The sequence below is a fragment of the Ochlerotatus camptorhynchus genome, unplaced genomic scaffold (genome assembly GCF_037179485.1).
Source record: "Ochlerotatus camptorhynchus isolate MF236.1 unplaced genomic scaffold, CSIRO-AGI_Acam_v1.1 ptg000246l, whole genome shotgun sequence".
In the NCBI taxonomy this organism is placed as follows: domain Eukaryota; kingdom Metazoa; phylum Arthropoda; class Insecta; order Diptera; family Culicidae; genus Ochlerotatus; species Ochlerotatus camptorhynchus.
The window spans coordinates 1,223,212-2,376,644 of record NW_027040736.1 but is presented as its reverse complement, the minus strand read 5'-3'; the positions used below and the strand labels follow the sequence as shown (position 1 = coordinate 2,376,644).

At 40.3% G+C, this 1,153,433-nt stretch overlaps 30 protein-coding genes, 1 long non-coding RNA gene and 2 pseudogenes across 33 annotated transcripts; 15 read left to right on the top strand and 18 right to left on the bottom strand.

The window, feature by feature from the left end:
- Positions 1 to 6,440: 6,440 nt before the first annotated feature.
- Positions 6,441 to 7,770, top strand: LOC135704687 (uncharacterized). Its single transcript, XM_065226162.1, has 6 exons — positions 6,441 to 6,516; positions 6,582 to 6,858; positions 6,923 to 7,084; positions 7,141 to 7,258; positions 7,324 to 7,442; positions 7,501 to 7,770. Exons 2-6 carry the CDS (start codon positions 6,736 to 6,738, stop codon positions 7,591 to 7,593), a joined length of 615 nt encoding a protein of 204 aa, XP_065082234.1. The 5' UTR covers positions 6,441 to 6,516; positions 6,582 to 6,735; the 3' UTR covers positions 7,594 to 7,770.
- Positions 7,771 to 39,443: 31,673 nt separating this feature from the next.
- On the bottom strand, positions 39,444 to 41,573 carry LOC135704715 (beta-lactamase-like protein 2 homolog). The gene is made up of 5 exons (XM_065226198.1): positions 41,507 to 41,573; positions 40,629 to 40,754; positions 40,381 to 40,547; positions 39,766 to 40,082; positions 39,444 to 39,701 (listed from the first exon to the last, which is right to left on the bottom strand). Exons 2-5 carry the CDS (start codon positions 40,745 to 40,747, stop codon positions 39,444 to 39,446), a joined length of 861 nt encoding a protein of 286 aa, XP_065082270.1. The 5' UTR covers positions 40,748 to 40,754; positions 41,507 to 41,573.
- A 6,947-nt stretch (positions 41,574 to 48,520) lies between these two features.
- On the top strand, positions 48,521 to 65,013 carry mRpL3 (mitochondrial ribosomal protein L3). Its single transcript, XM_065226161.1, has 5 exons — positions 48,521 to 48,678; positions 48,738 to 48,819; positions 48,882 to 49,136; positions 64,191 to 64,486; positions 64,543 to 65,013. Exons 1-5 carry the CDS (start codon positions 48,620 to 48,622, stop codon positions 64,967 to 64,969), a joined length of 1,119 nt encoding a protein of 372 aa, XP_065082233.1. The 5' UTR covers positions 48,521 to 48,619; the 3' UTR covers positions 64,970 to 65,013.
- Positions 65,014 to 69,883: 4,870 nt separating this feature from the next.
- LOC135704710 (dnaJ homolog subfamily C member 25 homolog) lies at positions 69,884 to 116,674 on the top strand. Its single transcript, XM_065226193.1, has 2 exons — positions 69,884 to 70,484; positions 116,167 to 116,674. The coding sequence occupies exons 1-2, from the start codon at positions 69,966 to 69,968 to the stop codon at positions 116,638 to 116,640; spliced, it is 993 nt and encodes a 330-aa protein (XP_065082265.1). The 5' UTR covers positions 69,884 to 69,965; the 3' UTR covers positions 116,641 to 116,674.
- A 12,424-nt stretch (positions 116,675 to 129,098) lies between these two features.
- LOC135704729 (uncharacterized) lies at positions 129,099 to 130,907 on the bottom strand. Its single transcript, XM_065226212.1, has one exon. It carries the CDS (start codon positions 130,905 to 130,907, stop codon positions 129,099 to 129,101), a length of 1,809 nt encoding a protein of 602 aa, XP_065082284.1.
- Positions 130,908 to 132,910: 2,003 nt separating this feature from the next.
- LOC135704728 (pre-mRNA-splicing factor ATP-dependent RNA helicase DHX16-like) lies at positions 132,911 to 151,732 on the top strand. The gene is made up of 3 exons (XM_065226211.1): positions 132,911 to 132,915; positions 132,969 to 133,131; positions 150,479 to 151,732. The coding sequence occupies exons 1-3, from the start codon at positions 132,911 to 132,913 to the stop codon at positions 151,730 to 151,732; spliced, it is 1,422 nt and encodes a 473-aa protein (XP_065082283.1).
- Positions 151,733 to 152,396: 664 nt separating this feature from the next.
- On the bottom strand, positions 152,397 to 153,272 carry LOC135704685 (cysteine desulfurase-like; annotated as a pseudogene).
- A 15,121-nt stretch (positions 153,273 to 168,393) lies between these two features.
- On the top strand, positions 168,394 to 190,484 carry LOC135704727 (uncharacterized; annotated as a pseudogene).
- A 12,515-nt stretch (positions 190,485 to 202,999) lies between these two features.
- LOC135704711 (NADH-cytochrome b5 reductase 3-like) lies at positions 203,000 to 229,745 on the top strand. Of its 2 annotated transcripts, none has more exons than XM_065226194.1 (4): positions 203,000 to 203,119; positions 228,340 to 228,913; positions 229,229 to 229,326; positions 229,391 to 229,745. In XM_065226194.1, exons 1-4 carry the CDS (start codon positions 203,099 to 203,101, stop codon positions 229,661 to 229,663), a joined length of 966 nt encoding a protein of 321 aa, XP_065082266.1. In that variant the 5' UTR covers positions 203,000 to 203,098; the 3' UTR covers positions 229,664 to 229,745. The 2 variants fall into 2 exon arrangements, with proteins under 2 accessions (XP_065082266.1, XP_065082267.1); XM_065226195.1 differs by lacking the exon at positions 203,000 to 203,119 and adding an exon at positions 216,916 to 217,090.
- Positions 229,746 to 241,091: 11,346 nt separating this feature from the next.
- LOC135704684 (UPAR/Ly6 domain-containing protein crim-like) lies at positions 241,092 to 241,816 on the bottom strand. The gene is made up of 3 exons (XM_065226160.1): positions 241,698 to 241,816; positions 241,491 to 241,631; positions 241,092 to 241,413 (listed from the first exon to the last, which is right to left on the bottom strand). The coding sequence occupies exons 1-3, from the start codon at positions 241,753 to 241,755 to the stop codon at positions 241,121 to 241,123; spliced, it is 492 nt and encodes a 163-aa protein (XP_065082232.1). The 5' UTR covers positions 241,756 to 241,816; the 3' UTR covers positions 241,092 to 241,120.
- A 54,819-nt stretch (positions 241,817 to 296,635) lies between these two features.
- LOC135704716 (GTP-binding protein Di-Ras1) lies at positions 296,636 to 753,809 on the top strand. Its single transcript, XM_065226199.1, has 7 exons — positions 296,636 to 297,523; positions 455,943 to 455,993; positions 673,728 to 674,130; positions 717,106 to 717,328; positions 740,282 to 740,479; positions 753,197 to 753,289; positions 753,354 to 753,809. The coding sequence occupies exons 3-7, from the start codon at positions 674,042 to 674,044 to the stop codon at positions 753,594 to 753,596; spliced, it is 846 nt and encodes a 281-aa protein (XP_065082271.1). The 5' UTR covers positions 296,636 to 297,523; positions 455,943 to 455,993; positions 673,728 to 674,041; the 3' UTR covers positions 753,597 to 753,809.
- Positions 537,798 to 543,430, bottom strand: LOC135704720 (membrane-bound alkaline phosphatase-like). Its single transcript, XM_065226204.1, has 3 exons — positions 543,413 to 543,430; positions 538,356 to 538,865; positions 537,798 to 538,300 (listed from the first exon to the last, which is right to left on the bottom strand). Exons 1-3 carry the CDS (start codon positions 543,428 to 543,430, stop codon positions 537,863 to 537,865), a joined length of 966 nt encoding a protein of 321 aa, XP_065082276.1. The 3' UTR covers positions 537,798 to 537,862.
- On the bottom strand, positions 543,663 to 545,503 carry LOC135704683 (alkaline phosphatase-like). Its single transcript, XM_065226159.1, has 2 exons — positions 544,221 to 545,503; positions 543,663 to 544,165 (listed from the first exon to the last, which is right to left on the bottom strand). The coding sequence occupies exons 1-2, from the start codon at positions 545,463 to 545,465 to the stop codon at positions 543,728 to 543,730; spliced, it is 1,683 nt and encodes a 560-aa protein (XP_065082231.1). The 5' UTR covers positions 545,466 to 545,503; the 3' UTR covers positions 543,663 to 543,727.
- Positions 545,624 to 560,487, bottom strand: LOC135704702 (membrane-bound alkaline phosphatase-like). Its single transcript, XM_065226184.1, has 2 exons — positions 559,214 to 560,487; positions 545,624 to 546,207 (listed from the first exon to the last, which is right to left on the bottom strand). Exons 1-2 carry the CDS (start codon positions 560,438 to 560,440, stop codon positions 545,752 to 545,754), a joined length of 1,683 nt encoding a protein of 560 aa, XP_065082256.1. The 5' UTR covers positions 560,441 to 560,487; the 3' UTR covers positions 545,624 to 545,751.
- Positions 561,092 to 562,702, top strand: LOC135704719 (alkaline phosphatase-like). Its single transcript, XM_065226203.1, has 2 exons — positions 561,092 to 562,306; positions 562,367 to 562,702. The coding sequence occupies exons 1-2, from the start codon at positions 561,092 to 561,094 to the stop codon at positions 562,700 to 562,702; spliced, it is 1,551 nt and encodes a 516-aa protein (XP_065082275.1).
- Positions 590,303 to 592,069, bottom strand: LOC135704682 (membrane-bound alkaline phosphatase-like). The gene is made up of 2 exons (XM_065226158.1): positions 590,787 to 592,069; positions 590,303 to 590,727 (listed from the first exon to the last, which is right to left on the bottom strand). Exons 1-2 carry the CDS (start codon positions 592,023 to 592,025, stop codon positions 590,389 to 590,391), a joined length of 1,578 nt encoding a protein of 525 aa, XP_065082230.1. The 5' UTR covers positions 592,026 to 592,069; the 3' UTR covers positions 590,303 to 590,388.
- Positions 610,904 to 612,554, bottom strand: LOC135704681 (membrane-bound alkaline phosphatase-like). Its single transcript, XM_065226157.1, has 3 exons — positions 612,464 to 612,554; positions 611,303 to 612,402; positions 610,904 to 611,236 (listed from the first exon to the last, which is right to left on the bottom strand). The coding sequence occupies exons 1-3, from the start codon at positions 612,537 to 612,539 to the stop codon at positions 610,904 to 610,906; spliced, it is 1,509 nt and encodes a 502-aa protein (XP_065082229.1). The 5' UTR covers positions 612,540 to 612,554.
- LOC135704680 (membrane-bound alkaline phosphatase-like) lies at positions 627,758 to 629,468 on the top strand. Its single transcript, XM_065226156.1, has 2 exons — positions 627,758 to 628,989; positions 629,051 to 629,468. The coding sequence occupies exons 1-2, from the start codon at positions 627,778 to 627,780 to the stop codon at positions 629,381 to 629,383; spliced, it is 1,545 nt and encodes a 514-aa protein (XP_065082228.1). The 5' UTR covers positions 627,758 to 627,777; the 3' UTR covers positions 629,384 to 629,468.
- On the bottom strand, positions 723,930 to 726,553 carry LOC135704718 (uncharacterized). Its single transcript, XM_065226202.1, has 2 exons — positions 725,810 to 726,553; positions 723,930 to 724,385 (listed from the first exon to the last, which is right to left on the bottom strand). The coding sequence occupies exons 1-2, from the start codon at positions 726,551 to 726,553 to the stop codon at positions 723,930 to 723,932; spliced, it is 1,200 nt and encodes a 399-aa protein (XP_065082274.1).
- A 6,121-nt stretch (positions 753,810 to 759,930) lies between the features above and the next one.
- LOC135704726 (uncharacterized) lies at positions 759,931 to 762,357 on the bottom strand. The gene is made up of 2 exons (XM_065226210.1): positions 760,558 to 762,357; positions 759,931 to 760,377 (listed from the first exon to the last, which is right to left on the bottom strand). The coding sequence occupies exons 1-2, from the start codon at positions 762,355 to 762,357 to the stop codon at positions 759,931 to 759,933; spliced, it is 2,247 nt and encodes a 748-aa protein (XP_065082282.1).
- A 1,530-nt stretch (positions 762,358 to 763,887) lies between these two features.
- On the top strand, positions 763,888 to 933,626 carry LOC135704700 (uncharacterized). 2 transcript variants are annotated; one of them, XM_065226182.1, is made up of 7 exons: positions 763,888 to 764,228; positions 870,892 to 872,523; positions 872,579 to 872,920; positions 905,375 to 905,572; positions 905,663 to 906,234; positions 906,300 to 906,546; positions 932,010 to 933,626. In XM_065226182.1, exons 2-7 carry the CDS (start codon positions 870,986 to 870,988, stop codon positions 932,068 to 932,070), a joined length of 2,958 nt encoding a protein of 985 aa, XP_065082254.1. In that variant the 5' UTR covers positions 763,888 to 764,228; positions 870,892 to 870,985; the 3' UTR covers positions 932,071 to 933,626. The 2 variants fall into 2 exon arrangements, with proteins under 2 accessions (XP_065082254.1, XP_065082253.1); XM_065226181.1 differs by lacking the exon at positions 763,888 to 764,228 and adding an exon at positions 804,637 to 804,979.
- Positions 764,266 to 765,587, bottom strand: LOC135704709 (angiopoietin-related protein 6-like). The gene is made up of 6 exons (XM_065226192.1): positions 765,439 to 765,587; positions 765,334 to 765,378; positions 765,191 to 765,264; positions 765,088 to 765,126; positions 764,494 to 765,019; positions 764,266 to 764,433 (listed from the first exon to the last, which is right to left on the bottom strand). Exons 1-6 carry the CDS (start codon positions 765,570 to 765,572, stop codon positions 764,307 to 764,309), a joined length of 945 nt encoding a protein of 314 aa, XP_065082264.1. The 5' UTR covers positions 765,573 to 765,587; the 3' UTR covers positions 764,266 to 764,306.
- Positions 933,627 to 953,406: 19,780 nt separating the features above from the next.
- Positions 953,407 to 955,035, bottom strand: LOC135704725 (uncharacterized). Its single transcript, XM_065226208.1, has one exon. The coding sequence runs from the start codon at positions 955,033 to 955,035 to the stop codon at positions 953,407 to 953,409; it is 1,629 nt and encodes a 542-aa protein (XP_065082280.1).
- A 2,572-nt stretch (positions 955,036 to 957,607) lies between these two features.
- LOC135704708 (solute carrier family 25 member 16-like) lies at positions 957,608 to 1,028,297 on the bottom strand. Its single transcript, XM_065226191.1, has 6 exons — positions 1,027,225 to 1,028,297; positions 1,026,339 to 1,026,565; positions 1,006,364 to 1,006,558; positions 1,006,130 to 1,006,286; positions 1,005,439 to 1,005,580; positions 957,608 to 958,327 (listed from the first exon to the last, which is right to left on the bottom strand). The coding sequence occupies exons 1-6, from the start codon at positions 1,027,358 to 1,027,360 to the stop codon at positions 958,153 to 958,155; spliced, it is 1,032 nt and encodes a 343-aa protein (XP_065082263.1). The 5' UTR covers positions 1,027,361 to 1,028,297; the 3' UTR covers positions 957,608 to 958,152.
- Positions 967,092 to 971,219, top strand: LOC135704688 (tubulin beta-4B chain-like). The gene is made up of 6 exons (XM_065226163.1): positions 967,092 to 967,381; positions 967,483 to 967,556; positions 967,621 to 967,767; positions 968,654 to 968,673; positions 970,874 to 971,011; positions 971,133 to 971,219. Exons 1-6 carry the CDS (start codon positions 967,092 to 967,094, stop codon positions 971,217 to 971,219), a joined length of 756 nt encoding a protein of 251 aa, XP_065082235.1.
- A 6,049-nt stretch (positions 1,028,298 to 1,034,346) lies between the features above and the next one.
- On the top strand, positions 1,034,347 to 1,035,130 carry LOC135704679 (uncharacterized). Its single transcript, XR_010517801.1, has 3 exons — positions 1,034,347 to 1,034,475; positions 1,034,532 to 1,034,688; positions 1,034,756 to 1,035,130. It is a non-coding gene; the product is annotated as an uncharacterized LOC135704679 (long non-coding RNA).
- Positions 1,035,131 to 1,038,240: 3,110 nt separating this feature from the next.
- On the top strand, positions 1,038,241 to 1,038,692 carry Tcs6 (Threonyl-carbamoyl synthesis 6). Its single transcript, XM_065226174.1, has 2 exons — positions 1,038,241 to 1,038,368; positions 1,038,434 to 1,038,692. Exons 1-2 carry the CDS (start codon positions 1,038,340 to 1,038,342, stop codon positions 1,038,690 to 1,038,692), a joined length of 288 nt encoding a protein of 95 aa, XP_065082246.1. The 5' UTR covers positions 1,038,241 to 1,038,339.
- Positions 1,038,693 to 1,038,700: 8 nt separating this feature from the next.
- Positions 1,038,701 to 1,039,346, top strand: PIG-P (phosphatidylinositol glycan anchor biosynthesis class P). The gene has a single exon (XM_065226173.1). It carries the CDS (start codon positions 1,038,701 to 1,038,703, stop codon positions 1,039,295 to 1,039,297), a length of 597 nt encoding a protein of 198 aa, XP_065082245.1. The 3' UTR covers positions 1,039,298 to 1,039,346.
- A 17-nt stretch (positions 1,039,347 to 1,039,363) lies between these two features.
- On the bottom strand, positions 1,039,364 to 1,041,618 carry Ns2 (nucleostemin 2). Its single transcript, XM_065226172.1, has 2 exons — positions 1,041,545 to 1,041,618; positions 1,039,364 to 1,041,490 (listed from the first exon to the last, which is right to left on the bottom strand). The coding sequence occupies exon 2, from the start codon at positions 1,041,452 to 1,041,454 to the stop codon at positions 1,039,424 to 1,039,426; it is 2,031 nt and encodes a 676-aa protein (XP_065082244.1). The 5' UTR covers positions 1,041,455 to 1,041,490; positions 1,041,545 to 1,041,618; the 3' UTR covers positions 1,039,364 to 1,039,423.
- A 7,101-nt stretch (positions 1,041,619 to 1,048,719) lies between these two features.
- Positions 1,048,720 to 1,049,845, bottom strand: LOC135704678 (luciferin sulfotransferase-like). Its single transcript, XM_065226155.1, has 3 exons — positions 1,049,688 to 1,049,845; positions 1,049,446 to 1,049,625; positions 1,048,720 to 1,049,389 (listed from the first exon to the last, which is right to left on the bottom strand). The coding sequence occupies exons 1-3, from the start codon at positions 1,049,843 to 1,049,845 to the stop codon at positions 1,048,720 to 1,048,722; spliced, it is 1,008 nt and encodes a 335-aa protein (XP_065082227.1).
- Positions 1,049,846 to 1,064,762: 14,917 nt separating this feature from the next.
- LOC135704677 (luciferin sulfotransferase-like) lies at positions 1,064,763 to 1,066,006 on the top strand. The gene is made up of 3 exons (XM_065226154.1): positions 1,064,763 to 1,065,027; positions 1,065,094 to 1,065,273; positions 1,065,337 to 1,066,006. The coding sequence occupies exons 1-3, from the start codon at positions 1,064,870 to 1,064,872 to the stop codon at positions 1,066,004 to 1,066,006; spliced, it is 1,008 nt and encodes a 335-aa protein (XP_065082226.1). The 5' UTR covers positions 1,064,763 to 1,064,869.
- Positions 1,066,007 to 1,072,054: 6,048 nt separating this feature from the next.
- Positions 1,072,055 to 1,073,242, bottom strand: LOC135704676 (sulfotransferase 1 family member D1-like). The gene is made up of 3 exons (XM_065226153.1): positions 1,073,030 to 1,073,242; positions 1,072,796 to 1,072,975; positions 1,072,055 to 1,072,725 (listed from the first exon to the last, which is right to left on the bottom strand). Exons 1-3 carry the CDS (start codon positions 1,073,236 to 1,073,238, stop codon positions 1,072,056 to 1,072,058), a joined length of 1,059 nt encoding a protein of 352 aa, XP_065082225.1. The 5' UTR covers positions 1,073,239 to 1,073,242; the 3' UTR covers position 1,072,055.
- A 24,369-nt stretch (positions 1,073,243 to 1,097,611) lies between these two features.
- Positions 1,097,612 to 1,145,268, bottom strand: anne (anne boleyn). The gene is made up of 3 exons (XM_065226180.1): positions 1,144,259 to 1,145,268; positions 1,143,134 to 1,144,069; positions 1,097,612 to 1,103,513 (listed from the first exon to the last, which is right to left on the bottom strand). The coding sequence occupies exons 2-3, from the start codon at positions 1,143,658 to 1,143,660 to the stop codon at positions 1,100,066 to 1,100,068; spliced, it is 3,975 nt and encodes a 1,324-aa protein (XP_065082252.1). The 5' UTR covers positions 1,143,661 to 1,144,069; positions 1,144,259 to 1,145,268; the 3' UTR covers positions 1,097,612 to 1,100,065.
- Between the last annotated feature and the right edge of the window lie 8,165 nt (positions 1,145,269 to 1,153,433).

Sequence of the window (1,153,433 nt, the reverse complement as noted above, 5' to 3'; positions counted from 1 at the left end):
AATGATTTTTATTTAGTTCACTTCAAGTCTAGTGAACTAAACAACCTTAAGGCCTTAGAAAAAGCTAGCCTTATGCTCCATGTCCGAGTGAAGTGGGAACACTTCAGGAAGACTGGAGGAAATTTCCAAAACCTCACTCAGTGCAGTAAGTGCCAGGGATGGGGTCACGGAACTAAAAATTGCTACATGCCAGCTAAATGCATGAATTGTGGTGATTCCTCTCACGCAAAGGACGACTGTCCTGTGAAGGAAGATCCTAAGAAATTTAAATGTTCAAATTGTGGTGAAAACCACAAATCCAATTTTTGGGAATGTAAGACTGGCAAAGCGATCCTACAATCTCGTTCTAAGCGACAGGTAGGAAACGCTCCACGTTTCCGACCAGGTACAAATTCCTCTGCTGTTAACAACGGTCAGCGAGGAACAAATTCTACATTCGTACCCTTAGGTACAAATATCACCCCTGCTTCAAATGTTTCATCTGTACCTACTCCCCTCGCTGCTAACAATGTTCAGCGAGTTAATGGAGCCACCTATGCTGCTATTGCAGCGGGTAGAAATCAAAATACTAACCAACGTTCTAACGGAAATTTTGACAATTTTGACTTAGGAAGCATTACTGCCCCTAAAATGGAATTTTTACAGAATTCATTAATTGACATGATTTCTGATATGCTTAAATCTAACTCCATGTTTGATGCTATTCAAACTGGAGTAAAATTTGCAAATAATATTGTCATGACTTTAAAATTCAGTCATGGATTTTAAAGCATTAAATATTGTAAATTGGAATGCTCGATCTCTTAAAGATAATGAAGACGAGCTATTTAACTTTTTGAGAGTTCATAACGTGCATATTGCCGTTATAACTGAAACGTTCCTTAAACCTGACCATAAGGTTAAGAAGGACGCAAATTACTTGATTTATAGAAATGATCGTCTTGATGGACCCTGTGGTGGCGTTGCCATCATTATTCATAGACGAATCAAACATAAAATTCTTTCTTCATTTGAAACCAAAGTTTTTGAAACTTTGGGAGTTTCTGTTGAAACAAAATTTGGAAAACTTACGTTTATAGCTGCCTATTTGCCATTCCAATGCGTAGGCCAGCAAAAGAATTTTCTTAAGGGTGACCTCCAGAAACTTACCCGTCATAGGTCTAAATTCTTCATTATTGGTGATTTTAATGCAAAACACCGCTCATGGAATAATGCTCAAAGCAATTCCAATGGTAATATTCTGTTTGATGATTGTTCTGCAGGTTATTAACTATTCAATATCCAAACAGCCCAACATGCTTTTCTTCTGCAAGAAATCCCTCAACTATTGATTTGGTCTTAACTGATTCATGTCAACTTTGTAGCCAATTGGTTACCCATGCTCAGTCTTGTAAGCGGTCACGGTAGTCGACACATTTTCTGTGATAATCGACTGCTTTTGCCTCCGACACTTGGAAAACAAGCTATCATAGTACAGTACCAAACTCAAATGTCATACGACAGGCTCTGTCATATGACACTGTCGCCGAAGACCGTCACGAATGTATGTTTTTTAGTTTGTCTCATAATAAGAGCTGCTGATGTTGTGCTTGTGTGAATTCTGAAAATAGCAAGCAATGATGTCCTAGGAATAACATTTCTGATCAGATATGGTTTAATTTACACCAAGTTGAGGAATTAGAACGAAATTACTCATGTCATACGATAGTTATTTGATAATTTTCTTTTCGCTCGAATGTTATTCTACCGGTTGTGTTGTGTGAGAGAGACGACGGTAGAGCATAAGTGTACGAATAAAAACAGACTGTCGCGCACGACAACGAAGTGAGTGTAGTAAAAAACGTCAACTGTTTCAACCCCTGCCCATGCTGACTTCGGTTCTGATCACCTTCCAGTAACTTTTGAAATATCCCAAGAAATAATTTGTAATCCCAACAGTTCTATTTTCAATTACCATAGAGCTGATTGGGAGCAGTATCGAACATTTATGGAATATAACTTCGATCCAAACATTCCTTTGCAAACTAAAGATGAAATTAATTATGCTCTTGAATCTCTGACTACTTCTATAGTTGCAACAAGAGCTGCCTCAGTACCAACATGCGAGGTTAAATTCGATTCAATTATAATAGACGACGATCTTCAGCTCTTGATCCGTCTTAAAAATGTCCGTAGGAGACAATATCAAAGAACACGTGATCCTGCCATGAAGGTTATCTGGCGGGATTTACAAAAACAAATTAAAAGCGATTCTCTGCCCTGAGGAACAAAACTTTTGAAAATAATATTTCTAAATTAGACCCGAGTTCCAAACCCTTTTGGAAACTCACAAAAATTTTGAAAAAACCTCAAAAGCCTATTCCAGCGCTTAAAGAAGGTGGTAAAATTTTAATCACAAATTTGAAAAAAGCTCAGAAACTTGCTAAGCAATTCGAGAGTTCCCATAATTTCAGTTTGGGTTTTACTAGTCCTATTGAGAATCAGGTTGCTCGGGATTTTCTGAATATTTTCTCTCGGGAAAATATTTTTGATGATTCCTGGGGGACTGATTTGGACGAAGTATTTAAGGTCTATAACTAAAAAGTTTCAAAATATGAAAGCTCCAGGTGATGATGGAATTTTCTATATCCTCATCAAAAAACTCCCAGAGAGTACCTTGTCTTTCTTTGTCAAATTATTTAACAGATGTTTCCATTTTGGCATACTTTCCTGATAAATGGAAAAATGCAAAAGTTGTTCCAATTTTGAAGCCGGATAAAAATCCAGCTGAAGCTTCTAGCTACCGCCCAATAAGTTTGCTTTCTTCAATAAGTAAACTTTTTGAAAAGATAATTTTGAATAGAATGATGCTTCACATCAATACGAACTCAATTTTTGCAGATCAGCAGTTTGGATTTCGCCATGGGCATTCAACTACTCATCAACTCTTAAGAGTTGCCAATTTAATTCGTTCAAACAAATCGGAAGGCCACTCAACTGGAGTTGCTCTTCTAGACATAGAAAAAGCATTCGACAGTGTTTGGCATGAAGGTTTGATTGCTAAATTGAAAAAGTTTAATTTTCCACTTTATATTATGAAATTAGTTCAAAATTATTTAACTGACAGAACTCTGCAGGTAAATTATCAAAATTCCAAATCTAATCGACTACCTGTTAGAGCAGGAGTTCCTCAGGGTAGCATTCTTGGGCCTATATTGTATAACATTTTCACTTCGGACCTCCCTGATTTGCCTCAGGGTTGCCACAAATCTTTGTTCGCTAATGACACAGGCATTTCCGCTAAAGGAAGAAGTCTTTGTGTTATTTGCAGCAGACTGCAGAAAAGTTTAGATATTTTCTCTTCTTATTTACAAAAATGGAAGATTTCTCCCAACGCTTCCAAAACTCAACTTATAATATTTCCACATAAGCCTAGAGCTTCGTTTTTGAAACCTAGTAGTAGTCACATAGTCACTATTAACGGAGTTCCAATTTCCTGGTCAAACCAAGTGAAATATCTTGGATTAATACTTGACCAAACATTAACTTTTAAAGATCACATTGAGGGCATTCAAGCTAAATGTAACAAATATATTAAATGTTTGTATCCTCTTATAAACAGGAAATCCAAACTTTGCCTGACGAATAAACTTCTAATAATTAAACAAGTTTTTAGACCGACCATGCTTTACGCGTGTGGTCTTGTTGTTGCACTACCAGGAAAAAAGCACTTCAAAGGATTCAGAACAAAGTTCTGAAAATGATTTTGAAGTTGCCTCCCTGGTACAGTACTACCGAGGTACATAGAATTTCGAATTTTGAGACTTTAGAACAAATGTCCAACAAAATAATTAATAATTTCAGGCAAAAATCGTTGCAATCCTCAATTGCAACGATTAATTCCCTTTATACTTAGATAAGATTTAGTTTTAGTTTTTAGTTTTAAGATATCAATTGTTATACTGACATGCAGGTTAAAAAACCTGTTTAAAGTACTGAATTGCCAAGACACGAACAATGTAAAAACACTTATATATATATCATAACAATTAAGGCTGGTACGTTACTGCAGTAACTGGAGCACCTAGGTTAAAATTGAATGTAATTTATTTTGAATTTGGAACAAATAAAGAGTTAAAAAAAAAAGAGAATCAATCATCGCGTATACGCCCTTATGTATGCTCACTGTCGAACTGGCTTTTTTTTTCCTTTGGTTTGTTTTTTTCCGTCGATTTTGTTTTCCGTGCTGAGCACCAATGCTACCGACGTGCCAGGAAGGCAGCTCCCACATCTGGACCCTACCTATCGACCCATCAACTCATGAACCGGGGACCAACGGCTTTACTTCCCATCCGAAGGAAGGCGTGATCAGAGATGTTATGCCTCAGAACATCCCGGCGGTGCCGACTGGGATTGAACCCAGGCCTGTTGGCGTGAGAGGTAATCACGCTTACCACTACACCACCGGCGCCGTTGTCGAACTGGCTTATAAACAACAATTTCGGCATCAACATTTCAATAGGGCGAAACTGCTTTTGTAAACTATGACTTCAGTCGTCAATTTATGGAGAATAGAAGATTATCCAAGCCGTTAAATAATATTAGCTGGCAAAGGAATTATGTCCCTACCTATTACTGTTGTTAATTTATGAGGATAAACTTTTATTCGCCAGAAACCAACGATTGAAGTTTTGGTTTACAAAAACAGTTTGGCCCTATTGAAATTTTTCTGCTGATTTGTTTTTCTGTGTACACATTTTTATTTATATTGAGTTATCAATCGAGTTGTTGTTATTGAGTTTACATTTATTGAAATACAATTTTTTTAATTATAATTTCAGTCAGTGAAGGCATCAACGACGTTGAAACATTTCTCGAGCTGAACGATCAAGATTTTGTTCGTCTCCGCCTAAAAACAAAATTGATCAAAATCATACAGAAAATACAGAATGAATACCTAAGCGACCCTATCATTGAAGAACTCAAATACGATCCACTAGACATATCAGAGAGCCCCGAATACAAAAATCATCCAGCTACCAACCCTTATCATGGAATCATATTAGAAAAGGTTTGATTTTTTTTATATATTTGCGTCACGTGAGAAAATTCACTAGTTGTGCACCTATTTTATTTATATTTTGTCTGTAACAGTAGAAGCCAATTTTGATGCATAAAAAAAAAATGGGATACAAATCTTTCGACGGGGGTACCTGCATAACAAAAAACGAAATGATAATGGGAAACAGTTCTGCTACCAGTTTTGCTTACTCTTGCATAGAAACATTGATTTTCTTTTTAAGTCTCATGTTTATGATATTTGTCATCGTTACTCACCGTTTCCTAAGCAGTAGCGTAGAGTTGACGCCAATTGCGATTTCCTCGAAATGCTCCACTTCCCGCGCAATTTCCTCGAGCATGACACAACCAACAATTTCCACTTGTCCATTTTCGGCAAAGTTCCGCGTTATGATTTTACCATTTCTTTTGCATGTCGTTTTCAAGTTGTCATGGGACGTCCATTCTCGCAATAAGCATTTATTCCTCCATGGATCTTCTGACAAACGGTCTTTTCAGGAGGTCATCAACAATATCCTGTTCCATGATTCCTATTTAATTTTGCACTATGCCATGAACAATATTCCATCAATGCGCTGAGGCTACTGAATGAAATGCAGACATGGTAGTGAGAAAATTTCAAAATTTAAAAATTCGATGTGTGCGTGTAGGTAGGTATACAACGAATGACGGCTCTCCAAGATTCAATCAATTCAGAGAGAAACTCAAATGCGACGTTGCCTATACGTGCCAATTTATTCTCTTCTCTTTAAACTGTGCAAAGATGGAAGTGCACAAAATAAACACTAACACAGCGGCAATTATGCTTACGGGACTTCAATACATATACAACTGATCTGGTTGTAAATACGAGCGTTTCTGGTGCACAAGCATAAGTGCTCAGACTGGGAGAACTAAGCATGCGGTGGCTTTGGTAGAACGAAGGCATATTTTCTTTGCTTGTTTTGTGTCGCTCAAAATCCCAGCGTGCCCGTACGTTTAAACAAGATCGCTATGCCTCGCTTCTGTTTTACGTACATTTTTTTCAGTGGTGTGTAAAACGGAGGTTGAGCAGCGATGTGGTAAACAATTCAGCTACTATCCAGTGATGTGGTGGATAATTCAGTTACTATCCATATGAAACCAATAAATAGGACGGACAAAATGGTTTTAATTGAGTATTAAATTTTTGTCTCTTAATTTTTATGAAATATAAATTTTCCTTTTTAAAATTCGAGACTGTGCAGTGCACGAGGTGCACATATGGACGAGACGCCACTGAATTATTTGATAAATTAAAGCAAAATAATGAATGATCCAATATCTTATTTAGGTTATCGACGTTGATGTTATTTTGAACCGAACAAGATCAGAAAAAGAAATCATGGAGCTGCTGAAGGAAGAAACTAACCCGAACGACAGATGCTTGACTATGATTAATCATATCCTTTGCGACTTTTTGAAGTGGAATTTTGGATTGTAAGGGATAAAAGGTTAGGTTTGTAGAGGAATTAATTTAATTGATTGACTTGATTCTATTTTAGGCATCCCACTACATTTCATAAAAATTGATTGGCATTGTCCCTCGTTACCTCATATCCTGTTCTGGCATCGACGACTCGTGACGTTCCTCAAGCGTTGTGGTTCCATCCTCATGGTCGTGGAAAATATCGACATGCAGGACGGATCCATTATCATATGGAATACCTGTCTCGGAAATCCAACGAAAGGGTTATCAGCCGACCCAAACTTACTTCGCAACAGCCAGTGGTGCAATCCGACCCCATACCGGAGGTTTCCGAAGCTAATATCGATCAAATTGTATGTAAATAATATGATTACGTTTTAATTATTTTTTTTTTCAATCAGTCATTTTTTTTCCTAGATTCTTGAATTGAAATTTCTGTGTCCTGGTCCCAGTACCCGATCTCGCGCAGAGGAGCTCTGGATTGCAACCTTCAGAGACCGTGACAGTATTAGGAAGAAAGGTGAATTTCATGAGTATACGAAACTCTACTCGGTTGGTTCCGCATTCGATGGCGTTATGGTAAGAAAATAAAGTAAAACTGGAAGTACTATGAACTTAATTTTGTGTCATATTAGATTTCGTTGGATTTTGACATACTTCACCCTGGAGCATTAGATTTTCAAGAAAGATTTATAATCTTCCAAGACAAGATTTTGGCAAGATATGACAATCTATATCAGCACGTTCAGGATGGTAAATACTTATTTTGGTGATATTTACATGATAGGAACGAATTAATATTATTCTATTCTTCTTAGAATTTATGCGAGCATTGGCCATCATCCGTATCAAGAACCCGTCACGAGGTGCTAAACGAACAAACCAGGGCAATGTCGATAGAAAAAATCCGTTGGATGGAATCATCGAATGGGTGGAGGTAATTTGAATTTAATTAATCGTTTGTGAACGATTTAAAACTTAATCTTTTTTAATAGGTGGATAACCCATTTCCGGTTGTGACTGCCAACACGCCGGTATTGTACGTGAAAGCAAAATCGACGGTGTCATTTTCTGGAAGGAATCCGTAATTCCGATTGCGAAGGATATGACGAATTCCTTTCGCATTCTCTGTGAATCATTCGAGGTCTTCAATTGCAGCGTGAACCCGACGGACAAGCAGTTTTTTAAGTTTATTTTCGCTACAATTCTCGGAATTGGAACCCTCTCTACCACGGGTGAAAAATGTATACGTAGCTTGGAGTAACTTTTTCCTTGTCCAGAATCAAATGTCATTGTTATTGAATAAATATAAAAATAATATTATAAGTATATTAATAAAACCATAGCTTGGAAACAAAATCTCAACAGAAAATTACAATACGCTTCGGTTATTTTTTTAGCAAAACTCGGTTATTTTTGTGGAAATATTCCGTAATTAATAACCGGATAATTGCAACAAAAAAAAAACTAAATGACGAGCCGGTCGGTAAGCAGAGGTTTTCAAATCCTCTGAGCCGATTTGGGTTGACATTCGCAACATTTGGTGACCTAAAATCATAGGGAATCGTCAGTAAATGAAAAAGGGTCCTTACCGTTTTCATACTCCATTCCACAGTTGGCAGGTTTTAATTTATCTCCATATTTTGAATCTGTAATCCATTAATTTTTCAACATGGCACGCAGACCGTTGACGTTGACGGAGTTCAATGAGGCGTATCTGCATCTACGCTATGATCATTTGCATCCCGACGAGGTTGACTTTGAATTAAACTCCCGTGGTGTTGTCATCCTTCCTGAGTCAGATAAATCGGGATCACAAAGACGTCGTCGTTTGAGGGGATTGCTGAACAGCGAGATAGTGCAAGCTACGAATGCTGTTCGGTCGTTCAAAGGGGATGCTCAATTCGAATTCGGGACGTGTCGGGAGAAGTTTGAGTCCATGAGGGAAGATTTACACTATAGGTGCCCAAATAAGGAGATATTTCGGAGCAGGTTACTTCATTTGGGAGTCCGGCTCCAACTCTTGGAAAAATATGTTGTAGGGGAGGAGTTTTCGGTCACTAGGAAATGTTTACAGGAAGTGATCGCTTTATGGGACTATCACTTCGAAGACAGTCCTGCCTCCACTCCGCCGACCAACGAGGAAGAAGAGGACGAAGTTGGCGATGATGATTTGGTGGATCAAAATCCTGATCCGGAAATCACATCACTGAACCAAGATGAACAACAAGTTGTTGAAAATCCAAGTGACAAAACCGTAGGAAATAAACTTTTGAAGGTCTTACTTGATATCAGGGCGGAGATTAGAAGCGTACAGGACCAAATCTCGCTGAATGAGTCTCGTAGCGATATACGAGTAAGCTCTCTCCAACGTGCGGTCAAGAACCTGAGCAGCGAGATAACTGCTATTACGAAGATTGCTGCTGATCTAAAGAAAACGAATCAGGAAGTTGAAGAGCTTCGTGATACGGTTTCGGGATTGCAGTGTATCATAAAGCAAATTCTTCCACGCGTTATTTTTCAAGATCCGCCACCCAGAAGGGGTGATCTTGGATTGGATGAAATTCCAGAACATCCGGAACTGCATGATGTCCGACAACCAACGGTAGAATCAGACAATCTAGTTGATTTGTTAAGGCAATATTCGATGCCTACAAATAAAGCAAACATTCAGAACATAGGGGATTCTGGTTTGTGGGACAGTTAAAAAAAAAATCATCCAACCTGGTTATCATTCTCAGAATCATTTCAAACAACCTACACTCCCGAACCACACTTACCCAAATCAAGGGAGAAGTGACCACAACGGGTGGCTGACTGGAAGATTCATAAATACGCTGGGAATGATGAAGGGACTGGACTGAATGAGTTTTAGAAACTGTTCACCACTATGCGGAATCAGAGCAGATTTTGGAAGAGGAACTTTTTAATTCAGCGATGCACTTGTTCATCGGGAATGCTCTGGCGTGGTATAAGGCTATGCAGTCGCAAAAGCGACTCTTCAATTGGAATCATCTTGTATGCGAGTTAAAGGCGAATTTCGTTCACCCGGAACTCGACGCCACGCTGAAGATGAAAGCGTCTCAGCGTCGCCAACAACGGAACGAATCCTTCCAGCAGTTTTACCTGGAAATGGAGTCAATTTTCCGAGCCATGACTACGCCACTATCCTCAAGCGAGAAGCTCGAGCTTTTCAAGCGTAATCTTAGGCCTGATTATAAACAGTTTCTTATTACCAAACCGGTGAACACGCTTGCTGAATCACTTTGCCTCGGTAAATCAATCGATGCTTCTAGAACTCCCATTTACTACAAGGTATTCGGCAGTTCCAAAGAAGTCGCTGCAATCTCCGAAAAACCTGTATTAGCTGATTTTAGAGAGAATCAGAAACAGCAGGGTGGAAACGGGGATTCATCAAAATCAAGAAGTAGGATTTTTTGGAATAGAAATGTTCGACCACCTTCCCCAGAAATTCGAAATTCGTCGCCCAACCGACCAAGAGACGTGGATGGCCAGACGGATAAAAATCTCCACGAGAAAACCAATCAACATTTTAAATCCACACAGCCACAGGAAACCATTATCTGTTTAGACTTCTTGGTGAACCAACATCGTCCACCAAACCTCGGTGTCTGCTATAATTGCGGGACCAAAGGACACGAGCATGAAGCGTGTTCTAAACCAAAACGGGTACTCTGTGCGGTGTGTGGGTTTAAAGGATTCGAGTATTCCCATTGCCCTTATTGTTTGAAACATGGGATTAGGTCCAACCAAGGGTCCAACTAATTCAATGGACTCTAACCCCTTATATATATATATACAGGGTGTTTGGTTCCGGGTTTTACATATTTTCAGGGTAGATAGGGCTCCTAAAGTTATGAAAAAAATCCCATGAAACATAGGGTCGGAAATGACTGCTAAGTGAGTTATTCAACATTTTATGTTTTTTTTGTATTGTCAACATTGATTAGCTATATTTTTTTAATCTTAATGTGGTTTTCTGATTTCAACATACCAAATGAAAGATTAAAGCCTTAGCTATCAATGCTCTTTGAAAAAGAACTCGATTAAAGTTAATTGTCATACATTAAAATTGAAAAGTATGTTGAAAGTACCAAAAAAACTGGTGAAATTTCATACATTTTAGTGTTTTTAAGTTGAAAATTTTCATTTATGTTTATTTAGTTGTTCTACAAAACATTTTCCATGCAGTTCCCTAGATTTGTGTCTTTGGTAGTAACCTTGTAGGCTTTATGGTTTCTTCGTAATTATTGATTTAAAACAGCCATAAAAAAATTGTGACGTTTTCTTAAAATGCGCTATAGTCACCCTATTCGTTCGTACGTTCGGCTGTTGCAGTGGACTACGCACATGAAAATTTGGTAGAATGTTATTGTAAATGTTTAGCTACATTCTTAACTTTTCATTACCGCACATCTCCTGCGCCGAAAGAAAACATAACTGCGGAGATGTTTCGCGGTATCGAATATTGCTCAGTCTCAGCAGAAAACACAACGAGAGACACCGAATCAGCGAATTCTGAGAGCGGAAGGGAGAGAAGTAGGTAGGTAGGTAGGCCACAGATGCTGCATGAGGATTTTCGCTTGAACAACGACGGGAGAAATGATTCCGAGAGGGTCGAAGAGTTGAGCGATGGTCGAAAGAATGTTGCGCTTGGTTGTTGACGATGATTGACGTATCGAACTTGAAAACGTCTGCCTCAGGTTCCCAACTGATGCCGAGGGTTTTGATGGTCTCTCCGGGGCCGAACTTGATGAAAGATTGAGTGCCGAGAAGCTCTGGAGGAAGACCATCCAAGACCTGCAGCAAATTCGAGCACCACTTCCGCAAAAGAAAACCACTCTTCTGCAGAAGCTGCATCAACTCCGTGCGCAACTGGATTGCGCCATCGATTGTGTTGTCACCGGTAATGAAGTCGTCCACGTACACATTCTTCCTCAGTGCCTTACTTGCCTTCGGATATTCACTTCCATGATCTTCAGCTAACTGCAACAGAGTTCCCGTAGCTAGAAACGAAGACGGCGCGAGTCCATACGTAACGGTGCACAGCTCATAAGCTTGAACGGTTCCGCTGCTACTGGGTGGCCACAGAATCTTCTGCAATGGCCGATCTGTATGGTGCATCAATACCTGCCGGTACATCTTCTCCGCATCCGCCACTACTGCGATCTTGACCATCCGAAAACGAAGATGAATATCCAGAATGTCGTCCTGAACAACTGGCCCAACTAGCAGCGCATCGTTGAGAGAATGTCCGGTGCTAGTTTTCGCTGAGCCATCGAACACAACTCGAACCTTGGTCGTCGTGCTCGATTGTTTCACCACGGGATGGTGCGGGAGGTAGCAATTGGTTGATCCATTATTATCGTCATGGGGAGCGAGAACCATATGGCCGAGACGGATGTATTCTTTCATGAACGCGTAATACTGAGCCTTCATTTCATCATCCTTTTGCAGCCTCTTGTCCAACCACTGTAGACGCCGCATTGCCATGGCTCTGGATTCCCCAATCATCTGGTCACATTGGGGATGTTTGGGCATCCGAACGATATATCGTCCGGTAGGATCTCGGGAAACTGTCTGCTGATAGAAATCCTCGCAATTCTGCTCGTCTACGGAGTAATTTGAGCCGCTTACTTCCTCGATCTGCCAAAATCGCTGCAGCAGTTCATCAACCGGTAAAACTGTCGCCACATGACAAGTTGCTATTGGCTGCTGGTAATTACCGCTGGACTCATCGATCTTTCCAGAGGCAATCCACCCAAACACGGTTTCGACGAATAGGAGACTTGGGAGGCGGAACCGTCCATTCCGCAAAAAGGAAAAGAAGTGAGCAGCTCCAATGATCATGTCCACCCTACGAGGTGTGCCAAAGTCGGGATCCGCCAGTGGAAGATCGTTGGGAAGCTTCAGTTCAGATGCGTTGAACGGTACGGATGGAGTGTCGCTGGTCACTTTCCGCAATACCAGGAAATCAATCACCTCACGAAAGTCGGACACACGTGATCGCACCTCGGCAGTTACTTCATGCTTGGCATTCGTAACGGTCCCATCTACGCCAGCGATCGGCACGTTAACAGACCTACGGTTAAGGTGAAGTTGCTGACAAAGACGCTCGCTAATCGCATTCGGTTGGGATCCAGTATCCAACAAGACACGGGCGATGTGCTCTTGACCGTACGCATCTACTACCAACAAGACTACGGTGGTCAGGAGAACACTGGTTGATTGAGCTACTGCCATCGAGGACGGGGGTTCGTTGACGGGAACAGCGGAAACGGCGGCAAGCATAGTGGAAGAACCTGGATTGGCAAGTCCAGATACTGAATTTTCATCGGTGGTTGGCAAGGTGAGCTCGTATGGCCCCGGATGGATCATCGAATGATGTCGCTTCGAGCAATGCTTGCATGAATACTTCGAGCGACAGTTGCGGGCAAAGTGATCACTACGGAAGCAGTTACTGCAAAGTTTCTTGTCCGTAACCACCTTCATACGACCTTTCGAGTCGAGACCGTTGAAAACGGAGCAATCGAAAATGGAATGCTTCTGCCTCTCACAAGCAGGGCACATCGGGAACGATTTTACTGCAATTTCAGTTGCTGCATTTGCGCTGAATCTGGGCTGGTTTGATTTCTTCGGAGCTGAAGGATGATTAACGGACTTGGGATTAACATGCTGCGGTCGGTTGATAGAAATCGTCTCAAGTACGCGCACTCGCTTCTGCAGAAACTCGACCATTTTGGAGTACGTAGCGTGTTCCTCCGTTGCGATCGATTCTTCCCATGCTGTAAGCGAAGCGTCGTCCAACTTGTCCTCTAGCAGCTCGATGAGGATTGAACTAAACTGCTCGACTGGCTCACCAAGTTGTTCCAGAACTTTGGTATGGCGCTGAAACTCGTCCACAATTCGATGAAGCGCTTCCACGGTGTTACTCTGGATCTTCGGGTACTTGAGCAGGGCTCGGATGTGTTTTTTTCCGGAGAATGGCCTTGTTCGAGTAACGATTCATTAATGTCTCCCACGCGACAGCGTAATTACTTGCCGTTATCGTTATCGACTGGATCAAGTTGGCTGCCTCTCCCTTCAGGGCAGCCCGGAGGTAATGGAACTTCTGCACCTGCGATATCTCGGTGGACGAATGTATCATCGACAGAAACGTATCGTGAAATGTCAGCCAGTTGTTGAAATCGCCATCGAACTCTGGTAGCGATATCGTCGGCAGCTTTATATTGCCGAGGAAGGTTGGAGCAGCAGGTGCGGTAGAGGGACCAGCAACAGCAGGAATGGTCGTAGGCGGCAACTTCGTGGCTAGGCCTGCTTTCACACGGAAATAAACTTCTTCTACCTTTGCTCTCAGCTCCAAGTTGTTTTCCAAAGATTCTTCGGAGTCATCCAGATCTTCACATTCTTCCTGCAGGGTCTCGAATACGTCCCACACCTTCTCCAGACGATCCAATCGATGGGAAACTTCATGCTGATGCTGCTCGGGAACGTAGTCGGTGAGAAACTGATCCAATCGATTGATCCCTTCGATGGCATTCCTTCTTCTAGCCTCCTTCATCTTGATCCGTTTTTCGTCAGGCATCTCGTAAACACGGCACAAGCAATAAGGCTAAAATGGTCAAAAAAAGACCCAAGAAGCACCGCGATGATGGACGTAGAGGTATTGGAGAGGTACTCACCTTGTACCTCTTAGAATGAGGCCTTTTGTTTTCAAAATCACGATCCGGGAACAATTTTTCCAGTGAGTACGAGCTGATTTGGGCCACTCTAATGCGGGCACAATAGCGTCGAAGTGAGTTTACACTGACGACTTCACGCGGTCGGGAATGGGACACCAGTATCCTGGTCACGGCACCAATGATGGGCAACGGGTTGACTCACCAGGAAATTTTGCGGGACGGGCTTCGGGTTTATATGTACCGGGACGGGTTTCTCCTCTTCTCTATTCCTTACAGGTGATGTAAAAGCGATTAGCTTCCACGGGCAGCGGCAGCGGCAACAGCAGAATATACAGGCGAGACGACGATCAGCATAGGCTCCTCCGGTTCCAGCAGTTTGGTGCCCTCCAATAGGGGAGGCTCACTTGCCTTTCTTCCAAACAGCAACGGAATCACACACGACTGAAAACTAACGCGCGACGGGTAAGAATCGGGGAAAAACTCGAGAAAAACGCACTTTTCGGGAATAGCAAAGAAAAACAACTTTCACTTTCAATTGCTTCCTACGTTGTGTATTGATACATAATGGGAGATGATTGATGCAGAACAAAGGCAAAATGTAAACAATACAAAATCCAATTAGATTGCTGGGTGGAATCAGCGGAAAACGGAACAGTAAAATATTTCATGGGTACAGTGATAACTGCATTTTAAACCTATCATCAGGTATAAACCAACTGTCGCGAGGAGGCTGTACTTTTTGGAAGCCTGCGACTACTGCTAAACGATGGAATTGATTGGCTTCTTCTTCCTCCGGAACGGCATTCAAGGGTGTGCGAACGGTTAAATTGAACAGAACCATCAGCACTTCATTAATCAACTCGAGATCTTTGTCCTAAAACAAATCATTCAGATCAGCTTTACCCGCAAAAACAATTAATACAAAGACTTACACTAAACTCCTTCGCTTCGGCTGCCTGTCCCATGAACAGATCCAACGTTTCCACCAGGTACACCAATCCATGCAGTTCCTCTCGAACCTTCGCTCGAATACAGTTGATTGCCGTTAGTAGGAACAGCAACTTCATATCAAAGTATCTAATATCATAGCAAACATTTCCGTCCCTGAAAAATATCAACTTCATTTTTGACTTTGTCCACCCAAACACCCTCAGCATCCCCCTTCCTACTTGTAAGTTTTGATCCTCCGCATAATGCCCTCGGTGTAAGAATTGTTCAGACACGACTCCTGGCACTTGCTGCTCTGGAAAATCAAATTGCTCAAGCACTTCAACGCTTCCACCTGGACCTCTTCGCTCGCTCGGCACTGGCAGCTTTCGCCACCGATCCCTGCCAAACCGAGCAAACAAGCCAGCTGCTGCTCCCGGACCGTTTCGTTCAGGTAGGTCTTGTCGCGACTGAGCAGCTTGATCGCCACCAGATAGTCCTCCCGGTGCTTCTAGTTTTGTGCTTCTTTTTCAGGTATTCTTCGATAGCTACTAGATAGAATTTCTCCGTTGTTCCACCAACCGAAAGCTTCAGTCCTTCGCATATTTTCTTATAGATACCCCCAGCAGTGCTGATTGATGTGCAGTTTACGTAAACCATGTTAAGTTTGCTAGCCAGCTTTTGGTCACTTATAATCCTGGTGAGAGTAGCTGTTTTTCCCGTTCCAGGAGGGCCACTAAAATCAATTAAATGTCAGATCAGATCTGGTTCGCATAACGCAAAACACAACTACTTACCTTATGTACAAACTGCCGGAACCATTTTCCGATAAAATGTCTTTGTATGCTCTATTATTTAGTTACACAGTTATGGGCATAGTGGCAATGACAATACAAATACCATGAAGAACGCTGAAAATGTAGTGATCATATAAGCACAAACGAAGTGACAGACGTGACTAACTGGCGAAGAAATCATTTAAAATAATGTGGTTCGCTGTAATAGAATTTTCTTAGAAGCTTTTGCCATCATCCACCAGATGGGATAGTGTTTTTGTTTTGATTTGAACATAGTTGGTTTTGTGTGCAATATGATCTTTGACAGTGTGCAAAGAGTGTATCATTTTGTCATTTTTTTATGCATTTCAGTTTAGAGTAGAGTGAAAGAGATAGAACCAAAACATTCTAGTACAATCCATTAGTAGTGTTGCCATGTGGTACAATCCAGTAGTAGTGGTGTTGCCATGTGGTACACTGAAAAATTGCAATAGCAGGTTAGTCACCAAAGTTTTCGAGCCGCTCCGTCTGTCACTTCGTTTGTGCTACTACTAGATTGAACTAGCACAGACAAACAGACATAACACATTGAATATTTCTCTATGTAAAACATCGTCGCTAAAACATTACCGCCATCTGTTGAGTACACTGTGGTGGGTAGTACGCTGAACAGATGGCGGTAGTGTGTAAACGTCAAACGCAAGGGAATTGACTATGCGCGCCACAGGTGGCGGTACTACCAACTATGATACTTTTGAATTGACCGTTAAATGCTTGTACGATGAACAACTTGCGAGAGTTATGTCTGTTTGTCTGTGGAACTAGCATTTTCACCAAATGTACTTGAATGTTTTGGTTCTATCTCTTTCACTCTACTCAAAACTGAAATAGCATAGCATAGCATAGCATAGCATATGCGATTGTACAAATCGTGGGTGGCTATATAATGGTCAACTAATACGTTTTGCAGAAAATATCGAGTGTTGACGCAGAAAATATCACTTTCCCCACACGAAAATAAAATCTACAATACAAGCATCGCATTATACACCTGGCCACATCCTTACAATCGCAGGGGAAGGGAGGGAAAATTAATCCAACATCTACTTAGGCTGTGAACCATTTGCCGAGTTAAATTTAACTCGTGGTTAAAAGTGACATTTCGAAAGTTATTTTTTATGTTCGAAAATCCCTGTGCTGTCGATCGACCGGTTTTCGAGCAGAACTTAGCCAAGGTTGTCAAAATTTAACTTCTTGTCTGTCAGAAGTAACCACGCTCGGATAGCAGGGTTAATCGATAACTTTCCATCTGTCAAATTTTAACCAAAAGTTAAAATAATCCACCAAATGGTTCAGAGCCTTAAGAAGGTGCAGGGAACCCATACTACCTTCATAGGTGTCACAGGAAGGAAAGAGTTGTGTTAGTGGGAGGGTGAATGATTTGGCAACTCTATTCGTCAATATAGAGCATTTGATAAATCAGTGACAAAAAACAAAATATAAATAGATAAAATGGAAAGATCTCACCCGATTGGCCTAGAGACTTTGCAGCGTCATGATTTCAGAAATGCTTTATTTAATTTTCCTTGAACCACCGCAATCACTGATAACGCTCTTCTAGCTCGTACGTACAAAAGAACGCACTCCACGCATAATCAAGGTCATGTATTTTCGGACTGTCTTCTTTAACACCTCACAAAGAAGTTGCTCATCGCAGCAACAGAAAAATATATCAGCTTGATAGAGGTTGTACGGGGCAACAAAGGAAAACGCAAGACCACACCAAGCACCATTGCATAAGCAACAAGAGATCAAAAAAATCACGCACGGTATTCAAACTTTTAAATGCGATCACCAGTTCACCTCCAGTCACTCGAGAACAAAACGCATGCGAAAAGGTTTTCAGCAGCAAAAAAAAGCACAGAAGAAACAAAACACATCCGTTTCGGTCGCTGGTTCAATCAGCACGAAGCGCCATCCCGTAGCTATCCGGAAATTGAACATTGTCCCACTTCCATAGCAGGCCGGTCTCAAATCGTTTTCCAACTCTACGAGTCGTGGCCTGGAGCAGCTGTCGAGCCCGTTTATGTTCCTCGGATTCTATAGGTGTGAGCGAAGGTCGCACACCAGAATTGTCCAGTGTTATGTAGTCCCGGACGAGCTGGTTCAAATCACCTTCCGAATTGGTCCATCCTCCAACATGAAACCCACAGCTGAATGATTCCGTCGCTAAACGTGAACAGCCGTAGATGCTCCAGCCTAGACGGCATTTTGCTGCCATCGGTTGACCCCAACCTCCTTCTCGAACTTTGAGTGGAATCGTGAGTTTCAAGTTGTCAAGACCAATTAGAAGTTTTGGTGTCACATCTTCGTAGTCGGTAATTGGCAAACCTCGAAGAAACGGATACATTTCCACTAGATCCCGGTAGCGCAAGGATTGTGATGGCAGCCGGAGACCTTCTACCGTACGCGCGTCCACAAGCTTGAAGTGTTTAGCCGAATACTTCCCGGAGATCTCCATCTGGATGATACGCGAGTTCGGCTCTTCACGAGTAATATTTCCCGTCCACTGTAGATTAAGTGTCCCAGTCGGACCCGTTACTCCTAGCTGTTCAGCCACTGCAACATCCAACAGAGAAATCTGCGAGCCTTCATCCACAAACGCGAACACATTCACCTGACTTTGTTTTCCATACAGCGTCACCGGTAAAATTCGGAAGACTGGACCCCCTCCACTTTGGAGTTTCAAATGACTCGTGGACACTACCACTGGGACCGCTGGTGTGGCAGAATGCAGTAGCGTGTGGTGACGAAGACGGCAACCTTCTATTCCGCATCCTTTCCATGTTTTGCAAGGCCATGTAGCTCTAGTCTGGCGTACAAAGTAGTGTTTTTGTTGAGTTGTGCTGTGAAAATAAATTAATAATTTCGTGTGAAATAGTGGCGTGTGCCGCGAAAGGATTATTCCAACGCGTGCCCGTGGTGTTTTTCTAACAGGATAAGTAGAGGAAAGGTTGCCTAGCAACTAGTTTTTGTTTAATTTTGTATTTTCCCCTCGGCGCGCTATTGCTTTTGTGTAGTGAGCTGTGGCGGTAAAATTTTATTTTGTGTTCTCCTCCCCTGTATATGTCTGCTGCTAACAGTGTTAGCGTTTAATTTGGTAAAATGGATGTGTGTAATGTATGCGAGCAGTCTATTGCTATGAGTGGGCTCCCAGTTACATGTGTAGGTCCGTGCAATGGAACGTTCCATTTCACTTGTGCGGCACTCACTAAGACTGCGGCGAGGCTTATAGCAGATAATGCAAATGTTCTGTTCAAGTGTGATAGTTGTCTATCAGATCAGAGTTGTGACGAGCAGAATGATCTGATCTCGCGCGTCAAAAGGATAGAGGAAGAGATGAAAAAGGTTTTTCAACTCTCGGACTCGATCACTGACATGCGAGATCACATTGCTGCTCAGGTGGACATCGCGGTTAAAAGCGGGATGGCAGACATTAGAATAAATGTAAATGGTCTTGAAAATTTAATTTGTGAGAAATTGGATAATATGAAAAGTTCATTTTTTAAAATTGATGCGGAAAACCAATTAGCTGTAAAGAATGATCATCCCAGTTCATCTAGGACGATTCAGTCAGAATCGGACCAAAATACCAGACGCAAAAAACGTAAATTAGTAATTAGTAATAGTGATCATGATGATGATGCTGTTTTTCAAGAAAATGCGAGTTTTGCGGATGTTGTAAAAAGACATAGTCGTGCTAGTCAAAGTAAAACTAATAGTAACAGTAACAGTAAAAGTAACAAACCAGATAATCGTAAGACTCGTTCGGTCATTGTGATTAAACCGAAAGAGTCCAAACAACCTTGCGAAGATACTCGTAAGTTTTTGAAAACTCAGTTGGATCCAAAAACACACAAAATCAGTAATTTTAGGAATGGTAAAGATGGCTCCATTATTGTTGAGTGTGCAACAGGAGCAAACGTTAGTGATGTAAAAAATGGTATTGAAAGCAATCTGGGTGAAAAATATAGTGCTGTTGTTCCCACTTCTGTGCCAAGATTGAAAATAGTGGGCATGAGCGATCAGTTTTCCTCCGATGTCTTTATTGACTACTTAAAAAGTCAAAATGAAGACATCGCTATTAATGATGTAAAAGTAGTGAACATGTTTGAAAATCCACGCTTCACTTATAACAAGTTTAGTGTTGTGATTGAAGTCGATGTCGATACTTATAAATGTTTGTTATGTGCGAAAAAAGTAAATGTAGGGTTTGATCGGTGCTCGATAGTTCCCGCGATTAATGTGTTGAGATGCTTCAAATGTGGAGAATTTGGGCACAAGAGCATGGATTGCAAAAATTGTGATAGATGCTCTAGGTGCAGCCAACAACACAAAACGTCGGAGTGTACGTCAACTGTATTGAAATGTATTAATTGTTTGAAAATGAATAAAGAACGAAAAATGAACTTGGACGTCAACCATGCCGCATTTAGCTCGGAATGTTTGCTCTATAAAAGACTTTTTGATCAGAAGAAAAGCAGCTTGCGTTTCAATAAATAGCAGCCAAGTTCCAGGAATGTGAATCAATTCGATTTTTTATACTTGAATATTGCGGGGTTGTCAACAAACTACGTAACATTACGTCAGATTGTTGAGGAAAAACGTCCTCTTTTAGTTTTATTATCTGATACTCATATTGTAGAAACTGAAGCTTTTGATCAGTATAGTATTCCAGGATATATTGTTGCTGCTTGTTTATCACATTCTAGACACACTGGCGGTGTTGCTATTTATGTCAAAGAATCAGTTCAATTCAACCTTTGTACCAACGAAGTTATTGATGGCAACTGGTTCTTGGGCATTACAGTTGTACGTGGCATGAAGATGGGTAATTATGGTGTTTTGTATCATTCTCCCAGTTCTAGTGACCAGCGTTTTGTTGAAGTTTTAGAGAACTGGCTAGAGACATTCCTTGATTCTAGTAAATTAAATATATTGACTGGTGATTTTAATATTAATTGGCATGATAACCATAATTCGAATCATTTGAAGCGTTTAGCTGAGTTTTTTTTTAATTTAAAGCAAACGGTAAATAAATATATGCGTATTTCCAGGCACAGTAGAACTTTAATTGACCACGTTTATTCCAATTTTGATTCCATTTGTTCAGTTACGGATACTGATTTGAAAATAACCGATCATGAGACTTTAGTGATTAATGTCTTAGACCATGTTAACGATAACGATAATTTTGTAAAATTGAAGTGCTGGAGGAAATATTCGAAGCAAGCTGTTTCAAACGTTGTTGAGAGAAGCCTGGATTTTCCATTCGCGGACGGTAACTTAGATGAATGTACAGCTGTTCTCAATAACGCTTTGAAAACGTGTACGAATCAACTAGTTGAGCAAAAGTTTGTTTCTTTGAAAAATTCGAACAGCTGGTACAATTTGGATCTTTTGCGTCTTAAACGGAAAAGGGAAAAATGGTACAAAAAGTTTTGTAGATCTAATAATGACAATCATTGGACTAGGTACACAATCGCGCGTAATAAGTATTCACAATCGATAAAGAAAACTCGTTGTGAATATGTTCAAAGGAAGATTGATAAGCATCAAAACAACAGCAAAGAGTTATGGAAAATTTTGAAATCTTTATTAAAACCTAGTAATTGCAAACCGCGGTCCATAACTTTTAATGGCACATTAGAACAGTCAGAACAAGTAATTGCATCTAAGTTTAATGATTATTTCGTAGACAGTGTTTCCACAGACAAACAGACATAACACTCGCATTTTGTTCATCGAACAAGCATTTAACGGTCAATTTAAAAGTATCGTAGTTGGTAGCACCGCCACCTGTGGCGCGCATAGTCATTTCCCTTGAGTTTGACGTTTTCACACTACCGCCATCTGTTCAGCGTACTACCCACCACAGTGTACTCAACAGATGGCGGTAATGTTTTAGCGATGATGTTTTACAGTGAGAAATATTCAATGTGTTATGTCTGTTTGTCTGTGGTGTTTCATTGATTAATCAATCTATTGAATTGATCGATGAACCTGACGAAATAAAACAGTCAGATAATAGTAGTTGCAGATTTGAAGTTTTTCACCCAATTACATTAGATGAACTTAGAGTTATTAGTTTTTCATAAGGAAAATCGGCTGGAGTAGATAATGTTAATGCTAGATTTATTCAAGATTGCTTTCATGTCATTGGCCACATCTTTCTGGACCTTATTAATAAATCATTGCAGAATGGACATGTACCACAAACTTGGAAGGAATCCTTAGTGGTTCCTATTCAAAAAGTTGCTGGAACGATTAAAGCCGAAGAGTTTCGTCCCATCAACATGTTGCATACTTTAGAGAAAATCTTAGAACTTGTTGTTAAAGGCCAGCTGTTGGAGTATTTGAATAGCAACTCTTTGTTGATACCACACGCAGAAAAAAATATTTTAAAAGTAATAATATTTGACGTAAAATCAATAAGAAATTCATTTTGTTTTGGCTGCAAAAAGAAATCATTATTGTTTCAACAATCCAGTATTTTTGTTTCTAAAAACCCATGGATTGTTAAATCAAAAAGAAAATCTTTTAGAATTTACAAGAGCTTTCATGGTTTTGACGTAAGCTGTCAAATTTGGCAGCTGGGTCAACAACAAAAATATGTTTGTTTTTAAAAGAGATTTCTTGTTGATTCAATCTGACAATTCACGCAGTAGAAATAAAAATGTGTTTATTGATGTAAAAATAATATGGCAATTTTTTTTTTATGTTTCGTTTTCATTTTGAAACAAAATTGCAGAAATTGTAATTGAATTTCTGCCCCCGGTTCATGAGTTGATGGGTCGATATTTAGGGTCCAGATGTGGGAGCTGCCTTCCTGGCGTCGGGAGCATTGGTACTCAATACGGAAAACAAGATCGACGGAAAAAAATAAAGGAAAAAAAAACAGAAAAATTGATTATATTTATCAACTGCAGCTCGAATTGCAGCATACTTACTTAACTCAAGTCTCAAGATTTTTGAAAATCTCGCACTTATTTCCCGAAATTTACAATTAAAAACAATACTTACGTGGAACGCGTAAGTATTTTTATTGTTTAAATTTTTGTCCGGGTGAAAACGAGGGAATGGTTGGTAGTTATTTTTGCTTTCATGGCCCAGAGAATGGACACAGCAAATAAATGCTAAATTAAAATTAACTATTGTTGGCTTAATAATAGAATATTGTTATTTTTACAATAGTTGCATTTGAAAAGTGGGTGATTAAAACAAAAAGAATCCTATTTTGAATTTATATGAATAAGTATTATTGAAACAACAAAAAGCAATATAATTTCAACTGGAATTGTTTGCTTAAATACAATTAAAATTTTTTTTGGTTCAATGCAAACAATTTTCTGTCCGTGCAGAACAATCGGGATATCGGGAAGGGCATTCTTGTGAAACTGCATTGAATTTGGTGTTAGCAAAGTGGAAAGACAACTTGGAGCGTAAAGATACGATTGTTGCTGTTTTTCTGGATCTGAAACGCGCTTTTGAAACAATTTCTAGGCCCTTACTGTTAAGTACAATCAAGCGCTTTGGAATTACGAGTACTGCATATAAATGGTTTGAAAGCTATTTGTCTGACAGAACTCAACGGACTGTTTTTAATGATTCTGTTTCCAGTCCCGTGGAGTGCCCCAGGGAAGTGTATTAGGGCCCCTTTTATTTATTATGTATATTAATGACTTGCGACGTGTTTTACGGTTTTGCGACATTAATCTTTTTGCAGATGATACTGTGTTATTCATTGCAGCTAAGGATTTAAAAGTTGCCGTCTCACACTTGAATGAAGATTTGCAGTATCTAAGTAGATGGTTGAAGTGTAAGCAGTTAAAATTGAATACAAGTTGTAAGCTGCGGCTTACCTGCCAGCCTATAGGTGGCCCGATTTTACCCCGGCGGGGCGGCCTCGAGCAAGGGTACTTCCCCCAAAGACGTTCGGATTTGGGTGGGACAAAACAACAAAAGGAAATGCAATTTTAGACGTCTATTCGCTACTTATCTTCTCCTTCTCGCTGTTGCTGCTGCTGGTCCGTGGGGCCCTTCGACGGTATGGCGGCGGTTCTGCTGCTACAAAGCACGTTCACGTCGGCACGGACTGTGCCAACGTACCCTCTTCTTCTTCACTTTTGGCTGCCTAGCAGCCGTCCTTTACTTTTAGCGGGGGGGATGAGCTAGGCTCCTTTTTCGGAACCCCCCGGCGACGATGGTGACGAATCACCGAACCGATGTACTCCACGCAGACGGTCCTGATAGCCACCGCAGTGGACTATCCAGGGGAACGCTCCTCCGGTTCCACCTGCCTCGCTCTCCTTGACTATTAGCAACAAAGGGGAGTCTGGCTCGTTCGGCTTACCTTTTGTTGCGAGAACGGCGAGCGTATTCCGGATCCTTGTCGTTTAGCCGGGGAAGCGAAAAGATCCTTAATGATTAGCTTCCCAGCAAAGGCGATCCTACACTCTACTGTTCCTCGTTCCGATACCACGGCCGGCACTTTTCGGGGGAACTCCACTTGTTTCACTCCCGACGGTGCTGGGAATACATCGACCAGCTGACGCGCGCCACGGTTAACGGCACAAATTTCCTTTTTCGCGGAAAATCACCGGACGGGGCAAAAACGCGTCGTGTTCCTTACGTGGTTCGAACTGTTCTCCCTTTTCACAACGTCACAAAACAAAAACAAAAATCGCCATCGTTCTCCTGCAACCGCGCTCGACTTTTTATGCTGTTTATGTGATTCGCCTTCTTTTGCAGCGGGAAGAGAAACGGGACCTAATTTTATTTCAGACGCGATACATTCTAAAACGATAATTTTTTTCCTTTCTAACTAAACTAATGACAACAAAAAATGAATAAAATAACGCGCAAAATTTACAAGTTAAAACTATTCACGAAGGCATAGTGGTGAGTATGTCGCCGGCTGTGCAATGACAACAAAAACAAAGTATAACAAACACGGTACACACTCGTGTAAAATATGGCAATATTACACTCGGCGGCAAAACTACACAAAACGGGATAAATTGTAACACGCAGGTTACAAAGTAAAACTAAATTTATGGTGATTTCGCGGAATCGATTAAATGAGAACGTCTCTGTTGTAATTGATGATGAGACTATTGATCGCGTTCAGGAGATTAAATATCTTGGCGTGATTATTGATGACAAACTTAAGTTCAACTCTCACATTGAAAATGTCATCAAGAAAATTGCCAAGAAGTATGGAATTCTATGTCGATTGAAAAACGATTTAACTATTGCCAGTAAAATACAGCTATACAAATCAATCATCTCTCCTCATCTAGACTTTTGCCCATCCATTTTATTTCTGTCCAATGTGTCGTATCCGCCGTCCATTTTATCAAGCAACCGAATCTTTCAAAACTGAAAGCTGAAAGAGAACGCAAAGTACGTCCGTTCTCGTCTACGTACGTCCAAAAACTGACCCGTTTTCCTGCTCGTTTCGGATAAATTGTGAAGGAAGCCGTGTCTCGATACTCTCTCTCCCTCTCTCTCTCTCTCTCTCTCTCCCTCTCTCTCTCTCTCTCATAAGTATCATGGATTCTCTCAGATCATACAATGCAACGATCAGCTCGACAGCGGATCGGTTCTACACTCTCACCAACTTGCACGCATCTCATAAGCCGGTCATCTGGTTCGTGCTGAAAGATGAACGATCACTAATACATACTCGTATTGTATTGCATCTCTACGGTTGGAACAGCCATGCCATCACGTCTGATTTTCTCACTCACATCCAAAAGGCATTCTCACACGCAGACCAACGAATAAGCGCTATGTATCGATACTGTCGTACAGCAGAGAAAGGAACTGAACCGTTATGATTCTACTGTTGTAGTTTAGATTACACTGAACCAAACGATTTATTTCAATTCAATTTATTTTCTGATCAATCCACCTAATCTGTCCTATTCCCTACATTCACCCCCTCTCCTACTCTACCGATAAATGTGGTACAAAAACATATTCCTCAGTCTCTCTGGTTTTCTGATTGTTCTTCTGGGTCTCTCGTCACTACTTCCTGGTATTTCATCCCCTGGAGGAGCAGAATCTTCTTCTTCGGGGTCTTTTGCACTGGATGTTGACACCTTTTCCAACTACAAGCCCGGGTTTAAAGCACGTTTAACATCGGTGACATTTCGGGCATATTGTACGCCCTGCTCATTCTGAATGACAACCTTTGCTCCTTGACGTGTTAGTACTGTGTACTGTTCAGTGGAAAAAACTGCATCCGTCTTATTTTTCTTTGGGATCATAAGTACCACTTTATCACCCACAGCGATGTCAGAGTCTTTTGCCCCTCGGCGATGGTCTGCGTATTTCTTACTCACCAATTTTGCAACCGCATCCTGATCTCGTACATCAGATCTATCCAATTCCTTGGTTAGCTTAGACTCCCACAAACTCGGAAAGAAGCCACGGTATCGCCACCCCACCAATAACTCGAAGGGCGTAATGCCAAGGCGTGCATGTGGCTTGATAGTGTTGTGTGCATGTACATATGCTTGTAGCGAATCCTTCCAGTTACAACCGTCTTGTTTGGCACCAGCCAAGGCTTTAATGATGCCCTGATTTTGACGTTCGACGGCACCGTTGGACTGCGGGTTCAGAGGGATCGATTTGTTGACCTTCACGCCCTTTTCTTCCCATCTTTCGATAAACTCACTGCTTTGAAATGGTGGTCCATTGTCGCTCTGTATGGTCAACGGCAATCCCCAGGTCAAAAAGATTCGATTGAGTGCCATGTTAGTACTCTTTGCATCAGTACTTTTCATCTCCACGACAGCGATATACCTTGAATAGGTATCGACCACGACTAAAAATTCCCCTGATCCACAACCTGGTACGGACAAAAAGTCAATCTGTAGCACTTGCCATGGTCCATCGGGCAAAGAGCGATTCGTTAGAGGTACTGGTGGATTCTTTCTCGAGATAGCCAGACATGTTGCGCAGCCCTTTACAAACAACTCCACATCCTTACTCATATTTGGCCACCAAAAGTACTCTCTCATAATGCGTTTCATCGCCGCGCATCCAATATGGCCTTGATGAGCCGTCGTCAATACCTTTGTACGAAGAACAGTAGCAGGTACAATCTTATCATCCTTGAAAATTATTGATCCCAACAAACGCAGAGATTTCGATTCGGCCTCATATCTTCGGAGATTGTCTGGCCAACACCGAGATCCTATGGACATTTTTACTGCGAGAAGCTCTGTGTCACTTTCCGAGGTCTGCTCTATATCCTTCCAAGTGACACTCATCAGTCCGCCATCCAACGTATATAGAAGGTGCTTTTCATCATCTTCATCAAACGGTTCGTCTTGGCGAGTTTGAGCTATCAAACGCGATAGGACATCTGCCACGTTTAGATGACCCGGTATACGCTTTACGACGAAATCAAATGCCTGTAGCCTTAAGGCCCACGACTCAGCCCGAGTAACCGCCCGTTTACTTGTTCTGTGTCCGTCACCGAAAATGAACTCGTTTGCCTCAGAGTCAGTCCGGATGGCAAACGATTTTCCTGTCAAGTAAAACGCAAAACGTTCCACTCCCCATACGATCGCCAGTGCTTCTCTCTGGGTTTGCGGGTACTTTTTTTCTGTCTGCGTCAAAGCCTTCGAAGCGCATGAAATAATTCGGGGTGCTCCCTCCGGGTCAAATTGAACCAAAACCGCACCTAGGCCAACGGGAGATGCATCCACGTAAAGTTCGGTCTCGTTCTCGTAATTAAAATAGCCTAGCCGGGAAATCGACTTCAGGGCTTCGTGCTTTAGAAACATGAACTCATCTTCTTCTTCCCGGGACCAGTAAAACAAGTCGGACTTTGCTAGCTCCCTCAAGTGCTTGGTTTTGTCTGCCCGCATATAAATGAACCGCTCCGAAAAATTCATAAACCCCAAAAAACTCTTTACTTCATGCACGGTCTCTGGTCTACGGAAGTTCTTAATTGCTTTCAATTTCTCATCTTCGACGCGCAGGCCTTCATTGGAAATTGAAAACCCTATGAACTTAACTTTCTGCTGACCGATCACGCACTTGTCCATATTGATCCGCACATTATGTTCGTGAAGCCGACAGAGCACAGCGTTCAGGTTTTCGTCGTGTTCCTCTTTTGTTGCACCGTGCACTATAACATCGTCTAGATAGCACTTCTGACCTCGGCATCCTGCTAGTACCTTCGTCTGCAATATTTCCTGAAATATATCAGGAGCATTGCAGAGTCCAAAAGGTAATCGTTTGAAACGGTACGTAGCGTCACCCGCAAAGAAATTGGTCAAATGCCGCGACTGTTCAGCAACTTCCACGTGGAAGAAGGCACTGGTCAAATCGATAGTGGAAAACCACTTGGCGCCATGGAGATCAGAAAGAATTTCTTCCAGCGTAGGCATTCTGAAAGGCGTTCGTATGATGCACTTATTGGGCCCTCTGAGGTCCACCACGAGTCGAATATCGTCTTTGCCCTTAGGCACAACTAACAACGATGAGCAGAAAGACCTATCCATGGAATCCGTAACATGTTCTATTATGCCAGATGCCAAGAGATCTCCCAGTCTTCGCTGTGCTTCTGCTCGAAATGGCAAGGGGATATTCGTGAAAACGTTGCGAGACGCGGGTCTGCTTGCATCATACATTAATACCACCGGTGGAACATTAAACTTAGGGAACTCGTCAGATGTCGTTACAGCAAGAATCTCACCAGGGAACCATCTGAAGGAGTTACTGCAAGATAACGTCCTCTCAACGGGTACGCCCAGCCCAATCTGTAAGACACTGTATCGGAGTGCGGTATCCTTGCCCAGCAACGGTCTAGCATTTTTTATGACGTAAAATTTTTCGAAAGAACAAGGTCGGTCCTCGGAAACGAACAACTCAGAAACGAATGTACCTATAACAGTTATCTCGCCATGGCTAGCGTACGCACGGAGTGGTTTGTCTGTACCTCTCGAAACACTGAACAGTTGCTCCTTGGAACGCTCGTCGCTCATAAGTGTATTGAAAATATCCTCGTCAACCGTATTGACTTCTGCACCGGAATCAATTAAAAAAACCACGGGTACGTTCGCAATACGACCGAGAATTCTTCCTTCCTGGTTATCCAAATCGTAGCATCTATTAACGGATACCGACTCTTGTGTCACGCTCTGTAAATAACCATCAATAAATTTAGCTACCACCAGCATACTTGCAAATTTAGCTACCACAGCTCGAGCAACAGTTTTCAGCTGGTGTTAATTTAAAGTCTAGGGAAATTTTGAACTCACAATTAAAACAAGATAATCAAAACAATCCTGTTATTTATTCAAGTTCAGTTTCCAACAGGTAGTCAAAATTAACATAGAGAAAAAAATTGCAGCTTAGCCGTCAGATCGCTGCTTTTAGTTTATGTCGAATAATTACTTACATCGCTCGTTTCCTCATTTTTGTCCTCTTCCTTTGACACGATAGCAATTTTCTTGGGCTTGGTCGAACTCTCTCCTTCATCACTGATCCGGCGTTTGGGTGCAATCGGTGTTGGCATCTTACGACAGGCACGTTCGATATGACCAACGGTCTGGCAGTTACGGCACACTTTCTCCATTGCATGGCAGTTGGTTGGAGAATGAAAGCGGCTGGTACATCTCCAGCATGGTACACCCTCGGTGCCAGCTCTTGCGTCGTTCCGGCGACGGTAACCGCTAGTACCTCCAAAATTCTGCCAGTTTCCTACTCGTCCTGGATAGCTATGGTTCCTTCCTCGTAATCCTTTAGAAGGTCCACTTTGGTACTGTGAACGCTGATGATAGCTTGTTCCTGCCTGCCCATGCGTAATAGCTGCTACAATGGCTTCTACGGTGGGGGGGTGCGTCTTCGCAAAAATTTCCTCGTTTGTCTTGTCCAACTCATACCCGCGAATTTTATCGACGAACTCTGTCAACGATCCTCCCTTACGAAGTATCTTACGACCAGCTTCTCGCACCTTAATGTTGAATGCGTGCAACTGTACTACTTCCGCTACACTTTCCGTTAACTTGTCGCCATCAAAGTCACACAATTTAGCCGCCGCAATTACTCGCTTCACGTATTTCGTATCGGATTCATCCGGTACCTGTACCATCGCTCTTAACTTCTGTCGTTGCATAAGGCTGTACTCGCGAGATCCAAAGAACTCCTTCAATCGTTTCATAGCTTTCGAGTAAGGTTCGTTCACTACATCCGGTGACGTTTGCGGGGGAGTGCCCTCAAGAACTTCCAACAGTTTGAATCCGGCCTTCACCTTCAGTACGTTCATCTTAGTGACTTCGTCGGTTATGCCAACCAGATCCATTGACGCTTCTAGTAATCCCTTCCAGGTCTCGAATGATTTTCGGTCGATTTCATCATCATTCTCTGCCGGTTTGCATTCCGGTATGTTTAGCGAAGCGACTGAAAGTGTGTTCATGGATGTCATTAGCAGTGAATTGCTTTGATTGCTCGCAAAATCATCGTGCATTGTTGAGTGTCCAGGCATAGCAGCAGTGTCCTCGTTGAATCGCAACCTGAGTTCACGAAGCTGCTTGTTGTCGGCTCGTACGTGTTTCAATTTTACGGACAAATTAGAACTTCGCTTCATCTCGGCTGCCAGAGCCTTTTCCAGTTCCTTTTTTGTAGGCCGCATGGTTTTCCTAAAAAGACCACATGTACGGAATGGCATTATTTCAATGCAAATACTCTTTTAACTGTGATATAAGTACAAATCAAATAAATCACCAAATCGCATCAAGCGTCTTATTTTTTCTCTTCAAGGGCTTTCCCAAAAGGCGCTAAACACATGAACGTATTTAAAACGTCCCTCTTTGGGCAGCTAGACGAAAAAATGCAGCTTTCTCAGAAGCACTTGAAAAAAAAAATCAAACACACACAAGCGTTTTTTTTAACCTCCCCAGGCTCTCTCAAACCACGCACGCGAGCGTATTTTTATATTTGCCATTAGATCTTATTCTGCACGCACACTGGCATACTGAAAATCAACCTTCGCAGAGGCACATTAGTTGACGAAACAGAGGCACACAAGCGTATTCTTCTTGCTCTACTAGGGTCTTCCCAAAGCCGCTAAACACATGAACATATCGAAAACGTCCCTCTTAAGGGAGCTAGATGAAAAATACAGCTTTCCCAGAAGCACTTGAAAAAGTCAAAACGCACACAAGCGTTTTTAGGGCCTCCTCAGGCTCTCTCGAATCACGCACGCAAGCTGATTTTTATATTTTTCTTTTGATCTTATCCTGCACGCATACTGGCGTACTGATAACCAACCTTCGCAGAGGCACATGCAAAGAAACAGACGCACTCGATTCATATTCTTCATCTTTCTCTACTAGACCTTCAGAAAGGCGTTAAACCGACGAATGTTTAAAAAAAAAACAGATTTATCAGAGGCACATGCAAAAATCAACGCACACAATCGCTATATTCGCAAGTCTTTCGCACAAAAGCTTTTTTCTAAGCAAGCACAAAAATTAGGCGCTCTCAAACGTGCAGATTTAAGACCGTACATGACCCAATCATTATTAATCACTGCAATGGATTGCCAAATTTCACTTTATTCACATTCAAATTAACCCCTCTTCAACAGAACACACCGCCATTTTGTTTTCAATAGCTACCACTGACTACCAGCGCTATTTTTCTTTTTTTATATTATCACATCTATTATCAAAACACGTTTAAAATTTCTAATTTAGCATAGATCGAGCTTTCCATTTTTTATTTCGACCACTATACTTACATTTTGGGAGCGCGATTTGCGCCATTGTCGTATCCGCCGTCCATTTTATCAAGCAACCGAATCTTTCAGAACTGAAAGCTGAAAGAGAACGCAAAGTACGTCCGTTCTCGTCTACGTACGTCCAAAAACTGACCCGTTTTCCTGCTCGTTTCGGATAAATTGTGAAGGAAGCCGTGTCTCGATACTCTCTCTCCCTCTCTCTCTCTCTCTCTCTCTCTCTCTCTCTCTCTCCCTCTCCCTCTTCCTCTCTCTCTCTCTCTCTCTCTCTCTCTCTCTCTCATAAGTATCATGGATTCTCTCAGATCATACAATGCAACGATCAGCTCGACAGCGGATCGGTTCTACACTCTCACCAACTTGCACGCATCTCATAAGCCGGTCATCTGGTTCGTGCTGAAAGATGAACGATCACTAATACATACTCGTATTGTATTGCATCTCTACGGTTGGAACAGCCATGCCATCACGTCTGATTTTCTCACTCACATCCAAAAGGCATTCTCACACGCAGACCAACGAATAAGCGCTATGTATCGATACTGTCGTACAGCAGAGAAAGGAACTGAACCGTTATGATTCTACTGTTGTAGTTTAGATTACACTGAACCAAACGATTTATTTCAATTCAATTTATTTTCTGATCAATCCACCTAATCTGTCCTATTCCCTACACAATGCAACACAAATATCGAGATTACAGCGCTTGCAGAATAAAATAATGCGTTTGATTTTGAGATGTAATAGATTCACTTCCTCAACTTTGATGCTAGACGCCTTACAATGGTTGTCGGTGAAGCAAAGAATTGTATATTTGACTATGGTGTTCATTTTTAAAGTAGTTAACGGTTTGCTGCCTCGATATTTGTGTGATCGAATTGAAAGAGGAAGTGACTATCATAGATATAATACTAGAAACGCGGATGAAATAAGAACACCACATTTCTTGACTTGTGCTTCACAGAATTCATTATTTTTTAAAGGAATAAATGATTTCAATTCGATGCCTAGACACATTAAACGTTCAACAACATTGTCAGAATTTAAGAGACATTGCATTTCACACGTTAAAACTGTCTTTTGAACGGTTATCCAGTGATTTTTTTTTATGAATTGACAAATTATGTATCTTGACGAAGTTATTTTTAACTCACTCTACTCAAAACTGAAATGCATAAAAAAAATGACAAAATGATACGCACTCTTTGCACACTGTCAAAGAATCATTGTACACAAAATCAACTTTGTTCAAATCAAAACAAAAAACTAACCCATCTGGTGGATGATGGCACAAGCTTCCAAGAAAATTCTATTACAGTGAACCACATTATTTAAATGGATTTCTTCGCCAGTTAGTCGTCTGTCACTTCGTTTGTGATATTATTGTTAGGTTAAGATCTATTTATTAAAAAAAAAAACAAATGTTAGTTATAAGAATAAAGATAAATAAAGATTATTGATGAAGTCATGTTCATGCTTCAACTGTTTTTATTTTTCTTAATTTAAAACCCATTGAAAAAGAAAATGGTGGTGAACAACCGTGAGCGCGCCGGGGCGCCTGGGGGCGGACAAAATGGCCGAAACGATCAGTTTTTTTTACAGGTATCGTTTTCGCCTCAGGCGCCCAAATGTTGCAAATATGGTCGCCCCCGGCGCGCCGGCGACCAAATTTGGACCAAGTGGCGCCGCGAAGTTCGAGCCGCCCAAGTCCGCCCCGTCCGCCGAGCGATCCGGGGGCGAGCCGTGGGCGACTAGCCCGCTGTATGTGGGTATATATTCTGGATTTCTTTAACTGGGTGAAGATTTTCATGTAGATTTGAGGATACATAAATTAGGGTGAGTCGTTCCACTTGTATACCTCTGATAAACTTGTGGTAACACGTATCTCAGATGGAAAACATTATCTTAAAAGATCAATATCGCTGAATCTACCACCAAATTAATTTTTAGAGTCTCCCTTTCATTTTAGGCTAATTTCAAAATGTCTTATCGAGGGGTCTAGAACTCCTGAAAAACTTTGCCCAATGCATTTACTATCTATCTGGTCAGGATCTAGAGATATTGTATATGCAAGAGTTTCACATGTATAGTAGCGCCACAAAGTGAGAAAACTCTGAACTACTGTCCACCTGCGAAAAAGCCTTGATCTCTTGAACAACCATGCCGAAGACAGTACTCAGAGTTGCGACCTATCACAATCACGATCGTCAAACAGCTGATGGTAGTAACGCTTTGTACACTCCTATCAATGTGCTCGTCGAAGCTCTCTCCATGACCATCCATCAAGTTGACGAAAGAAGTAAAAAGCAACTGGTGAATGTCGTCTTCTGTTGTGATCCATCACCGATCTGGTCATTCCCGACAATCACGACACTCATCTGTGCTAGTTTTGAAGCAGTTGCTGCTTTGCTTGCTTATGTGAGTGTGTTGGTGAGTGAGCCCAACAGCTTCCGTTTCATGTTGCCTGCTTTGTTTGTAACTCACACAGTCGCGCCTGCCGAGACGAACTTGGAATGCGTAGGCATTGTTTTCATTTTCTTCTGTCGTTTCGCTTTTTCTCATGATCGTACTGCAGAAGTCTTCACTGTTTTCGTTGTGCTTTGTATCATCAGCAGCGAGTGTAAAGTTTTGCTTGTGAGCAGCGACCATTACTGGTGATTGTTGTTTGCCATGGCTCTAACTCTCACTGCGTGACAAAACGATCTGTCAGCGATAGTCGGTTGATGCGAAGACGAGTGTCACGTGAGTGTCATGATATTTTGCATCACTGACAGTACTTTTCTATCTGGTTGGGAACTCGATATTTTTTATATGAGAATTTCACGTGTATACAAGCGTCACGTAGTGAGCAAATTCTAACCTATTGCGCACCAAGCAATAGGTTTTGAAATCTTGAAAAACTTTTTGAAAGACAGTAACTTTCTATTTGGTCAGGATCTCGAGAAATATCACATGGGAAAATTTCACATGTATACTAGTGCTACTTAGTGAGAAAATTCTGAACCACTGTCTGCCAGCGACAAGACTATGAGCTCCTGAACAACTTTGTCGGAGACAGTAACTTTCTATCTGGTCAGGATCTCGATTTATTCCATGTTGTAATCAATGAAGTCAAATCCCACGTAGTATGGTCACAGTTTACGCGGTTTCCATTTACATTTTCCCTATTATCCACATTTTTATGTGTTTACTGTAATCAAAGTTTTGCTTGTTTCGATCAAAACAAGTATTTTGAGGAATACTTCTTGGTTTCAGATCGATTGGTAACTCAGCAACAAAATGGCAATTGAAAACTCATGTGTGTAGTACAAATTACAACAGCGCGAGTAACGGAGGGTTAATCTTTCTGTATTATTCATCAGTTTGGATATGTACAATACATTCATTTCAAGGTTCTAGATTTGGTCTGCCTGTAACTGTAACTTCACCACCATGTCCTGAACCAGGTCCCACTTAGCCTCGTACAATGGAAGCTCACGGCAACCCGACTGAAGGTGAGGACCCAGTTGACCAGATGGTAGAAGAAATTGAGAACGACAATCATAACAGCAGCTCTCGTACCGCGCAACGCAAACTTTTTCCAGGTCAACAAAACCAAAAAAAAGCAGAAAACTCACAACTATTCGGAAAAACATTCCACTAAGGTCCATTTGGTGAATTTTCACTTAAATTTGACAGATGGAAAATTTTCAAATAAACCTGCTATTGTACCAGACTTATTTCTGACAGACCAGGAATCAATTTTGACAAACACCTTCTCGAAAATAGGAAGATCAACAACAGAGGGATTTTCGAACATCTTAATTTATTTTCGAAGTGTCAAATTTAAGTGAAAATTCACCAATGGAACACAGCCTAAACACCGGGTTTGACCACGATTGGTTGATTCACACAAAAAACAGATCTTCGAATTAACAACATCAAACCTCCACCTCTCTTAAAAAAGCACCAAATTACATAACCGGTGGTGCTATCGAAATGGCACAGAAAGTTACTTAGAACCTTAAGCTATAATTCTCCAATGACAGAAAAACGTGTGCTCTATTGTATTTATCCGTATCTATCATTTTATTTACTGAAAAAAACTGATATTAATACCAAAATAAAATTACTGTTTTATCAGAAAATACTGCATACGTCCTTATCATAGCTGCCGCAATGAACTCTTTCAGTTTGACGTTTCTTGAAATGAACAGCACTTCGCTGTCGATTCATCCTTCCTCTCGATGCAAAATGAACATCTCGCGTCGTGCGAGTCGACATAGGCTCTGAACCATTTGGTGGATTTTTTTAACTTTTGGTTAAAATTTGACAGATGGAAAATTATCGATTAACCCTGCTATCCGAGCGTGGTTATTTCTGACAGACAAGAAGTTAAATTTTGACAACCGTGGCTGAGTTCTTCTCGAAAACCGGTCGATCGACAGCCCAGGGATTTTCGAACATACAGAATAACTTTCGAAATGTCACTTTTAACCACGAGTTAAACTTAACTCGGCAAATGGTTCACAGCCATTGACGAGTGCACGGATGGATTTGAGTTCACTCACTCGACAAAAAGTGACACAACAGCGGGGCCCTGTTTACTAAAAATGAACACATATGTGTTCATTTTTAGTAAACAGGGCCCCGCTGTTGTGTCACTTTTTGTCGAGTGAGTGAACTCAAATCCATCCGTGCACTCGTCAATAGACGAGTGCACGGATGGATTTGAGTTCACTCACTCGACAAAAAGTGACACAACAGCGGGGCTCTGTTTACTAAAAATGAACACATGAATAATACTCACGTAACATTTGAAACGGGTCTATCAACTTTTGTACACAAAGCTTGTTAAGCCTTTTTCGCGCGAACCGAATACTCCCACGCAAACTAACAACACTGTCGGGTAGGGGAAATTCTCCCCTTCCCGATAGTGCTCTTGATTTGCGTGAGCGCACTTCGGTTCTCGTGAAAAGGACCTAGCAAATTATTTACAAAAGTTGATAGGCCCTTTTCAAATGCTACACGAGCATTATTCATGTGTTCATTTTTAGTAAACAGGGCCCCGCTGTTGTGTCATTTTTTTTCAGTAGATGAACAAAAGTTCACCCGTGCACTCGTCTATAGACGAGTGCACAGCTGGATTTGAGTTCACTCACTCGACAAAAAGTGACACAACAGCGGGGCCCTGTTTACTAAAAATGAACACATGAATAATACTCGTGTAACATTTGAAACGGGCCTATCACCTTTTGTACACAAAACCTGTAAGGCCCTTTTCGCGCGAACCGAATACGCTCACGCAAACTTACAACACCATAGGGTAGAGGAAATTCTCCCCTTCCCGATAGTGCTCTTGGTTTGCGTGGGCGTACTTCGGTTCTCGTGAAAAGGACATAGCAAATTATTTACAAAAGTGTATAGGCCCTTTTCAAATGTTACGCGAGCATTATGCATGTGTTCATTTTTAGTAAACAGGGCCCCGCTGTTGTGTCAATTTTTTTCAGTAGATGAACAAAAGTTCACCCGTGCACTCGTCTATTGACGAGTGCACGGATGGACTTGAGTTCACTCACTCGACAAAAAGTGACACAACAGCGGGGCCCTGTTTACTAAAAATCAACACATGAATAATACTCACGTAACATTTGAAACGAGTATATCAACTTATGAACACAAAACTTGTTGAGCCTTTTTCGCACGAACCGAATACGCTCACGTAAACTAACAACACCATCGTGCAGAGGAAATGCTCCCCTTCCCGATAGTGCTCTTGGTTTGCGTGGGCGTACTTCGGTTCTCGTGAAAAGGACCTAGCAAATTATTTACAAAAGTTGATAGGCCCTTTTCAAATGTTACGCGAGCATTATTCATGTGTTCATTTTTAGTAAACAGGGCCCCGCTGTTGTGTCACTTTTTGTCGGGTGAGTGAACTCAAATCCATCCGTGCACTCGTCAATTCGGAATAGGATGCTGCACGCTGACGTCACGAATGAACGCGATGAACCCGCATGCATCAGTTTGACATCCAGTGGTGGTTTGTTTACCTTTGCTTGTTAGTCGTTTATTTGGATTTGAGGTTTTAAATTAAAAGAATTAAAAGATATGATATCCGACCGAGTATCAGACTATGTTCGTTTAAAAAATATTCCTTTCCAAAAAATCTAAAAACATGTATAAATTTTTTTTTAATTTTTTTTCCACGTCAATGGAAACAAACCACTGCCAGATGTCAAAAAAGTGAGGTTAAGCCTAGGGTTAAGCCGACGGTGCAGCCATAGAGGTAACTCTAAGACCACTGGGTCCCGAAGAAAATCATTATTATTTTTGGCTCACTCAGTACCAGAACAACGGTCCCAAGCAGTCCCAAGCTATTTCACTCACCCCTGCATGTTCTGCATGAATCCACACACCCCTGATGTTATCTGTCAAACTTTCATAGCGAATCTAAACAAACATAGTGTAGTAATAGAATTTCAACTAGAATAGGGTACGTTAATCGTTTGCTTGGGACCAATAGGCTACTAAAGTGGTGAGCCAATTTAAAATCGTTAGTTTCGTATTGATAAGACCACTGGGTCCCGAAGAAAATCATTATTATTTTTGGCTCACTCAGTACCAGAACAACGGTCCCAAGCAGTCCCAAGCTATTTCACTAACCCCTGCATGTTCTGCATGAATCCACACACCCCTGATGTTATCTGTCAAACTTTCATAGCGAATCAAAACAAACATAGTGTAGTAATAGAATTTCAACTAGAATAGGGTACGTTAATCGTTTGCTTGGGACCAATAGGCTACTAAAGTGGTGAGCCAATTTAAAATCGTTAGTTTCGTATTGATAAGACCACTGGGTCCCGAAGAAAATCATTATTATTTTTGGCTCACTCAGTACCAGAACAACGGTCCCAAGCAGTCCCAAGCTATTTCACTAACCCCTGCATGTTCTGCATGAATCCACACACCCCTGATGTTATCTGTCAAACTTTCATAGCGAATCAAAACAAACATAGTGTAGTAATAGAATTTCAACTAGAATAGGGTACGTTAATCGTTTGCTTGGGACCAATAGGCTACTAAAGTGGTGAGCCAATTTAAAATCGTTAGTTTCGTATTGATTGTTGGTACAACGGTACTGCTTTGTATGTCTGTCAATGGTATAATCGATTCACCCCTCGAAACATAGGAAAATCCACTAAACCCTCATTTTATCTGTCAAACTTTCATAGCGAATCAAAACAAACATTGTGTAGTAGTAGAATTTCGACTAGAATGGAGTACGTTAATCGTTTGCTTGGGACCAATAGGCTAGTCAAGTAGTGAGCCAATTTAAAATCGTTAGTTTCGTATTGATTGTTGGCCGTACTGTCGACTGTAGAGACCAATATTTTAAATAGGCAGAACAGCCAAACGTAAACAATGGCTTTAATCGCAAATTTCTGGAGAATCAAAATACTCCCATGCAAATTATAAATACTATTCGATAAAGGAAGTTTACTCTATCAGATGGTGGTGTTAGATTGCGTGGATGTGTTTTGATTCTCGAGAAATTTTGCGATTAAAGCCATTGTTTACGTTTGCTTGTTCCGCCTATTGCAATAATTGTTGGTCTAGATATAAAAAAAAACTTAGTCTTAAAACAAAGAGAAACATCCAATTTAGTAACAGATTTAATATTTCAACAATCGTACCTAAACGATACCCAATCAAAAAAATGAACATGGGTGCTACAATGATGCCTGCGGTTTTAGTTTCCATCGAGTCCCGTCTTCAGTAATTTTCTTCTCAACGAGAAGCTTTTGCAAATGATGATTTACGTTATATGCTGCTGCTTTCCAAAGATGTTCCGGTGTATCCTTATAGATCTGTTTTACTATATCCATTTCATCGAAAGTAGCACTTGGTTGTTTCTCGAAGACTGACATAATCTGCGCTTCCCGTTGATTACGATGGCTAATGTATTGAGCAATGCGTTCCACCGGATCCTTGAATAGTAGGCACCGTTGTATTAAAAAAAGTTTATATGTGTTGCTATTGGCAAGTACTCACGAAAATTATATTGCCATGCCCAGGATAGATAACCGTAGGCTTTGCATCTTGAATGATGTGCAAACTCTTCATGTACTCGTAAAGATCTTCGAAAACCGTAGTTCCTTCTCCTAGAATGCAGTCTGCGCTAAACAATGAATTGTCTTCATGCAGAACCAGTACGATGTGATCAGTAGTATGGCCCGGGGTATGGATAACTTCCAGTGTTGCACCTTCGATGTTGAACTTTTGGCCATGCTTCAATTCCAGAATTCTGGCATTTTTCAGAGTTGTTTCAGGAGCATCACTTCGACGGTATTTCCATACCTTACAGGAATCTGTAAAAAGGTGTATTTATAAACGGTTACAAACATTCAACTATTTAGTATTAATCAGGGGAAACATGTCAAAAGGGTCTAACTCGAAACGTAAACAATGACTTGGATCGTCGTTCTTTTACGAATGACAACACACCCACTCAAACTATCAATCATCTGACAGAGCAATGTTTGTTCTATGAGCTGGTGTAGTCAGATTCCGTGGGTGTAAGGTCATTATTTAAGAGAAATCGACGTGCAAAGTGATTGTTTACGTTTCGAGTTATACCCTTCTAACATGTTTCCGCTGAAATGGTACCTTTATTCTCAATGACATCGAGCACTTCGTCTACTCCTCCAATGTGATCATGGTGCCAGTGGGAGATGATGATATCGTTTATTAAAATTTTCTCATCAGATATAACCTGCTTCAGGTGTCCAATGTATTCTGGGACGTTTTCATCGCCGGTATCTAGCAGAATTCGTCTATAGGTGCGAGATCAGAAGCATATTTAATCTGATTAGGTATTTAGCAAATACGTATTCCACATTCTTATCGATGGTTACCGTTTCCCCGAGCCTATAATATAAGTGTTGGTTCCTTGAAGCGTCATAGAGCCAGGATTACATCCAAGAATTCTTATCAGCCTGGAAGAAATCTTCGTTACTGGTGGTATTGTTGCCATTCTAATGCTGAATAAAAAAAGAAAGATGTTTACGTTATAAGGTTTTGCACCGTCGGGGTTAACCTCAATCGTATGACAGTTCAGTGGTGTTGTTTACTTGGACTTAGTCGATTTTTTCTTGGGTAGATTTTCTGGCGCGTTGAATGGATGTTGCTCGTGGACATTGCAGAAGTTAGTGTGGTTTACTGAAAAATTGTCGAGAAAATCCACCCAAGAAAAAATCGCCGAAGTCCACGTAAACAGTACCATTGAACTGTCATCAGATTGAGGTTAACCCCGACGGTGCAAAACCTAATTTATGTCGTTTTCGTTTTTGCGGTGTAGCTGCACCGGTGCTACACTGCCGTACACCGAAATATGTTAGGGTGTAGATAAAGGATGCACCTTTGTTTACAAATAAATGATGTTGAGCTGTCAAAGACTCGCGCTTATAGACGAGTGCACGGATGGATTTGAGTTCACTCACTCGATAAAAAGTAACACAACAGCGGGGCCCTGTTTACTATACATGTGTTCATTTTTAGTAAACAAGGCCCCGCTGTTGTGTCACTTTTTGTCGAGTGAGTGAACTCAAATCCATCCGTGCACTCGTCTATTCCTGCTTACACTACACCAGTGCTACACCGCAAAAACGAAAACGACATTAGTAAACCTGATACCTGTGTATACAGTTAGAAAAACTTCTTAATCAACGCAATCACTAGATTGCGTTGATTAAGAAGTTTTTCTAGATGTATACACAAAATTATATTTTCGTACCTCTATTAATGTATAACGATAAGTTTTCTATACCAGGCTGTCCACGAGACAGTTGCGATCAGCTGACTTTTTTTGTTTACTAAGAACTTTTGACAAATCTCGCGTCACTTTTCAAAAGGTCCTAAGTAAAAATTGTAAACAAATCGAGTTAAGCGATATGAACTATTGCTCTTCTATCATTGTATGTGATACAAATACATCCATCCAATTTGCTTTCATTTATTTAAGATAATCATACACAGCAAAAAAAATGTAATATCGATCAACGTAATTAAAGATGATGCATGAAATAATGATGTAATAGCAAAAAGCAGATACAATATTACATCAATGGACGTAATTTTGTTCGAAAATCGATGCACATCGTATAACGTTATATTACACAACCGATGGATAGACCTGGTTGCAGCAGTTTGGATGTAATATTCAACAACTTTTTTTTCTGTGTACATAGCAAAAAAAATGTAATATCGATCAATGTAATTCAAGCTGATGTATGAAATAATGATGTAGGGGAGTAAATAACGCACCCCCGGAGTAAGACGCACTTTTTCATTTTATTTTGAGTTTTTCTTGGAATTTTTAATCCAGTTCTAGGATTTATCATGCAGGATTTTGAGTTCAGATGCTATGCTGGAAGCACAAACGAAGTGACAGACGGAGTGGCTCGAAAACTTTGGTGACTAACCTGCTATTGCAATTTTTCAGTGTACCACATGGCAACACCACTACTACTGGATTGTACCCATGTTTGTCGCCATAAACGCTGACAGATATTTTACAGGCATTGAACTGAAGGTTCAATGCCGGGTAGAATTATCCTTCTCAGCATGTTGCCACTAGTGTGGTCTGCTGGAAGTGCATAATGGAAAAGCATGGGAAATGACATGTGGGATGCACATGTCACAATAGATTTAAGTTAAGTTTAAGTAAATTTGAGTTAATGTTTAGTTAAAGCTAAGTTGTAGTTATGTTCATGTTACATCATGTATTTTAGTAAAACATATGTTTTATGAAAGATAAAATCAAGTTCAGTTAAGCTAAAATTTAGTGAAGGTTGGTTAAGGTTAAGTTAAAGTTTAATTAAAGTGAATGATATGTTAAATTCAAGTTAAAGTTATGATAAAATTAAGCTAAATTATGTTAAAGTTCAGTAAAAAATAAGTCGAAGTTAATTTTAACTTAAAATTATGTTAATTTAACAAGATATTGTTTAATTAAAGTTAAGTTAAAGTATAGTAAAAGTTTAGTTGAAGTTTTTTCAAGAGAACTTCTGTTCAAGTTATGTTAACGTTAATTAAAATTTAAGTTAAGATAAATTTATGTAAAACTATTAAGTTTAGCTTAAGTCACGGAAAAGTTATTTCCAAGGAATTTCAGGGAAATTTGCAGAGAACTTCAGGGAAACTCCAGTTATTGAAAATTGAAAGCTTTTGAAATTTTTTGAATGCTCTTCGAACTTTTGAAAGTTCTTGGAAGTTTTGAAACTTCTAGAAATTTCTTGACACTTCACATGGAAGTTCTTACTACGTTAAAATTAAGTCAAAGTTAAAGTTAAGTAAATGTTTAGTTAAAGTTAAGTGAATGTTTAGTTGAAGTTAAAGTAAAGTTTAATAATTAATGTGTTATGTCTGGTTGCCTGTGGTTAAAGTAAAGTGCAGCTAATTAAAGTTTGGTTATATAAAATAAAGTTAAGTTATAATTAAGTTAAAATTTAGTGAACGTTACGATAAAACTAATTTAAAGTTTAGTTAAAATGAAGTGAAAGGTATGATAGAGCTAATTACAAGTAATGATAATTTTAAGTTGAAGTTGCGTTTTAGTTGAAGTTAAGTTAAAGAAAAAGTTAATTTAAGGTATTATTAGTTATTGGTTTATTTAAAGTTTAGCTATGTTCTCCCAAGTTGTTAGCTGCCCATCGGTGTACCCCCATGTTTGTCTTTTTCATCAGAGTGTCGCTTAGTTCGAGATCAAGAGCATATTGCTCTCCAAACCTTGTGTTCACAATCCCTACCCTGCCATCCATTTGTTACAATTTGTCACCCCTAACCTCGAGATAGCCGCGAGTAATCGGCACCCGCTTTACTCACGTTAGTTTTAAGTAATTTTGTAATCTAATCAATGAATATTGGCTCCGCAAAGCTATAGCAAATGAGCCTGGAAAAATAAACGCATTATAAAAAAAAAAGTTTAGCTAATGATATGTTAAGATTAAATAAGAGCTATAATAAAGTTAAATTTAAGCCAAGTTAAATTTACATTAATTTTCAGTTCAAGTTTAATTGAAGATAAGTTAAAGTTGTTAAAGTTGAGCTAAAGATATGTAAAAACTAAGTTATCGTTCTGTTTAAGTTAAGTTAGTTCCTAGGAACTCCTATGTTGCTCTTGGACGGCTGGGAACTTCTTATCTTTAAGTCCAGCCTAGCTTCGATTTGAATATTACGTAGCATAAACATAACTTCTAAAAAGTTTTAACTGTTTACTTAATTTAAGTTTATTTTAGTTTTCATTTAACATTTACTAAACGTTAGTTATATTTATTTATTTTAATTGAACAGAACTTCCAAGATGTTCAAAGAATGAAGTTTCTCTGAAGTTGCCTGGAAATAACTTTCACATAACTTCAACTTGACTTTACAATAACTAATGAAATTTTAATATAACATCAAAATATCTTTAGTTAAACTTCAGCTTATCTTCAATTAAACTTTAACTAAATACACCTTAAATAAACATTTACTTTAATTTAACTGCCACTGAACATTAACTTATCTTTAACATAACTTCAACATTACTTTAACTTAGCTTTAACATATTTTTAACTTAGCGTTTACTTAATTTTAACTTAATTTAATCTTAACCTTCACTAAGTTTTAACTTAACTTTGACTTAATTGTAAGTCAGCTTGATTTTATGTAACCGAATTTCAACTTAACTTTAATTAAACATTAACTTGTTAAATTAAATTAACTTTAATTTCAACGTAACAGTAACTTAAATTTAACGAAATTTACACCTAATCTTAACTTAACAAGAACATCCAAGTGAGATGTAATGAAGTTTAAAGAAGCTCCATGAACTTCTAAAAAGTTAAATGAAATTCAAGATGTTCCAAGAGATTTCAATAACTTCCAAGAACTGAAGTATTCCTGATGTGCTCTGAAAGGATCCCTGAAGTTCCCTTGTAATAACTTCAACTGCACTTATTTATAACATGTACTGCAATTTAACTTCACTCTAACTTAAGTGTCAACTAATTCTATAACAATTTAAACATAGCTTTAGTTTAAGTTTAACATAACTATCTTAACTTTAACCAAACTTTAAATTAATCTCAACTTTAGCTTCAACATATCTAACTTAACTTTAACACATACTTAACTTAAGCTTAAGTATCTATTAGTTATATATATATTATTATCTATATAATTAGTTTAACATTAAAGTAACTTAGCATTAACTTAATGTTTACATTAATTTAGCTAAACCTTACCTAATTAATTTAACATGAATCTCATTTAACTTTAACTTCACTTTGACTTAACTTTAATTAACCTTTAACTTAACTTTAACTTCACTTTATCGTCACTTTAACTTTACTTTATCACTTAACTTTTACTTAACTAGAACATTATTTAATATGAACTTGATTATCTACTACCAAACTTTAACATAATTTTACTTAAACTTAAATTTAACTTTCCTTTAACTTAAATTTAGCTAATCACTAACCTGACTTTATCCTAAACTTTCGGGATCTGGAATCGGATTCCCTATTGGAATCCGGCTTAGGATTCCCAATCCGGCATTGGATTTCCTTTCATAAGAACTTCCAATAAGTTCCAAGAACTTTCTACGAACCTTCCAGGAAGTTCCCAAGGTAATTAACATAACTTAACTTTTCCTAAACTTTAACATAACTTTCACTCAATTTTAACTTACTTTTAACTTAACGTCAACCTAACTTTAACTTAACTTTAACTAAAATTTAACTTAATTAGAGCTTAACTTAAATTAATTTAAACTCTACTTGAGTTTATCATTCACCAATCTTTAACAGAACTTTTACTAATTAACTTATCTTTAACTTTATTCAAACTCAACTTGATTTTAGCTTTTACCAAACTTAAACATTACTTTAACTATTTAACTTAACTTTACTGTAACATAAATTTAACTTTGACTTTAATCTAAATTTAACTTTTACTTTACCTTAAATTTAACTTGACTTTTACTTTACTTGAATTTAACTTTCATTTATCTTTAACTTAACTTTAAATTTACTGTAGCTTAACTTTAACATATTTTTAACTTTACATTAACTTAGCTCTAACTTTATTTAAACTCAACTTGATTATATATTTTACCCAAATTTAACATAAGAAAAATTAAATTCAAGTTAAAGTAAAGTTAATTTAATATTATTATTTTTATTTAGCTAAACTTTAACTAAAAACTAACATTAATTTATCCAAAACTTTCGGGATCCGGCAACAAATTTCCTTTTGGGGTTCAGCTTCGGATTCCCTCCCAAAATAACAGTTTAGTTCACACTTGGGAAGTAATCTTAAAGTAAATCACTTCCAAAAACTTAAAACAGTTCAGTTCACACTTCCAACTCATCCTCAGGGTTGCTGGAGTGCAGCCGGATGTGTACCGGAAGCCCACTTATGGGAAGTAAATTCAATGTGAATCACTCCCAAAATCAACTAACAGTTCAGTTTACACTTCCAACGCATCCGGGAGGGTGCTAGAATTCAACCGGATGTGTTTGGGCAGACCACTTCTGAAAACTAATTTCAATATAAACACTCTCGAAAACTAAAATTAAATTTACACACCCAACACATTCTCAGGGGTGCTGTAATTCAGCCGGATGTGTTCCGGCAAACCCTTAATGAGCACTAATTCCAAAGGTAATCACTCCTAAAAACAACAAACAGTTACAATCACACTTCCAACGCATCCTCAGGGGTGCTGGAATTTAGCAGGATGTGTTTCGGCAGACCATTTCTGAGATAAAATTCCAACGTGAACCACTCCCAAAAACTAAAGATATTTCAATTTACACGTCCTACGCATCCTCCGAGGTGCTGGAATTCAGCCGGATGTGTACCGGAAGATCATTCATGGGAAGTAATTTCATAATGAATCACTCCCAAAAACAGTTCAGTTACATCTTCAACTCATCCTAAGGGGTGCTGGAATGCAGCCGGATGTGTACCGGAAGACCACTTATGGGAAGTAATTTCAAGGTGAATCACTCCCAAAAATAACAAACAGTTCAGTACACACTTCCAACGAAATCGGGGGTGCTAGACAGACCACTTCTGAGATCTAATTTCAAAATGAATCACTCCCGAAAACTAAAATTTAATTTACACGTCCTACGCATTCTCAGGGGTGCTGTAATTCAGCATGATGTGTTCCGGCAGACTACTTAATAGAAGTGATTCCAATGTTCAGTTTCCTTTTCTAACTCTTCCTCAGGGGTGCTGGAATCCAGCTGGATGTGTGCTGACATACCACTTGTGGGAATGTAAATCACTCCCAAAAACAACAAACATTTCATTTTACTAACCAGAATGTCGGGGATTAATTTTGGAGGTGACGGACCACCACCAGCAACAAATAGTAGCAGCAGAAACAGCAACCGCAGCAGCAGTAGATTCAGAGGCAGCAGATACAGCAGCAATTCGTGTAGCCGTGGCCGAGGCTAGAAATCTCGGTCTGATGGTCACGACACTCTTCTATTACTACACTCTCCAGCAGCCGGCTGAAAAAAATATTTGCAAAAATTATCAAAATTGTTTTGATTTTTTTCATTAAAAAACAGTTTACTTACCTTGAGAACAAATATACCTGTTGATTCGTCCCTTCGGGAGACCAACCACTCAGGAAGATGGCCATCGGAGGCCAATTTCGCAGCCCGTAACAAACAATCTCCTGACACAACCGAAATGTAAATAAGGCTGACCACGTAATCAGTCGCCGCGAAAAAAAAACACAAAAAATGGCTAAGTTCCATCCGCCATTTGGTAGCCCGGCGCATGAAATTACTCTAGCGGGGCGAGTCGCCCTTCGTCCGTATCCCGGAGCGCCATTTGGTCGCCCGGCGGATGAAATTACTCTAATGGGGCGAGTCGCCCTTCGTCCGCATCCCGGACAAAGGGCGAACGATCAGTCTTCAAATTATTGTAAAAATAATTTACTCATTAATGAGTAAAGCCACCTTTATCAAAAATGGGTTTACCTTAACTCACAAAAGGGTTCTTGACTGTAACCGTGCAAGCGTAGGGTTTGTTTTCGTTTTGTTGTTTATTTTTACTTTAGAATGACAGTTCTTACAGCAAACAAAAAAATTCTCACAGCTAACAAAAAAAATCATCTCACTAACACACGCAAATCGCACCAATCCGAACCCGCCTGGAGAGGACTATGTGTGGCGGACTTTTTCTTATTCTTTCACTCCAACGCAAAACCCCATAAGGAGCTGTCAAAATGTGTGTGAAGAAACGTCACTTCGGGACTGGTGTCAAGGCGAATGTAGGCGTTGACGGCACCCCTGTAGCTCTTTACTCCTATCATAAAATCCATTAGCAAACGTCAGACTGTGCGTGAAACATGGCGGATTTCGTACTATCCTTTCACTTCATCTAAAAAGTCCGTAAGAAACTGTCAATATTTTCTAGAAGAGACAATTTTTCGACGGTGCCGTCAACGTCAATTTGATAAGTCAGTGCCAACATTTCAAAGGGGCGTAAATGCTTTTGTAAACAATGACTTTAGCCGTCAATTTCTCGCGAATGAAATCTTCCCTCTCCAAAATTACAATGCTAGCTGGTAGAGGAAAGATTCCTCTACCTGCTGGTATCATTATTTTTCATGAGTGAGCTTTTATTCGCGAGAAATCGACGGCTAAAGCCAATGTTTACAAATGCAATTACGCCCCTTTGAAATGTTGGCACTGAAGTGACGCCAGAATTTCTGCGTGATTTTTCTTCATCAAAATGTCACATTTTGTTTTGCTTTCCCGAGGTGCGTTCGAGTGATTTTAGTGTGCCGCATGTTGAACTTTTAAAGATTTCATAAATCGGAAGTATTTTCTTTAAAATGTTTAGCTCAAGTTTTTTAACAGCGCGTCTATTAAGGCAAAATACATTGTTAACCGGGTAGGTAAACTATTATTTCCATTAACAAACTACTCATGTAAAATTTTCATTGTTTTTAGGCTGATTCAAACACGCAACAAAAACTATCTCAATCGACCTCGATTACGAAATCCAACTTGGTTCGTTAGAAAAGAACGCACGGTGAGAATCGCTACCTATCTCTGGATTTAAAATGCAATTATGATTGGAATTGTCTTCTGTAGGTCCATGATGAAATGCTCACGGCTGAAAATACATCATTTGTAAAAGAAGTACTACACACCAAGTTCGGGCCTCCAGCTTTGATGAAAGGAGTGCTTACATTTGACCAATCGAATCAATCGTTGATTCGTACAGAGGAATTACCTGCCGTCGAATGGCGTCAGGGATTGAAAAGAACAGGAGTAATTGCAAGAAAAATAGGACAATATCCTCTGTGGAAAAAGGATGGTACCAAGATCCGAACCACGCTGCTACAGGTAAACTAAGTAAATATTTGGTTTTGCTACATTACCCCGAACGGCATCACCCCAGGGCCACTTCCCTGAATGAGATTCTGCCTTCTTTTATTGGCAAATCAAAGTTGGCACTCGTGGAGAATAGAAAAACTATGAAAGTGATGATGGTTTTTAAATTTTGCACGGGGAAGTATACGAGTGCAATCTTAAAATGCTTTTATTTTGAAAATGGAGCATTTTATTTAAATCTGGTTACTGCTACAGTGGTAGAAAAGCGGAAGTCTATGTTTACACCTAAAAATCTGAAAAGAAATTATGTTTTCTGTATTGTATGTCTATTGAGTAGTCCTGAAGTTTTCTACTAACGTAGCACTAACCAGATTTAAATAAAATGCTCCATTCACAAAATAAAAGCATTTTAAGATTGCACTCGTATACTTCCCCGTGGAAAATTTTGAAACCATCATCACTTTCATAGTTCTTCTATTCTCCACGAGAGCCAACTTTGATTTGCCAATTAGACTGGCCAAAACAAAACAAAAATGAGCTGAAGCACAATGAAAATTTTACTACGTCTAAAGCCTGTTAGGTACGCAGCTGAAAAGTCATGACGTTTTTACGTACTACACGGAGATGAAAAACTACCCAAAATTAAGTACTTTTACCTCAATATCCGGCCAATAACCCAAATTTGAGTAAATAGGCGAATCCAATTAGCAAATCAAAGTTGCCACTCGTGGAGAATAGATGAACTATGAAAGTGATGATGGTTTCAAAATTTTCCACGGACAGGTATACGAGTGCAATCTTAAAATGCTTTTATTTTGAAAACTGAGCATTGAATTTAAATCTGGTTGTTGCTACAGTTGTAGAAAAGCTGAAATCTATGCATACACCTAAAAATCTGAAAAGAAATTATTTTTTCTATATTATATATCTATTGAGTAGTCCTTAAGTTTTCTACTAACGTAGCACTAACCAGATTTGAATAAAATGTTCCATTTGCAAAATAAAGGCATTTTAAGATTGAACTCGTATACCTCACCGTATAAAATTTTGAAACCATCATCACTTTCATAGTTCATCTATTCTCCACGAGTGCCAACTTTGATTTGCCAATAGAGACTAAGCGATTGATTCAGCCTCTGGCGGTAAATAGAGGAACCCTCAAAATAGTGATGAGGGTGGAAATTTTTACCGTGAAGCATAGGAAGGGGAACATATTTTCACCTTTCCTGATTAATTTATCCACCGCAGGTGCTTGAAATCATCATCCACGTGGAATATTTTGTTTTCTGTTTCTGGTTTGCAGTGATCCGGCTGGTGCTTCCATATATTTTTGAAGCGAAAAATTAAGATTTATAAAATTATCGCAGCGGTTATGATCTTCCGGATTTTTAATGTGTGGTTTTTTCAGCTATAAACCAGTTCAGATCTGTAGATAATCGAAAAATAAGACCACTCCTGATAGAAATTTGCAAGTTGTGCATTAAAATGTACATTATTTTGAGTTTTGAATATCGTCATTATGGTGTAAACAAATGGGTTGGATGACATTTCCTCTCAAAATCGGCTAGCGCACTCCACATTGATGGTGCACGAAAATAGCCTATTAGCACTCATATATAGGATTTTCAGTGAAAACTAGTTGTATGAGTGCTCATTGCAAGACAGCGTATATCACGTGATATACGCTGTAATGTGAACGGGGTATAAGACCACTGGGTCCCGAAGGAAATCATTATTATTTTTGGCTCACTCAGTACCAGAACAACGGTCCCAAGCAGTCCCAAGCAAAAAAAAATACTTACTCTTAAGTATATTCTACCCAAAATTATTTTAATTCAAGTAAATTTGAGAATAAGCAATTTACTCAAAAGTAACTTATTGGGTTGAACTATATCGTTGTGTCGAATCTCTCGTTCCTTTTTAGACAACAATAACGAGTGCAACTGAAAGGCTGAAGTCAATATTAGGTAAAAAGATCTCAAATTTTGGGTAGTATTTTTTCTCCGTGTACGGGATAGGACACGGAATGCTAATAGTACGTTCAGACTACAGAGTTATAACATGTTATAGCGCTATCTTGATGGTGGTTTCTGTGTTGCAATTTTTTGACAACCGTTATAACATGTTATAACTCTCCAGTATGGACAGCGTTTAAAGAAATTACTTTTCCTTACACGGTAACCGGAAAATAACCAATAATGACTACAAGGTAAGCATTTTCAAGGGAAACTGGGACTACCCATTAAATGAGTAAAATTTTACCCATTTATGAGTAATTACAACTACAAAAACAAGTAGTAAGTATTCATTTTTGAATAACAAATGTGAGCATCCCGTGCACCAGCTTGGACTTCCGGCCGTTCGGAACAAATTGGTCGGTGGTAGGATCAACATCATAATGATATTGGACCTATTACCAGTTGATTTGTTTCATGCAGCTAGAAATCCAGAGCCAAAGTGCAGGATGCTTACTATGAACCACCTGCTCATTATGCCCTCTTACTCCTAATTTTAAAGTTTGTTGTAAAAATGATGTTTTGGATGCATTGTAACAACATAAAAACTGATAATTCAGTGTCAACATTTCAAATGGGCGTAATTGCATTTGTATACAATGGCTTTAGCCGTCGAATTCTCGTGAAAAAAAAAAAACTTACTCATGAAGAATCATGAAACCACCAGGTAGAGGAATGTTTCCTTTACTAGCTAGCAGTGGCGTCGCGTAACCTCATTTTTTACCTGTTCAACAAGTTTGAAAACGTTATTTAGGGTCATGTTTACATTCAAATCAGTTTTAAAAGGCATAGGGTATTCTAGTTTCACTGATTTGTATCCATTGGAACCAATATTGTTTTGTTTGTATACGTTTTGAAAGTTGTTGAACAGGTAGATTGAGGTTAGGGCGACGCCACTGCTAGCTAGCATTGTTAATTGTGAGAGATGGGCTTTTATTTGCAAGAAATCGATAGCTAAAGCCATTGTTTACAAAAGCAATTACGTCCCTTTGAAATGTTGGCACTGAATTGTTGATTTTTAATTTTAGCAAAATACACCTTCCTATAGCTGTCAAATTTACTTTTGGGAATATTCCTCAAAAATTACTTTTCCTTTTTTGACGTAGAACTACGTCTTTGCCGACTATACTGGGGTGCAAATCAAAAAATATGTGTGGTGAAGGAGTGTTAGGTTTTGAGCGCTTGTAACTTTGTCATTTATAGATGAAATTAAAATGCAAATACGCCAATCGATAGGATATTACATTACGAACCTGTTGAAATAAATATTTTTCCAATTTTTCTGTAATTAAACTATTGAAAGCGTACAAATGATAATTTTATCACTGATTTCATGAAATAAGCCTTTTTCACAAACCCAGTCATCATAAACGAATACCCCAGACAACCAGAAGTCGTATAACAATGTACAGACAGTATCGTAAATTGCTACAGTTTAAGTCAAAATCGCATATTAGAATGGCATACCTCACATTATGTTTAAGTAAAATCGTATAGAATGCAAATTTCCGACTTATATGCGATGACTCATTTTTCCGTCGTACTGTATCACAAATTTAATCGGATTACATCGGACTTTTCAAAATGGATTTGTTATTACAGATCAAATCGCATATGATGTTAAATCAACTCGTTTAAAATTAAACGAAAATATGCACGTATATGGCCTCCACTTTTGTACGTATAAGCCATTTCTTTGCATTCTATACGACTTGTTTGTTTGTATATATGTTTGTATATCACGAAAACAACTTTGAATATACGTGCATTCTGGTTGTCTGGGACCACTTGGTTGCACATCATTCTGCTTGAACCTGAAAAGATATAAATCAGCGCTGCTCTCATGCCACTGCTCATTACCGCTTCGGACGGCGTGGCACTAGGTCCTACATCAAGCAGGACTAGGTTAGCGGCTAAAGGTGGATCACGGCGTATCCACCACAATAAGGAATGAGACTTGAAAAAACGTGCATGTAAAACCCCCTCCCCCTCCCCCTTAACAATAACCCGAAAAAGACATGGACATTGTATGAACAATTAATTTTTTACATGCAGAGCTAACATTTTCAAAAACAAATATTGCTTAATAGGAGACATTCACTCGATGAATTACCAACTACTGACAGTAAAACATATCTGGTACCTCTATATATGCAATTATATTAACATCCAAAGTCCATCCTCTTTTACATATTCTGCACAAAAGAAACTTTTTGCTCCGCCCCATTCATAAAAAACTGCGGGAAATCCTACCAGGTTCTGAACCTGAAAAGATATAAAACAACGCTGCTGTCATGCATTTGCTCATTGTCGCTTCGGACGGCGTGGCACTTGGTCCTGCAGTAAGCAGGACCAAATCAGCGGCTAAAGGTGGATCACGGCGTGACCACAATGAGGAAAAGTAATAATTAAACCCCTCTCCCTCCCCCCTTCACAACAATCTCTCCCCCCCCCCTCATTCATCAATAACCTTTCCTACCCCCCCACCCCTCAACAATAACCCGAAAAAGACATAGACTTTGACGATCTCTTTTTTCCGGGAAATAAATTTGTAACAAATCACAATCATTAGTAAAATCAGAAGTTTTTCTCTTAATTTCTTCCCACACCAAAACTTTCAAACTTGTACATATAAAAACCATGCGTGACCACACATACTATTCATTTGCGTATAAATTTCAGGTGTACTTCTGAGTGGATTCTGTTTATGTGTGGTCAAATGAAAATCATGTGGAATTTCACATGGATATTTGTCAAGAAAAATTTGTAAATTGTTTTGAGTCAACCATAACCCAAACATTGAAATACTTGAAAATTTTAAGATAAAGTATAATAGTCAAAAATGCATGAAAAACATCAATTTTGTGTGGTTCTACGTCATACTGTGGTCGTGTCTAGGACACAACCCTTCAATTTTTTTTGACGTAGGACTAGGTACGTCTTTGATTTCTATATGGGGGTACACTTTGTGAAAACAGAAAATGGAACATGTAACAAATTTAGAAAGAATTTGAACGTTAATAACTCAGCTGCCCCTGGTCCAATTTCAATATTTTTATCACTAATCGATCAGAAATATGGCTACGCATCGATAACAATGCTTCAGAATGTTTATTTTCAATAAAAAACTATTGAAAACTTGTAAATGTGCAGCATTGTCCAAACCGGTCGAATTAACGAACAAATCCACCAATTACCTACATGCATATGCTGCTTCCCCAGCACAGTCGTCAGAGACGAAACAAGTCGAAGTGGCATTCGCCTCCAATTCTCGGGCGCGTACGAATAGGGAGGATGGAATTGCGTAATATTTTGCACACTCATCGCCATACTCAGAACCACACGCTCCCAACGACCACACCACTGTGTGGTGGTGTTCGGTCGTCGAAATTAGTAGCAGCAGTAGCAGTACTTTCGGCGGTGGCGTTGAAAATTGTTCTACAGTAACAACGAAAAGCTGCCTGCAAGCAGCGAGCTGCAGAGCCCTAATAAGCAACCATCAAAAGAGGAAGAAGCTGCACCGCTATGCTATGGATCGGAATCAGTAGCTCTTCGTGAGTCGCTGCGGGTCGGTCATCTATGCCAAGCGTGCCACCATCGCTCCAAACGACATACAGCTCGACAGCCTCATCCGTGTTGAACACCCAGCTCAGAATTACCCAACCATCACTACAAAACGGTCCTTTTCAGGGCCACCAAAAATTTGTTAAAGAGTATTATTTGGACGTTGGTCAAGGTCATCAGTTCCCGCAATCAGTTAGCTATCAAGGTGCAACCTGTCTATAGAAAGTGTGGAATTGTAGGCCTGAATATATTGGTGCAATTAGTTTTTCCTCGGCTTTCATTCCGCACGATTCGTTTATTTCGTTTAATCAATCACCCTTGTAGTGACGTCGAAAAGATTGTTTCAATCGGCGCTTACATATTTTGAAATTGTGGATTATAGCATTTATTGTATGTTACCAAAATTTATGAATGGTTTGTCACTAAATGTTGAGATAATTTATTGATTATTGAATTATCACACTCAGTGTTGGAAAAGTTCGCGATATTTCACGAAGTTCACCAAGGGAAAAGTTCGCGAGTCATAGTGAGTTTTCGCGAACTTTTCCATCACTGATCACACTGTATACCATGAAAAAGCAGCCTGTTTTTGAGTTTTTGCCTGTTTTCAAGTAAGGAGTTATCATAAAAAAACAAATCACCAGCTGGTATTTCCCGGTGACGGAATCAGTAGCTCTTCGTGCTCTTTTCGTAGGTGCGGTCCCCCCAACGACCCGGAGACCCAGGTGGCGCTTCGAGGAAGCCGACTGGGACGCTTTCAGGGAGAAATCCGACGCTCTCTTTCAGCAACGCGAACCGAACGATATCTCCAGCTTCACGGAAGTACTATACGACGCAGCAAAACTATCCATCCCAAGGACTGGTAGCGTACCCGGGCGAAAAGCCCTACGTTGGTGGAACGAGGATACCAAATGTGCGGTAAAAGCACGACGCAAAGCCCTACGCCGGCTTAAGCGCCTAGCCTTAGACGATCCTGGTAGGGAGGAAGCGCTGAAGGTCTACCGAGAACGCCATCTCTCGTGCAGACAGGTGATCCGCGACGCGAAGCGATCCAGCTGGATGGACTTCCTGGATTCAATCGATGAATCCCAATCGTCGAGCGACTTGTGGAATCGCGTCAACGCTCTCAGTGGCAAGCGGCGATCCACTCCACCTACTATCCAAGCTCATGGCAACACGATCTCAGAACCGAAGGACATCGCTGACAATTTAGGGAACTATTTTGCCGGCCTGTCCGCTATCAGTGGCTACGACAGCGATTTCGTCCAGCGCGTCAAACCTTCCACAAGCAGCATTCGCGACCTGCGAATTCCATCCGATGTCCCTTCCCTCCAGATCAACGATGCTCTTACCTTCCGGGAGCTTCAGTTCGCCCTCGGCAGCAGTACTGGTAAATCTGCCGGGCCGGACGAGATTGGATACCCGGTGTTAAAAAACCTCTCCCTCGACGGAAAAACGAGGCTACTCGCTCTCTTCAACGACCTATGGCTCACTGACTCGTACCCGGACCTCTGGAAACAAAGCCTGGTAGTGCCCATTCCAAAGATCAACGCGGCGAGTGGAGAAGCCTCCTCCTTTAGGCCGATTGCGCTCACTTGCTGCGCGGCAAAAGTGATGGAGAGAATGGTAAATCGTCGACTTAGGCAGTTCCTGGAGTCAAACAGTCTCCTTGACGAACGGCAGCATGCATTCCGACAAGGACACGGCTCCTCCACTTACTTTGCAGCCCTCGGAAATGTACTCAAGGAAGCCCAGGACAACGGTCACCATGCGGAGTTAGTATCCCTTGATATTTCAAAGGCGTTCAACAGGACTTGGACGCCCGGCGTCATCAGGCAGCTCATCGGCTGGGGCCTGAAAGGCCACATCACACATTTTGTACGGAATTTCCTCCTTGATCGTACCTTCCAGGTGACTGTCGGGAACACTCGATCGGATCCGTTCCCCGAGGAAACTGGAGTGCCCCAGGGATCCGTCATAGCGGTAACGCTATTCCTGGTGGCAATGAACGGGGTGTTCAGCCGACTGCCCAAGAACGTGCACGTAATCGTCTATGCCGATGACATACTCATCGTCGTAACGGGACGAACGACTATACGGACCAGGAATATAGCCCAAGCAGCTGTCTCCGCCGTCAGCAGGTGGGCGCTTTCTGTTGGTTTTCAGCTCTCCGCACCAAAGAGTGTACGGTGCCATATCTGCCACTCGGGTCATCTGATTCGGGGACCACCGATCACCATCCAGGACCATCCAATTCCGCTTAAGAAAACAGTCCGCGTTCTGGGGGTAGTTCTGGATCGGACTCTAAGTTTCGACCAACACTTCAGAACGGTGAAAGAAAACTGCCGTAGCCGCATCAACATCGTCAGGACAATCTCCCGTCCGCACCGCTCCAGTAACCGCGAGATCCGCCTTCGTGTCGCCCGGGCTGTTATCGACAGTCGACTTTTCTACGGCCTCGAAATTACCTGCTTAGCCACCGAGAAGCTGAACCGCATCCTCGCTCCGGTATACAATACCTACGTACGCATCGTATCCGGCCTCCTACCTTCCACGCCCGCAGACGCCGCTTGTGCAGAAACCGGAGTCCTCCCTTTCCGCTATCGATCTGCTGCAGCCTCTGCCACCAAAGCCGCTGCCCTCGCTGCTAAGACATCCGGGAACGATAGGGTCTTTCTCCTCAACGAGGGGAACAGAGCCCTCCGCACTGCAGCCAACGTAGACCTCCCCCCGGTGGCCAGGGTCCACTGGCATGGAGAGAAAAGTTGGCGATCAAACGTTATCAAAATAGATAAGCGGATTAAGAGAGGATTCCAAGCCGGAGATAACTCTGTAGCGTTGAGGCGCTCTGTTGCAGAACTTCTTAGGTCGGTTTATCCGGGGCACGTTCATCGCTTTACGGACGGATCGCGATCACGGGCCGGAGTGGGACTCGGAGTGGCAGGACCAAACACCGCAACAAGTTAAAGTCTTCCGGAGGAGTGTTCCGTTTTTTCCGCAGAAGCCGCTGCTGTTCTTGACGCAGCCATCACTCCTGCAGATCAACCGATCCTTGTGCTAACGGACTCACACAGCGTCATCCAGGCGCTGGAAGCCGAAGCCCCGAGCCACCCCTGGATACAAGCCATTACACGTTTTGCCCCACCCTCAACCGTTTTTACGTGGATTCCCGGGCACTGCGGTGTTCCTGGAAACGAGGCAGCGGACAGGCTGGCGGGATCTGGTCCATCCGGACTCCGCTTCACCAGGAACGTACCACTCCTAGACGTCAGGCGTTGGATTGCGAATATCATCATGGAAGCCTGGCAGGAGGAATGGTTTCAGTCACGCACCACCCTTCTGAGAAAGATCAAAGAAACCGTACGACCTTGGCAAGACAGCCACAAGTACAAAGACCAGCGGATTATTTCAAGACTCCGGACCGGCCATGCGAGGATTTCCCACAATTTTGGTGGGACACCCTTCCACAAGGTTTGTCCAATCTGCAGCATCCCTGCCTCGGTGGAACACGTGCTGTGTGTCTGCCCAGAGTTTCAGAGGCTACGCGAACAACACCGACTCCCAGAGAGCATCAGGGAGCTACTTGGCAACGACCCCTCGACGTTGACTGCGCTGATTGCATTCTTGAAGGACGCTCACCTATACAACCAAATCTAGCCCTCTCGTCGTGGGCTGCGCTGTCCGTGTTCTTTCACCTTCCTATTTTCCTGCCGTCGGGGTATCTCTGCCGGACTGGGGCACTGTCTCTTACGGTGGAGCTCTACCTTGTTCGCGCATCCATTCCTCACCACAGTCCCGATGTAACTCCCACTTTACATTAAGTTTTTTAAAATGTTGTCTGTCCCTTTTGGTGGGTAATCAGAGCCAGTTGTACGTTATGTAATGATAGACTGAAACGCTTTCTTTCGAGGCAGGCCCTAAGCCTGACCCTCGATTATCAAATGTGATGAACTAGCCTACGGCTAAAAATCACAAAAATAAAGAAAAAAAAAAAAAAAAGCTCTTCGTGCTCCGCTCAGCATTACTCCACCATCACTACAAAACGGTCCTTTTCAGAACCACCTGAACAACATGTGAAAGGGGCATACAAGCTTTTTGTAAACAAACCTTTTTATGCCCTTTTCTCTTCGAGTATTATTTGGACATTTGTCAAGGTCATTAAGATAATTGATGATTGATCAATTAAAAGAACTAAAATGTTCACATTTGTTCCGTCCACTAGCGGTCCTACGTCAAGCTTCCGTTCGTGCCCCTAGGCACAGACCCTTCGTGCCCCTAGGCACAGATACTTTTTTCAGCTGTGTACCAACGAAGTGTGTGTGTGTGTGTGTGTGTGTGTGTGTGTGTGTGTGTGTGTGTGTGTGTGTGTGTGTGTGTGTGTATGTGTGTGTGTGTGTGTGAGTGTGTGTGTGTGTGCGTGCGCGCGTGTTGTGTGTGTGTGTGTGTGTGTGTGTGTGTGTGTGTGTGTGTGTGTGTGTGTGTGTGTGTGTGTGTGTGTGTGTGTGTGTGTGTGTGTGTGTGTGTGAGTGAGAGTGTGAGAGTGTGTGTGTGTTTGTGTGTGTCTGTGTGTGTGTGTGTGTGTGTGTCTGTGTGTGGGTGTGAGCGTGTGTGTGTGTGTGTGTGTGTGTGTGTGTGTGTGTGTATGTGTGTGTGTGAACTGCGAGTGCTATGAAATAAAAAGGACATCGACTTATTACCACTACCTACTTCTCTCCCTTCCGCTCGCAGAATTCGCCGATTCGGTGTCTCTCGTTTTGTTTTCTGCTGGGACTGACACATTCGATACCGCGAAACATCTCCGCAGTTAAGTTTTCTTTCGGCGCAGGAGATGTGCGGTAATCAAAAGTTAAGAATGTAGCTAAACATCTACAATAACATTCTACCAAATTTTCATGTGCGTAGTCCACTGCAACAGCCGAACGTACGAACGAATAGTAGTCACCCTAACGTATTTTAAGAAAACGTCTCAAGTTTTTTATGGCTGTTTTAAATCAATAATTACGAAGAAACCATAAAGCCTACAAGGTTACTACCAAAGACACAAATCTAGGGAACTGCATGGATAATGTTTTGTAGAACAACTAAATAAACAGAAATGAAAATTTTGAACTTAAAAACACTAAAATGTATGAAATTTCACCAGTTTTTTCGGTACTTTCACCATACTTTTCAATTTTAATATATGATAATTAACTTTAATCGAGTTTTTTTCTAGAAAGCATTGATAGCTAAGACTTTAATCTTTCATTTGGTATGTTGAAATCAGAAAACCACATTAAGATTAAAAAAATATAGCTTACCAAAGTTGGCAATACAAAAAAAAATAAAATGTTGAATAACTCACTTAGCAGTCATTTCCGACCCTATGTTTCATGGGGATTTTTTAATAACTTTAGGAGCCCTATCTACCCTGAAAATATGTAAAACTCGGAACCAAACACCCTGTATATACACACTTCCAGGTTCGAAAATATTATTTTCAAACCTGGCATGTATTTAGTTTAATTTTGATATTTAATTAAGACAGCTCTCACCATATTCTGCTCTTCCGCCGCCGTTAATTGCTTCTTTTGGAATCCCTTGGAGTTTTCTCTAACGCTTCGTATTCCATTTCGTGCTTCACCGGCAATTTCCTTCCGTAGATCGTCCGTGGGCTGTTTTGACATGATTCCGCCTTTTCCGGGTTTTTCTTGTTTTCGTAGCGAGATAAATCCGCACTAATTTCCGTTCCTGGTTCGATGTTGACTCCTTCCTCGTTGGTTGGTGTGGTCTGTTTCATGTCCACTTTCTTGCCATGGTGATCTGGGACGAGGCTCACGTCTAAAGTCGCTGGTCCACCGAGTGCACGTGTGTGAAAAGAGAATAAAAGAAAGAAATACGAAAGGGATCAGTTTCAAGAAGTGACTGTTTCATCAGATTCCCCAACTAACCATACTCAAGCAAAGTAAGAATATACAAGCTATATTGCGACTATATGGTTACTTGGGTACTCGTATGGCCGTCAGAATGGTTCATCGGTTGCAAAGTGAAGTATTTCTGAAAGTGATGCGTTATATTTCTTAATGTTTTGACAACACAGACATTCATACACAACACATTGAACGCTATCTGTCGTATACACTATGATGGGTAATACACTCAACAGATGGCTGTAGTGTGTAAACGTCAAACGCTAGGGAATTGATTATGGTGCACAACAAGTGGCGTTACCTCGGGCGTTACTACCAACTAATTTAAATTGACAGTTAAAAGCGATTTCGATGAACGTTTTAAGAGTGTTATGTCTGCTTGTCTGTGATCATACCTTCACTATCGCAATTTCGAGTAATCTGGAAAGTACTTGCATTTTTCTCAGGCACTTTTGATCCAACTGCAATTACTTTCTCATACCCGAAATGTGCCACGACCAAATTGGCACAACGACGTCCTATCAGAGAGCGTACCGAAGCGCAGGGTCGATCGTCATCCGTGTGTACCAAAATTCAAGAGCAAATTTTCATTATGTCGAAAATAACATTTGCACCTATTTAAACCACATTAAGATTAAAAAAATATAGCTTACCAAAGTTGGCAATACAAAAAAAAATAAAATGTTGAATAACTCACTTAGCAGTCATTTCCGACCCTATGTTTCATGGGGATTTTTTAATAACTTTAGGAGCCCTATCTACCCTGAAAATATGTAAAACTCGGAACCAAACACCCTGTATATACACACTTCCAGGTTCGAAAATATTATTTTCAAACCTGGCATGTATTTAGTTTAATTTTGATATTTAATTAAGACAGCTCTCACCATATTCTGCTCTTCCGCCGCCGTTAATTGCTTCTTTTGGAATCCCTTGGAGTTTTCTCTAACGCTTCGTATTCCATTTCGTGCTTCACCGGCAATTTCCTTCCGTAGATCGTCCGTGGGCTGTTTTGACATGATTCCGCCTTTTCCGGGTTTTTCTTGTTTTCGTAGCGAGATAAATCCGCACTAATTTCCGTTCCTGGTTCGATGTTGACTCCTTCCTCGTTGGTTGGTGTGGTCTGTTTCATGTCCACTTTCTTGCCATGGTGATCTGGGACGAGGCTCACGTCTAAAGTCGCTGGTCCACCGAGTGCACGTGTGTGAAAAGAGAATAAAAGAAAGAAATACGAAAGGGATCAGTTTCAAGAAGTGACTGTTTCATCAGATTCCCCAACTAACCATACTCAAGCAAAGTAAGAATATACAAGCTATATTGCGACTATATGGTTACTTGGGTACTCGTATGGCCGTCAGAATGGTTCATCGGTTGCAAAGTGAAGTATTTCTGAAAGTGATGCGTTATATTTCTTAATGTTTTGACAACACAGACATTCATACACAACACATTGAACGCTATCTGTCGTATACACTATGATGGGTAATACACTCAACAGATGGCTGTAGTGTGTAAACGTCAAACGCTAGGGAATTGATTATGGTGCACAACAAGTGGCGTTACCTCGGGCGTTACTACCAACTAATTTAAATTGACAGTTAAAAGCGATTTCGATGAACGTTTTAAGAGTGTTATGTCTGCTTGTCTGTGATCATACCTTCACTATCGCAATTTCGAGTAATCTGGAAAGTACTTGTATTTTTCTCAGGCACTTTTGATCCAACTGCAATTACTTTCTCATACCCGAAATGTGCCACGACCAAATTGGCACAACGACGTCCTATCAGAGAGCGTACCGAAGCGCAGGGTCGATCGTCATCCGTGTGTACCAAAATTCAAGAGCAAATTTTCATTATGTCGAAAATAACATTTGCACCTATTTGCACCGATCTGAGAAAAATAAAATTTTGTTTTGATGACCGAAAAGGCATTCCTATTTCCAATTAAACACATATAATCTCATAGTGATAGCAATGTTTAACATTTTAAGCAGGGTTTTAATCATACAAAGCAGAGCGCTAGCTTTCATGCTAAAAAATACAGGGTTTTGAGTCAAAATTTATTATACGTCGTTTGGTGGCCCCCTAATGTTACTTAATGTCGTTTTCGTTTTTGCGGTGTAGCACCGGTGTAGTGTAAGCAGGAATAAGCGCGAGTCTTTGACAGCTCAACATCATTTGTTGGTAAACAAAAGTGCATCCTATATCTACACCCTAAAATATTTCAGTGTACGGCAGTGTAGCACCGGTGTAGCTACACCGCAAAAACGAAAACGACATAAGTCACAGTGGGCCTCCCTTAGCTCAGTCGGTAAAGGCGCAACTACAAAGCAAGACCATGCTGGAGGTGGCTGGGTTCGATTCCCGGTCCGGTCTAGGAATTTTTCGGGTTGGAAAATTTCTCGACTTCCCTGCGCATAGAAGTATGATTAGACTTGCCACACAATCATATCAATGCAAAAATGGTACAGGCATCGAAAGCTCTTAATTAATAACTGTGGAAGTGCATCAAGAACACTAAGTTGAGAGCACGCCATAAGCTAATATGCGATATGCAATAAGCTTGAAAAGCGAAGAAGAAGAAGAAGAACATAAGTCACAGTGTATTTACCAGGATATCCGGAGAATGATCAATCACGTCTCCTTACGTGCAGCCCATTCATCATTTTAGGATTACCGAAATCCTCTTAACAACAAACAGTTCGATTTATTCACTTTAATAATGAGAAAGCGAAACGAAGAACGTACACTTTTCACGGGTTTCTCTGCAGTGCTACTTAAGACAAACGACATCTCCATAGAAATCGGGTGACTTAAGTAACATCAAACAATATTTTGATCGGAAGGTGATTACGTCAAAAAGGAATTTGCTGGTAAATAAATTTAAATATGGCATGTGATCCTTATTCGGACAGTATATAGTGTAATCGCAGGAGCATCGATTGACACTGATAGCTCGACTTTGTTTAACTTTGTTACTTTCGACGTAATGAAAATTTGCTCTTGAATTGAAAAATTAAAAGTCATGTTCATTTTCTGTTCGTGCACAGAGTCAATGTTTTAATAAGATTTCCACCAAGAGTGAAGCCACAGGGGCGGGATGTGCTGTCAAATCAGCCTACTGAACATCCATCTATGAGATCTCAATATATATATAAGGCTCAGTGTATTTATCATCTCTTTCGTTCTCCCGCTGTTTAAACGGTTGAAGGAGTGTGACGTCAAACTCCGTCATCCATTTAGGCTCTGAACCATTTGGTGGATTATTTTAACTTTTGGTTTCTCTGCGAGATCTCTGCGTTTCTCTGTCTGAACGTACTATAAAACGCTGTCCAGACTGGAGAGTTATAACATGTTATAACGGTTATCAAATAATTGCAACACAGAAACCACCATCAAGATAGCGCTATAACATGTTATAACTCTGTAGTCTGAACGTACTATAAACCACTAAACAATATGAATGTAGCAAGTATCCTATTTGCAATAGTGCGTTTTTAGGACGGTATATGGTATGTTGTGCGTTTCCATGATGCTGATTATGGTTACATCATCATTGTATAATACTTTCAATTCCAGGTGATTGATAACCACGTCGTCAAGTATGTACCGCCGGAGGAATTTAAACCTCCTCATGAGCCAAAACAGAAGCGTAACTGGAAAAATCCCTACGGATGTTTGCTAGTCGGAGCACAAAGCAAAGATCCTTCAGTATTTACCAAAGAATACTGTGGTCTATTCAAGGACTCAGGTGTACTGCCAAAACAGCATTTGTGTCGATTCATCATATCACCAGAAGCTCGGTTGTTGCCAGGAACACCTTTGAATGTTACCCACTTCAAAGTAGGAGATGTTGTCGATGTTCGAGGAAAAACGTAACGTTTTCGTCAATTTGTTTTTGGCCATATTTTATAGCGTATTTTTTTTCCAGAGTGGATCATGGCTTCCAAGGGGTTATTAAACGGCATGGTTTTAAGGGAATGCCCGCGTCCCATGGCGTGACAAAAACGCATCGTAGACCCGGTAACATTGGTGCTGGTGGTGGTAAAGCACGCGTGTGGCCAGGAACCAGGATGCCTGGCCATATGGGTAACCGATGGCGCAACCTGAGAGGCTTGAAAATATGGCGAATCAATACCAAGTACAACGTGATGTGGGTGCAGGGCAGTAACATTGCTGGAGACACAAATGGACTGGTGTACATCTACGATACAATTCTGCCCTTGAGGAAGTACAAAGAGTCGCCAGCTTTCCCAACGCATTTTGAGTCCGAGAACGATTTGTATGCCGACGAAGACATGTGGCAAGAAGAGATTCATAACTTTAAAGGTGGTTCGATAACTTTTAAAGAAGAATAAGTTATAAATGATAATAAACGATGATAAGTTTAAAAAGTATGAAAGGACTTTGCCTTAGAATTCTATCTTCGAAAAAAATCTATATACGCGTAGTACTCCCTGCCCAGTACCAATAGTAACCCCATCTACATTGTATCAAGGTGGTATATCTTCTTCTTTGGCTTTATTACATCCCTACTGGGACTTTGCGCCGGCCCTCAACTTAGTATTCTTTGAGCTCTTCCACAGGTATTAATTGAGTTTTCTAAGCCAGTAACATTTTTGCATTATTATTTTTGTGTGGTAATAACAATCATACTCTACATACATACAGGAAAGTCGAGAATTTTTTTTGAATATTGTATTTCAAGCTGAACATTGCATTAGGTCCTAAGTAACATTGACCGATTCTCTTCGTCGACTTTCTCTTTGCATTCCCAAGTACATGGCCTTATATTCTCAGGTATTTTCGGCATACAGATCGATAAAAGAAGCTTTTATCTAGCTTCTAATATGACAAACACAACAATGTGCTCAAGCTATTAAAGAAAGAGAAAGTCGACGAAGAGAATCGATCAATGTTACTTAGGATCTAATGCAATGTTCAGCTTGATTTAAGAAGAAATTTATTTATTCCGTCAACCGACGTAGACTAAGTAGTACAAATTCTTACCGTTTTGGTTCCTATACCCTACTTATTCACTTTGTTGGCGAACCCACTGGGCAGTCGCCGCCAGCTACCAAGTGAGTCCCGGTTACGCCCTTTACGAATGTGCGATCGAGCATATCTGTTATGCTCTGCGGGGGGGGGGGGACGTGCTGTCAAATCAGCCTACTGCTGGCAACTGTCATGTATCAACTTTAACGTTCTTATTCTGATTGCTTAAGGAAAACTATTTGGGAGTGAATAGTTCTCCAATCAAAGTTCAGAACAGGAAAAGCATGACAATTACCATTGCCAGCCACGCCCATCTTCTCCGTTACGGGGAAAGGAAGGATGTTGTTGATGTAACATCTACTTAACGGGAGGCCAGCGACCCACTGACGCCCTCATAGATGCTACTGAGTTGGATAGTTTGGTAGGAGATGGTTCAGGGTTCGCTTAAGCGGGCGATGCGATCATACACACTTAAACAGAGACCCTGAGTTCGGTAAAAAAATACCGTCTTAGATCGATAATGCTAAAAATTACAGACGTTTCGGTATTTTCTCGTTTTATTCTGGGGGGGACGTGCTGTCAAATCAGCCTACTGATCATTCTTGTATGAAACTGGTTCCAAACGTAAACAAACGCTGTAGGTTTCTTATGGCTTGTTTACGTTTTGAACCAGTTATGCGAGGTAGGCGACGATTGTTCGTATTTGACAGCCACCTCCCCCCCTTGGTTATGCTGGGGTGAACTGTCAGGTGAAAGGAAAGGATAAAGAAAAAATATATTGAATTGATTGGAAACCCGCATAAGCGCGAACCATAACATAAACCTTACCTAAAATGGTTAAAATTGTTTATAATCCCTGCTAAACTTCAACTGAAATGGTTATGGAACTTTACATGAACGTTTAATGATAAAGTTTTAACCTTAAGTATAATAGTTTTTTGGAAGTGGACCTTACAAATAATGGGTTGTTAAGAACCATTACCATTCAAAATTCTTGTTTTCTCCATACATTTTCGGAAAGAAAACTATACTAAAACCTTTTAACTTATGGTTTGAGAACATTAATGGTAATGGTTATGGTAACCAGTAAGGTCCATGAATGGTTTTGTAACATCGATCAACTCTATGTGGAATATATCGCGAATTGGTTGCCTGTAAATTACTGATTACCAATTCACGATATATTTCACGTAAAGTTGAGTGATAATACAAAACCATTAATGGACCTTACTGACTACCATAACCATAACCATTAATGTTCTCAAACCATAAGTAAAAACGTTCTAATATAGTTCTCTTTCCGAAAATGTATGGAGAAAACAAGAATTTGGAATGGTAATGGTTCTTAACAACCCATTATTTGTAATGTCCGCTTCCAAAAAACCATAATACATAAGGTTAAAACTTTATCACACAAACGTTCATGTAAAGTTCCATAACCATTTCAGTTGAAGTTGAAGCAGGGATTATAAACAATTTATAACCATTATCGGTAAGGTCATGTGATGGTTCGCGTTTATGCGGGAATAGATTGGCAAATCAAAGTTGGTACTCGTGGAGAATAGAAGAACTATAAAAGTGATGATGGTTTCAAAATTTTCCACGGGGAAGTATACGAGTGCAATCTTAAAATGCTTTTATTTTGCAAATGGAGCATTTTATTTAAATCTGGTTGGTGCTATGTTAGTAGAAAACTTAAGGACTACTCAATAGACAAATAATATACAAAAATTCATTTCTTTTCAGATTTTTAGGTGTACACATAGATTTGAGCTTTTCTAGCAGCAACCAGATTTAAATAAAATGTTCCATTTGCAAAATAAAAGCATTTTAAGATTGCACTCGTATACTTCCCCGTGGAAAATTTTGAAACCATCATCACTTTTATAGTTCTTCTATTCTCCACGAGCGCCAACTTTGATTTGCCAATAGGCGAATCCAATTGGCAAATCAAAGTTGGCACTCGTGGAGAATAGATGAACTATGAAAGTGATGATGGTTTCAAAATTTTACACGGTGAGGTATACGAGTTCAATCTTAAAATGCCTTTATTTTGCAAATGGAGCATTTTATTTAAATCTGGTTAATGTTACGCTAGTAGAAAATTTAAGGACTATTTAATAGGCGAATCCAATAGAAACTAAGCGATTGATTCAGCCTCTGGCGGTGAATAGAGGAACCCTCAAAATAGTGATGAGGGTGGAAATTTTTACCGTGAAGCATAGGAAGGGGAACATATTTTCACCTTTCCTGATTAATTTATCCACCGCAGGTGCTTGAAATCATCATCCACGTGGAATATTTTGTTTTCTGTTTCTGGTTTGCAGTGATCCGGCTGGTGCTTCCATATATTTTTGAAGCGAAAAATTAAGATTCATAAAATTATCGCAGCGGTTATGATCTTCCGGATTTTTAATGTGTGGTTTTTTCAGCTATAAACCAGTTCAGATCTGTAGATAATCGAAAAATAAGACCACTCCTGATAGAAATTTGCAAGTTGTGCATTAAAATGTACATTATTTTGAGTTTTGAATATCGTCATTATGGTGTAAACAAATGGGTTGGATGACATTTCCTCTCAAAATCGGCTAGCGCACTCTACATTGATGGTGCACGAAAAGAGCCTATAGACACATAATATAGAAAAAATAATTTCTTTTCAGATTTTTAGGTGTAGACATAGATTTCAGCTTTTCTACAACTGTAGCAGCAACCAGAATTAAATAAAATGCTTCATTTGCAAAATAAAAGCATTTTAAGATTGCATTTGTATACTTCCCCGTGGAAAATTTTGAAACCATCATCACTTTCATAGTTCTTCTATTCTCCACGCGTGCCAACTTTGATTTGCCAATAGAGACTAAGCGATTGATTCAGCCTCTGGCGGTAAATAGAGGAACCCTCAAAATAGTGATGAGGGTGGAAATTTTTACCGTGAAGCATAGGAAGGGGAACATATTTTCACCTTTCCTGATTAATTTATCCACCGCAGGTGCTTGAAATCATCATCCACGTGGAATATTTTGTTTTCTGTTTCTGGTTTGCAGTGATCCGGCTGGTGCTTCCATATATTTTTGAAGCGAAACATTAAGATTTATTAAATTATCGCAGCGGTTATGACCTTCCGGATTTTTAATGTGTGGTTTTTTCAGCTATAAACCAGTTCAGATCTGTAGATAATCGAAAAATAAGACCACTCCTGATAGAAATTTGCAAGTTGTGCATTAAAATGTACATTATTTTGAGTTTTGAACATCGTCATTATGGTGTAAACAAATGGGTTGGATGACATTTTCTCTCAAAATCGGCTAGCGCACTCTACATTGATGGTGCACGAAAAGAGCCACCCCTCACCATCCCTCTCCAAAGGGGGAGTTTGGTAAAGAGAGATGAAAAAACCGATTTGTACCTTCCTTAAAAGTTGTTCTAGCTCGCTATTCTAATATCTATATGCAATCTTCACACTGCCGTACTCTAACGGAACTATCAACTCTATGCTTTCATCTACTCCATCTATCGTATAAAAATTACCACTACAGTCTGTTATTTGAAATTAGCATCTTCAACTATGTAAATCGTTGACTTCACGTAGAAGTAATACTAAAACATATAGTCAAAGTATTATTTTCTGATTTTCTACCAGGAAGTCAACCATTTATATGGCATAAAAGGGAAAATAATTTCATTTGATAAAAATAAGACAATTCAGTCACGCTATTTTTGCAGTTCACACTGGAATTGTGACGTTTCAGAGGTTGGTTTCAATAACATGGCGGCATGCCACCCAGCTGTATAAAAGCTACAAAGACTCCTCCTATTATGAGTAGTTTGCTATCAAGTAGCGACACTGGCTATTTTCTTTTTGCGTACACGGCGAATGAGAACGACCCAAATTTGAGTTTAGTTCACTCATAATCGCCAAAAGTGTAGGAACTTCAGCGATGAGTAAATTTGTCTCATAATTTCGTGTGGAAAACCTAAAAAATCTGCCAGAAAATGAGGAGATTGATGAAAATTTTATTCAGTCTCGGAGTAGTGCGAATAGACTGAGTGAATCCAATCTTTACTTTTCTCAAATTCGGGAGTTTTTCCCTGGAAAATCCTGGGAAAACATGAGGCAAATTTACTCATCGCTGAGTTCCTGCACTTTATTTCTTATTTCTGAGATAACTAAACTCAAATTTGGGTCGTTCTCATTCGCCGTGATAGATATCGGCGTCTGAGATGATTGAAAATAACTTAATTTTGGGTACTTTTTTCTAACCGTGTGGATACGTCAACGCTGATTTCTCGAGTATCACAACGTCATCAGCAATCGCCAGTAGTTAAAATTTGTTCTTAGTTAGTAATCTTGTAGAAATGTGGCTATATTATTTTTTACTACTGAGTCCGTTTTTTATCGGTTCTCAAGCACATTTACTCGAAGGACTATATTGTGGAAAAGAGAATTGTTATGATCTGCTTGGTGTAACGCGAGATACAACTAAGCAGGTTATTGGTCGTAATTATCGACAGCTAGCCAAAAAGTTTCATCCTGATTTGCACAAAGGTAAAAAGGCAAAGCAGGATGCCGAAGAGGTGTTCAAACGTATCGCAAGAGCATACGAAATTCTACGAGATGACGATAGTAGAACGGATTACAATTATATGCTGGACAATCCCGACGAATACTACTCGCATTTCTATCGATACTATCGACGCCGTACTAAAGTTGATGTGAGGCTAGTCGTATTAGCTACCATTAGCATTATCTCCATAGTGCAATACTTCTCGCGTAAACAACGATATGAAGAAGCTATCAAATACTTCATGACAGTCCCAAAATATCGAAACAAGGCACTGGAAATAATTAACCAAAATGGTTCAGTAACAAAAAAGGTAAATTATCTCCAAATATTTCAGTGATCTCCCGGCAGTGATATCAATCGCATTGAACTTACGATCGTGGCACATGAACAAAATGTCAAAACAAGAAGATAGGGATGTATACACTAATGTCGTTTTCGTTTTTGCGGTGTCTCTACACCGGTGCTACACTACCGTACACCGAAATATTTTAGGGTGTAGATATTGCGCGTTTCACACCAAATTGGACTAATTAGCGCGTTTTCACTCATTAAAAAGTGTGATAAAACTGCAAGTTTACGTCTAATCGTCTTTGTGTCTTGGGTGCACTTATTCCTTATAATGCAAGCAATAAGTGCTTCGAAGACATCAAAACGATTTGACGGAAACGTGCACTTTTATCACACTTTTTGCATTTTTGGGACAGTACAGTTTCAGATGCAATCAGCAATATAGGATGCACCTTTGTTTACAAATAAATGATGTAGAGCTGTCAAAGACTCGCTACACATGTATACACTACACCAGTGCTACACCGCAAAAACGAAAACGACATAACATTGTTTTTGTGTTCGGTAAATTTTACCGAAATCAGAACAGTTGAACGTTCGGTAAAACTTTGACCTCCATTTTAAAGTCCATTGAATTAAAAAATAGTTTCAAAACATGTTCAACCTTGTTTAAACGAACGCATAATTTACGTATGACTGCGAGATTATTATTGATGAACAATTTAATCAAAATTTCAAAAGGTTTAATTCGAATGTTTGAAACTAGACGACATTCGACACCCACCAGCAGTTGGTGACTGGGGTTTTTGTTAATTATTAAACAGGTTTGGGCCGAAGGGTATTCGATTTCTAAGAAACTTCACCCATAGGTAGAGTTCATGGATATATTAACAAAAGAAAATTTAAAAAAAAATGAGGGTTCCCCATTTTTCCGGAAACCTTAGTTAAAGTTTTCTGATTTTCTCGGACACCACCAACTTCAAAAAAATCACTCATTTGAACCAAGCATTGCACAGTCAAAGTCAATTAACAAAAATTACTTGTAATTGTGTCAGCTATTGATAAAAAATACGGTTGGAAACAAATTTCTCATGAAAGTTTTCAGCATTAAAGAAAATCCAAAAGAAAGGCTGTGGAAACTATCGTCTGTATCATGGATTTTTATCAAAAAAAAATCATGTTTGGAAATTTATAAACTTTTTTTCGGTGAACCTTTCAAGATGGTAAATAATACCGTTTATGAGATATACCCAAAAAACTGATGACCAGTCTAGCGCTCTTCTTTAAAAAAAATCAAATTGTTCTTTCTCCTCGCACACCGTCCGTACGCGTAGCAGCTTAAATACCTACCCACACGGATAGAAACCTTTTGGCAAATTTCTATAGAGCTTTTTGTAGTTAAATCGGCGCACACTACAGTACCATTTAAAGCGAACGAGTGCGAACAAGACGGAAACAGATTAGTGGGAAAATAAACCGTCCATTCATCCATGTGTGCTAGATAGAGAAAGATGATTAAACGCCAAAAAGGTCTATGGCTGATTATTCATAAGTGTCAAGTGTCAAATGAAATAGATAGATATGTGTTTAACATAGGCGTAGCCAGAGCGGGGCAGCAACACAAAGGCTTTCGGTAAAATGGCATTCGGCCAAATTTACCATAGTAATTTTTTTTCGCCCCTCCCTAGCTCGAAACCTGGCTGCGCCCTTGGTGTTTAAGATATTATACCTGATTTGAATAAAGAGAGTTGCTAAAGCTCGTTGAAGCATCAGTCAGCAATTGTTGGCTATAGGAATTCATCAAATATTGTGTTAAAAATCGGACGCAATTGTATTCACCTTGTTTATTCTGCAGGAATCCAAATTTATGTAAAATTATTACTCAAACATTTCAATCAATCACTTCCAAGACCTTTAACACTAAAACAAATGTTATACTTCCACAGGACTACTCATAGATTAGGTATACACTCAGAATAATTTTCACGTAAATGCTACGTGAAAACATACGTAGATTTTTTCCATCGTACTTTTCACATAAAAGCTACGTGATTCTTATGTAGGGGTCGAGGGGGGCGACACATCTAAATCTCAATTCTAGATGCTCAAAAAATCTCACACTAGCGAATCAATCTTCGAAAAATCATCTTTCATTTCTCGCATCTACTTGCATCGCGCTTCATCTTTTTGCAGGAAATCTTCAAAATCGACATAAATCTTCCTTCTATCTACTCAGCGTGCGTGCAGCTAGCCACAGCAAAACACAATCTTTTTTGCTTGGTAGATAGAGTCGTCCCCCTCGGTAGGGGTACTCATTTCACCGTCACAGGATTATCACATAGAAGTTACGTGATTTGGTCGGTGACATTCATTGGAGGATTCTAGTATCAATATTTTGACACTGTTTATACTAATATTTCCTTAATAGGGGAAATGTATGTAATGTCGGCCAAAGTGTCGCTAATTTGGGCCCATACAAAAATTCAGCCATCGACTAAATTTTCAATAGCAACCAAAAATATCCATTAGTACCGTCCCAATCAGGCATACCAAAAGTACCGCCTCATGACAGTATTCCAACGGCTGTCGCTTTCTTTTTCCTACGACAGCCTTGAGATTGAGCTATAAGCGACAGCCCACAGTGAGGCTGTTATACGACATGCAACGTTGCCGTCTTGTGCAGTACACGACAGCTCGTTCTTAGTCATGTATTTTGTTCATTTGGCTATGACAGCCTCGGATGGTCATTCGTAACGTTCCTCGTACATACAACAAGCAGTCCTTCAAACTGCCGATTCGTTGCTGCTGTCTTTGAAATTTTGTTTGTATGTCGTAAAACTGCTACTACACTACCAGTGTGGCGCCGGAGCTCGTTCGGTTGCTATCACGTTCGTACTGCCCATTGCAAAATTTTCATCCAATATTTTTTTAAAACGCACGGTCTCCGGCGAAAAATATAAGCCTACCCGACACCAACCTGACTTCTACCAAACCCCAACCCGATGTTGGCCCAACATTGACCCGACATAAACACATAATTGACCCGACATCGACCCGACATTTGGCCGACGTCGACCGTAAATTGACCTTACATTGATCCGACATCGGGCCGACATATCTGTTCGGGATCATTCTTATGGGTTTCTTCCATACTCTACTACCGTATATCAATTGTATATAATGTCTCGTGACAGCCTTTTCGTGACATCCACTTGGGTAAGCTGAGGGATGTCGTCGGTTTGTGAAGGCTGTTATGACGACAGAAACATTGAGAACCTGGTCATAAAGAAATGCATAAATACAGCCCATGCGGTTCACTACGTTCCAAGCACGATGATTTTAGCAAAGCGGGTATAGATGCGACTGTTCTAATACAGCTTTCATTCGTTGGTGCGTGCGCTGTTGCCAATACACTTCGAATTCAGATCTGAACGTACGGTAGCAAGCGGTAGTAAACCATACAAAGCAACAGTCAATTCAGGTATAAACCAACTGTCGCGAGGAGGCTGTACTTTTTGGAAGCCTGGTCCCAATGACGCGTTCATCTAGATACAATTGATAAATAGATTTTTAGCGATGGGCCCAATATTAGATCCATAAGCCAACATTAGAGCCATTTCCCCTATGTACAGGGTGCGTGACGAATTTTTGCAGTAAATTTCAAATAGTAATTTCTCATGCTTGTGCATCATGATTTAGATATATTTGGCAGCACTGGATAGCTTATACTGTTAGGTGTAAGATTTAAACAAACAATGTTGAGTAAACGTAAAGATGTCGAAACAAGAGAGCAATCTGTCAGCCGTTGTCGCTTTGTTGCGCGCCGGAGTATGCATGAAAGAAATAATTCGGTCGATAAATGTGTCTGAAAGAACAGTGTATAAAAAAAGGTTTGGGAAAGTGATAAGACGGAACACCTGCTCATACTGCTAATAAAGCACAGAAATGGCTTACGGAAAATATTTTGAAAATTTGGGAGGAAGAAATTTGGCCCCCAAGCAGTCCCGATATCAATCCGTTGGATTATTTTGTATAGGGCGTCGTCCAACGGGATACCAATAGAACCCCTCACACCACACTTAAGTCGCTAAAAGCTAAAATCAAGGCAGTGATGACATCTATGGATCGAAACATTTTAAAACGTGCATACTGCAGTTTCCGGAAGCGTCTAACTACAGTCGTCGAAAGGGAAGGCAATTTTTTTGAATAAATTTACTTACAACTTCCATATGTTGCGAAAGAAAATAAATCGCACAAAATTCATTGCAAGAATAACTAACTGGTGTATTTTTTCTCAAATATGCCATTTACTGCAAAAATTCATCACGCACCCTGTAGATACAATCTTTACTGTATTCATAGTAGTATAATTTAATAAGAATATTTTTTTTTTAAATTATTCAATTATTCTAAATACACCACATCAGATTTTTTTTAAATATTCGATACGCAGCACAAACAATCTGGACGATCATGGAGATGGGCCGAGATACTTTTTTTCTTAGAAGAAGAAACTGATGGACAGCTTGAAATCATTTTGTTGAGCACGATGAAACAGACAGTTTGTTTTTATTAAAGAGAATAAAATAATCCATAATGTTAAGGCCCAAACGCAATGCGGACGGAAGCGGAACGGAAACGGAAAGTTTGACAGTTGTCACAAATGACATCAAGAAGCCTAACCGATGTCGATTTGGTTTTAAATAGTTTTCAATCCGACAAGTAGGTTTACTTAGATCGGGCTTTTCCGCTGCCGCTGCCGTTCCGCTTCCGCTGTCATTGCGCTTGGGTCTTTAGGATTAGGCTGATGCAAAATTTGAAATTTTCGCTCCACGGTGTTCAAACGGTTTCAAATCGGGTCCTGATTAGCCTCCGAAAGTTTAAACTCATTTGATTAGAAACTGACTTGGCACAAACCATTTCAAGTTTATATGGAAATTACTATGGGAAAACAAAACCTTTTGTTCATTGCCTTTTAGCCTTATTACATATTGTACTGTTAACAAATTCTATTGCTATGGGAATTTATGGGAATTTTTATCAGCTACAACTCGGTTTTCAGCCAAACATCAAATTAAATAGTTATTAATTGTTTAAGAGATTGATAATCTTATGAGAAGATTAAGCAACTGTATTGTGGGCAACACTGTATTCTATTCTACGCGCCATAAACACCAATGTTGCCTGCTGAACAGTTGATTGAGCATAATCATAAGACATCAGTGACTTGAATCATTAATAACTTTTGTTCCTTACATTTGATCGAAAAATGGTCTACAACAAAGTAGTAGCTGAGAAAATTTTCAGCTCAGCTATTATTTTCTAAAGTAGAGTGAACTGGTGAATTTTGAGATAGATATGAACCGAAATTATGGTTTCTTCATAGTAATTCCCATATAAACTTCAAATGGTTTGTGCCAAGTCAGTTTCTCACTAAATGAGTTCAAATTTTGGGAGGCTAATCAGGGCCCAATTTGGAACCGTTTGAGCACTGTGGAGCGAAAATTTCATATTTTGCATCAGTCTAACTTACATCTTGTGTGAGAGTGTATGTAGATTTCATTGTTTATGTAGGTGTGTTTAAAAGAAACTTCCTGTGAAATTCATAAGACATCACATACATTCTATATGAGTCACGTAAAACTGAGAGGAGAGAAAAAATTGAGAGCTTAGGTATATTTCACGTAGCTTATTCTGAGTATAGCGTACTACAACCACAAACGAAGTGACAGACGGAGCGGCTCGAAAACTTTGGTGACTAACCTGCTATTTCAATTTTTCAGTGTACCACATGGCAACACCACTACTACTAGATCGTACCACATGACAACACTACAACTGGATTCTACTAGCATTTTCACCAAATGTATTAGAATGTTTTGGTTCTATCTCTTTCACTCTACTCACTGATACACTCTTTGCACACTGTCAAAGAATCATTGTACACAAAATCAACTTTGTTCAAATCAAAACAAAAAAACTAACCCATCTGGTGGATGATGGCATAAGCTTCCAAGAAAATTTTATTACAGTGAACCACATTATTTTAATTGATTTCTTCGCCAGTTAGTCGTCTGTCACTTCGTTTGTGGTTCAAGCATATCAACCGGTCAGCACTCGTGTTTATTTCAGTTACCGTGGGGACATAATTTGTGATTAGCCCCGGTCCCTTTCAAATTGTATCATTATCATGTATGGTCCTTATATTTGAAATGACGTTTCCAGAACAACATGTGAAAAGGGCATACAAGCTTTTTGTAAACAAACCTTTGTAGGCCCTTTTCTCGCCACCCATATGACACCAACGCAAACCTTTAACATCACCGGGAAGGGGGCACTTTCCCCTTCCCGATGATATTGCTGGTTTGCGTGGGCGACCCTCGGTTGGTGAGAAAAGGGCCTACAAAGGTTTGTTTACAAAAAGCTTGTATGCCCTTTTCACATGTTGTTCTGGGTTTCACATTCATCTAGTGATGGCCGATTTTCATTCGAATAATCGATTAACGAACCGAAAAGTGAAATATTTGTAAACGGTTATATTATCATGCCGATATAAGCATTAACTTCTCCAGAGGATCATCACCCATCGTTTCAAACATGTGCTGCACTCTAATTGGTGGAAAAATGACAGCACAACGAACAAAAAAAATCGATTAGTTCGACAGTGAGCATGCACAAGGGCGTATAAGCGATGATCGATTCTCTCTTTGCATTGCTACAGCTAAGCGAAACAATTTTCTAGAATTTTTTCAATGCAGAGTTGTAACAGGTTGTATTGGCTATCAAAAGCAACAGTAAACGCACCGATAAACGTTAATTCTAGCGAGTTATTAAGAAAAGACCAATTCCACGCCAAATCGGTCAGTCACCAAACTTGACTATCTTCGATCTGGATGATACATGGCACATATTTTCAGTATGATAGACCAAGTATTTTCCGCAGGAGAGGAGACCCTTTTGACTCAAGGGTAATTTTTAAAAAGGGCCTATGTGTTTTTGCACACATACTTTAAAAAAAAGGAAGTTCGAAAACAGTTGGTTGTAGAAAAAAATTTACTAAGAAGGAGTTGTAGGAAACTAATAAGGCTTTATAAAAAAATATACATGGAATTTTTTTCGTTTTTTTACAAAAAAAAAATTAAAATAAACCTCAAAATTCAAATAACAAAAAAAAACGTATTTTTGATTTTTTTAATATTTTTTTAATAAAAACTTGAATAGAAAGCAGAAGTTTTGAAAACAACTCCAGGATGGACAAACTTTTAATAAAAAAGTTTTTCTAAGAGCAACTTTTAAATTCACATAACAAAAAAAAAACGTATTTTTGATTTTTTTTTATATTTTTTTAATAAAAACTTGAATAGAAAGCAGAAGTTTTGAAAACAACTCCAGGATGGACAAACTTTTAATAAAAAAGTTTTTCTAAGAGCAACTTTTAAGGCATTTTTTAAACTTTCATTATTTACGGCAAAATGCTCAGTTTGATGTCAGTATATAATTATAAAAATCATTTCAAACGATAATGCTCATATCGATAAACTTCCTATATGTAACAGTTTTCGAGATATTTCAAATTTACTTTCATCATAATAAATTTTTTGTAGAAAATATGCCCTTTTCATAAGTTATACGTGATCGTCCATCAAATATGATAAGTTTTGCAAGATATGCATGTACTTACCTTCAACTTACCCTTGCACCAATAGACTATTGGAAAATTGGTTTTAAACTTATAAGATAAATAAGATAAATAAATGAAATACCCATGCGTTTTTATTTGCATCTTAAATTTATTACTTTCGATCGTCTTTAATAATAATAATTTGTACATAAACCTTTTCGTTGGATATATTTTTATTTGATGAACTTTTGATTGGCATGTTTTTATATGTTATGAATGGTGCGTTCTTCGTCATTCGAAAATAGTTTCGCTGATATTTTATTTTTGGAAATCGGAACAATACAGTGATATTTTCTTGTACCTGGGATCGTTTTGGCCTTTTCAAAAATGCTTTTCCATTCTGCAGCCCCCTGTTCCTATTCCTTTTGTGACACAAAACAAAATGACATTTTTGTTAAATAATCATTACTCTTCTGGTTAGCCCATGCATATAACTCTGCTGCACTTGTGATTGGATGTTCGTGTTCTACAGCCACACTTGCGTTCCCTGCCATTCGTTTTAATGTGCCACCAATCGCGTCACATGGTCCCTTGCCATGCGAAGTTGCAAAAAGTGCCATTCAACATCAATATTGTACTTCGTTTTATATTTACAAAGACTTGCAAAATTTTTGCAATTGTTATACTGGGATGCAGCTCCATCAGACATAAACATCGCTTTTTTTACTTGTATTTTTGTTTGCAAAAAGGTCAGTAATTTTGAAATAAATACTTGCACCGCAATTGTATCGTGTTTTAAAACTTCAGAGATTACGATCAAACTTAAATTTTTAATTATACCTGATTTTGAATAATAAATGCAAAAAGGATGAATAGTAGCTTGTTGATTATTCCAGTAACTACTTTAGCATCTTGAAGAACAAATGAATAATTTTCGGAAAAATCACAAATTATGACAACTTCTCCATTTTTAAGATTATTTTTTGTATTTCTCAAGAAACTAGACTGCTGAGTTTTAATATAATCATGGGATACCAGTTTTTCCAACTTTTCGCAAAAATAAGGAACAAATCCATCTACTGGTTTTACAAGTTTCTCTAAACTACATCGATCAGTTGAAACCCATTGTTCAAAACATATTTCAGACATACCCTGTTCCTCGAATTTTTCTGAAAAACTTCTTTCAAAATCTGAGAGACCTGGACAACGTTCGCATTCGCGGAGATAACAATGTTTAGTTCTGGATGATGAGCTGAATAATATTTCTTCAAAATAATGGTTGAAATCTTTTTCGAATGAATATTTTCTAAGACAATGAAGCATGAAATTAATATTTTCATGGCTGGTACAAACACAAATATTGTGAGAACCTGAACTACCAAGTAATTTGCAACGCTTTGGTTTTAGTGCTGCAAATGAACTAAATCCAATGCTATTTTTACTAACTTCTTGAAATGTAATAAAAGCTTCTCGCAATGTACAAACTAAAAGTCGCTTTTGAATATGAATCTTCTTACCTTCCTTCTTCACTGAAACGTAATCGTTTAGTCCTGGCGTGGCTCTGCTTATCTGGTCGCTTTCGAAGAACTGCAATACCTCGTTTTTAATTTCGGAATCCGTGTCCTAACCTTTTGTTGGGGGTGGCCAATACTCCTTTCCCGTTTGCCAAGCATCGAGCTTGCAATACAATGTATTTATTTGTTTCAAACTCGTCCATTACCGTTTGCGTTGACCAAGATTTCGGCAAAATCGTCAGAATCCTTATTTGATCGTCTCTCGATGAACCTGGATCAGCAAATCTCTCCTTCAGTTGTCCGATCATCTCATTGTGTTCCGCAGCTTTCAATTTTAGTTGCTCCAGGTCATCTTCTTCCGCTTGAAAACCGAAGATGCGTTTCTTAATGCCATTGGTCATGTCCATATACTTTCTCCGGGGATAGTTAACATTCTGGAATTTTTTTTGTCGATATTGGCGATACGTTGATACCAGCTATGCCCTTGTTGAATAGCTCAATATTATGCGTCCTGGAAAATTGTTGCTCTCCACTATCCTGAGATGATGCTGTTGTTATTGACGTAGTTGATGGTATTTCTTCGAGGCCATGTCGAGATGTAGATGGCTGCGGCTCCACGATGTCCATGACTGACGGTTGCACTTCTAGTTCCAGATTTTCAGCACATGGTTCGATTCTATTTAAATTCAAGCGACACGTATCACAGATTGATAGAGATGTATCCAAATTAAATTTCCACTCTAGGAACTTATGTTTTTCAATCAAATTTTCGGATAATTTACGAAGCTTTGACGAACACCGTTTATTAGGAAACGGCTTGCAACACTCGACCTTCTTGAATTCCATATTCAAATTATACTTGTTCACTCAAAAAGATTTTTTTAGTGATGTCTGTTTTCAAAAGGATGGTCATGCTTATATACAAACGTAGGTACCATTTGGATATTCAGGTATAAATATTGTTTTGGTATTGAAGCTACTCTAACAGAGAAGCTCTTTTGGAATGCCATGGATCATACTGAAAAAATGGGCAAAGTATCATCCAAATCGAAGATGGTCGAGCACGATTTCAGGTTTTTTTTCAGCTCATTCTGGATGGAATCCCTCAATAAGGAAATGGTTTCCCGATGAGGTAACTGATGCGAACAAAGATTTAGAATCTGTTTATTTGAATTTAAAAACCGCTTTTCAAATAGCGGATACAGAACAAAAAAAAAATTAAATACTTAAATTGTTGCCAAAAAGTTGGTCATTTACCAAAATACAATCACATTTTGAAGAAGCCACTCGTCACATGATAACTGAATCAAAAACAAATGTACCAAATGTACCAAATGAACCATATAGGACTGCAGCCTTTATCAAAAGCAGGACCAAGCAGATGCGCATGGTAAGAAACTAAATTTTTATCTGAGAGATGACATCAGTCGACCATTTCCTGGATTGAAAGACACAATTTCTATAATGTTGTCAAACGAAGCTCGACAGAATTATCAAAAACGCTTGTTGCTGCACGTTAAGGTTCTACTACGGGTAAATAATCTGTTTTCTTTTTCTTTTTGAAATATTCTTCGATCATCATTTTCTAAATGTATTGGTAAAATTCTGTCCAGTGCATGACACCACGCCAAAACTGTCCATGTTTCATAAATATCAACTGGTATCGTTAGGAAAGTTAAACCATCTCTTTTTCTTCTTTCATTTCAATACACGAAAAGAAAATTAATTGTTTTATTCATGTGTATCACTTATACATTTTTGCCAAAACATCAGCCTTATATCTTCCATAAGACAAACCACATAGATCATATAAAAATGCATAAACGGTATGTGTGACCATTTATACACCCAGACAACCAGAAGTCGTATAACAATGTACAGACAGTATCGTAAATAACTACAGTTTTGTCAACATCGCATACAAGTATGACATTATGTTTAAGTTAAATCGTATAGAATGCAAATTTCCGACTTTTATGCGATGAATCATTTTTCCATCGTTCTGTACCACAAATTAAATCGGATTACATCGTAAGACTTTTCAAATTGAATTTGTTATGACAGACTGAATCGTATATGATGCCAAATCAACTCGTTTAATTATAAATTAAGATTTGCACGTATATGGCCTCCACTTTTGTAGGTATAAGCCCTTTTTTGCATTCTATACGATTTGATTTTTTTTTTAACTCTTCATTTGTTCCAAATTCAAAATAAATTACATTTCATTTTTAACCTAGGTGCTCCAGTTACTGCAGTAACGTACCAGCCTTAATTGTTATGATATATATCTAAGTGTTTTTACATTGTTCATGTCTTGGCAATTAAGTATTTTAAACAGGTTTTTTTTTATACCTGCATGTCAGTATAACAATTGATATCTTAAAACTAAAAACTAAAACTAAATCTTATCTAAGTATAAAGGGAATTAATCGTTGCAATTGAGGATTGCAACGATTTTTGCCTGAAATTATTCATTATTTTGTTGGACATTTGTTCTAAAGTCTCAACATTCGAAATTCTATGTACCTCGGTAGTACTGTACCAGGGAGGCAACTTCAAAATCATTTTCAGAACTTTGTTCTGAATCCTTTGAAGTGCTTTTTTCCTGGTAGTGCAACAACTAGACCATATTGGCACAGGGCAAAGCATGGCCGGTCTAAAAACTTGTTTAAATATTAGAAGTTTATTCGTCAGGCAAAGTTTGGATTTCCTGTTTATAAGAGGATACAAACATTTAATATATTTGTTACATTTAGCTTGAATGCCCTCAATGTGATCTTTAAAAGTTAATTTTTGGTCAAGTATTAATCCAAGATATTTCACTTGGTTTGACCAGGAAATTGGAACTCCGTTCATAGTGACTATGTTACTACTACTAGGTTTCAAAAACGAAGCTCTAGGCTTATGTGGAAATATTATAAGTTGAGTTTTGGAAGCGTTGGGAGAAATCTTCCATTTTTGTAAATAAGAAGAGAAAATATCTAAACTTTTCTGCAGTCTGCTGCAAATAACACGAAGACTTCTTCCTTTCGCGGAAATGCCTGTGTCATCAGCGAACAAAGATTTGTGGCAACCCTGAGGCAAATCAGGGAGGTCCGAAGTGAAAATGTTATACAATATAGGCCCAAGAATGCTACCCTGAGGAACTCCTGCTCTAACAGGTAGTCGATTAGATTTGGAATTTTGATAATTTACCTGCAGAGTTCTGTCAGTTAAATAATTTTGAACTAATTTTATAATATAAAGTGGAAAATTAAACTTTTTCAATTTAGCAATCAAACCTTCATGCCAAACACTGTCGAATGCTTTTTCTATGTCTAGAAGAGCAACTCCAGTTGAGTGGCCTTCCGATTTGTTTGAACGAATTAAATTGGTAACTCTTAAGAGTTGATGAGTAGTTGAATGCCCATGGCGAAATCCAAACTGCTCATCTGCAAAAATTGAGTTCGTATTGATGTGAAGCATCATTCTATTCAAAATTATCTTTTCAAAAAGTTTACTTATTGAAGAAAGCAAACTTATTGGGCGGTAGCTAGAAGCTTCAGCTGGATTTTTATCCGGCTTCAAAATTGGAACAACTTTTGCATTTTTCCATTTATCAGGAAAGTATGCCAAATGGAAACATCTGTTAAATAATTTTACCAAGAAAGACAAGGTACTCTCTGGCAGTTTTTTGATGAGGATATAGAAAATTCCATCATCACCTGGAGCTTTCATATTTTGAAATTTTTTAGTTATAGACCTTACTTCGTCCAAATCAGTCCCCCAGGAATCATCAAAAATATTTTCCCGAGAGAAAATATTCAGAAAATCCCGAGCAACCTGATTCTCAATAGGACTAGTAAGACCCAAACTGAAATTATGGGAACTCTCGAATTGCTTAGCAAGTTTCTGAGCTTTTTCCAAATTTGTGATCAAAATTTTACCACCTTCTTTAAGCGCTGGAATAGGCTTTTGAGGTTTTTTCAAAATTTTTGTGAGTTTCCAAAAGGGTTTGGAACTCGGGTCTAATTTAGAAATATTGTTTTCAAAAGTTTTGTTCCTCAGGGCAGAGAATCGCTTTTTAATTTGTTTTTGCAAATCCCGCCAGATAACCTTCATGGCAGGATCGCATGTTCTTTGATATTGTCTCCTACGGACATTTTTAAGACGGATCAAGAGCTGAAGATCGTAGTCTATTATAACTGAATCGAATTTAACCTCGCATTTTGGTACTGAGGCAGCTCTTGCTGCAACTATAGAAGTAGTCAGAGATTCAAGAGCATAATTAATTTCATCTTTGGTTTGCAAAGGAATGTTTGGATCGAAGTTATATTCCATAAATGTTCGATACTGCTCCCAATCAGCTCTATGGTAATTGAAAGTAGAGCTGTTGGGATTACAAATTATTTCTTGTGATATTTCAAAAGTTACTGGAAGGTGATCAGAACCGAAGTCAGCATGGGTAACCAATTGGCTACAAAATTGACATGAATCAGTTAAGACCAAATCAATAGTGGAGGGATTTCTTGCAGAAGAAAAGCATGTTGGGCTGTTTGGATATTGAATAGTTAATAACCTGCAGAACAATCATCAAACAGAATATTACCATTGGAATTGCTTTGAGCATTATTCCATGAGCGGTGTTTTGCATTAAAATCACCAATAATGAAGAATTTAGACCTATGACGGGTAAGTTTCTGGAGGTCACCCTTGAGAAAATTCTTTTGCTGGCCTACGCATTGGAATGGCAAATAGGCAGCTATAAACGTAAGTTGTCCTAATTTTGTTTCAACAGAAACTCCCAAAGTTTCAAAAACTTTGTTTTCAAATGAAGAAAGAATTTTATGTTTGATTCGTCTATGAATAATGATGGCAACGCCACCACAGGGTCCATCAAGACGATCATTTCTATAAATCAAGTAATTTGCGTCCTTCTTAACCTTATGGTCAGGTTTAAGGAACGTTTCAGTTATAACGGCAATATGCACGTTATGAACTCTCAAAAAGTTAAATAGCTCGTCTTCATTATCTTTAAGAGATCGAGCATTCCAATTTACAATATTTAATGCTTTAAAATCCATTACTGAATTTTAAAGTCATGACAATATTATTTGCAAATTTTACTCCAGTTTGAATAGCATCAAACATGGAGTTAGATTTAAGCATATCAGAAATCATGTCAATTAATGATTTCTGTAAAAATTCCAATTTAGGGGCAGTAATGCTTCCTAAGTCAAAATTGTCAAAATTTCCGTTAGAATTACTTTGGTTAGTATTTTGATTTCTACCCGCTGCAATAGCAGCATAGGTAGCTCCATTAACTCGCTGAACATTGTTAGCAGCGAGGGGAGTAGGTACAGATGAAAAATTTGAAGCAGGGGTGTAGAATTTGTTTCTCGCTGACCGATGTTAACAGCAGAGGAATTTGTACCTGGTCGGAAACGTGGAGCGTTTCTTACCTGTCGGTTAGAACGAGATTGTAGGATCGCTTTGCGAGTCTTACATTCCCAAAAATTGGATTTGTGGTTTTCACCACAATTTGAACATTTAAATTTCTTAGGATCTTCCTTCACAGGACAGTCGTCCTTTGCGTGAGAGGAATCACCACAATTCATGCATTTAGCTGGCATGTAGCATTTTTTAGTTCCGTGACCCAATCCCTGGCACTTACGGCACTGAGTGAGGTTTTGGAAATTTCCTCCAGTCTTCCTGAAGTGTTCCCACTTCAATCGGACATGGAGCATAAGGCTAGCTTTTTCTAAGGCCTTAAGGTTGTTTAGTTCACTAGACTTGAAGTGAACTAAATAAAAATCATTAGAAATCCAGTTGCGCGAATCGCCAGGACGGGATTTCATTTTCATTTTGATTACTTGGAGTGGCACAACTCCAAGTAATTTTGCCAGTTCATCTTTGATCTGATCCAGGGATTCACCACTGGGCAGTCCTTTCATGACAACCTTGAACACACGTTCAGTTTTGGTGTCGTAAGTAAAAAATTTGTGCTTCTTCTCAGTAAGATACTTGAGAAGACATTTAAATCCGTCCAAGGTTTCAGCCAATACACGGCATTCACCCCGACGTCCAATTTGTAGTGAAAACTTAACTTTCACGAAATTCAAAAGTTCCATGCGAAGAGCATGGAAATCGGAAGTGGTTATCACAATAGGGGGAATCTTTTCCTTCTTGGCATTAAGCCGGGAAAGTTTACTAGAATTTTTCTTGGATGATGGATCATTCTCATCATCCGTGAGCAAATCAAATTGATTACTCAAATTAATTTCATCAGAAGGGGGTTCAAGAGTTTGTCCCTTTCTTTTGCGCTTAGGCGCTATGGCGGCAGTAAATTTTTATATATCCAATCGACTTCCAAGCAGATTACTATAAGAATCTGAAGGATCGAAGAGGAATTTTCCAAATCGATATCCAAGAAGGATTACCTCGGGTAGGGTCCAAACAAGGATCGAAGAGGAATAAGAGTTGAACAAGGTAGAAATTTTACAGGTTGAGCACTGAAAAGTGCTGTTTAAATTTGTTGTAGCTTTAGGTAGTAGTAACACTTCCTTCAGCAAAAAGCAAATAGATCCGCACGGCAAGAGAGCACGATGCGGACTGGTATACGATTTGATTGTTTGTATATATGTTTGTGTATCACAGAAACAACTTTGAATATACTTGCATTCTGGTTGCCTGGGCATTTCATTTGACACATGATCTTCATTAACTTTTTGCACGACGTTTGCTTATTAGTTGACTTATTCATTTTATGAATAATCATACATAGAAATTTGCCAAAAGGTATAAGGGGATTTCTATCCGCGTACAACAGCAAATGTGACGTCACACTACCTAGTGTATAAGGAGGTTGTACACGCTATTTCAAAACTACCCAAATTTGGGTAGAATCCACCCAGATCGGTCAAAACTGAACCTACACAGCAAAAAAAAAAATGTAATATCGATCAACGTAATTCAAGCTGATGTATGAAATAATGATGTAATAGCAAAAAGCAGATACAATATTACATCAATGAATGTAATTTTGTTCGCAAAATCAATGTACATCGTACAACGTAATATTACACCACCAGCGGAATGACCTCTGTGCAGCTGTTTGGATGTAATATTCAACAACTTTTTTTTCTGTGTACCCAAAAATTGGTAAACTGTGTTGGGAGTGACAAGTTGACAAATGAACAAAGTTGATCCGATTCATGTCGATGTTGTTCCTTTGTCAACTTGTCACTCCCAACACAGTTTACCCATTTTTGGGTAAGTTCAGTTTTGACCGATCTGGGTGGATTCTACCCAAATTTGGGTAGTTTTGAAATAGCGTGTAGATAAAACATTCACATTTTTAAGAAATTGTGTTTACACTACTGATGGCGGTAAGCTAAGCTAGTAAGGGGGGAGGTGACTGTCAAATACGAACAATCCTCGCCTACCTCGCATAACTGGTTTCAAACGACAACAAGCCTTAAGCAACGACGGTTTTTTGATGTTTGGAACCAAATTCATATATGAAAAATCAATAAGCGTACACAGGTGTGGCCCAGTGAATTTGTCGTCTTTTTCGTTTTTCGGCTGTTATGAATGGCAAATTCACCGCGCGTTACATATTTACATATTGTTGATGGATGATCTGTAGGCATATTTTACAGCACATCCCCCCTGCCCCTATTATAATCTGATTAAATCCTGAACACGAATATCAGGCTGTTATGGTGTCGACGTCGATGTTAATCAATACAATCCTTAACAAACATTTGGCAGATCCTTCAATCAGGGCCGGTATTGAAAGTTGATCCGAGTTTGAGCTTACCGCCATGAGAGGGAAAGCGAATGATAGGCTACGTGTACTGCTGTCATCTTTCCTGTTTAATTCAATTTTCTGTGACTTTTTTTTTTAATTGGACCGGTCTCAGAGGCGAACCAGCCTTTAGACTGAAAACCTCTTAAATAAAGAAACAAAACAAAAATGGACCGGTAAATCCCTCCCCTTGGCTAGTTTTTGCACCTTGCTGTTGGTGGGCGGGCTTAATTTCATGCTGTTTAGTGGAGTATTGGAGACGGTAGGTTTATGGCCGGCGTTACTGGCTCATGCCGCGATAGAATGGCGACATGGGCAGGCAATGGGGATTACTAAGCTTCCCCTCTCGGGTGAACCACTACATGAGAAAACCAAAGATCTAGTCAAGCAGTGATAGTATCACACTTGTTACTCCTTTGTTCGAAAGCCGCGTTGTAGTACGCTTACGTATAGGCACTGACGTTGGGTGCGATACTGGCGGGTTTTGCCGCAAATCACTCTTATATTTTTTTTACGCGGTTAGTTTTATTTGGGTTTGCAACTTGAAATATTTCAGAAAGTGCCCAACAGTGCTCCTTCTATTTGTGTGACAAGCTTTCAGGGAACAATTTTAAACACCATTTTTGTACATGGTATTGTAACTAATCTTTTTTTTTCCTTCGGTTTGTTTTTTCCGTCGATATTGTTTTCCGTGCTGAGCACCAATGCTACCGACGTGCCAGGAAGGCAGCTCCTACACCTGGACCCTACCTATCGACCCATCAACTCATGAACCGGGGACCAACGGCTTTACTTCCCATCCGAAGAAAGGCGTGATCAGAGATGTTATGCCTCAGAACATCCCGGCGGCGCCGACTGGGATTGAACCCAGGCCTGCTGGGGTGAGAGGTAATCACGCTTACCACTACACCACCGGCGCCGTTATTGTAACTAATCTTATATGTGCTTCATTTTGATTTGGAATGAATGTTTGCACGGTAAGAAAAAAGTACCCAAAATTGAGTTCCTTCCACTCATCACGTGGCTTCCGTGGGGCTAGGTAAAATTAAGTTAAAGAAGAAAACTCAATTTTGAGTAATCCTGATCAGGAATCCACGTTGACCAAGTTGACAAAAAATTATAAAACGGAGCAGACTGGAACCGAACAATGGACGTTGAGATTACGGGGCCCGTGTGTTGACCACTCGTCTATCAACGCTTGTGAAAATGAAATGGTTAAAGGCGCATAAGAGCAACCTCAATGAAAATAAACTTATATTTGAGTTCATTTATTATTACTCAATAGTTGAGTAAATTTTAACCAACGCCGCTTTTCTGATTCACCAAATGATAGAACCCAACGTTGAGTTTTTTTTAACTTAATTTTGAGTATTTTTTTTTACCGTGTGCACTATGGGTCGGGATTTCCACTGTGGCGTGCTTCTATTGTGACATACCCATACGTATTTTTGTAGTGCGACATAGTGGAAGCGTGTGAGCATAATTGGAGCATATACCCTATAGAATTTAAAAATCAGCTAGGAAACTAACTTCAAAATGAAGCATTTTAGTCACTTGAAGGTGTCACCTGGGTCGAACTTAGATATAATAAATAGGTATAGGTCAAAATCAAAAGTACTTGAAACACATATAATTTCAGATTACAAGCACAAGTGCAAGTACTTAATAAAGCATGGGTTATTATTGATTAGGTGAATTAGAGATTTAAATAATTTTTTAAATTAGATTAATGAGAAATCATAATCATCAAATGAACTTGAATAAGAAACTTCAGAAAGTCTAATAACATTAAGTAGATTAACAAAGAATTACGATGCGGGGGTCCGCTTAAGGAGGCAACTAACCTTTAAAGTTGTAGAATAAATCTTCCTATTTAGTCTTGAATTTCAATAAGAAAACACAAGCAGACCAACAGCATTAAACAGTTTAACAAGGAGAGGAATAGTTTAGGAAATAAGTAAAAGTAGAGGTTGTGACAATTAATCACTTTTAATCTTTTATAGGTATTGTTTTTCCCTGAGTTTATTGTACTTGATTACTATATTATTCTCTCAATACGCGAAATCATTGATATATGCGGTTAAAGCATTTGAGTTAACTCATTTCTTAGTGTCCAAGTACTTACATTTGTAAACAGCAGTCAATGTTAATCTATGAACTAAACCCTACGTGATGCATATTTAACTTTTCGCGGCTGTCGTAATCAACGCGCCTACGTCTACGGAGCTTACGCAGAAGTAATACGCAATTCGGTAGAGCTTGTCAAACGTTTTTGAGCTTTTGTAGTATAGAATTTGTTCAGTACGGTCGCGAAATCATGAAATGATTAATATGTTCTTTAAATTAACTAATTTGATACAAAGCAAAGTAGTAAATAAGTAGAATATCTAGGGAGGAAACCAAAATTAAACAACTTGCCAACATAGGCTAGCACATTTATTTTGGTGGCACTCTTTAAATGATAATAAGCCTTTTTTTCTCGCTTCGGTAGTCTTGCACGGCTTTCGGAATTCACGCGGTTTTCGTAACTTACATAATTTAGATATTTCGTTTGGAACGGATTTACTTATTCAATCGGTTTACTACGCGGATGTATCTACGCGAACACGTCACAGCATTTTTTCCATAACTATCTTGAAACAATACACACGAAATCCAGTGTTCAAGCAGCCAACATAGACTATAGATACTATAGATTCCATAGATAAGCGGAGGCAAAGTATAATGTAGCCAAACGATCTGTCAGTTAGTGTAGCCAAACGAGCATGACGTTATCATGGTGTTCTTTGAGGGAGAAGTATTGTAATATTATGAGCACAAAACGCTTTCCACACTCCACATTCCGATTTATTTCGCGTACAACGGAAAAAGGAAAGATAAAGCAAACTATTCCTCGATTCATTGTTGTAAAGATTTGCTTTGCACTTCATTTTGAGCTTTTACGCACGAAACAAAACAAAACTGCACAACGAAGAGCTCTATGATGGCATGAACTTTTTTCACGGATGCCAGTAAGATCATTTATTTTTCATGGTTGCCAAAGCAACTTTTTGTGCCTCCGCTTATCTATGGAATCTATAGTATCTATAACATAGACTAGTCCTTCTGCTGTATAGTCAAAGATAGAAGAAAAAAGTATTCAAATGGGTCAATTCTTGAAAACTAAGCTGTCACGCAGCTCCAGCTTGATAACCAATAATAATAATATTAAAAAATAATTGGACCCGGTAAATGCCTAAAATAGTCGTTTTGATTTAGTAAATCAGTTTCTCATATTTATTCACCATAAAAATATCCACTCACCTATGCTAATAAGTCAAACTTCACAATTACTTGTTTTAATATACATGGCAACGCTTTTTCAATGATAGTTTCACCACAGACATACATAACACTCGAAATTTGTTCATCGAACAAGCATTTAAAGGTCAATTCAAAACTATCGTAGTTGGTAGTACCGCCACCTGTGGCGCGCTTAGTCAATTCCCTTGCGTTTGACGTTTACACACTACCGCTATCTGTTTTATGTACCCACCACAGTGTATTCAACAGATGGCGATTATGTTTTAGTGACAATGTTTTACAGTGAGAAATATTCAATGTGTTTTGTCTGTTTGTCTGTGGTTTCACGATTACTAGCAAAAGAGTAAAGTTGAAGGGGTTTTCCTTGTTATCAATTTTGTTCACCAAGACTTTTTTGAAGCAGTTGTTTTGACTCAAAATTTTTGAGTTTCTTGTATTGAAATGCTTTTAATTGTGCTATGTTTCGAACACATACAAGCAAGTAAATACAGGGTGTTCAATAAGTTCGAATACACTTTAAAAATGTGTTAAACAAAATTAAAATACAAGATATTCTTTTCTGAGTCAATTTTTATTGAAGCAATATTCGGAGATGTACTAGCCTACAGCTGAAAATCTCCTAAATAAAGGAAAAAAATATTGAAGCAATGTTTATTAAGAACCTTAACGACATATTAGCTGGGAGCACCACCCCCCCCCCCCCCTTTGTGTTTTATGACGAGCTTGAGACGTTTCTCAAAAGAATCGCACGCGGCAAGCACCTGGTCCATCGGCATCTCGTCCCAGATCTTGGAAATATGCTTCTTAAATTGGTCCATAGTGCTCACTTGCTGTTCGCGCTGCTTGGCCTGCATGTACGACCATACATAAAAGTCCAGGGGATTAAGGTCCGGGCAGCTGGAAGGCCACAAAGTCGTACCGAGAAAATCAGTCAAATTCTCCCAACAACACGCTTGGACGATATTAGCCTTGTGGGCTGGTGCGCCGTCCTGAAAGACGTAATGATCCTTCCCGTAGAGGTCCCGATGTGCTTGGGCCACCAACCTTCTCCAGAACCTCGGTATTATAGTACGCGGCGATGATTTTCAAATTTTTCTCGATAAACACCAGTGGGAGATTCCCACGCATGGATAAGCCCCACAAACCATCACCGACGCGGCGCTATGGAATCGCGGGATGTTTATTTGCGACGGGCGATGCTAGCCAACGTCGGCGTTCACAGTCAATCATTTTGGACATTGTGCGGCTGTTGCAAGACAAAGAGTTTCTCATCCGACCTCTGACCTGCGTGCCGCGAAAGTATCAGTTTGGCAGTCGCGTACTCCTTCATCGTGCACGGTAAACAAACAACAAATGACAGCAATTCGACAACGTGCGCGTCGGTTAGCCTATATATGAGGCTAAAGCTGACACCAATACACATACATGGTGCGCACCTACACAACGATGAAAAATTGTATTCGAACTTTTTGAACACCCTGTTTTACCCAAGAAATTTTCATTCTAAAAACATGAAATACATGTGTTAAATTTTCGTACTAATAACGTGTGAATGTATGGGTACACTAATGATGATGATTGAATGATATTAAAAAAAAGGAATTAAATTACCATTTGCAGAACCTTAAGTGAACTATATAAACAGTTTTAGATTCATGCGATAGTGAACAGCAGGTTTCGTTTACCTTGTTGTTGTTGGACCAAAATAATGTGTGTTTATTATAAAGATTAATCGGCATTGAATGTTTGCGTTTGCATGATTCATGAAAACAGCACATTTTTGTTCGATGCTTTAAATAAAACAGCTTGTTTTAAAAATTGTAACACGGAAAAAGATTTGAAAAATTATTTGATGAACAAATTAAAGGGTGATACGGTCAAAATTTGGTCAAGGGAAAACGCGTGTAAATCGGTGAAATCGTTTATTTAAAAAATCGAATTAAATTTCTTTTTCAAGTTCAATTAGTATAAAATTCAGGAAAAATATTCAGTTAGGCTTCCGCTTTTCCAAATCCGAATTGCCGGGCCTTACGCTTGACCCCTGCCATCAGATTTTGTACAGCCACCTTGTCCACCTTCTTCGCCGCAGAAAGCCAGTTTGCCTTGAACTGCTGCTCGCCCTTAGCAGTTTTTTTGGTCTTCTTTAGGTTCCACTTGACAATAGCCCAGTATTTCTCAATTGGGCGGAGCTCTGGCGTGTTGGGAGGGTTCTTGTCCTTGGGAACCACCTGCACGTTGTTGGCGGCGTACCACTCCATGGCCTTTTTACCGTAATGGCAAGATGCCAAATCCGGCCAAAACAGTACGGAACAACCGTGTTTCTTCAGGAAAGGCAGCAGACGTTTATTCAAACACTCTTTCACGTAAATTTCTTGGTTGACAGTCCCGGAAGCTATGAAAATGCTGCTTTTCAAGCCACAGGTACAGATGGCTTGCCAAACCAGATATTTCTTTGCGAACTTTGACAGTTTCATGTGCTTGAAAACATCTGCTACCTTTCCCCTTCCTTTTGCCGTATAAAACTCCTGTCCCGGAAGCTGCTTGTAGTCGGCTTTGACGTAGGTTTCGTCGTCCATTACCACGCAGTCAAACTTCGTCAGCATCGTCGTGTACAGCCTCCGGGATCGCGCTTTGGCCGTCGTATTTTGTTTATCATCGCGATTTGGAGTCACTACCTTCTTGTAAGTCGATAGTCCGGCTCGTTTTTTGGCTCGATGCACGGTTGTAGACGATACACCCAGCTTATTTGCGGCATCTCGGAGAGAGAGGTTAGGGTTTCGCTTGAAACTACCGGCAACTCTCTTTGTCGTCTCAGCGGCTTCCGGTTTTCGATTTCCCTCCGATCCAGACTTCCTGGCTGTCGACAAACGTTCCCCAAACACTTTAATTACATTTGTAACGGTTGATTTGGCAACTTTTAGCGATTTTGCCAACTTTGCGTGCGAGTAGCTCGGATTTTCGCGATGCACGAGCAAAATTTTGATACGCTGCTCTTCTTGCTTGGACGGCATTTTGACAACTGAAGAGTGAATTCCAAAATAAAAATAGGAGCAACATTCTACACACACACACCTTCAAAATGAGGGGTGTTCAGGTTTTTTAAATGCAAAATTGAAAGAAATACGTCAAGTTGATATTGACCAAATTTTGACCGTATCACCCTTTAGTATGTGTAAACAGTACAGACGATTGCTTTTTGCGATCGTGTGATCAGTGCAACCCAAGCAACATGATTGATTTTGTTGCACAATATTTGGACCAACAGAAAATTGATAAAATTAAACATAATTTCTCAACAACCTTTCCTCGATGCGAAATAATAAGCAAGGAAGATGATGTGAGCGAATTTTTAGAAAGCTTAGAAAAGCAAATTGAAATGTGCATTATTCACCAAGCAGCGCCGGTGGTGTAGTGGTAACCCTGATTACCTCTCACCCCTCCCTGCAGGCCTGGGTTCAATCCCAGTCGGCGCTGCCGGGATATTCTGAGGCAAAACATCTCTGATCACCCTAATAAAAATTGTATGGTTAATTTGCTTAACGACGTGTTCTGGGTATCATCCAAACCATTTGTGGAATAGTTCAATGATTTGGGTTATCGTTCGTTTATGGTTATTTTTTTATTAGGGCACGCCTTCCTTCGGAAGGGAAGTAAACCCATTGGTCCCCGGTTCATGAGTTGATGGGTCGATAGGTAGGGTCCAAGTGTGGGAGTTGTCTCCCTGGTGTCGATAGCATTGGTGCTCAGCACGGAAAACAAATCAAGGAAAAACAAAATTCATTATTCACCAAATTAGAGTTGAAAAGAAATTCCCTCCCCTTGGCTAGTTTTTAACCTGGACGTTGGTGGGCGGACCTAATCTTATGCTTCATAGTGGAGCGTTGAAGACGGGTGGTTTAGGTTCGGCATCGTTGGCTCATGCCGTGGCAGAATAGCGTCATGAGCATGCGATGAGGATTACTGAGCTTCCCCTCTCTGACGAACCATTGCATGAGAACACCAAAGTTCTAGCCTGAAGTGATATTATCACACCTGTTACTCCTTTTTTGAGAGCCGCGTCGTAGTACGCTTACGTATAGGCACTGACGTTGGGTGCGATACTGGCGGGTTTTTCCGCAAATCACTGTTATTTTATTTATTTTTACATAGATACATTTATTTGGGTTTGCACGGGAATTAAACTATTGAAATATTTCAGAAAGTGCCCAACAGTACACCTTCTATTTACGTGACAAGCTTTCATTGTTGTTTTCATTGAGGTATTACTCAGGGAACAATGTTAAACACCATTTTTGTACATGGTATTGTAACTAATCTTATATGTGCATCATTTTTGGGATAAGTGTTTGAACTATGGCTTGGGATTTCCACTGTGGCGTGCTTCTATTGTGACATATCCTACGACGACAAAGTGGAAACGTGTGAGTGTAGTTGGAGCATATACCCTATAGAATTTAAAAATCAGCTAGAAAACTAACTTCAAAGTAAAGAATTTTAGTCACTTGAAGGTGTCACCTGGGACGAACTAATATATAATAAATATAGGCCAAAGTCAAAAACAACTAGATACACGTTAAATTTTTGATTACGTATGTACAAGTACAGGTACTTAAAGCATGTGTTATAATTGATTAGGTAGATTAGAGATTGAGATGAGATATCATAGTCATCAAACGAACTTTAATAAGAAAATTTAGACGGCCTTATAACATTAAGTAGATTAACTAAAGAGTTCGGATGCGGGGGGTCCGCTTAGAGAGGCAACTAGCCTTTAAAGCAACTGGTAACTAGCCTTTTTCATATATTGTCTGTTTATTTTGATGGTTGCTTTAAAACATAAATTTGGTATATATGTGAAAGGATGAATCAGTGGGAGATGGATTTTCGGTTTCTTTACATTTTGCAGCACATATCTAGTGCTATGTGTCATTTCCTCAAAACCCCCCAATAACCGACCTCTCCAATCCCTTCCCTTGAACGCCTGTGGTTCGACTAGACTATTCAGCCATTACCCTTCCTTTATTCTCGGCACTACTTCCGACACTATGTTCAACGTATAGAACGAGAGTAAAATCGATTGTCACTAGTGGGTTATTCCGGTTTTCAACTGTACAGATAATAAATCATTTCACAAGTGATGACGGGTCCAAAACACGAAACGAAATTATAGTTGAAGCGTTGAAGGCAAGCGTAATACTTATGACAGACATAAGCAGTTCAACGGTACTAGTCGGTAGGGTAAACGCTCCTATAGTTGCGGTACGTTAGAAGCGTTAGGTTCCTATAGTTGTGTATGGAGACTCCATACACAACTATAGGAACCTAACGCTTCTAACGTACCGCAACTATAGGAGCGTTTCCCCTATAATGTTTCAGTTAAGACAAAAAAGCCATGATCAAAAATTATCCAATAGGTCTTGTTCACGTAAACAAGTTTGCTATGTACAGCAACCTTTTAAAGTAAAGTTAATTACTAGGGGCACGCAATAATCTTTAACTCCAACGCAGGAAACGGCTGTAATTAAATTAATTCCATTAACTTCTGCTTTAACTACATCAATTACACAATGTAGTTAGAACATTAACTACTTTTTAACTCCATTAATTACAGTTGAAAGTTCGTAATTAAGGTACATTAATTACATTTTCAATACTTTTAATTACATTAATTACGGATAGATAATTTTAATTAGCGTCAGTACTACTTCAAAACGCATTAATACGTTAAGTACTTTTGATTACATTTAACTTCAACGCACCGGTTCTTTGTATTGCGTGTCCCTCGGTTAATTACGCAATTTATTTTCAAATGGCGCATAGCACCACTAGACGCATAAACTCTGAAATGAACTGTTCTAAATTAAACATTTCTTATCATTCTTAACAACTTTGCCATAACAACAACCTTCTATCTAATCGAGCTGTCAAGTTAATGCGAGCAATTAGATGTCAAACGATACACTAGATACCTGGTGTGTGAATTGTTAACTATACTTTTTTTTTTAACTAGTTCGTTTATTTACTAGGCTCAGTCGTGTGTGACACTTTGCGGAGCCAAAATCAGTAATGTTTGATTTACATTTTAAATAGCAGTATTTCTAGGTTAGTATTGGGTACCAATTACTCGTGGCGGGCTCGAGGTTAATAGGTAACAATTTCAATTGGAAGGATCTAGGTAGGAAACTGGTTTCTGAAGCCTCCTTCAGATACTACTCTCGGACGGTACACCAAATCCTGGCTGGGCAGGGGCAAGTAGCACAGGAACAGGAGGATAATAAGACTGGGACACAATGGCGGGAAATTGTTTGGAAAGGAGGGGATAGTCACATCAAACTCTAACATCAGACAAACAAAGGAATTCGTAGATCGCTTGCATGTAGGGAAGATCACGTGTTCCCAATACATCTCTTACTTCACGGAAGGGTTGTCTACCTCGGGCCACTAGGGTATCCAATAGTTGTGCTCTGGAGGCGTCATTACCCGGGCAATACCAAACTGCGTGATCGATGTCATCATAACCGGTTCTGCACCTTGTAACGCACGCCTCGCGGCCTGCGAGATCTCGACCACCGAATACGCTTCCTGTCTCTAAAACGAGTGGCTTAAGCGCCACCTCCGAAGAGGACCACTCGTCAAGTTTAATTTGCCCGGCAAGAAACCCAACCTCAGGGCGGGTTTTATGAATGGAAGAGACCGAAATTTAGTTTAAGAGCGATTCAGCAGACTGAAATTCCATGAGGGATTGAGATCCTCACAAACAGAGGCCGCTTCCAACGGTCTTAAGCGAAAGTTGAAGTTAACCGTCGTTCTACCGTAACACAAAAACCCCACACACATTTATCATCACTGGAGGAACTTTCCCGTTCAGATTTCCTCCCCCGATCCTGACACGTGAGTGCGGAGACTGTTTCCCAGGCAGTCCAACCTGGAGTAAATTCAACTACAACCAAAAATACTACAAGAAGATAACGCAAAATAGAACGACCAAAACGTGAAGAATCTAACCAACAAAAATTAACATTACGGGGAAAGCTTTTACTTTACGAAAATAACATTTATTTCATGGCTAAATACCGGAAATCATTTAGGATTTATTCGTGTTCCTAACCTAGGTTTATTCATGACTCTTGTTCCTTTCCCATTTTTGTTCGTTTGTTTGCTAGCTTTCCCTAAACGTGTGTGCAGTATCCTGATCTGTTTCTAGCGATTGCTAGCCTAACTTACTTATTTTCTTCGAGCTCATGTGTTTGTATGTGTGGAGATTCGCATGCGTTTTTTACTCACAGTCGTCGTTGTCGTCGCTGCTTCATCCGTGTCGGCACAGAAGCATCCCTTTGTCGAAGGGAGGTCGGCAAAGTAGCAGCCTATTCAAATGGTGGTGGTGTTGCACATTGCACCCCGGACTGATATGGTGCGGAAATTCCCAATCGAACCCTCGAATTGGTACTGAACCAGCGCCGACTGCCGGTGGCGCAAATGTCAACGAGGGGATCGTCGAAGACGAATAATGTACGTAGGTTCACGTGGTTGACATTGGCGGATTTGGCCAACGCTCTGCCGGAGAACAGTTAAACGGTGTCTCCCTTCCGAAATTCTCTCCCGAACCGGGAACCTTGAAGTTGAAGCGTGGGGTCTAGAGAGCGCGATTTATTTCCTCGATTGCGGTGTGCCGAGCAAAGCCATCTATCGCTAGAAGCGAATCGGTGCAAACTCCAATCCGCACAAACGATCCTACACAAAACGATCCTAAACAAAAAGCCGTCGAACGGCTGTTCGACACATTTCAGTTACATCTCCACACAAAAGACACTATTCACCTTACCTTTCTATAAACTTTGCACACACAATAAATCGACCGCACGGAACTTTTTACATAAAGTTTGCACTCTACAGGCTAACGGAAAGGAACAAAGATGTAACATTAAAATCGGTCTTTTAGACTCCTCACATTTTGAACTTCACATACCACGAAAAACACACCGCGACACTAAGTACCCTTAAGTACTAACTACTCGCACTCCCGCCTCTTCCACGGTTCAAGTCAAAGTGAACGAGTAGAAGTTCCAGATACCCTCAGATAGGCGTGATTTCAACGGTCATCGTGGCCGGAAGTACGTCAAATTACCGAAGTAATTCAACGACCTTTCAAACGACAATTTCCATCATCTTTCTCTCAAGAACATTCAATGCTACATCTCTTTCCTTGTCATGCAATTTCAGTATACTATCTTGCTCCAATCTATTTTCGGTTATTCTTTTATAAGAGAGAACGGTTCGGATTCGAACCCCGGACTTTAACGAACAGGTAGCGTATTCGGGTCAAATGGAGTGAATTAGCTGTACTTATCGGGAACTTGTTGGTTATTGTATGACAAGTGTAACTGTATATATATATGGACGTACGTTCCTTGGCGGTGAATACATTTATGAACTTAATTGTAAAAAACGAACGTACATGCAATATACTTAAATGTGAAAATTATATAATAGGAATTCTGTGCAATTAAATAATTAATAAATAATTAAATAGAAAAGCGTACTTGTTACATCATTCCCCACTAAAAATTACGAAAATTTGATTGGAATTGAACATGGAGATGTCAATAGCCAATCAAATTTTCGTAGGCCAAATAACAAGTCGTCTAAGCGAAACCATTTTTGGATTATCGGGGTCATATAGGTTCATCATTGACCGAAGTCAACTCCTTCTCAGTTTACAGCACAGGGACCATCACAGAACCTGCCTGCCACTGACCATCAACGACCTAAGTCTCTGGTCTCCAGCGAAAATCTAATTATGCTTCTGCTTAACTACTTGCAAAGTGAACCAAAAAGAAAAGTGGGCAGCGTATGAATAACTTGATATTCCAGAAACGAAAAGATTTGTGGAAATAAAACGTTCAAGTGACCGAAAAGTTTGTTGATGACCTCATTCACTCACAAAAATATCAAAACCACAGGTAAAAGGCTTAAACTCAGGAGTTTTCGACCATACTCCGAGCAAGCACACGAAAATGACGAAATGTTGTCTTTCTGCACCAGGGCATTGCCGATATATGAAGACAACATTCACGAAAATTTCCACCTAAGTGGACGAAACCGATAAGTCCATTGGTTGTCTCTACCCCAACACATGGCGAGAAACGTGAGACACCAATATCCTTACCAAAACAGTTCCGTTTCGAATTCCAGTTCACCGCCACGGAGTAAAACTCCGCAATTAACGTTCACTGAAATCACGAAACTTATAAGCTTCTTAAAAGAATTTTCTAACGCCAGGTAAACCGACAGCGAAAACTCTTCAAGAAAAAAAAAACATTGCACCATTAACAAACATTCACTCACCCCTTGCACTCCAATGCACATCAGAATCCAACTCGAGTTGAACTCCGACATGCACTACGCTCATACGCGCTTTAACCGGTCTATCAAACATTATATGTCACCAACAAAAAGGAACTGTCAAACTCGAACGAGGACGGAATAAAAGTGAAGGTGTGATCGCGTGGAAGACGCTTCAGTGAAACATAAGTGTGCGAAAACCTTGAAAATTGCTGCGGAAAACGATGTGGAAACCAAATCAGAACGTCCTCTAGGACGTTTTGGAGTCATTCAGGATAGTGCAATTAATATTGTTCCAATTTATTGGGTGTAAGTTGTTTTTTTTTTGTTTTTGTTTCTTTTGATTCTTCTGTAGGTGCGATAGCGATTGCCAGCCGGACCAAAGAAAGGAGTGGAGTACGAGTACGGAATCTAATTGGAACGAGTACGGAATCTAATTGGAATCTAATGGAACCTATATACGGACGATGAATCAGGACATAAGGATAGGATAAACCAGAGGAAATTGAGAAACCAAAATGCGATCTGCTCAACAACAAAATTGACTTCAACGATGAACGGTACATATCAAATCCATGCTAATAATATGCTACATAAATAAATAAATACTAATTCAATACTTCTCTTTTAGGAAATAAATGATGAATAAATACGAACTGAGAAGTTTGCCCGGTTTAGATGAAACCGTAGACCAAAAACAAATTTATGAAACTGAAAACTAGATCGAAGAAATTGTAAGTGGTATTGATTATTTATACTAAATTAAGCTAAGTACTAATATTACAATAAGGGCTAGGGCATTAGGAATACTAACAAATTAATATTTACAATATTTACAGTCCGCAAGTACGAGAAAGTCTCAGTACGGGTTTAATTTGTCTTGATAGGTCTTCTCGCGTCTTGATTGTGTTTATCGAAGTGATTGCTTTGCCCTTCAAGGTGTTTTATCGTGTTCAAACGTTGTAGTCACTTTCGTTGCATAGCTCAACAATCGTGGTTTGTAAGGCCCAATCTCGGTACCCTCAACCCTGGTATATTCGAAAACTTCCCTAGAGTGAGTCCGTCGAGTATTGTCCATCAGATGTTGACCCCGAAGGTGTTTTGTCATCTTTAAAAGTTGTGGTCACTCTATAAGAGGTTCATAGCTAAAACATAGCAACTTACGCCACTGATTGGCTCAGATGAGGAAGCATCTTCTTCAGCCTATTGGCGAAATAGATTCCAATTCGCTTCCCCTGCAAATCCTCCAATTCGTACGTATTCGTTCCCAACTTTTTCCGCACTATCGCAGGTTCATATTTGGGTGCAAGCTTCTTGCAGAAACCCTTCCCCTTATCAGACAGGTCGAATGTCTGCTTTAACACCCTTTCACCCACCACGTAGGAGGGACAATTCGAGTTGGATCTAAGATTGTACGTTTTAGCGTGCCGTTGGTATGCCGCAGAAAGATTAGCCTTAATGTCCGTAAACAGTTTTTTTCGTCGTTCTGCTACCGTGGTTCCGTTTTCCTCTTCAGGTTCATGGTTATCCCTAATCATACCATATTCCCTTCCGTCTGACACCATGTTCCGACCAAAGACGGCAAAGTACGGACTGTACTTGGTGGAGTCATGTACAGCGTTACGGATCGCATTCGCTATTTCCTGTACATCGTCTGCCCAGTGCTTATGCTCCTTTTTTAGGGTGGCACGGATCGCTGTCGTGATCACTCTGTTCACTCTCTCAGTGTTATTCACCTGAGGGTGATACGCAGGTGTGAGCCAGTGAGACACGTGGTAATCCTCTAGAAGACCCTTGAACTTTTTTGAAATAAATTGGGATCCATTATCCGTCAACACGATCTCTGGTACTCCAAACAGCCGGAAGATCATATTTTCTACAAAGTCGACTAACGAACTTGCCTTAGCCTCTCGGAATGTTTGAACCAACACAAACTTGCTGAAAACATCAGTCGCTACAAGTAGGCAGGTGTGCCTGTTTTTCCCACACGGGGGGAGAGGACCGACGTAATCTAACGTCACAAATTGCCACGGGTACTCAACCGGTTTCTGTGAGCCCATCGGTGGCGTCACGTTCGTGTTACCTGCTTTGCTGACCTGACATTTCAGACACTCTCGACACAGTTTACGGACGTCAGCGTTCATTTTAGGCCAATGATACCGTTGTTTAACTGTGTCTAATGTTTTCTCATACCCGAAATGCGCTTTCTCATGGAGTTTCCTAATAATTGATTCCCGTTCCGGTGCTGGGGGATATTGCTTCCACATAAATCGAGGGTCACTCAAACGATTTGCTGTCCTGACGTATCGGAAGATTCTTCCATCCACGATTCGGTAATCCTGGTACTTCAGCGGCTCCTGACGAATTCTGTCGAGTAGATCTTCGTATGCGAGGTCGGATTGTGATACGGTTATCACGTCCACCTCTATCGACCTCGAAAGGCAGTCTGCCGTTATGTTGCATTTGCCTTTACGATACTCCAGATCAAAATCATAAGCCTGAATTCTCAACGCCCACCGCATAAGCTTGGCGTTCCCTGTTTCGGCTCCGATGTTAAACAGCCACAGAAGACTTCTCGCGTCCGTCACTACTCGGAATTTGGTCCCTTCGATATAGTGCCGGAAATGTTGGATCGCAGACAACACCCCGAGGCATTCTTTCTCGACTGCTGAATATCGTCTTTGGGTTCGATTCAGTTTTTTACTGAAGTAACTGATAATCCGGGTTTCCCCATCATGTTCCTGTACGAGGGCTGCACCTAAAGCCCTATCCGATGCGTCCGATTCGATGGTGAATATCTTGCCAAAATCTGGATTTCCCAAAATCGGTGCCGCTGTCAGAATCGACTTCAGTTCTCTGAAAGCATCTTCTGCTTCCTTAGACCAGGTGAACTTTTTGTTGTCTTTGGTTAGCAGGTCGGTTATCGGTGCTGTAACCTTACTGTAACCCTTAATAAAGCGCTGGTAAAAGCCTGCCAGGCCCATCAGACGCCGAATGTCTTCTTGTGTCTTCGGTCTGGCATAATCTAAGATTGGTTGGATACGACTACTGTCAATCGCCACCCCGTGTTCGTTTAGTAGGTACCCTAAGTACATTACCTGTTTTCTACAAAATCGCGATTTTTCCAACGAAATTGTCAGTCCAGCTCTTTTTAAACGTTCTCCTACTATCCGTAACAGTCTCAGGTGATCATCCAACGTTTCTGACGCGATGACTATATCGTCGAGATATACGAAGACTCGCGGTTCGAGATCGAAACCAAGAGCTCTGTCCATCAATCGCGACATAGTGAAAGGTGCGTTGATCACTCCGAATGGCAATACCTTAAAACGGAATACGCCTTCTGGTGTCCTAAATGCCGTGAAATTTCGACTCTCCTCATTTAAAGGGATTTGAAAGTAGGCGTCTTTTAAGTCTATGACCGAAAAGTATTTCGCTTTCCCCAATCGACGAAATATGTCTCCCATATTACGCATTGGGTAGGAGTCCTTCACAGTCAGCTTGTTTATTTTCCTAGAATCTAGGCAAACGCGTACCTTACCGTTCTTTTTAGGAACCGGTACGAGGGGATTGGTCCATTCGCTATAGCACTCCTCTATAGCATCCAACGCTTTGAACCTCTCCACCTCCGCTTTTATAGCTTCTTGCATATAAGGAGAGCATCTGTACATTGCCGGATTACGTGGTTTTGCTCCTTCTTTCAGGACAATTTCGTGTTCGATTAAGTGGGTTCGACCCAACTTCCCCGCTGCTGTAAGCTTGAACTCCTTAATGACGTCTGTAAGTTGCTTTCGCTCGTCTACAGTTAGATCATGCTCAGTTTCGATAGACTCGGGGTCTGGAATCGTCTCCGTTGGTCCTTCGTATACCGGAATCTCCAACGTCTCGTCCTCTTCTTCGTTCTGTATTTGCGAAATTTCCGCGGTCGGTTCGATCGTGAAACATATTGGTTCATTCCGTTCATCCGAAACGGTTTCCAAGATCTCTGGACCCTCTCCTAGATCGATCATAGGTTTGATTCCGAACGCCTCCCAGAAATCTGCTCCCAAGATAATTTTCCGTGAAATTTCTGGAACTACGATTGTGGGTATCACCTTCGTCACATTCTTGTAGGTAAACGGGATGTTTACGAAGCCACGACATCCGTAGTTTGCCCCATCTGCAGTTGAAACTCGAATCGCCGCTGGTTGCATCTTGAGTTGAAATCTTTCGATCAGATCTAGCGAGTTCAAAATGCTAATTCCGGCCCCAGAGTCTAATAACGCCTCTGTTTCCAAATTGAATATTTTCACCTTGATGTGAGGACATTGACTTATCCTAAGTTTAATATGGTACACCTGTGCTAAAGGATCAAATTGTGGTTGGGGAACTGCGTTTAAAGTCGGAATGCTTGATTCCCCATACTCGCATCCCTTCTTCAGTTTCCCTGCTGTACATTTTCTTGCGAGTTAGCTGGCCTAGCACATCGCTCGCAAGTTCTAATTGTCCTTCCCAAGTTACCACACCCATAGCAGAAAATGTTCCGTGGTCGTGGACACTGTCTCCATCCGTGGCCCGCTTCTTGACAGTTCCAACAGCTTAATCTCGCACTTACTCGTTCAAAATCCTCTCGCTGACGACTCGAAGTGTTCTGCTGAATAGCCTCGGTATTCGATCGGTTCACCGGTGGTCTGTTCCTCGTCTGCTCCCTTCTAATCATGTTCACAGCTGTTGACTGCTCTATTTCGTCATTGCTGGTTTCATCTTCGGCATCGATTTGGTTGATTGGTCTTCGAACGAGAGTGTCGTTCGTCTGTTGGTGTAGCTGATGATCCGCAGCGTCGATACGATAGTTCAGGTCGATCAGGTGATTCAAATCTCGCACCCTAATGATCGAAATTTTCGATCTATAGTGCTGCCGCATATTATCCCAAATGACCTCGAACTTTCGTCTTCTTGATAACGGTTGCGATAACATCAGGTTGAGCTTCTCGATCTCGGATGCAAAAGCAATGAACGACTCGCCCCGCTGTTGTTTCCGTTCTTGGATTCTGGATCTAATTCCTTGGTCCTTATTCGGGTTACCGAAACGGTAAGTAATTCCGTTTTGGAAGTCTTCCCATGTCAACAGGCCGTCCACATAAGTGAAAAACCAGTCCGATGCAGCCCCTTCCAGAAGTATGTGGATATCCCTCAACAGCTCATGTTTTGGTATGCCTTCCCGCTCAGCTAGTTTGGTGGTCTTGTAGAGGAAATTTTCTACCGAAATTCCGCGTGGATCCCCAGAGAATCTCAGCTTCCATTTCTCCACCCGACCCTGGCCAGCGTAGCGTCTGTGACGATATGTATCCCGTCCACGAGGTTGCCGAAAATTACCATTGCCGTAGCTCGATAAGGAGTCTTCGTAGCTGTTCCTTTCATCGTCGTCCTGTCCACCTCTGTAATCGTCGGCTCTGTGTCCTGGTACCCGTGGTTCCTCTTCACTGGATTCCGTATTTGATTGGCCATTTGAATTGATCGTTAGTTGACGGTTTGTAGTTTTTCGATGTCCTTTGCGGCCGTTCAGACGCTCTGGCCCTTCTGCCCTTTCCGGATTCTGAAGACCATTCTTATTATTACCGTGACTCATTACCAGCTCTGAAAGCATTCGCTTCATAGCCTCCCATTCCGTTCGAGGTATTTCAATGGTATCTTCATGGTTCCGCGATCCTGTCATGCACTCGTTGTTTGTCCCTGGTACATCCACCCATGGTGCCTTTGGAGTTGCCCCTTTGGAGGGATCTGGTGGAAATTCCCACTGATCATTTCGTGGAACATCGGGCAGCGAAGTTTGCTTAACCTTACCTTGTTTCGTCGTACCAACGGCGCCTCTTAAACTCTGAATAATGTTATTAATTTGCTCCTTATACGGAGACAACGATGGACCAAACTGATACTGCTGCATAATGTTCTCAATCCTTCGACTAAGTTCCCTCCTTAAACTCTTTTCATCCTCAGAACTCGCAACGCACCTTTTAACCCGATAATAATAATGAATTACCCTTGACTCATACTTTGGTTCCACTTTCCTGTACAAAGCATTTTCAAGCCAGTCAATTTTTGAAATAATGTGTTCTGACTCGTCCTGAATTCTGACGTTTGACCGATAATTACGTCCCTCCTTCTGGTCACTTTTGAACAATTGCCTCAAATGTCTTTGTTTCCCTTGGATATCAAGTTGAAAAACTTCTTCTGGTTGACTCCGTATATCAAGCTCATAATCAATCTCTTCTTGATCGAGATCTTCCGCTCGAGGAAAGCATCGATTCATTTTGATGCTGGTTTTATTATTATTATTCTTTTTTAATATATGTATATCCTATCTTAAACGGTCAACAATCGTCACCAGAAGAAACGAAAAGCATTAATTCACCCGCACGAAAACTTAATTGTAAATTTTAAATGGATTCCGTTGCAAATATTTAAGGACGTTATTAATCAGCTAATTTAACGAACAAACAAAATATATATATGTATAGAAACTACCCTTACGAAAATATGTAATATTCTTTCAGTTACTAAGAAGCTTTATATAAATGAGCAATAAAATTATGTAAGCTTTATGAAAAGAAAAAAAAATGTACAAAATAACTAAACGAGAAAAATGTATCATTTGTAAATAAGTAAATAAATAATGTATGTAAATAATGAAAAAGACCAATTCGAGTTTTCTAAATCCAACACTGCAAAAAAAAACAAGTTCCAAAACACCAAAATCAAAAAAGCCTTGTTTTGTTGGGCGCCAAATGTAACGCACGCCTCGCGGCCTGCGAGATCTCGACCACCGAATACGCTTCCTGTCTCTAAAACGAGTGGCTTAAGCGCCACCTCCGAAGAGGACCACTCGTCAAGTTTAATTTGCCCGGCAAGAAACCCAACCTCAGGGCGGGTTTTATGAATGGAAGAGACCGAAATTTAGTTTAAGAGCGATTCAGCAGACTGAAATTCCATGAGGGATTGAGATCCTCACAAACAGAGGCCGCTTCCAACGGTCTTAAGCGAAAGTTGAAGTTAACCGTCGTTCTACCGTAACACAAAAACCCCACACACATTTATCATCACTGGAGGAACTTTCCCGTTCAGATTTCCTCCCCCGATCCTGACACGTGAGTGCGGAGACTGTTTCCCAGGCAGTCCAACCTGGAGTAAATTCAACTACAACCAAAAATACTACAAGAAGATAACGCAAAATAGAACGACCAAAACGTGAAGAATCTAACCAACAAAAATTAACATTACGGGGAAAGCTTTTACTTTACGAAAATAACATTTATTTCATGGCTAAATACCGGAAATCATTTAGGATTTATTCGTGTTCCTAACCTAGGTTTATTCATGACTCTTGTTCCTTTCCCATTTTTGTTCGTTTGTTTGCTAGCTTTCCCTAAACGTGTGTGCAGTATCCTGATCTGTTTCTAGCGATTGCTAGCCTAACTTACTTATTTTCTTCGAGCTCATGTGTTTGTATGTGTGGAGATTCGCATGCGTTTTTTACTCACAGTCGTCGTTGTCGTCGCTGCTTCATCCGTGTCGGCACAGAAGCATCCCTTTGTCGAAGGGAGGTCGGCAAAGTAGCAGCCTATTCAAATGGTGGTGGTGTTGCACATTGCACCCCGGACTGATATGGTGCGGAAATTCCCAATCGAACCCTCGAATTGGTACTGAACCAGCGCCGACTGCCGGTGGCGCAAATGTCAACGAGGGGATCGTCGAAGACGAATAATGTACGTAGGTTCACGTGGTTGACATTGGCGGATTTGGCCAACGCTCTGCCGGAGAACAGTTAAACGGTGTCTCCCTTCCGAAATTCTCTCCCGAACCGGGAACCTTGAAGTTGAAGCGTGGGGTCCAGAGAGCGCGATTTATTTCCTCGATTGCGGTGTGCCGAGCAAAGCCATCTATCGCTAGAAGCGAATCGGTGCAAACTCCAATCCGCACAAACGATCCTACACAAAACGATCCTAAACAAAAAGCCGTCGAACGACTGTTCGACACATTTCAGTTACATCTCCACACAAAAGACACTATTCACCTTACCTTTCTATAAACTTTGCACACACAATAAATCGACCGCACGGAACTTTTTACATAAAGTTTGCACTCTACAGGCTAACGGAAAGGAACAAAGATGTAACATTAAAATCGGTCTTTTAGACTCCTCACATTTTGAACTTCACATACCACGAAAAACACACCGCGACACTAAGTACCCTTAAGTACTAACTACTCGCACTCCCGCCTCTTCCACGGTTCAAGTCAAAGTGAACGAGTAGAAGTTCCAGATACCCTCAGATAGGCGTGATTTCAACGGTCATCGTGGCCGGAAGTACGTCAAATTACCGAAGTAATTCAACGACCTTTCAAACGACAATTTCCATCATCTTTCTCTCAAGAACATTCAATGCTACATCTCTTTCCTTGTCATGCAATTTCAGTATACTATCTTGCTCCAATCTATTTTCGGTTATTCTTTTATAAGAGAGAACGGTTCGGATTCGAACCCCGGACTTTAACGAACAGGTAGCGTATTCGGGTCAAATGGAGTGAATTAGCTGTACTTATCGGGAACTTGTTGGTTATTGTATGACAAGTGTAACTGTATATATATATGGACGTACGTTCCTTGGCGGTGAATACATTTATGAACTTAATTGTAAAAAACGAACGTACATGCAATATACTTAAATGTGAAAATTATATAATAGGAATTCTGTGCAATTAAATAATTAATAAATAATTAAATAGAAAAGCGTACTTGTTACAACCTACATATATTGCTGTCAACGAGGTTTATTCTAAAGAGATGTGCGTCTAGCGAGTAGTGGTTGGACATAAGTCTTGACATCACTCGAATGAATCCCCGACTTACATCCAGACCTTTGAACCACGCTCTCGAAGAAACATTTGGAATAATGGAATGTAACCACCGCCCAAGAGAATTATTTGTCCAATCGTTTTGCCAACTTAAAAGAGAACTCTGACGTACTAGTGGGAAAAATTCATCATGTGAAATTCTTCTATCATAAATCTCGCCTTGTTCTGCGACCACCTTTGCGAGAGAGTCTGCCTTCTCATTGCCTGGGATTGAGCAATGTGAGGGGACCCATACAAAGGTAATCATATATGATCTTTCGACCAGCAAACTCATCTGCTCCCTTACCTTTGAAAGGAAATAAGATTGTAAAATTGTTTCATCGACCGAATAGCCTCAATCGAACTGAGACTATCCGAGAAGATGAAGTAATGGTCTATGGGCATATCGGAAATCATCCCCAATGCGAAGTTGATTGCTGCTAGCTCAGCAACATAAACGGAACAAGGTTCCTGAAGTTTCCGAAAAACGGTTGAGTATTCATTGAAGACGCCGAGGCCAGTGGATCCATCAATGCGTGATCCATCAGTGAAAAATCTTCTATTGCAATTGACTTGTTGGTACTTTTCAGCAAAAATGCGGGGAATTGAGATAGGTCGAAGTTGATCTGGAACTCCTTGAATAGCCTGTTTCATGGAGAGATCATAGTCAATGGGGGAACTGTAGTTAGTAAAGCATAAACGAGAGGGGTTATAACAAGGAAGGCTAATATCCGATGACATATAATTAAGATAGATTCGCACGAATCTAGACTGGATGCTCAATTCGAGCATTTCTTCGAAGTTTTCAATCACAACGTTGTTACTGACACTACATTTAATCAATATTCTTAATGAGAGCTCCCAGAAACGGTTCTGCAGGGGTTTTACGCCCGCTAGGACCTCTAGGCTCATATTGTGTGTTGAATGCATACAGCCAAGGGCAATACGTAAACAACGATATTGAATACGTTCCAATTTGATTAGGTGGCTTTTTCTTGCCGAGTGGAAGCAAAAAGAGCCATACTCAAGAACTGAAAGAATAGTCGTTTTATATAGTTTAATGAGGTCTTCCGGGTGAGCACCCCACCATGTCCCGGAAATTGATCGTAGAAAGTTGATCCTTTGTTGACACTTTTGTTTCAAATACGTAATATGGGTACCCCAAGTGCATTTTGAATCAAACCAGACTCCAAGGTATTTGAAGGTTAAAGATTGGGTAATGTCTCTGCCCAAAAGATTTAGACGCAGTTGGGCTGGAAACCGCTTCCTTGTAAACACTACCAATTCAGTTTTTTGCGGTGAAAACTCGATCCCTAAATTTCTTGCCCAGAAAGACAGATTATTTAGGGAATTTTGCAATGGTCTTTGCAAGATTTCCGCACGTGGACCTCTCATGGAAACCACGGCATCGTCTGCAAGCTGTCTAAGCGTGCATAGATTATCTAAGCAGTTATCAATATCTTTGACATAGAAATTATAAAGTAAGGGACTTAAACATGAACCTTGGGGTAAGCCCATGTAGCTAATTCTAGAAGTTGTCAGTTGACCTAGATTGAAGGTCATTTGTTTTTCTGACAGCAAATTATACAAAAAATTATTCAAAATACCGGGTAATCCACTACTGTGCAAATTGTCTGACAGTATGTCTATGGAAACCGAATCAAATGTGCCCTTAATATCCAAAAAGACTGAAGCCAATTGCTCCTTGTGCGCAAAGGCCAGTTGAATATCAGATGAAAGCATCGCTAGACAATCGTTTGTTCCTTTACTCTTCCGGAAACCAAATTGCGTATTTGAAAGTAGATTGTTTGATTCAACCCAATGGTCAAGTCTTAATAGGGTCATTTTTTCTAATAATTTGCTCAGGCATGATAACATAGAGATCGGACGGTAAGAATTGTGATCAGACGCTGGTTTCCCAGGCTTTTGAATAGCTATTACTTTAACCTGTCTCCATGCTGGTGGAACTATATTGAATTCCATAAATGAATTATATAGGTTAAGTAATCGTCTTTTAGCGATATCGGGGAGGTTTTTTAGAAGGTCGAATTTGATCATATCGCTTCCCGGAGCAGAGTTATTCGATGAAAGAAGTGCCATTGAAAATTCCAGTATTGTGGATGGTTCATCCAGAGAACCGTTACTTCGGACTGTATCCCGTAAAGTTGGTTGTGCTGGAACAGAATCTGGACAAACCTTTTTAGCGAAGTCGAATATCCATTGGGAGGAGTATTCTTCACTCTCATTGGAAGATGAGCGGTTTCGCATATAGCGAGCCTTTTTCCAAAGCGTTGTCATCGAGGTTTCTCTAGAAAGTCCCTCGATAAAAGTACGCCAGTAATTTCGTTTCTTTGCTTTTGCTTTTTAAGCTTTTTTTCAAGCTTTAGATACTTTTCAAAAAGCTCAGATCTTTCATGTCTACGATAATCTTTAAAGGCATCGGATTTCTCAAGATACAACTTTGTGCATTCGTCATCACATCCAGGGGTGGCGGGTCTTCTTTTGAGGGATGCACTTGGAACACGTCGTTTCTGAGCTTCTAATGCGCTTTTGTAGATTAGTTCGGTAAAGAAACGATACTCTTCCAGTGGTGGTAGAGGATCGGTAGAATCAATACCAAGAGTTACCGCCGATACAAATTTTTGCCAATCAATGTTCCTCGTGAGGTCAAATGGAACTTGAATTGACTGATCTGTTTTTAGACGACCACTTTTGATTGAAATAATAATTGGCAAGTGATCACTACCATGGGGATCATTGATAACCTTCCACAGACAATCTAATGATAGTGAGTTAGAGCACAAAGAAATGTCAAGACGGCTCTCTCGAGCAGGAGGGTTTGCTATACGTGTTGCTTCACCAGTGTTCAAGATAGTCAAGTTGAAATCGTCGCACAAATCATAGAAAATACCCGCTCTATTGTCATCGTATGATTCGCCCCAACCAGTACCGTGTGAGTTCATATCGCCCAGTATTAGAACTGGAGATGGAAGGATATTAGCTGAACTCCAAAGCTTACGGCGGTTTATGGAAGTCCTTGGAGGGACATATACAGAAGCTATGCAAAGATATTTGTTCTTCACATTTATTTGGCAAGCGACAATTTCGATGCCTGAAATTATTGGGATTGAGATTTTATAGAAGGAGTAGCACTTTTTGATCCCCAAAAGTACGCCACCATATGAATCATCTCGGTCCAGGCGGATAATGTTAAAATCGTGGAAGTTTAGTTCATCTTCAGAAGAAAGCCAAGTTTCACAGAGTGCAAATATATCACAATCAGAATTGTGAATCAAATACTTGAACGAGTCTAATTTAGGTATTAAACTACGACAGTTCCATTGTAATAAAGTGATCATATCTTGATCCTCACTCGACGAATTATCCATCGAAAGATATGAATTCACCAATGAGGGGCCATGATGCAGTCAATTGCTTGAAGTAGTTTCCGACTATAGGAACAAGCAGGTCAATAAGCCCTCGAAGTGGCGATTCGTCGAGAAAGCCGAGGGCATTCAAAATGTTATCCACAATGTCCTTACATTTAATCTTTCCTCGCTTGGACGGGAGAGTTTTCTTTGAATTGCGAGTAGACGTGGTGTTTATTTTTGGTAATCTCTTACGATTACCTTTATTAGGTAGCGGCGGGGTGGAAAAGCTGCAGCAAGGATCAGATGGAGCAGCAATTACCGATTTGTTCGGCTTTTTCAATGAATCCCCGCTACCTTCAGATTTTTGCATGCTTTTGAGATTGGTTTTATTTTTTTTCCGGCGCACTCCCGGGGAGCTAGTCGGCTTCCTTTTACCGGGGGCGTGTACCTCCGGAGACTCACTCTCATCTGCTATGTCAGAGTCCAGTTCATCGGAAGACAAAATCTCAAAAGTGTTTTCATTTTGAGCGGCTGATGCCAACGAAGCAGAGGTTCCATTTTGCAACTTAACCATTTCTGCAAACGTCAACTTGGAGCGTTCTTTTATTGAACGCTTCACATTGTTGGTACGCTTCTTGTACGCGGGGCAGTCCTGCAAAGCATGAAGAGGTTCTTTGCCACAGTAAGCACATTTAGTTGCTTCCTGTTGGCAAGCACCCTCCATGTGGTCTTGGCTACATTTGCCACAACGGGGCTTGTTGTCACAAAAAGCAGCTGTGTGTCCCAACTTTTTGCAGTTGGTACAATTATATACCCTTGGTACAAAAAGTCGCACCGGGAAAAAAAACATTTTCAATTTCTAAAAACTTTGGGAGAACCGATCCAGCGAAAGACACCTGTAGTGAGCCTGAAGGGGAATAAGTCTTTTGACCATCTACCGTGGTCGCTGAATACAATATCCTGCAACCCAAAACGTCCACGGTAGATGTAGCAGCATTTTGAAGGCGCCCCATACCTTCCATGACGTCATCACACGTCAGGCTCACTGCAGAGACCACGCCGTCTATCTCCACATCTCGAGATGGGATGTAGACGTAATACTCTTCATTATAACCCTCGTCGTCAGCAATCTCATTTGCGACTTTATATGTGAGTGCAGTTATACGCAGTTTGTTCCGATTGACCTGATGAAATTCGGTCCCCGGGAAACGACGCGTCAACGTTCTTTTAATCCCTAAGAAGTTTGGGGCTTTCTCTTTCTGCCGAAAGTAGACAACCCAAGGCGAAGCAGAAGACGCCTGGTAATGACGCTTTCTTACTTTATCATTGGGAGGCTTGACACCCCCCTGTCCTTCATCCATACGAAATTGAAAACTTTCGTTAAGAAGTAATTATTTTTTTTATTAAAGAACCACCCTATGTGGAACGATTCCACTGGGGGAGAGACAGACGATTCACAAGCAAACAGTCAGAGGAATGGGTATACAAAAAACAGATACGTGCTATTATTTGCCCTTACCGTTTCTACTGCTTATACTGTTGCTGCTCTGCCACAATAGATGCCGGTCGTACACACCGTCCGTGCGGTGGCTCACTGCTTTCTGCTGGTTATTGTTTCCAGTCCGTGTGATTGCCACTGTTTAACCGTTCTTGCTGCTAACTATGGCTAATGATGCGGCAAGAATTTCGATATCGTCGAAGCGGGTTAAAGTTGAACAGACCGACCGTAGGCTTCGCCAGGATCGGCTGCTTCCTTCCGAAATGCGCGAGTCACCTAAGGCACAAAAACTACTTGCAAATAAAAAACTTTTCGCGGTGAAAAAATACTTTCAATGCAATGCCATGTGACGAGACAACAGACCCTGATGTTGCTCATTCGCTAGCAGAACGTGGAATGTTGTTAACTATACTGTTCACCATCCAACAGGTCATCTGAACAACACACTAAAGCTTCATGCTAGATAGCATTTCCAACCAACTCTGAAAATCGCAAACTTCGCGTATGAAGTAACATAAAAACACTTTGAATGTAACAACTCAAGGCGTGAGTAGCCGTCACCAATGCTGATGATGGTACAGAACGCAACAACTACTGCTTTCTCTCTGAGATGGCTAAGTTGGTCATGACGAGAGGAGCAACACAATAGTTGGGTAACGACTGGAAATGCTTTTGGCAACGTGGGGCTTTAGGTAGTGATTAAACGTCGCTAGAACTGTTCCACAGTCGCAGACAGTATATGAGCAAGCCAAGCGCACACTTTTTACTTGTAGATTTGAAGACATACTTCAAATATCCGCGTACACCGTACGGGTAAGGCAAAGAAGTGTGCGTTTGACTTATACTGTCGCATTAATGGCCCTTCGCTCATTTTCAACTTGTATTCAATTTTTATACTGCTGTACTCTAACGGAACTATCTACCTACCCTCTTCTAAGACCATAAATAATAAATTATCACACTAAAGCTTCATGTTAGATACCATTTTTAACCAACTCTGAAAATCGCAAACTTCGCGTATGAAGTAACATAAAAACACTTTGAATGTATTATATCTTGATCGCGCACGGATAGGACCCAATTTGTACGTTGTGTGATAGTCGAAAATAATGATTTACGATCGATTTACTGACCGTCCTTCCATGGCGGAGGTAAAAGTACTACAGACGTTTATTTACTGTAATATAACAAGAACAGTACATAATAAGCTATAACAATGATACGGGGACAAGTGGTGACATCTTTGGGTAGGCACAGTACCTATTTTATGTTAAGGGTAGAGGCAGTAGTAGCAACAATCAATACGAAACTAACGATTTTAAATTGGCTCACCACTTTAGTAGCCTATTGGTCCCAAGCAAACGATTAACGTACCCTATTCTAGTCGAAATTCTAGTACTATGCAATATTTGTTTTGATTCGCTATGAAAGTTTGACAGATAAAATGAGGGGTTATTGGTTTTTCCTATGTTTCGAGGGGTGAATCGATTAGCTTGGGACCGATGAGAGTACCAGAGCTGTGCCAAAAAGTTGAGCACGTTTCTGCGGGATCTTCTAGTCTTAGAGTTACCTCTATGGTAGTAGTCGCCTGCACGAACATATCTTTATTTAGGAGATTTTCAGTCGAAAGTGGACAATCCATCTGACCAACTTTGTCCAAGACAGCATGTTTGTATCTACTGCATCAAATTAAACGTAGAAATTAGTGCATTTGGTATTATTATTATATGCACATTTCAAATTTGTAAGATGGCTAAATTTGAGTTCATGCTATTGTTTTGGTATCTGGAATTAAAGTCCGAGATTCGCTACACTCGATAGCCAAGGCAAGCAAGCGAGTTTGATAAATCCGGAGAACTTTGAGATTTGGGCGTAATTGCTTTTGTAAACAAACATGTCAATCGCTGATTTCTCAAGAATAAAATAACAATCTCGTGAACAAATTATGCCAAATGATAGAGGAATCATTTATTTACCTGTTTGTGTTGATAGTTTTTTAAATTGAGCTTTAATTCGCGAGAAATCATCAAATGAAGTGTTTGTTTACAAAAGCAATTACGCCCTAATCTCGAAATTCTCCGGAAATTTTCTTCAGTTCACAGTTCAGCAACCAATTACAATTATTTTAATATCAAACAAATCTTGCATCAAATCTGATCCAAATGGTGCATTAACCATGCACAGCCATTCATAAATGGTCAAGTTTTAAGTTTCTAATGTTGGTGAAAATCGTGCTAAGGTGAATTGTTACTCAAAGTAACCGCTGTCTGTTATTTTTATTTTATTTAGTATATTGGTATACTATACTGGTCACTGCCGGAGTAAAATGGATATATCTATCCGTTATTATTATACGTTAAGTATTTATTGTTTGATATTAATCTTATTCTAGGGAACGTCGAAATCTAAACTTTCAAAAGGTGAAATGAAAGAGGAATCGGAAAAGCATATAAGAAAGGTAATCGAAGAAAATTTGGACATCCAAGGAGCGTATGCTAAACCGCAAATCACAGATATATTATGGATACAGATTTTGCTTATTCCCTACACTATGTTCAAGTACGTAAAATGGAATGTATCATGGATATACAAATATTCGCTGTTGAAAAGGCCTTACGACTTAGAAGCTAAATTATATCTCATACGAAAAAATATGAATCTGGGTGTCCATCAATTCAAAGCAATAGAGAGTGAACAAATCGACGAGCATCTTGAAAAAGAACTTTGGATAAAATCAAACTATAAAACGTGGAAGAACGCACAAGAAGAAGAGATGAAGCGGCAGATGGCAGATAATCCTAGATATAAAGCTTATCGTCGATACATGAAAAATCATGGGCCTGGAAGAATAACTTTTGATGACTAGTTGAACAAATTAATATTTAAATTATTTATTGTAAGACTTTGATTTTGAACCTCAATTATATCACACACCCTGATCTAAGTGCGCTCAGTTTATGTTTCTTTTCGTTCGAGATTATTTATACTGTCGGGGTTTAGTGTTCCTTTTGAAATATAAAAAAAATAAAAGAAAATGTTTGAATATTAAACGTAGTACTAGAATTTAGACTAGAATTAGGCACGCTTATAGATGTACTTGGGACCAATAGGCTAGTCAAGTAGTGAGCCAATTTAAAATCGTTAGTTTCCACCGGTTGGTACTACCGAGGTAGTGCCATCCATTGATGGCATTCGAATAGCCAGGGAGGCAGTTTCCACACCTAGATGTAATATCCTTCTTCTTAATAAAAGACTCAACTAGTCCGGTCAACAGTAGTAACAGAAGAGAGCTCATTATTTCCTCTTGGTATCAGCAAACCTCGTACACGAAAAGTATCTTCTTCTTTGTTTTCTTCTTAGACAATTCTTATCGAAACTTGACAGCTAGAATTGATAATAAGAGGGGTAGGATTTTCTACACGTTAAATCAAATTCACTACAAACTGAGTATATTACACTAGATAGATATCACACCCATCAACATGGGATGGTACCAACGTGGTACCAACGGCTTTACTTCCCTTCCGAAGGATGACGTGACCAGGTATTGTTATGCCTCAGAAAATCCCACCGACCTCGATTAGGATTGAACCCAGACACTGTTTTTTTTTAAACATTCACAGGATCCTTTTTCTCTCTGGTTTTATTAGAATTTTTTCGCCACCTCAATTGCCTCCTCTAATAGGCGTTTTAGTGTCATCGTGGAGGTCGGCTTTGAAAATCGGTCGGACGCATTGATGGTGGGCGCCAAGCAAATAAGTCACCCTGATCACAAGCTCAATTTTACGAGAGTCTAAAAACTACAACGCAAACAATTTTATGTTTTTTTTTTAAATATAAACATTGATATGAAACCACACTAACCGCTACATAATTTTGCAAACTTACTGAGGGGTTACTCAAGCCTGCCCAACCTTTTTAAACTTGCTTTTTTGAATTGTTGTATCTTTGTTCGATACAAATGTTTCAAGCTGAATTTTGTTTATTTCTCATTCATTCTGGGCAAAAAATCATAATGATGAATAAAATTAGGCTAGACTGATATCATCGCTGAGATACAGAGACCACGTCTGACCCGCGGGCCGCACATTGGGCAGTGTTGGGTTACTACAAACTGTTACACTGTCTACAAAACGCAGATTTGACTGGTCTCTGCGGCCACCAAACCTCATTTTGGAAGGTGAAGCGACGCGAATTTCGTATGAATGCTTGTATGAAAAAATCTTTTCGACATGTTTTCGATCGGAATATATTCCGTATAATCTTCGGTGGAATACAGATGGATGACAGAACGTGAAGGAGGCGAATGAACCGCGAATTGCACCGAGTGGCGGTTTTGCTTTTAGAACGTTCAACCACAGACAAACAGACGTAACACTTCATTGTGTATATTCGTTCATGCATTTAACGGTTGATTTGAATATTATCAGTTCCGCGAACTACTCGCCACAGCGCTGGCATCGGATCACTTTGACGTTTCTATACATTCTATAGAACTTTTATGCAATATTGTTTGCGAGCTAGCGAGCAAGCTTGTTTTCCGCGAGAAGCCCGAGAGATGTCGTTACTGAGGTCTATGTTTTCAGATACTATGTTTTCAAGAAAAACTTTTTCAAAGAGTTACGTCTGTTTGTCTGTGGTTCAACCGTTGATCCGTTTCCCCCCTCACTATTTCACCCCTCATCACTCCTATACACGCTAAGACAGGAATACCTAAAAATCGGTAAAAAAATAACGATAATCGAACAAAAGTGCACATACCTAAATTATCGGTAAACATCGATTACCTAAAATTAGGTATTGGTGGTTGAGAATCATAAACTTTAACAATTACCTATATTTAAACGTTACTTTTTACCGAAAATTAGGTTTTTTTTCTGTTTTATAGTTTTTTGCGAGCGCTGCAGATCCTATTTAAGGATTTTTTTTTCGGATTTGATGGTACATTCTGTACCACGCACAATTAATGAAACACGCAAGTATATTCAAAATAGTTGCAGAATACCGTTTAATTGCAATTTTTGTTTATTTTGTTTACAAAAGCTGGTGAGTTCTTTTCAATCTGTAATCTTCAATTTATTTTACTCACCCTACTGATTGACTGTCGTTTGGTCATTTGAATGTCACTCCGAGGACCACTCTGCTTTTATAATCTGGTTTCCATAAGCCGTCGAGTGCTCGAGTTCCTTTCCGGAAGGCTTACAGCAGCTGCAGCAGGAGCAAAAACAATCAGTTGAGATGCCAGCAAGAAGACGGGATGGATGTCTGCAGGATGTTGAGGTGATGGCTACTGATAGCTAGAATTAGACAATATTAGCAAAACATCAGTATTTGATCATGATTTGACGGGTTTGCGTACGAACACATAAGTGAAGTTAGTTTTTGCTTGCATCACCAGTCTATTTTTATATTTATTTGTTTAAGATTATTAATAGGTAATTATTGTAATTATACTCACACTTCGTATAAGTCGTCGTTGAAATTTAATTCAATTAATTAAATTTTGGTTGTATTCAAACATTCTTCAAATAACTTTAGTAACTTTCACTTTAATGCGCACACACACTTGTCGTCAGCGTTGCTGATCGTTGCACAGTGACAAAATTTTCACCCAATTTTACGTAAAAAATAAAGTAAATATTTGAAAACGCACTGTACTCATAATATTAGTAAAAAGTAACGTTATTTATCGGTAAATTTTAACTATATTATGGGTTTTAGCAACAATACCTAATTTTAGCTAAAAATTAAACCTAATTTTAGGTAATCTTATCTTAGCGTGACGTTACCCTCCAATGCCTGCCAACCCTTTTAGCGATATCTACACACCAAATTTAAATCGCTGTAAATCAGCAAAATTTTACTGATTTTAGACTTGAGCAAAATAATGCTGCTGAATTTTTCAGTAACTCCAACTTCTGTCAAAATGACAACCTTTTACTAAAAATCAGCAATATTTCTTTACTGATCTTTCAGCAATTCGAAATTCTGACATTTGGCAGCATTTTGCTGATTAAACTATTAAATTCGGTAAATTGAATTTGTTTTCACTATATGAGCTTCCAGCTTCTGTAAAAGATCGTTGATACAAATGTACGAATAATAAAGATAAAATCGCCAAAATCTTTTCCAAGTATCATTTATTAAAAAATATAACCACACAGCAAAAAAAATGTAATATCGATCAACGTAATTCAAGCTGATGTATGAAATAATGATGTAATAGCAAAAAGCAGATACAATATTACATCAATGGATGTAATTTTGTTCGCAAAATCGATGTACCTCGTTCAATGTGATATTACACAACCGATGGATTGACCTGGTTGCAGCAGTTTCGATGTAATATTCAACAACTTTTTTGGCTGTGCAGAGTCCGAGCCAGTGTCCTTACCTGCATAATTTATTTATTTGTAGTTTTTTGTTTCCTCTTCCTCCGGTTTGACCGGTGGTGTATACTAAAGAGCCTGAATTTATAAAGAGGCGACATCTTATCCATTCAGGCTCTTTAGTGTATACGAATGCAAAAATACTTGCGACTGTGATGCTAACAGTTTGACAGCTCTTTGACTGGGTGTTAGTTTATGTTAGCTGATTTTTTCGGTAAAAATATCGTTTGCTGTTTTAGAGTATAGCATTGGATTAGTGATCGTGATCCAGCAATTCGTTTTACTGATAATGAAAACTTAAATTTGGTGTGTAGAGGGCCAGTAGCGAAATACTGGTAATACTATGTTGTATGGCAGCTTTTTTTTTGAAAAGTTTGAGCACGTTTCTTCGGGACCTTCTGGGCTTAGAGTTGCCTCTATGGTAGTACTATATCGGGGAGGCAGCTTCAAAATTCATGTGCTTGTTTCCTGATAGTGCAACAACTATAAACCATATGGGCATAGCGTAAAGCATGTAAAAATTGTATAATATTAGAAGTTTATTCTTCTGGCAAAGTTTTGATTTCCTGTTTACAAACATTTATATATTTGTTTGACATTTGACTTGAATGCCCTCAATGTGATCTTTATAAAATAATTTTTGCTCAAGTACTAATCCAAGATATTTGGCAGTTTCGAACGCCTTTGGATACGGTTGTGTTGTTCTCTGTTTTGTGCGTGCGTTCGCGTTCATAGTTTTCGGCTGCATTTTCCGGATTAGCGCTGGCGCTCTGACGTTTATACGTGTGTGATTGGTAGTTTTCTCGCTTTCCGGGAAGTTTTAGAATAGAGAAAGAAAACGTGATTCAACATGTTTGCAAGCATCAGAACAGAAGAGATAACGGCGCCGGTGGTGTAGTGGTAAGCGTGATTACCTCTCACCCCAGCAGGCCTGGGTTCAACCCCAGTCGGCGCCGCCGGGATGTTCTGAGGCATAACATCTCTGATCACGCCTTCCTTCGGATGGGAAGTAAAGCCGTTGGTCCCCGGTTCATGAGTTGATGGGTCGATAGGTAGGGTCCAGGTGTGGGAGCTGCCTTCCTGGCACGTCGGTAGCATTGGTGCTCAGCACGGAAAACAAGATCGACGAAAAAAACAAACCAAAGGAAAAAAAAAGTACAGAAGAGATGTCGCAATCTGCGTTATTTGATTTTCTCCCGGACCAGAAATTAGTGGCATCGCGAGTGATAATTTTTAATTTCAGTTTATTTACGCGCTGCAAGGTGCGTGAAAGAGTTCGGCACAATCGGTGTTGACTCGGGTGTTGATGTTGGCTCGCTTGCAACTTTTTTTTTGTGTTTTCGAAAGAAATTGATCGAAAGTGTACCAAAAGTGCTTCTGAACGTGTTTCGCGGTTGGGAGTGGTGAAATTCGTAAATTCGCGGTTTATGTTCAGTGAAAATTCCGTACCACAAAATTGCTCACCGAGTTCCCTTTTTTTGCCGTTCAACGATGACGGGTTTGCGAGAGAAAAATAAGCATCGGGAATGTGCTCCCGGATTTATTGACTTGGTGAGTACGTTCCAGTTGAAGATTGTTCTTATACATATCTCGATTGCATTTTCGAGGGGACGTCCGGAGAGCTTTGAGATTTAGGCGTTGTTGCTTTTGCGGGCAGACGAGTTGGTCGCCGGTAAGGGTCAGTAAGTGCTGCCAGCAGATGAATCAAGAGGTATTCGAAACAAAATTGGTAAGAAATGTCCATTCAAATCGATTGAATACAGTTGAACAAATTTCAAAACTATATACGTGCCAGATTTGGAAATAATATTTTTTTAATCTGGAAGTGTGTTTATGATACCATTATCCATTTGATAAAGGTAGAGTGAACATGCGGGGCTTATTGTAAGTAAAAGTGACCTCGGAGTGGTCGTGAACTATCTGGCATTCTGAAATGGGTCACTGGAGCTGCAATAGAGCTAACACCTTCTAACTCCCGGACTAAACCTGCTTTAATTGAAGGGTAATAAAAAGCAGTTTTCTTCCATAATAACACTGCCGGACAGTGGGGGTTAGATTGTACACACACACACACACACACACACACACACACACACACACACACACACACACACACACACACACACACACACACACACACACACACACACACACACACACACACACACACACACACACACACACACACACACACACACACACACACACACAGACACACACACACACCCACATATACACACACACACACACACACACAAGTACTAATCCAAGATATTTCACTTGACATAACCGTGAAATTGGAACTCCCTTCATAGTGACTATGTGACTACTACCACAAACGAAGTGACAGACGGAGCGGCTCGAAAACTTTGGTGACTAACCTGCTATTGCAATTTTTCAGTGTACCACATTTCAACACCACTACTACTGGATTGTACAACATGGCAACACTACTATTGGATTGAACTAGCATTTTCACCAAATGTACTAGAATATTTTGGTTCTATCTCTTTCACTCTACTCAAAACTGCAAAGCATAAAAAAATGACAAAATGATACGCACTCTTTGCACACTGCCAAAGAATCATTGTACACAAAATCAACTTTGTTCAAATCAAAACAAAAAAACTAACCCATCTGGTGGATGATGGCACAAGCTTCCAAGAAAATTCTATTACAGTGAACCACATTATTTAAATGGATTTCTTCGCCAGTTAGTCGTCTGTCACTTCGTTTGTGCTACTACCCGAAAAAAAATAACAACAAAAATACATTGAAAAACAATGTAACAATAAGACGAAAATTATTGTCTTAACAATGATTTATATTGTTACGTCTACAATAAATTTACCTTGATTTATGTTGTACAAAACAATAAATTTCATGGTAAATGGAAAATTTACAATAAAAAAGGGGGGTTGTTAAGTATCTTAACAATGAAATTTTCGTGATTTTCCCATATATTTTTTTTTTAATAATATTATATATTATTGTTATTTTACTGTTGGTTGGCGAATTTATTGATTAAAAAAAAATAACAGAGTACTTTAGAGTGTATGTGTTGGCTTGACAGATCTACTTTATCGACTTTAAAAATAAATCGAAAAAATAAAACATTGCCCCGGGAAGGGAAGGGGGTGGTATGTCTGTTACGGGTGGTCCTTTTTTTACTGGTTATGGATCGAGATTCAATCCGGAACTTGTGAGAAATGCAGGCCAACTCCCCTGCGCTCGATAACCCTAGGTCACGTCTCCTTGGTGGTTGAGCGTCGTTGAAAAGTTAATGCATTCGACTGGAGAGAATCGCCCATGAAATATGCTTCCACCTGAGAGTTCTTTCCTGACATCTTCAAGTGGTGGAATTTTTTATTATTATTGTATGATTATTGACTGCACGGAAAAGGTCTCCATTAAGCTTTAGAGAGGGTCTAGGATAAGATATGAGCGGACGCGGACTGCCTGGTTTTGAGCCAAACGAACTGTCAAAGTCAGAGCCATACGAGCAGCGCCTATCTTAATTACATTGGCAGTGTTGCTGACCCTCTCATAGTCTGCATGCTTCAATCAGATTTATTTTTATTGTTCGTGAAGTAACCCACAATGAAAATACACCAATATTTAATGTAACAACAATTTTTATTGTAATAGAGTTGTTCATTATTGTTCATGATCGAATCATGTTAACAATAAAATAAATTAAAAATACGATAAAAAACATTGTAACAACATTTTATTATGTACATTCATTGTACAGCTAGGTAGCAGTTTTGCCGTTTTCGGAAGAGTACAACATTATAACAATCATTTTTATTGTCGACAATAATTATTAATGTTAGAGCATTGTTTCCACTGAAAATTTCACTGTATTTTTTTTTTCGGGTAGGTTTCAAAAAGGAAGTTCGGGACTTGGGAATATTATAAGTTGAGTTTTGGAAGCGTTAGAAGAAATCTTCCATTTTTGTAGATAAGAAGAGAAAATATCTAAACTTTTCTGCGGTCTACTGCAAATAACACGAAGACTTTTTCCTTTAGCGAAAATGCCAGTGTAATCGGCGAATATAGATTTGAGGCAACTCAGGGAGGTTCGAAGTGAAAATGATATACAATATAGGCCCAAGAATGCTACCCTGAGGGACTCCTGCTCTAACAGAAAGTCGATCAGATTTAAAATGCTGATAATTTACCTGCAAAGTTCACAGCAAAAAAATAATTTTGATATCACGTCAAAGTGGATGCACTACAATCATGTCGAAAATATGGTGTAATATTACTTGCTAAAAAGGACAAAATTATCATTAATACAATGCATGAACTGACATTACGCTGCTTTTACTGCATTTGTTTATTTATGTGGTCATAAAAATTACATGAAATTTTCGACATGATTGTAGTGCATCCACTTTGATGTGATATCAAAATTATTTTTTTGCTGTGTTCTGTCAGTTAAACCATTTTAAACATATCTCATAATATAGACTGGTAAATGAAACTTTTTTTTTTTTAATTTCAATCGTTCAATCGACAAAATTTTTTAAGGCAATCAAACCATCATGGCAAACACTGTCGAATTCTTTTTCTATGTCTGGAAGAGAAACTTTAGTTGAGCAGCATTCAGATTTATTTTTACGAACTAAATCGGTCACTCTTGACCCATGGCGAAATCCAAACTGCTTATGTATGTATGTATGTATGTAAGGTAGCCACCATCCCTTCGAATATCTTGTCTTGTATACAGCTCCACTTAATAGCAAGATCAATTTGAACCACCGATCTGAATTCACAATATCGCTGTATGAAGGGCCAAAATCCACGGAAATTTAAGAATCTCCTTCCAACGATACGATCCAACAAATCTAATAACGCAATTCGCAATATGTACTTATTAAGCTTACTATAGGATGGTTTGTTAAGAAGGGTGCGTCAATCTCACTGAAACTGTTGGAGAAGAATTCACACCACCACAATCGAATCGGTAGGATAAAGAAAATAATAGTGTCTATTCTCTCCTAGACTCCGGTTGTCATACCACTCAAATCGTCCAGTTCCAGGTCAAATGATAACCTGATGCTCCCTCCCAACCCAGTATTTATTTATATAAATTAAATATATTTAATGGAGAAATGAAATATATCAGAACATTAAAATACGAAATAATGAAAATACATTTATATGGATAAATTAGTTGATATTCTGCAATGAAAATAATTAATATTTTACATACAATAAGATGCAGCTCTATGTCTCCTTAGGTCCCAATATAAGGAGGATGTAACATTGAAATTTCAAGGTTATATTATGCATATAAATATTTTTAGGTCGAATGATACTTACAAGAGCAAATTTTCATTATGTCGTAAGAAACATTCGCACCGATCCGAGAAAAATAAAGTTTTGTTTTGATGACCGAAAAGTTATTCCTATTTCCAGTTAAACACATATCTCATAGTCATAGCAATGTTTAACATATTTAGCCGGGTTTTAATCATACAAATGCAAATCGCTAGCTTGCATGCTTTAGAAATATTGGTTTTTGAGTCAAAAGTTAGTATACGTCGTTTGGTGGTCCCTATTGTTACTTAAGTCAAAGTGTATTTACCAGGATATTCGAGAGAATTATCAATTACGTCTCCTTACTTGCAGCCCATTTATCATTTTAGGACCACCGAAACATTTTAGCAACAAACAGTTCGATTTATTCACTTTAATAATGAGAAAGCAAAACGACGAAAGTACACTTTTCACGGGTTTCTCAGTGCTGTTACTTAATGCAAACGGCATCTCCATAGAAATCGGGTGACTTAAGTAACATCGAAAACTATTTTGATCGGAAGGTGATTACGTCAACAAGCAATTTGACTGGTAAATAAATTTAAAAATGGGATGTGATCCTATATTCGGACAGTATATAGTGTAATAGCAGGAGCATCGATTGACACTGATAGCTCGACTTTGTTTACCTTTGTTACATTCGACGTAATGAAAATTTGCTCTTTGTTATTTTTCAAGAATGAAAAAAGTATGATGTATAACTAACAGGACTAAAATTAAACTGGAAATCCAATCTCATCTAAATGATGTCATGCATGACGAGAAACAACCTTTAAAACAAATAGATGTATATAATGTTAAGTATTCTTGTTGCTTGCTCTGCTTCATCAGCTTCATTTTAATTTGGATGAGTACCTAATGCAATATAATTTAAATATATAAATAATGCAGTTAATATTGATTAAGTTGATCTAGTCTGTAGAAGGTTAATTATTATAATTTTTGTATTTTTATATATAGGGGAAATGGATGTAATGTCGGCCTAAATGCCTAATTTGGGCCCATACATAAATTAAGCAATCGACTAAATTTTCAATAGCGACCAGAAATATCCATTAGTACCGTCCCAATGACGCGTTCATCTAGATCAAATTTATAAAAAGCAGATTTTTAGCGATGGGCCCAATCTTAGATCCATAGGCCAACGTTAGAGCCATTTCCCCTATATAGGGTAGCTAGGGGCAATATGGTCCCCCTAAGAAAAACATTCATAAATGTATAATAGCTGTGATCATGCTCATGCTTTGGAATATGTTTGATAATATACAATGTTCAAAATATGAATAATGAATGTTCTTTTAGCAACAGTTACGTGTATTGCTCGCTGTAGAACCAGCGGATCAGTAAAATGTAATATAGTGAATGCAATGTGATAGCATCAGCGAGAGCAGCACAGGTAAGTTTCAGGTGTACACTTTTCCCAGTGGACGTCTTCAGGTTCAGGTAAGTATTTCTATAAACTTTCTTTCAGATGCACTTAACTATTAATCTTCACATGCAGGTAAGTAGTTTTTCTTCCTTCCACTGAACTCAATTACACATTGTTTGAACTAAATTAAATGCACTTTATTAAAATTAAACTTCAGTTTATATTTCTTCTGCTACAATTCTACACTACTACAAATTTCTAATGATGATGGTTTCAGCACAACAGATGATGATGAAAAAGAGATCTTCCACTGCTTCGTAGATGCCTTTTATAGTTGCTCCATAGGAAGTACGTTGTCCCGGAAATGTAGGCGGCTACTGTCACATTGAGCAACGAAGATGGATTCTATGTCGACCTAATTCGACTATTGGCGAGTTACGATGCAAATGACATAAAGATAGCGCTGAAGACTCCTTCGTGTGCGAACATCCTGGCCCCTCAGAAACATCATTTCTGCACATACACGCTTTCCCCGGGGGTTATGTCCTTGACTGGCTGCATGCTCCGTATCTTCAAATGGGTCCGTTGCAAATGTAACGCTAAATTAATTTTGAATCCAACTCTAGATGAAGCGCGTGGGTTGTCCCTCGTAGAAATATCGATAAAAATTGACGTTTCGCTTTCGTTCTTCGTTCGGCACAGTTGTCACTCGTCGGTCGATGTCACTTTCACTTTCTGCTGTTGCCCAGTTTTGATGAAGAACGAATAATTCCTTGTCCCTGTTTCAACAGGGCCTTGTATCTGTTTCATTTGAAGTCCTCCGATTTCATTCTGATCGATTTTTAGTTTGAATGGTGACGACTCTTGTGATTCCGTCCGATCCAGGATGAAGGTCCAGGATTCTAGCTGTAGGCCATTTCATTGGAGGAAGCTTTTCGTCCTTGATAACTACCAGCTAGTTTTTGGTAATTTGCACCGGTGGGTTGAACCATTTGGTTCTTGATTGCAAGGTGGACAAATATTCTGCATGCCACCTGCGCCAAATACATTGTAGGATTTTTTGTGTTGCTTCGTACTGCCGCAAGCGATTGAAAAGTACCTCCGTAAGGTCGAAGCCTGGAACTGCCTTCAATGCTGAACCAACCAAGAAATGACCCGGCGTTAATGGATCGAAGTTCGATGGATCGTCGCTCAGTGGAACCAGCGGACGTGAGTTAAGGCAGGCTTCAATTTGAGTTAACAAAGTTTCCATTTCGTCGTAGGCTAATGTGCGTATTCCCAGCACTTTGATGAAGTGTTTTTGCGCTGATTTAATGGCAGCTTCATATAAGCCACCGAAGTGGGAGGCTTTCGGTGGATTGAAGTGCCACTTGATGCCAAGTTCGGTGCACTCTTGTGCGATGGTCTGCCGGTGGTGCTTGCTTTTAACCAGTGCTCGTAGCTCTCTGTCTGCTCCTACGAAATTTGTCCCATTGTCGCTGTGTATGTTGGAACATAGTCCCTGGCGTGAGACGAATTTTCGGAGTGCCTGATGAACTTTGCAGTACTGCACAGCCTTCGTGCAGAAGCACACAAAGACTGCCACGTAGGCCTTCCTAGAAGCAGCTCGTCGATGGATTGGTTGCAAGTAAATTGGACCCCAATAGTCCACACCTGTCGATGAAAACGGTCTAGAAGCTGTAATCCGTGAGGCAGGCAGTTCAGCCATAAACTGCTCGAGTAGCTTGGGGCGAGCTCGAACGCACACGACGCAGTTGTGGACAATTCGACGGGTCAAACTCCTGGCCCCTAAGATCCAATACCGGAGCCGTAAGATAGTGAGAAGTAGTTGTGGTGCAGCATGTAGGTGCTGCTCGTGGTAGCTTCGTACAAGAAGTGCTGATAATGGATGAGATGACGGAAGGATAATCTGATGTTTGGCATCGTAGGGCTGAGGTGCTTGCTTCAATCTGCCTCCAATGCGAATCATCCCGTCAGTCGAGAGAAAGGGATAGAACCATTTGATTTTTGAATTCTTCCCAACTGCAGTAGCTTCCATTCTTCACCGAAATGTTGCTGCTGAACCAATCGGATTAATGTTGCTTCTGCCTCCTTCATTTCTTCTGCGTTGATTTGGATCTCATCCGGTCGCTCTTCTTTGATGCGATGACAATTTCTGGCAAATCTGCGGCAATATGCAACTATCCGCAGCATTCGATTATAACTGGAGAATGAACGAAGGTTCGGTGACTACAGTTGTCAACGCTGCCGGTGTTTTGCGTGCTTTTGGGATGCTGTTGTATCTTCTGCTGGGTCGATCAGATGTGCAGGCCATTCTTGTTCGTTGCGTCGCAGCCATGGCGGTCCATACCACCAGAGATCGTTGTTGAGAATCGATTCGGCGGTCATGCCTCGAGAAATGTGATCTGCGGGATTTTCTTGGCCAGCGATGTGATGCCAGGTGCAATTCTCTGTACCCAACTGGATTTTCGAGACACGGTTGGCCACGAATGTTGTCCAAGTGGATGGTGATGATAGTAGCCAACTGATGACCGTCGTTGAGTCGACCCAAAAGAAGGTTTTTGCTTCTAGTTGAAGAGACGATTTAACCTTTTGATACAATTGAGTTGCGATGAGAGCCCCACACAGTTCCAACCGTGGGATACTTTGTTGCTTCAAAGGAGCCACCTTGGATTTCGTTGTCAGAAGAGCCACATTAACGGTGTTCTCCGCATTCGTCGATCGCACATATGCACACGCTCCGTAAGCATGCTGTGATGCGTCCGAAAAAAAGTGAAGCTGAATTGACGTTGGATTGGAGCATAAAATGTGTCTTTGGATTTTAAGCTCGTTCAATAGTGGAAGCTGCGAGTAGTAGTTGATCCATCGTTCCTTCATGACCGGTGGGAGTTCTACATCCCAACCCCAGGTGTTTCCGTTTTCATCCTTCATGGTCCATAGTGACTGCATGTAAACCTTTGCTGTTGTGACGACTGGACCCACCAGTCCGAGAGGATCGAACAGTTGGGCAATGAGAGATAGTGCCATTCGCTTGGTGAGTGATGATGTTGTACCAGGGGGAGGTAGCTCGATGCGATACCGGAAGACGTCAGATGCAGGTTCCCAGTGTAAGCCCAGCGTTTTTATGCATTGGTCAGGTTGAAGGTCTACGGATGGCTGTAGAGCACGATTTTCCGGAGGTACATCTTCGAGGACGGCGTCTTCGTTCGATGCCCATTTACGTAACTGGAATCCGCCCTTAGCCAGTAACGAATCCAATTGCTCTCGTAACTTCGAAGTTTCAGTGACGTTGGGTCCACCGGAGAATAAGTCGTCTACATAGAAGTCCTTGCAGAGAACTTCTGCCGCCTCGGGGAAATTTTCTCGTTCATCCTCTGCTAGCTGTTTAAGTACCCGTGTGGCGAGAAACGGCGCGCTGGCTGTCCCGTACGTTACCGTTTTCAGTTCGAAAGTGAGGAGGGGCAAATCGGGAGAGGGTCGCCAGACAATAAGTAGAAGAGGTGTATCGCGTTTGTCCACCAGTACTTGCCGGTACATTTGCTTAACGTCGCCAGTGAGCATTATGGGGTGCTTTCGTGAACGCATCATGATTGATCTCATGTCTTGTTGGACGATAGGACCGACCATTAGAGCATCATTTAACGACAGTCCAGTCGCTGACTTACACGATGCATCGAAAACAACTCGGACCTTTGTGGTTGAGCTGTCTTCTCGAACCACAGCGTGGTGAGGAAGATGGAAACACGGTACCGGTAAGTTCTCGTGGTTCTGTACACGTTCCATGTGACCAAGATTGTAGTATTCATCCATAAATTCGCAGTATTGTTTACTTAGGCCTTCGTCACGAGTCAGCCGTCGTTCTAGCAGATGAAAGCGCCGGATTGCTGTGTTGCGGTTGTCGCTCAGGTTGACCAATATATCTTCCTTCAGTGGAAGGCGAACGATATAGCGCCCTTCACAAGCAGCTTCTTCAACGGAGTAGCAAGGTGTGGATTCATCTTCTTCCAATGACCAGAATCTTTCCATAATTTCAGGTAGGTTTGACATGGTGGCTACGTTGGAAATGACAGGCGTGATTGGATGACAATGCGCAGATCGCCCTGATATTACCCAGCCGAAAGTTGAATTCACGAGAACCGGCAGAGATTCGCCTAGTTGAATTCTGTCCGACGAGTTAAATATGTCAAAAAACACTTCAGCACCCAAAATGAGGTCGACAGGATTGGCTTGATATAGAATGCTGGATCAGCGAGCTGCAGTTCCGGAGGAATTTTCCACGACGTTATGTCGATCGATGTGGACGGCAAATCAACGGTGAGTCTTGGAAGAACGAGAAATTCTACAGTAGCGACGAAATCGGAGGCTAGAGAACGAATGGTGGAAATGAATTTTTGTTGAGCCTGAGTGGATGACCGACCTATTCCAGCAATTGGTAGAGAGATTTTCTTTCTCCGAACCGTCAGCGATTGGGAAAGGGTCTCCGTTATGAAGCAACACTCGCTGCCCGAATCCAAAAGTGCACGTGCAGCGTGTTGAACTCCGGTATCGTCGACCAACATGACTACTGCTGTGGCTAGCAGAACCCTTTTACTACTCTATCCTGCTGAAGCGTAGCTGGTTGGATCGATGGCTGTTGCTGAGACGGTGGGATTAGACTGCTGATCTGTTAAAGGAGAGTGATTGACGGTTGATGACTCTGGTTTTGGTTTTCCCGCATTCGAACCATCGTTGGCACATAGTTGAGTATGATGACGGCTGCGGCATTTCCGACAGGTACTAGATGAAGAACAATCCTTCGCTACGTGTCCCTTCCGCAGACAGTTGCGGCAAAGCTGGTGACGTCGTACTTCTTTCTCTTTCTCCTCCACGCTCAGGTTCGAAAATGATGAGCACATGTATAAGGGATGGTGATCACTGCACATTAGGCACTTTCGAGCGTTGAGCTGAGCTGCACCATGACTAGCAAGTGGACGAGTGGTTGGCTTCTTCACAGTGGTGACGGTTGGATTCTCGATGGTCTTGACCTGTATGGTTTGTAGCACATTTACACGTCGATGGATGAAGGTGGTGAGAGCTTGGAATGAAACTACATTCTGAGTAGACGCGTACTCTTCCCAGTCTCTCCGAGTTGTGGGATCTAGGCGAGTGCTGAGCATCCGGACGAGTAAGATATCCCAGCACTGAGTTTGTTCTCCGAGTTGTTGAAGCACTTTCACATTAGATTCAAATTTCTCCACCAGTGAGTGGAGTTCTGCTGCCGACTCCCGCTTTATGGTGGAAAACTCGAACAGTGCGTCCACGTAAGTCCGTTTTAAACGCACGGGGTTTTGATAATGATCTTCGAGCAGCTTCCAAGCAACCATATAATTATTGGCACTGATCTGGATTGTTTGAATGAGTTTAAGGGCATCTCCAGCTAGGGATGATCGCAAATAATAAATTTTTTGTATGTTTGAGGGATCAGCAGACGAGTGGACCAACGAGATATAGAGATCATGAAAATTTAGCCAATTGTCGATGTTTCCGTTGAAAACAGGGAGCTTGACGTCAGGGAGTCGCACGTGTGAAGCGGAAAAATGGACATGACCAGCTGATTGAGAACTAGGTGAGCACGGTGTTACTGGAGTTTTATTGTTGGCGAGGAGAAAGCCTTTCACTTTATAATACGCAGACTCAAATTCACTGCGTGATTTAAACTGCTGCTCTAAGCCCGTTTCATCTAGCGATTCCAATTCCGATTGGGTTTTATTGAAATCCACCCAGAGTGTCGAGAGATGCTCCAGTCACACTGGAACTTGGTTGACATCAGTGTCCACGTCGAACTCGTCCATGAAGGTATGGATAAGCGCGAATGATGTTTGGAGGCTACGTAAGCGCACCTTGAGCGCCTTGATCCGACGTTCCAAAGACATTTTTATCTGGAACTGGAGAACAAGACCAGGTAGCCCAAACGAGAGGAAGGTTAAGAGTTTGGAAATATAATTACCTTAAATAAGGCAATTCAGTGCCTTGTAATAATATAATTAGCAGCAGCAGCGTTGTAGCAGAAGATGAGGTAGAAGATGGCGGAAAATTCGTTCGCAGTCCGATGAATTGAACTTCCTTCAGAACACAGGCACAATATGGCGAAGGTCCACTGGAGAAACCACGTTTCTGGATGAACGGAGTGTCGACGCTCATCCGGCTCGAAGGACCAGATGATAGTATCAGCGAGAGCAGCACAGGTAAGTTTCAGGTGTACACTTTTCCCAGTGGACGTCTTCAGGTTCAGGTAAGTATTTCTATAAACTTTCTTTCAGATGCACTTAACTATTAATCTTCACATGCAGGTAAGTAGTTTTTCTTCCTTTGACTGAACTCAATTACACATTGTTTGAACTAAATTAAATGCACTTTATTAAAATTAAACTTCAGTTTATATTTCTTCTGCTACAATTCTACACTACTACAAATTTCTAATGATGATGGTTTCAGCACAACAGATGATGATGAAAAAGAGATCTTCCACTGCTTCGTAGATGCCTTTTATAGTTGCTCCATAGGAAGTACGTTGTCCCGGAAATGTAGGCGGCATGTAGGCTGTCATGTAGGCTGTCATGTAGGCTGTCACATTGAGCAACGAAGATGGATTCTATGTCGACCTAATTCGACTATTGGCGAGTTACGATGCAAATGACATAAAGATAGCGCTGAAGACTCCTTCGTGTGCGAACACAATGCTTGTTTTCTTGACTGCATATCTTATAATATTCTAGAGATTTTGAGCTAATGTTACATTTCCATTATTATCTTAGACATGTAATTGAATTTTGATACGGTTTTTTCATGGAGATGCATATTAGAAGCATTTTCAAAAAGTTTGTAAAAAAAATTAGGTTGAGTTAATAGGTATTATGCCCAAACTAACGGTGACCCATCTCGCCCCGTATGGTCTTTTTGCCCCCATCCCCATATCAATCTACGAAGAGCTGAAATAAAATGAATAATTGATATCGATGAATCCAATATTTCATGTATGTTCTGTTTCTTTTTCTGAATGGGTGGATTTTTCTTATTTCACTTGAAGTTCAACATTGGTTAGTCCATGAGGAAATATGCTGTTGAAGTGATTAATAAAAAAAACTAGAAAATAACCATCTAAAATGTAGAACAATACAATGAAAATAATAAAATTCAATATGTGCCTCCCTTAGATCAGCCGGTAAAGGCACAGCTATCAAGCAACAATAAGTGGAATCAACAATATAACGAAGTAGCTGGAGTCGAAATTTTATGTTAATTCCCCATGGAGTATCCTATTTGTACTCTCACGCCTTGCATTAATTTACAGTTTTCCAGTACAGTACGCTGGCAATCTTCTGCTACTCTGCTATAAGAGTAGGTAAAAAAAACCTGAAAGAATATATTAATTGAACCAATATGCGTCAGGGTGTCTAATCGTACTGCATTTGTCTTGCACTATTTATGAAATAATAAAGTTGCAATATTTTCTATAAAGCAAAACAATAACACTAGTTTACAAAACAACATAAAAAGTGTGAACTTTAGTGGTTGACCAACGTTTCTAATGCAAAATCCTACGCTGAATTCAATGCCGTGGTCAGAAAAAATTAAAGTAGAGCCATTTTTGAGATATACAAAATTTTTGAATTTTGGACAAAAGTACGATTACTAAAATGTCAATATCTTTGGAACTAGTGCACCAATTTTAAATCTTTTTTATGAAAGTGAAGCTAAATAAATTTGCTATCGTTCACTAGAATATTATGTCTTAATTAAAAATTTAATTTTGAAGTCATTTAATAATTTACAGCATTTTTTTTTATTTTTCCTGGGAATTTTCCATAAAAATCTAGTTTTAATCAACATTTTTAATGGGATAAAAAGATTCAAAAAATCATTCCATAATTTATTCTTAAAGTCCATTAAAAACTGGAGAAAATGAGCCTTTAATGGATGAAATCGGTTGGAAATTGTCGAAGTTATGAAATTTTTTGTAAAATCATGGAAATTGAATGTTCCAAGATTGGCCGTTGTCCCGCTCCTAGGTTCATGCACCACTTCCAGTAAGCCTTTCTGCGGACGTGTACGCATACGGTGCATTTCACTAACACTACCAGCTGTCACGCAAAATTAAATGGGATATTTTCAACAATATAATTTACGCTAGTGTTTGTGAGACCGCTCGGCGAGAACCTAACGCAACCAACTCAATTTGACAGCTTTCTTTCTTTAACATTGCTTAACGATGTATACGACAAAACGTGAATTCAAGTGTAAAAATGATCCTCAAAAGTTTTGTTACGCGTGGGGCAACTATATATTTACAAAATCGGTCAATTTCACTGCTTCGTTGCAAACTGCATACAGGCTTTATTTTAAAATTGATCCTGGAGACTTTGACAAACCGTGGATTCCAAAAGTATTATGTAGTTCGTGCAAAACGTGCTTGGCTAGGTGGATGTCAGGCGCAAGGTAAATTGATTTTTTGAATAACTTTCAAATAAACAATTTATGTACAGCATGGTAGTGCTTTGTTCTTTCCTGATCGACATTATCTTACTTCATCTATTTTTGATAAGTGTTAATGTCTTACTTACTAACTCACTTATTTGTTATCTGTCAGTCGCTATTTGTCCTTTGACATGCCCACCATATGGCGTCGACCATTTTGTCATGCAACGGATTGTTATTTCTGCTTGACAAAAGTTAAGCAACAAGGACGTCACAAAACAGTTGAGTATCCACAAGTGGCTTCTATGACAAAACCTGTTCCACATTCAAGTTCGGTCCCGTATCCTGTTTATCCAAAGCGGAAACGAGCGCCCTCTATTGAATCGACCGTTACAAAAAGTGAGGAGGAATTCAAGGAGGAATGCGAGGAAGACTTCGAGGTGGAAGTGAAAAGAAACCCAAAACTGTTTACACAATCCGAATTTAATGATTTGGTGCGAGATCTCGACTTATCGAAGGAGAAATCCGAATTGCTGGCATCACGCTTGAAAGAACACAACATGCTGAGCAAGGAGGTCAACATTTCTTGTCACAGGAATCGTCACAAGAAATTTGACAAATATTATTCTACAAAGGACAAGGCATGTTTTTGCCATGACGTAAACGGCTTGTTTGAAGAGTTTGGTGAGCCATATGATCCAGCTGAATGGCGTTTATTCATCGATAGCAGCAAGTTGAGCTTGAAAGCCGTTTTACTGCATCAAGGGAATGAGAAACCTTCTATTCCATTAGCTCATGCCATTAATATGAAGGAAACGTATGAATCAATGGCTCTATTGCTCAATTTGATAAATTACAATCAACACAATTCCGATTGTGTTCCGATCTTAAAGTGGTTGCCATGTTGACTGGATTGCAACAGGGATACACAAAATATATGTGTTTTTTGTGTAAATGGGACAGTCGAGCTCGTAAGGAACACTACGTCCGAAAAGATTGGCCAAAACGGGATAATTTTACAATTGGTAAAGACAACGTTAAAAATGATCCTCTTGTGGTAAAAGAACGCATAATACTTCCACCACAACATATAAAACTTGGGCTATTCAAAAATTTCGTCAAAGCGTTACAAAAAGAAGGGCCGGCATTCCAGTACTTGAAATCAGTATTTCCAAATTTATCTGACGCAAAGATAAAGGAAGGTGTATTTGTTGTCCCACAGATCAAAAAACTGCTCAATGATTCCGCATTCAATACAGTTTTGACACCAGATGAGGAAGAAGCGTAGAAATCGTTCCAGCGTGTTGTCACAACCTTTTTAGGAAATTTCAGAAGCCCAGATTATGAGGAAGCCGTCGATGAATTGCTGAAAAATTATGAGAAAATAGGTATAAATCAAAAATATTGTGTTTGTTACATATAATTAATTTCAAATCCTTTTATTTCACTGAACACAGGTGTGAATATGACTTTGAAGATACATTTCCTACATTCTCACATGGATTTTTCCCCGGAAAATCTTGGTGACGAGAGTGTTGAGCACGGCGAACGTTTTCACCAACAAATGAAGATGATGGAACGTCGTTACCAAGGGTTTTGGGATGAAGCAATGATGGGTGACTATTGTTGGTTTCTGATTCGAGAAACAAGTTCAAAACATCGAAGACAAAGTCATTCGATTCTCAATCATTTTTAATAAAACCTAAATAAATTTCTTTTGTATCAACTCGGTTTTAAATCCTGATATGCCTTAATCAAATTGATATGTAGAGAAAAGAATCTCCCATGAAAACTTTACATGCGATTTGGATGCTTACAACGACACCTAGAAAAGGAACTCTAAAGCTGTTGTATTTCAGCAACATTTTTAAGTGTTTTACAAAAATGCTCATAACTTCGACAATTTCCAACCGAATTCATCCATTAAAGGCTCATTTTCTCCGGTTTTGAATGGACTTTAAGAATAAATTATGGAATGATTTTTTGAATCTTTTTATCCCATTAAAAATGTTGATTAAAACAAGATTTTTATGGAAAATTCGCAGGAAAAATAAAAAAAAATGCTGTAAATTTTTAAATGACTTCAAAATTAAATTTTTGATTAAGACATAATATTCTAGTAAACGATAGCAAATTTATTAAGCTTCATTTTCATAAAAAAGATTTAAAATTGGTGCACTAGTTCCAAAGATATTGACATTTTAGTAATCGTACTTTTGTCCAAAATTCAAAAAATCAAAATTTTTGTATATCTCAAAAATGGCTCTACTTTAATTTTTTCTGACCACGGCATTGAATTCAGCGTAGGATTTTGCATTGGAAATGATCACCACCTTACCGAGTTCAAAAATGCTGTAAACTAGTGTAATTAATGACATATTGGAAATAATTTTAAATTATGCAAAATAATATAACACGATGCAATACAATATAATATAATAGGGGTATTCACAAAGCGCATCGTAAACGTATAAACCCTCGTAAATGCGTAAACTTCCATTACACTCAAATTGACCCTGCTATTTTTACGATAGTGTATATGTTTACGATGCGCACAGTGAATACCCCTAATATAATATAATATGAAATGTATTGTAGAAAATATAGTTAAGTGAAACATACGAGTAATCTAAGATATGCAAACAATATATGTACATATAAAAATGTTTAAATTAGTCTCGGTTTTTGTGGATGTATTAGTTGCTGCACAGGTCCATATAAGCTGATGAATATATTATGCCACGCTCCAATGGGGTAGGGGGAGTTTGTTATATTTTGTGACAAGCAATGAGTTTGAAATGTATGAATGATATAAATTATAGATATAAAACCTATTATATCGATGCAAGGATAAGGATGCAGGAATAAAATTTATGAAATAACATTATATGATAATGAAATTTATACATTGATATAGAAGGATCATCGATTTAGCGAGAGATATATATACTATAGTACACTGATATATTAAACTATTATCATTTTGCTTAAAATTTAAACAATTTGACATTGAACTTACTTCAATCATATCAAATGATTAAAAATAATTATATCTTGCTAAAAACTAATCATCTGATATTAAACCCAATTTAATCGTGGTTGATTAAATTGAATATTATCATGTGTGAATAAATGTTAAGCTAATGACTGCTGTCGAAGTAATTATGACTCGGAGTCAATAACGTGAAGCGGGAATTTGCATACTTATTAAGCTTTTTTGATTTAATTTATTTTTGAGTGTAAGGAAGAGGATTTTTTTTATCTTTATTTACTACTACTACCGCGAATCATTATTCTTGTGCTCACACTTTATTGCAATTGGCGTTGATGGCACCTTCGAAAAACCATGTCTTCTAGCAAAGATCCGAGGGGGACGACTCTATCTAATATGCAGAAAAGATTGTGGTTTGCTGTTGGTAGCTGCGCGCACGCTGAGTCAGCGTTGCCAGATATACCGATTTCCGAACTAGATATCGATATACAGATAAGGATCCTCAGAATACCGATTTATACCGATTGTTTTAAATAATCAAAATGATTATTGCCTGCCCGCGCTCAGAATTTCGGAGAAAATTTTTGTGAGAGATTTGTATCTTTTTGAAATACCTAATTTTTTTTTAGTTTATAAAATTCGAAAAAAATCATCTCTTTTGTCTTATGGATACTCTTTCGATTAATATTTCAAGTTCCTCCCCGTGTTTGGCTACTCATTAATCGATAAACAGTCGATGGCTCTTTCTAGTAATTCTGGAGAATCGGGAAATACTTTTTTAACATTATTTAACTTCCTGAATTTTCTTCAAACTTTTCCCTGGAATTTTCTTCCACCTTACATCGTAAATTATGTTTCAATTTCTCTCGGAAACTTATTTCGACTTCCCTTGGAAGCTTCTTCAGCCTTCGCTCGAATGATTCTTTCATCTTCTCCCACCAGTTTTTTTTTTCAACATTCCCGGAACTTCAGTGATGTTTTCAGATTTTTATTGCGGATCCACACTAGCTGCAGGAACTTTTAAGAAATTCTGAAACTTCAGAAAAGTCCAGACTTTTGAGCAAGTTGCGATAAATTAAAGAATGTTTCAATAAATCCTGTTAAAATTGTAAAACCCGGTCCAGTGAACTTAAGGAAACATCATAAATTTTTTGGATACTTCACAAATCCAAAGATCTTCTGGAAAATTTTATGGTCTTCAGGACAGTTCCATTAGTTTCAGGAGAATTGAGAGAACTTTAGGAAGCTCCGAGAATATCAGAACAGATCAATAAATTTCAAGGAAATCGCTGAAATTTTAAAGGAGTTCCGAGAAACTCAGGCAACTTCCGAAAACTTCAGCAATGTTCCGAGGGGCTCATGCAAATTTAAGAAACGTAAGGAAAGTTACATGAACATTAGCACGTTGTGAGAACATTTTATGGGAAGTTCCGTGCTTCCCAATGTGGCAGTGTCGATTACATAAAAATTAGAAAAATCGAGAAGATCAGAGAACATCAATGCTGATATTACAATAAATTCTAGAAAATTTTGAAAGTGCTTAAGAAATTTTGTAATCTTCAAGAAAGTCTAGAGACCTTCAATGTTGATTAGAGATATTCTGGTAGTCTCTTTATAATCAAGGAAGTTCCAAGTATTTCAAAGATGATCAGGGTTCTTCAAAACAGCTCGAGGAAATATGGAATATTCCTAAGTACATGTCAGGAAGGTTCCAAAAAGGTATAAGTCATTGCGGGGTCTTCAGAGATGTTTTATGACCATTTGAAAAAAAAATCTGGATCATTAGAACATCCCCCAGGAGCTCTTTCTTCCAGAAGTATGTCCTTGTATCTTTCGACTCTGGCTTCTGGCGTAAGCGCTGTGGTTTCTGACTTTTTCCAGATTTTTTATTTCAATCTACCTTAGGAACTTTTTGCCTGCGTTTCCAGGAAGTTTCTTCCGTCTTCTCCAGGAAGTTCAATTAAACTTCTCCTAGAAATTTCTTTCGTCTAGTTCTGGAATTTTGTTCAGTTGTTTTTTGTTTACTTCTATTGGAAGGTTTTCCCGAGCTTCTTCTGGGTTCCCCTGGAAATGGCCACTGCTGGAATTTATTTCCGATTTCAGAAACTTTTCTGCTTTCCCTTGAATGTTAAATCTGATTTTTTTCTGAACGTTTCTTTAAATTTTTGCCAGAAGTTTCTCAATTTATGTCTTGTAAGTTCCGCGGATATTTTTCCGACGTCTCTCAGAACTTTCTTCAAATTTCCTCCAGGAGAAATTCTTTCCTTTTTCTCTGGATTTTGTTTTCAGCTTCCTCTAGAAGTTAATTCAAACATTCCCGGAGTTTTCTTCCGGAATTTCCCGATCATAGTCCAAATGGCAAAATTTTCACTTTCAAAAGCGGTAAAGATATAAAATTAATTAAAATAGTAAATACCGATAAATACCGATTTTTTAAAACCTTTGATACCGATAAGCTTTAAAACATTCTGGCAACGCTGCGCTGAGTGAATAGAAAGAAGATTGGTGATGATTCTGAAGATTTCCTGCAAAAAGATGATGCGCGATGCAAGTAGATGCGACAAATGAAAGAAGATTTTTCGAAGATTGATTCGCTAGTGTGAGATTTGTTGAGCATCTAAACTTGAGATTTAGATGTGTCGCCCCCCTCGCAAAGATCGACCGTTTCTAATATTCAATTGCACTGTAACTGGAAAGTACCCATGAATGGGTACATTTTCATCCATTTTGAAGTAAAGTAGGTTAACCCATTTAATGGGTAAAAAAATTACCCATTAATGGCAAACCAAAACCCATAAATGAGTAATTGTTACTCATTAGTGGGTAAACTTTACTCATTAATAGGTATTTTTACCCATTTAATGGGCTAACATACTTTACTTCAAAATGAGTGAAATTGTACTCATTAATGGGTACTATACAGGCTTGATGAAGCCTCGCTCGCGAGTTTGAAACTAACCGAGTGTAGCATTTTTCTGAGGAGTACAATCAACAATCAATACGAAACTAACGATTTTAAATTGGCTCACTACTTGACTAGCCTATTGGTCCCAAGCAAACGATTAACGTATCCCATTCTAGTCGAAATTCTAGTACTACACAATGTTTGTTTTGATTCGCTATGAAATTTTGACAGATAAAATGAGGGGTTATTGGTTTTTCCTATGTTTCGAGGGGTGAATCGATTAGCTTGGGACCGAAGATAGTAGCAGAGCTGAGCCAAAAAGTTGAGCACGTTTCTTCGGGACCTACTGGTCTTAGAGTTACCTCTATGGTACAATGCCTACTGCCAAATCATTCCACTGAGCTTCAGAGCTTGTGAGCGAGGGGGGATAAAATGAGAGTGAGGTTTGCTGCCATTTATGTTCATGTTTTCTATCACACGCTCTTACCACAAACGAAGTGACAGACGGAGCGGCTCGAAAATTTTGGTGACTAACCTGCTATTTCAATTTTTCAGTGTACCACATGGCAACACCACTATTACTAGATTGTACCACATGGCAACACTACTACTGGATTGTACTAGCATTTTCACCAAATGTATTAAAATGTTTTGGTTCTATCTCTTTCACTCTACTCAAAACTAAAATGCATAAAAAAATGACAAAATGATACACTCTTTGCACACTGTCAAAGAATCATTGTACACAAAATCAACTTTGTTCAAATCAAAACAAAAAAACTAACCCATCTGGTGGAAGATGGCACAAGCTTTCAAGAAAATTCTATTACAGTGAACCACATTATTTTAATGGATTTCTTCACCAGTTAGTCGTCTGTCACTTCGTTTGTGGTTGTACTACCCAAGCAACACCATTTGTTTCTCAGCGAGTAACAACAACTTTAGTGTGACTAATAGATGGTCTAAATTATGGACAACGCACCGCATATAAAACTTCATTGTACCTTAAAAAGCGCAGAAGGTGGAGTCTCTTTGCAACTTATGTTTGTGGCATAAGGTGTTGCAAATAAGGTGCATGTAACATGATATTTGAATGACACAAGTTGTAAATAAGGTTTTAACTGACTCAACTGCAATGTTTTACTGAAATATTTAAAACAGTACTGTGATCTTTTCCAATACATGTAAATGACATTCAAGTAAACCACATAAATATATTGGATATTTTTGTGAGGTGATGCGGAAAAAGCATATTGATGTTTTTATTTAGTCTGCAAAATCAGAGATGACAATCGTAGAAAAAGTCATTTGAATAAAAGTATGACATTAATTACTTTAAAATATTGATAACTAGTCCATTTTTCAAACGCATCTAGTTTTATGGAGAAATTATACATTTTGCTTCGATTAAATATACACGCCTTCAAAAACTTACAAATTTATGCCACAAATTTGCAGCTTAAAAATATGTCGAAATAAAAAAACTGATCTCTAAATTAAAATATTTATATTCAAACTATTGGAAAACATTAAAGCTGTAATAAGTATTTTATGTTCTTATGTTAATATGAAATGCAAATGAATAAATTGAAAAATAAGTTTATTATGTTTATTTCTGGTGGATTACATATGGCTGCCAGTCTTACCAACAACTTTCTTATAGTGTACATTGCGGGTCAACATGTTCAGTACAACCATATTTATTTGTTTGCGAATGTGATCAAGTTTTGATTTCATTCTAACCGAATTAAATTAGCATGATGATGAGTTCTTAATTATGTTTAAAAAAGTAATAATCAATGGGATGGTCAGTGGTCACTCTACATAATGTACCCAGGCACTTTTTCGGCTCTCTAAGGCAAGGCAGCGCTCTGTTGTGAGCCGATCACTGACAAGATATTCTGACAAGCTGGTAGATGCCACACTCCGTCACATCAGTGGGCAACACCTACCAGACCACTATTTCATGAAGTGTCCAACAAGCTTTACAAGTAACAAATCAATCAAGGCCTAATAAGTGATCAGCTTTTTTTAAACCAAATAAGCTTTTTTATGCAGTACCGATAGATCATATTAATTTTAATTTTTTAGCTAACAGAAAGTTTATTGAACTCAAAAATGCTTAAAAACTAATTTAAAGAAGTATTTTATGCATATCTTTAAACATAAACATATATATTTTTTAAATAAAATAAATGGTATAAATTTTTATCAATTTCAAAAATCAATCAATCAATAAGTTAATAAATAAATGAAATAAAAACAAATTGAAATAGCCTGTAAACCAATTGGAATTAATGACTTTAACAAACAAAGCAAACCCCCACTGTCTATTGCTAAAAAAATGCTAAAACTTTCATTATTTTGTCATTTTTTAACAGAATGTAAAATTTGCAGTTAGCAACCCTTCCCCCGAAAGTCTTTCTAAGATTTTAAAATTTTCAGAAGATCGTTAGATATCGATTTGGGTAAATTTTTACATGCATTTGCGCATTTGATGTATTTGGAGGTGTTTTGGCATTGAATCGCTTAAGATAAAATTTTCACCTACTACATTTAATGAATGAAAATGTCAACCCCCCCCCCCTCCCTCCATTCCGTTACTAAATTTGTGGATGATCCCAAATGTTGGAAAAGATATAAATAATCCACGAAAATCATTTTTTCCAAAGATTTCATAGAAAATTAGCATCTAACAATACGCTTTCAATCTCATCGAATAAAGTTAGACTCCCAACCAAACCCAAAGGTTGATTTTCCGCGGCTTTTGAGTCCATCTTTGTGCGATGATGTCTGAAAAAATGTATTTAACCATGAATATTCTCTTAAAAAAATGAGAAACTTGAGTGGTTACGGATTCCAAAGACGGTCGTTGGAGATCAGTTGTGGGACTCGTATGACTCCCGGAAACAAGAAACAAAAATTCAACTCCAAATAAATAAACCAGCTTGCTGCTGCGATTCATCTGGTCAATGCATAAATCCTTGCTCTTTGACCCCTTGGTCGATCATAATATTACTATCCATTAATTAGTGAATGGGATCGATATTTCAACGCTTAGAGTTCATAATTCATACCCTAAGGATTCAAACTCCCAGTTTATTGGGAGAGAATTAAAGCGATTTCACTACGTCGATTACGCAAACCGTTAGACTTCTTTTCATAATCATCTAGTCATCATTCACTGGTCTTTTAAAAAATAGCTTATAATTATAAAGCACAGATATCTATCGAAATTTTGACAAAATACAAATCAAAGCCTTCACCTAAATAACATCACACCATAAGAAAATAGAGTCAACCAAAATGGAGAACTTAATATAGTACTTTAATGTCCTGCACATCAAAACGCCCTCTGATAACCATTAACAGGTGTATCATTCTTAATTGAATTAATTTTTTAATGTTTGGAATATTTGTGAACATAATTTCGGTCGGTAGTGTACGGTTCATCCAGATATAATCGAGCTCACTGAGCTGTTGCAAACATGTTAAATAGTATGTTACAATAATGTAGCTGTTTTTCAAGACATCATGAAAAGTTCACAACAAGTATTTACAGACGGAGCGGCTCGAAAACTTTGGTGACTAACCTGCTATTGCAATTTTTCAGTGTACCACATGGCAACACCACTACTACTGGATTGTACCACATGGCAACACTACTATTGGATTGAACTAGCGTTTTCACCAAATGTACTAGAATATTTTGGTTCTATCTCTTTCACTCTACTCAAAACTGAAATGCATAAAAAAATGACAAAATGATACGCACTCTTTGCACACTGTCAAAGAATCATTGTACACAAAATCAACTTTGTTCAAATCAAAACAAAAAAGCTAACCCATCTGGTGGATGATGGCACAAGCTTCCAAGAAAATTCTATTACAGTGAACCACATTATTTTAATGGATTTCTTCGCCAGTTAGTCGTCTGTCACTTCGTTTGTGCTTCTACCATCATCCACCAGATGGGATAGTATTTTTGTTTTGGTGTTGCACAAAGTTGATTTTGTGTACAATGATTCTTTGACAGTGTGCAAAGAGTGCGTATCATTTTGTCATTTTTTTTATGCATTTCAGTTTTGAGTAGAGTGAAAGAGATAGAACTAAAACATTCTAGTAAATTTGGTGAAAATGCTAGTTCAATCCAGTAGTAGCACAAACGAAGTGACAGACGACTAACTGGCGAAGAAATCCATTAAAATAATGTGGTTCACTGTAATAGAATTTTCTTGGAAGCTTGTGCCATCATCCACCAGATGGGTTAGTTTTTTTGTTTTGATTTGAACAAAGTTGATTTTGTGTACAATGATTCTTTGACAGTGTGCAAAGAGTGCGTATCATTTTGTCATTTTTTTTTTTGCATTTCAGTTTTGAGTAGAGTGAAAGAGATAGAACCAAAATATTCTAGTACATTTGGTGAAAATGCTAGTTCAATCCAATAGTAGTGTTGCCATGTGGTACAATCCAGTAGTAGAGGTGTTGCCATGTGGTACACTGAAAAATTGCAATAGCAGGTTAGTCACCAAAGTTTTCGAACCGCTCCGTCTGTCACTTCGTTTGTGGTAGAAGCTTCTAAGAAAATTCTATTACTGCGAACCACATTATTTTAATTGATTTCTTCGCCAGTTAGTCGTCTGTCACTTCGTTTGTGGTATCATTTTGTCATTTTTTTATGCATTACAGTTTAGAGTAAAGTGAAAGAGATAGAACCAAAACATTCTAGTACATTTAGTGTTGCCATGTGGTACAATCCATTAGTAGTGTTGCCATGTGGTACAAGCCAGTAGTAGCATAAACGAAGTGACAGACGGAGTGGCTCGAAAACTTTGGTGACTAACCTGCTATTTCAATTTTTCAGTGTACCACATGGCAACACCACTACTACCACAAACGAAGTGACAGACGGAGCGGCTCGAAAACTTTGGTGACTACCCGCATAAACGCGAACCATAAATTGACCTTACCTAAAATGGTTAAAAATTGTTTATAATCCCTGCTAAACTTTAACTGAAATGGTTATGGAACTTTACATGAACGTTTAATGATAAAGTTTCAACCTTATGTATTATGGTTTTTTGGAACTGGACCTCACAAATAATGGGTTGTTAAGAACCATTACCATTCCAAATTCTTGTTTTCTCCATACATTTTCAGAAAGAGAACTATATAAGAACGTTTTTACTTATGATTTGAGAACATTAATGGTAATGGTTATGGTAGTCAGTAAGGTCCATTAATGGTTTTGTATTATCGCTCAACTTTACGTGGAATATATCGTGAATTGGTAATCAGTAAATTACAGGCAACCAATTCGCGATATATTCCACATAAAGTTGATCGATGTTACAAAACCATTCGTGGACCTTACTGACTACCATAACCATTACCATTAAAGTTCTCAAACCATAAGTTAAAAGGTTCTAATATAGTTCTCTTTCCGAAAATGTATGGAGAAAACAAGAATTTGGAACGGCAATGGTTCTTAACAACCCATTATTTGTAAGGTCCAGTTCCAAAAAAACACAATACATAAGGTTGAAACTTTATCATTAAACGTTCATGTAAAGTTCCATAACCATTTCAGTTGAAGTTTAGCAGGGATTATAAACAATTTTTAACCATTTTAGGTAAGGTCAATTTATGGTTCGCGTTTATGCGGGTAACCTGCTATTTCAATTTTTCAGTGTACCACATGGCAACACCACTACCACAAACGAAGTGACAGACGGAGCCAACCTGGTCTATACAAGGTGTGGAATTGATGGCCTGTACGTATTGGTGCAGTTCGTTTTTCACTCGGCTTTCAGTCGGCTTCGCACGATTTGCTTCTTTCGACGCTCAAACACGCTCGTAGTTACGTCATAACGTTTGTTTCAATCAGCGTTTGCATTGGAAATTGAATATGAATTATAGAATTTCTGTATGAAGCCAAAATTTATGAATGTTTTTCTACTGAATTTTGAGATAATGTATTGATTATTTTATTAGCACACTGTATACCATGAAAAAGCAGCCTGCTGGTAAGTTTTTGCCCGTTTCCAAGTAAGGAGTTCCTATAATAATACAAAACGCCTGCTGATATTTTCCGTAAACTTTACAAAAGCATACAAGCAAGCGCAATCATCATGCAAACATATCTAGAATTTGCTGTACTTCATATTTCACAAATTTTCTTTCGACTGCTATAACGTCGTGGTCATCCTCTCCCGCAATGTTACCTTTTTCCCACTACCAACCCATACGTGAGGGCTAGATCTCCACACCTTGTATAGACCAGGTTGAGACGGAGCGGCTCGAAAACTTTGGTGACTAACCTTCTATTGCAATTTTTCAGTGTACCACATGGCAACACCACTACTACTGGATTGTACCACATGGCAACACTACTACTGGATTGAACTAGCATTTTCACCAAATGTACTAGAATATTTTGGTTCTATCTCTTTCACTCTACTCAAAACTGAAATGCATAAAAAAATGACAAAATGATACGCACTCTTTGCACACTGTCAAAGAATCATTGTACACAAAATCAAATTCACTTCGTTTGTGGTTCAAATCCAAACAAAAAAAACTAACCCATCTGGTGGATGATGGCACAAGCTTCCAAGAAAATTCTATTACAGTGAACCACATTATTTAAATTGATTTCTTCGCCAGTAAGTCGTCTGTCACTTCGTTTGTACTCTTACTCTCACTCTGGGTCTCTGAGCTTCTTGCGTCGAACAAAAAAGTCATCCGGAGTCTCGAATCAATGAGATACAGAGAGAGGTGAAGCAGATCGTGAAATATGGTTGTATTAGTAATCCAGAAAATCAACCTAAACGCAAGTAGTGACGTCACTAATTGCATGTATCATACAGGGGTTTTACTCACACAACTTAACCGACTGCTCCACCTCGGTAATCCAGCTCATTGGTCTCGAATAGCATACCTCACGTCAAATCATCCTCTCGCTGAAGTTCACTCTCCCTCTCTCTCGATGAGTTTTTGTTTACTTCTTCCATATTCCTGCCGCCACTCACTTGAGGTGAGGACTGGCTAAACTCGCAGGACAAGAGTATTTAAAACCTCCAGTGAGTATGAGGAGTTTCAGCAAGCCTGGTACTATAATGTAAGAATGTGAGAGAAAGGGTAGTATGAATACCGATGTGCGGTAAAAAAGGTGAGGAGAAAGGAAACTAGTGGACTCTTTCATTCTGACGAAGTTCTTATGCAACAGCAGACGTGACGTCACGTCTGTTGCTGCGTAAGAAGACGCGAGAACGAAAGAGTCCACTAGTTTCCTTTCTCCTCACCTCTTATACCACAAACGAAGTGACAGACGGAGCGGCTCGAAATTTGATTTGACGCACTTACATTTACAATTTTCGAGTGTACCTCACGGCAACACTATCTACTCATATGTACTAGATTAAACTAGGGGGTACCGCCTGTTATCTCTTTTTTCTCTAACGAAAATTGAAAGGGAGAGCCTGTTGTCAAACAGCATGTCATTATATCGCTTCTTTTGTATAATGAAAGACCATAGGCCAAAATGATTAGGGATGAACACATCGGGTTAACATTTGCTTACAAGTAAACGATGTTGAGCTGTCAATGACTCGCGCTTGTTGCAATTGTTGCTACAGATTTCTTCAGTCCGTGCTAGAAGCCTAAGTCACAGTCATTCGCGACCGAGAAGACATAGACATCGTTGTTGGACGCCAAATAGAACCCGGCTATACTCGGTATGCTGGTATACATTCACTCCTCCGTAGCGGAACTGGAAGGATCCACCCAAGCTGCCGGATATCAGTTTTGTCTGCTCCAGCTTCTTCTTATTATTCTGCAGAACCAGACAGTGTGAGTACTGGTCGTGTTTGCCAAACCAACCGGTGGAATACTAATCTGAAAGCCGATTTCTTAGGCACGTTGCATTTGTCGCAGTAGATCGTCACTTGCCGCTGCACTTCCATGGAGCGGATTACAATCGCCGTGGCAGTAGTTTCGTCGTACAGATCGATCACTGGATCGATATCAACCCGATAGGTATGGCCGGCATACTTCGCGTAGTGACGCTCGCTCATGTCACGGGGAATCCTTTCCGAACAGGCGGCGCATTGAAACTTCTGTACGAATCGATCGGGACATAGGATTTGATGTCACGCTTTTGTCTCTTGCTGCCTCGACTGCTCAGCCTCTTCTTATTCATCATTCCAAACATTTTCCGGTACGGGTGCGGGTAGTGGATGTCCCTGTCGAATTGGTTGATTAGACGAGATCATCGTCATCGACAAGTACCAGTTATCAAACTTTCCAGTTATCATGCAGATGAAGTTTTCAACGGATTAATCTCTTCCACCTATGCAGCACAAGCTCGGTTAACAAGCTGCGGCAAGTTTTTACGTCGATGCAAATGGGAAATTGGAATTCAATCTGAAATTGAAAACCAACCCTAATAAAATTGTTATGGTTATTTTGCTTAACGACGTGTTCGGGGTATCATCCAAACCATTTGTTGAATAGTTTTATTATTTGGGTTTTCGTTCATGTATGGTAGTTTTTTATTAGGGAAACAGTAAAAAAAAGTTGTTGAATATTACAGCAGATAAGCTGCACATAACATATACACATTAATCCAGTCAGTAATGTTTTACTGGGTTTTTGAATTGCGGACTGTTCGAAAAAAAATTAAAACTCTGCAGGAAATTCAAAAATGTGAAACTTTTTCTGAACTTGTACAGATAAAGTTCTGTTAATCTCATTTCTTTTTTTTCCTTTGATTTGTTTTTCGTCGATCTGGTTTTCCGTACTGAGCACCAATGCTACCGATGCCAGCACTGATAAAAATCCCCTTATACCTTTTGGCAAATTTCCATTGCTGATTATTAATAAAATGTATAAGGCTACCACCAACCAATTTGTTCCGAACGGCCGGAAGACCAAGCTGAGGCATGGGATGCTCATTATGCCCCACTTGTTCACTATGCCCCTCTCATAAAATTCACTATGCCCCTTCCATAAAATCACAACGAAAATCATGGTATATGAGAAATGTACAATAAAAAGCTGCATGGCACAGTTTGCCCAATCGGCGGGGTACTTTTTCAAGTGCCCTTTGTGCAACAACAAGGACGACTTTAGTCAGCAGATGCAGCAGCGTGGCATTTATATGCCACTGCCACGAGGAACTTCCGTCGAAAACTTCGAGGAACTTCCGTCGAAAAATTGCTTCGAGCCAAACCGGTCGTATCAAATCGTTGACTTCTTCGGATCCAGGATCGCGTCAAGCGGTTGGGTTCCAAACTCAAGGAACTACTCATCCTTCCCATTTATGCCAATCTGCCGTCGGACATGCAGGCGAAAATTTTCGATCCAACTCCACCGAACGCCCGGAAAGTCGTACTGGCCACCAACATCGCCGAGACATCACTAACCATCGATAACATAATGTACGTGATCGATCCGGGCTTTGCAAAGCAAAATAATTTTAACTCCAGAACCGGGATGGAGACCCTGATGGTCGTGCCCATTTCGAAAGCGTCTGCCAATCAACGTGCAGGTCGAGCAGGGCGCGTTGCCCCTGGCAAGTGCTTTCGTCTGTACACAGCCTGGGCATACAAACACGAGCTGGAAGACAACACCGTCCCGGAAATTCAGCGCATAAACCTGGGCAATGCCGTGCTAATGCTCAAAGCTCTTGGAATCAACGATTTGCTTCATTTCGATTTCCTCGATCCTCCACCACATGAAACGTTGGTTTTGGCATTGGAGCAACTTTACGCCCTAGGGGCATTGAATCACCACGGTGAACTGACCAAACTTGGACGACGGATGGCGGAATTTCCGGTCGATCCCATGATGGCAAAAATGCTGCTTGCTAGTGAAAAGTACAAATGTTCCGAGGAGGTGGTGGCCATCGCTGCAATGCTATCGGTGAATGGAGCCATCTTCTACCGACCGAAAGATAAAATCATCCACGCAGATACGGCCCGGAAGAACTTCAACCACATGCACGGGGACCACTTGAGTTTGCTGCAGGTCTACAACCAATGGGCCGAATCGGACTACAGCACTCAGTGGTGTTACGAAAATTTCATTCAGTTCCGTTCGATGAAACGAGCTCGCGATGTCCGGGAGCAGCTGGTTGGGTTAATGCAGCGAGTCGAAATCGAAATGGTTTCCAGTCTGCCGGAAACGACCAACATCCGGAAGGCTATTACAGCCGGGTACTTTTATCACGTCGCTCGGCTCTCCAAGGGGGGTCACTACAAAACGGCCAAGCACAATCAGACGGTGATGATCCATCCGAATTCGGTACTGTTCGAAGAACTGCCTCGTTGGGTGCTGTACCACGAGCTGGTGTTTACGACGAAGGAGTACATACGGTCGGTGATTGAAATCGAAAGCAAGCGGCTGCTGGAGGCGGCACCGCCTCGGGCACCGCATTACTACAAACCGAAGGAGCTCGAGGATTCCACCAATAAAAAGATGCCGAAAACGATCGGTCGGGCCACGCTGACCGAGGCGTAGGTTGTGATGAGACGGTTTGGGGTAAGTAAAGAGCATTTTTCGCACTATGTATTCAACGGGAATTGTTGTTATTTGCGATGACATTATCCTACCTAGGGTGTCGGGTGTAAATTAGTGATCTTTAGGGACAAATAGGTGAAATATAAGGTTGCTGCAACCATGCTATATTGTATGTCAGTAGAGAGCTTCATAAGGCTAGCCCGTCTAATCCCAGTCGCGCTCCTTTCCGTTTCTTCAGGTCCGGTTAGGTGGATTAGGTATTCTCTTGCACGCCGAAGCCAACTGCAGGGCTGTTACAAGTGTCGCAAATTTTGTGCGGTTTTATAGCTTTTGAAGTGCGGATTTTGCGGAAAGCTTATCGACATTGAACACATTTTTTTAAATGATATTTTAGCTTGCCCAACCAACTATTAATAACTTTACTGCTTTACTTCTTTATTAAATAATAGAAGGTCTTTCTAAACGTAGATTTTCCTGGAGTCTTCAAATAATTAGAATCGAAACTTAGTTGAATTAACCCTAAGTGGAACTTAGGGCTTTGCGCCAAAGCAAATCTGAGATGGCAGTCCACGAATACCTCATATTTGCGAATTTAGCGTAGTCGTAACAACGCCGTCCTTGACGGGAACTAACAAAGTTTATACTATTTCAAACAATCGCTGATAGGAAGTTTTTTCGCCAAGTGAATGATGAAATACTCACAATGATTTCACTGTCTAAGATTTATTGCTGTCTCTAATAGCATATGTAGCAAAGCTATACATTATTTTTCTCTCGTCTCAATACCTACTTACTACCAAAAGTGGATGTGTTAATAACACAATCAATGATTAACAATTCAAAAAAAAAACCCTCACTGAATTCAACCATACACAGCAGAACATACAAAATCAAATCTCTCTTTAAAATATGCCCCGACCCGTCCGCTCTAATGCTGCGACCACTGGATCGACTTGATGTCGATACCTTTCTGGACCATCTCCCACAGCGAGGACATCTCTCGGAGTCGAGTCACGTGCTTGATGCACTTTTCAGCTATGTAGTCGATTTCCTCGATGGTGGTAAACCGTCCGATGCCAAAGCGAATCGAGCTGTGAGCCAGATCTTCGTCGGCACCAATCGCACGCAGCACATACGACGGTTCCAGCGAAGCCGAAGTGCAAGCCGACCCACTCGAGAGGGCAACGTCTTTCAGCGCCATCAACAGCGATTCACCCTCAACGTATGCAAACGACAGATTGATACATCCGGGATAAGAATGAACTGGATCGCCATTGCGGATGACTTTCGGTAGCGATGCGAAGATTTGGTCCATCAGGCGTTTCGAGAGGAACTCCATCCATTTGTGATCGTACTCCATTTCACGGCTAGCGATTTCACAGGCTCCCCCAATCCAACGACCAGTGGAGTCGGAACGGTTCCACTTCGAATGCCACGCTCCTGGCCACCTCCGCTCTGAATGGCTTCCACACGAACTCGAGGACGAATGCGAGTTGAATGCGAGAGGCTCCCAAACATACAAACTTTGCTCTTTCATTATCACGACGTTCTTATGCATAATCTAGTGTGACGTAACATTGGATCATGCGTAAGAACACCGTGAGAACGAAGGAGTCGACTACATTCTTTCTGCCGCACCTATAGTACCGCACACGGTTCCCGCGCTGACTGTTCCTTACTTTCTCACTCTAATCAAAATTTCCTTCGATGAGTGAGAAAACAGCACCCCGTCAACGCGAGTGAGAACGCGAGTTGCCAGATCATTGCACACAAAACCAACTTGAATTAATTCAAATCAAAAATACTAGCGAACCTGGCGGTGAGCGGCGGAAAGTGGTCTAAAATTCTATTACAGAGAACCACCTTATTTTAATTAATTTCTTCGGAGAAAGTCGTCTGTAACTTCGTTTGTGCTTATACCGCACATCGGTATGAATACCACCATGTTTCACGCACATCAACGCTTACTTATGGGACTTTTTTTTTTTTTTATCTAGTTCGTTTATTTGGAAGGCTCAATCGCGTTAGCTTTACGGAGCCGATAATTCATTGTTCACTGTGTGTAACAAATTCACTTAATTCTATGTCTAGTAGGAGTTGGGCCGATTACTCGCGGCTTACTCGAGGTTAGAAGGGTACATTTTCGAAGGATAGGATCAGGGGAGGAGCTTGGGGTAGGGTTTTGTTGTCTCATCAGAGCGTTGTCGCCAGTATGAACGGTAGTGCTGTTCTAGCTTCGTCCGGAGTTCGACCGGCTATGGTGGGTGACCAGTGGGCGACGATGAGACTCATCGAGACGGGGGGACAAGACAAACAAAAACTAATAAAGAGAGACAAAAGACAAAAGAAATTAAATTCTTATACTAGACATTTGAAGAAAAACATAAACGGACTGCATATAGTAGAGATCACGGGTTGCCAACACGTCTCTGATAGGAACATAGGGTTGTCTTCCTTGGGCCTCGAGGGTATTCAAAAGTCGCTCTCTGGCGGCGTCATTATCCGTACATTGACAAACTGCGTGTTCGATGTCATCGTAACCGTTTCCACACCGACAGATGTTGCTGTCCACGAGGTTTATTCTATTGAGATGAGCATCTAGCGAGTAGTGGTTGGACATAAGTCTACTCATCACGCGAATGAAGTCACGACTTAAGCCCAAGCCTTTAAACCACGCTCTCGAAGAAACATTAGGAATAATTGAATGTAACCACCGTCCAAGATTTCCAGTGTCCCAATCGGTTTGCCAACTCGAAAAGGTACTCTGACGCACTAAATGGTAAAATTCATCGTGTGAAATTTGCCTGTCATACAATTCGCCTTCCTGCGCGCCCACCTTTGCGAGAGAGTCCGCCTTCTCATTGCCTGGGATTGAGCAATGTGAGGGGACCCATACAAAGGTAATCATATATGATCTTTCGACCAGCACACACATCTGCTCCCTTACCTTTGAAAGGAAATAAGATGAGTGCCTACCTTGTTTCATCGACCGAATAGCCTCAATCGAACTGAGACTATCCGTGAAGATGAAGTAATGGTCTGCGGGCATGTTGGAAATCATCCCCAATGCGAAGTTGATTGCTGCCAGCTCAGCAACAAAAACGGAACAAGGTTCCTGAAGTTTGCGGAAGGCGCTAGAGTTTCCATTGAAGACACCGAAGCCAGTGGATCCATTGAGACGGGACCCGTCTGTAAAATATCTTTTCATGCAATTGACTTGTTGGTACTTTTCAGTAAAAATACGCGGAATAATAATAGGTCGAAGTTGATCGGGAATCCCATGAGTTGCTTGTTTCATGGTCAGATCATATTCAATTGAGGAACTGCGACTGGTGAAGTGAACACGGTCTGGAGTATAACAAGGAAGACACATATCTGATGATATGTAGTGGTGGTAGATTCTCATAAATCGAGATTGTGTGTTCAGCCCAAGAATTTCTTCAAAATTAGCAATTATAAGTGTGTTCGTCACTCCGCATTTGATTAGTATTCTGAGAGAGAGCTCCCAGAAACGGTTCTGGAGGGGTGTTACTCCTGCCAGAACCTCGAGACTCATGTTATGCGTTGAGTGCATACAGCCTAGAGCAATACGCAGACAACGATATTGAATTCGTTCCAATTTTATTAGGTGACTTTTTCTTGCCGAGAGAAAGCAGAAAGAGCCGTACTCTAGAACAGAGAGAATAGTTGTTTTATAAAGCGTTATGAGGTCTCCCGGATGAGCACCCCACCATGTGCCGCAAATTGAACGGAGAAAGTTGATCCTCTGCTGACATTTTTGCTTCAAATACGTAATATGGGCATTCCAAGTGCACTTTGAATCAAACCAGACCCCAAGGTACTTGAAAGACAATGATTGGGTAATGTTTCTGCCCAAAAGATTAAGCTGCATTTGGGCTGGGTACCGCTTTCGAGTAAACACTACCAGTTCAGTTTTCTGCGGCGAGAATTCGATCCCTAGATTCATAGCCCAAGAAGACAAGTTATCTAAGGAACATTGCAATGGTCCTTGCAAGTCCACGGCATGTGGACCTCTTACGGAAACCACACCGTCATCTGCAAGTTGTCTTAGCGTGCATTGTTCTGCCAAACAGTTGTCGATATCTTTGACATAAAAGTTATAAAGAAGAGGGCTGAGACATGAGCCTTGGGGCAGGCCCATGTAACTAATTCTGGAAGTTGTCAGTTGTCCAAGAGAAAAGTTCATTTGCTTTTCTGACAACAAATTGTACAAGAAATTATTTAAAATTCCAGAAAGTCCACATCTGTGCAGATTGTCTGACAGAATTTCAATGGAAACTGAATCAAAAGCCCCCTTAATGTCCAAGAATACTGAAGCCAATTGCTCCTTGTGCGCAAAGGCCAGTTGAATATCTGTGGAAAGCAGCGCTAGACAATCGTTTGTTCCTTTGCTCTTGCGGAACCCAAACTGTGTATTTGATAGCAAGTTATTTGATTCGACCCAGTGATCGAGTCTCCGAAGGATCATTTTCTCCAACAATTTCCTAATGCACGAAAGCATAGCAATCGGACGGTATGAGTTATGGTCAGACGCTGATTTGCCAGGTTTTTTAATGGCTATTACTTTGACCTGTCTCCATTCAGGCGGTACAATGTTGTTTTCTAGCAAGGAATTGAATAAATCTAGCAAGCGTCTTTTAGCGATATCTGGGAGATTTTTCAGAAGATTGAATTTAATCATATCGCTTCCCGGTGAGGAGTTGTTCGATGAAAGAAGAGCCATAGAGAAATCCAGCATTGAGAATGGTCTATCCAGAGAGCCGCCGCTAGGAGACGCTTCTCGAAGAATATTTTGTGCTGGAACTGAGTCCGGACAGACCTTTTTAGCGAAATCGAATATCCATCGGTTGGAGTATTCTTCACTCTCATTGAAAGATGAGCGGTTACGCATGTTGCGAGCCACCCTCCACAAGGTGTTCATTGAGGTTTCTCGTGAGAGTCCCTCGACGAAATTGCGCCAATAACCGCGTTTTTTTGCTTTGATTAATTGTTTCAGCTTTGTCTCAAGCTTTGAATATTCCTCGAAGTAAGTGGAGGTTTCGTGTCTACGAAAAGCTTTGAAAGCATCAGATTTTTCTACATACAATTTTGTGCATTCTTCGTCCCAACCAGGTGTGGCTGGTCTCCTTTTAAAGGGTGCACTTGGAACTTTTCTTTTTTGTGCTTCCAGTGAGCTTTTGTAAATCAAATCGGCTAGGAATCGATATTCTTCCAATGGTGGAAGCGCATCTATTGATTCGACACCGATTGTCACCGCCGTTGCATATTTCTGCCAGTCGATGTTCCTTGTAAGATCAAATGGGACCCGAGATGGTTCTGCAGAGTGAGGGCCACACTTTATTGAAATGATGATTGGCAAATGATCGCTACCATGGGGATCATTGATAACCTTCCACTGACAATCCAATGATAGCGATCTTGAACACAAAGATAGGTCGAGTCGGCTTTCTCGAGCCGGAGGTTTTGCTATACGTGTCGCTTCACCAGTGTTCAAAATAGTCAAATTGAAATCGTCACATAAATCGTAAAAAATAGCCGCTCTATTGTCGTCATATAGATCACCCCACCCAGTACCATGGGAGTTCATATCACCCAGAATTAATACTGGGGATGGAAGAATCGAAACTAGATTCCAGAGTTGACTACGGCTAATGGAGGTTCTTGGTGGAACGTATACTGAAGCTATGCAAAGATCTTTGTTCTTCACATTTATTTGGCAAGCGACGATTTCGACGCCTGATAGAGCAGGAAGGGAAATTTTGTAGAAAGGGTAGCACTTTTTGATCCCTAAAAGTACTCCTCCATAAGAATCGTCTCTATCCAGGCGAATAATGTTAAAATCGTGGAAGTTGAGTTCTTTATCGGAAGAAAGCCATGTTTCACAGAGAGCAAATATATCACAATCAGAATTGTGAAGTAAAAATTTGAACGAGTCTAGTTTAGGCACTAGACTACGGCAGTTCCACTGTAGCACAGTGATCATATCTTCAACCTCGTTCGACGAATTATCCATCGAAAGATATGATTGATGCAAGGAGGGGCCATGAAACAGTCAATTGCTTAAGATATGATTCTAACGTTGGAAGCAAGGCAGAAACTAAGCTTCTTAGAGGGTCTTGTATGTTGAACATGTTTAATATGAATTCCACAATGTCCGAAAAAGCTAGCAAACCCCGTTCGGACTTGGATTTCTTTTGAGAAGTTTGAGGAGCAGCTTTTTTATTTTTTTTATCTTTGTTGGGCAATGGCGGAAAATTCTTGCTGCATCCAGGGATTGGATCAGCAGGAGCCTTCGGTTTTGTTTTTTCATCCCCATTACCCTGGGAATTTGGCAATCTTCTGGAGGTGACTTTAGTTTTCTTACGGCGCACTTTCGGGGAGGGGCATTTTCTTTTTGAGGATCCGTCCATTTTTGAAGGTGCGTGTACCACCGTAGAATCACCTTCATCCGATGAGTCAGAGTCCGATTCTTCAGCTGACAAAATTGAAAATTGGTTTGCATCTTGGACGGCTGATGCAGCCTTCACCATTTGCGCATAAGTCTGCTTGGAGCATCCAGAGATTGAACGCTGCACTTTATCGGAGTGCTGCTTGTACATCGGGCACTCCTGCAAGGGGTGAGGATTCTCGCCACAGTAAGCGCATTTTACTGATTCTTTGTGGCAAGAATCCTCTTTGTGGTTTTCACCACATTTGCCACGACGAGTTTTGTTGCCGCAATGGCTGGCCGAGTGTCCCAGCCTTTTGCAGTTGGTACAATTATATACCCTCTGTACAAACAGCCGCACTGGAAAAAAAGCACCATCAATTTTAACAAAGTTTGGGAGAACTGAACCTGCGAAAGTCACCCGGAACGAGTCTGAATGTTGATAAACTTTTTTACCGTCTAGCAAAGATGCTGAATGCAGTTGCCTTACATCCAGTATCTTCACTAGCGCGGTAGCGAATGTCGAGTTTTTAAAAGTTCCCGAGGCATGTTTCAAGTCATCGACAGTCAGACTCGCGTCGGAGACCACGCCTTCTATCTCCACATCTCGAGAAGGGATGTAGATGTTATACTCAACACTAAAAAGCTCGTGGTCAGCAATTTTATTTGCCACATCATAAGTCGGTGCTTCTACACGCAGTTTGTTGAATCTTTCTTTGTGTACCAAGATTCCCGGATACTTACGCAGCAAATCTCTCGTTATGTCGAGAGTTTTCAAAGGTTTATTTTTGGGCCGAAAAAAGACAACCCATGGTCCTTTCGAAGACGGTTCATAGTATCTGGTTCGCGTAACGTAGGCATCGGAAGATGCCATAAGTGTTGCGCAAAAGCGGTGCGCAACCACTTAAGAAGGAAAAAAAAATTAAAACCTTCACTAATTAATTAATTTTAATTACTAGTAATTAAATTTTTTGCCCGACGTACAAACAAATCAAAAAGAAAAAAAAAAATCGAAACAAAAAAAAAAACTTATATCTACTTGCAAAAAGTTGTCTCACTATGACCCATACTCCCCTACCAGGGGTGAGAGACAGAGTCACGCGCCACGAGGCAAAATTAAACTATACAATAGGGAGGCAATGGACTTGCAAAATGTATTGTCTAATACTTATGCCGGTTGTAAACAACCTATCAGCCGTTGCAGCTAGATGGTCCGTTTGCTGCTGCTGGTGGTGATGATTGGTGTTGGTGGGTCGGCACGATGATGGCTTGACGACCGGATGGATTACCGGGGTGAACTAAAGCTGGATGGCAACTCCAAGGGGCTCGGCCCATGGAATTCCACTTCCTCTGTTGCACACTGGTCACTTGGGGCACCCAATGGGGGGGGGGGGGGTGTGAAAAAACCGCTCGGGCGGAAAAAAACACCGAAAAAAACTAGATGCCGCGCGACTGAGACCGGGACGTTGTTAACCGACTGAGTGTTCAACTAGGAATGACTTATGGGACTTCAGCATAGAGTGTTTTTACGTTTAACCGGCGCACACTAATTCACCACTTAAATTGAAAGAGTGCGAGTAAGGGTCAATGCATCAATTATGTCACGCTAAATCGAGCAAAAAATTACCCCCTCCCCCCTATCGTGACGTTTTTCCTACACCCAACCGGGGATGTAAGATTCGCTTACAATTATGTGGGATTCATCATCAGAGGATGTTAGTGGAGACCAGTGTTGGAAAAGTTCGCGATATTTCATGAAGTTCACCAAGGGAAAAGTTCGTGAGTCATAGTGAGTTTTCGCGAACTTTTCCATCACTGGTGGAGACTGCATGAACCGAGGATGCGATATACCTAGCTGCAGTCCAATGCAAGAAAATTGGAGACCGAAAAATGTAGAGTTTATTAGTGAGTGAAATTAGTTATGTCGAAAAAAATAGGAAACAGATTGCCGACTGGACTCGAACCACGAACGTTGCGATTATCAGACCCGTGCTTTCTCCACTGTTCTCTCCATGCTTCTGAATATGGATAGCCTAAAAGCAAACACCAAGCGCTCATTTTTTCGCATACTCGACTTCGTATGCTTTTTCTGCTGGAGAGATTCGAGGCAAATGTGTGCGTCGTTCTACAATGTTCTACAATGTGCGTCGTTCTACAAGCTTACTGGTATAGTCGAAAGCGTAGATAGAACACGAAATAAAAAAGACAAAAAACCATTACATCGTTGCGATGTTCATGAACAGAGGATGATAGGAAAAGGAACTAACATTCATTGTAATAGATTTTTGGTTTGCGTACGTATATACATAATATATGCATCAACCCTAATGGGGAAACAGCAAATATATCATATTAACAATATGATCCATTCATGCCTTTTCCAAATTTTGCAATGGCGACCCGCAAAATGTTGCTTCACGCACCATCTAGCGTTGAAAAAGGTCAGCAACAATCAATCAATTACAATCGAGGGGTGCGAATACAGCACTTATTACAAAAGTTAGAGTCAAATTATTTTCATTAATTACATTGTGTATATTGCTTTAAAATTTATCTGACATGTCACTGTTATCATCAAATAATATAAAATGCTGAAATACATTCATTTGAAATATTAAACAAATTTTCATTTGGTTTACCCCTCGTGACGATAAACAAATACATTGGTAGCCTTTTTTGGCCACAGAGGTGCTTTCATCGCTAAAAATTCGGTTCGCCAGCTAAGCGAAAGAGTGGATCATATTGTTAATATAATATATTTGGAAACAGATTAGTGGGAAAACACACCTGTGTGCTAGAGAAAAAAGACGATTAAGCACCAAAAAGGTTATAGTCCATTTTATGTGCGCAAGTATTGATGGTCCGAAAGTGAGGATAACAATAACAACCCAACATTTTTGGCTGGAGCTAAAGTGAGGATAACAAACCTCGCACTTGAAATTGGGATTACGCAAGTGTGCGTGTTATAAACGTTAGAAAGCTCAATAGGAGTAAAGAGCTACTGGATCGCCGTCAACGCCAATTTCAAGCATCATTCTCAAGGCCCACGCACATTAGATCCGGATCGGACGCGTTGCGGTAAAGTGACAGCTAAATCTATTGTCTAACAGTCAAATTTACGTCAACGCAACGCAAACGGATCTAATGTGGGTGGCCCTTCACTGTGTCGCAGATGTAAATACTAGATTCAAACAAGCTCACACACTGTTGCTAAATAATTTGTAAACTATCAGTGCTAACATTTGAAAACGGCGCAAAAGCCATTTGTAAACAAATGGTTTGTGGGCCCTTTACTCGCTACCCGAAGAACGCCCACGCAAACCAACAGCATCGTCAGGAAGGGGAAAATTTCCCCTACCCTATGTTGCTGTTGTGTCGCGTGGGTGTACTTCAAGTAGTGAGTAAAGGGCCCACAAACCATTTGTTTACAAATGGCTTTTGTGTCGTTTTCAAATGTTTGCACTGATATACTGTTTCGAAACAATCTGAAAATTAAAACAATCCAAAACCAGCACTCTGGAGCCAAGGGACGCTGACCCGCACCTTAATTAACAACATTTCCATAATACTTATTGAAGAAAGCAAACTTATTGGACGGTAGCTAAAAGCGTCAACTGGATTTTTATCCAGCTTCAAAATTGGAACAACTTTAGTATTTTTCCATTTATCAGGAAAGTATGCCAAATGGAAACATCTATTATATAATTTTACCACAAGATACTCTCTGGGAGTATTTTGATGAGGATATAGACAATTCCATCATCACCTGGAACTTTCAATTTTGAAGCTGTTTTTGTTATAGTCAGTGTTGAGATTTGGCATGATCATTGACAGACTTTCGCTCGATGTTGACAAAATTGTTGATAGACTTGATCCTCAAAAAAACCTTCGTCAAAATCTAATTCATTTTTTTGTAAATGACAAAGATTAACTGGTAACTAAAAATGTAATTCCGTGCACAAACGCTTGCTCTACCTATGACCAACCGATCATGCAGAATTATCAATACAGCTGGTAGTAACATCGACCCACTAGCAACATACCAGCCATGGAGCCAACAGCAGAACATACGCGGTTCTCCTGACTCAACAAGACAACACACCGGACGCAGTTCTCCTGACCCAGCATGAATACTGCACCGCTGACGACGACGACGATGCAGAGCAAATGGGAACGGACGTAGACTCCTGACGCAGCAGCTAATCGACCATGAAGCGGTAGGCACCATTCATTTTACTAAATTAATTTAGGTAGACAGAGTGAAAAGACATAAGTCTTGTGAAGTAATACCACAAACGAAGTGACAGACGGAGCGGCTCGAGAACTTTGGTGACTAACCTGCTATTGAAATTTTTCAGTGTACCACATGGCAACACCACTACTACTGGATTGTACCACATGGCAACACTACTACTGGATTGAACTAGCATTTTCACCAAATGTACTAGAATGTTTTAGTTCTATCTCTTTCACTCTACTCAAAACTGAAATGCATAAAAAAATGACAAAATGATACGCACTCTTTGCACACTGTCAAAGAATCATTGTACACAAAATCAACTTTGTGCAACACCAAAACAAAAATACTATCCCATCTGGTGGATGAAGCTTCTAAGAAAATTCTATTACAGTGAACCACATTATTTTAATTGATTTCTTCGCCAGTTAGTCGTCTGTCACTTCGTTTGTGCGTTCACTCTACTCAAAACTGAAATGCATAAAAAAATGACAAAATGATACACTCTTTGCACACTGTCAAAGAATCATTGTACACAAAATCAACTTTGAGCAAAACCATAACAAAAATACTATCCCATCTGGTGGATGATGGCACAAGCTTCTGAGAAAATTCTATTACAGCGAACCACATTATTTTAATTGATTTCTTCGCCAGTTAGTCATCGCTCACTTCGTTTGTGGTAATACTTTGTATTTTGAATCAAGTGTAATAAATTAAAAACTTAATGAAACAGTGATGAAAAGTGTTTTTTTTTAACACTGGTATGGAAAGAAACCCATAATTATTTATCCCAATCAGCTCTATGGTAATTAAAAGTAGAACTGGTGGGGTGAGACATTATTTCTTGTGATATTTCAAAAGTTGCTGGAAGGTGTCAGAACCGAAGTCAGCATGGGGAATTTATTTTTCATAAGTTTATCAAGAAAAGTTTAGTTTTGTGTCTCAGTGAGTTTTATTTTTTACTAGTGGGTGGAAAGTAAATTTCCAACGTTATATTTAAGCTGTGAATTGAATTCGTTCACCTCCAGTTTGGATAATTAATGTAAATCATCACCTCACTGCAGCGTTTTTCTTGCACACGCGGTGTGAAAAGTTGAAAACAGTCTAACCTATTAGCTACAGAATTTCTGCAAACAAAAAAAAACTGCTAAAACTAAATTTATCGCGAGTGCAACAAATAGAACATTTTTGTAAGTATGTGACTGTTGTGCAGATCTCCGACCAGATCACCTTCGTTGCATCTGTAAGTCCATTGTTCACATAGCGCGTGATTGACTGGAGAGAAAGCTATATCATATAGTTGTCACCGTTCATTTTCATTTTTTAGTTTTGCGCATTTCAACTCGCCACCCGGCCTAGGGCGCAGTACGCGGTAGAAGCAGCCGGTGCAAACTAAGGATTTTTTAATTGGCTCACACTGGACTAGCCTATCGGTCCCAAGTAAATCGATTAGCGTACCCCATTCTAGTCGAAATTCTAGTACTACACTATGTTTATTTTGATTCGCGATTCTATCAGCCCCCAGAGCCGAATTGCCACACGAAAGGAGCGCGAGTGAGAGCTCCAGCATTGAAAAAGGTTGGCTGATCTCGTCTACCGAATTCGTCGTTTCGCGAGGAATCATCTGTGCCGGCACAGAATCAGGACATACTTTTCGCGCGAACTTGAGAATCTAACTATCCGAGTACTCCTCGCTCTCGTTGTTTGAAGACCGGTTACGCATCCTTCGCGCCGCATTCCAAAGCGTATTCATCGACGTTTCGCGCGATAATCCGTCCACGAATTGCCGCCAGTATCCGCGTTTCTTGGCTTTGATGAGGCTCATGAGTTTGCGGTCAAGAGCCGAGTACGCTTCGAAATGTACGGGTGTTCCACGTTTCCGGAAAAGCTTAAACGCGTCGGACTTTTTACGATAAACCTCAGTGCATTGCTGGTCCCACCAAGGGGAAGGAGGTTTCCTACGGAAAGACGTTCCTGGAACCGGCCGAGTTTGAGCTTGAAGCGCGCTGTCCAAGATAAGATTGGAGAGGAAGTTATATTCCTCCAACGGTGGAAGCTCTTCTACCGACGTTAGGGCATCTTCTATCACATTCTTGAACTTTGTCCAATCGATATTATGGGTAAGATAGTACGCGACGTTAACGGGTTCCGACGGATTGAACCCACTGGCAACTGAAACTTTTATCGGCAAGCGATCACTACCGTGGGGATCTTGGATCACATTCCACGTGCAATCCAACGATAATGAGTTAGAGCAAAGTGTGAGGTCTAATCTACTTCCATTCGAGGATGGGCCAGCCAAACGTGTTACTTCTCCATTGTTAAGAATTGTCATATTAAAGCTGTCGCAGAGGTCATATATCAAAGTTGAACGGTTGTCATCATACAGTTCCCCCCAGCCTGTATCGTGGGAATTCAAATCTCCCATAATCAACCGTGGAGCAGGAAGTACCGAGCAGATATCTGAAATTTGTTTGCGATTAACAACGGCTCTAGGAGGAATATAAACAGAAGCAATACAAAGGCTCTTACCTTTAATGATAGCCTGACATGCGACAACTTCAATACCTGGAAATTGTGGAAGATTCACTCTATAGAAGGAATGGCACTTTTTGATCCCCAAAAGTACCCCTCCTCCACGCGAATCCTCACGATCCAGTCGAATAATGTTAAAATCATAAAAAGGAAGATCGATATCTGAAGAGAGCCAAGTTTCACAAACAGCAAATGCATCACAATCATTATTGTGAACTAAAAACTTAAAAGAATCTAATTTAGGAATGAGACTTCGACAATTCCACTGTAGAACAGTGATCAAATCCCCGACCTCGTTTGGAAAATTATCCATCGAAGGAAATGATTGCTGCAATGAGGGGCCACTTCAATGTCAATTGCTTCAAGAGGGTCTTCACAGAAGGAAGCATTGCCAGAACAATGCTTTTGAGAGGATCAGAAATATTGAGGTAGTTGAGAATATCGTCCACAATTTTATCAAATGAGAACAACCCGGATGAAGAAGGGGCTTCTGTTCTTAAAAATGGGCCATCAGGGGTTTTTGATGTCCCCGGAAGAGATGGAAAATTCTGGTTATAGTCAGTTCTGCGGAAACCAGGAGGAGTTGAAACTTCCTTTTTTCCATCACTCCTTGATTTGGGCAAGCTGATTTGGGGTTCCTTATCTGCAACTTTCCACGAACGGATGCGTTTTCGTTTCCGTGCAGAACCTTCCGGAAGACTGAAAGAAACTCCCTCCTCAGCCAAGTCAGAGTCAGACTCGTCATCAGACAAAACAGCAAAGGGATTTTTGTCGTTGGTTGATGGTGTGGCTGTTTTTAGCATTGCTGCAAAAGACTGCCTGAAACGCTCCTTAAGAGAGCGTTCTAGTTTTTCCCCGCGTTGTTTGTACGCCGGGCACGATGAGAGACCATGAGGAGTTCCCTTACAGTACACGCATTTTGGTGCAATGACTGTGCAGGCGCCATCCTCGTGCTTCTCCCCGCATTTGGAACAGCGTGCCTTGCTGCCACAATGAGAGGCCGTATGTCCCAACTGTTTGCAGTTTTGGCAGTTCATGACCCGAGGAACAAACAAACGCACAGGTAGCCGAAGTTTTCCCAACTCGATGTAGTGAGGAAGGGCTGAACCAGAAAAGGTTACCCGAAACGAGTCTGTGGGGGTAAAGCTCTTTTTACCCTCGCTGAAAGATACTGAGTTCAGCTTCTGGACTTCCAGTATCTCAACCGTGGGAAGCAAGGGGTTCTTGAAACGGCCAACCGCTTGCTTCGCCAAGATCTCGGGGGTCAGACTCGCTTCGGTGACCACACCTTCGATCTCCACATTACGAGCTGGGATGTACACTCTATACTCGAGTGTAAAGAGCTGGGAGGCAGCAATCTCGTTAGCTTGTTTCAGGTTAGAGACAACAACGCGAAGTTTATTGTACCTCACCTTCGAGATTTCGGTCACGGCCGGGAACCGCTTCGTCAGATCATGAGTAATTTGCATTACATTCAAAGGTTTCTTTTTGGGCTGAAAGTAAACAACCCATGGGCCAGTCGAGTCTTCTGGGTAGGCTCGCGATCGGGGGCTTATCTGTCCCAGTACATTACCAGACTGAGATGACGAACCAGGGATGGCATCAACTGATTTCTGGGATGACAGACGTTTTCGACCCTTCTTGCTATCGTGTGGCAAAGTGGTGTCATCTTCTGACAAAACGTCCATTTCGTCTTCCGACAAAATGTCCATTTTGCCGTACTAGTGGGAGCGAAAAACGCTCTACCACTGCAACGATAATCAAAATTACTCTGACACAATACACGAAAAAAAAATACTAACACAGAAACACAAACTTAAAAATTAACCGATGGGAGAAAGAAAGAAACAAGAACAAAAATTTATCTGATAATCCTATACTACTACCACCGAGCGTTTACACAGCAGCAGCGGAGCGACGCGCAGCTTGGATGATCTTCGATCCGCGTGTGCGGGCGGTCTTCGTTGGTGTGTGCTTGTATGAAGCTCGGCACTCAGCTGAACACACGATGATGGATGAGCGGTTGAAATGTGGAGGCAGATGCTGACACTCGATGACGATGATCCGTGTGCAGGTATGCGTTACCACGCACCGATGGTGCGCAAAATGGTTGGCGAATTGGCAATCGCAAAAACAATTTTCCTTCCGATGATGCCGAAAACACACTTTCTTCTTAGAAAAAAAAAATCACTTTTTGATAAATTTATCGGGAATTATGCCAGGAATCACTAAGCGAGAAAAACTGATTATTTACGTCAGATAATAGCGAGAAAACTTCCAAATTAACGGAGCGCGAAACAAGTCGACCGTACTTCTTGCTAGGACGCAGTGGGGTATTATGCATTTTTACAATCATTATTATCGAAATAAATGAAAACAAGTTATTAATGTTGATGTTTCCGCCATTTCAATAACATATGTGAAAAATCAAATTAAAATAAATCTCTAAATAGCTCAATTATCGAAAATGTATACTTTTTACCCATTTTCCAAATCTTTTCATTTCTGAAAATGGGTAAAAAGTATCCGATGATTTGACGTACAAGCTCTTTACCCATTATTGGGTTTTACCCATATTATGAGTTTACCTACTTTACTTCGAAATGGGTGGGCGTTGGCCAAATTTGGATTTTTCAGATATAATCCTAAATAGGACCTAGATTATTTAATACTCAAGTAACCTCAAGTCCGTGCTCTGTCACAATGTTTCATTGTGATTAATCAACACTCAAAGGGGTAAAATATCAAATTTGGGGTGAATTTGAAAGAAAGGGAACTTGGAGTGTAGAGCGCACTGCCCACTGGACGATTCTGAAGCCTGGCCAAGTGAGTGGGGTATGGGTTTATTTGATTGAACGTCATTTCCAATGTATATATTGATACATTCAAACCATTGGCATTTGAGATAAGACAGAGATAGGATGCGGAGGGCCCGCTTAGGGGAAGCGTAACCCATGTTATGGTTTCCATTTATTAAATAGTTCAGATAGGCTGGAAATGACATGTTCATAGTGAGAAAATGTACCATATGGGGCCCGTTCACTGATCAAAATCAGATTCACATCGTCAGACCCTGCCCAAGAATAAGGGGATTGACGATGACTTGTCAAGTTTTATTTTGAATTTGCGTTTTGCATTTAATACTCTAGTAAATCTCGCGTCCGTGCTCATTCACAACAGTGTGAGGTGTCAATACTCACTGGGTCATATGTCTTAGACCAAGCGCACTGGTGCGTTGTTAAACGCAATTTACTAACCACCATCATAACACGACACCGCACCGGCAGTTGCCAAACAGGTTGGGAAATAGAAACTTACCGTTTGGGTGAACAGTGGGTGTGCTGATTTGGCAACCCGATCCAACCCGATCCAACGTTGCTATTCGAAGAAACAAAACAAAACAAAGTGAAACGCCAAAAGGTTTCTACGAATCTCGAAGCTCGTCTAGCGGTAAAATTTGTTTTCAAGTGTTCTGTATTTAATTTGGCAGAAGTGAAACTAGTGCGAAAATGAGTGCGTCGAAGCCACGGGGAAAGAATTGGACCCATCTGGAAGATGAAGCGTTGTGTCGGGAATGGCTTGATGTGTCTCAGGACGCGATTGTTGGGACAAATCAAAAAGCCGAAAATCTGTACGGGAGAATCTACGAGAAATTCGTAGAAATTTGCACAGACAACAGCGTCACAGCCCACCCGGAACTACGAGCTCCAAGCGGCATAAAAGGCAGGTGGCATTTTATTAACAAATCCGTCAGCAAGTTTGCTGGATGCATGGCACAAATAAATGCTCGCCAGCGAAGCGGTGCTTACCCGGAAGACAATCTCAAAGAGGCGTTGACGCTGTATGCCACGAAAGAGAAAACACCGTTTGTCATGATGCACTGCTACAGGATTTTGGAAAATGTACCGAAGTGGCAGCAGTACCATATTCTGAAGGTATTTTTAATTTTTTATACTAGCAAACATCAACTTTAGGCCCCTGCACACGTGTGGAAAATCACGCATCGCTACTACCGCGGCAGCGAAAACGAGATTTAGAAATACCTATTTTCATAAGATTCGACGCCCACGCAAACGCGGCTGCGTTACCGTGTTTTTAAAAGTGCATCAACTGATTTGAATTAGGATATTTTAAACCGCACTCGCGTTGCCAATACGGTACTACTGCATGATGTGTCGGAAGTGTGCAGTGGGGTTTAAACCTTTAGAACTATTACAGCAAATCATTTGTTGCATTTCCATTTTATTTTGCAGGTGCCAGCCGTGAAGCGCTCAATTGAACAAGTCTCAAACGACGGAGTTGAAGAAATTGACCTAGTCGAAGTAGGAAAATCCTCCACGGGAATCAGTAATGCAATCGATCGGCCCAGGGGAAGAAATGCTAGTAAAATTCAGAAAGTTAATCGCTCGGAAACACTTGAACTCGCCAAAGCCGGTAAACTATTAGCTGAGGCTGCCAATACAAGGGCAAACGACGGTATCCAACGGACAAATCATGTCGGTTGATTTTAGCGAGTTGAGTGATGTTGCCAAGCAATACTATATGCTGGAGCAGCGTCGTATCCTGGAGGAAACATACCAAGAAGTGGCGTATGCTTCTGAAGAATCCAATATGGAACTCACGGATGCGATGTATGTTACTGAAGATCACGTCGGGGAAGACAATGACAACCCCGAGGAAAATGATGAGAATTATCATTATGATAGCTATGGTGAAGAAAATGAAATGCAGGAGTTAGAAGTTCTTGATCCTATTAGTGAGTAATTCATTAATAATTTGCACTGATCAAGAGGACTAATTTTAACGTGTTAAAATTTGTTGTTTTATTTATTGAATACTACTATCGGAATATGTTAATTGTATTTTTTAACATATTTAAAATAAACAAAATAATTAAATACATTGCCTGAAGTTGAAAAAAATATAATTTAAATTTTTGAGGATTATTTAGAATTCTTAAAGGCTCTTGATTGGGATTCCTGGGGAACCTTGGTTAATAATTTATGACAAATCATTCTGGCAGGGGAAACCACATTCACTCGTTTTGATGGATATTAAACATATAGGGAGGTTTTAATCAGTTTGTTCAACAAATATATGGTTTTTTTTTTTATAACATTAGTTGATTTCATTTTGATCGAGAAACAACAGAACAAACATGAGAACTAAAAAGTACAGTCAAGATTCGTATAGTACGGTTAATAGGGACCGCACTATTACGCATTAACGAATACACGTAGCATATGGGATTAGAGCTAATTGGAGACAAACTCTTATTGTAGGGTAATTTGAAGAGATAACTTCCTGGTGTCTTGTGAAAAGTTATTAAACAGAAAATTTTCCACCTTTTGGGAACATTTAGCATCCGGAAGGTCACTAGTCTGATCCTCCGGAAGACCCGGAAAATCCGTAAAAGTGGTCAATTCATGAAACTAATCCAAGAGCTCCGCGGTTTTTTCGAAACCGCTTATAGATGTCTTATCAGAATTAATTCGGAGTTTTGACCTGAATATGGATCCAGAGGACCACGGGATGGTCCTCCGGAAGATCCAGAACATCCGTAAAAGTGGTCAATTCATGAATCTGATCCTAGAGCTCAGCGGATTTTTCGAAATCACTCCTAGACGTCTTATCAGAATGAATTTGGAGTTGTGACTGGAATATGGACACTGGAGACCACAGTATGGCCCTCCTGAAGATCCGGAACATCTGTAAAAGTGATCAATTCATGAAACTGATTCTAGAGCTTTATGTTTTCTTTTAAACCGTTCATGGACGTCTTATCAGAATGAATTCAAAGTTGTGACCTGAATATGGACCCAGGGGACCACGGAATGGTCCACCGGAACATCCGGAACATCCTTAGTAAATTCATGAAACTGATCCTAGAGCTTCATGGTTTTTTTCAAATCAGCTCATAGACGTCTTATCAGAATTAATTCGGAGTTGTGACCTGCAGATGGACCCAGACGACCACGGGATTTTTCAATTCATGAAACTGATCCTAGGGCTCCTTTTTTTTTCAACACCACTCATAGATGTCTTCAGAAATTTGGAGCTGTGACCGGAATATGCAACCATCCGTAAAAGTGATCAATTAATGAAATTGATCCTAGAGCTCCGTGTTTTTTTTTTCGAAACCACTCATAGACGTCTTATCAGAATGAATATGAAGTTATGACTGGAATATGGACCCTGGAGACTAGGGATGGTCCTCCGGAATTTACGGAACATCATTAAAAGTGGTCAATTCATGAAATTGATCCTGCAGCTCCGTGGTTTTTTCGTAACCTCTCGTAGACATCTGATCAGAATGAATTTGGAGTTGTGACCAGAATATAGACTCTGAGGACCACGTAACTGAAACTGATCCTGTGGTTTTCTTCGAAACCACTCATAGACGTCTTTTCAAAATGAATTCGGAGTTGTGACTGGAATATGGACCCTGAATATCACGGAATGGACCTCTGGATGATCTGGAACATCCAAATACGTCGTGAATTGACTGATTCTAGAACTAGATTTTTTCGAAACTATGTATGGAAGTCTTATCAATATGAATTCGGAGATGTGAGCAGAAAATGGTCCCTGGGATCCACGGGATAGTACTCCGGAAGATCTGGAACATCTGTCGCGATGTATGTATGTACACACAAAAAACGAAAATTGTATCAGTAAAAATATTAACCTTTCAATTTAAAAGTACCCCAAAATTTGTTACTTGAACTATGAAAATATTTGAAACAACAAGGTTATTTTCAATCCAAAAGTAGATGTTTTGATTTTAACTTTTAGTTTTAAAAGTGCAGATTTTCAAATCAAAAATTGTTTTACTGTCAAAACAACTTCTTCGGGGGTAGGTTTCTACTCATTTCTGGTTAGTTTTTGAATAACGTGAGTAAATAAAAATAAAAACGCGCAAAACGAGAATTGAAAAGCTTGCTTTATTAATTTCATTCGACCAGTTTTCAAAACAAATCCCTGCTGCATTCACCGGATCATCCGTGAGCTAGACCGGCTGAAAATATAAATAAAATACGGCTATACCACAGGATCAATATGGTAAGTTTATCTACGATAATGCCTTGTTCAGACTAGAGAGTTTTTTACGATAATAGAATCGCTTTCTTTTCGGAAATTTCAGCATCAGTCAAAAGTAAGATCATCGTTCCGGATTGGGTCACACCGGACTCTGAGCCAGATGGCTGAAACGGTAGCACCACAGTTTAAGGTTGAAGCAGGGGGAGTGGATTGCATGGACGGCTCAACAGATGCTGACGAGGATGGCGGACAATTCCACAATTCAATATTTTTAATTTTTTTTTTGTTAGTTTTACATTTAAAAAATATATATATTTACGTAAAAATCAAAACAATGAACTTTATGTTTAAAAAGAAATAAAATTTTATTTGATTAACTACGCTCTCATTTTGAAATAAGATAAAATTTATTTTGACCTAACCTACTCTTAATTTGACAGTTCTACAATTTCATTTCAAAAGTAGAAACTTTTAATTTGACATTTATAAAATTTAATCATAAAAGTTGTGACTTTTAAAATCAAAGGATTCAGCATCTTTATTTTAACTGTTCATGTCTTTTGCAATTGAAAGTTTCTGACTTTCTACCAAAAAGAACCAATGCAAACTTTTAATTCTACCAACGGTTTTTTTAATTCTATTAACGTTTATTTTTTGTGTGTATGTCACGAATTAATATAGAGGCGAACAGAAATTGTGTTCATGTAGTGCAAAATATGTAAGTGTTTGTGAAGCTTACCTTCAATGACGTAAAACTCCACTTTTTTCATGTCATTTTTTATTGTACCATGTCTCCCTTTGGAATAAGTATCCCCACCCTCGCCTGCATTAAGGTCTAGCTCAAAGGACTAATACATTAACATCTTGATGATGAAGTCTGTTGGTTTGGACGGGCTAGATTTCAGAATTTATTGTTTAAAGAAAAATATAACAGGTAAGTTCAAACGATATAAGACGAACAAGCCTCGTTTATTATTGCTCATCTCCCTTCAGTTTCCAAAGGTGTTCAGTCAAGTCGTTTTGTAGCTGGTTATGAAGAAATGTATCATGAACTTTCTCGAAACGTGCTAGAAATGCTCCAAAGTCTACTTCACCCGTCGATAGAACAGGATTGGTATTGGCCGAGGTGTTGCCATCAAATGGCGTTGAACAATCTCGCTGATCTTCAATAATCATATTGTGGAGAATAATGCAAGTGCGCATGATTGATCCCAACTCTTCCTTATTCCAGAGTCTGGCAGGGTTTTTAATAATTTCAAATCGACTAGTCAGTACTCCAAACGTGCGTTCTACATCTTTTCTCGCGGATTCCTGCATTTCAGCGAAGTGCTATGTTGAAAAGAAACAATAAATTAAAAAATGAAATATTAGCAATGAAAATTTAACACCCATATTCTCGTTTTCGTTCGAACCGTTTTTCCACACCAAAAAAATGGTATACGGTTCGAACGACAGCAAGAATATGTATATCTACATACCTTTCGTTTATTGCCAACGGGTGATGGAATCGTTTGAACCAACGTGGACAATGGTGGATAAATTCCATCGGCCAGGTAGTATCCTGTGTTGTAGATGTGACCGTTAATTACATACTTCACAGGAGGAGCTTTTCCACTGTAAATATTGGAAAACAACGTAGATCTTTCCAGCACGTTAATATCATTATTAGATCCAGGCATTCCAAAAAATGCATGCCAAATCCATAGATCCTGGGATGCCACCACTTCAAGGATGATGGTCGGTTTCTTTTCTTTTCCTTTATATTGGCCTGCCCAAGCCGTAGGGCAATTTTTCCATCTCCAGTGAGTGCAGTCCAGGGAACCCAGCATTCCTGGAAAGCCTCGCTCTTCTCCGATACGCAACAACCTCTGAAGATCCTCACGGGTTGGAGAACGCAGATATTTTTCACCAAAGATGCTATTTACTGTCTGGCAGAATTCCCGAAGACAATTTCGTGCAGTTGACTCTCCCATCCGAACATATTCGTCGATAGCATCCGATGGAGATCCATACGCCAACTGTCGGATTGCTGCCGTGCATTTTTGTAGGTTTGTCAAGCCACACTTTCCTGTTGCATCTGGCTTTTGGATGAAATATTCGTTCCGCTCCAATGCTTTCGCAATACGCAAGAACAAACACCTACGCATACGAAAGCGTCTTCGGAACTGTTCGCTCGTATATACTGGTTCTTCTGCAAAATAGTCGTCGAATAGCCGTTGAGCTCCTTCCTCCGCAAACCTGTTTATATTTGGTCGTTTTCCAGGACGAGATCCTCTATGTTTTTCCCCTGATTCTGCTGCTGCCGTTGAAAGTGCATGAAACATTACCTGCTGGGCGAATACAAGTTCGTCGAATTCATCGTCACTCGAGTCCACAAAAATTTTAGAATCATCCATTGCAATCAAATATTTACTACACTTTAAGCTGAACAATGCATTAGGTCCTAAGTAACATTGACCGATTCTCTTCGTCGACTTTCTCTTTGTATCACCACGACCATGTAAAAACATTCATAGCTATTTCCAGCACACAGATCGATAACAAAAAACATCTAATACGACAAACTTAACAAGAAACGGTTCTGTGCTCAAGTTATTAACGAAAGAGAAAGTCGACGAAGAGAATCGATCAATGCTACTTAGAACATAATGCAATGTTCAGCTTGAATTGTTATTATCGTTTGTTTTTACTACGATGCGAAGTAACTAGATTGACAACCACCGGTGTGGAAACAGAGAGGTACTTTGGAAACCCTTTTATCAACGACCGGTGCAAAAATGGGTAGTTAAATATAATAGCAACGCCTTGCGTACTCATAATAGACATGCATTTACTTATGCACTGGTGCGCTTGGTCTTAGACCAGTTCCAGATTAGTTTGCTATTAATATCTTCTGCATCGCAGTTCGCGATAGATTACTGAATATGGGTTCTCTTTTCCGACAATAATAGTGTGAGGGAAGGGGGTGTGTTCTGGATCAACAATGGAGGGGGGCCCATCGGCATTTGTGGGCAGACCGTCCAAAGCCCATTCCTCACAGATCGGAGGCTGCTCACGCAGGCCAACACCATCTTCGTGTAGGTGGAAGTTTCCCCTATCCGATGATGGTGTTGGTTTGCGTGGGTGGCCTTCGCTTTGTGAGTGGGGGGCTTTGGAGCGGTTTGTTTACGAGTGCTGATGGGCCCTTTTCTATTGTTGATCCAGAGTTAAACGTTGCGATATGAGAGCGAATAGAGGCAAATAAATAGGGAAGACAACACCATGACCCAAATACAGTATGCAAAAAAAGTTTATCCACCCCCCTACCAATTTACAATTTGTTTTGTTTTTCTGGTGAAAATCAGTTTAATTTTATGAGTGTTCCTCCTTGATTTATCAATTTATGTTTATTTATCACATTGCCATTGAAAATACGGCGTTTATATCTTTTCTTGAGATTTCATGTGATAAATTATGAAAAATTGTAAAAAATTACGCAAAAAAAGTTTATCCACCCCCAAACGGATACTATGATTTAAGTGTGTTTTACAGAGTTTTAGTGTGTATTCTGCAACTTTATCGAATGTAAACATTGTGTCTATCTGTCATTTAGTGCTCTTGGAGTTTTCGTGCTCAAAATTTCAGTTTTGTGTTCAAAATTGGAAGTTATTTGTTTCAAAATGCCCAAAAAAGATCAAATATCGATCAGAATCCGAAATTTGATTATTGAACATCACAAAACTGGCAAAAGCTACAGTGATATTGCCGATATTGTCTAGCTTCACAAAGATACGGTCGCTAGAATTGTGCAGATGTTCAAAAAGCGTGGTTCTATCTCACCAGCTAAGCGATCGGGGCATCCTTCAAAGACAACTGGTCGAATTGACAGAGCTATCGTGAAGAAGGCGGAGCTGGACCGGGGACTATCAGCTCCGAAAATTGCGAAACAGATTGAAGGCGCGTTTTCCATTCCACTGACATCAAAATCCGTACGAAATCGTCTTCATAAGAAATGTCTTAAGGGCAGCGTAGCTCTTAAGAAGCCATGGATGTCCGCAATTTTTTAAAAAAAAGATTGAAGTGGGCCCAGGACCACATTTGCCAGTTTTGTGATGTTCAATAATCAAATTTCGGATTCTGATCGATATTTGATCTTTTTTGGGCATTTTGAAACAAATAACTTCCAATTTTGAAAACAAAACTGAAATTTTGAGCACGAAAACTTCAAGAGCACTAAATGACAGATAGACACAATGTTTACATTCGATAAAGTTGCAGAATACACACTAAAACTCTGTAAAACACACTTAAATCATAGTATCCGTTTGGGGGTGGATAAACTTTTTTTGCGTAATTTTTTACAATTTTTCATAATTTATCACATGAAATCTCAAGAAAAGATATAAACGCCGTATTTTCAATGGCAATGTGATAAATAAACATAAATTGATAAATCATGGAGGAACACTCATTGTTTATTGTTGCCATACATCAACAGGCTGGCTGTAGCCCAAATGATGTTAATAATACTAATCATAAAAATAATAATAGTAAAATTACATGTCAAATAATCACAGAAAGAAAAACAAAGCAACATGGTCAGAATGTAAAAAAAAACATAAATGGAAATACACTAATTTTCTCTGTCAGTCACTGCGGCCGGCGAAAACAGATGAGAATCTCCGACGAAGCGCATCACGTGTGAGGTGAAAGTCGAATACAGATGCGACTCTATTGAACACACGCTGTAGTCCACAAATCGCACCATATGCCCCGTAGTTCGTGCGACGCAGTGGCAGTCTCAGCATGAGGTTGTTACGGAGTGGTCGGGGTTGCACGTTTAGGTCAATTTGCCTTAGGATAGCCTCACAATCTATTCGTCCCTGTAGAGTGTCGGCGATAATCAAAGCTCTGTTGGTGTCCCTTCTAATCCGGAGAGGTTCAAGGTTTATCAGTTGGCAGCGACTTTCGTAGCTGGGCAGCCGAAGCGGATCTCTCCAGGGCAGTCTACGAAGCGCAAAACGAAGAAAGCGACGTTGAACAGATTCGATTCTCTCGGCACCATTGTTGTAATTCGGATTCCAAACCGCAGAACAATACTCAAGCGTCGATCGTACGAGGGAGCAGTAAAGAGATTTTAAGCAGTAGACATCGGTGAAATTCTTAGCTATCCTGAAGATGAATCCTAAAGTCCTAGACGACTTATTGATGACATAAGAAATGTGTTGCCTGAATGTTAGCTGTGAATCCAACACCACACCCAGGTCTTTCACCTGATTCACGCGTTCGAGTGTCGTTCCAAGCAGGTCATAGCTGAATACAATCGGTTGCTTTTTTCGTGAGAACGTTATGGCAGAACACTTTGCTGGGTTCACTACCATTCGATTTAAAGTACACCAACTGGCAAAGACATTAAGCTGATGTTGAAGATTGTGGCAGTCAGCGATCGAGCAAATTCGTAAAAATATTTTGAGGTCGTCTGCATATGCTAATCGAGGTCCTTCGATAACCAGGTTCACGTCGTTGAAGTAGAGTAGAAAAATCAACGGTCCCAGATGGCTTCCCTGCGGTATACCTGATGTGGCAAAGAAGCTAGCTGATTTGCAATCTCCTATAGCAACCATAAGTTGGCGACCAGTAAGATACGAACGGAACCAACTCAAAAGATTTCCGCTCACCCCAAGCCTGTCAAGTTTAGCAATCGCAATGTCATGATTCAACTTATCGAATGCCGCGGATAGATCGGTATATATAACGTCCGTCTGTACCCGTTCAGTCATACTATCGGTAATGTAGGATGTGAGGCATAGCAGATTGGTGGTTGTAGAGCGACCGCCAGTAAACCCGTGTTGATCAGCACTCAGATACTGCTTGCTGTGAGAGAGCAACGGTTCCATAATAACAAGCTCGAATAGTTTCGAAACAGCACTCAGCGCTGATTAAACTGATTTTCACCAGAAAAACAAAACAAATTGTAAATTGGTAGGGGGGTGGATAAACTTTTTTTGCATACTGTAAATAACCAATGCATGCGGCTCACACTTAACTTGTTCTATTTCTTTCTTTCTTCCTATCATGTACTAATATTAACTGCCTGAGGACAAATGGGAACACGAGCAGAAGTTCAATAGGAGAAAAGTAACAAGAAAATTCGAACAAGAAAAGAAGAATTAAACTTGCACCGGCAAAAGGAAGCAGACAGAAAGGATCATGCCGGTTGGAGACAGCCAATGTATACTGGACGAAGCTTGTATCTAGGAAAAGTCGTATGTGCAGGAAACCGTAAGTAGGATAAGAATCGTAAAAGGTGTGTGCTTGCTTGATAAGATCCTAACTTTACTTTAAATACACGGTAGGAATCGAATATCCATTTATGATTAAGGTTTTGCCCATTTTTCAGTGGGAGTGGCAATACTCATTGATGAGTGATTTATCGTACCCATTTATTAGTAACTGTTAGCAGCTAATGATTAATTGATTTACCTATTTTAGAATTACCAATACATCACATCAGAACCTCATTTCCTTCAATTACTACTCCGTCGCAGCACACACCTTATATGGATCGCTAACCTTTATTTAGTTTCAGCATTTTCGACATTATAATCAAAAGGTGAGTTTTAAAAGTATAATTACCATGCATATAGATAAGTTAATGTACCAGAACCTGGACGGACACGAGCCTACCCAGGGGAGGACCCGGATACGACCACCCATGTGTGTCTAGAGTATCGCACGAGCTGACGAGTGCAACGGGAAGGACAGTAGGTGTATAGACTAGGGGGTTGGTCCCTAGATAAGCCTTCTTAGCGGAAGGCACAGCCCATGCACTGAACAATTACAATTTACCTACTTTACTTCGAAATGGGTACTTTTTCACCCATTAATGGGTACTTGCCAGTTACAATAAAGACGGTTAGACGTAAACTTGCAGTTTTATCACACTTTTTAATAAGTGAAAACGCGCTTATTAGTCCAATTTGGTTGGAAACGCGCAATATTAACTACAACTTTTGTTAACATTTCAAATCCGTATCTCTTATGCATGACAAACCAGAGCGAACCGAAGCCACTACTGTTTTTTAGTGAATGTATTTTACATTCACTGAAAAACAGTAAAAAATTCTGCCCGCTCTAACTTGTGATGTATAAGAGATACAGATTTGAGTAATGAGCAGAAGTTGTAACTAATAACAAAACATACTAAAGCTGTATACATCATTTTGCGGAATGCTGTTGATGAAAAAGATTAGAGGCAAATGAATGTAAATGAATGCATGAAATGAATGTAAATGATTTTCCATGCCTGCTTCCCTGTTTTCAGTGTAGCGCCGAATCCTTCCGACAAAAACTTGTTTTTGTTCATTGGTGAGGCAATAAACACCAGCTTCTTTTGAATATCTGAGAGAATATCCAATAACGTATTCAACTTTCCCTGAAGATCTACAAAATTCCCTTAAGTTCTTAAAGATTTCCACAACTTCTACGAAGTTTCCTGAACTTTTTCCAAGTTGACATTGTTTTCCAAGATCTTTTAATTCTACTAAGCTTTCAGAACATCTACGAATGCTAACCGAAGCTCCACAAAACTCTCAAATGTTCAACGAATATTCCTGAACATCCGAAATGTAAACTGTTTTTAAACGAAATTAATTGATTTTTTTGTTTTAATTAAGATCTTTCACGAAACTTCCTAACCTGGAACGAGGATCCATGATGTTCTTAAAAGTTTGCTTATAAGTTTTTTTTTTTGATCTTATTCGAAATCCCCTGAGCTTATTCAAAATTCGCTGTACTTCAATTAAATTTTATGTTGTTCCTCAAATTGCTACGTAGTTTTCTTAACTTCCACAGAGTTTGTTGTACTTCTACGAAATTAGCTGCATTTTTACGTTCCTCGTTGTTTTTCCGCAAAATTCTATGAAGTTTCCTGAACTTGTATGAAATTCTCTGAACTATTCAAAGTCAATTAAACTTCTACAAAATTGCTTGCATATCTACGAAGGTCACTGAAGTGCGTCACAAAAGTTAGCTGAACTTCTGCTAAATTTGCTGCACTTTTAGAGAGTTTCCTGAACGCAGTTCTACCAACAATCAATACGAAACTAACGATTTTAAATTGGCTCACCACTTTAGTAGCCTATTGGTCCCAAGCAAACGATTAACGTACCCTATTCTAGTTGAAATTCTATTACTACACTATGTTTGTTTTGATTTGCTATGAAAGTTTGACAGATAACATCAGGGGTGTGTGGATTCATGCAGAACATGCAGGGGTGAGTGAAATAGCTTGGGACTGCTTGGGACCGTTGTTCTGGTACTGAGTGAGCCAAAAATAATAATGATTTTCTTCGGGACCCAGTGGTCTTAGAGTTACCTCTATGGTTCTACGCAGTTTCCTGAGCATATACGAAGTTTTCAGAACTTTTACGAAGAACAGAACTATTACGATGCCCCTCGAATTAAAAAAAGTTCGCTGAAATCAAATGATGTTTCCTTGACTTAAGGACAACCCGAGCAAAGTTTGAGATCAAATTGAAATCTAAATTTGATGTTGTGATTTCGCTGATAATGATTGCTCAGGTTGCTGTCGTTTTGGTCGTTTTAACGGTTAAAATATCAAAATTGAGAGCAAAAAAATCTTCCTGTGACATCACATAGAAAACTATTTCTGCTATCAGTGAGAGCAAACTGAAAACTAAATTTGATATCAATTTTTCCTGTTGATAACAAAACAAGTATTCAATTTGATGTTATGCTAAGGCAATGAAAACAAACCCGTAACAACATATTGTTGAAGAGCAAATGTACAGCAAAATGAAAACAAAATTTGGTATCAAATTTGTGAATTGCGAAACTGAAATCAAATTATGATTTCAGTTTGATCACAGACAAACAGACGTAACTCTTTGAAAAACTTGTTCTTGAAAACATAGTATCTCAAAACATATAACCTCAGTAACGACATCTCTCTGGCTTCTCGCGGAAAACAAGCTTGCTCGCTAACTCGTAAACAATATTGCATAGAAGTTCTATAGAATGTATAGAAACGTCAAAGTGATCCGATGCCAGCGCTGCGGCGAGTAGTTCGCGGAACTGATAATATTCAAATCAACCGTTAAATGCATGAACGAAGATACACAATGAACTGTTACGTCTGTTTGTCTGTGGTTTGATGTTGATATCAAATCTTGATTTCAATTTGCTGTCATTTTGATGCTGGACTTTGCTCGGGAACCCCTTCCCAGTCGTTAATTAGAAAAGTAGAAGTGAAGACAATTCTTTCAAACATAACCTCACCCGACTAGCTCCTCTACCCGAGCAAAGCTGGAGATCAAATTGAAATTAAAATTTGCTGTTATGATGTAACTTATTTTGAATACTCCAGTTGATATCATTTTGGTTGACTTAACGGTTAACACAGCAAAAATGAGAGCAACATTTTACACTGTCGAATCAAACGGAAAACTAATCCTGCTTTCAATTAAATCAATTTGATTACTGATTTTGCATTAATAATGTATAACTGAATACGAGCCTGGCGTAAATGGTTAGCATCCATGCTTCTCCCGCTGGAAGACTTGAACTCAAATCTTAACCCGGCCAAGTCACGAATAACCTAAAATGTGTTAAACAAAACAAATAAACAGATGAACTTTATTTAAATTTTAAGCAAGACAGTTAACAGCAGAACTTCAAATTAAGTTGCTTTCATTTAAAAAGTCTTGACTGCATAATGAAAGCACACTATGATATCAGACTTCTGTCGCGACAATTTAAATCAAAATGAGTTTTCATTATGATAGGAACTGCAAAGTTTAAAATCGATTTGCTTTAATTTTGCTAACCGACTTTGCTCGGGTAGCCTATTAATAATTGTCGAGGTAATTATGTGGAAAAATGTATAACCATAGAATATGACATTGCAATAGCCAAGTAAGGATATCGTTAGAAATGCTAATCATGATCCCTTTTATACCTGCGCCATTTTTAACCTGGGAAAATTTAGATTAGATCCATTTACCAAGAATCTGACTAGATTCTACTCATCAGATCAAAACTAGTTTACCCAGATTTTGACAACGCCTTAATGGATACAAGAATGGGTGTCATCTACCCAGTTAATAACAGGCCGTAAACCAAGCTGACTAAGTAGGACTATCACTTTAAAACTTTTATAATACATTACAGGGTTGCTTCCACTCACTTGCTATAAAAAATGTTTTTCGGAATTATGAAATCATTAGATGTTCTTATGATATTTTGTATTTGTAAATTAAAAGAAGAAGTTTTAAAGTATGTGTTCGACACGTCCAACGATTTTACATGGACATGGAGGTTGACGGTACTGAAGCAAAGGGTTATGTTTAATTTCTTTATATTTGCAACGATGATTATTTCCTATGCTTCAGTATTGCTCAAACGATTAATTCTTGGTTAGAACTTCCTTGATGAAATCGGCTGCTTCATGCAGCTGAGCAATTCTGATTATAGTATCAGATTTGTTCTGTATACAGAGGAACTGGGAGGGCTTATTAAAAACTTCTCACTAATAAAGTAATGATCTGCTTGTAAATTTTGCATATAATTTTATTAATATTGATTCCTTTAAAAAAATAGCATTTTGTGCAAAACAGGACACAGTTGTTAAAATCATCGACTGAAAATTAAGCTTTTAACATCATATATCAAAAAAAATTTAACGAATTTACTTTTCGTATATTTTTTAGATATTTTACTTGATGAATCACAGTTTAACATTCTATTGAGATTTTGAGACCTTATTTCTGATGTAACATAAAGAAATAATCATTTGAAATACCGCATCCCTTTGCATTATCTACTTGCAGGGGTTATGGTTTGTCTACCATGGGGTGCATTTTACCCCAATGTTGTGTTGCGTTTTGGCCATTGTTGTCGTGCGTCTTGCCCCAATGTTGTGGTGCATATTGCATCATGAATCAGGCGTTTTGCCCCGCTATCATTTTGGAAACAATTTATAAAATACCTTGAAAGTCATGGATAATCATCCTTTTGTAGTTCTAAATCACTCGATCTTCGTAGAAAACATGGTATTAAACCAAACGCCATTACTTTTTTCTTGATTTTAGCTTCCATTCGCCAGCAATTGACGATTTTGCTTAAACGGTGCGTTTTGCACCATCCTACCCTACTACATCAACATTTCCTTCCCTATCCCTAGTTATGGTAAAGATGGGCGTGGCCGGGAATAGCGACAGTCATGCTTTTGTTACTCTTGTTTAGATTGGAACCAATGTTTACTCCTCAGCATTATTCCTGAAAGTAGTCTAACTGAGAATTTCAGAAGAGACGTGAGTGTCGCTAGTATCCAATCTACGAAGTATATCATAACAACGCTAACGCTAACGCTAACGCTAATTGGTGAGGCAATACACACCAAATTCTAGTTTTAATGTTCGGTAATTTTTTTTACGGTTTTGATCTGTAAAATTTAATTTCTACTGAGTGATCTGTAAAATTGCTTTAATTTTCTTCTGTCTGTCAAAAATAACTACAAGTTTTCGGTAATTCCCATGAAAATATTACTGAAAATTTGCATCTATTTTATACCCCGTACAGACTATGGATTATATCATGTAATATAGGCTGTCTTGCAATGAGCACTCATACATCTAGTTTTCACTGGAAATCCTATGTATGAGTGCTCATTGCAAGATAGCCTATATTACATGATATCAGCTATAGTCTGAACGTACTATTACCGATGTAGTTTGTAAGCCATGAAATGTAATTTAATCTAAACTGTTCAGTAAAAGTTTTACCGATTTCCAGTGAACAATTTATAAATACTGACGAAAAATGTAAACAATACAGGAGTTCAGTAATTATTACTGAACGCTTCAGTTAAAATCACGCCTGTCAAATCTTCGTCAATTTTGCGGCCGGATGTGGAAGTAAGGGATCTTTTCAGTAAGTACTATTTATATTATCTTTTTTTTTATAATGCGTTTATTTTTCCAGGCTCTTTTGCTATAGCTTTGCGGAGCCAATATTCATTGATTAGATTACAAAATTACTTAAAACTAACGTTAGTGAAGCGGGGGCCGATTACTCGCGGCTATCTCGAGGTTAGGGGTGACAAATTGTAACAAATTAATGGCAGGGTAGGGATTGTGAACACAAGGTTTGGAGAGCAATGTGCTCTTGATCTCGAACTAAGCGACACTCTGATGAAAAAGACAAACATGGGGGTACACCGATGGGCAGCTAACAACTTGGGAGAACACAAGATGACACTAACTACTAAATCCTCAGATCTATCCGTTTTAAAAACACATAAATTACATTCAAATAGTCAGTGTTCACTCGGCTGTCGACAAAAGCAGGCCACTGTGCTACGCGATCGTCTGTTTTCTCGGCAGCAACCATTGTGTGGTCCTCCTCATTGTTCTTCATCAGCAGTTCTTTCGGTCGATGCGTCGTCGACTTTGGAAAGCAACCGTTTCGTGATGAGTGTGTGAGTGCTGACCACGTTTTACGTCCATTGCTGCAATGGACGCGCTCTGACCCTCGTTGGCGTAACTGCCATTCAATGAAACTACTAGAAGCGGCTCCAGTTCTAATGGATGAGGCTTTTTGGATAGCGGAAGATAAAGTGTTTATTGTGTTGTACCTTTTGACTATAGTTTTAAGATGTATTGTATAGTGAACAAGAATCCTCGGCTCTGTAAAGTTAATTCGGTTGAGCCTTATCAAATAAATTAATAAACAAAAAAAAATCAAATAGTCGAGATCTCGGCTCGCCAAGACATCTCTAACGGGTATCGCGGGTTGTTTTCCTCGGGCCCTGAGGGATGTGGATAAATCAGATCTGGCAACACGGTGTAGGGTACACGACCAAACAACATGCTCGATATCGTGATAACCACTGCCACACGCACATAAATTGCTGCCTGAGAGCCCAATTCGATAGAAGTGCGAGTCTAACGAGCAGTGATTGGACATAAGCCTTGATATAACGCGTATAAAGTCGCGGCTCATGTCCAACCCTTTGAACCATGGTTTGTTCGACACCTGTGGGAGAATAGAATGTAACCATCTTCCCAATTCACCATCATTCCATTTGTGTTACCAACTGATGAGGACTTGCTGACGAGCAATGGAGAAAAATTCGTTAAAGACGATTTGTCGCTCAAAAATATCGCCTTCCAACGAGTCCGCTTTCTCATTACCCGGAATTGAGCAATGAGATGGGACCCAAGCTAAGGTGATAGTATAGGAGCAGTTAGATAAAGCACTCAGTTTAGATCGTATTTCAGGCAGGAAATACGAGGAGTGCTTCATCGGCCTCATTGAACGAAGGTAGGTAGTGAGGCAATTCGCTCTACTGCGTAAAATATAGCTGCGAGTTCCGCAACGTATACTGAGCATGGTTTCTGCAGTTTATAAGAGGCGCTATGAAATTGATTAAATACACCAAATCCAGTGGAAGCATTTATGGTTGACCCATCTGTGAAAAATCTTTTATCGTTACTTACATGGTGGTACTTGATTGCAAAAATTGAGGGAACAACCATCGACCGATTTCTTGCTTCATGGTCAGATCAAAATTTACAGAGGAACTATAGAAGGCTTGAAAGCAATCAAGATTGGAGGTTAATGAAGAAGGGCCAACCTCCAGCGTCATGTACTCATAGTACAAACTCATGAATCTTGTTTGAGGATTTCGGTCGAGCAGCTTCTCAAAGTTTTCTATTATCAATGGGTTCATTACTTCACAACGGATAAGAAACCGGAAGGACAGTTCCGCGAAACGATCTGTCAGTGAGAGAACACCCGCGAGTACTTCGAGGCTCATCGTATGCGTCGAGTGCATACAGCCAAGCGCGATTCGGAGGCAACGGTATTGAACCCGTTGTAGCTTCAGGATGTGTGTTTTTGCCGCGGATTGAAAGCAGAAGCTACCGTACTCTAGGACCGACAAGATGGTTGTTCGATACAACCTGATCAGATCTTCCGGGTGTGCTCCCCACCAAGTTCCAGTAATTGTACGAAGACAATTGATTCTTTGTTGGCATTTTTGTTTCACATACGCAATATATTTTCCCCTCGTGCTTTTGGAATCGAACCAGACACCTAAATACTTGAAAGATATACTTTGAGTGATTGTTCTACCCTTTAGTTGAAGCTGTAACTGTGCAGGATGATGCTTCCTAGAAAAAACAACCAACTCAGTTTTCTCCGGAGAGAATTCGATACCCAGCTTCAAAGCCCAAGTAGACAAATTGTCTAAGGAAACTTGCAATGGTCCTTGCAGGTCCGGTGCACTTGGTCGTATGACGGACACAACGCCGTCATCTGCAAGCTGCCTTAGCGAGCAATTTTCATCAAGACAACCATCAATGTCTTTTACATAAAAATTATAAAGAAGGGGGCTTAAACATGAGCCCTGGGGGAGACCCATGTAACTAATTCGTGAAGTTGTCGAGTTTCCATGAGAAAAGCTCATATATTTCTCAGACAACAAGTTGCTCAAATAGTTGTTCATAATTGGTGAAAGCCCACTATCGTGGAGTTTACCGAAAGGACATCTATACAAACAGAATCAAAAGCCCCCTTAATGTCCAAGAAAACTGAACCCATTTGCTGTTTTTGCGCATAGGCCAGTTGAATTTCAGTTGAAAGCAACGCAAGACAGTCGCTCGTTCCTTTGCCTCTCCGAAATCCAAATTGCGTATCTGAAAGTAAACCATTTGACTCGATCCATTTGTCTAGACGAAAAAGAATAATTTTCTCCAACAATTTCCGTATACAGGACAGCATCGCGATGGGACGGTACGAGTTATAATCCGACGCGGGTTTACCGGGTTTTCGAATGGCGATAACTCTTACTTGCCTCCAGTCATCCGGAACAATGTTGTGCTCCAGAAATTGATTGAATAAGTTCAACAAGCGTCTCTTCGCGACTTCTGGGAGATTTTTAAGCAAGTTGAACTTGATTCTATCCATTCCTGGAGCTGAGTTGTTACATGAGAGGAGAGCAAGTGAGAATTCCACCATCGAAAACGGGGAATCTATTTCGTTACTACCCGACGGACGATCACGAACGTTGGTTTGAACCGACACCGAATCCGGGCAAACTTTCCGCGCGAAGCTGAATATCCAACTGTCTGAGTACTCCTTGTCTTCGTTGACCGGTGATGACGCGTTTCGCATTCTCCTGCCGACATTCCAGAGTGTTCTCATGGAAGTCTCACGCGACAAACCATCGACGAACCGACGCCAGTAACCGCGTTTTTTGGCTTTAATCAAGCCCTTAAAAGTTTTCTCGAGGTCGGTGTACCGCTCGAAATCCCCGACCTTACCGTGTTTGCGGAAGCGTTTAAACGCGGCGGACTTCTCGCTGTTTGCGTCGGTGCAATCCTTATCCCACCACGGAGTGAGAGGTCGTTTGCGAACGGAACCACCCGGAACGCGTTTCGTCTGTGCTTGAAGAGCAGAGTCAACGATAAGTCGCGATAAAAAGGAGTACTTATCCAGCGAAGGGAGTATCTCAACCGAATCAGTACCACCGAGAACAGCGGACGCAAATTTTTGCCAGTCGATGTTTTTCGTGAGGTCGTACGCGATGTCAACCGAGCGAGTGGAAGATGAACCATTGGTAATGGAAATTTTGATTGGCAAGTGGTCACTACCGTAGGGATCTTGAATTACTTTCCACGAGCAATCCAACGATAGTGAACTCGAACTGAGGGAGAGGTCTAATCTACTTTCTCTTGCTGGAGGTTTGGCCACTCGTGTTTCTTCCCCAGTGTTTAGAATTGTCATATTGAAGTTATCGCAAAGGTCGTATATCAGGGTTGAGCGGTTGTCGTCGTACAGTTCCCCCCAGCCTGTACCGTGGGAGTTAAAATCTCCTAAGATCAACCGAGGCTCAGATAAAGCTGAGCAGATATCAGAGAAACCTTGGCGAGAAATCGCAGTTCTTGGAGGAAGATATACTGAGGCAATACTGAGGCTTTTACCTCGAATATTTACCTGACATGCGACAACTTCAATGCCTGTCACGGAAGGCAGATCGATTCTATCAAAGGAATGGAGCTTATTAATCCCGAGAAGCACCCCTCGAATCTGCTCGATCAAGGCGAATAATGTTAAAATCGTGGAAACGGAGATCGGTGTCTGAAGAAAGCCATGTTTCACAAAGAGCAAATGCATCACAAAGTGAGTTGTGAAGTAAAAATTTGAATGTGTCAAGTTTCGGTATAAGACTTCTACAGTTCCACTGAAGAACAGAGATCATATCCCCGACCTCATTCGGAAAATTATCCATCAAAGGATATGATCGACGCAAGAAAGGACCACCTAGAAGCTAGTTGCTTCAAAAGAGTTTTCACAAATGGAAGCACTAAATTAATAATGTTCCTAGTTGAGTCAGAGACGTTCAATATATTGAAGATGCTCTCCACAATTCCAGAAAACGTGAACATGGCATCATGTTCTTGCTGGTTGTTCAGCTGTTTTTCTGGCTGAAAAACTGGGATATCTGGGGTTTTAGATGATCCCGGAAGTGGCGGAAAGTCTTTGTTAAAATTACAAACATTAAATCCCGGTGGTGGGGGTTTTGCTACATTTCCGCTACCTCTTAAATTTGTCAAGGTAGGTTAAGAGTCCATACGAGAGGCCTTACGAGGTTTTTGGGTGACGTTTGTTTTGGACCGCTTTCTCGTGTTGCCTTTAAAGACAAAAGGACTACTCTCACCAACCTCTGAGTCAGAGCCCTGATCATCATCTGGCAGGAGGTGGAATGTGTTGCTGCTTTTTGGGGTGGGTTGGGAAGATGAAGCGGTCGTTTTCAAAATTTCTGCTAACGAGCGCTTAGAGCGAGCTTGCAAAGACCGCTTTAGTTTTTCTCCCTGCTGTTTGTACTTCGGGCAATACCTCAGTGCATGCGGAGCATCCTTACAGTAAACGCATTTTGGGGTAGCATGACAAGGACCCTCCGTATGCTCCTCCCCAAATTGATCGCACCGTGGTTTGTTGGAACAAAAGTCCGCGGTGTGATCTAGTTGTTTGCATTTCAAGCAATTCATTACCCTCGGTACAAACAAGCGTACAGGTAGCCGAACCTTCCCAATTGTGACGTAGTCAGGTAACCCTAATAAAAATTGTATGGTTAATTTGCTTAACGACGTGTTCTGGGTATCATACAAACCATTTGTGGAATAGTTCAATGATTTGGGTTATCGTTCGTTTATGGTTATTTTTTTTTAGGGAATGCCGATCCTGAAAAGGTCACACGAAACGAATCTGAGAGGGTATACTTTTTGTTAGTGCCTATGAGCGACACTGACTGCAGTTGAATGCAGTCCAGTATCTTGACTTTCGGGAGGGCACGATTTTTGAAAATGCCGAAAGATTCGACTTGTAGGAAATCCTCACAAGTCAGACTCGATTCGGTGACCACTCCTTAAATTTCTACGTCACAACTGGGGACGTAGACTCGATATTCGATCGAAAAAAGCTCACAGGCAACAATCCGGTTTGCCTGTTTCAGGTCATCAACGGTAACGCGCAGTTTGTTTGACGTTACCTTAAAGATATCGGTTTCGGCCGAAAAATGTTTTGTCAGATCCTTCGAAATCCGAGAAATATTCAAAGGTTTTTGTTTGGGCCGGAAAAAAAACAACCCACGGACCTTTTGAGTCGCTTGGGTAAGCTTTATGGCGGGGGGTCGCAGAAATTTTTAAGGGAACGGTTGGAGTAGGGGGAACAGGTGGACGAGGGGGCGATGGTGGAGAAGGGGGGGGGCAGGGGGTGAAGGAGGTTGTTGTTTAGACATCACCTTTGGGTAAGCTCCAATGCTCTTTTTGGGGTCCGAAGTAGAATCCCCTGAGGTATCCATTTCCTCTTCAGTGAGAAGCAGATTTTCGAATGATAGTTACCGCTCAACTTCCGAGCCAAGCAGACGCTTTTACGCTACAGCTAATTCTGGAAGTCGATCCCAAGCTTAAATTCTTTTCGTTTCGCTGCGTTATCTCATCGCCGAGCCGTTGTGTGTTTCTGCGTACTACGACTCTGCGATGGTGCGCCGCGAGAACACATTCCGCATAGATTATGCGGCTTTGCCATAAAAACCGAACTATGCGAAGGTGCAAAATTTCGTTGGAACTGTTCTGGGCTTAAAGCCAGGTGAAGTGATACGCATTCAGTGTAGCCGAAGTCTCGGATGTGCTTTCGTGAAGGTCGTCGACCTGGCGTTGGCACAAAAAGTGTGCGAAGAACACGACGGAAAACACGAAGTGATAGTGGAGGGAGTGAAGAAGATCCCCCTGCGAATAACGATGGAGGACGGAGCAGTGGAGGTGAAGATATTCGATCTGTCTGAGGACGTGTCGGACGATGCGATCACAAAATTCCTATCCGCTTACGGTGACGTCATCTCAGTGCGTGAACAGATGTGCGGTGGCGATCAACAATATCACAATTTCCGAATATCTCCACTGGTGTTCGGATTGCGAAAATGATTGTAAAGCACAACATTGAGTCGTGGGTCTTCGTAGATGGTGAATCGACGTTCCTATCTTATTTTGGCCAACGTCAAACCTGCCGACACTGTCGGGAATTCATCCACATCGGCGCGTCTTGCGTACAGAACAAAAAGCTGCTTGTTCAAAAATCGTATGCCGATGCCACGAAACAGCCAGCAGCAATGTCAACAAAAACAATTGCGAAGCCGCCAGCCTCAAAACCAGCGTTGCCGAGTCAATCTACGTCGGGACTGAGATACCCGCCACCGAAGAAGCAGAAGCAGCAGCAGCAGCAGCTGATGCCGGTACCTGCAACAAAACCGATCGACACACAATCGGAACTACATTTTCCACCGCTTACTACCCCGATCATACCCATATCGGGTTCGAAGCAACCATCGGATAGCAGGTCGTTGTCTAATACTTCTGGTCAACAACCTCCTGTTACTGGCAAAGCCGATGGCAACGAGACAGACGAATCAGCAATGTCAACCAACAGCACACGTTCGAGAGGGCGCCGCCAAACTAGGAAACGGCGAGACGGCAGCGACGACGAGCGAGATCAGGACTTTTGAAAATGGATCAGTTCGCCAGTTGCAACGTTGCCACCATAAATATAAACACGATCACCAACGAAACGAAACTCAACGCCCTCCAAACTTTTTGTAGAACGATGGAACTCGACATCGTTTTTCTGCAAGAAGTGGAGAACGAGCAGCTGTCCATTCCTGGCTACAACCTCGTCGCAAACGTTGATCATACAAGGAGAGGAACGGCGATAGCGCTGAAGGAGTACATACGTTTCTCTCATGTCGAGAAGAGCTTAGATGGACGACTTGTTGCTCTCCGCATCGAAAACACGACATATATGCACCGTCGGGCACAGCCATGCGCGCCGAACGAGAGAGTTTTTTCAATAATACCATTGCTTACTATCTGCGGCACAATACAGAAAATATACTCCTCGCCGGCGACTTCAACTGTGTACTGCGACCATGTGACTCATCGGGCTACAATAACAGCCCCGCTCTCCAATCCACCATACAGCAGCTCCAACTAAGCGACGTCTGGGTGAAGCTGTATCCCACGACCCCCTCGCCCACATATATAACACACAACTCTGTCTCTCGGCTCGATCGCTTGTACGTCAGCAATGGACTCTGCACAAAACTGCGAAATGCAGCCACACATGTGTGTTCGTTCACGAATCACAAAGCGCTTACTGCTCGAATATGCCTCCCCAGCCTTGGCCGCGAACCTGGTCGCGGTTATTGGTCATTGCGTCCTCACCTTCTGAATGCAGAAAACGTCGACGAGTTCCAGATTACATGGCAATATGTAACCCGACAGAGATGGAACTTTCCAAATTGGATCACGTGGTGGCTGTCATACGCTAAGCCGAAAATCCAGTCCTTCTTCCGATGGAAATCTCGCGAGGCATACGGCGAATTTAATGCAGAACACCAACGACTGTACGCGCAGCTTCAGCAAGCATATGATTGTTATTTCCAGAATCCAGCGATGATAGCTACGATTAACCGCGTGAAAGCACAGATGCTCGCACACCAGCGCAGCTTCTCGCAGAACTTCATGCGCATCAACGATACCTTCATTGCAGGTGAAAACATTAGCACGTTTCAGCTAGGAGACCGACGGAGGAAAAAAAACCGTTATCACAGAGCTGCGTGGCGAAAACAACGAAACTCTAAACACCTCCGAAGCAATCGAAAACCATCTGTTTCGTTACTTCAAGGAATTATACACAGCGACAGAAGAAAATGATGGAGCACGGCACCCTTTCCAATGCGAGAGAGTGGTACCCGAAAATGACGAGTGCAACGAAGCTTGCGTGGCAGAAATTACAACATCCGAGATTTTGTCGTCTATTCGTACATCGGCTAAGAGGAAGGCTGCGGGAAGCGACGGGTTACCCGTCGAATTTTACCAACGTACATTCGATGTCATCCACCGAGAACTGAACCTCGTATTAAATGAGGCTCTGACAAATGAGCTACCCCCTGAGTTCGCCAACGGAGTAATTGTGTTAGTGCGAAAGAGAGGAACGGCAAACACCGCTCGAGGGTACCGCCCGATCAGCCTTCTGAATGCGGACTTTAAAATTCTCAGTAGGATTCTGAAAGCACGTCTCGAGCTCGTGATGAGGACTCACCGCGTGCTGAGTGGTGCACAAAAATGTTCCAACGATGGACATTCAATTTTCGAAGCCACTCTTTCTCTGAAAGATCGAATTGCTCAGCTGATAGCGAGGAAGCAAAAAGGGAAGCTGATTAGCTATGATCTCGATCATGCTTTCGATCGAGTATCCCTTTCTTTCCTTCACGAAACAATGCGGCAGCTGGGAATAAACACAACCTTCGTCAGTTTACTTGCACGAATTGCCGATTAATCCTTTTCTCGTTTGCTAGTTAATGGACATCTTTCGCAGCGTTTCCCATCGAACGGTCGGTCCGACAGGGAGACCCGTTGTCGATGTTACTTTTTGTCATTTATCTTCATCCGTTCCTGCAACAGCTAGAGCGACAACTCGGTACTGACCTAGTGGTGGCGTATGCAGATGATGTATCTGTGATAGTCACCAATATAAATGTGATTGAACGCATCAAAGGACTCTTTGACGATTTTGAACGAGCCGCCGGTGCAAAACTAAACAGACTGAAAACGGTTGCAATCGACGTCGGGCTCATTGATGGAGATCCACTGAATGTGCCGTGGTTGCAAACTGCAGAAAAGGTAAAGATCCTGGGCGTGTTTTTTACCAATTCAATTCGCGCAATGATTAAAATTAATTGGGATGTGCTTGTATCCAAATTCGCACAGCAGTTGTGGTTGCACTCGCTGAGGAATCTAAATCTTCAACAAAAAGTGACACTATTGAACACCTTCATAACGGCAAAGATCTGGTATGTGGCATCCATCGTCCCGCCGTATTGTGTCCACACGGCGAAAATAACGGCAACTATGGGCTCATTTTTGTGGCGCGGACTACCAGCGCGGGTTCCAATGGAACAAATGGCGCGTGACAGAGCATCTGGCGGAATGAAGCTGCAGCTACCGGCATTGAAGTGCAAAGCGCTGCTAGTGAATCGTCACATACAGGCACGGGATTCCCTTCCGTTCTATCAATCCCTTCTCAACCAAGGAATTTCTCCCCCCGCAGACCTTCCCTGCCTCAAGTTAATTTCCCAGCAAATTCCCCTTCACCCACCATTTGTTCGAGAGCACCCCTCTAGTGAACAAATACATCGCCTGTTTTTGGAGCGGACGGAAACACCACGTGTCGAAAGGAAAAATCCTGGAACGAACTGGAAGCGTATATGGTTAAACATCGCAACGAAACAGCTGTCAACGAGCCATCGGAGCAGCTTATACTTGCTCATAAATGAGAAGACGGAGCACCGAAAATTAATGACAACCATCCAACGTGCGGACGGTGAGAATTGTTTGCATTGCAATGCTGTGGTTGAAACGCTGCAACACAAATTCAGTGTTTGCCCTCGAGTAGCACACGCATGGGCTTTTGTACAACAGAAGATGACGATGATACTTAGAGGCTGGCAACGACTGTCTTTCGAAGAACTGCTGCGCCCAGCACTATTAAACATAGGACCAACAAAACGAAGTCAAATATTGAAGATGCTTATATTATACATCACCTATGTTAATAAAGTTAACGTTAGAATCGATGTTAGTGCACTTGAATTCTACTTAATATGTGAAAGCTAAATTATTTTGTGAATAATCTTTTAAGAACATTGATATAAACGATACAATTTTACAAAAAAAAAAAAAAAATGATGGAGATTTAACAGACTCATCATCGGAGATATCTGCTAGCGAAATACCCCCGCCATCATTGGGTTCATCCATTGCGGGGTCTTAAGTACCTCCGCAACAGATTTCGACATAAAAAAGAAAATAAATGCTTCATGTTTTACTTATTTTTCTTCGACCTCGTCATTATTTGTAGCATTTAAGTACTTCTCCCAGAATTTTGATACCAAAATTAATAATGTCAAACTGGGGCCTGTTTTAAAGCCACGAAGACTTCAATGGGGGAGGGGAGTCCAGCCACAGTATACGCTCGGTAAAAATATTTTAAAATTTTAGTAAAGTATACGAGGGGGGAGGTAGGATCTGCAATGTTTAAAAATTTGTCTACGTGGTTTATGGACAGCCTCCAGGCTGAACTGAATGTTGCACCCAGCTTGTAAGTTACTCATAGATTTCATTAGTCACAGCTGCTGTGACTCGATGGAGACGCATTGTGAACTACCTTGCGTCTTCATCGTTTCCATGCACGTGTGGTGCATATATTGCGGAACAATAATTTTTTATTTAAAAAAAAATTGTATTTTCAAAACTGCTTCTCCGACATCGCTAATTTTATGATATGTAATGTAAAATTAAATGATCTTTCAATTAAAAATACTAAAATAAGAAGTTGTTGAAGACCCTCGCAGTGAAAATCAAGAAAAAGCATTTGTAACATATTTTTTTCCTACAAAATCAAATATCTCTGAGTGTTTCATAACTTTTCTTAAAACTACATTAAAACATCTTTCATTTGAAGGGTCAATCGTAAAAATCGGTCAAGAGGTTCAGAAGTTATAATTTTTTGAAAAAAGACATTTTTGAATGATTTTTTGGACCACCCTAACACGGAAATGGTCACCCTAATGGCGCAATAAAAAAATACGAGTCTAATATTTTTTGATAAGGAAGAACTATACCAATTTTCATGAAATTCTGAGACCCACTATAACTTTTTTCTATGGAATTGCTGTATATATATATATGTATATATATGAAGTAATAAATAAAAATCATAAGGAGTTAAAATTATTGCTGGACCGCTCTTGGATGTTGCGGGCATGAATAAAAAGTTGTCGATAATGTTAGGTTATGGCTAATAAATGTTGCCGTAGAGAATAATAAAGGAAATTCTAATGAATTTTGGACAAGAACTGTGAGAACGATGTGACCCAATAGAGTATGTCAGTAAATAATTCTGAGAAGATTCTGGTATAAAATTGCACAAAAAAAAAAAAAAAAAACTGGATTTGTACATTGAATTGTAGAAAGCAAATGCTTTTACTTAAATGTGTTGTATATTGATATTATTGACAGATCCAGCAAATATGGATGAACCTCAGAATGAACCTGATCTGAGTGAGGGTGGTGCTAACGCGTCGATAATTCAACAGAATTTATCGTTCTTTAGTCCGGCATCATACAATCTGCCACATTTTAAATATAAACATCTGCCACAATCCGAGATCCGAAATGCGTGGGGATCATGGATTCGATGGTTCGAAACAATCATGGCAGCAGCGAGTATCACAGATGGTCCCTGCCGTAAAATGCAGTTACTTGCTATGGGAGGCCTGGAGCTCCAGAGTGCTTTTTATGGTATTCCTGGATGTGATGACGAAAATGGTGATCCAACAAAGGACTCGAACATTTTAACGAAAGAGAGATTGACACAATATTTCTCACCGAAGCACCATGACAGATTCGAAAGATTTCTGTTTTGGTCTATGATACCTGGTGATAGTGAGAGCATAGACAAATTTGCTCTCAGGGTGCAGCAAAAGGCTGAAAAATGTTCTTTCGGGAATACAGAGAGTGAAAGCAGGCATATTGCAGTAGTGGATAGAATTATCCAATATACATCTGAAGATTTACGTCAAAAGCTGTTAGAGAAAGAACACTTGACCCTCGATGAAGCAATTAAAATAATCAATGCCTACCAATCAGTAAGGTACCAGTCCGCAAAAATGAACCCTAATCCGGTTGGAAGCTCACTAAACCGTCCCTACGAGCCTGTAGGAAGTACAATCAACCGACTCTACGAAAGTTCTTCAAAGACATTTGGAGCAAAGTCACGGTGCTTGCGTTGTGGGTACAGTCGTCATAGAGAAGCTGAACAATGGTCAGCCTTGAATAAGGTGTGTCTTCGTTGCAGAAGAGTTGGCCACTTTCAATCTGTTTGCAAGACTAAGAATACAACTAATACTGTAAGTATTGTTTTCATTTATCAATAGCAAACTCAAACCTTTATTGTTTTATTTTATGTAATATGATTAGGGTACATTTGATCGAAAACGCAAAGCATTGATCGTAAATAATCAGGGCCCGTCACGCCCGGCAAAGTATTCAAGGCCAGTTTACAACATCAATGAACATAATGACGAATCAAAATCTGAAGATCTTTCAGTGTACAATGTGGGAGATTCCGACGAATTGATAACATGTTGCATTGGGGGAGTTGATATTACCATGCTTATTGATTCAGGATCCAAGCATAACTTGATCGATGATACTACATGGGAACTTATGAAACTGAGAGATGTAAAGAAACACAATGAAAGATTCGATCACGAAAAACGGTTTCTCGCATACGGTCGTGTTCCGTTGAAACTAATTACGGTTTTCGATGCCGACCTGGAAATAAATGACGGAGGAAAGCTTTTGAAAACGAGTGCTTCCTTCTACGTTATCGAAAAAGGGCAACAACCATTGTTGGGGAAAATAACTGCGCAGGAAATTGGTGTACTTAAAATTGGATTGCCTAGTGACCACCCTGTCAGCCGAATAGATATGGTCAAAGAACCATTCCCCAAAATGAAAGGCATTACGTTGAGTCTGCCTATTGATAGAACGATTCCACCAGTTATCCAGCCTCTTCGTCGATGCCCTATTCCACTTTTGCAACAGGTTGAATCTAAACTGAACGAACTGTTGCAGTTAGATATCATCGAAAAAGTTACGCAACCAACTTCGTGGGTTTCCCCTCTGGTTCCGATACTTAAAGATAACGGTGAGCTACGACTGTGTGTAGACATGCGAAGAGCAAACCAGGCCATCCAAAGACTCAATCACCCTCTACCAATTTTCGACGATTTACTACCGAGGTTTCGGAATGCCACACTGTTTACGACATTGGACATAAAGCAAGCGTTTCACCAAGTAGAACTAACGGATGAGTGCCGGGATGTGACAACATTCATTACGAATTGGGGCTTGTTTCGATACAAGCGGCTACTCTTTGGGGTAAACTGTGCGCCGGAGCTATTCCAAAACCTGATGGAAAGCATTCTCGCAGAATGTAAAAATACAGTTGTATTCATCGATGATATCGTGATTTTTGGATCTACTGAAGAGGAGCACGATTTGGCAGTTAAACAAATCATGAATGTCCTGAATCGCTACGGCATTTTATTGAATGACCACAAATGTAAGTTCAAGCAAAAGAAGATATCGTTTTTGGGACATACGCTTTCATCAGAGGGAGTTGCACCTACAGAAGAAAAAGTTAGATCAATCCTGCAGTTCAGAGCACCACAAACCAAAGAGGAGTTGAGTAGCTTTCTTGGGCTAGTGACGTATGTGTCACGTTTTATTCCAAATTTGGCAACTGTGAACTACCCATTGAGAGAATTGCTGAAACAGGAGATGCAATTTGACTGGAAACCGGAGCACCAGAGTTCATTTGACCGGCTCAAGCAAATGATTGGATCCCTTGACCATTTAGGGTATTACGATCCCAAAGATAGAACATTGCTGGTTACAGATGCGTCAGGTGTTGGATTAGGTGCTGTATTACTGCAATTTAAGAAGAACCAACCAAGGGTTATTGGTTATGCATCGAAGAGCCTCTCGGAAACCGAGAAAAAGTATCCAGCAATTGAAAAGGAAGCACTCGGAATTGTGTGGGGAGTAGAGCGTTTCAGAATATATCTTTTAGGGATACATTTTGAATTGGAGACTGACCACAGACCTTTGGAGACTCTTTTTACGGCCACTTCTCGACCGACGGCCAGAATTGAACGATGGATGCTGCGTATTCAAGCATTCACATTCAGAGTAGTGTATCGTAAAGGGTCAGCTAACTTGGCTGATGTGTTTTCTAGACTTGGGGCACATGCCCACGATAATCAGTGGACAGATGAATGTGAAGTGTTTATTCGTCGTATTTCAGTTGAGTAGTTGTCAACATTAACAAGTGTGACAAATCAAGACGATTTTGATCCAGAAACAGAAACCATGATTCGAACCATTCAGGAAGCCGCCGCAATGGACATTGAGGAAGTTATTCATGCCACCAGTCTGGATCCAGAGATGCAGAAGTTGAGAGTATGCATCGCAAACGACTCCTGGGGCCACGAAGGATTGAAACAGTATCTTCCATTCCGTCATGAATATACATAAGTAAACGCACTTATTTTGCGTGGATCAAAACTTGTAATACCGACAAGCTTGCGACCAAGAATGCTCCAATTAGCCCATGAAGGACATCCTGGACAGTCTCTTATGAAACGACGTTTGTGGGAGAGATGTTGGTGGCCCGGCATAGATCAAGCCGCGGTTGAAACATGCGAAGCTTGCGAGGGATGTCGTTTAGTCCAACTTCCTGACCCGCCTGAACCAATGATGTGACGTTCATTGCCCGATCGTCCATGGGTTGATATTGCGATAGATTTTCTCGGGCCAATGCCATCAGCAGAATACATTCTCGTGGTTATTGACTATTATAGTCGTTATATGGAATTAGAAGTTATGTCTAAAATCACGGCTCAAGAAACAATCAAACGATTGAAACGCATTTTTCGCATTTGGGGACCGCCAAGAACAATTACATTAGATAATGCTAAACCGTTCGTATCACGTGAATTTGAGGAATATTGCAAACTAAACGGCATTCACCTTAATCACTCTTCACCCTATTGGCCGCAGGCTAATGGGGAAATCGAACGCCAGAACAGATCGTTGTTAAAAAGAATGAAAATTGTGAACGCTTTGTACAATGATTGGAAGGCTGAACTCAACAATTATTTGGAACTGTACAACAATACCCCACATACCATCACGGGGAAGGCACCAAGTGAGCTTTTACAGAATCGAAAATTGCGCACCAAATTACCCTGTGTTGACGATCTGGAAACGGTTCCTCCTAGTACCGATTTCAGAGATCAGGAACTATGAGAAGAAAATGCTTGGGAAGCAGCGGGAGGATGTGAAGCGTAGAGCGAAACCGAGTAGTCTCTCGGTTGGAGACACAGTCCTCATGAGGAACCTCTGTCCAATGAACAAGTTGTCTACAAATTTCCATAAGGAGAAATTCACTGTTATAGACAGGCAAGGTTCAAACGTAACTGTTCAATCCAAAGATACTGGAAAAACCTATGACCGCAACACATCCCATTTAAAAGCTATCTCTGATCCATTAACTGTTGGAAATGATGACCAGAATTCGGATAAGCATCCAACACCAACAGCCTCAGGTGATTCAAGATTTGATGAAGAATCTTTGGACCCAATGATTGTTCCGGAGTTGGCTTTGGGTACAAATGAGCTGCCACCGCCAACTACCCCACCAAGACGTTCAGGAAGGACACCCAGACCGAAGGTGATATACAGTCCATGAAGATAAGTATCCTTTCTTGCTTTATATAAATCTTTGATCTATAAAAATATATACAACCTAGCATACAACATTGAGATCTGAGAGGTTGATAAAATAAAATAAGTATCTTGAGAGAAAGGGGGATGTGGTAGTGGATTTGAATATACATGTGTGTGTGGAGTGCGAAGGGGTTCGCGTCGTTCTGTAGCAAGAGCGCGGGCAGTCATACTTAGCTCGGCGTCGTGTATGGTTCACTTTGCAGTTCTCTCGAGTTAGCTACCACAGATGGCATGTATTACTTGAAACTTACAAGAAGAGGTTACAAAGTATGCGTTTGAAACATAAAACCTGTAAAATGCTTAAATTGAGCCACAATCAGCGATTTTCTGATCGCTGAGTGAGTGAGTGAGTGTGTGAAAAATCGCTGATTGTGACTCTCATGAAGTGAAATAAACAGGTTTAATATGTCAAACACATTCTTTGCAACCTCTTCTTGTGTCCTACCAATTCAAAATATGATCATGGCATCTAATTATTTCATAATTAAAAAAAAAAAACATTGTTTTAGCTGAAATGAGTATTTGCAACCTTGAATGGCGGTAATGTTCTAGTGACGATGTTTTACAGTGAGAAATATTAAATGTGTTATGTCTGTTTGTCTGTGCTATAAGCATGAGAAATGCATGTTTCTGGTTTTCAGTATTTTACGATCGCTTATGGCCGCTACAACCTGTCTGAGTTTCTGGTAGGAAACATAAGATTGTGTCGTTTGAGGTGTAAACGTTCAAATTTATGCTGGATACCAGAAACATGCATTTCTAGAGTAACATTTGAAATGGGCCTATGTCCAAAACGTAAACAAATCGGGTTTTGATACCATTCTTTAGCACCGCTTGATAGCTGCTAATCGTGTAAGAAAGTTCCGCATAATCGAGAAAAATCATTAAAAATAACTCGATTTTCGAAACGGCCGATCAACGAAATTTTTCGATTCATTTATAGGCCCGCACGCTAAAACGGCCAACCATTCATTTATTTCATTTCATTGTTAAGCCTAGTGACGTAGAAGGACCGATGATTGAAAAATTTCAAACCAAAGCTAGGCCCTACTGCTTGAGGCAGGGCCGATGATTTGTTTTGAATTTATTTGACGTTGCGAAAAGGCTTAGCAAAGGGCCTACCATTTCTGATGACAAGCACAACGGCTTAACAAAAAGGGCCTATCTATTGAAAGATTCACAAAAAAGGCTTATTAATTTATGAAATTATATTGTTATCGATTTTCATATATTTTTGAAAGCTTTTCGCATATTTTGGATGTTGTATACTGAGATACAGTTACTATTGTTATTGTGAACAATATAAATGCCTAAAATACTTCAATTTTCTTAAATATGAATTGAATAGAGGCGGCCAAAATTTAAAATTCATTTTCTGGTTTGTTTACGTTTTGGACATAGGCCCATTTCAAATGTTACTCTAGATTTCTGATACTTATAGGCTAGACACAGCAAAAAAAAATGTAATATCGATCAACGTAATTCCAGCTGATGTATGAAATAATGATGTAATAGCAAAAAGCAGATACAATATGTACATCGTACAATGTGATATTACACAACCGATGGATTGACCTGGCAGTAGTTTCGATGTAATATTCAACAACTTTTTTTGCTGTGTAGTCTTATTTGCTGTTTTGTTTTGATTATGCATTCCGTTTCGCAATGTTCTATTAAAATTTTCACTTTGCTCCATATTCCAATGACGTTTAAGCAATTTTTAGTTTGCACGGCGTGCAGATTAGCGTGGTTCAAATTTTTTGTTTCCCTTTGGTTTGTTTTTTTTCCGTCGATCTTGTTTTCCGTGCTGAGCACCAATGCTACCGACGTGCCAGGAAGGCAGCTCCCACACCTGGACCCTACCTATCGACCCATCAACTCATGAACCGGGGACCAACGGCTTTACTTCCCATCCGAAGGAAGGCGTGATCAGAGATGTTATGCTTCAGAACATCCCGGCGGCGCCGACTGGGATTGAACCCAGGCCTGCTGGGGTGAGAGGTAATCACGCTTACCACTACACCACCGGCGCCGTTGTCGTGGTTCAAATTAAAAAGTTACTCTGAAAGCGCGCCAAAACTTCGTGCTTCCGGTTATAATTACTTACTTCGGTCAATCTGTTGTATTCAATCCCGTTGGGTTGTATGAAACTTCAAGCAGCTCACATCTTTTCCACATGACATCGATGCCGATGATGGTTGAAAACACACCAATACCACCATACAGATAAAGGTAAACGGTTTATTTGATGCAAACAGAAACAGCAGTAAGTAGTGTTGCTCTTACATCCCATCGCCCGGCATCGCTCAGTTCAGTCAGGTCTGTTGGTTGGCATTGCTCTATACTGCGAAGGTTTCGTGTTGGAAATTGTTGTTTACCTTCGCAGTTGCACCTGACGTACCGATCTACAACTAAATGGCGTACTAACTGTTCCCAAATATTAATCCGATGCCGATTTGGTTAACAAGTGACTGAAGGTGGATAGTTTAAATTTAGAGGTGAGTAATATCTGGCAAACCCTGGCAAATGATTATTCCATTCTATTAGACGGTATGCCTTTACGAAGGCAATGTCTGTTGATATGACTCTGTCTTATGACGCAGAGCGTTTTAAAACCCATTTAAAAATAGCATCCAATAGCAGATTCCATGTTTTGCGGATTTGACCTATCCCAGAGGGATGTATATTTACGGATATGTTCTAACACCCCCAACCGTTCTCGGTTAGTATTTTCGCTAAGAATTACATAATTACGTTTTCCACGCACCCACAATGTGTACCGCACTTTTCCCGACAATCCTTGCCCTACCTATTTCGTAACGAATTCACATTAGGATCCAGTTGACTCCCGAAAAAGAGAAAAAAAAAGCTTGCGGATATTGCTTTTCCGATAGTTGTATCGTCGCGCAGCTGCTTCTTCGCACCTGATCGGGGTTTACAACTTCTACGTGCCCTCATTTTTTCGAGAAATTGACGAAGTTTTTATTCGATTTTCGTAGATTTGCACCGAGATTGGCCGTTTCGCGTGGAAGAAAGTTACACCGTCTCCTCAACTGAAGACAAGTGCTGAAGGCATATAATAATTTAGTAGACAATCTAACTACTCGGCTGGAAGGTGAATTGATATGGCTGTCACGGTGAATCAGGTGAGAAACGATAGTGAATATCAAATTGGTGGAACATGGGCATTGAGCATGCATAATGTATATATTAATTGTTATCGATGTTGATATATGAGAGGCGTAGATAGTACATGATGTAGATATTTTCAACGTTCGTGCCAACCATTCAAATTTCTTAGGGATACTCGTTTTCATTTGAAGAAGTATATTTGTTACGCAATGGTTTTGGACGTTATAAGACACATTTTGTTATCTTATTTTTTTGAATTGTTTGCTAGAAGGACGACATAAAAGTGCTCGACTAAGTGATATGCTGTGCTGACGACTATATTTGATTTTTTTTTATTTTGATTTTGCGAGACTGAATCTAAAGTCTCAAAGCCACATCCCAGAACGTGAGTGGATCATGGTGATCACCGTAAACTATAATGTCTAAAATGAACATCATGCCCCAAACAACCCCTAGAACGGCTCTTATACACTCTCAATGCTGAATCGTGAGTCCCCCCTATTCCCATATCATTGCATGCAAAATAATAACCCAATGCAGGTCAATTGAATATGCCCAAATGAATAAGTTGCAATGTTAATGACAGTATAATATACTAATTGAATAAAATGAATATTTACCTTTTAATAATGATCGAGATTGGTGAAAAGTAAAAGAAGTTGTTAGTTGATTTTACCATCTCAGAGTTTGACAATAGTGCGATGGTATATTATTATGATACTAATTAGTCGAATCCTGGGAAAGCATCATCCTCGTCGTTAGAGAATCATCTGAAATCCGGTATGTTAAGTTGATCATCGCCACTCTATCAAGCCAAATATAAAGGTAGTACCACAGACAAACAGACATAACACTCGCAAGTTGTTCATCGAACACGCATTTAACGGTCAATTTAAATGTTTTTTAGTTGGTAGTACCACCACCTGTGGCGCGCATAGTCTATTCCCTTGCGTTTGACGTTTACACACTACCGCCATCTGTTCAGCGTACTATCCATTACAGTATACTCACTAGATGGCAGTAGTGTTTTAGCGACGATGTTTTATTTTTTATTAACTGAGTTATGTCTGTTTGTCTGTGGTAGTACCTGTTTGATGCCGCATTCCAAAAATTTTGAACCAAACTAACAAATAAAAAAAAAAATTTTTTTTTGCATACATTAGACTCAAGTATTTAGAAAAACATTTCATAGTTAAAATCATAATTCTAAACTATACAATTATTTAATTTAGGCTAGTAGTTAAATTCCAACAATCTTTTGGTCCACTACATCACAACTGGCATCACTAGTGTGCATCTTTCAAAATGTAAAAATACAGACAAGCCCTGGGACCTGGTTGCGGTTAAGCAATCCTCAAGGTTATGCCAATGCCCAGAGAGTGATTAACTGCTGACGACTATTATATCAATGCTAAATTATATTTTAAGAATATATTTTGTTCCATCATAAATATAAATTGAGGAAAATATTCATAAAATGTTACTTCCTTCCTTTTTACTTGGAAATTTCTCCGTAATTCTCTTGAAATTGTTCTTAGAATATTTCTCTCAATCTCTAAGGACCTACCAGTAAATACTCTTGAAATACTTTAAATAACTGCCTTTGCAATTTCCTTAGAATTCACCTGGAGCTTTCCTCGAAAATTTCTTAGAATCCTGTTTAAAATTATCTTGAAATTCTTGTCAGTATTTGGAATTATCTCATGAATTGCTTTTAAATTCTCGTCAAAATTCTATTGGAGTGTTTCATCATGTTGCCGTTTCAGGGGAAATAATTCGACGTAACTGACAGCCATGCTGTTAAAGCTGATTATCTGTCTCCAAATGCTAGTTTTTCTCTGAACTGGCAATATTTCTCTTCAAATTAAAGTACGGGTTGACGACAGAAACACGATAGTTTGACTTTAACTCAATTTAACTAAAATTTCACTACTGGAACTATTTTAACTAAGTGCGATTACATTATCAAAAATCAACATCTTAGCACCCCTTCGTGGGAGTATGAGTATGAGAGCGAGCTTTTAATTTGTTAGATAAGTGTCAAACAGTGAAGTTATTATTTTGCTTTAAATCTTGTTTTAATCGAGATGGGATCGAACAAAATATCGCTGTGCTCAGAAAATGAAGCCTTTTTTGATGATGTATAGTAACAGAAATATTTTAGTTAACGCCTGGCGAGTTAAATTATACCTTACATAAATTAAGTGCCATAATAGGATAGCATTGCATTGATCAAGTTGCACAATATCGTTGGTGATACGAATTCAGTTAATCCGCCGTTGCTGAATAGATTTGAGATTAATCACTATATCTTACTTAAAGATATACCATTCTCTAACAGTCCTCTAAATTGTCCTGGCCATGTTCTTACAACTGGTGAGGATAGAATAGGAATGTTAGTCTGACACTTACTAAGAGGCAACTAACCATCAGTCGATTTTCTTTTGTTTCTTCTAATTGTGTTTCTAAATCATCACTTTGTGACTATGGCTTATATCATGTAATTGGCAAATGAAAGTTAGCACTCGTGGAGAATAGAAGAACTATGAAAGGTGATGATGGTTTCAAAATTTTCCAAGGGGAGGTATACGAGTGCAATCCTAAAATGCGTTTATTTTGCAAATGGAGCATTCTATTTAAATCTGGTTGCTGCTACAGTGGTAGGAAAGCTCAAATCTATGTTTAGAGCTAAAAATATGTAAAGAAATTATTTTTTCTATATTATAAGTCTATTGAGTAGTCCTTAAGTTTTCTACTAACGTAGCATTAACCAGATTTAAATAAAATGCTCCATTTACAAAATAAAAGCATTTTAAGATTGCACTCGTATGCACCTCACCAGAATCTCGGCAAGTTTTTCACTGAGATCCAGCAAAATAGAATGCCAAGCTGCTCGGTGGTGCCCATCTCGGCAAAAAAAAATCTATGTGTGCACGAGTGCCAACTTTGATTTGCCAATATAGGCTGTCTTGCCATGACCACTCATACATCTAGTTTGGAAATCCTATGCTCATTGCAAGACAGCCTATATTACACTAAAAAAATTCCACACGTTTGATCGAAGTTTTTAAACACTTGATTTTTTAAATGCGCAATCACATTTACTTTAAGTGTATTTCACTTTGGTTCAATGTGTTATACACGTTAATTTCTAGTGTTTCAAACTTTGAAATGTTGGAAATCTTTCACTATCTGTTCAAGTGTATTGCACATTGAATCACACTACTGTTCAAAACAGATGGACTTAAAGTGTTTTGCATTTCAATGCGATGTGAATTGCGTGCTCAGAAATGTAAACTTCGACCCGACTCATATATGAGAACAGCCGTGGCACAGTGAGATCGAATCCCAAATCAGACCCATTAAAAAGATATGTGAAAGCTATGGCCTCTGTTGGCAGTTTTGTTTGTATATTTGTCGTTTCATTTTTAGAGTCGGTAAAGTAGAAGTCGATAAAGTAGAATATTGTAGAATATTGAACTATGATGTGCAAAGCTATTGATATCACCATATGAGGCACATAGGTAGAATCCAAGTGTCACAATTCAAATCCATAGTGTTCAGGCATGGTTCATAGCATAAGATTCACACATGAAATGGATTTGTTTCACAATAAGCGCAAAATTAAGTGTGAGACACATGATGATGACGTGTGGAATTTTTAAAGTAGCTTTTACAGCTTTTTTTTTGTTTACACCCCTGAGCCCTGAGCGAGAAAGCGAATGACAAGCGACGTGCTGCCATCTTCCTTGTTTGTGTTTAATTTAATATTGGTTAACCTTTTTAGTTGGAACGTTAAGGGCATCTTTAGCGGCGGTCCAATTGACTGATTTGGTCTAAAATTTTGGAACAGATCCAGACCGAGCCACCGGTGGTCTACATTTTGTTTTAAACTAGTTCTGAACCAGTATAATTCTTGATCTATTTTGAACTGAATTTTGATCAAGACAAGCAATGTGCCAAACCAGTTTGGCAGCTATTCTACTCGAGGTTTTGTTTTGTTTTCCTTCGGTACTGGGATTTTTTCTGCAAAACAAACCGACGTTTTCTTCGATTTGCTTCGAAACGAAGGCGGTTCCATCAAAGTGGTCATAGCTAGCGAAAAACAATTGACTGCTGTTGATACTGGCGGAGTTTCAGCTCTATCGCACTACCGATGCTGTTGTTGCTATCGGCACCGTCGCCGTCGCAATCACAAATCCAAAAGCATCGCAATGGAAGGATCAGGTAGGGAAACTCCGGATTTTCTGATGGCTATTTACTTGTTGAAGTATTCACTTTGAATAAACAAGTCTACAAAAGCAGAAGAGTAATGAGCGAAATTTCTTAACACGATAATTTCAAAAAATCGTAACTCAAAAACGATGAAAAATACATTGTTGATTTTTAGATATGTTGTGTAAAAAAGCCTAAATTTAAAAAAAAATATTTTAAAACGTTTTACGCCGCTTGTCTACAAACCATGAAAACCATAAAAAAAAACAAATATAATCAAAGTTCTTCTATACAAAACTCCAATTTTCAAAAAAAAAATTAATTTTTTTCTGAAAAGTATTTTTAATAACTTTTCATTTGATATTTTGATCATTCAAATCGGTTCAATGGTTCAAAAGTTAAGATTTAAAAAAAGGCCATGTTTGGAAAAGATAGAAAAAATCGATTTTTGGACCACCCTAACATGGAAATGGTGACCCTAGTGAGAAAATAAAAAAAATGCGGGTCTAATATTTTTCGATGCGAAACAAAACTACCAATTGTTACGAAATTCTGAGAACCACTATATCGCTTTGCTATGCAATGGCTGAATGATGATGATTTTCGAATAGAAGAAGATTACGTATTGAGTGACGGTATCTTGAGCCTTAAGAGAGATTCGAAAAGATGATTCCAAATAGTTACCATTTAGTCGGCTACAGCAGGGGGTTTGAGGGTTGTTTTTTTTTTCATTGGCAGAGCACTTTTACAGAAATCAAAAATCTTTGGAATGGAAAAAATCAGACCGAACGCCATTTAATTTCTCTAGTCCAATGTGTCTTAAAACTCAAAAACTACAACCTTAATTTTGATAAATTGATTGGTTGAAAACAGTTCTGAGCAGAACTCTGTTTACTCTACCTTCATCAAATGGATAATGGTATCATAAGAACACTTCCAGATGAAAAAATACGTTATTCTCAATTCTGGCACGTATTTAGTGTTTGGATTTTTTCAACTGATCTTAATAGTCAATGGAAAGGTCTTTTAAATTTCGTATTGTTCTCGATCGATCTGATTCTAATGTTCTTTTTTATTTGTATATCATTTCTAATGTTCATATTTTCCCTTTTTTTATCAATCATGTTTTCATCTGAAATAAAGATTATTTTAATTAAATTGTATATTTTGTCTTGATTTTTTTTTTCCTTTATTATAGAGATTTTTAGCCATAGGCTAGTTCATCTCTTATTGCCTTGATTTGTATATTGATCTAATGATACTTAATATTTTTAAACTTATTTAACTCTAAACTTTTGTAATTTTATATTTAGTATAGTCTATCTTATTATTATTTTTATTTATGGTGTTTGATTTGAATTTTAATAACAACCTTTTAATCATATCTTGTTTCAATTTCAATCATCTACATCTGATTCCGTTTATTTTTCACTACCTACTAATTAATAAATTTCTTCTGCCTTCTTTTTCCCAAAATAAATTTAACCATTCTTCTTTTGTTATAGGGGAAATAGATGTAATGTCGGCTTAAATGCCCCCAAATTTGGGCCCATATATAAATTCAGCAATCGACTAAATTTTCGACCAAAATTATCCATGAGTACCGACCAAAATACGCGTTCATCTAGATAAAATTGATAAATAGCTGATTTTTAGCGATGGGTCCAATCTTAGATCCATAGGCCAACATTAGAGCCATTTACCCTATATGGTAAAATACTTTTATCTTCATTTTCCAAATTCTTCCATGTTTTGGCTACTAATATTTACATTAATTTCCTGTGCTACCTTCAATGGGTTAGATCTTTTTTGAATGGCTTTCCTTCGGAAATAGTTCAATAATTTTAACACTGTTAACATTCCATTTGGCCGATCTCTACATTGTTTGAGACAGAGTTACATTTTCCTCGTGTGTGCAAGAATGTGCTGCCGAGACTCTCAACAAACCGTCTCCCGTCGCAACGAAAACAACATGTGACGAGAGAGAAAGATACATGCGAGAATAAGATACGAGCGAAAAACAAATGCGACACCCAAAAATCCTGGCGTGCGCTAGGCTCGCGCTGATCTCATGTGCCTCATCTCATGTGCTACGATTAATGCTAGAACAGCAGAGCTCTAAGTTCTTGAAGGTGTAGGTAAACGAAATACAGGCTGTTGAAACTTGGTTGCTTTGACCGACATTTCATATGCGTTACCACAAACCATTCCTATTTTAGAGGAAAGGTAGCATATCAAGACCAACAATTGAAAAGGCCTCAACTCCATTTTGTAAACAAACCTTGTAAGGCCATTTTCTCGCGAACCGAAGTTCGCCAAGGCAAATCAACAGAATGAACAGGTAGGGGAAATTCTCCTCTACTAGATTGTGGTTTAGGATTGCGAATGTAGGTTTCGGTTCCCGAGAAAATGGCCTTACAAGGTTTGTTTACAAAATGGAGTAGAGGTCATTTCAATTGTTGGTCTTGATATGTTTGCAGTGCTTTTATTCTTGAAATCCTCTAATAGCCAAAGCCATTAATTTGCCGGTCAATTAGAATATTCTTTGTTTATTTTTTTCGGTTCAACACTTGAATGCACTTGCAAGACTAACATCTTTTGACACGTTATTTTCAAAATATGTAATGGACAAAAATTCTACAAAAAGTGTATTGACGTTCACAAATGTTCAACGTAATTTAAGCATGCATCGGCAACACAACTGGTTAGAAGGGATGTTACGTAATTTGAATAGATTATATCGGAATGCTACGGATGCAGCAATGTTATGATAAGTCAATGGGTAGAAGAATTTTATGTAGAATTTTTTTAACTCAGATGAGCATGTAGACCAGTGCAGTGATATATTTACCATTCCAATTATTAAATCTACCGACCTTTTGTTCCATTCCTTCAAATCGTATTTTGGTTGGCACGGTACGATCTAGGTGGCTTCTGAGTCAACTATACATAGACGTTAAGGACCATTGCTCTGTGGGTTTCGATGGCATCGTAATCGCTAAGAAGAAATAGCCTCTACGGTTCGATAATGGGCGACCTTGCCTTTGTATACCAACAGTGAGTATCGGGACCAACTCCACAAAGCGACCACCAAGCGCCACCATCTCGCTACAACAAACGGTTGACCAGAAAGTCGTACAGCCATCGCTACAACCTTCAACAGACCAACCAATCAAATCACCATGTTGTCACCAGAATCGGCGCAGCACCGGAATATGATTCACTAAAGTTGATCAATCCATTTGAAAAAAAATATGATATTTAAAAACTTCAGCACATTCTTAAGTCACCCTTTTTTTTTAGCAACTCAGTCAGATCAGAAGAACATCAGCCAATGCTGGTATTTTAATACTTCTTGGCTGTCTAGGGGGCATATATGAAAGAACATCTTGTTACTTATGCATCGTTTCCTGAACATCTACCAAATTTCCATAAGTTATAGAAAATTTACTCAAATTTCAAAGTTCCTTGAAATAAAACGATGGTCCAAAATCTTCATCATCAGGAAGTTCATTGAGCTTTTTAAGATTTCTGACAAACCGCTATGAAGTTCCCTAAACTGAAACGAAGATCCCTGAAGTCGTCTATATCTACGAAATTCCCTGAACTTTTTCAAATTGCCCTATACTTCTATGAAGTCTACGAAATTTCCTGAATTTGTGCGGAATTATCTGAACTATTTCGAGTCCACGAGATTTCATCAAAGTGCTCTGAAGTTATAAAAAAGGTCACTGAATAATAAAGAGGTTCCCTGACATCAAACAATTAACTTCTACGGAGATCCCTTAGCTTGTATAAAGTTGCCACTTCTACGAAGTTTTATGAACTTTTCCATGATCTCAGAACTTCAAATAATTTCACTAAATTTAGCTCATGATTTATCTGACAAATGTTTGTCTTAATGCATAAACAAAATATAAAAAAAAAATCCAAAGAAACATTCAAAATTAGGACAGTGTTCCAGTGAAAACAGTTAAGCATAAGCGCTATTAATCACATTAGCGACAGCATGAATAGCCTCATTCAATAATGAAGATATTGTTTTAAAGGGCCCTCCGAACTATTGGTTCGCTGCCAGCTGCAAAGTATCTTTTCATAATACCACCAAGCTCAATCGGTTCCAAATTAGGCTGATCAATCTCCCAAATATTGTGCTAATTTGATGGCGAACTCATTCTGCACTGGCTCTTTGAAGTTTATATGGGAATTACTATAAGAAAAGTTGTCCATCGAAGCTCTCCCCCCTCCCTTACGTAAAATTTTCCCAGCTACAACTTTGTTGAAAACCACTTTTCAATTGAATGTCAAGAAAATTAGTTATTAATTAATTTCCAAGTTGATAGCTTTTTGGTAGGATTGATCGGCTGCTTTCAGGGCAACACTGCATCTTGCCCTTATGACATAATAGCCTGGACAGTTCGCAACGTAATGATATCAAATTTTGTGAAAATGATCAGGAGCTGATTTGAAATTGTTTGAACTTGGTGGAGCAAAATCACTATTTTGACCTATGAAAATTCCGTGCGCATGGATCGGTAACAAATAACGCCGCCGGTAATTGGTTCGTAATCTTCCACTTGAAATACTTCTATAAAACCGCAATTTTTCAACGCTCAAAAACTGAATACCAACTGATTCAAATCAATCAGCTGTACCAGCAACACGAGAATGTGACAGGACTACTCGATCAACAGTTCTCCGTTGTTTTCTTTATCACCAACCAGCCACTTTTAGCATGCACGCAGGACGTAGGTGCGCTGCCGATCTCCCTGGAGCTCGCCGAGCTTAGCTCATGAGACACAGCACATGTGACAAGAATAAGGCACGTAGGAACAAAAAAGAGACGCGAAATAATTCGTCTCGAAATGTACCAGGCACCTAAGATCTGATAGAAAGCGTGTCTCTATCACGCGGGATGGATGCACGTGTACATTAACTCTGGTTTGAGCATTTCCTTTAATTTCTGCATCTCGTATCTGCTGCTATCTCCTATTTGTTTTAGCTATTGCGATAGCCTTAAGTTAGTACGATAATGTAGGTAATATAAATGTCCTTTACAGAAACTTTACTAGTTTCTTCGGAGGTTTGTATCTTCTTAAACATTCAATTATAACTTTACTACTTCCTATTGCTTGTAAACATATTTTTTGTAGTTTGGAGCCTATCAAACACTTCTGTCAATGTGTATTCTGATCTATTTTTGGTTTTTGGTGTATTCTGATCTATTTTTGGTTTCCTTATCATTAATCTAGATAACGCTCTGGGATTGCACCCAATTGCATTGACGTCTTGAGCAACGTTTCGTGACTTACTTAGATACCAGGTGTCTCAAAACATTATTCCAAGCCAAACGTTTTCATAAACTTTTCAGGATATTTTTCCTCATATCAGGATGATCGATCAAGCAGTATTCTGAAGATTTTCAACTGTCCAACAATGTAGATCACGTCTCTCATGAAATCAGGTGTCTTAGGTCACACCTCTTAGAGATTCTTTCATATGATATCAGGTAGCTCAGACATTATTCCAAAAACTTTCATGTGTTTGAAGATGTCCATAAACTTTTCTGGATATTTTTTTTTCTAGACATCAGGTTGATCAGCTAAAGCTAAAGATCTTCAACTATCCAACAATTCAAATCACATCTGCCAGATATTCTTTTGTAGTGTTTTGTAGGTACTCTATTTTGTAATCTGTGAAAGGGAAATCACAAATCAAGTGTAATCAAAATACATGGCATGTTGAGAGATTGAGCTCGTGAAAGAGAATTTTCGCTCTCAAATTTTTTTGCTCTTTGAGGACTGATAGTAAAGCAGGTAAAACTGTATGGGGAAAAATGATTTTTATTTAATTGTAGCTTGTTTCACAATAATTTCCGGAAAAAAAAAACTAAACGACAAAGTCCCTGACTAATTTATTTAGGTTGCCGTTCACTTTTTTTTACCTGAATATGCACCGAAAGCGAATTATTCCCACTTCTCTCAAATTCTATATGGGGATTTTTATCACTTCCTACCAGCGGAACAGCGTCATCTCTGTGCAAAATGGCCGGACGATATGATTAATTTCTGACAGTTCAAAATTTTAGAACTGTCGAGTAGTTTGAAACAATTCAAGCTGAACATTGCATTAGGTAGTTGAAGATAGACATTTCAAATAACAGACTGAAGTGGTAATTTTTATACGATAGATGAGGAGGAGATGAAAGTATAGAATTGATAGTTCCGTTAGAGTACGGCAGTGTGAAAATTGCATATAGAGAGTAGACAGCGAGCTAGGACAACTTTTAGGAAGGTACAAATCGGTTTTATCATCTCTCTTTACCAAACTCCCTTTTGGAGAGGGATGGTGAGGGGAGTCCCCTCCGCCACCACTGGCAAAAAGAGATGATCGCCGACCGCTCAAATACCAACGATGTGTTTGAAACAGTTCTACCGATTTTTACCGCACTCCAGTTGTTATTTGAAGGAATGCATCCAGTCGTAGGTTTGGAAATTGCAGCTATTGTTACCCCTACCACGGTATGTGCTCCTGTCATCGTCGACTTGAAGATCTCTAGAGGACACGGGTGGGGTATATACGTGCTGCTACTGTGCCTTTCGACCAATGACAGTAATGGATGGTATGCTCTAATCCAGAGTTATGTACTTTGACTATATGTTTAGTATTACTTCTGCGTGAAGTCAACGATTTACATAGTTGAAGATGCTAATTTCAAATAACAGACTGAAGTGGTAATTTTTATACGATAGATGAGGAGGAGATGATTGCATTAGGTCCTAAGTAACATTGACAGATTCTCTTCGTCGACTTTTTATTTGTATCCCCACGGCCATGTAAAGACACTCCCATGTATTTTCAGCACACAGTTCGATAAAAGAAGCTTTTATCTAGCATCTAATACGACAAACAAAACAAGAAACGGTTATGTGCTCCAGTTATTAACGTAAGAGAAAGTCGACGAAGAGAATCGAGCAATGTTACTTAGGACCTAATGCAATGTTCAGCTTGAATTTTGAAACTCAGCTCCCGAACGGCCTATAGCTTGTTGATGCATGTAGAGTTTTTGATCTAAATCGTCCTACTAAGCACAACCCGCGCTTTACCTCTCTTTTCTGAACGAGTTTAAACAAAAAATGGAATATTTCTGTCAAAAATGACTTCTAAATTTATTCACCTTTCCATACGTACCGTTGGATTAAATAAAGAGTCACAAATTGTTGGATATTGTTTAAAATTCAATACTGCTTCTTGATTCTAAATTCGTTCTACGAGTTTCAATTCCGTCCTAACGCCATTAAATTTTCTTCGTCCTACGGATAAACGGAGAAAAAGGGGATTCGCTAGGAGCACTTCTTTTGTATTGAGCAAAATGAGCGTAAATATTCATAAAATGCGCTCTAACAGGATTTATGTTGTAGCTAATGAACTAACGCATCGGAACAAACATATTATTGATTTCTGAACGGTGATATCATTGATATTATTGATCTTTTCTGAACGATAGAACGGAAATGGGCGATTACGACGAAGTAGCGCGCTACCCTATTGTTGTACATATTTTAATCATCAGAATCTCTATACGTCCGACTGATGCTGGTTGATGTCTCGACTACCCCAACTACTCGACTTTTAACCAGTGCGAGCAGTAAAAAACTTGAACTTCAATTTTTGCTGTGCTCACTAACACACATTGACGAGTTCAATCTCCAATCAGTCCATTCCGTTCATTCTTATCCTCTGCTCCATTCAAAGTGCATCAGTAGTGTTGCACTGAAAACTTAACCTGTTTATTTTCGTCGAACATATTTTGTTTTAAGGTGCCGTAGGATGTTTGTTTTTGATCATTACATTTTAATTCATACCGGTAATTAATCACACAGACGACCAGTTTTGAGCCGTTCTTCTACCATAGATTTTAAGCAAATAAGGCAATATATTTTGGATTGTTTAGGCCTATTATAAATAAAACATCTTGACCCATACCCTTTAACATTTTTACCTTAATACAGGCATGATTCCTACTATGCTGTTTTTTGATGCAGCATTCATAATTTCGAAAAACATTTTTATAGCGAAGTGAGTTAAAGTACAACCAGTATGTACGTTTGAATAGGGTGCTTCTTTATAAAAAGTATTTGCAATCTTTTAGGCCACCCTCCAGTTTGATTTATAGTTGATTATGTCACGCAAATTTGGGCCATTTTCAACCGCCCCCTCTCCCCTTTTTCATATTTTGTGTATGACCCTTATTTTTTTTGTATGGCTCGTCACAGTTTCCAACCAGCCCCCCCCCAAAAGTGTGACATAATTCATGAACGACCCCTAATCTAAAATTTGAGCATGTGCTAAAAATGGTAGAGATTGATTAAGGTTTAGAGGTCACGCTAATGGTTTGAAGTTTGTATGGAGATTATGTCGAACTACGATGGAATCATTTCAACTATTAGTCACTGAGGCAAAATATCGTAAGAATTCTAAAAGAAAAAAGATGAAATGTGAAATTTAGCCACAAGAAATCTGTATGAATTTAAAAGATTTGAACAATAATAAAACTTGAGCCTTATGAAATTCTGAAGTCAATTTGCCTCAGCGGACAAGTACAAGACACTGAAGAAGTCTGCACATTGTAGATGAAATACGCGTATCTGTCAAGGATAAGCAAATAAGGTAGTCCCTAATAAACGGGTACCATACACTAACAATTTCATAGATGGTACGACCATACCACATAAAGTTGAGATGATATCCCGAATTGGTAGTTAGGCTCCTCTAATGGTTATTGTTTATGCGGGGTGTAATTAAATGGAAATTACTAATCCTTCTCTCTTTCTTTATATTTGAATTGGCTGTCGAATACGAACAATCGTCGCCTACCTCGCATAACTGTTTCCAAACGACAACAAATCCAGCAGCAGACAGCAACGATGGTTTGTTGATGTTTGGAACCAAATTCACATATGGAAAATCAATTAGCGTAAACAGGTGAGGCCCAGTAAATTGGTCGTCTTTTCTCGTTCTCCGGCTGATTAAATGGATGACGGAGTTTGACTTCACACTCCTTCAACAGGTAAAACAGCGGGAGAATGAAAGAGATAAAAAAATTCACTGAGCCTTACATATTTACATCTCATTGATGGATTTTCGGTAAGCCGATTTGACAGGACATCCCACCCCTGACGGTATCGCACAAAAAGAATCCTGACTGTTCTTCATTTCCAAACAAACGATTCTCTCCGACGACTACTGCAATGCAAAACATCACACCACACCGTTGAAACGGTTATCTCTCCCTCACCCTCGTTATTTTATTTTGTTCATATGTAGGGTAGATGTTCCTATTATGACCTATGTAAATCCCATATAATTGGAACACACCATTATAGGACCGTATAGCCAAAGCTGGTACGTCTACCCTATCTGATATTTATTGATGGAGCATACTGATTGAGATTGAAGTGAGTTGGGTTTCATTCGAGCTCCGCCGCCTGCTGTTGACCGTGAATTCAGTCAGTCTAGCGAAGGCATTCCTCTCACGTGGATCTCCGTTTTTCGGTGGGCTCGCGCGCGTGCGTTTGTTTTTCTGTGTAGTGTTTTCTTCTGACATCAGCCAGCAGTCAGATCTACCGGGGCCGTAAGGGTGTTGAGTGCATCGAATACATTTGCATCGTGTTGTTGTTACTTTTTGGAGATCGTATTTGAATAATTGATCGAGGTCAACTACAGCGGCAGCAGTTAGTGATATCAGCCGAAACATGTCCGACTTCGATGTAAGTGATTGCCAAACCAAATTAGAAATGTATAGCTCCATTCTCTGCTTGGTTACGCAATGTTAGGCGGTGTAAGCTTTGTCTAAACTAGGTATTTGAAATGAACAGCGTAAAAAAGCGATTTCTATATCGCTTGAGCGAGCAACCAGATGGGTAATGACGTGTTGAAGAAGTTCTTTTTTTATGATTTGCTTCACACTTTCAATGTGTGTAGGATTTGCTTGTAAACAAAAAAACGACCATGACGCTAATGAAACACACCGGTTAAGACATCCCACCATCGGCGGTTATCATGTACGCGATACTAAAAGTCAATTTTCATTTATCAGCTTCAATTTAGTCATTGACATCTATTTTCCTCAGCTTCTGCTCACTTTTTTTTTTCCTTATTGTCGGAGTTAAAATTCATCTCACTTTAAACCAAAATCAGCCCATGTTCACTTGGTTTGTGGCTCCCGCTATGATCGATGGTAGGTTAAACAGAGCATGACAGATTTCCATTTTCTGGCGCCGGCTCCAGACAGTCGAATAATCAAAAGCTGCCGGAAGAAATTGAGTGATCTGTGAAAATTTTTGAAAAATAATTGCTAAAAGAGTTTCTTTTTTGGTGATTTAAAATCGTGTTCGCAGCACTTTCCTGCTTAAAACGGGATAACTGTAGTATGGATCAATCACTCGTTATCTGCTTAAACCCAAGAGGTAACATGTTATTTGGACGCAACCGTCCGCTCCCATTCAGGTGCTAATTTGGGATTTTTTTTTAATTTGGCAGCTCTTCGGCATCCTATTAATAAATTACTGCATACCTGGACGCAGTGCCTTGCGTTAGAATGATAAATTTAAAATCAATTTATGAGTCTGGCGAAGTATGCGGTTCCTGCTTACGGTTCTCCATTTATAATTAGAATCAATAATGCATTGTTTGCATTATTTTGTTATGATTTCGCACATTCATTCGCTTGGACGGCCGGTGACGTTGATGATGGTTTGGTTTCGCTATTTTCGGTCCCTCGTTGTCCAGTCGATGACAGATGAGCGTACCGGTTGGTTGATTTATGTGTTGTTTCATCGTTGAAGCGTATTACTCAGGGAAGTCGAGAAACATTCCAAACCGAAAAATTTATCACTTCATTGTTTTCCCATAATTACCTTGGGATTCTGATTAGAAAAATCATGAGATTCTCCTAAAAAATCACAAGAAAATACTTTAGTTCTATTCTCGTACCTTAGAATTCTCTTTGAAATCTTCTAACAATTTCTTCGGATTCCTCCATAGGTTTCCTTTAGTATTATGCTGAGAATTAAATTACTTTGAAAATATTCTCAAAATATTAATCAAAAATTTCCTCGGGAATTTTAGTATTTAAAATAGACTGGACTAGACTAGAAAACTTTCTTGCGGGATCCACCAGAGTCTATTTATTTATTTATTTATTATCCCCAGAACACCCTATACATTCTGTTGATAATTATCTTTGAAATCTCGCCAAAACTCTCTTGGATTAATTTTTAAAATTCACTTGCTAATCTCCTCATAATCCCCATAAAATTCACCTCAGAATCACGTAGGATTTCTCCTTGATGTTCTTTTCACAACTTCCATGCAGTAAGCTTTAGAATTATCTAGGAATTCATTTCATAAATTTAATTCTTCTCCCAATAAATTCCATGGAATTCATCTCAGAATTTCTTAGGACATTTTACCAGATTATTTTGCAGTTCTGGTCAGAACTCCCTTAGGACGTTTATCAGAATTTTGTAGTTATTTTGCTTAGCATTTTAATTGCTTTTAAATTCTCTTAGAAAATCCATAAAAATTATCCTCAAAATTCTTTGATATATTTTTTAATTACTGGAACCCTGAACCTTCTTCCAATTTGTAGAGCCTTGAAAACTTTACAGGGCCAAAATATGTTTTTTAATCTGTGAATTTTCCAATGTTTCACATTTTGAGTATTTTTCTCAATATCATATAAAAAATAGTTTTTTTGTTTGTTTTATAAATCTAATACTGTTTGTGCAACGTCATCTACATGTTCAACTACCCTACCCACTGTAGCTACTATACAAAGAAAGATAGAAAACAATATAGTATCTCGAATACCTCCGCCATGGCAGGACGGTCAAGCAAACTGTGTGTTATATTTATTTTCATCTCCGTACCTATCACAACGATCATAAACACAACGTAGGGATCCCGCTCGTGCGCGATCATATGATCCTGGTTTGCACAAACAAAGACCTTACTGTTTTTATGAACATTTAACAAATTTAAAAAAAAACGCATCTAACCTAAAACTTCAGATTTTTAAAAGATTTCTGTTAGTTCAGATTACGAAATGTTCAAGCATTTTCTAACTCCAACAAATTTCCCAACTTAAAGATTTTTTAATCAACGTCTTAATTTTATCTCTCACTCTTTACAATTTGGTTTAATGACCCATGCAGCGTAATAGCGTTTGGCGTAGTGACCTTACTAATATTAGTACAGGGTGCGTGACGAATTTTTGCAGTAAATTTCACATAGTAATTTAACATGCTTGTGGATCATGATTTAGATATATTTTTACAGCACTGGATAGCTTATACTGTTAGGTGTAAGATGTAAACAAACAGTGTTGAGTAAACGTAAAGATGTCGAAACAAGACAGCAATCGGTCAGCCGTTGTCACTTTGTTAAGGCCGGCGCACAATAGATACGTTTTCATGTTTTTTGACAGTTAGCCCATGCATTATCTGTCAAAAAACCCGAAAACGTATCTATTGTGCGCCGGCCTTTACGCGCCGGAGTAAGCGTAAAAGAAATAATTCGGTCGGTAAATGTGTTTGAAAGAACAGTGTATAATATAAAAAAGGCCTGGGAAAGTGATAAGGCGGAGCACCTGCTCATACTGCTAACAAAACACAGGAATGACTGGCGGAAAATATTTCGGAATTTTGGGAGAAAGAAATTTGGCCCCCAAGCAGTCCCGATATCAATCCGTTGGATTATTTTGTATGGGGCTTCATCGAACGGGATACCAATAGAACCCCTCACACCACATTTAAGTCGCTAAAAGCTAAAATCAAGACAGTGATGACATCTATGGGTCAAAACATTGTCAAACGTGCATATGGCAGTTTCCGGAAGCGTCAAACTACAGTCGTCGAACGCAAAGGCGATTTTTTGAATAAAATTAGTTTCAACATCCATATGTTGCGAAAGAAAATAAATCACATAACATTCATTGCTAGAATAACTAACTGGTGTAATTTTTTCTCAAATATGTCATTTACAGCAAAAATTCGTCACGCACCCTGTAAATGTAAAAAGTAAATGATACTATCGAGATGGGTACTAAGAAAATTTAAGTTGCAAGACTTTACTAAACTTTACTTACTAAGAGGTCTCAATCTTAAGTTTGCAAAGCTCGAAAACTTATTGAGAAACTGTGTTATGGGATTTTTATGGTCCTTAGGCCGAACGCTATTGAGCTGATTAGGTCATTAAACCGAATTGTAAAGAGTGAGAGATTGAATTTAGACATTGTTTAAGAAATCATTTACTTGATACTTGATATATTTCTTATAACCATTCCACATTTGAAGATCACTTCCAGTCGGGAGGCTGACAGATTCTTAATAATTATTAGCAGACCCATAATTGTGGGATGACTGTAAAATGGATGTGTAATGGATCAATACATTGTAAAGTATAAAGATCAATGGTTTATTTTATAACATTCGAGCAATTTTGTTAAATAAACCTTCATCTTTACCATTTTTTCCAAGTTTTGCTATTGAATTTACCCACAAATATCATGGCAAGTTTGCACTTGATCAGAACAGGGATGGAAAATCATTTACATTAATTTCGTGCATTCATTTACATTCATTTGCCTCTAACTTTTTTCATCAACAGAATTCCGTATTATAGTGTTTGAAGCTTTTGTAGGCTGTCATATTAACTACATCTTTTGTAAACAACTCAAATCTGTATCTCTTATGCATGATGAATCAGAGCGATAAGAACCCACCATTGTTTTTCAGTGAATGTAAATTGCATTCACTGAAAAACAATAACATGTTCTGCCAGCTCTATTTCATCATGCATAAGAGATTCAGATTTTAGTTATTAACAAAAGTTGAAGTTAATATCAAATGCTACAAAAGCTTTATACATCATTTAGCGGTATTCTGTTGATGAAAAAAGTTAGAGGCAAATGAATGTAAATGAATGCACAAAATTAATGTAAATGTTTTTCCATCCCTGGATCAGAATAAAAAAAAATATGAAATACTTTCGTTTTTTACTGAATACTATAAACATGGATTTTTTAAAGATTTGAACCGGGAAATCAGGGAAAAAACCGGGAATTTCAAAATGAAAAATCACTGGTTTAAAGAATTTTTAAGTACAACTGGATATCGGTTTGGTCATGTTTTGACACTTCCGCTAAGAGATACACGCTATTCTCAATCAACCTAGTGGCTAGGTGGATGGCACCCATTCTTGTATGCAGTAAGAAGATGTCAAAATCTGGGTAAACTAGTTTTGTTATGACGAGTAGAATCTACCCAGATTCTGGGTAAATAGTTCTAATCGAAATTTTCCCAGAGTAAAAAATGCCGCAGGTACAAAGGGAGATTGTTGCGCTGCCAGTGAAAGTTTGAATGCTCAAAATATATAAATCTGATGCTAAAAAATGTACAGATATGGAACTGTTTTCATGGCAAATGCTACCAGCAGCTATAGTTAGTAAGTATATTGTTAGTTTCTGGACTTCAAACATTCTCCTTTTTCTAGGTTATCGAGATATTCTGTGACGCTTTTCTGGATGCCAAATGTTTGTTGTTGTTCGTAATTTATAGAACTTATTTAAAATCAAATCTCAATAAATGGTTAGCATTTGTAACGGTATAGTTTTCTGGGTATTTCAATGTCGTATTCCGTAGTTATATATTTTTACGACAATACGAACTCAACAATTAATAACGGGTTAGAGGAGCTAGCCGAATGAGGTTATGTTTGATAGAGCTACTGCAGCGGTCATATCATCTAATTTCTATTAAAATGAGTAAAGTTTACCCTGTTATCAAATGTCAACATCTGAGTAATCGTTACCCAGTTTCTGTCCCAGGTACGTTTACCCAGATTTGGGTAAATGCATGTTTACCCATTTTTGGGTTTGTTCAATTTTGACCGATCTGGGTGGATTCTACCCAAATTTGGGTAGTTTTGAAATAGCGTGTACACTATGGAAGATAACCTTTTTTGCTGTTTTATTTAGCATTCCGCTAACAACCCAATTTCATTACTTCATTGTGTACACTATGTTTATTTAAAAAATATTGGATAAAATAACGTGAAATTTTTATGTTATGACCAAAATCTGAGTGGGACTGACTTGTGATTACATTTAACACGTCAATGAGAAAAATAATCGCAAGTCAGTCACAATGCCATGACGATGCTGCATTAGTTTAGCACAGTATTGAACAGTAGTATGATACCATGGTCCCATAGAACGTTATTGCATGTTTCTGGATTCGTTTCGCTGGTTCCAGAAGAATGGTCGAAACTAAAGAGCCTAAATTTATAAAGAGGCGATGTCAAAATTGGAACAATCGATTGTCTGTCAAAGTTATAGGAAAAGTCGTTCCAATCGAGCAGAAGACCTGTCAAATGGATAAGATGTCATCTCTTTATAAATTCAGGCTCTTTAGTCGAAACATATTCCGGCGAGTATGGGTCTTCAGACCAGAACTTTCCGAAAACGTGCCAAACCCACCATGCGATAAATCAATTCACAAGATAATTCGAAAATAAGATCAATAAGAGCCATGATGAGCGACCAGCACCATGTCGGCCACACCCGGACATGTTCCGGATACTCTAGGGGAAGTTGACAGAATCTGTCTTGAGTCAAATCTCATGATCAGCGAATCCTAACACATAAAGCAACCAACGATACAGACAAAATGGAAGCTACGACAACCATGACAAACTCCGCTCTGTCACATAGCTCGATCCGAGTGGTAGAAGGATAATGATATATTGCTTGCCTGCTTTGTTGCAATATACACGGATGAGGACATAACTTGATCTGAATGAACATGAACATGTCAAAAAAATTCCCATTAACACACATTAACACACGGCTTTACTTCGTGAAGCAGCTTGCCAACAATTTGCTCGTTTCCTTCTACCGCCCCGAGTGAGTTGTGTCGCACGGGCTGCTTGTCATGAAAAAGAACGTAGAAGATTATATCATTATTGCTTTCCACTTCTGACATAGCTTTATTATTCGGTTCGTTGATCGCTTGTCATTTTTTCATTTGGAGATATTTTTGATTCCTTGCTCATGATGCGATATGTTGTCTAACATTCTTAATTCTATAGAAGAAAAATAGAAAAATAAAAATGGCCAAAGAAGACACTTTTTGAGCTGAAACAAATCACAAAAGACACTAATCTTCTAAAACTTGTCTTAGTGCTTTTGTCTTGCTAAACCTACATCTTGCACTTCAGTGAACGGGTGGTACACACTTAAAATTAAAATCTGTTCTCGGCAGAACCCAACAAAGACATTTTCAATCGAAAATCGTTAACCGACGCCAAAGCTGTCAACCATCACTTTCAATTGAAAGTCATTCTGTCTTCTCTTCGAGCAGATCCTCTTCAACATCAATAGAACTAAAGAGACTAAATTGGGTAGAGAGGCGACATCTTATCCATTTGACAGGTCTTTTGCTCGATTGGAATAACTTTTCTCATGATTTTGATAGACAATCGATTATTCCAATTTGAACAGGTCGTCTCTATAAATCCAGGCTCTTTAAATAGAACTACTTTCGATCAGTTTTCATGCTGTTTGTTTTGGCTTGATTCGTGTTCATTTGGTCTTTCATTGTCAAACGAACTTGCTTTCGCATTGAAGCGAAGCTGTTCGATCCAAATTCACGCAGTTTTTCTGGCTTTCGTTGATTGTTCACTCGGTTCATTTACGCGCATGCGCATAGATCTGTCATTTCTTGGTACTATTAGTTAACCAACGAAGATCAATTAATCAATAGAGTTAGAATATTGTTTTTGATTCAGAAAACTAGTCGAATTTGAGAAGCACACGAAACATAAAGGTGATTGAATTTCTGTTCGATTGCAATACTCTCAAATTCAATGTAGTAAGAATAACAAATCCTCGGAAACATTCCAATGGGAATGTTCGTTTGGCTCAGATTTTGACAGTTCATTTGGCTTAAAACATTCTCTCCGCCGAGGGGGACATCTAAATCTCAATTCTAGGTGCTCAACAAATCTCACACTAGCTAATCAATCTTCGAAAAATCTTCTTTCATTTCTCGCATCTACTTGCATCTTTTTGCAAGAAATCTTCAGAATCGTCATAAACCTTCTTACTACACAGAAAAAAAAAGTTGTTGAATATTACATCCAAACAGCTGCACAGAGGTCATTCCGTCGGATGTGTAATATTACGTTGTACGATGTACATCGATTTTGTGAACAAAATTACATCCATTGATGTTATATTGTATCTGATCTTTGCTATTACATCATTATTTCATACATCAGCTTGAATTACGTTGATAAAGCTCAAGTTTAGATGCTCAACAAATCTCACACTACCGAATCAATCTTCGAAAAATCTTCTTTCATTTGTCGCATCTACTTGCATCGCTCATCATCTTTTTGCAGGATATCTTCAGAATCGTCATCAATCTTCTTTCTATCTACTCAGCGTGCGCGCAGCTAGCCACAGCAAAACACAAGCTTTTCTGCATCGTAGATAGAGTCGTCCCCCTCGGTGTAGACTCTGTACACTGTAGAGGTTGAAAATCGATATCCGACGCCATTTGGAAATCCAAATCCAAATTCCGGCTTCCGATATAAGAAAAATAGGAAATACTATTGCCGACCCATTAATATGGGTATTTTTGGAATCGGGGTGACATCTAAAGATTTGAAATAGCTTGCGACTCCATTTTGAAATCCAAGATGGTGGCGTCTAGTTCAAGAAACTGTGGGAAATACTGTAAAATACTCATCAATATGGGTATTTTTGGAATCTGGATGACATCTAGAGACTGAAAATCGATGTCCGACGACATTTGGAAATCCTTGTTGGTGACTTCCGATTTAAGAAAAAATGGGAAATACTGTAAAATACCCCTCGATATTGGTATTTTTTGGAATCGGCATGTCATCTAGAAGCCAGAAATCGATGTTCGACGCCATTTTGAAATCCAAGATGGTGGCTTCTGGTTCAAAAAAAAAAAAAATGTGGAAAATACTGTCAAATACTCATCAATAAGGTATTTTTGGAATCGGGATGACATCTAGAGGCTGAAAATCGATATCCGACGGCATTTTGAAATCCTTATGGTGGCTTCCGATTTAAGAAAAAGTGGGAAATACTGTCAAATACCCATCGATATTGGTATTTTTTGGAATCGGCATGTCATCTAGAAGCCAGAAATCGATATCCGACGCCATTTTGATATCCATGATGTTGGCTTCCGATAAAAGAAAAAGTAGGAAATACTGTCAAATACCCATCAATATAGGTATTTTTGGAATCGGGACGACATCTAGAGGCTGAAAATCGATATCCGACGCCATTTGGAAATCCAAGATGGCGGCTTCCGATATAAGAAAAATAGGAAATACTATTGCCGACCCATTAATATGGATATTTTTGGAATCGGGGTGACATCTAAAGATTTGAAATAGCTTTGCGACGCCATTTTGAAATTGAAAATGGTGGCGTCTGGTTCAAAAAACTGTGGGAAATACTGTCAAATACCCATCAATATGGGTATTTTTGGAATCCAGATGACATCTAGAGGCTGAAAATCGATGTCCGACGACATTTGGAAATCCATGATGGTGGCTTCTGGTTCAAAAAAAAAAATGTGGAAAATACTGTCAAATACTCATCAATAAGGTATTTTTGGAATCGGGATGACATCTAGAGGCTGAAAATCGATATCCGACGCCATTTTGAAATCCTTATGGTGGCTTCCGATTTAAGAAAAAGTGGGAAATGCTGTCAAATACCCATCGATATTGGTATTTTTTGGAATCGGCATGTCATCTAGAAGCCAGAAATCGATATCCGACGCCATTTTGATATCCATGATGTTGGCTTCCGATATAAGAAAAAGTAGGAAATACTGTCAAATACCCATCAATATAGGTATTTTTGGAATCAGGATGACGTCTATAGGCCGGAAATCGACGTCAGATTCCATTTTGAAATCCAAGATGGTGGCTTCCGATTCAAGAAAAAATGAGAAATACTGTAAGATACCCATCCATATGGATATTTTTTAGAATTGGGACTAGAGATTGGAAGTATATATGCGACACCATTATGAAATCCAAGATGCTGGCTTCGAGTTAAGGAAAAAGTGAGAAATACTGTTAAATAACCATCAATATCGTTATTTTTGGAATCGGGATGACGTTAAGAGAATGAAAATTCAGTTTTTTTAGAATCTCTTCTCTTTTAAATGTCTAGAAGCCGGAAATCGATATCCAACGCCATTGTGAAATCCGTAAGTCAAATACCTTAAAATATGAGAATTTTCTGTAAGAGATGAACTAACCTATAGCTAAAAATCTCTCAAATAAAGAATTAAAAAAAGAGTTTTCTGAACGGAAATGACACGTAGATGCCGAAAATCGGTGTCAGACGCCACCTTTAAATCCAAGATGGCGACTTCTGGTTTCAGACAAAGTTGGAAATACTGTCAAATACCCATCAATGTGGGTATTTTCGAAATCCCAGTAACGTCTAGAGGCCAGAAACCGATGTTTGACACCATTTTGTTCAGAAATAGTGGGAAATACTGTCAAATACCGATCAATGTGGGTATTTTTAGAATAAAGGCCGGAAATCGATGTCCGACGCCTTATTGAAATTCAAGATGGTGGCTTTCGATTTTAGAAGCAGTATCAAATACACTACAAATGGCGTCGAATATTGATTTTCAGCATCTACGCGTCGTTCCCGTTCCGAAAATACCCAGATCTTGGGGTATGTGACACTTTTTGTGAAACCCGATGGCCGCCATAATGAATTCCAAAATGGTGTCGAATATCGATTTTCGGCATCCAAGCGTTGTCCACGATCCGAAAATTCCCATATCTTAGGGTATTTGACACTTTGTCTGAGCCCGATGGCCGCCATATTGGATTGAAAAATGGCTTTGAAAATTCCTATATTGTAGGGTATTTGAGACCTTCCCTAAGACCGATGGCCTCCATATTGGACTTCAGAATGGCCTCGTTAATTTAACATAAACTTAAGATAAATGCAGTGGGACTTTTGTCTTGGTAAATTCCCATCTTGGACCACTGTGCATTGGCTGTTCTCGGACATATTCCAGGGGTCCCGGCGAAACGACCACAATCTAATATAGACTCAAAACCATCAAACCGCATGAGAATCGATGAAAAACATCATTGGCGGTCATATAATTACTCAGAATCACATTTGAAACACTCGGACATGTTCCAGGTGCCCACGGGATTGAAGACAACATCTGACATGAGTTAACGTCCAAGCACATCAGCAATTGAAGAACAAGATCGTTAACAGTCAATATGAAATCAAGCCCAGGATCACATCGATCACACCCGGACATGCTCCGGTTGCTCCAAGGGAAGGGCCAGAATCTAACATGAGCCAAACTCCGTCCAGCGATAAATCAAATTATATTGAAATCCCGCAACCACATTGGTTACACCCGGACATCTTCTAGGTGCCCTCGAGGTAGTGGATAATGACATAATTCATTCCGTTCCTAAATGCGGAATCGAGCATTTTCGTTGGATCATAAATTTTTAGAAATGTTCAGATCTCACCATAGAATGCATTCAATTTTAATATCTATCATATAACTTATACACTTAATTAATCAAAAACTTCGAAAATATTAAACAATCGCCATTGAAAAATTAAATGCATTCAACGGAAAATATAAAAACTGAGGATTTCCAATCAGACGGGGATAAAGAAAAGTGGCTTTTATTTTATTCATTCCAGATAGGTTCGCTTGGAAACTCATGTACCCTTGTTTCTGAAACGTAGACTGACTCAACAAAATGCGTCAGTCTTATGTTGAAACGCCTCATTCCGCGCAATCATCATTCATGACCGAATAATTACCCCACCTATCTAATCTCCTTCGCAGTTGCACCAGAAACCAGAATCTCATTGCTCCAACCGTTACCCTTTTTCCAGGTCGTCCCAGTGGCGGTTGGCGTGCTGGTGGTAGTCGCCGGTGCTGTCATTGCCAACTACCTTCTCAACAGCAGCAAGAAAGACAAAAGCAAATCCGGCAAGGATGAATCGAAAAAGCCCTCCAGCTCCCAGCTGCGAACTCTGGTCGATTCACAGGAAAAGTACCTGCTTCCACTGATCGAAAAGGAGGAAATCTCACACGACACCCGCCGATTCCGGTTCGGGCTGCCATCGGCGAAGCACATCCTGGGGCTGCCGGTCGGTCAGCACATTCACCTGTCGGCCACCATCAACGAGGAGCTGGTGATCCGAGCGTACACTCCGGTTTCCTGCGACGACGATCACGGCTTCGTGGATCTGGTCGTCAAGGTGTACCAGAAGGGAGTGCATCCCAAGTTCCCGGAGGGTGGCAAAATGTCGCAGCATCTGGAAAGTTTGGCTATCGGTGATCGGATTGCGTTCCGCGGTCCGTCCGGACGGTTGCAGTACCTGGGTAATGGCAAGTTTTCGATCAAGAAGCTACGCAAGGATCCGGCGCAAATTTACGAAGCCGATATGGTCAGCCTGATTGCCGGTGAGTTTGGGTTTCTGCTGTGCGGTGATAAGCGTTATCAGCGAGTTGCGAGATTATTTTTAGCTTGTAGAATGTTTGTGGAAGTGTGTGTGTGTGTGTGTGTGTGTGTGTGTATGTGTTACTGGAAGAATGAGCATGAATTGCAAAAAGAGGTTGTGTGACTCTCAGCTGTTCGTTCAAGGCTCACGAGTAATTTTGCTGATTGGCTTTGCGTGACCTGAAACTGATTCTTCGATTTGTATGGGTGTATGGAGAATGAATCAACGGGAAATCTTTGTTGCTTTGCATTTAAATAAAAGAATTGATCAATTCTAGGTGGAACTGGCATCACCCCTATGCTACAGTTGGTTCGTGAAATCCTCAAGCACGCCGATACGGACAAGACTAAGCTGTCTCTCATCTTTGCTAACCAGGTATGGCAGAATTCAGCATCTCATCGTGACTTCAAAACTAAGCTTTTCCCTTATGCATTTCTAGACCGAAGATGACATTCTGCTTAAACCCGAATTGGACGACCTGGTTGCTCGCTATCCGGACCAGTTCAAACTGTGGTACACCTTGGATCGCCCGAAACCCGAATGGACCCAAGGTCAGGGCTTCATCAACGATCAAATGATCAAGGAGCACCTATTTGAACCATCCTCGAACACTCTGGTGCTGATGTGTGGCCCTCCGCCGATGGTCAACTACGCTTGCATTCCAGCACTGGAAAAGCTGGGCTACCAGATGGATCGTACCTTCGCTTATTAAGTTATTAACAATCTCCCTCACCCGTTCCGAGAACATCGAAAAGACATGGTTCATACATTATTACATTTGAATCTTACAAAAACATGATTGCATTTCCATCTTGATACGTGCTGTGCTGCCGTCTATTCGGAGATCATTACCACCACCTCTTGAACCGCTGCTGACTATCATCGTTGTCGTCGTCGTCGTCATGCGCGCTCAAGTGTCCTCAGTCTGTGTCGTTTGGCGCCGTCGCCTGGCTTTAAAGTGTCGACTTTTACCGTAAATAGGAAGAGCAAAGCAAGTGTAAGACACGGTTTCTAAATTATATTTAACATTGATTATAAATGCTAGGAAAGTAAAAAGACCAAGAGCTAATGCGAACTAACTAGGCCTAGAACTCATTTGCAGGCTCGTAGTGGCTTTAGGGAGGAGTTTGAATGCTATTTAGAGGGCCCATTTTTTTTTTTTTTTGTCTTTATTTTAGAGATTTTTAGCCTGAGGCTAGTTCATCTCTTATTTAGAGGGCCCAGATATTTACCTAACTACCTTTACGGTGGGATTACAAAGCGCTTGCTGTTGCTGTCCAAGACAATGAAGTTACTCTCAAACTAAATAGTGAGCAAAGTTCGTGAAGTACTGGTTAGCACGATTCTTGAATACAGTTGTAGTGTATTGAAACGGTATTTATAAAAGTATATATCACAGATCCTTGAATACTTGTTCAGATTTTTTTTCCAGGAAAGTTACAGGCGAAGAACATTACACATATCTGAACAAGTAAATTCCATGTACTGCTGCCATTGGCGCAGCCACGATTTTTGATTGAAGATGGGGGGAGGTCTATTTGTAGAAATGGAAGCTGATGGAAACTTCATGTAGAGGTTGGAAAGAACTTCCAGAGAAGTCAAAAAAAAAACTTCCGGAGAAAGTTGGGAGAAACTCCCAGAGGAAACTACCCGAATCTGTTGGGAGATAAACATCCAGGGCGAAATAAATTTTCAGACGAAGTCTAGGGTAAGTCAGCTGGAATTCTTGGGGAACTCGGAAGGAGCTTCCAAGAAAAATCGTAAGAATTGTCTGGTGTCATCCAGAAGGAACTTTCGGAGCAAGTCTGGAATCGTAAAACCATGAGAAGTTACCGGAATCCGGTGAAAGTCAGAAGAAATCTTAAAAATCACTCAGTGTCAGTCAGAAGAAGCTTTCGGAGCATGTCTGGAAAAAACGGAGAAGTTTCAGGAATCTTCCAGTGGAACTCGTTCAATCATTCTAATAAAACTGGAACAAGCTTATGAGATGGATAATAACTAGGTAGGTCATGACTTTTCATACACATTTCCTGACAGTTGGTGAAAGGTCATTTGGATTCAAGCTGCTGCACGAGTAAGTTGAACATTTATTAGCTGCGTCGTGGATGATTTGCTTATAATTAATATCGACGGATTTTCACAAAGCTTCCACGGAAAGATGGAAGAAAGGTCAAAATAAAAATCCGGTAGTAGTCTAAAGCGGGCTAAATACACTTTCATGGATTACAGAGAAAACAACTCTTCCGGAGGAAGTTTAGAAAAACTTCCGGGGAATTCCTGAAGACTCTTTCAAAGGAGATCAACAGAAACTTCCGGTTGTAGTTAGAAGATACTCATGAAGGGGAAAATTCTGGAGAAATCGGCTGACACTTCCAAATTGGAAACAAAAAAACATCAATAGTATTTAAAACATCTTCCGAGGTAAATCAAAATATTAAAATTAAATTGTAAGTTTATTTTTTTCCACGAATTTTCAGTTACACAGAAGTTAAGTTTTGCATCAAAATGAGTCGAAATTTTGAAGTGTTATATATGATCAACTGCACAACATTTGGAGATATAATATTCGCCTAAGAAAATGGGAAGACCCCATGAATTAAAAACAACAATGATCATCAAATTTCCTTGTTTAAACACTGATTTTTAATTAGAAACTGTACAATTTTTTAAGCAATCTGTAACATGTGATACAAAATCCATCATAAAAATCAGTGTTGGAAAAATATCAACAAATTAAATCTCATCAAAGCCAGACAAAAGTCTACAAGCACACAACTGCCGTTGATATCACAAGCTGTGATGTCGCAGCAAGGAATATCAAGCTAACAAAACTCACCAGCTGCAAATCTCTTCGAACTGTGGTGAGATTGAGTTTCATGATTTTTGCTTTACACCCGAACGCAACCGAAACTTCCATACACTGAACCAATATGACATATTCCTGTTATGTGGAAGTCTAATAAATTTGCGCTATAAGATAATCCATTGAAAATGATATAATTGAAAATGTGTCAGGTAAATTCTATATGAATATCTGATACATTTACAATGCTGATAATTTGGTAACTTTTATGTGATCGTCATATGATAAATGAAAATCAGTCAAATTATAATAATTAACTGAAATGGATTTGAAACCCATAAGCATAAGCTTTACGTTTCACCACAATATAATATATGTGTCATAAATCAATCGAAGTAAAGTTTATGTGAAAATCACATGAAATTTACTTCTTCTTTTGACACATATATTTAATCGATTTCTAAAAATAAATCGAAAAATAAACATCAGGCAGTGGGAGCTTTCACAGTTGTGTCTTTTTTTATTGTAGCTGATTTGGGATTCGATCAAGAACTGTTGAGGTGTGATGCTTTCGGTTTCTGCGCTCGATTCCACTGGGCCACGGCTGACTTCAAGATTGAGCTCGTTCAATTAGCATGAAGTAAGAACAGCTCTCCCGACATGGAATGCAACTTTATGCTCGTTTTGCTAGAGTGAAGACAAATAGCACTGACAAGTTTATGTTCCGTTTCGGTGGTGTCGTTTGTTCAAATCTTTCTTAATGCGCCTTTGTGCAATAAAACAACGACTAAATTATATGAGTTGATGGAACTGGTTCATGAAGTTCGAGTACTAGGGCTGGAATCTGAATTAGCTGTGTAGAAGGCTTACAATTAGAATCACAGCAAAGTAAATATTACAGTAGAATCATTTTTTTTCAATCTCAATACATTCTTTTCCGGAACCCTTTATCTTATGAAACAATAACAAACAAAGATTATTCAATACAGTATCATTGTTGTTAGCAATATTTACAATATCAACAATATCAACTAATCATTTTAATGAGTGTACGATAACATCGTTGAAAATTGTTTCAATAATTTATGAAGAGCAATCATGTAAGATGTATTTTATTTTGAGCGATATTCATCCCAGAAAAACATGCCAAAACAAATGTTTGCTGTTGGATTTCTTAAAAGGCAAATCTATATGACTATATAATGATTGGGATAAATCTGTTTACAACCTTTAAACCTCAAAAATCAAAGGAAGCTACCCTAATAAAAATTGTATGGTTAATTTGCTTAACGACGTGTTCTGGGTATCATCCTAACCATTTATGGAATAGTTCAATAATTTGGGTTATCGTTCGTTTATGGTTATTTTTTATTAGGGTATTCCAATGAGATATGAGATATACATGTTTTCCTATACTGCAAAGTTAAATGACAGTCCAATAGTTTCTACATGTCTGTTTACACGCGACATATCAACAAACGTCAATTTCTAATAATGCAAACTTATATGATTTTCCATTACTTTCTAGATGTCTGTTCCCACATATATCAACATGACATATCAACAATTTTTCACCATGAAATATATCAGACAATATTCATATACTTTTTACCTATCGCTAACCACATTCGAAGCAAAGTATTATCAAGTACAAAGTATGTGAAATTACGATAGAAATCATTCCATATCGCAGTCATTGTTTTAAAGTGATAATACAATGGAATCTATCAATCATCACATAGAATGAATAAATCTGCTGACATTGCTATGTTATAAGATGGATCCAGTAAACGGTACATGTCGATTTGTTTCAGTGTAGCGACTAGCAGCAGTCGCTTCGTGTCTGCCATCGGTAAAGTTAAAAAAGAGATAGCATTATTATACCTTCTCTTTCTAAGAAAACGAGGTGCAACGGAATCATTTTTGCGTCGATTCAACTCTCAGCTTCAATCGAGGCTTCAACTTTACACGTTGTGAATAGTCTCGCAATATCAAAGGAGCTTGTAAAATCAATATCAAGCATTATATTTTGCTCCAGTATCACGCGTGATATTGAGAGCGTATAAGAGTGGAAATATATCAATTTGCTAATGATCATGCCATCACTGATGAAAATTGCAAAGAATCATCTCTGAAAATTTCAAGTCATTTGGTAATGTGGTTAAAAAGTTACAGCTGTTTAAGTGTGTGGCGTTTATTTCGTGTTCACTCTTTAGATAACTCAAATTGAAAGCTTGATTTATTTGCTTTTCTACCATTTATTCTTTTGATTTTGGATCCACTAAAAATAATTCGACCTTTAGACCTTCTATCCATTTTGTCCATTTAACAATTCAACCATTTGCTTCTCTGTCTGTATCGTACACGCTTAGTTCGGTTCACGTACCCATTTTATTGGTAAAGTCAAGGGGAAATCCACTATGCATACTGTGCCGAAACATATAATGGCACACTTTTCGGCACGCTAGGACGCACGTTGACAAGCATAACACAAAAAATTTAACATAAAACGGCATCACTGTCGAGTGTTGACTTTTTACCACTTGTTGCTAAGGTTGGACTAATCCACTGGGCTTCACGATTGGCTCAAAAGATCTGTAAGTATTTTCTGCACCATGAATCTAGCCAAAACCAACAAATCTCATCCGATTGGTGGTTCGATTCCCGGTAGTGCCAAGGGTCTTCCGGGATGGAAATTTTATCGTTTTCCCCTGCGTTTTTCCTTAGATATTCTTGCCAGTCATTGGTTTCAATTGGGTATGGAGTTCGATGGGAAATTCACAGGACTTTATATACTTCATGTCCATAGACATTCCTGTACTGCTAGCGGATATCGATACGTATTAACCTCAAATATTCCATCCAATCTGGACATGTGTACGGTTGCCTTAACGAAATAGTATAGGATTAATGGGAACAGATCAATGCAATTATATTCCATTCCGTGAACCCGAAAACAAGCAAATACCCATCATCAACGATTTGGCCATTTTGCAGATGAATCTCTGTCATCGAACTAGTTTTTCTCAAGAGGCCCCGATGTAGAGTTTTTATAAGCTTTTGCTCAATCTGGTGGGGTCAATGGTTCCCACATGACGACATTAAGCAAATTCCTGTTCGCCAAGAGCTCGGGGGCGTACAGATGAGCAACAAGGGTCCTGCCTGCAGTAGAACTGCAAATGCGATGCTTATCTGGATCACAAACCATTTCCGAAGTATGACTGATCTGAAGTGGGAGGATTTTTCAGAGCTAACATTTTAAATGGGCGTAAATGATTTTGTAAACAGTGGCTTTAGCCGTTGATACCTCGCAAATTCACCCCTCCAAATTAACAATGCTAGCCGAGGGGGAAGACAGTGAGAAATTAAGAGCAATCCAGAGTAACTCTGAGGAACTCTTTTACTCCCCGATGAACGATTTTATTATCTCGATTGTTTTGACAGCGCAGCCCAAGCAATCAATATTTTCGGTGTAAAGGAACGTTAGTTTTTTCAGTCGGTGATCTATGCCGTAAAATATACTCAATTGGGTTCTTTAATTTTTGAAAATGTATCGGTTTTTCATCATCATCTGAAAAAGCTTCGTTATCTGAGTACAGCGATATTTTTTTTCCGAATAAATAAAATTTCATCTCGATTTAAAAAAAAATATTTAAAGCAAAATAATAACGTCACTGTTTGACACTAAACTAACAGACTGACAGCTCGTTCCCATGCAAAGTGCCACCGAGGGGTACAAATGTAATCGTATTTATTTAAAATAGTTCCAGTGTATCAAAATTGATGAAATTTAGGATTTGGGTTCTATTTTTAATGCAGATTACGAATATGCATTTACCTCAATACTCTTAAAGAACCCAATTCATTGGAGAACCTGCTATCAAAACAAACATCATGCAATAGCGTTGCTGTTTTGATACAAAATAAATTGTGCTAGGGGGGCGTCTGTGTTGGTTTGGTGGAATAGTTTGTACGTTTGTATTTTCCTGTTCTAGCAACCGGGACCCTCACAGGATTCATCCTCAAGAACATGTCCCCACCGGAGCTGGTAGCCGGAAGGGAATATCCATTCGCTTGCTCTAAGCATCCGTATGCCCAGTACTACGATAGCAAGATCCTGGTCAATTTCATTACCATTGCAAAGAGAAAAGTGCCCTGCAGAAAACCATCATCAGAGTGATTTAACAGAATAGCCAAACCTTCAATGAAACCGAGGGAGACGACTCTATCTACGATGTAGAAAAGATTGTGTTTTGCTGTGGCTAGCTGCGCGCACGCTGAGTAGATAAAAAGAAGATTGATGACGATTCTGAATATTTCCTGCAAAAAGATGATGCGCGATGCAAGTAGATGTGAGAAATGATAAAAGATTTTTCCGAGGGGGGCGACACATCTAAATCTCAATTCTAGATGCTCAAAAAATCTCAGACTAGCGAAGCAATCTTCGAAAAATCATCTTTCATTTCTCGCATCTACTTGCATCGCGCTTCATCTTTTTGCAGGAAACCTTCAAAATCGACATAAATCTTCCTTCTATCTACTCAGCGTGCGTGCAGCTAGCCACAGCAAAACACAATCTTTTCTGCATCGTAGATAGAGTCGTCGCCCTCGGATTTTTCGAAGATTGATTCGCTAGTGTGAGATTTGTTGAGCATCTAGACTTGAGATTTAGATGTGTCACCCCCCTCGAATGAAACGAAGAAAACGAGATCATGAAATAAAGAAAACCAGATCATTTCCTTGTTTAAATATTGCATCCATTTATTTTCTTCATTCTTTGTTTTCGCTTCGTTATCGAACTGACATTTGCATGGGCAGATTCTAAAACTATATGCCCTACTAATTATTTTTCGTCAAAAACTAGATGTGATCCCAGAGCAAACCAGAGAGAGCTAGCTGATAGAGGAATCATAATCTACCTGTTGATGTCAATAGTTTTCATGTGTGAGCTTTGATTCGCGAGAAATCGACGGCTAAAGGCAATGTTTATAACAGAAATTATGCCCCTTTGAAATATTGACACTGATTTGATGGTTTGCATCACAAGATAGCACAACTACATGGTGGAAAGAGACACCATTATCAGTGACACGATAGGCTTGGGTGATGTCTTCGAGGTCACGTACTCCTGAATCGATCAGATGAACTGGTTCGAGGATGCTGTTTGTTTGACGGGTCGAATTTGCGTGAACACTCTTCCACTGCCCGCTCATGTTCAAATGAAAATGAAGACAGAGAATGTTTGCGATAAACCATCAAGGAAATTGGAAATGTAACCACAATCACAAAAGTCATTATAACTTCAGGATCATGATTGGTACACTTCGGCCTTTATATTTATACAGGGGGGAATCTGCTCACAGACACCTGAGAAAGTAACTCAGGGTGTGGGGTTGGGAGAATTGCACTCCCGACCCACTAAACCCTACCTGTGCCCTTGGCCCTTGACCTCCCCGGAACCGCCCGAAGGCATTACCAACAATCAATACGAAACTAACGATTTTAAATTGGCTCACTACTTGAATAGCCTATTGGTCCCAAGCAAACGATTGACGTACCCCATTCTAGTCGAAATTCAACTACTACACAATGTTTGTTTTGATTCGCTATGAAAGTTTGACAGATAAAATGAGGGGTTAGTGGATTTTCCTATGTTTCGAGAGGTGAATCGATTAGCTTGGGACCGAAGAGAGTACCAGAGCTGAGCCAAAAAGTTGAGCACGTTATTTCGGGACCTTATAGTCTTAGAGTTACCTCTATGGCATTACTTCGTGGGAGGGGCCTATGCGCTATAGCGCTCCTCTAGCCGTACTCTAACGCTCTAGTCGGGCAGTAGCCAACTGCTGCTCGTTGTAGCTCTGATACTATGTGGGTGACCGCACCCACCACAGCAAGATGTTATCCAGACTGGTGTCCGCTCCGCATATCGCTAGCATAGCGCTCCTTACTGGCTCGAAGCGTGGACAGGCGAACATAACATGTTCCGCCGCCTCTTCGAAACCAACTCACGCGGGGCAGGCGGGAGTACTTGCATGTCCGAACCTATGCAAGTAACTCCTAAAGCAGGCATGGCCTGACAGGAACTGTGTCAGTTGGAAGTTAACTTCCCCATGGCGCCTATTGACCCAGCTTGATACGGAAGGTATCAAACGGTAGGTCCACCTCCCTTTTGTGGAACTTTCCCACTCCGACTGCCACCTCGCAATCGATACTAAGCGCGCGTTGTTGCGCGCCCCTCGAACGCTCCTCGTGTCATAGCACTCCTCATCCTCCATCCATCCGATTGGCATCATCCCTGCTATGACACAGACGGCCTCCCTCGAGATGGTTCGATATGCACTGGCCACCCTCAAGCACATTAGCCTATGTGTGCTCTCTAGTTTCCGCCTGTGGCAGTCGGTATCCAGTACCGCAGCCCACGCAGGGCCTCCGTAACTGAGGATAGATACTACGACCCCGGCGAGGAGCCTGCGCTTGCTGGCACTCACCGCCGAGCTGTTGGACATCATGCGGGATAATGCCCCCACAGCCGTAGACGCTCTCTTGCAGGCGTACTCGACGTGACAGTCGAAGCTGAGCTTATCATCGAGCATAACCCCCAGGAGTTTCAGAGAGCGCACGGATCTAATTGGGCACTCGCCCACTGTCAACGTCGCATGCTTCACCGACATGCGATTGTTGACTACGACCACCTCTGTCTTGTGGTGGGCAAGCTCCGGTTTCCTGGATCTCATCCATTCCTCCACAAGTTTAACGGAGTGAGCCGCTGTCAGCTCTACCTCTTCCAGGGATTCCCCGTAGACTACCAGCGTGACATCGTCGGCAAAACCAACAATTTTCACGCCTACTGGGAATCTTATCCTCAGCACTCCATCGTACATGACGTTCCATAACACCGGGCCCAAGATGGAGCCATAGAGGTAACTCTAACTAACAACTTTCTGGATCAACTCTGGTACTATCTTCGGTCCCAAGCTAGTCGATTCACCCCTCGAAACGTAGAAAAATCCAATAACCCCTTATTTATCTGTCGAAATTTCATAGCGATTCAAAACAAACATTGTGTAGTACTAGAATTTTGACTAGAATGGGGTACGTTAATCGATTTGCTTGGGACCAATAGGCTAGTCAAGTAGTGAGCCAATTTAAAATCGTTAGTTTCGTATTGATTGTTGATGGAGCCTTGTGGCACTCCTGCGGTGAGTCTGAAGCATTTTTCGCCATCTTCTGTGTCATACATCAACACACGATTCTGTAAGTAGCTTTGCAGAATCTTGTACAGCCCTCCGTGGATTCGGAATTGGTGTAGCGAGCGGGCTATCGCCTACTTCGGCACTATAGCCCTACTTCGGCACGTTCGGCATAGAGCTTGTCTCAGCTCTCGGCACAACTTAATCTCGCGGCACAGATTATGGTGTGCAGAGTTCAATACCCCTTGGGTAAAGTTGTCTAACCCATATATGGGTACGTTAAATTTACTGACAACGTAGATAATGTTTAACCTGTGGGAAATTGATTTTGGGTGAATTCATCCTATATTTGGTTATTTTTTCCCTTTATAGTTTTGAACATTTATCAAATTTATAAAAATACAAAATAAGTTGCTTTAACTTTTATTTAAATCAAATAAAATTTCATCGCCAATCAATCGATGCCAATAGACTTTTATTACAATAAATCCAGCTTTAACAGGAATGGAATTTGCGTCACAACGCTACCCGAGCAAAGTCCTCTCAGAATGACAGCAAATTGAAATCAAGTTTTGATATCAACATCAAACTGAAATCATAATTTGATTTCAGTTTACGCAATGGACAAATTTGATACCAAATTTTGTTTTCATTTTGCTGTACATTTGCTGTTCAAAAATATGTTGTTGCGGGTTTGTTTTCATTGCCTTAGCATAACATCAAATTGAATACTTGTTTTGTTATCAACAGGAAAAATGGATATCAAATTTAGTTTTCAGTTTGCTCTCACTGATAGCAGAAATAGTTTTCAATGTGATGTCACAGGAAGATTTGTTTGCTCTCAATTGTGATATTTTAACCGTTAAAACGACCAAAACGACAGCAACCTGAGTAATCATTATCAGGGAAATCACAACATCAAATTTAGATTTCAATTTGATCTCAGACTTTGCTCGGGTAATCTTCGTGAAGGGTATTGCCTTCACGTTGAATTCTTTCGGCGAGGGTAGTGGCATCAGGCCTGAACATACTAATTATAGCTAAAATTCTACTTTTTTGAAATTGTGAAACTATGAGATATTAAAATAAAAAAAAATATATGTAAGATGCAAGAACAGGAGGTAAAGTTTGTGTATGACACATAAAACCAGTCAATTTTGCTTCCAGAGGGTCACAATTAGCTATTTTAGCTGTAATGAGTAATCGTCATGAGTGAGTACTATTCGTTATAAGAGATTAATCAGCGTCTGGCTGAAAGTCTCACTAATAAAGATAGCCTAACCTAACCTAACTATTCGTTATAGCTAATCGCTAATTGTGACGCTCCCGAAGCGAAATTGTCAGATTTTATGCGTCATACACAAATTTTGCCTCCTCTACTTGCATCTAACACATACAAATTATTATTATAATATCTCATAGTTTCATAATTTTGAAAAGTTGTATTTTAGCTGTAATTAGTATGTCCAGGCCTGAGTGGCATAATTCAGAATTTCAACCTTTTCGCTCTGACTTTTACCGGCCAAGAAGGTTCCTCAACTCAATGCCCTCGTCCTCATCTTAATCCTCCTGTTCGTCCATATCTTCGTCGGATGGAGACTGTTCCTCCGGCTGTGAAAACAAAGGGAATGTATCTTCCAAAATACTTACCAATAAAGTGATTCTGAGCCGGATTTAAGTGTAAACATCGCACACAATCGCCTTCAAATCATTTTGGGAATTACTAAAGAGCCTGAATTTATAAAGGGACGACTTTTCAAAATTGGAACAATCGATTATCTGTCAAAGCCATTGGAAAAGTTATCCCAATCGAGCAGAAGACCTGTAAAATGGATAAGATGTCGTCTCTTTATAAATTCAGGCTCTTTAGGAATTACTACACACTGTTCTAAACCGCAGGAATTTCGAAGCAAGTCATCAAGCGCGGCATTTTATCAAAATAAGACACTTTACTGCTTAAAATTCACTTAACGGTATGGACTGCTGAGTGTAACCATAAATTTCCATCAAAAGAACAGATTTAAAAATTATACTTACATACTCGATTCGTCATAAAACTCGGAGATTCTAAAAGCGATTCAATACTTTTTTTTCGTTAGTTGAATAAAATGGACGGAATGATTTCCTAATTCACTTAGGCTGTCATGTGAATCATGGGACAGCTCAGCGTTACAGCTTAAAACCTTCGCAAGATTCCGGCCACTGCCACCGCTCCCAGTGCCACCTTCCACGAAACTCCACTCACTCCCCGTGGTGCCCCGTTGCATCGATGGTCCAGGAAGCAAAAACAGAACGTCGTCTGCGGGAAGTGATCCCTCTTGACATCCAACTCCTTGATAGAGTTGTTCACATAATGTGCCAGCTGTTCGTCCTTTGCCGCCGGGCGACATCCCTCGTACTTATCGGCCGGTATGTCCGTGCGGAAGCCCTGCAGAGCACTAAGGCACTCCCGAGTTACGGTTTCCGTCACTGAAAGTTCGATACGATTAATTGCTTTCTAATGGTCACCATCGTTTGCCAATTCCAATTGGAACCGCTTCACCTACCGCCTTTCCGTTCGATCACCTTAACGCAGATGTCGTCATCCTCTGGACAGGCATCACCCAGGTAGCCGATTCCTCGCCAGTTGAAGTTGTCCCCGCAACCGGGTGTGGCCGACGTGCAGCGGTAGCACCAAATTGCTGTACCTGTAGGAAGTCGGAATGTCTAGTGAGTATGTCAATTTATTGGTTGAACTATTAGGAAAATCTTACTTCTTTCAAATGTAACTAGCAGCACTAGCATCGCAAGCAGCGGTTTTAGGTGATTCATTTCGAAAGGCACTCGGGATTTTGACTTAAAATAAAAATAAAATATTGAACTTAAATCACTAGCGGAATGTAAACAACGCCCAACCCAAATTATGGATTTAAACTGGCGACGATTGTGGTTGTTGTGACAATGGGTCGATTTTGACAGATGTGTGAGTCATGTTGCGTGGTATAATATATTTTTATGGCGAACTTCCTGCCAGCATAGAGATGTGAGGCGATAGTTTCCACTGAGTGTTAAAATTTAATGTTTTAATTGGCAAATCAAAGTTGGCACTCGTGGAGAATAGATGAACTATGAAAGTGATGATGGTTTCAAAATTTTACACGGTGAGGTATACGAATTGAATCTTAAAATGCCTTTATTTTGCAAATGGAGCATTTTATTTAAATCTGGTTGATGCTACGTTAGTAGAAAACTTAAGGACTACTCAATAGATATATAATATAAAAAAAATAATTTCTTTTCAGATTTTAAGGTGTATGCATAGATTTCAGCTTTTCTACAACTGTAGCAACAACCAGATTTAAATACAATGCTCCATTTTCAAAATAAAAGCATTTTAAGATTGCACTCGTATAGCTCTCCGTGGAAAATTTTTAAAACCATCATCACTTTCATAGTTCGTCTATTCTCCACGAGTGCCAACTTTGATTTGCCAATTGGCAAATCAAAGTTGGCACTCGTGGAGAATAGAAGAACTATGAAAGTGATGATGGTTTCAAAATTTTCCACGGGGAAGTATACGAGTGCAATCTTAAAATGCTTTTATTTTGCAAATGGAGCATTTTATTTAAATCTGGTTGCTGCTACAGTGGTAGAAAAGCTGAAATCGATGTATGCACTTAAAAATTTGAAAAGAAATTATTTTTTCTATATTATATGCCTATTGAGTAGTCCTTAAGTTTTCTACTAACGTAGCAATAACCAGATTTAAATAAAAATGCTCCATTTGCAAAATAAAAGCATTTTAAGATTGCACTCGTATACCTATCCGTGTAAAATTTTGAAACCATCATCACTCTCATTATTCTTCTATTCTCCACGAGTGCCAACTTTGATTTGCCAATTGCACCTAATATTATTTTCTTCCAAGCCCTTGAAAATTGAACGACAGCGTTGCCAGATTGTGTGAAAGCTTATCGGTATCGAAGATAATAAAAAATCGGTATGTATCGGTATTTACTATTTAATTAATGTTATATTTTTGCCATTTTTGAAAGCGAAAATTTTAACGATGGTGATGACTGGGACTTGAGGGGAATTACTTTATTTAATGGCTTTCCCAGTCTTAAAATACTCTTTGTTTTTTTTTTTAAAATTACCGTTGTCCTCAAGTGGTGATCAAAATTGTGATGAAGTAGTTTTTTTTTTAAATTAATATCATTAAATGAACAAAAATATGGAAAATCAGCCACAACAACGACTAAACTATTGACAATAACGATAAACAATATTTTCCCTTGAAAAAGGCGACAATCCATGACCAAAATGTCTTGCAGAATACATCGTAGTCGCTGCAGTGTTTTAAGACTGAGAAAGCCGTTAATCAAAGCAAAATTTTAGCTTTTGAACTATGATCGGAAAATTCCGGAAGAAAACTCCGGGGAATGTTTGAATTAGCTTCTGAACGAACTTACTTACTTACTTAAGTGTCCTGAGCGCCATCCCTGGCGCAAAGGGCCAACGTGAAAGATCTCCATCCTGGGCGATTGTTTGCTTTCGCCTTGACCTGGGCCCAGGTCAAATTCCGGTCGACTTGCTTAATCTCCTTGCTTAGGCTTCGCCGCCATGAGCCCCTGGGTCTGCCTCTGCTGCGATGTCCGGCTGGATTCCAATCCAGCGCTTGTTTGCAGATTTCATTTCCGCTCTTCCGTAGAGTGTGGCCAACCCACCTCCACTTACGTTCCCGAATTTCTGTCGATATCGGCTTCTGGTGACACCGTCGATGGAGCTCGGCATTCGAAATCCAGTTGTGAGGCCACCAAGCACGAATTATATACCGCAGGCATCGGTTGATGAACACCTGCAGCTTCTGTGTGATCTCCGCTGATACGCACCATGTTTCGCTAGCGTACAGCAGTACAGATTTCACGTTAGAGTTGAAAATTCGGATCTTCGTGCGGAGACTAATCTGATTTGACTTCCAGATGTTTCGTAAACTCGCAAAAGCAGCCCTTGCCTTCTTGATCCGTGCACCTATGTCACTCTTGGTTCCGCCGTCCGACGCTATCTGGCTGCCAAGATATTGGAAACTTTCAACCTTCTCCACTTCCTGACCAGCTACCGTAAAATTGGATGGATGTCCCGTGTTGATATCCAACGATTTAGTCTTGCTGACGTTGATGTTGAGACCTGCCGCTGAGGAGCGTTCGGCGAGATCGTCGAGCTTACTCTGCATGTCAGAACGCCGTTGTGATACTAAAGCAACGTCATCCGCCAAATCTAGGTCGTTTAGATGCTCCATTGTAATAGGCTGCCAGAGCAACCCACGGTTCGGCACACGGTCGATCGCACCAACCATTATCTCGTCGATTACGATGAGGAACAGTAGCGGTGATAGAATACATCCTTGCCTCACTCCAGCGACTACCCGAATAGGGTCAGATAGGGCTCCGTTGTGCAGCACCCTGCACGTGAAAGCCTCATACTGAGCTTCGATGAGGTTGACGATTTTATCCGGAACTCCCTTGCGCCTTAGGGCGCCCCACAGGTTTTCGTGGTTGAGTCGGTCGAACGCTTTTTCGTAGTCAATGAAAACCAAGTAAAGGGACTCTTGGAATTCGTTGACCTGCTCCAAGATTATGCGGAGCGAGACAATATGGTCCACACAGGATCTTCCAGCACGGAATCCCGCCTGCTGCCGTCGGAGAGTCGCGTCGATCTTCTCCTGTATCCGGTTGAGGATAACTTTGCATAGAACTTTGAGAACACAACACAGTAACATAATGCCACGCCAGTTATCGCATACAGTTGGGTCCCCCTTCTTTGGGACCTTCACTAAGACGCCCTGCATCCAGTCAGCCGGAAAAGTCGCGGTGTCCCAGATATTGCAGAATAGTTGATGCAACATTTGTGCAGATAGCATGGGGTCAGCTTTGAGCATCTCTGCTGATATGCGATCGACCCCGGGAGCCTTGTTGGATTTCATGGTTCGGATAGCAGCTTCGATCTCCGGTAGGGATGGCGCCTCAGAATTGACGCGAGTGATGCGTCGCACTCTTGGCGGTTCATGCCGAGATGTTGATGGCTGGTTGACCGACGAAACTTGTAGAAGCTGTTCGAAGTGTTCAAACCAGCGTTTCAGCTGATCAGTGGGGTTGGTGAGCAACTGACCAGTCGCGTCCTTCACTGGCATCCTAGGATTCATCCTTGCTCCACTCAGGCGTCGTGAGATATCGTAGAGGAGACGGATATCGCCTGTTGCTGCGGCTTTCTCACCTTCATCGGCTAGGGAGTCCACCCACGCTCGCTTATCCCGCCTACACGAGCGCTTCACTTCCTTCTCGAGAGCCGAATACAGTTGGCGGGCCTGGTTCTTCGCTCCTCTGGTTCTCGCCCGCTCTATCGCGGCTTTTGCATTTCTCCGCTCCTCTATCTTCCTCCAGGTGTCATCCGTGATCCACTCCTTTCTCTGAGCGCGCAGCTCGCCCAGGTTGTTTTCACTCGTTTCAGTAAAGGCATCCTTGATCGCCGTCCATTGCTCTTCTACGCTGCCACCATCAGGAATATCCGCAGCTCTGGTCTCCAGTTCCTCGACGAATGACCTTTTTACTGCTGGATCTTCCAATCGGCGTGTGTTGAATCGCCGTCCGAGCCGCTCCTCCCGCCGCTGGACCCGCGCGATACGAAGGCGGATCTCTCCAACGAGGAGATGGTGGTCAGACGCGATGTCGGCACTGCGTTTGTTCCGAACGTCAAGAAGGCTCCTTCTCCATTTTCGGCTGATGCAGATGTGGTCGATTTGATTTTCGGTATGTCCATCACGGGAAACCCACGTGACTTTGTGCACTGGTCGATGGGGGAAGAGCGAACCCCCAATCACCATGTCGTTATTGCCACAAAACTCTGCCAACAGCTCACCGTTTTCGCTCATTTCGCCAAGACCATGGCGCCCCATGACACGCTCATAATCCGTGTTGTCGGAGCCGATCTTCGCATTGAAGTCGCCGATGTAGATCTTGATGTCACCTCTCGGAATTTTATCCACGACTGCATTCAGTTGACTGTAAAAGTTCTCTTTGTCCTGTAACTCGGCAGCATCGGTTGGCGCATAACATTGGATTATGGTTAGGTTACGAACCCGCGTTCTGAATCTGGCAACGATTATCCTCTCATTGATAGGTTCCCACTTGATGAGCGCCGCATTTGCTTGGGCGCTAAGCAGGAAACCAACTCCACGGTGGCGGGGAGCGTTTTCACCTCGAATACCAGAATAGAGTAGTACCTGTCCCGACGGCAGCTTGTGTTCTCCAAAGTTTGGCCAACGGACTTCGCTTAGTCCCAGGATTTCGAGCTTCATGCGTCGAGCCTCGCTGGCGAGTTGTGCCAGCTTCCCCTGTTGGGCTAGCGTTAGTACATTCCATGTTCCAATTCTTGTCCGTTGTTTTGCGCTAAAAGTCGTTGCCGTAATATCAGTCCGTGATCTTTCTCTATTGGTTTCTGTAACAGTTGTAAAGTTTCGGGGACAGTAGGTAGTTAGCCTAAGGTCTCCTATCCGCCGTGATGGGGCTGCCATCTTGGGTATAGCTTTCGGGGATAAGCATTTCTTGTTTCAGCCGCTGGATGCCAGGCAGACGCTGTTTGAGCCGCACCTCCATGGTGGACAGACGCTCAGTTATTGTGTAGATGGGGCTGCCATCTTAGATTTAGCTGACACAATACAGCATTTCTTATTCAGCCGCTGGATGCCAGTCAGACGCTGTTTGAGCCGCACCTCCATGGTGAACAGACGCTCAGGCCGTGTAGGCCGAACCCGCTAGGGGCCCCCTTCCCTGTCAGCATATGACCAAAGCTCCCACCGGGGTTGGTTACCCGATCTTCGCTAAGGTTGCTCATATCCCAGGAGACACCACGAGGAGGTAGGGATAGGAGTTACTGGGTAAGAGGCTAATGGACCACTAATGGGGTCTATTTTATCCTTCAAGTACTCGCGGTACTGGTGGTACGCATTACCCAGTCGTTTGCCCCGCTGGCCAATGGCCAGCGGTGATGAAAAGAATATGATACTTTTACATCATCTGAACGAAGCTGGAAAAAAATTCCAGGGAAAGACGAAAGAAGCTCGCCTGGATGAAGTTCGAGGAATGTTCTAAGAAAAGTTGGAAAAACATCCGGGAAACTTCCAACACACAATTGAGAAACTTGTGGCGAAAATTTAAATAAAATATCGGAAAAAAATCGGATGTCACATACAAAGGAAGCCGGAAAATTTTGGAAATCGGACGTAAATTTCCAGAAGTAGCCATTTCCAGGGAAAGCCAGAATCTCGGTAAAACCTTCCAATAGAAGATGAACAAAAAAAAAAAACCTTTGGCTTATGGTCTTCCTTCCATAACTTCCAGAAGAAGACGAAAGAAATTTCTGGGAGAATTAATTGAACTTCCTGGAGAATACGAAAGCAACTTCCTGGAGACGCTGGCAGAAACTTCCTAAGGTAGATTGGAAGAAACATCTGAAGAAAGTCGGAAGCCAGAGCGCTTACGGAACAGTTGAAAGAAACAAGGTCATAATTCATAAAACATCCCTGAAGGCTTCGCAATTTCCCTGAAGTTTTGCATAATTCCTAGAAATTCCTTAAAAGTTCTTGTAATTTTCCTAAAATTAGGGGCTGTTTTGGAGTTCTCTGGTCATCTTCGAAGCGCTTGGAATTTCCCTGATTATAATGAGACTACCGGAATATCTACGAAATATCATCTTTGAAGGTCTCTGGACTTTCTTGAAGATTACGAAATCTCTTAAGTGCTTTCACAATTTTCTTGAATTTATTGTAACATCAGCATTTTAGTTCTCTGATCTTCCCGATTTTTTTTTTATTTTTAAAAGTTATCGACCTTGGCATAAAAAGCAAAGTAACTTCCCTTACGTTTCCTAAATTTGCATGAGCCCCTCAGGACATTGCTGAAGTTTTCGGAAATTGCATGAGTTTCTCGGAACTCCTTTATAATTTCAGCAATTTCATTGAAATTAATTGATCTGTCCTGATGTTCTTCACTATAGTTCCTGAAAACCATTAAATTTCCCTGAAGTTCTTTGGACTTGTGAAGTTTCCAAAATATTTTTGATGTTTCCCTAAGTTCACTAGAGTTCGCTGGACTTTTCTGAAGTTTCCGGGTTTTCGAATTTTAACAGAAGTTAATGAAACTGTCTTAAATTTATCAAAACTTACGGAAAAGCCTGGACTTTTCTGAAGTTTCAAAACTGCTTAAATGATCCTGTGGATCCGCAATAAAAATCTGATAGCATCCTTGAAGTTCCGGGAAAATTGAAAAAAACTGGCGGGAGAAGATGAAAGAATCATTCGAGCGAAGGCTTAAGAAGCTTCCAAGGTAAGGTGGAAGAAAAATCCAGGGAAAGTTGGATGAAATTTCAGGAAGTTTTAAAAATGAATAAAAACTTCCGTAAGTTGAATAATGTTTATACAATATTTCTCGATTCCCTAGAAATTACCGGAACGAGCCATCGACTATTTCTCGATTGATGGGTATCCAAAAACGGTGAGGAAATGCAAACATTAGTCGAAAGAGTATCAAGCATAAGGCATCTTTAGAGATTTAGAGAATTTTGAAGGCTCAAAAATATGAGGTATTCAAAAAGATTCAAGTCTCTCACAAAAATTTTCTCCGAAATTTGATTATTCAAAAAAAATCGGTATAAATCGGTATAAAATCTCAAAAATCGGTATTCTGAGGAACCTTATCTGTATATCGGTATCTGGTTCGGAAATCGGTATAAATACCGATAAATCGGTATATCTGGCAACGCTGATTGAACGTCACCAGTAAACTTAGCTTTACGACTCGTTACGCGAGACCTAATAGTAAGAGGTGACAATTGGCTTGTTGCTCTTTAATTTCTATCTCTATCTCTATCTTTATCTATGTCTATCTCTATCTTACGCACATCAAATCAGCCAATCACGAGCTGGTTCACGTTTGACAGAAAAGTGGTTCATTTTTGTCCCCGTATTGTCACCTCTTCTCTTAGCGCGAGACCGAGTTGCGACTTCCGGCATCAAAGTTGGAGTCAAGGTTTCAGTCTCATGCACTGAAACAAATCGACATGTACCGTTTATTGGATCCATCTTATAACATAGCAATGTCAGCATATTTATTCATTCTATGTGATGATTGATATATTCCATTGGATTATCACTTAAAAACTATGACTGCGATATGGAATGGTTTCTATCGTAATTTCACATACTTAGTACTTGATAATACTTTGCTTCGAACGTGGTTAGCGAAGGTAAGAAGTATATGAATATTGTCTGATATATTTCATGGTGAAAAACTGTTGATATGTCATGGGTGGGAACAGACATCTAGAAACTAATGGAAAATCATATAAGTTTGCACTATGAGAAAATTCAGTAAAATATACCTGTTTTCATGATGAATATTGTTCACTAAAATATATATCTTATAAGATAATCATGTATATTTTATTGGAGTTGCTTTTACTGATTTTTGACGTTTGTTGATATGTCGCGTGTAAATAGACATGTAGAAACTATTGGACTGTCATTTAACTTTGCAGTATAGGAAAACATGTATATCTCATTGTAATAGCTTGCTTTGATTTTTGACGTTTAAAGATTGTAAACAGATCTATCCCAATCATTAAATAGTCATATAGAAATGCCTTTTAAGAAATCCAACAGCAAGCATTTGTTTTTGCATGTTTTTCTGGGATGAATATCGCTCCCAATAAAATACATCTTACATGATTGTTCTTTATAAATCATTGAAACAATTTTCAACGATGTTAACGTACACTCATTCATATGATAATTGGTTCCAGAAAAGAATGTATTGAGATTGAAAAAAAAATGATTCTACTGTAATATTTACTTTGCTATGATTCTAATTGCAAGCCTTCTACACGGCAGCTACAATAAAAAAAAGGCACAACTGTGAAAGCTCCCACTGCCTGATGTTTATTTTTCGAATTTATTTTTAGAAATCGATTAAATATATGTGTCAAAAGAAGAAGTAAATTTCATGTTATTTTCACATAAACTTTACTTCGATTGATTTATGACACATATATTATATTGTGGTGAAAAGTATAGCTTATGCTTATGGGTTTCAAATCCATTTCAGTTAATTATTATAATTTAATCGATTTTCATTTATCATATGATGATCATATAAAAGTTACCAAATTATCAGCATTGTAAATGTATCAGATATTCATATAGAATTTACCTGACACATTTTCAATCATATCATTTTCAATGGATTATCTTATAGCGCAAATTTATTAGACTTCCACATAACAGGAATATGTCAAATTCGTTCAGTGTGTGCAGTGCGGGTCCAATGTCCTTTATATAAGGTCCGAGACAACAGGCTTATTGGTGTTAGTGAAATGTGCAAATGTTTAGTGGTGTTCGTATTTCATTGCAATGTTTATCTTTTCACACAAAACAGCTGTTGGCAGTGACGTAAATCTCACGGTTCGCAGTATGGAATGTTATGCCAGAGTGACATCGTCACTTGAGTGCTCAGCAATGTTTACACTATTTTTACTTCTAACAACAGCAAACTGCCTGTTGGCCCGGACCTTATATAAACGTCATTGGTGCGGGTCTGACTCCATTATCGGTAATTGACAAATCCAAGTTTATGCCGGCCACCGTGGCGCTGTAATCGTAGCGGTGATGAACTTGAGATCATCTGTCAAACTGCATATATTTTCAAGTTTGTGATAAGAAAACTATGTTTTACGTGTTATTGTAATCGCTTTATTCAAAAACAGAAAGCACATATGAACAGAAATGTAGCGCCGGTAAGAATGGCAAGTAAATCCTAATTTTTAAATGCAAAATTATTGAGATTTCTTTAAAATTAAAAATATGTTGCTCCCAGCAAAACATCAACAAATAATGTTAACAATATTTTTACAGGATTCAAACTGAGAATGCAATCCTGCAGAACCATCCCATCGGAGATTGAATTAAATCAATTAGTTTTGCTGTTTGAGGTGAGTTGTTGGAACAATTTTACATATTGAAGCAATCAAAACAATATATTGTTCCATCCACAGGAACATCATCTTTCCTATAGCTGAAGGAATATAGCCGAACGGACACCCTTTCTTCTCTGGCATAAATAGAATCTCTCTGGTAAGTAGAATTAGATGTTTAAGTGCTAAATTATTGAAATAGCATTTAAATAAAAAAATTTCGGAGAACAAACATGATAAAACCAACTAAATCCCTGCATGCATCGATCGATGGTTGCAAATCGTATCCGAATACAATCTTACCGTATTAAACCAACAACCAGCATCGGGTGCCTGCATTGGAATACATTTTACAAAGGGGCTCTTCTATTTTTATTTAATTTGGTTAGTCACGTCCTAATAAACAATTACCATAAACGAACGATAACCCAAATCATTGAACTGTTCCACAAATGGTTTGGATGATACCTTGAACACGTCGTTAAGCAAATTAACCATAACATTTTTTAGGGTGTCTCCATATCAACATTAATCGATGTGGTATGGCTGTTAACATAACCATGTCCATAACCTTAGCATGTTTTTTCAATTTTACTTGAAAACTAGTAATTTTTATTTTAGGATAGACACATATCACAATAGTTTTTTAGGTTTTGTACAAGATTCATTCATTTTAATAGCATATTTACACGAACTAGCACTGTAATTTAACAAATTTTCATAAAAATAATGAAATTTCCAAGGGCTGTCACTATCTGATCACCTTCGGATAGTGCTTATTCCTGTCACCAGGCGCGCATTAGTTTAAGTTGGATTCGTCAATTGACTTTTGTCACTTCCTTCCATGACGTTCTAGCAAACGATTATTCAATAAAGCAAAGTAACACAACCATCACAGAGAAGACAATCCCCTATATTTTAGTAATGTTGATTTGTATGATTGAGTAACTGTAACTGCAGAAAGGTCCCTGGCAGAGTGAAATAATTATTATTCCTTTTGTTGGTCAGCTCGCCTTCTCGCATTCATTCTGCCTAACTGTTGTTGTTTGCGTGAAATTGAAGATGGGAGTAGCCTGGGTACTGCTGCATCACTCAATGTGCTTACTGTAGTTAATGTTTTTATCTGTCTTCTAGCATTGTAATTGTGTGGGCTGAATATGTCTTAGTGTTGCATGAACTGAAGTTGGGCGAAATACCCTGTGACGAGCTTGGAGAGCAAACTCTACACAGACCAAGCATGAACCATGAGAGCCGCCATCGCACTTGGCTTTCCATCTTCAGTGCTCGAAAAGGTAAGACGTGTTTCCGCAGACTAGCCAGCAACAGCGCTGGGTGATTCCTAGATGGCCAGTGGGAGCTTCACATTGGCGATCCTGCCAGGTTGTCTACTTAGGCAACAAAAAAGTAAAAATCTATTTCTTCGTTAAAAAAAAAATATATATGACAAAGGAATCACCCAGCAGCTACGAAAAACATAATTTTTCAAGTTGAGGTTATGTTTGGCACATGGTCTGTGGAGTCCAACGCAGGGGGAAAAGTGTGATGCCACTTTTCCAGGCGGTTCGGGATGTCCGCTATATGAGCAAACGATGGGTTTGATAAACGACTGTATGTCTACGTGGGTCGGGATGACCACAATTGATCGAATGAAAAGCGAGTTGGGATAACCGCTGCGATGAACTACCAAATGGAAATTTTTACACCTAGCGGAACGGGATGTCCGCAGCTGGCAGCCAAAATGAGCGTGCAACTGTTGAAAAAAAAAAGCTTGAACGTAGTTTGGAAAGAAACGCACCCAAACATTTAACGAAATATTTCCTAATACCCCAATTTGTGGATGCATGTTACTATCTCTTACAGATACTGTGTAACGAAGCTCGGAAAAAAATGGCGTGCAAGAACAAATACATCTTGGCGGCGGACACCGCCGATGCAAACGGCGACAATATAGAATTGGCTCATTTCGTTGAAGTTCGCACGGATGAGACCGGTGCCTCGACCGGTGCTGAAGCCCATTCCGCTGGAGTTGAGGATCCCGAGTCAGACGAGGACAGCATTACTGAGGACAGCGCTGGTGACAGCACGGATGATAGCGATGAGGATGTCAGCTCAATTCCAGAACCAACTTGCGGTACGGTGAATTCGAAAGGTAACCAGGAGGATAACGCGGTCGTGAAGGAGAAATCAAGCGGAGAAACTTCGAGTGAACGGATGGAACGCATCGAGAGAGTTTTGTCGGATATGGCTACAGTCATGACACGATTGCAGTCATACGATCGGCCTTCGTCATCACGTCTTCAAACTGACACGAGCTGGAACGTACCGAGCACAGCGACCAACACGGAAGGTACACCGTCGACCATTCGTTGGGACAATATCAAGCCGTTCCCTAGTGGCGTCCCAGCCAACAAAATGTGGGAAGAATGGAACCGGTATATTGAAAATTTTGAAATCGCGGCCTCCTTGAGCAATGCAAATGACCCGGTCAAAAGAACTCAGCTGCTGTTTCTGTCTATGGGACCGGACCTACAGGAAATCGTTCGAGCCGCCAAGCTGCGTCCTAACCTGGGAGATGCAAGTTGCTACAGAGTCTTTGTAGCGAACATTCACGATTACTTTCGGTCCATGACGGACACGGCCGCAGAGCATGAAGCGTTTTCTTGCATGAAACAAGAACGGGGTGAGTCCGCAGTGGCTTTTCACGCCCGCCTAATGTGCAAGATACGCCTGTGCAACTACAGCGCTGAAGATCAGGATCGGTTCGTGCGAGCGCAACTCCTAAAAGGTTTGAGAAATAAGGAACTGGTTAAAATGGCTAGAACCTATGGACATGAGGTGAACTTCATCGTACAGGCAGCAACCCGTGACGAGGCGTACGAAGCTGAAACTGCCCAGCCGGCGGATGCCAACGTGTTCGAAGTGAGTAACCGCTATGACTCAAACCGCAAACCGAACAGGAAACACAAAGCTCCAAGCGAACGCGATGGCGAACCACCCGTGAAACGCCGTCAATATGATCATGGCCAAGGCCGACGTTCGCGTTGTACAAAGTGTTATCTGATGAACCACAGGAACGGTATTTGTCCAGCACTACAGAGAAATTGCAACAGTTGTGGTAAACGCGGTCAATTCGCGGCGGCCTGTCGCAAAAAACGTGTAAATGCTATCCATTACAAGCGAGAGGACCCAGAGGAGCTTCACAGTAATTTCATAAAAATGATCCATACTTTTTCATAACACATTCTTAATTTTAAGAAGAAAGGCAAAACACATCAGGCGCAGTGATGAAAGCATAAAAACCAGGATAGTTTTTATGACTCAGCTGAGTTTTTAATGGGTTGTTTTTGTTTATTGTTATTGTTATAAATACATATTCTTTACCTGCATTAAAAATACAAACCTAAATCCAAACTTTCGTCAATTTTGGTACACTAGAACAATTTTAAATCAGTACGATTACATTAGCAAAAATCACCATCTTAACACCTCTTGGTGGGACTTTGTATGGAAGCGAGCTGTCAACGAATAGATTTAGTGTCAACGATCAAAAATTTAATCCTTGATTAAAAAATCGAGATGAATGTCTACGGGATCGATACAAATATTGTTGTGCTCAGAAAACGAGGCTCTATCAGATAATCTATAAAAATCTGTAAATTTTTTAAAGTTAAAAAACCCAGTGGCAATTAAACAAACTTTTACAAAACATGCATGCAAAATTGTGCTTGTCCCATATTGCAGGGGTTTCTTCCCAAACACTTCTATGGCCACTAGAGGCCCTACGGGAACCTACTCCAGAATGGCCGTTCCGGGGGCAATCCATCGGATGACCACAAAATTATGATAAACAATCTCCTGCTGTAAATTCATGAATTTTGGTACCCATGTTGCAGGGGTTTCTTCCCAAACACTTCTATGGCCACTAGAGGCCCTGCGGAAACCTACTCCGGAATGGCCGTCCCGGGGACAATCCATCAGATGATCACAAAATTATGATAAACAGTTTCCTGCTGGAAATTCATGAATTTTGATACCCATATTGCAGGGGTTTCTTCCCAAACACTTCTATGGCCACTAGAGGCCCTACGGGAACCTACTCCAGAATGGCCGTCCCGGGGACAATCCATCTGATGACCACAAAATTATGATAAACAATCTCCTGCTGTAAATTCATGAATTTTGGTACCCATATTGCAGGGGTTTCTTCCCAAACACTTCTATGGCCACTAGAGGCCCTACGGGAACCTACTCCAGAATGGCCGTCCCTGGGAAGATCCATTGGATGACCACAAAATTATGATAAACAATCTCCTGCTGTAAATTCATGAATTTTGATACCCATATTGCAGGGGTTTCTTCCCAAACACTTCTATGGCCACTAGAGGCCCTACGGGAACCTGCGCCGGAATGGCCGTTCCGGGGAGAAACCTTAAACTGGTCCTCAAGTAAGCTGAAATTGTTTTTGAAGGAAATGCTGATACTTTGATATCGATTCCTTCAAAATTCTAGCGAAAGTGCCAAGAAAATGCTTAGTTCTGGAACATTATACAGAAAATGTGGATTTCCGGGAACCAGACTATTCCGGATGGACATTGTTGGCAATGTCCAGAAAGAAGATAAGTTTCTGAATCCATTGGTGCCAAAAGATTCATAATCGGTTAAAATTGGCCGCAGAAGCAAGCAGTTCAATTATGTGGGTACCCGGGTACCCTTGTCGAGCTTTGTAAGGGTAAACAATCTCACGACCCCCCCCCTTTCGAAGCCCCTTGCTGCAATTTGAAATATTTCTTCACGAAAAGTTGTCACTCCATGAGTTCTAAGCTGTCACTGCAATTCTGGTTTCCTGTCGTGAAAATAACTTCATAATTTATTAACTTGAAATCTGAAAAGGTACCCGGGTACCCTGTCGATCACATAAGGGTTAAACCACAGACAAACAGACGTAACACTTCATTGTGTATCTTCGTTCACGCATTTAACGGTTGATTTGAATATTATCAGTTCCGCGAACTACTCGTCGCAGCGCTGGCTTCGGATCACTTTGACGTTTCTATACATTCTATAGAACTTTTATGCAATATTGTTTGCGAGCTAGCGAACAACCTTGTTTTCCACGAGAAGCCCGAGAGATGTCGTTACTGAGGTCCTATGTTTTGAGATACTATGTTTTCAAGAAAAACTTTTTCAAATAGTTACGTCTGTTTGTCTGTGGTTAAACAATCGTCACTTCGGTCATAGCGTGTAAAGAGCAAATCGAAACATTGAACGGTGCGTGACAGTGAAACTTAATGAAGGCCTAAGTGCTTTTTCGTCGCTTTTAGTTTTCGGATTTGATAGACTGTCGGTTGCAGTGGTTTGCTTACTGATCAGAGAAACGTGGTCCCATGTTCTTTCATATTAAAGAGATTTATGGTTAAATCGTTTGTTTATCGTGTATTTTGCGAAACTTGTCGTCATCGGCGGTGCCAGGTTTGAATGGTTACAACTACTCGAGTAACGGTATGATGTGATATGAGGAGCTCGGTGGCCTTAGAGCGACAGTTTTGCTTACTGAGCTGAACATAATGAGTCTAACCTCAGACCCATCCACGTACAAGATTCGTGAATCGTTTTATTTGATGACTACATGGTTAATAACAGCAACTTGATGATTAAAAAGGAGCTCGTTGGCCTAGTGGAAAATGTGTTTGCTTACTGAGCAGAAGACCGTGGTTACAATCCCAAGCTCTTGATCGTTCGGACATCAATTCAGCTTATCGTTTACCGAAACGAATCCTGCTGCAAACCCAATATCCCAGTAATTCCTCTTGAAAGTGCAGAGGTGTTCTCGGCTTCCATCAAAGCGAGTGTCACGTCAACACATTTATACCTATTCCTTTCATGACCTGTGTTCGGGCGCGGCCGGCGCTGGTATTGCCTAGTTTGAGATCACCAGTTTTTACACATTGATGATGATTGCTAGTCTCAAGCATCGTCTATTGGTTCTCTTTGTCATAACAGCTGATCTGGCAATAACAGAGTAGCAACCGTGGGCGGTCATGCTCATGCTATAAACTTCAAAGGGTCAGTGCAGTATGAGTTCGCATCCAAATAAACTGACTCGATATTTTGAATCACTCTAATGTATATGTACAATAACGCACAAACAAACACACCGTCCTATCCTTAGCGCCAGCTCCACCATTCCGTCCCTCAGGAGCTTTTAGCAAAAGCTCTTCGCCATTCTGCGTAAAACTGTCTATTTTCTATTGTTACCAAGTCAGGGTTTTGCTATATCCGGCTCGCTTGTTCCGATCAAAGGCCATAAGAAATAGCAATGCTTTCCGGTTCTTGTTGCTGCCGTTGCCTTGTTCGAGTTCGAACAGTGTTTCCCTCCGGTGGGAATTGGGGAATTGTTGCTTCTGTGCTGTTGCACTTGCACTCTGGCTCTGGCAATGCATTACGTTCCATCAGTGTTGGTGCAATTGAATGCAGTCCCTATAGCCCGTTGGGTGAGGTAGACTGTTTCGGCATGTTTCGATTGATTAAAAGTGCATTTAATGTATGAGCAAATGTTGCTTCTTCTGCAGTATAATTTATGTTGAATCGAGCTCGTGTCTAATGTGAAATTTTATGGGTAAATTTTAACAGTGACCAGAACATAATTTTAAGCCATTCTAAACCCTGAAACAGCCATCATTCGAACCGGAAATAAAACCAATTGCGATACGAATTCGATTGAATTGCTTCACGTCTGCTGCTGCTGCTGTTAAGACTTTCCGGAAACTGAAAAGGAAAAACGGAACACATTCCGCTTTTTCCAGTTTCCTATATTAGTACATAACCTCATTCGCCAAGAGTAAAAACTGAGCCTCACACACTGCAGCTGTATGACCAATTGGCGAGGGAAATAAGAGAGACAATCGTTTCGAAACACAAGCTGGATATTAACCTGAAACTTTTATCATCCCCATGCACCCCGGTATCGGTCCAGTCAGTGTGGCAAACATTGCTGGAGTGGGTCCAGGACTGGGGGTGTGCACACGGAATAGGTCGCGTTCACTATTGTCTATTTGGCCATCACAAAGAGGAAAAACTTTTCGAATCGACTCAAATGTCGGATGCATTTTGTGTCTGTGTTCTCTGTCCCGGCCGACACATGTGACATCTGAGGGAAGGTATTCTGGGAAATGGGATCATACCTAATGTGTATGTGTGTGTGTGTGTGGGTACTAGGAGAGTTTTTGAAATGTGCGGGTTCTATCAATTCGGGGTTGGAGAGGGAAGTAGAATGTGGGATTTGTTTGGGACACCTTTGGCTTGACAAACATCACGCATTCTCCTGCATGGCGGGGGTGGGTCAAAGGGTGGTGCATGGCATGTTCAGTGGGATTACGGTATTGTTTGGATGGGGCAGTTTGGAAGTCGAGTGTTGTTTGTGCATTTCCAAATCAAATTTGTTCTCTTTGCTAAGGGTAACGGAGGAAGTTTAAAGTGGTGGGTGTATTGTTACTGGATTGGATTTGATTGTAGCATGGTGGGTTTTATGTGAAGCCTATTATTTCAATCGATCAAAAATGGGCAGGTATTCGAATATAGAATCGTTAAAGAAGATGCCATCAACAAGAATTTTATTATATTAAAATTTGATGCTTTACTATGAAGACTGTACTCGAAAAAAATGCAATAGACGAAAATGCAAAAAATCATTTTAAGTACGATATTTTTGAAATTCTCAGAGAATAAATAAACACATATTAGCTATGTTTTGGCAAAGTTGGTTTATTCAACCTCCTCTTCTAGGCTAAATGCCCACTTGGACTTAGCGCTACCCATCGAATCCTGTGTAACACTTGCGCCATCTTTCATACACACTTTCATCCACTCTTTCTTCAAATCCTTGTCGTTTTTGAAGACCTTCCCTGTTTTCCGGAGCTTTCTCTTCATAATCAACCAGAATTTTTCTATTGGGCGAAGCTCTGGTGAGTTTAGCGGATTTGCCTAATTCGGCACAAAAACAACATCGTTGGCTTCGTACCACTCCAACACCGGTTTCGCGTAATGGCACGATGCCAGATCCGGCCAAAACAGGGTGTCACCTTCGTGGGACCGCAAGAAGGACAGCAGGCGTTCCTGGAGGCATTCTTCTTCATATATTTGACCGTTGATGGTGCCGGTCGTTATGTACCGCTTGCTGAATTTGCCGCACCCACAGATTGCCTACCACACTTAGTACTTCTTGTCAAATTTGTCGACCTTCTTCTTCCGGAACTTTTTCCTCCCTAATAAAGATAAATTAATTAATTAATTCTTCCGGAACTTCTGCGGAACATCCAGGCGAGACTTGCCGACGAAAAACTCCAGGTCGGGGATCTGCTGGCGTCCACTTTATTGTACGTCTCGTCATCCATTACGATGCATTTTGGCTGCAACAACCACTCCCGGTACAGCTTCCGGGCGCGGGATTTGGATACCGTATTCTGTTTATCGGCTCGGTTAGGCGCCTTTCTTACCTTGAAGACATGAAGTTCATTGTCTGCTGGACGAATCAGACGGAAGAATTGACCTTCTTGGCCACGTCTCGAATCGAAAGGTTCGGATTGCGCTTGAAGTAATCCCTCATCTTTCTTGCGTTCACCGGGTCGGTAGTCTTCGCTTTTCTTCCGCTGCCAGCTCGCCGCTGGGTCGTCTGGGTCTCCTAGAACGATTTTACCACACGGGACACGGTCGAATTGTCGATTCCAAACTGTTTCGCGATCCACCTGTGGGAATGGCCTTTTCCACGACCGCTCCCATATTTTTTTGTCGAACCACTTCTTGCTTGGAAGCCATCTCGATGACCACTTGACAGATTATGACGAGATTTAGTGCATGTAAACATTACACTGCAAACTAGTTTTACTCAAAATTTAGTAAATTTTCACCCATGAAATGAAAAGTAATACACAAAGGAAAGTGTTGTATTCACGGCGAATGAGAACGACCCAAATTTGAGTTTAGTTCACTCATAATCGCCGAAAGTGCAGGAACTCAGCGATGAGTAAAATTTGTCTCATGTTTTCCCAGGTTTTTCCAGGATTTTCCAGGGAAAAATTCCCGAATTTGAGAAAAGTAAAGATTGGATTCACTCAGTCTATTGGTACTACTCCGAGACTGAATAAGATTTTCGTCAATTTCCTCATTTTCCGGCAGATTTTTAAGGTTTTCCACAGGAAACCATGAGGCAAATTTACTCATCGCTGAGTTCCTGCACTTTTGGCGATTATGAGTGAACTAAACTCAAATTTGGGTCGTTCTGATTCGCCGTTTTGTTTTCGAGTCCAATCTTTAATCATACGAACCGTGAGAAAATTTTCAAAAATGTATTCCTACCGATTCACATCTGGCCGAAAAAGTTAGCATTCCTTTCAATAAAAATCACTTGTCAAATGCTGCAGCAGCGAAACTTCTCCGCTGCTGACGAGGAGAGATTAAATATTAAACATGTTTCCTTATTGAATTTTGCATGGTTTCTTGTTCGCATTCAGCAACTTTTTCCCCAACCGAATTCGCTCGTCCTCTTGGTTCGGCACCAACAACACTGTTGCACGGTTTTCGTCTTCAAAGCCAAGGAAAAGTCGATGATGTAGAACGTTATTGTCCCGTCATTTTTCATATGATTATTTCGGGAATGGGGCAAAGCATGGGGATGAGTCGCGTAACTTTGCCGGAGAAGAGGCACATTGTGACGAACGACATGTGCTGTTTGCTGCGTTCAATGGCTCTTTTCGAAGCACACCGGTGTCGTCGAGATGTGAATAATATCAAAGTGATTTTCTTCTTTCTTTACTGTCACGTGTGTATGTATGTGTGGGTGTGTGTGCTGATCTAAAGAGGAAAGGCAGGGAGAATTTGAAATGCGACGTATGAGTGGAACGTGATCGTTTGATTTATCGCTAAACTTTGAGTAATGGAAAGCACATGAGTGGAATTCAATACTGTTTAATCCCTGAGCATGAGTTCTTGTTTTCCGGAAATGTTTTTCATTCCATTCTCTCCACTTCCGAGGGGAACCTGACGGTTATAATATCACTCGAATATTCCAGAAAAACATGATTCGAATTCCGGAGGGTCGAATCCTTTATGCTATGCTGGGTCATAAGGCTAAAATGGAAAAGTCATACGCATTTCATTAGGGGTCATGCAATAATTACGTAAGCACATTTTTGGGATTTTAAAACCCACCTCGCCCCGTTGCAACAGTGGGACAAACTCATAAATAGTGGGGCATGGCAATTTGCGACGAAACTATTGAGTGTTTTCATGTCTTTTAAAATATTTCTTCATTTTTTGAGAACTTTAATTGACATCTGAACATTTTTGATTAAGAGGGGTATACACTAAGATAAAAAACAACTTGTTTATGTCTTATTGAAATTGATGAACATCTATGAAAACATTGTAGATGAAGTTATTTTAAGAAACTTTGTCGAAGACGTCAATTTTCTATCTCTCAAGAGGACGAAGTTATAGGGTGAAAATGGAGTACTAATGCTAGTACCCCCTTAAAACCATTTTTTTACCATAACTTTTATTTTATTTTTTTAAATTTGTAAGTGCTCTAAAATTGCACATTTTTGTTTCATTGAAGCAAATCGCTGTTCTCTTCATGTAAAGGAGTGGGTTGTTGCTTCGATAAAGTTGTTTGTTATAGTACTCTCAATCTAAGTCCGAGTGTTGATGAAATTTGAGCAATATTTGGATTTTTGGTAAGCAAATTAATAGGATCGTTCCGTTGCCCATACAAAATTTAAAATTCTCCCGCAAATCGAGATTATCACCAAACTCGTTCAAATTTTGCCCAGTTGTTGGGGACTAGAATAAGCATTGAAAGAGCAGTGGGAAACCAACTCTAAACACTTGGAAAAGTGGTACTGAAAAAAACAAAACGTAACAAAACATTGAGGTACTTTTTAGACAATTCATTATGCATCCCCTTGGATCCCCCTATGCATTGCATATGTAACAGTAGACTAGAAGATGCTGCACAAAACAACGTTAATATTAGCTGATAATACCTGCTAACATGCAAGATACACCCCCTTACATATAGGGTAAAAAAAAATATAAAAAGAGTCTTAAACCCTTCAAACAAAGAGACAGCGATCTGCAGTTTTAGAGCACTACATTGAGTTGTAGAACATTGAACATATGGTAAAATTCAAACTTAAAAGTTATGGTAAAAAAACGGTTTTTAAGGGGGTACTACCGTTTGTACTACATTTTCACCCTATAACTTCGTCCACTTGAGAGATAGAAAATTGACGTCTTTGACAAAGTTTCTTTAAGGTTCTACAAAGGGTAATTAAATTTGTATTCGTCTTCTTTTTGAAATATTTTTCAATCATCATCATTGGTTTACACATACATCCTCATATTATTAATACAAAAAATTAGCACTTGTATTTCATGAAAAGTTTAGATTTGAAAAAGGTGCATCTGGTGAAGGGGTCGTCCATAATTTAAATCCCTTAAGACAAAATAAAATTTCTAACTTTTTTATATGCGGTTTAGAAAAATGAAATGTTCCACAAAGTTGTAGATCTTATCATTTTCACAAACTTTGCTCAAAACATCAATGGTTTAAATCGTCTTTTTCATTGAGATATGAAGTATTTTTTTTAAGGAAGGTCCCTTCAAATCGTTTTTTCAACCATAACTTTTTTATTTGATTTTTTCATTACATACTATGTTAGAAAGAGTTTTTTCACTTACCAAAACAAGCAATTTTCTAGAATACTTCAACACGCTACCTTACAAATACAACATGTTAAGAGCGTTTATGTGTTCAAAACATACGATATTCTGGTGGATAATTTGCAAATTGGAGCAACCAGTTTTGTAAACTAATGACGTTATCAAATTTGACGTGCTTTGATGAATATTTTCATGTAAAAATATTAGAGAGGAAGTTATTTTTCATTCCAGGACAGCCAATTTAAAATCATGGTTTTTAGCTCAATTTTACGAAAACGCCTCATCTGATCGAAATGACGTCTGAAGCAAAGTGGTAGGAAACTGGTTTGACTGATCAGATAAATAATACACAGAAAAAAAGAAATATTTGTCAAAGCATGAAATAAAACTGTAAATTGTTAGGATTTTTAACTTATGTTTCTGTGAAAGCTTATTTAAAATGCTTACTTTTCTGATATTGGGCACAATGGACACTTTAAAATGGACGAAAAATGTAGAACATCAAATTGTAGTAAAATGGTTAAACTTTTACTAACGCAATTGTAATTTCGTAATAATATATATATGTAATAACCGGTATTAAAACTTAAAGTTATGGTCAATTTTATAGTGTCCAATATCAGAAAAGAAAAATAAATATTAATAGTTAAAAAATATTTAAATTTTAAATTTATATTCTAAATTTTTTTAGAGCCCATTTTTTCCTAAAAAGGCAATTCAGTTTCTTACAACTTTGTGTCTGATGTCATTCCGAATAGATGAGCCACTTTCATACTATGATTGATTGAAAAATATCAAAAAAATCATTTTGAAAATTTATCCGAGAGTCGAAATAGCCATAAATAGTTCTTTGAGCAGTTCCACTCCAAATGACGAATAGAAGAAAGTCCACCTTCTTCGATTTGCATGGAACTTTGTATAATTATTTGTTACGGGCAATGATTCACATTTTTGCTAAAATTCGACCATTTTGGATCTTGTTAAATTTTCAAAATGGCGTCATTATAATTTTTCAAAAAATGTTCTCGTACGATTTTTGATTAAAAACAAATAATTTTTTGGTGTTAATTATGGACACTTAAAAATTGACTCGTAAAATTGTTGAACTTTTTATATGTACGATTTTTATGTAATTTATACTCAGACACTTTAAGACATTTCCTGCGAAAAAATAAACAAAATATATATATATATATTTATATTTATAATTTGACCAAAGGTCTACTATTGTCCATGATTTTGCTGATTCCAAAAGTTTACATTTTGGATAAACTTGTCACTGATTTTTTTTTCTTCTAGGGTAAACGCTCCTATAGTAGCGGTACGTTAGAAGCGTTAGGTTCCTATAGTTGTGTATGGAGACTCAATACACAACTATAGGAACCTAACGCTTCTAACGTACCGCAACTATAGGAGCGTTTACCCTAAAATCGGGCAAGAACATTTTAAGACATTTTAATTTTTTTGAATGTTTACCTAAAATAAATTTGTTTGTTCTCAAGCAGTTCCCAAATTTATTTGATAGATTCACGCCGATTCCTGCATTTTAGTACTGGAAATGAGTGCTATACTTACGTAGTAAAGGGTCCTACGATCAAAACAAGAATGCGTGTAAATTGATTAAATTTTTATTATAAAAATCAAATTATTATATCTTAGTTCATTTAGTATAAAATATAGAAAAAATATTCAGTAAAACTTTCGGTTGACAGAATCCGAATTTCCGGGCGCTTCGTGTAACTCCTGCCATCAGATTCTATACGGCTCCCTCATCCACTTTGTTCGCCGCAGAAAGCCAGTTTGCCTTAAGCTGGGTTTAGACAGGGCAAGTCAAATAAGCTGTCAATATGCCAAAGCGCCAACACGAACCCATGGGGGAATGCCTACAAAAAGGGGTCATGGCCAAGACCCGCGGCGTCGCGGCACCCCCGGAGAGATCGCCGGAGATTCTGGCGTCGATCGTTGGGTCCTTGTTTCCACGTAGGGACGTAGACTCCTGGCCGCGGATCCCAGTCGCGGATCAGGGAGAAGTGTCTAGAGTGACGAACAGAGAACTTCACTGATGAAATTAAATGAAATTCACTGATGTCAAGTCACTGATGGTGGGCAAGGCCACGGGCCCAGATGGGATCCCGGTTGTAGCTCTGAGGGCGGTCGTTACGGAAAATCCAGACATGTTCCGTTCTGGTTTTCAGACTTGTCTGGACGTAGGCATCTTCCCAGATGCGTGGAAGCGGCAGAGGCTGGTGCTGCTCCCGAAGCCAGGAAAACCCCCTGGGGACCCGTCAGCATACAGGCCCATTTGTTTGCTGGACACCACTGGTAAACTGCTTGAGAGGGTCATCCTCAACAGGTTGTCGGCTTACACTGAAGGTGTAGACGGCCTGTCAAGCAGCCAGTATGAGTTCCGTAAGGGCAGATCCACGGTGGAAGCCATCCGTGACGTCATCCAGACGGCAGAGGTGGTCCACCCGAAACGAAGGGGCATTCGTTACTGCGCGGTGGTAGCCTTAGATGTGAAGAACGCGTTCAACAGCGCGTGCTGGGGGGTGATAGCCCGCTCGCCACAACAGCTCCAAATTCCCAGAGGCTGTACAAGATTCTGGAAAGCTACTTCCATAATCGTGTGTTGACGTACGACACAGAAGATGGCGAAAATGCGTAAGAGTCACCGCAGGAGTGCCACAAAGCTCCATCCTGGGCCCGGCGTTATGGAACGTCATGTACAATGGATTGTTGAGGATAAGATTCCCATTAGGCGTGAAAATTGCAGGTTTTGCCGGCGATGTCACGCTGGTAGTCTACGGGCAATCCCTTGAGGAGGTAGAGCTGACAGCGGCTCACTCCGTCAAGCTTGTGGAGGCATGGATGAGATCCAGGAAACTGGAGCTTGCCTATCACAAGACGAAAGTGTCTGTGTCATAGCAGGGATGATGCCAATCGGCCTCATCCTTAAGGAGGACATGGTGTGCTATGACGCGAAGACCGTTCGAGGGGTGCACAACAACGCGAGAGCGGTGTCGACTGCGAGATGGCAGTCGGAGTGGGAAAACTCCACAAAGGTGAGGTGGACCTACCGCTTGATACCTTCCGTATCAAGCTGGGTCAACAGGCGCCACGGGGAAGTAAACTTCCACCTGACACAGTTCCTGTCAGGCCATGACTGCTTTAGGTGTTACTTGCATAGGTTCGGACATGCAAGTACTCCCACCTGCCCCGCGTGTGCTGACGTCGAAGAGACGGCCGAACACGTTGTGTTCGCCTGTCCACGCTTCGAGCCAGTATCGAGCGCTATGTTAGCGATATGCGGAGCGGATACATCGTCCCTAGGATGTGTGGTACCACCGAAAACTGGAGCGCGGTGGTGACTGCGGTCACCCACATAGTTTCGGAACTACAACGACAGTGGCGTGCCGAGCAGCAGTTGCATACTGCCCAACTAGATCGATAGAGTATTGCTAGAGAAGCGCCATAGCGCTATAGCGGCCCCTCCCACAAAGTAATGCCTTCGGGCGGTTCCGGGGAGGTCAAGGGCCAAGCGCACAGGGTAAGGTTTAGTGGGTCGGGAGTGCAATTCTCCCATCCCCACACCCTGAGTTCATTCTCAGGTGTCTGTAAGCAGATTTCTCCCTGTATAAAAAAAGACAGGGCAAGTCAAATGATCAATTCAGTTGAATTCAATTGAACGTGTAAACCATGTCATTCAACTGACTTGATCAACTCACTTGAATTGAAAAAAAGTTGAACCAGGCTCAACTTTTCAAGCCAATTGAATTCAACTGATTGATCAACTTGCCTAGTCTAAACCCAGTTTTAAGGTGATTCGCTGTGACATACTTATTCTCGTAACCACTTTGAAATTTTAAGTGCACAAATATCAGCTTCTACGGCACGTGGAACATTCAAATGGTTACTCCACGTTTGCTGCACATACATGAAGTAGCAATTTCAGGTGAAATTGAAAATTCGAAGTGGAAGTGCATGTACAGCCTACGTAGCGGCCATTTGTGGACTCTACAAGAAATCACCTTCTCGCTCCAACAGTGTTTTGAGGCTTCTTCAGGTTGTGCCAATGTGATGGCGCAATAATTTCCGATCGGGTAGAGCTCTGGCGTGTCGGGAGGGTTCTTGTCCTTTGGAACCACCTGCACGTTGTTGGCAGCATACCACTCCATGGCCTTTTTTTCCGTAATGACAGGATGCCAAATCCGAAGTTTTACCAGACACTAGTTCACGTAAATCTTCTGGTTGATGGTCCCGGATGCAATGAAAATGTCACTTTTTAAGCCACATGTACAGATAGCCTGCCAACCCAGATATTTCTTAGCGAACTTCGACAGTTGCATATGCTTGAAATTGTCTGCCACCTTTTCCCGTACAAAACTCCTACCCAGGAAGCTGTTTGAAGACTGCTTTGACGCAGGTATCGTCGTCCATTACCACGCAACAGAAGCAACAATCAATTCGAAACTAACGATTTTAAATTGGCTCACTACTTGACTAGCCTATTGGTCCCAAGCAAACGATTAACGTATCCCATTCTAGTCGAAATTCTAGTACTATACTATGTTTGTTTTGATTTGCTATGAAAGTTTGACAGATAAAATGAGGGGTTCGTGGATTTTCCTATGTTTCGAGGGGTGAATCGATTAGCTTGGGACCGAAGATAGTACCAGAGCTGAGCCAAAAAGTTGAGCACGTATCTTCGGGACCTACTAGTCTTAGAGTTACCTCTATGATAGAACTTCGTTAGCATCGTCGTGTACAGCTTCCGGGATCATGTTTTGACCGTCTTGTTTTGTTTATCGTCGCGATATGGAGTCATTACCTTCTTATAAGTCGACAGTCCGACTCGTTTTTTAGCTCAATGCACGATTGTAGACGACACTCCCAGCTCGTTTGCGGCATCTCTAACGGACAGATTGGGGTTCGGCTTGAAAACCGCTGGCCAGTCTTTTTGTCGTCACTGTGGCTTTCAGCTTTCGATTTCTCTCCGATTCAGGCTTCTTGGCTGTCGACAAACGTTTCCCGAACACTTTTATTACATTGGTGACAGTTGATTTGGCCATTTTGAACGGTTTTGCTAAGCGATTGCGATGCGCATGCATAATTTTGATGCGTTGCTCTTCTTTCTTGAACGCCATTTTGATAACTGAAGAGCAAATGTCAAAATCAAAATAGAGGCACCTATAAAATGAGGGATGTTCAGGTTTTTTAAATGATCGATTCTGGAAATATGTAGTACAAAAATTAATTATGTTAGTCGGTGTTAAGTTGGTAAACAAAGCAAACCAGTGCATATGCTGTACATGACTCTCTTATAACGACAGTACCTAGTTGTTTGTTTTTTTTTCAATTCCCGTAAGTAGTTGAAATGCGATGTTACGCGAAGTTTTGCAGCTACACTGCAAGTACACCGGAAGAACGAAGCTTATTTCACGGCTTCGAAACAAGTTCACATTGCTCAACCTTTCAAGTCAACAGAAAAGTGTTTTGATTAGCTACAAACTGTATCAAGCTGAACAAGAATTTCTCAGATTACATCCAACTTGTGAAAGATAAAAAATGTAATGTTCAGGATACTATGTTCTCGATATTTTTAAAATTTTCAATAGGTTTGCCTGAATGCCATGATGTTTAATCTAAGCTGATCAATTCTATCGTTTGAAAAACATGCTGTTGTAAATTAAGTAAAAAAAAAAATACAATCGCCAGAGATGAACCAGTCGACGCCTGAAAGTCTCTTTAATAAAAAAAATTATAAGATAAGATATTCAATCGCAAATCAATGATGATGTAAGATTTTCCCAGTTGATAATTATGTTTGTTCCGATTAGATATATGATAAGAACTAAATTATAAGAACAAAGCCCAGAAAATACGTATTTGTCTCATAATCATGAAGTTATTTTCGAAAAAAAAAATAACGGTTGACTTTTCACTCACTGGTTCGATTTTGACTGTTCAAATTGGTTCGAAAATCATTACGTCTTCGCCAGACTAGGTTAGTTGCAGTAGCAAATTAGATTTTGAGTTTATAGAATTATTAGTAATAAATCATTCCAAATAGAACTATCGACAAACCCAAGTTGAAAGTGAATATATCCAAATTCCAGTTGCAATCGTACAATGCACGATTTAGGTAAAGAAGTGTGCGCTTGGCTAGTACTGTCGCATTTTTGGCCCTTCGCTCAGTTTTCAACTTCTATTCAATTTTCATACTGCCGTACTCTAGCGGAACCACCTACCTACCTTCTTCTTCTTCTTCTTCTTCTTCTTCTTCTTCTTCTTCTTCTTCTTCTTCTTATTCGCATTTCAAGCTTGTTGCTTAGTGCATATTATCTTATTGCGTGCTCTCAACTTAGTGTTCTAAATGCACTTCCACAGTTATTAATTGAGAGCTTTCGATGCCAATACCAATGCATGAATTTGTATATTGTGTGGCAAGCACAATGATACTCTATATGCCTGCCGCCTCCGGCTTGGTAATACCATAGAGGTAACTCTAAGACCACTGGGTCCCGAAGAAAATCATTATTATTTTTGGCTCACTCAGTACCAGAACAACGATCCCAAGCAGTCCCAAGCTATTTCACTCACCCCTGCATGTTCTGCATGAATCCACACACCCCTGATGTTATCTGTCAAACTTTCATAGCGAATCAAAACAAACATAGTGTAGTAATAGAATTTCAACTAGAATAGGGTACGTTAATCGTTTGCTTGGGACCAATAGGCTACTAAAGTGGTGAGCCAATTTAAAATCGTTAGTTTCGTATTGATTGTTGGTAATACCGTGCCTTTACTGACTAGGCTATGAGCAGAGCGTAAAATTATTGAGACTGCCTAGGCTGAGTGTGAAAGCACTGCACTATTCAATCCATTGCTCTGTGCAGACCGTTTGTACCAAACGGTAAAAGACGAGGCAATGAAAGAGCCAATAAAAACATTCAGCCACTCACGAGCAGGCGACGCACACCGCTTGCCTTCGCTCACACAGCATGTAATTGAGTCATTTTTCCATAGAAAATGTACGCTCAGTCATTCAAAACAAATATTGGGTACCATCACGGCAGAATAAACGTGTTGACTGAGCTACTGACTCAGAGACTCGTTTACCTCGTTTACCTCAATCATTCAGACTCTCACGAGGCAGTGAATGGTGTAGAAATATTAATAAAATTATGTTTATTTCTGTCGATTATGGTAGTACATTGATTTATCATTTTAATTGATTAGCCTACTTGGCTCTTCATCTTTGTTTAATTTGATATTCTAATTTAATATTTGCGTTTTTAAGCTAGTTTACAGAATATCCCTTTGGGGATGTGTTTTATTTGAATTGAAAAAAGTGATAACCTACCTAACTACGAGTATAACATAACCTAACGTGCTAGATCTCAGACAGGTGTCTCTGAACCTTTCCAGGATGAATACTCTCCGTTCTTCTAATGTTTGAATTCCAGCCAGGAAGTGGATCTCAGAATTTTTAGTCCGCGGGGGACTGTTTAGGACCATCCTAAGGATCTTGTTCGGGATCCTTTGGAGTTTACGGTGATGGCATTTTGCGCAACTCTCCCAGATTGGCATACCGTACTCGATTACAGGAAGGATGATTTGTTTGTAGATAGCAAGCTTATTTTTCAGGGACAGACTTCCTGTTGATAAGTGGATACAACGATCTTATCAAGATGTTGCACTTGGTTTTTGTTTTGTCAACGTGCTCCCTGAAAAGAAGCTTGCTGTCTAGTGTTAGCCCGAGGTACACGACCTCTTTGGACCATTCCACCACTGTGCCGTTCAGGCAGATCTTGTTATTCTCCGACGGAACAAGTATAGGAGATTTAGAGTGTGGAAAGACCTGGGTCTTTGCCGCGTTGATACGGATCTTCCAGCTGTTGAAATATTCAGACAGGACGTCCAGGCCTCTCTGAAGTTTGGCAGTCAGAGCTCCGATGACCCTATCCTTGTAGACGATGGATGTGTCATCTGCGAACAGAGACAACGATCCACCATCAGGGAGAGCCAGCATATCGGAGGTGAACAGGTTGAATAGGATGGGGCCAAGAATGCTTCCTTGTGGAACCCCGGCACCGATGTTGAAAGCATCCGATGAGATGCCATTCAGAGATAGATAGTTGTTTATGATCTTCACTAGGAAGGTTGGAAGACCGTACTGCTGCAATTTGAACACCAGGCCATCATGCCAGACATTGTCGAATACTTTTTCAACGTCCAACAACGCCATGGCAGATGTTTTCGAAACAAATTTGTTCCGTCTGAGAATGTTTGTTACTCGAGTCAGCTGGTGGACGGTCGAACGACCTTTCCGAAAACCAAACTGTTCCTCGAGTAAGATGTTGTTTTCATCGGCATATGTTAGGAGCCGGTGGTACACTGCTCTTTCGAACAGTTTTGATAACCCTGAGAGAAGGCTGATTCGTCGATAACTTGAAGGAGAGGACGGATCCTTCCCAGGTTTCCGGATGGGTATGACTTTAGCTGGCTTCCAACACGAGGGGAAGTAGCCAAGTCTGAGGCACTGATTAAAAATCAGTGCCAGATGGTTGTAGAATCTGGAACTCAAGTGTTTGAGTTCCAGATTCAGAATGTTGTCGAAACCTGGGGCCTTCATGTTTTTAGATGATTTGATACAGGCCAACAGTTCGTCAGCCGTAATCTTGGATTCCTCTGGAAAAATGTTAGGAATCTGAAAAAGATTGGTTGCATTTTACGCAACCTCAGATTCATGAGGGCTGACGATGATTTGTCCGAGATTATGGGAGCTGACGAAGTGTTGACCTATCGCGGCAGCCTTCACTTCAGGAGTTATCAGATGAACCACTGGGTCGCCGAGACGATCCAGTGGGGTCAGTGGTGGAATGGGCCTAAGCTTGTTTTTAAAAAAATTTGTAAGTTTCCAGAAGGGCTTAGCACAATCTGGGAGACAGCGGATCTTACTAGCAAAATCGTTATTTCTGAGATCCACCAACCTGGCCTGAATGATCTTTGTTCATCGATTACAATTGGTCTTCAAGTTAGGCAGGCCAGTACGCTGGTACTGCCTACGAATGGTGTTACGGAGTCTAATGAGATCATTGGTAGGACTGTTAAGGTTCAGAGTGTTACTCACCTGTCTGGATACTGGCACGTGTTGTTCCCTGGCCCGGGAAATCGCCTCCTCGATGAGTGAATGGTGAGGCAGATGGCAGTTCATATTCATTCAAAATGACTCAATGAACCTGACTGTTTTGCGCACTGGCTATGAGGCCCCATCTACTAAAGAGCCTGAATTTATAAAGAGACGACATCTTATCCATTTGACAGGTCTTCTGCTCGATTGGAATGACTTTTCGTATGACTTTGACAGATAGTCGATTGTTCCAATTTTGACATGTCGTCTCTTTATAAATTCAGGCTCTTTACCATCTACCTACCTTCTTCTGACTTTTCTCTAGCTAATAAATTATCACACTAAAGCTTCATGTTAGATAGTATTTCCAATCAACTCTGAAAATCGTAAACTTCACGTATGAAGTAACATAAAAACATTTTGAATCAGAATAATACTTAAGCCCGAAGTCTATCACGTCCTTCTTCAATTGATGCATGGTCATAGGTGTCAGTCCGTTTCCTGCAGGGGCCTGATTGGCGACCATGCTTTTTATGCTATCATCTGCTCTTGTCTTTCTGCTTATAACACGATTTTCCGTCCCTTTCCACCATGTATACGTCAGGCGGGCCGTATTTAACTAAGGTCCGTGATGTTGCCTTCTGTCAAACGTATAGGATTGATATGGGGTTGCCAGCCTCCTGATTTCCTGTCAAAAAATAAAAATCTGAGGCTCTATCCACGATACGATTGCTGTTCTGTTGAAAACTGTTTTCAGCCAAGTAATTCCTGAATATGAGACAAGTAAAGATTGGATTCTCTCAGTCTGAAATTTCCGTAAATTTTACTCATTTTCCGGCAGATTTTTGAGGATTTCCATAGAAAATATGAGGCAAATTTACTCATCACTGAGTTCCTGTACTTTTTGTGATTATGAGTAAACTGAACTCAAAGTTGGATTTATCTCATTGGCCGTGCGGATAGCTGGAATAGTTCTTCTTTTCCTTTATTTAACGTCGGTCTCTGTTCTGCAATCTAGTGCCAATCACCGACGGACATCGATTGCCATCCATTGACGGCAATCGAATGTGCAGCAAGGCAGCTTCCACACCTGCGTAGGATATCGCACCCATTCAAACCACACATGGGCCGGGACCAACGGCTTCACTTCCCATCCGAAGGAAGACGTGACCAGAGATTTTTATGCCTCAGAAAAATCCCACCGACCTCGGCTGGGATTGAACCCAGACCCACTGGGGTGAGAAAACAGTCACGCTTACCACTACACCACCGGCGCCGGCTTATAGTTCTATCCTTTTTCCATTCTCTCGCATAGATCGAAAAGACAAAGACATTTGAAATCAACTTGAGCCCCGTAAGATCGGAAAAGAAGGAACAAACTGGTCTTTTTAGAGCTGAAACACTCCAACGCGTAGTTGAACTACTGAAATATATAATCATCTCTTGTACATTTCCAAAGAAAGAAATCATTATAAGTAAAATACTGGCTGCTCTGATAAGATTTAAACTATGAGTACAAGTACAGCAGTGTTAATTTTTGAAAGTCATTCGTGGATTTCTTTGAATTACTACTGTTGAGCGACTAATTTCCCTATTTTTTCCAATATAGTTTAGTAAGAGGACTGACGGGTCATTAGGCCAAATGGGTTAATAGGCTGAATTGTTCATTGGGTCGAAATTTTTATAGTTGTTCACTTTTCGTCATGCTACATCTGCGTTGTTCCAATGGAGTCCAAATATTGAGAGATGAACCAGCCTGCTCTGAAAACCTCGATAATAAAGACAACTAATGTCCAAATATGACCGACATGTTGACAGACTTGCACTATAACTTCAAATTTTCCAGAGTACAAATCTCGGAAATTTCATAAACATTGCGCTTTGTAAATGTATCTCCATATTTTCTGATCCATTTTCAAATTTTTATTGTTGGAGCTGATGTGTAACCTTAATTGTTTTAAGTGAAGAAGAGATTCATCAGAAATAAGGCACTAACAGACTACCTTAAGAAATAAACAGCAGCAATGGGACTAGCAATCAGCCTCTATGTGTAAAAACTGGTGATCTAAAACTAGGCAATACCTACCAGCGATTGGGTTAGAATGTGCCCCTTACACCAGAACAAGCCACGGCGACCGACGATCTTTCAAACCCAGAGACATGAAGCTACGAAAATGCATTTATTCTATCACTAAGTTCGACTTTTACCCATGGTTTATTATTTCGGTTAGGTTACGTAAGATGAGAACAGAATCGGCAAAGCCTTCATATTTTCGTTGACTTTTGATAATTAATTTAATATTTTTCAATTACGTATTATAAGTGTAGTGGTGCGGACTCAACAACGAATCAAAATGGAACCATGTAACCAATTATGTTTCAAAATGAGCAAAAGCTACACACTTAGAAAAAATCACGTAAATTTAGGTGCTCTGCGACTGACATATACGAGCGTCAATTTGACATAAAATTGAGTCATAATAGATGCTAAATTCAGCTCAATCAAACGTACTTTCGAACTTTTCAGTCTCGGAGCACTTAATTTTACATGACATGTTTGTTTACGTCTCATCCTTTATGTCAAAGATGTATTCCGTCACGTGTAAGATTAGGTATTTTTAAGTGTCTAAACATACTGATCAATAAATCATGCGCGATCGAGGCCTGGAACAAACGGAGTTCAACAACAATGATTAAAAGATTACAAGAATAGTTATCAACTGGAACAAACTCATCATGCCCGATGTCCACACCATTGGACCCACACATTTTGAAGCCAGACTGCACCACCTTTGCACTCACTTGATTCAGAAATGGCCTTCCCGAATTTCTCACTACTCCTTTTTTTTTTTCTTTGGATTTGTCTTTTCAGACAGGCTAAGACCATGGACACTACTCCCTTGCAACGACCCTTGCAAAAACAGCAGAAGAACGGAAGAGACGACAATCCACAACAACGGATTCGTTCTACACGACTCTGAATGCAGACGGGCTTCGAAATACCCAATGTTGACCACCACCAAACTATAGGGGTGTGCAAATACTATAACATCCTCCTCACTTTAAATTAGTTAATTAAATTCAACTTGGTAATCCTTCAAATTAGTTGGTAAGCGTGTTGCTCTTCTTGGTCGGGATCCACTCACGGTTGGCTTCAGAATCTGTTTCGGTGACTCACAAATAGGTGGCGCCACATCTGGTACTTGTGACACCTGCGACTGCAGCAACCTTCTTGGCGGCGACTGATCAATTTCCGCATCAACAATCGAAGGAGGCGACGGTTCAACAATTTTATCCTGCTTACGAGTTTGAAAATCTACTTGCAATTTCGATCCGGTATTTGGAACTTCAGCTTCATGGTTGCGATTATCTTCCTTTTGCTGCAACGATTGCAACGGTTTCGGCGTAGAACGGTCAGGCGACGTAGAGGGTTCCTTACGCGGCTTCAGGTGTACCAAACTTCGACGAATGTTCGACCCATTTACATTAACCATGTAGGAGCGTTCGTTGAATTGACTTGAAATTCTACCAGGAGTCCACTGTTTGGAATTTTCGGGATTCAGCAGCACGAAAACCGGTGAACCAACTTGGAGAGCAGGTAAGTGTTGTGCCTTCTTATCATACTGCCATTTGATGTTCCTTCTATTTTCTTCTATTGCCTCAGGAACATTTTCCACCACTTTTGGGACCAGTTTTGCATCAGATGATGGAACACCGCACCGGGTAGCACGAGAAAACAAACGAACTGCCGGACTGGAACCGATCTTGTTCGGGATGTTTCTCCAGTGGAGCAGCGCGTACCAAAAATCTGTATCTGTTTCCTCAGCCTTCTTCAGCAAACGTTTAGCGATTTTAACCGCGGCCTCGGATTTTCCGTTCGCCTGCTGGTGATGCGGTGCTGAAGTAGTATGTGCGATGTCCCAGTCGGAAGTAAATTTAGCCATCTTCTTGCTCACGAAATTGGTGCCATTGTCTGTGAGGATCAACTGCGGTTTCCCATGACGAGCAAAATTCCTGCTGCAAGCGGCGATAACTGATTCCGGGGTCAAGTCCTTCAGAATGTCTACCTCGAAGAAATCCGAGTAATGATCGACGGTTACTAAGAACTTCCTATCCCGGCCACGATATTTTCCGAAAAAGACGTCCATCGAAACCAGTTGAAACGGATAAACCGGAATACGATGACTCAACATAGGAGGATTTATTTGAGAAGAAGCGAATTTTGCACACACGTCGCACTGCTTTACCACATCCTTAATTTGGCTGCTCATTCCTGGCCAGAACAAATTCGCTCTAGCTAGCTTTAGAGTTGCTTCGATTCCGTTATGGCTGGTGTGACACTTGTCAATAAGCTTGCGTCGAATCTTGTGTGGGACCGAAATTCGGTCATCCCGGAACACGATACCGTTCTGCATGGACAGTTCGCTGCTATAATTGAAATAGACTTTCACGCCATCAGACAGCTGATTCGAAGATTTTGGCCAACCATACTGAATGTAATCCATGATCAACTGTAGCGTAAAATCACGTTCGGTTTCCTCCATTATTTCGTCCAAACAGCTATCTGAAATGTGGAGATAACTGGATAGTTTCAGCTCCTCGATGTCGTGGAAAACCTTGTATATATTTAGCTTCCTATATTCAGTCTTCAGTCCTTTATCATCAAACGGTGCTCGAGACAGTGCGTCGGCCACGACGTTATCCTTCCCGGTGACGAACTCGATGCACAGATTGTATCGTTGCAAATTTAGCAGCATGTGCTGCAACCGTCTAGGCGCAGACAACAAAGGTTTGCGGAATACGTTGATTAAAGGCTTGTGGTCCGTTTTAATCGTTACTTTCGGATTGCCTACCAGCAGCTGGTCAAACCGAACGCACGCAAATAATATCGCCAGCAATTCCTTTTCAATTTGCGCGTAGTTGCGCTCCGTAGCAGTAAGCGTCCTAGAAGCATATCCAATCCCCCCTTCATCCTGATTCACAACAGCTCCAAGCCCAAAGCAGCTAGCATCGCACTCGATCGTCAGAGGATTCTTGGGATTGTAATATCGTAGTGTCCGAACATCAGCAACCAATAGCTTGACACATTTAAACTCGTTGTCCTCCGCTTTCGTCCATCTCCAAGGAACCGACTTCCGAAGGTTTGTCAAGTTGGCACTCAAGTTCGGTATGAACCTGCTCAGGTAATTGACCATTCCGATGAAGCGATGAATTTCTTTGCGGTTGACTGGAACGGGGAAGTTTCGAATTGTTGAGATCTTTGTTTCATCCGGTTGCAAACCTTCGTTTGTAAGCACGTGTCCATAGAACTTTACGGATGTTTCACACAGTCTAAGTTTGGATTTGTTCAGCTTCACGTTGTGTTCGTTGAGTCGACGAAAGAGGTTCAACAAGCACCTGTTGTGATTGACGAGCGCTTCATCGAGGGTACCACCGACTCCAAATACAAGCAAGTCATCTGCCAAGCATTTGACACCTTCAAGGCCCTGGATTACATCCTGAAGTTTCATTTGAAAAATCTCGAGGGCCGATGAAATACCGAACGGCAAACGGGTCCATCGGTACCTTCCAAACGGTGTCCAAAACGTTGTGAGCTTGCTGCTAGGTTCATCCAACTCAACATGCCAAAATACCTTTTTGGCATCAACTGTGGAAAAGATTCTAGCCTTTCCTAGTTCCGGGAGGATTTCACCTAGTGTGTTGAATTGGAGGTGAGGTCTTTTCAACGCTTTGTTGAGAGGTATTGGGCCGAGACAAATTCGAATGCTTCCAGATTCCGGGTCACCACGCTGAACAACGACAATGTTGCTTACCAATTCCGTATGCAGAACTTCTTTTACTATCAATCCATCCTTTTCCAGCTATTTCAGCTCCTTCTTCAGCTTCTCCCTCATGGCAATCGGCACGCGACGTGGTGGCTGAATCGAAGGTTGATTTGTTTCATCGACTTCCAACGATACTGCACCAGCAAATTTTCCGTATCCACGAAAGAGTTCGCCATATTCATCCACTATCTTCTGCGCTTTGATCCTGTACACTTTCAGTAGATCATGGTCAGATTTGATTGATTCCGGCTTGCCGAATGTTACTGACTTGCGAAACTTTACGAATCCCAACTCACGTGACGCCTTCGCCGACAAGAGCGGACAATGGTTAAGATCCACCACTTGCATAACCAGTCGGAATCGACGTCCTCTTCGACGACAAGGAATCTTCACTTGGCCTAGCACCCTGATTGGGTTTCCTCCAAAGCTTTGAAGTCGAAGTGTTGTTGGTAATATCTCCAGACCCTGGGTTCCACTTAGCTTGTTCAACCATTCACGACCAATCAAGCTCGTATTGGCTCCGGTATCTGTCGTGACCCGACCGAGGTTTCCAGCCTCAGTCGTATGTCTCAACAAATAGCTAGTCGTTAATCGGCTGCTACGGCCGCTCCGCTTCCATTACTGCTGCTGCTACTATTGTTGTCACTGTTGTTACTGCTGCTGCTGCTGTTGTTGTTACTGCTCCTGCTGCTGCTGCTGCTGCTATCCGTCGCTTCCAAAGTTCGTTACAAGAATGTCGTCAACAAGTTTAGTTTAAATGATCTTTATTTTAGTTTAACTTGGACGATTACCATATAAATTTTTTACTAAGTGATTTAATGATTTCTTCATCTTTAGGTATGGGCAAAATTCAAAATTTGTTTTACAGAATTAGTCCTAGACTTAGTACACGGTCGACCACCTTGGTGGGATTGGTTTGTTTTGTTTTTAGAATTTGAAGAGAAACTACTTAATACTACTATTTACAGCTTAAAACTAACCTACTCTACTATATACACTTAACCTACTATGTACAAATTGCTTATTAAAGCATGTTCAGAAAGATTGCATTTTTGAATAAATTTAGTTGTCATATCATCAATTTTGGAATCTACTTTGGGAATTTCTGCCTCTTGATGGAGGTCTGCTATTCTTGTGTCGAATGGACGATCTAGGATCATCCTCAACACTCTATTCTGTGCAACCTGGATTTTGTTCCTGTGGGTCTGAGCGCACGATTCCCACACCGGGGCGGCATAGAAGATCGCGGGGGCTATGATCTGTTTGTAAACAGCCAGTTTGTTTTGCCTTGAGAGGCGGGATCTGCGGCAAATGAGCGGATACAAACACCTAACCAAGGCGGAGCACTTAACTAGGGTTTTCTCTATGTGCGAGCGGAACAGGAGCTTCTCATCGAACAACATCCCGAGATAAGTAACATCAGTGGACCACTCGACCCTTGTACCATCCATTATTACGGTACAGGAGGGAGACGGTTTAAGTTTTGGTGATTGTCTGTGAAGGAACATGATCGCTTGGGTTTTCGAGGCGTTGATTTTGATTTTCCACGTGGTGGCATAATCAGTAAAGGTGTCAAGGCATCGTTGGAGCTTGTTCGTAATTTCACGAGGCATCCTACCCTTGACAGCTATCGCGGTGTCATCTGCAAACAGAAAGAACACGCAACCGTCTCCTAGAGGAGGGATGTCCGACGTGTAGATGCTGTAAAGCAGTGGTCCCAGCAGACTCCCTTGCGGAACACCTGCTGGGATCGGAAATTGTCCCGAAAGGGAACTATTCAACGACACCCTGAACGACCTTTGCTGGAGATAGTTACGGGTGATTTTCACAAGGTATGGTGGAAAGTTAGAGTTACAAAGCTTGTACACAAGTCCGTCATGCCAAACATTGTCAAACGCCTTTTCGACGTCTAACAAGGCCATGGCTGTGGACTTGGATACAGCTTTGTTACTTCGGATGTTATTCATCACCCGCACTAGCTGATGATTGGTGGAATGCCTCTTGCGGAACCCGAACTGTTCCGGAAGAAGAATGTCATGTTCCTCCACAAACTTGTTTAGTCGGCTGAGGATCAATTTTTCGAACAGCTTGCTCAGCGCTGAGAGCAGGCTAATCGGTCTGTAGCTTGACGGTAGTGAAGGGTCTTTCCCAGGTTTGCGGATCGGGATGATTTTTGCCACCTTCCAGATGCTTGGAAAGTAGTGCAGCTCCAAGCATCTGTTGAAGGTGGCAGCTAGCAGCGAGTACACCCTCGGGCTGAGATTTTTCAACGCTAGGTTGAATATTCCGTCAAACCCGGGAGCCTTCATGTTCTTACTGTATTTCAGCACTGAGCAAATTTGTTCCTCTGTAATCCGTTCTTCTGGAGGGACGGCACAAGGGGAGGCATCTAACGTCAGGACGCACTGCGCAACCTGGTTCTCGAGTGGACTTGGGATTTTAGAGCCAAGCAAATGCGACTGGGCAATGTGCTCCCCAATCGCATTGGCCTTCTCTTCGTTGGTGATAAGCCGTTCGTCATTGACTCTAAGTGGTGGAATGGGCTTGGGGTGAGACTTCAGCACCTTGGCAACCTTCCAGAATGGTCTGGAACGGTCGTCCAGGTTCTGAACGAGCCGCCCGAAACTCTCGTTCCGGATTGAGACCATTCTGGAAGCGATCTGCCGATTCAGATCGACCATTTCGTATTTACGCTGCAGATCCCCAGTCCGCTGAAACTGGCGTCTACGAACATTTCTGAGCCGAATCAAGAGTTTGGTGTGGGAATCAATTGCTTGAAACTTACCCCTCACAGGAACTCGTCGAACGCACTCTTCGTCAGCCACGGATATGGCTTGATGGAGACCCTCCAGGGCCCGGTCGATGTCATCCACTGTGTCGAGCGGTGGGTTGTCGTCGATGTGGCGGTCGACCACGCGTCGAAACTGAACCCAGTTGACTCGATGATAGTCCTTCCGCTGGCACGGTGCAGGGGCCACGTTGTAGCCCAGCTCGGTCAGCACCGGTTGGTGGTCCGAACTCAGGTCGTTGACGGCAACCGGCTTGGCTAATCTGGTGTTTGCCAAGAACAGGTCCAGCGTCGATGGGTTGCCCGTCGGTGATGTGAAGGTTGGTTCGTCCGGAAACCAGACGGAATAGAGACCATGCTGGGAATGGTCGAATAGCAGGCGGCCGTTCTGGTTCTGCTGGTAGTTCCGCCAGGCCTCGTGCCGGGCGTTCAGGTCCCCTCCGATTACAAAGCGGGCATTGGTGTGGGTTATGATGGCAAGGTCGTTCTTGAACTGCTGTGCTGTACCATTGCTAACGGTACATTGCCGGGGGCAGTAGACAACGATGAACCGGACGTTTCCGGTCGATGTTTCCACCTCAACGCCGACGGCCTCGATGATGGAAGTGCGGTAGTGGGGTAGGGTGCAGTACTTGATGCCTTTCTTGATGATGACCGCGACACCGCCCCCCCTGGAGCTGGTGCGATCAAGCCGGACAATGCTGTGGTCGGGCAGCCAGAAGCTGTCACCGGTCTTGAGGTGAGTCTCGGTGAGAAGGCCCACGTCGATGTCGTGCTTGCGGAGGAAGTCTGCAAGCTCAATGTTTTTCGCCCCTACGGAGCGAGCGTTCCAGTTGGCGATCTTTATGGGTTCACGGTCCATAATTAGCGACGAAGGAGATGATAGCTTGGAGCTGTTGTGTTCTTGTTGCGCAGGTGCGCTTGATGATGATGGCCTGGGCCAACAGTGTGACGATCTCATCCGTTGACAGCGGAGAATCGTCTGTAGCTTCACCGGTTGTACCGGCCAATCCCGGAGCAGGGGGATCCGTCGATGGGCCGGAGGCTTGACTGGGTACTGCAGCGGCAGCCGACTGGGCAGCAGCCAACTGTTGGTTGAGCGGGAGCGGCGCCAACACTGGAATTGGCCGTGGTTGGACCGGTGATAACGGAGGAAAGTTCTGCGCGTTGTTTTCCGGGACCTTCTTGCGACCGGGCTGGTTGTTGGACGAGGCCTTCTTCCGGATCTCGGCGTATTCGGCCCGCTTCGGACAGGCCTTACTCGTGGCCTTGTGGGCAGCACCGCAGTTGGCGCATGTGGGAGCGGCTTCCTCGATGCTGTCGCAGTCGTCGATCTTGTGGTTTTTGCCGCATTTGATGCAGCGGCTGGCCATGCGGCAGTTCCTGGTGCCGTGCCCGAACAATAGGCAGTTCGAGCACTGAGTGACGCCACGGTGGGTTGGCTTATACCGCTCCCACTTCACTACGATGTGGAACAGTGTGCGTGTCGTATGGAGATCCTTCACGGTTGTGGAGTTCTTCTGCAGATGGACCAAGTAGAGCTGGTCACGATACTTGATGGCCTTGCTGCGGGTCATCTTGTGGATTTCGACCGGCTTGAGGCCGTTCGCCTTAATCTCGTCCATTAAGGTGGTGGTGTCCATGTCGTGGAGCCCGCGCAGCACCACTTTCAGCGGCTTGGTGGCCTCGACGTCGTGGGAGAAGTACTCCAGCTTCATCCTGTCCAAGAGGGCCTGGACTGCGTTGTAGTGATTTTCGGCCGAGACCATCAGTTTGTAGCCTTCCGTGCACCGTTGAATGGTGCAGCGAAGGCCCTGCTTAATGTAGAAATCCAGCTGCTCCCATAGCCCGGGAGGGAAGCCCTTCACATAGAAGGGTGGCAACTTAACTTTTTTCGGCACCGTCTCAGGGTCCGACTGCGGCTGGGCTCCGTTCTGCAGGGCGGAGAACAGATTGTTGCTCAGCAGCTTTTTTGCTGCCGATGCGGTGGCGCTGATGTCTTCAGGTCTGGGTCGTTTAGTTCCGGGAGGCCCCGGCTGCGGGTCCGCAACGCCTGTGTCGTCAACAAGTTTAGGTACCTCATATTTATACCATCCGTTTTTTCCCCTCATTTATCCAGCACTGCTTGCTGTGTGAGAATTTCCTTTCACATCTGTCATGCTTCACGCTAATTTAGCTCAACTCAAATGGAGTGTTTCATTACTTGACACAACTCCCAAGTATTTTTTTTTTTTATTTATTTTATTATTATTATTATTCCGCATCAACCTTATCTACCACAGTATCCAATTCACATTCGACAGTCATCCACCTATCGCCGAACTTTAGATCCAGCTCCGCCAACACGCTGCCTCCCTTGTTGGAATTATCGAAGATTTTTCCAATTTCGCATTCATCGTCGCTGTCTTCTGATGAGGCTTCGTTACAAGTTGATGATCCTCCCTCTGATTCACTACTTCCGTCCTTGATTTCCTTCACCTTCTTGAACTTCCTGGTTTTGGATTTGCCGCTTGCCTTGCAAACTCGCTCAAAATGATTTTTGCCTTTACAACGATGGCATCGCTTTCCAAAAGCAGGACATGAGCCTTTCGTGAATTCGTGGGTGTCACCACAGAACTTGCAGCGTTGGGCCTGCTTCCGAGAACGAAACTTTGACTTTCCTATTTTATTAACCTCCATTTCCGATTTCCCGATGGCGAGTTCCTGAGAGCGCGTAGTTGTGAATTATTCTGCTCGTCACATGTCTACTGCCTTTGTTAACGTAACATCCTCAATGGCAAGAAGTTTGGCTCTCATATTGGGCCATTTGTTAGACGTGATGACCTTGTATGCAACTAAGTCCACCTCTAGCTGCTCAAGTTTCGCAGTCTTAGCTAGGGTCTTGAGTCGAGATGCGTATTCATCGATAGATTCATGGGAGCTTTGAAACGCAGAAAAAAAATCCAATCGATCCACAACAATATTTCGCTTCACGACCACCTTCTTACGTATTGCTTCCAATGCAGTTTCCGGATTTGCCTTCTCCGCCTCATTCAACTAGAAATTAAAATATTTTTTACGTGCCGGCTCCCCGATCACCGACAACAGGAAACTCACCTTTTGCTGATTCTCTTCCGGTGGCCACCGCTCCATTCCAATGGCCTTTGCATAGTCCTTCCAGTTTCTCTCGAAGAACTCAAAATTGTCCCGCATATCGCCTTCCAACATCAGCGGCGACGGTTGTGGCACCTGGACATTAGATGCACTTGGTTGATGCACTGGTGCTCGTGCCTGTGCCTGGTTCTGTGCTGCTTGCCCATGCATTCCTTGCAGCAGTTTTGAGAAAAGAGTTGTCTGGTGTTCCAGGAACTGCTTAAACTGATCCGGATCCATTTTGATGAGGTCTTCCGAACTCAGATTCTTCACTCACTCTCGGTCGAAAACAAAATGGCCGCCGACTTTGCGCGACTCGCAAACGTACCGCCCGAAACGAACTTGCACTTGGAAATTCCGTGTTTTCACGAGTTTTTTTCGCGATATTCCGATCAATATCGCCGAAAACAACTATTAAACGCACACGCGAACTTCTGACACCATGTTTTATGTCGATTAAAACGCGGTACGAACAGTTTACCTGACCTTTATTCAGGATAGATCCGAACATCTTCTCTTACTACTCAGTAATCATTTATGACAAAAATGGTGGAGCCAAGAGGAGTGAAAACTAGTGTGCAAATACTATAACAGCCTATATTTTCGTCCATTCGATTCCAGTCGCAGAATGATTGACTTTTCTTCCATATCATTTCATTTTTTCTTGGCTGGCACTTTCATCACCATCATTCACTCCGATCATCCAAAGGCCGAGCAAGGGCAAGATCACATCATCGCAAAAAGCAAACTGTAAATAAGCGTAGTTGAGGTCATACCGGATAACAAAAGCGAAGGCACACCAAGCACCTCAGAAACACAAGAAAATACATCTGCAACAATCTGCAACGGGACACAAAACTATCACAATGCGACTATCGCTAGGCAAAAACACAGCCGAAAAATCAAAGCTACTCGTCCAACCCCTCTTCCATATCACTCATTTATTTTCCCGGCCGGCACTCGCATTACCATCACTCGCTCCACTCAGCCAATAGCCAAGTCCAAACACTGCATGAACAAACGCGTTTGGTCCATGCTTCTCAAGCACAAACCTCGGGAAAATCTATTAGGTATACAAAAAATCAAAAGCTGAAACTTCCTCGTGTGAAAATGTTCCTATGTGCGAGATCTCTCCACTATTTTCAAAATCTTAGTTCTTAACACATTTTCTACACCTATGTTCACAATCATGGATTCCGATTTGGAAATATTAAAATTAGGAAAAAGTGTGACCTTAGAATAAGATTAGAATAGAAGAATAGATTGCCTATTGAAAAAAAAATCAAAGATTCAGGATCTTAAAAAAATATCAAATTCACACATGAGAAAACTAAATCTATGGTAATATTTTTCATAATTCTGCATCTGTGAATAATTTGGAAATTGACATAGGACCTATTCAAAAACGAGACTCGGTCTAATGGCATTTGGCATAGTTACCCATTCAACTTAATGGCCCTACACCAGTAAAAGGTAGTATTGCCGTCATAATCTGACGTCAAATGCTAATTTTTCTCTGAATCGGCAATATTAGCTAGAAAAAGCAATATCAAACGCACCGAGAAATGTTAATCCAACCGAGTTGTTAGAGAAAATCGTTGAAGAGAATCGATCATTGCAGCAAGGCACTTATGATTCTGCACGCTAGATATTATTCACACTGACACTAATTGGATCAACGCTTTTTTATTCAAATTGCGGATTTGCTCGATATTGTTCATAAAGTATTGAGTCTCCTGAGTCCAATAAAAACAATCGTATTAAGAGGGTTTGAAATATCCAATAACCTTGCTTAAATTATCGATTACTGTCGAGTAAATCAATCATCAAATAATCGCCTTCGTTCTCATCCGTCTGCAAATATGCGTTTCCCTAGGATCTCTGTCGTTTTCAATTTCCAGGCAAATCGTAAAACATTTGTTATCGTTCCTCATTTCCGTGACTTTACATCCATCCCGAACAATCGCTCGGAACGTTGTAGCATTAAACATTCCTGAATTCTGTTTTCTCGTTCTCCTCTCATCGCTTCTTGCTTCCTTCTCAATCGAACAAGCTTTTCTTCTTATTCAAGAAATTTACTGGCGGAAGTAAAGCGGCATTGGATTCCCTTCAGGCGATGGCAAAACACACACATACACACTCCCTACCACCCACCGCCCCGCCGCCCTATTCATTTATTCAAATCGCTGCGAACATGCTTCCCCCCGGAATACATAGAGACAAAAATGACAGAACGTAAAAGCTTTTCCCACCACCTTTGTAACTTCTCTCCGGGATTCAAGGCGAGAAGAGATGCTGCGACACCGGGGAATGCGGAAATACGCAAAAATCAGTCGTTCGTCTTTGGTTTGCTCAGCACTTGAACAGGCGGCGGTGGAGATGGGCCGATCGAAGGACACTCACTCATTCACTTACTCACTCATAATCATTTCCGCGCATCTTCGTCGCTCTCGTCGTTTCGAGAGGTTCCGAAGGGCTGCTGACTATCATCAATTTGTGTGCTTCTTTGGGGGTCAATCTTTTTTGGGGAGGGTTTCTTAGCATTGAGGAAGGTTTTCATAAATTGGACTGGGTTCATAAATGATAAGTCGTCAACCATGCGTCTCCATGAGCTCGTTCCGGGTCTATAGGATCGAGCTCCTTGCTCCATTCGAATCGCACGGCGACTTCCTACGATTGATATTCATTATAGTAATTTCATAAATGGTCCGAAAGTGCATTCCTGTGCGGTCAATGTCGGAACGTTAACTGTAGCTACCTACACTTGCGCTTCTGCAGTGGCATTGCTCGGGAGGATGAGTGAAATCAACAGGATGAAAACAAATGCAGTTTCTTGCCATGTTATTGAAAAGTGGCGCTCCGGGTTTCTTTCTCTCTCTCGGTTGTATGGTTTTTCTCATTTAGGAGCTTTTGGTTCGGCCGACGTTGCACGAAAGTGAAAGCTCTCTAACCGTCCAGAGCTGTGAAGAGGGGAGTTGATGGCAAATTGATGCATACTTCGGCGTGCGGCCGTGTTGGCAACGTATTGGTTTAGCTTGTGTTGTGGAAATGTATTGTTTGGAAGAAGATTTAATTAGACGTCTTAGCACGTAATTATCAATTATTACACATTTGACCAAGTCTTAGCTCTGGAAAATTTTCCGAGACTTTTTTAAAGAATCATTGAGATTTTTCCGAGTCTGGGATGTTTAAAATAAGGTCTAAATCTGCGTTCTTGAAAATTTCCCCCTGAACATAAATTTATTTGAAATTCATGATTTCAAGAACGTTTACGAATAGCTTCTCTCATTATTCAAGATTTAACCTAATGGCCATCGAAAAATGTTGAAGATTATGGAACATATAAACCAAAATTTTGAGACACAGGAGATGCCCCGAAAAAAATCAGACTTATATTAACTAGACCTGTGCGCCGGTCTTATCATTGGCGGTGGTGGCATTGATACCATTTTCGATAGGCAACAAGGTAGGCGGCTTGCATCGGCGTATCACTACTGTGGCTATTAAACTTTTCCTTTTTAAACTTGAATCTAATCCAAAATATTGTATTACCAATTAAGGACCCCCGCTAATTTGAACTGTACTTCATTCATATTTACGGGGTTAATTTTTACTTTAAACTTATAGTAACCCTATTGTGATTGGCATCAGAAAAGCGTGGAAGCCTTATTTGTTTTTTTTTGTTTTGATTCTACGATCCTTTTTACAATGTTCCATTTCGTTTTTCTCCATTCCATGAGCTAAATGACGTTTGAGCCATTTTTAATTTACGCTACGTGCAGATTAGCGAGGTTCAAATTTATAAACATCCGATTACGGGGGGTCCACTGTATTAGTTGAAGTACAATACCGTGGACCCACCGATAATCTGACGATTTTAAATTTTAACCCCGCTAAGGGGGTGTTCATTAACTACTTAAACAGTTTTTTTGGGATTGGTTTGATCCCTCGCGGTAACATAAAAAATCCTTTCAGCCGAGCCCAGAATATTTTCAAACACAAGCGAACTTATTGAATAAGTTTCCGAGCGTCCACTAGTTAAGAAGTTTTACGTTTTTCACACTAAGTTTGCACTTAACACGTAACACGTGACATTTGCGAAAAATAAAGCCGCGAGAAAAACAAAACACGTCAATTTACACGGCCTACCTGGATCTCTTGGTGGTAGTAAACATAAGAGGGGCCCTTAAATTAATAGAATATATATTCAAAAACTAACTATAAAAAATTAATAGAATAGATATTCCAAAACTAACTAACTCGTTTTGGAGTAACTTTTTTAAGATGTTTAGATGCATATTTTTTTCGTTACTCCAGCACTAATTCACGAGATATTTGAAACCCTGGGACCCTTGAAATTTCTTACCCCTACAAAGCTGAGTTGGACGATCTTTAAGATAATTATGTATGACATCTTAACTAGATAAGCAAACTGCTTAAAGTTATAGATAAGAACTCTCTCTACAGTTTACAGTTGCTTCGCAGTAATATAAATTGCAAAAAGCTTAGGCGTTCATCTCTTTGTCCACCTCAAATATACACAATCATTTTCAGCGATCAAGAGCTCATCAATAATCAACAAAGCATCCCTTTACACTAGCAACCCCGCAAGCTGATGCAATCATAATTTTCAGCGAGGTAAGGATTTTCATGGAACCCTAACTTTCAGCTAGAAAACTTATTACTAATTCAAGGCTTCATCCAAATAACCTTCAAAGATTATTTCTTTGATTGTTGAATTCAGTCCTTTACATCCATAATACGCGCGCGAGGCTCAAACTGTGCTCTCACGAAAAATTTAGATCTGGTTACTCTCTGATTTTTCCTATGTCCTCCCCCGAATCATTTGGTGATCAGTTGGTGGATCAAAACGCTACGATGTTTTATGTTTGACGTTTCAGTCTTTGGACTTGATATTCTTCATGGGATATAAAGATACCCAAACATAAGTAATAATTCTTCAAGATCTTTAAAAGTCTAGACTTTTCAGGAGAATTCAATGCTTCTCTGATGCTATTGGTACTGCCCTAAAAATCTCCAAACTTCAACAAATTTCTCAAGACTTCCCTGAATTTGTCAAAAAAAAAAAAAATTAAAAAATTTCGCATTTTTCCTCAAATTAAAATTGATCTGAAGATCTGAGAACTTTGCGGAAGTATTTGGAAATCCTCTGAGTTTATAGTTACGTTAATTGAGCTGCGCTGAGGTTCTCTGATCTTTTCTGATGTTCTTGAAGCTACCCGGAATTTTGTGAAGTTCTCATAAAGTTCTACACCCGAAGATTTTCCCTGAAAATGTCTGGATTTCTGTAATGTTTCCAAAATATGCACACCAAAAAATTCTGAATTTTACTGGCGATGTAAACATCCATGCATGCAAACATTCATGCATGTAAACTTCCTTTTCACGTAAACTAGCAGCTTGCAAGAAATGTTGCAAACAAAAGTGGACAGTTGCATACAATATATGGAATATTGCATTACATGTCTCATAAATTTACACGATCTATAATCTAAATTTGTATGATATATGACGCTCCATTTATGTGCATCATAGTAACGGAAATTTACAGTCCTTTTTTTTAGCTGTGTGTATAAAGTTTTCTAAATTTCTCAGAAGTTCTCTGGCCTTAATCCTGAATTTAGAGAAATAATCCTATACAGATCTTTTAAGTTTCCCAAAACTGTGGAGTTTTCTGAAGTCCCGATGCCTGAGGGACTGCCCTTAAGATTTCTGAGCTTGTCTAAAGATCCGAAAAAGTATCTTGTCTGAGGTTCTTTGAATTTCTGTAAAGTATCCACAAGTAATTTGAACTTCTCTGGAGTTTTCTTGACTTCCATGAAGATCTTGGGAATTCTTAATAGTTCCTACAGCTTCCATAAAGCTGTTGGAACCACCTTGAAGATCTTAAAGCTTCCCTGACGTTCCCACAATTATTATAAAAGTTCTCAGATTTTACCTGATTTCCCCACAGTCTGTCCATGACATTTCCGGAGTGATTTGAGATTTGGGCGTAATTGCATTTGTAAACAAACACGTCAATCACCGATTTCTCGCGAATGAAAGCTCAATCTCGAAAAGTAATAACACTATGAGGTAGAGGAATGATTCCTCTATCATTTGATATAGTTTGTTTGTGAGATTAAGCTTTTATTCAAGAGAAATCAGTAATTGACGTGTTTGTTTACAAAAGCAATTACGCCCAAATCTCAAATCACTCCGGATTGTCGCGAAATCTCTAGCATTTCCTTTCATTTCTCGCATCTTTTATAAAGTTAGTAAACATGTTTGGACCGCGCTGAAGCTCTTCAATCCATTCTGAAGTTTTCATCATTCTTCTGAGGATATTTCTGGAACTACCCTAACATCAATGTCCACTGAAATTTTTTGTTTTCTTGAACTTCTTGAAATTTCTCACTATTTTTCTGATTATAACTGCCTTAAAATTCTCGAAATATACTTGAAACTCACTCTGGATAGTGATTTAACTTTCCAGAAGTTCCCGCAATTTTCCTGTTATTCATGGCACTGTTTTGAAGTTCTCAGATCAGCCACAAAGTTCACGTAAATTTCCTTAAATTTTTTAAACTCAATTGAAATAATTTATAATCTTTATGCTTCTGATAAGTTCTTACAATTTTCCTGAATCGAATGGAACAGTTTTTGAATTAGTCCTGAAATTTATGGAACAGCCCTGAGACCATTGGAACATAATATTATGGATCTTAAAACTTTACCGTAATTCCTGACGTTTTTAAAGTTCTCAGCAGTTTCTTGAAAATCTTGGAAATGTCACGAAATACTCAAAAATATGATTCCCGCTATTTTTTGATGTAAAGTAGAAGTTTACTGACCCGAAAACAAAACTGCGTTATGGTTGTTTTTAAAAAAATAGATAGAAATTTGCGTATTTCCTGAGCAAAAATTTTAACTTAAAACTTGTTTTCCAATTTCTTTTCGCCCACTCTTCGAAATACGAGAACTCATTTTTCTCACCTACTGTTTCAAATGTTTTTTTAAGGTAGAAATCATGAAAACAAGTTAAAAATTGTTTACAGTGTTGCCAAATGTAAGTTTAATTTTTCAGCTTAAAGGCTGACTTAAAGTAAATTGGTACGCACAAAAAGACCTGTAATTCGTGATTCAATAAGTTTAAAAACTTCATTAATGGTTGCTTTACAGTAACGAAACATACTAAAACTTCAAAGCTACACAGCTAAAAAAAAGTAGTGTAAATTTCCGTTACTATGATGCACATAAATGGAGCGTCATATATTATGCAAATTTAGATTATAGATCGTGTAAATTTATGAGACATGTCATGCAACATCCCATATATTGTATGCAACTGTCCACTTTTGTTTGCAACATTTCTTGCAAGTTGCTAATTTACGTGAAAAGGAAGTTTACATGTATGAATGTTTGCATGCATGGATGTTTACATCGCCAGTAAAATTCAGAATTTTTTGGTATGTACAGCATTAGATGGTTACATTTCTCCAGTTCGAACGAAATCTCGAACCTTCCTCTTGATGAAGCCCATCAGCGCCCGCACAGTGGAAACGGACACGGAGTCAGCGCATTTCTTCCATTTTTCCCGCATTTGTTGGATGTCCTTGACTGCCCCGCCGCTTCGTCGAAAACGCTGCTTTGAAATTGCCCAGTATTTTTCGATTGATCGAAATTCCAGGCAATTTGGAGGATTCATTAGCTTGGGGACAAAATCTATCTTGGCCACAACTGCAAATCGCTTGCCAATGGCCTTCTTCGCGAACCTGTCGGCAAACATGAACTTGAATCTTCCCGCCACATCCTCACGTCCAGTCGCGATGTAATGAATGTTTCGTCATCGATCAAAGTGCAGCCCTTGTGTTGCGTCAAAACACGGTCTTACAAGAGCCTTGCACGCTTTTTGGTCACGGAATTCTGCTTCATGTGCCGGTTCGGATGTTTACTGGCTTTGTACGACTTGTATCCTTCCATGGCAAGGATGTTCCGCACCGTTTGAAAGTTGTCGTTGTACCTTCTGGCCACATCTCGGATCGAAAGACCGGGGTTGGCTTTAACGCACCTCAACACCTTGCTGCGCAGCTGACGATCCCTGGTTGCAATTTTTTCGTAGGTCCGCTGATTCCTTTCCACACTCAGGGTTTCCTTGTAGGTTTTGAGGTTTTGATAGAAGTGTAAACAAACCACTGTCAAATTTTTTCGATTCCCAACACTAGAAATTAACTTTTAGTCAGCTTTTAAAACCTTAATGGAATTTAATGTGGATATATTTGATTTGATAGTACTATCATAGAGGTAACTCTAAGACTAGTAGGTCCCGAAGAAACGAGCTCAACATTTTGGCTCAGCTCTGGTACTATCTTCGGTCCTAAGCTAATCGATGCACCCCTTGAAACCTAGGAAAATCCACGAACCCCTCATTTGATCTGTCAAACTTTCATAGCGAATCAAAACAAACATAGTGTAGTACTAGAATTTCGACTAGAATGGGGTACGTTAATCTATTTGCCTGGGACCAATAGGCTAGTCAAGTAGTGAGCCAATTTAAAATCGTTAATTTTCTACCGGTTGATACTATCGTGTTTCACAGTCTTTTTTAAATATAAGATAGATTAATCAAAAAAGGGTCAAAGTACAGACTTATGTTTTCGAATGATTGGCATTTTTGTTTCTTATTTACTTCCATTGTCTTGATTCAAAGTCAATTATAAAAATTGACAAATAGATCAAATGCTTCACATAATGATTATATTCACTAAACGGTTAGTTTAGTAAATGGCAGTGTTGTCACCGGCAGTTCACTTTGCCACCTACTATATAGTTTGAATCGTTTGAACACAACCACCATTTTTCGAGTTCAGTGCCCTCCACAGTGTAGTCAACAGATGGCAATAATGGTTTTTGTGAAGTAATGAAATTGGGTTGTTAGCGGAATGCTTTAATAAAACAGCAAAAAAAGGTTATCTTCCATTTAATTCCACTTAATTAATTTTGGTATCCATGACAGATACGTATTTCGACTACAATGTGCAGTCTTCATCAGTGTCATTCCCACTAAAGAACTTATCAAATTCTAACCCCCTTAAGTACTCATCCCCTAGGTATAAAAGTCAAGATCACAGGTATATAAATGAAACTACAATGTGTTGAATCGGAACCTACCTAACTAATTAAAACCAAAGATTTAAGTAAGCTAAAGGAGAAAAATCTATTCAACTCTCTAATAAGGAAAATCCCAAAGGCTTGGTAGCCATCATAATGGTTTTTCAAACTCTTCGATTGAATTCGCTGCCTTAAAGTGTTTTCGGAAAGGGTGTTTTTTGGAAAGGGCCCAACAAGTTTCGATTGATTGGGCCTCCGGACAATTTCGAGGATTCATCTCGTTTGGCCGTATTGCACATTATTTGCTTTGTACCGAGCTACCGTGTCTTTCGAGTAGTGCATTGAAATCAAATCGGACCAAACTAGTTCTGGGTCATCATGTTGACGGATCATGGGCCGCACAAGCCGATTTAAACACTCCTGAACGTAAATTCCAGTGTTCATCGTTTTCTTCGTCACAAATGACTTACCACACTCACATATCGCTGGCCAAACCATGGCCTTCTTACTAAATTTTTCGGTAAACATTGACTTATCGGCATCGTCAACTTCCTGACCATGACAAACTGTGTAGTATTGGTCTCCCGGAAGCGTCTTGTAGTCAAATTTGACGTATGTTTCATCATCCATGATAACACATGCCGATTTTCCGCACAGCGGGGTATCATATAGCTTCTGAGCCCTCGGTTTGAGAATATGGCTTGTTTCTGACTCCGTTTTGGCTACTTCTGCTTCTTGAACGTTTTCAGCCCGTTTCTTGCCATGGCACGTTGGACGCTACTCTTCGATGTTCTCAGTTTTTTGGCCAAATCTCGAACAGAGGCACTTTTCTTATTGACGAAAGCTGGGTGATCTTCTGGTTCAGTTTTCGGTCCAGCGGTCCCGGTTCACGACCAGATTTTGATGTGCTCTCGAAGGTAACCTCCTCACCGAACTTCCGGCTGGCGGTTTGGGCTGCTCCGATACTCTCTTGCTCCATTTTCGCCAACTTCCTTACTTATATTTAGGTTAGGAATTGAGCTCCATTTGTGCATGATATGTTTCCGCTTTTCCGGGGAAAACTGGTTGAGCAATAAGTAAACAACAGCACACATTGATGAACAGCTGATAAACTTCATCGGGACAGAAATGGCGCTGATTTGAAAGTGTGCTTATACTTTCTGGGACACCCTATAGATGTTTTTTTCCTTTATTATTGAGATTTTTAGCCAGTTGTCTAGTTCATCTCAGAGTAAATACTTAAATACTGAAGAACACGATGGTGCTATCAAATCAAATATTTTAATCAAATCTAAAAAAATCCTATTAATGCTTTTAGTTGGAAAACTAAACATAAATTTGGTAAGATTGTCAATTATTATTCCTGATTTCATGTTTTTTTATTATTATATAGAACATTTGAAGCAGTAGGTGTTAAAAATTAATTTTTTACTTAGAGGAGCGGGTGAAAAGAAAATTGAAAACCTTGTTTTTTTTCCATATAATTTTCTTTGCTTTAAAATGCTGTATCTCAGAAAATTAGCAAATTACATTTTGTCCATCAGCTTATCTTATGTAAAAATGGAATTCTTAATATATTCACTCTGAGAAAATTGCCTTTTATGTATTTAAACGCAAATATAAAATATTTGGCAGCACTGTATAAAAATAAAAAAGTCATATTTAGATTACAATTTCCGGCGATATAGCTAAAAGATAGTAGTGCATTCTTAAAAATCACGAAAAATACAAAATGCTCCGCTCCCAAATATTTGGATTCTTAAAAGTTAGACTAAAATAAACATCTTATCCAAATTTGGTCCAAATCGGAAGAGGTCAATTTCACTTTTCTCGGTTACTTGGACCGGAATGATCCAGCTGTAAATCAGTTTGAAATCATCCGTAAAAATAATTCTCCTTCTAGCAACTCTGTCCTTCTCCCAACGCACACCACCCAAATCCATCCGAACGAACCTTTCTCTCCCGCAACTGATAACAGATTGTTACTGGCTTCCAGCGATGCCAGATTTATTTCTATGCAATTCCGTAGACTTGTTCAAATCTACGGATTTCTACGGATTTTTTTAGTCGGAGGTGATACTTTTTTAGTTTACGTTCAATGATAAATCGATGAAAGAACTTTTGAAAAACTAGGGACAGCCCTTTGGGTTGTACGCAATGGTGACGTAGGACTACGTGGTCTTATATAATAAATGTTATTTGCAGGAATTTGTGTTTTGTGTTGGAATAGGAATTTGAGCGGGGTTCTCTCTGTTTATACTATAGTATGACTAAGATTGCCCTGAAAAGAAGCCTTTGATATGAATTTTAGTTGGGACATGTTCAGAAACTTAACTCTTTTGGAAAATCTTGGTGGCCCTGAAAAGGGCCGATGGTAGTACAGGCATGAATACCATGATACTGTTGCACCTGTAGTTTTTGGCATACTTTCACTGATTGCTTCCCGGGGATCCTTGGTCAGCCATAGCAAGATGTGCGCGTGAGGACTTCCACGGTGCTGAAATTCAATCGTGTCAACCAGCATACTGGATCATCATTGACCAGAGTTGCTCTTTGTAGTGCAGTCAATTCCTGGATAGGATCTGTTAAGTCATTGCCATTGTGTCCTTCTGACAATCGATGTAGGTAGGATGATTCAAAAAATGGGGCCACTTTATCTCATTTGCACTGAGTGTGAGGAACATCGTAGGCTTTCCCAATTGTCGCATCATGGTGAACAAATTTCTCTTCCTTTGTTGCCAATTCTGTACTGAAATCGGTATTGATTTGAGGAAGGATAGATTTCGCTCAATGCACTGCTCGATGAATAAGGCGGTCCTTAAGGTTGTCACGTGTAAAGTTTGCGGTCCCCGTGCACTTAAAAGTGAATTGCAAGCCTTCGGAAACTCTAAGGCGATGAACTTTCATTGTCATATACAACAAATGTTGTGGTTTGGCCACACGCCTGTCTTGACGACGAGTTTCACTGGATGCCATCATGAAATATGTCACCCGAACCCCTGACTTGAATTTCAGTACATGGCCGAGACATATGGCAGGCAAAGCTATCTCTTCACCGTGCTCGTCATAAATTAATGACAGAGGAACCCTGTTTTGCGCGGGAGTGATCTCCAGGCATTTGTCCTCATTCCAAAGGAGCGTTTCCTCGGTGCTCAAGCAGCAATTCTGTCTCATTATCCACGGCAATGATTTCCAGGTCAATTTGAGGATCCACTGCAGGGGTTTCAAGACCATCTATGGCAATCTGATCAATTGTGATCCTGTAGCGGTGGTACAGTGAGGTGCCATTTGATGAACACGTTGATGGCCTGATCATCATTGAGCTGACGGGGCGTCTCTCTTACACTACGCAAACGGTAGAACAACATTCGAGCAAAAAGAAGATTATCAAAAAACTATCATACCTATGACATATGTTATTTCGTTCTAATTCCTCAATTTGGTGTAAATTAAACCATTTCTGATCAAAATTTTTTATTACTATGACATCGTTGCTTGTTATTTTCAGAATTCACACAAGCACACCATCAGCAGCTCTTATTATGAGAAAAATTAAAATACATACATTCGTGATGCCCTTGGGCGACAGTGTCGTATGACAGATAATTGAGCAAGAAAACGGTTGACAAGTTGCAGAGGCGTATTTTACTTTATGCTTCTTTCCCTTCAGAATCAGATTATGCTCTAGATTGTAAAATTCGATACTGAAGGGAGACGTACACTGAAGAGAAAAATCCGTAGAAACTGTACCGAATTCCGTAGATGTTGCCTACGGATCCGTATTTCCGCAAAAATTTGTAAAATCCGTAGATCTACGGAGATTTCCGTAGATTTGGCATCTCTGCTGGCTTCGTGTCGCGAAAGCTCCAGAGCATCATTCTCCTTCAACAACATACCCACGAGCCACGATATTCACTGTCCACAACCGCAGGGAAACTCAACCCGTATCAGTTTGTCCTGGGCAATCGTCGAGAGCGGTCGCGACTATCCTCTCAACCTAACGGAAGACCATCGGAGCAGTTGATCGGACCTAAGACTGGTTCTTCCCACCCAGAAGTCGTGGCGTGGGCTTGCATAGAAATCTTGCTAGGGATACACTCTACGGAGGTGGGATCCTTATTCGGTAGTGACCGCGTGCGTGCTTTTCACTCCCTCTCTGTTGGTGTTTGTGAGTTGTGGAAAGTGGGTGAAACTGTGTGTGGAGCGGAAAAAAGGCTCAATTGCCAAGGATATCTGATTTTTTGTTGTCCTGTTTCGGAAGTTGGTTGATCCTGCGAGTTGTTCCTCTTTTTTCGTTGTTGCTTTCATTTCGAATGGGATTAAGTGCTGCTTCAAGGGTATTGTGTGGCACCCATCAGCGACGACGAGGACGACCGTAGGGGAATAGCAGCAGCGTGCCGCAGAAGAATCATTACGCGCGTGTTGTGACCGAACATCAACTCCCCCAGGAAACATATACAAGGGGATCTGTACAATATCAAGTGAGGGAAAGATTTTTTTTTTACATTCCATTACGGTCTGTTGGAAGAAAATATCAAGAACGGTTCTTTCCAGCTCTATAAATCATTTGGTTGTGTCATAAAAAAGAAATCGTTCAAGAAGGAAAAAAGTGAAACGGAACGGGTGCGAGAATCCTTCACCACAAGTTGAATTTAATTTAAGGCGCAAAACGAAGACGTCCGGAAAGCGTTGAAGCTGAAAGTGTACAGTGGCTAGCCGGGGAAAAATATAAATAAGGAGAAAGTGAAAAAAAAAAACGGGAAATTGGAAAAGTTTACGGTGAACTGAACGAGGAAGTGAAAAAGAGTGCAAACGAGGAGGCTCGTTCCTTTGAATTTCCAGAGGAACCACAACATCGGCTGCAGCAAATTCCCGGTTGGTATTAATTAAATCTCTATGTGCAGGGCAAAGGGATAGTGAAGTAGGTATTTGAAATTTTAAGGTTTTCATTGTTTGTGTTTCTTCCGGTGGAGGCGATTCAGTATCGGAATGGAAGTTTTTCCAGAGAAAGTTTTCTTTCTGCGCCGAAAATGTTAAAAGCGGTTTCCTGTAATATTCGTTAATTTATTACACTTGAAGGGAAGTTTTGTTAGAGTCGTAAAAGTAGAGCACCACGAGGGAATGGAAACTGCGTTGGGTACGGTAGGAAATTAGGAGATCCATTGGCACAAGCATTAAATATGCATTTCATTGTCGTCGTTACTATAAGAGCCTGCTATCCGGATTCATGGCTTTTTAACTGAATGATTCACTGGTAACTGACACATTCGAAGTAGCAGTTTTTGTTGCGCCTCAGGACATGGTTCAGGTAAGCCCCATCTACTGTACAGCTTCGCGTTTTCAGAACACAAATTTCACCTTCCAGAAGCTGTTCTGATCTGAGTTCTGCACTCAATGCTTGCTTCCCTGGGATCAACACTGTGTTACATTTTTGCATTGATGACATTCAGCACTAGTATTGACCAAGTTTTACAATACTCTTGGTGGAATTCAAGACTATTGTTAAAAGGAAGACTTGCATTGGCGTTGGCGATTCAAATTTGACATCTACAGGTTTTTCAATCGATTAACCCCCTGCCCCCCTGTGTCAAGCATTTTCCCATACCTATTTCACGTACTGTCACAAATTATAGGACCCCCTCTCTCTCAAGAGAGGGCGTCATATTTGGGTCGCCCCTTGCATAAAAATGCAATACACTTTTAATCCTCAATTTTTTTTGCAATTCCATGAAATTAGCGTGATAAATTCAACATTTCATGCTAAAACAATAAAGTAGAGTAGAGTTTTTACAACTAGGCTTACCAATACTGATTTAGATCTCTATTGATTTCTGTGCAATCGGATAGTTTTCTTTGATTGTGCTTTTTTTTACTGTTCTTATTGCGCTTGAGATTAACATTGAAAGTTTCGAGATTTTACTTCTAAATCTGTGGCTCTGAGAGGTTTTTGCATGTTCTCCAAGTTGCATGCATTCAGCGTTTCTGCATTTGACGGAGTTTCAAAAGTGTTTGAAACTACTCGGAGTTCCAAGAGGTTTTTAAAATTACTTCTAATTCCCGGCCAGAGGCCTCAATAGGGAAGTCGAATCGAAGCGTTTTTCGTATGAAAGCTTGTATGAAAAAGTCGTTTCGACTTGGTTGCGACTTGTGTTCCCAGCTGCCTACCGTTTGCGTGATAATGTTTGCACCATTGAGCAATGTCTAGATTAAAAAAAATTCCAAAAAAATTTGTTTTCGAGTTTTTTTTTATTTATTTGAAGGGGGGATGTTTATCAGAGTCTTAAATTATGTTATTTATCAACCGAGTTTCTACTTGCTGCAATTACGGCCTCCATACGCTTCCGGAATGCACGGCAGGTTCTAATCATATAGTCTGGATCCATTTCTCTCCAGGTACGGGTCAATGTTTGTCTGAGGCTTGCTGTACTCGGGTGGCGTTTAGAACAGGCCTTGGTCTTCATGACGCGCCATATTGAGTAATCCAGCGGATTAAGATCGGGGCTGGATGGCGGCCACATATCCTTCGCCCAGAGCGGAAGATGTTCCTGCAACCACTTCTGAGTCCGGTTCGAGGTGTGGCACGGAGCCCCATCTTGTTGAAATACAACATTTGGCTTCGGACCGTACTGTTCTTTGATCCACGGAAGAACATACTTACTTAAAATCCCGATGTAGACCTCCGTGTTGACCTTGTCGCCTTCTGGAATGAACACCGGGTCCATTTTTTTTGCCATCGGAAGTCACCAAATCAAAAAACCATAACGCTAGCAGGATGCTTGATCAAATACACGTTCTTGTGCTCGTCAGCCACGTCTTTTACCGGAAGAGAACTAATATACCGGTTGGTTCTGGAATTTGATACGGGATCGACGGTAAACATGCTCTCGTCGGTGAACAGGTTTACCGGATTTTTTCACTTAAGGAAATTCAAGATTTTCATGCATCGTTTGACTCGTAGCTCCCGGATGCGGTTGGTAATCATGTGAGTTTTTTTACGTGTCCTCGACTTCGCCCCGCAATCTCCCTTTACGATCTTCCGTGCCGTAAAGTCACTGATCCCGTGTTCCTTTGTCATTTTCCTTATTGAACGCACTGGATTCACCCGAATTTTGATAGCAGCGATAACCCTCGGAACCCGAGCTGACCTCGGACGACCTGTGGCCACCTTCGCGGATAGTTGTCCTTTCTTTTCTCGGTCTAAAACCCTTTTGACGGTCCACCGGGACACTCCCACGGCGATTGAAATGTCTTTTTGCGACATTTGCGCGTGGGACAAATCATGAATACGCTACCACTTCGTCATGGTGCAAATGTCAAACTAATAGCGAATTCGTTTATTATTCAGTTCCAACCTGGATCGGGTATCAGGTTTGGGTCTGCTTGTTTTCTGACAAACGTCAGTTTGCTCGTTTGTTTTTAAAACCTAGCTCAGGTTGAGGTTCGCACTGACAAAAAGTTCGGTTTCGCACTGGGTTGGAACTGGTTCCAACCCCGATAATAAACGAATTCGCTATAAGTAAATCATTTTCTTTTATACACAACCTACAAAGTCCGCCATGTTTCACGCACAGTCTGACGTTTGCTTATGGATTTTCTCATAGGAGTATAGAGCTACAGAGTCGCCGTCAACGCCAATTTAAGCACTAGGTCAGCTGTCATTCGTTTTTCCACGTTTTCCTGGCAACGCTCCGCTCAACGATTATCGTACAGAACCAGAGTTACATTTTCCTCGTGTGTGCAAAAATGTGCTGCCGAGACTCTCAACAAACCGTCTCCCGTCGCAACGAAAACAACATGTGACGAGCGAGAAAGAGACACGCGAGAATAAGATCCGAGCGAGAAACAAATGCGACACCCAAAAATCTTGGCGTGCGCGAGACTCGCGCTGATCTCATGTGCCTCATCTCATGTGCTACGATTAATGCTAGAGCTGCAGAGCTCGAAGTTCTTGGTGTAGGTAAGCGAAATACAGGCTGTTGAAACTTGGTTGCTTTGACCGACATTTCATTTGCGTTTGCACAAACCATTCCTATTTTAGAGGAAAGGTAGCATATATTTGCAGTGCTTAAATTCTTGAAATCCTCTAATAGCAAAAGCCATTAAGTTGCTGGTCAATTAGAATATTCTTTGTTTATTTTTTCCGGTTCAACACTTAACTTCACTTGCATGACTAACATCTTTTGACACGTTATTTTCAAAATATAGAATGGACAAAAATTCTACAAAAAGTGTATCGGTATTATTTAGTACGGGGATTTGACATTGTTAGATGGGATTCAAAATACGAATAGATTATATCGGAATGCTACGAAAGCAGCAATGTTATGATAATTCAATGGGTGAAAGAATTTTTTGCAGAATATTTTTTCTTGGCGTATTACCTTTACGCTTTCACTTGTACTTTGTTGCCATTACATTAAAAATGTTCAGATTTTTTTTTGATGTGCCTCATGCATTCAGATAAATTCTATAACAGAAGCGGTGACCCACTGGGTGATGGCGCGGTCTATGCTAAATAGTTGCAGCAAAATAGTGACATGAGAGGGCTTCGTTGGCTTTAACTCAGATGAGCGTGTAATCCAGTGCAGTGATATATTTACCATTCCAATTATTAATATCACCAAGTCTACCGAGCTTCTGTTCCGTTCCTTCAAATCGCTTTCTGGTTGGCACGGTACGATCTAGGTGGCTTCTGCTGACCATTGCTCTGCGGGTTTCGATGGCATCGTTTTCGCGTCGATGTCCGTAATCGCTAAGAAGAAATAACCTTTTCGGTTAAAGGGTGATACGGTCAAAATTTGGTCAAGGGAAAACGCGTGTAAATCGGTGAAATCGTTTATTTAAAAAATCAAATTAAATTTCTTTTTCAAGTTCAATTAGTATAAAATTCAGGAAAAATATTCAGTTAGGCTTCCGCTTTTCCCAATCCGAATTGCCGGGCCTTATGCTTGACCCCTGCCATCAGATTTTGTACAGCCACCTTGTCCACCTTCTTCGCCGCAGAAAGCCAGTTTGCCTTGAACTGCTGCTCGCCCTTAGCAGTTTTTTTGGTCTTCTTTAGGTTCCGCTTGACAATAGCCCAGTATTTCTCAATTGGGCGGAGCTCTGGCGTGTTGGGAGGGTTCTTGTCCTTGGGAACCACCTGCACGTTGTTGGCGGCGTACCACTCCATGGCCTTTTTACCGTAGTGGCAAGATGCCAAATCCGGCCAAAACAGTACGGAACAACCGTGTTTCTTCAGGAAAGGCAGCAGACGTTTATTCAAACACTCTTTCACGTAAATTTCTTGGTTGACAGTCCCGGAAGCTATGAAAATGCTGCTTTTCAAGCCACAGGTACAGATGGCTTGCCAAACCAGATATTTCTTTGCGAACTTTGACAGTTTCATGTGCTTGAAAACATCTGCTACCTTTCCCCTTCCTTTTGCCGTATAAAACTCCTGTCCCGGAAGCTGCTTGTAGTCAGCTTTGACGTAGGTTTCGTCGTCCATTACCACGCAGTCAAACTTCGTCAGCATCGTCGTGTACAGCCTCCGGGATCGCGCTTTGGCCGTCGTATTTTGTTTATCATCGCGATTTGGAGTCACTACCTTCTTGTAAGTCGATAGTCCGGCTCGTTTTTTGGCTCGATGCACGGTTGTAGACGATACACCCAGCTTATTTGCGGCATCTCGGAGAGAGAGGTTAGGGTTTCGCTTGAAACTACCGGCAACTCTCTTTGTCGTCTCAGCGGCTTCCGGTTTTCGATTTCCCCCCGATCCAGACTTCCTAGCTGTCGACAAACGTTCCCCAAACACTTTAATTACATTTGTAACGGTTGATTTGGCAACTTTTAGCGATTTTGCCAACTTTGCGTGCGAGTAGCTCGGATTTTCGCGATGCGCGAGCAAAATTTTGATACGCTGCTCTTCTTGCTTGGACGGCATTTTGACAACTGAAGAGTGAATTCCAAAATCAAAATAGGAGCAACATTCTACACACACACACCTTCAAAATGAGGGGTGTTCAGGTTTTTTAAATGCAAAATTGAAAGAAATACGTCAAGTTGATATTGACCAAATTTTGACCGTATCACCCTTTACATAACGGGGCGAACTTGTCTTTGTATACCAATAGTGTCAGAAAGAAGCGCCTGAGTATCGGCACCAATTCCACAAAGTGACCACCAAGCGCCACCATCTCGCTACAACAAACCAGAATGTGGTACAGCCATTACTACAACTTGCAACAGATCAACCAATCAAATCACCATGTTGCCACCATGTTGCCAGAGTGTATGATTTAAATTTGGAAAATACCGTGTTGAAAGTTGATCTATCCATTTGAAAAATTCAAAAACTTAAGCACATTCTTAAGTCATCCTTTTTTTTAGCAACTCGCTAATTCAGATCAGAAGAACATCAGTAAATGCTGATCTTTTAAAACTTCCTGGCTGTCTAGGGAGAATATCTGAAAGAATATCCTGTTACTTATGCAACGTTTCCTGAACATCTACAAAATTTCCTTAAGTTTTAGAAAATTTACTCAAATTACAAAGTACCTTGAAATTAAATGATGGTCCAAAATCTTCATCTTCAGGAAGTTCATTGAGATTTTTAAGATCTCTGACAAACTGATATGAAGTTCCCTAAACTGAAACGAAGATCCCTGAAGTCTTTTATCTTTACAAAATTCCCTGAACTTTTACAAAATGCCCTATACTTCTATGAAGTTATCAAAGCTTGCTTCACGTCTACGTTTTTCGTTGATTTTTCGCAAAGTTCGACGCATGAAATTTCCTGAATTCGTGCGGAATTCTCTGAACTATTTTAAATCCATGAGGTTGCAACAAAGCTCTGAAGTTATAAAAAAGGTCCCTGAATAAAAAAGAGGTTCCCTGCCATTAAACAATAAACTTCTACGAAGATACCTTAACTTGTATAAAGTTCCCACTTCTACGAACATTTCTGAACTTTTCCATGATCTCAGAACTTCAAATAATTTCACTAAATTTAGCTCATGATTCATCTGACATATGTTGGTCTTAATGCATAAAACAAAATATAATAATAATAATACCAAAGAAACATTCAAAATCAGGACAGTGTTCTAGTGAAAACAGTTAACGGAACATTATAGTCAAACGAAGCATAAGTGTTACTAATCACATTAGCGACAGTATGAATAGCCTCATTCAGCCCATACTGTCAATTACGAGCTGCGAGGTGTATGAAGTGTCGTTGTCTTATAACTTTTTCAGGTACGTAATTTGGTGGTGAACTGATTCTGCACTGGCTCTTTGAAGTTTATATGGGAATTACTATAAGAAAAGTGTATTTTTTGTCCTCATTGTTCTAGCCCATAATGATTTACGGAAAAGTTATCCATCAAAGCCCCCCCCCCTCTTACGTGAACATTTCCCAGCTACAACTTTGTTGAAAACCACTTTTTAATAATGTCAAGAAAATTTGTTACTAATTAATTTCCAAGTTGATAACTTGCTGGTAGGATTAATCGGCTGTTTTCAGGGCAACACACTGCATCTTGCCCTTATGACATAATAGTCTCGATTTTTTGTCCAATTATTCCAATGTTGTCTGCTGAGTAGTAAATGAACCATGTCAGAAGAACATTATGTTCCTGATCAATTAATAACGTTCAATTCCCACATAAACTTCAAAGGGCCAAGTGCAGTATGAGTTCGCATCCTAATGAGAACAAATTTTGTGAGAATGATCAGGAGCTGATTTGAAATCGTTTGAACTTGGTGGAGCTAAATCAATATTTTGAACCATGAAGATTCCATGCGCATTAGAGTGATGCAAATTTTGAAATTTTCGCTCCACAATACTTAAACGATTCCAAACCTGATCCTGACTAACCTCTCAAAATTTGAACCCATTTGGTGAGAAACTGAGATGGCACAAACCATTTGAAGTTTGTATGGGAATTACTATGGTAAAACCAAGATTTTTGTTCATGTCTATCTAATAATTCACCATATCGGTCTGCTTCAAAAAATTTCAACTATGCTTGTAGGAAATTTTCCCAGCTACAACTTTGCTCAAGCCTACATTTTGATTAAATGCAAGGATCGAAAGTTATCAATGGTTCAATGCGCTGATGTCTTATGATCATGCTCAATCAACTGCTCAGCAGGCAACATTGGTGTTTCTGGGGCGTTGAATACACTGAGGCAAATCGACTTAAGAATTTCATAAGACTCGACTTATGAACGATAAATATGAATTTCATAAGCGCGACTTATGAAAGATTTTCGTCTAACATAACGTAGCTTTTATAAGCCTTTAGCCATTCAATTTTCTTAAGCGTTGAAAGACGAGTGGTCAGCACATGAGCTCCGTAATCTCAACGTCCATGGTCCGGTTCCAGTCTGCTCCGTTGGATTATTTTTTTGTCGACATTATTTTTCATAAGGCAAATCTATGAAATTCATATCGATTTCATGTGGCTAAAACTCTTAGGTGGTTCTTATGGAATTCTTACGTTCTTTTGCCTCGGTGTAGGACACAAAAATCATGGCTACTATGTCACACTGCAAAATACAGTGTTGCCTACAGAGCAGCTGCTTGATCATGTCATAAGTTTACCAATCTCTCAAATAATTAATAACTTTTTCCTTTCTCGTTTTACATAGAAACGATCTTCAGCAAAGTTATAGCTGAGAAAATTTTCTATAAGAATAGCTATCGAACTGTTTCGCAGCTTAATATAGAAAAAGACTAGAAGGCAATGAACAAAAAGTTGAGATTTCCCATAGTAATTTACAAGTAAACTTTAAATGGCTTGTGCGAAGTCTGTTTCTAACCAAATGAGTTGTAACTTTGGGAATCTAATCAGAATCCGATTTGAAACCATTTAAGCACTGTGGAGCGAAAAAGTCAAATTTTGCATCAGTCTAATGCGCATGGATCGGTAACAAATAACCCCGCCGATAATTGGTTCGTAATCGTTAAACTTATCTTCCGCTTGAAATACTTCTACAAAACCACAATCTCTCAACCCTCAAAAACTGAATGCTAACTGATTGAAATCAAACAGTTGTACCAACAACACGAGAATGTGATAGGACTACAACAGTTCTCTGCTGTTTTTTTTTTATCACCAACCAACCACTTTTAGCATGCATGCAGGACGTAGGTACGCTGCCGATCTCCCTGGAGCTCGCGGAGCTTAGCTCATGAGACACAGCACATGTGACACAAATGAGGCACGTAGGAACAAAAAAGAAACGCGAAATAATACGTCTCAAAATGTACCAGGCACCTACGATCTTATAGAAAGCGTGTCTCTATCACGCGGGATGGATGCACGTGTACATTAACTCTGTACAGAACAGTCATTCAGCTATACAAAATGTCAAAAGATTTCATGGCGGTGTGATCTCGTGCTTTAACTCTTGCATCTCGTTTCGAAGTGTGAATTCAATAGTGAGACATCGTTTTTACGGTGATGTTTACAAACTTTTTATTTGTAATCAAGTCGGAAATAAAAATATCACGGTACATCAAGGACTCCTGGAGCGATGTCAATTATACAAGGTCTGGCCCAACCGGCTTATTGGTAATAGTGAAATATGAAAATGTCTAGTGGTGGTCGTATTTCATCGCAATGCTTATCTTTTTACACGAAACAGCTGTTTTCTGTGACGACACGTCTGCTATTCGCAGTATGGAATGTTGTGCTGTCGTGACATCGGCATTCGCTTGCTCAGCAATTTTTGCTTCCAACACCAGCAAGCTGCTTGTTGTTCCAGACCTTGTATGATTGACATCGCTCCTGGAGCTGTTCCGATTTGGCTTCCCATCGACACGCTCGTCTAGCAAACGGATCAAACGATAAACAGACCAGGATCGTTTCTTTGTTCTCGAGTATCGCTAATTAATTTGGGTATTGATACTCGCTTTGCTAGATTTTATTATGCTGTAGAATATCACCTTGTTATTGTATAGAATTTTTTACATAAATTGGTACTAGTAATAGGTATGGCATGCCAGGTCCTTTAAATCAGTTCAGCCGGTTTCACTTGTTGATTTTTTTTTTTTTTGTTATAGTCACTTTAACACTCTTGGGTCATTCGTGGGTCCGGGGGTGAGATTTGAACTCGTGACTTTGGCGTGAGAGTGTTAACCACTACGCCGGGGTCGCCCCCAGTTGTTGAAAATGGATTTCATCGAACTAATCTTGTTTGGCAATTCACTAGGTAAGCCGCTTTCAATCTGATAGATCCCCCTTATTTGCTGCGCACATCTTCGTCTTGTTCCAGTCGGGTCGCTACCAAGTACCATTTTCATTGTGTCGTTATCCGATATTTTTACGACGTGCACAGTCCACCGTAGTCACCTGATTTTTGCATTCGATCTAAATTTCTTAACTAACAAACCTGCTACAGTGATTTAACAATTTCCGAGCTAAATCCAATCATTTAAAAATTGGTTTAACTGTTTTAGAAGTGAGACGGGGAAATGATTCAGGAAATTCCTAATTGAGATGACACTTTTCAAAGCAGATTCAAAACTGAGTTTGAACTTGTTTGAAGTGAGTTCAAACTTTCGAATAAGTCATCAACATTTGCTAACTGAGTCTAAACTTTTCTGTTATGTTATTCAATCCTTTTTAAAGTTGTCAAAGCTTTCCTGAACATATCCCGAAGCCAAGCTTTAAAGAACTGGTTTCGCATTTTCGGGATTGAGGCCACTTTAGCTGATTTTGTCCCTTTCCCAAACGAATCCAAGGTTTCCTGCATTGATTCAACATTTTCCGAACTGAATTCAAATTTGTCAGAACGGGTTGGACATTTTCCTAAGTGAGCCCCAGATGTCTGTTAACTGTTTTAGCATTTGGCAAGGACACACTCTTGTTTAGGTCATCTAGCTTTCCTAAAAGTGTGAGTTAGTCTGAGCTTTCCTGAAGTGATTTAACTACCTCTTAATATAGATTCCGCACCCCTAGACTCCTTCCTCGTTCTTGTGAGATTCACATCCTTTGAAAATTAGGCTGAGATTTTAAAGAATGGACCTTCGTGTGTTCATACCTGATGGTTCATGTTTTTAAGCAAGCATAATTGTTGAGAAAACTGGGTTTACATCCACTAAAGTACGTATTTTTTTTAGAAATTTGTGTTTCGTGACCAGCCAAGTTGGATTTGGCTCCATCCTTCAAAAAACAGGCTTGGATTTTATAGAATAGACCTTTGTGAGTTCATATGTGATGGTAGATTTTTTTGAAGCCAGGTTAGATTTCGATTCTATCGTTTGAAATTTGTGCTTGTATTTCATAGAATGGAACTTGCTGAATCCATACGTGAAGGACGAACTTGGTTAATATTCACAAAAGTAGGTATTTTTTTTTAGAAATTTGATTTTTCTGTTTTGTTGAACTGAATTTTGGCTTCTATCTTTGAAAATCCTGAATCCATACGTCAGGGTTTATTTTTTTGAATTTTAATGAAAACTGTGTTTAAATTCACGAAATTCCTGTTAAGCCATGTTGGATTTTGGCTCCGCCCTTTGAAAAATAGACTTAGATTTTATAGAATGGACCTTGCAGAATCCATGCGTGATGGTGCATTTTTTTAAGCATGTACATTTTTTTAGGAAACTACTTTACTTTTCAGTAGCATGATCCTTTCTGCAAAGTTGGATATTGATACCGTCCTTTGAAAGTTATGCTTGAATTTTATTGAATGGACCTTGCTGAATTCATACGTGATGATTATTTTTTTAAGCACACGCTAAACCAGGTTTAATTTGACAAAAGTACGTATTTTTGTTAAAATTTGGTTTTTATGTTCAGTCAAGATGGATTTTGGCTTCTTCCTCTGAATATTAGACTTAGACCTTCCTGAATCCATAATTGTGGAGAAAACTGGGTTTGAATTCACAAAATAGGTATTTTCGTATCAATTTGGGTTTCCTGTTCTGCCATGTTATATTTGAATAAGGAGGAACTATCGAAAACAGAACTTTTTTTTTAATAAGAACTAATAAGTTTATGGTATTACCCGGAATTTATCGTAATCCAACAATCAGTTGTTTTGATCCTATTCATCTAAATTATACCAAATGTCCTTTCTGATACAAAAACTTATGCGCGAAATGTCTAGTTGATAATCCGAAAAAAGTATACGGCTAAAGCGAATGATAAGAAGTAATGTAAACGTTTGAAATATACATGCAACATGCAACTTGCCAGTGACTCAAACATCGTTAATGATTTTGATTTTCGACGTTGCAGCTTTCCATAATTGAACAACGCTATTGAAATGTTTCGTGCAACAAATACGGATGAAACGGTTATGAGAAATTGTACAACATTCTGGAGGAATTTGTTCCACGTAGACGAAGTAGACCTTATTCGTTCAAGCATCCGTGGTGGACATCTGAGTTACAGCATCTCCGTAACGTCGTGCGTAAAGCTAGAAAACGCTATTTTAGAGCTCGGACTGCTGAGAACCGGATCAATCTACATTCGCTCGAAACAGATTACAGCGATTTCCGGAATGCTCCATTCCGTAGCTACATCGGACGAATGGAGCTGACCGCGAAGCAAGACCTGTCATCCTTTTGGTCGTTTATATGAATATATATGAATATATGAAATTAGCCATAAAAGCAATCCAACCGTATTCCTGCCGAGATGACTTTCAAGAATTCCTCTGCTGATTCACCGCATGAGCTAGCTAATCTTTTTGCCGAATTCTTCGAGAATGTGCACAGTACAACCAACAATCAATACGAAACTAACGATTTTAAATTGGCTCACTACTTGACTAGCCTATTGGTCCCAAGCAAACGATTAACGTACCCTATTCTAGTCGAAATTCTAGTACTACGCAATGTTTGTTTTGATTCGCTATGAAAGTTTGACAGATAAAATGAGGGTTTATTGGTTTTTCCTATGTTTCGGGGGGTGAATCGATTAGCTTGGGACCGAAGAGAGTACCAGAGCTGAGCCAAAAAGTTGAGCACGTTATTTCGGGACCTTCCAGTCTTAGAGTTACCTCTATGGTACAACATCGCCGACATTCTCTTCTGACAGTGCTGTCCACCTCTAGTTGTGAGCCAGAACGAAATATTTTGAGATTTGCAATAGTTAGACGTTTCGAAAGGGCCTGGAACTGACAAGATACCGCCGTTGTTTTAAAGAGAATGTGCGGAACCAGAACTGACGCCACGGACGATTATATTAACAAGTCACTCAGTGAAGGTACTTTTCCCGAAGCGTGGAAGTTAGCCTTAAATTACAGAGGTGTTTCGATTTTATGCTATCTAGCTAAAGTGTTCGAACGGTTCACAAAGCTCTGTATGTCACCTACCGACCGCTGATATCGGAATTTCAATATGGATTTGTTAAGAAGCGATCTACGACGACGAATCTGATGTCCCACGTAAGCTTCCTGTTTCCAGAAATCGAGAATCGGCACCAAGTTGATGCCATATAGTTCGATTTTTCTAAGGCATTTGACAAGGTTGCTCATGACCTCGCAATTGACAAATTCAAGCATCTGAGCTTTCCTAATTGGATCACCGAAAGTAGAATTAGGAACTTAGGTTAAGAATCTGAATCGTTTCCCCCCACCCTTACTAGACTAGTGTGACCATCGAGTGACAAAAGAAAAAGTTGTGATTTGTTCCGGAAAATTTCGGAGAATTTTAGGAAAGTTCAGAGAACTTCAGGTAAATTTCAAGAACATTCGGGCAGCTCTTTGCATATTTTTGGAGACTGTTTCTGAACGTAGAAGTTTTCAAAGTTACTGAGTGCATCAGAAAAGTGTAGCGCATTTAAGAAAACTTCACTAAAGTTGCGAGAAATTCACGGAGATTCAGAAAACGTCGGGAAGTTTATGGCAGATTTATCAATTTCAGGGCAATTCCAGGAACATCATCAGACGAGTAGTGAGAGACCGTTCACAAGAAGTGGAGGAAGAAGTTTCGCGGAATGAAAGAAAATACCGAGGATTTCGGGAATGTTTCATGAACGCGAGATAATAAGGGAACTTTTGTAAAATTTTGGACATATCAGCTTCAACTTAAACGAAATTTCATTAACTTTTATGAAGTTCTTCAGACTTCAGGGGTATCCAGAAAACTTCACCGATGTAAAAAAAAATCATCAGAGGAGAAGTCTGGAGAATTGTGGTATCTTTCATGAAAGTATGCTCTAGAGATCTCCAAGGAAGCACAAAGATCTTATGATCTTTAGTTCAGACTTTCTCGGAAATTTAAAGATCAGTAGTTTTTGGGAGAGATACATAGTAGTAGGGTAGAGAACTACTTCGGCCTAACCGCCCATTTTGGGCCTATCGAGCAGAAAACTTCAAATAAATCCATGATTTCAGAGTTAACAAGTCAATTATGCGTTTGGTACGATACTTTAGTTAATAAGCTACGGAACGAAGTCAATGAGAACGCGTGATATGAAGGTTTGCACCCATTATTACCAAAAAGAAAAGAAGCGCTCCGATCAAATCAATTTTTATCTTCATCCGATAGGCCGAAGTGAATTCATTGGTGTTTCAATGGCGTTTCAATGCGTTAGGCCGAGTTTAGAATCCGTAGGCCGAGTTTGGCGTCAAGAAGCAGTGTTAGACTTTTGACAATATCTCAACGATTGGTTTCTCTTCATAAAATCTTACGGTACATACGGAAAGGTAAATAAATTTGGAAGCCATCAGTAATAATAACATTCCGTTTGGTGCTAAACTGAGCTAGATTTAGAAAGACTAAGTGCGGGTTGTGGCTAGGCTGGAAATGGGGTTGTTAACCCTACAAAGCTGTAAATATAAAATTCCATAAATTGAGGGCAGCACCATGAGCGTCAGGAAAATTTGGAGAAACTATAACCGTGAATTTCAGGGAAGTCAAGAGAACTGCAGTTTCATAAATTTAAAGGATGTTCCGAGTTTTTCAAGCAGCTCCGTTAATAATTTACAGTAATTTTCAACAAGTGCCGAGTCAATTTATAGAGTAATGAGAGAATTTCACAAATGTTCAATTTTTTTTTTTGAAAACTGTGTGTTCTTCAGAAATGTTCCTTGGAAGTCAGGCTAATTGTTGCAAACGTAAGAGATGTTCCGAAAAATTCTTGAAAATTTAAGGAACGAAATCGTCAGAGAGCTCAGAGAATTTTATTGATTTTAACTAAAGTTCCTTGAGCTTCAAGGAAATATGTATCAAAAACTACAGGTAGGAGCTTTAGCATAGATTGAAGAATTTCAAGGCTCAATTAGCTTAGGGAAAATTGCGGGAATTTTAAAAAATTCTGAGAAACTCGGAGAGTTTTAGAAATTTTTTTATTGAAGATTAGAGGACCTTTAGAACAGTTCCATTTACTACAGGGAAGCATTGAAAACTTCAGAATAGTTTAGATCTACGGAAAATTTCAAAAATTCAGATAAATACCTCGTTTTGATTCGGTTTTTAAGTCTACAAGAAAAAGTGTTGATTATCGTTTTATCATCGTCAACGTTTCGATCCAGGGGATGCTCTCGATGGCTTCTGGAGTTCAAAAGGTTCTAAAGGTCTCCGGAATCACCAGATATTTCAGTAACAGGGCTTAAGAAAATTTTAATAGTTTCAAGCTTATAGGTATATAGCTTAATAGGGTGCCTTCCATTCATTTTGGCTAAAACAATGTTGTATGGAATTAGGGGTTCATAAGATATTATGATGATATATTGTATGTGTAAGTAACAAGAATAAATTGTAAGGTTTGTATTTGACACATGAAACCTACAAATTTTGCACAATGAGCGATTTTCTCTCATCAAAATTACGCAAAAATGCGCCTTCGCTGCTTTATTACACGTTTCCAACGCAACTGAGTCTAAACAGCAAATTTTCGGATTGATTGCTTCAATTAAATTCAATCAACGAAATTTCTGTAAGGGGCCATGCATTAATTATGTCGCTAAATTTTGGAAAAATTATCCCCCTTCCCCCTTTCGTCACGTTTTTCCTATTTTTTTGCTTTAATTTTTTTTCTGTCGATCTTGTTTTCCGTACTGAGTACTTATGCTACCGACGCCAGGGAGGCAGCTCCCACACCTGGAACCTACCTATTGACCCATCAACTCATGAACCGGGGACCAACAGCTTTACTTCCCCTCCAAAGGAAGGCGTGATCAGAGATTTTATGCCTCAGAAAATCCCGGTGGCGCCGACTGAGATTGAACCCAGGCCTTACCACTACTCCACCGGCGCCGGTACGTTTTTCCTATACCTAATGTATTGCTTATCACATAATTTTACACTCCCTCATTCCTTAGAGCGTGATATAATATATGCATCTCCCCTTATAAAGTCTGGAACGCGCAAAAATTGGTCAACTTTAAATTGGTGTATTTCTGTTAAAAATACATAAGAAATCCTGAAATGCTGCACTTGGAAGTTGAGTGTATATACAATGGTTGCTATGATAAGTTTTCACCGTTTGCTCTCCGTCCAAGCAAGAGGAGCAGCGTGTCAAAATTTTGCTGGCGCATTTTGTGTTTTCACGACGAAACTTATGTGAAGACGGATTTCAAGCAGCTTCCGGGACAGGAGTTTTATACCCCATCAGGAAAAGGGAAGGAGACTGAAATTTTCAAAACCATCAAAATAGCGAAGTTCTTGAAAATATAACTCGTCTGGCAGGCTTGTAGTCAGGAGTGCCTGGAAAAGCGGTTGCTTCCATTCCTAAAGCCTGATCCAAAGTAAATTTGGACGCATTCAAGTGATCATAACTCAAGAATTTAACAACATACACGTCAAACAAAAGGGTATTTATTCAGCTTTCAAACTATATATAACAAGTTGTTACATTTTACCATTTCCAACGAACTGTCGCACTTTACTTGTGATCGATGCCATTATGATCTGCACAGTTGCTGGTGACACTGTACCGGCGAACTTAACATTTTTTGATTTTAACATTTTTTGCAGCAGGTAGTACCTCCTTAGACTAGTGGAAGCTGGCTAGATCCGACCAAAACATAACGTTGGTCCTGTGTTGCCGAAAGAAGGGTAAAATCCACTTTTTCAGACACTCTTTAATGTAAACCTTTAACGTCATTGTGTGAGATGTGATGAAAACCTTGGTTTTAAGGCCACAACTGCAGATTCCTTGCCAAATCATTAGTTTCCGAGCAAACTTATCAGCAAAAACAAATTTATACCTGGAAGGGACATCCCCACGACCAGTTACCAGGTAAAATTTTCGTCCGGGGATTTGTTTACAATCCATTTTGACATATGTTTCGTCATTCTTTAAAATACAGCCATCAAATTTCGTCAAAACTCGTTCGTATAGTAATCGCGCTCGCTTTTTGGCCACTAAATTTTGTTTCAGGGAGCAATTCGGATGTTTACTGGCACAAAAAGGTTTTTTCATTCTCTAGAATGGATGTTACGCACGGTGGTAAAGTTGAAAAATCGTATTTCTTTGCCAAATCACGTATGGAGACACCTTTCTCATCAGCTCTTTGTCCCTAGTGCCACTTTGGGAATATTAACACTTTTGCTATTTTTGAGGCAGACCACGAAGGGTTCTGTGCACAAATAATTTTCTTTTAAAACAGCAAAAGGGTTTATCTTCCATTTAATTCCACTTAATTAATTTTGGTATCCATGACAGATACGTATTTCGACTACAATGTGCAGTCTTCATCAGTGTCATTCCCACTAAAGAACTTATCAAAATCTAACCCCCTTAAGTACTCATCCCCTAGGTAAAAAAGTCAAGATCATAGGTATAAAAATGAAACTACAATGTGTTGAATCGGAACCTACCTAACTAATAAAAACCAAAGATTTAAGTAAGCTAAAGGAGAAAAATCTATACAAATCTCTAATAAGGAAAATCCCCAAAGGCTTGGTAGCCATCATAATGAAGTAATGAAATTGGGTTGTTAGCGGAATGCTAAATAAAACAGCAAAAGGGTTCCTTATTAGAGATTTGTATAGATTTTTCTCCTTTAGCTTACTTTAATCTTTGGTTTTTATTTGGAATTATTAAATTCATTAAATGGAAGATAAACCCTTTTGCTGTTTTATTTAGCATTCCGCTAACAACCCAATTTCATTACTTCATTATGATGGCTACCAAGCCTTTGGGGATTTTCCTTATTAGAGATTTGTATAGATTTTTCTCCTTTAGCTTACTTAAATCTTTGGTTTTTATTAGTTAGGTAGGTTCCGATTCAACACATTGTAGTTTCATTTTTATACCTATGATCTTGACTTTTTTTACCTAGGGGATGAGTACTTAAGGGGGTTAGATTTTGATAAGTTCTTTAGTGGGAATGACACTGATGAAGACTGCACATTGTAGTCGAAATACGTATCTGTCATGGATACCAAAATTAATTAAGTGGAATTAAATGGAAGATAAACCCTTTTGCTGTTTTATTTAGCATTCCGCTAACAACCCAATTTCATTACTTCAATCTTCTTTTCTCAAGTTCCATGATCCGTAATTTCGGGATGCGCCGATCAATCGAGAAAAACTTTTCACCAATTTCTTCGTCAATGAAATATCAACAAATGTCTGTCAAACGTTTTTTGTTTCAACCACCAGGAGCGCGGTGGTGTATTAAACCGTGCGTCCAGATTTACTTTGAATCGAGCTTTAAAGCAAGGTCTATTATCCTGTGCTGTTCTGGCCGGACTTGGCGAGCTGCCACTATGGGAAAAAAGCAATCGACTGGTACGATGGGAACAACGTGGTTGTGGTACCCAAAGACTACAACCCTTCGAACAGCCCAGAACTTCGCCCTATAGAACGGTATTGAGCCTTGCTCAAACGGAATCTAAAAAAACTAATAAATCCATGGGAAACGAGCAGCAGTTTAAATCTAACTGGCGTTCGGCGTCGAATAAGGTCGATGAGATCACTGTGCAAAATTTAATGGGAGGGGTTAAGCGGAAGGCACGGCAGTTTGGATTTGGCAAACCAAAAGAATAAACGAACATTTTTTCCTTTAAATATATGAATTAAACAATCAAAAGAAAAATAAGAAGATTTTTGTGATATGAATTTTGACTGAAAGAAACGATTTTTTTGTCGACCAATTTTTGCGCGTTCCAGTCTTTAAGACCAATCCACTTGAGCCATGTCGAAGAGAGGAAGGTATATTGTATCTTTAAAGAGGTAATATTACTAGTAAACAAGGCTCTTGGTCTGCTCTCCACCATCTTTATAATAAGGTCTCACTGACTCCGAACAGTGACGAAAAAGTAGTTACAACATTTGGAAACAAACGATTACTCTAACTTTCTTCCGTGGTTGCAGGCAATGTAATCTGCATTAAAATGATTCGCCGAATGTTGCATTTAGATTTCCCAACTCAGATCGATCGTGAAATGCATCAACTTCTGTAAAATAGAATTGGAACGAGTTCCAAAAATCGTCGAAGTGAGATCCAAGTTGTATGGGAGAATACCAGCCACGTGGTTCCTAAATGGACGGTTACAAGCGTGTCAGTTTAGATTTAGGAGATGGGATGTCGGTTGTGCAAATAAACTTCCCTAGCACAGACATCAACGCTCAGTACGGAAGGCAAGGTAGCATAGCATAGTATAGCATAAACCAGGTTGCACAATGTCGTAGGTGGTACCCACCAGGAGACCCACCTTCATCCGTTGCTGTTAGATAGTAATTTGTGATTAATTACTACCTCTTAGATAAAGAATGTGTCTCCCTCCAACAGACCAGAGCTGCCCAACTAACAATTTTCACAATGTAAACGCTTTACTCATTTCATTTATACAGCCTCAAGCTGTATTCAAACGTTATACGATATGAGGAAACCTTTACTCAACCTCTATACAAGCAAATCTGGCCAACTTAGTCAGCTACTTATGGCTGTTGGAACGGTCGGGAGAAGCTCTTATTGCATATTCATTAACGCTTATATACAGCTGTTATCCTGCTGTTTAGTTGTGTGTGAACTTGAAAGGCGCTTATTCAACCTTTTCCCGGTTATCCAATAATCACTACACAACTTTCTCTTGAAGCCGGGTTAAATACTATTCACGCTTTTTTATGAAGGAATGTATTGAGTTTATTTTGCTGTGAATCAATTAATCGAAATTAGTTACAAATCATCACCAAATTATTTACCCTGCACCGGAGCCTGGAATCGAACTCGAGACGACCTCATTGACCTTGACACTACCAACTGTGCTACGCCAACACTTTGAACTTATGTAAACAAATCAACATTCCCTTCTACAACAAAATCGCTGAGTAGAGGCTTTATTATAATGCACATGAATCACTTTTCTCGACTAGTTATAAAAGAGCAGAGTAAAAGCTATAAAACTGCACACGTCTAAAAATAAACCTAGTTGACTGTGAAAATGCTTCCGAAGCTACTCTATCACAGTTTATAAGCTGAGTACAGGTTGTTTAGTTGTTAAAAAGCACTTTTGATGTTTATGTTATTCAGCAAGAGTTGTTGGTTGCGTAGAAGCCATCAAATGAGTAATATATTCACTTTGTTAGCTTTGTTTTGCAGCTACAAGTGGAAAGTTGATTAGTGTGTGTATAGAAGTGACATAAGCGTTTATTGGCTGATGTTATTCAGTGCGACTGACAAATTGAATAATGGTTGTGAGAAAGTTGAGTAAACGCTCTCCAAAACTATTTTGCTAGCTTTTGCTTGTAGCTGTATCTGCAGCTTCTTTTCAGCTACTTTACAGCACAACGCTGGAAAAGTTGGCTTACAAAGCTGAAAATGTTAGTTGGGTGTCCTGGCCACGTCCTTGCATCTGGTGGGGAAAGGGGAGGAACGTTAGTCCGACACTCACTTAAGAGAGATGCAGAGAACTCTACGACCCTTCATAAGTGTCACGGGAAGGGTGGATTTTTGTTAGTAGGGAGCGTAACTCATAGGATACGCTCAGCCGGCGTTGCTGGCAATCGTTATATCAAGCATTTAATAAATAGAAGCTGTAAGTAGTTTAGCTTTCCGTTATTTCTGCCCATTACCTAAACATATTATTCAAAACAGTCTTCTGATTTTGGAATTAAGAAACGTTATCAGCTCGATCCTGTTGCTCCTTTGCGCCTGAAAATGTTTGTTGATCCTAAACATATGCACAATTCATTCTGATCGATAGGAGGTTCTCATGTGAAAAAGGTTTTTAATAGTATGTGGAATCATAGATTAGAATGAAGATTCGTCCTTGGCCTAACCCCAACTGCCTGGCATAAAATGGATAAAATCTGCCTGCAATCATTTCTTATCAATGCAAGAACAGGGTGTCTACTCAATTCAAGGAATCAAATTCCCTGAGTTTTTCAGGTTTTTCCAGGTCGGATGAAAAAAATTCCAGGTGCATAAAAATTATACACACTATTATTTTTTTCTATTTATCCATCTGGAATCCGTTTTATGTACTTATTGATTTATGTTATTTTCGATTGTTCAAACTTGGGCGTTGGTACTTATAAGTCGGCACAGCAAAAAAGTTATTGAATATTACAGCATAACAGATGCACTTAGGTTGTTTTATATTAATTTGTACAATTTATGTTTAGTAAATGCACCAATAGTGGAGGTACTTTAGTGCAATGTACTTCTATTGTGACTTAGGGAGACTCTATAAGCCACCATAGGAACACATTGCACTTAAGTACTTCCACTATTGGTGCATTTATCCTACACAAAATTTGCGAAAAGAAATTATATCCATGGGTGTAATATTGTATTTGGTTTTTTGCAATCACATTAGTTATTGATACAGTAGCATGCATTACGTCGATCAATATAACATTCTTTTTGGTATTTGTGTAGTATTTTTTTTTAATTCAAGAATATAAATACAAGTAAGAAACCTGGAAACCTCATCTATACTATTTCGATAAAGCGGTATATCAAAATTTGATATGCTTTCAAAAACAAAATATCATTTTGATAATATGTTTGAGTCCAACTCCGTTTGGAAGATCAAGACAGAAGAAATCAAGGTTTCACAACTCTCAAATATCTCATTAGTTCCCCCATCAACAAAAGTTTCTCTGAGATACATGTGTTTTTATTGTTATTAATTCGATCCAAATTATTCACTTTTTTACCGAATTTTTTTTTCCGCCAGCACATTCGCTTCGTTTTGCGCATTTTCAAGTATTTTTCGCCTCTTTTGTTCTAACTCCCGGGCTTCAGCGGCATGCTTCCTTCTGACGGTTGTTTCTCTTCTTCGGCTGTTTCCTTTTTTACGACGATTTTGATCCTCCACATACAAAGAGTGCGCATTGCGCGCTGAAGCAATAGAGATTTTGATACATCAAGATTAGCCATACCGCCTTTCTGCGACACTGCATCGTACACTTGCCGTCGGACTACCAGGGATTCCTCCATCAGAGTTTCAAACAAACATTCACTGTTTATTGAAAAATCCCTCTCCACATTGGCATTCCCATGTGATAAGCGGCATACGATTTTTACGACCACGAGCAAGTCTTCGTAGTTTTCGGCAAGCATATCTCTACAGAAATGATCCAAACGAGTTTGGCGGCGATCGTATGATTTACAGGAATCTGTAACTTGTGATTGTGTCGTAATGGAACGGTATTGTCTAGCTGCTGAGTCACCTGTAGGTCGACTAATCCTTCCACAGTCGATCAATATGGTAAGAAGTTTGTTCAGACGACGCTTTGCTTCACAGATATCACTCACGATGGTACTCGGATCTAAGGAACTAGCAGCCTTTGTCAAAGGATACGTGATCGGCGATCTGGTTAGTAATTTACAAACAATAGTTATCAAACAGGTTTTGCATTCGTTACGAAACGTCAAAACAGTCAATTCCTTTACTTTCAAGTCTTTTAATGCCTTTTTAGTATCAAAACCTATAATAACATTTCTTGACGGCAGATGGTTTTCAACATCTTCAACTGCTTCAAGAGTTATGCCATGCATTTTCACCGGTTTTATTTTTTTTTCGCAAAGATTCATAATCAGACCGTTTAATGAACCATGCAAGAAGGGCACCATCAGATTATCCGTTTGTAGCTCTCGCAAAAGTGGTTCTATTGCGGTAGCAGTGGATCTGAAGGAAGCTAGTTTAGCACAAGCTAGAGGGTCGTTCACGAATTTCACAACATCACTGTATGATTTACACTTCGGCTCAGCTTTATCTTTCTTCACTCCGTCCACAAATTTCCGAATACTGCCAATGTTCTCTATTGCTCTCTTCGCCACTTCTGCATTTTCGAGCCATCTATGACCGCAGAATTTCAGTGGAAACACATCACTTTCCGAATATTGCACATACAACGCTCGTCGAGCTGGAACATCTTTGAATAAGTTATGCAAAGGTGCAAGTATCTAGTTTCAATCTCATTGGTGGTGTTATTCCAATATTGTATATTGATATCCATTTGTTGTTTTTTTTTGTAACTTTGTTTAATGATTCATCGAACCCAGCCACAAAAAAATCACACTTATTCACGTTTTCAATGAGTTCAGCTTTGAAGTACGGAGCAATGCCATACATAATTACGTAAGCAATATTGTCCTTCTTTAACTTCATCCTACTAGCAATGTTGCTATCTCCGAACATTCTTTTTAAGACTAGCACATCCTTTTCCGGTGCCCGTATCGACTTATGGCTCATGATGGTTTCGATGCACCATAGTATTTCTGCTTCGGTCACTTCTTTTTTAGTATTAAACTGGTTGAGAGATTGACCGGATGACGATTGATTTGCGCTCGTAGCTGGTTTAGAAGACAGTTGCAACAACGAACTTTCCTCACTTCCACTGTTCACAGATAGGGCTGCTGACAGGATTCCCGGCGACGGAGCATATGACTCCATGTAGGCAACGAGTTCATTTCGACACCGGTTTAAGCCCGCAAGTTGCAAATCAAACCGGAACCAACTCGCCAGCATATTGCCGGCAAGTTGGCAGTGCATTAGCTCGCACATTTTTCCTGCTGGGAATGTGTTATTGGATCACACATCGAGCACCAAGATTTGGAACCAGTTATGCGAGTTAGGCGACGATTGTTCATATTTGACAGCTACCGGTTTATTTTTTTAACAGATCTTTGAAAGAATCACTGAAACACACTCAATTCAATCGAATGGAAATGAAGCGATTCATATAATTGAAACTTAACACAGAAATACAAAAAAAATTTGAACCAAAATTTTCAAACATTTATTGTGAAATTTAACAGTTTTTGAGATGTGCCAGTATTGCCCGAAACCGACGATATGTACATCGAGTAGATGTACAATTATATGATTTTCTGGACATGGGTGAAGTGCATCTATTTCGATAATACTGTGTTCATAATGAACTAAAAGAATTCAAGTTATGTTAAATTTGATCCTCCATCAACATCCCGAGAATTGAACGACTAGCAACGACAGAAAACATTCCAAACTCTTGTTAAACTTATGTAGACAATGCCTTCGCTAGTCCATACAATATTGACTTCAATAACCAACCCCATTTTACATCCAATTTCGTCCCCATAACACGCATAAAAAAACAGTCGGGGTATCCTTTAACAAGTCCTTTTGGGGAACCATCAGTTTCAAACACCCGCAAGCCCTTAAACCTGACACGACAAAGGAAATCCGATAGGGGGAAAAGAATATTGATGGAGATTTTCACACTTGAACGCACCAGTCCCAGGAAACATACGACAATCGCTCGGAAACACTCCCATCGATGCCTCCTGGTTTTTATTTTTGGGTCTCTTCACTTCACAACACTTGCTCAACCAACCACTAATGCCATCAAACATAGACGCACGTCTTGATGGTAAAGGTTGAACACGAAAAAATCCGGCTACGAAAATCTTGTTCGGGTTTAAAAATGCCATTGTTTCAGTCTTCCTTCCTTCCATTGGCCATTGCTCGAAGTTTTCCACTTGTTTGGCTGCCAAATGCCATTTCCGCTTGAAATCCTTCAGGTCAATTGAAGTTCCACATTTTTTCTTCAGTATGTGCTTCACAATTGACCAGTATTCCTCAATTGACCTTAGTTCCGCAGTATTGGCCGGATTCATCACCTTGCGAACCACTGTGACGCCACTTTCGCTGTTTGGTGTTTGGTGACATTTGAGTAGTGGCAGCTTGCCAACTCCGGCCAGAATATGCAATCCAACTCATGCTGCTCCAGAAAATACAGTAGTCTCTTCCGTAGGCACACACTCATGGTCCCAGAAGTAACGAAAGTTTCGCTTTTCAGCCCACAACTGCAGATTTCTTGACAACAAATGCCTACACTGTGATTCTATACACTCTTAGCTTGATTCAGTGAAATTTTGAAAAAGGAAAATACTCAAAAAATGTCTGTTTTTAATGTGTCCGGATTTTTTCGCGTTCAACCTGTATGTACCTCGATACATTGAAGAAGGATGATCGAAAGAAATGCAAATTCGTTAAGATTTGTTTGCTCATTCCACACCCTCGTCCGAACTCACCCATTGATCTTCAAGAGGACCGTACTGCATTTATGGGACGGAACGAAGGACGCAACAAATCCACAAACTCTGCCACTCTGCCAACTGTGTCAAACAAAGGGACAATGAGGGTGAAAAGAAGCTGTTTTTTGCATTCCAATAACCAAATCCCACTTATGATGACGATTCACTCGACATTCATCGTCACTTATGATGGCTGTTAGCGGTCTGGTGGAGCTGTATTTTCCATTTCCTTCGAGTTTATTCAGAAATGGTAGACAATTGCGGTTGTAGCATGGCGGCTACATGATACAGAGAACGGATTTATGACGACCGAACAAGGACATCCGAGCGAGTTAATTGTCTTCAGTTCTGGCTCTGATCCATTCTTCGTCACGGTCTGTGGTGGGAATTGTTGGACTTGGTTGGCATTTTTTTTTTTCGGATGCGAAATAGTGGATGGTTATTAAAATCTGTACAATGAACTTATGCAACCATATGAATGACGATTTTGAAGTAAATTGCGTGCCTAGGATGACTCTGTACCAAATGTCAGCACATTTTCGGAATTTAGCTTTAAGAATTGTATTCTGTTCAACTGTAGCAAATCGAATCAATCGACCTAGCCTAGCAAACCATGAAATCGCAACTCATAATTGCATCTATTTTGGCCCAAAGAGTTTTTCGAATTTGATTACACAACTTTTTGCTTCGAAAAATACAAACAGGAAAGTTTCGACTTTCAGAGCTACTTTCGCGCCGACAAGGAATGAGTAGTCGATGCCGTTGATAATCCATTATGTCAATGCTCATCATCACCCACTCGTACCTCTGCCTACGCCGTAAGTACGGGAGATTCATGCTTCCTTTTTCGGGTGATCATTCAAACGAATAATAGCTGTTTCATTGGAGTTTTTATGTAGTCCAAGATGGAACGAGGCGGAAGAATCGATCGATTTTCAATCTGGATCAAAAGTTGAAATATAATTAAGTTGAAGAATTGTTTCCAGGCGTGTCGCTTTGTCATAATTATACGTCAGCATAGTTTTCGGATGAAAATGGTGTGATGATCGATGATTGAATGCGTTATCAGATTGCTCTCAATAATTCCCCTTTCTACAATATTGTCTGCTACAATATTGGAAACAATGGACTTCCGATGAATGCCATTATTGTAGATTTAATAAGGGGAAAAAAAATTAAGACCGACAAGATTAAACATCCAAGTCGTAGACACTGAAAATCAAACTCAAAGCTCACGCAGCTCCATTCGTTTGATCTCAGCCGTTTCAAAGAAACGCAATTTCTTCTCGTGTAATTAATCATTTAGGCTTGGTTATCTACAAAACAAACGTTACTCGCCACACCTCTCCTGGCCGGGGCCAACCTCAAAGTCATCGCAAACATTCGCCAAAACTTCCATCCATCAATTTTACTTCCGCTCCATTGCCACCCTCGTAGCATCCACATAACACACTCACACCGGAGTAGAACGTACTCTACATGATTAATCATTCGGTCTAACACCGAAAAGTTTCACTGCTTTTCGCAATAATCGCCCCTATTCATTAAGTGGCTCTCAACCTTAACGAACCACCAGTAAATAGTCCTATTAAAGTTCAGTAGCGCGTATTTTACAACGGGTTGATAATTTTTTGCGAGAACGGATTCCCTTCACGGCACCCCAAACAAGCCAAAGAACGGAACCGAAATGGCGGTTTCAGTCTAGCAGCTTTTATTTCATGCCCTACTTTAGATATTTTTATGATCCTCATTTTGAAATAAAAAAAAAGCGAAGACGGGACTCGTGCAGGACTTTGATATATCGAGGGTCAGATTGGATTGGGAAAATATTATTTCGCTAGACCTTTCCGTCGCAGTGTTGGTGGGGGCTCACTTGAATGGCACACTGAACGAAAACATCCGCAGTATTTCGAATGATTAACCGTGTGCTTTCGATTTTCCGATGGTTGCTTTATGGTTGAATACGTCTTTAGTTTGACGACATTTGAAATCCCGTGAAGGATGTTGGACTAACATGGCATGGCCCTAGCTGACAAGACATAAACCATAAACCATCGGTAGTATTGGGGGGATTGACAAAATGTCTTCACATCTACATTTAAATATTACGAGGCGTACACTCTTTTAGATTTTTAAAACTAAGTTTTCACAGAAGTCCAGGGACTTTCTTAGAAATCAATGAAAACTCGTAAGGAAGCTTTGACTTAGGAGATTTATTTCAGGAAATTAAGTGGATTGTCGAGAATCTTTTTAAATGTTTAGGGAGTATCATATAACTTTTAAATGTTTAGGGAGTATCATATAACTTCAAGAAACCTCATCTTCATAAATTTCATAGCAAGTATTCTATCTAGAACTTCTGGAACTGAGAAAAAGTTCTGGAGATTTTCAGGAAGGGCAACAAATTTTATAGGAGTTCGGCTTTTGTTGTAAAAGCTTAGCGAACTTCATGAAAACCCAGTGAACTTCGTTGAAATGAAAATTATATAGTAGAACTTTATCAAACTTGTAAAAATTTGGGGAAGCTCGTTAAAGTTTTGACACTTTTCTTTACTTTCATTGAGTTTCTTTTAACTTAAGTTGATTTGGAGATGTTAACATTAAATATTATAAATGCTTGGAATCTTATATACATTTGGAGGACTTCGGAGAACAAATTTTTAGCAGTTCAGAGATCTTTGTACAACTTGAGCGGATTAAATAGAAAATCGAGAAACTGCTAAACTTTGGGGAACTTGAAAGAAGCTACAATTTCGATATTTTCGTGGAAAATAGGGAGTATTGTAGAAATTCGTCATGATGTTCTAAGTAGCAATGGGCGATCTTGGATCGAAACACAAAAGATCGATTCTTTCGATTTGTGGGGCCCTCTACTCTGGGCAACAAGCATACTACATGCCTATGGTCTTATAAGGCAGACTACCTGCAACGAGAGAGTGACTATGGTTAAGTAGAGTGTAAGAGGTAGCGGGCCTAAGAACAGAAGGAGAATAAACGTTTCGTATATTGTTAAGATCAAGTGTTAATTATTCAAACAATTGCTCACCCGGAAGTACCCTGAGGATCCCACAAGTGGCGACCGTGGATGTGGATTTGTAAATTGGTAAGAACTTTAGTTTTCATCAACTAGAAAAAAAAAATCGAAATGGCTGTCCAAGGGCTGCTGTTTTTAGCGCATTGCAAAATAAAAGTGAGGTTAGTTGTGTGCATTAAAAAAAAAATGAGTGAAAAATGACTTGCCGATTACAGACAAGTTTTGGTCAAACATTATTGTGCAGATCGAATATTTATCGCAAAAGAAGGTTTTGCGATAATCTCACACTCCTAAGCAATTGAAAAATAAAGCTGGTGCACGGCACAGCAAAGGTCCTTGAGACTGGAAGTTAAAGCGGGTACACGACACAGCAAAAGGTCTTAGGGACTGGACATTATGGCACATGTAAGGCGTTAAACACTGGGGTGGGACGTGCTGTCGAATCAGCCTACTGATCATTCTTGTATGAAATTGGTTCCAAACGTAAACAAACCCTGTAGGTTCCTTATGCCTTGTTTACGTTTGGAACCAGTTATGCGAGGTAGGCGACGATTGTTCGTATTTGACAGCCACCTCCCCCCTTGGTTAAACACAGATAAACAGGTCATAGAGACTGAATGATGAGACTGGTGCATGGCACAACAAGTATGTTTTAGAGACTGAAATAAATAGTTAGTGCAACAGCTCTAAGCTAAAACGTACAACGTTTTCGTGAAACAAGAACAATAAATTTTAAATGTAAAACTGACGTTAAAATGATTTATATCTTTAGGAATATCGTTACGTCGAGTAAACAAGGTCGTTGAATCGAAAAGACGCTTGGTGACACAGCGTGACTGAGGTAAAATTTCATTGCTTGAGTGAGAAATGGAACTCTGAGAAATCTTCTAAACTTTTACAGTACCCCAAGCAATCATTGAGGCTACAATGGACAAATGGGATCTTCTTGCATTCAGGTTCAAACTGATCCCACCAAACGAGATCAGAGATAAGTGAGTGCGTCACAAAAGGTAGTTTGAATACTTAGCTCTGGCCAACGGCGTATCGAATAAAACTCGCCTGAAGCACATTTTTCTTGCACGGGCAGACCCGGATGTTCAGGATGTATGCAACAGCATCCCTGAAGCAGATGTTGAGGAAAGGATTGGAGTTGACCCATTCAAGGTAGCAATAGGCAAACTGGACGAGTACTTTGCGCCGAAACAGCATGAAACCTACCAAAGATTCGTGTTCTGGTCATTGACGCCGAAGGACAAAGAAAAACCATTGGGAAAGTTTCTTTTACGTGCAATGGAGTATGCTGGTAAATGCAATTTTGGAAATACCAAGCAGGAGGCACAAGAGATCGGGGTGATTGACAAAATTATCCAACATTCCCCACCGGATTTGAGATAAAACTGCTTCAGAAGGACAAGCTTGTGTTGGACGAGGTTGTTAAAATGGTGAATTCTCATGGAACCATCAAGTACCAGGCAAATCAGATGGCAGGCAGCCAGTGTATCACAAGCACAACCCACTTTGGACACGGTGAACAAAATCACAAACCTTCCTTCTGGTAGAGGCAAGGGATTTCGTGCGTGCCCGAAATGTTCCAGAAGAGTTTGGAGCAAACCCTTGCTGTTTGTGAAAACGTTGTAAATTACATAGATGACTGCCTCATCTTCGGAGAAACACTGGAAGAGCACGACCAGGCCGTGGAAAAGGTGATGCAGACACTGCAAAGTAAAAACATCCTTTTGAATCACGGAAAATGCGTTTTTCGCGTGGAGTTTTTAGGTCATCACCTGTCCGCAAAAGGAATTCGCCCAACCGATGATAAGTTGACAGCGCTGAAGTCATTCCGAGTACCGCAGACTTCCTGGGACTGGTGACCTACGTTGGCTAGTTTCTTCCGAACCTAGCAACAGTTTGTGCACCGTTGCGTGTACTGACACACTCAGGAGTTACGTTCACATGGCAACAGGAACACGAAGAGGCTTTTCGTGTGCTGAAAAGTATGATCTCGGATATGAGTACACTTCACTTTTTCGATAATATGGAGCAGTGCTTGTCCAGTTCATCAGTAATAACGAGAATTCTAAACCACGCGTGATATGCTATGCCAGCAAAAGTCTGATTCCAACTGAAAGGAGGTACTGCCAGACCGAAAAAGAAGCTCTTACTTTGGTTTGGGCAGTTGAAACATTTTCGACCTATCTGCTGGGGAGGAAATTTGAACTCGAAACGGACCATAAGCCTCTCGAGACAATATTCTCGCCCACTTCTCGACCCTGTGCGCGCATTGAGAGGTGGGTACTACGTTTACAAGCGTTTACCTTCGTTGTGAAATACGGCAAAGGATCAGGAAGTGTCGGTGATCCGTTTTCGCGACTGGCAGTCGAAAGCATTTCTCGAAATTTTGATTGTGACAGCCAATTCCTGGTTTTGGCTATTATGGAATCAGCAGCAATAGATACGAGCGAGTTAGAGAAAACTTCAATTGACGATCATGAGCTCTCTATCGTCCGTCAGTGTATCCGAAGCGGGAAGTAGGACAAAAGCGAAGGTAAGTCTTTTGCAGTTTTTCAGAACGAGTTAGGGTTTGTTGGGGACTTACTGGTACGTGGATCTAAATTAGTCGAACCAAAGTCTCTGAGAAACAGAATGCTAGTTTTAGCACCCGGAGAGACCGTGATGAAGCGTAGACTGAGGGACCGTGTCTGGTGATTTCGTGATTTCCAGTCAAGCTCACTTGGCTTTCTAGGGCTCGACGTCCAGTGAAGTTTCCTTCGAAATTTAAGGACTATGATTGCTAAATGGGATTTTGGGTTTTAGAGAAAAAACGAGATGTGGTGCCCTCTACTCTGGGCAACATGCATACTACATGACTATGGTCTTATAAGCCAGACTATCTTCAACGAGAGAGTGACTATGGTTAAGTAGAGTGTAAGAGGTTGTAGGCCTAAGAGCAACCGTACCAGTCGTTGCCATTTGCGGCACTATTTTACTTACGCACAGCGTTTCCATTTTGGCTTAATCACTCCCGTCCACACCGGTCGTTGCTATCAGAGTCATAATTTAAGTTACCGTTTTCCACACCGGCAAAACAAACTTTTGACGTTTATTCAATATAGCAACCGTCTGATGCGTTGCTACCGGGTTGCTAAATTTATGAACTCACTACTTCTCAAGGTGCGGATTGCTATTTCCCTCACCTGAATAGCAACCCCCGGTACGCAAGTAGCGTTATGGTAGAGGTTGGTAAATGTGCCTTATTTACTCATTGGTACGGTTGCTCTAAGAACAGAAGGAGAGTAAACGTTTCGAAATATTGTTAAGATCAAGTGTTAATTATTCAAACAAATGCTCACCCGGAAGTACCCTGAGGATTCAACACGATTAGACGATTTTTTGAATCGATCTCAAACACGACAAAAATCGACTGAATAGATCATTTTCATTCGATTTGTGTTTCGATCCAAAACATTAATTTTCAGTGCATTTGCATTTGCAATTTAACATTGATTTTTTTTTCTTCACCATTGCACATCATTTTGCCTTGAACATGCGTTTGACAGTTCCGTAGAAACATTCACTTCTTCTAACATAATTCAGGTTCATCAGTCCTCTGCTATGCCAGAACTGGATCGCCATGGGGGCATATCGACAGAATTACAAAATTTCTTGCATCAGCCTGTTTTCCCACGTTCGGCTGATCCTTTCGAAGCATGGGAGAAAATCTGCAGGGAATATCCCCATGTATATCCGATTGCTCGAGATTATTTATCAAGAATTGTAGCAAGTGTTCCGTTAGAGAGGCTATTCTCTAAAACTGGTGAAACCATACAGAATCGATATCGGCTCAATGTAAAACGCATGGCTCAATTAGCTTTCATGGGATCCCACTCGGATGAGTTTTCGGATATCTGAATTAATATCTTTCCATACTTGCCTGATTTTACACTCCGACCATCTAATCGTTTTGTTTCATAGTGCCTTGAGCAAAAACTTCCACATGTCAGATGAAATCAAAATGGTCATTTACTATATTCTCATCATGTATGTATGTTACACTAACAACTTTTACTGCGTACGTACCTGCTACACAATTTATTTCTAATTGATATCAATCATCAGCCGGCGCCGGTGGTGTAGTGGTAAGCGTAACTGCTTTCTAACACCCCAATGGGTATGGGTTCAATCCCAGCCGAGGTCGGTGGGATTTTTCTGAGGCATAAAAATCTCTGGTAACGTCTTCCTTCGGAAGGGAAGTAAAGCCGTTGGTCCCGGCCCATGTGTGTTGAATGGGTGCGATATCCTACGCAGGTGTGGAAGCTGCCTTACTGCACATTCGATTGCCGTCAATGGATGGCAATCGATCTCCGTCGGTGATTGGCACTAGATTGCGGAACAGAGACCGACGTTAAATAAAAGAAATAAGATATCAATCATCACACTAAATGACTATTATAAGTGAAATGTCATAACAAGATAGCTTATGTAACGTAATATCAAATTTAAACTGAACTTGGCGTTAATCTGCATCAACTTTCCGTTATATTTGAAAAATGTTGTGCCATTTTGAAAAATGAAGCGGTTCAAAATATCTATTCAAAGAGATCGATTTAAAATGATTGATTAAATCGGTGAATCGATTATTTACAAAAAATTAATTCGATTCACTAAGATCGATTCTTGCCTCAAGATTGCCCAATGCTAGTTCTAAGATCTTGGTACACGGCGAATGAGAACGACTCAAATTTGAGTTTAGTTCACTCATAATCGCCAAAAGTGCAGGAACTCAGCGATGAGTTAATTTTCCTCATGTTTTCCCAGGTTTTTCCAGGATTTTCCAGGGAAAAATTCCCGAATTTGAGAAAAGTAAAGATTGGATTCACTCACTCACATTGGTACTACTCCGAGACTGAATAAAATTTTCGTCAATTTCCTTATTTTCCGGCAGATTTTTTAGGTTTTCCACAGGAAACCATGAGACAAATTTTACTCATCGCTGAGTTCCTGCACTTTTGGCGATTATGAGTGAACTAAACTCAATTTTGAGTCGTTCTCATTCGCCGTGTAAATTTCCAGGAATAGTGAATGAGACCTAGCAAATACCAGTTCAGCAATCTTTGTAAACATTTAGTTCTACTTTGTGTAAGTTATAAACAAATCGAATGAGTTCAGAAAATTTCGTAGAAGTGGACGCATCTTTGCAGCAAAAACTTTCCACAAATTTAGTGAACTTCATAAAGGCTAAGGGAGTTAATTCAATTGGGAGCTTTATTTGAGCTCATGGAATTGAATTCAAGAAATTGGTAGAAGTAGGAACCTTCGATTTTCAAAATGATTTCAATAAAGTTCGCTGGATGTGTTTCAAAGTAATGGGAGATGCAAAGATTATTATTCTAAATATCAGAAACACTTATGCACAGAATTTCAGATGTTTTTAAAACTAAGACATATTTTCAAAGAGAACAAATATATTCAATTGAATATGAGACGTTTGTGTGTAGCAAAAAAGTTCATAAAAGATGAAGGCCAATCATCAACCGTGAATAGACAATTGATTCAGAAATACAAAGCCACAGGCGACTTTGTTCTAGATAATCTGTAAAAATATCGCAACTCCTTAATGCAGAGCAAAAAAAAAAAAAATTGCTTCGGTAATTATTTCTTAAATTCTCTTTGGTGGGCCAGCCCAAGGTCTGGGGGCCCTCTATCCTCCCTTATTTACGCCAATTCCCGTGAAGACTTTTATTTTCCGCAGACATTTTGAAGACATTTCATGTTTTGTGAAGAATTTATGACTTGTCAAAATAGCGAAAATTAGATTAAATTATTGAATCGACCTTCTCTGATAAAACATTGCATTATTGTCTATTATGGGCAACTCAACTCTGCACATCTCAATCTGTGCTGACAGCTGTGCCCAGTGTTACGCCGAACGTGCCGCATTGTGGCAATCAAGCTGTCGGTCTCAGCAGCCGATGAGTTTGGCAACCCTGCAGTTATGACTTTTGAGATTGTTTGTTTACAACTTCAAGCTCTCATGGATGGTTCATTGAAAAACGCATACGAATGTTATTTTTTTCCTAAATTTTCTCCCTAATTTCAAGAGATGATTAGGTTATTATCGATCATGTTGATAATGCTGATGACGATGGTGTTGTTGCTTTTGAAATATGTTTCTGAACAAGAAACAATTACATTAGAAGCTGTGTTTACGATTTATCTTCTATAAATAATGTTTGCAAATAGACAAGGGCGTTGCTTGACAAAAATAAATCTTTTTTCGGCGACTCTATAAGTGAAATGTGAGCACAAATGTTTGCTTGCCGATGAATATCATTCGACAAGGTTAGTTCTCCAGTTGAAGCAATAGTGTAAAGTTACCCAAAACCATGATGCCTCTAGGGTTTTTGTCTTCAGGACAAAGTTAAGGAACATGTGTGAGTGGACAAGATTTTTATCGACCTGTAGATTATAATTACTACAGTTTATGATATTAACATCTCCTTTAAACTTCATTTGCAACGGGCCGGAGTCGATATCGGTCTTGCCGGAAACATCACACCAACCAGCTGCAGCTTACCGCCGCAATGTTCTGTCTTCTCTGCTGAAGCTACTGCCATCTTTATCGCTGCTACAACGCCTCGGTCCGACCGATCCTGGTCCTCACGGATTCGCACAGCGTCAAACAAGCCCTGAAATCCGAGGCCCCAACTCATCCTTGGGTACAGGTGACGATGAACGCCACCAAACATGGTATTCTGCTGGGTTCCAGGGCACTGCGGAATACCAAACAACTCTGAAGCCGACTTTCTGGCTGAGGCAGGACCATCTGCTCCTCGTTATACCAACGAAGTATCGTTACACGATGTCAAGCGCTGGATCGTGAGCAAAGTATGGGAAGCTTTGGACGCGGAGTGGGCCCAAAACCGCTCCCTCTTCATTCATCAGACGGATAAAAAGGACGACGAGGAAGTAGACAGAACCGTTGAACCAGCGGGATCACAAGATAGCGTCGCGTTTGAGGACTGGTCACAGCAAGATCTCGCTCAATTTCGGTGGAACGCCATTCCACAGGACTTGCGTCGGCTGTAGAACCCCAGCCTCAATTTAGCACATTCTATGTGTATGCCCTCAGTATCAGAACATGCGGGAACTCCACGGGCTACCAAATAGCATACGCGAAATGCTGGGTGATGATTCCTCCACACTGGCAGCGGAAATGCGCTTTTCAAAGGATGCAATCTCTCAAAATGCCATGCACTTTGATGAGACTCTGTTTGTGATTTCCCTCTCACAGACTACAAAATGGAGTACCTGACACTGCATAACATGTCTGGTACTTCTTTATATGCATTTTGATTAACATCCGAAAGCCCTCCTTTTTACATATTCTGCCATATACTTTCTGCCCCGCCCCTTTCATAAAGAATGGCGGGAAATCCTGTTTCTCACCTGTTTTGACCGCACTGCCCTCTGTTAACTATTAACGGAACTAAATTTAAGCGTAATTTCTGATAGATGTCACCATTTAGAACAGCAGAGACATCAGAAGGAAAATTAACACAGAGGCATGGTAACATGATTAATTGGCCCTTAATAAACTGAGCATCTGAGGTCAGCAAATCTGTAGAATGCCTACTAGAGGTTTTGGCCACGCTACCGGGATCACTGCCCCACTGTGTGCCGGTTGCAGCTTCTATGATTTGCAAAAGCGATTTCGATGATTCGATATGAATAGTCGGAGAATTCATACGAATAGGGGATAATGTTTTGATACAGTGTAGTCACCGATGGTGGTTTGATTGTTGGTGCATGGAAAAGTTTTACGCTTCTGTGGTCCTTTTATGTGATCCGGGTGGGACAGGGGGAGGTGTTGTTATCATAAATCATTTTCGTTTGATAGACGGGAGGTGCGTCCGGCCTGACAAACTGGGGCATCGGTTTTTATTGATCGTAACAAGTCATAAACGGCCCTATTTCGGATTGAAATCGGTAGATGATGGGGAAAACGGCTGAAGGAGAAAAGCTGCTTGTCAGGATAATGAAAACGGGATAATTATGGTCTAAGAAATACGAAATATACAGTCCCGCCATCCACGCTAATCTGCAAGATGTTCAGATCAAACTGAAAACAGAAATACAAAACCAAAACAAACAAGTTGATGAGTTCCCTAGAAAAGCGACCATCAAGTATGGTCAATGATAAAAATTATCCCCACTAATTTGAAAGGAGTACCGTTCACACAGTGGATGAAGCATTCAATCTAGATATAAACGATGGTATTTAACGCTAGAATGAAGTAAAATTATCCGAAAAGCCACTGATAGCCGTTGAAAACTGTATCAACTGGCCATTAATTCACACCCCATATTCAATCGATACCAATCAGCTGGAATGAATCGCCGTCTCGCCTGTCAGTTTCCATTACGCGGTACCGGTGGAACCACAAAGTCAGCCCACAACCAAGCGGAAGGTTAAATAATCTATCGTTTGACACCATATCAAACCACCTTGGAGCTATCCCAACTTGTTGCCGTTCGTCCAACGGTGGCGGCCCCGAACACACCCCTCCCCGTGTAGGAAAATATCATTTCCATTTCATTATCAGGTTAACGTAACTGGCTCACTCATCCTCCGTTGCTGCTGCTATGGCCAAGAAAAAAGGAAAAAGCAGATTAACCCAGACGAAACTGACTGACATCGGAACGGCATCCCGAGAAAGTGAAAGCGTGAAACCTACAACCATGTAATATTAACCATGTAGGTTATGTGTCTGAGCCGAACGAGATGTTTCGAGACTGACGCCTCCCCATTCAAAGGGTGGAGCATCGTCGATGGAATGGCAGACAGTAATTTGCCGGATCATGTTTATGCTTTCAAAGGAAAATTCTACGAAGCAAGAAGCGTGAAGCTAAGCTAGCGCAGAATAACACCACCATCGGAGATGTTTTTCTCGGTCGCACAAAGCCGTGCTCTTGAGATTAAAAGATGTTTGCTCAGTTTTCTAATCTTCCATCGTGAGATTGCGAAAATCCTTCATTATTGCAATTGAATATAAATATTTTCATTCTAAATCCTGGCTGTTTGTTTGATAATAAAAAATGGTGGGGTTGTGTACAAAACACGACCGCATGGTTCTCCACCTGTTAAATTTTTGGATGGTATGCATAATAGTTACGTGTCGAAAGTAAGCAGTTCCGTGAATTGCCTACCTCGAGTTGAAGGACCTTCGTCAGTGTCCCAACCAGTAGATGACGCATTACCTCTGACTGCTTTCATGTTGGCCCGATAACACCGAACTCTCTCTGCATCAGTCTTGGGCCGTTTTGAAAACCCGTCTGCCTGACGATCCTTTGCGCGCTTCCGAGAATTTCGTAGGTATTTTGCAGCCAGAGCCATAGCACTTCCAAGAAGCATTTATTGTTTTGTTAATTCGTTTGATAAGGCTCAATTGAATTAACTTTACAGACCCGAGGTTTCTTGTTCACTGTTCAAAACATCTTAAAATTATAGTAAAAAGGTACAACACAATAAACTCTATCTTCCGTTATCCAATAAGCCTCCTTCATCAGAACGGGATCCGCTTTCAGTGGTTTCATTGTATGGCAGTATCGCCAGTTGGTGCTTCCATTGCAGCAATGGACGCAAAACGTGGTCATCGCTCAAACACTCATCACGAAACGGTAAATGAACCATGCATAGAGAGTAGCGAGCTTTCTCCGTAGATGGTCAGTACCTACTATGCACGTGCAGGCTAGCAGATGTTCGGGGGAGTCTATTTACTCTTGAAAATACTTGCCAGAGAGTCAGACAGGCCAAAGTTATACGAGGACATAATTCTGATGGAAATCTTCCCACTAGTCTGGGACGTTTGGAACTCACTTGAGAAGACCTATGGGCTTTCCCGAGATGTCCAATGGACTCCTCCGGGAAGTTCCAGTCAGTTTGAACTATTTTGGATTGATCCATTCTATTGAGGCTTATTTATAAATTTGGATCACTGCTTAAGAATATGAGGGAACAGGATTGTTTAAAAATATCCTCAGGAGCTGAGCCTCGTTATTCGATTATATTGTAATATGAAAGCACATAACCATGATTGGATCCCACAAGAAAATCAAAGTTTCAGTTCGAAACAAAAGCTGATAATGGTTCATAGAATTCTTTCACGTTGTCCATGTTGTCCTTATTCACTTAACTTATTTTAAAAATTATTCCATAGATAAGTTATGCTGGACACCTCAGAGCATGTTTGCGAAAATATCATTCAGATAAATGTTATCGCTTGAAATAAGCGGTGAATTATCACTTATTAAATTAATTCCAATAATTTGAAATTCAATTCACTTAAATGCTATTCTAGAATGTTAATTCTATAAAATAATACGTAAAAGATGAAATTTATTTCATTTAAGTTTAGGTAAAAATTAATCTGAAGCATGTTTGTTTTTGTTTATGATCTGGCATAAACGTCATGCTATTTCACGCCAAGGTAGTGTGAACACCTCCACTTAATATCGATATCATCTTGCGTGATAGAGAGCGTAATGAGAACGGGGTATAAGGTCTTGATGTCCTATGTTGTCCGAAGAAGTCGTTTCCAGTCTACTCGATCCTTCGCCACACGGATCAATCAATCACTTTTAATCCTCGTAATTTCTATTTGGTTCCTACAGTTTTCGTAAAGTTAATTGTACTGCTCAGGAGTTTGGATACTCACGTAAGTTTGATAGTATTCTTGAAACTGCCCTGAAATTAATGGAATTGTAATAAAGAGTATCGAAGTTCTCTGGACCTCCACTTTTTTAAAGTTCGCTAAACTTCCCTGGACTTCTGTAGGATTCGCTGACATTTTAGAATCTTTTTGATGGTCTCGACTATTTTCCTAAAGTTAGTGCAGCTGTCCTATTCTTTCGAAATTTTTCTGATTTTCATGGAATTTACAGCTCTGAAGTTCGCAGAAATGCTGATAATTTTATGTACTTCCCTAAAGATATTTGAACTTTCCTGACTGTTTCTGGACTTCCTTGAATTTCTAGGAACTTCTGTTAAGGTGATTCCCTGAAGAGTCCACACATGTCCTATTACTTTAAGTTTTCCAGAGCACAAATTTCGCATATTGTTGCAACACGCTTATGAAATTGGAGCTCCTCCTTTGCTGCACTGCAGCAAACGCGGAGTTTCAGTTTCATTGCTATATGTTTTGTGAGAGTCGATATTTGTGCTCTTAAAATTTCGAGGTGATAATGCAATCAATCATAAATAAGGTTTCCACAGCGATTCACCTTAAGTTCATACAATTTTCCTGATGTTATTGGAACTGCCCTTTCGACCTCTCCTAAGTGTCACGGGATGATAAGACGTTTTTTAGAAGAAAGGACAAGCCTTAGGGTAACCGTTATTGGGCTATTTATCAAACTTACAATTTTTCCAAGTGGGTGGTACCTGAGATTGAACTCATGGTCTGTTCGCTGTATGAGCATTTATGAATAAAATCAATTCAGTTATTGTCTTATTATTTATGAACGGCCCTTAAATTTGAAATGACGTTACACATTCATCTAGTGATGTCCAAATTTTATTCGAATAGTTAATTAATCGATTAACGAACCGAAAAGTAAAATCTTTGTTATCGGTTATATCATGCCAAGTAAGCATCAACTTCTCCAGAGGATCATCGGTTCAAACATATTCTGTGGGAAAAATGACTACACAGCGAACTAAAACTCTTGATTGTTAGAAAGAACCGGAACAGCAAAGTTTAAAAGTAGAATGGATTTTATTTAACGACTAGCTTGAGTGGAGTCTTGAACAGGAATGAAAAGTTTTTCACCGTTGTTTATTTAAGAAAACTTAGGTTGCTAGGGGTGACGTTCGGTCTCCAAGGAGGTGATCAGCACACTGCGTTACCGATTTACTCCAACACCCCCCCTGAATCGGTTAGTCCTAGGAGGGTCCTCAGTTCGCGGAAACGTCGAGGTTCCAGGGGCTTGGTGAACGTGTCCGCTATTTGGTTTGCTGTATCAATTGCTTCGATTTGAAGTCTTCCTTGTGCCACATGGTCGCGCAAAAAATGGTGCTTTACATCGATGTGCTTGACACGCTTGCTTTCGGTGTTTGTGGCCATTGCAATGCACCCACGGTTGTCTTTGTACACCTTGAATGCCGTGTCCGGTCGAACTTGCTTCAGGTCTTCAAGGATTCCGTGCAGCCACAGCCCTTCGGAGGCCGCGGCACTTAAAGCTGCATACTCGGCTTCACACGACGACAGTGCAACGGTTTGTTGCTTGCGGCTTGCCCAAGACACGGTGTTCACAAAGACCTTAAAGACGAAGCCACTAACGGATTTCCTATCCTCAGCATCCGATGCCCAGTCAGCGTCTGCGTACCCGACAAGTGCCTCGGCGTCGTCGTTTTGCTTGTACTGGAGCTTCAAGTTCTTCGTTCCCTTCACGTAACGGACCACTCTTCAGGGCTTGCCAGTGGGCCTCATCAGGTTGAACTTGGAAGCGCCCTAGGTATCCAACAGCGTAGCATATGTCCGGTCGAACACACAGCATCGTATACATCAGGCTGCCCAGCAATTGACGGTATGGATGCGACACAGGATTCGCAGCTTGTGGTGGCAGGAAACAGCCTTTCTCCATTGGGGTTTTGACATGGTTACAGTCTTGCATGCCGAACTTCGTCAGCACACGGTCCACAGCAGCTTCTTGCGCCAGGTACATGCATCCGGTGGCGCGGTCGTATCGGATCTTGATTCCAAGGAAATGATTAACCACGCCGCAATCCGTCATCTGGAGCTTCTTGGAAAGAGCACGCTTGATCTCCTTCACCAGGTCCAGTCGATCGCCAGCAATGAGCAAATCGTCCACGTAGATGATTATGTATACCCCCCCTCGATCGTCGATCCTGGTATATAGACAGTAATCATGCCGGGAACGGGTAAAGCCGAAATCCAGTAGAAGGTCGTTTAGCTTGTTGTTCCAACAGCGGGGGCTTTGCTTGAGTCCGTACAGCGATCGATCCAGCTTGCAAACGAAGTTCGGCGGTGCTGCAACTCCTTCGGGTATGGCCATGTAGACGTCTTCTTCAAGCTCACCGTAGAGGAATGCGGTCTTCACATCGAGTTGGTGAACGTGCATCCTTCGGTGGGTTGCTACAGCAAGAACGGTTCGTATCGTGGCTAACTTTGCTACGGGGGAATATGTTTCGTTGTAGTCGACTCCGGGCTTCTGTTGGAATCCCTTCGCCACCAAGCGCGCCTTGTAACGGATCGGTTCGCCATGCTCGTCCGGCTTGATTCGGAAGACCCATTTCGATTTGAGCGGAACCACACCAGCAGGGCATCTCACCAATCGCCAAGCATGGTTGTCCGCTAGCGACTGCAGTTCCTCACGGACCGCTTGCTGCCAAAGAGCTTCGTCGGCTCGTCCAGCGATCTCCTTGTACGCCTCCGGGATATCGAAGATCGAACGCTCGGCCTCATCTCGTCCAACGGAACCGTCAAATAGTACATCGGAAACGTTATGGGGAACATCTGCAGAATGGGATTGCGCGGCAGTGAAAATTTTTCCAACCAGAAATTCTTTCAACTTACCGGGGAGTCTGCGCTCCCGTTCGCTGCGCCTCGGGGTTTCCATTTCGAGGTTTGAACCACGGTCTAGTTGCGAAGGGAGCGCTCCGGTTTCTTCAACACCGTCGTCTTCAACCTCGCCTTCTTCATCATCAGTCAGGATGTCGTCATGTTGAGCCACCAGCGGCTCATCGGGTTGAACGGACTGTTCAGGGGTTTGCACGTCTTCCTCATCTTGATCCTCGAACTCGTACGGAGCAACAACCAAAGGAGTTTCGTCACGGATCTGGGTGGCAAACGGAAAACTGTTTTCATCGAACTTGACATCTCTGGCTAGGAATAACTGCTTCTTCTCTTTGTTCCACAGGCGGTAGGCGTTCGGCGCATAGCCGATCATCACAGCAGGCTTGCTTTTCGGATCCAGTTTCTTCCTCTGTGCCGTGGACACCCAAGCAAATGCTTTACAGCCGAACACACGTAGTTTACTAACGTCCGGCTTGTGACCAGTCCACATTTCCGCAGGAGTCTTCCAATCAGATACCGCGGTGGTTGGACTTCTGTTCGTCAGGTATACCGCCGCTAGAACCGCTTCATTCCACAGATTCTTCGGAGTTTGGGCTTCAATCAGCATCGCACGCACCTTTTCGACGATTGTCCGATTGAACCGTTCGGACACTCCATTCTGCTGTGGTGTGTACGCTGCGGTTGGCTCGACTTGGATCCCCTTGGAAACGTACCAATCACGCTGGTCATTGGAGCAATACTCGCGCCCTTGGTCGACAGTCAGCTTCGAAATCGAATGTCCCAGAGCGGCACTCGCCATGGCCTCGTACTCTCGAAACTTCTGGAACACCTCGGACTTCTTCTTGATGGGATATACTACTGCAAAGTGCGTGTAATCATCAATAAAGGTGACGAAGTACCGAGAATCATCCCAAGCCGCTGGTGTAATTGGACCGCACACATCGGAGTGCACTCGTTCTAGAGGTCTTGTAGCACGGACTCTAGTACCCGTGAATGGTTCTCGGCACTGCTTTCCGAGAACACAAACATCACAAAAATCCAATTTATCTGGTTTCTCGGGAATACCTGTTACCATGCCATGCTTCGCGAGTGTCTGCAAACTCTTGCTCCCCAAATGAGCCAGTCGACGATGCCACAGGTTACCAGTCACAGCTCCACACATGTTGGCCGCCACCGTATCGACACGGAGATCGAGCTCGTAAAAATCGCCCCGCATGGGACATCTCGCAAACCTTGCTTCATGATCGCTTCCTTTTTCGTGAATGTGACATCAAGATCCGCTTTTGCCATCTTCTTCACAGATAGCAAGTTCGCTCGAAGATCTGGTACGAAGAGGACGTTCTTCAAGCTGATATAGTTACCTTCCTTGTTGACGCCGTTGATCGTGCCACTGTGCCGGGAAATCAGGGATTGATCATCCTTCGCCACGTTTATGACGACAGGGTGCTTCAGCTTCGTGAGGTCGGCGAAACAGTGCTTCACATTCACAAGGTGGTCCGAGGCTCCGGAATCCAGCTTAAAGGAAACTGCTCCCTCGTCCTTTGTTTGGGAGCATATCCCGGTCATAAAAGCCACCGCCTTACCTCCAGCAGCAGCGTTAGCTTCAGCGCGCCCATCTGTCTTCAACTTCACACGACAGTCCTTGGCCTTGTGCCCCTTCTTCTGGCAACGGTTACACTTTCCGGTGAACTTACCAGGCTTCTGCTTCGATCCTTGGAATGCTGCAGGTTTCTCTTGGCAGGAATACGCTGCCCGGTCGGTTTTCTTGAGCTCCTCGGCAAGAAGGCGCTCGCGAACAACATCCAGTTTTAGGTTTTCCTCACCTAGATTTTCCAGTGCCGTAACCAACGGATCGAACGACTCGGGAAGGGTAGCAAACAGCTGGGACACAATATCGTTCTCTTCAAGCTTCGCTCCGGCCAGCTTCAGTTGTCGGATCAGCTCTTCGAAGGTTTTCAGGTGATCTTTCACAGACGAACCTTCCATCATTCGTAGCTTCGCAAGTTGCTTCCTGACGAATGTCTGCGACGAGACGGACTTCTTGGCGTAGGCGGATTCAAGGCTCAAATACATCTCCTTGGACGTCTCCTTGTCCCGCACCAAATGCAGCAAATCGTCATGAACAAATGACGTCAGCAGGAACGCCGCCTTACCGTCATCTTCCTGGAACTTCGTGAGCTCGGCCGCTTCCATCGGAGGATCCTTCTTGATGATATCCAACAGCTTCACGGACTTCAGATACTTCTCCACTCGAAATTGCCAATTGTCGAAACCGGTGCCCGAGAACTGCGGGATCCCGTGGACCAAATCCTTGCGTGAGTCGCCCATAACCTCTTGATTGTTAGAAAGAACCGGAACAGCAAAGTTTAAAAGTAGAATGGATTTTATTTAACGACTAGCTTGAGTGGAGTCTTGAACAGGAATGAAAAGTTTTTCACCGTTGTTTATTTAAGAAAACTTAGGTTGCTAGGGGTGACGTTCGGTCTCCAAGGAGGTGATCAGCACACTGCGTTACCGATTTACTCCAACAAAAACTAATTGATTAGTTCTTAATCGAGTAATTAAAAATAGGTGATTTCTGATTTTTCGTGTGATTGTTTTGATAAAAAATCGCAAAATTTCGGCTATACCGAGGGGTAGCAGAAACGCAAAACACCTTGCATACCCCCCGTATTCATAAAATTGAATCCCTCTCAAATATAAAGTTTTATCTTCCGACTGTTTCATCTTAGTATTCTTCTTTGGTTGGGAGCAACACAAGTTTCATTTGCAGGTGGACATTTTCCAAGCTGTTTTTTTATCAGCAATCAGCGGAGCAATAGTTTTCTTATCCCAAAGCACCAATGAACACCTTTAGTTGTGCATGAGATGAGCATAGAACATTTTTAATAGCACATTTGAAGATGGATCCAAGGGGCTGGTCACTTCGCATAGTGTGCCAAAAACACAGTTGGCCACATGGCACTGTTTGACACGCATGGTCATGATCTTTGAAGTTACTGGCAACACTATACCTAAGAGGAAGAGGAGATAATACGGGGGCGAAAACGAACCACTTTTCTGTCAAACGCGAACCAGTTCGTGGTTGGTCGATTTGAAGTGCGTAAGATAGAGATAGAGATAGAGATAGAGATAGAGATTAAAGAGTAAGAAGCAGCCAGCCTCAACAAAAGGAACACTTTGGTACTGCATTCGTGCTTCCGTGTTGTACCCGTTATCCCGGACCGTTGTCAAGTAGCAATCGTCCCCGCAGCCGATTTAGATCCCCGGAGGAGCTTCTCCCGTGCTCGATCGATAACCAGCATCACGCTTTCGTCAACTTCATTGCCAACAATCTTGCTTTCCAAAATGGAACACCGAGTAGTTCGAATCGATAATGCGAGTCCGTTCCAGCGTTTTGAATTTTTAATTCCATCACTTGCGTTTCGATGTTGTCTTTGTTGAGCGGTCGCCATCTTCCGGTCGGACCAGTTTGTCCGGTATCACCATGTCCGTTGGATCATCGTCTTTTGGTTCGGATTCCACTGCTACTTGTGTTGTTGCGTCAAAACAAAACATTTGAGCCAACCGGTCAGCACTCGTGTTTATTTCAGTAACCGTGGGGACGTAATTTGTGATTAGCCCCGGTCACTTTCAAATTGTCTCATTATTTATGAATGGCCCTTACACGGTAAGAAAAAAGTACCCAAAATTGAGTTCCTTTCACTCATCACGTGGCTTCCGTGGGGCTAGGTAAAATTAAGTTAAAGAAGAAAACTCAATTTTGAGTAATCCTGGCGTTGACCAAGTTGACAAAAAAATAATAAAACGGAGCAGACTGGAACCGAACCATGGACGTTGAGATTACGGGGCCCGTGTGTTGACCACTCGTTTATCAACGCTTGTGAAAAAGCAATGGTTAAAGGCGCATAAAAGCAACCTCAATGAAAATAAACTTATATTTGAGTTCATTTATTATTACTCAATAGTTGAGTAAATTTTAACCAACGCCGCTTTTCTGATTCACTCAACGGCGGACCTCAAATGATAGAACCCAACGTTGAGTTTTTTTTTAACTTAATTTTGAGTATTTTTTCTTACCGTGTATATTTGAAATGACATTTTACATCCATCTAGTGATGTCCGATTTTCATTCGAATAATTGATTAATCGATTAACGAACCGAAAAGTAAAATATTTGTAATCGGTTATATTAAAGAGCCTGAATTTACAAAGCGACGACATGTCAAAATTGGAACAATCGATTGTCTTTCAAAGTCATAGGAAAAGTCATTCCAATCGAGCAGAAGACCTGTCAAATGGATAAGATGTCGTCTCTTTATAAATTCAGGCTCTTTAGGTTATATCATGCCGATATAAGAGCAAGCGCACCAATGCGTTGCCATTTGCATTGTTATTATGATAACTTGGGTGGTTGTTATTTTAGTTAACTATCGATTTAAGCACCGACCGCTGCTATCATAGTTGTTAACTTACCTTCTAATTTTCGCACCGCTAGTTGCTAATTCTGATAGCTATCAGCGTTGCAGGAAGAACTCTGAAAGAGTGACGGCTGTTTGTTTTCTGTTTGAGTTTCTTTTAAATTTACGTGCCGGATAGAACAATAATTGTTAACGCGGAGATATTATTTGAGTATTTCTCAGAATCCAGTGATGAGGAAGAACAATTTGCTGTGAAGCTACTCCTATATGCGCAGGGAACCGTATTCTTGAATGCTGAAAAAAGTAGGGGAAGCATGCAGAGGAAGGAGCAACCCGTTTGTATGAATATTATTTTCTGAGACGTCAACTTATACGAATGAACAGTTTCGACGGCGATTTCGGATGATTCGGAATTTGTTTCTGAAAAACAAAACAGCGATGGAAACAAACGAATATTTCCTTCAAAAAAGAGATGAACTAGCCTATGGCTAAAAATCCCTCTAATAAAGAAAAAAAAATCCTTCAAAAACCTGATTCCACAGGAAAATTGGATTTGACATACATCCAAAAATGTACTGCAGCCAGAGGTGGCAACAGTACATTTTTTGAAAAACCATCGTCCAGAGCGAAACAAAACAGCCAGCACACGGGCGGCCGTTTAAAACTACATTCCAAGCAAACAGCGGAGATAGAGAATAAATAAAATTCTCGCAGCCTGATTTTTCCAAACAGTTTATTCTAATGAAATTTTAGCTGTAGGCTTGCGTGTGACAGTAAATAACCAATTTCCTTATTTATGCATAATTTTAACATCAATGCTTATGAGTGGTCAGTCTTCATTCTTATCTTTTAATTCCATGCAATAAACATCAAATAAATGCAGTAATTAGCCAGAAATCAGCAAAATTCTACGTGACATAAATTTATGTCGCGCGTGCCGCCGGTCTTGTCTGCTTCTTTGTGCGAAACTGTTCTGTCGCTGGCAGAAAACGGTTTAGAAATGTCATGACATTTTTGCCGCTTGCCAGTTTGTTTTTATGTGTCATCACAATGGTTATCACAAAAAGTATCAAATGTTAAGGAAAAAATGTTAAACTCCAGGACTCGTGCCACCACTGACTGCAGCTATTAAACAACTCGCATATGACTCACCATCGGATGCTATGGACGAATACGTCCAAATGGGAGAGTCAACAGCTCGGAAGTGCTTGCTGGAGTTTTGTCGCACTGATGATGAAATTTTTAGCGAGGAATACTTGCGCTCTATAACGCAAATGGATTTGCAACGATTGCTTGAAATAGGAGAAAAGCGGGGCTTTTCAGGTATGTTAGGATCGCTGGATTGCTGGATTGCTGCCATTGGCAGTGGAAAAACTTCCCTACTGCTGGGCTGGGCAGAGGGAAGGAGAAAAACCTACAGTAATCCTCGAAGCGGTCGCGTCGTATGGATTTGGCACGCTTTCTCCGAAATGCCAGGATCCAACAATGATAATACTTCAATGCTTCATGCTCCTGTGGGGTCCAATTTGATCCGCGTTTTGAGGCACTCATTGTTTAAGAAAAACAGTAATATTAAAACTTTTAAAATCACCACTTGCACCGAAATACACGTAAACAAAATCAAAACAAACTTTTGACGTTTGTTTCAAATAGCAACTTTGCGATGCGTTGCTACCGTGATGCTAGATTTATGAACTCGCTACTTCCCGAGGTGTGGATTCCTATTTCCCACATCCAGGCATGGAAAATCATTTGCATTCATTTCGTGCATTCATTTACATTCATTTGCCCCTAACTTTTTTCATCAATAGAATTCGGCAAAATAATGTATCGAGCTTTTGCAGGTTTTGTTATTAACTACAAGTTTTTGAAACATTTTAAATCCGTATCTCTTATGCATGACGAACCAGAGCGAACAGAAGCCACTACTGTTTTTCAGTGAATGTATTTTACATTCACTGAAAAACAGTAACAAGTTCTACCCTTTCTAATTCGTGATGCATAATAGATACAGATTTGAGTTATGAACAAAAGTTGTAGCCTGCCAAAACCTACTAAAGCTCTATACATTGTTTTGCGGAATGCTGTTGATGAAAAAAGTTAGAGGTAAATGAATGTAAATGAATGCATGAAATGAATGTAAATCATTTTCCATGCCTGCCCACATCTGAATAGCAACCCCCGGTGCTGTAGTTGCGTTATGGTGGAGGTTGCTAAACGACCTTTAGTAACGCATTGGTGCGCTTGCTCTAAGAATAAACTTCTCTCTTCATCGTTTCAAAAATGTTCTGCCCTCTCATTGCTGGAAAAATGACAGCACATCGAACAAAAAATAATCGATTTATTGTTAATTGAGTAATTAAAGGGTGATACGGTCAAAATTTGGTCAATATCAACTTGACGTATTTCTTTCAATTTTGCATTTAAAAAACCTGAACCCCCCTCATTTTGAAGGTGTGTGTATGTAAAATGTTGCTCCTATTTTGATTTTGGAATTCACTCTTCAGTTGTCAAAATGCCGTCCAAGCAAGAAGAGCAGCGTATCAAAATTTTGCTCGCGCATCGCGAAAATCCGAGCTACTCGCACGCAAAGTAGGCAAAATCGCTAAAAGTTGCCAAATCAACCGTTACAAATGTAATTAAAGTGTTTGGGGAACGTTTGTCGACAGCCAGGAAGTCTGGATCGGGGGGAAATCGAAAACCGGAAGCCGCTGAGACGACAAAGAGAGTTGCCGGTAGTTTCAAGCGAAACCCTAACCTCTCTCTCCGAGATGCCGCAAATAAGCTGGGTGTATCGTCTACAACCGTGCATCGAGCCAAAAAACGAGCCGGACTATCGACTTACAAGAACGTAGTGACTCCAAATCGCGATGATAAACAAAATACGACGGCCAAAGCGCAATCCCGGAGGCTGTACACGACGATGCTGACGAAGTTTGACTGCGTGGTAATGGACGACGAAACCTACGTCAAAGCCGACTACAAGCAGCTTCCGGGACAGGAGTTTTATACGGCAAAAGGAAGGGGAAAGGTAGCAGATGTTTTCAAGCACATGAAACTGTCAAAGTTCACAAAGAAATATCTGGTTTGGCAAGCCATCTGTACCTGTGGCTTGAAAAGCAGCATTTTCATAGCTTCCGGGACTGTCAACCAAGAAATTTACGTGAAAGAGTGTTTGATTAAACGTCTGCTGCCTTTCCTGAAGAAACACGGTTGTTCCGTACTGTTTTGGCCGGATTTGGCATCTTGCCATTACGGTAAAAAGGCCATGGAGTGGTACGCCGCCAACAACGTGCAGGTGGTTCCCAAGGACAAGAACCCTCCCAACACGCCAGAGCTCCGCCCAATTGAGAAATACTGGGCTATTGTCAAGCGGAACCTAAAGAAGACCAAAAAAACTGCTAAGGGCGAGCAGCAGTTCAAGGCAAACTGGCTTTCTGCGGCGAAGAAGGTGGACAAGGTGGCTGTACAAAATCTGATGGCAGGGGTCAAGCGTAAGGCCCGGCAATTCGGATTTGGAAAAGCGGAAGCCTAACTGAATATTTTTCCTGAATTTTATACTAATTGAACATGAAAAAGAAATTTAATTTGATTTTTTAAATAAACGATTTCACCGATTTACACGCGTTTTCCCTTGACCAAATTTTGACCGTATCACCCTTTATAAAATGGGACATCTCTGATTTTGATGAGATTATTTTGATAAAAAACGCAAAACTTCAACTTTACCGAGGGGCAACATAACCATAAAAACACCGGAGGGTACTCATTGGATGAAAGGGACCGTGAAAGAGGACACTAAAGTTTAAAGTGTTTCTTCCGACTGTTTCATATTAGTATTCTTCTTTGTTTGTCAGTCCGATAAGTGGCACTATCGGCATTACCGGGACAGCTGAGGCACAACTGAGGCACACTGAGAAAAAAAAGTAGGCACTGAGTGTGTACAGTGACCACCCCTTGTGTTGGGGAACCGGATAATTGGCTCCTTCGACTGGGTGGATCCTCATCACTCGGCCTCTTGGAATGGGTTAGTGGTGGTTATTAGACTGATGCAAAATTTGAAATTGTTACTCCACAGTGCTTAAACGGTTCCAAATTGTGCCCTGATTAGCCTCCCAAAATTTGAACTCATTTAGTGAGGAACTGACTTGGCACAAACCATTTGAAGTTTATATGGGAATTACTATGGAGAAACCATAATTTCGGTTCTTATTTATCTCAAAATTCACCAGTTCACTCTACTTTAGAAAATAATAGCTGCGCTTGTTGAAAATTTCCTCAGCTACAACTTTGTTGAAGACCACTTTTCGGTCAAATGTAAGGAACAAAAATTATTAAGGATTCAAGTCACTGATGTCTTATGATTATGCTCAATCAATTGTTCAGCATGCAACATTGGTGTTTATGGCGCGTAGAATAGAGGACAAAAATCATGGCTACTATGTCACACTGCAGAATACAGTGTTGCCTTCAATACAGTTGCTTAATCTTGCCATAAGATTATCAATATCTTAAACAATTAATAACTATTTAGTTTGACGCTTGGCTGAAAAACGATTTTCTGCAAAGTTGTAGCTGATAAAAATTCCCATAAGAATAGCAATTGAATTTGTTAACAGTACAATATGTAAAAAGGCTAGAAAACAATAAACAAAAAGTTTGGATTTCCTATAGTAATTTCCATATAAACTTCAAATGGTTTGTGCCAAGTCAGTTTCTTATCAAATGAGTTTAAACTTTCGGACTCTAATCAGGGCCCAATTTAGAACCGTTTGAGCACTGTGGAGCGAAAATTTCAAATTTTGCATCAGTCTAGTGGTTATCCACAGGTTTTGGTGGGAAATTCTTCCTTATAATCACTACACTCACGACCTATTTAAAAACACTCTATTTATCAAAAACATGAACTACACAAGCTACTTTTTTTGGATTAAAACTAACTGAAAGCTTAATATAACGATACAAAACAAAACTAGCCATACGTGGCTCTTGACCGGCGATAACGATCGTTGGAAAGTCGAGATGCAAACTAAAACTATTTTCTCCTAAAATACCATTGGTCATCCTCAAACCGACGATCGACGTTGTTCGGGGCTATCCGTTGGGACAGGGATAATGAGATCTCTTTCTCTTACTACTGGCTCAACTCCCACGAGCATATTCACCACTGCGTGTAGAATACGCAGTGACTCTTAAATCTCCCATACAGCCTGGCATCTCACTCCGTATCGGCTACTCTTGTTGTACACACTGAATTCAGATCACCGAAGTCGGTAGGATTTACCGGGTTTTTGAACAGCAGAACAAGTCGGTAAAATTTTCAAATGACCGTTGCACGTGAGAAATCAAGAAACTGTATAAATTTTATTTTTCATGAATAAATGGGGCAAACTAAATAAATTCTGTACAAGCTCGGAATAAATTTTATAAAAATTGGATTTTTCACTGATTTCTAAACTTTTACCGAAAAGTTCTGTAGTTCAAAATTTACCGAACGACGGAGGCCTGGATTAGTGTGTAGGTAGACACGAAGGGTTGTTGTTAACCATTTCAGCCTTTCCTGCCTGTGTCTGCTGTCTCTGAATTTGTCTGCACTCAAAAAATAAATCACATTTCCAACGGAAAATATCCATTAGAATTTCACAAAACTTTCATCTGATCTCATAATTGAGAATCGCACTACAAAATCACATGAACCTTATGTGTCCAATGAAATTTATGTGATTTATCACATAGAATTCATGTGATCATATGAATGTTATGTGAATTCCATATTTTTTTTTTGTAATTACTTTATTTGTACAGGCTCAATCGAATAAACTTTACAGAGCCGAGTTATTATTTGCTTTATACATTATTACTGTCTTATATTTAAAGTTAAAGGAACTGGACCGAGTACTCGCGGTTGTCTCGAGGTTAGTGGAGATTTACAATTTTTTGGATGGGAAAAGGGAAGAAGGAGGTTTGAAATGTGGTTTACGATACAACTATTTAATTAATCCTAAAGCATGAAATTATTTCTATCCATCTTGATAACAAACATTGAAAAAAAAAACCCACACGTACAAAATACAAACTAAACACAAGGTTAATCAAACTTACAATCTAAGGTTAATATCCTTAAAGTAAACATATATGAGTTTCATAAACTCCAGATCGCGTCTAGCCAAAATATCCCGAACTAGAACATTAGGTTGTCTACCTCGAGCCCGAAGGGAATCATAAAAATGTGATCTGACTCCACGATACTCCGCACAAGACCAAAGGATGTGATCAGCGTCCTGGTAGTGAATTCCATATAAAAATCATTAATTTTGTTATTAGAAAAATATCATGTGCGTTCCCAATGGAAACTATATATAAAAACTTTTTTCGGTGTACTGAAGTGGTCGCAGTTATATCCAGGGGACACCAGGGTTGTAGTTTAATGGGTACGAAGATGCCACTAATCAACACATTGGATGGATTTTTTCAAACGTTTGTTTTTGAATTTTTTGTACTTCCATTCCACATTTAAGGGCGATGATTGATTCTTAATGAAGAAAAGATATTTTCGAAGCTGCAGCGATATTTTGCTCATGTGAGTGCATAGTAACCTAGATGGGCGTTCAAAAATCCCCTTATGCATTTGTATAGCCTGTAGAGTAGAGAAGCGTATGTAGATCGAAACGTCGACTTAAAAATCATTTTGCGGAGCTGGCTAGTCATGGAGGCCTGGTTGTGGTCAATGTCACCGATTTTAACTAAACTTTGTCAAAATTCTTATTTTGATATATTCTAAAAATGCTCTTTTGGATTTTGCTTTGCTCTGGGCTACAATCCCTGGTTTTATATATTTAATTTTAAATCATTTAATAGAGATTATCCCGCAACCAAAAAAGTTGTTTGTGATCATGATCCATAATTTTTTCGGGCTTCCAGTGTAGAATTTGGTAGATTAATCAAACTTTCATTTGTGTTATTGAAATTACGACATAGAGACAGATTATTGGAAGGTATCCAAAATATCAAAAAGTTCCCTTGTTATATGATTATGACCTGAAATATCTTCAACACATTTAAAATCTGATCTACTTAAAGTGAACTGATCATAAAATGATGTGAACTATTAATTTTTTTAATTATACTCACATGCGTAAACACGGACACCGAACCGTGTCTACAATAAACTCTCAAGTACCAGCGCTTTTGTCATGACGGGCGTGGCGTAGATTGATCTGAGCCCAACGGATGTAACGTGATACTGATTACCCTCGAAAATTGTGCGACCCCCTGCCTTAATCTTGACTCCTGTCGGCAACTGTTCAGCCCGGACCGGAAGGCCGAAAAATATGACAGTCATTTGCAATATCATTATTACTTTCCGTCGACCGGAGACTGACACAAAAGTCAAGGTTCGCAACTGCCGATGACGGGATCAATATTTCATCAACTGTCCCCCTCGCCCCGTGCCTCTTCACGATTCTTATCTGTATCGCTGTCGGACATAATCGAAAAATTACGGGGCGGAAGGGAAACTTATTGCATGTATCATATTTTCGTCACCCACTTCATTGGGTGGAACGATGCGATACTTGGTAACATCGCAATGACGATGATGAGCGGCCATGTAATTCATCATGCTTCTTACATGGTCCGTAATAAATGTTGCGACAGACATTTGGGGGAAGGGGGAGAGGGGGACATCGGAGACTTTGAGGATGACATGTCTTGACCGGTCACGTGTTGTTGTGCGTAGGAGCTGTGGCCTATGGCTGGTTAAAGGTTAATGAAGATTTGGGCACTTTCGTGGGCTGGTGGCTCGTTGCTATGGTATAGGAGCCGAGTTCAAATATGAGAGTGAGATCTGAAACTCAATACCCGATACCAACGGGAACAGTTTTCCTTGATTGTTTTCACGATGATGGGATAAGCATTTCCATTAATGGGAATTTATTTTGCTAGCTTAGGGACTTGTACAAGCGTGTGTTAATGGTCCTACCAAAAACGACGGCTTTCGAAAATTGAACCACCTTCTGTATACCGATTTGTGCATAAGCAAGCTGTTTTGCATCATGGTTTCCGAAACAAAATAATTTTCCTCATAACCATTGTACACCACACAAGGAATTCTAGCCCCATGATGCGACAAATCAAATCACGTGAGAAGTTAATAACAAGACCTTACCCCACATGGGAACTCTTTGACAGGAGCAAAGACGTGAATCTTGAGTTAAAATCTATTATGCCACATCTTCTTCTATATACCTGTATCTATATCTATCTATTTATCTATATATATAAAAATTAATTTCTGTCTGTCTGTCTGTCTGTCTGTCTGTCTGACCCTTATAGACTCGGAAACTACTGAACCGATTGGCGTGAAAATTTGTATACAGGGGTTTTTGGGGCCGTGGAAGGTTCTTATGATGGTTCGAGACCCCTCCCCCTTCTGTAAGGGGGGGGGGCTCCCATACAAATGAAACAGAAATTTCTGCATAACTCGAGAACTAATCAAGCAAATGGAACCAAATTAGGCATGTGGGGGCGAGTGTGGGGGTATAAGGAGATAATCATAGGGGGTAGCCCCTTAGATAATAGGGGGGGGGGGCTACGTACAATATAGCATGTTTTTTTTAAAATCGGCGCATAAACTCAAGCTAATATTGAATCCCGAGCAAGATCGGGCACACTCAGCTATAGCTATATATATGTAAATGAATTTCTGTCTGTCTGTCTGTCTGTCTGACCCTTATAGACTCGGAAACTACTGATCCGATCGGCGTGAAAATTTGTATGCAGGGTTTTTTGGGGCAGGGAAAGGTTCCTATGATGGTTCGAGACCCCTCCCCCTCTGTAAAGGGGGGCTCCCATACAAATGAAACAGAAATTTCTGCATAACTCGAGAACTAATCAAGCAAATGGAACTAAATTTGACATGTGTAGGTCATAGGGGGTAGCCCCTTAGATAAGAAGGGGGGGGGGGACTACGCACCATATAGCATGCTTTTTTTAAATTGGCGCATAAACTCAAGCTAATATTGAATCCCGAGCAAGGCCGGGCATACTCAGCTAGTTTCAAATAAAATTAAAAAAAAAAATTAAAGTTTACCTGCAGAACGACCTATTACCGATTGACATCGAATCAAAAGTAACAATTTACTAATGAAAACCAATAATTATTCACATTGTAGTATAAAATAAATGAAGGCCAATCACCATTTACTGGCTGATTGTTTTCCATCCTCCATGTAGCGATGCGCACCATCATGCACCGGTCGTCGCACAGTGGACCGAGGTCGGACATAATTTGCCACAAAAGTTCGGATCTTGTGTAATGTTTGTCCATTATGTTCATTTAATTCTATTCAGAAATTCATGTTTTATATAAGTTCAAAAATGCGAAAAATGCTAGCCAAATTACATTTTCCATACACGCGTCTTATTTCCAGTCTAAAAATTTAATTATAGCTACATAAGTGTACATCATATCAAAAAAAAAAAAAAAAAAACAAACAAAATTAAAAATAGTTGGAGATGCTTAACGTCAAATATCACACTTAAAGTGATCATTTATACGATAGATGAGGAGTTGAAAGCTGGGTTCTGCGGAGTCGACCAATTTTATTTTGCAAGCCAATGAAAAACTGCTTGAAAATTTTCTCAAGTTTAAAACTGGTTTGCTCTTTCTCAGTTGATTCCCGCCAAAAGCTCTGAGCCAGGAGTGCTCGAGCCCCCATGACTCTATCAAAGTGTGTTTACATACATGTTTCGCAAAGGATTGTTTTACTGTAATTGAAAACTCAGTTGCGTCATTAAAATTATGCTGGTTTTTATACTTTCATCACTGAGGCTGTTGGTTTTTATCTTTGAGCTTAAAATTAAGAATGTGTTATGAAAAAGTATAGATCATTTTTATGAGATTACAATGCTTGACGGTAGATAAGAACAGTAACTGCATTTGTTGCTTCTGAATGTTTGGCTCCCGCTTGACAGTTCACACAGGCTCCCAAGTGACAAGCACCTTGATTGAGTCCGCAGTACTCAGGTTGAAAGTATAGAGTTGATAGCTCCGTTAGAGTACGACAGTGTGAAAATTGTACATAGAGAGTAGAAAGCGAGCAAAGATCAATTTTGAGGCACGAATCGGGTTGATCATCTCCTTTACCAGTGCTGAGTTGCATCACGGTACTGACAGCCTTTAGATTGACAAAAGAGATTCCTACGGTTAACATTCAAAACGACTGAGAACCCTCTCTCCGTGAAACTTCTCATCAGTATGACGCAACAACCGTGAGATATCGTTGTTTTGCTTTCTCACTCATTCGCAATATCACTAACATCTGTCATGTGGTACCATCATATCACCGAGGAAAAATAAACAAACATATAAATTGATAGTCATTTCATTTCGAGCCTAAATACGGTTATGACAGTCATTCCTCTTCCAAAATCGTGGATAAGGCGATAGCTGTGATGTATCAAGGAAAAAGCTTATCCTGCGTTATACAATCGTATCATAACCAGATATTATTATTGTGAGAATTCATATCTGCATGAACACGTACTACCTGCAGTCACGAATGCTTATTCATGGATAGAGATTCTACAGCTATTAATTTTTCCGGATACCGTGACGCTTGAGCTTCAATAAAAAGGATACTACCCGCATATCGTATCCACATTACCAAAGCTCAAGTATCAAGGGATCCGTTAAAATCAAAACCAATAAAAAAAATCCCCTTTAAATATTGGAATTGTAGCTAGAGGTGCTGAGTAATCAAACGTTGAACTGTTGAACAAGTCATTATATATCTTTAGGTTAAACACAATACAATATTTGCTTGCTTTACCACAGTTCAGGATTATTTCAGTAAAAAAAGGTAACAAGCATCAAATACAAGAGTTACGTTAGCAGTTTTTCGGGATTTTTCATCGTGCCCTCTCCCAATGTCAGACTTTGTCAAAGCATACCAATTGCTCTCCATCCTTATTAGTATCCTAAAGCATTCTGCATTTGATTTCTTCAACCTTACATAAGATATGTCCCTCTCTAGTAAAGATATCGTTAGAAAATTGCAAGCGCCCCATCCCTTTTTAATGCTTACACAATTCAAGACCAACAATTGAAAAAGCCTCAACTCCATTTTGTAAACAATCCTTGTAAGGTCATTTTCTCGGGAACCAAAACCTACATTCGCAATCCTAAACCACAATCGAGTAAAGGAGAATTTCCCCTACCTGTTCAATCTGTCGTTTTGCCTTGGTGGACTTCGGTTCGTGAGAAAATGGCCTTTTCAATTGTTGGTCGTGACTTGAGTTTTCAACAATCAAATCAACCATTGGTATCCATCAACACAGAAAACTTTAAATCGTTACTTTGAAGTCCGTAAGGAATCGCAGTGTATTTCAATAAGTCTACGCTAAAACTAATAGCGAATTCGTTTATTATTCAGTTCCAACCTGGATCGGGTATTAAGATTGGATCTGCTTGTTTTCTAGCAAATATCAGTTTGTTCATTTGCTTTTAAAACCCAGCTCAGGTTGAGGTTCACATTGACAAAAAGTTCGGTTTCGCACTGATTTTGTAGAAGATCCAGCTGTTGGTTCCATGAAGGTGGTCCTTGGAATTTTTCGGAGCAATTAAAAAAATTAAAATTTTTCGCTTCACTATTCGCACGAATCGTAACCACGTTGAAAAGATATTTGTTTTGACAGTAAAATTCTCGTGAGCTTGTCAATTGTAAGTTTTGTCCACCGTCACCCAATGCGCGAACTGCAAGCTGGCAACTAGCAAAACATGCCCCAAGAGAGCGAAATTCATTGCTATCCGCAATAAAACCTCTTCGAAGAATCAACCTGGCCGCAAAGAGTGCCAGAAAATAACGGGCAGAACTTTCCTCCCATCCTGCAGCGGTGCCAAATTCCGGTGCTTCCGCCACTTCCATCTGGGAAAACTCAAGACGTCAGTCATATGCGGCAACCGCAGACACTTTGCGTACAACGGCGAAACTTGTTACACTCGTGACAGAAGTCATCATGATCCAGTGCACCTGCAGGACCCGAACAGAACAGCTTCATGCTGCAGTATCCCTCATCAATAAGAATGGACCGTGAAGCCATTAAAATTGAAAATTGAAATCCTTGCTCACTCAGGAGCAAGAGCATCGAGTTCCGTTGAATATCGCCATTATCACCGAAACGCACCTGAAGCCAGAGATCAACGTATCCCTTCTCGATTTTCGGTTTGTGATGCTGGATCGAAGCAGCTCCGGGGAAGGAGGAGTGGCCATCGCTCCAAGGAGGAACATCAACTGTCGGCTGCTGCCGAGCTTCAAGCTAAAAATTATCAAAGCCGTAGGGGTGGAAGTTTTTACTCATGTCACCATCACCATCGTTGCGGCATACTGTCCCAAACAAGCCAACATCAGAGATGAGTCGACAGCAAACCTGCGAAGAGATATTGTCAAGCTAACATGACGGAGGGAAAACTTTATCAATTTTGGCGACCTGAACGCCAAACATCAAGCTTGGGGCAACAGTCGGCGCAGTAACTCCCACACGGTTGAGTCGGTCCGGTGTTCACGCTACCATCGATATCTTTATCACCAACATGGGCAACAACATCGCTCAATCTATCACCTACCAGGAACTCAGCTCGAATCGCTATCCGGTGGTGGCTGAAGTGGGTTCCTGCATTACCGCGTCACTGTGTCTGCACAACCATCGACTACGGTGTCCAACCGGAGACGTTGGCCGGTGTCTGCAATCCATCGAGGAGGCAATATTCCAGGCCAGGGAACAACACGCGCCAGTATCCAGACCGGTGAGCAATATTCTGAACCTTGACAGATCTACCTAAGACCTTATAAGACTTCGTAACACCATCCGAAGGCAGTGCCAACGCTCTGGTCTGCCTATCTATAATACCATTTGCAATTTCCTCACCAAAATTATCCAAGCCAGTATGGTGAATCTCAAAAATAACGACTTGGCTAGTAAGACCCGCTCTCTCCCAGATTTTGCTAAGCTGTTCTGGAAACTTATCAAAATTCTTTAAAATAAGCCTAGGCCCATTTCACCACTGATACCGCTGAATCGTTCCGACGATAACCCCTGTAGAGAAGGCTGAAGTGATAGGCTGCGGTTGCTGAAAACGCAGCCAACCTCCATCAGATTCACATATCACAGCTGACAAACTATTGGCCTATATCAAATCATCCAACAAAATGAAGGCCCCAGGTTTCGACAACTTAATCAATCTGGAACTCAAACAGTTGAGTTCCAGATTCTTCAACCATCTGGCACTGATTTTCAATCAGTACCTCCGACTTGGCTACTTCCCCTCGTGCTGGAAGTTAGCTAAAGTTTTACCCATCCGGGAGCCTGGGAAGGATCTTTCCTCTCCTTCAAGGTACCAACCCATCAGCCTTCTATCAGGGTTATCCAAGCTGTTCGAAAGGGCAGATTACAGCCGGCGCCTAACATCTGCCGAAGAAAACAACATCTTACTCGAGGAGCAGTTTGGTTTTTGAAAAGGTCGATCGACTGTCCACCAACTGACCCGCGTAACAAACATTCATAGACGGAACAAGGTTGTTTCCTAAAACATTTGCTATGGCATTGTTAGACGTTCAAAAAGCGTTTGACAATATCTTCCTCGTGCAGATCATACAAAATTATCTATCGGATAGGGTGTTCTCTAAATGGCATCAAATCAAATGCCTTCAATATTGGTGCAGGTGTGCCCCAAGGAAGTATCCTTGGGCCGATCCTGTTCAATCTATTCAATTCGCAGACGACACATCCATCGTCTGTAAGGGTAGGGGCATCGTTGCTCTGACTACTAAACTCCAGAGAGGCTTGGATGTCTTGTCCGAGTATTTCAACAGTTGGAAGATTCGTATTAACGTAGCGAAGACCCACGTCATAATTTTTTCACACTTAATATCCCCCAGACTTGTTTCGCCTAAGAATAACAAAATCTGCCTAAACGGTACAGTGGCCAAAGAGGTAGTATACCTCGGACTGACTCGAAAATCAAGTGCAACATCTTGATTAGATCATTGTATTCAGTTATCAACAGGAAGTCCACCCTGTCCCTGAAAAATAAGCTTACTGCCTACAAGCAAATCATTCGTTCCCGTAATCGAGTACGGTATGCCAATCGGGGGAGTTGCACCAAATGCCATCACCTTAAACTCCAAAGGATCCAGAACAAGATCCTAAACAGTCCTCCACGGACGCAAGATTCTGAGGTCCACTGCCTGGCTGGTCTTCAGTCTTTGGAAGAGCGAAGAACGGTCTTCTTGGAAAGGTTCAGAGTCACCTGTCAGAGATCAGACCATCAGATAATACACGATCTAGCACGTTAGGATAAGTTATACTCGTAGTTAGGTAGGTTATCACATTTTTAAAATTCAATCCAAACACACCCCTCAAGGGGTATTCTGTTAACTAGATTTTGTTTTATTATTAATTCATTTGATAAGGCTCAATCGATGCTCTAGAATACAATGTACACATGCCAACACATGCCAAAATTGAGCTCTGAAGGACGTTGTTTACCCCCTGACGATAATAGGTTAAGGTATTGCCGAAGCCAACATCCGCTATCCAATAAGCCTTTTCCATCAGAATGGGATCCACTTCCAGTTGTTTCATTGTATGGCAGTATCGCCAAGGGAGAGGGGGGAGGAGCAGAGCGCTTCCATTGCAGCAATAGACGCAAATATAAACTAGATGAAAACCGCAAATATTGAATTAAGTTATCCAATGAAACAAAGATGAAGATCAACAGAAATAAACGTAATTTTACTACTACTACTGTATCGGAAATGCTATCTGGTAGATTGAGCTTAATGCAAAAACAGCTAGTTGGTTGTCAAGGTGATCCACTCATTACGCCGTCTGCTGTGAAGAAGTTTTTCTGCACGACGGCAGAGAGAGGGCAAAATTCCACCTTTTACCGCTGGCGATGATGTTGCTACTGGTTGCCGCTGATATATTAAGCGATCTGCTTGCCATGCCGTTCACTAAGAAAATAAGCGGTGTCATAGTATCTCTGAATTTTGTCCAGGTTTTGCTAGAAGTCGCCCCACTGTGCGTCGATGTCCTCCAAAATGCGAATGCTCCCACGCGCGGTTTCGAATTTTGATCTCATGCCTGGTGAAAACAATTGCAATGCCAGGTTCCGGAAACGCACTCAGCCGGCATTATTGAAATTTAAATCTCACGCAAACCCTAATCGCGAGGGAGCTTTATGCATGATGGCTACCGCAGTTGGATTTGTGTCAACAGTATCCATTAAGCTGAATGGATACTATGACAGAATGCATTTATGAATTTGTTTGCATTAATTGATTGCAGGCAGCTGAACAATTGTCGTTGAAAATAGCTGAATGCCTTTATGGAGCCGCTCGGTATTTCAGCCCAGACGTATTCGATCAAAATGGCTTCGAAGAATGGAAATCTGCTTTCGCAGAATTGATCTAAATTACGCAAAACGCCCCCACCCATCAGCCGGCAGGAAAGTTTTCGCTGGAATCTCCATAAATTCACCATAAGTACCAGTGCTTATCCGAAAATTTATCGTCAGCCGGCAACCCGTCTGGTCATGCTAGCAAGGTACTTGGAAATAAGATTAACTTTTCTATCGAAGCGATTATATACCTAGAGCTTGATATTTTTCGTCCGGTTTTAATAAACTGTACATTATGCGAAGTAGAACCTGCCTCTCCCGACACAAGTGATCGAACCAAGTTAGGGGAATGACGAACCACAGACAAACAGACATGTTCTTCATCGAACGGTAAAAATTATTTTTTTCTTAGTTGGTAGTTCCGCCACCTGTGGCACTCATAGTAAATTCCCTTGCATTCGACGTTTACACACTACTGTTATATGTTGAGCGTACTGCTCGTTAAGGTGTACTCAACAGATGGCGGTAGTGTTTTAGCAACGATGTTTCACAATCAAATATATTCAATGTGTGATGTCTGTTTGCTGTTGTCGTTTTTATTTTCCAAATATTAGGGTAGAGAACTACTTCGGCCTAATCCCCCATTTTGGGCCTATCGAGCAGAAAACTTCAAATTAATCCATGATTTCAGAGTTAACAAGTCAATTATGCGTTTGGTACGATACTTTAGTTAATAAGCTACCGAACGAAGTCAATGAGAACGTGTGGTATGAAAGTTTGCACCCATTATTCCCAAAAACAAAAGAAGCGCTCCGACTGAATCAATTTTTATCTTCATCCGGTAGGCCGAAGTGAATTCATTGGCGTTTCAATGCGTTAGGCCGAGTTTGGCGTCAAGAAACAGTGTTAGACTTTTGACAATATCTCAACGATTGGTTTATCTTTATCAAATATTATGGTACGTACGGAAAGGTAAATAAATTTGAAAGCCATCAATGATAATAACATTCCGTTTGGTACTAAACTGTGCTAGATTAAGAAAGACTAAGTGCGGGTTGTGCTTAATAGGCTGGAAATGGGGTAGTTAACCCTACGAGCGAGCGAATTCAGCCTACTGCTCTGGGAGAGCCAATTCTCCTAAGGAAAAAAAGTTCCTTCACTCAGTAGGCCTACCACATGCGAAAGAATGTCGGTCCAGCGGCAATGAGATTCAAATTCCCGAGATTGTGTTCTTCTTTCATTTCGCGGACCAGAACACACGACGATAGGCGTGCTTCCGGGGAACGGGGGAATCCTGTCTAGTAACAACTGGTGAGCATAATGGCTCTTCCGTCTGCGGTCTGTTTGTCCGCTGAATAATACGCAGTTTTAACGATCTTGGCGATGTGTACCGACATGCTATGCGAGCTATTTATATAGAATGCCTACATTTGGAAAGATAAACCAAAACTCCCTTCTTTCATCGTGACGTCCTTCACATCTGCTGGGAAGGTCAAACGAAGTTACTGGGGTGAGGACTCGTGGAAGGGCAGAAATAAGCGAGAAAAAGTTTATTCAGTATGTGAGGGAAGATTCCAATAGGGACGACGCCAAGCTTGTGTGAGGGTTTGATCATACTAAAAATATGCCAATGCCATCGACAAACTGAGAAAATTTAAAAAAGGTAATGCCTATGTGAAAATTGTGTTTAAAATGGGAAAGGAATATATTTCCATCCTACTAACCACAACCCGCGTTTTACCCACCGACAAACCGATATGAAACTTAAATTTATCTTTTGCTCGAAAGTCTATAACGATCGATTCTAATGTGCAGCAATCCGATCGGTGAAAACCAATGAAATTGGATATCTAGATATACATAATTTGCAGGCGTGTTCTTGACTTAGATAAACATTTTCCACGAACACGGGGACAGATGTCAGTAGTGTGCTTTCAGCAGAAATTTCATGCTTGTTTTTATGATCATTCATGTCGGTTTGTCGGTGCTCTATCTTTCGAACGGATATGAACGAAATAAGAATGATTCTACTATTGATGACTTCCAAATTTATTTTCCTTTGTCGTGTTCGTTCAAACCGTATTTTTCACACAATGTTTGTTTGTTAGAAAATACGATTCTAATCTAATCCAATCTAATCTAACACCAACACAGCCAGTTCTTGAAAGCATATTGGAAAATAATTGATAAACCTCCATCATTTTTCTTGTCTATTTGATATATGTTTCACATCGAAGATGCGTCACATATACCAAAACGGCCTGGCCTACTGTGCAGCATTTAAGGGGTAAGATGATTCCGAAAATATCGGGATTGTTTGAATCTAAGATTTGAACACGATGCTTCAGAATCCAATAAATGAACCCAGTAAACCATAAATCGTAAAAGAATGTTCAAATCAAGTCGTATATACAGGCATGTTAAATTAGAATTGCATATAACGTCAGCTAATATTGTATCAAGTTGTAAAAGGATTACATATAACGAATATTTATAATTGATATAAAACCTTTTTTCCCTAGTTGCTTAAAACACCAAATCTGTCCACTAGACTGATGCAAAATTTGAAATTTTCGCTCCACAGCGTTCAAACGGTTTCATATTGGGCCTGATTAGCCTCCGAAAGTTTAAACTCATTTGATAAGAAACTGACTTGACACAAACCATTTAAAGTTTATATGGAAATTACTATGGGAAAACAAATCTTTTTGTTCATTGTCTTCTAGCCTTTTTACGTATTGTACTATTAACAAATTCGTTTACTATTCTTATGAGAATTTTTATCAGCTACAACTTTGCAGAAAATCGTTTTTCAGCCAAACGTCAAATTAAATAGTTATTAATTGTTAATCTTACGGCAAGATCAAGCAACTGTATTGTGGACAACACTGTACTCTGCAGTGTGACATAGAAGCCATGTCTTTTGTCCTCTATTTTACGCGCCATAAACACCAATGTTGCCTGCTGAATAGTTGATTGAGCATAATCATAAGACATCACACGCTATGTCTGAAGGCACTTTTTTTGCAACATTAATGTACCTCAGTTTTTTCATCACAGGAAGTTAGAATGGATCTTAACAATCAAATCAGTGATGGTTTTAAAATATTTCATCTTGGGTTTTTTGAGAAAAAGTATTTTGAAGTATACTTAGTCGTTTATGAAGGCGTATATGGACCATTGACAATACAAAACTGTTACGGATCGAAACAAATACAGCTGAATATGATTGTTGGAGATTAAGGTAGTCAAAATACTTCGTTTCAATGGTGTAGTAAGATTTCCTCTTCGGTACCGTAAGATGTCGTAACTTTGTCGTGAACTCAAAATGTTTGAAATGATGAAATAATTTACAATGGAGAGAATAAACTAAATTTACTATAATTATCAGTTCCATCTGTTTCATCCATTTTAATCAATGCTTACATAAATATCTAAAGAGAATGATAAAATAAACTTGGAGCTGCCAAGATGAGGAGATTACTTCAAATGAGCACTACTATACGATACCACCGCTTTCATCAAGTTTTTGTCGTATCTGAAATTATTTTCCACTGCTTTATAGATACTCCATGTTTGGGAAAAATCATTATGAACAGCTTCGTTTGTTTTTTTCCGTGAACCAGGCTAAGACTTTTCCTGTACTCTTGCAAAAATCTACAATGTGATATGTTACAATATTGAATTTTGGGGCTACCGGAAGGTTTCGGTAGACCAACTTTCACAAAAAAAGACCTATGCACTCATCCATGAGTTCATCACAAAAACAATGTCTCATCATAGCATCCATATTATCCAAAACCATTAGCTGATGATCAAAATTGCATCCTTCCAAAACTACACGTTTATCAAGCACCTACAATGGCGACCAGCGAATCCAAATTGCGCATGATGAGTCGCATTTGCAGCAGCTACAGAATTTGAAGCGTTATTGAGATCATTATTGGCCGCGTTGTCTTTCGTCATAGCTGATTTGAGACCGGGCTGGATAGTTTGACGGTCGGTATGTCTCATACGTTGAGCCAATTTTAGCGTATGTAACATAATACAAACATAGTGTAAAGCTATGTACATACTGACCTTATTAACACTCGAATTAAGATCTTTCTTAAAGCTGAGTAAATCTTCGTTAGAGATTTTTTACCATATTTACATCTCTTTGATAGACTTTCAGTAGGCCGATTTGACAGCACATCCCACCCCTGCTGTCACCCTGCTCATGCCGTTGATCACATTTCATTAAGAAAGTGTGAAAGAGAAAGAGATATCGCAACAAATTCTCTCTATCATACCTGCTTTCTAAGACATGGAGTGGGAGTTGTTCCACCAACGACCCGATGAGACAGCTTATAAAAGTTAAATACATTTAAATTCATATCCCTGTCCATTTGGTTTTCCCTTGATTTCGTTGAACTTCGATGAAATTCTTCAATTTTTTCTGATGTTCTTAGATTTTTTTTAAGTTTTCAGACCGTCTCTGAGTCTTGTGAGTCGTAAAACTTATCAGAAGGACATTGAACTCCCCTGAAGCTCACAAAACGACCCTGAAGTTGGCAAAATTTTCCTGAGGAATATAGAGCTTCTCTGAAGATCGAAGCACATCTTTGAAGTTTGAAGAATTTTCCTGAACTGAGATCAATGAGCTTCTCTGAAGGTTGTTAAACTTCTCTGATTCTTTTGAGGAACGTCTTTAACTTTTCTAAAATTCACTATAATTTCCTATAGTTCGCAGAATTTCCTAGAAAGTCGCTGAGCCTTCCTAAAAGTTTCCTTAGACAAAATATGGGAACTGCAATGAAACTCCAGCAATTCTGTAGTAGTTAAAGGTGAAGGCTACCTAAACTCACTGGGCAAGAGCAGCTAATATCATGTGAGTTTCATTCCTGTATTATCGGCATTATCTGTTAAATAATTTTCAAACAACTTCGGCATGGGTTCCAAAAATCCAAACTAATTTTCTATCCCTCAGGGTTGTAAATGATACCTTCGTCACCAGCTGAGTACGAGACACAAACATTTCAGATACCTACTAACTCTTTTATTGAACTCTGATAAAAATCTTTCAGCGAACGTCGCTACTAAAGTGGCGTGATTTTTCTTTTCTTTTGATAATCGCTTTTTGAAGCACAGCAAGCGAACTCTCTATTTTCTTCGAGAGATTCAAAAAACACTCGAAACAGGCAGAAAATCAATGCCTACTATGATTACGTGGCTGTCTTGGACTGTCCTGCTCGTTTATTTCTCTTTTACTCTTATGAGGGAAGAGACATTAAAGACATTAAGTTTTTCTAGCAACAAGTATTATTTAATTTTGCGCAAAGTTGACATAATCAATACGCATCTTGCTTGAGAGTCAAGGCCGGCGCACAATAGGTACGTTTTCGTGTTTTTTTACAGATAATGCATGGGCTAGCTGTCAAAAAACCTGAAAACGTATTTATTGTGCGCCGGCCTTGAAAGAGAACTCTTTAATGCCATTTGTTCAATTCGCAATAGTTTTGTATCGTCAATAGTCCAATATACGCCTTCGTTATTGGCGTTGTAAACTTCAAAACACCATTTCTCAAAAAACCCAAGATGAAATATTTTCAAACCATCACAGAGTTGATTGTTAGGATCAATACTAACATCCTGTGAAGAAAAAACTGAGGTACATGAATGTTGCAAAAAAAGTGCCTTCAGACATAGCGTGCATCAGTGACTTGAATCATAATTTTTCTTCCTTAAATTTGATCGAAAAGTGATTTTTAACAAAGTTGTAGCTGAGAAATTTTTTGACAAACTCAGCTATCATTTTTGAAAGTAAGTAGAGTGAACTGGTGAATTTTGAGATAGATATGAACCGAAATTATGGTTTCTCCATAGTAATTCCCATATAAACTTCAAATGGTCAGTCAGTTTTTCACTAAATGAGTTCAAATTTTGGGAGGCTAATCAGGGCACAATTTGGAACCGTTTTAGAACTGTGGAGCGAAAATTTCAAATTTTGCATCAGTCTACTGTTCACCCGAAATCATATTGCGAGAAAGTTGATGAACATTGTCTATAGATACACATGAAGTTATTTTATATTGCATATCTGTCTGTCTTTATTTATTAGATTGTGGAAACATTGTGCAATCTGTGAAGTTTAGGAAAATCGGACGGAGTATGAATACATTTGTTTTAAAAAATAACTTGACGTGAATCCGCAAAGTTTAACGTACAGCTTGCTACAAAAGCAAAAAAAAAATTCCGTTTGCTTTCAGCTGTGGCACACAGCAGCATTTGCTCTCGGTGTCGATAGTGCTATCGGCAGTCTGTTTTTCGACCAAGCTATTGTGTGTTGCGCACATTGTTTATCCGCAGTTAGCTAGCCGTGTGTGGAATCCTGTGGATAGAATCAAGAATGAATGGAGTTGAAGTTAAAGTTAAAAACACCGTCAAATTTAGCTTTGGCGATGGAGCTAGAAAACCGTCGATGGGCGAAATTATTAATTTCGCAAAGACTCTGGATGCGGAACCTATGCAGATGGAAGCTATATACAGGGTAGCGGAGGAGAAATCCTTGTTTATTAAATTCAAGGTCGAAGAGGCAATGTGTCACACATTGATGAATAACAGTGAATAATTAACTTTCCGTTATGACGATGGAAAGGCAGTAGAGGTACACATGTTGAATGCGGATGAATACATTCAGTATGTTAGAATGTACGATCTGCCTCCTGAAGTGCCTGACAAAAACCTAGTATTGGTGCTGGGGAAATACGGCAAGGTAAAACGTGTGGTTAGGCAGAAATTTCCTCCCGAGTAAGGTTTTGATATAAACACTGGCATCCGCGGTGTATATATGGATGTTAAGAAGGAAATTCCTACATCACTGCATTTCCTCAACCGTAAAGGAAACGTGTTATATCCCGGGAACAAGAATGTGTGCTTTGTTTGCAAGATTGAGGGGCACCAGATGAATTCTTGCCCAAAGCGGAAACCTCGCAGGAAGCTCGAAAAACAACAAATGACGGATACGGAAAAACGTGACCCGGACGAAGCCCAAAGTGTTAGCAGCGTGGATATCTGTACATCATATGCGGGTGTTTTAGCCGGCGATGCTTCAGCGGATGCTATTGAGGTGTTCGATGAAGAAATTATGGCAAGCGATGAGACGACCCCGGACATGGAAGAAGAACAAGAAGCAGCAAGAGGAAGTCAGCTTGAGACCGAAAGCCATCCATTGTTCTTGATCGCGAAGAAATTGAAAACTGCTATTGAAACACAGAAAACGGAAGAAAGAAGAAAACTGCGGCCGCGAGAGAAAGTTAACACCAAACAACCGGCTTCTAGGAAAAATTGAACTAATTTTATAAACTCTTTTATTTCAAATTAATGAAAAACTATAAGAATCGGCTAACGCTAACGCGTTTGAGCCTTACAAATAAATTAATGGATAAAAAAAGCATAAAAATGATCATCCCTCAGATTTCTCAAAAGAATTTAGATAAAAACAACGATGCATCGATTTCTTCTTCTGCCACGTCTGAAGAATTTAATGAGGCCATGGACGCTTTGGATAATGAAATGAATACTCACGGTATGGATGATTCGAAAGAAATGTTAGAAGATATCGTTGAAAATGAACATTGTCAAGTTAAAACCAAATTTTACATAAAGTGATTTAACTAAAGAATTTCTTAACTTGTATTCTTAGGATCACTTCAATCTGAAATCCGGAACTGGGCTTCTCAATATCAAATATCGCAAGCAGCTTTGAAATCGTTGATTGGTGTGCTCTATACTCGCTTGTAGGTAGATCTTCCAAAAGATCCCTGAGAACCCCTAGAACTTTGAAAATCATAACCATGAAAAACCTGGCTTGGAAGGTGGTCTCTAAAATCGCTTGGAGTATGTTACTGTGGGTATGAATATATCCCTTAACATCAACATTGACGGTCTTCCCATATATTTATAAGAGCAGTGCCAATCATATTTGATCAATTCTTGTGAATATCCACGAGCTACCATGCATTTCGCCAATCATCGTTGGTATTTGTTATGGAGCAAGCAAACCAAAAGATGCAAATGAATTTTTATCTCCTTTCATCAATGAGATTACACCTGTTCTGAATTCTGGCGTGATATTTAATACTCACAATATTTCCGCTCGCGTCTTAATTAAGTGATGTGATGTGATATGAATGGAACCCACCATCAGTGCAAGGATTACCAATGTCTGCAGATACTTTACCGGTTGTATAGTTCTGCCCGATGGTTTGTTGCAGCAGGGTGAATCAGCTTTATTGAAGACCTTTGGATGACAAAACGACCAGATGGCCAACTGGAATCACGTGACAAGGGACTGGCAAATCCACGAACCCTCGTCCAGTCAACAAATCCTTTGATTCCCTTAAGCTGCCCCAACCCAAACCAGTATATAATATAATATTTTAACATATATGAATCACAGTAATGTTCCACCACATGCTCAAAAATGTGCAGACAATCCATTTGGCGTTCAATGATAATTTCAAAGACACAAAAGTGGGATGCGTGGAGAAAACTCCATTAAGAATTTGTCAAATTTAAGAGAATCATGTAAATTTAGTATAAATAGATAACATCAGATACGATCTCACCAAGTTAGTTCAAATGAATCCACAGGAAGCATCCGTGCTATTGTTGTATTTTAGTTTCAATTAAAGACGGTTCGCTTGATGGAGATCAACATAAACTAGTCCCGTCCTATGTAGAACCAGTTTGAAGAGTTCAAATATAGTGATCCTCCGACTTGAGATAAAAGATAATCGGCTGTAGCCGATTGCTGGATCCTAGTGAAGGTAGCCAAGTATCAGGTCCAGTAACTAGAAATTTCTTGGCTTGAATACGACGACTGTGAGCTAAATCTCGCGCCTTTATTAAGTGTGTAACAAACTATAACGGCAAGTTTGGATGCCTGAAGTGTACGACGAAAGGAAAATATTCCCATGAGATAAGAACAACCCAACAAACAATTCAAAGCCACACATAAGCATACACATTGAATAAATGCTGTATAACAGTGTACAATGCTGAATAAAACAGAATGTCGAATTATGTGCTGAAAAAGCTCATTGAGATCGCCTTTATTCCGCCGTTTGCTCTGATATGATTAATTAACTTATTAAAAGCTTTATAAACGTTGACTGTCTTCCTAGTTCAGAACCAGAAGTGTGATCTAATAACAAACTGAATAAGTGTAATTTTCACATAAATTGTCGCTTTAATTCGACTGTTTTCAATTGATTTAATAAAATGCTTTATTAGACGTCTTATAAATGTTTTCTAGTTCCACCAGAAGCTGCTTAGAATGCTCTTCAATTATGGTACCGGAACTTTCAAGTTCTTTTAACGACTTAAAAATGAGGCTGCTTAGAATTCTATAGACCACCTTCAACCAGCTGCTTAAGCCACACATAGCCTTTTATCAGAACTTTTGGTTACGTGGGGTTGGTCTCATGTTAAACAACTATGAATGAATTAATCATTCTCACATCTCCTTGAATTAGCTATAGAGTTACTGCTGGGAATGCTGATAGGTTTTCAGATTCAAGCTTTTATTACTTATTTAGCTGCCCATATGATGTATTCTAGGATAGCTCAGCTGGCAAGGCAAGCGGCTGGGGATCGGACGGTCATGGTTCCAATCCCATCCAACGACATGTTGTGTAGTATGTATGTATGTAATACATTTTCTAGGATTTATGTGGTGGGTGCGGGCTTCGACAGAAATAATCACTAGACGAGAACAACCCTGCTCTGTGTCCCGTTATTATTTTCGGATTAACTAACTATCCCGTAGTTGAATAATCGTTTAATAAATGTATGTATAATTACACATTATTTCACATGAGAATCAAGTGTCTGAATACACACCTTTATACCATCGCTGTTTAAGTAATGATGTTGAATAAACGCTGAATAATCAAAAATTTGATCGAATAAGCTCTGTTACAAATTTTGTAAGTCGAATAAAAGCTTTTCGACATATCTTATTCAACACCGAATATTTCGATGTTGTGGTTGAATTTATTCTCCAGATTTGCGTGAACAAAGCCTGAACAGAAGTTATTATTAAAAATAGTACAAGTATTATTAAGCATGAAGTGGAATAAAATCGTCAAGAAGTCGTTTCTTCAATAGGACATTGTTTGTTGGGCAACTAATCAAATGTTTCGAGAGAATAAACCAGCACCAACGTGCCGTGTTTCTCCTTACGGAACTACCGATAGACATGGTTGATGATGTCATTGTAGGTGATGCGATCCATTTATTAGAATTAGGCATTATGCGGCAGCTGATTAATTCTTGGCATGCTGGATCCATAGTTATCTCTGAATATTTGGTTGGTTTAAGGTTCCCTGTAGAGATCAACCGACGTAGGCGTTCGTTGGAACATATTTCACTTTGGAAAGTGTTGGAATATCGAATTTGTTTGAACGATGTAACGAAATTATGAAAGATTTTGAACGTTAATAATTCAGCTATCCCTAAACCAATTTCAATAATTTTATCACCAATCGATCAGAAATATTTCTACGCATAGCAATGTTTTAGACTGTTGATTTTCAACAAGAAACTATTGAAAAAGGGGTAACGGTCATGCATTGTTCAAAAAGCGTCGAAATAACTAACAAATTCAACAATTGCGTACATGTATATGCTGCTTCCCCAAAACAGCCATCAGCTACTCGTTTCCAGACGAAACATGTCGATTGCTGCTTCCCCAACACTGTCATAAGAGAGTCGTTAGTAGACGAAACAAGTCGAAGTGACATTTGTCTCCGATCTTCAGACGTGTGCGAACTGGGAGGATGCAATTGCGTAACATTTTGCACACTCATCGCCATATTCAGAACCACACGCCTCCAACGACCACACAAAATGCTCTCCAGAGTTGCAATCTTGTAACCAAACTTGGAAGCAGGGGTGCAAGTGATTTTGATCAATTCTCTTCATCGACTTTCTGTTTCGTTAATAACTCGATGGCAAACACATTCATTGATACGTTTTTTGTTCTGAATGATAGAAGAGCATAGCAGAAATAGTGCGAAATAGGTTACCCAACTAACAATTTTCACAATGTTAACGCTTTACTCATTTCATTTATACAGTCTCAAGCTGTATTCAAACGTTATACGATATGAGGAAACCTTTACTCAACCTCTATACAAGCAAATCTGGCGAACTTACTCAACTACTTATGGCTGTTGGAACGGTCGGGAGAAGCTCTTATTGCATATCCATTAACGCTTATATACAGCTGTTATTCTGCTGTTTAGTTGTGTGTGAACTTGAAAGGCGCTTATTCAACCTTTTCCCGGTTATCCAATAATCACTACACAGCTTTCTCTTGAAGCCGGGTTAAATACTGTTTACGCTTTTTTATCAAGGAATTTATTGAGTTTATTTTGCTGTGAATCAAATTAATCGAAATTAGTTACAAATCATCCCCAAATTATTTATCCTGCACCGGAGAGAACCTGGAATCGAACTCGAGATGACCTCATTGGCAAACCTTGACACTACCAACTGTGCTACGCCAACACTTTGAACTTATGTAAACAAATTAACATTCCCTTCTACAACAAAATCGCTGAGTAGAGGCTTTATAATAGTACACATGAATCACTTTTCTCGACTAGTTATAAAAGAGTAGAGTAAAAGCTGTAAAACTGCACACATCTAAAAATAAACCTAGTTGACTGTGAAAATGCTTCCGAAGTTGCTCTAACACAGTTTATAAGCTGAGTACAGGTTGTTTAGTTGTTGAAAAAGCACTTTTGATGTTTATGTTATTCAGCAAGAGTGGTTGGTTGTGTAGAAGCCATCAAATGAGTAACATATTCACTTTGTTAGCTTTGTTTTGCCGCTACAAGTTGAAAGTTGATTAGTGAGTGTATAGAAGTGACATTAGCGTTTATTGGCTGATGTCATTCAGTGCGACTGACAAATTGAAGAATGGTTGTGAGAAAGTTGAGTAAACGCTCTTCAAAACTATTTTGCTAGCTTTTGCTTGTAGCTGTATCTGCAGCTTCTTTTCAACGCTGGAAAAGTTGGCTTACAAAGCTGAAAATATTAGTTGGGTAGATGAAGAGAATTGACTTTCATCCCTCTGCATCTAAGCCCCTTAATTCAGTCGTCGTCATAGCAATGAAAACTAGCATCGCACCGCTTTCGGTTCTTGGGTTACACTTGCTGGTTGCAATTGTGCTGTTCGACATTTTCAAAGGACCACAAAAAAAATGAAATTACACTATTTTCTATGGATGCCTAAAAGTCCAATTATTTGATTAACGATTAATCGCAAAGTTTTCCAGCTATTCGATCAAATATTTATCGAATTTTCTATTGTTTGAGCGCGTAACCGACATTCCTTCTTATTTCTACTCGTTTGATTTAGCGCAGTAGAGAAAATAATAAAAGTATTAATTTATCTGAACAGGCATAGAGAAGAACCATGACGTGAAACAGGATCATAAATTCGCCGAAAAAAGTGTTAAACGTCTTTCTGATAAAGGCTAATATTTACCAACTTAGTGAGAGAAGGAGTTTAACGAGAAAAACTAAAAAGAGGAGGAGCTTTAGCTGTGTGGACACTGCTATTCTGCGACCTTCCAACCTGTTGCAGACACTAGTTCAACCCCTGTCTAGCAGCAGACGGGCCGAGACTCTTGCGAGTGCCAAATCATTGAATCGAAGAACATGGGATTGACCGGTCCAGCTGCCTACACGTCATCATCATCTTCCGAAGGCCTTAAGCCTGTACTACCATCGGACATTTTCAGGGCCACCAAGATTTTCTAAAAGAGTTAAATTTATGAACATGCCCCAACTAAAATTCTTTTCTGGGCAATCATAGTCATACTAAATAGAAGAGTATAAACAGAGGGAACCCCACTCAAATTCATATTCCTACACAAAACACAAGCTCCTGCTGCAGTTAACAAATAACATTTATTATATAAGACAACGTAGTCCTACTTCACCATTGCGTATTTCCTTGATTTGTTTTCCGTCGATCTTGTTTTCCGTGTTCAACATCAATGCTACCGACGCCAGGGAGGCAGCTCTCACACCTGGACCCTACCTATCGACCCATCAACTCATGAACCAGGGACCAACGGTTTTACTTCCCGAAGGAAGGTGTGATCAGAGATGTATGCCTCAGAACATCCCTGTGGTGCCAACTGGGATTGAACCCAGGCTTGCTGGGATGAGAGGTAATCACGCTTATAACTACACCATCGGCGCCACAGCTTTTTACACATTATATCACAAAATCAGCGATGTGGTTTTTTCGTTTTTGAGTTATACATTTTTGAAATTATCAAGTTTTGGGTTTTCGCTCAATACTCCTATGTGGCTGGACGACCATGCGTCTCCATCGATTTATAGCGACTGTAACACGGTCACGAAACTTTTGGAGCAAAAACATCCGGAACTTTGGAAAAACCGTTTCAGCTTACTCTGGTGTACCTTACCCTAGAGCACCTTGCCCAAACCCCCAAAATCCATAGATCAAATGCAATGAAATCCAAACATCTAAATTCAAATTTTATCCGCAGCCTTTCTCCGAGTAATCATCGACAAACAAATAATTTGTTCATGCTCAGCATGTTTCGCAGCACAAACGGAAGCACCAATTTGTATTTCATCTTATAAATCGAAGAAAGAAAGTATACTCGAAATTCGATGAGTTTGCCCTGGAAAGAAAGGATTCTAAAATCAAATCCATTCGCCTCAGCACGCACTGTATACCGTGCCATCAGTGCCATACCCAGGTCAGACCGTGTTCCCGCGGCCTATTCGGAGTCAGATCACGTACACTCACCCCAAACCAACATCGATACTGCAGGGATATTATATGCTATTGGTTTGCTGGATAGAATCAACTATTGCTCAGCCAAGAACCGCATAAAAAAAATAATCTATGGAATCAAGTGAAGCGTGAGCGCTGACGGACAAACGAATGAACGTGAGAAAACAAAGCCAATTTAAATGTAAATTATGCAGAATCGACCGCGACTGCCTCTGCCTGCCGGAGAACGGCGGTAGTGCATTTGGTTGGCCGCTAGCTTGAGACTCAGCGGCAGTTCTTCAGACTGTCGGAGTGAGACATAATTCCGCAGATGGGAAATCAGTTGCTCTCGGTGATGACACTTTTCACCTATAATTACTGTCTTCATTACACAAGTCTAGTGGCGTCGTCGAGAACATAATAGCATTTTTTCGAAAATGAGGTTCAGTTCTGTGGGGATTGTGAGGCGAATATAATGATGTCTCTTTGAGGGTTTACAATTGGAAACATCAAGTTTTTGCCGTTAAAAGCATGTCTTCATGTGATCAACCAAATGACATTTATACGTTTATATTTACTACGGTCATTCAATATGGTACATACCACGTAAACCATAAAGAGTGTCCGTCAACCACATAATGCAAACGTGCATCAAGGAAAAAGCAAACGAATCACACCACACAATCCCTTTCGCTTCAGGATATCGTTGCTGACCGGTCTCTCCCGAGGAACCAACGATCACTCGAGTGCCATTCCATCGTACTGCATCGAATTTAATTAAGGTTTAATCAACGAAATTATTTTTACGACCAATCATTTAATAATGGCGTCGATAATAAAGAACATTATTCCATCAATATTGGCTCATGTCCTGCCGTCGTCGTCGTCGTCGTCGTCGTTGTCGTCGGATTGCAAAGGACTAGAAGGTAGACCCAATCCAACCACATGTTGCTGTCACCAGGCAGTTTTTCTTCATCATGATTTCCTCCACACTAAACTGCATTGCTCTGGGCCACACGAGTTCGGAGCGTTTTGTTTGAGAAAGGAAGATTAACCATGGTGCAAGACTTGCACCCCCCTTAAAGAAGGCGAAAGATTCGACCTTCCGACCCACTCCCTGATCGCTTAGAGGGATCATATAAATTGCTTGCTTGCTACATTATAGCCGAGGAAACTGAGACCTGAACGACTCGAACCAGACCATAGACCGAGGAAAATTACCCGGCACTTGTTTTCTTCGCTTTTCGCCGCATTCCATTTCCGTATAGCGTCTGTCACTGGGATGCCATTATCATCGTTTCCCATCGGATTGTAGGGGATTGAATTTTTTTTTTTTGTTTGCGAAAAGAGTGCTACATAAAAGACTGTGGAAATGGTTTGGATCGTTAAGCGATATCATAAATTTCCAGTGGCGCGTAGCGCGGTCTTCGGCATTTGGCGGTGGGACTTTTCTTCGATTCTCTATTGGGATTTCGCTCAAGAGCGTGGATAATCGTGAAAGCGATTCAATAGCTGAACATTGCTACATTTTCCGGGGTATTTCACTTCTGTCTAGCCAATTTCTATTGGCTTGGAAATATGTCACTCGCAAGAAAGTTGGTGATGTGTGGTATAAACGGATAATTTTATGCACTGAACTGCGATCTTACTGAGTGACGTACATTGATGCTACTGCTGTGATGTAGAATTTGTATGTTTACAGCTGTATCCAACGTCAATATCAAATATAAGGGATCTGCCATTAACCATGAGTCATTTTCAATGGGACCAAAGTTGGTAGCAGATGACGAAACCGCGGTAACTGAATTGAATATGAGTTTTTTTTTTTTTTTTTTTACTTTTTATTTTTTTTTTTTTTTTTAACTCTATTTGTTCCAAATTCAAAATAAATTACATTTCATTTTTAACCTAGGTGCTCCAGTTACTACAGTTACTTACCAGCCTTAATTGTTATGATATATATCTAAGTGTTTTTACATTGTTCCTGTCTTGGCAATTCAGTATTTTAAACAGGTTTTTTAAACCTGCATGTCAGTATAACAATTGATAGCTTAAAACTAAATAACTAAAACTAAATCTTATCTAAGTATAAAGGGAATTAATCGTTGCAATTGAGGATTGTAACGATTTTTGCCGGAAATTATTAATTATTTTGTTGGACATTTGTTCTAAAGTCTCAACATTCGAAATTTGAAGTACTACTGTACCAGGGAGGCAACTTCAAAATCATCTTCAGAATTTTGTTCTGAATCCTTTGAAGTGCTTTTTTCCTGGTAGTGCAACAACTAGACCATATTGGCACAGCGTAAAGCATAGCCGGTCTAAAAACTTGTTTAAATATTAGAAGTTTATTCGTCAGGCAAAGTTTGGATTTCCTGTTAATAAGAGGATACAAACATTTGATATATTTGTTAAATTTGGCTTGAATGCCCTCAATGTGATCTTTAAAAGTTAATTTATGGTCAAGTATTAATCCAAGATATTTCACTTGGTTTGACCAGGAAATTGGAACTCCGTTCATAGTGACTATGTGACTACTACTAGGTTTCAAAAAGGAAGCCCTGGGCTTATGTGGAAATATTATAAGTTGAGTTTTGGAAGCGTTGGGAGAAATCTTCCATTTTTGTAAATAAGAAGAGAAAATATCTAAACTTTTCTGAAGTCTGCTGCAAATAACACGAAGACTTCTTCCTTTAGCGGAAATGCCTGTGTCATCAGCGAACAAAGATTTGTGGCAACCCTGAGGCAAATCAGGGAGGTCCGAAGTGAAAATGTTATACAATATAGGCCCAAGAATGCTACCCTGAGGAACTCCTGCTCTAACAGGTAGTCGATTAGATTTGGAATTTTGATAATTTACTTGAAGAGTTCTGTCAGTTAAATAATTTTGAACTAATTTCATAATATAAAGTGGAAAATTAAACTTTTTCAATTTAGCAATCAAACCTTCATGCCAAACACTGTCGAATGCTTTTTCTATGTCTAGAAGAGCAACTCCAGTTGAGTGGCTTTCAGATTTGTTTGAACTAATTAAATTGGTAACTCTTAAGAGTTGATGAGTAGTTGAATGCCCATGGCGAAATCCAAACTGCTCATCTGCAAAAATTGAGTTCGTATTGATGTGAAGCATCATTCTATTCAAAATTATCTTTTCAAAAAGTTTACTTATTGAAGAAAGCAAACTTATTGGACGGTAGCTAGAAGCTTCAGCTGGATTTTTATCCGGCTTCAAAATTGGAACAACTTTTGCATTTTTCCATTTATCAGGAAAGTATGCCAAATGGAAACATCTGTTAAATAATTTTACCAGGAAAGACAAGGTACTCTCTGGGAGTTTTTTGATGAGGATATAGAAAATTCCATCATCACCTGGAGCTTTCATATTTTGAAACTTTTTAGTTATAGACCTTACTTCGTCCAAATCAGTCCCCCAGGAATCATCAAAAATATTTTCCCGAGAGAAAATATTCCGAAAATCCCGAGCAACCTGATTCTCAATAGGACTAGTAAGACCCAAACTGAAATTATGGGAACTCTCGAATTGCTTAGCAAGTTTCTGAGCTTTTTCCAAATTTGTGATCAAAATTTTACCACCTTCTTTAAGTGCTGGAATAGGCTTTTGAGGTTTTTTTCAAAATTTTTGTGAGTTTCCAAAAGGGTTTGGAACTCGGGTCTAATTTAGAAACATTATTTTCAAAAGTTTTGTTCCTCAGGGCAGAGAATCGTTTTTTAATTTGTTTTTGCAAATCCCGCCAGATAACTTTCATGGCATTCGCGTGTTCTTTGATATTGTCTTCTACGGACATTTTTAAGACGGATCAAGAGCTGAAGATCATCGTCTATTATAATTGAATCGAATTTAACCTCGCATTTTGGTACTGAGGCAGCTCTTGCTTCAACTATAGAAGTAGTCAGAGATTCAAGAGCATAATTAATTTCATCTTTGGTTTGCAAAGGAATGTTTGAATCGAAGTTATATTCCATAAATGTTCGATATTGCTCCCAATCAGCCCTATGGTAATTGAAAATAGAGCTGTTGGGATTAGAAATTATTTCTTGAGATATTTCAAAAGTTACTGGAAGGTGATCAGAACCGAAGTCAGCATGGGTAACCAATTGGCTACAAAGATGACATGAATCAGTTAAGACCAAATCAATAGTTGAGGGATTTCTTGCAGAAGAAAAGCATGTTGGGCTGTTTGGATATTGAATAGTGTAATAACCTGCAGAACAATCATCAAACAGAATATTACCATTGGAATTGCTTTGAGCATTATTCCATGAGCGGTGTTTTGCATTAAAATCACCAATAATGAAGAATTTAGACCTATGACGGGTAAGTTTCTGGATGTCACCCTTAAGAAAATTCTTTTGCTGGCCTACGCATTGGAATGGCAAATAGGCAGCTATAAACTTAAGTTGTCCAAATTTTGTTTTGACAGAAACTCCCAAAGTTTCAAAAACTTTGGTTTCAAATGAAGAAAGAATTTTATGTTTGATTCGTCTATGAATAATGATGGCAACGCCACCACAGGGTCCATCAAGACGATCATTTCTATAAATCAAGTAATTTGCGTCCTTCTTAACCTTATGGTCAGGTTTAAGGAACGTTTCAGTTATAACGGCAATATGCACGTTATGAACTCTCAAAAAATTAAATAGCTCGTCTTCATTATCTTTAAGAGATCGAGCATTCCAATTTACAATATTTAATGCTTTAAAATCCATTACTGAATTTTAAAGTCATGACAATATTATTTGCTAATTTTACTCCAGTTTGAATAGCATCAAACATGGAGTTAGATTTAAGCATATCAGAAATCATGTCAATTAATGAATTCTGTAAAAATTCCATTTTAGGGGCAGTAATGCTTCCTAAGTCAAAATTGTCAAAATTTCCGTTAGAACGTTGGTTAGTATTTTGATTTCTACCCGCTGCAATAGCAGCATAGGTAGCTCCATTAACTCGCTGAACATTGTTAGCAGCGAGGGGAGTAGGTACAGATGAAACATTTAAAGCAGGGGTGATATTTGTACCTACGGGTACGAATGTAGAATTTGTTCCTCGCTGACCGTTGTTAACAGCAGAGGAATTTGTACCTGGTCGGAAACGTGGAGCGTTTCCTACCTGTCGGTTAGAACGAGATTGTAGGATCGCTTTGCGAGTCTTACATTCCCAAAAATTGGATTTGTGGTTTTCACCACAATTTGAACATTTAAATTTCTTAGGATCTTCCTTCACAGGACAGTCGTCCTTTGCATGAGAGGAATCACCACAATTCATGCATTTAGCTGGCATGTAGCAATTTTTAGTTCCGTGACCCCATCCCTGGCACTTCCGGCACTGAGTGAGGTTTTGGAAATTTCCTCCAGTCTTCCTGAAGTGTTCCCACTTCACTCGGACATTGAGCATAAGGCTAGCTTTTTCTAAGGCCTTAAGGTTGTCTAGTTCACTAGACTTGAAGTGAACTAAATAAAAATCATTAGAAATCCCGTTGCGCGAAACGCCGGGACGGGATTTCATTTTCATTTTGATTACTTGGAGTGGCACAACTCCAAGTAATTTTGCCAGTTCATCTTTGATCTGATCCAGGGATTCACCACTGGGCAGTCCTTTCATGACAACCTTGAACACACGTTCAGTTTTGGTGTCGTAAGTAAAAAAATTGTGCTTCTTCTCAGTAAGATACTTGAGAAGACATTTAAATCCGTCCAAGGTTTCAGCCAATACACGGCATTCACCCCGACGTCCAATTTGTAGTGAAAACTTAACTTTCACGAAATTCAAAAGTTCCATGCGAAGAGCCTTCCTTCTTGGCATTAAGCCGGGAAAGTTTACTAGAATTTTTCTTGGATGATGGATCATTCTCATCATCCGTGAGCAAATCAAATTGATTACTCAAATTAATTTCATCAGAAGGGGGGTCAAGAGTTTGCCCCTTTCTTTTGCGTTTAGGCGCCATGGCGGCAGTAATTTTTTATCCAAATCGACTTCCAAGCAGATTACTATAAGAATCTGAAGGATCGAAGAGGAATTTTCCAAATCGATATCCAAGAAGGATTACCTCGGGTAGGGTCCAAACAAGGATCGAAGAGGAATAAGAGGAGTTGAACAAGGTAGAAATTTTTTACAGGTTGAGCACTGAAAAGTGCTGTTTAAATTTATTGTAGCTTTAGGTAGTAGTAACACTTCCTTAAGCAAAAAGCAAATAGATCCGCACGGCAAGAGAGCACGATGCGGACTGAATTGAATACGAGTGCTGATCGGCTAGTAATAGCCTACTTTGATGCCACGCTTATAATAACGTCGAACCGATTTGTGTAGCTCATCAGACTTGATATCCATAATGTTTCGCTAACTTTCGAAAGTTTCCGATACATTGGGATGTGATTTATTAAAAGCTAATAACATTTCCTTTTAGACAGTGCCACATTGGTTAAGACTAAATTGGATTTTTTTGTATTTCACGGTTAAGAAAACTTATTAAGCAACTCTTTTCTATTCAAATTTATCGATCGGCAATATGGTGAAAAAGCCTAAAATCAATTTTAATTTTGTTTTTTGGAAATGAGGTACACTTAGAAGGTAAATCAAACCTCCCAAGTAACATTGTAAGTTTAATTGAGGTTTTAAAGCACTCTACAGGTCTAAATCATGGTCTTCATGGTACCCTAATAAAACCCAAATTGTTACTTGGGCTATATTTACATTTTAAAACAGGAACAAAACACGTCTATGAAAAATGTTATTTGGTAAGCATTTTTCGCATTTTTGTACTTTTATATTCTTTCAAAAACAACATTTTTTTTATCGATTGGGCCGAAAACACGGATCTTCCAAAACAATATAGTGGCTCTCATAATTTCGTAAAAATTGATAGTTTTGCCATGTTAGGGTGGTCAATGAATAGATTTAAAAAATCATATCCTTTGAACCGCTGAGTGTAAAAAGTATTTGGACTGGTCTCACCATGTTAATTTGATCCTAGAATCTATGGGTTCCGTAGTTTTGTTTTTCTCTACGCTTTGCATCTCATTTCGTAATTCACCTTTGTCGTAATACTTCCTTCAACGAACACAAGTTTTCTTGCATTGCCATTGTCATCTGGGAGGAGGTTTGCGTCTAGTGCTTTCCCCAGGAACCGTTCGCGGCCACCAGTTATCACCCGTTTAGTCTTGGGCGTATCCAGCGAGGATTTTTCAGATTGCTCGCAATCTCCAACACCGGTGAAAGACTACCCGCCGAAAGTGTGGCATCGGAACTTGGAGAACCAGACTCCCGGGAGGCAATGAAAACACTGAAAAACATACAAAAAAGCTTAATCGCGTTTATCTCGTTAGTTGAGGGGATTTAAATCTTTATCGCTTGTCGCTTTTGAATCAAGGGCTAAATTGCGATTTTTAAATTTATTATTTATTTAAATTTTGCAATTTGAGAAGCGTTGGAGGATTGCAACTTTTAATCGTATTTTTCTCTTTAATTAACTGCTAAATCACGATTTGAAGGGTGTTCAGGTGTTCGAAATATTTAATCGCGTTTATCACCCTAGTTCAAGCCTAAATTCCGATTTTTTCCTTGAGTCGATGAAGAGTGGAAGTTTTTACGCGTGAATTTTCGAAATCATAGTCAAGTATTTTTTTTATATATATAGAAGAAGAAGCTGAAGAAGAAGTAACGACGATCAAATATGTATATATATATTTTTAAGCGGTAAACTTGGAACAACGATTGATTTTAATTGATTAGGAGGCTGGATAATTACAAATAATTTGGATGAGATCTTTCCAGTTATTTGTTTGAATTTAATTCAGTCATTACCAAATAACATCTCAAAAAAATTTATTGAGAAGATCAGTTAGCTTGATGGCTGCCACTTTTGCTTACTGAATAGAAGATTGTCTGTTTAAGACGTGTTTATCGGAAATCCATATCAAATCCTTCTCAAGAGCAGTTTTTGTCGTCGTCTGTGAGGCCATTCGCAATGCTGAGTTTCAAAATTGTTCCAAAGTACTCTTCATTCCTTTATTCAACGTCGGTCTCTGTTCCGCAATCTAGTGCCAATCACCGACGGACATCGATTGCCATCCATTGACGGCAATCGAATGTGCAGGAAGGCAGCTTCCACACCTGCGTAGGATATCGCACCCATTCAACGCACATGGACCGGGACCAACGGCTTTGCTTCCCTTCCGAAGGAAGGAACCAAAGTACTTGACAGCTTTAAAATTTGAAACTGTCAAAAATGAAACTGCAACACGATCCGCGCAACGCTCAGTTTTAAAAGGTGTTTGGTTGCTTCGGCGAACGGCGAAGGTGATTCTGATTCAAGAACATGTTTCCTTGAACAAGATGATTACAACAATGTAATCCAGTAGACTGATGCAATATTTGAAATTATCGCTACTCAGTGCTCAATAGACTGATGCAAATTTTGACATTTTCGCTCCACAGTGCTCATACGGTTCAAAATCGGGTTCTGACTAGCCTCCCAAAATTTGAACTCATTCGATAAGAAACTGACTTGGCACAAACCATTTCAAGTTTATATGGAAATTACTATGGGAAAACCAAATGTTTTGTTCATATCCATCTAACAATTTACCATATCGCTCTGCTTTTAAAAATGATAGCTGAGTTCGCAGCAAATTTTCTCAGCTACAACTTTGTCCAATACCACTTTTCAATATAATGTAAGCATCAAAAGTTATCAATAATTCAAGCCACTAATGTCTTATGATTATGCTCAATCAACTGTTCAGCAGGCAACATTGGTGTTTCTGGCGCTTAGAATACAGCACCAAAATCATGCCTACTATGTCACACTGCAAGATACAGTGTTGCCCACAATACAGTTGCTTAATCTTGCCATAAGATTATCAATCTCTTAAACAATTAATAACAATTTAACTTGACGTTTGGCTCAACAACTATATTCTGCAAAGTTGTATTTGAGAAAATTTTCCATAAGTATAGCTTTTGAATTTTTGAACAGTGCTATATGGAAAAAGGTAAGAAGACAATGAACAAAAAGTTTGGATTTCCCATAGTAATTTCCATATAAATTTCAAATGGTTTGTGCCAAGTCAGTTTCTTATCAATGGAGTTCAAATATTGGGAGACTTATCAGGACCCGATTTGGAACCGTTTGAGCACTGTGGAGCGAAAATGTCAAAATTTGCATCAGTCTAGTGCTCAAACGATTCCAAATTGGGTCCTGATTAGCATCCCAATATTTGAACTCATTTAGTAAGAAACTGACTTGGCACAAACCGATTGATGTTTATATGGAAATTACTATGGTTTCCCCCATAATTTCGCTTCATATATATCTCAAAATTCACCAGTTAACTTTGCTTTAGAAAATGATAGCTGCGCTTGTAGAAAATTTTCTCAGCTACAACTTTGTTGGAGATCACTTGTCTATCAAACGTAAGAAACAAAAGTTATTAATGATTCAATTCACTGATGTCTTATGATTACGCTCCATCAACTGTTCAGCAGGCAACGTTGGTGTTTCTTGCGTGAATAATAGAGGACAAAATCATGGCTACTATGTCACACTGCATAATACAGTGTTGCCAACAATACAGTTGCCTAATCATGCCATAAGATTATCAATCTTTTAAACAATTAATAACTATTTAGTTTGACGCTTGGCTGAAAAACGATCTTCTGCAAAGTTGAAGCTGAGAAAATTTCCCATAAGAATAGTAATAGAAATTGTTAACAGTATAATATGGAAAAAAGGCTTGAAGACAATGAGCCAATAGTTTGGTTTTCTCATAGTAATTTCCATATGAACTTCAAATGGTTTGTGCCAAGTCAGTTTCTTATCAAATGAGTTTAAACTTTCGGAGGCTAATCAGGACCCGATTTGGAACCGTTTGAGCACTGTGGAGCGAACATTTCAAATTTTGCATCAGTCTAGTAATCCAGTGTTAGGTAACGAGAGGACGATTCTGTTGTCGAAAAATACAGGGTGGCCACTGAACCGACAAGTATTGGAAACAATATAATAATTTCTGAGATATCTGACATCATGAGAGAATTTCTGAGAGGCGGTATTTGAATTGTTGGACAGTCGAAGATGTTCAGAATAATACTTGGTCATTATGGGATATGGAAAAAAATATCCTGAGAAGTTTTTAGAGACCTTTGAGCACCTTTTTCAATAATTTCGGAGACACCTTGTTCGGCACGGATGGCAGAGGAGTTAAAACAAGCTGTCCCGAGCTTTGTTTAATCACGCGAAGGTTTACTTACCACGCCGAATGGTTTGGATGGTAAGCCGTTGCCCTGCCGGGACTACTGGAGCGAGTGCCTTTTTTCGATACTATAAAAAAAAAAAAAACTGTTCAAGACGCTAAGATAGTTACTCTACTTAATTAAGAGACTGTTACAATAGCGTGGTTCAGAATTAGAAAGAAAAGGAGTGCCTTTAGCAAAAGGTGTTTGGACTTTGATTGAAGACTGAGGACTGAACTTCTCACTAAATTAGAGATTCTGGTCTCATCAGTAATCTTAGTTTAAAACCTGATGAAGGTACTGGCTGGAAGGAATTCGGATCTTAACAGATCGAATCCTGCTAAGATCTTCCTAATGTAATGTTGATTAGAACGAAAGAGGCAGAAAGTATTCCTAATCTAAACTTATACATCGTTCTCCTTCAAGATCATGTGAGGCATTTCGGGACCAACGCAATCCTTCCAGAATAATCTCGTATGTATGCATACGTCTAGGATGCACTTGACTTCTACGCAGCGCTTATACCTAAGCTAAACTGGTGCAGGCGTATAGTTTCTCTATGCTGAGTTTTATTGCTTTGTTTTATGCTGCTTGCACCCGTTGGGTAAATCCTATGGTGCAAACGAGAGCGTACCGCTTATGCGTTCTCTTATTACATAGCATTGACCTAGAACTTTGTGTCATTTTCGATGCTCTCGTATTCATTGAACCTGGCTAAGCAGAAGGGATGATAAACAGAACAGCTGTTTAAATTTGACTTTGAACTTTTACTTCTTTGCATCGTCTTAGGTTATTCGTGAATGTATTGAAGTATTGAAGTATTGAGAACATACCCTGCGAAGTTTTTAAACACCTGAGAACCTGGTACCACAAGAGAAAAACTGAGAGACGTGATTTGAATTATTGGACAGTAGAAGATCTTCAGAATAATTGATCAACCAGAACTTGTGGTCCAGAAGTATTAAAAAAATATCCAAAGAAGTTTTTGAAGATCTCTGTTCTTTGAAAAATAAAAATAAAATAGGAGTCATCTGGTTTCCTGAGTGATGTCTACGACGTAGAACAAAAAAAAAAATTTGCATGTTCAATTTACCGACTCCGAACAATAAGAGATTGAGATTTTGTTTCATCACCTCGTTTTCCCTTGGTCATCTGCAATTTATCAGATAAGAAGCTCCCTATATCATCCATAGAAACTTGAAACAGTATTCCATTCGTCTTTCAAACCCACTCAGGAATAAAACAGAATAGTCGAACAGAGGCAAACTGGTGCTCGAATAATGAAACTGCAACTCAGCATTGTGAGGGGTGCGTTTCTGTTCTAGTTCTAAATTGAAACAGTCCATATAAAATACAACAGCATTCCGAATGGCCTAAGGTCTCGATCGTATTTTTTGTGATATAAGAAGGTAGTTGCTGTCCTAGTGGCGACCGATTTTGCTTATTGGGCAGAAAATTATGGTTTCAATGTCAAGCTCATTCACATTATAGAATTATACTTGAAATCGACTTTCTTTCATAATATGATGTAAAGCGGAACGAAATTCGGTTAGAGGGACGTACCCGAGAAGTAACTTTTGTATTTTAGTTGATCGGAAATACATATCAAATCCTTCTCAAGAGCAGTTGTTGTCATCGTCGGTGAGGTCTCCACCGGGACCGCAACCTAGTAGCAACAAGTTGAACGGAAACTTGATCGTAACTGTATTGTGATATAAGGGGCTCGGTGGCTCATACCCAAGCTCCTTCGCGATATTCAATTCAGCATATCGTTTACCAAAAAGAATCCTGATGCAATCCCAACCCTTTTATCCAACATCCCAGTGATATTTCGTGAAAGTGCAGAGGTGTTCTCGGCTTTAATTACAGCGAGTATTTTGTCAACATATTCATAGACATAGACGTGACCAGCGCTGGTTTTGCCTAGTTTTGGATCACCATTCCCAAGTAACAATTTCGGTTTTATAAGTGTTCTGTAGACCATCATTTAGACTTGTAGCATGCTTTAAAACCTCCATAAAACTTGCAATGTTACTTGGGTTAGTCCCAAGCAACGTCTATTGGTTCTCTGTGTAATCACAGATGATCTGGCAATAACGGAGTTACATCCACGGGCGGTCAATCATGCTCATGCTCATGTAAATCATGATTCATCGATTCCGTTCAAGCGAAGTATAAAAAGTTGTGAAATAAGAAAGATGCGACGAATTTAAAAATTTGATTTTCTTGAAAAATACACCCTTTTTTGCACCGTGCATTTTTGTCTAATTTTAAGACACTTTTAAAGACCATAAAGGCAGTATTGCTTCTATATAATAATAAACGAAAGAAGCAAAAATGAAGCTAATTGTACTTTTAGTCATTAACTTCCGAGCTCTTCTTCATGGTTGGCAAAGTAATCCCAAAACCAACACAAAGTGAAACGAATGGAATTAATATCGGTCAGAAGTATTGACAATTATTTTTATTCAATCAACAGCTCGAAAAACAGTAGTGTAAATTCGATTCAATTTGATGTCGCTCCATTTATGTGCATCATATAAATGGAGCGACATCAGTGTTCACTCGGCTGTCGACAAAAGCAGGCCACTCTCGATGTGTGCTACGCGGTCGTCTGTTTTCTCGGCAGCAACCATTGAGTGGTCCTCCTCATTGTTCTTCATCAGCAGTTCTTTCGGTCGATGCGTCGTCGACTTTGGAAAGCAACCGTTTCGTGATGAGTGTGTGAGTGCTGACCACGTTTTGCGTCCATTGTTGCAATGGACGCGCTCTGACCCTCGTTGGCGTACAACAATTTGCCATACAATGAAACTACTGGAAGCGGCTCCAGTTCTGATGGAGGAGGCTTTTTGGATAGCGGAAGATAAAGTGTTTATTGTGTTGTACCTTTTGACTATAGTTTTAAGATGTATTGTAAAGTGACCAAGAATCCTCGGCTCTGTAAAGTTAATTCGGTTGAGCCTTATCAAATAAATTAATAAACAAAAAAAAAAAAATGGAGCGATATCATGTAAGTTTACATTTTCAGATCATGTAAAGTTAAGAGATAATTCATGAAATATTCCAAATATTGTAGGTAATCATCTATTTTTGTGAGCGATATTCCTTGCAAGTTGTTATTTTGCGTGCAAATAAATACAAGTTTACACGCATTAAATCACTTATGTCGAACAGTCTGATATCATTTTAAACTTTCAGTATGCAGTCAAGACCAAGAGTTTTTTTTTAATTAAAGCAACTTAAATTTAATTTAATCTCTTCGTCCGTTGAACTAACGATTATTGTTCATTTGTTTTGTGCAACACATTTTAGGACATTCGTTAATGTTGGTGGCCGGGATAAATTTTGAAGTCAAGTTTTCAGCGTGAGAAGCATGGATGCTAACCATTTGCTACAGGCTCGTATGCAGTTGAATATTGTGAATGCAAAATCAGTAATTAAATTGTTTTCATTGAAAGCAGGAGAACTGTTTTCGTTTGTTTCAAAAGTATAAAATTGTGCACTCATTTTTGCTGTGTTAACCGGTTGAGTTACAAAAATGAGCTCAAAGTGAGAAATCAACATTTCTAACATCAAAACAGAACATCTGGTTTTCAAATTGATCTTTAGCTTTGTTCGGGTACGGTGTTTCTCCCAAAATAGGTCAATAAAAAAAAATCCAACTATAAACCATAAATATTCGATTGAATCCAACGAACCAGAAAAAATCAGCTTTTCCACGCAATTTAATCCGTAACGATCACAGACGACTTCACTCCGTTCAAGCGTAGACCATCCAATCCTTCACAAACACGAAGTGACACAGCTTCTTCATCAGGCAGTCAACGGAAATCAGACGGAGGCACTTCTTGACACTGTGACCAAACCAGTGGACTCCCAAGAAAAAAAAAGGAACATTAGCATTTTTCCTCGAAATTTGCATAGGAAATCGTCCTAAACAAATTACTGTCCCATCATCGTCGCCGGTGCTTATGGTGTGAAAAAAGATGATAAACTTAAACCGACCGCTTTTCATGGATTGGAATTTTATTCGTTTTCTCCTTGCAAAAGGATAACTTTATTTAATATTTAAACGCAATCCATTTCAGCGAGAGTCTGAGGTGTCAATCCGTTAACCAGTCACCCAAGTGACGCATTCGAAAGGAAAAGCGGCTATTTCCGTAAAATCCGGGAAGCTTATTGGAATGAATTGAAAAATGGTCCCAAACTGACGATTTGAATACGTGCTTCACTTCTGTTCAGATCTGTGTAAATATTATTTTCTTTTTCTACGAGGGAAAGTAGCTTGAGCAGTGGTTTTCAAACTTTTTTCGATGGCGGCCCAGTGATCTATTAATAGATCAGCATGTTTGTATGCTTTATATCGTATGTTAACAGAAATTGGGCACGTAAAATATGTTTTCAATATCACTAGAATGATTCTAGGAATATCCTTAACATCTTGCTTTGAAATAGTGTGAGAATAATCCTTGGGGTTGGGTTACTCCTGGAAAAATCGCGCATTGTTGGGAGGCCAAAAATGGCTTGCGTGTTAGTGGGTTAAAGCACAGAAACCCAATGACATTTAAATGGTATAAAACACCAAAGTATCATAAGAAATACTCCAAACAAACTTAAATAGCTAAAAATGACTAAATTGCAATTACTTGACAAATCAGGACATAATCTGCCATTAATGTGCGAAAATGATCTAAAAAATGACTTTTTCAAATCGCATGAGTAGTATCCAATCGATAAAGTTGTATTTCAATTAAATAGATTAGCAATCCAAACCTATGAAATGGTAAAAAACGAGTCCGGGCAAAGTTGAAATGCCACAATGACCGTAAGTTTGTTAAAAATGGTCTAAAATCGGAGAAAAATGCTCCAAAACGCTTTAATAGCTTTTAAAAATTAATCTCACCATACAGTCAACTCTTCATTTGTCGATGTTCTTTATCTAGATATTATTATCTATATCTCGTTATCCTCTCTATCTCAATTGTCCTCGACGGCCCCTAGAAAATATTCGGGAACTCTCTCGGGCAATTACTCTCGATGACAAAAAAATCTAGTTCACTAGTTTTTTGACGTAGGATTACGTCTTTTGGCAACATATTGGGGGTGCAATTTCAAAAAACCATCTTCGACCGCGTTACGAAAAGTGGTCATGTTTTGGCCACTTATAACTCTGTCTATAGTGGTAGGATTTTAATTCTAAACAAGCCAATCTATTGGAAATTTTTCTACAAATCTGCTAAAAAGAACTATTTATCAATTTCCAATTGGTCTCTATTGAAAATTACTCAAATGTCCAACTGTTGCAATGGTGATCAAAACTATCACCGATTGCCTTCAAAAAGCGCTTTCCCTAAAATAGATGTCTAAAGCGATACTTATTCAATCACCGTGTGTGGTGGTGTCTGGTCGGTCGTCCACAGCAGCAGCAACAGCAGTGCTTTGGATGCGTGACGTTGAACATTGTGCTCCAGTACATAACGAAAGGCTTCCCGCAAGCAGCGTGCTGCAGCCCACATGAGCGTCCATTCACCGAAGAGGGAGGAAGAAGCCGCACCGCTACTGATTGGATTCAGTTGCTCGTCGTGAGTCGCTGTGAGCCATCTATGCCAAGTGCGTCACCCACGTTCCAAACAGCATAGAGCGTGCCAGCTTCATCCGTGTTGAACACCCTAATAGCTCAGCATTACTCAACCATCACGACAAAACGGTTATTTTCTGGACCACCATAAATTATTGTTGTTTAAGAGTTAATTATCATTGAAAGTTCGCTTGCCTTGCTACCAGCCAAATCACCCCCAAACCTTTTTTGTGGTCAAATACGTAACAGTAGCATGAAATTTCTTTAAACAACCTCTTACTTTTCTACGTTTTAAGTAAGCGATCGAGTATTGGTTTGGATTCGGGATAAAAGAAATACACTTTTTGATCCTGATGTGCTTTTAGAATCGTACCAGTATGCTAAAAATTACTGTTCTGAATGACGATCCCTCCCTATTTCCTTGATTCGATCAATATCGAGATATAGAAAGTTGGCTCGAAACTACCTATAAAACGTTGAAATACTAAATCAGGTCAAAATTACCGAAATAGCTTTGAAAATGCCGTTATTACGTTGATTTTACTAAAACGATCACCCTTTTCAAGATAATTGAAAACGACAAATCTCATAAAAATCATGCTCTTATCATGCTAAAAAAACTCACCAGCTACAATTTTCACCAAACTGTGGTGAGTTTGAGTTTCAAGATTTTGGCTGAACACCCGAACACGAGCCGAAACTTCCATCACTGCTGGTAGCAGTAGCTTCGTGTCTGCCAGCTGTGAAGAGTAAAGAGAGATAGTAAACCATGCTTTCTCTTTCTACACTCATAAAATTCGACACATTTTTATTGGCGAATTTCCATGTAAAATTTCACATGATTTTCATGTACCCATACATAAACAGATGGCACTAAGAAGTACACATGAAATGTATGAGTCAAATGAATAGTATGTGTGGTTACACATGAATTTTATGCATACACATAAGAACTATGTGTCCGACACATATATATCATTTGTTTATTACATTGCAAAAAATCATGTGTGGGACACATAAAAATAATCATTGAATTTTTATTAGTGTAAGAAAACGATGTGCAACGGAATAATTTTTGTGTTGAGTCAACTCGTAGGTACAATTTTACATGTTGTGATTAGTCTCGCTATATCAAAGGGGGCTTGTAAAATCAATATCATGCTTGATATTTTATTTTAATATCATGCCTTTGGAAGCCTTTGAGAACGAAAAAAAAAGTAAGAGGTTGTATCCAAGACACGACTTTAGATTTAACGTAGAATTACGTGCTCGGTTTCTATATTCGGTGACTGTGTTCGGGAAACCACTTTTTCCCATCACGGAAACGCCTCGTTTTCTGATGACAAAATTATGCATTTTCGTGCACAAAACGCATGGAATTCGATTTTGAAATCTGTCTTCGGGAAAGCGCTTTTTGCAGGCAATTGGTGATAATTTTGATCACCATTGCAACAGGTGGACATTTGTATAATTTTCAATAGTGACCAATTGAAAATTGATAAAGTGTTCATTTTAGCAGATTCTTAGAAAAATGTCCATTCGATTGGCTTGCTTAGAATTAAAATCCATCCGCTATTGGCAGAGTTATAAGTCGTCAAAACCTGACCACTTTTCGTAATGTGGTTGATTTTGGTTTTTTGATATTGTACCCCCAATAAGTTTCCAAAAGACGTAATCCTAAAGATCATTCGAGTGAGGAACTCCCCTTTTTAATTCGCTGTTTTATTTTAGATGGATAAATAAAAAACCTGCTCAGAAGTGACGGAGTTATGATAGTTTAAGCATTTTTAGTGTCAGTTTGGGATCTGAGAGTGAAACATAAATAACGCCCAAATAATCAATTATGTATTCCAAAAATAAATGGTATGGAACATCTTTACATAATTTTGAAACAGGTTGTTATTGTGACTCAATTTGGATTATCTAAGTATGCGTTTAAATTTAGCTTGCATGAAATTTAAAAACACATGACCAAGCAGTCTGAATTTCAGCGTCCACCGGTAGGTCGCGACCCATATAGATTGAAAAACGCTGATCTAGAGGCAATCAAACTGCCGTTGCCGTTAACTTTCCCATTGCTTCCAACAGCTGTGAGTGAAAAGAAATGGGACGAAAATCTGCAAAGAAGCAGAGGAATTTACAATTAACCTGCTTCGAAAGCACTTGATACTTTTTGAGCGAAGGGTGCGAAAGTATGCTTGTCGAGTGGTATTGAAAAGTTTTTTTTTTCATGAATATAGCAGCTTGGATTTCGGTAAATAGGGTGAGAAAGTGTCACCGTGAATAGCCTAGGATGAATGAATGGCTCGATGTATGAAATTTCAATTTGCTTGAGAGTTTCTATAAGTGTGCCTGCCGGTGTAGACTAATGAGGTTAGGGAGCACAATTTTGATAGACTGTGATGTGCCTTATGCTATGAAATTGTATTACGTGATGAAGAGAGTATTGTTATAAATACGAATATAAAAGGAGAGGTTCAATGACAGCCAGAATTATGTTTATGGATTTTGATTGATGCTTTACACAATAGTAGTGATGAGTTATACAATAGTAGTAAAATTACTTTTTATAATAGGCGTTACATTTCAATTGATGTTGCCTGAAGGCTCTTCATCTTTGGATAGGATTTTGATTAATTCATTTATATTTATCATTGGAAAACTAGATTACTTAGTTCCCTTTGGTGGCATATTTTGTTTGAATTTAATATAAATATAATAACTACAAATAATTTATCGTGATTTGCTGGATTCCTAAGGATATTTTGATCTGACCTTAGACAGGTGTCTTTGAACCTTTCCAGTTCTCCACTCCTGCAGAGGTGGACCTCAGAATTACGAGTCCACGAAAGACTGTTTAGGATCATCCTAAGGATCTTGTTCTGAATCGTTTGTAGTTGAGATGGTGGTATTCAGCACAACTCTCCCAGACTGGCTTACTGTATTATATATAGGAAGAATTATTTGTTTTCAGACAGCAACTTTATTTTTCTGGGACAGGGTTCCCAATATCTACTTTTATTTGATAACTTATTTTCAGTACTTCAGTTGATTTAATTTTGGTTTACTTAAAATTTTACAATGTTGGATCAAATGGGAAATTAATTTTGTTTTCAATTAAATCAATTTAATTACTGAATAAGGGCTTGGCGTAAATGGTTAGCATTTATACTTATCATGCTAAAATACTTGAGTTCAAATCATAACCCCAGACAAGTCACGAATGACCTAAAATGTGTTAAACAGTTAAGTTGCTTTCATTTAAAAAAATCTATTGACTGCATAATGAAAATACAATATAGTAGAAAGTACAAGTATAGTTTTCATTATGATAGGAACTGAAAATTTTAATATCGATTTACTTTCATTTTGTTAATCGACTTTGCTTGGGTGAACTTCCTGTTGATAAGCGGATATAGAGATCTTATCAAGATGTTGCACTTGGTGTTAGTTTTGTCAATGTGCTGCCAGAAACTTGGCTTGCTGTCTAGTGTTAGTCCGAGGTAGACTACTTCTGCGGACCACTCCACTATTGAGCCGTTCAATCCGATTTGTTATCATGAAGTCTAGGTGATTGTGAATGTGGAAAAATAGAGACCTGCACACTACAAAAAAATCATGTAAATTTTGATGCCATGAGACCGACAAATAATATCGGCCATTCGTGGATTCGATCAACTTTAACCTTAATTTGACATGGCGTGTTTGTACACGTTTCATGGTTTACGTCAAATATTAATTTCGTCCAAGGTTGCTGATTATCGCAATGAATCGTTTTTTTTTCCTTGATTTGTTTTCCGTCGATCTGGTTTTCCGTGCTGAGCACCAATGCTACCGACGCCAGGGAGGCAGCTCCCACACCTGGACCCTACATATCGACCCATCAACTAATGAACCGGGGACCAAAGGCTTTACTTCCCTTCCGAAGGAAGGCGTGATCAGAGATGTTATGCCTCAGAACATCCCGGTGGCGTCGACCGGGATTGAACTCAGGCCTACTGGGGTGAGAGGTTATCACGCTTACCACTACATCACCAGCACCGCTACTGAAATTTATTGAATTGCCTTTAATTTTCCATAATTTTTCTAAAGTTCTGTAAACTTCAGAAACGTTCACCGAACTATGCTTTAAAAGACTTATCTTCGTTTAAGGGGTTACGCCTACCTGCAAGACCGAAAAAAAGCGAAAGTTTGGATTTTATTTTCTCGACAACGACGCAACATATTGAAAATCGGTTTTCTGCCGTTTATTGAACACACATTAAATGGTACATTTATCAGTCGATGCAGTAAAAACGAGGTCCTGGTGCCCCGCACGGCTGCTCCCCGTGGACGATGTTCTAAAAACGCTTTTTGCGGTGCCAACTGCGGTTTGTGATGTAATCATCTGAAATTGAAAAAAACCATGCCAAATCGTTAAGCATGTGTTAAACTAGTCCTTGATCGTTCGGTTTTTTTTTTATTTTTTTGACAAATTGGCGGCCTTGCAAAGTTGAAGTGCCGATTTTTAATCCTTAAAATTTGTCTTTGATCGGCTGTAAAAAATCGAAATTAAATGATAAACTTTAGACGAAATCCGAATGATCGTGGACTGCACAAAATAGTACTGAACAGAAATCAAAACGAATCGGACGAATCGAATGTATACATTTCGAGAAATTTTTGGCACCGGTTTTGAAAATATGATTCCGAGATAATCGCGTTTAAAGTTTCAAGTTGGGTTTAGTTAAGTGAATATTTTTGTACGTCGCATAACTTTCACAATTTTCATCGGATCAACTTGATCTTTTGAGGAAATATTCTTGACTTTATAAAATTTCGATTAGGACAATAAAAAATCGATTTTTTGAAAGTTTGCAGGTAGGCGTAACCCCTTAACTTCTCTGGACATCCATGAAGTTCTCTGAGGCTCCCCAAATATTCATAATTCTCTGACGCTTATGAAGTTTTCGGATCATTTATAGAATTCTACCCAAGGAACACAGCTTTCCATCAAGAAGTTGAGAATAATGTTTGATAACTTATGTAAAAAAATCAATAATACTTTAAATTATTTGATTTTATACATTTAAACAACCAAAAAAGTGCAAAAAGTTGAGCTTATAAAACAAAGTACTGGTCTTATAACATGTTTTGAAAAACATCATAATAACAAATCAGTTTGTGTGACAAAAACATAATTAAAAAAAAAAGTAGATTGGTCTATGTCTAGGAGCATGGAAGCTTGACGTACACAGATAAAAATTCTGAATTTTAATGGTGATGTAAACATTCATTCACATAAACTTAAATTTAATTTCACGCAACCGAGCAACTTGTAAACAATGTTGTTTACAAAGATGGACTTTTGTATACAATATTTGCTACATTGCATGAAATGTGTCAGAACTTTACATGATATATAAAGTAAACTTATATGATATGTGACGCTCCATTTATGTGCATCATATTGAACAGAAATACCCGTAGCGTACTTTTTCAAACTGTGTACACTGTACACAAACATCGTCCTCTGATCGTATGAAACCTCAGACCATTCAAAACAAATCACCGAAATCGCTTTTTCGAATGATACCTGCAACGGATGACGGTTGTTTTGAAATCAGATGATTTTCCTCTAGAATACAGGATGAAAATTGTTATGAGAAGGGATAGGGCCTTCAGTTGAAATGCGTAATGCTCTCTGCAGAATGACTGTCATACTAAATGGAAATGCATATGGTATTGGTTCAACCCCATAACGCAAATCATTCAAAACGATGATGTAAATAATGTCGAATGTCATTTGCTGATCTGAGCTGACAAATGAGGTGGAAGCATATGCATCGCTATCAAAGCTGTTTCGAACATAGGTAAAGGATGAAAACCAATGTTTGGCTAATTCGTGGTGGAGGTTTCCTTCAACACGAAAAAATTTTGTATCCATAATGGAATGGCTTATTATGGCTATTCAGTATCGAAATGTAGATAATCAAATTATAAATCTTATTAAAAACACTTGCATGTCACACTATTCTTAAATGTTTGTCCTCTGAGTGCCGTATGTTTTATAGCTAATTTTCAAACGAAAATCATCCTGTATTTGGATGACAGTCATATAGATGTTCATCATCTGAAGACGAATTCAACCATAAGAAAATCATCCGAAATTCGAATGCATATTGTTAAAGGGCTCGAGCAATGCAATAATCATTCGAAGTATTGCGGATGTTTTGGTTCAGTGTAGGACCGCTAGTGGACGGAACAAATGTGTTGAGTGTAATTGATCGATAATTTATTATCTTAACTCTTTCCGTTTTTGAATTGTTGGCCGGTTTTTTTCAAATGGTGGCCGTTATTTTTTTCTGGTGTCCTTTTGATCGTTTGGGATGGCTACCATGTAGCTGATGAAAAAATAGTGAATAATGATACCTGTAATTTTAAAAGTTTGTTTGTAACATTACATGATATTACTACTTACCTATATCAGTAAGTATTGGCCGATGTAAAGAGAAATATGTGAAGAATCCTTTACATCTAAGATCTGGAATATGTAGCGCAAAGTTCGTGAGTGGTCGGAACAAACGTGTTTGCTCTTAGTTCTTTTAATTATTCAAAAATCTATTATCTTGATTCCTTCGGTATTTGAATTGGTGGCCCTAAAAAGGGCCATTTGTTTGTTGGTTGTTGGCCCTGAAAAGGCAAATCCACTCGCCCGGACATACATAGACACACATAGATGACATTGCTTCACGACGCCGATGATGGTGACACTGTAACGCTCAACGCACTTAACGATGATGGCCCACAGCGGGGGATCTCATGACACATCTGTGGCCGATCAGAAGTGATGCAAAGTTTTTGCTACGGGCTGGAGCGTTCCTGGTTGTAAGTATATTGCAGCATTCACACCAGACCAAGACATGCTCCGGCCAGCATTGAGTTGGATTGTTGTGAAAGAACAACTAGCGCTACTTGGCTCTTTCCCACCAGCGCAAGTCGATGTCAACCGGATGACGGCGGGCCAGCCTATTGCGGGAAACCTTTCCTCCGGCCGATGTGGGTGCATTCATCGTCGTCTTTGTATTGGTGCGATACGTGCTGTCCCACTCATAGGTCGTGTCCAAAGCTTATCCGTCCGTTGCTCGAAAGTAAATCACAAAGAAAATTTTGTTGACTTTTTGACTTTTTTTTTTTTTCTTTGGTTTGTTTTTTTCCGTCGATCTTGTTTTCCGTGCTGAGCACCAATGCTACCGACGTGCTAGGAAGGCAGCTCCCACACCTAGACCCTACCCTACCTATCGACCCATCAACTCATGAACCGGGGACCAACGGCTTTACTTCCCATCCGAAGGAAAGCGTGATCAGAGATGTTATGCCTCAGAACATCCCGGCGGCGCCGACTGGGATTGAACCCAGGCCTGCTGGGGTGAGAGGTAATCACGCTTACCACTACACCACCGGCGCCGTTACTTTATTTTTACTTTAAATGATCTTTATTTTTGTATTTGTTTGTACATGTATTACTTATCAAGTGACACCGATGCGTCTTTTCAACTTTAGTTCTTTTGAATTTCAATTATTATTAGTTACAGTTCCTAGTCCTATCAGGCCTGTTTTAGAGAATAATGACCGCTACTTTTCTCCCCTCTTCCTTTGATTGGTGAAATGGTCAACCGAGCATTGAGTTCGCTCATGTGAGCATACGCAATGTGTCGTGTGTTCGATTTACGCTCTTTCGTTACGTTTGTATTTGGGATTTTTCGTTGCATGTCTGAATTTTGATTTTTTTTTTTAAATAGACCCCCAGTATAGAAATTAAAGACGTAGTCCTACGTCAATAATCGAGCATAGAATTCGAACCCTGGTTCTTGCCGTGGTAGGTTTGTAGCATCCTAATTAGACCATTGAATTCGAAGAATGATAAACCTTTTCTAACAATCAATCATTTTCTTTTCCATGGTATCTTGTATTTCTTTTCAAAATGGCGTCTTTAACATTTTTTCAATAAATTGTAGCACTTAAACCGTCACTTCTGATTGAAACGACGACTAAGACAAAGTTGTTTAGAAAAGTAAGGTAATTCAGAGAACAGTCCGCATCGTGCTCTCTTGCCGTGCGGATCTATTTGCTTTTTGCTTAAGGAAGTGTTACTACTACCTAAAGCTACAACAAATTTAAACAGCACTTTTCAGTGCTCAACCTGTAAAAATTTTCTACCTTGTTCAACTCCTCTTATTCCTCTTCGATCCTTGTTTGGACCCTACCCGAGGTAATCCTTCTTGGATATCGATTTGGAAAATTCCTCTTCGATCCTTCAGATTCTTATAGTAATCTGCTTGGAAGTCGATTTGGATAAAAATTTACTGCCGCCATGGCGCCTAAACGCAAAAGAAAGGGGCAAACTCTTGACCCCCCTTCTGATGAAATTAATTTGAGTAATCAATTTGATTTGCTCACGGATGATGAGAATGATCCATCATCCAAGAAAAATTCTAGTAAACTTTCCCGGCTTAATGCCAAGAAAGAAAAGATTCCCCCTATTGTGATAACCACTACCGATTTCCATGCTCTTCGCATGGAACTTTTGAATTTCGTGAAAGTTAAGTTTTCACTACAAATTGGACGTCGGGGTGAATGCCGTGTATTGGCTGAAACCTTGGACGGATTTAAATGTCTTCTCAAGTATCTTACTGAGAAGAAGCACAAATTTTTTACTTACGACACCAAAACTGAACGTGTGTTCAAGGTTGTCATGAAAGGACTGCCCAGTGGTGAATCCCTGGATCAGATCAAAGATGAACTGGCAAAATTACTTGGAGTTGTGCCACTCCAAGTAATCAAAATGAAAATGAAATCCCGTCCTGGCGATTCGCGCAACGGGATTTCTAATGATTTTTATTTAGTTCACTTCAAGTCTAGTGAACTAAACAACCTTAAGGCCTTAGAAAAAGCTAGCCTTATGCTCCATGTCCGAGTGAAGTGGGAACACTTCAGGAAGACTGGAGGAAATTTCCAAAACCTCACCCAGTGCCGTAAGTGCCAGGGATGGGGTCACGGAACTAAAAATTGCTACATGCCAGCTAAATGCATGAATTGTGGTGATTCCTCTCACGCAAAGGACGACTGTCCTGTGAAGGAAGATCCTAAGAAATTTAAATGTTCAAATTGTGGTGAAAACCACAAATCCAATTTTTGGGAATGTAAGACTCGCAAAGCGATCCTACAATCTCGTTCTAACCGTCAGGTAGGAAACGCTCCACGTTTCCGACCAGGTACAAATTCCTCTGCTGTTAACAACGGTCAGCGAGGAACAAATTCTACATTCGTACCCGTAGGTACAAATATCTCCCCTGCTTCAAATGTTTCATCTGTACCTACTCCCCTCGCTGCTAACAATGTTCAGCGAGTTAATGGAGCTACCTATGCTGCTATTGCAGCGGGTAGAAATCAAAATACTAACCAACGTTCTAACGGAAATTTTGACAATTTTGACTTAGGAAGCATTACTGCCCCTAAAATGGAATTTTTACAGAATTCATTAATTGACATGATTTCTGATATGCTTAAATCTAACTCCATGTTTGATGCTATTCAAACTGGAGTAAAATTTGCTAATAATATTGTCATGACTTTAAAATTCAGTAATGGATTTTAAAGCTTTAAACATTTTAAATTGGAACGCTCGATCTCTTAAAGATAATGAAGACGAGCTATTTAATTTTTTGAGAGTTCATAACGTGCATATTGCCGTTATAACTGAAACGTTCCTTAAACCTGACCATAAGGTTAAGAAGAACGCAAATTACTTGATTTATAGAAATGATCGTCTTGATGGACCCTGTGGTGGCGTTGCCATCATTATTCATAGACGAATCAAGCATAAAATTCTTTCTTCATTTGAAACCAAAGTTTTTGAAACTTTGGGAGTTTCTGTTGAAACAAAATTTGGACAACTTACGTTTATAGCTGCCTATTTGCCATTCCAATGCGTAGGCCAGCAAAAGAATTTTCTCAAGGGTGACCTCCAGAAACTTACCCGTCATAGGTCTAAATTCTTCATTATTGGTGATTTTAATGCAAAACACCGCTCATGGAATAATGCTCAAAGCAATTCCAATGGTAATATTCTGTTTGATGATTGTTCTGCAGGTTATTACACTATTCAATATCCAAACAGCCCAACATGCTTTTCTTCTGCAAGAAATCCCTCAACTATTGATTTGGTCTTAACTGATTCATGTCATCTTTGTAGCCAATTGGTTACCCATGCTGACTTCGGTTCTGATCACCTTCCAGTAACTTTTGAAATATCCCAAGAAATAATTTCCAATCCCAACAGCTTTACTTTCAATTACCATAGGGCTGATTGGGAGCAATATCGAACATTTATGGAATATAACTTCGATCCAAACATTCCTTTGCAAACCAAAGATGAAATTAATTATGCTCTTGAATCTCTGACTACTTCTATAGTTGAAGCAAGAGCTGCCTCAGTACCAAAATGCGAGGTTAAATTCGATTCAATTATAATAGACGATGATCTTCAGCTCTTGATCCGTCTTAAAAATGTCCGTAGGAGACAATATCAAAGAACACGCGATCCTGCCATGAAAGTTATCTGGCGGGATTTGCAAAAACAAATTAAAAAGCGATTCTCTGCCCTGAGGAACAAAACTTTTGAAAATAATGTTTCTAAATTAGACCCGAGTTCCAAACCCTTTTGGAAACTCACAAAAATTTTGAAAAAACCTCAAAAGCCAATTCCAGCGCTTAAAGTAGGTGGTAAAATTTTGATCACAAATTTGGAAAAAGCTCAGAAACTTGCTAAGCAATTCGAGAGTTCCCATAATTTCAGTTTGGGTCTTACTAGTCCTATTGAGAATCAGGTTGCTGGGGATTTTCTGAATATTTTCTCTCGGGAAAATATTTTTGATGATTCCTGGGGGACTGATTTGGACGAAGTAAGGTCTATAACTAAAAAATTTCAAAATATGAAAGCTCCAGGTGATGATGGAATTTTCTATATCCTCATCAAAAAACTCCCAGAGAGTACCTTGTCTTTCTTGGTAAAATTATTTAACAGATGTTTCCATTTGGCATACTTTCCTGAGAAATGGAAAAATGCAAAAGTTGTTCCAATTTTGAAGCCGGATAAAAATCCAGCTGAAGCTTCTAGCTACCGTCCAATAAGTTTGCTTTCTTCAATAAGTAAACTTTTTGAAAAAATAATTTTGAATAGAATGATGCTTCACATCAACACGAACTCAATTTTTGCAGATGAGCAGTTTGGATTTCGCCATGGGCATTCAACTACTCATCAACTCTTGAGAGTTACCAATTTAATTCGTTCAAACAAATCTGAAGGCCACTCAACTGGAGTTGCTCTTCTAGACATAGAAAAAGCATTCGACAGTGTTTGGCATGAAGGTTTGATTGCTAAATTGAAAAAGTTTAATTTTCCACTTTACATTATGAAATTAGTTCAAAATTATTTAACTGACAGAACTCTGCAGGTAAATTATCAAAATTCCAAATCTAATCGACTACCTGTTAGAGCAGGAGTTCCTCAGGGTAGCATTCTTGGGCCTATATTGTATAACATTTTCACTTCGGACCTCCCTGATTTGCCTCAGGGTTGCCACAAATCTTTGTTCGCTGATGACACAGGCATTTCCGCTAAAGGAAGAAGTCTCCGTGTTATTTGCAGCAGACTTCAGAAAAGTTTAGATATTTTCTCTTCTTATTTACAAAAATGGAAGATTTCTCCCAACGCTTCCAAAACTCAACTTATAATATTTCCACATAAGCCCAGGGCTTCCTTTTTGAAACCTAGTAGTAGTCACATAGTCACTATGAACGGAGTTCCAATTTCCTGGTCAACCCAAGTGAAATATCTTGGATTAATACTTGACCATAAATTAACTTTTAAAGATCACATTGAGGGCATTCAAGCCAAATGTAACAAATATATAAAATGTTTGTATCCTCTTATTAACAGGAAATCCAAACTTTGCCTGACGAATAAACTTCTAATATTTAAACAAGTTTTTAGACCGGCCATGCTTTACGCTGTGCCAATATGGTCTTGTTGTTGCACTACCAGGAAACAAGCACTTCAAAGGATTCAGAACAAAATTCTGAAGATGATTTTGAAGTTGCCTCCCTGGTACAGTACTACCGAAGTACATAGAATTTCGAATGTTGAGACTTTAGCACAAATGTCCAACAAAATAATTAATAATTTCCGGCAAAAATCGTTACAATCCTCAATTGCAACGATTAATTCCCTTTATACTTAGATAAGATTTAGTTTTAGTTATTTAGTTTTAAGCTATCAATTGTTATACTGACATGCAGGTTTAAAAAACCTGTTTAAAATACTGAATTGCCAAGACAGGAACAATGTAAAAATACTTAGATATATATCATAACAATTAAGGCTGGTAAGTTACTGTAGTAACTGGAGCACCTAGGTTAAAAATGAAATGTAATTTATTTTGAATTTGGAACAAATAAAGAGTTAAAAAAAAAAAAAAAAAAGGTAATTCAGAAAAAAATGAACACGAATGTTTTTTAGACATTTTTAGTAAAAATCCAAAAAAATCAAATATCTCAAAAAGTCTTCAATATTTTTAATTTTCTTTGACGTAGGACTGCGTCTTTCTTTACTATTCTGGGTGCCACATTAAGAAATCGAAAATGAGGCATGTATCGAAAATGGGGGGTGTTTTCAAACGCATATTCCTCCATAGTAGAAAAATCATATTCTCGGGAAATTTTTACACAGGTAGTCATTGTTGAAAATACTTAAAAATTATGAAGAGCTTTGAGTGTGTTGGTTTATTTCCTTTAAATTCCGTTATAACTGCTCATCTTTTGACAGATATGCGTATTTCTTCTACTACACGGTTTCTTGAAAACGGTCAAAAACTCACCGGCATTCGATTTTTTCATGGTATACAGTTTGATAATACAACAATAAATACATTATCTTAACATTCAGTGGAAGAAAAATCATAAATTTTGGTTTCATACAGAAATTCTATAATTCATATTAAATTTCCCATACAAACGCTGATTGAAACAAATGTTGTGACGTCACCACGAGAGTGTTCGAGCGTACGAAAGAAGGGACTCATGCGAAGCCGAATGGAAGTCGTGGGAAGCCGAATTCACAAAGACATAAAGCCCATCAATTCCACACCTTATATATACCAGGTTACTAGCAGACTTCATCAGTGCCAAGTACTCATCATCACTACTTGGCACTGATGAAGTCTGCAAATAGTAGACGAAATACGCGTATCTGTCAAAAGATAAGCAATTATAATGGAATTTAAAGGAAATAAACCAACACACTCAAAGCTCAAAGCAAGGGATTCCGTTAAGAGGTTCGACGAATTTGAGAGACTTAAAAATTACTTCATCTGATACATTTATACAACATAAAATGCGCAAGAGGGGCAGCTTACAAAACTAAATATTGTTCTTACAACATATTTCACAAAACATTATAATATCAAACCGATTTTGGTGGCAAAACATATAATTCGATCACTAGAAAGCAACCGAGCTTGAGATTGGAACACTGGGTCCTTGGCGTGGAAAATTTTCAGCTTTCTACCTAGACCAACTACGATGAACTATAATCCTACTCTAAGTAACTATCTATTTCTTGTAAATGACACGAAGATCATATTCTCGAGCAACACGCTTTCGGTTCGCCACAAAGATGTTTTATAAAAGCAGCAGAAGCGTCAACCTGTGTCATTTGAAAGTATTTTCAACTTCTTTAAGACAACCTGTACTTTTTCAGTTGAAAAATTTTTAGGGAAGATGTTTGGGTCATTCCAGCTCAAGCGGGTACAGAATTAAAAAAAGAAGTTGTGGTCGATGTCACCGATTTGAGCCAAACTTGGCCAAAACGCTTATTACAAATACTTATTTTGGTTTTGCTCTAAACTGCCTAGATCCGAGGGGCGCGCACTTTCAGGTATGGGTGCATGATATTTAAAATACGTCGTAGTAATTTAAATAGTTTAAAGATAAAAATAATTTTAATTTCAATACTTGAACGTAATTAACAAATAATTAACGATATGTCAAATAATTAAGTTCTATTGAAAGTAATTAAAATATCTCATTTTGTTAGTAATTAAAGAATTTAATTAAATTAAGAGTGTTTGAATACACAATTGTAATGAATGCAGTAATGGAAAGATTTTAAATACTTGGTCAGCAGGCTGCGTAGTATTGAAAGAATAGTGCGTGCCCATCCTTCTGGGTGGAGATCGCAGTAGGCCGCGCTTGAAAGCTAACGTGTTTTTCCTTTGCTGCGTATTTTTCGTTTGCGAATTGAACATTTTTTGATTTAAATTTGATAAATTGTGTGCTAAAATTTAGTTTCAAGTGTTCATAAAGTTATCATTTAGTGATATATCGTGTTTTGCCTGTGTTTGCCTTGAGTGACTCGGTTGACCTTGAATCTAACCTCCAAAATCTACGACGCAACTTCAGTTCCATTGTTCTGTGTCGGTTTTCATTTCCTCCCAGGAACCCGGTTTTCCGAGTTCGGATGCCATACTTTCGGCCTGTAGTTCTATTGAGAGAATCGTCACCGTGTGCGAGTTTGAAACCGGTTCGGTTGGTGAATTAGCCCGGAAACGTGCTGATAATGTGTCGGTCGCAAGTTTGGGTGGTGATTCCGTGGCCGACGTTGCCGTGAATCAGCAAGCTTTTCGCTTGCAAAAGTGCTCGGCAATGCAAGAAAATTTGTATTCGTTGAAGGAAGTATTCAAATTAGGATCAAATTAACATAGTGAAACCAGTCCAAATACTTTTTACAATTTAACAAAACATTAACTAAATACGCGCTAGGATCCAACAGAACATTTTGAAACTGGAAGTGTGTGTGTAATACTAATATCCAATTGATAGAGGTAATGCATACATGCGGGGCTTATTGTTAGTGAAAGTAACCTCGGAACGGGCGTGACTCTCCAGACATTCTGAAATGCGTTGCTGGATCTGCAATAGAACTATCACTTTCTAACTCCCGGACTAAAGCTGTCTACAATGACCATAAATGCGACATTTTAGAAAGAGCATACCGATTACTGGCAGGTATCCAAATTGTCAAAAATTGGCCTATTTTCACTATGGGCGAGATTTTTTTTATTTCTTAATATTTTGGGCTCACACCTTGGAAAAATCTTTTACTAGACGTGTTTCCAAGGGCAAATGATTTGGAAAAATAGTTATTGAAATATGACCAAATGAGTGAGTGGTAGTTTTGAGATTTTCTGGTGGAAAATCAATGCTATTTAATTTATTTATTTTTTGCAGCAAGCCTTAAAATCTATAATAATACTTAGACATAGTTATAAGTCTGCAACCGTCTCCTGCGCGTAGCTTCAAATGCGTAGAAGAAGAACATGACAGTTACGTTAAAATAAGGGTATTATTCAAGGAACATGCCATGCACAACTGAAATTTTATATACCTGCTAATCTATCTGATTTCATCGTACTTCTAAAGCACGTTTTGCCTGTATACCATAGGAACGTATTTTTCACTTTTAGGACCGCGAATAAATTATGGACAGAAATAAATAAACGCGGTAGTTATGATTTAGTATATTGAGAATCCTGCCCAGAACATGTGAAAAATAACATGAAAATATTATTGTGCCATGCCATGGAATTCAAGAAAATATATAAAAAAATAGCATTAATTTTTCACCAGGAAAGCTCTTACCCATCTGGTCATATCTCAAAAACTATTTGTCCAAATCATTTGATAAAAATAGGCCATTTTTTGACAATTTTAATACCTGCCGGTAATCAGCCTGTTCACTGTAGTTACTATAACAAAAACAAAATGGAGGTACACTTATAAGAATCTATATTTAAAAAAACTTCAAATTGACGTTCTAATATCACGAATAGCTTATGTGGTTGTAATCTCTTATTTATTTTTTTTTCCTTTGGTTTGTTTTTTCCGTCGATCTTGTTTTCCGTGCTGAGCACCAATGCTACCGACGTGCCAGGAAGGCAGCTCCCACACCTGGACCCTAGCTATCGACCCATCAACTCATGAACCGGGGACCAACGCCTTTACTTCCCATCCGAAGGAAGGCGTGATCAGAGATGTTATGCCTCAGAACATCCCGGCGGCGCCGACTGGGATTGAACCCAGGCCTGCTGGGTTGAGAGGTAATCACGCTTACCACTACACCACCGGCGCCGTTATAATCTCTTATGAAAGTTTAAATTTTTAAAAATCTCAAAGCTCCAGGGTTGTAGCCGAGAGGGATCTAGGCACTTCAGAGCAAAGCAAAAAAAAAATCCGTTTGTTCAGAATGTCAAAATAAGCGTTTTGGCCAAGTTTGGCTCAAATAGGTGACATCGACCACAGGTGGTGTACCCACTTGAGCTGGAATGACCCGTATTTGAACACAATAATACAATAACTGCGTGGTGGCTCGACGGTGCCGTCTACGTAAACGCCAATTTGAAAAGTACAGAATGTCTTCCAGATCTTTATTAATTCCGTTAGGGTTGACTTTGCATACGACAAGTTTTGTTGTAGTGATATTAAAGAAGTAAGATGAACATTTACATAACTTTTAAATATAAAATAAAAAAAAAAAAAATGATATGGAGAATGTTGAAATCGGGGAAGTATGAAAAAAACCTCTTGTGAAACGTGGGATGTTTTCTGAAACACTTAAAATACTTTTATACAACTTGATTTTGCAATTATTTTTCAAAAAGATGTTTTATGTGTTACTTAGGTAGGAATATCCCATAATTCCACGGGACTTTTTGTAAGTCTCTGCATATTTCTTTAATTTAATGGCATTGCTCTGAAGCTATCTGATCGTCCTCGATGTACTCAGGGCTGAATATAACGAAACCATCTCAACATTTCCAAATTTCTTTGAAGATATCTGGAATTTCTTAAATATATGGCATTTTTTTTTTCAAAGTAATGGAACTGCCTTGAAATTCTCTAATCAACTTAGTTAAATTTTCGCAAAGTTTTGAAATTTTTGAAATTCCCTTGATAATCTTAAAAACTTCTCAAAATACTCTCACATTTTTCTTTTGTTAATGTAACCTTTCTTCCTCCTCTCGGTTTCCTAGTCTTTGATTCCGTAATGAAACTCTTCTTAACGAAAGGTTAAATTTATCTTTTTGCTTGCTTTCACAATTCATCAACCTTAAAAGGAAACGGCAAACCGGGATCGTCGTTCGACTCGCTTCTGATGAAAGTTTATTTTTACTGCAATGTTTATCGATGGCGTTGGCGGTACAGGACAAACATGGAAATGGTGGTGACACAACAGCAAACCACTCAATTCACCCACCCAGCTCAGAACTAAACAATCAATCAACCAACGGAACGGATCCATTGCATTCCCGGGACCGAACTGAAATTTGGACGAGTCGCAAGACAGTTTGGCTGCTTCTAAAAACGCCGGAAGTACAAGGTGGAAATAAGATCCAGTCGGAGTCGAGGGAGCAGCTCGGAACGGAAGGAAAAACCTCCCCTCCAAGTTGAAATTAAATTTCGGACGAAAAATGAAAATGTCATCCAGATGACGACCCGATAAACCAATCATCGATGAAGGATATTGTTTTTTTTTTTTTTTCATTTAGTCTTCGATGGCTGTTCTTGGGCCAGAAATTCGAAGAACAGCAGGAAGTTTCTATTACAGCAATCAAATTGCCGTAGACCCCTCGAACAGGTTGGCTCAATTGGGTTGGGGAAAGAATGCTGGGATCGATCGAGCAGAACAATGTGTCTCTCATGGCTTTATGAATGCCAGATTTGAAAAGTTTCTCCAACTTTCAGTCAGCTTACATCAGCCCTGTACTTTCGTCAATGTACTTTCGTTATTACTATATTCTTGTACCTACATTGAAGCAAAGGAACAAGTTTTAAATTGCGTTTTCCTCGGTGCGGTTCCGGCGGATGCTTCCCGGTTGGTTGTAAATTTAATAAAGCTGAAGTATTACATTGTACGCCATTCAGGTAACCCGCTTTCGCTTGTCGGTTTTCGCGCGTTTGTGTTCGAATCACGAGAGCAAACGGAGCGTTTGAAAGAAAGTTGCCCCTCCTCCACCTACCAAGGCAAACAGTGTTGGCATGAATATGCATTTACATCATTAGGTATTTATGCTGTGACAGTTCGGGTTGCCAGATATTTGAACTCTTTGTAGGAGACATTGGTCACCCTATTTGCATGTCTGCTACCCATTTGGAATCGTACAGGTGGCACATACTTCAACCAAGCTGCTGCCAGCAAAAAATGTGCACAAGGACCAAAGCGACGAAAAATGAGAGCACTTTACTAGCTCAGAGAAGACCCCGCTGTTGCCGCCAGAAGCTATAAACATGGATGCAAAACTGCATGCTAGCCGCGAGCGGAACCAGATAGCAGAACGGCGATGACAACATTTAGCGACACTTTCCCAGACAGGAAGCCGGCCTCCACAATGACGACGAGGACGCCGGATGTTGGCCAGCGTTGCCAGATAAGTGGAAAGGGTGAACGAGGGAGGGTGGTTGAGTTTGAAGTGTAGATCGGCCGGATGCGACCGTCGCCCGGTTGGTGGAAATGTTCCATAGGTGGAAGATAATCAGAACGTAATGAAAGTGGGATTAGGGACAGAGTTGCTTTTCGAGCAAGACCACTCCGATTGCAGTTGATGGTGGGCACTTCCGGATGTTGAATGTGATCTTGCAGCGAATGTTGATTTGCAATTCAAGTTGAACATTGCATAAGGTCCTATTTAACATTGACAGATTCTCTTCGTCGACTTTCTCTTTGTATCCCAACGGCCATGTAAAGACATTCCTGTAGTATAGGGGAAATGGATGTAATGTTGGCCTAAATGCATCTAATTTGGGCCCGTACACAAATTCAGCAATAGACTAAATTTTCAATAGCGACCAAATATATCCATTAGTACCGTCCCAATGAAGTGTTCCTCTAGATAAAATTGATAAATAGCAGATTTTTAGCGATGGACCCAATCTTAGATCCATAGGCCAACATTAGAGCCATTTTCCCTATATATGATAAGATAGTAATCAATTAAGCATAAATTCAACGTTAATTAGTTAGACGCTATATATAGCTCAATCAAACGTACTTTTCAGTCTCGGAGCACTATATATTACATGACATGTTTGTTTACGTCTCATATTTTATGTCAAAGACGGATTCCGTCATGTGTAAAATTAGTTATTTCTAAGTGTGTACACTAAATTGTTTTATCATGGATCATCAGAAGATTCAATTGGAGGTTTCTACATTAAAAAGTTATAAACAATGTTTTGAAATAGCGGTCCATCCATGCTAATAGGGAAAATGGCGGCTATGGAACTTATCTACCTATTATCGTCTGGGGAGTAATGAAGTCTAAGGGTGTTCATTATTTACAAACGATGGTTGGATTTTGGATATGGTTTACTAAATCAACCAAGACTGGCACAATGTCTATAGTATCGAAATATGCCCAAACAGATCCAAGGCATTTATATGTTTCACGTAAGACCTATTGCCATGTACATCAGGTATTTTAGCTTCTGCAAATCATCCTGGAGTTTAACTCGGATGATAAACTAGATCAACTAAAATTGGCACAATGTCGGTAGTATCGAAATGTGCCTAATAGATTCAGGGTATTTATGTGAAAAACGACGTCGGGCGTGATGTCATGTATACCTAATATTCTAGGTTCTCCAACTTGTCCTAGGGCTTACATCAGAAGATGAACTAGATTAATCAAGACTGGCACAATGTCTGTAGTATCGAAATATGCCCAAAAACAGACCTTTTGTCATTTATACAAGATTTGAACCCTTTTTCATGTTTTCAGCTCAAACAAAACGATAAACGGATCACATGAGGAAGCAGACCCCTTTTTACCCGACCTGACCCAGGAACCCTCCGGAAAAAACATTGACCATAAGAGCAATGAAATCTTTCTGATATTCTTCCATAAAAGTAAACAAAATTCTCCATTTGCACTGAAAATTTCAAATCTCAAAAATTGAGGACAAGGGGATTTTATTTTTTAACTTCAGTGTTTATGTTGGACCGAAACGGGTTAATGTTTTAATTTTTTCCGGAAAACGCTGGGGGTATTCAACTGGTGAGTGTCATTTAATTTAAATGTAAGTTAAGTTCTTTTCTTCATTTATCTTGCTTTTGTTGTCTATAAATTCATTTTTAATTTCTGATTGAAATTACTCTAAATTTATACTGATTAGCTATTCCTTTGATTTTCCTTTTGTTTAAGTCGGGCTAACAGCCTTTAATATTGTTGTTTTGTTTATATTTATTTCATTATGTTTTTCCTTTATTCCATCTTAGTTTGATTTTGCGTCAATTTTACTTGTATTTTCATCCGATTTCCTTTTTATTTCTTCTCCAGATTTTCACTTCCTGGGTAAACTCTCTTTCTCTTTTTCTCCTTCATGGATTTTGTATGTGAGATTACTCTTTGAAACACTTCCGCTGATATTAATTGAGAGCTTTATATGCCAACCAATGCATGAATTTGTATATTGTATGACAAGCGCATCGATATCATATGCCTGGGAAGTCGAGAAAATGTTCAACGTGAAAGATTTCCTCGACCAGATTGGGAATGGAACCCGCCTCATCCAATTTGGTAATATCGTGCCATTACTGACTAGGGCATCCATACACCTATTTTGATTTAGTTTTCATCTTTAAATTTTCCTTCAGTATTCCATTCTTTTCTGTTATTTTCATTCAATTGTTAACTAGAAATAAAAGTAGAAGGGTCTGTGCCTAGGGGCACGAACGGAAGCTTGACGTAGGACCACTAGTGGACGGAACAAATGTGAACATTTAGTTCTTTTAATTGATCAATCATCAATTATCTTAACTCTTTCCGTTTTTTTATTTGTAAGCGTATCAAATTTGTAGTATTTATTTCAAAGATAAATTTGATGAAGAGAATCCAAGGGACTGTCAACTTGAGTATTTTCGATTCATCTACCCGACTTTAAAAGGTGTATTTTGATTTTTTTGTTATTTATGAATTTTTAAGTTTTGTGCATTTTGGTATTACAGTGTATTCAATACACCCCTCACAAGATTTTCCGAATTATATGAATGGGGTGGGGCGGAAAGTATCGTTTGTGCAGAATATGTAAAAAAGGAGGGACTTCGAGAGATTGAACTCGTGAGAGCTAATTTTCTCACACATTTGATTTTATTGGCTTTCTGGGGACTGAATATACACCCAAAGCGAATTATTCCCACTGCTCTCAAATTCTATATGGATTTTTAACACTTCATACCAGCGTGTTTTGGAAAATGGGCCGACGATGATTAATCTCACCAATACATTCGGGCCTACAATTCCACACCTTCTATAGACAGGTTGAGCCTTGATAGCTAGCTGCTTGCGGGAACTGATGACCTTGACAAATGTCCAAATAATACTCTTAACAAATTTATGGTGGTCCTGAAAAGGACCATTTTGTAGTGATGGTTGAGTAATGCTGAGCTGAGCACGATTCTAGCCTAGCGGTGGGACTTCTTCCTCCTTCTCTATGGTTGCTCAAATGAGCTCTACAGCTTGCTGCTTGCAGGCAGCCTTTCGTTGTTGTTGTTGTTGTTGTTGTTGAAAGCACTCCAGCTGCTGCTACTACTGCTGCTGCTGGACCGGACACCACCACTTACAGTGAATGAATGAGGACCGTTCAGTGGGACCACATCGAATTCGATTTTTAAGTCTGTGTTAGGGAATGCGCTCCCAACAAACAATTTGAACTAATTAAAAGCTGTATAAGCCAAAAAATTGCTGTAGAAGCTAAATTTTGCATGAACAAGCTCTTATTCAGCTTTCAATGTTTGTTGGGCTGTTTTCAGACATTCGGTGATAATTTTGATCACCATTGCAACAGTTGGACATTTGGTATTTTTCAATAGTGACCTATTGAAAATTAACTAAGTGTTAATTTTAGCAGATTGATAGATAAATTTCCAATCGTTTGACTTGTTTAGAATTAAAATCTATCTGCTATTGGTTGAAACCTGACCTCTTTCCGTAATGCTGTGCATTTTGGTTTTTTGAAATTGCGTGGATTCTATAGATCCTGTGGAGATCTATCTAGCCCTTATGTATGTGTTAGTAGAGAGAAAAATGTAAACTTTGCGGGAGACGATGACTTAACACTCGAAAGCAGTTTTGTTAAATATGAAGTAAAACAAATCCTAGCTAGTTCTGCATGCTGATTTTATTTGATTTTGTTTATTTGTAAAGTCGCCCGGAAAAACCAGCTGGTGATTTGTTTTTTATGATAACTCCTTACTTGAAAACAGGCAAAAACTCACAAACAGGCTGCTCTTTCAATTGCCGAGACTCAACTAATAAATAACTTTACTATTTGCAGAAATATCAGCTAACAAACAGATATTTTGCAGAGATATCAGCAAAAGAAAATGCCGAGGTAATCGGCTGTTGGAGATTTTACCGAGCTAGATTAAGTGTGTAGATGACCGACCCGCAGCACCTCACGAAGAGCTACTGATTCCAATCCATACCATAGCGGTGCAGCTTCTTCCTCCTTTGATGGTTGCTTATTTGGGCTCTGCAGCTCGCTGCTTGCAGGCAGCCTTTCGTTGTTACAAGAGAACAATTTTCAACGCCACACGCCGAAAGCACTGCTACTGCTGCTACTAATTTCGACGACCGAACACCACCACACAGTGGTGTGGTCGTTGGAAGCGTGTGGTTCTGAGTATGGCGATGAGTGTGCAAAATATTACGCAATTCCATCCTCCCTATTCGCACGCGCCCGTGATCAGAGGCGAATGCCACTTCGAGTTGTTTCGTCTACTTACTAATCTCTGACGACTGTGCTGGGGAAGCAGCATATGCATGTAGGTAATTGGTGGATTTGTTAGTTAATTCGACGCTTTTGGACAATGCTGGACATTTACCAGTTTTTCAATAGTTTATTGTTGAAAATCAACATTCGGAAGCATTGCTATCGATGCGTAGCCATATTTCTGATCGATTTATGATAAAATTATTGAAATTGGACCAGGGGCAGCTGAGTTATTAACGTTCAAAATCTTTCTTAATTTGTTACATGTTCCATTTTCGGTTTTCACAAAGTGTACCCCCATATAGAAATCAAAGACGTAGTCCTACGTCAAAAAAAAAAATGACGTTGCAAACTTGTTGGCTTTCAATGCTACAAGGCGAGAAGCACGTTCAAGAACTGTGTTTTATTACTTTAGCTTGTTAGATGTTCGATCAATCAAACTTTTTCGATACTGGTCAAAGTTTTTGTCTATATTATCCAAGCTTCACCTGCCTCTGCCTGGACGTGTCGTTAGAAAATAAATTCCACGAATACTTGCTATCAGAATGGTTTTGATTATATTTCGGTGTTCAACATGGATATAACTTTAAACGAATTTCGGCTTGTCAAAATTAAATTTTGATCTGCAATGATTTCATATTCGTGAATGGTGCAAACGGTAATGGCTTTTTCATGTTGTTTTTTACTTTACCGATAAAGAAGCTCGGGTGTCAATCATTAATGTTCGATTTACACCATGAATTTCCAGTCGAGAGCCTTTTTTGGATTTAGAAATGCTCGAGACCCATTTAATCTTCAATCCAATCCAGCCCAAATGAAATAGCTTTCTATTTCATGAATGACGCTCACCTTAGCAGAAGAAGTCCAACTTTTATGATTGATCCAAAAGGATGTTAAGCTCCGTTTCTTTGAAAAGAACCGCAGCAGTCCATCCACGCTGCCCTGTGTAATCCCGGCATTGATGGCAGTCCTGAAAACGACCGGTTCCCTTTCGATTTATTACGGCCGTTCTGTGACTTTATGCCGGCCCTCAACATAGTGTTCTTTGAGCACGTTTACAGTTGTTAATTGAGAGCTTTCTAAGCCTGTACCATTTTTGCACTAGTTGTGTGGCAAGTACAATCACACTGTGTGCCCAGGGATGTCGAACCCAGTCGCCTCCAGCATGCTTTGCTTTATAGCTTCTCCTATAGCGATTGAGTTAAGGGAGGCCCCTAGTGTGTATTACCGAATGAGAATAGTGTTCGATTAGTGCTTACATTCGGTAAAACCCTTTTCCTTTTCTATCCCTAACGGTTGCCGTTCACGGCCGATGTGATTGACCCATTGACTGGGTAAAATTTTCCTCCTTTTTTTTAAATCTGCTCGAATTTGAAGAAAATCGACGAAAATTTCAATCAATCTAGGAGTATAGTAATAGACTGAGGAAAGCCTCTCTCGATTTTCCTCATATCCGAGAAGTGTACGAGAAGTGTACGAGTCTATGAGTAACATACGTTTTTGAGAATTTGAGTGTACAAAACGCAAATTTGAGTTGGCCTAATCGGCCGTGTTGCTCCACCGGGACCGCCCACACGTACACACGTGCTTCCATTGGTATCCACAGGGGAATGGTGGCGCACAATTTCCACCGTTTCCACCTGTTTGAGCACTCTTCAAGCAGCACAGCTGCTCTATCACAGAGCTGCAATGTCGGTACCGCACCGTAGAAGCCGGCAGAATGAAGAATGGTAGGATTTGAAGCCATTCCTGTGTCAACCTGAGACACAACAGGGTGAGGACAAATTATCCGCCTTCATTGTTTTAGTCGTTATTTTATGACTAGTATATTACATTACAATATATTGTGGGAAAAGTGGTTCCACTGTTAAAGTTACAAGGATGTCTCGAAATGCCCTCATTTGGAGCTGCCACACACACCGTCATCCGTTTCGGTAGGTTGACCGACGCTGGACGTTCGATCCTCTCAGGGATGCCAGATTTGAAGATTTGTCTTAATTTTAAAGATAATTAAAATTTTGTGAAGACAATTTTTTCCAGCAAACATTTTGAAGACGTGTCATGATTTGTGAAGATTTTCGAAGACATTTTGAATTTTGAAGAATACTTTTGAGGGCGCTTTGAATTTAAAGCAGGCAAGCTAAGATTATTTCTATAGAAATGAAGATTTTGTCTTCTAATTTTAAGATCCTTCTCAGTTCACGTTTTAGGATTGGGCGATCTTCAGAGAAAGATCGATCTTGACGGATCGATCTTATATTTGGCTCTAAAATCGATCCACTGATTAAATCAGTACCAAAGAATCGATCTTTGGTAGATCGATATTATGGGTTTAAAGTGTTTTTAAGTGACCTTTCTGACGTTTATAACTCGCACACTTTCGTAATCCCATTTTTTCAAGTGCTTAGTTTGCTATCCTCACTTTCGCTCTGGCCAAACATATTGGTTTGTTATTGTTATCCTCACTTTCGGACCATCAATAATCTGGTTTACGTTGGTACCCCAAGAAATTATGTCCTTTATAATATTCAATTAAATGTTGTCGTGACGGTGAGGAGCAATGAGCACAGGAGGGAGGTAGTTAAAATCGTCAAATTTTGTGTTCGTATGATTTACCACGCAGTATGGGGTGAGAGTAAAGGCGAGGGGCTGTCAACTTGAGTATTCTTGATTCATCTACCCGACTTGAAAATGTGTATTTTGTGTTTTTTTTTGTATTAAAGTGTACTAAATTCATTATGAAATGTATTTTTCGTGAATACAGTATTTTTGAGGTATTTTATTAGGGAATTTTAGATTCAGTGTGTACGCATTTGCGTATTTTTTTGTGTATTTTCCGAGGTGTGTATTTACAATTCAGCTGATTTATGAAGATGATCGCCCCTCGAGTAAAGATCCAAGCGCAATAACAGCGGAAGCGGAACGGCAGCGGCAGCGGAAAAGCCCGATCTGAGCCTACTTGTCGGACTGAAAACTAGTTAGAACAAAATCGACTTCGGTTAGGCACCTTGATGTCATTTTTGGCAACTGTTAAACTTTCCGTTTCTGTTCCACTTCCGCGCACATTGCGTTTGGGCCTTAACTCGTTGACTCGTTAAGATCGAAAAGATCGGAAGAAGAGATCGATTTTTTCGATCTTTTCGTGGACAACGAATCGATCCGAAAAATCGGAAATCGGAATGAAAAAGATCGATTTTCCAAAGATCGATCCAAGATCGCCCAATCCTATCACGTTTGGCTGCAAACGTTAGCAGTTCAGCCCGTGCCGTGCTCTGTGTAGGCGCTTGTTAAATCTGGTCGTCGTCGTGTTTGTGCGTTGTGGTAGAGTTTCACAAATTCAATCGAAGTGTGCCGTGGCCGCTATTAGACGCGTTTGTTTTCGGTCGCTGGAGTTGACGTTTCTGATTTCGGCGTTGGTCGCGAATTGATTCGGCCGGTGAGGAGCTGGTGCTGCGTCTAACAGGCGAACTGAAGCCGTTGTGCCGCGAGTGATCGAAAGTGAACGCAGTCCTTTTTTTTTCTCTGCTGTGATCCTTTTAGTTGGAGAAGCTAGTGTGTGTTTCGTTGTGTTTGGGGGTTTAAGCTGCTGTGTGAGAAAGGAAAGGCAAGTGTGTTGTTTTTAACATCGGTTGAAGAACTAGCAGTAGCATATCTATGGGAGCTCTTCGAAATCTACGTGATGTCATGGATTCCTTTGTAACATATCGGGTGAGATCTTTCTTTTAATTTGCTCATAACTTTCAGTCTATTATTATATAAAACATTAAATGCTGGCTACGGGAGCGAAATAGATGGGGGAGAGTGAAAATGCCAACTCCCTCTTTAACATTTCGTGAAAAGAGGGCGGGCTCTTCTCCCCACTCATTGGGGCATCCTCTTGTTGAATGGCCTGTTTTTTGACCGGTTGTATGGTCCTGTTGTTGGAAGGAGTTTCTCATTTATCCCGTGGATGCACGTGGGCGATGTTGCCCACGGATTCACCCTTTTTGGCCCTTCATACAATGACAGGTTGAGTACAACTAGGGTAAACGCTCCTATAGTTGCGGTACGTTAGAAGCGTTAGGTTCCTATAGTTGTGTATTGAGTCTCCATGCACAACTATAGGAACCTAACGCTTCTAACGTACCGCAACTATAGGAGCGTTTCCCCTAGAGGATTTCAAGCTTGATGAACTCGAACAGCGAGTCAAAATTTACAATTTTTTAAAGGTCTGCGCAGCATGCTTGGCATACCCAGTTTTGCTCACGAACTGCACATTTGCTAATAACTTTGTACAGAATTGACGGAACATAGTTCTGTTTGAAGCAGTTGATAGAATAGAGTTTAAGCTTCTTATAGATACGTAAAAATAAGGAAATTTTAATTCTAGTAATACACTGTATAAAAAATGAAGTGGAAATGCTCACTGCACATCTCGGACTTAAAGTGTAAAAATTCATTGGTGTTGATTCAAATGATAATATTTGCCTACTCTTTGCATGTCTACAGTAAACTATGATCCTAATCTATCACTAAATTTCAATAGCTGAGTGAAAAGTTATCAACAAATGAGCAGTTGGTGTGCAAAACTGTGCATGCCAAGCATGCTGCGCAGTATGAAATGAATGAAATTCGATTTCCCTGAAATTTTTACCATAGATGGGTGCTATTTCAGTTTATTTCCCGGGCGCGAATTCAGTTTTTCTACTGTTTTATTAGCTGCACAAGATAGGACCATGACTAATCAATTTCTAGTATTTTTTTTTTACATAGGTATAGGTATCTTGTAGACCTTCAAACTAGCGCCATTGCCCCGTAACGTGGGTAGATCACCTTTTTGTGGTACGTTACGGGATGTAAGATCTACCACCGATTCCTAGTCCTGACTACTTCAAACTAGGGGGACAGGATTTTTCAGTAATCGAAGGAACACATCTTAGTCCTTGTTACTTTCAATGCCTTGTTGATAGTGATAAGACTCAGCTTTGTCCAGGATGATCTTGAAACAAGGAAAAAATGAGTTAGTTAGTCTTCATCTATGTGATTCCTAATCTTCTATTCGTTGTTCCCTAGGTTTGAAGTGGTTAAGGCTAGGGTTCTGATGCATGGTCATTATCGGTGTCATTCCTTAATTTTGTTGCTCAGAAATCCAATTTAGACTGACAAAGAGACGCGCCTTTGGAGGGTGTTTCAACACTCCGAAGGGTATAAATAGCGGAACCTTTCAATAAGAGTCGGATCCTTGTGATAAATGCAAAAATGACAACTGTAAAAAAATCGAACACTTCATCATTTCTCAATAGTGATGGAGTAATACGACATGCACTAAACTAAGGACACGGGATACATTACAATAGATCAAATTACTAGTCGCAGTGGTGTTAGGTCCCGAACAGAGAAAAAAAAAGCGCCATCTACATAATTATGTATGATTACGAGCCCGTTTTTCACACTGTGCACTGGTGTGCTGAATTTAATAAAAATATAGATAAAAAGAGGTGGTTAATACTGTCCCACCCTGTACGCTGCTGTGGGAAGAATGGAGAGTGGAGAGTCCCAAAGCGAAAGTGGTTTGTGGCGACTGCTATCGACTGGGGGACTGGGAGAATTCAGAGAGGAACGAGATTGCATAGTAGTGCATTCGGAACTTGTCTCTAGGATGCTTCGGGAATTTCTGTTGACTTCAGATTAATGGATATTAAGTCAGTTGTTTTCTTGAACAGATGCTCTAGTTTGATGTCTGTTAAATCCCAGTTTTGGATCCTGGGGAATTCCTAGTAGAAATTCTACTGTGAACCTCGTAATCCTACATATTCACAAATCAGAACTCGTTACATTTAATGTTAAAAATCTCTTACAAGGATAAACCTTTGATCTTGAAATAGAAATCTTGCGTTGAATCAGCTTAAATTCCAGCCGAATTGATGCTAAATCAGGTGGATTGGATTTCAAATAATGCACAGTCAATATTCTACTGCTGCATAACCGCTATAGAAGTTTTTTGCGGCGGTTTCTGCAAGGTTGGTTTTCGCTACAGCTGCGCAAAAATAACGGAGGAAGGCTGCCGCGACGTTATGAGTAATGCTCGTTTTAAGAACGCTCTGACATCCATGAATGCTGCTGCATTGGAATTCAACGATACATACTAAACAATAATTGAAGATATGAAGAGTGAGATGATTGCAAGGATTAGACAGGAGATCCATGGAGGGTTTTACAAGCTTTCCCCAGCACAACTAGGGTAGAGAGCTACGTCGGCCTAATCGCCCATTTTGGGCCTATCGAGCAGAAAACATAAAAAAATCACGATTTCAGAGTTAACAAGTTGATTAGGCGTTAGGTACGATAGGGTTTTCGATCTAATTTCCGTCCTACTAAGCACAACCTGCACTTTACCTCTCTTTTCTGAACGAGTTTAAACAAAAAATGGAATATTTCTGTCAAAAATGACTTTTAAATTCATTCACCTTTTCATACTTCATACTTCATACGATCCTTTAAATCATATTGGATTTGATAAAGATTCACAAATTGTTGAGATATTGTTTAAAATCTAATACTGCTTCTTGATTCTATATTCGTTCTACGAGTTTCAATTCCGTCCAAACGCATTGAAACGCCATTAGATTTTCTTCGTCTTACGGATAAACGTAAAAAAAGGGGATTCGCTAGGAGCGCTTCTTTTGTTTTGAGAACAATGAGCGTAAATATTCATACAATGCGCTCTGACAGGATTTATGTTGTAGCTAATGAACTAACGCATCGGAACTAACTTATGATTGATTTGTGGACGGTGAAATCATTGGTATTATTGATCTTTTCTGATCGACGAAGCGATTACGACGAAGTAGCGCTCTACCCTACTATAGTTCAAAAGCTATTGAACGAAGTCAATGAGAACGCGTGATATGAATGTTTGCACCCATTATTCTCAAAAACAAAAGAAGCGCTCCTATCGAAACAATTTTTATCTTCATCCGATAGGCCCAAGGTAATTCAATGGCGTTTGAATGGCGTTTCAATGCGTTAGGCCGAATTTAGAATCCGTGGGCCGAGTTTGGGATCAACAAGCAGTTTTAGATTTTTAACAATATCTCAACAATTGGTTTCTCTTTATCAAATCTTACGGTACGTACGGAAAGGTAAATCAATTTAGAAGTCATCTGCTTTGAAAATATTCCATTTTGTGAAAAAAGAAATCCACTCGTAAAATAGTGGCAAAGGGCAGGTTGTGCTTAGTAGGCCCAAGATTAGATCTTAGCCGTCCTCTCCTCTTCCTTGGATTTCCAAGTTTGGTAAATCCAACACGCCAAAAAGAAGCCGTGATGACGAAAACGCTTAATCTGATCAACCAGCCGAAATTCTGCGTGACATCGGTCTGACGGTGATCAACGTGTCATCAGCCCCTGTAGATAAACTGGCAGACAAGTTCTTGGTCTACTTAACCAAAATATCACACAATGTTTCACATTCACACATCGCGAAACTCGCCAAGGAATCTTGGAATACTGATGAAGTTGTTGTGAAATCGCAGCCTCAAATCGAAGCCGAAAGCTATGGATCCTTTATCTTGGCCACAAGGAATCGAATTTCGGGAGTTTATTGAGAATGATACAAGGACGAAGGACCCGGCATTTTTGGAAGCCGGTGCTGATCGTAGATACTGGTCCGTTGAACAACAATTAGATCCAGCCGTAACAAAAAACCTCATCTACTGGTCTTGTCAATACTCGTGCTCTATCAAAACGTCCGTCTACTACTATCAAAACGTCCGTGGTTGAGGACTAAACCGAATGCTCTGCTCCATTTGCTGCTTTCTTGTAATTTTGACGTCGTGGTTTTCACAGAAACGTGGCTTCATACTGACATCGCGAATGCTGAACTGTCAAGAAACTACACTATCTACCGTTGTGACCGGAATTCCCGCACCAGTGTACTACGACGTGGTGTTGGTGTCTTAATTGCCGTAAAATCCGGGCTGAATTGTAAAACCGTGCATCTGGTTGATTGCGAGAATCTCGAACAAATTACTGTGCAAGTTATACTATCAAATCAATCGCTTTTCCTGTGTTGCATCTACATTCGCCACAGTAGTCAACTCGACACCAAGCACGACGACTCCGTACAACAGCTTCTTGAAATGGTTATGATACGACTATAGTTATGGGTGATTATAAACTGCCGAATCTAGCTTGGGACTTCGATGAGGATGTCCAAGAATTCTTACCTCTTAATGCTTTATCTGAACAGGAACTGCAGGCCTTAAGAAAATCAGATATTTGGCCGCAATGACGCGTTCATGTAGATAAAATTGATAAATAGCAGATTTTTAGCGATGGGCCTAATATTAGATCCATAGGCCAACATTAGAGCCATTTCCCCTATCTGTTATTTATTTATTTATCGTTGATTCAATTAAATACAACATTTATTAGAGATAAAGAACAATTTTGAATCAGAACGTTTTATTTAGTTTTACGGTCATGGAGCGGCTGTCATACTTATTTGATCGAACTTTGTACGGCTCATGGATTCTCAGCCTAAAGGTAACGAAACGCGTTCTTCAGTTCCGGTCGAACGTTCAAATTTTCTCAACAGCATTGCGGCACTGTATGAAAGTCATTTGAAGCCACTCGAAGAAACATGGTTAACAATGACATTGCCTGAAGATCCCTCAAAAACCGTGCTGCCATTTTGTTAGCATCTACCTGTAGCTAGTATTTGCAGTCTTTTTAGAGCTACTTTACAGCATGACGCTTGTTATTTTGATGAGATGCAGATCTCAACTAACAAACATATTTCGCAGAGATATCAGCAAAAGTAAATGCCAACATATTGGTTGTTGTGGACTTTACCAATCTAGATTTAATGTGTACAATTTCAAATCCTGCAATCTTCGAAATCATGTCAAACAGTAGATAGCAAACCTCGGTCTTACCTGGAATCCCGGAAATTCTCAAAGAGCCGCTCTTGCCGACAGTCGTGATTGTAACACTTTTCCCACTATCGGACATGGCAGGTAATGCTTCACAATTGCATGAATGCTTCATCAGGCCTATAAATAGCGTTCTCTCTCCTCTCGTGCTCCCCATTCCTCGCCGTAGACAACGGCTGAATGGAAGCTCTGATATACACTGAGCAGACAGGATGTGCCTCACCTCTATCAACGGCTCCAACACCGGTTCACGTGTCCTGTTAGAAGATACAGACCAGAAAGGATGATATGGCACGGAAGAGAGACGTTTATCCACATGTGAATACCGCAGTTGTGGTTGTTCGAGTGTCGGTTTTAAAATCAAATCCGTGGCGAATGACGTGGAAAAGATTCGTTCGCACTTGGGTTCCATTGAGTCGTGCCTGTCCTTTCTGGATGGGATTACCAAGTGGAAGCCACCATCGAACCATAATTCATAAACTTGTGTGCGATAAATAGATTCAAGCTAAATCAGCTTAATTACGACACTAATTCCCTGCCAGCCAAGCCAGGGCGACATTAATGTCACCGCAACTGACAGTCACGTTCATTTTGTTAGAGCTAGTCTTGCGAGGAAACTAAACGTCGTCTTTCTTTGCCCATATCCGCTGAGCCGAATGGGAGGGAAAAAAGCTGCCACATTCTGCCACGCTCGTAACTCATGTTTTGACTTCATATTCAGAAAGTTCCCTCGTCTTCATACAGATTGCGTTCCGTTGTACTGGAGCATGCTTTTTACTTTCTGATTTACGCCTCCCCGGTGTCTCTTCCAGCCCAGCTTGGTGACAGTTTTGTGATGGTTACATTTTTCATAATGCCACACTACAACAGGGCCCATATGTGTTTTCTGGCAGTGGCGCATCCGGGCGACATGGCAGATGTTTCTGGCTTATTTCCTTTTTCACTTTAGTTTTTTTTTATTATTTTGAGAGCAAAGGATCACAGAGGAACGTTTCGACTTCTGATGGCGAGAGGGATAATCCGTAGGCAAAATGTGGGTCACGCAATGCTTTTAGCTTCCGGGGACAGTCGTCGCTGCTGATGATGGCTGGGTGGTTGTAATTGGCTCATAGCATATGCTATTCGTATTAGCCATAACCGGTACATTTTCCCTACTAGGTGCAAAGAGTTTTAAGTGGAACGAAATGACATGTCCTGGAGAATTTGATGTTCAGTTCGGTCAGATTATTGTAGCGATGGGAATGATTATGAAAATGGAATTTTTAAAAGGGTTGCTCTCGATGCGATGCGTCATATTAGATCTAGCACGTACTCTCTACGGTACTACGGTACTACGGTACTACGGTAGATTCAAATGATTTTATAATTTGTGTTATTGTCATAATTGCTTACGTGAAAAAAATTTGCTGCTGTAGCTTTCCGGAATGCCTGCTTTGAGCCAGGTTCTTCCTCCAATGACGCTTAGATTTTAGATAGAAATTAAAGAGGTAGTCATATGTTCTAGATTTACTTATCATCTCTCCTTTACACGGTGGATCCCTTCGATGATAGCGATGGCGGTTCGTTTTGCCCTACACGATATGGTCTGAGCTGAAACATGTTGGATTTTCTTTCTCTGCTTACAAATATGCTACTGAATGCAGTGGTCTTTGATGCTGAATTATATGACATATAGGAAGTGCCAGAAAGTATAAGCACTAGACTGATGCAAAATTTGAAATTTTCGCTCTACATGTTAGGTAAGAAATTGACTTGGCACAAACCATTTGTCATTACTATGGGAAAACCAAACTTTTTGTTCATTGTTTTCTAACCTTTTTCCATATTGCAATGTTAAAAAGTTCTATAGCTTTTCTTGTGGGACATTTTCTCAGTTACAACTTTGCCGAAGATTGTTTTTCAACGAAACGTCAAATTAAAAAGTTATTGTTTAAGAGACTGATAATCTTATGGCAAGCATCAAGCAGCTGTTTTGTGGGCAACACAGTATTCTACATGATTTTGTGCTTTATTCTACGCGCCAGAAACATCAATGCTACCTGCGGAACTGTTGACTGAGCATAATCTTAAGATATCAGTGACTTGAATCATTGATAACTTTTGTTCCATATTCCAGTTTGGAATCGTTTGAGCACTGTGGAGCAAAAATTTAAAATTCTGTATCAGTTTAATAAGCACGGTTTGATACTGATAATACAATTTGTGTTCAGGGAACTATAATTTTCTTTTCCATGTGCATTAGGGTGGGTCTACTTTACAACCTCCTCTGTTCCCCACTGCTCTTTCAATGCGTAGTTGAGGTACCCAACAACTGTGCACAAATTTGAACGAATTTGATTATAATGTCTATTGTATGGGAAAATATATGGGAAAAGGAACGATCCTATTAATTTGCTTAGCAAAAATCGAAATATAGCTCACATTTCACCAAATCTCGGAATTTTATTGAGAGTACTACACAAGATAACTTGTCGAAAACATCAAATCGATTTGATCTTTGCACAAAAAGCTACTAAAGCTCGATTCACTTTAAATCTTGGCGCCAAGGAATCAAAAATATCTCCAAATGACAAAATAACAAGCGATCAACGAACCGAATAATAACGCAATGTCAGAAGTGGAAAACAATAATGATATAATCTTCACCGTTCTTTGTCATGACAAGCAGCTCGTGCGACCCAACTCATTCGGGGCGGTAGAAGGAAACGAGCAAATTGTTGGCAAGCTGCTTCACGAAGTAAAGCCGAAGATGATACACGTGTGTTAATGGGAATTTTTTTGTTATGTCTTTTCCCGATTCATATCAAGCTATGTCCTCATCCGTGTATATTGCAACCAAGCAGGCAAGCAATATATCATTATCCTTCTACCACTCGGATCGAGCTTTGTTACAGAGCGAGTTTGTCATGGTAGTCGTAGTAACCGTTTTGTCTGTATCGTTGGTTGCTTTATGTATTTGGATTCGCTGCTTGGCGCACAGATTATTTTTTTTACAGCGGTTCTGTGCTCGATTCTCGAATGTTTTGACAGCAGATTGTTTGGTAAGCTCTCCTTATTCAGCGGTAAAAGTTTTGTTTAACGCAGAGTTGCGACCTATCACAATCACAATGGTCAAACAGCTGATTGTAGTAACGCATTGTACATTCCTATCAATGTGCTCGTCGAAGCTCTTTCCATGACCATCCATCAAGTTGACGAAAGAAGTAAAAAGCAACTGGTGAATATCGTCTTCGCTTGTGATCCATCACCGATCTGGTCATTCTCGACAATCACGACACTCATCTGTGCTCGTTTTGAAGCAGTTGCTGTTTTGCTTGCATATGTGAGTGTGTTGGTGAGCTTCCGTTTATTGTTGCCTGTTTTGTTTGTAACTCACACAGTCGCGCCTGCCGGGACGAACTTGGAATGCGCAGGCATTGTTTTCATTTTCTTCTGTCAGTTCGCTTTTTCTTATGATCGTACAGCAGAAGCCTTCACTGTTTTCGTTATGCTTTTCATCATCAGCAGCGAGTGTAACGTTTTGCTAGTGAGAAGCGACCATTACTGGTGATTGTTGTTTGCCTTGGCTCTATCTCTCACTGCATGACAAAACGTTCTGTCAGCGATAGTCGGTTGATGCGTAGGCGAGTGTCACGTGAGTGTCATGATATTTTGCATAGCTGGTTTTACGATTCATTTAAATTTAAAAAAGTTGTGACTGACAGAAGTCCGCTACTGCATTGGAAGGTATTGAGAACAATTTGAGCAAACCCAGGAATCTCTGATGGCGACATTGCCATAAAAATACAATGTATGTATGCAATGTATGCAAGGTAGCCACCATCCCTTCGAAGATCTTGTCTTGTATGCAGCTCCACTTAATAGCAAGATCAATTTGAGCTACCGATCTGAATTCACAATATCGCTGTATGAAGGGCCAAAAACGGTGGGGTGGACCCGTAAGCAGAGGCACTTACGCGAAATCCACGGGAATTTAATAATCTCCTTCCAACGATACGATCCAACAAATCGAATAACGCAATTCGCAATACTTATTAAGCTTCCTACAGGATGGTTTGTTAAGAAGGGCGCGTCAATCTCCATGAAAATGTTGGAGTAGAATTCACACCATCACAATCGAATCGGTAGGATAAAGAAAATGATAGTGTTTATTCCCTCCTAGACTCCGGTTGTCATACCACTCCAATCGTCCAATTCCAGGTCAAATGATACCCTGATGCTTCCTCCCAATCCAGTATTTATTTATATATATATATATATAGTAAATATATGTAATGGAGAAATGAAATATATCAGAACATTAAAATACGTAATAATGAAAATACATTTATATGGATAAAAAAAAGAAGATGTAACCCTGAAATTTCCAGGTTATATTATGCAAATAAATATTTTTAGCTAGAATGAAACATGATATGTTTGTGTTGTGTTATGTTGTGGGAGAGCTTGGGATTAAACCCATGATATTCTGCTCATTAAGCAAAACCGACCCCTCTAAGGTTATCGAGCATCTCAAAACCAAAACACTCCACGGCAAAACATGATTAAGCCCTCATCTGGTAATAAACAACAGAAATACGCGATAATTCATATAGTTTCAGCATATGATGCAATATCACAACTGTTGATAAAAGGAACGGATCCCATCTTATTTAAGACCTGGATGACCTGAAGTGTGTGTAACCGGGTTAATACTTATTTAAATGTAATGTAATATTGAAAATGCGTTATAATGCCATGTAACAAGATACAATAAACACAAGATTTTTACAAAACAGATAATGAACGATTCAGATTTCTTCTCAAGCTGGCACTATGCTTCCCTGGAGCCGCTCATAATAGCTAACATTAAGAATTAAGTATAATAAAATGTAATTTACAATAATATTAAATGATGTAAAGTTAATAATGAAAGATATGTAGTACTATAAACACTATACATATACCAATACCAATAGCTAGCTTAGCTTAGATTGACTGCACATATCAATGGTTGCTACTCCGTGATTGATCAGACTCAGTGAAATTGTACAATGAATCAACTGAATGGGGCTGGGAGTGACCGTCCATTCTCATTGTACAAGTTTCAGTGACTCTATATGTTGTAGATCAATAACGGCGCCGGCCACGTCCTTGCAATCAGGTGGGAGTAGGGAAGGAATATTGGAGTGACCTTTGTTGTTTGTGGGCCGTGTTTACCTCTGCACTCCAACAAAAGACACAGAAAAGGAGATTTTGTTAGTAAGTTGGGTTCGTTGGATCAGGATTCACCTTGATAAGTGATGCGACCATGGTTTTAAATGAATCAGTGCATTATACTTGGATTTGCCCGAAGCCAAAACCAAATGGTGTATCCTTGGGCCTTATTTCGGGTGTCACTACACGGTGATAAGCAAGTGATACTCAGAATAAGTGCCGTGATTGCCGTACAAATCGAATGGGAATCACTTCACCGTGACGACAAGTGACAACTTTTCACCGTGATGTGACACCCGTAATAAGCCCCATTATAATATAAATCTGAAGACGTTCCATCATCGAAATGCTGAAAATAAACTTAGAGCATAGCATGAGCAAAATTGATCGCCCGCGACTGCCAACACCAAAGAGCTGAAAACCAATTCAAACAAATCAAATCAACAGACAAAACTAGGGTGAAAGCTGTAAGAGTGAATCATTACAGTATAAATCTAATGATGTTCCGTCATCAAAGAGCTGGAAGAAAACTCAAATAATTTAAATCAATAGATCCAGTCTGAATGAAGGCTGCAAAAAGAGAATAATTATACAGCAATGACCCCAATTTGGCAGGTAGCAAAGTATGTGTACCTTAAACATTCATCTTGAAGGAGGAAGGTATGAAATTACAATTATGTGGATATATTGAAAAATAACAGTCTGATGCGCGGAGAGGTTGACAGGATCGGGTCATAACTGTAATGTGAATATTAGAAAGATTTATCATCATCAAACTATTCTTGAATTGACCTGGAAGAATGCTTGTGAATAATTGTTATACAGATAAATTAAATTGATAAACTAAATGGTTCAAACAACAACTCCAGCCTGTAAAAAAGCTGAAAATAGGGAATCTTTACAATGTGGATCCCCCACGGTCTTCTACTCTGTAAGCAAAAGCGGCAGCCACCAGACTAGTTGAGCTGCTCAATTTAAATATTGAAACCTTATTTTGTGAAGTTCTTAAGAATACCGATTGAAACACAATGTAAACAAATAAAAGTTAAGAGTCTCATCCGAATCAAATGATTCCAAACGATACGCATTCATAGAAATTAAGTTTAAATAGACAAAAGTAGAAAAATGGAACAATCTCACCAAATCAGTCCAACTGAATCCCTTGCAAGCAGCTATGTCACGCTTGGTGTAGTAGCTCCGATCATAGACCCGCCCTACGGGGATCAATCCTCTGGTCGAATGTAGTCGATTGCTCCATGACGCGAACACGAAGCGACCGCTCACAAAATCATACAACGCGTAAACAAACTGAAATCAAAAACTATCACTCGCGACGCAACAAATTTCTGTACCGGGAGCACAAGCGAAGAAAAAAACAAAACGACATTGCCATAAAAATACAATCCCTACAAAAGCACCGTCCAAAGGATCCGTCTACGCGAAGGCTATTGTTCTTATCGTGCCAGCAAGCAGCCAAACCGGACACTGAAACAGAACAGAACTGAAACACGTGCTCGTAGGTTATATAGAGAGGTTCTCACGAGGAACCCAGGATGCATACTGATGGACGACGAAACGTATTTACCCGAACAGCAACGGATATCTTGATACCTTAGTAAAATTATACAGCTGATAACAAGTTGAATAAAAATAAGTTCATGTTTTAGAAATAGTGAAATCTCCTCCTCCCTCTCCCCATCCATAAAATTGTAAATCCCCTCTGTAACTCTAGATTTAAGATTAGGATTAAGTATGTATAACGAAAATGATAACATGGCTCAGTAAAGTTTATTCGATTGAGCCTGTACAAATAAATCAATTCATAAAATAAAAATCTCGATACCTTAAATTGGTATGGATGAGCAGGACATAAGAGATAAAATACCAAAAAATAATACCGACAATGTTCCCACAATACCACTCCGATACCAAATTATGCAATGCAATACCAAAACAATACAACACAGATATTATTGAGGTATAAATTTTTGTTATAAACAAAGTATTTTGCATGCAATTTTTTGGGAATTATTCTTTGGTATTTTACCTCTTATGTCAGGCTGATCAACGCCAAATTATGGTATCAGGTGAGAATTAGGTATTTATAAGTTATTTTCCCCTGCTTGGGTAAAGATGGACTTTGGGCAGCTTCCCGGGCAAAAGTTGTACGTGGCCACGGCTCGAGGAGATATCCCCAACAAATATTAGAATATCGTTAGATTTTTTTTTATTTGGCTGCGAACAAAAAACTCAAGTTTTCGTTACAAATGAGTCTATGAACTCGAAGCTCTACAAGGAAGAGTTCCTGAAAAAACGCATTCTAGCATTCATTAAAGCACAAAATAGGCCCTGTAAAGTTTTGGTCCGATTTGGCTAGCTGACACTACAGTCGAGAGACACTTCAGTGGTACCGTGACAACAGGGTGGATTTCATCGAAAAAGACCTCAACCCACCCAATTGCCGTCAGTTTCGCCCAATCGGGAAATATTGAACAATTGTTAAACGGAAGCTGAAAAAGACCGGAAAAGTGACTCGGGACTTGCCTCTCAAGTGTCCAAAAGATGATACGAGGCATTTCAAGACCCGTTCGTCATTTCATCAAAACTAAATCGGAGTAAGACTTTTGATATTTTTTCCTGGAAGTGCAATAAAAAAACCTTTATTTTGACTCCTCAACTATTTTATTTCATCAAAACAATCCCGAGATAGAGCTGATTTCTTGCGTCCAGGTATTAAGTGAATCTAGCTTTAATCTTTCACTTTAGACCAAGTATTCTACACGTACCTACATACGAGCTCAAATATACACCAAATTTAAAGTTCTCCCACAAATCCAGATCATAACCAAACTCGTTGAAATTTGACACCGTTGTTGAGGACCTCAATACACATCTGAGAGCAGTGGGGAACAGGGCGTTGTGATCCATCACACACACTTGACCCATCCTAATGTCTTGGAATTGTATAAAACATTCCGCTGATCCGTTATTCGTACTCCAAGGAGCAAACCTTTGAGCCGACGTGGCTCATGAGCCTTAGCTCTGATGCTTTGTCCGGAGTTTTGTAAATTTCCCTTAAAATGTTTCTTTTGCCAGGGTCCAAAATGTTTCGTTTGGCTTTGCCTCTAGACAGACTTTGGAGGATCCATCTCTTTGGACTTGTATTGCACTGCGTTTGCATTGTACTACGCTATTGTGTCTACCGATCAGGGACGTAGTGAGAGGGTGGTGTAAAAGGCCCCCACCAAGGACAACAAGGCAAAGGGGCGAATCGAGAGTGGGTTTCCGAACTGCTTCTGCCCGACATTAGTTGCATTGATATTTAAACAATAGGAGAAATTCCCAGAGTGAACTTTAGGAAAGTATTCTTAACGACTCCCGTTGAGGATTTTAAAGTAATTTTGAATAGTATTCTATGAACTTTGTGAGGAGAGCTTCTGGTGAATTCTTTGGAGAATATCAAGGTTATTCTGAATAAGGTATGGTAATTATGAGGTGAAATCCATTGGGATTGTAACGAGAAACCCAGGAGTGTTTCAATGAAAATCTGAGCAAGATTTAAAAGGGACTATGAAGACAGTTCAAATAACAATTCCTAGCGATTTCTGACCACATTTCGAAGAAAATTTTGAAAATAGCTTCAATAAACTTGTGACATTACGTATATTAGAGAAAGGCGGTAATAATTCCAAAGAAATCTGAACATAAAAACAGTCCCAAAGAAGGTAAACTGTATTTTTAGGACATCAAAACATGGGGAGAAATATACGAGAATGCTGATGAAATCTCTGAAAATTAACCTGTGAAGACTTTCAACGAAATTTATTTGGCAATAGTTTTCAGTTTATGCAATTTTTGAATTACCCTAACTATTTTATTTCAAGGCGAGTAAGACTTTGGGCTTGACAAAGGAAAATCAAAATTAAATATGTAACAATGAGAAGGAGAAGTATGCGACATTCTGCGTAAAACATACAAAAATAATCACAATTTCCAAAAAAAAAACCAAAAAAAAAGAGTAAAGCGAGGGTAACAACTCTATCTAAGCTGCAGAAAGCTTTGGTTTACTGTTGTGAGATGCACGCACGCTTAATGGATACACAGAAGATTGATGAAGATTTTGAAGATTTCCTGCAAAATGTTGGAGAGCGATGCGAGTAGATAAACCAGATCGACCAGCTAAAATTGAGATTTAAATGTGTCACACACCTAGGAAGCACGGAATTCCAAACAATTTTGGAAATAGCGATGTTTAAGAAATCGAATAATTGAAGCTTCGAAATTTTAAGGACTCTGATACTTTTGAAAAATGTGTTTAACTTCAGATTCCTTAGGGCTGAATTTGAGTTAAAATTAGAGAAAAATAATGCTCTGTTATTAGCTTAAACTTAGAATTAAAGACGTAAAGAAATATTGTCGATATATATTTCCCCTTCTATTGTGATTCCTGGCGCTGGGCATCTTCACGCTATTTTGAGGCAACTCAGTGAGTGGGTAGATCGCACTCACTTTTGCATGCTGTATGGAGTTGTCCAAAAATGAGTGTTCGTGCAAGCGACGTTTACCGCCTTTACCCTTAGCATAACATAATAATACTACCTGTCCATAGATGTCACCACTTGTCCATGTATAATTGTCACTGTGTTATTATTTGTCAGCCGTATGAATAAATGCATATAGTTCAAATGCCTCCGCCATGGCAGGACGGCCAATAAATCGGTCTGTTTCTATATATTAAAAATATCACAACGTAGGGAAACTAAGTTCCGTGCGCGATCAATGAGTAAACTGGTTTTGCTCCGAAGAGTGGAATCTACTCAGATTCTGGGGTAAAGCCGTGAAAATGGAGCAGCTACGTAATATCCTGGATGGCGAAAACTATCAGCAGCTAGTTGGTGAGGTATACAACTCTAGCAAATAGTTCGTTGGTATCAATAAATACATAATTTTAATTTTCATAATGGTTTTTTTTTTTTATTCTTCCTAGATGAGATAATTTATATAAAAAGCATTCATGGGGCATTCACGAGGGGGGCGACTCTATCTACGATGCAGGAAAATTGTATTTTGCTGTGGTTTGCCGCGCGCACGCTGAGTAGATAGAGAGAAGATTGGTTACGATTCTGAAGATTTCCTGCAATGCGCAATGCAGGTAGATGCGAGAAATGAAAGAAGATTTTTCGAAGATTGATTCGCTAGTGTTAGTTTTGTTAAGCATCTAGAATTGAGACTTCGTTTCTTTCGAAATGGGTAAGGCTTACTCAGTTGACAAATGTCATCATCTGAGTAACCGTTACCCAGTTTCCTCCATGTTTTCCTATTTTTTGGTAACTTCCCTTTTGGATGGACTGAGTGATTTCCGACTCAAACATGAGTAGCCTCAAAATAGCGTTTACTCCGCCCGGACATGCGAATCGCTGACTGAAGGCAACTTCACCTGAACTAAATAATATAAATTAACAATATGGTTTACTTTCCGAATTCCCATATGTTACTGAAAAAACGCAACAGTAATACCATTTAGGTAGCTCTAAGACCAGAAGGTCCCGAAGAAACGTGTTCAACTTTTTGGCTCAGCTCTGGTACTATCTTCGGTCCCAAGCTAATCGATTCACCCCTCGAAACATAAGAAAATCCACGAACCATCATTTTATTCGTCAAACTTTCATAAAAACAAGCATTTGCAGTACTAGAATTTCAACTGCAATGGGGTACGTTCATCAATTTGCTTGGGACCAACGGGCTAGTCAAAAAGTGAGTCTATTCGTCCCAAGTAAACCTATAAGCTTACCCAATTCAAGTCAAAATTCTAGTACTATACTATGTTTGTTTTGATTTGATATTGAAGTTTGACAGATAAAATGAGGGGTTCGTGGATTTTCCTATGTTTCGAGGGGTGCATCGATTAGCTTGAGACCGAAGATAGTACCAGAGCTGAGCCAAAAAGTTGAGCTCGTTTCTTCGGGACCTTCTGGCGAGATTTATGATAGAAGAATTTCACATTATTAATTTTTCCCATTAGTACGTCAGAGTTCTCTTTTAAGTTGGCAAAGCGATTGGACAAGTAATTCTCTTGGGCGGTGGTTACATTCCATTATTCCAAATGTTTCTTCGAGAGCGTGGTTCAAAGGTTTGGATGTAAGTCAGGGCTTCATTCGTGTGATGTCAAGACTTATGTCCAACCACTACTCGCTAGATGCACATTAGGGTGCTTCATTCTGAAAAAAGTGATGAATTTCTGATGGGCCACCCTCCAGTTCGATTCATAGCCCCAAAATATGAACCTGTGCAAAAATTGGTAAAGATTGATGAAGGTTTAGAGGTCGCGCCAATGATTTGAAATTTGTATGGGAATTACTATGGAAGAATTTAAAAAATCGCTTATATCGCTATAACTTTGCTTCTACTTGTCCAAATGTCGAAAAAATTTAGTATGTTATTGCTATGGCAATAAACAAAAAGCCTACAGTTGCTACGCTCAGTTTTGCAGCGTATCAAGAATTATAAAAATGTGAAAAAATGGCAAAATAGGGTAAATTGACAGATGAATATGTACAAGGCAACAACGCCAATTTCATCGCAACAACAACAGGCTTGTTGATCATTGTCATGACAACCACATATTTTTTTTTTTCAACGTTTGGACAACTACAACCAAAGTTAGAGCAATGTAAACGAAAATCAATAATTTCCCATACTAATTCACCAAAATCTCCATACAAAATCCAAATCATTGGCGCGACCTCTAAACCTTCATCAATCTTTACCATTTTTTGCACAGGTTCATATTTTGGGGCTATGAATCGAACTGGAGGGTGGCCTATCAAAAATTCATCACTTTTTTCAAAATGAAACACCCTAATGCACATGCACATCTCTACAGAATAAACCGCGTTGACAGCAATATATGTAGGTCTAGAACCGGTTATGATGGCATCGATCACGCAGTTTGGTATTGCCCGGGTAATGACGCCTCCTGAGCACGACTGTTGGATACCCTAGTGGCCTGAGGTAGACAACCTTTTCGTGAAGTAAGAGATGTATTGGGAACCCGTGATCTTCTCTACATGCAGGTGATCTACGAATTCCTTTGTTTGTCTGATGTTAGAGTTTGATGTGACCAACCCCTCCTTTCCAAACAATTTTAAGTCATTGTGTCCCTGTCTTATTATCTTCATGTTTCTGTGCTACTTACCCCTGTCCAGCCAGGATTTGGTCAACCGTCCGAGAGAAGTATCTAATGGAGGCTTCAGAAACCAGTTTCCTACCTAGCTCCTTCCAATCGAAATTGTTATCCATTTACCTCGAGTCTGCCACGAGTAATTGGTACCCAATACTAACCTAGAACTACTGCTGTGTAAAATGTAAATTAAAACATTACTGATTTTTGGCTTCGCAAAGTGTCACACACGACTGAGTCTAGTGAATAAACGAACTAATAATAAAAAAAAGATTATCCAATAAATCTCTCGGCTCTTTTCAATAGCTCAAATCTTCTTCCGTTTTCTAGACTTTTTACACTTCTGTAGCGAGTGTTTTGCCGGCTCCTTACTTAGTGCTCTAGATTCACTTCCACAGTTATTAATTGAGACCTTTACATGACAACCAATGCAATGCATGTAACTGTATAATTTGTATATATGCCCAGGAAAGACGAGAAAAAATCCAACCCAAAAGATTTTCTCGACCTCGAACCCATCGCCTCCGGCTTGGTAATACCGTGCCTTCATTGACTAGGCTTTTTTTTCCCTTTATTAACGAGACTTTCAGCCTTAGGCTGGTTCATCTCTAAACCTCCACAGGGGAGGCTCTCAAAAAGGTAGGGATGGAAGTTCCAGTTCCTCCTCAAATCATATTTTTACAGAGTATTTTAAAGAGAGTTTTTTGTTTTGTTCCTGTCTTGTTTCAGTTAAGGGTTTTCTGATTCCGGTTGGTCCATTTACGTTGTGTTAGGTCTGGTGTATAAAGGGTTTCTGTGTTCGTTCGGGTCGTGGTGATATTTTCGTTATTTAGCTTTTCTTGTTCGTTGCGGTTGGACATGATAGGGATTTTAAGTGTTATATCTGGTTGAAGAGTCCGGCTTCACGTAAAAAGGTGAGTAGGGCCGCTATTCTTGTTGGTTCATTACCTAGAGCATCGCGGATATTCTCGGGAATGTCGTAGCATGTTCTAGCTCCTTCATACTTTGGACAATGACAAATGAAGTGTTCCACAGTTTGCGGCGTGAGGCATAGATCGCATATCCTTCTAAAATTGACTAGGCTATCTGAGGCCTTTTGACATAAGAATCAGTTGAAAGAAACGTGAAAATCAATTCAATTAAACGTTCTCTTCGTCGACTAGCTGATGTTTCGGTTTGAGAACACTTAATTTTACATGAAATGTTTGTTTACGTTCTATTATTTACGTCCAATATGGATTACGTCTCGTGTAAAAGTAGTTATTTCTAAGTGTGCAATAAATACTGTAATTAAAAAAAATACTATCAATATTTTCTTATGTTATTGGTAAGTTGTGCGTTAAAGCAAGTTAAAAGCTTATTCTGCTATTATTATGATATATTGGTATCATGAGTTCAAGAACTAATTTTGATCTGACATTAGAGCAAGCTATTAACACCGATGAACCGACGTGACAGCTCATAGAAGTTGCATTCAAATTCTTGCCCAAGACGCCACAGTTAAAATACGTTAAACACTACCGCCATCTACTCATCCAATCGCGTAATATCGCGAGCAACTACACGAACACACGTAAAATTTATATTGTCTTGGTTTGCGTCTTACCTCGCTTGACAGATCTGATGCCCGTTCGACAGATCAAATCGCTCACTTGACAAATTGAATTGCGGACAAACCAAATTCTCCAGTCACAGCTTGATGACATATAACAACAAAATGTGATACAAATTTGCTATGATTTTTTATATGTTTTCGATATGGCAGCAACTAACTTCGCTATTACTTAGTTATAATTCCATAGATTGATTGAATATTATTTTTGATATTTTACCTACTACCTTATATAAATCAAACTTACAGCAATGATGTTCTGTGCCCCAATTTCAATAGTAAAACTGGGTATTAATTTAACATTCTTGTCTACTCTGGCCACCACTACCATGTAAACATATTTTGAAAGTCGATGAAGTTAATCGATCAATGTAGGTAAGACCCTTGGAATAGTGACGCGAGAATTCACACATCAGAAGGTGTTCATTAATGATCTTATCTTACAGATATTATTTTTTCTAATAAATGTAATAAATAATTAAATTCAATGAGGTAATTCATAATGCAATAACTAAATTTATGCGATTGTAGTAAATAAATTAATGAGATTTAAAAAATATACATATAACAGTTTAAGAGAGATTTATAGATTTCAATCAAAGGCAAATTTTTAAAACCTTGATATTTTGTAAGATGATTTTCCTTGCATGACAAATTTGTTTATCCATGACACAATGTATTCTAATAGAAACGCATACGTTCATAATACCAAATCGGAAAACTTCCCTTTTATTTCACTTGGAAGTCGACAAATTTTCTCAGACGCTGCTTATTCACATCTGCAAGTCAAACTTTCTTGCACACTCTCGAGGCATCTCGCATCCCGCTGCCAAATGCAAATGAAATGCATACACACACATAAAACTTTCGCAGATGTCATTGCTGAACATTTACCGTGTTCACAATTTATTATCACCACCCAGAACCGAGCAGCAATAGCAATCCATTTGCACGTTCATAAAGTGCCGACTTACAAAGTGCAAAGTAAATGAAAATTGCTGCTCTCGGTTACACCTTCTTTCCCTCTGTCGTGCGCAAAGTTCATTCCAACATCCATTAAATCAGACCACTTCATACAAATTCAAACATTGTCGGTTGACGCTTCATGATTTGCATGCATATATGCATCCATTAGAAATCTCTACACCGGAAACCGGATGCAATCAACATCAGCGCCAGCGCGTGACAAATTGTGATTCCTGTATGCCTCGAGTGGTGTCTCCGGGTCGGGGATCAACACGGCCGCTGCTCTATAATAATAGTAAAGGGATAAGCTTTGCTGGATGATGCAAACGGCCGGCAACTCACCGGGCTTTGTGAGAATGGAAATGCGGGGAAAAAAGGAAGCACGCTTCCACCTCTGTTCTGGGGGAGGGGTGGATCTAAAATTAAACCATGCAAAAGAAAAGCAACCCCCTTTGCGCATAGACAAACAACATCTTCAAACAACGAACTTTGTTATTAGAGCCAAGTGAGGATCGGATTCTGTGGATCAACATGGATGGGAGCTTCAGAGATTTGTTCAACCCCAACATCCCTCTGGTTCAAGGTTATTTAAATGGGACAATGCAGTCAGAAGAGATGAACTAGCCTCAGGCTAAAAATCTCTAAAATAAAGATTAAAAAAAAAAAAAAAAACAATGCAGTCAGTTTTGTGCCTAACAGCAACATTTTTTGTAAATTTTCATGTGGAACATTGAAGTTTTTTCTGACCTTAGCTGAAACATACAGCAATAAAACATTAATTTTCATTGAATTTTACATGCTTGTTTGCTTGTACATGGAAGTCAATAGTTCAATTGAAATTGATTTAATTTTTAATGAAAGACGATTTAAATTTACATGGAGCGCTTCTTTTGATTTTGAGAAGAATGGATGTAAATATTCATATTACGTGTTCTTATCGACTTTGTTTTGTAGCTTTTGAACTAAACTAAATGTATAATTGAAACGTCTAAATCATTGATATATTTAATGTTTCTGCTCGATATAACGAAAATGGGCGCTTATGCCGAAGTAGTTCCATCTATCCTATGATGTGATGTTTACCAGACGCAGTAATGCCAACATTCCAATTTAAACTGGATTCTTTCAGTATTTTCACTTGATTGAGAATTAATCCAGTTTTATTCAATTTTCCATTGGTGAGATAAGTTTTGAAGCATGAATTAAGATGTTTTTAAACTGTGATATTAGCATGGAAATCTGGAAATACAATATTTGCTAACAGTCATAGTACCATACACGACAAATGGTACATTTAACCGATTATCATAACTGGATGTCAAAGTTAACCTAACTGATGTTGAGTACTTACAACAAAGCAGTAAGTTTCAGAACAATGCACAGTAGGCCAGTAATGAAATCTAGCAGAAAAATAAATAAAGCACTGCAATTGCATCCAATTGAGTTGATGTCTTAAGCAAAGATTCTTGAATTAGTTAGGAATACAATTTGGTGGGTACAATTAGTTCAAACTTTGCCGCAAAGATGGCGCAGCGGTACAAACTTTTTTATTTCGCACGCTAGAGGTTTGCTGTTTTCAGCAAAGTTGTAAAACGTCAAATTTTATGAAAAGTTGCAGAATGGTACATATCCAAACAATAGAGATTGATGTTAAAGTTCGTTTAAATAAATACTTAGTTACAGCTTATTGAACTTTCTCTGGCAGAAACAAACTCAAGATGTTATATACTTTTGTCCGATACTGAAGTACTTTTATCCATATGGATATTACTTGGGGCAGTTGAAAATCTTCATTTTACCTCAATAATTGAACTATTTTGTGTAACCATTACATTGTTTTAATAGTACCAATGAGTTTTCTAAAGATTAGTTCTCGAATAGCTGGCGTAAATGAGATATATTTACATCATAATTTTGAATATCAGTTAGCTCCATCACAATGTCATTGTCATTTCCACACTGACATTGAGGCGATTGACGTTGATATTGAAACTATGTGAACTGATGCTGACATCAGGTGGTTAGTGAAAATTAGCATTTTTTAGGTATTGTGTTTATATTATGTAGCACTGCTTCAGGGAATATAAAGCTATACCGCCATTTGTTCAGCGCAAAACATTACGATCTAGCCCCGATGAAGATCTTAACCCCAGGATTGCAACGTAATCACCACTATTTCTTGACGACTGAAAAGCCGAAACAAAATTACCGATTCTTCAAGATCATTGAACTTCCCCGAAATTCTAGACTTTTCTGGAGTTTTCGGTGCTTTGCTGAACTTAAGGGATCGGTCCTAATGATCTCTGAGTTCCAATAACATTTCCTGAACTGCTATCCCGAAGCTCCTTTTAAATTTCTTGGGGTTTTTGATACTTTCTTGAAGCTCATGGAACTTTCTTTAACATCTCACCTGGACCCTACCTATCGACCCATCAACTCATGGACCGAAGACCAACAGCTTTACTTCCCTACCAAAGCAAGGCGTGATCAGAGGTTTTATGCCTCAGAAAGTCCCGACGGTGCCGACTGGGATTGAACCTATGCCCTTTGGAATAAGAGGCAGTTACGCTTACCACTACACCACCGACGCTACTCTTGGCACTTCTTGACAGTTATATTTTTTCCTCTGTTTGGGACATACACTACCCGTCATAAGTGATGACTCGTGTGGAAAAGTATTGCAACACTCGTTTGAATATTGCATCAACCCCAAAAAAATTTAGCATCACCCAAGAAAAGTTTATATATTCACTAAAATTTGAACAAATTCACTGTATCACTGTTAAATTATTGTAGTAAACATTCAGAAAGCCAGAATCAGACTATGAAAGTGTTGCAGAAAGTGATGGCTCCCGGTAGAGAAGTTAGATATCACTATGGATAGTACTGAATCATTTCGAGCTAGAAATCATTTCAAATATATTGATCTAGTAGACTTTCAGGTCTGATTCACATCAAATTCATGTAATTCTTAACTTTTCAGGTCTGATTCACATCCAATTCAAGTGATTTCAAACTTTTCAGGTCTGATTCACAGCAAATTCAAGTGATTTCAAACTTTTCAGGTCTGATTCACATCCAATTCAAGTAATTCCGATTTTTTCAGGTCTGATTCATATCAAATTCATGTGATTCTAAACTTTTCAGGTCTGATTCACATCGAATTCAAGTGATTTCAAACTTTTCAGTTCTGATTCACTTCTCATTCAAATCATACCAAACTTTTGTGTATAGAATCGCAACGACTTCACGAGATTCTAAACTTTTCAGGTCTGATTCTCCGTGGAGCGATATTATTCTTATGGCGGGTAAAATATATTAAATGATTAACTATTTTTCATAGTGATTTCAAACTTATCTACTATGGATCAATAAATTTGAACCGATTTCTAGCTCGAAATGATTCAGTACTATCCATAGTGATATCTAACTTCTCTACCATGAGCCATCACTTTCTGCAAAACTTTCCTAGTCTAATTAAGAGCTTTCTGAATGTTTACCACAATAATTTAACAGTGAATTTATTCAAATTTTAGTGAAAATATAAACTTTTCTTGGGTGATCGTGATGCTAAACTTTTTCAGGTGATGCAATATTCAAATGAGTGTTGCAATACTTTTCCACGCGAGTCGTCACTTATGACGGGTAGTGTAAATCCACTGCGACCGTTACCTGGCAATTACAGGCAAGCATGGAATAAATTCATTCACTCGCGCGAGCCCCACAGAATCAAAATAGCCATCCTCGCCTACAAACAGATTGCCGAACGAGTGTAAATTCTTCCTACCAAGTGACTCTGCAGCTCGACTCAAAACTGACAGCAGTAGAATTAAATAAGGATAAACTGAAAGGCAGCCGAACAATTTTCTTTACCGAGGGAGAACCAGATTGAATGCGTAAAATCCGAATGCTAACGATTTAAATAGCCGAGTCAGATAGTTTTTGGCTCACTGATTTAAATCAGTTGAATTGGCCACAGCAGTTTTAAGTTATTTGCGTGACGCTTATGTTTATGTGTTACAGTATAAAAGTGTTCTCGATATTAATAGCGATTTAAATGTGTCAATGTATGTTTAAAGCTAGAAAATAAAAAGTGATTCTTTCTGCAAAATTCTCATTCAGCTCACTCAGCAGAATGCAATCGTAAAAGGCTCAGCATGGAAAAAATAATAAAGCTGGGTTTAGATAGGGCAAGTCAAATGATCAACTCAGTTGAATTCAATTGGCTTGAAAAGTTGAGCCAGGTTCAACTTTTTTCAATTCAAGTGAGCTGATCAAGTCAGTTGAATGGCATGGTTTACACGTTCAATTCGCGTTCAAGTCAGTTGAATTCAACTGACTTGATCAATTGACTTGCCTTATCTAAACCCAGCTTAAGAGAGGAATCATCCACACTACTACACTCAGAATCATTCATGTTACGCTCAGCTGTCTGTTTTGCTCAATTCTGCATTCATCGAAGAAAATAGAAGCAATGCGAATACGAACGAAATCAGTGCGGCTCGCACAAGCTGCTGTTCGTTTCTGATGTTGTATGCGTGTGAGTGAGTTGAGAATGCAAAACGGAACGATTTTTCCCATGCTTGGTTACAGGAACTAATTAACGAAAGTGATATTTCTAGAAATACTCGGACCATCCGTGAAAATAATGAATCTGCCTAAAAATCTTTAAACTATGAACTTTCCTGAAGATGTCAGAGCTTTACTGAAGTTTTTGGGAAACTTTGCTGACTTTTTCGCCATTTCAATAAAAAAAATATGCAATTTATAAAGTTCGTTGAACTGCCCAGGTATTATCTGATCTTCCCTCGAAAATACCCTTAAGTTCTTGGAATTTTCCTGAAGTGTTTGGTGAATGAAACTGCCATAAAAAATACACTTTACTAAACATATCTGGACTACTGTAAAGTTCCCAAAATATATCTGAATTTTTCTTAACATTTCAGGATCCTGAAATTCTAAAGAAAATCCAGAAGTTCATGGTGCTGTCCAAGGGGTGGTCACTCTACACACTTATTTTGCGCCAACTTTTTTCTCAGTGTGCCTCAGTGTGCCGCTGTTGTGCCGGTAGTGCCAAGAAGTCATTCAATTGACTTGTGTTTGCTTGTGTAATATGCCTTGTTTGGTGGTCCTGTATTTTAAAATCATTTGTTATTGTTTTGTTTTTCGAAATCTGAGATGACCCGGGAGTAGGAACAACATTTTCGTTCCGAGAGACAGACCTTGCAGGTGGATTTTGCCAAGACCCTGCATCATTCTATGATGGACGAAGGAATGGTTGATGGTATCATCATCATCTTGGATGAGGATTTTTTTCCGGCAGTGTTGGGATTGATTTCCAAGTGTTACTATGCAAGCGATTGCCCTGATATTTTCATGCTGGGTGGTCGGAATGATTGTACGCAGTCCGGCACGAAATGATGTACCTACTTCTTCGGAAAGGCATTAGGATGTGCGCTGACAATTCGATTTATGAGAATCCATGGCGAAACTTGGTGAATATTCACGGTTGTGGTTTGAAAAAAATTGGATTGTAATCATCAACATTAATAACAAATTTTGACACATGCACACTGCTTGCAGAAAAAGTTCAGTATTGCCAGAGACCAAAAAAATTGTGAGCTTGTTTTTGGCACACTCTGTGGAGTGACTAACCCCTTGGTGCTATCCTGAATTGATCGAAACTAACCTTTGCAGATCTTTAAACTTTTCAGAAGTTCTCAGGATTTTTCTTGACTTCTCTACTTCATAGAACTTCTTAAGACTTCCTGCAGAGTCGCTGAAGCTGATGAAACCGCCTTGAAGCTCTCGAAAACACACAAAAGCTTCATAACTGTCGCACAGTCTGTTCATGAAACTTCTTCGGCATTTCCATTCATTCTGCGGTATTTCTTCCTACAATTTTTGTGGACCGCTCTGAAGTTCTCCAAACTTTCTTATAGTTCTCGTTCTCGCTACTCATCTGACGCTGTTCTTGGAATTGCCCCTAAATTGATAAAACTGCCCTAAAGATCTCTAAACCCATGATTGCTGCACTTCCGTGAATTTTAGTAGCTTCTGTGAAAATACCGAAAAAAGATCTGAAAGGACACAACAAAATTCTGAGTGCCATCATTTCGGTTTATTTGTTTCTAGAATTGTTTTTTTTCATCGCATTCTAGCTCGAAACAATGTGCCACTCGATAACATAGTTCTAGAAAAGACTTTTAGTGCAAAGCAAATGCAAGTGAGCGGGTGAAATGCATTCCAAAGTGTTTTGACGTAGGACTACGTCTGTGATTTCTATATGGGAGTACACTTTGTGAAAACCGAAAATGGAACATGTAACAACATTATGAAAGATTTTGAACGTTAATAACTCAGCTGCCCCTTGACCAATTTCAATAATTTTATCACCAATCGATCAGATATATTTCTACGCATTCGCTAAATATAAGATTTTATCATTTTTCAAAATGTCACTTTTGAAAATTGCACGCAGCTCCAACTGTTGCTATGATAATTTAAAATTATCACCGATTGCCTATGAAAAGCGATTTCCCTAACACAGATTTCTAAGTTGAATTCCATCCGGTCTCACCAAACGGTGTTTATTCAATCACCGCGTGGTGAGTGCTGGTGTTCTCCAGTACCCAACGCAAGTAGGTAGCTACCAAGGCTGGCCTCAACTGCTGATCGGATTCAGTTCCAATCACCGTGTGTGGTGGTGTCCGGTCGTTGGCAGCATCTCCAGCAGCAGCAGTGCCTCTTTGTGAGTCGCTGTGGGCCATCTATGCCACCCTCATTCCATGCGTCACTCTCATTCCAAACAACATACAGTTCACCAGCCTCATCTGTGTTTAACACCCTAATAGCTAAGCATTACTCAACCATCACGACAAAACGGTCCTTTTCAGGACCAACATAAATTTGTAAAAGAGTTTTTTTGGACATTTGTCAAGGTCATCAAGGATGTCAGTTCTCATATCAAGATAGAGCTGGAATTAGGGCGTAACAGCTTTGGTAAACAATGACTTCTTGCGATGATGTTTTGAAAGTCAAGGCTAACCCACGCAAATCAACATCACCATCAGGTAGGGTAAGACTTCTTCTACCCGACGGTATTGTTGGTTTGCGTCGGCGTGCCCTGAATTCCTAAAAATCACCGAGAAAAGCCATTGTTTCCAAAAGCTGTTACGCCTAATTCCAGCTCTATCTTGATTCGTTTAAATCTAACTTACCATGTACTTCATGGCAACATTGGGGGTACGATTTCAAAAACCAAAGTCGGTCTGATTTTGATCCAGAGATGAAGGATTTTAATTCTTAATATGTCAATCGAAAGGAATTTTTCTACGAATCCGTTAAAATTAAGACTTTATCATTTTTCAAAATGTCACTATTGAAAACTGCACGGATGTGCAACTGTTGCTATGATAGTTAAAATTATCACCGATTGCATGAGAAAAGCGATTTCCCTAACACAGATTTTAAAGTTGAATTCCATCACGGTCTTAATGACCGCTTGGTGAGTGGTGGTGGAGTTCTCCAGAATCAGTAGCTCTTCGTGAATTGCTGTGGGCCGCCCGCTCATATTCCTATTCCTACACAAAACACAAGCTCTAGCGGTGCCGGTGGTGTAGTGGTAAGCGTGACCTCTCACCCCAGCAGGCCTGGGTTTAATCCCAGTCGGCACCGCCGGGATGTTCTGAGGCATAACATCTCTGATCACGCCTTCCTTCGGAAGGGAAGTAAAGTAAATCCTTCCCCGGTTCATGAGTTGATGGGTCGATAGGTAGGGTACAGGTGTGGGTGCTGCCTCCCTGGTAGTGTTGGCAAAATCAGAAATCAATTGATATTTTTCCGCTCTCATGGGCTCGCAATATCACGCGTGATATTGGATCAAAATATCATGCTTGATATTGATTTCACAAGCTCCTTTGATATTGCGAGACTATTAACAACGTGCAAAAATCAAGCTGAGAGTTCATTCGACACAAAAATGATTCCATTGCACATCGTTTTCTTAGAAAGAGAAAGCATAGTTTGCTATCTCTTTTTAATATTCACCTATGGTAGACGCGAAGGGACTGCTGCAAGCCGTTATGGAAGTTTCGGTTGCATTCGGGTGTAAAGCAAAAATCATTAAACTTAATCTCACCACAGTTTGGTGAGATTTGAAGTTGGTGAGTTTTGTTAGCTTGATATTCCGAGCTGCGATATCACAGCTTGCAAAATCAATCGCAGATGTTTGCTTGTTTATTTTTGTCTATGAAAATCAAGCGTGATCTTGGGCATTGGTGAGATTTTAATTTTTGAAATTTTCCCAACACTGCTCCCTGGCGTCGGTAGCATTGGTGCTCAGCACGGAAAACAAGATCGACGGAAAACAAACAAAGGAAAAAAAACACAAGCTCCTGCTGCAGTAACAAATAAGATTTATTATATAGGGCTGTACTTTGTAGTTTTTATTTATTCAGCAGTCGTCAGAACTGTTATTAGGCGATTGCCCGATGATTCTGACTAGAGGCGGTTTGTACAAGAATTTATTTAAAAAGAATGGAATTTTGTGATATGTTGAGCTAGAACTAGGAGATGCAGAAGCCTTTAAAGTTGTTGCTGTACGAGCAAACCATCGTTCATTTATTTGGTGAGTTTGCTCCTGTTTATTTATTCACCAGTTTCGGTAGCTTTTACCAGTTTTCTTCAATTTTGTCATACATAGACATCATTTCGAAGCGCTGCTTTCTTGTTGTAATTTGTTGAGAAATGTCAAGTGCGCTTTTTTTAAAGGTTGGAAATGAGTGGGAATGGCCACGTTCCAGCACAGAATATTCCATTGGTTCATGCGACAAGAGAGTCGTCCTAGTGCTTGTGTTTCTGATAATAGGCGTTTGATGTTTTTGTACTTGAAATTCCCTTTTTGTCACCATGATGGGTCTGAAGAGATTTTTAATTAGTTTGGAAATAGCCCGGAAAAGTATTGGAATAGTCTTTGGTTCAACAGTAGTACAGCAGGATAGTAGGAGTACAAAATTTATGAAATTAGATGAGATCTTTCTTTTAATTTCATTTATATGTATTTAAATTTATCATGTATTCTCGTTCTATTTCTTTCTCTGATGAAATCTAGTTCTCACTTCTTCGTGTTCAGCATTTGAAAATTTCGCGAGATTTTATAAAGCAAACAAAAGGAAAAGTTCGTGAGTCATTGTGAGTTTTCGTGATTTTTTCGTATATATTTATTAGAGACCAAGTTTTTCTCAGTTTTATTACAAGGGAAGATAGAGCTAGGGTTTCTTCCGCTTTTTTCCTGCTCCTACGTTCTTTTCTTCCATTATTCTCTTTTCAGAAAGCGAGTAATGGCGCTATAACCATAAGCCATATAGGGCTAGGACAAGAGTTAGTGACCAATCTTTTATAAATAACAATACAATGGAACATAAAGTACGAGCATAAATGTTTCTGAAACATCTTGCCCCTTAAATGCTGCACAGTAGGCCTGGCCTGTTTTATATATATGTGCACATTTGTGATATGCAACATATACCAAATAGACAAAAAAAAAATGATGGAGGTACATCTATCATTTTACAGAATGCTTTTACGAACATATTAGATTAAATTAGACTTCTGTGAAGTTTCCGAAATCTTCCTTAGTTTTCTTAACATCCCTGATGTTCTCTGGACTATCTTAAGTTTTTTGATCTTTCAGAAGGTTCTCGCTATTTTCATGACTTTAAATGAACGGCTCCACAGTCCTTTTTGGATCTCTGCTGTGTATCAATATCACCAAACAAAATAGCAAGGTTGATTTTTACCACAGGCTGGAAGCAACAGAGGGATTTCGAAATCAATCTCGTAAAATTGCAGCAACAATCAGCATTCTTTTCTGAGAGTCTGTGTTGTATCCGAGATTACCATTTTCTGAGGCTGCTATCTAGCTATCCAGATGTATTTGAAAATGCCCTAAAATTTTCAGAACTTTCCCGAAGCACTCTGGCCTTTCTTAGAGATGGTTGAACTTTCCTGATGATTTCTGGAGTTTCTCGAAGCTCTTGTAAAGATCCTGAAATTTGTTTGAAGTTGATAAAACTATCGTGAAGTTCTCAAATTTTCATCTATGTTCCCTTAACTGCCTTGAAGTTCTCAGAACCTACCTTTTAAGATCTTAAAACATTCCACATTCTTGGACTTTCTGAAGTTCTCGGTTATTTCTAACAGTGTTTGAAGCTTTGCTGAATATTTCAAAATTCCTTAAAGTTCTTGGGACATTACTGAAGTTTTTGAAAATCCTCTACGCAGTTTTTAACTTCCCTGATTTTATCTGAACTTCTTGAAGTTCCTGTTATTTTTCAGATATTAATTAAAATTTCCTGAAGTTCACTGATATGGATTATGTTTTAGATTAATTCCGTTGTTGAATTGTTGAAGTAGATCGACAAGTTGTGACCTTCGGTAATATAAGAAATTCCTACGACAAGATTCTAAACTTGACGACAGCATGATTGTCTGATGCCTAATGTCGATACATCCACCTACTGACTAGAAACCATCATCGATTGTCACAGATCTTCAGAAGTAATGTTGTATTTCAACCCGGAATTCAATAGTGGGTGTACTGGAAGCCGAGAATCCTGGTTGTCCACATTCAAATCAACTTTGGTTGCCACACGTTCTAACGAACTGTGAAGCTGTGCCACCTTAGAAGATATTGGTCCAACTAATGCTGCCTTGGGATTCAAACTCGAGTAGTTTTGATTGGTGGTTGAAGCATAAATTTGGCATAATAATAACAGAGTGTGGAGAAAATGCTATACTAATATCAACATGAAGCTTTAGTGCGATAATTTATTAGCTAGATACAGTTCTAAAGAGGTTAGATTGATAGTTTCGCTGGAGTACGGCAGTATGAAAATTGAACAGAAGTTGAAATTGAGCAAAGGGTTATTATCGCGACAATACTAAATAGGCGCGCACTCCCTAACTCATAAATTGATGGATAAGGGGGTTCGTCCTGTGGATTTGAGGACATACCTCAAATCTTCTCATCCATCAATGTATGAACTAGGTTAAGGAGTGTGCGTTTGATTAGTATTGCCGCATTAATAGCCCTTCTCTCAATTTTAAATTCTGTTCAATGTTCACATTGCCGTACTTCAGCGGAGCTATCAATCTACCCTCTTCAGAACTGTATCTAGCTAATAAATTATTGCACTAAAGCTTCATGATGATATTAGTATGGCATTTCCTCTTACGTAAACATCACGTATGAAGTAACAAAAACACTTTGAATGAGATGATAATAACATTTATAATGTGTTTGAGAGGAGCTATTCGTAAATATGTGAAAATGGGAATGCGTTCGTGAAATGGGCTACAGTATAGAGCTATTACCCTTTATAGAACACCTGTATTCATTCTTCGTGCTGTCGAAAAAAAATAGATTGCAGGGAGGTTAGGACGCAATTTGGATTTTTTCTCGGTAAAATTTACCCAAATCGAAAATTACAATTCAGAAGTCATTAATTAAAAAAAGGTTAGCGAATTTTGTCCCATGGGAGATTTACAGCCCTTGCAACCTACCACAAAAATGCTCATAATTACAATTCGTAAAAATCCGATTACACGGCGATCAACGTTTTTCCCCCATCCTGGAGTAAGCAACCTGAGAAAAGTTTTTTTCCCCCTCAAGTGCTGAACAGAAGAAACTTTTCCCACAGCAAATTAAACTAATCCTCTGTTTTTGGTCTGCTCTGGCCCCACCTTAAACATCTGGCTGCCCGTTCTATGTCTTCCCATCGAGCTTCCTGGTATTTTCCGCTACCTACGGAGAAAAGCCCGGGTGACAAGTCTCACGTTCGTCTGAGCAAAGGAGCAGCCCCACACGTACAGGATAAAATTTTAATAAGCTTTCAATTTGACCTCGGTTTTTGCTACGGGAATAGCACGGTATGGATTCCCCGAAGATTCCATGCTAGCAAGGAGATTACCTATCTCCGCCCTGGCGTCGTCCCTCGATTTTTACCAGCTTTGATACAGCCAGCATCAACGCCAGATAAGCTTCCAGAACTTACGGAATGTGAACCCAAAATCAAGAATCTCAGTCGTGGTAAAAGTTGGCGCTTCCTGCCGGTGTGTTCTCCTGGAAATTTCACAGCAAGATTGAGTTTGATCCTTGATCTCGCAGTTTGCTCCATATCACACGTTCAATTAACTATCGAGTATATGTGAGGAGTACGCAGTAGTGCTACTGGAACGGCGGAATTGCATCGTATATGTGGCAGTTAACTGCCATTTCTTGCTGCATGTACTTTGTCCGAGGCCAAGCAGCTCGGGATGACGGTGGACGTTCGAAAGAGGTGGAGGTTGCAGCTGAAGCTGAGAGATCCTAATAAAGTTCAGTGATAGTTAAATTTACAGTTCAAAGTGATGCTCCCCTGATGGAAGTGCTGCGGAGATGGAAGATAATTGAATTTTGAAGTATTGAATGCGGAACGAGTTTGCTGTCGTTTTGCTGAGATTGGAGATACGCTCTTTCAATTGGATTGAATATTGAAAACTCAACAGTTGAATAATTAAGAGTTGATAAGTGAAAAGTTGAAAATTATAAATTGCCAGTGTAATAAACAGCAAAACATTTAAATTAAAAAACCTTCTGTGACGGAATTAGCACACTTTCCAGCACTGAACCTTGGGAATCGACAGCGGTTGATCTAAAAATAAGAAGTCATCATTTTATGAACGTCAGCAAATTACTCCATTTGGCCCGAGAGTTATTACCCATTTTAATTATCCTGTTTATATGGCTCGCTACCCGTCATGTCGTGCAATTAAAACCTGCAGCAATGATGACGTAAGTAGCAGCTCCTTTCCCGAGTGGATTAGCACTTTGCTGCGTACCGGAATGGCTGTAAAACTGTTTTAACGCAATTGTTGGCCGCAACCCATTTTCCGAAGCATTAAACCGAAGGAAGCATTAAAATTGCAAATTTCTCCTGTCGGCCCAGGAGAAAGCCATAAACCATAACGTAATTCTATTTTAGAAATGCAAGAACTACCACTCACTGGCTATGGGTTGTAGTTTGTAATTACATTGTTAGATACAACATCTTCGCAGCTTTAAACCGACGATGCTAACAAGATCAGACGAGTTAATGTTTATGTACCGTAAAAAGGGGGGAAGTTGATCTCCTTATTTCCGATAAACTTGAATATGTTTACAACCATATGTATGGCACACCAGGGTTGCTTCCACTCACTTGCTATAAAAAATGTTTTTCGGAATTATAAAATCGTTAGATGTTATTATGATATTTTGTACTTGTAAGTTAATAGAAGAGGTTGTAAACTATATGTTTGACACATGAAACCTGTCAATTTCGCTTTGAGAGTGTCACAATTAGCGATTTTATGATTCGTGAGCGTTCAGTCAGAATGAGCGCTCGCAAGACGTAAAATCGCTGATTGTGACTATCTGATAGTGGATTTGATAGGTTTCATGTGCCAAACACTTGCATTTCAACCTCTTCTTGTATCTAACAAGTACAAAATATCACTATAACATCTAATGATTCCAAAATTTCGAAAATCATTTTTTTATAGCAAGTGAGTGGAAGCAAGCCTGTGGCACACAAACTAATACCTCTGAAACCTGTACAAGCAAAGGCATTTCTGTTGTATGAATTTAGGTTTCGAATTGCATGTTTAGTATATTTTTTGGAATTAAAAAAAACTTCAATTCTGGGGTGAAGTTGATCATGCAGGATTTTATACAATGCCATATTTTCTGTTTCGTTGGAGACAAAACGCATCGAAACCGTCTCAGAAATCGTTGCCATAGAAATGCCTATAGCGACGAATTATTTTTCAAAGAAACAGAATATATTTCCGGTTCACAGACATCTTAGCATGCATCGAAATCTCACAAAGAAATAAGAAGAAACAACCGCAGCTGTCAAATATTCCAAATATGCCTAGACACAATTAAATATCCGTAATAGAAATGTAGACTACGAAACAAATCACAGCTGAAATCTGGAATGATCTGCTTGTTGTTTTCGACACGATCGGCTGGATTATCAGCTGTTCTGGTACCACCTGTAAACCTACGATCTACGAAACAACTGTGAAGAGTGGTGCCACCATGGAATGAAGTATAGCTTCAAATAGCTTCAGTTTTCTTCAATTTATCTTGAGAACTTCCATCTGACTTGTTTTTTGACGTAGGACTACGTCTGTGATTTCTATATGGGGGTACACTTTGTGAAAACCTAAAATGGAGCATGTAACAAAATTATGAAAGATTTTGAACGTTAATTACTCAGCTACCCCTGGACCAATTTTATTCATTTTATCACCAATCGATCAGAAATATTCCTAAGCATCTGTTAAAATTAAGACTTTATCATTTTTCACTATTGAAAATTGCACGAATGTACAACTTTTGCTGTGATAATTGAAATTATCACCGATTGCCGGCGAAAAGTGATTTCCCTAACACAGATTTCACAGTTGTATTCCATCCGGTCTCACCAAACGGTGTTTATTCAATCACCGTGTGGTGAGTGGTGGTGTTCTCCAGTACCCAACGAATGGCTCCCCCCAAGCAGCTATATATCAAGGCTGACCTCAACCGTTGATCGGATTCAGTTCCAATCACCGTGTTTGGTAGTCAAGGTCATCAATCGGGTCACCATCAGGTAGAGTAAGACTTCCTCTACACGACGGTAATGTTGGTTTGCGTGGGCGTGCCTTGAATTCCTAAAAATCATCGAGAAAAGTCATTGTTTACAAAAGCTGTTACGCCTAATTCCAGCTCTATCTAGTTATGTTTAAATCTAATATACCATGTACTTTAAGGCAACATTGGGGGGTGCAATTTCAAAAACCAAAGTCGGTCGCAGCATGAAAATGGTCTGATTTTGATCCAGAGATGATGGATTTTATTTCTTAATACGCCAATCGATAGAAATTTTTTCTACGAATCTGTTAAAATTAAGACTTAATCATTTTTCAAAATGTCACTATTGAAAATTGGACAAATGTGCAACTGTTGCTATGATAATAAAAATTATCACCAATTGCCTGCGAAAAGTGATTTCCCTAACACAGATTTAAAAGTTGAATTCCTTCCGGTCTCACCATTCAATCACCGCGTGGTGAGTGGTGGTGTTCTCCAGTTCACAACGAAAGGCTGCCTGCCCACATGACCATTAGACTGATGCAAAATTTGAAATTTTCACTCCACAGTGCTCAAACGGTTCCAAATTAGTAAGAAACTGGCTTGGCACAAACCATTTAAAGTTTATATGGAAATTACTATGGAGAAACCATAATTTCGGTTCATATCTATATAACAATTCACCACATCACTATCCTTTTGAAAATGATAGCAGTGATTGTAGCAAATTTTTTCTACAATTGGTATTTCTGGTGCGAAGAATACACTGCAACTGCCACGTAGCCAATAATGGGTAAAAAAGAACCCATTTTTGATGACTATATGAAGCTGTCAAATAATGGGTGAAGTTCAATTTCAAATAATAGGTACTCTTTTACCCATTTCTCAGAGCACCTCGGGCGAGAATAATGAGTACTTTTTTTACTCATTAATGGGTGAAAAGCAACTTAGATAACATCTTCCAGTCCTCGCTTCAGTCGCAAAGTGTCTTGACGATGTCGAATGGAAATTGCTCGTTTGAAAAGTAGGTATTTCTTATTTTATTTCTTTCTGCCCACATCTAAAAAGCAATCTGAAACTTGCAGGGACAGAACTAGCCGCATCAGCAAGGAGATCCCAGGAGAGTTTTGTGAGCACCATTTGTTGCACGAAAGATGGAAAGACCGCAGGATGGAAAATGGTGAAATAAAGTTATAAATATAAATAACGTTTTGTATTCTTAACTATTCATTGTGGCTCTTTCAATGATCCATAAATCATACAATTTCTAAAAGAAAAATCCTGGCTTAAAGATTTCAAAAGTGGGTACTTTGTACCTATTTTATAAAGCCAATTATTATTTAAAAATTGGTAAAAAAGTACCCCATGATTTGACGTACAAGCTCTTTACCCAATAATGGGTAAAGACGTTTTACTCGTTAAATGAGTTTATCTACTTTCCCCATAAAAAATTTGACAGATGGGGAATTTCACTGTCGACCGGCGAAATCAGTTGTATACAAAAAAGGCCTATTAATAAACCGACAACGTCGGGATTAGTACACTAGTTATTTTTGTTAACATATTCGTTAATGTATTAAATCGGATACCTCAGGGACCGACAGCCAAAGATTTTATCTATTGTAAAATCTGGCAATTGTATGTTTTTTATCGGTGTTTATTTTATTGTACGTATTACAGACGAAGTCGGTTTACGTAGTGATTACATAGTGGCAGTTACACCATAGAGGTAACTTAGACTAGACAGGTTAGACTAAGTGAGTGCAACTTTATTATTAAATGTCATTGCAACCTGGTAAGTATAATAAGTATTAATATTTTTGTTTTTTTTTTTTAAATCTTACAATGGCAAGCAGGTGGAGTACTTGGCGTAATAAGTATGTAGATTTAGTATATTTTATTTGAGGAAACAATTGGGTTCTTTAATTTTGAAAAACATGTCGGGTTTCATACATCATCTGAAAGGGTGTCGTTTTCTGAATACAACGATATTTTTTCGATCCCATTTACTTCCATCTCAATTTTTAAATCAAGATTTAAAGCAAAATAATCACTTCACTGTTTGACACAAAACTAACAAACTGACAGTTCGTTACTTTACAGTACCATCGAGGGCCGCTAAGAAGGTGATTTTTGCTAATGTATTCACACTTATTTAAAATAGTTCTAGTGCTCCAAAGTTTATGAAATTTTGAATTTCGATTCCATTTGTAATGCAGATTACGAATATGCAATTACCTCAATACCCCTAAAGAACTCAATTTAATTACCCGATTAATTAGTGTATTTCATCAGGTTTCATCAATTGCATAAGCCGATTTAACAGTTGACTTAATCTTTTCCATAGTACAAACAACTGAATGAACCGATTAACCACTCTATTTCGTATGCTGATTAATTTGTCGACTTAATCTGTTTCCACCGTAGAAACAATTTAATAAACTGATCAACCAGTATATTTCGTCTGTTTTTATAGAATCCCTGCTACAACTCTGTCATACTACTAATCGTTTGATTTGGTCACTTCTCGTTGACTGATTTCCTATGTTTTCGGCTACCGATTTCGTGTGCTGACGCGTCGGCAACCTCCCCTTAAGCAGTCCTATAAAAGTCGATGCAACAATTTATAAATACGTCGGTTTCATAGTCGGTCGATCTTACCGACGTGAACCGATTAAGTCGAAGGGAAAATCGGAAGGATTTTTTATGGGGCTACTTCGAAATGGGCACTTTTTCACCCATCAATGGGTACTTTCCAGTTACAGTGTAGAGCACAAATATCATGGCTACTATGTCACACTGCAGAATACAGTATTGCCCACAATACAGTTGCTTTTGACGTTTGGCTGACAAACGATTCTCTGCAAAGTTGTAGCCGATAAAATTCCCATCAGAATAGAAATAGAATTTGTTAACAGTACAATATGTAAAAAGGCTAGAAGACAGTGAACAAAAAGTTTTGTTTTCCCATAGTTATTTCCATATAAACTTCAAATGGTTTGTGCCAAGTCAGTTTCTCACTAAATGAGTTCAAGTTTTGGGAGGCTAATCAGGGCCCAATTTGGAACCGTTTGAGTACTGTGGAGCGAAAATTTCAAATTTTGCATCAGTCTAATGACCATCCATAGAAGGAGGAAGAAGCCGCACAGCTATTGATCCGAATTAGTAGCTCTTCGTGAGTCGCTGTGGGCCATCTATGTAAAGCGCGTCATGCTAAAGAGTATAAACAGAGAGAACCCCGCTCAAATTCCTATTCCTACACAAAACACAAGCTCCTGCTGCAGTTAATAAATAAGATTTATTAGATAAGACCACGTAGTCCTACGTCACCATTGCGGACAACCTCATAGGACTGTCCCTTGTAGTTTTGTTGTTGTTGTAATGTGTTATGCGTTGTCATGCGAACGATGTCTTCAAGGAAGGACTTTGGTTCAGTGCCCGAAAATTCTCGAAAGCAGCTGTCAGTGGCTGTTGCATCAATTCTGTACTCTGTGCCGAAACACATCACGGCACACTGATCGGCAGGTTAGGGCACACTTTGACAATTAGGAGAACTGGTTCTAATGTTGGCATATGGATCTAAAAATTGGGCATATGCATACAAATGTCCTGTTTTTTAATGTCCTGTAATGATTTATCTGGACAATACAAATTGATATTTCTGGTTACTAATGAAAAATTGGCAAAACATTATAGAGCTTTGAGTGTGTTGGTTTGTTTCCTTTGAATTCCGTTATAATTGCTTATCTTTTGACAGATACGCGTATTTCGTCCACTAATTGCAGACTTCATCAGTGCCAAGTACTTAATACCACTGCGGCACTGATGAAATCTGCAAGTAGTAGACGAAATACGCGTATCTGTCAAAATATTATCAATTAATTTAAAGGAAAGAAACCAACACACTCAAAGCTCTTCATAAAAGGATTCCGCTAAGAGGTTCGACAAATTTAAAAGCTATAAAATTCTATCCTTAGAAATTCATGTATGGGCCCAATATTAGGGACACTTAGACCGACAATAGGGACACTAATCCTATGACACAGAATATCAGAAATCAGAAGATTCTATGCTTTATTGTTTGCTAAGCAACCGTGAACAATTAATTTTCCATTCCTGCTGGGGGAACCGTTCAGTACGTCAGAGATGACGACCTACCTACGGAAAATACGGTGTTGAAAAGCGTGTAGTACGGGAGAAATTTCCAGCTTCCTTGGGCCTCGATATGCTTATAGGTGTGCGAGGTCTATATATGGATTTAAAAAAGGAGATTCCTAACTCACTGCATTTCGTTAATCGGAAGGGGAACATATTCTACCAAGGGAACAATAATTTGTGTTTACTTTGTAAGACGGAGGGGCATCGGATGAATTCCTGCCCAAACGAGGTGGTAGTGACGGATGTGACGTCCAAGCGGCTGGCGCTGCTGAAGGAAAAACAATTGGCAGAAGCAAGTGAGCAAGAAGTGGCACAGATGAAAGCGGAAGCTAAACTCAAGTCACCTCTAAGGAAGAGTAAGAAGTACTCATAAACTCTTGATACTTTGATGTAATTATTAAATTATTTAATGGCTCACGGCTCCGTGGAGTCCTTTTCGAAATTTGAGCCAAACACAATTTAATAAACTATTGGAAAAAAAAACTCATGGGATACTCGATTGGCACGCACAGCGTTTTCACAGTTTCGGCACAGCTAAAACAGTCGGCATAGATTGAAGTGCGCAGAGTTGATTACCCCTAGGATCTGCGATAAAATTGCATAACGATACCAAATCGTTTATTTTTTTTCCTTGGTTTGTTTTCCGTCGATCTTGTTTTCCGTGCTGAGCACCAATGCTTCCGACGCCAGGGAGGCAGCTCCCACACCTGGACCCTACCTATCGAACTCATGAACCGGGGACCAACGGCTTTACTTCCCGAAGGAAGGCGTGATCAATGATGTTATGCCTCAGAATTGAACCCAGGCCTGCTGGGGTAAGAGGTAATCACGCTTACCACTACACCACCGGCGCCGCTAAATCATTCTTTTTTAAGGGGGGAAGTACAATTAGAATTTTTTTTTCGAAAAAAATTTTGTTGGCTATATTTACTCTATATGTATCTGGGAATGAGCCTTTAAAAGCATAAAGCCGTCCGGAACTTATTTAAAAAGTTATACGCAATTCAGTGAGTGCATGTCAAATGGCTGAACATGTCAATGTTGAACTTTAAATGCTTCTACTGAAAAGTAGTGTTTTCAAAATCGCCGTGCAATGTACAGGTCAGAGTTTTCATTCAAATCGATTCCGGTTTTCTGTTTTATGTTCATAATTAAATTCTCCACAACATGAATAGAAAGATTTTTTAGATTTGTTTGTTATAACATGTTTTTTTTATAAACAAAGTCGAAAAAATAGGGTTTTTAAATTTTTTTTCAACTTCAAATTTTTTTGTGAAAAAAACATTATTTTTACATACGAATTAATTCATGTTGTGCGCTGTACCTTCAAATTTAATGTCCTGTTTTTTTTTTGTTTCAGACGTGATCATGGACGTAGGGACTGCACGGCGCGAAGTGTTGCTTTAAAAAATTGACTTCACATTATTTATAATAATTGGGCTAAATTGCAAAATTTAAAAAAAATGTCACTGATAATTAATCTTCATTAAATCCTTAATAACATACATAAAGAATCGCTAACATTCATTTATTTCCCTACCCGCAATCCACTCTCAAAGATAGGCCTCATTTTAGGCCTTCTAATTGTACTTCCCCCCTTAATAAAACCTAATTTTAGATTCGGATTCAGCGACCCAAAATTAAGTAAAGTAAATAATTTCGTCAGACACAGTAACAATATCATCTATGTACAATAATTGTTGGGAATTGAGCGCAACTTCACCCCGTTTTACGGAACTTTAAATTAAATTTGGATTATGACGATGATCCTTTCGATCCAAAAAAGGGTTTCTGTAAAACCGGAAAATATAAATTGTTTTTTTTTTTTCAATTTGTCATGCAACAAGGTACCGCACTAATGAAATCATTAATCTCGTTAGGAGCTAGGAGGCTGCGCTGGATAGCGATGATGTTGGACGGTCCTTGTCCATGGGTATGGAATCTCTCTCTCTTTCGTGGTTTTACAAAGTGTTACCTTATCGTTACTCTGTTGCCGGGTGAAAGAGTTTAAGCTTATTAAAGTTCGTTAGACTAATTGTATGGACTGCAGCCATGGATCGGAGCAGTGCCTTCAGTGTGAAGTACGGCTGGAATGGTGTACTCTAGTTTACGTTTATAAGTGAGGATTAAATTGAAAAAGAAAAAAAAAAATAATCTCTCAAATTCTGATCATTATATCACAACGGGACTGATCAGCTATGTTCACTAACATTTTTTTTCCTATTTCAGATTCATATCGCTTCGAAAAACATCCACGACTGGTACATTGTAATTTTTAAGGTAAGTTAATACAGTTTTAACAGAATTTTTGAATCTACGATTTGACGTCGATCTTCGCTTTAAAAAACATGGCTACCAAATTATAACTAAGAAAATATCTTCGTATCCCAACTATGGGAATTGACTATAAAATACTTGTTTTACATTTAATTTTAAATCAGCCTTGATCACTTAATCACGTTATTTAGTATTCAAATGTTCAATGTCTGACATCCACCATTAGGAACCTTTACATGAATTCTACTGTATGTGTTATTTGCAATATAGTTTGACAGATCATCACAATGTCTTATTCACAACCAGCATAGGGTAGGTGAGCCAGTTTTGACACTAGTTAGTAGTTCATGTTGTATAGCAGCTATTACCACTGAATTGAAGTTTAAAGCATTGTGAATATTAAAATAGTGTTAAATGTGTTAATTTTTGATCACTATCACCGAAGACAACAAATCAATGATGAAATGATGTCTTTGCTATCACCCTAATGGTAGATTTTAAACTTCTAGCTCTAGTGCCAGTTTTGGCATCAGTTGTTCATTTACCTACGACCAGCTCCAGTTGTTAACCTTACTAATTATTTCATCAAAACATTATTCCGTTGCTTAATGGGTCAGTAAAACCACGCTGATTTTGAAAACAAATCCAAAATTTTAATCTTAAGTTCAAAAGATTACAAAAAACCGTGTTTAGAAATGATCATTAGGTACGAAATGTTTTTGTTTTAAATGACATATGTAGCAGCCATTCCATAGCAAAACGATATAGTATGTTCTCAGAATTTCGTTAAAATTAGTAGTTTTGTTCCTTATCGCAAAATATTAGAACCGTATTTTTTTATTTTGTCATTAGGGTCACCATTTCCATGTTAGGATGGTACAAAAAATCAATTTAAAAATGACTTTTTTAAACATCCACAACTATTGAACAACTGGGCCGATTTTAAAGACCAAAATCTCAAATGAAAGGCAATCAAAAATATTTTTTAGAAAAAAAATATAACGAATCTATAAAATTGAGAAATTTTATTTTGTTGTTGTTGTTGTTGTTCTTTATTTAAGACATTTAACATCCAGCGGATGCATTTGTCTCTGTGAGATATTGTATTGAATAATATTGATTGTATTTGTTTTTTATGGTTTGTAGACAGAGACCGTAATCTGTGTTTATATGTTATCTTGAAATTTGACTTTTTATACAACATATCAAAAATCAGCAATTTATTACGTTTTTGAATTATATTGTTTTGAATTATCAAGTTTTGGGTTTTCGCTCAATACTCCTATGTGACTAGACTACCATGCGTCTCCATTGATTTAGAGCGATTGTAACGTGGTCACGACGGATGGTAGTCGAGCAAAGCTGGAGATCAAATTGAAATCAAAATTTGCTGTTATGATGTAACTTATTTTGAATACTCAACTTGTTCTCATTTTGGTCGACTTAACGGTTAACACAGAAAAAAATAGAGCAATATTTTACACAGATAAATCAAAGGTAAAACTAATCCTACTTCCAATGAAATCAATTTGATAACTGATTTTGCATTTATAATGTTGAACTGAATAGCATCAATGCTTCTCACGCTGTAAGACTTGAGCTCAAATCTCTTTCTGCACAAGTCACGAATGACCTAAAATTCAAAATGAGTTTTCATTATGTTAGGAACTGCAAACTTAATATCGATTTGCATTAATTTTGTTAACCGACTTTGCTCGGGTAGTCGAATAGTTGTATTGAGCGAAACCTCAAACCTTGATAAGTTTAAAAATATGTAACTCGAAAACGAAAAAAAAAAACACCGATGATTTTTGATATGTTGTGTAAAAAAGTCTTTCAAAGTAAAATATTACATACCCGGATAAAGCTGAAGATCAAATTGAAATTTAAATTTTCTGTTATGATGTAACTTATTTTGAAAACTCCAGTTGATCTCATTTAACGGTTACTAGGTGGGGTGAAAAGTAACCTCCTTGGGAATGATTTTTTTATGTTTATTTTATTTTAATTAATATAGTCCCCTTTTAGCTCGATACACTTCGTCCAACGATTTTCCAACTTGATCATCCCATCCGGAAAGTAATTTTCCGGAAGGTATGCAAAATACTCATTTGCGGCGTCGATGATTTCCTCACGTGAGCTGATTTTTTTTTATTGATGAGCCATTTTTTGAGGTTTGGGAAGAGATAATAGTCTGAGGGAGCCAAATCGGGTGAATACTGTGGATGCGGAAGCAATTGGAACCGTAAGTCATTGATTTTAGCCGTGGTTGCGATGCTCTTGAGCGCCGGCGTGTTTTTCAAAACAAATTTTTTTTGCTTCATGTGAGGCCGTTTAGCAGCGATTTCGGCCTTGGAAGAAAAACATATATTAGAAGCGTCATTTGAACAGTGGACTAGGACTGGTAGGTTTCGAGTTTAAAACTTTGCTTACCGAAGATTTTTAATTTTTGTTTGCGAAAAAGTTAGACAAATGAATATATTATGATTTAAAAAAAAATATGCAGGCAGAATTCTTAAAACAAAAAAAAAACAAACACTAGAAGATGTCGAAGATGGAAGCCCTCTGCCCTCCGTTGGCAATACTACCAACCGGTGGAAACTAACGATTTTAAATTGGCTCACTACTTGACTAGCCTATTGGTCCCAAGTAATCGATTAACGTACCCCACTCTAGTCAAAATTCTAGTACTACACTTTGTTTGCATTGATTCGCTATGAAAATTTGACAGATAAAATGAGGGGTTCGTGGATTTTCCTATGTTTCGAGGGGTGCATCGATTAGCTTTTGACCGAAGATAGTACCGAAGCTGAGCCAAAAAGTTGAGCGCGTTTTGGGACCATCTGGTCTTATAGTTACCTTTATGGTAGTACCATACAATGAAATCACTTCAAGCGTATCCCGTTCTTATGGAGGAGGCTTATTGGATAGCGGAAGATAAAGTGTTTATTGTGTTGACTATAGTTTTACGAAGTTTTGTATAGTGAATAAGAATCCTCGGCTCTGTAAAGTTATTTCGATTGAGCCTTATCAAATACATCATTGGACAATACAAATCTTCAATTTGACAACATCAACGTGTTTTTCTTCCGCTGTGTCTAACTAGAAACGGGTAAGTCGGACAGCTACCATATCAGAGAATGTATCGTTTGTTTTTTTAATATACAATCATGGAAAAACATCTCGTTGCTGGACATGACGACTAACATTTGAAAATGGTCTTAAATGTTGAAAATTAATATTACTATTATTATTAATTCGCATTAACTTGAGGACGGCTGGACTTAGGAATAAAGGTTTTATGTGCAAATTTATCGAAAACTATGCGTAAATCCAAATAAATTATTATTTATTAAAAAATATGCAATTTCAAAAACTTGAAAATTAACAAAATAAAAAAAAAAATTTAAGCAAGTAACTAATCTACGCTCTTCACCAAATTTTAGAACATTACTTCAGTTTTCTTGATAAAAAATATAAAGATTGTGTGTTTTGAAATAATAAACGTTTCACGTTTTTTAAATACTAGTTTACTAAGTTTTTTCCTTCAGTATATTTTTTTTCTTCAAAGATAGTTTAATTACTTACAACTTCTTCTGAGATGTCATTTTCATCAATAGTATTCATATTATGATTAGTAAATCAATAATTTTCATATCGTGATTTTTTTGAAAAAATATAATCTATTTCTTTAATACGCCCTTTTCAAAAGTAACTGTGAAGGAAAAAATCATATTTAACTGAAAAATGCAACCATTGGTAGCAGCAAACATATGAGTAATTTTTCATTCCAATCGGAAGCACTTAATCGTTTGCTTGGAACCAATAGACTATAGTCAAGTAGTGAGGCAATTTAAAATCGATAGTTTCGTTGTTTCGTATTGATTGTTGGTAATGGAGCAACTTTCCAAGGTTCATGGAAAACTTGATTTTCTATGGACAACTTTCATTAGTTTAAGGTTCGGTGTTGGTCATGTATTATGGATGATTTGAAATATGTTTATGGATAATTCGTACAATTTAAATGCTCATTATTTAGAAATTTAGCGCAACGGCGCCGGAGGTGTAGTGGTAAGTGTGATTATCTCTCACCCCAGCAGGCCTGGGTTCAATCCCAGTCGGCGCCACCGGGATGTTCTGAGGCATAACATCTCTGATCACGCCGTTGGTTCCCGGTTCATGAGTTTGATGAGTCGATAGGTAGGGTCCAGGTGTGGGAGCTGCCTTCCTGGCGCGTCGGTAGCATTGGTGCTGAGCACGGAAAATAAGATCGACGGAAAATAAAACCAAACGAAAAAAAAAATAGAAATTTAGCGGTACAATTTACAATTGTGTTGCGAATTTTATATAAAATCTGGATCATATTGATATTTTTTATGGATCATTCACATTTTATTTTATGAATTTTAGAGTCCTTAGGGGTTTTAGTGGTCAAGAGGTGTTCAACTCTGCACATCCCAATCTGTGCCGAAAGTTACACGGAGATGAAAAACTACCCAAAATTAAGTACACTCAGGTCTTTTTTACACGGGGGATACGTACCGTGTAAAAAAAACCTACGAGATTTTGATTTTTCGCATGCTTAAATGTTTTTAAAAAATCGGATTTTGATGCCATTTGTAATTAAAGCATGATATGGTCCATACTGACATATTTTAAAAATTTCTGTATTTTCACCAAAAAATGTGATTTTTTTTTTCTAAGTATGCCATTCGATTACCTATAGCTTGAAGCGGATAATGTGATTGGAATCAAGTCGATAGGTTGTATCGTTGTCGAGAAATCGTTAAAAACGTACCGTGTAAATCGTGGAAAACCGTGTAAAAAAAGACTTCAGTGTACTTTTTTTTTCAATTCCCGGGTTCAGCCCAAAAACCAAAATTTGAGTAAATCGCATATAGTAGTTTCCATTGAACACCAACAAAACAAAATACTTGCTCTTAAGAATATTCTACCCAAAATTACGTTTAATTCACGTAAATTTGAGAATTTGCAATTTACTCAAAAGTAACTTACTGGGCTGAACTTTATTGTTGGGTCGAATCTCTCGTTCCTTTTTCGACAACAATAACGAGTGCAAGTGAGAGACTGAACTCAAAATTAAGTAAAATGACCTCAAATTGTGGGTAGTATTTTTTCTCCGTGTATGTCAAGCGTTGCGCCGAAGTGTGACAGTGAAGGTATCAGTCTCAGTAACCCATGAGTTTGGCAATCCTGTACTTATGACTTTTGATAAAGTTGTGAAACTTAATTCTAAGGTAATATTCAACGAGCTTGTTACCGGTCATCCGCTTCAGGGAAGTGGCACTCGAAGTTTAGCCTCTCCGCGAGAAGGTGAAGGGTCACTGATAGGAAAAGCTGTCCATCCAGGAGAATCATCATCATCATAGAAGACAGTTCTGTACCGTGCGTCATTCTGGCAGACGTTTGCCGAAACCAAGTACCCAACCGGCAAGTGGAAGATGCATCTTCCCTGCATTATCATCATGCTAGTCGGACAATGCTACATCCTTAAAAACAGGAAGGACCTAAAATGCCCGCCGACGGTAGTAGTAGTAGTAGCAGCAGCAGACCTCAGTAGCTTCCCAGTGTCAGCAGCCGTGGTTAGGTTCTAAATCCGTCTAACTGATCTCCCCTTTTTTATGGGTGGATGAAACTACTTCGTCCATGGATTAGAAACGACCCAGGAAACCACTGAGATTGGTCATTTACGGTTACAAATTAACTAGTACTGTTCTTCTTTTCTCTCATAATTCTCAAATTCTAACTTTTAATCCGTTCATGCACATCTTCCTTGGAATGATTTTCAACATTATCTACCTCCTTCTTGTATCTGCTTGTTGTTTGACTAAATTGACTCCGTTACCTCCTTCACAATTCTGTTAGCAGCATCTTCCTTAATACACTTAAACCTCCGTTTACGAAGTCTTTTTATACGCAGTATTCAATTTACGTCCCTCTTTTTACGAAGTAAATCCCAAATAACGAGTATACACTGTGAAATACCTCAGAAAATGGATATTGTTGGAATCGGAGTGACGTGTAGGGACCGGAAATCGATGGGTGTCGCCATTTTGAAATCCAAGATGGCGGCTTTCGGTTACAGGAAAACATGGACATTCAGTCAATTACCACCCCACAATATGGGTATTTTTGGAATCGGAGTGACGTGTAGGGACCGGAAATCAATGTCTGATGCCATTTTGAAATCCAAGATGGCAACTTCCGGTACATAAAAACTTGGAAATTCTGCCAAATACCCCACAATATGGGTGTTTTTGAAATCGGAGTGACGTTTAGGGACCAGAAATCGATGTCTGACGTCGTTTTGAAATCCAAGATGGTGACTTCCGGAAACAGAAAAGCTAGGAAATTCTGTCATATACCCCACAATATGGGTATTTTTGGAGTTGGAGTGACGTGTAACAACCGGATTTATGTCTGACGCCATTTCGAAATCCAATATGGTGGCTTCCGGTTGCAGACAAATTGGCAAATACCACCACGTCACCCCGATTCTTAGGATACCCATATTGTAGGTTTTTTAACATTGTTTTTATGTAACCGGAAGTCACCATATTGAATTTCAAAATGGTGTCAGACATGGGTTTTCAGTCCTAATAAGTCACCCCGATTCCAAAAAAACCCATATTGTTGGGTATTTGACAGTATTTCCCAGTGTTTCTATAACCGGATGTCACCATCTTGGATTTCTAAATGGCGTCAGACATGGATTCTCGTTTCTCACAGGTCATCCCGATTCCAAAAATATCCATATTGTTGTGTATTTAACGGTATTGTTTTGTTTTTCTGTGACCGAAAGCCTGCCATCTTGGATTTCAAAATGGTGTTAGACATAAATTTCCGGTTCTTACACGTCACGATTCCAAAAATACCCATATTGTGGGAGGTTCCAGTGTATTGCTATTGCTATTGCCGTCGGCGAAAGAGCGTAGAGAGACTGCAAATTGGTAATACGGGATCCACTGACTCCACCAGCCTCCACATTTAATCAAATCCGAGTTCAGTCCATAGAATGAGCTGTACGGCTGACTGATTGGTGAACCATCAATCGTACGGAGTGGTTCTGCGCGAGAAACAGCTGCGATTGCAGATACATCTGAAGAATGGTAGGATAGTTCAGCACCGGGCTGTTGTTGACACCGTACATTAACGCTACAATGCTCCTTACCCATACAATTGACTCTCGGTTCGAATCGTATGGCCATCGAGTTAATACGTATGCTGGCCTATTTTTCGGGGTGTGGTGGCTCTGACTAATTCGTTTGGACTTCCCTGAAACTGTGGACAAAAGCCGTGTGAACTTTCTGCAGAGGTTCATCCCCAAGAAAGCAAAAGCGCACAGAGACTGTCGTCAATTATTAGGAACAATTTCGCTGGAAAATGGCAATGACAAAAAATTCCCTGTCCCCCTTACTTTGAAGTAAACAAAGAAATAAACCTTAGCAACGATTGGCAAAATGTCAACACATAACAGTGATGCCATTTTAAATTATATTTTGTGTCATACTTGTCATCGTGTGCCATGACGTGCCGATCAGTGCGCCACGATATGTTTCGGCACAGTGTGCAGAGTTGATTACCCTTTGGGTCCTTTGGGTATTTTTAAGAAGCGTTTTAATTTATTTTTTTGAATCATTTATTGGTGTTTATATTCAAAAGTATGTTTGTTTTTTGGATTAGCTGGACTCTTGAACGAGTTTAAGGTACATTCTGATATAATTAGTCTCAAAACTCAGAATAGCTCCCAGGCAGGATCTATTTAAATTTTAATTTTACTAGATTATTTTTTCAAATATATAAAGACTTTAAATGAAATTTGCGAAAATATGACTTTTCTTTCTCTAGAATATCATAAATAAATAAATCAAAATCAACAATAGGCATATGCTCTTTTTTTTGTTTGCCATAAATTTTCTCATCTTAAGATTGTATTCAAGCAACTACTGGTCTTATTTTGATACCTACTTTTGATGATAGAATGACATCATATTCCGAAAAAATCGTGATTTCTGATAATTGAAAATCTAGCAGGCCGTGACAAATTTTTCTCATATTGTATGAACCCCAAGAAATGTGTAAGAGGGTCAAATCCCGTTTTTCAGAGTTGCCGCCATACAAAAGTGTTTCTGTAACATCTGTGGTTATCATTTGGAGGATGAGCCCCCAGATTTCCAGACAAAGTGTTACCTTCGGCCACCCTAATGCCCACACTGATGATGCAACAATGTGCTCTGTATACAGTTTTACCGAGTAACACTTCACCATTCGTTAAATTGTTGCGTGACCGCCCTTTACATTTATCGCTCTGTTTGATTAATGTTTCCGTTGGCCGTTTCCATGTTTTCAACATTGTTGGTAGAGGTGTGACCGTGAAGGTTGTGCTAATTTTACTACTATGGGTATGAATGTTGGCTGTTTTCTTTCGGTGATGAAAGATCCTGACACTGGTGATTTGGTTTTATCTAAAAAAAAAAGGTTGATGCTAATGCGGATCTAAATGTATACTCAGAACATGCTCAACTTACAGGCAAATCTGACATGAACACCCCATGAAGTCTTTCTACAGTGCTTAAGTTTTCAAGAAAACAACTTCCTCTTGGGGAGAAAGCTCTTTTGTGCAATTTGTTTGGCACTAAGCAGCAGCAGGCAAAAGCACTGCACTGCATCCGTTCAGGTATGAAATACTGCTCTACGGGGCTTGGTTGCAGCGCCTCAGCAAAGAATGAAACCAGCCAAGTGTTCACTTTGTGGGGTGTTTATTTGTTTAGTACCGGCTTTTTCGATGTGGGGCTACTCACCCACACCCCCTACCCGTTAAGTGTAAGCTCAGTGAATCAACACGAAAACATGAACAACCACCTTGGGGCGGGCGAGAATGAGAGAGTTGGCAGCGCATTCATGCAATTAAGTCAAGTGTAATTTTCGTTGAGCTCTCTTACGGGAACGGGAACGGTATAGTGCTGCTGTCGGATGGTTATAGAAGGGATGCTTTTCGCAGAAGCAAAACGTGTCAAACTGCATTTCACTGGATTTTGTGGTAAAATATAGCAACCGATTTTTCAGCAAAGCTCCATGCTCTGCGGTTGAAGAAATTGAATCATCATCTTGACAGAATTCATAAATATGTATGAAACTGTTTCGAGAAATCGCTTCCGGGGTATCAATATCGGGTCCGTCGTCATTTCCCTTCCAGCATCGCAGACGACGACTGGCTGGCTGGGAAAGAGTGCAACCAGCAGAGAAAACCACTATCGCGCTCGCTGGAAATGCAGCCTTTTTGTTATCGAGTTTCTCCCCGTATTATGACGCTTTTCCTGAACGAAGCGCTTCCGCTATCATCTAGGGAAAGGCAGGGACATAAATTTATTCAATTACTTCACCAATAGCTGCGAGGGACATCAGAGTCGCTTTGCTCGTGCCCTGTCGGTTTGCAAGCTGTATTTTAATCCCCGGAGATATTTGACTAAATTAACTTTTTCTCCGAGCAACTTCTGCGAGATAGTTCATGAAAAACGATTTCGTTTGGGAGCCAGTTGACACAATACCGTAAGACGTTTTTCCTCATTTTTCTCATATGAAAACCAGATCTGCTGTGTCTCCGCAGAAGAAAAATTGCATAAACGGAAAAGTTTAATTTTATCCGATAAAGAAAACTGCACTGGAAGAGCATTAGAATTTGCGCTGTGTGGACAATTTTTTTTCTCAGTTCCCCTTGCTTGTTCTTGACACTTGGCGAAAAGTTGAAATAGCATAGAGAAAAAAAAATCGTCCTCCAACAGATGCTGCTTGCCCTCATTAACCAGAATGGCTCCCACGCTCCGACTGGCATAGCTCGAGACAAAGTGTACATACTCGAGTCAGGGAGTACAGCGGGAGATTATCCCCTGCGAGGTGATTAGTTTTCCGGGAAGGAGCACATTTTATCTTTTCTGAATGTCAAGTTGACACATTGAACTCGAGGAGAAAAAGGTAAAACGAATGCATTGATCAAAATTTTGCAGGATTCACGGAACAAAAGCTAAACCAGCTCATTGTGTTGGTTCGTTCGTTGGTCGTTCTCCGTACGGCCGATTAAACCAACTAAAATTTGAGTATCGTTCGCGCAAATTCGCAAAATCGTAGGCTACTCATACACGGCGAATGAGAACGACTCAAATTTGAGTTTAGTTCACTCATAATCGCCAAAAGTGCAGGAACTCAGCGATGAGTTAATTTGCCTCATGTTTTCCCAGGTTTTTCCAGGATTTTCCAGGGAAAAATTCGCGAATTTGAGAAAAGTAAAGATTGGATTCACTCAGTCTATTGGTACTACTCCGAGACTGAATTAAATAATCGTCAATTTCCTCATTTTCCGGCAGATTTTTAAGGTTTTCCACAGGAAACCATGGGACAAATTTTACTCATCGCTGAGTTCCTGCACTTTTGGCGATTATGAGTGAACTAAACTCAAATTTGGGTCGTTCTCATTCGCCGTGTAGACTGAGTACAATTTTCCACGATTTTCCAGGAAAAACTTTTCGAATATGAGGAAAATCGAGATTGAGTACAATTTTCGTCGTTTTTCCTCAGAGTATGCTCTTCTTATGAACGATACATATGAAGTTCATAAGCGTGATTTATGAATGATTTTCGTCTAACATAAGGTAGCTCTTATACGCCTTTAACCATTACATTTTTCTAAGCGTTACAAGACGTTTGTTCAATAGACGGTCCCATAATCTCAACGTTCATTGTTCGGTTCCAGTCTGTGTGTGTGATTATTATGGAATCACACGATTATGTGTGAGTGATTATTATGGAATACGTACGTTCTTTTGACTCAGTGTACGAATTTGCGACTTTGAGTGAAAATCCACTCAATTTTGAGTCAATCTCATCGGTCGTGTAGCTTGTGTTTTCGACTTTAGTTGGAGCTCGAGCTGAAGAAGCGAACAAAAAGGTTCGTGAAAAAATGTTTCAAAAATAAACGATCCACTTTCATGCGCTTCTCGTTACTCTCCGTTGGCGGTCACGCAGTTGTGAAAGATTAAAATAATAGCGGTCATTTGTTTCCTCACCCTCTCCCTCTCCCTTCATTGTTCCCAGTGGGTGTCCAAATCCGTGAATGGAAAGCAGCTTTCCAGTTTAAATAAGATCGATTATTAGGATACATATTTGAAAGCTTAGCTCCAGTAGTGGGGATTCATGTGCGTTGAAAATTGTTGTTTGTTCCCAAAGTCTTTACCACGGAATGAGCTGAATCTAGGGTCAAAATAGTCCGATCGTCCCGCAAATGCTTCAGAACGTTCAGCAAAATCTCTCTTATGTCATCGCCAAGTTAGTTCTTGAACATTTATCAGTTGAATAAACTTCGGATTCAGTCCTCGGTTCACTACACCTAACCGGGGGATGTTAGATTTGCTTACAATTATGTGGTATTCATCATCGCAGGATGTTAGTGGAGACCGCATGAACGGAGGATGGACGGTCCAATGCAAGAAAATTGGAGACAGAAAAAAATAAGTGGGAGAAATAATCATGAGCAGCATGAGCATGAGCATTGACGACCATACATTTCAGTAGTTGTTACTCCGTGATTGACCAGATTTAACGAAATTTGCACAAAGAACCATATGAATGGGGCTTGGGACTAGCAATCCATTCTCAGTGTACAAAATCCGGAGAATCCATATTTTTGAGGTCGATAACGGCGCCGGCCACGTCCTTCGGTCATCGGGGAGGGAAAGGTTTGTTATTTCAACAACCGTTGCTACTAGAGACCGAGTATACCTCTGCATCTCCACGGTTTTCACGGGAAGGACGTTTTTGTTAGTGGAAAGGGTAAATTAGATCTGCATTCACATTGAAAAGTGATGGGGTCCTTTAAAAACGGTTAAGCAAATGACGCGACCCTATCAACTCAGTAATGTAACGAGGCTTGGGTTTTAACCTACGATCTTCTGCTCCGTAAGCAAAAACGGTCGCTCTACGGTCACTGTGCCCCTTACATCACAACCATCTACGACCGACGATCGTTCATTATCGGTTACAAGAAGCTATTACAATAAAATGAAATCATCCAAAGTAGTTAACAATGTCTTCCAAACCGATTAAGGCGTACGTCACATTTGTCTAAATATACTTATTACTTTACTGAATCGCTCTCCAATTTCTGTTATTAACGATTTTCTACAATAGAGACCTGGATATACTAACTTAGTAATGTAATGAGGCTTGAGTTTTAACCCATGATCTTCTACTCATTAAGCAAAAAACAGTTGCTCTATAGCCACCGTGCCCCCCATAATCTACGACCGACTCAACAAAAAGTTATTCGAATGAAGCGACGTCTCTGAAAACAGCCAACAATCCCAAGTAACCGGTAAGCAATTGAACGTAGTCCTAATTCGGCTCTATATCCGCATATGAAGCTGTGATTTGATGCTAATGATGCACTATCTGCTAATATAGGGCTGCTATAATGCTAAAAAGGCGAAATAGCGGGCCTTTATAGTGCGACCATGGTAGCCCGGCACTAGCACTTTTAATGCCTACTCTAGGGCTGGTATGAGAAATGTCAAATATTTCCGTATCCATTCCCGGGTGTTTTTCCCTTTTTTATTGCAAAATATTGAGCTGTTTGAGTAATCAAATGCCACCCGTCATTCACAGAAACAAAAGGAATTAAATATGATAATTCATGATTTCTTTATTATACCCAAGTACCTTTTGTATCCATTTCCAATATTTGTGTTCCATATACTGCAAATTACTGGTAGTGAGACTCGAACTGGAACCTTCTGGAACAACAATCATGTGCCTGTATCCCCTAGGCTATAGATGATGATGATAATTCTTTTGAAAATTGGCTTATTTATACACACGATTGGTGGAAGTAATTCACTTCAGGATTTCCAGGGCTCCAATCTTACAATACAGAAGTTGTCCAATTCTAAAAAAAATACTTATTTGCTCACTTCCCTGCAGCAAACACTTAGTTTTAAACTTCGTACATTACGTAGCTCGAGAGTTACGAGCCTGAGAAAATACGAAGTGGTAAAAGAAATCGCGTGTGAAGAGACATCCGACAGCCATTTACTCAATCATTATTGTCAAACTCTTATGTTGGTGTTTGTGAAAATGTTTGGGACATTCAACTCACTACAACACACAAATACTGACCATGTAGTTTTCCTGTCAAAATATTAAAAAGCATTGCTAATGTTCATATAATGCTGATTAAGCGTATTTAGCATTAACAGTGCTGAATAAAGATTTATAGCATTAGCATAGTTGATTAAAGGCTTCTTAGCATTTTCAATGCTGTATATGGGCTTAGGCGCACTAGTAATTCTGAAGTAAAGCAGATTTAAGGCTTTGTTCTAATGCTTAAGGTTTCTTGGGATGTCTTCCAAACTGGATCACGCATGCACCCTTTCCGAAATTCATGATTTAAACTATTCAACTTTTGGTTATTAACTGCGCTTTATGCTCTCGGAACCCAACGATGGTGGTTTATTCTGTTAAGGGAGAGCTTGGTGTTAAACCCATGATATTCTGGTCATTAAGCAAAACCGATCCCTCCAGGGCTATGGAGCATCTCAAAAACACAATACTCCACGACAAAATATGATTAAGTTTTCACTTGGTATGTAATGAACAACAACGATACGTGATAATTCATATAGTTTGTATAAGTGAGAGAAATTAATCATGACGAAAAAGTAAAAATGGTGCCGACTGAACTCGAACCACGAACGTTGCGATTACTCCACTGCTCTCTCCATGCTTCGGAACTTGAATAGGCTGAAATTGGAGCATACCTGACGCGGTCTTCTTATTCTTTTATCATATATGGATGTTGGACTTTAGTGATGATGTAGGAGATCTCTATGGGAAGGCACAATATGGTAAACGTCAGAGAAGAAGAACCTAAATAATTTATCTCAAATACAGGATTAATGAAATATTTGTTTGCCTGTTTATATGGTTTGCCTCTGATTTGACGTACCCAGATATACAACCAATTGAGGAATGAAAAAGTCATATTATTGGGTTTGATGATTATTTGGGTATATTGGAGAGTATTTACTTATAAACTTGTTTCTCTTCCGCTGCGTCTAAATAGAAACGGGGTCTGAAAGCTACGTTATTTGAGAATGAATTGTTGGTTTTTTAATATCCAATCATGGGAAAAACATCTCGATGCTAAAAATCACGACTAACATTTGAAAATGGTATAAGATTTTATTATTAATTCGCATTAACTTAAGAACGGCTGTACTTAGATAAAAAGTTATTATGTGCAAATTTATAGAACACGCACATTGAATCTAAATAAATTATTATTTTACTTAAAAATATACAATTTCATCAACTTGAAAATAAGCAAAAATTAAAAAAAAAATATTTTGAAGCTGGTTATCAGCATTTACTCTTCACCAAACTTTAGAACATTCTTTCAGTTTATTTTTACGTAGAACTAAGTCACATTAGAAAAAAAAAATCAAAATTCAGACTTGTAACGAAAAATCACAAACACGGACGAAGCGATAGAACGCAAATCGAGCACATGACACATTGCGGATGCTCACATGAGCGAGCTCACCGCTCGATTGACCGCTCACCATTTGACCAATGAATGGAAGGGAGGAGAAAAGCAGCGGTAATAAAACGCCTGCCAAATCGTTTGATTCGCAATTACTTTCGAGTAACGGACGGATAATCGTCGGACACGACGTATCAGTGGGTGCTGTTCCACCAATACGAAGAAGACGACGAATGCATCCACATCGACCGAAGGAAAGGCTTCCCGTAATAGGCAGTATGACTGGGCCCCGCCGTCATCCGGTCAGCATCGACTTGCACTGGTGTGAACAAGTCAAGTAGCGCTAGTTGTTCTTTCACAACAATACAATTCAATGCTGGTCGGAGCACGTCTTGGTCTGGTGTGAATGCTACTATATCAAGACCAGCAATTGAAATGGGCTTAACTCCATTTTGTAAACAAAACAGGTAGCGGAGACTTTCCCCTACCTGGTCATTATGTTGGTTTGCCTTTGCGGACTTCGGTTCGCGAGAAAATGGTTGTAAGGCCATTTTCTCGCGAACCGAAGTCCGCAAAGGCAAACCAACATAATGACCAGGTAGGGGAAAGTATCCGCTACCCGGTTGTGGTTTAGGTTTGCGAATGAAGGTTTCGGTTCGCGAGGAAATTGCCTTACAAGGTTTGTTTACAAAATGGAGTTAAGGCCATTTCAATTGTTGGTCTTGATATACTTGCAACTAGGAACGCTATGACGAAAAATACTCCAAAAGGGAAGGGCCTAATATGCTATTCTGCAAGTATAAAACAGATTGTAATTCAGTGAACGTGATCAGTTGCGATTCCATTAGCTGTGGGGACAGTCGTCACAACAAATTTGAAAGACTCAGAAAGTGGACGTGGACATCGGAATGAGAAGCAACGACATCCTTCGAACGTTACACTGCTGAGTTTGACTCCAATGATTACCTGCCAGGAAATCCAACTGAGCACGCTGTCTCTGGAGATACCCAAGTACACCAGTTTGTTCGCTTCGATCCAAAATGGCAGTTTCATTTGCGACGGAGATGTTCTTCACAAATTTGGTAGGACCCTGTAGGACGCGGACATCGGAGGCTCTCTGAGTAGCTTCACCATCTTTCGGACGTTCCATTGCAGTCGTTCCGTTAGGCTGACAACAACATTGATCACCTGCACAATTTCAACCACGGTGCAATGGTGTAAGCACGCCATCCCGAAAGTACTAGCATGTAAATCTGTTGGATCCCAAATGGCCTTTTTCAGGGCCACTATATTTTTGCGCTATAGAATTTCTTTTAAGACCTCTAGATGGTGGGTAAAACAGGTCCACAAAATTGAAATATTTTTGAACCATGGAGAGAAATAACAGTGTTCGGAAAATCACTATCAGCACTATCATTTCATTGAATCTCCGTGAGAGAATAAACTTGCGTAGATCATCCAGCTCTAAACCTTGCCGCAGTCGTTAATTAGGAGCACGTTTATGCATTTCGTGTTAGTTCTCCATCCACTGAAGCAAATACAACAGCAATATCAACAAATAGCGCCAAAATAAAAGAAGCACCAAGAGGCAACAGCGGTTAGTACTTATCCGTTCCGTACCCTCCAACTCCAACAACGCTTTCGATGGACACCAGGAAAAAAAGCAAAAAACGGCTCTTTTCAAGGCCATCACTTCAAATACAGAAGGAGTTAAGCTAATAGATTTTCGAATAATTAAAAGAATTAAGAGGAAAAAAGGTTTGTTCCGACCACTCACGACCTTTGCGCTATATATTCCAGATCTTAGATGTAAAGTATTTATCACCTATTTCTCTTACCATCGGCCTATACTTGCTGATACAGTATTACTACTTACCATTCATCATTCAGAATTTAATGTTACAAACAAATTTTTAAAATTACCGGTATCATAACAGGCCTGATCAAAACTCTAAATGCTGGTAAAGATTAAGAGGACGCGCAAATGATTTAAAGTTTGAATGGAGATTTCGATTGATTAGTGTACACGGTTAGAAAAAAATACTTAGTTTAAAAGAACTTAACGTTGGATTCTATCATTTAAGGTCCGCCATTGAGTGAATTAGATAAGTGGCGTTGGTTCAAACTTACTCATCTATTGATTAATAATATAAAATCTCAAATTTATGTTTATTTGCTGTTTATTATTGTTATACCCCGTACAGACTATGGCTTATATCATGTAATATAAGCTGTCTTGCAATGAGCACTCATACATAGGATTTGTATGAGTGAGGAGTGAAAACTAGATGTATGAGTGCTCATTACAAGACAGCCTATATTACATGATATAAGCCATAGTCTGTAACGGGGTATTAAGCTTAAAACATAATATTTGACGCTATCGATTGATATAGTACTTTCCGCTTTGTTTAAAAGTTACATGTTTGTAAATTGTATTGACTAAAATAAATAACGATGAATATCTCGAAGTATATTTAAATATATTTCATTTAAATAAAACACGCTGCGATTCAATGTTCAAAAGAACTCAATTTTCAGTTAAAAGTACTCAACCGTCATGTTTCCACCGTTGGGTGCTTTTAACTTATTTATGGATGAAAATCATAGCAACCTGCGCTGCCGTCGATCATGTCATTTTCTGGGCTCCAGCACCTCCGTACGTGCTTCATTAGCAGGGTGGCCATACCTACTGATTTATCGGTAGTCCTATCGATTTTCGGGATGCCTACCGATTCACAAACGAAAGGTTAAAAACTACCGATTTTTCAGTTTTCCTACCGAGAATCACAGATTATTAGTAAAATGAAAAATGTTCAATAGGGTAAAAGTCGGCACCGGCAATACCTTAACCTATTATCGTCAGGGGGTAAACAAAATCCTAGAGCACTCAAAGTTGGCCAATAGATGCTCAGAAACACAATGTATCCACATAAAAAATTGAGCTCTCCAGGACGTTGTTTACCCCACTGACGATAATATAATTGGCAAATTAAAGTTGGCACTCGTGGAGAATAGAAGGACTATGAGTGTGATAATGATTTAAAAATGTTACACGGTGAGGTATACGAGTGCAATATTAAAACGCTTTTATTTTGCAAATGAGGCATTTTATTTTAATCTGGTTAATGCTACGTTAGTAGAAAACTTAAGGACTACTCAATAGACATATAATATAGAAAATTAATAATATCTTTTCAGATTTTTAGGTGTATACATTAGACCTGTTCATTTTAAACGAAATGTTCGGAATGTAACAGGTCAACCGTGATTACTGTTCGTCATGTTAATTTGAACTTTTGTGCAAATTTTCAGCAAAATCGGTGTTGATTTAGAGGTGCTTCTAGTTAATTTTATGTTTTCAAGGTAATTTACGGCTTATAATATTTGTATCTCGAGACTGAAACAACGAAAGCTGCTGTAACAACTTTCATAGCAAAGCTTAATGTGTTATCTACCAGCTTTGTGGTCAAAGGTTGACTATTCGAAGTGATTTTATTGAAGTTTGACTTAGTTTCATGCTCGAAGATATCTTAAAATGTGAAGAATTTTAAAGTATTTGTTCTACGAATTTTACACCCATATGATATAAAAATGTGTAGTGTACGGCATAATGTTCCTCATATTGTTCTAGAAGTTTCGTTCCAACATAGTTTTCGTGTATATTTCATAGATTGAGAGATAAAAATCAGAAAAGAGGCCGTTTAGCTAAAATTCACAAGACAACAGAACCAATAAAAGTCAATTAGATTGACAGAACATAGTTACATTGCTTTTCAATGACGACCGATGACTGTTTCATTGAAATATGATTTTTTCATTACTATGAATCCTCAGTAGACGTGTTTTTTTTTTATCAAAGGCAAGTGTCACTCGAGCCATTCAAAATGTTCGTTATTTTATAAATTGCTGTTATGGTTCGAGTGACACTTGCCTTTGATAAAAAAAAAACACGTCTACTGAGGATTCATATTTATGAAAAAATCATATATCAATGAAACAGTCATCGGTCGTCATTGAAAAGCAATGCAACTATGTTCTGTCAATCTAATTGACTTTTATTGGTTCTGTTGTCTTGTGAATTTTAGCTAAACGGCCTCTTTTCTGATTTTTATCTCTCAATCTATGAAATATACACGAAAACTATGTTGGAACGAAACTTTTAAAACAATATGAGGAACATTATGCCGTACACTACACATTTTTATATCATATGGGTGGAAAATTCGTAGAACAAATACTTTAAAATTCTTCACATTTTAAGATATCTTTGAGCATGAAACTAAGTCAAACTTCAATAAAATCACTTCGAATAGTCAACCTTTGACCACAAAGTTGGTAGATAACACATTAAGCTTTGCTATGAAAGTTGTTACAGCAGCTTTCGTTGTTTCAGTCTCGAGATACAAATATTATAAGCCGTAAATTACCTTGAAAACATAAAATTAACTAGAAGCACCTCTAAATCAACACCGATTTTGCTGAAAATTTGCACAAAAGTTCAAATTAACATGACGAACAGTAATCAGGGTTGACCCGTTACATTTCGAACATTTCGTTTAAAATGAACAGGTCTAGTATACATAGATTTTAGCTTTTCTACCACTGTAGCAGCAACCAGAATAAAATAAAATGCTCAATTTGCAAAATAAAAGCATGTTAAGATTGCATTCGTATACCTCCCCGTGGAAAATTTTGAAATCATCATCACTTTCATAGTTCTTCTATTCTCTACGAGTGCCAACTTTGATTTGCCAATAAGCTATAGGCAAATTCAATAGAAACTAAACGATCGTTTCAGCCTCTGCTGATGAATAGGGGAACAATAAAAAGAGTGCTGATGGCTGAAATTTTCGCCGTGAAGCATAGGAAGAGGAAAATGTTCTCAGCTTTCCTGATTAATTTATCCATCGCAGGTGCTTGAAATCACCCCCAGGTAGAATACTTTGTTTTCTGTATCAATTTTGCAGTGATGCGGTTGGTGCTTCCACATATTTTTGATGAGAAAAATGTAGATTCTTAAAACAGTCCCTGTGGTTACGATCTTCCGGATTTTTTATGTATGTTATTTGAGCTGTAAATCAGATCAGACCTGTAGATTATCGAAAAATAAGACCACTTCCGATGGAAATTTGCAATATGGGCAATAAAATATGCATTATTTTGATCTTTGAAAATCGTCACTATGATGTAAAAAAAAGTTTGGATGACATTTCCTTTCAAAACCGACTAGCGCACCCAAAATTAATGGAGCATCAAAAGAGCCTATTGCCGAAGCCGTCATTTGCCCTACCTATGTTTTGTTTTCCGTGTAGTCAAAATTAGCATTTTAAATTAGAAATATTGATTTCGACACGTTTAAAGCAGAATCGGGAAATCCCTTCTTAAGACGGCCTACCGATAACTACCGATAAAAGTTTTGAGAAGCTACCGATAATGAAAAAAATAATCTTGATCCTGTTCATTAGTCTTCATTAATGCCCAAGCGCAATGACAGCAGAAGCGGCAAAGCTTGATTTGAGTAAGCCTACTTGTCGGATTGAAAACTATTTAGAACCAAATCGACTTGGGTTAGGCATCTTAATGTTATTAGTGACAGGCAACATGGGTGCTTTCGATTCATTTTGGCTAAAAAAATGTTTTATGAATTTATGGAATGATAAGATATTATTATCAGTGTTCACTCGGCTGTCGTGGCCACTCTCGATGTGTGCCACGCGATCGTCTGTTTTCTCGGCAGCAACCATTGTGTGCAACCCTCCTCATTGTTCTTCATCAGTTAGATGCATCGTCGACTTTGGAAAGCAACCGTTTAGTGATGAGTGTGTGAGTGCTGACCACGTTTTGCGTCCATTGCTGCAATGGAAGCGCTCTGACCCCTGTTGAAAATACTGCTATACAATGAAACCACTGGAAGCGGCTCCCGTTCTGTTGGAGAAAGCTTTTTGGATAGCGGAAGATAAAGTGTTTTTGTGTTGTATCTTTTGACTATAGTTTTAAGATGAATTGTATAGTGACCAAGAATCCTCGGTTCTGTAAAGTTAATTCGATTGAGCCTTATCAAATAAATTAGTGAGCAAAAAAAAAAGATATTATGACAATATTTTGTTTGTGTAAGCAACAAGAAAAAATTGTGTGTCTTCGCTCTTCACTGTTTGCGGAGAGGCCATCTGAAAATCGCAAATTGTGACTCTGTCAAAGCTAAATTTGCAGGTTTTATGGGTCAAACACAATTTTTACAATCTTTTCTTGTTACTTACACATACATAATGTTATAAAATTATATTATTCAATAATTTAATACAATATTTTTTTAGAGAAATGAATGGAAGGCGACAACTGTAAAACTTTTCGTTCACCTTCCGCTTCCGCTCACATTACGTTTGGGCGTTTAGTGCTTTGCACATAATGACAAGAAAAATTGTAACAAGGAATCTAAAGAAGGCAAAATTAAATAAATTTTCTTTCAACGTTGGGTAAATTTTACCTATTCCATTCGATTGATCGTTAAGTAATTTTCATTCAATGGATTCTCGATCAGAATTGCTCAAAATTTAGTTTTCTTCTCTAATTTAATTTTATCTAGCCCCACGGAAGCCACGTGTTGAGTGAAAGGTACCATCCTGAGTGTAGCCATTTTTGCACATGTTCATATTTTGGAGCAATGATACGAACTAGAGGGTGGCCTATCAGAAATTCATCACTTTTATCAAAATAAAACACCCTACCCTACCCAAGTAACCATAGGCACGTTATTTCGCCTTTTTGGCTATATACGGGCCTCATCAGAACTTGCAAACACTGGTATAGCCGTTGATCAGCTGTATCTTGCCATAAAGGCGACATAACGTGCCTATGGTTACTTGGGTACTCTTATCGATACTGAATTTTATTACACCCAAAAGTTGTGAAAAGCACAATATCCAGCATATTTATTAGTTTACCCTCAAACTGAATTACAAACTTCTACCGAAAACAAGGACCAGAAATTTCACATCAACACACGCACACACACACCCCCGAAATAAAATGCAGCAATTACCGATCTCCTGCAGAGCATGCCCGGATGGCGTACATGACGAACATGACGTTGATGGAAGTGGCCAAAACTTTTTAATTGATAACAAAGCAACAGCATGATGCAGTTTTCCAACATTTCGCCGGCAAGTACACGGCTGATGAGAGTAGCTCAAAGTTGAGTAGGATTTGACTCAAAATTTCAAAATGTGGGTTTACTCAGTGAATGAGTTAAATTTTCCTGGATTTTCCAGGAAACACTTCTGGGATATGAAGACAATCAAGCAATTTTTCCCGGAAAAGTGAAGAAAATTTTGAGTCAAATTCGACGCAATTTTGAGTTACTCTCATGGGCCGAGCACAGCCAGCACTCGGCACGGCAGTGTATATCCAGCATTTCCTTCCCCCCCCCCTCCGGTTAAATCGAGAAAATGCACAGCAAAGGCTACATTATTAAATTATTCTATCGGATGCATCCGATGTGTGTATGTTGCTTTTTTCGTTGAATTGATTCGATGAGGGGGGTATTTTCTGTTTTGTATTTTTTTTGCTTTCAATGTGATCTGAGCCAGGAATTTGCGAGAGAAATTGAGTAAGTGAAATTATTGACGCTAATTACGGTAATTTAACAGCAATGCTTCTGATTCAGACTCCCGTTTTTTATGTGCGATTTAAAATTAATTGAAAGGGATAATGAGTTTTAACTTTCGATCATGTAGTTCAACGATGAGAATCTGCAGGCAATTGGGTTCGTAAATTTGAATCAACATTTCATCAATACGATAATTAGTCTGAAGCATAGACTTTTAGTTCGATTTTGTTGTCTTAATGAATGCAGAAACTATCAACTTCAAAACCTATAGGGGGGCGACCAAAAAAAGACTAAATTATGCATGAAAAATAGCATGGTTGGCCACCCTTATGGGTATGACGGCCACATGTGATATCACATGATCCTGGCCATATAAAAGGTTACTGTCTTCGGTAAAAATTCTCAGTAGGTCAAGGTGGATTGGTTAGAGAGCAGTTGTACATCATTTTGTCACTATGCGGCGCTAATGTGCAAATCAATTTTATGTAAATGATTGCTAAATTGAAAAAGTTTAATTTTCCACTTTATATTATAAAATTAGTTCAAAATTATTTAACTGACAGAACTCTGCAGGTAAATTATCAAAATTCCAAATCTAATCGACTACCTGTTAGAGCAGGAGTTCCTCAGGGTAGCATTCTTGGGCCTATATTGTATAACATTTTCACTTCGGACCTCCCTGATTTGCCTCAGGGTTGCCACAAATCTTTGTTCGCTGATGACACAGGCATTTCCGCTAAAGGAAGAAGTCTTGGTGTTATTTGCAGCAGACTGCAGAAAAGTTTAGATATTTTCTCTTCTTATTTACAAAAATGGAAGATTTCTCTCAACGCTTCCAAAACTCAACTTATAATATTTCCACATAAGCCTAGAGCTTCGTTTTTGAAACCTAGTAGTAGTCACATAGTCACTATGAACGGAGTTCCTATTTCCTGGTCAAACCAAGTGAAATATCTTGGATTAATACTTGACCAAAAATTAACTTTTAAAGATCACATTGAGGGCATTCAAGCCAAATGTAACAAATATATAAAATGTTTGTATCCTCTTATAAACAGGAAATCCAAACTTTGCCTGACGAATAAACTTCTAATAGTTAAACAAGTGTTTAGACCGGCCATGCTTTACGCTGTGCCAATATGGTCTAGTTGCTGCACTACCAGGAAAAAAGCACTTCAAAGGATTCAGAACAAAATTCTGAAAATGATTTTGAAGTTGCCTCCCTGGTACAGTACTACCGAAGTACATAGAATTTCGAATGTTGAGACTTTAGCACAAATGTCCAACAAAATAATTAATAACTTCAGGCAAAAATCGTTGCAATCCTCAATTGCAACGATTAATTCCCTTTATACTTAGGTAAGATTTAGTTTTAGTTTTTTAGTTTTAAGATATCAATTGTTATACTGACATGCAGGTTAAAAAACCTGTTTAAAATACTGAATTGCCAAGACATGAACAATGTAAAAACACTTAGATATATATCATAACAATTAAGGCTGGTACGTTACTGCAGTAACTGGAGCACCTAGGTTAAAATGAAATGTAATTTATTTTGAATTTGGAACAAATAAAGAGTTAAAAAAAAAAAAAAAAAAAATTAAGTTTCCGTCTTCGGTAAAGTTGTTCAGGTGTTGGTTACTCCGCACAGTGTGCCAAAAACACAGTAAGGCACACCATGGTCCACTCATTGGCACTGTTTGGCATCCATGGTTATAAATTGTCATGATCTTAGAAGTTTTTTATTGTTGGGGAGGGGAGTAAAACCACTGTGTCCATTATTTGAACTTTTGTGGTACCCCTATTTGCTGTTTGTATCATGCAAACTGAGCACTATTTAACGAGTGGACGACTAATTGCATGGATACGTCTTCTACCAGTCCGGTATAATATCAAAACCAACAATTGAAATGGCCTTAACTCCATTTTGTAAACAAACCTTGTAAGGCCATTTCCTCGCGAACCGAAACCTTCATTCGCAAACCTAAACCACAATCGGGTAGAGGAGAATTTCCCCTACCTGTTCATTATGTTGGCTTGCCTTTGCGGACTTCGGTTCGCGAGAAAATGGCCTTACAAGGTTTATTTACAAATTGGAGTTAAGGCCATTTCAACTGTTGGTCTTGATTTGATTTATAAAATCAGCTACCGTTCCAGGATTCGCAAACAAAATTTCACTAGGTTGTAAGCAAATACTTCCAAGAAATTTAGATCAACGCTTGTGTAATGCACAACAACTGCAGAGCAAATGTTCCGAGGTTTCGCGTTCCAAATTACAGAAACGAGAGATATCACTCTGAACCCGACCAATGTTCTTCATGTGATAACTACTAGGACAGTGTCCAGTTACTAGGTATTTGTAAGCACTCAGTGCTTTCAGCGCTGCTTGACTATCAGAAAAAATACAAATATTTGCACATCTGTATTTCCTCCTCAGACAAACATGTAACAAACATTCAAGTATGGCTACAATTTCCGCTTGAAACACTGTTGGAAAATGTCCCATCGCAACTGAAATATTTGTCCCGGGGCCAAAGATTCTTGATTCCTGTTCGCATTCCAATTTTTGAGCCATCTGTGAAAAATATAATTGAGCCTTGACGAACGTTAGAACCACCAGTTTCCCAATCCGAACGTGCCTTTTCACAAACGTTGAAGAGAATTTCATAGTTATCTTCTGGTTTCATCCAGTTTTCATTCATACTCATCACTGATCCTCTTTGGAAACATTGTAAGATGCTTAGATGACCAACAAGATCACCTGGCATGACTTTTGGGCGGATTATTGATGTGTAAATCCACATTGTCATTTTTGGTTTCAAACCCCACTTTCTACCTATAGTTTTGTAGCATACCCACAGGGCACTGGTTGCTTTGTTAATCATAGAATCAAGCTGAGCATTCCAATTTAACTTGGCATATAAAATAACTCCTAGGTATTTGACCTGTTCACTACACCGTTCGAAAAATTCATGTAAATTTCTGCGAGATATAGGGGAAATGACGGCTTCGGCATGATAGACTATTTTCGGCAACCCAAATTGAAACACTATTTTCACTGGATTTTCTTACGAAAACACTTCACTGAATGCATGCAAACGATTCTTTATGCTTTCAGCTTCAATTTGACTATATTTTTTACCACTGAGAAAAAGCAATCTAGCAGGGTTTTCTTGAAATGAAACACACGGACTACAAATTGTAGCTGATTTCGAGTTGCCGATAATAGAACAGCAGATTTACATGCAGTTCAAATGGAACGGTTGCCGAAGAAAAACTGGTTGCCGACAATACTCGCTCTCACTAGAGAAGATTGGAGCTTTGTAAAAGCGTTTCAAAACAGTTTTTGACAACTCTTTCGACTGACATTGTTAGAGCAGCTGGCAGCAAAAGATTGTAATCAAACCAATACTGCATATGTGTGCGTTCCATAGAGAAAAAGGCTATAGAAAGAAGGTCGCTGCTTAGGTTGCCGAGAATACGTAAATTCCCCTAGTGCACATAAAATTAACGCTAGATTTGGCATAAGTTTACGCGAAATTTCGTGTAAATTTAAGCGCAATATCGCATAATTTGGTAATATTCTTGTATACAATAAGATAATAAAAGATTTCGCTGTTTATGCCAAGTAGAGCTCAAAATTAACCGAAGGGATATTTTACGCGATAGTTAAAATTCAAAAATTTTGTCTGTGTAGGATGGATCTTCTCTCCTCCAAGATTGAATTCTTTTAGGTTAATCTTCCTCTTTCTAGTGAAGAGGATGATTACGACTTTAATGCACCAAAAGTGGGTAAACTTTGGGGCCTCTTGCATTCTTTCAGAAATGATAACGTCAAACATTCCTCTTACTATAATGACTATGTCACCGGCAAAGCCCACAACATAAAAATAAATTTGAAATGGCTTGCGCCCCTGATAATCATGTTACGGAAACCATGAATCTTAAATGGTTAATTTGAGGTGGCCTGTGTCCCTGATCGGGGAAAAAAAGTTAAATAGTACCACTGAACTGTTGAGAAATTTATCCGGTTGAGGTTAACTATTAACGGTGCAAATGCTTATTGGCGGACAAAAGTTGGCACTACTTAGTGGCGTAAGATAAAAGTTTTGATATGACAATGCTTTCAAAATTCATTAACGGTGGGCGAGAAGTTTTGAATCATATATTATTATTATTTAACTTTATTAATGAGGCTTTGAATCATATAAAGAAAAGCTCAAAATCACTTCGGAAAGCACTGATTCACTCTAGAACAATTCGGAATCATTTTGAAAAATACTGAATCGGTTCAATACAGTTTGGAATCACTGCGAAATGTACTGAATCACCTAAGAAAATAATTAAATCGCTTCGGAAACTAGTTAATCACTTCATAAAAGTTCTAAATCACTTCAGGAAGTACTGAGTTACTTTAGAAAAGCTTGTACTTACTTAGGAAGTTCTGAATCAATACCGAAATGTTTGCAATCACTGCGGAATGTATTGTTTCACTTTAGAAATGTTCACAGTCACTTCTGAACGAACTGAATCGATTCAGAACAGTTTGGAATCAGTTCAGAAAGTACTTAATCACTTAAGAAATGTTAAGAGTCACTTCACAAAGTACTCAATAACTTCAGAAAAGATTGAAAACACTTAAGAGAAAATCAAAATCACTTTGGAAAGTATTGAATCATTGCGGAAAGTTCACTTCGGAAATAATTGAATCACTCAGGAATGCACTGAATCACTTCAAAAATGTTCGGAATCACTTGGCAATCACTTCGGAAAATACTGAATATTTTAAGGAATTTTCGGTATCGCTTCGGAAAGTACTGAATCATTTCAGAAAGTACTGAAACATTTCAAAACATTCGGAATCACATCACAAAGTACTAAATCACTTCAGAAAAGTTTAGAATCACTCCGGAAAGTGCTTAATCATTCCAGAATGTTTGTGATCACTTCCGCAAGTACTAAATCACTTTGGAAAGAATTAAATCAATCTAGGAAAGTTTGAAATCTCTTCAAATAGTACTGAATCACTTCAGAAAAGCTCGTAATCTCTTCGGATAATATTGAATCAACTCAGAAAATGTCGGATTCACATTGGAAAATACTGAATCCGAAAGTTGAAATCATTTCCGCACCATTTTTATCCGTGTTTAACTTTTATATCCGTGGGTAAAAAATGATGAAAATCTGGGTATAACTAGTTTGGAGTGAATTGTTTACATGTGCAACATTTCATAACAATCGGTTCGGTGGTTATTGAGATGTCATCGAAACAAGAAGAAAATCGCCTGAGAATTTTGCGCGCCGTCATGGAAAATCCGACTGCGATCATGAGATGAATCGGAAGACAACTGGAAATCACCCATACAACTGTGTCTCGGGTGGTAAAATCGTTTAAGGAGTCCCAGACGACCGAGCGGCGGGCTGGAAGTGGAAGAAAATCGAAGACAGCTGACCCTATGAAGGCCCGGAAGGTGTTGGATTATTTCAAGCGTAATCCGAACCTTTCGATTCGCGACGCGGCTCTGAAGGCAAAGTGTTCCGCCTGGTTCGTTCAGCAAACCATGAAACGAGCTGGGCTTCGTGTATTCAAGGTCCGGAAGACACCGAACCGGCGTGATCAACAAAACACGACGGCAAAATCCCGCGCAAGGAAGCTGTATCGAGAGTGGTTAACGAAACCGATGTGTGTGGTTATGGATGACGAAACCTACATCAAGGCAGACGCAAAGCAGATACCGGGGCTGGAGTTCTACGTTGCCAAATCATGGTTTGATGTTCCGGAAGACATAAGGAAGAAGAAAGTGGACAAATTCGCCAAAAAATACTTGCTCTGGTAGGCCATTTGCCAATGCGGTAAACTGAGTAAACCGTACATCACAATGGGTACCATCAACAGCGAAATTTACCGCACCGAGTGCCTCTAGAAGCGTCTGTTGCCCTTCTTGCGGTCCCACGGAGGCGAGAAATTATTTTGGCCGGACCTGGCATCATGCCATTACGCGCGATCGACGTTGGATTGGTACAGAGACAATAACGTTGTTTTTGTACCAAAAACCGCCAACCCCCCAAATCCACCAGAGATTCGTCCGGTGGAAAGATTTTGGGCCATAATGAAGGCCAAAGTTTGAAAATCGTCCAAGGTGTTTAAGAACGAGCTGGAGTTGAAGAAAGGATGGATGAAAGTGACCAAAAAGGTCGGCTCCATAATTGCACAAAATGTAATGAGGGGTCTTAAGGGAAAGGTGCGGGCTTTCAGCGATGGAAACGAAATTGAATAAAGTAATTATGCCGAAACATAATCCATATGCATTAGTTCATTCCCTGAAAGTTTTAAGAAAATCCGACTTTAAATAAATTTTTCGCGAACACTGTCTAGTGCATTTTTTTTCGAGTACAGGCCTACAGGTAACTTCGAAAATAATTGAATCACTTAGGAATGCACTGAGCCACTTCAGAAATGTTTCGGAAAGAACTGAATCATTTTAGAAAATACTGACTCAATTCAGAAAGCTCGGAGATTCTTCGGATAGTATTGAATGACTTAAGAAAAATCCTGAATCTCTTTGAATAATACTTAGTCTTTCCATAAGGTTTATAATCGCTTCTGTAACATCTGAATAATTTTGGAAACGACTGAATCACTTCACAAAACTTCGGAAAGTACTGTATAAATTCTCTAAAATTTGCAATCATTTATTCAAGAACTGTGTCACTTTGTAATAATTGAATCACTTCAGAAAATATTTGATCACTTCTGAAAAAATTGTAATCACTTTTGGAGCACAGAATCATTTAAAAAAGTTAGAAATCTCTTCTAAAAGTACTGAAACCAATTATAAAATATCGGAATCAGTTTTAAAACTACTACAGAAAAGCTTCAGAAAGTACTGAATCACTTCAGATAGTACGGACATAATTTAGCATGAGAATAATTAACCACTCGTGGCTGCTATTCCGTTATTACCAGATCACCTGTATTACACAGAGAAGCAACAAACGATACATGGGACTAGTATCTGCAATGTGTAAAAACTGGTGGTCTCATACTTTACGATAGGCAATAACAGCGCCAGCCGCGTTCAAATGTACAGTCAAGATTCCTATAGTACGGTTAATAGGGACCGCACTATAGGAACCGGCATTAACGAATACACGTAGCATATGGGATTAGAGCTAATTGGGGACAAACTCTTATTGTAGGGTAATTTGAAGAGATAACTTCCTGGTGTCTTCTGAAAAGTTATTAAACAGAATATTTGCCACCTTTTGGGAACATTTAGCATCCGGAACGTCAAGAGCCTGATCCTCCGGAAGACCCGGAACATCCGTAAAAGTGGTCAATTCATGAAACTAATCCTAGAGCTCCGCGGTTTTTTCGAAACCGCTCATAGACGTCTTATCAGAATGAATTCGGAGTTGTGACCTGAATATGAACCCAGAGGACCACGGGATGGTCCACCGGAAGATCCGGAACATCCGTAAAAGTGGTCAATTCATGAATCTGATCCTAGAGCTCCGCGGTTTTTTTCGAAACCACTCCTAGACAACTTACCAGAATGAATTCCAAATTGTGACTGGAATATGGATACTGGAGACCACGGGATGGTCCACCAGAAGATCCGGAACATCCGTAAAAGTGGTCAATTCATAAATCTGATCCTAGAGCTCCGTGGTTTTTTCGAAACCACTCCTAGACATCTTATCAGAATGAATTCGAAGTTGTGACTGGAATATGGACACTGGAGACCACGGGATGGTCCACCGGAAGATCCGGAACATCCGTAAAAGTGGTCAATTCATGAATCTGGTCCTAGAGCTCCGCGGTTTTTTCGAAACCACTCCTAGACATCTTATCAGAATGAATTCGGAGTTGTGACTGGAATATGGACACTGGAGACCACGGGATGGTCCACCGGAAGATCCGGAACATCCGTAAAAGTGGTCAATTCATGAATCTGATCCTAGAGCTCAGCGGATTTTTCGAAATCAGTATTAGACATGTTATCAGAATGAATTTGAAATTGTGAGTGGAATATGGACACTGGAGACCACGGCATGGTCTACCGGAAGATCCGGAACATCCGTAAAAGTGGTCAATTCATGAATCTGGTCCTAGAGCTCAGCAGGTTTTTCGAAATCACTCCTAGACGTCTTATCAGAATGAATTCGAAATTGTGAGTGGAATATGGACCCAGGGGACCACGGGATAGTCCACCGGAAGATCTGGAACATCCGTAAAAGTGGTCAATTCATGAATCTGATCCTAGAGCTCAGCGGATTTTTCGAAATCACTCTTAGACATGTTATCAGAATGAATTTGAAATTGTGAGTGGAATATGGACACTGGATACCACGGGATGGTCCACCGGAAGATCCGGAACATCCGTTAAAGTGGTTAATTCATGAATCTTATCCTAGAGCTCAGCAGATTTTTCGAAACCTCTCATTGACGACTATTTAGAATGAATTTGGAGTTGTGACTGTAATATGAACCCTGGGGACCACGTTATGGTCCTCCGGCAGATTCGGAACATCCTTAAAAGTGGTAAATCCATGAAACTGATCCTAGAGCTCACCCGGGTTTTTTGGAAATCTCTTAAAGAGGTCCTATTAGAATATTATGAGTTGTGACCGGAATATTAATCGTAGAAAACACGGATTGGTTCACCGGAAGATGCGGAACATCCGTAAAAGTGTTCAATTCATGAAACTGATCCAATTTTTTTCAAAACAGCTTATTGACGTCTTATCATTATGAATTGAGAGTTGTGTTCGGAAAATTGACCATAGGGACCACGGAATGGCCTTCCAAAGGATCCGGATCATCCGTTAAAATGGTTCATTCATAAAACTGATCCTAGAGCTTTTTCGATTTTTAGAAACCCCTCATAGATGTCGTATCAGAACAAAATGGGAGTTGTGACCGGAAAAAGAACCTTTGGTTCCACGAGATGGTCTACCAGGAAGATCCGGAACTGCCGTAAAAGTGTTTAATTCATGAAAGTGAGCCTAGAGCTCCACATTTTTTTTTATCAAAACTACGCATTGGCGTCTAATTAATTCATTTGTAGTCATTGCCAGAAAATTAACCCTGGGGACCAGTGGACCCTCCGAAAGATCCGAAACATCCGTAAAAGTTAACAATTCGTGAAACTGATCCTAGGGCTCGGTGTTTTTTTATTCGAAAACACTCATAGACGTCTTATAAATATGAATTCGTAGTTGTGATCGGAAAATAGACCCTTGAGACCATGGAATCATAGACGTCTCATCAGAATAAATTTGGAGTTGTTACTGGAAAATGGGTCCATGGGATGGTGTTCCGGAATATCCAGAACTTCCGTTAAAATGTTTTATTCATGGAACTGATCTCAGCACTGTGTGGTTTTCTTAGAACCACTCATTGGTATGATTTTTCTATACATTTTCATGGATGATTTCTAGGTGGTATTTAAGCATTTTAGTAGCATCGAGGCACTTTTAACTGATTTTTTGAAGATTATTGGATTTCTTGGACTTCTTTCTTTTGACTTCTTGTAGATTTTTCTTTGGAGTTACAAGTTAACGAGAGACTATCTTTTATGTTGTTATAGTTGTCATACGTTTTATTTATCACATCAAAATGTTATTTAAAAAATCATTTAAAAGTATCGTCTTATTGAGTTCTTATTCATATTTATTTATTTAGCACATCCTCCAGAGATAGATAAGCCATGTATCTATTCTTCATGTTATGATGATTGTGAATTCGTTGGAGTCGTTGATGATCTAATTAGAATGAAAATTATCTTATAAAATTGTAAAAAAAATTTCACATATTTGTAAAACATGTTACACAAACTATACAAAAACTCCATAGCATATCAAAGGTTATACCGTAAGCTACAAAATAGAACTAATGTTTCCAATTGGTAAATAGTTCAGAAGGTAAATTTAATCATTATATTCTTCTTTCAAAGTTACCTTCATTTTACGGTACCTTCTTTTAGTGTCCACGTTACCAATTTTGTCGATTTTTTAAACCAATTGTACACGGTAGAAACGAGATTCTAAATTATTGCACATATTTTTTGATTTTTGAATAACAAAATACAAGATCGCACTATACACATGGCCACAATCTTTACAATCACAAGGGATCGGATGTAAAGTTTATCAATCATCTACTTAGAAAGGTGAAGGGAACCCATACAACTTATAACCATCTAAATATTGAAGAGACCATTGGATTGTGCACTTTTTGGAGAATTTGATATTTTTTTTAGCAATTGAAATAGTAAACATATATAACAGATTGTACTATGGTATACTTTACGTCCATTTACTGGTCACAACTCTGAATTAAGGGTTGCGAAAAAAAAATACCGCAGAGCTCTAGGACATTTTCAAGCATTGACCATTTTTACGGATGTTCAGGATCTTCCAAAGGATCCCGTAGTCACCAGAGTCCATATTCCAAACACAACTCCGATTTCATTCTGATACGATGTTTATGACTGGTTTCAAATACACCACGGAGTTCTAGGATCGCTTTCATGAATCGTTCACTTTTCGGATGTTCCGGATCTTTTAGTAAACCATCCCGTGACCCCCAGCATCCATTTTCTGGTCACAACTCCTAATTCATATTGATAAGACGTCTATGAGTGGTTGGGAAAAAAATCGTGGAGCTCTAGGATCAATTTCAATTATGGACCAGTCTATGAGTGGGTTCGAATTAAGCGCGGAGCTCTAGAATCTGTTTCGTGAATTGACCACTTTTACGGATGTTCCGGATCTTCCGGAAGACCATAACATAGTCCCTAGAGTCCATATTCCATTCAAAACTCTGAATTCATTCTGATAAGACGCCTATAAGTGGTTTCGACAAGACCACGGAGTTCTAGGATCGGTTTCATGAATTGACAACTTTAACAAATGTTCCGGATCTTCCAGTGAACCATCCCGTGGTCCCCAGTATCCATATTCAGGTCACAACTCCGAATTCATTCTTATAAGATGTCTATAAGTTGTTTCGAAAAAACCGCGGAGTTCTGGGATCAATTTCATGAATTGACCACTTTTACGGATGTTCCGGATCTTCCGGTTAACCATCCCATGGTCCACAGAGGCCATATTCAGGTCACAACGCCGAATTCATTCTGATAAGATGTCTATCAGTTGTTTCGCAAAAACCGAGAAGTTCTAGGATTAGTTTCATGAATTGACCACTTTTACGGACGTTGCGGATCTTTTAGTGAACCATCCCGTAGTCCCTAGCGTCCATTTTCTGGTCACAAATTTTAATTCATTGTAATAAGACGTCTATGAGTGCTTTCAAAAAACCGCGGAGCTCTAGAATCTGTTTCATGAATTGACCGCTTTTACGGATGTTCCGAATCTTTCGGAGGACCATCATGTAGTCCTCAGAGTCTGTATTCTGGTTACAACTCCAAATTCATTCTGATAAGACGTCTACGAGAGGTTTCGAAAAAATCACGGAGCTCTAGGATCAGTTGCATGAATTGACCACTTTTACGGATGTTCCGGATCTTCCGGTGAGCCATCCCGTATTCCTCAGAGTGTATATTCCAGTAACAATTCCAAATTCATTCTGATAAGACGTCTACGAGCGGTTTTGAAAAAAACCGTGGAGCTCTAGGATCAATTTAATAAATTGACCACTTTTACGGATGTTCCGGATGTTCCGGAAGACCATCCCGTAGTCTGCGGAGTGTATATTCCAGTAACAACTCCAAATTCATTCTGATAAGACGTCTACGAGCAGTTTTGAAAAAAAAACCGTGGAGTTCTAGGATCAATTTAATGAATTGACCACTTTTTCGGATGTTCCGGATCCTCCGGAGGGCCATCCCGTAGTCCTCGGAGTGTATATTCCAGTAACAAATCCAAATTCATTCTGATAAGACGTCTACGAGAGGTTTCGAAAAAACCACGGAGCTCTAGGATCAGTTTCATGAATTGACCACTTTAACGGATGCTCCGGATCTTTCGGAGGACCATCCCGTAGTCCGTAGAGTCTATATTCTGGTCACAACTTCAAATTCATTCTGATAAGACGTCTAAGAGAGGTTTCGAAAAAACCACGGAGCTCTAGGATAAATTGCATGAATTGACCACTTTCACGGATGTCCCGGATCTTCCGGTGGACCATCCCGTGGTTTCCAGTGTCCATATTCCACTCACAATTTCAAATTCATTCTGTTAAGACGTCTAGGAGGGATTTCGAAAAACCTGCTGAGCTCTAGGACCAGATTCATGAATTGACCACTTTTACGGATGTTCCGGATCTTCCGGTGGACCATCCCGTGGTCTCCAGTGTCCATATTCCAGTCACAACTCCAAATTCATTCTGATAAGATGTCTAGGAGTGGTTTCGAAAAAACCGCGGAGCTCTAGGATCAGATTCATGAATTGACAACTTTTACGGATGTTCCGGGTCTTCCACAGGACCAGACTTGTGACTTTCCGGATGCTAAATGTTCCCAAAAGGTGGCAAATATTCTGTTTAATAAATGTTCAGAAGACACCAGGAAGTTATCTCTTCAAATTACCCTACAATCAGTGTTTGGTCCCAATTAGGTCAAATCCCATATGCTACGTGTATTCGTTAATGCCGGATCGACCGCACTATAGGAATCCAAGGGTAACCGTACTATAGGAATCCGGCAAGAACGAATCCGTACTATAGGAATCTTGACTGTATGTCAATTTGGGAATGGATAGGAATGTGTTGACGTGATTATCGCTTTGTTGGAAACCGAGAAATCTAAACTTTACAAAAGTTTTAAATCACTTCGGAAAAAAAAAAAAATTGGAAACACTGGATCCGTGTATTCAGCTCATAAAATATTGAATTTCTTCAGAAAAGCTTCAGTTCAGTAGGGAAAATGATGAATCGCTGAAGGATAGACTCACTTCCGATAGTTTAAAATTTTCTGGACTCATTTAACACTTTCGGAACACTCGAGCTCTTGGGAACGTCTGAAACAAAAACCTGATATAAAAATACCATCGGTATCTGGTAACATTAATTGTAACAGAAAAGACATCTCTGGTTGTTATTTCAAATATTTGTGTTGCTACGATTGCGTTATTGACACGCTCAGATGCTCGAAGAATTTGGCATTCCACTTTTGCTAAAAGTAGCAAACGTTGGGTTCACGTGATTTCCTAGATAAAGGCTTTCTTTATGAATGAAAGGTTCTTGTATGAAAAAGTTACGACATGGGATGTACCATTTTGCATTAATCTACACACTTAGAAATACCTAATCTTACACGTGACGTGGAATCCATCTTTGCCATAAAGGATGACATGTAAACAAACATGTGATGTAAAATTAAGTGCTTCGAGACTGAAAAGTTCGTTACTCTTCGAAAAGTACGTTTGATTGAGCTCAATATCGCTTCTGTTTACTGAATTTTATGTCGAAATTGACACTCGTATATGTCAGCCTCAGAGCACCTACATTTACATGAATTTTTCTAAGTGTGTAGTTTTGGAAACTTTGTTTTGCTCATGAATGTTTATGAAATTTTTTAGAAATTGTTCAAGGTTTTCCTGAAATTTTGAGAAAGTTTAGTATGATATGAGATAAATAAAAAAACGAAAATTATTGTACATGGAAAAAGTTGGCGTAACTTTTGGAAATTAATCATAATTTGAAGAAGGTACACGAAACGAAAATTAATTATTTTATTCATGTGTTTCACTTATACATTTTTGCCAAAACATCAACCCTATACCTTCCATAAGGCAAACCACATAGATCCTATAAAAATGCATAAACGGTATGTGTGACCATTCATACATTTCATTTGACACATGATCTTCTTTAACTTTTGGTAAGGCGTCTGCTTATTAATTGACTTATACATTTTATAAATAATAAGCAATATAAATTTGCCAAAAGGTATAAGGGGATTTCTATCCGTGTAGATCTTCAAGGAACATTAGAGCCTTTGTTACCCCTTGGCTTTTTGTTTTGTGGCAAATGCCACATTCGCTACCTGTAGAGTACGCAGCAGCGATAAAGTGCAAATGTTTTGCAACGTACCATAACCTAGATACCCAGGTAACAAATTGATGCTTAACAAGTGTTCTTTCAACGATTTTAATTCAGGCTTAGTTTTAATAATTGTTGTACATAGACCACTTTAACCTTTGTTCAGCTTTTAAACATCTAAATCTGGTGATTTTAATCAGCCCAAAGCTTAACAACAATCTAAATTATAAGCTTTTCAATGCATTAACCAACAGTCTTTTCCAACCCTTGTTCAGCCTTAATTTTTTATTTAAACAAAAAAATATAATAGAAGACCGCTTCATATCTTATATTTGTTTTATGAGACTGCTTTAGAATGTTGCTGACTAATTGGATTTACATATTTATATTGTTATTATATGTCTAAAAATTACCTTTACATTTCGGGATTCGAACCGGCAGTCACTGATTCACAGGCGTCAACTATACCCACTCGACCACATAAGCATATTTGAGGCAGAAGGTATGATCATTAACATGAAGCACGTCAAAATTAAGTTAAATATTAGCAACCGGAAGAGTATTATACAGCAATGCCGAATTATAAACAATAAATTGTGACAGTAAAACATTCCTCTCATTTCAAGTGCAGTAAACACAATGTGGACACAAGTGCGCGATGTATTCCGATGCTATTTTAGTGCTATTATTGAATTCTATTTTTGAAATGCGGTATGAAAATTAAGTGCAATATAAAGTGGTGAACAGACAAAACACAGGAATACTAATGTTAATACTTCCGACGTCGTCGCAGTCCACTTCTAGGTGGAACTATTCTTAAAAAGCTCCTCTTCCTTGTAAATTATCTCTACTGCTGGTGCTGCTTGGGATTAGAAAGGTAGGCAGTGAATTTAGAATTACTTAAATGTCGGAAATGCAACTGACGACATTTAACAATATTGTGCAATAAATTCATATTATTCTATCAAGCTATCAGAATATTTGTAGCGTATTGCTGGTTTGTGGAGTAGTATTAAGCTTAAATAAGTCTTGTTCAGTCTTTATATCAGCTAACTTACTGAGGTTGAATTATGGGGATACAATTCGCTTCAAGCACTACAAATCAACTGTATATTCAGCCTGGTGTTAATCAGCTTCGTACACCTTAAATCAACCAATAATCAACCTTTGTTCTTACAATTCAGCTTGAATTGTTACTTGGGTAATACACTATTTGACACAACGTCATCAACGTCATGGGCGGATTCATCGTTATTTTAGGCAGATTTATATTTTAAGGGTGCATGTCAATATTGGGTGCAACTACTTAGCTCGAATTTTAGGAATACAGCACTGGTCCTATCTTTTAGCTGTAATAACTTGACTATAGGGCTATAGGTCTTATCTTGATACCCACTTTTGATGATTGAATGTCATTTTGCACTGAAAAAACCTGGTTTCCGATATGTCATATTTTTCTCATTTAGTATGGACCTCAAGGAATGTGTGAAAAATATAAAAGGGCTGGATTGCCTTCCAATGAGTTAGAAAAATATATTATTTTTTTTCAAGAATCTCATCGAGGCTACCTCTAATTGCCTCCAGGATTCCAGACAAAGTATTATTTTGGGCCACCCTAATGTCTATCTTAGCGTGATGGGTAATGGGGACTATAGAACAGTTTCTTAGAAAATGCATCTAACACTAATCACCAGGAAATAATTTGTCCTATAATTTGCGCCACAAGTAATTCCAACCGGTCTGAAATAACAGTAGGAAATTAACTTCATTTAAATTCAAACAACACCGGCTTACCCCAAAGCATACAACCTTAATTTCACTCTAACGAAAGATTTAGAAGGGGCATGAAAATTCCTGCAGCATCTAACTTCCTCGAACACTTATCTCGCATTCATTGTGGTGGAAAGAGCGCACACGTCCTGACATTGACATTTCGCGAGTGCACCCTCATTGCCCACGGCTTTTTCTCTTAATAATAGCTCTACTGATGGCGAAGAAGCTGATGAATAGTTGTTGGCTTGAAGTCGTGCACATACAAAGCCATCTGAATCTTCATCATCCCGTAGAACAGCAGCAGCACAGAAATGTCTCCACCCGGCGCCGTTTTGGGTGCTCGTAGAGAAGCACGGTCAGTGCTACCGGGAGTTAGGACCTCAGATAGCCTAGTCGGTAGAGGCACGGTATTACCATGCCGAAGGTGGTGGGTTCGATTCTTCCCTGGACATAGACACAATATACTAGTTCATGCATTGGTTGGCACAGAAAACTCTCAATTTAAATAACTGTGGAAATGCATCTAGAACACTCAAAGCTGAGAGCCGGCAAAACGCTCTCAAATGAAGCGTAGAAGCCTAGAAGAAGTAGGAAAGAAGCTACTGCTGTGGATCCGCAGAGTGATGGAGCAAGAAGCTCCATTTTTGGGGCCAGTAAACTCAATGAAAGGATGCCGCCGAGCATGAAATCGGAACATTCCGAAAAACATCCCATTCCACTGCACTGTTCCCGATCCCAGTCCCAGTGTTCATCACCCTTATGTTTATGGAAGATGACAATGACGACGACGGCGACGACGATGACGGTAACAAATTTGAACGTTGCGGTGCCATGGCTTATCTCGTACCTATGAGTGGCAGTGGAGGATTGGTTGAACATCGCATCAGATGCACTTTGGAATTGAAGACGGATGGACTGTCCAATTTCACGCTTTAAGATGATTCCTTGAAGAGTCCAAAAATGGCCGTCATGATGGTTGATATCGTTATCACTGCACTGCAGCAAACGTGGAGCTTCAAATTCATTGTTTATGTATTTTGGTAGCTGATATTTGTACTGTTGAAATTATGAGGTGATAATGAGATTAATCGAAAATAAGGCTTCCACAGCGATTCACCTTGAGATTTAAAAAAAAAATCCAGCAAAATATTGGTTGCGGTTTTCGAAAATTCGTTTTACTTATGTAGAGTGAGTGAGCCAGTAGTTGAGAAACTATTACAATTTATTTATTTTTAGATTAATAAATGATCTGCGGACCTCGATGGATTTTACAGGTGACTGTGTACGATTTTTTCCTACGCTCCTCTTGCATGTGACTGTCTCCAAAACAAGAGCGTTTTATGAACTGAAAACATGCTCTGTTATTGTTGTTGTCAACAAATAGACATCAAAAGCTTCCGAAAACGTCCACTAGGAGCGCTGTAATAAGCAGAAGAGTTTGTTCCATTACTAAGGCTCTGAACCATTTGGTGGATTTTCTTAACTTTTGGTTAAAATTTTACAGATGGAAAGTTATTGATTAACCCTGCTATCCGAGCGTGGTTATTTCTTACAGACAAGAAGTTAAATTTTGACAACCGTGGGTGAGTTCTTCTCGAAAACCGGTCGATCGAGAGTACAAGGATTTTCGAACATAGAGAATAACTTTCGAAATGTCACTTTTAACCACGAGTTAAATTTAACTCGGCAAATGGTTCACAGCCTAAGTGGGCCATGGTTTAGGGCAGTTTACTCAACATAATTCCATGAATTTGTGTCACTTGGTCAGTATAGTTTCATGAATGTTAGAAAAAAATGTAGGAACTTCAGGGAAATTCAGAAAACTTCAGATAAAGTTCAAGAACTTTAGGACAGTTTTATTAATTTCAGGGTAATAGCGGGAACCCACTAGAAGTTCCGAAAATTTCAGGGAGGTTTAGCGATATTTAAAACAGCTACATTAATTTCAGGGTAATTCCAGGAGCATTATCCGGAGAAATGTGAGAACTTCGGGAAAGATTAGAGAACCTCAGGCCAGCTATTTCCATCGTGAATCATTAAGGAAAATTAAAGTAGTTCCGAAAAATTAATGCATGTTCCGAGAATATCTGGTAAGTTGACTGCGGGAACATAGCCGGCTTTTGGAGAAGTTTCAGGCTCTTCTACGACAGACGACTCCATTAGCACTAGGAAAACTACGGAAACTTTTAAAAAGTGCTGAGAACTTCTGGGAACTAAACTAAAGAAAACTAGAGAACGTGAAGAAAATAGCAATAACTTTAAAGAAGTCCCAAGAAGCTCTGAGAAGCTCGGTTTAGAGATCTTCATGAATGCTCAGAGGTCTTATGGGCAATTCCAATAACTCCAGGGATATTCTGAGAATTTCAGGAATGTACAAACTTTTTGGACAGTGCAATGATCTGTAAGGGCAAGTTCAAAAAAAAAATCAGGACAGTTCCAAGAATTTCTGGAATGTTTAGGTATCCTTTAAGAAGTTCCCGGAATTTCAGGGAAGTCCATAAAAATACAGAAAAGCTGTAGAAATGTTTGATCATTTTTATTCATTTCAGATCTTCAAAAGTTCTTCAGGAGAATTGTGTAATTTTAAGAAAACCTATGCGAATATAAGAGAAGATCAGAGAGCCTCAGAGCAGTTCAATTATCGTTTATCTGACTATCGATATGGTTTGGACGTGTTTTTTGATCGTTCCTAGTTACGTGCGTTCTGTGGTTTTTTTTTTGTGTACGTTTCGTTCTCGCTGTATTAATTTTCCACGATAGCTGTTCGTTCCGTTCATATCAATATGAATTGTGAAATTTGGAAATTATATACTGGAAAATCAAGGAATCAAAATTTCGAGCATCTGAAAGAGATTAATCGATTTAAAGGTTTGGAAGGTCCACCAGCCGACAAATAATAGTTTTTGGGATATTATATACTGGAAAATCCAGGAATTAAAATTTCGAGCATCTGAACACCCCCCTTTTCGCGATAAGAGCGATATTTACGGAGATAAATCGATTTAAAGGTTTGGAAGGTCCACCAGCCGACAAATAAAAGTTTTTGGGCTATTAGATACTGGAAAATCCAGGAATAAAAATTTCGAACATCTGAACACCCCCCTTTTCGCGATTAGAGCGATATTTACGGAGATAAATCGATTTAAAGGTTTGGAAGGTCCACCAGCCGACAAATAAAAGTTTTTGGGAAATTAAATGCTGGAAAATCCAGGAATGAAAATTTCGAGCATCTGAACACCCCCCTTTTCGCGATTAGAGCGATATTTACGGAGATAAATCGATTTAAAGGTTTGGAAGGTCCACCAGCCGACAAATAAAAGTTTTTTGGATATTGTATACCAGAAAATCCAGGAATGAAAATTTCGAGCATCTGAACACCCCCCTTTTCGCGATTAGAGTGATATTTACGGAGATAAATCGATTTAAAGGTTTGGAAGGTCCACCAGCCGACAAATAAAAGTTTTTGGGATATTATATACCAGAAAATCCAGAAATGAAAATTTCGAGCATCTGAACACCCCCCTTTTCGCGATTAGAGCGATATTTACGGAGATAAATCGATTTAAAGGTTTGGAAGGTCCACCAGCCGACAAATAAAAGTTTTTGGGATATTATTTACTGGAAAATCCAGGATTGAAAATTTCGAGCATCTGAACACCCCCCTTTTCGCGATTAGAGCGATATTTACGGAGATAAATCGATTTAAAGGTTTGGAAGGTCCACCAGCCGACAAATAAAAGTTTTTGGGATATTATATACCAGAAAATCCAGAAATGAAAATTTCGAGCATCTGAACACCCCCCTTTTCGCGATTAGAGCGATATTTACGGAGATAAATCGATTTAAAGGTTTGGAAGGTCCACCAGCCGACAAATAATAGTTTTTGGGATATTATATACTGGAAAATCCAGGAATTAAAATTTCGAGCATCTGAACACCCCCCTTTTCGCGATTAGAGCGATATTTAAGGAGATAAATTGATTTAAAGGTTTGGAAGGTCCACCAGCCGACAAATAAAAGTTTTTGGGAAATTAAATGCTGGAAAATCCAGGAATGAAAATTTCGAGCATCTGAACACCCCCCTTTTCGCGATTAGAGCGATATTTACGGAGATAAATCGATTTAAAGGTTTGGAAGGTCCACCAGCCGACAAATAAAAGTTTTTGGGATATTATATACCAGAAAATCCAGAAATGAAAATTTCGAGCATCTGAACACCCCCCTTTTCGCGATTAGAGCGATATTTACGGAGATAAATCGATTTAAAGGTTTGGAAGGTCCACCAGCCGACAAATAATAGTTTTTGGGATATTATATACCAGAAAATCCAGAAATGAAAATTTCGAGCATCTGAACACCCCCCTTTTCGCGATTAGAGCGATATTTACGGAGATAAATCGATTTAAAGGTTTGGAAGGTCCACCAGCCGACAAATAATAGTTTTTGGGATATTATATACTGGAAAATCCAGGAATTAAAATTTCGAGCATCTGAACACCCCCCTTTTCGCGATTAGAGCGATATTTAAGGAGATAAATTGATTTAAAGGTTTGGAAGGTCCACCAGCCGACAAATAAAAGTTTTGGGAAATTAAATGCTGGAAAATCCAGGAATGAAAATTTCGAGCATCTGAACACCCCCCTTTTCGCGATTAGAGCGATATTTACGGAGATAAATCGATTTAAAGGTTTGGAAGGTCCACCAGCCGACAAATAAAAGTTTTTGGGATATTATATACCAGAAAATCCAGGAATGAAAATTTCGAGCATCTGAACACCCCCCTTTTCGCGATTAGAGCGATATTTACGGAGATAAATCGATTTAAAGGTTTGGAAGGTCCACCAGCCGACAAATAATAGTTTTTGGGATATTATATACCAGAAAATCCAGAAATGAAAATTTCGAGCATCTGAACACCCCCCTTTTCGCGATTAGAGCGATATTTACGGAGATAAATCGATTTAAAGGTTTGGAAGGTCCACCAGCCGACAAATAACAGTTTTTGGGATATTATATACCAGAAAATCCAGAAATGAAAATTTCGAGCATCTGAACACCCTCCTTTTCGCGATTAGAGTGATATTTACGGAGATAAATCGATTTAAAGGTTTGGAAGGTCCACCAGCCGACAAATAAAAGTTTTTGGGATATTATATACCAGAAAATCCAGAAATGAAAATTTCGAGCATCTGAACACCCCCCTTTTCGCGATTAGAGCGATATTTACGGAGATAAATCGATTTAAAGGTTTGGAAGGTCCACCAGCCGACAAATAAAAGTTTTTGGGATATTATTTACTGGAAAATCCAGGATTGAAAATTTCGAGCATCTGAACACCCCCCTTTTCGCGATTAGAGCGATATTTACGGAGATAAATCGATTTAAAGGTTTGGAAGGTCCACCAGCCGACAAATAACAGTTTTTGGGATATTATATACCAGAAAATCCAGAAATGAAAATTTCGAGCATCTGAACACCCTCCTTTTCGCGATTAGAGTGATATTTACGGAGATAAATCGATTTAAAGGTTTGGAAGGTCCACCAGCCGACAAATAAAAGTTTTTGGGATATTATATACCAGAAAATCCAGAAATGAAAATTTCGAGCATCTGAACACCCCCCTTTTCGCGATTAGAGCGATATTTACGGAGATAAATCGATTTAAAGGTTTGGAAGGTCCACCAGCCGACAAATAATAGTTTTTGGGATATTATATACCAGAAAATCCAGAAATGAAAATTTCGAGCATCTGAACACCCTCCTTTTCGCGATTAGAGTGATATTTACGGAGATAAATCGATTTAAAGGTTTGGAAGGTCCACCAGCCGACAAATAAAAGTTTTTGGGATATTATGTACCAGAAAATCCAGGAATGAAAATTTCGAGCATCTGAACACCCCCCTTTTCGCGATTAGAGCGATATTTACGGAGATAAATCGATTTAAAGGTTTGGAAGGTCCACCAGCCGACAAATAATAGTTTTTGGGATATTATATACCAGAAAATCCAGAAATGAAAATTTCGAGCATCTGAACACCCCCCTTTTCGCGATTAGAGCGATATTTACGGAGATAAATCGATTTAAAGGTTTGGAAGGTCCACCAGCCGACAAATAACAGTTTTTGGGATATTATATACCAGAAAATCCAGAAATGAAAATTTCGAGCATCTGAACACCCTCCTTTTCGCGATTAGAGTGATATTTACGGAGATAAATCGATTTAAAGGTTTGGAAGGTCCACCAGCCGACAAATAAAAGTTTTTGGGATATTATATACCAGAAAATCCAGGAATGAAAATTTCGAGCATCTGAACACCCCCCTTTTCGCGATTAGAGCGATATTTACGGAGATAAATCGATTTAAAGGTTTGGAAGGTCCACCAGCCGACAAATAATAGTTTTTGGGATATTATATACCAGAAAATCCAGAAATGAAAATTTCGAGCATCTGAACACCCCCCTTTTCGCGATTAGAGCGATATTTACGGAGATAAATCGATTTAAAGGTTTGGAAGGTCCACCAGCCGACAAATAACAGTTTTTGGGATATTATATACCAGAAAATCCAGAAATGAAAATTTCGAGCATCTGAACACCCTCCTTTTCGCGATTAGAGTGATATTTACGGAGATAAATCGATTTAAAGGTTTGGAAGGTCCACCAGCCGACAAATAAAAGTTTTTGGGATATTATATACCAGAAAATCCAGAAATGAAAATTTCGAGCATCTGAACACCCCCCTTTTCGCGATTAGAGCGATATTTACGGAGATAAATCGATTTAAAGGTTTGGAAGGTCCACCAGCCGACAAATAACAGTTTTTGGGATATTATATACCAGAAAATCCAGAAATGAAAATTTCGAGCATCTGAACACCCTCCTTTTCGCGATTAGAGTGATATTTACGGAGATAAATCGATTTAAAGGTTTGGAAGGTCCACCAGCCGACAAATAAAAGTTTTTGGGATATTATATACCAGAAAATCCAGAAATGAAAATTTCGAGCATCTGAACACCCCCCTTTTCGCGATTAGAGCGATATTTACGGAGATAAATCGATTTAAAGGTTTGGAAGGTCCACCAGCCGACAAATAACAGTTTTTGGGATATTATATACCAGAAAATCCAGAAATGAAAATTTCGAGCATCTGAACACCCTCCTTTTCAAGATTAGAGTGATATTTACGGAGATAAATCGATTTAAAGGTTTGGAAGGTCCACCAGCCGACAAATAAAAGTTTTTGGGATATTATATACCAGAAAATCCGGAAATGAAAATTTCGAGCATCTGAACACCCCCCTTTTCGCGATTAGAGCGATATTTACGGAGATAAATCGATTTAAAGGTTTGGAAGGTCCACCAGCCGACAAATAAAAGTTTTTGGGATATTATTTACTGGAAAATCCAGGATTGAAAATTTCGAGCATCTGAACACCCCCCTTTTCGCGATTAGAGCGATATTTAAGGAGATAAATTGATTTAAAGGTTTGGAAGGTCCACCAGCCGACAAATAACAGTTTTTGGGATATTATATACCAGAAAATCCAGGAATGAAAATTTCGAGCATCTGAACACCCCCCTTTTCGCGATTAGAGTGATATTTACGGAGATAAATCGATTTAAAGGTTTGGAAGGCCCACCAGCCGACAAATAAAAGTTTTTGGGCTATTATATACTGGAAAATCCAGGAATGAAAATTTCGAGCATCTGAACACCCCCCTTTTCGCGATTAGAGCGATATTTACGGAGATAAATCGATTTAAAGGTTTGGAAGGTCCACCAGCCGACAAATGAAAGTTTTTGGGATATTGTATACCAGAAAATCCAGGAATGAAAATTTCGAGCATCTGAACACCCCCCTTTTCGCGATTAGAGCGATATTTACGGAGATAAATCGATTTAAAGGTTTGGAAGGTCCACCAGCCGACAAATAATAGTTTTTGGGATATTATATACCAGAAAATCCAGAAATGAAAATTTCGAGCATCTGAACACCCCCCTTTTCGCGATTAGAGCGATATTTACGGAGATAAATCGATTTAAAGGTTTGGAAGGTCCACCAGCCGACAAATAAAAGTTTTTGGGATATTATTTACTGGAAAATCCAGGATTGAAAATTTCGAGCATCTGAACACCCCCCTTTTCGCGATTAGAGCGATATTTACGGAGATAAATCGATTTAAAGGTTTGGAAGGTCCACCAGCCGACAAATAATAGTTTTTGGGATAATATATACTGGAAAATCCAGGAATGAAAATTTCGAGCATCTGAACACCCCCCTTTTCGCGATTAGAGTGATATTTACGGAGATAAATCGATTTAAAGGTTTGGAAGGTCCACCAGCCGACAAATAAAAGTTTTTGGGATATTATATACCAGAAAATCCAGGAATGAAAATTTCGAGCATCTGAACACCCCTCTTTTCGCGATTAGAGTGATATTTACGGAGATAAATCGATTTAAAGGTTTGGAAGGCCCACCAGCCGACAAATCAATGTTTTTGGGATATTATGTACTGGAAAATCCAGGAATGAAAATTTCGAGCATCTGAACACCCCCCTTTTCGCGATTAGAGCGATATTTACGGAGATAAATCGATTTAAAGGTTTGGAAGGTCCACCAGCCGACAAATGAAAGTTTTTGGGATATTGTATACCAGAAAATCCAGGAATGAAAATTTCGAGCATCTGAACACCCCCCTTTTCGAGATTAGAGCGATATTTACGGAGATAAATCGATTTAAAGGTTTGGAAGGCCCACCAGCCGACAAATGAAAGTTTTTGGGATATTGTATACCAGAAAATCCAGGAATGAAAATTTCGAGCATCTGAACACCCCCCTTTTCGAGATTAGAGCGATATTTACGGAGATAAATCGATTTAAAGGTTTGGAAGGCCCACCAGCCGACAAATCAATGTTTTTGGGATATTATGTACTGGAAAATCCAGGAATGAAAATTTCGAGCATCTGAACACCCCCCTTTTCGCGATTAGAGTGATATTTACGGAGATAAATCGATTTAAAGGTTTGGAAGGTCCACCAGCCGACAAATGAAAGTTTTTGGGATATTGTATACCAGAAAATCCAGGAATGAAAATTTCGAGCATCTGAACACCCCCCTTTTCGAGATTAGAGCGATATTTACGGAGATAAATCGATTTAAAGGTTTGGAAGGCCCACCAGCCGACAAATCAATGTTTTTGGGATATTATGTACTGGAAAATCCAGGAATGAAAATTTCGAGCATCTGAACACCCCCCTTTTCGCGATTAGAGCGATATTCACGGAGATAAATCGATTTAAAGGTTTGGAAGGTCCACCAGCCGACAAATAAAAGTTTTTGGGATATTATATACCAGAAAATCCAGGAATGAAAATTTCGAGCATCTGAACACCCCCCTTTTCGCGATTAGAGTGATATTTACGGAGATAAATCGATTTAAAGGTTTGGAAGGTCCACCAGCCGACAAATAAAAGTTTTTGGGATATTATATACTGGAAAATCCAGGAATGAAAATTTCGAGCATCTGAACACCCCCCTTTTCGCGATTAGAGCGATATTTACGGAGATAAATCGATTTAAAGGTTTGGAAGGTCCACCAGCCGACAAATAAAAGTTTTTGGGCTATTATATACTGGAAAATCCAGGAATGAAAATTTTGAGCATCTGAACACCCTCCTTTTCGCGATTAGAGTGATATTTACGGAGATAAATCGATTTAAAGGTTTGGAAGGTCCACCAGCCGACAAATAAAAGTTTTTGGGCTATTATATACTGGAAAATCCAGGAATGAAAATTTCGAGCATCTGAACACCCCCCTTTTCGCGATTAGAGCGATATTTACGGAGATAAATCGATTTAAAGGTTTGGAAGGTCCACCAGCCGACAAATAAAAGTTTTTGGGATATTATATACTGGAAAATCCAGGAATGAAAATTTCGAGCATCTGAACACCCCCCTTTTCGCGATTAGAGCGATATTTACGGAGATAAATCGATTTAAAGGTTTGGAAGGTCCACCAGCCGACAAATAAAAGTTTTTGGGCTATTATATACTGGAAAATCCAGGAATGAAAATTTTGAGCATCTGAACACCCTCCTTTTCGCGATTAGAGTGATATTTACGGAGATAAATCGATTTAAAGGTTTGGAAGGTCCACCAGCCGACAAATAAAAGTTTTTGGGCTATTATATACTGGAAAATCCAGGAATGAAAATTTCGAGCATCTGAACACCCCCCTTTTCGCGATTAGAGCGATATTTACGGAGATAAATCGATTTAAAGGTTTGGAAGGCCCACCAGCCGACAAATCAATGTTTTTGGGCTATTATATACTGGAAAATCCAGGAATGAAAATTTCGAGCATCTGAACACCCCCTTTTCGCGATTAGAGCGATATTTACGGAGATAAATCGATTTAAAGGTTTGGAAGGTCCACCAGCCGACAAATAAAAGTTTTTGGGATATTATATACCAGAAAATCCAGGAATGAAAATTTCGAGCATCTGAACACCCCCCTTTTCGCGATTAGAGCGATATTTACGGAGATAAATCGATTTAAAGGTTTGGAAGGCCCACCAGCCGACAAATCAATGTTTTTGGGCTATTATATACTGGAAAATCCAGGAATGAAAATTTCGAGCATCTGAACACCCCCTTTTCGCGATTAGAGCGATATTTACGGAGATAAATCGATTTAAAGGTTTGGAAGGTCCACCAGCCGACAAATAAAAGTTTTTGGGATATTATATACCAGAAAATCCAGGAATGAAAATTTCGAGCATCTGAACACCCCCCTTTTCGCGATTAGAGTGATATTTACGGAGATAAATCGATTTAAAGGTTTAAAAGGCCCACCAGCCGACAAATAAAAGTTTTTGGGCTATTATATACTGGAAAATCCAGGAATGAAAATTTCGAGCATCTGAACACCCCCCTTTTCGCGATTAGAGCGATATTTACGGAGATAAATCGATTTAAAGGTTTGGAAGGCCCACCAGCCGACAAATCAATGTTTTTGGGCTATTATATACTGGAAAATCCAGGAATGAAAATTTCGAGCATCTGAACACCCCCTTTTCGCGATTAGAGCGATATTTACGGAGATAAATCGATTTAAAGGTTTGGAAGGTCCACCAGCCGACAAATAAAAGTTTTTGGGATATTATATACCAGAAAATCCAGGAATGAAAATTTCGAGCATCTGAACACCCCCCTTTTCGCGATTAGAGTGATATTTACGGAGATAAATCGATTTAAAGGTTTAAAAGGCCCACCAGCCGACAAATAAAAGTTTTTGGGCTATTATATACTGGAAAATCCAGGAATGAAAATTTCGAGCATCTGAACACCCCCTTTTCGCGATTAGAGCGATATTTACGGAGATAAATCGATTTAAAGGTTTGGAAGGTCCACCAGCCGACAAATAAAAGTTTTTGGGATATTATATACCAGAAAATCCAGGAATGAAAATTTCGAGCATCTGAACACCCCCCTTTTCGCGATTAGAGTGATATTTACGGAGATAAATCGATTTAAAGGTTTAAAAGGCCCACCAGCCGACAAATAAAAGTTTTTGGGCTATTATATACTGGAAAATCCAGGAATGAAAATTTCGAGCATCTGAACACCCCCCTTTTCGCGATTAGAGCGATATTTACGGAGATAAATCGATTTAAAGGTTTGGAAGGCCCACCAGCCGACAAATCAATGTTTTTGGGCTATTATATACTGGAAAATCCAGGAATGAAAATTTCGAGCATCTGAACACCCCCTTTTCGCGATTAGAGCGATATTTACGGAGATAAATCGATTTAAAGGTTTGGAAGGTCCACCAGCCGACAAATGAAAGTTTTTGGGATATTATATACCAGAAAATCCAGGAATGAAAATTTCGAGCATCTGAACACCCCCCTTTTCGCGATTAGAGCGATATTTACGGAGATAAATCGATTTAAAGGTTTGGAAGGCCCACCAGCCGACAAATAAAATTTTTTGGCCTATTATATACTGGAAAATCCAGGAATGAAAATTTCGAGCATCTGAACACCCCCCCTTTTCGCGATTAGAGCGATATTTACGGAGATAAATCGATTTAAAGGTTTGGAAGGTCCACCAGCCGACAAATAAAAGTTTTTGGGCTATTATATACTGGAAAATCCAGGAATGAAAATTTCGAGCATCTGAACACCCCCCTTTTCGCGATTAGAGCGATATTTACGGAGATAAATCGATTTAAAGGTTTGGAAGGCCCACCAGCCGACAAATCAATGTTTTTGGGATATTATATACTGGAAAATCCAGGAATGAAAATTTCGAGCATCTGAACACCCTCCTTTTCGCGATTAGAGTGATATTTACGGAGATAAATCGATTTAAAGGTTTGGAAGGTCAACCAGCCGACAAATAAAAGTTTTTGGGCTATTATATACTGGAAAATCCAGGAATGAAAATTTCGAGCATCTGAACACCCCCCTTTTCGCGATTAGAGCGATATTTACGGAGATAAATCGATTTAAAGGTTTGGAAGGTCCACCAGCCGACAAATAAAAGTTTTTGGGCTATTATATACTGGAAAATCCAGGAATGAAAATTTTGAGCATCTGAACACCCTCCTTTTCGCGATTAGAGTGATATTTACGGAGATAAATCGATTTAAAGGTTTGGAAGGTCCACCAGCCGACAAATAAAAGTTTTTGGGCTATTATATACTGGAAAATCCAGGAATGAAAATTTCGAGCATCTGAACACCCCCCTTTTCGCGATTAGAGCGATATTTACGGAGATAAATCGATTTAAAGGTTTGGAAGGCCCACCAGCCGACAAATAAAATTTTTTGGCCTATTATATACTGGAAAATCCAGGAATGAAAATTTCGAGCATCTGAACACCCCCCTTTTCGCGATTAGAGCGATATTTACGGAGATAAATCGATTTAAAGGTTTGGAAGGCCCACCAGCCGACAAATCAATGTTTTTGGGCTATTATATACTGGAAAATCCAGGAATGAAAATTTCGAGCATCTGAACACCCCCTTTTCGCGATTAGAGCGATATTTACGGAGATAAATCGATTTAAAGGTTTGGAAGGTCCACCAGCCGACAAATAAAAGTTTTTGGGATATTATATACCAGAAAATCCAGGAATGAAAATTTCGAGCATCTGAACGCCCCCCTTTTCGCGATTAGAGTGATATTTACGGAGATAAATCGATTTAAAGGTTTAAAAGGCCCACCAGCCGACAAATAAAAGTTTTTGGGCTATTATATACTGGAAAATCCAGGAATGAAAATTTCGAGCATCTGAACACCCCCCTTTTCGCGATTAGAGCGATATTTACGGAGATAAATCGATTTAAAGGTTTGGAAGGCCCACCAGCCGACAAATCAATGTTTTTGGGCTATTATATACTAGAAAATCCAGGAATGAAAATTTCGAGCATCTGAACACCCCCCTTTTCGCGATTAGAGCGATATTTACGGAGGTGAATCGATTTAAAGGTTTGGAAGGCCCACCAGCCGACAAATAAAAATTTTTGGGCTATTATATACTGGAAAATCCAGGAATGAAAATTTCGAGCATCTGAACACCCCCCTTTTCGCGATTAGAGCGATATTTACGGAGATAAATCGATTTAAAGGTTTGGAAGGCCCACCAGCCGACAAATCAATGTTTTTGGGCTATTATATACTGGAAAATCCAGGAATGAAAATTTCGAGCATCTGAACACCCCCTTTTCGCGATTAGAGCGATATTTACGGAGATAAATCGATTTAAAGGTTTGGAAGGTCCACCAGCCGACAAATAAAAGTTTTTGGGATATTATATACCAGAAAATCCAGGAATGAAAATTTCGAGCATCTGAACACCCCCCTTTTCGCGATTAGAGTGATATTTACGGAGATAAATCGATTTAAAGGTTTAAAAGGCCCACCAGCCGACAAATAAAAGTTTTTGGGCTATTATATACTGGAAAATCCAGGAATGAAAATTTCGAGCATCTGAACACCCCCCTTTTCGCGATTAGAGCGATATTTACGGAGATAAATCGATTTAAAGGTTTGGAAGGTCCACCAGCCGACAAATGAAAGTTTTTGGGATATTATATACCAGAAAATCCAGGAATGAAAATTTCGAGCATCTGAACACCCCCCTTTTCGCGATTAGAGCGATATTTACGGAGATAAATCGATTTAAAGGTTTGGAAGGCCCACCAGCCGACAAATAAAATTTTTTGGCCTATTATATACTGGAAAATCCAGGAATGAAAATTTCGAGCATCTGAACACCCCCCCTTTTCGCGATTAGAGCGATATTTACGGAGATAAATCGATTTAAAGGTTTGGAAGGTCCACCAGCCGACAAATAAAAGTTTTTGGGCTATTATATACTGGAAAATCCAGGAATGAAAATTTCGAGCATCTGAACACCCCCCTTTTCGCGATTAGAGCGATATTTACGGAGATAAATCGATTTAAAGGTTTGGAAGGCCCACCAGCCGACAAATCAATGTTTTTGGGATATTATATACTGGAAAATCCAGGAATGAAAATTTCGAGCATCTGAACACCCTCCTTTTCGCGATTAGAGTGATATTTACGGAGATAAATCGATTTAAAGGTTTGGAAGGTCCACCAGCCGACAAATAAAAGTTTTTGGGCTATTATATACTGGAAAATCCAGGAATGAAAATTTCGAGCATCTGAACACCCCCCTTTTCGCGATTAGAGCGATATTTACGGAGATAAATCGATTTAAAGGTTTGGAAGGCCCACCAGCCGACAAATAAAAATTTTTGGGCTATTATATACTGGAAAATCCAGGAATGAAAATTTCGAGCATCTGAACACCCCCCTTTTCGCGATTAGAGCGATATTTACGGAGATAATTCGATTTAAAGGTTTGGAAGGTCCACCAGCCGACAAATGAAAGTTTTTGGGATATTGTATACCAGAAAATCCAGGAATGAAAATTTCGAGCATCTGAACACCCCCCTTTTCGCGATTAGAGCGATATTTACGGAGATAAATCGATTTAAAGGTTTGGAAGGCCCACCAGCCGACAAATAAAATTTTTTGGCCTATTATATACTGGAAAATCCAGGAATGAAAATTTCGAGCATCTGAACACCCCCCCTTTTCGCGATTAGAGCGATATTTACGGAGATAAATCGATTTAAAGGTTTGGAAGGTCCACCAGCCGACAAATAAAAGTTTTTGGGCTATTATATACTGGAAAATCCAGGAATGAAAATTTCGAGCATCTGAACACCCCCCTTTTCGCGATTAGAGCGATATTTACGGAGATAAATCGATTTAAAGGTTTGGAAGGCCCACCAGCCGACAAATCAATGTTTTTGGGATATTATATACTGGAAAATCCAGGAATGAAAATTTCGAGCATCTGAACACCCTCCTTTTCGCGATTAGAGTGATATTTACGGAGATAAATCGATTTAAAGGTTTGGAAGGTCCACCAGCCGACAAATAAAAGTTTTTGGGCTATTATATACTGGAAAATCCAGGAATGAAAATTTCGAGCATCTGAACACCCCCCTTTTCGCGATTAGAGCGATATTTACGGAGATAAATCGATTTAAAGGTTTGGAAGGCCCACCAGCCGACAAATAAAAATTTTTGGGCTATTATATACTGGAAAATCCAGGAATGAAAATTTCGAGCATCTGAACACCCCCCTTTTCGCGATTAGAGCGATATTTACGGAGATAAATCGATTTAAAGGTTTGGAAGGTCCACCAGCCGACAAATGAAAGTTTTTGGGATATTGTATACCAGAAAATCCAGGAATGAAAATTTCGAGCATCTGAACACCCCCCTTTTCGCGATTAGAGCGATATTTACGGAGATAAATCGATTTAAAGGTTTGGAAGGCCCACCAGCCGACAAATCAATGTTTTTTGGCTATTATATACTGGAAAATCCAGGAATGAAAATTTCGAGCATCTGAACACCCCCCTTTTCGCGATTAGAGCGATATTTACGGAGATAAATCGATTTAAAGGTTTGGAAGGTCCACCAGCCGACAAATAAAATCCAGGAATGAAAATTTCGAGCATCTGAACACCCCCCTTTTCGCGATTAGAGCGATATTTACGGAGATAAATCGATTTAAAGGTTTGGAAGGTCCACCAGCCGAAAAATAAAAGTTTTTGGGATATTACATACCAGAAAATCCAGGAATAAAAATTCAGAGCATCTGAACACCCCCCTTTTCGCGATTAGAGCCATATTTACGGAGATAAATCGATTTAAAGGTTTGGATGGTCCACTGGACAATTAAAAAGCAGGGGATTTTAATTCTTATCTTCTACCATGCTGCGACTCGTGTCAAGAGCATCTGCAAGCAAAGTTAGAATTCAATCGATTAGCAGCAACTGCATGTCAACAAAAAGTCGAAACATCACTTCGCGATGCAGCAAGAAAATTCTCGAATTGCTAACGAAGCTGTCGAAGGCCTGGAGGTACTGCTGGTGGGATTAATAATAAACTGTCGGTAATTAACAGAAACAGCACCTTAGCTGGCAGTGTCGTTGCCATCAAAAATTACACTACATCGCTTTTCGATACAGCAATGATGGCATCGAAAGACAATGTGTCAACGTCATTGAGAATTGTGACGTCATATATATCCACCGAGCTCCAAAATATCAGTAATGAAATAAATCAACTGAACCAGCTGTCGCTCGACATTGCGGCAAGTTGTACCATGAGCTCTAATTCTGCGCTGGAACTCGATATTCTTGACGAGTTGAAGTCACTGTCAGGAAATTTAGCCTCAACATGCTTGCGCTCTACTTTTGTCTGCGCCATCTGACTCGTTCCCCACCTTGGAGGTGGAATTAAATAACAACAACGATAAATCAGGGTGACGTCTACTTCGTTAGTCAGAATAGAAACAACCTATTGTCACCTGATCGAGAGCTTCTTGCGGCAGCGAAAGATCGGTTTTCCAGGCCGCCGCAGGTTAACTATGGACCCACAATGCAATTCCAACGAGGGGAAATCTTAAACCCCTACCCGGCGTGCGATGTATACCCACGTACCGTTCCAGCGCACTTGCATAACGGGATTGCTGTAACTGCATCATGCGAGGCGTGTGTATGCAGGAATTGGGTTGTTTAGGAGTATTGCGGTAAATACATATTCGTTGTCTGCATTAAAAATGGAACCGAAATCCAAAATTTTATAAATTTTGGTACACTGGAACTATTTTAAATAAGTACGATTACATTAGCAAAAATCACCATCTTAGCGCCCCTTGGTGGGGACTTTGTATGGGAGCGAGCTGTCAACGAATAGATTAAGTGTCAGCGATCAAAAAAATAAATATTGATTTATAAATCGAGATGAATGTCTACGGGATCGATACAAATATCGTTGTGCTCAGAAAACGAAGCTCTATCAGATGATGATTAAAAACCAGTATATGTTTCGTAGTTAAACAACACAAATTCGTGTTTTGTACGTATTTGACGCACCCCTTGGAGGAAGACAATGATCCGGCAGACCCTGACATTATCCAGGGCTTGGATTTCTCTACATCAAGGAGAGGCACTCGTGTTTTCTACGAAACTGACACGCTCCATAGAGGAAGAAAATAACGAAGATCACGACACTTTGCAGAACGAAACAAATTCGGAACATAGATCTTACCCCTGATAATTTTGATAATAGTTTTATGAACGACATGTTACCATCAACATCTTCACCTGATCTTCAGACCACTACAGAAATTTTGGTATATTGCCAAAATGTTAACACCTTTTTGTTAATTTTTGCTAACGGCGCCGGTGGCGTAGTGGTAAGCGTGATTACTAGACTGATGCAAAATTTGAAATTTTTGCTCCACAGTGTTCAAACGGTTTCAAATCGGGTCCTGATTAGCCTCCGAAAGTTTAAACTCATTTGATAAGAAACTGACTTGGCACAAAGCATATGAAGTTTATATGGAAATTGCTATGGGAAAACAAAACTTTTTGTTCATTGTCTTATAGCCTTTTACATATTGTACTGTTAACAAATTCTATTGCTATTCTTATGAGATTTTTTATCAGCAACAACTTTGCAGAAAATCGTTTTTCAACCAAACGTCAAATTAAATAGTTATCAATTGTTTAAGAGATTGATAATCTTATGGCAAGATTAAGCAACTGTATTGTAGGCAACACTGTATTCTGCAGTGTGACATAGTAGCCATGATTTTTGTCCTCTATTCTACCAATGTTTCCTGCTGAACAGTTGATTGAGCATAATCATAAGACATCAGTGACTTGAATCATTAATATCCTTTGTTCCTTACATTTGATCGAAGTTGTAGCTGAGAAAATTTTCAACAAGCTCAGTTATCATTTTCTAAAGTAGAGTAAACTGGTGAATTTTGCGATAGATATGAACCGAAATTATGGTTTCTCCATAGTAATTCCCATATAAACTTCAAATGGTTTGTGCCAAGTCAGTTTCTCACTAAATGAGTTCAAATTTTGGGACGCCAATCAGGGCCCAATTTGGAACCGTTTGAGCACTGTGGAGCGAAAATGTCAAAGTTTGCATCAGTCTAGTGATTACCTCTCACCCCAGCAGGCCTGGGTTTAATCCCAGTCGGCGCCGTCGGGATGTTCTGAGGCATAACATCTCTGATCACGCCTTCCTTCGGAAGGGAAGTAACGCCGTTGGTCCCCGGTTCATAAGTTGATGGGTCGATAGGTAGGGTCCAGGTTTGGGAGCTGCCTCCCTGGCGTCGGTACAATTAGTGCTCAGCACGGAAAACAAGATCGACGAAAAACAAATCAAGGAAAACAAGAGAAGCGCCGGTAAAATTAATGAAATTAAAAAAATATATATATTAAGTTCTACTTACTCTGTCATATCGGCTAATGTCACTGGAATCCGGAAACTTCCCTTAAATATGGAAAAACTCTATCTTTAAATCGGGCAAAGAATCTGTCATACGTAATTATCGTGGTATAGCTATTATCTCTTGCATTCCGAAACTTTTCGAGGTGATTGTAAATGAAAAACTCTTTCTTCAAATTAAAAACAGAATAACTGCTATGCAAAATGGCTTCTTTAAAGGCCGTTCAACAACTAAGAATTTGCTCGAATTAATTAATTATTCCTTGAATGCAATGGATAACGTCAAATATGTAGAAGTGGTGTATACAGATTTCAGCAAAGCGTTTGATCGAATTGACAGCTTTTTAATCTTCAAAAAATGGGACTTCATTGTGCAGTCTTCAAGTGGCTTGAATCATATTTAACTGACCGCCATCAAATAGTAAAATACAAAGGAAAGACATCGAATCCCGTTGGTGTCACTCCAGGAGTTCCTCAAGGCTCCCATTTTGAACCGCTTTTATTTATTCTCTTCGTCTATGACATATCTTTCATCATTATGAAATTGAAAGTTTAAATCTATGCTGACGACATTTTTTTTGAAATAAATGATGCCAAAGACATCAACGCATTCAAAGCGGAAATACAGATATTCCATACTTGGTGTCATAAAAGCCAGCTATAATTAAATATAAAAACTAAAAGGGACAGCCCTATGGGGTAGTACGCGATGGTGACGTAGAAGTACGTGGTCTCATATAATAAATGGTAATGTGTATCTTTATTGAGCCAGGTATTAATCTGAACCATATTTTAATTATTTTCCTTACCTCATTTTTATATTTGGATTTTCTGTTCTATTTACTATCGTACAGATTTGTCGTACAAGCAGAAGCAATACTTTTGTGCGCGGAATCTGACGAAATATTGCTTGGAGTCAATGCCCATGATTGTGCTGGGTAATTTTAAAATGGACATCATGAACGAAGGGAACTTGAAGTTCGTCAAGTTCATGAAGAAATATTTGCACCTGGACATGGATCGTGAGTGGACTTAATTTTCGTTCGCAACGTCCGCCTTGACAGTAAAAAGTATAACTCTTACACGTTAAACCATCGCCCAGTTTTGTCACTATTCGAGTTCTAGGCTCTTAACTCAGGGCGTTTATCATCGTTGCCAATCTGCATCGTACCGGAGTGTGAGCCAACAGCAAAGCCATGCTGTGTTCATCAAAACTCATCTAACAAATCAAATGGCCCTTTTAAGGGTCACAACATTTTTCTGGCTGTTTGAATTTCTATCTTCTCAATGCAATAAGGCAGTTCTGTGTCAACCATATAAGATCACCATGAATACTTCGCTGGACACGGGTTGACCCGCTGGTTGGAAAGGCAGCGCTAGCCTTCATCGCTACAAGAAATGGACACTCAGAGAGCCCAGTTGCTTCAGGATTAGAAGATGGGCTGCTACCGTTTTGCTGGTTCCAGAAATTTCATTCATGCCAAGATTAGTAGAATTCCTGAACAATCTCTTTTGAGATTAGTTGGTGGCCTAAGGTGCATCCCTGACGCTTCAGGTAACAGCGCCACGAATGACGTTTTCCAGCAACACCTTACCTTGAGCACACTTGGGTTTTAGATCAGACCGGAGATACGCTTGACATCACTACGACGAGCCAGACGACGGACGGCGGACTTGGTAATACTCTGTAAGTTATCATGTAACACAACTGGCTCCTGCTTTGCCGAGTCCTTTGCCTCACTTGCCACGTCCAGTCATTGTTTATGCTGTTGATGTTTCTTCGGGTAAGGTTGAAACGAATAGTACAAGAAAATCCAATTTTTGGCTTTTTTATACCTAATCGGAAGAATGGAGGTCAGAGAAAAAATTTCATTCAACAGATTGCATTCAACGTATCCACATCGTAATGGCTGCACCAAGCAGACCACTCGCAAGTCCACCGGAGGAAAAGCTCATCTCAAACAGATGGCCACCAAGGCCGCTCGCAAGAGCGCTCCAGCCACCGGAGGAGTGAAGAAGTCTCATCCCAAGTAACAATTTTGGTTTTATGAGGGTTCTGTAGACCATGATTTAGACTTGTAGAATGCTATAAAACCGCGAAAAACCTGCAATGTTACTTGGGATAGCTACCGGCCAGGAACTGTCGCTCTGCGTGAGATCCGTCGTTACCAGAAATCGACCGAGCTGCTGAATGCAAGTTGCCTTTCCAGCATCTGGTCCGTGAAATCGCCCAGGACTTCAAGACCGATCTGCACTTCCAGAGCTCGGCCGTTAATGGCCCTAGAGGAATCCAGCGAGGCCTATCGGGTCGGTCTGTTCACCATCCACGCCAAGCGTGTATATTATTATGTCAATGGACATTCAGCTGGCTCTTCGTATTTGTGGTGAACGCTCTTAATTTCTCCGTCGAAATCTAACAAAACCGGCTCTTTTCAGAGCCACTAAAAGATTCCACAAGAGAGTTAGGAAGGAAATTTCTGCTGCTTACAACTGATCGCATCACAGTGAATCCTGATCTAAAAATTGCAACCAGCAAGTGCCCTAGAACCAAAATCGGTGCGATGCTATGACGATGACTGTAAGGGGCTTAGAAGCAGAAGGGTGAAAGCCAATTCTCTATCAATTTCCTCTTTTGTGATGACCATGGCTTCCTATTTAGCACTATTTCTGCTAATAGCATAATGCTCTTCTATCATCCGCAACAACAAACGTATCAATGAATGTGTTTGCCGTCGAGTTAACGTTATCTGACCGTGCACCAGGGTTACCAAAAGTTAATCTATGTTTTTGGCCAAAAAAATCTTTTCATCTTAGTTTTTGTCCGAACCTCGTCGTAATGCTACATCAACATGTTTCGTCTAGGAATGATTTTCTAATGACTGTGTTGGGAAAGCAGCATATGCATATACGTAATTCGTGGATTTGTTAGTTAAATCGACGCTGTTAGACAATGCTGGACATTTATCACTTTTCCAATAGTTTCTTGTTAAAAAACAACATTCATAAGCATTGCTATTGATGCGTAGCCATATTTCTGATCGATTGGTGATAAAATTATTGAAATTGGACCAGGGACAGCAGAGTTATTAACGTTCAAAATCTTTCACAATTTTGTAGAAATTACAGACGTAGTCCTACGTTAAAATAGCTTTAATGAAATTACAAGAATTTCAAATAACTTCTTGGAAACTCAGGAACTGTTCTAAAACTTAATCAAAGTTTCGAGAGTATCAGGAAAGTTGTGGAATCTCCTAAGTATACGTGCGAGTTTACGATCTTTCACCAACCTTTCTGGCGTTGTTGCTGAGGAAATACAGTAAAGAGAAGGGTGTTATCCGAGAGAAATACCTTGTGGAGTTGGGCCTCGACATGCACACAGGTGTTCGGCGGGTTTATATGGACGAGGAAAATTAAATTACAAACTCGCTTCATTTCTTCACAATATATTCTAGGATGGGAACAAAAACATGTGTTTCTCGTGTAAGACGGATGGGTACGGAATGAATACTTGCCCCAAGCGGAAGCAACCAGACAAGCTAAAACAAAAACTAGACGTAGAACAGAGCAGTAGCAGTACGTACACTGGTGTGGTGGCTGGATTAAAGGAGATTGGCGTGACGGCCGTTGAACCAAACAAATTAAAAAAGCCAATTGTTGAAGTCCATCTCTAAATTCTTAATAGTCAAATATCTGCTTTTTGTAACCAAAGCTTTAAACGACAATTTCAAGTTCTCTTGGTCTGCGCTCGATTGATACTGGACTTTCTCTAAAAGTTGTGAAGTCTTTTTTTTATGATATCAAAATTTAAGCAGATCGCCGGGAACGGGAAGTTCAATATATGCATCGAAATGCTTCTAGATTGATCAATGCGAGTACCCTCCTAGCTTCGAGTGAAAATAAAAGTGATGCTGCAGAAGCACCATCAAGATGTCGGTGGTGGTTCGAGGGGGTGTGCCCACAGTACCGGCACCGTATTTGCGTGCAGTTGCGTTCAATTTTGCAGTCTGACGGGTGGTGGTACATTTATTCAAGTCATGCTCCCCGACCACATCGCCATGTGCATTCGCCTGGGGTGGAGCTGTGTCTGTGTGGTTGGTAATGAGCTTATTCTATTTTAGTGCCTTTGGTTCTATGGACGAACATCTTCCGGCTGGCGGTCGGTTGGGTGAAAAACAGTTGCAGCAAATGCATGCTGGATGCAGCAGGCTATGGAAGGATGCTGGTCTGGTGATGATTTTCCCATCAACAGTTATCCGCTTTTGCCGTCTGCTTAGGATCGCTGCACCGAGTCCGATGAAACCGGCAGATGATGCAGCCCGTCAGAGTGAATGACGGTGATGCCTTTGGAAATAAGTAACACTTCTGGCATCGTTCGCCCGGTGGTGCATTCATCCATCATGGAGTGATAATAAATTACATTTAATTGTATTACGATGATTGTGATGGTTCTGCCAGCATTCATTTTTCCATAGATGTAGATGTAAGTTTGGAAAGGGATCAGCACGTTTGAACCATCCTAATCAACATGGATCGTCAATTCCAAAACTGACCGCATGACCAGCAAATTGTAGGTGGCAATTTTACTAAAACATGGTATCTATCACTTACACACATGTACCTAACAACTTACAGTACATACGATCTGAGTGGACCACACTAAACGTCCATTAGTCGGTTGTTCCTAACACTGCTAGGGGTATGAAAAACGTTCGAACTTTTGACCACCAGCTGTTGCTGTTGAATAATGAATGAATAATCATCTTATTTGTAGGTTGTACGAACAGGGCAGCGGTTTGCAAGTTTTTCGCTGCTTTCATTCATTTTCACGCGGTCATTTGATGTCGGTAAAGAGTAAATGATTGATTGTACAAGATTCCGTTACCAGATAAATGTGTTCCATCACCTCGTAGGTGAACAAAGTGGTTGGTTGATTAACGAGAAACAATCACTGTCATTATTAATGGTGGCTAGAATTTACATAACATGCGTTACTTGACATCAATAATATGCGAATTAATTTGAATCCGATTTAAACGAGCATGCTACTCAGTTCGCTTTCAGCTGTTGAACGGCAGCAGTTATAACTCTTGGTGTCGACCGCTATAGACAGTTTGTTTACTCGATCAAGTGACTGCTAGGGAAATACGGTAAAGTTAAGCGTGTCATCTAGGAAAAACTCCCAGCAGAGCTGTGCTTCGACATGTGCACTAGTGTACATAGTGTATATAGGGTAGAGAACTAGTTCGGCCTAATCGCCCGTTTGGGCCTATCGAGCAGAAAACTTCAAATAAATCCATTATTTCAGAGTTAACAAGTCAATTATGCGTTTGGCACGATACTTTAGTTAATAAGCTACCGAACGAAGTCAATGAGAACGCGTGATATGAAGGTTTGCACGCATTATTTCCAAAAACAAAAGAAGCGCTTCGACCGAATCAATTTTTATCTTCATCCGGTAGGCCGAAGTGAATTCATTGGCGTTTCAATGACGTTTCAATGTGCTAGGCCGAGTTTAGAATCCGTAGGCCGAGTTTGGCGTCAAGAAGCTGTGTTAGACTTTTGACAATATCTCAACGATTGGTTTCTCTTTATCAAATCTTACGGTACATACGGAAAGGTAAATACATTTGGAAGCCATCAGTAATAATAACATTCCGTTTTGTGCTAAACTACGCTAGATAAAGAAGGACTAAGTGCGGGTTGTGCTTAATAGGCCGAAAATGGGGTAGTTAACCCTATGGATGTGAATAAGGAAATTCCCATTTCCTCAATCGGAAGGGGAATGTCTGCTAGCAAGGGAACAAAAACGTATATTTTTGTATAAGCTGGATGGGCATCGGATGAATTCGGATCCTTCCCCAAGCAGAAGGCTCGGAAGCTGTTACATAGGCAAGAACATGACGAAGAACGAAAGCAGGATAAAGAGAACAGCGAAGATCGTTCCGTTAGCAGTTTGAATACTCAACTTCGTGTCCCTTACCGGTACGCTTTGTATAATTGGTAATGCGCCCGTGTACTGCAAATATGGGTTCAAATCCCACCGGTAGCTGGATTTTTCTGCTTATAATGTTTCTCATTTCAAACTTTCATGTCGCAGTCGATCATGTGTGGGCTACAGAGTATCCTCCCCCAAAACCGAAACCGTTATGCTTTTTCATCGTGTGAACTATTAAAGTAATTACCGAACCATGCTTTTCAAGAACCATACAATGTCATCCCAATTATGTGTAATTCAAACAGACCGCCCATTACCCACAGTGAAATACCAATCAAGCGAGAGCAAATATTTCCGTACCTAATTGTCAACGCTTTTGAATTATCTATGCATTGATAATTCCATCACAAATAATGCATTCACCGCATTGAACCTGATGAAAAACGAGCATACATTGATATTTATGAAACGGGTCAACATACCTGGCAGTAAATATCCCCACCCCCACCCTCTCCAGCAGCGTCATAAATTATTCACAACATGCATTTAATTGAAAATCGAAATTATTTATCCAACGGAGCGAAAATAAAAGAGGTGTCCCACGTTGCACACTTCTCGACACCGACGACGACGACCGGTACCTCCCCCTTACCGATGTGTGTTAGCATAACACAAACAGAGAGCTCTACCAACCATCCATTGTGAGCTGCATGCAGTCCGACATGATGAACGTTGTAATTCCCGAATGAAACGTAAATACTTGGGATTATGGTAGGTGCCACACTCCACAGTCAGTGAAAATGAGGGCAGTTTTCCGATAGCTATACTCTGCTATTTGAGTGAGCTCATACGTGTTATTGATGATTCAATGTGGGCAGCATACAACAGGTAGAAGCAGGTACGTGCCGAACTGGACCGTTGTTGGATTACTGTTTCTGTGGAATTTAGTTCAACAAACAACGTTTCCCAGAATCGGGGTCGCAAGGTTATGACAATTGGCCTTGTTTGGAAACTTTCGACGTGATGATGCTCAGCTGATATACTCTATATGGTTTTAGCCGGTTAGAAGGGACCACCATAATTTGCCTTTTTGCCCTGCTCATGCTCAACGTGGTTATTTTGGTAGGGGAGGCTGTGGCTTGGACTTGGAATTATAATTCAACGATCGGTACGGGGACTAAATCGAAATATTCAGTTCCGTAGTCCTTCATACATAAGCAGACATAATCTCCAAAGAGAACGAAACAGGTAGAACCGAACGATAAGTGGATTCAGTTCGTTTTCGATATAATTGGCGCTTATGCGGTTTCTTTAAAATGCACAAATTCTCCTCAGAGTTCCTCTGCAGTCCTCCGCAAATTTCATTTGGAATTCTCATCAAAATTTTATTGACAATGCTTCAAAGTGCCAAGAGGATACAGTTTTGTCCAAGTTCTGGATTTATGATTTTTTGACTTGAGATTTTGAAAATTCAAAACATCAATTCTGCTAAAATTAGGCCATTAAGAGAGCTATTTTGGTTGCATAATGGCGTATTCGACATTTTTCAATAAATCGTAGTACGGAAACGTCGCTACTAATCGAAATGTGAGAAATATACACGATTGATCTTTTGGCGTAGGACTACGTCTGTGATTTCTATATGGGGGTACACTTTGTGAAAACCGAAAATTGACAATGAAACAAAATTGTGAATGATTTTGAACGTTAATAACTCCGCTGTCCCTGGTCCAATTTCAAAAATTCGATCAGCAATATTTCTACGCTGCTTGCTTGCAATATTTCCGACTGTTGATTTTCAACAAAAAACTATTGAAAAGTGGTAAATGTCCACAGCATTGTTCAAAAGCATCGAATTATCTAATAAATCGACCAATTACGTACATGCTATGCTACTTTCCCAACACAATCATCAGAGGATCATTCCTAGGCGAAACATGTCGATGTAGCATTACGACGAGGCTCGGTAGCTCAGTGGCTACCGTTTCTGCTTACTGAGTAGAAGGTTGGGGTTCAATCCCAGGCCCGTTCCCATCCTTGCAATTTTGCACTTTGCCTTATCCTATCCCCACTAGATTTAAATAAAAACATAATCTGCTTTAACTGATCGCATCAATTTCCACATGAATCCTGATCTAAAAATAACCTACCTCACTAACACAACTATCCTTCCCGAGACATCCGTGGAGATGTTGAGGAATTCTCGCTCTCTAGTAACAATCGCACTGTGCAAGTTGATTAGTTCTGATCATTCACAGAGGAGCAACTAAGAAGGTCGGATAACGTTAACTCGACGGCAAACATTCATTGAGATACCATTGTTGTTCTTGTGGATTATAGAAGGGACTAGCAGAAATAGAGCGAAATTGGCTAGTGAAGCCATGGTGATCACAAAAGAGGAAATCGATAGAGAATTGGCTTTCACCCTTCTGCTTCTAAGCCCCTTACAGTCGTCGCTTTTGTTTCTAGGGCACTTGCTGGTTGCAATTTTAAAATCTGGATTCACTGTGATGCGATCAGTGAAAGCAGCAGAAATTTCCTTCCCAATTCTCTTGTGGAATCTTTTAACGGCTCTGAAAAGGGCAAGTTTTGTTAGAGTTCGACGGAGAAATTAAGAGCGTTCACCACGAATACGACGAGCCAGCTGAATGTCCTTTGGCATAATTGTGACACGCTTGACGTGGATGGGAGGGGGCGACCCCGGCGTAGTGGTTAACATCCATACCTCTCACGTCAAAGTCACGAGTTCAAATCTCACCCCGGACAAGTCACGAATGACCCAAGAGTGTTAAAGTGACTATAATTAAAAAAAAAAAAAAAAAAAAAAAAAAAAAAAAAAAAAAAAAAAAAAAAAAAAAACGTGGATGGCGCACAGGTTGGTATCGTCGAACAGACCTTCCTGCAACGGCCGAGCTCTGGAAGCGCAGATCGGTCGTGAAAGTCCTGGGCGATTTCAGGAGGAGCCTTTCCTCCGGTGGACTTACGAGCGGTCTGCTTGGTACGAGCCATTGTGCTTAGTTACGGTGTAGATACTTCCCATCCGAAGGAAGGCGTGATCAGAGATGTTATGCCTCAGAACATCCCGGCGGCGCCGACTGGGATTGAACCCAGGCCTACTGGGGTGAGAGGTAATCACGCTTACCACTACACCACCGGCGCCGTATCAGCCTTCGAGTATGTATAAAAGAGGTATTCATGGTCAAAATAAGCATCGTTCGATTTTTGCTCGACTGTTGAGCTGTTCAATCCGTATTTTATGCTCGAGATCTCGTACCCCTTTTGTTTCGTTTTATGCTGTCGCGTTGCGCCGTGGAAGTGTCGCCACCTTTTCGCGTTCTGGCAAGTTTACTTGAACTTGCTAACACGAAACAAATGGTGCGTAAACGTACCAATGAGCCAGCAGCGGGCCCTTCAAAGAAGGTGCTAATCAAGCCCAGCGCGTCGCAGGATGACGCCGGAAAACGAGTACTGCAAGCCAACCAGTATGCAGTACTCCCGGAAGAAAATGGCGATGGTGACGCCGCGCCCATTGCAAGAAAAGAGCGAATTCCCCCGCTTTTCACGCCGGTGAAGGATGTTGCCAAGCTAGGTGCCGAACTGGCAAAACACAAGCTGCTGCCACGCTTCAAGCTTTGCAGCATCGGTACCAAAATCATGTGCTCCAGCCTGGAGGAGTACAAACAAATAGGATGTTTTCTGAAGGAAAACAACGTGGACTTCTTCACGCATGATCTGCCATCGAGCAAGCCACTGAAGGCGGTTTTGTGTGGATTACCGTCGTTCGAGGCGGCTGCGGTGAAGTCCGAGCTGGAGCGGCTTGGGATCCAACCTGAGGCCGTGTTCCAGATGAACCGCCGTTCCATCAACAATACCAGCTTCCGTGACCAGTTGTTCCTGGTGCACTTCACGAAGGGATCCACCAGTCTTGCGGCTCTGAGATCCAAAATCCGGGACCTGTTTCAGGTCATCATCAGTTGGGAGCATTACAAACCCCAACATCGTGATGTTACGCAGTGTATGAACTGACTCTCATATGGCCATGGCACCAAAAACTGCCACATGAAGACAAACTGCGGCAAGCGTGCTGGAACTCACTCAACTGCGTTCTGTGAGCAAGTTGATGAGCCCACGTATGTCAACTGCGGTGGAAACCATCAAGCCTCCAATCGCGGATGTCCCAAGCGAGTGGAGTTCATTAATATCCGTCGGAAGGCCACAATCAACAACCAGGTCGGTCGCCTCCGTAATTATCGTTCGCCTCCTGTACTCACGGAAGTCCAGTACCCAGCTCTCCAGCCCCGTCGACATGTTCCGAACCTAGCCCCGCTTCCGCTCAACAACCAACAAGCCAACCATGCGAGTATCCAAATGGTTCCCAACAGTCGGACAGTTCAGCATCGTCTCGCTGCTGCTGCGGCCCAGTCAATTCCAGGTTCATCCACCGCCCCTGGTTTATCATACGCTGCTGCTGTCTCAGGTGAACCTGTCGACGATTCTCCGTCCACCTCGGAGGAACTTGTGACGCTCGTAGCCGAGGTCATCATCATCATGCGCACCTGCAAGACTCGATCTGAACAGCTACATGCTGCCCTGTCCCTTGTCACTAAGTATGGACCGTGAAGCCATCAAGATCGTAAATTGGAATACTTGCTCCTTGAAGAGCAAAACCATCGAGTTTGTTGACTTTCTCAACGAACGGCACATCGACATAGCCGTCATCACCGAGACTCACTTGAAGCCCGAGCTGAACGTCTTCCTTCCTGACTTTCGGCTCGTAAGGCTTGACCGCACCAGCTCCGGGGGAGAGAGAGTGGCCATCGCTGCGAGGCGGAACATCAGCTGCCGGCTACTACCAAGCTTCCAGCTGAAAATTATCGAAGCCATCGGAGTTGAGGTGAGCACATCGCTTGGTCCAATCACCATCATCGCGGTCTACTGCCCAAAGCAAACCAACATTAGGGACGGCTTGGCCGCAGAGCTCCGAAGGGACATCATCAAGCTAACACGACGGCAGCAAAATTGCGTCATCGCTGGTGACCTGAACGCCAAGCATCAAGCCTGGGGAAATAGTCAGTGAAATCAGAACGGCACAATATTATACAACGATCTGCAGCAAGCCCACTACAACATTCTGTGTCCTGACACACCCACCCGGTTGAGTCGATCCGGAGCTCATGCCACCATCGACATCTTCATCAGTAATATTGGTGATAACATCTCCCAACCTATCACCGATCAGGAACTGAGCTCGGACCACTATCCGGTGGTGGCCGAAGTAGGTTCCTCGGCCAGTAGGTTTCAAGTTTCCCGGCGAAATTACCATCGTATCAACTGGCAGCAGTATCAGCGCTGTGTGGACACAGCAATCAATTACGACGTCCTACCGGAGTCGTACGAAGAAGTCGATCAGTGTCTGCAAGCCATCGAAGAGGCGATATCCCGTGCCAGGGAGCAACACGTACCAGCATCCAGACAGGTGAGTCATACTCTGAACCTTGACAGCCCAACCAAAGATCTTATCAGGCTCCGTAACACCATTCCTAGGAACTTCCAGCGTTCTGGGCTGCCCCACTTGAAGAACAATGTCAATAGGCTAACCAGAATTATCCAGGCCAGGATGGTGGAACTCAGAAATAACGACTTTACCAAAAAGATTCGCTCTCTCCCAGATTGTGCAAAACTATTTTGGAAGATGACCAAAATTTTGAAAAATAAGTCGAGGCCGATCCCTCCGCTTTCCTCTGTTGACCAGAACTTACACTCATCCCTACTGAAAACCCCAGTTGAAAAGGCCAATGCTCTTGGCCAGCATTTTGTGATTTCACATAATCTTGGCCAAACCATGGTGAGCCCCCGTGAGCCTGCCGTACTGGAGGCAATGTCTAGAGTCGCTGACACCCCCGTAGTAGTGCATGATCATAGTAGAATATCGGCTGATGAGGTGATAGCAACTATTAGAAGTACTAAAAACATGAAGGCTGCTGGTATGGATGGTATAGTCAACCTCGAGTTGAAAAACTTGAGTATTGACTTCTTCAACCATCTTACCGTGATCTTCAACAAATGTTTGAAGCTTGGCTACTTCCCTGCATGCTGGAAGTTAGCCAAAGTGATTCCAATACACAAGCCTGGCAAAGATCCTACCAGTGCCAAAAGCTATCACCCCATCAGCCTCTTGTCCTCCATCTCGAAGCTATTCGAAAAATTGATACTCAGCCGTCTGATGATGTTTTCAAATAATAATAACATCTTTCTCAAAGAGCAATTCGGGTTTAGGAAAGGCCATTTTACCATCGTATCAACTGGCAGCAGTATCAGCGCTGTGTTGACACAGCAATCACAGGTTTACTAACATCATCAAGCGGAACAAGTCCGTTTCCAATACACCTGCCATGGCATTGTTGGACGTCGAGAAGGCGTTCGATAATGTCTGGTATGATGGTCTAGTGTACAAGCTGCATCGATACAACTTTCCGATCTACCTCGTGAAGATCATCAAAAACTACTTGTCGGGCAGATCATTCCAGGTCTACTTAAACAATGTCCCCTCTGAGACGTTCAACGTTCATGCAGGGGTCCCTCAGGGTAGCCTGCTTGGGCCTATCCTATTCAACATTTTCACGTCAGACGTTCCTCCCCTGCCGGGTGGTGGTATCCTGTCTATGTTCGCAGATGACACCTCTATCATCTATAAGGGTCGAGTGATCCGTGCTCTGGCGAATAAACTACTATCAGGCCTGGATGTTTTGTCCGACTATTTTAAGAGCTGGAAGATTTGTATCAATGCAGCTAAAACACAAACCATTCTGTTTCCACACTCGAATTCACCTCGGCTTGTTCCGCCTGCTAACGTCAAGATCGATCTTGATAGCACTCCCATTGAATTGTCGAGTGAAGTAGTCTACCTTGGTCTGCGCCCTCGATAGCAAATTGCTATTCCGATCCCATGTGGACAAGACATCCACCAAGCGTAATATCTTGATCAGGTCGCTCTACACTCTGATAAAAATGAAGTCCACCCTGTCCCTCAAAAACAAGCTTGCTGTCCACAAGCAAATCATTCTGCCGGCTATTGAATATGGTATGCCAATCTTGGAGAGTTGTGCCACCACTTAAAGCTTCAGAGGATCCAAAACAAGATCCTTAACAGTCCACCGCGAACTCGTAATTCTGAGATTCACTACCTGGCCGGTCTTCAAACACTCGAGGAGCGAAAGACATCCACGTTGGAAAGGTTCAAAGTCGCCTGTCTTCGATCAAACCACCAGATCATTCGTGATTTGGCAAACTAGTTTAAATATTTAGGTGCTCAAGTAGGTAGGTTATCAAATTTTTAAATGCAAACCAAAACAATCCCACAAAGGGTATTCTGTAAATTAGCGCTAAACGCAATCATCACATTAGAATAACCAATCAACTAGATCAAAGATGAAGAGCCAAAGGCTAACCAATTGAAATGTTAAATCAAATGTTGAAACATAAAAACCCAGAAAATAAACGTAAATTTTACTACTACTACAAAATAAGCATCATTCTTCGTTAGACCGTCAAGCAGGTCAGTATGTATTGACCTCGCTCTCTAGAGTTATATGGAAAGTGTTTCGCATCCAATTACTGTCAACCGTACCCGAAGGCAGCTTAAACAGCATAAACATTGCCTGGACGTGGCAAGGGAGGCAAAGCACTTGGCAAAGGAGGAGCCAAGCGTCATCGTAAGGTGTTGCATGATAACTTACAGGGTATTTCCAAGACCGTCGTCAGGCTCGTCGTGATAATGCGTATCTACGGTCTGATCTAAAAGGAAAACCCGAGGTGTGCTTGAAAACGTCATTCGTGACGCTGTTACCTACTTTGAAGACGCCAAGTGGAAGACCGTTACCGCAATGTAGGTACGTAGTGTATGCTCTGAAGCGTCAGGGACGCACCCTGAAACGGCCCTTAGGGCCAATAACTCATTTCAAAAGAGATGGTTTAGGAGTTCTACTAAACTTGGCATGAATGAAATTCCTGGAACCAGCAAAATGGTAGCAACCAAGCTTCTAATCCTGAAGCAACTGGGCCCTGAGTGCCCATTTCTCGCAGTGAAGTTCGCTGCCTTTCCAACCGCCGAGTAAACCCGTGTCCAGCAGTAGCCGTAAAAAGAAGTATTTATGGTGATCATATCATATGGTTGACGCAAAACTGCAGGACTGCCTATTCTTTGCTGCATACTGCATAAATATTTACGTTTTATTGACAAAACTCAGGTAATCATGACTGATTCTGACGCAGTAGATCTCTTTACTTCATTCGCTTTGTAACTATTTACACGTAATGCATTGAAGAATAACATTGAGAAGATAAAAATTCAAATTAACTCTTAAGCCAGAAAATTTTTGTGACCCTGAAAAGGGCCGTTTGATTTGTCAGACGAGTTCTGATGAACGCAGCATGGCTTTGCTGTTGGCTCACACTCCGGTACGGTGCAGATTGGCAACAATGATAAATGCCCTGAGTTAAAAGCCTACAACTCGAAAAGCGACAAAATTGGGCGATGGTTTAAAGTGTAAGAGTTATACTTTTTGTTGCGAACGAGTTGCGAACGAAAATAAGGTCCACACACGATCCACCAATACTAGTTGCCTCCGAAAAATTTGAAACCATGTCCAGGTGCAAATATGTCGGCTCTTTGCAGGGCCACCAACATTTTCCAAAAGAGTTAAGTTTCTGAACGTCTTCTTTTTCGTTTCTTCTTTCCTTTATTTAACGTCGGTCTCTGTTCCGCAATCTAGTGCCAATCACCGACGGACATCGATTGCCATCCATTGACGGCAATCGAATGTGCAGGAAGGCAGCTTCCACACCTGCGTAGGATATCGGGACCAACGGCTTTACTTCCCTTCCGAAGGAAGACGTGACCAGAGATTTTTATGCCTCAGAAAAATCGCACCGACCTCGGCTGGGATTGAACCCACTACACCAGCGGCACCGGCATTTTTCTGAACATGTCCCAACTAAAATTCATATCAAAAGGTTCTTTTCAGTGCAATCATAGTCATACTAAAGAGTATACACAGAGAGAACCCCGCTAAAATTCCTATTCCTACACAAAACACAAGCTCCTGCTGCAGTTAACAAATAACATTTATTATATAAGTGTAGTAGGCCTAGATGTAGTAGGCCTTGCCTGACTGTCATAAGTTAGAGATTCATTCTTTATCCGACCACCAACCAAGATAGACGTAATAAATAGTAGCTCTTAACAACATCTTGTTTTACTTGTTGGCCTTGGTTACGGACATAACAATTGGCGACGAGGAAAATTTTGGAAGCACCGCGAACCTCGACGCAAGAAACCTTAAGCAAGAAAATGTCTGACGAGGATCTTCGGAACGCCATCCTGCAGCTAACGAATCTCATCACGAGGCAGCAGCAGCAGATTGAAAACCTGGAAAATCGGGGAAATCCGACTGCTGGCAGTGAGAAGATTTTGAGTCCTTGGCAAGCGGGATCCAGGATTTCCAGTACGATCCGGACGGAGGAGTTTTCTTCAATGGCTGGTATGCGAGGTACGAGGATGTCTTTACAAAGGACGGCCAATCCCTGGATGACGCCGCTCGGGTGAGATTGCTTCTTCGCAAGTTAAGCACGCCTTTGCACGAGAAGTACGTCAACACCATTCTTCCGGGACTTCACCCTGGACGAAACCGTCACGAAACTGAAGAAACTGTTCGGTCGACAGAAGTCGGTTTTTCATTCCCGTTACCAGTGCCTCCAGTATGCAAAAAGTGACGCGGATGACTTCACATCGTATGCTGCCATGGTGAACAAACACTGTGAAGCGTTTCAGCTGTCCAAGATCACACTGGACCAATTCAAAGCTCTCCGTTTCGTCTGTGGACTCCAATCGCCACGGGATGCGGACATACGAGCTAGGTTGATCTCGAAATTGGAAGCCAACGAAACCGCAGTCAACGAATTGGGAGAATCCACCAGCAAGGTAACCCTGGAGAACCTCGTGGAAGAATGCCATCGCGTGGCCAATCTCAAGCAGGACACATTGATGGTGGAGAACAAAGAAGCACGCAACGTCAACATTGTTTCTCGCAACCAGAATAATCCTGCCTCAAAAAAGAACCAAAAAGTGCCGAAAACGCCATGTTGGAAGTGTGGCGACCAGCACTATGTTCGTGAGTGTCCGTTCGCTTCGCACACCTGTTCCAGATGCAAGCAACAAGGACACAAGGAAGGTTATTGCAACAGCAACAAGAATGCGCCGTCGAAACCGTTCAAACAGGCCAAATCTAAAGAGAACGTGAAGACAAAGAGCATCTACACGGTTCGCAACATCGGAAGCAAGCGGAAGTTCATCCCGGTCGAGCTCAATGGTATAGCAGTCAAACTTCAACACGACTCGGCGTCCGACATCACCATAATCTCAGAAGAAACATGGATCAGCATCGGACAGCCACCCACTCAACCGACGGAAGAATCTGCAGTTACAGCTTCTGGTGGCAATCTCAACCTTCTCGCTGAGTTCCAGACCGAGATCACCATCAAGAATGTTACCAAGACTGGTCGCATTTTCATCTCAAGCAGCGCTGAACTCAACGTTCTAGGAATCGAAACTATGGATCTGTTCGATTTGTGGTCTGTGCCGATAAGCAGCTTGGTCAACGTCGTACACCAACGTTCTGATCAGTTCACCAATCAACTCAAGCAACAGTTTCCGGAAGTTTTTCGAAGCACGCTGGGTAGATGCACAAAAGCGCAAGTGAAGTTGTACCTCATATTGCCCGAAACGACCAGTAGCGTACGCTGCACTCGCCAAGGTGGACGCAGAACTTGAGAGGCTCCAGCAAAACGGTATAATTTCTCCAGTTCAATTCTCGGACTGGGCAGCACCAATAGTCGTCGTACGCAAGTCGGACAATGTATCAGTCCGTGTATGTGGCGATTATTCGACGGGGCTGAACAACGCGCTAGAATGTGACCATCATCCACTGCCGCATCCTGACGATCTCTTTGCGGAACTAGCTGGAGCACGTTACTTACAGGTCGAGGTCGAGGAGGAATCGCGAAAGCTACTCACGGTCAACACGCATCGTGGACTGTTCCAGTATAACCGACTACCCCCCGGAGTCAAGTCGGCACCCGGCGCTTTCCAGCGCATCATCGACAGCATGGTGGCCGGCATCCCTGGAGTCAAGCCGTATTTGGACGACATCCTCATCGCTGGTCGCACCAAGCAGGAACACGATCGCAGTGAGTATGGCTTTCACCTACGCCTCGAAAAATGTCGTTTTGCACTCTCCCAGATCAAGTTTCTCGGACACATCGTGGATAAGGACGGTATTCGGCCTGACCCTTCAAAAACAGAAGCCATTTCCAAGATGCAGTCTCCGAAGGATGTCCAGCAACTCCGTTCCTACCTCGGTGCTGTCAACTACTATGGTAGATTCGTTAAGCAGATGAAGCAACTCAGGGCTCATCTGGACAGCCTCCTCAAGAAAGATGCACGCTGGAACTGGACCAAGGATTGCCAGAAGTCTTTCGAGCAGCTCAAGGCCATTCTACTTTCCAACCTGCTGCTTACACACTACGACCCGTCCAAGGAAATCGTTGTTGCAGCAGATGCATCGAAGTACGGCCTTGGCGCTGTCATCATGCATCGATTCCCGACCGGTGAAGTGAATGCAATTGCGCACGCCTCGCGCTCACTGACCCCAGCAGAGATGAACTACGGACAAGTGGAGAAGGAAGCATTGGCCCTGATATTCGTTGTCACCCGTTTCCACAAAATGCTGTATGGACGACACTTCCTCCTGCAAACCGATCATCAACCGCTACTCAAGGTTTTCGGTTCAAAGAAAGGTATTCCTGTTTACACAGCAAACCGTTTGCAGCGCTGGGCCTTGACACTTCTGCTGTACGATTTCGACATCCAACACGTTTCATCGACGAATTTTGGCTAAGCAGATTTTCTATCCCGGCTAATGTGATCGCAGCATAGACCAGATGAGGATTACGTTATGGCCGCCGTGTGCGTCGAATCCAAGGGGGAAGGATCATCCACACTGGAGCACCTGCAGACATTCCTTTCGGTGTATCGTTCAATCCCAAACCGAAACACACCGCAGTCGACGTCTCCAGCAGAAGCATTCCTCGGAAGACCACTTTGGACCTACTGAAGAAATCTGTTCCTGTAACTGAAGCTGTCAAGAACCACAAACAAAACGAACAGTTCAGTTGGCGGCATGGAGCAGTCAAGCGCGAGTTTGAAGAAGATGACCTGGTCTACGTTGAACAGCATCGCAGAAACGCCAAGTCCTGGATTCCTGGTCGAGTCATCGAACGGAAAGGTTCCGTCAGCTATATCGTTGCACTGGACATGAACGGGAGACCGAAGCTGGTGAGGTCGCATGTAAACCAAATGCGCCCTCGTCACACTTCTGATGATCCAGAGCAAGCGACGCAGCAACTACCATGGGAAATCCTGCTTGATGAAATTCAAGATGAAGCTGTACCGTTGGATCCAGAAGTGTCATTCAATCACGATGTCCCTATTCCTGTTGGTTCCGTATCACTCGAAGCTGATGGTCAAGTGGCAGGTACGTCTGGCGAAAATCCTTTTTCGACAATCGATCATGAACCTGCTGCTCAAGATGGAGAACTTCAGTCCGCACAAAAGCCCGTGTCATCTGAAGCAGTTGGAGACTTTATTCGACGTTCTGTACGAGAATCAAGAATTCCAAGATGGCTCTCTTCCTATGACATTTTCTATAAGGGGGAGATGTAGTAGGCCTTGCCTGACTGTCATAAGTTAAAGATTCATTCTTTATCCGACCACCAACCAAGATAGACGTAATAAATAGTATCTCTTCACAACAGCTTGTTTTACTTGTTGGCCTTGGTTACGGACATAACAATAAGACCACGTAGTCCGACGTCACCATTACGTACAAACGTTAATTTCACTGTATTTTCCCATCAAATCACTTCGCTGAATGTATTCAAACAGTTCCTTAGCCTTTCAGCTGAGCAATTATTTTACGCCAGATTTTTCAAGCACAACAAAATGCGCCTGATTTCGATTGGCCGAAAAGAGAACAGCTGGTTAACATGCAGTTCAAATGGAAAGGTTGCCGAAGAAAAAGGAGCTGTCGTAAATAGTCACACTCACCTGATTAGTTTGGAGCATCGTAAAAATGCTTTCAAACAGTTTTGAACAATTCTGTCGATTGAAGTACTCGGAACAGCGGTGCCGGTGGTGTAGTGGTAAACGTGTTTGCATGGGTTCGATCCTAATCGGTGCCGTCGGAATTTTCTGAGGCATAAAATCTCCGAAGGGAAGTTAAGCCGATGGTCCCCGGTCCATGAGTGGATGGATCGATAGGTAGGGTCCAGGTGTGGGAGCTACCTCCCTGGCTACCTTAAACTCTTTAAACATTTCTGAAGTTCTTTTTTGCATTTCCCTCAAGGTCTAGGAACTTTTTGAAAGTTCTCTGAAGTTCCCGAAGTTTTTCTAAAGTTCTCGAAACTGCCCTGAAGTTATTTGAAACTCCCTAAAAATATTACCACATTTTCAAATTTTCAAATCAATATTGCAAATGCACTAAATTGATTGTTTTTTTGGATCGAAACAAAAATCTAATGAAAAGGATCGATCCAGTCGATTTTTGACGTGTTTGAGATTGATTCAAAAAATCGATTAATCGAACCAAAAGAATCGATCTTTTGTGTTTCGATCCAAGATAATCCATTCATTGTATATACCCCATAAAGGACGAGGCAATGAAAGAGCCAACAAAAACATTCAGTCACTCACGTACAGGCTCACACCGCTTGCTTTCGCTCACACATAGGGTTACCATTAGTATCCTAATGGAGGACAAGAGTGTTGTTTTGAGAGCTTATTTGTTCAATTATTTCACAACCTCATCTTATCTAGCAAATGCCGTTCGATGGTGGGACTAGGAGTATACTACAGCTGTACCCCCCCCCCCCCATCATTTAGGCTGCGTTCCATTTGATGAATTTCAACTTATATTTGACCGATGGAAAATTTTCAAATAAACCTGCTATTCTACCAGACTTATTTCAGACAAACCAGGAATCAATTATAACAAACAATTTCTCGAAAATTGGACAATCAACAACAGAGGGATTTTCGAACATTATAATTCATTTTCGAAGTTTCAGTGAAAATTAAACCACTGGAACACAGCCTTAGCATAGAGGTAACTCTAATACCAGAAAGTCCCGAAAAAACGTGCTCAGCTTTTTGGCTCAGCTCTGGTACTATCTTCGGTCCCAAGCTAATCGATGCACCCCTCGAAACATATGAAAATACACGAACCCCTCATTTTATCGATCAAACTTTCATAGCGAATCAAACCAAACATAGTGTAGTACTAGAATTTAGACTAGAATGGGGTACGCTTACAGATTTACTTGGGATCAATAGGCTAGTCAAGAAGTGAGCCATTTTAAATTCATTGGTTTTCACCGATTGGCCTTAGGCTGTGTTCTATTGTTCTGAATTTTTACTTAAATTTGCATTTTGAAAATTAATTATAATGTTCGAAAATCTCTCTGTTGTTGATCGTGTGATTTTCGAGGTGATTGCCAAAATTGATTCCTGGTCTGCCAGAATAAAGTTTAGTACAATTTGAAAATTTTCTATCTGTCAAAATTAAATTAAAATTCACCAAATGGAACACAGGCACACAGATTGAATCCAACATGTGCTCAATTTTGACGTTCTTGTTCTATGGGATTTCAGGTATTTCAAGCATAAACATTCAAATCAACGTATCTAATGTTGTAAACAATCAATTCAATCGACGATTTGTGGCAACTGCAAGTTCACTCACAGAAACTAACACCACCAGCTAGTAGGCGAAAGTTTCCCTTACCTGATGATGGTGTTTGTTTGCGTGGTTGAGTTAGCAGTCAAGACAAATCGACAGTGAGGGCGTATACGCGATGATCGATTCTCTTCATCGATTTTCTTATTACATTGCTACAGGTAAGTGAAACGATTTTCTAGAATTCGTTCAATGCAGAGTTGTAACAGGTTGTATTGGCTATCAAAAGCAACAGCAAACGCACCGAGAAACGTTAATTCTAGCGAGTTATTAACAAAATAGAAAATCGACGAAGCGAATCGATCATCACGGTTACGCCCTTATGCACTGTCGAAATCGTCGATTGAAGAGATTGTTTACAAAAGCAGATACTTCGATTTTAATAGTTACGCTTGATTTGTTTAGGCCGCTGTCATACTGAGGCTGTGTTCTATTTGGAAAATTTTCACTTAGATTTGACACTTCGAAAATAAATTAAGATGTTCGAAAATCCCTCTGTTGTTGATGGGCCGATTTTCGAGAAAGCGTCTGTCAAAATTGATTCCTTGTCGGTCAGAAATAAGTCTGCTTTAATAGCAGGTTTATTCGAAAATTTTCCATCGGTCAAATTTAAGTAAAAATTCACCAAATGGAACACAGCCTGAGAACGAAGAGGCACGCTGTCCTACTGAGGCTGTGTTCCATTTGGTAAATTTTCACTTAAATTTGACCGATGAATTTTTTCAAATAACTAGTCAATCTAGCAAATTTATTTCTGACAGACAAGGCATCAATTTTCACAGACGCTTTCTCGAAAATCGGGCGATCAACAACAGAGGGATTTTCGAACATCTCATTTATTTTCGAAGTGTCAAATCTAAGTGAAAATTTTCCAAATAAAACGTAGCCTGAGAGCGAAGAGGAAGCGTGAAATCAAATGTAAGGAATAATATAAATAATAGAAAATCTTTTGTATAGAACGCTAAGGACGCCTCTTTGCTCCCACTATAGCAGCGGTCTCGGGATCCTATGTTAAATCAGTGGTAAAATTAACAAGTTGCTTAGATGTTCCATGTTGGTTTTCAATCAACGATGACATGTATCTTAATGTATGTACATGATAAAAGTTGGGATGGTTTCAAGGCTGTAAAGCTGTAGTTTTCATGCAAATCAGCTAGACTAGATCATTTCCAAGTATCAAAAATGAATTATGCTTTTTCAGAATTATAACGAGAAGATGAATTGAATTGGTAACGACTATAAGTTATGACAATCTCAATTGAACCTTTGCAAATCATGAATTTTGTGATATTATTAAAACGTTTGATAAAAACTCAATGTTAAACTTTAATGTTAAGAAAAGGAATCATTGTCCTCCTTAATCTCCAAACCTCAAATGAAATGTCCTCCTTTTCAAGTTTTTGATATGGTAACCCTACTCACACAGCATGTAATTTACATACATTTTTACATAGGCTCAGTCGTTCAGAACAAGGATTGGGTACTATTGCGGAAGAAACAAACGTGCTGTCAGTGACTCGTTTACTTCCAAGTCATTCAGATTCTCACGCAGCAGTGAATGATGAGGGGGATGGCTGCTCTGCTCATATTCATATGAAAATGACTCATTGAACCTGAATGTTTTGCGCACTGCGCTCTAGGATCATTTCCACGAAATTAACCACTTTTATGGATGACTGTTTCCAAAAGGTGGTTAACTATCTGCTTAACAACCTCTCGAAAGACAATAGCAAGTTATCTCTTAAAATTGCCGTATCCCATATGGTACGTGTATTCGTTAATGCTGGATCGACCGTACTATAGGAATCCGGCAAGAACGAATCCGTACTATAAGAATTTTGACTGTTTTTGGATTCAGCGAGGAAAAAAATATTAAATTCATTGCATTTGGTCCAATGGTACATAAACAGTTTAACTTTTGCCGACTAATTTAATTGATCAATGCTTAACATGCCACCATGATTGATAAACGTCATAAATGCTGCACAGTAAATGATAAAGGGTGATACGGTCAAAATTTGGTCAATATCAACTTGACGTATTTCTTTCAATTTTGCATTTAAAAAACCTGAACACCCCTCATTTTGAAGGTGTGTGTGTGAAGAATGTTGCTCCTATTTTGATTTTGGAATTCACTCTTCAGTTGTCAAAATGCCGTCCAAGTAAGAAGAGCAGCGTATCAAAATTTTGCTCGCGCATCGCGAAAATCCGAGCTACTCGCACGCAAAGTTGGCAAAATCGCTAAAAGTTGCCAAATCAACCGTTACAAATGTAATTAAAGTGTTTGGGGAACGTTTGTCGACAGCCAGGAAGTCTGGATCGGGGGGAAATCGAAAACCGGAAGCCGCTGAGACGACAAAGAGAGTTGCCGGTAGTTTCAAGCGAAACCCTAACCTCTCTCTCCGAGATGCCGCAAATAAGCTGGGTGTATCGTCTACAACCGTGCATCGAGCCAAAAAACGAGCCGGACTATCGACTTACAAGAAGGTAGTGACTCCAAATTGCGATGATAAACAAAATACGACGGCCAAAGCGCGATCCCGGAGGCTGTACACGACGATGCTGACGAAGTTTGACTGCGTGGTAATGGACGACGAAACCTACGTCAAAGCCCACTACAAGCAGCTTCCGGGACAGGAGTTTTATACGGCAAAAGGAAGGGGAAAGGTAGCAGATGTTTTCAAGCACATGAAACTGTCAAAGTTCGCAAAGAAATATCTGATTTGGCAAGCCATCTGTACCTGTGGCTTGAAAAGCAGCATTTTCATAGCTTCCGGGACTGTCAACCAAGAAATTTACGTGAAAGAGTGTTTGAATAAACGTCTGCTGCCTTTCCTGAAGAAACACGGTTGTTCCGTACTGTTTTGGCCGGATTTGGCATCTTGCCATTACGGTAAAAAGGCCATGGAGTGGTACGCCGCCAACAACGTGCAGGTGGTTCCCAAGGACAAGAACCCTCCCAACACGCCAGAGCTCCGCCCAATTGAGAAATACTGGGCTATTGTCAAGCGGAACCTAAAGAAGACCAAAAAAACTGCTAAGGGCGAGCAGCAGTTCAAGGCAAACTGGCTTTCTGCGGCGAAGAAGGTGGACAAGGTGGCTGTACAAAATCTGATGGCAGGGGTCAAGCTTAAGGCCCGGCAATTCGGATTTGGAAAAGCGGAAGCCTAACTGAATATTTTTCCTGAATTTTATACTAATTGAACTTGAAAAAGAAATTTAATTTGATTTTTTAAATAAACGATTTCACCGATTTACACGCGTTTTCCCTTGACCAAATTTTGACCGTATCACCCTTTACTATTGGAATCCGGCAAAAACGAATCCGTACTATAAGAATATTGACTGTTTTTGAATTCAGCGAGGAAAAAAATATATTAAATTCATTGCATTTGGTCCAAGGGTACATAAACAGTTTAAATTTTGCCGACTGATTTAATGGATCAATGATAAACATCATGATCATGGATAAATGCTGCACAGTAAATAATATGAAGTGTGCAACAATTGGCAAATTTTCTGTTCTAATTTTATAAACTAAGAGTGTTGAGACATCATCAGAATAGGCAGAGCCAAACTGCTCCAAGCAAATGAAACCGTTTTAAATAAACTATCAAACAAATTCACAAGATCCGAATACTTCAGCTTCAAAACAACTTCTTAAACTAACTCAGAAAATCCCCCACTTGCGTCATGCTTCATTGCTCCGTCATCAAAACAAATTGCTTACAACCTTTCTCGGAAAAGTAAAACACCCATTACCATTACCGACTAAATCGCCCCTTCCGCAAACCATAAATCATTGGCTGTAAACAAACCATCACTACAGAAGCATTCCAGAAGTTTTTAAGGTCGTAAATTAGGCACCCTCCACGTTATCTAACGTTTGCGATTAAGTTGTCCTCACAATATTCGATGATAAATCAACCCACCATAATTCTCACTTCATCAACCAACACTGGCACCATTTGTCATCTTGCGCAATCCACCCACGTAAATAGAACGAAATCAAGTCCACAGGCTCAGATGGATGTTCGTTTTCGCCATAAACCCCAGTACATGTGTTCGCTGTCCGAAATAAAGCGACAATAATGACAAGTGATAAAGCACTTCAATTAATTATCACTTTTCGAGAGTGGTTAGCTTTGGACCGTTCATTGCCCCGCTGATAACAAATCCACCTTTGGTAGCACTGATCAATAAATCCTATTTAAATTTTTTATTGAACACTTTGACTACTATCACATGGTACAATGTACTAACGAGTCTTATCTAAAATCGAACCATCGCTGCCACTACGACAGACAGCAGCAATAGTAGGGATACGGTGGTGGACGTTGCAGCACCGTTATCATCGCCATCGTCACCCGATGGTTTCTCTACGAAGTACTCCCCAATCCCGGCGGCATAGGCCATCAGGTGCGGCAACGTACTCTGTTCGTAGTTTCCGACGAAGATGTGCGACAGGGGTCCTGATGTGTAGACATTGACGTCTTCAGCACCATGAGTTTCCGAACTTAACGGTGCCGTCGCCAGGTAGCGTTGATTCATTCCGGTGAAATCGTATCCGGAAATGTCAACCCGTTCCGCTAGGTTATCCGACTTGTAGGTGTCGGAATAGCCGGGACCATTGGCATAACTCAAAGTGGTGTATGGAAGGCCGTCACGATAACTGATGTCCGCGATGCCAAGGATGTCCTGTCCTCGTTTCTATGAGTAAAATATTTGATAAGGGGTTTTCGATTTTGTTCAAAAACTGACTCACCGTGTACCCATTGTAGGTCATAGTGTGACTATGATCCGAGCTGACCACAATCAAAGTATCTTCATCGCTAGTGAGCTTCCGTGCGCGTTCAATTGCCATAGAAAACTCTGCCGTCTCGTCCAAAGCAATGCGAGCTCTGGTGTCGTGATGCGCCAAATCGATCAACCCGCCCTCCACGAACAGTACATACCCTTCGGCGCTCTTCTGAAGCATCTTAATTGCAACCTCAGTCATCTCCAAAAGGGTTGGTTCCATGCTCGGAGCATTCTGCTGCTGAACTTCCAAATTGTACTTCATGTGACTGGCTTCGAACAGTCCAAGCAGATAGTCGGTGTTCTCCACGTCCACCGTAAGCAATCCAGTTCGGTTCCACACATACGAAGAAGCTCCCATGTCGTCGTGGACTTCTGACCACTCTTGGATCAGGTTCTTTCCATCCGTTCTGTACCCCTTCGATCCCTCCTCGTCGGTCACATCATTTGGGAGAAAGTCCCGAAAAAACGTGCTCAGCTTTTTGGCTCAGCTCTGGTACTATCTTCGGTCCCAAGCTAATCGATGCACCCCTCGAAACATATGAAAATACACGAACCCCTCATTTTATCGATCAAACTTTCATAGCGAATCAAACCAAACATAGTGTAGTACTAGAATTTAGACTAGAATGGGGTACGCTTACAGATTTACTTGGGATCAATAGGCTAGTCAAGAAGTGAGCCATTTTAAATTCATTGGTTTTCACCGATTGGCCTTAGGCTGTGTTCTATTGTTCTGAATTTTTACTTAAATTTGCATTTTGAAAATTAATTATAATGTTCGAAAATCTCTCTGTTGTTGATCGTGTGATTTTCGAGGTGATTGCCAAAATTGATTCCTGGTCTGCCAGAATAAAGTTTAGTACAATTTGAAAATTTTCTATCTGTCAAAATTAAATTAAAATTCACCAAATGGAACACAGGCACACAGATTGAATCCAACATGTGCTCAATTTTGACGTTCTTGTTCTATGGGATTTCAGGTATTTCAAGCATAAACATTCAAATCAACGTATCTAATGTTGTAAACAATCAATTCAATCGACGATTTGTGGCAACTGCAAGTTCACTCACAGAAACTAACACCACCAGCTAGTAGGCGAAAGTTTCCCTTACCTGATGATGGTGTTTGTTTGCGTGGTTGAGTTAGCAGTCAAGACAAATCGACAGTGAGGGCGTATACGCGATGATCGATTCTCTTCATCGATTTTCTTATTACATTGCTACAGGTAAGTGAAACGATTTTCTAGAATTCGTTCAATGCAGAGTTGTAACAGGTTGTATTGGCTATCAAAAGCAACAGCAAACGCACCGAGAAACGTTAATTCTAGCGAGTTATTAACAAAATAGAAAATCGACGAAGCGAATCGATCATCACGGTTACGCCCTTATGCACTGTCGAAATCGTCGATTGAAGAGATTGTTTACAAAAGCAGATACTTCGATTTTAATAGTTACGCTTGATTTGTTTAGGCCGCTGTCATACTGAGGCTGTGTTCTATTTGGAAAATTTTCACTTAGATTTGACACTTCGAAAATAAATTAAGATGTTCGAAAATCCCTCTGTTGTTGATGGGCCGATTTTCGAGAAAGCGTCTGTCAAAATTGATTCCTTGTCGGTCAGAAATAAGTCTGCTTTAATAGCAGGTTTATTCGAAAATTTTCCATCGGTCAAATTTAAGTAAAAATTCACCAAATGGAACACAGCCTGAGAACGAAGAGGCACGCTGTCCTACTGAGGCTGTGTTCCATTTGGTAAATTTTCACTTAAATTTGACCGATGAATTTTTTCAAATAACTAGTCAATCTAGCAAATTTATTTCTGACAGACAAGGCATCAATTTTCACAGACGCTTTCTCGAAAATCGGGCGATCAACAACAGAGGGATTTTCGAACATCTCATTTATTTTCGAAGTGTCAAATCTAAGTGAAAATTTTCCAAATAAAACGTAGCCTGAGAGCGAAGAGGAAGCGTGAAATCAAATGTAAGGAATAATATAAATAATAGAAAATCTTTTGTATAGAACGCTAAGGACGCCTCTTTGCTCCCACTATAGCAGCGGTCTCGGGATCCTATGTTAAATCAGTGGTAAAATTAACAAGTTGCTTAGATGTTCCATGTTGGTTTTCAATCAACGATGACATGTATCTTAATGTATGTACATGATAAAAGTTGGGATGGTTTCAAGGCTGTAAAGCTGTAGTTTTCATGCAAATCAGCTAGACTAGATCATTTCCAAGTATCAAAAATGAATTATGCTTTTTCAGAATTATAACGAGAAGATGAATTGAATTGGTAACGACTATAAGTTATGACAATCTCAATTGAACCTTTGCAAATCATGAATTTTGTGATATTATTAAAACGTTTGATAAAAACTCAATGTTAAACTTTAATGTTAAGAAAAGGAATCATTGTCCTCCTTAATCTCCAAACCTCAAATGAAATGTCCTCCTTTTCAAGTTTTTGATATGGTAACCCTACTCACACAGCATGTAATTTACATACATTTTTACATAGGCTCAGTCGTTCAGAACAAGGATTGGGTACTATTGCGGAAGAAACAAACGTGCTGTCAGTGACTCGTTTACTTCCAAGTCATTCAGATTCTCACGCAGCAGTGAATGATGAGGGGGATGGCTGCTCTGCTCATATTCATATGAAAATGACTCATTGAACCTGAATGTTTTGCGCACTGCGCTCTAGGATCATTTCCACGAAATTAACCACTTTTATGGATGACTGTTTCCAAAAGGTGGTTAACTATCTGCTTAACAACCTCTCGAAAGACAATAGCAAGTTATCTCTTAAAATTGCCGTATCCCATATGGTACGTGTATTCGTTAATGCTGGATCGACCGTACTATAGGAATCCGGCAAGAACGAATCCGTACTATAAGAATTTTGACTGTTTTTGGATTCAGCGAGGAAAAAAATATTAAATTCATTGCATTTGGTCCAATGGTACATAAACAGTTTAACTTTTGCCGACTAATTTAATTGATCAATGCTTAACATGCCACCATGATTGATAAACGTCATAAATGCTGCACAGTAAATGATAAAGGGTGATACGGTCAAAATTTGGTCAATATCAACTTGACGTATTTCTTTCAATTTTGCATTTAAAAAACCTGAACACCCCTCATTTTGAAGGTGTGTGTGTGAAGAATGTTGCTCCTATTTTGATTTTGGAATTCACTCTTCAGTTGTCAAAATGCCGTCCAAGTAAGAAGAGCAGCGTATCAAAATTTTGCTCGCGCATCGCGAAAATCCGAGCTACTCGCACGCAAAGTTGGCAAAATCGCTAAAAGTTGCCAAATCAACCGTTACAAATGTAATTAAAGTGTTTGGGGAACGTTTGTCGACAGCCAGGAAGTCTGGATCGGGGGGAAATCGAAAACCGGAAGCCGCTGAGACGACAAAGAGAGTTGCCGGTAGTTTCAAGCGAAACCCTAACCTCTCTCTCCGAGATGCCGCAAATAAGCTGGGTGTATCGTCTACAACCGTGCATCGAGCCAAAAAACGAGCCGGACTATCGACTTACAAGAAGGTAGTGACTCCAAATTGCGATGATAAACAAAATACGACGGCCAAAGCGCGATCCCGGAGGCTGTACACGACGATGCTGACGAAGTTTGACTGCGTGGTAATGGACGACGAAACCTACGTCAAAGCCCACTACAAGCAGCTTCCGGGACAGGAGTTTTATACGGCAAAAGGAAGGGGAAAGGTAGCAGATGTTTTCAAGCACATGAAACTGTCAAAGTTCGCAAAGAAATATCTGATTTGGCAAGCCATCTGTACCTGTGGCTTGAAAAGCAGCATTTTCATAGCTTCCGGGACTGTCAACCAAGAAATTTACGTGAAAGAGTGTTTGAATAAACGTCTGCTGCCTTTCCTGAAGAAACACGGTTGTTCCGTACTGTTTTGGCCGGATTTGGCATCTTGCCATTACGGTAAAAAGGCCATGGAGTGGTACGCCGCCAACAACGTGCAGGTGGTTCCCAAGGACAAGAACCCTCCCAACACGCCAGAGCTCCGCCCAATTGAGAAATACTGGGCTATTGTCAAGCGGAACCTAAAGAAGACCAAAAAAACTGCTAAGGGCGAGCAGCAGTTCAAGGCAAACTGGCTTTCTGCGGCGAAGAAGGTGGACAAGGTGGCTGTACAAAATCTGATGGCAGGGGTCAAGCTTAAGGCCCGGCAATTCGGATTTGGAAAAGCGGAAGCCTAACTGAATATTTTTCCTGAATTTTATACTAATTGAACTTGAAAAAGAAATTTAATTTGATTTTTTAAATAAACGATTTCACCGATTTACACGCGTTTTCCCTTGACCAAATTTTGACCGTATCACCCTTTACTATTGGAATCCGGCAAAAACGAATCCGTACTATAAGAATATTGACTGTTTTTGAATTCAGCGAGGAAAAAAATATATTAAATTCATTGCATTTGGTCCAAGGGTACATAAACAGTTTAAATTTTGCCGACTGATTTAATGGATCAATGATAAACATCATGATCATGGATAAATGCTGCACAGTAAATAATATGAAGTGTGCAACAATTGGCAAATTTTCTGTTCTAATTTTATAAACTAAGAGTGTTGAGACATCATCAGAATAGGCAGAGCCAAACTGCTCCAAGCAAATGAAACCGTTTTAAATAAACTATCAAACAAATTCACAAGATCCGAATACTTCAGCTTCAAAACAACTTCTTAAACTAACTCAGAAAATCCCCCACTTGCGTCATGCTTCATTGCTCCGTCATCAAAACAAATTGCTTACAACCTTTCTCGGAAAAGTAAAACACCCATTACCATTACCGACTAAATCGCCCCTTCCGCAAACCATAAATCATTGGCTGTAAACAAACCATCACTACAGAAGCATTCCAGAAGTTTTTAAGGTCGTAAATTAGGCACCCTCCACGTTATCTAACGTTTGCGATTAAGTTGTCCTCACAATATTCGATGATAAATCAACCCACCATAATTCTCACTTCATCAACCAACACTGGCACCATTTGTCATCTTGCGCAATCCACCCACGTAAATAGAACGAAATCAAGTCCACAGGCTCAGATGGATGTTCGTTTTCGCCATAAACCCCAGTACATGTGTTCGCTGTCCGAAATAAAGCGACAATAATGACAAGTGATAAAGCACTTCAATTAATTATCACTTTTCGAGAGTGGTTAGCTTTGGACCGTTCATTGCCCCGCTGATAACAAATCCACCTTTGGTAGCACTGATCAATAAATCCTATTTAAATTTTTTATTGAACACTTTGACTACTATCACATGGTACAATGTACTAACGAGTCTTATCTAAAATCGAACCATCGCTGCCACTACGACAGACAGCAGCAATAGTAGGGATACGGTGGTGGACGTTGCAGCACCGTTATCATCGCCATCGTCACCCGATGGTTTCTCTACGAAGTACTCCCCAATCCCGGCGGCATAGGCCATCAGGTGCGGCAACGTACTCTGTTCGTAGTTTCCGACGAAGATGTGCGACAGGGGTCCTGATGTGTAGACATTGACGTCTTCAGCACCATGAGTTTCCGAACTTAACGGTGCCGTCGCCAGGTAGCGTTGATTCATTCCGGTGAAATCGTATCCGGAAATGTCAACCCGTTCCGCTAGGTTATCCGACTTGTAGGTGTCGGAATAGCCGGGACCATTGGCATAACTCAAAGTGGTGTATGGAAGGCCGTCACGATAACTGATGTCCGCGATGCCAAGGATGTCCTGTCCTCGTTTCTATGAGTAAAATATTTGATAAGGGGTTTTCGATTTTGTTCAAAAACTGACTCACCGTGTACCCATTGTAGGTCATAGTGTGACTATGATCCGAGCTGACCACAATCAAAGTATCTTCATCGCTAGTGAGCTTCCGTGCGCGTTCAATTGCCATAGAAAACTCTGCCGTCTCGTCCAAAGCAATGCGAGCTCTGGTGTCGTGATGCGCCAAATCGATCAACCCGCCCTCCACGAACAGTACATACCCTTCGGCGCTCTTCTGAAGCATCTTAATTGCAACCTCAGTCATCTCCAAAAGGGTTGGTTCCATGCTCGGAGCATTCTGCTGCTGAACTTCCAAATTGTACTTCATGTGACTGGCTTCGAACAGTCCAAGCAGATAGTCGGTGTTCTCCACGTCCACCGTAAGCAATCCAGTTCGGTTCCACACATACGAAGAAGCTCCCATGTCGTCGTGGACTTCTGACCACTCTTGGATCAGGTTCTTTCCATCCGTTCTGTACCCCTTCGATCCCTCCTCGTCGGTCACATCATTTGGGAGGAAGTTTCTTCGTCCACCGCCCAGCACCACTTTGAAGTTCTTCGGTACTTCATTGTACATCAATTGTCTAGCAATATCGATCGTTTTCTCCGGATCGCACTTATCAGCTACTACTTCCGTATCAGTCTCCCATCCACGAGTCGCACTCTTTGCATAGCTTGCCGCTGGTGAAGCATGCGTAATACGAGTATTCGTAACAATTCCCGTAGCCTTTCCGGCATCTTGAGCCCATTTCATCAGTCCGTCGATTTCGGTAATGTTGTTCCTTTCGTAATCACAGGTATATCGGGGAATCGACGGCACCACGTTCAGCATGCCGTAGCTGATCTTGACTCCGGAGAAGTATGCCGTTCCCGTGCAAGCCGAATCGGCCACTTGCCGGTTCACACAGTAAGTCTTCACCTGTCCGAGATGCGGGAATTTTTCAAACGAAAGGAATCCATTTTCGTTACCGAGGTACATTCGAGTGGCTGCCACAGTCTGCGGTGACATTCCATCGCCGATGAAGAATATGATGTTCTTAGCTTTCTTAGTAGACAATTTATGAGAAAGTTTCAACTTTAGAGTCTCCTGAGCTCCGTCGTTCCAATACTTGGAGTGAGTCTCCTCTTCGGTGAAGGCATTTTTCTCCAATTTTCGCTGCAGATGATTCCGGCTGTGATAGTGATCCTTCTCAGGAGCTGGATCACGTTTTTCAACAAGCACCTGTGCCGTCACAATCGCTACAACGCAAAGGAAAGTCAACACCTTGAGCCCCATGTCGCCTCTTGCTAAGACCAAATGCTACTGGTTGCAAAACCATGCTATTAATCGGTTTTGCCCTGCTCGCTAATCTCACCATAAAAGTTATCGATTCCAGACGGAACGACTTTGACCCCGTGTCTTAAGATAACGGTTCAAAACCCAAAAGAAAACAAACAAATATCACTTGCTCCTTTTTATTCATATCTGTCTCAGGAATTCGACAATCACTTTGCACAGCAAAACACATTTTTACAATAATCTAGGATCTTATATTTTAACCCCCCCCCAACCGCGCAGGACACTACCACTTGAGCTGAGCGAACAGGGCTGCAACCGCGCAAACAACCGTCAACTGAATGCACACCATCAGCGAAGATCCGGAACCGTCACCGTCTCCATCGTCCCCACCGTCCCCTTCACCGCCGTTCTCCAGGTACTGACCGATCTTGGCCGCGTAGGAAATCAAATCCGGCAGAACGTTCTGCTCGATGTTCCCCCGGAAGACGTGCGCCAACGGGCCGCTGGCAAAGACGGCCACATCTTCTCCACCGTGGGCTTCCGAGCTCAGCGGAACCGTCGCCAGGTACTGAGTATTGTAGTCTTCATAATTGTACCCGCTGATGTCCTCTCGTTCGGCGTGGTTGGCGTCCTTGTAGGTCCGGTAGTAGCCTGCACCGTTGGCGTAGCTGAGGGTGGTGTACGGGAGCCCATCTTCGTCGCTGACGTCGGCAATGCCGAGGATGTCGCTGCCGCGTTTCTGCAAGAGGGAGGGGAAGGGAAAGAGTTGAAGAAAATGTCAGGAGGTTTGTCCACTCAGAGTAGTGCAGCTCATGAAATGATGTTCAAGTTAAGTAAATTACTCTGTAATTTAGTAATATCTCGTCAAGTCGGATGAAGAAAATTTTAAGGAATGAAAGAGGATTTTAGTGCAATATCGGATTCATTGTGTTGTTGAGTGCCGCATAACTCCAGGCTGGAGAAATTCACAGGATGTAGACGACAATGTTTTACAATAAATCAATGTAGGAACGTAGAATTTTTGATCCCATACATAGTTGAAAAAAAATTACATAGCCGAATTTCTGTAAAATTGTGAATGATTGCCCATAACAAACAGTTATGCAAAGTTTTATGCAAATCGGAAAAGGTCGAGTTAATCCGATTCGTCGTTTGGCGTGAAATTTCTCATTTGGGCTATGTCTGTATGGGGGGTTGGGCTCGGGTACAAATTTTCCAAAAACAAAGGCCAGAAAACTTCAAAGAAGTTGAGCAATTTTGAAATTTGTATGTTGGTTTCAGGAAAATTCCGCGTACCATCAGGAAGTTCTGAGAATTTCATTTAAAATCCAAGAACTTAAAGTATGTTACGAAAACTTCAAAAACGTCCAGAACAACATGGAAGGTTTAAGATCTTTAGTGCCAGTTTAGAGAGCGTAAGGGCAATTCCATAGATTTCTCTTTTTTCCATTGTTATAGAGACTTTCAGCTGTGGGCTGGTTCGTCTCTGAAAACCCCAGAAAGAGGTTTCCCTAGTTAAAAAAGGCTGGGAGTTCCAGAAGGGAACTCCCCAAATTACAGAGTTTGGTGTAGGGGTTCCCGGAAGGGCGTCTCCACAAACAATACAGAGTGGTTCCCATAGATTTCAATTTAAAGATCAAAGAGCTTCAGTGCAGTTCCATTAACTTCAAGAAAATCACAAGAACTTTACTGAAACTATAAAATCTTCAGTTTAGTTTTAACATCTTATGAGAACCTACGTAGCTTCGGGCAGATCTTAGGATACAGGAAAGCTTCATGATTATCAGGTAAATCATATGAACTTCAGGGATGTTCCGAGATCTGCTGGTAAATTTCGATTACTTTAGGGCAGTTCCATTAAATCCAGGGAATGCCGAGATCCTGGAAAAAGTTCCAAACATTAACGATAACTTAAAGAACATCAGGGAAGTTCAGAGGGCAAGAAAAAAAAATACAGGTTCTTCTGGAAACGTCGGAAAGCTTAGGCAATTTTATTAATTTCAGTGATATTCCAGGATCATCATCAGCGATAGCTCCAGCAAAAATAAGTAAACTTCACGGTACTCAATAAAAATGTAGGAACTTAAAGGAATTAAGAGTATTTCGAAGCAGTTTCATGAACAGACTGCGGAATAGTAAGAAAACATCTGTAAAATCTAGGACACTTCAGGGATGTCTCGAGAACTTCTAGGCAGTTCTATCTGCTTCAAGGAACTTCTAAAAATTCTGGGAATTCAGGGATATTCATAGAACTTAAGGTAAATCAAGAAAATTCCAGAGAAGTTCAGAAGGCATGAGAAAACTTCAGAGAAGTTCCAAGAGCCTCAGGGAAGATACCTAGACCACAGATAAACAGGCATAACTCATTGAATATCTCTCACTGTAAAACATCGTCACTAAAACATTACCGCCATCTGTTGAGTACAGTGTGGTGGGTAGTACGCTGAACAGATGGCGGTAATGTGTAAACGTCAAATGCAAGGGAATTGATTATGCGCGCCACAGGTGGCGGTACTACCAACTGCGATACTTTTAAATTGACCGTTATATGCTTGTTCGATGAACAACTTGCAAGAGTTATGTCTGTTTGTCTGTGCCTGGACCTAGAAGAAATTAGCAGGGCAGCGCAGAGATCTTAAGGACCGTCACAATAACTTCAGGAACGTCCAGACCTTCAGGCATGTTTAAAGATCTGTGATGGCTTGATTCGATATGTTCAGGACAGCACCATGTAAGCCAGCAAAATTTTCAGAAGTCCAAAGGCATCATGAACTAGTTTGAAAAATTTAAACTTATTTTAGGAGCTTCTCAGAACTTTAGATATTTTTAGGGAAGTCTGAAGATGTGATCCATTAATTTCAGGGCAGTACCAATAACTTTATGAGAATTGCGAGAACATCAGGGAACCTCAGAGCCGTTCAGTTAACTTTAAGGAAATTACAGCAACTTTACAGAAGTTCAATGAAACTCAGGGAATTGAAAAAAACGTCAGCAAAGTTCCGAGATCTTCAGAGAAGATCAGATAATTTTAAGGAAAATCACAGAACTTCAGAGCAGTTCCATTCATTGAAGCAGGAACATTCAAGAAGTTCAGAGGAATAATGGAATATTCCAAGAATTTCAGAAATGTTCTGTATTCTGAATTTCTGTACATTAGACGAGTCTTCAGGAATGTAAGGGATGAATATCAGGAATTGTTGGAACGTTAGAGCAGTTCCTTGAAAAAAATAGAATTCATAGTGAAAATTCGAGGACTTCTTTAAAATTTAAGGAAGTTCAGGAAAGTATCGTCATTTTGAAAACAGTTCCATAAGATTCAAAGTAGTATTGCAAATATCAGAAACATTGTGGGAGCTTCAGGATAGATCAACGAACTATAGGGCAGTTCAATTATGTTCAGGAAAATTCCGGGACCTTTAAAAAGTTCTGAGAAATTCATGGAAGTCTAGAGACTATAACTGAAGTTCAGAGAACCTAAGGGCAGATCGAATCACATCAGAGAAGCTCCTAAAACTTCAGAAAATGCAAAATTTTTGGGGCGGTTGATAAATCTAGAAGAATTAATCATTTTGTTTTGGCTTTCCAGTCTTACAGTTGTAGTTATAGTAGTACAGTCCAGAGGTTTAGTTCTGTGCTACATAGAGTCAGTTAGTTTTCTTATATAGAAAGACTAGTTTTAGTTTAAGATCGTAAAGATATTTGAGCTGAACGACAGATGGTACAACTTTACATCCTCTGAAGCGTTGCAAGTCCAAAGACTGAAACGTCAGAACATTTTATAAGATCTAAAATGGCCGAATTTTAGCAAAAATGTGAATGATTGTTCATAACAAACAACTATGCAAATTTGCACGCAAATCGGAGAAGGTCGACTCTGATCGATTCATCATCTGCTGAGGAATGCCCAATATGAATCTGATTAGGACCATGAGAAAATTGATTTTAGCCACCTGAACCATGGTCATCGGCAAACGTAGATTGTCGATTCCCTGAATTTTAAAACGAGTAAACTGCTAACCGACATTTGCTTGTCACCGTGGTTCCGGAATATTGGCCATTTTTTCCAGTTGTGCGATACACATTTAACCCGTAGAGTACCAGGACGAGAATTTTGTCTTCAAAATGGTCGTTCTCAGCAATGTTACAACCGATTTTCATAAACCTGGACTTTTCAATTGAAGGGGAATAGTGGATCTAACTTTTGAAGAAGGTTACGCTCCGACGCAAAATAACAATACAGCAAGATAAATCATGCAAGCACGAATGCGTTATGGAAATGCAGACTATTCGAGGTGATTCTTTTGACATGTATAACCACATTGGTATCAGTTCCGGGAGTTCATAGTAATTCGAGGCAGAATAATCATGCTGAATAAAAAAAAACACATACATATTTGCTTCTCTCACAAGTATGGAGGGGTCTACCGGGGCGTAACCTACTTCAAAAGCTAGATTCACTATTCCCCTTAAATAAAGGTCCAGCTTTAAGAAAATCGGTAGTAACATTGCTGAGAACGAGCATTTTGAAAACAAAATTTCTCGTCCTGGTACTTTACGGGTTAAAGTGAGCATAAAAGTCAATTGCGATTTAGCCAAAGCAGTCCTGGGTCTTGAATTTGTTTCTGTGAATTTAATGTTAAATTGAAATTTCATCTGATATCACTTTAAATATTAATTATAAAAGCCTAAACATTCTGTGCATAACACTCCAAACAATTCTTGGAGTTCTGCCAAATTATTTCTTGAAATACCATAAATCCATAATTATTTTTAATATTAGCTTGAAATCTCGTCTTGAAGTACTGTTAAGAACTATCTAGGAGTTCTTCTCTGAATTATTCTGATAGTTGGCTAATAATTCTCCACAGAATTCTTTAGAAACTCATCTCAGAATTTCTTGGTAATTCTCGTGAAACTTTTATCAGAATTTCATGAGAAATTTACCGTCAATATTCGAATCCCTATTAGAATTATTTTTGCAATTGTCTTGCCTTGTCTGTGGACTTCATTTTGGACTATTTTCAAAATACCAATGGAAGCGTTCTCAGAACTATATTGAAACATTCAGTAGAATTCAACAACCTTGAACTTAAGCTTTGAAATTTCTTAAAAACCTTAGCAGTACTCTCTTGAAATTCCACTCTGAAATTATCGAAATACATCGTTAGAAGTGGTCCTGGAATTTACCTCACAATCGTCATGGGGGTTTCCTTAGAACAATTGAAATATTCATTTCTGGACTCAGCTTAAAATTCACCAGGAGCTCTTCATACAATCAATGGAACTCATAACACCCATTTTCCTAGGGCCAGAATCTCATTTAATACCGGAGAAAACGACGTATATTTTATCCCGATTGATCATCAAATTTCGTGGGCTTTCCAGTTTATTTTTTCGGTAATTTAAAACTCCCGGATTTCGTGGTCTTTTGTTTCACCCTATCGAAACCTGTATCTGAACTGTTCAGTATAAGCTACAGGCCACGAATAGTGGATAAAATATTCTTAGAATCGATTCATACGTATAATTTGTATGTGTTTGGATGTGTTACAATATTATTTTATGATTTTGGTCTCCAGAACTAGTAACAGTAGTGCCATTTGATGTGCTAAAGGTTAAACACGAAAACATTCAGACTCATTAAAAACGCTGCCATTAAGGCATTTTTCGAGTAAAATTTATCAACATTTCACTGAATCAAGCTAAGAGTATATAGAATCGCAGTAGGCATTGGTTGTCAAGATAAGTTCATTTGTTTACATCAGAGCTTCACCGGAGCAAGCACGTTGCGATTCCTGGGCAGGAACTTTATACCACGGTTGTCCGGAAGAGTGCCCGGAAAAATGTAAAATCAAAAAGAAGACGAAATTCTCCAAAAAGTTCCTAGTCTGGCAATAAATCAGCAGTTGGGAGCTGAAAAGCGAAACTTTCGTTACTTCTGGGAACATGAACCAGCAAATTTACCAGGAGGAGTGCCTACAGAAGAGACTACTGCCTTTTCTGGAGCAACATGAGGTGGATTGCCTCTTTTGGTCGGACTTGGCAAGCTGTTCCTACTCAAATTCCACCAAACAGTGGTACAGCGAAAATGGCGTCATAGTGGTTCCCTAGGAGATGAATCCGGCAAATGTTCCAGAACTAAGGCCAATTGAAAAATACTGGTCAATTGTGGAGCTTATACTGAAAAAAAGGGTGGAACTGCAATTAACCTGAAGGATTTCAAGCGGAAAGGAAATGTTGGTAGCCAAACAAGTGGAAAAAATGATAGGCCGTGTGCGAATAAAAGTTCGAGCAATGGCCTATGGTACACGCAAACCAAAAATCTATTACAAAGAATGTTAGTTCCATTTCCTATCATCCTCTGTTCATGAACATCGCAGCGAATGTTAGAAGTTGACCTTGCAGGCGATGTAATGGTTTTTTGCCTTTTTTATTTCGTGTTCTGTCTGTGCTTTCACCTACACAAGCAAGCATTTGCCTTGATTTTTATGTATAACATTGTAGAACGACGCACACCCTTGCCTCGAATCTCTCCAGCAGAAAAAGCATACTAAGTCGAGTGTGAGAGGAAATGAGCGCTTCTTGTTTGCTTTTAGGCTATCCTTATTCAGAAGCATGGAGAGAGCAGTGGAGAAAGCACAGGTCTGATAATCGCAACGTTCGTTGTTCGAGTCCAGTCGGTAACCTTTTTCCTATTTTTTTTTCGACATAATTAATTTACCTCACTAATACACTCTACATTTTTCGGTCTCCAATTTTCTTGCATTGGACCGCAGCTAGGTATATCGCATCCTCGGTTCATGCGGTCTCCACTTACATCCTCTGATGATGAATCCCACATAATTGTAAGTGAATCTTACATCCACCGGTTGGGTGTAAGAAGGAAGATTGAAATAATGGTCTTTCAATAAGCATAATACCTACTAATCTGTATAGCTGTTACATTGAACTATGAAAAATAAAACGCATTTTTAAGCACCAACAAGATGTTCGGGTCCAGATTGTTTCGTGTTCATCCTTTATACCAGATCTACCCAACCTTTCAAAACTTGCTTTTTTAAATGGCTGTATCCATTTTCGATTAACATGTTCAAAACCGCCTTTTGTTTCTGTCTCATTCATGCTGTACTGAAATTCATAATGATGAATAAAATTGAACTGGAATTGACATTCAGAGACCACGTCCGGGCCACGGGCCGCTCGTTGGGAAGCGCTGCTTTATACACTTATATTGGTGGAAAACGATGTACAACATTTCAAAGTAAAACATCATTTGAAATCAATGTGAATGTGCTCTTGAGATGTGTGAAAAAACTATGATCAGACGATTGTAATTTTTGAGTAAAGGGGCAACTCATACGATTTGCAAATCGCCAAATATTTAATAGTTTAATTGAAAAAGTAATTAAGGCTTTAGAAGGTTCAGTAATTCCGAACATTTGTGAAATTATCAATTATTTCTGAAGTGTTTCCAACCTTTTACGATGTGCTTCCAAAATGTAATGAAGTGATTTAGTACTTTCTGAAGCGATTTAGAACTTTTCCAAAACGATTTAATTCTTTCCGGAGTGATTCAGAATTTTCAGAAGTGATTACTTATTTTTCTGGAATGATTCAGTACTCCCTAAAGTGATTCTGAAGTTTTCTGAAGTGGTTCTTTCTTATTTCTGATAATTTTTTAACTTGTATGAACTGATTCACTACTTTTCGAACTTATTCTAAAATTTTATAAAATGATCCAATGCTTTCTACCGTGATTCCAAACTTTTCTGAAATGATTCAGTAAATTCTGAAGTAATTCCAAACATTTCCTTCGTTGTTCAGTACTTTCCGAAGTGATTCAAAACAATTCTGAGGTGATGTTGTAGAATATTGCAAAGAAATTAAAATAATTTCTGAAGAGATTCAGTAGTTTCTGAAGCGATTCAGTACGTTCCGAAGTGATTCCCGGATTTTGATGAAGCGATACAATCCTCTTCGAAATGACTCCGAACTTTCGTGAAGTGATTCAGTATTTTCCTAAGTGACTCATACTCTAACTTTGGTGAAGATTTGAAGTCGTTACCTTGAAACGATACCATGATATTGCGGTCTACACGGTTAGAAAAAAGTCCCCAAAATTATGTTATTTTCACTCATCTCGGCACTATAGTGCAGGAACCCAAAAGTAGGTAAAGCGGGTCAAAGTAATTTCCATTGACTTGTGTGCAATTGGTATGGAATTAGTAGAAGTAGATAAATATGATTAAACTCAACGTTGGGTTCCCACACTTGGTGGGTGGGTGGTTTTGTTCCTCCGTTTTTGACAACATTAGAAGGAGAAATGGATACAAACTAGTCAAAAGTAGGTAAAAGTGAACTGGCCGTTGGGTACTTTTTTCTTACCGTGTAGGTGAATCTACTCGAGCAGTGTTGCCATCTACTAGCTGAATTTCAACCATTCACGATAACCCTCGATGGCTCTTGACTCATACTCCAACTTTGCTCAACATTCGATATCGTGATCTTGAAACGATACCGAGATAGCGTGCTTTATTTGGATTTACTCTATCTGATATGGCATAAGCATTTAGAATCTTTGACGGCAACCCTGACTGGCTCTTGCGTCATACTTCAACTTAACTCAACATATTGAGCTTCAATGGATGCTACCCGAGCAGTGTTTCCAGTCATTCATGTCAATCCCGGATGACCCTTGACAAATACTCAAACTTTGCTGATCATTCGGAGTCACTATCTTGATACGAAGCCAAGATGTTGAGCTCTATTTGATTTTACTGGAGCAGTGTTGCCATATCAAATCATAATTCCGAGCCATTTATGTAAAACCTGGATGACTCTCGACTCATTTTCTAACTTTGGTAAATATTTGAAGTCGCGACCTTGAAACGATACAGTCATATCATAGAGGTAACTCTAAGACTAGAAGGTCCCGAAATAACGTGTTCAACTTTTGGGCTCAGCTCTGGTATTCTCTTCGGTCCCAAGCTAATCGATTCACCCCTCGAAACATAGGAAAAACCAATAACCCCTCATTTTATCTGTCAAAGTTCCATAGCTAATCAAAACAAACATTGCGTAGTACTAGAATTTCGACTAGAATGGGATACGTTAATCTTTTGCTTGGGACCAATAGGCTAGTCAAGTAGTGAGCCAATTTAAAATCGTTACTTTCGTATTGATTGTTGGTGATATTGAGTTCTATGTGATTTTACTCGAGCACTGGTGTGCCATCTACTGACTGAATTTCAAATCATTCACGGTAACCCTGACTGGTTTTTGACTCATACTCTAACTTTGCTGATCATTTGAAGTCATTACCTAGAAGCGATCCCGAGATATTGAGTTTTATTCAAGTGGTAGGTCACTCCGCACACCAATCTTGGGTCAACTTTTTCCGCAGTGTTTCGCAGGTGTGCCGATTGTGCTGGCAGTGCCGGTCATAGAGCAAGCTGCGAATATTATGGTATATTTGGCATCCCGAAAATTCTGACAGCTTGAATGTTTTGGTTTGCAATCGCATTGATAATATTGGTCTAGCGACAATCAAGGAGGAATACTGGCGAAATGGGTCGTGAGGACAGGACACAACAAAGAAAAAAGGAAGAATGCAAATTCGGAAAAAGAACATGACATCGAAAAATACTAGCAAAGAGCAACCGCCGTCCATAAGATAATACAAGTCGTATGCATTAGGGTTTTGTAATGTCCTCAAAGGCAGACCAGAGGCCCAGCTTTTCGAGACGTGAAACGGAACGGTCTATCAGCGGCCGGAATAATGTTGGAGACTGAATAAGAGCACGATGAGTATGACTTCTATAGTTTGTTTTGTGGAAGTTGCAGTATTATTTGACTTACGGGTACCATTGAGATCTGATTAACTGCCTCTTACGCTTGAGCTCTCGCTACAGCCTACATTTCTGATATAAATGTGAACCGAGAAGGTAGAGGATGTTCCTTAAATATACACACTAAGATTATTTTACCGAAATCTGTGAAATTTTACCGAAATCTCAACAACTGAATGTTCGGTAAACAGTTCGGTGATTTTTCACAGATTTCCTGTAATTTTTCAACGAATATCTGTGAAAAATTACAGAAAATCTGTGAAAAATCACCGAACTCTTTACCGAACGTTCAGTTGTTGAGATTTCGCTAAAATTTCACAGATTTCGGTAAAATAATCTTAGTGTGTACAGTTCAACAGCACGTATTGTTGTGAACAACTTCAACTACAGCTATTCAGCAGTGCACTCATTTTATTGAATGAACAATCCAATGCCTACGAGACTGTGCCGAAGGTGTGCCAATGGATGTGCCCAAGCTGTGCCAAATCTACTTTCGGCACCCTGTGCTGAGTGACTTAACCCTTGGGTTTATTAGATTCTACCCGAGCAGTGTTGTCAAATAACGGCAGAATTTGTAGCCGTTCATGGTCACCCTGCATGGTCCGAAAGCCGTACTATAAATTTGTAGCAGAGCTGGGACTTCAACTACTTATCCGGATCAGTGCTGCCAAATCTCGACAATACACGGTGATATTGACAATTCTGCTTTGGTCACTCATTTGAGCCAACAGTCATAGTCAAGGCAAACCATGTAAATTGTCAATGACAATGCTGTCAGTGACGAACATGTGTAAATTTTTTATATTAACTAAATTTGTAACGAAGTTTACTGACTTGAGCAACACAATTACATGAATCCGTTAATGTGAACAAGCATCTACCTCCTGAACTACTTGGATAACAATAATGTGACACAGAATGTACGAAATTACACTTTTTGTTACCAGGTGAATCTTTGTCATTGACGAAAAAATGAATGAGATTTTGACGAAGGTTTTTTTGAGGATCAAGTCTGTCAGTGACTATGTGACGAACAGTTTTGTCAATATCGCGCGAAAGTCTGTCAATGACAATGACAAATCTCACACTGATCCGGATACTTCAGTTTTTCGATGAAATTACTTTCGGACAAATAAAACATCGTTGAATTGATATCCAGTATACAGAACATCATGCTTTCTAGTGCCCAATATTGAAATAAAATAAATTGAGAAAACGTTGAAAAGGTTATCAAGCGGATAGTAATCAACTGGATATCCGGATAGTGAAATTTTAAATATATTCTCCCTTTAATTTTTTTAAATTTTTATTGTTCTAAATATTTGTCAAAAAGTTTGTTTTTAGGTGCCCGTGTGGCCTGATGTAGAATGGCAGATCTGTTAATTGTCCAAATTTAATAAAATTGAAAATAAAAAAAATCTGGATAATCTGAGTCCCAGCATTAATTTGCAGAACATTTGAGTGGCAATCTTGAAATAATACCGAGATATTGAGCAATTCAAGAGTGGAAGCTAAAAATGTAGATAATGCGAAGTTTGGTCGTAAAAAAGTGGTCGTAAAATAAATTTCGTAAACAAAATGGTCGAATCTCAATTCTAGATGCTCGAAAAATCTCACACTAGCGAATCAATCTTTCATTTCTCGCCTCTACTTGCATCAGCTTTGTGCAGGAAATATTCAGAATCGTCATAAATCTCCTCCTATCAACTCAGCGCACGCACAGCTAACCACAGCAAAACAAAATCTTTCCTGCATCGCACATAGAGTCGCCCCCCTTGGTAATCAGAATGGTCGTAAAAAGAGGCTGGAGTGTATAAAGCATTAGGGTGATTCAAAAATCGTTTTTTTCCACCAAGCTTAATCGATTTCAATTCAGGTCCTGATAATTCTCCCAAATTTTAGCTCATTTGAATGCGAACTCATACTGCACTGTCCCTTGAAGTTTATGTGGAAGTTGCTATGGAAAAAGATAATTTTTTTTTCGAATCGTTCTAGCCATCCACCGTAATGATATGCGGTTAAATTTCTCGCGTGTTTTTTCAAATAGACCAATGTAGCATATCCACCATTTTGAGAAAATCGAAGTTGAAGTTCGACATATTATTATTTTAACTATTTAAAAACAATACATTTTGCAATACTATTTTTGATGTAGTCAGTGTATAATAACGTTGAAAATTTAGAAGAAACGGTAAAATCATCATTTTACTTTGAATTTCAGAAAATACCACATAGGACGTTTTGACAAGTCAAGTTGTACATCGGACATGTTACATTGGACGATTTTTCTCAATGACATAATCAATGAGTGTTACATTGGACGTTTTGTCCGAGGGGGACGACTCTATCTACGCTACAGTAAAGATTGTGTTGTACTGTGACTAGCTGCTCGCACGCTGAGTAGATAGAAAGAAGATTGATGACGATTCTGAAGATTTACTGCAAAAATATGATGCGCGATGCATGTAGATGCGAGAAATGCAAGAAGATTTTCGAAGATTAATTCGCTAGTGTGAGATTTTTTGAGCATCTTATATTGAGATTTAGATGTGTCGCCGCCCTCGGTTTTGTCTACATGATACTAGATTCCCTTTCACAGATTTCAGAGTATAGTACCTAACTTTAGATTGGCCCCGACTTTGGAAAATGAGCACCAATCATGTTAGGCAGTCCGAATGACCGAAGTAACAATCATGTACCCATCATTTCAAACTGTACATTGGACAATTTTTGATCAATGATTATCTTAAATAAATGAAAGTAAATTTGGATGGATGTTTTTGTATCACATACAATGATAGAAGAGCAATAGTTTGTATCGCTTAACTCGATTTGTTTACATTTGTTACATTGGTCTATTTGAAAAGTGACGCGAGATTTTCTATACGTACTATGTGAAATTTTCCCAGCTACAACTTTGCTCAAGACCAAATTTCAATTGAACACTAGTATAGTTAGTTATTAATTGATTACAAAGATGATATTCTTCTGGCATGCTTTATCAACTGCGCAGCAGGCAACAAGGTGCTTGGGCTGTGTTCCGTTTGAAGAATTTGCACTTAAATTTGACCGATGGAAAATTTTCAAATAAACCTGCAAAAACCAAACTTATATCTGACAGACCAGGAATCAATTTTGACAAACACCTTCTCGATCAACAACCGAGGGATTTTCGAATATTATAATCTATTTTCGAAGTGTCAAATATAAGTGAAAATTCGTCAAATCAAACACAGCTTTGGTGCGAAGAATTGGACAAAAATCCAGGCTACTATGGCTGTGAACCATTTGATGGATTTTTAAACTTTTGGTTAAAATTTTACAGATGGAAAGTTATCGATTAACCCTGCTATCCGAGCGTGGTTATTTCTGACAGACAAGAAGTTTAATCTTGACAACCGTGGCTGAGTTCTTCTCGAAAACCGGTCGATCGACAGCACAGGGATTTTCGAACATACAGAATAACTTTCGAAGTGTCACTTTTAACCACGGGTTAAATTGAACTCGGCAAATGGTTCACAGCCTAAGTACAAGATACAGTGTTGCGCAGAATCAGAAAGTTATCGGCTTCGTAATGAATTAATAACTTATAACCTTGAAGTTTAGTATAAAAGTTGAAGCTGATAAAAATTTCACATAACAAAGGATAGCAAGCTAACCGTAAATCATCGAATGATGAAAACAAAAAGTTCACTTTTCCCGTAGTAAAGTCCATATAAATTTCAAAGGGCCAGGGTGCAGAATGAGCTCATATCCAAATAAGCTCAAATTTTGAGAGAATGATCAGGACCTGATTTTGAATCGATTGGTAGATCAAAATCGATATTCAGAACCACCCTAAAATAGCATGTATCCCCACGATGGTGATTGTTCCCCTTTTCCCCAAATCAAACTCACCGTGTAACCATTGTAGGTCATCGTGTGCCCATGATCCGACGACACCACAATCAGCGTGTCCTCCACGTTGGTCATCTTGTGCGCCAGCTCAATCGCCCGGGAAAACTCGACCGTTTCCTCCAGTGCCAACCGGGGTTGCGTTCCGTGATGGGCCATATCAATTTTTCCTCCCTCAACAAACAGGAAGAATCCGTTCGCGCTGTTGCTCAAGACCTTCAGTGCCACTTCCACCATTTCGGACAGCTTTGGTTTGACTGCTCCCAGCTTTAGGTCATCAATTTCCAAATTGTACAGGCAGTGACCGCTCTGGAACAAACCCAACACGTTCTCGGTGTTTTCGACATCGATCGATTGGAGACCCGCCTTGTTCCACACATACTCGGAATTGCCGGGATGAGCCTCCTTCCATTCGTTGATCAGATTTCTTCCATCCGTGCGAGAACCAGCCACGTTCTCGTCGTCCATCTGCGTCGAAGGGACGAAATGCGCACGACCTCCACCCAAAATCACCTTGAAGTTCTTTCCGACTTCTCCGTGAATCAGCTGGTGGGCGATGTCGGGGTACTCGTTTACATCGCAACCGGCTTTCTTTACGAAGGAATCGTCTTCCCAGTCCCGATCCGCAACACTGGCGTACGTTCCCGCTGGAGTGGCGTGGGTAATTCGGGTGTTCGTCACTAATCCGGTAGCCATACCGGCTTCCTGAGCCCACTTGAGCAGTCCAAGGAATTCGGCTTCAGTGCGATTGTATTCACAATTGTAGCGCGGAACATGGGGACCCACATTGATCATGCCGTAGTTATTCTTCACTCCGGACATGAATGCAGTAGCCGTACAAGCCGAATCCGGTACCTGTCGGTTAACGCAGTAGGTTTTGGCCGTGGCCAGGTACGGGAACTGCTCGAACGAAAGCATTCGGTTTTCATTGCCCATGTACATACGGGTGGCAGCAATCGTCTGCGCGGACATGCCGTCACCGATGAAGTAGACCACGTTCTTGGCTTTCGTAACGGTTGGAACTTCGTTGAGTTTGGCTTTCAGGATATCTTGGGCCTTCTGCTGCCAGAACTCGGAAGTAGTTTCAATGGGGTCGTAGCCCACGGCTTGACGGCCGCTCTGCAGCTGTGATCGCTTGTGCTGATGATCACTGTCATAGGTGCGGTGCACTTCGTTGGCCAAGCTGACAGCGACCAGCATGGCTGCGAGAGGAACGATGAATGTCTTCATTTTGACGTTTTCACTCACAAATCAGACTCCCAACAAGACTCCAAACTAGAGAGATGGGTCCAACAGTCGGAGCCGTACTAACCGGACTCTTTATGAGGGTAAGGTCTTTTATCAACTATTGAAGAGCTATGGATGAATATATTTAGAGTTGACAGATAACATGACGGAGGCTTGACGATTGATAGGGTTGATGGAGTGTCTCACGTGGGTTTGGGGGTGGGGGCTTGATAAGAAGATAATTTGGAATCATCACATGTCGACGACGACGGATGCGATTGCAGACGAGTGATAATCATGCCTTATTGCGTGAAACTTTACACCTACGAATCAAATTTCAATTCTCGCGTGACTGTCGGCTGTTCTGTGAGTGCTACACTCGAAACAAAGCAAATATGATTCGATCTTATCCGGTTTTCCTCCACGGCTAACCGAACACTTTGTCTGTTGTTGATTCAGACTAGAGATAGCAAACAAACATGTTATTTCAAGTATCATCACATGAGCCAGAAAGGTGCTTTACTGCTCAAAACTAGGTGATCTGTTATCTGTTAGTTCCAAGCAATTACTTGCTCTTTCGAAAATTACGAAAAAAGCAACTATATACCTACTAAATAATGCTGCATCACCGAAAAGGGGGTCAGTACAAGCATAATGCAGTCACCGTCGGTGTCGTTGGTGGTTACGATTAGCTGCTTGCTAGCCAGTGCATTGCCAGATCTCCAATATGACCAGTATCACCCAAAGTTCCCACCGTCCCTAACAAACCGTGACAAAAACGAGCTATCCATCGATTACTGGCTGGACAATGCCCGAAAAACTGCGCACAAGTTGATCAATCAACCGGACAACAAGCGTATCGCCAAAAACGTGATTCTCTTCTTGGGTGATGGAATGTCCATCGCTACCGTAGCGATGGCCCGCATCTACGCTGGCGGGGAAGAACAGACCTTAGCCTTCTCAAGCTTCCCGTACATCGGAATGGCAAAGACCTACTGCGTCAACTACCAGGTAGCGGACTCGGCCTGCACGGCAACTGCCTTCCTAACCGGCGTGAAGGGCAACTACAATACCATCGGCGTGAACGGTCAGGTATCAAGTAATGACTGCACGGCCGAGCTGAACAAGTCGACACATACGTATTCCATAGCCAAGTGGGCGATGGATGCCGGTAAGGACGCTGGTTTGGTAACGACAACTCGAGTCACACATGCTACCCCAGCTGGAGTTTACGCTCACACATCCAACCGGGATCGGGAAGATGATGGCGAAGCTACCAAGGATGGGTGCGATCCAGAAACTGTTGAGGACATTGCTAAGCAGCTGGTACATGGTGAAGAGGGTAAGCGGTTGAAAGTTGTGCTAGGATGTGGACGCTGGCAGTTCCTGGATAGTGATCCGGACCCGGAAACGGGCCGTCGTGGCAGGCGAAAGGATAACCGGAATCTCATTCAGGAGTGGCTTGACTTGGCCAATGGAATCGAGAACCGGACGTACGTGTGGAACAAGCAGGACCTGCTGGAGGTTGATCCGCAGTCAACCGATCGACTTCTGGGGCTATTTGAACCCAATCACTGTGTGTTCAACTTGAATCGAGTGCATCAAGGCCTGGATAAAGAACCAACCCTTGCGGAGATGGTCGATAAGGCGACGGATATTCTGCGGAAAAATGAGAACGGGTTCTTTTTGTTCGTTGAAGGAGGCCGAATCGATCATGGTCATCACAACAACATGGCTAGGTTCGCTTTGGACGAAACGGTCGAGTTTTCGAAGGCCGTGGAACTTGCTCGTGGGAAGTTCAGCGAAGAAGATACGTTGATCGTGGTCACGTCCGATCATTCGCATACTGTGAGTTTCTCCGGATATTCGGTAAGTGTGAGCCCGATGGCATGGAAAATTGCTAGTACATTTTAATTCGATCGTATTTAGAATCGTGGGAGTGACATTTTCGGAGCAGCTGGCGTTGGCAGCGATGAGCTTCCATATATGACGATCAACTACGCTAATGGGCTAGGTTATTATGATCACAGTGATACCGTCAAGGGAACACGCAAGAACCTCGCCGAAATGGACACCACAGCAGATGACTTCCGATTTCCATCGACGGTTCCGCTGAAAAAGGAAACTCATGGCGGAGAAGATGTTGAAGTGTACGCTTCTGGACCTTGGTCACATCTGTTCACGGGAACGTACGAGCAGAATGCCATCCCACACATGATGGCGTACGCGGCGTGCATCGGCGAAGGGATGAAAGCTTGCTCTTGAATGTTTGTTGAACAGTTTGAAGCTGGATTTTAGAATCTCGAATAAAAGTAGGCTTTGAAATATATGCTCGTTTTGAGCCGTTGATTTGTGCGAACTTGTCATTGAACAGGCCTGTCTTGGTGGAAACTTAAAATCTAGTTCTATATTAATAAAATTTATCGAGCGCAGAAATTTCGACTAGCTCTCCCTCCAAATGCATATAAGGGAAAGTAACAATTTTGATTTTATGAGGCTTCTGATTTAGACTTGTAGAATGCTTTAAAACCTTGATAAAACTTGTAATGCTAAATTGCACTGCATACATGAAACATGAAACAAAATTTTCCCCTCAACTCGATTGGATCTGCGTCATAAAAAATGGTTCAAGACCTTTAGAAAAGATCAGAGAGCTTCGGAGCAGATATGAGAACTTCCGGGCAGTTCCATGAACATCAAAACAATTATGGAAACTGTAGGGAACATCCAAAACTTCTGGAAAGCTAGGAAAATTCGGCCTTATAACTCCAGAAAAATTGCAGGAACTTTACAGATGATCCAAGGACACAAAAAAAAAGTCAATTCAGAAAACTTCATAGATGTTAAGAGAACTTCAGGAAAGCTTAGACAAGTTCTGAACAAAATCAGGACAGCTGTCAGGAAAAAAAAAGGGTTTGGAAGATAAGCAGTTTCCAGGCAAAGCAGCGAAAGAAAATTTATTTTTATAACTGACCATCTACGATTTGTATGAAACTTTGCAAAATTGTTTTTTTATGATTCACATTTTTGCTAAAATTCGGCCATTTTAGATCAAATGGCGTCCTCGAAATTTATCAAAAAACTACTAGGGACAGCCCTATGGGGTTGTGCGCAATGGTGACGTAGGACTACGTGGTCTTATAAAAACAATCTTATTTGTTAACTGCAGCAGAAGCTTGTGTTTTGTGTAGGAATAGGAATTTGAGAGGGGTTCTCTCTATTAAACTCTTTAGTATGATGCGCTTGACATCGATGGCCCACAGCGAATCACGAAGAGCTACTGGTTCCGATCAATAGCGGTGCGGCTTCTTCCTCCTTCTATGGATGCTCATGTGGACTGCAGCTCGCTTCTTGCAGGCAACCTTTCGTTGTGTACTGGAGAACAATGTCAACACCACGTGCTCAAAGCACTGCTGCTACTGCTGATGATGCCGATGACCGGACACCACCACACACGGTGATTGGGACTGAATCCGATCAGCGGTTGTGGGCAGCCTTGATAGTTAGCTGCTTGCGGGAATCCTTTTGTTGTGTACTGGAGAACACCATCACTCAACACGCGGTGATTGAATAAACACCGTTTGGTGAGACCGGATGGAATTCAACTTTGAAATCTGTGTTAGGAAATCGTTTTTCGCTGGCAATCGGTGATAATTTTAATAATCATAGCAACAGTTGCACAATCGTGAAATTTTCAATAGTGACATTTTTGAAAATGGCAAATATTTTAACTAAACAGATGCGTTAGAATATTTCTGATCGATTGGTGATAAAATTATTGAAATTGGTCCAGGGGCAGCTGAGTTATTAACGTTCAAAATCTTTCATATTTTTGTTACATGTTCCATTTTCGGTTTTCACAAAGTGTACCCCCATATAGAAATCACAGACGTAGTCCTACGTCAAAAATGTAGCACAGACACGGCATTTCTGATCGAAATGACGTCTGAGACATAGTTGTAGAGAAAAATAATGTCTTTCTCGTTTACATTAGTAGCGTCTGTTACCTGTTCCCTTCCAATGCAGTAAAAAGATTCATTATAAGCGCTGGCCAATTATTATTATTGTAGTAGTTCAATAATTCAGGCTTATTTCACTTTGATTCACTTTTCACATATCGGTATATCAGAAAAGTAGTTAGAGGTTTGGTTTATTAACGTAAGGATATGGGTTCAAATGTATGAAATGTCTCAGATATCTATTGTAACAAAGCGAATTGATTGCCTTTACCAATATCCCAGTGCCACATATGAAAAATCTGTGAGAAACTCGCTCTAAATTTAGCATGCACTGTCCTTGAACTAGCCAGAATATTTTCAAAGAATACGTGAAATAACCCTAAATTTTCCCTTACAGAATACTCTGCTTCAACTCTACCAGGTCCATTCACACTCCAGCAATGCAAAAGTGGCAGCTTTTTATCACCTGCAGAAATTCCAATCATCTCCTTTCCACTTTCCCAAGCAAGAAAAGGACACAAACATGGCAAAATTTAGCAATTTAGATTGAATCTCTTGTTTGCCGCTGTTAATTCCTGTCGCACTCCTGCCATCATTCCCCGAGGCCCGAGAACCGAAGGAGATAGTCTTCCAATTTTCCTAGCTCTCTCCAACTTTACATTATAGACCAGATCCAGACTCTGCGCGCATTCCTTCGGGCCATTCCGTGGTACCCTCAGTGTACGCAGTCATTTTGTCGAAAATGGCACTCGGGCTATTTACCATTAATGGCAAATGTCGCTCTGCCTGCGTTGCGCCAACTCGATTCCGCGCTCGATCCGGGCAGAATCGTGAAACGGAACGAGACCGGATTTCATTTGGAATATGGCATTATAATTGAAATGAATATTAATTTCGGTGCGTGCTGGGAATGGCAAAATTTTACGAATCGTGCTTTTTCTCGAATTGGCGATTGAGTTTAAAGCGAACTTATTCGATTCCATGGCGGGGAAGCTAGACATGAGCAGCTTCAATTTTCCCATACACCAATCAGACGAACGAAAGACGACAAAAAGAAGCATTTCGACTCCCCATTCCACCATGTGAACGTGAATACGGACGGGACGAAAAATGCGCATCCTAAATCAAAGACATTCCCAAACAGAAAATATACAAAAAAAAGGCAATGTTTCACGACGACGACGATGACGACGACGACGACGACGACGGTGACGCCATTTGTACTCCGTCCGGTGGACGATGCTTGTTTGTTTCTTTTGTGGGGATTGCAATCCATTTCTCGCAGCACGGAGCAGTTTTGGGGAGCAGTCATTGGAAACGTCGCCATCGGGCTGAAGGAGTTCATCCCCGGGTGTTGAAGGGGTCTTCCAGAGACAACAAAGTCAAATTAAAAGCGAGTCGGTTTTAAATTTTCAACTGTTCAATTGTTTTTTTGTCCGATTTTCCAACTCTCAATTGTCCAATTGTCCAATTTGCATTGTTGCATTTTCCTTTTTTCATTTCCAATGGTTCATGTTCCGTTTATTTTTAATTTAATATTTCAATTTTGACGTAGGGTTAAGTCTTTCGGCAACAAATTGGGGTGCAATTTAAAAAAAAAAAAAAACAAAATAGCCCGCATTACGAAAAGTGGTCAGGTTTTGACCACACATAACTCTGTCAGTATTGGATGGATTTTAATTCTAAACAAGCAAATCGATTAGAATTTTTTTACGATTCTGCTAAGTTGAACACTTTAATAATTTTCAATAGGTCACTACTGAAAATTACACAAATGTTGCAATAGTGATCAAAATTATCACCGATTGCCTGCAAACAACGCATTCCCTAACACAGATTTCAAAATCGAATTCGATCTTGTCTCACTCTGCTTATTCAATCACCGTCTGTGGTAGTGTCCGGTCGGTAGTCACCAGCAGTAGCAGCAGCAGTGCTTTCAGCGCGTAGCGTTGAACACAGCATTTTTTTCTAAGTTCAATCTGTATTTTCGTCGTAATTTTTTTAGATCTATATCTGGCTGACAAAAATGTGTATAATTTATTTATTATGGTCATAGCACGGACCTACGTAAACCTCGCTTGAATTCATTCAAAGTGCGGAAAGAGTTTGTTCAAAGTTTAAAATCATGAAAAGTGAAGTTTGCTTTCTAAAGCATGTCTCTATTTAATAGTTCTCGAAATCTCAGAATCTTGATTTTCAAAGTGATTTGCATCACTTCAAGCCAAAAAAAAAAGTCCCAGTAGCGAAAGACTACCCTGGTTTTCGTTAATAGGATTTTCGTCAATACAGTGCGCCGTTCGCATTCTATACCGTATCGTCGTATTGTACGACCACATTTTCCAGTGTTTTGACCAACCGTTGCTGGTGGTAACCCATTTCGGCCGTATTGACTAGACCTTCTCTACAGACTTATAATGTTGGCATGAGACCCGAAGCTGTTCTGGATGAAACAAGCTGAGAGTTCCGCTATGAATCGGATGAGATTTGTTGGTTTTGAGAAGATTCATGGTGCATAAAATACTTATCGATTTTTCCATTGGAATTTTTCGAAAAATGGCAAGGCAAAAACAAATTAGTCAACCTAAGCAACAATTAGCTAAACGTTAACATTCGACAGTAGCGAATGTTTGTGCCCTACTTGTCAACGTGTGCCCTAGCGCGCTGAAAAGTGTGCCATGCTGTGTTTCGGCACAGTGTGCAGAGTTAATTACCCCTTGCGTCTTTGTCATTTTTCAATAAATTGTAGTACAAAAACGAACATCTGATCGAAATGACGTCTGAGACAAGGTTGTAGAGAAAAATAAAATCGGTAATTTTGTTTGGTTACTTTGGGTAAAAATTCCATAAAAGTTTAATACCCTGGACAGACTATGGCTTATATCATGTAAAACCCAAATTGATCCACCGGGCAGGTGAATAGAACCTTTGTTACCCAGTATAATCTCGTTTTTGATATTATCCATAGATATATGTACGAGCCCTAATGGATATTTTTTATTGGTCTCAGTTTCTGCACTGCTCAATTGCTGCAAACAAAACAGCAATTGCTAGTTTGAATTGGAGTCCAAAACATAAATCATAGCTTTTTACTTAATCTGCTTTATTGTGCTCTACATACTTTAAGCACAATCTTATTAAATACAATCTTATTATATTACAACAATATTTAACGAACCAATAAAGTTAAATAATCAATCAGCCCAATTCTCTTCATTGATTTTCTCTTTCGCGAATAACCCGACTGCAAATGAATTTCCCATTCAGTGTGTTGATTCAGGTGCAAGCTAGTCGCTATATTTATAGTCTGGCGGATAGAATCCCGCCTACAAGGTACTCTCCCAAATTCTATGCCGCCGTCTGTCACCATATGCAAGAGAGTTCGTGGGGCAATACCAGGCGGGATTCATGGGTGCCCGCGCTACCACGGACCAAATTTTCGCGATTCGGCAGGTTCTGCAGAAATGCCGCGAATACAACGTGCCCACACATCATTTGTTCATCGATTTCAAATCCGCATACGACACAATCGATCGAGATCAGCTATGGCAGATTATGCACGAGTACGGATTTCCGGATAAACTGACGCGATTGGTCAAGGCGACGATGGATCGAGTGACGTGCGTTGTTCGAGTATCGGGGACACTCTCGAGTCCCTTTGAATCTCGAAGGGGGTTACGGCAGGGTGATGGACTTTCGTGTCTGCTGTTCAACATCGCGTTAGAAGGTGTGATCAGAAGAGCTGGGATAGACACGAGTGGCACGATATTCAGGAAGTCCATCCAGCTCCTTGGTTTCGCCGATGACATTGACATTATGGCACGGAACTTTGAGATGATGGCGGAAACGTACATCAGACTGAAGGCTGAAGCTAGACGGATTGGACTTGCCATCAACGCATCAAAGACAAAATATATGAAAGCAAGAGGTTCTAGGGAAGACAATGTTAGCCTCCCACCCCGAGTTCAGATTGACGGTGACGAAATCGAGGTGGTCGATGAGTTCGTGTATTTGGGCTCACTGGTGACCGCCGAAAATGATACCAGCAGAGAAATTCAAATACGCATTATGGCAGGGAATCGTGCCTACTTTGGACTCCGGAGGACGCTCCGGTCGAATAAAATTCGCCGCCGCACGAAGTTGACTGTCTACAAGACGCTGATTAGACCGGTGGTCCTTTACGGCCACGAGACCTGGACTATGCTCGTGGAGGACCAACGCGCCCTTGGTGTTTTCGAACGGAAGGTGTTGCGTACCATCTACGGTGGAGTGCAGATGGATGACGGAACGTGGAGGAGGCGAATGAACCACGAATTGCACCAGCTGCTGGGAGAACCATCCATCGTCCACATTGCAAAAATTGGGCGACTACGGTGGGCTGGGCACGTCGTAAGAATGCCGCACGACGACCCAGTGAAAATGGTTCTAGAAAGCGACCCAACAGGAACAAGAAGAAGAGGCGCGCAGCGGGCAAGGTGGATCGACCAAGTAGAAGGTGACCTGCGGACCCTTCGCAGACTACGAGGCTGGCGAACTGTGGCCATGGATCGAGTAGAGTGGAGACGACTTCTTCGGACAGCAGAGGACAACAAGGCCTTAGCCTGATTGATGATGATGATGATGATGATGGATAGAATTTCGATCTATCAAAGAGCGGAACCAATTCAATATATTGTAGACCAACAATTGAAATGGTACTATCAAGTTTTATAAACAAAACTTTGATTATGCTTTCATCATCGGATAGGGGAAATTTGAGTTAGTTTGCGTAGGCGAGGCTTAAGTCACGAGAAAACGGCTTCCGGAAGTTTTGTTCGTAATAGCTGATGTGCCTTTTTCTGTTGTTGGTCGTGAATTGACAGCTTAATTGGTCAAACGACTATTTGACAGCTCAATTGGTTCACGAGATTCTCTCCGCCAGGCTATGAATATAGCGACTATACAGCTAACATCATCTTATGTTGAACTGTCCTGTGAGCTTAGCGAGAAATTCGTTTATGTTGCCGTGGTAAATCGAAGAGAGAGGCCGAGGATAGGCCCTTTTCAAATGTTCCGCAAGAATACAGAATAAAATTCGAAAACATGTTGCACCATAGCCTGCGGCACCTCCAACAGCTACGCTAACGGGACTGATCGGTCAGAGTTTCCAATTTTGTTTCACGATGTAGCAGTTCCAATAGCGATTTTTAAAAATGAGTGTGATGTATAGACCAAGGTTTAAAGCGCCAGTTACCCCCCTGGAAATAAATCACAAAAAGTTTTTTTTCCAGAATACCAGAAAATGATAACACTAAAGATTAGATTTTCTCGGTCTATTGGTACTACTACTAGACTGTGTAAAATTTTCGTAAATTTTCCTTATTTTCCAGCAGATTATTGAGGTTTTTATTTAGGTTGATCTCATCGGTCGTGCACAAATTTAAAGAGACAACATCTGACTGGTCTTATAGAGCTTCTCGACGTGTAATCAACGTGTAAACAATTTAAATCTAACGAGTGCGAGCAAGAGGGAAACACATTAGTGGGAAAATACACCGTCGATTCAGACATGTGTGATAGATAGAGAAAGACGATTCAGCATAGAAAAGGTCCATTGGAATACGTAGGGTAGGATGGTTCAAAACGCACCCCTGGCGTGAAATGGCCCTGCGCTGTTTTTCATAGTTTTCCGATTGTCAATTCGTGAATTATCAACATTGCTAGTTCAGTGCTTGAACTAACATTCTGGCACATGATATTTCCAGAATTAGTAATGGATAAGCAACGAAAAACTGCACGGGGCCATTTTAACCCAGGGGTGCATTATGGGCTATTCTCCCCTACATTCCACGATTTTGCGTCCGATTTCTTCTTCTGATCATAACGCCCAAACTAAACAAAAAGCCTTCTTCTGACTTAAAAAAAAAAAAAAAAAAAAAAACGGTTTCACCGACATGCACGTATCAACAATATTGATCGAATAAGCCTCAGTAACGCTAGTAACAAAGGTAATAAGGCGGAATCTCGAACACCAAACGTCAGATCGGTATGAAATTTTTTCTGCAGGTAGATATGGATGAGGTCTTTCCATTGCTGCAAATTCCACGTTGATGGGATGTACCGTTGATTTGTAAAAAATCGTTAACTAAAATCTTTCTATCCTGTAAATCTCCGGAACCGGAAGTCAAATCGGTATGAAATTTTTTCCCCAAGTAGATATGGATGAGGTCTTTCTACTGTTAAAGAAATCATGTTGATATAGTGTACCGTTGATTTTTAAAAAATCGTTCACTAAAATCATTCTGGCCTATATATCTCCGAAACCGGAAGTCAGATCGAGAAAAAATTCAATAGCGATCAATGGCGCTATGGGGCCTATCGAACGAGATATCAACCACATTGATCGCATGAGCCATCTCGAAAAAAGCTTGCCTAGATGAAACGCGTCCACAGACGCACATACAGACATCAGCAAATTTCACCTTGCTGGGTCGATTTTTCATATTTAATTTGATTCTACGATGTCGTAATTAAACTGTCGAGCCAGATCGCGCCGAGTTCTATCGATTGAGAATGTTTTATACAGGTGAGATAGGTTGTGTGAATGGCTATCGGGAGCAGACGGCAGGACGTGTGAAAATCGATTCTAATACCTATGTTACGCTAGTAACAAAGGTAATAAGGCGGAATCTCGAACACCAAACGTCAGATCGGTATGAAATTTTTTCTGCAGGTAGATATGGATGAGGTCTGTCCATTGCTGCAAATTCCACGTTGATGGGATGTACCGTTGATTTGTAAAAAATCGTTAACTAAAATCTTTCTATCCTGTAAATCTCCGGAACCGGAAGTCAGATTGGTATGAAATTTTTTCCCCAAGTAGATATGGATGAGGTCTTTCTACTGTTAAAGAAATCATGTTGATATAGTGTACCGTTGATTTTTAAAAAATCGTTCACTAAAATCATTCTGGCCTATATATTTCCGAAACCGGAAGTCAGATCGAGGAAAAATTCAATAGCGATCAATGGCGCTATGGGGCCTATCGAACGAGATATCAACCACATTGATCGCATGAGCCATCTCGAAAAAAGCTTGCCTAGATGAAACGCGTCCACAGACGCACATACAGACATCAGCAAATTTCGCCTTGCTGGGTCGATTTTTCATATTCAATTTGATTCTACGATGTCGTAATTAAACTGTCGAGCCAGATCGCGCCGAGTTCTATCGATTGAGAATGTTTTATACAGGTGAGATAGGTTGTGTGGATGGCTATCGGGAGCAGACGGCAGGACGTGTGAAAATCGATTCTAATACCTATGTTACGCTAGTAACAAAGGTAATATAGGCTGTCTTGAAATGAGCACTCATACATAGGATTTCCAGTGAAAACTAGATGTATGAGTGCTCATTGCAAGACAGCCTATATTACATGATATAAGCCATAGTCTGTCAAGGGTATAAAGAATCAAATATTTTAATATCTTTTAAATCTTTATTAAAAAAAGCTCAAAATTCAATTTTTTTTGAATATTCAAAAACACGGACACAAATCGTAACACAAGCTTTTGGTTAAATTTTTGAACTATTTTCTAATACGCATTTTTATGTGATTTCTACACAGGAAACATTCTAAATAATTTTCAGTGCAAAAATTAAAAGAGCATGCCAACAAGATTTTTTTAAATATTAGCAAAAGTTGGTGTTCTACGATTTTTTGACAATTTTAAAGTGGCCATGTTTTTGAATATTGTAAAAGTTTGATTCATGTTTTTCATGATTTTTTTAAAATATACAAAAATAAAATATTTACTCTTTGAGATACACTCAAGTCTCAAGTTACGACGATTTTCGATTTAAAATGTGCAGCGATCCCATCTGTCAAAATCATAGAAATTTTATATCTAGATACAAATAACTTGTTCAGAATAGATCAGACACGAACCAACTCATAAATGTTGCACGCGTGTTCGTGGTCTGGATAAATGTTTTCCTCGAACGCGGAGATAGATGTCACTAGTGTGGTTTGAGCAGAAATTTCATGATAACTTCTATTGCCATTAATGTCGGTTTGTCAAGGTTTTGATGTCACATATTTGCATCAAAAGGCATAAAGATAGGTACCGCCTGGCATGCTCAGAGCTCGGTATCAATATTCGGCGACTGTGTTAGGGAAACCACTTATCCCATCACGGAAACGCCTCATTTTCTGATGACAATATTACGCATTTTCGAGCACAAAACGCTCGGAATTTTTGGCTTATTCAATAGATAATAAAAAGGCAGAAAATGATTGCACGTTTGAAAAATCCATGTTAATTTCTACGAGATATAGCGCACATCAAATTAACGCTAGATTTGGCACAAATTTACGCGATATTTCGTGTAAATTTAAGCGCAATATCGCATAGATTAGCAAAATTGTATGCAAGCTTGTAAACGATTTTGCTGTTTATGCCAAGTATAGCTCAAACTTAAACGAAGGGAGATTTTACGATTTTACGATTTTTTTCTACCGTCCTAGAGAAAGCTTTACCTTAATTTGAAGTGCTTATTGCTAATTGACATGGTCGTGTTGTATTCGGTCATTGTGAGAATTTGTATGCACCACTTCAACGCTTGACGCATTTGACCACAAAAGTTTTGTTGCTGGGTACATTCTCTCTTATCAAATTAACTCTTAAACAACAACAATTTATGGTGGACCTGAAAAGGACCGTTTTGTCGTGACGGTTTGGTAATGCTGAGCTAATAGTGTTCCACACGGATGAGGCTGGCGAGATACAGTGTTTGGAACGAGGGTGACGCGCTTGGCATAGATGGCCCACAGCGACTCACGAAGATGGATCCCGATCAGTAGTGGTGAGGCTTCTTCCTCCTTCTTAGGTGAATGGACGCTCATGTGGGCTGCAGCTCGCTGCTAGCGGGCAGCCTTTCGTTGTGTACTGGAGAACAATATTCAACACCACGCGCCGAAAGCACTGTTGCTGCTGCTGACAACCGACCCGACACCACCACACACCGTTCAGGGAGACCGGGTTGAAATCGATTTTGACATCTGTGTTAGATCTGTGTTAGGGAAAGCGCTGTTTGCAGGTAATCGGTGATAATTTTGGTCACTTTTGCAACAGTTGGACATTTGTGTAATTTTCAGTAAGGGCCTATTGAAAATTAATAATGTGTTCAATTTAACAGATTCGTAGCAAATTTTTTATTCGATTGGCTGGTTTAGAATTAAAATCCATCAGCTATTGACAGAGTTATGTGTGGTCCAGACCATTTTTCGTAATGCGGTCATTTTTGATTTTTTGAAATTGTACCCCCTATATGTTGCCAAAAGACGTAATCCTACGTCAAAAAACCCAAGAAGATAGTGCTGTTGAACGGTATGTTCCAGTGAAAATCTACAAATGTCCTCTGGTACAGGTTTTTCGTTAGCATTCCGGTGCTCCTTGAATGGCCAATATAGTCAATGATTTATTTCAAGACTATGAACAGCCTATTCATGAAAAACCATAAAGAAGCCGCCGAAAGGCATGTTTTTTTGTATGTATGTATGTAAAGCATTCCACTCATTGTTGCAGCGCACAGCCATTAGACAGTGGACTGCCCACCTCGTATGACTTGATCAAGTACGATCCCTGGTTGTATTCAATTTACCATTGTAGGGTTGACCCGTAAGCAGAGACACTTACGCGTGATCCACGGGAGCAAGGAGAATCTCATTCCAAAGGTAAAAATGCTCCAACCCGATACAGAACAAACCATCATACGTGGGGATGTCCCAATGAGTGGGGAGAAGAGCCCACCTTCAATTCACAAAATGTTGACAATAGGGCGTTGATAATTCCATTCTCCTCATACAAATCGCTTCAATCAAGCGCCCTGACCATCCCATCCCTACCTAATGAATTGATATGTTTATATGACAATATGTAATATGAGAATATAATGTAATTGCTGCCAACGGCGACTATCATGACAGTGAACTTGGAACTTATCATTTGTCTAGGATATAACAACTTTGCTTGGCACCTCCTCTGGATCTTCATATCCACCATCTGTCACTGTCTGAAAAAATTTACGTACAGATTAGTATGAGATGGTGTTATATGCAAAGTGCGAAAAGAGAATGAAAGAAATACGAAAGTAACAATTTCATCGGATTCCCCCCAGGCGAGTAAGAGAGGTGCCACAGTCGGAAGAAGTGTTAGTTTGTTTACTAAAATGAATCGCCCATTTTGTTATGGCAAGTTTTGCTATAAGAAATGCTCCTCGTGTTTATTAGCGAAATTCACATCAAAGATTGATTAATTGCGTGAGAAATCAGTTTGGCACGGCATTTGTAACCAGCATACACCTTCCGGTCACATGAAACAGGTAAAAAACTGTCCAAATCGGCAGATTAAAATTTTTGTTTTGAATTTCTGTATGGCAAAATAGTGAACTTTTCGTGACCATTAACGGCAAAGAACTCACCAACACTGGGAGACCCTGAGTTCCTGCCCACCTGTCATCTTCCATCTCGGGATTCCCCAACCAACTATATGCAAGCATTGTAAGTATTTACAAACCACATTGCGACTATATGGTTACTTGGGTACTAGACTGATGCAAAATTTGACTTTTTCGCTCCACAGTGCTTAAATGGTTTCAGATAGGGTACTGATTAGCCTCCCAAAGTTACAACTCATTTGGTTAGAAACAGACTTCGCACAAGCCATTTGAAGTTTACATGTAAATTACTATGGGAAATCTCAACTTTTTGTTCATTGCCTTCTAGTCTTTTTCCATATTAAGCTGCGAAACAGTTTGATAACCATTCTTATAGAAAATTTTCTCAGCTACAACTTTGCTGAGGATCGTTTCCATGTAAAACGAGACAGGAAAAAGTTATTAATTATTTAAGAGATTGGTAAACTTATGACATGATCAAGCAGCTGCTCTGTAGGCAACACTGTATTTTGCAGTGTTACATAGTAGCCATGATTTTTGTGTCCTATTCAACGTCCCAGAAACACCAATGTTGCCTGCTGAGCAGTTGGTTGAGCATGATCATAGGACATCAATGCATTGAACCATTGATAACTTTCGATCCTTGCATTTAATCAAAAAGTGGTCTTCAGCAAAGTTGTAGCTGAAAAAATTTCCTACAAGTACAGTTGAAAGCTTTTAAAGCAGACCGAAATGGTGAATTATTAGATAGACATGAACAAAAATTTTGGTTTTACCATAGTAATTCCCATACAAACTTCAAATGGTTTGTGCCATCTCAGTTTCTTACCAAATGGGTTCAAATTTTGAGAGGCTAGTCAGGATCCGATTTAGAATCGTTTAAGTATTGTGGAGCGAAAATTTCAAATTTTGCATCACTCTATTGGGTACTCATATGACCATCAGAAAGGTTCATCGGTTGCGAAGTGAAGTATTTCTGGAAGTGATGCGTTATATTCTTAATGTTTTGATTTTATCCTAACGTTACCTCAATATTATAACACAGACAAACAGACACTGTTGAGGAGTGACATCTCCGTCGCCTTTAAACTACAACCCTGATGTCCACTGGATATAACTGCGACCGCTTCCTATTGTTCTGCCGATCATCCATTCAGTAGACAAGTCAGAGCAGAAACTGGAAGGAAGCCTGAAATGATAAACAACAACCCTTCGTTTTAAGCCGGCGCCGGTGGTGTAGTGGTAAGTGTGACTGCTTTCTAACACCCCAATGGGTCTGGGTTTAATCCCAGCCGAGGTCGGAGGGATTTTTCTGAGGCATAAAAATCTCTGGTCACGTCTTCCTTTGGAAGAGAAGTAAAGCCGTTGGTCCCGGCCCATGTGTGTTGTGAATGGGTGCGATATCCTACGCAGATGTGGAAGCTGCCTTCCGGCACATTCGATTGCCGTCAATGGATGGCAATCGATGTCCATCGGTGATTGGTACTTGATTGCGGAACAGAGACCGACGTTAAATAAAGGAAAGAACCCTTCGTGTCTACCTACAATAAGAGTAGCCGATACGGAGTGAGATGCTAGGCTCAGTGATGCAAAATATCATGACACTCACTCGACACTCGTCAACGCATGAACCGACTAACACTGACAGAACGTTTTGTCGCGCACTGAGAGGTAGAGCCATGGCAAACAACAATCAGAAGTAGTAAATGCTGCTCACTACCGCCATCTGTCGTATACACCCAACATATGACTGTAATGCGTAAACGTCAAACGCAAGGAAAATCATTATGCTTGCCACAAGTGGCGGTACTACCAACTAAGAAACACTTAAATTTACCGTCAAACGCGATTTCGATGAGCATTTTGAGAGTGTTATATCTGCTGGTCTGTTATCAATTCTTCACTATTGCAACTTCGGGTAATCCACGATAGTTCTTGCATTTTTCTCAGGCACCTTTGATCTAACAGCAATCACTCTCTCATACTCGAAATGTGCCACGACCAAATTGGAACAACGACGCCTTCTATGCGCTTCTCTGACCAAAGCGCAGGGGGAGCCGTCGAAAGGCATGTTTTGGTGAAAAACTTAAAATTTTTCTACTACAGATTCCCACGGAGGAAGTCCCGGCCCGGCCAATATGGAAATGGATCAGAGAGACTGTAGATAATCTATGCAAGAGAAACCATAAAGAAAGATCTGTCGATCAGCATGATTAGGTGCTTGAATGCATTAGTTTTTTTATAGTGGTAGGTGCGGGATCTCATACAACATTCTAGGGATGTTCAAAAAATGTATTTTCTGTCGGATTGGAAATTTTCTCGACTTTCATGGACAAAGAGTATCATCAACAATCAATACGAAACTATCGATTTTTAAATTGGCTCACTATTTGACTAGCCTATTGGTCCCAAGCAAATCGATTAACGTACCCCACTCTAGTCGCAATTCTATTACTACACAATGGTTGTTTTGATTCGCTATGAAAGTTTGACAGATAAAATGAGGGGTTAGTGGATTTTCCTATGTTTCGCGGGGTGAATCGATTAGCTTGGGACCGAAGATAGTACCAGAGCTGAGTTAAAAAGTTGAGCACGTTTCTTCGGGACCTACTAGTCTTAGAGTTACCTCTATGGTATCATTGTGCTTTCTACACATGATACACAACCATGCATTGGTGTTGGCATAGAAAGCTCTCAAATGTCACACTCACAGCGCTTTCTGAGGAAATGTGAACACCTCTAAAAACACAACTGTTGAGTAGGTTTCAACCAGATGAGATGGGTAAGACACTGGTGAACGAATTTTGAAAATTGGTTGCGACACCACTGAGGTTAAACATTTAGTCCCTACACTGAAAATAAAATTACGTTTATACAACGAAATCGCTCGTTTGTCCTACGAATTTATTCGTTGTTTTCTGCAACGAAATGGATTTGTACATTGTATGAAGCTAGTTTCGTTAGAACTTCCTCATCCGCTATCGCTACATCCAACCAGCGGGCCACAAATGTTAGTTGTGGAGACCGAAAAATGTGGAGTGTGTTAGTGAGGATGGGTAAAAATAACTTCATTATTGTAAGAGATAAACATGACAAAAATATAAAATAAGCTTCAGACCAGACTCGAAACATGAACCTTGCGATAGTCAGATATGTGCCTTATCCATCACTCTATCTGTGCAACGGGAAAAGGAAAGGCTAAAGGCAAATAAGAAGTACTCATGGAGCGGTAATTCCATTTCGTTTGCTTTTACTGCTGCTTGCATTTATTTTTTTGCCTCTGACATAAAACCACCGTGACCAGTATTTTGATTTATAATGGTAGCTTGCATGTATTGGTCAAACCGACAATATTAAAAAAAAAAAAAAGTATCCAATCCCCAACACACAATCAGAACTTTAGGAGACAATAAGCGCAGTTGTTGGTTTGATATACGAAGATGAATTTGTATATTATACGAATAAGGCGTAATATTGACATTGCGCCAGATGACAGGGAAAACGAATGTTCCGTACCATTTATGAAAGATGTGTTGTATGTACGATATTCATTTTTACGAAACGGTTTTCAGAGAAATAACGAAAATACATTTTCAGTGTAGTGATTCATGAACCCTGGTATTTGAAAAGTTAAAGAAAGTCCCGTTCAAATGACGTCTTCAAAGCAACTCATTTAGTTAGCAACAACACATGGCGATCAGACCACAGTGTAATGTGCAATGAATAAAAATTCCCACAACAGCCATGGGATTCATTTGTAAGGTACAACCATCATGGCCCCCCATTGCCCTAAGCACTGGAATGAGTAATGAGAATTTAATAGGATGAATAATTGAATTTGAATTGCTCGAATGCTCCCTTGCACTCACCCACTTCTGAGCTCCTGCTTCAACAACAACAGCAACAACAATAACATCAACAGTAAATAGCTAACGACTGGGGTGGTGCGGTGTTCGTTTTTCTGCAACTTTGATTTGTTTTCCTGGAATGGTTGTACAGTGACAGGCAGTGTTGCCATTTTTTTTTTCAAATTTAAATCTGTATTTCAATCGTATAAAATCTTTATAAACTGTATCTGACTGACACAAATCTGTATGAATTATTTATTATGTAAATGAATAATAAAAAAAAAGAATCGGATTTTTATATTATGTCTGAGACTACGAAAATCTTTATCTGGTTATATGCTTTTTGAAATCCGTGAGTCTTTGTTACATATTAATGATTGAGCTTTAATTTCTATCTGAGTCTATTCTGAGTCCATAATTATTGCGACACATTAGATTGATTTGTTAATCGGCTATAGTTATCGAAATGAAACCAAATTGTTACAGTAGTTCAGTATATGCATTTACTTTAGAATAAGTTTGAGTAAAATGCTCGACATTTGCGATTGACGCCCTCCATCAGAGCCTGTACAGTCGTTTCCGGTACGTTTTTCCCAGTTTTGTGAAACATCAATTTTTTTAACCAAGTCCCGTGTCGAAATGTACGGATTCCGCTTGAAATGATCAATGATCACTTTCTCGGTTTTTTGCGTGTTGTTCCTGGATTTCGTCCAGCTTGTGATCCACTGTCATCAGTTCCTGGAAGGCTTCCAGTGCGCGCGCTACCGTATGCGAGACGCAATACGAATAGTCTCATAATCATAGCAGTCTCATGCGCAAGAGATTTGTAGCACTCTGTTTCTCTCTCTTCAGTTTTGTCGCATCTCACATTCTCATAATGTCTGTGTGTCGCACTGTTTTGTAAGCACAGCACATTTCCGGATGTATGCGTTTCATGAGAACAAGTATCATGCGACGTCGCGTGAACCGAAGCTCATGCGCATTTCGCAATGAGACGTCGCTAAGCGACGTTTCAATGCGACATCGAAATAACAAACTCAACTGGAAGACCAACTCGTGTTCTTGATGTGGGGAAAGTGTTGTTTTGTTTTGGAAACGATGGAAAGCGACCTAGCTACTACACTCTTATCGAACATGGAGAAGAGGTGTCGGATGGTTATGACCAACAAAGTTTTCCTAGCGGAAATTTTCGTTGATTAAAGGATTAACTTGAAAAATAGCCTATTCATAACGAACGAAGTAAGAGATGTGGCTTTGGTAAGCGAAATGTACAATCAAGTTGTGGTTTATTTGCTCGTTAATATGCTTTTTTTTAATTTCACCGAGGGTCCACGGTACTAACACTAAGACTATTTAGAAATCTGTCGTCGCAAATTGATTGTTTCAATTCAGCATCATGGTGGCTGATATGAACTATCCTGTGAGCGCTAACACATCTGAAGAATTCATTTGCTGCCGTAGTATGTTTTGTTGATTGACAGGTATTCAATACAATTCCTGAAGCAAGAAGCTTAGCAACAATCCGTAATACAGATATGACACAAATTGTTCCTAAATTTATTACTTTAACCTTAATCCAGCATTTCGTACCTACGTACACTGAGGTGCTAAGTTGATCGGACAAAGGTCGTTTTCATACAAACTAGCCAAGTTTAACATGTTGTTAATGTGTTTTGTTATGATCAATTGAGCTGGAATTTTGACGCAAAACTACAAATATTTTGAGTTTCACGTGTAAGAAATACCAAATTTTTTGAAGCACCTGCTGGAAGGTGACAATGAAATTAAAATTTGTGCATAGCTGATCGGACAAAGGTCAATGGAAAAGCAAGTTTTGAGTCAAAATTTCAACTCAATTGATCATAACAGAACAAATTTACAACATGTTAAACTTGGTTAATTTTTAAGTGCAGACTTGTCTGTATGCAATGAGAAGTCACCACCAACGTTTTTGCAGCAAAGTACACTTCTGCGTTGAAAATAATCCCTTAAAATAGTGTTCACTCAAGCCAGACAAATAAAAATATTAATCTTCAGAGTTCTATCATTACTAGCGTGTTGATATGATCGGTCAAGTCAGACCGAAATGTGAATTTTTTTATTTGATTTTAAAGAAAAACGAATTTAAAGTTGGCTGTTTGTGTCTTATGTAATGGGAAAAATCATTTGACCGTTTTCTCGTGCTACTCTAATTTTTCAAATCTGGCTGAAAAATTGAAATGTAGCTGAGGGAATTCTTGATCTTATGATATCATTAACTCATTTTTTGTTTTTATTTTGCTACTTAGTCCCTTCTGACTTAAGGCCGACCATATAATCTTGTATAGTATAGTGCTGTTTTACGTTCAAAATCGTCCATTTATATTTTTACTGGTCTGAGTAAAAGTATTCTGAGGGATTCTGAGTTTAATTTGATGCAAATGCGCAATAACTTGTTTATTTTTCCACCAAATGGGCTGAAAGCTTCAGAGGCTTCCAAAAAATGTGTTTTAGAAGATTTCCGCATAAGGACTTGTTGAAGGACACATAATTCCACAGATATTCCGGTATTATTTGGGTGCTAACATGCTAACGGTATCCCAACTACCGTAAGGTTGCCATCCACCGCTCACGTAGCCTTCCTTTACCTTCCTTTAGCATCCTTTCGACAAGCAATTGCCTAGGATCATTAGTGGTGATCTTACGGTGATTCCAGTATATCTCTGGAACCATGAGTTGAGTCTGCTTGAATCTATACTAGAAGATATTTCTGGAACCATCTAAAAACTTCACCCCATTTCAAAATCCACATGTGCAAAGGGCCACAAGTCTTCTGTGAACAAACCCTTGCAGTCCCTTATCTCGTCACCCGATAACATCACTTATGATGGGACCGCGAGAGTCAAAGCATGCGAAACAGAGCACGGCTATGGCGCCCTGAGAGAGCGCATTGAGATGTTTCAATGAAACAGTCGCATGTGATTGAATACATGCGTCGCATTGAGAGAGCAATGCGATGAGACAAACAAAAATTGAAACGCTCGAATTTGTTGAGAGCGTGTTGCTTGTCGCGCGCATCGTTCTGGTCTCTCTTTTGTACAATAATGTAGCACACCATGGATTTGAGAGTCATGCGACGCTCCGTCTCACAGCTCACTGTCGCATTTGTGTACGCGTGAGATTTCCGGAAGCCTGCCTGGAACCTTTGGAGGACCCTTGAGATGGTCGAATGATGTATATTCATCAGGTTTCCCAAGGTGCGAAGCGACAACCCAGGATTTTGGATGTAAGTGAAAAAAAAAATCCTTTCGCGAATGATTTGCTGATTTTCTTCCATCTCGAACGGAATCTCACTTACATGCCAGATCTACGGAAATCTCCGTAGATCTACGGATTTTACAATTTTTGCGGAAATACGGATTTTACGCAAAATCTACGGAATTCGGTACAGTTTCTACGGATTTTTTTCTTCTGTTTACGTCTCCCTTCAGAATTGAATTTTACAATCTAGAGTACACTGGAGTCGCTTTTTACACGGGTGATACGTCCCGCGTAAAAAAAAACCGCGTAAAAAAAAACCGCGTAAATTCCGGAATCCGCGTAAAAAAAAACCGCGTAAATTCCGAAATCCGCGTAAAAAAAAACCGAGTAAAAAAAAACCGTGTAAGAAAAAACCGCGTAAAAAGCGATATACCGCGTAAATTCTGAAATCCGCGTAAAAAAAAAACCAAAATCCGCGTAAAAAAAAACCGCGTAAATTCCGGAATCCGCGTAAAAAAAAACAACGTAAATTCCGAAATCCACGTAAAAAAAACCGCGTAAAAAAAAAACCGTGTAAAAAAAAACCGCGTAAAAAGCGACTCCAGTGTATAATCTGATACTGAAAGGAAAGAAACATAAAGTAAAATATACCCCTGCAACTTGTCAATAATTTTCTTGCTCACTTATCCGCTTATTGATAGAATAATTTGGCGTTGACGGCGACTCTGTAGCTCTTTCCTTCTATGAAATATCCCGTAAGCAACCGTCAGACTGTGCGTGAAACATGACATCTCTTCACTCCACCGAAAGTTTCCATAGAATACTGTCAATCTATGCTTGACGAGAAATGTTTTCGACGGTGCCGTGTTAAGGCGAATAAAAGTCGTGTTTAGACCAGTCTTGTAAGCGGTCACCGTAGTCGACACATTTTCTATGATAATCGACCGCCTTTGCTTCCGACACTTGCAAAACAAGCTTTCAAATTACAGTACAAAACTAAAATGTCATACGACAGGCTCTGTCATACGAAACTGTCGCCGAAGGCCGTCCCGAATGTATGTATTTTAGTTTTTCTCATAAAGCTGCTAATGTTGTGCTTGTGTAAATTCTGAAAATAGCAAGCAACGATGTCCTAGTTATTATGGCGAGATCAGAAATGGTTTAATTTACACCAAATAGAGGAATTAGAACGAAATCACATATGTCATATGATAGTTTTTTGATAATTTTCTTTTTGCTCGAATGTTGTTCAACCGTTTGCGTTATGTAAGAGAGACGACGCTCTCTTCCCCGTCAGCTCAATGATTATCAGGCCTTCAACGTGTTCATCAAAAAGCACGTAATCCATAAGTCGTCGTACTTGTCCGGCTTTATAAAGGAAACTACGGTTAAAGCGTGGCTTTCTTATTAGATTACGACACCACTGTACCACCGCTACGGGATCAGAATTGATCAGATCTCCAAAGATGGTCTTGAAACCCCTGCAGTGGATCCTCAAATTGAGCTGGAAACCATTGCTGTGGATAATGAGACAGAATTGCTGCTTGGGCAACAGGAAACGCTCCTTTGGAATGAGAACAAATGCCTGGAGATCGCTCCCGCGCAAAACAGGGTTCCTCTGTCATTAATACATGACGAGCACGACGAAGAGATAGCTTTTCCTGCCATATGTTTCGGCCATCTACGGAAATTCAAGCCAGGTGTTCGGGTGACATATTTCATGATTGCATCCAGTGAAACTCGTCGTCAAGACAGGCGTGTGGCCAAACCACAACATTTGTTGTACATGACAATGAAAGTTCTTCGCCTTAGAGTTTCCGAAGGCTTGCAATGCATTTTTAAGTTCCCAGGGACCGTAAACATCACACGTGTCAACCTCATGGAGCAGTGCATAGAGCGAAATCTATCATTCCTCAAATCAATACCGAATTCAGTACAATATTGGCACAAAGGAAGATACATTTGTTCACCATGATGCGACAATTGAGAAAGCCTGCGATGTTTCTCACACTCAGTGCAAATGAGATGTAGTGGCCCAATTTGTTGAATCTCCTACATCGATTGTCAGAAAGACACAATGGCAATGACTTAACATATCCAATCCAGGAATTGACTGCACTACAAAGAGCAACTCTGGTCAATGATGATCCAGTCACGTGCTATGTGTACTTCATCAAGCTGGTTGACACGATTGAATTTTAGCACCGTGGAAGTCCTCACGTGCACATCTTGCTATGGCTTAACAAGGATCCCCGGGAAGCAATCAGTGAAAGTATGCCAAAAACTACAGGTGCAACAGTATCATGCCTGTACTACCATCGGCCCTTTTCAGGGTAACCAAGAATTTTCCAAAAGAGTTAAATTTATGAACATGCCCCAACTTAAATTCATATCAAAAGCTTCTTTTCAGGGCAATTATAGTCATACTAAAGAGTATAAACAGAGAGAACCCCGCTCAAATTCCTATTCCTACACAAAACACAAATTCTGTTGCAGTTAACAAATAACATTTATTCTATAGGACCACGTAGTCCAACGTCACCATCGCGTACAATCTCAGAGAGCTGTTCCTAGTAGTTTTTCAAAAGTTCTATCATCGATTTATCATTTAACGTAAAATAACACCTTAGAACTAAAAAAATATCACCTTCGACTAAAAAAAATCCGTAGAAATCCGTTAATTTGAATAAGTCTACGGAATTGCATAGAAAAAAATCTTGCATCTCTGACTGACAGCTGCACAACTGTAAATAATACACTCTGAAGAGAAACTGGGTGAAATTTGGTTGATTTCGGTCGACTATGAAAAAGTTACGCAAGTTTGAAAGTGTCGCAATAATTATCGACTCAACCTCTGCAAAACATCTGCTAATATAATAATGGAGAGAACAGTATTATTACTGTACATTCCTTCGCTACCATAGCAACGAGGGGCATTTGTGGCTGTCGCTTTCAATATTAAAAGCGACACCACCAGTCCGGCACCAATAAAAAAAAATTAACAGAAAACGAGTTAAATGTTTTAAATATTCTTTGCTGAGTACAAATTACATGCAAAAAGGTTTTAACATAAATTTCAAAGATTTGACAAAAAGTTCTTCAGAGTTGATTGGAAATGCTATCTAACATGAAGCTTTAGTGTGATAGGAGTGCGCAGTAGGCTCTGCCCGAGAACGATTGGTTTTAAATTTGCTGTCACAAATTAAGTGTTTTCCGCGAGCTTTTTGCCTGGTTCCAATTCAAAAAGAAATTCGTTTTCATTGATATGAATAAATGAAGATTCTCAACAATATTGTGAATACTCCCGGACAAGAACTTGGTACAAATAGAATTGTTGCTGTAGCGTCGTGCTAGCTGGTTTGTGCTTCGGTGGGTTTTTCTTTTCGCGTGTTCGGTGCAGTCTTAAAATGGGTCATTGGATTTACAGTAGAGCTATTCCCTTCTATCTACAAGGCCAAACTGGCTGCATCTAAATAGGTGCAGTCAGGTTTATTGAGCTTGAGCTTGACTGACCGCCCACGGTTGCTACTCTGTTATTGCCAGATCAGCTGTAATTACACAGAGAACCAATAGACGATGCTTGGGACTAGCAATCATCCTCAATGTGTAAAAACTGGTGATCTTAAATTAGGCAATATCAGCGCCGGCCGCACCCGAACACAGGTCAAGAAAGGAATGGGAAGGATTGTGTTGACATGACACTCGCTTCGATGGAAGCCGAGAACACCTCTGCACTTCCACGAGGAATCACTGGGATGTTGGATAAGAGGGTTGGGTTTGCAGCAGGATTCGTTTTGGTAAACGATAAGCTGAATTGATGTCCTAACGATCATATAACGCGAAGGAGCTTGGGACTAAACCCACGGTCTTCTGCTCAGTAAGCAAAAACGTTTGCCACTAGGCAGACGAGCACCTTTTTAATCACCGAGTTGCTGTTATTACCATGTAGTCATATTAACAAATAAAACGATTGACGAATCTTGAATGTGGATGGGCCTGAGATTAGACTCATGATGTTCTGCTCAGTAAGCAAAAACGGTTACTCTAAGGCCACCGAGCCCCTCCTATCACATAATACCGTTGCTCAAATTTTTGTATCCATTCAAACCCGGAACCAACTACAACAACGAGTTTCGCAAAATATACGATACACAAGCGATTTTACCATAAATCTCTTTGATATGTAAGGACCTGGGACCGCGATTTTCTTCTCAGTAAGCAGGCCACTGTAACCGAAGATCATTCAAATCCGAAAACTAAAAACTACGAAAAAGTACTTAGGCCTTCATTAAGTTCCATTTTCACGCGACGTTCAATGTTTCAATTTGCTCTTTACGTATTGTTCAGGCTATAAATAGGCCCTTTTCAAAAGTTACGCGAGAAATACGCACAATCGTCACCTACCTCGCAAAACTGGTTCCAAACGACAACAAAGGCATAAGCAACGATGGATTGTTGAACTTGGGTGGCTCCGGTGGTGTAGTGCACAGCAAAAAAAAAGGTAATATCGATCAACGTAATTCAAGCTGATGTATGAAATAATGATGTAATTGTAATTTTGTAATTTATCAGCACACACCCTGGTCGACCACTGTAAACCAATCTGCCGTTAAGCGAGTGTGTACCTACTGAAACCTGGCCGTAGGCCTATGCTAGACCGTATAGCATAACGACCTTCTTCCACTAGCAGGCCTGTTTCTGTTTGCACAGACAGTCCCACTAGTTTCTGATACATTTATAGGGGATAGTAGGAGATTAAAAGAATGGAGAAGAGTTATAGAGGTTTTTTTTATTGTTGTTGTTTTGCTGAAAAGAGAGAAGCAGAACAATACGAAATTACACCTGCTGAAAAAAAAAGATAAGTCTATTATTTTGGTTAGTGATCGTTTGGATTTGGGTCACCCCACGTTGTGTTTAGGTTAGTATAAATACATTATACTATATAGTCATATAAATCACCACAGTTCATTATCTTCAGCGTTATCGGTTTTTGTTTCTGGATCTTTAGTTGCCTCTGTGATATACTTACTTGCAGCATACTATTTTGGGAGAGTATATGAGCGCCCAACAAACAATTTTAGTTGCAGACTAGCTTATACAGGCAAAAATTAGCTGTATAAGCCAATTTTTGGCTGTATAAGCTAATCTGCAGCTAAAATTGTTAGTTGGGCGTGTACCATGTACGGTAGCTCATCTCTCATCGTGATGGTGGGACATAGTAGACAAATTAGAGAGAAAACAAGGAGGTATTAGTATTAGTTATATGTAAACAAACAAAACTAAAGAAGAGAAGAGGAAAGAAGAGCAGAAAAATAAAAAGGGGATAAAGTAGATAACAAAGAAAACAAACGTAGGCAGATTATTAGAAAAGGCATTATCCGAGACCTCAATCAAATGTCACTCCCGCCGAGATCTCAGCGAAACCCTCCCCACCGAGACCCGAACAGCCGAGCTCGGTAGAAAAAACTAAGTGTGTAGATAGATTAGTAGGAAAATAAATAAAACTACTTTATGACTCAAAGTGAACTGAATGAGCGTTAGTTTCGGGATCATTTCAGTGTTAGAGTTATGTTAGTTTTGATCCGTAATCAGCCCTGCCGACCCCTCCAACATTAGTTGCAGGCAGTGGTTGTTAGATAATGCGGCACTGTAACTACTACTATTTTAGAGGTATGATTCGTCAAGTTTATACAACTCAATGTTTCAATTGAGGCAAACTATCTATCTTACAATTACAAAAGCAAACCTAAACTTACAATTATATGCAAATGCAAAATGAAACATGAAAAATCATCGCCAAGCCATTACATGGGTTACGCTCCCCCTAAGCGGGCCCTCCACATCCTGTCTCTGTCTTATCTCAAATACAAAATGCCAATGGTATGAATGTATCTATACATAAATTGGAAATGACGTACAATCAAATAAACCCGTAGCCCACTCACTTGGTCAGGCTTCAGAATCGTCCAGTGGACAGTGCGCTCTACACTCCAAGTTCCCTTTTTTCAAATTTACAGCAAATTTGATATTTTACCCATTGAGTGTTGATTAGTCACAATGAAACATTGTGACAGAAGTTGAGGTTACTAGTGTATTAAATAATCTAGGTCCTATTTCGGAATCCAAATCTGGCCAACGCCCACCCTAAACCTAAACCTGTTCTAATCCACCTGAAATGACTAACGAATGGAAGACTTTGACTACCCAGCCATGCAATAGTGTCATTCCGTGCCTTATGGCGACTTGATGATTCTATTGCGCTCATCTTTTGGCACCACCCAGGGGAGACTTGGTCCTGTACCCAATGCTTAAGTTATCTCCATTCCACTCAGCTACTCGCAATTTCTTGTGATATAGTGGGCGGAATATTATTATATGAGACAATTCAATGCAGACGTCTTTCCAAATTTGGCAGATCGACAGGTAATCGGTGAGTTACCACGATAGTTGGTATTCAACAACGCGACAACATCCCATCGTCAACGCCTGCTATGAGAATTTCCCATTGCAGACGCCAACGAAATGACGTCATCGAGCTATCGATCAACTACCCTGGTTATCGCCTGGTACCTTATAGCACGATGCTAGGAGGTGAACCGGAAGAATCGATGAGCTACCTCCCCCAATAAATAGGTGCAGTCTGGTTTATTGTTTAGTTACCATAGATTTCAAAAATAGGCGGAGGAACAAAAAGCCTTTTTTTGGCAACCACAAAAATTAATCATCTTACTGGCATGCGTGAAAAATGTTCATACCATCATAGAGCTCTTCGTTATGCAGTTCTGTTTTGTTTTGTTTCGTGATAAAAGTTCAAAATGAAGTGCAATGCAAATCTTTGCAGCAATGTATCGAGGAGTGGTTTGCGTAATATTTCCTTCTTACGTTTTCCGCGAAAGAAATCGGAATCTGCAGTGTGGAAAGCGATTTGAGATCATATTACAATACTTCCCCCTAAAAAAAAAAAAACATCATGATGACGTCATTCTCGTTTGGCTACCCTAACTGACAGTTCGTTTGGCTACATTCAACTTTGCCTCCGCTAATGTATGGAACCTATAGTATCTATAACTTATTCCATAAAACCACTGCCGGCCAGTGGGAGGTGAATTGCAGCCGAACTCAGAACTTATTTGAAAAACCTGTAAAATCAGAATACTGTTCTAAAAATCTGTTGTCTGCATATACAGATCAAAATATAAAGAAACATTTCTATGATTACAGATAAATCTGTATATGTGGCATCACTGGCGACAGGAGAATGAGCCTGTTCATTCATCTAATCCTGATGTGGAGTGTGGGTGTGTATGTATGCGATGGTGCTTCGTTAAACAGTGACCTTCTGCAGGGCTATTCTCCAGCCGCCACTTCCACCACCACAAGTGCAACCTGTGGAGGAGTTCTAGAGAGATGAGACTACTGTAATTGCAACATTCTGCAAGTGGGTGTTTGTACTTTCAGGTTTGCCATTTGAAGCAGGCTAAATTGTTTTCAAGTCGTCTTGGTTTACTCTTTCTTCTGCATTTGCAATGCTATGCAAATTGATGGAATTGATTTGAATTTCTGAGCAGGGGGTGAATTGTTTAATTCAATTTTGCGTCTTGCTAGAATTTCTCGTAATGAAATGATTGTTATCTTCAGATGTTTCGATGACAGTATCATAGCTGAACAGCAATTCCAAGTAAGGTATTTAGGATCTGATTTGGCTTCGAATCGAATGCTAAATCGTTTCAATGAAATGGAGATCATTTTGATATTTTGATTTGATGCCAGACGGCATACTGAAATCACAATTCACGATGGACGATGGACGAAGTTTGGTGTCAAACAAAGCATGAAGAATATTCAGTCACGTTGGTGACCGAACAATTGGAAAAATTTGACTAATGACGTAGGTACATGCCATGTATCTTTAGAACTATCACGACCACACATTGTACTGTGGGGATTTCCTTGGTAGATTACAATAGGATGCCCATTATCTTGCACATGTCTAGCCAGCTTCAGACCATCACCGTATAATCATTATCTCACTCAGTAGTCACTCAATGACAACCGTATGGACATCCCCCGATCGAAACCGTCATAATCAATGTAATGCAAGTAGATGCCAAATAGCTCTTATCGCATCACCGTCGCCGCCAACGGCGTCATTCCGTATCTCTACTCTTTCGATGGATAATTTATTGCTCCTCATAATTTTCAAACCACAATTAACCTATCATGTTTGTTTACGTGTTCCACTAATCCCATACATGATATATTATTGTACACCGTCGCCAATCAATCATCCGCACAAGTCGCACGTTCGTCGCCACTGTTAATCTGTTGAACTCTTGAGTTTGCTGTGGTGAAGGATTTTTCGGATCAATCGTCTGGACAAAAGCTTATCAGTTATTGGAGTTATACTCTTACAGCCATTTATTCTAATCAGGAGATTTAATACAAACACTTAAATTTACGACCCAAGATGTCACGACGCACAAGCTTTCAGACCATCGCCGACGCACGAAGCGTATGCCATCATGTGCGGGATGGTGTTCTGTTCGTAGGTGCCGGTGAACAGATGGGACCAAGGTCCTGATGCGTACACGGCTACATCCTCTCCTGCGTGAGTTTCCGAAAAGACGGGCAGTGTCGTTGGGAAGCGGAAGTAGTCGGAGGATGTGTCCATCGTACGGACGTCCTTACGACCGTGGTTTTCCGCATCAATGTGGTCGTAGAAACCCAACCCGTTGGCGTAGCTAATCGTCATGTACGGCAACCTGTCGGATGCCGTTCCAGCGGTGCCGAAGATGTCGTTTGCTCGGGTCTGAAAATATTGGTCTGTTAGTTTGACTAGTCGTAAAGAAATAAAACTCCAAACCTTACCGGGTAACCAGAGAAGCTCACCGAGTGAGAGTGATCCGACGTTACTACGATGAGGGTGTCTTCTTCACTGAACTTCTTCCGGGCAAGTTCGACCGCTTTCGAGAACTCTACCGTCTCGTCGATTGCCATCTTTCCCCAGTTATCGTGATGACCATGGTCGATTCGACCACCTTCCACGAACAGGAAGAATCCCTTTTCGTTCGTACTCAGAACATCCGTAGCACGATCGACCATCTCTGCGAGCGTTGGTTCCTTTTCCATGTTCTTGTGGACCCGATCCAGATTGTATGCACAGTGACTAGGCTCGAAAAGGCCCAAGAGTCGATCGGTTTTCGCTGGGTCAATGGCAAACAAGTCCTGCTTGTTCCACACATACGTGCGATTCTCCACTTCAGAACCCAGATCCAACCATTCTTGGATCAGGTTTTTACCATCCCGACGGTAGCCTCGGTCTCCATATTCTGGATCTGGTTCCTGGTCCAGGAACTCGCTACGACCACCACCCATGATAACCTTCAGCCGCTTACCTGTGTCCCCGTGCACCAGTTGCTTGGCAATATCATCCAGAACATTCGGATCACACCCGTCCCCAGTTATAAAGTAATCGTTCTCCCAATCGCGATTGGCCGTATGAGCGTAGACTCCAGCTGGTGAAGCATGCGTCACTCGGGTTGTCGTAACTAATCCAGCGTCCTTTCCGACATCCATCGCCCATTTGGCAATCGAATGGGTATGGGTACTATTGTCCAACTCCGCCGTGCAGCTATAGACGGGAACCTGAGCGTTGACTCCTATCGTTTCGTAGTTACCTTTCACCCCAGTCAGATAGGCAGTTGACGTGCAGGCCGAATCCGGCACCTGATAGTTAACGCAGTACGTCTTCGACATACCGATGTACGGGAACTTTTCGAATGCCAGCTGGCGTTCTTCTCCTCCTGCGTACACGCGGGCCATCGCTACCGTAGCAATGGACATCCCATCACCCAGGAACATGATGACGTTCTTGGCGACATTCTTGTTCTCCTTCCGGTTGACAATGGTGTCCACGGTGTGCTTGGCATTGTCCTTCCAGTACTCGATGTTCTGCTCCTGCTGGGCATTGCGATTTAGGGAGGACTTTTCTTCCGGGAAGCTCGGATGGTACGGGTCGTTGCTTGCCTCTGGAACGCCGTTCAGCGGTCCGGCGATGACGGCTCCGGCCAAGGCCGCCAGCAATCCCAACGAAAGCGAAAGTTGCATACTTGTCGTTTGAATGGTGGCCAAGCTACTACTAACTTGGGCTAGGAGTTCGGATGTGGTTTTAATGAAAAACAATCGCAGATGATAAGATGAAATCGAACTTCGCTTTCGATGATACGAACCTTGAAGAGGGTACTTCGTTGCAGATAACGGATCCACTCGGTATTTGCGCGTATCTGACGGACTTTGATTGTATTTTTTCCACATAAAAGGATCTATCTACTTAGTCGGTGCATGTGTTTATTGAGCACTCGGTGTCTAAAATTAGTATGCTGTTGACCGAGAGTTTAAATTGGTTGTAAATTTATGACTTGAAGCTGGAATGCATCAACATTTTACTACGAAAAGCACAATCAAACATGTTTGTGTATAACTACGATGCAATAGATTGAAACTCTCTCTGGTCGTTTCAAACTACATACATCCTGGTGAAGCTATAACGGAAACGCGTATCGTAAAAAGGGCTCGTCCCGACGACGGGAAGGTTGATCGAATTGAATTCACGTGTCCTTTTCGGTCAGTCGTGACGGAACGTGATGTGAGAGATAATGTCTATTGAAATTCGTGTTTTGTGCTTGCATCGCATCGACGTTTTGGGCAGTAGCGCAACACGGCGGGAAGGTTGGTAGGATAGATATTAGGATGTTCACAATTTGGTTCACATAGAAATGGCATACGGCGTTCGCATAGTCAGAAGGGGCAGCAACAACTTAAATTTCCAGACTTCACCACAAAATTAAATTTTCGTGGCAGAACAATAGAACCAGCTAAAATCATTTCATATATTAAGTATTATATACTTTTTCCTGAAAGATACAATTTTTTCAACTTTTAAGATTAGATAGTATTCGAAAAAATCGAATAACAAATACATTTATGACTTGGATCAATTAAATCCAAGAGAAGTAACAAATGATATGTGCAGTCAGCAAGCTTTGCTAAGCGATTTATCTTTTTTATGGTTTACTTATGGAATTTCCGATCTAGGAACCTCATGAAAGATAGATTTCATAGGAAGGCAGAGTATGTGAATTCGAAGATTCGGATCGTTTTGGGTTGAACTTATTGCGGTTAAAAAGTTAAATTCGAACGAAGCTGCCGTTGTTTCGACCGCCGAGCTCAACCGCACTACTATATACTGAAAAAAAAAACTCTTCTTTTATTGATGGTTAGTATTTAAAATGATAAATTATAAATAAATAAAATCTTATGTGTATCGTAGCTGCTACTCCGTTTCTGATTATAACAAGTGGAATTGCACAGAGAACACCATAGATGGCTCTTGGGATAAACTTATCCATCTTCAATGTCAAAGTTCACTAATTCAAGCTATTCTCTAGATCAGCGCCGGCACCGGCCACGTCCACACGGTCTTTTTGGGAAGGAGAAGCATGATAAGTATTACAACCGTTGTTGTAGAGACCGTGTTTACCTCTGCGTCCCTACGATTGCCATTGGAAGAAAAGTTGGTGTGGGTAAAGTTAAGTTATTTGCTTCACTGATTCATGTTACTGTGTATTGTTCTCAAAGTTCTGTGCAAAGTTATCCTGAATCGGATACAGGAGAAGATTGACGTTACTCTCCTGCGGTAGCAGACAGGATTCCATGCCGGAAGATCTTGTGTGGACCACGCTCCGCATCCCTTTGACTACAAAAAGCTTTCGACCGACTCAAACACGAGAATCTGTGGGGCGCCCTGAGATGCAAGGGAGTCCCGAATAACATCGTCAATCTCATAGAAGCGCAGTATCAGACTTTGACGTACAGTGTTCTGCTTAACGGAGCTTTGTCTGACCCTGTCCGGGTAGTCACTGGTGTGAGACAAGGATGTATACTATCACCGCTACTGTTCCTCATCATAATCGACGAGATCATGGTGGATCCAACTGACCGTGTACCGAACCGTGGGCTGCTTTGGCGGCCTATCACCTTGGAGCATCTCAACGACTTCGATTTGGCTGATGATGTTGCACTACTAGCACAACAGCGCTCTGATATGCAGAGTAAGCTCAATGATCTAGCCGAACACTCCTCTGCGGCGGGTGTCACCATCAACGTCAACAAGACCAAATCGTTGGATGTCAACAAGGGAAACCATTCCAAGTTAACGGTAGCGGGGCAAATAGTGGAGAAGGTCGAAAGTTTCCAATATCTTGGCAGCTAAATTGCGCCGGACGGTGGGACCAAGAGCGACATAAGTGCACGAATCAAGAAGGCTAGGGCTGCCTTTGCGAGTTTAAGAAACGTATGGAGATCAAACCAGATAAGTCAACGCACCAAAATCCGAATTATCAACTCGACCGTGAAATCTGTGTTGTTATACGCCTGGTGGCCTAACAACTGGATCTTGAATGCCGAGCTCCATCGTCGATGTCATCAGAAGCCGATAGCAACAGAAATTCGTGAGTGAAAGTGGAGGTGGGTCGGCCACACACTTCGACGGGGTGGAAACGAAATCTGCAAGCAAGCGTTGTATTGGATTTCGGCATCACATCGCAGCAGAGGCAGACCCAGGGGCTCATGGTGGCAGAGCCTCAACAAGGAAATAAAGCAAGACGATAGAAATCTGACCTGGGGCCCAGGTCAAGGCAAAAGTGAGCCGGTGGTGTACAGGACCTTTGAGTAAAGTAAGTAATTCACTGCACTGAGGCAAAAAGCAAAGAGACATAAGAAACACTTATGAATTTTAGCCACAAGAAATCGGTAAGAATTTAATTGATTTGCTTATAAAAAATAATGTCGACATAAAAAATGTCAACGGAGCAGACTGGTACAGAACCATGGACGATGAGACTGCGGGTCCTGTGTCTGGACCACTCGTTTGTCAACGCTTGGGAAAATGGTATGGCTAAATGCGTATACGGCGAATGAGAACGACCCAAATTTGAGTTTAGTTCACTCATAATCGCCAAAAGTGCAGGAACTCAGCTATGAATAATATTGCCTCATGTGGAAAACCTGCCGGAAAATGATGAAAATTGAAGAAAATTTCACTCAGTCTAGGAGTAGTACCAACAGACTGAGTGAATCCAATCTTTACTTTTCTCATATTCGGTAATTTTTTTCCTGGACAAACCTGGAAAAACCTGGAAAAATATGAGGCAAATTTATTCATCGCTGAGTTCCTGCACTTTCTGTAATTTATGGGCAAACTAAACTCAAATTTGGGCTGCTCTCATTCGCCGTGTACAACCGTTACCTCATGTTAGACGAAAAATAATTCATAAGTTGCGCTTATGAAATTCATATATGGGTCATTCCAGCTCATGTATGTACACCCCCTTTGGTCGATGTCACTGATTTGAGCCAAGCTAGGCCAAAACGCTTATTTTGACATTCCGAACAAATGCCTTTTTTGATTTTGCTCTGAAGTGCCTAGATCCTTCTCGGCTACAACCCTGGATTTTCGAGATTTAAAAAAAAAAAATCATCTTTCAGAAGAGATTGATCTACAATCAAGTAAGTTATTCGTAATCTTAGAACGTCAATTTGAAGGTGAAGGAATTTAAAAAAAAACATTGATTAACTGACCAGATGAGTGACTTATCTGGTCATATCTCAAAAACTGTTTGTCCAAATCATTTGCCCTTGGAAACACATCCAGTAGAAGAGTTTTCCAAAGTGTGGTGAAAATTTGAGCCCAAAATATTAAGAAATTAAAAATCCCGCCCATGGTGAAAATAGGCCATTTTTTTACAATTTGGATACCTGCCTGTTTACAGTAGTTATTACAACAAAAACAAAATGTGGGTACATCTATGTGAATCTACATTTAAAAAAAAAAAACCTTCAAATTGACGTTTCGGAGCAATATCTTCTGAAAGTTGAACTTTACAAAATCTCGAAAATCCAGGGTTGTAGGCAGCCTAGAAGGATCTAGGCACTTTAGAGCAAAATCAAAAAAAGCGTTTGTTCAAAATTCCAAAATAAGCGTTTTGGCCAAGTTTGGCTCAAACCGGTGACATCGACCACAATTTTTTAAAACTCTGTACCCACTTGAGCTGGAATGACCCTTATATTGTTCATAAATCGAGGCTTATTTTTGTTTTTACCCTTCTTACAAAGAAGGGTATAGATATCACTTGAAAAACCGACTATCGATCCGAGGCCCGGAGGGCCGTGTGTCATATACCATTCGACTCAGCTCGACGAGATCGGAACATGTCTGTGTGTGTATGTGTGTATGCGTGTATGTGTGTATGCGTGTATGTGTGTATGTGTGTGTGTATGTAACGAAATGAATGCGCTCACGTTTCTCAGCCACCGCTCAACCGATTTGGACAAACTCGGCGCCAAATGATAGGTCTTGGGGTCCCATTGAACGCTATTGAACGGTTTTGGAATCGGTGAACCGGTTCCGGAGATATGGCCGGAATAAGATCCGGTGAATATGGGCCTTCACGCTGGATTTAACGGAAAACGTATCAAAACCATCATGCGACACATCATTTTTTTTTCTTTATTATAGAGATTTTTAGCCATAGGCTTGTTCATCTCTTATGCGACACATCAAATTACTACAGAATTCAAAAATAAGATCAATGCAAGTCGTGTTAAGTGTTCCAGACCACATTGGACACACTTGGACATGTTCCGGGTACCCCGGGGAAGTTGCTTGAATATGAATTGAATTAAAACCCATTAAATCACATTAAAATACGATGATAAGGTGATTGGTAGCCTCACCAAATAGACTACACCCGGATATATTCCGGGTACCCCCAGGCAGTGGCGTAGCGTCACTGGATGACACGGGGGTGGGGGGCTTGGTCACTGATAATGACAATAAAATAAATAAACTTGAATAAGTAAGAAGGGTCTGATCACACCATAGGTGGATAAATTCGGGTTTTAAGCTTTGTTTTTGTAAAAACATTGATATTTTTTCTCATAGTTATCTAATCGACTCAACATGACGCGTTCGGAAAATGTCTGTCTGTGTAGGTGTGTGTGAGAGCGCGTAACACATGTTGACGTAGGACTACGTCTTTGATTTCTATATGGGGGTACACTTTGTGAAAACTGAAAATGAAACATGTAACAAATTAAGAAAGATTTTGAACGTTAATAACTCAGCTGCCCCTGGTCCATTTTCAATAATTTTATCACCAATCGATCAGAAATATGGCTACGTATCGATGCTTTTTAATTGCTGATTTTCAACAATAAACTATTGAAAAACTGGTAAATGTCCAGCATTGTCCAAAAGCGTCGAATTAACTAACAAATCCACCAATTACCTACATGCATATGCTGCTTCTCCAGCACAGTCGTCAGAGAGTAGTAAGTAGACAAAACAAGTCGAGTGGCAATCGCCTCCGATCCTCGGGTGCGTGCGAATAGGGAGGATGGAATTGCGTAATATTTTGCACACTCATCGCCATACTCAGAACCACACGCTCCCAACGACCACACCACTGTGTAGTGGTGTTCGGTCGTCGAAATTAGTAGCAGCAGTAGCAGCAGTAGCAGTGCTTTCGGCGTGTGGCGTTGAAAATTGTTCTCCAGTAACAACGAAAGGCTGCCTGCAAGCAGTGAGCTGCAGAGCCCACATAAGCAACCATCAAAGGAAGAAGAAGCTGCACCGCTATGCTATGGATCGGAATCAGTAGCTCTTCGTGAGTCGCTGCGGGTCGGTCATCTAAGCCAAGCGTGTCACCCTCGCTCCAAACGACATACAGCTCAACAGCCTCATCCGTATTGAACACCCAGCTCAGAATTACTCAACCATCACTACAAAACGGTCCTTTTCAGGGCCACCAAAAATGTGTTAATGAGTATTATTTGGACATTGGTCAAGGTCATCAGTTCCCGCAAGCAGCTAGCTATCAAGGCTCAACCTGTCTATAGAAGGTGTGGAATTGTAAGCCTGAATATATTGATGCAATTAGTTTTTCCTCGGCTTTCATTCCGCACGATTCGTTTCTTTCGTTTAATCAATCACCCTTGTAGTGCCGTCGAAAAGATTGTTTCAATCGGCGCTTACATATGACATTTAATGTGGATTATAGAATTTTTAGAATGTTTATGAATGGTTTGCCACTAAATGTTGAGATAATTTAATGATTATTGAATTATCACACTGTATACCATGAAAAAGCAGCCTGTTTGTGAGTTTTTACCTGTTTTCAAGTAAGGAGTTATCATAAAAAACAAATCGCCAACTGGTATTTCCCGGCACCTTTACAAATAAATATAATCAAACAAAATCATCATGCATTTCACAAAATTGCTTTCCAGTGTTAAGACATCGTCCCCCGCAAAGTTTACATTTTTCCCTCATAGGGGAAATGGCTCTAATGTTGGCCTATGGATCTAAGATTGGGTCCATCGCTAAAAATCTGCTATTTATCAATTATATCTAGATGAACGCGTCATTGGGACGGTACTAATGGATATTTTTGGTTGCTATTGAAAATTTAGTCGATTGCTGAATTTATGTATGGGTCCAAATTAGGGACACTTAGGCTGACATGACATACATTTCCCCTACATCAGGGCTAGATAGATCTCCACAGGATCTATAGAATCCACGCAATTTCAAAAAACCAAAATGCACAGCATTACGAAAAGAGGTCAGGTTTCGACCAATAGCAGATAGATTTCAATTCTAATCAAGCCAAACGATTGGAAATTTATCTACCAATCTGCTAAAATGAACATTTAGTTAATTTTCAATAGGTCACTATTGAAAAATACCAAATGTCCAACTGTTGCAATGGTGATCAAAATTATCACCGAATGCCTGAAAACAGTGCATTTCCTAACACAGACTTAAAAATCGAATTCGATGCGGTCCCACTGGTGTCCAGTCCAGCAGCAGCAGTAGCAGCAGCAGCAGGAGTGCTTTCAACAACAACAACAACGAAAGGCTGCCTGCAAGCAGCGAGCTGCAGAGCTCATATGAGCAACCATAGAGAAGGAGGAAGAAGTCTTACCGCTAGGCTAGGATCGGAATCAGTAGCTCGTCGTGCTCAGCTCAGCATTACTCAACCATCACTACAAAACGGTCCTTTTCAGGACCACCATAAATTTGTTAAGAGTATTATTTGGACATTTGTCAAGGTCATCAGTTCCCACAAGCAGCTAGCTATCAAGGCTCAACCTGTTCTCTATAGAAGGTGTGGAATTGTAGGCCCGAATGTATTGGTGAGATTAATCATCGTCCGACCATTTTCCAGAACACGCTGGTAGAAAGTGTTAAAAATCCATATAGAATTTTAGAGAAGTGGGAATAATTCGCTTTGGGTGTATATTCAGTCCCCAGAAAGCCAATAAAATCAAATTTGTGAGAAAATTAGCTCTCACGAGTTCAATCGCTCAAAGTCCCTCCTTTTTTACATATTCTGCACAAACAATACTTTCCGCTCCGCCCCATTCATATAATTTGGAAGGAAATCCTGTGAGGGGTGAATTAAATACATTTTAATACCAAAATGCACAAAACTTAAAAATCCATATATAACAAAAAAGTCAAAATACACCTTTTAAAGTCGGGTAGATGAATCGAAAATACTCAAGTTGACAGTCGCTTGGATTTCCTTCGTCAACTTTCTCTTTGAAATAAATACTACAAATATGATATGCTTACAAATAAAAAACGGAAAGAGTTAAGATAATTGATGATTGATCAATTAAAAGAACTAAATGTTCACATTTGTTCCGTCCACTAGCGGTCCTACGTCAAGCTTCCGTTCTGTGCCCCTAGACACAGACCCTTCTACTTTTTTTCTTAAACGAATTTCTCGGCAACCACTCTACCGAACTGAACGCAACAGCCATCTAATGAAAGGTACCATGATTCTATAGAATGCCCTAATAAACATGTACCATACACTAAAGATATCATAGATGGTATGACCATACCAAATTAAGTTAGTATGAAAACCCGAATTGGTGGTTAGGCGCTTCTTATGGTTATTGTTAATGCGGGTGTTAATTAATAGATTTTCAATCGAACAACTGATCCCGCAGACATGGACGGAACAAGACCCAAAAATCGCGAAATTCTCGAACTAAGTGGCGTTTGTCAGCAACCACATAACCAAATAAACGAAACAACCAGCTAAAAAAAGATATTATGGTCACATTGAATGCTGTTGATCAAATTAAAAATCGGTCAACTATTTCCGATAAACACGCATTTTTGGAGCTAAGTCGTATTTATCGGTAATAACTAATGCGAATTGCAAGCAAAAACCACCAAATGAAAAGTATCATGATCCCATAGCCTCGTCCATAGAGCATTATTGAACAGATTCAGAATCGGTCAACTGGTGCTGGAAATGTGGTAGGAACATATTTCGGGGAATGTGAGCCATGATACTAAATTTGACCGATAAGGAATTTTTTTTTCTTTATTTTTGTGATTTTTAGCCGTAGGCTAGTTCATCACATTTGATAGTAGAAGGTCAGGCTTAGGGCCTGCCTCTAAGAAAACGTTTCAGTCTAACATTAACGTAACGTAAAACTGGCTCTGAGACAACATTTAAAAAAAAAAACTTAATGTAAAATGGGAGTTACATCGGGACTGTGGTGAGGAATAGATGCGCGAACAAGGTAGAGCTCCACCGTAAGAGACAGTGCCCCAGTCCGGCAGAGATACCCCGACGGTAGGAAAATAGGATGGTGGAAGAACACGGACGGCGCAGCCAACGACGAGAGTGCTAGATTTAGTTGTACAGGTGGGCGTCCTTCAAGAAAGCAATCAGCGCAGCCAGCGTCGAGGGGTCGTTGCCAAGTAGCTCCCTGATGTTCTCTGGGAGTCGCTGTTGTTCACGTAGCCTCTGAAACTCTGGACAGACACACAGCACGTGTTCCACCGAGGCAGGGATGCTGCAGATTGGACAAACCTTGTGGAAGGGTGTCCCACCAAAATTGTGGGAAATCCTCGCATGGCCGGTCCGGAGTCTTGAAATGATCCGTTCGTCCTTGTACTTGTGGTTGTCTTACCAGGGTCGTACGGTTTCTTTGATCTTTCTCAGGAAAGTGGTCCGCGACTGAAACCATTCCTCCTGCCAGGCTTCCATGATAATATTCGTGATCCAACGCTTGACGTCTAGGAGTGGTACGTTCTTGGTGAAGCGGGGACCAGATGGACTGGATCCCGCCAGCCTGTCCGCAGCCTCATTTCCAGGAACACCGCAGTGCCCGGGAATCAACGTAAAAACGGTTGAGGGTGGGGCATATCGTGTAATGGCTTGTATCCAGGGGTGGCTCGGGGCTTCGGCTTCCAGCGCCTGGATGACGCTGTGTGAGTCCGTTAGCACAAGGATCGGTTGATCTGCAGGAGTGATGGCCGCATCAAGAATAGCAGCGGCTTCTGCGGAAAAAACGGAACACTCCTCCGGTAGACTTTGACTTGTTGCGGAGTTTGGTCCTGCCACTCCGAGTCCCACTCCAGCCCGTGATCGCGATGAACGTACCCCGGATAGACCGACCCAAGAAGTTCTGCAACACTGAACGCCTCAACGCTACAGAGTTATCTCCGGCTTGGAATCCTCTCTTAATCCGCTTATCTATTTTGATAACGTTAGATCGCCAACTTTTCTCTCCATGAAAGTGGACCCTGGCCACCGGGGGGAGGTCAAGGTTGGCTGCAGTGCGGAGGGCTCTGTTCCTCTCATTGAGGAGAAAGACCCTATCATTCCCGGATGTCTTAGCAGCGAGGGCAGCGGCTTTCGTAGCAGTAGCTGCAGCAGATCGATAGCGGAAAGGGAAGACTCCGATTTCCGCACAAGCAGCGTCTGCAGGCGTGGAAGGTAGAAGGCCGGATACGATATTGTATTGTATACCGGAGCGAGGATGCGGTTCAGCTTCTCGGTGGCTAAGCAGGCAATTTCAATGCCGTAGAAAAGTCGACTGTCGATAACAACCCGGGCGACACGAAGGTGGATCTCGCGGTTACTGGAGCGGTCCGGGCGGGATATTGTCCTGACGATGGTGATGCGGCTACGACAGTTTTCTTTCACCGATCTGAAGTGCTGGTCGAAACTTAGAGTCCGATCCAGAACTACTCCCAGAACACGTACTGTTTTCTTAAGCGGAATGGGATGGTCCTGGATGGTGATCGGTGGTCCCCGAATCAGATGGCCCGAGTGGCAGATATTGCACCGTACACTCTTTGGAGCGGAGAGCTGGAAACCAACAGAAAGCGCCCACCTGCTGACGGCGGAGACAGCTGCTTGGGCAATATTCCTGGTCCGTTTAGTCGTTCGTCCCGTTACGACGATGAGTATGTCGTCGGCATAGACGATTACGTGCACGTTCTTGGGCAGTCGGCTGAACACCTCGTTCATTGCCACCAGGAATAGCGTAACCGCTATGACGGATCCCTGGGGCACTCCAGTTTCCTCGGGGAACGGATCCGATCGAGTGTTCCCGACAGTCACCTGGAAGGTACGATCAAGGAGGAAATTCCGTACAAATTGCGGCCCCAGCCGATGAGCTGCCTGATGACGCCAGGCGTCCACGTCCTGTTGAACGCCTTTGAAATATCAAGGGATACTAACTCCACATGGTGACCGTTGTCCTGGGCTTCCTTGAGTACATTCCCGAGGGCTGCAAAGTAAGTGGAGGAGCCATGTCCTTGCCGGAATGCATGCTGCCGTTCGTCAAGGAGACTGTTAGACTCCAGGAACTGCCTAAGTCGACGATTTACCATTCTCTCCATCACTTTTGCCGCGCAGCAAGTGTGCGCAATCGGCCTAAAGGAGGAGGCTTCTCCACTCGCCGCGTTGTTCTTCGGAACAACAGGCTTTGTTTCCAGAGGTGCGGATACGAGTCAGTGAGCCATAGGTCGTTGAAGAGGGCGAGTAGCCTCGTTTTTCCGTCGAGGGAGAGGTTTTTTAACACCGGGTATCCAATCTCGTCCGGCCCGGCAGATTTACCAGTACTGCTGCCGAGGGCAAACTGAAGCTCCTGGAAGGTAAGAGCATCGTTGATCTGGAGGGAAGGGACATCGGGTGGAATTCGCAGGTCACGAATGCTGCTTGTGGAAGGTTTGACGCGCTGGACGAAATCGCTGTCGTAGCCACTGACAGTGGACAGGCCGGCAAAATAGTTCCCTAAATTGTCAGCGATGTCCTTCGGTTCTGAGATCGTGGTGCCATGAGCTTGGATAGTAGGTGGAGTAGACCGCCGCTTGCCACTCAGAGCGTTGACGCGATTCCACAAGTCGCTCGACGATTGGGATTCGTCGATTGAATCCAGGAAATCCATCCAGCAGGATCGCTTTGCGTCACGGATCACCTGTCTGCACGAGAGATGGAAGCAGGAAGCGGATCGTCTACCAGGATCGTCTAAGGCTAGGCGCTTAAGCCGGCGTAAGGCTTTGCGTCGCGCTTTTACCGCACATTTGGTATCCTCGTTCCACCAACGTAGGGTTTTTCGCCCGGGTACGCTACTAGTCCTTGGGATGGATAGTGTTGCAGCGTCGTAGAGTACTTTCGTGAAGCTGGAGATGTCATTCGGTTCGCGTTGCTGAAAGAGAGCGTCGGATTTCTCCCTGAAAGCGTCCCAGTCGGCTTCCTCGAAGCGCCACCTGGGTCTCCGAGTCGTTGGGGGAACCGCACCTACGGAAAGCTGTATGCGGATCGGGTAGTGGTCACTACCGTGCAGGTCGGTACTGATATTCCACTGTGCCCTGTCCACTGTAGATCGGCTGGCAGTGGCAATGTCGATCGCGGTGGTGTGCCGTCCATTAAAAAAGGTGGGACCACCAAGTCCTCTCTCTCAAAAATTCTCGCCAGGATAGAACCTCTGGGATCTGGGCGAGGGCTGCCCCAGTCCGGATGGTGCCCGTTGATGTCGCCGACGAAAAGCCGCGGTTCCGGAAACTTGAAAATAACTGCACTTAAGTCTCTATCCAGATTGGCTATCCGTCCGCAGGGCAGGTACGCACAGCCGATAGCTAAGTTAGCGGCGTTCTTAAGGCGGACGCCGACGATTGGCAGGTCAGTTTGGAGGTCAAGAACTTCGTGTGGAATGCTCCTAAGCACCCCGATGGCCACGGAGTGCCTGAAATTGGCGCAGCGCTTGTAACTCCAATTGTATCTCCCTCCCAGCGAACGATTCAGTTGGTCGGTTGTGACTTTGTTGACCTCTTGTAGAGAGATTATCCAGGGGGCATCGCTTTGGCAGAGGAGCTCCAATTCCCCTAGGCGGCCATGGAATCCGTTTATATTCCACTGGAGAACAAGGTTCACCGGCGTGGGCAGTGCAGGCGTGGGGTACAAGATGGTAGACTCGGCGTTGTCACGGTTTTGACTGCCACTCGGGTTAACAGGCTGGTCAATATCGTGCTGGAGAAACCCATTAATGTTCCATTGAGTCAGAAAGTTGACGGGCTCCAGCTTTACGGCTTCGGAAAGGCGGTTGCCGAGTCGACACTTTCGTGGCTCCGATTAGCGGAGTGCCGGATATCATAACGATCTGAGGCGTCGAAGTCGTCCGCGTCGCCCGCTGCGTCGCTTGTGGTGTCCATGTCAGACGGTGATCCGCCGTATCCAGGAATAAAACCTATCATGTGACAAAACAAATTACTTCAAAACATGATAACCAATTCAATTGTGGCCATTTCGAGCGCCGCGGATCACATTGGTCAGTTCCGGGTATGTCCCAGATGCCCCAAAGGAATTAACCATATCAGACCAAATAATGAAGCTTAATTTCATTTGGCCTGCTTTCGACGTCCACATGAAGTGAAACAACAACATATTTTCTAAAGTAAAAAAAAGTTGTGCCACCAACGATGGCTGAACCCATTGTTTACGTACGGTGGAGACATCTACAATTTGTAAGTCAGTACGTGAAACTAAGGTTTTCTGTCTAGATACTCGGGGGGTGATATTATCAGATTTTGCCTCAGTAGTAGGCAACAGAATAAGGGAATGGTCTTGTCTGCTTCATTGTGCGAAAATGATCTGTCGCCTGCAGAAAATAGTTTAGAAATGCCATGAAATTTTTTGCTTGCCAGTTTGTGTTTGTGTCTTCTCTATGGTCATTGTGCAAAGTATCAAATGTTAAGGAAAAAACGTTAAACTTAAGTAATCGTACCACCACTGTTCGCTGGACAGCATTCGTCGAAGTACTCATCGTCGTCAAAGGAATGTGCCAGAAAATCGACCTTCCCACACAATCCACACCATAGTTAATTTGGAGAAATAGGGTTAACTATCCCATTTCCGGCCTATTAAGCACAACCCGCACTTAGTCTTTCTTAATCTAGTGTTGTTCAGAACCAAACAAAATGTTATTATTACTGATGGCTTCCAAATTTATTTACCTTTCCGTGCGTACCGTAAGATTTGATAAAGAGAAACAAATTGTTGAGATATTGTTAAAAGTATAGCACTGCTCGACCTACGGATTCTAAATTCGGCCTAACACATTGAAACGCCAATGAATTCACTTCGGCCTATCGGATGAAGATAAAGATTGATTCGGTCAGAGCGCTTCATTTGTATTTGGGAATATTGGATTTATTTTATGTTTTCTGCTTGGTAGGCCCAAAATGGGCGCTTAGGCTGAAGAAGTTCTCTACGCTACAGTGTTTAAGTTGATCCGATCTGTGTTTCAGTTCATTTGAAAGCTTGAGTGCGCTTTAGTCCATGTAGCCTATCCAGTTTGCCCAGTAGTGCGCCGACTCTGAGACGCAGTTCGAGGAGTCTCGTGCTGCTGAGTTGTTGTCGGCCAGAACTTTAGCTTGAAATAAAAACCGACATCAGCATCTGTTAAACAAAATTTACTTTACAGTCGATGTGCCTGAATGAACTTTAATCCACAAATCATCGATGTTTAAAATCATTATTCACATTTGGTTCATTGGATCTTTTCACATGTTGTGCCAGAATTCACCAAACACCAAATTGCGGATTTGGTTCAACCTGTAATGTAAATCTATGAAAAATCCTACAATTTTCCATGTCAACAATCTTGCACGAGTAAAATTTCTATTTTGCTTCATTTTACGTCAAAATACTAACGGACGTAATTGTGTGTCATTTGAGTCGATTACGGACGTAATTGTATATCATTTGAGTAAAATTCCATGAAGTTTTCGAAGCGTGCAGTTCGCATTGCGAACATTGTTTGACCCATACAATTTACCCCACTGTGTCAGCTGATTAGATTGGAATCTCTGTCAGTCAGGCTTTTGGACACGATTTAACCACCAACGGTTGTTCATATTCTACCTGTGTGATTGTCCCAATTTTCGTGAGCAGATCTCGCTAAACGTGCCTGCCCGAATATATTCCTTATCATCGAACTAATTACGGACGCTACAATCTTCTCGACTCGTGACTTCACACGTTCAATGTTTGCTACATTGAAAACGGCATTCACGAGCGACATTGTAGGATCATCAACAAATTCCAAGACCCGTTATTTATAATTTTGTTCCGGTTAGGAATTTTGCGAATGGTTTTTAGTCTAGAATCTTCTTTGTCATAAATCTATTGTTTTCAGTAGCCCTCCGCATCACCCTTATGTCAATACCTGGCTAGGAGTTTGTTAGCGTTGGGAAGGAGGACGAGTCAAGCTGGATAGCAACCAGGGGCCTCATGTCTGACTCTTCATTTGATTTGCATGGATAGTCACATGACTCGCAGAATAGGCCTGAAACTCTGAAGTGAGCCGTTGAGAACAATCATCAGCGGAATGCCAATCGATTCGGATAGAAACTTTGGATAAGGTGAACAATGAGTTACAACATATTCAATAAGAGTTATCGACGTGGACATCGATAAGCGAGCTAAGAGTTTCGACAAAGGTACATTTGTATCATTCTTTTAAAAAGCAGATACGTCGTTTTGAAAAATCATCCTTGAGTTCAGTGCAGGGAAAGTATCAGAAACTCAAGTCTCACCAATGACCATGATCACGCTTGATTTTCGTAGACACAAATCAACAAGCAAACAACTGCGTAGTTATATTATAAGCGGTGATATCATAGCTCCGAATATCAAGCTTACAAAGCTGGTGAGTTTGAATTTTAAGAAGCTTCCATCGGTGAAGAGTACCTGAAGAGAGATAACAAACTACATTTTCACTTTCTAAGAAAAACGATATGCAATGTGTCATTTATGAATCGAGCCAACCCTTTCTCCGTTCCTTTTGACGTTGGATTACGTCTTTCGGCAACATATTGGGGTAGCAATTTCAAAAAACAAAATTGACCGCATTACGAAAAGTGGTCAGGTTTTGATCACATATAGCTCTGTCAATATTGGATGGATTTTAATTCTCAACAGGCCAATCGATTTGAAATTTTGCTACAAATCTGCTTAATTGAACACTTTATTAATTTTCAATATGTCACTAGGTCACATAGGTTCACGGAACCGAATTTTTTTTCATTTAAATCAAAAATAAAAATGTTCATTCTATAAACATATGAATAATTCAAAATAAATTAAAACCATGTTTGCAACAAAAATATATATATATTTGAATTAAAGTCAGAAGCATGTTTATTTCAACAATATAGAATTTGGGTAAACGATTTTTAGCGTGCCCTGCATTTTTTCCTTCTTGTTTACATTCGGAAAAAAAAATTGCCCCAGCAATTAACAAAGGGAAACGAAAATCCGAAATGGATTTTGAATCTATTCCGGATGCTCCAGCCCCTCCCACCCCCCTGAAAAAGTAATTTCTTCCTGTTTGCTTCGAGCTTTTGTCTTTGATCCTCTCTCCTGCCACAAGCAGATCCGAAACATGCTCCTCATTTACACCTGCCTGGTGTTCTTGCTCTTTCCGTAATTGCTCCAACTTCATCCACTCATTTTCCATTCGCTTCGAAACTTCAGCAAGCTTTATCATATTCACACAATCCTGACTCGGCTGATTAATTTGTTGGATCAACTTCTTACTAAAATCAATGCTGCATTCATCCTCCTTCCTTACCGAACTCAACGGTTTCTCATCATCCTCATCTTCTTCCGATTCCTGCATTTCCAATCCTACATTGCAACGGGCATTGCAATCAAACTGAATTCGGGATCTTCCTGCAGATCGTTTTTTCATCTCTTGGCAATCCATTTTTCTGCTTTATCTTGCATTCAAATGCTAATATAATTTAAAATTAAGTATGTTTCTTTCTAACATAAGAAGCGTGTTTAAAATAAACATATTTATTTTTGTTCGCATAATTGTTGTCAAACCAAACAAATATATTCACGTTTATTTTCAACACGAATATTTTTAAAACAAACGTAGCATTATTTTTATTTTAAACATTAATATTACATGACATCAAATATGGAATACGTTTGAAATAAACCTTGTTTATTTTTGTGGCTAGAACAAACTGAGTTTGCGTTTAAATTTACCTCAAATATTTTTGTTTCAACGATAAATTTTTCTGCGTGTTGCATTAGTGATCAAAACTATCACCAATTGCTTGCAAAAAGCGCATTTCCTAGCACAGCTTTCAAAATCGAATTCGATCCTGTCTCACTGAAAGGTGCATATTCAATCACCACAACGAAAGGCTGCCCGCAAGCACCGAGCTGTAGCCCACATGAGCGTCCATTACCGAAGAAGGAGGAAGAAGCCTCACCGATACTGATCGGGATCCATCTTCGTGACTCACGGTGGGCCATCTATGTCAAGCGCATCACCCTCGTTCCAAACAACTTACAGTTCGCCAGTTTCATCCGTTGAACACCCTAATAGCTCAGCATTGCTCAACCATCACGACAAACTGGTCCTTTTCAAGACCACCATAAACTTGATAAAGAGTATTTCATATGTTTAAATGTAACATACCATATATTTTTAAGGCAAAATTGGCAGTACAATTTCAGAATCCAGTCGGTTGCGGCATGAAAGTGGTCTGATTGTGATCCAGAGATGATGGATTTCAATTCAGAATAAGCAAATCGATAGGAAATTTTTCTACGAGTCTATTAAAATTAAGCATTTATCATTTTTCAAAATGTCGCTATTGAAAATGTGTAACGAATGTACAACTGTTGCTATGATAATTAAAATGGTCATCGGTTGTCTGCGAAAAGCGCTTTCCCTAACACAGATTTCAAAATTGAATTCCATCCGGTCTCACCGAACGCTGTTTATTCAATCACCGCGTGTGGTGGTGGTGTTCTCCAGTACACAACGAAAGGCTCCCCGCAAGCAGCTATCAAGGCTGCCCGCAACCGCTGATCGGATTGAGTTGCTCGTCGTGAGCCGCTGTGGGCCATCTATGCCGAGCTCGTCACCCTCGTTCCAAACAACATACAGCTCGTCAGCTGCATCCGTGTTGAATACCCTAATAGCTCAGCATTACTCAACCATCACGACAAAACGGTTCTTTTCAGAACCACCATAAATTATTGTTGTTTAAGAGTTAATTTTCATTAAACGTTCGCTCGCCTTGTTGCCAGCATCATCACCCCAAAGCTCTTTGATAATGTACCCAGCAATCAAACGTTTGTGGTCAGATGCGTCAAGTATTGAAGTGGCACATTAACAATTCTCGCAATGACCGAATACCACATGACCATGTCAAATAACCAGAAACACTTCGTAAGGTTTTCTTCAGGACGCTAGAAAAAGTAAAAAAATCTCGAATCTATATGATTTATCGCGGATATCTCGTGGTTGGAACAACAGAAATATTGATACCAAGCACTGAGCATGCCAGACGGTACCTTTCTTTATACCTTTTGATGCAAATGTTAAGCCCCTCCTATTAAGAGAATTATGCCAAAAAAGAGTTAAAAGAGTTAACTAAAGAGTAAGAGCTTAAATCCAAAGAGCTTTGAGTGTGTTGGTTTATTTCCTTTAAATTCCGTTATAATTGCTTATCTTTTGACAGATACGCGTATTTCGTCTACTACTTGCAGACTTCATCAATGGAAATTTGGAGACTGAATTTAGGTACGTGTTTAGGTAAATTTTGACATGGCAGTGGATACCTGCTGATTTTGAGTACCTATTGATTAGTATATAACTCGTATATAAAAGATGGATTCTTCAGTGGTGTTGAGTACTTGGCACTGATGAAGTCTGCAAGTAGTAGACGAAATACGCGTATCTGTCAAAAGATAAGCAATTATAACGGAATTTAAAGGAAATAAACCAACCCACTCAAAGCTCTTCATAAAGGGATTAAATCCAAAGCATATCGTCCAGGATTGGCTTGTACCTTAAAAACAGAACTCTCAAATTGCTTCCGAATTTCAACCTATGTTTCACTACTAACGAGCTAAGAAATCAATTTAATATTTACTATACTTTTGCTGTGACATCGAAACTACCCTTCGGAATCCTACGTCAAATCTACGGGCGTGTCTAGGATACAACCCCTAACTTTTTTTAATGTTGTGAATAGTCTCGCAATATCAAAGGAACTTGCAAAATCAATTTCAAGCATGATATTTTGTTCCAATATTGCGCGATATATTGAGAGCGTATGAGAGCGAAAAAATATCATTTTGCTTATGATTATGCCATAACTGCTTGAGATATTATGTCCCAAATAGTGGTAAACCTGATTGCCACTCACCTCAAAGGGCCTGGGTTCAATCTCAGTCAGCGCCGCTGGGATTTTCTGAGGCAGAAAATCTCTGATCACGCCTTCCTTCGTAAAGCCGTTCGTCCCCGGTCCATGAGTTGATGGGTCGATAGGTAGGGTCCAGATGTGCGAGTTGCCTCTCTGGTGTCGATAGCAGTACGGAAAATAAGATAGACAAGAAACAAATCAAGAAAAAAGAAGAAGATCGGAACGCCATTCAATAGAAGAAGAAGAAGAATATATATATATAAGAAAACAAACATATTTTGACCTGTCTAAAGACGATTTATTTAGAAATTGTGACTGTATTAAAAACGAGATTTGATAACTTAATAGCTACTTAAACCGACCAATCCTGCTAGCAAGCCTTCAAGCCATCGCCGATGCACGACGCGTATGCCAACATGTGCGGGATCGTGTTCTGTTCGTAGGTTCCCTTGAACAGGTGGGCCCACGGACCGGAAGCGTAAACGGCTACGTCATCGCCGCTGTGCGTTTCCGACTCGAGTGGAAGCGTTCCCGGATAGCGGAACTCACGCCACGTGGTGTCTTGGTCATCAATGTTCACTCGACCTCCTTCCGAAGGACTGACATGGTCGTAGAACCCAAGACCGTTGGCATAGCTGACCGTTTTGTACGGAAGGCCGTCGTTGCCAATGTTGTGCGCTCCCAGGATGTCCTGACCACGATCCTGATTAAACAGACAAATACTTCGTTACTCGTCATCTCTTCAAGCATAATTTCCTCCAGTACTTACCGAATATCCAGAGTACGTAACGGCATGCGAGTGATCCGAGGTGACCACAACGAGGGTATCCTCTTCACTGAACTTGCGCCGAACGAGCTCAACCGCCTTCGAGAATTCCACCGTTTCATCCAACGAAAGCCTTGCCCAATTCCGATGGTGGGCATGATCGATTCTACCTCCCTCGACGAACAAAAAGAATCCCTTACCACTGCTGCTCAGCACATCCGTAGCCTTGTCAACCATTTCGGCGAGCGTCGGTTCTTGATCCATCTTCTCCTGGATTCGTTCCAAATTGTACACGCAATGATTGGGATCAAACATTCCTAACAACTTATCGGTTTTCTTGGGGTCCACCCCCAGCAGATCATCGCGATTCCACACGTACGACCGGTTCTCTCCCTGCTTTGCCAGATTTAACCACTCGTCAATCAGATTCCTGCTGTCCTTCCTCTTTCCGTTTTTTCCAGTCTCCGGATCCTTAAACTTGTGCATAAACTCACGCCGGCCACATCCCAAAACGACCTTTAAGCCTTGACCAGTCTTTCCATAAATCAACTGGTGGGCAATATCCAACGTTACTTTCGGATCACATCCGTCCTTGGACACCTCGTTATCATTTTCACGATCCCGATTGGAAGTATGCGCATAAACTCCCGCTGGTGAAGCATGCGTTACTCTCGTGGTAGTCACCAGTCCCGCATCCTTGCCGGCATCCATCGCCCATTGGGCAATCGAAAACGTGTGCGTTGACTCGTCCAGTTCCGCCGTACAATGGTAGCTGGGAATCTTCCCGTTGACTCCGATCGTTTCGTAGTTACCTTTCACTCCGGTCAAGTACGCCGTCGCTGAACAAGCCGAATCGGGAACCTGTTTGTTCACGCAGTAAGTCTTTGACATTCCAATGAAGGGGAAATTCTCGAAGGCCAGCTTTGTGTCCTCACCCCCAGCATAGGCACGGGTCATGGCCACCGTTGCAACGGACATTCCGTCACCCATGAAAAGGATTACGTTTTTAGCAATGTTCCGATTTTCCCGCTGGCGCACGATGTTGTCGATCGTTTGCTGGGCATTGTTGAACCAGTAGTCTTCGCTGGATTGGCGTTGAGATTCTGTAATCCGGAATATATCGTAGGATTGAGGTCAAAACAGGTCCAAATTATCTGAACTTACCAAGTGGAACAGCTTGCGAGCTGCCGAGCAGTAGACAGCTCAAGATCACCAACTCGAAAGCTGACGGAGACTTCATGGTGAACGGTAGTCGGTTGAGTGCTTCCTTGGATGTGTTCCGAAATAAGGGAATGTGCTTTTTATAAATTTGGTTCCTTCAGTGGCTTCGCTGGAGATTATCACACTCTGATAGGGAATAACTGGTGGTGTAAAACCGAATTGGGATAACGATTTCGTTGCGGCTTCGGTGATAAGCGGTGGTCCATCTGACTGATGCGTGGGCAACTGATACTATGTTTGTCTAGACCGAACTATCTGCAGCTGCTCTATTCAACTAAAGTAATACGGAAACTTTGGTGGAATCAAATTGAAGAAATTTAAATCTTCTAAATATTCTCAGAAAGTCCTATGTAATTGCCTGATAAGCTTCCCTAAGGCAACCTCTAAACATACTTAAATCATTCGGCAGTATCGATGAAATAATGTGGCTCTCAAAATCTGTGAATATCTAGACCAACAATTCAAATAGGCGGAACAACCAAACGAAAACAATGGCTTTAAACGCAAATTTCTCAAGAATCAAAACATTCCCACGGAAACTAATAACGCCATTCGATAAATGAAGTTTGCTCTATGGTATGAAGGTATTAATTTGCTTGGGTGTGAGAAGATTGTAAATAGTGTGGCATCAGGCTCATTTTTTGCAATCAAAGTGACCGAACAAGGCTGAAAGGAAGCTCAAGTCTAGATAGAGCTGGAATTAGGGCGTACCAGCTTATGTAAACAATGGCTTCTCTCGTTGATTTCTACGAATTCATGGTACGCCTACACAAACCAACATATCCATCGGGTAGGGGAAGTCTTCCCCTACTCGATGGTGATGTCGATTCGCCAGGGTGAGCCATGACTTTCGAGAAATCATCGAGAGAAATCATTGTTTACAAAAGCTGTTACGTCCTAATTCAAGATCTATCTGGCGATTAATACACCAGAAGCAAACGATTTGCTCTGGTATTCTTCGGTGGGATCATCGTGCAGACTTTGTAGGCCGTCTACGTCATAGACGGTGGAACATGCTTCTAAAACTAACGGGTAAGTCCCATCAGTAGTCGTTCTTGAAACGTTGATTGCTAGTTATTTGATTTTTATTCTTAAAGTCGAACATCTTTCACTAGGAAATCTTCAAATTCAAACAGTAATGCTAAAAATGCAGAAATTTTTGTACCCATGATATAAGCTAAGTCTTAGGTCATAATTATCTTGCAAATAACATAGTATGTTGCAAACCACCGGTTTTCAACAGTGATGTCATGGTGGTTAGAACTGGGAACCCTGCAGGGTAACCAACTATTGAAAATAAACATTAGGGCCTCCCTTAGCTCAGTCGGTAAAGCCACAGCTACAAAGCAAGACCATCCTGGTTCGGTGGCTGGGTTGGCTGGGACCGATTCCCGGTCCGGTCTAGAAGTTTTTGGGGTTAAAAAATTTATCGACTTCCGTGCACTTAGAGTGTTATTGTACTTGCCACATAATTATACTAATGCAAAAAATTATGCAGGCATCGAAAGCTCGCAATTAACAACTGTGGAAGTGCATTTAGAACACTAAGTTAAGAGCACGCAATAAGCTAATATGCGATAAGCAATAAGCTTGAATTGTGAAGAAAAAGAAGAAGAAGAAGAAGAAGAGGTTTTCTTTATTTTCTACAACGCCACAAAGGGTAACTTTTCGAAGACAGGAACCTTCTATATAGTCAGGATGTTGAGTTAAAGAAAATTATTGAATGGCACACTAGCACTGCCTGGTGAGTGAATGCTGAACTACACTGTTAACCATATAATAGGTTCAGTCCATCTGAACAACTTTGCCCATGACAGGAGCGTTTTATCTAGTTAAGATGTTAAGTTAAAGCAAATTAAAAACGAATGGCACACTAGCGCCACCACGAAATAAATGTTTATCATATATTAGGTATAGTCCATCTGAACAACTTTGAACACGACATTAACCTTCTATCTAGTCATGCTGTTAAGTTAAAGCAAATCATAAATGAAAGGAACATTAGCGCCGGTGAGTGAATTCTCAGCTGAACTGTTTATTGAACTAAACTGAAACTGAACTGAGTTCATCTTAAAATAGGTCTGGTCCATCTGAACAACTTTACCGAAGACAAGAAGCTTCCATATGAGCAGTATCTGTAGATATAAGATAGCGCAACTTGATTATTTTAGTATTAGTGCCATCTAATGTGAAAATTTTGATTTTCACAACCATAGTTTTGAAATCCTTGTGTTCCTAAACATCTTTGCATAAAAAAGCAATATTATACATGGTTAGGATCTCGAGGTACATCGGTAGCATTGGAATATCCCATGAGTACATTTTTACAATGGACGGACCCCACGAAAGATCCACCAAAAAAAAAACTTTGATAATTTTAACCTAAATTCCACTTAATTAACTATGCACAACATTAGAAATTTCAAAAATTCAAATTGACCCAGTCAATTCAGAAAATTTCAGAGAAGTTCATAAAACTTTAGACATATTTCAGGAACTTCATGGAAATCTAGAGAACTTAAATGATGTTTAAACATTTGTCCAGCATTTTCCATTTACCTCAGAGTGTCAAAGAAGAACTTCAAGAGAATTGCGCGAACTTCAGCAGAGAACAGCACAGAACCTCAGGACGGTTCAATTAACTTCAATTAAATTACAGGACTTTCAACGTACACTTGAGCGAGAATTTCAAGCAAATTTCGGAATCTTCAGGGAAAGTTCCATGACCATCGGGAAAATAGCGGGAACATTTTATGGAAAGTTCCAATAACATCGGGGCAGTTTGGAGAATTTCAGAAACATTGCGGGAACTTCTGCGAAGACCAGAGAGCTTCAAGGCAGCCCCATTGATTTCAGAAAAAAAAAACAAGGGAACGTTCAATAATTTCCTAGATCTCCAAAGAACTTCAAAAATTTTTAGAGTCAGTTTATTTATTTTTAGGAAAGTTATGAGAACTTTGAGCAGGATCAAGAAACTTCAATGCACTTTCAATAATTTGAGAAAAACTGTATAGTTAGAATGGGAAATTCAAAAAAATTGGCGCTCATTAAAGCAGTTCCAGGCAAAAGAAGACAAAATTTTATTTTTGAACTGACCATCTGTGATTTGTATGAAGCTTTGCGTAATTGTTTGTTATGGATAATAATTCACATTTTTGCTTAAATTCGGCCACTTTGGATCTTATAAAATTATCAAAATAGCGACTATGAAATTTATTTAAAAAAAAATGTAGCACGGAAATAGCACTTCTGATCGAAACTCTTGGACAAACTTGGTTCAATTATGTGAAGTTTCATGGAATTCTGAAATTTGATTAGTTTTTCGCTATTTGGCCTGGAACTGTTCAATTACAAAATGCTTCAAAGAAGTTCAATGATCATAAACTTCGCGGCAGTTTCATTAATTTCACGAAAATAGTAATACATTTTAAGAAGCTTCCAAAATTTCAGGAAGTCCAGAAAACTTAAAAAAGTGTAGAACACTTTAGAAACATTTCAGGATTTCCACAGAAGTTGAGATAGCTCCAAGGAAGAACAGTTTCAATCGCTTCAGAAAAATCTTCAAGCTTCGAGGGAATCAGGGAAGATCAGAGAAGCTCAGCGCAAATCGGAAAACTTCAGGGAAATTGCAAATATTTTTCAGGGAAGTTCTGACTACTTCATGATTTTCCGAAAATTTCATAAAAATGGTGAGAATTTCTGGAAAGATCCATGAACATTAGGAAAATTGAGGAAACTTCTGGTGACGTAGGGAAGTTTACACCAAAATCGGAACTTACTCAGAGTGAGTCATTTTTACTCCGATATTAGTCACCTTTAATCATTCGTAAGGTGACATTTCTAGAAACCTAGGTCACTCAGCGCATGACTAACCTATGCTTTTAGAAATTTCTCCATACGAATGAGCAAAAGTGACTCACCCTCTAAGTTATAATTGTATTCAGTGTAATGATTTTAAAACAAGTTCCGTAAGCATCAAACTTTTGAAAATTTTCGGAAAATTGCAGGAACTTCCGGCAAAATCAAAAAACATCAAGACAGTTCATTTTTTTTTGTGTTTATTTAAGACACTTTACATCCGCAGATGCATTCATGTCTGTTTCAGCTAAGTGTAATGATGTGTGGGTGTGAGTGTAAGTGTTTATGGTTAATTGCACTTAGCTTTGTTCGTCTCCTTCTGGTTCTTTGTTGATCATTACATTTCATCTCTTTCACTTCTGCTTCTCAATTAATTTCACTTTTACTTCTTCTACCTTTTCTTCATCTTCTTTCTGCATCATCTTCGTTTTTGTTCGTAGCCTTCGTCCGTTTCTTGTTATTTTGTTGACGGGTCTCCTTCATCTTGCTGAATTGGCTGCGTCATCTTCTTATATCTTCTTCACTTCTAATCATTTGTTGCTTAATGGTATTCTTTTTCATTCACTATCCTCTTCTTTCATCTCACCATACTTCAAATTATTTTCTTTACTTCTTCATCATCTTCTTTCTTCATCCTTCTTTAATTCCATTGCTTTGGTTTCCTCTTCCACGTCTCCACGATTTCTCCAGATTTCCATCGGTGTCGTCTTCTGCATTTTGTTATTTTCCGCTTTATCTTCTTGATCTTCTTCGTATTCTTCCACTTAATCTTGCGTTCCGCCTTTACTTCATCATAATTTTCTTTTGATCTTCTTCTTCTTCTTTTTCTTCCATCCGCTATCCGCTTTGTATTCTTGATGACCTTCATTTTCTTTACTTGATCTTCATCCAGTTACATGTTTGCCTTCATCATATTCTTCCTTCCTTCCTTGCTCAGTTAACTGTTTCACCTTCTTGCCTCTAAACCGGGTTTCGGCTGCTCCATCTTCTTCACATTCTTCCTTCCTTTCTTGCTCCGTTATCTGCTTAATCTTCATTGCCATTACACCGGGTTTCGGCTGTTCGTTCTTCTTTTCTCTACATCCTTCAAATTTTTCGGTACAGTCCAGTTTGCCGAAGAAAATTCAGCATATTTGTGGTTTGCTCCTCAGAGTTTCCTAGCGCATCTCGTAAGCTTGTTGTGTCAATGCTGTTCTCTTGTCGTTGCCTTTCATAGTTTTTGCACTGCAAAATCACGTGTCGGACGTCTAAAACCGTTCCACAACAACTAGGCGGGGCTTCCTTCTTCAACAAGTACGTATGGGTTAGCCGCGTGTGACCAATTCTTAGTCATGTTAGCACACGCTGGTCGAAAGTGCTTCCCCGTTCCGTCCACTTGTGCGTGTCGTCTTTGACTTCTCTTAGTTTGGAGTCTCTGGTCGCGAACCATTGGTCGTTCCATCGTTGGCGAATGTTTTGCATCACCATTCTCAGCGCATCATCACCTGGGATTGGTACATCAATGGGGGGTTGTGTTCTTGCCATGTTTGCCAACCGATCAGCTTCGTTGTTTCCGTGGATGCCGGCGTGTCCAGGTATCCAGCAGAAACGGATAGATTTGTTTCGTGATATTTGCTCCACTTCCTGAATCCACGGGTGCTTAGATGTTCCAGCTTCTAAGGCCTGGAGACAACTTGCAGAGTCCGTTAGAATGACTAACTCGTTCGAAATATTCGGAATGGAAACAGCCATCTTAATGGCGTACGCCTCCGCAGAAAAAACGCTACATTCTTTTGGGAGGCTGTACTTTCCCGCTAAACCATTGTTATGGAATGCGGCAGTGTGACAGTGTGGTTGTGTTTGGATCCATCGGTGTAGACGACAGTTGATCGGTGGAAGCGGGTCGACAGTAGTTGTTGCACTACCGGGCGGACTTTCTCTGGAGGATCGCCAGCTCGTATGCATTTTTTGACGTCCCACAGGATCGAAGGTTTTCGTGTGTGCCACGGACGATCGGTCTGCCGTACGAGTTGACCGACAGCAGGGAGCGCTGAGTTTGTCAGCTCATTGAGGCGATCCGATGCTCGTCGAATAAGAGGGAGACTGGTGTTGTTTCGATTCTTCGCTAGAAATCTGAATTGCAATTCGTACTATGGATTGTGCTGCTAGCAGTTCGAATGGTAAGGTGCCCGCTTCAGCCATAATCGATTCTATCGGACTAGTGACGAAGGCTCCGGAAGCAAATCGTACCATTCTATGGTAGGCTGGAGAAAGATTCTGCAGCGTTAGTGGTCCTCCTCGGCTAACTATTCCAATACCGTACATCAGTTTCGCGGTCACTAGGGCCGATCCCACCTGCAGTAGCGATTTTCGATTGTCACGCGGAAGTTTGGCACCGATCATCCGAAGGATTCGTAACCGAGGTTCGCACGCTTTCTTCACCATTTGACAGTGAGGTTTGAAGCTCAGAGTTCGGTCAAGGGTTACACCCAGGACTCTCAAACGGTTTGTCTTCGGGATGGATACTCGGTCTATTACTATTTTACTCTCAGAATCTCGACGTGCATTCGGACTGCAATAAAAGGTGTACGACTTTGAAGCTGATATGCTGAATCCAACGCTTTTCGTCCACTTGTCGACAGCTTTGACGGCGGCCTGCAGTTTACGATGTAAGCCTTCATTTTTAGCCCCTCGTACGATGAGAAGAATATCGTCTGCGTACAAGAGAGTGTCGACTCCTCTCGGTATCACCCGGAAGATGGGCTGCATTGCGACGAGAAACAGCGTCACTGATAGAACGGAACCCTCATCATCATCATCATCATCATCATCATCATCATCATCATCATCATCATCATCATCATCATCATCATCATCATCATCATCATCATCATCATCATCATCATCATCATCATCATCATCATCATCATCATCATCATCATCATCATCATCATCATCATCATCATCATCATCATCATCATCATCATCATCATCATCATCATCATCATCATCATCATCATCATCATCATCATCATCATCATCATCATCATCATCATCATCATCATCATCATCATCATCATCATCATCATCATCATCATCATCATCATCATCATCATCATCATCATCATCATCATCATCATCATCATCATCATCATCATCATCATCATCATCATCATCATCATCATCATCATCATCATCATCATCATCATCATCATCATCATCATCATCATCATCATCAAAATAAAAGTCTCTAAATTACCGACAGTTTCAAAGGACAAAGCACCGTACTCAGCATTTGCCACAAAAAAAATGCTTAATGTTCCTTGAACATCGACAAAGTTCTTCTAATCTGTAATTCTTCCATTTCCAGAATGTTTATGATCCAAGTTCCATCAATTTGATCGAAATCTCAGAACATACATAGCCTTCTCCAAACATCAGGAAAGACCTTGAACCTTTTCTTAGAATTTTCCGAATCATCTGGGCGAAATTAAGATAAGTTACCAAAATTCCTAAATCAAACACTGAAGTTCTAAGAAGTATGCTGAATGTGTACAATACTACCTGAGTTTTTGCGAAATTTCCTGAGCTTCTACGAAGTTCACTGAGCTTCTTTAATTTTGATTGAAGTTCTACAATGTTTCTAGAAATTAAAAAAAAGAATGAAGTTTTACGAAATTTGTCGAATTGCTACGTGATTCACTTGACTTCTACAAAGTTCTCAGAATTCCTAGTTGCACTCTTAGAAAGATCCATGAACTTTTTAGAATGAGACAAAGTTTCCTTAATTTCTTCGGGATTCCCTGATCTGTTTTTAATCTTAATAAGATACGAAGCCGTAAGAAGATATTTTTTAAGTTATGAGAACTATAATTAAGTTTCTTCAAACAAACAAAAGTTCCCATAGCTTCAACAAAGTTTTTCAAACTTGTATAGTTTTCCATGGTTCTGCAAATTTGTAGAGCTCAATAATTCGATCAAAGTTTCAGCACATCCATGACCTTCTCCAAACATCAGAAAAGATATGGAAACTTTTCAACGAATTTTCCTAAACATCTGGGTGAAACTTAGTTGCCCTATTTTTTAAATGAAACACTGAAGTTCTAAGAAGTATGCTGAATGTTTACAATACTAACGGGTGTTCAATAAAAAATGAGAATGATTTCAGTGCCGTCCAGCGCTCTTGTGAGAGCATCGCGACTTAGTTGCGTCGTACGGCTGACCGCCCTTCTCCAATATTCATTGACGTTTTTTTGAAGAATAAACATTATGTTTTTTACCAGCTATATGACTGAAAAAAATCTCATTTTTTATTGAACACCCGTTACCTGAGTTTCTGCGAAATTTCCTGAGCCTCTTCCCTTTTTGTCTGAACTACTAAAAAGTTCCTAGAAAATAAAAGAGTCTTACAATGTTCCTCCAAATGCTACGTAGTTCGCTTGACTACTTCAAAGTTCTCAGAATTCCTAGCTGTACTGCTACAAAGTTCCTTGATTTTTTTAGAATTTCCTTGATTATCCGCTAAGTTTCCTGAAGTTAAACAAAGTTTTCTGAATTTCAACGGAATTTCCTGATCTTTTTTAAGTCTTAAAAGAAGTTAAGAAGTCGTAAGAAGTTATTTCAAGTTTTAAAGACTTTCCTGAAGCTACAAGAGGAACTTTTATGAAGTTTCTTAAAATAAATCGAAGCTTTCATAGCTTCAACGAAGTTTCCCAAACTTGTATAAGATTCCCAGTTCTGTAACCTTAAATTTCTTCAAAATTCTCTGAAGCTCTACGATTGTTCCTGAATTTATTTGAAGTCCTATGAATAACTAAGTCGCTGAAATTAAAAAAAAATCAGCTTCTTCAAAGTTCCAGCATGTTTGTTAAACCAAGGTCTTTAATGTATGTATGTATGTATATACAATCCAACTTCCACTGTCCGGCAGTGTTTTTATGGAAGAAAAATGTTTACAATATAATCTATTATTATCTTATACTGATCCAATTGCAAACAATTTTAGCCCGGAAGTTGAAAGGTGATAGCTCTGTTGAGATTCAGTAACCCATTTCAGAATGCCTGGTCACTCACGTCCATCCCGAGGTTACTTTCACTTACAACAAGCCCCGCATACACGTAGTACCGATATAAAATGTATATTGGTACTGCGTGTACACTTCCATCATCAAAGCAATTCCTGCTTTGTAGATGGCACGTATTTAGTAGGATGCATTTCATATTTTTATATCTAGTTATAATCAGTTGGATCTCACCGCTTATGTATTGTGTCCTTGCTGCTGAATCTTTATCATCTCGATTCTCGTTGAGTCCTGTTGAATAATCAGCATCTGTAGTGGAATACTCTTCTCTCGCTTTCGCTATCACTTTTCGATGTTTTTCGTATCTCTTCTAACCGAAGATAGTACCAGAGCTGAACCAAAAAGTTGAGCACGTTTCTTTGGGACCTTCTGGTCTTAGAGTTACCTCTATGGCTCGACTGCAGATCCAGCAACCCATTTCAGAATGCCTGGTTATTCACGTCTATTCTGAGGTCACTTACAAATGCAATAATTCCGTTACAATTTCAGCACACTTCCAGATTCAAAAACATGATGTTTTCAAATCCAGTGCATATTTAGTAACAGTGGAACAGCGTTTTTGATTAACTTATAGTAAGATTTATCTCACCAAACATTCCGCCTCCTGTAAATCAGACAATTTCACAAGCACACTAACACAATACTACACAACCCGCCAAACTTTCTTTCGAACCGTTCACTAAAGTCAGTTTTAAAATATCTTTGTATCCTTACTTTTTTGAAAAGGCACAAAACTAAAATTAAAATAACACCAAGTTTTATCACCGAGAGAGAAAAGCTACTGGAAAAACAACATAGCGACCCGCAAGCAAAGCATATTTGGGAGTTTTTTTTTCTGGCTCTAGTTTAACCTTCAAAACTATCTTTCCCGTGATCGGGGGGGCAGAACGCCAACACCAAAAACGTAAACGAAAACTTTTCTTCCGGAAGCGGAGGCTTAGCACCGAACACGTGAAAAGAAAAATCCACCGAAGCACAAACCAGCTAGCATGACGCTACAGCAACAATTCTATTTATACCAAGTTCTTGTTCGGGAGTTTTCACAATAATGTTCAGAATTATTCACATTAATGAAAACGAATTTCTTTTTGCATTGGTATCAGATAAAAAGCACGCGGAAAACACAAAATTCGTGACAGCGAATTTAAAACCAACCGTTCTCGGGCAGAGCCTACTGCCCACTTCTTTTTTTTAAACCAAGATCTTTAATTTGATCAAAATCTCAGAACATCCATGACCTTCTTCAAACATCAGAAAAGACCTTGAACCTTTTCTACGAATTTTCCTAAACATCCGGGCGAAACTAACTTACCAAAATTTCTTAATCAAACATTGAAGTTCTAAGAAGTATGATGATTGTTTACAATACTCGCTGAGCTTCTGCGAAAATTCCTGAGCATCTACGAAGTTTACTGAGCCTCTACAATTTTGCCTAACTACTACGTAGTGACTTTTACAAAGTTCTCAAAATTCCAAGCTGCACAAAGATCCCTTAACTTTTTAGAATTTCCAAGATTTTCTGCGAAGTTGCCTGAAGTTAAACTAAGTTTCCTGAATTTCTACGGAATTTCCTGATCTGTTTAAAGTCTTAAGAATTTAACAATTTTTAAGAAGCTATTTTAAGTTGATTGATCGATTTCCTTTATTAAGTAGATTTTCTGCCGCAGGCTGGTTCATCTCCAAAAAATTTTAAGTTTTAAAAACATCCCTGAAGCTATGAAAAAACTTTTATAATGTTTCTCAACATAAACCAAAGATTCCATAACATTAACAAAGATGTAAGATTCCTAGTTGTGCATAGTTTCCAAAAAAAATTACAAAGCACTCTAAATTACTTAAAATCCATCTGAAGCTCTACGAATTTTCCTGAGTTTATTTAAAAAATACCTAAATAGTGACTTAAATTTAAAAAAAAAATAATGTGGTTCAATAAAAAACCTGAACGTCAACGAAATTTCCCGAATTTCTGCGAAGTTCGTTAAATTTCTCAAAAGTTCGCTTATTTTCTACACAGTTTGAAGAAGTTGTACATAGTTCTCTTAACTCATACAAAACTTGCCAAAGTTCTACAATGTTGATACGTATGTTGATTCTTTGAAGTTCTATGAAGTTCACTGAGGTTCTACAAAATTCGCTGAGCATTTACAAAGTTAGCAGAATGTCTATAAAATTTGGTTGCACTTCAACAAAGTTTCCTGACATTCTACACAGTTCAATGAATGTCTACGAAGTTTTCGAAACTTCTTCGATGTTTCTTGAAGATCTATGAAGTCCCTTTAAATACTACAACGTTCCTTGTACTTTCAAAAAAGATCTCCGAGCTTCTACGAAGTTCTCAGTAAAAAAAATATGTTATATCCAGCTTTTCATGCTCGGTAATGGCGGCCTGTTTGTATGAATAAATGTATCCTTCGCTGTGCTTTTTGACACTAACTCAGGGGAAACATATCAGAAGGGTCTAACTCGAAACGTAAACAATGACTTGGATCGTCGATTTCTTACGAATGACAACACACCCACTCAAACTAACTAAATCATCTGACAGAGAAATGTTTGTTCTATGAGCTGGTGTAGACAGATTCCGTGGGTGTGTGGTCATTCAAGAGAAATCGGTGTTTAAAGTCATTGTTTACGTTTCGAGTTATACCCTTCAGACATGTTTCCCCTGAACTGAAGGGCGTATGTTGTCCCATTTTCTTCTGTTGCTCGGAGAGGGAAAGGGAGGGGTCAAAGTCCGAACATCCAGATAGTTTCAAAAAACAGGATACATGTATTCATGAAAACAGGCCGCCATTACCGAGCATGGAAAGATGGATTAACTTTTACGAATTGTTCGTAAGCCCCTTAACTTTTGGAAATACTCTGTTTTATAAATATCGAACATTTTAAAAGTAGCGGCGACGATCGATATAGTTGATGATCCCTAGCATCCCTGGTCTGAATAACTTTCACTGTCAAGCTGGGTTTAGACAAGGCAAGTCCATCGATCTACTCAGTTGAATTCAATTGGCTTGAAACGCTGAGCCTGGTCCAACTTTTTTCATTTCAATTGTCAGTTGAATGGCACGTTCAATTCGGCTGAGTTGATTAATTAACCATTTTGCCAAGCTTCTGCATTCATTTTCCATCAGGTGTCACTGCTGTTGTTTGCGGAGACATCTATCGGAAACTACGCATACTTTGTTTTCCGTTAGTTGTTCACAGAGGACAGTGCACAGTGCACCAGGAATTGAATCTAGCAGTAAATAAATAATAACACCTTTCCAATTGATTTCCAATTGAGGCTTCAGTGAAGTTTCTTGGATTTATTAGGACTGCAATTTGATGGATAAAAATAACTTTTACGAATTGTTTATGACTTCTATGAAGGCTCCTAAACTTCTGGAAAGACTAAATCTGAAATATCGAACATTTTAAAAGTAGCGGTGATGACATTTGAAGACATTTCATCGATAAAGTTGATGATCCCTAGCATCCTTGACCTGAATAACTTCCACTGTCAAGCTGGGTTTAGACAAGGCATGTCAATTGAACTACTCAGTTGAATTCAATTGGCTTGAAAAGCTGAGATGGGTCCAATTTTTTTCAATCCAAGAGTCAGTTGAATGGCACGTTCAATTCAACTGAGTTGATCAATTAGCCATTTAGCCAAGCTTCTGCATTCATTTTCCATCAGTTGTCAATGCTGTTGTTGCGGAGACATCTATCGAAGGCTACGCATACTTTGTTTTCCGTTAGTTGTTCACAGATGACAGCGCACAGTGCACCAGGAATTGAATCTAGCAGGGAAAAAAATAATAACACCTTTCCAACTGATTTCCAATTGAGTTGTCGGCTTCAGTGAAGTTTCTTGGATTAATTAGGACTGCAATTTGGTGGATAAAAACAGTTCATGTTTCGGCCGCAAATATAGTGCTGCGATACCAACATTTTATTTCGCAAGATAGATGTTTTCAATCTTGAGCAAAGTTGTAGAACGTATAATTTTATGAAAAGTTGCCGAAGAAATAAAAGCCATGCATCTTCAAACAACAGAAATTTACCAAGTTTTATAAAATTTGCCTGAAATTCACGTTTTTTGAATCATATTTCAAAAAATCGTTTTAAAGAATAGGTTTATAATTTTTTCCTCGATCGGTACTGATCAATCCAATCTTTTCCAGATCAATGCTATTATTTTTAGGGTACTGATATATATTTATGACATGAAGTTTGAAACAAAAATATATGATTTTCTGAATGGATTTTCTAAAAACTGCGCAAGTGAACACAAAATGTCATCAATTATTCAAAATGTACATCAAATAGAATTTAAATCTTCTAAATATCTCAGAGGTATATTGATATATATATTTGAGATATTCGGATTTGACACAATATATATAGAAATCCCTTTCACAGACTACAAAATAGAGTACCTGACACTGCAAAACATGTCTAGTACTCCTACATATATGCATTTAGATTCACATCCGAAGTCCATCATTTTTTCATACCCAGCACGAAATATACTTTCTAAGCCCCGCCCGAACACGATTTCCAGCCATTTTCATGAAAAGGGTGGGGCTAAGAAAGTATATTTTGTGCCAAGGATACAAAAAAGGAGAGGCTTCAGATGTTTATCTAAATGCATAAATAAGGGTACCACCAAGAACATTAGCAGTGCCAGGTACTCTATTCTGAAGTCTGTGAAAGGGAAATAACAAAACAATAGTCATCAGAATACATGACACAATACAAATCATACAAAAACATACAAATACATACAAATCATTGACAAGCTTCGTGCAGCAAAAATACAAATCATACAAAAACATACAAATACATACAAATCATTGACAAGCTTCGTGCAGCAAAAATTTGCGCCTTCTAAAGATATAAAAGTCATTTGAAGACACCTTTGCTGAGAAATTTGAAATAAGAAAACTAGAGCAAAAAACTGTTTTTTTTTAGCGTCACCCTAACTCAATTCAAGAAAATAGCTCTAAATCGGCCAATTTAAGAGATGCAAAAAAGTTGTTTCCAACAAAGTTTTTTGAAATTAGCTCAGCCAAAGAATATATGCCTTAATTTATTCAAACAAAAAAGTTAGATTTTTGATTTTAATGATAATAAGAACCACCCTAGAATTCATTGTCATAAAAATAAGAGCCTAACTATAAGGAACAACTTTGTAGAAGAGACTTTTAGTCTAAAGTTTCAATTTCAGGCTCAAAACATATCATTCCACCTAAATCTGCATTCTGGACCACTGTGCAATGGAACAGCGCCATCTGTTTGAAACATAAATTCTAGATAGAGCTGGAATTAGGGCGTAACAGCTTTTGTAAACAATGACTTCTCTCGATGTTTTCTAGGAATTCAAGGCACGCCCACGCAAACTAACATTACCGTCGGGTAGAGCAAGTCTTGCCCTACCCGATGGTGATGTTGATTTGCGTTGGCGAGCCTTGACTTTCTAGAAATCATCGAAAGAAGTCATTGTTTACAAAAGTTGTTACGCCCTCTATCTAGAATTGTTCTTTGGCTTGCTTTGTCTAAACCCGGATTTATGGAACACGATGAGGGCATCGTATAAGTGGAAGAGCCAGGAGGAGGGGTGCATTACTGAGAGTTTGCCACCTTCACACAAATTCTGAGTACGGCTCTGCAAACTCATGCAGGATCAAATCGTTTTGAATCGAAAAATATGCATTAAATACATTAACTGGCTAAGCAAACAAAAAATAATCTTATTGATAATGAAATAAGTAGAGGCACAATTAACTTTAGTTCGCTTTCCTTAAGCCAGTTTATTTAAAAAGCATAGTTTCAGATTGCAGTCGTCATTTCATTCCTCCTATTAATTGACGACAGCATTTTGCTACACAAAATTTCGGGTCGAAAAAAAATGGTTTCTATTCTTAGGAATTATCAAATGTCTGAATTATTGTTCCCCAATTCGAGATTTATTAAAACAGTGCACCAAAGACATTTTCCCTTTTTCCAAATTTCCAATTTTTCTAAGAATAATAAAATGACCAATCACGTTCCGAAAATAGCTTCAATATCAACTGGCCACGTTTATTGCACATCATAGCCTCCGACTCCCACCGACTCGACACACCTTCCGAACCTGATCGATCAGATGATAAAAACCCAAGAGGCCATAAAAAGCATCGCCCGGGCACATGATTATCACGCGATTCGGAAACGAGTACATACCAATTTAGGCTGAAGTCTGCTGCTCAAACTCGTGTCATATCATCCGTCCCCTTAGTCGTCCATAAAAGAACCTTAGTAAAGTCGTACCAGCTCAGTTCCGTTCTGACCACCGAAGCCGCACTACTACCTTCAGCCATGAAGACTTCGCTGGCATTAGTTGCCATTTGCGGTATACTCACCACGGCTGCGATTCCCCGCCGGACGTACGACAACGATCACCAGCACAAACGGTCCTCTCCGGATGACCCGAATCAACATGTGGGCTACCAGGAAATCGAAACCACCTCGGAATTCTGGCGACAGGCCGCCCGCAATACCATCGCATCCAAACTGACCGAATCTCCCGTAGTGTCAAAGCCCAAGAATGTAGTCTTCTTCATCGGTGACGGAATGTCCCCACAAACGGTTGCCGCCACCCGGATGTACCTTGGAAATGAGAACAAAATGCTTCCGTTCGAAGAGTTTGTCAACCTGGCAACCACCCGTACGTACTGTATTGATAAGCAGGTGGCCGATTCGGCATGTACGGCAACGGCGCTGCTCTCCGGGGTGAAAACCAACTACGGCATGGTCAACAAGGCTTCGGAGATTCCTTTCAATAGCTGTGGATCTGGTGCACAGATCGAGGGCCTACTGAAGTGGGCACAGGATAACGGCATGATGACAGGGTTGGTGTCGACAGCACGCGTTACCGATTCAACTGCGGCGGCTGCGTATGCCAGTGTGACTAACGATAACTGGGAAGATGATTCGTACGTGAGAGCAAGCGGTTGTGATCCAGCTAGTAATCCGGACATTGCTCAGCAGTTGATCCATGGCGAAGTGGGACGGAATTTGAATGTCATTCTTGGTGGAGGCCGAAGACATTTCATACCGTCAACTGACAGGGACGAAGAGGGAAGCTACGGATCCCGAACTGATGGACGAAATTTGATCAACGAGTGGAAGCAGCTGCATCCCGATGGGGAGTTCATCTGGAATAGGACTGCTCTGACCTCAGTTAGGTTCAGTCAAACCGAGCGGTTGTTGGGACTGTTCGAGAGCAGCCATTTGATGTATCACTTGGAAGTTCTGGAGCAAGGTGTGCAGATGACTGAGCCGAACTTGCCGGATATGGTTGCGATTGCGTTGAGGATGATGGACAGACATGAAGGGGGATTCTTTTTGCTAGTTGAAGGTGGTCGAATTGATACGGCCCATCACGAAACGAGACCGCGCTTGGCACTGGAGGAAACTGCAGAGTTCTCCAGGGCAGTTGACTTGGTTCGGAGTATGACCCGTGAGGATGACACTCTGATTGTGGTTACGGCCGATCATGGACACACCATGACGTACAATGGATATGCGGTAAGTTCAACATAATTGGTTTTTAATTCAAGTGTAATTATACATTTTTACATGCGAACAGAGCCGCGGCAGTGACGTTCTTGGCATTGCTGGTCTCAGCGATGAGGATGGACTTCCGTACGCTACGTTGAGCTACGCCAATGGGCCAGGATACTACGGCACGTACAAGGAGGAAAATCGTGGTGAACGGGTGGACATTACCGGAATGGATTTCAAGAACTTCCGGACGCAGTACCCAGCGACGGTTCCGCTGGATGAATCTACGCACGGTGGCGAAGATGTGGTGGTCTACGCTCGGGGTCCGATGGCTCATCTCTTCCGGGGCAACATGGAGCAGAGTGCCGTTCCCCACTTGATCGCCTACGCCACTCAGATGGGACGGTTCAAGGTGTGATATGGGGTTGTGGGTTGTAGCTTTAACTTGATTAGATAAGATCTGGTAGTCGACGTGTAGAATTGTGACGTTTTTCAATTACACAAATAAGATATTCTTTAAATTTTCCGCTTATAGAAGATTACGCTTGGCTTGAATAATTGTTTGACTATGAAATAAAGATTACAGTTAATTTAAAAAAATAAAGTATAGAACATGAATTTTAGACACTAGTGTACATGTGAACTTCCTGTTCCTATAAGCTTTATCTTGATGGCCTGACTATCCAGGATTTCTCTTGTTCGAATTCAATGCTTTTTGGATGTAGATAAACTAGTTCAAAATGTTCTCACTACAAGGCACAAATATGAATGTGAGCTTTCAGTATGTGCTAAATATCGAATGCCTGACCATCTAGAAAGTTGCCGTCTTTGGTAAAGAAGGTCAGGTAACTATGACTATCCTGATGATATGTACACAAGCGCCGTGTAGTGAGAAAATTGTCAACATATCTGTCTATGGGAGACAGAAGGTTTCAATCACGTGGCCAAATTTTCCAAAGACAATACAAGACACCTGCTTAGATCTAATCTTGCTTACCATTGCAAACCATTCTGTTTCCACACTCCAATCCACCTCGGCTTGTTCCACCTGCAAACGTCAAGGTCCATCTTGATAGCAATCCCATTGAATGGTCGAGCGAAGTAGTCTACCTTGGTCTCACCCTAGATAACAAATTGCTATTCCCATTCCATGTGGACAAGACATCCACCAAGTGTAACATCTTGAAAAGTTCTCTCTATCCTCTGATAAACAGGAAGACCACCCTATCCACAAGCAGATCATTCTGCCGGCTATTGAGTATGGTATGCCAATCTGAGAGAGTTGTGCTAAGTGCCACCACCTAAAGCTACAGAGGAGCCAAAACTAGATCCTCAGAATGATCCTTAACAGTCCACCGCGAACTAGTAATTCTGAGATTCACAACCTGGCCGGTTCCTGTGCTCAAGTAGGTAGGCTATCAAATGTTTAAATTCAAACGAAAACAATACCATAAAAGGGTATCCTGTATATTAGCGCTAAACGCAATCATCACATTAGAATAACCAATTAAGTAGAACAAAGATGAAGAGCCAAAGGCTAACCAATTGAAATGCTAAACCAAATGTTGAAACATAAAAAACGAGAAAATAAACGTAAATTTTACTACTACTACCGCCACTGTTCGGGGTCATTCTTTGCTTGAACGTCAAGCTGTACAGTTCGGTCTTTGCTCGCTCTGTCGAGTTGTTCGATCAACCTATAGTTTGTTACAAACGTTCGCAGATATACTGCACGTCGCGTCGTCAGTAGTGTTGGTCGCATCGCGTGATGGGAAGACAGCGCTCCTGGAGCAGACTTCGTGACCAAGCGGAGAAGAAGAACAGTGGTGAGAGTAGCTCGGTACCTACCTCGAATAGTCTCGGTGAAGTGGACGAAAAAGAGGAAGAAGAATCAAGGACATGGTACGAGCGGACGCGACGATGTTACCGCGACGAACGCCAGCGACATCGGTGATTTCGACGCCGCCGTCGAAACCGAGAATTCTGCCGGCCCGAGTGCGGCGAAAGTCAAGCTTCCTCCACTGGTGGTGAAGGTAGTGCCTCTCAAGACGCTCATTGACGATTTCGCATCGCTGGGCATTGCAGCTGAGTACAAGATCAGCAGGATCGGCACTAAGGTGATGCTCCGGACGAAATCGCCGTCAAATTTCTGAAGCATTCCAACGCGGAATACTTCACGCACGACATCCCCGGTGAGAAGCCCTTCAAGGTAGTCATCAGGGGTCTACCGAATGTTGACCCAAAGGCGATCAAAGAAGCACTCAAGGACCGGTACAAGCTGGCCCCAATAGCTGTCTTTCGGATGACGAGGAGAGACGAAAACGTGAAGACGTACCCGGATTGTCTTTTCCTGGTGCACTTCCAGAAGGGAACTGTCGCCGCCAAAGCTACTTTCTTCTCCGGTTAGGGAGAGTCTTTCGCTTACTAGGTCAGACACTGTTTTTCGATTCTAGGAGCTACCTTTTTCTCCGGTTAAGGAGAGAAGTTTTCGCTTCTAGGCCGAAGTTCTTTCGGATTCAAAAAATGAAGAATCTGGAGTAACCTACGAACATTCTGTACAAAGTGATCTTAAATCTATGGGTTACATTAGCGATCTATAATTATGTAAAATAATTTCCTGTCACTATGGAATTTTCCATGTCCCTACCAATACCGAACTTTAAGCTGATTCCTGCTAGTTATAATCGAATTTCTACGCGGGCTTAAAAAGGGCTAATCTATGTTTTCGAGTCCTTATATACTATGTACTTTTTCGGAACCGGAATGTCTCAATATGATCATGACTTTATTACTTTTTGTAACTCAGATCCGATATGGATCTACAAATAAGAATTCGAACATTTGTAACGTTTAAACATTAGAAGGATGAACAAAGACGGAAAACTAATCTTAATCTATATGCGCAAATATGTCGCGTGTGGGCGTGTTTATTCTACTCGAGCGCATATGCATCCTAAGTAAATAGTGCAGTCAGATTATGTAATCGAGCTGTCGTTGTTTTGCCCTACTTTTCATTTCTTTTCCTTGGCCTTGGTATCGACATCAGCTAAGACTTATGCAACTATGCGGGTTGGCTTATAGACTTGATCTTAAATTAATTGCCTCGCAGTAACAGGAACGGTGACGCTGAATGCGCTGCAGGCTATCCGCTCAATGTACTCCATCATCGTACGATGGGAGCCATACCGTGGAGGCCATCGCGATGTGACCCAGTGCCAACGATGTCTGAACTGCAACATCAAGCCACGCTGCAGCAACTGCGCTCACTTACACGCCACTTCTGACTGCCCTGCGGATGTATCCGTGGCGTTAAAATGCGCCAACTGTGGTGGTGCACATCAACGTTCTGACAGACAGTGCTCCAAACGCGAGGACTTGAAACGCATCCGAAAACAGGCGGCAACTAACAACCAACCAGGATGCAAGAAGGACAAAGTCCCGGCATTCCACTCAAGCAACTTCGGGTGATTCTGCTGGCCAAAGCTCTCCATCCCCCCTGGATTCTGGAGACAACTAACAGCGCAAACCAACAACAACCCCGATCTGTTCTCAGCGGATGAACTGATGGAAATTTTCGCCAACATGTCCGGTGCTCTTCGTAAGTGCCGCAATAAGCCCGAACAGATCCAAGTGCTCGGTAAGTTCATCATCCAGTATGGCGTCTAAACCGCTAACTATCGTCACATGGAATGCTTGCTCTGTAAGAGCAAAAGAGATTGAGCTTGTCGGCTTCCTCCGCAAGCACAGCATCGACGTGGGCCTTCTAACCGAGACTCATCTAATGTCCGGCGGCAGCTTCTGGTTGTCTGACCAAAACATTATTCGGCTTGATCGCACCAGCTCCAGGCGGGGTGGTGTTGCGGTCGTCGTCAAGAACGGAATAAAATACCACACTCTGTCCCATATCCGCACCTCTATCATCGAGGCCCTTGGTGTGGAGGTGGAGTCGTCGACTGGATACGTTCAGTTCATCGCCGTCTACTGCCCTCGACAGTGTGCCGCCAGCAGTGGACTAGCGGCTAAATTTAAGAAGGACCTGTCCACCATCACCCGTACCGGTTCCCGCTTCGTAGTTGGAGGAGATCTGAATGCTCGCCATGAGGCCTGGCGGAACTACCAGCAGAACCAGAACGGTCGTCTCCTGTTCGACCACTCACAGCATGGGCTGTACTCCGTTTGGTTTTCGGATGAACCAACATTCATCTCACCGGCGGGCAACCCATCGACGCTAGACCTGTTCCTGCCAAATACCAGCTTGTCCAAGCCGGTAGCCTTGAACGAACTCAGCTCCGACCACCAACCGGTGGTGGCTGAACTAGGCTACAACGTGGCCCCTGCTCTAAGTCTGCACAAGGACTACCACCGCGTAAACTGGGCCCAGTTTGGACACGTGGTAGACAGACACATCATCGACAACCCACCGGTTAACACCGTGGAGGACATCGACCGAGCATCGACTCCACCAAGCCATAACCGTAGCTGACGAGGCGTGCGTCCGACGAGTTCCTGTGAGGGGTAAGTTTATTGCCATTGATTCCCACACCCAACTCTTGATTCGCCTGAGAAATGCTCGTAGACGCCAGTTTCAGAGGACTGGAGATCTGGGCAAAAGACGTGAAATGGCCGATCTGAACAGGCAGATTGCTTCCAGAATGGACTCACTCCGAAATGAAAGTTTCGGACGTGTTGTCCAGAATCTGGACGACCGCTTCAGACCATTCTGGAAGGTAGCCAAGGTCCTGAAAACTCCTCCCAAACCAGTTCCACCCCTCAGAGTCGAAAATGATGACGATCGACTTTTAATCACCCCACAAGAGAAAGCAAATGCGATCGGCGAGCATGCCGCTTCATCGCATTTCCTTGGCTCAAATATCCAAAGTCCGCTCGAAGATCAGGTTGCGCAATGCGTTCAAAACCTACATGCCTCCCCTTGTGTCGTGCCCCCGGCGGATATGATTACAGCACAACAGATTTGCTCAGCGCTGAAATGCACCAAGAACATGAAGGCTCCCGGGTTTGACGGTATATTTAACTTGATCTTGAAGAGACTCAGCATGAAAGTGCAGTCTCTTCTAACCGCTATATTCAACAGATGCTTGGAACTGCCCTACTTTCCAAGCATCTGGAAGCTCCCGTCCCCGTAACGTGGGTAGATCACCTTTTCGTGGTACGTTACGGGATGTAAGATCTACCACCGATTCCTAGTCCTGACTACTTCAAACTAAGGGAACAGGATTTTTCAGTAATCCAAGGAACACATCTTAGTCCTTGTTACTTTTTATGCCTTGTTCATAGTGACAAGACTCGGCTTTGTCTACCGAGGATGATCTTGAAACAAGGAAAAAGTGAGTTAGTTGTCTTCATCTATGTGATTCCTAATCTTCTAATCATTGTTCCCTAGTTTGAAGTGGTTAAGACTAGGGTTCTGATGCATGGTCATTATCGGTGTCATACCTTAATTTTGTTGCTAAGGAATCCAATTTTGACTGACAAAGGGGCGCGCCTTTGGAGGGTGTTTCAACACTCCGAAGGGTATAAATAGCGGGACCTTTCAATTAGAGTCGGATCCTTGCGATAAATGCAAGAGTGGCAACTGTAAAAAAAATCGAATACTTCATCATTTCTCAATAGTGATGGAGTAATACGACATGCACTAAACTAAGGACACGGGATATACTACAATAGATAAATTTACTGGTCGCAGTAGTGTTAGGTCCCGAACAGAGGAAAAAAAAGCATCTGGAAGCTAGCTTAAATCATACCAATCCGCAAACCCGGAAAGGATCAAAAATTGCCTTCAAGCTACAGACCAATCAGCCTCCTTTCAGCGCTGAGCAAATTGTTCGAGAAACTCATTCTCAATCGTTTGCTCAAGTTTGTCGAGGAAAATAACATTCTCCTTCCGGAACAGTTTGGGTTCAGAAAGGGGCACTCCACCAATCATCAGTTAGTGCGGGTGAATAACATCCGAAGTAACAAAGCTGTATCCAAGTCCACAGCCATGGCCTTGTTAGACGTTGAAAAGGCGTTTGACAATGTTTGGCATGATGGACTTGTGTACAAGCTTTGTAACTTCAACTTTCCTTTACATCTTATTAAAATCACCCGTAACTTCCTCCAGCAAAGGTCGTTTAAGGTATCGTTGAATGGTTGTCTTTCAGACACGTTTTCCATCCCAGCAGGAGTCCTGCTGGGCCCCTTGCTTTTCAGCATCTACACTTCCGACATTCCTCCCCTTGGAGACGGTTGCGTGTTTTTCCTGTTCGCAGATGTTACCGCAATAGCCGTCAAAGGAAGGATGCCTCGCGAAATAACGAACAAACTTCAATGATGACTTAACGCCTTTGCTGATTATGCCACCACGTGAAAAATCAAAAACTCGAGCGATCATGTTCCTCCATCGGCAATCGCCCAAACTGAAACCGGCTCCATCTTGTACTGTAATCAGGGATGGGTAAACAAGGGTTGAGTGGTCTGCCGAAGTAACCTATCTCGGGATGTTGTTCGATGAAAAACTTCTCTTCCGTTCGCATGTAGAGAAAACCGTTGTCAAGTGTTCTGCCTTGGTTAGGTGTCTGTATCGGCTGATTTGCCGCAGATCCCGCCTCTCAAAGGCGAACAAACTGGCTGTCTATAAACAAATCATAGCACCTGCGATCCTCTACGCAACTCCGGTGTGGGAATCATGTGCACAGACTCACAGGAACAAAATTCAGGTCGCTCAGAATAGAGTGCTGAGGATGGTTCTTGATTCATCACGAAGAAGCAGGCATTGCCAAATTGTAGTTAAAAATAGTTTCCTTTTCATTTTAAAACAAACTAATCCCACCAAGGTGGTCATTCTCTAAAACAGGCCTGATAGGTCTAGGAACTGTAATTAATAATAATTGAAATTCAAAAGAACTAAAGTTGAAAAGACGCATCTGTGTCACTTGATAAGTAATAGGGTAGAGAACTGCTTCGGCCTAATCGCCCCTTTTTGGGCCTATCGAGCAGAAATCTTTAAATAAATCCATGATTTCAGAGTAAACAAGTCAATTTATGCGTTTGGTACGATACTTTAGTTAATAAGCTACGGAACGAAGTCAATGAGAACGCGTGATATGAAGGTTTGCACCCATTATTCCCAATAACAAAAGAAGCGCTCCGACCAAATCATGTTTTATCTTCATCCGATAGACCGAAGTGAATTCATTGTCCTTTGAATGGCGTTTCAATGCGTTGGGCCGAGTTTAGAATCCGTAGGCCGAGTTTGGCGTCAAGAAGCAGTGTTAGACTTTTGACAATATCTCAACGATTGGTTCCTCTTTATCAAATCTTACGGTACGTACGGAAAGGTAAATAAATTTGAAAGCCATAAGTAATAATAACATTCCGTTTGGTGCTAAACTGCGCTAGATTAAGAAAGACTAAATGCGGGTTGTGCTTAATAGGCCGGAAATGGGGTAGTTAACCCTACATGTAAACCACACAAATTCAAAAAATAAGTATCATTTAAAGTAAAAAAAAGCCCCTATTCGGGTAAAGTTGCTCGTCATCATCAGGGTGAAGAACATAAAAATCACTCAGATTATTCGTGAAGAAAGCGCCTACAAATCTAAGTATTCCCCAATCACTATGGAACGGCTTGCTATGCCCCGCCACATAAGCAACAAAATCCAGGAAATTATAATTGAGGCAGGGCATAGCAAGCCGTTCCATAGCATAACTCTCCAAGTAGGAGAAACTTACAATCAGGCTTGGTTCCACTCACTTGCTATAAAAACATGATTTTCTGAATTTTGACATCATTAGATGTTATAATCATATTTTGTACTTGTTAGATACAAGAAGAGGTTGAAATGCAAGTGTTTGACACATGAAACCTGTCAAATTTGCTTTCAGATAGTCACAATCAGCGATTTTACGACTCGCGAGCGCTCACTCTGAGTGAACGCTCACGAATCATAAGATCGCTGATTGCAACACTCTGGTAGCAAAATTGACAGGTTTTATGTGTCAAACACTTGCCTTTCAACCTCTTCTTGTATCTAACAAGTACAAAATATGATTATAACTTCTAATGATTTCAAAATTCAGAAAATCATGTTTTTATAGCAAGTGAGTGCAAGCAACCCTGCTTACAATGCTAACATTAAAGCATAAATAGAGCTACCGTCTAATAAGTTCAGTGCTTGGTACTGAAATCGTCGGTTTGATACAATACTGTCACAAGTAGAAACCAGGGTTACTTCCACTCAGTTGCTATAAAAACGTGTTTTTCGGAATTATGAAATCATGAAATAGTATCATGCTAATTAGTACTTGTAAGTTACAAGGAAAGGTCATAAAATCTGGCAATATTTCTCACTCTGAGTGAACGCTCACGAATCATAAGATCGCTGATTGTGACGCTCTGAAAGCGAAATTGGCAGGTTTTATAAATCAAACACATACTTTACACCCTCTTCTTATTACTTTTTTTTTTTTTGTTAATAACTTTATTTGTACAGGCTCAATCGAATAAACTTTACAGAGCCGAGTTATCATTTTTGTTATACATTATTGATTTCTTATATATTTAAAGTTAAAGGAGCTGGACCGGATACTCGCGGTTGTCTCGAGGTTAGTGGGGATTTACAATTTTTTTTGGATGGGAAAAGAGAAAGGGAGGTTTGAAATGTGGTTTACGATACAAATATTTAATTAATCCTAAAACATGAACTAATTTCTATTCATCTTGAAAACAAACATAAAAAAACCCACACGTACAAAATACAAACTAAACACAAGGTTAATAAAACTTACAATCTAATGTTAATATTCTTAAAGTAAACATATATGAGTTTCATAAACTCCAGATCGCGTCTAGCCAAAATATCCCGAACTGGAACATTAGGTTGTCTACCTCGAGCCCGAAGGGAATCATAAAAATGTGATCTGACTTCACGATACTCCGCACAAGACCAAAGGATGTGATCAGCGTCCTGGTAACCTTGTCCACAATCACAGAGACTGCTGTCCTTGAGCCCAACACGGAACAAGTGAGCGTTTAACGAGTAGTGATTGGACATGAGGCGAGACATCATACGAATGAAGTCTCGACCCACATCCAACCCCTTGAACCAAGAACTCTTCGACACCTTAGGGATGATCGAATATAGCCATCGTCCCAAACTCTCTTCACTCCACTTATTCTGCCAGCTGACGAGTGACTGTTGACGATAAATGAAGAAAAATTCATCGTAGGCGATTTGTCGATCGTAAATATCGCCTTCCATAGCGCCCACCTTAGCAAGTGAGTCAGCCATCTCATTGCCCGGAATCGAGCAATGAGATGGGACCCATGCAAAGGTGATGACAAAAGATCTTAAAGATAAAGCACTTAAAAGCTCTCGTATTTTCATGAGAAAATACGAGGAGTGCTTTACCGGCCTCATAGAGCGAATAGCCTCGACAGAGCTGAGACTATCCGTAAAAATAAAATAATGATCTGGTGCAAGTGAGGCGATCGTTTCTAGCGTATAATGTATTGCCGCCAGCTCAGCAACATATACGGAACAAGGAGCTTGAAGCATTCGAGAGGCGCTATGAAATTCGTTAAAAATACCAAAACCAGCGGACGACTCTATTAGTGATCCATCTGTGAAGAACGATCTTGCGGAATCAACTTGGCCAAACTTTGCAGCGTAAATTGACGGAACAATCAAGGAACGATGATGTTCTGGGATCCCATGAATCTCCCGCGTCATAGATAAATCAAAACTAACTGAATTGCCGAAGTCGGAGAAGCATACACGATGAGGATTATGCTGTGAAGGGCTGACATCCTGTGTTATGTACACGTAGTACAATGACATAAAACGAGTTTGAGGGTTCAGCTCAAGAAGCTTTTCAAAGTTTTCGATTACCAGTGGGTTCATAACTTCGCAACGGGTGAGGAGCCTGAGGGACAATTCCGAGAACCGATCCGATAGTGGCAACATGCCCGCCAACACTTCGAGACTCATCGTATGAGTCGAGTGCATGCATCCTAACGCGATACGAAGACAACGATACTGGATACGTTCCAGTTTGATGATGTGAGTTTTAGCCGCCGACTGGAAACAAAAACTACCGTATTCTAAAACCGATAAAATCGTTGTCCGGTACAACGTTAGAAGATCTTGCGGATGGGCTCCCCACCACGTTCCGGTAATTGTTCGGAGAAAATTGATCCTTTGTTGGCATTTTCGTCTCAGATACTCAATGTGGGATCTCCAGGTGCATTTTGAATCGAACCAGACCCCAAGATATTTGAAAGACATGGAATGAGTGATCGGCTTACCCAAAAGTTGAAGCTTTGGTTGTGCTGGGCTATGCTTCCTAGAAAAAACGACCAACTCAGTTTTCTCCGTGGAGAATTCGATACCTAGCTGAATAGCCCAAGTAGACAAATTGTCTAAGGTATCCTGTAAGGGTCCTTGCAGGTCGACCCCTTTGGGCCCTGTCATAGACACTACGCCGTCATCTGCAAGTTGTCTCAACGTGCAGTTGTCACTTAGACAATTGTCAATTTCTCTGACGTAGAAATTATACAAAAGGGGGCTTAAACATGAGCCCTGGGGGAGACCCATGTAACTAAATCGAGAAGCTGTAGAGTTTCCATGAGAAAAGCTCATATGTTTCTCTGACAGCAAATTGTACAAAAAGTTATTTATTAATGGAGAAAGGCCACAAGCGTGGAGTTTGTCTGAAAGGACTTTAACGGATACTGAATCAAAAGCCCCCTTGATATCCAAGAATACAGAAGCCATTTGCTCTTTTTTAGCAAAAGCCAACTGAATTTCTGTGGAAAGCAACGCGAGACAGTCGTTCGTTCCCTTGCCCCTACGGAATCCAAATTGAGTATCTGAGAGTAGGTGGTTCGTCTCAACCCATTTGTCCAAGCGAAAAAGGATCATTTTCTCCAACAATTTTCGAATGCACGATAACATCGCGATGGGACGATACGAGTTATGATCTGAAGCGGGTTTTCCAGGCTTTTTAATGGCTATAACTCTCACTTGCCTCCAATCATCCGGAACAATATTGAGCTCCAGGAACTGACAAAACAAGTTCAACATGCGCCTCTTAGCGACGTCTGGGAGGTTCTTCAACAAGTTGAACTTGATTCTATCAGCCCCCGGAGCCGAATTGCCGCACGAAAGGAGCGCGAGTGAGAGTTCCAGCATTGAAAAAGGCTGGCTGATCTCGTCTACAGAATTCGTCGTTTCGCGAGGAATCATCTGTGCCGGCACGGAATCAGGACATACTTTTCGCGCGAACTTGAGAATCCAACGATCTGAGTACTCCTCGCTCTCGTTGTTCGAAGACCGGTTACGCATCCTTCGCGCCGCGTTCCAAAGCGTATTCATCGACGTTTCGCGCGATAATCCGTCCACGAATTGCCGCCAGTATCCGCGTTTCTTGGCTTTGATGAGGCTCTTGAGTTCGCGTTCAAGAGCCGAGTACGCTTCGAAATACCCGGGTGTTCCATGTTTCCGGAAAAGCTTAAACGCGTCGGACTTTTTACGATAAACCTCAGTGCATTGGTGGTCCCACCAAGGGGAAGGAGGTTTCCTACGGAAAGACGTTCCAGGAACCGGCCGAGTTTGAGCTCGAAGCGCGCTGTCCAAGATCAGATTGGAGAGGAAGTTATATTCCTCCAACGGTGGAAGCCCTTCTACCGACGACACGGCTTCCTCTATCGCGGTCTTGAACGTTGTCCAATCGATATTACGGGTGAGGTCGTACGCGACGTTAACGGGTTCCGACGGATTGAACCCACTGGCAATCGAAATTTTGATCGGCAAGTGATCACTACCGTGGGGATCCTGGATCACATTCCACGTGCAATCCAACGATAATGAGTTAGAGCAAAGTGTGAGGTCTAATTTACTTCCATTCGAAGATGGTCCAGCCAAACGTGTTACTTCTCCATTGTTAAGTATTGTCATATTGAAGTTATCACAGAGGTCATATATAAAAGTAGAACCGTTGTCATCATACAGTTCCCCCCAGCCTGTACCGTGGGAATTGAAATCTCCCATGATCAACCGTGGAGCAGGAAGTACCGAACATATATCTGAAAGTTGTTTTCGATTAACAACGGCTCTAGGAGGAATATAAACAGAAGCAATACAAAGGCTCTTACCTTTAAAAATAACCTGACATGCGACAACTTCAATACCTGTAAATTGTGGAAGATTCACTCTATAGAAAGAATGGCACTTTTTGATCCCCAAAAGTACCCCTCCTCCACGCGAATCCTCACGATCCAGTCGAATAATGTTAAAATCATAAAAAGGAAGATCTATATCTGAAGAGAGCCAAGTTTCACAAAGAGCAAATGCATCACAATGATTATTGTGAACTAAAAACTTAAAAGAGTCTAATTTAGGAATAAGACTTCGACAATTCCACTGTAGAATTGTGATCAAATCCCCGACCTCGTTTGGAAAATTATCCATCGAAGGAAATGATTGCTGCAATGAGGGGCCACTTCAATGTCAATTGCTTCAAGAGGGTCTTCACAGTAGGAAGCATTGCCAGAACAATGCTTTTGAGAGGATCAGAAATATTCAGGTACTTGAGAATATCGTCCACAATTTTATCAAATGAGAACAACCCAGATGAAGAAGGGGCTTCTGTTCTTAAAAATGGGACATCAGGGGTTTTGGATGTCCCCGGGAGAGGTGGAAAATCCTGGGTATAGTCAGTTCTTCTGAATCCAGGAGGAGTAGAAACTTCCTTTTTTCCACCACTCCTTGATTTGGGCAAGCTGATTTGGGGTTCTTCATTCTCAACTTTCCGCGAACGGATGCGTTTTCGTTTCCGTGCTGAAAAACAGAAAGAAGTTCCCTCCTCAGCCAAGTCAGAGTCAGTCTCGTCATCTGACAAAAGAGAAAAGGGATTTTTGTCGTTGGTCGATGGCGTGGCCGTCTTCAGCATTTCTGCAAAAGACTGCCGGTAACGTTCCTTAAGTGAGCGTTGTAATTTCTCCCCGCGTTGTTTGTACACCGGGCATGACGAGATACCATGAGGAGTTCCCTTACAGTACACGCATTTTGGTGCGGTAGCTGCACAGGTGTCATCCCCATGCTTCTCTCCGCATTTGGAACAGCGTGCCTTGCTGCCACAGTGGGAGGCCGTATGTCCCAACTGCTTACAGTTTTGGCAGTTCATGACCCGGGGAACGAACAAACGCACAGGTAGTCGAAGTTTTCCCAGCTCGATGTAGTGAGGAAGGGCTGAACCAGAAAAGGTCACACGGAACGAGTCTGTGGGGGTAAAACTCTTTTTACCCTCGCTGACAGATACTGAGCCCAGTTTTTGGACATCCAGTATCTTCACCGGAGGAAGCAAACGGTTCTTGAAACGGCCAACCGCCTGCTTCTCCAAGATCTCGGGGGTCAGACTCGCTTCGGTGACCACACCTTCGATCTCCACATCACGAGCTGGGATGTAAACTCTGTACTCGAGCGTGAAGAGCTGGGAGGCAGCAATCTCGTTAGCCTGCTTCAGGTTAGAGACGGAGACACGAAGTTTATTGTGCCTAACCTTCGTGATTTCAGTCACGGCCGAGTATCGCTTCGTCAGATCATTAGTAATTTGCATTACATTCAAAGGTTTGTTTCTGGGCTGAAAGTAGACAACCCATGGGCCAGTCGAGTCATCTGGATAGGCTCGCGATCGGGGGTTTATCTGAGCCTGTCCTTTGCCAGACTGAGACGATGAACCAGGGAGAGATGACGTACGTTTTCGACCCTTCTTGCCATCGCGTGGCAAAGTGGTGTCATCTTCCGACAAAACGTCCATTTCGTCTTGCGACAAAATGTCCATTTTGCCGTACTAGTGGGAGCGAAAAACGCTCTACCACTGAAACGATAATCACTCGGACACAATACACAAAAAAAAAAACTACAAACACAGAACACAAACTTAAAATTTAACTGTGGGCGAAAGAGAGAAACAAGAACAAAAACTTATCTGATAATCCTATACTTCTACCACCGAGCGTTTAAACGGCAGCAGCGGAGCGACGCGCAGCGTGGATGATCTTCGATCAGCGTGTGCGGGTGGTCTTCGTTGGTGTGTGCTTATGTGAGGGTCGGCACTCAGCTGAACACACGATGATAGATGAGCGGTGTAAATGCGGAGGCAGATGCTGACACTCGATGACGATGATCCGTGTGCAGGTATGCGTTACCACGCACCGATGGTGCGCAAAATGGTTGGCGAATTGGCAATCGTAAAAACAATTTTCCTTCCGATGATGCCGAAAACACACTTTCTTCTCAGAAAAAACTCACTTTTAGTTAATTATTTAGCTGGGAACTCTAAGCGAGAAAAAACTGACAATTTAAATCAAGCGAATAGCGAGAAAACTTCCAAAATAGCGGAGCGCGAACTAAGTCGACCGTACTTCTTGCTAGGACGCAGTGGAATGCTCTTCTTATTACTAACAAGTTCAACATATCATTATAACATCTAATGATTGCATAATACCGAAAAATATTTTTTTATAGCAAGTGAGTGGAAGCAACCTTGGTTGAAACTTTTCGTTTTGATGACAAATAGTGTAAAGTTTCATCCCACTAAAACCCATTTTGAAAATTTCGGAAAAATCGAAAGTTTCAGATAGATATGCCTTGCTACTTTTTCAAAAAAGCCAAAAATAAAGTAGCATATAAGGTACATGTTGAGTTGCGATTGAGTTGCCCCTAAGCATGTAGATAAAACAACAAACGGCCCAAAGGGCCACCATTTAAAATATCATTACCCCTGCGCTTCGATCAGAGACGTTCATACACTAATGCAACGGCGATGGAGGTTAAAACGAAAATTCATCCCAATGTACCTTATCCCAAGTCCACATCCAACCTGTTAAAAAAATGTTGTCCTTAACCTCGAGTACGCGCGAGTATTCGGTCTCCGTTCTACTAACTTTAGTCATAAGAAATAATGCTATTATTATTTTGATTTACGACTCCGCAAAGCTAACGCAATTGAGCCTTTACAAATAAATGATATTATAAAAAAAAAACATATTTCGATAACTGATTAATATCAAAGCAAGGCCACAAGTATACCAAAATAAGGTCGATACCTTAAGATACATTAAGATATTCATATGTTATCGGTTAGTTATCGGTTCCTGCTCGGATTCGGTCAGAGAGCGCATAGGGCGTCGTTGTGCCAATTTGGTCGTGACACATTTCGAGTATGAGAGAGTAATTGCAGTTAGATCAAAAGTGCCTGAGAAAAGCACAAGTACTTTCGCAGAATACCCGAAGTTGCGATAGTGGAGGTATGATCACAGACAAGCAGACATAACACATCGTTTTTAAAGGTCAATTTAAATGTTTCTTAGTTGGTAGTACCACCACTTCTGATGCACATAATCAATTCCCTAGCGTTTGACGTTTACAAACTACAACCATCTGATGAGTGTATTTCCCATCATAGTGTATACGACAGATGGCGGTAGGGTGTACAATGATAAATGTTCAATGGGGTGTGTCTGCTTATCTGTGATATAACATTGAGGTAACGTTAGGATAAATCAAAACATTGAGAAATATAACGCATCACTTTCAGAAATACTTCACTTCGCAACCGATGAACCATTCCGACGGCCATATGAGTACCCAAGTAACCATAGAGTCGCAATATAGCTTGTATATTCTTGTATGGTTAGTTGGCGAATCTGATGAAACCGTCACTTCTTGAAACTGATGCCTTTCATATTTCTTTCATTCTCTTTTCGCACACGGAGCGCACGTCGGACCAGCGATTTTGGACGTGGTGGACATGTAACCTACTACACCAACCAGCGAGGAAGGAGTCACCATCGAACCAGGAACGGAAATTAGTGCGGATTTATCTCCCTCGGAAAACAAGAAAAACACGGAAAAGGCGGAATCATGTTAGAACCAACCAAGGACGATCTACGGAAGGAAATTGTCAGTGAAGCACGGAATGAAATACGAAGCGTTAGAGAAAAAGTCCAAGGGATTCCAAAAGAAGCAATTAAAGGCGGCGGAAGAGCAGAATATGGTGAGAGCAGTCCAATTATTTTTTTTACAAATTAAATATCAACATTAAACTAAATACGTGCTAGGTTTGAAAAGAATATTTTTGAACCTGGAAGCGTGTATGTAATACCAATATACATTTGATAACGGTGATGCATACATGCGGAGATTATTGTGAATGAAAGTATCCTCGGAATGGGTGTGACTCTCCAGACATTCTGAAATGGGTTGCTTGATCTACAATAGAGCTATCAACTTCTAACTCCAGGACTAAAGCTGTCTACAATGATCATAAATGCGACATTGTAGAGAGAGTTTCTCCATAATATCACTCGGCCAGTGGGGGTTAGAGGGAACCCAAGTAACAATTTAGTAACCATTTGGCATCTACTCTGATTTATGATGGGTTTATAACGGTAATGAACAATCCATTTAGCTTAAATACAGCATTTCAAAGTGAAAAACATTGCTGCTTAGTAATTCAGCTTTTTGCTGTTTTAAAAACCTTTTATAGTCTGGCAAGAAAGTCAAAAACTGTCTTTTTTTAAACATAAATTTAAAACAGTTCTCAATCCCTCCTTAAAACTGTTCTGTAATTCAAGCATAAACATCATTAGCAATTGTTTATTATTGTATTGATATAATACTTTATAAACGTGTTCTATCATTATAAAAGCAACCATAAAACCATTAGGTTTTGCATTAGAGCAAAAAGCATTTATTGTTGCTTTTTAGGCTTTTAAAGTGCATCATAAACTCCCCAATTACTCTGTTTACAAATTGAGCTTGAAGATGGTTCCTCATAATTAATAAAAGCCAAATTTATGACAGGGAAATCTCGAAGGATAGACGAAGTAGGATGAAACATTCAAGTCTATTTCAACAAAATTTACTTCTTTAGAAGAACCAGCACACCATCAACGACTGACCTGGCTGAAAAGAGTAAAGTGAGCGTGGCCGTCGAATTCATAAAACATTGTTGAAAGTTAAAAAAAAAAACATACCAGTCTTCTCCAGATCTTGCGAATAGATGATAATCGAAATAACAACCGACAGCAAACCACTGAACTGTTAGTTAGCGGAGATTAGCTGGTTTCCGATCCATAGCAGCGATTTTATTCGGCGAAAGAATCAACTCTTCGAAAATTTCATTCAAGCGTACATCCCTGCATCGTTGGATGGTGCACTTCTGTAACCATCCGGAAGAAGGGGATCTTTTTCGGGAACGTTTGCACTTCCAGCTGTTCGAAATGCGAAATGTTGTATAACAGTACCGCAAACTATCTGAGTAACTGCTCCCAATCCATCGGGAGAAAACCGCCTGGAAGAATCCTGGATCTCACACCGCAACTATCGAAAGATAAACAAACTTTGACGTTTAACTTTTTGCAGGCAACTTTGCCTCCATAAATGCTGCCATAAATCTGAACGGGTTAGGATCAAGTAAAATGACTTTAGATAATTGCAATTCAGCCTGCAAGTTTTCTTCATAAAAGCCATTTTAAACCCTTATTAATTTGTTAAGGAATTCTTGAAAGCAAAACAACTTTTTCACAAATGACCCATGAAAATCAACTTTTATGCCACCGCCATGTTACAATTAGTTTGCTTATTTTTTACAATCTTCGATGTTCAATCAATATTTTGGTAAATTTAGCAATGAGCAAACATTTAAATGCGAAAAAAATAAAAAGAAAGTCTCGGCCAAGCTCGATCTGAAGAATATATATTTTTTTTTTCTATGTTAAATAATTAGTCAAATCGACGTTTTACGAGGGTGGACTTAATTTTTTCGATGTTTTCACGTACATTTCACATAAAATTTAATATGGCACTTAAAACTAGGCCACTTAATGAGAACTATTGTAATAAATTTGGATATTCAACAAGATTTTTATACCATCAGTTTCTATTTTCATTATTTTAATAAGATCGGATTCATAAATCCTTTCCTATCTTGATTGATGCTTTCCTAGTGGATTCAGCATGCGGCTAGGGGAAATGGCTCGGAAAGGGTTTTTATTGTTGCTAAATAGCTTTTATTGTAGCTTTCAAATGGTTATCGTTCATACAACCTTTTGCAGTAAATCAATCTTGAAGAGCTTCGAGAATACACCCTTCAGAACCTTCTCCAGGGTGGGCCAACTAGACATATTCTAGTCTTAATGAGGTTTTGGTGGATGCATTAATGACAAAATAGCCTTGACCAGGGTTTTATGAATGTTGTTTTATATTTGCTTTGTAGTATTTCATAAAACTTAAAATGTTACTTGGGATCTGTGTGTAAACACGTCGTTTTGCATCAGCGAAAGGAGGTCAAATCGACAGCATTTACACTGACATAAAGGCTGCGTTCGACTCAGTTAATCACGATATTCTGTTGGCTAAGCTGGAGCGACTAGGAGCATCTTCGAGAATTTGTAGTTGGTTGAGATCATATTTGACTGGCCGTAAATTGTTCGTGAAAATTGGATCAGCCGTGTCTGCACCTTTCATTCCTCGATGTGGGGTGCCGCAAGGGAGCAACTTGGGGCCGCTGTTATTCGCGTTGTTCTTCAATGATGTGCTGCCTAATGTTCTACGCAGACGATTTGAAAATCTACCTGGTTGTTAGGAGCACCAATGATTGCCGTCAATTGCAACAACAACTAGACTTGTTTGTCAGTTGGTGTGCACTGAATCATCTAGCAGTCAGTGTGTCCAAATGCTGTATCATATCCTTTCGAAGAAGAAGAAATCCTATCTTACATGACTATACTATCAATGGCACTGTACTGAATCGGGTTGTTCATGTTAAAGACTTGGGTGTGGTACTGGATTATCTACTCACATTCAAAATGCACTATTCGGAAAACATTGATAAAGCAAATCGTCAACTTGGATTTATTCTAAAGATAGCGAACGAATTTGATGACCCTCTGTGTTTTCGATCTCTGTATTGCTCGCTAGTTAGATCAATTCTTGAATTTGCTTCTGCCGCCTGGTCTCCGTACTATGCTGTGTAGATTTCACGAATCGAATCAGTGCAGCGGAAATTTGTGAGATGTGCTCTACGAGGCGCGCCATGGACCGACTCATTACGACTACCACCCTACGAGCACCGCTTTGCACTGCTTGGTATTGAACCGCTAGTGGATAGACGCAAGTTCAGCCAAGCTATCTAGGAGCCAAAATTTTACGCTCCGAAATAGACTGCCCTGCATTGCTGAGTCAGCTCAACATCTACGCCCCTCAACGAGTGCTGAGATCTAGACAGCTATTGCGTCAGCCAACGAGACGAACACAGTACGGATCCAAGACAATTAGAGCTTGTTTGACTACAATATCTCTACCAACGTCTTTCGAAACCGCCTACGGAATCGACCAGAATGATTTTGTTTTTTCTGTACAACGTGTTAAAGTTTTTTTTTAGTTAAGTTTTATTCATTAAGACCACGATGTCAGATGGATTTATACAATAAATACAAATACAAAAAATAGCATAATTCTCCAAGTAGGAGGGACTTAATAGCATAAATAGAGGTCGGTAATAATTTCAGTGCTTGGTACTGAAATCGTCGGTTTGATATAAAACTGTCACAAGTTGAAACTTTTCATTTTTGATGGCTAATGATGGCAAATAGTGTGAAGTTTCGTCCCACAAAACCCACATTGAAAATTTCTGGAAAATCGAAAGTTATAGATAGATATGCCTCTGTTACTTTTTCAAAAAAGCCAAAAATAAAGTAACATGAAAGGCATATGTTGAATTGTGCCTATGTTGCCCAAACACAAATGCGATTTAGTAGTCCATTAGCATGTAGATAAAACCTCGAACGAAAAATCAAAGACCAACCTCCGTTCTACGTAAAGTTTCAGTTCGTGTGCCTAGGCACAGACTCTTCTACTTTTAAATGTTGCTACTTAGTCCCGTCTGACTTAACGCCGTTCAAGTGTAGACCGTTTTGTTACAATGATATTTAAATTTTAGGTCTTATTTATATTATGTCTAATCCTCAGAAATTGTGTGAAGTTTTGAAGCAGCTTCATCAGCATTGAGAACAGTATTTAGTTGCAGAGCGTTGATATCTGAGCCGGTCTTGTTCTGCCGGTCGAAACCACCGCAGCGAAGCCCTTTTCGTATTTAGAATTTCATCAGTTCTCTCACATCCTTGACATGGGTTTCCTACATACTGTCATGCGTCCAAAAATCAATTACCACACAGTCAATCCCCCTCAGCAAATCTCAGCTGATCTTGAATGTGTTGAAGGGCAGGTTCAACCCGTTGGGGGCAATGTAATCTCATGTCGCTTTTAATTAAATCCCACAGCTGGTCCGTCATCATAGGTGTTCGATTTAAACGGGCCCTTTTTGATTGCGTATAATGGATTTCAAACCCAACTAATGAATTCAATCAACATTCTACCGACGTTCCATCCGATGGGTTGCTATCGTCAAAGTGATGTGATTTCATTGAAACACGCACATCTACCTTTTTGAATAAATATTCATTTAAATTGGCAGCGTCGAAAAAAAAAAGTCAACCGAAGATCAGCTTTTCAAATTAGGGCGAAGCTGATTTTCGGAGCAATGACAGTTACCACCGATTCATCGCAAATAAAAACTCGTCTCCCAGGCGCAATTTCGCCCTTTTGATAAGTTGATGACAATTTATAAAAAAAAAAAAAAATCATTCTAGATGCTTGATTGAGTGATTGTGCGTTCGGAGCCACGCCATAAAAAAATTGAAACGAATCAACGCTCATCCCAATTCCCGATTTCCGGCTGTACCGGCTATGCCGGATGGAGCCAAACAGAAAACATCCCCTTATTTGAGTCGAGCCATATCATCATACAGCCAATATTGGCAGTCGATTTAATTTTTCCCATTCCCAATGGGATGAGGATTCTTGGGAACCAATCTCTGAATTTGAACGAGGATAAAAAAAAGGGAGTCTGGAAGGAAGTATGCCATTTATGCTAACAATAGAGCACATCTTCCATCGCTGTCTTCCACTGCCACGTCGTCGCCGCTCATTTTCTCTGGAATCGCATATTTCTGTGATCAATATCAATCTGTGCGGGGCGTCGAGGATTGCGAATGTCGTCTGAAAATCCAACTGGCGGATGCCAATAAAGCATAAAACTACGGTCGAGATGGTGTTGGTATGCTGGCTTTTTGCCGATAGGCTGGGATTAAAAGAAGGGAGTTCCTTTTGCTCACTCCCTGGGGGTAGAAGGAAATTGCGATCGTTTGTTTAAAAATAAAAATAAAAAAAAAACGACAAAATGAAAGATAATGAAGGTGAACCGGAGGAATCATCCAGGATGTTGTTAAGATGAAGGGATGAGCTGAACTCGGCGGCACGGGATAATGAATTTCCGTGAAGTGTCGTTCTGCTGAAGAGCTATCATCCTTTAACACACACACACAGCCATTTCCCACTCGAAATGTAATCGACTTACAGGAACAATGGCGATAGGGAAAAAGGCTAATGAATGTTGCGATTCCGAACCAGCTTTAAGCAGCGGATAATATTTATTACATAACGGAAATGTGTGGCTGACCAACGAACGGTGGCCAGAGAAATCTCCTCCGAACTGATTTCATCTGATTAAGGATAATTTAGGCACGCGAAAGCGAACATGCTTGGGGGATAATTAATTGTCGAAGCGGTAAATTACCACTAACAATCGAAGCTAGTTTGTCGGTTAGGTGGCGATAATAACCGCCTAGCTTTGATCGTCCTTGTTTGCAGTTAATTTCCATATGTGTGCAAACCCATTATTGAAACCAGAAATGCACGACTAATCCAACCCACTGATTATGACAACAACCATTGCATTTTCATTACCACTTTGCCGTCGAGCTTCTTGCCTCGGTGGATTGGAGTCCAGCCTCATCATCATTCGCCAATCTAATCGTTGATTGGAGCCAAGCTCTGCATCGGTTGAAATTCTGATCCATTCTCGTGCTCGAGCTACAGCTCTGCCAATCGTGGATTGTGGTGCAAATATTCTAATTACGGTTTATTGGTTTCGTTTAGTTCAATGCAATGCCCTGATCTGATGGCTGCTTGCTTAAAGCAACTATGGATGCTTACCGACAGCTTTGGCTAAAAGCCAATAATTCCTAAGGATTATTGATTCTACTTTACAGTTATTACCCGTCGGTGCCAGCACTGGAATGGTAGCAGCGAGATCAGAGGGGTATTAGAGAAACAATCGGTTGTTGGCTATCGAGCTATATTGGACGATGCTGTTTCAGATGATAATAATTGATCAATTCAGTTTTAATTCTACCAGTGTTCTTTCTAAATGGAATGAATAGATGGGGAGCAAAGGTCACGACTATAAATAAGCTAGCTGCTATAGACACTTTCATATTTGATTGAATAAGTATGGTACATAAGCATTGGCGTAGCTTGAAAATTTTACTGTTTTGTTAAATTACGGCTAAATAGAAACTCTCGAACTGCCAATCAATCAGAAGGCTAAGGCTATTTGTTATTTTACTTTCCTGTTGGAAAAATTTCCGCTTCGTCTAATTATATCACCTATTATGGTAAGGTTAACTATTATTTGAACGGTTTAACATTCAATTGTATTATATTTATTTAAAAAAAAAGCCTTAGAAGCTTATTGATTTTGAACCAGCAATGATCGTTTGTTCAAGCTTTTTGTAATAAAATTGCATATTATCTAGATCTCATAAGAATTCTAAGGCACTCAAACTTATGAAAATTCTCAGAGTTAGATGGTTCCATGAATTTTGTAATTAGATTTCAATTTAGATTAGAATCATCAATTAAATCTCAGACATAGGTATCACAATTAAATTCAATTATTTCGAATTTATTATTTTCAAAAAATTGGCTTTGAAATATGGCAATGTGCTCATCAAATAAATTTCATACATTTAAGGCATAGGAAAATGTTTAAAATATATGTCAAAGAACAATTCTTAAAATCCTTAGAGTTAATATGAAAACAGTTTTGAAATCCCAAACTCATACGTTTTAAGACTAGATGAGACTCACCCTAGTAGCTCAACCAAGACTATCGGATAACTTTGAATAATATCGGAATATTTTATATAATTTTTCGGATAATTTTGAACCTGCCGTCTACGACGGTGAAAAAACAATTATGAAAGCTCTGCGAGAGCTGTTGATTCGAACGGATTCAATGGATACTCGGCTTGGAATCTATGGTGAAAATCTCCGCAGAATCAACAAGACTATTTACGGGAAACCTCATCAAACAGTGCAAACTCATCAATCGACATTTCTGCACGACCTGGATCAGCTTACCCTTGACGACACTGCTGAAGATCCCATCAACCGGTCAAGGTCCTGCGAAGAAACGTCATTTTTCGAGGTACTCGACGAAATCAACTGTACCATTGCTAAATCAGCGGAAAAATTCGTGATCGGATCCAACAAACGTGTGCACATACTTCCGAGCAAGCCGTCCACCACACCAGCAGCTGACAAAAACAACAACAACGCGCCACGTATCAATGGTACGACACCATCCGCTCAAACTCAGCAATCAAATTCTCACACTGCTGCTGCCATCAGTTCGGATCCCAGTAACACTGACTCTCGCATTGAAGATAACAGGTCTCACATCGATTCTGCTACTGAAGCTGGCGGCAACACCAGACCGTACCTGAGGGTTGCAACGAAAGATCAGACTGACAACGATATGCTTTCCTTCTACGTGACCCCCTTCCAGCATCAGAACGAGTTGTTACAACATGTTCACGACATCACCAATGTTGATCTGACTCAAGTGAAAGTCACGAAACTAGTCCCACGCGGAAAGAGTCTGGATGATCTTACATTCGTCTTTTTCAAAGTGACCGTACCCAAAACGGCATCGGAGGTGGTTGGTGATCCGTGGTATTGGCCTGAAGGGTTAACTGTCCGCTTGTTCGAACCTAACCAAAAAAACGGACCCGCAACGCATCATCAAAGATCTTCATAAATCGTCGCTCTCTCATCCCAGGACGCACCGTATCAGGCACTAAGGAAGTTCCCAATCCACCTATCACAGTCGGGCTGCATCCTGAGCTCAACTACCAACATCGAAGTCGTCCTGGCCCTGTGTTCAGTTCTGGAGTTGGGGGCTTCCAAACTGCCCTTTCAGGCAAGTATCTTTCTGATCATGTTTCATCTGACGAGAGCAATTTTCTTCCGGTAATGCCTGTCGCTTTTAGCTGTTCAACCTCAACCTCTTACGAACCGGTCACCCATGACGGATGCAATACTGAAGCAATTGTCGAAAGCGTTCCTGTTCTCATGGATTCTACTCGTAATCACTCTTGTATGAAGGGACGGATACCATCACACATAGGGGCAGAATGGTACTTTTGTTGGACAAAAATCGTAGCGCGCCACCCCTGCATCTTAGAGGTTTGGTGCCTTTGGCAAAGTTGTTCAAATGGTTAAGGATTATCTAAGGACGTTAATATGTTAGTTCTAGATCACGCCGCTCTGGTGGCGCCACCTCTAACTTTTTATAGAAGCATCATAGCGAAAAAGTTTTTTAAGCAAAGTTTTTTGTTTTGACTTTTTGAACAACTCTTCTGAAGACGTCAAAAATCCACAGCCTACTTCAAGCGAGATATTTGACAGTATTAGTAATATTCATTGAAAAACAGTTTTTTTTTCTTCAATTCAATGTACTTTAAACGCAGATAAAATAAACTTAAATGTTTTTTTTGTTAATAAAAATATGCATTTTCTCAAGCATTTATTGTGACAGACTTATTAAAGTAAATGATTTAACAGCATATTTCATCAAAACAAGCTAAAACTCATGCAAACTTCTGTGGTCCATAAAACAAAAATGAGCTAAAAGTAGCAGCTCATTTTCAGCTCACAAGTTCCTCAATGCTTACCGATTGATATCCTGAATAGCACTGAACAGGGCACTACAAGGCATTTATATTGCAGCGTGTTGAAAATACTAGATTAACAAAAAAAAACCATTGCACTTGTGGATTGCTATTTTCTCTACATGACATACCAAAATAATCAAGTAAGCCTTTGAGTAATTTTGTTTTTGTTTGAATCTTAAAAATGATTAGATTTCAAGTTCATGTGTTGTTGTTGTAGTAGAAATAAAATATAAAATGTATCTGTAACATTTATTATATTATAAAATAAGGTTTACTCTTCATAAATATCCTCGTTATCAGCATCACTATCGTCTACATCATTAACACTGTTTGCATCATTTGGTAGCTGCAGAAAAGTGCTACCATAGTCGGTTTGAGATCCCTGTGTTTATTGATCACGGGAGTTCTCATCGATGACAAAACAGGATCATAAGTTATCATTAAATCGTTGAAAATATCCTGCATTGTATCCTTCCGACTAGTGTGTCTGCTCTTCCATTCCCGGAAATGTCAGAAATCCTTATTTCGGGCCTCTTGTGCCTCCTCTGACAGCATGCCGATCGGTAGTAATGCAATTTCGATTGCATTGGATCCGTGTATAAACACTTTGCTGGCATGGGATACCAACTGTAGAGTTTTGCTGTATCTAAAGCGAATGTTCGGAAGGTCTCCACATGAATAGCATACCCACAGGACAGCGTTCATAAAATAGTATCAATACCTGAAATTTATCGAGCAATAAACATTGTGTGTCATACTTTATGTAATTCAATTCGACAACCTAAAACATGAAAATATAAGATATGATACTTGTGATTTCACTTGTCTTCGAAGGATTCGAAAAAAATCTCCGCACTGTGTTGCCATCGTTTGCCGTTCCGGATCGATCTCTAACGATGGCCACTAACAGCCCACATTCAACTTTGAACTTGTTCTGGATATCCGTTTTCGTTTCTCAATAGCTTCCTTCACCGATTGCGTTTTGTGATGCAATATTCATGCAGCCACTTACTTGATTGCACAGATATATCGTTAATAGCTTCCAATCTTCCCACGTCTAGACATCCTTTCATCCACAACTCATTACTTTTTCAAATGTTGGCTGGCTCTAATGTTGGCCTATGGTTTTAAGATTGGGCCCATCACTAAAAATCTACTATTTTTCAATTTATCTAGATGAACGCGTCATTGGGACGGTACTAATGAATATTTTTGGTCGCTATTGAAAATTTAGTCGATTGCTGAATTTATGTATGGGCGTATGGGCCCAAATTAGGGGCATTTAGGCCGACATGACATCCATTTCCCCTACGACCACTTTTCTCCCATCTCTTTTTTATTTCTCCACAACACCTTATAACGTTCTTTCTTATAAGCTTCAAGATTTCAGGGTTTACCCCAATTAAAGTGGACGTTTGTAATCTCTCGCAGATATATTTATACCTGTGCTTCCAGGAAAGATTTATATTTTCACTCAAGAGATTGAACACTTCCCAGATAACCAGAATGCATGTATATTCAAAGTTGTTTTCGTGATATACAAACATATATACAAACAAACAATTCGCATATAATGCACAGAAATGGCTTATGCGTACAAAAGTGGAGGCCATATACGTGCATATTTTAATTTAACTTTAAACGAGTTGGTTTAACATCATATACGATTTAATCTGTAATAACAAATTCATTTTGAAAAGACTTACGATGTAATCCGATTTAATTTGTGATACAGTACGACGAAAAATTGAGCCATCGCATATAGGTCGGAAATTTGCATTCTATACGATTTAACTTAAACATTATGCGAGGTATGCCATTCTTTTATGCGATTTTGACTTAAACTGTAGTAATTTACGATACTGTCTGTACATTGTTATACGACTTTAGGTTGTCTGGGTTCTCTTCTTGTGACGCAAAACATTTTTGAATTACAATCACTGTCTGAGAAAACAAACAAACAATTCAAGGCTAACCTGATGATGAAACGTAGAGACAATGTAAAATGTAAAAAAATTGATTTTTTTGTTATATATGAAAATCAAATATTTTCAACACTGTGGAATAAAAATGCCTTGTTGTGCCCGGTGCAGTGCTCTGCAGAATAGTTATCGGTAAGCACTGAAGAGCTTGTGAGGTGAAAATGAGCTGCTACTTTTTGCTCATTTTTGTTTTATAGAACATAGAAGTTTGCATGAATTTGCTGTTAAATCATTTACTTTAATAAGTATGTCACAATAAATGCATGGGAAAATGCATATTTTTATTTAAAAAAAAAACCTTAAAGTTTATTTTATCTGCGTGAGTACATTAAATTGAAGAAAAAACTGGTTTTCAATGAATATTACTAAAAATCTCAAATATCTCACTTGAAGAAGGCTGTGGATTTTTGACGTCTTCAGAAGAGTTGTTCAAAATGTCAAAACAAACAACTTTGCTTAAAAACTTTTTCTCTATGATGCTTCTATGAAAAGTTAGAGGTGGCGCCACCTGAACGGCGTGATCTAGAACTAACATCTTGACGTCTTTAGATAGTCCTTAACCACTTGAAAAACTTTGCCAAAGGCACCAAATCTCTAAGATGCAGGGGTGGCGCGCTACGATTTTTGTCCAACAAAAGTACCATTCTGCCCCTATGTGCATCAGTGTTCATCGAGCCACCGGGATGCATGCCTGCAAGCTTCATGGAAGCCCAAAAACCCCTCGTCACAGTCAAGCCATTGCGGCAAGCGCCCTGCAGACATCCCGGTCCTGTGTATGAGTGCGGGGAAGGGGTCTTCCAAGCCGGCATCGCAGGCAAGTATGCACACGTTTCAAACAGTTTACTTCCCGTGACATTGGTCGATTCCAGTTGCCGCTTGTCAACGAATGTGGGCTTATCTGCCAACCAACGCACCACGGAAGCTCTTGGATCTACCTCACCAGTGAAGAGCCGTTCGAATGGCGTGTCATCTGACCAGTTGTTGTCGGTATACTATCAGAACGTTAGAGGCTTGCGTACCAAAAACTCCCGTCTTCGCTTGCTTTTATCGAGCTGTGATTACGATGTTCTCGTGTTCACTGAAACTTGGCGACAGCGCAGAAATTTCGTCCGAGTATACCATATTTCGATGCGACCGTAGCACATCGACCAGTATTCACTCATGGGGAGGCGGAGTGCTGATCGCGGTCAAAAGGCATATAGTCTGTGAACCTACTTCGCCGATAAATTGTGAGCAACTCGAACAAGTTTCAGTTCGTGTGAAATCTGGACGCCGCTCGCTCTACATCATTGCCATTTATCTTCCTCCCAATTCGTCCCTCGACCTGTATTACGCTCATGTGAACGCAGTGCAGCTAATTTCGGAAAACTCGTCAACAGCTGATGTGATTCTGACACTAGGAGACTACAATCTTCCAAGTTTACGGTGGCAATCAGACGATGACGTTAACGGCATTATCCCGTCAAACGTTTCCTCAGAAATAGAACGTTGCCTCACAGAAAATATGTTTGCCTCTGGTTTGCGTCAGGTCAACGATGTTGTGAATACAAATGGCAGACTCCTCGATCTTGTGTTTGTCAATCTACAGGAGTACTTTGACCTCATTGTACCCTCAAATCCACTTTTACCAATTGACGACCATCACGTACCATTTATCTTGCTTCTTGACGAAAGCTGTAATGGCACAATCACAACGGACGATGGGGATGTGAGATTCAACTTTAATTTTCAGTCGTGTGATTTTGGTCGTTTGGATGACGTGCTCTCAAACATCGAATGGGATGCTTTACTGCGACGGGAATCATTGGACGAGTCTGTATCAGCTTTCTATGATAAACTTTACGAAGTTCTTAGTAACCAAGTACCTCCAAAAAGACAACGAGCTTCTTCAGTCTACAACAAGCCATGGTGGACCTCTGAACTACGTCATCTACGAAACGTCCTCAGGAAAGCACGCAGCCGTTTCTTTCTGATGAAGTCCGATAGTGAGCGGAATAACCTTCAGGAAGTGGAAACAACGTACAAGGCACTTCTCTTTTCCACGTATGAAAGTTACATGGCTAAGATTCAATCAGATGTCAAGCAAAATCCTTTCATGTTTCTGGAATTTTGTCAGAAGCCAAAAATCGGCTACTCGCATTCCATCAAACGTTAAATACGACGAAACCATCGCTAGCTCTAATTCGGAAGCAGCAAGCCTATTCGCCAAGTTCTTCGAGAGCGTATTTAACAAATCATCGCCTGTTCCTCGCTTCAACCGCTTTGCCCATATTGCTTCGCCAGACATAAATCTACCCGACGTTCAGTTTTCCGTTGTCGATGTGGTGAAAGCCATTGAAGAACTCGACGTTGATAAAGGACCTGGAATCAACGGTATACCACCCTTGCTGCTGAAGAATTGCTCTACCGCACTTGCATCTCCCATAACATCTCTATTCAACCGTTAGCTGCATGACAGGCTTCTATCATTCCAATCTACAAATCCGGCAACTGTAATCGAGTCACGAACTATCGAGGTGTTTCTGTCTTGTGTTGCTTGAGCAAAATTATCGAAAAACTGGTGCATAACGTTCTGTATAACGCCGTATCTTCATTAATCTCCGGCAGCCAACATGGTTTCATGAAACAACGCTCCACGACTACAAATCTGATGTGTTACGTCAACATCTTGTCTCGCGAAGTTGAACGGACAACAAGTTGATTCGATTTATATATATTTCGCCAAGGCTCATTGTCCATCAATTTAAAATGGAATCCGTCATACTGGAGCGAGTTCTATCGATTTGTGATCTGGGCGTTACTATTGACTCAAAATTGAAGTTTAACGAACATGTAGCTATTATAAGCGCCAAAGCATTTTCTGCACTCAGATTTATTCGTGGACATGCTTCAGATTTTACTGATGTGTACGCCATCAAAACGTTATATTGTTCGTTAGTGCGAAGTATCCTGGAGTATGCTGCTCCTGTATGGACACCATTCTACGCGACGCAGATCTTAGCAATTGAGCGTGTGCAGAGGAAATTCATACGATTTGCTCTACGCCATCTTTCCTGGAGCTTGAGCTTGAGCTTGAGCTTGATTGACCGCCCACGGTTGCTACTCTGTTACTGCCAGATCAGCTGTAATTACACAGAGAACCAATAGACGATGCTTGGGACTAGCAATCATCCTCAATGTGTAAAAACTGGTGATCTTAAATTAGGCAATACCAGCGCCGGCCGCGCCCGAACACAGGTCAAGAAAGGAATGGGAAGGATTGGGTTGACATGACACTCGCTTTGATGGAAGCCGAGAACACCTCTGCACTTCCACGAGGAATCACTGGGATGTTGGATAAGAGGGTTGGGTTTGCAGCAGGGTTCGTTTTGGTAAACGATAAGCTGAATTGATGTCCTAACGATCATATAACGCGAAGGAGCTTGGGACTAAACCCACGGTCTTCTGCTCAGTAAGCAAAAACGTTTGCCACTAGGCAGACGAGCACCTTTTTAATCACCGAGTTGCTGTTATTACCATGTAGTCATATTAACAAATAAAACGATTGACGTATCTTGAATCTGGATGAGCCTGAGATTAGACTCATGATGTTCTGCTCAGTAAGCAAAAATGGTTGCTCTAAGGCCACCGAGCCCCTCATATCACATAATACCGTTGCTCAAATTTGTGTATCCATTCAAATCCGGAACCAACGACAACAACGAGTTTCGCAAAATACACGATACACAAGCGATTTTACCATAAATCTGACCTGGGACCACGTTTTTCTGCTCAGTAAGCAGGCCACTGTAACCAACGATCTTTCAAATCCGAAAACTAAAAACTACGAAAAAGTACTTAGGCCTTCATTAAGTTCCACTTTCACGCGACGTTCAATGTTTCAATTTGCTCTTTACGTATTGTTCAGGCTATAAATAGGCCCTTTTCAAAAGTTACGCGAGAAATACGCACAATCGTCGCCTACCTCGCAAAGCTCGTTCCAAACGACAACAAAGGCATAAGCAACGATGGATTGTTGAACTTTGCTGGCTCCGGTGGTGTAGTGCACAGCAAAAAAAAAATGTAAAAACGATCTGTCTCTGTCTTATCTCAAATACAAAATGCCAATGGTATGAATGTATCTATATATAACTTGGAAATGACGTACAATCAAATAAACCCGTAACCCACTCACTTGGTCAGGCTTCAGAATCGTCCAGTGGGCAGTGCGCTCTACACTCCAAGTTCCCTTTTTTCAAATTTACCGCAAATTTGATATTTTACCCATTGCGTGTTGATTAGTCACAATGAAACATTGTGACAGAAGTTGAGGTTACTAGTGTATTAAATAATCTAGGTCCTATTTAGGATTATCCTATCCTATCCAAATCTGGCCAACGCCCACCCTAAACCTAAACCTGTTCTAATCCACCTGAAATGACTAACGAATGGAAGACTTTGACTACCCAGCCATGCAATAGTCTCATTCCGTGCCTTATGGCAACTTGATGATTCTATTGCGCTCATCTTCTGGCACCACCCAGGGGAGACTTGGTCCTGTACCCAATGCTTAACTTATCTCCATTCCACTCAGCTACTCGCAATTTCTTGTGATATAGTGGGCGGAATATTATTATATGAGACAATTCAATGCAGACGTCTTTCCAAATTTGGCAGATCGACAGGTAATCGGTGAGTTACCACGATAGTTGCTATTCAACAACTCGACAACGTCCCATCGTCAACGCCTGCTATGAGAATTTCACATTGCAGACGCCAACGAAATGACGTCATCGAGCTATCGATCAACTACCCTGGTTATCGCCTGGTACCTTATAGCACGATGCTAGGAGGCGAACCGGAAGAATCGATGAGCTACCTCCCCCATCTACGCCATCTTCCCTGGAATGACCCAGTAAATCTTCCTTCTTACCCCGACCGATGCCGATTGATCAACTTAGAAAGTCTGTCATCGAGGCGAATTAAAATGCAGCGTATGTTCGTGTTTGATGTCATCACAGGAGGTATTGACTGTCCTGCACTTCTTGAGCAGATACCGATCAACATTCCTCCACGTCGCTTCCGAAGTTCACCTCTACTGGCAATTCCGTACCACAGGACGAACTATGGGCATCACAATCCACTTGATTCGTGTCTCCGGGCTTTTAATGAAGTTGACGTCAAATTCGATTTTAACATGTCCAAAACTGTATTTTCACATAGGATTAGGAATTAAGTCTAGAAAATAGTATTAAGTAGTTCAGCCTGTGCGACTCAGTCGAAGGCGGTGATCGTAAATAAAATAAAATAATAATTTAAGCAGCATAAGACCCCTGAACTGTGTCACAGGGCCGGCATGTTGCTTGGTAATTCGGAGGGGCTACGCGGAGCAACGGGTGCAGAAACTGTGGGACTTCTGTTGTGATGGGATTTCTATAGTTGAAAGTGTGGGTGGAAAAAGTCTAGTAATTTATTTAACTGGAATTATGGTGCGGATTTTGAGTTTTATTGGGGTATTGTGGGGTGTATTCTGTGGGGTTTCTGTGGATGGTGCTTTTGCCGAGGCCGATGTTGTTTGACTGCTATGGTGGTCCGTTGTTTGATAAGTCCGTCGACAATGGCAGATTGGTGGCTTCGACTGGTCTGGAAGATGGCCCCTGGTGACTGGAGCTGAGGTCACAAAAATGGCGGTTTGCGTGTTGCGATGGCGGTTCGCAACCAGGGAATGTAGCGATCCCTGTGCAGCTACCGAAGTAGCCTTTTCTGGGTCAACGGCGTCTCCTTTCGTTGGCAAATATTGGCTGACCGTGACAAGGCCACCTTGGTCGAGCGGAGAAGGGTCGTCCTCCTTTTCTATTAGGACTTCCGCGTACGAGGATGCTCTCCTGTCTGGCGATTATCAAGTCGGAGAGTGGAAGGCCCTTGACATTTAGACCAAGACAGTCGTGACTGACTGGGTCGAAATGTGCCGATCGTGAGGATCTGCAAATGTTCGGGATGCACCGGGTCAACCGTGATTACTGTTCGTCATGTTGATTTGAACTTCTGTGCAAATTTTCAGCAAAATCGGTGATGATTTAGATGTGCTTCAAGCTAATTTTATGGCTTATAATATTTGTATCTCGAAACTGAAACAACGAAAACTGCTGTAACAACTTTCATAGCAAAGCTTAACGTGTTATCTACCAAATTTGTGCCCAAAGGTTGACTATTCAAAGTGATTTTATTGAAGTTTGACTTAGTTTCATGCTCGAAGATATCTTAAAAAGTGAAGAATTTTAAAATATTTGTTCTACAAGCTTTCCACCCATATGATATAAAAATGTGTAGTCTACGGCAGAATGTTCCTCATACTGTTCTAGAAATTTCTTTCTAACATAGTTTTCGTGTATATTCCATAGATTGAGAGATACAAATCAGAAAAGAGGCCGTTATAGCTAAAATTCAAAATATTGGCCAACAGAGCCAATAAAAGTTTCAATTAGATCGACAGAACATAGTTGCATTGCTTTTCAATGACGACCAATGACTGTTTCATTGATAGATAATTTTTTTTTTTAGAAATATGAATCCTCAGTAGACGTGTTTTTTATCAAAGGCAAGTGTCACTCGAGCCATAACAGTAGTTTATAAAATAACGAACATCTAGATAGATTTGGAATTAGGGTGTAACCGCTTTTGTAAACAAAGACTTCTCGCCATGATTTCTAGAAATATAATGCTCGCTCACGCAAATCAACATCGTCATCGGATAGGGGAAGACTTCTCCTGCCCGATGGTTATGTTGGCTTGCGTGAAATCATCCAGAGAAGTCATTGTTTACAAAAGCTGTTACGCCCTAATTCCAGCTCTATCTAGACATATTGGATGGCTCGAGTGACACTTGTCTTTGATAAAAAAAAACACGTCTACTGAGGATTTTTATTTCTTAAAATATCATCTATCAATGAAACAGTTATCGGTCGTCATTGAAAAGCAATGGAACTATGTTCTATCTACCTAATTGGAACTTTAATTGGCTCTGTTTTCTTGTGAATTTTAGCTATAACGGCCTCTTTTCTTATTTTTATCTCTCAATCTATGGAATCTACACGAAAACTATGTTTGAACGAAACTTCAATGAAATCACTTTGAATAGTCAACCTTTGGTTACAAAGTTGGTAGATAACACATTAAGCTTTGCTATGAAAGTTGTTACAGCAGCTTTCGTTGTTTCAGTCTCGAGATACAAATATTATAAGCCGTAAATTACCTAAAAAACATAAAATTAACTTAAAGCACCTCTAAATCATCACCGATTTTGCTGAAAATTTGCACAGAAGTTCAAATTAACATGACGAACAGTAATCACGGTTGACCCGGTGCATTCCGAATATTTCTGTTAAAATGAACAGGTCTAATAAATATGCCTTAAAAATATTCGAACATTTTTTTACGTAGGATTACGTCTTTCTCTACTATACTGGGGGTCACAATAGGATTTCGAAAATGAGGCATGTATCGAAAAAGAGGAGTTTTTTCAAACGCATATTTTTCCAAAGCATCAATGTGAAATATACCATGCAGTATGCCATTCGACGGTGAAGCTATCCAGCAATTTGGTTGTATATTGAACAAATAGTGAACATAGTTCAACAACTAAGAAATTTAACTAAAATTTGAAGCATCAAAATATCCCATACATTTGCTAAGACCACAAGGTGTCTTTCCTAACAGAGCCATCACATAGTTGGTACCAAACGAAACAAGCCGAAGTCGCATTTTTATTCGTATCGTTCAACACGCAGCAGCTCAACACCGACGATGTATGGACCGGAGGAAAGACTCCCCGCAAGCAGCATGCAAGAGCAGAGATGCCAGATCTACGAAAATCTCCGTAGATCTACGGATTTTACAAATTTTACCCTGCAAAATACAAAATACAAGTTTTACCAAAATACAACCCTGCAACTTGTCAACCGTTTTCTTGCTCACTTATCCGTTTTTTGATAGAATTGGCGTTGACGGCGACTGTGTAGCTCTTCCCTTTTATGAAATATCCCGTAAGAAAACGTCAGAATATGCGTAAAACATGGCAACCTGCATAGTATCTGTTCACTCCGCCAAAAATTCCCATAATATACTGTCGATCTTTGCTTGAAGAGAAAAATTTTCGGCGGTGCCATGTGAAGGCGAATAAAAGTCGTGTCGAGACCAGTCTTATGAGCGGTCACCGTAGTCGACACATTTCCTGTGATAATCGACTGCCTTTGCTTCCGACACCTGCAAAACAAGCTTTCAAATTACAGTACCAAACATAAATGTCATACGACAGGCTCTGTCATACGAGACTGTCGCCGAAGGCCGTCACGAATGTATGTAGGGGAAATGTCTCTAATGTTGGCCTATGGATATAAGATTGGGCCCATCGCTAAAAATCTGCTATTTATCAATTTTATCTAGATGAACGCGTTATTGAGACGTTACTAATGGATATTTTTGGTTGCTATTGAAAATTTAGTCGATTGCTGAATTTATGTATGGGCCCAAATTAGGGACACTTAGGCCGACATTACCTGCATTTCCCCTATTTTAGTTTTTCTCATAATAAGAGCTACTAATGATGTGCTTGTCTGAATTCTGAAAATAGCAAGCAACGATGTCCTAGTTTAATTTACACCAAATTGAGGAATTAGAACGAAATCACATATGTCATATGATAGTAGTTTAATAATTTTCTTTTTGCTCAAATTTTGTTCTACCGTTTGCGTTGTGTAAGGGAGACGACGCTCTCTTCCCCGTCAGCTCGATGATGATCAGGCCTGCAACGTGTTCATCAAAAAGCACGTAAACCATAAGCCGTCGTATAAAGGAAACTACGGTTAAAGCGTGGCTTTCCTATTAGATTACGACACCACTGTATCGCCGCTACGGGATCACAATTGATCAGATCGCCATAGATGGTCTTGAAACCCCTGCAGTGGATTCTCAAATTGAGCTGGAAACCATTGCCATGGATAATGAGACAGAATTGCTGCTTGGGCAACAGGAATCGCTCCATTGGAATGAGGACAAATGCCTGGAGATCGCTCCCGCGCAAAACAGGGTTCCTCTGTCATTAATACATGACGAGCACGGCGAAGAGATAGCTTTTCCTGCCATATGTTTCGGCCATCTACGGAAATTCAAGCCAGGGGTTGGGGTGACATATTGCATGATAGCATCCAGTGAAACTCGTCGTCAAGACAGGCGTGTGGCCAAACTACAACATTTGTTGTATATGACAATGAAAGTTTTTCGCGTTAGAGTTTCCGAAGGCTTGCAATGCACTATTAAGTGCACGGGGACCGCAAACATTACACGTGTCAACCTTAAGGACCGCCTTATTTATGGAGCAGTGCATTGAGCGAAATTTATCCTTCCTCAAATCAATACCTCATTCAGTACAGTATTTTCAACAAAGGAAGAGAAATTTGATAACCATGATGTGATAATTGGGAAAGTCTACGATGTTCCTCACACTCAGTGCAAATGAGATGATGACACAATGACAATGACTTAACCGATCTTATCCAGGAATTGACTGCACTACAAAGAGCAACTCTGATCAACGTCCAGTCACGTGCTGTGTGTACTTCAACAAGCTGGTTGACACGATTGAATTTCAGCACCGTGGAAGTCCTCACGCGCACATCTTGCTATGGCTGAACAAGGGGAAGCAATTAGTGAAAGTATGCCAAAAACTACAGGTGCAACAGTATCATGGTATTCATGTCTGTACTACCATCGGCCCTTTTCAGGGCCATCAAGATTTTCCAGATGAGTTAAATCTCTGAACATGTCCCAACTAAAATTCATATCAAAAGCTTCTTTTCAGGGCAATCATAGTCATACTAAAGAGCAGGCATGGAAAATCATTTACATTCATTTCATACATTCATTTACATTCATTTGCCCCTAACTTTTTTCATCAACAGAATTCCGCAAAATAGTGTTTGGAACTTTTGTAGGTTTTGTTATTAGCTATAACTTTTGTCAAAAACTCAAATCCGTATCTCTTATGCATGACGAACCAGAGCAAACAGAATCCACTACTGTTTTTGAGTGAATGTATTTTACATTCACTGAAAAACAGTAACGAGTTCTGCCCGCTCTAATTCGTGATGCATAAGAGATACAGATTTGAGTTTCTAGCAAACGTTGTAGCTAATAACAAAATTTACAAAAGCTCCATACATCATTTTGCGGAATTCTGTTGATGAAAATAGTTAGGGGCAAATGAATGTAAATGAATGCATGAAATGAATGTAAATGATTTTCCATGCCTGCTAAAGAGTATAAACAGAGAATTCGATTTCAGTAAAATTTTGTTTAGTAGAAGAACCAGAACGTCCGGCGGAATGGGTACCATCAACAACTGAGCATCTGGTGGAGAAGAATGAAGTGAGCTTGGTCCTCAAATTCGTAAAACATTGTCAAAACATTCTGAGAACAGACCAGCCTTCTCCAGACCTTGCGAATAGATGAAGATCGGAATAACTTGCGTCATTACCGACAGCAAACCACTGAAACTATCAGTTAGCGGACACTAGTTGGTTTCCGATCCATATCTGCGGTTTTATTCGGCGAAATCACTTGGAAAAAAAAACATTCAACCGTACAGTCCTGTATCGTTTGATGGTGCACTTCCAGAACCACCCAGAAGAAGGGGATCTTTTCGGGAATGATCGAGGTTACAGCTGTGCAAAATGCGAAATGTTGTGAACACTTTCTGAGTAACTGCTTCCAAGTTATCGCGAGAGAATCGCCTGGAAGAACGCTGATTGGCATAGCGCAACTATCGAAAGATAAACAAACTTTGACGTTTAACATTTTGTAGGCAACATTGCCGCTATAAATGCTGCCATAAATCTGAACGGATTGGGATCAAGCAAAATGGCTTTAGATAAATACCATACAGTCTACAAGTTTTCTTCATAAAAGCCAATTCAAAACCATATGAATTTGTTAGGGATTTCTTGAAAGCAAAATAACTTTGTCACAAATGGCCCATGAAAATCAACTTTTATGCCTCCGCCATATTACAATTATTTTGTTTGTTTTTTGCAATCTTCGATTTTCAATCTATATTTCCTTGGATATAACTTTATTTTAGTTAATTTAGCATGAGAAATATTTAGAATGCAAAAATCATGAGAAACAAAAATCTCGGCTAAACTTAATGATCGATCTGAAGAATATATTTTATTTTCTTAATGTAAAATAATTAGTAAAATCGATGTTTTCCGTGTGCGGACTCAAGTTTTTCGATGTTTTCACGTACATTTCACATCAAATTTTAAATGGTACCTAAAACTAGGCCACTTCATGAGAACTATTTTATAATTTTGGAAATTCGGTAGGAGTTTTATACGATCAATTTTTTAATTATTTTGATAAGATCGGATGGTATTTATGAATCCTTTTTTCTAGTGAACTTAGCAAGTGGCTAGGGTAAATGGTTCGGATAATGCTTTTAATTGTTGCCGAATAGCTTTTATTGTAGCTTAAATATTGTTTTGAAATGGATTTCAATGCGTTTATCGTACAACCATTTTTCAGTAAATCAATCTTGAAGAGCTTCGAAAATACACCTCTCAGAACCTTCTCCAGGGTGGGCCAACTAGACATAAAGGGTGTCCACGATGAAATTGCCACACTATGAAATTGCTCTAACTTTTTAACCGTTGGGTAGAATTTAATGAAAATTTGGGTGGATTTAGTTCATAGTGCATTATTTACATCCTGCAAGTTTTAAAGTCCTGTGATCAAAACTCGCGGAAATGGAGTCGAAAGAACAGCTCGTGCGTGATAAAATCTTGCGCATTCATCACGAGAACAAGGATCTCTCGCATCGTTCCATCGCTAAAACGTTGGGAATCGCGAATTCCACGGTGTCGCGAGTGATTAAGCGGTTCGAGGAACGGTTGACCACCGATCGGAAGCCCAGAAGTGAAGGAAAAAGTATTCCGTACAACACCAAAAATCACAACCGCGTAGTTGGGGCCTTCAACCGAAATCCGAACGCCTCCGTTAGGGATGTGGCTAAGAAGCTGCACCTAAGCCGAAGTTTTGTCCAGAAGGCCAAAACTAAGGCTGGGCTTCGAACTTTCAAGGTACAAAAGGCCCCTAATCGCGACGAGAAGCAGAACAAGTCCGCCAAAACCCGTGCCAGGAAGTTGTACCTCAACATGCTGACGAAAGTTGAATGCTGCATCATGGACGACGAAACATATGTGAAGGCCGACTTCAAACAGATCCCCGGCAACCTGTTTTTCACGGCCAAGGATAAGTTCAGCGTTCCGGAGCATGTCCGCACTCAGAAGATGTCCAAATTTGCGAAGAAATTCCTGGTTTGGCAAGCCATCTGCACGTGCGGGAAGCGGAGTGCACCTTTCGTGACCCAGGACACGATGAACGGACAGGTGTACATAAAAGAGTGCCTCCAGAAGCGGCTGCTTCCTCTCCTGAAGGCCCACAACGTCCCAAAAATCTTCTGGCCGGATTTGGCCTCATGCCACTACTCCAAGGACGTGCTGAAGTGGTATGCGGACAATAAGGTCAATTTCGTGCCGAAAATGTTCAACCCTCCCAACACTCCGGAGCTCCGCCCCATCGAGAAGTACTGGGCGATTATGAAGCAGCACCTTCTTAAACGACCTAAGGTAGTGAAGACAGTCGAGGAACTGAAGAAAGTATGCAAAAAACGGTTGATTCACAGGTTGTGCAGAATCTTATGGCCGGGGTTAAGGCCAAGGTGCGGGCATTTGCGTATGGACTGTAAATAAAATACGAGTAAAATGGTAAAATGAAGTTTAATAGTTATTTCTCAATCCCTGAAAATTTGATGGCAATCGGATGAAAACTCGAATTTTGCGAATCAATTTTGTGTGTGGCAATTTCATCGTGGACACCCTTTATTCTAGCATCAATGAGGTTTTGTTGGATGCATCAATGGCAAAGCAGTCTTGACCAGGGTTTTATGAACGTTGTTTTATAGTATCTTGTAGTATTTCATAAAACTTAAAATGTTACTTGGGTGTATGGGAGTAATGGCAGCAGTTTTCCAAGCACTCGGAAAAACGCCTTCCGCCATGGAACGATTAAAAAGAATTGTGGCGGGAACGGAAAGCGAGACGGCGCAGTTCTTGATAAACAGTGGTGAAAGACGATCTGGTCCGGCGCCTTTGGATTCGTCTATCCCTTGGAGTTTGCTCAGCACATTTTCCGGAGAAAAGTCGAGAAGCGCTGCGTTCAAATCATACCGAGGCAAACTGTCCAAGTACACTTCAGGCGGAGGTGATCGGTTATTACTTAGCACACCCCGAAAGAATGACGACAACAAATTTGCCGAATCAAGCGAGGTTTCGGCCGTTAATTTGTTTTAAAAAACATGCTGAGGAATTGCATCCGTCTGCTTTCGACTTCTCATGAACGACCAAAACGATTTACACTTAAAAAAAATCTACACGTGCCGTTCATGTGTTTCACATTTGAATTGGCGCAATGTGGCAAACACATTAATTTCAAATGTATAACTTATGAAATCACTCATACCTTACCCATGCTTCATTCACTTACAGCACACATGAATTTCATTTGATTTAAATGTCAACGTCATGTGCTTGATTTCTAATCATGAAATGTTTTGCATATAAATATGTTGTACCAGACATGCTAAATTTAAGCGTGATGCACATGAATTTTACGAAAGACCTTGTTGCAATCTAATAGTATAACTATTGGTTTTATATTTGATTTGTTGCTGTGAAAAAGATAACGGAATTTAATTTAAGCAAATCGTAGTCATGCATACTGCATTCCAATAGTACCGTACAAACAGAAAAATGTTATCCGATATCTTTGAAACTTAATACATTACTACGGTCCTCTTAAAAGATAATTATTGAACGGGTTTCAGTATGTAAAAATGATAAACACGATATATTTCATTTTAGATATATTGATTTATATTTTCATATTGTGTGTACAGTAGATTAATCAGTAGATAGCTTAACCTATCAAATCAAATATCGCTGTCTTCGTGAATAAAGTTGTACTTTTTTTTCTGTATACGTAGTAGTAGAATCGGATTTCCAAAAGAATTCATTTTCGTTCTAGAATTAAAATCATATAAATTTAGGTGCTCTGAGAGTGACATACGAGCGTCAATTTTGACATAAATTTGAGCCATAACAAACTTTTCAGTCTCGGAGCACTAAACATTACATTAAATGTTTTTTACGTCTCTACTTTTATGTCAAAGACGGATTCCGTCACGTGTAAAATTAGTTATTTCTTAGTGTGTATAGTGATCCCTTTATTTAAACATATAATTTCCTACAAAGAATACTCACATACTCACGGTTAATAATTTCGAGGATTTTGTTAGGAAAACCTAACTCCACTAACAAGTCTTCTCTGCTAGCTGTTGCCTTCTATGTTTGTTTTGACACTTTAGGTACTCTTCTCATCCTTATAGTGAGATCCATTGCAATTCATGTGTCATACACGTTAAATACACTAGTAGGAAACAGTAGCGCATAATTATATGGGGATCTCTTTGATTTCGATAAGTTAACACATGAAATCAATGTGTGGTAGTATTGATTTCATAAGCAACAAAAACATATTATTTGTGTGTGTAAATCTTATGACATCCGTGTGAAAAGCACATGATTATATGGTGACAAGTAATGAACGGTCTTCATATTCCAAAACACATGAATGGAACGTGTCATTTTTTTTGAGTGTAGGAGCATTTTTGGTGTTTTCTTCCGTACGATGAATGTAGCTGCTGAAGCATCGCGCAAGCAAATACACGCAGTTCAGCATTGTGCTGTTCGTCCCTCGAACGAAAATAACGTTTCCTGGCCTTGCGAAGACGATTACGTAGATGCTGCAGCTCGTTGTTCCACCAAGGCTGTCTTCTCCCGAAAAAGCAGTGTCTTTGCTTCATCGATACTACATCCCGAACAATTGAGAACACTCGTTGATAAAAGTTGGAAACAGCTCCGTTGATGTTGCACCCATTAAGGCACCCATCCCAAGATTATTGATAGATCCCACTCATTGGAGCAAAACCAAGGGGTGGTCACTCTACACACTTATTTTGCGCCAACATTTTTCTCAGTGTGCCGCAGCTGTATCGGCAGTGCCATGAAGTAGAAGAAACTAAAGAGCCTGAATTCATAAAGAGACGACATCTTATCCATTTGACAGGTCTTCTGCTCGATTGGAATGACTTTTCCTATGACTTTGACAGACAATCGATTGTTCCAATTTTGACATGTCGCCTCTTTATAAATTTAGGCTCTTTAGAAGAAACCATTGAACTGACTTTTGTTTGCTTGTGCCTTGTTTGGAAACCCGGTATTTTAACAGCTCTTGTTTTTGTTTTGATTTTCAATGTTTTCAAAAAAATCCATCTTCGGCGGAAGGCCGACCCCGCACAACGAACGTCAATCATTAGTCAACCAGTCCTTCTGGGAGCCGGCGGAGGATTTGCACCGAATTTGTCACCGGCCGAGTATCATCCGTCGGAGAACTGGAAACCAACACCGGCTGAAACACACGTTGGACTGATGAAGGACGCACCGCTGACCCGAAACGGACCAGTCAACTTCATTCAACCCGCACAGCAACAGGGCGCAGTGATGATGGTCTACGGACTCGATAACAACACAGCCAACACCGATAAGCTCTTCAATCTGTCCTTCCTGTATGGAAATGTTGTCAGAATAAAGTTCCTGAAGACCAAAGAGGGTGCCGCCATGATCTAGATGGGAACGCCATCGCAGTCGAACCAGTCGAACGTACACCCTGCCGCACAATTCGATCAGCTTCAAGGTCTACAACGCCTCCAAGAACAATCACTTCCCAGGCCAGCAAAAATCACATTCTCCACTTCTTCAATACCCCACCCATATGTGTCCGAGGATCTGCTGCTGACTGCATTCACCACCAAGGACTGCCACACGTCGCAAGTGCGAATGTTCCCGCTGATATCGGAAATTTCCACCTCCGGATTGGTCGAGTTCCCGAGCGTAGCCCTGGCGGTGAACGCCATCATGAAGTGTAGTAGCGGTGGCGATGGATGTATTCGAGCAGTTCGAATGGTCGGATGGTATAGTTTTTGTTTGGTCGACTTTCCGATTAAAACTCAAGTACCGCTTGTCGTGACCGGCCCGAGATTTCCAGCGTCGGCCACAGGTACACGAATTAGCGATTCAGCTCCCACGGCTGCGTTTGCTTCCTATGCTGCTTCTGCTTTAGTTGCTGCTACTGCTGTTCCTTCTGCTGGTCCGTCTTCTCTAAAATTCATTAAAAAAAGACAGACCAGCAGCAGAATTGGAAGCAGCCGCAGTCGTGAGAGCTGCATCGCTAGTTCGTGTAGCCATGGCCGGAAACCTCGGTCAGGTCAAGGTATCACTGTCATCTGTTCTTCGTCTGGGAGGAAATGTGGATGCGACTGCCGTCACGGTTGTAAAGATTTTGAGAATCCATGGCTAGACTTGGTGGAGATTCACGGTTGTTTTGAAAATAATTTGATTATATTGTGGCAACATCAATAACAAATTTTGACACATGCACACTGAAGCGCAGAAAAAGTTCAGTGTTGCCAGTAACTTTAAAGATCATAAAAATTGTAACCATGGGTGCCAAACAGCGTCAATGACGACGCCCGGGGGTGCCCAAGTTTGATTTTGGCACACTGTGTAGAGTGACCAACCCCTTGAGCAAATCCACTTTACTCTTTTTTTAGAAAACTCCATACAGCATGCGATTTACCCACTCATTGAGTAGTCTTAAAATAGCATGTAGATTAATTGTGGTTGTTTTGAAAATCTTCTCTGTGAACGTACGAGTGAAATGAATAAATGACTTCATTGTCCATCGACGAATACGTGCTTGTTGATATTCATCAACTCTTGAGTTTCCAACCCAAAATTGTCAAAATCTTAAACGATACTCAAAAGCAAAAAAAAATCAAATTCATTTTGCTATAAATTATTACTTTAAAATATTATCGATTTCAAAGCCTTCGACCTCGATTTTACCATAAGTTCTGCAAAGGGCAATAATCTTCCATCGATCTGAGTGAAAAAAAAAACAACATAACACGTTCAACAAGGGTATATTTGTGTAAAACTAAAATAATCATTTCGCATTTGATACTCAAAATCATCCCCACCAAGATATTGATATGACAACAGAACAGGCGATAATGAATACGCAACAATTGTTGACTTCGAAACTCAGCGGTTGCCTTGATCAAGAGCATATTATCATGTCAAAATTAAAATTCATGCAGGTAGTTGGTTTATCTTTCAAGGTTGACTTCATTTTTAGCTTATTTGTGTGTAGACGAAATGATTTTTATCAGCACTGATTAAGATTACGTGAATATTATTACAAGCCTAAAATCGGGAAACAGTGTATCAGATGTATTGGTTTGGGGCGTAGGGTAAATTACGGCTTCGGCAATTCCTTTAGCGGTCAATTATGTCCAAACGATGCTCAAAGCCTTAATTTAACTCACCACCCATTCCTGACGATAATAGGAACAGTTATTACCTAAATATAGTTAAATAGGCAAACAATGCCTTCTCCAAAAACTTCCTTTCCAAAAGTTCCAGGACAAACATAATCCACAAAGATAATTACAAATATTGCCATAATTGAGTTTTCATTAATTTGCTCGGTAATAAAAAGCACATCTGCCAGCAGGTCCCTATCTAGCGTCTTGTCCAACGATACACATATATGAACACAGGACCCAGAAGCGGTAGCAGTCGCAAAAAAAAAGCACATAAACATCGCCTTAATAATCCTCTTTTCATCTCCGTTTATTTCAGACCGGACAACTTTCGCCAACTGAGAAAAACTTCCTCTTGCTACTACTGCTGCTGCTGCTGTGGCTAGTGTAGAAGAGGCCATACCAAACACAGTGGCTCCCGATAGCCTCAGGCTAGACAGGGGAAAGAACTCTTGATCAGAGTCCGCCGTCAAGCAATAATTACTACCACAAGCCGGGTGAGTGCTGACTGAAGGAATCTTTTTTTTTTCGGCAGCAGTCCACTGACCGCACTTTCAACGTCGAGAAAACGACGGATTTAAGGAAGCTACTTTTCCACATTACACAAGAGTAGCAGGAAAAGCAGTCACCATTATGAAGGGACGACATCTAAGGAGACGGTTCAGCCTGCAGCCATCGTTTATGAAGGACGACAGCCCGGACGACAGACCGAAGCGGGAAAAGTGAGTCCTTTTGCACTACAACTACTTTGCTCTGGTATGGCTTGGCATTGTTATCAATTTGATTCCAGGTTGCGAATGATGTTGGGTATTATAATGAGACTTTCCGTGAGCTTAAACCTACACGAATTCATTGCCTTTTTGCTCGACAAATGCCAGTCAGTGACACCCACTCGGGAAGAGACTGTTATCCTGAAACTCAAACTCAGTCAGCTATCGTCGCCAGTTGGCGTTGTTGAGCTTCCGATTCATGTTTAGAAAGGAAAGGAACAAAGTGGGAAATCATTGAGTCCCGTCGCAGTGAAAAAAAAAACGACTCCCCAGTTGTAACCGAGGAAAAATAGCTGCTTTAACCGCTTCTCCCCTGTCTCAGCTCAACGACGAGCTGACTTCATATCTCCCGACAATTCAATGAACAATGTACAGCAATATGGTGTGCTGGTTTTGAGTTAGTATCCCACGTTGTTCAATGCTTGGAGGGGCTCTTCTGCAACAATGAAAAACAACATCAACAGCAGAAGATTTCCTCCAACCAACCCCAAGAATGAGGGCGAACGGCTAGAGAGAGTTCTTAACCAGAAGAAGGAAACCAAGTCTGTCAGATAAATGGAAGATGGGGCGAGGGGGCGAATCAAGACATTTTATCTGTTGTTGACTACCGGCGGTGAATCGTTTTTAAGCTCTCGTCATCCCTGCCCCGTTCCAACTCCGGTACTAAACTCAACCATAAGCGTGGTATTTTATTCGGCAGAGAATAAACTGCTCTCATGTACTAAAGGATAATGATGTACATACTGCAACGGTCTCAGGTAGCAATTGCGATTTCAAGCTCAGGCTCTTCGCGATTCCGCTGTGACAATGCAGTGTATTGCGACAAGAGGGGGATTATTTATTTTTTTCGGAAAATTTTAGAAGTTTCGCTCTGTTTACGCTAGTTGCTCTTAGCAGTCGGCTTAAGCTGTATGACGAGGATTTACGACGCAATTTGATAAGAGTTCATATATCTGGATCAACAATAGAAAAGGGCCCATCAGCATTTGTCAACAATCCGTTCTAAAGCCCTTTCCGCACAAAACGAAGGCCGCCCACACAAGCCAACTCTATTATCGGATAAGGAAAAGTTTCCCCTACCCGATGATGGTGTTGGTTTGCGTGGGCTGCTTTCGCTTTGTGAGGAAAGGGGTTTAGAACGGGTTGTTTACAAATGCTGATGAGCCCTTTTCTATAGTTAATCCAGATATGTTGCATGGTAAAACTGGTTCAAACCAGGGTGCTTCATTTTGAAGAACATGAGCCGACGCCGGTGGTGTAGTGGTAAGCGTAACTGCTTTCTCACCCCAATGGGTCTGGGTTCAATCCCAGCCGAGATCGGTGGGATTTTCCTGAGACATAAAAATCTCTGGTCACGTCTTCCTTCGGAAGGGAAGTAAAGCCGTTGGTCCCGGCCCATGTGTGTTTGAATTAGTGCGATATACGCAGATGTGGAAGCTGCCTTCTTGCACATTCAATTGCTGTCAATGGATGACAATCGATGTCCGTCGGTGAATGGCACTAGATTGCGGAACAGAGATCGACGTTATCGATTCTTCTTAATTTTGACAATATTGCTCACTTAGCTATCCATGTGGTCTTGACTTGCATCCATTTTTTTGAAAATCCTTTGAATGTTTGCTATGTAGGTTCTTGTTGTTGACCTTTTATCGTCTTTTAAACAAGTCCTAGATCATCTAGATTTTTTATATATTTTGGTAGCTTGTCACAATTTATGACAGGTAATATCCCAACAAACAATTCAAAGTCACAAATAAGCATACACATTGAATAAATGCTGTATAACAGTGTACAGTGCTGAATAAAACAGGATGACGAATTATGTGCAGAAAAAAGCTCATTGAGATCGATAGATGCGCCTATATTCCGCCGTTTGCTCTGATATGATTAATTTACTTATTAAAAGCTTTATAAACGTTGACTGTCTTCCTGATTCAGAACCAGAGGTTTGATCTAATAACAAACTGAATAAGTGTAATTTGCACATACATTTTCGCTTTAATTCGACTGTTTTCAATTGACTTAATAAAATGCTTCATTAGACGTCTTATAAATGTTTTCATTATTCCATTATTAGATTTCATTGTATTGCAATATTGTAATGCTGTATAAAGGTGAATACATTCAGCAAAATAGCTCTTATACCACTATGCGTCGATGTTTCAATTTCTTGATTTGTAAATACTTTACAAACGGCGTATTCATTCATTATTCCACAACAATGCTTCAGACTAACAACGAAACGAAATTGGTAGCATAGTGGTTACCGTTTCCGCTTTCCAAGTAGAAGGTCGCGAGTTCAATACCAACCTCAACCCTTTTTTTATTTATTTTCTACGCATAATTAATTTAAATCGTAATCATAGATTGCATCACTCACGACAACCAATTCATAGATCTATTGAAAAGAATAGCATCCTTTCCTTCGAAATGAGAGAGATGGAGAGGTAACGTTGGTCTCATGTTAAACAACTATGAATGAATTAATCATTCTTACATCTCCTTGAATTAGCTAAAGTTACGGCTGGGAGTGCTGATAGGTTTTCAGATTCAAGCTTTTATTACTTATTTAGCTGCCCATATGATGTATTCTAGGATAGCTCAGATGGCAAGGCAAGCGGCTGATGATCGGAAGGTCATGGATTCAAATCCCATCCAACGACATGTGTGTATATGTGATAAATTTTCTAGGATATATGCGCGTGCTTCGACAGAAGTAATTGACACAACAATCACTAACGAGAGAGAACAGCCCTGCTCTGTCCCGTTCTTATTTTCGGATTAATTGTTCCGTAATTGAATAATCATTTAATAAATGTATAATAGTGTCTAATTAAACATTATTTCACATGAGAATCAAGCGTCTATATACACTTTTATACCATCGCTGTTTAAGGAAGTAATGATGTCTAATAAACGCTGAATAATCAAAAATTTGATCGAATAAGCTATGTTACAACTTTTGTAAGTCGAATAAAAGCTTCTCTACATACCTTATTCAACACCAAATATTTCGATGTTGTGGTTGAATAAATTCTCCAGATTTGTGTGAACAAAGCCTGAACAGAAGTTGTTATTAAAAATAGTAGCAGTATTATTAAGCATGAAGTGGAATAAAATCGTCCAGAAGTCGTTTCTTCAATAGGCAATTGTTTGTTGGGATGTCTATGTTGCACAACAAAATAAAATTAAAACATAAACACTCATTATGTACACAACATAATGGTCAAATGACACTTTTAGGTGAATATGAATTATTTGAATACTGTTTCAAGTATTAAAAATTATTCCGTTGTTGGCAACTGAAAAGTAGAACCGTGCTGCCAAAAACGGAAGAATACTGTTTAACGAGCAACTTCTTTTAAGGTTCCAAGCCTCGGAAATGTTTCGTTTGAGAGATATTAGTTTGAATGTCTGGTTCACAATTTTAATTAATTGAAAAATGCAAACTCGCTTCTCACGGTAACTACTACTGTTTACATGCATCCCTGAAGAATTCCCAGCTACTGGATGCTACCTCCTTTCAAATATACAACTCACATGTTTACGAGAATTTGATTAAGGCACCCAAAGCCCAAATCAAACTACCGGAGAAGAAACATCAACAACAATAAGCGCACTAAGGAGGTTAGGCAGCACAATTTAAGTTGAAAACCAGCAACTTTTGAGAAATTGAATTTTCCACCGGTACCAGCTTCTTCGAATAGAATGTGGTAAAGGCTGACTAAAAGTAAATTGGTACGCACAAAAAGACCGGTAATTCGTGATTCAACCTTCAACTCGAACCTTCAGTGCCTGCTCAGTGGAAACGGACACAGAATCAGCGCATTTCTTTCATTTTTCCCGCATTTGCTGGATGTCCTTGACCGCCCCACCGCTTCGTCGAAGTCACTGCTTTGAAATTGCTCAGTATTTTTCGATTGGTCGTAATTCCGGCTAATCCGGAGGATTCTGTAGCTTGGGGACAAAATCGATGTTGTTGTAAGCATACCACTCCAGAAACACATTGAAGTAATGGCAGCTGGCCAAATAGGGCCAAAAGATGACTTTGCCCGTATGCTTGCGGATGAACGGCAATACACGCTTTTTCAGGCATTCTTCGATGTAAACTTAGGATGTCATCGTGGAGGATGCGTTCCGTTTTCAGGCCACAACTGCAAATCACTTGCCTTCTTCGCGAACTTGTCGGCAAACACGAACTTGAATCTTCCCGGCACATCCCCACGTCCAGTCGCGAGGAAAAAGTTTTGACCGGGAAGCTGCTTAAAATCGACTTTGACGTATGTTTCGTGCTAGCGGCGCACGAGGGGCATACCAATTTACTTTTAGTCAGCCTTTAGCAGACAGTGCCGTGGACGGTGCCACCGAGTGACTTGAATTCGGTGGAAAACGGGGTTGAGTGAGATGATTGATTGCTACTACACACACACAGAGAAGATGAAGCATTGGAGGATTGATCAGTGCACACGATGAACCCCTGCCTCCACCCCTCCAAAGTCTGCTCATCTGCTCCGTCGTTTTCTCAGGGGGGCAATATGTACCTACATGTCGGTCGGAGCAGTTTGATTTGAATTTGCCTTTGATGGTACTTTGTCTTCCCAGTTGTGCCCGTCATCTATAGTATGTTGTTTGTGTTCAGCACGTTTTAGTCTATAGATAAATAATGGCACATCTGGCTTCGGTTGTAGATGTATGTAGCATGAATGGTTATACATAATATTGTTCAAAGTGGAAAACAAATATCGCCGCTCGATGAACGGAACCGGAAGTGGGCAACGTGCGGTGGAAATTTGATACAAAGCAACATTTCATTGACGATAACCGGGGAACGTTGGGTGGCGCAGTTGGCATTGGCGTAGCTAATGGGGGTGCCAAGGGGGCCAGGCTCCCTCCAGAATGATCTAGCACCCCAGGAATTTTGGTTTTTTTTTAACATCGGTATTTTTTCAAGCAGTTTTGAGGTTTTCTTTTATTTTTATTGATTTTTATGAATGGCTTCTAGCACCAGTTGTGATAGGTTGATTTGAAAAAAAAAAATGCCGAAATTGCGTCAGTTTTACTATAGAGATAACGTACGATTGGAAGATAATCGGCCATATACTACTATGTACCAACAATCAATACAAAACTAACGATTTTAAATTGGCTCGCCACTTTAGTAGCCTATTGGTCCCAAGCAAACGATTAACGTACCCTATTCTAGTTGAAATTCTATTACTACACTATGTTTGTTTTGATTCGCTATGAAAGTTTGACAGATAACATCAGGGGTGTGTGGATTCATGCAGAACATGCAGGGGTGAGTGAAATAGCTTGGGACTGCTTGGGACCGTTGTTCTGGTACTGAGTGAGCCAAAAATAATAATGATTTTCTTCGGGACCCAGTGGTCTTAGAGTTACCTCTATGTATGTACTCTGTATTTTGTTTCTGTTTGAACAATTATAAACCGGCTTAACTAGTTTTAGTTGGCTTTTATTGTACCATGGCTGCAAGATTGTGGTTATCACTCCACCGGGCACATGTTTGTTCTGTAGGCACTGATAGCGACGGTCGCTGAAAATGCTGGCAATAAAAACTGAGTGAGAGGGCAGCATCGATGAACGCAAGCGGGAATAGTTTTTGGCCACCTTAAATCATGTCAGGTATCGTTGAGAAGAGTTCCAGCGATTTCAACAGCAGCAGTTTGCCCTGTGACGTTTCGATGTTCCTTTTACCAAGGTCAAACAGCAGTCATAGGGACTCGATCCTCCGGTCAGGCCAGTTTGTCTAGTATCAGTTTTCCCAACTGGGGTGCCTCTGGATCATTGTCTTGGATCTCATCTTGGATAGGATTCCATTGCTTGTTGTTTTGTTTCTTCGCCTTCAAATCGAAACATTTGAACTGTCAGATTAACCGGATTGCCAAAAACGCCACTATTCACAGGCAAACAAAGTTAGTCTGATGACTGGTACTCTCGGCACTGCAGGCACAGCTGTGGCATTCTGTGAAAAAAGTAGGCACAAAATAAGTGTGTAAAGTGACCACCCCTTGGGAAAAATCGAAAAAATTAACGAAACTTAGGGAGCTTTGGAAAAGTTCAGAAAATTGAGTATGGGTTGGAACTCTTATTAAGATTTGGAATCTTTCTAGAAGTTAAACATTATTTAATTTCAAGGATCCTTATTAATGACTGGAACGCGCAAAAATTGGTCGACAAAAAAATCGTTTCTTTCAGTCAAAATTAATATCACAAAAATCTTCTTTTTTTTTCTTTTGGTAGTTCACTTCATATATTTAAAGGAAACAATGTTCGTTTATTATTTTGGTTTGCCAAAATTTTGCACAGTGGTCTCATCGACCTTATTCGCCCCTGCACACCAGTTAGTTTTAAAATGCTGCTCGTTTTTTTGAGATTCCGTTTGACCAAGGCCCAATACCGTTCGATAGGGCGGAGTTCTGGGCTGTTGGGAGGGTTGTGGTCTTTGGGTACCACAACCACGTTGTTCGCATCGTACCACTCGATTGACTTTTTCCCATAGTGTCAGCTCGCCAAGTCCGGCCAGAACAGCACAGGTCTATTATGTTGTTTTAGGAATGGTAGCAGTCGCTTTTCCAGGCACTCCTGGACGTAGATCTCTTGATTGGTGGTTCCCGTAGTAAGGAAAATTACGCTTTTAGACCACACGTACATGTGACCTGCCAGCCGAGATATTTTTTCGGGAACTTCGATAGTTTGATGGTTTTGAAAATTTCACTCACCTTCCCTTTTCCTGATGCGGTATAAAACTCCTGTCCCGGAAGCTGCTTGAAATCAGCCTTCACATAAGTTACGTCGTCCATGACGACACAGTCGAACTTTGTGAGCAGATTCATATACAGCTCTCGGTTCGCCACCTTCACATTCTTAAACGTCGACAACCCGGCTCGTTTCTTGACCGGCTGCACAGTAGTACGGGAGACATTGAGCTTGCCAGCGACGTCCCGGATGGAGAGGTTAGGATTCCGCTTATATTTCACCGCCACCTTCTTCATCGTCGCTGTCACGTCTGGATTACGACTGCCACCGCTTCCAGGCTTCCTGGTGGTCGACAATCACGGTCGATTTGGCCACGTCCAGCAATTTTGCCAACTTGGCGTGTGATAATGTCGGATTCTCTTGCTGCGCGAGCAAAATTGCTGGGACATCATTTTGAAGAGCAAAAGGTGAAAACTAATCATAGCAACCATTCTATATACACTCAACTTCCAACTGCAGCAATTCAGTTTTTTCTTATGCATTTTTAACAGAAATAAACCAATTTGAAGTTGACCAATTTTTGAGCGTTCTAGACTTTATTCTTCATATAATTTCAGGACACTTGAGCTTGTAATAGTTAAGGAAATTACGTACAATTTCAAGAAATTCCATACGTGGAACTTCACGGAAAATCAACGAGAAACGTAGAAGTGCAGGAAACTTTGTAGTAGGTTTCCAAATCCTTGAAGGTCGTTCCAATGGACGTGTATAGTCTTCTTTGGGTTGAGAAGCATCTAGCTGTTCCATTCGAACTTTCTTCTGTGGAGGCGATTCGGTTGGTGATGTCGCTGGAAGTTTTGAACTTGGTGGATTAGGATCAGGAGTACAATTTTCGATTGGCCATTTTCTCAAAACTGTCACAGAACGGCGATAGATCACTCCCGACTGGTTAGCAACAATGACATCGTTGCCAGTTTTTCTTATCACCGTGAAGTGTTCAACTCGAAAGTTCGGTTCAAGCTTTCCGGTTTCGTTGTTTTTGAGGATGACAGAATCGCCGACCCTAATGTCCGATCGACATTTTTGCATGCCTGCGATTGTCGGCGTATATTTTTCCTTTCATCTTCTTGATCGCATCAGTGTCTCTTGCTTGGCGCAACGTTGGTTCATTCCTTAAAGATGGTAGTAAGTCCTTGACCGGGTGACATGTAAGTAGTCCTAAAGGTGCTTTCTCTGTTATCGAGTGAGGTGAAGTGTTGTACATGTATACGTAGCCCTTCAACACTTTCCGCCAATCCGAATGAGTAGTTTTGGTAATCCGCAAAGCCCTTAAAATACCTCGATTCTGACGCTCAACTAGGCCGTTCATTTGAAGCCAATATGGTATCGTTAGAATAAATCCTCTATTTTTGCTCTTGCATAAGGTAGCAAATCCCTCACTAGAGAATGGCGGCCCATTATCACAGCGGATCGTTTCAGGGTATCCGTGCTCATTGAATATCTGTTCGAGTGCTTCGATAGTTTTAGCTGCATTAGTGTGTCGCATTTCAATAACTTTCAAAAAGCGACTGAAATAGTCTACAACAACTAACATTGTAGCACATTCTTTTGCGGAAAAGAAGTCTATTGCAATATCTTGCCATGCCCGAACCGCTGCTGCACATCCGATACAACTTTGAATTCTATCAGAAACATCTCGATCCATGCAAGGCCACCAGACCCTTTCTCTGAGGTTTCTGCGCATGGTTACGGCTCCTGGGTGTCCACGATGGGTGGTATCGAGAACTTTCGGTCTTAGCTTCACTGGCACCACAATCCTATCGTTCCGAACTACTACACCATCGATGACTCCCAACTCATTGTAAAAAGCTTGATATCTGTAGAGATTTGTTGGCCATTCTCCAGTCCCAAGCGCTTTTATAATTGCACTAGTCTCGTTTCGTATTTCATCCAAGGCGATTGCAGATGGTCCTTCTCCTACAGTAAATAAGAAATGCTGAGAACCCTCATCAAACGGAGAACTTGATTCTGTGCACAGTCTTGACAAAATATCGGAGATGGTTTTTGATCCGGGTACGTACTTCATTTTAAAAGTATACGGCTGTAAGCGAAGTGCCGATGTTTCAGCACGACAGCAAGCACGTTTACCGTCCCGGTGTTTTCCTTCGAAAATATACTCCAGCGTCTTGTGGTCGGTGTAAATAGTGAAACGGAGACCGAAAATGTAGACCACAGCTAAAGCCTCTCTCTGCGTCTGCGGGCAGATCAACAAAGTTTATAAGACCCATAAAACTTCTGACCTCTTCTTTGGTTTCCGGCTTACGAAAATTCTTGACTGCCGATACTTTCTCCTCAGACAGGTTTGTTCAAAAATATATCTATAACAGGCAGCGGGTAATGTTCTCATTGGATTGCTTCACTAGGACGACGCATATCGATACACAACCGGATGTCATCTTGCCCTTTAGGAACTACGACCATGGGTTTTCATTCTGGCAGTCCTACTGCCGGCTCGATTATATATCTACGCAGCATTTCCTGGGGCCTCCCTTAGCTCAGTCAGTAAAAGCGCAGCTACAAAGCAAGACGATACTGGAGGTGGCTCGGTTCGATTCCCGGTCCAGTCTAGGAATTTCTCGGGTTGGAAAATTTATCGACTACCCTGGGCATAGAAGTATGATTGGACTTGCCACACAATTATACCAATGCAAAAATGGTACAGGCATCGAAAGCTCTCAATTAATAACTGTGGAAGTGCATCTAGAATACTAAGTTGAGAGCACACAATAAGCTAATATGCGATATGCAATAAGCTTGAAATGCGAAGAAGAAAAAGAAGAAGAAGAAGAAGCATTTCCTGGATCTTGCCATCTACCAATTTTTCCATTGGAACCAGGATTCTGAGGTAAGAAATCTCCATTGGCGATATATTCCGATTGATCGATAGTTTCACCTGAATGTTAGGAAACTAAGGGAATGCTTCGTGTACAACATCTACGTGCATAACGTCGAGGCCAACTTTCAAGACCTCCAACTCTTCCGCTGTTCTTTTGTTCAGCAAAGATTTGCTGGCACCATGAATTAAGAAGAACTGAGGTTAACCGAAACAGTACACAGTACTGTGACAGTACACGTAGCGGTTTGTAGCTTGCGTAAGCTGTGAGGCTTTGATCATGTTGCTGCCTTTTCTGGAAGATGCGTATCCCAGCACTGCGTATTGACTTCCAGATGTCCTCAGTAATTGTGTTGATTGCTGATCCAGAATCAATCGATCAAACATGTGATCACACCATTGTTTGGTTGTTGATGTTGATATCGATGTGATCAATAATTGTTTCAATTTACTTTTATTGAAGAAAAATCAGGTAATTAAATTAACCCTACTCCAGAACCTACGAGCCCTCAACTTGAATCCTGAGATGTTAGTCTTAAATTCGTATCAAAACAAGCAAAGCAAGAAATAATTAAAAAAAAAACTATTCTACCTTGGCGATATCTTAGGGCCCAGGACGGCGTGGTAGCTCTTCTTCCCACTCTTGTTCTCCGTACAGCGCGTTAGCTTCTTCAGATGTTCGCTTTAGATAATTTCGGCTCCTTGAATTCTGTTTTCACCCCTTGCGACACTTGCCCGCGAAGTGGCCCACACGTCCACATGAGTTGCATCGGACATTCCTGGCAAATCAGCTTTGGGAATCATTGAGGTGATTGGTGGATCCACATTGGTTGCATTCCTGTCCTCGACCAGGTCTGCCTTGGTATGGCTTAAACCGGGGTGCCGATCTTTTAATCTGCCTCGCTGGCGTATCACCCCACTGCTGCAGGGTTGACAGCGGACACAGATCCAGTGACCGGCTCGTCTTTGAGCGCCTTCGACTTTTCCTTTTGATTAATTAAAACTTCACGATTGATTGCGTAGTTCATCAGTTCGTCCAAATTCATAACGTTCTCCAGGCCTTTGTCTCTAATTCGTTCATCTTTTGCTTCCATGGTAACTTGTTGCAATAGCGGGCGGCCTACATACGTAATTTGAGTATGAACTGATTAAAAGATTCGTTGGTTGACTGACGTAGAGAACAAAAAATCTCCAACTCAACACGATCATTTCGCTTTCCGATGAAGAACTTATTCAGCCTTTTCACCCGTTTGTCAAAATCTGGTACTTCCTGAGGCGAGAAAGGAACTCTTGCAGGCTCTGGGTAGTTTTCTTCTGCAACCAGTCTCAAGTTGTAAAAGATGCGTTGGAGTCCTCTACCACCCCAAGCCAACATCATAACCAGTGTTTCATGTTGCAATTGAACGCTCCTCAATTCCGCAACGAGCTCTAATGACCTGAACCACTCCTCCCATTCTCTTCGTAGCCCTTGAGTATCAACCGAGTCATTAAATGGATCCAATGCATAGCGATCTTTACCACCATCGTTTATCAGCTTCAAATAATTTGGTTAGATTGACAAAAAATTAAATTAAATTCCTTGCCATGAAATATACCTTATTGAAATTCAACCGACTGCGCAAAACTGTAGGATCTTGCGACCAGATATTTGATAATCTTTACGGAATTAAGTTTTTGAAATACACATAGGTTTGTTTTTTTCCTTTCGTCATTACCGATATTTCCTCACTGATTTTACTCTCACGAGACCCTCCCTCTCTTTTCATCTCGCTCATACTCCCTCTCTGTTTTCCGAACAAGAAGTACATGACCCTACAAGTAGGTATCTTAAAAGTCTGAAGGAAATTAAATTATAACCTGATTTTTCATGATTTTTCTATGAACCCCACCTATCGACCCATCAACTCATGGACAGGGGACCAACGGCTTTACTTTTCTGATCAGAGATGTTATGCCTCAGAACATCCCGGCGCCGCCGGCTGGGATTGAACCCAGGCCTGCTGGGGTGAGAAGCAATCACGCTTACCTCTACACCACCGACGCCGCTGAGAATTTTTAAGATGTTACAGTCTAGGAAGGAGCTTGTAATTTTACATGAATCTTTAAATTATGATAATTATGATAATTAATTATGATTATTATGATCCAATTTCACGAACTTTTATTTACATTTGAATTCGAAGAATTTATACTTAAAATCTGTATCAGATATATTTATTCTGTAATTACAAAATCTTGGAAACCTATGGGTTTGAGATCTCAAAACTATTTTCGTTTTAACTTTCAGAATTTTAAGAATTGTTCATTGACACATATTTTGAACAACAATCAGAATTTTTTTTAAAACCTATGTTTTTATACCTATGATTTTTTTTGGTACCTATGTATGTGATTTAATTGATGATTGAATATAAAAGATCTGAAAAAAATCTAGTTACAATATTCATGGAATTATTCAACTCTCAGAAATATCTACTATGATAATTTTCTTAAGTTTGAGATTCTTAAAATCCTTAGAGATTTTTTTGAAATAAATATAATTAAATTTAATGATTCACCATTAAAATAATAGCAAGCCTCGCCATAATAGGTCATATTATTTGACAAAACGGAAATGTATCCAACAGGAAAATCAAATAACAAATAGCCTTGACGCCTTTTGATTGATAATCAGTACAAGAGTTTCAATTCAACCGTAGTTTAACAAAACAAAAAATGCCACAGGACCCCCTAGTTTTCTAGCTATGCCAATGACAGTGTGGGTGGGCCATTCAATGTGGTTTGTGCAATGACATTGCGGTTATCGCGGTTATCACTATAATGCACTTATTAGGCAATTGTTCATCGTCCAAAGCGCGTGATGATAAAGCGATTGTTGAACATATGAGTTCGTACAAAATGTGGGAGGCTTTGTGAATTCCGTTGGTTGGATACAAACCCTCTGAAATTGAATCTTCATTTAACATGGGAAACAATTCCGAGAAAAGCAGCGCGTTTTCGCCGTACAACATCAAAGAATTTTCATAAATCCACGTAACTGAGAACACCTTACTTTCTTCTATTATAAGCCACCCAATCATTTCGTCTCATGCCGAGCCAATTACTAACTCCCCCAACATTTTCCAGATTTACTCGGAAAAAAATCAATAGAAACGTTAAGAGGAAATTGTTTGTACTTCCTTCCTTGTTGTACTTACAACTCCTCTGCCACAGCGGCAGCAACACATCAGTGAAATCCTTGAATTCTCCGAAGCGTGAAGGGACACACATACACGTACCGATTTGTTAAGTTCATCATATTTCTTCAGCGCTTCCAAGGGGGATAAGGACTCTCTAATCAAATCTCTCTCGCGCCCCTCTGGCAATGATATTTAGCTACTCATGTACGGGACGGTACACCATGCAAGACTCTCGCTCGAAGAAGTCTGTAAAGCGAGTAAATACCGCAAATTCCTCAGGGTGTCTTTCACATTGTTCGAAGGGATCAAGACCTCGTCACTGCTAAAGCTCAGCCTCCGACGTTGTGTATTGTCAAGTGTACTCCTAGAAGGGTTGCAATCAACGTACGTTTGAGAACTGCTGGCCAAGAGGTAAAGGTAAAGAGCATGCTAATTTCAAAAGCATCCAGTGTACTAGCATCACATTTCTCGCAAGAAGCACATACAGCGAATGTAAGAAACCATAAACTTAAAGTTGATGTATATGTCATTTGGTTTGGGTGTACTTCTTTTCTCATCAGTGTACACTAGGGTGTTTCATTTTTTTTTTTATAAAAAGAGGTGAATTTACGAAAAATCACTGTTCAAAAATTGATTAAGGTTTAGAGGTCGTGCCAATGATCTGAAATTTGAAGGAATTTAAAAACTTCTAATAACGCTCTAACTTTGCTTCTACTTGTTCAACTGTTGAAATGCTCTTACTAATGGCGATGAGCAAAAAGCCTTTTGTTGTTATAATCAGTTTTACAGCAGATCAATAATGACAGATGAATTTGTGCAAGACAACAACGCCAATTTCAACACAACAACAGGTTTGTTGTCATGACAACCAAATATTTTTATTTTTAAACACAATTAGAAATGAATACCGACTTCGGTAATTTTTACCGAACTTTCAACTGTTCAGGTAAAAATCAGGCATTTTCATTAGTTTTAAAGCTTCAAAACAAAAGGAAGCTTTATCGCAATGGCAAGACTCGTTTACGTCCACTATCAGTGCTCGTCATTAGACGTTTGATTTTGCGAATTCCAAATCTCTTTGCTGGTGTTTCGCGTTTGATTTTAGTTTGGTGATTTTTTTTTCTTGTGCTTTTTTTTTATTTATTTCGTCTGCCGTGGGCAAGAGAAAAGTGTTAGTAGGTGTGTAGCGTGATTCGATTAATTCGCGAATTTGGGAAGCTGATAGTGATTGTGGAAGGTGAAGGTTGATAAATTGGCGGCAGTGTTGGGGGATCTCGGTGAAACAGTGACAAAGTGTCCCAAAGGTCGTAGATTTGCAAAATCGGTAGAACTAGACATTATCCACTACCCAAACGCTTCCATTGTGTGCTACATTCGCGTTAACATTGTGTCCGCTAAAAGTTATTTTTAATTCGTTTGACTGTAGTTTTAAATCGTTTTTTCAACGTTGACGTATTATCTGGACCTGCTTTCATCGCTAAATTCTGGAGTTGATTTGTGAATTTGCTGTTTTGGACGATTCCGAATGATTTAATTTTCAACCACATTCCTGTATTCGGGCTAACGCTATCATTTGTTGCTGTTCACTGAGTTTTGTTTTGTTCGCAAGTTGGAAATCAACGAAATCGAGCCGTTGCGCTGCGGCTTTTGTGAGGTTTACTTCCACATCAGCATGCAATGTTGTGGTTTCAACCTCAGTCGTGCGAGCAAAGACCTATTCTCGCAAGGCAAGGCTGTATTCGTTTGTTCAAATTGCCGGGATAAAATGAATGGCAGAAGTGTGAAACAGTATTTTACTGATGAGCTCGCACACGACACGACTCCGTCACCTGATGGCTTACCGGCTCAGGTTCAACAACTGTTCAACTTGGTGGAATCGCTGAGTGATAAAGTTGACAAGTGCATTTCCATCGATATTCCTGCTGAGCGACTATCGAATCGATCAAGGAAGGGAAACGCCTGGCCCAGACTTGGTGTTAAACGTCGTCGTGGTAATGAAGGTGGACCGATTGGCACTTCTTCTGTGCGTGGGACCAATGCAATTGATCTCAGTGACTTGTCTGTACCGTGTCTAACACCACCGATCTCCCCTCCAAAGTTCTGGCTCTACCTGTCCGGATTACACCCGTTAATAACTGCTGAGGACATTCAAAAAATTACTTCTCGCTGCTTGGATCTAACAACACCTGCTGACGTCGTGCGTCTCGTTCCCAAGGAAGTGGATATGACGAAGCTGACTTTCATTTCCTTCAAAGTTGGCTTGGATCCATCGCTGAAAGAAATAGCTCTCGACGCTTCTACGTGGCCTGATGGGATATTATTCCGTGAATTCACCGACTACTCAAAAAACCAGTCTGGATCCAACGGCAATCCACTGACAAATACTTAAGGCTCTATCATGTGGACGGTGGAAACCCTAGGGTTAGCACCATTATCAATAATCATTCTTTTCGACAATCTGTGGACGGTGGAAACCCCAGGGTTTCCACCAGAGGTGAGTATCTGTACCATTCACCAAATATTCCCGCGCCAAATATTTCCATGTTGCAGAACACGACCCGTGACGCTAGTCGTTTATGGGTTTATTATCAAAACGTACGTGGACTGCGCACCAAGATCGACGACTTTTACTGCAACGTCCTGGAGTGCAATTTTGACGTCATCATTTTAATCGAGACGGGGCTTAACGAGGCTATCAATTCGACGCAGCTTTTCGGAAGCAACTACAATGTATACCGATGTGACCGAAGCCATATAAACAGCAGCAAATCTCGTTTCGGAGGGGTTCTAATTGCCGTACATCATCGTTTCATCAGTAGCAGTGTCGTTGCTACGAGCGGAGAAACGATAGAACAAGTGTGTGTATCGACGAGGATTGGATCCAAGCGACTATTGCTGTGTGCAATTTACGTTCCTCCAGACAAGAGCAAGGATCTCAGCGTTTTGAATGGGCATATTGAATCGATCCAAGAGCTTTGTAACAGTGGCTCTGACAGCGATTGCTTGCTGGTATGCGGTGACTACAATCAACCTGGGATATCCTGGAGTTGGGCTGATGGCGAGATTCGACCTGTGAACTCTGTTCCTTTACCAGTTGCTAGCTCATTCTTGATTGATGGCATGGATTTCCACAACCTGCATCAGAGAAATCTCGAGCGCAACCACTTAGGACGCATCCTGGATTTTGCCTGTGGAAATCTCGAGATCTGTTTCACCACTCTTGCCAGTTGATCTTCATCATCCGCCACTAGTCGTCTGCTTACCATCTCTAGTTGATGACGGTGCACTGCTGCTGAATGCAAGTGATGAGCTTGCGTTAGACTATAGCAAGATTGATTTCGATGTTCTAATGGACTTCCTTTCCGTCACTGACTGGGATCTTCTTTTCGATGGACTGAATGCTGATGAAATGGCTGAAACGTTGTGTGCTGTGCTAAATAATTGGATGGATACAAACGTACCGATTCGTCGGCCTGCTGTTTCTCCTGCGTGGAGCACCGCTTTGCTACGAAAACTAAAACGAAAAAGAAATGCTTCGCAACGTAGACTTCGGCGATACCGTTCCCTGGCAAATAAGCGTAGTTTTCACTTGGCGTGTAACGAGTACCGTAATCTAAACTCTTCGCTCTACAAATCGTACGTTTTACGAGTGCAAACTAATTTAAGGCGAAACCCCAAAAACTTTTGGAGCTATGTAAACTCGAAGAGGAAAAATTCAACAATGCCTGCAAGCGTTTTTTTTTCAATTGTAACGGTCACTCCATGTTGTAAATATTAAATCAGTCAGTCACTCCGTGTTGTAAATATTAAATCAGTCAGTCACTCCATGTTGCAAATATTAAAACAGCCAGTCACTCATTGTTGTAAATATCAAATTAGCTATAATTAAAGTAGGATGAAATGGATCCAATCCATACGCCAAAAGCTACGCCAGTAGCGAAACGACACTGGTCGATTTACTATAAAAATAGAATATCTCGTGAGTAAAGCCACACGACCTTGTGCAATTTCTCCCAAGGCCGAGTCCAGTGAAATCTTCGGGAAAGTTGGGAAAAGAGAGAGTTGTGGCTACACCCGACATTGAACGAAGGACCAGTGATCGGAATAATCTCTCGCATTGCCGATCTAGTTCGAAGAAGTTCGCGGGAAAATCGAACTTCCGTTAAGTTCGGCCGAGGTCACCTTCCCTAATCTGAGGGTCACGGTTTCGCCTCACTTTCGTCCGAACCGCAGATAACAGTGGAAGTGTGTCCTTTTTTGTTCGCGTTATTTGATAGTTTTGTATAGTGAGTTAAAGCAACGTGGTTTTACTTTATACTTGAATTCTAATTTCTCCTAGTTGATTGTTTAGTTATAGCTATCAATCTAAAAGTAGTGTGCGTCATAGGCTAGACTTTGTGTGTGCAAAAAAACAAGCTAGACCAGGTAATGTGCTGCTCGGTAAAGAAAATCTGTGCAATGTGCTTAATGGTATTTTCAACAGCCGACGGCTACATCCTCTTCCAACGCCATCATCTGCATCCCCGGGGCGAAAGATTCCGGCAACCGTCACCTTGGCCGGTGGAAAGCGATCCGCATCCACATCGCTTGTCGGGGCTTGGTGGTTGTCAAGCGCCACCTGTGGTAGAATTACCATCCGTCCAACCACGTGGAAATCGTTGGCCGTTTAATCACCAACGGTCGAACGCTAAGTAGCATCGTCGCCGCCCGTAACAGCAGCGCAGCAGTCAACAGCAGCATCATCAACTGGTGAGTCCGTTCCAATTGTTTCTTTGTTGAGTGTGGCGTCCGGCGAGGGCGCCACGGAGGACCTTTTTTGCCGACCATCAGGTCGAAGAGCATGAATTGCTAAGATTTGGATAAGTCCAATATTTGTGAGGTTGGGTGTCGGCAGGACAACGTGCACACGTATCGTAATATATGGATGCCCACTAGACTGATGCAAAATTTGACTTTTTCGCTCCACAGTGCTTAAATGGTTTCAAATCGGGTCGTGATTAGCCTCCAAAAGTTACAACTCATTTGGTTAGAAACAGACTTCGCACAAACCATTTGAAGTTTTCATGTAAATTACTATGGAAAATCTCAACTTTTTGTTCATTGCCTTCTAGTCTTTTTCCATACTGAGCTGCGAAACAGCTCGATAGCTATTCTTATAGAACATTTTCTCAGCTACAACTTTGCTGAAGATCGTTTCTATGTAAAACGAGACAGGAAAAAGTTATTAATTATTTAAGAGATTGGTAAAATTATGACATGATCAAGCAGCTGCTCTGTAGGCAACACTGTATTTTGCAGTGAGACATAGTAGCCATATTTTTTGTATCCTATTCAACGCCCCAGAAACACCAATGTTGCCTGCTGAGCAGTTGATTGAGTATGATCATAAGACATCAGTGCATTGAACCATTAATAACTTTCGATCCTTGCATTCAATCAAAAAGTGGTCTTTGGCAAAGTTGTAGCTGGGAAAATTTCCTACAAGTAAAATTGAAAGCTTTTGAAGCAGACCGATATGGTGAATTATTAGATAGACATGAACAAAAATCTTGGTTTTACCATAGTAATTCCCATACAAACTTCAAATGGTTTGTGCCATTTCAGTTTCTCACCAAATGGGTTCAAATTTTGAGAGGTTAGTCAGGATCCGATTTGGAATCGTTTAAGTATTGTGGAGCGAAAATTTCAAATTTTGCATCACTCTAATGCCCACCCAACCCATTAATGTGAGACACCCGGGTGCCAAGCTTTGCCGTTCCCCGCTTGCTGCATCGTCGTGAGAACCGAGAAGAAAAACACAAGAGCACAGCACAATATGATAGGTAGATAGAAGAACCGCACGCACACAAGTATAGGTAGAGGAATAGAATAAAGAGGAGTAGGAAAATACAAGCAATCCAAAGTTCTGAAAAGCATGAGTTTACAATAAACCTCAACTTACTGTTTTCCGTTATAAAATGAATGTTTGATTTGAATTGAATGTAATGTTGTTGATCAGTCCTATTAAAACTTTTTAATGAAAGGAAGAAAGTGTCTTCACGTTGTTTCGGGTCCGGGTAATTATGTTGTCTTCCGCGTGGTCGGAATTTGACTTGTATGTGGCGTACCTCTTTTGTTGAAGCTGCACCACTGGCGGAAATAAGTGGAACTACCGATGAGGAAAGCTTGACGTGTAACGTCGTTTAGGTTTGTGTGATCTCTTACCGTGAGCTTCGGGGAAATATTTCGGGGTGTGAGAGATTATGCTGTTTTAGCAATAAGGTTTTCTACCCGATCAATTTCGGTGGTAGTGAAGCTGGCTCGATCTCTTCTTTTTAGGAAGATTACACTTGGATTCGCCCTTGAGGCAGTCTCATCCGGGCAAACTCAACATGGTATGCGGTCTCCTTTATCGGAGTGGCGCTTAAGCCGCATACTTATTCGAGATCGACCAGTGGCGGCTACACAATGACGTTGAATCGTCGATAGGCGGGAAGAAATGTGAGCTTTTTGCTGCTCATTTTTCGTCGGTTTTTGCCGCAGAATCCATCACCTCGATTAAACTTGTCTCGGCTGTTTCGGATGTGCCTTCAAACCTTGTTGACATAAACACTTTTGAAATAACGCCCGTTATGGTAACTAATGCCGCCAAGAAAATGAAATGTACCTTCTCGCCTGGACCAGATGGCATTCCTTCTGCAGTGTATTGTCGTACCATTGGAGCGCTTGTTGAACCGCTTTGCAGAATCTTCAACAAATCTTTTGTAGAGTCGAAATTTCCTGCAATCCGGAAAGAGTCATTTATGGTTCCGGTACACAAGAAAGGAGATAAACGTGACGTTAAAAACTACAGAGGAATTACTAATCTCTCTGCAGCATCAAAACTGTTTGAGATAATTGTGAGTGGTTTCATTCTTGAGCACACCAAATGCTATATCTCTAGTGACCAACATGGCTTCATGCCTGGACGATCGGTTACCACAAATCTTCTAGATTTTACCACGACATGTTTTGAGCAACTGGAAAATGGGGCACAAATAGACGTCATCTACACTGATCTAAAAGCAGCGTTTGATACGATCAACCATGACATTATGTTGGCAAAGCTATCCAAACTCGGTGCGTCGGACCGTTTGACTTCGTGGTTGTACTCCTACTTGACTGACAGGTCTCTGCGAGTGAAACTTGATTCCAGTACTTCCTCGTATTTCACGAACTCGTCAGGTGTACCACAGGGTAGCAGTCTTGGCCCGTTGCTGTTTGTGTTGTACATCAACAACGCACTTCTTCTACTTGGAGATGGCTGTAAGCTTGCGTATGCCGATGACCTAAAGCTGTACTTCGTGGTGCGGACTGCTGAGGATTGCATTCGTCTTCAATCGGTATTGGATCTGTTCGTTGTCGTCGGAATAAGCTTACCCTCAGCATTCCTAAATGTATGGTAATGTCGTATTACCGCATCAGGCAGCCGATTGTTTTTGACTATGCCATCAACGGTATGGTTCTTCAAAGAACCGACCAGTTCAGCGATCTTGGTGTTCTACTGGACCATAAGTTGACGTTCAACCTCTACCGCTCTGCTCTGATCACAAAGGCGAATCGCCAGCTAGGTTTTGTGTCGAAAATATCGAAGGACTTCATTGACCCACACTGCCTGAAAGCTCTCTATTGCTCACTTGTGCGACCAATCCTGGAAAATGCCAGGACATTACGAAGTGGTACCCTTCTCCAACCGCGGTACCATCGAACGGCGTTCAGTTACATTAAAATCATTATCATTAAAATCAAAAATCTACCTTTTTTGTTTGAAGACAATAAGCTATACATTCTTCAGAAAAGTAATAACTGAGCTAATTTCAAGCTACTTTGTTAGAAAGAACATTTTTGTATCACTTTAATTTACCGATTTATGGCTATTTTTTTTTAATGAATTAGGGTGTTTCTAAAAAAACAGTTTTTTTGCTCTCGTTTTCTTATTTCGAATTTCTCAGCAAAGGTGTCTTCAAATAACTTTTACCTCTTTAGAAGGCGCAAATTTTTGCTTCACAAAGCTTGTCGATATCTTTCGCCGATCAAGACTTATTGACGTTTTTCTACCAAAATATGCCCTTTTCTATTGTTAATATCTCTGGTTGGGGCAAACAAAATAAAAAGTTTTTGTACGACATTTGAAAGGGTATATAATATGAAAAAATGGAGGAATGTTATTTTTTAACTCGAATAAAATCAATTTGAATTTAATCATATTGTTTCCTATAATTGGGTAAATCTTTTTAATTAAAAGAGATACAGGCAACAAATTGTGGTATAAATCGTGCGTCGTAAAAAGTTTTAAAAGTCTCTAGAAGATGACTTTAATGAGAAATTTTAAATGAAAATATATGTTTTCATAGGACCACTCTATTGATAAATTTCAAATAAAATGTGTTAGTACTTTGTTTCAATATTTGGACATTTAGTGTCTTCAGAAAAGTTTTTGTACTTAAAAATTCCCGTCTTTTGGTGTTCACAAACGTCAGGGTGGTTCTTAAATTGGAGGATTTTTATAAAATAACTTAAAAAGTTATTTGAAGACACCTTTGATGAGAAATTTTAACCCTCCGTTACTCGCGCCAACTTTTGTAACACGAGTACTCGCGCGTTGTACTTTGTACAACAGTGTGAGTTTTCCATTGCCATTTTGCAGCCGAGCTACCAATCGATATGAAACCACCGGGTATTCCTTAAAAAACTTGTTTTTAACTAAACAAGCTAAACTTTTATCACAGTTTACCCCCAAACAATGCGGATAATAGAGAAAATGTGAATGGAAACCACGTACGGAACGTGGGATTTGACTTAATTGGTTACAACATGAAAAATCTCGAGATCCTGATCAGATAGAAAGTTACTGTCTTCGGCATAGTTGTTCAGGAGGTCAAGGCCTTTTCGCAGGTGGACAGTAATTTAGAATGTTCTCACTATGCGGCGCTAGTGTACACGTAAAATTCTCATATTTAATATCTCTAGATTTTGACCAGATAGAAAGTTACTGTCTTCGGCAAAGCTGTTCAGGAGATCATAAACTTTTTGATGGTGAGCAGTAGTTCAGAATCTTCTCACTAGGTAGCGCTCGTATACATGTTAAGTTCTCGTATGTGATACATCCTGACCAGATAGAGAGTAAATGTCTTTGGCAAAGTTGTTCAGGAAGTCAAGATCTTTTAGTTGGTGGACAGTTGTTCAGAATGTTCTCACTACGCAATTCTCGCATATACAATAGCTCGAGATCCTGAGCAGATAGAAAGTTACTGTTTGGGGAAACTTGTTCAGGGGGTCAAGACTTTTTGGCTGGTGGACAGTAGCCCAGAATTTTCTCACCACGTGGCGCTAGTAAACGTGTACAATTCTCGCGTAATGCTATAGCTCGAGATCCTGAACAGGTAGAAAATTACTGTCTTCGAAAAAGTTGTTCATGAGGTCAATACCTATTGCTTGGTGCACAATAGTCCAGCATTTTCACACTACGTGGCGTTAGTATACACGCAAAATTCTCGCAGGTAAAATTTCTCGAGATTCTGTTAAGATAGAAAGTTACTGTCGTCGACAAAATTGTTCAAGAGGTCATAACTTTTCCGCTAGTGAAAAGTAGTTCAAAATTTTCTCACTACGTAGCGCTAGTATACACGTGAAATTCTCGCATTTGGTTTGTATCGAGATCCTGACCAAATAGAATATTACTGTCTTGGGCAAAGTTGTTCAGAGGGCCAAGGCCTTTTGGCTGGTGTACAGAAATTCCATTTTTTCACATCATTGTATTTGCGCTTGTATACACGTGCAATTCTCGCATTAGATATATATTCCGATACCTGCTAAACTGTCATCGGCAAAGTTGTTCAGGAGATCAAAACTTTTTCGTTGGTCGACAGTACAGAATTTTCTCACTACGCGGCGCTAAGATATACGTGAAATCTTCGCATGTATATATCTCGAGATCCTGAACAGCTAGAAATTTACTGTTTTTGGCAAGGCTGTTAAGGAGATAAAGATATTTCAGAAATTTCTCAAAACTTGGCGGGCGATTCTCGCATATCAAATATCATAGAATAAAAATAAAATTTACATCATCCTAAGTGGGATAAGACAAATCTATTCTGGATTTCTTTTACTGGTGAAGATTTTCATGCAGATTTGTCCATACATAAATTGGGGTGAGTCGTTCCATTTGTATACCTCTGATAAATTAGTGGTGACACGGATCTCAGATGGAAAACATTATCTTAAAAAATCAATATCGCTGAAACTTCCACCAAATTAATGTTTAGAGTCTCCCTTTCATTTTAAACTAATTTCAAATTGTCTTATCGAGGGGTCTAGAACAAAAAAATCCCTGTATTTACGTGTGCACGGACAACGAGACTAACTCAGAAAGTGAGGCAATTTTGCTCAGTTAAATGGAGAAATTTATAAAACCGTACACTCCCGATTATATGTTTAAGGACACCCCAAAAACATGCAAATGTGTTATGTTCATATCAATTTTCGTTTTTTAGAACATTTGAAAGATTTTGAATGGAAATAAGAAGAAGCAAATTGCTCAATATAATTTTCAAAAAATGAGTGAGCTTTGAACAAAACACATTTGCATATATTTTGGAGGTGTATTTAAGCTTATGATCGGGAGTGTAGGTTACTCAGCGCTGAGTGAACTACGATTTTGGAAATTTCTCCAGACGACTGAGTAAAACAATCTCACGACTGACATAGTCCTATGGCTCGACTGGCTAACTCGTGTGTATATATTTTATACATTTTACATTACATAACACATTTTAGACGAACTGAGTAGATCCTTCTCGTTTAGATTTAGGATAAGGTGTATGTAACCATAAATTCGACGTCACACTCCTAGCAGCGTAGGAATAACGGTATAATGAAAGAGATGATAATTTCATATTATCAGGCCTTTTCTTTATGACTTTGGATGTACCTACACACTTAGACTTTTTGCCGAGATGGGCACCACCAAGCAGCTCGGTATTTTATTTTGCTGGATTTCAACGAAAAATTTGCCACGTGGTGAGAAAATTCTTAACTACTGTCTACGTGCCAAAAAGTCTTGACCTCCTAAACAACTTTGCCGAAGACAGCAACTTTCTAGCTGATCAAGATCTCGAGCTGAATATGCGAGAAATGCACGTTTATACTAGCGCCGCATAGTGAGAAAATTCTGAACTATTGTCACCCAACAAAAAGATCTTGACTTCCTGAAAAACTATACCGAATACATTTACTTTCTATCTGGATCTAGAGATATTTTATATGCGAGAATTTCACATGTATAGTAGCGCCGCGAAGTGAGAAAACTCTGAACTACTGTTCACCTGCGGAAAGGCCTTGATCTCCTGAACAACTATGTCTAAGACAGTTTATACTAGCGTCGTGTAGTGAGAAAATTCTGAACTATTGAGCACCAAGCAATAGGCTTTGACCTACTGAAAAACTTTGTGAAAGACAGTAACTTTCTCTATGGTCAGGATCTCGAGACATATCACATGCAAGAATTTCACATGTATGCTAGCGCTACGTAGTGAGAAAATTCTGAACTACTGTCCACCAGCGACAAGGCTATAATCTCCTGAACAACTTTGTCTAAGACAGTAGCTTTCTATCCGGTCAGGATCTCGATATAATCCATGTTGCAATCAATTAAGTCAAATCCCACGTAGTATGGTCACAGTTTACGCGGTTTCCATTTACATTTTCTCTATTATCCGCATATTTTAGGTGTTTACTGTAATCAAAGTTAAGCTTGTTTAGATCAAAACAAGTTTTTTGAGGAATACTCGTTGGTTTCAGATCGATTGGTAACTCAGCAACAAAATGGCAATGGAAAACTCATGTGTGTTGTACAAAGTACAACAGCGCGAGTAACGAAGGGTTAAATAAGAAAACTAGAGCAAAACAACTGTTTTTTTTTAGAGACACCCTAACTCAATTCAAGTAATAGCTCTAAATCGGTTGCTTGAAATTAGCTTACCTATAACTTTGTTGAAACATGTATAGCTTAATTTCTTCAAACAAAAAGTTAGATTTTTGATTTTGATGATAATAAAAACCACCCTAGAATTCATTGTCGTAACAATGAGGGCCTAACTATAAGGAACAACTTTGTAGAAGAGACTTTTAGTCTAAAGTTTCAATTTCAGGCTCAAAACATATCCTTCCACCTAAATCTGCATTCTAGACCACTGTTAAGGAGTTAAGGTCATGTTTTACCGAAAGTTCAGCTGTTGAAAGCCGGTAATAATTGTGAACATTGGGACATCTTAACTCTGGAGCAAAATTAGAGCAATGTAAGGGAAAATCAATAATGTCCTATTCTAATACGCCGAAATTGCCGTACAAAATTCAAATCATTGGTGCGACCTCTAAAGCTTCATCAATATTTTCCATTTTTTGCACAGGCTCATATGTTGAGGTGATGAACCGAACTGTACGGTGATCTATCAGAAATGAATCACGTTTTTATAAAATGAAGCACCCTAGTGTACACGGCCGTTTAATCTTAATCAGGGACTGAGTTAATTTGTATTGCTATCTCTGTTTGTCTTACGCAAATATTACTCAGTTTTCGAGAAAAAAAAATGGATTACTCTGACCCAATTTTTAAGAAAACTGAGTAATCTTTCCATAAGAAAAAAAAAACGAGATTGCAATACAAATTTACTCAGTCACTGAGTAAGATTGAACGGCCCTACAGTGCACATACCAATTGTTGGTTGGTGCTATTTTTAAAGCGAAAAGCATCATCAGCAACGACACCACGTCGGGCAAATGGACCCAAGCAGCAGGGAAGCAGGCAGGTGAGATTGGCACTTAAACTTTTATTTATACAATTCACCGAGCGGAAAGTTTCCTCCAACAGGAAGGTGCTCCTCGTCCAGCACGTCGCTCCAGGGGATGTTAAATTCCTGCTCCGTGTTGTATTCCGGGAGCGCAATCGTTTTACAGCGGGGAAACTTTTCTAGGACGTGATTCCTTCTCAGCCTCTTGCCCCTGCTCGGGTGCTGCGGGAAAAAAAACGTGGGAAACTGGATGATATTTCCCATCGATCCCCCATCCTCAATTGTTAGAGGTGAGTCGCATGGGTGGGGGGGGGGCGTCAAAACACATCTCTCGATGGTGAAATCGAGACGGTTGAATGAAATCTGATTTAGTCCGGGAGGCATCGAGTGTCGAGAGGCTATAAAGAAAACTACAGCAATAAGCAAAAATCGTGACAGGAGAAGTTTGCGAATTTTGCAAAAACTGACGACGTAGGAACATTTCACAATAAATCGATGTTTGCTTTTGACGCAGTGAAAATGGAGTTGGACGAATCACTTTACGTTGAAGATCATATAAAGTCAATGGGTGTTAGGAATAAAAATAAGTAGGATCGATGAACTAGTTCTGTAAATTTTTCAAAAAAATTGTAGCACGGAAACGGCATTGCTGATCGAAATGACGTGTTAGACAAAGTTGTAGAGAAATATAATATCTTTTAAAATAAAAAGAAATGTTTTTCTGTATTTTAAGTAAATAGTCGAATAAAATGTAAAAATTTCCAAATATCTTAAAATGCCCTCACCCGATTTTTTTTAAATAGCTTAGCATATGCAAATTATCAAAAAATTGCATTTTTCATGCAGTGCGGGTTTTGCTGTTTTTCTAGATTTTGACCTGAAATTTCTTTCACATATTGAAAAACCTATCTTAAGAAAATGAATTGAAAGTATGGTTATGATATATGACCAGATGAGCGAGCACAGGCAAGTTTTCACATTTAATTCGGAAAATCACAACATTTTAATAGAGATTACTCCGCAACCACTTTATCTCAAAGCACGAAATAGGTATATGTAATAAGGGGGTTGATCCAACTTTTATAAATGCAATTGGGCAAGAATTTCTTGATATAACATTGTGCAGTCTTTCTATTTCTGATAAAATCAAGAATTGCCATGTATTGGGCAAAGAATCTTTGTCTGATCATAAGAAAATAGTATTTGATTATGAAGTAAATCAACAGCTCCTTGAAAAAGTAAGAGATCCCAGGAAAACTAACAATAAATCAAAACTTATAGTTGGAGTAACCAGCCTGAGAGGATGTTCAAAAACATACATTGAGCTTGACAACAATTCTCAATAAATCTCTGACTTAAAACAGCAGGTGTATTACGATAGCTGTCTTGCAAAGGAACGTTCTACCAATAGAGATGTACCTTACAGAAACTTCGAAGAAAGCCCGAAAACTATTTAACCGGGCAAAAATAACAAATCAATGGGATCAATATAGAGAGGCCCTTACAGCTTATAAAACCCATATTGAATAGAACCTTTGTTACACAGTATAATCTCGTTTTTGATATTATTCATAGATATACTAGGCCTCAATGAATATTTTTATGTTTATTGGTCTCAGTTTCTGCACTGCTCAATTGAACAGCAATTGCTAGTTTGAATTGCAGTTCAAATCATAATTCAATAATCTAAAATCCATGATCAGGATCATCCTAAGGATCTTGTTTAGGATCTTTTGGAGTTTGAGGTGATGGCATTTAGCGCAACTCTCCCAGATTGGCATCCCGTATTCTATTACGGGAAGGATGATTTGTTTGTAGAAAACAAGCTTATTTTTCAGAAACAGGGTAGACTTCCTGTTGATGAGTGGATACAACGATCTTATCAAGATGTTGCACTTGGTTTTGGTTTTGTCAACGTGCTCCCTGAAATGAAGCTTGCTGTCTAGTGTTAGCCCGAGGTACACGACCTCTTTGAACCATTCCACCACTAAGCCGTTTAAGCAGTTCTTATTATTTTCAGACGGAACAAGTCTGGGAGATTTTGAGTGTGGAAATATGGGTCTTCCAGCTGTTGAAATAATCAGACAGGACGTCCAGGCCTCTCAGTCAGTCAGTCAGAGCTCCGATGACCCTACCCTTGTAGACGATGGATGTGTCATCTGCGAACAGAGACAACGATCCACCATCAGGGAGAGCCAGCATATCGGAGGTGAACAGGTTGAATAGGATGGGGCCAAGGATGCTTCCTTGTGGAACCCCGGCACCGATGTTGGAAACATCCGATGTGATGCCATTCAGAGAAACTCGGAACGTCCTGTCTGATAGATAGTTGTTTATTATTTTCACTAGGAAGATTGGAAGACCGTACTGCTGCAATTTGAACAGCAGGCCATCATGCCAGACATTGTCGAACGCTTTTTCAACGTCCAACAACGCCATGGCAGATGTTTTCGAAACAGACTTGTTCCGTCTGAGAATGTTTGTCACTCGAGTCAGCACGGTCGAACGACCTTTTCGAAAACCAAACTGTTCCTCGAGTAAGATGTTGTTTTGTGGTAGACTGTGAAACACAAGGTTTTGCTACTCCGCTCTGACCTGCGGTCAAACACCACAGCTAGCTCTCTCAGGGCAAACTAGGGCAAAAAACGATATATCGGCCCTTACCTTATCCAAATAGACCTCACAGTATTCGGGTTCTTAACGATAAGCGAAACAAATGATTTACGAGTTCATGAATGTATTAAGGAAAAAAACGTGGTGGAATTCAACTATCCATTATTTGTATAATTTCACATACTATTACGATGTGCGCAAATACATTTTCGTTGGCTAGCATTCGTTGCGGCCGTCGGACGGGTGGGCGAAGATCTCGGTCGGACTGATGGACCGTGCGTTAGACATGGGTGGACATACCTTAGCGTGTGACTCGCCGGTCACGATGGTGGTGGTACAGCTGCTTCGAACTTGATCTCGTGGTTATGGTGGTAGTGAGCGATGAATTTACGAGTACGAATCGCCGATCGCACCTGTACTGGTGAGCGGTCTCGTGAACGCTGGGGTGGTGGTGGCTTCGGGGCGGATCCGGTGGGGAATTGCCGGTGGTGGAGAGCACTGGAACGTCTGGACTTTATCACTCTTCGTCGATGATAGCACGTCCGACGAGGTATCGTCACCCCCGTGGGATGATCGACGACAGGGTAGCGGGACCGTATGTTGACGGACGGTCGTGGCGGACTCAAGCGGACACTAGTTTTTTGTATCACTGGTGCACAAGGAGTGGGTTTTTACGAGGGGAAGTCGCACAAAACTGAATCGGGCATGTGTCACGCTACCGGACCTCTAACGGTACCAGACAATCACTGCCGGTCCAAGTAGTCGCGCTTTTGGTCCAAAGGACACCACTCCGCGATCTTCCACCTCACCAATTCGCTATCAGCGGATTCTGATACACTTCCCTTTTTTTTCGCCCGATTGTAACTTATCGGTTTATAAAAAAATACTTTTAATAAACCTCGCTCGAGTTTAACCGCGTACCCGTCACACTAGTGTCTTTTCTATCTTTGGTAGTTCCCAAAAGAGACCTCCCCACATGTGTGGCACTCCTTTTATATCCGCGACTCTCCCACTCACATCCAGCCAATCTCTCTCACCATACAACGCATCTAGTCCATTTCCTCCAAATCGGGTATTCAGCAAACGCACGGTCCCGTTGGTAGCGATCAACCTCGTACGTATTCAGCGGTGAATTTCGTAGTGACGGTTATTCTACCCTAGCTAGTTTCTTTTCTTGAGAGTGATTTTTGTATGGCGCGTTAGGATTAGTTGTTTTCCTAGCTATAAGGAACAGAAATTAAAAGTAAATTTACTTGTGGCATCCACCGCCATCTTTTATCACAAATTATTTTAATTTCTGTTGGGGTTTTTAGTAGTAAAATAAATCTGTGTATATAATTCAAATAGTTTAATAATCCAGTTTGCCCAATAAATGTTTTTTTTTTTCTAAGTTACCCTAATTAAATAATCACTCTCACTTCCATGATCGATTGTGCAAACGGTTACAGTCATCAGGACCCGAGAATCCAGCCGTGCTACATCACTAGCATTGGAAACGCGTCCTGTTGTCGGTCGGCGACAACATTCGCCTGTATTGTACAATCGACCATGGGATTCCATTGGAATGGTTGCTTGAAAGGAGAAAAGGAGCGAAACAAAACATGTTTCTTTTTTTATGTCTTCGGGTCTATCTGGAAAGGATTGGAACCCGTTGGTTACAATACTCCCCGGGCTGGGAGAAAAAAAAAAAAAGTAATACGGTTTTTTTTTTTTTAGTCAAATATTTAGATCGGATTATTTAAATTTCCTGAAAAACGATTTAGCATACCACAACACAACCTAAGGACGAATCGGGTAACGTGCAATTGCTTCTCTTCCACTCAGAAAAAGCTGTCGAGACTTCCATGCTCGTCGTATCAAACCTCCACTTTCTTGCATTTGACAGAGACCAAAACAAATGAGAAGATCATCTCTGATACGTTCCTAGAAAATTATGAGCAAAACTAAACAGAAAACTGCTCTTTTGTCTTTAACTACTCTCCTAAGCTTATGTAGATACTTCTCAACACACTCATTCCCTCAGACTCATTCCATCCCATTCGTTCTACTATTGAGGCCTCGAAATATTTAATCTCTTTCACACTTATCGCAGTCACTCTTCTCACCCACACTCCTGATAGTATCTAAAATAACCCTATATCTATACTGTAACTCTACGAATATCCCTAATTGTGCGCATAGTATCTACTTTGGTCGACCTAATTGTTAAGGGTTTATATGAAACCGAGTGAACTCCGCGTCCGGAGAATTGACTTCCTATTGATTTCCAATGGATGAGTGCACGGTACTATCGCCGATGATTTGGGTGCCTTTCTCTCAGTTGAAGGCTTACCCTCTACCTAAAGGGTTGGTTGTGAAACCATAATCTTAAATTTTGTGAACATATGGATACGGCCGGATCTGATTCTAGCCACAGAAAGTTTACTATTATCTGGAGGATTTTCCGTGTTTTCCCTAGAAGACGGATTATTGGCATGATTCCGAGATTTTTCTAACCTATGGAGTATTTACGAGATCTGATGATGAGCTATAATCTACGTAAACCAAAGAAAAAAGGAATAATTCGACGAGATGGTTGCCTGACCTTGATTGACCTTCAGAGAATCAGTGCAAGTGTAAGGATCCGCTCAAATCATTGAAAAGATCGGTGGAGCTGTGTTACCCAACAAAACCACTTCAATAAGTCTACTATCAAAAGTTAGTTCATCCGGGTTTCAGATGAACTGCGGGCCAGATGCCTAGAGGTTTTCCTTGTAATTCGTAGGATGATGATCCAATCTTAGATTTAATTTTACATGGCAAATACTGGGAGCCATATTTGGCGCTGTAGTTGTCTATAGCGCTGGAAAGACGCATATTTTTACGATAAACTAATTGTCCGGGCTGAAAAGCGTTCGGAAAACGTCGGTGTCGAAGATTGTAGTGCTTTCGGCAGGTTTCGTTGGCCTTTGCTAAATTGAACTTAACTTGGGCATAAACGTCCCCAAAGAGTTTACATTTTTGCTCTTCCAATTGATCAGCCGTGGGGATATCTTGGTGTCTAACCAATCTGTGATCCGCACCCTGAAGAAACATTTCGTGGCCGTGTGTCACAAAAAAACGGAGTGAAATTGCTAGAACTGTGGACACTGGTATTTAAAATTGTTTCTACTTCTATCAGTCGTGTGTCCCACAGACGCTGATCGCTTCTAGCGTATGTTCTTATGGCCGCATTCACTGTTCGGTTAACTCGCTCCACCGGGTTTGCTTGAGAGTGATACCGTGAATTTAGCCAATGTTGGATTCCAAACTTATCCAACAAATTCTTGAATTCCCGAGACAAAAAGCTAGCACCGTTATCGGTGATAATAATTTCGGGGGTTGAATTTCGATAGAACCACAGGTCTTTTAAAGTGGAACAGAGGTGTGAACTTTCAATGCGCCGCAAGGGTTGAAGTAATACCCATTTACTAAACAGATCGGAAACCACTAATAGGTATTGATTTCCCTTTTTACTGCGGGGCAGTGGACCTACGAAGTCCACAGAAATAATCTGCCAAGGATGATCTGACACACGCATTTCTCCCATGGGGGGAGTAACTGGAACGGAGGGTCCTTTTACTTCCTTGCATGTCCCACAATTTTGAACATATTGCTTGATCTCTTTGGCCATTTTTGGCCAGTAGAATCGTTGGCGGATTCTGGCTAGAGTTTTATCGTAGCCAAGGTGCATGGCGTCATCGTGATTGGCCTGCAAAATCTCTAAGTGACTTTCGGGTGAAGGTACCATCTTCCATTCATATCGCTTGTCACGAAGAGAGTCTTCAGCGGACACGAATTTCAAAAGATGACCGTCTGAGACTCTAAAGTCCACATACTGATCGGGGTTCTGCAGAACTTTTTGACGCAGGGTAGTATACCACGAGGATTCAGTCTCATTTGAGATTGCAGCAACACTTCTTGACAATGCATCTGCCACTACATTATCCTTTCCTTTGCGGTGGATGATTGTCATATCGTGTTGCTGCAATTTCAAACTCCACCGACTACACCGTGATCCTACTTTCCAGGAAGTAGTCAGAATGTATGTAAGGGCAGATGAATCTGTCACCAGTGTAAAATGACTACATTCTATGTAACCGCGAAATGCCTCTATTGCCAGTAATGCAGCCAATGCTTCTTTTTCCGCAGGATGGTAGTTGCGCTGTGCGGTTGTCAATTTATGTGAAAAGTAGGATATTACCCGTTCCAGACCATCTTGGTTCTGGGTTAGCACAGCCGCCACAGCAACAGCAGAAGCATCGGTCTGTAGAACAAACTCTTGACAAAAATCGGGGCTACATAGAACGGGCGCAGTGATAAGGCACTCCTTCACTGCGTTGAATGCCAGCTCTGCATCGTGGGACCACTGAATTGCCTTATTCTTAGTTTTAAGCAATTCGGTAAGTGGGGAAACAACTCCACTAAAATCTGTGTATATAATTCAAATAGTTCAATAATCCAGTTTGCCCAATAAATGTTTTTTTTTTCTAAGTTACCCTAATTAAATAATCACTCTCACTTCCATGATCGATTGTGCAAACGGTTACAGTCATCAGGACCCGAGAATCCAGCCGTGCTACATCACTAGCATTGGAAACGCGTCCTGTTGTCGGTCGGCGACAACATTCGCCTGTATTGTACAATCGACCATGGGATTCCATTGGAATGGTTGCTTGAAAGGAGAAAAGGAGCGAAACAAAACATGTTTCTTTTTTTATGTCTTCGGGTCTATCTGGAAAGGATTGGAACCCGTTGGTTACAACTGCTCTTTCGAACGGTTTTGATAACCCTGAGAGAAGGCTGATTGGTCGATAACTTGAAGGAGAGGACGGATCCTTCCCAGGTTTCCGGATGGGTATGACTTTAGCTGACTTCCAACACGAGGGGAAGTAGCCAAGTCTGAGGCACTGATTAAAAATCAGTGCCAGATGGTTGTAGAATCTGGAACTCAAGTGTTTGAGTTCCAGATTCAGAATGTTGTCGAAACCTTGGGCCTTCATGTTTTTAGATGATTTGATACAGGCCAACAGTTCGTCAGCCGTAATCTTGGATTCCTCTGGAAAAATGTTAGGAATCATGAGAGCTGACGATGTTTTGTCCGAGATTATGGGAGCTGACGAAGTGTTTACCAATCACGGCAGCCTTCTCTTCAGGAGCTGTCAGATGAACCACTGGGTCGCCGGGACGATCCAGTGGGGTCAGTGGTGGAATGGGTCTTGGCTTATTTCTGGGAAAGAGCGGATCTTGTTAGTAAAATCTTGATTTCTGAGGTCCACCATCCTTGCTTGAATGGCTTTTGACGATTGCAATGGGTCTTCAAGACACGTAAACCAGAGCGCTGGTATTGCCTTCAGATGGAGTTGCGGAGTCTGTTGAGATCTTTGGTAATTCTATCAAGGTTCAGAGTATTGCTCACCTGTCTGGATACTGGCACGTGTTGTTCCCTGGTCCGGGATATCGCCTCCTCGATGGAACTCAGACACCAGTCAACGTCTTCGGGACTGATCGGTCAGAGTTTCCTGATTTGTTTCACGATGTGCCAGTTTCCGAACCGAATTTAAAAAATGAGGGTGATGTATAGACTAAAGCCCTCTAGTTACACAGCCAACGAGATCAACCAAAATTTGATTTGATAAATCGCAAAAAGTGCAGGAATTCAGAAAAATTTACATCATGTTTTTCCAGTTTTTTCGCACTTTTTTAACGAAAAAATGCCAGAAAATGATAACACAAACCATTGGATTTTCTGGATCTATAGGTATTACTATTAGACTGTGTAAATTTTTCTCATTTTCCAGCAGATTATTGAGGCTTTTATTTGGGTTGATCTCATTGGCCGCGCACAAATTTGAAGGGACAACATCTGACTGGTCTTATAGAGCTTCTCGACGTCTAATCGGCGCACACTACTGTACCATTCAAATCCAACGAGTGCGAGCAAAAGGGAAACATATTAGTGGGAGGGAAATACACCGTCGATTCATGCATGTGTGATAGATAGAGAAAGACGATTCATCGAAAAGGTATATTGGTAAACGTACATTCCACGATTTCGCGTACGATTTCTTCTTCTGATCATTACGCCCAAACTAAACATAAAGCCTTCCCCTGACTTAAAAAAACGGGGTTAAACGACATGCACGTATCAACCATATTTATCGAATAAGCCATCTTGAAAAAATCTTGTCTAGATGAAATTGGGAATCGATTGGGTTCTTTAGATTGGGAATGTTTTATACAGGTGAGATAGCTTGTGTGGATGGCTATCAGTCGCAGACGGCAAGACGAGTGAAAATCGATTCTAATACCTATGTTACGGTAGTAACAAAGGTAATCAACAAACATCTTGCCGGGTCTATGTTACGCTAGTAACAAAGGTAATAGGGAAATTAGAAGATCAAAAAGAAAGGATTGGAGGCATACATGTGAAAACATTGAAAATACTCCAATTGCTGCTAGATTGCAGAAAGTTCTTTCAAAAGAACATTCAAATGGCCTAGGAACTCTTAAAAAAGAGGATGGCACGTTTAATGGATCAGGGGAGGAAACGTTAGAGATAATGATGAAAACACACTTTCCATGTTCAACTTCTAACATAAATGAAGACCAGAATATATATGCAACAAAAACTATCGCTGGGAAAAACCGTATGTTTGTATTCGTATGACGTATTTTCAGGACACAATGAACGAGTTGACTGGATCAGAGAGAGCCAGGAAAGATGTTAAAAATCTGGCCAACATGATTTTTACAGAAAAACGAGTTGAATGGGCGATTGATTTTTTTGAACCTTTCAAATCACCAGGTAGGGACGGAATTTTTCCAGTACTACTCCAGAAAGGGATAGAAACATTGACACCTATTCTTACAGACATGTTTAGAGCAAGCTTAACATTAAGCTATATTCCAATAACCTGGCGTCAAGTTAAGATTATATTTATTAAAAACCCAAAAAAATGATAAAACGTCTCCTAAATCCTTCAGGCCGATTAGACTATCTTCCATTATGCGGAAGATAATGGAGAAAATAATAGATGAGTATATAAAGTCAAACCAAGTACCAATTCTTTTAAATAAATATCAGTTTGCATATCAAACTGGTAAATCAACAGTAACAGCTCTTCATATGCTAGTTACAAAACTAGAAAAATCTTTTAAATCAAAAGAGATTTCGCTAGCAGCGGTCATTGATATTGAAGGAGCATTTGATAATGCATCTTATCACTCAATGAAAAACGCTTCGATGAAACATGAGTTCGATAAAAGCATAGTTAATTGGATTAACGAAATGCTTAGCAAAAGAGAAATCTCAGCAAACCTTGGCAGCTCATCCATAACAGTGAGAGCTGTAAAAGGGTGTCCTCAAGGAGGTGTTCTTTCACCTCTACTGTGGTCTTTAATAGTTGATGACCTCCTCAAAAACTTACAAGCACAGAGCTTCCAGATTATTGGCTTTGCAAATGATATAGTCATATTAGCAAGCATAGAGGTAATTTTAGAACTAGTAGTCCCGAAGAAACGTGCTCAACTTTTTGGCTCAGCTCTGGTACTATCTTCGGTCCCAAGCTAATCGATTCACCCCTCGAAACATAGGAAAATCCACCAATCCCAGATAAAATCATAGCGAATCAAAACAAACATAGTGTAAGACTAGAATTTTGACTAGAATGGGGAACGTTAATCGATTTTCTTAAGACCAATAGGCTAGTCAAGTAGCGAGCCAATTTTAAATCGTTAGTTTCCACCGGTTGATATTAGTGCATGGAAAATATGACTTTGTCATTTCTAGTAGAATGCAAGTTGCTTTAAATTATATTTCATCGTGGTGCACTAGCGAAGGATTGAATATTAATCCATCTAAAACAACTGTTGTACCATTCACACGAAAAAAAAAAATGTCCTTAAATAATATTAAACTGAAAGCAATAATTCTAGATCTTTCAAACACAGTCTAGTCAGCAACCATTGTGTGGTCCTCCTCATTGTTCTTGATCAGCAGTTCTTTCAGTCGATGTGTCGTCAACTTTGGAAAGCAACCGTTTCGTTATGAATGTGTGAGTGCTGACCACGTTTTGCGTTCATTGTTGCAATGGAAGCTCTCTGACCCCCGTTGTTGAATCTGTAATACAATGAAACAACTGGAAGCGGCTCACGTTCTGGTGGAGCATGCTTATTGGATAGCGGAAGATAAAATGTTTATTGTGTTGTACCTTTTGACTATAGTTTTAAGATGTATTGTATAGTGAACAAGAATCATCGGCTCTGTAAAGTTAATTCGGTTGAGCCTTATCAAATAAATTAAAAAAACAAAAAAACACACAGTCTAGGAGTTACGCTTGACAGCAAACTTAATTGGAATTCGCATCTGAGGAAGTTATCAGTTAAGCAAGCTCTTTGGATAAGTAAAAAAACTTTTGGTAGGAAATGGGGACTAAAACCTAAAATAATCAACTAGATTTATTTGACGATTGTTAAACCCAGAATAACCTATGCATCATTGGTTTGGTGGCCTAAAACCAGTGAAAAATCAGCTCAGAAGAAGCTGGGAGGCTACAAAGACTAGCCACCCAAGTAACCAAAAGTTCCGCATTCAACGATTAAAATCACTTCCAAGTCCATAAAGTTCAAATAAAGTTCCGACCAAACCTTCAAGTTCCATAAAGTTGAAATAAAGTTCCGACAAAACTTTCAAGTTCCATCAAGTTCGAACAAAGTCCCGACAGAACTTTCAAGTTCCATAAAGTTCAAATAAAGTTCCGACAGAACTTTTAAGCCACAAGCCATATGAAGTGAACATTCAAGCACACAATGTACGTAAATATGAAATGACCAGTGGCCCGAATAAATCATAATTCTGATATTTATGCAACATTCAATCCAAACATAAAAAAGGGTAAATTCCTGGATTCTAACCCGTGTATTTGGCATGCGATCTACGATTGCTAACCACTGCGCCACAAGTGGAATACCATGCGGGCAAACACCAATTTAAAATTCATCAAGGTGTTGTGTTTCGTATTCAAATCAGTCAGCTGGCACTGAAAACTCCAACAGTAGGCGGGACAACAGCTCACTTTTTTATATCTCCGATGACGTAGTGGTTCGTGCTGGGCCTGTCACGCAGAAGGACTTAGTTTAATTCTTCAAACAGCTCCAATTCTACTACTAATGCTGATAAATCAATACACATTTAATACCTTCCTTTAGAAATAACTTTCATAAAAGTGCGAACTAAATATAGAATTGTTGGTGTAGAGGACAAAAACCTTTTTAAATTTATTTTTTAAAAGTTCCGTTCAAGTTCCGCCAGAGGCTGCTTAGAATGCTCTTCAATTATGGTACCGGAACTGTCAAGTTCTTATAACGACTTAAAAATGAGGCTGCTTAGAATTCTATAGACCACCTTCAACCAAGCTGCTTAAGCCACAAATAGCCTTTTATCAGAACTTTTGGTAACTTGAGCACTCTCTGAATAACTGGTGCAATGAGCAGCACACCAAGTATGGTACTAGATTTGCCCCGTAACGTGGGTAGATCACCTTTTCGTGGTACGTTATGGGATGTAAGATCTGAAAGAAACGGCTAGCTCAATGCTCTCTTAACCTCGGGCCGCCTGCCCAGGCACTCTCGGTAGACTCGTCGGGGGACAAGGTGGATCAATCACCAAACGAACAATAACTGGAAGCCAACTTTCATGCACCTAGGGCTCAGAAATTTAGGCATAAGGAGACGTTCACATTCATTTTATCTTCTTTTTTTATTTAAATATACATGAAGCTAGGGAAAGGAGACGACATAGGGTAAAGGGAACGATGCGGCCGTTCAGCTCCCGTTGGTGGGATGCTCACGGAAGGAGGAGAAGCACATCTGTATCATGCACTGGCAAGCGGGGGCGGATCCGCCGGATCTCACCAAGCTGACACCTCCGTAGCGTTCGCTTCTCCGCTCCACAACCGTGTGTAGTCGACCTAAATAGCGTAGGGGTCTCGGCAGCTACCTGCCCCCAGGATGGGGATTACGTCCGTGTGTTAAGGGCCCTTTGGCGCTTCCTCGGGGCCAAACGGGGATTAATTCGGGCTTTCGTGACTCACGTGATACAATCTGGACCTCCGAGCACACTAGCATTCACTTCAGCAAACGACGATCTTCACTATTCCCACGTGGCTCCGTTGTCTGACCGACAAGGGCGGTTCACAGAGAATCTTCTGATTGTCTCACGTTGACTTCCAAACTCTAGCTCTTTAATAGCCGGCTTTCCTCAACGAGCGGGTAGAATCTCGAGCGACGGCGTTACAGGGTTAGAGCGGCAATCTGGGGTCACCAAGACTCTGAAGATACCCTTCTCCCGACCGAGGAGGCCGTGATTTGGCGTGTAGATGACACGTGCAACACCGTGACACTTCTCTTCGCTGGTTTAACCAGAGTCTCACTCGCGCACCGTGCAAATAACCGCACACTCCACGAAACGTATTGGTTCCTCGTGGGAATACTCAGATTCACCGCGTGTATGAACGGTCCAAATTCGATGATAGTTCCGTACACTGTGCCCTTAGCTGATCCCCAACTTTTCTTCCATCCCATCCTCTCCTTTTCGCACTCTCCCACTCAACTCTCTTTCTCTCTCTTTCGCCGGTTGGCTTCCGGAAATGGGAAAACGTATCCCATTTCGCTCCATCGGATAAGTGAAGGGTGCACGTAATTTGCACACGGTGGGTTTATTAGTATTTATATTTTTTTGATAATTTTAGTGCAGAACTTTGCCGTCTTTTTTATTATTTATATCATGATCATTGGACAAATAATGCAAGCGCGGCTTAGATTGGTCCAATGATATTTTTTTCGTTAGTTGGTTTTTGATAACTGGTGTCCACGATGAAATTGCCACACACAAAATTGATTCGCAAAATTCGAGTTTTCATCCGATTGCCATCAAATTTTCAGGGATTGAGAAATAACTATTAAACTTCATTTTACCATTTTACTCGTATTTTATTTACAGTCCATACGCAAATGCCCGCACCTTGGCCTTAACCCCGGCCAACCTGTGAATCAACCGTTTTTTGCATGTAAACCCATACTTTCTTCAGTTCCTCAACTGTCTTCACTACCTTAGGTCGTTTAAGAAGGTGCTGCTTCATAATCGCCCAGTACTTCTCGATGGGGCGGAGCTCCGGAGTGTTGGGAGGGTTGAACATTTTCGGCACGAAATTGACCTTATTGTCCGCATACCACTTCAGCACGTCCTTGGAGTAGTGGCATGAGGCCAAATCCGGCCAGAAGATTGTTGGGACGTTGTGGGCCTTCAGGAGAGGAAGCAGCCGCTTCTGGAGGCACTCTTTTATGTACACCTGTCCGTTCATCGTGTCCTGGGTCACGAAAGGTGCACTCCGCTTCCCGCACGTACAGATGGCTTGCCAAACCAGGAATTTCTTCGCAAATTTGGACATCTTGTGAGTGCGGACATGCTCCGGAACGCTGAACTTATCCTTGGCCGTGAAAAACAGGTTGCCGGGGATCTGTTTGAAGTCGGCCTTCACATATGTTTCGTCGTCCATGATGCAGCATTCAACTTTCGTCAGCATGTTGAGGTACAACTTCCTGGCACGGGTTTTGGCGGACTTGTTCTGCTTCTCGTCGCGATTAGGGGCCTTTTGTACCTTGAATGTTCGAAGCCCAGCCTTAGTTTTGGCCTTCTGGACAAAACTTCGGCTTAGGTGCAGCTTCTTAGCCACATCCCTAACGGAGGCGTTCGGATTTCGGTTGAAGGCCCCAACTACGCGGTTGTGATTTTTGGTGTTGTACGGAATACTTTTTCCTTCAATTCTGGGCTTCCGATCGGTGGTCAACCGTTCCTCGAACCGCTTAATCACTCGCGACACCGTGGAATTCGCGATTCCCAACGTTTTAGCGATGGAACGATGCGAGAGATCCTTGTTCTCGTGATGAATGCACAAGATTTTATCACGCACGAGCTGTTCTTTCGACTCCATTTCCGCGAGTTTTGATCACAGGACTTTAAAACTTGCAGGATGTAAATAATGCACTATGAACTAAATCCACCCAAATTTTCATTAAATTCTACCCAACGGTTAAAAAGTTAGAGCAATTTCATAGTGTGGCAATTTCATCGTGGACACCCTTCAGCTACATGCAAAGCTTTACATCAACTTAATATGGGGCTGGGTAACGAATTAAATAGGTGATATATTTTATGTTAAACACAAATGAACAAATGTGGTTTAAATATATGAATCTTTTTGCGTATATAATGCAAATATGGGTATTTAAGTAATGGTGAGTCTTACTATGGCAAACAATTAAGTAATAATCTAGCTTCCTATAAATTAAATTGTGTGTATTGCAAAAGCTGTACAATCCAATCGGCTTAAAAATCATTGTAAGAGGTGATTGGCCGGTAACAGATCTACCACCGATTCTTAGTCCTGACTAGTTCAAACTAGGGGAACAGGATTTTTCAGTAATCCAAGGAACACATCTTAGTCCTTGTTACTTTTTATGTCTTGTTGATAGTGACAAGACTCGGTTTTGTCCACCGAGTATGATCTTGAAACAAAGAAAAAATGAGTTAGTTAGTCTTCATCTATGTGATTCCTAATCTTCTATTCGCTGTTCTCTAGTTTGAAGTGTTTAAGACTAGGGTTCTGATGCATGGTCATTATCGGTGTCATTCCTTAATTTTGTTACTAAGGAATCCAATTTTGACTGACAAAGAGGCGCGCCTTTGGAGGGTGTTTCAACACTCCGAAGGGTACAAATAGCGGAACCTTTCAATTAGAGTCGCATCCTCGCGATAAATGCAAGAATGACAACTGTAAAAAATCGAATACTTCATCATTTCTCAATGGTGATGGAGTAATACGGCATGCACTAAACTAAGGACACGGGATATACAATAGATCAATAATAGATCAAATTACTGGTCGTAGTGGTGCTAGGTCCCGAACAGAGGAAAAAATTGCACTAGATGCTCTATTTTATCTGCTTCCGTTGCATCAATTTATTCAATTAGAAGCCGAAAGAAGTGCATTAAGGATCCGACGGTCACAAAACTTCCTTAAAGGTGATCTAGAGGACATATGAGCAGCCTTAAAATGTTCAATATTGAAGATTGGATGAAGAAAAAATATCACTTCGATCGTTTTTACAATGTAGCAGATGCGGATCGCGATTTGTGGGACAATGGGGTACCAAACATTCGTCCAAGATCAATTGTCTTTTATGCAGACGGCTCTAGATTGGATAATCGTGTAGGAGCAGGGGTAACAGGTCCAGGAATAAATATCTCAATATCTATGGACTACTGGCCTACCGTGTTCCAAGCATTAGTCCAAGCAATTCTTAAATGTTGTAAAATTTGCTTGCGTAGAAATTATAGACATTCGAATATCTGCATTATTTCTGATGGCTAAGCAGCACTAAGTGCTTTGAAATCAGCAACATGTAATTCTAAACTTGTATGGGAATGTGCAATGTCACTCCAAAAATTGGCCTGCCAAAACCAAGTGAACCTATTTTGGGTTCCTGGTCACTGTGGAATTCAAGGGAATGAGAAAGCCGACACACTAGCTAGGCTTGGATCATCTCAACAATTTAGAGGACCAGAACCATTCTGTGGACTTTCTGCTTGCTCTCTTAGAATGGAGTTCAAGAAATGGGAAAAATGAAAGTGGAGACCAATTTAAGACCAATAATTTAAATGGCCCTAACTCCAGTTTGTAAACAAACAGAACAGGTAGGGGAAATTCTCTTCTACCCGATTGTGGTTTAGGTTTGCGAATGAAGCTTTCGGTTCGCGAAAAAATGGCCTTACAAGGTTTGTTTACAAAATGGAGTTAAGGCTATTTCAATTGTTGGTCTTGAATTGGAACAACACTCTCATTGCTAGGCAGTCGAAACGGTTTATTAATCCGAGCATTTCAATGACTAGCAAAATTCTTGAACTATCAAAGAGAGATCTCAGTATGTACACTGGTTTAATAACAGGACACTGTCCACGTAAATATCATTTGAAGCTAATAGGAAAACTTCAAGAGGACATGTGGCGATTATGTGACATAGAAAAAGCAGACTCTGAACATCTGCTATGCTGGAACCAAACAGGTTATTTGTGTTCTTGACCTAGCACCTTATAGGTCATTCCAGCTCACGTGTATACAGATTGTGAAGAATGTCACCCATTTCATCAAAACTTCGCCAAAATGCAATGCTGTTTTGAATTTTGTCATAGCTTGAAGATTGAAAGTGGAATGAAATATTAACTAAAAGTTTCATAAGTGCTCGTAAATCCAACAGCAAAATTCTTGATTAACATCCATAAGGCAACTCTGTTCTTTTTCCTTCCATCCCACCAACATTCAATAAAAAGTAACAGTGAACACTTAGTCACTCTTCCACGTAACAAGAAGCTTCTATTTGTATTTTGAATAAAATTCAACCTCAAACGCAAAATTCCCCGAATCCCTTAAAGCGCAAATTCCCACTTCCAAGAAAGTCTCATCCACCAAGTAACCCTCGTTAGAACCGCAAACGGCACGTTCGGCGGCACAGTCTATGCGCCGTACAAACATAAATTAATCATTTCCAGTCCCATACCAGAGCCGACACGTTTTGACGTTTTCCGTTCCGTGCTTCGCATCGCATATTCAAACACACGAAACGTTCTATATTTATTTTGCAGACCCCTAAAAAACGACGAAAATTCAATCAATTCCAACGTACGGCACAAGATCGTCGTCATGGGGGCGGCCAAGGTCGGCAAGAGTTCCATCATCACCCAGTTCCTGTATGGCACTTTTTCGCCGAAGTACAAACGCACCGTCGAAGAAATGCACCACGGTCACTTCTCCGTCGGCGGGGTCAACCTGACGCTGGACATTCTGGATACGTCCGGCTCGTACGAGGTAAGTCCAATCCATTTTAAATGTCGAATCAAATTACGATAGAAGTCCCTGGCGCCCGTGCTCGAATCCACAACTCAATTACCATAATGGCTCCATCCGTGTCTTCAACGAGTCACAAACGGGTTCATTTCTGACCTGAGGAGCCAAAAGCACACCTCGCACCGTTTGATGGTCCGCCATAACGGACCCAAATTCCATGCCCAAACAATTTTGGACCAAGGGCAAAAATTATCGTCCCGCTGTTTTTCCAAACGTTGTTGAGGGTAAACATCAAACAAACACTGAACCCCCGCAAGGATCCACACGGTCATCACCGGCCGGTTCCCAGAAGGAACCGCCCACTGCTGTGTCGGAAAATTACCATGAGCTTTTTTCCCACACTACTGCCACTTTTGTTCTCGGACGCATGGGAAAGTGCGAACCGTCGTCATCAGCTCAATCAGCAGCGGTTCCCTGATCTCCAGCTGAAACTACGCCAACAAGTGGCTCCATCAGCGGGGCAGCATCCTACCGGAAACGAACCAGGCGTAAACACAAATTCATCTCGTCAGAATAGTGGATAGAAGGTTGACTGTCTCTAACGCGCTGGAAAGGTCAGCTTCCGCTTCCGCCTTTTAACCTTCAAGTCATCATTGCCGAGCGGAGCTGAATACGGCGTGAAAAGGGGGATCGGGGTCGGCAGATCGACACAAATTGTTTACACAAACATTGCCTTTTCGTCTACATGTATCCCGACCAGCGTTGGCAGTATTCCATATTTTTTGGAATGGAACATATTTTCAGATACGCGGGCAGATCAGGTTTATCTCCAGATTTTTTTAATATGTTCCAGATTTTCCCAGATTTTTGAAACATGCAAATTCAAAAATATCACTGCAATTGATTCACCTTCTTGTCAAAAAAGCCAAAACTGCTACTTAAACAACAGACAAACAGACATAACTCAATGAATATTTCTCACTGTAAAATATCGTCGCTAAAACACTACCGCCATCTGTTGAGAAATCTGTGATGGGCAGTGTGCTCAACAGATGGCTACAGTGTAACGGCTGACTAAAAGTACATTGGTACATTTCTCCAGTTCGAACGAAATCTCGAACCTTTCTCTTGATGGAGCCCATCAGCTTCCACTCAGTAACGGACACGGAATTGCTCAGTATTTTTCGATTGGTTGAAATTTCGGGCCATTCGGAGGATTCATTAGCTTGAGGACAAAATCGATCTTGTTGACAGCATACCACTCCAGAACCACCTTGGAATAGTGACAGCTGGCCAAATCGGGTGAACTTGCGGATGAACGGCAATACACGCTTTTTCAGGCATTCTTCGATGTAAACTTGGGATGTCATCATCAAGGATGTGTTCCATTTTCAGGCCACAACTGCAAATCGCTTGCCAAATCATGGCCTTCTTCGCGAACTTGTCGGCAAACACGAACTTGAATCTTCCCGGCACATTCCCACGTCCAGTCGCAATGTAAAACTTTTGACCGGGAAGCGGCTTGAAATCGAGTTTGACGTATGTTTCGTCATCGATCAAAGTACACCCTTGTGTTTCACCAAAACACGGTTGAACAAGAGCCTTGCACGCTTTTTGGCCACGGAATGTTGCTTCATGTGCCGGTTCAGATGTTTACTGGCTTTGTACGACTTTAATCCTTTCATGGCAAGGATGTTCCTCACCGTTTGAAAGTTGGCGTTGTACCTTCTGGCCACATCTCGGATCGGAAGACGGCTTTAACGCACCTCAACACCACAACACCTTGCAGCGCAGCTGACGATCCCTGGTTTCAGTTTTTTCGTAGGTCCGCTGATTCCTTTCCACACTCAGGGTTTCCTTGTAGGTTTTCGGCACTCGACAAACTGTTGTTTTCGGCATCTTCAGCACTATAGCCAGCTTGGAACCGAATCACTCCGGATTTTCCAGGTGTTTGTGCACAATATTTTTTCTTCTTTCGAGTTCCATTTGACGTTACCACTTTACAAACGTTACCATTTTACAAACCACTGTCAAAGATTTTCGATTCCCAACACTAGAGGCGTGCTAGCGGCGCGCAAGGAGCGTTCCAATTTACTTTTAGTTAGCCTTCATAAACGTCAAACGCAAGACAATTGACTTTGCGCGGCACAGGTGGCGGTACTACCAACTAGGAAACAATTAAATTGACCGTTAAATGCATGTTCGATGAACAAATTATGAGAGTTATGCCTGCTTGTGTGTGATTAAACTATTAAATGCCAATAACGCCCATTGGACACTACTGCACCATCGTTCATGGAATTGTTACAACCAGTGCTGTGGTTCTGGGTGGTGGCGGATCTGAGGAATGAAAGGAAATGCTAAAAATTTCAGTGAAGCTTAATAAACAAGCTGCGGGAACATAAGAGAAATTTTTAAAACATCTTGAAAATATGGGGAACATCATGGAAACCTTAAGAACTTCAAAGTGGTTCCATTAGTTCCTAAAAAACTGCAGGAACTTTTAAGAAGTTCTTGGAATTTCAGAGAATATTTAGAGAGTTTAACGTAAGTCAACAGAAATTCAGAGATGTGCAGAGAATTTAAGAAAGTTCCAAGTACTATAGATAAGCTAGATCCAGAGATCTTTGGATTCTTAATATAAATTTGATTTCATTACAAAAATTAACGGATTTTGCGTGGTTTGAATTAAACAGAGCATTTCATAATGTTCCAGGTTTAATATTTTAACTGGACCAGATTTCCCTGAAAACGACCTGGCAACGCTGGTTCCGACCCACACGCGAATGATGGCATTCCGGCACGTTCTTCGCTTGTTGCGTGTTGCGGTCCAGACTCTTCTGGTGGGCAAGCGGTAGGGGTAGAGGTTTTCCAGCGCATCAGCTGAGCTGGAGGTGGATGCGATGCGAATGTTTTTCGCTGCAAAATTGGCATTTCGCCGGGAAGGGGAGTAACTAAACGAATGTACCTATATGTATACCTACTCTCTGCTCCCACGCGCCACTTTGACGGGCATGAGGAGGTTCGCAATAACGAGATGTTTTTTTTTTCCGGTGATTGAAAATCTCGATTGAAATTTTAATCTATTTGTAGGTTAGGTACGATTGGTTGTAGAACAATACGTACTTATAGGATGCCGTTATTCTGGAGACAAACAAGAGGTCCCCGTACTTGCTTGTTTGCATTTGATGTAAGATAATTATATGGTGCAGAAAGTACGGGAACATACTTTTACTTCTGGCTGTACAGAATATTACAGATATGCAAGTACGGAAACAGACCTAATATCAGGAAACCTATAGATGTTTAAAATTTGGCCACTTGCTATGCTATGCGCAAAATGGCTTGATGCAGATTTCATAATTCTGCTCGGTGAGGAACCTAATAATTTTGGATTTATAAGAGCTCTGAAGATATGGATTTAGACTTGTAGACTGCTTGAAAACCTTCATAAAACTTGTAATGTTACTTGAGGAATGGGATTTAAATTGTATAATGCTTCTATTTCTCAAATAAAGCTTTTATTTATTTTGTTGATGATTCTACACAGTTCGAAAAAGTAGTGTAAATTTATGTAACTATGATGCACATAAATGGAGCGCCCTATATCCTACAAGATTACATTATAAATCGCCAAAGGGTGTTCAAAGCTACACATCTCAACAGGGGGTAAGGCACTCTGCCACATTGTGCTAACACCCACAGAAACACACTTCGACACACTGCAAGCACCCTTCCGCCACATGACAAGCAATTTTTTAATCAATTCTGGCACCACTGCAAATAATGTTTACATTTACATTGTTTTGAAAAAAAAAACCAGAAAAAAACCGTCCTGCCTTGAAAGAAAAACATTCTTGATCTGGGTTGAAAACCTCCAATCCAAAGAAAAGGAAATACTAAACCGGTTGGGATCCACGAAAGCACCGACATCAGGATGCTAAAAAAGGTAAAGAAGTCTTGCAAGAAAAACGCAACGGAAAAGTTTCTAATTGTAAATCCTAGGTTCTCACCAGCGGCAGCCCAATCACGGCCCCTCCAATCAATTACAAATGCACCCTTTGCTTGATCCTTCTTCACGGGTGGCACGTACCCATTCGTCTTCCTCCTGCAGCGAGAGGGCCAATGCCCGTGTCAGAACTAATTTTTCGAACAAGTTACCCTGAACGGTAGCCGCTGCTGATTAATATTCGATCTCTACAGTTGCGAAATGGTCATGGAATTCTACTACTGCTTCTGACGCAGCAAGGCAGTAGTATAGCTGGCGGCATACTTGTCATTCTCCTCTGTGAGAGACAAGAGCTAACATTCTAATCTTCTCACTCTGTTCATTCTAGAAAGAGCACTACATGCAGTATATTATTCACCACACCCTTACTGTGTGTGAAGTTTTTGGGATGAACTGCGCGGTGAGATTAAATCACTCTACACTGGTGGGAACTGGTGAGCGACACAAGAGCTCTAGAATATACTGCAGAGAAGTCACAGAAGCTCACTCCAGAGAACACTGGAGTGGGAGAACTGGTTGGTGCTCTGGACATAGAGAAAGTGCAATTTTTAATGATTTGACGCTCCATTGCTAGTTTTACTTTTGATATTGGCGTTGACGTTGAGTCGGAAGGCTATCTTTACACCAACGGTATTTCTCAGTTGCGTGTTTGGGGGAAAAAAATCAAAAACTCTTCGCGCCTTCACTTTCTCACGTAAAATCGCAAAGAAACTCAACACAGTCTTCAACGCCAATACCGGTAGCTTTGATCTGTGCGTGTCATCCTTGGGCTTTATTGGCGTGGAAGACACCGACTTTTCTTGTAGATATACAAGTTTACTCATGTAATTTCACTATGCGAGTTATGAGTAATAAGGTAATAAACAGGGATCTATGTTCTGGCATGGAAGTGTGGGTGTTATGTGTATATTTTACAATGACGCAACCCCAAGTGGATTTTTCTTTTATAAAAATGCCATAGAAAAAACACTTTATTTCATTGGGCAGCGCAGGCAAAGCTTAATTAACCTGTTTGGCGTTAAGAACTTTTTTTTTTGTAATTTTTCATTTTATGAAAACCCTTAAATTGGTCGTCAAACTTCTGATTTAACCTTATAGTTGGTTGGTTGGGGGCTTCATAGAGGTGGATTCGAATCTCGGTCCGGTTGAGGAAATCTTTCGGGTTGGAAATTTCCTCGACTTCTCTGGGGATAGATGCTTTGCCATACAATATACATTCCATTGGTGATAATTAAATTTACATGAAGTTCGAAATAAAATATTGGTTGGGCGGTTGGTGAGTGTTTACAAACAAAAATACTTCCAGGAGGACCTATTACCTCTCGAAATTGGCATACGTATTTTATAAACAGCCTCTAAAGCAATAGATTATATGACAGCAACATCCAATTATATTGGTATTGCATTCAATTGAATTCTACACCAAAGCGAGGGATTATATATGGGTATTCGGGTATATATATGGGTGAATGCTTTCTTGACATGATATAACCGCCTACAAATAATTTTACGGTTCGTTAATAGATTAATCAATTATTCAAATAAAAATCGGACACCGCTAGAAGAATATAAATCGTCATGTTTACATGCACCGTCAATGTAAAAAATAATGAGACAATTTGAAAAAGACTGGGGCTAATAATAAATGACGTCCCCACTGGAAGAAATCGAGTGCTGACCAATTGCTTTAATTCATCAATGTGTTACAAGATATTACAGCAAAGTGGGAGGAGATGGGTCTTGCAGTTTTTGTTACCTTGTTTTTTAATAATAATCAATGCATTTGAAATAGAACTGTCAACTATAATACTAACACAGTCTTATTAAAAAAAAGCTTTACATATAACGGTGTGGGTGGGAGGGTTGTATTATATTTGTTACAAAAGTGTCACGAAGGGGTGAACGATTTAACCGATATGTTATTTATGAATGAGCCCTTAGCTCCAATGTTAGCGAAAGCAGACCGAAAAATGTGAAGTGTATTAGTGAGTATGGGTAATATTTACTTGAACGTTTGAATGTAAAAAAAAATAAGTAAAACAGGTTGCAGAACGGACTCGAGCCATGAACGTAGGGATTATCACATCTGTGTTTTTTCTCTGCTCTATCCATACATCTGCTTTTTCTGCTAAAAAAAAGTGTTTGCATGTATTGGTATAATCAAAAATATTACAAGGAAAAAAGTATCTTACATTAATTGTCAATATGACTTATATCATCCACCGTGCGATTCATATACACAGAATGTAAGAACACTCTAGTTACATTGATTGCTATAAATATTTCGCTAGAATGCATGATTTATTTGCGTTGTAAATAATTACTTACCGAAGTTGCCAATGTAATTGTTTTTCAGCAATAACTTTCCAAAAAAAAAACAAGCATGATTGTTAATCAGTTTTTATTTATTTTTGCTATTTCTTTCGCAAATATAAATCAATTTATGTTTTATCTGCCGTCCTGCACTACCAATCTCTCTCTCTCTTTTTAAAAGAAAGTTTTTTTTTCTCTGTGACAAATCATTATTTAACAAATGATTTTATGAATAAAAAAATAAAAAAAAAATCAACACATTGAAAGAAACTGTTAACAAGTATTTAAAAATCACTCATCTTACAAATCGTATTGAAAGTAGACATCATCAAAAATATCACTATTTGCTTTGACAAATAATATTTGTTCAAGTGGAGTCGAACCCAGCTTCATTCTGGCTTTCGTTAAAATGTGTCTAAGTCCGTTAAATGTTCGCTCAACGGATACTTGGGTACATGGTAGTTGAGATACAATTATAGCTAGATCAGACAGTTCTTTGTCTTCCAGCTTTTTTGCTTCCCACCATTTGATAACATCAGTATCCAATGGAGCAAACATCTCCAATGGAATTCTTCGAATCCGCTTTTCCATATCTCCAACTTCTGAAGATTTATGCTGTCGATTAGTGCATAGAAGTTTTTGAATACGTGAAAAAATTCCAGCACCAGTGGATGTAGACGGTACAGGGTTGTCCTCTGTAGTCAAATTTCCTTTCGTTACAGTTCGCAGTACATTCCAAGTCTTCAATAAATGTTGCTGAAAATAATTTTAATAGTCATTATTGCTATGTTAGAAAACTGCTAAAGCCAATAGGGGATCCATTGTGGTGCTAAATGTTGGTGCATTTTTCAATTCATTCAAGGGGATTTTTCGTTTGAAGAGTCTTCGTATTTTATGACTATGTAAATTTTCTCGAAAATGTTGGAAATTTTTTTTACTTCTCCGTGAACATGACTTACATTAAAAAATCAAATTTATTGAACTAAGTATCGTAAAAACAATATAATATTGTGAATTAAATAGCAAGTTATCCTAGGAGTTTATTGAGTATTTCAGCGTGGTATGTTCTACTGTTAGGGCTTTCCTTAGCTCAACTTGTAAAGGCAAAGCAGAACCATGATTGTTGGTGCCGGAATTTAAATAAAATAAAATCATTATCTAGATTATGATTTATTTGTGCTTTTGTTTTCGCTGATTTCCTTTGCCTGTGAATTTTTTTAAAACAGTATTCTCTAGATTATATTTTTTGAGAAATCGCAGAGATAATTTTTTTTTTATCATTATATTGATTCAAAGCTTATGATTTTTTAGTGTGTTAGTTCAAGTAAAAATTTACTAAACATTTTCGGGAAAATGGGTTTTTGCAATTAATATTCAAACGTATCTGCTTTCATACAACCAAAAATTTGACCAGTATACTTGGCCTTTTCATAAAATTCTGAGATTCGTCCGTCCAAACCTGTTCGATAGCGAAAAAGATCTCCGCAGAAGTAGCAACCAACGGAGCCGTATTATTAAAACCGGACCAAAACTGTATACATGTTCCCCTATTAACTTTGCCTCCATTGCACAGTGGTCCAGAACTGGAATGAAATAGTGTCTTCGGTAAAGTTTATCCAATTGTTTTACATACTTGGAGATGATTAACGTCAAATATCAGACTTAAAGTGGTCATTTTATACGATAGATGAGGAGATGAAAGTATATTGTTCCGTTAGAGTACGGTAGTATAAAAATTGTATATTGAGAGTAGATAACGAGCAAAGGTCAATTTTGAGGAAGGCACTAATCGGGGTGATGAATCAATTGTTTTATACAATCTTCTTATATGAGTGAACTAAGGCTATTCCTTATGGGTAATGAGATATAAGTATTTACTTTGTTGTTTTTTAAAATAGACAGTTTAGAGCAACTTATGTTTAGTCTTTGGAATAAAAAATTAGTGTCTTCAGCAAAAAAAAAATAAATGTTCTAAAACATTATCCATATTTTCTTTTTCGTCGATCTCCAATAACTGAAAAGTTAATATTTGGAACTCAAACCCCTTACGAAGATTGGCTGAAACAATTGGAAACATTTTCTCAAAGACACTAAAATCCACTTCTGAAGCATTGTGCAATAATTGGTACATAATAAAAATTCGATTTTTAAAGATTGTATTTGAAAAGTTTAAAACTTACGACAGCTTCCTCTTTCTGGTCCTGCGTTAATACTGGAGGATCAAACTCGTTTAGCCGTGGATCTACGAAAAGAGCGGCCATGAAGGCGGGGTTGTCAAACCACATACCTTGTCGGTTCTGCAGTGCTTCGAGCAGTTTATTTCCCAATGAGTCATTCATTTCGGCTAGTTCTAGGCAGCACTCCTTCCAATAAAGATACATCGTTCCACAAGTAAGGGACTCTTCTTGAATTCTTTTAGTTAATAAGTAAACTGGAAATGTCGCTTTTACGAACCGTTCAATAGTCATCCAAAATTTATCGTTGAACTCGCGTTGTAGCTCTGCCGGTAGAAGACCCTGCACGAAATCCTTCTGATCCTCAATGCGTTTAACCATTAGGTAGGCAGAGCCCCATCGGGTTTCTCCATCCAAAATTGGCATCTTTCGTGTTTTATCCACTTTGAAGGAATTAACATAGGGCTGAGCTCTCAAGATCTTTACTAACTTCCGCATTTTCGCGAGAAAGTTCGAAACAGTTTTCTTCTTGATCACATCATACACGGAAAGTTGAAAATCGTGAGCTGCGCATCTAACACCCACTAGATGAGGTTGATCAATTATTGGAAGGTCGTCATCCGGGTTTTGATCAGGAAATACATTCTCATCGGCAGAGAAGTTCAGAAACTCAGTATCGTCGTCAATGTCGTCGTTTATATCTGCATCCCTATAGTATAAATTATCAATTTCATGATTGACATTTTCCATCCGGGTTTGAGGCCGTGCACTAATTACGTTGGAGTTTATTTTTATTTTTTAAACCCCCTCCCCCTCGAAGTATTACTTAGATTTTCAAAATTACCAAATTTAAAAATTCAATACATTATGAGTAAAGCGGTCCTCATGCAGAAAAAAAAAATTGTGACGTACAAAGGTTCATAAAGAAACAAATTCAGTACAATCAAATGGAGAAAAAAAAAACAATTGAAATAGTCATTTATGCAAGATTAAAAAAAACCTTTTAAGGATTGTATTTTTTATGCTTTTTCAAAGATGAGCTATGAATGCTTCATGAGCTATGAATTTTCAAAGTACAATATTAGGGAAAATCCGAAAACTTCAACTAATATTTTTCGATGAAATCAACCACCCCAAATTTTTTTTTTAATATTGTTATATTTTATGTAACCATATAATCTAGCTGTGAGCAAAGTTTTATTAAATTTCTGAGACCCTTCGGCTCAAACCAGACCTACAATATAGAAAACAACGGTACCCGAACTGGATTAACCAGACAAAAGAAATGATATACCTACCAAAGAACAAAACCATACAAATGTTCCCACAATTTCATTCCATTACTAAATTTAGCAAATAAATTAGCAAAACGGTACCATAGATGTATTCTTTTATTTGTATTTTGTATTTTAGAAAGTAATTTGCATACATTATTTTGCAATCATTCTTTGGTATTTTACCTCTTATGCCAGCTTGATCCACATTAAATGTTGGTATCAGGATCAAAATGAAGTAAATAAAAACTATTCATCAGCGAAAAATATTTTTAAAAGCATGAAAAAATTAGTTGGAAAAGTTGTGTCTCTCAGAAATTAGTATTTCCTGATTTCCTTTGTGATTTTCCACCGTGAACATTTTCGAGGAATTTTTTTTCGCATTGTACTTTTTTATGGATTGCTGAAACCATTTCCTTATTAATTCACCTTAGAAGATTTGTTCTACGATGTTACGATAAAAGCAAGATTAGTTTTCGGTTTGAATCAACAGTGTAAAAGTTTGCTGTTCTTTTTGCTGTGTTAACTGTCAAGTCAACCAAAATGAGATCAAGTGGAGTATTCAAAATAAGTTACATCATAACACCAAACCAGGGCCAACGGATTCATTTCATTTCCAAAGGAAGATGTGTGTGGAGATTTTTTTTTTGCCTCAGGAGATAATATTTTCTAACATTTTAGAACTCTAGAACATACCCCACCGCCCCCCCCCTCCCTTTCTCTAACGTAATTAGTGCAGAGCCCTTTATCAACTTCGAAATGTAGTATATATATATTAAATTCAATCGAATACCTATATTTGCGTGGTGGGTAGTACCGTCCACCCACTATTTCTCTGTTTCTCGCTGATTTTATTGTATGTAATTATTGTGCATTTTAGACTCCTGTGCAAAAAATATTTGCACAGAAAACAGTGCCAGAAAACAAAAAAAAAACATCAATTTATTTAACAGCATTAGCACAAGGGAGAGAGGTTGCTGTCAAATACGAACAATTGTGGCCTACCTCGCATAACTGGTTCCAAACGTAAACAAGCCATAAGAAACCTACAGGGTTTGTTTACGTTTGGAACCAATTTCATACAAGAATAATCAGTAGGCGATTTGACAGCACGTCCCACCCCAGCATTAGCAGAGTCAGAACAGTACTGACAATCTACACTGATGAATTCGAGCTCTTGAAAATTTTAAGATACCCAATATTTTTAGTGAAATCTGTAATTCTGACAACCAAAAACTTGTTATTTACAAATAACGAGCGCAATTGGTTCAAAAACAACATAGACATAGTGGTGGGTCCACGATACCACTCACCGCGGAGGGTACTGCATAGTACAGCATTGGAAGGAAAAAAGTAAACACCGTGGTGCCTTCATTAAAAAAAAATAATAAAGATCTGTAACTCTTCTGCCTGTTTATTAAAAATACAGAAATTTTGATTTCTGGTGGACAAAATATTAAATTTTTATCGGTACTGTTTTGAACTTGATTGACAACGTTTTCATTACAACCTTGTTCAAATTGTTGTTTCTCGAAGAACCTACAATCAATTAAATGAGCTGCATTTTTTTTTTAACTTATAGGCAAAACATTATGCTCTCAATTGGTACGATATTAACTGAATTCTATAATTAAAGTTAAGAATTCCTAAATAAACGTTACTAACTACCAAAATTTATGGTAAACGAATAGCATCGATCTAAAATGGATAATGACTTTCTGTTTTCAAAATAGCTTCAACAACCCTTTAATCTGTGTACTATTGGAAAGCAGAAGATTACACTGCACAATGGTCCCAAAGCCGTATTTAGGAAGACAACATTGTTTGCGCCCAAACCGATAGAGATGAAAATTTAGTGTCTCCAGCAAAGTTTCTTCGAATTGATTGTTCTACAACTTTTTAGAACACTGAATTGGTCTATCTCAAATAATAAAAAAGTTTGTTTTGTCAATTCGCCTATTTTATGGACCACCCTAATTTCACTAACATAAAAATATTGGCCAAATAAATATGAAGACACATTCTCTAAGACACCATTTACCTAAAAGGCGCAAATATTGTTGTCTTCCTAAATACGGCTTTGGGACCATTGCACAGTGGTTTGAATGCTCAATATCACGAACTTTTTTATTTGCGCCTTCAATGTCGGTTTTTTCACTATGGTGTCTTTAAAAGAGTTTTTGCATAAAATAAGGCGCAAAGACTAGTGATAGGTTTTAGTTCGGAACTCCACCACAGGCGGCGCTGCAAAATCTAACTTTTTACATTTACAAGATAGGTATGTGGTGTCTTCAGCAAAGTTGTAGATAATTTTACTACAAAAATCTTTGCTCAACACACAAAACCTCTATATTTCTTAGTTTTTGAGATGCGTAGCGTTTAATATGACTGTTCAACAAAATTTAATTTTTTTCACTTTTTATAACATATTTAAAAAACTATAGGTTTTAGAAGACTATAATGTTCAACAAATATATGTATTTTATCACAATACAAAACTTTGTTAAAGACGTCCAAAAGGTATAGATTACACAGACTGAGTTATTCACAACTTTAGTAATTTTTTTTACATATTTTGTGCCCTCACAGACAAAAATCCGGCAAAATCCGGCAGGTGAATCTTGAATAGGATGAAAGCTTGTTCAAAAGTGATCTCAAATTCCATTGAAACATTTGTCCCTTTTAGTATCCTCGTTGATTATTTTGCATTTCAAAAAGGTCTTGACCACGGACATCAGAGTAATTGCCATAATCATAAATCACAGTAGTCTACTTGAAGGTAATATATAATTTTCAGTTAGCTATTATTATATTATAATTAAATGATTTAACGTATTACGTTATACATCATTGTATGCATGTACATATATATAAATATATCAAAAATATTAACAAAGGTTACACAATATTGTTATCAAAAACATTTTCATCTTTCTCTTCCACATCAAGCATGTATTTCGCATCGCTACAGACGTAATTAATCGGCTTGTCTCGAGATGCTCTAAAGTTGCTGATGAGAGGATCAGAAAATGTTCCCATTTGATTCCAATTTGATCGGCACAATGGATGTAATAAACATATTTGCATCGGATTTAGTTCCGTCATCATCGTCAAGTGCTTGCTTGTGTTCACTTAATCCAGTTGTGCCATCAAATCCCCACTTAATCATCATTTTCTCCGATTCGTCATCACTAAACTTTTACAGCGTGGACGCATTTGCATCAACAATCCTCATTGTCGTGTGCTCCAAGAGATCCTTTAGTTTCACTTCTGCAGACGTTTCCGAAACTACTAACCCTGTATTGGGATAACAGCACTTTTTAGTTTGCAGCACTTTGTAGTAGGACGGATACAAAGGCACATTCCGATCCAGAGCTCCATTACGAAGCTTTTCGTATTGGTCTTTCGATAAATTAAGATCCAATATTAACGCAAGAGCTTCCGTCTCCGAATAGGGTACAAAGCCATTTTTGGATGATTGCATAGCCGAACCCATTTTCACGACTCTTGTCGGAGTTGTTTGCGTTGCCTGTTTTACAATGAACGCTGTATCTTTTTTACCATCTTCACGTAATTTCATTTGGGTTGCAAATGCAAGTTCATCTGTTGGGTAGTTAGACCGCATTGCAGACGTCTTGCGTCTCTTAACAACCTCCAAAGATTTTCTTCCACGACGGGAAGATCCATAAGTACAAGGGAAACGATCAACAGCTTTCTGTGGTAGTTTGAAGGGGCTATCGAAATAACCACGACTGCTTTCAAGCATAGTCCGGTTGTGGGTTTCCCACAGTTTCGCCTTCACAAAATGGTTGATTTCAGCTGCCACTTGGGTCCAGAGAAGTTTTTGACTGTTACGGCATTGATTATGCTTCAATGCCGTAACAGTCAAAAAATTCTCTCGACACAACGTCTGATTATCAATGTCGTTTCCCTTAAATCCTTTCCACAGTTTAAAAAGCTTTCGCCTGTCGATTTCAACTGAAATTTTAAATGATAACTTATAATTTAAACTATTTTTGAAATTGTCACAAACAAATAACTTCCATAGATAACTCATTTATTTCTCACTTTTGGGATCTGCTACGGAAATGTTGAAAAAATAACCTTCACATTTTCTAAGGAATATGCGTTTAATGCTGCAAAACCGATCAATGTGTGATAAAACTTTGTTATACTATCACTGAGCCTACTTTGATTCAGTATTTGACAAATGCGCGCTGACACTGAACTACGGAACGACTTTTTAAAAATACAAAACAATCAACGAGGATACTAAAAGGGACAAATGTTTCAATGGAATTTGAGATCACTTTTGAACAAGCTTTCATCCTATTCAAGATTCACCTGCCGGATTTTGCCGGATTTTTGTCTGTGAGGGCACAAAATATGTTAAAAAAAATACTAAAGTTGTGAATAACTCAGTCTGTGTAATCGATACCTTTTGGACGTCTTTAACAAAGTTTTGTATTGTGATAAAATACATATATTTGTTGAACATTATAGTCTTCTAAAACCTATAGTTTTTTAAATATGTTATAAAAAGTGAAAAAAATTAAATTTCGTTGAACAGTCTTATTAAACGCTACGTATCTCAAAAACTAAGGAATATAGATGATTTAGGTGTTCAGCAAAGATTTTTGTAGTAAAATTATCTACAACTTTGCTGAAGACAACACATACCTATCTTGTAAATGTAAAAAGTTAGATTTTGCAGCGCCGCCTGTGGTGGAGTTCCGAACTAAAATCTATCACTAGTCTTTGCGCTTTATTTTATGCAAAAACTCTTTTAAAGACACCATAGTGAAAAAACCGACATTGAAGGCGCAAATAAAAAAGTTCGTGATATTGAGCATTCAAACCACTGTGCGCTGGTGGGGCGATTGCATAAATAATGTACGATAGGTAAACTGAACTATCAATACTCTCATCTCCTCATCTATTGTATAGAATGTCCATTTTAAGTCTGATATTTGACGTCAAGCATCTCCAACTATGTAAATCGTTAACTTCACATGACTTTAACTGACATCAACATTAATATTAGCGACATAAGGACCCAAGCATTAATTATGTCACGCTAAATCGAGGAGAAATTTCCTCCCCCCCTATCGTGACGTTTTTCCTATACATAATGCATTGCTTGTCACAAAATCTTAGCCATCCCCCCCTCCCCCCTAGAGCGTGACATAATATATGCATCTACCCTAAAGGGTGTCCCATATCAAATTGCATCTCGGAAAAAACGCTGTAGAAAATTACCCATTGGGTATTTTCTCTTGAAAAATTGGGTAGAAGTTGTTTAGAGTGTATTGTTTACACTGTATTTTTATCGCTGTCAGTTTTTCGAAAGTTGGAAAAAATGGCGTCACCCGAAAAGCAACGTTGCGAATTGATTTTGCGCAAGCACCTGGAAAATCCTCAACTCTCTCATCGGGACATCGGAAAACAACTCGGAATCGTGCAGTCAACGGTGAGTCAGTGTGATTAAACGTTACTACGAAACTCTGAGCATCGAACGGAAGGAGAAATGTGGTCTGAATGGATGTTCTATTAGTGGATCACAAGCGTGCCGTGCAAGCGTTTAAACGGAATCCCAATGCTTCGGTCAGGGATGTGGCCAAAAAATTGAATCTGTCCAAGTATTTCGTTCAGAGAGCCAAGGACCGGGAGGGACTGCATGCGTACTGTAGTAGATAGAGTTAGTGTTGAAACAATAATGAGTTGAATCGAGTGAGCGTGAAGCGTGATAGTCCGTATGTAAAGGGTGATACGGTCAAAATTTGGTCAATATCAACTTGACGTATTTCTTTCAATTTTGCATTTAAAAAACCTGAACACCCCTCATTTTGAAGGTGTGTGTGTGTGTGTAGAATGTTGCTCCTATTTTTATTTTGGAATTCACTCTTCAGTTGTCAAAATGCCGTCCAAGCAAGAAGAGCAGCGTATCAAAATTTTGCTCGCGCATCGTGAAAATCCGAGCTACTCGCACGCAAAGTTGGCAAAATCGCTAAAAGTTGCCAAATCAACCGTTACAAATGTAATTAAAGTGTTTGGGGAACGTTTGTCGACAGCCAGGAAGTCTGGATCGGGGGGAAATCGAAAACCGGAAGTTGCTGAGACGACAAAGAGAGTTGCCGGTAGTTTCAAGCGAAACCCTAACCTCTCTCTCCTAAATGCCGCAAATAAGCTGGGTGTATCGTCTACAACCGTGCATCGAGCCAAAAAACGAGCCGGACTATCGACTTACAAGAAGGTAGTGACTCCAAATCGCGATGATAAACAAAATACGACGGCCAAAGCGCGATCCCGGAGGCTGTACACGACGATGCTGACGAAGTTTGACTGCGTGGTAATGGACGACGAAACCTACGTCAAAGCCGACTACAAGCAGCTTCCGGGACAGGAGTTTTATACGGCAAAAGGAAGGGGAAAGGTAGCAGATGTTTTCAAGCACATGAAACTGTCAAAGTTCGCAAAGAAATATCTGGTTTGGCAAGCCATCTGTACCTGTGGCTTGAAAAGCAGCATTTTCATAGCTTCCGGGACTGTCAACCAAGAAATTTACGTGAAAGAGTGTTTGAATAAACGTCTGCTGCCTTTCCTGAAGAAACACGGTTGTTCCGTACTGTTTTGGCCGGATTTGGCATCTTGCCATTACGGTAAAAAGGCCATGGAGTGGTACGCCGCCAACAACGTGCAGGTGGTTCCCAAGGACAAGAACCCTCCCAACACGCCAGAGCTCCGCCCAATTGAGAAATACTGGGCTATTGTCAAGCGGAACCTAAAGAAGACCAAAAAAACTGCTAAGGGCGAGCAGCAGTTCAAGGCAAACTGGCTTTCTGCGGCGAAGAAGGTGGACAAGGTGGCTGTACAAAATCTGATGGCAGGGGTCAAGCGTAAGGCCCGGCAATTCGGATTTGGAAAAGCAGAAGCCTAACTGAATATTTTTCCTGAATTTTATACTAATTGAACTTGAAAAAGAAATTTAATTTGATTTTTTAAATAAACGATTTCACCGATTTACACGCGTTTTCCCTTGACCAAATTTTGACCGTATCACTTTAGCAGGTATAAATATGAAGTACCTAAGCTCGTTGAAGTCATTCTTGTAACGAATTTTGGAGGTGAAGGACCACCACCAGCAGCAGAAACAGCAGCAATAGAAGCAGCCGCACCCGTGGGAGCTGCATCGCTAGTTCGTGTAGCCGTGGCCGAGGCTGGAAACCTCGGTCTGGTCACGGCAATGGCGCAGTCGGTAGCAGCATTTAGTGTAAAAGTGAGTATAGTGAAATAATAAAAAAAAATTGAGGAAATTTTCGCAGCATAATTACCATGACCTGATGGATGGTAATTAATAATTGCCATGACCTGATGAATGGTAAATAAAAATTACCATGAACTGATGGATGATAAATAAGAATTTCGTTGACCTGATGGATGGTAAATAAGAATTACCGTGACCTGATGAATGGTAATTAATAATTGCCATGACCTGATGAATGGTAAATAAGAATTACCATGACCTGATGGATGGTAAACAAGAAATACCATGACCTGATGAATGGTAAATAAGAATTACCATGACCTGATGGATGGTAAATAAGAATTACCATGACCTGATGAATGATAAATAAGAATTACCATGACCTGATGGATGGTAAATAAGAATTACCATGACCTGATGAATGGTAAATAAGAATTACCATGACCTGATGGATGGTAAATAAGAACTACCATGACCTGATGGATGGTAAATAAGAAATACCATGACCTGATGAATGGTTAATAAAAATTACCATGACCTGATGGATGGTAAATAAGAATTACCATGACCTGATGAATGGTAAATAAGTATTACCATGACCTGATGGATGATAAATATGAATTGCCATGAGCTGATGGATGGTAAATAAGAATTGATACGACATGAAAGATGGAAATGTGAACAGAAGAAATTTATCATGACATGAAGGATGGTAAACTATGCTAAAAATAATAATAATAAGGATTCTTGAAAATTTTCGGAGTAAAAGTTCTCCGAGGCAAAATATGTATTATTTTAAGAAGCGAGAAAATTCAAGGCAAGATAGATAGTATAGTGGATGGTTAATAAGTATAACCATGACCTGATTGATGGTAAATAAGAATTGATACAACATGTTGGATGCAAAAAAATAAATTTACCATGACCTAATGGATGGTTACTTTAGCTCATCGCAAACTTGAATAGAACGGTATGCGGTTGAAATTGGTGACAATGATCATATTGTAATAGATAGTAATTTTGATGAATAATGATGACAGATAATGATAAATTTAAAATAAATGTCAGTGTGGCAAGTTTTAAAACAATTATGACCTGATGGATGAAATATCTCTGAGAGGGTAGATGAAAGTCCCCCGAGAGGGTAGATGAAATTTCCCCAAATGGGTAGATATAATGCCTCCCTTACTCAATTAAGGAGAGTAGAACAAGGGAAGAATGTAGTAGATAGAGTTAGTGTTGAATAAATAATGAGTAGAATCTAGTGAGCGTGAAGCGTGATAGTCCGTATGTATGCTTAGAGAATTTTGATACGTTAGCAAGTATAAATATGAAGTACCTAAGTTCGTTGAAGTTTTTCTTGTAACGAATTTTGGAAGTGAAGGACCACCACCAGCATCAGAAACAGCAGCAACAGAAACAGCAGCAGCAGAAACAGCAGCAGCAGCAGCAGCAGCAGCAATAGAAGCAGCCGCACCCGTGGGGGCTGCATCGCTAGTTCGTATAGCCGTGGCCGAGGCTGGAAACCTCGGTCCGGTCACGACGAGTACAAAGTGCAGAAGGCTCCAAATCGTGACGAACGGCAAAATACGGTGGGAAAGTCACGGGCTCGGAAACTGTACACCCAGATGCTGATGAAGCCTCATTGAGACTTACGTCAAGGCGGTCTTCCGACAGCTTCCGGGGCTGCTGTTCTTCACCGCCCAGCAGAAGCAGAAGCAGAAGCAGAAACTTTCAAAGTTTGCCAAGAAATACATGATTTGGCAAGCGATCTGCTCATGTGGCAAACGGAGTGCACCGTTCGTGACTACCGGGACTGTCTACCTCAAGGAGTGTATACAGAAGCGTCTGCTTCCTCTGTTGAAGCAACACGAGGGCCCTACGGTCTTCTGAACGGATCTAGCTTCGTGCCACCATTCAAATGTTGTCCTGGAGTGGTACGAAGCCAACGGGGTCACTTTCGTACCCAAGGACATGAACCCCCTCAACGCACCGGAACTAAGGCCCATCGAAAAATACCGGGCTATTATGAAGCAGGCAGTACGGAAGCATCCCAAGGTGGTCAAATCTGAGGAAGACATGAAGAAAAAGTGAGTTTCCGTACAGAAGAAGCTGCTGCCAGATGTTGTACAGAACCTAATGAGTGGAGCGCGAACGTACGGTTATGGTATTGAAGTTGAATGAAATAAGTTTGAAAATTGTCGGTCAACTAGGTAATGTAACAAGTGTAAGTGTTGCGTCCAAGATTGGTGAGATTAATCGCGTATAGTTTTCGTATATTTAGTTATTAAATTCCAAGAAAAAGTTTAAATGTTCGTAAAAGGTAAAACGTCCCAGAATCCCCACGAACGCAGCCACTAGCCACCACCAGAGCACGCTGTGTGAAGTCATGAATGGACGTCCATAGGGGTGGCGTAATCGGGGCCATTGCGTGGAGAATTCGTTTCACGTACGACGGTTAAACGGTCACGGTTCGGGGTCATCGTCCACCAAGAGGCACAGTGATAAGCCTGGTGACTACGGTCACATAACGAAAGTCAAAGCTAAAAATTAATAGTTTGAAGGTGAAAACTAAAGCTAAAGTGCTAAAGTGAGCTAAGTTGGAAGTTTGAAGAAGTTGTAGAGGAAGTTGCCACGTATCATTGGACAGCCAGGACCTCGCGGTTTTACCGTAACGTTTGTGAACTCAACGTATTTTTCCGGAGTCGACCACGCCAATCGCCGATAGTGTGTCCGAATCGCAGTTCGAGAATCTGGTCCCTCAGCTACACTGTGCGCCACCAATCCAGGCAAGTCAACTTACCCTTGTGAACACAATTTTTCGACATAAAATACAAAGTATGTATTATATAATAATAAGCATGCCAGACAGCAGGTCTGCGAGCCTATTAAGAATTTGTTAAAGCTTCAGAGAAATGTGGAGATCTACTGAGAAACGTATTGAGCCTCAAGGTAATTCGTAGATCTTGAGAATAAAACTACGGAGCTTCAGACAACTTTACAGAACTTTAAGGGTATTTTCAGAACTTCAGGAGAGTATAAATTTAGAAAAATCTGTAGCACTGCAAGGAATTTTGTAGATCTTCTGAGACACTCAGTGATTCAGTGTTTCAGAAAAGTACTTCAATTCCAAAACCAAATCTCAGCGAAGTACGAAAGTCCAATATTTTGCAGAACTCCATGGAAGTTGGAAATAGATAGATCTGAAGAATTTCAGAAAAATCCATAAACCTTAAAAGAAGTCTGTAGAGCTTCAGGAAGTTCTTACATTTTTAGAAAAAAAAATTGCAAAACTTCAGCAAAACTCAAAGAACTTCTGGAAAGCTCGCCGATCTTTAAAAGTATTCCCACAACTTCAGAGAAATTCAAATATTTCCAGATAATTTGTAGAGCTTTAGTAAATTTTAAAGAATTTCAGATAAATCTGTAGAACTTTATGGAAGTCCAAGAATCCACAAAGAAATGTACAGAACTTTATCTACTGGAAAATCTGCAGAATTTTATTGAGGTTTTTGGGTTTTAAGTGAAATTTAAAGAACTTCTGGGAAGTTCACTGATCAGAAAAATTAGTAGGTCTTCAGAGAACTTCCTAAAATTTCCAGGAAGCTCAAAAAATTCTAGACAATTTTTTATACTTAAGGGAATTGCGTAGATGTTCAGAGATATTTGCAGATATTTGATAATCTACAGAAAAAAATGATATAACTTTCGAGAAGTTCGTAGATTATTATACGTTTAGTGAACGTCAGAGATAATTGTTGATATTTAAGGATCTTAAATCTGCATGGGTTCAGGAACTTTGTAAATTTTTAGAGAAATTTGTATACACAGGACTTCTAAGAAATCTGAAGAACTAACGAGAAATTTGCAGATCTTCAGGAAAGTTTGTTGATCTTCAAAGATATTTTACCAGAGAACAGAAATAAAACTTCAGGGACGTCCGAAGGCCTTCAGAGAAATATGCAGAATTGAGATCTTAACAGAAATTTTCAAAACTCAAGGAATCATGTAGATCTATAGAGAACTTTTCCCACTTGCTTGTCGAAAGTTGGTATCGACATCCTGGCAAAGACTTGAAATCCTTTTTCGTATTAATATCACAGTTCTTGAAGGGCAAGATGAGCCAGATCCCTGCCGGTGGTCCTCCTGAGCATCCATTTCCTACTCCACAAAGTTCACCTTCTCCTTCTCATTTTATTTAAAATAATAAAAGCAAATACGCCTGCCAAAGCTAGGGTAATTCTGGAGAACTTTGAGATTAGGGCGTAATTGTTTTTGTAAACAAACACTCAATTTCGAAAACTAACAACACAAACAGATAGAAGAATTACTCCACTATCATTTGGTTTAGTTTGTTTGCGAGATTGAGCTTTTATTCGCGAGCAATCAGCGATTGACGTGTTTGTTTACAAAAGCAATTGACCACTTTGTCAAGCAGTTTTTGCGTGACTTTCTACCAGCGATTCCACAAAACTGAACCAACTTATTTATATTTTTTTTTTATGAAACGCACAAAATGATGGCTACTTTTCTCGTGGTTCTAGAAGAAAAAATATCAAAATAATGTTTAATTTTAAAGTTCGAGTGGTAGTAAACGTCATTGTAACTGCTCGAATGAAGTGGTTAATTACGCCCAAATCTCAAAGTTCTCCGAAATTGTCCGGTTATTCATTATCGAAGCATCTACTTTTGATTCCGGATACTATTTTGTTTTGAAGCTAAATTGACAATGCTTTCGACATGTGCAAGCAGTGTGAACACCAGCAAACAGAGGGGTTCGACAAAGTGTGTCAAAAGTAAAATCGAGCAGATTTTTCATTATGGCGGCGGTCAAAATCAGACCAAGCAATCAGATGGTCTAAACGGACCTTTATGATAGAAACATTTTCTCAAACATCAACTAACCTTCCAATGCAACCTAGATTAATTTCAAATACTAGATCATTATTGACAATCATTCCACATGCTACATATCACGTACATTGCAAAATAGAAATGCTTCCCATTCCGATGTGCTGTGAGCGAAATTAGAAAATCAAACACCGACAGATGCAAAATTCATCGACACCAACTCACAAAAGTATGTTTATGGCACCGATAGCAAATCCAGCCAGAGCTACTAACAGGAAATTCCTACATTCGAACTTCTGTATTTTCCCATCGCCAACGACAAGTTCCAGTTGATTGAAAGTTGTCTTACCGTTTTCTTGTCGTACCCATCCAAAATAATCCATCTAATTCCACTGCGACTATACAGCTCTGAACTGTTAATGATGGATGGTACTTCACTGGAGCTTTCCGGCGGATTCATATTTCCCTCCGAACGTATCAGTCGGATATTGAGTCGGCAGAGGAACATGCAGACCACAGCATTCCAGGAATTATCCTTAATATTCAGCTAATTCCCAACTCATACCGCTCGAATACGTTGTTGATGTTCGCTTGCCTGTCGCATCGGCAGTGACCCAGCTGCAGCAACCAAATCTCATATGCATTGTTATCATAACCTTGCTCAACAAACGTGTGGTGGTCGTCCGGATTCGCTGATCCTGCTGTTGCGTCGAAATTGTTGCATAGCATTTCGGATTAAGTCAGCATGGTGGTAGGAACACAATCATTATTGGTGGCACGGCAGCAACAACATTCAAGCGAGCATCAGCACCTGATAATACAACTTGAGCGAACGATCGTCATGCTCAGTCGCTTGTATACCTAGTTGTTATGTTTCGCTCTCGTGGTAGCAATATGTAGCGGTGTAGTCAAATATTTACCTTTCCGCTTTGCTTGACGCCGGCCGAGTGGATGTTTTCCTCTCTATGAACGGTCAGGGAAAAAACAACGTCCAGCTTAAAAGGGTATGGGGTCGTTGCAGCATAGCAAATGATGCTATATGATATGCCATGCATTAATTCACTAATTTCAACCCTTTCTCTTTTCCAGTTCCCGGCGATGCGGGCCCTATCGATCTCATCGGCGGACGCCTTCATCCTAGTGTACGACATCACCGACAGTGTCACCTTCGAGGAGGTCAAAGCAATTCGGGAGCAGATTCACGAGATCAAATCAACGACTGCCGTTCCGATTGTGGTGGTTGGCAACAAAACCGACCTCGCCGACGAGGATGACGACATTCGGCAGGTAAGCCCCGCCGCAGCAAACAAACATATTATTCCGTGGGTTGGCAGGTGCGGGTAGAGGGCGGGGGGTTGTGACAAATTTATCGCCAAAAGCTTTCAAGTCGGCAAAAACTACTTTGTGGCCGTCATCAATCTTCAACCGCGAATAAGTCACCGGATAGGAGGAATGAACGAACGGATTGAAGCACACTCGAGAAAAGCACTTGAAATCCTTTCACCGATTACCAACCAACTGCACTGGTGATGGTGGCAAAAGCGACCGACTCGGGGATGAAAAATTGAAAATCATTGTGAAATGGATAGAATTAATCTCGATGATGATCGTCGGGATATAGGGGGTAATAAAAATCCTAGCTCAGTGTAGCTATCGAAATGCATTATCGATTGGATTTAGTTGGAAATCTCTAGATTATGACCGACAAGCTTGTCGAGTTTCGACACATTTGCTCGAAAATTAGTGAAGACAGCAGACGAAATTACGACTACTGTGAAACAAATTCTGCAAGGCTATCGTATGCTATATTTTGGATTACCGTGAACCCCCGGAAATTTGACCGTTTTTTACTCTAAACGCTTTTCAATTTGAACCCCGCTAATTTGCACGTCGTGCAAACTAAAAATGGTTGAAACGACAATTAGCTCATGGAACGGAGTAAAGCGAAATAGAACATTGTGAAACAGATCGCTGAGTAAAAATAAAACGGCAAGCACGATTCTCATAGAATTGCTAGAAGTTCAAATTAAAAAAAGAACCCCGTTAATATGAATGAAGCGTCGTTCAGATTAGCGGGGTTGCACGGTATATGCAAATTCTCTATCCATCAGTTTTATTGATGGATTATGGATTGTAACACGGTTGGCTACATTTGCTGGCGGCTGCTACAGCTCATAGAAGTGCCATTCACAAAGCCATTCCGTTGCGTCAAAAATGGAGTGAAAACTCGCGCAGCGATGAACAGTCAGAAATGAAAAAATGGTATTTCCTCTGCGAACGGTTGTGTTGAGTAAAGAAAAATGAGAAGAAATCCAGATGCCGGAGATGATCAATAAACCACCCGGTAAGGAAAAAGTATGAGAAAAGCAATTACTGATGAAAAGCGATTACTGATGCTTCTATAATTTTCGATACAAATAACAATATATTTAATTGTAATCAGAACTCTACATTTTTAAAGCTCTAGAATGAACTCGAATTTTTGGTTCTTTCATACAATGTGTTCAACGCATCACGTTAGAACGAAAGGCAGGCTGTGGATTTTCTCGTCGTTCCTTTGCTCATCACTTTCAATGAATGTAACGTCGATTATCGAGCTGAAACGAAACCTCATTATGGCTTTCAATCGCTTCCACCGACACTCTATCACCGCTCTTTCAATTTGTTCAATATGCGTTGTGTCGCGTTTTCGTTACTTTTAATTTAGATTAATATAAATTCAACATGTTACGTGTAATATACATTTTCATTTTCCGTCATATACGTCATTAAACCTATGTTGATGTGTTTCATGATAGACGAAACTATCAAAGTCAAGCGCCTTTTCACTCGACCGCTTCACTAAATCTTGAAAGAAGGACCAATTGCAAATTTATTTGTAGACTCGTGTAACGTTGTTTTGAACCCTGTTATTTTTCTATTAATGTTTATCCGTTCGTTCGTACTACCTATACAAGTAAAGATAAGCTTCATGAAAGCTTTGGATGTCCATGAATTTTCAGAGCATGCTGTCAGTCTGTATGCTATCTTAGACACCCACCTTTTGTAGACGCCACCTAGTTTTTGACACGGCAGTTAAGATACCATTTTTAAAATTTAAAACCATTGCGTCGTAGAGAATTCAATAGATTTGACTATTGTGCTTAACACCATGTACAACTTCGTTTATTCTCTCGAATCTGCCAATAGGGAGAAATTACGCAGTAGTTTTTAGGCACAACCCAAGCTACTCCGCGTCTATCGAATCATTTGAGTGGAGTGTTTTGAAATTATCAGAAGTTGATAACTTAGCTGAAGACAATAGATTGAAATTTACTGCGCAACATCTAAACTCGAAGTAAATTCGGGCGGTTTGTGAATTTTGATGATTTAAATCCATTTAAGTAATTTTTAACAGTTTTGAATTTGTCGAGTGCCGGATCATATTTTGATCAAAATAGAAATTGATATTGAATATATATTGTGAAGTTGGTGAAATTTGAAATTCAGGTAAGCCTAATTAAAGGGTGATACGGTCAAAATTTGGTCAATATCAACTTGACGTATTTCTTTCAATTTTGCATTTAAAAAACCTGAACACCCCTCATTTTGAAGGTGTGTGTGTGTAGAATGTTGCTCCTATTTTGATTTTGGAATTCACTCTTCAGTTGTCAAAATGCCGTCCAAGCAAGAAGAGCAGCGTATCAAAATTTTGCTCGCGCATCGCGAAAATCCGAGCTACTCGCACGCAAAGTTGGCAAAATCGCTAAAAGTTGCCAAATCAACCGTTACAAATGTAATTAAAGTGTTTGGGGAACGTTTGTCGACAGCCAGGAAGTCTGGATCGGGGGGAAATCGAAAACCGGAAGCCGCTGAGACGACAAAGAGAGTTGCCGGTAGTTTCAAGCGAAACCCTAACCTCTCTCTCCGAGATGCCGCAAATAAGCTGGGTGTATCGTCTACAATCGTGCATCGAGCCAAAAAACGAGCCGGACTATCGACTTACAAGAAGGTAGTGACTCCAAATCGCGATGATAAACAAAATACGACGGCCAAAGCGCGATCCCGGAGGCTGTACACGACGATGCTGACGAAGTTTGACTGCGTGGTAATGGACGACGAAACCTACGTCAAAGCCGACTACAAGCAGCTTCCGGGACAGGAGTTTTATACGGCAAAAGGAAGGGGAAAGGTAGCAGATGTTTTCAAGCACATGAAACTGTCAAAGTTCGCAAAGAAATATCTGGTTTGGCAAGCCATCTGTACCTGTGGCTTGAAAAGCAGCATTTTCATAGCTTCCGGGACTGTCAACCAAGAAATTTACGTGAAAGAGTGTTTGAATAAACGTCTGCTGCCTTTCCTGAAGAAACACGGTTGTTCCGTACTGTTTTGGCCGGATTTGGCATCTTGCCATTACGGTAAAAAGTGGTACGCCGCCAACAACGTGCAGGTGGTTCCCAAGGACAAGAACCCTCCCAACACGCCAGAGCTCCGCCCAATTGAGAAATACTGGGCTATTGTCAAGCGGAACCTAAAGAAGACCAAAAAAACTGCTAAGGGCGAGCAGCAGTTCAAGGCAAACTGGCTTTCTGCGGCGAAGAAGGTGGACAAGGTGGCTGTACAAAATCTGATGGCAGGGGTCAAGCGTAAGGCCCGGCAATTCGGATTTTGAAAAGCGGAAGCCTAACTGAATATTTTTCCTGAATTTTATACTAATTGAACTTGAAAAAGAAATTTAATTTGATTTTTTAAATAAACGATTTCACCGATTTACACGCGTTTTCCCTTGACCAAATTTTGACCGTATCACCCTTTAGTTAGTAGTAAATTGGTGAGCAAATTATGTGAGATTTCCGCGTTAACAGGCCCTCCTTGCCCAGTCAACGCGGGCGGCTTGTATCAGCTTGTATCGGCTTGTATTGGCTAGAGCTAGAATTGGCAAATATCGTCGAAACTGGAGCGGGCTGTTTCAAGCAGCTAGGACATCCACCGTCTTATGCTGGCTGTTAGTCGGCCATTACGCCCACCCGTTACTGCTACTGCGCATTTTCTCGTAGCACAACCGTTCGGCTACGACGCACTACCACTGTTGTTGGAACGACTCGTTTCGCCAAGTCGTGCGGCGTAAACTGCGTACCGCTACTACAGCTCATCACTCCACTACGCTTGGGGACGCCTGCTATACCCCTTACTTGCCCACGCGCGAGTCATCTTGGTGCGTAAGCTTTTGGTGACCAACTGATCGTGTTTGAGTTCGCGTACTAGAACGTCGCGGGACATCCGACGAGGGACCGGACGCTGAAGGAACCAGGTCAGATCTGTCCGAAAACTGCTCACATTAGTTTTATTTGATCTTGATTGGATATGCTAACATACATGAACTAGAAACGTGACGTCACAGTAGGAAACTGTTAGGTTTGCCTTAATTCAATAAATTTCGATTTCCCTTGAATTTTAATTAATAAATCGCTAGCTCGATAAATTTAAGTTAAGTATATTCGGGTTTCGTTTAATTAAATTGAATAAAATAAAAATTACTTCTAGTTTAGATTAGTTACTCCACACATCTTTTGCGTCACGTTATTTGTATATGTTTATATTTGTTGGATTGGTTTGGGTTTAAATAACTATTGCATATATCTCCTTGGTTGATTTTAAAGAATTATTTCATTTTCGCGGTTTGAATTGGTGTTTTTAAATTTGAGTATCCTAATCTGATTGGTTGGCTTTAGACGTTTGGGTCAAAATAAGTAAGTTCGTTTGTGTCAACATCTGAGTGACCTGCCCTGAGAAGGGAAGTTTCTTGCCGGGTAATTAAGAACGAGTTGACGGTTCTTCTTTGAAAGGTAGCGCTTAAGTCGTCAGTTTAGCGTAACACGGAGAACGTTACACTCGGACTGAGGATCTAAAATGCTGCGAAGCTGTTCGCCTTCAACAGAAAAAGAAAGACCAAGGGGGGTCACTCTACACACTTATTTAATGCCATTTGACAGTTCAAATGTTTTGGCGAAGGCGAAGAAACAACACAGCAGAGGAATTCGATCCAAGGCGAGATCCAAGACGATGATCCAGAGGCACCCCAGCAGGAAAAACTGATACCGGACAAACTGGCCCGGCCGGAGGATCGAGTCCCTGCGACTGCTGTTTGACCTTGGCAAAAGGAATATCGAAACGCATCTGATTGCATTTTAAATATACAGTCACAGGGCAAGCTGCTGCTGTTGAAATCGCTGGAACTCTTCTCAACGATACCTGACAGTGAACCGGGGCAACGGGGATAAATGGTTTAAGGTGGCCAAAAACTATTCTCGCTTGCGTTCATTAAAAGCTGCCCTCTCACCAGCACCCAGTTTTCATTGCCGGCGTCTTCAGCGACCGTCGCTATCAGTGCCTTCAGAACAATCATGTGCCCGGTGGAGTGAAAATCACAATCTCGCAGCCATGGTAAAATAAAAGCCAATTAAAACTAGCCAAACCGGTTAATAATTGTTCCAACTGAAATACAATACAGGGTACCGAATAAATTGAAGTGATAATCTTTTGTTACACCCATCCGTATCATTAACGTTATTCCTCACCAAACTTGAAGCCTCAAGAAACAGTTGAGCCCATAAATTTGTTTATTCTATTATTTAGCTACACAGCTATGGGCATACTGACAATGACAACACAAATACCATGAAGAACTCTGAAAAATGTAGTGATCATATAAGTGAAGTGATTGTTAATCAAAATTTTCTAGAATATCAGTTAAAATTGAGCTCACAGATCCGTTGCAGCAAGTTATATAAAATTCAGTCAAATTGAATAATAAATCAGAAATTTAGCTGATGAAGAATTAATTTTAAACTTTAATTTTGTTTACTGTACATCATTTTCGCATTCGCTCTTTTCAGATAAGATGTGAGCTTTACAGAACCACCAGCACCAAATTGTCTGGGTACACTGGCAATATACTGGAGCTGTCAAGTTGCCCCCGAGTTGGTTTTGGTCTGCCTTTTGCAGAATGAATTATTGCTTCGGATAGGCATTTGAATGTGCGCTGCTGGGGAATCTTTACTCGGTATTTTAGAATCTATGGTGGGACTTGGCCGTTTCCCCGAATCCATAGATTGAAATGTGTTTATAAGAATTATTTGACACATACGTGGCGCAGGCGCAGAGATAGTACAGTGTTGCCAGTTCAAAGATCATGAAAAATTTTAACCATGGGTGTCATACAGTGCCAATGAGTGTGCCCAACTATGTTTTTGGCACACTGTGCGGAGTGACGTAACCCTTGAGAAAGCCATCAGTCTCTTCGTCGCATCGATTATGTTGATTGAAGCTGATATTGTGACGCCCTGATTGAGATTAGTGTATATCGCATACACTATGGAAATTCGAATAAATGAATTGAAAGTCTGGTCCACTTAGAATCCCGAAACTTTATTTATAAAATATCAGCGCCTCTAGTGGTCGGATTTGGAATGTTTTGACAGCGGTTTATTTTGAAAGTATACGTGTTTCAGTGGTGAAAGTTTCGTCTCGATACGTGCAGTCTCGTAAAAAAAGTTGTACTAGATGGAAGACGCGAAAGAAAATTGATCCTGCACACCATTTTGATGGTGATGAAAAGCTTGGTTTTGAGTCCGCAGCCTGGAAATTCCTTACCAGATCATCAGTTTCCGGGCAAACTTATCGGCGAAACCAAACTTGAATTTGCTGGGGACATCACCCCGTGCTGTGGCCAGATAAAAATGTTGTCCAGGAACCTGCCTGAAACCTATCTTGACATAGGTTTTGTTGCGCAAGCAACCAGACAAACAGGCAAATTTCCGAATCTGTAACACCGTTTATTTCGCAGGATGTTATAAAATTCGTTTAGTCTTAGCTTGCAACGAATTTGTCCGTACTTGCGCAAATCATCCGTACTATTCGTGTAATACGTGTAATTACTGTGGGGAATTTGTGTATGTTTGGTAGGCTAATCGGTATAATAGTTAAACTGGGCACTGACCACAATAATATTAAGCTATCCACGTTCACTTTAAGATCACAAGTCTTATTTACTTACGACGACAATGACACGTCACCGTCGCAGCGGTTGACAGTTCGAGAACCAGGGTCGGAGCTAGGCGTTGTTCGAAGTCAAGGTTGATGAAGTTCGAGAGGTGTGCCACATCCTGCAGGGTTGTGACACTCCCCCCCGGTACGCCGCTGTTGTTGGAGTGGCTTACCATCGTTGCCACCGATGTCTAAGACAGCAACCTTGATCGCTGGTCTTTCCAGCAATCCGTGCGCCGTTTGTACGGTTACCCGTCGTACCTGTCCGTCCTTGGCTTGGACTACCTTCACGACACGTCCTCGTAGCCAACAGTTCCTCGGAAGGGTATTGTCTACGATCAAGGCTATATCGCCTTCCTGGATAGGTTTCACGGGTTGGAACCACTTCGTCTTGCGAGTAAGGGTCGGCAGATACTCATTCACCCACTTCTTCCAGAACTCGTCAGCGTACACCCTAACAAGAAATGGTTAGGTGTTAAGGGGGGCTCAGTGTCAGTGTCTAGCGGTATGTCAGTGAGCGGTCTTGAATTTATAATCATCTCGATCTCCATGAGCATTGATCGCAGGATCTCGTCGGTCGGTAACCGCGGAGGGTTGAACTCATACAGGATCTTCTTGACTGCCTGCACTAATCGCTCCCAACAGCCGCCGAAATGCGGAGCAGCCGGTGGATTAAACGTCCACTTGGTTTTCGGCCCGACGAAGGTGGTCATTAGTTTCTCCTCGTCGACATTCTTCGAAGCTTCACGTAGCTCCCGCGAAGCTCCAACGAAATTTGTGCCTCGGTCGCTAATGATCTCGAGCGGGGATCCTCTTCTCGCGATAAAGTTTCGTAGAGAGAGTGAGAGAGTGTGCGAGCTCGATGTGAACGCCCCTTGTCGTCAAGCAGCGTCGTCAGCAGAACACCCCACCGTTTCTCAACTCGTCTTCCGACTACTACCAACATCGGGCCGAAATAGTCTATTCCGGTGTACGAGAACGGTCGCTGAAACACCGCTAGGCGTGCGGGAGGAAGGTTTCCCATGGCAGGGGGCTGCGGATTTACTCGACGTACCTTGCAATGTTGGCAATTTTTGCGGACACGGTTGTACTCTGATCGAAGCCGGGGAATGAAGTATTTCAGCCTTACTTCGTTCATCACCGTTTGATGGTTTTGGAGACGGTACTTGTTGTGATAATCAGCGGTCACCAAATCGGTTACGTAATTACGCTTCGGAAGCAGGATCGGATTCCTGACGTTTTCATCTACCCACTCACAAGCTTCGATCCGTCTGCGCATCCGTAGTACACCGTGTGCGTCGATGGCCGGGCTAAGCTTTTATAACAGGCTGGTCTTCGGGATGATGCATTCCCAGGGCTGTTTGTCCCGACCCACGTGGCTTAGCATTTGAACCTCGTCCGGATAGGCTTGCCGTTGCACTTGACGGTAGATGGTTTGTTCGGCGCTATTCAGCTCCTCTTGCGTAAGCGGTCCTAGCTCAACGGGTATCTGGTTGGTTCGATTCTGGAGGTTCGTGATGAATCGGTGAACATATGCGACCGTTCTCAACAGCCGCTTCCATTTGGAGAAACGCTCGAAGCACACCAGCGGTTCCGTGATTATGTGATGAAGAACGCTGGGACGAATCTCTTCTGCAGTCGTCCCCGGATCTCCGCCTTCACCTGGCCATTCGGTTTCCGGTTTCCATAGGAAGTCTGGTCCGCGGAACCAGCGACTCGTAGGTTGTAAGTCCGGCAGCCTCTGCCACTTCGTTCCGTCATCAGCCACATTCGATCTCGTAGACACCCATCTCCACTCATCCCCTCCAGTGCATTCCAGCAGCTCACTGATCCTGAACGCTACGAATTGGCTATAGCGTCGGTGATCGGATCGTATCCAGCATACCACATCGCGGGAGTCCGTCTAGAATATTCGGCGTGAAATCTTCATCCGGTGTGAGCCTGTAATGCTGTCTGCCAAACGCGCTCCGACTACAGCAGCTTGTAGTTCTAGACGTGGAATCGAGAGGAATTTCAACGGTGCTACCCGTGTTCTTGATCCGACCATGGCGCATTCTATGACTCCAGCTTCTTCGAATCTAAAGTAGGCAACGGCAGCGATTCCATTTTCGCTTGCATCGCAGAAGACGTGCAGTTGGACAACGTTTGTGGCTTCAGCAGTCGTGATGTATCGGTAACACCGAGGAACGCTCACCTTACGTACGTCAGGCAACACCGCGATTCAAATCATCCACTTCTCAGCCAGTTTTCTAGTGATTTCATCGTCCCCAGAGCGCCAAATTTCCTGTAGGAGAATTTTCAAATACATCAGGAAATTGGCGATAAGTCCCATCGGATTATATATCGCCATCAGCGTCCGTAACACTTCCCGCTTCGAGGGCATTCTGACTCCGGACAACAGCTCCGCATCATGTTTTGGTGATATCCTGAACGTGAACGTGTCGGTGGCGGTGTCCCACCACATTCCAAGCACCTTCTCCGTTGACATCTCCGTACATAGGCTCATGTTTTTCTCCGTGGTGGTGCCCTCCTGCAAGGACGTCGGGACTTTGCTTGAATTCGATAACCAGTTACGAATCTCGAAGCCTCCTTGAGAATGCACGAAACGCACTTCATTGGCTAGCTGCACGGCTTCCTCCTCGGTCTCCACACTAGATAGCATGTCGTCGACATAGTGTTCGTACTTGATGCACTCAACCGCTCGAGGGAACTGCTCCATGAACCTATCTGCGTTCAGGTTCTTCACATAGTGCGCGGAACTTGGAGAACACGCTGCGCCGAACGTCATAACATTCACTACGTACACGTCCAGGTCTTCATTGGGTTTTCCGCTGCTCCACAGGATCATTTGACTTCGCTGGTCTTGCAGCCTCATCAGCACTTGGAAAAACATTTCGCGGATATCCCCAACTATGGCGATACGGAACTCACGGAATTTGAACAAAACTGTAAGCAGTGCTACCAGTTGATCCGGTCCCGTAAGAAGTAACGAGTTGAGGGACACGCCGTTCACCTTTGCAGCTGCGTCGAAAACGATCCGTATCTTCCCAGGTTTGTTTGGGTTGGTGACCGGGAAGATCAGCAGATACCAATCGTTCGGATGCTTTTCCGCCTTCTCAGCCACTGAAAGCTTTTGAATGTACCCCATTTCTTCGTACTCTGACATCTTAGCACGCATTGCTGCTGCTAGTTCGGGATCCCGTCTCATCCTCTTCTCCAAGCATGTTAGATGCTTCAACGCCATTGCTCGGTTGTCTGGAAATTGCACCTTATCGTACCGCCACAACAGGCCAGTCTCATAGCGGTTCCCTTTCAGGTGTGTTTCGGTGGATAGAATCTTCAGCGCTCGTTCTTGGTCCTTCGAAACTAGTGGTTTGGACGATCCAGAGATTCCCAGCGACTCAATCGAGAAATACTCCTTCAAAGCGCCGTTCAGGTCCTTATCCATTTCCGTACTACACGGGCAAATGTGAAAACTGTGGTAGCCGCTGTAACCTGTATTTGGTGCTCCAGATATCATCGAACACGGTCCGCACACGAGCCAACCGAGATGGGTTTTCGTTGCGACCGGTCCGTTCTCGTTTCCTTCGGTGCTTCTCAACGCGTGACCGAGGCGGCAATTGTCCATCCCAATCAGGATTCTTGGAGACACGCTTTCGTAGGATTCGACTGGTAATCCCTTCAGGTAGTTGTATTTGGCTGCCAATTGTTGTACTGACTGCTTTGGCAGAGAAAGGTTCCGTACCGTGTGTACTTTCGGGAGTTCGTAGACCTTGCTGGCGTCGTGTGTTCCGGAAACCTTCAGTGTTAGCTTCACCGATTCCTTTTCCTCCCTTTGTTGACCTCCCGTCCAGTTGAGGCACAATGGATGCGATATTCCTTCAAGATCCAGTTCCTTCGCCAGACTGTGCTCCATAAATGTAGCCGACGACCCATCGTCAATAAAGGCGAAGGTTTTCACAGACTTCCCTTTTCCGTAGATGATCACAGGCACATATCGAAACAGAACCTTCCCAGCCGTATTCGAATGAGTGTTACAGCTCTGCGATGATGAATTTCCGCTCGTAGACGCCGTCGGTTCCGAAACTGCGGGCTTGTTGTACCGTTTGTCGTCATGCAACAATTTGCTATGCATGAACAAACAACCGTTCTTTCCGCATGGTGTTTTAACGTGACAGGCACCGAAATGCTTCCGCAGACACTTCCGACACAACTTCTGCTCCTTTACAACTGTCCAACGGGCTCCGATTGTCATGTTGAGGAATTTACCACACGTCTCTGGACCGCTGCATTCCTCCAGACATACAGCGCAACCTTTCGGAACTGGTACCGATCGAGTCTTCGTGGCGAATTCTTCGGTGGGGTTGCTATCCGAGTGTACGTTGAGGTAGTTATCCTCCTTTCGACCGCGTCTCTCCGATTTCGTGACACCGATGGATGGAATCGTGACTACGCTGGCTGCTTCCACCAACTTTCCCAGCCAATCTCCAAAGTCTGACAAGGTGACTCTATCCAGCGTCTGCCGGTGGTACGCCCAGTTGAGCCTTACAGCAGGTGGCAATCTTTCCGTCAACTCTTGCAGTAAAGCTACGTTGCAGAGATACTCGTCGAGACCCGATGCCTTGATGGTGGCACAGAAGCAACTCCGAAATCGATCAATGTGTTCAGCTTTTCTGCTTTCGGTGGTGGCATCTCCCGAATCTTGCTAACCAGCGAATGCACGATGATCTCGGGCCTTCCAAACAGCGTCCTCAGTGTAGCGATAACACCTGGCAAGTTTGAAGGATGCAGCAGTCGACAACGCACCGCTTCCAAAACTCGTCCTTTAAGGCATCGTTGAAGCCGTAGAAGATTTTCTTCGTCGCTGTATCCACAGATTCGAGTAGAGTTCTCGTAGCTTGCGAAGAATAGGGGCCACTCTTCAGGATTTCCTGTGAAGCTCGGAAGTTCCTTACTAACAGCTTGGCGCGCTGAAACCTGGCTTTGGTTAAGTGTAGAGGCACCAAACAGATTACTCCGATTTGTTGGATGAAACGCGTTCACCTGAGGGTTGAGTCCGGATGCACCTTGAGCTGCACCTCCGTCGAACGCTCCAAACCGTTGAAGAAGCTGACTTTTCTCCTCCAAATGTCTCCTTTCTAACGCTTGCTTCTCCTCAAGCAACTGTAGCTCCTGTACCAGAACATTTCCCGCTTGGTCGGTACCGTTCACATGAACTTGCGGAACCGGATTGCCCGTTAAGCTCGCTGTTGGTCCTCCTTCGAACGCGTCCACTACTCGATGACGAGCCTCAATCCGTTCCCGTACACGTCGCTCGGTATCCTCCATTTCCTGTTCGTATTTTTCCCGTTGCTCTCTGAAGGCCCTGTATCGGTGCTCGTCTTTCTCCTTCATGACCCGTTCGAACTCCTTCAGCTGGTTATTCAACTTCTTCTGGTTGAAATCGTCATTTTTGCGCGCCGTCAATATGCCGTCAGAGAAGTTTTACAAAATGTTACTGCGCTTCTATTGATGTTTTCAGTTCAAAGATTAAACCCCTTAATAGTGAGAAAGAAAATTTATTTTTTCAACTATTCAATATACAGGGTTGGTGTTTTGCTTCGAAGTACATCGTACATGTTTCACAGTTAATCGAACCTAGAATCTAGTTTATGGTTGACACTAATCACACACACAAAATCAGCTTATTTGGTTTAATGACAGCCGAGAAACAGCGGTGGGTGGACCACCCACCGCATAAGAGTAGGGTCTACTATAGATTTTACACGACATGCATCTAAAGTAAAACAATAATGAAATATTTCTGCTCAAACATTCACCAATTTCCCATTCAATAAATCAAGCTTTCAAACACGTTCTAAAGCTCAACCTGTTTTCACCACCCACTGAAAGCTTTAGCTGAGCTCTCACAAACGTTGCCTACATGCACAGATTCTCTCATCTCACCTCTCTCCCTCTTTCTCTGTCTCTCTTTTCCAGATCCCACGTGGCACAACGGATTCGATGGTAACGGTCGACTGGGAAAATGGCTTCGTCGAGGTATCCGCCAAGCTCAATCGAAACGTTTCACAAGTATTGTCCTTCATTAGAACCGGTTAAGACAGTTTTAAATATCCTCGCTGTTTTTCGCCTACAGGTATTCAAGGAACTGCTCGCCCAGGCCAAAATAACCTACAATCTGAGTCCGGCACTGCGCCGGAGGCGGCGCCAATCGCTGCCCCAGCAAGCCAGTGGCGGAGGCGGAACCGCTCCGTCCACCCCATCGCAAAACGTCCCCTCTGCATCGGTGCATGTCCCCTCTGCCGCCCAGCTGGCACATCTACAGCAAATCCAGGAGAAAAGCCTCGGCGGAAAACGAAATTCGTGCATTTTGTCTTAATAGAAGCAAACGGTAAAATTACACTTCAACACAATATGCTCGGCTGGGAGTGATTTCCCTGGTCGATGCAAAAACACAGCACTCTATATATTTGGATGAAAACATTTCTGTCTCCGTCAAAGCGTGTAAATCACAACCAAATTGTATTTATTCGGTGTAATGAAACATAAATCGTGAACACTTTGTTATATTGCAGTCATTAGAAAAGAAAAATCAGTAAAATTAGTAAATGAAAAACGCGTGATTAGGTAAAAGTTGTAAAGTAGCGATGTGGAATAATACGGGTAATCCAAACAAACAAACAGAACACAAACGCAGAAAACCAAGGGAATTCAATTTTCAACCAAGCAGGATAACAAACAAAAATACAAAACAGTCGAGCTGAGCTGAGATCGAACGAATTTCATTCCCAAGCAGATCCTATAACAAATTTTGTTCTAAATTAATGGATAAGTTTTACGAGGGTTTGCTATTCAAATGTTGGTTTCTTCCATAACTTAATCCATTTCAACAAAACAATGAACAAATATATAGCATAGTAGAAGCAAAGTTAATTGTAACTAACAATAGTTGTTGAAAAGATTGCCTATTTTACCAAACTTCTCTACTACAATTTAAAATAAACAACAATTTAAATTTTTCTCGGATTCGAATCTTATTCCAAACGCACACAGTCACTTTACGAAAGCAAAATTCAATCTATTGTCCCGTTTTTTCGCACTACTTACACAACATTTACAAAAAAACATTGAAGTTGTATAAAATAACACATGTTCTAACTGCGATGCAATAAAAATGAAAATCCAGAAAAAAAACTGGTATGAGACAAAAACAAATGTTACGTTCACAAGCGTGACACGCACGAAAGAAGGTCATTGCTATATCTTATTGATAAAAAATGGAAATAAATGAAAACACCACGATAAGTTAATGGTTAAGTAAAGGGATAATGATATAAAAAAACGCTGATCCAACAGCAGTACATACTAGTTGTTATACATTCTATCCATAAATCTAAATACAAGACCTATGCATATAGCCTCCATTTTTGAACGCAAGCTGAATACTATTTAACAATGTTACTTTTTGCCGTGTGTTTATCACACATACATGACTTACAATGTGCTAAATTAGTGAAAATATTATCTAGGCGTTGACCATTTAACACGCAAACACGCAAACATACACACAGACACACACACATACACAAACATTAAAAAAATGAATAACTAGAATGTAAGTAAGGAGCAAACAAAACAAAAACGTGCAATGCGAGATGAAATTGATAAAGCAAAGGTAGGGTCAGGAACCACAATCTTTTATAAATAGGAAGCAGAAGGGACAAGTCCGGCTTCCTAGGAGGTGGCACTAGGGGAAATAAGACAAAACACGAAGTTACTGTAGAATGATTATGATGGATCAATAAAATGTGGATGGTTAAAAGAAACATTTCCGAGGGATTCGTTTTTTTTTATATATTAATTCGATGGAATGGTACCGGAAAACGGTTAAATTACAATTTTCCTGCTTATTGTAGATAATTGGCACGAGTATTCACGATGCATATGATTTGAGTGAACCTTTTGAACTTAATTCAAGATCTCAAACCTGATAAAAAGGTATAAGCAAGGATTATGTTTCCTTTGTTAAACAAATATTCAAATGACCCGCCCACGCAAACTAATACCGATAGGGAAATGTTTCCCCAACAATATAGTGGAGTTAGATTGCGTGTTAGTTCGATTTGGTGAATTTTCCAAGGGGTAAGTCACTCAGCACAGTATGCCGAAAGTTTATTCGGCACAGCTTGGGCACAATCTTGAAGGCATTGGATGGTTTATTAAATAAAATGGGAGCACTGCTGGACAGCTGTCATTGAAGTCTGCCGGCGCATTTCAGAAAAATACTCGGTTCACATTTAAATTCGAAATGTAGGCTTCCGAGGGCTGTCGATTGCTATCGATGCCGGTCACAAGTCTTTCAGCTACTACGCAAATGGAGTGTACTACGAACTGGAATGCATGAACAATTTGGATGGATTGGATCATGCCAGTGCACTATGGGCAAAAATGGGTCCAAAATTACCCAAAATTCAATATCTCAACAGCACGCTGAATTCCGGCCATGAAAAACGACTTTCCGAAGGAAAATCGTCCGGGGAATCGATTGCACGTGGTCCCATAGACCGGAGAACCTTGTAGGTATGTGTTTTGGACCATTTTACCCCATTTTCCCAAACTTTTTAGAGGAAATGTTTTTTCACAGCTCTATTTTTCATAAAACATAAGCATTGCAGGCAGCCTTTGGGGTCATTCAAACAATCGCATCGTTCAACATTTTTATGAATTAAAATAAATTTAGCAAGGGTTCACTTTTACCCCTTACTCCCCTATAAAGTGTACCCCGTATTCCCCTTATATCTCATGAACTGTTGTTTAAAGACATAGTATTCTAAAACCATGCATAAAGTGCTTATGTTTTACGAAAAATAGAGCTGTGAAAAAACATTTCCTCCAAAAAGTAGGGGAAAATGGGGTAAAATGGTACAAAACACATACCTACAAGGCTCTCCGGTCTATGAGACTACGTGCAATCAATTCCCCGGACGATTTTCCTTCGGAAAGTCGTTTTTCATGGCCGGAATTCAGCGTGCTGTTGAGATATTGAATTTTGGGTAATTTTGGACCCATTTTTGCCCATAGTGCAGTGGTGGCGGTTAGATACGAAAAACTCAAAAGAGAAGATTACTGGCTAATCAAGAACTCCTGGTTCAACTACTGGGGCAACGATGGACATGAAGGGTGAAGGGTAACAACTGTTTCCTTACCACCGATTCGACGTATGTAAATTTGAACTATTTTCACGGCACAATCACACGGAATTGTTATTGCTTCCACTCAACTTACAACATACTCAAATTCTCCCGGAACTCCAACCCGATGGCAAAGCCGAACGTCTTAGCTTGGATCCTCCTTCATGGCATAATCCATTTTGAAGTGGAAAACCTCCGAGAGCTTCTTGCCCGGAATCATCACTCAGCAGTTCAGATTGAGCAGAAAGGTGTAGTGCTTCTGAATCGTTTCCGTCGGATTGACCAGCAACGTTCGAACGACATTGGAGCATAGGACTTGTAACGCGCACCCAGAGCACAGATGATCGATCCGAAGTGCAAATAGTTCTTGTCGCTGAATGTACTGAACTTCAAGCTGTAATTGCCGCCCGATTGGATAATCGCCGGGTGGCACATGTCCAACTAGTTGGTATCGGAGACAAACCTTTTGTCCGTCAGAGCCTGCTCGACACCCTCCGACAGTTTTGCAAGTTTTACTTTCTTTTCAGCATCGATAATCTCCATGATGTGATCCTTGATGTACTTGTTGAATACGTCTACCGTCACCAGGCAGGCCTTCTTGATGGTGATAACCTCGGAGTCCTCCTTAGAGCACATGATGTACCCGATTGGGACGCTGATGTCCATCGTGTTGAAGCTCTTGTCCTTGACGAAGGCTCGCCACGATTCACATAATTCACCCGAGAAGTTCTCCTTGGAGAAGACACCCAACATTTTGCCATCCTTGGATCTCTTGATCGCCTCCAGCAGCTTTTCAAAATTGACCTTGTCTTTGTCGTTCTTATCCTAAGCCAGCAGCTTAACCGACGGAATACCCTCCTCACCGTCCTTCTCGAGTTGCTTCAAGAAGTAGATCTTCTTGCTGATCAGGAAAAAGATGGACTTTTCTCACAGCACCGTAATCGTATCTGTCAGTTCGTACCCCAGCAGCCAGGTCGGCAGTGAGGTGGATTTGCTGTAATGGTTTCCTCGTCTACGCCGACCGCCGTCAGAATGCAATCCGCCTTCTGTAGCGAATGATCATGGGAAAACTCTGGTTACATCCAGTTGGCGTAGAGGCGTTTTATTCGTCGGTAGAAAGAATCCTTATCGAGCACGATTTTCGACATTTTCGAGGCCGTTCTGAATGCAAACCAAAACATTCAAGCTGTCAGAAATACCGGGTTTCCAAATATGCCATAATATTTGTATTTTACAAACAATCGCAGCTTGCTCTATGACCGGTACAATCGGCACACCTGCGGTACACTGAAAAAAGTGTTGACACAAGATTGGTGTGTGGAGTGACCTACCCCTTGGCATAGACAAATCCAGACTTGATATTCTATAACAGCCAGATTTTTTCAAAAAATCACTTAGCAACCCTGTTCGGCAAAGCAAAGGTACCTTGGTAGGAATAATTTATGGCACAGCTAAAGCATTCGGTACAGATTAAGGTGTGCAGAGTTGAATACCCCTTGATTTAAACCACTTTTCCAAAAAACTATTCTGAAATAAATACTAAATCATATTTTGGTTAAAAATCTATTAAATTCATTACCAACTGTTTAATTCACGACACTGGGGATCCGTCGAAACCTAACCCGTTCCAGCAAGTAAAATAAAGGGAACTCGCGACAGCGACTTATTTGGAAAAAGTTTTCGGACCTTTCGAGTGGACGAGTAAAGAACACGCGCGTGGGTACGTTTTGTACTTTCCGTGGTTTGTATTTCAACTAACTATTATAAAGCAACTCTAACTGCTACCTTCATGGCGTAAATGTGTTGTGTGTGGAAACAATGGATATGTGAATGTGTGTAGAAATAATTGATAGGCATATCATTTCCTGCTATCAGTAACGAGGTAAACTGTGGTAAACAGTAGTGGGATTCTAGTGTGTATTACTTCTCAACCCTACACTGGTATTCAAAAAGAACAGAAATAAATTCACTTCTGCGACACACCGGGCCCCGTTGAAACCGTCCGTTTCAACATTATGGTTGTAGCTGCTCATCTGTTGGCGGACGATCTTCAGTAGTGATGTCATCGACTGCGGAATCTATCGGCAGTATTTTGATCTCCGTCACTGCTCGTTTGTAGAGTCCACGGCCCGTTCGTCCAAGAACCACTCTCACTAGCCCGTCGTGACCGGCATACGTCTCCATGACTCTTCCAAGATTCCACATGAATGAGGGAAGGTTATCTTGCTTGAGCAAGACTAAGGCTCCAACCTGAATGTTTGTGGTTGCCCTTTTCCACTTGGACCGCTGGTGGAGCTGGCTGATGTAGTCTCTGGACCACCTGTTCCAAAAATCTTGGACAGAGCGACGCATTGTCTGTAAACGAGAAAGCCGGTTCGTGGTGATGTTAGTGACATCCGGTTCAGGGATTGAAAACATTGGTTCCCCGATCAGGAAGTGTCCGGGCGTCAAAACAGCAAAGTCATCTGGGTGGTCCGTTTTGGGTGTGACAGGCCTGGAGTTTAGGATGCTCTCGATGTGAATTGTTGCCGTGGAAAATTCGTCCAAGGTAAAGGAATGTCCTCCAAAAATACGACGAAAGTGAAATTTAAATGATTTCACCCCAGCCTCCCACAGACCCCCGAAGTGAGGATAACGAGCCGGAATGAAGCGGAAGCTTATTCCGGAATCGATGCAATAGTTCTTCCACTCATCCGACTTGTACTGGTCGAGGTACCGACGACGTAACGCGGCCAACTCGCGATCAGCCCCGACGAAAGCTGTCGCGTTATCGCAATGTAGCTCGATTAACCGGCCGCGTCGAGCTACGAAAAATACGTTTGATCGCGTTGATACACGTGGCGGTCGTAAGGTCAGGAACGATTTCGAAATGCACCGCTTTTACCACCAGGCAGACGAACACCGCGACGTACATTTTCACGTTTGCCCCCCTCCCATACAAAGGACGAACGTTGAATGGCCCGCAGTAATCAATGCCAGTTTTTGAGAAAACTCGCGATGGGACTACCCTGGCTACAGGTAGTGGTGCCATCTGTTGATGGTAATCAGCTGGCCGACAACGAAAGCATGTAACACAATTTCGTACCACCTTGCGAACCAGATCACGGCCTCGCAATGGCCAAAACCGCTGGCGAATGGTTGCCAGTAGCAAATTGGGACCAGAGTGTGCCGTCCTCAAGTGTAAGGACCGAGCAACTAAAGTGACGAACTGGTGATTTGCTGGTAATACTAGTGGATGTTTTGAATCAAAGGGACCAGCTATATTTTTCAGGCGACCGTCGATGCGAAGTAGACCCTGCTCATCGAGAAACACGTGCAAGTTCTTCAAGGGGGATTTGCTATCAAACTCATGTTTGTTATGTTGGAGTTGATGAATTTCTTTAGCAAAATTAGTTACCTGCGCTAGCCGTACCAGTGCTTTCAACGCCCCGTCCACCTCCGCTGGTCTTAAGTTTCCGGAAAATCGCTCAGCCTTTGGAAGCTGACAATTGTTGCTGAAACGGATACACATTGCCACTACTTTCAGCAGCTTTCCCAGCTCGGAATACCGTTCGAAGATGGAATCGTCGACTGCAACTGCTGCTGTCCCATATGCCCTAGCCGTATGTAGTCCTCCATGAACTTATTATACTCGTCTCGTAGCTCGTTGTCCTTGGCGAACCGTTTCTCCATCAATGAAAAGCGATTTAGCGCCGACTTGCAGGAATCACCCAGTAGTGAAATCAGAGATTCTCTAAATGGTAATCGCACCACATAACGTCCACTTTCATCCCGTGACACGGTGCGATTGAAATGGTCTTCGACGTACTGTTCCTCTTGTGTCAGAGTCTTTCCTACGTCGAAATCCTCAACCTCCCACAATCGTTCGAGCTGGGAGTTGAGATCTTGGTTCGTGGTCACGTGGCACACCACCGTCTCGAAAGCCTGGGTTGTAGCCTTCCCAGAGACGACGTATCCTAATACTGTTTTCTGTGATATAGGACATTGATCAGCTAGCGTTATTTGTTGGGAATGGAGAAGGGTATAAAATAGTTCCGCTCCAATAATGAGATCTACCCCGTGACAGATATTAAATCTCGGATCGGCCAAGGGTAGGTTGCGAGGAACATTCCAACGAGAGATATCGACATTGCGGCTGGGAAGACTCACTGTTAATCGGGGTAACACTAGGCATTCGAGCTGTTGTTCGAAACCCCCGAAACGAGATGCAAACGTAACATTTACTTTATAATGAACGTTTACGGTTGCTTGTCCGATTCCACTGACAGGAAGGTTGATGCGGGTGCGCTTTAGACCAAGTTTCTGGCACATTGATTCCGAAACAAAATTTGACTGTGAGCCACTGTCCAGCAGAGCCCGCGCAAAGTGATAGGTGTCATTTACATCGCGAACTCGAATAACAGCGGTTGATAGGAATATGGTGCTTTCACGAACGTTGCTCGATTGTGTCAGTGAGGTGGCTGGTTCTTGAAAGCAATGTTCAGATTCGAGATTGCCGGACGGAACTACCGACGACGCAGAGGGGGGCTTTTCGACCGTAACGACAGACGACGGATTGTTTCCCAAGACCGACGCACTTGCCTGGGGTAACGAACGCGCTAACACCACCGGTGGTGTATCCGTGACCGAATGCGAGATCTCTGTTTGAGTGGTGGTAGATGGTGCACGACAGATGACTGTACACGCCTGGGAAGTGCTGGGATATTGCACATCATTCGATACATCAACGACCGACGAAGCTGACGTTAACGGTGGAAGATGGAGCATGCTGTGATGCTTCTTTCCGCAGGTTCGACACATGCTACTACGGCAATCCTTTGCGATATGTCCACCTCGTAAACAATTGATGCACAAGCGATGTCGTTTGGCAAAATCAAGCCGGCTGTTAGGTGACAACGTTAGGAATGCCTCACACTGGATCAAGGAATGTGCTTGTTTGCAACTCAGACACTTTGTTACATTTTCAGAGGCAACGGGAGAGGAGGAAGTTTTGCGCTTGGACGATTTCATATGCACACTACCAGTTGGATTATACGCAGATTTACATTTCTGCAGTGTGCGTGACCTTTTGTGAATAAACTCGAAGAGATCTTCATATGTCGGTGTTTCTTCCTCCTTACACTGAGTCTCCCAATCCATCAGTGATTTCTCGTCTAATAGACTACTAAGGCGTTCAACTAAAAAGGAGTTCCAATGAGCATTTTCTTCCTCGAGCTTGTTGAGAATTCCGACGTGATGATTGAACTCGTCAGCAAGCTCAGCCAGTGCAGTTGCCGACTCCTTCTTGATGGAACCAATTTTCAAGATGGCAGACATGTGCTGTTTGATAAGGAAGTTCGTATTCTCATAACGGTCGCATACGATCTTCCAAGCGATCAAGTAGTTGTCTGAAGTGATTGAAAGAGATGATATCAAGCGAGAAGCTTCACCCTTGAGAGAACTACGCAAGTAGTGGAGTTTTTGAACGTTCGACAGTTGAGTATTACCATGAATGACGGATTTGAATAAATCATGAAACTCTATCCACTCTTCGGGGTTCCCACGGAATTCCGGTATTTTGAGTTCTGGAAGTTTTACGGAGATGGTTTGAGGAGCAGGGGGTAGGGACGACGATGGTCTTAAGATTGGTGCTGGGTCGCGTTGAGGGAGTTTGCCAACAAGGGCTGCCTTCAGTTCGAAGTAATGGTTTTGAAACTGCTGGCGAGTTTCCGAAAACTCTTGTTGCTCGTCCTCGATTACTTCGATTTCATCTTGGACATCTTCAAACTTTTCCCAGAGCTCATCTAGTCGCTCTATTCTAATCGCTACCTGATTGACTTGCGTTACATCATACTCATCATTAAAGATCTGAATCAGTTCCGCCGATCCGAGAATATTGGTTCTACGACGTAAAAGGGTTTTGTGATGGAGGGTGCCCTTCCTCAGAGTTGATTTCTTGGGCAGCGTCATCGCAAATGCACCAACGAGATAAAAGGTACCCACCTGCTATTACTGCTTTCCTTACGTTTCACTCGACCACGTGCCTCTCTTAACCTCGTTTTCCAAACTGGCTTTGGTTTCGTGATTCTGACGACGTCCTTGTGGATCCCGTGATACCAACTGCTACTGATGACAAATCCGATGGCTTCGACGACAGGAGGGATGAATTTTCTGATTGCGATCAGAACAAATCGACAGTTGATTCGGCCCGGATGGCACCTGGTTCAGCAGCACGTGGACACACGTTTCCAATAATCGTTCGTTTTTTGGGATTTTCTTCACGGGTTTCGGCACCATTAGTTTAATTCACGACACTGGGGATCCGTCGAAACCTAACCCGTTCCAGCAAGTAAAATAAAAGGAACTCGCGACAGCGACTTATTTGGAAAAAGTTTTCGGACCTTTCGAGTGGACGAGTAAAGAACACGCGCGTGGGTACGTTTTGTACTTTCCGTGGTTTGTATTTCAACTAACTATTATAAAGCAACTCTAACTGCTACCTTCATGGCGTAAATGTGTTGTGTGTGGAAACAATGGATATGTGAATGTGTGTAGAAATAATTGATAGGCATATCATTTCCTGCTATCAGTAACGAGGTAAACTGTGGTAAACAGTAGTGGGATTCTAGTGTGTATTACTTCTCAACCCTACACTGGTATTCAAAAAGAACAGAAATAAATTCACTTCTGCGACACCAACCAAACATCACAATAATTACGGGAAGGGGGTGATAATTCGTTACATTCAGAGGGTGTTGTGAAGAAATTGTGACAATATGTGACAGAGGGGAGAGGGTGGTTAGTTTTGGGAAAATTTTGCATTACTTAATGAATGCTCCATAATCCAAGTAATACAAATTTATACATTTTTATTTTACATGCAAATTTACTGACAATGCTACTAATCCTGACACTAAAAAACACTAATTTTAAAAATATCTTGCACCAACTAAAATCATCGGCATTGTAGCTCAATGGTTACATATTTTTCTAGGCTGCAAATGTTTGGCATATATGCTAACAAAAAAAAACAAAAATACATATCTGCTACCAAACCCTATTAAATTCAAGACGGAAATCCTTCATGAGCATAGAATGATAGGATATCACAGCGTTTCATTACTACTCACACACTATGATATCAAACGTACACCGGAACCACGCGCTCCTGCATGTCCACACTACCTACTGAGGATCGATTTATTGTTTACACGCGATCACCCCTGGCAACGGTTGACAGGGATTCTTCCTCCACACACGATTCGCTTCTCACCGCTTACTACGCTCGCCCCGACAGGTACATACTCAGTTCAGGTTCAACCCACCAGTCGCGAGGGTCGTCGTCGGTCGCAAGGATTTACATTCGTGCGCTTATCGTGTGACAATGAGCATTGATGGTGGAAGTGTAATTAGTGCAATGCAGATTAGGTTCATTATCAACAAGTGCAGTGAAAATTAAGTTTAGAAAGTGAAGATTTTTTTGGAATTTCCCTACTCGGTCGCAGCATAAATCAAGTTTATCGACCGGCAATTATCCATAATTCATAAGCAGAGAGGGTGGTGTGAGAACTCGATATCATCGTGTGCATTATCTTTCCTTATGTTTGTGTTGGGATTGTTTATGTTTGGTTGTCAAGTGCCGACGACTGCTACCGGCGCGGAGGCAAGTGGGTGACGTCATCGTTGCAGGAATAAGGCGTGGAGCAAGTTAACCAAGTAGCTGTGCTGATTTTGGATATCTCAAAACCGAAAGGAGGAGAACAAATTGAAAATAATAGATATCAATTTGTCCGAGGGAATTCGTAAATGTCAATCATGGCTGCATGGCAGCAATCGAAAAGGTTGGTTGAAGCGTGTTTATTGATAATTTTCCAACAATGTTGGTTGTTATGTCTATAGGTACGAAAAAAAGGGTATATTTAGAGCTTAACTTTTTCACGAATCATCATCGATGCTTCCTTCAGTCCTTGTAAGTCCTTTCGGAAGGTGAACCAATTCATAGTCATGTTTTTATCATCGTGATTGTGATAGAGGCCGTTCAAATTCCTGGAAAAAAATTGTTAGAAATGTAGTTATTCTTTGAACCAAAACATTAGTCAAACTTACGCATTCATACAACTTTTGAACCACCAACCGCTTTGATAGAACTCCGCACATGATCCTCCCGAGTGTTGATCGTTATCCTGATCGTTCGTCGAAAACCGTACTCCGTTGGTCATACTTAGTGAATCCCCAGCATCACCATGCACATACTGCCCAACCGAAAGTTTGTATTTGGCTCCCTCGGTGTCCACGTTGAATCCGTCGTACAGAGCCATTTTGGATCTACCGTCAAAGTCCTTCAGCACCACCAGCAGCTCATGATCGCCCGATTTAGTGATCTTGTGAATCTTTTCCAATCCCATCCAGTGCTCCCCATCGGGTTCCCCAAATCCTTCCTTGTACTCCAGCCAGTTCCGATTAAAGTCTACCGATCCATCGAAACGCTTGTGGATCACGATCCAGCTGCCACCCAGGTACTGTTGCTCGCAGTAGGCTAGAAACGGAGGCGTGTTGACTGCTGGCGGTCGAATCATAAACATGTTGCTCAAGTCCGATGGGACCCCTCGGCAGGAATCGAAGTAGGCACCGGCTGAAATGGAGCAATCAGTGTTCACACAAATTCATTGAAATACACACAATATTCCAAATTAGGCTTACAATTTTGCCTAATGGCATCCTTCAGAACGAGAATCTTATCTGGAAAGGAAATGATCAAATGTGCATAGAATGAAATGATTAAACCAACCATGTAGGTACGTACCATCAAGTTCTAGCCACTTTGTATTCTCGGATCTTTGCAGCGCTACCATGTGTTCGCCAAACTTGCGTTCCATTCTATTCAGGAAAGGAAGAAACGAATACAAGCTAATAGGACGGGAAAACCCCGAATGCAAATGTACTTACCTTTCCTGCATTGCATCCAATCGCGACTCCAGTCGCTTCATAATTCTGCGTAAATTAAATGTTCTATTAGCTTAAAAGATCGTTAAGTCATCAAATTCGATATACTTATTCTCCAGTTGGTCAATTTTGGATGCCATAAGTTGATCTTGCGAGTAATAGACATTGGCGTTGCCCGGTAACAGTACTGCGCAAAATACATAACTCATTAGCAGAAGCTTGGCGCATTTGGTTGATCTCATCTTGACTGCTCGAAGGTTGGTTGGATACTGGCTGCTATGCTGTCTTGCTAGAAGCAGAATATATCCCATGAATCAATGTTGTTTTCGTTTCCTATGCACTGACCGGGGTGACGACGAATGCTTTCTTATCAAACAGTTTGTGTGCTGTGTCATAGTCTGATTAGTGTGAGAAGTGATTTCGAATGCGTTCATCGGTACATGTATGAATAGTTTAGTATAGATTGTTGCAGCTTGGACTTTGGGGAATTCGAAGTCAATCTTTGTCAGTGAAACACTCCAAGATTGGCCCAAGTCAAAGGCTTCAACGAATGATTCGTCTAGGTTTTCTGTCCAATTCAAGTGTGATCCTGTTAGATCCCAGAAGTAAGAAATCAATTCTATCTTAAACGCTGTTCAGACTGGAGAGTTATAACATGTTATAACGGTTGTCAAATAATTGCAACACAGAAACCACCATCAAGATAGCGCTATAACATGTTATAACTCTGTAGTCTGAACGTACTATTAGGATTGGTTGGACTTAGGAAAAATGTTATGCAGGCAAAATAAATTCTGTTTTTCAACACTGTCATAAAACAAATATCACAAAATTAATCTAATCATATTCTGATCAAATCGTGAACTTTCTTTGAACATCCGCTTTGTTCTCAAATTACTGCTTTTGAGCTTTATACCGCGTTCACATTACAGTCTATATCACGTAACATAGTCTGTCTTGCAATGAGCACTCATACATAGGATTTCCAGTGTAAACTAGATGTATGAGTGCTCATTGCAAGACAGTGTATATCACGTGATATACGCTGTAATGTGAACGGGGTATTACATTACAGCGTATATCACGTGATATATGCTGTCTTGCAATGAGCACTCATACATCTAGTTTTCACTGGAAATCCTATGTATGAGTGCTCATTGCAAGACAGCCAAGGGGTAGGTCACTTCGCACACCAATCTAGGGTCATCTTTTTTGTCAGTGTGCCACAAGTGTGCCGCAGGTGTGCCGATTGTGCCGGTCGTAGAGCAAACCGCGATTTTTTGTGAAATACCCAACCCGGCAACTCGGTATTTCTGACACCTTGAATGTTTTGGTTTGAAATCGTAAGGATAAATCGCTCTAGTGAAAGTGGCGGGTGTGTGAAATTGCTGTGTTTTGTGCTCCAATGATAATAAAAGTCGTGTGTATTCGGGTTAAATAATGCCCTCAAAGGCATACCAGCCTTTCGTGATGTGAAAAACATCGGTTTATCAGCGGCCGGAAAGCGTTGGAACCGGTGGGGAACATTTTTGGAGTCCAAAAATAGAGGATGATGAATATGAGCTCCGTACTTTGTTTTGTATGAGTTGCAGCATTCTTTGAATTAAGGGTATTAATGGGGTCTGATTAACTGCCTCTTTCTCTCGAGCCCTCGCTAGAACCTACATTTCGGATATAAATCCATACTTGCACCGAGAAGTGAACTGCTGGTCTGAGTTCCTCTGGTATATTCAATTAGAGGGTGTTCCTGCATAAACATTCAAATTAAACAGCACATAATGTTGTGAACAACTTCAATGACACTTGTCCATCAGTGCTCCAATTTTATTTACCACAATCCAATGCATACGAGACTGTGCCAAAGGTGTGCTGATGGATGTGCCCAAGCTGTGCCAAATCTAATTTCGGCACAATGTGCTGAGTGACTTACCCCAATCTTGGGTCATCTTTTTTGTCAATGTTCCGCAGGTGTGCCGATTGTGCCGCTCATAGCTGCTGCAAGCTGCGATTGTTTGCAAAATACCCATCCCGGTAACCCGGTATTTCTGACACCTTGAATGTTTTGGTTAGAAATCGCATGCAAAAATGTGATTGAGGATGACGCGAGAAGTGGCGGGTGTGCAAAATTGTGTTCATATGATAATAACATCCTATTTTTGTGGGTTTTTATAATGCTCTCATAGGCAGTCAAGAAACCTAGCCTTTCATGATGTGAAAAGCAACGGTTTATTAGCGGCCGGAAAGAGTTGGAACCGGTTAGGAACATTGTTAGAGACCGAATATAGAGGATGATGAATATGACTTCTGTAGTTTCTCTTGAGCCCACTCTAGAACTATTCAATTGGGTTGTTGAGTTTTGAAAAACATGCCGGTTTTTATACATCATCTGAAAGAGCTTCGTTTTCTGAGCACAAATATATTTTTATCGATCCCATAGGCATTCATCTTGATTTTTTTTTATTAATTACTTTATTTGTACAGGCTCAATCGAATAAACTTTACAGAGCCGTGTTATCATTTTCGTTATACATTATTGATGTCTTATATTATATATATAAGTTAAAGGAGCTGGACCGGATACTCGCGGTTGGCTCGAGGTTAGTGGAGATTTACATTTTTTTTTTGATGAGAAAAGGGAGAGGGAGGTTTGAAATGTAGTTTACGATACAAATATTTAATTAATCCTAAAACATGAACTAATTTCTATTCATCTTGAAAACAAACATAAAAACCCACACGTACAAAATACAAACTAAACACAACGTTAATCAAACTTACAATCTAATGTTAATATTCTTAAAGTAAACATATATGAGTTGCATAAACTCCAGATGGCGTCTAGCCGAAATATCCCGAACTGGAACGTTAGGTTGTCTACCGCGAGCCCGAAGGGAATCGTACAGCTCCGATCTGACTCCACGATGCTCAGCACAAGACCAAATAATATGATCGGCGTCTTGGTAACCTTGTCCACATTCACAGAGATTGCTGTCCCCCAGCCCAACACGGAACAAGTGAGCGTTTAACGAATAGTGATTGGACATGAGGTGAGACATCATACGAATGAAGTCTCGACCCGCATCCAACCCCTTGAACCAAGAACTCTTCGAAACCTTAGGGATGATTGAATATAGCCATCGTCCCAAACTCCCTTCACTCCATTTATTTTGCCAGCTGGCGAGGGACTGTTGACGATAAATGAAGAAAAATTCGTCGTAGGCGATTTGTCGATCGTAAATATCGCCTTCTATAGCGCCCACCTTAGCAAGTGAGTCAGCCATCTCATTGCCCGGAATCGAGCAATGAGATGGGACCCATGCAAAGGTGATGACAAAAGATCTTAAAGATAAAGCACTTAAAAGCTCTCGTATTTTCATGAGAAAATACGAGGAGTGCTTTACAGGCCTCATGGAGCGAATAGCCTCGACAGAACTGAGACTATCCGTAAAAATAAAAGAGTGATCTGGTGGAAGTGAGGCGATCGTTTCTAGCGTATAGTATATTGCCGCCAGCTCAGCAACATATACGGAACAAGGAGCTTGAAGCATTCGAGAGGCGCTACGAAATTCGTTAAAAATACCAAAACCAGCGGACGACTCTATTAGTGATCCATCTGTGAAGAACGATCTTGCGGAATCAACTTGGCCAAACTTTGCAGCGTAAATTGACGGAACAATCATGGAACGATGATGTTCTGGGATCCCACGAATCTCCCGCGTCATAGATAAATCAAAACTAACTGAATTGCCGAAGTCGGAGAAGCATACACGATGAGGATTATGCTGTGAAGGGCTGACATCCAGTGTTATGTACACGTAGTACAATGTCATAAAACGAGTTTGAGGGTTTAGCTCAAGAAGCTTCTCAAAGTTTGCAATTACCAGTGGGTTCATAATTTCACAACGGGTGAGGAGCCTGAGGGATAATTCCGAAAACCGATCAGATAGTGGCAACATGCCCGCTAACACTTCGAGACTCATCGTATGAGTCGAGTGCATGCATCCTAACGCGATACGAAGACAGCGATACTGGATCCGTTCCAGTTTGATGATGAGAGTTTTGGCCGCAGACTGGAAGCAAAAACTACCGTATTCTAAAACCGATAAAATCGTTGTCCGGTACAACGTCAGAAGATCTTGTGGATGGGCTCCCCACCACGTTCCGGTAATTGTTCGAAGAAAATTGATCCTTTGTTGGCATTTTCGTCTCAGATACTCAATGTGGGATCTCCAGGTGCATTTGGAATCGAACCAGACCCAAAGATATTTGAAGGACATAGAATGCGTGATCGGTTTACCCAAAAGTTGAAGCTTTGGTTGTGCTGGGCTATGCTTCCTAGAAAAAACGACCAACTCAGTTTTCTCCGTGGAGAATTCGATACCTAGCTAAATAGCCCAAGTAGACAAAATGTCTAAGGTATCCTGTAAGGGTCCTTGCAAGTCATCCTCTCTGGGCCCACTTTCATAGACTCTACTCCGTCATCTGCAAGTTGTCTCAGCGTGCAGTTGTCACTTAGACAATTGTCAATTTCTCTGACGTAGAAATTATACAAAAGGGGACTTAAACATGAGCCCTGGGGGAGACCCATGTAACTAAATCGAGATTCATCTTGATTTGTAAACCGAGTTTTAAATTGTCAATAGATTGCATTCGATGGCATTAACATCCATTAAATGACAGTTTGCTCTATGGCGAGGGGCGCTAAAATGGTGATGCTTGAAAATGTAATCGCATTGATTTAACATAGTTCCTGTGCACCAAAATTTATGAATTTTTGGATTTAGGTTCCATTTTTAATGTAGATTACGAATAACCCCATTTGCCCACTGCTGGTATATTCAATTAGAAGATGTTCCTGAATATACAGTCAACTCGACAGTCAAACAGCACGTAATGTTGTGAACAACTTCAAAGGCAAATGTCCAGCAGTGCTCCCATTTTATTTAAAACAATCCAATGCCTACGAGATTGTGCCGCAGGTAAGCCGATGGATGTGCCCAAGCTGTACCGAATATAATTTCGGCACAATATGCTGAGTGACTTACCCCTTGAATACAGCTTATATTACGTGATATAGGCTGTAATGTGAACGGGGTATTATGTGCTACTCTCAGATTTTGTTTTGTTTCCCGGTACGACCTCGATCGCTTAAGTATTTGGTGTCTTAGGAAAAGTTTCTTGAAATTGATTGATCTAACTTTACACTGAATTCGTATTTTGTTTCATCCCCCTAGAAGTGATAGCCGTTAATGTTCTTATACCCCGTTCACATCACATCGTATATCATGTAATATACGCTGTCTTGCGTCTTAGGAATATTCGTAGAAAAGGTTGAGGATCTTTCCGCGTATATGTCACCATCAATACCCCGTTCACATTACAGCCTATATCACGTAATAATGGCTGTCTTCCATGAGCACTCACACATAGGATTTCCAGTGAAAACTAGATGTATGAGTGCTCATTGCAAGACAGCGTCTTCTTCTTCTTCTTCTTCGCATTTCAAGCTTATTGCTTAGCGCATATTAGCTTATTGTGTGCTCTCAACATAGTGTTCTAGATGCACTTCCACAGTTATTAGTTGAGAGCTTTCGATGCCTGTACCATTTTTGCATTGGTATAATTGTGTGGCAGGTACAATCATACTCTATGCCCAGGGAAGTCGAGAAATTTTCCAACCCGAAAAATTCCTAGACCGGACCGGGAATTGAACCCAGCCACCTCCAGCATGGTCTTGCTTTGTAGCTGCGCCTTTACCGACTGAGCTAAGGGAGGCCCCTTTGTATTTTCCCCCGTATACAAAAAAAAAAGTTCTCAGTGATATCTAAGAAACCTAAAAATACTTACAGATACTTAAAAAATATCTAGCATTCTATTATTTGTTCGGTTGCTATAAGGATTTCATCTGTATGTTTACTAATGTCAGGAGAATTGTGTGGAGTTTGGAAAATTTGTTAAGAAATCAACGTTCATTTTATTAACAGCGTGAGCAGAGCAGCTAGGTATATGTCACGGACCGTTTTCAGTGTAATCTGTTCGTCCTGCTCCAGAAGGAATTCATTCTGGTCGGATAAACATGAGAATCCTGAGATTTTTATTTCCTATCTCGTTATAATCGAGGATATAACGGATCACATCATTCGAGCAGTTTAAAATGACGTTTCCTACCACTCGAACTTTAACGTGGAACAATATTTTGATATATTTTCTTCTAGAACCTCGAGAAAATAGGGTCTTATTCGTAATATGCTTGAAAAATCTGGAATTTATTGTTTCCTTTCCGTAAAATCGCTGGTAGAAGGTCGTCCCAAAACTGCTCGACAATATGATCAATTCAAGAGCCACATGTGAAAAGGGCATACAAGCTTTTTGTAAACAAACCTTCTTATGCATTTTTCTCAACACCTATACGACACCAATGCAAACCATCAACATCACCGGGTAGGGAAAACTTTCCCCTTCCCGATGATACTGCTGATTTGCGTGGGCGACCCTCGGTTGGCGAGAAAAGGGCCTACACATGTTTGTTTACAAAAAGATTGTATGTCCTTTACACATGTGGTTCTTGAATTGTTCTTTTCGTCCGCTAGATTCTTGCCCGTCTGACGATGACTACGTGTTTATAGCCTAATCTAAGCAAAATGAAAAATAGGCAAATCTTTTAACTAATCGTTCACCTTCTAAATGCAGTACATTTTATTTCAGAAGAGAATAAACAATCAAGGCTGCTAAGCTGAATACGATCGAAGCGAGATGTCCTTTTGATCCAAAGGTAGAACCTCTTTTTAAATTATTTTGAACCGTTTTATGATTTCAGCAGAGCTCTCTTTCAACTTCCCGGGAGTATATAGTTTATATCCCTTATCGCTTATGAACTCCATGATCTCTTAATCATTTTTTTGTAAAAAAAATACGGTTTGGACGTATGATATAATGCGTATATGTAGCGGTATGGTCAAACGATAACATGAAACTATTATGGGAATGATTCAAATAATCGGATTTAACTATTATGTTTTTCCTACGTATAATCCAAAAAAAGCAAAACATTGTTTTAAATTATTTATTATAATATTAATGGAACATTTTCGTCAATAGAGACACCCGGAAGATCGTCAAACTTTCTTCCTTGTTTCGATCAGACGTTTTCGCACTCCTGCCGATTTAGCAGCGCTTCCTTCACGAAGACCTTACTTGGTCAGCTTGAATTCCTTCGGATGATTTTGCGACACGTTTTTAATTCCTCACATCTACGTTGTGAATCGCTGAAAACTATAAATTAAGTTATTATATTTGTAGACATAGTAAAAATACTTACCCATTAACATAAAATTTCATATGAATTTGCAAAAATGCATGACAAACGGCTCTATCTAGCAACCCGACATAAAAAACAAGTGTTACTACGATGGAAATAAAATATTGGTTTAAAAACGGAAAAATACTTAGGAATACTTACGGCAAGGGGTTGGTCACTCTACACAGTGTGCCAAAATCAAACTTGGGCACACCCGGGTGCAATCATTGGAGCTGTTTGGCACCCATGGTTACAATTTTTATGATCTTTAAAGTTACTGGCAACATTGTAATTTTTCTGCGCCTGCGTAGTTTGCATGTGTCAAAATTTGTTATTGATGTTGCCGCAATATAATCAAATTATTTTCAAAACACAACCGTGAATCTCAACCAAGTCTCACCATGGATTCTCACAATCGTTACACCCGTGACGGCAGTCGCGTCCACATTTCTTCCTAGACGAAGAACAGCTGACAGCGGTATCGACCGAGGTTTCAGGCCATGGCTACACGAACTAACGATGCAGGTCCCACGACTGTGGCTGCTTCCAATGCTGCTGCTGGTCCGTCTTTTCTGACGAATTTTAGAGGAGACGGACCAGCAGAAGGAATAACAGCAGCAGCAACTAAAGCAGCAGCTGCATTGGAAGCAGCCGCAGCCGTGGGAGCTGCATCGCTAATTCGTGTAGCCGTGGCCGACGCTGGAAATCTTGGGCCGGTCACGACAAACGGTGCTTGAGTTTTAATCGGAAAGTCAACAACCAAACAAGAACTAGGGTTAACTACCCCATTTCCGGCCTATTAAGCACAACCCGCTCTTAGTCTTTCTTAATATAGCGCAGTTTAGCACCAAACGGAATGTTATTATCACTGATGGCTTCCAAATTTATTTACCTTTCCGTACGTACCGTAAGATTTGATAAAGAGAAACCAATCGTTGAGATATTGGCAAAAGTCTAACACTGCTTCTTGACGCCAAACTCGGCCTACGGATTCTAAACTCGGTCTAACGCATTGAAACCCCATTGAAACGCCAATGAATTCACTTCGGCCTATCGGATGAAGATAAAAATTGATTCGGTCGGAGCGCTTCTTTTGTTTTTGAGAATAATGTGTGCAAACCTTCATATCACGCGTTCTCATTGACTTCGTTCGGTAGCTTATTAACTAAAGTATCGTACCAAACACATAATTGACTTGTTATCTCTGAAATCATGGATTTATTTGATGTTTTCTGCTCGATAGGCCCAAAATGGGCGATTAGGCCGAAGTAGTTCTCTACCCTATACCATCCGACCATTCGAACTGCTCGGATACATCCATGACGGTGGCTGCTACACCAACCATTTCATCGTCCAACATATAATGTTGGAGGACCGTCTTGTCAAAATCTCAAATAGTTCAACAAATTATTTTTACTCTCCTGCCTATTTGCATTTCCAACTAACACAATAAGACATTATAATTACGAATCATAACATTAACTACACAGAAAAAGGACAATTCTTTCTTTCTTTTCTCAGATAAAGAAGCTTCCGCTCTTTCCAAGCTTACTTGTTTTCGATGTTCTCTTTGCTCCACGCACCGTTCATAGACTTGGAGGAGGAAAAGCAGCTTCATAATGAACGGGAATTTCGTGCCTTTGTGATCGTTCGCGCTGTGGTTGCTTTTCATGATGGCGTACATACGGGAACATTCGCACTTGCGACGGGTGGCAGTCCTTGGTGGTGAATGCAGTCAGAAGCAGATCCTCGGACATACCGCTTGAGAAGCTTGCTCGGGAATGGAAGCGATTGTTCTTGGATGTGCTGTACACCTTGAAGATGATCGAATTGTCCGGCAGAGTTTACGGGTTTTTTTTTTAAGTCTTGGAATTTCTATGAAGGCCTCTGAAGCTCTACGCAATTTCCAGAATATCTACCAAATTTCTGAACTTCTACTACGAAAATCCCTGAAGTTAAATAAATAACCTGGATCTTCAACTAAATTCCTTGATTTTTTTTTTTTTTGCAAAATTCACAAAAATCCTCTAAAGATTGTTGTTTTAGAACAAAGTTTGATAAAGATCTACAAAGATCACTGAACTTTTACAAAATTCGCTGAAAGTTTAATACCTTTCTCAGCACGCATTTGGAGATTGCTTAAATTCTGCAAATTTTGCTGATCTTCTAAAACTCCTACAAAGTTTGCCGAACTTTTTCAGAATTAACTGCATTTCAAAATAGTTTCTTGAACTTTAATGACATTTTCGGAACGGCCACGAACTTACTTGAAGTTCCATGATGATCTATGAAGCCCTTTAAGATCCCTGAATTTTTACGGCGTTTCCCGAACTACTACGAATTTTCTTGAAATAAGAACGGTGATTCCTTAACTTCTTCGATGACTTTGACTTCTAAAACATTCCTTGAACTCATGTGAAGAGTCAGTTTTATAGATCTGGAAAATTGAACAGCCCCACCTGCTTGAAAATTTGGAAAAGTAGCGTTGAAGACATTTTAAAATATTTCGTCAAATCCTGCTTGAGCCGAAGCCTCCGAAAAACGTGTAACGGCAAGTTTGCAATGACATATTACAAGTGTCACTTCACGGTGACAATGAAGTGAAATGAACACTTGTCACCCACGGTGAAGTGAATGCCGTGTAAATCGAATGCGAATCACTTCACTGTGAAGTGACATGGGTAATAAGGGCCGATGAATTTCAAAAATTGTGGTGCAGGGTCTACGTTTTTTAAAGGTGTGTTTATGGGTTTTGCAAGTGGCTTAAAATCTAAAATTTTGTTTTATGAGCATACATGTTCATAATTTGCCAGAATAACTACGTTTTTAAACCATGAGTGAACGCAACTTTTATGCCTATTCTGCGCGGCGTGTTAGGTGAGATGACTCGCTGTCACTAGAGTCCATTTGATTTGCAAGGAGACTCACCTCACTCGAGGTGACAAAATTGTCACTTCACCATCACTTCACTGTCACCTCACCTCACACGCTGTGCAGAATAGGCCTATTTATAGCGAGCCGTTTCCAAAATGTTGCCAATGCTGGGCAGTCTCGCAAAAATAGGGTTTGCTTCTCGAATCTCAGGACCAGGAAAGAAGATGGATGAAGAGAAAAGTCTATTTATTCAAAATAATTTCGTAGTAACATTAAAATCCCCAAAACGTTTTGATCAATTCAGATAACAGTCAAGCGAACAGCAGCGACAAACCCGCCGCAGCTATCAACCCCAACGAAATACGCTTTCCACTCTCGCTTCCCGACTCCGTTTCGTTTCGGAAGTTTCCTCGCGATTCCTTTCTCATCGCGGAGTCAAACGCATCCTCCGGATAAGTTTCTTTGTATTCTGCAATAGATAAAATAAAGAAACAGTTACGATATGCTCATTTAGCCAACGGCAAACCAATTACCCTTCTGCAACGACTTAATCGTGTACGTGATCCAGTTGCGGAAACTGTAAACGTTAGTGTAGACCTTGCCAACATCCGCTTCGCCACAGCCAATTCTATTGTTGATGATTCCATACAGAACACCGTCGCAGGTTAGCGGACCTCCAATGTCTCCGAGGCACGCGTCCGATCCACCACCAAAGTGCCCAGCGCAGAACGACATCTGCGGGACCTTTATGTTTCTCTGTTGGTAGTGCTTCTGGCATACTCCCAGGTCCTGGACCTTCACCTTAGCCATCTGCAAGCATTCTGTGAAGAACTGCTGATTCCGCGATGTTTGACCCCAGCCGAACAACGTGCAGTCGGTTCCCGTACGAGGATCCTGCCAAGCAAGCGAAGCAGTCTTAGAATGGTGTTCAATACGGACAGCCTGCTTGAGCAAAATCAGCCCAATATCCTGATCTCCAGTTTCGTACGAAAACGACGGCTGGGTAACGAATTTCTCCGCAAACAGTAACTGCGTCGAGAGGGCCGTGTTCTTCCGCCGATTGAGTGTTCCCACAACGACTCCAACTTCATGCGGTTGACGATTGATCAGGCAGCTAGCTGCCGTCAGGACAATGTAAGGACTAATGAGAGCACCTCCACAGAAGTGGCCCAGGCCAAAGTTTCGATATTGATCGTTGCTAATTTCTCGCAGCGAAACCATGAATGGGGCATCGTTCCACTGGGCGTTCAAACCTCCGGTGATTCGCGATTGTGTGGTACACTCCGTTTGCTTGTCATCAACGGACGTCGACTGATCCATGCCGGCACCTGCGATTTGGAAGAGAAAATGTCCCCTTTAAAGACCGTTGAAATGAGAATGATGATTGATTTGCTTACCGGGATTCATGACCCACGATCCTGATTGGTCCGAACCAGATCCTTGCTGTCCTTGGACGGCACCACCACCACCACCACCTTGAGGGTTCGGATTCTGGTAGTTTCCAACGCTTCCCTGTGGATATGTGAGTACGTAGTAGCCATCCTGGGGATTCGTTTGGGGATATGCTAGGACAGCTTGACCAGGTTGTAGCTGGGGCGATCCTTGCGGATGGGGTGATCCTTGCGGATGGGGCGATCCTTGCGGATGGGGTGATCCTTGCGGATGGGGCGATCCTTGTTGATTTGAACCACCTTGAGGCTGCTGCTGCGGTTGCTGGTTACCCCATTGTGCCGATGTAGGATGGATTCGGCCGATGCAGACCAAAAGGAGCGGCAGGAACACGAATGCCCGGTGGGCAGAGCAATTCCGGAAAAGCTTCATTCTTCGGCGACAGTTTGACAAGAAATGAGACGGGAAAACTTTTTCTATTTGCTTAACGGTTCCTGCGATCGGTTAGCTGGAAAATTCATAGATTGCTGTGCAAAAGTTTCTGTACGGAAGTCTGAAAGTCACGTGGCGTAGGAAATGTTTTATTCACCTTGTATTCACCCTCAGGAATTCCTCAAAATTCTCATGAATTGTTTGTAAGAGTTTGTAAGGATTCCCTGCAGTTCTCTTGCTGGAGATCGAGAAGATCCTTGAGAGCTGAGAGTTGTTGAAAACATTAATTTTTCAGATTTTTTATGTTTATGAGCTCAAAAAATTCTGAATTTTGGGATGTTTTCCGGTTCTTAATGATGCAGGAGTTCTATAAGCCATACAGCTGTAGAAATGTTGAGTATTTTTAGAGTATAGATATTCGTTGAAATTGTTTAAAATCCTTAGGTTTGGTACAGCTGCATCACTTACTTCTTACAGTCAGTGCTGCAAAATATTGACCATACACAGTGATATTGACGAAAACAGCTTTCGTCACTCAATCGAACTAGTAGCTAAACTGGTAATAAAATTAATTTAATTCATCATAATAAATACATGGGGCCATCAATGTAAACAAGCAAGTAAGGAGAGGTAAATTTCGAGTGGAGTAAAAGTTCATTTTGAAATTTTCAAAGCCTTTTCAAAATGAAACTCGATACTTTCGCAATTTTTGGAAGGTATTTTAGAGCCAGACTTTCCCTCCACTACTTACTATACTTTTGCTGGTCCGACAGTGGGGATTTTTGAAGCCAAATGGATTATAATTCTATAACTAGTTTGAATTTTATGATCTTCTCTGACATTCTCAGAAGTTTCCTAAAGTTTTATGATTCTCTCTGAAGATTCCTGGTCTTCTTCAAAGCTCTCAGAAAATACCTGAAGTTCACTGATTTTCTCTGAAGTTCGTAGAATTTACGTAAAATTTGCTTATCTTCTCTTAAGTTGTCCGAATTTTCCTGAAATTAGTTGATTTTCTCTGAAGTTTTCTGATCTTCACTGAAGTTCTTAGATTTTCGTAGATCTTCTCAGAAGTTCTTAGAATTTTACTGAAATTTGCGTATCCTTTCAAAAGTTCTCAGAATATTTCTGAGGCCCACTGATTTTCTCTGAAGTTATCAGAATATTTCTGAAGTTATCTGACATTCTATGAAGTTCTCAGATTTTTTCCTGCAGTTCAATTAAATTTTCAGAAACATGTTTTTTTGTTTCTCAAGTTCTCAGAATATTCCTACATAACGCTTATTATTTATAAAGTTATCAGACAATTTCTGAAGGTCGTGATTTTCTTGAAGTTTTCAGAATATTCATAAAATGTTTCTGATCTTCTATAAAATTCTAAGAGTTTTCCTGAATTTTCTATTTTTCTCCTGTTCTTCTCTAAAGCTCTCAGAAAATTTTCGAAGTTCGCTGATTTTTTTCTGAAGTTCCCAGAATTTGCAGGATGTTCGGTGGTTTTTGTTAACGATATCAGAATAAATATTCTTGAAGTTTTCAGAACTTTCCTGAAGTTCAAAGAATTTTCATGATTGATGATTACTGATTTTCTCTAAAGCTCTCAAAATTCATGTGAATGTTAATGCTCTTCTCTGTAATAGGAATTCGGACAGTGGTAACGGAATCGGTTTTGGAATAAAACATAAGTTTAGCTTCACGAAACGAGTATAATTCACACACACGAGTTTCTCATTGTAAAAACACAACATGGAAAGAAAAAGAATCTTCTTGACATTTGGTCTGGAATCTTCGATGACAGCTTGCTGTCAAAGGGTTGATCGATGGAGTTAAAATGTAAAGGATAGGAAATTGACATTCCTAACACCCTCGCTCAATTTTCAGAACCCATTAACCCTAAGTTCAAACGATGCTTCTCAAAAACACCTACTGGCAGACCCTTCCCAACTAACAATTTTAGCTGCAGACTAGCTTATACAGTCAAAAATTGCCTTATGCAGCTAATTTTTGTCTGTATAAGCTGATCTGCAGCTTAAATTGTTTGTTGGGTTGGTCATTACGTCAGCCAGCTGTTCGGTTGTCGGCACGTACTGCAATGCAACACACCCCCGCTGAATCTGGTCCCGTACAAACATGTTCTTTACATCGACATGCTTCAGTCGACCCACACCACGTTCATCCTCTGCCACACGGATCGTCGATTTGTTGTCTTCGAAGTAGATAACTGGATCGATGATTTTGATTCCAAGGTCGTCCAGCAAACATAATAACCACGTTCCATGACATACCGCCGCCTCCGTTGAAGATAATTTTTTTTTTTTTTATATAATTACTTTATTTGTACAGGCTCAATCGAATAAACTTTACAGAGCCGAGTTATCCTTTGCGTTATACATTATTACTGTCTTAAATTTAAAGTTAAAGGAACTGGACCGAGTACTCGCGGTTGTCTCGAGGTTAGTGGAGATTTACAATTTTTTGGATGGGAAAAGGGAAGAAGGAGGTTTGAAATGTGGTTTACGATACAACTATTTAATTAATCCTAAAGCATGAAATTATTTCTATTCATCTTGAAAACAAACATTGAAAAAAAAACCCACACGTACAAAATACAAACTAAACACAAGGTTAATCAAACTTACAATCTAAGGTTAATATCCTTAAAGTAAACATATATGAGTTTCATAAACTCCAGATCGCGTATAGCCAAAATATTCCGAACTGGAACATTAGGTTGTCTACCTCGAGCCCGAAGGGAATCATAAAAATGTGATCTGACTCCACGATACTCCGCACAAGACCAAAGGATGTGATCAGCGTCCTGGTAACCTTGTCCACATTCACAGAGATTGCTGTCTCCCAACCCCACACGGAACAAGTGAGCGTTTAGACAATAGTGATTGGACATGAGACGAGACATCACGCGTATGAAGTCTCGACTCAAGTCCAACCCTTTGAACCATGCAAACTTCGACACCTTAGGGATAATTGAATGTAGCCATCGTCCCAAGCTCCCTTCACTCCATTGATGTTGCCAGCTAATGAGCGACTGCTGACGATAAATAGAGAAAAATTCACTATAGGCGATCTGTCGATCATAAATGTCGCCTTCCATAGCGCCCACCCTCGCAAGTGAATCCGCCTTCTCATTGCCCAAAATTGAGCAATGCGAAGGGACCCACGCGAAGGTGATGATGAAAGAGCGCACGGATAAAGCACTAAGCAGTTCTCGTATTTTCAAGAGAAAATACGAGAAGTGCTTTACCGGCCTAATGGAACGGATAGCCTCGACAGAACTGAGACTATCCGTAAAAATAAAGTAGTGGTCTGGAAGAAGTGAAGCAATAGTTTCCAAAGTGTAGTGAATTGCTGCCAGTTCAGCCACATACACAGAACAAGGAGCTTCAAGTTTTCGAGAGGCGCTATGAAATTCATTAAATACACCAAAACCAGCGGACTCCTCTATTAGAGATCCATCTGTGAAAAACGTTCTTGCAGAATCAACATGGCCAAACTTTGCAGCGTATAATGACGGAGCAATCAAAGGACGATGATGCTCTGGAATTTCGCGGATTTCCTGCGTCATAGATAAATCAAAATTCACTGAATTGCCGAAATCGGAGAAGATTACACGATTGGGAATATTTCTTGAAGGGCTGACATCCTGTGTTAAATATAGGTAGTACAAAGTCATAAAACATGTTTGAGGATTTAGCTCCAGAAGCTTCTCAAAATTTTCGATCACCAGTGGGTTCATTACTTCGCAACGGGTGAGGAGCCTCAGAGATAACTCTGAAAAACGGACGGATAGTGGCAACATGCCCGCCAGCACTTCGAGACTCATAGTATGAGTCGAGTGCATGCATCCTAACGCGATACGAAGACAACGATACTGGATCCGTTCCAGCTTGATGATGTGCGTTTTAGCTGCCGACTGGAAGCAAAAACTACCGTACTCTAAAACCGATAAAATCGTTGTCCGGTACAACGTCAGAAGATCTTGTGGATGGGCTCCCCACCACGTTCCGGTAATTGATCGAAGGAAATTGATCCTTAGTTGGCATTTTCGTCTCAGATACTCAATGTGGGATCTCCAGGTGCATTTGGAATCGAACCAGACCCCGAGATATTTAAAAGACATGGAATGAGTGATCGGTTTACCCAAAAGTTGAAGCTTCGGTTGTGCTGGGCTATGCTTCCTAGAAAAAACGACCAACTCAGTTTTCTCCGTGGAGAATTCGATACCTAGCTGAATAGCCCAAGTAGACAAATTGTGCAAGGTATCCTGTAAGGGTCCTTGCAGGTCAACCTCTTTTGGCCCTGTGATAGACACTACTCCGTCATCTGCAAGTTGTCTCAACGTGCAATTGTCACTAAGACAGACATCAATTTCTCTAACGTAGAAATTGTACAAAAGGGGGCTTAAACATGAGCCTTGGGGGAGACCCATGTAGCTAAATCGAAAAGCTGTAGAGTTTCCATGAGAAAAGCTCATATGTTTTTCTGACAGCAAATTGTACAAAAAATTATTCATTAATGGAGACAATCCACAAGCGTTGAGTTTCTCTGAAAGAACTTCAACGGATACTGAATCAAAAGCCCCCTTGATATCCAAGAACACAGAAGCCATTTGCTCTTTCTTAGCAAAAGCTAACTGAATTTCCGAGGAAAGCAACGCGAGACAGTCGTTCGTTCCCTTACCCCTACGGAAACCAAATTGAGTATCTGAAAGAAGGTGGTTCGTCTCAACCCATTTGTCGAGGCGAAAAAGGATCATTTTCTCCATCAATTTCCGAATACACGACAGCATCGCGATGGGCCGATACGAATTGTGATCCGACGCGGGTTTATCAGGCTTTTTAATGGCTATCACCCTTACTCGTCTCCAATCGTCGGGAACAATATTGTGCTCCAAGAACTGATTGTACAAGTTCAACATGCGCCTCTTAGCGACGTCTGGGAGGTTTTTCAGCAAGTTGAACTTGATTCTATCAGATCCCGGGGCAGAATTGCCACACGAAAGGAGAGCGAGTGAAAGTTCGACCATTGAAAAAGGGTGACTGATTTCGTCTACCGAATTCGCGGTTTCGCGAGGAATCAACTGCGACGGCACGGAATCCGGACACACTTTTCGCGCGAATTTAAGAATCCATTGATCCGAGCATTCCTCGCTTTCGTTGTTAGTGGACCGGTTACGCATTCTTCGCGCCGTACTCCAAAGCGTATTCATAGACGTTTCGCGCGATAATCCGTCTACAAACTGCCGCCAGTAACCCCGTTTTTTGGCCTTGATGAGGCTCTTGAGTTCGCGTTCAAGAGATGTGTATGCGTCGAAATGCTCGCGTGTTCCGCGTTTCCGAAAAAGTTTAAACGCGTCGGACTTTTTACGGTAAACCTCCGTGCATTGTTGATCCCACCAGAGCGATGGTGTTTTCTTACGAATAGACGATCGCGGCACCGGTCGTGTTTGAGCTTGAAGTGCGCTGTCGACGATGAGATTAGAGAGGAAATTATATTCCTCCAACGGCGGAAGCTCTTCCACTGACGATACTGTATCGTCTATCGCGGATTGGAACTTAGTCCAATCAATGTTACGGGTTAGATCATACGCGACGTTAACGGATTCTGACGAGTTGAACCCACTGGCAATCGAAATTTTGATCGGCAGATGATCACTACCGTGCGGATCCTGGATTACATGCCAAGTGCAATCCAACGATAGTGAATTAGAGCAAAAGGTGAGGTCTAATCTGCTACCATTCGAGGATGGACCAGCCAAACGTGATACTTCTCCATTGTTAAGTATTGTCATGTTGAAGTTGTCGCAGAGATCATAAATCAAAGTAGAACGGTTATCATCGTACAGCTCCCCCCAGCCTGTACCGTGGGAGTTAAAATCTCCCATGATCAACCATGGAGCGGGAAGTACCGCACATATGTCGAAAAGTTGTTTGCGATTAACAGAGACTCTAGGAGCAATATATACAGAAGCAATACAAAGGCTCTTACCTTTAATGGTAGCCTGACATGCGACAACTTCAATACCGGGGAATTCGGGAAGATTCACTCTATAGAAGGAATGGCACTTTTTGATCCCCAAAAGTACCCCTCCTCCACGTGAATCCTCACGATCCAATCGAATAATGTTAAAATCATAAAAAGGGAGATCAATTTCTGAAGAGAGCCATGTTTCACAGAGGGCAAATGCATCGCAATTATTGTTATGGACTAAATACTTGAACGAATCTAATTTCGGAATAAGACTTCGACAATTCCACAGTAGAACAGTGATCAAATCCCCGACCTCGTTTGGAAAATTATCCATCGAAGGAGATGATAGCTGCAAGAAGGGGCCATTTTGAAGTCAATTGCTTCAAGAAGGATTTCACAGTGGGAAGCAATGTGAGGACAATGCTTTTCAGAGGATCAGAAATGTTGAGGTATTTGAGAATACCGTCCACAATGTCATCAAATGAGAACAACCCAGATGAAGAAGGGGTTTCTGTTCTTAAAATTGGGGCATCAGGGGTTTTGGATGTCCCCGGAAGAGGTGGAAAATCCTGGGTATAGTCAGTTCTGCGGAATCCAGGAGGAGTAGAAGTCTCCTTTTTTCCACCACTCCTTGATTTGGGCAAGCTGATTTGGGGTTCTTGATCTGCAACTTTCCGCGAACGGATGCGTTTTCGTTTCCGGGCAGAACCTTCCGGAAAACTGAAAGAAACTCCCTCCTCAGCCAAGTCAGAGCCAGACTCGTCATCTGACAAAAGAGCGAAGGGATTTGTTTCGTTGGTCGATGGCTTGGCTGTCTTAAGCATTTCTGCAAAAGACCGCCTGGAACGTTCCTTAAGGGAGCGTTTCATTTTGTCCCCGAGCTGTTTGTATGCCGGGCACGACGAGAGAGCATGAGGAGGAGTTCCGTTGCAGTACACGCATTTTGGTGCAGTAGCTGCGCAGGCGCCATCCTCATGCTTCTCCCCGCATGTGGAGCAGCGTGCCTTGTTGCCGCAGTGGGAGGCCGTATGTCCCAACCGCTTACAATTCTGGCAGTTCATGACCCGAGGTACAAACAACCGCACAGGAAGACGAAGTTTTCCCAGCTCGATGTATTGAGGAAGGGCAGATCCAGAAAAGGTCACCCGAAACGAGTCTGTGGGGGTAAAACTCTTTTTACCCTCGCTGAGCGATACTGACTTCATTCTATGAACGGCCAGTATCTTTACCGGAGGAAGCAAGGGGTTCTTGAATCGGCCAACCGCTTGCTTCTCCAGTATCTCAGGGTTCAGGCTCGCCTCAATGACCACGCCTTCGATCTCCACATCAGAGGCTGGAATGTACACCCTATATTCCAGTGTGAAAAACTGGGAAACAGCAATTTCATTACCCTGTTTCAGGTTAGCGACGGTCACACGAAGTTTGTTGTGCCTAACCTTCGTTATTTCGGTCACGGCAGAGAATCGCTTTGTCAGATCATCAGATATCTGAACAACATTCAAGGGTTTGTTTTTGGGCTGAAAATAGACAACCCATGGGCCAGTCGAGTCATTCGGGTAGGCCCGCAATCTGGAGCTTTTCTCAGCCTGCCCATTGTCAGACTGAGACGACGAACCATGGATGACATCATCATTTTTCTGAGATGAATGGTCATCCATGTCGTCGTCTGACAAAACATCCATTTTGTTCAACTAGTGGGAGCGCAAAACGCTCTCCCACTGAACGCACAGACACAATACACAGAAAACACTACAAACACAGAAATACAAAATGAAAATTTAACTAATGGGGGAGGAAAAGAAACAAGAAAAAAACAAAAACTTATCTGATAATCCTATACTACTACCACCGAGCGTTATATGTGTAGGCGTTTACACAGATGGCTGGAAGAGACGCGCTGCGTGGATGACCTTCGTTGTGGTGCACTTGATCGAGGCTCGGTACTCAGCGCACACAGGCGCACGATGATTGATGAACGATGTAGATGTAGAAACGGGTGCTCACACTCGATGATGAAGATACGTGAGCGGGTATGCGTGAGCGCGTATGCGTGACCACGCAACGATGATGCCCAAATTGGTTTGCGAATTACCAATAGCACGGATTAATCGTTCCGAAAATGACACTTTCTACTTAAAAAAAAACTCAATTTTCGATCAATTTACCGGGAACTATGCCAGGAGTCACTTAGTGAAAAAAAACTGATAATTTATATCAAGCGAATTCCGAGAAAACTTCCAAAACAACGGAGCGCGAAACAAGTCGACCGTACTTCTTGCTAGGACGCAGTGGTGTCATTGTTGAAGATAATGAGATCGTTGATTGTTTTCTGGTGAGCCCAGTACCCAGACAATGACTTTCTGTCCGTCACATCATTCGCCCAGTCTGCGTCCGCAAACGCCTCCAAAATCGATGTTTCACTGTCTCCTTTATACTCCAATTCAAGGCCAAGCGAACCTTTTACATACCGTAATACTCTCTTTAGATTTACCCAGTTCTGTTCAGTGGGGCAGCTCTGAAACTGGCTGAAATAATTAACAGCCGCGCACAAATCCGGTCGAGATGTCATTGCAACATACATCAAACATCCAACTAATTCGCGGTAGGGTTTATTCGTCTGGTTACCTTGTCCTCCTCGCTTCAGTCGTAGACGACACTCCATCAGCGTCGAGATTGGTTTGCAATCCTGCATGCTAAACCGGTTAAGCAGTCGTTCTAGAAATCCTCGCTGACTAATCCGTAGAATGCGCTTATTGATGCTCCGCTCCACTTTCATCCCGAGAAAACTGCTTACTTCACCGACGTCCGTCATTTCGAATTCTTCGACAAAACGATATTTCACCTTCTTCACCAGGGCCAGGTGACGAGAAACAACAAGAATATCATCCACGTATAATATCAAAAACACCAGTGAACCATCAGATCCCTTTACGTACAAACACGGATCATTCGTACTTCTCGAGAATCCTAATTCTTGCATGAACTTGTCGAACCGCAAATTCCATGCTCTCCATGCCTGTTTTAGGCCATACAAGGCACGATTTAGTCGACACATCAAGCCGTTTCTTCGTTCATATCCTTCCGGTGGCGTCATATAAATCTCTTCGGATATTTGTCCGTTTAAAAACGCGGTTTTCACGTCCATTTGGTGAACGTGCATCCTCTCCTGGTTCGATATCGCCAGAACTACGCGAATCGTATCGAGTTTGGCAACGGGAGAATACGTCTCTGTGTAATCGAATCCGTGCCTCTGGGAAAATCCACGTGCAAAAAGACGAGCCTTGTAACGGTCACCTCCGCCATCGTCAGATCGCTTAACCTTAAACACCCACTTGCAACTAATTGGCTTTCGCCTCTCTGGCAGCTGCACAAATGTGCAGGTGTCATTTTTGATAAGCGAATCCATTTCCTCGTAGATAGCTTGCTTCCATTTCGGCCAATCTGCACGCGTTCTCATTTCGGCAACCGTACTCGGCAAATTCTCTACGAAACTGGACGCGTTCAAGGCAAATCCTGTGTTCTCATGTTCATAATCATCAAGCCACCTTGGAGCATTACATTTCCTTTGAGGGCGTTGACTACCTTCTGCCAATTCTTCACCAGCTTCCACATCACTGGTCGACTGCTCAACTGCACTATCAAAATGTTCTTCTTCAGTCTCCTCGGCATTTGATTTTTCGTCATCTGGATTGCTTCGCACGCTTTCGTTGTCGGTATCCTGCTCTTTGATGTGGTCTGACGAGATCTTGAAGAGGTCGCATCCCAAATCACCGTTCACCTGGCGAACGCCAAGATCACCTTCTTCCACGAATATCACGTCCCGAGCCGAAACGATCTCCTTCCGCTTGGGGTCCCAGACCCTGTACCCATTGGTGGTATACCCGACGAACGTTCCACGCCACGATTACGCGTCAAGCTTCTTTCGACGTGCTTTTGGGATATGAACGTACACATCTACACCAAACACTCGAAGTCTATTCACATTCGGCTTCTGTCCATTCCAAACTTCGAACGGAGTCTTTTTAGGATCAATAGCACTAGCTGGGCTACGGTTCACTAAAAATGCTGCTGTTTGGATTGCCTGACCCCATAGCTGTTTACTAACACCACTATCTTCGTGCATAGAACGTGCTTTTTCAACCAGCGTCCTATTCATACGCTTACTTGTGCTATTCTGCTATTGAGTATATTTTTTTATAATTACTTTATTTGTACAGGCTCAATCGAATAAACTTTACAGAGCCGAGTTATCTTTTGCGTTATACATTATTACTGTCTTAAATTTAAAGTTAAAGGAACTGGACCGAGTACTCGCGGTTGTCTCGAGGTTAGTGGAGATTTACAATTTTTTGGATGGGAAAAGGGAAGAAGGAGGTTTGAAATGTGGTTATCGATACAACTATTTAATTAATCCTAAAGCATGAAATTATTTCTATTCATCTTGAAAACAAACATTGAAAAAAAACCCCACACGTACAAAATACAAACTAAACACAAGGTTAATCAAACTTACAATCTAAGGTTAATATCCTTAAAGTAAACATATATGAGTTTCATAAACTCCAGATCGCGTCTAGCCAAAATATCCCGAACTGGAACATTAGGTTGTCTACCTCGAGCCCGAAGGGAATCATAAAAATGTGATCTGACTCCACGATACTTCGCACAAGACCAAAGGATGTGATCAGCGTCCTGGTAACCTTGTCCACATTCACAGAGATTGCTGTCTCCCAACCCCACACGGAACAAGTGAGCGTTTAGACAATAGTGATTGGACATGAGACGAGACATCACGCGTATGAAGTCTCGACTCAAGTCCAACCCTTTGAACCATGCAAACTTCGACACCTTAGGGATAATTGAATGTAGCCATCGTCCCAAGCTCCCTTCACTCCATTGATGTTGCCAGCTAACGAGCGACTGCTGACGATAAATAGAGAAAAATTCACTATAGGCGATTTGTCGATCATAAATGTCGCCTTCCATAGCGCCCACCTTCGCAAGTGAATCCGCCTTCTCATTGCCCAAAATTGAGCAATGCGAAGGGACCCACGCGAAGGTGATGATGAAAGAGCGCACGGATAAAGTACTAAGCAGTTCTCGTATTTTCAAGAGAAAATACGAGAAGTGCTTTACCGGCCTAATGGAACGGATAGCCTCGACAGAACTGAGACTATCCGTAAAAATAAAGTAGTGATGTGGAAGAAGTGAAGAAATAGTTTCCAAAGTGTAGTGAATTGCTGCCAGTTCAGCCACATACACAGAACAAGGAGCTTCAAGTTTTCGAGAGGCGCTATGAAATTCATTAAATACATCAAAACCAGCGGACTCCTCTATTAGAGATCCATCTGTGAAAAACGTTCTTGCAGAATCAACATGGCCAAACTTTGCAGCGTATAATGACGGAGCAATCATAGGACGATGATGCTCTGGAATTCCGCGGATTTCCTGCGTCATAGATAAATCAAAATTCACTGAATTGCCGAAATCGGAGAAGACTACACGATTGGGAATATTTCTTGAAGGGCTGACATCCTGTGTTAAATATAGGTAGTACAAAGTCATAAAACATGTTCGAGGATTTAGCTCCAGAAGCTTCTCAAAATTTTCGATCACCAGTGGGTTCATTACTTCGCAACGGGTGAGGAGCCTCAGAGATAACTCTGAAAAACGGACAGATAGTGGCAACATGCCCGCCAGCACTTCGAGACTCATAGTATGAGTCGAGTGCATGCATCCTAACGCGATACGAAGACAGCGATACTGGATCCGTTCCAGCTTGATGATGTGCGTTTTAGCTGCCGACTGGAAACAAAAACTACCATATTCTAGAACCGATAAAATCGTTGTCCGGTACAACGTCAGAAGATCTTGTGGATGGGCTCCCCACCACGTTCCGGTAATTGATCGAAGGAAATTGATCCTTAGTTGGCATTTTCGTCTCAGATACTCAATGTGGGATCTCCAGGTGCATTTGGAATCGAACCAGACCCCGAGATATTTAAAAGACATGGAATGAGTGATCGGTTTACCCAAAAGTTGAAGCTTCGGTTGTGCTGGGCTATGCTTCCTAGAAAAAACGACCAACTCAGTTTTCTCCGTGGAGAATTCGATACCTAGCTGAGTAGCCCAAGTAGACAAATTGTCCAAGGTATCCTGTAAGGGTCCTTGCAGGTCAACCTCTTTTGGCCCTGTGATAGACACTACGCCGTCATCTGCAAGTTGTCTCAACGTGCAATTGTCACTAAGACAGACATCAATTTCTCTGACGTAGAAATTGTACACAAGGGGGCTTAAACATGAGCCTTGGGGGAGACCCATGTAGCTAAATCAAAAAGCTGTAGAGTTTCCATGAGAAAAGCTCATATGTTTCTCTGACAGCAAATTGTACAAAAAATTATTCATTAATGGAGACAATCCACAAGCGTGGAGTTTCTCTGAAAGAACTTCAACGGATACTGAATCAAAAGCCCCCTTGATATCCAAGAACACAGAAGCCATTTGCTCTTTCTTAGCAAAAGCTAACTGAATTTCCGAGGAAAGCAACGCGAGACAGTCGTTCGTTCCCTTACCCCTACGGAAACCAAATTGAGTATCTGAAAGAAGGTGGTTTGTCTCAACCCATTTGTCGAGGCGAAAAAGGATCATTTTCTCCATCAATTTCCGAATACACGACAGCATCGCGATGGGCCGATACGAATTGTGATCCGACGCGGGTTTATCAGGCTTTTTAATGGCTATCACCCTCACTCGTCTCCAATCGTCGGGAACAATATTGAGCTCCAAGAGCTGATTGTACAAGTTCAACATGCGCCTCTTAGCGACGTCTGGGAGGTTTTTCAGCAAGTTGAACTTGATTCTATCAGATCCCGGGGCAGAATTGCCACACGAAAGGAGAGCGAGTGAAAGTTCCACCATTGAAAAAGGCTGACTGATTTCGTCTACCGAATTCGCGGTTTCGCGAGGAATCAACTGCGACGGCACGGAATCCGGACACACTTTTCGCGCGAATTTAAGAATCCATTGATCCGAGCATTCCTCGCTTTCGTTGTTAGTAGACCGGTTACGCATTCTTCGCGCCGTACTCCAAAGCGTATTCATAGACGTTTCGCGCGACAATCCGTCTACAAACTGCCGCCAGTAACCCCGTTTTTTGGCCTTGATGAGGCTCTTGAGTTCGCGTTCAAGAGATGTGTATGCGTCGAAATGCTCGCGTGTTCCGCGTTTCCGAAAAAGTTTAAACGCGTCGAACTTTTTACGGTAAACCTCCGTGCATTGTTGATCCCACCAGAGCGATGGTGTTTTCTTACGAATAGACGATCGCGGTATCGGTCGTGTTTGAGCTTGAAGTGCGCTGTCGACGATGAGATTAGAGAGGAAACTATATTCCTCCAACGGCGGAAGCTCTTCCACTGACGATACTGTATCGCCTATCGCGGATTGGAACTTAGTCCAATCGATGTTACGGGTTAGATCATACGCGACGTTAACGGATTCTGACGAGTTGAACCCACTGGCAATCGAAATTTTGATCGGCAGATGATCACTACCGTGCGGATCCTGGATTACATGCCAAGTGCAATCCAACGATAGTGAATTAGAGCAAAAGGTGAGGTCTAATCTGCTACCATTCGAGGATGGACCAGCCAAACGTGTTACTTCTCCATTGTTAAGGATTGTCATGTTGAAGTTGTCGCAGAGATCATAAATCAAAGTAGAATGGTTATCATCGTACAGCTCCCCCCAGCCTGTACCGTGGGAGTTAAAATCTCCCATGATCAACCATGGAGCGGGAAGTACCGCACATATGTCGAAAATTTGTTTGCGATTAACAGAGACTCTAGGAGCAATATATACAGAATCAATACAAAGGCTCTTACCTTTAATGGTAGCCTGACATGCGACAACTTCAATACCGGGGAATTCGGGAAGATTCACTCTATAGAAGGAATGGCACTTTTTGATCCCCAAAAGTACCCCTCCTCCACGTGAATCCTCACGATCCAATCGAATAATGTTAAAATCATAAAAAGGGAGATCAATTTCTGAAGAGAGCCATGTTTCACAGAGGGAAAATGCATCGCAATTATTGTTATGGACTAAATACTTGAACGAATCTAATTTCGGAATAAGACTTCGACAATTCCACAGTAGAACAGTGATCAAATCCCCGACCTCGTTTGGAAAATTATCCATCGAAGGAGATGATAGCTGCAAGAAGGGGCCATTTTGAAGTCAATTGCTTCAAGAAGGATTTCACAGTGGGAAGCAATGTGAGGACAATGCTTTTCAGAGGATCAGAAATGTTGAGGTATTTGAGAATACCGTCCACAATGTCATCAAATGAGAACAGCCCAGATGAAGAAGGGGTTTCTGTTCTTAAAATTGGGGCATCAGGGGTTTTGGATGTCCCCGGAAGAGGTGGAAAATCCTGGGTATAGTCAGTTCTGCGGAATCCAGGAGGAGTAGAAGTCTCCTTTTTTCAGAGTCAGTCTCGTTATCTGACAAAAAAAAAGGGGGATTTTTGTCATTGGTCGATGGCGTGGCTGTCTTAAGCATTTCTGCAAAAGACCGCCTGGAACGTTCCTTAAGGGAGCGTTTCATTTTGTCCCCGAGCTGTTTGTACGCTGGGCACGACGAGAGAGCATGAGGAGGAGTTCCGTTGCAGTACACGCATTTTGGTGCAGTAGCTGCGCAGGCGCCATCCTCATGCTTCTCCCCGCATGAGGAGCAGCGTGCCTTGTTGCCGCAGTGGGAGGCCGTATGTCCCAACCGTTTTCAATTCTGGCAGTTCATGACCCGAGGTACAAACAACCGCACAGGAAGACGAAGTATTCCCAGCTCGATGTATTGAGGAACGGCAGATCCAGAAAAGGTCACCCGAAACGAGTCTGTGGGGGTAAAACTCTTTTTACCCCTCGCTGAGCGATACTGACTTCATTCTATGAACGGCCAGTATCTTTACCGGAGGAAGCAAGGGGTTCTTGAATCGGCCAACCGCTTGCTTCTCCAGTATCTCGGGGTTCAGGCTCGCCTCAGTGACCACGCCTTCGATCTCCACATCAGAGGCTGGAATGTACACCCTATATTCCAGTGTGAAAAACTGGGAAACAGCAATTTCATTGGCCTGTTTCAGGTTAGCGACGGTCACACGAAGTTTGTTGTGCCTAACCTTCGTTATTTCGGTCACGGCAGAGAATCGCTTTGTCAGATCATCAGATATCTGAACAACATTCAAGGGTTTGTTTTTGGGCTGAAAATAGACAACCCATGGGCCAGTGGAGTCATTCGGGTAGGCCCGCAATCTGGAGTTTTTCTCAGCCTGCCCATTGACAGACTGAGACGACGAACCAGGGATGACATCATCATTTTTCTTAGATGAATGGTCATCCATGTCGTCTTCTGACAAAACATCCATTTTGTTCAACTAGTGGGAGCGCAAAACGCTCTCCCACTGAACGCACAGACACAATACACAGAAAACACTACAAACACAGAAATACAAAATGAAAATTTAACTAATGGGGGAGGAAAAGAAACAAGAAAAAAACAAAAACTTATCTGATAATCCTATACTACTACCACCGAGCGTTATATGTGTAGGCGTTTACACAGATGGCTGGAAGAGACGCGCTGCGTGGATGACCTTCGTTGTGGTGCACTTGATCGAGGCTCGGTACTCAGCGCACACAGGCGCACGATGATTGATGAACGATGTAGATGTAGAAACGGGTGCTCACGGGTATGCGTGAGCGCGTATGCGTGACCACGCAACGATGATGCCCAAATTGGTTTGCGAATTACCAATAGCACGGTTTAATCGTTCCGAAAATGACACTTTCTACTTAAAAAAAAACTCACTTTTCGATCAATTTACCGGGAACTATGCCAGGAGTCACTTAGTGAAAAAAAACTGATAATTTATATCAAGCGAATTCCGAGAAAACTTCCAAAACAACGGAGCGCGAAACAAGTCGACCGTACTTCTTGCTAGGACGCAGTGGTGTCATTGTTGAAGATAATGAGATCGTTGATTGTTTTCTGGTGAGCCCAGTACCCAGACAATGACTTTCTGTCCGTCACATCATTCGCCCAGTCTGCGTCCGCAAACGCCTCCAAAATCGATGTTTCACTGTCTCCTTTATACACCAATTCAAGGCCAAGCGAACCTTTTACATACCGTAATACTCTCTTTAGATTTACCCAGTGCTGTTCAGTGGGGCAGCTCTGAAACTGGCTGAAATAATTAACAGCCGCGCACAAATCCGGTCGAGATGTCATTGCAACATACATCAAACATCCAACTAATTCGCGGTAGGGTTTATTCGTCTGGTTACCTTGTCCTCCTCGCTTCAGTCGTAGACGACACTCCATCAGCGTCGAGATTGGTTTGCAATCCTGCATGCTAAACCGGTTAAGCAGTCGTTCTAGAAATCCTCGCTGACTAATCCGTAGAATGCGCTTATTGATGCTCCGCTCCACTTTCATCCCGAGAAAACTGCTTACTTCACCGACGTCCGTCATTTCGAATTCTTCGACAAAACGATATTTCACCTTCTTCACCAGGGCCAGGTTACGAGAAACAGCAAGAATATCATCCACGTATAATATCAAAAACACCAGTGAACCATCAGATCCCTTTACGTACAAACACGGATCATTCGTACTTCTCGAGAATTCTAATTCTTGCATGAACTTGTCGAACCGCAAATTCCATGCTCTCGATGCCTGTTTTAGGCCATACAAGTCACGATTTAGTCGACACACCAAGCCGTTACTTCGTTCATATCCTTCCGGTGGCGTCATATAAATCTCTTCGGATATTTGTCCGTTTAAAAACGCGGTTTTCACGTCCATTTGGTGAACGTGCATCCTCTCCTGGTTCGATATCGCCAGAACTGCGCGAATCGTATCGAGTTTGGCAACGGGAGAGTACGTCTCTGTGTAATCGAATCCGTGCCTCTGGGAAAATCCACGTGCAACAAGACGAGCCTTGTAACGGTCACCTCCGCCATCGTCAGATCGCTTAACCTTAAACACCCACTTGCAACTAATTGGCTTTCGCCCCTCTGGCAGCTGCACAAATGTCCAGGTGTCATTTTTGATAAGCGAATCCATTTCCTCGTAGATAGCTTGCTTCCATTTCGGCCAATCTGCACGCGTTCTCATTTCGGCAACCGTACTCGGCAAATTCTCTACGAAACTGGACGCGTTCAAGGCAAATCCTGTGTTGACCTGTTCATAATCATCAAGCCATCTTGGAGAATTACGTTTCCTTTGAGGGCGTTGACTACCTTCTGCCAATTCTTCACCAGCTTCCACATCACTGGTCGACTGCTCAACTGCACTATCAAAATGTTCTTCTTCAGTCTCCTCGGCATTTGATTTTTCGTCATCTGGATTGCTTCGCACGCTTTCGTTGTCGGTATCCTGCTCTTTGATGTGGTCTGACGAGATCTTGAAGAGGTCGCATCCCAAATCACCGTTCACCTCACGAACGCCAAGATCACCTTCTTCAACGAATATCACGTCCCGAGCCGAAACGATCTCCTTCCGCTTGGGGTCCCAGACCCTGTACCAATTGGTGGTATACCCGACGAACGTTCCACGCCACGATTTCGCGTCAAGCTTCTTTCGACGTGCTTTTGGGATATGAACGTACACATCTACACCAAACACTCGAAGTCTATTCACATTCGGCTTCTGTCCATTCCAAACTTCGAATGGAGTCTTTTTTAGGATCAATAGCACTAGCTGGGCTACGGTTCACTAAAAATGCTGCTGTTTGGATTGCCTGACCCCATAGCTGTTTACTAACACCACTATCTTCGTGCATAGAACGTGCTTTTTCAACCAGCGTCCTATTCATACGCTTACTTGTGCCATTCTGCTCTTGCGTATATGGCACTGTCTACTCAATTACTATACCTTTCTGCTTACAAAAGTCAGTGAACACATGACTTTTATACTCCCCACCATTATCGCAACGGAATCGGGAGATGGCTTTACCGAACTTTGCACTCGCAATTGCTTCGTACTCGCGGAACTTTTCAGCCACTTGGTCCTTCGAACGCATCAAAAATATGACGGTAAACCGGCTCCAATCGTCAATAAACGATACAAAATAATTCTCTCCGTTAATGCCCACCGACGTCACTGGACCGCAGACGACCGAATGCACTTCTTGCGCACTGAGAGTAAGTTGACCCTTGCCTCCGGAATATACAACACATTCTTAAGGGTAATCAGAACTGACTCACCATTTACGATGGACATCAATTTCACATCACCATGGTGTTTCGCAGTTATGCACTCTCCCTCCTTCGCTACGGCAATGTGCATCGGCTTTTCCATCGGAACCAAGAACTTGAACAAACTCCGATCGTTCGTCAAGTGTTCCGATGATCCCGAGTCGATGACCCAGCTCACCCTTAGCATTTTCAGAGAATCCTGCAATCGTAAACCCATGAAGCACACACCATCGTCACCCTTTCCCGAGTCCTTTCCAAAATGTGCACTATTTTTCACCGTGCCACTTTTCTTCTTCTTCTCAGGGCACTCGGAAATTTTGTGGCCTTCTTTGTGACAGCCAAAACACTTCCCCTTTTTCTTCGGGTATTGCTGCTTGCTAATCGACCCTGCGAAAGCTGCATCATCGTTCTTCGGCACTGCCGAATCAACACCCGCACTTTTTCGCTTTATTTCTTCGTCCATTAGACGGCACCGTACAAACTCCAACTTCAAGTTTTCTTCCGGCATTGTTTCTAGTGCCGTCATTACCATCGTGAAATCTGACCCAAGTGTCAGTAATAAATGACATACGATGTCAATGTCCTCCAACGTTGCACCCGTTGCTTTGTAGTCCCGCACAATACGATCAAAAACTAAAAAATGGTCCTGAAGAGAATCACCATTGTGCCGCAACGACAGCAGCTTCTTTTTCAGGTACAGGCGACTCGCGATGCTCTTCCGCTCAAAAATTCGTTGCAGCGCTAACCAGATCGCTCTCGGTGTCGGCTTATCCTGGATGTATTCCAAGTGGCTGTCATGAATCCGTGCAATCAGAAGAGGCTTGCAACGGCAGTCTTTCTTCTTCCGTTTTTCCGCGGCCTTTTCTTTCTGTTCTCGAATGGCATTATTATCGCATTCCATAATGACGTATTCTTCCACTTCTTGAAGCTCATGCTGTATGCATTCAGTGAGTTCGTGCTCTTCCAGCACCACTTGCATACAGAACTTCCATGATGGATAGTTCGTACCGTCAAACTGTGGAACACGCGCGATTTCGCCTTCTCTTTCCATTTCTATGCACTAGCACGATCCCGGCACTCGTGAACCCACTGGGCCCATAACCTAATGGGAATTTGGACAGTGGTAACGGAATCGATTTTGGAATAAAACATAAGTATAGCTTCACGAAACGAGTAAAATTCACACACACACGAGTTTCTCATTGTAAAAACACAACATGGAAAGAAAAAGAATCTTCTTGACATTTGGTCTGGAATCTTCGATGACAGCTTGCTGTCAAAGGGTTGATCGATGGAGTTAAAATGTAAGGGATAGGAAATTGACATTCCTAACACTCTGAAGTACTTAGAATTTTCGTGAACATTGCTGATATTCTTTTAAGTTCTCAGAATTTTCCTGAAATTTGCCTCATCTTCTCTAAAGCTCTCAGCAGTTCACTGATTTTCTCTGAAGTTATCAGAAAATTTCTGAAGTTTGTTGATCTTCTCTGAAGTTCTTAAACATTTTCTGAGATTTGGTAATATTTTTTTTAAGTTCTTAGAATATTCCTGAAGTTCGCTTATTTCCTCTGAAGTTAATTGATTTTCTCTGAACTTATAAGAATATTCCTGAAGTTTTCCTTCCGATCTTCTATATAGTTCTGAGAATTTTCTTGAAGATTGCTAATTTTCTCAGAAGATCTCTTCTCAAAAATTATCTAAAGTTCTCAGAAAATTTCTGAAGTTCTCCGATTTTCTCTGAAGTTTGAAGATCTTCTTTGATGTTTTTAATTTTTTTTTTGTGAATTTACTAATCTTCTCTTAATCTCTCAGCATTTCCCTGAAGATCGCTGTTTTTTCTCTGAAGTTCTCAGAATTTTCTTAAAGTTTTCTGATTTTATCTGAACATTCCTGGTCTTCTCTAAAGTTCTAAGAAAATTTCACTGTTTTCTCTGAACCTCTCATAATTTTCATGAAATTTAATGATCTTTTCTGAAATTCTTAGAATTGTCGTTAAATTTTCTGATCTTCTCTGAGGTTCTAAGAATTGCCATAAAATTTGCTGATCTTCCCTCACGATCTTTGAATTTTCCTGAAATTCGTTGATTTTCGCTTAATTGATCAGAATATTCTTTTCCTGTTTTTTCTGCGGTTCTGAAAATTTACCAGATGTTTGTTGATCTTCTCTGAAATTCTGAGAATTATGGTGACTTCCTCTGAAATTATCATAATTTTCTGAAAGTTTTCTGATCTTCTCTAAACTTCTCAGAATTTTCCACAAGTTCGTGTAGTTTGTTGATCTTCTCTGAAGTTCTTAGAATTTTCGTAAAACTTTCAGATCTTCTCTAACGATCTCTGAATTTTTCTGAAGTTCACAGATTTATCAGAGTATTTCTCAAATGTTCTGATCTTTTCTGAAGTTCTGTGAATTTTCCTGATGTTTGTTGGTCTTCTTTGAAGTTCTTAGAATTTTCGAAAAATTTGTTGATCTTCTCTAAAGTGCTCAGAATTTTCATGAAATTCGCTGATTTTCTCCGGAGTTCTCCGAACGTTTGTGAGGTTTGCTGAAGTTATAAGAATTTGCTTATCTACTTTTAAGTTCTCAGAAAGTCTCAGACTTTTCCTGAAATTTGCTGATTTTCTCTGAATGTCTAGGATTTTTGTGAAGTTTGTTGATCTTATTTGAGATTCTTAGAATTTTCGTGAAATATACAAATCTTATTTTAAGTTCTTAGAATTTTCCCAAAGTTCGATGACTTTCTCTGAAGTTACCAGAATATTTCTGAAGTTTTTTGATCTTCTCTGAAACTCTCAGAATTTTCCTGAAGTACTCACAATGTTTCTGAAGTTCTTAAACGTTTTCAGAGATTTGCTGATATTTTCTTAAGTTCTAAGAATATTCCTGAAGTTCGCTTATTTCCTATGAAGTTAATTGATTTTCTCTGAACTTATAAGAATATTCCTGAAGTTTTCCTTCCGATCCTCTGTAGAGTTCTCAGAATTTTCTTGATGTTTGCTGATTTTCTCAGAAGATCTCTTCTCTAATGATCTCAGAAAATTTCTGAAGTTCTCCGATCTTCTCTGAAGTTCTAAGAAGTTTCCTGATATTACTGATCTTCTCTGAAGTTCATAAAATTATCGTGAAATTCGTTGAAGTTCATGTTCTCTAAAGCTCTCAGCATATTCGGGAAATTTGCTGATTTTCTCTGAAATTCTTAGAATTTTCATAAAACTTTCAGATCTTCTCTAACGATCTCTGAATTTTCCTGAAGTTCACAGATTTATCAGAGTATTCCTCATATGTTCTGATCTTTTCTGAAGTTCTGTGAATTTTTCTGATGTTTGTTGGTCTTCTCTGAAGCTCTTAGAATTTTCGAAAAATTTGTTGATCTTCTCTAAAGTTCTCAGAATTTTCATGAAATTCGCTGATTTTCTCCGGAGTTCTCCGAACGTTTGTGAAGTTTGCTGATCCTCTCTGAAGCTATAGAACTTGCTGATCTACTCTTAAGTTCTTAGACTTTTCCTGAAATTTGCTGATTTTCTCTGAATGTCTAGGATTTTTGTGAAGTTTGTTGATCTTATTTGAGATTCTTTGAATTTACGTGAAATTTACTAATCTTATTTTAAATTCTTAGAATTTTCCAAAAGTTCGTTGACTTTTTCTGAAGCTAACGGAATATTTCTTAAGTTTTCTGAATTTCTCCAAAGTTCTCAGAATTTTCCAATAGTTTTCTGAACTTGAATAAAGTTCTCAGAATGTATCCTAAAGCTTGATTCTCTGTAGATTCCTGGTCCTCTCTTAAGGTCTCAGAAAATTTCTGATGGTCGCTGATTTTATCTAAAGTTCTGAGAATTCTCCTGAAGTTTGTTGATATTCTCTGATGTTGATAGAATTTCATGAAAATTTGCTGATCTGCTCTTAAGCTCTCAGTATTTTCCAGAAGTTCTCAGCATATTCGGGAAATTTGCTGATTTTCTCTAAAATTCTTAGAATTTTTATAAAACTTTCAGATCTCCTCGAACGATCTCTGAATTTTTTTGAAGTTCACAGATTTATCAGAGTATTCCTCAAATGTTCTGATCTTTTCTGAAGTTCTGTGAATTTTCCTGATGTTTGTTGGTCTTCTCTGAAGCTCTTAGAATTTTCGAAAAATTTGTTGATCTTCTCTAAAGTTCTCAGAATTTTCATGAAATTCGCTAATTTTCTTCGGAGATCTCCGAACGTTTGTGAAGTTTGCTGATCCTCTCTGAAGCTATAGGACTTTTCATGCAATTTGCTGATCTACTCTTAAGTTCTTAGACTTTTCCTGAAATTTGCTGATTTTCTCTGAATATCTAGGATTTTTGTGAAGTTTGTTGATCTTCTTTGAGATTCTTTGAATTTTCGTGAAATTTACTAATCTTATTTTAAGTTCTTAGAATTTTCCAAAAGTTTGTTGACTTTTTCTGAAGCTAACAGAATATTTCTTAAGTTTTCTTAATTTAATTTTTTAAACTTGAATAAAGTTCTCAGAGTGTATCCTAAAGCTTGATTTTCTGCAGATTCTCGGTCTTCTCTTAAGATCTCAAAAAATTTCTGATGATCGCTTCTGAGAATTCTCCTGAAGTTTGTTGATCTTCTCCGATGTTGTTAGAATTTTTGTGAAACTTTCTGATCTTCTCGTAAGCTCTCAGCATTTTCCAGAAGTTCTCTGATTATCTTTGAAGATATCAAAATATTCCTGAAGTTTGTTGATATTCTCTGAAGCTGTCAGAATTTTCCTGTAGTTTGTTTATTTTCTTTGAAGACTCCTGGTCTTCTCTAAAAAAGTTCTGTGAACATTTCTGAAGTTCTCTGATTTTCTCTGAAGTTCTTAGAATTTTTCCTAAGCCTTTTGATCTTCTTCTGTGCAGTTATTAGAATTTTCGTGAAATTTAGTAATCTTCACTTCGGCTCTCAGCTTTTTCCTGGATGTTGCTAGTTTTCTTCTTAGAATATTCTTGATGTTTTATGATATTCTATAAGGTTCTCGTGATATTCTATAAGGTTCTCGTAATTTTCAAGATCTTCTCTTAAGTTCTCAAAAAATGTCAGATGTTATCTGCTTTTTGTCCGTAGTTCCTAGAATTTTCCGGAAGATTGTAGGTATTTTTTGAAGTTCTCAGATTTGTTTTAGAATTTTGCTGATCTTTTCAAAAGTTCTCAGAATATTCATGAAGTTCGCTGATTTTCTCTCCAGAAGTTTCCTGATTTCTGAACTTATCTGAAGATTCCTGATGTTTTCTGATCTTCTGTAAAGTTCTCAAAATTTTCTTGCAGTTTTCTAATTTGCTCTGAAGATCTCTGCTTATCTCAAAAGTTCTCAAAATATTCCTGAAGTTTTCTGAAATTCTCAGAATTATAATGAAGTTTGTTGACCTTCTCTAAAGTTCTTAGCATTTTCGTGAAATTTTCTAATCTTCTCTTAAGCTCTCAGCATTTTCCTGAAGATTAGAAAGTATCGTTCTTAAGTTCTCAGAAATTTTCGTAAAGTTTGCTAATTTTCTCTGAGGATTCTTGATCTTCTCTAAAGTTCTCAGAAAATTTCAGAAGAGCGCTGATTTTCTCTGAAGCTTACAGAATTTTCGTAAAGCTTGTTGATCTTTTCTTAAATTCTTTAAATTTTCGTAAAATTTGCTGGTCATATTTTAGTTCTCAAAATTTTCCTGAAGTTTCCTGATTTTCTCTGAAGTTATTAGAGCATTTCCAAAATATTATGATCTTCTCTGAAGTTCTAAGATTTTTTCAGAAGTTTTCCGATCTTCTTTGAAAATCTTTGAACTTTCCTGAAATTTGCTCAGCAATCTTCAGGAATACTCTGAGAACTTGATTGCATGATAACATGATAGTGGTTTACCACCCATTGTAGCACGGAAGCTAAGTCCGACAGCAGTGGGCTCTCTTCTCTGTTTGTCTTGATCAAGCTTAATAACCTCTGATTGTCCTCAACATGTCGCTGTATGAAGGGCCAAAAACGGATTGGGTAGATCGATAGGCAAAGTCGTCTATACGCATCTACGGAACAAGAGAATCTCCTTCCAGCAACTTGATCAGTCAATTGGTCAAAAAGACAAGCCCCCAAACAGGAAGATGCCCCAATGAGTGAGGAGAAGAGCCCGCCCTTTATCCACGAAATGTTATCGCTTCAATCGGGTGCCCTGTTGGACCGTCCCTTCCCTTTTATTTATGAATTTCAATGTATATACGAGTTGTGTATATTGTCAATAATACTAACATTTTGATGAAGATCGTGATACTTATCATTACAGAAACCAATCTTGAATCGTAGACCATTTCATTCAACAGTACACTCGTTCCGAGACGGGGCTCTGTGATAAAGCCATCTTCTTCATCATGTAGGTGTCAGCAAATGGTCTGTTGCACCAGAAACCATTCTACTCGCATATTGGGCATCACGGTAGGCGTCGAAAAGTCACCGTTGCCCGTAGCACCTATGAACGACACCTCATTTTCGCAACTGACATTTGCATTTCCCTTCTGCTTGCGTTTGGCTCTCCCGTTTGGTTTGGGATTCCTTCGCGTTCCTTCGCCGCTGAATTACGGAATTCGGGACAATCCACATGTTTGTGCCTGAAACGACCACACTCGAAGCACTTGAAACCAGCCTTCTTCCCAGCGAAAGCCGACTCACCAGAATTTTCCTCCGCGTGGCTCGTTTGATTCACACGTTTTGCAGACTCCGCTTCTTGACGTACTCCAGGGTCAACTGGTCAGGTTGGATAGTTTACAAAGCCGTGATTAACGCATCATTGGTAGCGCTAACAAAAGCTAGCAAACGACATTCTCGTCCTCCGTTTTCACCCCGGCAGCCTTCATCTCACGCAGCACTTTCTCAAACTGCAGCAGGAATGCCTTCACGTTTTCGCCTTCTCTTAGACGCATCTCCTGGAACTGCTTCTTCAAGTACAGCTTCCCAGCGATCCCAACCCGCTCGAACGCGTTCTTCAAAGCGTCCCAAGCTTACTTCGCCGTCCGTTTGTCCTTCACGTAGTCCAGTTGGTCCTCTGCTATTCGGTTGATGAGCAAATTTTTGCACTTCCGGTCTCTGGCGATGCGTTCTTCGAGTTTCTTCTTCTTCTCCGCCTTGACTGCCGCTGTGTCCGCTGGGAGCTCTCTCGCGTACTCCTCGTCTTCGATGGCATTCTCCAGACAGTCCAACAAATATTTGTCCTCCATTAGAACCTCAGCTCGGAACTTCCAGTTTCCGAAGTTGGTTCCATCAAACAGCCACAACTTTTCTTCACCCATTTCCGCGAACAAACGAAACGAAGCTTTTCAAATTTTCCTTCTACTGTGCTGGGCCCATAACCTCATAAAATAGGCAGAGCAAAGTTAAAGCGTCTTTATTGAACGGTAGCTTGGGTAAAAGAGGATCAGGAATACTCTGAGAGCTTCAGAAAAAATCAAATTCAGAGATCTTCAGAAAAGACCAGTAAACATCAGGGAAATACAAAGCATTTTAGATAAGTTTGACAATCTTCAGAGATCCTCAGGAAAGTTGAGAAAACTTCAGTTCAGTGATTGCACCGCAATGTGGCTTAATCGTGGTCTACCCAAAGGGAAATCATCCGGAATCGGTTCCTTGTACGTTTTCCCTGTAGGAAAGATCGAAAAGTGTCCTTTAAATTTTTCAGGCTACCAAAATTCTGTGCAGTCTCAAGAGCTATCAGAGCTACAAAAGTATCTTTTGAAATGTATTGCACTGCGCTGAATCGTACCAGAATCTATGTTTTACACGATTTATACGGTATGCTGAAATTCAAGAAGTTCCCAGAACTCTCTATTCTCTATTCTCTATTCGAACTCAAATCCAATGGGTTCCGTGGTCTGGTTTGCATTCAACTCCACAATGTGAGTCTCGATTACTTTTTCAAAGAGACTTATTTGCTTTGGTAAACAAAGATTCAATCAATTTGTCCAAATTCTTAGCACTCCCACGCAAACTAACGCCACCATCAGAAAGGGTAATGTTTCCCAACAACAAAATGGTGTTGTTTATTTGCTTAGAGTTCCGACAAATACACGTTTGAATCTTTGTTTAGAAAAGCAGAAACGTCCCTTTGAAAAAGTAATCAAGATTTAGTTTCTTCTCCACATTAGTCCTCCCCTAGAAGGCTCCCGTTCAAAATGGCACCAACTGTTTCAACTCCTTTGCTATACAGAACAACATTCTTCCAGCTGAGTAAGCGATGAACTACCCATCCAAAACAAAACACTCACCCTTCCTTCTCATTCACAATAATTCTGCGAGTGACAAGCTTGGAACCAACCGTAGCAGGTAATTCTGCTCTCACCCACCATAAGCTTTCCTTTATGTCTATACGGTTCATAAATAGGGTGAATGGACTGACTGTGGATTCTCGGTTGCTGACAATGTGTTAACTTAACAGGAAATTAGAAGGATTTGATAAAAAATTTGTCAACGTAGAATTTATTCTAATATTTATTGAGTTCAACGCAAAATTGAGTAGAATTTGACTAATTGAGTACTCAATTGTCGGAATCGGAGTAGCGTTTATTCAGTTTTGGGAATGTGTTTGGTATGGCGTAGGGTTAGTATCCATACCTCTCACGTTGGAGGTCTGAAGTTCAAGTCTCATCCCACGGCACGAATGGACCAACAAAATAATTACTCAGTGATAAACAACTTCGGCTCTTATCAAAATGAGTGAAATACTTCTAAATTTTAAGTTATTTCCCTCAATAAATCGTCTTAAAAAGTTACGTATGATTGGTTTACTAGAATTTATTTTTAATGTGTTGCATCACACTCCGTTGTACTCAATGGCCCATAATATAGCAACACACTCCTCGCGTTTTCAATTTCTCATTCTCTCTCTCTCTTACCACATACGGTCCATTGATTCCTCTCCTTTGTCAGTCCACAAGCCCTCTCATCTTGCACGCAAGTTCCATCATCGAGCGGCGAGAGTCTCAGCTCTCAACTGACCGCAAGAGAGAGCCTAAATCTATGCATTCGGAAGTACGCCTCCTCCGGTTGTTGGTTGATCAAAACAACAGCACCCATCATGGGTCGAGTTCAGTTTGAGTCGTACCTTCGTTCGAGCGAGAACAGTGGTAATTGTGAAAATGTGATTTCATTTCCTGCTGAATTGGGTTCTGTGGACGATTGAAGCTTTAAATCCAGGGAAAAACAAAGTGGAGCTGCGAGGAGTAGCGTTGTTGGGAGTTGTTTTTTAACTTTATTAAAGAGACTGGAGTGTTTTTCGGACCAAAACAAAAAAAACGCGTAGGAAGGAGAGTAGTGTTGGTATCTATAGTGAGCAAATGGGACGACATGTGAGGGAGTGAGTAAGAAAGAAGTGATGTAAACGCCAGCTGGTTCCGGACAGCAGAAGCAGCAGTGTTGGGGTTGAAGGCACATCAAACAGCAACTTTACACTGGTTAGCAATATTATTTCATGTTAAATTTGCCATACAATCGTATTTCACGAAAAAAAAAATGTAAAACATTTGAATCATTCCGTAGACGTCAGATAGGTGGGTCATTTCATCGAAAGACTAATACCCGATTGCACGTCTAGTATAAAATGAATATCACTGCAATTTCTCCAATTAGCTATTTTAAAATCATTCAAAAGCATTCAACAATCATCCAATTCCGTCAATAAAGATTTTCGATATAACGACCCTCCGGGTGAAATGACCCTCCCCGATATGAATTACAATTTTCCGGGGTTACATCCTTGACGCACTCTGAAATTTTGCAACCCTGTGTCATTCCACCTTCAGACTGCAAGCTCCTGTAACCAACCTGGTGCCAGCAGCATGGGGGGACAGCGAATTGGGATGCGGAGCTTTAGGTGGAGCAGAAAACCTTGAGCTCTGTGGTTTGTGCAAATGAAAAATCCGTTGAGAGGAGCATCATCCCCTCGTGGAGAGACTATCTGTCCTGTCAGACCCCAACTCTAGCAAAATTAGGCAACGTTGTGAACAAGTGAACGCAAGTTGAAAGGACAGTGTGCTCCAAGGGATTTTAATCCATTTCGGCAAAGAACCGAGTGACATGTGCAGATGCAATGTGCCCTCTGAGCGAGATCGATAATGATGGTAAAAGTATGGAAATGCGGTGTACGAAGAACTGATAAATGTTTGCAGGCAGTGTTTCATAAGAGAATTTGCACGAGTAATTGGATATTGAACGGTGCAGAAACGCGCCCCGAGTTCGTCCTAAACAAGTTCGCAGTAAGTTCAGATGCATATTTTATGTCGGAAAAGTTTTCCTCCTCGGTAGAAAGAAAGACACGGTACACGGTGTGATGCAATGTAGCAGTTTCTCCCGGACAGGAGTGGGAAGATGGTTGTCCACGTAGTTAAATGGGTTGAAGTTCCTATAATATGCTTGTCACGAACCACTGTAGATCACATAAGCACAGTTGATGCATCTCTTGGGTGCTGTTCGCTGCAAGAAACGATAGTTTCAATGTTTTCTTGGAAAGCAAAGACGACTACAAGTGAACATTATGTGTTTTGCTGGACTCCATTTCTGAACCAATAAACTTAAGAAGCATTTGGAATTTAATATGATGAAATAGAAATCTGAAAATCAATACATCAGAGCATCAAATGAAAATAATAATCTAAACATTAAAAATTGGACAGATGAAAAATAGTTGATTCAAGAGTCGGAGACCTAATGATTATAAAATTCAAATTTGAACAGATAGGGTTAACTACCCCATTTCCGGCCTATTAAGCACAACCCGCACTTAGTATTTCTCAATCTAGCGCTGTTTAGCATCAATCGGAATGTTATTATTACTGATGGCTTCCAAATTTATGTACCTTTCCGTACGTACCGTAAGATTTGATAAAAAGAAACCAACCGTTGAGATATTGTCAAAAGTCTAACACTGCTTCTTGACGCCAAACTCGGCCTACGGATTCTAAACTCGGCCTAATGCATTGAAACGCCATTGAAACGCGAATGAATTCACTTCGGCCTATCGGATGAAGATGAAAATTGAGTCGGTCGGAGCGCTTCTTTTGTTTTTGGCAATAATGGGTGCAAACGTTCATATCACGCGTTCTCATTGACTTCGTTCGGTAGCTTACTAACTAAAGTATCGTACCAAATGCATTATTGACTTGTTAACTCTGAAATCATGGATTTATTTGATGTTTTCTGCTCGATAGGCCCAAAATGGGCGATTAGGCCGAAGTAGTTCTCTACCCTAAAAGTCAGTAAATGAAAAAGCGGACAAGCTTCAATTGAAGTCTAGGACAGTTAAAACAATCAGGAAATTTAGTTTTGGACAGATGAAAATTGGGAATCGGATTGTTGAAAATTGAACATCTCAAAATTGATGCAAGTTAAAATTGCAACATTGCAAGTTGGGCAAAAGAAAGCAAGTTAATTGAAAATTGGAGCACTAATAATATATACATAGTTAGAAATTTTGGCACCGAAGAAACTAAAAAAAGTATCACTTTTAAATATGACACATGAACATATTAAACTTATAAATTGTTTGAAAAGCATACGTGAACTATTTAAATTTGGTAAATTGATCATTGAGCAATTGAAACATGAAAAGATGGGAACTGAATACCTCAAAATTGATCAATTGCAAATCATAAAAGTGAAGACTTAGACATCTGAAAATTGTACATCGGTAAATTGAACTACGGAAAATTGAACAACGAAAAATATGAAAACGGAAATTGAACAGTAAATTGCACCACTGAAAATTGAACAGTCGCGATCCAGAAAACTTGAAAAGTTAAGATTTGGCCAACTGAAAATTGTACAACGGTAAAATGAGCTACCGAAAATTTGACAACGGAAAATTGAACTATGGAAGATTGGGCAACGGAAATTGGACATCGGAAAATTGAGACAACGGAAAATTGGACTACGGAAATTGGGCTACGGAAATTGGGCTACGGAAATTGGGCTACGGAAATTGGGCTACGGAAATTGGGCTACGGAAATTGGGCTACGGAAATTGGGCTACGGAAATTGGGCTACGGAAATTGGGCTGCGGAAATTGGGCTACGGAAATTGGGCTACGGAAAAATTGACTACGGAAAAATTGACTACGGATAGTGGATAGTGGAAAATTGAACAACGGAAAATTGTACTACGGAAATTTTTGACACTGGACCACTGAAAATTGGAAATTTGCAATTCAAAAAAATTCAAAATGTCACACGGAAAATTGACAGCCAAAAATTGGACTACGGAAATTAGGACTATGGAAAATTGGACAATAGTAAATTGGACTACGGAAATTTAGACTACGGAAATTGGGCTTCGGAAAATTTGATGGATTGGGCAACGGAAATTGGATACCTGAAAATTGTAGCAACGGAAAGTTGGACTACGGAAAATTTCACCACTGAAAACTGAACAGTCACATAAAGATTTGGACAATTGAAAATTGTACAACGGAAAAGTAAAATACAGAAAATTTGACTACGGTAAATTGGACTATGAAAAATTGGACTATGGAAAATTGGACAATGGAAAATTTAACAACGGAAAATTCAACTCCGGAAAAGTTTGACAACAGAAAATTGAAAATCGGAAATTTCAAAAATTGTTCAATATCACACGTAAAATTTACAGCGGATAATTGGAATACGGAAATTAGGACTATGGAAAATCGGAAAACTGAAAATTGGACAACGGAAAAATGAGCTACCGAAAATTTGACTACGGAAAATTGAACTATGGAAAATTGAACTATGGAAAATAGGGCAAAGGAAATTGGACATCTGAAAATTGTGACAACGGAAAATTGGACCACGGAAAATTTGACTACGGAAAAATGGACTACGGAAATTTGGTTACGGAAAAATTGACTACGAAAAATTTGACTATGGAAAATTGGATAACGGAAAATTGAACAACAGAAAATTGAACAACGGAAAATTGGACTACGGAAATTTTTGACAAGGGACCACTGACAATTCGAAATTTGCAATTCAAAAAATTTCAAAATGTCACACGGAAAATTGACAGCCAAAAATTGGACTATGGAAATTAGGACTATGGAAAATTGGACAATGGTAAATTGGACTACGGAAATTAAGGCTACGGAAATTGGGCTTCGGGAAATTCGGTGCATTGGGCAACGGAAATTCAATACCTGAAAATTGTAACAACAGAAAGTTGGACTACGGAAAATTTCACCACTGAAAACTGAACAGTCACATAAAGATTTGGACAATTGAAAATTGTACAACGGAAAAGTATACTACAGAAAATTTGACTACGGTAATTTGGACTATGGAAAATTGAACAACGGAAAATTGAACTGCGGAAATTTTTGACATTAGAAAATTGAAAATTGGAAATTTGCAATTCAAAAATTATGCAATGTCACACGGAAAATTTAGAGCGGATAGTTGGAATACGGAAATTAGGACTATGGAAAATCGAAAAACTGAAAATTGGACTACAGATATTGGACAACGAAAAAATGAGCTACCGAAAATTTGACTACGGAAAATTGAACTATGGAAAATTGGACTACGGAAAATTGGACTACAGAAATTGGGCTACGGAAATTTGGTTACGGAAAAATTGACTACGAAAAATTTGATTATGGAAAATTGGATAACGGAAAATTGAACAACAGAAAATTGAACAACGGAAAATTGGACTACGGAAATTTTTGACAATGGACCACTGACAATTGGAAATTTGCAATTCAAAAAATTTCAAAATGTCACACGGAAAATTGACAGCCAAAAATTGGACTATGGAAATTAGGACTATGGAAAATTGGACAATGGTAAATTGGACTACGGAAATTAAGGCTACGGAAATTGGGCTTCGGGAAATTCGGTGCATTGGGCAACGGAAATTCGATACCTGAAAATTGTAACAACAGAAAGTTGGACTACGGAAAATTTCACCACTGAAAACTGAACAGTCACATAAAGATTTGGACAATTGAAAATTGTACAACGGAAAAGTATACTACAGAAAATTTGACTACGGTAATTTGGACTATGGAAAATTGGACTATGGAAAATTGGACTGTGGAAAATTGAACAACGGAAAATTGAACTACGGAAATATTTGACAATTGAAAATTGAAAATAGGAAATTTGCAATTCAAAAATTGTACAATGTCACACGGAAAATTTAGAGCGGATAATTGGAATACAGAAATTAGGACTATGGAAAATCGAAAACCTTAAAATTGGACTACGGATATTGGCCAACGGAAAAATTAGCTACCGAAAATTCGACTACGGAAAATTTAAAAATGGAAAATTGGGCTACGGAAATTGGGCTACGGAACTTGGGCAACGGAAATTGGGCTACGGAAATCGAACAACGGAAAATTGGACTACGGAAATTTTTGACAATAGACCACTGAAAATTGGAAATTTGCAATTCAAAAAATTTCAAAATATCACACGGAGCATTGACAGCCAAAAATTGGACTATGGAAATTAGGACTATGGAAAATTGGACAATGGTAAATTGGACTACGGAAATTTAGACTACAGAACTACGGAAAATTTGATGGATTGCGAACTGAAATTGGATACCTGAAAATTGTAACAACGGAAAGTTGGACTACGGAAAATTTCAACACTGAAAACTGAACAGTCACATAAAGATTTGGACAATTGAAAATTGTACAACGGAAAAGTATACTACAGAAAATTTGACTACGGTAAATTGGACTATGGAAAATTGAACAACGGAAATTTTTGACAAAAGAAAATTGAAAATAGGAAATCTTCAATTAAAAAATTGTACAATGTCACACGGAAAATTTACAGCGGATAGTTGGAATAAGGAGATTAGGACTATGAAAAATCGGAAAAATGAAAATTGGACTACGGATAATTGGACAACGGAAAACTGAACTACGGAAAATTTGACTACGGAAAATTGAAGTATGGAAAATTGGGCAACGGAAATTGGACGTCGGAAAATTGAGACAACGGAAAATTGGACTACAAAAATTGGGCTACGGAAATTGGGCTACGGAAATTGGGCTACGGAAATTGGGCTACGGAAAAATTGACTACGGAAAATTTGACTATGGAAAATTGGATAGCGGAAAATTGAACAACAGAAAATTGGACAACAGAAAATTGGACAACAGAAAATTGGACTACGGACATTTTTGACAATGGACCACTGAAAGTTGTACATTTGCAATTCAAACAATTTCAAAATGTCACACGGAAAATTGACAGCCAAAAATTGGACTATGGAAATTAGAACTATGGAAAAATGCACAATGGTAAATTGGACTACGGAAATTTAGACTACGGAAATTGGGCTTCGGAAAATTGTACAACGGAAAAGTAAACTACAGAAAATTTGACTACTGTCAATTGGACTATGGAAAATTGGACTATGGAAAATTGAACAACGGAAAATTGAACTACGGAAAGTTTTGACAATAGAAAATTGGAAATAGGAAATTTGCAATTCAAAAATTGTACAGTGTCACACGGAAAATTTACAGCGGATAGTTGGAATATGGAAATTAGGACTATGGAAAATCGGAAAACTGAAAATTGGACAACGGAAAAATAAGCTACCGAAAATTTGACTACGGAAAATTGAACTATGGAAAATTGGGCAACGGAAATTGGACAACGGAAAATTGAGACAACGAAAAATTGGACTACGGAAAATTTCACCACTGAAAACTGCACAGTAGCAATTTATAAAATGTTTAAACAATTGAAATTCTGAAAAGTGAAGATATGGACAACTGAAAATTGTACAACGGAAAATTAAACTATGGAAAATTAGACTACGGAAAATCGGACTATGGAAAATTGGACTACGGAAAATTGGACAATGGAAAATTGAGCAACGGAAAATTGGACAATTGAAAATTGAATAGTCACAATTAAAATAATGACAATAAATATGAAGTGAAAATTGAAAAAGTGATAATTTGGACAATAAAAATTATACACCGGAAAATTGTGACATCGGAGAATTAGACATAGGAAAATTGGACTACGGTAAAAAGGGCAACAGAAAATTGGACATGCGAAAAATGGGCCACTGAAAATTAAAAATTTGCAATTAAAAAATTGGACAATGCAAAATTGGACAGTGCAAAATTGGACAACGGAATTTAAGACTATGGAAAATTGGACTACCGAAAATTGGACTAACAAAAATTGGGCAACGGAAATTGGACATAGAAAAACTGTGACAACGGAAAATTGGACTACGGAAAATTGGACAACTGAAAATTGAACAACGGAAATTTTTGACAATGGAAAATTTGACAACCGAAAATTGTATATTGCAATTACAAAAATTGGAAAATGGAGAATTGACAGTGGAAAATTGGACTACGGAAATTTAACTACGGATAATTGGACTACGGAAAATTTAACTACGGAAAATTGGGCAACGGATATTGGACATCGGAAAATTGGGCTACGAAAAATGTCACCACTTAAAACTGAACAGAATTAGACAGAGCTGGAAAAAGGGCCTATCTGCTTTGATCGATTCTCTTCATCGACTTTCTCTTTTGATAACCACGACTATGCAAACAGTTTTCGTGCTATTTTTGCTACATAACATGATAATGGAGGTTGTTATCTATCGTCCAAATCGTCAAATACAACAGGGAATGGTGTTGCAGCTGAGTTATTAACGAAAGAAAAAGTCGATGAAGAGAATCGATCAAAGCAGATAGGCCCTTTTTCCAGCTCTGTATAGAATTGATAATTGATCAACGGAAAATTTTACTACGGAAAATTGGATAACTTGCAGTAAAAGAACAATTTATAATCAAAAAGTTTTAACAACGGGAAACTGGACAACAGAAAAAAAGGACTACGTAAAATTGGACAACAACAAATTTGACAACGGAAAATTTAACAACTGAAAATTAATTAGAGTTTTTTTTTTAATGTAAAAAAAAATCGATTGAAACTCGATGAAAGGAAGATTTGGACAATTGATAATTGTACAACGGAAAATTAGGCAACGGAAAATTGGATAACGGAAAAATGTACAACGAAAAATTGAACAACGGGAAAATAGACTACGAAAAATTGGACAACCAGAAATTGGACTACGGAAAGTTGATAACGGAAAATTGGACAACGGATAATTGGAGCACTGAAAATATGACAGTTGTAATTCAAAAATTGAAAATCTGGAAAGTGACTACGGAAAATTAGACTACGAAAAATTGGGCAGCGGAAAATTGTACAACGCAAAATTGGACAACTGAAAATTAAACAGTTTCGATTAAAAAAATATTTAAAAATATCAATTGGAAATCGAAAAAGTGGTGATTTGGACAATTGAAAGCTGTACTGCGAAAAATTGTGACAATGTGAAATTGTACAACGGAAAATTGTGACAACGGAAAATTGGACAAAAGAAAATTGGACAACGGAAAATGGGAAACGGAAAATTGTACTACGAGGAATTGAACAACGGTTAATTTAACAGGTTCAATCTAAACAATGAAAAATTTGACAACCGAAAATTAAACCACTGAAAATTGTAAATTTGCAATTTAAAAAATTGGAAAATGGAAAATTGACAGAAGAAAATTGGACAACGGAAATTTGACTACGGAAAATAAAACTACGTAAAACTGGATAACTTGCAGTGTACGAACAATTTATGATCAAAATATTTTGAAAATGGGAAACTGGACAACGGAAAAAAGGACTACGTAAAATTGGACAACAACAAATTTGACAACAGAAAATATAACAACTGAAAATTTATGAGAGTTTTTTTTAATGTCAAAAAAATCAATTTAAAATCGATAAAAAGAAGATTTGGAAAATTAATAATTGTACAACGGAAAATTAGACAACGGAAAAGTGTACAACGAAAAATTGAACAACGAGAAATTGGACTACGGAAAATTGGACTACGAAAAATTGGGCAGCGGAAAATTGAACAACGCAAAATTGGACAACTGAAAATTAAACAGTATCAATTAAAAAAATATTTAAAAAATATCAATTGGAAATCGAAAAAGTGATGATTTGGACAATTGAAAGCTGTACTGCGTAAAATTGTGACAATGCAAAATTGCACAACGAAAAATTGTGACAACGGAAAATTGGACTACGAAGAATTGAACAACGATAAATTGAACAGGCTCAATCTAAATATCAGAATTAAATCATTTCAAAATCGAACAAGTGAAGATTTGGAGGATTGAAGATTGTGACAACGGAAATTTGAACAACGAAAAATTGGACATCGGCAAATTTAACCGTCTCAATCCAAATAATGTCCAAAAAAGATCAATTTAAAATCTAAAAAGTGAATATGTGGACAACAGAAAATTGAACTACGTAAACTTGGAGTACGGAAAATTGGCATACGGAAAATTGGACAACTGAAAATTGAACAATCTTAATTCAAAAAATGTCGTAGAATGTCGAAATACGATCAATTGAAAATCGAAAATTGGACAACAGGGATAGTACAACGGAAAATTGGACAGCAGAAAATTTGACATCGGGAAATTGGACAGCAGAAAATTTCGAAGTCGCAATTAAAAAAAATTGAAACCGAAAATCTGATAAGTGAAAAACTGAAAAATGAACTTTTAAAATTTATAGCAGTTGAAAATTGAGCAAATGAACATCGGAAAATCAAAAATAGGGCCTATGAAAAAAATATTAAAACTTGAACCATTGGATATCGTAAAAGTAAACATTCATTAAATCAAACTGATAAATAAAAAGTGTACAATTGAACGTTTCATAATTAAACATTTCTATATTATAATAACTGGAAATTTGACTAGTGAAAATGAACTATTGATAAATGAAAAAGGAAAATTTAATTTCTGAAAACTGGAAAGTTGAAATCCCTCGTTAGATAATTTAGGTAGGGGAAATGGCTCTAATGTTGGCGAATGGATATAAGATTGGGCCCATCGTTAAAAATCTGCTATTTATCAATTTTATCTAGATGAACGGGTCATTGCGACGGTACTAATGGATTTTTGAAAATCTAGTCGATTGCTGAATTTATGTATAGGCCCAAATTAGGGGCATCTAGGCCGACATTAGATTCATTTCCCCTATCCTACTATTTTAGAGCTGTGACCAAAAATTAACTATGCAATGGAAACCTTATTTTTAGTCATATCAATCTCAACCAGTTCGATATGTCACCCTGAACTTGTCACCACTTGAATGATAGGAAATTTTCAAGATTGAAAATATTTTATTGTAAAAAAATTCCAACTTTGGACAATAAAGTCATGAGTTATGGATTTTTAAAGTATATTCGTTAGAAAGTTCGGGAAAATCTGAAAAAAATAATCGACTAATTTTGACTATTATTCTTGTCCCAAAACCATACTCCCTAAAACCATACTGCTCACCAGTGAGCAAAATGTCATTAAATAATATGAAAAAATCCCCTGGATTGAAATTGAGCAAATGAAAATTAGACATTTGGGCCGAAGAACAATGAAAATTTAAACCGACGGATGGATGGACAGACAGACGCAAGAATGGATGAATTCAAGAAGCATGAAAGGACGCTAGGATTGCTAGATGGACGTAATTATGGACAGATGGACGGACTGATGGGTGGTTGGATGGATGGATGGACGGACGAACGGGAGGATGGAAGGATGGATGGACTAAAGAATTTTCGCACGGATTGATGGACGAATGGACTGATAGAAGGATGGTTAGAAAGATGGAAGAAAGAACTGACTAAATGCCGAATGAAAGGATTGAAAATTGGACAGTTGAACATTGGTCAATTGAAAATTGGTCAATTGAAAATTGGTCAATTGAAAATTGATCAATTGGAAAACGGTCAATTGAAAATTTGATAAATCGGCAAATAAGGCAATTAAAAGTTGTACAATTGAAAGTTGAACAATTGAAAATTTGACGATGGAAAATTGGACAATTGAAAATTGGACGATTGAAAATTGGACAGTTGAAAATTGGATAATTGAAAATTGGACAATTGAAAATTGGACAGTTGAAAATTGGACAATTGAAAATTGGACAATTGAAAATTGGACGATTGAAAATTGGACAATGAAAATTGAACAATTGAAAATTGGACAATTGAAAATTGGACAATTGAAAATAGGACAAATGAAAATTGAACAATTGAAAATTGAACAATTGAAAATTGAACAATTGAAAATTGGACAATTGAAAATTGGACCTTTGAAAATTATACAATTGAAAATATGACCTTTGAAAATTGGACAGTTGAAAATTGAACAATTGAAAATTGGACAATTGAAAATTGGACAGTTGAAAATTGGACAATTTAAAATTAGACAATTGAAAATAGGACAATTGAAAATAGGACAATTGTAAATTGGACAATTGAAAATTGGGCTATTGAAAATTGGACAGTTGAAAATTGGACAATTGAAAATTGGACGATTGAAAATTGGACAGTTGAAAATTAGACCATTGAAAATTGGACAATTTAAAATTAGACAATTGAAAATTGGACAATTGAAAATTGGACAATTGAAAATTGAACAGTTGAAAATTGGACAATTAAAAATTGTCAAGCAACTGAAAAGGAACTCACACCAATTCCATCTCCTGCAACCCACAAATACTCATCGCCGAGCTCATAAAAGCAATCCCACAGACAATACGTAAATCCGGTTGACATCGATGTATTTATCGTTACTTAATTTTGAGAAACATCCGACGAGAGCAGTAGCAGCAGAATCTGTGACACACATTTTCCCTGGAAAACTGTCCTCTCGCTCTCTATCTCGAACCAATGTTCTGCCCTCAGGCAGGGTTGAGCAACAATTTGCAGGCATTAAAGCTATAGTATACACCACAGCTCACTATTCACCCAGGATAGACGCTAGAGCCGTGGGGGAATGGTCGCATATGCTCACGTAAAGCACCGCAGAACTTTGAGCTTGGGGTGATCCCAAAGTTCTATTTTTAGCAGAGCAATAACAATAACGAGTAAGGCTGGTCAAACATTCGTCGATCGGAGTAATGGCGAAAATGAGAACTGACCATCAGAGAGAAACTCAAGACGGCTTTGATGGTTTGAGGATTTGTGGCGAATAGAATGGTAAAAGGATGCTTGGTGGGAGAAGTTCGTTCCGTTTCATATTAGTAAATCGAACGTCGTTGCATGTATTGGAGCGACTGGAATTCCATCATCGTTTTTCATATAATTTTCCCCTCTGGGAGAACACGTTCCAATGCCGTTGAGGATTTATTTGCTACGGGATAAATCCCTTTTGGTTGTATTGCACTAACAATTTTGCGAACAGAAGACGAAAGAGAACACATCATATTTTCTCCGAGTCGTGCTTTGCCCGTAAGCATGCAATTTAGGGCACACTTCTTAGCACATTTATCATTGAATGTTTTTAAATCATTGAGATTACTCTTGGTAGCTTGAATATTTATCACTTGGAAATTCTCCTTCAGTGAACTGGAACAAACTGTGTTTTTTTTATTTTTATTTTAATAATTTAGTCGTTCGCTAGTGCAAAGCATATCTGCCCCTTCTCTGAACTTGTTTGTTTCAACATAAATTCAACATACACGGTATCATGAAAGTATGCGAAAGATTTCGGTCTATGTACTAACATACATAGCATAGAGATTCAGACATATGTTTATATACTGTATAGACCCTGGAATGAGCAATAAGATTGCCGACTGCTGAAACGCACTGTTTGCTCCATTCGCACATATGTTGTAGCAATAAACACATCATTACTTCGCCAAAGACAGCCCGAGTCGCATTTCGGTCCGAATGGGACCGTCTCGTACCGTATCAGCCAAGGAGCTGGCAGCCGGGTATGATGCCATAAAATAGAACCCCAAATTGGAAGAAAACAAATCAGTGCTCATAAAATTAAGGGATTGTTCGCAATCCGATAGATTCGATTAACTCAGAAAAGAGCAACAGTATGCTTTATTGATATGTGCTTGTTTGGGTGTTTTCGAATCAATTCGCAAATCATGCACGGTTACAATTTTGCACACTATATTTTTGAAGAAAAAAAGTTTAATTCGCATTCCTAGGCACTCCAGTGTTGGAAAAATATCAAAAAATCAAATCTCACCACGGAATATCAAACTGTGGTGAGATTGAGTTTCATGATTTTTGCTGTACACCCGAACGCAACCAAAACTTCCATAGCGGCTAGCAGCAGTCGCTTCGTGTCTGCCATCGGTGAAGATAAAAAAGAGATAGCATTATTACACCTTCTCTTTCTAAGAAAACGAGGTGCAACGGAATCATTTTTGCGTCGATTCAACTCTCAGCTTCAATCGAGGCTTCAACTTTATTCGTTGTGAATAGTCTCGCAATATAAAAGGAACTTGTAAAATCAATATCAAGCATTATATTTTGCTCCAATATCACGCGTGATATTGAGAGCGTATAAGAGCGGAAAAATATCAATTTGCTAATGATCATGCCATCACTGCTCACAATTATACAATCCCGAGGACGTATTTGCTTTCAGCTAGAGCTAATTTTCTGCATGATCGATTTCTCCACCCAACCGAACCAGGAGTGCCCAATCCGTGTCAAAGCACACGTCGCAAACAAACCTCCAACAGAATAACAGGAAAAGTAAACAAAAATGTAAATTTTGTCCCCAAAAACCATTGCGTAACAACCTGGATATGGGGGGAGGCTTCCCGGTGTGAAACTGAACAGACACCCATCCAATCCTCAGCAGGATAAATGCCATCGACCTACCAACCTCCTATAGTCGTCGTCAGGATCGACAGGAGGTTGGCAAGTATGACAGTCTCAGCATGTAACGACGACTAGCAACAACAACAATAACAACGTCATCGATATCATATCTAGGTCTCCAGCAATTGTGTGTCGTTGACGTAGCGACGAAACGATGGCAATCATTTAAATCAACTTCAAACTTTACATACGCGTGGCTGGCGACCATCCTGGTACATATTGGAACATGACAGTTTGTCGTGCGGCCAGGCAGCACAGCAAATGCAAGCGGATGATGCTGGCGAATACTACCGACGACGACGACGACGACGGTGATGACAATCCTTCCGATGATGTTAGCGAGCTGATTGTGGCACTTTGGTGAGGGTGGTCTTTCCTGGTAAATCTATGATATGATGCACTTAGTTGAGCGTAGAAGGAAGAAGGGTTGTGCAAACAAATCTACTGCGAAGAGCTAAGGTCGAGCTAAATCTCGTTGCATTGGATTGAAAGGCTTTGAAATACAGAACAAGCAAGTGGTCACACAGTGTTTCTTGACTTGACTGTGTGTGTTTTAAAAATCTCATTATTTGATCCGAATTCAAAATAAATTACATTTCATTTTAACCTAGGTGCTTCAGCAACTACAGTAACTAACCAGCTTTCATATTATGATTTTTATTAGTTATAGATCTTAATTCGTCCAAATCAGTCCCCCAGGAATCATAAAAAATAGTTTCCCGAGAGAAAATATTCAGATAATCCCGAGCGACCTGATGCTCAATAGGACTAGTAAGACCCAAACTGAAATTATGGGAAATCTCGAATTGCTCAGCAAGTTTCTGAGCTTTTTCCAAATTTGTGATCAAAATTTTACCACATTGTTTAAGCGCTGGAATAGGCTTGTGAGGTTTTTTCAAAAATTTTGTGAGCTTCCAAAAGGGTTTGGAACTTGGGTCTAATTTAGAAACATTATTTTCAAAAGTTTTGTTCCTCAGGGCAGAGAATCGCTTTTTAATTTGTTTTTACAAAGCCCAGCAGATAATTTTCATGGTAGGATCGCGTGTTCTTTGATATTGCCTCCTACGGACATTTTTCAGATGGATCAAGAGTTGAAGATCATCGTCTATTATAATTGAATCGTATTTAACCTCGCATTTTGGTCCTGAGGCAGCTCTTGCTTCAACTATAGAAGTAGTCAGAGATTCAAGAGCAGAGATGAAATAAATTTGGTTTGCAAAGGAATGTTTGGATCAAAACTATATTCCATAAATGTTCGATATTTCTCCCAATCAGCTCTATCATAATTAAAGGTAGAGCTGTTGGGATTAGCAATTATTTCTTGGGACATTTCAAAAGTTACTGGAAGGTGATCAGAACCGAAGTCAGCATGGGTAAACAATTGGCTACAAAGTTGAAACGAATCAGTTAAGACCAAATCAATAGTTGAGGGATTTCTTGCTGAAGAAAAGCATGTTGGGCTGTTTTGGATATTGAATAGTGTAATAATCTGCAGAACAATCATCAAACAGAATATTACCATTCGAATTGCTTTGAGTATTATTCCATGAGCGGTGTTTTGCATTAAAATCACCAATAATGAAGAATTTAGACCTATGACGGGTAAGTTTCTGGAGGTCACCCTTGAGAAAATTCTTTTGCTGGCCTACGCATTGGAATGGCAAATAAGCAGCTACAAACGTAAGTTGTCCAAATTTTGTTTCGACAGAAACTCCCATAGTTTCATAAACTTTGGTTTCTAACGAAGATAGAATTTGATGTTTGATACGTGTATAAACAATGATAACAACGCCACCACAGCCTCCATCAAGACGACCATTTTGATAAATGAAAAAATATACGTCCCTTTTAACCTTATGGTCAGGTTAAAGGAACGTTTCAGTTATAACGGCAATATGCACGTTATGAACTTTCAAGAGTATTCCAATTCAAAATATTTAATGATTCAAAATCCATTATTAAATGTCTAAGTCATGATGATTTTGTTCGCAAATCTAACTCCAGGTTGAATAGCATCAAACATGGAGTTAGTTTCAGCCTATCAGAAATCATGTCAATTAATGATCTCTGTGAAAATTCCATTTTTGGAGCAGTAATGCTACCCAAGTTAAAATTATCAAAATTTCCGTTATAATTGTGTTGGCTAGAATTTTGATTTTTACCAGCTGCAATAGCAGCATAGGTAGCTCCATTTAATCGCACAACATTGTTAGTGAGGTTTTGGAAATTTCCTCCAGTCTTCCTGAAGTGTTCCCGTTTAACTCGGACATGGAGCAGAAGGCTAGCTTTTTCAAGGCTTAAGGTTGTTTAATTCACTAGACTTGAAATGAACTAAATAAAAATCATTGTTAATCCCGTTGCGTGAATAACCAGGACTGGACCAACTATGGTCCCGCTACCAAAAGGAGAAGAAGAAGAAGAAGAATAACCAGGACGGGATTTCCTTTTTCTTTTTGATTACTTGGACAGGCTCAACTCCAAGTAATTTTCTCAATTCATCCAGGGATCTGATCCAGGGATTCACTACTGAGCAGACCATTCAAGACAACCTTGTACAGACGTTCATTGTTGGTATCGTAAGTGAAAAATGTGTGTTGCTTCTCAGTAAGATACTTGAAAAGGCGTTTGAATCCGTCCAAGGTTTCATCCAATACACGGCATTCACCCCAACGACCAATTTGAAGTGAAAACTTGAATTTATTAGCGAAGTTCAAAAATTCCTTGCGAAGAGCATGGAAATCGGAAGTGGTCACAACAATGAGGGGAACCTTGTCCTTTTTGACATTAAGCCAGGAATGTTGAGTGGGATTTTGCCTAGATGATGGATCATTCTCATCATCCGTAAGCATATCAAATTGATTGCTCAATTGAATTTCGTCAGAAGGGGCATCAAGCGATTACCCTTTTCTCGATTTTACTTTCGATACACTTTCTTGAACTCCCTGTTTGCTGATGTTCACACTGCTTGCACATGTCAAAAAAACTGTCAAATTAGATTTCAAAAGGAGAAGGCGAACTTTCTGGAGTATGAAATGCTTGTTCAGGAGGAACACCGGCAGGGATCTGGCTGATCTTGTCCTTCAAGAACTGCGATATGAAGACGAAAAAGGATTTTAAAACTTCTACAGGATGTCGATACCAACTTTCGACAAGCTACTGGGAAAAGTTCGCCCGTCCATTGAAAAACAGGACACGATTTTGCGTGAATCTTTTTTCCATCGAAACGAGGCAATGTTTAACGTTTTTATAAATAGTGCTTCCCATGGGGATTTTTAATTAAAATAAGCAGGTCGGTAGTGATAAGGATACACTCAAGGAGATCAATAACCTTGGGATTTTTAATAACGAAACTGCGTTTTACTTTCTACTAGTTTGGAGTAATGCAATCCATCTGGCAGGGATAGCATAGCATAGCATAGCATAGCATAGCATAGCATATGCGATTGTACAAATCGTGGGTGGCTATATAATGGTCAACTAATACATTTTGCAGAAAATATCGAGTGTTGACGCAGAAAATATCACTAGGGATTAGTGATTTTCCCCACACAAAAATAAAATCTACAAAACAAGCATCGCATTATACACCTGGCCACATCCTTACAATCGCAGGGGCAGGGATCTTCAGAAAACTAAAGACACTAAAAATTGCAGTTTCACTGAAGTTTGATTTAAGGAATGTTTTGTATAATCCGAAAATTCAAAAAAGTTTTAATACGTTGGGGAAGTTTGATCTTGTTTCGTTAAGAGACCAACAATTGAAAAGGCCTCAACTCCATTTTGTAAACAAACCTTGTAAGGCCATTTTCTCGCGAACCGAAGTCCGCCAAAGGAAACCAACATAATGAATCGGTAGAGGAATTTCTCATCTACCCGATTGTGGTTTAGGTTTGCGAATGTAGTTTTCGGTTTGTGAGAAAATGGCCTAACAAGGTTTGTTTACAAAATGGAGTTGAGGCCATTTCAATTGTTGGTCTTGAGTTGTTTCAATCCTCAATTTCTCAGAAGGGTTTCTGAGTCAGATGGGAGGGGGGAAATTACCTGCTTCCTTATGATATTCGTTCATAAACCTGTCAGAGTGTTTCTGACCACGCATTAATTCTTAAGTTTTATGATACTATGAAAACATTTTGGTCCGGGTACTAGTCAAGAAAACTAATGCAAGTTTGCTGTACTCCTTCGGGAATTTCCCTGAAATTCTGCCAATTTCTTAGTAGACATACACAACTCCTTTAAGTCCTGAAAACCTTCTTGAACATGTTAAAACTTCCCGGATGTAATTCTGTACTTTTCTCTGTAGATTTTCATGATTCAGTGAATATCTGCAAATATCTCTGAACATCTACACAATTCACTAAAGTATTAAACATTTATCTAGAATTTTTTAGCTTCCTGGAAGTTTTAGGAAGTTCTCTGAAGATCTACTAATGTTTCTGAAGTTGTGCAAATATCTCTAAAGATCAGCGAACTTCTCTTCTGAAAATTTCTCTTAAAATCAAAAAATCTCACTAAAATTCTGAAAATTAATTTTAACATCTGCAGATTTTTCAATAGATCTACCCTCTGAACTTTTTTGAATTTCCTAAAATGTCTTAAAAATTTTGTAATGTTTTCTGAAGTTCAATAATTGTCTCAGTAGATCTCCGAACTCTAAAGTTCTGAAATTTCTTGGTGGATTGTTTAACTTCCGTAAAGCTCTGCAGATTTATCTGAAATTTTTGGAAATTCCCCAAAGCTCTACAAATTACCTGAACATATTTGTACTTCCCTGATATTTGAACAATTTCTTTGAAGATTTACTAATTTATCTGAAGTTGTGTAACGCGAACTTTCCCGACGTTCTGTGAGTTTTGCTGAAGTTTTGAAATTTTGTCTAAAAATGTACGAACTTCCTGAAATTCTACAGCCTTTTCTTAAGGTTCACGGACTTCTCTGAAGTTCTTCTGATCAATCTATTTCCAACTTCCATGGAGTTCTGCAAAATCTTGGACTCTCGTACTTCGCTGAGATTTGTTTTTGAAATTGAAGTACTTTTCTGAAATTTATCGAATTTTTCTGAAGATCTTACATTTTTCTGAAACTGTGAAGCTTTCTGAACCTCTGGATGTCTCTGAAGATCTGCTTAATTCCTTGCATTGCTGCAGATTTCTCTTAATGTATACTCTTCTGAAGTTCTGCAAATATCTCTAAAGTTCTGTAAAGTTGTCTGAAGCATATTATAGTTCTATTCTCAAGATCTACGAACTACCTTGAGACTCAATAAATCTGCAAACATCTCTGAAGTTTTTGAAATTCCTCTGTAAGCTCTCAGGCTTCCATGAAGATCTGAAAAATAACCCTGAAGATCTTCTTAATTTCCTAAAGTTCTCAAAATTTTTCTGAAATTATTTGGGCTTCCTTGAAGTTTTCAAGATCTACAAATTGCCCATAAATCGTATAAATATGCATTTAAAAATCGCTGAACTTCCCTGAAGTTTTGCAAATTTCGCATTGTTGAAGGTCTTCAAATTTATCAATGAACATTCTTGTGATTTTTTTGATGTTCTGTAGCTTTGTTCTGAAGATCTACGAACTTTTCTGATTTTCAATAATTTTTCAGTAGATCTCCAAATTTCTGCGAAATTCTTTAAATTTGTTTCGCTAAAATTTGTTTTTGAAATTGAAGTACTTTTCTGAAATTTTACGAATTTTTCTGAAGATCTCACATTTTTTCTGAAACTGTGAAGCTTTCTGAACCTCTGAATGTCTCTGAAGATCTGCAAAATTCCTTGCAGTTCTGCAGATTTCTCTTAATATCTACTCTTCTGAAGTTCTGCAAATATCTTTAAAGTTCTGTAAAGTTGTCTCCGTAGTTATATTATCAAGATCTATGATTTACCTTGAGGATCAATAAATTTCCCAGTAGATCTGCAAACTTTCCTGAAGTTTTGGAAATTCCTCTGTAAGCTCTCAGGCTTCCATGAAGATCTGAAAAATAACCCTGAAAATTTTTCTGATAGTTTCTCTCAAGGTCTACAAATTTCCATTAAATCTAAAATCGGCACACTTTGTTGAAGGTCTTCAAATTTATCTAAAGATCTATGAACATTCTTATGATTTTTTATTTATTTTTTTCGAAGTTCTGTAGCTTTGTTCTGAAGATCTACGAGCTTTTCAGATTTGCAGTAATTTTTCAGTAGATCTCCTTCTGTGAAATTCTTTAAATTTGACTGTAGATTCTTGGGCTTGTCTGAATTCTGCAAATTTCCCTGAATATTTGCAAAATTTCCCTGAAAGTTTCACAAATTGATCTGAAAATATTTTAGCTTGCTTAAAGTTTTGAAAATTTCTTTGAACATTTTTCTGAAGATCTACGAGAGCTTGTGAATTTTTCTTAATATCTGCAATTTTCTTTTAAATTCTGTAAAATTTTCTGCAGTTTTGTACACGCAATCAAAAAATTATTACAGTGAATGTTAGTTCCGTTTCCGTGAATGTTAGAAGTTGACCTTGCAGACGATGCAATGGTTTTTAATCTTTTTTTTTTTGTTCCGTGCTCTATCTATGCTGTCTCCTACACAAGCAAGTATTAGCCTTGATTTTTATGTATAACATGGTAGAACGACGCCCACACTTGCCTCGATTCAGAAAACAGCAAACGAAGTCGAATATGCGAGGGAATGAGCGCTTCTTGTTTGCTTTTAGCCTATCCATATCCCGAAGCATGGAGAGAGTAGTGGAGAGAGCACAGGTCTGATAATCACCACATTCGTGGTTCAAATCCCGCTGTCCGGCAACCTTACATCCCACGGTTGGGTGTAGTTATGTTCTCAAGATCTACGAACTAACCTGAAGTTATACAAATTTCTCAGTAGATTCTAAACAAATTCTTAGGAGGCTCACAGATTTTCCTGAATGCCTGGAAATTTCCCTGAAGCTGTTCTAATTTCCCTCAAGTTCTAAAAAAAATCTGAACATCCTGATGAATTTGGGCGGCTAAGTGGAATACCTGTATAAAGAGAGTGAGAAGGATTAATAATTTCCATTTAATTTCACTACCTTATTTACTTATCCTTGACAGATACGCGTATTTCATCTACAATGTGTTGACTTCTTTAGTGTTTTGTACTAATACACGAGTATTAATTACTAATTCTTTTATCTGCAAATATTTTAGCCTCTTTGAAGTTTTTAAGGTTTCTCTGAAGATCTACAAAGTTCCCTGTAGGGTTTTTGATCTAATTTCCGTCCTACTAAGGACATCCCGCACTTTACCACGCTTTTTGGAAAGCGTTTGAACAAAACATGGAATGTTTTCATCAAAGATAACTTCTAAATTTATCCTTCTTTCCATACGTACCGTTGGATTTGATAAAGAGTCAAACAATGTTGAGATATTATTAAAAATCTAACACTGCTTCTTGCTTCTAAATTCGTCCTACGCGTTTCAATTCCGTCCAAACGCATTGAAACGCCATTAGATTTTCTTCGTCCTACGGATAAACGGAGAAAAAGGGGATGCGCTAGGAGCGCTTCTTTTGTTTTGAGAACAATGAGCGTAAATATGCATACAATGCGCTCTAATAGGATTTATGTCGTAGCTAATGAACTAACGCATCGGAACAAACGTATTATTGTTTTGTGCATTGTGAAATCATTGATATTATTGATGATTTCTGCTGGATAGAACGGAAATGGGCGATTGCGACGAAGCAGCGCTCTTCCCTACATATTTAAAAAAAAATGCTGAACTACTCTAAAGTTTTGCAAGTTTCTGTGAAAATTCAGAAACATCTCTGAGATCTTGAAAATTTATTTGAAAATCTGCAAACTTTCTTGAAGGTCTCCAAATTTGTCTGAAGTTCTATGATCTTTCATGTGATTTATTTCTGAAGTTCTGTAAATTTATTAAAATTCTATACAGTTTTTTGAACTTCTGTTCTTCCCTGAAGCTCACAAAATTTCTCAGTAATTCTCCAAACTTCTCTGAAGCTTCATAAATTGCTGTAAGTTGTGCCACTTGGTCATTCTCAAAAACAGGCCTGATAGGACTAGGAACTTTAAATAATAATTAAACATTTTAAATGATCTAAAATTGAAAAGACGCATCTGTGATACTCAAGAAACTAAAAGGGACACCCCTATGGGGTTTTATGCAATGGTGACGTAGGGCTACGTGGTCTTATATAATAAATCCTATTTGTTAACTGCAGCAGGAGCTTGTTTTTTTGTGTAGGGATAGGAATTAGAGTGGGATTCTCTCTGTTTATACTATTTTGTATGATGCGCTTGACATAGATGGTACACAGCGGCTCACGAAGAGCTAATGATTCCGATCAATAGCGGTGCGGATTCTTCCTCCTTCTATGGATGCTCATGTGGGCTGCAGCTCGCTGCTTGCAGGCAGCCTTTCGTTGTGTACTGAAGAACAATGTTCAACGCCTCGCGCCGAAGGCACTGCTGCTGCTGATGCCGACGACCGGACACCACCACACATGGTGATTGGAACTGAATCCGATCAGCGATTGTGGGTAGCCTTGATAGCTAGATGATTGCGGGGAGCCTTTCGTTGTGTACTGGAGAACACCACCACTCACCACGCGGTGATTGAATAAACACCGTATGGTGAGACTGGATGTAATTGAACTTTGAAAGCTGTGTTAGTGAAATCACTTTTCGCAATCGGTGATAATTTTGATTATCATAGCAACAGTTGCACATTCGTTCAATTTTAAATAGTGACATTTTGAAAAATGATAAAGTCTTAAATTTAACGATGCGTAGGAATATTTCTGATCGATTCATGATAAAATTATTGCAATTGGTCCAGGGCAGCTGAGTTATTAACGTTCAAAATCTTACATAATATTATTACATCTAGATAGAGCTAGAATTAGGGCGTGACAGCTTTTGTAAACAATGACTTCTCTCGGTGATTTCTAGAAAGTTAAGGCTCGCCCACGCAAATCATCATCATCATGGGATAGAGGAAGACTTCTCCTACCCGAGGTTATGTTGATTTGCGTGGATGTGCCTTGAATTCCTAGAAATCATCGAGAGAAGTCATTGTTTACAAAAGGTGTTTCGCCCTTACTCCAGCACTATCTAGACATGTTCTATTTTCGGTTTTCACAAAGTGTACCCCCATATAGAAATCACAAACGTAGTCCTACGTCAAAATTCATGCATGTGAACCACACAAATTCAAGAAATAACATCATTTCAAGAGCAAATTTTAATTATGTCGTAAGTAACATTTGCACCAATCCGAGAAAAATAAAGTTTTGTATTGATGACCGAAAAGTTATTCCTATTTCCAATTAAACACATATAATCTCATAGTGATAGCAATGTTTAACATATTTAGCAGGGTTTTAATCATACAAATGCAAATCGCTAGCTTTCATGCTAAAAATACTGGTTTTTGAGTCAAAAATTATTAAACGTCGTTTGGTGGCCCCTATTGTTACTTAAGTCAAAGTGTATTTATCAGGATATTCGGGAGAATCATCAATTACATCTCCTTACGTGCAGTCCATTCCTCATTTTAGGACCACCGAAATCATCTTAGCAACAAACAGTTCGATTTATTCACTTTAATAATGAGAAAGCGAAACGACGAACGTACACTTTTCACGGGTTTCTCAGCGCTGTTACTTAAGTCAAACGGCATCTCCATAGAAATTGGGTGACTTAAGTAACATCGAAAACTATTTTGATCGGAAGGTGATTACGTCAAAAAGCAATTTGACTGGGTAAATAAATTTAAAAAAGGGGTGTGATCCTATATTCAGACAGTATATAATGATAGCTCGACTTTGTTTACCTTTGTTACTTTCAACGTAATAAAAATTTGCTCTTGATTTAAAATAAAAAAAAAAACCATGCGATGATCAAAGCCATTAAGGCATCTTTCGATAAATAACACTGGAAATTAAAAATCAGTCAAATCAGACATAGGACTATTGCCATCAAAACACAAATCAAGTGTTCTTTCGGGGTTCTAATCCACGAAATTACAAAAAAAAAAAAATATTTTTACCTCACTTGCGACTATTTTGCTGAATAAGTCAAATGAAAATTAAACACAAGCCTATTTCATTCGACAAATCAAACTTCAAATCTAATAATCATGCCGAAAAAGTGTGAACGCAACCGAACATTACATCCGACAAAATTATCGAGCAGTCCGCTCGAATCAGACCAACAAATCAGATAGTCTAAACGTACCTTAAGAATCCGAAGGATCGAAGAGAAATTTTCCAAGTCGATAGCCAAGCAGAATCACCTCGGGTAGGATCCAAACAAGGACCGAAGAGGAGTAAGAGTCGAACAAGGTAGAAATTTTACAGGAAATATTATACTTCTCAGAAGGTCCCGAAGAAATGTGCTAAACTTTTTGGCTCAGCTCTGGTACTCTCTTCGGTCCCAAGCTAATCGATGCTCCCCTCGAAACATAGGAAAATCCACGAACCCCTCATTTTATCTGTCAAACTTTCAAAGCGAATCAAAACAAACATAGTGTAGTACTGGAATTTATACTAGAATGGGGTACGTTAATCGATTTGCTTGGGACCAATAGGCTAGTCAAGTAGTGAGCCAATTTAAAATCGTTAGTTTCCACCGGTTGTTATTACGCTGTTTTTCCTTTTAATTCTACTACTATTGTATCACTTTCATTTTCACAAATTCACTATTTTCTTTCACTATCACTTAAAAAAAAAACTATAACAGATACGTATGACTAGACACTGAAGAGGTTTGCAAGTAGTAAACGAAATTCAACGATTTTTCTATACACAGATTTAAATTTTAGATCTACACAGGCACCAGGATTCGGGACCTCCCTTAGCTCAGTCGGTAAAGGCACAGCTACAAAGCAAGACCATGCTGGAGGTGGCTGGGTTCAATTCCCGGGCCGGTCTAGGAATTTTTCGGGTTGGAAAATTTCTCGACTTCCCTGGGCATAGAGTATGATTGTACTTGCCACACAATTATACTAATGCAAAAATGGTACCAGGCATAGAACACTAAGTTGAGAGCACGCAATAAGCTAATATGCCATACGCAATAAGCTTGAAATGCGAGGAAGAAGAAGAAGGCACCAGGATTCAATTCCCTAAATAATTATTCATAAAGTGTTTTTCGTAGTTAAAATGCATATTCTTTTTAACTTTGACTATCCCCAAGGTAGTCTGGGTTGTTCGAAAACCGTTATACATACTTTGACAGAACTATGTCTTTGTATTCACATTAAAATTCCAAAACACTTCAACATTTGAGGTTCAAGTTCCGCATATGTTATGTGAGTTATAGAAAAGCCCCAAAAGAGCGATCCATCAATGCGGACCACAGTGCAATTCACTCTCCGTAGGAGTGTTTTCATCTTTTTGGTACCTAAACAGTATTCACATTCATCAGGTTCCCCTAAACACTAGGTGTGCCCACATTCTCAAACAACAACATAAATAAAACTGTCTACATCTATTACACTTCTGTCCCGCCTACGATAGTGCCGGCCAATTCTACGAAACAAAATTCATTTCTTCCGCTTCCCAAGAATATGCCTAAACCTTTGAAAATGAAAACAACTGCAACGCTAAATTTATATCCATTGGCTCGCATCACGCCAACCCTTCGGAAGGTTGATCCATGTGACTCTATTGTTGTGTTATTACAAAGGTACTTCCAACTGGAAAAGCCCCCCAATAGAATAGAAGGAATAGACTTCAAAAAGTTCCACGGAAATAACAATTTCATTAGGGAAAAGCCTTGAAATAATTTCAATCCATCAGAGAACGGTGGGTACAAGGATAGAGAACAGAGGAGTGAGTAAGTAACGGAACGAATATCAATCCGGCAGCAACCTGTTGGCTGGGACCGTAACCACACATGACGGGTTGCTTGGTGATGGGATGGGTTGAAAACGAGCACAGGTAGTGGGCGAAGGTCAAAAGGCAGATGGACGGGTCAGCGAATAAAGCCGCACGTCAGGTTGCATATGTGCATAAAGTTTTAAGCCCGTGTCACACGCGTCGCTGCAAGGCTTCAACGGGGGATGGAATGGACAGTGCATTTTCCTGCCTTCTTCTGCTGTCGCGTGTAACTATTTCTGGAGGGTCGTGTGAAGGCTGGGGAAAACGAACGGTACTGGGTACTGATGGTTATAATTAAACTGTGGGTAATACTAGCAAATGGAAATCAGTTTTGAAGAATGTGATGGCTTGATTTTAAGATCTCAAAGACTCAAACAGACTTGAGCCAGAGAATCGATTTCCGGTATTCAATTGGCAAAACCAAACATCAGTATGTCGATGATGGTTTCTCCGAAAAGTGGTTGGCAGTGAAATGGAAGATTGCATTGATAAAAGGAACCTTTTGGATGATTGATTGATAAAATTCAGACCGTGACCTTAGAGACCACCTGGCGGCTCTGGAAATGGATATTAAATATACAAGGTTAACATTACACATTTAATACTAGAATGTTGAAAACGTATAATTTGCAGGCAAGATGTTTCATTGCTGAACAATAAGAATAATAATAATGATCAAAACTCGTAATTCGTAAGGAAGAAAAATAGTCTGAAGCGGAAGATTTCCCGCCATCGTCTCTCACAAATGTGCTGTTTGCTGACCAACTCTGATTAGGCAGTTTTTTAATGTGTAATAATAAACATGATCACGATAATGAGTGTAAAATGGACCATGCGTTGATTGTTATTTGTACGTATTGCATCGATAATCAAAAGTTGTAGGTTAATTAAGGGGAAGCATATCGCTAAACAAATATTTCCTGGTACGCTTTGATGTTTTAAAAAATATTCCTTATTTTCTTCTTCGCATTTATAACTTATTGATTATCGCTTACTATCTTATTAGGTGCTCTTCACTTAGTGTTCTACATTCACTTCCACAGTTATTAATTGAGAGCTTGCAATCCCTATACCATTTTTGCATTAATATAATCATTAAGAAATTTTGAAATCCGAAAATTCCTAGACCGGACCGGAAATCGAACCTAGGCACCTCCGGCATGGTTTTGCTTTGTAGCTGTGCCTTTACCGACTGAACTAAGGGATGCCTGCTGCTAGAAAATTAACCACTTCATTCGAGCACTTAAAATTACGTTTACTACCACTTGAACTTTGAAATTAAACATTATTTTGAGATTTTTTTTCTTTTAGAACCACGAGAAAAGTAGCCATCATTTGTGCGTTTCATAAAATAATAGAAATTTGTTGGTCCAGTTTTGTGGAATCACTGGTAGAAAGTCACGTCAAAACTGATTGACAAAGTGGTCAATTGGGGATATCAAAAATCCAATCTCATCATAGGACTCGAAATTTCTATTTTTGTGGCTTTTTTTGTCGAACTTTTTTTCGACTTAGAAAAAATGTTTTTACCCGTAGTTTTTTTTTTAAGAAAGGAGAAAAACTGATCTATGGAAACTTTTTCCAATATGGAAACTTTTTCCAATATTCTTTTAAAAAAATCAAAACGAATTTTTGATTTCGGGTGGTAAGCTTCTTACCAGTGTTAAAACACATTGAACAGAGCCGTCTCTCTAAAGATATCAGGACCCATGATGATCGATGCGGGAGAATATAATGAGGCATATAATTAGCCATTACCTACCGCCCAGTGGTAGTGGAAATTTAATTATTCCAGTGGGTCGTGGTTGACTAATTGGATCGAATACAAAAAAAAACCGTTATGAAGCGAACAGAAGTAACGCAAAGGAAAAAGAGTATTGAAAGGACGTCAGACGCAAACATGGCACTTATCTTAGCTGTTGCCAACATTTGAATAATATCGGTTAATGTTCAAAACTGAAATTACTGAGTAGTTGCTGTCTGAAACTAGCGAAAAACGAATTCAATCTTGGAATCCGAAACTTTGCCTAATTGTTTGCATTATGTATAGCGAGTGTTTCCCCTTCCCCTTGAATTCGCTTCCCTCTTCCAGACTAGCTAACAATAAATACACCATAAGATACAGACCAGGGCTGAAGAAAAAAAAAATGAGAAATCATATTACATCGATATTTAATTGATGGCATAATAAGTCGCCTTCAGGCTCTACAAATTGGCAATGAGCCCAGAAATTTTAATTTAACTTTTGGGAACTTCGTAAAACTTCAATTACTTCTAAGAAGTTAAGGAAACATCGTAAAAATTGAGGAAACTTATTAGAAAATCTGCGCATTTCATAGAACTAAAGAAAAATTTTTAGAAACAAGGAACTTTGAAAAGTTCTGAAGTAGAAGTGGAAACTTCATTTAAGTTTGAGAAGCTTCGAAGAAGTTAAGGGAACATTATTTTATTTCAGGGAAACTCATTATTGGTTCGAAACCTCTGTATAATTTCAGGGCCCTTTTTTGAATCCACATGAACTTCGAATAGTTTTGAAAATTACGTACAAATTCAAGAAATTTCGTTCGTGGAACTGCGCGGAAAATCAACAAGAAAAGTAAAAGTACTGCAAACTTTGTAGAAGTTTTGCGAATATCGTAGCATTTTGAGGAGCTGCGTAAAATTTCATATAAATGTAAGAAATTTTGAAGGGGGGGATAGTATAGGGAACTTCGTTACAGTTTGTCAGAGATCTTAATTTGAAAAAGCTTTATGAACTTCTTGGAGGTTTTGGGAACTTCGTTAAATTTCAAGGAACTTTCCAGTTGTTCAAGAATATTTGTAGGTGCTTTCCCTCGGCTGTCGACAAAAGCAGACCACTCCCGATCAAGGTTGCAAAGACTCATTTCAGCTAAAACAATGTTTTTCTAAATTATGAAATAATTAGATGCCATGATCAAATTTTGAATTGGTAGGATACAAGAAGAGGTTGCAAAGAATGTTTTTGACATATTAAACCTGTTTATTTCACTTCATGAGAGTCACAATCAGCGATTTTTCACAAACTCACTCACTCACTCACTCACTCACTCAGCGATCAGAAAATCGCTGATTGTGACTCATAGAAAGCAAAATTTACAGGTTTTATGTTTCCAACGCATACTTTGTAACCTCTTCTTGTAAATTACAAGTAAAACATGCCATCATACCATCTTTTGGTTTTATTATTCCGAAAAACATTATCTTAGCTGAAATGAGTCTTTGCAACCTTGCTCCCGATGTGTGCCACGCGATCGTCTGTTTTCTCGGCAGCAGCCATTGTGTGGTCCTCCTCATTGTTCTTCTTCAGCAGTTCTTTCGGTCGATGCGTCGTCGACTTTGGAAAGCAACCGTTTCGTGATAAATGTGTGAGTGCTGACCACGTTTTGCGTCCATTGCTGCAATGGAAGCGCTCTGACCCACGTTGGCGAATCGGCCATACAATGAAACCACTGGAAGCTTATTGGATAGGGTTGTACCTTTTTACTAAAGTTTTAAGATGTATTGTATAGTGAACAAGAATCCTCGGCTCTGTAAAGTTAATTCGATTGAGCCTTATCAAATAAATGAATAAACAACCACAAAAAGGTGCCTTCCAGAAGTGCAAAGATGTTCAGAGATCTTCGAAGAATTAAGTTCTATTAACAAAATATGGAATTTGGAATAAAATTAGGGAACTACGTAGAAGTTGAGGAAATTTAGTAAAACTTAAGGGAGTTTTGTAGATGTTCAGGAAACGTTAGATAAGTTACAGGATATTCTTTCAAACATCCTTCATAGATAGCAGGAAGTATTCGAAAGATCTCCATATAGACGAAGATATAAGTAAAGCTCTCTAAATATTTTTCCAAGACTTCAGGTTGATCAAGTTCTGATGATCTCCAAATGTTAATTTTTTTTTTTTTCAAAAGTGTAGGTTGTTGAGCAAGTACTGTAATCCGGGGGCAATTGATCATTATGCGTTGCACTTTTATTTGTCTCGTATAACATGGTCGGTAATGGATGTCAAGAAAAATGTAAAAAGTATATCATCATAAGACTCCAATGATTGCCTTGATGTGTTTTTCATAACAACTACAAATTTACAATTTTATAGAGCTGACGATAAGAAGCATACAATATCAACATCCAAAGAAACGATCATAGGATTGCAACGATTGATGTCACTACCATTCAAGTAGTATTTTTTACTGGACTAAGTGTCAATGAATTCGAATTATTTAATAAAATTGCGGTAGAAGGTTTCAATTATCAAAAAATTCAGGGTTTTCTCAAAATTACTAGTGAATTTGAATGAAATTGTCTACATTTAGGCGCAACTGAGAATTTAAGACATTTTTTGGCATTTCTGCTGAAAATACTTTTCACACAAGGGCTTTAGGATCTGCATCGAATTCAGGGAACCCACATTAAATAAGAACAATAACTAGAAACCGGAGACGAACCAGCCCAGGGCTGAAGGTCTCCTTAATAAAGATTTAAAAAAATGACTAGAAAGGCAATGGGAAGCCATATGAGGGGTTGATCAATTTCATCCCATATCGATATTTTCAAATTTAAGATTTCAAAATTTCCTAAAAATTAACAAAACATCTAATATTATTAGAAATCATGCAGGACGATGGAGTCCTCATGGCTACTGATATAAAAAACCATTATTTATCAGTTTAGTTTGTTGTAGAAATTTATTTATTTTCGTTAAATAGTGATCAATTTATCCCCGGATTACGGTATTCAAATGTTTTCCAGCTAATTGAAACTGATGGAACCTTTAATTATGAATCTAGATTTTATGGCCATGTTTGTACATTATCTATAGGAAAGACTCGTGGCTTGGTGATTTAGCTGTATTGTCAAGAATTAGCACTCCAGCAGCTGAATTCCGGGCATAAATTTCAACGAAGAGATGGAAATTTCTACCTGTATCTAATATGTATAAATTTTTTTCTTTTCGATGAAATGTATTCACGGAATTCAGCTGCAGGATAGTTATAATGCCTTAGCACATTGAAAAGTCCGTGCTTTTTGTGTGTATTTTTTTTATTAAAGTCAAGAACACTGAAAAAACTTGTGTAAATAATTAATTGGTTCCGAATGGGTTTAACCAAAACTCATTTAATTTAAAATATAAAAAACAAATTCAATTATTATCTAGTTACAAACAGGAACACAATCATTCAAGTTTCAAGTTCATTCCTTTTGATTAGAATTAAAGTTAAATCTTGATTGACTCCAAATGTTAGTTAGTCCGATGCATCGAATTAAAAATTGTTCTGTTTATTACTTTCTTTTCTCTTCAAATATAATAATAATGACACATTATAACCTGACTTTTCACAATTTTTGCGAGCTGTCCTAAATGCATGAAATTTATTCTGTGTGCACTTTATCATGTTTAAAATTCAAATTTTAGTTCCTATGTCGTCTGAGATTTCACTCATGATGAAATATTCAGAATCTAAAAAAAAGCTAGTTAAAAAATTCATGGAATTGCCTAACTCAGACCATTTGCTTATTTTGATATGCTTAAATTTATGACATCCGGACGCTATGTGATTTCATTATAAAAAGCATGAAAAAAGGACCATTGCTTGTTCAAATTCAGTAAGGTTTCATGGCTCCCCCAATCGAGGTCAGAATCGTTGCTATAGAATAGATATAATCAAATTTATTGTTTCACCATTAACATACAAGTAAGGCTCAATATCATATGATTGAACACAGAAAAAATGACCTAAAAACAAGCATTTTTCGTGAGTTTTTATTTAACCGTAGTTTAGCAAAATAAAAATAAAATGCAACGTTAGAATCGATCGCCCTTGTTACTATTCTACAATTAGTTAAGTGAAAACTCAATCAAGAAAGCCGTGCGACGGCTTTATTTCCCGGATTTAGGAAATCCACGTGCGAGCCGGTCACTACTTACGGATTCCAGGCATAAATTGCTGTTTTTGCCATATTGTGGCAAAAGAGGACCACGTCGTCAACATCGCGCCCTATCCAAACGAAACTGCCCGTTGGTGAAGTTTCCAGTGTTCAACCACGATACTTGAACCGTTGCCGTTTGACCGTCAACCAATCGAACGCACTGGTGAGTGGATGCATCATTGCCCAGCCGAGCACAAGTACGAACAGCTAAATCCAGCTAAACCAAACCACCGAGGAACAAAGAGCCTCATCTAACAATAGCCGGTGGACTCATCGCGCGCAACAATAGCGACAGCCATCGCTTGATCACGCCGGTTGCGAGGGATTTTACATCGCACCGGCGACCGCATGTAAGCCGTCAAAGATCGTGAGTAACCGCTATATGTAATCCCATGTGCATGGGACGTCGGGTGGGAATCAGGGAATCAGTAGAGAGAACGCACGCTTTAGGTAGGAGAACTAAACTAGGCCTATTGAAATTCCATGTGGTGAGAAAACCGGAATAAATGTACGTTATGAATCTCCTTGTAAATTTGCTCGAAAACCTACCTACATGCGTTCTAGGGATTAAAGTTCGCTGGTGTTTCGAATTAGTATTTTATTCATTTTTCATGAATGATTTTCACCCCTGTTGTGACGGTTTCGCCATCTCGAGGATTGTGGAGGAAACTACCAGTGATGAGAGAACTTTAGTTGTGTGAAAGCTTCCCTTCGTGCGGAGAGTTAGGGTAGAGTGAGTAATGTCTGCTTACTGATTCGAACATCTAGTAAGTCGGACGCAAGGAAAGTTGAGAGGAGTTGGATCGTACTGCAAACCGTTCGTCAGGGTCTTCTTATGGCCTTTCTTTGGCGAGTCTCGTCCCGGGCAATTCATATCCGAGCGAGTAGTCATCTAACGAGGTGGCGATTTAGCTACTCCCTTACAGTGAACGATCGAGCTCACCCCACCTTTGTAGTTTCGGGGCTTATTGAGGTTTTTTTGTTGAACTGCAACGGCACTCCTTTGAATGGAATACCGTGCGACTACAACATCTCTGATCACGCCTTCCTTCGGAACCCAAGTAACAAATCTAAAGCTGCTTGGCTATATTCAAAATTTATAAAGGTTTTATTGCAGCTGCAACCATTACCTACTGCTTTATGACGGTCATATACAATGCAAGTCATGAAACATTCTTATAGCTATCTACACAACCCCTATAAAGCTAATGAAAAAACCAACTGATGCTTATGCTATTTTCACTTATGAAAGGTTTTATGATTGCTTTGAAGTATAAAAAAAGCAATATGAATTGCCCTTATAAAACCCAAAAATAAATCCTTTTATTGCTTTATAAGTAAGCGCAATAAAACTAGTTGGCCATGAAACAGTTATTTTAAAACAATTATAAGCATTCAGTTGCAACTTGTCAGAAATGTAAATAGGCGGTTTATTTTTACAACATAGAAAAGAATCAAAACTTTCCGGTACTTCCAAGCGGAGCGCAAAGAAAATCAACAAAATTGTTAGCATGAGCATGAAAACATTTCGTGTATACGTCTCGCTCGCATATACATGGGGTGACACGGTCGAATCTTGGTCGAAATGGTGACAGTCCTAGGGCAAAAAGGTTGAAATCACGCATAACTTTTCATAAAGGTTAATGTACCATTCAAAACTTTTCCAAATGATTGTAAAATTCATCGGTTGCACCCGTAGAACAGGAATATACATTTGCCCTCAAATAAAAAAAAATAATTCAAGCTGAACATTGCATTAGGTCCTAAGTAATATTGACAGATTCTCTTCGTCGACTTTCTCTTTGCATCCCCACGGTCATGTAAAGACATTCCCAGGTATTTTCAGCACATAAATCGATAAAAGAAGCTTTTATCTAGCATCCAATACGACAAACACATCAAGAAACGGTTCGGTGAATAAGTTATTAACGAAAGAGAAAGTCGACGAAGGGAATCGATCAATGTTACTTAGGACCTAATGCAAAGTTCAGCTTGAATTGCTCTTGTAAAAAGAAAATAGTTCTCGTAATAAAATCATGCATTATGCTTTTCTGTTCTGCTTTCATCCTATGCACACCGGGCCAGGAATGCAACCTAGCGGAGCAAAATTAATAACTCCGAAACGAAGCATTTCCACGACTTGGTGTCTTCGGCAAAATTCCTCATCATAATAAGGACCATTTATTGACATAAACAAATTGTTTAAAACTCTTCCGCAAAGATGGTGCCACAATCTAACTTCTTGGGCAAAGTTGTTTATCTTGACACCAAAATATACCTCTCTCAAATTTTGATATTTTATTTATCGAGTATTGCTTAATTTTTGCTAAAAATGTCAGTTTGCGATTTTTTGCGCTTAGGGAGATATTAAAATTCAAAAATTGTGTTTTTTTTCGTTTTCTTTTCAACAATATCTTTGAAATTTGAAGCTTAATCCAGTATGTTTCTTCACAAAAACTATTTATTTAATGTATTTGCATAAGAGAAAAATATAACATTATATAGTTGTAAGCAAAAAACCGAAACAGAAAAAAAAAACCATATTTTCGACATTTTTTCTTTAACTCCATATAACTTGGAACCAATAGACTATGGAAATTTAACGTCTTTGAAAGAGCTGTTCATTTTGTCAAGATAAACAACTTTGCCCAAGACATCAAGTCTCCAAAACGTCTTAGAAAGAAGTTAGATTGTGGCACCCTCTTTGCGGAAGAGTTTTGAACTATTTGTTTATGTCAATAGATGGTCATTTTTATGATGAGAAATTTTGCCCAAGACACCAAGTCGCGGAAATGCTTCGTTTCGGAGTTATTAATTTTGATCCGCTAGGTTGCATTCCTGACCCAGTGTGCAATGTAAGCATTAGACATTTTAAGAAATTGCGCTTGGTGTTTTTCTCGCTGCTGTCCTCTGTCGCCATATTGTCATTATGAAAATGCCATTAGCCTTGGAATAAAATCCAAGAAATTTCAATAAAATAATGGCTAAATAAGAGATCCGAAATGATTTCCAGTGTGCATTGGTATGAATTTATGTATTGAGATCTATTTTCTGTAAAATTAAGGTGATTCCATCAAGTTCATTTGATTTTTGAAACAATTAACTTGAATTATTTTGGAGGCGCATTTATTTAACGCTCATATTATCCCAATATACACGATAACATTTCAAGCGCATATGTTTTGGAACTTCTAAAAACTCATTTATTTCTTTACGATTTTCACTTATGTCGCCATGAAACAAAATTGATTACATGGTGATCTTGACACCAACACTCAAACCTATTTTTACCGCTAAAGATTTCCATTTGGAAAAAAAAGTTTCAGCAGAACAGAACAACAACAAGCTAATTTATGGCGGTTGCTTTGAAGCCAATACAAATTAAATTGGCTTTATAACTGATTTTCACCAAAGCGTAATAAAACTGCTTGGATACAATATTACTCTTATAGAGGCTATGAGAACCTTTTGTAGAGTATGAGGCTTCCTGACAAAAGGTTTTAAGACAGCTTTATTGTGATTCTCAAACATGCTTTATAAATCTTATCAAGAGTGGTCCACTAAGCTGTAAGACGATCTTATAGCGGTTATCAAAAGGTTGTGCTGGAGCTATTAATTTTATTGACGGTTTTATAAATTGATCTCAATAACCACTAATAGAGTGCAATAAAACAAGAAATGCTACTTGGGAAGGGAAGTAAAGCCATTGGTCCCCGGTTAATGAGTTGATGGGTCGATAGGTAGGGTCCAGATGTGGTAGCTGCCTCCCTGGCATCGGTAAAATTGGTGCTCAGCACGAAAAACAAATCAAGAAAATAAAAACAAGTATCTAGAAGAATTACCTTTGTACAAACAGCAGGAACTCCTGCACCGTTTCGCTGCAAGCCATCTCCACAATTATCAGTCCGGCGGTGTTGTACGACGATTTAAGTACTTCCATGTGGTTCTCCTGGGACATTCCATTCAGGATTTCCTGCGATTTCCGTATTTGTGCGTGAAAAGGATGTCCGTTCGGGAAGCTTGCTCCACCGTGAGGGTGGCATAATTGCTCACTTCGATCACGAACAGCAGGTGCTGATTCTGGCGGCGATCGAGCAACTGTAGGAAGAATTCCATGACAATGACTCGAATCGGAACGGATGTGGCCCATGCCTTCTTGAGCAGTGGTTGCAGGAACGACACGGGGAAGGATTTTTCCAAGGACACGGTCCAATACTGGGTTCCAACTTTGAGCAGTGACTTGAGAAGGATGTTCTGGAGAAGCTGATCGCCTTTGCTCTTCTTTGAAGGGCCCGGAACGGTGTTCATGATGAAGAGCATGATTTCGATCTTCTGATAGTCCGGGTGGTTATTGGCAAACTCGCCCAGAGCGTTTATCAGAGCTTCCTGGTGCTGGGTCTCCTCTGGAGTAGACTCGTGCTGGGTACTGACCAAGGTCATCAGATGCGTTAGCAGATTGTTGATAATGTCCAGGGCGGATGGTCCTACGCTTTCCCCATCAGCGATGGCGATTATCTTGGATAAGACAACCGTGAGCGAAGTTTGTGTTTTCGACGAGGAAGCCAAGTTCTGATCCAGATGGGACATCAGCGTCTCGACTACGGTGTACGAATACTGAGGTTGAATCGAGATCATCACAATCCGGAAGGTGTCGATCGCAAAGCGATTCGGTACCCACAGCTTGTGGCTATCCAAGTGAGTCAGCAGGGGTTTCAACACTGCTCGGATATATCCAAAAGAAGCACAGGAAATCAGCTCCCTGAGCACAGCTACCGCCAAAAAAATGTAGCACGAAACTAAGTTTCTGATCGAAATGACGTCTGATACAAAGTTGAAGAGAAAAAGTTTTTCTAGGAAAAATAAACATACAAATAAATATGTTGACATACGACTACGTTTTTTGTAGACTATACAGGGGTGCAAATCAAAAAAAATGTGTGATGAAATAGTGTCAGGTTTTAAACGCATATAACTTGGCCATTTATTGATGAGGAATAATCACTCAGTCATATGAGATATTTAAGGCAGTTCCAATAACTCCAGAGAAGCACCGGAAAGTTTTAGAAAAGTCTACACTTTCGAGGAAGTTTTACTAACTTTTTAGACTAAGTTTTCAAACATAATTTTGTAAGTTGTTAAAGATAAATAGATGAGATGAGATGAGAAACCGGGAATGTCTTCGATAAAATAAGAAATCTTTGAGAATGCTTTATCATTTTGCTTTGCTTAATTGTCGGAGTCACAAAAAGTTGAATTTTTTCAAAATGCTAATCATTTAGAATTAGATGGATAGCATTAAAAGGATTATTATTGCAAGGTTATGATCCTTTGATAAGTCTTGGTTAAAAAAAAATATGTTCGAAATGCTCAACATTTACTGAAGCAGGAAAAATATAAAACTATATTAGACTCCGAATTTTAAAAATCTGTCACTGTCTGGTGAAAATAAAATTCAAATATCTAGCAAAACATGAGTTTGTAGCCTTAAAAAATCTATTCTTGAGATCTTAATTTCTTGCAGGCTTTAGAGTCCTTAAACAATTTGTAAAACCAATTTATCGCTTTTCCACCTTGATTAATTATTAATTCTGGTTTTCTTCCAAATGTTATTGAGCATGATTCCCGTCCTATTTATCAATAATTTAAATGAGATAACTTTAAAAAAAAATATGTTTTTATGGGTTTCTATTGAAATTAAAAAGATCTGGAGTGGAAAATCAGAGCATTGCAATACTTAAACTAACTTAATTTTATACAAATAGAAAGAAAAAAACTTGAAACTTGAAGACAATCCCTAGAGTTTTGAAAGGTTCTGGCACCCTGGATACATTTTTTATAAACATGTTGTATTTTTATACAAATTCATAAAATACCAATGACATATGCCGAAGTATGACTGAAAATTCAGTTTCGGTTAAACGACGATTGACCTAGTAATCCATACGGTATAATGGCTTTCGGTATAATGGTGTTCAGCTAATCGGTGCCTAACCTAATTCTCCAAAAAAAATTTTGTTTCGAAACCTGGATACGGCCTTGCCTGATGGCCATGGGATCGTCCTCCGGAAGATCGGAAACATACCTAAAAGTGTTCAATCCACGAAACTGATCCCACAGCTTTTTTTTTAAATCACTTGGAAATGGGGATTTGTTTTACTATCGGACAGGTTTGGGCCAAAGGTTGTCAAAATACTGTAAAATTTTACCTACTGATAAAGTTTATTTCACAAAAATTCAAAAAATGTGGATAGTCAATTTTCCGGATAAACTTTAATTGGCGTTTTCGGATTATCTCGGACATACCGTACTTTGACAAATCATAACTCAAAAATCAACCTTCGTAGAACAAATATGAAATTTTATTTTATTTTATAATTACTTTTCATCTAGCGAATGGCATTCACCTGGGGGATTCGGAAAACTGGCTACAGTTTTACCGTAGCGATTTGATTCCTTAAACCCTTAAACTGAAAATCCAATTCTGTAAAACGGGGTCAATTTGATCAGTGGGATCACTGATATTTCTTATTATTTGTCATCAAGTGCAAGATTTTTGTTGTTCAGGGCGTAAGAATGCATCGTTTTACTACATCATTCGACGTAAAAAAAATTGTATAAAAAAGAATGAGAAACCTCAGTGATCAAATTCACCACTGAACAATTTGACCCCGTTTTGCGGTATCCAAAAAATTGGTATTTGCAACTTCTATGGTGAGCTGATAGCAAACAAGTTTTTCCCGTACCCTAGTTTTAATGAGACGGAACTTAGTTTTCTGTACATTCCTGAATTACACACAATTATGGGAGCTCCTTTCCATGGATATGAGAAGAGCGGGGCGGGACATATGAAAAATCAGTGCGTAACCAGCTCTTAATTTACCAAGTACGTGACTTCGGAAAGATGGCATAAGCGCAGACCTTCAAGAGGCCTTTATTTTGCTCATAATCCTCATTCATTCTCATTTCCTCGACAACACATTTCAAGGAATTATTCTCGATGGTTCCAAAGCTTAACGACTGAAACACATTAACATAGAACACGGAACGGAAGTTTTTCACCATTTTCCACGAACAAAATAAATTCCAAACACGATTGCGACCATTGTTCTGCACCGCAACAATTATTGGGAATTATTCCAGATCCACGAATGGGGAAATCCTCTTAGCACGATCCCCAGAATGCAGCCAACTCAGGTTGATTTCAAATTGGTTTTGAATTCTTCCTCAAATCCCGTCGTCGTCCTTGAAATCATCACACATTTACATTCCGAAGGCAGCTGCCAATCATAATTTAACAACAATTGTCCCAGCCGAAAATCCGATTCTCGGGGCCGACAGGCGGACATTTGCATGCACATAGAGACGACTGTCACCAAAGCGTTAATACTGCCAAATTGTCTGCTGCTATGGTTCGTTTGTATTAGCAGCGAACATTAAAAAACAACAGCAAATCTTTTACGTGACGTGTCAAACTTATTGCATCCAATCATCATCGGTAATTCCTCAGCTCATACGTGCCAAGGTGTGCCACAAAAGCAAAAGTGAAAACTCACAAGGTCAATTAAAATCCTTCCCGCGAACAGAGGGGTTTACTTCGGTTGAACACGATTCGCGATGTAATCCAATTAGACCCATATCGCAGTGATTCGCGTAAATCACGTCTTTGAACTAGTTACCGATCCAAACAACGCATACACTTCTCATAGAACCACCCACCAAATTAACAGCTACGGCTACCTATCTAGCTAGCCAGGTATTTTGAATTGTAAGCAACTCATGCCGGTTTTTCTCTCGCTCTAATGAGTCGCTATTTAATTATGCAATTACCATAGTCACTTTTAACGCGTTTGGCACCCTTTTTTAGCCTTATAGGGCAAACGCTCCTATATTCACCATGGTCCTATTTCGGCCATGTTTTGGCGATATTTACTTTTTTTTTAAGTTTAAGGTCTTGAGTTCTATTAAGATTGTTGACTCAAATGATATTCATCGGAGTACACAAAACGCACGAAGAAATAGGAACCTATGGCCAATATTGGTGCACTTACCCTATTACCGCGTGGAAAAAAACTATTTCTTTCCTTTCCCGCAAACTTTCACGGTGCTTGTTTTTCAGTAGCTACTACTGTTTGAAGAGCCCGAACGCCCACCATTATTTATCATGCTACAAGGACTGGGAAATGAATAGTGTAGTACGCAAAGGGGGTGGAAAAATAACCATGAAATGGAAAAAAGTTTTACTACACTGGAGAATTGCTTAAAAACTTTCGAGGTTTGCTAGGCCTAGTTTTAGGTATATATTTTTTTGTACCTGACTAGAGGTTTGTGGCAATGTGGCAACTCCATCCCCTCCCAATTAACTATACGCTACTATGTGTTTTACGTTTCCGGGAATGCTAACAATCATAAAATGGTTGCAGTTGGTTGTTGGGTGTCAATCGATCGCAGATCGGGAGGGAGAGGTAGCATTTTGGAGGAATTTAGTGAGTGGAAATATTTGAGTCAACAATTCATTTAATTGATTGACGGTTGATATGGAAGATCCGGCAAAAAGGTACATGCATATATTTTTTCATGAAAGGATACCAGGATAGTAAAAAAGTGGTTCTATTTTGAGGTACACCTACGAATCCCCCAGGTGAATGCCATTCGCTAGATGAAAATTAAATTTGAGCTTACCAGAATATGGATTGCTGAGATGATTTGCTTATCATTTAATTATTTCACATAGAACAAGATGCTTGATTTTTTAGATATGATTTGTCAAAGTACGGGATGTCCGAGATAATTCGAAAACGTCAATTAAAGTTTTTCCAGAAAATTGACCACCCACATTTTTTGAATTTTTGTGAAATAAACTATACCTGTAGGCGAAATTTAACAGCATTCTGGCAACCTTTGGCCCAAACCTGTCCGATAGTAAAACAAATCCCCAGTTCCAAGTGATATCGAAAAAGCTCTAGGATCAGTTTCATGGATTGAACACTTTTACGTATGTTTCCGATCTTCTGAAGGACGATCCCATGGCCATCAGGTAAGGCCGTAGCCAGATTTCGAAACAAAAAAATATATGGAGAATTAGGTTAGAAGCCGATTAGCTGAACACCATTATACCGTATGGATTACTAGGTCAATCGTCGTTTAACCGAAACTGAATTTTCAGTCATAATTCAGCATATGTCATTGGTATTTTTGTAATTTGTATAAAAATACAACATGTTTATAAATAATGTATCCAGAGTTCCAGAACCTTTCAAAATTCTATAGGGATTGTTTTCAAGTTTCAAGTTTTTTTCTAGTCGTATTAAAATTAAGTTAGTTTTAAGTCTTTCCACTCCCGGATCTTTTTAATTTTTTTTTTTTTTTTTAGAAACCCCTTACAACATATTTTTTTAATTGTCTCAAGAATTTTCTTAGAAACAAGTTTCCAGCTATCTCATTCAAATAAATGATAAATATGACGGGAATAAGCCTAATAACATTAGGAAGAAAACCAGAATTAATAATTAACCAGGGTGGAAAAGCGATAAATTGGGTTTACAAATTGCTAAGGAATCTAAAGCTTACAAGAAATTAAGATCCAAAGAATAGATTTTTTTAAGGTTACGAACTCATGTCAACTCATGATATCTGAATTTTAATTTCACCCGACAGTGACAGATTTTTAATATTCGGAGTCTTATATAATTTTAAATTTTTCCTGTTTCGGTAAATGTTAAGCATTTCGAACTTATATATATTTTTAAACCAAGGCTTATAAAAGGATCATAACCTTACAATAATAATCCTTTTAATGTTGTCCATATAATCAACATGCATTTTATGCATCAATATGCATATAATAAAGAGGGGGGGGGGGATTGGTTGGCCATGAAAGAGATATAGAAGCGAAATTTGAAATGTTGAAATGTCAGTAAATGTAATGTTCGAGCAAAAAATACCTGCTTTTAACGAATTTATTGGAGTTGGGAATGCATTCATTTACGCCGTACATACGGTAAGAAAAAAGTACCCAAAAGTAAGTCCTTTTCACTCATCTCGGCACTATAGTGCAGGAACCCAAGCGGGTTCTACCCAAAAGTAAGTTAGTTGTACCCAAAAGTAGGTAAATGTGATTATACTCAACGTTGGGTTCCCACACTTTACTACCCCTGTTAGGTGGTTTGGCTTCTACGTTTTGGACAACATTATAAGAAGAAAAGGAGACAAACTAGTCAAAAGTAGGTAAAAGTGAACCTGCGTTGGGTACTTTTTTCTTACCGTGTACGTTAAAAGCAATTAAGAGCAACCGTAACGGTACGCTGCTAAACTCATTTTAGCAGCCCTCATCATAGCGCAGCTACCGTATCGGGGGTTGCCATACGAGTAACTACAATAGCAGTTGGCTTTTCGGTGAGAAGCGCGTTACCAAATTTCGCAGCGTGATAGCAGCGCGGGAGAAAGGTTGCTATTCGTAGAAATGTCAAAATGCTCACTACCGGTAGGGACTACGGCGAGTAAATTGATAACCGCGATAGCAGCGACCAGCTGGCTGGCATGCCGCCATGTTATTGAAACCAACATCTGAAACGTCACAATTCCAGTGTGAACTGCAAAAATGGCGTGACTGAATTGTCTTATTTTTATCAAATGAAATTATTTTCCCTTTTATGCCATATAAATGGTTGACTTCGTGGAAGAAAATCAGAAAATAATATTTTATGAGTCCTAAGTTTATTTTTCACAAAATGTAAGCAAAAATATTAAGAATATCCATAATATCAGTCACGCCTTTTTTGAAATTCTGGCTTGAATCTTCTATTTGTTTACAAATTATGAGCTGTCAGTGGGGCCCGCAATTCGCGGGTCCGCAGCGATGTTAGCTCTTTTCAAGGCAAGGCAAACAAGATAGGGATGCCAGCTAGCTGGCAGCGACCGGTGTGGAGAAGAGTGACTAAACTAAAATGAGAGCGCTGTGCGCTGTTAAAATAGCCGCGCAAATGACAACGACCGTTACGGTTGCTCTAATAAAAAGATAAATTACGATTACACGACAAATGAAGTCGGCTCATAGTTGACATTAAAGGGCGAACACGAAATTATTGCGACACCGAAAATGTCATGCCAATTTTCTTATAATGTTTAGAATCAAACCAAAATTTTAGGGTAGTTTTATACATATATTTACTTCAAAAATCAAAAGAAAAGTTAATCGATGGAGCCTTGAGTGTAAAATTGAACGCATTTTCGCTTGATGCCCTGCATCAAAGTCTTTACAGTGTCATCCGGTACCAGTTCATCAGTTTTTTTTTCCATTTTCTTAACATGTCCTTCTCGTCTTTGACTGTCTTCTTGCTCTTCCGAAGTTCCCGCTTCATTATTGCCCAGTACTGCTCCACCGGGCGCAGCTCCGGACAGTTTGGCGGATTCATGTCCTTTGGAACAAAATGGACAGAATTGGCCTCATACCACTCCAGGGCACTTTTAGAATAGTGGCATGATGCCAAACCTGGCCAAAATAGCGGAGCTTCGTCGTGCTGCTGCAAGAACGGCAAAAGGCGCTTCTCGAGGCACTCAGATTTGTAGATCTCGCCATTTACTGTGCCCTTTGTCACGAAAGGCTCACTCCTCAGTCCGCAAGAGCAGATGGCCTGCCAAATGAGATATTTGGAGGCGAACTTCGACATTTTGTCGTTCACATCGAACTTGCTCTTGCCGGTGAAAAACTCCAACCCCGGAATTTGCTTAAAATCGGCTTTTATATACGTTTCGTCGTCCATCACACAGCAGCCATATTTTGTCAGCATCTTCTCGTAGAGCTTCCGTGCCCGAGTTTTAGCCGTCGATTGTTGCCGCTCATCGTGGTTTGGGAAGTTCTGTACCTTGTATGTATGTAGTCCAGCTCTCTTCTTTGCATTCTGGACGTAGCTCTGCGACATGCCGATCTTTTTAGCCAAATCACGGCTTGAGACGTTGGGATTTGCTTTAATCATCCGCTTCACCTTTCCCTCCGTCTTTTTGTTCTCCGGTCCCGGTTTTCTTCCAGCTCCTTTGCCGTGGTCCAACGTCAACCGCTCCTGGAACCGCTTCAACACTCTGGAGACGGTTGAATGGTGAATGTTCAACATTTTTCCCAACTGCCGGTGCGACAGGTCAGGAAATTCCAGGTGTTTGGAAAGAATTTGTTCTCTCAACTCGCGTTGGTTCACCTCCATTTTCGTTGAATCTAAAAACACGACTTCGAGTTTGACAGCATGTACACAATACACATCAATTAGAAAGTGTGCAAAATTTGGTTGATTTTTACCCAATGGTAAAAATGTTATGTCCTGTTGAATGTGTCGCAATAATTTCGTGTTCGCCCTTTAGTTCACTTAAATTCTTGAAAACGTACACACTTAGAAATTACTACTTTTACACGAGACGTAATCCATATTGGCCGTAAATCATGGAATGTAAACAAACATTTCATGTAAAATTAAGTGCTCTCAAACCGAAACACAAGCAAGTCGACGAAGAGAACGTTTGATTAAATTGATTTTGTCGTTTCTTTCAACTGATGCTTATGTCAAAAGGGCCGCTTACATGTGTCGGTGTCAGGGAACCGAAATTTACCCTCCTTTTTGCGTAGTGTGTAGTTAACGTATAGACTGAATTAAACTTTCCGAGATTTTACAGGATTTTTTGTTCTAATATGAGCAACATCTCGATGTACACATAATATTCCACGGAAAAAAGTTTTCATGTGATCACATGAGTTCTTTATGATAAATCACTTAAATTCAGCTGGCAGTATAAGTGGAGTGAAGGGAGTTTGGGACGATGGCTATATTCGATCATCCCTAAGGTGTCGAAGAGTCCTTGGTTCAAGGGGTTGGATGTGGGTCGAGACTTCATTCGTCTGATGTCTCGCCTCATGTCCAATCACTATTCGTTAAACGCTCACTTGTTTCGTGTTGGGCTGGGAGACAGCAATCTCTGTGAATGTGGGCAAGGTTACCAAGACGCCGATCACATCCTTTGGTCTTGTGCTGAGCATCGTGGAGTCAGATCTGAGCTGTGCGATTCCCTTCGGGCTCGAGGTAGACAACCTAATGTTCCAGTTCGGGATATTTTGGCTAGACGTGACCTGGAGTTTATGAAACTCATATATGTTTACTTTAAGAATACTAACCTTAGATTGTAAGTTTGATTAACCTTGTGTTTAGTTTGTGTATTGTGCGTGTAGTTTTTTTTTTTAATGTTTGTTTTCAAGATGAATAGAAATAAGTTCATGTTTTAGGATTAATTAAATATTTGTATAATAAATCATATTTCAAACCTCCTTCTCCCTTTCCCCACCCAAAAAATTGTAAATCTCCACTAACCTCGAGACGACCGCGAGTAATCGGTTCAATTCCTTTAACTCTAGATTTAAGACAATAATCATGTATAATGAAAATGATAACTCGGCTCTGTAAAGTTTATTCGATTGAGCCTGTACAAATAAATTAATAAAAAAAAAAAAAAAAAAAAATCACTTAAATTTCATTTTACACATAAGGATCATGTGATGTTGTGGTGCAATTCCCAATTCGGGCTCGGAAAATTTTACTCAGTCTACAAGTAAACAACGTTTTCTAGGGCAATTTAAACTTAAATTTGAGTGAATCTTATACGAAATGCAGTGAGCATTTCCAGCCCAAAACGCAAACCGGTTGGTCATGAGTGTTTCCGATTTGAATGAAACATTTCTCACGTGTTCGCTGCTACTAATGGTTGCATTTTTCATTTAAATATGATTTTTGCCTCCAGAGTAACTTTTGAAAAGGGCGTATAAAAAAATGGATTATTTTTTTTCAAAAAATCATAACTTGAAAACTATTGATCTGATCAAAATGGCATATGAGAAGAAGTTTTAGGTAGTTAAATTATCTTTGCGGAAAAAAATACACTGAAAGAAAAACTTAGTAAATTAAAATCTAAAAAACGTAAAACGATGATTATCTCAAAACAACCCCCCTTCGATCTTTATAATTTTTTTTTTCAAGAAAACTGAAAAAAATGCCCTAATATTTGGTGAAGAGTGTATACTGGTAACATTCTTAAATTTTTTTTTATAATTTTTGAAATTTTTGTTGGTTTTTACAAGTTGGTGAAATTGCATATTTTTTAGTAAAATAGTAATTTATTTGGATTCTAAGCATAATTTTCCAAAACATTGCACATAGAAACTTTTTTTCTAAATCCAGCCGTTCTCAAGTTAGTGCAATTAAAAAAAAATTATTATAATAATTTTCTACATTTTGGGCCATTTTCAAATGTTAGTCGTGATGTCCAGCAACGAGATGTTTTTCCATGAATATATATTAAAAAACAGACAATTCATTCTCAAATATGGTAGCTGTCAGACTTACCCGTTTCTATTTAGACGCAGCGGAAAAGAAACAAGTTTATAAGTAAATACTCTCAAATATACCCAAATAATCAACAAACCCACTCATGTGCCTTTTTTCTGTCCTCTATTAGTTGTATACCTGGATAGAATTGTGTATGTCATAACAGAGGCTCAAAACATAAACAGGTAAACAAATATGTTATTAAACCTGTAATTGAGATAAATTCTCTAGGTACTTCTCTGACGTATACCATATTGTGCCTTAAGAGCTCATCCCGCGATATCACAACTACATAAAAAGGCACCCCGTGGAGGCTTCTTACACTCACACTTAAAAAAGTTTGCTATAATCAATTGTACCTAATGAAGATAGGTATAATGTCAACATTGTAATTATTCTGCTACATATATATATATATTGGGACGATCTTCACCTGTTCCATTCAGTTCATCTCTCTTAGCGTTTCAAGTTAAAAAGCAAGTAGTTTTTTACGATGGATAACAATTTCAAGTGTTGTAAACCTCCACCTAAATCAATTTCAAAGCATGACACAGTAGCAGTTCAGTTGTTTATCTCAAAATTATTAGAATTTTTAAAGTTGCAAATAACAGTCCAAAAGTTTATTTTTATGTCAGATGGAGAGCATCACAATACAAAAACATAAAAAATTTTGCTAGCATTTGTGGATTTAAAGATAAGCATAATGTAGAAATTGAATGGCATTTTTTTGCAACTTCACACGGCAAAGGTCATTGTGATGCGATTGGCGGTACCCTTAAGAGAATGGCAACCAGAGCAAGTTTAGCTAAGCAACACGAGCACCCTATAAGGAACCCTTAACAACTGTACGACTGGGCAAATAGTCGTAAAGAAGATCTTCAAACAAAAATGTCATTTTGTTATGTTTCTACGAAAGAATACAAAAAGGCTGACACGGAATTTGATCCAATTTTTAAGAAAGTGAAACCAATTCCTGGAACTCGAAAATATCATTGCTATATTCCAGTTTCAAGCAACCAAATTGCAGTAAAAATATTCTCATATTCAAACGATACACCCAAATTATTCAATGTATTCAAATAATATGAGTTGTAAAATAAAATAATAAATATAAACTGTTTCTTATCTCAACAAATCTTTCATTTGACCACATCAACGTGCTTCTCTTCCGCTGCCTCTAGATAGAAACGGGTAAGTCTGACAGCTACCATATCTGAGAATGAATTGTTTGTTTTTTAATATACAATCATGAAATAAAATCTCGTTGCTGGACATCTCGACGAACATTTGAAAATGGCCTAAAATGTTGAAAATTGTTATAATTATATTTTTTTAATTTGCATTAACTTGAGAACGGCTGGACTTAGGAAAAAAGTTTCTATATGCAAAGTTATCGAAAATTATGAATAAATTGTTATTTTTCAAAAAAATATGCATTTTTATCAACTTATAAAAACCAACAAAAATTCAAAAAATTATAGATTTCTTTTTAAGGAAGTTACCAGCATACATTTTTCACGAAATTCAAGGGTATTCCATCAATTTTCTTGAAAAAAAAAATTATAAAGATCGAAGGGAGGGTGTTTTGAGATAATCATCGTTTTACGTTTTTTAAATACTAATTTACGAAGTTTTTTCTTTCAGTGTATTTTTTCCGCAAAAATAATTTAATTACCTAAAACTTCTTCTCATATGCCGTTTTGATCAGATCAATAGTTTTCAAGTTATGATTTTTTGAAGAAAAAATAATCAATTTTTTTATACGCCCTTTTCAAAAGTTACTCTGGAGGAAAAAATCATATTTAAATGAAAAATGCAACCATTAGTAGCAGCGAACACGTGAGCAATGTTTCATTCAAATCAGAAGGGGTCGAGACAAAATTGACATTTTTTTTAACGATTTGAGCTAGAAATGCTCAGTGTGGACATCCGTTAGTAGCTTAGTACTGCTCCTTTAACACGCCTGCAGCGGGGGGACGAGCACATCTTAGTGAGAGATTCAACTTTCCACCACCTAAATATGGAGGAATTGACCTTTGAGCAATTTATAAGCTTATTAATACGATTCTAAACACTTCGTTCTCAAAAAGTGATGATGAATCAGGATCAGGGTTGCTGAAACTATTCAGATAGGGAGGAGTATCGAAATAAATATCATCGTGAAATGGAGATTACTGTACAACGAAGCCAAGTACGATGGATTGGCGCTAAACACATACACTGTTGTAACGATTTAACAAATAAAGTTTTAAAATAAGATATATCAAGCAACATATTCATTACATTTTGCAGAATAATTACACACCTGGGGGAGAAAAACTTGGCTAAATTTAATACGATTTGCTGATACAAACATTTTTACCTTTCTCGTACAGCAAGGTGTACCGAAAGGCAATGATATCACTTGAAAAATACAATTTCGTTCCAAGACCCGGAGACGAATGACATATCAGGAGTGATTTGAGATTTGGGCGTAATTGCTTTTGTAAACAAACACGTCAATTGCTGATTTATCACGAATAAAAGCTCAATCTCACAAAAAAAAACTAAATCAAATGATAGAGGAATCATTCCTCTGCCTCATTGTGTTATTACTTTTCGAGATTGAGCTTCTATTCGCGAGAAATCGGTGATTGACGTGTCACAATTACGCCCAAATCTCAAATCACTTCGGATATACCAATAGACTCATCTCAACGGGATCGAAAAATGTGTACGTATGTGTGTATATATGTATGTATGTATGTATGTATGTATGTATGTAAGTTCGTCTGAGTGTAACTCACTCAATTTGCACAGAGATGGCTGTACCCATTTGAGTGGAACAAGTTCCGGAAAATGTGTTTCAGATCCTCATAGATCGCTATTGATTTTTTCCCCGATTGGAATTATGGTTCCGAAGATATGAAACAAAAATTTAAATTCCAGATTCCACTGGGAAATTTGCAAAAGATTGATGTGTGTGTGTGCGTGTGTGTGTCATCCTCTATCCCTCACCCAGCCGGGAACGTTGGACAAGTAGAACTGTGAATAATTTGATCAAATCTCATGCTCCGTAATGGTGCCCTTTATGTTGTGAAGACTAGTACTTCAAAAAGGGTAACTTTTGAGGCAAGACAGGGTGTCCTCAACAAGTTAAGGGAACAGGATGCACTAGATGTCCACAACAGTTACAGCAAAACATCACATAGACGCCCTTATTCACACTAACTACTCAGGGGGTAGAAGGTCAAGAAGAGTCACCGCCGCCAACTAAAGCTTGAACCGGGTACTTGGGGCTCCCACGATATACCCGTGGCAATGGTCAGCAGACGATGCCCTGTGCGTATTTAGTATGTAATATGTTTTATTTCGATACACAAAATGTTTGAAGCCATGCGTCATCTAAACCATAATTTGCATAACCCCAAATACACTTGTCAACAATCTTCAACTGGAACGTACTCACCAAATCACTTCACCCGGGAGCGCATTCCCGATGCTTCCACGCATATTTTTCTCTCCACTCCAACCACACAACAACCAAATATCACTTTTCTTTTTCAAGTCACTCCGTGCACAAAAGCAATGCACATCGCAAAACCCTAACAATAGATCAGCGCCGTTCTCATCACCGCGTAAATAAACAGAAATTAAAATTTTCACTCGCGATGCCACAAATTTCTGGTCGGGGAGAAACAATCAAACCACGCAGCGCCAAATCTTCTGATGCTTGCAATTTTGCAAACATGATGAATCATGTTTTCTTTCTCGATTCTAAAACTTCTCGGAAAGCGAGAAAACCACCACTCACACACGTATAACCATCCGGGAGGCAGAGTGCCAGCGCTAATCCAGCAAATGCAGCCGAAAACTATGAAAGTGAATGCACGCACAAAACAGAGCCCAAACTTAAAACACAACCGTATCCAAAGGCGTTCGAAACTCGACATTGGGGAATTCGCAAAAGATTGATACCTCAAAAACTTATCATGTGACACCTCAAATCACATTATAATTTTACTATAAGATCAATTGTGGACATATTCCGACCCAATGAGCACAATAGCCTCTTTCAGGTGTACCGGGTACCCCCGGGAAGTGACTTGCGCCGAAATGCATCGTGCGATACCTCAAATCACATGGAACTCAACATAATGATGAGTGCAAGTATTTTCCTTAAATTACAGCTTACCTGATCATTTGAAAAAGCTCGTTATGGGGTTTCCTCTTGAGTTCCCTTTGATTTCTTCTAGATTATTTTCACATTTTTACGACTCTTATTCAGGTGAAAAACGGCAAAAATGGCTGCTTCGTTCAGCACTAAAACTGCATCCGGGGGTGGGTGACTATAGGCAGTCCAATTATAGACCGGCCAACGTGAGTTGACGTATCCAAACAAACCGTCAAATCGTATGGAAAATGTTCCTTTTGGATACAACATGGCAGCACATTGACAGGTCTATAACTATAACCGTCTATAAGGTGACCCAAGAGACGTTTCTCAGTGGAACTGACAGCTAGAAATCAAGAGGGTGTGAGTGATCTGGTGTTAATGGTGCTGAATGTAAACATAAACAAAGCAGAAATTCATATGAGAGTGAACTGTCAGTTCTACTGTGATCTGTCAAAAGTTCTTGGTAAACAAAAAAGTCAGCTGATCGCAACTATCTCGTGGACAGCCTTATAACAGTGACAGCTCGTTCGTGTGGTAGATTTGAAAACGCGCGAATTTTTAATGCATGTTGCAAAATGCATCGCACGCGTAATTTGATTAAAGATGTAAACAGTGTTTACATTCCCATAGTGACTATGGGAAACAGGCAATCGAGTGGTACGATGCGAACAACGTGGTTGTGGTACCCGAAGACCACAACCCTCCCAACAGCCTAGAACTCCGGCCTATCGAACAACATTGGGCCTTGGTTATTCGGAATCTAAAAAAAAAAAACTAATAAATCCATGGAAAACGAGCAGCAGTTTGAATCTTTCTGGCGTTCGGCGGCGAATAAGGTCGATGAGACCACTGTGCAAAATTTAATGGAAGGGATTAAGCGGAAGGCATGGCAGTTTGGATTTGGCAAACCAAAAGAATAAACGAACATTGTTTCCTTTCTATATATAAATTGAACTACCAAAAGAAAAATAAAAAGATTTTTGTGATATGAATTTTGACTGAAAGAAACGTGGTGTTGAGTACTTGGCACTGATGAAGTCTGCAAGTAGTAGATGAAATACGCGTATCTGTCAAAAGATAAGCAATTATAACGGAATTTAAAGGAAATAAACCAACCCACTCAAAGCTCTTCATAAAGGGATTCCGTTAAGAGGTTCGACAAATTTAAAGGATTAATCATGGCTTCCAAGGTTTCAGAACCTAATAGGTACATATCACTAAAGAAATCCATCGTAGGTTTAAGGAAAGACATAGCATTTCTTAAGAAATGCCGAAAATTAAATCTAACACCTATCAGTCATAAGATTAAGGTTAAGACACCAACTCCCTTAAAAGTAGTTCGTAAGATGGAGTCAGAATTTATAAAAGCAAGCATTCTCTACTCAAAGTTGGAAACAAAGTCGTTGGAATGTTATTCCCTGCATTTGAAATTGGCCAAAGAATTCACAATTGAATTTTCACTGTTTTTGACTAAAGTAAAAGTATTGGAGGACTGCAAGGAAAAAAGGAAAAGAAAGTTACATAACAACAAACTGAGGTCACTACAATACTATTTGAATTACACAACACAACAGAGAGACCAGATATCACACAGTTCAGTTAACACAGCTGTGGTTCAATCCGTTGAAGGTTTTGTGGTGAATCGCTCGACGCAGCAGTTCTAAGAAGAACAATTGACACTTCTCAACAAGGTATTAGGATATGCGATCTCCTCAAAACCTGACGTGGAAGAGACCATCGTTGACATGGAGACTGCAATCACTCACACACTTCCTATTCAATTACACGAGACTGTCAGGGAAGGGACATTCACTTAGTAAAACCGAAAAAGAGGAAATTCGAATTCTCAAAGAACTAAAAACAAAGCCGGTATTCTATACAAAAGCGGACAAAGGTAAGGCAGTAGTGATTTTGGACAAAGAGGACTATGACAATCGGATGACGGAAAAAATTACTAATGGCCCATACAGACAGTTGAGGATTGACCCCCTCCCATCTATAGTTAAACATGTGGATAAAACGTTGAAAGAGTGCAAGGCGTTTATTGGCAACAGTACGAATCAATTGAAAGTTTCAAACCCTATTCTACCTAGGATCAAAGGTTTACCAAAGATTCACAAACCAGGAAACGAAATGAGGGAGATTATCTCGGCTGAAGGATCCCCCACTCATAAGCTTGCCAAATGGCTAGTAAAGGAATTTCAAAATATGCCTAAACCCTTTTCCACTCGCTCAGTTAACAGCACACAGGAATTCGCAAGTCAGCTTCAGGCATCAGGAGAGATTCGGGAAGATGAAGTCATGGTTTCATTTGATGTCACAGCACTTTTTTCGAGTGTACCAGTAAAGGAAGCCATCAGCCTTTTAGAGGATTGGCTTCTGAAGCAACGTGAGGATTCTACTTGGAAAAACAAAGTTCGGTCATATCTCAAGCTTACTCGTCTTTGTATGGAGGAAAATTATTTCATTTTCAGAGGAAATTTCTATAAACAAACTAAAGACGCTCCTATGGGCAATCCGCTTTCTCCATTTTTATGTGAATTGTTCATGGCTAACCTAGAAAATACTCTGGAGGATAGGAATTTATTGCCCAAATGTTGGTATAGGTACGTGGATGACATCTTTAGCATTGTCAAAAGGGAAGATTTATCAAAAACTTTGGAGGACCATAAGCAACGTTCACAAGGACATCAAATTTACTCACGAAGAAGAGAGAGACGGCAAACTCCCCTTCTTAGATCTTCTCATCATCAGGGAAACGTCTTCGTTCAATTTCGAAATCTATAGGAAACCAACAAACACAAAGAGAGTAATACCAAGCACTTCAAACCATTCCCATCAACACAAAATGGCCGCTTTTCACCACATGGTTCACAGGATGCAAACTCTTCCTCTTAGCGATACAGGCAAATCAAAGGAAATAGCTCACATTTTTGAAATCGCTAGACTTAATGGGTATCAAGAAAAAACAATTCAAGCAGTAATCGATAAAAGAACAAGGGATCATTTTAGGCGTATTTCGACAACTCTTACACCAGTAACTGAGGGTTTAAAACGAGTAGCGGTGTATTTCGACAAAAACATTACCAAACCATTGATTTCAAAGTTTAGAAGTTTTGGCCTAGATTTAGTATTCAGCAGTAGGACAAATCAGCTGAAGTCACTGTTAGGATCAACTAAAGATTCAATAAATGTCTTAGGGAAAGCCGGAGTCTACCAAATCTCTTGTCCAGATTGCAATAAAATCTACATTGGTCAGACGAAAAGGACTTTGGAAACAAGGTTTAAGGAACACATCGCAGAGGTAAAAAGGCTAACAAAGAGATGGAGAAAGGACTTCATTATGAATTTAAATCCAAGGTTGCAGATCATATCGTTACAAAGGGGCACAATTTGACTAAGGAAAACATTAATATCCTGCGGACTGTATCTTCGCCTTGGAAACTAGACGTAGCTGAAAGTATAGAAATATTTAAACATAATCCATCAACATTGCTTAATAGAGATCAAGGAAACGGATACTCGAGACTCTTTAGCATGCTACCTAAAACAACACATCGTAGCATGCCTCTACCTGTTGGAGGCTGAATTTAGGTACCTGTTTAGGTAAATTTTGACAAGGCAGTGGATACCTGCTGATTTTTAGTACCTATTGATTAGTATATAACTCGTTGATAAAAGATGGATTCTTCAGTGGTGTTGAGTACTTGGCACTGATGAAGTCTGCAAGTAGTAGACGAAATACGCGTATCTGTCAAAAGATAAGCAATTATAACGGAATTTAAAGGAAATAAACCAACCCACTCAAAGCTCTTCATGAAAGAAACGATTTTTTGTCGACCAATTTTTGCGCGTTCCAGTCTTTATTGGCTGGAGGAAATTTAAGGTCCATTTTGGTTTGGTTGTTTATAAATTGTTCAAAAAGCAATTTGGTCCGATAGTTATAAACCTGAATTCGTACTCTTATGGTGAGATCTAATACTTCTTATTGTCAATTCAGATAAATGCATTTGGTGCCTGATTATTCGTGCTGTGGCTGTCAGTTGCGTTACACAACTTTCCCTAAAATGACAATACTAACTAATACAATGTACAGTAGGGTGTCCCAAAAATTCACTTTGTCTGGAAATCTGGGGGCTCACTCTCTTAGCAAACTTTTGTATGGCAGCAATTCTGCGAAATGTTGTTTAGAGGTCACCCCGACGAGATTTTTGAAAAAAGTTCATTTTTCATAGCTATTATCCAATAAATATTTTTAGTTCTTTAAATTTCAGTGAAACCTCACTTTTTTATATTTTTTGCATATTCTCAAGAGTCAAAACTATAAAAAAAATGATACGGCATGTTCTGAGTCCAATTTGTTAGTTACAATGTTACAATTTTTCAAATTCTCTAAAATGATGTTTTTTTTTGGTACATCACTGCACTCAATCATCAAAAAAGGTTTTCAAACATAGCGCTATTATCAATCAAATGAAGCAGAAAGATGAGAAATTTTATGGGCAAAAACATTGTCGAAGACACTTTAACCACCGATAAACCGACATGACACTGGAGCATTTCGTTTGTCCGCAATTCGATTAGTCAAACGAACGATTTGATCTGTCCAAAGAGCGATCAGATCTGTCCAACGAGGGGAGACGCCAACCAAGTCAATATTTTGCGTGTGTTCGTATCCTTGCTCATGATATGTCGCGATCAGATGAGTAGATGGCGGTAGTGTTAAACGTATTTTAAATATGGCGTCTTGCGCAAGATTTTGAAAGTAGCTTCTATGAGCTGTCACGTCGGTTCGTATGTGCTTTCACCGCATTTTGAGCTGCTAGAAAGTTATTCGTGATTTACTGTGGAAAGGAATTCAGAATTTCAATACTTGCAGTATGTCCACCAGCAAATCAAACTATCGTTGAAATCGTTCAATATAAATCACCTACTTTGTTGCAAATCACTTAATAACTTGCTAACCTCGTTGCATTTTGCAGCATTTGGTTGCAAAATGCAACGAGGTTAGCCTTTTCCGTTTCACCAAATGTAGGGTTAACTACTCCATTTCCGGCCTATTAGTACAGTCTTCATCAGTGTCATTCCCACTAAAGAATTATCCAAATCTAAGCCCCTTAAGTTCTCATCCCTTAGGTAAAACTGTCAAGATCACAGGTATAAACCCAATTTCATTATTTCATTATGATGGCTACCAAGCCTTTGGAGATTTGGTTATTAGTTAGCTATGTTCTGATTCTGCACTTGTAGTTTAATTTTTATACATGTGATCTTGACATTTTTACTTAAGGATTGAGTACTGAAGGAGGTTAGATATTCGTATTTGTCATACCAAAATTTATTAATTTGAAATAAATGGAAAATAAGGTTTTTTGCCGTTTTTAAATATCTCTAATTTTTCGTATGATGTAATTGTGCCCTTTGAAATGGTGACTTGAACATTTGTATGTATTTGCCCCATGGTGAGTAATTACCAAAACGGCATATTTCATAAAGAAAATCGTTAATACCACGTGACCTTTAGGAGCTATAGATTTATTTTATGTGCATAAAAAATGTACATTACTTAGTTTCATGAGTTCAAATTTGAGTAGGTTGAGTCATAAATTCATACTGTTTTTGCTACTTGCCCTAGAACTGCTCATCAGTGGAAGTGTCCAAAGTTGAAAACCGGCGTAAAGTTCCAGTGAGCACGTAACAAAGCCAAAGAAGAAGAACCTTTAATTCATAATTCCTACATTTGTCCTGTTTTAGATAGGTTCCCATAGGTGGCCTTAAGGTGAAACATGCACAAGAAAGCACTTTATGCAAATTTCATGAATCAAATCATCCGACCATAATGGGATAGGGAAAAACTGGCAAAGAACGATCACACGAGTGTCGGGACGGCTGATAATGGCGTAAAACTTTTCCCATATTCTCACAGTAATCATTTGGCTGTTCCCTCTTCCTCTTGGCTCGCCAATGATTAAGTTTTCCGACTGGTTTATTGTTTTTCTTCGATGACACTTTGTTGTGTTTTGCTTCGTGCTTTATTAAAAAGTTGCTCTTTCCAGACGTCGGAATAAATAAAACTCGAATGTAATTGCTTGTTAACATTTCGAAAACTCTCCTGGGAGGAAAGTGGGTACTCACAGGTTTATTGCTCGTTTCTCCTGCTTGTTCGTTTATAGCCAAATCAGACCAATCGGAACGATTGACGAACGACTCTGTTTACCCAACTGAAGAACCCTACAAGTTAATCCTTAGCTCTCACATCAGAAAACAAACGATGCCCGATTGCCAAAAAGAAACAATGATGCAACAGAAAACATCGATCTTAAAATCCGACGGCAACGGTATCGAAAATCTGATCGTCGTCATCGCCGAAATCCTTGTTTCGCAAAAGACGCCCACACATAGTCTGCAGGAAAAATGTGAAAACCGAAGTGGAAAAACCGCACCATCAACCGTGTCGGATGTATACACTCAAAACAAACGGATAATACAGTACATGTAACAATGTTACGAGAAATGTAATGGTAGTACTTATAACAGATTCTTGCACTAAATCACTTCAAATTTTGCTAACATTAAATGTCTATTATAGATACAGAAAGCTAAGTTCAATATAAGGTTATATATATTGAACTTAACGTAGCCAAATTCCAATATTCTTGAAACTATCCAAAGTTCGTCCATGCGAAGTCGAGGAAATTCAAATTGGGTTAAGAAGCAGACCACTGTTGCTTGAAATCAAAAATGAGTCACAAGAGATAATAACAAGCCAAATTGGAATACTGAAACATATGCATTCATGTCTCTTATGTGCTTTCATAAGGGCCTAAGTCGTAAACGATAGGGTTGGTGGACAGACTTTGAATTACGTGAAATTTGCGGTAGAGGCTTTTGTTAGCGTTTGCGACTAAGTTCTTTATGAATGATCAGTATAGATTTTAATGAAAATTACACACGTGTGAAAATCAACGACAATTACTCACCCTGTACTTTACAGAATCAGTACATGCGAGGATTTGTTAGAAATTCTTATTTTTTTTTCATGCTGAACTGTAAGAAAATTTTACATCTTCCGGTTCGGTGTAGATGCTTGAGAGGGATCTGCAGCAAGATGACGCATCCACCACACAAACGCACGAGGTAGCGTTATTCATTCGGAAACCGCAAATCTACCGGCCCGTCGAGCGCTGATGCTGGGTTTCCTTTTGTGTTTTCACGCTCTATCAGAGCAGAATTCACCTGACCTCACTTTTCATATTGTTGAAGCTTCTTTGACTCACTTTTTTTGTCCCCGAATAACCGCTGGTGTAAAGCGACGTGTCTTAAAGCTTACCATTTAAGGGGGAAGTGGGATCGAATCAATAACATTATTTGATAAAGCACAGGCATCAGTTCCAGCAGGAACGAATCGAATAAAAAAAAAATCATTTTGATTTATTTTTCTAATCGTGGGGATGAAGAGCTGAGATGATACACATTACCGAAATCAGGCTCAAGAAGGAGGCACGAGTAAGGAGCTTCATAGCGCTAAAGTGGTTTTCTGAGTTTTTCTCAAGGGGACTCTCCCATCTTTTCGGAAGCTAGGATGATGCTACATCGGTTTGATTAATTCATCTCTCTGCCGGGATTGTGATTTTAGTGTTTGCGAAGCGAGAAACCACAGTAAACACGACAAGGAACGGTTGTGGTTCGACCATATTTAGCAAAAGTTAAATAAGCTCGCTAACTTGGTAATGGTATTACCGCTTGGGACTAGATTGGAAGGCTAACTTTTGCGAAGTTACATTTTTTTTCGATAAATTAAATATCCTCTATATTTAGAGAGAGCGAGATACAGAGAAAGGCAGAACCAGTAAAACAATTGGCGAAAACTTAATAAAAACGACCCCATTGAACTACGTTGTATCCACAGACACATTAAAAACTGAAATCGAACTATTAAAAGCTCAAACAATAATGGTCAAATCCAGTTTAGGTAGTTTGATTTTAATGAAGCTGTGCACATTAGTGGTCCAGGATGAGAATTTAGCAGTACGATAGTCCTAGAACGTTTGCATTCATATTATGAGAAATTTTGAGCAATGGGGGATTTTTGTGCAAACAAATGAATATATTCTTCGTTTCCTCATACATTTCTTAAAGTTTCACAATAACTAATGATTTTAAATGGATTGGACAGCGCTTATGTTCTTCTCCCAACTGTAATTAGTTTGGTTTGGCAATTTTGCCCAACTTTGAGTTGCTTGTCTTGGAAAAAGTGCAATTTTTGGGTCAATATCATGAATAACTCATAAAATATAAAACATAGAATCTTTCTCTCTAAAACAAAATGACGCAACTTTAAGATACAAAAAAGTTTGTAGAACATATCGGTGGCGGGAAATTTCCACTAGAAAAGTTATTGACGGAACATTGATTTTTAGGCTCCAGACAATAACAGAATATTATAAATGGTCCACTCAAGGAGCCACACACCAATCTTGGGTCATCTTTTTTGTCAATGTGCTGCAAGTGTGCCGATTGTGCCGGTCATAGAGCAAGCGGCGATTGTTTGTAAAATAATTATCCCGGCAACGCGGTATTTCTGACACCTTGAATGTTTTGGTTTGAAATCGTAAGGATAAATCGTTTTGAGGATTACGTCGGAAGTGGCGGGTTTTGGTGTTTTATGTTCATAGGATGATAAAAGTCCTGTGTTTGAGTGCTTTATAATGCCTAAAATAATAATAAAAGTCCTGTGTTTGAGTGCTTTAAAGGTAGACCAGAAACCTAGCCTATAGTGCTGTGAAAAACAGCGGCCGAAAAGAGACGGAACCGGTGGGGAACATTGTTGGAGACCGACTATAGAGGATAATGAATAGACTTCGGTAGTTTGTTTTGTGTGAGTTGCATCATTATTTGAATTAAAGGCGGAAAAGCTGAATAACTGTCTCTTTCTATTGAGCCCATTCTAGAACCTACATTTTGTATTTAGATCTATAAATGAACTGCTGGTCTGAGTTCCTCTGGTATATTCAATTAGAGGATGTTCCTGAACATACAATCAAACAGAACGTAATGTTGTGAACAACTTCAATGATAGTTATCCAGCAGTGCTCCCATTTAATTTACAACAACCTAATGCCTACCAGATTGTGCCGAAGGTATGCAGAAAGGTATGCCGAAGGTGTTTCGATGGATTTGCCCAAGCACTTTCAGCACAATGTGCTGAGTGACTTACCTCTTGGGTCCACTCTTCTATTACACCAAGACACTATTTTCCCCGACACTAGCACTACTAGTGCACGACGAATGAGAACGACTCAAATTTGAGTTTAGTTCACTCATAATCGTCAAAAGTGTAGGAACTCAGCGATGAGTTAATTTGCCTCATGGTTTCCTGTGAAAAACCTAAAAAATCTGAAGGAAAATGAGGAAAATTGACGAAAATTTTACTTAGTCTAGGAGTAGTACCAGTAGACTGAGTGAATCAGATCTTTACCTTTCTCATATTCGGAAAGTTTTTTCTGGACAAACCTGGAAAACCAGGAAAACATGAGCAAATTTACTCATCGCTGAGCTCCTGCACTTTATGTTAACTAATAACTGCACTTTATGTTAACTAATCTCAAATTTGGGTCATTCTCATTCGCCGTGTTGAAAAATGACTAGTACACTGTAAATTGAGCGCTTAGCAGTTGACAGCTCAATATCAACAAGGCTATCGAAAACAGCTCACAAAGCAAAAAAATAATTTTAATATCACATCAAAGTGGATGCACTTCAATCAACCGGTAGAAACGAACGATTTTAAATTGGCTCACTACTTGACTAGCCTAAGGCCTGTACTCGAAAAAAAAATTACTTTATTCAATTTTCTTTCCATCGCTGAAAGCCCGCACCTTTTCCTTAAGACCCCTCATTACATTTTGTGCAATGGTGGAGCCGACCTTTTTGGTCACTCTCATCCATTCTTTCTTCAACTCCAGCTTGTTCTTAAACACCTTGGACGATTTTCGAACTTTGGCCTTCATTATGGCCCAAAATCTTTCCACCGGACGAATCTCTGGTGAATTCGGGGGGTTGGCGGTTTTTGGTACGAAAACAACTTTTTTTTTTTTCTTTATTAAAGAGATTTTTAGCCATAGGCTAGTTCATCTCTTATACGAAAACAACGTTATTGTCTCTGTACCAATTCAACGTCGATCGCGCGTAATGGCATGATGCCAGGTCCAGCCAAAATAATTTCTCGCCTCCCTGGAACCGCAGGAAGGGCAACAGACGCTTCTGGAGGCACTCGGTGCGGTAAATTTCGCTGTTGATGGTACCCATTGTGATGTACGGTTTACTCAGTTTACCGCATTGGCATATGGCCTGCCAGAGCAAGTATTTTTGGCGAATTTGTCCACTTTCTTCTTCCTTATGTCTTCCGGAACATCAAACCATGATTTGGCAACGTAGAACTTCAGCCCCGGTATCTGCTTTGCGTCTGCCTTGATGTAGCTTTCGTCATCCATAACCACACACATCGGTTTCGTTAACCACTCTCGATACAGCTTCCTTGCGCGGGATTTGGCCACCGTGTTTTGTTGATCACGCCGGTTCGGTGCCTTCCGGACCTTGAATACACGAAGCCCAGCTCGTTTCATGGTTTGCTGAACGAACCAAGCAGAAAACTTTGCCTTCAGAGCCGCGTCGCGAATCGAAAGGTTCGGATTACGCTTGAAATAATCCAAATCCTTCCGGGCCTTCACAGGTTCAGCTGTTTTCTATTTTCTTCCACTTCCAGCCCGCCGCTCGGTCGTCTGGGACTCCTTAAATGATTTTACCACCCGAGACACAGTTGTATGGGTGATTCCCAGTTGTCTTCCGATCCATCTCATGGTCGCAGTCGGATTTTCCATGACGGCGCGCAAAATTCTCCGGCGATTTTCTTCTTGTTTCGATGACATCTCAATAACCACTGATCCGATTGTTATGAAATTTTTCACATGTAAACAATTCACTCCAAACTAGTTATACCCAGATTTTCATCAATTTTTACCCACGGATAAAAAAGTTACACACGGATAAAAATGGTGCATTTTTTTTCGAGTACAAGCCTTAATAGGCTAGAGGTAACTATAATACCAGAAGGTCCCGAAGAAACGTGCTGAACTTTTTGGCTAAGCTCTGGTACTATCTTCGGTCCCAAGCTAATCGATGCACCCCTCGAAACATAGGAAAATCCACGAGCCCCTCATTTTATCTGTCAAACTTTCATAGCGAATCAAAACAAACATAGTGTAGTAAGTACAAGAATTTCGACTTGAATGGGATACTTTTATCGATTTTCTTGGGACCAATAGGGTAGTCAAGAAGTGAGCCAATTTAAAATCGTTAGTTTCCACCGGTTGCTCTTAGTCCCAAGCAAATCGATTAACGTAGCCCATTCTAGTCGAAATTCTAGTAGTACACTATGTTTGATTTGATTCGCTTTGAAAGTTTGACAGATATAATGAGGGGCTAGTGGATTTTCCTATGTTTCGAGGGGTGCATCGATAAGCTTGGGACCAAAGAGAGTACCAGAGCTGAGCCAAAAAGTTGAGCACCATAAAAATTACATAAAATTTTCGACATGATTGAAGTGCATTCTCTTGGACGTAATATTATATATTTTACTCAGCACTATGAAAAATTAGAAGTAGAAGATAAATTCATATGAAGTTTGTTTCATTCATCGAATGTTTGTATATATTTATATTTTATAAAGTAATGTTTGTTTTCTCTTCGTCACCGAAGGAAACGGTGTTTTACAAATCCGGGAGTGAAATCTGAATAATATCGGTAACATTAATTATCTATCAAATCTCTATAGTGTTTAGTATTTACAACCACTATAAATTACTCACCATGGCGGACAACATCATGCACTAATTTGTAACCAGTTGGTTACAATCCGTGGATTTTCGTCTGTATGAGTTATTATTGGCAGGGAAAATTCACATTGTGTTAAACCTAAAACAGAAGACACACACAAGAGCGAGAGGGCTTGTACCGCTGCAAAGAACAAGAACGTTACTGAAGGGAGGAAAATCTTAGCTTTAAAATAACAATGGGTGCGCAAATTTGATGATGATAGCCATCTTAGATTTGGAAGATTAGGTAGAGAAGTAAACAGGCGTCCGTGTGAACAATGGTTAATACCCCCCTTTAAGGGCTCGGGATGGAAGGACTGCCTCCGTTCGGGACCTCTTGTGCTCTTGTACATCTTGTACACCTCGTGCCATATTCATAAACGGTCTCACACGGTGGCTCGGAAGTCAAGAAGGCTTCCGAGCCTAACTGCAACATACCTATGTCGTCCTCAAATGCCGTCTCCCTCAGGCTGCTGGCCATGGTCAGCCGATTTCCACCAAAGAAGGAAGACGTCTACCAGCCAAACGAGCCATCAACGCCTGCTGGGCCGTTCGTGGTTGACGATATCCGCCATTATCCCAATTCAGCAACAAAACGCTGTTTGCAGCCCGCGTTGCAAGTTTCCGGCCACACGGTGGTGCAGGAGCAGCCGTGAGAGCCAACGCCAGCGTCGTGAAGTCGTAGGAGATCCCACTGCACCAGGGAGTACTAAATTTTCTAAACCCTTGCATACACGCTACATATATGTGAAAACCCACACCAACACGCCACAGGAAAGGGCAATGAATGTTAGAAAATGCGAATATTCCTGTGTTTTCATACTTTGTCCGCGTAGCCCCTCCGAATACCCAAGAACACGCCGGCCCTGCGACACAGTTCAGGGGTCTAATGCTACTGAGCTAGTTACCCGGGAGTGTTTGGCCATGCCATAGTCACAAATTTTTCCAACCATTCCACATAAACGGATGCACGAACAATGAGATCACCCTAAATTTGAGTTCAGTTAACTCATGATCGCAAAAAGCACAGGAACTCAGCGATGAAGGAATTTGGCTTATGCTTTTCTGTGGAAAACCTCAAAAATCTGCCGGAAAATGAGGAAAACTGTCAAAAATTTTACTCAGTCTGAGAGTAGTACCAATAGATTGAGAGAATCCAATCTTTACTCTTCTCATATTCGGGAATTTTTTTCTGGAAAAACTTGGACAAACCTGAAAAACTTGAGACAAATTTACTCTTCGCGAGTTCCTGCACTTTTTGCGATTTATGAGTAACTCAAAGTTGGGTAGATCCTATTGGCCGTGTACTCTACAGTCCAGTCCACATCACTCAACTTTATCGTTTTTGAATTGACGTATGATGTATAGATACTATAGATTCCATAGATAAGCGGAAAAAAGTAAAATGTAGCCAAACGAAGTGTCAGTTAGTGCAGCCAAACGAGTATGACGTCATCATTGTGTTTTTTTTACGGGGGAGGTATTGTAATATTATGAGCACAAAATGCTTTCCACACTCCACATTCTGATTCATTTCCCAGAAATGGAAGAAGAAATATAATGCAAACCACTCCTCGATTCATTGTTGCAAAGATTTGCTTTGCACTTCATTTTGAACTTTTTCGCACGAAACAAAACAAAACTGCACAACGAAGAGCTCTATGATGGTTTGAACATTATTCACGGATGCCAGTTAGATCATTTATTTTCCATGGTTGCCAAAACAACTGTGCCTCCGCTTATCTATGGAATCTATAGTATCTATAGTATGATGGATGAAGCTAGCAAAGGGCTGAACACAATGATAGCGGCATAACGACAAGCGCAAATTTTTAAATACACTGAAATCCGTTTGACAACCTGCAATGAGCGTGTTTGCGGCAAAAGCGGAATTGTACTAAAACGCGTTTTTATTTTGAAACAACGCGCTGCGGTTGTTTTGTGGTGCAGTTTTGAGTTAACCAGAACCTTCAAGACGTGAACAAAATAATCATCCAAGGTCGTAGTTAGTAGTCAGAACCATGCATCAAGATATATCCCGGGTTCTCTCGGGGAAGTGGTCGGATTCCTCTTGAACCAACACCCACATGCGACACTTCAAGTTACATGAGAATTCAAATATATGATCATTGGTGGCCATATTAGGTACTCAGGACCACGCTGGCCAGACATTCCGGGTTCCGGGTGCTCCCGGGGAGTAGATTTCCCGAAATTTTCCTGAGGGCAATGAAACTTCTCTGGAGTTCTTGGAACTTCCCTGAAATTATTTTTAGAACTACTACTTCAGTCTCTTCAGAGCTACTCTAAAGTTCTCATCAGAATTACTCTGAAACACTCCACAGAACAACTCTGAAGTTCTCCTCAAAACAACTCTGAAATTATCCTCAGAGCTGCTATGAAGTTCTCCTCAGAACTCAGTTCTCGTCAGAACTACTCTGAAGTTCTCCTACAAACTACTCTAGATCTTCGATGAAGTTTTGGACATTTTCCTGAAATGTACAAAGTTGTCTGATTATTCTCGATAGAATCCAACGTTGAGTATTTTTTTATACTTAATTTTGAGCGTTTTTTTCTTACCGTATACTATACTCTATACAACTTATTCTCAAACATCATTTTACTGTTCTCAAGTTGTTTTTTTTTTAATAAAACATATTCTTATATAAGCCCTTATATAAATCATATTCCAAATTTCCGAGTAATCGGTCAAATCCTTTAATTTTAGATTTAAGACATAAGAAAATGAGAAATTGGCTCTGTACAGTTTATTCGATTGAGCCTGTACAAATAAAGTAGATAACAAAAAAAATATATAAGCCCTTATAAAAAATGAGTCCGGTACAACACAGCAAAACATTAATTTTGATATCACATCAAAGTGGATGCACTTCAATCGTGTCAAAGCTATGGTGTAATATTACTTGCCAAGAAGGACAAAATTATCATAAATACAGTGCATAAACTGACTACAATGCTTTTACTGCATTTATTTATTTTTATGGCCCTAAAAATTACATGAGATTTTCGACATGATTGAATAAAAAAAAATTCATGGAAAATATCACCTTGGGTAGCAACCGACTTATGTGCAAAATTTAATTGAAATCTGAATGGGTCGCAGCAAAAATGACTTTATTTTTACCGTTTTTATTTGGAAATGCATTATATTTACCAACAGCGCCAACGCGTATTTACAGACTGTACGCCAATTCAAGCTCCAAGGAAAAAACTTGAAACCTTATTCGGAAGGGACGGATTCTTGGCCAGCAAAATCACGTAGACACGAACTCGTATATATCCTGTCCTGTGTTGTAAGAGTACATGTACGTATTTTTCCTTGTCAAGGCAGTGTCCTTTTCGTTGACCTTTCGCCTTTTCGGGGATGAAAGGACGTGGATCGAATCGAAAAAAAAAACTTATATTCCTGCTCCTGTTATTACGAGCTTTGGTCAATTGGAACCCAAAATGGTTCCGGTCCGCTATCAATTTCAAATTTTAGATCAATTCCTGTGATGGAAAAATTCCTTGCTCCCATTTAATCGAATTCATAGTTGGAATGTTACCCACATCGGGATGTAAATTTGTCCTTTCATATTCAGCAGTGTAAAGTTCCTCACACTGGTTAATTTCATGGTTCAACTTATCAGACTACACCTGGGCATTTGCACTCAAACGGACAAAGCGATTTCTGTATTTATTTAATTACCAAGCAACGAGACATCCCAAACGAACGCTTCTTCCATGGAAAGTGAAATTGAATGGCCATTGTGAATGTTTTCATTCACAGAGCTGCAGCATTTAATCTCATTTCCTGTGTATGCATGGATGGTCTTTACATACCGAGCGAGGTCCACCAGGAATCAAGTGCAGTCGGTGGAAAGAAGTCGAGAGTGTTCCTAGCCGCGTGGGTGCTTTTGCCCACAAATAGAAATACCCAACTCGGAAAGAAAACATTCATTTCAAACGGGAATGTTCCCCCGTTCTCATTTTGTGCACCCAGCAGTGACCTTGTCGGGAAAACTTTAACGGTTGCGAAGACCGCAAGCCTTAGACTACCATGCGGATGAAGACCTACTCGTCTACGAGCGGGAGAGAACACGTGCCAATTCCCTGGATTCCTATTGCGATGCTAAGAAAAGAAAACTTGTGCTCCTCCTATCACCAATCCGATGAAAGGGGGGCGGCGCCGCCGTTAGTATTGAGATGTATTCAAAGCTACGATAGCGAGTTGACTGGAATGCTAATCGGATAAACGAAGCCAAAGCAACATGATTTGTTGAGGATACGGTGGAAAGTACCAGATTGTTGTTGGTAGATTACAGCAAGGCCGTTGACTAACAATTTAATTATGACTTTTGAAAATTAAATAGTTTCACATGCTTTGAAGAAAGTTCTAATCATTTATCACTTTTTTCAACTTCTCCATTCCAGAACGTCACCACACCCCGTCCGTAGCAATGAATAACTATTGGGACCTTCTCAACACCCACCGCTGCCACCATCCCCTTAACTCCTGTTTCCTCCGATGGACCGCGCCGGTCCGTCCCTCACCGGTCCGGGATCTTACTGCCCGTACAGTACCGATTCCAGCTCGTCGGCAAGGTCCTACGTCCGGCCCTTCGACACTATAAGGGCTCTGCACGAGACGATCGTATCGCTACGAACGGCCCTAGAGGATTCCCGACGGGAGAACGAACGGCTTCAGAAGCAGATCAACGTTCGGGACGTCGTCGAAGAAGGTCGAGGCTTTCTGAAAGACTACAACAGTCACACCTACGGCAGCACTCCGAAGAATTTGAATACCAGTGTGGAAACGGAAGAGTCCAAGCTACCGCCAGACCGAAAGCCAAAGAAGCTGAAAAAAAGAAGAAGTAATCAAGAATCCAATACTGGTCCCGCAGAAGAAGAAGACGAGAGTACACCGACGGTGCAGGAAGTGCGGGAAGAATCGTCTAAAAAGAAACACCAACCGAGGGATGTGCAAAGCCACCAGAAGGTGTCTGTAATTCCGGATATTCAAATTATTTCACACCCAGCAGCGGGAAGTGGCCACTCAGCAATGGCATCCAGAATCGACGTGAAGATCAAGGTGTCGTCGAACATCAACGTTGACGGAAGTAGCTCGGAAGCGGATAGCTCCGAAACGGGTAAGGAAGACATTGAGGCGAAGGAGCAGGATGCTTCCGAAACTCCGGAAGATGAGGACAAGACGATCGCTGAGGATAGAACGGATAATGTGACGGTAAAGGAAGAGTTCATCAAAGGTGATGCTTCTAATTTGAAGATCAATTTGACGAACGAAGAAAACTTGAGCGTGACAAGGTCTACCGAAGGCATCAATATTAGGCAGACTTCCTCGGAGAATCTTCATGTGGATGTTGATCGACAGAGTAATCCATCTATTTCGGAAGGAGATAACTCGGTGTTCACAGAGGACGTCACAACTCCGGTAGAAGCCGACCAGGAAGGTGCAACCGGATATACGGCACCGGAACCGAGGACTTCAGTGAAAAAGAGTGAATCCGAAAATCAAGAAGAAGTAGACGATATCGAGTTGATATTCTCTTCAGACGATAACAAGGACATAATTCAAGAAGACTTGGTATCCATTTCGGACTACGAACCATGGCAGGAAGCAGGACAGGCGGGAACTCCTGTGTTGATTAAGTACAAGCACCTCTCTTCGGATCAGGAATCTAGTCAGAAGAATTCGATTGAACGAAGTGATAGTGAAGTAGTGGAAGGGGAGGGTTCTCGCAAAAATCTACTGTCGAAAGAGAAAAGCTTAGAGAGTCAGGATTCGCTAAATGTTGAAAACACGAAGAAGAGTCTGGAGTTTAGAACCAAGTCCTCCAGTTTGGAGAAGGATAACAGTTTGGATTACGGGGGAGGGGAAGTGCAGAGGGACGATAGTTTCGACGTTGGTGCTACTAGTGGTTTGGGGAAACGATGGACTAACTACAACGTGTTGATCGAGACGGATATTTCCAAGTGCGGTATTGTGGAGGACAACATTCTGGACATGGGCAGGAGGAATACCTGTCCCAACCCTCCGGCGTACAGGTTAGTTGAGGGTGATAAATTTCTGATTCCCAAAATTGAGATTCACTTCACACAGGCCTATCATCCACACGGGGTCACGCTCACCGGCTACGGCTTCCAACCGTAGCCCGTTAGCAGTGAAGTTTTCCCGAAGTCCTCGCACCTACTCACCACATCAGTATCTTCCACCGGGTAAAACCCTTCGAACGGTGACAGCTGCAGACAGTTCACCGCACAATTTCGCCTCCAGCGAAGAAGCCAAACGTTCCCGGGCAGCGCAAACCGATATCACAGCCCTTTCACAGCAATGGCGCTCGGAAACTCACCTTCCGGTGACCGAGTACGGGACCGGTCTATACACCCTTCCATCGAAATTTGTTCCTCCTCCGACGACCGGAAGTCGCAAGTATTCGCTACGGTAAGTGCACGCTTTAGAAAACTTTTCACCAAAAGCCATCGCGGCAACACGCTCCCGTCCACTCACGTATCCAGCATCCAATTAGTCCAGTCAGAATAGATTTATTGTAACAGAAAATCCCTCATAAATCGATAATCCTCGGAACTTTGTCTCGAATTTCATCATTTACCGCTTGCAAAGTATATTTGCAGGTACTTTTTTCTCTCTTTATTTGGTGACGCCTACGTGCCACTTTACATCGCTTTGCAACCGTTTTTCTCAAGAATTCGCATTTATTAGTGTCTACACAGGCAGATGGGACAGAGATTGTTACAAATCCAAATATTTGCTCGGTAATGAGATCCAATCTCAGTGCGGGACGGAATGTTATTTAACACTCCATTATTTCGAATACGGTTGCTGGTTGTTGGGTGCTACTCAGGCTCTGAACCATTTGGCGAATTATTTTAACATTTGGTTAAAATTTGACAGATGGAAAGTTATCGATTACCCTGCTATCCGAGCGTGGTTACTTCTGACAGACAAGAAGTTAAATTTTGACAACTGTGGCTCGAAAACCGGTCGATCAACAGCACGAGGATTTTCGAACATAGAAAATAACTTTCGAAATGTCACTTTTAACCACTAACTCAGCAAATGGTTCACAGCCTCAATAGTTTAAAGAACGGCTTACATATACCAGGCTAGCTCATTAGAGAGTAAGGCTGTGAACCATTTGCCGAGTTAAAATTAACTCGTGGTTAAAAGTGACATTTTGAAAGTTATTTTCTATGTTCGAAAATCCCCGTGTTGTCGATCGACCGGTTTTCGACCCACCGTTGTCAAAATTCAACTTCTTGTCTGTCAGAAATAACCATGCTCGGATAGCAGGGTTCATCGATAACTTTCGATCTGTCAAATTTTACCCAAAAGTTAAAATAATCCACCAAATGGTTCAGAGCTTATGTATCAATCGAAATAGGCCGAAGTGATGTCATCAGAATAGTTAAAGTTAATAGTGTAGAAGGGAACATTTTTTCACAGCTCTCGGGTTTTCGACGTTTCAGACGGGATTTGAATTCATTCGGGTTTTGGCACAAGGTGGCAAACCCGGAACTCAAGCAACTCTAAGAAATTGTATTTGATGTTGTAGAGGATCCTGATAGTTTCGTGTCCTGACAGCAGTTCCCTTTTCCTGACATCGAACATCCAATACAAGCTTGACCATCGTAGCCGGTCCCTTCGGGGGGTTTTCTTCGCTACCCGATGAGATCCTACGAAGTGGGAACAGGAGTGGAAAGCCGTTACTTCGGCAGGAATTTGCTAAGGCTCAGAAAATCAGCACCACGGATGCCACATTCGAGAGCAAGAGACTTTTAAACCGGTGATGTGATTGTGGTTGCATTTTCCATTGCGTTTCGTGTGTGTTTAGACCACAGATGTATAAGATGAAAATTGATGTATATTAACAATGTATTTTTCACTGATTCTGATGACGTCAAACACAAAATTACAGGAGCGGAGTAGCTAGCCTGGTTTGTGTAAGCCGTGGCTTTAAGAATTGTTACACACGTAGGAGAATACAGTCCAGAACACTGACGAGGGATAAAATGGTTCAACTTATTTTAGATTGAGTATTTTCTCGTTCATAATCCGTGGAATTTTAGAGTTTGACAATTCCCAGATTTAGCAATGCGAAAGCTATGAAAATTCTTCTGAAATCTCGATGAACCGTTTTATCCAACAGATGAGTTTAGTACAATTTTGCTATACTTCTGAACACCTGAGTGGTGCGGAGTCGATCACTTTTAATTTTCAAGTTATTTTGCTTGATAAATAATAATTTACTTGCCTTCGATGTAAACGACAAATTAATGTTAACACATCTCAACACCGTTCACAAATCTGGATCAACAATAGAAAAGGGCTCATCACCATTTGTAAACAAACCGTTCCAAAGCCCTTTACTTACAAAGCGAAGCCCAAGTAACATTGCAAGTTTTATCGAGGTTTTAAAGCATGCTACAAGTCTAAAACATGGTCTTCAGAACCCTTATAGAACCACAATTGTTACTTGGGAGGCCACCCACGCAATCCAACACCATCATTGGATATGGGAAACATCGATGATGGTGTTGGTTTGTGTGGGCGGCCTTCGATTTGTGAGGAACGGGCTTTGGAACGGTTTGTTTACAAATGCACATGGGCCCTTTTCTATTGTTGAACCAGAAACTGGCGTTTCATATAGCGAATTCGTTTATTATGCGAAACCGAACTTTTTGTCAGTGCGAACCTCAACCTGAGTTAGGTTTTAAAAACAAACGAGCAAACTGACGTTTGTCAGAAAACAAGCAGACCCAATCCTGATACCCGATCCAGGTTGGAACTGAATAATAAACTAATTCGCTAATAGTTTTTATGGAAAAAAAAGGCGCCAATTTGTGAGCGCTGTTCATTGGCGTAGCTAGAAAATTTTATTGGAGGGGCCCAAGGGGAATCTGCACGCAATTACAAACCCTAATAGACAAATACCATAAACGAACGATAACCCAAATAGTCGAACTTTTCCACAAATGGTTTGGATGATACCCCGAACACGTCGTTAAGCAAAATAACCATACCATTTTTATTAGGGAAGCTACCCATATTTGGGTACAATCCACCCAGATCGGTCAAAACTGAACCTACCCAAAAATGGGTAAACTGTGTTGGGAGCAGTGCTGCAAAATCTCGACAGTACACGGTGATATTGACAATTCAGTGCCAACATTTCAAAGGGGCGTAATTGCATTTGTAAACAATGGCTTTAGCCGTCGATTTTTTGCGAATAAAAGCTCACTCATGAAAAATAATGACACCAGCAGGTAGAAGAATGTTTCCTCTACCAGCTAGCATTGTTATTTTGGAGAGGTAAGATTTCATTCGCGAGAAATTGATGACTAAAGTCATTGCTTACAAAAGCAATTACGCCCCTTTGAAATGTTGGCACTGAATTCTGCTTTGGTCACTCATTTTAGCTAAGAGTCATAGTCAAGGCAAACCATGTCAATTGTCAATGACAATGGTGTCAGTGACGAACATGTGCAGATTTGTTTATTAGCTAAATTTGTAACGAAATTAAATGACTTGAGCAAAATAATTACATGGATCCATTTTAGTGAACAAGTATCTACTGTGGTAGATAGAGTTGGTATAGAATAATAATCAAGGTAAATAATGGTAACTAATTATTTGAATATAAAAAAAAAAAGTTGAGTTGTATAGCACCACACTCAAGTTGAGTAAATTTGTGTCAGCGTGTAGTCGTACAATAATGTCACGAACGATTTGAGCATGGTTGAGTCAGGGTGTAGCGTTGATTTGATAATCAATGAAACGCACACATACATGCAATGTGGGAACAAACCGAAGCTTCACTGTTTCGTCTTTGTACATGATTGAATCTTGAATCAGTCATTTAACCAATCTTGTAGCGCACGGTTGTGCGTCTTGTTCTCGGTAGGTCTTTGTTGCGACACATGACCGAGGCTAGAAACCTCGGTCAGGTTACGACAAACATGTTTTCAGTAATTTATAAGTCTTGAAGTAGCTTTTTATTTGAGAACAATGCATTACAAAATAGTTTTATGCATTTTGTACAAGATTCATCCATGCTGACAAGAAATTTTCATGAAATTACATTGAAATTAAATAATTTTGCAAACAATCAATGAAATTTTCAAGAGAACACAGATTGTTCATTGGCTTACATAAACCCCTTCGGTGGACAAAGATCCTACCGACTGCGCCATATTCACGGTAATCTTGAAGTTAATGACAATAGTGTTGTTATGTTGAAGTTTATGGCAAAATTTAAGTTGATGATGACGTGAAGTTTAAACAATATTAGAAACTTTTGCTTGAAACCTATTAGTCTTATGGCTGTTACGGGTGGTCCTTTTTTTACTGGTTATGGATCGAGATTCGATCCGGAACTTGTGAGAAATGCAGGCCAACTCCCCTGCGCTCGATATCCCTAGGTCACGTCTCCTTGGTGGTTGAGCGTCGTTGATAAGTTAATGCATTCGACTGGAGAGAATCGCCCATGAAATATGCTTCCACCTGAGAGTTCTTTCCTGACATCTTCAAGTGGTGGAATTTTTTTATTATTATTGTATTGACTGCACGGAAAAGGTCTCCATTAAGCTTTAGAGAGGGTCTAGGATAAGATATGAGCGGACGCGGACTGCCTGGTTTTGAGCCAAACGAACTGTCAAAGCCAGAGCCATACGAGCAGCGCCTATCTTAATTACATTGGCAGTGTTGCTGACCCTCTCATAGTCTGCATGCTTCAATCAGATTGTTCGTGAAGTAACCCACAATGAAAATACACCAATATTTAATGTAACAACAATTTTTATTGTAATAGAGTAGTTCATTATTGTTCATGATCGAATCATGTTAACAATAAAATAAATGAAAAATACGATAAAAAACATTGTAACAACATTTTATTATGTACATTCATCGTACATCTAGGTAGCAGTTTTGCCGTTTTCGGAAGAGTACAACATTATAACAATCATTTTTATTGTCGACAATAAATATTAATGTTAGAGCTTTGTTTCCACTGAAAATTTCACTGTATTTTTTTTTTCGGGAGGTTGATGGATGTTGTTATATTTAAGAGGCTTAACACTTTTGTGCATTCACCAAGTTGGTGATTAGGCAAGGTGGACATGGTCTTAGCCGTCATTGAAAACAGCAAAGGGAAAAAAATTGATGGTTTTGACGACGAATGTTTTGCAATTAATGATACGGTAGAACCTAAAGAAGATTTACATTGTTATGCTGTTGAAGGCGGTATTCAAGTTGATGGCTGTGTTGATATTATCGGTGATGACGAGATTGATAGCTGGGTTAAGGTTTGTGCGAGTGTCAAGTCTGATGATAGTGTTGAGATTCACGGTGGTGTTGAAGTTTATTCCAAAATTGATGTTGAAGGTAGTGTTGAAGTTGAAGAGGTTTCAAAGTCAATGTAGATGTTTGAATTTATTTATTTTTTTTTAATATTTTACTAAAGTTAATTTTACCCTGAGGCTAGTTCTTCACTGTTGTTTGGTTTTCTGTTAATGAAGATGGTGGTGTCATGATTGAGTTTACTAGGTTGTTGAAGCTGTTGGCGATTTTTGGACTGTTTTTAGTGATGAGGTTGATGACATTACATAAGTTGATGAGGTTGATAGGGGTGGTAACGTTTGTATCTGTGTTGAAATGTTGATGTTTATGGAAATGTGGAAGTTGAAGATGATATTGCAGTTTATATCAATATTGAGTTGACAATGATGTTAAAGTTGATTGCAATGTTGAAGCCGAGGTCGAAGCTTATGGTAATCATGTTGGAAGTAAGTTGAAGTTGACGTAATGTTGAAGATGATGGCGAAGATAAACTTTATGTTCAAGTTGATGGTAATGTTAATGGTTATGTTGAAGTTGTTGTCAATAATGAAATGAATGAAATTGATAGAGAAGTTTAAGTTAACGAAAATGTTGATGGTGTTATTGCCGTTAAAGTTGATGTTGATGTTAAAGTTGATGCTAATGTAAGGTTGATGGTTATGTGAGTGTTAATAGTAATGTGAAACTAATGGCAAAGTTGAAGTTCATGCGAATGTGATGTTGATGGGAATTAAATATTCGAGTTATTAATGATGCGGCGTGATACGGTTGAACTTAACGAAGATTTAAAAATCTGTTTTTAGGGTTTTTAGTGACGAGGTTGATGACATTATATAAGTTGATGATATTGTTGAGGTTGATAGGGGTGGTAACATTTGTAACTGTGTTGAAATGTTGATGTTTATGGAAATGTTGAAGTTGAAGATGATATTGTAGTTTATATCAATATTAAGTTGACATTGATGTTAAAGTTGATGACAATGTAATGTTGATTGCTAAGTTGAAGTGTATGGCAATGTTGAAGCCGAGGTCGAAGCTTATAGTAATCATGTTGGAAGTAAGTTGAAGTAGACGTAAATGTAATGTAAATGTATAAAAATATGTTTAAGTTAACGAAAATGTTGATGCTGTTCGTGCCGTTAAAGTTCATGGTGATGTTAAAGTTTATGCTCGAGTTTATGCTAATGTAAGGTTGATGGTTATGTGAGTGTTAATGGTAATGTGAAACTAATGGCAAAGTTAAAGTTGATGCGAATGTGATGGTGATGGTAATGATATGATATTGGTTTATTGCAATATTGCATTTGTTAAATGTTGATGTTGATAATATTATTGAAGTTGATGGTATTGTTGAAGTTTATGTTAATGCTGAAGTTTATGAAGGTATTGAGGTTGACGGTAATCTTGAAGTTAATGACAATAGTGTTGTTATGTTGAAGTTTATGGCAAAATTTAAGTTGATGATGACGTGAAGTTTAAACAATATTAGAAACTTTTGCTTGAAACCTATTAGTCTTATGGATGTAAGTACATAAAACCAATGATGAATCAGTGTGGTGTTGTATCTGTTTTGTTGAATTGTATCTGTATTCCTAAGAGTAGAGAAGGAGAAGAATGTGGTAGATAGAGTTGGTATAGAATAATAATCAAGGTAAATAATGGTAACTAATTATTTGAATATAAAAAAAAAAAGTTGAGTTGTATAGCACCACACTCAAGTTGAGTAAATTTGTGTCAGCGTGTAGTCGTACAATAATGTCACGAACGATTTGAGCATGGTTGAGTCAGGGTGTAGCGTTGATTTGATAATCAATGAAACGCACACATACATGCAATGTGGGAACAAACCGAAGCTTCACTGCTTCGTCTTTGTACATGATTGAATCTTGAATCAGTCATTTAACCAATCTTGTAGCGCACGGTTGTGCGTCTTGTTCTCGGTAGGTCTTTGTTGCGACACATGACCGAGGCTAGAAACCTCGGTCAGGTTACGACATCTACGTCCTGAGCTACTTGGATAACAATAATGTGACACAGAATGTACTAAATTACACTTTTTGTTACCAGGTGAATCTTTGTCATTGACGAAAAAATGAATGAGATTTTGACGAAGGTTTTTTTGAGGATCAAGTCTGTCAGTGACTATGTGACGAACAATTTTGTCAATATCGCGCGAAAGTCTGTCAATGACAATGACAAATCTCAGCACTGGTTGGGAGTGACAAGTTGACAAATGAACAACAATGACATGAATCCGATCAACGTTGTTCATTTGTCAACTTGTCACCCCCAACACAGTTTACATATTTTTGGGTAGGTTCAGTTTTGACAGATCTGGGTGGATTCTACCCAAATTTGGGAAGTTTTTAAATAGCGTGTGCAACATATCAGACGAAATATTTGATAACGGCACAAAAACTTTTGTAAACAAAAGTTGTAAGGCCCTTTACTCGCGAACAGAAGCACGCCCACGCAAACCAATACGATTATCGGAAAGGAGAAAATGTCCCCCAGCCGATGATGTTGTTGGTATACGTGGGCGTTCTTCGGTTCGCGTGTTAGGGGCCTTACAACGTTTGTTTTGTGCCGTTATCTAATGCTACGCCTGATATTTTTGTTTTGTTAAACTATGGTTAAATAGAAACTCTGGAACTGATTACAGTCCTAAATTTAACTATAATTCCAATCGAAAGGAATGAACCTCAAATTTGTATGATTGTGCTCCTGTTTGAAATCAGATACTATTTGAATTTCTTTTTGAGATTTTTTTCGGTATTTTTTTTAATTTATTTTATCAATGTTCAATCACAGACAAACAGACGTAACTCTTTGAAATAGTTTTTCTTGAAAACATAGTATCTCAAAACTATAATAATATTCAAATCAACCGTTAAATGCGTTAACGAAGATACACAATGAAGAGTTACGTCTGTTTGTCTGTGGTTCAATGTTCAATGTAATTCTTGACAACATAACTAAATCACTCGTCTTCCCTATAAAAAAATGTAAAGGGTGATACGGTCAAAATTTGGTCAAGGGAAAACGCGTGTAAATCGGTGAAATCGTTTATTTAAAAAATCAAATTAAATTTCTTTTTCAAGTTCAATTAGTATAAAATTCAGAAAAAATATTCAGTTAGGCTTCCGCTTTTCCAAATCCGAATTGCCGGGCCTTACGCTTGACCCCTGCCATCAGATTTTGTACAGCCACCTTGTCCATCTTCTTCGCCGCAGAAAGCCAGTTTGCCTTGAACTGCTGCTCGCCCTTAGCAGTTTTTTGGTCTTCTTTAGGTTCCGCTTGACAATAGCCCAGTATTTCTCAATTGGGCGGAGCTCTGGCGTGTTGGGAGGGTTCTTGTCTTGGGAACCACCTGCACGTTGTTGGCGGCGTACCACTCCATGGCCTTTTTACTGTAATGGCAAGATGCCAAATCCGGCCAAAACAGTACGGAACAACCGTGTTTCTTCAGGAAAGGCAGCAGACGTTTATTCAAACACTCTTTCACGTAAATTTCTTGGTTGACAGTCCCGGAAGCTATGAAAATGCTGCTTTTCAAGCCACAGGTACAGATGGCTTGCCAAACCAGATATTTCTTTGCGAACTTTGACAGTTTCATGTGCTTGAAAACATCTGCTACCTTTCCCCTTCCTTTTGCCGTATAAAACTCCTGTCCCGGAAGCTGCTTGTAGTCGGCTTTGACGTAGGTTTCGTCGTCCATTACCACGCAGTCAAACTTCGTCAGCATCGTCGTGTACAGCCTCCGGGATCGCGCTTTGGCCGTCGTATTTTGTTTATCATCGCGATTTGGAGTCACTACCTTCTTGTAAGTCGATAGTCCGGCTCGTTTTTTGATACACCCAGCTTATTTGCGGCATCTCGGAGAGAGAGGTTAGGGTTTCGCTTGAAACTACCGGCAACTCTCTTTGTCGTCTCAGCGGCTTCCGGTTTTCGATTTCCCCCCGATCCAGACTTCCTGGCTGTCGACAAACGTTCCCCAAACACTTTAATTACATTTGTAACGGTTGATTTGGCAACTTTTAGCGATTTTGCCAACTTTGCGTGCGAGTAGCTCGGATTTTCGCGATGCGCGAGCAAAATTTTGATACGCTGCTCTTCTTGCTTGGACGGCATTTTGACAACTGAAGAGTGAATTCCAAAATCAAAATAGGAGCAACATTCTACACACACACACCTTCAAAATGAGGGGTGTTCAGGTTTTTTAAATGCAAAATTGAAAGAAATACGTCAAGTTGATATTGACCAAATTTTGACCGTATCACCCTTTACAAACATGTCCATCAAATCTAGATTCACCATCAGTTTCTATTAGCTGGAGCACATTTGAATACTTTCTGATCAGCCTGTAGTATTGAAAGAATATATGAGTGACTTTATTGGTATTTTATTACAGTTGAAGATCTTCAGAACTTGATCAACCAGAAGTCTTGACAATATATTCAAAGATCTTTACTGATATCATCGTCTATCTGGAAATCTTTTGAATTTTACCTGTTGTCTAGGAAAGATGTCTGAAAGAATATCCTGTAACTATAACATTAAGAAGGTAGCATGCAACTTACCTTTTCCCTCAGGGGCTGCCTACTCTGTCGATTGAGAGGTTACGTTGGGCCCGCGCCGTCGCTCGTTGCTCTCTGCGTCGTCGCAGGCGTCGGGGCACTTTCTGCAGGGAGTCTCGTAGGAATCCTCTGAGCACACGTGGCTAATATTTTTGTTGGCGCACTTTTCGGATGTAGGTTCAAAATTTCATCCACTCGCGCACTATTGTGGACCGTTCTAACGGCAGATTCTGGTCTGGTTTCTCGGACAAACACTAGGATCACGAAGGAGGCAATTCTTCACTCCTTCGGCTACCACACAACCGACGGACACTCGCGAACTACCAATCCCATGCAGTCGAGAACGCCTGTATCTAATGGCGGGGATTGGGGACCAGCTCGGCGGCAATTAATACGCACGCCACTTGCAGGTTTCGGGATACTTCGTCCGAACACCAGAATTACGCACTACCGAGACTGGGTTTAGCTTCTTTTGGCCAGGTTAACAGCCCGTTTCACTCGCCACACTAGGCGTCTCACACGCGAAGGCAAAAATCCGTCTTCCCTTTTTTTTACACTTGACTTTATTCCGCGCGTCCGTACTATCCAAAATGTTTTCCCCAAAAGAGCCCCATCAAGCGATCGAGCGCCTATTTATCTTCTCCCTCGCTCGCAATGGGAGGACTGAACTTCCTTCCCACACACTTTTGCCAACCCTTGAGAAGGGGTGGTAGTTGTCTACTCGAGCAGTTTTGGTAGCGGACGGCGCTCAAATAGGCGAGTTTATTTTAAATATTATAACAATTTCTAGTTCTAGCTCCTATCTTTCAAACTATTATTATTACAATAATGCGTATATTTTATTTTAATGGGACATGCTCTAATGTTACTTAGCCTATGCAACATTTCCTCAACATCTACAAAACTCCTTCAAACTCTACGAAGTTCCCTGACTGTATTCCAAATTCCATATTTTTCCTTCTGTTTTAATTCTACGATTACTTCTGGAAAGACCCCAATCATCTACAAATAACATCTGGAAAGTTCCTTGAAATTTAACGAAGTTCCCAAAACTTCCAAGAAGTTCATTGAGCTTCTGCTACAAGCGAGGATCCCTGAAGATCTTAGAAGTTTAAATCTTCTACAAAATTCCCTCCACTTGTATGAAGTTTCATGCAGCTTCTCCAAATGCTACGAATTTCCCAAAACTTCTACAAAGTTTGCTGCACTTCTACGTTTCTTCTTCTCTGGAGTTTCTTGAACTAGTACGTAATTTCCTGAACTATTCCAAGCTCATGAGGCTTCAAAAAAGTATCCTGAAATTATATGATTATCCCCGAACAATAATGAGGTGCCCTGAAATTAAATAATGTTTAACTTCTACAAAGATCCCAAAACTTAAATAGAGTACCCACTTCTACGCAGTTTTCTGAACTTTTCCAAAGCTCCCTGAGCTTCTACGAATTTTTCTGAAGGTTTATGAAGTTCCCCATTCACTGAAGTCGTCTTATTATGCTATCGATATTGCTCCTCCTAGTCTAGAACAGACTAGAAGACATTCATAAAAATAAAAAATATATAAAAATAACCTCGAAACAGCTTGACAAAATACCGGTGTATGAAAAAAAAACCAAAATTCGTGACCTGGCCTGGTTCCCTTGGCGGTGTTCACGGTGTGTTTAAAGAGAACTTTTTTTTTTTTAATCGGCAAGTCTGAAATTTTGGCTTATGCATAGAGGCCTTTCCCTATCATTGGCGACCTCATTGAAAATAATCGGTCGACTGTTATGCCGAGCAATTTGCTATGAAGTAGGAAATTCTACGCAAATCTGTCCCACTAAGAACTATTACTTTCCGTGTTGCTTTGATGGCCACGTTGCGTTTGACGTCTTTACTCTTGTGGTTGTAGTCGTGTTTACATGAGCGTGCTTGAGTTCTCCGCGAAGTTTTGAAAGTGCATAGTTTGCATAGGTTTGCATCATTAACTGAAACCAACAATAACTGAGTTGACATTGCTGCAATCGTCGTTTGCTACATCTAAAGGGTGATACGGTCAAAATTTGGTCAATATCAACTTGACGTATTTCTTTCAATTTTGCATTTAAAAAACCTGAACACCCCTCATTTTGAAGGTGTGTGTGTGTAGAATGTTGCTCCTATTTTGATTTTGGAATTCACTCTTCAGTTGTCAAAATGCCGTCCAAGCAAGAAGAGCAGCGTATCAAAATTTTGCTCGCGCATCGCGAAAATCCGAGCTACTCGCACGCAAAGTTGGCAAAATCGCTAAAAGTTGCCAAATCAACCGTTACAAATGTAATTAAAGTGTTTGGGGAACGTTTGTCGACAGCCAGGAAGTCTGGATCGGGGGCCGATGCTGACGAAGTTTGACTGCGTGGTAATGGACGACGAAACCTACGTCAAAGCCGACTACAAGCAGCTTTCGGGACAGGAGTTTTATACGGCAAAAGGAAGGGGAAAGGTAGCAGATGTTTTCAAGCACATGAAACTGTCAAAGTTCGCAAAGAAATATCTGGTTTGGCAAGCCATCTGTACCTGTGGCTTGAAAAGCAGCATTTTCATAGCTTCCGGGACTGTCAACCAAGAAATTTACGTGAAAGAGTGTTTGAATAAACGTCTGCTGCCTTTCCTGAAGAAACACGGTTGTTCCGTACTGTTTTGGCCGGATTTGGCATCTTGCCATTACGGTAAAAAGGCCATGGAGTGGTACGCCGCCAACAACGTGCAGGTGGTTCCCAAGGACAAGAACCCTCCCAACACGCCAGAGCTCCGCCCAATTGAGAAATACTGGGCTATTGTCAAGCGGAACCTAAAGAAGACCAAAAAAACTGCTAAGGGCGAGCAGCAGTTCAAGGCAAACTGGCTTTCTGCGGCGAAGAAGGTGGACAAGGTGGCTGTACAAAATCTGATGGCAGGGGTCAAGCGTAAGGCCCGGCAATTCGGATTTGGAAAAGCGGAAGCCTAACTGAATATTTTTCCTGAATTTTATACTAATTGAACTTGAAAAAGAAATTTAATTTGATTTTTTAAATAAACGATTTCACCGATTTACACGCGTTTTCCCTTGACCAAATTTTGACCGTATCACCCTTTATAAAGTATGGGTATCTTGAGAAACAAATGATGAATGCTCTGTGCAGAACACAATTAGATTGTCGATCGATGATTTCAAGAAAGACTTTGGAAAAGTTAACATACACAGTAAGGATTTCATTATATTCAACCAAATGCAACCACGGTAGTATGTTGAGAACATTCTAAAGACTAAATTTACGAAAGGACTATACGACAACGCATATTCTGAATCAGTCAACAGGAACCTTATTTCAACTACAAAATACGGTAGCAGCTATCAACTAAATTAATGAGCACATCAAGTGACAGAGAGTGCCATCATTGTTAACTGCGTTGCTTCGAGTTGTTTTAGACAATAATACGTACTTTTTCAATCATGCCAATATTGGAAGATGTTGCTATACATCGTTGCTACAAACAATTGAATTTTAAATCATGTTATTTTGTCTTTGGTTTATTTTGAGATCATTACACTGCTTCTTATCAATTGATTATTATTACTCTAATAATGCACAGTTTAAAATCTGAACTATAATCTGGTGTTTTACTATGAAGTCCCGTTTCTCTTAATATTTTTCATCATAAAATAAAGCTTCTACTTCTATTTTTCATCATAAAACAATATTTGATCATATAAATCCTGTTTCAATCATTCGTGCGCTCAAATCGGTTCGTTAATAAAAGATTCAGTAAAAAATTCTTTGTGAGACAGTCATGCGTAGAATTTCAACAACAATTAGACTTGATGTTGTTTTTAAATAAGCCAAAACAAATAACATGTTTTTCTATTTTCATTCGACAGTTTACCTAAAAAAGTACAAAAGTGAAAAACGTCCAAAAGTAACATGGGACAGATATGCGTAGAACGGCAGTGTAGTTGGTTATAAAAGTGCTAAAATGAAACCAAGAAATCACGAGGAAAATCAGTACATACCAAGGGGTAATCAACTCTGCACAAAGTGCCGAAACACAGCATGGCACACTGTTCGCAACGTTAGGGCACTCGTTGACAAGTAAGTCACAGCAAATATAATATAAAACGACATCACTGTCGACGTTTTGCCAATCGTTGCTATGGATGCATACATTGTTTACTACAATGTAAAGCCCAATAAGTTCATGCCATGCTACATTTCGAAAAGTATTGTACCGTATGCGTGATAATGTTTACACCATTGTACAAATAAGGTTCCCGTTTCACCTGTGCATACAATGCCTTGGTTACCTTTGCATGCATGTAACCTATAGCTCATACTGTAGTAGGCTGTGTATAAAAGAAAATGATTTACTTAAATTGACAGTTGCACCATGACGAAGTGGCAAAAAGACATTTCAATCGCTGTGGGAGTGTCCCGGTGGACCGTCAAAGGGGTTTTAGACCGAAAAAAGAAAGGACAACTATCCGCGAAGGTGGCTACAGGTCGTCCGAGGTCAGCTCGGGTTCCGAGCGTTATCGCTGCTATCAAAAGGAAGATTCGGGTGAATCCAGGGCGTTCAATAAGGAAAATGCCAAAGGAAAAAAACTCACATGATTACCAACCGCATCCGGGAGCTACGAGTCGAACGATGCAAGAAAATCTTGAACTTCCTTAAGCGAAAAAATCCGGTAATCCTGTTCACCGTCGATCCCGTATCAAATTCCAGAACCGACCGGTATATTAGTTCTCTTCCGGTAAAAGACGTGGCCGACGAACACAAGAACGTGTATCTGACCAAGCATCCTGCTAGCGTTATGGTGTTTGGATTAGTGGCTTCCGATGGCAAAAAATGGACCCGGTGTTCATTCCAGAAGGCGACAAGGTCAACACGGAGGTCTACATTGGGATTTTAAGTAAGTATGTTCTTCCGTGAATCAAAGAACAGTACGGTCCGAAGCCAAATGTTGTATTTCATCAAGATGGGGCTCCGTGCCACACCTCGAACCGCACTCAGAAGTGGTTGCAGGAACATGTTCCGTTCTGGGCGAAGGATATGTGGCCGCCATCCAGCCCCGATCTTAATCCACTGGATTACTCAATATGATGCGTCATGAAGGCCAAGGCCTGTTCTAAACGCCGCCCGAGTACAGCAAGCCTCAGACAAACATTGACCCGTACCTGGAGAGAAATGGATCCAGACTACATTATTAGAACCTGCCATGCATTCCGGAAGCGTGTGGAGGCCGTAACTGCAGCAAGTGGGAACTCGATCGATGATTAACATAGTTTAAGACGCTGAGAAGTATTAAGTAAGTATTTTCTGCATCATGAATCCATTCAAACTAACAAAACTCAGTTTATCTCATCCGATTCGCAGCAAAAATCAATGCGGCTTGTCCAGAGTCCCGAACAGCATCAATTTGATTTTCCTCGACACCATAGTTTGGCGAAAGAGTGTTGTCGATATTGCAGCCAAGACGGCAGTAACGGGTTACCTCCAACGAGAGTTGGTCAAATACCTAGAAGATCTGGTTGACCAATACGACGGTTTAGTTCAGAATGCGGTCGGCGAAATCTTTGAGTTTACATTTGGTGCAACGGGCTAAACTGAACCGGCTGCAGAGCAAATTTGGAAGAAGTTTGTTTGTGGTTGTTCCGAAAGAGTTTATTCCAAACAGCCCTTGGAAAAAAACGCTTTTAATTGCAGTGATTTTTTTTTACGAAATTCGATAAAAAGTTGACATACATCCAGAAACGATACAATCACTGTTCTAAGTCTAACCAACCGCCCACGGACAGGTGAATATATTCGCAACACGTACAACAAAGCCATAATCGAAACGGGAACGGCCGGAAGAATTTTATGCATCCTACGAAGGTCAAATATAAATTTGGAACGAAAGATGGCAGGATATTCGATAAGATTTAAGCTACATTGACATGCTTGTTATGCAGAATAACTTATAAATGTACTTCGATCTAACGTCCTTCAGCCTAACGTACTTTGTCTCAATAACCCAACACCGAATAAATAATAAAGAAAAAAAGCTAATCGTAGGGGTTTTCGACCAGGTTCGAATCTCGGGTTTTCCGAGGATCTTCCGGGGTGGAATTTTTCTCATCGTCCGTTGAGTTTTTCCTCGGATATTCTTTCTTGTCATTCACCCATATTCTGTGAGTCGTGTTACTCTCTATCACTAGTTTGATGACGTTAAATTTGTCTCCTCACTAGTGATAGAGAGTCACACGGCTCACAGAATAGGGGTGATTGGTCATTGACATGAGAAATCCACAGTACTGGGAAAGGATATCAATATAATTTTGAAAAAAAAAGTCCCAGTACGGCTGGGAGATGCTGATATGTATAAAACCCAAATATTCCATCAGATCTGGGCCGATCGACGACTGTCTGTTATGTGCAATAGTATAGGATTCATTGGAACGGATTAATACAGTCAGTTTGTTCTGCGATTTGGACATCATCCGTCATCTACGAACCGGCCATTTTGCAGATGCATCTCTGTCATCATCCTTCTATTGAACTTGTTCATCGTAAGAGGCCCCGTTGCGATTGGTGGCCTATCGATCGGTCAACTGGAAGGCCATGCTGAATTTCGAAAATTTTACTCGCGGCAGAGTGAGTTTCGGTGCGCTCAGTGGTTTCCGTTTGACGACTCTAAGCAATTTGCTGTTTAGCAAGAGCCCATTGGGCAAAACAGATTTCCGGATTCCAATGCGGCTCATCCAGAGATTACGAGCTATCTTCTTGCATGGATGGCTCTGGGTCCGCACTAGGTACTCGACGCGTCGTTTACATGACCTTCGTTCACCTTTCCGTCCGTTCGAGTTCTTTGTTTACTTTAGTTAGAGAGGATTTCAATGGATGCTGGTGGCTGGTGGCACGACTTCGTTTTGCCAGGTACCATGGGTCACAGTTCAACTTATCCTTGTCCATATTACTGCACAATTAAGTCCATGCTTTCTCAAGAGAGCAAGGTTCCAAAAACGTTGGCCTAATAAACACAAGCTACGGAAAATGGAAGACTGCTGGTGTTGATGATAAACGAGCAAAGCATTTTTATAATTGCCTTCAAAAACCAACGTTGTGTGGAGCTCCTAATCAAAGAACTGCTCTGCTTTTCCACCACCCGTGGTCCATATCGTACTTGGGATCATAAACGCCATTTACAAAAGTGTTGAAGCTGTTGATCCAACAACTGCTGAACAGTGGGTGAAGTTAATTTCATGTCAACTTTATAGCAATAATAACAGCGGCGCCGGTGGTGTAGTGGTAAGCGTGATTACCTCTCACCCCAGCAGGCCTGGTTTCAATACCAGTCGGCGACGCCGAGATGTTCTGAGGCATAACATCTCTGATCACGCCTTCCTTCGGAAGGGAAGTAAAGCCGTTGGTCCCCGGTTCATGAGTTGATGGGTCGATAGGTAGGGTCCAGGTGTGGGAGTTGCCTCCCTGGCGTCGGTAGCATTGGTGCTCAGCACGGAAAACAAGATCGACGGAAAACAAACCAAAGGAAAAAAAATAGCAAGAATGACATTACAAGTAGAAACTGCCACAAATTACTGGATAAGAGGACTTTGTTGAAATCTGACGGACCGCTTAGTATTTTCAGAAATGTAAGAATTTAACTCTTCTCTTAATATCATTAACTAAATCAAGCGACTATTTGTAGGTACTTGACCGTTTTGCTGGGGTGCTCAAAGCTTGCCTTCAAGAAAACTTAATTTCTAGATATCTTCAGAGTATTGAAGAATTTGCAAAGAACTGGATTCAGGCAGGACTACCAAATAGCTCCAAGTTCCATATCATACGCTTCCATGTTCCAGAGTTCTGCAACTTCGTAGGATCAGGGTTGTGCCTATATGGCGAACAGGCGTGCGAAACTGTCCATTTTGATTTTGGACTAACATGGCAGAAGATGAAATTTGGTGATGTGGAAGTGCGTCTTGTGAAACGTTAAATTAAGTTATTTTTCCTTATACCCCGTTCACATTACAGCCTATATCACGTGATATAAGCTGTCTTGCAATGAGCACTCATAAATCTAGTTTTCACTGGAAATCCTATGTATGAGTGCTCATTGCAAGATAGTCTAAATATATTACATGATATAAGCCATAGTCCATGCGGGATATTACCGTGTCTCCTCGACTAACTTGATTGCATCGCCAATATGAACTCGTGGTGCAAGGCTTACATTCATATCTCAAAATAAGCACTGTCTCCATAAAATAATTGGTTACCTTTTTTTGGAGGATGAAGGTTTGTGTGAGGATTAAAATGGGGCACGGTACGCTCGTTTTTCTAAAACGAAAGCAAAATTATAGATTTTCCTGCCTCCCAGCATCCGATAAATGCACAAAGTTCAGTCTACCCACATAGTGACCTATCATCCCGCGTGAATCTCGTTATCACGATTGTCACCAACGCATTACATAATGCCACACAAGAGAATAATAAAACCTCAGATAAAGCACCAACAGTGGGCCCCATTAGAGTAGCTTTCAATTTTCGTTGCAAGTCATTATCGGTCCCATTCGCCCACGCTCTTGCTATAACATAAGCTCACACGCCGACTGAATGTCCTGTTTTAGCTGCCCAAAACATACAATATTAAATCCATAATACACACATTGAGGATGGCTAGTATACATGCTACTCACGTGTGTCACCCACCAATAATGAAGCTTTTATTAACGCGATCATTTCGAAGCTGGGTTTGCTTGTTTACATGGGTACGGGGGTCGCGAACATGGACATAAACTGCGCAAATTAATTCACAGAAGCCAAACAGTTATCGCTATATGTGTGCGAACCCGACAAAAGCTTCCACTGAAAACAGTCAGACGACGGAGACGCACGGTCTGCAGTCAAATGGCGAAACTCAAACGAGAATTACAATCCAAAATCACACCTTTCCACTCATAAGGAAAAATCGCAAACCATACCTCATTCGACACTTAAAGTTCCCGATCTAACTAAACACGTTTCCCTGCCTTCATCAAGTACCGAAGCCAGCGAGCATTGACGTTGTTGCTGGCGTGACTAAGCCCATTTACTCAGACTGTCCTCCTTTTACTGCCGTTCCATCGGAGTGGCTGCCGGTGCTCAACAACTGATGATGTGATGCTCATTTATCAGACGCCTTTAATCTTAATTGTGTGAATCGTGAACAAATCCTGTTGTCGTGTTCTTTGCTGCTACTGGTACTCGACGACACATTACCACCTATACCTAAACGAGGAAGACAGTTGGTACCCACCCACAAACTCGGAAGGAACAGTGCACTGCCTAGAAATAGGTCCTAGCTCTTCCTTCCGTTCGGTCGTTCGGCGAGAAAGCCGGTCGGGCCAAAATGAGAGAAGGGCACGTTTAGATTTTCTTGTGGATACCTACTTTTGTTTAACTTGCCGGGGTGACGGCTGATGAGGAATATTTTATAAATTTCTGAAATTTCATGAATGTGTTCGCCGGCGTTCGAAGTTAGGATGCTTTTCATTAAGCTGGGATTACTGTTAACACTCCGAACACGATGTAACGCCTGACTCAAAATGCGTACTGATGTTATATTAGACTGGCCCACATTTATATGGGGGAGTTTTTTATATTTATTTTCAAAGGGCCAACCTCTAGATTTGTGCCATTAAGTGAGAATACTACTCTATGAAAATTTTAGCTCATTCTGATGTAACACGAGCTGGGGCCTTTGCTTTAAAATTTTTATGGGGATATTGGTTGAAATGTATGGAGAAATAACATTCCTTCACTCTTTCGTGCATAGAATTGGTTTAGCAAACTCGATTAAGTTAGTATTATGGAGATATTAATTAATTATTATTTAGGACCTCTCATTTTCGTTCTGTTTATTAACGACGTGTGTGATATACTAGGCTCCTGTAAGTTGCTATATGCGGATGATCTTAAGCTGTACCGTGTGATCAAATCGATCGTGGATTGTTCCGCACTACAAGCTGATATAGAGCGATTGTCATCCTGGTGTCAAATGAATGGAATGCAAGCCAATGCTGCCAAATGCAAAGTGATTACCCTTACCCGCTCTCACTCTCCGATCATTTTTGATTACTCTGTGAATAAATCGCCGCTGAAAAGGGTTAATGCCATTAAGGATCTTGGGCTCATCTTGGACAGCAAACTACGGTTTAACGAGCACATATCCATGACAGTTGCAAAGGCCAACTCCATGCTAGGATTTTTGCGTCGCAATACTGCACAATTCGACGACGTGTACGCCCTGAAAGCGCTGTACTGCTCTATGGTCCGCAGTGTTCTTGAATATGGAGTACAAATTTGGGCTCCATATCATGCTGTTCATGTACTGCGCATCGAGAGAATCCAGAAACAGTTTATAAAGTTTGCATTACAATGTCTGACATGGACAAATCCAGATAGCTTACCTCCGTACGAGCATAGATGTGCGCTTATTGGATTGAAAACACTAACAAATCGCCGAGTATTTCTCCAGAGGATGTTCATACTTGACATGATTAGTAATCATATTGACTGCAGTTGTTTGCTCGGGAACATCAATTTCCACACTACAGCTCTCCGTCTCCGTAACTATTACTTTCTGTGGACTCCCGGACATCATACTGCTTACGGTTATAACAATACTCTCGATAGATAGTTCTTAGATAGATAGTTCAATCTATCGATCTATCCGAAGATATTCATTTTGACAGAAGTTCGAGTTGCTGAAAGTTTCAGGAACATTATTTTGCTGGAAGGTTTGCTGATCTTTTGTCAAGTCCAAAATCAGCCAATTTTTGCTAATTTCCAGCGATTTATATTTGATGTGTATGGACTGTTACACTACTTCATTTCATGCGGACACCCGTCTCGACAATTATGGCCAGTATAGCCTGAGTGATACAATTGATAATCCAGCGGATCGGGTCGTCAAGGTGCATCAAGCTGTTGGATCCGTCTTCTACCGATGCTTCGAAGAATGATAGTTATTATTGCTGATTGCACTGAAACTGGACTGCCCCAAAAATGCAAAAAGTGTGATAAAAGTGCACCTTTGCAAATCGTTGTGGTGTCTTCGGAGCACTTATTGCTTGCATCATAAGAAATAAGTGCACCGAAGACACCAAGACGATTAGACGGAAGCTCGCACTTTATACCCCGTTCACATTACAGCCTATATCACGTAATATAGGCAGTTTTGTAATGAGCACTCATACATAGGATTTCCAGTGAAAACTAGATGTATGAGTGCTCATTGCAAGACAGCGTATATCACGTGATATACGCTGTAATGTGAACGGGGTATTAATCACACTTTTTAATAAGTTAAAACGCGCTTATTAGTCCAGTTTGGTGTGAAATGCGCAATATCCGGTTGTGATTTGTTTCGTGTTGTATTTGTGTTTGACAGCTGCGGATGTTGCTTCTTCTTATTTGTGAAACGTCGATGCATGCTAAGATTTCTGTGAATCAGCAATATTAACTGAGCGCAAAAATGAGCGCTTATATGAGCATAATTGCGCGGCAAACATACAACATAATACCCCGTTCACATTACAGCGTATATCACGTAATATACGCTGTCTTGCAATGAGCACTCATACATCTAGTTTTCCCTGGAAATCCTTTGTATGAGTGCTCATTGCAAGACAGCCTATATTACGTGAGATAGGCTGTAATGTGAACGGGGTATAAGAAATGTTCGGTCTTCATAGCAGATTAATTTTGCACGTTTAAATGCGGGATGTGAGCCAGATGCATTCTACTCTCAAAAATATTACAAAACGAATTTAGATTAAATTTTATGCATTTTATGGTTTTTCAAAATCTATACATTGGTTCGATTAAAATTTTCGTCAAAATTATACTAAGTCCGAATAACGGAGTGAAATTCGATCAGTGTTTACTAAAATGACAGGAATAAGAACATCTGGATTCCCTTGGGAGCTTCGTGCTGGTGAAGGGCTTTGTCCCAGCGGATTTCTACTGCGCCTGTAATCTGCTGGGCAGCATCGAAATTGTAAGTATTTTTTTTAAATATTATTAATTAAAAATAAACTAATGAAAAAAGCTTCCTGAGACAATTTTTATTTTCATTTGAAAACAATAATATTTAACATAAATGAAATAAAGAAGCGAAAAATACATTCTCTTGAATAAACCGTATCTATGCATTGTGAGTATATTTCGATTTTATTCTATGGCACGCATAAACCATGTTTATACTAAGTTTGCATTCTCTCCCTTTATACCGACCTTTGCGTCGGTACGGAGAGTTGCTATTTAGCGTAACTTTTATACTATTTAGATTTCAATATTTTTTGAGTGTACAGCTGTCAAATCCCCTTCAGTTTAGAATCAAGGTAAAGATCAAATATTTCAGTGGACTCTAATAACCCGTTCACATTACAGTCTATATCACGTAATATAGGCAGTCTTGCAATGAGCACTCATACATCGGATTTCAAGTGAAAACTAGATGTATGAGTGCTCATTTCAAGACAGCGTATATCACGTGATATACGCTGTCTTGCAATGAGCACTAATACATCTAGTTTTCACTGGAAATCCTATGTATGAGTGCTCATTGCAAGACTGCCTATATTACGTGATATAGGCTGTAATGTGAACGGGGTATAAAGATCGAGGCCTGGAAAGCCCTTTCGAGCACGAACATCAAACAAAGTAAAAAGGATGGATATCAATAGTCAGGAAAATGCTTGCCTGAAATAATTCTAGTTTAACATGCATTTTATTTTTATTCACCCATTCAGGGATTTTTTGCAATAGAGAGAGAGACATTACGTGAGGTGTACCTGCGGTTCTCTGTTGTAGTGATGATAGTGGTGGCGGACGGTGTCTACATTGGCTAGCATAGGTGACGGCAGGAAGCCGGATTTGGTGGGCCCTACAGCTGGTAATCGGTGGTCGCCCGTTACGCTTCCATGTGATAAATGCATTAGTGATGCTGGTCCTTCTCTATCTATGCCCCATAGGGTTCGACTGCAGTCCGGGAGCTTCGGGATGCCCGATGGAATAGAAACGACGTCACGTTGGCGAGTGAGAATGACTGGCTCGGGTTGCTGGGGATTATTCTACCGGCCTCAATGATGCCCTGCAGCCGCATCGGTACCCTCTCCCGTTACCAGTAGACATTTTCGCCAAGTTAGCCAACTGCACCGTGTTCAGACAGGTAGACCTTTCTGACGCCTTCCTCCAGGTGGAAGTCGACGAATGTAGTCGGGATCTTCTTGCCATCAACACCCACCGAGGATTGTACCGCTATAACCGTCTACCACCAGGAGTCAAGACAGCACCAGGAGCATTCCAGCAGCTGAGAGACACCATGTTAGCTGGTCTCCCGTGCACTTCTGGTTACCTTGATGACGTGGTTGTTGGCGGAAAAGACACTGAGGAGCATTGGACCAATCTTCGTGCAGTGTTGGAGCGGATTCAAGAATTTGGTTTCACCATCCGGCCAGAGAAGTGTACGTTCGCTCAGCCACAAATCAAATATTTGGGCTACCTGCTCGACCGCAACGGGCTACGACCAGATCCAGCGAAGATTCAAGCTATCACCGACATGGCTCCTCCCACTGATGTCTCCGGCGTACGCTCTTTCCTCGGGGCGGTTAATTATTACGGTAAATTCGTCCATATAATGAGAACTCTTCGTTTCCCGTTGGACGAGCTACTCAAGGCTGGCACCGAATTCCGTTGGACAACACAATGCCAACAGGCGTTCATGAGGTTCAAGGAGATTCTTGCTTCAGATTTGCTCCTCACGCATTACAACCCGAATCTCGACATCGTCGTATCGGCAGACGCTTCTTCTGTCGGTGTTGGTGCCACTATCAGCCATAAATTCCCGGATGGTACCATGAAGGTCGTTCAGCATGCGTCGCGAGCACTCACACCGGCCGAGCGGAACTATAGCCAACCCGATCGCGAAGGCCTAGCCATCATATTCGCGGTAACGAAATTTCACAGAATGTTGTTTGGTCGGCGCTTCCATCTGCAAACCGATCACGCACCTCTTTTGAGGATTTTTGGCTCGAAGAAAGGCATTCCGGTCTACACGTCGAACCGATTGCAGCGCTGGGCGCTAACGCTGCTACTGTATGACTTCACCATCGAGCACGTTCCAACAGCGAAGTTCGGTAACGCGGATGTGCTTTCTCGACTCATCAGTCAGCACGTGAGACCGGATGAGGATTACGTTATCGCCTCGGTTGCTCTTGAGGACGATATCAGGTCAGTTACCACCGATACGATTAATATCCTTCCTTTGAGTTTCAGGATCGTACAAAAAGCCACTCAGTCCGATCCTGTCACAAAAAAAGGTATACCGTTTCCTGCACGATGGCTGGCCAGCATCTAAGCAGATTTTCGACCCAGAGTTGAAGAGTTTTTGTGATCGTCAGGAGTCACTCACCACTGTCCAAGGCTGTATCCTCTTCGGCGAACGTCTGGTCATTCCTTCGTCGTACCGCAAGCGCTGCCTCGACCAGCTTCACCGAGGTCATCCGGGTATTCAACGAATGAAAGCCATTGCCAGATCGTACGTCTACTGGCCATTTTTGGACAGCGAAATTGCCGACTACGTCAAGTCATGCCGACATTGCGTCACCGCTGCGAAGTCTCCACCAAAGTGTGCCCCGGTACCATGACCAAGATCCAGCAAGCCATGGGAGCGCGTCCACATACATTATGCTGGACCCATTAACGGAGAATACTACCTCGTCGTCGTGGACTCGTACTCGAAATGGCCAGAAATCATCCAAACTCGTAGTACGACTAGTGCAGCAACAATTGGCATCCTGAAGGACGTATTCGCACGATTTGGTATGCCAGCTACGTTGGTCAGCGACAATGGGCCACAGTTCACCAGTGCAGAATTCCAAGGGTTCTGTGTGGAGAACGACATCGACCACCTTACTATTGCACCGTTTCATCCGCAATCCAACGGGCAAGCTGAAAGGTTTGTCGATACTTTTAAACGGTCTGTCAAGAAAATTCAGGAGGGAAGAGGAACAATACACGCAGCACTCAACACTTTCCTGATCACCTACAGAAGCACTCCTAACCATTCAGCACCGGATGGCAAATCGCCAGCGGAAATCATGTTCGGTCGTCCAATCAGAACGTGTTTGGAGTTGCTTCGTCCGCCGCCTGACCACTCAACGTTTCACAACCAACCGACGGAGGCAAGAACAGAACGAAGTTACCAACGTGACGACCTGGTCTTTGCGAAAGTCTACGTTAATAACAACTGGCACTGGGCACCTGGAGTTGTATTGGAGAAAATCGGTACAGTTATGTACAATGTTTGGGTCAACAATCGGAAGCTCGTGCGGTCACATATCAACCAGCTCAAGGACCGTGCTGCAGCTGATCGACATGCCAAAGCTGTCACACAAGATACCAAGAAGCTTCCCATCAACATCCTGCTTGATGCGTGGGATCTGCCCAAGTCTCACTCGCAGATTTTGTCACCAGGACCATTGCCGATCGGACCTCTAGGCAATCCACCACCCTTGCCGTCCTCGACACCCAACAGCTTGATGCACGTCCCGGTATTGTCACCGGTGCTTCCGTCGTCCTTATCAGCGTCCTCGTTGAGCTTCCCACAAGTCTCGGCGTCTACAGCAGGCTCAGTCACTTCGGACTTCCAGTCTGCCATCGAGCTAGAACCAGTAGTCCAGGCACCTCGCCACTCTTCGCGCGTTCGAAGAGCGCCTCAGCGATTCCAGCCGTACCTCCTGTATTAGAGAGGAGATGTTGGGACTTTGGACCAACTCTATTTTTTTATCACTTTTCGGCTGGGCTCACAGATGACAGTCAAGCTGCCATCAACGTCGATGCCATGACAGCACCAAAAAGAAACGTCATTGAAAAAACAGAGAGTAAAAGAAGAGAAGAACACTAAGAACCGCGAACACGCGTAATTTGTAACCGTCTTATTTTATCGTAAAATACAGATTTAATTTGATTAACTTTACGTGTCGCGTTTTAATACTGCTATTCCGAAACGGCCACCTCGGACACTCGCGACCGTAAAATTTATGTTTTGATTTTCGGAGTGGGAGGTGAAAGAGAAACCGGAAGTTATCAAACCCATATGGTGTTCAAACAAACTCGATCATGTAGATCGATTCTGACTCGAAGTCTGTTAGAATTACTGATTCCTTTCAGGTGATTGATATCTGGAGATCTGTGTTACACAATGTAGTTGGCTCATCTGCACACCCAGTTGAACTAGTGAGGTGAATCTCCATGCAAATCAAATGGAGAGTCACCTCACTAGGAACAGAGAGTCACACGATTCGCAGAATAGGCCTGAATGACAAGCAATAATATCGAAAGATCCTCAGCAAAACCGATATTCGAACCTGGCCGAAAATCCCTATGATAATCGTTTTGTCTTTTTGATTATTCGGTTATGGGGCATTAAGCCGAAGTACGTTAGGCTGATGTACCTTTATCAGTTATTCTACATAATAAATTTGTAAATGTAGCTCGACTCGCATAGAATATCCTACCCTATCCTTCGTTCAAAATATAAATTTTACCATCGCACGATGCAGAATATTTGTCTGGCCGTTCTCATTTCGGTTATGGCTTTGTTGTACGTTTTTTTTTTTTTTTTTTTTTTTTTTTTTTTATTTTTTTTAACTCTTTATTTGTTCCAAATTCAAAATAAATTACATTTCATTTTAACCTAGGTGCTCCAGTTACTGCAGTAACGTACCAGCCTTAATTGTTATGATATATATCTAAGTGTTTTTTACATTGTTCATGTCTTGGCAATTCAGTATTTTAAACAGGTTTTTTAACCTGCATGTCAGTATAACAATTGATATCTTAAAACTAAAAACTAAAACTAAATCTTATCTAAGTATAAAGGGAATTAATCGTTGCAATTGAGGATTGCAACGATTTTTGCCTGAAATTATTAATTATTTTGTTGGACATTTGTGCTAAAGTCTCAACATTCGAAATTCTATGTACTTCGGTTGTACTGTACCAGGGAGGCAACTTCAAAATCATTTTCAGAACTTTGTTCTGAATCCTTTGAAGTGCTTTTTTCCTGGTAGTGCAACAACTAGACCATATTGGCACAGCGTAAAGCATGGCCGGTCTAAAAACTTGTTTAAATATTAGAAGTTTATTCGTCAGGCAAAGTTTGGATTTCCTGTTTATAAGAGGATACAAACATTTTATATATTTGTTACATTTGGCTTGAATGCCCTCAATGTGATCTTTAAAAGTTAATTTTTGGTCAAGTATTAATCCAAGATATTTCACTTGGTTTGACCAGGAAATTGGAACTCCGTTCATAGTGACTATGTGACTACTACTAGGTTTCAAAAACGAAGCTCTAGGCTTATGTGGAAATATTATAAGTTGAGTTTTGGAAGCGTTGGGAGAAATCTTCCATTTTTGTAAATAAGAAGAGAAAATATCTAAACTTTTCTGCAGTCTGCTGCAAATAACACGTAGACTTCTTCCTTTAGCGGAAATGCCTGTGTCATCAGCGAACAAAGATTTGTGGCAACCCTGAGGCAAATCAGGGAGGTCCGAAGTGAAAATGTTATACAATATAGGCCCAAGAATGCTACCCTGAGGAACTCCTGCCCTAACAGGTAGTCGATTAGATTTGGAATTTTGATAATTTACTTGAAGAGTTCTGTCAGTTAAATAATTTTGAACTAATTTCATAATATAAAGTGGAAAATTAAACTTTTTCAATTTAGCAATCAAACCTTCATGCCAAACACTGTCGAATGCTTTTTCTATGTCTAGAAGAGCAACTCCAGTTGAGTGGCCTTCAGATTTGTTTGAACGAATTAAATTGTTAACTCTTAAGAGTTGATGAGTAGTTGAATGCCCATGGCGAAATCCAAACTGCTCATCTGCGAAAATTGAGTTCGTATTGATGTGAAGCATCATTCTATTCAAAATTATCTTTTCAAAAAGTTTACTTATTGAAGAAAGCAAACTTATTGGACGGTAGCTAGAAGCTTCAGCTGGATTTTTATCCGGCTTCAAAATTGGAACAACTTTTGCATTTTTCCATTTATCAGGAAAGTATGCCAAATGGAAACATCTGTTAAATAATTTTACCAAGAAAAGCAAGATACTCTCTGGGAGTTTTTTGATAAGGATATAGAAAATTCCATCAACACCTGGAGCTTTCATATTTTGAAAATTTTTAGTTATAGACCTTACTTCGTCCAAATCAGTCCCCCAGGAATCATCAAAAATATTTTCCCGAGAGAAAATATTCAGAAAATCCCGAGCAACCTGATTCTCAATAGGACTAGTAAGACCCAAACTGAAATTATGGGAACTCTCGAATTGCTTAGCAAGTTTCTGAGCTTTTTCCAAATTTGTGATCAAAATTTTACCACCTTCTTTAAGCGCTGGAATAGGCTTTTGAGGTTTTTTCAAAATTTTTGTGAGTTTCCAAAAGGGTTTGGAACTCGGGTCTAATTTAGAAATATTATTTTCAAAAGTTTTGTTCCTCAGGGCAGAGAATCGCTTTTTAATTTGTTTTTGCAAATCCCGCCAGATAACTTTCATGGCAGGATCGCGTGTTCTTTGATATTGTCTCCTACGGACATTTTTAAGACGGATCAAGAGCTGAAGATCATCGTCTATTATAATTGAATCGAATTTAACCTCGCATTTTGGTACTGAGGCAGCTCTTGCTTCAACTATAGAAGTAGTCAGAGATTCAAGAGCATAATTAATTTCATCTTTGGTTTGCAAAGGAATGTTTGGATCGAAGTTATATTCCATAAATGTTCGATACTGCTCCCAATCAGCTCTATGGTAATTGAAAGTAGAGCTGTTGGGATTACAAATTATTTCTTGGGATATTTCAAAAGTTACTGGAAGGTGATCAGAACCGAAATCAGCATGGGTAACCAATTGGCTACAAAGTTGACATGAATCAGTTAAGACCAAATCAATAGTGGAGGGATTTCTTGCAGAAGAAAAGCATGTTGGGCTGTTTGGATATTGAATAGTGTAATAACCTGCAGAACAATCATCAAACAGAATATTACCATTGGAATTGCTTTGAGCATTATTCCATGAGCGGTGTTTTGCATTAAAATCACCAATAATGAAGAATTTAGACCTATGACGGGTAAGTTTCTGGAGGTCACCCTTGAGAAAATTCTTTTGCTGGCCTACGCATTGGAATGGCAAATAGGCAGCTATAAACGTAAGTTGTCCAAATTTTGTTTCAACAGAAACTCCCAAAGTTTCAAAAACTTTGGTTTCAAATGAAGAAAGAATTTTATGTTTGATTAGTCTATGGATAATGATGGCAACGCCACCACAGGGTCCATCAAGACGATCATTTCTATAAATCAAGTAATTTGCGTCCTTCTTAACCTTATGGTCAGGTTTAAGGAACGTTTCAGTTATAACGGCAATATGCACGTTATGAACTCGCAAAAAGTTAAATAGCTCATCTTCATTATCTTTAAGAGATCGAGCATTCCAATTTACAATATTTAATGCTTTAAGATCCATTACTGAATTTTAAAGTCATGACAATATTATTTGCAAATTTTACTCCAGTTTGAATAGCATCAAACATGGAGTTAGATTTAAGCATATCAGAAATCATGTCAATTAATGATTTCTGTAAAAATTCCATTTTAGGGGCAGTAATGCTTCCTAAGTCAAAATTGTCAAAATTTCCGTTAGAACGGTGGTTAGTATTTTGATTTCTACCCACTGCAATAGCAGCATAGGTAGCTCCATTAACTTGCTGAACATTGTTAGCAGCGAGGGGAGTAGGTACAGATGAAACATTTGAAGCAGGGGAGATATTTGTACCTACGGGTACGAATGTAGAATTTGTTCCTCGCTGACCGTTGTTAACAGCAGAGGAATTTGTACCTGGTCGGAAACGTGGAGCGTTTCCTACCTGACGGTTAGAACGAGATTGTAGGATCGCTTTGCGAGTCTTACATTCCCAAAAATTGGATTTGTGGTTTTCACCACAATTTGAACATTTAAATTTCTTAGGATCTTCCTTCACAGGACAGTCGTCCTTTGCGTGAGAGGAATCACCACAATTCATGCATTTAGCTGGCATGTAGCAATTTTTAGTTCCGTGACCCCATCCCTGGCACTTACGGCACTGGGTGAGGTTTTGGAAATTTCCTCCAGTCTTCCTGAAGTGTTCCCACTTCACTCGGACATGGAGCATAAGGCTAGCTTTTTCTAAGGCCTTAAGGTTGTTTAGTTCACTAGACTTGAAGTGAACTAAATAAAAATCATTAGAAATCCCGTTGCGCGAATCGCCAGGACGGGATTTCATTTTCATTTTGATTACTTGGAGTGGCACAACTCCAAGTAATTTTGCCAGTTCATCTTTGATCTGATCCAGGGATTCACCACTGGGCAGTCCTTTCATGACAACCTTGAACAAACGTTCAGTTTTGGTGTCGTAAGTAAAAAATTTGTGCTTCTTCTCAGTAAGATACTTGAGAAGACATTTAAATCCGTCCAAGGTTTCAGCCAATACACGGCATTCACCCCGACGTCCAATTTGTAGTGAAAACTTAACTTTCACGAAATTCAAAAGTTCCATGCGAAGAGCATGGAAATCGGTAGTGGTTATCACAATAGGGGGAATCTTTTCCTTCTTGGCATTAAGCCGGGAAAGTTTACTAGAATTTTTCTTGGATGATGGATCATTCTCATCATCCGTGAGCAAATCAAATTGATTACTCAAATTAATTTCATCAGAAGGGGGGTCAAGAGTTTGCCCCTTTCTTTTGCGTTTAGGCGCCATGGCGGCAGTAAATTTTTATCCAAATCGACTTCCAAGCAGATTACTATAAGAATCTGAAGGATCGAAGAGGAATTTTCCAAATCGATATCCAAGAAGGATTACCTCGGGTAGGGTCCAAACAAGGATCGAAGAGGAATAAGAGTTGAACAAGGTAGAAAATTTTTACAGGTTGAGCACTGAAAAGTGCTGTTTAAATTTGTTGCAGCTTTAGGTAGTAGTAACACTTCCTTCAGCAAAAAGCAAATAGATCCGCACGGCAAGAGAGCACGATGCGGACTGATTGTTGTACGTTTTGTACACCTTTTGCCAGGAACATCTCTACTGTTGTAAACAGACTTCTTCAATATTTCTTCTGCAGTCAGCACAATTTAGTCACCGTTCAGAGGAGATTCGTCCCTACAGAGAAACGTACTGCGAACGTGCCGATTTGTTTTGAACTCCATGTACCTATCAACCGGTTTACACCAACGGAAAACTCAACAATTTCACCGATCACATTCCAAACCAGAGCTTCTAGGCATATGGCTAACCCTCGTTAGAGGTAACCCGTTACGAATCAAATTAGATGGACTGAGTATTGTTAGTTTGATTGGATTTATGGTGCAGAAAATACTTACAGATTTTCGAAATGTGACGAAATGTTGGCGTTGACGGCGACTCTGTAGCTCATTACTCCTACGGTAAAATCCATAAGCAAACGTCAGACTGTGCGTGAAACATGGCGGACTTCGTACTATCCTTTCACTCCACCGAAAAATCCCATTAGAAACTGTCGATCTTTTCTAGAAGAGACGATTTTTCGACGGTGCCGTCAACGCCAATTGGAGTAAACAAAGGATTCATTCTTAGCAACGATTATCAAAACGTCAACGATCGACAGTGATGCCACATTTGGGATATGTTTTGTATTCTACTTGTCAACGTATGCCCTAACGTGCCGAACAGTGTGCCATGCTGTGTTTCAGCACAGTGCAGAGTTGATTACCCCTTGGTACCCCCTTAAAAACGATTTTTTACCATAACTTTTTTGTTTGAATTTTCTATTTTTTTTAATGTTCTACAAAGTTGTAAGTGCTCTAAAAATGCACATTTTTATGTAAGTGTATCTTACAGGATAGCAGGTATTAGCAGCTTATCTCAACGTTATTTCTTTTCAGCAATTTATACCGTACTGGTACACATACAACTCATAGGAGGATCCAAGGGGATGCATTTTTTAGTAAAGTACCTCAATGTTTTGTAAGGTTTTACAGATAGCATTAACAATTATAAAAACGGACGTAAATTCTCAAAACGAAGAGATAGCAATTTATTTCTTTCAGCAAAAATATGCATTTTTAGAGTCATTACAACTTTGTAGAACATTGAAAAAAATGTACAATTCAAAAAACGGTATTTAAGGAGGTACTACCGATTGTACCCGATTTTCACCATATAACTTCATCCACTTGAGAGATAGAAAATTGTCGTGTTGAACAAAGTTTCTTAAAATGACTTCATCTACAATGTTTGCATACATTTTCATCGATTATAACAAGACCTGAAAAAAAATTGTTTTTATCTGAGTGTATACCCACCTTAAGCAAAAATTTACACCACTCAAATAAAGTACTCAAACATTGAAGAAACATTCAAGATGACATTAAAATGCTGCACTGAATAGTTTCGTCGCAAATGGCCATGCCCCACCTTTTTTTTAAATTTCGTCTCACTGTGTGGCGTCTTTGGATTTTTTCCAAAAAGTTGTAGCCCAAAAACGGCACTTCTAATCGAAATGAAGCCAAAGTTGTGGAGAAATATGATATTTTTCTGAGAAAAATATAAAATATACGAATCTTTTTAAACAACATTCAAGTCACACTTTATGCACAGCGCCCTCTCACCCTCCAGCCACGTTAGCTTTTCAATGCCAATTATTTCGTCACCGTTAAGTACCCTTTCCCATGCTACACACGATGACGATGATGATGATGATGATTAAGATAGACATGCCACGCTACCAGTGGCGCTCACATGCAAACTTTGTATCTACCAGCAAAACATATCATCTATATGTCTCTATCCCCCACTGCTGCCTTGGCCGCCACCAACAACAACAACAACGATGGGAACCGTGTACACCGCCAACCAATCAATCCACAGACCATCCGATAAAACCCAAGAGGCCCGGCGAGTGCTGTTGAGCGATATCAATTTCACCAGCATGGTACCGGAGCTATCGCGCTCGGCGGACCACCTCTGCCAGCACCCGGAGCAGGACGAACCGGACGAGAACAGTGAAAATCGCTCACCTAACTACTGCAAGGGCAATCTGCTCAAGACTCCGGATCCGGTTAAGGGGTAGCCTATCTTAGACGTTGTTTCAAGCTCTGTTTTTGTGACTTTTGTTCGCGACATAAACTGATTCTGAATTTATTTCTTACCTTCTAGGATTCCACCGAGTTACAGCATGACTTCACCAGGGGTTTCCCAGTGGACGGTGAACGAAAGCAGCATCGCCACGCAGACTACCCAAACCGACGCATATTGGGCCGATCGAGGTGACTCGTTCGATTCGTCTAAAAGCTACTCGCTCGGATCACGGTACAGCACTCTGAGCAAACATCATCGCTCTCGGAGTGTACCGTCGATCCGGTGCGCCATCTGCAGGCAAAGTCACCAGTCGTCTACACTACGGCCTTCGGAGAGCATGCACTACACTCCAAGGGTCACTTTCCAAGAACCGACGCACAAGATACGGGGATCGCTACCGGATCTGAGGCACGACTGCAACTGCCCGCGAAGGTATGGTGGTCCCTCCCTGTACAGGATTCATGGCGATTCCGGTGGTTCAACGGATAGTCTACTGGAGGAGGCCGAGGACTTCTTGCGAAGGTCCATCGAAGGTAACATCATGCTGGAAGATCCCGGAGGTCACTGTGAGCCTCCGCTTAATCCTCCACCGTTATCTATTGTCGGAACGACCAAGCACCGAAGGTGCTCCGAGAATGACATCCAACGTGGTATGTTTAGGATATTCTCCTCTACTATACTAACAAATTTTGACGGCATTTTCTAAATTTCACAGATTACATCCCCTCGAAACAGGCACTGCCATTCCTGCCAAAGACCGCCAAATGTCTCAAGCCGGGACATCTAGCGAAGGTGATAGCCCGCAACGGACGGGTCATAGTCGGCAGGGTGCGCTATATTGGCCCGCTGGCGGGCTGTAGCAGTGCCTCCGGTGAACCGGATGAAACCTACGTAGGCCTACAGCTTCCCAACAACCTGGGTGATTGTGATGGATCGATTGATGGAAGAAAGTTCTTTGACTGGTAAGTTTGATTTTATTTAACATTCGAGATTTTTTTACAATTTATCCTGAAGTTCCGAACAAGGATCTGCCAAATACAGAGAACCATCATCACCGATGATCTGCTTCGCAACAGACTTCCCAAGGCATTGCAATCCTAGAACGGGACTTTGCGAAACGACCTTTTCCTCTGGTCTGACGCTGGTAAAGTCCCCCCCGCAGTAGCGACTTCGAAGAGTGAAGATCTCCTTTGCTTTTGATGGTGGCACAAATTGGACTGGTTTTGGTATCAGCTGCCAGTTCCCTTCCAAGGAGGCATCCAATCCACAGGTCAAACAGTTCCCACTTCCCTTTTCGTTTAGAATAATTCCTGCCGCCGTCGGTGGCTTTGTTTTTGCGTTCAATTCCATTTGTTTGAACCGAAGCATGATTTTGGACTGCTGCCGTCGGAGGCTCTCCATGTCGATTAACTCAGCCTTGGTTTGCAATCCCTTTGCCAATTCGTAGGTCTTCACTTTAAGATTTTGTTCCTGTTTGTAGATTTCCTCGTACAACCTTGCTATATTGCTGCTCAGTTCCAACTGACCTACACTGTAGCACTCGTAAGGGACGTATTTCTTCAGATCTTCGACCATCGCCTTGAGGGCAAGCTCCCCCTCCATTACATGCTTATCAGCCTTTACCACCGCTAAGTGATTGATCTGCTCCGTAACCGTCTGGACAGCCGTCACAAATTGCTGCCGATCCTTCTCGATACACCGAATTTGGCACTTCACTTCCCGAATTTCGACCGCCATCAAATCCATCTGCCGATGGATCTCCTGAATCTTGATGTCGTTATCTAGCAAGGCCAACCCCAAACACTCCATCTCATCCATCAGCTTGGCAACCTTTTTCTCCTCCTCGCACAATCTCGTATCCAGCAGGTCAATCTGCTTCAACATCTTCGCCATCGTTTCCAGATCTTCGGCCCGCTTCGCCCTCAAATCTGCCAACCCGACTTCCAACGCTTGCAGCCGAACCATGTACGCTTTGAGGAGACTTAGCACCTGACTGACATCCTCCGCTCGCCTTCGAGCGATTTCGGCTGCTCGCACTTCCGGATCCAACGCCATCAGACTGGGGCTGAGTAACCCCTCGGTGGCGAAGGATCCTTCGCCGAACGGTTTATCCTCTAGGGCATGAGTGCTGTCGGCTTGACCCAAGTCCACCATAACGTCCAAATCTTTCAGGCCCAACTTCGTGAGCAGTGCTCGTAGCACTTCGAACAGCAGTCGGATGTTAACCACTCCCGTTTCCGGAATTTCGAATGCAATGTCCAACAGTTGACCCAGCTTGACTCGGCGACGGTCGGCCATGTTTGATTGAGCGAGTGGTTTGTTGTTGGCAGAGTAGAAGCATGAGCAAAGCCTGCTATGGATTGTCTAACTTTAAAAACTTTTTTAATGGAGCAACCAGCAAATTTAAGGTCACGTTTCACGCTCTAATTTTGGCACTCAACACCCATTGTCAATGAACGGCTGCGAAAAGCGGATTTCGTCCCTCCAATCCGCATTTCAATTGCTAAGGTGAAGACAATTAGCATATCGTTGGTTGGTATCTAAATTTATATTTGCACTTCAAAGCAAGGTTGCAAAGACTCATTTCAGCTAAAACAATGTTTTTCTAAATTATGAAATAATTAGATGCCATGATCAAATTTTGAATTGGTAGGATACAAGAAGAGGTTGCAAAGAATGTGTTTGACATATTAAACCTGTTTATTTCACTTCATGAGAGTCACAATCAGCGATTTTTCACAAACTCACTCACTCACTCACTCACTCACTCAGCGATCAGCAAATCGCTGATTGTGACTCATAGAAAGCAAAATTTACAGGTTTTATGTTTCCAACGCATACTTTGTAACCTCTTCTTGTAAGTTACAAGTAAAACATGCCATCATACCATCTTTTGGTTTTATTATTCCGAAAAACATTATTTTAGCTGAAATGAGTCTTTGCAACCTTGCTTCAAAGGAAAACCGTGCAATGGATACCGACTCCACACATTCAGCAGGTAGGGGAAACGGATCTAATTTTGGCCTAAGGATCTAAAGGTTGGGCCGATCAACAAAAATCTTCGGTTTTTCAATTTGTCCTCTAGCAATGTGTCATCTGAGTAATACAAATGAAAATTTGTTGATGCTAGTGAACAATCGGTAAAAAAATGCTTTCCATCGAAATTTATGTATGGGTCCAATATTAGGGACATTAACCCTATCTGATTCACGATACGCGTTCTGCCTCCACTGCTGCCATAACAACAGCAGCAGAAAACTGCGCTGGAGGCGACTTCGGTATACGGTAATGCAATTAATTTGTCGGTTCTACAGATATGCGATGAAGGTTGGGAGGCTTTTTAATAATGGAAAAAGCAAATATGAGCTCACGAATTTCTAGCAACTCTGATTGAAAGCTTTTTCAGGTAATTTAACCAAAATATTTGTTTTACCTGCGGTCAAGTATAGGATAGATGTGCTAGTAATTGTTATACGTTCCTTTTATGATATCTGAGAACCCCATACGACCTAATAGGATTTCAACATAATAGGAACGTTTGGCTATGATCGGTGCACCTACCCAACATTATTTTAACAATAAAGTTCACTTTTCGCTTTACCATATACAGAAAACAGCGGACAGGAACATGCTGCTTATTGTCATAAAAGGTGAAAATAAAGGGATATCCGATTACTTCTCAATTAATCGAACTGATCGATAGTAATTGAACATAAAATATATTCTCGATAATCCGATGATCTTTAGATTATTTTGCAATTATCATTTGAAATTGATGCTCCATCACAATTATGACCGTATTGAATTTATAGCAGTGTATCTGAAAGAATAAAATGTCTAATCTACTCAGCACTTTCGAAAAATCTTTACGTATAACTTTACAAAAATTGGTCACCAAAACAAATTGTCGTAGATGTTTATCCGATTTAGATTCGAAAGTGAAAAGATGAGCCCATTTTATGATTATTCTACCAAAGACAAGGGGGGAGACAGCTTTACTCTGAGTTCCTTTTTTCGGCGAGTAGCTCGTGAGTAGCTCAATGGACGAGTGCACCGATGGATTTGAGCTCACTCACTCGAGACAAAGTTACACAAGCTGCGGGCAATGTTCATTATTTATTATTCATGAACATTTAGGGCTCATGATTAGTAAACACTCGTCCATGGAGATTTCAATTATTGACAGACCATTATCAAATTACCTTTGGAACACCTGTACACAGCAAGATAACAACTTCCGCAAATAATTTTTTGATAAATCTCATTATTTTCACTGTAATCTGGTAAAAAGTTGGCAACGATCACTGACTTCAGGGTTTGATGAATGGATTTCGGCTGTTTTACGCTTTTAAAGCACAAAATGCACACTTTTCCATGGTTTTCCTCGTGGCCACGCATTATTGTTTTTACTGTTCAATTGAAGCATACGCTTATATTGATGATACAAAATCTGATATCTTCAATGGTTAAGCAATTGGCTATGTTGTGTGAGTGACATCACTATACGATCCAAGCGATATCTCAACTACATACGCAGGGCTCCGTATGCTGCCCATGCAAATAGTGTCGTCACTATTTGTTATTAAAATACTTTTAGGACAATCTGCATCTTTCAATACATCATTGCATGACAACAACAATGATATAAATAGCAGTAGGTCAAGGGGTAAGTCACTCAGCACATTATGCCGAAAATAGATTCGACACTACTAGGGCACATCCATCGGCAGTCCTTCGGCACAATCTCGTAGGCATTGGATTGTTGCAAATAAAATGGGAGCACTGCTGGACAACTATCATTGAAGTTGTTCACAACATTACGTGCTGTTTGACTATATGTTCAGGAACATCCTTAGTTGTATATACCAGAGGAACTCAGACCAGCAGTTCACTTATAGATCTAAATACGAAATATAGATTCTAGACCGACCTCAAGAGGACTTGATCAGACCCCATTAGTAAACTTAATTCAAATAATGCTGCAACTCACACTAAACAAACTAAAGAAGTCATATTCATCATCCTCTATAGTCAGTCTCCAACAATGTTCGCCACCGGTTTCGACGGCTGATAGACCGTTGTTTTTCACATCACGAAAGGCTAGGCTTCTGGTCTACTCTTGAGGGCATTATGGGGACACAGGACTTTTATTATCTTACAAAACACCAAAATTTCGTACACCCACACCCCACCCAACTGTGTAATACAAATAAGTCAGTTTGGCCAGACCTTGTATGATTGACATCGCGCATTACTTTGACAATTTACAATCCACAGACAAAACAGACGTAACACTCCATTGTGTATCTTCGTTCATGCATTTAACGGTTGATTTGAATATTATCAGTTCCGCGAACTACTCGCCGCAGCGCTGGCATCGGATCACTTTGACGTTTCTACACATTCTATAGAACTGCAATATTGCTGCGAGCTAGCGAGCAAGTTTGTTTTCCGGTCATATGTTTTGAGATACTATGTTTTCAAGAAAAACTTTTTCAAAGAGTTACGTCTGTTTGTCTGTGCTATATCTCTTTACTCTTTGGTAAAATCGCATCCGCAATCGTCAGTCTGTGCGTGAAACCTGGTGGACATTTCCTTACCTTTTCACTCCTATGAAAATCGCATAAGATACTAGAGTGAAGAGATAAGACAAAGTCCGCTAGATTTCATGCACATATTTTCAGATGCTTATGGGATTTTACCAAGGAGTAAAGAGTTGCAGGGTCGTCGTCAACGTCAATGCTTACTGAGCATGCAACCATATATCTGCCTTTCTTTCATAAGAGCTAATGTCGCAAACGTAAACTTTTTCTGCGAATTTCCCGAGAATTAAAAACCACTCAAGTCAACTAAACGTAAACTGTGTAGAGGGAGACTCCCCTTATCCGATGGAATTGGTGGCTTACATGGAATGACTTTGAACTACAAGAAATATACCACTTCCCGCGTCATCCTCAATCCGATTAATGCTTGCGATTTCAAACCAAAACATTCAAGGTGTCAAAAATACCGGGTTGCCGGGATGGGTATTTTACAAACAATCACAGCTTGTTCTATGACCGGCAACATTGGCACACCTGCGGCACACATGCGGTACACTGACAAAAAAGATGACGAAAGATTGGTGTGCGGAGTGACCTACTTGCAGTAGGTACATAAACCTTGCGTATGAACCAAGGGGTGGTCACCCTACACACGTATTTTGCGCTAATTTTTTTCTCAGTGTGCCGCAGTTATGCCGGTAGTGCCCAGAGTGTCATCAGATTGATTTTTTTGTTTGTATAATGGTATGTTTGGCAACTCGATTAATTTGAAAGTTCACAGGTTTTGTTTTGAAGAAACAAAACAACAAGCATAGGAATCCTATCCCAGATCCTAACTGTCGTGACTCTTAGTTCGTTGCTCCTAAATTCTACCGGAAAAGGACTACACTGAACCTAATAAGCAACGGCCTCGGCCAATAACTTTTACTGGATTGGAGTATGATGAGGACTCGGATGAACCACAGGTGACGGTGGTAAGTAGACGAAGCGAGCGTGCATCATCAGAGGAAACTGGTCCAGAAGCTCTTCAGATTCTGATGAACGCTTCGGGGAGGAGTTTATCCCGCAAGCCATCGACTCAGTCAAAGATGCGTTGCTAGCGGGCGAATTCATCGATGCCAGTTACGATGAGGAACGAATCAAGGAAATGAATGTCGGTTGGTTGATCAACGAAGTGGTGAAGCGTTACTAGATCAAATATGGTAAACGACCACTGATAAAATTACTACGGCCATATGGTGGACTTTGTATGGACACCGATCCTCTTACGACCTTCAGTTCGGCTCGGATTTCATAATCAATTCGTACCTCATAGAGTTCGATAAGCTGTGTTTGGATCAGTTTTACGAGAATTATTGCAAATATCCCGAAGTTGAAATGCTCATCGAACTGCTCCAATCACTGGATACCATGGAAAACACCGGTCCCTTTACACTTCGCCGGGAGTTCTTCTCCGCCAAGTCTATAAATATTATATTTCAAGCGCTGGGCTACCAGGGTCGTGTTTGAGAGCTAAACCTATCCTTCAACCAACTCACCGATGTCGACTATCAGGGGTTCACCTTCAAGCCCAACAACATCTTATAATTCCACGTAACCTCCTTCGGCTGTGATTCGAATATCCCCGCCCCAAATCGATCTACCAACGTCTTCAACGTTCTCTCCACTTCCTTCTTCAGGGTCTCGCTCTCCCCACTAACCAACTCATTAATGACATTCCGAATCGGCATTATGACCAGTAGCAGTCCCTTCATGGTCATATTTTCAATCAGCTTCCGCAACGATGCCACCTCCTTCCCAACTTCGAACAAACTGTTCTGAAACACCAAAGCCTTCCGCACCAGATCCTTGAACAGTTCAATCGATCGTCTTGAGTGGATCTCGAGTCTTCCGGTAGCGACTCCAGCACCATCCGGAAGAATTCCAGTATGACCCCCAGATTACAGTTGTACTTGGTAACGGCCATCGCCTTAATGACCTCGCTTATCCTAATGTTTTGAAAATATGTGCGCTGTGAAGAATCCAGCGAATCCAAACGCATAAAGTAACCAACGATATAGACAAAACGGTTGCTGCGACTACCATGACAAACTCGCTCTGTACCATGGCTCGATCCGAGTGGTAGAAGGATAATGATATATTGCTTGCCTGCTTTGTTGCAATATACACGTATGAGGACATAGCTTGATATGAATCGAGAAAAGACATAACAAAAAAATCCCATTAACACACCCCAAGTAACAATTTTGGTTTTATGAGGGTTATGTAGACCATGATTTAGACTTGTAGCATGCTTTAAAACCACTATAAAACTTGCAATGTTACTTGGGACGTGTATCATCTTCGGCTTTACTTCGTGAAGCAGCTTGCCAACAATTTGCTCGTTTCTTTCTACCGCCCCGAGTGAGTTGTGTCGCACGGGCTGCTTGTCATGAAAAAGAACGAAGAAGATTATATCATTACTGTTTTCCACTTCTAACAAAGCATTATTATTCGGTTCGTTGATCGCTTGTCATTTTGTCATTTGGAGATATTTTTGATTCCTTGGAAGAATCCATGGCAGAACTTCGCCGGAAATTCACGGTTGAAGTTATGAAATAAAAAATTGGATTGTGTCAACAACAATGATTAACATTTTGACACATGCACAGAGCAGGTATAGTCCAGTGCTGCCAGTAACTTTAAATATCATGAAAATTTCTAACCATGGGTGCCAATGAAAGTGCCCAAATGTGCCCATCTGTATTTATGGAACACTTGGTCTGGTCTGAACCTAAGAGGTAATATAATTCGAAAAAATTGTTTATTTTTGCGGTTTTTTTGACGTTGGACTACGTCTGTGATTTCTATATGGGGGTACACTGTGAAAACCGAAAATGGAACATGTAACAAATTATGAAAGATTTTGAACGTTAATAAGTCAACTACTCCTGGTCCAATTTCAATAATTTTATCACCAATCGATCAAAAATATGGCTACGCATCGATAACAATGCTTCCGAATGTTGATTTTCGTTAAGAAACTATTGAAAAACTGGTAAATGTCCAGAATTGTCCAAAAGCGTCGAATTAACTAACAAATCCACCAATTACCTACATGCATATGCTGCTTCCCCAGCACAGTCGTCAGAGAGTAGTAAGTAGACGAAACAGGTCGAAGTGGCATTCGCCTCCGATCCTCGGGCACGTGCGAATAGGGAGGATGAAATTGCGTAATATTTTGCACACTCATCGTCATATTCAGAACCACACGCTCCCAACGACCACACAAAATGCTCTCCAGAGTTGTAATCTTGTTACCAAACTTGGAAACAGGGGATACACTCAAAAAATATCTCACATAGCTTTGCAAAAAAAGTTGACGACAACCTAAATAAATCGTTTATGGACTTTGTCGTTCAGTTTTTTTCCTGGAATTTTTTGTTAAATAACTTTTTTGAAAATTCTACTCTAACTCTTTTCTTAAATGAACTTGGTGGCCTTGATGGCTGTAAAGGGCCGTTTTGTTACTTGGTTGTTGGTGATAATGATGCGTAGACGACATCCATGGAGTGTTCAGTAAGGCCATCACGGATCACATTTTCTCGGCACACCTTCAGCAGACCTCGGGTTTCCTCGTACATGGCGACTCCTTTACCAAATCCTTGCCACCCTTTCCACGACCAGTCATGCCTCCTGGTTGTTTTCCGTTGAACGGGCGCATCGCAACTTCTCTTTGGTTACTGTGTATAGCCCATGGGAAGCGAGAAAATATGGTACCGGCAGAGCTGCCTTCACTTCATCATCATCTTCCAAAACCTGTACTACCATCGGTCCTTTTCAGGGCCATCAACATTTTCCAAAAAAATAAATTTTCTGAACATGTCCCAACTAAAATTCATATCAAAAGGTTCTTTTCAGGGCAATCATAGTCATACTAAAGAGTACTAAACCCCGCTCAAATTCCTATTCCTACACAAAAAACAAGCTCCTGCTGCAGTTAACAAAAATATTTATTATACCACGTAGTCCTACGTCATCATTGCGTACAACCATAGAGGTAACTCTAAGACAAGTAGGTCCCGAAGAAACGTGCTCAACTTTTTGGCTCACCTCTGGTACTATCTTCGGTCCCAAGCTTGTCGAATCACCCCTCGAAACATCCCGCGTCATCCTCAATCCGATTTATCCTTGCAATTTCAAACCAAAACATTCAAGGTGTCAGCCATACCGGGTTGCCGGGATGGGTATTTTACAAACAATCGCAGCTTGCTCTATGACCGGCATCAGTTCAGGGTAGGAGTAGCGGTTGACTACCAACATTTCCGGACTGCAGTACTCGGTCGTGCCGTAGAAGGTAGAAAAAAGTTGCCCTTCCTGTACGAACGTCGCCGATTCGAAGTCAAACAGCTTGATATTGAAAGGGGTGATCGATAATAACGTCATCATCTTTGATATCCCGGTGCAAGATTTTCAATTAGAGCATTTCCAATGTTGCTCACCAGCCTGTAACTATTATTATTATTATTATTATTATTATTATTTATTAGCGGCACTTTATCACTTCTGTGACATTCGTGTCGCTTTTTATGACTGATTGAATTATCTAAATTTGTTTGAATAAATTAGCATCTTTCAAAAATTTAATTACTTAGTTGAAGATGCTACTTTCAAATAACAGACTGTAGTGGTAATTTTTATACGATAGATGGAGTAGATTTTTTTTCTATTAATTTATTTGATAAGGCTCAACCGAATTAACTTTACAGAGCCGAGGATTCTTGTTCACTATACAATACATCTAAAAACTATAGTCAAAAGGTACAACACAATAAACATTTTATCTTCCGCTATCCAATAAGCCTCCTCCACGAGAACGGGAGCCGCTTCCAGTGGTTTACTTGTATGGCAGAGCCAACGAGGGTCAGAGCACTTCCATTGCAGCAATGGACGCAAAACGTGGTCAGCACTCACACATTCATCACGAAACGGTTGTTTTCCAAAGTCGACGACGCATCGACTGAAAGAACTGCTGATGAAGAACAATGAGGAGGACCACACAATGGTTGCTGCCGAGTAAACAGACGATCGCGTGACACACATTAAGAGTGGTCTGCTTCTGTCGACAGCCGAGTGAACACTGAGATGGAGTAGATGAAAGCATAGAGTTGATAGTTCCGTTAGAGTACGGCAGTGTGAAGATTGCATATAGATATTAGAATAGCGAGCTAGGGCAACTTTTAAGGAAGGTACAAATCGGTTTTTTTTTCATCACTCTTTACCAAACTCCCCTCACCATCCCTCTCCAAAGGGGAAGTTTGGTGAAGAGAGATGAAAAAACCGATTTGTACCTTTCTTAAAAGTTGTCCTAGCTCGCTATTCTTATATCTATATGCAATCTTCACACTGCCGTACTCTAAAGGAACTATCAACTCTATGCTTTCATCTACTTCATCTATCGTATAAAAATTACCACTACAGTCTGTTATTTGAAATTAGCATCTTCAACTATGTAAATCGTTGACTTCACGTAGAAGTAATACTAAAACATATAGTCAAAAAAAATTAATTACTGTTTGCAAGAACATTTGTTATTGTCCCATCGATTCCACAGTTTTGCCTAAATTCGGCAAATCCTCTGCAATCCACAAGTATATGATGCACAGTAAGTCGAGTTCCACAAAAGCAGCACATTGGTGGAGATTTGTTTTCCAACACGTGAGAGTGAGTCAGTCGAGTGTGCCCGATGCGTAATCTGGTAAGAGCTCGCTGCTCAGATGATTTTTTTTCTGTCAACAAATTTGCCTGCAGTCGGTTTGATTTGACGTAGGTGTGCCCAGGTTTGTCTCCACACATTTTCCCAAACACACCAAATGCTTTGTTTAATAAACCGCACAGCATCCTGGGGTGGAATTGGCATGTTTGGTGGAATTCCCTTCCGCCCTTGATTTGCCAGTTTGTCAGCTTCCTCATTTCCCAGAACTCCTGCGTGACCGGGAATTCAACAAAACACAATTTTAGTTCCAATAACTTCGCGTTCAATTGCTTGAAACCCAAGGGTGGGTTGATTTCCCATTTTGAAGAGCGTCTAGACAGCTGTTCGAGTCGGTAAATATGATTGTTGGTTCGTCTTTGCTAATTTCTGACACAGCAGCTTTGAGCGCAAAAGCCTCTGCAGAAAATATACTGCAGTTTCCTGGCAAACTAAAGGCAGTTCTTTTGGTATCTGTAACGATTCCCACACCAGTCTTCTCATTGTCCTTAGATCCGTAGGTGAATAGTTTCCTGTGTGATGAGTATTTATTTGTTACAAGCTCAACAAACATTGGCACAACAACTTGACTTGAAGTGCCTGCTTTTACTTTCTCCCTCAAGTCGTTACATATAGATGGTGATGGAGTATACCACTCTCTATTGGTTTGTCTTAGAACACTACAGATGTTCGGCATGGAGACTCCTGTTACTGCTAGAAACAGATCAGATGCTCGCTTAACCACTGGTAGGTCGGCTACAAGTCGTATTGCTAGTTATGATAGGCGCTGGATTAGTATTAGACGAAATGGCAGACACCCCGCTTCAGCCATAATGGAGGTAATTGGACTAGTTCTGAACGCGCCAGAAGCTTGTCGTATCACCTCATTATATGTTGGGGTTAGAGTACGTTCCATAGCTTCGATGTTGATGCTGGTGAAACCTAGGCCGTACTGTAGCTTGGAAGTCACGAGAGCTGAGCCTGTAATGTTTGCTGTACTCTCCGTGGATCAAATCTTCATCACACTGCAACATACGGGAGATGGAACTGGGCCGATCCGAGTGCTGCGCAGCAGCAGTATTCTTGATGGGCTAACCATTCTGTTGATCTGGCGTTGACGTGACCATTGTCTTCGACAGCTCATACGGTTTGATATTCAAAATACCGGGTTGCCAACCATACACTTATTCACACACAAAAATCAGTCCGATGACATGGCACCATAGAGGTAACATAAGGTCCCGAAGAAACGTGCTCAACTTTTTGCCTCAGCTCTGGTACTATCTTCGGTCTCAAGCTAATCGATGCACCCCTCGAAACATAGGAAAATCCACGAACCTTTCATTTTATCTGTCAAACTTTCAAAGCGAATCAAAACAAACATAGTGTAGTACTGGAATTTATACTAGAATGGGGTACGTTAGTCGATTTGCTTGGGATCAATAGGCTAGTCAAGTAGTAAGCCAATTTAAAATCGTTTGTTTCGTATTAATTGTTGGTAAAACCGGTTTGATTTATCCCATAAGAGATTTTGGTATGAACTAATGGTACGGGTCATTTCCCGGAGGAAACCCGAAACATGCTCGGATGTGGCCGATGGGTCTTGGGTGCTCAATATTGTCATTGAAGAAAGTTCTTATGATTTTATCAGAAACACTGCTTTTGACATATCGAGTTCTACAATCAAAATAACACTTCATGGAACATCGACCAAAGGAGGCATCGAGGATTATTGATCAAGAGGTTGATGAAGTCAAATTGCTGATCAAGGCCTGGGGGCAAGACAGCTGTACTCAGAGTAAATATATTTGCAACCAGTAAATTTGATTTACTCACATTTACTCAAAAATGATCAAAGTAGTCGCGATTTTCTGATAAATGCGAGGATCAAAGAAAATATCGTATGACAGCATATTTTGTTTGAAGCATCTGTTCGCCCATTCGACAGATCGAATCGCTCGTTTAACAAATCGAATTATGGACAAACGAAATGCTCCTGTGGTGGTTTGACTGCACGACGGTTTTACGGGCTTTGTCGTTCATGTGTGGCTTAGATGCCTTTCAGGCAACTTCCCTCGTTGGCGAGAATTGACACGGCCTAGGACGATACAGGAGTGACGGGAGTGACCCGGTCCAAAACGGGAATTCTCCTTTTCGGTTACCTGAGGTACAACCTGAGCTTTAAACTTTCTTCGTGGATAATGGAATTGGTCCTTGACTGCTGATTATGGTATATTATGTAGCTGCTGATTCTAGGCCAGATTAGGTCAGCTCTGACCAGCTTCGTGGAGTTTGTTAAGGTTCAACAATTAAATTTGTATTCTTCTTATTTTTGAAATATTTTTCAATCGTCATCATTAGTATACACATACATTCAACATTATTAATACAAAAATTTAACACATGTATTTCAACGAAAACTTCCCGGCTAAAGCACATTCACTGTATTTACTTACTTGTGTTCTTCGAAGCATATCACAATTACACGCAATCGAATACACGAAACTCAAAACAACTGCTTCTCAAAACTCTTGGTGAACAAAATACAACACCAAGAAAACCACTTAAACTTTAGTGCTTTGCCAGCAATCGTAAATGTATCATTGAAAAAGCGTTGCCAGATATATTGCCTCTAGCAATTAATTGAAGTTTATTAAAACAAGCAATTGTGAAGCTTGACTCATTAACATGGATAAGTGGATGTATTTAATGGTGAATAAATATCGAAGGATTTAAAAAAAGAAGAAGTAAACAAATTATTTACCCTTTGTGGAACCTTAACATTAATAATCATGCCATGGCCAACAACCAAAAACAGTGCCGTACCGTTTTTGGAAACACGGCCTCATATGTTTATTTCCTCAATGTTGTGTCCAGAACACAACATTTCATGAGATATCAAGCGTCTAATCCCTAAAGAATGATCGAGTAATATTATAAATCGAATAGAGCTTTCGATGAATTTATAGACAGCATAACCTGCAAAAATCATATGTTACCAATAATGGGAAGGCATTGTACTCTTATCTTTTTGAAAATCGTGCAGCTTCCTGTATGTACTTTATTATTTTTATATATTTGGGTGAATTACGTTTCCATTGAGTTTCTGGAAGTTAAAAAAAATAATAAATTTTAACTATATTGCTCTAACAGGGTGTCTACTCAATCCAAGGAATCAAATTCCCTGAGTTCTCCAGGTTTTTCCAGGTCGGATGAAAAAAATTCCAGGTGCATACAAATTATACACATTATTATTTTATCTATTTATCCATCTGGCTTCCTTTTTATGTACTTATTGATTTGTTATTTTCGATTGTTCAAACTTGGGCGTTGGTACTTATAAGTCGGCACAGCAAAAATGTTATTGAATATTACAGCAGAACAGATGCACATAGGTTGTTTAATATTAATTTGTACAATTTATGATTAGTAAATGCACCAATAGTGCAAGTACGTTAGTACAATGTACTTCTATAGCAGCTTAGGGAGACTCTATAAGCCACCATAGGAACACATTGCACTAAAGCACCGTCACTATTGGTGCATTTATCCTACACATAATTTGCGAAAAGAAATTATATCCATGGGTGTAATATTGTATTTGGTTTTTGCAATCACATTAGTTATTCATACAGTAGCATGCATTCCGTCAATCAATATTACATTCTTTTTTGGTATTTGTGTAGTATTTTTTTCAATTCAAGAATATAAATACAAGTAAGAAACCTGTCTATACTATTTCGATAAAACGATATATCAAAATTTGATTACAATATGCTTTCAAAAACAAAATATCATTTAGATAATATGTTTGAATCCAACTCAGTTTGGAAGATCAAGATAGAATAAATCATGGTTTCACAAGTCTAAAATCTCTTAAGGTCCGTTTAGACTATCTGATTTCTTGGTCTGATTTTGACCGCCGCCATAATGAAAAATGTCAATTTAGATTTCAAAACAAAACTGTATCAGGAATCAAAAGTAAATACTTCCATCAAGAATTACCGGAAAATTGCTCTAGTTTCGGCAGACGTATCCCAAGTAACAATTTCCAGTTGAAGAAACGCTTTCGTTTTGATTTTGTTCAGCTGCATGTTGAATAATAATTGCACAATGTGTTCACCACAACTTTTATAAAACCCTTGTTTACACTCGTTTGGAGAACCTATACAACTGCAACACAAAGGTGTTGTCTAACGTATTCAGTAAAACGTTTGCCCAAAATCAATTTCTTGTTGAAGAAACGCTTCCATTGTGATTTTATTCAACTGCATGCTGAATAATAACTGTACAATTTGTTTATTACAACTTCTGTAAAACTCTTGTTTACACTGGTTTGGAGAACCTGTTCAACTACAGCATTATACAGTGGGGGAAATTCGTTTAAACGCAATGTCATTTTTGCGTTTATTTTCAACACAAAAGATCGAGACAAAAAATCAAATATAGTTTGTCATAGCCCATCAGAAGTCTCGTATTTGAGAACACAATTTGATTGGAAGTTCATAATGACTTTTGAAAAAATCCCAAAAAAGGTGATTTTGGGGGGGAAATTCGTTTAAACGCACACTAACGTAAAGCCGCATTGAGCGTACCTATGCTCCTGTTATCTTGCGCATCTGTCATATTTACACTGTATAGCCCTCGTTCGCCATTAACACGAGTTTAAATTTGCGTTGCGCGGTAGTTGTTGCTTGTTTTCGGCAAAATGGGTAAAGGAAAGTATTTAAGCCAGTCGGAGCAAATACTGGTTCGAGAACTCAAAAGTCGCGGTGAGAGCAATCGCAAAATTGCACGTGTGATCCACAGATCGGAAGCAGCAATCAGGAACCTGCTGAAAAAAGGCAAGACGTATGGCGTAAAAAAGAAAACAAAGGGAAATTCGAAGATCACCAACCGTGTCCGAAACCAAATCATACAAATGGGAGACTCTGGAAACTTCTCTGCTGCGCAAATCAAGCAAGAAATGGGGCTTTCCATTTCTAAGAGGCGTGTACGGCAGATTCTACATGGAAGTGGCCACTTAAAGTACACCAAAAAAGCAAAAAAACCCAATCTTCAACCGGCCCACATTAGCGCCAGATTGAATTTCGCTAAAAAATACATGTCTTGGACTACGGAATGGGACAATGTTATTTTTTCTGACGAGAAGAAATTCAATTTGGACGGCCCAGACTGCACCGCATATTATTGGCACGATTTGAGGAAATCTCCGCAGGTTAAGTTGAGCAGGAACTTTGGAGGTGGTACTCTAATGTGTTGGGCCGCTTTTTCGATCCATGGAAAGACCCCTATTGCCACCATTTCAACCAGGATGAATTCGGGAAAGTACTTGGAGCTTCTGGAAGATGTTTTGATCCCGTTTACTGAAGACGTTATGCCGGAAAATTTCGTATTTCAACAGGATAATGCAGCAATTCATGTCAGCAAGCAATCTTTGAAATGGTTTTCTGAACGAGACATAAGTCTTTTGGATTGGCCAGCTCGTAGTCCGGATCTAAATCCTATCGAGAACTTGTGGGGCATCCTGGCACGACAGGTTTACAAAGGCGGAAGGCAGTTTAAAACAGTTCGTGAACTTGAGTCAGCCGTAAGAGAAGCCTGGAGCTTGATACCTGATACAACTCTGCAGAAGCTGGTGAAATCAATGCCGAACAGAATTTTCGAAACTATTCAGAAAAACGGAAAGCAAACGAAGTATTAACTATTGTTTATTGTTGATTTTTGAACTGTGAACTCGATTTGATTAATAAAACTAAAAGTGCGTTTAAACGAATTTCCCCCCCAAAATCACCTTTTTTGGGATTTTTTCAAAAGTCATTATGAACTTCCAATCAAATTGTGTTCTCAAATACGAGACTTCTGATGGGCTATGACAAACTATATTTGATTTTTTGTCTCGATCTTTTGTGTTGAAAATAAACGCAAAAATGACATTGCGTTTAAACGAATTTCCCCCACTGTATGTCTACGCGGTATAGGAGTAGAAGCAACTTTTATACAACGTTTATAGATACATATTTAAACTCAAGCTTTATTATTTTGGTGAAAGCTCTTATACAACGTTTGTAGACACTTCTTGACAGCTGCTTTGAAATTTAGTAGAGAGTAAACCTGAGAGGCGTTTGTTGCACTCTTTTATGACTCCTAAATAATCATTGTACAGCAAGCGGTGAAAAGCGTTTACAGCACTTTTCAATGACTTCTTAACAACCGGATAGAAGCAACTTTTATACAACGTTTATAGATACATATTTAAACTCAAGCTTTATTATTTTGGTGAAAGCTCTTATACAACGTTTGTAGACACTTCTTGACAGCTGCTTTGAAATTTAGTAGAGAGTGAACCTGAGAGGCGTTTGTTGCACTCTTTTATGACTCCTAAATAATCATTGTACAGCAAGCGGTGAAAAGCGTTTACAGCACTTTTCAATGACTCCTTAACAACCGGATAGAAGCAACGTTTATGCAACGTTTATAGATACATATTTAAACTCAAGCTTTATTATTTTGGTGAAAGCTCTTATACAACGTTTGTAGACACTTCTTGACAGCTGCTTTGAAATTTAGTAGAGAGTGAACCTGAGAGGCATTTGTTGCACTCTTTTATGACTCCTAAATAATCATTGTACAGCAAGCGGTGAAAAGCGTTTATAGCACTTTTTAATGACTCCTTAATAACCGTTGTGTAAGTACTCACAATATTCACAGATTAAAATTAATTTAACAATTGTTGTGGTACGCCAAAATAATTGCTTGTACAGTTTTTATTAATTTAATTTATTTGTGCACATTGAAAAAATATGTAATTATGCCATAATACACATTCTGTGATCATGGAGGAAGTAGTAACTAGCATCGGTTTAATCTTTGATTGATATTCTTTCGATTATAATCTCCCTAATAATTAATTGAGAGAATTTATCTAGAAATGTTATCGTTGATTATATGATATATGTCTTAAATTAATGTTTGCATTTATTAATAAACACCTATATATATAATTTACCTCTACTCCACCGAGGGTTTCTCGAAGCAAGATTCGAACTCATGATCCCGGATTGCCAGCCGCTTCTGTTTCCATCTGCTCTATTCTTGAATACATATTTTGATCATATGAGAAAAGTATATGAAGCTCATCTTGAGTGACTTCTCTTGCAGTCGAATAATCATTGCCTTATGGTCATATAAACGTGCCTATCACTTGTGCTATTTTTAGCAACAAAATTGTGGTTGGTGGTTGGTCGAACGTAAACAATCATTTAAGAGTGCTCCAAGCAGCTTTTGAAGCGTTTAACCAAAAAGGCAATACAACTACATTCTTGTTCAACTCTGGAAGCTATTATTCAACGTTTGATCAACTCAGGTGTTGTATAAGAGCTCCCAATTGTTTGTTTTGATGCGTTTATTCCACGTTCTGTATAGCTCTTGTGAATCAGTTTAACTAAGGTGCTATAAAAGTTATCGTAGGTCTTATAAAGCATATAGTTAAACCGAACGTAAATAATCATTTAGGAGTGCTCCAATAGCTTTTAAAACTTTTAATCAAATGGCAATACAACTACATTCTTGTTCAACTCTGGAAGCTATTATTCAACGTTTGATCAACTCAGGTGTTTTATAAGAGCTCTCAATTGTTTGTTGGGCAATGACGCGTTCATCTAGATCAAAAGGCCAACATTAGGGTTGATGCATATTATGTCACGCTCTAATCTAAGATTTTGTGACAAGCAATGCATTAGGTATAGGAAAAACGTCACGATAGGGGGAGGGGGGGGGGGTGCTTCAAGCAGTTTTTGAAGCTTTTAACCAAATGGCAATACAACTACATTCTTGTACAATTCTGGAAGCTTTATTCAACGTTTGATCAACTCAGGTGTTTTATAAGAGCTCCCAATGGTTTGTTTTGATGCGTTTATTCCACATCCTATATGGCTCCTGTCAAACAGTTTAACCGAACGTAAACAATCATTTAAGAGTGATCCAAGCAGCTTTTAAAACTTTTAATCAAATGGCAATACAACTACATTCTTGTACAATTCTGGAAGCTATTATTCAACGTTTGATCAACTCAGGTGTTGTATAAGAGCTCCCAATTGTTTGTTTTGATGCGTTTATTCCACGTTCTGTATTGCTCTTGTGAATCAGTTTAACTAAGGTGCTATAAAAGTTATCGTAGGTCTTATAAAGCATATAGTTAAACCGAACGTAAACAATCATTTAAGAGTGCTCCAAGCAGCTTTTGAAGCTTCTAACCAAAAAGGCAATACAACTACATTCTTGTACAACTCTGGAAGCTATTATTCAACGTTTGATCAACTCAGGTGTTTTATAAGAGCTCCCAATGGTTTGTTTTGATGCGTTTATTCCACATCCTATATGGCTCCTGTCAAACAGTTTAACCGAACGTAAACAATCATTTAAGAGTGCTCCAAGTAGTTTTTGAAGCTTTTAACCAAATGGCAATGCAACTACATTCTTGTACAACTCTGGAAGCTATTATTCAACGTTTGATCAACTCAGGTGTTGTATAAGAGCTCCCAATGGTTTGTTGTGATGCGTTTATTCCACGTTCTGTATAGCTCTTGTGAATCAGTTTAACTAAGGTGCTATAAAAGTTATCGTAGGTCTTATAAAGCATATAGTTAAACCGAACGTAAATAATCATTTAGGAGTGCTCCAATAGCTTTTAAAACTTTTAATCAAATGGCAATACAACTACATTCTTGTTCAACTCTGGAAGCTATTATTCAACGTTTGATCAACTCAGGTGTTTTATAAGAGCTCTCAATTGTTTGTTGGGATTTGCTTTTATTATTTTAAATAAAATGAGAAATAGAAGGTGAACTTTGTGGAGTAGGATATGGTTGCTCGGGAGGAACACCGGCAGGGATCTGGGTCACCTTGTCCTTCAAGAACTGCGATATAAATGGATGAAAAAGGATTTCACAACTTCGCCAGGAGGACTCTCTCGCAAAGGTGGGCGCGCAGGAAGGCGAATTATATGACAGGCAAATTTCACACGATGAATTTTACCATTTAGTGCGTCAGAGTACCCTTTCGAGTTGGCAAACCGATTGGGACACTGGAAATCTTGGACGGTGGTTACATTCAATTATTCCTAATGTTTCTTCGAGAACGTGGTTTAAAGGCTTGGGCTTAAGTCGTGACTTCATTCGGGTGATGTCCAACCACTACTCGCTAGATGCTCATCTCAATAGAATAAACCTCGTGGACAGCAACATCTGTCAGTGTGGAAACGGTTACGATGACATCGAACACGCAGTTTGGCAATGTACGGATAATGACGCCGCCAGAGAGCGACTTTTGAATACCCTCGAGGCCCAAGGAAGACAACCCTATGTTCCTATCAGAGACTTGTTGGCAACTCGCGATGTCTGCTATATGCAGTCCGTTTATGTGTTTCTTCAAATGTCTAGTATAAGAATTTAATTCCTTTGTCTTTTGTCTCTCTTTATTAGTTTTTGTTTGTCTTGTCCCCCCGTCTCGATGAGTCTCATCGTCGCCCACTGGTCACCATAGCCGGTCGAACTCCAGACGAAGCTAGAACAGCACTACTAGTCATACTGGCGACAACGCTCTGATGAGACAACGAAACCCTACCCCAAGCTCCTCCCCTGATCCTATCCTTCAACAATGTACCCCTCTAACCTCGAGTAAGCCGCGAGTAATCGGCCCAACTCCTACTAGACATAGAATTAAGTGAATTTTGTTACAAACAGTGAACAATGAATTATCGGCTCCGTAAAGCTAACGCGATTGAGCCTTCCAAATAAACGAAATGGATAAAAAAAAAAAAACTTCGCCAGGATGTCGATACCAACTTTCGACAAGGTAGTGGGTAAAGTACTCTATAGATCTAAATGATTCCTTGAGTTATGAAAATTTCTGTTTAGAACTCAATTCTGCAAGGTCTTCAAACCTTCTGACGTCCCTGAAGTTTGGTTTCTGTTCTCCGCTAAAATTTCTTTAAAGATCAACAATCTTTCCTGACAATCTGCAAATGTCTCGGTAGTTCTACAGATTTCGCAGTTCTTCAATTGATCTGCAAATTTTCCTAAAAATCTACAAAGTTCCTGAATCCCTGAAGATTTAAGATCCTTGAATCTCTGATGTTCACAAAATTTCTAATAATCTACAAACATCTCGAAATTTCTGTAATTTTCTCAGCAGATTTTCATGATTCAATGAATATCTGCAAATATCTCTGAACATCTATACAATTTTCTAAAGAATTAAAAGATTATCTAGAAATTTTTGAGCTTTCCGGAAGTTTTAGGAAGTATTCTTAAGTTTTTCTAATTTTTCAGAAGCTGTGCAAATATCTCTAAAGATCAGCGAACTTACCTGAAGTTCTGTAAATGTCTTTCAAAATCCAAGAATCGCAGTAAAATTCTGTTTATTTATTAAAACATCTGCTTATTTTCGAGTAGATTTACGATCTACCCTCTGAGCTTTTCTGAAGTTCCTAAAATTTATTTCAAATTCTGTGAAGTTTTCTGAAGTACTGTATTTCTGTTCTAAAGATCTACGAACTGCCCTGAAGTTCAATAAATTTCACAGTAGATCTCCGAACTTTTCTAAAGTTCTTTAAATTTCTTTGTGGATTCTTGATCTAAAGATCGGTGGACTTTCCCGAAAATCTGTGAGTTTTGCTGAAGTTTTGAAAATTTTTCTAAAAACGTACGAACTTTCTGGCGTTCTACAGACTTCTCTTAAGGTCTACGGACTTCTCTGAAGTTCTTTATATCTATCTATTTCCGACTTCCATGGAGTTCTGCAAAATATTGTACTTTTGTACTTCGCTGCGATTTGTTTTTGGAATTGAGGTGCTTTTCTGACATCTAACGAATTTTTCTGAACATCTCACATTTATGTGAAACGGTGAAACTTTCTGTCAAATTCCTGCAAATATCTTTAAAGTTCTGTAAAGTTGTCTTAAGCTCCGTAGCTCTATTCCCAAGATCTACAAAAAAAAACTTGAGGCTCAATAGATTTCTCAGTAGATCTGCAAACTTCTCTGATGTTTTGTAAATTCCTCTCGGGTTACCATGAAGATTTGAAAATTTCCTTGAAGATTACCTGAAGTTGTCAAAATTTATCTGAAAATATTTGAGCTTCTTTGAAGTTTTAAATGTCTCTCTTAAGATCTACAAATTTTTCTGAAATCGTGTATATATTTGTTTTAAATCGCCGAACTTCCCTGAAGTTCTGCAATTTTTACTGAAAATCCATTAACATTTCTGAGATTCTTATGGTTTTTTCTGAAGTTCTGTATTTTTTTTTTTTTTTCAAAGTTCTGTAGCTTTGTTCTGAAGATCTACGAACTTTTCTGATGTTGAATAATGTTTCGAGGATCTCCAAACTTCTGTGAAATACTTTATATTTCACTGTAGATTCTTGGACTTGTCTGAAGTTATGCGAATTTCCCTGAAGATTTGCAAAATTTCGCTTATAGTTTTACAAATTGATTTGAAATTATTTTTGCTTGCTTGAAGTTTTGAAATTTTCTTTGAACATTTATCTGAAAATCTACGACCTCTCTAGTGATTTTTTTTATGAATTTCAGTTAATAACTTTTAAATTGTTTATAGTTCTGTTCTCAAGATCTACGAAGTACCCTGAAGCTCAACAAGTTTCTCAGTAGATCTCCGACCCTCTCTGAAGCTCAAAAAAAATTCTATGTAGGCCTGCTGTCTGGCATGCTTATTCTTATACAATACACATGCTTCGTACGCTTTCTTTTGATGGTCGCCAGTCTCTCTTTTTCGGCTGTTTCCTTTTTACTACGATTTTGATCCTACACATACAAATCAGCGAAGAGCGAGCGTGACAAGACTCTCTGAATGAACTTGTCTCGTTCGCACACGTTGTCTTAGCTGTCAGATGCTTGTCAAGTTCAGTATCCTTAAGAAACGTTTCGCGAAACTGAACGAAAAACTTCTATTGAATTACGAATGAAGTGATAATTGGAAAATTCCCTGAGTGGAACCAAAATTCCCTGAATATTCCAGGTTTTTCCAGAAAAAATAAAATTCCCTGTAAATTCCCGGTTTTTACAGGTAGTAGACACCCTGTCTAAGAATTGGATTTATTGAATTATTTTAGCCCAATCCGAACCTATCGAACCACCCCAAAAGTCCCTACACAGAATTCCAAGAAAGCACGTCAACTTACTTAGCTTGAAAGCATCGGTTTCAACAATATTTTCAATATAACAATCAGGTTGCTATGTGTATATAAGGTATTGAGCAACGTGAGTTACTCAGAGTTACTCAAAATTAACTCCGATTTTACTCATTATCGAAAGCTGTCTTGCCCCCAGATCAAGGCACATTATGGATCATAGTAAATTGTTGATGAAAATTGTAGCAGAGGCTGATTGTTCATCAAAATAATTTTATAATCGAAGCAAATTGATGATCAAGGACGATTGTTTTTTTTTTTTTCTTTGATTTGTTTTCCGTGCTGAGCACTAATGCTACCGACGCCAGGGAGGCAGCATTAGTGCTCATCAGTGCAGCGACCCATAAACTCATGAACCGGGGACCAACGGCTTTACTTTCCTGATCAGAGATGTTATGTCTCAGAACATCCCGGCGGCGCCGACTGGGATTGAACCTAGGCCCAGGCCAACACGGAGACCAAGTTCGTTAAGTTAAGATAACAATCCTAATAGTTACTTTCACATGGAAAAGTATTGTTGTTTGAAAGAAACCTATAGTTATTCCAACATTAATTTGACCGTCAAATCAATCATATCCACCTAATAGATTCAACTGTTCATCTTATACTCAATACAACTATAATTTGATCAATTATAACAACCGTCAAATTAATTTATTTATATAATTTGGTTTCAAGTGATCATCATAAATCCACATACTTTTAACTTGTGATGCGTAGAGCAGGCCATAAGATAAAGGGTGATACGGTCAAAATTTGGTCAAGGGAAAACGCGTGTAAATCGGTGAAATCGTTTATTTAAAAAATCAAATTAAATTTCTTTTTCAAGTTCAATTAGTATAAAATTCAGGAAAAATATTCAGTTAGGCTTCCGCTTTTCCAAATCCGAATTGCCGGGCTTTAAGCTTGACCCCTGCCATCAGATTTTGTACAGCCACCTTGTCCACCTTCTTCGCCGCAGAAAGCTAGTTTGCCTTGAACTGCTGCTCGCCCTTAGCAGTTTTTTTGGTCTTCTTTAGGTTCCGCTTGACAATAGCCCAGTATTTCTCAATTGGGCGGAGCTCTGGCGTGTTGGGAGGGTTCTTGTCCTTGAGAACCACCTGCACGTTGTTGGCGGCGTACCACTCCATGGCCTTTTTACCGTAATGGCAAGATGCCAAATCCGGCCAAAACAGTACGGAACAACCGTGTTTCTTCAGGAAAGGCAGCAGACGTTTATTCAAACACTCTTTCACGTAAATTTCTTGGTTGACAGTCCCGGAAGCTATGAAAATGCTGCTTTTCAAGCCACAGGTACAGATGGCTTGCCAAACCAGATATTTCTTTGCGAACTTTGACAGTTTCATGTGCTTGAAAACATCTGCTACCTTTCCCCTTCCTTTTGCCGTATAAAACTCCTGTCCCGGAAGCTGCTTGTAGTCGGCTTTGACGTAGGTTTCGTCGTCCATTACCACGCAATCAAACTTCGTCAGCATCGTCGTGTACAGCCTCCGGGATCGCGCTTTGGCCGTCGTATTTTGTTTATCATCGCGATTTGGAGTCACTACCTTCTTGTAAGTCGATAGTCCGGCTCGTTTTTTGGCTTGATGCACGGTTGTAGACGATACACCCAGCTTATTTGCGGCATCTCGGAGAGTGAGGTTAGGGTTTCGCTTGAAACTACCGGCAACTCTCTTTGTCGTCTCAGCGACTTCCGGTTTTCGATTTCCCCCCGATCCAGACTTCCTGGCTGTCGACAAACGTTCCCCAAACACTTTAATTACATTTGTAACGGTTAATTTGGCAACTTTTAGCGATTTTGCCAACTTTGCGTGCGAGTAGCTCGGATTTTCGCGATGCGCGAGCCAAATTTTGATACGCTGCTCTTCTTGCTTGGACGGCATTTTGACAACTGAAGTGTGAATTCCAAAATCAAAATAGGAGCAACATTCTACACACACACACCTTCAAAATGAGGGGTGTTCAGGTTTTTTAAATGCAAAATTGAAAGAAATACGTCAAGTTGATATTGACCAAATTTTGACCGTATCACCCTTTAGCTGGCTCTCACGCAGATGAACACGGTTCAAATCTAAGTTGAATGTTCTTGTTCACTTTTTTATGATTTTGCAGTTGTGTTTTTGAGATCGATAAAGAAGCAAAACAAACTTTATTTAATATGTCGATAATGAAGAGCAGTTCGTTTAATGAACATTGTAAAATTTTGCTGTTCTAACAAGTTTTCTTGAATCAACTAACGCATAGTTGTATTTTGAAGTTTGGCGTTTGTTCATCTACTGAAAAATATAGTTGAGCCAACCGAGGAGCCAACTATGGACTATAGTTGTTGCCCTCTATATATAGTCAAATCAACTATAGTTTCGGGTTATCTCTAAAACAATTGAACAATATAGTTATTTTGACCGGAAAAATAATTGCGTCTGCTATAATTTGTTCTCCGTGAAGGTTAAGTGTAAATTTTTGTTCAAAACCAGTTGTCAGAATATTTTATTCAATATTGGAAATATTTCATGCAAGGTATATTGTACATATACGATGGTGACCCCAAATGGGCGTGTATGTGCCGTATTTCTACAAAAGATCAAACACTTTGTAACTCCTTGGTTTAAAATTATACCAACTTTCTTCAGAAGGACAGATTCAGACAAATTTCTCCATACGGGTTGTCAAATAAATAGAGAAATTGTGAATACATACAAACCGATCATAAAACAACATCATCAAAAAAGGCGCCTAATTCTAGCATCCCACGTACGTCCCCCAAACTTCATAGAATCCCACCAACAGCGACATATCCATCTGATTGGATGAGGGTTAATAGAATTTTCTCCATTTCCCCATCGATTTGTCTCCACTTTTTGCAACCCTGGTTGATATCCCAACAAGATCCCTTAGTTTCCATCTTACTTACACTTACTTTTTCATCTTCTTCATACCATTCCAGTGAGCCACAGCATGGAATCTTCGTCCCCTTCAAGAAGGTCGTCATGGCGTGGAACTCCTAAGAGAGCGGAAACGGATGGCAGGACGACGAGAAGAGGAAAACGGGACGATGAACATATTTCAGTTTTTTGCTGCTTGCAAGCGACATGTGCGATTTGACGGCCTACAATGACGGATACGACTAGTACGAAGCACCTACAGAAAGGCAGATCAGAAAGGTTCCGAACGAATATCAGCTAGGTACTCATAGCAGGAGGGCTTTTCCTCGCAGAAGAAAGATACGATACCCACCCACTCCTGTGTGGTGACATTGTGTAAGTTTCGGGAGATGCAAAATAGACCCATCAATGGATGCCTACAGAGGGGGAGAAGGGGTGAATCTGCGAAGGCTATTGAATTTATTGGAGAGCTCTTCGCTTCCTGTCGGTTTCTTGCTCCACTTGTATTTTTAATGCGAACGAAAGTATATGAGCAAGAATGGACGAAATTGTCAAAGCAAATCTCTGAACAGTGCAGGAACTGGAAAAGTTTTCCGCTTATTCTCCGGAGAAAAAAAAAATTAGCTCATTAATCGAAAGCGAGTCGCAGCTGGTGTCAAATAATCAAGCAATTTTACGACATAACTTTCCTGGAGGGAAATAATTCGTCTGCAACGTTCTACACCAGCGCAAGCCCGCTAATTATTGATTATGTTGGTGGCGCAGTGCGATGAAGGATGAGAGAGGTAGTTAATAATAGATTTTTTTTATGCAAGCCTCTAAGCCTAGACTGAAAGATTGTGAAATCTTTCCTAAGGGAAAATCTGGTGCAGAAGGAAGTAAAGCAGTAAACGAAAAGAAAGGGTTATGAATAATTAAGGATTTCTTCTCATCTATGGGGAATTGATGTTGGAAGGTCTTCAACTGAGAATGCAGAAAAAACGGCCATTGAAGCATCTCTAACTAACTATAATGAGGCTTGACTTTGTTGATTTTCGGGTCAAAAGAGGCATCAAAGACTGTCTGGAAATATTTGTAGACATATTTACTCGCGCCAGCAGCTCTTGCAACTCCTTTATGATTGAAATCAATTGTCAGTCACAAGTCTGCACTTTTTCCTAAATTATTTAAAAAAAAACTGCAATATCAAATCGGTGTGTTATTCAATTGGCAATGGCGTGGTCTGGAGGCGGTCCGCCCTGGGTGACATGTTTTGATTTAAATTTAAACTTGATTCACATACAATTCCACAATCATATTTTGGAAAACTTTATGCTTCGACTGTTTACTAATTGCCGAGTTTATTTTATCAACGAGCTTCTGTTAGTGACTGCATGTAATTAATTAATTCTCATATTATTATGCAATTATTTTTGACAGACAACAAGTAAGAATGTTACAACCCTCGCAGGATTCTGTTTGAAAGTCAGCAAATCTGTTAAATTTAACTCAGAAAATGGCAGGAAGTTTCATCCAATTTCCGAAAGAAGTTTCTTCCAACATTCCTCGGAAGTTTAATTAAATGTCCCCCTGGAAGTTTCTTCCAATTCCCCAGAAAACTGCTTTGGTTTTTTAGGATGCTGTTTCTCGACTTTCTCCATCCATAGAGAGCTTCAAGTATCAGAGAGAACCAAAATGACTGGTTAGAAACCGCCTATGTGACTCTTACGAGATGAACTAGCCAAAGGGCTAAAGATCTCGCTAATAAAGCTTTAAAAAAGCCTATGTGACTTTAATGATGCTGTGGCAGCGAATCCAAACACATAAAGCAACCAACGATACAGACAAAACGGTTGCTACGACTACCATGACAATCTCGCTCTGTAACATAGCTCGATTGGAGTGGTAGAAGGATAATGATAATATATTATATTACTTGTCTGCTTTGTTGCAATAAACATTGATGAGGACATAGCTTGATCAGAATCGAGAAAAGACATAACACACGTGTATCATCTTCGGCTTTACTTCGTGAAGCAGCTTGCCAACAATTTGCTCGTTTCCTTCTACCGCCCCGAGTGAGCTGGGTGTCGCACGGGCTGCTTGTCATGAACAAAAGGAAGAAGATTATATCATTATTGCTTTCCACTTCTGACGTAGCATTATTTTTGTTGGACGAAGCGGACAGGTACACAGTGGAATTGCGTCAGAATACGGAATAAACTACCGGAAAACCGAGGACCAAAACGAATAAAAACTCGAACGTGTTGTATACATGAAAAACGTGTAATACTTTGTAAAATACTATAATGTTAGGTTAGTCACATCTGTCAAAACACTTGTCATAATCTTGAGACGTTAAGCATACCAGTGGTGTCGGCTAGGATAGTCGACACTAGGGGTTCGGTAAACTGGTCGAATGTAGGGGTTACCGTTGCATTCTGCTAACACTCCTCCTCAACGGTGTTCCCTCAGCCTTTAACGAAACCTAGAAGCTCGGTAAAGCGGTCATGCTTCACCGTTCCAAGCGCCTTGGTAAAGATGTCCGCCTTCATTTCATCAGTGGGACAATATTGAAGTTTCACTATGCCACGGTCACAGAGATCTCTGATGAAACACTCCTTCGTCTCGATGTGCTTGGTCCTCTTGCTCGCTCGCTCGGACCTGACGAAGCACAAGCAGCCCTGGTTGTCTTCGTGCACCATTGTGGCACACTTCTGCTTCTCACCCATGTCGTTCAGCAATCTTCTCAACCACAGCACATCTTGGCAAGTCTCGCCCAGCGCCACATATTCGGCCTCCATGGACGAAAGACTCACGCAATCCTGTCTTCTGCTAGCCCACGACACAGCTCCTCCTGCATAGAATACTACAAAACCGGTAGTAGACTTGCGTGTATCTGGGTCACCAGCCCAGTCAGAGTCCGAATACGCCTCCAGCAGCTCTCCGCCTACGCCTCCCAACTTCAACTTCCAGGTTTTGGTTGCCTTGAGATAACGTACGACACGCTTTGCCGCTGTCCAGTCGATTTCCGTCGGAGCACTGAACTTTCTGCCCAATATGGAAGCAGCCGATGCAATGTCGGGACGCGCTGTGACTGCCACATACATCACTGCACCAACCAGGCTTCGGTACATCGATGCGTCCTTCAGGTTTTCACTCGTCGTCCTGTCCTTCACGTAGCCTTGATCCATCGGCGTCTTCGCCACCTTCGCATCTTGCAGTCCTAGTTTCACGATCAATTTCTCGATGTATGCCTTCACGCTCATGTTGTAGAATCCGTCGTCGTCCTTCTGTAGTTCCAAGCCGAGAAAATACTTTGCATCGCCCAGCCAACACATCTCAAATTCTTTGCGAAGCTCTTCGTACACATTGGCTATCTCCTTCTCAGAAGCACATCCAAATAGCAGATCATCCACATACACGATTAGGTATACCTTCTTGCCGTTCCTGACAGCCACGTACATACACGGATCAGCACTGCACGCCACGAATCCAACCTTCAGCAGGACGTCCGACACCTTCCGGTTCCAACACCTCGCCGATTGCTTTAAGCCATATATGCTGCGCTTCAATCGACAAACCTTCTGCTTCTGTCCGCGAACTTCACAACCGGGTGGCTGGCGCATGTACACCTCCTCGTCAATACTACCGTAGAGATAGGCGGTCTTGACGTCTAGATGCTTTAGCAATAATCGCTCCTTGCCAGCCAGCACCAAGAATGTCCGCAACGTAGCATACTTGGTGACCGGAGCGAACACTTCGTCGAAATCAACTCCGTATCGCTGCGCGTATCCTTGCGCCACCAGCCGTGCCTTGAATCGAACAACTGCTCCCGTTTCATCCTGCTTGATCTTGTAGACCCATCGGCTTCCAATGACACGCTTCCCAGCCGGAGGGTCCACCAGCTCCCACGTGCCGTTCCGTAAATGCGACTGAAGTTCATCGCCCATTGCTTTTCGCCAAGCATCACCGTCAACACTCTTCACTGCCTCAATGTAGGTAACCGGCTCCTTAACTGACTGCGCCGCTACTCCCACAACGTAATCGGAAAAACGATCTGGCAACTTTCTCCGATTCCTACGGAATGACATTCCAGTAGGTACACTTTCCGATTCTTCACCGTCTTGCGGCTCTTCTTTCACTGCTAGCGGATCCTCCAACGAAGACGAAGACGAATTCAAGTCAAAATATTGTTCGTATTCACTACGGTCAATATCATCCAATTCAGGATCATCCAATTGTTCTTTTTCATTCACAGGTTCAACCACTGGCTCTTCTGCCGGTGGCTGCTTGCCACTTGCCGACTCTTCACATATAATCAATTCCGTGTCACTTTCTTCTGGGGCCGGGAGTACAGCCACCTCCTCTTGACATTGAACCTCATCTAGCTCCAAAAACTTAGCGTCCCTACTAATCGTCACTTTCTCCGTCACCAGGTCAACAAAACGATACGCTTTATGTTGTTCCGAGTATCCTATGAAGGTTAGCTTCCGGGCCTTGCTATCGAAAACGGGCCTTGCACCCATACACACGCAAATGTCCCAGGTTCGGCTTCCTACCGTACCACTTCTCAAACGGAGTAACTTCAACTGACCGTGACGGCAATCGATTCTGGAGGTACGCCGCTGTCACGACTGCTTCTCCCCAGAACTTCTTCTCGAGCTTCGCATCCAGCAGCATCGTTGTCGCCATCTCTTGCAAGTAGCGATTTCGTCTTTCGGCGACACCATTCTGCTGCGGCGTGTAGGCTGTCGTATATTGGCACTTAATCCCCTCAATTTGGAAGAAATTCTGCAGTCGCTCGTTCACATACTCGCCGCCACCGTCCGATCGCACTATCCTGGGCTTACGGTTAAACAGGGTTTCCACATACCTGACATACTCAACCATCCGATCAGCAGCTTCCGACTTCTTGCACAGCAGGTAAACAACAGTATATCGACTATAGTCGTCGATCACCGTCATTAGATACCTGCTCCCACTCGCTGTGGGCGTCCTCATTGGTCCACAAAGGTCCGTGTGCACCAAATCCAGGACTTGCGTTGACTTCCGCTCAGCCGTTCGTGGAATCGGAGTACGTGATAACTTTCCTTCCATGCAGGTCTCACATGCCAGTCGAATCCCGCAATCCTTCACCAGTACACCTTCGACGAGTTTTTCCTTACACAGCTTGTTCACAATCGTCGGATCTCGGTGGCCAAATTTACGGTGCCACTGATGCTGGCAGAACTCGTTGTGTTGCTTACTCTCGACCTTCAGTGCTTCTTCGGCTATCCTTAGCTGGTACAGGTTGCCACAGCGGTCTCCTTTAGCTACCACCTTGCCGGCTTCATCCGTGATGTTACAATCATTCTTCCTGAAGATCACCAGAAATCCCTTCGACGTCAACATTGTCACAGACAGCAGCCCACTGTTCAGTGACGGAACATACAACGCTTTCTCCAGGGTTACATCGACCACTCCGCCAGAACCATTGACGGTACACACCTTCAAAGTGCCACATCCAGCCGATTTAACAGACGATCCATCAGCTAAAAACACTTCTTGAACGTCCGTCTCATCGATCGATTCGAAAAATCGCTTCTCGTTCGACATATGAACGCTTGCTCCGCTATCGATGATCCAGCTGTTCCGCCGAATCCCATCCATCAGGAACAAAACAGCGCTCTTGTCCTTTGCCACGACTTGCTTCGCAGCCGGTGAATCGTTCTTCTTCTTCTTATCGCCTTTATGCTTCTGATGCTCTGACAGCACTGGGCAATCCTTGCGTAAATGCCCTTTCTGTTTGCAAAAGAAACATGCACGTTCTGAAACGGAGACATTCCGCTTGCTGAAACTTTTCAGCGCTTTCGCTTCTCCAGATCTTCCGCTGGAACCGGGTACTAGACGTTCCTTTCGACGCTCGAATTCATCCAGCAGCTTTGACTTGACGAGCACAACTGTTAAATCTGCATCCGGTCTACTCTCAAGTGCAGTAACGAGTCCAGAATAAGAGTCTGGCAGACTGCGCAATATCATTGCAACTTTAAGTGAATCGCTTAACTCCTGTCCAGCTTGTGTCAATCTGTCGAATAGATCCTCCACTTCAAACAGATGGATCTCCAGATCACCTCCTTCGAACAGATTTAGGCTACACAACCGCTTCAACAGGGATACTCTCGACGTCACCGTTACCTTCTCGTGGTACTGCTTCAGGCTGTTCCAAAAATCGCTGGCAGTAGCTGCTGTTTTAATTAGTCCGTATTGGTTCTCCTCGACACACAGTCCCATCGTCGCTCGGGCTTTCTTATCGTCCTTCACCCACTGCTCAGGGTCTTCCGGCTTCGGAGAAACGATGACGTACCACAGATCCTCCCTCGTAAGGAGCATCTCCATACGGAACTTCCATGTTTGCCAGTTGTGGTTGTTCAACCGGACAAAATTATTCAGCGCTTCCATCGTCACTCTGCTGCCGATGATGTCAACACGAAAACACGCACGCAAGCTTCCGAACGACCGATTACTTTCGTGAACCGTTTACACTGTTTTTCGCGCAACTTCCTCTGGGCCCATAACCTGTTGGACGAAGCGGACAGGTACACAGTGGAATTGCGTCAGAATACGGAATAAACTACCGGAAAACCGAGGACCAAAACGAATAAAAACTCGAACGTGTTGTACACATGAAAAACGTTTAATACTTTGTAAAATACTATAATGTTAGGTTAGTCACATCTGTCAAAACACTTGTCATAATCTTGAGACGTTAAGCATACCAGTGGTGTCGGCTAGGATAGTCGACACTAGGGGTTCGGTAAACTGGTCGAATGTAGGGGTTACCGTTGCATTCTGCTAACAATTTTGTCATTTGGAGATATTTTTATTTCTTGTGCTGTAGTGATCTAACGCGGAATAGAGAAGGATAAATTTGTTTAACTACTTTGAATATTTATTTAAGTTTTTAATCGAAAACAATCACATGCGAGAGTTAATTATTCTGCTTAGTGACAGCTCGAGTTCTTTCTCTTCTTTTGTTGACGAGCCAATGCGAACACCAAATTGACTAGTGTTGCCGCTGCAGGGCAATGCCAATTTGAAGCTCCAGATCTGACTTACCATGAAACAAAGGCAGCAGATCGTGGATGTGTGGAACCGGATAACGGTCAGGTGTAGTGATATGATTTAAGTGACGGTAGTCACCGACGAAGCGCCATTGTCCGTTTTGTTTTAAGCACACAATGCAAGGGGCTTGCCCAACTGCTACTCGATGGTCTGCAGATTCCAAGGTCACACATCAGGCGAAAATCTTCCTATGCTGCATTAACTTTGTCCGGATGCATTCGTCGAACTTTAGACGCCACGGATGGTCCACGAGTAATTATGTGATGCAAGCGGTAGTTCACTCCGCATAGCAATCTTTTTTTTTTTTCAGTGTGCCGCAAGTGTGGCGATTGTGCCGGTCATAGAGCAAGCTGCGACTGTTTTTAAAATATCCATTTCGGTATTTCTGACATCTTAAATGTTTTGGTTTGAAATCACAAGGATAAATCAGTCTAGCGGCATTTCGGATTTGAATCTATAAGTGAACCGAGAAGTGAACTGCTGGTCTGAGTTCCTCTGGTATATTGAATTAGAGGATGTTTCTGAATATACAGCCAAACAGCACGTAATGTTTTGAACAACTTCAGTGATCAGCAGTGCTCCCATTCTATTTACAACAATCAAATTCCTTCGAGATTGTGCCGATGGATGTGCCCAAGCTGTGCCGAATCTAATTTCGGCACAATGTGCTGAGTGACTACCCCTTGATGTGAAGGGTTACGTCAGACTGTGTGACAGAACGAAGCGTCGAAGGCAGCGTGATTTCTCGGTACTTCATGAGTAAATCGTTGAATGGATGAGCGGCACCAACAAGTGCTACATATAGTCGCTATACTTATAGCCTGGCGGATAGAAGTTCGATCTATCAAAAAGCGGAACCAATTCAATATATTCTAGACCAACAATTGAAAAGGTACTATCAAATTTTATAAACAAAACGTTGATTAATCTTTCCTTACCAATCGAACGCAAACTACCTGTATCATCGGATAGGGTAAACTTTTCCCAACCCAAAGATGGTGTTAGTTTGCCTTGAGTCACGAGAAAAGGGTTTCCGAAGTTTTGTTCGTAATAGCTGATGTGCTCTTTTCTGTTGTTGGTCGTGATTTGCTCGATTGGTTCTGCTGTTCGACAGCTCAATTGGTTCCCGAGGTTCTATCCGCCAGACTATGAATATAGTGAGTATAGTGACTATGCAGAGCAGCAGTCATCATACCGCCAGAAGACATTAAGCCTGTCTTTCCATCTATCAATTTTTGGTTTTTATAATCCTCGAGTATTCCAAAGTGGGCCGAAAATTCAGCCCGATTATTGGCATCGTTACTTCAGCAACGAGGAAATTCCAGGTGAACCTTCGTCTCAATCCCTGTTCCAAATGTACGAATTCGACTTCCGTTAGCTGCGTGTAGATATTGCATAACGGTATCGTTCGATCGATCTCTCCTGGAAGCGGAAAAAATATTGTGACGTCTGACCCAATGATCAATTAGAAAGCGTGAATTGTTCGTCCTGCCAAATATTACCATTCGGCGACTTTCAGACACTCCAGCCACCACCGCCGATGATGGTAGGGAGGGTTTTAGTGTTTGGAACTCCATGAACACGGTTCTCGGCACCGCTGAGCATCGTTTCCATATTTTCGATGGTACCAGCACATTCCGGATCGTGATGACGAACGAGAACCACTCCGATTTTGCGAAAACGAACGACCCCGTTCAGGGTTGGGAACCTTCAGGCGTCGGATTTACCAATCCTCTGGCACGCCCGTTGGTTCATGAAGCCACCGTCGGTGATGGTGATGGCGTTGTTGTCGACATTAGTTTAAGCTCCTGCCATGCGTTTCCATCATCACGATTTATCAATCCCAAAATTCCAAACATCCGAATATGACGAGTCGTTGGAGCCGCTGTAAAAAGGATGCCCTTTCCTTCTAACATTTTCACCAATCCATAAGCGTAATTCAATAACCATAATTTCTAGATAGAGCTGGAATTAGGGCGTAACAGCTTTTGTAAACAATGACTTCTACCGTCCATTTCTAGGAACTCAAGCAAGGTTGCAAATACTCATTTCAGCTAAAATAATGTTTTCTGAATAATAAAACCAAAAGATGGTACTTGTAACTTACAAGAAGAGGTTGCAAAGTATGCGTTTGAAACATAAAACCTGTAAATTTTGCTTTCTATCCAGCATTTTACGAGCGCTTATGGCCGCCACAATCTGGCTGAGTTTCTGGTAGGGAGCATAAGATTTGACGTTTGGGTTGTGTCGTTTGACGTGTTAACGTTCAAATTTGATCGTTTACACGTCAAACGACACAACCCAAACTTCAAATCTTATGCTCCCTACCAGAAACTCAGCCAGATTGTGGCGGCCATAAACGATCGTAAAATACTGGATGAGTCACAATCAGCGATTTGCTAATCGCTGAGTGAGTGAGTGAGTGCAACCTCTTCTTGTATCCTACCAATTCAAAAAATGATCATGGCATCTAATAATTTCATAATTTAAAAAAAAACATTGTTTTAGCTCAAATTAGTATTTGCAACCTTGGCTCAAGGCTACGCAAACCATCATAACCGTCGGGTAGGGGAAATCTTCCTCTACCCGATGGTGTTGTTAATTTGCGTTGGCGAGCCTTAACTTTCTAGAAATCACCGAAAAAATCATTGTTTACAAAAGCTGTTACGGCCTAATTCCAGCTCTATCTAGATTTTAAAAATACACCGAGAAATCCATCATAAGCACCACGCACTTGATACACAAATTTCCATGCCGCAACCATGGCCAACAAACGTCTAAACGAAGCTGAAACTCGTAATGTTTACTTCAGCGGTCAATGATTGACGGATAATCGAACTAAAGATCCAAGAAAATCGGCTTCAAGCAAAGTGTACTTGGATGACGTTCGTTCCACCGGAGTGGGATTTCCGCAGTTAGAAGTTCGATCTGTTCATCCTTTCAACACTTTTGTTGGCTCGTTATGCACCATGGCAGCAGTTGCATAGGAATGGCCATTGGAGGCGCCAGTGATCTTGTCTGCCATTTCAGCCAACTTCTCGATGGAACCAAGATAAGAGGATTGGTCGAATGATTGCCGGAAAATCATTTTGGCATATCCCAGCAACTGTTCGAAGCTACTATCAGCTCAGCCGACCGCCCTCCGTCTCAGTCCTGCCATCAGCAGCCTTCGTTCATCATAGTCGTTCCGGACCTGCTGTCGGATGCGGAGAGGGGGTCTTCCAACCCACTGACTATGGCGAGTATCCAATGAGACTTGATGATGGTCAGTTATTGTCTGATGTATCTGTGATGTATTTCCAGGGAGAGCAGTCTTTCGATTCCTTGCCGCAAGCAGGACGTCGTGATCTTCTACCAAAACACCGGTGGAATGAATTCTGATGGTGAAGAGTACCGCCTAGCTGTATCGGATCGTTGCTACGATATTATTGTCCTGTGCGAAACGTGGCTCGATTATCGAACACTTTCCAGTCAAGTCTTCGGTCCTGACTACGAGGTCTTTCGTTGCGATCGGAATCCTAACAACAGCCGTAAATCTACTGGTGGAGGTGTCCTTGTAGCTGTCCGTAGCGGGTTGGAGGCAAAGGCCATCGAGAACGATTCATGGAACTATGTGGAGCAGGTTTGGACAGTCATCAATCTGGGTGATCGCAAGCTATTTCTATGTGCTCTGTACATTCCTCCTGATCGAGTCCACGACAATGAACTCATCGATACTCACTGTCGGTCAGTTTTCACAGTTGTCGAAAGTTCCACTCCAGTTGATGAGATATTCATTTTTGGTAACTTCAATCTGCCAGGCGTTTCGTGGAGTCCATCTCATAGCGGATTCCTGTATCCAGATCCTGATAGCTCTACATTTCACGCAGGAGCTATTAGCCTTCTCGACAACTACAGCGCAGCGACGCTTTCTCAAATTAACCATGTAGTTAATGAAAATGGTCGTAGTTTGGACCTCTGCTTCGTGAGCGCACAGGACAGGGCTCCATCAATTTCCTCGGCTCCTTGTGCACTAACTAAGCTAGTTCCACATCACCCCCTTCTAATTGTCACTGTTGAGGACAAACTCGTGCGTGATTTCGGCGACTATACTGCTACGGTTTCTTATGACTTCCGTAAAGCTGACCACCGTAGCATCATAGATGTATTGTCTAGCATGGTATGGGAGAACATCCTTGATCCAGATGACGTTGAGGCTGCAGCGCAAACCTTTTCACATGTCTTGGCATATGTCATTGACAGACGCGTCCCGAAAAGAACTCACCACAAAGTGTCTCACCCTCCCTGGCAGACGAGAGAGCTACGTAGGTTGAAGTCAATCAAGAGAGCAGCATTGAGAAGATTTACGAAGTATCGCACGCTTCCTCTGAAACTACATTATGTGAGGCTGAATCAAATGTACCAGCGAGTCAGTCGTGAATGCTTTTCAAGTTTCCAACGAGGCATCCAGTGCAAACTTAAGCTACACCCGAAATCCTTTTGGAACTACGTGAACGAGCAACGCAGGGAATCCGGCCTCCCATCGTCTATGGAATTCAACGGAGAAGTTGCTGCCACTGTTCAGGATATATGCCACCTTTTTTCCGAAAAGTTTGCCAGTGTATTCACTAATGAGACACTAACTGACGACCATATTAACCTGGCTGCCAGGAACGTTCCAGTAAACGATCAAACGCTGGGTGCAATTGATGTTAATGCAGAAATGATTTCTAAGGCCGCGACTCTGCTCAAGTCATCCTTCAATCCTGGACCTGATGGAGTTCCATCTGTATTTTTGAAAAGACATATTGCTAGCTTGTTAATTCCGCTTCTTCGCCTGTTCCGAATGTCTCTCTCAGGTGGCATTTTTCCATCCTGCTGGAAATTTGCGCACATGTTTCCCGTCCACAAAAAAGGAAGGAAACGAGCTGTGGATAACTATCGAGGAATTACATCGTTAAGTGCCATTTTGAAGCTATTCGAGCTAGTGATTATGGAACCGTTGCTGTCCCATTGCAAGCAGTATTTGAGTGCTGATCAACATGGGTTTACTGTCGTCCGCTCTACAACTACCAATCTGCTGTGTCTCACATCGTATATAACCGAAAGCATGTCGGATCGGGTTCAAACAGACGTTATTTATTCAGACCTATCCGCAGCATTCGACAAGTTGAACCATGCTATTGCGATTGCTAAACTCGGCAGGCTCGGTGTATGTGGTAATCTTCTGAGTTGGTTTCGATCATATCTTACCGGTCGGCAACTAAAGGTTGCCATAGGAGATTGCAGATCAGCTAGCTTCTTCGCCACATCAGGTATACCTCAGGGAAGCCACATGGGACCGTTAATTTTTATACAGTACTTCAACGACGTGCATCTGGTCATCGAAGCTCCTCGGTTATCATATGCAGATGACCTCAAAATCTTCCTACGAATCTGCTCCATTGCTGACTGTCAACTGAATGTATTCGCTAGTTGGTGCAGGTTAAACAGAATGGTAGTGAACCCAGCCAAATGCTCCGCTATTACGTTCTCACGAAAACAACAACCGATAATATTTAGCTATGACCTGCTTGGCTCGACAATCGAACGCGTGAATCAGTTGAAAGACTTGGGTGTGATCTTGGATTCACAGCTTTCATTCAAGCAACACATTGCATATGTTGTTGATAAGGCGTCAAGAACTTTAGGGTTCATTTTTAGGATAGCTAAAAACTTCACCGATATCTACTGTCTAAAATCTCTCTATTGTTCGATTGTTCGATCGACGCTTGAGTATTGTTCAGCGGTTTGGAACCCAAACTACAACAACGGTGCCGAGAGAATTGAATCTGTTCAACGTCGCTTTCTTCGTTTTGCGTTGCGTAGATTGCCTTGGAATGATCCGTTTCGATTACCAAGTTACGAAAGCCGTTGTCAACTTAGCGACCTAGAACTTCTCCGGACTAGAAGAGACACAAGCAGAGCCTTAACCGTGGCCGATATCCTACAAGGAAGGACAGATTGTGCGGCTATCCTGAGGCAAATTGACCTGAATGTTCAACCCCGACCGCTTCGTAATAACCTTATGCTAAGACTGCCTCTACGTCGCACAAATTATGGAGCGTACGGTGCGATTTGCGGACTGCAGAGAACATTCAACAGAGTTGCATCTGTTTTCGACTTTTATCTCTCCCGTGATGCGGGCCGTTCGCAATGCTGTTGTATTTTAGGCCGTTCGCAATGCTGTTGTATTTTATAAGGACTGTTTCAATTTGAAACTAGAACAGAAACGCACCTCTCGCAATGCTGAGTTGCAGTTTCATTATTCGAGCACTATTTTGCACCAGATTTGCAACTGCTCGACTATTCTGTTTTATTTCTGAGCGAGTTTGAAACACGAATGGAACTCTGTTTAAAATTTCTTTGGATGCATTTAAAGATGTTTCGAAGAGCTTCACAAACAAAAAACGGAGAACTTCATAGAGAACAGTAAAGTTTATGGAACTTGATGATTACAAACATCTTTTAGAACTGTGTGTTGCGCTGATCGTGTTGCGTTTTTATTTTTGACAGTTTCAAATTATAGAACTGTCAAGTAGTTTAAAACAATTTTGAAACTCAGCATTGCGAACGGCCTTATAAGGACTGTTTCAATTTGAAACTAGAACAGAAACGCTCCTCTCGCAATGCTGAGTTGCAGTTTCATTATTCGAGCACTATTTTGCACCAGATTTGCAACTGCTCGACTATTCTGTTTTATTTCTGAGCGAGTTTGAAACACGAATGGAACTCTGTTTCAAATTTCTTTGGATGTATTTAAAGGCGTTTCGAAGAGCTTCACAAACAAAAAACGGAGAACTTCATAGAGAACAGTAAAGTTTATGGAACTTGATGATTACAAACATCTTTTAGAACTGTGTGTTGCGCTGATCGTGTTGCGGTTTTATTTTTGACAGTTTCAAATTATAGAACTGTCAAGTAGTTTAAAACAATTTTGAAACTCAGCATTGCCAACGGCCTTATAGCGAATTCGTTTATTATCGGGGTTAACACCAGTTCCAACCCAGTGCGAAACCGAACTTTTTGTCAGTGTGAACCGCAACCTGAGCTAGGTTTTAAAAACAAACGAGCAAACTGACGTTTGTCAGAAAACAAGCAGACCCAATCTTGATACCCGATCCAAGTTGGAACTGAATAATAAACGAATTCGCTATTAGACTATTTGATTGGTTAGTCTGATTCGAGCGGACTGCTCGATAATTTTGTCGGATGCAATGTTCGAATGCGTTCACACTTTTTCGACATGATGATTAGATTTGACGTTTGATTTGTCGAACGTAATATAGCAACCAGTGGAAACTAACGATTTTAAATTGGCTCACTACTTGACTAGCCAATTGGTTCCAAGCAAATCGATTAATGTACCCCATTCTAGTCGAAACTTTAGTACTACATTATGTTTGTTTTGATTAGCTATGAAAGTTTTCCAATGTGTTTGGCCGTCAACAAAACAGTTTTTATACAATACGAAGTATGTACACCCAACCGGTGGATGTAAGATTCGCTTACAATTATGTGGGATTCATCATCAGAGGATGTAAGTGGAGACCGCATGAACCGAGGATGCGATATACCTAGCTGCGGTCCGATGTAAGAAAATTGGAGACCGAAAAATGTGGAGTGTATTAGTGTGTGAAATTAATTATGTCAAAAAAAATAGAAAAAAGGTTGCCGCCTGGACTCGAACCTCGGACGTTACGACTATCAGACCTGTGCTTTCTCCACTGCTCTCTCTATGCTACTGAATATGGATAGCCTAAAAGCAAATATGAAGCGCTCATTTTCTCGCATGCTCGACTTCGTATGCTTTTTCTGCTGGAGAGATTCGAGATAAGTGTGTGCGTCGTTCTACAATGTTCTACAATGTGCGCCGTTCTACAAGCTTACTGGTATAGTCGAAAGCGTAGATGCAACACGAAATAAAAATGCTCGACTTCGTATGCTTTTTCTGCAGGAGAGATTCGAGACAAGTGTGTGCGTCGTTCTACAATGTTCTACAATGTGCGTCGTTCTACAAGCTTACTGGTATAGTCGAAAGCGTAGATAGAACACGAAATGAAAAAGACAAAAAACCATTACGGAACTAACATTCATTGTAATAGAGGCATTCGAGGCAAGTGTGTGCGTTGTTCTACAATGTTCTACAACGTGCGTCGTTCTACAATCTTACCGGTATAGTCGAAATATCCACGCTAACACGAAATAAAAAAAGACAAAAAACCATTACATCGCTTGCATGGTCAATTCCTAACATTCGTTGCGATGTTCATGAACAGAGGATGATAGGAAACGGAACTAACATTTATTGTAATAGATTTTTGGTTTGCGTGTATTATATAAGAATACGCATGCCAGACAGCAGGTCTGAGAGCCTACTAAGAATTTGTTAGAGCTTCATAGAGATTTGAAGATCTACTGGGAAATTTGTTGAGCTTCAGGTTAGTTCGTAGATCTTGAGAACAGAACTACAAAAGTTCAGAAAATTTTAAAGAAATTAAATGAAATCTGCAGAAATTCAGTAAAATTATTATTATTTAGCTTTATTAAGGAGGCTTTCAGCCTTGGGCTGGTTCGCCTCCATAAATTCAGTAAAATTCACAGGAGAGATCGTACATCTTCAGAAAAATGTTCAAAGAAATATTCAAAACTTCAATTTGGTAAATATTCAGGGAACTTCGCAGACCTTCAGAAAAGCCCAAGAATCTACAGTGAAATGTAAAGAATTTCACAGAAATTTTGAAATCTATTGCAAAATTATTGAACATCAGAAAAGTTCGTAGATTTTCAGAACAAAGCTACAGAACTTTGGAAAAATAACAAGAATGGTCATAGACCTTCACATAAATTTTTAGATCTTCAAGAAAGAGTGTAAATTTTCTGATGCATTTTTAGAATGTCAGAAATTTTAATGGATCTTCAGTAAAATTTGCAGAACTTCAGGGAAGATGCGAGAAACATTTAAAACTTCAAGGAAGCTCAACTATTTGCAGATAAATTTTGAGAACTTTAGGTAATTTAGAAGATCTGCAGGGACATTTTTAGATGTTCAGGGTAGTCCGAGAGCCTAGAGAGGAATTTACTAAACTACAGGCAAGTTTGCAGATCTACTGAGAAATGTATTGAGCCTCAAGGTAATTTGTAGATCATGAGAATTAAACCAACCGATGGCAACTAACGATTTAAAATTGGCTCACTACTTGACTAGCCTATTGGTCCCAAGCAAATCGATTAACGTGCTCCATTCTAGTCAAAATTCTAGTACTACACTAGGTTTGTTTTGATTAGCTAAGAAATTTGGATTTTCCTATGTTTTGAGGGGTGCATCGATTAGCTTGGAACCGAAGATAGTACCAGAGCTGAGCTAAAAAGTTGAGCACGTTTCTTCGGGACCTTCTGGTCTTAGAGTTACCTCTATGATAAAACTACGGAGCTTCACATAACTTTACAGAACTTTGAAGGTATTTGCAGAACTTCAGGAGAGTAGATATTTAGAGAAATCTGTAGAACTGCAAGGAATTGTGCAGATCTTCACAGACATTCAGTGATTCAGTTTTTTTCAAAAAAGTACTTCAATTTCAAAAACAAATCTCAGCGAGGTACGAAAGTCCAAGATTTTGCAGAACTCCATAGAAGTTGGAAATAGATAGATCTGAAGAGTCCGTAGACCTTAACAGAAGTCTGTAGAACTTCAGGAAGTTCATACATTTTTAGAAAAAAAATGCAAAACTTCAGCAAATCTCATAGAACTTCTGAAAAGTTCGCCGATCTTTAGAAGTATTTATTCAACTTCAGAGAAATTCGAATATTTTCAGATAATTTGTAGAGCTTTAAGGAATTTCAAAGAATTTCAGAGAACTTTATGGAAGTCCAAGAATCTACAAAGAAATGTACAGAACTTTGAGAAGATCTACGTAAAATTTGCAGAATTTTATTGAGGTTTTTGGATTTTAAGTGAAATTTACAGAACTTCTGGGAAGTTCGCTGATCTTTATAGATATTTGCGCAACTTCAGAAAAAATAGTTGATCTTCAGAGAACATCCTCAAATTTCCAGGAAGCTCAAAAATTTCTAGATATTTTTTCATACTTAAGGGAATTGAGTAGATGATCAGAGATATTTGCAGATATTAATTGAATCATGATAATCTACAAAAAAAACTATATAACTTTCGAGAAGTTCGTAGATATAGTGACATTTAGTGAACATCAGAGATAATTGTAATAAGGATCTTAAATCTGCATGGATTCAGGAACTTTGTAAATTTTAGAGAAATTTGCAGAACTTCTAAAGAACACACAGGACTTCTAAGAAATCTGAAGAACTACCGAGAAATTTGCAGATCTTCAGGAAAATTTACTGAACTTCAAAGATATTTTACCAAAGAACAGAAACTTCAGGGACATCCGAAGGTCTTCAGAAAATTATGCAGAATTGAGATCTTAACTGAAATTTTCAGAACTCAAGGAACCATGCACACTAAGATTTTGTTTTCGTGTTCGGTAAATTTTACCGAAATCAGAACAGCTGAACGTTCGGTAAAACTTTGACCTTCATTTTAAAGGCTATTGAACTTGAAAATAATTTCAAAACATGTTCAACCTTGCTTAAATGATCAAATCTTGTCATTTTAGTGGAGCTTTAGTTTCAAAGTAGCTGAAAAGCAATTGAATTGAATTGCATAAATTTTACCGAACAGTTCAGCTGTTCAGATTTCGGTAAAAATTACCGAAGTCGGCGATAATTTCTAAGTGTGTGTAGATCTATAGAGAACTTTTTTCACTAGCTTGTCGAAAGTTGGTATCGACATCCTGGCGAAGTTTTGAAATCCTTTTTTGTCTTCATATCACAGCAAACTAGCAAAGTTCCAACTCAATTGCGCTGACAGTGCTTCTGATGCTGCCGGCACCATCCTCACAACTGTGCATGGATTACAAGGGAAGGATGAGGCAGGAAACATCTGGATTATTAGAGGAAAATGTTAATGTTCTGCAGGATATTTTTTCTATTGTTTTCTTATAAAGAAGGGTATATATTATGCTTGGAATATAAATATGCCCATGTTTCTCAGCAACCGCTGCACCGAATGGGACACAACTAGCGCCAAATTAAAGGTACTGTGGTACCATTGAATACTATTGAATTCGATCAACCGGTTCTGGAGGTTACAAACCCATCAGGGTGCACATTAAATCACATTAGAATTAAAATTTAAGATCAGTGGTAGTCAAATATAGTGTCCAGGACCATTTTGGCCCTATCCGGGTAGGTTCCGGGTACCTCCTGGTCAGTTTCTGATTTGATCCAAAACCCATCATGTGACACATCAAATCACATTAGATTTCATAAACAAGATCAATGACAGTTCACTTCTAACTGTCTGCGATGCATGGATTCAGGATGGCAAGTCGATACGGCGTATATGGATCTAAAAGCTGCATTTGACACGGTGGACCATAACATATTGCTGGCCAAGCTGGAGATACTTGGCATCTCGTCAACTGCTGTGGATTGGTTCAGATCTTACTTGGTGAATCGCTATGTACATGTCAAGATTGGCGCGTCGGAATCGGATGTTTTCTCAAACAACTCGGGAGTCCCGCAAGGCAGTAACCTAGGACCGCTACTATTTTCGATCTTTTTAAACGATGTCGCCTTGCTGATACCATCAGGATGCCGCGTTTTCTATGCAGACGATACGAAAATCTACAAAATTATTAAAAGCCTCTCGGACTGCTGGGATCTCCAGAATATGTTAGGTATTTTTGCTGACTGGTGCTCAAGAAATTTGATGAGTCTAAGCATAGAAAAATTTAACATTATTTCCTACGAACTTGCCACCGTACGAGGAGCGTTGCCGTCTCCTGGGAATCGAGCCATTAGAGGTGAGACGGACGGTCGCTCAAGCTATGTTCGCTGGAAAGCTGCTTACAGGTGACATTGACTGCCCAACACTGCTGTCACAACTAAATATGTATGCCCCTGAGAGGTCTCTTCGTCAACGCGACTTTCTGTTTTTGGAACCACGGAGCCGGAATTATACACAACACGAGCCAATTCGAGCAATCAGCCGGCAATTCAACAACTTTTTTTATATGTTCGACTTCAATGTATCAGCTGACGTGTTTCGTCATCGGCTACCCAAGTAACCAAAAGTTCTGATAAAAGGCAATTTGTGGCCTAAGCAGCTTAGTTAGTGATGGTCTTTAGAATTCTAAGCAGCCTCATTTTTAAGTAGTTATAAGAACTTGAAAGTTCCGGTATCATAATTGAAGAGAATTCTAAGCAGCTTCTGGCGGAACTTGAACGGAACTTTTAGAAAATAAATTAAAAAAGGTTTTTGCCCTCTACACCAATTCTATGTTTAGTTCGCACTTTTATGAAAGTTATTTCTAAAGGCAAGTATTTATGTGTATTGATTTATCAGCATTAGTAGTTTTGGAGCTGTTTGAAGAATTAAACCCAGTCCTTCTGCGTGAGAGCCCCAGCACGAACCGCTGCGTCATCTGAAATATATTAAAGCGAGCTGTTGTCCCGCCTACTGTTGGAGTTTTCAGTGCCAGCTGACTGACTTGCATACGAAACACAATACCTTGATGAATTTGAAATTGGTATTTGCCCGCATGGTATTCCAACACATTTGTGGCGCAGTGGTTAGCGTTAGTAGATCGCATGCCGAATACACGGGTTCGAATCCAGGAAATTACTTTTTAATTTTTTTTATGTTTTAACAGAATGTTGATGCACTGCATAAATATAAGCATTATGATTTATTCGGGCCACTGATCATTTAATATTTACGTACATTAAAATTTGTTACTAATAAAGACTTGTGCGGATTGCTTCATGTGGCTTGAAAGTTCTGTCGGAACTTTGTTTGAACTTTATGGAACTTGAAGGTTCGGTCGGAACTTTATTTGAACTTTATGGAACTTGAAAGTTCTGTCGGAACTTTATTTGAACTTTATGGAACTTGAAAGTTCTGTCGGAACTTTATTTGAACTTTATGGAACTGGAAGGTTTGGTTGGAACTTTATTTGAACTTTATGAAACTTGAAAGTTCTGTCGGAACTTTATTTGAACTTTATGGAACTTCTGTCGGAACTTTATTTGAACTTTATGGAACTTGAAAGTTCTGTTGGAACTATATGTGAACTTTATGGAACTTGAAAGTTCGGTCGGAACTTTATTTGAACTTTATGGAACTTGATGGTTCGGTTGGAACTTTATTTGAACTTTATGGAACTTGAAAGTTCTGTCGGAACTTTATTTGAACTTTATGGAACTTGAAGGTTCGGTCGGAACTTTATTTGAACTTTACGGAACTTGAAAGTGATTTTAATCGTTGAATGCGGAACTTTTGGTTACTTGGGTACTTGGCCTTTTCCGTACCGTTGACCGTAACTATTTAGTTTAAGTTTTATTCATTTAGACAGTAATTGTCAGTTGAATTTTTCAATAAACAACAACAACAACAGTCAAATAAAGTGTCCAAGACCACCTTCCCAATTCCGGGCATGTTTCAGGAACCCTCAAGGAAGTGGCCAGTTTCTACTTGGTCAAAAACCGGTGATATGACACTTCTCATAGAAATTAAAAAACGAGTACATTTTAAGTCAAAAATACCTAGGACCACATTTACCACATCCGGGCATGTTCCGGGTACCCCCAGGAAAGTGTCCAGTTTCTGACTAGGGCCAAAGCTCAACACGCAACATCGTGTGAGAAATTTTTTGCAATTGAATTAATTTTTATTTGTAAGAAGGGTCACAGTTTGATGGTATTATTTCACTGGGAATCACTTTTCAAAACTTGATCAGTTCAAGGCTTTTTGTTGTTGTTGTTGTTGTTGTTGTTGTTGTTTATTATTGACATTTTACATCCTGCGGATGCATTCATGTCAGTTCAATTGATTTTTGTGTAAACAGTGTGTGGGTGTGTTCAGAGTGATGTGAGGGTGAGTGTTGGTGTTTACGATACAATTCAAAATTCACTTAGTTTTCTTATCGTTTGCTCGTTTCCTGGTTCATCGTCTGCATGCTCATCTCATGGTTTACACTTCTTCTCCATAAATTTCTTCTTTACTTCTTCTATATATATATTCACCATCTTCATTCTTCATGATCTTCCATATATCTTTTCCACATTATTTTTCGATTTCTCCGTTCCTTCCTTGCGCTTCATATTTATCTTCATTCTTCTGCATCTTCATAATCATTCATGTCTTCTGTAGTACTTTCGTTTTTTGCTTCATCTTCATCCTTTTTCACTTTATCTTCTTCGATTTCCATTCAGCATCTTCTTCATGAACTCATTTGCTTCCAACATTCATTTTCCTTTCCATTCTATCTTCGCCCTTCAAAGCTTCCGATAAAGTTTGGTTTCATGCAGAAACTTCAGCAACCGCTTCTCATAATCATCGTCGTTGCGTAACGCCGTAAAAAGGCTTGTGGAATCGATTCCGTATTTCGTCCTGGCCGCTTCAAATTTTCTGCAGTGCAGAATAATGTGACGAACGTCAACAACGGTCCCACAGCATTCACATGCTGGCGGAGCTGTTTTCTTCAGCAAAAATTCATGCGTAACCCTAGTATGACCAATGCGCAGACGAGTGAGTATGCGTTGATCGGCAGAGCTGTACTGATCGATCCACTTCTTCGTTTCCCTTTTGACCTCCTTCAGCTTCACATCTGTCAATTGTGCCCAACGTGCTTCCCATAGCTGACGAAAGACTTGGTTCATGTTCTTGATGGAATCAATTCTTGGTACGGCAACGTTGATTGGTGGACTGTTTCGTGCTTCACTGGCTAGACGGTCTGCTTCTTCGTTACCGCGAATTCCGGCATGACCAGGGATCCAACAAAGGTGGATCCACGGATGCTGCGATCTACCACTCTCTATGGCCGAAAGACAGCTGGCCGAATCAGACAGAATTATAACACATTCGGTTGATGCTCTTGCAGCGATGACGGCCGACTTGATTGCAAAGGCCTCCGCCGAAAAAACGCTACTTTGTGACGGAAGACCTATTGCTTGCTGAATGCTGCTACTAAATACACCTGCTCCAACTATGTTCTCGCATTTAGAACCATCCGTATAAATAGCCAAAGCACGGCTAAACCGGTTAGCCAGCAACTCCTGCACGATGGGACGCACTGTATTCGGAGGGTCCCCAGCTTTCACCTTCCGTTTCACATCCCAAACAATATGCGGCTTGGGTTCATACCACTCTCGGTTGGCTAGACGTGTTCGTACAGCGATGTTTGGAAGCTCTACATCAATCATCGCCAGGCGATCGGACGCTCGTTCCACAACTGGAAGATCGATATTCCTGGAATCCTTCTCCATCAAACGAATTGCAGCACGAATTATGGCTTGTATAATCATTAAATCGAATGGCAAAGTGCCTGCTTCAGCCATAATCGCTGGAATCGGACTGGTGACGTACGCCCCTGAGGCGAACCGGACCATCCGGTTGTAGATGGGTGCAAGAGTCTGCACCACCGAATCCTTCGCTCTACTGACGAGCCCGATACCGTAGATAAGTCGCGACGTGACGATTGCTGATCCGATACCCAACAGAGAATCGCGTTGCCCTCGCGGAAGTTTAGCCCCGATCATCTTCAAGATCCGCAGTCTAGAGTCGCACGTGTTTTTGACTACCTTGCAATGGTGTTTGAAGGACAGCGACCGGTCAAGGTTGACGCCAACAACTTTCAGTTGATTCGTCCTCGGTACAGCTGTACGGTCGATGAATATATCGTTGCTGGGTTCTCGACGGGCGTTGGGACTGCCGTAGAAATTTTTTGATTTTGTCGCGGAAATTGCGAAGCCGACGCTTTTCGCCCATTTGTCGACAGCTTTCACTGCAGCCTGTAGATCTCTATACAGAGGACGCTCCTTACTCCTCCGTACCACCAGCAAAATATCGTCCGCATAGAGAAGCACGGCAACAGTATGCGGCACCACTCTGAAAATCGGCTGCATCGCTATAAGGAATAACGTGACAGACAACACTGATCCTTGGGGGACTCCGTTCTCCAATGGCATTTCATCCGATAAATGTTCTTCCACGTTCACCCGGAAAGATCTGTCAGTGAGGAAACTGTTCAGTGCGTTGAACATGCGCCCACCCATCTGCCACTTACGCAGAGTACGCAAGATACCGTACCGCCAAGTGGTGTCGTACGCTTTCGACAAATCAAGCGATGCAATCAAGCAGTGTTCGTCCCGATTTGGCAATGACCTATCCAACTCCGCCAAGTATGTGTCGACGCCTCTTCCAGCTCTAAAGGCGTGCTGCCTCTTATCCAGTCGTCCATTCGACTCCAACTCAGTCGTCAATCTGCGGTTCACGATACGTTCGAACACCTTTGCGATGCAGTTGGTCAAAGTGATAGGTCGGAAAGCAGCAGGTCCAGATTCAGAACAGTTTGGCTTCGGAATCGGCACTATTATTCCGGTTCGCCAGCTGATAGGGTAAACGCCACTACGCCAGATTCTGTTTAGAAGCTGCAACAGCGCGATTTTGACGGATACAGGCAGACGTCGGATCATCGGATACCCTACCGAGTCAGGACCTGTAGAGACACTACGTCCTTTGTCGAGTGCCCACAGATGACCATCAGAAGCCAATTTTGTGGTAATTGCTCTGATAAAAACCGTGTACGAACGCTCACGAGATTAAAAAATGGCTGACCCCGAACTCAGGGAGAGAGTTGGTTTTGACTCGGATTTTGACGTTTGAAATAGGACGGTCAAAAAAAAAAAGCGACAGTTTGATCTATTTTGGCTTGATTTATTTAATTTTAACTTGTTCAAATGTGACATAAATTTGGATCTAGATCAGACCACCGCTAAAGCTGCCCTTACCGTCTTGTATTTATTTTCTGCAGGATGAGCAGCTACCAAACCGGCAATGTGGCATATAATAGATTGAGCCACTTTGGCCACGATATGGTAAAGCTTGGTGTTTGTGCAAACGTCAACTACCTGTGTTCGGCATTTTTTAGGTTAGAGTTTTGGGTTCGAGATTAAACTAGGTGATTATCGATATGAAAACGTGTAATCGAACCGAAACTATACGATTCGCGAACTAAAACGGAATAGAGAACGATACGTTTAACTACTTTGAATATTTATTTAAGATTTTAATCGAAAACAATCACGTGTGAGGGTAAATTATTCTGCTTTTAGTGACAGTTCGAGTTCATTTTCTTCTTTTGTTGACGAGCCAATGCAAACACCAAATTGACCAGTGGTGTCGGGCATGGCCACAATGCGTTCATCAGATATTTCAGTTTCGTTCATTCTTCTATTTATTCAGTTCCATTAATTATAAACCGAAATGAGTATCATGAAATAAACACAAGTCGTCTGCGCTGCACCAATAGCCTAGCAGTGAACGGATAGAGTGGATTACACAGCGATCGATGATTCTGAACAGACAGATTTCAACCGACTAGAAAGACTCGAGCGAGTTTCAGTAAAACCTAAACAATAGCCAATAAGACTAACAGAAAACCTAACGTTAATAAAGCAACCAAACAAGCTGAATGTTGAATGTCATAGGATTTAAAAATAACGAACACATAACCAACCACACTGTTAAGCAGCAATATAAAAAGCAACGCTGCGAATACATCAAATATAAATGTCTGTTTCAATGTGAACCTCAAGAAAGGGGAAAAAAAAAACACCTTGCACTTATAACCCCATTGAAATCGCAAACGTATTTTTGATATGCGTGTTTGTAGTGACCCTCTACTGAGACAACACTGAAGAAAGTACCATCATCACACATTCATTCCATCCATCGGCCTTTCACGATCGAATCAAATCTCATCAGACCACCTGCCAGGCAAACCGCCTGGAAAGAAGCCTTCGTCGTCGCCATCGTCGTTCATAACGATCACTTTCTCAGATGCTAGTCTGCAAAACAAGAATAACAAAACTAGTAACTTATTGTTGTATAAAATACATGTGTATGTGAACCGCATATTATATTACATGAAAGTGTTATACCTGTGTACATCCATTGATATTGAATAAGCAGAAACAGCCACTGGTGAAGACCTATTAAAAGTGAGTGTTGATAATCTTTTGTTCTGCAAATAAAACACTGTAAGCTGTAAAATCAAACAGAAACGCGAGTTCGCTTCGCTGTAAGATTGATTGAATCGATAATAAAGAAAAGTGCAACAACCAGATGTGTAACAAAATAAGCAGTAGCCTTTTTATTTAAAGGGTCTTTTTCCCCCATTAATATTCGACTATTTACAAATATTTGTGTCTTTGTTGTCGCTGTATTTTTTTTTAGTTGTATAAAAAAGAAATCCTTTGTTAATAGGTAAAAACAACATACAATCTTTCCTTGAAAAAAAATTTTGTGCTGCCTACAATCAGTAATGTAATCCTACGCTGAGTAAAAAAAAATGTCACGGTGCTCTGACGCTGTCATTCGAAAACAAAACTATTGCTGTTCTTCCAAAATTAAACTTTATCCATTGAGAACGATAAAGACTGAAGAATTTTCGGTAGGGGAAATAATTCGATCCAATTTTGCTTACTAAAACCAATTTTAAGTACTTTCTCACTTGCCCTAGCCAAATTGTTCCTACACCACCCCTTTTTTTTTGCTTCTAAAACCTAACGAAACTGAAAGTAGAGTCTCGGTTGTTCACAAACTTAGTCTAGTCTACTGACAGGAAAAGAATTGGAACAGAACACTACACAACAGTTACAAATAAATACACTGGCAGATAGTCAACAGCAACGAGAAAAACGGAACACAACCCTCGAGACAGAAAGTGAAATTCCAGGTTCGAAATGCCAAACCAACTCTTCTTCCAATGAAAATGTTCTCCAATGTCCTACCCTTGTCCTTGCTTTAGAATGCTTCCGCTTTCACGTTCGTCCTCGCTCACACACGATCCCTTCTAACAGCTAACAGCTAAAACAATCCCATTTCAAGTAGGTCCCGAAGTAGTCATCTCGCTCGCTCACTCCCACACAGAAATGGAAACACAGGCATCCTTCCTACGTACTATTTTTTTTGTTTACTGTATAGATTATTGCTGCTGAGCTTTATTGTCCGCTTGGGGTTCAAACTTTCATGCCCGTGTCCAGGTTGAGCGTCTGTTTCATCAGCTCGTACGTACTGAAGGATACCGCCACCATCGGGATCGCACGTAGGTAATTGATCGACATGCCCCGGTACAGGCCCCGCATGACGCCGTTCTCCTTGTAGATGATGGCCAGGGTGCGGAACATTCCCATGCTGGAAAAGAAGAAGACGATAAAAATAAGGGAGTTGCTTAACCAGGTAGTTATCAAACGTGTGAAGCTATTAGAGAGGGTCTAGTATAAAAGAGGAGCGGGTTCAAAACACACTGCCTTGCCAACCTTTGCCTAGGTGATTTCTAGCAACACTGCCAATGCAATCAAGATAGGCGCTGCTCGATTGGCTCTGGCTTTGACAGTTCGTTTGACTCAAGATCAGCCAGTCCGCTCCTCTCTTATACTAGACCCTCGCTAGTGAAGCTTTTTGCAATCAAACAAAAAGCAGCGCATTAAAGCATAGACTGCAGCCTGTCGGCGGAAGCATAATTGTTTCATGTGTTAAGTAAGTAAAAGTCACTTGAAATTTATAAAATTGAAAAATAGTTTCGGCAGAGAACCACACAAGAAAAGTTATTTAACGAAACAGCCGGTATCTCTAAACACTACAAAAATTAACGATTTGATTGATACAAGTTGTTAGGAACATCCCTCGCACTTTCGGTTCGATAGCTCAACTGGTATGTTAATAGAAAAATAGTAGTTATTTTCAAGAATACTATTTGTTGCTCTAAGTGGGACATAACGCGCCCCACGAATAGTAGTGTGGAAAGCATAACCATCAGGCGTGAACCTTTGTAATTCAATAGTGGAAGAACATGCATGTCACAGCCTAAATTTAGGGTTCCTTGCCTCGAAATCAGTATGCGCATTTTACTCACTCCGGTGGCAGAAACGTCATCCACGAACATTTTGCTTGAAGCCAAAGTTGTTGGTTCTTTGGCTCGATTATCTGCCAATCTAAGACAGCTGATGCAAACATTGAGAAATTATGCTCCGTCCACATAGATGTTTGATTTGTTGTGCGGCAAAATAATCGTGATAAATGTTCAACAAGTGCGTACATGTAGGAATTAAACATTGATTATAATAATTTATAAATTAGGCAAGCTAATCATGAAAAATTCAAGTTTCATTAATGATTATTCACATAAGATTTTTTAACGCATACGTGTCGTTAAAAGTGCTATTTGTCGTTTAATCGGCGCACACTACTGCACCTAAAAATCGAACGAGTGCGAGCAAGATGGAAACAGATTAGTGGGAAAACAAACCGTCCATTCATCCATGTGTGCTACTGTATTACCTGACTTATAACGAATATACGTTGTATACGAGTATCCCGAATACAACGTATGACTCGTCTAATTTTGCATAGCATTTTTAATGTAAAATTAGACGAAATATACGTTGTATTCGGGGTACTCGTATACAACGTATATTCGTTATAAGTCAGGTAACACACACGGAGATGAAAAACAACCCAAAATTAAGTACATTTCCCTCAATTCCGGGGTTCAGCCCAATAACCCAAATTTGAGTAAATCGCATATAGTAGTTTCCATTTAACACCAGCAAAAAAATTACCTACTCTTAAGTATATTCTACCCAAAATTAAGTTTAATTCACGCAAATTTAAGAATATGCAATTTACTCACAAGTAACTTATTGGGCTGAACTATATCGTTGGGTCGAATCTCTCGTTCCTTTTTTGACAACAATAACGAGTGCAAGTGAGAGGCTGAAGTCAATATTAAGTAAAAAGAACTCAAATTTTGGGTAGTATTTTTTCTCCGTGCAGTAGATAGAGAAAGACGATTAAACGTCAAAAAGGTCTATGCACATAGGGTTGATGCATATATTATGTCACGCTCTAAGGGGTGGGGGGGGGGGTTTTCTAAGATTTTGTGACAAGCGATGTATTAGGTATAGGAAAAACGTCCCGATAGGGGGGGGGGGTTAATTTTTTGCTCGATTTAGCGTGACATAATTAATGCATAGGCCCATATAAACATAGCATAAAAGCTGTAGGCTACAGTGTTAACGCCACCAATGGTGGTGGCTTCAGCAACCCTCCTTCTTGGCAGAGGATTGATAAAACAAGAATTTATCAATCTTCGTTAAGCACATCAATTTTCATATCACGCCAATAGTCTAATACAACATTTAGATGACATTGCACTCAATTTACGGCTTAAAATTTTATTCACATATTCAGAAAAAAACACAGAAACTTACTAATGAGTTTGAGAGTGCCCATAACTTCAGTTTGGGTCTTACTAGTTCTCAGCGTTCGGAAATTCATTCCCAAATCTCATTTATTGAGCCTCCTTGCGAATGCGACAATCAAAATTCACGGTTGAGACTGTCATGCATATTAACGCACCCATACTCACAACACCAAAAAATAATTCCAGCTTCAAAATCATAAAAAAAAACCACTCAAACGTCAATTGATATCATGAATACTTGTTAGTTATCTAACCACTGATGCACAAGCAATAGTAATAACAATGAATAACGCCAAAATATAAAGAAATGAATTTTTGAACCTGAAAATTCCGGGGGGGGGGGGGGCGACACATCTAAATCTCAAAATTAGATGCTCAACATATCTCACACTAGCGAATCAATCTTCGAAAAACATTTTTTCATTTGTCGCATCTACTTGCATCGCGCATCATCTTTTTGCAGGAAATCTTCAGAATCGTCATCAATCTTCTTTCTATCTACTCAGCGTGCGCGCAGCTAGCCACAGCAAAACACAATCTTTTCTGCATCGGAAAATTCATCGGTGGCAAAATACATAGGCGCATAAACTCATGCATGAGATTTGAATTTTTGAGTTGAACAACTGAGCCCTATTGAGATTCAAATTGCTCGAGAGTATCCGAATATTTCCTCTCGGGAAAATATGTTTTTTGATTCCTGGGGAACTGATTTACACGAAGTAAGAACTATAACTATAACATTTCTAAATATGAAAGCTATAGGTGATGGTGGATTTTTCACCATCCTCTTAAAAAAACTCCTAAGTAGAGAGTACACCTACTTGTCTTTCATGATAGAGTTATTTAACAAATATTTCCTGATAAATGGAAAAATGCAAAAGATGTTCCAATTTTGAAGCTGGATAAAAATCTAGCTGAAGCTTCTCGTTACCGTCCAACAAGTTTGCTTTCTTCAGTAATTAAACTTTGAGAAAAGGTAATTTTGAAAAGAATGGTGCTTCACATCAATACAAACATATTTTTTGCAGATGAGCAGTTTAGATTTCGCCATGGGCATTCAACTACTCATCAACTCTTAAGAGTTACCAATTTGATTCGAACAAACAAATTTGAAGGCTGCTCTCAACAGTATTTGGCATGAAGGTTTGACTGCCAAATTGAGATAAAGTTTAATTTTTCACCCTTTATCATGAAATTAGTTCAATATTAAATATAAAGTGAGAAGGATTAGTAATTACTATTTAATTCGCAGCCTAATTGCTTATCCTTGCGTATTTTGTCTACAATGTGCAGGCTTCTTCAGTGTCTTGTACTAATACTCGACTGAAGAAATAATTGCAACTTACCGAATATATATTTATTAATCTAGGTACATTTTCACTTAGGAGCTAGGGTAAGTTAGCCAGTTACGACAATTGTGCTTCAGTTTCTGGCCCTACTGTGTTACCTGACTTATAACGAATATACGTTGTATACGAGTACCCCGAATACAACGTATGACTCGTCTAATTTTGCATAGCATTTGCAATGTAAAATTAGACGAACGATACGTTGTATTCGGGGTGCTCGTATATTCGTTATAAGTCAGGTAACACAGTAGGGCCTAACTCAAATTTGGAATCAATGTTCATGGTTTCATTCGCGTAGACATATGACAAAATGTGTGTTCTAACCTTGCATGGAAATACATTTGATAGAAAAATTTAAAAATATTGAAAATTAGGGCCAATTAGGGAACCTCTTAGGCCAAAAACTGGCTCACTTACCCTAGGTAAACTTAGATCTAATTTTCTGTAGAAGCAGCTACTCCACTGCTTACTCGTTGATGGTAGTAACTTGATAAGCCAAGTGTTTCCGTTTCCTTGATTCGTGTTGAGTTTGTTGATCTCGAGGCTCTATGCAACAGCCAATTTCCATGGTACGGTTCCAATACGGTTCGATGTTCTCTGTCGTCAGTTGATGATCCTCGGTGCCTGCCACCTTTTGTTTAAAATCATATCGTAAGCTGTTTGGGCAACGCGCCACTTCCTTATTCATATAAGGAATATCCACCCAGAACTACAATTGGTTTGGTTTGTATCGTATCATATTGTTTCGCTATGTGTTTACCATCTGCCAAATATACCAATCGATTCCCAACCACCACCGTCGTGTTTAATCTCAATCTATACTGATCACAACGCAGTACAAAATGGGTCCTACCGTGCGCGATCAAAGGCCTTTTCCTCGTGCTTTTTGGCCTTATTAACCTCCGCTATATGTTCTTTAAATCTAGTTTTTTAAAGTAGCAAATTTATGTTTGATTCAGCCTAGATCGGATATCAAGATCGGGTCTGCTTGTTGCCTGTCTAACGTCGGTGTAAACGTTTGTTTTTGTAACCTGGCTCGGGTTGCGGTTCGCACTGACAATATGCTCGGGTTCGCACGGGTTGAAACTGGAACTGGATAATAAACAAATTCGCTATTAGTTTGGCCTACACAGAGTTGCGACCTATTACAATCACGATCGTCAAACAGCTGATGGTAGTAACGCTTGGTACATTCCTATCACTATGCTTGTCGAAGCACTCTCCATGACCATCCATCAAGTTGACGAAAGAAGTAAAAAGGAACTGGTGAATGTCGTCTTCGGTGGTGATCCATCACCGATCTGGTCATTCCCGACAATCATGACATTCATCTGTGCTCGTTTTGAAGCAGTTGCTGCTTTGCTTGCTTATGGGAGTGTGTTGGTGAGTGAACCCAACGGCTTCCGTTTCATGTTGCCTGCTTTGTTTGTAACTCACACAGTCGCGCCTGCCGAGACGAACTTGGAATGCGTAGGCAATGTTTTCATTTTCTTCTGTCGTTTCGCTTTTTCTCATGATCGTACTGCAGAAGTCTTCACTGTTGTCGTTGTGCTTTACATCATCAGTAGCGAGTGTTACGTTGTGCCTATGAGCAGTGACCATTAGCGTTGACGGCACCGTCGAAAAAATCGTCTCTTCAAGAAAAGATTGACAGTTTCTTATGGGATTTTTCGGCGGAGTGAAAGGATAGTACGAAGTCCGCCATGTTTCACGCACAGTCTGACGTTTGCTTATGGATTTTACCATAGGAGTAAAAAGCTACAGAGTCGCCGTCAACGCCAATTACTGGTGATTAATGTTTGCCATGGCTCCACCTCTCACTGCGTGACAAAATGTTCTGTTACCGATAGTCGGTTGATGCGTTGACAAATGTCGAGTGAGTGTCATGATGTTTTGCATCACTGGTCCTACATATACTTTGTTACAATGATTACAGCTTATTTTATATACACCTGCTTTACCTAAAACATTAACTGGGTCTTTAGTGGATCTTAACGGTGATTTAAACTGGTTATGTTTTAGTGTGATAATTTATTAGCTAGAGAATGGCCTTAAATGAGGGTAGGTAGGTAGTTCCATAGAGGTAGCTCTAAGACCAGAAGGTCCCGAGAAACATGTTCAACTTTTTGGCTCAGCTCTGGTACTATCTTTGGTCCCAAGCTAATCGATGCACCCCTCGAAACATAGGAAAATCCACGAACCCCTCATTTTATCTGTCAAACTTTCATAGCGAATCAAAACAAACATAGTATAGTACTAGTATTTCGACTAGAATGGGACACGTTAATCGATTTGCTTGGGACCAATAGACTAGTCAAGTAGTGAGCCAATTTAAAATCGTTAGTTGCCATCGGTTGGTAGTTCCGTTAGAGTACGGCAGTATGTAAATTGAATAGAAGTTGAAAATGAGCGAAGGGCCATTAATGCGACTGTGCAAGTCAAACGCACACTCTTTGCCTAACAGTACGTCTTGCACTGTCGCATTAATGGCCCTTCACTTATTTTCAACTTCTATTCAATTTTCATACTGCCGTACTCCAACGGAACTATCTACCTACCCTCTTCTAAGACCATTCTCTTGCTAATAAATTATCACACTAAAGCTTCGTGTTGGATAGCATTTCCAACCAACTCTAAAAATCGTAAACTTTGCGAATAAAGTAATAACCGTTTGAATGGTTATAGTGAAAACTAACCCGAACGTTTTCAACTGTGATTTTAGCTTGCTAGCAATATTTTGATCGAATGAAACGGGGTTCAGATGCTGCTGCGGTTATAAATAATCTCTTATGTAGCTTTGTATTTTCGGTCTCCCTTAGCTCAGTCGGTAAAGGCACGGCTACAAAGCAAGACCATGCTAGACGTGGCTGGGTTTAAATTCCCGGTCCGGTCGAGGGATTTTTCGGGTTGGAAAATTTCTCAACTTCTCTGGGCATAAAGTATGATTGTACTCGCCACACAATTATACTAGGGTAAATACTGGCTCCGGCATCCATTGACTGTTTTCGGCAACCAAAATGTAAACGTTGATTTCACTATGTTTTACAATCAACACACTTCCCTGAATGTATCCAAATGAATTTTTAGTCATTCAGCTTCAATCTTATCATATTTGATCGACCGAGCAATCCTGTTATGTCAGATTTTTCTTTAAATAAAGCATTTCGAGTTGCCGATCATAAAACAGCTGATTAACACGCAGTTCTAATGGGAAGTTTGCCGAAGAAAAAGAGGCTGCCAGCAATAGTTACAGTTCAAACAGTTTGAAGAATTCTGTCGATTGGAATGGATAGAGAAGCAAGCACCAGATGAATGTAATCAAACAGACACGTTTGATGCTGTAAATTCTCAAATTGAATTGTGCTGTAAATTCTAAATTGAACATTTTTGATGAAAATGAGAAAAGCTGCTATCCGCTATCAAAAGGGACCTCCTTCGAATGGCTTAGTCATTTGACGAAGGCATGGATCATTCTCATTTGAGAAACGCTTGATATCATTCAATTGAGTGTACCTACACATAAACGGAGCTCTGGTTGACATCCCGGCGAAAAAGCTAAGGCAACCCGACACCAACCAGACTTCTACCAAACCCCAACTAGATGTGACCCGACAATTGACCCGACAATTGACCCGACATAAACCCAATATTGACCCTACAACAACACGAAATTTTGTCGACATCGAACTTAAATTTGACTTACATTGATCCGACATCGGGTCGACTTGTCTGTTTGGGACCATTTTGCTGGGTTTCTTCCGTACTTCACTGTCGTATATCAAATGATAGTGAGTGACTCAATTGACAGTGACGATGAGCTTCGAATGAGAAAGGGGCTCTTCAAATTATGATCATGAGAGAATTCGTTTTCACAGAATTGATTGAATGGTTGTATTGGTTCATCTTCCATCGAATGATATGAAAATTAACAGCACTGATGCTAATAGAAGTACAAACGCTGCTTAGATTGACGAGAATACGTAAATTCCCCTAATACCCTAAAATGACACAGTCATCGAAAGCTCTCAATTAATAAACTGCGGAAGTGCATCTGGAACACTAAGTTGAGAGCACGCAATAAGTTAATATGCGATAAGCAATAACCTTGAAATGTTAAGAAGAAGAAGAAGAAGAAGAATGTTCCCTTCTTTATCCTAATTATCCGGGAATTCTACTCAGAACTACCTTATCTCTCCCCATAACCCCCTTGGAGTTCTCTTCAGAATCTTCTCGAATTATTTCTATGATTCTTTTGGGATTCTTGGATTAAGCAGAATTTTCTTTATGTTTCACCAGAAAACAGTAGGTTCTCAGAACTGCCTCAAAAGCAATCCCCTAGATTTTTCTGTAAGGTTTCCTCAAATCTTTATTTGAATACTCTTCAGAATTCAGAAGAAATTTTGCCTAGAGTTCCCTAGAGGTTGATCTAATTTTTTATAAAGAAATTCTCATCGAAGTTCTTTTGATAAATTCACGAATGAAGATTCTAGTTTTTAAGGATGTCTTCCATTTGGTGAATTTTCTCTTAAATTTTACAGATGAAATTAGGCAAGGTATTGGTTATGACAAACTTCAATTTGAAGTGAAAATTCACCAAATGGAACATAGCGTAAACCTAACCTTGAAAATAATCCAATAATTTTAATGTATGTTTGAAAATATGGGATCATGGGAAATTTTCAAAATTTGACATCAGAATCTTCGGTTTAGAATCTTGACATTTTTTAAGCTTGTCCTGGACAGTGTTCGGAAAAACTCAAAAACTCAAATTTAATGCGTGAGTATATTCGCCTATGAATTTTGCCAATTCAACTGCGCAAAAATCACCGAAGGAAAACTCTATTTTTTACATGTTGGCGTTATTAATTGTTATTACTATTGTGTGTGGATCAGAGGTTGGAAAACTAACATAACTTGCATAAAAGCATGCTATCAATTGACGTTTGAGGGGGGGGGGGGGGTTTATGTGTTTAAAGCTGGAATGATTTTCCGGTGTTGAGTGTGAGTGCGTGAATATGCATGATAATCTCAAGCGTTAAATTTTGTGTACCGCATTCGCACGTGAGATTATTTTCACAGGGAGGCTCAATGAATGAGATTTGAGAATGATTTCCCGAACACTAGGATTGTGGTCTTTTTGTTTCCGTTGCGTCTCGCTGTTTCGAAGATGTACTCAAGGGGTTGCTCACTCTACACATTGTGCCAAAATCAAACTTGGGCACACCCGGGCGCAGGCGTTGGCGCTGTTTGACACCCATGGCTACAAGTTTTATGATCTTTAAAGTTACTGGCAACACTGAACTTCTGCGCCTGCGCAGTGTGCATGTGTCATAATTTGTTATTGATGTTTCCACAATACAATCCAATTTTTACAAACCACAACCGTGAATCTCCATCAAGTCCCACCAGTGATTCTCGAAAATCGACTCCCGTGACTGGAGGAAAGTACGTCCCACGAGCGGTTCTGATCAACCTTGAGCCGGGAACTATGGATTCGGTCCTAGCGGGACCATTTGGACAGCTGTTCCGACCGAATAACTTCGTTTTCGGACAATCCGGTGCTGGTAACAACTGGGTCAAACGACACTACACCAAAAGTGCTGAACTGGTGGATTCTATGCTGGATGTTGTCCGTAAAGGCCGCCGCACAATGCATACGTTTTCGGGTTTTTTGACAGATAATGCATGGGCTAACTGTCAAAAAACCTGAAAACGTATCTATTGTGCGCCGGCCTTAAGGAATCTGAGGGTTGCGATTGTCGACAGGGCTTTCAGCTTACGCACTCGCTCAGCTGTGGAACTGGCCCAGGTAAATTTTAAATCTTTTGTAACGTTGGCGGAATTCAGTAGCAAAAATACATTCCTCTCCACAGGCGTGGGCACACTACAGATCTCGAAGAATCGAAAAGAATACCCGGATCGCATCATGAATCCTGTCTCCGTCGTTCCATCGCACAAAGTCTCTCCCACCGTCGTAGAGCCCTACATCGCTACGCTAAAGGGCGAACACGAAATTATTGCGACACCGAAAATGTCATGCCAATTTTCTTATAATGTTTAGAATCAAACCAAAATTTTAGGGTAGTTTTCCCAAGTAACAATCTAAATGCTTGGAAGATTTATTCTTATTTTATCATTGTTTTATCATAGCATCCCTTCCAGCCTGTGGTTGTATTACGATTTTGTGTGCTTGTCATAAAATCAGGCCGTCAAGTCGTCTATAAAACTGTTTTATGACTACTAAATTAAAACTCAGACTTCATAGTTTTAACGGTAGCTGTAAGGTGGTTCTGCATCACTACTTATAACTGAAGAATAAAACCAAAACAAAACATACAATTATGTTTTATGGTACACTTTTTATGACCGATATAAAACTTGAAGCAGTCTTAGACCTTCATTAAAGCTTCATTACAACTATCATCTTTATCAGAGGCCTAAGATTCACAGATAAGAAATATACTGCTACAACAAAAAATACTCTGAAATTTTTTGTCATTATAAAAAACAAATCTATTCAGATATATGAAATGAAAACCCCTTCAGTGCTTCTGAACACGATGAAGATGAGACGATCGACAATATGAAACTCCTGGAGGAACTACAGTTATACGATCCTTACATAAGGCACAGTGCGGTGAAGGAGCTCTTGAAAATATTGAACAAGCGGCTTTCCGATACACTTCCGAAAGATCCACGAACCCTTCTTAAAGCAACGCCGACAGTTTCACTAAATCCGTTTGGAGATGGCCAGTATTGACATCACGGCTTTAAACCTTGTATTGAAAAAGCTTTTAGTGGATCCAATAAACATTTCTTACATCTTGATTTGTAGCGAAAATAGGAGGATCGCTTGGAATGTTGACTTTTTGACAGGTGGTTTTGTTTTGATTCGCTGTACCGAATAAAACCAGCAAGCTAGTTATGTAGCTTAAATATAACTTAACGCTCTCAATTTGGACTACGAAATGCTAAGATACAACCATTAGGTTTATGTTATGCTATAGAATTCCAATCTAGGAGAATATGTTATATTGAGGTATTTTTAAGGAGTAGCAAGTTATAACGAAAAAAAATGTCGCCGTATGAACAAATTTCACACAGTATGAATAATTACGCTTTAATTGATAGGCAATAAAACACTTTCATACATCTATGTATAATTAAATAATATGTGACTGGTTATTGCTCAACAGTAGTAACAGTTTTGTACTAAATAGATAATCTTTGAATGACTCTTTAATGCATGGTGCTAATGCAGACAAATTAAAAATATCCCTATATTTTAGTATTCATATGGCGCACTAAATTTATGCTCCTATTTGGTATAATAATCACCATAAATATTGCACGGCATGCTGTGAAGCATATACAGATTGCTTTAAAATTATAATAAAGTCGTCTTATTTTCAATGTACAATAATATCAGCCATTATTACCAACTGACAAGGATCATGATTTCACATCAAACATCGAAAGAATAAAACCACAATAAAATATTTCTCAATATTAACTATCATCCAAAAACCCCAACTTAAAATCTTCAAAGTTGTCAAAATGTTTTGCGTATCATGTTTTATCAACTTCTTCAGGAGCGATTTATGCGGTTGTAATATAGTTTTATGGTAGTCATTAGAAGGCTGTTAAAACTTTCTGACCTGGAGGAGGTTTTATGTTTTCATTTTTAACAATCACGTCTAGAGTGTGATAAAACTGACATAAATCCTATGCTCCTAAAGTAGTTCGCATATCAAGTTTTAATGACTGCATTAAAACTGGGCCAATTGGCCATGACATGGCTGTATTGCGGTTCTCAGGGGATTGTTAAAGCAATGTGGTCGTCAGTGAAGGTTTTATAATTTGGTTATATCAACTGCTATAAAATTTAAATAAAACAAAAATTGTTGCTTGGGTTATATATATATTTACTTCAAAAATCAAAAGAAAAGTTAATCGATGGAGCCTTGAGTGTAAAATTGAACGCATTTTCGCTTGATGCCCTCCATCAAAGTCATTACAGTGTCATCCGGTACCAGTTTCTCAGTTTTTTTTTCCATTTTCTTAACATGTCCTTCTCGTCTTTGACTGTCTTCTTGCTCTTCCGAAGTTCCCGCTTCATTATTGCTCAGTACTGCTCCACCGGGCGCAGCTCCGGACAGTTTGGCGGATTCATGTCCTTTGGAACAAAATGGACAGAATTGGCCTCATACCACTCCAGGACACTTTTAGAATAGTGGCATGATGCCAAATCTGGCCAAAATAGCGGAGCTTCGTCGTGCTGCTGCAAGAACGGCAAAAGGCGCTTCTCGAGGCACTCAGATTTGTAGATCTCGCCATTTACTGTGCCCTTTGTCACGAAAGGCTCACTCCTCAGTCTGCAAGAGCAGATGGCCTGCCAAATGAGATATTTGGAGGCGAACTTCGACATTTTCTTCTTCTTAAATTTGTCGTCCACATCGAACTTGCTCTTGCCGGTGAAAAACTCCAACCCCGGAATTTGCTTAAAATCGGCTTTTATATACGTTTCGTCGTCCATCACACAACAGCCATATTTTGTCAGAATCTTCTCGTAGAGCTTCCGTGCCCGAGTTTTAGCCGTCGATTGTTGCCGCTCATCGCGGTTTGGGAAGTTCTGTACCTTGTATGTATGTAGTCCAGCTCTCTTCTTTGCAGTCTGGACGTAGCTCTGCGACATGCCGATCTTTTTAGCCAAATCACGGCTTGAGACGTTGGGATTTGCTTTAATCATCCGCTTCACCTTTCCCTCCGTCTTTTTGTTCTCCGGTCCCGGTTTTCATCCAGCTCCTTTGCCGTGGTCCAACGTCAACCGCTCCTGGAACCGCTTCAACACTCTGGAGACGGTTGAATGGTGAATGTTCAACATTTTTCCCAACTGCCGGTGCGACAGGTCAGGAAATTCCAGGTGTTGGGAAAGAATTTGTTCTCTCAACTCGCTTTGGTTCACCTCCATTTTCGTTGAATCGAAAAACACGACTTCGAGTTTGACAGCATGTACACAATACACATCAATGAGAAAGTGTGCAAAATTTGGTTGATTTTTACCCAATGGTAAAAAAGTTATGCCCTGTTGAATGTGTCACAATAATTTCGTGTTCGCCCTTTAAGTGTTTATCAGCTAGTGGAAAACACGACATTTGCTTCCGAACATTGAAGCTCACCACCCCTACCTATTGCGATTTTAATCATCTAGTCTCGGTTACGATGTCTGGCAATCAACCCCTTCATCCACATCCTCCAGAGATCGTTCATTGTTCGCATCTTTTGCCGTCCTCAAAAACTTCCGGAAATCGCCCAACCAACGCTCAATATAATTTAACACCTTGAATTTCACCTTCACCTCGCTTAGCATCGCTTCCACTTGCAGCCGGAACAGATTCGAGTGGTAGAAATATTCCGTTTCTTTCAACCGATTGATTTCCTCTACCGTCGGCGGTTGGTGTTCTACGTCTGATCGAGCCTTGGAATGGCTTTGCGCTTAGCGCCTTTCCATTCCGAAGATCCGACAGTCGTGACTAGAAAAAAGGGGCCCCCACTTTCTTGACCGCTGTCGCTTTCCGGCTCCAGCCGCCCAAAATCGTCGTCGTCAATTGAGTTCTTAGGTTTCGAAAAACAAAACAAAATCAAGAGTTGTCAAAATGCCGGGTTGCCAAACAATTCATTATTCACAAGCAAACAAAAGTCAGTTCAATTTCTTCTCGGCACTGCCGTGCCAGCTGCGGCACACTGAGGCTTACTGACAAAAAACCACCCCTTGGATGTACTGCAATCTCTTACCCTTTCTTGTGGAGTGCAAAAGTCTGCATCCGATGAATCATGTGATCGAAGGTGGCCATTTTTGTTGGAACGAATGGTTGGAAGTATGGGAGACAACTCTTTCGGTGCTTGTTGGTTTCTTATAAACTTCGTATTCAAAGGAAGATGATGACGATTCCCTGATGACAAGAAGGTCGAGAAATGCGAGTTTACCGTCTTTTCTACCTCGTGATTGAAACGTCATATCCTTATGAATTCTGCTGATCATATCTAAAAATTTGCTGCAGATTGCAACAAAGTTTGAATATTGTCTCTTCTTGTTTACAAAGATATGATGTGCGCAGTACTCAGTTTGCTATTAAATTTTAAAAAAAACGAAATGGTCATCATGTACAATAAAGGATAAAAACATACAAAAAATTGCCTACATAGGCATCATTTTTGCATAATTTTAACAAAAAAAAAGTTCATTTTAATTGTAAACCTACATGACTTATGCCCACATTGTGTAGCATTAATCCTTAAATCATTCAACTGAAATTAAGCTCAATGAACGTGTTCTCAACTTTTTATGGAGGAGTTTGAATGGTTTTTTCATTTTAGCATCGAACATCAATCCTTTCTTTCCTTTATTTAACGTCGGTCTCTGTTCCGCAATCTAGTGCCAATCACCGACGGACATCGATTGTCATCCATTGACGGTAATCGAATGTGCAGGAAGGCAGCTTCCACACCTGCGTAGGATATCGCACCCATTCAACACACATACACATGTGCCGGGACCAACGGCCAGAGACCAGAGATTTGTATGCCTCAGAAAAATCCCACCGACCTCGGCTGGGATTGAACCCAGACCCATCGGGGTGTTAGAAAGCAGTCACGCATACCACTACACCACCGCCGCCGGCTCGAACATCAATCCGTTCTAACTAATCTTCTCTTAGGGTAGAGCGCTACTTCGTCGTAATCGCCCATTTCCGTTCTATCAATCAGAAAAGATCAATAATATCAATGATTTCACCGTGCACAAATCAATAATAGGTTTGTTCCGATGCGTTAGATCATTAGCTACAACATAAATCCTGTTAGAGCGCATTGTATGAATATTTGCGCTCATTGTTCTCAAAACAAAAGAAGCGCTCCTAGCGAATCCCCTTTTTCTACGTTTATCCTTAGGACGAAGAAAATCTAATGGCGTTTCAATGCGTTAGGACGGAATTGAAACTCGTAGAACGAATTTAGAATCAAGAAGCAGTGTTAGATTTTAGACAATATCTCAACAATTTGTGACTATTTATCAAATCCAACGGTACGTATGGAAAGGTGAATAAATTTGCAAGTCATCTTTGACAGAAATATTCCTTTTTTTGTTTAAACTCGTTCAGAAAGAGAGGTAAAGCGCGGGTTGTGCTTAGTATGACGGAAATTAGATCAAAAACCCTATCATCTACCATCTCTACCAGAATCGAGCATATTGTTAAAAACTCATTTTCATCAAACCTTCATCTACTACTCACTCCAATCGACGGTTATAGGTTCGATTATCACATCATTTGCTAACTTCCAGCTGCCAGTTGCCAACTTTATTCTCGCCCAATATCATCATTATAAAGCAGACAGCTATTTGTTGCTATCATATCATCGGTGATTGATTACCAAACGGCAGTGGACCAGTATGCCAGCACGAGCCACCAAACCGGGCATAGCAGAGTGAAGGATTATGCTGAACTCTAGTTGGATGGGACGGGAATAAATTAGATTCCCTCGCAGCGCAGACACTCTTGGGAGGATTATCGCGAACTTGACATGGAATCAAACACGCGTCGTCACGTCAACGGGGAGTGCGAAGTTTGCCCAAAGGGTGTCACGTTAAAGCACAAACACCGAGTTGGTACTAAGCTTCAGAGAGAGAGAAAGACGATGACTACGATGACGATGTGAGTTGGATATCCATATTTCATGAACTAAGCGATAAGCTTGTCAATAAGGTGATGATCCATTGTGATCAGCCACATTGTTACGTATTGGCCTTAAATCTAGTGTAGAGACATTCCAATATTTTGCCTATGATGTTGATGTTTCAACACGGAAACCCTGTGAGTATCGTTCAAAATGGCACCGATGTAACTATTGACCAGGCCATATATCGCTAGGAACCAAATATTTGCGAACGCTAGTGGTCATTCGCTACACGTACCTAAACCAAGCCCTTCCTCGTATGTGCTTGAAAATTCAGCTGACGTACTCGACGCAACATCGATCGGTAATGTGAGCTCAACTGTATCAACAAAGGTGCACTTCTAGCTCACAGCTTTGATCGAGACGTGACAAGCTGTGTAAATCATCTCTATATGCATCCGGGTAAAGCTAATGCTGCAATTGGAATTTCCGTTTGTGCTGTGAATTCGGCCAACGATTAATTATTCACAGGTCCGAAGTAAACTCATCGCCGCAACCCTTCATTACATAATTAATTAGCCGTTTTATTGGATCACTGATCCGCCCATGAATGAACATAGCGAAAAACAAACGCGCGGCAATAGCATAATCGGATTGCTTATAATTTCCCTACATTAACTCTGATGTTGCTTTTCACAACCCCCCGAGCGTCATCAACTTGCTTTGCCACTTCACTCCCATTCACTCGCTCTTCCATGCCTAAACAAAATTGCCTACTCGATGTTGGGGGGACAAATCATAGCTGAAAGAAACTAAAATAGCAAATTAAATGCAGCACTTCAAGGCCGAACCAGCAAGCGCAAATTAAACTCTTAGCAGTACACAGCAGTAGCCACAAAAAAGCAATCGAACTCAAAGCATGCAACAACAATTAACCATTAAACTAACTAAAGCAAAATCGTCCAGTACCCACCTCCTGTGTGTTTCGGTTCGGTAAGGCAGCATCCAAGTGACCAGAGCAGAGTGCCGATTCATCCGTTGTTATTAGCAGCGCATCCATCCACCAGATGAAGCCAAAGAAAAAGTGCCCAGCACCCAGCAGCAGATTGGCAATGATGGTCGATGTCATCACCGGCATCATCGTCATCCATGTTCGGTGGTTAGTGGCCAATTGGGGCGTGAAGCGGTTGTTATTTACAGCAGTTACACAGTGTGGATATTTTTTGTTTTATGATTTAGGTAGTTGGTGTTAGTTTGCAGAAAAGAGTGAGTTAGGGTAGGGAGTAAGAGGAGGTACATCCCGCGAACCGAAGAAACAGTCGTTGCAACGTTATTTGAAGACCATCACCAGTAGTGCATGTAATTGTAAGAGATAAAAAAATAATAAGAAAAAGAAGATTATTAACTGTTGATTTAATAAATAGTTCATTTGTGAAATGTGGTTGTGCGAATGAAGTTCTAAAATGCAGTCTTATGAAGCATATTTTTTATGAAATTAAATACAGTCCAACGAGCATAGGATAATCCACCAGAAGTAATACAAACAAAATCGCTTGTCGACATTCGAAAGGGTGAATACTATTCTATATTATATGTAATATACATGTGTCTCATGAAGTTCCAAAAGTCGCTCATAGATGACTTTTATGAGAAATCTGAATTAAAAGAGATAGTTCTAAAAAAACTAAATTTTAATGTACACTAATTCAGATCTTAAAAAATGCCCTAAAATGAGAACGTTAAGAAATAGAAAAAAAATGTTTTTTAAAAAACGTGATAAGAATTGACATAGCTAAAATTTTACTGAGAAACATACCGTCTCTATTTCCAAAAATAAGGAAACACAAAAACTTCACCGAAGACACCAAACGTCAAAATATTAAAACAAAAGTATTACTAATTTTTTTAAATATGTCTCACGAAAATAATTTTGGAGAGACTTTTGAAGCTTCATGACATGCATGTTTTTTTATAGAATGAACGCCAGTATATATTTTTATAAAGAAATATATCGAGTTATATTTAAAAATAAGGCCTGTGCTGGGAAAAATTGCACCAGACAAAAGTGTTCGCCAAAAATTTATTTTAAGTCGGATTTTCTTGAAACTTTCAGGGAATGAACTAGGGGAAATGACGGCTTCGGCATGACAGACTATTTTCGGCAACCCAAATTGAAACACTATTTTCACTGGATTTTCTTACGAAAACACTTCGCTGAATGCATGCAAACGATTCTTTATGCTTTCAGCTTCAATTTGACTATATTTTTACGACTGAGAAAAAGCAATCTAGCAGGGTTTTCTTGAAATGAAACACACGCACTACAAATTGTAGCTGATTTCGAGTTGCCGATAATAGAACATCAGATTTACATGCAGTTCAAATGGAACGGTTGCCGAAGAAAAACTGATTGCCGACAATACTCGCTCTCACTAGAGAAGATTTGAGCTTTGTAAAAGCGTTTCAAAACAGTTTTTGACAATTCTTTCGACTGAAATTGTTAGAGCAGCTGGCAGCAAAAGATTGTAAACAAACCAATACTGCATATGTGAGCGTTCCATAGAGAAAAAGGCTATAGAAAGAAGGACGCTGCTTAGGTTGCTGAGAATACGTAAATTCCCCTAATACATATGGATTATAATTCGGCATAATTACTTTATTCAATTTCTTTTCCATCGCTGAAAGCCCGACATATGGCCTGCCAGAGGAAGTATTTTTTGGCGAATGTGTCCACTTTCTTCTTCCTTATGTCTTCCAGAACATCAAACCGCGATTTGGCAACGTAGAACTCCAGCCCCGGTATCTGCTTTGCGTCTGCCTTGATGTAGGTTTCGTCATCTATAACCACACACATCGGTTTCGTTAACCACTCTCGATACAGCTTCCTTGCGCGGGATTTGGCCGCCGTGTTTTGTTGATCACGCCAGTTCGGTGCCTTCCAGACCTTGAATACACGAAGCCCAGCTCGTTTCATGGTTTGCTGAACGAACCAGGCGGAACACTTTGCCTTCAGAGCCACATCGCGAATCGGAAGGATCATATTACGCTTGAAATAATCCAACACCTTCCGGGCCTTCACAGGGTTAGCTGTCTTCGACTTTCTTCCGCTTCCAGCCCGCCGCTCGGTCGTCTGGGACTCCTTAAACGATTTTACCACTCGAGACACAGTTGTATGGGTGATTCCCAGTTGTCTTCCGATCCATCTCATGGTCGCAGTGGCATTTTCCATGACGGCGCGCAAAATTCTCCGGCAATTTTCTTCTTTTTTCGATTACATCTCAATAACCACTGAACCGATTGTTATGAAATTTTGCACATGTAAACAATTCACTCCAAACTAGTTATACTTAGATTTTCATAAATTTTTACCCACGGATAAAAAAAGTTACACACGGATAAAAAATGTGCATTTTTTTCGAGTACAAGCCTTAACCCTGTCGAGCCCACGTGGTCATATACGACTACGCTCTACACACTAAAAAAATCTGAATTTTACTGGTGATGTAAACATCCATGCATGCAAACATTGATGCATGTACACTTCCTTTTCACGTAAACTAGCAGCTTGCAAGAAATGTTGCAAACAAAGGTGGAAAGTTGCATACAATATATGGAATTTTGCATGACATGTCTCATAAATTTACACGATTTATAATGTGAATTTGTATGATTTATGACGCTCCATTTATGTGCATCATAGGAACGGAAATTTACACTACTTTTTTTCAGCTGTGTATGATTGGTTTTTTTTTTCCGTGTCGTGGACATTTACCACTGCGACCAGTGTTTTGATCTATTGGGGTGATCTCTATGATTGGTTGCGTAAAATCAAAAGTAATAGATAGCTACATACTTTCTTCAGCAAAGTTGTAAATGTGGGTGTGAACTATACAGGAACAATATGAAAGCCAAACTCAAAGGCCTAGATTTCCAAAACCTTATGAAGTTATTATGTTAACGAACACAGACTTTAATTTGGACAGCGACGATATCTTTAGTAACGGATCATGCAATGCTAAGTTGATTAAACACAATTTGACAATTCTAGATGCATTTGCTTTGTTGCAACATGTTCTAAGTTCTCCAAATTGTCCAGGAGTTCAGACTTTTTGTTCTTCTGGATTAACCAAGGCCTACATGATGTCGACGATTCCTACCCAAAAATGTTCATGGAGTGTTGGCGCAAGGACGTGTTTTGATTTTGCTAAAAAAAATCTGTGTTTTTATGACGTCAATCTATCCAGCGGGACAAACTTAACGAATTTCAAAGTTGATACGTGTTTTGGAATGTACCAATAGCGTACCATAGCGTACCTTCAAGGATTTTGAACGTACCTCGAAGCTTCCCGGATAACCCTGAATGACAGATTCGTAAAGTACGCATTTGGTACGTCACATTTCCGTAGAAATTTGGTCGATCGACTCGATCATTGCTGAAATCGTATGTCTATCCAGCGGGACACGGGTTTTCCGGGAAGCTTTGAGGTACGTTCAAAATCCTTGAAGGTACGCTATGGCACGCTATTGGTACATTCCAAAACACGTATCAGCTTTGAAATTCGTTAAGTTTGTCCCGCTGGATAGATTGACGTGTTTTTATGGATCTTATCAAATTTGAACAACTGAACTTAAAAACTGATTGTGTGAAAAGATCTGACTTCGGATTTGGTTTCCGGAGCATACTATCGGTGAAAAAATAAAAGAATAGAAAGATTTTTAACGACGTTCATAGGAAGCAATGTGCTGAAGAGTATGTGTCTGAAGGACGAAAAATGGCAGAAGCTGATAGGCAAACTGAAGGCCATCGTGATGGAGTGAATCAAGTTCATATGATTTTGAAACATGACAAGGCAGGATGTAACATATTATTCGGACAGTCATAGATTCACATGAGGATCCAGTGGAGATGCCAAGGCGTTTTTATCCTTGGCAAAAGGTAAGGCGAGCTGCGAGCTGCAGCCCACATGAGCGTTCATTCACGGAAGAAGGAGGAAGAAGCCTCGCCACTACTGATTGGGATCCATCTTCGTGAGTTGCTGTGGGTTGTTTAAGAGTTAATTTTCATTGAACATTGCTGCTAGCCACATCACCCCCAAAGCTCTTTGATAATGTACCCAGCAACAAAACGTTTGTGGTCAAATGCGTCAAGTTTTGAAGTGGTACAAAAAATTCTTCCGATGACCGAATACCACATGGCCATGTCAATTAATCGAAACACTTTGTAAGTTTTTCTCCAGGACGCTAGAAAAAGCAAACAAATCTCGAATTTATATGATTTATATGAATATCTCATAAGTTCCTCCAATTGATTTTCGGTTTTTTTAATATCTATTGAATAAAACAAATTTTCGGTGCGTTTTGTGTACGAAAATGCGTAATTTTGACGAGGCGTTTCCGTGATGGGAAAAATGGTTTCCCTAACACAGTCGCCGAATATTGATACCAAGCACTGAGCATGCCATACGGTATCTATCTTTACGCCTTTTGATGCAAATTTTAAGTCCCTCCTTTTAAGAGAATTATGCTAAAAAAACTTGCCGAATTCTCTTGATAGAAGGGGCTTAAAATTTGCATCAAAAAGCATAAACGTAGGTACCGTCCGGTAGGCCCAGATTCTGTGATTGATGTGTTTTCCCTAATACATATTTCATTTTTGCACCGTTATCATCTCCAAGAGCATCGAAGTAAATTTCCACAGCATTGTTCTAAACTGGCTTCCAAGCTTCCAACCCATCGGTCCTTTTCAGGACCACAAATGACTGATAAAAGAGTTAACTAAAGATTAAGAGCTTGTATCCAAGCCATATCGTCCTTGGCTTGTACTACATGGACATCGACAGGGCACACCTCAAAAACAGAACTTCCGAATTTCAACCTATCGAACTTTTTCACTGATAACGAGTTACGAAATCAATTTAATATATACTATACTCTTGCTGTGACACCAAAACTACCTTTCGTAATCCTACGTCAAATCTACGGTCGTGTCTTGGATACAACCTTTTACTTTTTTCATATCATATCCGGTGTTTTGTGGAATGTGGGATTGATTGAGTGAGACCGACTATCGAGAGATTAAATGAGCAACACATAAACAATATATACGTTTGGTTGTATCGCCAACTTGAGGTGAATCCTAACCAAATACCCTCCGTAGCACTTATGAGGGTGTCGCTAAGTCGGTGGCCTCTCGTTAAGTAAGTACTACATCAACATTTCCTTCCCTATCCCTAGTTATGGTAAAGATGGACGTGGCCGGGAATAGTGGCAGTCATGCTTCTGGTATTCTTGTTTAGATTGGAATCAATTGCTTATCTTTTGACAGATACGCGTATTTCATCTACTACTTGTAGACTTCATCAGTGCCAAGTACTCAACACCAACAGTACTTGGCACTGATGAAGTCTGCAAGTAGTAGGCGAAATACGCGTATCTGTCAAAAGATAAGCAATTATAACGGAATTAAAAGGAAATAAACCAACACACTCAAAGCTCTTCATAAAGGGATTCCGTTAAGAGGTTCGACAAATTTAAAAGATTGGTATCAATGTTAACTCCCTAGCATTATTTCTGACAGTAGTCTACTGAGAATTTCAAAAGAGTCGTGAATGTCGCTAGTATAAAATCTACGAAACATACCATAACAACGCTAACGCTAACGCTACTCACTCATTATATATTTTGATTATGCTCAAGGTTCTCCAAATTATACTGGATTTCAGATCAAATGATCTACCAGATCAACAATGACATCAATGCACATCATTTAAGATTCAGCTTTATGTGTATACGATGTTCTAGGTGCTTCCATGATGGCTGGTTGGGCGTCGAAACTTGAAGAAGTTGATCGGTCAGTAAATAATTGTCCAGTCGCTTCGTTAACATGTTTAGGTATGTGCTGTCGCTGAGGACATCGTGCATGCCTTGGTTGATCAAGGAGATCAAGTAATCTGAACTCCAGGACAATTTGGAGAATCTAGAACATCTTATACACATGGATTTGAAAAGTAAATTATGTGCATAATCTCTATAAACCTGTTGGAGTTGCTTCGTGACTAAGGGCCTTGTTTCAGTAATGGTTGATCTGGTAGATCATTTGATCTGAACTCCTGAATAATCTGGAGAACCTTGAGTATTTTATAAGCATTAACATAGAATATCAGTGATGCACAAAACTCTATGAACATGTTTGAATAGGTTTCGTTACAGAGAATGTCGTGCAGGCCTTGGTTGATATCCAGTATTAAAAAAAGAGGGAGCAGGACAATTTGGAGAACCGAGAACATCTTATACACATGAAATGGAAACCGTAATGTTGTTCATAATCTCTGTGGACCTATTTGAAGCTGTTTCTTTACTAAGGGCCTCGTATCGATCATTGTTGATCTGGTAGATCACTTTATCTAAACTCCAGGTAATTTGGAGAACCTTAGGCATTTTATATACCTCAAAATAGATTATAACTGATGCGCAAAAACTCAATGAACATGTTTAGACACGTGTCGTCACTGAGAACGCCATTCAGGCTTTGGTCAATTTGGAGAGCCTAGAACATCTTATACACATGTAATTGAAACGTAAATGATGTGCATAATCTCTATGAACTTGTTTAGAGATGTTTTGTTACTAAGAGCCTTGTATAAGTCATGGGGAATACCCCTCACTATCCCTTTGCCCCGTAACGTGGGTAAATCACCTTTTCGTGGTACGTTACGGGATGTAATATCTACCACCGATTCCTAGTCCTGACTACTTCAAAATAGGGGGAACAGGATTTTTCAGTAATCCCAGGAACACATCTTTTTTTTTTTTTTACTAGTTCGTTTATTTACTAGGCTCAGTCGTGTGTGACACTTTGCGGAGCCAAAATCAGTAATGTTTGATTTTACATTTTAAATAGCAGTAGTTCTAGGTTAGTATTGGGTACCAATTACTCGTGGCGGGCTCGAGGTTAATGGGTAACAATTTCGATGGGAAGGAGCTAGGTAGGAAACTGGTTTCTGAAGCCTCCTTCAGATACTACTCTCGGACGGTTGACCAAATCCTGGCTGGGCAGGGGCAAGTAGCACAGGAACAGGAGGATAATAAGACTGGGACACAATGGCGGGAAATTGTTTGGAAAGGATGGGATGGTCACATCAAACTCTAACATCAGACAAACAAAGGAATTCGTAGATCGCTTGCATGTAGGGAAGATCACGTGTTCCCAATACATCTCTTACTTCACGGAAGGGTTGTCTACCTCGGGCCACTAGGGTATCCAATAGTCGTGCTCTGGAGGCGTCATTACCCGGGCAATACCAAACTGCGTGATCGATGTCATCATAACCGGTTCTGCACCTACATATATTGCTGTCAACGAGGTTTATTCTATAGAGATGTGCGTCTAGCGAGTAGTGGTTGGACATAAGTCTTGACATCACTCGAATGAATCCCCGACTTACATCCAGACCTTTGAACCACGCTCTCGAAGAAACATTTGGAATAATGGAATGTAACCACCGCCCAAGAGAATTACTTGTCCAATCGTTTTGCCAACTTAAAAGAGAACTCTGACGTACTAATGGGAAAAATTCATCATGTGAAAGTCTTCTATCATAAATCTCGCCTTGTTGTGCGCCCACCTTTGCGAGAGAGTCTGCCTTCTCATTGCCTGGGATTGAGCAATGTGAGGGGACCCATACAAAGGTAATCATATATGATCTTTCGACCAGCACACACATCTGCTCCCTTACCTTTGAAAGGAAATAAGATGAGTGCCTACCTTGTTTCATCGACCGAATTGCCTCAATCGAACTGAGACTATCCGTGAAGATGAAGTAATGGTCTGCGGGCATGTTGAAAATCATCCCCAATGCGAAGTTGATTGCTGCTAGCTCAGCAACATAAACGGAACAAGGTTCCTGAAGTTTCCGAAAGGCGGTTGAGTATTCATTGAAGACGCCGAAGCCAGTGGATCCATCAATGCGTGATCCATCAGTGAAAAATCTTCTATTGCAATTGACTTGTTGGTACTTTTCAGCGAAAATGCGGGGAATTAAGATAGGTCGAAGTTGATCTGGAACTCCTTGAATAGCCTGTTTCATGGAGAGATCATAGTAAATGGGGGAACTGTAGTTAGTAAAGCATACACGAGAGGGGTTATAGCAAGGAAGGCTAATATCCGATGACATATAATTAAGATAGATTCGCACGAATCTAGACTGGATGCTCAATTCGAGCATTTCTTCGAAGTTTTCAATCACAAGGTTGTTACTGACACTACATTTGATCAATAATCTTAATGAGAGCTCCCAGAAACGGTTCTGCAGGGGTGTTACGCCCGCTAGGACCTCTAGGCTCATATTGTGTGTTGAATGCATACAGCCAAGGGCAATACGTAAACAACGATATTGAATGCGTTCCAATTTAATTAGGTGGGTTTTTCTTGCCGAGAGGAAGCAAAAAGAGCCATACTCAAGAACTGAAAGAATAGTCGTTTTATATAGTTTAATGAGGTCTTCCGGGTGAGCACCCCACCATGTCCCAGAAATTGATCGTAGAAAGTTGATCCTTTGTTGACACTTTTGTTTCAAATACGTAATATGGGTACCCCAAGTGCATTTTGAATCAAACCAGACTCCAAGGTATTTGAAGGTTAAAGATTGGGTAATGTCTCTGCCCAAAAGATTTAGACGCAGTTGGGCTGGAAACCGCTTCCTTGTAAACACTATCAATTCAGTTTTTTGCGGTGAAAACTCGATCCCTAAATTTCTTGCCCAGAAAGACAGATTATTTAGGGAATTTTGCAATGGTCTTTGCAAGATTTCCGCACGTGGACCTCTCATGGAAACCACGGCATCGTCTGCAAGCTGTCTAAGCGTGCATAGATTATCTAAGCAGTTATCAATATCTTTGACATAGAAATTATAAAGTAAGGGACTTAAACATGAACCTTGGGGTAAGCCCATGTAGCTAATTCTAGAAGTTGTCAGTTGACCTAGATTGAAGGTCATTTGTTTTTCTGACAGCAAATTATACAAGAAATTATTCAAAATACCGGGTAATCCATTACTGTGCAAATTGTCTGACAGTATGTCTATGGAAACCGAATCAAATGCGCCCTTAATATCCAAAAAGACTGAAGCCAATTGCTCCTTGTGCGCAAAGGCCAGTTGAATATCAGATGAAAGCATCGCTAGACAATCGTTTGTTCCTTTACTCTTTCGGAAACCAAATTGCGTATTTGAAAGTAGATTGTTTGATTCAACCCAATGGTCAAGTCTTAATAGGATCATTTTTTCTAATAATTTCCTCAGGCATGATAACATAGAGATCGGACGGTAAGAATTGTGATCAGACGCTGGTTTCCCAGGCTTTTGAATAGCTATTACTTTAACCTGTCTCCATGCTGGTGGAACTATATTGAATTCCATAAATGAATTATATAGGTTAAGTAATCGTCTTTTAGCGATATCGGGGAGGGGAGCAGCAATTACCGATTTGTTCGGCTTTTTCAATGAATCCCCGCTACCTTCAGATTTTTGCATGCTTTTGAGAGTGGTTTTATTTTTTTTCCGGCGCACTCCCGGGGAGCTAGTCGGCTTCCTTTTACCGGGGGCGTGTACCTCCGGAGACTCACTCTCATCTGCTATGTCAGAGTCCAGTTCATCGGAAGACAAAATCTCAAAAGTGTTTTCATTTTGAGCGGCTGATGCCAACGAAGCAGAGGTTCCATTTTGCAACTTAACCATTTCTGCAAACGTCAGCTTGGAGCGTTCTTTTATTGAACGCTTCACATTGTTGGTACGCTTCTTGTACGCGGGGCAGTCCTGCAAAGCATGAAGAGGTTCTTTGCCACAGTAAGCACATTTAGTTGCTTCCTGTTGGCAAGCACCCTCCATGTGGTCTTGGCTACATTTGCCACAACGGGGCTTGTTGTCACAAAAAGCAGCTGTGTGACCCAACTTTTTGCAGTTGGTACAATTATATACCCTTGGTACAAAAAGTCGCACCGGGAAAAAAACATTTTCAATTTCTAAGAATTTTGGGAGAACCGATCCAGCGAAAGACACCTGTAATGAGCCTGAAGGGGAATAAGTCTTTTGACCATCTACCGTGGTCGCTGAATACAATATCCTGCAACCCAGAACGTCCACGGTAGATGTAGCAGCATTTTGAAGGCGCCCCATACCTTCCATGACGTCATCACACGTCAGGCTCACTGCAGAGACCACGCCGTCTATCTCCACATCTCGAGATGGGATGTAGACGTAATACTCTTCATTGTAACCCTCGTCGTCAGCAATCTCATTTGCGACTTTATATGTGAGTGCAGTTATACGCAGTTTGTTCCGATTGACCTGATGAAATTCGGTCCCCGGGAAACGACGCGTCAACGTTCTTTTAATCCCTAAGAAGTTTAGGGCTTTCTCTTTCTGCCGAAAGTAGACAACCCAAGGCGAAGCAGAAGACGCCTGGTAATGACGCTTTCTTACTTTATCATTGGGAGGCTTGACGCCCCCCTGTCCTTCATCCATATGAAATTGAAAACTTTCGTTAAGAAGTAATTAATTTTTTATTAAAGAACCACCCTATGTGGAACGATTCCACTGGGGGAGAGACAGACGATTCACAAGCAAACAGTCAGAGGAATGGGTATACAAAAAAACAGATACGTGCTATTATTTGCCCTTACCGTTTCTACTGCTTATACTGTTGCTGCTCTGCAACAAAAGATGCCGGTCGTACACACCGTCCGTGCGGTGGCTCACTGCTTTCTGCTGGTTATTGTTTCCAGTCCGTGTGATTGCCACTGTTTAACCGTTCTTGCTGCTAACTACGGCTAATTTTGCGGCAAGAATTTCGATATCGTCGAAGCGGGTTAATGTTGAACAGACCGACCGTAGGCTTCGCCAGGATCGGCTGCTTCCTTCCGAAATGCGCGAGTCACCTAAGGCACAATAACTATTTGCAAATAAAAAACTTTTCGCGGTGAAAAAATACTTTCAATGCAATGCCATGTGACGAGACAACAGACCCTGATGTTGCTCATTCGCTAGCAGAACGTGGAATGAGGAACACATCTTAGTCCTTGTTACTTTTTATGCCTTGTCGATAGTGATAAGACTCGGCTTTGTCAACCGAGGATGATCTTGAAACAAGGAAAAAATGAGTTAGTTAGTCTTCATCTATGTGATTCCTAATCTTCTATTCGTTGTTCCCCAGTTTGAAGTGGTTTAGACTAGGGTTCTGATGCATGATCATTATCGGTGTCATTCCTTAATTTTGTTGCTAATGAATCTAATTTTGACTGATTTTGGCGCGCCTTTGGAGGGTGTTTGAACACTCCGAAGGGTATAAATAGCGGACCTTTTAATTAGAGTCGGATCCTTGTGATAAATGCAAGAATGACAACAGTAAAAAAAATCGAATACTTCATCATTTCTCAATAGTGATGGAGTAATACGACATGTACTAAACTAAGGACACGGGATATACTACAATATATCAAATTACTGGTCGCAGTGGTGTTAGGTCCCGAACAGAGGAAAAAAATCCTTTCCAACTGGGGAGTTTGGTAAAGAGATATGATAAACCCGATTCGTACCTTCCTCAAAATTGATCTTTGCTCGCTTTCTACTCTCTATATACAATTTTCACACTGCCGGACTCTAACGGAACTATCAACTCCATACTTTCATCTCCTCATCTATCTTATAAAATGACCACTTTAAATCTGTTATTCAAAACTATCTAAAAGTTATCTGAATACGCAAAGTTGTGTGAAATTTGAATTAAAAAAACATACAGCAAAAAAACCGTTTTTTGTTTAGAAACACCCCCCGAGTAGCACACTTTCATCACAATAAGTTACAGCAACTTGTTTATGACTGAAATAAGCCGTATATAAGTTTCTAAAATTGATTTGTGACAAGCGTGTTACTAGGGCCTACGTCAATTGTGGAAAATTGCTCTTAATCGGGCAATTCAAGAGATACAGCTAGTGTGTTCAAGTATGGTGATTGTCGTTAGGGATGTTTGTTATATAGGTAGTCAGTAGTACAGAGTACATGTACGCGTGTTTTGTTTATTGAGGTATGTAATTTGTCGTTTGGGCTGATTGTCTCCGCGTTGCAGGTAATACACCATGTAGGCCATGTAGTCCATAAAGCCAGGAATATCCATTTACTTGATCCTTATTTAGTAAATTTGCTAGTCTTTGTTTGTAAATGTCCAAACTCTCAGCTGCGTCAAGTTTCCAAGGGTTTGTAATGTGCCGTACAATTGTTATGTCCTCGTTTGTCAGTTGATGTGTGTCAGTAAATACATGATCAGCCACTTTGGATTTGAAATGGTATTTTGTCACACTGGGAACAGGATATTTTGAAAACTTCTGCTTTTCTTAAGTTCTAGTTCCTAGTTAACTGGATCGATAGTGTTTCCTAATTTAGTTGGTTGTTTCTGCTGGTGAAAACAATGTAAATACCAAATTTTCCAAATTTTGTTCGTAATGGTCTGGTTAAGTTACAGTCGTAGGCATTCCGTTATTGGTATTAATGTAGTCATTCATAGGCGTTTTTTTAGATTTCATGTATTTAGAAAAAAGTTAAAATTTTTAGTTTAACTAGCTTTTTCAAACTTTTTATTTAATGTTTATCGTCCACATTTGTACGAGTTTCCGAATCAGATTGAACTTAGATTCATTATTTCAGTAAGCTCGAAAAAAGCAAAAATATTATTTTTTTCTTGATGGTTGCAAACTATGAAAATTTTCATGATTCTGAGTTTTTGTTCAAGGACTGAAAATTTAGATTTTAAAATCTTATAATATTTTGTTCTTTAAATCCAATTTGTAACTGATTTTTTTCTATAGCATGAAACTCCATTGACTCTAAAACATTCCCAAGAATCTGACATATTGAAATATTTTCAAAGTTCTTATAATTAACTTGTTTTTCAACAGTCTGGCACGTCAAAGATTGACAATGTTGGCAAGAATTCTAATGAAATGTTTAGCTCGAGAGATAATTCCAATGGGTTCTTAATAAATATTGGGGAATTTTAAGGAGAACCCTAGAAACGTTCTATGAAGAATTTTAACAAAGTTCTGGGGAAATTTTCAGGAGTGTTCTGAGGAAAGTTTCAAGAAAATTATTAGCAAACTTCAATAGCAGGTCAAAAGGTTTCTGAAAAATGCTTATAGGTAAATCTGAAGAAATTACCAAAGGAATTGTAATTAATATAACAAGATTATTTTATACATAGAATAAACTGAAGTGCGAGGTTTCATGAGAATACCAACAATAGTGTAGAGTGAATTTAAAAAAAAATCAGTAGATGATGAAAGTTTGAAGGGAATTCCAATTAGAATCCAAATTGTTTCTAGTGTGTCGGACATTTTACTTGTGAATATAACTTTTGTGAACTTTATTCCAGGATGGTCTAAAAATAATCATAAGTGCCAATTTGTGTATCTTATCCGTAAAACTTAAGTAAAATCTAAAATAAAATGTTTCTAACAAATGTTAAAGTTAATGATGATTATTGAAAAACTGTTATATAATAAAATGGAAGATCTCTACCAAGACTAAGTTTTCAAACATAATTTTGTAAGTTGTTAAAGATAAATAGATGCAATGAGATGAGGAATTGGGAATGCCTTGGATAAAATAAGAAATCTTTAAGTAATGATGAAAATCTTTAAGTATTATTGAAAAATTTAATAAATTAGGGATACTAAAGATGTTTTATCATTTTGCTTTGCTTAATTGTCGGAGTCACACAATATTGTAAAATTTTCTAAATGCTAATCGTTTAGAGTGGATTATATGAACAACATTTAAAGGATTATTATTTGAAGGTTATGACCCTTTTATAAGTCGGGTTCCATTTACCGAAGCAGGAAAAATTTAAAATTATATTAGACTCCGAATTTTAAAAATCCAGTGACAGATTTCTGGTGAAATGAAAATTCAGATATCATGAGTTGACATGAGTTCCTAAACTTAAAAAATATTTTCTTTGGATCTTAATTTCTTGCAAGCTTTAGATTCCTTAACAATTCGTCAAACCAATTTATTGCTTTTCCACCCTGGTTAATTTTTAATTCTGGTTTTCTTCCTAATGTTATTGAGCATGATTCTCGTTATATTTATCAATAATTTGAATGAGATAACTTGAAACTTGTTACTAGGAAAATTCTTGAGAAAATTTAAAAAAGAATATGATGTTATGGGTTTCTAGAGAAATTAAAAAGATCCGGGAGTGGAAAATCAGAGGATTGTAAGACTTAAAACTAATTTAATTTCAATACGACTAGAAAAAAAACTTGAAACTTAAAGACAATCCCTAGAGTTTTTTTTAATCTTTATTAAGGAGACTTTCAGCCCAGGGCTGGTTCGTCTCCGGACACCCCAGAAGGAGGTATCCTAAAGGGAGAAAAGGTACAGAGTTTTTATTTTACGGAGTTGAATGAGGCTATGCCCGATAGGGATTCCGGAGGGGAGATCCCTGTTGGTTGCGGTTCTAAAAGGGAACTTATTTTGCATAACTGTTCTATGTTGCTGTCATCTTTTGTACTTTCTGTTTTGTTTTGAGGATCCCAGTAGAGCCCCACCTGTAGAAACTGCCAGGAGAGACCTGGCACCCGCTACCGGCAGGGAATGCCGGGACTACTGTAATAATATATATGCGTTAAACTCTCCTGTAGATTCCGGCCTCCTTCGCGAAACCTATCAGTTGTGCCTCTGCTACTGGGTCGTTCTGAAGGGCGTCTCGGATGTTGCCCGGGATCCCGTGGAAGCAAGGGCAGTTTATTAGTATGTGCTCGACCTCCATTGTTGTTCTGCAGGTGTCGCATCTTTGGCGGAAGTTTCCGCCACTGCTGCTCCCCATGTTGTGGGTGATGCGGGTATGGCCGGTTCTTAACCGGGACAGGAATCTCTGGTCGTTAAACCTTGGGACATCCATCCAGGGAAGGGTTACCCCTTTGGTCTTCCGGATGAAGAGGTCTCTCCTGGCGAACCATTCGCGATCCCATGCCGTCCTGAAGGTTGACTTGATCCAAATTTTTAGGTCCTGTCTGGAGACCAAAGTGTTGGCGAGTCGGCCACTTCTTCTTCTATGTTTCCGGCAATTCCGCAGTGTCCCGGTATCCACATGAAAGTGGAGTCAGGGGGGTGTGGTTTTGAATGGCCTGAATCCAAGGGTGGCGGGCCACGAGGGCGCTAGCAGAGTCGGTTAGTACACATAGCGGAGAGGAGGATGATAGGGAAGCTGCATAATGCAGGGCTGCAGTCTCGGCCGAGAAGACCGAGCATTGATCGGGGAGTCTCCAGAAGTGTGAGGTCTGTCCATCAGTTACTCCAAAGCCGACCCTGCCTCCTGCCTTGGAGCCGTCGGTGAAACGGAGTTCGTAGTTGTGGTACCGTGTTTGTAGTAATTCGGTGAGGCAGGATCTCATTACCGTAGAGTTATCTCCTGCTGGGAACTGCTTGGCCATGGATTTTTCCACTCGGATGGGGGAAGAATCCCACTCTCTGCCTCCGTTCCAGTGGAGCTGGACCACCGGGGGGAGCTCCTGGTGAGCGATTTCCTGGAGGATTCGTTTCCCTTCTGTAAGGAGATAGAATTCTCCGTCTCCGCTTAATTTTTCGTCGAGGCCCACGGCTCTGGTACAGATTGTTTCCGCAATGTAATATCGGAAAGGGAGCACTCCGATTTCAATACAGGCGGTATCGGCTGGTGTTGAGGGCAGAAGTCCAGCCGCAATTCGTGTTGCCTGGTTATATATCGGCGCTAGTCGGGTGACGACCGAATCGCTGGACGCACAGAGGAGCTCAATTCCCTAGGTCAGTCGGCTATGAACAATGGCTCTGGTGGTATTGAGTACGATGGCCCTGGCGGAGGATGTTCAATCGTGTTCGACAATTAGTCCTGACATCATTAAGGTGGGTGAATCCCTAGAGTTTTGAAATGTTCTTGGACCCTGGATACATTATTTATAAATATGTTGCATTTTTATACAAATTCATAAAATACCGATGACATATGCCGAAGTATGACTGAAAATTCAGTTTTGGTTAAACAACGATCAACCTTGTAATCCATACGACGTTCGGTATAATCATAGAGGTAACTCTAAGACCAGAAGGTCCCGAAGAAACGTGCTCAACTTTTTGGCTCAGCTCTGGTACTATCTCCGGTCCCAAGCTAATCGATGCACCCATCGAAACATAGGAAAATCCACGAACCCCTCATTTTATCTGTCAAACTTTCATGGCGAATCAAAACAAACATACTGTAGTACTAGAATTTCGACTAGAATAGGGTACGTTAATTGTTTGCTTTGGACCAATAGGCTAGTCAAGTAGTGAGCTAACTTAAAATCGTTAGTTTCGAATTGATTGTTGATATAATGGTGTTCAGCTAATCGGCGACTAACCTAATTCTCTATTAAAAAAAAAATCCTCCCCACCCTAATTCGAAACCTGGTTACACCCTTGTAGTCAATGATCATTTATATTCGTTGTTTCTGTGTTTTTTGATTATAGCCTGAATGATTTTATTGGGTATCCGATTAGTCTAGCTTTCTCAAATGTATAATGTAACTCTTTTTTCATTCCTGTTACACTAACGACGCCGGTGGTGTAGTGGTAAGCGTGATTACCTGTCACCCCAGCAGGCCTGGGTTCAATCCCAGTCGGCGCCGCCGGGATGTTCTGAGGCATAACATCTCTCATCACGCCTTCTTTCGGAAGGGAAGTAAACCCGTTGATCCCCGGTTCATGAGCTGATGGGTCGATAGATAGGGTCCAGGTGTGGACGCTACCTCCCTGGCTTCGGTAGCATTGGTGCTCAGCACGAAAAACAAGATCGACGGAAAACAAATCAAGGAAAAAAATTCCTGTTACACTAAGTGGCAAAGTTTCAAGTATTTGAATCATGTGGCGAAAAGCAGCCGCTTTATGTTCATGGTATAACTTGTCTCGTATTTGTCGGTTTTCTGTAGATTTCAAATGTCAGTAAATTAGGTTATCTAATAATTAGAACATCCAAGTGACATCCAACATTAGAAGTGAAAGTGATATAATAGTAGAAGAAATAAAATGAAAAACGAGTAAATAATAAGGTATACATACATAATTGAATATTTCAATAATTTGTCAACCAGTTAAATCAAAGCCAAAGCAGAAAATCTCAAAAGTACGCTCGTATTAGAGATCTTTCGAGACAATAGTTACACTGAACAAATATGTTCGTATAATTTTAAGACATCCTGTATACTTGACATTTAAAAAAAATCACCTATCGAAACAGCAACTTCTGCGATGAATCAGAGCAAAGGAAAACTGAAAACCAATGCTGCAGGAACGATCAGGGTCAATCGTATTGATTACACCAATGGCACACGAGATGCTAATATAGTCGTTCGAAGGATTTACTTTGCATATGCGCCGAAAGAACCCGCTGCGAAACAAGCGAAATATCTCGTTTGCAAACCACTTTGCCGGACTGCAACAACAATCCTTTCCTTTCACATTGCCTCGCGGAGGGAAAAAAACGAAATGCCCATTCCGAGGCGTGACGGAACACTACTGCACTGTGAAGTTACCTACTTCGGCGTCGTTCGATTCATAACAATTAAAAGACAGTTTTGAGCGACTTGTCCAACGTGTTATAAGGGGGAAAAATATGCGTTATTTCTGCACGAATAAAACCGGGGCGTCGGCGCTCAGGTGCCATTGAAGTTACGCAAAAAGCCATGCGATTATCAGTATCTTACTACGTGACGACGCTCAGTCTCCGCGCACCAGGACGCAATTCGTCTATCGCGAATTCCGGTTTGTGCTCTTTGGTTGCGTGTGTCGTCTTCGTCGTAATATTTTCACTTTGCTGCATACCGCCTTAAACGGCCATGAAACGAGTTTTCTTCGCTGTCCGGGGCTGGGGATGGTCGACAAATTGAAGCAACCTACCCACAATGGCTAATGACGACGAAGAAACCAAGAAACCGCACGCGCAGGTGCTCGGTTGGCTCGGTGAACGGAATCCGGTTGTGGACCTCACAGCACCTGATGAAGTGGCAATGCGATTGGAATTTGAATCCGAAGATAAGTTGTCTTCTTGGCTAGGAACAACCCGTCGACATTTGCGTGCTCAAAAACTCTAATCAAGTTGTGTGTCTGTGGTTTCAGGTGTTCGTGATTTTCATGATGTTGCTGAATACAAAAGGATGAGTCAAGGCCAATTGGTGATCATTAAATGATCTTGAGCGGAAGAGTTGGTCATCTTGGTGGGAAAAAGCATGTGGTAAATTATGAACACACAATATCAATTTGGCGTGACATGATGAGTTACCGTGCTAGCATCATATACTGACCATGCAGATACCATACATGAATGGATAAGAAGATCTTAATCAGAATCGGATCTGAATTTCTTCTATTTTCCGGTTTTCCCGGTTCGCTGAGCACCCTGTAATTACGAAAAATTGTAATATTTCATGGTTAGCTTTCAATAACTAATATATGTTATGTATTTATTTTCTGGCAAACAATATTTAGTGATTTTTCAAATATTTGATCAACAAACCTGCGGTGAACAGTATTTCATATTTTAACCCTTAAACGCGTAACGGTTTTTTGCTTTTTTTTTGTGAAAAATGATTTAAAATGGATGAATTTTATACTTGATCATTTTGAAATGTTACAGACAACGAACAATGAACAATTGACTCCGTAAAGCAAATGCAATTGAATCTTCCAAATAAACGATCTAGCTATTAAAAAAGTTTTACCATTTTTGGCAATGTTGTTTTAAAACAACATTGTGCATTTAAGGGTTAAACACGATGAGTTAAAAATAATTGTTCTAGACGGCGCGAAATGAGCACATTAAAAATGTATGGTCATTTATTGCGGCAGTTATTCCAGCTACTCTAATGGCAAATTTCTCATCCCTAGAAGTTACTGTTCTGACTGTTTCCGGACTTTAAGTCACCAAAGAGGAACTCCTAGCAGTGGCGAAAGGATTGAAGGTGAAAAAAGCTCCCGGACCGGATGGAATCCCCAACGTAGCGTTGAAAGCGGCGATCCAGGCATCCCCGGACATGTTCAGGATGGTGCTGCAGAAATGCCTGGACGAGGGTCACTTCCCTGACAGTTGGAAGATACAGAAGCTAGTGTTGCTGCCGAAACCAGGAAAACCGCCGGGGGATCCAGCATCGTACAGGCCTATATGCCTGCTGGATACACTTGGAAAACTCTTGGAGAGGATCATCCTAAACAGTCTGTCGAAATCGACAGAGCACGGATTGTCGAAGAGGCAATTCGGATTCCGGAAGGGGAGATCGACGGTGGATGCAATTCGGACAGAGCCGAGAAGGCGTCCAAACAGAAGCGGAGAGGAGATCGATATTGTGCTGCATTGAATGAGGGTCCCTGACTACCTGTGCAGGATCCTGAGGAGTTATTTCCAAAACCGGGTTGTGGTCTACGAGACAGACATGGGACAGAGATCGATTAGGATCACAGCGGGAGTTCCACAAAGCTCCATCCTTGGTCCAACGCTCTGGAACGGGATGTACAACGGCGTGCTAACGCTGAAACTGCCCAAAGGAGTTGAGATCGTTGGCTTTGCGGACGACATCGTCTTATAAATAGCAGGCGAGACGCTGGTAGAGGTGGAAGTGTTGTCAACCAAAGCGATCGACATGATTGGTAACTGGATGCAAGGAACGAAGCTGCAGATAGCCCACCACAAAACGGGAGTGCTATTGGTCAGTAACTGTAAAGCGGTACAGCGGGCAGAAATCACCGTCGGGGAGCACGCCATAGCCTCGAAGCGTATGTTGAAATACCTGGGAGTGATGATCGATGACCGGCTAAACTTCAACAGCCACGTCGAATATGCCTGTGAGAAGGCTTTGAAGGCCATGGCGATGCCTAGAATCATGCCGAACAACGCTGACCCTAACAGTAGCAAGAGGCGTCTTCTGGCCAGTGTGTCGTCTTTAATACTGAGGTATGGAGGTCCAGCCTGGGAACCAGCGCTGGAAACGAAGCAGAACCAAAGAAAACTGAGCAGTCTGTTCTGGCTCATGGCCATGCGAGTCGTTTGTGCGTACAGAACCATTTCGTCGGAAGCAGTCTGCTTTATCGCCGGTATGATCCCTATCGGCATCACCTTGGCGGAGGACACCGAGTGCTACAGGCGGAGAGAGGCTAAGTGGCAACAGGAGTGGAACACGACGAAGAACGGTAGATGGACACATAGTCTAATACCGATTCTTTCGACCTGGGTGAACAGAAAACACGGAGAAGTCAACTTCCACCCAACGCAGTTCCTGTCTGCCCTCGGCTGCTTCAGGAAGTACCTGCATCGGTTCGGACACGCAGCGTCACCCCTCTGTCCGGAGTGTGGCGACATCGACGAAACGCCGGAGCATGTGATCTTCGACTGTCCAAGGTTTGAGGCAGATGCCCGTCCTGAACGTGGAGAATGTCGTCGTTGAAATGTGTCGAGAGGAGGGCACTTGGAATGTCGTCAGCAGGGCAGTCAATGGATAGAAGAGCAGCGATCTAGCAACGCCAGCTAGCGCTGAGAGTACGACAAGTGCATGAGCACAGCCACCCCCCGAAGTAGTCTTTTTTTTTTTAATTCTTTATTAAAGAGATTTTTAGCCTTAGGCTAGTTCATCTCTAGTCAGTTGTTGAGGTCTCAGAAGGAGAACCTGCTACGGAGTAGTTGGACATAGTAGGCTTAAACTGAATTTCTCCTGACAATGCCTGGGGGAACACCTTCATGAGGGCCAAAAGACTCATCCCATGTGATGCCCCTCCGGCTGCTGAGGCTGTAAGGTGACAGCTCTCCTGGCTCTTCACGAAGACGACAACAAGTTCAAAATGAATAACACAAATCTGAACGAGACGACACCGTGACGAGGTCCAAAGGCTCATCCCGTGCGGTGCCGTCCCGACAGTCAAAAGAAATTAAACATATAAACAAATGAACGAGTATACAAACGAATATAACAGCCATGGTTTTCCTAGATCTCATGGTATAGGTTAGCTTCCCTGAGGAAAACTAGCAGGGCGTCTGCAGCGGCTGAATCCTCTCCGAGTAGGTTCCGGATGCTGGAGGTGATCCCATAAGATTCCCTGAGGTCCTGGAATTCAGGACAGATGCAGAGGACGTGTTCAACGGTGGCCGGGACGTGGCAGATGGCACAGCTTTTGCGGAAGGGACCTCCGCCGCCGAAGTTATAGTAAAACCGACAGTGTCCAGTCCTCAGCCTCGAGAGCACTCTCTGATCCCGGAGGTTTGGGAGGTCCGTCCATGCCTCCGTGGTTCCTTTGATCCTCCGGATGAAAGGCTCTCGGGTGCTGAACCACTGGTCGGCCCAGGCTTTCTGTACGGTTGTTTTGATCCATCGCCGGAGATCTGGAAGGGGGACTTTGTCCGTGAATCTCGGACCCGCCGGTCCAGTTCCAGCGAGTTGGTCTGCTGCCTCATTACCGGGTATTCCGCAGTGGCCGGGAATCCATGTAAAAATGGTGATGCTCGGGGCGTACTCGATGGTAGCTTGAATCCACGGGTGGGTGGGAACTGCTAAAGCTAGCTCTTGGATAGCACTGAAGGAGTCAGTTAGTATTACGATTGGCTGGTTTGCTGGTGACGTGGCCGCATGGAAGATTGCGGCCGCTTCGGCCGAGTAAACGGAGCATTGTTGTGGTAAGCTGCTGCTAGCGAGTATGCCACTTCCGGATACTCCGATGCCAACGCCCGTGTTGGATCGGGAACCATCGGTGTACCGGTGAGTGTGTTCGGCGTAATGGGTTCTGAGGTGTTCGATTACTGTGCGACGGAGGGCCGCGGAGTTGTCTCCTGCTTTAAATCGATTTTTGATGTGGTAATCAATATGAATGCTGGAAGAGAGCCAGTTCTTCTCTCCGTGCCAGTGGGTCCTAGCCACCGGGGGGAGGTCAATGCTGGCGATCGTCTGCAGGATTCTGTCCCCCTCGTCGAGGAGGAAGATTCTGCCGTTTCCTGCTGTCTTGGCGGCGAAGGATGCAGCTTTGAAGATGGTAGCGTTAATGATGCGGTACCGAAAGGGTAGAACCCCTGCTTCGACACAAGCGGAATCGGCGGGGGTGGAAGGTAGGAGGCCAGAGATTATCCTGATGCTGCTGTTGAAGGTTGGACCGAGAATCTCAACCTGCTTCTCAGAATTGATACACGTAAGCTCTGTTCCGTACAGCAGCCTGCTATCGATGATAGCTTGCGCTACCCGGAAGCGAACTGCCCGATTATTAGTGCGATGAGGCCTGGAGATGGTCCGGATCAGATTGACCCTGCTTCGGCAGTCTTTTTTGACCTGGTTGAAGTGCGGCACGAAAGAGAGGGTGCGGTCCACAAGTACCCCCAGGATCCGAATGGATTTCTTGACGGGAATAGCCTGGTCGCCAATCTTAATGGCGGTCCCGTTGACCCTGTGTCGTGAAGGGCAGACGTGGCATCTGATGCTTTTTTTGGCAGAGAGCTGATAACCAGCAGTTTGGGCCCATTTTACTACGGCTGTGACCGCGGCTTGCGTGAGGTTCCTGGTGCGTGTTGTGGTGGGCCCCGTTACCACGATGAGGACATCGTCGGCGTACACAAAGATGCGGACGTTCTTTGGTAACTGGCGGAAGATTCCGTTCATCGCGATTAGGAAGAGTGTGACGGAGATCACTGATCCCTGGGGGACCCCCGTTTCCTCCTGAAAGCTCCTGGATTTGGCATTTCCGATAGCAACATGGAAAGTACGGTCAGTGAGGAAATTCCGAACGAAGTGGACCATGTAGTGGACGAACGAAGTGGACCCGAAGTAGTCGCTTCACAGTGGTCCCGGGGGGATCCAGGCAGAGGAGAGAGTAAGGAATGGGTTTTAGTGGAGCTGCACTAGGCAACGAGTGGATACCACACCGTGCCAAATTCACTACAGGCCAGGCTTCTTGAAGCTTTCCTAAACCTTACTATATAAAAAACACACACACACAATTCCGAATGTTAGTTAGTTCGAATGCATCGAATAACAAATTGTTCTAGATAAATTACTTTCTTTTCTCTTCGAATATCAGAACCAAGAGATGCTTTTTCATAAATTTTGCCAGATTTCAAGATTTTTCGAATTGTTTTCTTACTTTCTTATCTCGAAAAATGCTATAAGTTTCAGAATCTATCAATCGACCAAGATCTTGAATTACGAATTTTGAAGCCCAGGAGATTCGAAGCTTGTCTAAACCTATGATATCAAAACCTTTTTTTTTTAATTCCTGAAATTTATTTTGATCAAAATTTCGTCGATTGTTTTTTTCAGGAACATTTATTTTGTGGAGTTTTTATGAAACTTTTGATGAGGTCAAACATATTATAATTATTAAAATTCTTATTTCATGTATGTTTGTAAGGTAGCCACCATCCCTTCGAAGATCTTGTCTTGTATGCAGCTCCACGTAATAGCAAGATCAATTTGAGCTACCGATCTGAATTCACAATATCGCTGTATGAAGGGCCAAAAACGGTGGGGTGAATCTCCTTCCATCGATACGATCCAGCCAATCGAATAACGCAATTTGCAATACTTATTAAGCTTCCTACAGGATGGATTGTTAAGAAGGGCGCGTCAATCTCCCTGAAACTGTTGGAGTAGAATTCACACCACCACAATCTAATCGGTAGGATAAAGAAAATGATAGTGTTTATTCCCTCCTAGACTACGGTTGTCATACCACTTCAATAGTCCAGTTCCAGGTCAAATGTTACCTTGATGCTCCCTCCCAACCCAGTATTTATGTATAGTAAATATATGTAATGGAGAAATGAAATATATCAGAACATTAAAGTGCGTAATATTGAAAATACATTATATAGTGTATATTTCGAGTTGTGAAATTAGTGCTGAATCAATTTCGTATCGGAAATCTTGTGTTTACTGCTGTGTTATTGTTATCAAGATCAGACGCACTGCTGAATCCACCTCCACCGTTCGAGTGACGAGCGTATTAGAGCATCTCCATACGCGTGTTCAGTTGCTATCATTTCATCATGAGTTCTGCTTGTGACAAATGCGCAAAACCTCACACTTAGAAATACCTAATTTTACACGTGACGGAATCCATCTTTGACATAAAGGATGAGACGTAAACAAACATGTCATGTAAAATTAAGTGCTCCGAGACTGAAACATTTGGTACTCGACGAAAAGTACGTTTGATTGAGCTGAGTTTTGCGTCTATTATGACTCAATTTTATGTCAAAAATGACACTCGTATATGCCAGTCTCAGAGCACCTAAATTTACATGATTTTTTTTTAAGTGTGCTGTTAAAGGCGATGAAGAGTCCGTTTCCTGCATGGCTTTCTTTGATAGGATAATACACATGAGGTGCGCGAACACGAAGCTGAACAAGTCTTTTCTGAACATTATCCACTCAAGTCCGAACATGTACTGGATGTGTGACGAGTGCGTAACTTTGATGAAACACAGCAAAAAAATAATTTTGATATCACGTCAAAGTGGATGCACTACAATCATGTCGAAAATATGGTGTAATATTACTTGCTAAAAAGGACAAAATTATCATTAATACAATGCATGAACTGACATTACGCTGCTTTTACTGCATTTGTTTATTTATGTGGTCATAAAAATTACATGAAATTTTCGACATGATTGTACTGCATCCACTTTGATGTGATATCAAAATTATTGTTTTGCTGTGAATGTGCCAGATTTAAAACAACAATCTCGTCGTTTGGAAGCGCAATCAACTCTATTACCGAGAGGCAATAAATTACACATGCTGAGATCAGACAGGAAATGGACAAACAAGGACAGCAAATTGCCCGGTTGACGAGACGAATCGCGTCATCCTCTCCGACAAATCTGGATTCCGGAAATATCACCCGTCAACCCCCATCGAAACGTCGCCGTGATGAAGCCCTACCAGCAGGGGTTGAAACTAACTGATGCTGATGTTCTGACTTTTTCTGGGCCTGCTGAGTTGTTCTGGCTGTACCTCTCCCGTATTCACCCTAGCGTGAAACCGGAATCATTTGAGAAGCTAGTCAAAACTAGCGTTCAGTGCGAAGATCCGGTTAAGGTTGTGCCGCTTGTGAAAAAGGGATCCGATACGAGTCGAATGAGCTTTATTTCGTACAAGGTCGGAATTGTTACAAAACTACGCGAAATTGCTTTGAGTTCGGATACTTGGCCAGAGGGGATTTTGTTCCGCGAATTCGAGGACACAAGTTCAAAAAACATGTGGTTGCCTCGTTTGAACACGCCGACCATCTCAATCTCTACTGTTCCGGGTCCTTCGCATTATTCCACTCCCGTCGCCGGAATGGATGGCATCTAATTCCGAGTTACATGCAGCGTTACACAATCGAAGCTGCAGCATCACTTGATGAAGTCGATTTTATTCCCAATTCCTGTAAACCAGAACGCACTGCCTGTCGCACTATGGGGGACCTCGTTCCACTCGATCCGGTCGCGCACGCTGTTTCCAGTCATCATAGTCGTTCTGGCCCTGCGGTCGAGTATGGCGGTGAGGTCCCCCAACCTTCATGTTCAGGCAAGTATGCTTCCAGTAGCAACAGGTATTTGTCTGATCAGTTTTCGAGTTCCAGTGTTACGCCTCTAGATACCAAATCCTTCACCGACTTCCTCCTGTTGAGTAGCATTTCTGTTGCCAACGGCATTAAACAACCACTGGCACTGTACAGCATGAGTTACCAAACTTCACGCCCGGGTCCAGTCCCGCTGATTCCTGCCAGCGCTCATCACAGTCGTCCCGGTCCTGTGACTAGATGTGGATCAAGGGTCTTCCAGCTTGCTTCAACAGGCAAGTACAAATGTGATCAAGACAATTCTTCGCCTGATATGCCTTCAAGTTACAGCACGTCTTGCATTTCCAATGTTGCTTATTTCAATCCTGAACATCACGGTCTGCAGTCCACCGATGACGGCTTCATTTATAACACCGATTCTGAACATACTGCACCGAATCGTAGCTGCCACGTTTCTGAAACTGTCAGTCCAGAACGCATTGCCTACCACCCCATGGAAGCCCCTAAGCCTCTCAACGCAGTCGTGTGTACTGATTCCTGCCATCGTAGTCGTTCTGGACCTGTGGTTGAGAACGGTGAAGGGGTCTTCCAACCTTCGACTTCAGGCAAGTATGCGTTTATTGAAACCAATTCCTCGCCTGATCAGCCTCCACGTTTCAGCGCAACGTCTTCTTCACCACCGACTGAACCTTGCCTTTCCGATTGCCAACTTGTGGTGTATTATCAAAATGTTCATGGTTTTCGAACTATGATTGACGACTTATTCTTGACTGCTGTTGAGTCCAACTACGATGCAATAGTTCTTACCTGGCTAGATGATCGAATTCACTCAGCACAATTATTTGGCAGTAGGTTCTCAGTTTTTCGTAATGACCGTAACCGGATGAACAGTGCCAAATCACGCGGTGGTGGCGTCTTGATTGCGGTTTCCAAACGACTGAACTGTTGCCTCGATCCTGCTCCGGTTAGTACATCTCTTGAGCAGTTATGGGTGAAGATTACGACGTCACACAACATGATAAGCATCGGCGTTATGTACCTTCCTCCTGACCGTAAATCTAATTTGAGCTGCGTTGAGAACCATATCAGTTCCATTGGTGCTGTATTGTCCCGATTACATCACAACGATCTAGCTCTGCTATTTGGCGACTATAACCAGTCTGGGCTTGTTTGGATCCATTCCAACCATTAACATTCTTCGGTCGTACATGCCTGCTTCCTGCTGTGCTCTTTTGGATGGTTTTAGCCAAGGTTGCAAAGACTCATTTCAGCTAAAATAATGTTTTTCGGAATAATAAAACCAAAAGATGGTATGATGGCATGTTTTACTTGTAACTTACAAGAAGAGGTTACAAAGTATGCGTTGGAAACATAAAACCTGTACATTTTGCTTTCTATGAGTCACAATCAGCGGTTTGCTGATCGCTGAGTGAGTGAGTGAGTGAGTGAGTGAGTTTGTGAAAAATCGCTGATTGTGACTCTCATGAAGTGAAATAAACAGGTTTAATATGTCAAACACATTCTTTGCAACCTCTTCTTGTATCCTACCAATTCAAAATTTGATCATGGCATCTAATTATTTCATAATTTAGAAAAACATTGTTTTAGCTGAAATGAGTCTTTGCAACCTTGGTTTTAGCCTGCATGGTTTAATGCAAATTAATTCTGTACCAAACAGAAACTCTCGGCTGCTTGTCTTGTGTTGGTGAACGAAGCCTCCGCACTATAGTGCAGTGTCGCCGAGGCATCCGAGCCTCTGATACATCTATACGCCGATCATACAGCGTTGGAAGCATTCATCAATCGATCAGTTCCTGTTCTCTATGAAAACATCGTTGATGTACAAAACCTCGACTTTCGTAGAACTGACTACGTCGCATTGAATCACTCACTGGCCCAGGTAAATTGGCAGTCACTTGACTTGTGTTCGTCCATTGATGAAGCCGTTAACTATTTCGACGAAGTTGTTAGTCGATTAATAATGGATTGTGTGCCTCTGCCCCTGCTCCAAAACCTGCATGGTCCAATGCAACGATTACAACGTGTGAGATCGAAGGCTCTTCGAAAATACAGCCAGTCCCGTAATCCATTCACCAAGCGATTATTTTCGTTAGCAAGTAATTGCTACCGAATGTACAACCGATTTCTATACAAGAAGTACTCAAGACGTATGCAGACCAATATCCGGCGTAATCCTAAGCTATTCTGGACGTTTGTGAAGACAAAAAGGACAGAGGATGGGCTACCGGTTGAGATTCATCTAAGCGATATAAGAGCCAACACTTCTTTAGAGAAATGTAACCTCCTGGCTGAGCATTTCAAGAGTGTTTTCAACGATTCAACGGCATCGTTAAGCCAACTTGCTGAAGGGATCAGAGATACTCCCAGTGACGCGTTCAGCTTTGATATTTTCACGGTCAAATTGGACCTCGTCGACTTTGCCATCCAGAAGCTGAAATTTTCGAACGCTGTTGGGCCTGACGGCATTCCATCGTCCATACTCAAAAGATGCTCAACAGAGCTTTCCTCTCCGCTTTCAAAGCTGTTCAATATTTCGTTACAACAAGGTGTATTTCCCTCTCGTTGGAAATCTTCGTTCATGTTCCCGATTTTCAAGAAAGGAGACAAACAAAATGTGGAGAATTACCGAGAAATTACTTCACTTTGTGCCTGCTCGAAAGTATTCGAGATAATCATCAACGACGCTTTATTTGCCAGCTGTAGAAACTACATTTCTCCTGACCAACATGGTTTCCACCCCAAGCGTTCGGTCTCAACAAATCTCGCTCCTTTCATTTCCCTATGCCTATGGAATATGGAGGCAGGGGCACAGGTGGACGTCGTATACACGGATCTCAAGGCTGCTTTCGACCGGGTTGATCATGCCATTCTAATTGCCAAACTCGAGAAGCTTGGTGTTTCTCATGGACTCACTCGTTGGTTTGAATCGTATCTTACCAATCGAGAGCTTTGTGTGAAAATCGGGTCGGATCAATCGGATTATTTTTCAAACAACTCAGGCGTTCCTCAAGGCAACAATTTGGGACCGCTGCTATTCTCCATATTCATTAACGAAATTGGTTTGATACTTCCAACTGGCTGCCGGTCATTATATGCAGACGATGTCAAGATGTACGTGGTAGTGCGACGTTCACTGACTGCCTGCGGTTGCAGCACCTGATCGATAGTTTCGAAGAGTGATGCTCTAGGAATTTTCTCACGTTGAGTGTTCAACAATCCAATATCATCACTTTCCATCGCAAGCTAAAACCTATTGCATTCAATTATACGATCGATAACCAACCTCTGCAGCGTGTGGACAACGTTCGTGATCTAGGAATTACACTTGATTCTGCTTTGACATTTAAGCTACATTACACGGATATCATAGCCAAAGCTAACAGGCAACTCGGATTCATCTTTAAGATCTCTGATGCGTTTCGGGATCCTACCTGCCTGACAGTTCTATATTGTTCTCTAGTGCGATCGATCTTGGAATTTGGTGTAGTAGTATGGTGTCCGTATGAAACAGTTTGGATAATGAGGATCGAGTCTGTTCAGAGGAAATTCATTCGTTAGGCTTGTGAGTTTCCGCTAGGTCGATTTGGGAATCGCCCAGCGTTGGTTCCTGTAGTAGCACGTGATGTGTGGTGCACAAGGCTCTTCGCCACCTTCCTTGGTACGATCCTACGAACCTTCCACCCTACGAAGATCGTTGCCAACTACTGGGTATTGAAACTCTTGAACGTAGGCGGAAGATTAACCAGGCAGTTTTTGCAGCAAAAGTGCTGATAACCCTATATTTCGATTTCAACTGCACAGTGGAAACATTTCGTCAACGGATTCAACGTAGTCTGCTGGATAGATGACGATACGGTTCGACACATGCAACTGCTTTCAATCAGCTAATTGTTGCAAGACGGTGAGTAGCTGTCCATTAATGTACATCTGATGAATTTTGCTACCTGTTTCCTTTTTTGTTCCCGATCAACTCTGCGATGACGGCCTCGAGTGATCCAAGGACAACTCCATGCCATAGGACGAGGTTATTTATTTTTATGATGAAGACCATACATAGTATTATTATTATTATTCGGTGTTTATTTTTATAATTGATGTGTTTTTTGTCCTTTTTATATTGTTCCTTGTATTTTGAAAAGATATGGGGTTTTTACGCCTATTTGCCAAATAGGCTTTTCCCCATCAATCTTCATTTAGACAACAAAAGTCCGATGAAGAGAATAATAAATAAATAAATAAATAAAAAAGTGGTAATTAGTATTATTCTTATTTCATATGGTTTTAATATTCGTGTACTAGAATTTTTATAAATTGACATTCTAGTAAGGATCTTGCAATTTTATCTTAGTCTTAGAATTACGACAATTGATCTAATTTCGTTGACTTTTATTTACATTTGTATTGGAAGAATTTATACTTGCAATCTGTATCAGAGATATCTTTTTTTTTTTTAGTTACGAAATCTTGAAACCATATGTGTTTGGGATCTTAAAACTATTTTTGTTTTAACATTCAGAATGTTAAGAATTATGCATGGACATATATCTTGAACATTTTTCTAAGTCCTAAATGTATGGAATTTATTCTGTGTGCACTTTACCACTTTACTTTAATATTCCAAATCCAAAGTTTAAAAACTCAATTCATTACAAAAAGCATGAACAAACGATTATTTCCATTGGGGATCCTTAAATCCCCCAATCGAGTTCCGAATCATTGTTCTGATGTAAAAACAAAATTTATTGTTTCACCATTAAAATAATAGTAAGCCTCAATGTCATATTATTAGTCACAGAAGAAATGAACCCAAAAACAAGCTGCCTTGACGCAATTTGAATAGCATCTTCGCAAGATTTTATTCAACCGTAGTTTAGCAAAATAAAAAAGCAGCAGCCCCCCTAGCCCCCCCCCCCCCCCCCCCCAGATAAATAATCTAGCTAAGTCAATGCATATCCCTGTTAAATGGCAAAGACTTTCATGTGTAACCTTGACAATCATCACCCATCGCATAAATATTCAACACCCAATCGGTATCTCCATTATACCCACCGACAACAGCAGATAGCTACTTCCTACTTATAATAAACGAGAACGTATCATCGTTGTTAGAGCAGCGATAATATATCGAGAGAAAAGGTTCAATATTTAGCTTCTGAACCAAAAACCACTCCGTGTGACGCACGGCGGTTCAAATCCATAAATATTCAAATTTGCCCACCCTATTATCATACCGAGGAGGTGATAACACTCAGGGCAGTCAGGTTTTCTCCATCGATGATGGAGCCAACTGGCGCTATTTTTGGCTTTATGTGCCTTGGCTCCAAACACCTCCGAGCTTAAACGGTTAATTCCTGCGTCATCAGAGGTAGGTACCTATTTGTGTTTGCAAGATGATCTTACCCAAACTTGGCCGTCTCCGGGTTCATCATGGCCAGCTGCATCCGTCGTCGGGTCACGTCCAGAGGGTAGGAAAAGGATTGCGCCACTGCACCGGCAAAGCCACCACACAGCAGTTTGGCCGGCACCGCGAGCACAAGGCCACCTGTTACGAAACGGAAAGACAAGCGATTGAAAAAACTTAAATCAGAGCGAAAGTGAAAAAAAAAATCGCGGCGCAATGACCATCAAATAAGAGGGTCAGTCTTCAACTAAGGAATGTGCTAAAAGTCCTCCCACGGTTGGGTATTGCACGTGTGTCAACACTCCAGCAGCACCGCAAAGAGTGAGTGTTGATTCAATACAATACAGCGCAAACAGAATCTCGCTTGGAGTCGTTACAAAAGCAGCATGATTTCTCACGCTGCTGCTGCTGCTTCCCCTGTGGTAGATGTTTGTCAACCCCCAGCAAGCTTTCGCGCGCCTAGCCCAATGACAATGTCCAGCTCGTGCGGTGTCAACCAGTTATTGCGGAGCTGACCAAAACGCTGTCTCTGCCCCGGGGGCACACACTCTATACATATTTTTCGATTTCGTCACATCTACGCAACGGACGACAACAACCAGCGTGCCATGAGTCAAGACGCGCGAGTTACGTGAAGGAAATTCCAACGAAAGAAGACAAACCAGCCTCCGATCTCTCCCGAACCCTTACCAGTGTTTCTCTCCAGCTTGTCGCACGTCAGTCCGGGAACGTACTTCATGCAAAAAAATTTGAGCATCTCGAAGCAGTAGAAGGAAAAACCCGCGTACGGCACCATACCCATGAGGGTGGGTACGAAGCCTCGGTACAGTGCCCGGAAGCCGCCTTCCTGCAATGAAAAAACAATGGCAATGGTGTTACCTACTACAGTTCATTTACGAGAACAAGGGAATGCCCAGAACTTACAGTCTTGAAAATGGAAATGGCCGTGTGCACGATTCCGTTGTACCGGTGCTCTCCGGTAACCTGGAACGCCAGTCGGGCACGGATCGTGTCCAGAGGGTAGGTCAGCGTGACGGCCGTGACGCCGGCTCCGGCACCGGCGATGAATTTGTCCGAATGTTTTATTGTCCAATTGTTGCCTAGCAGCTTGCATAAATACTGGAAAAAGAAAAAATGTTTTCAAATTAGTAATGCGCTCATTTGATTGAAATTTAAAGATTTGTGGATATTGCTTTTAAAGGTTACGCTTATTACCATTGGACGAAGATTGTCAGTTAATGTTCGATTAATAATAATGATGTGACTCGTTCGCAAAATGGAAATTTGATTAAACAAATAACTGCTGTGGGAAATTCCCGAAATGTTCGTAAAAATATTTGTGTTATTAAGATTGTTGTTTGTCAAAAGACACTTTGCTATGGGAATTCCATTTGAGGGGCTCAGATTCGTCAAGAAAAAAAACAGCTTTTCAATAACATATTTGTATTCTTGAAGCTCAGGCAAATATTCATGACTTTATACATCGATATCTCCGGAGAACTTTGAGATTTGGGCGTAATTGCTTTTGTTAACAAACACGTCAATCAGTGATTTCTCGCTCAATCTCTAAAACTAACAACACAAAGAGGTAGAGGAATGACTCCTCTATCATTTGGTATAGTTTGTTTGTGATATTTAGCTTTTATTCGCAAGCTATCGGCGTTTGACTTGTTTGTTTACAAAAGCAATTACTCCCAAATCTCAAAGTTTTCCTGATCTCAATTTTTAATCTAATTTCCATCCTACTAAGCACAACCGCGCTTAACCTCTCTTTTCTATACGAGTTTAAACAAAAAAAAATAGAATATTTCTGTCAAAGATGACTTCTAAATTTATTCGACTTTCCGTACGTACCGTTGGATTTGATGAGTCACAAATTGTTGAGATATAGTTAGTTAGTAAGTTATCTTTATTGAGGAGGCTTTCAGCTCAACGCTGGTTCGTCTCCGGCCATTGTTGATTTTTTTTTGTTTATTGATTTAATTGATAAGGCTCAAACGAATTTACTTTACAGAGCCGAGGATTCTTGGTCACCATACTGCCGTTCTACGCATATCAGTCCCATGTTTCAAAAGTTGCTTCTGACAAAATCGCGAATAATGTTTCGAATCATTTCTGCTCGTTGGAAGAAATATGCGTTGAGACAAGTTTAATAAGCGCATTGTTCACATTTCGACAGAATCAATATGTTTTAGTGAAAACTACACTGCCGGTGGAAGCATAACTGTCCCATGTGACATTTCAACTTTTTTGGGATTATGATGCTTAACGGGATAAATCAATACATATTTCTGAAATATTATAAACATGCTGTTTATTCTAGAAAAATTTGAAAAAAATGTGAAAAATGGACGCATATCTGTGCCACTGCTCCAACTTTTAATACGTATAAGAAATTATTCAAAAATTATAGTCTGTTATCCAATTAATACATCGTAAACATATTACAAGCTCCAAACGATTGCCCAAATCGTAAAATTAATCTTTTAGTTAATTGGATGATACCTCGATAACGTCGTAAGCACATTAACACCTTTTTAAGGAAAATTTGAGCTATCATTCTCAGTTCTGTTACTATTTACAAACAAATAAATTAAAAAATGTACTAATCAACTTGCAACACCTTACTCTATTTGTACCTTTTCGTGACACATATGATTATTTGGTATTGAAAAACTATGGAGTAAAATGATGAGATTTATTTTAAAAATAAAAGAAATGCATACAACGGTTAACCTTAAATAACTATCATTCCGATGCTTGTTGCTTGGTCGGAAGACCAACTAAAAATGATGTTTCGTCTTCTCCAATAAGGGCTTTCCTATCTACTTCAATTCCACAAGGAGACCTTTGCCAGAGTACGTTAGCTTCAGTAGAGAACGTATCCTTTTCGATCAGCTGGAGTTGTTTCTTGGAAAACAGTTTGCAGTATTTAAGGTCCTCACTGTTGATGTTGCTTGCGTATCGTAGCTCATAACTTCCTTTTTGAAAAAACCAATTTTCTCATGATGTCCACGATGGCTTGAATAAGTTCAACGTGTACTGCGAGACATACAACTTGGCTCGGAACGACACGTTCGAGACGCATTTTTTGCAACCGCTGCGTGAATGAATGAGCGGCCATAAAAGTATGGCCTGATTCAAAAAACTTGAACAGTATTTGCTCAGCTTGAATTTCCGTACTGTTCATCAGAAGGATGCTGTGTTGAAACAAATTCCAATTCTTGTTTTGGGATGAGCAACTGTCCAACCAAAATGTAAGTTTGTTAAGGTGAGCATGCTTATTAATTACTCTGAAAAAAAAAACAACTAAGAATGTCATTTGCAGTGCGACCACTGATCGACTTGGGCCTAATACATGCAGACACTGGAAATGATCGTGCGTATGCGCCAACAGGAGCAAATGTCTCGTTAAATATTAATAGCTATCACTATCACTGGAACCACCGTACTGCTTAAAATATTCTATGGCAGACGTTTCCGGCCCACATTTAAATCAGTGTCAACATTTCAAAGGGGCGTAATTGCTTTTGTAAAAAATGGCTTTAGCAGGGCTGGTAGTGCTGATGCGATATAATAGTAGTGACTTTAGTGACTAAAATGACGGAAATAGTGACCAAAAAGTGACTTCTAAATACTAAATAAGTAACCATTTATATGGTTACTTAGAAATTCAAATACGATTTGATATTGAAATAAACTTTGTATGTCATGGAACTTAAAATCAAATTTCACAAATTCCTCTAATTTAATCGAATCTCACAACGGAATCTCCTGTGAAGAGCATTTGAAGTGATTTGAATAATTTACTCTTGCTTACGTTATACATGATGACTAGCAAATCGTAATTCCCATTTTTTATGATCTTGAATTTGATTCTGCGTTCGAAATCTTTGAAATTTTGATATATCTAGGTAGAAAACTTTGATAATTCGCTAAAAACTTTTCACAGAATTTCTTCAGAATGATCTCCAGAACTTTTTTAGAATTATATAATTCCCCTTTTTTTAAACTTAGAGGAAAATAAACTTTTACAAAAATAATATTACATTCTTGAAATTCTTTGAAGAACATTCAACAAAATTCTTGGAAATAGATTATTTTCGTAGTTGGAAATGCTTAACATCAAATATCAGAATTAAAGTGGACATTTTATACGATAGATAAGGAGATGACAGTAAAGAGTTGATAGTTCCGGCAGTGTGAAATTTGTATATAGAAAGTAGAAAGCGAACAAAGGACAATTTTGAGGAAGGTAAGAATCGGGTAGAGCATCTCCTTTACCAAGCTCATCCGCAATGAGGGATGGTGAGGGGTGTTTCCCCCTGCCACCACTGGCAAAAGGGATGCTCGCCGATTTGCTCATGTACCTCCGATGTGCGGAGAAACAGTTCTATCGGTTGTTTCACACTCTAGTCGCCATCTGACGTAAACAACTACCCGATTCGTACCTTCCTCAAAATTGTCCTTTGCTCGCTTTCTACTTTGTATATACAACGTTCACACTGTTGTACTATAACGGAGCTATCAACTCTATAATTTAATCTCCTCATCTATCGTATGAAATATCTACTTTAAGTCTGATATTTGACGTTAAGGTGGTTCGCTGTGAGATCCTTATTCTCGCTACCACTTCGAAACTTTAAGTGCACAAATATCAGCTTCCACGACACGTACTACAATGAAACTGTTACTCTACGTTTGCTGAGCTGCAGCATACATGCAGTAGCAATTTCAGGTGAAATGGAACTCTAATTTCCGAGATGTGTGAATTGAAAATTCGAGGTGGAAATGCATTTATAGCCTACGTGGTGGCCATTTGTGAACTCTACAAGGAATCACCTTAAGCATCTCCGACTATGTAAATCGTTAAATTCACACATGATTAGTTAAAGTAGATTATTTTAGTTTTTATTGATTCTTCTTGGAACTCCCCTGAAGGCTCCTTCCATAAATCCATTTTAAATTTATTCGAATTCTCTTTAGAATTTCCATGCAATTAACCTCAGAAATTTCATAAATTTATGCTTAGAATAATCCTGGACTTCTCCCCTGCATTCAATTGGAAATTCAATTCGTATTCTCCTTAGAATTCCCATAGTATTTCCTCAGAATTCTCAAAACAAAAATCCATCACAGAATAACTGTGAAAATCTTCTCAGAATTCCGTTGAGATTGAACACTCAAAATTCGATTCGATCTCAATTATTCTCGGAATTTATTTTGAACTCTTAAGAATTCGCTTGGATGTATCCAATCCGCATCCAATCATTCTTCTCAGAACTCTCGTTAAAATTCACTCTCAATTATATTGGAATTATTTCCAAAATTGTTTCGGAGCTGAATTTTGCGTCTCTAATAATTTAAACAATAATCAAAAGCGACGCTCGTATGTGTTAAGCCAAGTTTAACTATGTAGGTAAACCTGGCTTAAGATTTAAGCGGAGATGAAGAAATCGGCACTTAATTTCATTTCTCTGATATATCTTGGTGTCATCCCTAGAATCGTTTCAAATTATCTTAAATTTACTTTGGATTTTTTAAGTTCTTATTATCCTTGAAGACTTTTGAAAATCTATCATAGGCAAATACCTTTAGAACGTTTCCAAGGCTTACAATTTATTTTCTGGTAAAGGAGGTATATTTTCCCCGATTTTTAATCGAAATTAAAGGCATTTCCCAATAGTTTTCCTGGTGTTCTAAAGTTTTGCAATTCACTGGTCACCCTAGTTAAAATTTTGAATTTTTAACAGATATGTATATTTTGTTAAAACTACTGTAGACTTTCTTAGTGCCAAGTACTCAATTTAAACATTTTGTTGGTATTTTTATATTTCACTATATTTTAAGTAGCGAAAAAGTGACTTTAGTGACTATTTTTAGGGAAATAGTGACTTTAGTGACTTTTTGGTGTAAAAAGTGACTTTTTAGTGACTGGCTTCAAAATAGTGACCAAGTCACTAAAAAGTGACCTGCTACCAGCCCTGCTTTAGCCGTCGATATCTCGGAAATAAATGCTCACCCCTCCAAATTAACAATGCTAGCTGGTAGATGAAACATTCCTTAGCCTGTGTCTCTGTGGTGTCATTAATTTTAATGAGTGAACTTTTTTAGCCGCGAGAAATCGACGGCTAAACCCATTGTTTACAAACGCAATTACGCTCCTTTAAAATATTGGCCCTGAAATCAACAATTTAAAGAAAAAACTCCAACCGTCACCCACGAAGTGTCAAACATAATAACAGCAGAAACTGAGAAGTTGTTCACAGAGAGACAGATATGCGTACATTTTTTAAACACGTCAGAGAAATTCGCGGAATAGTGTCACAGAAGATTTTTTAATGGAAAAATTTATTTTTTTTGCAAAATTTTGACAAACTTTCTATGGAATAGTTATATTACGTCAGTTTTTCGAAGTAGAACCAATTTTTTCCATGAAATTTTACGATATCAGCAAACCATCTGTTCAAACTTAAACTGCAGTTTTCTCATTTTTGTATTTTGAAGCATGGGACAGTTATGCTTCCAGTCATTATACAAAACAACTCATAGAAGCTGCATTCAAATTCTTGCCCAAGACGCCATAATTAAAATACGTTAAACTCTACCGCCATCTACTCATCCGATCGCATCAAATCGTGAGCTAGGACACGAACACACGTAAAATTTATATTATCTTGGTTTGCGTCTCACCTTGTTTGACAGATCTGATCGCCCGTTCGACAGATCATATCGCTCATTTGACAAACTGAATTGCGGACAAACTAAATAATCCAGTGGCATGTCGGTTCGTCGGTGCTAGTAGTGCCTTCGTAGTAACATGGTTTGGCCATATGTATTTTCATTATGAGATTTGGATGGAAATTCAAATGTCAGTCTTATATTTTAATTAGCTTAACGATAACATAACAATAATATAAAATAGCAGACTACTGTAATGACCCGATTTTGCCAGCCCCCTCCACACATTGAACTTTTGTCTTTCACAAATTTCACATAACCGTAATTCCGGATGTTTAAGGTATACTTCGATACAATAAAACCACTGAAAAAAGGCACATGGGCTTCGTAGAACATAAGAAAAGATTTTCAAAAAAGATGCTGACAAAATTGGGTCATAACTGTATCACCTATGAGGCCTTCCTTAGCTTAATCGGTACAAGCGCAGATATAAAGCAAGCCCATGCTGGAGGCGGCAGGGTTCGATGCCCGGTTCGGGCTAGGATATTTTCGGGTTGAAACACGTCTCGACTTCCCTAGGCCATAGAGTATGATTATACTTGCCTTACATTAAGATGGCAAAAATGGTACAGGCTTAGAAAGCTCTCAACTGTGGAAGTGCTCAAAGAATACTATGTTGAGAGCCGGCGTGAAGTCACAGAAAATATTGAGCAATTTCTCTTCGTCTGATTCTTGGCTGATTTTTCAATAAATATTAATAAACAGCTCAAGATCAAAAAAAGGGAAAACAACTATTGACGAAAATAAGTCATGGGAATGCGTTATTTAGGCCGAATGCCATTAAGACGAATAGGCCCTAAAACCGAAATTCACATCTTTTCATCCTGATTGCGTTGCAGATCTTATGGGAGCTCAAGCCTGCCCTCAACTAAGTGTTCTTCCACAGTTTTTTGCTTGAGAGCTTTCTATGCCAACCAATGCATGGTATGTATATAATTCGTGCTTGGGTCCCCCAACTGGATCTCGAATGTCGATTGTCGAGTTCCATCGTAAATGTCATCAGAAGCCGATATCAGCAGAAACTCGAGAACGTAAACTAAGGTAGCCTACAAACAAATAAAAAGGCAAAGGGGCGATTCAAATATGATAGCCACAAGTTCGAATTTTAAACCCCCCTCGCTTTTTTCCATTGTTAGGCCGGAACAAATCTCAAGTTTTGTCACCCCCCCCCTTCAAAATTTTGGAATATCATAAAGGGGGAAATAAAAGAAAACTTTCAGTGTATATTTATTTTTCGAGTATCGCTAAATATTTCATTTGGGTATGGATACTCGCTTTGCTAGATCTTATTATGTTGTAGAATATCACCTTAATTTTTACATAAATTTGAACTTGACCGGTACGGCATGCCAGGTCCTTGAAATCGAATCAGCCGGTTTCAGTTGTTGAAAACGGATTTTATCGAACTCATTCCTAATCTTTTTTGGCAACTCACTAGGTAAGCCATCTTCAATCTGATCGATCCCTCTTGTTCGTCGTTATCCGACATTGTTACGATGGGCCCAGCCCACTATAGTCGCCAGATTTTTGCATTCGATCTAAATTTCTTAACTTACAAACCTGCTGCAATTATACTAAATTATTCAATTCTTTTCTACAGTGATTCAACCATTTCCGAGCTAAATCCAATCTTTTCAAAATTGGTTTAAATTTTTTAGAAGTAAGACCAAATCAGTAACGATTTAGGAAATTCCTAACTGAGGTGACACTTTTCAAAGCAGATTCAAAACTGAGTCTGAACTTTTCTGTTTAAGCGAGTTCAAACTTTCGAATAAGTAGTCATCACCATTTTTCTAACTAAGTCTAAACTTTTCTGCTATGTTATTCAATCCTTTTTAAAGTTGTCAAAGGTTTCCTGCATTGATTCAACTTTTTCCGAACTGTTCTTAACTGCTTTGGCATTTGGCAAAGACACAATCTTGTTTAGGTCATCTAGTTTTCTAACACTGTTTGAGCTTAAATTTTCCAAATGGAGTAACATCTTTTCTGAAGTGGTTCATTACCTTCTTTAGGGAGTCCAAACTTTTCTGTTGAGTGATTTAATTTTATTTAATGTTAGTCTGAACTTTCCTGAAGTGAATTAACTAACTTTTAGCGTAGATTCCGCTCCTTTAGACCCCTTCCTCTTTTGAAAATTAGGCTGAGAAATGGAAGAATGGACCTTCAAGTGTTCATACCGAATACTAGATTTTTTTAAGCAAGCACAATTGTTGAGAATACTGGGTTTAAAGGGTTATACGGTCAAAATTTGGTCAATATCAACTTGACGTATTTCTTTCAATTTTGCATTTAAAAAACCTGAACACCCCTCATTTTGAAGGTTTGTGTGTGTAGAATGTTGCTCCTATTATGATTTTGGAATTCACTCTTCAGTTGTCGAAATGCCGTCCAAGCAAGAAGAGCAGCGTATCAAAATTTTGCTCGCGCATCGCGAAAATCCGAGCTACTCGCACGCAAAGTTGGCAAAATCGCTAAAAGTTGCCAAATCAACCGTTACAAATGTAATTAAAGTGTTTGGGGAACGTTTGTCGACAGCCAGGAAGTCTGGATCGGGGGGAAATCGAAAACCGGAAGCCGCTGAGACGACAAAGAGAGTTGCCGGTAGTTTCAAGCGAAACCCTAACCTCTCTCTCCGAGATGCCGCAAATAAGCTGGGTGTATCGTCTACAACCGTGCATCGAGCCAAAAAACGAGCCGGACTATCGACTTACAAGAAGGTAGTGACTCCAAATCGCGATGATAAACAAAATACGACGGCCAAAGCGCGATCCCGGAGGCTGTACACGACGATGCTGACGAAGTTTGACTGCGTGGTAATGGACGACGAAACCTACGTCAAAGCCGACTACAAGCAGCTTCCTGGATAGGAGTTTTATACGGCAAAAGGAAGGGGAAAGGTAGCAGATGTTTTCAAGCACATGAAACTGTCAAAGTTCGCAAAGAAATATCTGGTTTGGCAAGCCATCTGTACCTGTGGCTTGAAAAGCAGCATTTTCATAGCTTCCGGGACTGTCAACCAAGAAATTTACGTGAAAGAGTGTTTGAATAAACGTCTGCTGCCTTTCCTGAAGAAACACGGTTGTTCCGTACTGTTTTGGCCGGATTTGGCATCTTGCCATTACGGTAAAAAGGCCATGGAGTGGTACGCCGCCAACAACGTGCAGGTGGTTCCCAAGGACAAGAACCCTCCCAACACGCCAGAGCTCCGCCCAATTGAGAAATACTGGGCTATTGTCAAGCGGAACCTAAAGAAGACCAAAAAAAAACTGCTAAGGGCGAGCAGCAGTTCAAGGCAAACTGGCTTTCTGCGGCGAAGAAGGTGGACAAGGTGGCTGTACAAAATCTGATGGCAGGGGTCAAGCGTAAGGCCCGGCAATTCGGATTTGGAAAAGCGGAAGCCTAACTGAATATTTTTCCTGAATTTTATACTAATTGAACTTGAAAAAGAAATTTAATTTGATTTTTTAAATAAACGATTTCACCGATTTACACGCGTTTTCCCTTGACCAAATTTTGACCGTATCACCCTTAACATCCACAAAAGTACTATTTTTATAGAAATTTGGGTTTCTTGATCAGCCAAGATGGATTTTGGCTCTGTCCTTTGAAAAACAGGCTTGGATGTTATAGAATAGACCGTTGTGTGTTCATTCGTGGTGGTATATTTGTTTGAAGCCAGGTTGGATATCGGTTCAATCGTTTGAAATTTGTGCTTGGATTTTATTGAATTGAAGCTGCTGAATGCCGGAAGAACGAACCTGGTTAATATTCACAAAAGAAGGTATTTTCATAAAAAATGATTTTTCTGGTTTGTCGAACTGAGTTTTGGCTCCTATCTTTGAAAAATAGACTTGTATTTTATAGAATAGAAGTTGCTGAAACCATACGTGAGGGTTGAATTTCTTCAATTTTTGAGAGCATTGAGTTTAAATTCACAAAAGTACGTATTTTCATAAAAACTATGATTTTCTGTTCTGCCAAGATGAATTTCAGCTCCGATCTTTGAAAATAGACTTGGATTGTATAGAATAGATGTTGCTGAATCCATACGTGATTATACATTTTTTGAAGCATGCACTATTTTTTTTTAGAAAACTGGGTTTGAATTCTCAAAAGTAAAGAAATTTGGGTTTCTTGTTCAGCCAAGTCGAATTTCGGCTCCTTCCTTTGAAAAATAGGATTGGATTTTACAGAATTGCTTAATCCATACGTATTTTCATAGAAATTTGGTATTTCCGTTCTGCCAAATTGCATTTTGGGTCATATCTTTGAAAAATAGGCTTTTATTTTAAAGAATGGACCTTGCTGAATCCATAAGTGAAGGTTGAACCAGGTTTGTAATTCGAAAAGTATTTTTTTTTTCGAAATTTGGTTTTCCCTTTCTGCTAAGTTGGATTGTGATACTATCCTTTGAATGTTATGCTTAGATTTTATAGAATTGACCTTGCTGAATTCATATGTGATGATTTTTAAGCACACTCAAAGGAAGGTTTAAATTGACAAAACTAAGTATTTTTGTTAAAATTTGGTTTTTTATGTTCAGCCAAGATGGATTTTGGCTCCTTCCTTTTTATATTACACTTGGATTTTGTTGAATAGACCTTCTTGAATACATACGTCTATTTAGATTTTTGAAGCAAGCTGGATAGGGAGGAACTATCGAAAACAGAACGTTTTTTTTATAAGAACTGTTACGTTTGTGGTATTCCGCTTGATGGTTTATCCGGAATTTATCAATACCCAAAAATCAATTGCTCCTCTTCATCTACATTATTACCAATGTTCTTGCTTGAAAGGATACAAAAACTTATGCGCGAAATGTCTTATTGATAACCCGACTGTTACATATAATAAAGTCAACATTTGTGACATTAGTGTCAAAAATCACGTCAAGAATCAGTGTTAGATATCTCAACGATTGGTTTCTCTTTAGCAAATCTTACGGTACGTACGGAAAGGTAAATAAATTTGGAAGACATCAGTAATAATAACATTTCGTTTGGTGCTAAACTGCGCTATATTAAGAAAGACTAAGTGCGAGTTGTGCTTAATAGGCCGGAAAGGGGGTAGTTAACCCTATATATTTCTTCCTTTTTCTTGTGCCTTGCCGTTATGAATTTTTTGTCCTGTGTTGGAGATATAATATCACCGCGACCATTACTTTGATCTACAGTACCCGTTCGATTTTAACAACAAGCCTGAAAATTTAGTGTTGCAAAAATCGAACGGTTTTATTTTGAAATTTAATTTATGACTTCGTTTGTTTTGGACCACCGTGAGTCATATTTATGACATAGACGTTATTGATAATAAATCATTTATTAAAAATTTTAATCGCAAGGAGCAAAAATACATTATTTTCAAAATCCGTTTGAAAGGGTTAGTAGCTGTAGTGTTTAGAAAGCGTTTGGCATTATAAGCGTTTTGATTGCCGGGCATTCATGGTATTGTTCCAGTTGTGCTGCACCGTTGTTTTTTTTATTGGGTATCAATATGGAGTTGCGTGACAGCTTATTTTTCAAGACTTGACCCATTTGAATAAATTTTGCTTCTATCTTTGAAAATACAGCAGAAGGACTAGCCTATGTTGGCAGCTTGAACACTGGATTTCGTGTGTATTGTTTCAAGATAGTTATGAAAAAAATGCTGTGACGTTTGCGCATAGATACATCCGCGTAGTAAACCGATTGAATAAGTGAATCCGTTTCGAACGAAATATCTTAATTAGGGGAAATGTTGGCTTCGGCAATACCTTAACCAATTATCGTCATCCTTGAGAGCTCAATTTTGGCATGTGGATACATTGTGATTCAGATCATCTATTGGCCAAATTTGAGTGCTCTAGGACTTTGTTTACCCCCCTGACGATAAAAGGTGATACGGTCAAAATTTGGTCAAGGGAAAACGCGTGTAAATCGGTGAAATCGTTTATTTAAAAAATCAAATTAAATTTCTTTTTCAAGTTCAATTAGTATAAAATTCAGGAAAAATATTCAGTTAGGCTTCCGCTTTTCCAAATCCGAATTGCCGGGCCTTACGCTTGACCCCTGCCATCAGATTTTGTACAGCCACCTTGTCCACCTTCTTCGCCGCAGAAAGCCAGTTTGCCTTGAACTGCTGCTCGCCCTTAGCAGTTTTTTTGGTCTTCTTTAGGTTCCGCTTGACAATAGCCCAGTATTTCTCAATTGGGCGGAGCTCTGGCGTGTTGGGAGGGTTCTTGTCCTTGGGAACCACCTGCACGTTGATGGTGGCGTACCACTCCATGGCCTTTTTACCGTAATGGCAAGATGCCAAATCCGGCCAAAACAGTACGGAACAACCGTGTTTCTTCAGGAAAGGCAGCAGACGTTTATTCAAACACTCTTTCACGTAAATTTCTTGGTTGACAGTCCCGGAAGCTATGAAAATGCTGCTTTTCAAGCCACAGGTACAGATGGCTTGCCAAACCAGATATTTCTTTGCGAACTTTGACAGTTTCATGTGCTTGAAAACATCTGCTACCTTTCCCCTTCCTTTTGCCGTATAAAACTCCTGTCCCGGAAGCTGCTTGTAGTCGGCTTTGACGTAGGTTTCGTCGTCCATTACCACGCAGTCAAACTTCGTCAGCATCGTCGTGTACAGCCTCCGGGATCGCGCTTTGGCCGTCATATTTTGTTTATCATCGCGATTTGGAGTCACTACCTTCTTGTAAGTCGATAGTCCGGCTCGTTTTTTGGCTCGATGCACGGTTGTAGACGATACACCCAGCTTATTTGCGGCATCTCGGAGAGAGAGGTTAGGGTTTCGCTTGAAACTACCGGCAACTCTCTTTGTCGTCTCAGCGGCTTCCGGTTTTCGATTTCCCCCCGATCCAGACTTCCTGGCTGTCGACAAACGTTCCCCAAACACTTTAATTACATTTGTAACGGTTGATTTGGCAACTTTTAGCGATTTTGCCAACTTTGCGTGCGAGTAGCTCGGATTTTCGCGATGCGCGAGCAAAATTTTGATACGCTGCTCTTCTTGCTTGGATGGCATTTTGACAACTGAAGAGTGAATTCCAAAATCAAAATAGGAGCAACATTCTACACACACACACCTTCAAAATGAGGGGTGTTCAGGTTTTTTAAATGCAAAATTGAAAGAAATACGTCAAGTTGATATTGACCAAATTTTGACCGTATCACCCTTTACATCCGAAAGAGCTTCTCCAAAACAGGTATGTTGTGATGTTTTACTAATGTTTTTTTTCTTTTAGATTATACACCTATTACCATCCATATTAATATATTTTGAACGTTCTAGGTTCTCCAAAACCAGCTTTGACACGTAAATCGCAACTGATACGAGTTGTTACAGTTGAGGTAGCTGCTGCATTGAACCGCTGTAAAGTGAGTGATCGAAATGCTGTGTTTCTAATATCATCGATCACTAAAGCTTTAGGGCACGATGTTTCATCATTATTGTTGAACAAGGAATCTGTCAGAATCGCCAGTACATAAAGGAATTTTAACTCACTTGCAATATTTGGACAACAGCCTTATCGGACTATGTCTGACGGACGAAAATTTAGACCTCCCGGTTAAGAAAAAGGTCAACGAAGCCTTACTTCTATCAAGTAAATGCATTAATTGATACATTTGCATTTAATTTTCTAATGAATTTTTTTTTACAGGTACTCATAAAAACATTACAGCCAGATCCATTGTTGAATCCAACGATATTTCAACGATTTAACTACACTCGTTTGTACAAGGCAGCAGTGGTATCGAAAATTTATTCAAAGCTTTCCAAATTCCGAAGTCGTTGCTGAATGTCGATATGGAGCAGTGGAGTAGTTCCATCGAGTTTAAAAATGCCAAAAGACGGGTTCAATGTTTGGAAGTAGTTAATGATAATGCAGAGCGTGGTATAGCATTGATTAAAACATACAATTCAAAACTATCAACGGATGAAGATCAAAAGCAGTGCATTTTACAATTAGTTGAAGATCATCGAAAAAATTATAAGAGTACCAGGAAATCTGATTTGGTGTAGCTAATAAGGAAATATATGGCAAGGTATAAAACAAGTATTTTTTCATCTTTTCAGGCAAATGTTCCTCTTGTGTAAAACTCATGATTCCCAAAAAAAAACAGATTAACGCAATTCAAGATATTTTTACAATTGATTTTAGGAATTTCTGATGAAAAGTTGTGGTTTTTCATATATTTTTGAATTTTTGGACCACCCTAATGAAGAATAATTGGACCACCCTAGTGAATTATTTCGTATTAGATCCTAAATGGTGGTTTAATTCGATATATAAGCAGGTTGGAGACAATTGTGAACAGTTTTAGAAGCCGACTCATCAATCTTCTATATTCCATTTAGAACTCATGAAAAAAATTGTAAGTACACTGAAGTCGCTTTTTACGCGGTTTTTTTTTACACGGTTTTTTTTACGCGGTTTTTTTTTACGCGGATTTCGGAATTTACCACTCTCCACTACCGGAATTTACCACTCTCGATACAGCTTCCTTGCGCGGGATTTGGCCGCCGTGTTTTGTTCATCATGCCGGTTCGGTGCCTTCCGGACCTTGTATACACGAAGCCCAGCTCGTTTCATGGTTTGCTGAACAAACCAGGCGAAACGCTTTGCCTTCAGAGTCGCGTCGCAAATCGAAAGGTTCGGATTACGCTTGAAATATTCCAACACCTTCCGGGCCTTCACAGGGTCAGCTGTCTTCAATTTTCTTCCACTTCCAGCCCGCTGCTCGGTCGTCTGAGACTCCTTAAACGATTTTACCACCCAAGACACAGTTGTATGGGTGATTCCCAGTTGTCTTCCGATCCATCTCATGGTCGCAGTCGGATTTTCCATGACGGCGCACAAAATTCTCCGGCGATTTTCTTCTTGTTTCGATGACATCTCAATACCACTGAACCGATTGTAATGAAATTTTGCACATGTAAACAATTCACTCCAAACTAGTTATACCCAGATTTTCATCAATTTTTACCCACGGATAAAAAAGTTACACACGGATAAAAATGGTGCATTTTTTTCGAGTACAAGCCTTACCATTACCCCCTGACGATAATAGGTTAAGGTATTGCCGAAGCCGACATTTCCCCTATGTAAGTTACGAAAACCGCGCGAATTCCGAAAGCCTTGCGAGACAACCGAAGCAAGAAAAAAAGGCTTATTATCATTTAAAGTGTACCACCAAAATAAATGTGATAGCCTATGTTGGCAAGTTGATTAATTTTGGTTTCCTCTCTAGATATTCTACTTATTTACTACTGAGCTTTGTATCAAATTAGTTAATTTAACGGACGTATCAATCAATTCAAGATTTCGCGACCGTACTGAACAAATTCATACTACATAAGCTCAAAAGCGTTTGACAAGCTCTACCGAATTGCGTATCACTTCTGCGTAAGCTCCGTAGACGTAGGCGCGTTGAATCCGAAAGTCGGTAACCTGTACCAACACCGCTTAAGGAACGACCTCGAGTAAGTAAAACCGTTTAGAGCTAAATATCTAAATTACGTAAGATACGAAATTGTGAACGCCACGCGAAACAACCGTAGAGAAAAAAAAACAGCTTATTATCACTTAAAGAGTGCCACCAAAATAAATGTGATAGCCTATGTTGGCAAGTTGATTAATTTTGGTTTCCTCCCTAAATATTCTACTTATTTTACTGTTGAGCTTTGTTTCAATTTAGTTATTTTACCGCACGTATCAATCATTTCAAGATTTCGCGACCGTACCGAGCAAATTCTATACTACAGAAGCTCAAAAAAACTACCGCATTGCGAATCACTTATGCGTGAGCTCCGTAGACGTAGGCGCGTTGATTCCGACATCCGCGAAAAGTTACATGCATCAATATCACATAAGGAAAGATCGATTTTACGTAGGGTTTAGTTCATAGATTAACATTGACTGCTGTTTACAAATGTAAGTACTTGAACACTAAGAAATAAGTTACCTCAAATGCTTTAACCGCATATATAAGAGATTTCGCGTATTGAGAGAATAATATAGTAATCGAGTCAAACTCAGGGGAATACAATACCTCCAAAAGTTTAAAAGCTATTAATTGTCACATGCCTCTACTTTTACTTATTTCCTAAACTATTCCTCTCCTTGTTAATCTGCTTAATAAGCGGACCCCCGCATCCTAATTCTTTTGTCAATCTACTTAATGTCATTAGACTTTCTGAAGTTTCTTATTTAAGTTCGTTTGATGATTATTATATCTCATTAGTCTAATTTAATAAATTATTAAAAGCTCTAATTCATCTAATCAATCATAACCCATGTTTTATTAAGTACCTGCACTCGTGCTTGTAATCTAAACACGTTTATTTCAAGTACTTTTGATTTAAGCCTATACCTATTTATTATATCTTAGTTCGACCCAGGTAACATCTTCATGTGACTAAAATGCTTCATTTTGAAGTTAGTTTCCTAGCTGATTTTTTAAATTATATACCCCATATACCCTATGCTCCAACTATGCGCACACGCTTCCACTATGTCGCACCACAAAAATACGTATGAGTATGTCACAATAGAAACACGCCACAGTGGAAATCCCGAGCCATAGTTCAAACACTTATCCCAAATCAAAAAGAAGCACATATAGGATAAGTTACAATACCATGTACAAAAATGATGTTTAACATTGTTTCCTGAACAACACTTCAATGCAAACAACAATGAAAGCTTGTCACGCAAATAGAAGGAGCACCGTTGGGCAATTTCTAAAATATTTCAATAGTATAATTCCCTTGCAAACCCAAATAAATATATCTGCGTAAAAATAAATAAAATAAGAGTGATTTGCGGCAAAACCCGCCAGTATAACACCCAACGTCAGTGCCTATACGTAAGCGTACTACGACGCGGCTCTCAATCAAAGGAGTAACAAGTGTGATAATATCACTGCTTGATTAGATCTTTGATTCTCTCATGCAGTGGTTTATCAGAGAGGGGAAGCTTAGTAATCCCCATTGCCTGCCCATGGCGCCATTCTAACGCGGCATGAGCCAGCAACACCGGCCATAAAGCTACCGTCTCCAACACTCCAATAAAAAGCATGAAATTAAGCCCGCCCACCAACAGCAAGGTGCAAAAACTAGCCAAGGGGAGGGACTTCTCTCGATGATTTCTATATTGGAGGTAAAAGCCTCAGTATTGCCTCAGTATATCTTCCTCCAAGAACTGCGATTTAAGGCCAATGTCTCTCAGATATCTGCTCAGCTTTATCTGAGCCTCGGTTGATCTTAGGAGATTTTAACTCCCACGGTACAGGCTGGGGGGAACTGTACGATGACAACCGCTCAACCCTGATATACGACCTTTGCGATAACTTCAATGTGACAATTCTAAACACTGGGGAAGTAACACGAGTGGCCAGCAAGAGAAAGTAGATTAGACCTCTCCCTCAGTTCGAGTTCACTATCGTTGGATTGCTCGTGGAAAGTAATTCAAGATCCCTACGGTAGTGACCACTTGCCAATCAAAATTTCTATTACCAATGGTTCATCTTCCACTAGCTCGGTTGACATCGCGTACGACCTCACGAAAAACATCGACTGACAAAAATTTGCGACCACGGTTCTCGGTGGTATTGAATCGGTTGAGATACTCCCTCCACTGGACGAGTACTCCTTATTATCGCGAATTATCGTTGACTACGCTCTTCACGCACAGACGAAACGCGTTCCGGGTGGTTCCGTTCGCAAACGACCTCTCACTCCGTGGTGGGATAAGGATTGCACCGACGCAAACAGCGAGAAGTCCGCCGCCTTTAAACGCTTCCGCAAACACGGTAAGGTCGGGAATTTCGAGCGGTACACCGACCTCGAGAAAACTTTTAAGGGCTTGATTAAAGTCAAAAAACGCGGTTACTGGCGTCGGTTAGTCGAAGGTTTGTTTCCATGAGAACACTCTGGAATGTCGGCAGGAGAATGCGAAACGCGTCATCACCGGTCAAAGAAGACAAGAAGTACTCAGACATTTGGATTTTGAGCGTCGCGCGGAAAGTTTGCCCGGATTCGGTGTCGGTTCAAACCAACCTTCGTGATCGTCCGTCGAGTAATAACGAAATAGATTCCCCTTTTTCGATGGTGGAATTCTCACTTGCGCTCCTTTCATGTAACAACTCAGCTCCAGGAATCGATAGAATCAAGTTCAACTTGCTTAAAAATCTGCCATACTTCGCGAAGAAACGCTTGTTGAACTTGTTCAATCAATTTCTGGAGTACAACATTGTTCCGGATGACTGGAGGCAAGTAAGAGTTATCGCCATTCGAAAACCTGGTAAACCCGCGTCGGATTATAACTCGTACCGTCCCATCGCGATGCTGTCCTGTATACGGAAATTGTTGGAGAAAATGATTCATTTTCGTCTAGACAAATGGGTCGAGTCGAATGGTTTACTTTCAGATACGCAATTTGAATTTCGGAGAGGCAAAGGAACGAGCGACTGTCTTGCGTTGCTTTCAACTGAAAGTCAACTGGCCTATGCACAAAAACAGCAAATGGGTTCAGTTTTCTTGGACATTAAGGGGGATTTTGATTCTGTTTGTATCGATGTCCTTTCGGATAAACTCCACGATAGTGGGCTTTCACCAATTATGAACAACTATTTGAGCAACTTGTTGTCTGAGAAATATATGAGATTTTCTCATGGAAACTCGACAACTTCACGAATTAGTTACATGGGTCTCCCCCAGGGCTCATGTTTAAGCCCCCTTCTTTATAATTTTTATGTAAAAGACATAGATGGTTGTCTTGATGAAAATTGCTCGCTAAGGCAGCTTCCAGATGACGGCGTTGTGTCCGTTGCGTCCGACCATTGCAAGATACCTTGGACAATTTGTCTTCTTGGGCTATGAAGCTGGGTATCGAATTCTCTCCGAAGAAAACTGAGCTGGTTGTTTTTTTTTCTAGGTAGCATCATTCTGCACAGCTACAGCTTCAGCTAATTGGTAAAACAATCACTCAAAGCATTTCTTTTAAGTATTTAGATGTCTGGTTCGATTCAAAATGCACATGGGGAAAACATATTGCGTTAGACTGGCACTTCTATCGAATTGATCTCTCAGGTAGCAATTTATATGCGTATGGCAGTGGTTATCACGATATCGAGCTTGTTGCTTGGTCATGTAACCTACACCGTGTTGTCAGATATGAGTTATCCACATCCCTCAGGGCCCGAGGAAAAAAACCGACGATACCCGTTAGAGATGTCTTGGCGAGCCGAGATCTCAACTATTTGAATTTAATTTATGTGTTTTTAAAACGGATAGATTTGAGGATTTAGTAGTTAGTGTCATCTTATGTTCTCCCAAGTTGTTAGCTGCCCATCGGTGTACCCCCATTGTTTGTCTTTTTCATCAGTATGTCGCTTAGTTCGAGATCAAGAGCACATTGCTCTCCAAACCTTATGTTCTTAAACCCTACCCTGCTATCCATTTATTACAATTTGTTACCCCTAACCTCAAGTAATCGGCCCCCGCTTTACTATCGTTAGTTTTAAGTAATTTTGTGATCTAAGCAATGAATATCGGCTCCGCAAAACTACAGCAAATGAGCCTGGAAAAATAAACGAATTAAAAAAATCCACTTCAAAATTACTATATTCAATGAGTAAAATGGAATGATGAAGAAGATAAAGTTGGTTGTATTATAAAATAATAGAAATTCTTGAGAAAGTTTATCGCCGTACTTCAATATATTCTATTATAATTTTGAAGAATGATTGATTGATACTTACTGCTTTACACTAGAATTACAAAATTCTCTGAAAATTCCAGGTTTTTCCAGGAAAAAAAGGTTCCCTTTATTTGAAATTTTTCCAGTTAGTAGACACTCTGTCATGGAAATTCGCAGCAGCTCATAGAACTTCAGGGTACGATTTGGGAATTTTAGGTACTTAGTTTCGCCCAGATGTTTTTCAAGAAGTAAAGATTCAATGAAAAGGAGAGGGTTTAAATGCGATTTCTGCTTGCATTTAATCATTTCAAACGAACCATGTGAGATTATAATAGAAGTAAATTGCATCGGTGAATGGCACTCGATTGCGGAACGGAGACCGACGTTAAATAAAAAATATAAACGTTACTTTCATTTCAAATGTCAAGTTTACAGAACATTTAGAGAGAATTTCCGACCAACCTTTTTATAAACCTCGAACGCCGTAAACTGGGTCGCCGCGTACGGAAATATCCGCACCATCTGGGCTCCGTTCCCTTTGTACAGTGCAATGAACGACTCCTTCTTGACGATTTGCTTCAACCCGCTGAACACTCCCAGGTGTTTGTAGTGGATCGAGTGCGCCTGCAGCAGAATCTTGATCCGGTCCAGCGGAGCCACCGTCGTCTTTGAGCACATCCCGGCGACACCTGCAAGCAAGAACAACGATGGCAATCCGGTTAGTATGAAGAAGATGAAGTAATCGTCATTCCAATTTGTCACATATTGTTTGTTAGCTAGAAGGTATGGGCTCTCGAAGACCAGCCAATTTAAACATCAGTACACTCCTCTGGTTGTGCCATCCCTTTGTCGATGTCATTTATTATGTTTGCTCAAAACCACAAACCCCTTACTGCTTGCCGACAGCAACAGCAACAACAACAATGGTAAAAGTATAGGAAGGTGAATTACGGATTGCATCACAGCACAAAAGTGTGGCTGAGCCGAGTAAAGACAATGTGGATGAGTTTTACAACTTGTCGGAACCATCGTGTAGTGAGTTCGATGCGCTTTCAGCCTATTATGTACTTTACAAGGTTTTTTGCTTGTCTGCTTCGACGTTGTTTTCGCCGAAAAAAAAACAGCTTCGAAATGATTCGATGCAGCATTTTAAAGTGCGAAACGATGAAGCAGCAAGGTGCCGAATATTATCAACATGCGCTCTTGCAGGGGTCCAAAGGATAAAAATATTCCCAAACTCTTGATGAATGGCTATTTTGGTCTTCCCCTCAACCAAATGACGTCAATCCAACTAGCCTACAAATAGCGACAAATAATCAAATCAATCCCCCGCAAAATCGAAACATACCTCCAGCCAACAGATTCTTCATGATAAAATCCAAATTCTTCCTGGCCTCGTCCTTGACATGGGATGCCGCAGATGCAGCACTGCTCGCCGCCACCTCGGCGGCCGTATTCGGTTCACTGTTCTTCAGAGATTCCATCTTCAATCGGCGACAATCTTGCTGTACTTTGGATCACACTCCACCACCGTACTACTAAGAAATGCAGCAAACGGACAACGTAAATAAACCGGACAAAATTCCAAAAGCGCACACGAAAATCAAAAACCGGATACCCGTTGAAAGTGGGTCACACACACACCTCACACGTTTTTTTTTTAAATGCTTCTCTTTCTTCTCTTGCGTTTTTCGTTATTTAATTTCCAACCTGCTTTCAGCACTTGCTTCCAATTATTATTTTACCACTGCAGCCAATTTCGCAACGACTTCACTTTTCAATCATCTTTCGGAATCGGCACGGACTTTCTCTTATCATTCTCTTCTTGGCGATGCGAGACTTCCGATGAAAACAAACTCAAACTGATTCTGATGACGTCGACGACGGATCGACAAACATCCACACAATCGAGGTCAATGAAGTCGATTAAAGACCCACGAACAAAGGTCGATTCACTGATGACGGTCAACCAACTTACTCAAAGAACCGAACCAAATTCCCACGACTATCTTTCGGGAGATTGTCGTCTCAGCTGATTACAGCATGCAGATGGAACCAGCAATATTTTTTGGAGGTGAAAGTTTTCCCCTAATCGGACACGGCGACGCTGATAATGATGACGACGACGACAACGGTGGTGGAATCCCCCGTTTTTTTTCTTCGACGCAAAAAAACTAAACCGGGTGCAACCGATCGCGGCGAAGATCGAACTGTAAATGATGATCGCCGTCGAATCGAACGAACGAACGAGCGAACTCGAATGGCTGACTGGGTGGTGGTGGTGGTAGTAAAGTTACCGTATGTTTTTCTCCTTCCTTTTCTGCACTTCGGTCGGACAAGGAGACCCACGTTGCTGCTGGAGAAACCGGGGGAACCGGAGGAACCGAAGGCCGCAGCGAAAAGTACCCACACCGGACCGGACTGACGAGTGTTCGAGACGAACGTAAAAGGTAAACAAAAGAACAAAACCAAAAAAATCAGTTTTGACAGTAGTTCAGGGATGCCAGGGGTATTTTGAAGAAAAAAAATCTGCATCGAGTACATCGATGAAATCAAGCTGATCTATGCATTAGGTCCTAAGTATGATTGATCGATTCTCTTCATCGACTTTTTCTGTCGTTGGCAACTTGCACTCAAAGATTAATTAAATCGAAAAAGCTTTAAAAGTATGCAGATTCCCGCTTCACCTTATTGAGTCCGAGCCATGATTACTTTGGCAGTAGTCATGCATGATTAATAATAATCTTTCCAGTACTAAATTTTATTAAAATTCAATCAAAAATTATTAAAATAGAATCAAAAATGATTAAAATTTATTCAAAAAAGATAATCTTCAATCTAATCAACCATTAATAAACTGGGATTAATGCCAGATGCTTATTTCTTAGAAAGAGCGTATTAATTTTTAATCATTCGATATGATTAAACTGCGTTCAATGTCAAATTGATTAAATTTCAAGCAAAATGGGAATAGTTTAATTTATCAGTGTGGGTATTCCATTCTATAGACCTTTTTGACGTTTAATCGTCTTTCTCTATCCAGATGAATGGATGGGTTGTTTCCCAATAATCTGTTTCTCTCTTGCTCACACTCCTTCAGTTTAAATAATGCATTAGTGTGCGTCGATTAAACGTCAAAAATCTCTATGCACAAGAGCGAGCACAGGAGTATTGATGGGCCGAAAGTGAGGATAACAATAACAAACCAACATTTTTGGCTGAAGCGAAAGTGAGGATAACAAACTTCGTGCTTGAAAATGGAGTTACCCAAGTGCGCGTGTTATGAACGTCAGAAAGATCATATTGTCATTGAGTATTGATGAATCTACGTTACGGTCGGCCAGCAGATGGAAATGATGCGAAAATGATAATGACGTTTTGCTATAGTGCATATTGTATTTATATGCACGGCACTTAAAATTTGACCAGCTACTTAAGCACATGAAAAGTATGTGTGGCGCTTATGAAATCTTGTTGATTCAATCAAGATAGTTTTATAAGCAGTTCTTTTGAATTTTTATGATAATCTAGTGCTTGTGAATACAAACTGCAAATGATTTGTATTTGTGAGATTAATGAAGACTATTGCGAGTTTCATAGCAGGGGAGCTCTATAATAATTGAATTTAAATAATTTCACCACTAATATATAATTAAACCAAAACTACTTTTAAATTGCATAGTTTCTTTATATTGCATAGATTGTATATAGGTGTTCGGTAATTATTCGGATAATTATTTCTGATAATTCCTTCTGGCTTCTCTCGAAGGGTAGACCTTTTAGTGCTCTGAACGAACGTTTCCCCAGTCAGAGAACTGCGCAACAGCAATTCCAGCTCACGATGACCAAAGAAAGCTTTCGTTGCGTTCGTGGGAAAGGAATTGTTTTTTTCGTTCAGAGCACTAAAAGGTGACGTTTCCCCAGTCAGAGAACTGCGCAACAGCAATTCCAGCTCACGATGACCAAAGAAAGCTTTCGTTGCGTTCGTGGGAAAGGAATTGTTTTTTTCGTTGGTGGCGTGCTCCGCGGATGGTACGTCAGAGGAAGAACCGGCGCTTACTGCATTAGCATCAGATAAATCAGTTGGTCTGCTATCGGGAACGCCTACACTGTTAGGCTTCGAAAAACTTGATTCGCTCAGAGTAGCTCGATGTTTCCAAAGAATCCTCCGGTTGCTTTGAAACGTTGACGTCGTGGTCTTCACTGCACAGCCAGTCTTCCAAGACTTCTTCTACCGTTGTGAATTCAATCCCTGTAATAGGTACATAGCATATTTGATGATGAGAACTGCGTATTTGAAAATGAAAATCATATTAATTAATACTTACGATTAACTTCCGCCAGTCGGCAATGCGTTCGAATAACGCGTCTCAGTCACAAAGCCAACCAGATCCTTGTAGGTCGTCGATGAGTTCGTCCTTTGTTATCGTTTTGAGTCTGTTGGTGGTGTTCTTCTACAACCAAAAGTACATGTATTTATGAGCATACAAAATAAATCAATTACTAATTACCTGTGAACAGTTCAAGTAACTCAACCCACAGGTTCAATTTCTGCAAAACTATGTGCGAAACCGAACTGTTATCTTGCATTGGTGCCTTTTTTGTTTTATGCTGATCTCGTGTTTTATTTATGTTTTGTTTTTGATTTTTATGCGCTATTGTTTTGTTTTCTATATCAGTGCACTTCAAATTCAATCAATGCATAATGTTACTTAAAAGTACCACACATAATTTCTATAAGTCGCACAAAATATGTAAATTTTTTTCTGTGCTTACAATCTATGTGTTTTACGCACATGAAAAATATCAGTCGTTTAATTTGAGTGTAGCTGTCAAATCGTATATATGGAAGATTTTTTAGTACATCATCACTTTTGTGGTTTTGGATTTCAAATCAAGGTGTCGCATGCACTGGTGCAGTTTCGCGTAGATTCATCAATACTTAACCGTTTGTTGTCGTTTTTTTTCGTAAAAATGCTAGATAAAAGCTTGTTTCATCGATCTTTGTGCTGAAATTAGTTGGAAATGTGTTAACATGGCCATGAGAATGCAAAGAGAAAGTCGAAGTAAAGAATCTGTCAATGGACGGAAGGACGTGCTATCAAATCATCCTACACAGCAAAAAAATGTAATATCGATCAATGTAATTGAAGCTGATGTACACACAAAAAACAAAAATTGTACCAGTAAAAATATTGGCCTTTCAATTTAAAAGTATCAAAAAATTCGTTACCCTAATATTTAATTTAACAATGTATTTTTCAATTCAAAAACGAATGTTTTGATTTTATCTTGTAGTTTTAAAAGCTCAAATTTTCAAATCGAAAATTGTTTTATGTACCATAAACGAAGTGACAGACGGAGCGGCTCGAAAACTTTGGTGACTAACCTGCTATTGCAATTTTTTAGTGTACCACATGGCAACACCACTACTACTGGATTGTATCACATGGCAACACTACTACTAGATTGAACTAGCATTTTTACCAAATGTACTAGAATGTTTTGGTTCTATCTCTTTCACTCTACTCAAAACTGAAATGCATAAAAAATGACAAAATGATACGCACTCTTTGCACACTGTCAAAGAATCATTGTACACAAAATCAACTTTGTTCAAATCAAAACAAAAAAACTAACCCATCTGGTGGATGATGGCACAAGCTTCCAAGAAAATTCTATTACAGTGAACCACATTATTCAAATGGATTTCTTCGCCAGTTAGTCGTCTGTCACTTCGTTTGTGGTTTTACTGTCAAAATTACTTCTTCATGGGTAGATTTCTACCTTTTTATGGGTTATTCTACGGTAGCGTGAGAATATAAAAACAAAAAAGGCCAAACAATAGGTGAAACATTTTACCAGACACCAGCCTGTGCATCGACCCATGCAACAGTTCAGTATTGAAATTATTCCCTGTCTCGATCCCGAATAAAATATTGAATCTTTCAGTAGAATCCGGTCGTCCATTAGAACGTGAAAACCTACCTGGAACTACCTGAAGGACGTCTATACGGCTCTAGAAACGAGCAGCTCGCCAATGCCGGTAGTGGAATGGTAGTACCAACAGTAGTACCATAGAGGTAACTCTAAGACTAGAAGGTTCCGAAATAACGTTCACAACTTTTTGGCAAGCATGGGAAAAATCGTTCCATTTTGCATTCTCAACTCACTCACACGCATACAACATCAGAAACGAACAGCAGCTTGTGCGAGCCGAACTGATTTTGTTCGTATTCGCATTGCTTCTATTTTCTTCGATGAATGCAGAATTGAGCAAAACAGACAGCTGAGCGTAACATGAATGATTCTGAGTGTAGTAGTGTGGATGATTCCTCTCTTATTATTTTTTCCATGCTGAGCCTTTTACGATTGCATTCTGCTGAGTGAGCTGAATGAGAATTTTGCAGAAAGAATTACTTTTTATTTTCTTGCTTTAAACATACATTGACACATTTAAATCGCTATTAATATCGAGAAAACTGTTATACTGTAACACATAAACATGAGCGTCACGCAAATAACTTAAAACTGCTGTGGCCAATTCAACTGATTTAAATCAGTGAGCCAAAAACTATCTGACTCGGCTATTTAAATCGTTAGCATTCGGATTAGCATCTGGTTCTCCCTCGCTAGAGAAAATTGTTCGGCTGCCTTTCAGTTTATCCTTATTTCCTTCTACTGCTGTCAGTTCTGAGTCGAGCTGCAGAGTCACTTGGTAGGAAGAATTTACACTCATTCGGCAATCTGTTTGTAGGCGAGGACGGCTATTTTGATTCTGTGGTGCTCGCGCGAGTGAATGAATTTTCCCATGCTTGCTTTTTGGCTCAGCTCTGGTACTCTCTTCGGTCCCAAGCTAATCGATTCACCCCTCGAAACATAGGAAAAACCAATAACCCCTCATTTTATCTGTCAAATTTTCATAGCGAATCAAAACAAATATTGCGTAGTACTAGAATTTCGACTAGAATGGGGAACGTTAATCGTTTGCTTGGGACCAATAGGCTAGTCAAGTAGTGAGCCAATTTAAAATCGTTAGTTTCGTATTGATTGTTGGTAGTACAATTCATTTTGAAAGTTTAAACTTTTAAAAGTAGTGAGTGGACTACTTTTGATTTGACAGTTGGCTAACTTTTATTTTGAAAGCTACCAAAAAGAACCAACGCAAACTTTTAATTCTACACGCAGAAAAAACTATTGTCGTAACAAAAATATTTGAGGTAAATTTAAACGTAAACTCAGTTTGTTCTGGCAACAAACATAAATTAGGTTGATTTCAAACGTATTCCACGTTTAAAGTCATGTGAAATCAATGTTTAAACTAAAAATAATGTTACGTTTATTTCAAAAATATTCGTGTTGAAAATAAACGTATTAATTTTTGTTTGGTTTGACAGCTATGCGAAAAATAATAAACATGTTTATTTTAAACATGCTTCTCATGTTTAAAATCAACATACGTATTTTGGAATTATTTTATTAGTTGAGTCAACGTTTACCCAAATCCTATATTGTTGAAATAAACATGCTTTTGAATTTAATTCAAACATAAATATTTTAGTTTTAAACATGTTTTCAATTTACTTTGAATAATTCATATGTTTAGAGTATAAACATTTATATTTTTGTTTTAAATGAACAAAATTCGAATCCGTGTATTTTACTTTGCTCCATTCCTCTCAAGAGGTTATGGGCCCAGCAATTTTAAAGTTGAGCTGTTGCTGGTTCGAGAGGATCTCTGGGAGTACGTGACTGGCACGTGCCCAGTGCAAACGGAAGCGAACGCAGCAGCGGTAGCGGCGTGGCGAAAATGTGACCAGAAAGCAAGGGCTACAATCGGTCTTCTGGTAGACGATAGCCAACGGAATCTGATCCAGAACACCACTACTTCAAAGGAAGCGTGGGAGAACTTAAAAGGAACTACGAGCGTACGACGCTCACGTCGAAGGTATCCATCCTCAAGAAACTTTCCGACATGCGGTACACCGATGGGGAGGATATCGACAAGCACATAACCGAGATGCAAGATCTATTCGAAGGCAGGTACGAAGAGGCAAATCGTTTGCCACCATTGCCATAAAGTTGGCCACAAGCTGAAGGATTGTCGTTTGCTGGCCCAGAGCAAGGATGCACAACCACCAAAGAAACATGACTCGAAGCAAGCCAGCAGACCTACGAAGGCGAAGGCAGTTCGATGCGGTTCGGACGAGTATGCTTTCATGGCAACCATACACACAAAGAACAAATATTGTTGCTATAAAAGTAATGTAATTTTAAATTAAAAGTTTTCCAAATTGTGTAGTTTTAACATTGAAAATATTCAAAACGAAAGTTATTTTTTTGGTTTAAAAGTGTTTCTTTTACTTTTCGACTCGTAATTTTAAAAGTGATTTTTTGAAATAAAAGTTGTTGAACTGTCAAAAATACCTCTTCATTGCGATGTGTTTGGCAGCACTGGACTTCGGTTTGGCGCTAAATATGACGAGCGACACAAAACAAGGCGAAGCAGCTTCCAATTGAATGGAAATGGAGTTTACACTTCACTCACTTTGCTTCCACCCCAGCTTCCACCGGATTTACCAGGCAGAAAATAATTAAGGTGAGAATTTTTGGGAATGATCGCATATATAATTTTTATTAATTTTAATGTTGCAGAACCGGAACCGGAAAGCTAACCGGGATGCAGATTATCGCTTTCAACTTCCGACATTCTTGAAGATGTTTCGCAGGGCCAATGTTGGACTTCATCATAGTTCAGAGCACCAGATTTGGACAAACTTGACTCAACGGATTGAATTCATCTAGTATCCAGGTAATTATGCATTACATTATCCAGGACATTACCTCAAGAGTTGTTCAAACTTGTTTGTAATTTTCAGTGGAACGGAACTCATTCTTACAAATGACCCAGTCTAACGCTCTGGTTCGATCTCCCAATATGGAAAATCAACCCATGACCGATACGGCATCATTAGCTGAATATTTTCGATTTACGGGTGTTCCGCCGATTCGAATGTTTCCACCACAGATGCCTGTTTTGTTCCCCTTGTGTGTGATGGAGGATTTATCATGTACGTGATCAACGTAGTGCAGCAACGACATCAGCATGTGTTGTTCAACCGAGTCTTCAACTCGGTGATAGGAATTCCGCAGTATTCACATATTTGCCTCAGTTTTTCAACAACAAATAGCGCATCAAATAAAATAGTTCCCCATTTTCCAAATCAGTGACTGATGTCCGGAAGGAAGCCACCCATCGCCACGACGTTTTTGAAAATCGGGCAGTCATAATGATTTATTGTTATTGTTATTGTTATTGATGTCAAGTGATAAAAATATGTCTGGATCTATGTATTAACCAAATAAAAACACATATTAGAATATAAAATGTAAAGCGACTTGAATAAATTGAAAATAATGGTTTTTTAACTGAAAATATTTAAATTTACGATTGAAAATATCATATGTCATTTTAAAAGTTTGATTTGAATTAGAAAAAAATATATTTTTCTTTCAACACTGTCTGGCTTTTCATTTGACAGTAATACAATTCGTTTTGAAAGTTTAAACTTTTAAAATGAATGGCCGATTTTTTTTTGAATTGACAGTTGATTGACTTTCGTTTTGAAAGCTAACTGCTTTCTACCAAAAAGAACCAATGCAAACTTTTAATTATAACAATGTTTTTTTTAATTTTAGCAACGATTTTTCTTTGTGTGTAGGCAATGACGTAAACTTGTGGGTGGTTGATTCTGGCGCAACGTCCCACATGGCAGCCAACAAGGAGTTTTTCGAGTCACTGGACGAGTCCGTCTCCGAAGACATCATGCTGGCGAATGGAATGAAGACCAAATCGGCTGGAAAAGGTATGTGTCCGATTCAGTGCGTTGGTGAAGAAGGAAATATCAACAGCATGACCCTTAATGATGCGCTGTTTGTCCCTGATCTTGAATCGAATCTGTTCTCTGTACGATCTGCAACGAAGAACGGCACCACTGTCATTTTCGACGATGCAGGATGTCGGATTTCCAAGGTTATAGCTCTTGGCTCGGTATCTGGCGGTTTATGAGAAGTGTATGCCATCCGGCGAGCGCTACCAGAGTCTGGTCGGTGCTTTGTCATACGTTGCGGTGTGCACGATATTGCGATTGGTGAGTCTATTCTGGGACGAAAGGTGAGCCAACCTACCAAAGCGGATTGGTCCGAGGCGAAGAGGACTTTACGGTACCTCAACGCAACAGCTGACTTGAAGCTTGAGCTTGGCGGAACCGGCGGTCTCGAAGAATTTGTGGATGCAGAGTGGGCTGGTGACCAATCGGATCGAAAATCAAATTCCGGGTTCGTTTTTGAGCTCGGAGGTGGTCCAATCAGCTGGGCCGCTAGGAAACAGCAATGTGTCAGCCTGTCGTCTACAGAAGCTGAGTACGTTGCGCTATCCGAGTCTAGTCTGGCTGTTGAAGCTAATGGAGGACATAGGCGAGGTCGTCGATGGGCCAGTCGTGATGCACGAGGACAACCAGAGCTGCATCGCCATGCTGTCATCCGAAGGAGGGAGCCGACGAACCAAACACATTCATACACGGTTAAACTTTGTGCGAGAACTGATGTCGACTGGCGTGATGGAAATCAGGTACTGTTCAACGGAATTAATGGTCGCAGACATACTCACGAAGCCTTTGGCGAGAGTTAAGCTGGAGAAGTTCAGTACCATGATCTTTCTGAAGTTCTTTGACGTTGACGAGAAGTGAAGCGGTGCATTTAGCAACGTGAAGAGCTGCAGAGTAGAGATAATATAGGTCTAAATTAGCCATGAGTTATTTGAATAAAATTCGTGCTTTCCTTTGTCGTCGCTCTTACGGACAAGACGCTATAATGCTTTACTCCATTCCTCCCAAGAGATTGTTCGTACATATTTGATAGCTACGTCCCACCCCTGCTAAAGCACTCTAAGTAAAAGTATTGAATTCTATCAAAATTTGTTCCAATCCAACCGTAAAAATTAGAAATACTCAGAGGGAGAGATGGGTGGAGAAAACAAAATACAATTCGGCAGCAGAGACTTGTACCTAAATTATCTTGCAACCCTTGCTAGAAGCTAGCATTTCACATGACCGTTACTTTTGATTCGATTAACGTGCAAAATAATAACTGATTGCATCGCAATATTTTGCACATTTCTCGGTGCCATTAATTAACCAACTAAGATCAATTAATCAATAGAATTAGAATATTGCTTTTGATTCCAAAAACTAGATGAATTTGACAAGCACACGAAACATTCAAGGATATACAAGTCATTTTAATCAAATCATAAATGAAAAGGTTTTAATATAATTCCTTTTCCGAAAATGTATCGATAAAACAAGAATTTTGAATGGTAATGGCTCTTAAGGAGATTCCTTGTAGGCTCCACAAATGGCTACCACGTAGGCTAAACATGCCTCGATACATGCAGTTCCACTTCGAATTTTAAATTACACAAATCTTGGAAATCGGAGTGGAGTAACAATTTGAATTTTGCACGTGTCGTAGAAGCTCATATTTGTACACTTATAACGAATTCGTTTAATACTCAGTTCCAACCTGGATCGGGTATCAAGATTGGGTCTGCTTGTTTTCTGACAAACGTCAGTTTGATCGTTTGTTTTTAAAACCTAGCTCAGGTTGAGGTTCGCACTGACAAAAAGTTCGGTTTTGCACTGGGTTGGAACTGGTTCCAACCCGATAATAAACGAATTCGCTATTAAAGTCTCGCTTAAAGTTTCGAAGTGGTTCCGATAATAATGATGTCACAGCGATTCACCTTAACAGCCCATTACTTGTAAGGTTAACTTCCAAAAAACCAGAATACATAAGGTTAAAATTTTATCACATAAACGTTCATGTAAAGTTCCATAAAATATCCGTTAGAGATTAAGGCCTGTATAGAGATCGAAGCGAAGCGAAAATCTCATACAAAATACTGCATTTTTCACCTGCGTGAAAAACGCAATTGGCAAATATTTCGCTTCGCTTTGAACTGTAAACAGATACGATCCAGCGAAATCTAATGTTGTGGATCGTATCTTTTTCGCTTACGTTTATTTTTTTTATTTAAGCTTTTTTTTATTTAATTTATCTTTGAGCGTAAATATGATAACAGCCAAGCTTTTTTACGCAAGAGAGAGTCGATGAAGATAATCGGCCTATTCGAAAAGTGACGCGAGATTTTTTTATATCCAAAGAGTATCGGCCGTATCAGCCGTAGGGGCGAAGCAACCATTCCCTCGTTAGCAAAGGGTATTTTAATCAAAAATTAATTTTGCGTGTATTCAGTTTTGATAAACAAGCCAAACGTCAGTACGTCAAAATTTTATTGGTTTATTTTCTCCTTTGGGGTGTTCGCACGATTTTTGCAGAAATCTTTCCGTTCATCCAGAGCATGATCATAGTTTTAACTTATTCCAACTGATACCGCTCGATCATGACCGATGATGGCAGCAACATTGTTGTGTACGTAACATTCGTAATGATCTAGCAAGTACCTGATAAATAAGCTTCTGTAAATTTCCTTGCAGCACCCTGAGCGTACCATTTCCATCGCGGCGAGAAGCGGAAATTGCCTTCAACGTACTCCGGATCGACACCGAACCGAAGCGAAGCTTCATCGAGAAGTCATTCAAATTGATCGACAACCAACTGCTGGTCGAATTCAACGGTCAGCAAGCCAAAAACGTCCGAGTCGGAGTGACTTCCTTTTTCGACTCGCTGATCCTGTGCTGTGAAACGTTGGACCTATTTGGACCGGCGGTTTCGGACGAGTACGGACATTACTGAGTAAAGCAATGCCCGAACACACTCCAGCTCCCACCCCATCCCGTGCCATCTATGGATTCTGCTTGTTCCTCCTGTTCAAAACGCTTTTCATCCTTTACGTTTTGTGGGCCTTCATTCCCACCTCAATCCTGGACGGTTTCGGACTGACCTACCTTCCGGACAAGTACTTTGCCCTGTTCATACCGATACTGGTGCTAGTAGGGTTGACGTTTTTCGCATTTCTGGTTTACCCATCGCTTTCGCTGGCTATGATGCCCGATGTAGATTCTGTGCCGACCATCACAGACCGGTACTCGATCGTCCGCTGTCAGTATCAATTTCCGGATCGACAACGATGCAATCAGAAAATTGACGGCGTCTACCAGGATAGCTGGGCGGCAAAACCATTCTGCTCGAAGCACTCGATTCGGGTGACGACAGCTAGCGATTTGAGGAGTAGCGTTAGGATTTCCAACTTTTGCGACTGCCCTGAGGAGGAGCGCTGTTTGCTCCGGAAGGATCCAGGACATTTGACGAAGCTACGGGCGAAGCAAATGGTACCAGCGGTGGCGGATTTGAACCTAGGTGAAGTGAGTCGAGTGTTGTACAGAAAGCGAAGGCGCTAAACAATAGCTAGGATATAAGGAATTGAGCCAAATATAACAATCATTAAAATAAATCGTGAATTTAAAGATTGAATGGATTTTATTTTACAATATCTTAAACTAATGTAGCGCTAGGAAAAACATTCTTCAAGGTGCCTGCGGCTTTTTGTTCCGATTCCTATTCTTGACGTTATGCGTTTCGTAGAAGTTGCTTCCAATCTTCTTCCTCTTCGTTGCCCTCTCGATGGCTCTTCTCTGCTTGGCAGTCATCTTGGGAAGTACCTTAGGTTCCTTGCGTTCCTCTTCGACGTCAAAGCTTCCACTGGCGGAATTGGTTTTACCCTTCTCAGCAGCAGCTGCAGCAGATTTATTCTTGGCACTCTTGTGAACCACTTTTCCGATGTCCTCATCATACTCATCCTCCGAATAGAAATCAGAAATTCCAGACGAATCCTCATCGTCTTCCTCCGGATTCTGACCCTTTGCCAACCTCTTATTCTTGACCTCTTGCTTCTTCTCCTCCTTCAGCTTTTCCAGCAGTTCCAAATCGATTTTATCAATCTCGCGTACGTCCTCGCTCTCAAAGTCCAGATTGACCTTGATCTTGCGGAAGTCTTGAATTTGGAACAGTTCCTTGCCCTTCCTGACCGACTCGGGAATCGTCGGAGTGGCCGTCACTCCGCTGAACGTACTCTTCAGATCGTCTTCAGTCGTGGCCTTTTCGCCTTCACCTTCCACAGTCTGATCCAACACCGACTTGGGAATCTCGAATCCTTCCGGAGGAACGTAGAATGGCAATTTTCCTCGCTGCCAATCGTTCAGAACCATCTTGGCCATCGTCTGTACATCCGGCTCGCCCTTCTTCAACAGCTTTCCCGATTTCTTGGCAATTTGCTCCAGGAAATCAATATGAGAACTCCATTCGGAAACTCCGTACGTCTTCAAAACATACTCCTTCCGGATCCTTTTCAGCACTATCTCGATGTAATCTTCCGGATTATTAACCAGCTCCACCCGCACGACACCCTTCAGGACCTTTTCCGTGTCGGTTTCCGCCGTCGGATAAACAACTCCTGGACTATCGATCAGGAAAATCCTCTTCATCAGCGTAATGTACTGCCAAACCTTTGTCTCTCCAGCGATCGGAGCCACCTTGCACACCTTCTTGCTCCTCAGGGCGTTAATAACCGAAGACTTTCCCACATTTGGATATCCAATGAACCCAACGCTGATCTGCTTCTTGTCCATGTGCAACTTTCCAATCTGACGCAGCAAATTGATCAAAGCTCCCTTTCCAAACGGATGAGTCATTGAAGCATGGAACGCAATCGTCGGATATTCCTTGCTCAGCAAAGCCACCCACCGCTGCGTCACCCAAATCGGAACCAAATCCACCTTGTTCAGAATGAAAAACAAATGCTTATGGGGTTTTTCCTTCTTCAGAAATCCTTCAATATGTTTCGATCTGGTTCCCATCGGATCTCTCGCATCTAGCACCTGCAACAGCACATCCGCCGAATCGATAACCTTATGCAGCTCATTCCAGATTCGCTTACTCTGCCCCGCAGCGAAAATCCACTCCCTGGCCTGGTCCCTCACTCCTCCATCGTCCCGTTGCAGATCTCGATCCTTACCCTCATCGTACCGGTCTGCCAAATCCTCCGCATTCTTCGACAAATCATCTAAATCTCTCACCTTCAACGACGGTCTCTTCCTCTGCGTTTTCGGCCCAAACGTCGAATCAAAACTCTCCGTATCCAGCAGATGCACCCGCTGATATCGAGCCGTCTCATTCAGCAACGTAATCGGCAAGTTGGTCGCCTTCATGACCACCTTGTAAGGATCCTTCACCGCCTTTCCGATCTCCTCCTGGAACTTTTGCAACGAACTCTGCGAAATCACCCTCGAGTTGGCGAACCACTTCACAGAAGGTTCCACCCGGGCCATAGTTCCGCTAGAAACCCACCCCTGGAACGGTGCCGGTGTCAAAATCTTTCCCCTTCTGTCGCGCTTGGCCTTGAAGTTTCGGTACATCTGCAGCCGCTTGATCGTCGCTTTGCTTCGGGGCTTAGCCACCCCCTTCAAGCCCTCGGTCGAGCGTTCCGGGTTCATCGAGTGCGTCGACTTGTTGGTCGACAACTTTCGGGGTGGCCCCGAGCGGGAGCTCACTTTCGGCATCCTGCTGGCGGTGATCGGTCACTTTCGCACTTGAAACTGCAAATATTGAACGTTTTAAGGAGGAAATTACACGAAAAATAACAATTTTACCGATTTACACGAGGAAGACCCCGGACCAGAAAATTAATGGATCTGATGCTTTGAAAACGTGGTGCGGTGTTTTGAATCCGAAACGTCAAAATCCCACACACTCTCGCACACCTCTCAGGCACCCTGCGGCTGAACGTATAGCGATACTCGATGTGTTGTGTACACTGAACGAAAACATCCGCATTTTTTCGACGCCTTTAACAATGTTGTCTACTTCATTGTAGGCACGAATAAAAAATTATAAAAATACTAGGGGCATCCCACTCTAAACTTTATATTTCTCGCGATGTACTTAAAAATATCTGACTGATATCTTAGATACCTATAAATACTTAAAAATACTTAAGAAATACCTATAGTACTAGTATGCTTACCTGGTTGCTAGGTGAATTTCTGCAGTTTGTTTATTCAATGTTGTCAGGAATTTTATGTGTTAGGCTGGTTTGTGTGCATTGCGAGCGTTAACGTATCAATGAATAAATCATTTAAAATAAAAGATTTCCAACTTCAGTGAAAAAGACGATAAGTATGTAAAAGTAAGTCTTTCGCTTATAATAATGTGTCTTTTCCTCTGAAATACGAGAAAAAAAATTGATTTTATCCTGAAAGTGGTCCCCTATATCCCACATCCCATTTTCTGGAGAAAATAAAGCGTATTTCTAAATTTATTATTATGTGCTCCTTACTAAAAATCACATTATGCTATTCTAATAAAATTGAACATAGAACCCCGCATACACGATATATACGCAGATGAATGTGGATTTCTCATAACCCTAATAAAAATGGTATGGTTAATTTGCTTAACGACGTGTTCGGGGTATCATCCAAACCATTTGTGGAATTGTTCAATGATTTGGGTTATCGTTCGTTTGTGGTAATTTTTTATTAGGGAAGCGTTAAAATGCTCTGCGTGCTCGGCACAGACCCACAAAATGAGGGGCGCTCAAGTTTTTTTTTAAATGCACGATAAAAAAATTCACCAAATTTGAGTCGACCAATTTTTGACCGTTCCACCCTTTAGATGCCCAACAATGAATTCAGTGCCAACATTTCAAAGGGGCATAATTTCTTTTGTAAACAATGACTTTAGCCGTCAATTTCTCGCGAATCAAATCTTACCTCTCCAAAATTACAATGCTAGGTGGTAGAGGAAACATTCTTCTACCTGCTGGTGTCGTTATTTTTCATGAGTGAGCTTTTATTCGCGAGAAATCGATGGCTAAAGCCATTGTTTACAAATGCAATTACGCCCCTTTGAAATGTTGGTACTGAATTATAACTCCCAACGAGGGAATGATAACTGTATTTAAAACTACTTAATGAAATACTAAACAAATCTATACAGAGCTGGAAAACAGTGTAGTATACCATTCTCACATAGCTAACAAACCCCAATCAATATGAACCATGCTAATAAATTATCCACTCCAGGCACCGAGCCATCGCTCGGGCAAGAATGCAATTATGCAACTTTACACGACCCATATGTTTGTCACTCGTCACTAGAACTGCAGCGCTCCCTCGTCCTCTTCCACCCTTCCCGGTGGGCCAAGGTTGTTCGCGCAGCAAGAAAGGTTTCGAATGACAACGCCGGGAGCTCAACCAAAATATAACCATTATTTGCGATATTGCTAGGATGCGAATTTTTGGTGTCACTCCAGTCGTCTCACCCTTTTTCTCAAATGACTCTTTTCAACATTCATGAATCAATGTAACTAAAACTGTATAAAAGAAAATGCATTTCAATAAACAAAAGATTCTTAGTCTGAAGCTCGACCCAACTTCACAGTTGGCTTATCGAATAACTTCACAAAATAAGAAGCTAGTATTCTTTTTGCGACCCTACTACTGGTTCTCCTAGCTAGGCTCGCTAAAGTTGAGAAAGTCCCGTATATGACTCGGTATGTGCGCGCGTTAATCCTTTAAACTCGATAAAGAAGTCTAGTGTTCGCGCGCACCAAATTGTAGGATATCCAAAGATATCAAAACAGGGCCTATCTGCTTTGATCGATTCTCTTCATCGACTTCCTCTTTCATTAATAACTCAGCTGCAACAACATTCCCTGTTATATTTGACGATTTGGACGATAGATAAAAACCTCCTTTACCATGCTATGTGGCAAAAAAAAGCACGAAAACTGTTTGCATAGCGGTGGTTAACAAAAGAGAAAGTCGATGAAGAGAATCGATCAAAGTAGATAGACCCTTTTCCAACTCTGTATACAAATCAAGCTGAACATTGCATTTGGTCCTAAGTAACATTGACAGATTCTCTTCGTCGATTTTATCTTTGTTTTTCCACGGCCATGTAAAGACATTCCCAGGTATTTATTCAAAATGAAAATTGTTGTAGTGCAAATATTTAATATCCACTTGTCGGTTCATTTGTTAGTGAGGAAATTTTGAATTATTAGCAGCTGGGAAATTTTAAATTTCTTTACAAAGCTTTCGAAATATTTGAAATATTAAACTGCCATTCGGGGCACCCGCATATAGAAAACACATAAGTAGTCTTACGTCAAGAACCAAAAACAAGAGAAAACGAAAACTGTCTTCATCAGTTTCGTCTCAGACACAAGTAGAGTCGGATTTCGCTTGTTGGACTAACTTTAAGGCTCTGAACCATTTTAAGTTTTGGTTAAAATTTGACAGATGAAAAGTTATTGATTAACTATCCGAGAGTGGTTACTTCTGACAGACAAGAAGTTAAAATAATCCACCAAATGGTTCAGAGCCTAAGTGAGTTACTTTTCAGTTGGGCTCCCAAGCCATACGTCATTTCTAACAGTGCTGATTCGTTTTCGAAATTTTGACCGGCTTCATGCAAAAACCGGCAAACGAGTGGAATAACAGAGCTGAATGAGGGGTGAAGCTAATTTCTGACTTATCAAGAAATCCACCCGAGACCTAGTTCAACAGCTATATTTGCTTCTAAGCATAGAAGAGCATCGAAAAGAGTACCCTGAGAAATCGTAGAATATATTAAAATGAAATATAATCATTACAACCCAATGACATTTGTGTGAATATATCTGACATTGTATATTGCACCAAAATAGTAGGGAAGAGAATGGTAGTACCATAGAGGTAACTCTAAGACCACTGAGTCCCGAAGAAAATCATTATTATTTTTGGCTCACTCAGTACCAGAATAACGGTCCCAAGCAGTCCCAAGCTATTTCACTCACCCCTGCATGTTCTGCATGAATCCACACACCCCTGATGTTATCTGTCAAACTTTCATAGCGAATCAAAACAAACATAGTGTAGTAATAGAATTTCAACTAGAATAGGGTACGTTAATCGTTTGCTTGGGACCAATAGGCTACTAAAGTGGTGAGCCAATTTAAAATCGTTAGTTTTGTATTGCTGTTGGTAGTACTCGCTTTAAAACTGCTCTTATGAGATTAAGCAAATGTTTTTGAATAACCCATCCGACCAACTCGAGAGATGGGAAACTCCGAAGTTATTTTAGTCTTTATCTTTACTTTCATTGGTATAAGTGAGCACCGGAAAGCATACAGTAAGCCCCTCCCCCCCATATCTTACTACGCCTATTAAATGGAGCACATGTTTTTGAATACATCTGAACATACCAACTTGACAAGATCAGAAACACTGAAGTTATTGCAGTTTGAAGCCTTACCTTCATTTATATGAGTGAGGGGGCGGAGGTATAGTTAGTCCCTCCCCCTTCATCTCTTAATATGCCTATGAAATTGAAAAAAATGTTTTTGAATAATTCATCTGAACATACCCAATCGATAAGATAAGAAACTCCAAAGTTATTTCAGTTTGAAACTTTACTTCTATTGATATGAGTGACCACAACCCTCCTCCCCCTCCAACTACGCATATGAGATAGATCTATTGTTTTTTAATATTTCATCTGAACATACCAAAACGATAAAATAATTAACTTCAAATTTGGAGTCTGACTTTCATTGGCACACCGGCAGTGTTGGCAGAAAAAGGGATTTTTGGGATTTAATTCGAAACATTGATCTTTGAACAGCTATAACTTTTTTTGAGGGGCATTCTAGTACAATACATTTTTTAGCAAAGTTGTTAGGCACTTCCTGGACTATAGATGCGTTGTTTGTGCAAAATTGTACAATAAAGATGCAAAAAAGTAGGTTTTCCCATACTAATTTCCATACAAATTTCAAATGCAATGCGAAAAGTCGGGTTACAACCAATTGTCCCCACATTTTGCACAGTTGTTTGGGACCCCAAATGGAACCAAAAAAAGTAAAAGGTTGTATCCAAGACCGTAGATTTGACGTAGGATTACGAAAGGTAGTTATGATGTCACAGCAAAAGTATAGTAAATATTAAATTGTTATAATTAAATATAATTAAAAAACAACATTATCGCAATGCAATTCCGCAATGCAAACAACAGGTTTACTCATGTTGTTTACCAATTTATTCTTTTGAAACGTATTTTTCTAGAAATAATCGTGAATTATCACTTACCTCAGATGCGTTGCAAACAATGTACATCTTTATTTCAAAGGAAAATAGTCAAATGTCCTACCTTGTCTTGAAGACCTTTCTCCAGCATCCCAACCAGTACACGGATAGAAATCTCCTTATACCTTTTGGCAAATTTCTATTGCTGATTATTCATAAAATGTATAAGTCAACTAATAAGCAGACGCCTTGCAAAAAGTTAATGAAGATCATGTGTCAAATGAAATGTATAAGCGGTCACACTTACGTTTTATGCATTCCTATATGACCTATGAGGTTTGTCTTATGGAATGTATAAGGTTGATGTTTTGGCAAAAATGTATAAGTGAAACACATGAATAAAATAATTGATTTTCGTTTCGTGTAGATAAAGCCAGGTCCAGGTCGTTGCTAGCCGTTCTGATCCTTGGGTGGGACGTGCTGTAAAATTAGCCTACTGATAATTCTTGTATGAAATTGGTTCCAAACGTAAACAACCCCTGTAGGTTTCTTATGGCTTGTTTACGTTTGGAACCAGTTATGCGAGGTAGGCAACGATTGTTCGTATTTGACAGCCACCTCCCCCCCCCCCCTTGTTCTGATCCTGTCTCGGTAACACCGATTTCTTTCAGCATCAGTTTTCGGCTGCTTCTTCGGAGGTTTGTCCGCTTGCTCTTCCTTTACGCACTTACGGCGCTTGTATTGTGTAGCCAAATGCTGCGACATGGCTTTATCGATAAACTCGCAAACTTATCAATAACTTCGTACAATTGTAGAAATTTGAATAGACTGCCCATCAATTTTGGTATTCGGAAATTGAATCTGCAAACCGGACGGTACTTACCTTTATGCTTTTAGATGCAAATTTTAAGCCCCTCCTATTAAGAGAATTCGGCAAGATTTGTTTTTGGCATAATTCTCTTAATAGGACGGGCTTGAAATTTGCATCAAAAGGCATAAAGATAGGTACCGTCTAGCATGCTATCACGGTATCATGGAAAAGCCTCGTTTTATGATGACGTAATTACGCATTTCCGTGCAAAAAACGCACGGAATTTTTGGCTTTTTCCATAAATGAAAAATATGCGAAAATTTATTGTAGGAATCTAAGATGGATAACCTTGACAAATGTTCAAATAATACTATTTATGGTGGTCCTGAGAAGGACCGTTTTGTCGTGATGGTTGAGTAATGCTGAGCTGGGTGTTTAACACGGATGAGGCTGTCGAGCTGTATGTTGTTTGAAGCGAGGGTGACACGCTTGGCATAGATGACCGACCCGCAGCGACTCACGAAGGGCTACTGATTCTGATTCCTAGCGGTGGGGCTTCTTCCTCCTATGGTTGCTTATGTGGGCTCTGCAGCTCACTGCTTGCAGGCTGCCTTTCGTGGTGTACTGGAGAACAATGTTAACGCCATACGCTGAAAGCACTGCTGCTGCTGCTGACGTTGACGACCGGACACCACCACACACGGTGATTGAATGAGCACCGTTCAGTGAGACAGGATCGAATTCGATTTTTTAATCTGTGTTAGGGAATGCGCTGTTTGCAGGTAATCGGTGATATTTTGATCACTATTGCAACAGTTGGACATTTGTGTATTTTTCAATAGTAACCTACTGAAAATTAATAAAGTGTTCAATTTAGCAGATTGGTAGATAACTTCTCAATTCTTTGGCTTGTTTAGAATTAAAATTCATCAGCTATTGACAGAGTTATATGTGGTCAAAACCTGACCTATTTTCGTCATACGGTCGATTTTGGTTTTTTTGAAATTGCACCCCCAATATGTTGCAGAAAAACGTAATCCTACGTCAAAACATTGTTCTGAAAAAATGATCATGATGACCCATCCTAGTACCTATATGACGCAGAGATTAACCAGATAAAGCTAAAAATAGAGCCAGTAAGCCCCGATCATAGATGGAGAAAACCTGACAGCCCCGAGTGTTATCTCCTTCCTCTGTATGATAGTAGTGTGGGGAAATTTGAATATTTATGGTTTTGGACCACGTGTAATCATTTTTAAAGATGTGCTTGTTTATCATATAGCGAATTTGTTTATTATCGGGGTTGGAACCGGTTTCAACCCAGTGTGAAACTGAACTTTTTGTCAGTGCGAACCTCAACCTAAGGTAGGTTTTAAAAACAAACGATAAAACTGAATTATAAACAAATTTGCTAATAGATAGGAAGATGTTATCTGCTGCATGGGTGTAGTTTAGAGCTACCGGATGGGTGTTGAATATGCATGTGATGGACGATGATTGTCAAGGTAGCATGCATTGCCTTCGAAATTTACTGCTACTTGTTCGTTGGTTGCATAAGAAGAAACTTATAATTTAAGCTAAGTGTTTGCTATGTAGAACAATTTAATGTAATTAAAAGTATAGTAAGTACATTAAGATTCTTTTCAAAGACACCAGATGATATTTTTTTTAATTAAAATTCGATTTCATTATTTAGATAATAACATTTATATAATTCAACCCTTTTTTGTGTGAACATTTATATTTAGTCACAATATTTCAGATATTCATACTTATTCAGAGCAAAACCACCACCAAGCATTCGATTTCTGCATGCTAACTTTGAAAAACTTACAAACTATATGCTTAAGTACCTTTCGACAGAATTATTTTTTATGTACATATTAAAACACTAATAATAAAAATAACTTGTACTTTATCGCTCATCATGCCCCTGGACCGGGTCTCATTGAAAAAGCTTCAAATGCTCCGAATTAACCACCTTCCGCTTGGTCCACTCTTCAAGCGCATGCTGCAACTTCGGCTCCAACTCCCTCTTCCACCCGTCCACCTCTCCACGTCTCATAAACAAGTAGTTCTGATCGGTCAGCTTGTCGGCCCGGTTCGTTTTGGTCAGGAAGAACTCGACTCGGTCACGATAATTGACCGCGCTATTCTTTTTCATCGAATCGAACGATAGATGCTGTTCCAATTCGGCCAACTGCTCGTCCGAGTAGGATTTATTGAAAAAGGCGCTTACGCGTTTCAGTGTGCTTTTGAGATCCTTCTTCATGTCTTCGTAGCATAGATGTAGCAAATTGTCCTGGCAATCCAAATGGTGATACTCAATCACATGTCGATGATAAGGTGAGTAGTATTCCAGCTCCTTCATGAACGACTGCACAAACTGATCGATCGTTCCCTTGTATTGGGTCAGCGAAACCGAATGATGGTACAGAGACACAGCGACCGATTTTGGATTCCTCCGAACGTAGACCATCTTGGGCCTTACGGTCCAGATTTGATCCGGCAGCAAGGCAACCGGTAGATGGGATTTGATGAACCTCGGAGACGACAAGGAGTCAACTTCCTGAAAGCGGTCCATCCCACGAGGTAGATCGCGTAGACCTCCCTTTCTAACAAAATAATTGAATAATTTTAACTGATCAGTAATCAGATGGACTATACTTACTCCAGGTAAGGGAACCGATTGGTCAAATTGATTGAATTAGCTTTCTCGTAGTCGAGGTCGTTGCAGATGAGCCAAATCATTTCCTGGCACCAAGTGGTACCGCTCTTCGGGTACGTTACCAACCATACGTCGTCTGGTTTGATTTCCATATCTTTTATTCTTTGATCCAGTGTCTGATACCTGTGAATCAACGTTTTGTTTATTGGTGGGTAAGAATTTAAACGATGATGAGATAGACGAACCTCGTGTTCAAACAGCACAGTTCGGGTGCCCAGTTGGAAAGCGTAATGGGTACCTTACTGTAGTCATTCGGTTTGACTAGAACATAATCTCGCTGCCCACGTTCCTCGCACGTTGCCTTATAGACAGGATCGTCTATTTCGATGTAGTCGAATGACATTTCAATGATTGCTTTGTAGATAGCTGGTAGGGCACTAGGCAGGTCGTGTGCTTCAAACGGTGTACAACTGACTGAGCTGCACTCAAAATTAGCCACCAGAAATTTAAAAAAATGAGAAGGTCAGTATGAATAGAGTGGGACAAATATTTACCATTGAGCATAGCGAGTTGGTTGATAAAGGGCTCAGAGAGTCTAGGTTTTTGATTACAGACCGGTTTAGCAGTGCGCTATGGAAATATGTTTTTCTTGGGCTGGAATACGATTATGATAAACTTAAACGTATTTTTTTACTGGGTTTGTGAATTGCTGACAAAGTCGGTAAAAACCCAAATGACGTAAGGAATAAATTAAATAGACAAATTTTATTTTCTATCATTAAATGGGGTTAACAGAACTAAGTCTGCACAAGTTTGGAATAAATTTTATCATTATTGAATTTTACACAGATTTCTAAATTTTTACCGAATTGTGCTGCAATTCAAAAAACCCAGTAAAACCTTACTGACTGGATTAGTGTGATTATTTCGGGTTATCACCAATCTTAAGTTGAGTTTAATTTTTGGCTTCGGAAGAAAGCTCACTTATTTTTTGGGCAAATATAACAGAATATTAGCAGTTAAAAATTGCACCAGTTGTATAGACAAAATCCGAGCGATTTCGCACTTGACTAGGGTCTCTGCTCTGAAATCAAATGGAAAAGTACTGCCATATTGATTCAATGATAAAGTTCATAAATATAATTCATAGTTGCACCAACAATCAATACGAAGCTATCGATTCGAAATTGGCTCACTACTTGACTAGCCTATTGGTCCCAAGCAAACGATTAACGTATCCCATTCTAGTATTAATTCCAGTACTACACTATGTTTGTTTTGATTCGCTGTGAAAGTTTGACACATAAAATGAGGGGTTATAGCATAGAGGTAACTCTAAGACTAGAAGGTCCCGAAATAATGTGCTCAACTTTTTGGCTCAGCTCTGGCACTCTCTTCGGTCCCAAGCTAATCGATTCACCCCTCGAAGCATAGGAAAAACCAATAACCCCTCATTTTATCTGTCAAACTTTCATAGCGAATCAAAACAAACATTGCGTAGTACTAGAATTTCGACTAGAATGGGATACGTTAATCGTTTGCTTGGGACCAATAGGCTAGTCAAGTAGTGAGCCAATTTAAAATCGTTAGTTTCGTATTGATTGTTGGTTATAGTACGTTCAGACTACAGAGTTATAACAACCGGTGGAAACTAACGATTTTAAATTGGCTCACTACTTGACTAGCCTATTGGTCCCAAGCAAATCGATTAGCGTATCCCATTCTAGTATTAATTCCAGTACTACACTATGTTTGTTTTGATTCACTATGAAAGTTTGACAGATAAAATGTTTCGAGGGGTGCATTGATTAGCTTGGGACCGAAGATAGTACCAGAGCTGAGCCAAAAAGTTGAGCACGTTTCTTCGGAACCTACTAGTCTTAGAGTTACCTCTATGGTTATAACATGTTATAGCGCTATCTTCACGGATACGAATTTTGTTCATTTAAAACAAAAATATAAATGTTTATACTCTAAACATATGAATTATTCAAAGTAAATTGAAAGAATGTTTAAAAGTAAAATATTTATGTTTGAATTAAATTCAAAAGCATGTTTATTTCAACAATATAGGATTTGCGTAAACGGTTTTTAGCGTGTCATGCCTTTTTATTTCCTTCTTGTTACATTCGGCAAAGGTTGCCCCAGCTTGCCATCCGGCCATCCATTCCGAATCCATTCCGAATCCATTCCGGATCCTCCGATACCGAACATGTAAAGAAACCGGTATGAGGACCAGTGGCAGAAACGGCAAAACGACGCTAGTAACACAAATTTGCACCAGTTCCACTGAACTGGAACCCCCGGACACCCACCCCGACGGGTCCTCGCATCCCGGACCAGGACACCAATACCCCCAGGTCACCCTTAATCGCACCCAAAAAAGAGCAGGAATTAAGATGCCCTGCCCGAAGATCGTTTTTTTTTCATTTCTTTGCAAACCGTTTTATTTTGCTGACAGATACGCGTATTTCGTCTACAATGTGCAGACTTCTTCAGTGTCTTGTACTAATACTCGACTTCAAGGATAAGCAAATAAAGTAGTGGAATTAAATGGAAAATACTAATCCTTCTCTCTCTCGTTATAACATGTTATAACTCTCCAGTCTGGACAGCGTTTTAGTGGATTTTCCTAGGTTTCGAGGGGTGAATCGATTAGCTTGGGACCGAAGATAGTACCAGAGCTGAGCCAAAAAGTTGAGCTCGTTTCTTCGGGACCTCTATGGTTGCACGATGATGCTGTTAAAAAAGAAAATTTCTACCCGACTTGATATTCTTGAATATAAAGAACATAGGAATGTGAAACGCAAAATGATCGAAAGTTTGACAGATATATATGGTAGTAGCAACCGGTGGAAACTAACGATTTTAAATTGGCTAACTACTTGACTAGCCTATTGGTCCCAAGCAAATCGATTAACGTACCCCATTCTAGTCGAAATTCTAGTACTACACTATGTTTGTTTTGATTAGCTATGAAAGTTTGACAGATAAAATGAGGGTTTCGTGGATGTTTCGTGGGGTGCATCGATTAGCTTGGGACCGAAGAGAGTACCAGAGCTGAGCCCAAAAACTGAGCTCGTTTTTTCGGGACTTTCTTGTCTTAGCGTTACCTCTATGATACTAGCATAGAGGTAACTCCAAGATAACTATAAGACCAGAAGGTGCCGAAGAAACGTACTCAACTTTTTGGCACAGCTCTGGTACTATCTTTGGTCCCAAGCTAATCGATTCACTCCTCGAAACATTGGAAAATCCACGAAGCCCTCATTTTATCTGTCAAACTTTCATAGCGAATTAAAACAAACATTGTGTAGTACTAGAATTTCGACTAGAATGGGGTACGTTAATGGTTTGCTTGGGACCAATAGGCTAGTCAAGTAGTGAGCCATTAACGGCAAAGAACTCACCAACACTGGAAGACCGTGAGTTCTTGCCCACCTGTCATAAAAACATCTCGGTGCACGGCAAAGGACGAGGCAATGAAAGAGCCATCAAAAACATTCAGTCACTCACGAACAGGCGACTCACACCGCTTGCCTTCGCTCACACAGCATGTAATTGAGGCATTTTTTCATAGAAAATGTACCCTCCCAAGTAACATTTTAAGTTTTATGAAATTCTACAAAGCAACTATAAATCAACATTCATAAAACTCTGGTCAAGGCTATTTTGTCATTAATGCATCCACCAAAACCTCATTAAGACTAGAATATGTCTAGTTGGCCCACCCTGGAGTAGGTTCTGAAGGGTGTATTCTCGAAGCTCTTCAAGATTGATTTACTGCAAAAGGTTGTATGACGAACGCATTGAGACCATTTGAAAGCTACAACAAAAGCTATTTAGCAACAATAAAAACCCTTTCCGAGCCATTTCCCCTAGCCGCTTGCTAAATCCACTAGGTAAGCATTAATCAAGATAGAAAATCCGATCTTATCAATATAATTCAAATAGAAACTGATGGTATAAAAATCTTGTTGAATATTCGAATTTATTACAAAAGTTCTCATTAAGCGGCCTAGTTTTAAGTGCCTTATTAAATTTTATGTGAAATGTACGTGAAAACATCGAAAAAAATACGTCCGCCCTCGTAAAACGTGGATTTGACTAATTATTTTACATTGCAAAAAAAAAATATTCTTCAGACCGAGGTAGGCCGAGATTTTTTTTTATGATTTTCACATTTAAATGTTTGCTCATTGCTAAATTTACCAAAAACATAGTTATATTGAAAATCGAAGGTTGTAAAAAACAAGCAAACGAATAGTAACATGGCGGTGACATAAAAGTTGATTTTCATGGGTCATTTGTGAAAAAGTTGTTTTGATTTCAAGAAATCCTTAAGAAATTCATTAGGTTTTAAAATAGCTTTTATGAAGAAAACTTGCAGCCTGAATTGCATTTATCTAAAGCCATTTTGCTTGATCCTAACCCGTTCAGATTTATGGCAGCATTTATGGAGGCCAAGTTGCCTGCAAAAAGTTGGAAGGGTTGTATACTAGATACGACCGCAGGGTTGGCGTTGGATAACGTCTGTTATGTGTTGTACTTAATTGTGTATATTATATTTTAGGAATATTCCTCAATAACTCTTTTGCGAAAGTTTGGTGGCCCTGAAAAGGGCCGTTTTGTTGGGCTGATGGAACGGGCGACCTTGTTGGACGCTTATATAGTAGAACAGGAAATATCAGAGGTGTCAGATACTCGCATACGTACGTTAAACTCTTGCTTGATAATGTTGTGGCCGCGCTCGGCGTAGTTGCCCTTGCGGAGCAGACGGTGAATACGACCGACTGAGAACTGCAGCAGCTGGGCATTCCATGACGGCAGCCCAGTATACCGGAGCACTGACACCAACGCACTCGGCGTAGTTGCCCTTTCGCCCCCAGGCTCTGCTGACGCTGCTCTGCTGCCGCTGCTCTGCTGCCGCTGCTCTGCTGCCGCTGCTCTGCTGCCGCTGCTCTGCTGCCGCTGCTCTGCTGCCGCTGCTCTGCTGCCGCTGCTCTGCTGCCGCTGCTCTGCTGCCGCTGCTCTGCTGCCGCTGCTCTGCTGCCGCTGCTCTGCTGCCGCTGCTCTGCTGCCGCTGCTCTGCTGCCGCTGCTCTGCTGCCGCTGCTCTGCTGCCGCTGCTCTGCTGCCGCTGCTCTGCTGCCGCTGCTCTGCTGCCGCTGCTCTGCTGCCGCTGCTCTGCTGCCGCTGCTCTGCTGCCGCTGCTCTGCTTCCGCTGCTCTGCTGCCGCTGCTCTGCTGCCGCTGCTCTGCTGCCGCTGCTCTGCTGCCGTTGCTCTGCTTCCGGTGCTCTGGTACTGCTGCTCTGCTGCTCTGCTGCTGGGTCCGAGGGGGGCGACTCTATCTACGATGCAGGAAAAACTGTGTTTTGCTGTGGTTAGCTGCACGCACGCTGAGTAGATATGAAGAAGATTGATGACGATTTTGAAGATGTCCTGCAAAAAGATGATGCGTGATGCAAATGGATGCGAGAAATCACAGAAGATTTTTCGAAGTTTGTCGCTAGTGTGTGATTTGTTGAGCATCTAGAATTGAGATTTAGATGTGTCGCCCCCCTCGGCTGGGTCGACGATCGGATAGACAATGATGGAACGGGTGACCTTGTTGGACGCTTATATAGTAGAACAGAAAATATCAGAGGTGTCAGATACTCGCATCTGATGTCTCGGTTGGAGAAAGTATAAGAATATAAAAAAATCAATCGATTTTCACCATCTTTAGACAATGGTTTACTTTTAACCATTTTTCAATAGTTTACAGAATGAAATCAATAGTTTTGAAACATTCAGCAAATTGCTAGTAATATTTCCAATCGATTGATGCCATTATCTCGTAAATCTATCGAGAGACGGTTGAGTTATTATCGTTCAAAATCTTTTAATTTTTCGTAACGCATCCAAAAAGACTGTTTTCAATTTTGTACCCCCGTATGTTGCCGAAAGACGTTATCCAACTGTTATATTCATAATAAAAGACCAGATATTACGGCCAATAACTTCCTTTATTACTCTTCACTTTACAAAAGTCTAAACGATACTGATGGACTCTCCTTTCTCTCTACTGCTCTTCCTCTGCAAGTTCACACATACAAGTGCACAAGAGCTAATCTCTACGAGGGGTGCATCAATATTGCAACATCCTCCCTTTCCTTCGAAGAGTTATTAAAATTGCAAATGATAATCTTTAAGCTTTTCCGGAATACGAATTTCTCTTCTAGGACGGTTAGTCTGCGACGGTGTAATGGGCCGAATCCCCTTCGGCTTCGACACTGGCGATGCATCAGGCGGTGCAGCTGCCGTTGTTGTTGTTGTTGTTCCTTGCACTGAAGACCGTGGTTGGCTTGGAGATGCGAGTGTCGTAGTCGTCGCAGTAGGCAGTTCGATTGTAGTTTCATCCTCGGTTTGACTTAAGATAGTAGCAGAAGATTTTTCCTTTGCTCCTTGAATAATTGTTGGAAACGGATCGTCTTCACGTATAGCCGAACGGTCAGGATTATTCGGCAAATAGCGGTCTGGCAGCGTAACGGATTCCTTGCGTGGCTTCAAATGCACCAGAGAACGACGATACTCTGATCCATTAGCATTTACCAGGTATGAACGATTGTTGAATCGGTCTGATACAGTTCCTTTAGTCCAATGCTTCGAGGTTTCTGGATTAAGTTGCACGTAGACTGGTGAACCAATATGCAGCTCGGGCAAGTTGCGTGATTTCTTGTCGTAATGGAATTTTGTTCGCTTACGATTTGCTTCAATTTTAGCTGGAACATCTTCCTCTACTTTCGGGAGCAAATTTGTTGCGGCGGTTGGCACACCGCAGCGAGTCGAACGGGAAAAAAATCGTGCTGCCGGACTAGAACCAATGTTATTTGGAATGTTGCGCCAATGGAGCAGCGTATACCAAAAATCGGAATTGCTTTCATCCGCCTTTTTCATCAAGTACTTGGCAATTTTCACCGCAGACTCCGCCTTTCCATTGGCCTGTTGATGATGCGGTGCCGACGTAGCCAACTCGAAGTCCCAGTCAGCAGCAAAACTGGCCATTTTCTGGTTTGCAAAATTGGTTCCATTGTCGGTGATAACTCGTTGAGGCACTCCAAATCTCGCGAAGATCTGCTTGCACACCGCAATGACAGATTCGGGACTTAGATCCTTCAGCAAACTCACTTCAAAAAAATCCGAATAGTGATCCACTGTTACCAGAAACTTTCGCTTGATGCCCTGCAGCTCACAGAAGAAAACATCCATGGAGACCAACTGGAAGGGATGAATCGGTATTTGGTGGCTCTGCATTGGAGGATTCTGTTGAGACGCCGCAAATTTCGCACAGATGGTACAGTTCTTCACGACTTCCTTTATCTGAGTGGACATTCCTGGCCAGAAAATATTCGCCCGGGCTAGCCTCAAAGTAGCCAAGATCCCATTGTGGCTGGCATGACAGCTTTCGATTAATTTCCTTCTCAGGACATACGGAATCAAGATACGGTCGTTGCGAAATACTAATCCATCCTGGGTGGACAATTCATTCCGGTAGCAGAAAAAAAGCTTCACACTATCTGGAACGCAGTTAACGGTATCCGGCCATCCGTGCTGTATGTAGTTGATGACGAGTTGAATCGATCTGTCCTTTTCAGTTTCGCGAATGATTTCTTCTTGTCTCGCACTTGACACACTAAGAAAGTTATTCAGCTTCACTTCTTGCACTTCGTCAAACACCTTGAAGATACTTTGCTTTCTATACTCATCTTTGGGCTGAACATCTCGTAGTGGTGCACGTGGCTTTTTAAACACGTTCAGGAGAGGTTTGTGATCAGTTCGGATCGTCGTTTTTGGATTGCCGACCACCAATTGATCAAATCTTACACAGGCGAAAAGAATGGCAAGAAGTTCCTTCTCGATCTGTGCGTAATTCTTCTCGGTGGCTGTCAATGTCCTTGATGCGTACCCTATAACTCCGTTATTCTGGAACACGGCAACTCCCAGACCAATACTACTAGCATCACACTCGATGGTAAGTGGTTGATTAACATCGTAATAGCGTAATGATTTTATGTCGCCTACCAACGTCTTCACCTGATTGAACTCCTTCTCTTCGACTGCTGTCCATTTCCAAGGGACCGACTCTGAAATCAGCCTACGAAGACTTGACAAGTTGGCACTGAGGTTTCTTATGAAGCGACCAAGGTAGGTTACCATTCCCACGAATCTGTGTACCTCCTTGCGGTTTATAGGCCGCGGGAATTCCCGGATCGATGCTATTTTTGAATCGTCAGCTTTCAATCCTTTGTCGGTGAGCACGTGGCCGTAAAATTTCACCGACTTTTCGCACAGCTTCAGCTTCGATCGATTAAGTTTCACGTGATGTTGATCAAGTCGGCACAGTAGTTTCTCCAAACACTCGTTGTGATTCTGAAGCGCTTCTTCCATGGTATCACCCACACCATACACAAGGATATCATCAGCAATACATTCGACACCCTTAAGGTCCTGAATTACTTCCTGTAGCTTAAGTTGAAAGATCTCCGGTGCTGGTGCTACACCAAAAGGAAGACGGGCCCACCGATAGCGACCGAAAGGCGTCCAAAAAGTGGTCAATTTGCTACTAGGTTCATCAAGGACCACGTGCCAGAAACCCTTCTTTGCATCGACTGTGGTGAAAACTTTTGCCTTCCCCAGCTCTGGTAGAATTTCGTCCAGTGTGACGAATTGTAGGTTTGGTCTTTTCAACGCCTTGTTCAGGAAGACTGGATCTAAGCATATGCGCACGCCTGAACCTGGGCTACCACGTTGAACTAACACAATATTACTCACCCAGTCAGTGTGCGATGTTTCCTTGACGATGATTCCATACTTCTCAAGATTCTCCAATTCTGTTTTCAGCTGACTTCGCTTCGCGATGGGTACCCGACGAGGGGGCTGAATCGATGGTGTGATGTTATGGTCGATCTCCAATGTTACCACTCCTGGAAGCTTTCCATAGCCTTCGAACAAATCGCGATGGTTGTTCACAATCTGCTGCGCCTTCACCCGGTGAACGTTGAGAAGATTCTCCTGCTGTGGTCCAGACGAAGAGCCAGGAAAGTTCGGTCCGTCAAAGGAAACCGAGTTGCAAAATTTGATGAGTCCGAGTTCTCTAGATGCTTTAGCCGATAGTAGCGGCCGGTGATTGACATCCACCACTTGCAAAACGAGTACAAATTTTCTGTCCAAGCGACGACATGGTACCTTAACTTGGCCCAACACTTCTATGGGACTGCCACCAAAACTCTGTAAGCGGAATTTGGACGGAAGTAGCTGTGGATCCTGCACACCAGAAAGCTTCACTAGACACCCGTGGCCAATCAAACTAGTGTTGGCTCCCGTGTCAACCTCGCAAAGTACTGATTTCCATTTCGTATCAAACTTCAATTTCAGCTCCGCCAGGACGCTTCCTCCGGTGTTAGAGTTATCATATATTTTCCCAATCTCGTACTCTTCTTCCGATTGATCTGATTCAGACTCGCTTTCTCGTGACGTTGCATCCGATGTTTCATCCTCTTCCTTCACCTGCTTCACACGTCTGGATTTTCGGCTCTTAACTTTGCAGACCTTCTCGAAGTGATTCTTTTTCTTACAGCGGTTACAGCGTTTACCCAAAGCTGGACAAGCTCCCTTAACGAATTCGTGGTAATCGCCGCAAAACTTACAACGTGGTGATTTCTGCTTCGTTTGATCTTTGGCTTTGAAAACTTTATTTACCTCTGAGTGCGAAGGAAAACTTCCCAACTCCAGCGATCGTCTGGCAGCTATTTCCTCAGCACGACAGAGATCAATAGCTTTATCCAGTGTGATATCCGAGATAGTCAGCATCTTCGTTCTAAGGTGAGACCATTTGTTTGCTGTAACAATCTTGTATGCGATCAGCTCATTCTCCAGCTCTCCTAATTTTGAAACCTTAGCCAGCGTTCGGAGCCGTGCCTTGAAGTCATCCACCAACTCATTAGATAACTGGGCGGCAGTGAAAAAATCGAGGCGATCGATCATGATGTTCCTCTTTACTACCACTCTGGCTTTAATAGCTGCTAACGCCGCCTCCGGGTCTGCCAGCTGCTGTTCGGTCAACTCAAAGTTGAAATACTTTTTCCTGGCCGGCTCACCGATAACCGAAAGCAGTACACTAACTTTTCTCGCGTTGTTCGCAGCTTGCCACTTGTCCATTCCAATGGCACTCTCATAGTTCCTCCAATTCCGTTCAAAAAACTCAAAGTTTTCGGCCATGTCACCATCCAACGATAGAGGTGACGGTTGAGGTACCGGCACATTGGGAGCCACTGGCTGTACTGGCTGTTCCTGCTGTGGTCGCTGTGTCATTGTGTTCATTAACTGTGTGAAAATCCTTGTCTGCTGTTCCATGAACAGCTGGAATTGTTCCGGATCCATATCGATGAGGAATCTCGTACAATCACCACACGATCGTGAAAATATTCACTCGAATCAAAATGGCCGCCGACGCGACTCGATACGTTCACGCGCGACTTTCTTACAATTCACTCTAGAAAAAGTTCGCAACTTTCCGCGATTTCACTCAATGACGCCGGAAAACACTAGAAGCACACGATTGCTTCTGACACCATGTTATATTCATAATAAAAGACCAGATATTACGGCCAATAACTTCCTTTATTACTCTTCACTTTACAAAAGTCTAAACGATACTGATGGACTCTCCTTTCTCTCTACTGCTCTTCCTCTGCAAGTTCACACATACAAGTGCACAAGAGCTAATCTCTACGAGGGGTGCATCAATATTGCAACACCAACGTCAAAAGTTAAACGCCAAAGTTTGTTTATCTTTCGATATTTAGTTGCGCTATGCGATCCAGGGTTCTTCCAGGCAGTTTTCTCCCGATGGATTGGGAGCAGTTACTCAGATAGTTTGCGATACTGTTTTGCAACATTTCGCATTTCGAACCGAAAAAGATCCCCTTCTTCCGGATGGTTACAGAAGTGCACCATCCAACGATGCAGGGATGTACCAACAATCAATACGAAACTAACGATTTTAAATTGGCTCACTACTTGACTAGCCTATTGGTCCCAAGCAAATCGATTAACGTACCCCATTCTAGTCGAAATTCTAGTACTACGCAATGTTTGTTTTGATTCGCTATGAAAGTTTCACAGATAAAATGAGGGGTTATTGGTTTTTCCTATGTTTCGAGGGGTGAATCGATTAGCTTGGGACCGAAGAGAGTACCAGAGCTGAGCCAAAAAGTTGAGCACGTTATTTCGGGACCTTCTAGTCTTAGAGTTACCTCTATGGATGAACGCTTGAATGAAATTTTTGAAGAGTTGATTCTTTTGCCGAATAAAATCGCTGCTATGGATCGGAAACCAGCTAATCTCCGTTAACTAACAGTTCAGTGGTTTGCTGTCGGTTGTTATTTCGATTGTCATCTATTCGCAAGATCTGAAGAAGGCTGGTATGTTTTTCAACTTTCGACAATGTTTTATGAATTCGAGGGCCCGCTCACTTTACTCTTTTCCGCCAGATGGTCAGTCGTTGATGATGTGCTGGTTCTTCTAAAGAAGTAAATTTTGCTGAAATCGACTTGAATATTTCATCCTACTTTGTCCATCCTTCGAGATTTCCTTGTCATAAATTTGGCTTTTATTAACTATGAGGAACCATCTTTTTAGCTCAATTTGTAAACAGAGGAATTGGAGAGTTTATGATGCACTTTAAAAAGCCTAAAAAGCAACAATAAATGCTTTTTGCTCTAATGCAATGGTTATTATCTAATGGTTTTATCGTTGCTTTTATAATGATAGAACACGTTTATAAAGTATATTATCAAGACATTAATAAACAATTGCTAATGACGTTTATGCTTGAAATACAGAGCAGTTTTAAGGAGGGATTGAGAACTGTTTTAAAGTTATTTTTAAAACAAGACAGTTTTTGACTTTCTTGCCAGACTATAAAAGGTTTTTAAAACAGCAAAAAGCTGAATTACTAAGCAGGAATATTTTACACTTTGAAATGCTGCATTTATACTCAATGGTTTGTTTATTGCCGTTATAAAACCATCATAAATCAGAGTGGATGCCAAATGGTAACTGAATTGTTACAAAGGCTTGGTAGCCATCATAATGAAGTAATGAAATTTAATTTCCCTTATTACAGAGTTGAATAGATTTTTCTCCTTTAGTTTACTTAAATCTTTGGTTTTTATTAGTTAGGTAGGTTCCGATTCAATACATTGTAGTTTCATTTTTATACCTGTGATGTTGACTTTTATACCTAGGGATGAGTACTTAAGGGGGTTAGATTTTGGTAAGTTCTTTAGTGGGAATGACACTGATGAAGACTGCACATTGTAGTCGAAATACGTATCTATCATGGAAACAACATGGGGCCTCCCTTAGCTCAGTCGGTAAAGGCGCAGCTACAAAGCAAGACCATGCTGGAGGTGGCTGGGTTCGATTCCCGGTCCGGTCTAGGAATTTTTCGCACACCGCTTGCCTTCGCTCACACAGCATGTAATTGAGTAATTTTTCTATAGGAAATGTACGCTCAGTCATTCAAAACAATATTGGGTACGATCACGGCAGAATACACGTGTTGACTGAGCTACTGACTGAGTGCTCGGCTGTCAGTGACTCGTTTACCTCTCAATCATTCAGACTCTCACGAGGCAGTGAATGATGAGGCAGATGGCAGTTCATATTCATATCAAAATGACTCAATGAACCTGACTGTTTTGCGCACTGGAAAATACTGAAAAACTCAGCAATACAAAATGTAAACAAATAACATTGCTGACGATTACCACGGGAGTCCCCACAGAGAAACAGACATAACACGTTGAATATTTCTCACTGTAAAACATCGTCGCAAAAACATTACCGCCATCTGTTGAGTACACTGTGATGGGTAGTACGCTGAACAGATGGCGGTAGTGTGTAAACGTCAAACGCAAGGGAATTGACTATGCGCACCACAGGTGGCGGTACTTCCAACTACGATACTTTTAAATTGACCGGTTCGATGAACAACTTGCGAGTGTCTGTTTGTCTGTGGTCGCTATATTCATAGTCTGGCGGATAGAATCTCGGGAACCAATCGAGCAAATCACGAGCAACAACAGAAAAGAGCATATCAGCTATTGCCAACAAAACTTCGGAACCCTTTTTCTCGTGACTCAAGACTCACCTACGCAAATTAATACCACAGACAAACAGACATAACACTCACAATCACATTCACTGCAAATAATGTTTTAGTTGGGAATGTTCTTGCATTTGTCATGGTGGCGCCACTGAAGCATTGAGCAAGCCACCACATTTCGAACTTATCAGTGATGCCAGTTCTTTTTCACGTCTAGTTAGTAGATGTCAGCTCTTGAAATAAGGATACGTTTTGAGCCTGAAATTGAAATTTTAGACAAAAAGTGTATTCTACAAAGTTGTTTCTTATTGTTAGGCCCTCTGAATCAAAATTTAAACTTTTTTGTTTGAAGGAATTAATGTGTACATTATTTGGCAAAGTTATAGTTGAGCTAATTTCAAGCAACTTTGTAAAAAGAACTTTTCTGTATCTCTTAAATTAGATTTTGAGAACTTGAACTAAAAAAGTTATCGGCAAAATATGGTTTTTATAGGACCACTCTAATGGCAAATTTATATAAAATGTGCAAAAATCATTGGAAGACATCTTTGCTGAGAAATTTTAAATATGAAAACTAGAGCAACTGTTTTTTAGAGACACCCTAACTAAATTCAAGAAAATAGCTCTTAATCGATCAATTTAAGGTATACAAAAAAGTTTTTTTTTACAAATTTGCTTGAAATTAGCTCAGCTCTAACTTTGCAGAAAAATGTATACCTTAATTTCTTCAAACCAAAAAGTTAGATTTTTTATTTCAATGATAATAAGAACCATCCTAGAAATCATTGTCATAAAAATGAGGGCCTAACTAAAAGAACAACTTTGCAGAAGAGACTTTTAGTCTAAAGTTTCAATTTCAATCCCTTTTGTATATGTATTTCAATGTATATACGAGTTGATTGTTATGATTATTGTCAATAATACTTAAATTTCGATGATGCTACTTATTTTACCTTTTTTGTGATACTAATCATCACATAATCCAACCTTGAATCGTAGACCATGGTCCATCAACAATACACTCGTTCCGAGAAGGGGCTCACGTCATCTTCTTCTTCTTCAGGTTCGCCCACCACCCGGAATGAAGGCTCGGTGCGGTTAGTAATATCAAACAGTGTTACATGCAAATGAAAAAGAGTTACAACCAGGATTAGTTTTTCAAAGTAATAGTTTCATCTGAATACCCAACTAACCATATCTCAGTGGCATTCTCTCACTCTGAACCTACATTTAAAGTTATTTTGTGGTTATATGGTTACTTTGGTACTCACATGAAATGTTGTACAAGTTCCACAAGTTCAGCAACGCCCAACTATGGACAGCTCAATGTTAATACCATTTACTCTTTGAATCAGCGTACACCAACACCTAAAAACGTATAGAGATAAAGCTAAAAAATACAGTTTTAACTGATGGTACTTTATAAACATCAAACTGTCCAATATTGGACCCTGCAAACACACTGTGCCTGCACGGTAATGTTGGCCGTCAGAATGGTTCATCGGTTGCGAAGTGAAGTGCTTCTCAAACTGCGATACATTTCTCAATTTTTCAACGTTATCCTAACGTAAACTTAATATTATGCCCCATATGCCCGTCCACGACCGAGAACCATCCACCACACAAAATCAAATTAAAATGTTTCTGTATGGCAAACACGTCCAGACATAAACGAGAATACCTATGGGTGGATATCTTCACTTGTAACAACAACGGGTAGTCATCAAAAGTACTTGCATTTTACTCAGGCACTTTTAAACAAACTGCAATCACTCTCTCATACTCGAATTGTACCACGACCAAATTGGCACAACGACGCCCTATACGCTATCTGACCAAAGCGCAGGGTACGGTAGAAAGACATTACTCAAGTTGCTAAACTCAAAATAGAAACCAACATGAATCACCGGCGGAAGAATGGGGTGCTAAGGGATCGAGATAGCGCCTCCCGTGGCGGTGCTCTTAGACGGTAAAAACTACTAGAATGATTACTGAAAACTCAGCAGTTTAAAAACCCAGTAAAATTTTACCGACTTCGGTAATCCAAACTCTGTGTGTAGGCCGAGGTGTAGGCTCTCTGAGCCCTCTCTCTCAAAGCACCCGCTTTGCTCAAACGTTAATATTTCTCCCACTCTATACGCTGTTTACGGTCACTGTCACTGGTCAGTTTTGTATGCAGCTCAGTCAGTTGCACAAAGTTTCTAGCACAAGTCATAGCGAGCGTTATCTCAACTGCGCAGTGCCCTACCAGCTATCTACAAAGCAATTAGTGATATGTCATTCGACTACATCCAAATCGACGATCCCGTCTATAAGGCAACCTGCGAGGAACGTGATCAGCAAGATTATGTTTTGGTCAAACCGAAGGACTGCAGTAAGGTGCCCATTACGCTTCCCAGCTGGGAACCCGAACCGTGCTGTTTGAACACAAGGTTTGGCTATCTTATCATTTTTAATTCATAGCCCATCTACGATAAACAAAACGGTGAATTTGCCAGGTATCAGAAACTGGATCAACGAATAAAAGACATGGAAGTCAAACCGGACGACGTCTGGTTGGTAACGTACCCGAAGAGTGGTACCACTTGGTGCCAGGAAATGATTTGGCTCATTTGCAACGACCTCGACTACGAGAAAGCTGGTTCGGTCAAATTGAGCAATCGGTTCCCTTTCATGGAGTAAGTTTACTACAGTGTACGTCTGATTGATGATCAGTTAAAATAATTCTATTGGTTTGTTAGGATCGGAGGTCTACGTGATCTACCACCTGGGATGGATCCCTTTCAGGAGGTTCTCTCCATGACTTCTCCGAGGTTCATCAAATCTCATCTTCCGGTTTCCTTGCTACCGGATCAAATATGGACCGTAAGGCCCAAGATGGTCTACGTAAGAAGGAATCCAAAATCGGTCGCTGTGTCGTACTACCATCATTCGGTTTCGTTGCACGAGTACAAGGGAACGATGGATCAGTTTTTGCGATCGTTCATGAAGGAGTTGGAATACTACTCACCTTATCATCGACACGTGATTGAGTATCACCATTTGAACTATCCGGACAATTTGCTACATCTATGCTATGAAGACATGAAGCAGGATCTCAAAAGCACACTGAAACGCGTAAGCGCCTTTTTCAATAAATCCTACTCGGACGAGCAGTTGGCCGAATTGGAACAGCATCTATCGTTCGATACAATGAAAAAGAATAGCGCGGTCAATTATCGCGAGTGGGTCGAGTTTTTGCTGAACAAAACGAACCGGGCCGACAAGCTGACCGATCAGAACTACTTGTTTATGCGACGTGGAGAGGCGGACGGGTGGAAGAGGGAGTTGGATCCGGAGTTGCTGCTCAAACTGGAAGAGTGGACCAAGCGCAAGGTGGTGGATCCGGAGCATATGAAGCTGTTTCAATGAGGTTGTGAACGTTTGAATTCTACATGGTATTTTTTATTAATAGTTTTGTAATATGTTCTGGTGTTTGTTAGAGAACACATATTTTTTATTATACATATTTGTAAATATATATATATATGCACAAATCTCCCATCATAGGAAATAATTTCTACCGACCGCTAATCGATCTGAATTTTTGTAAGTGAAGTCTATTGTTAACAACCATCAAATACAAAAAAAATCAGATCACGTGTGATTGACAATCGTGTTCCCAGCAACATCAAATTGAAATCACAATCCATTTAATATTTACTGAGGAATGTTTTGCTTTAAAATTTATGATTTTCACCACTTTTTTGTATCAAATTCCACTGATGGATGGACATCTAATAGAAAATTAGCCCTTATGGTGGAATGATATTTCATTTTCGGAATTAATTTTAGATGCATTTCGGTAAAGACATGATGTTTGCATAACATAATCTAAAATACTAAATACTTGAAAAAATACTAAAGGACTAAAGCGAATGTAAATAAGTGAACCTCCCTAGTCAAGTATCGCGTACCACATGCTTCTAATGGTTTAACATTACAAACAAGTGCTTTGTGTTATAAAGTTATCAATCAATTCATCAAACGTTCCAAAACTCGAATCTTGCTGACGAATTTTGCTTTAGTAAAAGTTGATGTTCTATGATTTTGGTAAATTTTAAAGTGTTCATTGTGTCCAATATCAGAAAAGTTAACATTTTTGATATCCCTTCAAATATTAATCATAAGCTTAAAGATCTTAAAAATGTACTGTTTTTACAGCTTTTTTAATTTTTTAACGTAAAATTAAGTTTTTTTTTCAGTGCGTTTTTGTCTGAAAAGGCAATCCAATACAACTTTGCTATAATTAATTTAAAAATGATGAATACACGCTGTTGAAAAATGAGGCGAGAGTAATAACAACCGGAGGAAAATAAAGATTTTAAATTGGCTCACTACTTGACTAGCCTATTGGTCCCAAGCAAATCGATTAACGTACCCCATTCTAGTCGAAATTCTAGTACTACACTATGATTGTTTTGATTCGCTATGAAAGTTTGACAGGTAAAATGAGGGGTTAGTGGATTTTCCTATGTTTCGAGGGGTGCATCGATTAGCTTGGGACCGTACATCGTACATCAGAACCCGGTTCTGGAAGTAGCGTAAGGCTCCCAGCTGGAGCTGTTGAACGAATTCTTGACGTCGATCGTTATCACGGCGTAATATCGATCTCTTCTCCATTTCTGTTTCGACGCCTTCTCGGCTGTCTCGACAACTGTCCGAATTGCCTCTACTTTTGCTCTTCCTTTTCGAAATCCGAACAGCCTCTCCGAAAATCCTTGCTCCCTCTCCGTGCATTTCGTCTGCCTGTTTAGGATGATCCTATCCAAGAGTTTTCCGAGTATATCCAGCAGGCACTGCTACGAGTTGCTCGTTGGTGATTTCGTCGTTATCTCCCTTTCCGTATCCGTACGATGTAGATGGCCAGGTCGTTGGATCGTGCTTCGAGAAAAATCCTTCCACGATGACTTTCAGGTTCTCAAAGCACATTTCAGCGGGCATGACTTGACATTTGATCTTCGTCATCACGACACGGTGTGCGTCGTTGGCAGCAGCGTCTCGACTCAGCTCCAATTGACAGTTCGACTTCCACTGCTTTATCTTTCGTTTATGTGTTCGGAACATTCCTCTAAGTTCCTCTCTGTCTGCTTCTGTTCTTGTTCTCTGAACACGTCTTCTGGCTCTGAGACAACTAGCGCGGAGGGTTCTAATAGCCTCGTTGCAGCAGTAAGCTGGAGGCCGTCTGTTATTTAGCTCCAGTTTCCTTGGCATGTCGTGTCACATGCTCTCCCTAACGATTCTGTCAACTCGTCTTCCACTTCAGGTCGCAAGTTCTCGTCCTCTGTACTGCCACAGGTTTCCGTTGGCCCATGCCATATCGGATTACCTGATGGTCACTATGGGTATATCCTTAACACACTCTCCAATTCATGTTTTCCACCAGCGACCACTCCACTGCCTAAGCATTGAAGTCTCCTCCGATGACTACCGGTCTTCGTCCGATCAGCTGTTCGGTAAGTCCATCCAGCGTCTCGTGGAACTGCTCCATGGTCCATTGGGTGCGTAGCAACTGCATATGATTATTCCGTTAATTTTGGCGATCACGAAACCTTCTTGTATTGCAGCCATAACTTGTATTGCAGCCATCCCAGCTCTATCCGCCACCTAGTTACCTTTATCGGGAGGGACTCGATACAGCTGTGCAGTGTCGCGATAATTGAGGTTTATTTGAGTTACCTCTGTTATTGTTGCGACAAAAAAATTAAGTGTCATTTGGAGCAAAATGCTTGTGAATTCATGCTTTAAAACCAAAAAGTTCAGCAAAATCTTCAGGCTGACAAAATCGGGGATAGACAAAATCGGGAGCTGACAAAATCGGGAAAGCACTGTAATACATAAATTCGTAAGGCGTAATTGGGTGCCGCAAAGAGTTGTTGCATCTAATACCAGAACATGAAGAGCTGGAGAAGTTTTAAAAGGTAACATTTGCTACCCACTAGGGACCGAGCCAGCTTCTCCTCACTAATTGGTTTAATTTTTCAGGGCACGAAACAACAGAAAGGCATATACCAACCCTAATAATAAATTTCCATACACGAAAGATAACCCAAATGATAGAACTATTCCACTAATGGTTTCGATGATACCCAGAACTCGCCGTTAAGCAAAATAATCTTAGCAATTTTATTAGGGATCTGTACTACGATCGGAAAACACGTCCCCTTGATCGCTGCTGCATAGGATTGTGGAACATGTTGTGCTGCCACTGTATGGGAGATCCATCAACCACCAGAAATGTCAGCGCGATAGCACGACTACAGCCACCGAGCCTAAGGCAGTGTAAACAAGGGAGAAATTTTTTGATATGCTCTTTTATAGGCAACTAAGGGTAACTACAATATCAAATATAGAAGACAGAATCAGACTCCAGATAGCCAGGTCAATAGAAGGTCACGGGACCGAATTTGTGATTTAATGTAGGTTCTGAACCATTTGGCGAATTGTTTAACTTCTGGTTAAAATTTGACAGATGGAAAGTTATCGATTAACCCTGCTATCCGAGCGTGGTTACTTCTGACAGACAAGAAGTTAAATTTTGACATCTGTGGCTGAGTTCTTCTCAAAAACCGGTCGATCGACAGCACAGAGATTTTCGAACATAGAAAATAACTTTGGAAATGTCACTTTTAACCACGAGTTAAATTTAACTCGGCAAATGCAGAGTCAATGTTAAAATAAGAGTCCCGCCAAGAGTGCAGCCAGAAGTACCAAACGAACTGTCACGCGGGGTACCAAACGAGCAAAGTAAATAAACACTACAATTATTGCATTCGTTATTGACAATATTATAGTAATTTTAGATGAAAAACATTTCTTCGCTTTACTTAGTTCATTATGGTATTTATAAGTTATACCAAGCACTTGTTTGAACATTTTTCAGCTTCTATAATTGTTTTTGTCTACCAGGAGCTCCGTTATCGACATGTAATTTTTCACTTCTGAATGAAAGTCATCCGATGCTAACGCAAAATATCTGGTTGCCGTTTACTCTGACGAAAAATAAATCACAAACAGTGCTGCTTGTTCGCAACATTTTCTCTTGGCGGGACTCTTATTATAACATTGACTCTGGGCAAATGGTTCACAGCCTTAATAAGTTTTAAAATAAATGTTAGATGTGTAGTGTAGTGTCTTAAATAAATTGTTTTCAATGTTAAATTAACTGGATAATTTTTGTACAGAATGAATTGTGATTAGTGTCGTAAAAGGAAACAGGAAGAAATCCCAAGGAATCGGTTCTCCCAGACCGTATATCCAATTTCCAAAATTTCACCCAAGGAGGAAGAACCAGCCCCCAGGTACAACATCAACCTAGCCAATCAAGATCCTGATTGACGTTAAAACGCTGTACAGACTGGAGAGTTGTAACATGTTATAACGGTTGTCAAATAATTGCAACACAAAAACCATCATCAGGATAGCGCTATAACATGTTATAACTCTGTAGTCTGAACCTAGTATAATGTGGAACAGTCAAAACAGGTAGAGCTCGATCTACAACGAATGATGAAACGGCCGCGGGACAAAGAGCGGCTTCGTGCCAACCAGGACCGGTACGCTTTGGCACAGGTATCCCGTCCCGAATTGGAGACGAGGGACTCTTTCGGGTTGGTTAGAATTGCAACATGATGAAATCCCAACAAACATTGGAATCAGAATAAGAGCTTATTCGGGCAAAAATATGCTTCTTCAGCTATATAATGGCTTAAAGGGTGATACGGTCAAAATTTGGTCAATATCAACTTGACGTATTTCTTTCAATTTTGCATTTAAAAAACCTGAACACCCCTCATTTTGAAGGTGTGTGTGTGTAGAATGTTGCTCCTATTTTGATTTTGGAATTCACTCTTCAGTTGTCAAAATGCCGTCCAAGCAAGAAGAGCAGCGTATCAAAATTTTGCTCGCGCATCGCGAAAATCCGAGCTACTCGCACGCAAAGTTGGCAAAATCGCTAAAAGTTGCCAAATCAACCGTTACAAATGTAATTAAAGTGTTTGGGGAACGTTTGTCGACAGCCAGGAAGTCTGGATCGGGGGGAAATCGAAAACCGGAAGCCGCTGAGACGACAAAGAGAGTTGCCGGTAGTTTCAAGCGAAACCCTAACCTCTCTCTCCGAGATGCCGCAAATAAGCAGGGTGTATCGTCTACAACCGTGCATCGAGCCAAAAAACGAGCCGGACTATCGACTTACAAGAAGGTAGTGACTCCAAATCGCGATGATAAACAAAATACGACGGCCAAAGCGCGATCCCGGAGGCTGTACACGACGATGCTGACGAAGTTTGACTGCGTGGTAATGGACGACGAAACCTACGTCAAAGCCGACTACAAGCAGCTTCCGGGACAGGAGTTTTATGCGGCAAAAGGAAGGGGAAAGGTAGCAGATGTTTTCAAGCACATGAAACTGTCAAAGTTCGCAAAGAAATATCTGGTTTGGCAAGCCATCTGTACCTGTGGCTTGAAAAGCAGCATTTTCATAGCTTCCGGGACTGTCAACCAAGAAATTTACGTGAAAGAGTGTTTGAATAAACGTCTGCTGCCTTTCCTGAAGAAACACGGTTGTTCCGTACTGTCTTGGCCGGATTTGGCATCTTGCCATTACGGTAAAAAGGCCATGGAGTGGTACGCCGCCAACAACGTGCAGGTGGTTCCCAAGGACAAGAACCCTCCCAACACGCCAGAGCTCCGCCCAATTGAGAAATACTGGGCTATTGTCAAGCGGAACCTAAAGAAGACCAAAAAAACTGCTAAGGGCGAGCAGCAGTTCAAGGCAAACTGGCTTTCTGCGGCGAAGAAGGTGGACAAGGTGGCTGTACAAAATCTGATGGCAGGGGTCAAGCGTAAGGCCCGGCAATTCGGATTTGGAAAAGCGGAAGCCTAACTGAATATTTTTCCTGAATTTTATACTAATTGAACTTGAAAAAGAAATTTAATTTGATTTTTTAAATAAACGATTTCACCGATTTACACGCGTTTTCCCTTGACCAAATTTTGACCGTATCACCCTTTATTCAGCCTTTAACCAGCTCAAATTGTTTGTTGGGATTGTAGATCCATTTCTTAGAGCTATCGAAAAGCATGTAGCATATAGGAGTAATGTTGTTCTGAAGTGTAATTGTTCATTATTCAAGGAAAATAAAGCGTTTTTGTAAATCTGTTTCAACCATGTTGTAAACTTTTTAGCTGTAAACATCATATAAATTATATAAATTTCGTTCAGTCTTAAACCTAAATATTCTCATTAAAATGCAAGGATTAAAAAATCAGGATGACACGCATATGAAACAGATTGGATAAGGTGTTACAAATAGCAAAAGATTATCATCCGAATGTCGAATGATTAGTTCTATAGGGCTCCGTCGAATTGATAATCATATAGTATTTGGCAGAGGTTTTCATTCAGTGTGCCAACCAAATATCATTGGAACAGCTTCAGATGCTCTGGATCCACCACAATTCGCTTGGTCCACTCTTCCAGCTCGTGCAGCATCTCCGGATCCAACTCCCTCTTCCACCCGTCCGCCTCTCCGCGCCTTATAAACATATAATTTTGATCTCTCAGCTTATCGGCACGATTCGTTTGGCTCAACACAAACTCGAGCCACTCGCTGTAGTTGACGGCCTTGTTGTGTTTCATGCTTTCGAAAGATAGATGCTGTGCCAACTTGGCCAACTGCTCATCCGAGTAGGATTTATGGAAGAAGACGCTTACACGTCTCAGTGTACTTTTGAGTTCCTGCTTCATGTCTTCGTAGCGCAGATGTAGCAAATTGTCCTGGTAGTCCAAATGGTGATACTCAATCACGTGTCGATGATAAGGTGAGTAGTATTCCAACTCCTTCATGAACGATCGCAAAAACTGATCCATCGTTCCCTTGTACTCGTGCAACGAAACCGAATGATGGTAGTACGACACAGCGACCGATTTTGGATTCCTCCTGACGTAGACCATCTTGGGCCTTACCGTCCATATTTGATCCGGCAGCAAGGCAACCGGTAGGTGGGATTTGATGAACCGCGGTGAAGACATAGAGAGAATCTCCTGAAATGGATCAAATCCCGGGGGTAAATCCAGTAGACCTCCTAACCTGTTAAATAACATTTAGCAATGAGACGAACGTGATCATATAGTATGTTAAAGATGTGTGAGAATCTTACTCCATGAAGGGGAACCGGTTGTACAACTTGATTGAACCCGCTGTCTCGTAGTCGAGGTCGTTGCAAATGAGCCAAATCATTTCCTGGCACCAAGTGGTGCCACTCTTCGGGTACGTTACCACCCAGACGTCGTCCGGTTTGACTTCCATGTATTTTATTCGTTGATCAACCTCTCGATACCTGCAAGATTTGATTCGATTACACTGCATCATCACGATATAAAAAGTGACAGACCTTTTATTCAAACAGCATGGCTCGGGTTCCCAGTTGGGAAGCGTAACGGGGATCTTACGGTAGTCCTTTGGTTTGACCAGTACATAATTTTGCTGTTGACGTTCTTCACAGGTTGCCTTATAGATGGAATCGTCAATGTCGATGTACTCGTATGCCATGTCCAGTGTCACTAGTTCTTTGAATGCTGTGCGACTAACTGATTTGACCATCACACTGCGCAAGTGAATTTATGTCTAGAGTGATTCTTCAGAACGTACAATCAGCCATTAGTAGGAATTACGACGGTGTAAATCGAATTAACGTGATACTCTGTGTTGGAGAGAGAGCGAATCCATGAAACACGGTGTTTACACAGTTGACAGTTTCAAGAATCATTCGAGATTTGTTGTTTTGGAAATCGAAAACAAAATACGCATGTAAACTGTTGTGTTGCTCTATTAGTAGTTTATTTGGAATTGAGCGTCAAACAGCATGATAAGTAAAATACGAAGCAGAGAGAGAATGAAAAAACTGATTGTAATCTCGGCCAAATTGTCAATTGAGTTAATGGTCATGTAAATCATTCCACACACGTTCAGAAGCATTCAGGTACAGAGTACACATTCGATTTTGGCAACAAGTCCGAAAATTTAGTGTTGCCAAAATCGAACCGTGTCAAAATCTAACGGGTTTACTTTGAAATTTGATGTATGAATTGGACCACCGTGAGTTATCTTTATGACATAGACGTTATTAACCCTTTGTCTGTACCTTGACAGTGGTCCATATGGTTATAAACGTGATCGCGTGGAATAACTCCAAAACCGTTCATTGTAGGTATATAGTGTCTTCGAAGAAGTTTCTAGGCGTGCAAAGCCTTTTGATGGTACCCTTTAGAATTAATGCCCTTAAAAGTGAGACACAAACTGAACTTACATACCTAAAATTAAAGGTTTTGGAGTAATTCCACGCGATCACGTTTTTCACCATTTGGACCACTGTGCCTTGGGGTCAATTTGACTGGCTGTAACTTTTTTATTTTTCGATGGATTTAACTAATTCCACCGGAGCTCTATAATATTAGGAGAAATCTGCTCCAAAAACAGTGAAAACATATTTATTTGGAAATTTTTATTGAAATACTTCCGTTGACTGTACGCTGGGGTCAATTTGACCCCAAATTCAAATTGCTATATCTTAACGAAATTTCAATGGATTTATGAAATTTCAAATGATTTGCAAATTGAATTTATTGGAATTTCTACTTTTTTTCGCAAGTTCACTTTGTGCTACTCTCCACCGTCACAAGTTTTTTTTTTCCTGCGCTCTGTACATTGGATTTTTTCCCCGAACGGGGTTTTTTTGATCCACTCTCCTGCTAGTGACTAAAGCAAAAAGTGCCACTAGCGGACCAAGACGCTCTACTCTGGAAGCAGCGGCCTCGGCGAGACCGGAGGTTCGCCCGTCCAACTTTAACGCCATCAACCGAGTCATCCCATCATCCGATCGCACCATCACATTTGCAAGGTCATCAGCCGTACCTACAACACAACAACAGATTCGGGCTATCCAAGCGGGCCTTTTGTTAGCCAGCACGTGTTTTTGCCTGCATCTATAGAATACCCACTGCTTCATCGCATAGTGGATTTCTTCTCCGTTGGGAAGACGCGCCATCCCGGTATAGAGAGATAAGTAATTTTTTTTTTTTTTCATCAGAAGTTTTTTTTTTTTTTTTTTCTCTGTTTGGTTTGTTTTTCGATTTTTAAGATCTGATTAATTCCCCTATAGCGTTGCTTACCCTTTCTTGCTTATTATTTAATTTATATACATTAGTTTCCCTTGTTTTTATTTGTTTTTTTTTTGTTTTTGTTATTATTTTTTTTTGCTGAGCAATTTACCTAGAGTGCGGTAGATTCTATCCCATATACTTCTTTTTTTTCTTTTTTCATTTTTAATTATTGATTGATTTCAAATTTGTGGCAAGGAAAATATTTGAATTATTAACATCAAAGTTTTCTATACATTCCATTGCGGTGATACCTTAAGGCACCGCAATGGATGACAAAAATAAAGGCGGGGGATTGTCGCTTGACATCTCAGATGATGAGTCAATTAAGTCTCCTTCATTTGAAAAGCTCGATTCTTCTGAGGAAATGGATATCCTTGAAGAATCACTTGATTTGCTCACCAACAAAAACACTGGAGCCTACCCTAAAGGGAGTGTCAAACCACTGCCTCCTTCTCCTCCTACTCCCCCTTCTCCACCATCTCCACCTCGTCTACCTGTTCCCTCTACTCCACCCGTTCCCCCAAAAACTTCTGTGACCCCCCGCCACAAGGCATACCCTGATGACTCGAAAGGTCCGTGGGTTGTATTTTTCCGGCCCAAACAAAAACCTTTGAATATTACTCGGATTTCAAAAGATCTGACAACACATTTCTCGGCCGTTACCGACATTTTTAAGGTGACGCCAAACAAACTGCGAGTTACCGTTGACGACCGGAAGCAGGCCAACCAGATCGTTGCATGCGAGCGTTTTTCGATAGAATATCGAGTCTACGTCCCCAGTTGTGATGTAGAAATTGAAGGAGTGGTCACCGAAGCGAGTCTAACTTGCGAAGATTTCTTGCACGCTGAATCCTTCGGCATCTTCAAAAATCGTTGCCTCCCAAGAGTCAAGATACTGGACTGCATTCAACTGCAGTCAGTGTCGCTCATAGGCACGAAAAAAAGGTATACCTTATCAGACTCGTTTCGTGTGACCTTTTCAGGATCGGCATTACCTGACTACGTCACAATTGGGAAGGTTCGACTACCTGTACGCTTGTTTGTACCGAGGGTAATGAATTGCTTAAAATGCAAGCAACTAGGTCACACCGCAGACTATTGCTCAAACAAACCGCGCTGCGATCAATGTGGGGAGGAGCATACGGAAGGTCCTTGTGGTGCTGCCCCAAAATGTGTTTACTGCAAGGATACTCCGCATGCTCTGAGTGATTGCCCGAAGTACAAACAGCAGGGAGAAAAACTTAAGCGGTCATTGGAAGCTCGCTCTAAGCGTTCACTAGCAGAAATTTTGAAAATGACCGCTTCATCTTCCCAAACTACCCAAAAAAGCAACAACACATTCCACCTCCTGCCAGATGATGATCAGGGCTCTGATTCAGAGGTTGGTGAGCATCGTCCCTTTGTCTTTAACGGCAACCCGAGGAAGCGATGCAAAACAAACGTCATCCAAAAACCTCGTAAGGCCTCTCGTTTGGACTCTCAACCAACCTTGACAAATTTAAGAGGTAGCGGAAATGTACCAAAACCCCCACCACCGGGATTTAAACCTTGTAATTTTAACAAGGACTTTCCACCACTTCCGGGATCCAAAACCCCAGATATCCCATTTTTTCAGCCAGAAGAACAGCTGAAAAATCAGCAAGAACATGCTCCCATGTTCACGTTTTCTGGAATTGTGGAGAGCATCTTCAATATATTCAATGTCTCTGACTCAACGAGGAACATTATTAATTTAGTGCTTCCAATTGTGAAAACTCTTTTGAAGCAACTAGCTTCTAGGTGGTCCTTCCTTGCGTCGATCATATCCTTTGATGGATAATTTTCCGAATGAGGTCGGGGATATGATCTCTGTTCTTCAGTGGAACTGTAGAAGTCTTATACCGAAACTTGACACATTCAAATTTTTACTTCACAACTCACTTTGTGATGCATTTGCTCTTTGTGAAACATGGCTTTCCTCAGACACCGATCTCCGTTTCCACGATTTTAACATTATTCGCCTTGATCGAGCAGATTCGTATGGAGGGGTGCTTCTCGGGATTAATAAGCTCCATTCCTTTTATAGAATCGATCTGCCTTCCGTGACAGGCATTGAAGTAGTTGCATGTCAGGTAAATGTTCGAGGTAAAAGTCTCAGTATTGCCTCAGTATATCTTCCTCCGAGAACTGCGATTTCTCGCCAAGGTTTCTCAGATATCTGCTCAGTTTTACCTGAGCCTCGGTTGATATTAGGAGATTTTAACTCCCACGGTACAGGCTGGGGGGAACTGTACGATGACAACCGCTCAACGTTGATATACGACCTTTGCGATAGCTTCAATATGACAATTCTAAACACTGGGGAAGTAACACGAGTAGCCAAACCTCCAGCAAGAGAAAGTAGATTAGACCTCTCCCTCTGTTCGAGTTCACTATCGTTGGATTGCTCGTGGAAAGTAATCCAAGATCCCTACGGTAGTGACCACTTGCCAATCAAAATTTATATTACCAATGGTTCATCTTCTACTCGCTCGGTTGACATCGCGTACGATCTTACGAAAAACATTGACTGGCAAAAATTTGCGTCCGCGGTTATTGAAGCCAGTCAATCGGTTAAAACACTTCCTCCACTGGATGAGTACTCCTTTCTCGCGCGTCTAATCATCGATTGTGCGCTGCAAGCACAGACGAAACGTGTTACGGGTGTTTCCGTTTGCAAGTGACCTCCCACTCCGTGGTGGGATAAGGATTGCACCGACGCGAACAGCGAGAAGTCCGCCGCGTTTCCCGAATAGAAATTTACATTAGCCCAACGTTTGATTTTGATGTCTACATCAGCATCAAAATCAAATGTATGCCTGATGTCAAACATTAGGAAACATTATGATTTAGATGTATTTAAGCAACGTAACATGATGTATACATCAGAAATTTTGGAACAAAATTTTGCCATTCTAATGTCGGTCTGACGTCAAAAATTTCAATCTATTGACATTAGAACCAAACGTTTTAAGGATGTTTTCAGATGTACAAAACGTTAGAACTAAACGTTGTTCGGATGTTTTTAAATGTAAACGTTTTCTGATGTTTTCTAATGTAGATGTTTCCTGATGTTAGAAACAAACGTTTTTGGATGTTTTCAGATGTAAAAAACGTTAGAACTAAACGTTTTTCGGATGTTTTTATATGTAAACGTTTTCTGATGTTTTCTAATGTAAAGGTTTCCTGATGTTAGAATCAAACGTTTTTGGGTTGTTTTCGGATGTAAAAAACGTTAGAACTAAACGTTGTTCGAATGTTTTTATATGTAAATGTATTCTGATGTTTTCTAACGTAGATGCCTCCCGATGCTGGAACCAAACTTTTTTTTGGATGTTTTCGGATGTACACAACGTTAGAACTAAACGTTGTTCGGATGTTTTTAATTGTACTTCGTGTTTGTTGTTCTCTGATGTTTTCAGATGTACAAAACGTTTAAAGTAAACGTTGTTTGAATGTTTCAAATGTAGATGTTTACTAATGTTTTTAGATATACAAAACACTAGAATCTTACTTTTCAAATGCTTTCAATTATATTTACAACACATTAGAATTAGAAACATGATCGTGTAAACACTACACACCATTGTTGTTAGATAACATAATAAAAATGCGTACATAACAGTCAATGCTGAAGCTCCCGTTTCCCACCAGTCAGTTAACTGACCTTAGCTAACCTAATATCATTGCGGCAACTCTCTATGCGGCAGGGGAACTATGCCATTAGCGCGCTAAGAGTTATTAGACCACTGACATAGGCGCCAATTTGTAGGTGACGAGGCACTTGGTGACATTACAGCGAGCTTGGCGATTGTTATAGCATTTTTGAGTGAACTACCAAACAATCATGACAATGTGATCGCTGCGCCTCCAGATCTCTGCCTGTTCTACAGATGATCCGAAAATGCGGAAAGTTTTGGGCTGCCAGTCTTCTACCTTATTGACGAACTGCAAATATATAATAAACAAAATTATTGTGCATGAAAAATATGACAATGGACAATGCTTGAGGAGCACTGGGAGTTTTCGAACGATGCGTGCTTAGGACCATCTTTGGCAGGGTATATGAAAATGGTGTATAGAGGAGAAGAATGAACCACGAACTGGCGTAACTTTATGGTGAACCCAATATCAAGAAAGTCGCTAAAGGTGGAAGGGTACAATGGGCGTAAGAATGCCGGACAACAATACCGCAAAAATGGTGTTTTTCCTCAAATCCGGCCGGTACAAGACGCAGAGAAGCACAGCGTGCTAGGTGGTTAGACCAAGTGGAGCAAGATGTAGGAAGTGTGGGACGCTCGAGAAATTGGAGATAAGCAGCCAGGGACCGAGTTAGTTGGCGCAACTTTGTTATACAAAACCAGATTTAATGCCTTATTCATACTCGAATCGGTTGAAAAATAGACTTAATCTTCTAGGTTACTCGATATCCATCCATTGCAAACAATATTTTGATAATTGTTTGTTTTGAGAGCTGGTGCACAGGTAGATTGAGGTTAAGGAAACGCCACTGCTTGTGGCCAATCTTGGGTACCATCATAAGGCTTGATGAAACTTATTCCACCCGGAAACATGTTTTTTCCGGAATTATGAAGTCATTATACGTTATGATGACATTTTGTATTTTTAAGTTACAAGAGGACGTTGTAAAGGATGAGTTTGACGTATAAAACCTGTGGATTTAATTTTCAGAGAGTCGCAATCAGCGTATTCATTAAATCACTTATGGCTAAGCTCCAATCGGTATTATCCTCGGATTAAATAACGATCAAGAATGTCCGGCTGCTTTGATGTCGACATCAGAGTTATTCGCTATACAAACAATTCTCAGATCATCCAAACAGGGGCGGTATTAAAAGTTAATCCGAGTTGGAGCTTACCGCCGCTTACTCTCTGAATCCAATATTGATAGGCTGAAAAAAAATGGTTTAAAAATGGAACCTAAATCCAAAATTTCATAAATTTTGGTTCACATGAACCACAGAGAACAGACATGGAGGCTCGAACAAAATTTCTCTAAAAACTTGTGTAAAGATTCCTATTCGACTTAAGCGCCACTAACAGCGACTTCCCCACTTAAAAAACCTCTTTGAAAACATGATGGCGCATGCGTTGCACAAATTACACTAGACACTAAGTGCTAGTAGCGCCAAGTGGCTATTTTCAACAGAAAATTTATAGATACTAGCGCCAAATTGGTCGAAAGTGGAAAATTTATAGAGAAAATCAGGAGATGCTAACACCACGTAACGGCGACGTTCCCACTTATTTTACACAAGTTTCTGACCGAGCTTCAACGTCTGTTCTCTGTGCATGAACTATGATAAATCAGTGCGATTACATTTGCAAATATCACCATTTTAGCGGCCCTCGCCATAGAGCGAACTCTCATTTAATGGATATTAATGCCATCTAATACAATTTATCGACAATTTAAATCTTGGTTTACAAATCGAGATGAATGTCTGGGAACGATAAAAATATATTTGTGCTCAGAAAACGAAGCTCGTTCAGATGATGTACAAAAATTTGTTTGTTTTTCGAAACTATACAACCCAATTCCATGTTTTCCACACGAAACGAAAATTAATGGCACTACACTAATAGCATTCCATGCCGGCGCCCGTGGTGTAGTGGTAAGAGTGACTGCTTTCTAATACCCCAATGGGTCTGGGTTCAATCCCAGCCGAGGTCGGTGGGATTTTTCTGAGGCATAAAAATCTCTGGTCACGTCTTCCTTCGGAAGGGAAGTAAAGCCGTTGGTCCCGGCCCATGTATGTTGAATGGGTGCGATATCCTACGCAGGTGTGGAAGCTGCCTTCCTGCACATTCGATTGCCGTCAATGGATGGCAATCGATGTCCGTTGGTGATTGGCACTAGATTGCGGAACAGAGACCGACGTTAAATAAAGGAAAGAAGAATAATAGAATTCCACACATTTTTATTGAAGAATTCCCATGTAAAATTCCACATGATTTACATGTAACCACACATAAACAGAATTCACCCAGAAGCACACATGAAATTTATGAGTCAAATGAATAGTATGCGTGGTTACACATGGCTTTTATGTGTGCACATATTCAGTATGTGTCCGACACATAGATATAATTTGTATTGCAAAAGTAGGACATATAGAAACAATCTTTGAAATTTTATCAGTGTACAGGAATCCCTATCAAGACCCGTATTCGGTTTCCCCATCGGGACCCGTATTCGGTTTTCCCATCGGGATCCGTCTACGGAATCCCCATCAAGACCCGTATTCGGTTTCCCCATCGGGATCCGTATTCGGTTTCCCCATCGGGATCCGTCTACGGAATCCCCATCAAGACCCGTATTCGGTTTCCCTATCAAGACCCGTATTCGGTTTCCCCATCGGGATACGAATTCGGTTTCCCCATCGGGATCCGTCTACGGTATCCCAATCGGAATCCGTATTCGGTTTCCCCATTGGGACCCGTATTCGGTTTCCCCATCAGGATCCGTATTCGGTTTCCCCATCGGGATCTGTCTACGAAATCCCCATCAAGACCCGTATTCGGTTTCCCCATCAAGACCCGTATTCGGTTTCCCAATCGGGATCCGTATTTGGTTTCTCATCAGGATACGTATTCGGTTTCCCCATCGGGATCCGTATTCGGTTTCCCCATCAGGATACGTATTCAGTTTCCCAATCAAGATCCGTATTCGGTTTCCCCAACGGGATTCGTATTCGGTTTCCCATCGGGATCCGTCTACGGAATCCCCATCGGGATCCGTATTTGGTTTCCCCATCGGGATCCGTATTCGGTTTCCCCATCGGGATCCGTATTCGGTTTCCCCATCGGGATCCGTATTTGGTTTCCCCATCGGGATCCGTATTCGGGATCCGTATTCGGTTTCCCCATCGGGATCTGTCTATGGAACCCGTCATCGGGATCCGTCTACGGAACCCGTTATCGGGATCCGTTTACGGAACCCGTCATCGGGATCCACCTACGGAACCCGTCATCGGGATCCGTAGCTTTCAGTATTTATTTATTCGTCAATCAAAACAAATAAACAGTAAACACACTCACTAACCTGCAAAGAGAACTTTGAACTCCCCGCCGGGATCCAGCTTCGGACTCGCTGCCGGTATGTGGCTCCGGACTGGTGCACTTTCCTAAAAAAAAAACATAATTACATTACATTAATTCACCTCAAAAACAGCCCACATACCTGAAAAACAGCCTTCCTTTTCCTAGGGTGAGACCAGCAGCCAGCAAGCGGAAAACTTGCTGATTAACCGCAACGTCGGACACCGAATCGCCACCAAAACTCGCGACGAACACAACGGCACTTTCCCGGACTAATTCGATCGAAATCGATCTTTTAACACCGCGAAAAAAAAAAACTGTACACGGCCAATGTGATCAACCCAAATTTGAATACAGTGTACTCTAAATCGCAAAAAGTGCAGGAACGCAGCGATGAGTAAATTTGCCTCATGTTTTCCTGTGGAAAACCTCAAAAATCTTACGGAAAATTAGGATTGACGAAAATCCACAGAATCCAATCTTTACTTTTCTAATATTCGGACAAATTTTCCTGGAAAAACCTGGAAATCCTGGAAAAAACAGAGGGAAATTAACTCAAAACTGAGTTCCTGTACTTTTTGCGATTTATGAGTGAACTAAACTCAAATTTGGGTCATTCTCATTCGCCGTGTAGTGCTGACTCAGGACAAAACAAACTTTGCATGGGCCGAGGGCCTCAGGGACTCTAGTTTTCTTTTTGCGATTCAGCTAATAACGCGAGTCATTGACAGGTCAACATCAGTGGTTTGTAATGGAACGTCCATCTGACACCTACACCCTGAATAATTTTGGTATACGCTAATGCAGCAGCGATATATAGAGCTTTACTTCAAAATGAGAACGACATTGACCTTTCTGTTGTTCAAAACACGCACACTTGCGCAATCCCATTTTCAAGTGCGAAGTTTGTTATCCTCACTTTCGCTTCAGCCAGATATGCTGGTTTGTTATTGTTATCCTCACATTCGGACCATCAATACTCGAGCGCATAGAATGGACCGAGGAATGGACTATAACCATATGCATGCAGGGTGGCCAGATGATTTTCTTCGTTTGCCTTGGAATTAATATTATCGTTTCAAATGAAAACCTCGTTGAAAACGTTCTGTATATACGTTAAACATAACGTCGGACATAGTGTGCTGTATTTGTACACGGATGCGGTATACAGCACACTATGGCCAACGTTATGTTTAACGTACAGAACAAAAGTAAAATCGGTTTTCAATTGAAACGATAATAATCAATTAAAACACTAATTAACTCTTGCACTGCAACGTCACCAGGGCATTTGTTTTACTTACAAATAAACATTGCCCACAGGGCATGCCAAAATTTCTTTCAGTGATTTGAGGCTATGTCAGTCGTGCAAGAGTTAATTGTGGTAAGCTCTACCTTGTAATCGCAATGTGCTATTTTATATGATTGCGTCGAGGATTGCGATTTGGGCACATTTATGAGATTATGAATGCGGAAACACTAATAAAAGTGCGGTTTTACGTTAAATTGTTGTTGTGTCTTCATCGCACTTATTCCTTGGTGAATGAAGAATAAGTGCGCTGAAGGCGTCAAGACGATACAACGTCTAAGTGCACTTTTATTAGCGTTTCCACTCTTCTAAAGAGTTCAATTTTATTTGCAATTGATAATGTCACAAAACTATGCATAGGAGGCATCACTGCACTGCAAGCCACTTTTTATTGTTGTGTCATAGGATGTATTCTAATGTTTTATGCGTGCAACAATTTACATCGTGATGAAGTTTGATTCTAATGTAACGTTAGGCTCTGTTGTCATTGGATGTATTCTGATGTTTTATGCGTGCAACAAATTACATCGTGATGAAGTTTGATTCTAATGTAACGTTAGGTTCTGTTGTCATTGGATGTATTCTGATGTTTTATGCGTGCAACAAATTACATCGTGATGAAGTTTGATTCTAATGTAACGTTAGGTTCTGTTGTTATTGGATGTATTCTGATGTCAAATTTTACATCGTCAAGACGTTTGATTCTGATGTAACGTTAGAGGCTAATGTATTTTTATGTACTTGGACGTCACACTGAAGTCTGAATACATTAAGGGTACAGCAATATACGTTAAAATTTAATGTATTGAAGATGTCTGCTGATGTTTTCTACATTACAATTTCTATTCGGGTTAAACGCTTCCGCAGACACGGTAAGGTCGGGGATTTCGAGCGGTACACCGACCTCGAGAAAACTTTTAAGGGCTTGATTAAAGCCAAAAAACGCGGTTACTGGCGTCGGTTCGTCGATGGGTTGTCGCGAGAGACTTCCATGAGAACACTCTGGAATGTCGGCAGGAGAATGCGAAACGCGTCATCATCGGTCAACGAAGACAAGGAGTACTCAAACAGTTGGATATTCAGCTTCGCGCGGAAAGTTTGCCCGGACTCGGTGTCGGTTCAAACCAACGTTCGTGATCGTCCGTCGGGTAGTAACGAAATAGATTCCCCGTTTTCGATGGTGGAATTCTCACTTGCTCTCCTCTCATGTAACAACTCAGCTCCAGGAATGGATAGAATCAAGTTCAACTTGCTTAAAAATCTCCCAGACGTCGCGAAGAGACGCTTGTTGAACTTATTCAATCAATTTCTGGAGCACAACATTGTTCTGGATGACTGGAGGCAAGTAAGAGTTATCGCCATTCGAAAACCCGGTAAAACCGCGTCGGATTATAACTCGTACCGTCCCATCGCGATGTTGTCCTGTTTACGGAAATTGTTGGAGAAAATGATTCTTTTTCGTCTAGACAAATGGGTCGAGTCGAATGGTTTACTTTCAGATACGCAATTTGGATTTCGGAGAGGCAAAGGAACGAGCGACTGTCTTGCGTTGCTTTCAACTGAAATTCAACTGGCCTATGCGCAAAAACAGCAAATGGGTTCAGTTTTCTTGGACATTAAGGGGGCTTTTGATTCTGTTTGTATCGATGTCCTTTCGGATAAACTCCACGATAGTGGGCTTTCACCAATTATGAACAACTATTGGAGCAACTTGTTGTCTGAGAAATATATGAGCTTTTCTCATGGAAACTCGACAACTTCACGAATTAGTTACATGGGTCTCCCCCAGGGCTCATGTTTAAGCCCCCTTCTTTATAATTTTTATGTAAAAGACATTGATGGTTGTCTTGATGAAAATTGCTCGCTAAGGCAGCTTGCAGATGACGGCGTTGTGTCCGTTATAGGACCAAGTGCACCGGACCTGCAAGGACCATTGCAAGATACCTTAGACAATTTGTCTACTTGGGCTATGAAGCTGGGTATCGAATTCTCTCCGGAGAAAACTGAGTTGGTTGTTTTTTCTAGGAAGCATCATCCTGCACAGTTACTGCTTCAACTAAAGGGTAGAACAATCACTCAAAGTATATCTTTCAAGTATTTAGGTGTCTGGTTCGATTCCAAATGCACATGGGGAAAACATATTGCGTATCTGAAACAAAAATGCCAGCAAAGAATTAATTTTCTTCGTACAATTACTGGAACTTGGTGGGGAGCACACCCGGAAGATCTGATCAGGTTGTATCGAACAACCATCTTATCGGTCCTAGAGTACGGTAGCTTCTGCTTTCAATCCGCGGCAAAAACACACATCCTGAAGCTACAACGGGTTCAATACCGTTGCCTCCGAATCGCGCTTGGCTGTATGCACTCGACGCATACGATGAGCCTCGAAGTACTCGCGGGTGTTCTCCCACTGACAGATCGTTTCGCGGAACTGTCCTTCCGGTTTCTTATCCGTTGTGAAGTAATGAACCCATTGGTAATAGAAAATTTTGAGAAGCTACTCGACAGAAATCCTCAAACAAGATTCATGAGTTTGTACTATGAGTACATGACGCTGGAGGTTGGTCCTTCTTCATTAATCTCCAATCGTGATTGCTTTCAAGCCTTCTATAGTTCCTCTGTAAATTTTGATCTGACCATGATGCAAGAAATCCATGGAATACCAGATGACCATCGGGCGATGGTTGTTCCCTCAATTTTTGCAATCAAGTACCACCATGTAAGTAACAATAACAGATTTTTCACAGATGGGTCAACCATAAATGCTTCCACTGGATTTGGTGTATTTAATCAATTTCATAGCGCCTCTTATAAACTGCAGAAACCATGCTCAGTATACGTTGCGGAACTCGCAGCTATATTTTACGCAGTAGAGCGAATTCCCTCACTAACGTCTGACCATTATTTTATTTTTACGGATAGTCTTAGCTCATTGGAGGCTATTCGTTCAATGAGGCCGATGAAGCACTCCTCGTATTTCCTGCCTGAAATACGATATAAACTGAGTGCTTTATCTAACTGCTCCTATACTATCACCTTAGCTTGGGTCCCATCTCATTGCTCAATTCCGGGTAATGAGAAAGCGGACTCGTTGGCTAAGGTGGGCGCTATGGAAGGCGATATTTTTGAGCGACAAATCGCCTTCAACGAATTTTTCTCCATTGCTCGTCAGCAAGTCCTCATCAAATGGAATGATGGTGAATTGGGAAGATGGTTACATTCTATTCTCCCACAGGTGTCGAACAAACCATGGTTCAAAGGGTTGGACATGAGCCGCGACTTTATACGCGTTATATCAAGGCTTATGTCCAATCACTGCTCGTTAGACTCGCACTTCTATCGAATTGGGCTCTCAGGCAGCAATTTATGTGCGTGTGGCAGTGGTTATCACGATATCGAGCATGTTGTTTGGTCGTGTACTTTACACCGTGTTGCCAGATCTGAGTTATCCACATCCCTCAGGGCCCGAGGAAAACAACCCGCGATACCCGTTAGAGATGTCTTGGCGAGCCGAGATCTCGACTATTTGAATTTAATTTATGTGTTTTTAAAACGGATAGATCTGAGGATTTAGTAGTAAGTGTCATCTTGTGTTCTCCCAAGTTGTTAGCTGCCCATCGGTGTACCCCCATGTTTGTCTTTTTCATCAGAGTGTCGCTTAGTTCGAGATCAAGAGCACATTGCTCTCCAAACCTTGTGTTCACAATCCCTTCCCTGCCATCCATTTGTTACAATTTGTTACCCCTAACCTCGAGATAGCCGCGAGTAATCGGCCCCCGCTTTACTAACGTTAGTTTTAAGTAATTTTGTAATCTAATCAATGAATATTGGCTCCGCAAAGCTATAGCAAATTAGTCTGGAAAAATAAACGCATTATAAAAAAAAAAAATACTTTTTTTCGAGGGGTGGATCTCTTGGGGCAGGGGTTATTGTAAAAAATATACCCTTAAACTCAGAATTAACTCACCAGGCGGTGCTAGTGTGACAATGATTTTTCCTTGTTTCCCCTTCTACAAGCCTACCTGCGAGGTAAAAAAGCGAAATTTATGGATTTTTTTTCTCGGAAAGCAAGCGACATATTTCAAATCGGATTTCACACATTTATTATTCTTACGTTCGTCTATGAATATCGTTATAAAGGCTGTACTCGAAAAAAATGCAACAGACAAAAATGATCACCAAAAGTTCATTTTAAGTCGGATATTTTTCAAACTCTCAGGGAATAAATAAACACATATGAGCTATGTTTTTGCAATGTTGGTTTATTCAATCTCCTCTCATAAGCTAAATGCCCGCACCTTGGACTTAATGCTACCCAACACTTACCTTAACGCTGTGCAACACTCGCGCCATCTTCCTTACACACTTTCATCCACTCTTTCTTCAAATCCTTGTCATTTTTGAATACCTTCCCTATTTTCCGGAGCTTGCCCTTCATAATCGCCCCGAATTTTTCTATTGGACGAAGTTCTGGCGAACATCGTTGGCTTCGTACCACTCCATCACCGGTTTCGCGTAATGTCACTTTCGTGGAACTGGAGAAAGGACAGCAGGCACTTCTGGAGGCATTCTTCTTCATATAATTGGCCGTTGATGGTGTCGGTCACTATGTACGGCTTGCTGAATTTGCCGCAGCCACAGATCACCTACCACACTAAGTACTTCTTGGTAAATTTGTCGACCTTTTTCTTCCGGAAGTTCTTCGGAACATCCTGGCGGGACTTGCCGACGAAAAACTTCAGGCCGATGATCTGCTTGGTGTCCGTTTTAATGTACGTCTCGTCGTCCATTACGACGCATCAACCCGCTTCATTGTCTGCTAGACGAACCAAACGGAAGAATTGACACATGTAAACATTACCCATGCAATAAAAAGTTATACACAAAAGGAAAGGGTATCAATCTTTATTATATATTTCCTGGTGGTGTTTGTTCCTCAGAACGCCGCTCCCAAGAGAGCCAAGAGAAAGCATTTTTAAAAAGACGTTCCACTGTGACCACGCTGACACGAGGAAAAATTATATGAAATCAAAAATTTCAAAGGGTTTGCATTAAGGGGTTACGCCTACCTGCAAACTTTAAAAAAAATCGATTTTTTTTATTGTCCTAATCGAAAGTATATAAAGTCAAGAATATTTCCTCAAAAGATCAAGTTGATCCAATGAAAATTGTGAAAGTTATGCGACGTACAAAAATATTCACTTATAGTGGACTAAACCCAACTTGAAACTTTAAACGCGATTATCTCGGAATCATATTTTCAAAAGCGGTGCCAAAAATTTCTCGAAATGTATACATTCGATTCGTCCGATTCGTTTTGATTTCTGTTCAGTACTATTTTGTGCAGTCCACGCATTCGGATTTCGTCTATCATTTAATTTCGATTTTTTACAGCCGATCAAAGACAAATTTTAAAGATCAAAAATCGGCACTTCAACTTTGCAAGGCCGCCATTTTGTCAAAAAAATTTAAAAAAAAACCGAACGATCAAGGACTAGTTTAACACATGCTAAACGATTTGGCATGGTTTTTTTTTTAATTAAGATGATTACATCACAAACCGCAGTTGGCACCGCAAAAAGCGTTTTTTAGAACATCGTCCACGGGGAGCAGCCGTGTACCATTTAATGTGTGTTCAATAAACGGCAGAAAACCGATTTTCAATATGTTGCGTCGTTTTCGAGAAAAAAAAAATCCAAACTTTCGCCTTTTTTTCGGTCTTGTATGTAAAGGGTGATACGGTCAAAATTTGGTCAAGGGAAAACGCGTGTAAATCGGTGAAATCGTTTATTTAAAAAATCAAATTAAATTTATTTTTCAAGTTCAATTAGTATAAAATTCAGGAAAAATATTCAGTTAGGCTTCCGCTTTTCCAAATTCGAATTGCCGGGCCTTACGCTTGACCCCTGCCATCAGATTTTTTACAGCCACCTTGTCCACCTTCTTCGCCGCAGAAAGCCAGTTTGCCTTGAACTGCTGCTCGCCCTTAGCAGTTTTTTTGGTCTTCTTTAGGTTCCGCTTGACAATAGCCCAGTATTTCTCAATTGGGCGGAGCTCTGGCGTGTTGGGAGGGTTCTTGTCCTTGGGAACCACCTGCACGTTGTTGGCGGCGTACCACTCCATGGCCTTTTTACCGTAATGGCAAGATTATTATTATTTAACTTTATTAAGGAGGCTTTCAGCCTTGGGCTGGTTCGCCTCCAGTAATGGCAAGATGCCAAATCCGGCCAAGACAGTACGGAACAACCGTGTTTCTTCAGGAAAGGCAGCAGACGTTTATTCAAACACTCTTTCACGTAAATTTCTTGGTTGACAGTCCCGGAAGCTATGAAAATGCTGCTTTTCAAGCCACAGGTACAGATGGCTTGCCAAACCAGAGATTTCTTTGCGAACTTTGACAGTTTCATGTACTTGAAAACATCTGCTACCTTTCCCCTTCCTTTTGCCGTATAAAACTCCTGTCCCGGAAGCTGCTTGTAGTCGGCTTTGACGTAGGTTTCGTCGTCCATTACCACGCAGTCAAACTTCGTCAGCATCGTCGTGTACAGCCTCCGGGATCACGCTTTGGCCGTCGTATTTTGTTTATCATCGCGATTTGGAGTCACTACCTTCTTGTAAGTCGATAGTCCGGCTCGTTTTTTGGCTCGATGCACGGTTGTAGACGATACACCCAGCTTATTTGCGGCATCTCGGAGAGAGAGGTTAGGGTTTCGCTTGAAACTACCGGCAACTCTCTTTGTCGTCTCAGCGGCTTCCGGTTTTCGATTTCCCCCCGATCCAGACTTCCTGGCTGTCGACAAACGTTCCCCAAACACTTTAATTACATTTGTAACGGTTGACTTGGCAACTTTTAGCGATTTTGCCAACTTTGCGTGCGAGTAGCTCGGATTTTCGCGATGCGCGAGCAAAATTTTGATACGCTGCTCTTCTTGCTTGGACGGCATTTTGACAACTGAAGAGTGAATTCCAAAATCAAAATAGGAGCAACATTCTACACACACACACCTTCAAAATGAGGGGTGTTCAGGTTTTTTAAATGCAAAATTGAAAGAAATACGTCAAGTTGATATTGACCAAATTTTGACCGTATCACCCTTTAGGCGTAACCCCTTAACAATCAGTCAATTCAGGTGGCGATCGATGGATTAAAAAAAATGTTAAGATGAAATGACGGCTTTCAAAGTTTAAAAAATTAAAAAATTAGTGGGGTTGTGTGCAAGACACGACCGCATGGTTGGCATATTTAGACTACGTTGAGCTGTGTAGTGAACTCCTCGTGCATTTCCCGCATAAACAATAACCATAAGAAGCGCCCAACCACCAATTCGGGATATCATCCCAACTTTATGCAGTATGGTCGTACCATCTACGATATCGTTAGTATGGTACCCGTTTATTAAGGTTGTTAAAAATTAATTTCAATTTCCTACCTCGAGTTGAAGGACCTTCTCCAGCGTCTTAGCCAGTAAATGGTGTCGCAATTCCTCAGACTGCTTTCATGTTGGCCCGATAACACCGAACTCTCTCAGCAGCGGTCTCGGGTTGTTTAAGAAAACCGTCTGCCTGACGATCCTTCGCGTGCTTCCGGGAATCGCGAATGCATTGTGCAGCCATATGTTGAGACTTTAAATGATGTTTATTACTTATATTTGGAGCGTGTTCAGATGTGTTGCATTTGATGATGATGATGATTGAGACTACCACTTATGTAGCAAGGCGCCTGCACATAGCAATGCACAATCCAATCTGGACGGCTTGATCAAGTCACACTGACAAATCATCATTGAAAATTGCACGAATATGGAACTGTTGCTTTGATAATTAAAATAATCACCGATTGCATGCGAAAAGAGATTTCCCTAACAAAGATTTCAAAGTTGAATTTCATCCGGTCTCACCAAACGGTGTTTATTCAATCACCGCGTGGTAAAGGGTGGTGTTCTCCAGTACACAACGAAAGGCTGTCTGCTAGCAGCGAGCTGCAGCCCACATGAGCATCTGTAGAAGGAGGATGAAGCCACACCTCTATTGATCGGGATCAGTAGCTCTTCGTGAGTTGCTGTGGGCCATCTATGCCAAGCGTGTTATATTAAAGAGTATAAACAGAGAGAACCCTGCTCAAATTCCTATTCCTACACATAACATAAGCTCCTGCTGCAGTTAACAAATAAGATTTATTATATAAGACCACGTAGTCCTACGTCACCATTGCGTACAATCCCATAGGGCTGTCCCTTGTAGTTTTTTTTTCTATCTTTAAATAACTCTATCCAATCTCTCTCTGTTAATTCTCTATATCCATTTTTATCTTGCTCCAAAAAATCCTTCCAAGTTAAACTAGGCCTTCCTTCTTTCTTTTTATTGAACTTTTATTGAAATGCTTTTCTAAGATGATGTTCCCTTTCCCTGCGCATAATATGTCCGAAGTAGCTTAACCGCCCTATTCTTTGCATTGAATCTAATATTATTGGCCTTTTTACAATGATTAAATATATTTCTCAGTATTAGTTTTTCAAAATTTGCCATCGACTGCAGGAACAGAATAAAGTTCGGCGCACAATAGATACGTTTTCAGGTTTTTTGACAGTTAGCCCATGCATTATCTGTCAAAAAACCCGAAAACGTATCTATTGTGCGCCGGCCTTAAGAGTCTTCTTCCAGCAACCAAGATCATATAATTCGCAATGGAACAAGCCCTCGGCCTGAAGGATGCCCCATGAATGTAGAGAAGAGCCCGCCCTCTATCCACGAAATGTTAGCAACAGAAAGATGGCAATCCCACTCTCCCTATCCAAATTGCTTCAATCGGTTGCCCTGTTGAACCTTCCCTTCCCTTTTGTATATGTATTTAATTGTATATTTAAATTTATATGTTTTATATAATGATTCATCAATAACAGTCACTTACCTTGATAGCAACATTTTAGAACGATCTTATAATTTTTTTATTGAAACCATTTTGATCGTCATCTCTCATAAGAAGTGTACAGCCCAAGTCTTTGTTTATTTTTTGTTTTAACTGGCATGAAATTCACATCTATTTGTTTTTTTTTACCTTTATCTCTACACATTTTTCACTTGAATTTCGTGTTTATTGATCCTCTTGCATATCTTGGCTTCAGTTCCTCTTGAATTTACTTTTCAAATCTTTGTATTTATCTCTTTTACTCTCGTTTTCATCCGTTGATTCTCCGTCTGATATTTCGCTTGAACTATCTTTATTAAATAATTGTTTCAGCTGCTTTTCCGGGTTTTTTTTTGACGTAGGACTACGTCTGTGATTTCTATATGGGGGTACACTTTGTGAAAACGAAAAATGGAACATGTAACAAAATTACGAAAGATTTGAATGTTGATAACTCAGCTGCCCCTGGACCGATTTCAAGAATTTTATCACAAATCGATCAAAAATATTTCTACGCATCTGATTTAAGACTCACCATTGAAAATTGCACGAATATGGAACTGTTGCTTTGATAATTAAAATAATCACCGATTGCATGCGAAAAGAGATTTCCCTAACACAGATTTCAAAGTTGAATTTCATCCGGTCTCACCAAACGGTGTTTATTCAATCACCGCGTGGTAAAGGGTGGTGTTCTCCAGTACACAACGAAAGGCTGTCTGCTAGCAGCGAGCTGCAGCCCACATGAGCATCTGTAGAAGGAGGATGAAGCCACACCTCTATTGATCGGGATCAGTAGCTCTTCGTGAGTTGCTGTGGGCCATCTATGCCAAGCGTGTTATATTAAAGAGTATAAACAGAGAGAACCCTGCTCAAATTCCTATTCCTACACATAACATAAGCTCCTGCTGCAGTTAACAAATAAGATTTATTATATAAGACCACGTAGTCCTACGTCACCATTGCGTACAATCCCATACAATCTGTCCCTTGTAGTTTTTTTCTATCTTTAAATAACTCTATCCAATCTCTCTCTGTTAATTCTCTATATCCATTTTTATCTTGCTCCAAAAAATCCTTCCAAGTTAAACTAGGCCTTCCTTCTTTCTTTTTATTGAACTTTTATTGAAATGCTTTTCTAAGATGATGTTCCCTTTCCCTGCGCATAATATGTCCGAAGTAGCTTAACCGCCCTATTCTTTGCATTGAATCTAATATTATTGGCCTTTTTACAATGATTAAATATATTTCTCAGTATTAGTTTTTCAAAATTTGCCATCGACTGCTTTTCTAAGTCAACACTGACACTTTTCTAGCATATGTTATTGGTGTTGAGATGTGTTCCATTTCTGCACAAACCTAGTTTTAATGTCAGCAATTTTAAAATCTAATTTTGGAATGTTCGCCTCTTGATGAAGATCGAAAATTCTTGTGTCGAAGAGACGATCAGTGTCCCTTCCTGAACCCAAACTGTTCCGGAAGTAGAATGTTGTTTTGCTCGACAAACTTGAGCAAACGTTTGAGAATGAGTTTCTCGAACGATTTGCTCAGCGCTGAAAGGAGGCTGATTAGTTTGTAGCTTGAGGGCAATGTTGGATCCTTACCGGGTTTGCGGATTGGTATGATTTGTGCTACCTTGTAGACGCTTGGAAAGTAGTGCAGCTCCAAGCATCTGTTGAAGATAGCGGTTAGAAGAGACTGCACTTTCATGCTGAGTCTCTTCAAAATTTAGTTGAATATGCCGTAAAACTCGGGAGTCTTCATGTTCTTGGTGCATTTCAGCGCTGAGCAAATCTGTTACTGTAATCTTATCCACCGGAGGCGGGAGGCATCTAGGTTTTGAACGCATTGCGCAATCTGATATTCGATCGGACTTTGTATGTCTGAGCCAAGCAAATGCGATGAAGCGACATGATCGCGGATCGCATTTACTTTCTCCCGTGGGGTGATTATTTGTTTATTTGTTTATTTGCATATTGAAAAATTCAACTGACAATTATTGTCTAAATGAATAAAACTTAGACTAAATAGTTACGGTAAACGGTACGGAAAAGGCCTGGTATCCGATGACGAAACACGTCAGCTGATGCATTGAAGTCAAACATATAAAAGAAGTTCTAGATGGAGCTGGAATTAGGGCGTTACAGCTTTTGTAAACAATGACTTCTCTCGATTTTTTTTTTTTTTCCTTTGGTTTGTTTTTCCGTCGATCTTGTTTTCCGTGCTGAGCACCAATGCTACCGACGTGCCAGGAAGGCAGCTCTCCCTCACCTGGACCCTACCTATCGACCCATCAACTCATGAACCGGGGACCAACGGCTTTACTTCCCATCCGAAGGAAGGCGTGATCAGAGATGTTATGCCTCAGAACATCCCGGCGGCGCCGACTGGGATTGAACCCAGGCCTTCTGGGGTGAGAGGTAATCACGCTTACCACTACACCACCGGCGCCGATACTTCTCTCGTTGATTTCTTAGAATTCAAGGCACGCCTACACAAACCAACATATCCATCGGGTAGAGAAAGTCTTCCCTACTCGATGGTGATATCGATTTGCCAGGGTGAGCCATGACTTTCGAGAAATTATCGAGAGAAGTCATTCTTTACAAAAGCTGTTACGCCCTAATTCCAGCTCTATCTAGAGTTGTTGAATTGTCGGCTGATTGCTCGAATTGGCTCGTGTTTTAGGCGCCGTGGTTCCAAAAACAGAAAGTCGCGTTGACGAAGAGGCCTCTCAGGGGCGTACATATTTAGCTGAGCCAGCAGTGTTGGACAGTCAATGTCACCCGCAGTGTTCGGAAAATCATTCTCAAATCTCATTCATTGAGCCTCCCTGCGAGAATAAACTCGCGTGCGAATGCGGAAAACAAAGTTCACGCTTGAGATTCAACAACGCCGAAAAATCATTCCACCTTTAAACTCATAAAAACCACTCAAAAGTCAATTGATATCATGCGTATGCATGTTGTGTTAGTTTTCCAACCCCCGATGCACAAACAATAGTAATAACAATGAATAACGCCAAAATATAAAGCAATGAATTTTTGAACCAGAAAACTCATCGGTGATTTTTGCGACGTTGAATTTTGTAAGGCTAAACTCATAGGCGCATAAACTCATGCATGAGATTTAAGTTTTTGAGTTTTTCCGAACACTCACCCGTAAGCCAGTGACTCACCCGTAAGCAGCTTTCCAGCGAACATAGCTTGAGCGACCGTCCGTCTCACCTCTAATGGTTCGATTCCCAGGATACGGCAACGCTCCTCGTACGGTGGCAAGTTCGTTGGGTCACGCCAGTTGAGGAAACGAAGAGCATATCTCACAAGCTTGCGTTAAACGGATTCAATTCTAGTGATCCAGCTAGCATGGAAAGGGCACCAAACCACTAAGCTTGACTCCAATAAGGATCGCACAAGACCAGAGGCATAGAGGGTCACGGAACTCGTCGGCAATTTTGAAAATAAAGCCCAATAGTCGATTAGCTCTGGAGATGATGTCATTGTAGTGAATTCTGAAAGTGAGTTTGCAGTCCAAGGTAACACCGAAATCCTTAATGTGCTCTACACTTGCAAGACAGCGTCCGTAGAGAACATAGTCAAACATGATTGGTTCGATTTTTCGGTGATAGGAAATAGTGTTTCATTTTTCAATGTACATATAGACTCATCAAATTTCTTGAGCACCAGTCAGCAAAAATACCTAACATATTCTGGAGATCCCAACAGTCCGAGAGACTTTTAATAATTTTTTAGATTTTCGTATCGTTTGCGTAGAAAACGCGGCATCCTGATGGTATCAGAAAGGCGAGTTGTTTGAGAAAACATTCGATTCCGACGCGCTAATCTTAACCCGTCCATAGCGATTCACCAAGTAAGATCTGAACCAATCCACAGACGTTGACGAGACGCCAAGTATCTCCAGCTTGGCAAGCAAGATATTATGGTCCATCGTGTCAAATGCAGCTTTTAGATCCATATATGCAGCATCGACTTGCCATCCTGAATCCATGCATCGCAAACAGTCAGAAGTAAACTGCACCAGGTTCGTGGTCACGGAGCGCTTCGGGTAAAAACCGTGTTGTTTTGCATCGATATTCTTTTTGCAACACGCAAACAGGGTATCATTTATCATAATCTCGAACAGTTTTGAGCTGTTTAAGAGCCGATTGTCATCATTTTCATTTCTGATAGATGGAACGGGTTTGGGATGAGTTTTCAAGACCTTGGCTGCCTTCCAGAATTTCAGATTCAGAGCAACACGCCTGAACCTTTAATTTCGGAGTGAGTCCATTCTGGAAGCAATCTGCCTATTCAGATCGGCCATTTCACGATTTTTGTCCAGATCTCCAGTCCTCTGAAACTGCCCTAGCAGCCAAAAGTTCCGCATTCAACGATAAAAGGCGCTTGCGAAATGTTGTCATCGTCGTGTTTGTGGGTTGAGGTTATGTTTCAGAAATACAATCGAAGTGTGCCGTGGCCGCTATAAGACGCGTTTGTTTTCAGTCACTGGGGTTGTCGGTGCCGGCGCCGGTGGTGTAGTGGTAAGCGTTACTGCTTTCTAACATCCCAATGGGTCTGGGCTCAATCCCAGCCGAGGTCGGTGGGATTTTTCTGAGGCATAAAAATCTCTGGTCACGTCTTCCTTCGGAAGGGAAGTAAAGCCGTTGGTCCCGGCCCATGTGTGTTGAATGGGTGCGATATCCTACGCAGGTGTGGAAACTGCCTTCCTGCACATTCGATTACCGTCAATGGGTGGCAATCGATGTCCGTCGGTGATTGGCACTAGATTGCGGAACAGAGATCGACGTTAAATAAAGGAAAGAAGAAGAAGAAGTTGTCGATGATTTCGGCGTTGATCGCGAGTGGATTCGGCCGGTGAGGAGCCTGCGTTGTGTCTTCAGACTGTGTACTGGTGAATTGAAGCCGTTGTCGATCGAGTGCTTGGTGATGGAAAGTTAACACAGTCCTATTTTTCTCTGCTGAGATTTCTCTAGTTATAGCAGTTAATGTGTGCTTCGTGGTTTTTGGAGGTTAACGCTGCTGTGTGAGGAAGGAAAGACGAGAGAGCTGTTTTTAACACCGGTTGAAGAAGTACCGGCAGCATATCTATGGGAGCTCTTCGAAATCATCGTGATGTCATGGATTCCTTAGCAACATATCGGATGAGATCTTTACTTTATTTTCGTTCTTAACTTTCATTCCATTATTATATGAAACATTATATGCTGGGTACGGGAGGATACGATTGAAGCGAAATAAATGGGGAGAGTGGAAATGCCAACTCTTTGTCTTAAACATTTCGTGAAAAGAGAGCGGGCTCTTCTCCCCACTCATTGGGACATCCTCCTGTTGGATAGCCTGTTTTTTGACCGGTTGTTTGATCCTGTTGTCGGAAGGATAGTCCACAGTCTACCGACAGTTGTCTTACTGCAGTGAGGGGTAGTTCCATATCATGATCATCATCACGAATCTTGGATATTTTCACAATATTTCCAATGAGAAACACTCCGTTCGGATCTCGTGATATAATAACCTTTATTTGTTGTTGTAAAATATATCCCGGTATATGTACACAGTTTTTAGTTTAGTTTCTTGCTTTCCTTGTATTTATCTGTTTCCAATCTTTGAACCTATTACACTTTCAATGGCGTGAACTTGCTGCTGAGTGAGATTGTATACTTTTATATATGCACTGTTTACGACCCAACCTGCCAAATCAGCACTCAATTTGAAGCAGTTGCACATTTCTTTACAGTATTATTTTTTTTTCCTGCAGTAATAAATTACTATTATTTATTACAATTTAAGTGAAAAAATTGCTACATTAACGGTCCAAAAAACCAAACACATGTATTTCATGATCTAGTGAGGAGGAGTCCTGTTTGTTTGTTTGTTTGCTTTTTTTTTTTCTCTGTGAGTAACCTTTCAATGTGCCTTATATAGTTATCATTTTTAATGATGAATTACCGCTATTTAAAGTTGTTTTCCTTCGACGACTATCGACTGTCAACAGTAGTCGAAATAATCAAGAAGTTTTCTAACAAAGTGTTTGTAAATCAGAGGTCATAAATCGTTCATGGTAGTGGTTCTGTGTATGTCTGTGTGTGCAAGTGTGTGTGTGTGTGTGTGTTTCGTATAAATAATCCTTAAGTCGATTCCCGGTTTCGTTGAAGAATGCCATGACTAAATGAAATTCCTGACCAACACCGAGCTTTGCCGTGAATGTTTTGCTAAATTTCAAGAAACTATAATCGTACTAGTACTGTTGTATAATTCAAGCTAGGCGCGCGCGCGCGCGTGTGTGTGTGTGTGTGTGTGTGTGTTTATGTGTGTGTGTGTATGTGTGTGTATGAGATGTATTGTTATCTTTTTCTCCGTTCTGTTCTACGTTGGAAATCGCTAATCCTACATATACCTATCTCTTCCGGCAAACGAGATGGGCTGCTACTTGTGTCCTAGGTTTTGACTGCGAGATGAAAAGCGTTCTGAATGTTCACTCGTCAAGATGATTATACGGATTATACAGTAAAGATAGTGAGAATGTGTCGGTTTGTTTGTGTATGTTTTTCTTCCTTTTCGCACTTTTGAAACGAATACTGCAAATCTTTTTTTACGCAAAATTCGCTGTAAAATTTGCGAGTGTTTATCATTTAAGATTATGTTTTTACGAAAGTAGAGTTGTTTGGAACACTTCTTACTGTTTTTTTTCCTTTCCTTGGTTAAGAATTATCGATAGATATGTATTCTATCGGTAGTATTAAGGATAAAGTGCTTTGTTTTTTTGTTTATGATAATTACACATTTTGACAGCTATCGGGGAGATTTTCGAATTTCAGTTTGTTTACACTTGCTTTCTCTCTTTTTCTCTCCTTTTCTCATGCATGATTACCATTCTATCGACAAATAAATTAGGTTAGGACTACGTCATCAGCAAGTAGTAACCGTTATTATTAGAAACAAACAACTGCTGCGTATGAGTGGAAGTGAGTTTTGAAAGTTTGTGCTGTTTTTTGTTTTGGTTTACTTACTTGCAGATCAAAATTTCTTTGATTCAAATGTAAACAACCTGAGTCAAGGAAGCGTTGATGCTTTTCACAGCGGGGTACGTTCTTTGGTTTTCTGGTGAAGTCATTGTCTTTTTCCTTTTCTCATTTTAGTTCGGACCGTGTGGTGATGAAGATCCAAAGTATGTTACACTCATGTTGCGCAGCAGTGGAAATAACTGCCGTGCAACCAGTTTCAGTTGCGTTAGGATTTAAATGCTAAAATCGTGTCAAATTTTGCCTAAGTGCTATTTCGTTCTGGGATCCTTGATCCCACAGAAGTTTAAGGTAAGTTCCATTTCCTTGTACCGAAAAATCTCCCCTCTTTCATGTCGGATGTGCATCAAATTTCCGCGTGCAGAAGCGAAGAAGAACTCCGAAAGCCGGCTTGGAAATTATCCCTAATTACAGGCATCACTGTTACTTCTTTTCTGTACAAATTTTGATTATTGTCTTCCTTTGATTTCGATTCTGCACAGCGTGCGGCCAATATTTCCTGTATTTTCTCTCCGTCGTCATTATTCAACTCGCACAACTCGTCACTGCCATCTACATTCTGCTATCACAAGTGAAAACTTTATTTGCCTGGGCGTGTCCTTGGGTCCTAATGAAAACATAATACAATTATGGCACTTACAACTCTAATCACCGGAAAACAAATATTCTGAGCTCTTAATTTCTTTAAAAAAAAAATCCTATGCATGCAACTACTCGCTTCATTCAAAAAAACCTAAAAAAAACAAAACCTATACGCTTGGCAGTTTGCAGCTGCATTCCGCAGCGCAGTACGTAGGCAGTCTTCACTATTCCCCTAGTACACGACGTAGCGATCGCTACCGAAGATCGATCTGCTGCAGGCCCAGGAGCCACTCTTGCCGGTCGTTCGTCACCATGTTCGCCACTAGCTTCATCACCCACTGGAGGTGATGTCAGTAATCGTACTTCTCGCTGGACCAGCCGAGCACGGTTTTAAAATCGCTCGGATGCTGGACCTCCTTGCGGAAGTTGTGCTCGATCAGTAAGTACTTGCGCCGGGACTTGGCAATGTTGTGCCAGCGGTAGCGTAGCTTCTTGAACGCAATCTCGTCGATGATGAACTTTTCGATGAACAGCGCGATGATGAAGTTGGCCACCCCGTACCCGACTAAGTAGGCTCGGAAGGTCATGTCCTCCGCGGGGATGACTAGCTGGAACAGATTCTGGAGCCACTCCGGTGGATACAGAGTCAGGACGAGCGAGATACCAGTATTAACGATGATACTGATCAGGAAACCGTAGTTGGAGAAGATTGACCTGCGGTAGGGAGCTCCCTTGGAGAACACTATGGCCAGGATGATGTACTGGTAGCAGGATATGCAGAAGATGGCGTAGTTTTCGTAGCACCCGAGATCGTTCAGTGCAAGCTCGTCACTGTAGGTGAATGGAGTGAACCACGGTTGGGCGTGGATGTGATACCAACCGGCAACCTGAAAGCCCAGTGCTACGATCAGATGCAGTGCTAGCGATAGCAGTGGACTAAGCGATATCAGTGAGTTTGACGGGACTTGTTTCACCAGCGGCCCATCGTAGGACGAAGTTTTACCGAAGAAGAACGCTGTCACGGAAATGATGAAGAGATCTATATACAGGAACTCCAAATCCGTCAGGTTGGAATCGATGGAGTAGAGGATCAGCACCGAGGCAAACTGCACCAGCGAGTAGGCTGCCATGTACTTGAAGATACCAAACGATGTAACCAATGCTGCTCGTCCTTCCTTGATCACCTTGGGAACGCACGCAATCGTCGGGCTTTTCGAAGTAAACGGAGAAGCGACAGAGCTTTCAGCTTCCGACAGTGAGATGCCAGTATGCGCAGCCTTCAACGCTCCACAGTCGTTAGCTCCATCACCGCACATGGCTACATAGTAGCCTAGATTCTGCAGATCCGAGATCAAGTGCTGCTTCTGATCCGGGGACATTCGGGCAAACACCGTTCCAAAAGTTATGATCGTCGGTACCAACTCCGGGAAGTGCTCCTTTACAATCGCCCACGTCTTTCCCGTCAATGCGAACCGGAACGATCCCCCCTGCGCACTGCCCGAAACATCCTTCCCATTATCACCTTCGATGGCAATCCGGTGCTCGTCCTTTTCGAATCCGCTCAGTTGTGTCGAGATCGTGCATGTATCGACCGTCTCGCAACTGCTGACACTGTTGGACTGCGTCATCTGCGTATAGTTACCGTTTCGCTTGTCGTCGCTAACCTTGTTGTCGTTGATTATGTCCGACTGGGTCAGCTGCGGTTGCCCCGTTATATCATAGCTGAGGAAGTACTTGTTCGGAATAGCCTTATCCACATGAGCAGTCACCGTCACCAGACTCTGCCCCGGCATCACCATTCCGCAGTCGTGCGCCACACTTGCCGCCGTCAGCAGATTATCCCCTGTCACCATGATGCACCGGATGTTGGCCACATTCAAGCTCTCGATCACCTCCTCCGTATCCGTCTTCAACCGATTCTCCAATATCACAAATCCCAAAAACTCCAAATCACATTCCACCTTCTCGCGGGACACCTTCTGAATCTTGGAGTAGTTCATCTTCTTATCCAACGACTTGTAAGCGATCGCAATGATCCGATAGCCCTGCTGCGCGTAGAACCCAAGCTTCGAAGAAAAATCCTCCGGGATACTCTCCGGTTTGCAAAGTGAATTGATCATTTCGGGTGACCCCTTGACGTACACGTTGAAGTGATTGTCCGACAGCTTCCTCGTGATCACCGACATCCTCTGAAGAGCACTGGTAAATGAAAACTCCCGCACAATGCCGATATCGTTGGAATTATCATATGCCACGTCCAGTTCCAGATTCAGATCATCCTTCGAATCACCTCGGGGAGGCTTCACAATCGTCGGAAACAGCAAATCGTACTTGGTTTCATCGGAAACGTTTGCCTCCTCCAGAATCCATCCGGTAGATTCGAAGATCTTCAGATCCAATGGATCGCCTCGCATTTCCCCGTTGACGAAGGTGATCGAGTGACAAGTTACCATTCCGCCGAGCAAGTGCTCCGTCATCGGAAGTCGGGTAATTTGAGTCAGTGGAATCTGGAAGTTATTGGTGGAGTCCTTCGGCAGAACACCCCACATATCCAGTCCATCCTCGGTCAATGTACCCGTCTTATCAAAACAAACGCAATCGATACTACCGGATACGTTGATCGCTCGCGGTGATACACAGTAGATGTTGTTCTTCTGCAATCGCTTCTGAGCGTACATCCGACCGACGGTCATAGCTGCCGGCAGAGCTGGAGGAACGGCAATCGTGATCAAATCCAAAGACTCGACCACAATCTTCAGAGCGCCCACGCCTCGCATGATCTTAGTGACTACAGTGTATAGGAAACCACACCCAGCAGCGAAAGCTAGCACCATGATAAATTTGTACGAATCTTTCTCGAACTTGTAATCCACCGGAGGAGGGTACAGAATCGACCGGATCAATCCACCCTTGGCCGTAATGTTCCCGGTGTTGATCACCTTCACCAGAACCTTCTCGCTTCCGATGTAGCGAGTTTGGATGACCTTCGTTCCGCAGAACAACGTATGCCTGGCATGTTCCTTCTTGTCGTAGTTCAAATCTCGCTTCAACGGTAGCGGAGTCTTCGTAACTGGAACGCTCTCCCCCGTCAGCATCGATTCGTCCAGGATACAGTTTCCCGAGATCAAGACGGCGTCGCACTGCATCGTACACCCGGTTGCCGGAATTTCCACCACATCACCCGGCACCAGGAACCTGGTTTCAATCTGTTCCGATTGGCAGTCGTCCCGAACGACCGTGGCCGTGTCGCTATTTTTGACCGTCGAGTACAGCGCCTTCTGATTTTTCTGCGTCTGGATGATGGATGCCGTAATGCCGAAGCCGCTCATCAGGATAATCACCGTAGCGTAGTAGTAGTAATCGTAGACGAACCACAAGCACACGGAAAAAATTTGAAACACGTAGAATGGGTTCAGGACTTCCAGGAACAGTAGCGTGACGACGCCTTTTAGTGGGATCAGAATCTCGTTGGTTCCGTAGACCAACCGACGGATGCTCTGCTCGTAAGCCGACAGGCCCTTGTTGTGGTGGATGCTCACGCTGGGTACGAGCACATCCAAACCGGTCAGCTTAACGAATCGCTTGGATTCCTTGCTCCAGATGTAGCGCAGTTTCTTGCAGCTGAAGAATCGAATCTCGTTGAAATGGTCAAACTTTCCGCCGGACTGATGGTAGGCAACCTGGAACGGGGTGCTCTGGTTGAAGAACTGCATCTGATCGAAAATGCCAATCTGTGCCAGCTCTTTGACAATGTTTTGTGCATTGGGCGAGCGTCTCTTGGAATTGGAGGTGGCATCTCTGTAAGTAAAGAACAGATTGAAGTAGCACTGATTAGTAAACAGTCGTTATCTGGAGTTGTGAAATATTTTTCAAAACATAGGACAGGGTAGGCAGCTGGTTGGACAGATAAATGGCACGTGTTAAGTCACACACGTTTTGTAATAGTGGCTTGTCATGGCATGGCATGGGCGGTGAACGATGAGTGACAATGATTTAAATGGAACAAGTCACGCTACGGCCGCGGCTCCCCAGCTGCAGTGCAAATCTGTGCAAATAGGGTTTGTTGTTTTATTGATGGGAAGTGTTTATTAAACTGTTGCTGCTGATTGCTGCCGCAGTGGCGATCCGTCGCAACATGATACTTTTTAGATTATGAAGTGTCGTTGTGAGAAGTTACACTACTGAAGTGGAAAGAAAATGCGGACTTCTGACCTTCAGTGGATGTGGTTTGGTACGTCAAAGATCTGGAGGGCTCGTGCGAAAGGAAGTCTAGATTTTCAACCAAACCCAATCAACATCCATAGACATGAGATTACTTTAACAGTTCCTTTATGGGCGCTTGAGGGCAGTTAGTGCTCCGTTGAGCTTTTATGAAACATTTAATTTGGTTAAGTAAAATGAAGATTCCCTTGTTCAACTTGACTTCAATCTCTTTCTTTCTAAGTAAAGTCTGGATTCACCATTTTCGCACTTTGAAAAAAGAAACAACTCGTACAAGTACAGTCAACATATACAAAATCATTTGTAATCATAGCAAGCGCTGAGTTGTCAATTTGTATCACCAAGAGCATAGTGTGAACGATTATGTTATCACCTATCATATAACATGTTACAACTCCGTAAACCGTGTCCAATAGAACCTTCTTTTTTATTATTATAGTCACTTTAACGCTCTTGGGTCATTCGTGACTTGTCCGGGGGTGAGATTTGAACTCGTGACTTTGGCGTGAGAGGTATGGATGCTAACCATTACGCTGGGGTCGCCCTATAGAAGCTTCTAAAATATGAATTGTTCCCTAAACAATATGAAATGAGCCAATACAAATCACCGATGTTTATGGAATATTTCATCTCTTCTATTGGCCCATTTCATATTTTTTATGGAACAGTTAACTATTTTTTAGGGAAAATTGTATTTTTTTTATTTTTCATTTCTCCTGGTTTATGGAGAATATTTTTATATTACCTGGTGCAATAATACTTATTCATGGAGCCTCCACATTTCATCTTACATACCAAAGTAACCAAAAGTTCTGTTAAAAGGCTATTTGTGGCTTAAGCAGCTTGGTTGAAGGTGGTCTATAGAATTCTAAGCAGCATTATTTTTAAGTTGTTATAAGAACTTGAAAGTTCCGGTACCATAATTGAAGAGCATTCTTAGCAGCTTCTGGCGGAACTTGAACGGAATTTTTAGAAAATATATTAAAAAAAGATTTTTGTCCTCTACACCAATTTTATATTTAGTTCGTACTTTTATGAAATTTAATTTTTAAGTCAGGTCTTTATGCAAGTGATTGGTTTATCAGTGTTAGAAGTAGTATTGGAGCTGTTTGAAGAATTAAACCCAGTCCTTCTGCGTGAGAGCCCCAGAACGAAACGCTACGCCATCTGAGATATATTAAAGTGAACTGTTGTCCCGCCTACTGTTGAAGTTTTCAGTGCAAGCTGCTTGACTTGAATACGAAATACAACACCTTGATGAATTTTAATTTGGTGTTTGCCCGCATTGTATTCCAACCACTTGTGGCACAGTGGTTAGCGTTCGTAGATCGCATGCCAAATACACGGGTTTGAATGCAGGAAATTGATCTTTATTTTTTTATGTTTGGATTGAATATTGATGCACTGCATAAATATTTTTTTTTTTTTTTTCCTTTGTTTTGTTTTTTCCGTCGATCTTGTTTTCCGTGCTGAGCACCAATGCTACCGACGTGCCAGGAAGGCAGCTCCTACACCTGGACCCTACCTATCGACCCATCAACTCATGAACCGGGGACCAACGGCTTTACTTCCCATCCGAAGGAAGGCGTGATCAGAGATGTTATGCCTCAGAACATCCCGGCGGCGCCGACTGGGATTGAACCCAGGCCTGTTGGGGTGAGAGGTAATCACGCTTACCACTACACCACCGGCGCCGTTAACTGCATAAATATAAGAATTATGATTTATTTGAGCCACTGATCATTTCATATTTACCTGGGTACTGCGGACTCACTCAATGTGCTTGTCACTTGGGAGCCAGTCAGAACTGTCAAACGGGAGCCAAACATTCAGAAGCAAATAAACTCAGTTACTGTTCTTACCTCTCGTCAAGCATTGCAATCTCATAAAAATGATTCAAACTTTTTCATAACACATTCTTAATTGTAAGCTCAAAGACAAAAACCAACAGGCTCAATGATGAAAGTGTAAAAACCAGCATAGTTTTTATGACTCAGCTGCGTTTTCAATATCAGTAAAACATACTTTGGCGAAACATGGATGTAAACAAACTTTGATAGAGTCATGGGGGCTCGAGCACTCCTGGCTCAAAGCTTTTGGCGGGAATCAACTGAGAAAGACCAAAACAATTTTAAACCCGAACAAACTTTCAAGCAGTTTTCCATTGGCTTGCAAAATGAAATCGATTTACTGCGCAGTACTCAGAATTTTTTTTTATTAATTAATTTATTTGTACAGGCTCAATCGAATAAACTTTACAAGGCCAAGTTATCATAAACTCAGATATTTACGTACTTTATTTTGGTTCCTAAAAATGACTTGTGCAGATTGCTTCATGTGAGCTGTGATGGAACTTTTTAGAAACTTTCAAGTTGCTAAGAAGTTCCGCAGGGAACTTTTAAGATAATTTAAAGTTGCTAAGAAGTTCCGCTGGGAATTTTCGGAATTTTGTTATGGCCATGTTTTCAGCTTTGCCTGAAGCTCCTAAGAAGTGCTTAGGGATGCTTTTTGAAACTTTTTTTGAACTTCAAGAGTCTGAAGTTCCTCGTGTGCTTTCTATAGCTTCTAAAGTAGCCAAAAAGTTGTGTTGGAACTTTATGGAACTTCAAAGTGGGTTTTATCGTTGAATGCGAAACTTTTGGTTGCCTGGGATAAAGTTTTAAAGGACTTTATTTGAACATTATGGAACGTGGAATTTCTGTCGGAACTTTATTTGAACTTTATGGAACTTGAAGGTTCTGTCGGAACTTTATTTGAGCTTTATGGAACTTGAAGGGGTAGGTCACTCCACACACCAATCTTGGGTTATATTTTTTTTCAGTGTTCCGCAGGTACGCCGATTGTGCCCGTCATAGAGCAAGCTGCGATTGTTTGTAAAATACCCATTCCGGCAACCCGGTATTTCTGACACCTTGAATCTTTTGGCACAGACAAACAGACATAACACTCACAATCACATTCATCGCAAATAATGTTTTAGTTGGGAATGTGTTGCATTTTTCATGGTGGCGCCACTGAAGCATTGAGCAAGCCACCACATTTCGAACTTATCAGTGATGCCAGTTCTTTTTCACGTCTAGTTAGTAGATGTCAGCTCTTGAAAATGATAAGTGGTCAAGGCATCCCACTGGAGACACATACTACGTCTGACGAATACAGAAAAAAGTAGTTGAATATTACTTCAAAAGCGCTGCACATTAGTCATTCCGTTCCTAATATTACACTGTACGATTTACACAGAATTCAAGAACAAATCATGTTGATGACTGTAATATTCTATCAACTTTTACCTCTTTTACCAGTTATTGATGTTTAATACTTCACCATGAATTTCACTGATTGATACATATTATATATTTTTGCTGTACACACATTAAAGTGATGAGCGGGGGTAGAAAGGGCACTAATTAGTGATGCATTACCTTGTTTAAAAACTTGTTCCCAGCAAAAGAAAAAGCACACTAAACAAACAAAACAAATCCCTAAAAAAAGTCTTAGCTTCTGTGAATTTTTCCTACGGATCCTTATATCTGCAAAATTCAATCAATTTTATAGATCTACGGAAAATTTAGTAGAACCGACATAACTGACTTCCATCTGTTTTGTTTTTATTCAACACAGCTGACGCGTTGACAGAACGAGGGAAAAGCAACTGGTGAAAAAATGGCATAAACGAGGGATGCTCTGGTTGCACATCAATGCTTGGGAATGTGGATGATAGATGATGCTAGTGCGCATGTAAAATACGCTTGACGATATTTTTTGAAGAATTTTCTTCTAAGAGTTATGTCTGTTTGTCTATGGTTTTGGTTTGAAATCGCAAGGATAAATCGATCTAGCGGCATTTCGGATTTAAATCTATAAGTGAACCGAAGAGTGAACTGCTGATATGAATTCCTCTGGAATATTTAATTAGAGGATGTTCCTTAATATACCGCCAAACAGCTACACTATAGCTGAATATACAACAATCAAATGCCTACGAGATTGTTCCGAAGATATACCGATGGATGTGCCCCAGCTGTGCCGAATCTAAATGCGGCACAATTTGCTGAGTGACTTACCCCTTGGCTCGACGATATTTTTGAAGAATTTCCTTCTAAGTGTTATGTCTGTTTGTCTGTGGTATAGTTATACAGAGTTAGAGGACTTTTGTGCCGTCAAGAACAACCCTGTTGGATACTCTATGGGTATTTAAGGAGGAGGAGGAGAAGAAGAAGAAGAAGAAGAAGGAGGAGGAGGAGGAGGAGGAGGAGGAGGAGGAGGAGGAGGAGGAGGAGGAGGAGGAGGAGGAGGAGGAGGAGGAGGAGGAGGAGGAGGAGGAGGAGGAGGAGGAGGAGGAGGAGGAGGAGGAGGAGGAGGAGGAGGAGGAGGAGGAGGAGGAGGAGGAGGAGGAGGAGGAGGAGGAGGAGGAGGAGGAGGAGGAGGAGGAGGAGGAGGATAACCACCGTCAAACCGACATGAATGACCATACAAAGTATCATTAAATTTCTGATCAAAGCTCAAAACTGGCATCTGCCGCCGTGTTCGCGAAAAATGTGTATCCTAGCCATGCCACGCATTCAAATGTACGAGTTGGTTCGTGTCTAATCTATTCCGGGCAAATTATTTTTATCTAGATAACAAATTTCTATGGTTTTGACAGAAGGGATCGCTGCACATTTGAATACGACGTTACACGATCAAGTGTTAAGTTTAAGTTTCATGTCGGTTTGTCGGTGCTATAACCTTGGGTTAGCATTTGGGGTGGGCGGAGCGACCATTTGTGGACAGTGGCTTTTGGAGTTGATTTCTCAGGTTTCGGAGGGTGCCCGCGCGCTGACATTGGTATTCGACAAAGGGAGTTTTCTCTGTCAGATGCTGGTGTTAGATTGTGTGGGAGTATTCTGATGCTTAAGGAGTTTTGCTCCTTTTGAAATTGGTAGCTGGCAAGCTTGAGCAATACTAATTTGATAGAAACAAATATGGCCGCCATTAATTATAAACATGCTATATGAAAGCTCTGACGTTTCCCTTTCGAATAGAATGCAAACATTTAAATTTTATAAAGACCATTGACACCGTCTTGAACCAGAGGTTGTATAGAGTGAATTCTTTACACTAGACAACGAACAACACACCACATCCAATAGACCAGTAAGGAAATTTTCGGGTTGCGAAAATTGACTCCGGTTAAAGCGGGAATCGAACCCTCGTTTCGTGGCACTCAAAATACGCCTGATTGACGGGTGACGCCGCTAACCACAAAGCCCACATATATGCACAGGAATGCAGATTTCAACTTTATCAACTTATGTGTTACTTTCCAATTAGTTTATTATTAAATTAACCAATTTCAAATCCAAAATAGAAAATTGTTTTAGATTATTGGATTAATTTTCGGTAATGCCATGTTCAAACTAGGAGCTATTATATAAATTGTTTATAAGATTAACCAGAAGTCTAGTCTAAACATTACATAAATGTAATCCAGTTTTCATCATAAATTTGAATGTTAAAGTTTATTAGTGTTCTATCCATCAACATTACGAAAAGAAAGTGCTCTTTTGGCATGGCATGACAAACAATATCAATGTATCATATTCAGAATAATAATAAAGTTCTTCTTAAGAGGTTATCGCTCAGAAAAAAAATATTGGAATAATGCTATCTGAAATAAAAAAAAAAAACATCCCATTTTTTCATATTTTCGGTGCTGTAAACTTCCCATTAAAATTACCAGCAAATTCCCAAGCTTCTCTCCTCGTAATTATCTTGAAATTATCTTTGGAATTATCTTTGAAATTTTCTTTGGAATTTCCTAGAAATTCTCCTTAGCATTATCTTGTAATCCTGCATAAAATTCCTTCGCAAGTACATATTTAAATAATTAAATTCCTTTAAAAGTCTTCACCATTTTTTTTATCTGAACTCAAAACGCTTATCAGAAACCTGCGTAAATTCTCCTTTGAATTCCCTTGGAATTTCATACTGAATTTTCCTGAAACTCTGTTTATCCTCAGAATCTGATTTTTTTTATCGGAATTCATCTGATTTTTATCGAAATTCCTTTATACTTTTTCTGAATTTTCTTGAGTATTCCTTTGAAATCATTCTCAGAACACCCTTGATTCGGTGCGTAAATCTCTTTGAATTACTTTTAAAACTCATCTGGTATCTTCCTCACGATTCAAATTCAAGTCTATTCAGAATTACCTAGGAATTCAATTCATAACTTCCTTTCTTTTCTCCAGATATACTTTGGAATTAACCTCATAATTTCTTAGGAGTTTATCTCAAAATTATATTGGAATTATGGACACAGCTTCTTTAGAATTTTATCCAGGATTTTTTAGGAATCCACCTCAGCGTGTCCTTTGAATTAGCACTTTAATTCTTTTAAAAATTTCCCTACATTTTCATAAGTATTCTCGACAGAATTCAATAGGAAATCTTTAAATTGTTAGATCCCTGAAAGTTCTTTCAAGCACTTAAGACTTGAAAAAATTTCGTGGTTGTAATCCGGGATCTTGATTTTTTCAAGATCCCACATTTTGAATATTTTCTCAGTTTCAGATTGTTTTTTTTTCTAAATCTAGCATCAATAAGGATTTTACATTTACAAATCTCGAAAATATGTCGTAGATTAAGAATCTTAACATATTTTATTTATGTATGTATACATGGATGAAGGGTAGTACAAATAACCGCATGTGTCCTCAAAGCCCGTACTACACTGAGAGATGATCAGTTGCGTCTAGAAAATAATTGTTTGCATTGTTTTTTAATGTATTCGTATGAGGCAGCTTGTTTGCAACTCCATCCCATAATTTCACAGCTCGTTGATGAAAAGAGCATCTTTAAATCTCTGTACGACCATCTGGCGAGTGTTAAATTTCATGAGCGAGATGACCACAAAAATGTTTCTGGGACACTTGGGCCATTTGGGAGCGTCTCAAGCAAATCGACGTAACTGATTTTGTAAATAAACACTTCAATCGACGATTTGTGGCAACTGTTAGCTCACTAACAGAAACTAACAACACCAGCTAGTAGGGGAAAGACTCCCCTATCTGATGATGGTATTTCTCGCGCAACACGAGAAAAGGGCCTATCATTGTTGATCGATTCTCTTCATCGATTTTCTCTTTCGCGAATAACCCGACTGCAAATGGATTTCCCATTCAGTGTGTTGTTTCAGGCGCAAGCTAGCATCATCTTCTGTTGAACTGTGCTGCGAGCTTAGCGAGAAATTCGTTTATGTTGCCGTGGTAAACCAAAGAGAAATTCGATGAAGAGATTCGATCAACGAGGATAGGCCCTTTTTTTAAATGATACGCGAGATTTGTTTGCGTGGGTGAGTTAGCAGTTAAGACAAATCGTCGATTGAAGTGATTGGTTACAAAAGCATATAGGGTTAACTACCTCATTTCGGGCCTATTAAGCACAACCCGCACTTAGTCTTTCTTAATCTAGCGCAGTTTAGCACCAAACGGAATGATATTATTACTGATGGCTTCGAAATTTATTTACCTTTCCGTACGTGTCGTAAAATTTGATAAAGAAATACAAATTTTTGAGATATTTTTAAAAGTCTAACATTGCTTCTTGACGCCAAACTCGGCCTAACGGATTGAAATTCAATTGATACGCCAATGAATTCACTTCCGCCTATCAGATGAAGATAAAAATTAATTCGGTCAGAGCGCTTCTTTTGTTTTTGGGAATAATGGGTGCAAACCTTCATATCACGCGTTCTCATTGAGTTCGTTCCGTAGCGTTTAACTAAAGTATCGCACCAAACGGATAATTGACTTGTTTACTCTGAAATCATGGATTTATTTAAAGTTTTCTGCTCGATAGGCCCAATATGGGCGCTTAGGCCGAAGTAGTTCTCTACCCTACGTCGATTAGAATAGTTACGCTTGATCTGTTCTATTTTCAGGAAGCTGAGCGAATATGCATTAAGCATTTGACAGATGAGGGACAGATTTCATTTTCATTTTGCAGCGTTTGGTGGGGCAATGGGAGCGCAAGTCAATCCAAAGCCGAGTATAAAGGACGGGTAATGGCTGAATAGTCTATGCGGACCACTTGAACGCCACGGGAAAAGGACGGGATTGAAGAGGCCGGTTGTTGGGGGGTTTTGAGGAATGACACATAGTGATGCTAAATGTAAAGAAACCGAAAATCCATCTCCCACTGATTCATCCTTTCACATATATACCAAATTGATATTTTAAAGCAATAATCAAAATAAACAGACAATACATGAAAAGGCTAGTTGCCAGTTGCTTTAAAGGCTAGTTGCCTCCCTAAGCGGACCCTCCGCATCCTAACTCTTCTGTTAATCCACTTAATGCTACTAGGCTGTCTAAATTTTCTTATTTAAGTTCGTTTGATGATTATGATATCTCTAGTCTAATTTAATAAATAATTGAAATCTCTTATCTACCTACCATGCTTTATTAAGTACCTGCACTTGTGAATGTAATCTAAAATTTAACGTGTTTCAAGTTGTTTTTGACTTTGACCTATATTTAATATATATTAGTTCGTCCCAGGTGACACCTTCAAGTGACTAAAATCCTTCACTTTGAAGTTAGTTTCCTAGCTGAGTTTTAAATTACATAGGGTATATGCTTCAACTACACTCACACGTTTCCACTATGTCGCACCACAAAAATACGTATGGTTATGTCACAATAGAAGCACGCCACAGTGGAAATCCCGAGCCATAGTTCAAACACTTATCCCAAATCAAAATGTAGCACATATAAGATTAGTTGCAATACCATGTACAAAAATGGTGTGTAACATTGTTCCCTGAGTAATACCTCAATGAAAACAACAACGAAAGCTTGTCACGCAAGTAGAAGGAGCACTGTTGGGCACTTTCTGAAATATTTCAATAGTATAATTCCCTTGCAAACCCAAATAAATCTATCTGCGTAAAAAATAAATAAAATAAGAGTGATTTGCGGCAAAACCCGTCAGTATCGCACCCAACGTCAGTGCCTATACGAAAGCGTACTACAACGCGGCTTTCAAATAAAGGAGTAACAAGTGTGATACTATCACTTCAGGCTAGAACTTTGGTTCTCTTATGCAATGGTTCATCAGAGAGGGGAAGCTCGGTAATCCTCACCGCATGCTCATGACGCTATTTTGTCACGGCATGAGCCAACGATGCCGGACCTAAACCAACCGTCTCCAACGCTCCACTATGAAGCATAAGATTAGGCCCGCCCACCAACGTCCAGGTTAAAAAACTAGCCAAAGGGAGGGCATTTGACAGATGAGGGACAGATTGGGATAAAAAATGATATGATGGTGGGTCGCGAGTTTGTAAAATTTCTCGAAAAGAGCCATCATAAATAAAAGATTGAGAACCGTCCGGATAGGAGGATGTACAGTATGCAAAAAAAGTTTATCCACCCCCCCTACCACTTAACATTTTTTTTTGTTTTTCTGGTGAAAATCAGTTTAATTTTATGAGTGTTCCGCCATGATTTATCAATTTATGTTTATTTATCACATTGCCATTGAAAATACGGCGTTTATATCTTTTCTTGAGATTTCATGTGATAAATTATGAAAAATGGTAAAAAATTACGCAAAAAAAGTTTATCCACCCCCAAACGGATACTATGATTTAAGTGTGTTTTACAGAGTTTTAGTGTGTATTCTGCAACTTTATCGAATGTAAACATTGTGTCTATCTGTCATTTAGTGCTCTGAAAGTTTTCGTGCTCAAAATTTCAGTTTTGTGTTCAAAATTGGAAGTTATTTGTTTCAAAATGCCCAAAAAAGACCAAATTTCGATCAGTATCCGAAATTTGAGTATTGAACGTCACAAAACTGGTAAAAGCTACCGTGATATTGCCGATATTGTCCAGATTCACAAAGATACGGTCGCTAGAATTGTGCAGATGTACAAAAAGCGTGGTTCTATCTCACCAGCTAAGCGATCGGGGCGACCTTCAAAGACAACTGGCCGAATTGACAGAGCTATCGTGAAGAAGGCGTAGCTGGACCGGGGACTATCAGCTCCGAAAATTGCGAAACAGATTGAAAGCGAGTTTTCCATTCAACTGACATCACAATCCGTACGAAATCGTCTTCATAAGAAAAGTCTTAAGGGCAGAGTAGCTCTTAAGAAGCCATGGTTGTCCGCATAAAATTTTAAAAAAAGATTGAAGTGGGCCCAGGACCACATTTCATGGACCATGACGAGACGAAAGTAATGCTATTTGGGTCTGATGGTATCAATGGTGACCCAAATAGCATTACTTTCGTCTCGTCTGACCTGATCACCTTATTCCAGTCATCACTAGTCCATGAAATGTGGTCCTGGGCCCACTTCAATCTTTTTTTTTTTAATTTTATGCGGACAGCATGGCTTCTTAAGAGCTACTCTGCCCTTAAGACTTTTCTTATGAAGACGATTTCTTATGGATTGTGATGTCAGCTAAATGGAAAACTCGCTTTCAATCTGTTTCGCAATTTCTGGAGCTCATAGTCCCCGGTCCAGCTCTGCCTTCTTCACGATAGCTCTGTCAATTCGGCCAGTTGTCTTTGAAGGACGCCCCGATCGCTTAGCTGGTGAGATAGAACCACGCTTTTTGTACATCTGCACAATTCTAGCGACCGTATCTTTGTGAATCTGGACAATATCGGCAATATCACGGTAGCTTTTGCGAGTTTTGTGATGTTCAATAATCAAATTTCGGATACTGATCGAAATTTGATCTTTTTTTAGGCATTTTGAAATAAATAACTTCCAATTTTGAACACAAAACTGAAATTTTGAGTGCGAAAACTTTCAGAGCACTAAATGACAGATAGACACAATGTTTACATTCGATAAAGTTGCAGAATACACACTAAAACTCGATAAAACACACTTAAATCATAGTATCCGTTTGGGGGTGAATAAACTTTTTTTGCGTAATTTTTTACCATTTTTCATAGTTTATCACATGAAATCTCAAGAAAAGATATAAACGCCGTATTTTCAATGGCAATGTGATAAATAAACATAAATTGATAAATCATGGCGGAACACTCATAAAATTAAACTGATTTTCACCAGAAAAACAAAAAGAAATGTTAATTGGTAGGGGGGTGGATAAACTTTTTTTGCATACTGTAACTGAGGATTTGAAAACAACATAAGCCCAATCTTGTGATGGTCTATCAACGGAGATGTACAATGCATCGTTTAGGTTATTTGTCTGACACGACCAAGTCATTCGCAAACGTCCTCGGACCCACCGCAACGGAATTCTGCCGCATTCGAAAACAAGTTTCGCCGCCGCTAGAGATCCATCATTGCGAGTGTACCAGAGGAGGCGATAATTATTCTTAATGAATCTGCATGTTAAAGTAGTTTTGTACGCCACCAGCTACCGAGCAAAGGTCACGTTTTGTAGATGACGATGTTGTCGCTACAGCTGGTAAAATATCCACACAACAGGTTAAGCCCAGGCTGGTTCGTGTCTGAATAACCCTTCAGCGCCGGGTACTTCATAGGGACCAGTCTAGAGCACTTGTTGAACCCGCATCGATGCCCTCGGTTGGTTGATTGGCTAGAACAAAGGAGCGCAATGAAGCAAAGTAATCAATCCCCACAGCCAATTCCGGCAATCTAATAGTGATTCGATCGGAACGACCACGGTAGTGGCAAATTGACCCTGGAATTGGATTTGATTTTTTCTTTTTCTGCAAACAACGTGTGCGTGTGGACCACGGGGCATGGGAAAGGTGGGGGGGAGGGCTTTAGAACGAAATGACGCAATTCATAGCGATTGGTAATTAAGCGAAATCGAATTGTTGGAACAACTGGAACACGATAGTTGAAAGGGGTGCGATTTCATTATGTTTGCAAGTCGTAGCCAGTTTCGGTTCGGAGAGTTCGGATTGTGCAAGGGTAGCTTTTTGCACCGTGCATAGTGTCGTCGAGTGCAGTCCGAATCGGTACGAAATGTGGGAACTGCAAACATCAGTATGCGCACACTTTGGCAGTTTCAAGACTGGTGTCATTGGAAATTTGTTGTCCTAGGGCGCGTGGTGAAGAAGACGGTTCGATTGGCGAAACTGACTTGTGGTCGTCGCATATGGCCCGAGGAATCGAAAACGTAAAGATTGCAGGTGCAGCGTTTCTAGTGGTTGTTTTGTTTTTTGCTGACATTTTGCGACATGCCAATAAATTAATATCAGAGGGATTTTTTTTCCAGTGATGATGTTGCACAATAGGAACTGACCTCAGTTTTTAATGGCAGCTATGTTTTGTGAATTAAATATGAATGAGGATTTCTGTAAATACTGTAGATACAAACAAAATGTGGGATCTTCAAATTGACTGAAGAATGAAGAAGATTTCATTATTTTTTGCAATATGTTTTATTAGGCATTAAATTGAAAGCTGCCTTCCAGCGACTGTGATTGGTGGCCATTTTGTAATCTAAGCTACAGAAAACGTTTAATGGTGAACATTAAACTGGTTATTCCCTAAAGCATGATCCAAGATATTTTTAAAATTTGCGATTCCTGATTTGAAATCGATTGAGCAGTGTGGAGCGAAACCGAAAATTTTGAACCACCCTAATACCTAATCATCTCATCGAACGCATACCACGTGCCCCAGTAACAGCGTTCGTATAACAACCTCTCGTAAAAGGCAGTGACCATCTTATCTCGTTCTTGACAAAAAATTCAAGTACAATTGTGAGAAAAAATCGCCATTCCTTTGATACGAAATTTCTGTTCATGGGCCCGAATCTACAATCAATCTTATCAACCGAAATTAAACACGTATTTACGTTCGTCGATTGATTGCTGCTTTCGATATTTCACACGAGTTTCTGAGCTGATAAAGTTGAATTTAAATTCATCAAGTATTGTTAAGGTAAATTGGATTCCCCTCCCCTCTGCTTGACTGAAAAAGATAACTTGCGACAAATTGCGAAAGTCCCATCTTGAATATCAGTCACCACACAAATTCCCCGCTTCCATTCGATGAGTAATTCATTGCATTCCATATTTCAAACAAGGAAAAATGTGACAAAGTGGCCTAGCAGCATGTCGCAATTCATTCATAAAAAAACAGTGAGTAGGTTATAAGAAAAAGAACCACGTTAAGTGACGTACGGACTCGCTCTCGCTGCCACGCCGCCATGGCGAATGTGAAATAAAGACATCCACTGACACACCATGTAAATAGCAAATACAGCTTTTGCCTCACAGTCTATAGCTATGTGAGGCTTTCCTAATAGCGAAATATGTACCACACGCCGCTTAGGTAGGCACCGGGCAAGTAAAGTTATAAAATCCTTATCTCTAGGGTACTACAACTGCCATCACCGACCGTGTCGGTCGCTCGGTTGATTGTCGCTGCTGCCGCCACGATTGAAAACGGTGAATAATAGAAAATCTGAAGTGAAGTACTCCGCTCCGTATACAGAGAGAGAGTCCTATCTATAGTTAAGGTTTCCTTGTTCACCTCGCAACTTGTTAAGGTGCACAAAGGGATAAACCTTAACAATACCACTTGCTGGCACGCTATATGGGATATACAAATTTCAGGTGAAACGAATGCTCCAAATGATAGCCTGCGGGCGAATGGGAAGGAACAGCCGCTAATTCCTGTTTTAACGAGGCCGAGGCCGTAAAACTAGGATAGGATGTCCTTGAACTCTTGCCAAAATGTTAGGCACCCATCGCACGCAACGAATCGGTATGATGGCGCATTATCGGGCACCGTTTTTTTTCTGGGATACGGAAGCAAACATCAGATAATGCCTTTTGGAGATCGGAAACTATTTGGCGGCTCGTTAAAATGACATTAGCCGTTTTTTCTGCTCGAGCGGGGGAGTGTTGCCTGAAACAGCCAATAGTACCGTGTTAACGTAAACAAAAGGGGAACTACATGCAGGAATGTTGAGCATTTAATGCTTGAATCGACACTAACAGTGTCGTAAAACGCTTATTTACGCGGAAGATGTCGTAAATGTCTTCATCAGAGATGCCAAGTAATGTGCCTTTTGGGTCTTATTTTGAACGATGTTGGAGGGACAAAAATGGGCGGAATGCAGCATGGCAGCAAGCACTGAGTTTAATTTTCCGATCGAGGCGACTTCTCGATAGGGTTGAGATTTGTCATTCACATGATATTGACAAAATTGTTTATCACGTAGTCACTGATAAACTGGATCCATAAAAAAAACCTTTGTCAAAATCTCATTAATTTGTTCGTCAATGACAAAGATTCACCGTGCAATTTCGTGCATTCTATGTCACATTATTGTTATTTAGGGGATACTAAAAATAACTAGGATAGGCAAATTTTTGGTCAACTTTGCAGTGTTGCAACTTCGTCAAATATGGTCCGATTTATATTCTTCCAAAAGCTTTCGATTGGAAAACAAACAAATCGATTTATAACAGAATTTTATACCGTGCCGATTCAAATTTCGGACACTTAAACTCGAATTTCGGACACTTTTAAAAGTTGATTATCGCGGTCGAATATGATCCACATGTCTTGTAAATTTTAAATTTTTTTGACTAGTGCCCTCCACGATCATCTAACATTATTACTTTGTTTCTAACTGGATGTAATATTTAATTAAAAATGAAAGTGTCCGAAATTTGAATCGTCCGAAATTTGAATCGGAACGGTAAGCTTGATCGGCCATAAATGAAAGAATTTATATGCGTATGTAATGCTGATACAGTGCAACTTATAAGTGCTTGTTGGTTACTTGGGTGGTGCCTCAGAAAACGCGTAGATGAAGGATGGAAATAAATCTCCTTCAGTGGTAGGGTAATTGATTCTGGTTGGACCTATCCAAAAACTGATGATGGTTGGACCTATTTTTTCAATCGCTAGTTTAGTCAATCTTCGCTTATATTTTTTTAAATCGCTTTACTATCATAAAAAAACTATTTTGCTTCAATTTGCATGAGGGTTTTATTGAAAAAAAAAACTTCAAAACAATTGAGTTTCAATGTGTTTTCAAAACAGTTCACTTTCCATGCATTAGCTCATTATCATGCCTTACTTTCAAACATACAAAAAAGGGATATTTTTACATTCTTTATCATTTTCATGAAGTATAATACTGCGTTAAGATGTAAACAACACGTTAGTACGCCATTTATCCATTGGTTTCACTGACATGTTTGAATAATTGACGAAATTCGAATAGATAATATGATCATGGTTGGACCTGTGTTTCCTAAGACGGCCGCTAGGTGCGCTTCGGTTTGTTTACATCCTTCATGCGCAGCTGATTTGAATTCGATTTCGTGTTGGCCGAATGTTCAGTTTTTTTCGATTGAAAAAATGGCTAAAGAAAAGGGTTATACAGCCAAAAATCTTCAAGAGTCTGTTCTTTTAGTGCGAAATAAATCACTTACCGCGTATCAGACACAAAAAAGGTACAATATTCCAAAAACGACACTTCACGCATAAATTAAGGAAAGCCACGGCAAGAAATATAGAAGTGAAATAGTGTTGAATGTTGATTTGGAGAACCAACTGGGGGATTAGGTTTGTATGTGCGCTGCTTCTGACAGTCCCAAGCCGACCAAAGAGATCTTGGAAGCTCCTAAGTACCATGCGTCACTAGTTGGGCGTAAATTTAAAGGAGGAATTCCATCGTCAGGTTGACTGAAAGCGTAACCACCGATTTCCGAACCACCCCGAAAGCGCCGAAAGAATCTGTTAATATGAATTTACATTAAGCCTTTCTCATACACCTTCTGTGTGTGAATTAACTTGAAATCCAATGTTATCAAACTAATAATTGCAAACTGAAACTTATTTCCGAAAAAAATAAAAAATTCTAGAAAAAAAAACTATAAAACCGGAATTAATTCACGTGTGGTGTGATCTTCATATTCCTGTAGATTCTGATATTCTGTTATTTTAGGCTCCTAAATTCCCCGGGGCACTCAGAATATGCCCGGAAGTGGCCAATGTGGTCCCAGGCACTCAATATTATTATTGATCTTGTTATAGAATTTGGATGCATTGTGAAGTGTCGCATGATAGGTTTTATTCCTTCCATGTCAAATTAAGGTTCATGTTCCATATTCCCCTTGATGCGGCCATATCTCCGGAACCAGTTGATCGATTCCAAAAGTATTCGATAGCTTTCAATGGGATCACAATACCTATAGTTTAACGTTAATTTTTTTCCAAATCGTGTCAGTGATTTACGAGAAAATGCGCCATGATGAATAGCTAATGCGTGGAAAGTGAACTTTTTTAAAAACGCAGAGGAATTCAAATTTGTTGATTTTTTTAAAATAACAAATTCATAAAAACTGTATAAAAAGAGATTTTTTTTTTCATGAAACCAATAAGCTCTAAACAAAGTTTTTGAACAAATATGGGCTAACCTAGCATTTGCAAAAATAGGTCCAACCATCATCATTTTTTTGGTCCAACCAAGATCAGCATAGGTCTAACCAACATCATAATTCTTTGCTGAATAAAAACGTTTTTTAAAATCACATTTGTTCATAATATTTAACTTTTTTTGTTATGATTAGAATCAAGAAAGGTAGATCTTTTCCCTTAGCACGCATTTTCCATAATTATATGTTGAATTCATAAAAAAAAATCCGCCATGAATTTTAACATCGTGTGAAACCGGCCTAAATAGGCCAGCCATCATCAGTTACGCTAATTATTTTACTTAAGACAGAATTGATCAATGTACACGGTAAGTAAAAAATGCTCAAACTCAACGTTTGGTTCTATCATTTGAGGTCCACCGTTGAGTGAATCAGAAAAGTGACGTTTGCTAAAATTTACTTGTCTATTGAGTAATAACCCAAGTAACATATCACGATTTATATTATATAAGACTTCCCGTATTTTTTTAAAAGTTACTCGTTTGTGAATTGTGTTGCATAAAGTAATTAACGAAGAATATCTAGCAATATTTATCGTACATTTCATTTAACAGTGTTCACTCGGCTGTCGACAAAAGCAGGCCACTCTCGATGTGTGCCGCGCGATCGTCTGTTTTCTCGGCAGCAACCATTGTGTGGTCCTCCTCATTGTTCTTCATCAGCAGTTCTTTCGGTCGATGCGTCGTCGACTTTGGAAAGCAACCGTTTCGTGATGAGTGTGTGAGTGCTGACCACGTTTTGCGTCCATTGCTGCAATGGACGCGCTCTGACCCTCGTTGGCGTACAACAATTTGCCATACAATGAAACCACTGGAAGCGGCTCCAGTTCTGATGGAGGAGGCTTTTTGGATAGCGGAAGATAAAGTGTTTATTGTGTTGTACCTTTTGACTATAGTTTTAAGATGTATTGTATAGTGACCAAGAATCCTCGGCTCTGTAAAGTTAATTCGGTTGAGCCTTATCAAATAAATTAATAAACAAAACAAATTTCATTTAACACGCTGATAACAAAAAACACGCTGCAATTCAAAGTAAAAATGAACTCAATATTCAGTTAAAAGTACTCAACCGTCATGTTTTCACCGCTGGGTACTTTTAACTTATTTTTGGATGAAAATCATAGCAACCTGCGCTGCGTCGATGCTGTCATTTTTTTGTGTTCCATCGCATCTGTACGTGCTCCATTAGTCATCGTATTAATCTTCGTGAATTGTGGGGTACAAAGTGACAAGAACAGTTTGGACACAAGTAAACTGTGAGTGTTTTTAGTTCCATTGTTTACTGAAGTCTCAATTTGTATCTTCTACTGCAGGAGCATCCCAAAAAGTCGATGAGGATTTATTGTGCTGCGGACGAGTGGTTTCGAGTGGACGAGCGGTCGTGGAAGTGTTTATGAATTGCTATGTTATATCTTCAAATAAATTCAGTTAAATTTTGGTTGTAATACATTCGATGGCTTCGATTCTAAAGAAAAGAAAATTATAAAACAAAAAAAAACCAACGTTGGGTAAATTTTACCTTAATTCTTGATCAGGATTACTCAAAATTGAGTTTTCTTCTTTAACTTAATTTTACTGAAGCCACGTGTTGTGTGAAAGGAACTTAATTTTAGGTACTTTTTTCTTAACGTGTATGTATGGGTCACATGGACTGTGCTTAGAAAACTGGTGGCAATTTAGTGGGAACAAATTGTGTACTCCGTTTCAATTCCAGGGCTGTTACAAAATTTTCTAAATTTGATACACGAAATCCACGTCTTCAAATACTAATCCACGATAAACAAAAAAATTGCTTTCATTTCTAAAAATAATATTTCTATTCCTACTTCATAACATTTCAAGCTTATATCTTATAGCATATCAGCTCTTTGCTCTTAACTTAGTGTTCTTTGGAGCACTTCCACAATTTAATTGAAAGCTTTCTATGCCTGTATCATCCTACGCCCAATAAAGTAGATAAATTGAAGTAATGAAATTGGGTTGTTAGCGGAATGTAATGAAGTAATGAAATTGGGTTGTTAGCGGAACAGCAAAAAAAGGTTATCTTCCATTTAATTCCACTTAATTAATTTTGGTATCCATGACAGATACGTATTTCGACTACAATGTGCAGTCTTCATCAGTGTCATTCCCACTAAAGAACTTATCAAAATCTAACCCCCTTAAGTACTCATCCTGGCGCGCTTTGTCAATTCCCTTGCGTTTGACATTTAAACACTACCGCCATCTGTTCAGCGTACTACCCACCACAGTGTACTCAACAGGTGGCGATAATGTTTTAGCGACGAGGTTTTACAGTGAGAAATATTCAATGTGTTATGTCTGTTTGTCTGTGTTATTACCATATATATTGGAAATTCAAGGTTCTCCAAATCGTGCTATCAGTTGATTTGTTCTACTAGATCAACCAAGACTGGGACCATATCTGTAGTATCGAAATATGTCCAATCAGGTTCAAAATGTCTATGTGGATCATGCATGGCCTATTGCTATACCAGATGTTCTAGGTTCTCCAAATGGTCCTGGAGATCAGTTGATTTGTTCTACTAGATCAACCAAGCCTGGGACAATATCTGTAGTATCGAAATATGTCCAGTATATAGTGACTATATGGATCATACACGACCTAATTGCAAGTATTGCAGATGTTCTAGGTTTTCCAAATCGTCCTGGAGTTCAGATAATTTGATGTACTAGATCAACCAGGACCAGAATAATGTCTGTATACTTCCAAGCAGATTTACATTGAGTATGTGGATTGTGCATGACCTATCGTCATGTATACCAGATGTTATAGGTTCTCCAAACCGTCCTGGAGATCAGTTAATTTGTTCTACTAGAACAACTAAGACTGGGGACAAGCAAAACAGATTCACAGTGTCTATGTGGATCATGCATGACCTATTGCCGTGTATAACAGATGCTCTAGGTTCTCCAAATCATCCTGAAGTTTAGATGATTTATTCTACTAGACCAACTATGACTGGGATAATGTCTGTAGCATCGAAATATGTCCAAAAAGTTTCATAGTGCCTATGTGTATAATGCGCGATTTATTCCCATGTATACCCGATGTTCTAGGTTTTCCAAATCATCCTGCAGTTCAGATGATTTGTTCTACTAGATCAAAAAAGACTGGGATAATATCTGAGGTATCGAAACATAGATTTGGAATTCCTAGAACATCTGGCATATACTCCAGACCGTGCTCACTTCACCAATCGCAGTTCCTCAATAGAATATGATCTGTCCATGAAACAAGTGATTCATGGGATTCTAGATCAACTTCGAACTATTATTATCCCACGTATTTTTACTGAAAAGTACCAACACGTCAATTGCGTGAAAAGATATTTTACAGACGGGTCACGTCTCAATGGATCCACTGGCTTCGGTGTCTTCAATGAAAACTCTAGCGCCTTCCGCAAAGTCCAGGAACCTTGTTCCGTTTTTGTTGCTGAGCTGGCAGCAATCAACTTCGCATTGGGGATGATTTCCAACATGCCCGCAGACTATTACTTCATCTTCTCGGATAGTCTCAGTTCGATTGAGGCTATTCGGTCGATGAAACAAGGTAGGCATTCATCTTATTTCCTTTCAAAGGTAAGGGAGCAGATGAGTGTGCTGGTCGAAAGATCATATATGATTACCTTTGTATGGGTCCCCTCACATTGCTCAATCCCAGGCAATGAGAAGGCGGACTCTCTCTCAAAGGTGGGCGCGCAGGACAACAAATGACAGGCAAATTTCACACGATGAATTTTACCATTTAATGCGTCAGAGTACCCTTTCGAGTTGGCAAACCGATTGCGACACTGGAAATCTTGAACGGTGGTTTCATTCAATTATTCCTAATGTTTCTTCGAGAGCGTTGTTTAAAGGCTTGGGCTTAAGTCGTGTCTTCATTCGCGTGATGAGTAGACTTATGTCCAACCACTACTCGCTAGATGCTCATCTCAATAGAATAAACCTCGTGGACAGCAACATATGTCGGTGTGGAAACGGTTACGACGACATCGATCACGCAGTTTGGCAATGTACGGATAATGACGCCGCCAGAGAGCGACTTTTGAATACCCTCGAGGCCCAAGGAAGATAACCCCATATCCCTATCAGAGACGTGTTGGGTACCCGCGATCTCTGCTATATGCAGTCGATTTATGTGTTTCTGCAAATGTCTAGTATAAGAATTTAATTCATTTGTCTTTTGTATCTCTTTATTAGTCTTTGTTTGTCTTGTCCCCCGTCTCGATGAGTCTCATCGTCGCCCACTGGTCACCATAGCCGGTCGAACTACAGACGAATCTAGAACCACACTACCGTTCATACTGGCGAAATCGCTCTGATGAGACAACGAAACCCTACCCCAAGCTCCTCCCCTTTTCCTATCCTTCAACAATGTACCTCTCTAACCTCAAGTAAGCCGCGAGTATTCGGCCCAACTCCTACTAGACATAGAATTAAGTGAATTTTGTTACAAACAAAGAACAATGAATTACCGACTCCGTAAAGGTAACGCGATTGAGCCATACAAATAAACGAATTAAATTAAAAAAAAACACATCTGGCATACACAGAAATAGTTTGGCAAGATTCACATAGACACTGCAATTTTTTTTGGACATATGTATTTCGATACTACATATATTGTATTAGTCTTGGATGATCTAGTAGAACAAATAATATGATCTCCAGAATGATTTTAGAACCTATAACGTCTTGTATACATAGCAATAGGTCGGGCATGATCCACATAGACTCTATGAATCTGCTTGGACATAATTCGATACTACAGGCATTCCAAGTAACCAAAAGCTCCGCATTCAGCTATAAAACTCACTTTCAAGACAGAACTTTCAAGTTCCATAAAGTTCAAATTAAGTTCCGACAGAACTTCCAAGTTCCATAAAGTTCAAATAAAGTTCCGACAGAACTTTCTTCCCAAGCAACCAAAAGTTCGACATTCAACGATAAAACCCACTTTCATGTTCCATAAAGTGCATATTAAGTTCCAACACAACTTTCTGGCTACTTTAGAAGCTATAGAAAGCATACGAGGAACTTAAGGCTCCAAAAAGTTCCGATGCGTACTTCTAGCAACTAGAAGTTCAAAAAAAGTTACAAAAAGCATCCCTAAGCACTTCTTAGGAACTTCAGGCAAGGCTGAAAACATGGCCACAACAAAGTGCCGAACAAGTTCCCAGCGGAACCTCTTAGCAACTTTAAAGTATCTTAAAAGTTCCCTGCGGAACTTCTTAGCAACTTGAAAATTTCTGAATAGGTCCGTCATAGCCCACATGAAGCAATTCGCACAAGTTTTTATTAGTAACAAAATTAAATGTACGTAAATATGAAATGGTCAGTGGCTCAAATAAATCATAATTCTTATATTTATGCAGGGCAGCAATATTCTACATAAATTTAAAAAAAATTAAAGTGTAATTTCCTGGATTCAAACCCATGCATTCGGCATGCGATCTACGAACGCTAACCACTGTGCCACAATTGTGTTGGAATATAATGCGGGCAAACACCAAATTAAAATTCATCAAGGTGTTGTGTTTCGTATTCAAGTCAGTCAGCTGGCACTGAAAACTCCAACAGTAGGCGGGACAACAGCTCACTTTAATATATCGCAGATGACGTAGCGGTTCGTGCTGGGGCTCTCACGCAGAAGCAGTGATGCAAAATATCATGACACTCACGTGACACTCGTCTACGCATCAACCGACTATCGCTGACAGAACGTTTTGTCACGCAGTGAGAGGTAGAGCCATGGCAAACAACAATCACCAGTAATGGTCGCTGCTCACAAGCAAAACGTTACACCCGCTGCTGATGATGAAAAACACAACGAAAACAGTGAAGACTTCTGCAGTACGATCATGAGAAAAAACTAAACGACAGAAGAAAATGAAAACAATGCCTACGCATTCCAAGATCGTCCCGGCTGTGTGAGTTACAAACAAAGCAGGCAAAATTAAACGGAAGCTGTTAGGCTCACTCACCAACACACTCACATATGCAAACAAAGCAGCAACTGCTTCAAAACGAGCACAGATGAGTGTCGTGATTGTCGGGAATAACCAGATCGGTGATGGATCACAACAGAAGACGACTTTCACCAGTTGCTTTTTACTTCTTTCGTCAACTTGATAGATGGTCATGGAGAGAGCTTCGACGAGCACATTGATAGGAATGTACAAAGCGTTACTACCATCAGCTGTTTGACGATCGTGATTGTGATAGGTCGCAACTCTGCGCAGAAGGATTGATTTTAATTCTTCAAACAGCTCCAAAACTACTACTAATGCTGATAAATCAATACATGTTCGTACTCAAACGAAACTGTCAACTCTATACGTTCATCTTCTCATCTATAGTATTAAAATTACCACTTTAGTCTGTTATTTGAAATTAGCATCTTCAACTATGTAAATCGTTGACTTCACGCAGAAGTAATACAAAAACATATAGTTAAAGTGGAATAAATATGCTTTAAAATACATAAAATAGTAACATCTGTACAACTTTCGCCCTCTATAAAACTGTAGGAAGTAACTAGTTCTAAAAGTTTCCTTTAAACTGCTATTTAATGTAATGTAAAACAAAAAAAAACTTAGACTTAAATAACGGATGTTTGTAGAGGCACCCTAATAAAAAGCAGTAACATAGCTCTAGCATGGTCAAATAAAGAGCTAAAACACGGTATCTTCTAAAAAAATGCTTGAATTAATATTCCTATTCTTCTTGGAATTTTTCTTTATTAGGGAGGTTACTTATATTGCAGGGTATTTGACAGTTTTTCTAAAACCGATGGCTGCCATCTTAGGTTCCAAAATAGCGTCTAATATCGATTTTAGGCCTCTACACGTCGTTCTCGTTCTGAAAACACTCATATTGTTGATTATTTGACCGTATTTATAAAGTCGATTACCGCCATTTTTGATTCCAAAATGGCCTCTAATATTGATTTTCAAGCTGAATCGATTTGAAGGCTAGTAATTTGTATTTTAAGATCGACGCATATCGCAATAGATTTTTAGGTTTTGTACAGGATTCATCAATTATTTACACTAATTTGCACAACTTTGCACTAGCATGTATTTTTCAAGAGCTCACTGATCACTGTCGGTTAGTTTCGATTCTTACCACCAGGAGCGCTTGAGTTTAAGTTGGATTTGTCAATGCTGGGCAAGTTTTTTTTGTTCCTTGTCGGGTATTTTCAGCACTGCGACCATTTTTCTGATCTACTGTGATATATTCCCTATTTTTTTCTTAAGCTATATCAAGATGCCGTATCACTATTATTAGGAGTGATCGCCATCGTTTGACTAATAGCATTATCCCAGCAAGGCATCATACTTCGAATAAAGTGCACTGCCGTACTGAAAGTTGTTCTCCGAATGTCAAAGGGTTCTATCAGCCCCTTGTCGAAGAACTTACGCCTTTTATTGAAAATTTCCGGACAGTGGCATAGCAAATGTTCCTAGTCTTCCTTTTCTATGCCACAGAAGCGACATACATCTTCTTGAAGTTTTCCAATCAGCTTCAAGTGATAACGGCTCGGACAATGACCTGTTATAAGACCTGCATATATACTAAGATCTTTCTTAGAAAGTACCAGGATTTCGTGGGTCACAGAAATGTTTGGATTAATGAATCGCTTCGACTGCCTAGCAATAGAAGTGTTCTTCCAGTTTTCCTCCACTTTTGAAGATTCCCACGCTTTTAGCTCAATTCTAAGAGATGCAGCTGATAAGCCACAAAATAGCTCTGACCCGATGAACTTATGAGAAGATCCGAGTCTTGCTAGTGCATCAGCTCTTTCATTTCCCTCAATCCCGCAATGACCAGGAACCCAATATGACAAGACAATTTTTGAAGTGATTGAACACCCTCCCAGACAAGTTTTGATGTACATGTCGTCGACTTTAAAGCATTTAGAGCAGTTTGACTGTTGGACATGACGCATATATTTGAACTCTTATAGTTTCTACATGGAACACTCCAAAATTACTTAGATTTCAGCTTGGAACACAAGTTAGTTTTCTCTAGATACCAAATTTCGATGCTTTTGACAGATGGGATCGTTGCACATTTGAATCGGCCGTTATATATAGGAGAAAAAGGTAAGTTTATGTTTCATTTCGGTTTGTCAGTGATTTGTTGATGTACAATATTTGTACGCTAGTAAAATCATCGCATCAGTCGTAGTTTACTTTGTGATGTAAGGGGCACGTAAGCACAAAAATGTGAAGTTTTATTATCGAAACAACGAACGTTGCGTAAATGTAAATGTAGAATTTAATCAAGGCATAAGTGCTTTTTCGTAGATCGTAGAAGTTTAAAAGATTATCAGTCGAAGAAGCTTATTCCTGTGTAAAGGGCACCGCTGTCGAGTTTGAGTTTAAATAAATTCCAGGTCATATCACATCAAGGAGACTTATAGTAACATCGCATGATTATCGTGTGTTTTTGAAACATAGCATCGTCATCAACGTCACCGTCGGGGCCGGTTTTGAATTATTGCAATAGCAACGCGATCGTAGCTTGTATGATGTGATATTAGGGGCTTGGTGGCCTTAGAGCGATCATTTTTGCTTACTGAGTAGAACATCATGAGTTTAATTTCAAGGCCCTCCTCATTCAAGATTCGTTAATTGATTTTTTTGCTAATGTGAATACATTGGAATAACAACAAATCGATCATTGGTGTGTTGTAATTAAAGGAGCTCGTTTGCCTAATGGCAAACGGTTTTTGCTTACTGAGCAAAAGATCGTGGGTTCAATCCCAAGCTCCTTCGCGTTATAGGATCGTTAGGATATCAATTCAGCTTATCGTTCACCAGAATGAATCCTGCTGCAAATCCAACCCTTTTATCTAACATCCCAGTGATTTCTCGAGAATGTGCAGAGGATTTCTCGGCTTTCAACATAGGTATCACGCCAACACATTCATACCCTTTCCTTTCTTGACCTGCGTTCGGGCGCGGCCGGCTCTGGTATTTCCTACTGCTGGGATTTTCCTACCTAGATCATCAGTTTTTACATATTGAGGATAAATGCTAATCCCAAGCATCGTCTATTGGTTCTCTGTGTAATTACAGCTGATCTAGCAATCGTGTGAATCACAATAAGGATCTGGGAGTCATCTTAGATTGTCAACTCACATACAGCCAGCATATCTCGTACGTGGTCGACAAGGTATCCAGAACGCTTGGTTTCATTTTCAGGGTAGCCAAAAGTTTCACCGACATCTACTGCTTGAAGTCGCTTTACTGCTCCCTCGTCCGGTCGGTGTTAGAATACTGCTGCCCTGTATGGAATCCCAATTACCAAAGCAGTGTACAAAGAGTAGAGTCTATGCAACGATGATTCATCTGGTTTGCCCTTCGACGATTGCCTTGGAGGGATCCTCATCGCCTTCCAAGCTACGAAAGTCGGTGCCAGTTAATTCACCTGGATCCTTTGTGGAGTCGAAGAGATACGACAAGGGCCCTGTTTGTGGCAGACATTCTACAGGGCAGAATCGATTGTCCTTCTACTCTGCAACAAATCGACGTTAACGTTCAACCACGAGCACTCCGTATCAACGCAATGCTGAGGATACCTTTTCGTCGTACAAACTATAGTTCTTATAGTTCTTCTATAAGTTGTTAGTTCTTCTATCAATGGGCTACAAAGGGTTTTCAATCGTGTTGCTTCCTTATTAGATTTTCACTTGGCACGCGAGCAGCGTCAGAGATTCCGTGATATATTTTTAAGAATTAGGAATTGAGTTGGACTTCACGGCCTTTGCAGCTTTTTAATTCTTGACTATATTGTATTTTCTAGTATTGCTTAATCCATCATTAGGACTAAACCCAGTCGGTTGATGTAGAATCAAATAAACAAATAAAAAAATTACAGGGTAGCATCCGCGGGCGGTCAATCACAAAAAATGTCGGTTTGTCAGTGATTCAACTTGCAATGATTTGTCAATCCATGTACAATAGACTGATGCAAAATTTGACTTTTTAGCTCCACAGGGCTTAAATGGTTTCAAATCGGGTCCTGATTAGCCTCCCAAAGTTACAACTCATTTGGTTAGAAATAGACTTCACACAAGCCATTTGAAGTTTACATGTAAATTACTATGGGAAATCTCAACTTTTTGTTCATTGCCTTCTAGTCTTTTTCCATATTACGCTGTGAAACAGTTCTATAGCCTTTCTTACAGAAAATTTTCTCATCTACAATTTTGCTGAAGATTGTTTCTATGTAAAACGAGACAGAAAAAAGTTATCAATTATTTAAGAGATTGGTAAACTTATGACATGATCAAGCAGCTGCTCTGTAGGCAACACTGTATTTTGCAGTGTGACATAGTAGCCATGATTTTTGTGTCCTATTCAACGCCCCTGCTGAGCAGTTGATTGAGCATGATCATAAGACATCAGCGCATAAAACCATTGATAACTTTCGATCCTTGCATTAAAAAGTGGTCTTCAGCAAAGTTGTAGCTGGGAAAAGTTCCTACAAGTACAGTTGAAAGCTTTTGAAGCAGACCGATATGGTGAATTATTAGATATACATGAACAAAAATCTTGGTTTTTTGTAATTCCCATACAAACTTCAAATAGTTTGTGCCATCTCACCAAATGGGTTTAAATTTTGAGAGGTTAGTCATGATCCGATTTGGAATCGTTTAAGTATTGTGGAGCGAAAATTTCAAATTTTGCATCACTCTAATGTACAACATTTGAAAATATGGTGTAATACAGTGACATTATTTGCTTTTGGTATGCTCCCAACCGATTAAACAGGAAAGCGGTAAATATTAAGTTGTGACAGTGTTGGATGAAACCGACGATAATACAAATCTGCCATAAGCCCTCAGTCATTTACATCTCCAAGTTTCAATCCATTTCGATGAAAACCGTTTAATTTGGTTAGATTGTTAAACATAGGGTTTTTCTGCAACGCAACGGCAAGAACCACAACTTTGATACCAACATGATAACATGAAGTCTGTTTTTGTTCAAATAGTCAAATATTACCTTCTAAATATTTCTAAAAATTTGCACTATCCACTATCTCATCCCATCCAATGCAAACGCCCCCTATCGCGCGTCGCTGTTATTCGCCTTCCATTCACCATTAATCATTCATCATGAATCAGCTCTTGTGCTCACCTCTTCCGAGAACTGCAAACATTCCAACGTGCCGAAATCCGAGCCAAATTTCTGCATTGAGGAAGTTCCAAGACAAGCAGCGAGAAACAGTAAATAAATAAAAAAAAACATATCCAACTCGTTAGGTGTAGGTGTCCACAAATTTAATTTAAATCCCATTAGGCTTAAATGTTAAAATCAAGATTGTCTACACTCGTAGTTTAAGCTTTCCTCGAAAGAACCATGGTAATGACGACAGTTGCTGGAACGTACATATGAGGATTCCGTCATCATAGGTAGAGGAGTCTATCGATCGGAATCCGAACGTAAGTGTTGTTATATACGCGTACATATAGCGCATGCAACGTTGAACTGCAGCTTGTCCGAACGAGAAACATGTCGGAATAGGGTAAGAGCTGACCTGGGGATTTTATTCGAAGAAGGGAAGGCGGGGTTGGGTTGGAGCATAGAGGAGATGATACCTCCAAAAAGCGATTATTAAATTTGTTTTCATGTGGCGAAGTGGGTTTTTCTTTCGATTGTTGTCTGAGCGGGGCGGGGAATGTTGTCTATGGTTTGGGTCGTGGCGATGTTGACTGCGGTGGTGGTGAGTGACTAAGCTGAAAGGACCTCGACGCAACAGACAACAACAAGTTGTAACATGTCTTGACTTGGTTTCGTTTCAGCAAAAATGTGGAAAGAGATTTGGCAGATTGGCAAAGATCAGTGACATAAATGCTAGCCAGATTGAGCAGTTATTACATGTTATAAGTCTATCTTGATGATATTTTTTCTTGTCGTAATGTAACATGTTATAACTCTGTAGTCTGAACGTGGTATTAACATCTACAATTCAACCTTTTGTCCCACTTTGAATAATACCATCTTTTTTACCCGAACTTTTGTCATTCAACCGTTTTATTTTGTCCCTCTTTCAATCTTTCGACCGTTTGTCCCTCTTTGAATCATTCGTATTTTTGTCTTCCGTCTCATAACTAAAATTTGCACCGTTTGACATGATTTTGCACCAAAAATAGAACATGTAACGAAATTATGAAAGATTTTGAATGTTAATAACTAAGCTGCCCCTAAGCCAATTTCAATAATTTTATCACCAATCGATCAGAAATGTTTCTACGCATCGATAGCAGTACTTCTGACTGTTGATTTTCAACAAAAAAACTATTGAAAAAGTGGTAAATATCAAGCATTGTCCAAAAGCATCGAAATAACTAGCAAATCCATCAATTACGTACATGCATATGCTGCTTCTTCAATACAGTGATCAGAGAATCGATTTTAGACAAAACAAGTCGAAGTGGCATTCGCCTTCGATTTTCGGGCGTGTGCGACTAGGGCGGATGCAATTGCGTAACATTTTGCACACTCATTGCCATATTCAGAACCCCACGCTCCCAACGACCACACAAAATGCTCTCCAGAGTTGTAATCTTGTAACAAAACTTGGAAGCAGGGGTGCAAGTGATTTTGATCGATTCCCTTCATCGACTCTCTGTTTCGTTAATAACTCGACGGCAAACACATTTATTGATACGTTTGGTGTTCTGGATGATAGAAGAGCATAGCAGAAATAGTGCGAAATAGGTTAGTTAAGCCATGGTCATCAAAAGAGGAAATCGATGAAGAGAATTCAAGAGCAAATTTTCATTATGTCGTAAGTAACATTCGCACCTATCCGAGAAAAATAAAGTTTTGTTTGGATGACCGAAAATTTATTCCTATTTCCAATTAAACACATATAATCCCATAGTGATAGCAATGTTTAACATATTCAGCCGGGTTTTAATCATACAAAGGCAAATCGCTAGCTTTCATGCTAAGAAATACTGGTTTTTAAGTCAAAAGATATTATACGTCGTTTGGTGGCCCCTATTGTTACTTAAGTCAAAGTGTATTTACCAGGATATTCGGGAGAATTATCAATTACGTCTCCTTACGTCCAGCCCATTCATCATTTTAGGACCACCGAGATCATCTTAGCAACAAACAGTTCGATTTATTCACTTTAATAATGAGAAAGCGAAACGACGAACGTACACTTTTCACGGGTTTCTCAGCGCTGTTACTTAAGTCAAACGGCATCTCCATAGAAATTGGGTGACTTAAGTAACATCGAAAACTATTTTGATCGGAAGGTGATTACGTCAAAAAGCAATTCGACTGGTAAATAAATTTAAAAATTGGATGTGATCCTATATTCGGACAGTATATAGTGTAATAGCAGGAGCATCGATTGACACTGATAGCTCGACTTTGTTTACCTTTGTTACATTCGACGTAATGAAAATTTGCTCTTGAATTGACTTTCACCCCTCTGCTTCTAAGCCCCTTAATTCAGTCGTCGTCATAGCAATGAAAACTAACATCGCACCGCTTTTGGTTCTTGGGTTAAGGGCCACCTACATTGGATCCGTTTGCGTTGCGTTGACGTAAATTTGACAGTTAGACAATAGATTTAGATGTGCGTGGGCCTTTACTCTTGCTGATTGCAATTCTGCTGTTCGACATTTTCGAAGGACGACCAAAAAACATTAAATTACACTATTTTCTAGGGATGCCTAAAAGTCCAATTATTCGATTAACGATTATTCCTACAGATTTTTCCATAAAACAGCAAAAAAGGTTATCTTCCATTTAATTCCACTTAATTAATTTTGGTATCCATGACAGATACGTAGATTTTTTCAGCTATTCGATTAAATATTTCTCGAATTTTCAATTATTCGAGCGCGTAACCGACATCTCTTCTTATTTATTAGAGAAGAGTCATGATTTGGAACAGGATCATAAATTTGCCGAAAAAAGTGTTAAGCGTCTTTCTGCTAAAGGGTAAGATTTACTAAACTAAAGATTAAGTTAAGATTTAACTAAAAAGAGAGTGAGCTGGGTTGACACTGAAATTCTGCGACCTTCCAACCTGTCGCAGACACCAGTTCAAGCAAAATGACAAAAGTGACAACAGGTCGCAAGTACTTTTGAGCACTTTAAGTTGGAGTTTTCAGTAGCTTTTACCTTTTAAAGAACTCCTGTCTTTCCTCTCAACTCTGAAAACCGTAAATTTCACGTATGACGTAACAAAACAATTTGATTGAATGTTTTAAAGAACTGCTGATGTTACAAAAGAGGCGTTAATTCGAAGTTTAAGAAACAACTTTCAAACATTTTCAGCTGGCGGAATACTAGGTTTAATGGGTCATTACTAAGATATCAGCATTTTCCCTGGGATTGATTTGGATCTTTGTCCATATGCATATGTTTTGTGATAACTACCCTCATTTCCGTTAAAATCACTACCCTTCACCAAGGGTAAGTCACTCAGCACATTTGCCAGAATTATATTCTACACAGCTTGGGCACATCCATCGGCACATTTTCGGCATACCTTCGGCACAATCTCGTAGGCATTAGATTGGTGTAAATAAAATGGGTGCACTGCTGGACAACCGTCATTGAAGTTGTTAAGAACATTACGTGCTGTTTGACTGTATGTTCAGGAACATCTTCTAATTGAATATACCAGAGAAACTCAGACCAGCAGTTCACTTATAGATCTAAATACGAAATGTAGGTTCTAGAGTGGACTTAAGAGGAAGAGGCAGTTAATCAGACCTCATCAGTACCATTAATTGAAATGCTGCTGCAACTTACATAAAACAAACTAAAGAAGTCTATTACCCTCTATAGTCGATCTTCAACAATACTCCAAATCGGTTCCAACTCTTTCCGGCCGAAAGGCTAGGTTTCTGGTCTGCCTTTGAGGGCATTATAAAACACTAAAACACAGAACTTTTATTACCCTATAGATCACAAAACACTGAAATTTCGCACACCTGCCACATCCCGCGTCATCCTCAATCCAATTTATTCTTGCGATTTCAAACCAAAACATTCAAGGTGTCAGAAATACCGGGTTGCCGGGATGGGTATTTTACAAACAATCGCAGCTTGCTCTATGACCGGCACAATCAGCATACTTGCGGTACACTGACAAAAAATATGACAGAAAATTGGTGTGCGAAGTGACCTACCCCTTGACCCTTCACAGAGTTTATTTAATAATTCTTCAAAATTAAGTTTTCTGAATCTCTTTGGGAGTCCCAAAAACATTTAATTATAACAGTTCAGAAATTCTCTGCAGGTCAATCTACAAAAAAAAAAATGAATTTCATCTTTAGATTTTCGTAGAATTTTAAAGCTTTATCCTAGTAATTCATAAAAGCTTCTTTCCAATTCCAAAATCCAAATCAGCTTGAACTCGCTTTAGAATTCTCAAGCAATTCACCTCAGAATTGTCCTGCAATTTTGTTCGAAAATATGTTAGAGTTTTCCCCTAAATTCTTCTGAAATTTGCTAGGAAATTTCCTTAAAATTCGCTAGAATCCGAAATTCCCTCAAAATTAATCTCAGTAATCCTTTGGAAGTATACTCTCAAAATTAAAATCCCCTGTTATTTTTCGAGGATTTTGGAATCCACTTCACAATCATCACTTAATTGTCCACATAGCTACATAACAATTCGTCTCTGGACTCACACAAGTGACTTGTAGTTAAAGCGAAAACAACAAATCAAGAAGACTGGCAACTTTACCAGAATCCAAGCGACAGATACAGTAGCACTGCACTTGAGTGAAGGTGGATTGTGGTGGAAAAATGAGCAAATACACAAACCCTTCTTCTGAGGTTGTAATCTTTGCTATCAAATTCGTTCGAAGCATTTACCTTTGAGCGGCAGATGACGCGATTGTACCTGTCTCATAGCGTTTGTATGAGAAAATGGAAGAGTTGCCAGTCTTCTTGATTTGTTGTCTTCGATTAAAGTCTAAAATCTCTAAAGTCTGTTCCAGTTAGTATTTGCCCGCTTCTTTTCAATTACTGTAGCGTCTCTAGTTGTCGTAGCAAGAAACTATTGTTTGATATGGAAGGATTGTTTATTCAGTGGTGAAAATTTCATCAGCATTCTTAACCCTCCGCTACTCGAGCTGTTGTAAACTGTGACCATACTACGTGGGATTTGACTGAATTGATTACAACATAGAATATATCGAGATCCTGACCAGATAGAAAGTTGTTGTCTCGAACAAAGTTGTTCAGGAGATCATAGCCTTATCGCTGGTGGACAGTAGTTAAGAATTTTCTCACTACGTAGCGCTAGAATACATGTGAAATTCTTGCATGTGATATGTCTCGAGATCTTGACCAGATAGAAAGTTACTGTCTTTCACAAAGTTTTTCAGGAGATAAAGCCTATTGCTTGGTACTCAATAGTTCAGAATTTGCTCACTACGCGACGCTAGTATACACGTGAAATTCTCATATAACATATCTCGAGTTCCCAACCAGATAGAAAGGTTCTGTCTTCGGCATAGTTGTTCAGGAGATCAAGGCCTTTTCGCAGGTGACCAGTAGTTCACTAGGGTCAAGACTTTTTGGCTGGTAGACAGTAGTTAAGAATTTTCTCACCACGTGGCAAGTTTTTCGCTGAGATCCAGCAAAACAAAATACCGTGCTGCTCGGTGGTGCCCATCTCGGCAAAAAATCTAGGTGTGTAGGTACATCCAAAGTCATAAAGAAAAGTCCTGATAATATGAAATTATCATCTCTTTCATTATACCGCTTTTCCTACGCTGCTGGGAGTGTGACTTCGAATTTATGGACATACACCTTATCCTAAATCTAAACGAGAAGAATCTACTCGGTTCGTCTAAAATGTGTAATGTAATGTAAAATGTATAAAATATGTACACACAAGTTAGCCAGAAGAGCCATAGGACTATCTCAGTCGTAAGAATGTTTTACTCAGTTGTCTGGAGAAATTTCCAAAAGCATAGTTCACTCAGCGCTGAGTAACCTACACTCCCGATCATAAGATTTAATATACCCCTGTAAAGGGCGAACACGAAATTATTGCGACACATTCAACAGGGCATAACTTTTTTACCATTGGGTAAAAATCAACCAAATTTTGCACACTTTCTCATTGATGTGTATTGTGTACATGCTGTCAAACTCGAAGTCGTGTTTTTCGACTCAACGAAAATGGAGGTGAACCAACGCGAGTTGAGAGAACAAATTCTTTCCAAACACCTGGAATTTCCTGACCTGTCGCACCGGCAGTTGGGAAAAATGTTGAACATTCACCATTCAACCGTCTCCAGAGTGTTGAAGCGGTTCCAGGAGCGGTTGACGTTGGACCACGGCAAAGGAGCTGGAAGAAAACCGGGACCGGAGAACAAAAAGACGGAGGGAAAGGTGAAGCGGACGATTAAAGCAAATCCCAACGTCTCAAGCCGTGATTTGGCTAAAAAGATCGGCATGTCGCAGAGCTACGTCCAGAATGCAAAGAAGAGAGCTAGACTACATACATACAAGGTACAGAACTTACCAAACCGCGATGAGCGTCAACAATCGACGGCTAAAACTCGGGCACGGAAGGTCTACGAGAAGATGCTGACAAAATATGGCTGCTGTGTGATGGACGACGAAACGTATATAAAAGCCGATTTTAAGCAAATTCCGGGGTTGGAGTTTTTCACCGGCAAGAGCAAGTTCGATGTGGACGACAAATTTAAGAAGAAGAAAATGTCGAAGTTCGCCTCCAAATATCTCATTTGGCAGGCCATCTGCTCTTGCGGACTGAGGAGTGAGCCTTCGTGACAAAGGGCACAGTAAATGGCGAGATCTACAAATCTGAGTGCCTCGAGAAGCGCCTTTTGCCGTTCTTGCAGCAGCACGACGAAGCTCCGCTATTTTGGCCAGATTTGGCATCATACCACTATTCTAAAAGTGTCCTGGAGTGGTATGAGGCCAATTCTGTCCATTTTGTTCCAAAGGACATGAATCCGCCAAATTGTCCGGAGCTGCGCCCGGTGGAACAGTACTGGGCAATAATGAAGCGGGAACTTCGGAAGAGCAAGAAGACAGTCAAAGACGAGAAGGACATGTTAAGAAAATGAAAAAAAAACTGAGAAACTGGTACCGGATGACACTGTAAAGATTTTGATGGAAGGCATCAAGCGAAAATGCGTTCAATTTTACACTCAAGGCTCCATCGATTAACTTTTCTTTTGATTTTTGAAGTAAATATATGTATAAAACTACCCTAAAATTTTGGTTTGATTCTAAACATTATAAGAAAATTGGCATGACATTTTCGGTGTTGCAATAATTTCGTGTTCGCCCTTTATAAAATACACGCAAATGTGTTTTGTTCAAAGCTCTCTCAGTTTAAGTCCAATTTTTGATCTTCTTAGGTTATTTTAACGGTATGAATGGTATAGCATAAGGGTTCTACTACTACTTTTAATTTCAAAGATTTTTTTTTTTTTCAACTCAATTCTAAGAAAATCAATCATGATTCTTCAGAGTAAATTTTGAAAACTAGTGTAGCTTTGGGTGAACCTTTGGTATACAAAATTTGAAAATTATATTTAATTATTATATTTGCCTCTTCATATTTCCATTCAAAATCTTTCAAATGTTCTAAAAAGAACGAAAATTGGACGTAAAATGACAAAGATATGAACACAACACATTTGCATGTGTCCTCAAACTTATGATCGGGAGTGTACGTTTTTGTAAATTTCTTCATTCAACTGAGCAAAAGTGCCTCATTCTCTGAGTTAGTCTCGTTGTCCGTGCACACGTAAATACGGGGATTTTTTTTTGCTCTAGACCCCATCGATAAAACAGCCTAAAATGAAAGGGAGACTCTAAACATTCATTTGGTGGATGTTTAAGCGATATTGATCTTTTAACGTGTTACCACTTATTTATCAGAGGTAAACAAGTGGAACGACTCACCCCAATTTATGTATCAACAAATCTGCATGAAAATCTTCACCAGTAAAAGAAATCCAGAATATATTTGTCTTATCCCACTTAGGCTGATGTAAATTGTATTTTTATTTTATGATATTTGATATGCGAGAATTGCTCGCCAAATTTTTAGAAATTTCCGAACTACTTTTCATCAGACAAAAGATCTTAATCTCCTTAACAGCTTTGCCAAAAACAGTAAATTTCTAGCTGTTCAGGCTCTCGAGATATTATATATGCGAAGATTTCACGTATATCCTAGCGCCGCGTAGTGAGAAAATTCTGTACTGTCGACCAACGAAAAAGTTTTGATCTCCTGGACAACTTTGCCGATGACAGTTTAGCAGGTCTCGAAATATATCTAATGCGAGAATTGCACTTGTATACAGAATCTTGAGATATTTTACAAGCGAGAATTTTGCGTGTATACTATCGCCGCGTAGTGTGAACATTCTGAACTATTGTGCACCAAGCTATAGGCATTGACCTCATGAACAACTTTTTCGAAGACAGTATTTTTTTACCTGTTCAGGATTTCGAGCTATAGCATAAGCGAGAATTGTACACGTTTACTAGCGCCACATGGTGAGAGAATTCTGCGCTTCTGTCCGCTATTCAAAAAGTCTTGACCTCCTGAACAAGTTTGCCTAAAGCAGTAACTTTCTACACACTTAATCTAGCTCGGTAAAATCTCAAACAGCCGATTACCTCGGCATTTACTTCTGCTCATATCTCTGCAAAATATCTGTTTGTTAGCTGATATTTCAGCAAATAGTTATTTGTTAGCTGAGTCTTGGCAATTGCTTTACTGAATCTCAGCAAAATAAATTGCAGAACTACTCAGCTGTTGGAATCTCGGCGAAAAAATTTAAGTGTGTATCTGCCCAGGATCTCGAGCTATTGTATATGCGAGAATTGCATGTGTATACTAGCACCGCGTAGTGAGAAAATTCTGAACAACTATCCGCCAACGAAAAGATCTTGTCTTCCTGAACAACTTTACCAAAGACATTTACTCTCTATCTGGTCAGGATGTATCACATGCGAGAACTTAACATGTATACGAGCGCTACCTAGTAAGAAGATTTGGAATTACTGTTCACCAGCAAAAAATTTATGATCTCCTGAACAGCTTTGCCGAAGACAGTAACTTTCTATCTGGTCAGGATCTCGAGATATAAAATATGAGAATTTCGCGTGTACACTAGCGCCACGCAGTGAGAAAATTCTGAACTACTGTCTATCTGCAAAAAGGCCTTGACATCCTGAACAACTATGCCGAAGACAGTACCTTTCTATCTGGTTGGGAACTCGAGCTATTGTATATGCAAAAATTGCACGTATATACTAGCAAAACGTAGTGAGAATTTTCGGAACTACTCTCCACCAGCAAAAAGGTTATGATCTCTACAACAACTTTGCCGAAGACAGTAATTTTTTATCTGGTCAGGATCTCGAGATTTTCCATGTTGTAACCAATTAAGTAAAATCCCTTAGTAAATAGTACCGACACCGTTTACGCGGTTTCCATTCACATTTTCTCTATTATCCGCATTGTTTGGGGGTTAGCTGTTTAGCTTGTTTAGTTAAAAACAAGTTTGTTAAAGAATACCCGTTGGTTTCATATCGATTGGTAGCTCGGCTGCAAAATGGCAATGGAAAGCTCACACTGTTGTACAAAGAACAACGCGCGAGTACTCGTGTTACAAAGGTTGGCGCGAGTAACGGAGGGTTAAACACGTTTAAAAGTTATCGAATATAGAACGCTAGAGACGTTGAAAACCCAACGTGGTCAGCAGGAATGATCGCAAAGGTTCTCAATTTTCCCAAACCATGCTTAAACGTTCCTGGGAAACACTAACGTTGGATCGCGCAAAACAAAACAAACGTAGAACTGTAACATATGACCTGAAATTACGAGCGAAGATCATGAGGGCAGTCAAAAAGAATCCTGGGATCTCTGGACGTGATTTGGCGAAAAGGTTCCATGCGGCCCATAGTACAGTTCAGCAAATCTGTTTGCGAGACGGTTTTTCGTCGTACCATGCCAGCAAATTTGCCAACAGGACGCTGAAACAAAACTGCAGGGATTTAGCATTGATAGTAACAAATAAATAAAAAAAAAATCGCGTGGACATGATTAGATATTATCGAAGACAACAAGTCAAGAAGGCTGGCAACTTTGCCAGAATCCAAGTGACAGATACCGTAGCGCTACGCTTGAGTGAAGGTGGAAGCAACGCATAGTCAAATGAGCAAATACACAAACCCTTCGTCTGAGGATGTAATCTCTACTATCAAATTCGTAGGAAGAGTTGCCAGTCTTCTTGATTTGTTGTCTTCGATATTATGTAAACCATATCATCAATTATATTGAGCGTTCAATAGTTGGGTGTCCTATTGACGCACCCCTTGGTTAAAGAAAAAGGATTTTGCATGTGCTAGAAAGAACACGTGAGTACCTATTCAGATTTGGCAATCGCTTTACCATAGATCCGTTCGGGTTTGCTAATTGCGTAAAGTGCGATTCTGCGAGAGCAGAGAGGAAAGAAAAGCACGACATTACGGAAATGAGCGATGAGCGATAACTTTACATATACAAGCAGAATGAAACGCAACCAAGTGGTACTCGATTATGACGACTGGGTTAGGGATGACGTTTTTTCAAGCCTAAGTAGGAGAATTTACGTATTTTCGGCAACCTAAGCAGCGACTTTCTTTCTATAGCCTTTTTCTATAAGGAACGCACACATATGCAGTATTGGTTTGTTTACAATCTTTTGCTGCCAGCTGCTCTAACAATTTCAGTCGAAAGAATTGTCAAAAACTGTTTTGAAACGCTTTTACAAAGCTCCAATCTTCTCTAGTGAGAGCGAATATTGTCGGCAACCAGTTTTTCTTCGGCAACCGTTTCATTTGAACTGCATGTAAATCTGCTGTTCTATTATCGGCAACTCGAAATCAGCTACAATTTGTAGTGCGTGTGTTGCATTTCAAGAAAACCTTGCTAGATTGCTTTTTCTCAGTGGTAAAAATATAGTCAAATTGAAGCTGAAAGCACAAAAAATCGTTTGCATGCATTCAGCGAAGTGTTTTCGTAAGAAAATCCAGTGAAAATAGTGTTTCAATTTGGGTTGCCGAAAATAGTCTGTCATGCCGAAGCCGTCATTTCCCCTATTTAGTTCAGCAAGTTTGTAGAGTTATTTCCTATCGATTGGTGTATTTGGATTTTTATTTCATCTACAAATGACAAAGTTAGGCGCGTTCAAAACCTAACACCTTTTCGTGACGGTAGCAATTTTCGATTTACCCCCTGTACCTTTCCGTAAGACGTCTAACCTAGTGTGCTGGGCTCACCCCATTTTCCCTATGATGTTTCGTCGGAGCTGCTACTTGTGCGCTTGAAGTTTAAAAGTGACATTGCGATCCATCAGAAATAATGCTTTCGCAGTGAATGCCTCTACGACTGCAGCTTCCACCTACCGAGAGCACCCCTAACAAAGTATGTATTGCTATTGAGACGGCAAACACTCTGATTCTTATCTGTGCATACTGATTGCGATGATTGATTGATTGTTTGTAGATTCAGAACAACCGGACGATTCTCTCACGGTCACGATGGTTCGTAATAACTAAGATGAAAGCGACTAGATAGGTTTCCCGTTCGTTATGCGATACGAGGCCGTAATTTTAGCGCCTCATGCATCCAACCGCAATAAGGCACATCCGTTCGAATGGCGAATGCCAACCATCATGCTGCTACCCTTTGTTAATTATTAAAACCTTTAACAATACTCACTTGACTAGCTCGGAATTCATGGTGATTACGTTCTTTACGTAGAAGGCATCGTGTTTGCCCTGATACCGTTCGTGGACCAGCACCTTCTGGGCCACTTCCAGCGAACACTTCCGGTGGGTCACCAGCAGCAGCCAGTGCTGCCACCAGTGCATCACCAGCCGCATGATGCCAAGCGTTAGAAAATATCCGATGTAGCAGAAGAACGTCCGCCAGCGGGACATTTCGTACCCGGTGATGAACATCTGATCCTCTTCGCCATCGTTCAGGATGTCATGAATGGAGGCCTGCGAGGTTTCGTTCAGCAGTTCGACGAGCGTGGACATTCCATCGGGGTGGTGTTTCTCCTGGCCCCGGTCGTAGCGAAGCGAATTGCCCGACACTTTGGACTTGGCGGATTTGTTGCTTCGCATTGAGCTGTACAGTTCCTGGTAGCCATTGGCTTGATCCGGGACGTCTTTTTGCGATGGAACCGGTGAAGCCGCTGCCTCACCGGGAGGTGGGTGATCTTTGTTATTTTCGAGGGGCATTTCTGTTTTCAGGGGGACAACCACACGAGCCCCGCTACCGCGTAACACCGGATGACGAGGACGTCAGGGAGGTTTTGCTCTCGTGATCTTGGTACGGGAAATCAAACTGAAGTAATTGTGACTGTAGTACTGCTGCAGTAGTAGTGGTTGGTGCTGGTGCTGCGTGATGATGGTGGCGGTAATTGTAGGAGCTGTTAATCAGCGAAATATTTGAATACCAATGTGGTTATGCTATCTCCTGATGAACCGGTGACACACGACGTACATAGCAGGACAGGAACGAAGTTGGTGCATGGCACGATGGCTACGGTGCTGGCAAATGGTGTTGTAGCTATTTGCCAGACTGGGTGTGCGAGTGTGTGCGAATGGATGGATGGGATTTATTTGCTCATCGATTCGATGCGGAATCCTGAGGATAGAGAGGACAAGATAATGTGCAATTAGACCGGTGAAGTTCGTTTTGTCGTCGAAAGAAAGCTAGGAGAAGGCTCGCGTGGGTTGTCCGAGCTGGCGATAGCTCATTTCGAAGGGTCAATTATATAAGCGTCAATACGTGACGCGATTTCATTTATTCTTTGGAACTGCCTGTGCAATCTACCTCGCTAGCTGCTACCGCCTCACTCCAGTCAGGTTATCTTCCGAGCTCAGAATGTGACACGCAATTGGTTTTCCTCGTTTCGCAGTCTGTCGAAAATCGGAAAATGATCCCAAAGCCCAAACGCTCCGCCACGATAATCGCTGTCTTTTTTTTTTTTCAATTGATAATACTGCCACTTTTATCAACACTTGTCAATCACACAAAAACCATATTGGTGCAAAACCTGGTATTTGTATGATCTCAAGGGATAGCGGCATGCAGTGTGCCGGTTTTGTGATATCCCTGGTGTATGAAATTTTAAATCGCTTTTGGTTACGGAACTACATCGGGCTGCACTCGTCGGTGTCTACCCCACTCAAATCCTTGCCGCCTCAGCTCATTAGTCAAGAGCCTCGGTCGACCGACACAAATTCACAGGAAACCACACGTTGTTTTCACACCTCCCCAATGCGAAAAAAAAGCACTTGATATTCTTCTCCCCTCGTTGTTGGTCACACTTTTTCGTCTAGCTTTAACAAAGCACCAACTCTTCACCAAAAATTCCACAACCAATCACTTTACAATCACCGAACTAGCATTCTTCTACCACCAGACGACTGACGACTGGAAATGGCTACCTCCGAGGAGCCAGGTAATTTTCCCCGTAAGGTAAACCTAATTCCAGATTGAACCACCAATCCAACAACCAACAATTCAGATATCTGCTAGAACCAGCAGATTCGCAATTCGCACACGAGTTGAAGATTGTAGCGCACGACGACGTACTGCACTGAACTGGCCGACTGTCTCGAGCGACTGGTCTGTCAAAAATTTTCACTCATGAGGCTGACATCTTTTTCTAGCAATTTTATCGATTATAGCACAACCGAAATTCACCACCCCGACGACGGCGAAGCTCGAATCGTCTTTGAAGAACAGCACTTTGGTGAGTTGCCTTTTGCACCACCAATACAACCGAGTTTCGAACAACTAGTTAGCTTCCGAACGAATGAGGGATTTTCCACAGCTAGAAGAACACCCAGCACATAACCACCAGCGATAAGCGATGTTGATGGGCGCGAAACCTGAACTATACTAGACTAGACTGAAACAACGTTGGTAGAGGACAGGTACCTACTATCTCTCGGAGCTCGTTTGAGCAACACAGATTCTACCGAGAGTGGGTGGGATGTGGAAGTCGTCTCGTGGTTGTGAGAATTTCTCCAATTAGAACAATGCTTGATTGCGGTGTGATTGGAGATTGTTTCAAGCGCACGTGTTCAGGGCAGTTTCCAGTTGGAATGCAAGGTCCCAGTCGTAGAGGAATGATAGATAATACGTGTCGATCGGTTGTTGTGAGAATCGGCACGATCGATAAGCTGTTTCAAGGTTTATGAGTCGCTTATCTGATAGTTTGTTCGAAATTGTGCACTCTGCAGTAAGTGGAAAGTACCATGCGTCCACATTTGTTCCACCTATGCTATTTTCAATTCCTTGAGAACATGGTGGAGACGCATGGTTATTTCGCATGGTCGAAGAGGAAGTTTCTCTTCCCTGATATCGGTGATCGTTGATGTCTTTCTGATTAAGGGCAGTTACACGCTGAATGACGAATCGATCAGACGCGACCTTCTCCGATTTTCATGAAACTTTGCTCAATTGTGAAGTAATGAAATTGGGTTGTTAGCGGAATGCTAAATAAAACAGCAAAAAAGGTTATCTTCCATTTAATTCCACTTAATTAATTTTGGTATCCATGACAGATACGTATTTCGACTACAATGTGCAGTCTTCATCAGTGTCATTCCCACTAAAGAACTTATCAAAATCTAACCCCCTTAAGTACTCATCCCCTAGGTAAAAAAGTCAAGATCATAGGTATAAAAATGAAACTACAATGTGTTGAATCGGAACCTACCTAACTAATAAAAACCAAAGATTTAAGTAAGCTAAAGGAGAAAAATCTATACAACTCTCTAATATACCTATGTGATTTTAACCTGATGTAAAGGAAAGTTGAAGTTACAAAGCTTGTACATAAGTCAGTCATGCCAAACATTGTCAAACGCCTTTTCGACGTCTAGCAAGGCCATGGCTGTGGACTTGGATACAGCCTTGTTACTTCGGATGTTATTCATCATCCGTACTAGCTGATGAGTGGTGGAGTGCCCCTTCCTGAACCCGAACTGTTCCGGTAGGAGAATGTTGTTTTCCTCGACAAACTTGAGCAAACGGTTGAGAATGAGTTTCTCGAACAATTTGCTTAGCGCTGAAAGGAGGCTGATTGGTCTGTAGCTGGAAGGCAAGGTTCGATCCTTACCGGGCTTTCGGATTGGTATGATTTTTGCTAATTTTCAGATACTTGGAAAGTAGTGCAGTTCCAAGCATCTGTTGAAAATAGCGGTTAGAAGAGACTGCACTTTCATGCTGAGTCTCTTCAAGATCAAGTTGAATATACCGTCAAACCCGGGAGCCTTCATGTTCTTGGAGCATTTCAGCGCTGAGCAAATCTGTTGTACTGTAATCATATCCGCCGGTGGCACGACACAAGGGGAGGCATCAAGGTGTTGTACGCATTGCGCAACCTGATCTTCGAGCGGACTTTGGATATTTGAGCCAAGCAAATGCGATGAAGTGACATGCTTGCCGATCGCATTTCCTTTCTCCTGTGGGGTGATTAAAAGCCGATCGTCATCATTTTCGACTTTGAGAGGTGGAACGGGTTTAGGATGATTTTTCAGGACCTTGGCTACCTTCCAGAATGGTCTGGAGCGGTCGTCCAGATTCTGAACAACACACCCGAAACTTTCATTTCGGAGTGAGTCCATTCTGGAAGCAATCTGCCTGTTCAGATCGGCCATTTCACATTTTTTGCCCAGATCTCCAGTCCTCTGAAACTGGCGTCTACGAACATTTCTCAGACGAATCAAAAGTTGGGTGTTGGAATCAATGGCAATAAACTTACCCCTCACAGGAACTCGTCGGACGCACGCCTCGTCAGCCACGGTTATGGCTTGGTGGAGTCCTTCCAACGCTCGGTCGATGTTCTCCACGGTATCAAGCGGCGGGTTGTCGATGATGTGCCTGTTTACCACGCGTCCAAACTGGTAGTTTACGCGATGGTAGTCCTTGCGCAGGCTTGAAGCAGGAGCCACGTTGCAGCCCAGTTCAGCCACCACCGGTTGGTGGTCGGAGCTGAGTTCGTTCAAAGCTACCGGCTTGGACAAGCCGATATTTGTCAGGAACAGGTCTAGCGTCGATGGGTTGCCCGCCGGTGAGATAAATGTTGGTTCATCCGAAAACCAAACGGAGTACAGCCCATGCTGTGAGTGGTCGAACAGCAGACGACCGTTCTGGTTCTGCTGGTAGTTCCGCCAGGCCTCATGGCGAGCATTCAGATCTCCTCTAACTACGAAGCGGGAACCGGTACGGGTGATGGTGGACAGGTCCTTCTTGAATTTAGCCGCTAGTCCACTGCTGGCGGCACACTGTCGAGGACAATAGACGGCGATGAACTGGACGTATCCAGTCGACGACTCCACCTCCACACCAAGGGCCTCTCTGATAGAAGTGCGGATATGGGACAGAGTGTGGTATTTTATTCCTTTCTTGACGACGACCGCAACACCCCCCCCCCCCTCTGGAGCTGGTGCGATCAAGCCGGATAATGTTGTGGTCAGGCAACCAGAAGCTGTCGCCGGACTTTAGATGGGTTTCGGTTAGAAGACCCACGTCGATGCTATGCTTGCGGAGGAAGTCGGCAAGCTCAATCTGCTTAGCTCTTACAGAGCAAGCGTTCCAGGTAGCGATGGTTAGCGGTTTAGACATCATATTGGATGATGAACTTACCGAGCACTTGGATCTGTTCGGGCTTATTGCGGCACTTACGTAGAGCACCGGTCATGTTGATAAAAATCTCCATCAGTTCATCTGCTGAGAACAGATCGGGATTGTTTGTTTGAGCTGTTGGTTGCCTCTAGAATCCAGGGGGGATGGAGAGCTTTGTCCAGCAGAAGATCCAGACGTTTCTTGAGGGGGCGCGGATCGCACCCTGGGATTTGCTTGTCCATGAAGAGGTGGAAAGTCCTCCTTCCTGAAAGCCGGGGCCTTATCCTTCCTTCGTGCTGGTTGATTGTTGGTGGACGCTTGATTTCGGATGCGCTTGAAGTCCTCGCGTTTAGGGCATTGCTTATTGGATCCTTGGTGAGCACCACCACAGTTGGCGCATTTGGACGCTACAGCTTCATCCGCAGCACATTCGGAGGTGGCATGGTCTTGAGCGCAATTTCCGCAGCGTGGCTTAAAGTTGCAGTTGCGGGTACCGTGTCCGAAGTTCAGACACCGCTGGCACTGAGTCACATCGCGATGGCCGCCACGGTATGGCTCCCAGCGAACGATGATGGAATTGATGGACCGGATGGCTTTCAGTGCGTTGAGCGTCACCGTTCCCTTCTGGAAGTGTACCAGGAAAAGGCTATCCGGATACGCCTTCACATTCTCGTCTCTTCTTGTCATTCGACACACGGCACTTGGGGCCAGCTTGTACCGGTCCCTGATTTCATGTTCGATAAACTTCGGGTCGAAATTTGGTAGGCCCCTGATGACGACCTTGAACGGTTTTTCACCGGGGATATCGTGGGTGAAGAATTCCACCTTGGAAGTCCTCAGGTGGGCGATGACCTAGTCATACTCCACTTTGGTACGGAGCACCACCTTGGTGCCGACTCTGCCCAATTTGAATTCGGCTTTGACGCCCAGCGACGCCAGATCCGCAATGAGCTCGTTGAGATGGGCATTTTTCACTACCAGTGGAGGTAGCTTCACTCTTGCCGCGCTCATGTCGGCAGCATTTTCTTTATCGTCGCCGAAATCTCCGTTCGTCGCAGAGGCATCGTCTCGACCAATCGTGCCATCGGACTGGCCTCGATTCTTCTTCCTCTTCTTGCTGCGTTTTTCCAACACAGCTGGCTGGATATTCCCATCCATGGGGAGAACAGCAAACCTGTTCGAGGTAGGCACTCCGGAGCTTCCTTCACCGGGGTTCTGGACCTTCGTCGGGCTTCGCGACCGATGCTTCCCCATTACGGGGCACACACACACGCACGACAAACCGCGAAAGAGAGAGCGCGAACTTTTCAAACAACTCGAGAGAGCGAGCTAACACCGAACTGAACTGCTTGACGATCAAGCAGAGAATGATGATTCATGAGTTGATGCTAGACAGCAGCACTGTTTTATATCTTTTCAGTTAAAGCAGAATGATGTGCAACCAAGTGGCATAAAAGCTACAAAGACTCCTCCCATCATGAGTAGTTTGCTATCAAGTAGCGACACTGGCTCCTTTCCTTTTGCGTAGTTTGCCAATGGCATCACCTTGAAAGTTAGCGGCACCGGTAGTGGTAAGCGTGCCAGGATAGTCCCAGGGAATAATATGCAGCTGCATACGATTGTCGACTCGGATTAGCCGAAGGGTTTGGCACCTCAGCAGTTGGCGGAAACAATGCAGCAGCAACCCGATGTGCGGTATAAGAGGTGAGGAGAAAGGAAACTAGTGGACTCTTTCGTTCTCGCGTCTTCTTACGCAGCAACAGACGTGACGTCACGTCTGCTGTTGCATAAGAACACCGTCAGAATGAAAGAGTCCACTAGTTTCCTTTCTCCTCACCTCTTATACCGCACATCGGCAGCTGCCAAGGATAGAAATGGTCATTCACTCACATTGCTCTTGGTAACTCAGTTCATTGTTTTGGCAACTACTTTCCGTTCGCTCACATACTGATGAAATCTCTCCAAATGAACTAACCTGAACATGGATAAAGATGAACCCTCAAAGGAACGAGTCGAGAAAATGAATGACATCAAAGCAGATGAATGCACCTGATTGTCATTCTTTAGCCGAGATGGGATTCACTGGATTGTTTCGTGAACGTTCACACGTGAATAGATTTTTTTGCATTCTTTAGTCTGAGTTGGAGAGATTGCTCTTGCACCGTTTTACGAATGCATTCATTGCTGCATACGGACGAAAGCCCATTTCTTGTAGCCCACTATTCAGCCGCTGATTCCTAATCCTGGTTAGGGATGGGAGTACCAGTTTTACCGTAATCAATTTGGACAAGTTGGATCATTGTTCTGTTTTGATCAATTATGCTGAAATGTTTACTATAGCTCTGTACTCTGTACTAGTGTTTATAAAAAAAATATCTTCAATTTATTGATGAACTTGTCAGAATGTAAGATATAATATTGTTTGAATCAGTTAAAGGAACTAATTTTAAAGAAGATTTTTCAGATTTAGCCAAATAGTTCAAGATATCGTGAAACCGTACAGAAGGTCCGTAGTTGCCCCTTGTGCCACCAGACGTATTTTATCACTTCATCAGCGACATTCCTCATCCTTCTGAAGAGCCAACGGCATCAAGATCTTAGGTATCATAGCTGTCTTCCATTCCTTCTTTAGGTAAGAGCTTTTTGAAAATTCCTAGGTTGGAACTCTTCTTCAAGAATTCTCTCGCCAACGTAAATCTCTGGCACTCTGAACGGTGGCCAAGGAAAGCCATGGAATTAATTCACCCTCAACATATGCCTACGACCCATAGATCCTGAGATGTGCATACGATGGTTTCCTCCCTAAGCACACGCTGATTTATAAATGATGTAGATTTTCTCCTCAGCTTCCAATTTTCTCTAGAGTGGGTAGACGAAGTAATCATCCATCACTGCAATGTAGAAATGATTATATCCTGGTGTTACTACTTTCATCAGACCTCGCTGGTCCAGGCTGGACGTTGCAGTACAAATCGGCTGCACTTCACTAGAACCCATTTTCAACCCGTGTGCCAAGACCTTACGCACTACCTTCAGCTGCGCTGGCAGATCTCTGTGTCCGTATCTACGTCACCAGAAATGCTGGCACAGTTCGCCGTGCACGCATTTTGGGTCTACTAAGAACTCCCGTTCCGATCATTGTTTCAGATGATATAGACCATCGTTCCGTTTACCCAATAAGACAGCTTCTTCTCTTTTTAGCACAGATGCTTTGTGAAACTTGTCAAAGTGCACTTGAAACACCAAATCAGTTATTCGGCTCACCGACAGCAAGTTCCGTGCAACGATTCACAGAAACAACCTACCCGGAACCAGCACCAGCGATTTACTATCAGCCAGACAAAAGAATGTTCATTTAGACCCATTTTGCTCTTTTAGAATGTTGGTGTTGTTCTTGATGTGAGAAGTTGCACTTGAAGCAAGATACCACACTTCATCTTCCCCAGCTACCTCAGCAGCAAAGCACAACTCTCCTCCAGACTCAAATTTTACCAAAATTCTCGCTTGCTGTGGATTTTCACTTTAGCAAAATGTCATTTTCTGCAGCAATGACAGTTTCCCATTGCTACCGGCTTCTTCTTCAAGGAACCGGTCGTTAGAAATTCCTCACTGAGCAACGCGTTCGCGGTCTTCCTTAGTCCAGCAAGTTTTTTTTTTTTTTTTTTTTTTTCTTTATTATAGAGATTTTTAGCCTGAGGCTAGTTCATCTCTTAGGAGTCCAGCAAGTGTTCCTTGGAAAAAATGACCGCCAAATTCACATCTGGTCGACTTTTGAGTGCCATCATCAATCTGCCGTCGTTATGCGATTCGAATGTTTCGCGAAGAGCCTTTGCGAACGAAAGAATGCATTCATTTGCGATCCTTTTGACAATCATTCAAAATGCGAAGCAAGTGACGTGAGAATGAATCAATGGATGAACATAAACATCAATGAACGCTGTCAACCTTTTCATGTTTACGTTCTATCTTCTCCTGTTGCGTGAACGCTAAACTCTCCACAGGCAGGGTTGCGGAGATTGTTAATCACAGCAGAAAAATGTTCATTGGTGATTTCAAATTGAACGTTGCGTAAATGAATTTTTACATTCCTGGCAACAGCAGCAGCTAAACGGTTGTTGAGTGTAAGCGGTGGAAGAACCGGAATCGAACGCCGTTGCGTAATGGTGGGGAAATTCTGCTCTTTACGTGCCGGAACCTTCTTCCGACCTGGCTGGTTCTGCCTGGAGGCAGAAGCATATATCCATGAATTCCGCACGATTTGGCGCATTGTGGATCAGCGTCCTCCATCCTCTCGCATGCTTCGGGTGCGTGTTGCTTGCCACAATCGTTGCAGCTATGAGCCATATGGAAATTTTTGGTTCCGTGCTCAAACATGAGACAGTGTGAGCTTTACGGTGATTCTATGAAAAATATGTTCAAAAAGCAATTTTTTTTTAAAGGCATATCCGGTGTTGCAAATGAGCTGAATTTCTGCCGCAGAGGCTATTGAGGCATACAGAAAGCGAATTATGATGGGGAGCAAACAATTGAGAACATTGCTGATAAATGGGACAGCTGAAAATTATTCCTGAATATCCCTGGAACACTTTCTGATCGATCACGACCAACGTACCTAACTGGAATTCACTTTCTGATAGAATTTACCAGTGGTTTAAATAAAAATTAATTTTATTTAAAAAATTCCATATTTTCGATGATATATTGTATCATAATAAATTTTTATTTAATTCACTGGTAAATTCGATCAGAAAGTGAATTCCAGTTAGGTACGTTAGTCATGACCAATATTAAAGTGTTCCAGGGATATTCAGGAATAATTTCTAAAAGATATCTGATCATTTGATCAGGTTTTCTGTAATGTTTCATAAAAAATAGAATTTTTAAAATAATATTAATTTTCATTTAAATCACTGGTAAATTCTATCAGAAACTGAACTCCAGTTACGTACGTTGGTCATGACCGATCAGAAAGTTATCAAGGAATTTCTCATGATGGAGTTTTCCAATCAGGACCGTGCCTCTCCATAATTATTCATAAAATTAAAGGTTTTGTTCGAAATTAGTATATTTTTTAAGAAATGCATATAAAAAACTGTTTTTGGTCCTCAAATTGGCTAGAATGCACTTAAGCATAGTGCTTTTTTATATGAAATCGGGCTTAAATTTCTCGAGGAATCCAATTCCGGGCCCAGAATTCATATATAAACCGATTAAAAAAGTTTAGTATAAGCATTTAAGTGAAAATAAGAGGTACGTTAAAAATGAATTACAGATTCGTAAAGTACGCATTTGGTACGTCACATTTCCGTAGAAATCTGGTCGATCGACTTGATCTTTGCTGAAATCGTATGCCTATTCAGCGGGACAC

Excerpts from the sequence above, each read along its gene's own strand:
- LOC135704720 (XM_065226204.1), bottom strand. Across the intron at positions 538,301-538,355 it reads TGACCTACAATGGGTACACG|AAACGAGGACAGGACATCCT; the intron begins GTGAGTCAGTTT and ends TTTTACTCATAG.
- LOC135704684 (XM_065226160.1), bottom strand. The coding sequence starts at position 241,755 with ATGAATCACCTAAAACCGCTGCTTGCGATGCTAGTGCTGCTAGTTACA. Across the intron at positions 241,632-241,697 it reads GCTAGTTACATTTGAAAGAA|GTACAGCAATTTGGTGCTAC; the intron begins GTAAGATTTTCC and ends GACTTCCTACAG. Across the intron at positions 241,414-241,490 it reads GGTGATCGAACGGAAAGGCG|TGACGGAAACCGTAACTCGG; the intron begins GTAGGTGAAGCG and ends TCGAACTTTCAG.
- LOC135704726 (XM_065226210.1), bottom strand. The coding sequence starts at position 762,357 with ATGACGCTGCCCAAGAAATCAACTCTGAGGAAGGGCACCCTCCATCAC. Across the intron at positions 760,378-760,557 it reads TAGTGTTACCCCGATTAACA|AAAACAGTATTAGGATACGT; the intron begins GTGAGTCTTCCC and ends CCTATATCACAG.
- LOC135704683 (XM_065226159.1), bottom strand. The coding sequence starts at position 545,465 with ATGGGGCTCAAGGTGTTGACTTTCCTTTGCGTTGTAGCGATTGTGACG. Across the intron at positions 544,166-544,220 it reads TGACCTACAATGGGTACACG|AAACGAGGACAGGACATCCT; the intron begins GTGAGTCAGTTT and ends TTTTACTCATAG.
- LOC135704729 (XM_065226212.1), bottom strand. The coding sequence starts at position 130,907 with ATGTCAAACCTACCTGAAATTATGGAAAGATTCTGGTCATTGGAAGAA.
- Ns2 (XM_065226172.1), bottom strand. The coding sequence starts at position 1,041,454 with ATGCCGAAAGTGAGCTCCCGCTCGGGGCCACCCCGAAAGTTGTCGACC.
- LOC135704700 (XM_065226182.1), top strand. The coding sequence starts at position 870,986 with ATGGACCGCGCCGGTCCGTCCCTCACCGGTCCGGGATCTTACTGCCCG. Across the intron at positions 872,524-872,578 it reads CCCAACCCTCCGGCGTACAG|GCCTATCATCCACACGGGGT; the intron begins GTTAGTTGAGGG and ends CACTTCACACAG. Across the intron at positions 906,235-906,299 it reads CGAGAATGACATCCAACGTG|ATTACATCCCCTCGAAACAG; the intron begins GTATGTTTAGGA and ends TAAATTTCACAG.
- LOC135704719 (XM_065226203.1), top strand. The coding sequence starts at position 561,092 with ATGCAGTCACCGTCGGTGTCGTTGGTGGTTACGATTAGCTGCTTGCTA. Across the intron at positions 562,307-562,366 it reads TGAGTTTCTCCGGATATTCG|AATCGTGGGAGTGACATTTT; the intron begins GTAAGTGTGAGC and ends GATCGTATTTAG.
- LOC135704725 (XM_065226208.1), bottom strand. The coding sequence starts at position 955,035 with ATGCAGCCGATTTTCAGAGTGGTGCCGCATACTGTTGCCGTGCTTCTC.
- LOC135704676 (XM_065226153.1), bottom strand. The coding sequence starts at position 1,073,238 with ATGGTCAAATCAGTTAGTCGCACAGCATTCAAAGAACTAGTGACACTG. Across the intron at positions 1,072,976-1,073,029 it reads CCATGCTGTTTGAATAAAAG|GTATCGAGAGGTTGATCAAC; the intron begins GTCTGTCACTTT and ends CAAATCTTGCAG. Across the intron at positions 1,072,726-1,072,795 it reads AACCGGTTCCCCTTCATGGA|GTTAGGAGGTCTACTGGATT; the intron begins GTAAGATTCTCA and ends GTTATTTAACAG.
- LOC135704678 (XM_065226155.1), bottom strand. The coding sequence starts at position 1,049,845 with ATGTCATTCGACTACATCGAAATAGACGATCCTGTCTATAAGGCAACG. Across the intron at positions 1,049,626-1,049,687 it reads CTGTGCTGTTTGAACACGAG|GTATCAGACACTGGATCAAA; the intron begins GTTCGTCTATCT and ends GTTGATTCACAG. Across the intron at positions 1,049,390-1,049,445 it reads AATCGGTTCCCTTACCTGGA|AAAGGGAGGTCTACGCGATC; the intron begins GTAAGTATAGTC and ends TTATTTTGTTAG.
- LOC135704728 (XM_065226211.1), top strand. Across the intron at positions 133,132-150,478 it reads GTGGACGTCTTCAGGTTCAG|GATCGCGTCAAGCGGTTGGG; the intron begins GTAAGTATTTCT and ends CTTCGGATCCAG.
- LOC135704681 (XM_065226157.1), bottom strand. The coding sequence starts at position 612,539 with ATGAAGTCTCCGTCAGCTTTCGAGTTGGTGATCTTGAGCTGTCTACTG. Across the intron at positions 612,403-612,463 it reads CTCGCAAGCTGTTCCACTTG|AATCTCAACGCCAATCCAGC; the intron begins GTAAGTTCAGAT and ends TCCGGATTACAG. Across the intron at positions 611,237-611,302 it reads TTACGTACTCTGGATATTCG|GATCGTGGTCAGGACATCCT; the intron begins GTAAGTACTGGA and ends CTGTTTAATCAG.
- anne (XM_065226180.1), bottom strand. The coding sequence starts at position 1,143,660 with ATGCCCCTCGAAAATAACAAAGATCACCCACCTCCCGGTGAGGCAGCG. Across the intron at positions 1,103,514-1,143,133 it reads ATGAATTCCGAGCTAGTCAA|AGATGCCACCTCCAATTCCA; the intron begins GTGAGTATTGTT and ends CTTTACTTACAG.
- LOC135704680 (XM_065226156.1), top strand. The coding sequence starts at position 627,778 with ATGAAGACTTCGCTGGCATTAGTTGCCATTTGCGGTATACTCACCACG. Across the intron at positions 628,990-629,050 it reads TGACGTACAATGGATATGCG|AGCCGCGGCAGTGACGTTCT; the intron begins GTAAGTTCAACA and ends ACATGCGAACAG.
- LOC135704711 (XM_065226194.1), top strand. The coding sequence starts at position 203,099 with ATGGCTGTCACGGTGAATCAG. Across the intron at positions 203,120-228,339 it reads TGGCTGTCACGGTGAATCAG|GTCGTCCCAGTGGCGGTTGG; the intron begins GTGAGAAACGAT and ends CCCTTTTTCCAG. Across the intron at positions 229,327-229,390 it reads CTCTCATCTTTGCTAACCAG|ACCGAAGATGACATTCTGCT; the intron begins GTATGGCAGAAT and ends ATGCATTTCTAG.
- mRpL3 (XM_065226161.1), top strand. The coding sequence starts at position 48,620 with ATGTTTAGCTCAAGTTTTTTAACAGCGCGTCTATTAAGGCAAAATACA. Across the intron at positions 48,820-48,881 it reads TCGTTAGAAAAGAACGCACG|GTCCATGATGAAATGCTCAC; the intron begins GTGAGAATCGCT and ends TGTCTTCTGTAG. Across the intron at positions 64,487-64,542 it reads GTCGATGTTCGAGGAAAAAC|AGTGGATCATGGCTTCCAAG; the intron begins GTAACGTTTTCG and ends TTTTTTTTCCAG.
- LOC135704708 (XM_065226191.1), bottom strand. The coding sequence starts at position 1,027,360 with ATGGAATCTCTGAAGAACAGTGAACCGAATACGGCCGCCGAGGTGGCG. Across the intron at positions 1,006,287-1,006,363 it reads CCATTTCCATTTTCAAGACT|GAAGGCGGCTTCCGGGCACT; the intron begins GTAAGTTCTGGG and ends TTTTCATTGCAG. Across the intron at positions 1,005,581-1,006,129 it reads CAAGCTGGAGAGAAACACTG|GTGGCCTTGTGCTCGCGGTG; the intron begins GTAAGGGTTCGG and ends GTTTCGTAACAG.
- LOC135704716 (XM_065226199.1), top strand. The coding sequence starts at position 674,042 with ATGAAGGGACGACATCTAAGGAGACGGTTCAGCCTGCAGCCATCGTTT. Across the intron at positions 717,329-740,281 it reads ATACGTCCGGCTCGTACGAG|TTCCCGGCGATGCGGGCCCT; the intron begins GTAAGTCCAATC and ends TCTCTTTTCCAG. Across the intron at positions 740,480-753,196 it reads AGGATGACGACATTCGGCAG|ATCCCACGTGGCACAACGGA; the intron begins GTAAGCCCCGCC and ends TCTCTTTTCCAG.
- LOC135704682 (XM_065226158.1), bottom strand. The coding sequence starts at position 592,025 with ATGCAACTTTCGCTTTCGTTGGGATTGCTGGCGGCCTTGGCCGGAGCC. Across the intron at positions 590,728-590,786 it reads TGAGCTTCTCTGGTTACCCG|ACCCGAGCAAACGACATCTT; the intron begins GTAAGGTTTGGA and ends CAATATTTTCAG.
- LOC135704715 (XM_065226198.1), bottom strand. The coding sequence starts at position 40,747 with ATGGCAACAATACCACCAGTAACGAAGATTTCTTCCAGGCTGATAAGA. Across the intron at positions 40,548-40,628 it reads ATTATAGGCTCGGGGAAACG|ACGAATTCTGCTAGATACCG; the intron begins GTAACCATCGAT and ends TCGCACCTATAG. Across the intron at positions 39,702-39,765 it reads GGCATGGCAATATAATTTTC|GATCCGGTGGAACGCATTGC; the intron begins GTGAGTACTTGC and ends CTACTATTCAAG.
- Tcs6 (XM_065226174.1), top strand. The coding sequence starts at position 1,038,340 with ATGACCGATGATGGCAGCAACATTGTTGT. Across the intron at positions 1,038,369-1,038,433 it reads GATGGCAGCAACATTGTTGT|CACCCTGAGCGTACCATTTC; the intron begins GTACGTAACATT and ends ATTTCCTTGCAG.
- LOC135704718 (XM_065226202.1), bottom strand. The coding sequence starts at position 726,553 with ATGGAAAATGTCAATCATGAAATTGATAATTTATACTATAGGGATGCA. Across the intron at positions 724,386-725,809 it reads ACCAGAAAGAGGAAGCTGTC|CAACATTTATTGAAGACTTG; the intron begins GTAAGTTTTAAA and ends AATTATTTTCAG.
- LOC135704688 (XM_065226163.1), top strand. The coding sequence starts at position 967,092 with ATGTTTCCACAATACAATCCAATTTTTACAAACCACAACCGTGAATCT. Across the intron at positions 967,557-967,620 it reads CAGCTGTGGAACTGGCCCAG|GCGTGGGCACACTACAGATC; the intron begins GTAAATTTTAAA and ends TCCTCTCCACAG. Across the intron at positions 968,674-970,873 it reads AAAACCAGCAAGCTAGTTAT|TGTTTATCAGCTAGTGGAAA; the intron begins GTAGCTTAAATA and ends TCGCCCTTTAAG.
- LOC135704710 (XM_065226193.1), top strand. The coding sequence starts at position 69,966 with ATGTGGCTATATTATTTTTTACTACTGAGTCCGTTTTTTATCGGTTCT. Across the intron at positions 70,485-116,166 it reads ATGGTTCAGTAACAAAAAAG|GGAACGTCGAAATCTAAACT; the intron begins GTAAATTATCTC and ends ATCTTATTCTAG.
- PIG-P (XM_065226173.1), top strand. The coding sequence starts at position 1,038,701 with ATGCCCGAACACACTCCAGCTCCCACCCCATCCCGTGCCATCTATGGA.
- LOC135704687 (XM_065226162.1), top strand. The coding sequence starts at position 6,736 with ATGGAATACCTGTCTCGGAAATCCAACGAAAGGGTTATCAGCCGACCC. Across the intron at positions 7,085-7,140 it reads CCGCATTCGATGGCGTTATG|ATTTCGTTGGATTTTGACAT; the intron begins GTAAGAAAATAA and ends GTGTCATATTAG. Across the intron at positions 7,259-7,323 it reads ATATCAGCACGTTCAGGATG|AATTTATGCGAGCATTGGCC; the intron begins GTAAATACTTAT and ends TATTCTTCTTAG.
- LOC135704677 (XM_065226154.1), top strand. The coding sequence starts at position 1,064,870 with ATGTCATTCGACTACATCCAAATCGACGATCCCGTCTATAAGGCAACC. Across the intron at positions 1,065,028-1,065,093 it reads CCGTGCTGTTTGAACACAAG|GTATCAGAAACTGGATCAAC; the intron begins GTTTGGCTATCT and ends TGAATTTGCCAG. Across the intron at positions 1,065,274-1,065,336 it reads AATCGGTTCCCTTTCATGGA|GATCGGAGGTCTACGTGATC; the intron begins GTAAGTTTACTA and ends TTGGTTTGTTAG.
- LOC135704702 (XM_065226184.1), bottom strand. The coding sequence starts at position 560,440 with ATGAAGACATTCATCGTTCCTCTCGCAGCCATGCTGGTCGCTGTCAGC. Across the intron at positions 546,208-559,213 it reads TGACCTACAATGGTTACACG|AAACGCGGCAGCGACATCCT; the intron begins GTGAGTTTGATT and ends TCCCTCTTGCAG.
- LOC135704709 (XM_065226192.1), bottom strand. The coding sequence starts at position 765,572 with ATGAGATCAACCAAATGCGCCAAGCTTCTGCTAATGAGTTATGTATTT. Across the intron at positions 765,379-765,438 it reads ATTGACCAACTGGAGAATAA|AATTATGAAGCGACTGGAGT; the intron begins GTATATCGAATT and ends TAATTTACGCAG. Across the intron at positions 765,127-765,190 it reads AAAGTGGCTAGAACTTGATG|ATAAGATTCTCGTTCTGAAG; the intron begins GTACGTACCTAC and ends TTTCCTTTCCAG.